The sequence below is a fragment of the Epinephelus lanceolatus genome, chromosome 17 (assembly GCF_041903045.1).
Source record: "Epinephelus lanceolatus isolate andai-2023 chromosome 17, ASM4190304v1, whole genome shotgun sequence".
NCBI classification, from domain to species: domain Eukaryota; kingdom Metazoa; phylum Chordata; class Actinopteri; order Perciformes; family Serranidae; genus Epinephelus; species Epinephelus lanceolatus.
Window position 1 is genome coordinate 6085622 of NC_135750.1, and position 1144906 is coordinate 7230527.

Here is a 1144906-nt window from a genome sequence, read left to right on the forward strand (position 1 = left end):
CTCTTGGTTCTTCCTCTTGTGTGTGTGCCCATTTATGTAAATGTGTGGATGAGTGTGTGTGACACTGGTTTCTTCTCCTCCTGCGTGTGTGACTGTGAGAAGGAGACTCTGGGGATCCAGCTAGCTCGCCGGTGTGAGGGAATTATAACTCCTGTATTTCTCAAAGACAGCACTAATAACTCTGCCAAGTGTCCCAGCTGAGGGTATTTTAAGACATTCAACTTCACATTCATTATTGACGAGACGGATCAGGTTGTCACAGATAGCTGCATCTCACTGTACCAGTCCTTTGCCTGAGTCTCTCAATGTGACACACACACACACCTGCAGCCAACAGGCAGACCTAGCACACAAGAAGGCGCTCTTGCTATGAGCAGAGGAGGAGGTACTAACATGTGAGCCTCTGTGCCGCTCGTATTGTATTCTGACATGTAACTGTTCCATTTGAACATTTGTAGACAATTATACATGAACTTAGCATAGACTTTCCTTGCCCTGTCTGTCAGTCACATGAATGCATAAGCATAGCATGTCATCCTATGGATTGGCGTCTTACGAATGACCAGCACATTATGACTCCTAACTCATCAAGTACTGTCGCTTTGTCAATGATTTCAGTGTCAGATAGCAATGTACAGAGGGCCCTTTCACGGCGGTGTGATATGCACCAGTTGGCAGCTATTTGTGATCCCTCCTGCCAAAACCAAAGTCATCAAGTATGCTGCTTTTTCAGATGATGCAGGCGTCAGACACAACACACCAAGACACTCTTCATGGTGGTATGGTATGTACTGGGCCGAGGCTATTTCTGACACTGCCGGCACTACTGTGGTATAAAGAGCGGAAAAGTCCATAAAAGGTGGGTGGGAGTGGTGATGTATGGGTCAAACAATCACTGGACTTTCACCCAGAAACCAAGTCTTTGTTTCCAGTGTGAAACCATAAGTCAGTGGAGTTACTTCAGTAACATAGTAGTTTGCTAGTATTTGTAGCATGCTACACTAGAAATGTATGTCATGTGACATGTCATTATGTTATTAAGAAATGTACTTATTTTGTAAACTGAACCCCCAACCTTTGATGCCTAAACCTGAGGAAATAAAGGTAAAAACTAAGTATTTCAGTTATTGTGTAAGATCACTTTGATTGTATACATGTCAAGAGCAAAAACTATAGATTTTCTGTGAAAATGGAAACGTATTTTGAAAAGACACAATGCATGTAACGAGCAGTGCTTGAGACGCCATCTTTGAATGTCCAAAACTGACGCAGGAGGATACCTAGCACATCATATTTTGACATTTAGGTCCACTGACAAGGTGACATAGTTGTTGAGTTGGGATGAGTGTGGGTTGAAACGGAATGTTACGTCCTTAATTAACATAAAGTTACGGAGGTACAGTGTGTCTCAAATTGCATACTTCTGTGGTTAACACTTGATATTTTGAGTGCACAGGAGCGCCAAGTGCAGTCAAAAAGTCAAGTGTGAAATGACGGACACTTCTCACCCTAAATGGTCACCATCTCTGTGATGTAGCGAGAGATGTTATAAATGTTTTTGCACTAATGGCGCGTTCCAGACAACCCGTAACCCGTGTTTTTACAACCTTGTACCTGTGAAAGTGCACTGGAATGGCTGTCAAACCCGTAACTTACCACCCGTGAACTCGTACCAGATTGATGTACTCCCAGTAACACTCTCTCTCAACAATAGCAGCCCCCATGGATGTGGTGCTGATGCAGGTGATACATGGTGAGAAATAGACAAAAAATAACCCTAATGTTAACATTAGCATTAGCATTATTGGCAGCCATTCTAACAGCTGGTTTCCAGTGCAAGAATAAATCAATACAAAATACGTTTCCAAACACACAGATAACATAAAATAAAAAATATAATAGCATCTGTGACCTTATGCGCTGTTTCTCCTCCTCCGTTTCGCTCAAATGAGGAAGGAACCGGCACCTTTGGCAATAGAAGTGATCATAAACAAACATAAACCCCGCACGGTCCGCCATGTTGCTTTGAGAGTTTGGCGTGACTTATCTGGAATGCTATGAAGTCATGAGTCGCGACTTGAAGTGGTGACTTACGGGCTCAGAAACTTGCCTGGAACGCAGCATAAGTACCAACATTGTTGTGGAACAGAAGCCGTCAGTAATGTTTGTTGGGTCTGTAATAATTCGATACTGTGAACAACGATGCGAATTCAAATATTAGCTTGCTAGCTAACGTTAGCATTTGCTAGCTAGCTAACTTGCCCCTAGCTATAGCAGCACATTTTAATCAGCATTGACATTGTGGCCTAAGTTTGGTTTTTATATATATAAAAAGCTGTTGTCACTTCTGGTAAGCGCAAAACAGCAATTCACAATATAAAACAACACCACCATGCAAGAAGTATGTAGTGTACACAGTGTACTACATTGAAGCGTACTAACGGAGGTATGGGATTTGAGACACACTGTAGGTTTAAGCATGTGAAGTTACTGTGGTTAGATAGATAGAAACATGATAAGCACGCAGCTTGAAATGACTCAAAGTTAATTCCAAGTTCACATGGTTTCAAACACTGGTCTCATCGGGGAAAGTCCTGTCGTGTAAAACCCATCCACCACCCACATATCCCTCCTAACTAGACCACTCCTGTCAGAGCAAGGGTCATGTTATAGACGCCTTCCAAAATACATGATGTGTGAATTATTGGCTCATGATTACATACAAATTTTTGGTACATTACTTTTTATAGTAGATGTTATGGTGAGTGCATGAGAGAGACGTGCACACACATAGACATGCAGATGCACACAACACAAACTCACAGCCTTGTTTTTCAAGTGAATTCAAAGTGCGTGCGCTTTTCTTTCAACATAATTATAATTGTATATGTACAGTGCTCAGGTTTTGATTACATTAACACTCAACAGATAAGGAAATGTACACAGGTAAAAGGTTAATGCTGTTATCCTTATCAAGAGCTGACATTCACAGCTGCTTGTAGAATATATTTAACTTACCCAAATCCTTGTGTTCATCTGCAGGCGGGAGGATGGGGCATGAATTGTATACAGTGCAGCATGAGCTCTCCCTTTGCAGCATTTAATTTGATGTATGTAAAGGGTTTTCAAAGTGCAATTATGTGCACCTCATACAAAGTGGGAACCTTGATTAATTTTTGCAAAAGCAGCATCGAGCTCTTGCTAAATTAGTGCATAAACCGGTGTGCTTTATGAAGACAGCACGCTGGGTGATTGTATCTCAGCTTTGCACAGTTTATCAGAAGTACAAGAGCTCAGAGTGACAGGACTGAACACAGTAGTTCTCACAGCTCCTCCTCTATGCCATCAGGTCAGGGACTCTGAGCGAATCCTGAGCGTCAAAAAGTCGCCCCTAAAGCTTTGCATCTTGTCACTGTGAAGAGATTTATCTATAGTTCTGGTGAAATCATCATGTGAGTTGACAGAATCACACCTGTAACTACTGTCAGGGAAGCACCCTCTGTCCTGGCCTGTCTGGTCTACGACACAACCTTAATAACTTTTGCCCAATTTCTAAACTTCCCACTCAGCCCAAGGAAAATTGGTAGCAGACAAGATAATTGCTTTCATAAATGGAAGTGGTTTCTGTGATAAATTCCGGTCTGGTTTTAGAGCAGGTCATAGTACAGAGGCTGCGCTTCTCCAAGTTGTTGACTTTGTTGTAGCAGCAGACAGCGGTCAGCCATCTGTTTTACGTCTTTAAGGTCTTACAGCAGCTTCTGATATAGTTGATCACTTGGTTTGAAATGAAGGTTATAAATATACTGTGGGCAGATCTGCTTTGTTTAAAAAATGTTTTTTCATCCATTTTCCCCATTAATGTTTTTCATACAGCATAATACAGAATACATATTGATGGACTGTCACTCAGTAACTGGTTATGTTAACCTTGCATTTCATTTTCCACCATCTGCGTTTTTTTTAATATATTTTCCAACATTCCTTATTTAATACAGTCTTTACTTTTTACTTTAAAGCACCTTATACAAAAATCTGTATCTGCACTGGTATCTGTACATAAATTATCATCCATAGGAAAGTATTAATTACTTCTGCACTGCTCTTATACTTTATTTAACCACCTTACATTGCAATACCTGGACTGTCAGCCACCTACATTTGCACCATTATCATAAGCACATCTACTGTCGTAACAGCTCTCGGTAGTACTCTTGGGATGAGACTATCATTTCACTGCTGTGTGTTTTTATTCTTATATTGTTTTCTCTTTATCTGTTTTTTCTATCCATGTGTGTATCTGTGTCTTTGCATGTGTTGTGTGATTGATAAGGTATCTATGTATCTATCTATCTATTTGCATGGAAGGATGGATGGATGGACAGCGAGCACAAACTTAGCTTAGTAAAGAGCAGCACTGAGGCACATTGGGGTCTGCCCATTATTCCAACAGCCCATTGTTCCGAGCATATTAAACCCATTGTTCCAAAGTCCCGTTGTTCTGAAATCACCATGATGCCCTGTGGTTAAGGTCTGGTTAGGTTTAGGCACAAAAACCACTTGGTTAGGGTCAGGAAAAGATCATGGTGTGGGTTAAAATGAAAAAGAAAGTGACAAACACATAAGCCGTGAGCCTGCTTCGCCTCAAGCCTTTCCCAGCTGACCCAGAGCCGGTCGCGGTGCACCATCAAGGTAGAAATACGCCCGACGGGAGCTGTTCAGCACTGCGGAAAGCTCCCCACACAACTCCGACCCCAGAGTTAATAACAGGAGGTTATGGTGTTTCATTCTCTCCTCTCTATGACACTTGTATCTCGACCAGTAGCCTACTTTTGTTGCATTGCTGATCCTCTATGGTACACAAATACAGTATAGCCTAGTATAAGCACATATCGGAACAACGGGACATCGGACTAATGGGCTGTCGGACCAATGACATGGACCCGGCACATTGCACACAGCCTGCAGCTGCTGTCAAACTTAAAATTATTTTCAAAGTCTGATGGCAAAAACAGCAACACTTGTTCACAGACATATCAGTGCTAGCATTACATCACATTTCATTTCTCTGATTGGTTAGAGGTCTATTTAGTTGTGTCCAGCAGCTGTTGTTATCCCTTGGAAATACAAAATTAATTGAGAGATTCCACACTCACTGACCTTTGAGATTTGGTGCGGCGATGGTAGGCTAATGGTCACTATTCGAACCTACCAATCATTTCCATCGTAGCTAGTTCACAAAGACACAAGACAAGATCACAAGAGTGTGAACCCTAATTTGAATATTCCATTTGTTATTTCTCCATTTCAGAGGGGATTGTAAGATATCCACTACCTTTTGGCTTCCTTATTGGCTATCTGACACCATATCAGCATTTCAATTAACAGAGATTCCTTCTTACAGAAAAGAATATGTATTCACTTGTGCACATAAGTATGAGAAATGTGAGCATTTTTTTGGCAATTAGATCCGATTAAGATGTCATCTATTCCAGGAGGGTGATAAAGACAGAAGATTAGGGAGTCTAGATGCTGGTAGTGGTGATGATGGTAGTGAGATAAGATAAAGAAGGAGCCAAAGATCTGTATGTAAAGAGGAAACGGCTTTGATGAGCTCGTCCTGGGCTCTAGATAAGGTGACCTGAGGTGAGTAGGGTGGAGGAGGGCGTGGCGATTCCACCTAAAATGACAGATAAACAGATTTAAAGTTTGGCGGCAGCAACATGAATGGCTGAAGGGTGGGCATGGGCGCATAAAGAAAGTCTCTCTGATTGAACTTACGCTGAGCTTCATAAGTACTTTAAGAAATATAACTGAAACACTTTTTTCCTTGATTTTTCTCCACAGCTCAGTGTGGCTACATCCTTCAAACATTATTATTAACGGGACTTGCCAAGCTATGCAATCATGTGAGTGCCTTAATCAGACTGTTAACTTAATCACAGTTTTGGTGACTGTTGCATTATCGTCCTCCTGAGTCAGAGGCTACGCTGACAGACTAAACATAATCAAAAGTCAGGAAAGAAATTTCATCACACAAAGCAGCAACACCCACTGACTCGTACACACTGAGATGAACATGACCACCTGTGTGGACTCACACACACACACACACACACACACACACAAACAGTCTCCATAGCTGGAATAAATCTGTTGTTTGATAGAATGATCACAATCACAGCTGCAGGGAGAAGGTAACAGATGAACTGAGAACTAATTAATTTCTCTGTTTTCCTCCCTCTCTATCTCCCGTCTCTCTTCAGGTAGCCCTCCTCATTCCTTTCATTACTTTCAGCTGGTCATATTCTGTCATTCTGCCACCTCACCTGCCCAAAGGCCTTTCCTGCACTACTCAACTCGAAGCTCATAACTGCCTTAATTGAAACCATCATTGCCTTAATTGCTTTAATTAATCACCTTTCCTGTGGTAAAGCCTTTGTGGGGATTTGTAATAGGTGCTGACATTGGCTGTTCGTTGAGGGCGGCAGGAGAGAGTGAACAAATATCTTTACTTTAGCGAGAAAATGAAGGGATGGAAGGGCAGGTTAAAGGACACGGAGCAACATTGAGTGTGATGGGGAATATCTATGCACACAGATCTGTTTGACTCCAATCATTTACAGAGTCCTGAAACACAGCTGGGACTCTGACGAGCAGTGTATGAATTGTTAACACATTTCTTTGCACAAATCAATCCCTGTGTTTGAAGAATTGAATGCTGTTATTTCATTGTGCAATGACAGATTTGCAGTTCCTCCAGCGTCTGAGTGTTGGTTAGCTTAACATTGACAACAGCACCAATCATGGCAATGACTTGATTTAATTTTAACAAAAGTAAAATCTGCTGGGATATAGGAGGAGGTAACAATTAATCAAGTATGCGTGCATGCCATGGTTAAATACTGGAATATAAAATGGCGACACCATCACCTGTGCTTGAACTACTCAGTATGGTGATTACATTATCAGTGATCACAAATAACGCATTTACAAGTGAACAGAAACACAGCAGACACACTCAAAACAGCTTTGATGTGTTCAAATATCAATACTTTATTATTTTTTAATGTCTTCGCACAGCAGTGATGGCTGAAGTTGAAGTGGAGTGTTGGTTAAAGTGAAAGGAGTTTAAATCTCAGCTAATGTTTAGGTACTTAATGCAGATTAAGTGTGAGCTGAAATGAAAAGTATTGACATCATTAAAGTATCAGTGAAAGTGTAAGAGGAAGGGAAAACACTGAAGTGTTGGCTGAAGTGCTGAAAGATGTGTCGGTTTAAGTGCCAGTGATGTTTAAAACACTGATTGGTATTCAACAAATTATAGTTTGAGATAGTAGGAATCTGTATTTTTACGTTTTCAAGGCAAAGTGACAACGTACAGAGCTCCATAGAGGCGCAGTGTTGGAAAAAGGCAAGAGGCAGAGCCAACACAAAGACAAACTCTTCAGTAGTTCGAATTCGACATGACTCAACAGGCTATGACAGGCACAGCATGTATGTTAGGAGGTCTTCTTGTTAGGAGCAGCTCTTTCCAGCTCCTCCTGGGGAATCCCTCCAGTATGTTCTGGGTCTACCCCCTTTCTTTCGACCAGTTGGAAGCACCAGGAACACCTCTAATGGGTGGCATCCAGGAGGCATCCTAATCAGATGTCTGAACCACTGCAACCCTTTTTGCCATGAAGGAGCAGCAGCTCTACTCCGAGCTCCGTCTGGATGTCCAAGCTCCTCACCCTATCTCCAAGGCTGAGCCCAAACACCCTACAGAGGAAACTCATCTCGGCCATTCGTATACCCAGAGCTCATGACCATAGGTGAGGGTTGAGTTGTAGATCACCTGGTAAATATGAAGCTTTTCCTTGTGGCTCAGCTCCCTCTTCACCATGACAATCCAGCACAGCCACAAGTCACTGCTGATGCTGTGCCAAACCACCGATCCATCTCACGCTCCATTCTACCTTCACTCATGAACATGGTCCCGATACTAGAACTCCCTCACCTGGGGCAGTGACTCTCTCCTTACTCAGCAGAGGGAAATCCACTGTTTTCTGGCAGAGAACCATGACCTCAGACTTGGAGACTCAGCTGCAACCACCCCAGTGCGTGTTGTAACTCATGGAGTGATGAAGCAAACAAAACCGCATCATCTGCAAAGAGAGGAGATGCAATTCTGAGGTCATCAAACTGGATCTCTTCCTTCCCCCAGCTGAGCTTATTTCAAAATTCCAGTGTCAATGTTATTTTCTTCCATTAACTGTCTTTTGCTTTGTCTCTTCTCTGTAGGTGACATACCTCATCTTATCTTACTATATAATGATGAAAACTGTGTGTGTGTGTCTGTTCCACGTTTTTCTCCTCACTGACTTGGTCAATCCATGTGAAATTTGGCACAGTGGTAGAGGGTCATGGGAGGATGCCAATGAAGCAATAATACATCAATTGGCCAAAGGGGGGTGCTATAGCAACCGACTGAAATTACAAACTTTGAATGGGCATATCTCATGCCCCGTATGTCGTAGAGACATGAAACGTTGCACAGAGATGCCTCTCCTCATGAGGAACACATTTGCCCCAAGAACCCATAACTTCCGCTTATATAGATTTTCCGCCATTTTGAATTTTTTGAAAAACACTTCAAATGGATCTCTTCCTAGGAAGTTTGAGCGATCTGCATGAAACTGGCTGAACATAATCTAGGGATCAATATCTAAAGTTCCCTCTTGGCAAAAGTTGGAAAACTTACTAAAACTGAGCTTCTATAAGGCAATGAATATTGCGGAGGGCGTGGCTCATCACATAAAGGTGTATAACATCTCAAGGGTTTCACCCATCACCACGCAACTTTGTAGGCATATGACCACACGTAATCTGAGGGGACCCCTCCATTATTGACCCCATCACACAAAATGGGGGCGCTAGAGAGCTCATTTCTTATCTAGGCCTAACCGCCATATGGATTTTTACTAAACTTGGTAGATATGTAGAACAGGACGCCTCAAGGTGACTGGAGAAATTTAACTCTAATTGGCAACTGGGTGGCGCTATAACAACAGAAAAATGCTTCAAAATGGCTAAAATGTGACCGATCGCTGTGGCTCCCCCTGTGGACCAATGTTGGTGTTTTCTAATTTTTGGTATGACTAAGTCATGGTATGGTATGCTGTACATAATCACGGAAACTGTCAGTGTGTCATTCTGTCAGTCAGTCATTCTGTCTGTCCCACGTTTTTCTACTCACTGACATGGTCAATCTATGTGAAACTGCACAAAGGCATTGAGGACTGGCATAGGTAGAAGGTGACAAAGTTACCAACAGGTATGGACTAGTCTGTTATTCCTAAACTGGCCTTGCTAAGAAGTTTGTCCATTCTTGATTAAAAGCTCTTTCACTGTCTACTTTTCTGTCTTTAAAAAAATCATGTAAAATTACTTTTCTCTGACTCACTTATTCCACCACCTGTTGTCTCTCGTCTCCTCTTTCCTGTGTGTTTATCTCATTAACTTGACTCACAATGCTCATCGGAATGCACAGATTTAATTGGATGAGTAGTGAAATGACTTATAATGCATGCAACATGTCATTTAAAGGAGATGTCAGTGTCATGGCTCAGTCAGTAGGCAGAGCACTGAGATCTGCACTGTCCTGTGTCTGACTATGCTTCTGCTGTTTGGGGTTTTCAAGAACATACAAGTTGTAACACAGTGCGTTATAGAGCGATTCAATCCTTCCTGGCTGTCCATAAATTAACTTGGGATTAGAACCTCCAAACTTAAGGCATAAATGTCAAATGCTTCAGCTTTGGAATAGACTTGTGAAGATACTGGATTAGAGACTCACTGAAAAGATATTTAATTGGGACATCTCCCACTGTCATCAGTGGACTAATGAGTTGAAATCATTGTTTTATTTGAACAACTTCTCATTAGGTTAAACTGTGATATTCAGGAGATTAGGACGGAAATGTTTCACACGTTTAAAGAAAAGTGTTTGGTTTACACATGGTAAAAACCAAAACTATGAACTTATTGTCTCATATAAAGTAGCTACAGTATAGGACCTTACATGAAGTTGAATTTAAACAAAAGGCATAGATTCCTGTGTGCAGTTACGCTCAGGAACATTACCATTAGCCTTAGACTGGAAGGTTTAATGCCACCCCAGAGGAGGACACAATTTGTTTGTTGTTGAGAGTGAGGTTAATTTCTTGTTTCACTGTGCTGTATATGTAGACATAGGAAATGTACTTTTCCGTAAAATTACCTTGATTTATGTTGATTTCTTTTGGCTGGATTTGACTGGAAAATTTTGTTTTAGAAGGTAACCGTTTTTTGTGGCTGATTATTCTCTGCAGCATCATTGTAATGGTGTCTTGTAAACCCATGACAGTTGGGCACAGGTTTGTGTGCATGATGCAAAATTAAAAAAAATCATGATTATATGATACTGCATGGACTATTACAACATACTATGTGTGTAGGTGAGTATAGCTATTCATAATGCATTATAAGCTCATCAGTCAACCTTTAGTCATCCGTAAGACACTTGACACTTATAATTCATTATAAATCACATCTATAATGTGTTATGACTGTTGATGTCATTTATCAGTAAGCATTATGTGTGTTTATGAGTGCAGTCACTGAGCATTATAAATGCATTATAATTCACTTTGACTGCCCTGATATTATGTATGAGGTCTTCACAGAAAGTGTTACTTACTAGACAGTAAGGCCTGTGGATTATCCTGAATAACCAGGATGTTGTCTCTGGAAAGTAAACTGCAGTGTTTTGTAGTCTAGTACTCTGCAGAAGTAGGTATGCAGGACTGTTATAGAAGAATACAATTAGAGCTACATTCACCTCGACATCCCAGGTAGCCTTGCAGTAGATTGCATTACTCCCTTTCACATTTGTAGCGACACCTTTGAGAACTTGGGATCGATTCTCTGTTTTTATGTCTCCTACCATTTTGTTTGCTGCTGTCCTTCCATATCTAGGAGGCTTTTAGATCTCTACGAGGCTGAAAAATCCTCACTGTAGGGTGAAGCTCAAGGTTTTAAAATAGGATATAGCTCAGCTGAGGACAGCAGGAAGACATAACAAACATGGTTAATGGTTTCAAATTACACTCCATCACATCCCGTTTATGCTGGATGTGCTGCAGCGATGTGATCTGGCAAAAGTTCAACTTGTTTAAACTTTTTCTTTGCCACCTGGCACCTCTAGATATAATCTTTATTACATATTTTCCTAAAATGGACTTTGTTTTTTATGACTCACTTGCAATCATAATGTTGATTCATTTACAGTGTGCTGTCTCGTGTAGAGCTCCTTCAAAATGAGCTTTTGGTGTGAATACAGAGGAGATTAATGGTCATTAAGGGATCAGCGAACGGGTTTCCAAATAAAGAAATGAGAACAGAAATAGCAGTGAGTGGGCTGCAAATACATAACGGAGGAAAGGCATGGCCGACCATAACTATAACTCTCAACATAATACAGGTGTGTGTGTGTGTGTGTGTGTGTGTGTGATAATGTGTGTGGTGTTCTAATTAACATGCTGGTTGTAACTAAGACAAGTTAAATATGCTAATTTGACATTAATTAAAAAGCCAGCGGGATCATCTAAACGCTGCCAGACAGAAAGACACCACAACAGGCCAGTGGCAAATATTAGCCCTGATATTAGAAAAGGCAGCTTATATGTACGGCCTCGGGCAGAAAGGTCGGCACTACAGGGCTGAAGTCGCTCCTGCAGGAGCCAAAACTAATATGGTGGGGGCGGAGTATATTTACTGTGATACAGGAGGGAGTGAGCGGTCTGCATCAACATCGTGGGATAAGTGCAGGATGAAATTTCATGTATGAAAATATGAGCGGCTATTATTATCAGTGGGCCTAACCAAGCATGTAAAAGCATTGTCTTCAAGTTAACTCACTTTCTCTTTCCTCCTCTTCTGTCCTGCAGTTGTCAGGTTGTCCATGAAATTATTTTCACTTTCAACGTTAAAAATGTGAAACAACTCAATCAACACACTGTTCTGCTTGTCATGTAGGCTGCAGTTGTAGTAGCCCTAAAAAACAAACACACTTAACACTGCTGAACTGCAGAAACAAGATGTTATTGTCTCTTCTTCTTGAAGAAAATGACTGTCAGTCATCGTGACAGTCATTATCTTGGAGATTATGACTGTCTTCTCTGATCAGCTCATTTACAAGAACACTGGGAAGATGAAACAGGAAGAGGGATCTTTTCACTATGTGTTGGTAACTTCTGAATTCTTTCCTCAAAGCCCATCTGTTGCATACACATATAGTATCAGAATTAGTTCAAACCTCTAGGTTTTCGTCAGTATCTTAATTACATTTTGGGAAAGAAAAAGTGTTGCGTAACAGTGGCAGGTTACCTTGAAACTGAATTCAGATAGACACACTGCAGCAAAATGAAGTTAGCCTTGTAATGGGGAAGCAAAGAAAACTGTAATTCATAAATATTGGACACATACTAAATCACTAGAAAGTAAGTTTTTCACTGAAATTAAAGTAGATAGCATAATGGGAATGAATGTGTCTATGATTCCAAAGCAGGAAAGCAGTTTAGCAGCTGAGGTGACTGTAAATGAAGCAGGTAAAAGCTGCAGAGTAGGTGAATTGACTCTTGAAGTAATTAACCCGGCTAACAAAAGCTTATTTAAACAAAAATGGGGATTTTCAAACAAGTTTGCTCAAGATTAAGACAAACTGGGTAAATCATGTGCAAGCCTGAGAGAATTACAGGCTTGATCCTAGGTGTGTGATAGAGCCCAGTTCAGACCAAAGATTCACAACTACAAATGCAGCTGTAGCCAGTATCTCACTATCACTATCCTCATTCATATTTTAAGAAGCTTCAAATTATATTCAGCCACAATATAAGACTGAAAAGCTGCAAATCAGAACAAAAGTACAGAAAGTTGTTGTCCCATGTCTCTGGGACGCCAGAGATCACTGTCTAGCCTCCTGGAGGTGTCGTGGGACCAACTAGACGAAACACTGATGACCTGATGATCCCAAAGACATGTTAGTTATCACTGCTCACTGGTCTGTATAGTTAAGCCTTGCCATAATAGCTTATCATAGGGCTTAGGAGGTTATTCACTGAGTGCTGATCCTTTCTCTAGAGCACAAACTTCTTGTGTTTATTTGAATTGAATTGCGAATCTTTGGTCTGAACTGGGCTTTAAAGACAGAATGGTTTGGTAAAGGATCACATTTAGTCATAGTCAAAAATAGGCAAAGGCCAAACCAGGCAGACGGTACTACTACCTGCTCCTCCAAACTGGGGGTGTGCCAATCACTATCTAATGTGGGTAATACAATGACTGTAGATCCAACGTCACTTAAAAAAAACTGATCCCTTTAATCCGCAATGAAGGTATGATCACACATGAGCAAAAGCAGGCAAGTAATTATCGCCTGCAAATGTGATAATGTGGGCATTGCTGGTTGTGGTGCTAACAGAAAGCTAGCTTGATAACAAATACTACTGAATATGATGTTATTGATACATTTTCCATTTTCTTGCATTCTATGCCTGTCTCCTGACTCACTGCCGGCCAGGCAGCATCTCTCTTGTGGGGCACATGACTGAAATCAGATAATATTAGCTGGTTTACCCCAGCAATCATCTGCAGTCACCCATACGCCTTTGCTATCTATTGAGGCTGCGACTTTGCCAGTCAAATCACTGAAGTCCATGCAATACAAAGATGCAAATTTGCTTCACCACCAGAAGCTGTTTTATTTGCCCATTCACCTACACTGAATGGCAGTGAACGGGAGTTAAATATTCACCAATGTTAATTTCACTCATGTGTGACCGTCCCCAACTGTTGAGTTTTTTCATGGACTGCCAATCACCTGAATCCAGACCCTCATTATATATAACTACAGTTAATGCTAAGGTTATCTAACCAGTGTCTCTTTGACACACATCTTCACCTTTGCTCAGCTGAGCTGATGGGGGAGTTTCCTCAGGCCTAAAGGGCAGGACAGGCCACAGCAGCAAGGTGAGATAAACGGCGTGTGTATTTCACTGTTTTCACCCGCCACGTCAAGATGGGTGCCATCCATCACTCCACCACAATGACACTTTAAATTGGTTACGTCAAATTAACCTGATGTATCATGGCACCATGCTGGGGGTTTCAAATTGGTTTTGTGACCCGCTATGAGCAATAGGTAGGCATTCATCAGGAGTGGCTTTTACTTGTCCCCTGGCAGGTTCTGGTACACTGTCTTCTTCCCCCCTGACCAGTAAGCTACAGCTACACCATGACGACTACTCATGCTAAGTCCCATAAATTAAGATACTTACCAGATGCACACAGGTTAGAGTCACAAGAATGTCATCTTGGGAAAATTTATGGCATGTTGGTTCCAGTCAAACATTTCACAACATGTGAAAGCTTCCAAATTGCTTGTCAGCCTATTGGCAACCACGTGTATTGAGATTCATAGTGTTCGCCTGCTTGTGTGGTGTTCACTACATGCCTTGTGAGTACTACAGCTATGGCCCTCCTTTCTACAATACTTCCTTACAATTTTCATCTTCACCACACCCTAAAAGCCTGCCTTCTACCTTCCTCCAAATTAAAACCATTAACCAGAAGAAAACTACACATACATAATTGTTTTTACCTCTACCCAGCTACATAGAGCCTTCATATGAACATAAATGTGTAAAAATAGGGAGATAAGCTGATTGATACACCTCCTATAGTATCACCAAAGCTTTTACACAGTATGAGGTGGTCCTTCTGATTGAACAAACCCCAAAGGTGTGGGTCACTTTTCGCCATGTCAGCATTCATGTTCCCCTCCAACACATTCTCACTCCAACTTCATCACATACTGTATTGACATTTGGTCATGGACTTTCCGCTTCAAAATATGACATGCAAGGTGCCATGAGTGCATTGGTTGTTGATGTTCTGGGACGCCGTGTCAACTTCTTACTTTTACACGAATCGTCTATTGTCAAAATGCACTTCTGTTTCCACAGGAAATGTACAGCTTTCTACAAGAAACGCATGTGTTTACTATTAGCCAACACATGCACCCGGTTGGGTTCAGGCAACAGAAGCACATGGTTGGGTTTAGGAAAAAAGAACAGGGTTTGGCTTTATAATCTTACTTGAAGCAATCATTGGCCTCCTGGGTGAAAATGGGTGGTGGTTGGACCCATCCACCACCTTTCCTGCCTGCCCTAGTTGGACTTCTGCCCCCTTAACTTTCGTTGTTGTCCTGCCGCATATTGTAGTGTCCTGTAGTGTATTATTCCGACATGAAAGAATGGCTTTTTTATCAGTGTCTGATGCCTGAAGTCACTAATCAAGTGTTGGTATTTGACGACTTCAGAGTGAGATCGGGTCGTCCCCTCGATCCTTAACTTACCATCTAGTACTATGATCAGGTCAATAGTTAGAATAAGGAAGTGAAGGGGCGCCTGTTGGCCCAGTGGGTAGAGCAGGCACGCCATGTACAAAGGCTGCGTCTTTGCTGCAGCAGCCTCAGGTTAGATTTGGTCTCTTGCTGCGTGTCGCTCCCTCTCTCTCCCTCTTTCACGCTCAATATCTGTCCTATCAATTAAAGGCAAAAAGATCCAAAAAAGAGAATAAGAAAGTGAAGATTTAATCTTCAAAATAACACAACTGTTGGGCCATTAGCTATTTAATTTGTACAAACTTCTCTTATTTTCTCTTTGATTTCTTGCCACCTACTTTTGCAACTTCAAGTCGGCTTTGTGGCAAATTACTACAGCCATTGTTTCCCCTCAAGTGTATCTGGGTGCAGGTGTTCACAGAGACACAACTGCCAAACCGAACACCAACTAAAGGGAAGTATAATCATAAAGGACTTCAGGACTTGCAGATCATATAGAGAGACTCGAATCATCAGTTGAAGACCTCTCATTCAACTAAGATTGCTTCAAGTCGAGCAGTTTTGTTTTGTAGTCAGTGTGCTGGGGACCAAAATGGCCCCTAGATACTGCTGTGGAGTGAGTGCTCTTGACTTTCGTGTTACTCTTTGATCAAGACAGCTGCAGACAGCTGTATTGTTTGCTGTCATTGTGGCTGTCAAGGCATTTATGGCGCAGTTGCTGAGTCCAAGACAAATTTCCCTTAGTGGGACAATCAAGTATATAGTACCGTACACAATGCAGCGGCACGGAGGAGGAGAACATTTTTTACCATAAGGCTCCGAAATACCTCTCTCTTCTGCTTAGAAGTGGTGATGTTACAGCTCACAGATACATAATACGACACAGTCTCTGGCTTTTGTTGGATATCTACTGTCGGCAAAAAATGTTATTTCCACATTTCCAATCTGTCGCAGTTAGCGTGTTTACTGTATTATGTGAATGCCGCTGTCACACTGAATGTCCCACTGAACCCCCCTCAAACTTTAAAATCTTATGTTTAAAAAAGGAATGAATCATCAAACATGTGTGTTGAACAGCCAAATCTGATTCCAGTGGCATTATTGTGAGTCAGACACAGGTCTACATGATACACAAATCTATCCTAAGAGACACATACACAGACACGCTGAGTTCACATAGCATCAATGCATCCTTGTCTCTTGGTGCATGTAGTCATTAAGCAGCAGGAAACAGAGGGCTGACTTTTCCCACATCCAAAACACACTGTCAGACTGAGACAACACCTGGAGACGGAGCACACATACTGTACTGCTACATGGTGTAACACAAGAAGCATGCGTGCTCAGGCTGTATGAATGCTGATCAGAAGTGACACGGCTCAATGATCCCCATCCACACCTCCACTCATGTGGAAACTGCAGCCACAAGCTGTATGACATTTTAACACATTTAAACATTTCTTGGCACTTGGTGCAGATGGTTTCTTCTGCGACAGTCCCATAAAATTCAGAAATAGCAGGACACATTGTGACAGGACTGCTCAGCTGTAAGTTGTCAGAGTGTATTAAAGAGCAGTCCAGTCATTCAGACCAATCAACACCATGTCAGCAACTCATTTTTACTCACAGTTTATTTATTTCACGGAGGGAAGTGGTGTTTCTAATGCATGAAGAATAGTTCAGAATAAATAGAGGCAACAAGGTTTAAAAATATTTGATTTCATTGAAAAATTCCAAAAAATGATGTAAAAAAATGAGAACACACAAAAGGATATAGGTCAAAAAAGAAACAACAAATAAATATATTTATATAACTACTCAGTGGGATGAGATCGGTAACATCAGTGACTATATTCAAATGCAAAAAATATTCAAATTTTTACCTTTAATTCAAACAAAGACATAATTCCTCCCAAACTGTTTGCATTCCTTTAATATGCCTGTTTACATGCAGCAGTGAATACTCTGAGTATCGTGCCCTCTCATGTGTTTCATGTCAAAATGTAGAAAATGAATTGAACTAGAGTTGCTTGTGTCACTGTGTTTCTTTGCATCATTTTTGTTTTCCCACATATGGAGGTCTTGTAGTACCTTCTTGAAAAGATCAGCATTGCGACATTTGTACTTATCCAAAAACCTGTTGGTGTTCAAGTCTTTTATAATGTGTAAAAGTAGATGTGTTTTTCAAGTGTGGGCTTTTCTTTTGGGCATGCAGCCTTGCAGATTGTCAGCTCGTTCATCTGCGTCACAAACTGCGGTATAAATTCCAATTGAGAGGTATATTCCGAATGCGCTGTACACATGTTAAAAGAATGCTCCTGAAACCCGAATAATAATGGAACATCTTAGGCCTAAATAGCGATATCCAAACTTACTGCTTACAAGACCTGTATCAAATTCAAGTCTTTGAATACCGCCATTTCATCAGTGCTTTTGGTATCAGACATCTGACGCCAAAAGCCACCTTTTGCAGTGGTATCATACACTGCCGGGTGGCATCAGTTTGCAGCCAGCCTTAACCGTCTGGTACACCACTGGTCAGCACCTGTTGAGGCAGTATGATAGGTTATTGGCATTGCCCCGCATAATGTGGCCGAACAGCACCTGTTGCAGTGGTTTGATGTCCTGCTGACTGGCATCTGGTTAAAAAGGTGCCGATAACAGTGTAATATAAGGAGCTGGAAAGTCCCGAGAGGATGGAAGAGTCCAACAAACCCCAGAACCAAACCATCATTTTTTTTAAACCTAAACACATGCTTTTGGTGACATCTCGGCATTGGTTGCCATGTGCTTTAGTTGCCCAAACCTAACCATGTGCTTTTGTTGATATTGGTAGCATTGGTAGCAGTATCCCAGAACATCAACAGCTGACACAGACACAAGAGGATACCTAGCATGAAATATGTAGGCATGAAAGGCCGCGATATGTGACGACTTGTGAGAACGTGTTACAAATTCAGAATATTGTCATATTTTTATTACTATATAATGACAAAAACTCTGTGTGTGTGTCTGTTCCACGTTTTTCTCCTCACTGACTTGGTCAATCCATGTGAAATTTGGCACAGTGGTAGAGGGTCATGGGAGGATGCCAATGAAGCAATATTACACCAATTGGCCAAAGGGGGGCGCTATAGCAACCGATTGAAATTGCAAACTTTGAATGTTCATATCTCATGCCCCGTATGTCGTAGAGACATGAAACTTTGCACAGAGATGCCTCTCCTCATGAGGAACACATTTGCCTCAAGAACCCATAACTTCCGCTTATATGGATTTTCCGCCATTTTGAATAATTTGAAAAACACTTCAAATGGATCTCTTCCTAGGAAGTTTGAGCGATCTGCATGAAACTGGGTGAACATAACCTAGGGACCAATATCTAAAGTTCCCTCTTGGCAAAAGTTGGAAAACTTACTAAAACTGAGCTTCTATAAGGCAATGAATATTGCGGAGGGCGTGGCTCATCACATAAAGGTGTATAACATCTCAAGGGTTTCACCCATCACCACGCAACTTTGTAGGCATATGACCACACATAATCTAAATTTAACTCTAATTGGCAACTGGGTGGCGCTATAACAATAGAAAAATGCTTAAAAATGGCTAAAATGTGACCGATCGCTGTGGCTCCCTCTGTGGACCAGTGTTGTTGTTTTTTTCTAATTTTTGGTATGACTAAGTCATGGTATGGTATGCTGTACATAATCACAGAAACTGTCAGCGTGTCATTCTGTCAGTCAGTCATTCTACCAGTGCGCCCCACTTTTAAGTCAATACAACATATAAACACTTTAACTATCTGCCTTTCAACGTGTTACCTCAACTACTAATGTACAGTTTTAGCCCACTAACTATCCCACTACTGGCAATGGCACTACTGTACTTTCAATAAAGCAATCATACTATCAAATTCACAAACACTCTGTCTGAATACATTGCTCTTCTTAATGGGTTCAGTTGACTATTTAATCTGCAGTTTCCTACGACCTGTATCCCAAACACACCATGTGAAACGGTACGTGGGCAACTGTGCACTCAGTGGGTATGGACTAGTTGGGAATAATCACGGAATGCAAGTGTGCACGTAACCATAGTCATGTGAGTGCCTGGTTGGGCGGAAAACAGTACAAGAAAATGCTAAAATAAAAGATACAACAAAGCCAGCAAACCAGGAGAACATTGGGGAGCTGAGAGAGGAAGAGCAAGACAGACTGAACTGGCCAGGTTTATAAGCTACTAACGATCTGCACTCTGTCAGCTAAGTTCCTGCGAAGGAGAGAGGAAACACAAGCAGGGCAGGCAGAGCAGAGACACAGGAGGATTTGTCAGATTAGAATAATTTAAAAAAGAGGGTATTGAGGTAAACAAGACTTAGATTCAGCCTTGGCTTAGGGCATGTATTGTGTAACACATTGTTTTCTATCTAAAACAGGATGAGCTGCATATGTTCTGTGCAATTACAGGCTGCACTGGTGCATGTGTTTCTGATTAACAGGATGTCACAGCCTCTTCTGTGGAGTGTGATTTTTCTCCCTTCATTCTTTCAGACTGAGCCTCAAACAGTGAATATCCAATGGATACCATGTGATGCCCCTCTGGGTAAGAGCCTGTTGACAGCAAGGTGACTCCAGCCATTCAGTCCCAGCGAGTCGATAACGACATGATAATATCTGCAAATGTTACTACTGCAAATTAATTCATGCTCACAGCTATTTTTGGGGACACACATCCAAAGTCTGCAAGTCCTGGTGACAAACAGGCCCAGTGGTGGAAAAAAAACACATAAAGCTGTCAACTTTCATCGATGTTTAAGAGCTGGGAAAACACCATAACCATCAGTGTGTCAACATTTGCGTCAGTTGTCTTGCCCACATTTCCTTTACTCTCTAAAAGTCTAAACATGCATGTCAGAAAGTTTAGTTTCACCATCGGTCAATATGACAGCCCCCAAATAAGGTAGGAAAGAAAGAGCTGTTTGCTACTAATAATGGTGTTAGACATCGTGTTCTTTCTTCCACGGTACAGTGCAATTAAGTTAACCAAGAAAGCAAGTCACGGCACATCACTCACTTATATGGATACATTAAGGTTAAATGATTGTTCATTTGTATTCTTTTTACTGCCAGACTCCTACTGTAGTCCTCCAAAAACTGATACCTTGTAAGAACCACTTTGCTGAATTCTTCCACAGTGTCCTTCATTTTCAAGATGCTTCCTTAGTCAGTGATTATTACTCTCAGCCTGCTCATTATATTAATGGTCTGAAAGTCACAAGTGAGCGAATCTCCTTCTAGAGGCAAAAACACAAGGGCCTGTTAGTTGATTTTTTTCGGGATTCCCTCAAACAGAGAGCTCTGCCCCAGGAGAAATTAACTCAAATTCAAGAGAAAAGGTATTTGTATCTCAGCTGTCATGTCTCGCTTCACTAAATAAAATAAATAAATGAATAAATTCAGAAAGGTGTTTGTAGCAAACTCCATGTCTAAGAAATAACTGCTTTTTTGTTGAGCCATTTTGGAATCTGAAAAATGTTTTACTCCTATTATATCCACAAAGCTGTGTTGGGCAGTAACTTACCTCTCAAGACAGATTCTGCAATTTACATTGTAGAATCTGTCGGCAGCCCTGGGGGGGGGGGCTTTGAGTTTGAACGATGCTGCACTTTAGCCAATCACAATGGAGGGGGCGTGACCGAGACGTGGAGGTGTCCCCAGGGTTAGCTTTGCTGCTGCAGCCACTGATGCTTTCTAGACATCGTGATTTCCCATAACTGAATAAATACCACATAGCAACACAAAACTGCTTTGCTATCTCAATCATGTTGTAACTAAGATATCCACTGGAAAAAATATTTTTTTCACGGACCGTTTATTGAGTTATTACCTTATTTTTATACAGTCAGACACCGCTAACAGCTAACGGTTAGCCCAGCTAATCTACGATTACCATGTTATTAATTACAAAACGTGCACACAGAAATAGTAACGTTTGTTCAGTCATTGTGTTTATAGACTTAACAAACATCAGATTAGTCTACACGGTGATACAGTGACGTGAAAAATGTGATATATAGCTAAACTCTGCTGGTTTTCTACCCGAAGTATTTGTAAACAACACGGCGATTCCCTGGGGGCACCGCCGGAAGTGAAGGGCGTGAGCGATCGCCGAGGCCCCTGCACTTCCATTAGTCAAAAAACTCCGGGCTGTGCCTCCAGAGGTAAAGGTTTTTTTTTGTTACCGATGGATTTCCAGATTGGGCAGTAACAAACACGTTAGAGTAATAATAGTGCATCCATCCATCCATTTTTAACAGCTTATCCAAAGCTGGGTCGCGGGGGCAGCAGGCCAAGCAAAGAATTGACCTATGGCTTAGTCCCGCCCTCAAATGTGATGAGCCAATCACAGTGCATATAGCCATTCCCATACACTCAGACATTCTCTGCCTGGACGTTCATTGAAATGCCTTACAGAACTTGCCTTACTATACTTGACTGTAGGCAAGGGACAGCACCAAGACAACTGTCTCTTGCCTACAGTCAAGTATAGTGGTGGCAGCATCATGGTTTGGGGCTGCATGAGTGCTGCCGGCTCTGGGGAGCTCGGTTCATTTAGGGAAACATGAATTCCAAGCACAGCATGATCACCCCTCTTCAGAAACTGAGCTGCAATGCAGTTTTCCAACATGATAATGACCCAAAACACACCTAGTAGATGACGATTGCCTTGCTGAGGAAGCTGAAGGTGAAGGTGATGGACTGGCCAAGTATGTATCCAGCCCAAAACTCACCTGTGCACCTGTGGGGCATCCTCAAGCTGAAGGTGGAGGAGTGCAAGGTGTCTTCACATCTATCTGCTCCGTGATGTCATCATGGAGGAGTGGGAGAGGATTCCTGAAGCAACCTGTGAGCTCTGGTGAATTCCATGCCCAAAAGCGTTAAGGCAGTGCTAGATAATAATGGTTGGCACACAAAATATTGACACTTTAGGCACAATTTGGACATGTTCACTGTGGGGTGTACTCACTTATGTTGCCAGCTGTTTAGATGTTGATGGCTGTGTTTTGAGTAATTTTCAGAGGAAGGTAAATCTATACTACTATACAAGCTGTACACTGACGGGAGGGGTGTACTCACTTATGTGAGATACTGTATATAATCCCTCCAGTGTGTTCTGGGTCTGCTCTGGTGCCTCCTACCTGTGGGACGTGCCAGGAACACCTCCAATGGGAGGCGCCCAGGAGGATCCTGATCAGGTGTTGAATCACCTCAAATGACCCTTTTTAATGCAAAGGAGCAGCGGCTCTACTCCGAGCTCCCTCCAGATGACTGAGCTCCTTACCCTCTCTCTAAGGCTGAGTCCAGACACCCTTCTGAGGAAACTCATTTCGGCTGCTTGTATCCACAATCTCGTTCTTTCGGTCACTACCCAGAGTAATAATGACCATAGGTGAACCAAACAACTCTTTACAGCATTACTTTTGTCATCACATCACTACTGACTTTAAAAACAACATCACATCAGTGGATTCATTTTCGTGCAGGCATGTCACAAAGTAGCAGGCTAATTATAAGGATGAAAATGCCAACCTTAGCATCTGGAAATATTCCCATTACTTTGATGTCGTCAGGAGGAAAGATGAGAAGAACACTGTTGCTGCAGGTAGTCGTACTAAAACTGTTTCCACTGTGAAAAACACATCCTCAAACCTCCGGTCTGAAGCATCTAAAGCACCACAATGTGAAGCTCCAGGAAATACACCTCACCAAAGTTGGGCCCTGCTGGGCCGTGAATGTCAGCTGTAGCGCTACACTGGCTAAACAACCAAAACTGGATTTTAATTGTGGACAGCTGCAGGCTCCAAAGAAGTAATGGAGCTTGTGGCTGGATATGATGTGGATACAAAGTAATATAATGAGTAGTGTTGCAAATTAATGTTGGCAGGGAGTAATAAGTAAAGTACTGTTATTACTTTTGAAAAGAGTAAAGAGTAATGAGAAGCATCTAATGCCCAACACAATCCCAAAGCAAAATAATGCAGAAAACTCAACACTCACATTGCAGTCTTCACTGCAACTGCAAGTCTAACAGTTGGAATTGTTTTATTTTTCAATCCCCAGAGCTATGGACCCACCTGCTCAGGGTCTACCTTGCTGTTGGCCCAGTGCATGGTGGGATAGGCTCCAGCCCCATGACTGTGAACAACATGGCCTATAAAGTGTGAAGAACTAACTGTTCTTGAACGTTGCAAATCTTAAAATACCCCCAAAATAAGCCTCCAGGTTAATGTGTGAGTACCCTGGACACTCACCACAGGCAAGAAGAGAAGCTGTGTTTAATTACCATTCATTTTTTTCCCCTCTCTCGACATTAAGAGTCAACTTGTAACATCAACATAAGTACTGTTGCTATGGTTACCTGCAAGTTAATATACCTTGCACTTATGTAGAACAGTGGTTTCACTGTTGACCAGGAAGGTGTCATGACATTCAATTTTAATAAGCACTTGCCACCCATTCATAAAGGATTATTGCATTTGGCCAGTGCCTACAGCTGATATAATGTCACAGTGCTACAGACGTTCTGAGCGCATTAATGGAGATCAGCTGTGTGCATGTAGAGAACACTGCTGATGAAACACTACAGATCCCTGACACTTACAGTATAAACATTACTGTGATTTAGTGAGTCAAAACATTCAAGATATTAGCCAACATGTGATGCACTGTTTTCTTTTCCAGAGCTACAATCGCACCAGGTGTATTCAATCCACTGGTGTCCAGGGTGCAGCCCTCTGCAGCCAAGGGATTCTCTTCACAGTCCAAATCAGGCATGACAGGCTTTGACAAGGTGCAGTTTATAAAAGGAAAATAAATACTAAAAGATTTCATGCCAGAAATATCAAGTTTCAAAGGATATCAGTGGTGATTCAGGAACAAAAGGTCACAGTGTAAAAGCTGTTTGTGAGGAGCATATAAGTAAACCATTGGATCCTGTGAGAACCTGGGACCAGCTGTACGTTTTCTCCTTAAGTATGACACTTAAGCCTTATTTTCTCCTGAGCTGAAGGACATACACAGTTGCACAGAATCACTGAGAAGGTTTCCTTATTTCAGAAAAAATGTTTATTTCATTGAAAGAGCGGTAACAGCGGTAAAAGCTTCCATGGAGATTGTTTGTTTGCTTGGACTCATGCTAGTGAGTCACAAGTTGTCCTGTGGTTGGACAGTGAAAAAATGATAAAAGAAAAGAAGACATGAAAACCATATTGGTCCAAGGAGGAAAAGATTATACTTCTGGAGGAACACAATCACAGAAAGCACAAACTACAAAGCAGATCCCCAAATACCAGAAAACACAAAGTGATTGTGGGAAGAAGCAATGAAAATTATTTCAGTCAAATTCGGCAGGGTTAAATTCATACTGAATGAGTCTTAAATGTTTCTGAGTCACATCACTGATATAATTTTTGGTGTTGGTGCGATACTAAACATAATTTTCACAGGAGGAAAGAATATTCTGCTGGGTACCAGACCTTGAAACAACACCTGTATGTGTGCAATGTCTGTACCCTCAATGCATCTAAATCACGCAATGAGACAGCATTGTTAAACTCTGACCTTGCAAGCTATGGAAAAATGGGAAAAGTAAAGTGAAAGGACAAATACCTTAAAAGAATAACACGATTACTTGTGGCGATTAAAGCTAGTGCCTGGAAATTCTTTCCGAAGCAAACTGCACCGTATGTCGAAGGTGTTTCAAACGTGGCACAGCGGGGATCAGGGCGGTGGTATCGCATATGCAGAGCCGTGAGCATAGAGAGTGTCGTCAGGGTCATTTGTACTGTTCGTTTTGAACTGATATCAAAATGTGTACTTGGAAAGAGTGTATTTTCACTTATGGTGTGCATTTCCATCAAGATTTGTATAAACAAATTCAGATCGCCAGTGTTATCTCTGTAAATAGCATACTAAGCGTTTCCCTGACCCTTCACCTCCTCCCGGCTGTGACGTCATCTCGTGAGAGCTTTGCTTGTTGCCGGAAGAAAACACAGGAGCCATGCTGAGCACCGCTCAGAGTGGTGCTGGTTGTCCCGGAGTACAGCTGAGAGTTTTACTGCATCGATTGAAAACAATGGTTCATGTTTGTGCTTATCTGAATTGCAAGAACAGGATGTCGCGCAACACCCCGTACAGCTTTCATAGGCTGCCTTTGTCGGACGGCGAGATGCTGAAGTTGTGGCTAGTTGTGCTACAAATGGATGCTAACACTCCTGTCCTGTTTTGAAATATACAAGATTCTCTATTGTAAATGGTAAAGAAGTTTTATTTGAACCCAATGACCAGAATAAATGTACGTTTCTGCAAACCGCAGATTAGTTACATTTGTACTTTTGTCTGTAACAAATACATTGAAACTTAAAGTTTCATCAACACCTTTCACACAAGCAGTGAGGCCATCTTCTCCAAATGTCAGCAGCATTCAGCATAACACTGTGGTTACCATGTGATTAGGTCTTGCACAGTGGTCTGCAGCTTGGCAGGTGTCTCACCTAGGTGACATGCCATCCACCATACTTACATAACATTCCCTTGGTTTGCGGAAACAATATCAGCATTTCTTCTGGTGATTTGGCTGTAATTTCATATATCTGTATGTCTGTATTTACTTTTAATGAATAATATAACAAAGAAACACCCCCATTTCAGTCTCATGACTTCAGTCTTGCTCTTCCTCATTAACAATATGTCTGCAATTCTTGTTAACCTCGCCGTCTGCTCAGATAGAAACACCTACATCAGTGTCTTCTCCACAGTGACTGCTGCTATACATATACATACATACATATATATACAGTACAGGCCAAAAGTTTGGACACACCTTCTCATTCAATGCGTTTTCTTTATTTTCATGACTATTTACATTGTAGATTCTCACTGAAGGCATCAAAACTATGAATGAACACATGTGGAGTTATGTACTTAACAATAAAAGGTGAAATAACTGAAAACGTGTTTTATATTCTAGTTTCTTCAAAATAGCCACCCTTTGCTCTGATTACTGCTTTGCACACTCTTGGCATTCTCTCCATGAGCTTCAAGAGGTAGTCACCTGAAATGGTTTTCCAACAGTCTTGAAGGAGTTCCCAGAGGTGTTTAGCACTTGTTGGCCCCTTTGCCTTCACTCTGCGGTCCAGCTCACCCCAAACCATCTCGATTGGGTTCAGGTCCGGTGACTGTGGAGGCCAGGTCATCTGCCGCAGCACTCCATCACTCTCCTTCTTGGTCAAATAGCCCTTACACAGCCTGGAGGTGTGTTTGGGGTCATTGTCCTGTTGAAAAATAAATGATCGTCCAACTAAACGCAAACCGGATGGGATGGCATGTCGCTGCAGGATGCTGTGGTAGCCATGCTGGTTCAGTGTGCCTTCAATTTTGAATAAATCCCCAACAGTGTCACCAGCAAAACACCCCCACACCATCACACCTCCTCCTCCATGCTTCACAGTGGGAACCAGGCATGTGGAATCCATCCGTTCACCTTTTCTGCGTCTCACAAAGACACGGCGGTTGGAACCAAAGATCTCAAATTTGGACTCATCAGACCAAAGCACAGATTTCCACTGGTCTAATGTCCATTCAAATGCCCAAACAAATCTCTTCTGCTTGTTGCCTCTCCTTAGCAGTGGTTTCCTAGCAGCTATTTGACCATGAAGGCCTGATTCGCGCAGTCTCCTCTTAACAGTTGTTCTAGAGATGGGTCTGCTGCTAGAACTCTGTGTGGCATTCATCTGGTCTCTGATCTGAGCTGCTGTTAACTTGCCATTTCTGAGGCTGGTGACTCGGATGAACTTATCCTCAGAAGCAGAGGTGACTCTTGGTCTTCCTTTCCTGGGTCGGTCCTCATGTGTGCCAGTTTCGTTGTAGCGCTTGATGGTTTTTGCGACTCCACTTGGGGACACATTTAAAGTTTTTGCAATTTTCCGGACTGACTGACCTTCATTTCTTAAAGTAATGATGGCCACTCGTTTTTCTTTAGTTAGCTGATTGGTTCTTGCCATAATATGAATTTTAACAGTTGTCCAATAGGGCTGTCGGCTGTGTATTAACCTGACTTCTGCACAACACAACTGATGGTCCCAACCCCATTGATAAAGCAAGAAATTCCACTAATTAACCCTGATAAGGCACACCTGTGAAGTGGAAACCATTTCAGGTGACTACCTCTTGAAGCTCATGGAGAGAATGCCAAGAGTGTGCAAAGCAGTAATCAGAGCAAAGGGTGGCTATTTTGAAGAAACTAGAATATAAAACATGTTTTCAGTTATTTCACCTTTTTTTGTTAAGTACATAACTCCACATGTGTTCATTCATAGTTTTGATGCCTTCAGTGAGAATCTACAATGTAAATAGTCATGAAAATAAAGAAAACGCATTGAATGAGAAGGTGTGTCCAAACTTTTGGCCTGTACTGTATATATATATATATATATATATATATATATATATATATATATATATATATATCTTTTACAGATAGATATTACAAGTCAAATCCATAAAGGCTCATCTATTCTTATCTCAATGATATCTGTCAAGGATGTGAGTAGTATTCCAATGGGAAGTCAATATGGAAATCCATGGGAAGGAACTGAAATGTGTCTTGACCTACAGTAAGTTATGTGCTCACTAGAGGGAAGAGAAAACAGCATAATGCAGACACTGATGAGGGATACAGAGATTTGATTGAGTATGTGGCTGCTGTGTGTTAGTGTGAGACTGTTTGCATCTTTTCACATCATGTTTGTTCACCGGTGAATCAGAAAAGATGTGTTATCTTATCTAGAAAACTGCATGTACCAGCGCTCACACACACAGTACCATACCTGTAAGAACTGGCCTGCTCATTAGGAGCATTTTGAGGTTTAGTGTCCTGCTCATGGTCATATTGACATGTGAAAAGGAGAAGGCAGGTTGTTTTTTAAGTTACGCATCAGACCAAACCACCAATCAAAAGTGTCAGTATTTGACGATCTGGGAATGAGACCCAACAAACAATCAGCTATCCTTCTCCAGAGTTGCCTACAGTACTTTTAAAGGGGACCCATTTCTGTATTTGTTTTGTCATAATGTTACAAAAGTTGGATGTTCATATGTTCATAAACACGGCCAAATTAATCCACGTGAGCAAAAACCTCGACCCTCAGACTGTTCTGAATACCAGAATTCCAACAGGTTTTTCTTGTTTTGAGACAAGCTGACGTCAGCCCGTGAAAGATTTTTTTCATATGGTCATCTGCTCCATGCATGCTACTGTAATGTTTACATTGCGTAGCATACACTGCTACATGTAGCAGCTAACGTCAGGGTAACATGTCATATTTGTGGCCAATGTTCCAGCCACTCCGCAGCTGTACACCACTACATGTCGCTCCATGCTAACATCTGGGAAAATGTAAATGCCAATGTTTTAATTTCTGTCACGGTTTTGGAACACATTACTGCTCGAACTTGTCCTGTTGTGTTTAGAAGCTTTTATGGGTGATTGTTCACGGCAAAGTGATGCTATTCTGCAGTCATTCCCTAGCCATACACTGCTACATGTAACTACATGCCAACAACAGGAACATGTAGGCTAATCTTGGTTGGTAATGATGATGTAGCTACATGTTAACATCAGGGAAACATAATATAAGTTACAATGTTGTCCATTTCTCCCAATTTTGGATCATATTCCTGTTGGTACATGTTCAGTTGTGAAGATTTGGGTTGGGCAAATTGGGTTGGGTTAATGATATTTTACTGTGCTACTATTCTCCTTTGCAGTCATTCCCCAGCTGCCGGGTACACTGCTACATGTAGCTACATGCTAACATTGGGAAAACATGTAATTTTGGTTGCCAGTGTGTTTTATTTCTCCCAATGCTGGATCATATTTCTTGTAGAACATGTCCAGTTGTTAACATTATGGTTTAGAAGCTTTCACTGATGATTCTTATTGGTAGAAAGTGTCGTTATTCTTTTTTACAGTCATTCCCCGGCTGCTACATGTAGCTAGCATCAGGGAAACATGTAGGCTCACCTTCGTTGCTGAAGTTTTTAATTCCCCTGATGTTGGTCATATTCCTGCTAGAACTTGTCTGGTTGTGTTTAGAAGCTTTAACTGGTGATTTTTCATGGTCAAAAGTGCGACTTTCTCTGTTACGGTTATTCCCCAGCTGTACGCTGCTACATGTAGCTACATGCTAATGACAGGGAATTCAAATAAACACAAGAAGTTTGTGCTCTAATAAAAAAAAAAAAAAAAGGGATCAGCACTCAGTGAATAATCCTCCTAAGCCCTACGATAAGCTATTATGGCAAGGCTTAACTATACAGACCAGTGAGCAGTGATAACTAACATGTCTTTGGGGTCATCAGGTGGGAACCTCCTTTCACCGGTGTTTCGTCTAGTTAGTCCCACGACACCTCCAGGAGGCTAGACAGTGATCTCTGGCATCCCAGAGACACTCCCCTAATGCCAGGTCTCACTGCTCCCCACACTAACCGAACAACCTCCTTTACCTTACCTATACTACCACAGAAAATGGAAATGTAATGTTAAATACAATGTTGTCCATTGCTCCTGTTTTGAATCCTACACAGTGCTACTTTTCACTGTTACAGTCATTCCCCAGATGCAGGTACACTGCTACATGTAGCTACATGCTAACATCAGAGAAACATGCAATCCTGGTCGCCAATTTTCCCCCTAATTTTGGATCATATTTCTGCTGGTACATGTCCAGTTGTTAAGATCATGGTTTAGAAGCTTTCATTGTTGATTTTTCATGGTAGCAAGGGTGGTAGCAGGTAAGTCCATAACGACTTGGGTTGGGAACCAGAGGGTCACTAGTTAAAGTACCTGTCCAGACCAAATACAGAGTGTGGACTGGTGGCTGAAGAGGTGCCAGTTGCCTCCTAGACACTGCCGAGGTATCCACGAGCAAGGCACTGACCCCACAAATGCTTGGGGAGCCTGTCCAAGGCAAGCCTCTCACTCTGACATCTCTCCATTTTAAATATGCATGAGTCTTGTGTGTGTGTATTTCTGGAGTATGTGTATGACAGCAGAGTGAAAGAAACTGAATTTCCCTTTGGAATTAATAAAGTATATCTTCTTCTAGAAAGTGTTGCTATTCTGTGTTACACTCATTCCCCAGCTGTGCACTGCTGCATGTAGCTACATGTTAACAGCAGGGAAACATGAAGGCTAGTCTTGGTTGTTGATGTTAGTTTTCCCCGTTTTTGGTCATATTCCTGCTGGAACATGTCCCGTTTTATTTAGAAGCTTTTATTGGTGATTTTTCATGGTCAAAAGTGTTTCTGTTCTCCGTTACAGTCATTCCCCAGCGGTACATCAGCTGTACATCATACATCATCATTCTCTGACATAACATTAGTTGCAGTGTTTACCATTTCTCCTGATTTGGATCATATTTCTGCTGAAACATGTTAAGTCAAGATTTTGATTGGGCTTTTCTTAATGACATCTTACCGTGCTACTATTCTCTACTACAGCCATTCCCTGGCTGCAAGTACACTGCTACATGTAGCTACATGCTAATGTCAGGAAAACATGTAACCCTGCTATATTTCTCCCAATTTTGGATCATATTTCTGCTGGAGCATGTCCAGTTATTAAAGGCGCTGTATGTAAGAATGTGGTCAAAACGGTTACTGCACTCAAATTCAAAATACTGAGACTGCTAATGCTATGTACTGGGACACTGCTAATGCTGCTTGCCGTGCTGCTGTAGCTCAGTCGTAACTGTAACTGATGCTGAGACTCTACTGACTGCATGACTGGTAGACGGCGGTGGGTGGCGCAGCACAAATTCTAAACAAACATGATTTGGGGACCGTAAAAATGTTTTTTAAATGCAAATATTCTGGTTGTATTATTGTTGTCGGTGAGATCAGTATGTTATATGAACATTATTCCTTAGTCTCTGTGACATATTAGGAGGATTTTACGACTATTTGCTTTAGATTTCTTACATATAGCTCCTTTAAGATTATACAGTCATTCCCCAGCTGTACACTGCTACATGTAGCTACATGCTAACATCAGGGAAGCCTTTTACTGTGGTTGCTGATGATGTTAATCTTCAAAATTTTGGTTAATATCTATCTGAAACATGTCTGGCTGTGAAGATTAAGTGCCGCTATTCTTTGTTACAGTGATTCCTCAGCTTCAATGAAAGACATTGAGATATGGAAGACCTTGAAACTCTGATCAATAACCAATGCTTTCTGTGAAATGCATAAAAGATGTGATCTTTAAACTATACAACCTTTTTTTCTGTTGCATTGTGGTTTAAAATCTTCTTTTTTGGTGAGCATGACCCAGTTTGCTATTGGTTAATTTTGTCTGGCAGGCTGCAGCTGGCAGGGGAGCTCTACAATTATGTGTCCACGTAACAATACCAGCACCAGTGAGTCTGCCTCACATTAGCATACCAGCCTTTAAAAAAAATAAAAATTCTAACACTAAATATCTTTAAGAAATTAAAGTCTGGTTGCAGGCTTCAGGAAGCGTGAAGCAGCTTAGAATTCCAACATGAACTCTTAGAAAAAAAACTTTTCCAGACAGAGTGTCTCATTAACGGAGGCTTAAAGAAGAAAGATAAACTTTGTCTGCTTCAAGTGTCAATCTGTGGTTTGCATGTAGAGGAGGAAGCAAGAGGGACAAAGAGACAGAAAGACAGAGACAGAATGAGGTTAACCACACAACACACCAACCCTCTATCCATCACATACACACACAAGGGAGCTAGGTGGCACAGGGGAACTAGCCTTGAGTTATCAAAATGCCAATGCAATATAATGGACAACACTGGCTATGTGTTTTTTTAATATACACACCGCCTCAGTTAGGGTGCATCTGTCCAAGGCTGGAGACACAGAGGTTGAGAGGAAGGAGAGGGCGAGGGAATTGAGTGATAATGCACTCCATGTTAGCTGACCTTTCTCTTTCTCTCTGGCTGACGAGCAGCAGCAGCAGTCTGTCAGGAGGAATCTTAGCCTGTTGGAGTCAAAAAGCTCGGCGTCATGAAGACATTACTCTGTAGAAAAGTCTTAGCAGAGAAGACGAGAGTGTGTGTTGAGGACTGTGTGCGTCAACCAATTGGGAAATTGTGATTGAACGTGCTGATTTGTCAGTTTGACGCAGTTGCCCGTGTGAGTGCACACGTTATCATCCGCCTCCAGCTCAGACCAGTCCTCCTCCATCATGTGAAGTACCGGCTTGAGCCCTTTACGGTGGCACACAGCATCTGTCATGCTTTGTATCTCGGTCACAGGAGAGAAGCCCCTAGCTGATGCTGCCCTCGAGTCTGTTTGTCAAGGTGTTCGTCAGTATTTAGATGCAGCCTCTTCAATTTTTCTGATGCCAAACAAAACTGCCAGGAAAATGCACCAAACCATTTTCTCTCCTCTCAAACTGACAGTTTTTGAAAAAAAATAATGTTTTGTGGGTTTTTTCCTTTTGTTGTGATTACAATACACAAACAGTTTTCTCACCTACTGTGCAAAATTAGTGATGTAGGAAACACTGGATGTGTAATTATTTGATTAGATTTGCAGCGGTTGTCCCCAACATCGTTTAGAATTTCACACCTGCATTGACTTTTATTTTCTATTTCCTTTGTCTGCTTTGTGTTTCACAAAATTATGGCACCACAAACTCACAGGTGTGTTTGCCTCTGTTGGTAAATGGTCTTTTTCTTCTAAAGAATCACACTTGTGTCTTTAAATCAAAGATTTCCCTCTCTCAGCCTATGAGAAGTTGCCATGGCAGCCATGTATGATTTTTTTCGATCAGAGCATAAGGTGATGACAAGTTAGATAAATCCCTCACTCCAAAAATAGTCACACACACACACACACACACACACACACACACACACGCACACAACATCCACCTACACGTACATACAGGCATGTACAGGCACAGTGTGAATGTATCGTGCTCAGTTCACTCTGCAAACAAATTGGTTGTTAGAAATCCAACTGTGGTTGAAATGATAAAGACACTGCAAGAGAGCGATTTATATTTTTCTGATGGCTCTCTGCCTAATTTGGTCGTGCCTTGTTTTCTCTTCACTAAAACTGGGACCACCTGAGTCCTCTAAGTCTTTGGGTTTGTCATCCTTTCCCACAGCAGCACCTGAACACCATATTTCCCACACATCATAACATAACTGAATATACATGTTGCAGTCCTCATCTTCATAGAAACACACAGGCTGTTCTCAGAAATTCTTCATATGTGTTCCTATGAAAAGCAACGACATATCCCGCATGTTTTGAAAAGCTGCGATAACATGACCAATGTGCTGGCGGCAGTAAACAAGGAAGTAGTCCAGAGCTCTTGTGAGAAGGCAGGTTTAAATATGTGAAATTGACCTGTATGCAAATGTATTACATTGTGCAGGGCATGGAATGTTGTTGTGTGTTGCCAGCACATCATTTCAACACAACTTGTGCCCACCACCATGTAATGTGATGCTGAAGGCCCTGACACACCAAGCCAACGGTTGGCTGTCGTTCAAAGTTGGTGGTGCATCTGTCGCCCTAGTTTTTGCGGTGTGTCCTGCACCATCGGCGTCTGCGGCTTTTCGGCCGATTGAGCATGTTGCATCTTATGCATTCCTTGGGCTTCGGGTTTCCTTTTTTGCGTTATTTCCTCTCACGCAGGTGCAGAACGTACGTGCTACTTGGCCGTCAGATGTAGTCTTTGTAGTGTGCTCAAATGCACCTGACACAGGGCGACGTGGCTTTCGTCACCGCCAGTTCTTTGATGTCGGTTTGGTGTGTCAGCACCTTAAGAGGTTGTGTCCATTTCACGCATTTCTGTTTGGCTATGTTGACACCTTTCTTGCAATTTATGAACAGTTTTGTAAATAAATCTGTACATTAAAGTGCAGCTTTTTTTTGTCCCTTCCTTTATTTGCATGGCCCTTTGAGCTGGTCATGACAGTTTTGAAAGTGGAGTATATTATTTTTATTATATTGCACTGACTGTTGGTGTCTGTAGCTCTGATTAAAAGTAGTTGAAAGATGCCTCAGAGGTTGTGGATGTTTGGTAGGGGTCTGTGCAGCTTAGCAGCGCAGTATCAAAGGAATACTGGATGATTCTACACCTCACGATTTCTATCTACCCCCCAACATTCTTTTCCAATGAAAAATGTACTGTGTCCTCTATGAGATGGCAAGTAAGTTGGTGGTCAGAGTGGTACATGGGAGAGTTGTGTCTCATGCAGGAGTTTGGGAGCTTGCTTTAGCCATAGCCATAGTTTATTTTCCATAACCATGAGCTTCCCTTAACCAAACTATAGTTGCCGTTCACAGTAACTCTAGAAGTGAGAGTTTTAAAAAGGTTGGTAATGGCTGCAAAAAAACATTTTCTGATGTTTTTTGGAAGTTGCCAAACAGCCTCTGTGTGCATTACCAAAAGGGCTAGGTAATGTTTAAAAAATTGTGATACCGGTATTGGCCCTTCAAATGATACCAATTCCAATAATGTACTTCATACTACATTCAAAAGCCATCACATGTATGGAAGCATTAGGTTGGATAAAACGCCACCAGATGCTGTAGCACAAACTCTTACTGTGTGAATATTTGGTGTACATGACCGAACGTAAACCTTTTATCCTAACGTGACTTCAGCGGGGACCATGTCATTGGTTCGACAGCCCATTGGTTCGACATCCCATTAGTCCGACTGTCCGCGGTGCTGAACGGCTCGCGGCGGGCGTATGGTGCGCCGTGACCGGCTTGAGGCGGAGCAGGCTCACGGCTTATGTTGGTCACTTTCTTTTTCATTTTAACCCACACCATGATCTTTTCCTGACCCTAACCAAGTGGTTTTTGTGCCTCAACCTAACCAGACCACAGGGCATCATGATGATTTCGGAACGGACTTCAGAACAATGAGTTTAATATGGTCGGAATAATGGGATGTCGAACCAATGGGCAGTTCCCCTCAATAAACGGTCCGTGAATAAAATATTTTTTCCAGCGGATATCTTGGTTACAACATGATTGAGCTAGCAAAGCAGTTTTGTGTTGCCATGTGTGGTATTTATTCAGTTTTGGGAAATCACGATGTCTAGAAAGCATCAGTGGCTGCAGCTGACAGGGACAGTTAGCAAAGCTAACATCAGGACGTCATCTGTTAAAAGCCTCCCGTTGTCAGATACGACATGAAACTACTCCAGTTAGCTCAAACATGTTGTAACTAAGACATCCGCTGAAAAAAAAAAAAAAAAAAAAAATCACGTTGACGAGGCGGTGTTTTGGGTGGAGCGGTCGCTATGGACGCAGAGCTTGCTGTTTCTGTAGGTACACATTTCCTGAGGACACCTGCACGTCTCCGCCCCGCCCCCTCCATTGTGATTGGCTAAAGCGCAGCATGTTCAAACTCAAAGCCCCCCCTCCCTCGCTCTGTAGTCGTCTTTCACACAGGGCTGCCGACAGATTCTACAATGTAAATTGCAGAATCTGTCTTGAGAGATTAAGTGACAGGAAACACCTTTTACTGTGTACTGGAAAGCTGTAGGTGTGTCTACTGACGCTGCTGGTTTGTCATACACAATAAATTGTCATGATGTACTAATCATTCGGCTTTCTCATGAATAAACCCTCAAATGTCCAATCCTGTGTTTTGAGTTTCTTTATTCTACATGCCTCAGGCTTATAAGAGAGCCATACTTTTAAATGTTTTGGTTGCAGTTTTGGCAAATACTGTACATCAGGCTCAACTTGATCACACCAAAGACTTTTTGGGTTGTAGCTTCTGTGGTAGTGGTCCAATCATACGTCGCAATGAATCAAAGAATGCTTGCAGTGATTGGCTACAAGCAAAACCATACATTAATTTTTCTAGAAATCTTGATACAAGAAAGATTGACTGCAGATATCATTTGCCTGGAGAAGTTTTGATCGTGCTTGGTACTGAGTTATTTCAGTATTTTCATCCTCTAGACTGGACCAGGGCCTACCATGAATTTTGTCTATGGAGAGCTAGACAGATGTAATTACATTTGTAATCTGGCAAACCAAGACACATGCACCTAAGTGTGAATCTATAGTCGAGACGTCTGCTTCTTCTCTACACTTTAGATTTTTTATTTTTTTGCTTCTAACTCCTTTAATCAGCATTCATGCTCCAGTGGGTCAGATTTCCCAGGTGAGTACCACTAACATGTAACAAGGTATGCAACACACACACACACACACACACTCTGAGACACACACACACACAGTAGGAATACATTACACACAACACATGTTCTTTAACATACACATAAATATGCAAAGATGCTTTGTACAGGCATTAATGTAGCCGCTGAACATGAACAGCGAGGACTCTTGATTCACAGCCCACAAGCCACATTTGACCCTTCATTGACAGTTGAGCCGCCTGCAGCCAGTCAACTAATTCTTCAGTTCACTCGTCTTATTAACATAGGAGTGCATTCAGCGTTATCTCTCCACTGGTGCAGAAACAGAAAATTAAAAAGGGCTACATGCAAAATGTCCAACGATTTCACCCACAGTTCAAGTCATTTAGGAATAGAATAACTCCCTGATAATAGTGCTCCTATTTTAACTGAAACTGTGCAAGTCAATCATTACAGAATGATTTTTTTAGTTTATTGTATAGAAAAATCCATTGCGTTGTGAAACCTTGAAGGAGAAGCATGATGTATACAAAGCATTCAATCAATAGCATTGTGCTTCTGTAGTGAAGCGCTCGCTCTGCTCACTGGCAGCCGCCCACCACTAGCACTGAACTGTAGCCAGAGAATATTTAGAATAAAACGTTATGTGGTTAATGTATTAAATGTGCATATTGGCCTGCTGTTAGCTTACAGATTGTCTCCTTATTAGCAGCTTCACTCAGACATGTAATAGCTGCCCATGACCTGAGCATTTCTACATTATGTTCTGTCTACAGTTTCAGCGTAGATTAAAAGAGGATTACTGCACTGATGTCTCTTTCTCTGCATCACCATACATTCAAATTAAAACTGTAACTGATACACTGATATTAGATATAGGAACATTCTTAAAACCTACTGACACATTTAACTAGTTTATCTTCTATATTTTATAAGTGTTATTGATCTTGATCATGCTAAGGTTCAAATGGAAACTTTAGACTCCCTCGTTCAACATCTTAGAATTTTTAAATCAGTCTTTGTGACTTGTCCACAAAGACTGTCCAGTGTGGAGGATTTAGGGGATAGATATTGGCAGAAATTAATTATAATATAACAAGTATGGTTTCTCTAGTGTTGTCATAAATCAGTTCAGGGAGGACCCAACGGTAGAGTAAAAGGTAGGTTAACGTTTAAACAAAAAATTATCTTTAATGCAGCCAACACAAAAATTCCAGATCCAGCAGGTAACTGAAAGTCCAAATGAAAGCAGAACCGAAACCAAACTAAAAACCAACCAGGGTTATACAATGAACTCCGGTAAATAAAATCCAAACAGAACACCAGGCAGGAAACAGAACAGGGAATGACACCAAGAACACAGGGATGCACACAGGACAAACTGACAAGGAACAAAGTGAAACACACAGGTATATAAACACAGAAAACTAATCACAAGTATGACTCACAGCTGGAGGAGGAGGACACGGGCAAAAGGAGGGAAATGGGGATTGGCTGACAACAAGGGTGTGGAGGGGAACACTAGGGTGGAGCAAACAAGCCTAATACAGAACAGGTATGAAGGGAAGACTCTGGGAACAGGGAAGGACTAACAAGACTGATGGAAGACAGGTGTGACAGAAAACAGGTGGGAAAACACAAAGACCAGACGTGACACATGAGGAGAGAATCTACAAAATAAAACAGGAAGCATATTAAACATGAATGAATAACATGACATGACACAAGTAAGACAAACAGAAACCCCAAGATCATGACAAGTATATAATCATCTGAAAATACAAATTACAAACTTCCCATCTCCAACATGCCAAACAACATCAAAGAAACATGAATTTGTAACTTTTTAACTGCTTTATTCTGTGTTTGTACTGGTTTTAACTACTGGGTCCATCTGTTTTGGAGAGAAAGAGAAAACCTCCTGAATTTATCAGAGAAAAAAGACGAGCCCACATTAGCATACGGTGGGCAACCTTGACATCTCTTACATGCCAAACAACACTGAAGAAACACTGATTGGTAACATGAAACTGCTTTTTTTTTAGTGTTTTTACCGGTACAAATCAACATGTACATTTGTTTTGGAAAGGAAGAGACCTCTGCAGACAATTTGGCTCCCAGTTAAAACCTGAACAATGAACAACAATGAGCGAATTTTAACCAGGAGAAGTTTCAGTTGGTTGCAATCTGTCGTCCTCACCACTAGATGCCGTTAAATCCCCCTAAATCTACACATTTTCTCATCTTATTTCTTATCAAATTAGTTAAGTGAAGAAGCTGAAGATGCTGTAACACCTTGACGTGACTGCAGGATTCACATATTACCTTTATTAACGAGGTCATGCTTTTGGTTGTGCTGGTTGGAAGGATAACTCATTTAAACTTCAATAAATTCGGTTGAAAGTTCTTCCTTTGGATTCTGTTGACTTTTTCTGCCATTTTGCTCCTTGCTTGCTGATACAACAGCACTTTTTTAAGATTTATTTATTCATTTTTGGACAGAAGTTAGCCATTCAGTAGCTGTGGTGTATCCTGTGTATCTATGAATGTCTCTATTTTTTCTGCCCTTGCTATAAATCAATGAAAGCAGCTTTCAGGCCTTTCAAACAAGTGTAAATATCATTAGAAAATAAATGTTCTGAAACCTTAGCTTCCTCTCTGCTTTTAAGGGACCTGTGATGCATTTATGGCACCAGCTGCTAATGCAAATAGACACTGCCAGTTTTGATGTATTGGGCACCCTCATGCTTGTGGCATCATCATGTGTCTGCTGTATTGAATAAATACAGCTACTTAATGCCACTAGTGGCGAAATACAGAAACTGCATTACAAAGGTTTGCACACACTGTAGGTGGATGTACAAACACACCCCATCCAGATGTGCCACAACCGCGGACAGATGTAGCCTCTTTGGAAGGATTTAGTGGATGTGTTGATTGTATGAGACAAACTGTAATAGATTTTTATGATGTCTATATAAGCGATTTCTTACAAAGAAATAAAGTCTGAGAGACAGAAATATAGATGAAACAAATGAAGCTGCTTGTGCGTGACTAAAGTGAAACACAGTGACAGTAAATGTTGCTCAAGCAGTTAAAGTTTGTGTGGTTTAATTTTCACCTAAACCCACAGACTGTATATCTGTGTGTATGCATGAGCATTAAATATAATGGAAAGATACCACAGAGGTATGTTCCCTGTGTTCACGCCCACACGTGCTCAAGATTGTGCAGAGGTGTGAAATTTTAACACACTGAAGACGCACACTTCTATACTGTATATGAGCAGAGAGCATATGAGTCCCTGAGAGGCTTCTTGTTGATTGAACCAATTTCCTGAAAGGATAGGCAATCAGTCCGAGTTAAGTTGCTCACAACCACTTGTGTTGTCCTAGAAACAGAACATAAAATGCCTCCAGAAAGTATTCAATGCCATGTGCTATAATAACCTACAGAGGACTCAGACTGGATCCTGACACTGCTGCTCTCACCTTGAATATCAGATTTCTTTCTTTTTTGTTGTTTGGCAAATACATTATGGTAATATGATGAGTTATGCAATATCCACTATTTAATTCTGAATGTCTTTGATAAGTCGCATGTGACTTTCTCTACTTTTGGCCGATGCAATTATCATGATTTATAACTACATAGTGTAAACACCATGCAAAGGATTTTTCATGTCAGAGCAGAAACTGCACTAAGAACTTCATTAAACTGCCACAGAAGTCAAAAAGGACGGAAATTAGGTAAAGTCGGAGCAGTTTGAGTATTTCGGCACTTTAGGATCACATCAGTTTCCATCAGTAAGCAACGAGAGGCTGCCTGACATCACACTGTTTTGTGTTCTCAGCAGGAGGAAATGGAAAATTTGTAAAAGGTAAAGAAAAGTTATTTGCATTTAGGAGAACCTACCTCAGTGTGCCGCAAGAACTAGTCGAGTGATTTAAGTTGGACAGTAGCCCGAAGCATTGAGCCAATGCAACAGATGGCTTCAACAGAAATCTGAAAGTCAACTGTCCAGACTTGAAACCTGTTACAAATCTGTGGAATAACTGCTGAGACACTCTCAGACCAATCACAGCAAGACTGAGAAAAGTAAGTGATCCGAAGTGTAGTGAGCCGACTATTCCACCAGCATATGGACATGAATATGGTGTATTTACATAAATGCATTTTTACCAAGCGGCAGCTAAGAAAGAAGTGCTAAAAACTGCAGTTCCTGGAATGGCCACTTGAGGCTGGCTCTAAAACAACTTGATCCCCACAGACTAACATGTTAAATTCCGAACTTTAAAAACATGTTTACAGCCTGGTACAAAAATGATTTTGGTCTCAAGCGCTAATTTCAACTGAACGGGGTTTGAGCTTCATTTGAAACAGACTACATTATAAATGAGCCCTTATTTATTATTATGTCTGTTTTTATACTTTTACTTTTGATCCACTCCTGTTTGCCTTGATGAAGTTGTTTAAAACTCAACACTTCATATATATGTTTCAAATTAAAAGCCCCGTATAACCTCGGTTCAGAGAATCCCTTTGTTTTCTAAAAAAGCTTTTATTGTGAAACATTTGCAGGAACTTGTTGTGGAGGATTCAGTGACTTGCATGTTTGCGTATGATACTTCAAATGTAGCTCCTGCTACGTTACTACAACAACATTTCGGCTGGCACATGAACGGACAGTGACTGAAATAATAGTAAAAGTAATAAAAAAAAAAAAGGACAAGAATAACCTGATGACATCACACACGTCATGAAAGACGACCAGGGATGATTGGTGTGGACCATTGTGTAGTGTGTCATGTCTGTCGGGCAATTTTATGACTCCACAATCGTGTAATGTGACATAGTGATTGTTGGATCGGGCAGAAAAGTCAAGTAGTGTGAACCAGGCATTTCTCTAAATCTATATCTCACTTGAAAATATATTAGTATATCACACAGTCATAACATTGCCCAGCTCTGCTATGAAGTATTAGGTTAAAAGAGACATAGGTTAAGGTTAGGGTGGAGGTAATGGGAAGGGAAACATCTTGTTACTTAAGTGAATCATGTCTTCATGTATAATGGATTATAAAGAGGGTCATTGCTACATTTGTCCTCGTATTTGTTCACTGTAGTGTTGAGTTGTAGCACGGTTCACATAGCTGTTGTGATGGTGGGTTTGTCTTGTACTCGTGGTGTCGGGGCGTATTATGGACACTACAAATGGAACATGCCTGCAGCTATACATGTCTTAAAATGCCTAACACAAGGCTTTCAAATGGGAGTCCATGGACTAATGGGTGAAGTCATGGTAGCTACGTCCATGCATTTTACAAATTCTACTTTTTTTACACAACAGTACATCCTTTCTGTTTCATTATTACACTTTGATGAAAAAATATTGTGACAGATGTTATTAAATGTGTGCTGTCGAGGCTCAGGCTACACCGGTTCTCTTTCCAACCAGAAGCACGGGGTAAGACAACTTCATCGATTAGTACACATTTTCCAGGGAGCAGAAACTAATCAGTGAAATTGCTGGTAAGGTGATTAGTTGGAATGACAAACTCTGCAGTCTGGAACCTTAGACGCTATTTCTCCATTTCTATTTTTTTTTTTTTAAATTTTGAAAGTGAATAATATTGAACCATTCCTGTAATTCCATATTCCCATAGAGTCTGCATTACTAGATCTGATGGCAGCCAGCGCATGTACCATGTGGCTCTTCATGACTGATAGGCTGATCCACATGGCCAGATCACAAAAGCAATTATGATGGCTGCAACTAAATATCAGTGAATCTCAGGTGAATCTGTTCATTTTTTCTTTAATTTTGTATCGTCTAGTCAATAAAATTTGAAAAATACCACAGTCTAGTGGCCTCTTCAAAATGCTTTTTTCTTCCTTTATTTAGAACAAAACACTGAAAAATTAATTTTACAGTGATTGCAAAAGAGAGACAAGCAGAACGTCCTCATATTTCAGAGGCTGCAACCAACAAATGTTGTATTGTATGCTGTGTTTTGAGTACAAAACACAATAAAAGGAAATATTTTTTTAATTAAACTTGTGCCCACTAATCAATTCATGAACTTATAACTGAAATAGTATTCTAAAAAAGTTAAAAAAAACCCATCATTTATGAGCAGTGTGGTGCAGAGCCTCCGACAGTAAGAGATGGCCTTGCTGAGATAATACACTGCAGTGAAGCAGAATAGACAGCCGGAATATAGGAAGGCCGTGTTTCATGCAGAGTTTGAATAGAACACCCAACAGGAAAATGTTGAATCAAGGGAATCACCTTGTTTCTGAATAGCAGGGGGAATCTTATTAAGGAGGGTTACATGAAGGTGAGGCAACTGTAGGGAGGAAAGCAGAGAGGAGAGAGGACAAAAGAACAGGTTAGGAGAGATGGATGGGGAGAGAGTCAGAGCCTAATACCCTATCGCTCTTTTAACATCTGTCTGCTTGCTCCTAAAACCAGGGAAGCAGCTGCGGCTCATCTGCTGATTAGAGCTGTAATCAATCACTCATCACATTGTGTGTGTGTGTAAGCAGTGGATGCATGTGTGCAGTTGGAGCAGTAATAGCGTTTTTCCATAGTGGAGAGGTTAGTGGCCCTGCAGTGGTATGGTGCGAGTGTTTTTCCACTGCACCGCACAGCGACGTAAAGCTGTTCACCTCAGTGACGTGACATGGCTGTCCAGCCGCCAGAGGGAAATGTTGGAATTGTAGACTTCAGCCAAGCCAACTGTTTGAGACCAGCAAACAACAAAAGTGTTTGTGTTTTGACGAGTCATCATTGTGTTTCCAACGGCTCTTTAGCCACCAAACATGGGTGGTTTTCAGCAACCTGTCACAGTTTTTCCATCAGGAATAGTGCGATAATAAGTCGCTGTTTGTTACCAGGACACTGTGTCCAGAGGGTATTTTAAGCCAAAACGTGATGTTTTCCACACCATAATCAAGTGTTTTTTGTGCCTAACCCTGGCCACAGGTTGACAACAGCATATTTAGATAAAGTTTTAATGTATTAACTACTGTTAACTTATAAAGCTCTAAATGGTCAGGCTCCGTCATATCTTAGAGAGCTCATAGTGCCTTATTATCCCACCAGAACACTGCGCTCTGAGAACGCAGGGTTACTCGTGGTCCCTAAAGTCTCCAAAAGTAGATCAGGAGCCAGAGCCTTCAGCTATCAGGCTCCTCTCCTGTGGAATCATCTTCCTGTTACGGTCCGGGAGGCAGACACCGTCTCCACATTTAAGACTAGACTTAAGACTTTCCTCTTTGATAAAGCTTATAGTTAGGGCTGGCTCAGGCTTGCCCTGTACCAGCCCCTAGTTAGGCTGACTAGTTAGGCTGACTGAATGACTATAATACACCGTTACTGTTAATTTATCATGTTGATCTGTTCTGTACGACATCTATTGCACGTCTGTCCGTCTTGGAAGAGGGATCCCTCCTCAGTTGCTCTTCCTGAGGTTTCTACCGTTTTTTTTCCCCCATTAAAGGTTTTTTTTTGGGGAGTTTTTCCTTATCCGCTGTGAGGGTCCTAAGGACAGAGGGATGTTGTATGCTGTAAAGCCCTGTGAGGCAAATTGTGATTTGTGATATTGGGCTTTATAAATAAAATTGATTGATTGATTGATAACCTGCTGATGAACACATTTCTTACTTCTAACTTATTCACAATAAAAGCATGTTTTGTCAGTTTCACCAGTGGAAAGTTTTTAATGTGGAGCAGCTGATGCAATGTTCAGTTTGCATCAGCACTAAGGACGGGTTGGGGAAGGGTTATCCCTTTCTTCTCATTCTGAAACCATGTGCAGGTAGCTCCCCTACACAGAAACATACATTTTCAGACAGCAGAATTCTTCCACTCTCTGTCTGTCTCAGTGTCACTTTTCTCACTAAAGTATGAAAATAAAAATAAATAAACACAGCACGCATGTTCACAGCTCCTCTCGTATCTGCTCTCACGGCACTGCATGCATCTCATTATGAGCACAAAGCCCGGCTATTGAACATGAGTGACAGTTTATTTGCCTTACATGGCAAAGCTCTGGCTTCAGTTGATCAAAACTGCATTTATCATCTTTTTGTTTCCCACAGAAGCACACCTTTTCTCTCATTTCGTCGGGGACTTCACGCCTGCTTGAAGTCTAATCTGACGTTTGCACTGCACTGTTTTTTCTCATCACATTCTCATCACAGTAATCTGCAGACGCTTTCCTGCCGTGGTTAGAAATGTATCAAAAAAAAAAGCAAATTACAACCAATGGTAGCATTTCAAGAGGTACTTCTTGCATTTGAATATGTGTATTTTAAGATTAAGCCTTGCAGTCACATCCCTGCTCATGACATTGCATTATCTCCTTTCAAATAAAGTGAAATGGAAATGAAGTCTGTTCTGCTCTGCCTGCATGAGCAGTTTTTATATTGACATATACTGTTAGTGGTGTATACTGACTCAAAACATGCATAGTTTAATGTGTTTCCAATGTCATGCTGGTAATACTGATGCAGGCATGGTAGGTTTATGTGTTTATTTGTTCACTTTTTTTTAAATTTACTTAGACACTGATGTTTGATTCGTGTTGTATTGGCATTAGGAAAATGTAAGGTAACATATGTCCTTGCTTATTGTGATTCTGCTTGTGCTTAGTTTTATTTCACCGAATACTGAGTGAAGTAAACCCCTCCGAAGTTTCTTTGAGTGTAAACTACAACAGGGGTTTAAAGAGAGGTCAGATGTGTGGAAAGTAAAAATGTTGCTTTAAAAATCACCTTGTGGATCTCTCCACAAACTCGCTCTTACACGGTGACACATTTCATCTCCAGTGTATTTGTGTTTTGGCACAAGAATTTACATAACACAACCCAGACACTCTTAAAATTTTATACGTAAGATTAGCAACATAACCTTGCTTTTGTGTCACCAAAACAACAACTCACCTTGGGTTACTCTTGTTTCTGAGACGTTTCTGAATACCTCAGATTGCTTTTGAAATGTTTCATAAGACAGAGATCAGAACATCTTCTCAAGCAACAGTTGACAGGTATGGAATAACAAGTTCAAGTTTTAATATTTTAGTGGCATTTTAAAATATGTGTTCTGCATTTTGGATCCTTTCAATATGAAGTGTTTGCAAACATTCAGTCGGAACATGTTGTACATGTCTAGTCTAATCACTGCCTGAAATGACATGGTCTCATATACATCAAATGGACACAAACTCTTACACATTATATGGTGGTGTTAAAATTACGTGCTCACAACACAGAAATATTGCCAAGGCAAAGTCAATGAGGAACTATTGTTGTGGTGGACTCACAAATTGAGTATAAAGAGCAAGCAAGTCCGCCTAGGTCGGGTGGGTCGAACCAAAATGCATGCTAAGCTCTGTAATTAAATCCTCATACCATTTGCCATTCACTCTTTGAATGCATCCTCAATCTTAATTTCTTGCTGTTATTGACAGGGACTGTCAATTGAGACATCAGCTGTTCTGTCAGCTGATCATAGTTAACCAATAGCTCAGCAACACACCTTCTCTGTTAGCCTATCATCTTACTGCTTCTTATAGTTCTTTTTCTGCCTTCAGTTTTTTCATGCTGCACCCTCCACCTCCCCATCACCACCTGGTCTGATTCATCGGCCTCATCAGCCATTGGTCTCATAATCATCAGCCGCTGCCACCATAACTAGTGTCTGAACTCTTGAATCTCTTTGATTGTGTTTATTGTTTTCAAGATTTTGTATGATGACAATATTTTTCAGTGTAAATGGATTTCCAAAGTTAAAAATATTCTTGATGATTGTGGTTTATCGTACTTATGGCATGACGCTGGACGGATGAACCCTACGTATTTAAAATTAATGATTGCACGTAGATTATCTGACATGGAGCTACAGAGATGGCATGAGAAATTACAAAGCAACCCTTTATGTGATAGTTATAAATTGTTTAAAACGGATTTCACTTTTGAACCTTATCTGATTATGTTAAGACCTGCCGAAAGGATTTGTTTGTCTAAGTTTCGGTGTGGAAATCATAAGTTACCTATCTGTGAGCGCAGGTATGACTATGAAAATGTCCCTCGGCAATGTACTCTTTGTTTGACTGGCAATCGAGGAGACAAATATCATTATGTACTTGTGTGTTCTTTTTTTAACAAAGAGAGAAGAGAGTTGGTTGGACAGTTCTATAGAGTAAATCCAAATATTTATAAGTTTCAAAAGTTAATGTCATCTCGAAAAGTAAAGGTTTTGTCAAATTTGTTGAAACTTTTAAAGAAAATCCTGAATTGATTTGCTTTGACTTGTACGTATGTACACTAATTCTGTTCTATTTATTTTGTTGTGCATTGGTTGCCGCCTGCTCTGATTTGTTAATGTTACTTTTGTCTGTCCCTTATATCCCAGGGAGGGGTCAAATGGAAATAAATGAAATGAGTAACAAATGAGTAACGTAGGGGGATTTAGCTTGCTGCTGCTTAGATTACAAATCTCCCTCTGGAGTCCAAGCATCAAAGACTTTATGTCAGATCTTAATCATCACATCATCTGTTTATCTGTTATTTTTACCTCATTGACTTGTCTCTCCCGATTCCAATGGACTTGAACTTCACTGCTGTTTATGCTTTGAATGAAATCAAAAGTCGAAGCTAAAGGCCAAAAGTTTCATTAGTTACGTTTAACTATCCATCACATAACCAAAACCATCTTTCTCCAAACTTCAGTTTGGTAAATTCAGAAAGTTTTTTATTTGTGTGTTCTCTAAACCCAACCAAACTGTGACTGTTCGTCAGCTTTGCATTGCCATTGTTTTATGTTGCCAGCAGTAATTTCAACACATTTCTTGCCCACCACCTCTTAGTGCATATTTTTGTGTGACTGTGTTGGAAATGACTTATTGCACTTAATATTTATTGAAAGGAGCAGTAGCACAAATACAATATGGAGAAACAGATTCATACTATCGTCTTCATTGTATATTTGACTACTGTTGCATGTCTGCCAATCTAAGAGGAGGTTTTTTTGGGGTGGAGTCTTTCCCAGTGTAAATCTAGGATGTAAGGAAGAGGGTGAACAATGTTGTGCAGATTGTAAAGTAGCCTATATACATATGCATATATCTATGCATGAATCTATGGCACCAGGGCATAACCCTGATGCTTGAGTGTAAACAAGTTCCCTTTCACAGATGTTCACAGATAGCCTAATGGCTGGTGTGATGGGTGTTGCACTGTCAGCTTAAATGCCCCATGTAACTGCTCTGGAGTCAGGCATTAAGTATGTTTCATGGGGGAGTTGTTAGTATTCAGTTGGTATGCACTGTGTAAATGCTGAGCTCCATATCACAATATAAAGCGTGGTATGCTTCTCAGCAGAAAATAAACATGATGAACACGTTGACACGTCGTGTTTTGATAGAGACTGTATGTATCACACAGTTAGTTGAGAAATGTCGACGTGCAGCCCTGCCGCCATAAGAAAATGTTGGCATTGTACATTTCTGCAAACCAGGGATGCATTACATTTGTATTTTTCATACCTATCATATCGACGTTTCTAAAGTGACACAGTATATGAGCTGATATGTCATCAAGAGGTGGAGGTGGAGGGGATGATGGACGGCGTGACAGATAAGGGAGATGCCTGCCAAGCTGCAGACCCACTGGTTAAGACCAACAAACAACAAAACTAGTTGTTTTTTTTGGTGTAGTGCCACCAAAAGAGATTTTTTTTACCATGACATTGCTGTGTTTCCACCAGGGATACTCAAGAAAGGGCAGCAGAGGAGAGACCCGCCCACGAGTACGACTGGGCTGGACAGCTACATAAAAGGTTCACAGGCTGAGATCAATTCAAAAAAGTCAATGTATTTAGAGCATCCATGCGCAAAAAGAGAGGTTCTCAAAGCTAAAAAAAATAAATAAATAAATAAAAAGTGAATAAAAACAGCAGCAAACGTTTCAGTCCTTGACGATCATCAGTGCTACTGACATGAGTGCTTCACAGAACAGACACAGATACAGACAGATCACTACCAGGTGTGATGAATCAGTCAGCTGGTGCCACTAATTAGATGAGATCAACTCTGAGGAGCAGAGGCCTGACTCCTAAATCACAATGACCTGTCATATGAGTATTGTACAAATCACAACATCCTCAAACAGCAATGTATGGCAGCATGGAAAGCGGACATTTTTTACCAACCCACTGTTTTTGTGCCTAAACCTGTTGAAACATCAAGTTTTATTGTTTCACTGTAATAAATTCATGGTTTGTAGAAACCAAGCAACAACATCCAGGGCTGAAAAATGAAGCTGACACGGAGGTGCTAGAAAAACTGCAGTTCCTTAAACAGCCAGTTGAGGCAGTCCTCAGTGACCCCCGCCTTAAAATGCCCAAATTTACAGTAGAAACATGTTTACAGCCTGGTACAAAAATGGCTTTGGTCTCAACAGCTGATTTCAACATCCATGTCAACTGAATGGGGGTTGAATTTATTCAGAACTCAACCATTTACATTAAATCAAGGATTGAAATTACACATATTTAACGACTGGCCACTTTGAGTGACAGGCTGTCTGCTGATAGTTTCCTCAGCTTCTCAGCAGATGCACTCCTCGCTCCTCCACAGTGCCGGCCCAAATATGGTCACTTCTCACCCCAAAAAACCAAGAAGACAGCCGAGCTGCAGAACTCGATGCCTCAGAACAGGAGTCCACAAACCAACGGTGATAGCTACATAAATTATTTTTAAAGTCTACAGCAGAAACATGCAGTGCCAACATTTATTCTGACAATGGGGTTGTCATTAGCTGTGCACACGACAGCAATATGGAAATCTTTTTTTCATTTGCACACGTCAGATGCGTAATGTTACCTGGATATCTACTGAAGTGTGTGCTTACAACAGAGAGCTGACATGCATGTGTGTGTGTGTGTGTGTGTGTGTGTGTGCGTGAGAGAATGTGTGTGAATGCACATGATGTGGAAGGCTGCCAGCAATTTTCTCTCCTACTTCTCACTTTCTATTCTGCTCCAAACCTGAGATTTTCATATCAATCTTCCCTCAGAAGCTCTAGGCGTCTTTAACACAAACACACTTTCATCAGTGCATGTGTGTGTGTGTGTATGTGTGTGTGTGTGTGTGTGCAATATGTGTCTGCAAGAGTACATGAAAACATGTATTTGTAGATGCGTGCGTGAGTGTATGCGTGCTGCTTTTGCAAGCACTTGCCGAAGGAGACAAACACATCTCACACTGTGCCCACATGGTAACCAGGGAACAGAATAAAAAAAGATAGAGGGAGAGACAGGAAGCTTGGGAGAGGGGATGCAAACAGATGCTCAGGGATGAAGAGAGGAAGGGAGTGAGGAAACAAGGCCACATACGCTTGTCTAGTTGGATTTCAACACATCCAGTAAATGGCTCGGAGCTCTCTTGTTCAACCCCATAATATCCTCTCTCACATATCTACAACAGAAACCACAGCCATGTGATTTGGCTTTAGCTTTTACTTAGTATGAAAAATGTGGAAAATCCTGCTGAATTATACAGATAGCTAAACTCTAGATTTCCATCAAATAAGAAATGAAAAAATAAAATAGAAAAACTTTATACTGACCTAAATGTGAAGACAGAGGCTCCATGTACAGCTGAAAGCCACACAGTGCATTTTTATTTTCCACATCACCAGCAGCAGTGTTCTTATGACCTCAGTGACGTCAACACTTTAATCATATCATGCATGTCCATCCATCCATCCATCCATTAGTTTTCAACTGCTTATTCGAAGCCAGGTTGCAGGGGCAGCAGGCCGAGCAAAGTATTCCAGACGTCCCTCTCCCCAGCAACGCTTTCCAGCTCCTCCTGTGGGACCCCAAGGCCAGACGAGATATGTAATCCCTCCAGCGTGTTCTGGTGTCTGCCCCAGGGTCTTCTACCAGTGGGACATGCCCGGAGCACCTCCAACAGGAGGCGCCAAGGAGGCACCCTGATCAAATGCCCAAACCACCTCCAAGCTTCCTCTGGATATCTGAGATCATTACCCTATCTCTAAGGCTCAGCCCAGCTTGTTGTATCCGCGACCTCATTCTTTCGGTCATTACCCAGAGCTCATGACCATAGCTGAGGGTTCGGACGGAGATGGGCCAGTAAATCGAAAGCTCTTTCTCTTCACCACAACCACCTTCAACCACCCGCATCACTGCAGACGCTGCGCCAAACCGCCGATCCATCTCACGCTCCATTCTACCTGCACTCCTGAACAAGACCCTGACATACTTGAACTCCCTCGCTTGGGACAGTCACTCGCTACCAACCCAGAGAGTGCAATTCACCTTTTTTACAGCAGAGAACCATGACCTCTGATTTGGCCAACAGAACCACATCATCTGCAAATAGCAGAGATGCAATTCTGAGGTCACTAAACCAGACCCCTTCCTCCCCCTGGCTGCGCTTTAGATCTTGTCCAAGACTATCACAAACAGAGTCAGAGACATGGGACAATCCTGGTGGAGGCCAACACCCATGTTTGACTTTGAGCCAAGTATGCGGTCACAGCTCTCACTTTGGTTACACAAGGACTGGATGGCTCGTAGCAGAGACCCCAGTACCCTGTATTCCTGCAGTACCCCCCCACAAGCTCCATGTCCACAAAGCACATGCAGTCTACATGCATGGGCAAACTCCCCTGACCCCTCCAGCAGCCCTGCGAGGTTAAAGAACTGGCCCACTGTTCCACGACCAGGACAGAATCCGCATCGCTCCTCCTGAATTTGAGGTTTGACAATCTGTTGGAACCTTCTTTCCAGCACCCTGGAATAAACTTTCCTGGGGTAGTCAAAAATACAATTTTACAAGTTCCTTTAGAAAGCAATTTTTTGGCTGTTTCCTGTCCCTTGTTTTTTTGGGCCCAAGAATTCACTGTATGTTGCATTCTAGCTCTCCTCATCATCCCGAGCGAACATTTGTTAGCAGCAAACAAGCTCTGATAAACCCACTGGTACACTACACCAAATGGTTGACACACAGGGGTACCAGCTGGTGAAGAAAGTGGAACATCTAGCAGCTAAAATAATTGATATTTTTCTCAAGAGTTTGGTGGAGACTGCATGTTGCTCTGTGTCTGTGAGGTGGGTGCATCTGCCAGCTTGTTTTAGTCTTCTGCTGCTTCCCAGTGAACAAAAAAAACAAATGTCATTCATGCTCAACATTATCTCATTAACTTTCACAGGTTCAGTGTCCACAAGTCATAATCAAGTGTACTAATTTGGCAAAATACAGTCGTTCAGCCTGAGGAATGGGTTCAGTCTCCCTGGGATGAATTAATATTACATCATTGATTTTGGGGGCGTGTGAATCCCTGTCAGCCATCTGTCCTCTGAAAGGAAACCAGTCTGTTTCTCTGAATCTGTACTGCAGCTGTGCAATTCATTCCTGAGGCTTTGCGTGTACTTCTGTGTGTGTGTGTTTGTGTGTATGTTGGTGCATACACATGAAAAGTTGTGTTCAAACATTCACGCATGATGTTTAATTTGTTGTCACAAAAGGCCTTTAATCCCTTTTATACAATAATCCTTTTGATTCTGGAGCCTAAGTGGCGCCATTTAGAGGAGAAATCGGCTTTGTCTCCCACAAACACTCTTAAATTAACCACTGGTTCATGTCCACTTCTCTTTGAAAGCTACCATTACAAACTCTCTCTCTCTCACACACACACACACACACACACACACACACACACACACACACACCAGTGTATTTCTCTCGCTGTGAGGACTGTCCATTGAGTTAATACAACGCACTAACCAAGAGCCTCAAGGACATGTCTAGACCAACTTCAGCATTGCATAAAGAAAATAATCATTTCGCATCCCCCTGCAGTCATTTCACCATCACTGTGTTGGACAACAGGGATGCTGATGCACAGGGGTGTAATGCACAGAGCTGTCCACCACAAAAAAAGGCAAAAATCTGATTCAACTTTTGCTGCAACACAGTGACATCATCCAGCAGCTCACTGTGGTGCACATCATTATATTACACTGTAACATGAACAACATGCTTCCTGTGTTTACATTACAATTGCAAAGACAGATAAATAACTGCCACTGACCTTGCTTATAATATGAGGAACTATTTTTGTATCTGAAGAACCGATAAACTTATTATTTAAAGAAATAAGCCCAGGAGGATCGGACTCCATCGTCACATCAGTATGTGAAACCACATCAGTGCAGCTCCTTGTGTTGATATACTGCCTGGTGGTCCACCAAATGCAGACACTTACAGGTGGAATGCACTGAAAAATGTGCAGCACAGAGGTGCAGGGGTTAGCCTTGTCACCGGAAGAGGGTTCCTGGTTTCGAACCGAGGGTGGAGTTTGCATGTTCTCCCCGTGTCAGCGTGGGTTTCCTCCAGGTGCTCCAGCTTCCTCCCACAGTCCAAAGACATGCAGGTTAACTGGTGACTCTAAATTGTCCGTAGGTGTGAATGTGAGTGTGAACCATAGACGTCGGAACTAGGGGTGCGGGGGGTGCGGCCGCACCCCCTCCCATCCGCAACCCCGCACCCCAGCCTCCCTACCCACTGCATTACGCTTTAAAAAAAATAAAGAATCTGAATTTAAACTCAATTTGTCTGACTTACATTTATCTCTTTCATATCATTAATGCATAAATCTATGCTTTTGATGTGATATGCAGCCTGCCTGACTACATACAGTAGTAGTAGCCTTGGCATCCAGGATGTTGTGTCCATCCTGCAAACCTTGCAGCCCCAAACCCGCTCCATGCTGTCGGAGGTGGAGAAGCTCGTTAAGCTCTGTCTGGCCCTGCCCATGTCTGTCGCGGCATCCGAGCGCTCTTTCTCAGCGTTGCGCAGGCTGAAAACCTGGCTGCGCAACACCATGACGCAGGAGAGACTAACACATTTGGCCATTATGAACGCTCACAGTGACCTTATGGATGAAAGCGATGTCTCGACCCTGCTTAAAATCTTCATCAGTAGGTCAACTGAGAGAAGGTCCACTTTTGGAAATGCATGAAAGCTCTGAGGGCCGAATTCACAAAGAATGAACTGCGGCCGCTGATAGCACCTTGAATTGCACTTCATTTGCACCCGCAGTTTGCTCCGTCTTAACGTCTTATTCACAAAGGATATTGCGATAATGATATACCAGCGCAAACACGCCCACAAAGTTTGGCAGCTGAGTGCAGTTTGCCCCTGATTTGCCCCTGATTGCAATCAGCCACATGGCAAAGTTATTTTTTTCACTTAACTGCTTGTGGCTATTAGCGCTGGTATTAATTAGACTTTGTTTGTCAAAGTACTGAATACTGTATACCCTCATGTAGTGATGTCTGCTGGTGAGTCAGTCTAACAGTGTCGGATGGGTTGAGGCTGTGGATTTGACCAAGTTTGACCACTTTATCACTATTCCCTCTCACTTGTAGCTGTTTTTTCGTTATCTTTTGAAGTGCGTGACAGAAGTGCGTTTTGAGAACGACCGCAGACTGTCACCTGTTCAACACATCAGTATCTTCGGAGGCCATTAAAGTAATAATGATTATAATAATAATGTCAAAATATTATTTACAGACTGATTTAACAGATGATCACTGCTGCCACGATCACTGGAAAGTCTGGGCGAGAGGCTTCCACAGAGGAGCGCCCAGTTTGCACCAGCTTTCTAAAGACGTTATTTACTTCACTCAAACTGCGTGTGGCTATTAGCGCTGGTGTTAGTGAATTAGACGTTGTTTATCAATGAGGCTCATTTGCATAAATATATATTATATTTTTGTGCCAAATATATGCATATTACCTCATTTAAATACGTGCAAATAACACTGGAGCACCGAGACACAATCTGCTTGGCAGCACAGTTAGTGGAGCATTTCGCCCTCTGCGCGTGCTTTGTGAATTAGACGGTATCTGTTTGCTCCATTTTTACAGGTTTAGCGGCCGCAAAAGCCACGCAATCCTTTTGTGAATTCGGCCCTGAGTCAGGAGTGCAGACTTTTCTTTTTGCATTCAAGGTTACAAATAGCCTAATGTTATGTTCCTTAAATGGCTTGATTTAGTTATCAAAGTTTAATTTTCTAAACAATAAAGATGCTGTGTTCATCCATTCTAGTTCTCTTATGTGCATGTTATTATAAAATAACTTCAAATCAAATCCTTAATCATTGATAAGTGTGCGTGCTTCCTCCGCCCCTCCCAACAAAAATCCCGCCCCCTCTCAGAAAATAGTTCCGACGTCCATGGTGTGAACGGTTGTCTGTCTCTATGTGTCAGCCCTGTGATAGTCTGGTGACCTGTCCAGGGTGAACCCTGCCTCTCACCCAGTGTCAGCTGGGATAGGCTCCAGGCCCCCACAACCCCAACAGGATAAGCGGTTACAGAAAATGAATGGATGCACTAAAAAATGGAAGTAAAAGCACCAACTCTTTAAAAGAAGAAAAACTTGACTTTTGTTGCTTTTTGCGGCTGAAAATTAGCACTGTGTGTTTTGCAGAGGTGGGGGACTCGAGTCACATGACTTGACTTGAGTTGGACTTGTGTGGCAAATTTGAGGACTTGAGACATGCTTGACTAACACTGATGAAAAACAGGACATTTTTCTAGATATTTAGAAGACACATTTTGTTTTTAAAGAATATTTGAAATAAGTACATATCTCATGATACCTGAGTAAATGTGTTTATTTACATTCCACCACTGGGTGCAGTTTATGTTATAATATCTGTATGAGTTTGTGAGTATGACTTGACTTGTGACTTGTTTGACATGACCAATGACTTGACTCGACTTATAGCAGAGACTCGACGTGATGTGCTTGATTTTCACCACAGTACCTTGGGACTTGAGACTTGAAGGTTCTTACTTGAGACTTGTACATGTGTGACTTCCACCTTCAGTGTTTTGCGTTGCATTGCTGTGATTCTAAAGCCAGACTAGAAGTCATTTTTGAGACTCAGGTAAAATTCCTTTGACATTCGAATGCCACAACTTGCATCTCGTGATGCTGTTCAGCCGCAAATATCTGTACACAGCGTATTACTGCAGAATAACAGACACAAGACAATAGACGATTCTTTCACCAACCTTATCCTAACATGGAGGCACGTGACATTCACTGAGGGAAAATAGATATGTTTACGCTAAAAACAGTTTACAGATCTTATTATTAGTGCAACTGTAGCACCTCATAATGTATAAGCAGTGAAAAGGTTTGGTGTCAGCTGATGTAAGCAACTTGCAGGAGTGCAGTGCATTTCCGGGGAAGTGTTGTCTTTTTATTATCACCATTTATAACTTAATGTTGCAGGTCAGTTCCCTGAAGAAAATGTTGGTATTGTACATTTCTGCAAACCAGGGATACAGGAAGTTTATAGGTTTATTATGCATGTATCATCATTTATTCTAAAGCACCTACAAGGCCATGGTCCTCAGCTGGAAAAGGGTGGATTGCCCCACTCCAGGTCGGGGGGAGGAGTTTAAGTATCTCGGGATCTTGTTCACAGTGAGGGTAGGATGGAGCGGGAGATTGACAGGCGGATTGGGGCAGCGTCAGCAGTGATGCAGGCGCTTAACCGGTCCGTTGTAGTGAAGAGGGAGCTTAGCCAGAAAGCGAAGCTCTCGATTTACCGGTCGATCTACGTTCCAACCCTCACCTATGGTCACGAGCTCTGGGTAGTGACCGAAAGAACGAGATTGCGAGTACAAGCGGTCGAAATGAGTTTCCTCCGCAGGGTGGCTGGGCTCAGCCTTAGAGATAGGGTGAGGAGCTCAGACATCCAGGAGGGACTCGGAGTAGAGCCACTGCTCCTCCACATCGAGAGGAGCCAGTTGAGGTGGTTCGGCGTCTGGTAAGGATGCCTTCCGGACGCCTCCCCTGGGAGGTGCTTCGGGCATGTCCAACCAGAAGGAGAACTCGGGGTCGCCCCAGGACATGCTGGAGGGATTACATCGCGCGGCTGGCCTGGGAACGCCTCGGGGTTCCCTTGGAAGAACTGATGGAAGTGGCTGGGGAGAGGACTGTCTGGGCTTCTTTGCTGAGGCTGCTGCCCGCACGACCCGGACCCAGATAAACGGAGGACGACGAGACGAGACGAGGTTCTAAAGTGACACAGGACGTGGTAACTATGATTAGTGTGACATTGAGCCAAGACACCTGCTGAGCTGCAGACCACTGCTCAAGACCCACAAGCAACAAAACCAGTTGGTTTTTGGCAAAACATCACTGTGTTTCCTGCCGAGATAGTGCCAGTAAAAGAAGGTATTTTAAGATAAACATAACCACATTTTCATGACCCGGCTCATAAGCCATGACAAAAACAGGAGAGACATGGTGTTAAACTGAGATATGCACAAGTTTATTATTTAACAAAAGATAATTGCAAAACATAGTAAAGTCCCAACCCAACTAAACAAGAACGTGGTGCCAGGGGAAGGGAGAAAACGAAGTCATTGAACAGCCAGGTCTTAAATAAGCTGCACCTGGGAGAATGGCCAGGTGCTTCCAGTTGCACTTGTTTAGCTCCGCCCACCAGCACCTGCAAGACAACAGAAAAGAGACAGGCAGGGGGAAACACGCGCAGCAGGTCCTGCTGAAGCAGGAGGGTGCACAACATGTTGACCGCATCACTGTTGAAATGGAAAGTTTCCACATACCTGCTACATGATACTGTGTAAATGTAACATATATGTGGTTTGCAGAAATGTACAATGTCAATGTGTATTTTGACGACTGGATTGAAACATTATTATAAACAATATTAATGCAACATGCCTCCCTCAGTAAAAGAAAAAAAAACAGCTCAGGCATAATTCATGAAACCAAACTCCAGATATCAATCATGTGCACAAGTAGACCCACTGGCCCTCATCAGCTGGTTTAAATCCAAAAAACTGTCCCCACATGTGGCGAAGTTTAGACACACACGCTTCTCTCGCACACATATAACCACACAGACAATCAGCAGGGACATGGTCACTGGCAGCCCTATCAACAACCGTGGCACTGCTCAGGTTAGCACAGAGGTGGCTGCTTTGGAATGCCAATAAAGAAGAAAAGAATAGGTCCAGGGTGACTCAGACTTTGGTATACCCCTATAGACACACACACACACACACACACACACACACACACACACACACACACACACGCCCAATCCAGGCTCCAGCTCACGTCTGCTGCTGACAAAATGTCCCACTCAATCATGTTCTCTTTTTCTCCCCTTCATTGTCACTCTGCTCTGCTACACCGTTGCTGCAGACACAAAACACACACTCTCTCACACACACACACACACACACGCACACACACAGCTTTCACTCTCTCGTTCCCCTCCTTTCTAATTCCCCTCGTATAAAAACGCAAACAATCCATAAATCCAAATATGACCATTTTGTTCCATACACCCATCTCATAACTCATACGTCTGCGACCGAGCCGGAAGTTTGTGAATAGAAACTGCAGGAAATGCTTTTATATGTGTGTGTGTGTGTGTGTGTGTGTGTGTGTGTGTGTGTGTGTGTGCGTGCATGTGTGCCTTTAGGGAAATCTCAGGAATCGTAATTGTTTGCCTCTTATCACCGTTGTAGGAGTTGTGCAAAGTGTCAACAGTGTTTAGAAATGGAGGTGAAATGCACATCGGCAATCAGTCGCTAAAGCACAAAAAGCTTCTTTTTTTTTTCCTTTTGATGTTATTTGACGATAAGAATCATAAGAATAGGGCTGTTGTTTTCCTCCTTTATTTAGGTGAAAAATGTCTTCCATTTAATGAAATTCTCCTCTCATTACCTCCCGCTATCTCACTTTTATCAAGTCACTCACAAATTTGTATGTGTGCTCTTTGGGCAGTTGTGGCCCACACTTGCGCTCACACACAGAATCTGATCTGGAGCGGCGGGGAGGAGGAGGGGGGGGGAGGGGTTATATGCGTATTAAATAGTCAGCATATAAAAAGACCATTTATTACTGCTGTCATTGGACTGCTCGGGAACACAGTCAGGAGCCCTCCATAGCAGACTGTTTAAAAAATAGATTATAGAAGCTGACAGGAAATTTTAGAATCTTTTCGGTTCATTCTGAGCCAGACGCCGCTGTTGCTTTTATTCGTAATGGGATTCAATTGTATAAGGGCAAAGCTTGAAAGTGTCTTGCAGATGTTCTCAGGGTTGTTTGTTGTGTGGGATGGAGGGCACCATGCTGCCTCATGCTGTGCTAAGCCTCAGATCGGAAGTTATGTGCATTTACTTTAATCGTGTAGAAAGTCGCTTCGGCTTTGATCGTGCACGCTCAAACTTTATCATTGCTTAAATACCTGGTGTGTGAGCAAGAAAGTGTTTTATGTAAAAGAGCAAACAATGAGGCATCATAACAGCATGCAGAGTTGTTTCACAGCTTGTGTCATGTTAGCATCAAGCTATCAGCGCAGCTTTTATGGGAAAGTTCATTGTTTTGACTCACTGCTCTACACTGAGTAGCCATTACTCAGTCGTTATAGGAATACCTCACCCACAAACCATCAGTTGTTTGGCAGTTACTCACTCTGTGTTACACTGAACTAGTGAAGAGAACTCTATTTTCTTTGCATGCCTCCACAACAAATCTATGTCAAAACATCAATTTACACAACTTATGCGGTGTAACACAAGTCTCCTTATCCAGTCGTATGCTTTGTACTTCCCAAACACATGCGTTTACACTCAAACCATACTGTTTAAAACACAAACACAGGCATATGCATGAATGAGTAGCATGCCTGGGCAACTCTGCTTGTGCTTGGGTGGTGACTTAGGGCAGGTGGGAGGGGTGGTGGATGGGTCAAACAACCATCGACTTTCACCCAGGAGGCCAGTGTTCGCCACTTGTAAGACTGTAAAGCCAAATCCTGTTCCTTTTTCCTAAACCAACCATGTGCTTTTGTTGCCTAAATCCAACCATGTATGTGTGTTAGCAAAACGTAACCACATGCGTTTGTTGTCGAAGGAAAAAAAACTAAAATTAGTGGTGTTGTACCAACATAGTGCTTTTATTTTGAAAGAGACTGTATGCAAACTGTACATTTCCATGAAAACAGAAGTGAATTTTGAAAAAAGATGCATGTAACAGGCAGAAGTTGACACGGCGTCCCAGAACATCAACAACCAACACACCCAGGGCACCTTGCATGTCGTATCTGGACGTCGAAAGTCCATGACCAAATGTCGATATGTGACGAGGTCTGAGTGAGAATTTGTTCATTCATGAGCGGAGCAGTGTTGCCAACACTTTTCCAAAAGCTGCCAGATGCCATCATATATTCTTTGGCATATTGGTGACATCATCGCACATTGATGGAAGCATTAAAGCTTCACTGGATGAGATTCAATGGAAGCATCCTCAACACAACATCTGAAAGGCATGAGAGCTGTAGCAGTTACACTATAGTGCACCACTTTTGTTTGTCCAAACTGGAGTAACTATAGAAACTTGATACAAGAGGAAGAAGCGGTGAGACCCCGCTCAGTTGGCAGAGGAGCTGTGGACTGCAATTACCCTGAGCAACCTGCATGGGGATTAATTGCAATATAATGTTTGTCTCTCTTTTTCCCTGCTGGTCTGAATGAGTGGCTAAATTTGTTGCTCGTCGCTTTTTAGAAGTAAAGTCACAAAAAGGGTCTGAAAAGTTGCTAAATCAAGCGAGAACACTGGAGCAGAGTTCAAACAGGCACTTGCCTAGACATGCTAGTCATATACGGAAGTGTTTAATTGACAGCACATGTGTTTGGGAGGTTGTGAGCATGTGACTGGATGGATGAGACTTGGATTATACTGTGCAAGTTGTGTGAGAGTTTGCAAATGGATGATTTGATATAGTTTTGCTGCTGTTAAACGCAGTCTATTTCAATGCATTGAGAATGTTTTGTCATTTTTGAAATGATTTGTTCATCGTTGAGACATGAAAAATAAACAGTTCTTCCCAATTTCAATGTAGCATGGGATGAGTCAAGTCATTTAAGAATGAAGTATGCCTTTCAGTAGCTTTTCTTACTTCAGCAGTTATGATATGTTAGCTATCGTCCACTACTAAAAAGCTAATGAAATATCAGAATGATCTCTAAGCACAAGATTCAGTCCATCATGTGTGGTATGGAAATACTGAAATGCTTACAAGGAAAGGTTAAGCACTTATTCACTTTCTTACGAAGCGTTAGATGAGAAGACTGATACCACTCTTTCTGTATGGTAGCAGCCATTAGCAGTCAGTTAGCTTAGCTTAGCATTGTAGAGACTGGAAACAGGGGAGACCGCCAGTCTGGCTAATTAATGTAAATTATTAAGCGTTAGAAGTGATGGACACTTGGAATTTGCAGCCCAATTGAAGAAATTACATAGTGCTTACACTGACACTTCACTTTTTTCCAACGACACTGTGGTTAAATTGTGGGTTTAGGCACAGGAATGTCTTGGTTACAGTAAGGAAAAGATATTTTGGCTTAAAATATCCGGTTTTGGTGACACCATCTGAGCAGGAAACACAGTGATGTCTCGGTAAAAAACAGATGCTTTTCATGATACTATCCCCAGGAGAAAGACAGCCACAGGTCACTAAAAAACACCCACTTTTGGTGGCTAAAAAGAAGCTGGAAATGCAGCATTGAGTCACTGAAAATCAACCAGATTTTGCCTACGTGTTACAGCATCCACCATCCCTTTCATTTCCTGACGACAAAGTCAGCTCATATACTATATCACCTTCGAGATGCTGATAGGTATGAAATGGGCTTGCAGAATCATGCAACATCAACTTTTCTGGAAATTGGGCTGGAAATTTGTACCTGTTAGAGACAAAGCTGTTTTCACTATTTTAGACCTATTTTAGTCTTATTATTGAATTATATATAGTTTTATTATCACCTGCAGAAGTTTTTGGACGGCTGACATTGTGGGCTATATCAGAGAGAACCAAGAGGCTGAATACAGGAGTGTGGTGCACAGCTTAAAGTCACAAAGACAAAGGACTTGGTGATGGATTTCAGGAGGCAGAGGACATGTCTGAACCATTTTAGATCATTCTTAGTAACTCTTGTACTTATCTTACTGCTGTTGTTACTTTAATGGGCACTGGTTTTACTTTTGCTTATCTTGTGTATTTGTATATTTTGCCAGATATTTAATACCATATTTATTCTGGGCCCAGTGAGCAACCCTGACCCGGGGAACCCACTGGTTGTTACCAATTGTGGTTACTTTACCTCTTGTCACTGTAATTTCAAGCATTCTCTAGAACAAGAATGTCCTTTGGGATAAATTAAGTTCTATCAAATTGTTTTGAATTATTATTATATTTCTACAAAAGAAAAGTTACTGTTAGATCTATCTGCCATTTTCCCAGATACAAAACCTCAGTTTAGCACAGAGAGAGAGAACAGTCTTTGAATATTGTCTCCTGAGGTTTTCTTTCCCATTTCATCTCGAGCACTAAGGTTTTTGTCGGGAGTTTACCTTGTTTTCTCAGAGATTGGCCTGAGTTGGAAACCACTGCTGTTGTGGGCCACTGAGACATTGTATGTGATCCTGAGCTGTTTCAAACTGATTTGACTAGTAATGTTTGAGGTCAAGGATCAACACTTCTCATGCTCAAAAGTAAGAATCCGGAGGGATTTTCTGTCTCTGCCCGTGGCTACTGTGGGACCATAAAAATATGATTTCTTACTGTTCTGATTTCAGGGAGTTCTCAGCCCTCCCTCAGAGGCAAGACCACAAAGACTATGGAAATACAGCCCATGGTTAATGCCAGATCTCTGCTGCTTGTGAAATGATGCATTTAATGTCATCTGGTGGATGTCAAAAAAGGGAACAAGCTCTTGAATCATAGAACTGTGTGAATAGGTTGCATTTTCTTAACCTTCCTATTGGCATGGCAACGCAACTCCCTTTGAAAACCGACAAAATCGCCCGTGAATACATCTTGCAACATACTTTGAGCAATTTCCATGCATTTTGAGGCCGAAGCTTTTATTGGAAGTGGTTATGTTTCTGTGTCAGGTTGGTTCACTTGTAGAAAAATTCACATTATGCAGTGGTGTGATAAATGTTTCAGTGTCGACACTTTGTGGGCTCAGCTGTAAATAAAACAACAGGAATAAGGGGTGTGTCTGTCTGTTATTGCTGTAACTCTAATTCTTTAATATGTCTTCTTTTGTCCTCTCAGGGAGACTGAATGCTTTGTTCCTGGACTTGAATAGCCCCATTCTTCACTTTGATTAGTTTCCAATGCTTCAATAAGTGCACTCCTAAAGCTGATTAGTTAGTTTCCAATCCACAAACACATTAAGTCTCATCTTCTTAGCCGCCTCTCGCAATTCTGTTTTGGTTGCATGGGGTCTAACATGATGTGTCAGACGCACATGCCTACTGAGATGTGCAGCACGTATCCAAACATACACTGACCGAGGGGTTACAAAAACGAGCGCCCTGGCACAAAACTGCGAGCGTGTGCACTGCAGGTGAGGCTACAGGGCAGTCTGGGGGCTTATCAGTCCAATTAACAGCATATCCGGACACCATGACAGCTATGAGGGAGTCCCCTGATCTTGATCGTGGTCTGGACTGATGGCCTGGGCAGATTATCTGGTGATGTGAAGTGTTTCTAAATGCAATCTAACCACAGTGATGGACTCGCTGAGAGATAAAAGCCACTCCGATCATATCAAGCGTTTGGTGTTTACGGCTCGATGCCCAGCTGCTTCCTGTGGTGTGTGAGGATCACACAGCGATGACCATCAACAGGCAGCGAGGGCCGAGCTAACAGTGAAGTGAAACAGAATTTAACAGGAATGTTATCTTATTTGTTCTAATTAATGATAACAGGAGGGTGTAATGAGTTGGGATCTCTTGACATACAAGTAAGAAGTAAGATGTCAGCTTCAATTTTACTTAAGATTCTGCTGCGTCCACTGGGGGTCCCCAGACAGACTGTTTTTTGTGGTGTTTCTTTTGCCCTTATGCACTGCATAACAGTTCTTACAGTATTAATGTGGATCTCATGGTAGATCAAGCAAGTTCCCTCCAGAATACAGAGCTTGGCATCTGTAACATTTCATGGGTCAGCAGATTTACCATTAAGACCAATTTCCCATCTGCACCTTAAACATTTACAGTAGCTGCTAAATATTAAAAACTATATACAATATTCAGGAGCCAGGCTACAGCTCCAAACACAGCTGCATTTTAAGGTTACTCTGATCAGCTGTTTACCTTTACAGCCCACTCCCCCAAAGATACTGTTGGCATTGTATGTTGCTGTAAACCACGGATACATTACATTTGTATGTTTCATACATATAATATTAAAATTTCTGAAGTAACTTATTTAGGGTGGTCACACGTTCCGTTTTTCCAAGTGACTACCTGGAAAATTACTCTTCTTTTTTTTTCTTTGTAAAAATGTACTCCAAATTAGGGCTAGTTCGTACCAGAGATTTCTGACAAGGTGAGTTGAAGCAGGCAACTTCTACAATGCAACTAGATGAGCTGGTGTATCATCTCTATGCAACAACTCTCTGTGCTTTGTCCTGATTTGCAGCTTTTCCGGCTTATTTTGTGGCTGAATATAATTTGTAGCTTCTTAAAATATGAATGAGGATAGTGATAGTGAGATACTGGCTACAGCTGCATTTGTAGAAGTAATGAAACGGTAAAAAACAGAAACAAAACGGGCATCAGATGGACTGTGTTCATGATAATAAATATGCCACAATATTATAAGTAACCAGCATCAATTAATCAGTCAAGAATGTGTGTGTAGCCGGGGAATAAGCACATACAGCAAACAGAAACAAAACTGACTGTGTACCACCGGAGCACCGTGAGGGTTGAAGCAGAAGGCTCGGCAGGGATGGAATACCTGCCACAGACAGCGAACATGGCCGCTGGTCTGCGTCTCATTTTGACTTGACCAGCTGACTTCATTACAGGCACATTGGCTGTAGAGACAGGTGACGAGCTGTACCTTCTAAAATCGGGCGCCAGTGATTTGACCAGCAAAGTTGCAAACTGATTGTGCCAATGCTCCTGGTCTCACTCGGAAGTCATCGAAAACCAGCACTTGGTCAGTGACCTCTAGCATTAGACACTGATGAAAAAAGTCTTTTCACACAGTGGGACCATAGGCGTCATTTAGGTACGGCGAGGTATGGCAGCTGCCATACCTTGGAATTGGGAGAGAAAAAAAAGAGAGAGGTTCTGTAGTCATCTTACTTGTAAGTGTTCTTCATATTTGTTGCAAGTGATCAGATGTGATATGTTAGATAGTCCGAGGCGCACTGGCTGATTGTTTTCATTGTATTGCACTTAAATAGGTCAATAATATGCTCATCAGTGAATACGAGTGTTACTGAATCAAATTGTTCGCCACTTCGCTACTCCGCGAGTTATGAGCTATGTGAGTTATCTATGTGTTGTAAAAGCATTTTGCTCTGCTGCTGTAGACAGCCTGTCTAAATGATGTCTTGAAGCCTGTCTGATTGTATGTGGGGGGTTTTTCTTCATGTTAAGCTTGTATTTTCGGTCTCTGGAGACACTCCAATAAATTCGCCTACACAGTATTGTACCAAATTGGCCTTTGTTTTACTGTGTTTCATACACCGGACCCCTTGGTTATCTTCTAGAAATGAGCTTGTAATTAATTTATTTTCTTTATTTTCTGTGAAGTTAAACACATAACTAATGATATTTAAACGTCCGCTCGCTGTCCACGGTGCTGAAATATGCGCCGAAATAGGTCCGATGTTTTCACTGCTCTCACCAAGTCGTGCATTACATGCAGACATGAGGTATTATGAATGTGAGAAACAGCTTCATGTCCTTTGAAACAGTTTTCAATAGCATAGTATGTATTTCTGACAGGTCAAAGACCAAAGTGAAGTTTTATATAAGTTCATATTTTTGAAACTCCATCATCAGTAGCTCTGTGACATCATGTCATATTGCCATACCTTAGCTTTTGCTGAAACGACGCCCCTGAGTGGGACATCAGTGAATGTAAAGGCAGCGGAAATCTGAGTAGGGCAAAAGGAAGGGGTGTCCAACAATCACTGACTTTCACCCCAGGGGGAGATGTTGACTTCCCCTAAGATTTTAAAGCCAAATCCTGTTTTTTTGGTTTCCCTAAAGTCAACCAGGTATGTGTTGGCAAATCGTAACCATGTGTGTTTGTTGTTGAAAGAAAAAAAAGTCAATTTGCTGTGTTGTACTAATGTAGTGCATTTATTTTGAAAGAGACTGTACGCAAACTGTACATTTCCTGTGAAAACTGAAAAGTGTATATTTTAAAAAACAGACAATGCATGTAACAGGTGGACGTTGACAGTCCCATAACATCAACACAACACACCCAGGGTACCCTGGACGTCATATCTCGATGTGGAAAGTCCATGACCTGGGGTCCGTTTCACAAAGCAGGTTCAACAAACTCTGAGTCTAATTCTGAACTCTGAGTTGATCTACTCTGAGATAGGAAACTCTGAGTTTCCAGTTCCAGAACAGCTGATTTGAATCAGTTTAATCAACTCGGAGTAGTTTCACCTGGAGTTAAGCGCGTGCACCACAACTATAAAAAGCCAACATCAATGGAGCCCCGATTCGACGAGTCACCATGGCAACGGGGACGGGGAGGGCTGCGTTTTTCACCCCACTAGAATTAGAAATCTTAATGTGCTCATACGGCGAGTTTGAACACATTTTCAAAAAGAAGTGCAACACTGCTGCAGCTGCAAAAGAGAGGGAGACGGCGTGGGAGAATGCATAAGTTTAAATATAGTCCTTTGCAATCACAGTAACATAACTGGGGAAAACTGGCAGCAGTTTAGGATGAAATATAAAAACATTGTTCAAACAGATAAGACCTCGGCATAATCTCATGGGGGTACCTCATTCTGATCATGTTTTACATTGTAAAGTAAATATTAAGTGGCTGTTTGACTGTGCAGTTGTTTTATCCCCAACATAATGCTGTTTTCACACACATGAATGTCTTCTCATCTATATCATGTTCTGTTAAATAATTAACCCTATTTAAACTAACACAGACTTCTACTCAGCCAACAGAAAGAAGGCAGATGCCCGTAAAACGAGCACACTTTTCTGACTGCCCTGCATACAGTTGCCTTACTCAAGTGCTCAGCATCTCCGACATTGTACAAAAAACTTCCATTTGCAAAGAAACGCAGCGCATTTTTATACAGTATGAGCGCAATACACAATATCTGCTGAGATGTGAGAGCATGACTGCGATTGGTAATGTTGCAAATGTAAGGACGGATTAGGTTGTGTATGTAGATGATGGACTGTGACGTGAAACGGTACAGCTCAAAAAGATAATTGTCTGGAAATGCTAGAACATCTATGCGCGGTCTGATAACCATCTCCCGATGAATATTTTTAATTCTCTGTGCAGTAATGCTGCACCTTCATCCATGGGATCGTTATCAAAAGGACATGCCATGTTAGTGAAAAAAGTCGCCACCTACTGTGCCTAATGGACTTCTAATATGCTGATTCTGATTTTTGTAATGATTTTTTAAATGACAGACGGCAGAACTAGGCTACGCCAAAACTCGCCTGCTGACTGATGAATGAGGAAATCAAATGGAGTGTGTGGCTCTGAAAGAGGGCGGAGACAGAGAGAAACTCTGACCGAGAGCTTAAGTTACCTCTCTCTCTCTCTCTCTGAAACAGGCTAGAGTTACTCCTCTTTCTCTGGTTTGAGTTACCTCCCTTTCTGAAACGGAAGACTCAGAGTTTCCCTCATTTCAGGGTTAACAGACTCTGAGTTTTCACTAAACCTGCTTTGTGAAACGGACCCCAGTCGTCATGATGTGTGATGAGCTCGGAGTGAGAATGTGTTGCAAAAATTGGGTGTTGTTAAATGTGTTAAATGTTACATGTTCATGGTTTGCAGAAGCATACAACATTATTCTTGGACTGACCTTTACTACAGTATGTTTGCTTATGTCGGTCACAAATGACATAAGCAAATAAAAAGCGAACAATACCATGTCCGGAATATGCTGAACATATGGACAGCAAACAAGTGGATTATGCTGTTCAGAAGTTCTGCTGGACAGTTTGATACCTTTTTGTCTTTTCGTTTGTTCTAGGTGGACACTGGGCTGTCAAAGCTGCCTCTGTTGCAACTGATGTGAATCCAAGCTGACTACTTTGTGCTCGCTCCTGAACAAAGACTCAAGCTTTAAAAAGCCACCTTTTAAGCCCACGAGGTGATTGTTTCACACTCATCAAACAGGCTTTTGATTTAAAGCTTCTTGAAAGGCTTTCAGCGTGTTCCCCAGCATGCACTGTATGCATGTGTGCAAAGATGAAAGCAAACACTGATGCTCTCCTGAGGTCACTGTTGGTCCCAGAAAAAGTCATCAGAGAATTAAAATAAATGTGCACAGTGCAACCTGCATGACCGTCACATAATATCTCCTTAACTTTTAAAATCCACACTTAATCACCACTCAGCTACATGATCACACAAAACAGGCATTAATATGCATTAACACACACTGCCACATGCATCTATGCATGCACACACACACACAACTTTACAAACAACTTTAAAGCTTGTGTCCTATAATCCACCAAATCTATTTTATGTTCCCCTTTATCTTTCAGCGCACTTTTGATGACCAGTCATCTGTCCATTTTATGTGATTCTGTCTTATCAATAACTCACCCTCATTACATCCCAAACGCTCTAGGCTCGCCTCTCCCCCTGTGAGATTTAAAGTCACCGGTAGGTACGTATGAAAGACTTGTAGAATGATTCAACAACATCACAGGCCCTTCAATGTTAAAGGGGGAGGGGGGGCATCTCTGAAAAAGAACAAGCCTTATTCAGATGAAAAAATGTCGCTGGGAAATAGTGGCAGGAGCGGGCAGGATCCTTGATTCTGGACACATCTCGGTTTTATAGGCGGTGTGAAGATGAGGGAGAGGGACTCTGAGCGCAGAGATAGGGTCATTACTAGCTAGTTCACCTTGAGGTTATGCGCATTCCACTATAAATCCAGAGCCTGCTCTCACCTTGGCCAGGTGCTACAAACTTCTCCTCTAAAGTGGTGCAAGGGAATCGTTCATCTAATGAAATGTTTGGGGGAGCTGAGTTCGAAGGGCTGGACAGGCTGTTCAGTGGCTTGCCTTGAGTTATTCTGTAACACAACAGCTGTATTTGTCAGTTGTATTTGTTCAGGTGTTACTTATGTATCTAGTGTCTCAGTGGTTGTTTAGAGAAGACAAACAGGATTACACAGAGGGACCAGAAAAAATAGAAAACTCTGTACAAAGGAGGGCAGTCGTCTAAATACTGCCTTTTGTTAAATTTAGGATTCTTAATTCTTGTTGACAGTGGATTAAAGAGGTGCTCGTTCCATGCTATTTTCAGTTTTAGGCGGTAGATAAAGTTTGTTTTCCAGATTGCATTTGATTGCATGCAATGAAATAGTTGCTCTCATATTAATTTAACATACCCTGTATTTCATGCACAAACATGAAGATGTGTATACACACACGTGTACACATTACTGCTGAGGGTTTTACACTATTCCACTGGTCGACCATCTACATGCCAAGAAACACATCAACTCACCAGCAAAAGCAACCTGGTGTCTTCTGAAGTTGTCAAAGACCACCGTGTGGCCTTCGATATCTGACGAAAAACAGGCATCATTTCATGGCAGTATGATACATCATCGGGCGCCGTCAGCTTAAAACAGCACCAGACACCAACATAATTTGAAGGGAAATTTCAGTTTATTTCAACCCTATCGTCCTAAATGTAAACGTGTTGTCTTACCTTACCGGTGTGCTGCCATGTTTGTTTACCATTTAGCTCTGCTTTCCAAAGCGTGGCTGAAATATATCTGGCGAGCTCTAGATAAAGCCCAGCTGGATACTACTCCAGGTGGAGGTGTCTCGTCCTCGGTCACATCCAGACCTTGAAAATAAGGCTGCAACCGGTCCCATTCCTTGCAACAGAGGCATTCCTCTTCTGTGGGCACTGGGGCACAGCATTCACAGGTACACCACCAATCTCCAGAGCTACGCAGCCTTGCAGCAGCCATTCCTCCTCTCTCGTCCTCTACCTGTTGCGCCTCTCTCTCTCTCTCTCTCTCTCCTCCTCCGTTCTTCAATTTCACGAAGCTCTTCGTCAGTGTATTCTGGCTCAAATAAATAAGGGCGGCCATCAAACTCTGCAAAATCAAATTCCTCCTCCACAAAGTCAAAGTCTGGCAAAAAGTCAGCCATTATTCTATAAATCTTTCATAAAATAAATGAATGAACTTTTCAGGCTACTGTCCGGTTCTGCCTTCCAGCTGTTGCTGCTTGTTTTCGCGAGATTTTGGCCACGCTTTGGAAAGCAGAGCTAAATGGTGAACAAACATGGCAGCACACCGGTAAGGTAAGACAACACGTTTACATGTCATTTTCTATATGTTCTCTGACATTTATCCTAACGATATGAGGCGGTCTTTGTGGAAAAAAAGCTTGTTTAGTGGACTAACTTTGCACTTGAAGGTTGCCCGTTCACTTACGTTTTAACAGGTCTGACGCTACTATGCGCCCCGGCTGTATCTAGGCTAACGGCTAACATGCTAACTATTATTTTTATGTCACTAGTCACTTGAAACAAATTTAGGACGATAGGAGACAGGTTGAAATAAACCGAAATTTCCCTTTAAGGACTGGGAAAGTCCCTATAGGGTGGGCAGGAGCGTCAATGGATGAGTCCAACAGCACCGGACTTTCACCCAGGTGGCAGGTGTTTGCTTACTGTATGAATATAGAGCCAAACAGTAATGTTTTTTTTTCTAAACCTAACCACATGCTTGTTACACAATGAAATAAATGCTAAAATGGAATTCGGCTTCAGTTTTGGGGAGCTGTCATGTCAGCCATCTTTATATACAGTTGCTGGATGTGAGTAGGTATAGCTGCGGCTTGAGCAGCTATGTGACCTGCCCATCAGCTACATGAATCACTCACCATACTTGCATGATCAGCCCCATTTGCTCCTTGGTTTGGAAACAGAAGCCCTGAAGAAAATGCTAAGTTAGCATTTAGCTAGCTATGAAGTTTTTGGTTCAAACAGAGGCGTTTAGGGTTAGGGTTAAGATGAGGGTTACATGTTGTTTCTCATGCCAAGTAGATCACATCTTCTTGTATAATGAATACATATTTTCATATTTGTCCATTACAATGTTGCAGGGTTGAAATAAACACAGGGTGATGGGGTCATCTTGTGGTGGTGGGCGCTGTTTTTAGGGGAGTGTAGTGTAGGCTTCAAATAGAATGTGGCTGCAGCTATAAATTTTGCATTAGATGTGACAAAGTGTTAGTTTAACTATACTTCATGCTTCCTTATTGTATGACATTATCAGAAATGCACTGGCTGCATTTGTAGTTCTGACCTTTTATTGTTATTCCAAGATCGCACTTTGCAATTTACATCCTTATTAAAGTCAAAATGGCACAGCTCTTGTTTGTAATATAATCATTTCACAAAGTTTTCATAACTAAATGATAAAGTTGGTCATTTGTCAGTGCAGCTTGTCACCCTGAGAATTAAATTATGGCTGGATTTAGACAACTTTAACTACTGTAAAATCAAGTTAGAGAAGAGTAGTCTTCAGAATCAACATTGACTCGAAGTGAGAAGGAGATGTGACATGAATCCTGCAGTATCTGATGTTCTCTGTACATCTATCCATCCACCCTAAGCTCCTCCACTTCCACTCCATTCTTTTTCCAGTGTAATTTATGGTTTGTTTTACAAGCAATGAATATTTCAGTTGTGTCTTCAAGGTGCATCAAGATGTTGACGTGCACTGAACTCCTGTACAGAAGTGTGTACAGATAGAAGTATACACATATGAGAAACTCTCCTATCTAGAGACAGTAGGCTGCAATGAGGAGAGCCACCAGCTCTCAGGTTTTTGGCAGCGCTCTGCAGCTTGGTGATTATCCTGCTGTCAGGTATTGATTTTTGAATAGTGGGCCAAGCACTGCTACTCTGGACTGAGAGGTCCTGTCAATACAAATCTTATCGCTACATTGACAAAGTGAAATAATTTCATCAGTTCCTCTGCAAAAAGTAGAGGAAGGGAAGAATTATGTGGTCTGGCCCCACTTTGTACAGTCATAAAGGGATTTGTATATACTCAGCACACTGTGTGTCTTACACAGGAGAAAGAGAGAGAAACAAACACAATGAGTCTGGAGACATTATCACACTTGAAATATTATTAGTAGTTTAATTAGCGAGTATTTTCACAGTCTTGTTTGTCCTATTTTTCACAGGGTATATTTTCAAAATAGATCAAAATAACAGCAAATTAGTTGTATTATTATTCACTTGGTACTTGAGGTAATAAGTGTGGGAAATAATAAGTTCTCAGAGTGAAGCATTATCAAGTCATTACTAATGTTTTTACAGTAACAGTGAAGTTTCTTCCTGTGTGGATTTATATATAGCTCCGTTCTAGCTGGAACACATCAAGGTTTTCAGCTTTATATTAAAGACAACTGTTGAGTGTTCCAAGTCCCCTGGCTTCGCATTTTAATGGGATGCTCCAACTGGCATCAATAAATATGGTCCATCGCTGCTCTGAATTTTTGGCATCCCCCTGGGTGGACTAACGATCTGTTTGGCCGGGATAAACTGCTCTAAGTGCTCTCTACATTCTGAGTCCCTATTACAGTCATTTCAGGATGGGATGGACACTGATAGGCTATAAGTTCTGGCTCTAGTTCTTCCCATACAGTCGGTGTTGGATAGGGCGGAGGTCAGGACTCTAGGGAGGAGTCATTATCATCACTGCCCACACCCTGCTGTGCTGAGCTTGGTGTTTCTTTGTAAGGAGTGATGAGGTCAATGCCTCGACGTCAAACATCAATGCTGTACAGAGTCTGTATTTACTTACTAATCCATGACTTGGCTGACTAAGCTATGATTTTCCTGCACTGTTTTATGCAGTGATATTTCCTTTAAATTGAGGAGTTGCACCATTACATTTTAAAAGAATCAGACATTTATATCATTTTCTGGAGCACACAGTGTCTCTTCCATCATTTCTTCTCAGGTACAGCATGAAGAGTATTGTCTGATGCTGACCCCACATTAGAGGACAATTGGGCAGACTCTGGGTTTGCTAAACCTCTCCTGACAATCATGGTGGTGTTCCTGATTCGAGGCTGGACTGAACAGATAATCTGTCCAAATGACCCTTCAGCGTTGTCATAAATCAACTCAGGGAGGACCGTGATGCGGAGTAACAGGCAGGTTGAAGTTTTAACAAAGAGCCAGCTTTAATGCAGCTGATAAACATCCAGGAACAAATAGATATCCAAAAGTCTAAATGAAAGAAGAACCAAAACTAAACTGACAACCAGCTAAGGAAGCACAATGAACACAAGGAAGAACTTTGAGAAGAAATCCAAAACGCAACATGAGAGACTAAGAAGAAACAACACCATGACGACAGGGATGAACACAGAACAAACTGATAAGGAACAAAGTGAGAGAGAGAGAGAGAGAGAGAGAGAGAGAGAGAGAGAGAGAGAGAGAGAGAATCTACAAAACACAGCAGGAAGCATATATAACATGAAACAAGGAACACAAACAGAAAACTCCAAAACAAAGTCCATCGGATAAAATACTATGAACAAAATCCTAGGATCATGACAAGTGTGAAGGGTGTACAGGTATATTCTTAATGAGTCTCCCTGATTTCAGATCCTTAATGTCAACTATGTTGCTGTTGTCAGTGATGGAATATTGGGCAGAAACCCACATTAGCCAATGAGAGTGAGCTGACTAGGAAGAACCACCAACTGGATGTTGTGTACATTTTTTTCTTCAAACTCTCCTCCAGCTTGGTTTGCAAAATGGATGCTGAGTCTATCCTCTCAGCCATGACTTTATCCACAGTTATTCCACAGTCTTGTTCCTTTTCTTTTGTTTTTCTGTGTAAAACATATCACATCAAGTGCAGCCTACAACTGTCCACCTCAGTGTCAAGTTTGATCATCAAATTTCCAAGATTTGAGGTCCCCAGAATGGTAAATGGTAGATGGACTGCACTTTTCTAGTCTTTGGACCACTCAACGTGCTTTTACACTCTATGTGACATTCACCTATTCACACACTGGTGGCCAAGGCTACCATACATGTCATCAATATCCTGCCAAAGGATACTTCTACATGCGGACTGGAGGAGCCAGGGATCAAACCACCATTCTCGCAATTCGTGGACGACCCACTCTACCTCTGAGCCGCAGCCGCCCCCAGTCACCACTCTGAAAACATTAAGTATAAACGCAAGTTGCTATGCTTCGTCTTACTTTCTCCTCTTCATCCCCTATGGCACATAAGGCTTCAATGAGCTCTTGTCATTGCCTTTCCAGTTCCAGTGTCATAGTTATACGCCAGATGGTTTTGGGCCTTCCAAATTTTCTTTTGCCTGGTGGTGTCCATCTTAAGGTGACTCTCGATGCAATGCTTCAGCGTAACTGAAGTCTAATCCACATGTACCTGGCATTTTTTAGTTTTGGGCCTTTTATCCAGACTATTGTTAGGTCACTGTAAGTGGATCTTTTATAAAATTCTTTCCAGGATAATGAAATTCTGATATCAGTGCCGACATATAGACAGGGAAAACAGAGCTTTTGGCTTGCAGTGTCATTCTCTCCTTTTGGGGCGTCGCAAATGAGGCAACACCTAAATAATGCTGGCTCGAATGTGCTAAGAGGACTTTTGACATGTTTACACATAAATATACAGTTACTTTTCCACTGTATTGAGGAACAGTGGCGTAGGAATGCACAACAGAAGTCACTGCTCCAGGTAACCTTCTGGTAATACCTTTTTTTGGGGGACTTCAGATTGGCCAGCATCGTCTTTTTCAATGTGAGGCTTTAGATCTAGGGTTATATCGCCACCTGTTAGTTTGGCATGCTGTTGACACTGCATCCATTGTGTTTGGAGTTTCTATTTGGAGGGATATGTTTTTTATAACAGTGCTTGTTTTTTAGAACAGAGTAGGGGAAAGCCCAGTTTTCAAAAACATCCATGTCCTTGTAGACTAAGCCTGAATCGTGTGCATTCTTACTGTCAAATGCTAAATCTGTCGTTACATCTGTGGCCTCCTATGATTTTTACATCAGTTAAGGTTTGAAAATCCTCCAGTGTGCACCAGACATAAGCTGTAAGGCCATGAGTATGATACAGCTAAGTCGGCATCACAGTGTGTAAAGGGTGTGAGCTCACTGTCTGCAACACAATATCTATCTCCGGCATAACAATGGTGTTAAGGATGGAAAGTATTGGCTTGTAAAGTGTAAGGAAGGCTGTTATCAGTGACCAAGGCCTCTGCATCTCAACAATCACCTGACGATTATCTTTCCAAGCAGCTGCTGTTGGTTGAATCATGAACGCAGCAGAGAGCTTTCAGTGCTTCTGCCACCCTACCGACACCTGTTTAAGTGTTTTTTTTTATACAGGAGCATACGTTTCTTTTCTTCTCTTGATTTCCAGCAGCGGCTCACAATCCCCTTTTCAAAAATAACTTCTATCTCTTAACATATCAAGCAATTTAGGAAAATGTCCATACTGAACGTAACAAACGATTATTTTATAGTTTTCCACCCAAAGATCTGAGCTTGCAACACAATATCCGCTTGTAGTGACTACAGAATTATGAATCATTTTTATGGTTATTTTCAGGCCCTCACAGCTCTTGGCTAAGGTCAGCAGAAACATGTGGTCTGATATAAAACAGAAACTGTCTACAGTGACTTGAGACCTAACCGAACTCATTCCAAGGGTGTCAAACATTCCAGCCTGGTCAGTGGCCCTTGGCTTCTGTTACTGACACACAAAGCACCTTACAGCATCTGTACAAGATGCACCAGTGTTTCATCTAACACCAAAGTGATCCTGTCTCCAGCACAAATGAAGTAGAAAGAGCAAGAAAGTCCAAATAAGGTGGGAGGGAGAGGTGGTGGATGGGTCACACTCACACCAGACTTTCAGCAGAACAGACCAGTGTTTGTTCCATGTGTGAAACCAAAAGTCAGCCTCGAAGTTACTGGCCTACGTCATATGACATTCAATCATAGTCTTCACACGGGACATGGCTGTCAAGTGACATTCTTTTGAAACAGTTATTTTTTATTAACCCAAACGGTCGTCGTCTTTTTAAACCTAACCAAGCCATTTTGGTAGTAAATCAGTCTCTGATTAGCTGCTTACGTTGTCAATTACAGTTCAGTCAGGAAAACTTTAGTCAAAGAAAACTTTATTTCTGTTTGCAGTATTATAGATGGGAGTATGGCTCTGTTCTGGGGCCTATCTGCCCTTCCTAGACCTGTGTAGAAAGCCTAAGGCAGAGAGAGCACATCTCTCTGCCCTTCCATGCGCCTACATGGAAAGCCTAAGGCAGGGAGAGCAGCAGCAAAGACCCCTGGGAACAGAATGGAGCAGCATCAATGACATTGATAAGTCAGACACAGCTTGAAAAGGAGGAGCTGGGGTGGAGGTGGGTTGCAAAGCGGCTTGCAGAGGAAGCAGCAACAGTAGGCAGGCCAGAGCAGTTTAAATATGACACCTTCAATGAGATTTGCCTATTGGCTGCATAGAAAGGAATCATGTGACCTATCAGCTGACTCCCTTTCATCAATCAGCTGATCCATCAGTTGACTGGGCTGTTTGAAATCAGATGATGTAGCTGGGATGTGAGCTGAGCTCTATTGTGGATCCCTGATTGGCCCTGATTGGATTTTAATTTCTGGATGCGAGGCGGGGCGGCACCAAGTCCAAACTGACACAGAGAGCAAAACAAAGAGCAACATAATGCTGCACTTCATTCACTTGAAAAAATGCCTCTTTACCCAAGTAGCAATTATGTTTGTCACCATGGCATAATGGGTAAAACAATCTAGTAATATATAAAAGTAATGTTTAGAAGACAGGATTGCATGTAAACGTCAAAAAATATCTTGTGATGTGAGCACTACAGCAGTTCTGAGATTCTGCAGCAGCTTAAATTCTGTGTTTCTGCTAATAACAGTGGCACTTCTTTTGAAACACCCCACCACTCATAACACTTCCTCTTCCCCTGTCAATCTCCACACTGTGAGCAAAGTGTGGCTGAAAGAGGGGGATGAAGTGTTGGGAGAAAATAAATATGAACAAAGAGTAAGTGAATAAATATATTCAGCAAGTTCAGGACACCAATTGTGGATGGAAGAATGCATGAGACAGATCCTCCTCTTAACTGAATATAACAAGGCCAATGATGTGCTTTGAGTACCCTTCTACAGGAATAATTCTTATTTTTTCCCATTTCCATCTGCCTGCCCGCTGAGCTGCCAGCAGCCATCATCATGACATGTTGACTGTTTATTTACCTCGGGACTTTGTTAAAAAAGGCATTTATAGACAGAAGCTTAACTCTATGGCAGAATCTGTACTGCGTTAACATACAGCCGTTGTAAAGGAGGCACGGAGAAGAGCATTTTGCACATTTATTAGTGAAGATGGCTTGAATGCATAATTTATGAATGCTAAATTTGTCAGCACACTACAACCACACTGACAGAAAAAAAAAAATACACATTGCACACACCCATGCGTTCACACATGAGCAAGCACTCTGACACCACATGGGAAATATGGAGGTAGCAAACCTTTTCAAAGACTTTAATACGTCTCAGCAAGGCAAAATGGATATTTAAATAACGCTACAGCTTTAGATTCACGCTCCTCATTAATCCAAATATGAAAATGAATATTGCTGGTTTAAATAAGTCCTTGTTCCTGCTCCTTTCATCATTTCACTCTATAGAAGATAGAAAATGTAAAAAGTAAATTAAAACACTTCAGTAATTACTTTTATCTGTAGGTATTAGAAACAGAAAAAAGAGTCTATTTCTGAATCTATATATTGGGTAAAAAAAGTAGTGAGCTTCCTAGAACTATTCAAACTATTATTTATTGTTTCATGTTATATTGATGTACACTGGTATGATCCTTCATACCTATCCTCATACAACGGTTTGTATGATATTCTACAAACTGTACATACAATAGTTCATAGTATATCAAGTCCCACGCATTACATTATGTACTTAACTAGTCCATACCCATCGGTAGCTTTGTCACCTTCTACCTATGCCAATCCTCAATGCCTATGTGCAGTTTCACATAGATTGACCACATCAGTCAGTAGAAAAACGTGGAACAGACAACACACACACAGTTTTCCTCATTATATAGTAAGATGTAAAGTTACTGTACATGGTCAGGTTCAAGTAACTCCGCTCTGGTTAGGTTAAGTCACACAGTTTTCGAACACTGGTCTCCTGGGAAAAGTCCATTATCTTGGGACCCATACACCACCCCAACTTGCCTCCCTAAGAGACCACTACCTTCCCATTATTGGTCACGTGATTGCACTCTTCCCAAATATGTGGGTTATACACAAATTATTGGCTCATGATTAAATTGGATATGTACATTTTTTTCGTTAGAAAACGTGAGAATAGCCTGACATACAGCTGCTGACACTGAACTGAGCCTCGATACTTTGTATTACCAAGAACAAAGATTCCCAGACCCAAGTGAAGTGAAAACATAGGATCTATTAGTGTCACTAATAAATCCCCCTATGAATTACGTTCATGTTGGTTTAGTCTGCAGCACATGATTTAAATCTACTGCCTACAGTCAGTGCTGTTCATCAAAGTATGTGTACACTTTCATAAGTTGTAGTGAAGTTGACCTTTGACGCCAAAATCTAAACAGTTCATCGTTGAGTCATAGTGGATGTGTACTCCTTATGTGAAGAAGTTTCCTCTGATATCACATTTACGAGGTTTTGGCAGACAGAGGACGACCCAAAAAACACACACCTCAGCTATGCTGATGAGCCATAAAAATACTGACTTTCAGACTTAGGAATCAGGTGGTTGGCTCCAGAGTTGAGGTGCCCTCACAGCAAAAGCTTGATCCCCTTATTCAAGTAGTTCACATGCCTAACCTATCCATACCATAATGTAGAGATATTGTAAAAATAATTTATTTGAATTAAGAATAAGATTCTGCAGCCTTGCTAATGCCGCTGTGAGGCTGTACTTTGACACAATGGTGCTTTGTGCTAATGCTAAAATCAGCTAGCTGATGTTTGGCAGTCATAATCTTTGTCATGTTCGTTAGTGTTTTAGTGTGCTAGCCCTTAACAAAAAGAACAGCCAAGGCCAATGGGATGTCATGAATTTCAGAATTCACGGTACATATCTGCATATCATATCGGCACCAAATTTCATTTAATCAATCCAGTTGTTATTGAGGTCAAACTGGAACATCTACACTGTGCCTAACTTGAGACCTGGATCTCTGTATAATTGAACTGTTGTGACAGTCGTTCCTGTCATCTCCTTCCTGTTATATTTTTCAAAGGGAGGCGCAGATGGACGGGGTAGGGGGATATTGTCGCCCTTTCATGTTAATTTCAATATCTTTGAGCTTGACATTGTTCAACTAAATTACCTTTAGGGGAACTTCATTGAAAGTAATTTCACTGCAGGAGGAGTGTGGTGATGGTGATCCATGTCACATATCTCCCGAATTCACAACCTCCCATCAGGAAAGTCACTGGCTGTTGAAATGAATCTGAATGACGGGAGCATCGGAGGTGGGTCAGGGTCATCTGAGGGCACAATGGCGTGCACACACACCCACATGCACATAAACAACTCATACATGAACGCAGCTGTGCAGACAGGCAGGGGGACAGCATTTGAATTGTAATTAGCACAAGGCATCTAAACAGTCCAACGGGCCTCAGAGGCATTAAAACGGAAGCGGAACGTCAGAATCCTTTGAATGTTGGACTTTGGGCTACAAAACAAAGCTTGAGACAAACAAACACTGGGCATCATTAGCAACTTCTACACATGTGTTACCCAGGATGGAAATGGAGCTGTAGCCAGCTAGCCCGCAGCTTAGACCTGTCAAAATGTGATGTGGAGTATTATCACTTTCCAAGTGAATATTTCTTGTTGTGTTTGCCCTCCCTGACTGCAAGAGCTCCACAAAACAGGCTGGAATCAAACAAGTGCAGTAGCAGACTAGATCAGAGACAAAAAATACAGTAAATAAAATGTTTGATTGCAATAAAAAATAATCAGAAAATATTCAAAAGACGGAATCTTAGTTTAAAGTCCACTGACATGTTGAAAGCTTCAAAAAGTTTCTCATCAGTGGACCTTGCAGCAAGACTTTTTTCAACTTGGTATGCCCAAGGTCCATAATGAACCTTCGCTTTTCATTAGCAAGCAGTGCTGAATGTTAGATGTAAAGATTTGGCTCCCCAAGAAATAGTTTTGCTCTTGCACTTCCCATTTTTTAGATTTTATGTACAATATTTTAAGCAGAAATGTGTTTGCAAGACAACCCAACCACATATTGCAATAAACTCGACCACCTATTGCAATCAGAACTAATCAACCCTTAATTAGTAATCATTAATTAAATCCATGTGGGAAAGCCACCTACTACTGAAGGTAAGACTCAGAGAGTTGACTTGAATTAAATTCTGAGTGAGGATTAATGGTTTCTGTCAAAGCAAAATCCTCCTGGGTGCTGGAAGTGTTTTCCTAGAGGTCACTGGTGATCAGAGAAAAAGAGGAGAGGGGGATGAGTGAGCGCAGAGCAAATGAGAGTGAGGTTACTAGATAAGTGCTGAGTTGAGTAAAATTAATCTCTGACGTTACTCCTCTGTTTGTCAAAGGAGACGGACTTTCCTCTATGTGTTGGTATCTTTTGCACAAAGGACGATGGCCGCAGGACTCACCGCGCTGTCCTCTTCTCCACACCACCTCCTCTCAATCCTTTTTTTTTCTCCTCTATTTTGTCCTCTATTCCCACCATCACTACCTTCTACCCACAGCATGTTGGCAGGCCCGTGCTCTGTGCCCAGTGCTCTGCAGGTATGTCCATTAAAGCTGTGGCGGGAAGGACCATTAGCGCCGTGCTTCATTTACTATGGCCCAGCCTCTAAATCAGCTGTCAGACACATCCAGCAGTTTATATAGAGTCACAGTTCCAGCCATTAGACAGATGCTCAGCCTGTGCAGTGCAAGTCACTTCACAATTGCCCAAACCTGTGCATCTTCCTTAAACTCTCAGTGTTCCTTCCTATTGTCTTTTCATACCTTGTTTTATCCACTTGACGATCCTCCCAGTCCCAGGTACTCAGTTGAAGGTAACTTGATTTTTTATTTTGTCGTTTGCCATTTGTCTTCCCCTGACAAATTATTTTACCATTTTTTCAATTAGATGAAATGAAGATTTTAAGAATTTATATGCAATAAAGCTCATGAGGCATTTAATGTTCGTCTCAAAATATTCTCCTGCGTCAGGAGGTCGTATCTTGCTGCCAAATATACAGTTAATGATCCTTTATTAGTTTATTTTCTTACTAAGAAATTCACATTTACTGGTTATTTATGAGATGAAAATCTGTGTTGCTCCCAGTTGCATTTTAAAGATTTCAAAGTCGCATTGATTACTTTACAGACTTTACTTACAAAGGACACGGCACCGGCCTATTTTTGGAACCTCAGACATCAAAACTATCTTTAGATCATCACACAAATAAGTGAAGACAAAAGACACAAATTAAGCTTTCGCAATCAGAGCTCTTAAACTCTGAACAGCGTGCCTGAGGAAATATATGCAGCTTTTTAAGTCTCTTATTTCAAAACAAAACAACCTCAAAACAATAATTATTTTTTAAACCCACCATTAAATGCTTCAACTTGCTTTTGCGCTCATTAGTAACAGTGACACAATATCTTATTCCATTAGAAGGGATTGTTTAACTAAAGAAAGCATGCTGCAAGTATACTCAACATAATCTATAAATAAGCAGCAACATTTTGTGTGTGAATCAGTTTAATTCAAGCTAACCTCTGCTGTATATGTGCTGCTCCTGAACTTTGTAAGGTGACAGTGCAAACACCCTTCAGCGCCACGGACAGCTATCATCTGTCAGAGCACTGCAACATGAACACAGATCACATGACACGACACGGAGCCGTCTACACCTGACCCCAGCTCGGCCTAAGAGGAGCGCTGCAGCTGCGACCACTATGGGAGCAAAGAAGAACATTTGGCGGCTCAGGCTTTTGTTGTGACTTTTATATGTGACATTTGATCTTCCTTATGTTGTGCAGGCTGCGACATGAAGGGTCACTGTAAGGAGGATGATTGCTTAGCTGTGACCGTTTCTGTGTACTGTCGAGGGCATACATGTCTCAGCAACTGCTCTGGATTGTGACATAAACATTTCAGCAAGTCAGTACTGCAGACACTGATGCACAGACAGGGTCATATAAGGATATTGAATAGGAGCCGCTGGTTCCAGGAGTCTTTTTACTCACTGTGATTTAGCATTTTTCACATCTTCAATTTTCTTTGGAGGTATGGTGGTGTAGTGGTTAGCACTGATGCCTCACAGCAAGAAAATTACTGGTTCGTACCCTGTGTGTGGGGGGGTTTGCATGTTCTCCACGTGTGGGGTTTTCTCTGGGTACTCCAGCTTCCTCCCACAATTCACATGCACATCAGGTTAATTGGTGACTCTAAGTTGGCCGTAGGTGTGAATATGCTTCCATGTGTCTGCAGTCTTGAAAATCATAGATGGTGCACTTGCAATTTACTGATTAGAGGGGATAATGTGATTATATTCATCTGGGACGACTGTAGCTCAGGATGTAGCGTTGGTCATCCACTAATCACAGGGTTGGCTCCCAATGGGCAAGACAGCACCCTGCATGGCGGCTCCGTCACCACCCCAATCAGGATAAGCGCAGCCCCAAACATAAGCGGTTATGGAAAATTAATGAATAAAAGAACATGTTCAATTTTACTCAGCAAAGAAACACAGGAATGTCCGGGTCAAAAGAAGGGTTCAGTGAGTGTGAACGACCAAATATAGGATCCTTAAGATGAACTGAATATCTTGAATCGTCAGTGTCAATTAATTAATCAGTCACTTTTAATGCTGGATCTTCCCTCAGTGGTCACTGAGTTACTTCCTGGTTAAAGCTTTCTGAAATACAGCATCATTCACAGAAACAATCTCAATGCAATAAACTTGACAATGACATTCAACAAAGGTCCTTGCATACACGAACTACGGACACTGGTTTAAAGGCAGCACCCCAACCCCCAGGCTTGGAGACGATCCAATTAACCAGGCTGTTCTCATTCACTCTTGTACTTACACCTACAAAAAGTGATGCAATATGGTTTGTATATAACCCATTGAATCCTAGGCTACAAGGCTGTGATCGCAGAACCTACATGCTGCATGCTGTCCTCTGTCAGATGACAAGAGTGAAGAAGGTAGTCAGGTAATGTAGTATATAAAGTCGATGCAGGGAGGTAGTCAATGTGGTGGATGAGTCAAACAAACACAGGACTTTGACCCAGGAGACAAGGTTTTGTGTTCTGTGTGAAACCAAAAGTCAACAAAGATTATTTTTGTCACGGGTGTGGTTAAAACCCAGATGCAGCACCACAGACAAGACGGAGAATTTCTAATAGTCTCTAATAAAACCACTTGTCAAACACAGATGTGCTTGGTGTGGCACACTGAAGCAGAGAACAGGTGAGTCAGTGGCGCCTGCTGGGTGCACACAAACAGTTCAAATGTGTGCAACAGTATCATGAGGGAGTAGGCGGAAGGCAATGTCGAGCAGGTCATCCAGAACCAGGAGTGCACAAGGGAGGAGCCAACAAACCTATTGGAGGCCAACTGTAGCCAGTGAGGGGCTTGATAATGACAATGATAGGTAGATCCTGCGACGCACACACAAAGGAGATGTGTGGACAGGTGATAAGCTGGCGGGTAGATGTGGTGGAGAGGGGGGGTCAGTGGAAATGTACTTGGTTAACCGAGAGAGGGGCATGTATGGCAGGTGAAAAGTGCCCACTGTGACAGTTTTAAATAACATAGGAATGTTCACCTTGTCACGATCCGTTAAGTATGTAACATGACACCCAACAGCCAACCTTCTTTTCCTTAACCTACACTAACTGGTAAGGGTGGTTATTTGTAAGATATCATATAAACTGCATGCATAACTCTTTGTAGGCTATCATTAAAAAATGTTGAATGAGGAAACGTTGAATGAGAAGACATCAGTGAACTCAAATGCAAGATACAACTTGTGTTGGGAAACTGGTATCGGTCTTACTTATCATACAAACTTTAACAGTGCTACAGTTTTCATATATAGTTATTGGTTTTACATATTCTCACTTCTTCCTGAGACTTTTTACCTGTGTGTCTTAGCTCTTAATACTAAAATACCCATCATCCTCAGGGGCCATTTGTATACAGAAGTGAAGATCCCAGCCAGAGGCGTGACAGCACGACTGGGAGCAGCACACTGCAGCAGTTGCTGCAGTCATGTCAGAGAGTGAAAACTGATTTAAAGTGCTGAATGTTGTAGCAGGTTTATTGAAATCTTTAGCTTTATCTTCCCATTAGGTGGGGTCATAACAGAGGTCTAACCTCAGTGATTGGATATTTCATACAAAAAATGGTCCTTCTTAGAATCTGAGACTGAACTGGCTTATGGTTTTTATATGAACAGGCGTACCTTTGAATCATTTATCAAAGAAGCAGGTATTTTCAAATGCAGTTTCTCATATAGACTTTCTTCCGGAACCCTGGATCGCATAAATAACCTTGCTACTCCATTAAATCTGTTCTTAACTCCTAATGTATAACACAGCACAGTGTATGTCTGTTTTATCTGTTTTGGTTAGTTCCAAGCTCATGTGTGTCTGTACAGCTTGGGTGTGTCTGCAGTCTTGAAAATCATAGATGGTGCACTCGCAATTTACTGATTAGAGGGGATAATCATGTGATTATATTCATCTGGGATGACTGTAGCTCAGGAGGTAGCGTTGGTCATCCACTAATCACAGGGTTGGCTCCCGATGGGCAGGACAGCACCCTGCATGGCAGCTCCGTCCCCATTAGTGTGTTAGTGTGTGTTTGAATGGGAGAGTAAGAGACTGATTGTAAAGCGCTTTGTTCATAAAAGTAGAACGGCACTATATAAGTGCAGTCCATTTACCATTTACCTTCTATAAAAAGGTCCACTTAAATGTCACTAGCCTGAGTCACATCACTATCAAATGACAGGTGACTCAGCCGCTTATGAGATATGAGACCAACATATAAAACTGCTAAACTGTTTAGCTGCAAATGTTGGAAATATAGTGGGTAAACCACGACTGCTTCAGAAATGCACTTATCTTTCTTTGTATTTATCTTCATTGTCCAAAAGTCTACTAAACTTCTACTTTGTATGACCACCTCTAAAGGTCTTTCATCCATCCATCCATCCATCCATCCATCCATCCATGGCCAGGTTGTGAGGGCAGCAGACTGAGCAAGGTACTCCAGACGTCCCTCTCTCCAGCAACGCTTTCCAGCTCCTCCTGGGGGATCCCAAGACATTCCCAGGCCAGATGAAATATATATAATCCCTCCAGTGTGTTCTGGATCAACCTCAGGAGCCTCCTACCAGTTGGACGCATCCTGAACACCTCTGACAGGAGGTGCTCAGGAGGTACCTTAATCAAAAGCTCGAACCACCTCCACTGGTCCCTTTCGACACCAAGGAGCAGGGGCTCTACACCGAACTCCCTCTGGATGTCTGAGCTCCTCACCTGCTCTCAAAGACTGAGTCCAGACACCCTGCGGAGGAATCTCCTTTGGCCTCTTGTATCCACAATCTCATGACCATGGGTGGGAGTTGGGATGTAGATGGACTGATCAATTAAGAGCTTTGCCTTCTGGCTCAGTTCCCTTTTCACCACAACAAACTAGCGCAATGCCCATATCACTGCTGATGCCGTGCCAAATCGCCTGTCCATCTCACACTCCATTTTGCCCTCACTTGGGAAGAAGAACCCGAGATACGTGAACTCTTTCACTTGCGGCAGTACCTCTCGTCCAACCTAGATGAGGCAATTCACGGTTTCAAACAGACAACCATGGCCTCAGACTTGCAGGTGCTAAAATTCATTCCAACTGCTTCACACTCAAAACAGCCTCTGTGCGGTGCAGTAAATGCAATCAGGTAGATGTCCTTGGAAAAGCTTGATGGTTTACATGTGTCTGGCTCGACTGTGAGAATTTTCTGTGTGGAAAATAAATAAGAATCTATTTGGTATTACGAGACATAATGATAGGTATTTGGTTGTCATGGTTGCTTTTCAGTATGCTGGTGTGTTTGTCAGTTTGTCATCTGGCTGAGTCATTTGACCTTGGAAAATTCAAACATATTATTGTGAGACACAAGCAGGTGAGTGGGCTACATTACAGTAGCACTGTCTGTTCCTTGATAAGCCTTTATTAAAAATTATTACCTGAATCGCTGGTGAGAGGCAAAGAAGAAGAATTGAGGCAGTGAAAGAACTGTGGAGGAGGCCGGTGCAGATGAAAATGCACCAGGGTGTGTGTGTGGCATTCAAGGTGGCAATTTTCCTGTCAGCAGCCAGTAGAATGATTTGATTTCTTGGTAACAATAAGGGATTCATGTATACAGATTGAGTCAGTGTTCTTGAGCGTCCGAAGGTTACAGCTGGAGTGTTTGGACAGATTTACTGAGAAAAGGTGGGGGTGCTGGGGGTTGTAAGAGACAGAGAGAAAGTGAATGAGTGTAAGAGTGAGAGTGTATATAGGGGAGAGCGAGGGGACTCTTAGCCTGTCTTCATTATCATTTCACTCAGCAGCCGATGCGGCTCTTCACCCAGGCAGGCTGGTGAATAGGTGAGTGACACAGAGATGCAGAGGAAGGCAGGGAAAGGAGGGGGCAGCTACTATAAGTGTATCAGAGGCTGGGTTGTCACGGCGACGGACAGTTCTGACCTCACAGCTTTTGAAAAGCATGCCAAGACAGATGTCTCTGCGATGCATCATGTTCATTACTCCAGTGATGAGACCAAATAACCCAGTTATACCACCCAGAAGGCTGCTTGGCGCAACAGTGTGAAGCCAGTAGGGCTTATTTATTTTGCCCGATTATTTTACTTCAGAAGATTATTCTGTCCGGGAATAATCACACTGCTTTGTCAAAGCCAGCAGTTGTAGTTTGTTAAATTATGCATGCCCCCATTCAGAGGTTGACCTCTGCCATTTTGCACACATGAATATTAACAGATGTTGTAGCTGTGGCTGACACATAATTGTTTGCAATTGCACATTTGGCTGCCGTGCGCATCAGCAGATTATACTTTCATGCGTACATTAGGTGTTCACTATATGGCACAAGTCAATAGCAAATTGGTATACCTCTTTTTGCCTCCAGAACAGTTTGATTTCTTCAAAGCAGTGAGTAGTCTGACTGGTGCCATGAGCCTGCCATTGGCCAGCTATTTAGGCAGGCTCCTCCCTTCTGCTATCTGCATGTTACCATTGTCAACATCTCCTTTGCTATGGGAAACAACAGCAACAACCTCTGAGCTAACAACCTACATGCTGAAAATGGCAACTTTTGAAGATTTGGCTTGTGCAATAAGGCATGCCTGCTTTGTTCTTGGTGAATTGTTTTAAAGATCAACAAGGATTAAAACAGACTCCATCTTGCAGGACTCTTATGCCCAATATTCCTTCATTTGCTGACACGGCCAGTCAGAGAGCTTTTACCCTGGCATCAGCCAACACATCCACACCCCAACCTTATCACATATCGCCGCTTGGTCCTAGAGTTTCCGTGTCTACATATGATGTGCAAGAGAGCCTGGGTGCATCTGTTGTTGATGTTCTGGGATGCCGTGTCAACTTTTGCCTGTCACATGCACTGTGTCTCTTCAAAACACACTTTCATTTTCACAGGAAATTTACAGTTTGCATACAAAAAAGTACTACGTCAGTACAACACAACCAATTGACATTTCTTTCCATCAACAACAAAAACAGGTGGTTAGGTTTAGTAAAAATCAACAGGGTTTAGCTTTACACTCATACAGGGAGTAAACACTAAGTTGGTGATTGCTGGACCCATCCGACACCCCTACCACCCACCCACCCTACTCTTACTTTTTGCCTCATTAACTTATATTGTTGTCCCAGCGCATTTACCCCAGTGCAGTCAGATGCCGTTACACACTGATGGTGCCTGACTGCATATCATGGTGACGTGAAAGGATGGCTTTTTTCGCTGGTATCTGATGTGGAAGTCACTGCCGAAGAACCAGTATTCAAGACTGGGTTGCATCACTCCACCAATGCACTGATCTGTTTCAATCCACATAAGTTTCTGTAATAATCAAATCAAATGTTCTGTAAGAGTCACATACAGCTAGCAAGATCGTCTGTTGTCTTAATGGGTCCAGTGAGCTCCTCCACAGCTAAAGTATAGTCAGGCTTCACCTCCAGGGTGGCAATTACCAAATTATGTTTGTCTTTTTCTATCAGTAAAAAATGAATCACAAAGTTGACATAAGTCTGTTACTGTTTTTTGTGGTGCTTCCTTTTGCAGAGGATTCGTCATTTCGATGACAGTGCTCGCCTTTCCGCATGCAAATGTCCCTCATGACACTATTTTGCAAGCTACATCTGTTAATATTCCTCCTGGGCTTAGTGCCACCTAAGATGACTGTGATTGGTTTTACAATATATAGACAACCACTGAAAGCGAAATGATAATGTGGGCTTGCAGGCTGTTTTATCCAGCACTAGATATAGGTCTGTCTACGTGAGACTGGCAACAAGTAAACTCAATGCTGGGGTTGTTCCTTAGGAGTCTCTACAGATTCAGATTCTTCAGGGACTTGAGGATGCTGTGAACATCTCAGAAAGAAAAAGTAAAATTTGTGGTGGAGTTTTGAAAGAAGATTACAGTTCCCTAAGTTAAAAGTGTGAGTGCTGGGCTTGTATGCCAAGTCAAGATAGCTCAAATGTGAACTGGGAGTGTGGTGTGCTGGTTGTCATGTTGGATGTTTTTTGTCCCCACAACTCCGTGTTTGTCAGTTGCCTTGACTCCCAATGACTTTTGATTGCAAGTAATTCACAATTTTTTCAATGGGAACAAGGCGTTGTACATTTTGTTATCAGTCCACTGCACGCTAACGAGTTAAACCACTTGAATAGACAGAAGCGTAAGTACTTGACTGTTTGGAGCTCAGCTCAGACAGCACTGATATGTGAATGCTTGAGCAACAATGCATCCTTATAGTTTCTAGTTATCTCACATTGTTCTACATGTGAATAGGCTTTTAGCGCCTGATCCACTGAACTACCCGGGGTCCTATTATTAGCCCATCAGAACAACATTTTATACACTACAGTCCAGGGTGATGAATGTCTGGTCAAAGTAAAGCTGGCAAACTATGAAGAATGGCCATTCAGTGATGGTAGAGTTATAGGAGTTTGAAAAGGTTTTCCTGTCTCCTCTGCTCAAGTACAGGTCTTTGTAGGTCCTCTTTTGTGGACTGCATAGGTCACCTTTATTATAAATTTGAAAATCAATGGTCTCCATTGTTAACACCTCTTATAATATTCCTTTAGCCTCCCAGAGCTGGCAACCGCTTGTGCATTCCCCCCGTTTGTAGCTGGGGATGATAATTGGCTGTGAACACCACACACATGAGTGGAATGTTTTAAACCGACCACTGCACCCCACTTATCAAATGACAACAATTTTAACAATGTTTTAGCACGTGTTATAGTTGTTCTGTTTTGTTTTCTGTATAATTACTCGCCATTCCAGTCGTACAACAATAGTTTGCAGCAAAATGCTCCGAGGTCGACAGCAGCTGCAGCGGCGAGGAGTTTGAGGGCAACCACTGCTCTCATGAACATGCACAGCAATTTGCCAGTTTATGACGGTTCAACTTTTTCAACTACAGACACCAAAGTGAGAGTAAGATACAGGACCAGCTTGCGGCAGAGAGCCAAACTGTTTTATGATGCCCCTGGGGAAGGGCACATGCTGAAACAATTGTTAGAATAACAGGATTAGATACTGTGATGTCACCCATCGGTTTGTGGACTGCCATTTTGAAGCCTTGATTTGACATTTCGGCCGTGGCTTTCTTGTTTTTTGGAAGCCAGAAGTGGACCAAAAGGTGGGAGTAGTAAGGAGTGGATCTGACCCCGAGACATTAGCGGACCCCTGCAGGCAGCCTGTTACTCCAAGTGTCCCTACCCTCTGTACAGTTGTCATGAATGTTGAAATTACAAAAACTGTTTTTGCACCAGGCTGTAAACATGTTTATTTCTGCTGTAAAGCTGTACAGTTAAACACGGGGGTCGATGAAGACTGACTTACTCTTGGAGCCAGCCTCAAGTGGCCATTCAAGGAACTGCAGTTCTTGGCACTTCAACGATGGCTTCATTTTCAGCCCCAGAGGTTGCCACTTGGCTGAAGTGCATTGGTTTTACAATAAAGTTGTTCTACTTACTACAAAAGTTTTGACCCTCAAGGCTCCTTAGTGACCCAATCAACAGAAAAAATGTGGGCAATCTGATATCAGGTTTAAAATACTCTCATTTCAGGGGCACAATCCTGCCTGGCAATGCAGTGATGTCTTGGTTAAAAAACAACTGCATTTCGTGCCACTATTCCGACAGGAAATGCAGCAATGTCTTGGGGCCACTGTGGTGTTGTGTAGTCCCATTATTACCCTGAATGTATCTGCTCATTAAACAGCTTTACTGTGCAGATACCCTTGATTAAAGTTTACTGCAAGATAAGTTTAAGCATCTAAGTGGTATCAACCCAGTCTCTCCAAAGTCATTGAATACTGGCGCTTGGTCAGTGACACCAACAAAAAGAGCTTTCCTCTCACGTCAGCATGATGCAATATTGTTTAATGCCGCCCAGCTGCGTCAGGGGGAAATGCAGCAGGACAACAACGAAAGTTAAGGGGAGTGGGTCTGAGTATGGTGGGCAGGAGGGGTGGGGAATCCACTGACTTTCACCCAGGAGGTTGATGCTCGTTTCTCATAAGATTGTAAAGCTAAACCCTGTTTATTTTTTCCTAAATGCAACCACATGCATGCGTTGCCTAAATGTAACCATGTGCATTTGATGTTGAAGGAAAAAGACATCAACTTGTGGTGTTGTACCAGTGTAGTGCTTTTAATTTGAAAGAGACTGTATGCAAACTACATTTCCTGTGAGTGTATTTTGAAAACAGACAATGCATGTAACAGGCTGAAGTTGACACGGCGTCCCAGAATGTCAACATCCAACACACCCAGGGTACCTTGGACGTCGTATCTGGACACGGAAAGTCCATGACCAAACATAAATATGTAACGAGGTCGGGGTGAGAATGTTTTGGTGGTACAGTATTAGCACTGGCAGTACTGCTGCTAACTAGCTAGCTCTGTTAACTTTCACTACATGAGCTAGCCTAGCACAAGTAATTTCACCTGCTGCAGTTCGACATGTTGCTCGTCCTCAGCAGTGGGCAGCGACCTCCTCTCTTTGCCTCTGGCCTGTAACGATACTCTGCTGGTATCACTTCTTCACAGTTGCACTCGATACTCTTTCCTCCTCACTATGTAGCGCCGTCGGCAGAATGTTGTCATTGCTAACATTAAAAACACTGCTGCATCAGCCTCAAGTACTTCTTTCTTTGTATTCATGACCTTTTCTGCTCCATCTTTTTTTGTTTTCAGCTCCTTTATCCATCTAAATTGTATTTTCATTCTACCTCTACTCTTTCTGTCTCTTTCTATTTAATTTATTTCGCGCTTAAGCACGTGAAGGGGTGAGGGGAGGTGATGACGGCTGCTTCACAGTACAGGCAGGTTTTTGACAGTTTTGGTATGATGGAACTGCTAATCAGATGGGCTGCTCAAACATCACGTGGGCCGCAGCTGGCAAGTCTTTCGTCTTGTTTTTTATCCACCTTCAACTTTGTTTTTCAACATTGCTGGTGGCGACCTTGTGGCCCACAAGGTGGGCAGGCCCATCTGGCATTTGCCAGAATTACCTGATGGCAAGTCAGTGCATGGTGGCATATGTGCCATTCTGTGCTGGGCAGGTAGTTTGCAGTGTGTTTATCAGATTTTCTTTGCCAGGAACACCAGTGATGAGGAGTAAAAGTGAATCATACAACAACAAAAAAAAGCCTCGTAAAGCTGCAGAGATGGGTTGTAACTCTCAACCCAAAACATCTGATTCATTGTTAATACTAAAATATTGATTAGTGGAGCATTAACCTTCAATAAACACACACATAAAGTCTGCTGATAGGAAGTCGAGTGGGCTGAAAGAGAGTGATATATTGCTGCAGGACATTAGGCTATACCCATCATTTCCATGTAAGCAAAGAGTCATAGCGAGGACAGGAACCACTCTAAACGCTTCCTATTTCTGCATCCACTAGAGGAAGAATCCACCGGACATGGAGGCTGACTAATTATCTTTGGGAGCCAGATACAAAGAGAAACACTGTCAGCAAGAGAAAGAGCCAATCACAGTGTGCGTCACAACAAATCTATGTGTATCTTTGTTCATTAGCATGTACAGGCGTATGTAGTGATGCAGCCAGGTGGGATAAATAAGAGGTGTGCATTCACTGCTAATTAACAAATGATACACTGGAATGGCCCGCACATGCAAACCTGCGCCTACGCTCTTCACACCACACATGGAGCTCCACATATCAGATTTACATGCCTCCATGTTTACTGGATGGCCACTGTTCTCACCCTCTGGCTGTCAGCACTTATCTCTGCGCTTCTGTTTGAAGTTTAAACAGCCTATCGGGATGTATCCTTCTTCTTCTTCTTTCTCATAAGCCAGCTTTTATCCAGCTGGCCTACTGGGGCACATTAACAGCAGTACACTACTCCTTTCCATCATGTGTAGGACACATTCCTTCCTTTGCGACTGCAAATCTCTAAGCGCTGCCATGTGTTTGTGTGTATTCATGGAAACCACTGCCCAGCAGCACTGAATAGCACAACCGGTATAGCCTCTACACTTCTCCTTAGCCTGTGGCTAATTTTGTCACCCTTCATGATGAAATTGACCCACACACACACACACACACACACACACACACACACACACACACACACACACACACACACTAACCAGCTGGAAGCCGCTGCTGTAGGAAGTCTTTCCTGCACTAGCCATCAGGCAGGCTGTTAACTGACCCCCTGCTTTCTGTGAGATCAATCACTCATCCAGACTCTCTCATTTGAAGCCAGTGGGTATAACAGATGCATGGATCTATGTGCACACGTGTGCGCATGTGTGTCGCAGTGCGTGTGTGTGTGATCACATGTAGGGCCTCCTACTGCTGAGATCTAAATTAAGCTGTTGATTAGTTCTGTAGGGGAATGTGGGAAAGAACAGGTGGAAAGACAGTCACATTCACGCCTTTACAGTTCAAAAATAACTCTTGAACTCGTTACTTCCCATGACACAGTAACATGTGCCGGGTGAATTTAACAGGCGATCATGCTGGAAGGTGCAAAGGCTTAATGTGATATCAGTCATCCATAAGCATGTGTCCCATATGTTTTTGCTTCTGAACAACGTGTCACTTCATGTTTAAAGTGGTGGGGACATAAGGACTCAGATGAAGCATCTTTCCAGCAGTCTTTAACAATGTGATGATAATGATGATGTTAATCAATCAGTCAATCAATCAATCAAACTTTATTTGTATAGCACTTTTCATACATTAAAAGTGCAGCACAAAGTGCTTCACAGAATAAAAACAAACAAAAATAATACATACATATTGAAAACCCGCCCCTCCCACCCCCACATATAAACACACACACACACACACACACACACACACACACAGTCAATATAGTCAATAACATGGCTGGGCACTGAGGAACCAGGTGAGGAAAGAACCACCTATGGGGAGCCATCCACACTGAGAGGCGCTACAGCCCACAGCCACAGGGAGCGCCGCCACAGAGACCACCCCGACCAGACAGACCGGGGTGGACTCCACACATGGTGTGGAGATTAGGAAAAATTAAAGAGTTAAAGATTAAAATAACATTAATAATAATAATAAATAAATAAATAAATAAATAAATAAATAAATTAAGATTTAGAGACTAAAATGCATAAAGATTTAAAAATAAATAATTTAAAAGCATTAGAAAGTAAAAAGAACATATAATAGAAGAATTAAAAGAGTAAAAGAAATCAGTTAAAAGCTAAATTAAAAAGGTGAGTCTTGAGCCTCCTTTTAAAAACATCAACAGTCTCTGCAGTCCTGATGCTCTCCGGCAGGCTGTTCCATAAGTGAGGGCCATAATGGCTGAATGCAGCCTCCCCGTGGGTTTTTGTTCTAACTCTTTAACAACAATTAAAAGGCTGGTGCTGGAGGACCTCAGGGTCCGCGAGGGTTGATATGATAAAAGCAGGTCAGATAAATGAGATGGCCCAAGACCGTTAAGACATTTAAAAACTAATAAAAGAACCTTAAAATCGATCCTGAAACACACGGGGAGCCAATGCAGCAATTGTAAAACTGGTGAAATGTGCTCCCGCCCTCTTAATGTGATTTTATAGGAATGGAAAGACAAATTGAGCCTCAAACACTTTATCTTCTGCCTTCTGTTAAGTTTGTATTTACTAATTTATAATGGAAAGTCTTTATTTACAGAAAGAAAAACAAAGTTCAGGCAGCAGATGACTATTCAAAATATAATACAGTGTAATGCAGTAAAGCTCTCAGGCATTCTGGATTGCTTTTCTGCTGTAGATCAACTTTTCTCATTTAATGTCATCCCTGCTGAGTCAACACACATTTAGGCATGATTTATTCTCCCCTCCTCTTTTTTGGTCAGGGACAAAACCTCTTTAAATGTGCATGTTGTCATGTTCCCAGAGAGATAATTAAAAACTCGGACAAGAAGAAACTTTCAAGAATTTAGCCTATGTTACTTTTTTTGGGGACAATGCCAGTTTGTTTTCTTCTTTATTCACATTCTTATTGTGGCGCAAAACCTTTCTTAAAGCAAGCTACTTTTTTTAAGCATTCAAACCAGTGGTGGGGAAATGTTTCCAGCATTCCCAGTGTAAAGGAAACCTGTGCATCTGAAATATGTGTTGTGGCTGTACTGAAAAATCACTTCTGGTATGCAGCAAAGAAAAAAAAACAACCTGCTGGCAGGTACAGCATTGTAAGCCTTTGGGGCAAAATTATATTTCAGTATTCCAAAATGTCAGACACTGAATCATGTGCAATAAACACTGAACAAAAATTTAAACGCAAAGCTTTTGTTTTTATTCCCATTTTTCACAGGTTTGAGTTCAAGACCTAAGACTTATTTTATGCACTCACTACAGATATTCCTGTCAAACTTTGGTCAAACAACTGTTAAAGGGCCAGTGTGTAAAATGGGTTGAAAACAGTGACATGTAGCGTTTAGATTCTAGATTGCAGCGCTCACTCGCTCGGCTGTGCTCACCCCTCCCGTTGGCAAAGTTACGGTGGCCTCCGTGGATAACAAAAGCAGATTCACCGCACACAGGGCTGAATTGCTTCTTATTTTATTAATCAGTCTACAAAACAACGCGTTTCACCCATGGCTTCATCAGGTTTGTTACACAGTCCACAGCACAGGTGATTTGAAATAGGCTGCAGCTGTACTGAATCCAATCAGCAGGGTACACAGGAGTAACGTTACTGCTATCCTATTTGTCTGTTATGCCTTTGACTAAAATTTTCGCAAGTGTTTTACAGTAATTGCTCTACCTGGAGATGATGTAACGTTACGAACTCTCCTCCTCACTCCCTACTTGTCGAGTCCGACACACAACGCTATTGTACTACATGCTGAAAAATAGTAGCATTTATTTTAGTAGTTTACCTTTCCAGCAGAAAACATGCCACTTCAGCGTCAGATTGAAGCCCTTTGTCCTTCACGAACCCCCTCCATCGCTGAAAAACATCACCGATGTTTATTCTCTGCCGCCGCTTGTCCCGTTTTCTTTGCGTCTTCTTTTCCTCGCAGATGACGGTTCGGGTTCATTCTCCCCTGTTGCGTGGTAAGTGTGGTCCATTCGCAAACTTTATAACTAAAAAAACTTTTCACTACTCTCTATCATCGAACTACTAACACTCTCTGCTGTTTCCTCCTCCTTCTTCCTTCCTTCCGCTGTCTTCTTCGTTGGTTTATTTATACACGCGAAACGCGTTCTCTGGCTGGCTGGATTGTCCGCTCGGGCTGCCGTACATACATGGCGGCGCAAGATGGCGACCTCTCTAAAGCAAGGCCCTTGCTATATATATATATATATATATATATATATATATATATATATATATATATATAATATAATATATATATATATATATATATATATATATATATATATATATATATATATATATATATATATATATATATATATATGGCTACGAAAACCAAACAAATTTTATTTTATAGCGATTATACACTTACATAAACATATTAATGGGTAGAATATTCAGATTCAGATTTGACAATAAACCATGCCAAATATTACACAATGGCCCTTTAAAATCCTCCTTATTGAGCACCTCTCCTTTCCTAAGAAAATCCATCCACCTGACAGGTGTGGCATATCAAGATGCTGATTAAACAGCATCATTACCACACGGGTGTAACATGGGATGGTTACAATTAAAGGCCAAAGATGTCCCAAGTTTCAAGGGAGCGTGCAGTTGGCATGCTGACTGCAGAAATGTCCTTGAATTGAATGTTCATTTCATTACCATAATACGCCACCAATGTCAAGTCCCTGAATTTGGCAGGACATGAAAGTAGCCTGACAATTGCACAAGTCGGTTACGATGACAAACTGGTGTCAGGTCAAGACCCTGGTGATAATCATAAGCATGCAGATGAGCTTCACTGAGATGGTGCCTGATGGTTTGTGCAGAAATCATTCGGTTTTGCAAATTAGTTATTGCATCAGCTGTCGCTAGTCTCAGACGATTTTACAGGTGAAGACACTTGATGTGGAGGTCTTGAGCTGGTGGGCTGTACTGACAAACAACAGACACAGCATTATAGATGGCTTATGGTCGTGAAATGAACATGCATTTCAACAGTTCTGGTGGACATTCCTACAGTCAGCATGCAAATGGCGTGCTCTCTCAAAACTTGTGACATCTGTGGCATTGTGTTGTTTGATCACACTGCACATCTTAGAAACCTTTTATTGTGACCATCCCAAGGCACACCTGTGTAGTAACCGTGCTGTTTAATCAGCGTTTTGATAGGCCACACCTGTCAGGTGGATGGATTATCTTGGAAAAGAAGAAGTGCTCACTTACAGAGATTTTAACAAATATATCTATTGAGTGCATGAAAAAAATCTTAGATTTTTAAGTTAAAGCTATGAAAAATTGGGGCATAAACAAAAAGGTGTTACATTTAAATTTTTGTTCAGAAAAAATAAACTCCAACCTCCAACATCTCCTATATATCAATGCACTTACAGCATTTACATCTACTTACTTAGACATGTCGGTGGTTCCTAGGTATAAGAAAGTCTTTCGTTCGTAGAGGCGTGGAGGTATCATGGTGCAAAGAGGTGGAGAGGTATTTTAAGAGGTGTAGTTATGATTGAGGCCATTAAGCTGCCAGAGTGAATGAAGGAAAATGAGCTGCTTGGTCCCTATTACCCTCCATTCCACATGTTGTCTGTGTAATGTGTGTAGTTTCTGTATGCTAGAATACTTCCTGGTCCCTGCTGTGCTCAGTGATAGTTTGGTTTAACACATTTATCTAGAAATATGCAGCATGCAAGCAAGAAAATATATAAAAACAAGTCTTAGGTCTAGGTGTAGACACAGCGAGGTCTTGTCAACATTGGGTCATAAAGCAGAACCTCAGGCTGTTATAATGGCAGTTACTGTACAGTAGTGCATATTCCCAAACACATACTGACAGCTGGTATGATCCTGACAATATCAGAAGACGCTTACATGTGCCATTCTCCAGGTTGCTGACAAACAACATATTTAGTTGAGGTGCCACTTCATTATGCCTTTCAGAATTCTGATTGTTTGCCATCTGACCCAGCCACTGGCAGTCAATCCATAAACATCATTTTAAATATGTTTTGACGCAGGACAACTGACGTCACAGGTGTGAAAAGAAGAGGCAGTAATTATGATGAATTTAACCTCACTTCAACTTTTCCTCCCTGCAGAGTTTATAGGTCTTATTGCCAAATTCTCTCCATTCACCATTCCCCCCTTAATTTATTTTTTGTCTAATATTTGCCTTTTTCGTGCAGCGGAAATGAACAATGGTTGTTTACTGTTAGAAGTCTATTTCTGTTTTGGAACTGGCATGTGTGAATTCATGTTCTCCCAGGGTCTGAACTCAGCACTGGCAGGACGCCTGCCATTGTTGTACCTTGACTTTAAAGTATTTAATTTGCACCAACTTGTTTTAACACAGCTTGTGGTGGCGCTGGATGTGGTAGCAGTAGGCCAGGATGGGTCTCATCTGGGAGATTTACATTGAGAGAGATCACATTTGCACATCTGACAGGAACACAAATTACAACGATTACAACAGACACAGGTTAAGCACACTTGAGGGCACAGACAATCCCTTAACACCCGTATCTGACCACAGCAGGACCTGTCTGTTGTCAGACTAAACACAAACACTGGATCAAAGCCATAAAAGCTACACATATTAAAAATGTCATGTTAAAACCAAAACGGAGAGCGGGAGAGAAATGGGCTCATGAAAAACATGATCACTAAACAAATGCTTTGAAAGGTGACATGATGGACGACACATTGCGCATATTAAAAATAACCTTAGACTACTGACTTTAAAGCCACCACGAGATAAGACGTTGTTTTCTGCAAGACCTTAATAGACCTAAGGTATAAAATGACGTGTAAACTTTTGTTTAGTTTGACTCCATTACAGATCTGTCTTTAGTAACCCCAACGTTAGAGGTCAAATATTTTTGGTGACAAGGTACACTTCAAGCCTGTCCCATTTCTACCCCTTAAATCTTCCACTTGGTATTGAGTGCCCTCGTTTGCGAGATAACCCTTGATGAGGGAACTGAGAAATATTAGGGTTGCTGACTTCGCAAGGTGTCCTGGGAAATTTCATCTTCCATTACGTTGAAAGTGTCTCATTCCCAGGGCTTGTATTATTTCATCGTGCAGTCACAAAACAAGAATATAAACAATTGATTGAGAGGTCAACTCCATCCCCTCTCTCAGACTTGAGAGACGAGAGAGCTGTGGAGGAAATGGAGAATCTCTCAATTGTATGTGTAAACGTTTTATCTATCACAAAGTGAAGGAGGCAGGTCAGGTCACAGCTCGAAGCCGGGGCCCACCCACTGTGCCGACGGGCCACGGTGCCGACGGTCCGTTGTGCCGATGGCCCGCACACACACGCACAGTCGCACACAATATCAGCATGATGATCAGTTCTGAAGGAGGGAGGAGCTCACTCCCTGCATGTGAATGCTCTCTCCCTCGCGCACGTTTGATAGCGAGCCCATGTGACCAATCCCTGCTTTCACTCCATCTATAACTCGCTCTACCAAACTCTCTCTCCGATTTTCTCTCTCTGCCATCTCTTTAACAAACGTTTTCTCTTTATATCCACTCATATCTAAATAAAAATACTCCTCCCTGCACTGTCCACTGTCCTGAATCAGTGGACGGGGTTTGTCAATTCTTAGTGCGAGCCTGACACAAAATGAACAATTCAATTTTAAAATAATACTGAGATTAATTAGTCTCAAAGTACGCTGTTGTTTTTGACAAGATAGCGCACACAGAGACGCCAAATTTTACACTTTTTTTTGCTTCATTTCACCATTTTCGTCCAAATTTTATGACAAAATTTCTGGACAAAATTTTGATTTTTTTTCCTGGAAATTTTATGACTTTTTTCCAGAAATGTTATCACTTTTCTACTAAAATTTTCTCTCAACATTTTTTCTATTCAGTGTCTTACACACAATTCGAACTCAAACTGGCACTCGGGTCTGTGATTTGTTTAAAAAACATTGTTAAGTGGCACAGGACATCCAAAAGGTTGCTGACCCCTGGTATATAAGATAATATAATGCTATATTATATGAATAATTATATAAATTAATATATAAGGATGTCTGAGTGACGGGTCTGCGTTTCCTGGCTCAGCCGAGGTAAGAGGAGAGAGAGAGAGAGAGAGAGAGAGAGAGAGAGAGAGAGAGAGAGAGAGAGAGAGAGAGAGAGAGAGAGAGAGAGAGAGAGAGAGAGAGAGAGAGAGAGAGAGAGAGAGAGAGAGAGAGAGAATTACGCTAGTCTACATCAGTTTAATAGTCCACTCCAAACAAAATATTTATTGACAGGAGATGATTTGGAGGAAACACTGGTCCTGGCTTCACTTTGCCTATTATGGCTACAGCCTCTTTATTTATCATGGTAACATGTCGCTGTGTAGGACTAGCGGGGAAAGGGAAAGTGTAACATTTTTCTTTGGATGGCTCCACGAGTCTCACTGATGCACATGGCAGCAGTAGCAGCCACTGCGCTCTCTGTGGTGCTGAAGGCGGGGAAGTCAGAGCACAGTAATTTCTTAATTGACGGCTTCTGATGAGTCAGCATATTTTGCCAGGGCAAGGTATATGCCAGTCCAGTCGTGCCTTGGCAGGCCTCGCAACTGACGTCACTGTGGGCCGTCGGCATATTGATGCGGCACCCTGGAAGCCAGTGTGTCATGTGCCATCCCACATTAATTAATGGGAAGCAAATTCCTTTCTGACTCTGCTAAACTTTGTTATTTAATTTATAATGTATAGCCTACATTCAGTGACGAAGTATAGATTTAGGTTGTAACCATTGTTATATTCAGGTTTGAACGAAACAGACACAGAAAAGATCTGTGGTCTCATTTATAAAACAATACATAGGTTCCATACTAAAAATGTACATACGAGCAAAAGCCAGTTTCCCATCTCCAAAACATTTATAAGCATTGGTCAAAGTTTCTTCCATCAAGTCTGTTTGTATTGATCACAGCTTTTGTATGGACAGTGGTGTACGCCTCTGTTCGGCCTCGTTTTGTGCATATGCAATGTTTATAAATGAGACCCTAGGCCTCAAGCAATCCTTTCATAATTAAAGGAACATGGTTGCACAATTAAAAACAAAACAAGTGAAACAAGATGATTGTTAGTCAAGGTATTTTGCTTACACCTGGACCAATGAGATAAAATATAACATCCAGTATGGTTTCAGTTTTAAATAACACCTCAATGTTGTAGCAGACATTTTAAATTCTGCATTTACCAAGTGGCCCCTAAAAAAATCTCAAAATGGCTAATTTAACTGGCTCTCCTCTGCTGCTGCTGCTGCTGCTGCTGCCTAATGAGAGTCTAAGTAAAACCTGATGCGGCACATTTTACTCTCAGTTTGAATCTGTTTCAAGTTTCAAACTAAAAATTATCACCACAGACTGCCTAAACTGTGGCAACACTGACAACTACAGATTCTAATTAAGTGTAGTTTAATTTCACTGATATTAATAAAAAAAAAAAAAAAGGTATGACAGTAATAATTGGACAGTCTACTTAAAAAAAGAAAATAAGTTTTTCTTGCCCTGATATGTGACTTCCTCAAGTTTTCCCACACACAAATTTGCATCCACTTTGGCTGTGTCAAAGTCACGTACAGGCTCAGTGGGAGTTGAACGTAGCAGCTCACCCACTGTGTCGTCCCTCAGAGGCACGACCAACAGAGAGACAGAAGCTCTCTGAACACTGCTTTTTCTCGGAGTCAAATATGTGGAGCAGGGCCAGGTGTATATGAGAGCCATTTTTTGTGTCACTCAAAATGTCAGACAAAACTTGATCATGGTGTCAGGCAGATAGATAAAAGGTGTAATTTAGATGTTTTTAGTAAATATAGAAATCTCGTGGTTGCGCTCTAATGGATGCCTGTCCTGCCCATTTGGCTATTTCTGGTTGGGTAAATCACATAGCAGGAACAAAATTGTGTTTTATCACTTCACCAGAAAATGACGTCTTAGATAAGATTGACAACACCAGCTGGGGAATTGCACCCCTGGAAAACTGTCGAAAATACCTTGAATATATATATTTACACAGTCAATCACTTTTTTTTTTTTGCAGTGGACAGTGCATCATTTTAACAGGTTACAATAACATGAAACAGCTCAAGGCTAATTTGAAACCCCCTGTCCCTTGTTAGGCTTTTCTACTTAATAAGGTCATAAAATATCAATACAGCGAGTGGGCCTTATTAGTTTAATTAAGCACATAATGAATATGTGGTGCTACCACGTACTCACCTCAGGTGCAACACAGCAATCCTCAGAGCAAAATGATGCAATCTGCATTTGTGTTCCACCTCTACTTGCATGCATAAAGTGTAAAGGGCCTCACTATGGGTGCTGCACTGCTTCGCTGAAACGAAAGGGCAATACATTCTCACTCCAATCTCATCACAAGTCAGCGATTGGTCATGAACTGTCCACGTCCAGATATGATGTAAAAGGTACCCTGGGTGCATTGGATGTTGACGTTCTGGGATGCAGATAAAAGTACAGTGTTTGTTGGACCCATCCACCTGCCCTACTTGGACTTTACAGCTTTAACATTCGTTCGTGTCCCGCCTCGTTTCCCCTGATGCCACCAGGCGCTGTTAGACTATAACGGCAACAAGTCGGTATCGTGCCGACATTAAAGGATGGCTTTTTTGTCAGTGTCTGAAACTGCAAGTCACTGCCCAAGTGACGGATTTCGACAACACTGGAGTAAGACCAGTTTGGAAAGGGAACTTATTTAAAAAGGAATTACAAACAAATTAGCTGGACACCATCTTGTAATCGGATCATTTCAGCCACGACACAGCAATCCGGAACTTAATGAATGTAGGCAAAGTGTAGAGGCAAAGGCCCCTTCCCTTCTTCCTACCATCCTACTTCTAGTGTCTTGTTTGTACTGCACGCATCTTCCAAACAGGCCTCCATTGTGGTATCAACTAGACAGCTGTGAAGTTCGGTGACTGCATCTTGCATGGTTGTGACATAATTGCCTTGACAAAATCAACTGACCTAGCAAAATAAATACTCAAAATGGCGTGTGTTGTAGTTTCATGGCTAGGTGCTGACCTGACCACATTTTGCCACAATGACACAGACTCACAAAGTGAAAACAGCATGTCTGTATTGTAAGAATGGTTTAACAATACAGGCAAAATAAGCCAAGTAAATCAGAAAGAAAAACCTAATCCTTCTCCATGGCTTCATGAGCACACTCTGGCCCTCGAGACATGTTTTTGGAGGGCTAATAGGTTACAAGTCTCCACTGACATCCTTTGAAGTCAAATGGTCAACTATCAGACTGTGGCTTATGTGCCAAGATCAGATCATCCCTCCAGTTTGATTTTCCAAAGAGTTTTCTTCAACGTTGTTCATCATGCTGTGAGTGGTTCCCCCCCCTTTAACACTGAGTTCATCCCTGAATTAGTGGAGGAACTTCTGAATTATTTTGCTCAATATTAGGACTCTTGATTGTTTCAGACATGCATGCACTGTCTGTTCCCCTCTCACAATGTGCAGTGCCGACTCAGTTTCAGCCAATTTCCCTCTCAGTCCTACAAACCACTGTCTCTCACATTAAATCCTCTTCACAGCTCGATATTACTCCCTCTAAACTTTGAAACAAATTGCCCACTGTCAGTTCCTGCATCATATAAATTGTTAATTGCTCCTTGGACTCTAGTACTTTCCCTTCTTCTCATTTTAAACATGCAGGTGTACAACCCACGTTCAAGAAACCTATAATCTTGACCCACTCACCCTCAGCAATTACCGACCTATTTCTAAAACAGCTTTCTTAATTAAGGTGTTAAGAACGTTATTGCCTCTAAACTGATTGCTTATAAGAGCGCTATCAGCATTTTCGATAACTATCAGTATGGTTTTAGAGCTCTACACAGGACTGAGATGGCCTTAGTTAAGGTGACAAATGACTTACTCCTCACTGCAGATAAAAGTGTAAGCTCCTTCTCGGTCCTGCTAGACTTGAGTGCAGCTGTTGATACAGCAGAGTAGTCCATCCTTCTAGTGTGTTGAAACTTGGGTTGGTCTAAAAGAAAGTCCTCAAATTTTCACATTCATATCTGTAATAAAACCTGTTTTGTTGTTGAAAAATTCCTCATCTTTTGTGTCTCATTTCACTCATGGCATTCCTCAAGGGTCAGTCTTGGGTCTGTTACTGTTCTCCATGTTCTCCAATATGCTGCCACTGGATTAGGCCATTAGTAAATAAAATGTACCGTACAATTTTTATGCTGACGACACCCAGTTATATGTCCCGTTACAATACACTGATCATAACATATCATATCCATCCATCTATTTTCTTCCCTTATCCTGGGTCGCAGGGGGCAGCAAGCCAAGCAAAGCACCCGAGACATCCCCCTCCTCAGCAGTGCTTTCCAGCTCCTCCTGGGGGTCCCCAAGGTGTTCCCAGGTCAGATGAGATATGTAAACCCTCCAGTGTGTTCTGGGTCTGCCCCAGGGCCTCCTACCAGTGGAACATGCCTGGAACACCTCTAATGGGAGGCGTCCAGGGGGCATCCTAATGCCTGAACCACCTCAACTGACCCCTTTCTATGCAAAGGAGCAGCGGCTCTACTCCGAGCTCCCTCTGGATGTCCAAGCCCGTTACCCTATCTCTAAGGCTGAGCCCAGACACCCCATGGAGTCACTTATTTTGGCCACTTGTATCCACAATCTCATTATTTCGGTCACTACCTAGAGCTCACAACCACAGGTAAAACTAAAGCAACTGTGAGAAATATGGCTATTTTTGCTTTTTGTTTTGATGACCAAGAATAGTGGGCTGTTCAGTCATTCTTTCATTTTAAATAAAAAAAAAATCAGTTTCTTCTTTTCAGGAATTGGATTTTTTTTTTACATTGCTCTCCACACAGGTATTAACCAGGTTTCCCTCTACGTATTATCATGAACTGGGCCAAAACACTCTACACACTGCCAGAGCTATCACCAGTTCAACAAAACAAGCTCACAAAACCCCAATTTCGGGCTCCCTTCAGTGGCTCTCTGTTCATTTTTGCATTGATTTTGTAACATTTTACTGTTGACATTTAAGGCTTTAAATGACCAAGCCTCTAATTATGTTAAAGATTTACTAACCTCTTGTGAGCCTGTGCACCCTCTTACATCAGCTTATAGTGGCCTTCTGCTCGTTCCAAGAGCACAGCTGGTGACTAAGGGCTATTGGGCTTTTGCAGTCTGGGCCCCTAAATTCTGTAATGGCCAACCTGCTGAGATTAGGTTTGCGGAAGCGATCACTGTTTTTTAATCTCTTCCTGAAACATTCTTTGAAAATACACTTTTATCTCTGATTTCTAGCTCATTTATTTCTAGTGTAGTGTAGTATATCATAAAGTGCTACATAAATAAAGCTTATTATATTACACAAGGGGCAGCACTGGTGTGAGCATGTTGCTTCATGTATTGCTGAGACTCTGAAATGCGATGCAGAAAGGTCAGTGTGAGTAACAGATCCATGACTCTGACGGTTTATTAATCTAAACACAGCAGTGTTATATTATACTTTAAAACAAGATTGTACAACTCTTGAAAGTTATCACAGGGGCAACAGTCCAAGTGTGAACTGGATGTTACAGATTATACAAATAGGACTGAGTTCCTTCACAAATTTAATTGGCCAACGCAGCTCCTCAACCTTTTTGCTGGACGATATATAGCATAAAAGTGTTTGTCAACGTATACGAGTAAATAGAAGGCAATTGAAAACAGAGCTATGATTAGCCAAACAATTAACACCATAATGTGGGTGTCCTTTCTTGTAACAGCATGTAACCTAATGTAGACATGATGCCACCAGTGTGAAAGTATGTGCCCCTTACATACAGAGACACAAACAGCGTAATAAGCCCTATTAAGATTCCTGCAGCCCCTTTTCCTCCAATCGATTCACAGTCATTATGCAGAGTAATGGTGTTTGGGGGAGCGTGTGTGTATGCAGCAACACATTTAAAAAATGTGTTTGTGCATGTGCAAGTACCCCCATGTGCATGTTTTATATTGCTTGTAATGGTAGAGATATTTTTAATGCCTCCTCTCCCCGGGCCGGCTGGATGTTTCAGAGTCAGCGGGATTGGAGAAGGCGGAAATATTAGCATGTGAGGAGGGAGGACTGAGCAGACCTTTGCTGTGTGCTGCCTGTGCAATCCTTATCTTCTCGTTGCAGGGTCTGTTCCGTGGAACCGAGCCCTCCCAACTATGCTAATGCTAATGCCACCAAGCCGGGTGGGGACGCTAATGCTCTCATCCCAGACAGGCCGTTCTTAATGTATATTATTACCGCCTGTGTGTTCAGGGATGGAGACTCAGCATAGACTTAATTGATGATATGGCGGTTCAGCTGGGTCTTTCCATGGGCTTGTCAACTGTTGGTGGGTCTCTGTGTAAATGAGCCACCATGGATGCACATATGCAAACATGCACAGACACACACACACACACACACAAGCTGTGCAGTACTCAACACAGTTACTGCTAAAACATCCTTTTCTCTCTCAACCCCTCACTCAGATTGATTTACTGATCAATTGAACTGATTGAGAATTTTGGAAGAAATGAATACAAATGTATAGAATATATATATTTAAGTTAGTAAACTATAAAAAAGAAAAAAATAATGATGTGGAGTGTGACAGGATTTTTTTTGTGGTTTGGAGAAGGTGGACCCAAACACAGGAGACAGCGGACAACAGAAGCTCAAAAAGATCACTCTTTATTCCAGGAAACAGCAACTGAACATCACACAACCAAATCAAGGATCCAACAGAGACTGAACTGAAAACCAGGACTTAAATACAAGCTAGACTGACGAGGGGATGAAGTGCAGGTGGAGGAAAGGGTGGATAAGCTCAGGTGAGGGGAATAATGTGATGAGGCAGGGAGCTGATTGGCTGGGAACAACTCAGGAACAGGGACGGACTAATGATGCTAACACAGTGCAGGTGTGTAGCTGGGTAAATGAGGGAAAGGTGCTATTTGGGAGAGGAGAACAGGTGAGTGAAACTAATCAGGGCGAGGCTGACATGGACCAATGTGGGAGAGGGACAGGATTTGTGTCAACAAGTGTAAACACTTATCTGTTTTATAGTTTCCTCCTAAACTCTGTATTGGGTCAATATTGCAACTCAGACACAAGCAAATACTGTATCTCTCTGGAGATGTCATTACTGTAACAGTCTTCAGGAGAACTTAAGACTCGGTACATGCAAAAAAAAATGCAATTTCAGAATTATACATATACATATATACACATACATGCACACACACACACACATATGTATATATACGTATATACGTGCACATACACACATTCAAAATCTTTCAGTGTTATAAAAATGCCAGTCTGTACAGGTGGGATTTAAAGGTGCCGTATATAAGAATGTGGCCAAAACAGTTACTGCACTCAAATTCAAAATACTGCCGCAAGTCGAGCAAGTCCGGCTTCTCTGCTGCTAACGCTGCTGCCGGGATACAGCGGAGGAGGAGCCGGCTGCTAATGCTATGTAACGGAACACTGCTAATGCTGCTTGCCGTGCTGCTAACGTTTGTTTCTCAAAAAAATCAGTCGGGTCGATGACCCACCTGCACATGGGCTACAATGTATGATCGAAAATGAATAACAGTTGAAAGTATTTGAAATGTCCATCCCCGTCTAGCTATGATGCTAGTTAGCCAACTTTGGCTAAAGCTTACCTTTCGAGGAGAAGAGTAGCCACTTCGATATTTGATTTAAAATTCTTCTCCGCTTTCAACTGTCTCCACCGTCCAAAAGCATCTCCTATACAGACCCTCGCTTTGCCTCGAGTTTTGTCTTGGTGTTTTTGGGAATCATAACGAGGTTGTTTGGGTTTAGTCGCACCGTCAGCCATTGTAGCTCAGTTGTAACTGGGCTGGCAACCCGGATGCTGAGACTCTACTGACTGCGTGACTGGTAGACGCCGGTGGGTGGCGCAACAGGCCAAAACACAAATTCAAAACATAAACATGATTTGCAGACCGTAATTTTTTTTTTTTAAATGCGAATATTCTGGCTGTACTATTGTTGTCGTGAGATCAGTATGTTATATTAACATTATTCCTTAGTCTCTGTGACATATTAGGAGGATTTTATGACTATTTGCTTTAGATTTCTTACATATAGCTCCTTTAACAACTGTTTAAACAGAGGAACTGACTCAGCTGATTTAATGTTAAGGATGAGTTTGTTCCATAACCTTGGTGCTAAAACAGTAAAAGCATGATCACCCTTTGTTTTAAGTCTGGACCTTGGTACCTTTAACAACATTCGGTTCTTTGATCTGAGGGCTCTTGGAGCAAAATAGGGGGTTAGGAGTTCTGATATGTGAGATGACATTATTTCACTAAATCCGTACTATTTAATACTTAAAGTAAAACATAGATGTGCTCTCTTCAAAGCCAGACTCCAATACTAAGGTTTTCAAGTGAAAATGCGTGGGTGTGGGAAGTACTGAGTTTTCAACTGGATATGAAATTTGGATTATATGGCACAGGTTGTGTGAGAGTTTGTAAAGGGATGTTTCTATATAGTTTTGCTGCTGTGGTTATGGCTCTCAGTCCATCGGTTAACCAATATGTTATGATGGTGGTTTTTTTTGTTTGTTTTCAAGAATTCAAGGTAACAGGGCAGAATTAATTTGATTAATTTACAAATGGTCTTCTAGTGGGTGATGAATACCTTTGGAATATTCAAATTAAATAGTGATAGTAAAGTATTAGCTTCAATTTAAAATATTAGACCTGCTCATACCCATTGTATATTCACAAACACTCATATATATATATATATATATATATATATATATGTGTGCTATATATATATGTGTGCCCCTTAAACCCAACTACATGTGTAAACACAAGCCTTACTTTAACCTTAGCTAAATTCACATTTAACCTTAACCCTGAAGTCATGTCTAAACCCTTAAACAGACCCTCAAAGAAGTTAAGACCAGCCAAATGCCCTCACTTTCCAAAAAATATGCCCTAAAACTTCTGCTGGTCTTCACTCAAATAGAGGTACACAGTGACAGAAACGTTATTTTGAAGAGGAATTATGTAGAAAAAAGGCAACAAGAAGGCCTAATCCTTCATAGTTATGTTCCCTTTAGTTTTTTAACACAACTAAAAGTCTACTGTAATGCTTTATCTTCAAGATGATCAATGCTTAAATTACTTCTTAATGCACCTCGTTAAATTAGATCTATTCATTTTCCTGCTGAATAAATCCAAAATCTCTTTTAGCATCACAAATGCCTAAAGTAACACAACAGCAAAGTGTAGTCACTCAATCTGACCCTTCAGACATCAAACTTGTCAAATGTTTGGAAGAAAGGCGGATGGTGTGAAAGCCTTGACATCACTCTTAGTCAACAGAAAGAAGTTGATTTGTTGTTGACAAGTTTGACCTACTTGAGATCCAGGAATAGTAAAAGTCAAATACAAGGAAGAGGGAACATCCAAACTCAAAGACTACCTCCCCAAAGGCTGCTTCTTAGAGTCTTATGAAGGTGTACCACACCACAAATCAACTGTTACACCTCCAACATCCAGCCATCACACGACTTCAGTCATACCTGTTGGGCCCACCTGTGCTGTATCCTCTGCCATCCGCTAATGTCATTACATACTGTTCGGGGTCACGTCTAATCACATTATATCCTGTGTGTCATGCTGTCAGAGACGTGGGATCTGGCAGACGCACTTAAACATGGGACATGTGCTGAGGCAGATTAAGGCACAGATTCAAAAAATCCCGCTGATCTCGTGGCAATTAATGATTCACAAGCTGTTTCCCAAATTTGTCATGAAGCACTTTGTTGTGGGAAAGTGTAGCTCGGAGACAGCTTTGTGTAGCTGCCATGTTTCTGCAAACCAAATCACTCTCCAGATAGTGTGGCTGCAGCTGGCTCGCTTTTGCCTTTTTGAAACACGCTGTGTTTTTACAAGTTAAACTGTGGCTTTGCAGATCTTAATGAGGTGTGCTGTGATGAGTCTTTGTGAATTCATGTTTGATTTGTAACATTAATTGCAGGGATGGAAATAAGCATTGACCACTGGTCAGTTGCGGGTGAATTTGAACAACCTACCAGCCGTGTTGGCTGGTAAACAAAGGGGGCATTTAACACACAATTCTATTGTTCCATGGAAAAGTCACTTTGGCATCCTACTAAGGGTGCAGCTGAGCTGCTTTTCAGCTGGGACGTGGCAGCCAGAACTGATCGTGGCCACTTCAGACAATGCTTGTGATTCCATCAAACGTGCCACAGAGTGTTTCAGAAGTGTCCCAAAAGCTGCACTGCATGTTTTCCAAATGAACACCCTGCAGACTCCTGATCATATATCACATCACTACAACACCATGGGCCATGAGAGGTTCATCTTAGAAGTGAAAGTGGGAATAATTATGAGGATAAGAGCAATTTTAATAACTAAAACAGAGCCACAAATCTTTGATCCGTGTTGTTCAGCCTATGCAGCTACTGTCAGGTAGCTATGTCTCATCCTGCATCCTCTCAACCAATCAGAGTAAGGCTCTTCTTCTTGAGATTCCTCTTCTGATTCTTCTTTTTTGGATCCGTCTTCCTTGGATTCTTCTTTTCCCGATTGTTCATCTTCTGATTCTCCCTCCTTGGATTCTTCTTTGGATTCTTCTCCAGATTTTTCTCCAGATTCTTCATCTTCAGATTTTTCTCTCTGTTCTTCGTCCAGTTCTTATTCTTCTGATCCCTTTTCTCCCAATTCTTCTTCTTCTTCTTTTTCTGATTCTTCTTTGGATCCTTCATCTTTGGATTCTCCTTCTTCCAATTCATCTTCTTTGGAGGTGCAAACTAACTTTAAAGGTGCATACTGCCATTTACTGTAAAGGAGTGTATATTCATTTTTCCCTGCTGTTTGGGTGTCTGTATTTTGTTGTAGCACATTTTAAAAGTGTGTGTGTGTGTGTATAAAAGGATAACCATAACTGAATAACTGAACAAGTCCAAACTGACACTCCATCCAACTGATGTACATTTCCTCTTTGGTGCTGAGGTTTTTCAAAAGTCAGAGAAATGATTATATTGACAACATTTAAGCAGCAGAGCCCAAAATATTTCCCTACTCCATTTCATCTTGTTTAATCCTCTCTGTTACCCCTTTTCAACCAACATGGAACCTGCTCTGTTCCACTGCGGCACCTAGTTATGAACTGTTCAGAGCATTTTGACCAAAAATAAATTAGTTCAGAACCTGAAAAGTTGGTTCTCAGCTTAAGACAAACAAATTGCAGGTTTTCCTTGATCTGAAGTGCGAACTGTGACGACATCAGTGTGTGTGTCATATTCTACAGATTGAAAAGAGAGGGTGGAGAAGGAAATGATGGACAGGTCAAGTGAGAAAGACTGTGCAGTGGTGTCATTGATAGTTGGTCCTTGATTGTTTTTGGGGGTAAAAACAAATAAATGTGCATTGTGCAACGCCCTCCGTTAAAGACACGTCCTTTGTTACAATGGTTCTGCTCAAAACTGGTGGGAACAGGCTGGTTCACCATCAAGGCTCCAAGAATCATGAATGAAACCACAGCTAATTTGATGGAAAAGGGGTTTGTATGGTTAACACTCATATCCTCCAACCCCACACATCTAGTTTGTAACAAAAGGTTTCTGATAACCCCTGATTACATCTGGATTATTCTGGCTCATCTGGCTCCTCCAGGTCCACAGAAGATAGAGCGTTTCACGGGCTGAACAATATCCAACATCAGGCTAAAACCAGTTCCCCTCTAAGCCATTAGGCACCAGGAAAGTAACTGAATTTGAATTAGTTCCCCAAATTAAAGCAGCTTCAGCAGGTTGCTCTAAATCCTGACCGTGTCCATTTTTTAGTCCATTTGTGAATCCATTATGTGATCACCTCTCTTTTTCTGTGGGACTTGGGGAATCGAAGCAAAGCTGCACAATATCAGACAGACTTGGATGTGTGAAGTGATATGGTCAGTGATGACAGCAGGTGAGAAGAGAGGAGTAGAGAGGGACTAATAATTTGTCTCTTCAGCCTGCATGATAGATGCTTTCATACTCTTTGTCTGTGGCTAATGACAACGGGGACTGAGAGCTGCGAGGGGAGTTCAGCTGCTCAGTGTATCAAGCCTGTCTCCTAGAAATTACGTTTTGTATATTACTAAAGTGCTTTCATAATTACGTTGTGGTGACACCGTAATTGCTGCATGGATTATGTTTGGAGACAGTGTTTCTTTGAGTTAATGAAACACTACATTCATGTGCCGTGCTTGATTTGCAGGGAGATGGTCGGGGCAGATGGTGGACATACAAAGTGATGATGTCATAATCCATAATCTTGTTTGTGGTTAGTTTCAGGCAACAACAGCACTTTGGTTAAAGTTAGGGAGAGTTTGTGACTCTGATTAAATGTTAATTAAAAAGAAAATAATTTTAAAAAAATGCTGGCGTCACTATGAAAGGATGTGGTTTTGCAAGATTGCCTATTTTGGTGGTAAACAAATAAAATATGTTGTCTGTGAACATTTTTCCGATACTTTCAATATCAACATTTTTGCAACTTGCAAGGTACTTTAATTAGCAACTTTCTATCATTATTTTAATAGAAAACAGAATTCGTTCAGCATTATCTTTCCCTCAAAAACATATTTGCCTTTTTAAATTAGTTTTTATATAAACAGAACGTCTAGGAGACAGCCAGTCAACAGCATCTATGAAGACTTTCAGAGGTTATATCCAAAGAAGTTGCCAAATAGATTTCTCTTATTTTGGTTTGCACATCTGCTGTTTTTTTTTGTTAAATTGATTTGTATTTCACCCAGCTCAGCTCGCTGCTGATTTCAACTTGTCCTGACATTTAGGAGCAGAGTTTGAATGTCTGCAGTACTAAGAGAGAGCGCTTCTCCTCCAAACCAATTATGTAAACTGCTGTAATGTGGCAGATTTGACAGCGGCCATGAGCCTGTTGTTGCTTTGCATTCACTATTACATTATATTCTGCTTATATTGAACTTGACTTGGATGTGTTCATCTGTTGGGAGCTCAATAATGAAACTGGGGAGAGAGCCATGAAACCACACAGAATCAACTCTAATATTTTGGACAGAAAGCAACGATGTTCAGGTTTCCAAACTCCCTAAAGTTGTAACACTGTAAATTGAATGTCTTTGAGTTTTGGATTGTTAGAGACAGCAAACAATTTTATGACATCACTTTAGACTCTGGGAAATTGTGTTGGGCATTTTTCACTACAAGCTAAATGATGAATTGATCAAAACGGTTCATTGGGAGTGTTTGAGAAGAGATTTAAGACACATCGCAACATCCTCGACTGTTCATGTGGCAACAGAAAATAGGATCCAAATGCAGACAATCAGGCAGAACAGGTTGAAAAACAGGACTTTAATAGAAATAGCGGTCAATAAACAGGTGATGCAGGCAGGCATGGTGAAAAGAGGCTGGTGTGTATTCACTGAGGCTTGATGAGGAGCAGGTGTGGCTATGAGGGGAGGAGTAACAGGTGTGCATTTAGGAAGGGTCAGGTGATTGGCAAGGGAAACTCGCTGAGGACAACTTGTGGACAGGTGGGGAATGACAGGTCCTGGAAAGTTCCACAAGGAATGCATGTGGGTGGGAGGAGGGAGATCTGAGGCTGAAGAGACAGGGCAGACAGAACACACAACTATATATATCAGTCATTTTTGGAATAGTCATATGGGTAATTTTTGAAAGCACTCACATGTATGAGGACTTCAGTTCTCACAACTGCACAATAACATTATCGCCTTCTAAAACTAATACAAGTACTTAAACTGGACTTTTTATGCTAATATTCCGGTCGATACTTGTATCTTGGGTTTCCACTAGAACATGTTAACTTGCTTTAATGTTCGAAAAACACTACTTTCCTCCTACTGTCTCTGCTGGAACATCCGTGTTCACCCTCACGCCTCAGATCCACTGGCGTCACCGAGAATCATTGCCGGACGCGACGCCTACCCTTAAAAGGATGCTTTGGAGGCGGAGCCCGGAAATATACAGAAATACAGATGGACGCGGCTACTGTAGCAGCAAGGAATATGCTAAACACCATAAAACACTGACTGACCACAATGATTTCAGTGGGCTACTGTTAGCTCCACTAGCCTTGTCAACTGTACAATGAAACACTTGAACACTTCATTTATGTCATACATCTACCATCTTTTTCAACAATGTAGGCCACTTTCCTCCATGCCTCAGTTTTCATTTCAGTGTTCTGATATGCCTCTAAAGAGGGGTCATACAGGATAGGAAAGCTCGCCACTGCTACAATTAGCTTATCTTCCATTGTCATGTTGTTCCAGAGAGGGAAAGTAAATGAAACGTCATGACAGACCACCACTGAGCTTGCTCCCCATTGGATAGTGTCCTCACGTCTGATGGCAAGTTGAGTCGCGGTCAACTTTTGGACGCACCGGATCTGCTCAAACGGCCGCGCCGCCTGCTCAAATTGCTTTGTGGGGACGTCAGCAACGGTTTGATGCGATCCATAGGAAATGAACAGGCATAAGCGTCACAGCAGACACAAAAAATGCCAGTGGATCCCAGGCGTCAGTAGTTCAGTCCATAGGGATTTGTGATAGGAACCGAAAGGGTCGTGGTTCAAGTCCCCACCCTGACCATATATGGAGTGTGGACTGGTGCCAGTTTTTCTCCTGGGCACTGCTGAGGTGCAGCCCCCTCACTCTGACATCTCTCCATGTGATACATGTATTGGTGCTGTTTGTGCGTGTGTGTGTGTGTGTGACAACAGATTGAAAAAAGAATTTCCCCTCAGGTGTTAGTAAAGTTTATCTTCTTCTTTTCTCACCTGTCGCTTTAAGCCACCCTCCCAAATAAGCTGAGTCTGCTGCGACTGGTCAGCGTTGCCTGGTTTTATCTCGGCGTCTGTGCACCATCTTCACAGATTGGTGTAGAATCACTAATAAAGGCCTCTAAATCCAAATCGTAACAACTGGATATTACCCAGCAACAAAGTGAAATCAGGGCGAACTTAAAAACATCAACAACTAAGATTACATGTTTCCCTGATGTTAGCATGTAGCTACATATAGCAGTGTAGGCTACAGTGCACATACTATAAATGTCACAATGCAGATGCATTGTTTTTAATAGTTTTCTTGTTTTTATATTTTTATGTATTTAGCTGTGGCTATTTTACTGTACACTGTATGATTTTATATATGTTTTTTATTCCTGTGGTTTTATTTTACAATATGTGCTGCTTGTTTTAATACATGTTTACTTCTTTCTGTATAGCATGACTTGATTGCCACTAAATACCTGGCTGAGTTATGACTGTTCTGCATAGACATATTTTTTAATCAACTGGACACAAGGGTGTAGTAGCAGGAGCTAATAGTGCACCTTCGAGGAGGGGCTCAGGTTTCCGAAGTATGGAAGCAAGGACAGAGGCAGCCACAAAAGATGGAGTGAAGAAGGAGCAGTAACAGAACAGTGGAACAGCACTGAGGGAAAACTGCCAGAATGCAGCAGAGGAGACCAACTACAAAGTAAGAGCTCCTGAGGCAGCAACCACAGGTGGCAGATACCAGCAGAAGTCAGAGCAGTACTCCTGCGCATTACGAAGTCAGGCAGAGTTAAGAGCTCTGGCCACATGTGTCAGTACCAACATTAACTAGACTTGGGGTGATGAGAAGAAGAGAAGAAGTAAGGTGGTAGCTGTGTGGGAGCAATTACTGCCGTCTTTGCCTTTTTTAAACAGGGTACTAACAGAGCCGGAGGCGAACGGAAGGACAGCAGCCCAGAGAGAGTAGGTTATGACAGCACACCACACAACAGCCTAAGGCCAGTATCTCTGGAGCCAAGTGCAGTTGGTCAGCAGAAAATTACACTTAAGAGTAATGGACATTTGAAATTATTTTAACTTCGATTTTTTTTTTCACTCTGTTAACCTTTTCTGTTTATGGACGTATTACTTTCTTTACATTATTATTATTACGTCTCCATGCTGGTGATAGCTGTGGATGGAGGCATCATGTATATCTTGACTTTCTTCAGATTTGGCACAAACATCCACCTGGACCCAACAATGAACTGATTAGATTTTGAGTGTGACAGGTCAAAGGCCAAGATCGCTGTGACCTCATCTGTCTCATTGTTGTGAACATCTCAAGAACACCTTGAAGGATTTTTTTTTTCACCAGATTTGGCACAAACATACATTTGGACTCGATGATGAGCTGATTACATGTTGATGGTCAATATTTAGGGTCACTGTGACCTTGCATCCATCTCATTCTTATAAATGTAGTATCTCACCAACACCTTGACTGAGTTTCCTTAAATTTGGTATAAACATCCATTTGGACTCAAGAAAGCACTGACCAGAATTTGGTGGTTGAAGGTCAAAGGTCAAGGTCACTGTGACCTCAAAATACACGTTTTTGGCCATAACTCAAGAATTCATACACTTATTATGACAAAATTTCACACAAATGTCTAACAGGATATACTGATGAAGTGGTGACATTTTATATTCAAAAGGTCAAAGGTCAACTTCACTGTGACATCATAATGTTCTGCACTTTTCTGGCCATTATTCAGCGTCATATCTCAGGAACAGAAAGGGAGACATTTGGTCAGATACTGAATTTGTGCAGATTGTATAGATCTTCTGTGCTGCCAGGGGGAAGGTGTGTGTGAAGCGTCCATGTTCTCACAGACATGGAAGTAAACTGTAAGTACAGCTTGACTGGTGCACAGAGGCATTCAACTGTGAGGCAGTAATTTTAGCTTTTTAGAACTGATTTTTACAACTATATGCGTATTTCCTCACACTGTAATAACATACTCTGGTTTTTGACTCCTTGATTGCTCATTGTGTTTTCCACCCAATCCAAAGAACCCCCTCTTAGCCCTGTTCCATAAACACTTGTAGTAGCGTGCACGGAGCGCACGACCATATAAAGAACTCTGTCAAGAGTTGATGTCAGCTCGTCTCCAAAGACAAAGATGAAAAAAGAAACAAAAACAGGGTACTTAGAACAGTCTGAAGTCTGAGGTTTTGGCTCACAGGGATTATTTTTACATTACATTACATAAGTTTACGTCATTACTTGAAACTTTGTCCATGTTTAATGTGAACATATGACATTATAACTTCAGAGAAAACAAGGAAAAGCATGATATTTCCCCCTTAAATTAATCTGTCATGTGAAAGTTTGAAACAGTGTAACACTTCCAGAATAATGGGCAAATAATTAAAGCAACACACACACCAGACATGAAAGTAAACAAGGGTATACATACTGATAAGGCAGGGAAAATATAAAAGCGGAATGAGTAAACTCACTCACTGCCTCACTGTAAAAAATGTGCTTTAAGAAGTGATTCAGAAGATTAAAGTGATTTTACCATCCTAAGCTCTTCAGGCAGGGAATTGCAAAAACTCTGGGCTAAGACAGCAAAAGAGAAAATTGGAATTTCAAAATACACTTCAAGAGCAACTCTGAGATTTAAGAAAATAAACATTGTTACATCAGCTAGACTGCCCCAAATAAAGGGAGGACACAGAGAAGAAGAAGAATAATCAAAATATGAGGTATTGCATCATCATCCAGTTTGAGTAAGAGTACACTCGCATACTGTATTTGGATAAATATGCATGTACAGAAAGAAGTATGTCTGCAGACACAAAGAAACAGAGAGGCAGAGAGATAGAGAATATGGGAGTGGCAGACAGACAACAAAATGCGTCAAAAAGAATTTGTTTGAGAATATTAAGCTTCTGCAGCTCTGGAGAAATAAAAAAAAAAAAGCACAGCTTCTATTTCACATAAGCTGCTGCTTTATTCCACCACACAAACATAATGAGATACACAAGCCACTGGTGACAGTAGTACTGACAAAATATATTCAAGCAAAAGTACAAATGTTCCAGCCACATAAAAAGCACCGCCGTGCACACACACGCCACTGCACAATAATAAAGCACTTCTTTCAGGAGTCACATCCAACCTGTGAAGTGTGAACAGACTCTGCTGTTTCAAAAAAATATAAAATATAAAAAATAGCAGCTCGTCACTGAAGCAGCCGGCAGGGATGCTGCAGTGTCTGAACACCTGAATGTATCAGACTGCACCTAATGACTTCATGCAGGATGGCAACGTCATGGACGATAAGTTGTTGTAGTTGTCACACATCTTTTTGTAGTTTTGTATCTCCTTGTGGTTGTTTTGTGCCTCTTTAAGGTTATTTTGTGTCTTATTGAGGTCATTGTTTGTATGTTTTGGTTGTTTTATGTTGCTTTGTAATCTTTTTGTGTCTCCTTATGGCTCTTTTGTGTCTCTTTGTAGTTATTTTGTTGTGTCTCTTTGTGGTCTTTGTGTTTTGTCCTTACATTGCACTGTAACTTTAATTCCTGTATTTTTTTTTCCTGTCTTAGTCTTGTTTTTAATTTTATTCTACACTCTGTAGCTCTTTAACAGCACAATAACAAGTTTCTTTTACACTTTGTCTTGATACTTTGAGCTTTGAAATTTTGAATGACCTTGCCTTGTCTTGCCTTTTGTGGTCATTTTGAGTGTCCTGGTCAGTATGTGCAAATTTGAGTGACATTTTGCATGTGAAGGCCAGGGGGCCCTCTGACACTTTGGGCTCCTGGGCCTGTGCCTGGCTGACCTGTTCGGTAATCCATCCAGGACAAGCAGCAGTGAAACTCTGGCACTGTTGAGGTGATATAACGAAGATTACAGTATCGTAACCCTAGTTCTAGTATTAACACAGGCAGAGCCATCTACCCAGGAGCCTTGTCACTCTCCTACACTGCTCACTAGGGACTTTAAGCAGCGGCGGATTTTGCCATGGCTACAGCTCCTGGAAATAGATCTGCGCTACGCTGATCGAGACTTAAGTCGTAGTGCCGGTGTTGCCTGCTGTAGCCCGCTGACTCACAACGAGAAAACAAAGCATCTCAAGTAAATGGTTTTCATTATATTTCTGAAATGAAACGTGTTCTACAATTGATAGTGACACACTATATATTACATGTTTCAGCGATCCTTTCCCACAGACGCAGGATACTATGTATATTTCACTGTATAAAAACCATAGTGAAATATTTTCTGCTATAGGCTATATTCTCCTCTCATACTTGCATTGCATACGGTATATGATTTCTCAGTATACCCTATACTCTGTACATTAGTCTTTATTCCATTCCTTCATACCAGCCTCTTTAGGAGCATACATAAGCCCTCCATCCCTCCCACAACACTGATCACAGATGAACTTGTCTGGAATCTCAAGCACATCTGCCAACACTGGAAGGTCGCACTTTCTCACTCTGAACTCCGCCAGACATTCATCCTCCTCCATTTCATCCAGGTGAAAACGCGCATATAGTGTTGATATGGTAAATCTAAGTTCTTAGATTTGTTCACGTCATATAATAACAAAAACCCTTCCTCTGATATTAACTTGTCATCTAATGCATAGAGCAACTCCTCTCTGGCCCTTTTGAAAGACATTTTGACCAAACTGAGATAGCTCACTTGAGCTGTGTTTTTACGCTCACCCCTGTCACGTGGTGAGCGATCAGCTGTTCCGATCTGACAGCTACTGCAGCAACCTGCTTAATGACTACTGTGGATTTGACGGCTACGGTACCAGCGCCAGGAGAGATTTATTTCCCGGGAGCCGTAGCCATGGCAAAATCCGCCACTGCTTAAAGTCCCTACTGACTAGGGTGTAGGATACAGACTGAGGTGTGTACTGCAATATATACTGTGGGGTCTGCATGTATTCAGATAGGAAAGTCCTGATTGGCTGGCTATGTTTATGCAGTGGGTGAATGCATCCTCATGACTAGAGCCCGATAGAAGGCTCCACCTATGTGAGATATGACCATAAAGTTTGATTTACAGTTGTGCAAAGGAGAAGCTACTGGTGTCAGCTCTGCAGCTACGTCAAAGCTGACAAACTCTCCTCGAAAAGAAGACAGTAAGGACAAAGAAAGACTATTTTTCTCCTTTTCAATGACACACACCTAATAAAGTCATCTCCACTGCAAACTCTCTCCTCATTGTGATCACCATTAAATATGTAAATACTCCTGTTCAGTAAGATGAGTGGATGATGATAGCCCGTTGTTGCTTTGTCGCTTTGGTGGGACCTTATCTTGTGGCAGCAGTAGCTCAGTCTGTGGGGACTTGGCTTGGGAACCAGAAGGTCACTGGTTCTAGTCCATGTACGAACCAAGTATGGAGTGCAGGCTGGCAGCTGGAGAGGTGCTAGTTTGTCCCCTGAGCACTGCTGAGTTGGACCCTCAGACTGCTCTCGGGGTGCTATATTATAGCTGAAGCTGTGATGCCATGTGTGTTGTGTGTAATAAGAGGGATATGGCAAATTCACATTTCAACTGCCCACTGTCTTGGTTGGATTGACAAATAAAGAGAGCACAAATTAAAAGTGTTTCTCACTAGTGTGATGTGAAAATGTGGTGCAGGAACATAGATATCTGCATGACAACGATGCTGAAATCACCGACAAAGTTGTGGTATTTGACGAGTTGGAAAAGAGAACAGGTTGGAATGTCTACGGGGCTAATTTTACTTACCTAATACATAATCTAATGTACTAATCCCATATTTGATGCTAGCACTAGCTCTTGTGGCTAGCCCAGTTCTATGGCCAACATATAACATGAGCAAGTGCATATCAGCTTACAGTCTTCATCATATCCCAACTGCTGTTTAATTTCAAGCCATGTGTTGTCCTTAATTGGAATGTTGAAGGAGTCGTCACTGGCTTTGTCGTACAGCGTTAGGTGTTGAGAAACCAAACTTATAAGACGTTCCACAATATGGTGGCAAGCTAAATGTGACCTGAGGATATGACATGAGTTGGAACAAAGGATTCTATTACTCTAACATATATTTCCACAGGTGTAAATCTGCTGAAATCGAGGTCCATCTGAATATTTTTCCCCTGCACGATTTTTTTTTCATCTGTGAATGCTTTATTATAGGAAATATAAGCAAGGCATGATATGGCCTACAACCATCTACCATCTTAAATCCGCGGGACTGGCATTAACACCTTGCATCACAAACAATTAAAGCTTGTGCTGTTAAATATTAAAATAATCACCATCTAAAGGAGGGGAGACAACCAGATGTCTGTTCTTCATTGCCAAAACATGTCAACAATGTCACTAAATGTTCTTCACAAAAAGAAAATCTCGAGGATATTTACCGGATAAAAAGGTCCACCAGATGTTCAGATTAAATACAAGGCATCATAACTCTGTGTTTTTTAATTGAAAGACCTGCACGTTTCTGTTGATCCTATATGTGCTTTTGGTGGCAGTAAACCTAGTTATCCTTTCCACAACAGCCATTTCCATTTCAAAAGCTTTATAACTTGCTTTTCATTAACATAAAGCAGAATTTGCTCACTCGTAATTGCTCACTCATGCAGAGAAAGAGATAAAAACACACAACAGCATCACAAAAAGACTCAACTTTCCAAGTTTCCTCCAAATACAGACAGCTTTTACTTTTCCTCTGCATGTTTGACAGGACGTTTGAGGTCATCGCTGGTGGGTTAAGAACAGGTGATATATCCATCTATCTTCACAATGCTGCGCTCTGTGGGTGTTCATTTTGGATGCTACAATAGTGGTGTCAATCTTTACTGCTGTGGCTCAGGTTGAAACGTCTGTTCAAGTGCATTGATACAAGTGTTGTGTTGTGTGTAGTAAAGCTAGTGCGGCAGAAGCTTGTGGGACAGACCTGTCCCGAAAGGTCCTGAGGGAGGTGTGTAGTTTTAGTGTGTGTCTTTGTTTTGTGTCTGTCTCTCTTTAATGATGATGGCTGCACAGGTTTTTTTTTTTTTTGTGTAGATGTGTCTCTGTGAATGTGTCGCTGAATATGCTGGCACTGCTGCTGCTGTGTGTGTGTGTGTGTGTGTGTGTGTGTGTGTGAGAGTGTGTAGCGTAGTGTGTGCCACCAGTGTGCTTGATCAGCAGTCCTGCTGCTATCCCATTAACTCTGCTGCTGCAGGGCATGCTGGTGCGACCCAAAGGACCCTCGGTAACAGCAGGGCCCAGTGAGGTCATTTCCATTCAATCGCCTCCCTCCAACTGGCCCACTGCTGCACCATTCTGTGTGTGAGTAAGTGTCGGAGAGCGAGTTCGGATGGACGTTGCTAATAAACTGTTTAACCACTGGCTCAAGATTAGAAAACAACATATTGCAGTGTTACCAAAATCTAAATAGAAACAGAATCAGCGATAAACCCCACTGACTGACTGACTGAAAATAAGGTATGCAGACATCATCATTAAGGAACATATGCTGCTTCTGCCCAAAATATGAAAGACTGAGGAGATTTTTTTTTTTCTGAGTAAAACAAGTATACATGAAGTTGTTAAGAATGAGTCCATGTCCTTCTGGGAAAAAATGCCATGTGTATTTACACCATTTGTTTGCCTTTGTGTGTAAATCCCCGTGTATGTATGTATGTATGTATGTATGCACACCTTTATAAATAATATATAATTAGCTGTTTCCATTTCTATCAATGACAGTTTGTCAGGTTAACCTTCATTAATTATTTAATGTATATTTTATTATCTTACCTGTTTAGCAACAATTAGTGTCACACATCAATGCCAATATATCAGATATATAGCTGAAGATATTAGCAAATGTATAATGTGTGTATATGCGTGAATAGTTTGTCCCTATGGGCGTGTGGGGTCACGCATTGCACATATTCATGCCTTAAAGATGATGGTTTACACTACAGAATATGACAATGCCAAGCCATCTGTAATGCCCTTGGTTTACTGCTAATAAAACAAAGGAAGAAATAATAACAATACTTATTATTGTTATTATGTTCACGTTGGAAACTGAACCATTTACCCTTGAATTTTCCGTCCATTTGTTCCAGGTTTTATTTTGCTGTCTGCACACAGTTGGACTGCTGTGTCACACACACAGGAGAAGGATTCACAAGGCGGAGTCAATAGCCCCATTTACACTGCCAGATTTTCCGCGAATGTTGGGCCGTTTTGCCAGCAAGTGGCGAGCGTTTAGACACACAGAGCCGGATTGGCGAGTTGATCCGAGGTGCCCAATTTTCCGCCTCGTAGGGTAGACATATTGGTGGAATCCTTTTAGATTAAACAGACAGAGGCGGCCTTCCGCCATGGGAGGGACTGTTGAAGACTTGTGGGAGGAGCTGTTGACGCTGCACGTGCGACCCACTGGCGGTGGATAAACAGGAAACAGCTGATAGCAGGAATTAGCGAGCAGCTAGTAGCAAGAGGGAAACGCAAACCTGACAGACACTGTAAAGATGAGCAACTGGGGAGACAAGGAATTGTGCGCCCTCCTTGTCCTCACAAACAAAGAGGCCATTAACCGTAAGATGAAGAAGAACGGGCTGACTTACGAGAGAATCACAGAAGGACTGACCAGCCGCGGCTTCCCTCCCACGTCACTGTTTACGTCACACGCTGAGCTACACGTTTTGTTACTTGCTCACGCCCCCCATTGCCCCGAAAAAGGTGCATTCTGTATAAACAAAACAAAAGTAGGTAGGCGGCATTTTGCTGCACTCCCCGGTTTTGTTTTTATACTGCCAATGCTGAAAAAAGACTGATTGGGCTTTCCTGCAAATTTGCACAGTTCCTGTTTAAAAAGGGCTCCAGACTCAAATAAAAGTTCAGGGTCTTTAACCAGGCTCAGGTCAGTACATGGTAGATCAGTAACACAGGCAAATGTGTCCAAATCAAAAGGCAAAAATGTTTGAAAACACTCGCAAGGAACATTAGGAACATACTGGAACCATCACTAAAAGGTAAAAATGATCACTGCACTTTTATTCTGTTTTATTTAAAGATATTGTGCACTGTTACATTCCATTCCAGATTTGTTCAAGTGTAAGTCTTGAGAAGGTGAACTTCAGCACATTCTGTTCTTTTTGTACAGATAAAAAGGGAAGGCTACCTGTGTTTCCATGAGAACAAGTGGCTTGTTTGCAGGTGTAAATGATGAAAGACATTTATTAAGTTAATGATATTGTGTACCTGTGTATGCATGCTGCTGATCTCCATACCTGTGATTGATCATTTTTTAGCCAATACAAAGCACAGCTGTGGCGCATTTGGAAAATGAGGTGCAATCAGCAGCAACACACCAAAGTCCTTATCCTTATGAGTCACACAGTTTTTAACACTACTCCAACAGATTCCTTTCTTTTTTTTAAATCAATCTCAAAGCACTTAGAATAATTTCAATTCACAAATTTATTCACAAAAACAGATTAAAAAAAAACTACATGTACAATTCATCAGAAATGTTGGAGATGTGAAACAGAACATCCTGACAAGCTTTCCAAAGCTTCAGAACAGGGGCTGAGACATGAAGCAAATTGTATTTTAAAATGTGCTTATGAACACGTTGTCTAGATTTAAGAAAACGAAAGTGCATAATATACAGGAACATTTATAACCTACAGAACTCCTAACGCTCCGATCACACAGAAGGCGTTTTGCAGGTTGCACGGACTCACCTCTTTATCCGAAGCTTTCTGTGTAATCAATCTACTGTTTATTTATTTTATTTATTCCACAGTAATCAGTGTGTAGTTGCTGCCATGTTGAGGCAGAGGGTACTGTCTGTAGCTCTGGTTGAGGGTGAGAGGCTGTCAGCAGATAAACAGAGATCTGTGTGGGTACATGAGACCCTAAAAAAGAGGCTGGATCATGGGGAGTACCACCAGTTGGTCCAGGAGCTTCTCCTCCATCATGGACGTTTACAGGCAGATTTAAAGATAATGTGGGACAGTTTGACAACCTGCTCCCTATCATCAAGCCGTATAGCTCAGAGTATCCAGCAAGCGCAACCACCAGTTTCTCCTTCATTGTTTAACAACTGTAATCTTGTTGTCCTGACCACTACAGAAGGCCCACCTCTCAAATCATCTGACTGGACAAAAGGGAAAAAGATGACAATTAAAAGAGATGATGTGGGGCCTTTATCAGCTTTGAATTGAAGTTTTTTCAACTCCAGGAGTTCAGAGTGCTCTGGCAAAAACGCCAGGTGCCTAGAGCACAGAAATGCTAGGCACGTCGCAACACAAAGCCACGAGCAAAAAGCATTGTTCTTATTAAAAAAAATTACAAAAAGTTGCCTCCAGCTGGTAAAATGCAGCTAAAAATGTGTATGTTTTATGTTCAAACAAATACTAACTCCGTGACGAACTTGTCTGAATTACGGATACATGATCCTGTAGGGCCTCAGCTGTCCAGTTCTTCTATTGCATTTCTTGGCCTTTGGATCTCAACTCTGTTTTGACATTTTAATAGAGTTTTCTGAGCTGGAACATCTCACAGCAGCTCTGATACCTTTCCTATACTTCTAAAGAGACACTTTTATTCTCCCTGTGTTTTGTTGACTTATTCAACATTGCTATGTGATGCAGTCAGCTTTCTGTTCCACAAGACAACCTTGTCTGATTTCATTGTCAGTCTAGGTCTGCTAGACAGTTTCTCACTCACACTACTCCTCAGTATTTAGATACCTTCTGATAGTGTAAGCCACAGTGCTCAGACGGTAATTTGAGTTTTTGGGCAACATCGCTGAGACAGTCTTTCATGCCTCAGGGTAATAATAGCGAGCCTTTTGTCTGTCATGAGCTGACATTTTCCTGTCTTGATACCTGCTGAGAATTCCACCAACTCTCACAGTTTGATTTTAAGGATTGGTGAGCAGTGTTGGGGAATGGTAGTTCAATTACAATTTGCAGTAGTTAACTATTTTAGGACATGTAGATAATGTGGTTAATTACAAATTACACCTTCATAGTATTCTCATGCACTTTATGTTGTGCCACAGTTCCACAGCTCGTTGGCCACACCTGCTATTTGACCTAAATCTCCTTGGTTTGCAAGGAATGCTACGAAATCCCCTAGAAGTTTAGCATTTTCCTGATTCCACCCCAAAAATCAGCTCCCTATCGTCTCCTTAAAACACATCCTCGGGCTGCCTAGATGAGGACTAGCCTGCCCCAGTCCCTAAACCAAACACACCTACACTTAACTGAGTGTCAGCTCGACTGCACCTCAGAGTAAGAATATAAGATCCAGACTTAGATTATAATATTTTCCCATACTGTAGCATGGATGTAGTTGAACTACTTTTTGAAAGTAGCTTTAATATGACAAATTGTGATTTTAATAATCATTTTTTGAGAATTGTTAAGATGTAGTTTTACTAGTTTTCATAGTCGTGCTTTGGTAAACTACAGTTTTTAATGTACATTCCCGATCAATGTTGGTGAGGACTTCCTGTACATCTTGCATGTGCAGCAGTGAAAAATACTTTAGTGAAATGGTGAGATCACGTGTCCCATTTATGTTAAATTCCGTACAAACAGATAGCCTGTTCTCATTCTGAAGATGTCTAATACCGCCCCTTAAAGGGCCAGTGTATAAAATGGGTTGAAAACAGTGACATCAATGGTCAAATTCTAGATTGCAGGGCTCACTTGCTCACCCCTCCCATCGGGTAAATGACGGTGGCCTCATAGGGACAAAAAGCCTTGCACACGAGTTTTTCAGGAGTAGGTCTATCTAGCGACGAGGTGAATGTGTATTTAGAAATCTAAGCCATGTTACGATATTGTAATGAATCCCTCACGAGCAGGAGACCAGAGGAGCGTTCGGGAAAAAGGCCCATTTATTTGAGCACTCCAAAAACTCCGGTAACACTCCAGGGTGTAAAAGACTCTGTCCCAAACTCTGACTCTTCTAGCGTAACAGACACACTTCATACACACATACTCGTTTACCTTACCAAGTGGGGACCCCCCTCCCCTCTCTGCTCAGTCTCCAGCCCGCACACTGACTGACAGCTTAGTCGGTAAACAGTGCTCAGCTGTTTATTTAGCCTAGCAATATCTCCGGACTATAGTAGCTGCAATGGACGACTTTGACGCGATTTTGAAGAGTTTCTTGTAGCGGACACAGACCCAGAGCCATACCTGTTTGAGCCAGAGCATACAGATGAGGAACTCCATGTGTTTGATGCTGAGCGGGCGAGAAGAGAGGCTGAATGCACAGAATGGGATTCAGTGCTACTGCTGCCATTGTTGGGGAGATATATCACCAGGAGGAAAAGCGCCGCAGAGTGCATCACAAGGAGTGAAGTTGCGTCTTCTTTTCCTCGCAGATGACGGTTCGGGTTCATTCTCTCCTGTTGCGTGGTAAGTGTGGTCCATTCGCAAACTTTATAACTAAAAAAACTTTTCACTACTCTCTATCGACGAACTACTAACACTCTCTGCTGTTTCCTCCTCCTTCTTCCTTCCTTCCGCTGTCTTCGTTGGTTTATTTATACACGCGAAACGCGTTCTCTGGCTGGCTGGATTGTCCGCTCGGTCTGCCGTACATACATGGCGGCGCAAGATGGCGACCTCTCTAAAGCAAGGCCCTTGCAATATATATATATATATATATATATATATATATATATATATATATATGAAAGCATAATTATAAGGCTACGAAAACCAAACAAATTTTATTTTATAGCGATTATACACTTATATAAACATATTAATGGGTAGAATATTCAGATTCAGATTCAGATTGACAATAAACCATGCCAAATATTACACACTGGCCCTTTAATCAGTGATTTCAGCGTAAGACACCGACGCCAAAAGCCACCTTTCCAAACAATTTGATACACCACCAGGCAGCGTCAGGTTGTAACGCAGACATATGGAACCTTTTGCTGCCAGTCAGCCAGACGGTACCTGTCATGGAAGTATGACATGCAGACCGGTGGTGCTGGTTAATAACGAGGCTGGACAACACCTATTGTGGCGGTATGATTCGCTGCTGGATGGTGACAGTTTGAAATGCTATAACAACATAATATAAGGAGCCGGAAAGCCCCTGTGGGGTGGGCGGATCCAACAAACCCAGGACTTTCAGCTGGAGGGCCAGTGTTTGCTTCCCATATGAATGCTGTACCAAACCAGTATGTGTTTTTTTTTCCAAACCACATGCTTTTGTTGCACAGCATAAATTGACATCTAGCTCTATGTTTTAAGCTAACAGTATATTTTATAACACCTGTTTATGTATATACTGTAAAAGCATTTTTCTGTATTTATTTTTCAGTTTCACAAGAAAGAGTTTCTGGCTTGTAAAGCAACTGACAAAGACAAACAGTAAACAGCCTCCACATAATGAAAAAACAAGTGAGACAAAGGTGACAGTGTCTCAAAATAAGTAGGTAGAAGTAAAACTTATATGTCCCTGCCCCTTAGTTACATTTCTTCTTTGAAGTCATGTATCATTTCAACAAATTCCCAAATTCATGTATATACAACTATCCCCAGTCTATTTACCACCCAAGTAAATAAATAAGTAATAAGCCCAGCTTATTTACAGTCCAAGTACAACCCAGTGTTACAAAATAAACATGCACTTCCCTAACACATCCTTTCCCCATCTATATATCTTCCAAACATATCTTTTTGCTAGTTTTTAAAATTGATTCATATTTGTGCTTTGTGTCAACTCATCATGCAGCCCGTTCCACAAGTCCGACCTACACACTGAAATACACACACTCTTCTCAGTTTTACCAACCCAGAAGTGAATTATTTATCGCTTTAAATTTGACAAGATATGAAAATTTCAACAGGTTGTTTCATCAGTGGACAACTACAAATTGTTTGGTATGTGCTCATAATATGGGGTGTTCAGACTGACAGTAAGTATATGGTACCACAAATTTAAAGGGCATGCAGCCGCATCACTTTCACATGTTAAAAACCTTTCAGCACCATCATGATGTCAAGATGACTTGAGTAAAAATGAACGTAAAAACAAATTTACTAATATTTTGGGGCTTATGTGAGGATTAAAAAAAATCTGGCTTACTTATCAAAATGTCAAACAACACTGAGGCAGAAATTGGTGTAACGCACTCACTTCTCTTAAATCATGTAATGCTTATACATCCATGGTTCAGAAGTTATAAGCTAAAGTCAATTCCTGCGACACCCACCCGTTTCATTCAGCTGGGTAAGCTTAATGTTTGCTTATGGCTGATGTTTGTATGCTGCAACACAACTGTGGACTTCCCACCTGAGGAGGCTTTGGCCCTCAGGGTCTAAATCGACATCCTGCAGTCTGACTGAAATGGAGATAGGCAGCACACTTGAACATTCATACAAACAAGCACACATGCCCTTCTGCAACACCTGTCGAAGCATGTGATGAGTCGGTCGCTTCACACTCAGTGGTTTTTCAAGTCTTGATATTATACCAAAGTTGGTTGTACAGTCAGGTCCATAATTATTTGGACAATGATACAGTTGTCATCATTTTGGCTCTGTACACCACCACAATGGGTTTTAAATGAAACAATGAATACCTGCTTAAAGTGCAGACTCTCAGCTTTCATTTAAGGCTTTTTTCAAAAATGTAGTATGAACCGTGTAGGAATTACAACCATTTCTTCACACAGTCCCCCGACTTTAAGGGCTCATAAGTATTTGGACAAACTAACATAATCATCAATTAAACAGTCAGTTTTAATACTTGGTTGCAAATCCTTTACAGTCAATGACTGCCTGAAGTGTTGGACACATAGGCATCATCAGATGCTGGGTTTCTTCCCTGGTGATGCTCTGCCAGCCCTTTACTGTAGCCGTCTGCACTTCCTACTTGTGTTTTGGGTGTTTTGCCCTCAGTTTTGACTTCAGCAAGAGAAATGCATGTTCAGTTGGATTCAGGTCAGATGATATGACTTGGCCATTGCAGAACATTCCTTTTCTTTGTCTTAAAAATGTCTTTGGTAGCTTTTGCAGTATGCTTCAGGTCATTGTCCAACTGCACTGTGAAGCATCGTCTAATGAGTTTTGAAGCATTTGGTTGAATCTGAGCAGATAATGTAGCCCCAAACACTTCAGCTTTCATCCTGCTGCTCATGTCAGCAGTCACATCATCAATAAATACAAGAGAACCAGTTCCACTGGCAGCCATACATGGCCATGACATAACAGTACCTCCACCATGCTTCACTGATGAGGTGGTGTGCTTTGGATCATGAGCAGTTCCTTCCCTTCTTCCTTCTCTTGTCTTCCCATCATTCTGGTAGTTGATCTTTGTTTTATCTGTCCATAGTATGCTGTTCCACAACTGTACAGGCTTTTTAGATGGTTTTTGACAAACTCTAATCTGGCCTTCCATTTTCAAGGCTAACCAATGGTTTACATCTTGTGATAAACCCTCTGTATTTATTCTAGTGAAGTCTTCTCTTGCTGACAAGAGCAGCAGGATGAAAGCTGAAGTGTTTGGGGCACCATTATCTGCTCAGATTCAACCAAATGCTTCAAAACTCATTAGACGATGCTTCACAGTGCAGTTGGACAATGACCTGAAGCATACTGCAAAAGCTACCAAAGACATTTTTAAGACAAAGAAAAGGAATGTTCTGTGATGGCCAAGTCATATCATCTGACCTGAATCCAACTGAGCATGCGTTTCTCTTGCTGAAGCCAAAACTGAGGGCAAAACACCCAAAACACAAGCAGGAAGTGCAGACGGCTACAGTAAAGGGCTGGCAGAGCATCACCAGGGAAGAAGCCCAGCATCTGATGATGCCTATGTGTCCAACACTTCAGGCAGTCATTGACTGCAAAGGATTTGCAACCAAGTATTAAAACTGACTGTTTAATTGATGATTATGTTAGTTTGTCCAAATACTTATGAGCCCTTAAAGTTGGGGGACTGTGTGAAGAAATGGTTGTAATTCCTACACGGTTCATACTACATTTTTGAAAAAAGCCTTAAATGAAAGCTGAGTCTGCACTTTAAGCAGGTATTCATTGTTTCATTAAAAACCCATTGTGGTGGTGTACAGAGCCAAAATGACGACAACTGTATCATTGTCCAAATAATTATGGACCTGACTGTATTTTGATGACATGAAAATCAAATGATGTATGTTGAAATAAACTGAGATGTGGTCTTTACTAAGAATATTTAAACAGTGAAGATTACCTAATTCAATTTCCTAATGTGTTATTAAACTAATGGCTTAACTGATAATATGATTCACTCATCACAGTACAGTAAGTAATCATTTACTGATGACAGGCGGTGCAGGTTGCCCAGCAGCGGATCGAGCTTTATATCATCTTTATCTCTTCTTACAGCTTCATCATTTATCTCTCTTATTCACAACAGTTTGGTGTAATTGGGTCAGACCTAATTGCTCTACTGTCCTTTGGCTCAGGTTGAATAGGATGTAATTAGCCCTGGGTCACTTTGAGAATGGGTCTTTATTAGTTTATGTACATCAGATTTGGGTAACGGAGGCAAAGATCCAATTCACAGCCATACAAGCCCGAGACCTTTTCATTTACAGACACCTGGTATTTTTTGACATCACTACACAATTATGTCGTCATAATGAAATTAAAAGACAGCTCTTTATTTGCCAAGCACTCTGCACCCAGATGCATATGCATCCCCCTGACATGGGGGTCAGGTGGATAATTGTGGGACAAACTACATGTGATTTGGCTGCACACAACCTTCAGGCACCGGTGGAAGCAACGCTCACTGGTCATTTTGATTCTAGAGAGCATTGCTTGTATGTTGGAGATGTGTTTGTGTGATAGGACAGGTCTTGCCAATCACTTTTAAGATTTCAAACACCAGATTGACCTTTTAGAACAAGTCCCTACACACCAAGCAGACGATTGGCCGTTGGTTAATGTTGAGTCGATAGTTTTTGTGGTGTGTCCCACACTCTCGGCACTAGTCGGGCCTTGACAGCCTTTTTTTGTCAATTCATCATGTTGCATCAGCATCAAAGATGGCGGAGACAATTAGTAGGTGAAATCACTCTGATTGGCAGTTAAGCTCAGTGTAAAAAATAAAGTGAAACAAGCTGATTATATGAAGAAAAAATAGTTTTGGTTCACTGAGCTCTTTCGCAGAAAGGGTTCATAACTTGTGTTACTGTTCGCTGGCACACGGAAAATATGTCCTTTGTTCTTTCAACACTGGGTTGTGTTGTTAATGGGCTAACTGGCTAACTAACTCAAATTCATTCGGTTTGTCCTCCAGTTTCCCTTTTCAATGACGAATAGACTACTGCCTCCTGCTGGTAGGTAGGGAGAGTTATTTCCACTCATGCATGTGCAGAGCATATCTAGTTAGTCGTTTGCTGCGTTCTTTTTCAACTTTTTGCCCAAGACACAGGACACCTGAGGTAACGCAACAGTCAGCCTTTGTTGAAACTACTTCTTTGATGTCAATTTGGTGTGTCTGTTCCTTAAGAGAAACCATGAGTTATGGTGTGTTCTTCAACTTCTGTGGTTGATTTCAGGGGTCATATTTACAAAGCTTCCTTGTACAAAGAGTTGCTCCAAGTGACAAAAGTTCTGTGGAAATTCTAAGAATTATTACATTTTCTCAGAATTTCCACTTAAAGCTTAGACTAGATCTTGGTAAAGATAAAAGTTAGTCCTTAGCAGGAGTAGAGAGGAGGACTTTTGAGAGGCTTGAGAGTTTCTCAAGCAGATGAGGAAATAACAGGAAGACAAAGACGTAGGAGAAACATTCTCCAAACACTATTTAACAGTGAGTTAATGAAATGCTACATATTACATTATGCAGGAATAATGTTTGTGGTCGATCTCATTTGAGATGCTCTCACATCTCACCCCAACACAATATTGATATCCATCCATTTTCATCCACTTATCTGGGGCCGGATCACGGGGGCAGCAGGCCAAGCAAAGCACCCCAGACATCCCTCTCCCCAGCAACGCTTTCCAGCTCCTCCTGGGGGACCCCGAGGCATTCCCATGCCAGATAAGATATGTAGTCCCTCCAGCGTGTTCTGGGTCTGCCCCGGGGCCTCCTACCAGTGGAACATGCCCAAAACAGGAGGCACTCAGGAGGCATCCTAATCAGATGCCAGAACCACCTTAACTGACCCCTTTCGACACGAAGGAGCAGCGGCAAGAAGACCTTGATGGAACAGAATATTCGGACTTCGAGCAGCTCATCCAGTATGGGGACACCTGAGCCCCCACTGGAGCCAGACCTAGGGGGGGCTTGACACTGTAAGTAACAAGGAGCTGTCGCCCTGTGGGGCCCCGTCACCCACCACCAGCAGGACAGGAATCACAGTCCGGTGCATTGTGTACTGGGTGGCAGGCAGGGACGGGGCCCTGGGCTTGCTGATCCCTGGATTTTCAGACCTTCTAATAATGATGTAACACCAGAAATGATGATGTGAAGACATTAAGATATTTGGCAACCGGATAAATGCAACAGTGCAGCAGTGATGACTTGGGTCTGTCTAACCTTTCATCAGCAGAGTGATCACACCAACAATGACAACACCTTCAGTCTCATAATACCTAGAAACGGGAAAAACCACACCTTCTCACTAGGTTAAAGTTTCTGTCCTTTCCTTGTTTAGAATTGCTCTAAACTGGTTTCAAACCAGCACACTTTGTACGCCAACAATCCACATAAATCTCATCTTTCAGATATTTTGCAGTGTGGTACCACCAGAGGACTGTTAACACCATTTATGCTCTGAGAAAGGCCTGCAGCCAAAATGCATTAGCAATGATATTTTAATCAAATGTAAATCTCTGCATTGTTTGCTTTGATGGCATGCCACCTTGAACTCATTTGTATTGTTGAGACAGAGCACCCACTCCTGCCTCTTTTTGATTTAAACATAACAAGTCTGGGGGAAAGCCAGAGGGGTATTTCAAAAGGCTCTCTCTCTCTCTCTCTCTCTCTCTCTCTCGCTGTCTCTCTAATGCTCACACTGACGTCAACAGCGCAAACCTGTTCTTTCGGGTCAGGGGCATGCTTTGAATCCGTTCTCACATAAGCTGTGATTGAAAAAATGAAATGTCTGAGGAGTGTGAGTGTAGCTTTGGGCCAGATAAAGCATGTCCCTATTTCTTTAATGGTGATATCAGTGCATTTGGAAGTCTTGAGGGTAGAGGTTATCCACAAATCCTCCCACAGCACAGGCAGATGACAGTCTACCTGTCCTTTAAAAACCTCTAATACCTGATAATATCCCATCCGCCTTTTAAAAGAGAGGCTAGCAGTGGATGTACTTTAGGATTTTTCATTGAAACACAAAGGAGGACAAGAGGAGTGCTCAGTGGAGGAGTCAAAGCAAAGGGAAAATCCACAAAATCCACATTTGAACACAATCAGGTATACATAAACAGGTATATATATAGTATATATATAAATACATATATTTAGACACATGCGTGACGTGATTTTGAATTCCAACTCTTGATGTTGTGTCTACTTCCAGACGACGAATGACCTATTCAAAACACCAAATGATGGGGATTGACTGTAAAATGATTCTCTGGTCTAAAATGTTGTTCCTCAAAGTGTTTTCACTTTTCATCTGACAGCTGGGAAAGTTAAAAAAGGTCAGGGAGAAGCAAAAACGGATCAGAGCAGTGCACAAAAGGAAACTAACCCTTTTAGGAAAGACAGGAAACAGCATCTATGACAGGGTGCCAAAAGATACTCTTACATGTTTCAAGATGCAATGAGCTTTTACAGATATATTTCCACTGAAGTCATTGTCAAAAAGATACCTTATCCATGTTAAGTTCTTCTCAAGCAGCTTTAAAATCTGGACAGTATACAACATCTTGTGTCCTGAAATCCTGCATCAAAGAAGGAGAAAAACTCCCCCAAAATTTCATACAGGTAGAAAAGAAACTGAGGAAGAGCAATAGAAGGAATACCTCTTCCACAACTGACCAACATCCAATAGATGCTGTGTTTACAGAATAGACCAACGTAATGAAATTAAATTCTGGGCAATCAGACAAAATTAAAGTGATAATGTGAATGGTTTGTATGATATCTTACAAAAATGCACATACAATTGTTCTCACAAATCAGCGCCCTACGGATGATGTTAGGTAGTTAATGTAGAGTTACATAGGTTAGGTTAGGCTAAGGAAAAGAAACAGTAATGACGTAACTTGAAATAACTAAAAGTTCAATTTGTTGAACATGCTTCCAAACACCGGTCTCCTAGAGGAACGTGTTGGTTAACCCATCCACAACTCCAACCTGCCTCGTCACAGGGACTGTTGGCCTTTATGCTACTTCCTTCTTGGTCACTTGATCGCAGCCTTCCCAATTATATGGGTATCGCGTGAATTACTGGCTTGTGGTTACATGGGTTATATTCAAATTGTGCTGCGTTACTGTCAATGCAGGGCAGTAACGTGTTACAGGAATAATATAATTTTTCCCAGTAACAAGTAGTTACTACAAATATATTTTTTTAGTGATGCATTTTATTTCTAGGCACCTTTCAAGAACTCAAGAACACCTTACAAGACACAGGTAAAAAACAAGCAGCCATGTATCCATACATCATAAAATCAATTAGTTCTGTAATATACAATAAAATGACTAGGCAGAGTTCAGAATTATGAATAAGTTTCAATATGCGTGTCACCATTAAAGCAGACTGAATATGCCAGCTTAAAAAGGTGTGTTTTCAGACGGGATTTGAAAGTGGAAAGGGAATCAATGTCGTGGGGGAAAGAGTTAAAAAAAAAAAAAAAAGTCAGTAATAATATTACAGAAAACCAAACAGATCTCATTACAGTGTTACTTCTGTTATGCCATCATTGCTGACTTGAAATCAACACCACATCAGTGGATTCATTTTCGTAATCGTCGCACTGCGCAGACACGTCATAAAGCAGCAAGCTAATTATGAAGATAGAAACGCTTACCTTAGCGGCTGGAAATACTCCTGTGACTTTGATTTTGTTGGGAGGAAAGAAGAAGAACACTGTTGCTGAAAGTAGTCAGACTTTGGACCCGTCCCATTACCCCCCCTTAGCCCTACTCCTTGGCCCTACCCCTACATTTGCATGTTCCCATGAGGGGTAGTTGTGTCCCAATTCCTTTTTGCGTGTAGGGGTAGGGGGCATAACGAGGGGTAGTGGGTATGAAACTAGCCCTTCGGAGCGAGGGATTTCAGATGCTGACTTGCCAGCGAGGGGTAGACGTTGCCATGGACACCACTGAGCAAGAGACGGGGAAAAAAGTTCATACATAGCTAACGTTACCATCATCAGGTTACTTGTTAGCTAGCTAGCTAGCTCGCACTATCTGGCGTCTGTCATCTATCCTGTTCTGCAAAATTGTCGGACTTTTCACATTACGATAACACGCCAGCCAGTAAAACTATGCTGCCTCGTAATGTTAGCTGGTTAGCTAGCTAGCAGAAGTCCCCTGTTGTCTGTCGTTCATCAAATGAAGCATGATGAATGCGGCAAACGCGATCGGTAGGATGAACTCAACTGGAGACTCCATTGTAGATGCCGGTTGGAAATGTAGATGGCTCGCAGCTTCCTGTTTAAAATAGTTATGTATGCGTGAACTTAACCGACACGGTGACGTAGTGAGTGGTGTCCCAGTTCCTAGGGAAAGATTTCTACCCCTACCCCTTGTTGCTTCATTTTGAGGGCCAAGGGGTAGTGGGCAAGGGAGGGTATTGGGATTTGGCCTTATAAACTCTTTACATTGAGAAAAACACGTCCTCAAACCTCCGATCTGAAACACCCACAACCAACAGCATAACCATGGAAAGCTCCAGGAAATACACGCCACCAAAGGTGAGCCCTCCTCGGCTGCAGAGGTCGGCTGTAGCCCTACACGTACACTGGCTAAGCAACCAAAACTGGATTTTACTTGAGAGAGGTAATGGAGGAGGTAATAGAGCTTGTGGCTGGATATGTGGTGGATGAAATGTGGCTCTCTGTCTTTCAGGCAAACAAACAAACAGAAATCATTTGCAAGCTATTTGCCTTAGCTACATTCACCAGCAATTACCCTGACATTCGCACAGAGACACATCCGAATTTTGGGGGGATATGCAATAACCAGTTTTACGGGGTTTAGCAGAAAAATAATATAATGAGTAGTGTAATGAATTACTGGTGGCAGGGAGTAATAAGTAAAGCAACATTATTTCTTTTTAAAAGAGTAATGAGTAATGAGAAATATATCACATTTTTAGAGTAACAAACCCAACACTTGTGGCATTTAACTAAAGAGACATTTAACCTTTCAATGGGATGGATATCAGGCCTGCACAGTGCTCAGTCTGTGGTGAATTACTGTATTTGTCCTAAAAGTTGTGTCCTCAGGATAAGCTATCCTGAGCCCTGACTGTTTGGGGCTCAACTGAAACCTATTGCAGCTGATGCAAAACTTGAACCCACGAGAGAGAGACTTTTACAGATGTCGCCTGTTAGCTGAGCGAGCCGGGACGTGATGACAGACAAGCACTACAGGACCAAACCCTCTGAAACAGTTCCATTAGTTATAGGGCGTCTTGACATGTCAGCTCCAAAGACCAGGGGGCCAATCTCATCCCTGAAGAATTATGTCATGCTGGATGGCAGAGCAGTCAAAGGTCACACGTCTACAGGCAGCTGGTGCCATAAACTGACATGAGACACCATGACTGACTTTAAAAGGCCAAGCCATTGTTACAGCCTCTTTCTAACATTTCTCTGTTCTGTCAAACCTTCAATGTGTAGTTCCATTTAGTGGCTGCTGCAGTGAGTGAACTGAGTGACACAGAGAATTTAATATTCAGTGTATTCACTGAATGGGATTCAAATCCAAACATGGAGGCAGGTGTGCAACGGCCTAGGCCAATCACTGTATAACTGCTTTCTCATTGCATCATTGGATATTTAGTTCTCAGCACTGACACCAGACCAGCCTGGTCGTCTTGTATGTGACAGTGGAGAAAATATGACCTGATATTACAAAATCACATCTCATTTTAGTGATGTTCTGAAACTCAGCTGGTGAAATAACATGAATAAACCATGCCGACTTTCAAAACTGCTGTGTGCACTCACCAGTCACTTTATTAGGTACACCCTGCTAGTACTGGAAACATTACTCAGAGATTTTGTCCATATTGACGTGATGACATCACACAGTTGCTGCAGATTTGTCGGCTGCACATCCATGATGAGAATCTCCCGTTCCAGCACATCCCAAAGGTGCTCTATTGGACTGAGATCTGGTGACTGTGGAGGCCATTGGAGTACAGTGAACTCATTGTCATGTTTGAGATGATATGAGCTTTGTGACATGGTGCGTTATCCTGCTGGAAGTAGCCATCAGAAGATGGGTACACTGTGGTCATAAAGGGATGGACACGCTCAGCAACAATACTCAGGTAGGCTGTGGTGTTTAAACCATGCTCAGTTGGTACTAAGAAAATCTCCCCCACACCATTACACCACCAGCAGCAGCCTGAAGCGTTGATACAAGGCAGGATGGATCCATGCTTCCATCTGAATGTGGTTTTTCCAATCTTCTATTGTCCAGTTTTGGTGAGAAAACCCGTGTGAATTGTAGCCTCAGTTTCCTGTTGTTAGCTGACAGGAGTGGCACCTGGTGTGGTCTTCTGCTGCTGTAGCCCATCTGCTTCAAGGTTGGACAAGGTGTTGTTGCTTCAGAGATGGTCTTCTGCACACCTTGGTTGGGACCAGTGCTTATTTGACTTCCTGTTGCCTTTCTATCATCTTGAACCAGTCTGGCCATTCTCCTCTGACCTCTGGCATCAACAAGGCATTTTGGCTCACTGGATGTTTTCTCTTTTTGGGACCATCCTCTGTAAACCCTAGAGATGGTTGTGCTGAAAATCCCAGTAAATACTCAGACCAGCCCGTCTGGCACCAACAACCATGTCACTTAAATCACCTTTCTTTCCCATTCTGATGTTCAGTTTGAACATCAGCAGGTCATCTGATTAGTTACATAGGTTACAGAATTAAAGATAACCGGCAGTGTAGTACTGTAAATAGGAGGAAAGAAATAAAGCCATTGGAATTATTTTGCTTGAAGCTAAAATATTGTCTTCTCTACATAACTATCAAACATGATACGATATTAGAAGTTGTTTGTTTGACTCGCAGCTCTAAGCTGCAGTTGAATGTCACACAGAGATGATTCTATGTTATTACATTCACCTGACTGTATATTTACCACTCAGCTGACAATAATGGATAACATATTGACTTGTCTGCCTGGTGACATTGTTTCATTTATTCGTAGGTGTATTTTCATCTGCATATTTTGCATTCAGGTCTCAAGTGCACATTTACAATGTCAACTGTGTCACTGCACCTGTGTATGCATGTGTGTGTTGTGCACGTATACCTGTGTGCATTTGGTTTGGCATGTTTGCATCTCAATGTGTTGGAGCATGTTTGCTAAATTGGTAACTCCAGGAAGAGGTTGTGGACTGCCAGTCAGCCGTCAGTCACAGGTAGAACACGAGGTGAATGCTGAGAGGAACAACATGCTGCAGAACAAGACAGGTGCTGGACAGATAGGGAGACAAATGGAGGGTGGGAGAGAGAACTAATGTTGGGCGGAAAATGGCCAAGACTGGTGAGAAAGATTATTAGAGTGCAAAGATAGACTAAGGAGTCTAAAACACATTTAATTGTCATATATTATATTTAAAAGCATATATGTTTAGCATTCTGTGCAATGACTCCAAAGGTAAAGAGCCAGGGAATGGAAGGTAGTCAGACAAGAGGATTGTCCAAAGAAAAGGTCACAGAGGTCTGAATTAATAAACTCTAGGGAATTAATTCAGTGGAAGTTTTACACCATTATGTGATACAATTGAATGAAAGTGAATTCAATTCCAGCGGATGCTCAGTAGGACTGACGGGTCGTGTCTGCCACATACTTCCCTTTGAAGGATACTTTGACGTTAATTGATAGATTGCAGTGACAGAGAGAAGAGGAGGTTGGTGCAGTGGGGTGAATTTGTGAAAAGAAGTGTCTCTTCACCACATTCAGACAGGTGTGAGAGAGGCTGCTTTCATTTTTACCTCTGGGCCGAGGCTTATTTACACATACAGGATCAGCATCTGGCATTTTGGGTCTTTGAGGCATACATTTGAAATAAAAACGTAGGTGTTTAAGAGGTGAAGAAAGGATGACATATGGTGAAGAAGTGTGTGTGTATGTGTGTGTGTGATAGGAGAAATGCAGGGAGCCAAAATGGAAGATTTGCATAACTTAATATACATGCAACAAGTTCCTTATAGGTTCATTATCACATTTTTATTAGAACAGAATACTAATAAGTGTTTCATATTTTGCAGTTCCATTTCTGTCTCTTTCTCAACAAAACCAACATGTTCTCATCCCAACTCAAATACAGCTGCTTTGTCAGTGAACCTGCTTGCTGAATGTATGTTCATTTATTCATTTTCTGCAGGGGGCTTGAGCCTATCCCAGCTGACAGTGGGCATCCACGTACACCCTGGACAGGTCACCAGACTATCACAGGGCTGACACATAGAGACAGACAACCATTCACACTCACATTCACACCTTTTTACACACCAATTTAGAGTCACCAGTTAACCTGCATGTCTTTGGCCTGTGGGAGGAAGCTGGAGCACCTGGAGGAAACCCACGCTGACACGGGGAGAACATGCAAACTCTGCACAAAAGGGCTCCCCCACCCCGGGTTCAAGCTATGAACCCTCTTGCTGTGAGGCGACAATGCTAACCTCTGCCATTAAATGCATGTATCTTTTTCAAACACACTTCCCTTTTCACAGGAAATGTACAGTTTCTGCTCATGACATGAATACAGTCTTTTTTTTAGAAATAAAGTTGCAATGTATGTAAAACACGTTTTTAGGTTCATTTCCTTCAGAAGGATTTATATCAGCTCTACAGAGCCTACACCGTTGTGAGCATTTCTACTTGTGTGGTGGTGTGTCTGTGTCACTCTGCAGTTACACCTTCACAACACTAAAAAGCAACAGGGTTTCTGTGAGGTGCTGTAAAGTTTAGTTGATTCAAATCACACATTAATCACACATTAATCACACATTAAACACACATTAAACATGGCTCAGTAGCAATCAAACACAAGTACACAAATCAGCTTCACTACATTCTCGGAACCCATCGAATGTATTCGGCGTCTGACTTCCAGCAGATGGTGATACAGCCTCTGGGGGCAGACCCCAGATTTTTTAGCATTCCGGTTTGATTTGGGCAGAGGAGGCGAATTTCCGTTTCCGACTTCCGTTTATATATAAGTAAATATGCTGAACCATTGCGATGGATTCAGAGTTTGCCGTGATGCCAATTATGTTACGCCTTGTTAGTTCACCGCACGGACCGTTTAACCTGGCAACAACTGCAGCCGGCTCAAACGTGATCGGTCAATATCACGCAGACTACAAACAGCCTACAACCAGAAACCAGGGCTCTTCCGCTCTTCTTCCGGAGGCAAGATCTCCGGGGTTTGCTTACAGACTCTACATTCACTGAATGTAGAGTCTGTACTGACTAGCTTCACTATAACTTGCAGCATCACAGACAAACACTTATCTGGACACATTTTCCCCACAAATACAACATGCTAATGTTTTTAGCACAAGCCTATGGCATTTTACATTGTATAAATTAGCTTAACAGCTAGCAGACTTTTCCTCTACTCATATGAAGCCAGGGACAACAGCAACATTCAACAAAGGTAACGTTACAAAATTCGACTCCATTCCAACTTACAAGGTTCACTGACAGAACAACTGTCTTATACTGAACACGATTTCCAAATGAACATAACATGCTAACGTCATTAGCATAGCCTATGGCATATTACATTGTATAAATTAGCGTAGCAACGAGCAGAGATTTCCTCTGCTCATATGAAGCCATGATTAATCACACTCAAGACTTAAAGTGCTATTTTGTGGAGGCTTTATTGGCATTTATTGTTTGCTATCAGTGAAATAAAGTAAATCAAGGTATCCTCTCCACGGAGGGAAATGGCTTTAGCTTAAAAAAATAGACCGGAGGTAGTACCGTACAGTTCTGGGGAGGTGCATGTCAGGCTACACCATAGGTATGGCCTAGCCTTTATATTGATGCAGAGCCTATGCGGTAGGTGTGGTGTTGATATGCTGCTGAGGTATAAATCCCACATTAGGTTTAGAAAAAAAACCATTATGGCTCAGCTTAAAATAAGTATGGTTCTCACTAACGTCATGTAATGTCATGTCATGTGTGTCACTAGCGTAGCATGCTACACATACTTGCATACTATGTTGTTATTGAAATAACTCTATTGATTTCTGCTTTCACACTGGAAACAGTGGACACCCAGGTGAAAGTTCTGAGTTTGTTTGACCCGATCACCTCCCAGTTGAAGTTTCTCGGTCTCTATGCTACAGTAGTTGCCAGCTGTGTTTCAAAGTGCTGCCAGCCAGTGTATTTCATACTGCTGTGAAGGGTGCCTTGGTGTATCAATGTCTAACGCCGACGTCCACCAACAAAGAGCAGGTATTTGACGAGTTGGGCTGCTGTCGGCTGCGTCAACTGCCACTGTGTGGTGTGTATCATACTGCCGTGAGAGGTGCCTCTGTGTGTTGGTGTCTGACGCCAAGATCACTGACAAAGTGGGGGTGTTTGACAAGTTGGGAGTGAGCATGGGCTGACAATATGACACAGTATTAAAAAAGAATAAAAAAAGAACCTTGGTAACGTGCTGTTTCCTTTCAGATACTGAAATGGACCATGTTCCTGTGAGAGTGTCTTTATCAAATATATGCTGCTTGTGCACACGCACTGTAGATTCCAATACATATCTGCTTGCACACACGCACACAGACACGATTCCGCCCTCATTATATTGGTAGAAACACAACTATTCTTGTTCTAGCTTGAAAAGTTCAGTTTTGTTTATGTCTCGGTGTGCTTGTTAATCTGCAATGGGAGAGTGAGTGGGTAGAAGAAGGCTCGTGCATTTGCTTCGTGTCAGTGTGTTTGTGTGTACGTACTGTACATGGTGGATGTTGTGTGTGATTTTTCTGTGGATACGTGCCTCTCCGCTGTTTTCCAGTCTCCTCGTCAAATTGATCTGCCTCAATGTTTGTAGTACTGAACGTCCTCTTTCCCCCTGAGGAGAGCAGGCAGTGTTCACTGACTGATTCTCTCTCATTCTCCCTCTCTTCTCCATCATTCTTACTCTTGCCGTCAGGTCTCCTAGGGGACAAAAACAAAGATAGATAAAATTGTGGATATGCACGAGTCAATATTGGCATCGTGACTCTTTTCTGTTCTGTTGCACCCATCATACGCACTGAATATAGACAAGGATGAACTCACATCAGCAAATGATATGGAAACCTCCTCCACTGCATCAATTCCACCTCCTTCATATTAACTTTGCACACAACTGTGCCTTAAGTCACGAAATGTGCTGGAGGAACTTTGAAAGCACGACTTGTCATTGCGTGCTGATTAAACAAATGAGATGCTGCGTAATGTGTCAGTAAATTAGCTTTAGAGGTGCTGGTAGCTATGCCAACTGTCTCTACCAGCTTCCAGTCTTTATGCTAAGCTTAGCTCATTGCCTGCTGGCTCTGGCTTCAAATTCAGCATACAGACATGAGAGTGGTATCAATCCTATCATCTAACTTCCAGCAAGAAGAGGAATAAGTCCATTTCCCAAAATGCTCAATTACTACTTTAAGCCCTGAAACAGGACACTTCAAAACCTTGCTTGCATTGATTGCTGCCATGGTTGACTTGTTGTCTCAAAAGCATCCCCCCTTCTCCCACACTGTTTGCCATCACAACAATGAATCAGGTCGTTCAGTCACACTTGGGAGTCAATGCACCAGAGACGACAGGAGTCAGGAGTTATTGAAATACAGTATTTCAGGACAGTTGCAGAGTAATTAGCCCTCACTGTTACAGGATGCTTTGGCCATCTTTAATTGGGTTACTTGCTGTTGTGGTTGTGTACACTATTTTCTCTCTCAGAGCTTCCTCCCTCCCCAACCAGTTTCCATTATAATAACACAGCAGGCCTCTGAGTCATATTTTAAGCTGTCATCTCCTGAATCTACTCCTCTGCAGTCTCCTTGGGTTTGATTCAAATGTTAGGTAAAGCTGACGAAACCTCTGAATCAAACTCAGGAGGAGCTACAGAGGAGCAGGCTCGGGAGATGACAGGGTAAAATAAAGGTGAGTCAATTGCTTACTCACCGCAGGTAGCTAAAGTTGCCTGCTTATTTTACATTTCACACAAATCGTGCTTGGACAAGTTCTGCTTAAACAAACAACTGTGGCTTTGGAGAGCATAACCTTCATTTTAAAAATAGGTATATTATGTATGGCAGCTGTTTAACCTTCACCTTTTTTTGTGTGCGTTATGAAAAGAAAATGAAAATGTTTGGACCAGATGAACAGCACTGTCGGCAACTGGTGTCCATTTATGAGTTTGAGCCCTGTAGTAATGCTATTATTAAAAAAGCAATTTACCAGCCCTCTAAAATACTTATTTTTGCTGACATTGAGTGGTTTAAGTTTTCACCCTGTTGCAGTGATTTACAGATGGACTGTGGCATCACTGCTGGGCATTGTTACAGGCGCAATAGAGCAGAAATTAGCCCTAATACCCAGAAATGAGTCAGCATGTTAGCACTCCTTGTTCCCTAATCTCAAAGTCAGTGGGTTTTTGAATGGGTTCTTTTGGAGACATGCCTGCCACACAAACGTTCATGTATTGTTCTACAACAGAAAATAGATAGGTAACGTAGACTGACCATATTTGGGACACTTTCTGTGGTATAGTCATTTTTCTTTCCTTACCACATGCAAACATATGCTTGATTGCACGCCTCATCTCTAGGGAGCGAGTCTTGCGAGTCAAAACGAGTTTGACTGGCACCTTTGAGACAAGTCATTCGAGAGAAATCATGAAACAAATTCCTAGAGACACAGTGTCCGAACTATAGTGTACACTCAGGGCCGAATTCACAAAAGGATTGCGTGGCTTTTGCGGCCGCTAAACCGGTAAAAATGGAGCAAACAGATATCGTCTAATTCACAAAGCACGCGCAGAGGGTGAAATGCTCCACTAACTGCGCTGCCAAGCAGATTGTGTCTCGGTGCTCCGGTGTTATTTGCACGTATTTAAATGAGGTAATATGCATATATTTGGTGCAAAAATGGTCTCTTTCTATGCAAATGAGCCTCATTGATAAACAACGTCTAATTCACTAACACCAGCGCTAATAGCCACACGCAGTTTGAGTGAAGTAAATAACGTCTTTAGAAAGCTGGTGCAAACTGGGCGCTCCTCTGTGGAAGCCTCTCGCCCAGACTTTCCAGTGATCATGGCAGCAGTGATCGTCTGTTAAATCAGTCTGTAAATAATGTTTTGACATTATTATTATAATCATTATTACTTTAATGGCATCCGAAGATACTGATGCGTTGAACAGGTGACAGTCTGCGGTCGTTCTCAAAACGCACTTCTGTCACGCGCTTCAAAAGCAACTTTAAATAATTTATTTTACGAAACGGGGGAAACAAACGTGAACAAAAACGGTTCCATAATTCATATTAAATTCAAAAGATAATGAAAAAACAGCTACAAGTGAGAGGGAATAGTGATAAAGTGGTCAAACTGGGTCAAATCCACAGCCTCAACCCATCCGACACTGTTAGACTGACTCTCCAGCAGACATCACTACATGAGGGTATACAGTATTCAGTACTTTGACAAACAATGTCTGCCATTGTTCTGCCACGGTGTTCTTGGCGCAAAGCCAGCATTTATACTTGTGCCATGTGGCTTATTGCAATCAGGGACAAATCAGGGGCAAACTGCACTCAGCTGCCAAACTTTGTGGGCGTGTTTGCGCTGGTATATCATTAGCGCAATATCCTTTGTGAATAGGACGTTAAGACGGAGCAAACTGCGGGTGAAGTGCAATCCAAGGTGCTATCAGCGGCCGCAGTTCATTCTTTGTGAATTCGGCCCTCAGTGTATTCTGGACATCTGCCGTTTCAACTCAAGGTGTCCCGGACAGCGTGCATTTTTTCTAATGCTCTAACAGCATTTTATTTTTCATCAGATGCCAGTGAATACAGTTAAATTGTTATTTCAAAACACTCACATCTGGTTGTTCTCTATTTTTTGACAGTGATTAGTCATGTCTGGCAAAGTAACGTTACATCTTAACTTGTAAAGTTTGTAATATAAGGTACAATAACTTAATAAAAGGTTAGACCTAAAACACTGTAAGGCTTGTCTTGTCTTTTTTTGTATTTACTGAGCTTTATGTGATTAAAATCGCCCTGAAATTAAAGTAATCAGACACATAAATTTAATATTTAAGACCCTTTCAAAATTATTTTTATCCAAAAAAGAAATCAACACCAACTTTTGGAAAATCATCTTTTTCTTATTCAAGACATTGCAAGTGAGTATAAAGGTTAGTGTTATATGTAGTCCTGTGCAGAGGAAGGTTTTATGTAGGAATATAGTTATTTAAGTTAGCTTAATCTACAGTTGCCAACAGTATAACGTAAAATGACAGTGTGGACTTTCACGTGGAATAATTTCACAAAAATAAGTGAATAGAGTAAATGAAATTAGATAAAATGTTTGTGGCAACTAAGATCTCATAAATTCAAATTTAAGACTATTTAATGACTTTTAAGGTCTAATATTTCTAAAATAGAATTTAAGACATTTGAAGCCTTTTTAAGGATCTGCATACACCCTTAGTTAGCATTTGTCCGACACAGGCTCCTCCTTCCTGTCACAAAATCCTTCACACATTGGAAACTCACCCTGATTTCTCTCAGATGAATGAAGTAGATGCTTCTTGGATGCTGAGAAAATAAAAAGGAGGGGAAAAATGACAGATATATATTTGATTTGTGACCTGGGAGTATTTAATTACATAATTTAAAAGTGTCCACAATATGATGATGCCCGAAATACAGCGAGTATACGTTAAATATCCAACGTGTACATTTTTATGCCTTTACGTGGCTAAATGAAAGGACAGAACGTCATCATGGCGAACATGGCTTTACAGCCTTGTTGCGGTAGTGACGTTGAGGTCATGTGACCATGGTGCAGTTCAGCTATAGCCTTGTGTTACCTTTTTACACACTCACACACCGAGGAAACAGCCATCAGGAGCAGTCTGGGGTTTAGTATCTTGCCCAAGGATACTTTGACATGCGAGCTGGCAGAGCTGGGGGTCATACCACTGATCTTCTGATTAGCGGACTACCCGCTCTACCTCTGAGTCTCAGCCACCCCAGGTGGTGTGTATATGTTTCCCACAGGGCTCATTTTCTGCAATAATCAGAAATCTAATAGAAAAATCGTTGTTGAGAGAACCAAGGCAAAGTTAAAACGAGCAAACCCAAAAAAAACCTCAACCCTGCAATGTTCTATGGAGACCTCAAACTCTCAATCACAGGGCTGTGAGATATTGGTTTCCAGCTGGGTGTTAGGTCCATATGATACCTTCATTCAAATTGCCTAGCAACTAACATTTGCACGTAATGTGCAGAAATAAAAACTGTCTGAGCTCAATGCAGCAATGCTGGCAGTCACACCTCTATTCTGGCTTTCCACCACAGTGCCCTCCCACTCCCTCTGCCAATCTACTGCATTAGTTTCACTGGAATGGGTCCCCGCATCCTCCACGTCTTTTGTTTTGAATATCTCATAAAAGGAAAAGCCCTTTTTTTGTGATGTCTCTGGCACTATTTGGATTTAATGATGCCACCCTTAAATCACTTATTAAAATGTAAAGTGACTAAAAACAAGTCTGTCTTATCTCGTGACAGCTTCCGAGATAGTGATGACATTTCCATGCAAGCTGCTTTTGTATTATCCACCCGCCTGAGTGAAAAGTAGTGAGACTGTTGAATTGGATTAACCATTAATGTTTGTAAGAAAATTGCTCCGACTTTGAAGTTTCTCTGAGATTGGATGTAATGTTTTCATTCTTCTCTGGCTGAAATATTGATGCAGGGTCGCTTAAGCCAGAGTAAATTATTCTTGTTGAGATATATATTTTACTGCATGTTAACAGAGACCCTGAGACTTCCACCTCGTCTGGAAGAGATTTATTCTTTCAGTCAGTGCTTTTACCTGACCCCACCTGACTGCTTTACCTGCTCACTGTACAACAGGAAGAGGGATTTCATTGTTTTTTTGCCATGTTCAGAGGTGAATAACTCATCGTAAAATTTCCTTTTTAAGTGTTTGTGCTTTAGAGGATGCTCCAGCACCTGCGCCATTTCCATCAGTGCTGACTCAGCCTTTCTGAGGGATCCGTTTTTTGTCCTTCTCCATCTCTGACTCCTGCCATCCCATCAATAACACTGTCCCCTCTGTGTCTGTCCTCACACTTGTTTGACTGTTGTTTTACACAGGGCGCACAGTGCCAGTTCCCCTCAGTTGTCCCCACTTCCCACTGAAAGACGTCACAATCACAGTCATCCTGTGTTTTAAAATCTTTAATATCTGAACCACATTCACTGCAATTTTATTTCCTTTGGAAATCAAACACGCTGTTTTCAAGACAGCATGGCTCCTTCCTGTATCACAAAGATTGACTTGTTTCACAGTTGGTCATGGCATGGCAGTTCACCAGCTGCACGTCTTTTAGAAATAGGCCAGCAGTGGAAATAACAAGTATCCTGGTGGGAACCACTGAGAGGAAGCTGCCTCGCAGTGGCGTCCATGCCAACCTTAACTAGTTTCATTATTGAATCTGGTGCAGAAGGAGGCGAGGAGCAGCACCACCGAAAGCAGTATTCAACTCAGAAACCATATTGACACTCTCTTAGCATGTACCATTGTCAGCTAGATCAATGTATTCCTTTTTGGTTCTTATGGTATCCTACGAATTTGTAGCCTGGTGAAACCATCCTGATCTCGCAAGCTCATATTCGATTTCGCTCCGCAGATCAGTCTGGCCATGCGATCATTAAAGTGAATTCTGGCATCGGTTAAAGCTTACCGGGCCAATCACAACCGTTTATTACTTTGAGGCGGGCACGTCATCAGAATAGCAGGGACAAGAAGCGGAGTGAATGTATTTCCTAAACAACCAACATGGCTACTGATTTTGAAACTGCGATGGTAAATGTGTTGAACAAACTGGAATGTACATTTTCTTTAAAAGCAGAGCAAACGGCTGCACTGAAAGCTTTTATTGAAAAAAAGGATGTGTTTGGTTTGGTAAAAGTTTAATTTACCAACTGGCTCCAATGATCGGGAAAAAGATGGGACTCAGTGAAAACCCAGTGGCTATTGTTGTTTCTCCGCTAGTTGCTCTCATGGAGGAGCAGGTCAGGGAAGAGACCAAGCTGGGAATCACAGCCATGCAACTCAGAGTCCACAGTGAGGAGGAAATCCGCAAAGACGGCAACACTCCAATTGCATGAAGGGGCACTTTGAGTGACAGCCGTTGATACCGCCCCTTGGGAATAGAGGAAATGTACACTCCGTGTCCAGACCCATTTGCGTTTTGCGAATTGGGTCTAACGAATTTGCACCTTGCAAATGATGTTACGTTCTTAACATACAGTTACGTAATAATGTAAAGTTAGGAGGTTAGGTTTATTCATGTAAAAGCCATTGAGGTAAGATTTAGGGAAAGAAACAGGGTTCCTGGTTCGAACCCAGGATAATATTACCCAAAGATTTTGCTCTTTTTTGGTCGTGAGCTGTAAACAGTTCAACCAAAGTCTGTAACAGAAAGATATGTCTTTCTTAGACTGTTTGATTTAAAGAGTTTTTACAGACATGAAGGGGAGCACGATCCATTATTTCACAACAAAAAAGCAAAAGATTTTTATTTCAATCTCATCCCATCACCCTCTGTGATCCCCTCAGCGTTTTCTTGCGGCCTCTCAGGGGGTTCTGACACAAGGTTTTCCCTGGAACAAACTTTAATTCGCAGTTGAAATTGTTTGATGCGTGCTACATGAAAGCATAAGTGTTATTCAGTGTACCAGCATCAACAAAGCTAATGCCAACACACACACAAACATATATGCTTCATTATTTGTCAAAGCAAGCAGTCCCTCATTTTTTCTCTTTGTGCCTGCAAGAAAACACACGCACACACACACACACACACACACACACACACACACACATGCACACACACACACACCGCATCTCCAGTGCTTGATGACAAGCAGTAATGAGAATTTCAAATGAAACCTGGAACAGTTAACCATGAAGATACTCTGCACCAATACAATCTTATAAAGCTTAGGTGAAGTGTGTTGTTATATTATTCTGTCTGGTTAGGTTAACATCCACTTGAGGAGGACTGGGCATGCTCTGGCTTCAGTGGAGACAGTGAAGTGGTTTTTTTTTGTCAGACAAAGAAAATCCTAAACAGAACTTCCCCTTACATACACTCAGGCTTCCTCTGGAGATGAGTGATGCATTAAACTCACCAAAGCCAAGGCAGGTGGAGTGAAAGAGGTTTAAGGGTGTCTTTACTCTGAGCTGATTAGATGGTGTTTTTTCCAGATCTGAAGCCGTTAGCCCGAAAAGTTTGTGTGAATGCCATTGTCTGCTGTCTGATGTCGCTGCAGTGCATTCCACCCGAGTCCACATCAAATGCAAAACCCATCTCAGCACATTTGGAACTGATTGCTTGCTGAATGTGTTACGCTCATGTGCGTCATTACATTAGGTATGAATTGTAAGTTGGAGGAGATGCAGTCCGGAAGCTTCTGACAGGAGACACAGCCTGAGTGTCGACTTGGAAAGAAATGTGGAAAAAAGCATGAATATGCTAGCTGAGAAATCACATGCCACAGTATATTTCACAATAGCTAATAAGGGGTGAATGACATCTAACAGGATCAGACAGGCAGACAGAATGGAGATGGACCAGTATACATACTGCAGGACTAATGAGGGAAACAGGAGCAGGTGAGTAAGTAGGTGGAGATGGCCAGGTGAGGGAAATGATGGGAAAGGGGTGACTGCAGGGCAGGAGGGAGTGGCTCAATATCTACTGACAGCAGAGTTAAGGCTCATTTTTGTTCCCTTTATGTATGAAAATAAGTCAGTTTTAAACATTGTAAATGTCACTGCCCTCATACTTCAAGGAAATGCAGAGTGCAGACAGAAGGCTTCGTCCATCTCTGTATCTCACATTGAGCATAAATGATCCCTTAATCTGAATAGTGTTCCCAGCTCACCCTTTTCCCCCTTAAGGGCTGTGGCCTTGTGGGTAAGCTGTGAGCGTGTGACATGTGTCATATGTGGTCGGGTAGCAGCTCTCTCTCGGGTGTGTCATGGTGAAGACAACATGCATCAACAAGTGATGGTAGCCAGAAAAACAGTGCGTAGATAAGCTCAAAGCTACTGCTCAACCTCAGGAGGAGGCCACGTTTATTATTCTTCTAGACTGCAATGAAGTCATTGTTGGTGAACGGCACCCAAACGCCTCGCTATGCCTCCTTCAGCAGAGTGGCCCAGACCATTAGAAGCCAGCATGTTCCCAACTATGGAAGAATGAAAATCTGGCAGCAAAAGTCCGAGTGGGGCGGCTGGGATGGGTGTTGGATGGGTCCAGCAAACACAGACTTTCCCCTGGGAGAGCGGTGTTCACGTCCAGTGAGATTATCAAGCCAAACCCTCTTTTTTCCTAAACGTAACCATGTGTTTTTGTTGCCCAAACCCAACCACATGCATGCGTTGGCTAAATGTTACCACATATTTTTGTTGAAGGAAATAAAAGTGAATGCACTGTGTTGTACCAACGTAGTGCGTTTATTTTGAAAGAGACTGTATGTACACAGTAACTTTCCTGTGAAAGCAGAAGTGTATTTTAAAAGAAGACAATGCATGTAACAGGCTGAACCTGACAAGGTGTCCCAGAAAGTCAACAACCAACACGCTCACTGTACATTCACATCAAAAGCTGCAAGAGCTGCAAAGGCGTCAGGTCTAATTCATTTTCAATGGACGTGGTGACTAGAGGCGCTTTGAGCTGCAAAAGCGATGAGCAGCGGCGTTCGGCAAATTGAGCGGCAAATGAAAGTTGAGGACTGGTTAACTTTATGCAAATTAGCTATGACGCATTTGAGCTGCAAATGACCAGCAACCAATCGGAATGTAGATGTCCATCGCTTGTGTGGAACCCAGAGAACACCCTCAGAAACTTTTAGTTCCTACCACACATTCGTTCCTACTTTAAAAGAAGCAGCAAGCTGTCAAATTGATATGTTCAGTCTGAAGTAGCGCTCCAGCACCTGCCAATGATATTCCCCGTGCTGTTCACGGCCCCGGAGGATATCGTGAACCCAGACCAGACGGCTGCGCAGGTACCACACGGCGGCACAAATTGCAAGAGTGTCTTCTTCCATGTTGAATTGATACACAAGTGTGGACAGGCGCACGTACTTATACAATTTCTTTGTGTTCTGGAACGCTTGTTATTAGTAGTTTAACTAATCTCACTGTAGGCACTCGAACCCAAACCACTGACAGTGTTTCCCCTAGGTTTACAGCTTTGGGGGGGACTAACAAATAAAAATTTTTTGCTCATATTCGGTTCAGGTTCGGCCCACTTGACATGCTGCTGTGTTGTGCTACAGCCTATTCAAGTGCTGGAATTTGTTATTTACGTGACAAGGCCTGAACGTAACACAGGCTGTGTGTGTTTAATGTTTAATGTCAGACCTATTTAGAATTTTTATCCTGTTTTCATTGTCCAGACGTGAAAGTTTCTGTACTCAAATGCACAAAGTCACATTTCTGTGCTCCAGCATGTAACCTGCTTTGTGGCTCCTTTAAATTGAGAAGCATAATCGAACATTCAGAGATCATGAGCGACTTGAGCTGCTTTCACTGCCACAGATATTTTACCAGTGGCGCTGCTATAGCGAATTCAGCTATTTTGCAGCTCTGGCAGCTTTTGGTGTGAACATACAGTTAGGGTGCCTTGCATGTCGTATCTAGACATGGAAAGTCCATGACCAGACATCGATATGTAACAAGGTCGGAGTGAGAATGTGTTGAGTCAAAGGCAATTCCAGAATTTAATACTTATTTTTACCCCATTTATATTAAAAGTGGAGGACATTATGTCATTAGGGCTGCTTCAGATTTATGTAAACAGTGTCACCACATTGTGTTTGCTCCAGACACTAAGTCTGAGCTTGTAAATTCACATTACTGACATTTGAAAAAATTTCCCCAGGGAAACCATTCCCATTCATCGCTCCCACTAAATAGATTGTAGATTAGATCACTTCAATTTAGGTGTCAAAAACAACAGTCATTGTCTTGTTATCACAAAGTATATATACAACCTCCATGAAGCACTAACACCGTCAACCAATTCCTGGGGAATGGATCCATCTGTCTGCCATCTGCCACTGATCAGTTAATTTGTCCACTCACACTGGTTGGTAATGTTAATGTAAAATGTGTTGCGGTGGAAATTAATGTCAAATAATGCCATGAAAACATGTTGTAAAACAGGGAATGAATTTGAGATGAAGACAGCATGACAGTGGGAGACGTCTGGATTGGAGTGATTTGTATCTGGAATGTCAAAAAAGGCACTTGCAGGCTCACAGTATGTAAAAAGACTGTTATCTAAGCTGATACAATAGCCACAGAAAAGTGGTGTCTGTTATCCATTAAAATCACCCGGCACTCTCACATCTGCATTTGAAGACAGCATATCTTATTTGTCTCAAGCGTTAAAGTAAGTGGAAAAGGCCAGTGACACACGGGGCTGCTGGTTTCACTTCATGCTGACAAAATTGTGCTGCGGAGAAATGCGTTGCTCTCACCTAGACCTAATCAGAGATGCTATTTCTGAACTCGGAGCCAGCCCGTCGAAAGGTTGTGGCGTGATTTTCTTGCAGCTTTTTTCCTTTTTATTATTTTTAAGTCAACGATACATCAAATGCCTTCAAATCAGGATGCTTTACATTGCTTTAGCACAGACAGCCACATGCAATCAAGTAGGCAATGTGACAGCATGCAAACAACCTCTGTCATCAACATGAAACAGAACATATGATTTCTGATGCCACCACATTGCAATGAAGCCTTAATACAAAACACACATTTGAGGGGAGCACACAGAGTGGAAACTGGACACACCACTGAACCAAGACATAGAGTGTGTGTGGATAGTTTTGCAGCTGCTAAAGGATGTTTGGATGATAGCAGTTTGAAATCAGGGATACATTTATAAGGTTTTATCATAACATGAAGCTCAGCTGAAAATACTAAAGCCATTTGTAAGACTCGCAATGCAAATCGGCACAGATGTGAGTAATCCGTTTGAATTGCTAACTCAAAATGTTATGAGGGAGCAAATCACACAGAGCTTAACTGCATATAGAATTTAATTGTCTCGGCTCTCCAAAGAGCGTTTCTGGCAAAACGAGAGCAAAGATCTCGCCAGTAGAGCTGCAGGTGCTGCACAAACAACAAGTCTACATCAGTGTAGATTATTGGAAATCACATTGTGACCATATTACATTCAAATATGAGCCAACTCTTGCTGTTATGATCCAAAGGGATAGGTAAAATAGTGGATGTAACCTATCCCTTTGGATCATAACAGCAAGAGTTGGCTCATAGTTAAATAAACTGAACAAAAATATAAACACTTTTTTTATGGGTTGAAACTAAACATCTTAGAGCAAGTGCAAGCTACACCATGCAACATGAATTCATTGAACTTGGGTATGACATCAGGTTAGGTGTATGCAGACTGTATGATGATCATGCCTACTGCATCGCAGGATACAACGTATGATAGCTTCCCATACTGAGTGAACAAGAATGCTGCACAGGTTATTACTTCTCCAACTGTGAAGCACAACACAACAATAACCTTACGTCTTGTGGGCACTATATACTGCGGTGTGTCTGCGTGTGTGTTTGCTAGCTGCTAGGTGTCTCACCTGTCTCCGTCCATGCTTCGTCCTTCTTTACGGGATCATGGTCAGAGCTGGAGGAGAGGAGGAGGAGATATAAGCACATCACTGGTAGGTGCAAGGCTATCAACAAGTGTCAAAGAAAAGGAAGAAAAGCCTGCACACTGCTCACACTGTCACAACTGTGGTTTATTAGGACAAAGTTTCGATCCTTTCTGGATCTTCGTCAGGTCAGACAGTGCTCATACGATGCACACACCCATATTTATACATATCTTTTTGCTCACCAATGAGCTGTCAAAGTGATGACAGGTGTGGCCAAACATTAAAAACACTGTGTTGTTTTGAGCATCTGCAATTAATCAGTCTGGCAAAAATACATGGAAAAAGGTATATAGAAATGCATAGAAAAATACATAGAGACATGCATAGAAATATTAATTCAAAAGAGTGTAAGAGCACATGTGGCCAACATAGAAAAAAACTTCTGAAAAGTAATACAGTATTTTTTAAATACAGAATTTTTAAATGTTCTTAAATACTTTTAAATACAGTTTGCCATCACAACCAACTTGAAGCATAAATTGCTCACCTTCATTATCATTTTTAAGATAATTTATAAGAAACTGACACCTCTTAGGATTTTTTATTTATAATATACAAAATTATTTAGTCTTGAGAAGAAAAATATTTAAAGAAAATGTTTGATATCATACTCTTGGTTTAGACCTTGAGGACTGAGAGTCTGAAGGAAAAAATATAAAAAGATTCTCTTAGGAGTAAAATGTTTTGATCTGGAGGACACATCATGCAGGCAAGGCTTCACAAGGTTTTCCTCTTTGCTGGAATCTGACACATTTGTTTAAGCTTTTGTGCCATCGTGGCAAGCTGCTATCTGTCTGTCTGTTTGGGTTTAGCTCCAGTGCGTCATGTCGTGCTGCATTTCTATTGGTTGGTTAGCAGACATAGGTGGTAACAGCAGTCACACAGTGAGATGGTCATCCTGAATTTCTGACACTGTCATGACTGCCACGAAGAAAGATATCGCCACATTTTCTTTCATGTTGGACATATTTTGACTGGGACAGCCCAAAGTCACATATACCAGGCTTTAGATTGGCCTTTGATTGCAGTCAGCCTTAGGCACACCTGTGTATAACGACGCTGTTTAATCACCACCTTAATATGCCACACCTGCCAGGTGGATTGATTATCCTGTAAAAGGAGAAGCGCTCACTCACAGGATTTAAAAACATTTTTCTGAACAAAATTTGAGAGGTAGACCTTTTGTGAGGAAAGCCTTAAATCTTTATTTCAACACATGAAAAACAGCAGCAAAAACAAAAATATTATATTTATATGTATTTTTTCAGTGTAGTTTTGGACCATTTTCTACTGTGACTTGTTTTCCTCCGACAAAAGTGCCGTGTCGAGCAAAATATAAAAAATATGGAAGGTGCAATTTCCAAACTACATTTCCTTCCTACTTAAAATAAAGTGTTGTCTGTACTGTCTTTCTTTGCAATGCATCATCCAAGTGACTTTTGCAACAATTCTTTCTCAAGTGTAACTGTTGTCAACATCGCAAAGCTGAATTGGTTATGATTACGGCCATTTTCTAGAGTCGCAAAGGTTTTATGAGATTCCGATGAACACTTAATGGGTAAGAAAAAACACTGCTATAGTGCTTTACAAGAATGCTAAACTGAAGAAGTAATATACCAGGGTGGGGTGGGACTTCTTAGAAAGACTTTATTTTTCTCCCCAAACGACATATCGTTTCTCTTTCATTAAGGAAGTAAGGTATCCAACAAAGTTTACACCAGTCGGCTGAATACATTAATGCGTCGTCTGGAAATGAGAAACTACTCACAGATTATAAATAACTAGGGGAATGTCTGTTTGTTGTGGACGTGCACTGCATACAGCAAAGAGAAAAAGAAATGATTTCTAATAATTTTTTTAAAATATGACTCAGTATCTGAACACTGAAATATAGTTGTCACCATTTGGTTAAACCTCTTCTGATTCTTAATGGACCTGAATACCACAGCAGCCCACGACATCATTTCCCTCTTTAAAACGGTAATTGTAATTAAAGATCTGTATTCTGTAATTATGAGATAAATGTCTTGTGATTATGAGATACTAAGTCATAATTATGAGATGCAGATAGAGATACGGTCTCCCGTTTTTCTTCTTTGTTGGTGAATTCAGTGTGCAGCTGGGTCTGTTGTCTAATCTGGTGCGTGGGTGAAATGGGAACTGCCCATTGGTCCGACATCCCATTGTTCCAACCATATTAAACCCATTGTTCCGAAGTCCGTTCCAAAATCATCATGATGCTCTGTGGTTAAGGTCTGGTTAGGTTTAGGCACAAAAACCACTTGGTTAGGGTCAGGAAAAGATCATGGTGTGGGTTAAAATGAAAAAGAAAGTGGCAAACACGTAAGCTGTGAGCCTGCTTCACCCGCCGGGAGCCGATCAGCACCACGGACCGTCGGACTAATGGGATGTCGGACCAATGGGCTGTCGGACCAATGACATGGACCCGGGTGAAATACTAGGGCAGTGGTGGACTTTACAGTTTACAAACATGGCTGCCACCGGTTAGATCCCTGCAACTCCAGAATAAAGGTACATAGATGTGAAAGAGCAAAGCTGCTCTCCCCTCATTACCACCACTGAGATGCCATTGAGCAAGGACCCTTCCCGCAAACTGCTGAACCAAAGTCTGTAGTTGAGAAATATGAGTTGAGCCATTTTATGTTGGGATAATTGTCATATGGCATGGATTATATTGTAAAAGATGGCGAGGCGTCCTGTAAGTCTGTGGAGAACATAAAGAAACAGGCAATAAAAAATGTTGCTTTACATTCGCACTTTCCATACATATCATATCAACATTTCTGAGGTGACACGACTTTGTCACCAGGAGGTAAAGGAGGTGGTGGATGGCGTGACACCTGCCAAGCTGCAGACCACTGCTTGAGACCAACAACCAACAAAACCAGTTGTGATTTAGTGAGTCACTGCTGTGTTTCCAGTGGCTTTTAGGCAAAGACGTGAGTGTTTTGCAGCAACCTGTCACTGTTTTTCCTGCCTGGAAAGTGCCACGGAAAGCGGCCATTGTGTCCCCCACACCAGGTATTTTAAGCCTAAACATGATCTTTCCCGAACCATAACCAAGTGGTTGTTGTACCTAAACCTAACCACACATTAACCCCAGCGTTGCTAATACAAACAGTTTCCACATACCGCTGCATAACTTTCAAACGTAATGTATGTGTGGTTTGCAGAAACGTACAGTGCCAACATTTCTCTGGTGATCTGTTTGAAAAGACACACAACATTTAAAGCCCAGTCCAGACCAAAGATTCACAATGAGATGAGCTGAAACACACAACTACTTGCAACGCACCGTTTTGCAACGTTCTAAAAACCTGCCAGTTCACACCAATGCAACTAGATGAGACGGTGTATCATCTCTATGCAACAACTCTCTGTACTTCTGTCCTGAGTTGCAGCTTTTCAGACTTATTTTGTGGCTGAATGCAATTTGTAGCTTCGAATGAATGGGGATATTGATGAAACAAAACCAGCATCAGATGGACTGTATTCATAACCAATACACTACAATAACATAAATAACAAGAGCCGATGTTTGGAGAAGGCATGAGCACATACAGTGAGCAGCAGCATCTTGTCGTGTGGATCTGCATGTGTGGTTTGCATGAGCGCAACCCATGGTACAGGGTCTCTACTGCGTTTGCTGTTGTCATTTAAAACATCTCATCATAGACAGTAAACTCAGTTTTGATCAACATATCGCTGACAACCTCTGTCTGTCTGTTGTCCAGCCTCCTCCTGTTGTTGCTGTACAAAGGCATGATCCAACCCATCCTGCTGTACTCCCCCCCCCAACTCCTTCACCATGTTAACCAACTCCAATGAAGAACCGTTACCAGCATCACACACACTGCCTCCGAAATCATTTCCCTTCCCACACCCAATCTCTCAGATATAAACACGCCGAGCACTTACAGCAGCAATTGGCACTGATCACCCCCTCAATTAACACTTCACATTACTTCCATCTGGTCGCAGATACAGGACTCTTAAACGGTGATGGAGTTTTGTTCCTCCTGCAATAGCAGCCTTGAACAATCTGCTGCGTTGACACTGGGATGTTGAATGTATACATGGAGATTGTGTGTAATGTCTTAATCTGTATGTGGCTGTGTGTATCTGTATGTTCCTGTCTTTGTGTATGTGTCTGTGTCTGTGTACTGGCTGTGAAAAACAAATATCCTTCTGGGACAATAAATCTCAATCTAAATCTAAAATGAATGTTTTCATGTTTTTCCTTCACATAGTGAAAGGCAGGATCGGCTGAAAGGATAAAAAGCGGCTGAGCTTCTCAGACGGTAAATGGGCTGAAGGTGGGGGCACTTAGTCGCACATTAATACATGAAAGAAAAACCCTGAACTCATTTTACAGCAAACAAGCAGAAAGGGAAGGCAGGCACACACGGGCTTTACTTGACATCCAGCAAAGCACAGCCAGTGTTGAGCTAAAATAACATGCGCTTGTAATGCACTGCTAATTTGAATTGGGAGAGTATCTTTTACAAAGCGGTAAGCAGGGTGCATTCTCAATTCTGTTGTGCTTCAAAAGAGATTTTCAGCATGGTTGTCCTGAACAGCACTCAGACTGAGCCTCACCTGAGCTGGAAGTAAACAAAACACAAGATCAGTGCAGGAGAGGGAAAGAAAAGAAGCGGCACAACAGAGCAGTAGCAGACTGGGAGCCATCCAGAATATAAATAAATATATAAAGCATTAGTTCAGAAATACAAAACAGTGAGATAAATGTGAGTGTGAGGCGGAGGGAAAAGGAGGCAGCAGAGCTAACAAGTGGGAAACATAATGACCTTCAAATGCCCACTTAACCAGCCTGAATGGCCACTTGGTGTGAGTGAGATGTTTCTGACAAAGGGCAAAGATTGTCAGCGCCGACACAGCTTTTAAAGTGTAAACATAGATTACTGGTTAGATTATTGGTACGCAGAGGCTTTTGTCCCCGGGCTGCAGTTACCTTGCTTATGTGCCAGCTTGCTTTTGATTTTTCTCCCGTCTGTCATCGTGGTATTTGATCTTGGCCTGGTTTAATTATGCAATGTACAGTGCGTTTTTAGATCAATAGCTCATTAGCATGCTAAACATAGAGGTTTTTAATTAGCACGGGATGAGATGGGCTCACATGTTTAAACATTGAAAAGGTTTGTTCGGAGTTACAGCACAAAGTGAGATTGATTTATGGCTCAGGACGGGACAACTGAGGAGCAGGAGCAGCAGTTTTGCTGAAGAAGCCCAGTTATTTAGACATGTTTGTGATTAAATAGATTCCAAAAGGCCCTTTACATGTGTCTTGTAAACAAAGCACAACTGTAGGAGCACAGTGGGATGAAAGAAACGATCCCTTGTTTCTATGTTGATGAATTCAAAATGATTTAATACATACGTAACCCCAACAACAACAACAATCAACGGTCTTATAGTTAGAGGTGAAGTCCCCTCTGTTCTACTGGAACACAATGCAACTGTATATTGTGAAAATAAATGTACGACCGATAGACAAATAATTTTTTGCTACCGTGAATTGTGCAATTACGTTGCACATATGAAGCTCAGCGGAAGTTCAATCAGGAAGACTTTCTCTGTGCTCATCCTCCAGCAACAGTACTTGCTCATTCTTTGGCTGCCTTGCTAATAAAGCCCCAGGGCACACTGGATAAAACACTTCAAGCAAAATAATCTGGGCCAGATTATCCAATGGGCATTCTGGGCAGGGGCCCAGGGGACCACGCCACTTGGGGGCCCATGCAAGCAGCAAACAAGTAACGACATAATAAATAAAAATTTGGTCAAATACAATAGCAGTAGAAGTAGTAGTCTCTGTTACTTTTGACACTCTTCCTCACACCATCTTGGCAAATCTTCTCTCCTAAACTGACCGTCAGCAGGTAGCCAGGCAGGCTTCAGTAGTGCTAAGTAAATGCTAAGCAGCAGGAGTGAGTGCAGGAAACGAAAGAGAAAAAGACAAAGAAGAGAGTGAGACGTCTCTATTAATAAGTGCGCCATCAATTGACACATTTTTGGTTTAACAAAATCACAATAAAAATGTTATTAACATTAACACAATGAGTAGGCTACCGTTAGCAACACACAACCTGAAGCTAGCTGTAGCAGCAGCTCACAGTCACAATGGATTTACCATAGACTGTATAAATAATGGACGTAGCTCCCATTACATCACCCATTGGATTGTGGACTGCCGTTTTGAAGCCTTAAATTCAGCTTTTTGGCTGTTGCCATCTTGTTTTTTTGGAGCCAGAAGTGACCATATTTTGATTTCCAAAAAAGAGGACACTCGGTCCAGCCAATAATATCTCTCAAAGACAGAAATTCAGATAGGCTCCTATAGGTAGGGGACACATACACACACTAGAGTGTGGCTACCCGATCTGAGCCCGACGGTACCCGACAGGTCGGCTGGATTCGGTCAGCTTTCAGTGAAAATGTAGTGTAAAAATAAATAAAATCCTATTGTCTGTCCTGTTTATTGCTTGGGGACTGTTATTTACGTGACAACACCTGAACATAACACACACACACATTGGCTGTTTGTTTCTACCTCTCCCCTCTCTGGAAGTCTCGGACCTCCAGCCGCCCGCCTCCGCCTTGATTAAACGCTGAAAATGAAATAAAAGAGTGAGACAGGTTTTTCCTATTTTATCTCATTTTGTTATATTTCTCCCTCTCCCCTCGCTGGAAGCCTCGGACCTCCCGCCGCCTGCTCCCGTCTCAAACACGGAGGTCTCCCTCTCCGCGGAGCACCCACTGCGTACGCCCGGCCTGTTAAATAGCCTGTAGCCACTGTGTGACACAAACTCAGTGCTTTAGTGATTAAATAATGTCGGTTCGGTTTCGGACATAACAAAACAGAATGACTGTCGGGTTCGGACAGAAATATGCAGCCCGTGCCACACTCTAACACACACACACACACAAAAAAAACCCCGGACATTATCATCAATTTATAAACACCCCCCGGACGCCCTGAACAGGATGTGAAAAGTGGACATGTCCGGGCAAAAGAGGACGTTTGGTCAGCCTACCATATTTGGATGAAAGGCTGGATCTTTGGAGGAGCGAAGGGTAGACCTGACTCATAGACTGCAGCAACACCTTACAGACAGCCTGTCACTCAGGCAGCCCTGCCCCTAAATGTGCATAACTTGGGCCTTAATAAAATGTAAACAGGTGAGTTACACAAAAATCCTTCCCTCCCCCGTACAGCTGTCATGAATGTTGGCTGTAAACACATTTATTTTTATTGTAAGATTGGGCATCAGTGAGGGTTTGTTCTGTTTTGGATCCAGCCTCAAGTGTCCACAAGAGGAACTGCAGTTATTGGCACTTCTGCATTAGCTTCATTTTCAGCCTGGGAGCCTTCTGCTTGGTTTTACACAAGGCTCAGGCTATAGCGAATTGTTACAGACAAACTAAAACAAAAGCTGTCTACATGTAGTCTAACTGTTTAACTCAGTTTGCCACATATCTTAAAATCTGGCGAAATTCTCGTAAACTTCTGGCTGCTGGCTGAGACAGACCAGCTCTCCTCCCTCTGCCAGTGACAGGGTTACCTTCAGGCACTGAATCACATCAGCAGCACAGGGAGGAAGACAGAGGACAAGAGGACGGACAGATATTGACTGAAAACTAAACTTCACTCTGTATTGTGATGTCATGAATATTATTTATCTGACTGACATTTGAGAGCTCTTTCTAGTGAGATATAGTGACTTTGCTTTGTAAACATAACTGTTGCCCCTCTAGAAACGTTCAGTTATATCTAAAACATTCTGTTTAATCCTGTCCTGATTCATTTTTTTTTTTAAAGAAAAGAACTGTTACTCAATAAGAGTAGATGTATTGATAAAATCCTGGTAATGCCCATCCCTAGTACTACAGCAAAGCTAAAACAAACTGTGACTTTATTGACTCTAAACAGGATCAAAAACAATTTGTCTCTTGCTGTTGACTGCTCTGCCAACCCTGTCTCACTCCGAAGTCGTCGAAATCCAGCGCTTGGTTGGTGACATCCAGCGGCAGACACCGACAAAAAAGCCATCCTTTCACGTAGCCAATACAAGACCAGTCACTGTTGTTGTTTAATGGCACCCGGCAGTGTCAGGGGGAAACATGGCGGGACAACGATGAACGTTAAAGTGGCAGAAGTCAAAGTAGGACGGGCGGGAGGGGTGGTGGATGGATCCAACGACCACCGACTTTCACCCAGGAGGCCGGTGTTCGCTTCCTGTAAGATTGTAAAGCCAAACCGTGTTTTTTTTTTTTTTTTTCCTGAATCCAATCACATGCTTTTATCGTTAAGTGTATTTTGAAAACAGACAATGCATGTAACAGGCTTAAAGTTGAGAAAACTTCCTAGAACGTCACCATCCAACACGCCCAGGGTCCCTTGCACGTTTTATCTGGACATGGGAGGTCCATGACCAACCGTCGATATGTGACGAGGTCGGAGTGAGAATGTGTTGACTGAACTTTTTTTTTTTTCCAAAATAATGTCCTGTAGTGGACACCAGACGAGGTTGAAGAGATTGACCGTAAAAGCTGCTATTGTATACCCAAACTGTATGAAAGATTAAACGCCTTCTTTTGTACAAACATCATATCACATATGAATTCCTGTAATAGTTGTTATAAGAATGTGTAGCAGTCTGACCAAATATCCGACTCCAGACTTTGCACCTTTGGAGCGACAAGCCTGGTGGCTTTATCCCACATTACCACAAACTGTGCCGATGAATGTGGCCTCTCAGTTGTGTGGCTGCCTTAAACATAATGTTCCCACTGTGTCCCCTGAAGGGCCTGAGGTGAGGACAGGTTATTTTCAGCCCCCCTTTTGCAGTGCCGCCCTGTTTCGATGTGACTGACAGCTCAGTTTGAGGGTGGAAGAAAGGCTTTATGTCGCCTCTGGATGATCTGCCAATCACAACTGGACCAACTGCTGTTGCATTGTGTGAGTGTGTGTGTGAGTGTGTGTGTGTGTGTTTGTGTTACACGTGTGCACAGACTTCTGAAGCTACATCTGCTGTGAGTCAGGACTGTAGTGGGTAGTGAAGTTTGGAAGATGGTTGGAAGGCTTGTCTGTATTGTGTTGTTTTCAGTAAGATGCCCATCAGTTGGTGAAGTACATTTGTCGTACCCACCATGACAAGGAAGGTGCACCCTTCAAGCAACCCTAACTTCCCAATAAACATTCTCTTATCTTACTATATCTTACTATATAATGACAAAAACTCTGTCTGTGTGTCTGTTCCACGTTTTTCTCCTCACTGACTTGGTCAGTCCATGTGAAATTTGGCACAGTGGTAGAGGGTCATGGGAGGATGCCAATGAAGCAATATTACACCAATTGGCCAAAGGGGGGGCGCTATAGCAACCGACTGAAATCACAAACTTTGAATGGGCATATCTCATGCCCCGTATGTCGTAGAGACAAGAAACTTTGCACAGAGATGCCTCTCCTCATGAGGAACAAATTTGCCTCAAGAACCCATAACTTCTAGTTATATAAATATTTTCCACTATTTTGAATTTTTTGAAAAACACTTCAAATGGATCTCTTCCTAGGAAGTTTGAGCGATCTGCATGAAACTGGGTGAACATAATCTAGGGACCAATATCTAAAGTTCCCTCTTGGCAAAAGGTGGAAAACTTACTAAAACTGAGCTTCTATAAGGCAATGAATATTGCGGAGGGCGTGGCTCATCACATAAAGGTGTATAACATCTCAAGGGTTTCACCCATCACCACGCAACTTTGTAGGCATATGACCACACGTAATCTGAGGGGACCCCTCCATTATTGACCCCATCAAACAAAATGGGGGTGCTAGAGAGCTCATTTCTTATCTAGGCCTAACTGCCATATCGATTTTTACTAAACTTGGTAGATATGTAGAACAGGACGCCTCAAGGTGACTGGAGAAATTTAACTCTAATTGGCAACTGGGTGGCGCTATAACAACAGAAAAATGCTTCAAAATGGCTAAAATGTGACCGATCGCTGTGGCTCCCCCTGTGGACCAATGTTGTTGTTTTCTAATTTTTGGTATGACTAAGTCATGGTATGGTATGCTGTACATAATCACGGAAACTGTCAGTGTGTCATTCTGTCAGTCAGTCATTCTGTCTGTCCCACGTTTTTCTACTCACTGACGTGGTCAATCTATGTGAAACTGCACATAGGCATTGAGGATTGGCATAGGTAGAAGGTGACAAAGTTACCAATGGGTATGGACTAGTACTTCTAATTTGCTTTGCCAGAACGGTTTGGGAGGAAACATAATTACCTCAGTCACACTGGCAATCAATCCAAAGAGTCTGATGTTCTCATACTGCATTAAAGGTGTAGGGAGGTTATCGACGGGCATGGCTGACATATGAAGCACTCAAAGGACTTTGACCTCAGAAACCTGCTTGTGCCCTTTGTCTTACATGTTGTAAAGATCAGGCTACTTGAACTTTGCAATAGGATTAGAGACATCTGTGAACTTAATCATTACTTTTCAACAGTAGGTTGAAAGTAAGCTGACCTTGAGTTTTATTTGGCCCAAGGACTACCTCCAATCCAAATACTAGAATAAATGGCTTTGTACATTCCTGCAAACCGTGGATACATTACCTTTGTAGATTATGTAGTGGATATGTTGAAACTTTACACTTGCACCATTCCGCATTCAACATGTGGTTGGTTTTAGGCACAAAAACAACTTGGTTATGGTTAGCAAACAATCATGTTTTGGCTAGAAGTATCTGGTTTTGGGGGCACAATCCCCAAAGGAATAATTTCAAATAATACTCTTCTGTCCTGCCCAGCAGAGAAAATGATGCCCATATGCCACCACCCTAGCAAGCAGGTTGTGCCACTCTGTGATGGTGCATGAGCTGTCTTCTTACTTGGAATAGTGGTCTGGACACTTCCAGTATAGCTAGAGGGAATTGTGTTTTTTAAGGTGGATGGGTCCCCCTACAGAAATAAATGGACACAAAAGGGGGCTTCCTGACTGATAATTCTTCATATATAATCATGAACTGATGAAGAAAAGTCACATACTTTCGGGCAATGCCACAGGACATGAATTAACGTACCTTCGTCAGGGCACTTCATGATGTTACATCTTTCATGTTAAGTTCCAGAGGTAAGGTTTAGGCAAGTAAAGTTATTTTGGTTAGCTACAGGGAAAAGAAACATGGTGACTACTTACCTTAGAAGGACTGTGTAAAACACTGGTCCCAGGGAAAGTCTTGTGTTTTGTGACCCATCCACCACCCCAACCTGCCTCCTTACTAGACCCCTTCCTTCTTTACTTTCACATTGGTCATGTGACCATAGCTAGTGCATGAAAACAACCTGTGCTTCAAAGGTAAATGATAAACTCTCATATTGGAGAGATAGATATGTATCACCAGTTATTCCTCATCTTATTTCCGTGTTCATGGTGTATCATTTATCTTTCTGAGGCATCTGTGTTACTGAACATGTAACCTTTTTTTTTCCATTTCCTTTGCTGGCTGATTTTAGGGTCTCTCCCAGCCTGAGATTCAATCTGTCACATGGACAGTCATGTACTGTACATGGAGAAAACACCAGCTGGCTAGAGTTTTGCATACAACCCACACAAATTACATGAAAAAAAATGTGTTGCTGGTTTGGTGCATTTTAAACACAGCACCTATTTAAGTATTTGTTTCTTCTACTTACACTTTTTGTTCTCCCATAGACGCGATTACTGTAATCTCTTGACCTCCTGTTACTGAAAGCAGGTCACAGTATCTTATTATTCCTCCATACTAACTTGGATAGTCATTCTTTTTCACCGCTCTGAGATGAAATTGCATCACCAATAACAGAGTTCTCAGTTTCTGGAATGCCATGGCAACTCAAAAATATATTAAGCAAAAAATATCTATTAACAGTTTTATAATTATTCACACTCAATGATTTTATACAACTTGTGTAGGCGTGTCGAAAATTTACAGTACAAACAAAACACAGCACTGAGAATTAAAATGAGTACAGTACAGCTGAACAGTTAAAGCAGTTTTGAATATGAAATAATAGCTGTAGTGTTTATCACCTCTAATGAGCTGAGAGCTGCAGTAATGTGCATCACAGTACACTGTATAAAGTATATAGCACAACAGCACAACAGAAAACAAGGGGCAATACGCCTGAGGGCATCGGGGTTTTAAATTCATTCATTTTTCTTTATTTGTATTATTTTTCATATTTAATGTTTATTTGTATAGGGACAAGTATAAACCATGAATCAGTGCTATAAACCACAGCATTTAGAGCTGAGTTAAAGGGTAGTTTCAGTATTTTTTAACCCCATTTCCCACGTTTTTGTGTCTAAGTGACTTACCAGAACATTTTTTTTTTTTTTTTTTAAAGTAGGTCCAGTATTGACTGAGAGCGCTGAAACCAGCAATTGCAAAACAGGCTGCAGTGTACTCCCTGTGGGCAATCGAGCACAGTCAATATGCCAACTAAAAGTGCTTCTTTTTGTCACCCATAGGCTCATATTGTTATTATAGGTATCTGACAATATTATGCACAGGATCCTTACAGAGATCCTTTTTGTTTGACTAGAAAGAGGCCCAAAATCGCTACTGTCAAACCCACCGAACTACATTTACATAAACAATATTTTTTATCATCGTAAACAAAGTCGGCAGAACTAAAATAAAATGCACAAAAGCCATCTTGGTTCATTTTTTCCACTGTTCCAACAAACACCAGCTCTGGTTTGGTTGAAATAAAACTGCAATCCACCCAGTTAGATGTGAAAAAATGCCTGCTCTGAATTACGCTAAAACTATTGTTTATTTCAACGGAGTCTGTGTGTTTGGTGATAGGAATTCAAGGGCTGTTTCTGGCTGAACAGAAAGGGTTTTACTCTTTAACAAAGGAGTCAGATCCTTTCCATAAGCTGTCAGTTGCAGTGTTGGTGCTCATTACTTCAAAAATGTAATATATTACTAATTTTTACTTATAACACCCTGCCAACAGTAATTCATTACATTACTCGTTATATTACTTTTTTGGTTAAACCCCATATAATTGGTAATTGTGTATCTCCCCAAAATTCAGATGTGTGCCTCTGATAGCTAGATAGCTTGCAAATGTTTTTTTTTCTTTTGTCGTTTTTTTTACGTGGGGATCTTCAGTTGCCTGTGACCAGTATTTTCCCAACTATCTGCCTAAACTACAGAGTCACTCATGAAGCAACATTTCATCCACATCATATCCAGCCTCAAGCTTCATCACTTCTTTGTAGCTGCAGCTGTCCACAATTAAAATCCAGCTTTGGTTGTTTAGCCAGTGTAGTGCTACAGCCGACCTTGGGTGCACCTTTGGTGGGATGTATTTCCTGGAGTCAAATAGCTGAGGTGGCTCAGACCGGAGGTTTGAGGACGTATTTTTTGCAGTGGAAAGAGTTTTAGTCTGACCACCTGCAGCAACAATGTACTTGTCATCTTTCCGCCCGACAAAGTCAAAGTAATAGGAATATTTCCAGCCGCTAAGGTAAGTGTTTTCATCTTTAAACCTAGCTTACGAAAATGAGTCTGCTGATGTGATTGTTTTAGCAAAAGTCAGTAGTGATGGGATAACAAAAGTAACAAGTTGTTTGGTTTTGGGGTAACTATAAAATTATTACTAACATTTTTATTAGTAATCAATTACACTACTTGTTACTGCTCTACACTAGTCAGTGTCAGTAGCAAAAACAAGTGCATTTTAGCGTACATAAATTGCCAGTGCTCAGTTGCTTCAGCACTGTTGCTAAATACTGGCCAATGCTGTCAAGTGTAATTTCAAAAATCCTTATTGGAAAATATCAAAGTTACCCTTAAATGTCCATTCCTCGATGGACCTTTACATAAAACACAAGAATATTCATACAAAACACAAACAATAATACACAATGAACAGGCTGGCTCACTTCCAGGGGGTTAAAAAATGCTGCTTGGACAGAATGGACTTGCATAGAAATGGACTTGTAGTGTTTGTATGACATGAACTGAGTTTTCAATCAGTCAACTCTGATATAAACCCATCTACGTCATTATCAGATGTTCAGAGCAATCGATGAAATACATCTGAACTTTATGAGTATTCACTATGAAATGCATACTGGTGCAAGTGGGCACATTAATGCAGGCTCTCTGAGAAGGATATCATTGATCTCTCTGTCTGTATTACAGATATCTCAAGTTGACAAAAGTGATTTCGTTGAGACGTGAGCAATGATGCATTGTCATACACACCACCAATATTTAATATCTCTGGGGACTGAGGAGCTTTATTTGAAGAAGAAAAAATCGGGTAAAAAGCAAAGATCTTTGTTTTGGTGAACAGATAAAAAAAATATGCTGATTAATTCTGTAAGATTTCAATCACTGCCTCAAGTTGTGGGAGTTCATTTGTCACTTTGTAGGAGACTCACGTGACCTCTAGGAGATGTTTTTAGCTCCTTAATTGATTGCTCACGTGACCAGTCACCAGCACAAACTGCAAGCCCACATAATAGCAATGAAAATGTTCCTTTAACTAACATTATACATCATAATAAATCTGTTAAACAGCATGTGAATGGTAGTATTTTTTTCTAACTTGACTGTATTATGCAGCTAATTACCATGGTTGATTAAACACTTTTCAATTTTTTTTCCAATGACTTTGACATTGCTGTATTGGAGAGACTGGCTGGAGACGTTGACTGATGGCCTCAGATTAGGTTCTGGTTCAGCTGACCTACTTTGAATGCAAATGCAACTTGAATAGCTCTAATTTTGTAAAGTAATTATGTTTAAAATTATGGATTGCAGTCATCAATTTACCCGAATGCATTGGTTTTCCTGACAAATGCTCTTTTGAACACAATACGAGATTGACTCCATAAGTGAACTATAAGTAGCTGATTGCTGATTATTGTTCTATACAGGGTTTAGAGAAACTCATATTGAGAACAAAAAAACTGCAGCATATTCCAACACATTCTCACTCCGACCTCAACTGCTTGTCCTGGTCAACTGCTTGTTCTGCCGTCCATTTCAGCCCTGTTTGGACTGATGCCTTGGCTTGATGTACAATTGGATCGGTTGAGTCTCTCAGTTCAAGTAAGAGCCTCACCTTTTCCAGCCTGTAGCCTCGGTTGAGTGACTTCAGTGGTAGCTGGAGTGTGTTCTCTCCAAACAGGCCAGCACTGGAGAGGCAGCGAGGTAGACCTAGCCATTTACTAGCTGAAATCTCTCTTCAGTGACCACATCAGGTGATGGCAAAGGGTGAATTGATAGTATCAGGTCTTGAATTTCCCTGGGAGCAGGCTTTAGTCAAAAAAAATATATCTACGCTTTTGATCAATATGAGCCCCATGTTAACATCACATCTTGCTGCCCCATTGCATCCCAGTGTGCACCACAATGCACTTAAAGCTAGCATAGCATCAGCTGACTAAGCTACATAATACAGTACCACAGCTAGAACCAAAAACATATGTTTGGCTGATGCTTCACTGCCTCATTGGAGCGCTGAAAAAAAATTGAAACCAGCTTAAAGGGATAGTGCACCCAAAAATGCCATTATCTACTCACCCATATGCCGATGGAGGCCCTGGTGAAGTTTTAGAGTCCTCACATCCCTTGCGGAGATCAGCAGGGGGAGCAGCTAGCACACCTAATGGCAGACGGCGAACCAGATTAACGTCCAAGAACACAAAATTGAATCCACAAAGTATCTCCATACTGCTCATCCGTAGTGATCCAAGTGTGCTGCAGCCGCGACATAAAAAGTTGTTTAGAAAAACGTCATATGAACTCTGTTTTTAGCCTCACTGTAGCCTGTAGCTCTGACTGCTTCTCTGTGCTCCGCGCTCACGTGTGCGCGCTCAGGGTGATCGGTGATGCACGGTCTCTGAAGAGCAGCAGTCTCATCAGTACTGATGTCCAGATTCTCAAGTGCAGGCATCGCCAATTCCCAGTCTGAGCAGCAAAGACTTTCCTCATCCGTTGGCATTGCTTTGCATTTGAAACAACTACACCACCAGGTTTCCAGTGCTCGACTCTGGTATTCTGCGGCTGGCTGAGGGTTAGGCTCATGAGCTGCGGCTGCTTCGTCCAGTAGCCTGAGTTCCGTCCGTATACTCGGGCTCAAACAAATACGGCTCAACAAAGAAATGCTGTTCCTCCTCAGTTTCAAAGTCTTCAGACATGTTGGGCTGTTCTTTGCTAAAAGACCGTAGTGCAAATTATCTTTTAGCTCTGTGGTTACGTTGTCTCCCCCTGCGGTGCACGTGTCACATGATGTCACATGTCACATGAGGAACTCAGGCTACTGGACGAAGCAGCCGCAGCTCATGAGCCTAACCCTCAGCCAGCCGCAGAATACCAGAGTCGAGCACTGGAAACCTGGTGGTGTAGTTTTTTCAAATGCAAAGCAATGCCAGCGGATGAGGAAAGTCTTTGCTGCTCAGACTGGGAATTGGCGATGCCTGCACTTGAGAATCTGGACATCAGTACTGACGAGACTGCTGCTCTTCAGAGACCGTGCATCACCGATCACCCTGAGCGTGCACACGTGAGCGCGGAGCACAGAGAAGCAGTCAGAGCTACAGGCTACAGTGAGGCTAAAAACAGAGTTCATATGACGTTTTTCTAAACAACTTTTTATGTCGCGGCTGCAGCACACTTGGATCACTACGGATGAGCAGTATGGAGATACTTTGTGGATATAATTTGTGTTCTTGGACGTTAGTCTGGGGCGCCGTCAGCCATTAGGTGTGCTAGCTGCTCCACCCGTCGATCTCCGCAAGGGATGTGAGAACTCTAAAACTTCACCAGGGCCTCCATCGGCATATGGGTGAGTAGATAATGGCTGAATTTTCATTTTTGGGTGCACTATCCCTTTAACTTTGATTTGTAGCATGTTACACCCAGCAGCACAACTAACAATAGAAAAAAGGGCATTTCATTTTTTCGGCCTTTCCTTGATCTCACAGGTGACACTTTCTATTCTCCTATGGAATTGAGTGGATCGACGTTTGATCATGGACTTTCCACATTCAGATACAACCTCCAAGGTACCCTGGGTGCACTGGCTGACGATGTTCTGGGACGCCGTGTCAACTTCAGCCTGCTACATGCATTGTCTGTTTTCAAAATACACTTTTGTTTTCACAGGAAATGTAAAGTTTGCATACAGTCTCTTTCAAAATAAACACACTACATTGGTACAACACAGAGAACTGATCTTTTCTATCCTTCAACAACTAACACATATGGTTAGGTTTAGGAAAACAGAACAAGGTTTAGCTTTTTAAGACACTATCGCCACTCTCCCGGTGAAACTTGGGGTCCGTCCCAAGTCTCTTATTTTTATAGTGCTACTGCTAGCTCCTCGCTTGAACCGGAAGTCGTTCGAGGTCCGCCATCTTCTAGGCCGTCCCAAGTCTCTTATTTGTGCAACGAGGAGCTAGCGCTAGGAGCTAGCAGCAGGCTTTAAGCAGCTACGAGCTAGGATGGTCGAGAGCTTCCTATCCGGAAGAGTTTTTCAGCTGAACGCCATGATGTATAAATACCCGCCCTCTACATCTGGCTCATTTGAACGAGATGGCGGAGAAACAGTACAAGAGTAAGTACCCGTTACATGCATTCTTTACAATGAATCGCTGACTATGTTGAATGATAGTGAGTTAACTAAATGATAGTGCTCATCACAGTGACAGTGGAATAGCAGGGCTACAGACCGTTCTGTAATTACACAAACTTCGACAAATGACTCAATAACAATGGTAATACATGCAAAAGTGTGTGACCAGAGTCATGACGGCGGGGGGTGGGGGCTACTGTTTTGGTCAGTGAATATAATGAGACTTGGGATGTACCCACAGTAACGCCAGACGATGGCTGCTTTACGGAGCAGATCCAGCGGTGCCACCGTCATCAGGACTGGACGTCGCCTCACGTCACGCTTCAGTGGAAAGGACGTCTCACGTCTCTTAAACCGACAATGCTCGCTCATCGCTCCTAGCGCTAGCTCCTCGCAAATTCGGCTAGGTAAGATAAGTAGCAGTAATTTAAGAGACTTGGGACGGACCCTTGGTGTTTGTTGGGCCTCAGTTGCAGAGGAAAACATAGAACAACACGAAAAATTTATCAAATTCAAATCTTTACTTAGGAGGTCAGGGGTCAAATGCTTGAATACAGTCAGCGAAGGCAGGAAAATCACACAAAAAGCAAAGTCCAAAAACCAAAGCAGGGTCAAACACAACGAAAAGGCTGGAATGCATGAACACACTAGGGCGACAGCGACAATCTGGCAACTGAATGGGGGAAACACTGGGCTTTAAATACACAAGGGTTGATCACTAACTACACACAGGTGAGTGGACCAAGACACAGGTGAAACACATGAGGTGATTAACAAAGGCGGGAAAACTCAGGAAGTAAAAGAAACAGTAAACACAATGAGAACACATTTCAAAGTAAAACAGGAAGTAGACACAAGTTCTCACCATTCTTTGTATAGTCCAAGCACTACAGCTGATGAGCTAACTAATTATCTAGCCTGCATAATTATGTTTGCTTTGTCCCAGGTTGATGTCTGTTTGCTAGCTACAGTAGTTCAGGAGGCCGAGTGGCATCATAAGATAAACGTCCATGCTTGTATATAAGGAGACACCCACAGTTAATGTTAATGATTGCTGTGGTTGACAAATTCAGGCTGTTACTGTCCATGTGGCTGGCTGCTGTCTAGCTGGAGTGTCTGCTCCTGCTCATGCAAATACAGCTTGGAGTGTCTTGATTAGCTGCTGCATATGCAAAGAGGTTCTCTGTCTTAGTGCACAGATAATTAGAGGCATGTCAGACTCACAAATACATGACATATAAATTATCCTTATCTGTAAATATATCAATCTCATCTTTAAATATTTTTCCTCAACAGATGGCAGAAGATATTTAATTTTCATATCTGTATGCTGTAGCAGAAAAACATGGAATTTAATTTGGATGGACTTTAAATCTTCTCACTGGCTCCCAGGTATAAAAGAGATGTTAAGGTGCTGCCACTGGCTTATAAATCACTTAGTGGCAGAGGGCCAGAATACGTTTTTGATATGCCTGAAGAATATAAACCCAGTGGCCCCTTAGATCTTCAGGAGCAGTCAGCTAGCTGTTACCTGTAGAATGAAAAACAAACAGTGATGCTGCATTGAGATGCTGCACACAGATGGAACCACCTTCCGCTTCCTCATTTCTAACTTATGCTGTCGAGATTAAAACTTTATTATGCCTGTGCCGAACTTCTTTATTACTTTGTCATTTTGCCACCTGTCACTATTTTGGTTAAATTTACTCTGTTGTTCCTTCTCCTTTGTTAGACTCTTTAAATGGCCTTTAAATTGCAATGTCACTGCCTCAGTATGGTTGTGTATATATTACTTTTGCTAATGCAGCTTCGGCATGAAAATAAAAGCAAAGATGCTTGTATCCCTGCACCATCAAAATCAACACATGTATGCAAGTTTTTTAAACACAGGAAAACCTGCTTAAAATAGGCAACGGAGTGTTACATTTGACGCCACCCACAGGCCGGAAAACAAGTTAGTAAACTGTAGCAAGCAGCATGGAGGCCAGTGAAAATGTTGCAATGGTTATTTCTTTGTCTCTCTTTCAGACTCAGTCTAGACTCATTTGAAATGATGTTTGAGCTGTGTCTGGACAGAGGTGGTTAGTATTTTGTGATGGCAAGTCATTACATGTCACTGGTATAAGGGCTGTTGTATTTGTATGCTGCTGATCGGAGGCAGAGCTGATGAATACCCACGACTGCTGCAGAGTCATTTGACCTGGGTGTGAATGCCGATTGTAACCTTTCCCCTTACGTACAAAAGCCAGATATTAGTGAGTGTTAGTGAAAAGAAAACATGAAATGACTGTCTCTTTGGTATATGTATATCCATCCATTCATTTTCATCCACTGGGTCGCTACAGCAGCAGGCTAAGCAAAGTATTCCAGATGCCCCTCTCCCCAGCAACGCTTTCCAGCTCCTCCTGGGGGACCCCAAGGTGTTCCCAGGCCAGACGAGATATGTAATCCCCCCAGTGTGTTCTGGGTCTGCCCCGGAGCCTCCTACCAGTGGGACGTGCCCGGAATACCTCCAGCGGGAGGCGCCCAGGAGGATCCTGATCAGATGCCCGAGCCACCTCAACTGACCCCTTTCGACGCGAAGGAGCAGCGGCTCTACTCCGAGCTCCCTCTGGATGTCCAAGCTCCTCACCCTATCTCTAAGGCTGAGCCCAGGCACCCCACAGAGGAAACTCATTTCCACCACTTGTATCTGCGATCTCATTCTTTCAGTCACTACCCAGAGTTCATGACCATAGGTGAGGGTTGGGACGTAGATGGACCAGTAAATTGAAAGCTTTGCTTTCTAGCTCAGTTCCCTCTTCACCACGACAGACCAGCGCAGTGCCCGCATCACTGCAGAAGCCGCACCGACCCGCCAATCTGTCTCACGCTCCATTCTACCCTCACTCGTGAACAAGACCCCAAGATACTTGAACTCCCTCACTTGAGGGAGTGGTATATATGTATACAGTAATCGATATATCCGTCCATCCATTTTCATCCACTAATCCAGGACTGGGTCTCCAGCAACAGTTTCCAGCTCCTCCTGGGGGACCCCAAGGCGTTCCCAGGCCAGATGAGATATGTAATCTCTCCAACATGTTCTGGGTCTGCCCCGAGGCTTCCTACTAGTAGGACGTGCCCAGAACACCTCCAACAGGAGGCACCCAGGAGGATCCTGATCAGATGTCCGAACCACCTCAACTGACCCCTATGGACACAGAGGGCAGCTACTCTACTATGAACTCTCTCCAGGTATCTGTGCTCCTCACCCCACGGAGGAAACTCATTTCGGCTCCTTGTATCCACGATCCCATTCTATCAGTCACTACCCAGAGCTCATGACCACAGGTGAGGGTTGGGATGTAGATGGACCAGTAAATCAGAAGCTTCCCCTTCAGGCTCAGCACGACAGTCCACCGCAGCACCTGTATCACTGTAGATGTTGCACCACACCGCCGATCCATCTCATGCTCTATTCTACCCTCACTCGTGAACAAGACCCCAACATTATTCGCATTACCAAACTCATACACGCATTCTCCCCTTGCCTCCTCGCTTGAGGTGAGGGGACAATGGGTATGAGTTTGCTGATTCAAATAAAAGGATCATGATTTATTGTTGATAGTCCAGTGAGAACATTTAACTGTAGTCACTGCAAAGTCTAGTGACTTCCATGTGATACTCACATTGTACAAATCCCAAAAAGGAACAGCTTATCCCTTTTCAGTCTCATAGATCCACACATTACATGGATTTTATGGGCAAAAATGCACCATAGTACGTTGTAAGGTAAGCAAAGTGTGCTGCAGTGCCTCTCAATATATTTATCCCCTTTACTTTGTTATCAGCCATTAGGTCATAGAACCGACAGACTTGCAGAAATCTGTATGCAAAGAAAAGCACTCCCAGAATTTGCAATGCATACACTGACTTGTCTAAGTCTGATTAGGAAAGGCTCAAATGTGCTGATTTCAATCTGCATAAGAGCTGCATAACTGTACCCAATCTGAGCTGGGCCCAAAGAGTATAGGCTAGAGAAAAGCAGGACCGAAAGGAGATGAGTCGACAAGTGGGAGGGTGGAGGGGGGGGAAAACAAAACAAGTGCAGAGGATATTATCAGATTATCATAGGAAAATACACTAGGTGTTTTGTCTGCCGCTCGTGTGGAAATTGTTCTATTATTCAGACATGAGTTGCTCCATCATAACTTTTCCATGAAGTAAGCACCTCACAGCGTGTGATACAATCTATTTCTGGACAGACTGGTCCGATTATTTAATCAATCCACTTTGAATCAGTCTGAAAGCCAATTACCTATAAGAGTCTTGAATGCTCAAATGGAGATTTAATGTGCACTGAGGCACAAGTTCGTACAGTACACCAACATGGCTCCTGTCACCTCTGAGAGCAGCTCACATGTGACCCAGAATGGCTCTAACAATAGCTGGAGAACATTCACTCACATGTTAGTGCTCTGAATAGTCGTTCCTTTGGATTTCTCTGTTGCCTTGTGTCTGCTCCAGTTCCAGCTTTATAGGTTTTTTGCCTCATGATTCACTTTTGACCTCAACAGCCTCAGTACAACAGCGGCTGGTTTCAATAGGGGTATTTTGTTGGCCAGCCAATATGCACAGTTTTTGTATGTCTGCACTTGGTTTTTATCTCTTCTTGCTTCCATATGCAAACACACATGCATTTGCAAACAGGATTTGTATCGTATTCTTTTCCCTCATTAACATTAATAACATTAATCTTAAAACTATCTTGAACATTTCACTTTGTATTTATGTTTCAACCACTCATGACCCTGCAGCCGGACAGCTCATCTTTTTGATAAAATGGTGCATGACAAATTAGGTTAGATTGAGTTAAATCAGGTGGATGTGTAGTGGCTAGTTTGCTCTGTGCAGTACATAATGTCTATGATTAACACCTTTAGCAAAACATCTACCTGATAAGTAAAGTCTGGCAGATAAACACAGGGATGAAAAAGTTGCGAGGTGAAAATGTGACTCACTTCCATCTAAAAATAAGTCATCTGGTTTCCATTTGTTGAATATTTATCTTATCACTGTCTGTTTCAACTAAAAATGTTAAAGTGGGCTATCTGTTCTAAATCCAGGTCAAGTGTTTAATCACTTCTCTTCCAAATCAAACACACATCTCATCACAGACCTTTGCACTTTCATGTTTTTCCCTTTCAGATAAAAACACTTTCTTTTTTGATTATCAGCTAAAAGTATGAAACATATAAGTTAAGGTTAAATTGACTCTCTTCACCTCTATTAATCAAGTCTTTATCCCAAATAGATTACATACTTACACACACTTTTCTTCTGGCTTTCCACCCTAAAGATAAAAGTGCAAAACAATTCAGCATTTGACTTCTTTTTTTTATTTTTTTGCTGTGAGGCTGTTTATATCTAACTTCTGTAGGTGTTATTCATAAGCTAATGGATTAAAAAAAGTTTGCTTCCCATTAAAGCTTCATTTTGACCCATACAGACAAAACAAAACAACAACAACAACAAAACGAACTCAACTCTAAATCTGAATCTGTGTAAGAAAGGGAAAGTGCAGGGATGGATAGGTCATTTAATACTAACCCTTCACAGTACAAATGTCAATAATGATAAATGTTAAATGTCGGTTATGGTACAGCTAAGCTACCTACACTTTGGTTCTGGTGATATAGTTAGCAGGAATTGTCACTTACTGTCTGTAAACACAACGTTCACACTGGGCTCCCTCCTTATATGCTTGTACATACAATTCAAGCTATGGTTATAGGAATGTTACATTTGTTGTAATGAAAAAGCTCATACTTCAGCAAGCTAACTAAGCTAATCGCCAACACCCACCTGTCCAATAGAAAACAGGCATATCAGTCCACATTCTCTCCTTCAGTAATTGCCAACCCAATCTCACTCCAAAGCCATCAAAATCCAGCGCTTGGTCAGTGACTTCAGGCGTTAGACACTGACAAAAAAAGCTGTCCTTTCACGTCATCATTGTTCAAAGGCATCGTGCAGCATCACAGTGAAACATGGCAGGACAGCAATGAAATTAAGATGGCAGAAGTCCAAGTAGGTTGGGGAGCTCATGGATGGGTCCAGCAACCACCAATCCACCCGGGAGAGCGGTGATCGCTTCCCTTGTAAAGCCAAACCCTATTCTTTTTTTTCCTGAATCCAACCACGTGCTTTTGTTGCCTAAACGCAACCAAATACATGTGTTAGCAACATGTAACCACGTGCATTTGTTGTTGAAGGAAAAAAATGCCAATTTGTGGTGTTGTACCGACATAGTGCGTTTAATTTGAAAGAGACTGTATGCAAACGGTACATTTTTCGGTGCTGTGTCAACAAATTTTGTAGCTTTCTCTTTGATGCATGCTGCTACTACCTAGTGACTATGTTTTTATAAAGTCCAGACCTCACACCCTGTTATCAGCTGGGAGATACACGACCAGGGATGTCCTGAACACAGCAAAAAAATAGGATAATACAGGTAAAGGACAGGGACTGCAGAAAACCAAACTGTCACACATTTCTAGTAGGTCATAAGTGATGATTTGGAGGAATCACTTTTGTATGAGTCTATACAGTTTCCTTTTCCTTCCTTCAGAAAATCATATACCTTAAAAAAGGACCTAGTGCCCTGATTCACTTTTGGGGGACATTTAAATCAAGGAGAAAACTTGCTCATCAGGTTCATTAGGTCAGTATTCCTCATGTCTTGCTTCGTCACTCTTCAACAAACGTTTTGCAGCAAACACACAAACCTGGAAACTCTGCATAGACCATTGTTTAGTGACAGAGAGGATGTGGGTTTAAACCGTCTTTCTCTTCCTTCTCTCTCTGTCTGTATCTCTTTCTCATTTCCTTGAATAATAGAGATTGTCTCTTTAAAACGAGAATCTGTGTTCTCATGCAACTCCAATAGAAAACAACATGGTCACAGCTAGCACGCCTGTTCTCCAGGTCAGGACATGATGTTTGGTGACAACACACGGTATCTGCACCTTGGTACACCACACATACTATCAACAATGTACTCTGTGTAGTGGCTTGAGCAGTTAATTGAAAATCACACTCCTGTGGTTAATGCAGCAGAAGCCACCATCAACTGGTGTAACAGATTCTGTAGTATTGATTAACAATGTCTCGTCTTTTTTCTCGTGTCTTCGGCTGTCGCCTTCTGTGTCAGATTGTGTTGCTCTCACTGCTGAGAGCTCAAGCCCAAATAACGTCTAGTCATTCTCACTCATTGGCCAAAACAGAAGCTATGAATATGCAAATGTTTTTCATCTGAGAAGTTTAATGACTGCACAGCATCCTCAGCCTATGTGCACCTGAGGTTTGAAGTTTACAAGCCACACTTGTTTAAGTTTCACAGTGAACTGCAATTGGCTTAAAAACTGATTGTGAATTCACATAATCAGGCAACACATCTTAAACTGAGATTGGAGGTAAACACAGGGAGAGTTTTTGCCTTGAGCAGATGAAAGCAGCCTTCTGCTGTCAAACTCATACATCATTCTGAACAGTGGAGGTCAAACTCAGAGTAACAATAAGCAAAGAACAGTTGTGAGGGAGGGGGAGACTTTAATACTACCTGAAACTTTTGTATTTGCTGACACCCAGCAGTCTAAGTTCTCACCTTCCAGGGTGTGTCAGTGCACCGTTACATACCTGCTGGCTGTGGTTACAGGTACGGCCAGGCAACTGAACTGAAAATGAAAATATGCTCTTTCACTGACCTTACTTCTGTTCCATGGATAACTGCGATAAATTAATTGCTTCATAGAGGATGCTGCCTACTAGAGCCCAGCTCACAAATGTTTTCTTGATCCCACTCCTGCTGGATTTCTGACCATTACCACCCCCTCCTGCAGTGTGTTTGTACTACTCCCCTTCGCTCCCACAGCTTGTGCGCCCGCTCCTGCCAGCACCCACGGCCTGGATGGTTGGGGGGCTTGATTTGGAGGGCAGATTACATATTTATATTACACACAGTAGTCACTTATGGTTGCAGCCTTAATGTAAATAATCATCACATTTTGGGTCATGTTTTAAGGTTATTAAAGGGATAGTGCACCCAAAAATGAAAATTCAGCCATTATCTACTCACCCATATGCCGAGGGAGGCTCAGGTGAAGTTTTAGAGTCCTCAAACTCCAAGGGGAGAGGGGGTAGCAAAACAACTCCACCTAATGGAGGCTTACAGTGCCCCAGATTCAAATGTCCAAAAACAAATAATTGAAACCACAAAATATCTCCATACTGCTCGTCCGTAGTGATCCAAGTGTCCTGAAGCCCCGACATAAAAAGTTGTTTGGAAAAACGTCATTTGAACTCTGTTTTTAGCCTCATTGTAGCAGCAGTATGGAGATATGTCATATGGCTATGACATAATCCAGCTCCTTCTCATTCCAAACTCAGTAAATACCACTACTTTGTCAGTGATTTTGGCATCAGACAGGGACGTAAAAAGGCACCTTTCACAGCTGGAAGATATGCCGCCAAAGGTACGTCAATTTATAACGCAGATGGACACTGTCAGTGTGAGATGCAGCTGGTACCAACATAATTTAAGGAGCTGGAAAGTCCCTATAGGGATGGCAGGAGGGGAGGTGGATGGGTCCAACAAACCCTGGACTTTCACCTGAGAGCCCGCTGTTTGCTTCCTGTGTGAATGTTAAACCATGAGTTTTTGTTGCACTAGGAAATAAACAAATAAAGAGGTGTCTTACCTACGTTGTACATTTATTTTGATAAAAACTATATGCATCTACCAAACAGAAACTGTACATTTCCTGCAAAAACAGAGAAAGGACCCAATGCATGCACCAAGTGTGAATTTATATGGTGTCCTGCAACATCAACAACGAACACAGGAGGATATCTAACGGCGATATTTGACGAGTTGGGATGGAATTGCATCGAGTAAGCACAAGTTAACCTAACTTGGTTGTGACTGGCCAGTGATCCTGCATGCTGTTATGGTCAGGCACACAAAGAGGGTGGGTAAAGAGACAAACTTTTAACGCATTTAGTAGTAGCATGCCTATTTTTATTATTTTTTTAACTATTTATCTTATAAGGACATCCATCCGTCCATCCATTTTCGTAACTGCTTATCCTCTGGAGGGTCACAGGGGGGCTGGAGCCTATCCCAGCTGACACTGGGTGAGAGGCAGGGTTCACCCTGGACAGGTCACCAGACTATCACAGGGCTGACACATAGAGACAGACAACCATTCACACTCACATTCACACCTACAGACAATTTAGAGTCACCAACTAACCTGCATGTGTTTGGACTGTGGGAGGAAACTGGAGCACCTGGAGAAAACCCACACTGACATGGGGAGAACATGCAAACTCCGCACAGAAGGGCTCCCTCATGGGATCGAACCCTCTTGCTGTGAGGCGACAGTGCTAACCACCAAACCACTGTGCCGCCTTCTTATAAGGACAATGCCCATTAATCATTTCTGTAAATGTGCCAGTGTTAGCCAGCAGGTTAATGTTCAACAGCAGTCTTTGGCAAGATGTTTTGAAACCAATAAAAGGATAAAATTCACAGGACAAAGACAGCATGAAGACATAAAGACACTATTAAATACTGCAATTAGAAATTGTCAAGATAGAACAGAGGCCATGCAAAGCAACAAGCAACAGCAGAGCACCAGTACAATACATTAACACAACAAGAAACAGCATGTTAGCACAAACAGACATGCAAGCAACACGAAGCTGTCATATCCACGCCTGTAGAGTCTGCTTTTCCCTTCCTCCCATGTGTGTCTCACTCTCTCATATGGGCGGGTACCTGGCGCAGGCAGCGGCTGCTGGAAGCACACCTGGAGCTCATCACCTCATCACCACTTAGCTCTAATACTCCGGCTCTCCGGTCATTCTCCGCCAGATCGTTACAGTTCACCATGCGGTAACTCACGTCAGGCCAACTTCCAGTTTGTGTAGATTAGTGTGTATTCCTCGTGCTTCCAAGTGCTTACCTTGTGTTTCTCGTGTCCCAGGAATCATCCAGCTCCTGCTCAGCCGCTGCCTCCCCGGCTCCCCTCACCGCTACCCTCCACCTGCCATCACCATTCCCCCCACGCCTCTGCTCCTCTGCCCTCCCCGGGCCCCTCCACTGCCTCGCCGCCTGGATCCCCTTCTCGCTTCCAACCTACCTTTCCCCCACCAAATAAACCTGTGTTTGTTGCTCAGCTCTGGGTCTGTGTCCTGTGTATCCCCTATACACCCCCCAGCCTGGTTGTCACAGAAGCACCAACACACAGACATTACATTCAGAGATGCAGAGCAGCAACAGAAAGTAAACACAGATAAAACACAATAGTTATTATCTATGGTCATATGCACAACACACACGCTATGTGACAGAAAGTTGATATAAAATATACATATTTCACCCATGCAGAGTTGGCTGCCTGGCAACAGGCAACGACGTACAGCAAGTTAGCAGCATGTGAGCCAAAAACAATACAACAGTGTTTCAGTGAGTGTCAGAGTGTTATTTTCATTGTTTTCAAACAAATCGCAGCACCCGCAGTTTATTTTGTGACCACACGTTTCCATAGGCAGCAGAGTCAAAACAGCTTGTTCCCACAAGGTATCCACTGGATCCCAATCCCAATGCAGTCTTCTACTGCCTTTCTCTGTAATGCACCTGGAATTACAGCAATGAAACCCGACTGACCTAAGAACACGACCACTCAGACTTTGATGAGGGGGTTAATTTCACAAATGAACTGTTCCCGTGTTTAAAGTGATGTAATCATGCATGTTCAGTCTTCAACAGACTCAAAAAATAAATAAATAAACAAAATAAATGTCTGAGAAACTGCAGTGAAGGTCGATGTGGATGAGAAAGAGCTGGTACAAAAAGAAAAAAAAAAGACTTGTTTATTGTTCAGTGCAAAGAATTAATAGCTGTCAGTGCAGAGAAACTTGTGCACATGTTCATACTAATTAATAATCCTTAGCGTGGTAAATGTGGCAGTTAATCGTGATATTGATTTTAGGGGATCTGCCCAGCGAGTTAAGGGTGCAACACTTTGCTGACACTGATTGATGTGGGCAGAGGTAAAGCAGACATGAACCAGAGAGGGCAGTGAAGTTCTGTTTTTCAGCTGCCTGTGATGTGACTTTATAAACTCGCCTTTTCTTGACATTTTCCCATTACAGTGAAATCTGAGATGTCAGTTACCGACCTCGAATTGGCCTCAATAAAAAAGTCATGTGTTGATGTGTTGCCAGGGGAATTAATGCTAAGTCACTGGTAAATGTACGTCAAGGCTGGTATAATGTGAGCGATGGGGTGTGTGCATACATAAGTAAACACCTGTATGTGCTTCTGCTGCGGACAGGTGTCAGTATCAGTCTCTGTGGACCCCGACTGTAGAATCAGAGTACACCTCACATTTTGGCCCATCTAGAGTGTCCCTTCATGTTACTGCCAACACTTTCTACAGAGGGCGCCTCATTAAAGATTTACACTGCTCACCGCTTAATGAACCAGAGGGAGACAGGAGGGAGAGGAGATGAAGGGGGAGACAGAGATGCTTGAAAAAAAGAGGAGGAAGGAAGGCCAGGGGAGGGGAGGGGAGAGGATGAGGTGTGTGAGACGTGGACAAGTGTCCTCGGTTTCAGGTGTAAAACAGCTGTCAAGGGAAAAATCTAAAAAGTAAAATATGCACATAAATATCTGGCCGTGTGTCTGTTATGACCACATCAACATGGAGTCTGTTTAGAAATGCAATTTTTTACAAATGTTTGATGTTGCTCAGGGAACCGCTCTGTTGTTGATCTTGTCTGAACGCTGCCCGCCATCTTGGTTCTTCACACACACACACGCACACAGACACACACGCAGACACGCGCACAGACACACATGCAGACACACAGTCCCACTATCTCTTCCTCTGCTGCCAAAAGCTGCCAGGAAGATCAAAGTGTGTAAATGTGTTTGATGGAATACTCCACTCTTCATTTACCACCATAGACTGGATTTGACTTGAAAGAGTTTCCATTGAAATGAACTTGATTCTGGAGTGTGTTTCGACACAGGAGTGGTATAGGATAGCAGATAGCAGTGTGAGTGTTCTGAGCTGGTGTGCCCGGGCTCCTCCTCACTTCCTTCTATTATAATTTGTGCTTTCAGTAAAAAGCGGGGCTCAGAATCAAGTTGAAAGGTAAAGATAAGCTTTACATTGTTAAAAAAAATGCCTATTCTTCTCACAAATGAAGAGGCAACACACTCTTGTTCAGGCGTCAGGACTGGGATATGATATTTGGGTTACTTTTGCTTCTGACTTTCTCTAGTTTTCCCTCCATTCTTTTCTCTTCAAGTCCCACCATTTATCTTTTTTAATCACCTTCACCAACATCCCACCATCTTCCTTTCCCTTTTTCTCTGTCATACTTCACATGCACCTCTGCTTTCCTCACTAACCAGTATCTCCTTGTGTAACCTTTTGAGAAAAACCTTTTGGTCATCCCTGAGGGTAATTAAGTAGGCAGGCTACCCATGTCAATGAACAGACCCCAACTGTGTCTTCCCTTCATTAGTAAAACCGTGACATGAGGAGGAACCATGGCAACCACCGCAGAACAGCCGCAGCGGCTGTATGACATGAGAAGAAAAAAGAGAGGAAGGATCCCTAGTGTAAGACGTCTGTGTTTGCATCTGTATGTGTTGCATGTGTGTGTGTGTGTGTGTGTGTGTTAATTAGCCCACACATTGTCTTTGGTCTTATTGATCAGTGGCTGTTAACAGAGAGTCAGGATGAGTATAAGAAAAGAGGACAAATGCAATCTCACTGACTTGTAGCTAATTTTAGTGTAATAGGCTTCAGTGCTTGTTTTTAAAGTACCATCTCAAACTCTGACAGACTGTGACTGTTCATATTGTGTCCCTACACTGAGCTGGAAAGTTTGTGTCTGATTTGAAATGCTGTGAAATTCAGAATTTTAATAAGAGGCAAAACAGTAGCCTGATAAGAGTGCCGCTCTCTATATCAGTCTGGACACGGTGCAGATTCATAGAAATTGAAATCCAGTCAGGGCCAAACAGGAATCCATACCATAGTTGACAACGGAAGCAGCCAATCAGGGACTGTGTTGTAGTTGATGACGTACAATGCAGGATGCAGCTTGCAAAACAGTAACGGTGGCTCCCGAAGCAATAAGTGTTAGCTCTAATGTTAGAAGAGTAAACACAGCAATAAGTGAAGTTACTGCAGAAATAGTCAGTGACAGCAATTAAACAAGAACAAGAGTTTGCATGTGTGGATTTTCTCAGAGGAAAAAAACGTTTTTGCCGTTCTTCTGACTGGAAACTGAAAACCTGATTTATCAGCTGGCTCCATTAGCGATGAAGAATACGTTTTTATGTGTTTTGTTTCACTGGTTGGCTGAAGGAGTACCATGACCTTGTAAACATCGTTCATCTTTCCAATTTTGTTCAATTAGCAACTTTAATCTTTGTTGCAAAAACATTTTGAAATACACTTGACTTTCAAAAGAAAAAAAAGTTTACAGCAATTCCTGGCCACCATTTGCAACCAGTGACTACAAGGAGCAAAATTTGACATTGTCAGAATCAGAATCAGAATCAGCGTTATTTGCCAAGTACGTGCGTACATACAAGGAATTTGACTCTGGTAGATTTGCTCTCAATGTACCAGAATTGACATAAGTACCCAAATTTAGGCAAGAAGTGGAATATACAGAATATACAATATACAAAAAATACACAACTATACATCAAATATAAAACTAGAAAAGCACTCGGAGAGCGCAGACCTCCGCCAAGCAGCTCGGATTTCCCACCATTTTATTATTTTATCGACTTTGCTTCAACCGGTCACCACCAAAATCTTATCATCTGTTCCTTGTCCCATTATCAACCTTTCCTGAAAATTTTATCAAAATCTGTTCAGAACTTTTTGAGTTATTTTGAAGACAAACAAACAAACAAACAAACAGACCAACGCAGGCGAAAACATAACCTCCTTGGCGGAGGTAAAAATACATACAATATACAAGGCTGCAGTGTTGTTTGACCTGCCACTCAGAGCAACAGCCTGTGGGAAGAAACTGTCTTTGTGACGGGAGGTTTTGGCGAAACCACCTTTATAGCGCCTACCGGTCTACACTGATGTTTCCTGCCTGTTCCCTGACCCTTGACCGGTACAGGTCCTCGATGAAGGTAAGATCAGTCCCAATAATCTTCTCTGCACACCTGATTGTCCGTTTCAGTCTGTTCCTGTCCAGTTTGGTGGCAGATCCAAACCAGACGGTGATGGATGTGCAGAGGACAGACTGGATTATGGCTGTGTAGAAAGTGATCAGCAGTTCCTGAGACAGGTTGAGTTTCCTGAGCTGTCGCAGGAAGTACAGCCTCTGCTGGGCCTTTTTCTGGACAGTGTTTATGTGGGAGGTCCACTTCAGGTCCCGAGATTGTGGTACCCAGAAACCTGAAGGTGTCCACAGTAGACACTGTGCTGTTGAGGATGGTGAGGCGGGGCAGTGTTGGGCGGCTTCTCCTGAAGTCCAATGTCATCTCCACAGTCTTGAGCAGGTTCAGCTCCAGGTGGTTCTGACCGCTCCAGAGGACCAGCAAATTTCAGGAGTTTCACAGAAGGGTTTTTTTCACAGTGGGATGGTTGTGGCTCATGTATGAGAAAACATGGTCTGATAAGTCTGTATGAATACTCTGGTTTTAACTAAGAGCAGAGGCGGCCTTTAGCATCAGGGGGCCTGTTTCAATACTTAATATGGGGCCCTACCACGTAAAACATAAACATAATTATGTTTGCCAGCTATGCGTCCTGTGTCCGTGACGCATTATAAGCTGAAAGAACGCAGTAAAGTCATCCATGCGTCCCAAGGACGCACATATTTTCCCATGTAAAACGATACATTGTGACCAAGTGTTAAAATCATAACCAGGGCAAGAAACCGGGACTCAGCAGTAAAGGCGAGGATTCAGGTTGGTTTGCAACAAATAAGGATATGGATACTTTATTGTCCCTTACAATCCCCTCAAATTAAATTAACAACAAAAATAATGAGTGCTCTGCGTTATTTTTGTCCAGTTGTGGTCAGAGCACTCTCTCGGTCAGAAACGGAAATAAAAGAGAAACAACTTTCTACAGATTTGTTTTCAAAATTCAGCCAAAAAATCAAAAATTCAAAATTCTCAACTTAAATTAACAACAAAAATAATGAGTGCTCTGCGTCATTTCAGCACCGTGGACAGCTCACTACCTGCATGAAAAGACAGAGACAGACGGAGGAAAAAAAGAAAGGTTTCGTTCTGCAAGGTGACAGACTATTGCAATTATCGTTTTCATGACGTCGTTCCAGTGTTTCTTCTCCAGCATTTGTATTTCTTGGTATGTTTTGTCAATGGCACTGTGCGTTCTTACGTGCGTCTCCAGCTCGCGCCAGCTGTCCATGTTGGAACGGTGTGCATTTGATTTCTCATGATCCTGGAGTGTGAGAGTGAGTCCTTCCCACATTCTGAAACCCCTGCCAGTGAGACTGTGATTTCGCTTGCCAAATAGGGTACAGCAGAAACAGAAAACTGAATCTGATGATTCTGAATACACTAACCATGATTTGTGTATTTTTTCTCCATTTTTCATCCTTATGAAATATCTGTCATTAGTAAAACGGCGGCGTGTTTGGCTCTGTGGGAAGTTAAAGTCCTCTATCTGAACAGGACCTCTCCAAACAATATCGATCCGTTGGTCACTGGTAATATGCTCTGGCCAACATGCCGGGTCTGTCTCTGTGAATGGCAGTGGGACTTTCTCCCTGGCTGCAGTGCTGGTGGTGGCATCTCCCTCACCTGTCTCAGTTGTGGGACTATCATCATGTGGTGCTTCAAACGATAATGTTTGGTCATCATTATCACCAGCTGTTTCAGTAGAAAAGTCTTTATTTTCACCTTCTCCCGTATTTGTTGTTTGGCTGGCGTTATGTGAGTGGGTTGCAGCCGCTGCTGTAGTCGGTGCAGCTGTTATAGATGCAGGACCAAAGAAAGAGGTCACTTTTGGAAGACTACTCACAGCTTTCCTTTTGATGTCTGCTAGTTTTCACTTTTCAGCACCACTCTGGTATGTGCGTTTCATTTTGTAACGTTAGGGATGTTAGCTAGCTAGTTAGGTGATGGTGGGCAGTGATTTACTATTGTGTCTTCCTTGCGGCATTTATTTTTTTGTCAGTCAGGTGGGGGCCCCCTGGTGGCCGGGGCCCGTTTCAACTGAAACGGTTGAAACATAGGTAAGGCCGCCTATGACTAAGAGAACAGTTCCTCAATCAAGTAGTAGTTGAGTTGCCTCAGCATAACAATGGATATGTTCCTGCCTCAGTTGCTGTAATTGGGATTGTAGGAAAAACACCAGCAGCCCTGGTTTCCTCAGTAACGCATATATATCCCAACACAATTTCAGGCCACATGAAAACAATGCCAATGTCTATTGTGAATGGCCGCAGTGCATTTTTAAACAGTCAGTTTTTGCAGTTTTTGAAGCATCAAGTTCTGCATTTTTGCTGTCGCCATCTTGGCTTTTTGGGGCCAGAGGTGACCATATTTGGATGACAGGGTGGAGCTGAGGAGAAGTGAGGGGTGGATCTGACTCACAGACAGTGACAGGTAGCGATGCCTCACAGACAGCCTGTCAATCAAGTGGCACTGCCCTTAAATATGCATGACTTTGGACATTTATTTATTTATTTTTTAAGGTTATTATTTGGGGTATGTTAGCCTTTATTTGATAGGACAGTGATAAAAGGCGTAGAGAGAGGGAATGACATGCAGTAAAGGACCACAGGTTGATCTCAGGGAGTGTTAAGGAAACAAGTGTGGTTTGGTTAAAATAACCACATACAGGTGGATATCAGTGACCTAAACTTAGGTACTTTGCAGAGCCATGTAAAGCCCGTAATGTCATGTAACTACATTGACCTCTGGTTTCATATGGGACATGGTCTCCTGGTTAAAAGTTCTTTTTGACCCATCCACCATCCCTTCCACCCACTGTAGATTTTCTCACTCTTTATACTTAATTTGTGTCTCTGCCACAACAAAAGATCCTCACTGGCTTTGTACTGGCAGAGTTTTGTGTTGCTAGCATGTAATTTTACAACATAATGCATTGTTCACACTAGGCTGGGCTGAACATTTACTTCTATGCTGATGAACGTGTATTTTATTTAGGGGTCATATTAAGTGTGCCATAGAAATGACAGCACTGTTGAAGTTTCCTTCCCAGCATTAAAGAAGCATTGCCATTAGCGCATCAGTCCAAAGCAATGGCAATGCTTCGGACTGATGCGCTAATGGCAATGCTTCTTTAATGCTGGGAAGCATTGCCATTAGCGCATCAGTCCAAAGCAATCCATTGTGAATCCACAGTGTGGGCTGCACTGTGTTAATACTTTCCATACGCTCTCTGTAGCTTGTTGTGGATTTAATCAGCCATACTGTAGCTCAATGACTATTTTAATGTCTGTCATTTCCCTGTAAGTGCTACATCTGTTGCAAACTCTACATGTCCTGCTTCTTTTCATTTTAGCCCCCGCATCACTCTCACACAGCAGCTTTTTATCTTTGCCTCTATGCATCCATATGCTCTTTTGATGCTTTTCTGTTTTTTTGTTTTGTTGTTGTTGTAGTCGTGCTGGTGAATAACACAGGTGTGATCAGATTAAAATAAATCTGACATACTGGATTCAAACACAATATATTCACATTCACATTCACATGTTAAATGTGTTAAAGGACTGTGAAAATCACTCCGAAATTGTTTGATGCCATCATCGTGATGACTCACCAGCTCGACCCTCAGATGACAACCGATGTGAATAGCTGTTAGTTGCCAATGATTTCATTCAGTTAAGTGAACCTTTCTAAATCAATGTACATTCACCGAGCCTAAACATGTGGTTACGACAAATTTTGTTAGAAAAAAGAAAAAGACGGCGAAAACAAGGACCCCACAGACCTCATTTACTTTTTTAATAGAATCCCTAATCAGAGATAAAAAGAATAATGGAGGCTTCAGGCGGCTTGAGTGTTTGGAGGGCTTAATGAGATAACAGAGGATCTATGCACAAACAACACCAATTTTCAGAGGAGAGGAAACGACTGAGAAGGAGGCGAAAACAAACAAATAAAATGAGGGCAAGGGAAATTCATTCTGAGGTTGATTTGTTTGCATAATCAACAATAAGCCAGGTTTCGGGACGTGTGTTGCAATGGACTGATTTAGAATTCAGATACAATTTATGACTCACATACAGATGCAGAATAGATGCCAGACTAAACATTTGAGCAGACAGTCTTTGAGTTGTACGTGGAGTAAACACTGATATTTTTGTTTTTCATTTGTTTCTTTCTTTCTTAGGAAAAATATAGCAATGTGTGCCAAAGCAATGTGTCTCATCTTAAGTAAAAACGTTTTGGTCTTCATCACCTTTATTGCATGCAAAACACTATTACAATGACCACTTCTCATCCAAAAGTGTTGCCAGACACAAAAACAAAAAAATAAGATAAATCACACTGGATATTTTTGGTAATGACTGTTATAAATATCAAAATGGTTTGTGCTTACACATTTATTGGACTTTCAAAAATGTGAAGATTTAGAGTTAAATTCCAAGAGTTATGTCTGAAAAATAAAACCATTTTAATTTAAACAAATGGCTACTAGAGACACCACGCAGTCTGTACGGTTCAGCGCAGTAGTACGCCCCTCCGTCGGTACCTAGCACACAGATCTGGTACTAACAGGTGGAGCTGTGGAGCTGATTGGTCAGTAGAGGATGGTCACTCTGCTCAGGGCTGAGTTGTGTCTGGTTTTGAGGCTCATGTAACCACTGTTCATACCATGGCAAGTCTTACATATATTAGTAAACTGCAATTATAAAATGAAAAGATGTTTTGCTGCCTCTCACAGAAGTTGGAGTCTGAGAATAAATAATGTAATTCACTGGGCCATAATGTTACTCAGTGCATGAGCTGACAACGTTAAGCCATCAACACACCTTAAATTTTAATATGACACCTTCGACCATTCCATTAGTTTTTAATTGTCTTTCTTGGATGACAGACACTTTTAGTAATGAGAGGATCTTCAAGTGTGAACAGTATATTCTCATTCTCACTTTGAGACAAAAGAAAATGCGTTGTGGAGCATCGTTCCTGTGGCCTGTGGCAACACTATACGCTTGCCTGAGAAGGACTGAATGCACAGACCTGCATTTTTTGAGAAGACTCTCACTGAAGCCTGTTCTATTTGTTCTGAAAATGTCGGCGTGCAACCTCGTTCTGTGGATAAAAATACAGTGAGTGCTGGACGGAGCAGTAAGTGACAACAACTCCACCCACATTTAGGAGGACTGTTAGCGTCTGAGAGGGTCAATGGACCTAGGGTCTAGGTACCATGTCTGCAGGGTTACTTTTGGTTCCAAAGGTACTGTACCAAAAGAATACGAAATTAACTTTATTGTGCCATTTCCACCAAACTTCTCAAAAGAATTTCAATTGCTCACAGTGCTGGATCAAGCAACCTCCAGAGCTGAAAAATGAAGCCACATGAAATGAACTCCCATAGACACCAATGTTGAAATGCCCAACTTCCTCACTGCTGTCATCGGGAAACAGGAAAATGTTTTCAGGGGGAAAGCTTTGATAAACTGTACACAGTCTTGCAAGAATCCAGTGTTAGACTGATAGGGGCTAGAAGATAAACACAGCTGTACTGAAGAACTAGAGATTTTTCTCAGTAGATGAGGGAGCCCCAAAAACCCTGAAAGAATAATGAATATTGGACTTCGATTGGACTGAGATTAGACAATGGCCGGAAACTCCAAATTAAGCCTACTGTTGCTGTGTGTCTGATAAATGTGTAAGAAGCATTTTTGCTGTGTTTTTAGCTTTTCTGCCTCTCTAAGTAGCCAAAAATAAATGAATAATGCAGCTTTGACTTCTCTTAAGATATTTCGTAGTTGGTGGATTGTTTCTCTCCAGAGCACATCTGTCTATACCTGCTAATGAGACGTGATGAGCGCTTTGCTGACATTTCTAAACATATGATCACATTAAAGAGTTTCTGAAAGCCATGCTGCAGCTTTACTAAAAATTCTGTTAACTGATGATGCTGTTTCTCTGCTACAGAGTTCTCAGAGAGTTGGAGTTGGAGAGAATTTTTGGAGATGTTTCAGAGAAGTTGTGGCCATGTTTCCCCCTTTCAGTCTACTCAACTTTCCTCAGGCAGTGAGATTGTCCTGAATAGAAGCTGTTACAAATTGGTAAAGACGCCAATTGAAGAAGAGGATTACAGATTTGTTGTTTTATTTGTTCAGTGGAACAAGCGACAGAGCACAGAATTAAACTGTTTGTCTTTGGAAAAGATCCGAGCAGTGTGATCATGTGCCTAAGAAGTTCGGTAAGCCCTTACATCCTAAAAACAACATCGTATCTGAGAGAGTGACACACTGCACAAGATTCATTTAAAATAGGCCATATTTCACTTTATCTAAGGCCACCGTAGTTTACCTGTCAGTTAAGTAAGATGTCCAAAGACGTTTGTCCTTTGGGTTTGCCTGAGTGACAGTTTGGCCTCTTCGATCGCTCGCACTACAAGACTGCTGGGGAAACTATTGAACATGTTTGATAACGATCAGGACCTTGCAGACGAGGCCGGCACCAGTGGATGGCAATTAAAGAAGGGTGTGCCGACCTCATAACAGCACAGGGGTGACAAGACAATCTCGAACCCTGTCCAGACCCTGAAAATCCACCTATGTCAACCAAATCAGCCAATACCTCAACTAGGGATCCCCTGACCTGAGCCAAAACGGTGTCATGTAGCTCCACATTAAGATCGCATACAGTATTTATTTATTTACAAATGTATGAATGCCTAGTTTCATGATCAATGTGTATTTTCACAGTTGGACTAATTGACCACTTCATCATGTATGTGTTTATTGATTTAGCATGACATCAGACCTATGCAAATAGATTTTCACAAAACTGTGACTGAACTACTAATAAGTCTGCAACTGCTGACAGCTGACTTGCCTGCTAATGAGGTTCGCCATGGGGGAGGGGGCCCTGGATACTTGAGGCCAGGTCCACAGGCACTTGTATATAGTTCCTGCGTTTCAGCCTTTTATCCACACACAAACTCCATTTCAGGTCACTGAAAATGGACGATTTGTAAAAGTCTGTTTCTGGAGATTTTCAGAAACTCTTTTCAGTGTTGACATGTAGTCAGGGAAATTAGAGTTCTTGGCTTGTAACATCAAAATGTGTGCCAACATAACTAACATTTCATGCAATGGTGGATGTGGCCGTGATAGTGCTACGTGTTACATGTTTTCAAATTTGTACATATCCTACTTATTTTGAAAGGCTGCTATCACGTGACCAATGCGCTGACGGGAATAAACAAGGAAGCACAGCCGAGGGGTTTTGTAAGGAGGCAGGCTGGGGTGGTGGATGGGTCACAAAAGCCCAGACTTTTTCCTGGGACCTTCCCCTGGAGACGCACATTCAGAGCCATATGAACTAAGCGAGATACAAGATACATCCTCGCCATGTTCCTTTTCCCAAATGTAGTCTGAGTGGGCGGAAGTTTGCTGCATAGATCAGCCTGTCATTGGGCGGAACGAGCCACCCGCTGAAGTCTCGCCCTACCACCTCCAGTTGTGTAGCAGTTTTCAACACGTCCTTTACTAACTTTTGCAGTGTTTGATCTTGCGGGGATGTAGCCATTTTTCTGCCATGGTTCGCGTCCTGTAGGCGATATTTTTGTGGGCGTGTTACACCAAAACCTGTTTCCCCCTGGCAATATTTTTGCAAGTGCACCGTTGCTGTGGCACCGTCAAGAACAACTGTGATTGGTTGAAAGAAATAAAAAAAAGCCGGGGTGTTTTTTTCTCCAATCTTAAAGTGAGAGTCGGTGCAGCCAGACCTTTCTTTTCTTGAGAAAGGTCTGGTGAGTGAGACTATCCCAAATGTAACCACAGTAAATTTACTTGCCTAGACCTAACCTTTGTAAGTTTATGTTAATTATGTAGCTGCACACTGAGGACATGATGTTATTTGTGGGACACTAATTCATTTAATTTATTTTATTTTATTTAACCCATATTTAGCCAGGTAAGTCACATTGCGATCACTGATCTCTCTTACAAGGGAGACCTGGCCAAGACAGCAGCATACAAAAAGTTACTGCCAAACAACCACACAATAAAGAAAAAAAAAAAGATATACAGCATTTAGAAATATTACAACACCTATGCACACTGGCAAAACCCAACGGACTCATTCATCCACTTACTCATGAGAGCTTTAAACTCAGACAGAGATTCAAAGATCCAATTCACATACTTTTTGAAGGTTATTCAAAGTGAGAGGAGCAATTCATAGGATATCATACGAACTGCTGTGCATGCATTTTTTTTTTGTACAATATACAAACCATTTTATCAGAATATGTTTTTTAAGTCAAGTCACCTTCTGGTTATAGGATTTTTCAGGCCTCTGATTAGCCATCCTCTTTTTCTTCTCCTTTGCATGGCTTTAGGTTTGCAGGTATATCACTGCATGTTGGGTTGGCATACTCTTGACAGCTTGTGATTTATGTTTTCATTTGGATGGGATTTTTTTTTTCTCCATAGACTTACACTGTTAAAATAGGTCTGTAGATCAGAGGATAATTTTTTCGAGCGTCACACTGCCTGCAAAGTGAATCATTTCACCATCGGGATTTGATGCATTTAGTTTTACAACATTTTAAAGAGCTGCACAATTAAATCAGTTTGCTTGGCTAGCAAAAGTCTTTATTGTGCTGCCATCAACAATGCAGACACAGAGCCAAAGATTCATCTAATTGTACTCCAGCAGTCACATTTTTTGGAATCATGCGCCACTGAGCAACTTTTGTAGGAGTGGACGGGGCCCCTCCTTCAATGCTGTATCCGGTTCCCTTCATAAATTGGTGTTAACGAGAATTTTTTTGAGAACGAAGAAGGAGAGAACCTTATTTTCAAATACATTTCTGTCTGTGTGGATGAGGCCCGAGTCAAATCTCCCAGGCAACCCTTCCTCTCATATTCCATCGCCTTTTGTTGGACTTGCAGACCATTAAAACACCTTGGGCTTGGTAACAAATTCTCCCTGGGACAATAAATCCAGGGCAAACAGCCACAAATGTGAGGTGAGTAAGGTAAAATAAGAATAGTTTTTATTTAGGTTGAATATAAAACACAAACACACCTTTTAATGACTGAATGAGATCCATACTGACCTCTAACCCCATTGTTGTTTATCTTGGAGTTAATGTGTGTAGGCTGCCCTCGGGAGCTTATCATTAGGTCTCCAGGGTGTGAGCTCAGACAAAACCACTGGGCTGCATTTGCATCGATTCAGCAGAAATTTCCATTTGACGCCAGAGTGGTAATTGAGGAAACTGCTGTCTCCAGTAGTATAAGCAGAAAGAAAGAAAAAAGGGCTGGGAAGTGAGTTTTAAGCCATTGATTTTCAAATTACAAAACTGTCATACGGCCAGTGAATATTTACAGATGCAGACATTATTTATAAGATATGCCACATTGGTTTGGTGAAGGAAAATGTGTCTTCTGTCACTCAGAGTGGATTGTTCTTTTTTAAAAGACTGACTACCTGACCACAGAAGGAAAACCAAAAGGTAACTCTTATCTTGGTGAGAGGTTTTCGAGAGTTTCTCAGCATACTAACAATAAAGAGTGGGTTTCTGAATAATAGAACAGCCGTCTTTTTATTTCCTCTGTCTCCATAAATCTTGTGTGTAATCCTTTGCACACTGTCCGAAGCCATGCAGGACCTCAACACTGAGAAATCTCTGTGTACATGAGCAGGTGTGTGTATGTGACCAATAGGTGTCCTCTCCACACCCCTGGGGCTTGACCCTGCCTGACCCCACAGACACCAGTGCCATTATAATGTAAGATGGATGACATCCAGACGGAGATAAAACATTGCATGGCTGCTTATATAGACCTTCAGCGTGGAGGCAGACATTGCACATGTGTAAACGGAGACGATCGTGAACACACACACACACACACACACACACACACACACACACACACAGACAGTTAAGGCATTTGAAGAGGCTTTTCCCAGCACACATCCTGACTTGCCTCAGTAGGAAAAGCAGAGGTGTAGGCAATGAAATTAATGAGGGCTGAATTCCTTTTTGCTGCTCTGATTTCAGGTCCCTGTTACTGTACATGCTCGAAACACTCGAACACAACGGAGCCGTCAGTGTTATTAGTAGCACCTCCTCCGACTAGTCAAAATGTCTGCTGTGACAAAGGCTGATCAAATTTGTGGTCATTTTTTACAATTGAAAATCCCTGGAGGGACCGATGAAGATAAAATCTCACTCTCATGCACACATTATTGCTCTGGACAAATGACTACAACTTTGACCTTTTAGAATAGGGCTGGTTTGCTGTTTGTTGTCCACTTGTGATTGGAGGAAATAAATTTGTTTGCCCTTTAATTAAAAAACAGGTTGCAGTGGGGGAGGCCTGATAATGGGGACAAGCAATTCTATCAAAACAAAGATCATCAGAGACCGTGCAGGCATCAGCAGCCTTTGTGTGTTTGCGTGCAGGTTAATGGAGCTGGATTCTTCTGGAAATAGGTCTGTGAATGAGTTATTGCTGCCCAGCAGAGTGGCATCGTAAATCAGACACATACAAATACGCACGCTTCTCCAAAAAAAAAAAAAAAACAGATAATAAGTCCACATCCCTGACTGCTGAACCAGCAGATGATGACAGGGCTCCCCAACACTGTTAATAGAACAGGAAGTGGACTGTAGTAACAAAAATGCTTTCTCAGTGAAGGCTGCAGCAGCGCTCACGTGTTATGGGACTGAAATGGGAAAATAAATGCCAGCTTTCTCTAGGCCACTGAAAATGATGAAAATACTCTGATTTATGTCTATGTTTGAGACTGTCAGTAGTTGGGTTTCCATCCAAATGTAGCACAAATTTTAACCAACATTTCAGAAAATTGCCAAAACAAAAATGGAAATTTATGTGCTTTTCCATCCATTACTGTTCTTGGACGATCTCTGGTGACAGCCCTGTGTGCACACATCACTGTGTTAAACAACACGTTCTCACTCTGACCTCGTCACATATCGACGTTTGATCATGGACTTTCTATGTCGAGATATGACGTCCAAGGTACCCTGAGTGTGTTGGTTGATGACGTTCTGGGACACCGTGTCAACTTCAGCCTGTTACATGCATTGTCCGTTTAAGATACACCTTTACTGATCCCACAATCCCACAACTGTCACAGGAAATGTACCATTTTCATATAGTCTGTCTCAAAATAAACGCACTACGTCGCTACAACGCAGTAAATTGATGCTTTCTTTCCTTCAACAACAAATGCATGTGGTTACATACAGCAAACACGCGTGTGGATGGTAGTGATGTGTCGGTCACAAACAAGAGCCGGCTCTTTGAAGTGAACGACAGGAGCTGGCTCCTGATTGGGAGCTACTTTGCTTTTTTGTTGTTTTTTTTCTCGTTTTTCTGTTCAAGCTGCTTGTGATTGGTCAATATGTGCAGGGTTATAGACACACACAGCACAGTGAGCACATGAACAGGAGGGAGGGAGACGAGAGAGAGAAAGAGAGCAGGCACTACAGAGAGAGGCAACACGCTGGAAAGGTAAAAAGGTGAGAAAATGAGTGACAGCAGGGAAACACAGTAAAATTTGGAATCATTTCAAATACAATGACAACACAAAGGCAGAGTGTAGAGTCTGTAAGATTAAAATCTCATATCGAGCAGGCTCCACAAACAACCTGCACAGGCACATGAGAGCTGTTCACCCGCAGTGCAATCGGAGGAAAAAAGCAAGCGAACCTGCTGTTAATGAACTGTTGCTGCAGCTGCGATGTCGACAGCATCATCCAGTGCACCACCACAACCACCTTTACATTAGTAAACACACAATTTTACATTATTGTCGGTAATAAATTAGTTTAAGCAACAAAAACATCTGAGGAGCCACGTGGGAGCCGAAAGAGCCGGCTCTCTAAAAAGAACCGGAATTCCCATCACTAGTGGTTGAGTTTAGGATAAAAGAACAGGGTTTGACTTTACAATCCTACAGGATGCCAACATGGGCCTCTCGGGCGAAAGTCAGTGGTTTTTGGACCCATCCACCACCCCTCCCATCCGCCCTACTCCCTCTGCATTTCCCCTGATGCCAGACTTTGGGGTGAGACCGGGTTGTGTTAGAAGCCATCCAGAGACAACAAAGACAGATTGCAGTTGCCTATGTGTGATGATACATCATGACAACCCATTTTCATGACAAAGTCATCATATGTGCTATATCGTCGACAGCTGGACTTGCTTACATTTCTTGAACATTTCTCATCCAAGAGACTTTTTCAGTTCTAACTGAGTGGTGCAGAGTCACAGGCTGTAAACTCTGTGTGGTTATGAACCCTTACACAGTAGTTGAGGTCACGTGAGCTCTTAGTTTCAGAGTCGTTAAGGTCTCATGTGAGTCTTTGACCCATCTGGTCATCATGTGTGTCGTTAGGGTTAGATGGGTCCAGGTGTGAATGGGTGTGAAGTCATCTAGGGAGGGATGCAAAGACTGTCTGTCCCAGTTTTGGGTGTGACAGTGAGAGGCAGAAGTTCTTCAAGAATCACAAGCAGGTCCAGTTGCTTACAATATGGCACTTACGATTACCATGACCTAGATGACTGAGCATCTTCACCGACATCATGCTAAAGTCGTCATATACCGCCACTTTGTCACTGATTTCAGCGTCAGACACAACGGCAAAAGCCACCTTTCATGGTGTTATGATACGCCACCAGTTAGTTGGACGGCACCTGTCATGGCAGTACGATATGCCACAGGACAGCGTCAGTTTGACTCACTGCCGGTAACAACATAATATAAGGAGCTGGAAAGTCCCTATAGAGCAGGTGGGAGGGACAATGGATTAGTCCAACAAATCCTGTTCTCGGGTGCCCAGTGTTCACTTCCCGTATGAATGAAGAGCCAAACCATGATGTTATTTCTTAACCTAACCATGTGCATTTGTTGATGTCCCACCGTTGGTTGTCACTTGCTTTTGTTCCCCAGACCTAACCACATGATTTTCCACACGTCTTGGCATTAGTTGTGGCGTCCCAAATCATTACCAGTAGATGCAGGAGGATACCCAGCACATGATATGTAGAGGTAAAAGTCTACCGACAAAGTGACGTTATGTGACTACTTGGGATGCGAATGTGTCATGACTGTAGGTCATCTTATATTTTTGAATCTGTTTCCATTTCACTTAGTCACATTTAACTTTGTGTTTCCATGTAGATTTTTATGTGCAAATTAGAAATGCACACTAAAACAGATGGATTGAACGTAGAGGCACCCCCAAAATTTTTTCATAAGGGCGGCCTTATGAAAAGGGCCCCAGATTTTGGGATGGTACACCAAAACCAAAAGCCATGAGTTCTATTTTGCTTTTGTCCTGTAGTAGGCTAGTGTCATTCTCAGAGTTAAGGAATCCTGTTACACTATGATTTCTTATTTTACCATTAAAATTACTAATAATCTGATGTACACTGATCAATATTGGTACAGTGAACATGTTGAGTTACACAGCAATCTTGTTTCAATGTGTTATGTCTATGTAGAAACATGTTAGGCGATTTATTGCTCTTCAAATAGGCTGGTTGTCATTTTGCTTAATGCGACTATTATACAGCTTTAATTTGAAGGTGCACACTGATTTTGAGGAACAAAACATTTACCTGCAACAAGCCTACATGTAAAGCTGAGGGATGTTCCACATGACAGCTGTGATGGTCATGCAACACACACACACACTACACTACAGTCCAACACCAGACCCACTTCATGCTGAATAATAGGATTATATTGCTTGATGGTAAACACCAGATGGTGTTGAGATGTGGAGAAGATCAGAACTGAAAGTGAGTATTTGCAACTGCAAATGAGTCAGTGGTGAAAGCTTCAAAATAAAACTATCGTTCTAAATATAAACCCCACATTGTGACAGACAGTTCAAGCTGACAGCAGGATTATCAAGCAAACAGAGACATACTTCTTAATATAATACACACACGCTCACAATGTTACAGAGACAAAAGCTTATTGGTGAACGCTCTCTGGTTGAGTCTTCAGATTGTCTCTAAGTTTCATGATCATAATATAATATCATTGGAATTTGTGTTGTTGCAGGATAGTTTTATTACTTTAAAAATAAACCAATCCAAACCTTTGAGTACAAGTTTTGAGTACAGTGTTTTTTTTAAACATATTTTTTTAATTTCTAATCTTCATAGCAAATATTAATTTACTTAATTATTGATTTTTAGCACTTATTTATGCACTTATCACTAACATACTTGTGGATAATACTTTTTGCTACATATCTAATAAGATGTGAACCTGCAATTTTATTTTGGCATATTACCTGATAATAATGTAATGTCTATATTGTCAGTATTCTGTTGGGTGACTTGAGGGTTGCCCCCCAAAAGTTGACCAAATGTTAGTTGACCAGAAAGGTCATTAGTCATTAGACAGACACAGGAAGTGTCCACGCTCAGCAGTCAGACAGGAGTCAGGTTACAAACCAATCACAGCCGACAGATATCTTTCCCTATTTCCCTGGACTCCAAAGCAGAGATGGACGCAGGTGTGTGGAAACAAAAGAGTTTATAGACGAAGGAAAATACAATACTGCAGGCAGTGAAGGCAGGGTGCTGGCTGGCTAGGAGGTTGTCCACCAGTGAAGAGAGACAGATCTCTGACAAGAGGGCTGAGCACATGGAAAATAGGCAAAAATACAAGTAAGCACAAAAACCACAAGGAATAAATCACTACACAGACAACACTGGAAGAGAGTACACTTGGCATCACCGACACAGATGGAAATATCTAAGTAGCAGAGTGAAGACCAGGTATATGTAGGCAGGGTGATGAGCTGAGTGGAAACAGGTGTGACTCGTCAGCTGCAGTGGGAAGAGCCAGCCACGTCCTCTGCCACACACAAGCCTGGCAGGAGCAGAGATGGAAAGGGAGGGGGGACGGGAGGACACACAAAAGCATTATCAGAGCTTTACATGTGTCCCACGGAGGATAGGCCGACACACGGCACCTGGAAGAAGACCAGCTGTGCACTCAGGATTTCAGGTAAATAGGCTATATGATGCTTGTTAAGGTTGCTTAGCAACCTCAGATGCAACCTGCCACTGTGATCTTGAAAGCTGGCACAAAAAAGTCGCAAGAGAAGCGCCCAGAGATCAACCTGGAGTTTTCAAGGTGGATAAAGATACAGCATGTGTACTGCCCCTAATTTCCAAGTCTGGTACCTGCGGTTATTCCACAGGCTAGTTAATAACATGTCGGGCAAGAAATCCAAAGTGTGGGATCATTTTGAGAAAGTGAAGGACGAACCCAAGGTGATATGTAAACTCATCTTCATTGGTCGACTACAAACATGACGCATCATCTGAAACATGGAAGTAGCTACATGCCCATTAGCCCACAGCGTCATTAACAGGCGGCTCGCTCAGTGTGTGACGTGCACTTGTAGATAAAATATAGGCCTATATTAATGAAGGTTCATTAGTAAGGTTTTGTATTTCTCTGTAATGTAGCACAGTGTTAACAATGTTACTGATACTATTCTTTCTCACACCTTCAATTCAAACCACCAAAATATATCACTTAACCATTAAATTGATATTGTAAAAATGTGGGCGACTAGTCGACTAATGGCCCTTAATGACGACTGTTGGTCAACAAGGAAAATCCTAGGTGATTGAAGAATCATTTAAAGTATATTTTACAGTCATGCCTCCTGTGTCTCGCCCCACCTAACGGTCATCGAGACTGTTGTGCTTTTAATTGTAATATCATTGGATTTTATGTTGTTGGTTGGCCAGCAGAAGACATCTGATGACGTCATTTTAGGCTCCAAAAATTTTTGATTCATATAATGCCCTTTTTTGGTGGAAGATTTGTTCTCTATACCTCTGCTAGACACTCCCCTTGCTTCTCTGGCAGTTCTGGTTGGTCCCAAGGTCTCATGTGCTCCCAACACACTCACCTTTACTGGTGATTCATTGGCTGAGACATATTTATGTGGATGCATAGGATTGGTCACATGCATGCATTTTTTTTAAACATTTTTATTTTTTTCTACTCTTTCAATTTCAAATGTACCTATTTAAGTGATGTGTGCAATATGTGTCTTGATGACCCTGATGAAGGCCACAAACCGAAACGCGTTGGTCAATAAAGTTGTTTTTTTATACCACAAGTGTTGCTGGAGCTCTTTTGACATTTTTTGGTGGAAGATTTAAAAGATTAAGGCGACTTTATTAGAAATTATTTGCGGATTTTTAACCACAGCTGGTTTCATACATGTTTGTATAATTAAAGTGGTGTTCAAAACTGCTTCACACTCATAAAAAGTTAACACGAGTGCAGTGCAAAGTCATACTGATCTTGTTCACCAATGCATTCCTCTGTGCAGGCACTGCTCTCACTGTAGGTAAGGACAAGTAATTAATCCATAATCCAGCACAGGCCATGATGTATTCTAATTAAGCACAGTTAAGGTTTGTCTGTTCTGCACATTTTTTTCTGCAGTCAATTACAAACTGTTCTACTTTAGAGGTAAAGCCGTTTATTTTGCAACTCCAGATATCTGAGAGAGCATTTCTACATTCACCACTTACTTATATATACACAGTGATGCATACTGTAGGCCTGTTTAGAATCATAATTTGAGTATTCTTTATCAGATATCATCCACCAGATTTCAAAGATGTAGGGAGGCTTGGATCTTCTGGTTCAGTAACAGTGGCTACAATCAGTTTCACAGCTGTGTTTTCATGTTATCATTGACTGGAGGAGAAGATAGGTTTGCATTTAATTCGTGCCCCTGTGGCTGTTTGCCAGCGCCATTATTGATGATTCCTTCCAAACACCACAGTGTCGTGATGGCTGCTTTAACAGACTCATGCTGCTATTTGAATGTCACAGGATTGAAAGAGGTGTGAAAACCAACAACATCCCTTGAGTCTCCCCACGGGACCAGTTGAAGGATTCCCCTACAGGCAGATGGCTATCTGCATGACTTTATGTGGGTGTGTGTCTGTCTCGTGATGCTATCACATCCTGGTAGACACACTTTCAAACACGTCCACAAAGATAAAGTCACAGTACAACAGGGGAAACAGTGCACGCTTTTACACCGAGCATCTTAAAGGTTGTTTTACACACTGCTGTACGCTGTTAAATTGATTTGAACCCAGGCTGGGTTTACTGAGGCTCAACCATTCAAACTGCCTGATTAACATAATAGTCAAAGTAAGCAGTGATGCGAAACTCAAAATATTATTAGGCTTTTGTCTTCTGTCTGTTTTGCCTCCACACTAGTTCCTCTTGACTTACGGGCCTATTAATTATTTCATTTCCTCTCTGCATATGTTTTAACTTCTCCTCAATTCACTTCTTTCCCTCACTGGAATGGAATTTTATTAGAAGAGCAGGGTATACAGTAAAGATACGGAGGAGTGGATATGAGATATCCACAGCAGAGTTGAAATGAAAAAAGACATTCAAAGAAAAAAGATAATGCCTGATGGTTGAAGAGTTCATACAGATACAAATTCACTTTCAAGGTGTCCAGGCAAATTACTAAACACCACACTCAATACATTAAAGAGAGGAACTGCCGCACACAGAGTCTGGCTCACAGGATGTAGAAGAAGTCTATCACCAGCCGCCCATTTCAAATGGTAATTCATTCATTCGTTTTCTGGAGCTGCTTATCCTGGTGCAGGGTCACAGGGGTGCTGGAGCCTATCCCAGCTGTCATTAGGCGAGAGGTGGGGTACATCTGGATAGGTCGCCTGACTATCACAGGCCTGACACACAGAGACAGACAACCATTTGCACTTACATTCGCAACTATGGGCAATTTAGAGTCACCAGTTAAGCTAAGGTGCATGTCTGTGGATTGTGGGAGGAAGCTGGAGCACCTGAAGAGAACATGCAACACAGATGGGGTTGCCCAGCCAGTGGAGGAGGCTAACTATTTCAAATGGCAACACACACTCCCCATCACCACATGTCGCCAGACCTGCCTTCACACTCTGTTTTAGCACTATGCAACTCCCAAGCTGGCAACCTGCATGCTAAAACATTTTTAATGTTTTATGTGATTTTTTTATTTGCAGAGATTTAGTAACTCCAATTCCAGGGCTCGTCTCCCCATGAAAATATTATTCCTGGCACTATTTTGCAAGAGCACCATCGCACCTTCCTGGGCTTAGTGACGCACAGCACTATTGTGAGTTGCACCTGTGGGTGTGACCAAAAATTAGGCTACATGGAAATAAATCACGGCTATTTTTGAACTCTAATTTTCATGTATCATTATTGTAGGCCTAAAGTGATTCTTACATTATCTATTTGTAAAAAATGAATAACCTAGATGGCCTGGAGCCTTTTCCCTTAATGTTGCAGAACAAAAAGAGCAGAGGCTTGTGTTGAGTCTCCTTAGCAAAGCTGGTTGTGGACTCCAAATTCAGAGAGGAAAAGTATTGGAGAAAAATATTAAATTTAATAGTGCATAAACAGATTTTTTTACTTTTGCTGCAAGGTATCAAATATTCATAAATGCCATCACAGCAGAGAAGCCACCTAATGGTAAAACATATTAATGATTAGATCTGTTAGTAATATTGATAAACAAATCCAGAATTAATAAGCCAGTGTTACCTCTAGTATAAGGCTCAAATATATTTTGTGGCTCTGAACAGATTTAATTATTTTCATGGACTCAAAATGGCTCCTCTGGTAGTAAAGCTTGCTGACCCCCGGTTTAAACAAATACAAACAATCCTACACATTTTTATTTATTTATTTATTTAATTTTTGCAGAATTATAATGGGTTCAGTCAGACCTCTCACCATTGCTGGAACAGCATGAGATTCATCATTTCCAGACCAAGTTGAAAACTTCTTGGTATTTATTTGAAAAATAAAATAAAATAAAATAAATGAGCAAGTGGAAGTGTGAGCAATGTGTTGTCATTTTCTTAATTGACAAGAGAGTCAATGAACAACACTAATGATGTGTGGTTAAAAGGCGTCAATCCATGTGATTCGACCCAACATGTTCCAGTGTAAATGCATTAAAATCCCATTAGATACATCAGTATGACAGATATCAATATGAGGAAGCTACGAACACATGTAATACATTAATAGACCAAAAAGAAAACAAGGACGAAAGACAGAAAGAAGGTTCTACTGTAGAAATTATTTATTACATAGAAAGAAATTGCAATGCAATATTGCAAAAATGCAACATATATCTCATATAAGGGAACTATTCATACAAGTATAGTAGAACCAAAACGCAAGATTGTAGTAGTTTAATACGAGGGTCTCAAGAACAAAATAAAGAAGGTTTTATGTGCTATATTAAAAAACCCTAAGTATAAAGCTATATTTGGAAAGAGCAGAGGATTACAGTTAAATCAAAGGCAGTTTGACACATATACATGCATTTTTTATGGCCTTGCGATTCTGACCAAGTTCCAGCGTATTGAGGTGAATACTAAACACGGCATTAAATACTCTTAAATTTTGTCTTTGGTCTGATAATCCATCCCTCCTTCCTCCTTTATTCCCAGTCCCCTCGGTGATGCCATACAGTGGGCGGGGCCGCGTGAGTGACGGCTCCTGCATTGTGCCTTTGCTCTGATCCGTCTGGGACTCGTGCTTCTCGCTGGTAACTGCCTCATCTGCCGCTGCAGAGCTCTCTCTCCCTCTCCCCCCACCCACTCTCATTATCTTTATCTGTACACACACCTCCACTCCTCTTCTCCCTTTTTTCCCCCTAGTTTTCTGTATGCATTCTGCATCTTTACTCACTCCCCTCCCTGCTAACGGAGGTGGGCAAGCTTCCCAGTGCTGGTGCATCTAGCAGGTGCAGCCTCTTTCTCTCCTCCTCCTCCCTCCCTGTCTCTCTTTCTCTCCTCCCTTGCTCTGCCACTGTGCACACTCCGCTCTGTCTGTGCCTGCGTTTTTTTCCCCCCCTTCTCATTCGTTCTCTGTCTCTCGGTGGCGGCAGCTCAGGGAGGCAGCTGTATGTGCGTCTGCATAACAATTGCCACAGGTAAAGACAGCTGCATCGTCGGATGTTGCCAACCCCACAGGGGGTTAGGGAGCCTTTGCTGCTGCGGTTGCAAGTTCTCATCCCAGCGCGGGGTGCACATTTCTAATCATCTCCAAGAAAGCATCCTGGAGGGGAAGGACGAGCAGAGGATCCCAGCAACCCGACCAACAAATCACAAGCTGATTCGAAAGAGCACGGGCTTTCAGGGACTGAGGAGAAAACACCACTCAGAGAGAGAGAAGAGAGAATCAGGGGGATATTTTTAAACATTGTAGCCTCCTGTTTGTGTTTCTGCTTGTCTCTTGCTTTCTACTCTTTCTGTTTCAATCATTTTCATCCACTCCCTGCCTTTCGTCCTTTTCCTCTCTCATTTTATCTGTCTGTGGCGGAATGTTCCCTGCAAATAGATGAGAAGAGGCTTTCTGTGCGCTTGCTGCAGTATTAACGGACAGTGTACTGAGACAGCAGGGCGCTGAGCGGACAGCTTGGGGAAATCTGATCCACAGCCGGCTGGAGAAGGAGCAGGATCACGCGTCGCAGTTGCAGATTTATCCGCCCTGTGATACCACTGCGCGACAACACCCCTCATTCTTTTCTTTTTTTTTACCCTCTCCCTCTCTCAGTCCTCATCTGAAGTGTTGCTTTTTGACTGGATCAGGAACACTAATTGGATTCTACTGCTTTTTTCAGTCTCACTGGAATTTAGAGCACACCATAAAGTGGGTTTGGATCCAAAGAGTGAAAAATAAAAATATCCTCAGTAAAGGAAAGGCTAGTTGAAAAAGCAACACGCGCAAAGATAGCGGATAATCCAAGGAGAGTGTTCGACACAGGCATAAACGACAGATCTCTCGCTCTCTTTCAGTAACGAAAGAGACAGATTTTGGGAGCTGAGGGACGCTGACTCGGCTAAAGCTTTTGGAACAGGCTGCATTGAGAAACATCTTTCATTTTTTTGGTCCTGCACAGGGTGGGGAGGTAACAAGACCCACCCTGCAAGTTTCACTCCCCTGATTAGACAATACTGTCCCGTCGTGGATCGTGCTTGGAGGGGACATATTTGCATGTTCAGTGGAAATAGCTGTGGATTTTTGCTGCAGTGACATCCGAGCACTGATGCCACAGATTCCTCACATGCACAGATGTAAAGCTGTTCCTTCCCACCCATCTCTCCCTCCCGTTCCTCTTTCTCCCTCTTAGAAGCATCTTCTTCTTCTTCTTCTCCTCCCCTGGTTTACCCTACTGTGAACGTTCTTGAAGTTCACTGTGACTTCAGTTGGACATCGGGAGTTGGGCAGGACTAAACACGGACTAATCGGACGATTATCCGTCTACGCCAGCTCTCCCATTTCTCACTGGGTGTCTCTGTGTGTGAGTGTGTGTGCTTGTGTGTTTGTGGTTGCGTGTCTGCATGTACCTCCTGCACCCCTCCCCTTCTCTCTATCCTTGGATTACATATTTGTGTACGTGTTATTGAGCGTCCGATTCCCGTGAAGTCTTTTTGTATCCATCTCTCCACCTTTCCCGTTGTCTCTTCTCGTTATCCGGCATTGTTGGGAACCTTTCTGCCATGTGCTACCGATGCTTATCACAGGGTTAACCCTCAATGAGCCATAACGGACGGCAGGGAAGGATGAGCGAGTGTTCTGGGGCAGCTGTTTCCGGGGCGGTGATCCTGGAGGAACCTGAGGGTTCGGGGGCTTCAGGGGGCCGTGGCGAGGGCCAGGCCCAGGAGCAGGGTCCCCTTCGCTGTGCAGTTTGGCCTCGCCAGCAGACATGGCTGTGTGTGGTCCCCTTACTTATCGGTTTCATTGGCCTTGGATTGAGCCTGATGCTGTTGAAATGGATTGTCGTTGGTACAGTGCGGGATTATGTGCCAACAGATCTGGTGGATGCTAATCGAATAGGCCAGGATCCTATCTTCCTCTCCAAGCCAAGCGGGATTCCCAAAAGTCCTGATACTACCACCACAACTACCCCTACAGTTGATGGCGGGAACCCTACACCTAGAACTGTAACTGTTGCGAAAGGTAGAACTCGTTCCACCGCTACCACCACGACTATAAACCCTAGAGGTGGAGGAGCCTCGGGTAGCCAGGTAACCCCTCGGAATCCTGTAAATCGTAATGGACGTGGACCTTCAGGTTTTACTACAACCACTGCAGCACCACGGACAACCTTCGTAATTGGAGCCGCAACTTCTAGCCCCTCACCGTCCAATCCAACTGTACTCCATGACTCTACGCAGATGTGGACGCTGGAGCATACTACTACTGAGACGGTCTCCACCACGCTCACCACGCGTACACACGGCCACCGCAAAACACGTGAGTCACTTGCGTCAGTGACGCTTGCTTTGTGTTCTTGCACACTCAGAATTTAAAGAGCAGTTTTGTTTTGTGGTTTGAAATATCAATGGAGACGTACAACCATCTTTTGTGTTTGAGAACTTCGTGGCTTGGCTCGGTTGGTATTCCACAGGTGTGTTGCCATTTTACTGGCTGAAGAGTGTCATTGGTTTGTCTGTTGGTTGGCTTTTTCTCATCAGCGCTGATATTTGAGTTTAGTGCTGACAATGTTGAAATTTTACATGTTTCCTCAAGACCATTTGGCTTGCAGCTAACATGTATATTTCACACTCATGGAGGCTAGAATTGCAGAAACGTAATCGATAGCATTGATGGGTACAGGAAAGGCTATGTGAACTCTTGCAGGACACAATAATCAATCTTTCTGCTGTGCTTGAGCTGTTTCATTGGCGCATCACGTGCAGCACTGTGGGATTGTCTTCAGCAACATAGAATGAGTACATACAGTGGGCTACAACTTTGGCCTGAATCTATCACCAAATGTAACTCGATGGCTGAGCCTATGCCCACTGATGAAGGTCCTTGCATTTGCAATATTATGAACTGGGTTTCTGTGGCGACATTCCAAGGAAAAATCACAAGCTGCGCACAGTAATTAGTAATCTACCCTCACACACCGAAACATAGATACACACACTATCTATGCTGTGCTAACCCTTTCATCTCGCCAGCTGCAAGGCTCATAAAATGAGCTGATATAAATAAATTCTGGTTTCAAAGCTTAGTCTGCAAACAAACACATTGCAATTACTGTTTATTGCCGTATGTGTCACCAAAGAGAAACAGAGAACTTCAAGATTGCAACTTTAATCAGAAAATGTATATATGGCAGTTGGTGTTATATGAGTAATGTTAGCATTAGATCAAATTTCAACATCAATCATGTATTTATAAAAATACAATGTGGAGTATAACGAGTGCAGTGTCATTTAGGTGATATTTCTGTGATGAGGAGGCATCAGAGAATAATAAGAACAATAACTTTGACATCAGCATGTAGACATACACTGGTATATGTGCACTAACTTGTTTTATTTACTTGCTGCAAACTCAAAGCTTCAAAGTTGGAATAATGAGGTGTTGTTTTGCTCCTGGAAACCTCTGAACCCATTTGATGCTTATAATGTTGTGACACTAACAAGCTGACTGAGGCCCAAATAAACTGATTATTTGTTGTATCTGGACTGACTTGAAAAGAAAAATGCTCTTATTCATCCGTTAATGAATGCTGACTCTTCTGCTTGTGTTTTCGCCATCTCTGTCCTTGACTCGAGTCATGCTATGCACACATGCTATTGATTGGTGCTACAGGCATTTTCTTGCAGCGATCAATTACACACACACACACACTGGGTAGGTACACACATCTTCCACCATGATAAATCTCTCTGCTCTCAAAATGGTGTCACGTTATGTGCCGGACTTTGCTCCGCTTGTGATGTCCGTGTCTGATCCAGGCCTGGGCCCACACAGACAGACAGGTTATATTTTTAACAATGTGACCTCATGCTCTTTCCTATGTCTGCAGATGCAAAAAAAGGCTCAGCAAGTCAGCAGCATTTGATGAAAACAGGTGGCGCAGGCATCTCATGTACTGTCAGTTTACTCTTGTACTTTCAGGTAATTTTATATTCACAGTGTCATGGTATTATACCACTTAATGTTAAGGTCTGGACCAATTATGATACATGCTGCATGTCATGGATTCATTTGCACTGACATAAATGGTTCTGTAGTGGCATTAAAGCTTGAGAGTTGTTGCTATACTCATCATATAGCCTGGTGTAGTGTGTAATTTACATGAAGGTTGCCATTTATTCAATTATTCATAATTACATGATGGCAGTCATGTATTAAATCATTGATAAACTAAATCAACCCACTCCACCTGCTGTGGCTCGTCTGCTTGACTGCAAAGGTGCGGCCGCTCCTTTGTGTCCGTGATAATGAAAACGTCCCCCGATTACACCAGAGACCAGGGAATGCTCCCACAGATAATTAGAAACATAGGGGAAAAATTTTGTATCATTTCATTACCAGGAGGAAAAATGGGGGCCATTCATCATCATCCTTTCTTTTATTAATTAACCATTAAAAAAAAGAATGTAATTTCTCCTGCAAATGCTCATGAAAACCATTAAGCCTCGCTGATAGATATCCAAGGGAAAATGTCACTCCTTTTCCGGCTCGCCTGAGAAAGTTCTGCCGCTACAGAACTGCCGAGTCGTTCGATAATCCCAAACACCCTTCACCCTCCCACCCCCTCTATTCTACCACCCACATGCTGGTTTGATTTGAAAAGGCCATCATTTTCACATTAACTATCCATAATGTGTGAATGTGTTATGCGGTATTACTGAATTGCCTGTGTTGGCTTGTGCTCAGAAATGGAGAAAATTCTATTAATTTAAGTATAGTAGGCCATCTGTGTGCTCTTATTGATGCTGTCCCTGTCTCTGTGGGTCACAAAATACAGATAGACATAGATTATATCTCACATTGGGCTTCTCACTGTTCTGCTCCAGTTTACAGAGTTCAGAAGTGGAGTGAGCTGTTGGCTAAGTGTTTTGGGCTATTGTAAGTTGTAAATATCCCCTAACACAGTTTATAACCTTTTGTCCCGATGACTCAACCTCTTCATTGCCATCCAAGCACTGGAAGTGCTGCAACTGCTAGTCAGCTCTTTTTTTCCTATGCAGAAAATGAATAGCACTTTTACCCCCTAGAACCCCTGGTGTAGTTTAGCCTTCGTGGTATTTGGTGACATTCTAGCTTGTCTAACTGTCAAAAAGTCAAGATCTGACAACTATAGGATGATATGATAGTTGAGACGTCTTACTGCTAGCAAATGTCACTTGGAAAACATGATTGACGTATCTAAATCGGTTGGACCTCATGAAATCTCCCCGTGCTCTGTGCTGCAGAATGAAGCCAAGATCTGGGAAAGATGATACCATTATAGGGAGCCAAGTGACCCCTGCACTGCAGGGCAGAATGTCAGGTGATGCATCAGCGATAATGTCAGTTGGATCAAGTGAACTGAAAAACGGATCCGTGCCCTTATTCGTCACCCCTCTGAACATTACAAGTAATGATCATTAATGCAGTAGTGCTACATATAAACTGGAATATAAATGAATAATGAATGAGAAATTGAGAGAGAGGATTGGAAATATTTCTGTCTCAAGGTTCATGAGCGTTCACATAATTTAAGACTTGAACTCCTTGTAAACTGCTGCACAGGAGATGATGCACCATAGAAATGACATTGTATTTATTTCAATTATAAAGGCACTAATTGTCATATGATATGTTACGAATAATAACAGAGGAACAATTTAAAGAAACTGACATGGCCGCTAGATTCTGGTTCATAATTATAGATTAACACATGATTTTTAGGTCCGTGCTTCAGAAGATGTTCGGCTGCAGTCTGGGGTCTTTGTCTCCATGCTGAGCCACTCACTGGGATTAGGTTTCAGTCAGACAGTGGCCATGAAACCTAAATCCAGATTAACAGGCCATCACCATGACGGTGGAAGCAACAGAATTACATTAGCCCACCTATCAGTCATACAAACTCTACATGGGCTTACAAGCAGCCTGACTGCTGAAGGATTGCTCTGATAGATGGTCTGTGGTGGGATGTTTTTCATGGTATGATGCCAAGGTGACATGTTTAGGGGACAATTTTCTCGTAGCTGTGTTTCAGTATCTCTCATTGGTACTTAAACAAGGTATGAGGATGTGCTTTATGCGTGCATTAATGACACAATCACACAATAAAATGGTGCAGATTGCTGATTTTTTGACAACAGCATAGCGTTAGGATGTTCTGATCTTTTCTTAAAGTCTATGGCATATCATTCTGAGTCATGCACTTTCATGCTTTAAAAAACACAAAAGAAGAAATGTATCAGGTGAAGTATAAACTCTCATACTGACAACTGCACTGACAGTCTAACACACAGTTTCCACCAAGACAAGTTTTGTATTACAGGGATAAACTTTTCTCAACTCTTCGGGGAAAAAATGACTTCTTTGCATCAGCCAAAACTCTTTACGAGGATGTTATTCTTTATGATCAGTATATGGCTAAAAATCTGCTGAAAGCCAGGATGACTGGGGGCTGAGATCAGCAAAATAGCCTGATCCAACAGTCACTGGGCATCTGGAATAAAAAGCACTGGTTCAACAATTTGCATGTCTTACAAGCCTTAGGAGGCTCCTATACTTTATCAAACAAGTCGGGATGTAATGATTCATCAGTCTGGATCGGTTTACCAGTGATCAGTGATCCAATATTATCAATGCAAAGTTAAAACATAGATACATATGATCCAGGCCCAAACTTTTGTTTGATATGCATTCTTAATTTCCTCTAGCTATTTGGGATCAGTAGGAATGGATAAATATAAAAACTTAACATTGTCAATGATAATTAAGTCCCAGTGTCTTCAAATGATTACTGTCTGCTGTCTTAGCTTGCTACTGTTGCTAAAAATGTTGCCATATCAATCTACAAACATCATTAATCATAAATAAACTAGTTCCAACCATTAAATGTGATCAGGTTTTGGACTTTGTCTAATTTTGTGTTGGGATCGGCTGCAGACTGGCTTGGCGAAGATGGCTGCCATTTTGTTTCTACTTGGATTAGTGTATTGTGGTCTACCACTAGATGGTACAAAAAAGTGTCCATGAACGAAGACAATGGGTCAGTCAGTGGGTAAGTTAAGTAAAATAAGTATAAGTATAGGGTCAAGTAAACCCAAAATGATGTCCTCATATGAGGACACAGGGTCTCCTAAAGATATGCCTTTATTTTGGAAATTCCCATGGCACATTTGTGTTATCATTTCCGTCCAAGCACACCTTCTTCCTAAACATTCAAACACGTGCTAGCTGCCCACTGACAGGCAGAAAGCTGAAAGCAGCCGAGAAATCTGATATTGTCTCGTATTGATTGCATGCCCCTCAACTGAATCAAGTCGAAACAGTCTCGTAGCAGACTTTGTGCCATCAGCAAATATTGTATTATTGTCCGAAGAATCGATATATCGTTTCGCGATGAAACTTGTGATTTACACCCCTACAAACTAGGCCTTCTCTTGGCTAGTTTGATAATACACATGACCCACTCTGTGACACTTTGAACGCCATCATTGTCTGTGTGTCTCAGCCCCTTCTATCTCATCGCATTAGCACAAGGTGATTGGCTGTACACATGTAAGCTACCCAGCCAATATTTCTATTTGGGGCCCATATGGGTTGTAAATGGGCTGGAGAATGGGCCCTGTATGGTATTGCCCACAGGTTCTATAATGGCCCCATGCTGATTGCCCACATGGCTGATTTTACCCAAGAGGGCTCCAGATAAGACCCCCATATTGCACCCATGGAAAATCCCACATAGGACCCATTTTTCAACCTGTTTACTACCGACATAATCCCGACATGCACATGTTGTCTGGGCACTGTGTGTTTGGATGGTTTCAGTGTGAAGTCAAACATGTCTACTAGCTAGGTCATGGCCATGATCACCCAACTTGACCATCTAGAAAGCATATATGTTGTGTAATCTGATACAGGCACAATTGTGCTCAAGAAGTTTTGAACCAATGGACATATATCCATAGCAAAAGCATAGATATAAATTATTATTGAAGTTATTATCAACCCCCTAATAATTGATGAGTCTCCATCAGTTGCTTCTACGTCTGTTTCATTGGAAAATTGTCTTAAAAACACATCTGTATATTCTTAGTTTTGTCATTTCAGTTCATCTACCACACACAAAAAAAAAAATCACTTTGGCTTTCATCACGGCTGGCCAACACTGAGGGCATCAGTGTACACGGTTGTGTTGCACTAATCATCTCATAGGGAGAGATTTTAGGCTTTAAACCAGATTTTAGGTTTTAAACAAGATTGTAGAGTTCACAATCTTTGCACTTGGATTAGTTCTCTGTGAGCTGCTTAGTAACAAGTTCCCTATGGGCTTTTTCTATGTATGCATGTGTGCGTGTGTGCACGCCGTCCACGCACACACTTGCACACATGTGCACACTCGTGTCCACAGCAGCATACATCTTTATGTGTGTCTATACGTGTCCAATGTGTGTGACCCAGCTGTGACCTCTTGTGTGAATGAGAGCTGAAATCAGCACCATCCTTGAAGTCTGATTGCTTCCTTGCAGCTGAAAGAGCTTTTTAGGACAAAATTACAGCTTTTGGGAGGAAGCAATATGTGGAAGAAATGATGACTGAAATATGTCATATCTAAATTGCAACACTTGATAGCATAAGTGAAAGAGGGGTCACTGAACCTGCATACATATTCATGATTATTGAATTCACATTAAGGCAGGATCTTGAAATAATGCATGACTGTTGATCAGAGTCACTTAACGCTGCGGTAGGCATTTTCATTTTTATGCCACTGGCCATAAATCCCAGAATAGACTTTGAGCATGTTGTAATGTAAGTGGACTGAGAGAATACTACTCTTCTGCACTTCTTTTTTGCTCTGTTGTCAGGTTTTAGAAAATCTAGCCCATGGTGGGAGACTTTGGCCAATCACAGGTCATTTAAGAGATAGGACGTTCCTATTGGCTGTTCTACAAATGCAGATGTGGGGAAAGTTACTATTCCAGCATTGATAAGACCTGCTAACACCGCAAAGCAACCCAGAAAAGGAGGATGGACTTATCAAAAAGAGAGTCTGGCAGTAAATGAAATAAAACACGCCAGTATCAGTGAAGCATTTCAGAGACTAAGTTAAAAAAAAACCTGGTAATAGTTTCTGCTAACCAGTGGCTCACAGCTGCAGCTTCATGTTAACAATTATGTAGCCACTGTTAACTACTGTCGTGTAGTGTGGCCACTGCCTCATTCCATGTCGCTACAGACCACTTCGTCAGGAGGAGAGCAAGCAGCAGCTCTGGAGATGGACCACCAGTCAGTAGCTGCAGCACCCCAAATCTAGGCAGCGCAAACCCCAGCTACAGGGGAGCAGACAGTACCAACTCTCCACCGGCTTAGAAAACTTTCTGTTGCTGCTGTTACACAGATAAGACAGATTGGCTGAATTTGAGCCTACAAGCTCCCAAGCTGCTGCCAGTTCTCCTCCAAAAGAAGTCCACAGCGACGAGGACCAAGGTCAAGTGACTGTGAGGCTAATTCTTGTCTAATTTGTGGTTTGATACACAGAGAAAGAGAGAGCAGGACAAGAAGGGGCTGAGTGAATGGAACACTGGGTTACTGTATGAAGCACATGTACATATGCCCACGGTCGTCTGGTGAAGGTGTTGTAGGACAGATTTTTGCCCAGCCTAGCTTTAAAAATGTCCACCTTTAAAGTTGAATTTTACCTAAAAGTTGTTGAGAAATTCTGCAGAGTGGTAAAATAATTCAGAATTCAGGGGCTCCAAAAGTCAGAGCCTTCATTTATTTTATTTTTTTTACTTTAATGTAATTTAATTTAATATAATTAATTTTGTTTTATTTTATTTTACTTAATTTTAATTCTGGGTTAATTCTGTGCTTGTATGTTGCCTTTTCTTAAATAAAGTTATGTTTAATCAAATTGTGTTAAACTTGGATCAATCCTCGCTTTTAAGACTTTCATCATAAACTAAAATTAGTTGTTGTGACTTACATTTTTTTACAGTGTATTCTTCTCTAGTTCATAAATTCTGTAGTAAACCATGATGCACAGTTATAGGGCTCTTGAATGAATTTCAAACACAACTTGGCCTGTAATGCATACCCATCCCAAGGGTCTTGTAATCAAAATGTCTGGGAACCTCGCGGTTGCTTTTCCATTCATGTAAATGATAAATTCCCACACATTCCCATTCCTCATGTTCCACTTCATTTCAGTGCCAAGATAACTTAAAACCAATCACACGAGTTGTTCCGACAACATCAAGGCATATTTGTAATTTACATTACACTTCAGTGTGTCTTCGATGCAGTTGTTGCTGCTGTGGTCCACTACCCGAATGCATCAAAAGCAGTCATGCCGTCCCGATTAGAGGTTCAATTTGGAAAAGATGCTGTGAGAATAAAGTTTAACGTCACTTTGATTCATTCTGATGAAATGTCTTGCAGGGGGAAGAGTGATGAAATATTAATGGTGCAAAAGAGAAACATGTTCAATATGTAGCGGAAAGTGTAAATAATTGAAGATGGCCCTTTGACGAATTATCCCACGCTGAGCAATTCCCGGTGCATGCATATTCCTTCAGTGAATGAAGGTGTTCAGGGTGTCTTCGTTCCCCACGCTGGGTGAGATTGTTTTCGGAGGTTGAAAAGAAAGTCGAAAGGTGTTATTTTTTGAGACTTTTTGGAAAATTGCTTCACGACTGCCAAGGTTGAAATTCTCCATCTGCCTCTCTTCTCTCATTTTCTCTGCTGTTCTCCCTCCCCGCCCCGGCACATCTATCAGCCCGGTCCAGATGATGATGAAGTACAAAGTGGTTAAATGCTGCTGCTAACTTCAGAGGGGCTTTTAATAATGAATTCAGGTTTAAGCTGCCTTGATTAGATGAGGCTTGCTCCATTTCATTGCAGCCAGTGGCGGAGAAGGTGGCGGCTGACGAGATGTAAGAGGAGTTAATTCCTTTTCTGGGATTCACCTGCCCTGCGCCGGCTCTCAGGAGGAGGCTGCCACCTGCTAGCTAACTGCTCCAGTGTCCCCGTTCTCTGAGGTGTTCGTCTGTGGCTGCTCATGGGAAATGAGGTTCTTGTTGAGACAATAAAGACTGCTTTGGCTGAACCTTCAGATGGCTTACTAAAACAGCAAGGGCACTTATATTAACAGCACAGGGTATTGTGACAGCTGGAGAAACCTGTAAATACGCCTCAGCCCAACTCATGACATCATCACTTGGTTACATGCCAAACCCTTATTATCTGCTCTGACTTAACCTTTTCAAAGATTAATTTCATAACTTACTTGGCATTTAACAGGCAGCTGTCAGGCATACATTCATCGTCTCGTGGGGTGTAAGAATATTATGAATAGACAGACACTCTCTGTGTTGTGCACATATATTTGATATGGAGGTTTTCTTTAAACTCAAGTTGAATCACCCGTTTTGAGACTGAGTGAGTGAGCAGCAACTAATCCATAAATCTCTTGTCTTTACCCAGAAAGATTTCATAACACAGGATGTAAATTAGGCCTCAAACCTAATATTTTGTTTCTAAATTTTATGATACATCAGGGAGCATATTCGAAACACGTATTGATTTTTGTGGGTTATTAAATAAGAAAGGTTTCCAAAGAGGCAATAATCTACAGCCCCCTCCTCTCACAGCCCACCTTTGGCTTTCTCTCTCTTATTAAATCTGTCAGCTGGCCTACAGCTGCAAACCATTTAACACAAGTAAGCAAATAAATACCAGACTGTTATGAGTTCAACCATAGCCAACAGCTAGTGTTGCAGCTTGTTTCAGAGGAGGAGCATGGGTCGTGACAAATAGGGGCAGGAAACTCCGACTACCCAGCTGAACTGTGGATGCATAAGAAAATGTATTAAAATGCTGAAAATGACTGCATCTTCCTGACAAGTGACTTGTGTCATGCCAATGATGGCACAGTCAGGAGGAAAGATGGAAGTCATGGTGCAATGTTAAAACACCATGACAAAAGTGTCTGACTTTGACACCAGAGACTGTTGTTCCATTTCTTTCAGTTAACAGTGGTTCATTGTGACCAAAACCACAATCCTGTCCTATCATAACCAAGTAGTTTTAGGGTGCTCTCAGCCCTAGAGTTGTCTTGCTTTGGTCTGAATCAGGGACTCATGTTGTTCCAAAGTTGTATAATTGCCTAGAGTTGGTTCGTGTTCTCACGGCAGCATTTACAAGAGGACCAGATCAAATGCCTTGTGTGAGAAAGCTGCTCTTGATTGGTCAGAATTTCCATGTGGGAAAAATCCAGGAAGTAAAGCAAACGTTGAAGAAGAGTACACTTGCAAGATAAATGTGACACTTTCTAATGTCACAATGGAGGGACAACTACGCAGGTTGATTTTAGCACTGCTCATCGTGGACTATATTGCTGTCATTGTTCATTTTAGTCAAACCATACAGTTTGAAAACGAGGCGCGGCTCCAACTAGAAAACAATGTTCTGATGCATTGGATGTGCTGAATGTGCATATTAAGGCAGTACAGGAGGAGGTGCACATTAATAATCCTCCAGGACTGTAACATGCTCATGTTTAACCCAAACAATGTGTCATGTGACTGCAGTTGCTTCACATCCAGGTCGGAACACGTTCTCACCACAAACAAACGTCACCAGAGTTCCTTTGGAACCGGACTGAGACCACCTCTTCAAGAAGGTCTCGGTCCGGTTGTTTTGGTGTGTTCACACCTGCCCAAACGAACCACACGTAGGGGTCAAACAAACTTGAGTTTGATTGAACTGAACCAACCAGGGCAGGTGTGAAAGCACCCTTAGCTACCTAAACTAACCAGACCTGCAGGTTGTAGGTCCAAGATAAGAAAACAGTCATATGGTAGACTTTGGGTCTGTAGCAAGAATGTGCACACTACTGTACATGTAGGATAGCTTGCAACTTTAAAGGCAATGCCTCAAATGTAAATAAATATTTCAAAAGTCTTTGGTCACTTTAAAAGACTCCATTAGCATGAAGTTACCATTCTCCATTGTAAATTAAATTTTGGTTCTCTCAAAATCCTTTAGAAAAGCAGATCATGTATTATACCATGCACAATGTGTCAGCTGACATATGCAGACATCATATTTAGTTCATATGGGCCAACTGACACAGTTTGACCTCTCCTAGTTTTTTGGAGCATAAAATATTCACCACTGATGCATTGGTCTGAAGAAAAGCCTCTCCCCCTGCCTTCTGCTTATTATGCTCCTGGCACCTGGCAGTAAACAATGCTATTAGTGAAGATAAAATGCTTAGACAGTGGTTATTTAACCCCAGTGTACACAGAGCTAGCAGGGAGCCCAACAATTCAGGCCTGTTCCAGTTCTGCTCCAATGTGATTTTTTTTTTCAATGGCTGAGCTGTATGATTGAATTTTTTTTTCCTTCTCTACCATCCCTCTCTCTTTTCATGTCTCTCATTGCCTGTCTCTCAAGGTCAGCCTGTCTGATTCATATTACCGGTCCTCCCCCTGCTGCTGATGTTGACTGGACCCAGGAGTGTCATTCAGAGTGGTTGTATACAAGAGAACTCTCAAAAGTTAGTTATCCTTTCCAACAATGGGAGCATTTGCATTTTTTTAGTCAATTCAACAAACGAATAAAAGTGAAGTTAACATCCCTTGTTCAGTGGCTGCAGTAACTTCCTTTGAACCCATTCAGCCAGCACAGACAGTGGTGCTGTGTTGTGGTAGAACCTAACATAAGTACATTAACTTAAATGGGCTCAATGCAAATTTCAGTAGACATACATTGTCTGCACATGGTTCTCAACATGGAGGTGGCTGAGCTGGCGGCTAGTAGCTAACGGTGCAAACTTCATGAGCATCGCTGAACAATGGCAACAGTGCTAAGAAAGGTATGGTGATAGCCAGGAGGGTTGGTGCTTCGCTTCTGTGAGGACGCAGTCATGATATCAGTGGTAACCGACTTATAAGCACAATGCCAAGCAGCGGTGATGAGCTCGCCAGTGGGATACACATGCACTAACATGTACACACATCCAGATTGGCCTACCTCAACAAGAAGCTTACATGGGAACCTTTAAATACTTTACTCAAGTACAGTATTGAAGTGTTTATGTACTTCTATTTTAACAGTTTTCAGAGGGAAATATAGGACTTTAGATAGTAGACTTTACACGCATTGTGATAAGTTCATAAAAGAAAAAATACCAATTGTATATAAAACTGTTAAAATTAGCTCCCCAACAACCGAAACACCATTAAAATGGAGTTAATGCATCAGTAATAATAACCCACAATAAATGAAAACATAACACTCTGAATTGGGCCATTCTGCGCAAGGTATGCTTTTATTTTGGTACAATTTGGTAGATTTATTCAAAAGTTATTATCCCCAAGATTTCCGGGATCTGCCCATTGGTCCAACAGCCCATTATTCCGACAGCCCATTGGTCCGACAACCCATTGTTCCGACCATATTAAACCCATTGTTCCAAAGTCCCGTTGTTCCGAAATCATCATGATGCCCTGTGGTTAAGGTCTGGTTAGGTTTAGGCACAAAAACCACTTGGTTAGGGTCAGGAAAAGATCATGGTGTGGGTTAATGTGAAAAGGAAAGTGGCAAACACATAAGCTGTGAGCCTGCTCCGCCTCAAGCTTTTCCCAGCTGATCCAGAGCCGGTCGCGGCGCACCATCAAGGTAGAAATACGCCCGCCGGGAGCCGTTCAGCACCGCAGAGAGCTACCCACACAACTCCAACCACAGAGCTAATAACAGGAGGTTATGGTGTTTCATTCTCTCCTCTCTATGACACTTGTATCTCGACCAGTAGCCTACTTTTGTTGCATTGCTGATCCTCTATGGTACACAAATACAGTATAGCCTAGTATAAGCACATATCGGAACAACGGGACATGGACCCAGATTTCCTCCCTGGTTGATTTCCCGACAGTGGTGGTTACTGGTGACAATGGCAAAAGCATTTTAATAATACAGGTGCCAGAGTTTTGTTTAAAAACTGTATTTAACACTGGAGGCAGCAAACACAACTGGCTATTACATCATAAATGCGTCAAAGGAAGAGCATCATAAAGGACTGTAGACCATCAACAATGCTGTCTGTGCCAGAGCAACCACACTAGAAATTTTATCACCGTTAACAGAAGTTTGTCTTTCTATGCTTTCAGCAATCACCAACTGTGGTTTGGTTGAAATAACCCTCTTACTCACTTAGATGTGAAAATATACTGGATCTATACACACTAAGTACTGTTCATTTAAATGAAGTCTGGTGTGTTTGGCGATAGTGATTTTGGGGCTCTCTGTAAGGATACTTTCCATGATGCTGTCAGACACTTGTAACAATATTTTTAGCCTGTCAGTGGCAAAACAAGCACGTTTGATGGACGTACATGACGGTTTGCTATTGTCCTGAGTGGTTACATAGCAGGCTGATCTGCAGCTATGGGCTACAGCCCTGTTGCTCAATAGAGAGACCAATTTCAAAAATTGTTGTTCCCATTAGTCACTGAGAAACAAAAACATCAGGTCCAGGTTCAAAACACCAAAGCTACCCTGTGATTGAAGGATTTGAATATGTTTTCCAGTGACTCAGTAGCGTAAGTGTTTTAACACTACTGTTTGTGTAAATGATCTTTTGAATTGAGGGCCTGACTAAAGAGCACCTCAAGCTAATCTAACAAATCCGTTTTCCTGGACATTAATTTTGACATCAGCACCAGCAAGAGATCCTCCCTCTCGGTTAGTAATGCCTCTTTGTATGTGGGTGTGTCAGCGTCTGGTGGCACATTTTTCACGCGCGCATTATACGAGCCACCTCAGCCATCCTCTGCCCTGTAAGACATGTAAGAGATATTGATCCCAATGTGATTGTATCCTGGTCCTTTCGCCACTCAGCAGTTTAGCAGGCGGCCCTGCGAGCGAGCGGCCCTGCACTTGGGCGTGGGTTCTGATTATCCCGAGCTCGCTGCATTTTGCCGCGGTTATTTTTAGCTTCAAAGATTGTTGCCAGCTTCTCTCTGGGAGGCTGTGTGGAGCTGGCTTTTCTGGTGGAGGCCTTTGAGCTGACAGCGCTGGAGGAAATAGAACAAAGAAGCACAGTGGAGACAGTCGAGACGGAGACTTTAGTGTCAGTGGAAGATGGTTTTATTTTGGAAACATTACAGTTTGGGAGGATTTAGAATGTTAAGCTTAGAGAAAAATTATTTCCTGTGTTGTGTTTGTTTTGGGGATGCTGCCATTGTACTGTATCTTATTATGCTAAGTAACAGCAATTGGAGGCCTCGGTAATGTTGGTCTAAAGATGTGGGAGGCTATTTTCCAGGAAATCAGAGCCGTTAAACCGCACATTGCTTATTATGTTACCACATAGGAGGTTTCCAGAGGAAATAGGAAGCTTTCCAGAAGGTCGCTTTCACCTTGATGGAAAACACACCTCAATCACACACACACACAAAAACATGTTGGTACTTTCAGCTCTGTCCTTGAGGCAGATGGTTACATCATTTCTCTTTTGGGGCCTGGCATGGAGCATGTGTTTGTCCGTGTTTGTCTAGACGGTATCTGTAGCTTCAGTAAGAACCCAGTATTTATTATTCTGTCAACATGTTTCACTATATATCTCTGTCCCGCCATGTTTCCCCCCAGTCTTTTAATAAATCTGTTAATCTTTCTACGTATAAAATGCTGGATTGTATATTTTTAAAAAAGCCCATGGTAACATCTTCAAATTGTTTTTCAAACATGACACAGATAAAAGCAGCAATTCCTCACATTTCCACAAGCTGTACCCAGAAAATATTTGGCATCCTCCTGTGAGAACGACTTCAATGTTCATCAAAATCCTTGTCGATTAGTTTCCTGTCAGTCAAATAATTGTTTTAGCAGAAATGTCCTTCATCACTCTCAACCTGTTCTCTCTTGTACTGTTTCTTTCTTTTTCTCCCTGACTTCTGGACACTCCTGACAGCTGTCTCACAGAGACTTTCTGTGACGAGCCTGGCAAACTGGTGGGTTGTCTGTCTGGATATGTGTTTCTGAAAAAGACACAGATCTACTGATGACAGGTGGACTCCCTTGCTTTCTCTCTCCAGGCGGTGTGACTCAGGATTTGGGGACAAAGGGAGATGGAAGAAAAACTTAATACAAAGTATTGTACGAGCATCATATAAGCAATGCAGGAGACGGAGGCGGAAATGTGGGGTTTGAGTAAAGTGCAAAAGGTGAGGATGAAATAAATGGAGGCAGAAATGGAGGAGAGGGGAAGTAAAAACAGAATAATAGGGAGGAAGAAATGCATTGAGGGGACAGGAGGAGAAACGGCTGGAGGAAACCTTTCCACTGGGGCGAGATGAAGGCAAAAAGGAAACCAGCCTTTCTCATCCATCTAGCAACACTGAGCTCTCCCTTCATTCTCCCTCCATCTTCTCCTCTCTGCCCACTCAGTTCATTTACATTTACATTACACCCAGCTGGAGTTGATTTGGTGGCAAGTGATGGATGGTGAGGTTCTAATGCTGTTTATAGAAATGGGCTCAGGGGGTTAGCAGTGTCAGCTGTTTGCAAGGTGGCGAGCGCGGCCTGGTACAATATGGTTTGCTTGTTAGCCACTAAACTGCTAGATGCAGAGGTGGCACATGTATTTGAGGCTTATCACAGTAACTAGCTAGTTAGCATATTCAGCATACGCCTGACAATGTAACAAGATGGCCTGCAGTTGTTTACCCACTACGATGTTTTATAAAGCTCTATTTGACCTCGGCTGGTTTTACAGTCGTGCCTTATAAATTTATGCAGGCAGGGATTATCCCCCTGAACAATAGATGAGCTTTTGGCATCCATATGATCACCAATATCATAATGTTGTTATACTAATTTAAAAAATAGGCCCTATATTATCTGATAACCATTAATTTCATTAAAGACATTAAACCATAAATTATCGTTAACAGCACGCTGCTGTAATTTGCAGAGTTGTGTGTGTGTGTGAGTGAGAGAGAGAGCCAGACATGGCTGATCCAGGCAGGATTAATATCACTGGGTGCATCTGTGACACACAAAAATGACCCAACCTACCCCGTAGAAAGCAATGCTGTCAGAACAGTGTGTAATACCAGATAGTGGTTCATGCTAGAGAGGAAGAGGGGAAAAAAACATCCCTGTGATCTCCCTCGGATCACTGCTCAGACCTCACACAATAGCCCCTGCTGCTATGATGTAACACATTATTACTGAACTCTATAGTTTCCTTTTTATTGTTGTACTAAAGCAAAAACAGTGAACTAAAAACAGTTAATTTGTTATTCTGTGTGAATTTTTTCTGGTCTCCCACTTACAGATGCAGTTTGGTTTTAGCAGGAGCAGTGTAGTAATCATGTGAGCTCTTTTAAAGGGAGGATCAACTGTTGACCAGAGCTGGTAGTGAATGCACCCTGCAGGGTCGTTGTCTTTGTCTAAATCTCTCGTTTTCCTCCCAGATTCAGCCATTATTTAGCAGTCAGCTTGGAAAGTGGTTAGATATAGCTATCCAGGTAAAACTCCTCCCAGCTTGTGTGTGTGTGGCATACGCTCTGTGCACGGGGTGTTGCTAAAGTAGGTATGCATTTCTGTATGAGTCAAGTAAATGAAGACGAAGGGCTGTGGAGGATGCGTTGTGACAGCACTGTAGAGAGAGTGCAGGAATGTGTTAATAAAAGGAAACAGTAGGAACAGAGAGGAGAGTAAACCTTAAAAAGTCCATCAATCCATCCCTTTTCTAGACCAGCCCTTACTGTCCTGGGTTATAGGGGGCTGATGCATATCCCAGCGTGGGACTCTGTGAGAGGCAGGGAACACTGTGGGTGTCTCACCAGGATATCACAGGTGAAAATGCATTCAGACTTAAGACATTTTTACACAGAGATCATGCTATAGGGCCGCTACAAAGTCCCCTCTTCATGCCGATTTTTTTACACAAAATCAAGTGACGCCGCCATCATGCCACTGCAGTGTTTCATTTAAGATTGCATGCCGACATTGCAGAATCAAAAGTGGGATGTTGGTTGTTACATTTAACACAACAGTGTCAGCCTCTAGTGTGACATAAAATACACGTGTCAGCAGCTCTTTTTAAACAATAACAAAGGCATAAGATGGAAACAACAATCATTTTCCTTCTCTGTTATTCTGTCCTCTACTCAGAGGTTAAGGATCTCTCGGACTACATTGATTTCCCAATTTGCAGGCATTCTTGGCTGCTGTTCTTTTTCTATGAGTTAGCCGCTAACTGCTAACAGCTACTTTTAAAATCTCCCACAGTGGGTTGCAGGCATAACACGTTGTCAAGACATACACCTATGCTGCTCATGATCCCGTCCTGTCAGCTGTTACACAGCTATACAGGCATCATTTTCGATTCGTTACTACCTCTGTCTCACTCAGAGGTGAGACAACTTTGTCCTTCCATTCCACACTACTACCTTTTATGTAGAACTGCAAGGCGGCATAAGGTTGTGAAATTCCAGCTTGAAGAGGAAGTGTAACATGGGCTTTAGATTTACACCTACACTCAAGTGTTTCCAGTTCAGCTAATCTGCATGTGTTTGGGCTGTGGGAGGAAAGTAGAGCACCCATAGAAAAGCCATGAGAAAGGACCTGCAAAAGACAGGTTGGGTTGATTGCAAAATCAAGGACTCCATGCTGTGAATCACCAAACAGAATGCTCACAGTGAACACACGAGCTGTTTACTGTATTTAGAGTATGTTTAGTGCCATTCTTTAATGTTAGATTCCAGTTTTTACCACAGCAGCTGCAGGACTCTATGGCAATGTCATTCAATCCACCACTTTTGCCCAGACTGTAATATTTCAACCATTATTGGATGTATTGCTGTGAAACTTGGCACAAAAATCCATAGTCCCCTGTGGATAAATCCTAATGGCTTTGGTGAACCCTGCTGTTTCATCTAAAACCACTAAGAGGTCAAAGTTTACACTTGTCCGGTGAAATAACTCAGCATCTTTCATATGGAATAAGACATTTATGGTTCCTTCAGTCGTCCCCTGGCTTCTTTCTGCCATCACCATAAGGTTGACATTTGTGGTTTTGAGTAAAATGTCTCAATAACACTTGGATGGATAACTGTTATATATAGTAATGGCATTAGTTTTCCCCCCAGGATGATCTCTAATAACTTTGGTGACCCTTTCACTTTCCATGTAGTGCTGTCATCATACCTGCAAAAATGAAGACATTCCCATTAGCAAGCCTCGGCTGTACTTTGTGTTGAGTGCTAATTAGCATCTATCTTAGCATGCTAACATGCACAGTCTTGTTTTAAGTATACATGTTTGATGATGATGACTGAATGGCAGCTACACTGAGGGTTAGACGTGTTGCAGTGTATGCTGTGCTGCTCTTCAGCGTATAAAACTGCTCTGTACACCTGCATGAATATTATTGGATGTTAGTAGTCTAGTAGCTGGTCAGCTGATGTTTGAGTCTCTGATAGCAATGCATGAATGACACAGTTAATGACTTTAGAGCACTGCCTGGAGAGATGCAGCGCTGGTTCGCTGCAAAATTGTGTAACTTTTGCATCATCATCGTCATCATCATTATTATTACTTATGTTTTTGTTCTGTTTTTACCCCGTTAGGAGCCAATTGTAGCATCTAGTTCAGACTTGCTTCATTCCTGCGGAGATGAACACGTCAGAGTCATGAGCTGTCAACACTCCATCCGCCACTTGTCAGCTATGACTGATGTCCAATGCCTGCATTTGCTCTCTCTCTCTCGTGTTCTCTCTGTTTCACAAATCGCAAACACACACTAACAGCAACACATGCAAAGCCCTTGCATGCACACACTCGTGCACACACACACACACACACACACACACACACACGTACACACCCCTTCCTCCCACACACAGACAGTCACTCTCCTGGCTCTGAGCCCTGAGAGGAACACGGAGGGAAGATGGACAGGCAGGAGCTGTCAGTGAGGATGCAGGGACACGGAGTCCGCTTCTCACTTCAAATAATGAACCACATGTGAAGCGTCAACTTAGCTGCAATTAGATCGGATGATAATTATCTCAGCACAAGTCACTCATCCTAATCAGGGTGTGAACTGCTGGGTCGGGCAAGAGAGGATGTTAAGTAAAGTAAGAAGCAAAGATTGATTGTTTGAAGCTGCTGTGGAAGTTAGTTAATGCCAACTGTCTCTATTTGGTTTTCCATAGAAAGAAACGTAGGCAACATGACATCACTTTGATGTTTTATGTGTACTGGACTTCAGAATATAACCAGTGTACCTAGGGCTAATAGTGCTGTGGACTACAACTGGAAAGATTGTTGTTTATGATGCTCAAGAGTTTATCTTCTCTCATATCGACCATCTACAAATTACGACCAGTATCACCAGGACTATAAACATGCCATTGCCTGATTTCCCAAACAACATTAAATGGAAAGAGAAACTAAATATATGATATACAGAGTTTCAAGAAATGCTTCCAAATACTATTTTAGTAGGAGTCAGACTCTACTGCCTTTTATTCTGCCAATTATATAAAGGATGGTAGAATATGCGGGGTCTTTGAATAAATAATTTCAAAAAATGGTTTGTTAACAATTAAGAAGAGGCTTGAATAGATAAATCCATTATAGTCATCACTTTTTCATCTTTTCTCAATTATCATGTTGTGTCTCCCTCAACCACCCTGTCTCCCTGCCAGTCTCTGAAACGTGTAAGAGAGGGCGCATCAACTGAACCATGAATGACCTACATGAACGACAGCTCTGTCTTGTGTCTATCTTGTTCCCATTAGCGCTCCCTTTGACATTTGGCAGCTCGCGTCACTGTAGTACTACCACATGTGTATGCTCTCCTATATATTATATATAATCAGGTTCAAAGTACGTGGGGTAAACCTACTCATATGCCTTTTAAATTCTACATCAACACCACTGCATTAATAATAGATGTCTCGCTTCTCTTCTGTGTGACACAATAGGCCTGTTAGTGGATGTCAATGCTCTGTAAGATGAGCAAGACAATGTTATGTGTGGTTATGTTTGAGGAGCGAACATACAACCCTCCCACTCGTGTGTAAGGACGTTCATTCTGTATGCAGACTCTTTGCACCATTAAAGGGATCGTACAGTTTTCAGTGAGCAACTGGCAGCACAGTTTTGACACGTGGCCTATATTGTTATAATATTTCTCTCTCTGTTGCTGTTGTGGAGGTGTTTAAATGGATGTACCAGAGATCTGAGAGGATATGTGTGTTTTGCTACATACGTGTTTATATATTTTATCTTGACAAGAAAAATAAAAATAGTACTTGAAGGGTTTCTTTTGTTATACTGAGTTATGTGAGCTATTGTTAATTAAATAATACTAATAATTAGTTAACTGATAAAAAATATGATCATGATGATGATAAGTAGGTAGGTAGGTAGGTGGTAGGCCAATGGGTGGTTAGGTAGGTAGATGGTGGGTAGGTGGGTATGTAGGCTGGTAGCAGGAAGGCGGGTATAGGTAGAAAGGTAGGTGGTGGGTGGATGGAGGGGTGTGAAGGTAGGTAGGTAGTGAGTAGGTGGATGGATGGGTAGGCAGGTGGATGGGTAGGTTGCAAGGTAGGCAGGAAGGTAGGGAGGGAGGGAGGTAGGTAGGTAGGTAGTTGGTAGGCCGATGGGTGATTATGTAGGTAAGTGGTGGGTAGAAAGGTGTATGGGTAATTAGCAAGATAGGCAGGCAGGTAGGGAGGTAGCAGGGAGGCAGATGGATGGGTAGGTAGGTAGGTAGGCCGATGGGTGATTATGTAGGTAGGTGGTGGGTAGAAAGGTGTGTGGGTAGTCAGCAAGGTAGGCAGGCAGGTGGATGGGTAGGTAGGTAGGTAGGTAGGTAGGTAGGTAGTTGGTAGGCCAATGGGTGATTAGGTAGGTAGGTGGTGGGTAGAAAGGTGGATGTGTAGGTAGGTGGGTAGGTAGGTTGGGAGTGGGAAGGCAGTAGAAAGTAAGTAGAAAGGTAGGTGGTGGCTGGATGGATGGGTATGTAGATATGTATTGTAGGTAGGTAGCTTGCTCGGTAGATCGGTAGTGGGTGGTGGGTGGGTAGGTAGGTAGGTAGGTAGGTGACAGACAGGCAGGCTGGTGCGTGGGTACGTAAGTTCTTGGATAGGTAGGTGGGTGAGGTAGCTAAGTAGTGGGTAGGAAGGTGGTTAGGTAGAGAGGTGGGATAGTACAATAATTATTACTATTTAAAAATGCTTGATGGAAATGTTGGCATGTTGAAAAACAGGAGAAGATGCAATACAGGCTGATGTAGACAGATATTTCTAATTCACCGTGACATTGTGGTCTCTTTACTGTGTCTTAGTGTCCTTTGGACAAGACCTTGAATCCAAATTGCTTCCAGTGGCTTTGGTAGCTTGCTGTCATCAGTTTGTGTGTGACTCAGTGAACGAGAGGTAAATTGCACATGCAGCCGTTTACCATTTGTCTCCCTCTGCATCACTATAGTGGCTGATCAAACCTCCACACGGTACTTATGGATCAGAGGAGACAAAATATTTCATTAAAGAGAAAAACACACACAAATAATTTCACCATCTCAGATGAGACGCATCAGTGAAATGTCATGATATATTGGAGTCACTGGAGCTGCATTTGAATAGAAACATAATTGCTGCATGTTTTGTGTTTGTTCCTGTCTTTGTATCTCATCCTGTAATCAGAATTCAAGGACACTAGTTGATGTCATGATGTTTTAAACTGTGCGTGTATGTGAAGAATTGCATCTGTTGCTTTGTGTAAATATGACTCTGAGCCAGCAAGATCACATCTTGTCACAAATAAGCTGTATTCAAAGCAAATGAAACCTCATCTGTGTTTTGGAGCGATCAGGTTTGGGCCAGTATTATGGTCTTAAAACGCCTACCCACTCACTTGAACAGACGTCACACTGCACAGAGAGACCATTAACCTCCTGAACAGAGCTTCAATGGGATTAATGCGACTTCACTACTGACCCTGTTCTCTCTCTGCCTCTTTCCATCCCTCTCTGTGGCTCCTCCTCCTTCATGCTCTTAGTGACAACAAAACCCACCATTAAGCCTCTCTCAGTTGTAAAATCAGGAGATGAACGACATGCTACAGATGTTTGTTCCATGTTACGAAAGGCTTTCCACTGCCTCATCACTGACTCTCTAGAACTCTGCTTCATCATGTGCCTTATATGTTTACTTCTATGTGTATTTTCAAGCGTGCTAATCCAAAGCAAAAAGTGCCTGCAGTTCACACCAGATGATCTGAACATTACACTTGTAGGAAATATTAATAACTTATTTAAACTGTCCAGTTTAGTGTCAAAGTGTTCTTCTTCGTTAATTACCACAGTCCTTTTCCAACCTTTGTAGATTCACATATTCTGACAACAGCACAAAACAGACCTTCATGAAATGATGGCAAAGACGGCATTTGGTTAGGTTCAGGGGAAAAAATATTCGGATAGGTTTATAAAAAGAAGTTTTTTGCTTAGATAAGTATGTTTGTTATGTAAGGGATGTAAGTATGTTGTAACTTGCTGTAAGTATGCCATTTAATCCCAACATTGTCCTTTGGTATCATTCAGGACACTAAAAGCGGTCTCCTGGGTTTAAGTCCTGTGTTTGTTTGACCCATCTCCACTACCCCATTCACCTCCCTGTGCACACTTTCTCATTCTCAATACTACAAAGAAGGAGGTATCATTAACCACCGCACATAGAGTATCCCAGGAATAAGTACTAAAAATGGAAATTAGTTAGCATTTTAACATTCCGGCTCCCCTCTTCTCAAAGTCAATGGATTTTTTAAAAATCATTTTTAGGTTAGATGCCTGAAATAAGATCTGTTAATAAGTTCTGTTCTACAACATAAAATATTTCTTGTGAATTTTGAAGACTTTACGTTTCATAAAAAAGGCGATTGCTAACAAGTGGCTACATGAGACAACAGAACTTCATCGTATCAAACAAAACTTAATAGACTCGTGGTGTTTGTTTGTAGCCTAACATTAGCTTTTTACTTGTGGCGAGTGCATTTAGGCTTCAAAAATCATGAAAATGGTGTTCATTTGTGAAGATTATCTTGCTGAAGAAAACATGTCAGTATCATAAACATTTGTTTGCCACAGATATATTATATTCTGTAATAATCTAAAATCCAATGGAAAAATCTCATGGACTTTTTAACGAGGGAACCAGGGCAACGCTAACTTCTACATTAGCTTACAGAGAAACATCAACCCTGGAGAACTCCACTGCATGACATTGTTGTACCAAGGACTTGTTGTTTCCAGCATGACAAAGGATCTTGATTGACTTTCCTTTGGCATTGTGCCCATAGGGACGGTATGTTATTTTAACAATTACCACCACATAATACGGAGTCAAAAGGTCATGATCATTTCACATGTGTTAACATACTGCTTAACAGGTGAGCTGACTATGTAAAAAGTTAAAAGGTTCTCGTGTACAGATAAAAGGTTTTCCTGTATAAACGGTGCCCTCAATACACAATGTACACATAAATTGCTCTTGATGTTTAGTAATTGCTGTCAATTCTATAATTCTCAGTAAAATGTCAAAGGTACAGTGTAATTTCTGTCCTTGTTACTCCTACAAATGGACCGTTGCCATTCCATCATAGCCATGCATGCAATTTGAAACAGAAAGCTTATTGGCATGGCTGTGAGACTCAGAATCACATAAACCTGATTGTTACTGTTCAGGGTAATGGCTTTAATTGCCTTCCATCCTGGCACAAACGGATAAATTGAATGCAGCAGTGTTGCGATTATAAGAATGTGCAGGACCATTCATGTGCCATGATGTGTTGTCTTTGTAATACCTACAACCATTAAAATTGAAATACAAAACCTAACTTGTAATGTTTTGAACCATGAGATTACGCACAGCCTTAACCAAGACGTTCTAAATGGCTTTACCTGCTGAGCTCACTGAAAGCACAAACAGCATGTAGCATGTACAGTATGTAAATTCTTTTAGAGTTAACTCAAAGATCAAATTGTATAACCAACTGCTACAAATGCAAGACAGACCAATGGGCAAACAACAAAGTCAGTGTCTGAGTTTTTAACGGTCACTTAAGCCCCATTTCTACTGAGCAGTACGATACAGTTCAATTCGGCACGCTTTTTTTTCCATTTCTACTGTGAAAAGTTGTGGATGGCACCAATGGAACCGTTCCATACCGTCCCCATGTTTGGTCTCCCCTCTGTTGGGGTACCTAGCACACAGATCTGGCACTAAAAGGTGGAGCTGTGAACACTGCAGTCTGATTGGTCAGTAGAGGATGGTCACTCTGCTCAGGGCTGAGTTGTGTCTGGTTTTGAGGCTCATGTAACCACTGTTCATACTGTGGAGTTATATTACCATGACTATAAAATGAAAGGATGTTTTGTTGCCTCTCACAGCAGCAATAACTTCATTCACTGGGCCAACTGCCGTCAACTTTTAAGGTGGAACGTTTACTTGTAATGTTACTCAATGCATGAGCATGACGACCTGAATCAATCAGCACACCTTAAATTTCACTGTGACAACCTTGACCATTACTTTAGTTTTTATACAGTGCCATACACTTTTAGTAGTGAGCCGATCTTCAAGAGTTTATATACATTATTTGACCGGGTCATGTGAATATGCATATATTCTAATCCTCACTCTGAGAAAAAAAAAAGCGTTGCAGAGCGTGGTTCCCGTGGGCTACTTTAAATACCCCATGGAGAGAGACTCTCACTGCAGCCTGTTTTATTTTGTTCTGAAAATGTTGGCATGCAGCCTCGTTCTGTGGACGATATATGAGATGCAGACTTCCATCTGGATAATGAGGGAATACAGTGAGTGCTAGATGGAGCAGTAAGTGACAACCCCGCCCACATTAAAGAGGACTGTTTGCGGTGGAAACGCTAGGCTAATCTAGGGTCTAGGTACCATATCTGAAGGGTTACTTTTGGTTCCAAAGGTACCATACCGAACGTGTTTGGTGGAAACTGGGCTTCACAGTTGGATGCTCGTCTGCTTGTAGTGTGTCTTGTGCAGAATGAACTAACAGTTCAGGCAAATCTTCTGTCTACGATGACAGCTGTATGAAAATCCATCCATCCGTCTGTCCGGCCATCAGTCATTGCTTCATTTCCAACTCGCCTCCTTCTCTCCTCTGGCATTAGAAATAAGGGCAAATGCCATCTTGCTTCTGGAACTTTCTCTCACACTCATTAGTGCCAGATACCCTTCGGCAACCAACATCCAAACACACATTAACCTTTACAGAAATGCTTTTTTTTCTCTCCCCTCATTCTCCTCCTGCTCTCTCCTCTCTTTCTCTCTCTTGCTGAGACTTAAATTTGCTGGATCACCCCCTCCCCTCCCAATCACTCCTCCACATCCTATTTGGCACCAGATAGGATCATTTGGGGTATTTTGGACAGCAGCTGTGTTGATGTATGGCTTGCATGCAAGGCCTGGTCCAGCTGTGGAAGTTACTGCTCCTCTGAGACAGAGTGGGAAAGAGAAATACATTGCATTGGAACCTTTTGGCTGTGCATTAATAAACAATGAGGCTACTGTGATTTGCAGGCAGGTGTGTGTAGTGACAGTTTTCTGTAAATAAAAGTAGGAAGAAAAATTAAAGAGACAGGTGTCAATCTGTGCGGTGCATCGCACTTCAGGAATGATACATTTACAGGTGCGCATGGAAATAGCAAAACAGGCATTCATGTAGGGCTGTTAGTTTATTGTTGTGAAAGCCTTTGGATTCACTTGCAAAAAGGAAGAAGCCCCACGGTTAAATATCAACTGTTTTTAAGCCCCAGGTGGATTATAAGAAGCACTACAATGAGTCCTGGTGAAGCCATGATCCTGTGAAAGCCAGGGAGAGAGGCTCATTGAAGTCTTAGAAATTTATAAGGGTTACAAGATGAATTAAATATATACTTAGCAGGCTGTCTTCCTGAGTCTGTCTGTTGCAGCAAAAGAGTCTCAAAGAGTGTCTTACCTGCAGGCTGTACAAGTAAAGTCTGCTAAACCCCAGTTGAAAAATTCAGTCTCAAGTTTTGCTCAAAAAACCCAAACTTGGAGAGAAGCTGTTGACTCAGTGAATTCAATCACCAATGCACAAATCAATGCACTTCTGTTAAGACGGTGGTTTCTATCGCTCCACTAGAATTATCTGTTTGAAATGCATAAAGGAAATCTGGAATTTTAAAATAAAAGTCTCCGTTGTGGCTTCCCACTTCTTTTGTCGAGGTGTGATATGCACCATCATGGGAGCCATTCTTTGCCTTTGCACTGTCTATCATCATTTCTTGTGCCAGTCATAAAGAGAGCTAAGCTCCACCCCTGGAGGAGATAAATGCTCCTTGTTTCCAAAGTCATTGTTTATACTGGTGGTGTTTCATTGAGGCTATGATTGAACAGGGCCAATTAATAGCCTGCCTCAACAAATCCCTTCAAGATATGTCGGAAGCAATTTAGCAAAGGACTCGCACTGTCTAAAATACTACAGTATGTACAACCTATTTACAAGAGTAAATTGTCAGCTTGCCTGAAGGAAGTGGGATTTAATTACAACAACAGGTTGAACGCATGCTAGCTGACTTTAAATGTGAGAGCGCAGAATGTGAGGGGTGTTTGTGGAGTACTTCGGAGGTGATTTTCCTTCAGCGTGTCTCACCAATGCACCGCTGTGTATTCCTGTCACCCTGAACATCTCAGTTTCTTCAGGTGCTGTCAATGCTGGGTGTTTGGCAAATATTTCAACCGGTATCGTACTTAGTCTTTGCATCTTGTTTTACCTCTGTCTCACTGTCTGTCTTTTACTCTCTGTTACCTCTCAAAATCTCAATTGATTCTTTTACACTCCCTTTGCCTACAGAAATCTGTCCCACCTAAGCACACTACATTTATTTCAAAGATTATGCTTCACCTTTGAAACAGCACTTAACAAAATGATGCCGGTCTGGAGCTATTGATCACACCACACAATGGTCACCAGAAACAGGAATGAATTTTGTCCTTTTTTTTTTTGTCCTCATTTATTTCAGATGTAAGTTTTGACACTACAGTTTCGCCCTCGTGCTTTGAGATATGAGATATCAGTACCAAAAAATAGAATAAAAAAAACTGCAGTTCCTCAAATGAACACTTGAGGCTGGCTCCAAAAGCAAGTCAATCCTCATAGACCCCCATGTAAAAATGTCCATTTAACTCACCCATTTAAATGTTATCAAGGCTTAAAATTGTGAATAATTAAGGGCGTTGCAGCCTTCAGTTACAGGTGGCTGTTTTCCATTGACAAGGTGCTACCACGGCGACAATGTTGGTTAGGTAACCTAACCATGGAGTGTTTTCAGTCTTTGAAAGTTGATTGTATTCTTTTAAATGGCTAAAAATGTTTTGCTGTGCATTTTGCTGCACTAAAAGACCCTCTAAAAGCTAATTTATGCTCAGTGTTAGACACAGAGACGGAGACTGGCAGAGGCTGTACTGTACTGTGTTCATTTCATCTGTATTTGTGCACATATTCTGAAAATTTAGGGATGCGGACGAAGCAGAGCAGTACCAGTGTAGTGTAGTTCAAGGGACATATAACCGTAGGAGACAACGAAGAAATTTAAATAATAGATAATAATAATGGATTAAATAAATAATACATATAACAACCTCCTGCGCTGTTTATGTTGTGTGAAACTTTGGACTCTTCCCTCTCGTGCCATCTATTGACTGTATCTAAGCCGTCATAAAGGATGCGTGGAAGTATGGGGTTTGCAACTTTCGAAACAGACGTATCTATTTTCATACGTGACGAGTCGGCTGCTCAGTTTTCCACTAAGTGCATTTTGTTTTAGTGTCTTTAAGCCTGTTTTTCATCAGCATAAACAAGCACTGACATCATCACAGTTAACCATAACAGTGAATACACCATGCTAACCAAGCTAGCAGCTAGCGTTGGGGTTAGCTGTACCCTCTTGTCCCAGTGTGGTACCTTTTGGCTTCACAAACCCAATATGGATGAGCCCAAGGAGTCCACATACTAATGGGTGACATCAAGGTGGCTGTGTCCATTGCTGTATAAAGTTCATGGGGGTCACTGAGAATTCTTTTGGCTAATATTACATTTTGGCAAATCATGTCTTCATTAAGTCATGCTGCAGTAGCTTCTTGCAGCCCTGATTGCATTGTAATCTTAAATGTACGACACCCAGTTGATGATGTTAGAGTACTGAGGAGAGCCTAAATGTGATAATGGTAGGCTAAGTAAAGTTGTATTTTCTTAATAACACTTCTAAATGGATGTTGGGACATTTGGGCTTTGAGTTTGGGACACTGAATAAAGGGGTAGGTTTTGCGCCAATCAGGCCCCAGGGCTAATGCTCTGCCCCTTTGTCTGGTTATCTGTTTTTCTTCCTTTTTAACATCTCTTATTTTACATTCTGGCATTGCTCTCTCCTCCTCTTTTGTCTGCCTCCTCCACCAACACCATCCCACATCCCATATTCATTTTTCTCTTTGCCTGTTGCTGGGGGAGATGAAGCTGTCACACCAGGCTCTAAAGACATAAAATCCACTAGACTTCCTCTCCCGCTCCCCCTCTCTCCCTTTTCTCATCTCTCCATCCGTGTCTGTTCTCGCCTCTGTCTGGCTGCTCTGACCCCCACCTGGGCGTGGCAGGCTTCTGTCTCTATCCCAGCCTTATTGGTGAGTGTTTCGGTGGAGTGGCAGCGAGAGGACCAGGGGGCCACAGAGTGATGGATGGCTGTTCCTCTGGCCCTCTCCTTTCCATTCCCCGACCGCTCTCCTCTCATTGCCTTCCCGAGGCTGGGCTTTGCTGGTAATGGCTTGAAACATGATATGAGTCTAACCCGGTGTTTGCCGAGGGAGAGGGAAGGAGTCCCCTAGCCGGCCAGAGTAAAGCCTCAATCTGACAGGCTAAAGCAGAGAGGAGCTGCTGCAGCAAGCTGATTTACAATGTGGAAGGCCGGGACAGGTGGGGGGAGACAGTGCACCAAGAATCATTCTGAGGGAGAAGAAAGGGATGATACAAGGGAGGGGAAATGAATAAAACATATACAAAATGTGTGCAGTCACTGTCTTCACCCTATTTAATTATTAAATTTAGGTTTTTATATCCAGAACTGTAAAGGAGGAAAAATTATGTACACACTAATCCTACAATTACATGATGTTCTCTGTGTTGCCTCAACAAAGCAGATTGTGCATCCACGGAAAAGCTTTTGGTGAAATCTTCCCAGTTGGTTTCATAAAAGCTTCTAGCAGCCATGTAGCCACATAATCTTAACACTAGTGACAAGTGATGATCAACCACAATATGAGGGTATGAACTGTGAAGTAATCTCTGGAACTATCATCTTTATTCACCTAGTACTGTCAAACCAAGCATTTTATTCCTATTAGAGGCAATGACTACACAGCACAAGCCATAGTTATGAGGTAAGATACAGCAATGAGCTGTGTATAGGTCTGTGGGAGTTGAAATTGACACATACTTGTTTGAAAATGAACCTCCAAACTAAAAAAAGAGACAAGCGTAAACATTTCACTGAGCTAACAGCCTGTAGAACAAGTCGACCTGCAGTCTGGAGGTATGGAGGCAAACGTCTTTTTTGCAGCGTGTTCTGGCTGGCGAGGCTACAATTAGAAGCAGCTACATGCCCTCAGGAAGCCAGACTACATGTTGCAATCTTGGATTTTCAGGGTGAAGCAAGTGAGCATCCACTGGGAACATCCACCTACACAGGTGTTTCCACTTATGTCGGCTGATTGGACCTTTTCTCAGGACTGCGTGGGCGTGTCCACACTGGGCTTGATCGACATCTTACTCAGTCTCCTTTTAGCTGCATTGCACCTGTTCGTCTGGGACAGCCTGGTGTTCTTAATTGTGCATGTAGTTTCATGACTCCATGTTATTATCTATGAAATTACTTAATGTATTCAGAGGCTGATTTTGGTGATGCAGTTAGCGGCAATTTGTTGCCAGAACAGCTGTAATTGTCCAATTTGAAAATCAGGAGAAAAACACAATAACAGTCGGTTGTGTTTGTCCAATCAGGTGTAGGAAGGCTTCGTGTGGACGTCTCTCAGTGAGGAAGACAACTGTCAAATTTCTGCATGTATTATGTAACCTACTTTGAATGCTTCTTCAAAGCAAATGCCAAACAAACTAAATGAGCCCTGCCAGTTTACAAAAACGGGAGCCAAAATTGTAGTCTGACAATTTTTGATCTGGTTATTTGGAAGGAGAGCACCGAGTGCAGCTCAAGAATCCAGACAAGAGATGAATACACGGTGAACAAGGATAGTGATTATTAATGGTTATAGGGATTGTGTCGTTTTACACAGTGAAAAGTTACATAAAGATTTTTTGACATTCCAGTTTCATTGGTGCTTTTCCTGGCGTGTCTAGTCTCATTAAACAAGTTTGACAATCAGTTGCTTGAGTCCCTTTTCAGCCCAGTCGCCAGAAGAAAATGTTTCCATTGTACATTTCTCCAAAATACAAATATGTTACATTTGCACATCACTGAGGTGAGATGCCTGCTAAACTACAGACCATCATTTGAGACCAACAAACAACAGAACCAGTTGTGTTTTAGTGAGAGAGAGTTGCAGTGTCTCTAGGGGCTTTTCAGCCACCAAACGTGGGTGTTTTTTTAGCATCCCACTGCTGTTTTTCCTATTGGTGCCACAAAAAGTGTTTTTACCATCCCTGCTGCATTTTCTGTGGGGATTGTGCCCTAAAAACTGTGTATTTTAAGCCAAAGCACGATCTTTTTGTAACCAGAACATGGGGGTTCTTGTACCTAAACTTAACCACACGTTAATCACATTTGTGCTTCATTGTATCTGCAACAGTATAACATACAAATGTAATGTATCAATGGTTTGCAGAAACATACTCCCAGCTTTCGTTCTTGTGATTTGGTTCAGGATGTTTTCAGAAACCATTTGTACATTTTCCTACAAAATTAATGCACCCAAATTTGTACATATCCCATGCAATCATAAACCAGTCATTTTTGCACAGCCCATGTGTTTTGGAAGGCTGCGATCATGTGATCAATGCACAAATGGGAGTTAACATGGAAGTTAGGAGATCTGTAAGGAGGCAGGTTGGGGTGGTAAATGGGTCACAAAACACAAGACTTTCCCCTGGGACTTTCTCAACTAGACAGATGTTTGGAACTGTGTAAACTTTATGTGAACTTTGAATCATACGTTCTTCCTCACCATGATTTTTTCCTAACCCTAACCACAGTAACTTTACTTGTCTAAACCAAACATCCGTAACAGTGTTAATTAAATAACTTTACATTAAGGACGCTACGTCATTTGTAGGATAACATATGAACCATTCTATGAGGATACATTGTTGGGTTACCATTTTGACTGATTGCAGTTTTGAATTAATTAGGAGACATCACCTTGTGTTTATTGAAATTATGATTTGTGCTATTTTCCTCTCTTATGCAGACACAGAATTCACTGAAGGAGTTCAACTAAATTTCACAATACTCAATCATTTCTGTCCTTTATCAGCATGCTGTAGGCCCAGGTGTGGCTGCACTGATGTATATAGTATATTTACATACAGCTGCATGGAGCACCAAAAGTGTGACTCACTCACTCACAACATAAAGGCGTGATCTTTCAAATATCTCTTGAAAAAAGTTAGCCGTTTTATTTTGCTGTGCCACACGTTGCTTCCTCCTTGTTATCCGTCGCCTTGCTCTGTCAGGTTGGAGGGGCTTTTAACAGCAGTTTGCTCCAGGCTGCGACCACCAGCAGAAGTAAAAGAATAAATAAATGAGTGAACAGTTTGTTAAGAAGGGCGAGAAGAGCGGGCAGACAAGTGGAGCTGAAGGGGGCTCAGCTGGAGTGTCTGTCTGAACAATAGAAAGCTGACAAAGAGAAGTAAATTGGCGACTGAACAGCCTCAAACAAACACATGAATGTCTCTCTCACATAGATAGTCATGCTGTACCCGTGTGTTTGCTTGTCTGTGTGTGCAGTCACGTGTGTGCTCCTTGATGCTGATTTTATTGTGTAATTGACTGAGTGTGTGTTGTTGTCTGACTGTCTAGCCCCACAAGGTGTTGCCATCACGTGTGAGGGTCTGTACATACAATAAACCCACCGAGTCATCTGGCAATATCCTTTATAATAGTCAACAAATAATCAAACTTGTTGCTGGAATCAAGCAATTGTGTTGCTTAAACAGACCTATAGTGATTGAGGGTGAGTGTACCTGGTTTGTACCTAGGTCAAGATTTTTTAAAAGGAGCAGCTCAGTATCCAAAAAGGTTTGATTCCTGCTGCAGCTAACGACTCAGTTGCCAAATGTGGGTGCTTTGTAGCTACCTGCTGCTGTTTTTCCAGCGGCTGTGGGTGTGTTGAAGTGACCTATTTCTGTTTTTCAATGGGGATAGTGCTACAAGAAGTTGTTGTTTGTTCACAGAGACCTTGCTGCTTGTCAACTGGGCATTGTGCCCCCAAAACTGGGTATTCTGAGCCAAAACATGATATTTTCATGACCATAACAGAGGATTTTTGGGCCTCAACCTATTCACACATTGTGATGTTGAATTGTGAAGTTTCAACATATCTGCTACATAATGACACATGTATCCGTGGTTTGTAGAAACATACAATGCCAACATTTTTTAGCCTGGTGATTGGGATGAATTCCTCTTGCAGTGTCCATCCATCCATCCATCCATCTTCAACCACTTATTCGAAAATAGGTTGCAGGGGCAGCAGGCCGAGCAAAGCATTCTTGATATCCCTCTCCCAGCATTGCTTTCCAGCTCCTCCTGGAGGACCCCAAGGTGTTCCCAGGCCAGATGAGATATGTAATCCCTCCAGCGTGTTCTTGGTCTGCCTCTGGCCTTCCTACCAGTGGGACGTGCCCGAACACCTCCAGCAGGAGGCACCCAGGAGGATCTTGATCAGATGCCCGAACCACCTCAACTGACCCCTTTCGACACAAAGGAGCAGCGGCTCTACTCCGAGCTCCCTCCAGATGTTCAAGCTCCTCACCCTATCTCTAAGCCTGAGCCCAGACACCCTTCTGAGGAAACTCATTTTGGCCGCTTGTATCTGTGACCTCATTCTTTCAGTCACTACCCAGAGCTCATGACCATACGTGAGGGTTGGGACGTAGATGGACCAGTAAATCGAAAGCTTTGCCTTCAGACTCAGCTCCCTCTTCACCATGACGGTCCAGCAAAGCACCTGCATCACTGAAGATGCTGCGCCGAACTGCAGATCCATCTCACGTTCCATTCTACCCTCACTTGTGAACAAGACCCTGAGATACTTAAACTCCCTCGCTTGGGGCAGTAACTCACTCCCAACCCAGAGAGGGCAATCCACCAGTTTCCAGCAGAGAACCATGACCTCAGATTTGGAGGTGCTGACTCTCATCCTGACCGCTTCACACACAAACCGCCCCAGTGCATGCTAGAGGTCATGGTGTGATAAAGCCGACAGAACCACATCATCTGCAAAAAGCAGATGCAATGACACAAGGAGAAATGAGGAGAAAACACATTTGTAATTTTTTTATTTTTTTTTAAACACCTTTTGTCCATTAGTCAATGAGCTGCGTGTATGTTTCATATATTTTTCTGCTCTGTGGGGGAACAAACAATCTGAATTTTCTTACAGATCATTCACACTGCCTCCATATTGATTCCTAAAGCAGTTTCTAAGGCAATGCACTCATCACTTGAATTATACATGACTTATATAACTATATCATCACATCCCATCTCTGTCTAAATCCACATACTGAAAGCTGTATCTCCAGCACCTCTCCGCCCACTAATCCATATTAGCAAACCATCAATGGCTGATCCATCTTACCTGATCACAAGCATCTGCTTCCAGCACATAGAGCTGATGAAGGAGGATGTACAGCCATGCCTGGTAATGCTCCTTACTGTAACTCTGCTAATGCCTGTGTATGGCTTTGGATGCACACGTATTAAGACGACTTAAAATGGCCACACACTTCACATGAATGTGCGCACGTGCATTTTTCGTATTCCCTTTTTTTTATCATTTCATTGCTTTGCCTTTGCAGGCATGCATGTACAGCTAAGCAGATGTACACACACAAGCACATCTCTGTGTGACACGGGGCAGAAGCTCTTGCCCAGTGTCATTTGAATCGGCACTAAGAGGCTTAACATGAGCGGCCACTTGCCTCAGCAGAGCCTGGTCCGATCAGAATGAATGGCGGCCCCCACTACAACACATCTGTTCCTCTCTGTGTCTTCCCTCCCCTCCCCCAACACATCTGCACTGTGCTCCTTCAGGGGCACACACACGGACACACACACATACATTAATGTCCCCGTGGCAAACCATATGCACGGTGAAGAAAAACTTCCAGTAGAGAAAATCTCATGGGGCAGCTATTGATTCTGTGTTCTGGAATTGTTTGGTAGTGGATGGCAGTTAAATCTGCTGGCAAAGCTCCACCCAAAGGCCTCTGCACCACATCCTGTCCACAAATAGTGCTCTTTAACATCTGGAACCAAACAAACATATTACCTAAAGCCACAATGTATAGATTATACATGTGCTTATAGCATCTTTCAGATTGCTCCGACAGTATACCTTTTCTTTATGAAAACTGGTGCAGCTTTAGACTATTCATTTCACCATTACCAAGTTGGATCTATGAGGAGTAGTAGTGTCCCACTGACAGTGTTTTGATATCAACAGCAGCTGCCAAAACCAGAAATTTTAAAACTACACAAGTTCAGACTTCGAAAGCAAATTTGAGGCAAATCAGCCTTAATACAGCTGTATTGTTGCAACTGTGGAGCAGCAGATGTCCCACTCAGCTGCCAGTATCCACTGTTGTCGCCAATCGAGTGTGTCTAGAAGGGCGGTGCAGTCCAAATTAATAATGGCCCTTTCTCACTCCAGGAAATATCCAGCAACATGGGGACTTAAGAAATGTAATGATGTCTGGTCAGATGTCTGTCTGTCAGTCTGCTTTGAGTAAACTTGGCTTTTCTTTAGACGTAAAATTACAAACATAAATGCACAAAAGGGACTTTCAGGTTTCAGTTTCTTGTTTGAATCATCATCTCAACTTTGGGCAGCATCTTCCAGAGGTGCTTTAGGGATTTTAGATTTGGGTTATGGTTACAAAGTGCCAGATCAGGTTATTGTCAGAACCTTGCTCTCCCGAGACAACACATTTTCATTTTGGTCATGGACCTTCCACGTCCAGATATAACGTGAAAGGTTCCCTGGGTGTGTTGGTTGTTGATGTTCTGGGACGCCGTGTCAAGTTCTGCCTGTTAAATACATTGTCTTCTTTCAAAATACACTTCCGTTTTCACAGGAAATTAACTGTTTACAAAATAAACACATTAGTCTATACAACGACCCAAATTGAATTGTTTTTTCCTCAAACATCTACTGCACGTGGTTGGGGTTTAGGAAAAAAATAACAGGATTTAGCTTTATAATCTTATAGGACACAAACACCACTCTCCTGGGTGAAAGTCGGTGTTTGTTGGACCCATTCACCACATCTCTTACCTGCCACACTCGGACCTTTGCTGCCTTAACTTTCATTCTTGTCCTGCTGCATTTCCCCGTGACGCCACCAAGCTTTGTTAAACTATAATTGCAACCAGCCATGTATCAAACTGCCATTAGAGGATGGCTTTCTTCATCAGTGTCTGATGTGAGTGCTGGATTTTGATGACTTTGAAGTGAGACAGCGTTGCTCTAGTCCCACTCTAGTCGCAGGGTTGCTTTCGTCCCACTACTGTGCGGTGATTGACTAGCACTCCTCATACTGACATGTTGCGGCAGTTGGGATCAGGGCAAAGACGTCATGGTTAAGGTTAGTGTTACCAACCACAGTATAGTAAGGTGGGACTAGATGGAACATGCTTGAACAAGAGAGGCGTCAACCTCCTCACGGCTGGCAGCATGAGGCTGCAGCAGAACACTACAGTGCATGAACACAGTCTATAGCTGCAGATCAGATGTAGTGATCACATGGGCCAGAGAGACACAACATGGAGTGTACAGGATAAAGACATCAGAGTAACACACTGCACAGAGCTGTGGGATGGAACAATAAACGATCCCACATGACACACTCTAATGGACAGCTCACCTGCTGTATGTTCTCTCTTATCTGCTCTCTCGTTCTGCCCTCCCACCAACCCGCTAACCTGCCGACCTCTTTTCCTGTGACACTTCACAATGCTTTAAAAAGATTGGTTTTTATTTTATTTATTTAGCACTGAAACAGTCATGTAGAGTACAGCAGCGTTCACTGTCATCTTCTTTTTAATTCATCTCTCTTTTTCCTCCTTATATTTTTCATTTCCTAACTTATCTGGTCATGGGTGGTCTTTGCCATCCTTTGCCCACGTATTGACATGCTTCTACTTTTCTGTATCTTTAGGGAGGTCGACAAGGTGTGTATAATAATCTTTGCAGATGCAGACAGTTTACTGACAGGAAGTAAAGTTGACCTGGGGTGAAAGATGAAATCAAAGGCAATATGAGTGTATTAGAGCGGAACATTTGTTTATTTGTAATGTATGTAAGAAGCCCAAAAGGCAGCAAACTGGGAAAATGCAGGTTATTGGTGTCTCAGTTATAATTTGTAAAATCACCCGACACAAAAAAAAGCTCTGCAGCAATGGAAATATGGGAGTACATGGCTGATATATTCATCATTAATTAATTAATGAAAGTGCACTTTGTGATCATAACTTCCCAGAAGACACTGATATCACCATTGTGATACCAGTAACATGCACACAGGCCGCTCAAGTTGATCACCCCGGCTGCGCTGTGGTTAAGAAAACCTGTGGGATGAGAGAGCCAGCTGTAACTTTGCTTGCTGCTTGGTATTTTTCACTGAAGTTTTACTTTGTCACTTGCAAATAGGGCAGATCTACAGGGTCTCAATGAGCCGGGACAGAATGTACAGTATTTGCAGCCTCGTTGAGAAAACAGGTGTATTTTTAGCCTCTTTTAACTACTGGCTGCTGCATGTTCATTAAGCGGTAATGCTCGCCATTTTTTCCTCATGCACTGCAGGGGAAATATGGTGTATATATAAATTGGGGCTTTTAGGCCTTTTTACAACACACAGAATCCCAAGACCCTTGTGTATGTAAGAATAGCAGTAAGAAGGCATGCTGGGAAAACAGCGGCGCTCCGCACACACTGTGTTTCAATGTAAACAGACAGGCACTATAGACCAGTAAGACAATAAAACAGCTGTAGACCGCTGTGCCATGTACTGGTGTCTTCTAAATGAAAGTCAGTGACAAGGTAAATATTTAGTTTTGGGTATTTCTTTATTTTTAACAAATTATTTAATTATAAAAATAATTACCTTATCATCAAATATTTTTGTTTTGAGTATTTCTTTATTTTTAACAAATTATTTAATTATAAAAATAATTACCTTATCATCAAATATTTTTGTTTTGGGTATTTCTTTATTTTTAACAAATTATTTAATTATAAAAATAATTACCTTATTATCAAATATTTTTTGGGGGGTATTTCTTTATTTTTAACAAATTATTTAATTATAAAAATAATTACCTTATTATCAAATATTTTTTGGGGGGTATTTCTTTATTTTTAACATATTATTTAATTATAAAAATAATTACCTTATTATCAAATATTTTTGGGGGGGTATTTCTTTATTTTAACAAATTATTTAATAACAAAAATAATTACCTTATTATCAAATATTTTTGTTTTGGGTAGTTATTTTTAACCAATTATTGAAAAAAAATTAATACAAATATAACAACAAAAATAAGAATTTAGGCCGCGAAACTGGCATACTAATAAAAAAAAAGTATGAAAATACAAATAATAATGGTAAGCATATTAAGTCTGTTTATATACATTACAACTCTTGCGTGGGAAGTGGCGTACGCTTTTTCAGGCCTTCTTTTGTGCATACGCAATGTTAATAAATGAGACCCTGGATACAGCATTGAAGACGGGACCCAGTTCATTCCAGTGAAAGCTGCTCAATGGTGCATGAAGCCAAGAAAAAGCTCTAGTGGGAAAATACCCAGCTGACTGGTGCTGCTTCCACATCATTGGGACCATAGAGGAAGCGCACTGGAGACTTCCACTGGCCGAGCCGGCTGCCTCTGGGTTAGTGCTCTGCTAATTTGAATGGGGATAAAGTTAGTTAATCTTGCAGCTCTTCTAGACCTTCCAAATGTTATCGGACTGAATTAACTAAATCCAGATGGGGAAATAAATCATTTTTTGGGGGGTTGTGTATCCACTGATTTACAGACGTCTCTTTCCTAATTTAAGTTTGTGGGGAAAAAAATCTGTTTGGGTCTAATGGCATCACGTGACGGACCCTGGATATTGCAGTACCACTGTTTGGCCACTATTAAAATTGGCTTCAAAGCCCAGCTCACTTCCTAGAGGCAATCCCTCTGCATGTGAGCACCTAGAACCCTTTACAGGTTTACATTTGCATACATGCATGTTTGTTTATACTGTGTAAATCACACAAGGAATGCAGTTGAGTTTTGTAATTTGGGTGTAATGACCCATTAACATGGACTCAGTATTTTCTCCACCTAATTTCAGTGAAGCCACAGTCCAGCAGCTGCCATTGGCTATCTTAACAATTGTCTGCTATTGAGATTGATAGTAATCTGGACGAGTGAGCAGCAGTGAAGCATGCCAGCTGTGGGTTCATCAATCAAATCAAAGAGTGTTAAGAGACATGTCTCATGAACCAAAGGCTGGTTTTGTTGATGATGCCAAAAGAGCGTTTTAAAGTTTCATCAGTCACACCAGAGCATGTCAATCATCTTATATTTACAGCCGCAGGGTGTGACTGACTGCACACTCGCTTGTTTCTCCGGTGTGTACAGTATTCTACATGGCTGAGTGTTTGCGTCTGTTTGAGGCTGTGTGCACATGATAGTGACTGTTTTGATATATTTGGACTCAGTTTGTTCTTGGGGGACAATTTATCATGTCTCCTGGCTCCCAGGGTGAGGAAACACAACACACAAATCTCCCCTCCTCCCTGTGGGACGCAGTAGTGGGCTTACTGTCCAAATATCCAGGATTTATGGGGTGTAAAACATCTCGTGGGCTCCACATCTCGTCACTTCTGCCAGATTTGGGTAGAGAAGTTAGAGGAAGTGCAATAGTAGCAATTTTCTGGATTCCTTTGTCGCTGGAAGGACTTGAACCTGAGAAACTTTTCATACACTGTGACCACATGGAGTGAAGTTAGAGGTAAAGGCCCTGAATGATATGTCGACATGATGGAAACCAAGAAACACCAATGCCTCAGCAAAAGGCAACAAGAAGACTGACAGCAAATTCAACACTCTTATGTATACAATGCAGGTTTCAAAAATGGGTGCACTCCAAATCTCGACTGGCACAGTGTCAGTTTGGTTTCTGCTCATGCCAAGATGAATTTTGTGCAGCAAGTAAACAAAATACCAAGTGTGCCAGCAGCTTCAGAGTTATATACAACTCAGACTTAAACACAAAGTCCACATATCTCATCATGGCTGAATCCAGATGATAAAAATCCTGTACTGTCACAACTAGCGCTTAACAACTGAGAAATAATGAAATGAAAACATCCCACAGGATCTCTCCTACCTGCTGCTGCTCGACAGAGTCTCCATCAAACCTATCGCCCCATATAACCCATTCAGACAGACTTTCCCACCCTTGCTGCACAGTAACAAGCAGCATGTCGACATGGTCAAATGGAGTGCTGCTGCTATTTACTGATTCAGCTTTGCACATTATTTTTAGTTTTTTTTTCAACACTCTTTTAAGCCATAGGGAGACACACTGTGTTTTTTGAGAAACATAACAGTGTGTATTTTCTCTGTGCTGTTATAACACTAAGATTTCTACCCAAAAAAGAATCAAAGTGGAGTCAGTTGTCTCGTTTGAACAGGAGCTGCAACAGAAGCAGGTCACAGTGAGGTCTAATCAGCCAAAAGTGGAAGCACCTGTGTGGGTTTACCACAGGTGTGTGCAGGGGCTTTAATCAAGCACGAGTGAATCCCAAGGAACTCCACAAAGCTGTGCAAACTGCAGATGAGACACCAATTAATCATCACAGATGATTTTTTCCCCACACATATTTATAGATTTTATAGCAAAAATCACAGACACAGTATATAATCAATTTAAATTCCCATTCACCTAATGCCTACAGTACACAAGAAGACTTTGAAAATAGTTTTCACAGACTGATATCCGACTCCCCCACACATCTGAAGACAATTTGAATTTTTAGTCATGCTGGGCCTTTCCAAAGCCGGACTGTACCCACTCCCACTCTGTGTGACTCCGTTTGTAGTCACCTTCACAGCTGAGTGAAGCTTCCTTCATCAAGGTGTAGGGGATAAACACAGCGGCAAGCTTTGGGACAAACAGAAGGAGTAGAAGGAGTATCACAACTTTTTCAAACCATGGAGAAAAATAAAGCTTAATCCAATGGACAAATATATATTTTCCCGTTTTTTGTTCTTTATATGTTTGTTAGCCTGGAAATCCAGACTCAAATCTAGAAAGATTTTGAGTCTGGCCCTCACTGATACACCCTTCAGGGCTGGCACTAACTAAGGCATATTAAATGTCGCCGCACGCAACTGGATAGCATGATGGCCAATCAGAGCAAAAAACAAGGTGATGTATTCATTGCACTAATCCCGTCAGCAAAATGGCAAAAACGTCTGGAGCGAAGCGAAGGCTTCTGGGGCAGTCTTCTGTTCCTCTCTCAAGGAAAAAGATAAGTGTAGTTGGCTTAGCGTTTCTTCCAAAGCTAAACTGAATGAACGCGGTCCTTCAGCAGCTGCCATCTTGGCTGTTTACTTTTCGACTCCTATGGCGCAGCGCTGTCGTCATCATGTTATGCCCACCCAGAGCCCGCCTCTGCCAGATAGACTGATCTGATTGGTCCGATAGGTGATTCACCGGGCTCTGCTCGTCGGGGCCAGATCCCCGTGCAGTGCAAATTAGAATTTGCTAGGGGCGGGGCATCTGGATTTCCAGGTTATGTGTTTGTAGCATTTCAACAACACATCAAGATGAGCAAAAAAAAAAAGACTTACTCAAGGCTGCTCAAGTTTTATGACCGCCTTACACCAAACACTAGAGATCTCAGGAGCGCACCTCCTGTGATAAAGCTTGTAATTTAATTCCGACATTGAAAATTTGACTGCAACAGTGAAATCGCTTAAAAAGTTATTGTGTGAAAGCCTGGCATGAGGTAATTGTGTGTTGTTGCACAAAATCCAGATATTTACTTTTTTTCCTGTCATCTCATCGCACTGTTTACTAAGTTTGTGTTTGTTCCAGTCAGCCGCATCTGTATTTATATCCACCTTCCTTTTTTTAATATGCAGCACGTACTGTACACACATTCGTGCGTACCGTAGATGTGAAGGACAGCACACACATACACGTGCACACACTCATAAACCCCCACAATGACAATAACACCTTGTTATGACTATAATTATCTTTCTTGTGCTTTCACAGAAGGGAAGGCATTCTCTGCCTCTGCAAACAGCCAAATGATACGGTTCACTCTTTCTAAAAGCCCTGCGATTGTGCTTCTCTCCACAGTCTTTTTTTCCCTTTTCTTAGTTTTCAAACAACAGGCTAACCCCATGAAACTACGAACATCACCAAAGAGCGCTGATTGATTTTAAATGATCCCTACTTTGAACAAAATGTTTGAATCCTCATTTTTAAATTCAATTTCCAGAGCTGGATAAATATTCTCTCACTTGACTATAGACTTGATAATAAGCTAGAAAAAATTACAAAGTAAGAACAGTGAAATAATTATTGCAGCATTTCAGAAAGGATGTAGGTGAGGGAACTTTATTTAACCTCCAAAGTCATCCCACTCTGGGAGTGAAGTGACAGTGCTAACCACAGGGACACGTCAGTCCCCCACTGTGGCTATCTTCGCCAAATTATCCGAAGCAGGCGTGACCACAGAACACAGCAAGTGGAGCTGCAGTCATCCTCAGTGCTGCAGGACATGTCAACACTCATCACCGCTCAGTGAGTCTGAGGCAATGAAGACTGAGAGGGACCGAAAATGAAAAACTGGATTACCTGAATACCTGTATGAGTCAGTATTTGGAGTGGACTGGCAGAGATCGAAAATCAATATGCAAGAGACACTCAGTCTATTATAGGATGGGCTGATGTAAACAGGCTGTTTCAAAAATGTCTTCTCTGCTGGATTATTGTCCATTTCACTTTCTGTCTGTCCTGCTTCTCCTCTCTCTGTTCTCATCCCAGCTCAGTACATATTGCCGCTTGGTCAGTGCCATTTAAGTCTGCGTATTAGGTATCCTATTGCATTTGTTGTTGAGGTTCTGGGACAGCATGTCAATTTTCCACCTGTTAAATTTTGTTTTATCAAAATACAGGTCTTCACAGGAAATGTACAGTTTGAGGGAGTTCAGGTATCTTGGATTCTTGTTCATGAGTGAGGGTAGAATGGAGCATGAGATGGATCGATCAAACTTAGAGATAGGGTGAGGAGCTCGGACATCTGGAGGGAGCTCGGAGTAGAGCCACTGCTGCTTTGTGTGAAAAGGGGTCAGTTGAGGTGTTTTGGCATCTGATCAGGATCTTCCTGGGCGCCTCCCGTTGGGGCACGTTCCACTGGTAGGAGGCCCCGGGGCAGACCTAGAACACGCTGGGGGGGATTACATATCTCATCTGGCCTGGGAACACCATGGAGTTCCCCAGGAGGAGCTGGAAAGCGCTGGTGGGGAGAGGGGCATCTGGGGTGCTTTGCTTGGCCTGCTGCCCCCACGACCAGGCTCTGGATAAGCGGATGAAAATGGATGGATGGATGGATGGTTATCAGGGTCCTGGGTGAAAGTCACAGGCTCCTGGGTGAAAGTCACAGATGTGTTGGACCCATCCACCTCCCCTCCCATAGGCCCTATATTGGACGTACCAGCTCCTAATATTACGCTGTTACCGGCAGCATATCACACCACCGTGACAGGTGCTGTCCGGCTGTGTTACTGACTGACACGGCCCGTCTGTATATCACACCGCCCCAACAGGTGCCGTCTGGACAACCACCGGTGTATCATAACAAAAAGGAACCGCAAAAGGTTCTGTCTGACTGCGTTACAAACTGACGCCACCCAGTGGCATTTCATACCGCCACAAAAGGTGACCTTTGGTGTCAGTGACACTGAAATCACTGACACAGCACTGGTATTAGATGAGTTCAGACTGACAACACGCTGAGCATTTCGATAATGTTTCAGTATTTGACTCAGGACATGAGGTAAATTCCAGTATTTCTGTCTCATCTATTGGCTAGACTCACCATCCATCAGTCGATCCTATCATTCTGTCATCTCGCCATCTACCTGTGTTTCTGTCTCTCTAAAGATCCTTCTATCTATTGATTCATCCATGTTTTACATCCTCTCCCACCTCCAACATGGCAGCATTAACCATGATGTGTTCAATGTTTGCGTTAAGCCTTGTGTAAGGGCAGAAAAGGCTTTTGAAACAAAAAATAACAAATTAAATCAAATCAAATCAGGGCAGAGAGAAACACACGCCCCTGCATTCCTTACAATACCAAAAGACTAGCTGCCCTCTTTCGCTTCCACTCAATACTTTGTGAGCTATTCTTTCGCTCACGGGCATCAATTCAAAAGTGTGTGAGTGCAACATGTGTGTGACTAATACATCCTCAACCTTGGCAAGGCCTCGCCATGAGCACAGCAACCCACAGAGATTTTAGAGAAAGACATAAAAAGAAATCTCCACGCTCCCAACTGTATTGGAGCTCCTTCTGAGGGTGTGAGACACCGCCGAGAGGTAAGCGGTACAGTCAATAGTCGGAGTGTTCACCCGGGGCGCTAAGCAGGCAGGAAGAAGGCTTCTGTTTACCGGTGGTGAGCAAGCACTGAAGAACAGTGAGTGAACATTTTTTTGTTTTCTGTTCCTTTTTTTGGGAGAATATTTTACTGAAACACTAGCTGCAATTCAACACCACCACAAACTTCAGCTACAAGCCCTAAGAGTGCAGTCAGCGATTCTAGTCCGATACACTTTTGCTAAATTCAGCAAACATCTTCTCATTGTGCGAGCTCTCCAGCGCAGTCGCCGGAAAAAAATGTTATCATACGCTTCTCGAAACGACGGCTACATTACAATTTTACACTTCATATGTATCATATCAACGTTTCTAAATGATGTTGCATAACCATGAGCTGACTTTGTTATCAGGTGGTGGAGGAGATGTAGGATGGCGTGAAATCTCAGCAGGACAGCTGTCAAACTGTAGACCACTGTTCAAGATCAACAAAAGGCACTGGTTGTTTTTTGGCGACCCTTTGATGTTTTTCCAGTGGTGTTTATGGCATCGAACTTAGATGTTTTTCAGACAAAGTCGCAGCGTTTCCCAGCAGTGTTTGGGCCATCAAATCTGGGTGCATTCACCGACCTGTCCCTGCTTTTCCAGCAACTTTTGTGCCACCAAACGTCGGTGTTTAAAAGCGTTTTCCTAACCATAGCCAAGTGGTTTTTGTGCCTAAATCTAACTACAGTGATGTTAATATGTAAAGTTTCTACATATCCTCTACAAAAATAATTCAACTTTATTAAAATAGGAGGTTTCATACAAAACGTGCAGCCCAAAGTGCTTCACACGGCAAAATCGGGATGACACAGACACAATTTGAAGGATTTCACAAACAACTGAACATAAAGTTTTGCAAGACGAGAAAATTACAAGATGATAAAAAAGTAATTTACTTTTGAAAATACAGAGAGCTTGTACATAATAATGTACACATATAACTTCACCATGGTTTACAGAAATGTAAAATGAAATTTCTTGATCAGGTTTGGGTGGTAGTTCTGTGTGCATGTGCACTGATAGAAAAGAAAAATCTGGTGTCATACACAGTCCTGGTTATTCAAATGGAAAACAAAGGAGGTTGCCCAGACTGAGCCTACCAACACGATGCTCCTCACCCTCTTCTTCATCCTCGTCCATGAGGAACAGAGCTACACCACAACACCAGTGAAACATAAATAACATCAGAAATATCACCTTCCTTCTGAAGGAGCACTGATGAGGTTTATTTTCTTGGGTGTTAAATTCAAATATCAACAACATTTCTCCATAATCGCAGACTCCACTTTAGATTAGACTATAGCAGCAGCAGCAGCAGCAGCAGCAGTAGAAAATAACTTAAATTGTGTTTTCAGTGTGAACACCTGTACCATCACACCTGCATCCTGTCTGCTAGTTAACGAGTAAGCCTGATGAGGCACACATGACACAGGTTGTTCACTCAGAGCTGTCTTTGTGGTGTTCACCAAACTGTTGTCTCATTTTGTTTCAAGGGCTCAAACGTTTTATCTTTCATGTGATTCTTAACATCTCTTCCTTGTGCTGTTGTTGTTAGACTCAACAATGCTGCTGTTAAGCTGAGGTGACACCTTTCACAGTGAAATACACACACTGCATCTTTTAATTACTTTGCCTTATTTCAAGCCTTAAAAATTTGTGTTTTACAGGACTTATTATTCTGCCCTCAAGATTTCCACTCCAAAAAAGACAGCATCTTGAAGTACAGAGAGCTCAGTTACAATAAAAACAATGTTCTTAGCCAAAAAAAAACTAATTTTATTGGCTTTTTTCCAAGTAGTAGAGTTTGCACACTGATTTACAGCTTAGAAGATTTTATTTTAGCAGAAATAGGCAACAGTCTGACTCAACTAGCTCTTATACTTATCATCCTTTTATGGCATTTTTGCTTTTAATGGGCAGTTTATAATAGAAAAAAAGGGGAGAGAGAGAGAGAGAGAGGAGTGTGATATGCAAAATAGGTCCCCTTCTGGTATAAAATCATAAATGTTGTGGTTACATGGTGTGTGTTTTGACCACAAGGGCACCTGGGGCCTGTATCACAAAGCAGGATTAATGTCTTAGCGAGGTAACTTCAGGGTTAACCCTGGGTTTTCGGTCTCACGAAGCCGGTTCAGTTCTCATCGGGGTAGATCACCATGGTAACTTACGCTGAACGGCTATCCTGCTCCGGAGCAGGGTAAGTTCAGGGTTGAATCTGATCCTATAAAAAGCACCACCCACTGACCAATCAGCTGTTCGGAAAAAAATGACTCCGCTGACAGAAATGCAGCCCAGTCATGACGGGAAGTTTAATTCATTTGATTTGAAAGTTTATTTTGAAGATTAAAAAAGAAAAGAAAGCAACAACAACAGACAATGAAAAGACTGTTCAAAAAGGAGTGGAAAGAAGTCGAACTTTCATTCCACCCCTTCATAAGAAAGAAACTGATCATTTGCGGACACTTAATAGCACCATTAATTAGTGCCGACATTTTGTTTTGTTGGAGGAAATGATCCCTGTTAAAGATAATGGGCCTAATTGACAGCTTTGCTGCTGGAAATGTGGAAAGTAGCCTATCATGTCTACACTTCATGGTGTTTGAGGGATTTTCCTTTTTGTTTTTTAAAGAGGGAGACTAGGTATATTTCTGCGCAGCTGTTAATTGCTAACACAGCTCAATATCAGGATGATTTTATTCAGACTATCAATTTGGTGTTGATATGATTTAATTGTGGCGTCAGCTTTAAGCTTTATTGTAGCATATATAACGTTATGACAAAGAAGACCAATTTATCAGACGTAATGATGTTAGACGATAATTTTAATACACGCAGTTCATCTGCGCAGCATTGATTTCATGGGATTCAAGGGTGTGATCAGTGTCAGATGTACAGGTACAGGTACTGTAGCTACTTGAACCAGTGATGAGTAATTTAACCTACACATCATTTTATTTGCTACCTTGTTTTGTCTTGATTTTTCCCTCTCTCCTCCTCTATTTCTTCTTTCCTCACCCGTTTTTTTCTTCTCTATTATGTGATGTCATTGATGTTTTGACAGGGGAATTTCTTTGATAAGCTTTTAGTGGCTTCTAACCTCTCCAGCACTTTTCTTTTTTTTAATCTTGTAAATGTTATACTGTCTGTTTTTAACATTATGTGCAAATAAACTAATCTAAACTAAAACTAAACATTATTCATCCTGTTATGCGTTGCCACACATGTTTCCTCCTCCTGCAGCTGCCACGGTGTTGGCCTTTTCTCTAATGTTGCTTTTCTCCTCCTCATATTTTAGCAGAATTAATCTCTGATCCTCACGAGAAATACTTTTTTTTCCTCACATATGGCGCTCTGTGAGGGCGCTCAGTGACGCTCAGTGACGCGGTGCTTCTCTCATGATTGTGATTGGTACGCTGCGTGTGCATTCACGGCTCTTGATAAAGCAAAGCTGGGTTGAGTTACAGAGTTGATATCCAGCGTCATGATACTGATTATCCTGATTGCCATTGTTAGGGTTAGTCAACCCAGGATAGGTCTGGGTAACCCAGGAAAGGTTGATCTCGCTTCATGATACAGGCCCCAGGATGCCCTCAGCCAACCACGTCTTGTTTAGGGATACATTTTTTAAAAGAATGTGACATTTTGATGGAATAAAATGACCTAAAATTTGAATTATTTTGGTAGTTTTCACTTTTCATTGGCTTCACATAGTTATTTGTGTAAATGGTTCTGCTATTATATAGAGTTTCAACCTGGTCTCTCTCTGAAGTCATCGAAATCAAGTGCTTGGACATTGACTTTCCGGCATCAGACACAGACAAAGAAAGCCGTCTTTTAACGTCGGCAAATACGCTGCCAGTCACTTTATAGTTTACCAGCGACTGGCAGCATCAGGGGGGAATGTGGCAGGACAAAAACGGAAGTTAAGGCAGCTAAAGTCCGATTAGGGTGGGCAGGAGGTGTGGTGGACGGGTCCAACAAACACCAACTTTCACCCCGGAGAGCGATGTTTGCGTCTTGTTTTATTATAAAGCCAAACCCTGTTTTGGTTGAAGGAAAAAAAAAACATCAATTCATGGCGTTTATTCTGAAAGAGACAGTATGTAAACGTTACATTTCCTGTGAAAACGGAAGTGTATTTTGACAAAAGACAATGCATGTAACAGGCAGAACTTGACACAGCATCCCAGAACATCAACAACCAACCATGACCAAACATCAGTACGTGACGAGGTCAGAGTGAGAATGTCTTGAGGATTTCAGTTAATTCCAGCTCTTCAGATTATGTAATCCGACCCCCTGCACGTGAGCCAGCAGCTGTGTGTGAGTTGAACTGAGGACAGAGTGAATGGCTGAGCATGTTTTGATAACGTATTAGTGTCTAAATACCTATTTGATGTTTACAGACTTTGCCTGGCATGATGGATTTTCCCAAAATGCCAGACCCTGTTCTCATCTCCTGGTCTCGGCAGGTGAAAGCAAACCTTCAAAGGAGTTGGAAGATTTCTCTGACTAACTGGCCTCGAGGTGGAAAACAACAGAAGAACTGAACAGTGCAGACGTACTCAGACATGCCAGCAGAAGACTTTCCATCTCAGTCTGAGACAGTTTGGAGTTATCTGTAGAATTGCATAAACAGTCAAATTATTTTAAGCATAGTTTTGTGAGCATATTTAATGTGCTGTTTTTCAATGCGCAGCACTGACTTGTGCCAGAGAATCACTGGTCTTTGTGTACTGCCATCAATTTCATAATTTCACACTTGCGACTGAGGTCTGCGTTGAAACTTTTATACACCAAAGAAGAATTGAAGTGTTTGCCTGGCTCCACATCAGTTCCTCTGTCTGACAGTCTGTAGCTCCGTCTTGGCTTTTTACTCCTAAGTAAGGCATCACTGCGTGAACACAACTGTGTCAGATTTGTACAGAAGCTCTGTGCTCATGTACAGTAGCAACCGCACAGCCAATGGCTTCCTCAGGCCTGTCACACTAAACTACACAAGGGTCCACAAGATAACATAAAATTAACAACTTTCTGTGCATTTCGATGCATCATAAAAAAATCGAATCCTCAATTTTATTATTTATACAACTGCATATGGCTACTTTTTAATCAATTCATAAAAGCAATCCAATGAATCTGAACTCCCTTTTTATTGAGAAAGTGCTCTCAAAAATCAGACTACAGCAGTCTATGATATAAAAAGCTGCACTGGGTCAATACCAAAATCTGTGTGACTCACTTCTGTACAGAAAACATCATAAAACAAGACACAAATCCTTCTGCAGAGCAATATGAGTGTGCTATACCTTCAGAAGTAGGGTTTCACATCGCAGCTCTGAGACAAGGCACAAGAATAAGGTAATCACATGTAAAGGCTGCTCATTGACTCCATTACCTGGGCTTTGGTTTTGCTGTAAAGTGCAAGCATAGTGACTTCTGTAGTGTGACTTCATAATAAGTGCTTGTACTGTGTCTCCAGATTCTTGGTGCAGGTGGTAAAACCCAGAGTGCTCAGTGATCCAATATGACTATACATACCTAGTCTCTATACACAGATGCTACATTCAGTGAATGTAGAGTCTGTAGGCAAACTCCGGAGGTCTTGCCTCTGGAAGAAGAGCGGAAGAGCCCTGGTTTCTGGTGCTAGGCTGTTTGTAGTCCACGTGATATTGACCGATCACGTTTGAGCCAGCTGCAGTTGTTGCCAGGTTAAACGGTCCGTGCGGTGAACTAACGAGGCGGAACATAATTGGCGTCACTGCAAACTCTGAATCCATCGCAATGGTTCAGCATATTTACTTATATATAAACAGAAGTCGGAAACGGAAATTCGCCTCCTCCACCCAAATCAAACCGGAATGCCAAAAAATCTGGGGTCTGCCCCCAGAGGCTGTATCGCCATCTGCCGGAAGTCAGACGCCGAATACAGTCGATGGGTTCCGAGAATGACACATGCAGACTGACGCAGTTTGGGTAATTATTTTCCCTCTCTGCAAAGTTGACAGCACCTTCTCAATTCTTGGCTGATCACTGAGCTTGCTGTATTCTTTTTGGTTGCACGTTAGCTCGGGGTGAAAAACAGCTAACATTGTGCCTCAGATTTGTTGTATTACCAAAGAAGATGTATCTGGAAGTTAACTGTGACTTTACAGCTTTATTGTCCAGCAGAGGCCAGAAAAACAACAATCAGTGTGAGTAGTTTGTGCAGACTGTTATTTAAATTACAATATAATCTGGTTATTAGAAGTTAATGGTAGGGCCAGAGTTTTTAGGCCTTATTATATTATGTATTGTCACTGCACCAGTGCAGAACCATCCACATCCATGTTGCAATGCATCTTAGAATTGATAAATAACCACACATCTATGAGGTGGTATAATCTGATACAGAAGCGATAAGGGTTGGCCTCACCTGATCACCACTACAACTACAACTAACCCTGACCCTAATGTATTCTCCTAACCCAAACTGCAATGCAATCAAAGTGTCATGTTCGAAATATGCTGGGTCTCTTTTGATTGACCTAAATTATGTTCCCATCCTGCCAACTATCTAAATTATCAATATAGTTGAACAATTATAACAGCAAAACACATTCAGGTAATCACCATATGTAAATAGCAGCATTACATTATTAGAATGTCTATAAGCAGTAACAGAGACATTTTATCTCTTGCAGGCTGCCAGTAAAAACTGAGAATCAGAGAGTAAAGACCTGAAGGTTGTCTTAGTGACAGATGAGATAAGTGACTGATACAGAGAGATGGACGGAGTGTGATAGTCTGACAAAAAAAACGAAGAAGACATTCTGTTTCAGAACAAACAGAAACTTCTGGGCGAAAGACTGAAGTTTAGAAATTGAAGTCAAAGGTTTGGGGGAGCGATGTGAGGGTGCTTTGATCGTGCCATGCAGGGGAGTTTGTAAGATCTGAGGTCACAGGGGGCTTAGCTCAGTGCTCTGTAGGGGGGGTCCAGGGTATCCTCCCTCAGGATACTTTATTGTGCACTCTTGCACATTATTTACACAGATTTTCTTTTAATCTTATTTTATTTATGTCTTAACTTATTTTTTTAAAACTTTTTAAAATTGATTGCGATGTAAAAAATGTTAGTTGTTAGTAATAAATATTGAGTAGACAGAGAACACTTTATAACTGTCGTCATTAAAAATGTAGTGGCTACAGTTGGACAAATGGTGGATTGAATTAAGTATATTTTTAATGTGTATGTATAAACAGACAGAAATATCATTAGATCAGGCTGCTCAGATTGTATATATAATCTATATATCTAGATGTTTTTTTAACTAGTAGGCCTGTTCTTATATTTGATATATACTGAGATGCAGTGCTATTTGGGACTGAAACCTCACACAGGCCGAAGACGCCACAGGTAACATGTCAGTGGAACTTTTCCAGGTTAGGTGATGAGGTAGTTTTCAAATTTTGCTAATGACTATTCACTAAAGACATTAAGACACACAGCAGCAAACACTGCACACTGAAAACTGATTGAAAAAAAAGGCCAACTCTATGAAAACAACCTCATTCACACCAAAGTAAATGACCATCAAGTTTCTTCCTCTAAAAAACTCATAGTTTCATGTTTGTAGGTGTCTACACAAAAACGAATCCATTCCACAGTATGTTCCAAAAAGACAGTGTTTTCATCACTTTCTAATTGAAAGAAAAACGGTAATGGAAGCACTTAGACGGTCTGGGAGAGCTCAGAGCAGAGCAGGTCAGTGTACAGAGAATGACTGCAGTGTGAGAACAGTGGCACGAAGTGGTAAATGTCATGTTGTCGGCAGCAGAGAGAAGTGGAGGAGGGAGGTTGGAGGAGAGGAGGCGGAGTGTCTCACTCTCTGCTCATCGCACACTGAACTCGGAGGTGAAATCTTTTAAAAGTTTCTTACCGTGTTAGTGTGTTGGAGCACTGCACGTTGTGACAGCCACATGAATTTAACTCTGCATATATTTAAATTATTATATGCAGCTTTCGAAAAGTCTTACAGGCTATTTTAGGATCTTATGAAATTAATCTTAAGAACTACTGAAATATAATGATGTGTAATTAAAATGCTCACAAACACACCATCACACATATAGGAAGACGCATCATATTTATGCCTTCACACAGTTGAACGCATACAGAGCAGATTTCCCATCCAAGAGCCAAGTGTGGCACGGGGAGGTTAATCCAAAGCTTATATAATTTCTCACATTGTTTACTCAGTGGGGTATAATTATGCAACGCTGCTGTGTGTCTGTGTGTGTGTGTGTGTGTGTGTGTGTGTGTGTGTGTGTGTGTGTGTGTGTGTGTGTGTGTGTGTGCGTGCGTGCATGCGTGCATTTGTGTGTCTATCAGTGTATGCTCTGAGTCTTTATATGAATGATATCACTCCCGAGCAGTACGGCTCATTCTGATTACAAAACACTGGGTTTTTAGGATGTAACCTGCATTTTCCAACATCCTTCAACCCAAGCACTTCAACACACATGTTTTATCCTCAGGGTGTGAGCATATAAAGATATATGTAGCATGAAACCAGGAGGAGATGGAGAGATATGGTGCGCAACCAAAATCAATAATCAGTGATTGATACTTATGTGTTTTGCATCAGCTGTGTGTGTGTGGCCTCGTGCAAACTCACCGCTCTGCTGCTAAAATGTTTTTCAGTCACATATCCACTTTAACCTTACAGCAAAAACAGTCCTTAAAAATGTGAACTTTAGAACTCTGCAAATGTCTGATGTTGCCTAAACTGTTTCGTATTCGTCTGTCAAAAACTCAGCATTAAATATGTCAGCTGTACTGCAAACCTTGGTCATCATGAGGTCCAGTGTGGAGGATTCAGGGGGATATCTTGGAATATACATGGAATATAATTTAATAATTATGTTTCCTTCAGTGTATAATCTCCTGAAAATAAGAATTGTTGTGTTTTCCTTAGCTTAGGATGAGTCTTTTTTTTTATCTATATAGGGAGCAAGCCATGTTGCATTGCCACATTTCTACAGTAGCCCAGATGGACAAACCTGAGATGACACTGGCTCTAGATAAGGCCATTCACGTCTTTGCATTGGCCACCATAGTTTGCCGCCCCTCTGCAACAAGCAGCATCAGAAAAACACAGAGTTTGAAAATGTGAGGTTGCTTTATTCAGACATTAGTGATACATCGTGTGTCGAGTTTCTTGAAGACGTTTCACCTCTCATCCAAGACGCTTCTTCAGCTGTAAGGGACTGGTGCGAAGTCGCAGGGTTTAAACTCTGTGTGGGTGGGAACCCTTACAGAGTCTTTGAGGTCATATGTGAGCTCTGAGATTCAGAGTTGTTAAGGTCACAATGTGAGTCATTGACCCACCCGGCCATCAGATGGGTCCAGGTGTGAATGGATGTTAAGTCATCTGGGGAGGGATTCCAAGACTGCATTGTAGGTGGGGAATAAGTGGTGTCGTAGGCCACCTCCTTTGTTTAACGGTGGTCGCTCCAGTTTGACGTAGACGGCTTCTCTCACACCTCTTTCAAATCATCTGTCTTCTCTGGCTAAGACGTGGACATGGACATCCAAGTCTTGACCTGAGGAGCTGGCTCTCCTGTGTTGTGACCTTATGGACTCTGAAACTCAGAGCTTACATGACCCCAACGACTCTGTAAGTGTTCACACCCACACAGAGTTTAAAGCCTGTGACTCCACACCAGTCAATAAGAACTGAAGGAGCCTCCTTGGATGAGCGGTGAAATGTCTTCAAGAAACTCAAAGTCCAGTTGCCTACGATATAGCACTTGAGATAACCATGACCTGGATGATAGAGAATCTTCACCGACATGCTTTATTCAGTGTTTTTACCGGTTTAAACACCATGTCAGTTTGTTTTGGAGAGAAAGAGATCTTTGCTGATAATTTGGCTGCTTATAAAGATCAGTTGAATGTCTTGGTATTAGGTAATCAGAAGAAAGGTGAGCACACATTAGCAGACGCTAGGCTAGCAGCTTGTCTGCAATGCGCCAGACAGCATCAGAGAAACACTGTTTTGTAACGTGAAACTTCTTTTCTTAGAATTCTTACTAGTTTTAATTGCCATCATCATTTTGGAGAGGAAGAGACCCCTATGGATAACTCACCTCCTGAACAATGAACACAGCAGTAATCATAAGCGAGAGAATATGCAGTCCTCGCCTCTAGATGCCACTAAATCGTATGAATCCTACACACTGTTCCTTTAAGACAAAGCTGCAGTCAATACACAATCAGCCCAAAACATTAGCAGCTAATGCTACTTCCAAATTGCAAGTATGCCATCTCCTCCTGGTTGAAACAATATGCAACAGTGCAGAAATCCTCCTCTGTGGAGCCAGATATTGTTGATGTATCATTGCGACTTCAGTGCTTGAAATAAAATGGAATATTTTTTTTTTTTGTAATTTGGTTGTTCAAAACCAAATCACTTACTTTTGTGATGGAGTAAAATATAAAATCCCAGTGAATCTGGAGTCTGTATTAAATCTCACTTCTATCCAATCTGATCTGAGTTGCATTATCATAATGTTACAAATGCATCTGTGGCGTTTCTGCTTCAAGTCGTGGATCATTTATCTAAATACAAGCTGAATCATCTGGGAGGGATGGAAGCACATCCCTAGTAAATTATACATTTCTAATTAAACGTAAATGTTGCTAATATCCAACACAAATCTGCAATATTTAGACTAAGACTGCTTCTCTTATTGCTTTAGAGCCTCTACAAGTGTTTTAATTGTTTCTCTTTCAGGGTTATATACTCACCTATTACTTGTAATAGTGCATGCTTAACTGCTCTTGGCATGTGGTCAATTATAATGTTTATGTCTATTACTGGTTTAGCCTCCAGAGAAGCTGATCTCACAGAAAAGCGGTGTTCTTTTATAGCTCCAGTGTGTGCTCAGGCTATCACTTTATTCCTGTTCCCAGAACTAAGAGTACTGGAACTCCAAGTGGTACTGGAACACGTCCAGCCTTACTCAGGCCAGATAAAGAGAGATGAGGAGGAAGATATAAAGTTCTAAATACTCAGAGTGAGATTGCCCAGAGCTGCTGGGTGTGTGCATAAGCTGTCCCGCAGGTGCTTAGCGAGCCGGGGGAGGCCTGGGGTAGCGTTGTCAAGAGGGTGAGCAGGCCTCGTTTCAATGGATGATTAAACAGCTCTCCCAGCTCGTCCTCTGCCCCTCTCCAGCCTTCCGCACCACCTGACAGTTCCTCAAGGTCGAGTCATTCCCCTCACACACACCTCTCCACCGCCGCCCAAGTCTCATCTGACTGAAAACCGCCTTTCCTCTCCTTTCTCACTTCCCATCTTCCTCTGATAGGAAAGCTCTTCATCGCTCTCCACCCATTCACTCATTTTTATTCTTCCTCAGTAGGGAAAGTTAGTCTTTTATTGCTCCCTGCACATTTGAGATTTTTCAGGATTTCTTTTTGCTTTTTCTCCACAGTTTTCTCAGTGAATATGTCAGCACACCCATCCCATACATATGTGCCTTGGTTTTGTTTGAGTGTTTCTCTGTACACGTTGTAGTGGGGAGAAAAGTAGGACTGATTGCCCAGGGCCCTATTGAGGAGGGCGGGGGCCTATGAAAGCCTGGAATGAAAAGTTTAGTTTTGCCAAAACTAGATTAAAATCGGCTGATTAAATCTGTTGAAAAACTGTATAAAAAAATAAAGCTCTCTGAGGTCCCTCTCTCCCCTTGAAGGCACGGAATGGTTTAGTCCACCTCTGCAAGAATTCATGTGTAAACGCAGCTAGAGCTGTGTGAGTGGCTGCTTATGCAGCTGGAGCACCAAAGTACACCGTCATGTCTTTCCCCAAGAAACAAAATCGACGTTCCAAAAAAGAAAAGAAAGAAAGGAAACTGACTTTGTACCACAGGCCTGGGGGTTTGAGGGTTCTGCGCAGTGTCTTAGCTGTTCCTAGGACTGCACTCTTCTGGACAGAGACCTCAGATGTTGTACCTGGAATCTTCTGGAGCCACTCTCTCAGTTTGGGGAGAGTCCTTACCTAGCCTTTACTCCCCACATCTTTTTAGCTCCTCCTCCAGCCCCTGGTATTTTTCAACCTTCTCGTGTTCCTTCTTCCTGATGTTGCTGTCATCTATCATCACCACCTTCTTCTGTTGTTTGTCCATCAACATGATGTCCGGTTGGTTAGCCATCACCAGTTTGTCAGTCTGGATCTGGAAGTCCCACAGGATCTTAGCTTGGTCATTCTCAACCACCTTAGGAGGCGTCTTCCATTGTGACCTTGGGACTTCCAGCCCGTACTCAGTGCAGATGCTCCTGTACACTATGCCAGCCACTTGGTTATGGCGTTCCATGTACGCTGTTCTTGCCTGCATCTTACACCCTGCTGTTATATGCTGAACTGTCTCAGAAGCATCTTTGCACAGCCTGGAATGCTGGGGCCACCACAGTGACTCATGCATAGAGCCCAAAATTGGTGCTACAGCGAGGCACACAAGCCAAGTACTTCAACGTATGACCTGCAAGTGTCAAGATCAGCAATTTGCTGGCTGGTCGTGATGCCCACTTGTAAGATCAGAAGTCCCATTTACAAACAAGAAATGTGTGATTGTAATAAGCAGATTGCTGAAAATGACTGAGCACACTGATGCTCCCCAGAGAACGAACACCTAATTTCAGATAATTCACAACCATTTCTCCTGCAGCACCTCCAGGTACATTTACTGTGTCAAAGCATCATTTAATCTATTGCTTATTGCCATGAACTTTCCCCAAGAGGAGAAACCTTTTTGATGTTAGGTAATGAACCCAACAGATTCTTCTATCCTGAACAAGTAGAATAAGTGTTACCTCCATCATTTATGACGATGAATTGGACAATGTAGCCTCAGAAGGCTGCTTTAGCATTGCTCCTTGTTACATGTCTTACGGCACCACACCACGTTCAGCTGGCTCTTTACAGGCAGACTGTAATCTCTGCTTTTCCTTTGTTGCATGTTACCAGAATACTGCTGTGTCAGTCCTCTGTAATTAATGACGGGACAGCTGTGGTGTTCTGCAACATTTAGGGAGCTGTCCAAAGTGCTTAAACTCCACGCAGCTGTCCACCTTGTGGGGTGCTGAAGGGATGATTCCAGACTGAGGCAAAACTCTTTATTGGCTGTGATCTGTCTCGCTGTGTGTTTCAGCTGATGTAAGAGCGGTGCTGTGAGGGAGCTGTCCACCCGATGGGGTGCTGAACTTTAGCTCTCCTGCAGCGGGCCGGTGTAAAGCAGCACAGAAGCAGCAAACAGGAGAGCTGTGGAAAAAGTCTTCAAGGAAATGAAACCAAATCTTATCTTAGGCATCAAATATGATATTCTACTATTCAGCAATACTTTTAATAACCTTTTTTTTAATCATAGCTGCCTGGCTTCCAAGCCTGTGTTTTGAAATGATATTATACTTGGAACATGATTTTTGCTGGTGGGGATTTGGTTGAGGGAAGTCTGGCTCATCTTGTGAATTATACACTGTTGCTTTCATCAATCCATCCTGGGGTATTTTTACACGTCTTATTCTTATTCATATAAAAGGAAGTGTTAAAACCATATGCTTAATTAGCCAGATGAGATACAGACAGGCCTAAAAGGATGAGTATTTTTAAAAAAGGGTTGAAAAAAATAAATGCAAGTGTATTTTGCAACTAACCACCTGGTGTTTTCAAGATCACCAGACCCAAATCTTCCTTTTAATTAGACTAAGTGTCATACATCAGTAATGATCCCATTTCTGAGACTAGTGATTACAAAACATTTTCTATCTGGCTCATTGCCCTTTACACATAGGACATGATATTCTTGAGTGCAGCCACATGATTATAATGACCTTTAGTCGACATTAGGCAGTGTTTGAAAGGAATATTTTGTGTTGTAACACTAGTTCAGCTTAATTTATTTGTGATTAAATGAAAATTAAGGACGTTATTACTGGCAGCATTGAGTTCTTCCTGTAATGACAGAATGCAGTGAAATGATTCCTGGACTATAAATTACTAAATATATTTATTTTATTGTATAAGGTGTGAAGATGATACCAAAAAATAAAATAGGAATAAAAATGAATAAATATTATTATTATTATTAATAATACTAATAATAAATAATATTGGATAATAATAAAATAATTAAATTAAATTAAATTAAATTAAATTAAATAGAATAGAATAAATCCAGAGAGGAATTCAGGTGTGTAATAATAATAATAATAATAATAATAATAATAATAAATGAAAAATAATAAAATAAAATAAAATAAAAATCCAGAGAGGGATTCAGGCGTATAGTAATAATAATAATAATGATAATAATAATAATAATAAATGAAAAATAATAAAATAAAATAAAATAAATCCAGAGAGGGATTCAGGTGTATAATAATAGTAATAATAATAATGATGATGATGATAACAACCTCCACTAGCCATAAAGCCTGTTGGTCTTTATTAATAACAAATCTTAAAGCTCTAGAAGGTAAAATTTCAAAGTTTAAGTTGTAAACGATGCCTGACTGTGTTACCTCACCACTAATTTTGTTTCTCTGTAACAAATTCTGATTAAAGTGAGCACCTTTCTGACCAGCGTGTACAGTCATATATCACTTTTTTACATCCCTTCAATGTTCATAATCAACATTTTAATTATAAATATTCATGACTTGTCTCCAGGGTTATGGGGATTTAACAGCATAATTTATGTCAAAATCTACAAGGAGCTAATATGGTAATCTGTGATTAATTAAAGTGGTTAGACTGTCCACTGACTCAGTCTGTGTTTAGCCGACCATCACGTAAGATTTCATGAATATTTGATCTTCTTTCTTGTGTGCATCCTCTTGCTAACCCACCAATGTTTGACGATAATGTCCAACTAATGATTTAAATAATGAAAGTTGGTGATTGTAGAGATAAAATAAAGTTATTTCATTTTAATGTAGGTGTAGAGTAACTTGCATTTTTGTAATCCCTGTTTTCTGTCAAACATTTACTGTGTGTGTGTGTGTGTGTGTACTTTATGCATTTATTTGTATTCTCCTTTTCATATATGTTTGAACATCTCTATGGGTAAAAGGATGTATGAGTGCAAGCTCCGACATTAAGTGCATGTGCGTGCATTTCATCCCCATCAAAAGCTGCAATTATTCCCCGTACTGCCGCACTGATTGAGCTCAGTCCATTCAATAATTTGACTTGATGAAAGGCCCCTTGCCTATTCAATAATACCTGCCACGTTCCTCTCAGCATAGGTGTGACCAATTAGAGAGGATTGACGCTTTTATCCCCAATCCCTACGAGACAAGCCATCGTAAATACAGCTAAGGCCTACCAATGGAGGGTGCTTATCTGTCCTCTGAGGGGAAGAGAGAGAGAGATGGGAGGGGAGGGCTTGTATCCAGGGCTAACCAGAAAATTTGGATTTGCTGCTTGGTTGCTGTACTGAGCCTGGCTTCAGCTCGGAGCAAATGACTGTTTAATTTGTTCAGTGTTGCAGGTAATTTCTCTCATTCACTCGGGGCAGCCCGGTCCCAAAGTGGCTGCAGGCAAATCGATAAGGATTAAGAATATAAGAGACCCTAAAACAAGTTAGGCTGAGATTCTGCGGTGTGCGCGTGCAGCAGCAAAGTCTGAGGATCGAAGGAGTGAAGGTGAAAGAGTGATTACAGTAAAAGGAGAAAAGATTTGGTTTTGTTTACAACATGAAGGTGCACAGTTTGGGATAGGGCACACGGAACACAGAGGACTGGTCAGGAGTGAATCATGGGAGGTTGTCCTGAGGCTAAACAATGCTGAGAGAGCGTTCAGCGAAGGCAGTGAGTGTGGGTTTTTTGTTTTTGTCGGTGTGTTTATGTGTGCACAGAAACCATTGCATACAAGAGAAAATGCAGATTCGACCAAGCGTCCGACCCCTGACAGCGCTGTGCTGTTTACCCTCACACTTAGATCTTACTCTACATACTCGGTCCAGTGAAAGCGAGGGAGGGGGAGAGGAAGAAAGAGGAGTTGTGGGAGAGAGGAAGGGTTGGTGCTGAGCCTTTGACATGCTGGTGAAATATTGATGAAGTTGCAAAGTGGTGTTTCGCTAATAGCCATCCTTTAGCATTTGCTGACAGGCCATTATAAGGCATTTTTCTCTTTTTCTCATTGGCTGTTTTCTCCTTTTCTCCATCCCTCATCCGTTTTCCTTCCACCTCTTACTTAACAACTACAGTACAGTAATTATCAGCACCAGCTGTTGTGCCCATTTCTGAGGACTGGGCAGTTTTGGGTCAGAAACAAATCAGCATTATTGTGATTCGTGGAGTGAAGGAAAGGAGAACTGTAAAGGAAATTGAAATGTAGAGATACATTTATGTGTTATAAGCCTGATTTGGCAAATACAGTTCGGATGAAACATGTTAACTGGTAACACTTTTCCCAGTCCAGGAAGTGGAAGTTCTAGTACTGCACATAAGTCATAGGGATGATCACTTCCTGTGTCCCAAACAGTGTTCGGTTTAGCTTAAGGTGAACTGTGAACACAAATGTTCTTGGCATGTTTTAGCAACTAGGTAGGAGTTAACACTCATGGGTGGGTAATTTATTGGCTAGACTCAATGTATATATCAATATGTCTCAATCTGAGGCCAACCAACTAACACATGAATCAGTGAATCAATAGGTGCTTCAGTATTTTGTCATTTTCATTCCTAAAGTTTGGACAAGGCTCTGAACAGGATGTTCTCATAGTGCTGGTTGTTTTCCTAGGAAAAGTATTGCACCCAAATTTGTACATATTCCACGTAATCATGAGCAAGTAACTGATGCGTAACCAACGTATTTTGGAAGGCTATGATCATGTGACCATGCACTAACTGGAGTAAACAATGAAGCGACACCGAGTGATCTCGTAAGGAGACGGCGGTGGTGGTGGGTCACAAAAGCACAGACTTTCCTGATGAGTTTCATGTTCAGAGCCGTGTGAACTTTGACTGAACTTTTCGTCATTTTAAGGTACGTCCTCACCATCTTTCTTTTCCTAACCCTAACCACAGTAACTTTACTTGCCTAACCCTAACCTCCAATCAACTTTGTAGGATATCAAAGAGAAGGTTCGACAAGGTTTTGCAAGAATCCAAAGCAAATGAGACAAAAATATAGTTAATAAATTTGGGGGGTGACTTCACCACGACACTTAGGGTTCAACACTTTCTTATGTCATGTCTTCAAATACCACCACTCCCAGATTGAGGCTTTCTCATGCCCCTCAGCATGTGATACCATTGACAAAGGCACCCTTTGACGTCTCTATGAGATGCATTCCTTACCATCTGTATGTGTGTGAGGGACATTCTCCTCTCTGAAGAAGTGACGGACCCGGTGTGAGGAATCAAATCTCTTTAATATATGCAGCATGGAGAGAAGACGCAAGTGTTCTCTGATGACCTTCAGAATATACAGACCTTTATACCAAACCAAAGCTCTGACCCCAGGTTGCACCCACCAGCTGAACTCCCTAATAAAAGGTTTAGCAAAACAGGAAACTTCCCCCTAAGAACTGTAAGGTTAAATACATAACACTTGGTTACAGTTGTCAAACAGTCATGGTTATGTTTAGGCAACAAGAAAAAGAGTATGTTTTGGGTTAAAACACGAGTATTTAATGGACTTCAGTTACGTAATGTTAAACACATCCTAACAAAATGGTTTGAAAACACAGACATAATAGTTTGAATGATATCCTACAAATTAGGGTCCCACAAATGACATTACATCCTTAACATACAGTTACATAATTAACAAAGTTATGGAAGTTAGGTAAGTCACTGTGTTTAGGTTTAGTAAAAGAATGATGGTGAAGACGTACCTTAGAATGACTCAAAGTTCACACAGTTCTCAACACGTGTCTCCAAAGCAAAGTCCTGGGTGAAAGACCTATCCACCACCCCAGCCTGCCTCCTTACAATGCTACTTGGGACTGCTTGTGTCCTCCCGTCTGCACATTAGTCACATGATCGCAGCCTTTCAAAATACATGGGATATATATGAATTTGGGGTGCATTACTTTTGGCAGGATACGTATGAATAGTTTATGAGAACAGTCTGTAATGCTACTTTAAACAGCATCAACTTTTGGGAGAGGAAGAGCAATCTCCTGGCTGAAAGTCTGTTTCTTTTCACCCATCAACCAATGCAGACCTTCTTGCTCTTGCTACTACGTCGGTTACTCTGGGTGTTGAATATTGGCATGTATGGGTTTATATTGGAGTTAGTTGAGTCTGGTGCATCTTGTAGAGACACCAAAGGGTGCCTTCGATGCCAGTGTCACACGCCAAGTGGTGTGATAGAGTGTCAGTATTTGACGCCTTTGGAATGAGAACAGGTTGTGTGGCCTTGGTATTTCCCAGCACTGAGTCTGGTTTGGGCTACTAAAACACAAGGTGGTGAGGGCATGATCCTTGTTTGGTAAATATGTAACAGGCAGCACTTCCTGTTTCTTGGCTTCAAGTCAGTGTTGACTTTTTAATAACTTATTATAAAAACAACAATTATTACTCTTAACTTTCCAGGGAAAGCTAAACTAAAACTAGGTAAATTCATAGACAGTAAATGGTTATCAGTTTCATACAACTCTTTTCTTAATATGTTGTTTAAAAAAAAGCAAAGCAAAACAAAAAACATCCACACATTATTACTTTTCCTACAAAACAAATGTGCAACTTCAAATTACTTATATATGAGCATGTTTTTTTAGGAGGCAGGGCTGGTGCGTGTTGTTGTGCCAAGCAGTACAATATCCCCTAATATAATGGAAATCAATGCAGCATATCATGATTTGTTCCAACACAACACAACACAGCGCTGCACACAAAATATAACCTCATAACAATTCAAAACAGAGCACCTCAAACCAGCAGCAGGCTCTGCCAGGCACAGTGTGCTACCACCAGTACAGTCAAACCAAGTTTGAACAGAAACAATTACTTTATAGCCGAATGAGTGTGATTACAAGCTGCCCTGTGAGACTCAACAAGCAATTACAAATCAGTAAATAATAATTACTATGGCAGCTCGGCCGAGAAGCTGTCTGTAGTCGAGGCAAAAGAGCTTGCAGGAAACGGATACTAGTAACATCAAAGTACACACACAAACACACGCCAGCCAAACATTTTCATTAGCAGCGTGAAGAACTGTGCTTTTATCGTCCTCTCCCTCGCTGTCTGGCTGAAACATGGACACACAAATATACAGAAATGCATGCAAACTTAATAACTGGGAGTAGTTTTGTGTACAAGTGTAGAGAGTATATAAGTTACTTAAGCCTGCCTGAACCGCAAGAGTCCAGTGGTATAAACATTGCATACAGCTGTGAAGGATGTTGCAAATCAATGCATTTGGTTCTGGGTAGCATGCTGAATGTTGTATCTGCACTTCTCAGTTAAATTCCATAACATGTATGTAACCAGTGGACTCTAGTGATGTCTGCGTTGTGTTGATATAAAGAGGCCCAGATCGTGGATATCTTTGGAGGTTGTAAAAACAAAATCCTCCATCGATTACAACCATATAACTCGAGTCCCTATGAAAACTAAGTGACACAGGAAAGGTTTAGGCTGAAAAAAGTCCCAGTGTCCTCAAACGAGACGATAATAAAGTCCCAATGTCCTCAAACGAGATGATAATAAAGTCCCAGTGTCCTGAAACGAGACGATAATAAAGTCCCAGTGTCCTGAAACGAGACAATTATGAAGTCCCAGTGTCCTGAAACGAGACGATTATAAAGTCCCAGTGTCCTGAAACGAGACGATAATAAAGTCCCAGTGTCCTGAAACGAGACGATAATAAAGTCCCAGTGTCCTGAAACGAGACGATTATGAAGTCCCAGTGTCCTGAAACGAGACGATTATAAAGTCCCAGTGTCCTCAAACGAGACGATAATAAAGTCCCAGTGTCCTCAACGAGATGATAATAAAGTTCCAGTGTCCTCAAACAGGACAACACTAACATAACCATTAAATGGTTGAAACTTCAGTTTTTGGGCCTTGTCCACTTGGATCAGCTGCAGACTGACTTGGCAGATATGGCTGCCATCTTGTTTTAACATGGATTAGTGTATTGTGCTCTTTCTACCACTACATGACACAAAAAAGTGTCCATGAACAAGGACAACAGGTCTAAATTAAGCAGAATGAAGTATAAGGTCAAGCAAACCCAAGATGTGATGTCCTCATATGAGGACACAGGGTCTCAGGAGGATAATAGTTAATATTACAAATGCACATTTTACTTTGTTGCACATAATACTGCTGTATAACTGACCCTGTCATGTTATACTATTGTGGAATATTTTTGTCCACTTTATACATAGCAAAGTACTCATTTCTTGGAGTATTTCTTCCACACTGTCAAACACTACGTTCCTGTGAATGATGATAATGATACATAAGGTGTTATATTTTATTCTGTAACTGTGTTAGTCATAGAAACAATGATATCTCCTTTCTCTGTGTGGATTACCAGGTTAAAGGTGCTCACTGTTTGGAGTCACTGATTGACTGTTGACTGTTACAGAAACAAAGACAACCTAATAGGATTTAGGTCAAAGCTGTGCACGCAATCCTAGGGACAGGCTATAGATTACATGAGCCACAATCTGTTTGCAATTGAACTGAAAAGCCATGTAAATTACACAGTGCAATCATTCATGTGAAATGTTGGAGCCTGCAACCTCCAGGGGTTAATTTAAGACTCCGCAACAGATAGTGTGAGAGCTGTTTGATCTGCTGTCACGCACTGAAGATTCTTATTTTCATGCTGTGTGTTGCTGTATTTCAAATCTTGCATGGTACAAATACCTTGTGCATTGTGTCATTTTAAGCTGCTATTATGAGGATATTAAATGCTGAATTCTTTTTGTGAACAGATTTTTGTTGTTTTGTCTCATTGCAGTCCTCATTCAGCCGAAATTAAGCGAAGTGTGCTGTTCCCCATGCTTCACTCGCTGTCACAGTTGGTTAAAGACAATCACACTGACGCAGGCTGCCATGAGAAAACAAGCCTTGTTTAATTTTTCTTTGTTCCACTTCTGTCATATACTTCTGTTCTACTGGTAACCAAAACCGCAACTGGCCACTTGGCAATTTCACTGTAGTTGCTGGTGATGTGTTTCTAAGTACCACAGTGTAGTTTGTTGTCATTGGTCGGTTTAGGATTTAGATCAGTGTGACTTTATTGTGGATCAAGAGGATCAAGACCCTGTCTTGATCCTTTGGTCATCTGAAGGATTAAAATGTGAAAAGGTCAGGAAATGATCTGGCTATCACTTTACACTTTCAGTTCTAGAAGCTTTCCTGATGAAGGTCTACCAAAGTGTCAGCTCATTAAACATACGCGACGAAGGTCTGCCAAATATTCAGTGCTTGAATATGGTGACTTTTCGAGATTAAGTAGTCAGTAAATTTAGTCAACTATGCTGGGTAGTCTTCATTGTACCTCACTGTTAAGTTTGTTTTGACATGCACATGAATATGTCTGATTCACTGCACATCGCCAGAAAAGTTAAGCATCAACAACAATATCGCTGACATCATCCATCCATGCGTACATATAAAAATACACTTTAGACATTAGTTGTGATTAAGTGATGGAGGTAAAAGGGCAGGCAGAGTCACCTACATGTCCTTTTTATATGCAACTTTTTTATTGAGGAATCACCATCAGCTGAGGTATAACTTCAACAGCAGACTCCTCCAATATGTTCATGCAACCTTGAAAGGGGAACGCAGCTCAGTTGCCATAAGAAAACGTTTGCATTGTACTTTTCTGGAAACCACAAATATGTTAAATTTGCAAGTTTCATATGAAATCAGTGTTTTCAAAGGGACGTAGTGAATGAGCTGACTTTGTCATCTAGAGGTGTTTGATCAAAAGGGATGGTGGATGGTGTGTCACCTGGGCAAGACCGCTGCCAAGTTGCAAACCACTGCTCGAAACCAACAGACAGCAAAATTGGTTGTTCTTTAGCGAGTCATCCCTGTTTTTCCAGTGGTTTTTTAGCCACCAAATGTGGGCATTTTAAAGCGACCCAGTGCTGTTTTTCGACCAGGGTTAGTGCCATTGTTTTTCACTGAGACATTGCTGTGTTTTCCTGCCATTATAGCACAAAGAGAAGCCATTGGTTTATGCTGAGACAGTGCTGCTTTTCCAGCAGGGAGTGTGTCCTCAAACCAGTTATTTAACCAAGTGTTTTTGTGCCTAAACCTAACCACACATCAACTACAGTGTTGTTGAAATGTGAAGTTCACTGTATCTGCTACATGTAACCTATCTGTGATTTGCAGAAATGTACTATGCTATCATTTTCCCCCAGCAATTGGGCAGGAGAATGAACAGAAGCCATTTGTACGAGGAGCCCAAACTGGCCCAACTAACTGGCGAACTGATTCACATCGAAGTGAAAAGACGAGCATGTAGAGCTGAGGGACACTGCTCATAAACATTCACTACAGCATCTTAATAGGTGTCAGTAAATCACCATGGGATGATACAGTATATCAAGCTTATGGATGAGGTGATGGCGTGCCACCATCACCATGATGTAACGTGTCGGAGTGCTAACATATTGTCACCGTGTTAAGCTGAAAAGCAAAAGCTTAAGCCTAAGCTACATCTGTGCTGATTGGTATGATAAGAAGCCACGGCCTTCTGACCTCAGTTCATAGTGCTGCTTTCTGAGTTTCCAACATCCATCTGAGCGAGAAGATTTAAAAAAAACAGAGAGGGAGAGTGGGTGCTATAGAGCACGTCACGTGCACTACACAAACCTCACACTGGAAAGGTCAGCATTTTGAATGGAAGTGAATAGCAGAATAAGCGAAAGGTCAGAATAAAGGGAATACAGTTGTAAACTGATGGGCTGTAAAAAAGAGTACGTCAGAAAAAAGCTGGAGAAGAGGAAGGTTGAAGGGTAAAAAAGCTAAACTGAGCTCAGATTTAAAATTCTGACACAAACCATTATTATTACATGAAGAAAGAAGGAGGAAGAGGAAGTAGGAAGTTTGGATAGGCCTGTAATGATAATTCAGCTTGAAGTGTGGTGTGTATGTGTGTGTATGTCTGTGCGTGTATCTTTATAAGTAATGACAAGGAGAGTCCTAATACTGCATCAGTATTAAGTCAGGCTGAAGGTGCGTGTGAAGGAAGGTGCACACTACCTTTAAGCAGGCAGGATTCACATCTACAATAAAGCACACACATGTGCACACACCATCCATACAGCATTTCTCCACACACCCACATTTCATGATGAATCACAAGTTATTCTATCCAAATGGTCTCACCGACAATACCATCCAGCCTCCATCTCTCTCTCCATACCTCCACTCTCACCTCCCATTGCCCTGGCATGTAGCATGAGCAGGCAGGTGCTGTGTGCATAGCGCTGCCACGTGCTGCCAAACTGATGTTATATTCCCCTCTGTGAGACCACGCTGTGTTTGCTTTTACTCATCCAGAGGAGGAGGTGGAGGAGGAAGCTGGGAGGGCAGCAGAAGAGTGTAGCAATGATGACAATGAGGAGGAGGAGGTGAGGCAACATGACCAAAAAAACCCGAGGATGTAAAGAAAGAGGAGGCAGAGGAGGAGAGAAAACGCCATGCAAGACGTGTTTATCTAGGTCATCTATATCTTCATCTCCGCTGGCCCTCTTCCTCGTGCTGCTTCTCCCTCCCCTTCCTCTCCCTCAATTCCCCATCTCCCCATATTGTTCATCCACTAGCCAGTGCTTTTTCCACGCTGCCTTTTCCAGTCTACTTCTGCTGGCTTGGATGCTAATGGCTGGCCATGAAAGTTTAAATACCCTGAATGGCTCAATAATTTAATAATTACCTCTTAGCAGATGGACAGCAAGAGTCTCCTCTGCCCAACCTCTTCTGTTCCTCTTATCAAGAGGCAAACAGATTACTAAGTTGGAAAGATGGTGGGAGTTTATTAAAAATCAAAATAAGCAAATCGAATACATGTGCAGCCTGGTCTCGCTCCCAGGGCGTCAAAACAGCTGCCTGGGCAGTGTCCCTGGTGTGCAGCTATTAGTGTCAGTATGAGATGCACTAGGCTTTCAGCAAACTCCAATGTAAACCAATCTACGTCAAGAGTACAAAAATCTGCTTAGCGAAACTAAAAGTCAGACTAGAGTCATTAGCCACATGAAACAACCATAATCTTTTCCAAACCCTAACCAAGTATTTTTATTGCCTAAAACTAACCACCAACCCCTTCGTAACCACGCGAGTTGACTCACATGACTTAATACTGACCAGCAGTGTAGTCTACATGATACACAGTTATATGCTGTACAATTCAATGCTATGTAAGAACATAGTTTTGTGACACAAGTGTCACTTCAGCTATTTGCATTGGCAAATACAGGGGCAGCAAACTGAAGCAACACAAGCAGACATTTTTCATAGAGGTGGTCAAACTGGACCACTGAAAATCTTTGGGTGGTACACCTAAACCAAAACCTATAAGTAAATTTCAGGCATGCTATTATGCTGTTGTAGAAGAGCATATAGGCTAGTTAAAAACTATGTCAGTATGAGTATCACATATGACTCATATACTCCAGCTCATTGTCATTCCCAAGGTGTAACTACTGTTGCTTTGTCAGTGATATTGGCGCCCAACACTGATGCAAAAAGGCACCTTTTGGGGTGGTATAATAAGCTGTCGGGCAGCGTCGGTGTATAATGCCACCAGACAGGGTCAGTTTGAAATACTATCAGTAACAATGTACTGGAAAGTCCCTACAGGGTGGGCAGGAGGTGGTGGATGGGTCTAACAAAACTAGGACTTTCACCTGGTAGCCTGCTGTTTGCTTCCCATGTGAATATAGAGGCAAAGCACAATGTTTTCTTTTTTTTTTCTGTAACCTAACTATGCGACTGCATGCATGTAATGAACAGAAACTGTGCATTTCCTGTGAAAACAAAAGCGTATTTTGAAAAGACACAATACGTATAATGAGCATAAATTGACACAGCATCCCAGAACGTGAACAACAGACATAGGAGGATTCCTAGTGTGTCATATGTAGACGTGAAAGTCCACTGACCAAATTGCAATATTTGACAAGTTGGGATGAAAACGCTTTGTACACTCTGGCTTCTTATTTTACAGTTAAAGGATAACTTCGGTATTTTTCAACCTGGGCCCTATTTCCCCATGTGTATGTGTGCGTATGATTCATAGGTACAACTCGTTCTAAAATTGGTTCAGTAGTGAGGGAGGCGGATGCAACTGGCAGCTGCAAGGTAGATATGGGGGCAAATGCGTCTCGTATAAGTTTGCGCATTAAAAGTGCTTTTTTTCGCCACTGACCGGTTCAGGTCACCAGTGCTATCTCTGTAAATAGCATACTAAGTGTTTCAAACATTGTTCATATAACATTCACTCCACTGTGTCTGTAGCTCTCTCTACTCGTGGAGCAGCCGTTTTCTTGAGGAAGAGGTGTTTCGGGATTGGATGTCTTCTCTTCTTCAGCTGGCAGTAGTCATCTTGGGAGAAGTGAGCACTGCAGACCCAATGGTCTGCAAGGTGCAGTGTCTGGACAGGAGTGTTAGCATCCATTTGTAGCACAACTAGCCACAACTTCAGCATCTCACCGTCCGACAAAGGCAGCCTTTGAAAGCTGTACGGGGTGTTGCGCGACATCCTGTTCTTGCAATTCAGATAAAATACACAAACACGAACCATTGTTTTCAATCGATGCAGTAAAACTCTCAACTGTACTCCGGGAAAACCAGCGCTGCTCTGAGCGGTGGTCAGCATGGCTCCTCTGCTGTGACTTCACAGCAGAGGGAGGAGGTGAAGGGTAAGGGAAATGCTTAGTATGCTATTTACAGAGATAGCACTGGCGATCTGAACCGGTCAGTGGCGAAAAAAAAGCACTTGTAATGCGCAAACTTATACGGGACATATTTGCCCCCGTTACCATTTTAGCTCGTTTCGCGGCTGCCGGCTGCATCCGCCTCCCTCAATACTGAACCAATTTTAGAAAGAGTTGTACCTATGAATCATACGCGCACACACACATGGGGAAATAGGGCCCAGGTTGAAAAATACCGAAGTTATCCTTTAATGTTACTGATTATCCGATGTGCATGGACTAACACCAGTACAGTTAACATTTTAAGTTCCCAGCCCTTAATCACTGCCAACTCATGAAATACAGTTGCTTTGTCAGTTGACGTTAGCATCAGTAGTGTGGAGGTTTGATACAAACTGGGCGGCAGCAGTTTGTAATGCTGTCAGCCACTATCGTAATATAAAGAGCAAAAAAGTCAGTATAGGGAAAGCAGGATGGGTCCAACTCTGGACTTTCACCCAGGAGCCTGTTGTCCCTTTCCCATGTTAATTTTATGCCAAACTATGATGTTTTTACTAAACCAAACCATGGACTTTTGTTGCCTAAACCTAAGGAAATCAACCTATTAACAGATTGACCTACATTGTAAGTTTACATTGACAAAGACTGTATGCATGTAACAAGCAGAAACTGTACATTTCCTGTGACAATGAATGTAAGGAGCCTAAATTTACATGCCATCTATAAATGTCTAAAACAGACGCAGGAGAGTACCTAACACATCATATTTCCATGTGTGGGCCCACTGAGACAGTGGCCCAAGAATGTGTTGGATTTCCACAACTGTATGTGTGTCTTTGTATAAAAGTGTGAGGAGATTCATTGTTGTTCAAATAGGCTAATTATCCTTTTCCTCAAAAAGACAAATAGCTTTAATTTGAAGTAGTGTATTGATTGTAAGGAACAAAACGTTTACTGGAAACAAGTCTCAAGTTTAAAAACACCACAAAGAGGCCTCTAATTATTTTTCGATTATTTGCTCAAAGGGGAGCCAGCCATTGTATCAGGGTGGCCATGGCCCCACCACCTCTCTGTGATCACGGTGTACCAACTACAGTAAACTAAATTATACCACTGTCCTTCTGCATCAAGATCCGACAACCCCCTGCATCAAGACATAACACAAAAGATGGCCTCCTGTGTCATTTTAATGTCAAAATATGACATGTAGGGATGAGATGATGTTGACACATGAACTGCCAGCATTATGTGTATTTGAGTCTACTTACAGTGTTTTGACTGTGCACCATCTGCATGAGGCAACCCAGGCCCCACTGTCCTTCGGGGAAACAATTAGGAAGTGCATGAATATATGTGTACACTTTTTTTTTTCCTCCACTCTTTCCAGCTTTTCACACATAGATTACAGTGTACGAGTGCTCTCTCTCTGCTCTCTCCTCCTTGTAATGCAATTTGCTTTTCCACAATCCCTGTGCACATTTAAGAACAATGCACTTTTAGGCAGCTATATAAAAAAATAAGTGCACATTATAACTGTAATGCAGTCCCCATAGCAGGTGTGAGCTTTAGTAAAGTCATATGCTATGGGAACACTCTGCACTATACTGCAGGAACCTGGTGTGAATCACGTCCTTGCTCTGCTTCCCTCCGTTAGCTCTATTTTTCAACACATACACTTATGTTTCACTTGGGGACCTAAATAACAAAGCAAGCAGAACTGGGCAGGCAGGGAGGAAGAAAAGCAAGAAAAGCATGGTTTTATACAACATCTGCTCCAGAGAAGAGCTTTTTTTTATATATATATTCCACTGATAAGCAGAAAGGGCTTGCATGCGTACTGCCATATCTAAGAATACACCTCAAACACCAGAAGTAGCTTCCGGCATTGACACACAGTTGTGTCATCCTCGAAGACAGCCGAGAAAATGACATTATATGCCACGGCTAATGGTTTTAAAAGTCCAGTTGTTCCACCAGCATTCAAAAGAAATTGGCGGTAATGGAGCAGTAACAATTGAGTCTGTATGTGTGATCTGCTGAAATAGGTGTTCAAATAAAGCCCAAACTGCACTGAATGTGACTTTCAGGAATGTAAGTGTTATGGATTCCAGGAGGGGGGGAGAGCTGCAAGCGAGTGACTATGCATTTCAGAGATAAGTACAAATGGGACAAGGGGATGGTGTGAGTCACGCTTCACAAATCTCTAAGCTGAGCAAGAGTAGACCCGGGTCTGCACTCCCCCTCTCTCTCTCTTCCCCTCTCCATCTTTTCCTCTATGGGGTGTGAAGGCCCGAGGGTTCCAGTCTTAATTACTGATGAGAGATGCAGAGCCTGAACACCTGGCCTTACCTCTCAGCGTGATTCACTCTGGGATCGTTTCTCACCCCATGGTATTGCATGACTAGCACTCAGCCCTCAAATAAAGTCTAGTGCATGTAATGTGGTGAACATGTGTGTGTGTGTGTGTGTGTGTGTGTGTGTGTGTGTGTGTGTGTGTGTGTGTGTGTGTGTGTGTGTGTGTGTGTGTCGTAAGCCCCATGGTTGTCAGGTGGTAAAGCTCTTCTGGGCTTCCTGATGTAAGTCCTCTGACTGCTTCAGCAACAATATTCCCACAGTCTGGCTGCAGGGCCACGTCAGCACCAGAAACACACACAGCAACAACTAGGTGGCACATGGTGGAGGTACATTAACCCCTTGCACCTGCAACAACATAATGCATACTGTACAATCAACCTTATGCCTGCCTCAGTTGGGCTATATCCTCAATTCCCTATATCGAGGCCATAACACATCCATACATGCACCTGTTTCCTCAGCCCCCCCCCCCTCCAGACATGTTTTAAAGCAGTGGCTCCAAACTGGTCCAGATTTCTCTTTAGTCATTGGTTCAATGTCCAAACAGTTTCAGTGTCATACTTGCGTTTGGCCATGCTGTCAAGCTAGTTTGCAGTCTCTGTTGAGAAGCTATCCATCAGTCACTCACTCTACAGCAGAAAACGGCACTTCAAAATATAGGCTTTGTGCTGGAAATTCACTGTACTTCAAAATAAAGTGTGTTTTTCACCAAATTTGACACATTCGTGAGTCACATGCGGTCCATTCAGAATGGACTGGCAACCCACCTTTGGACTGGGACCCACCAGTTTGAAAACACAGTATTAAAGTACGTAAAAATACTGTTATCATTAGCCTAACGTTTCTGTTTCACATGGTTTTATTGACATTGTTTTCCCACATTATAAAGAAAGAAAAAAGAAAACTGAAAAGGAGTTGGTTCTGGCCTTCGTCCCATCCACCTACGCTGCTAGCTTTAGGTTTCATTTTGCACTTTCTCCCACACTAGTGTGCTAAGCTAACTGGTGAAAGAGCAATGTGCATCAATACGGCTAACATTAGCATTAAAGGAAACATCAGAGAGATACATGATGAAGCCTCAGTCAGACCTAGACTCTGACGAGGAATCTGTTGGCCAACAAAATTGGCGACTAGCAGATGTATCAGAATGCTAAGTGTAGTTAGCATCTTTTATTAGTTAAAGAGGTGCATTAGCTTGTTAACTTGTAGGCTAAGCATTAGCAGTTGTGAAGCATACAATAATATCTGCTGCGACGTTACAGTGTGTTCACATTGGTCCTGTTTACATCCAAAAACTGCAAACTCTACCATGTTTGCTATCAAAACTTTCACTATGCTAATGCTAATTCTGCTCTCCGACAAGTTCGCTCTGCACTGGAGGTTGCAGGCCTCCAGTGCCGAAGTCTGTTCCCCTATCAATATGTGTTTTCTGTATTAGACAGCAACTCGTTTTCATATTAGTGACGCACCTAATCGAGCTAACTCGGGGTACATTTGGATCTCAGATTTTAAGGAAGTGCACAGACATCACGTCCTTCAGTAGAGGAATGTGAAAACATAGTCAAGGTCAAACATTTTAGAGGACATAAACATACATTTTTGAGTGGAGGGTGACATGAACTTTGTTATGTACATGTTTGTCTGTAATCTGAGCACCATGTGGCCACTACAGTTCATCTGTTTCCAGTGCTTGTCTTCTGCTTTATTAAGCTTTTAAAACATCTACATGTCAGTTATGAACAAACTGGTAATGAGCTCTCCAGTGGGCCATTTGACTGGGCCAATAATCAAATGTTTGCCTTGTCTCATAGGGGGATGCTGATGCACATGCATGAGATGCCTATTAAAAGAAAAGTCAAATAGCTCTCATGCATCAAAACAACAGTCAAGGTTTGGTAGCCAGGACACGCCAACGTGGGTAGCTAATTGGATAAGATTGTTGCTTTTCTTCAGCACTGATGCACATTACCTCAGTTCATTACTTCAAGGCGACAGTGGTGAATCTTGATGATGTGAAGATGTAGCGTGGTAAGAAACATTCGGTTTTGCTCTCTGTATCAGTCTAGACTCAATGCCGCTCCAAACATGTTCAGTGGGCGGCAGTACTCGTCTTGACAGACAAACCCTTCAGCCGACTAGTGTAACAAAACACCGGGGCTCATCCTCTTCACCATTGGAGCCGGTTAATAAGTCAAGCTACTGCCGAATTCAGTCGGAGGAACTTCGAAAACATCTATTCCTCTGAGAAATTCCACAAGTGCAAACCCTTGTTCTGGTTTAATCGTTGTTATTGACTCTATTTCTGCAGTAACTTCACGTATTGCCGTTTACTCTGCTAATGTTAGAGTTAGCACTTGTTGCTTCGGGAACGGCCATTGCTGTTCTGCAAGCTGCGGCCTGCATTTTACTTCCACAGCTACAACACAGTCCCTGATTGGCTGCTTACAATGTCACATTTGGTGTGGATCCCTGATTGGCCCTGATTGGATTTTAATTTCTGGCAAGTATTTGGGGCAGCACCAAGTCCAGACTGATACAGAGAGTGACATCAAATGTTGAGCTCACGTCATTGGTTGTCTTACCAGGCTAGGGTTTGGTGGTATGGACAAAATCAAACATCATGATATATTTGACCAAATATCTCAGTGTCGATATTGTCATGGGTTGACTCTTGGTGCTTTCACAAAGTATTTACGGAATGACATTTTTGCTAATCAGTAGTAATGTTAAAATACTGAAGTTCAAAAAATTACATCACGCAGCCTTTAAAACCCGGTAAAGACAACACTTACAAAATTAGAATTTTCAAAATCTAAGACGATATCTCGCCTCATGTAAGTGATGATACATCGATATATTGCCCAGCCCTAATTTCGCATGAAGCAAACAAATTGCTGGTAATGTGTGGAATGGCTGATTTCATGTCAATAAGCAGGAACATCAACAACCACCCAAAGCAAATACCCACGTCGCCACGATAAAAATCCAGTCTTTTCAATTTGATGGCTTTTGCCGAGAATAATCAAAGCTTAACTTTGAAATCTGCTCCGATTATGCTGCTGAAGATTTTGCTAATAAGTTCCCAGAAGGAGCCAGTCAAAGAGCGTTGATTTTGTCTCGGCACGTTTTCACTCCTGTGATGTCTGCTTAGCTTGCACTTTCATGTCTAACCACCCCTTCCCTTACCCCTGCATCTCGCTTTCTCCCCGTGTCTCTCCCTCTCAACACAACGCCAAACTGCAGATGCACAAGATTTTAAACGTCTGCCTCGTGTCAACCTCCTCCCCAATTAGCGCTGTTTTTTGACAACTTCAGCTCTATCCATCTCAATATGTTTAGCCCTCCACCAGCAGCCTCCACTGCTTTGTTCTTTGCTCTATTCCATTTTGCTCCTCTGCCAGATTTTTTTTCCTCCCATAGTCGCCTCATCCCTCTCATCTTTCTTCTTTCATCTTGCTCCTCCCTACCTTCTTCTCTTTCTCTTATCTGTCTTTTCCTCCGATAACCCTTTTCTCCTTTCCTCCCTGCTCTCACTTCCAATTCTCCCTCTCGGTCTCTCTATCGCCATCCATCTCATATCATACTAGCCCAGCTTATGGTGCGGTGTAGCGCCTATTGAATAGTTATCAGAGTGTGTCTGCTCAGCTGCGGGTGTGAATGCTGAACATAGAGTTATGCAGGCAGTGAGAGCTGGGGAAGAGCTGGGGGGAGTTGGAGGGGGACAGTGCTGCTGGCTCTGGGAGATGGATGGAGCGGATCAGGGGCTTGACTGACAAGGCAAATAGTAATAAATGACTCCCATGCCAGCTGACGAATGAACGCACAGGGCTAGGAATAGAACCAATCACAGCAGATAAACACTGACATGACACGCAGTTTGTGTGTTCTCCCCTAATGTGACCCACTTTCCTGCTCGTGTTACCCAAACAGTGCTGAAATACCAAAACTTGCTCTTTTATGCATTCGTCTTTTGGCGAGGTCATCGTACGTACATCCTGCATGCATCGGCGTGTATCTGTGTGAATTAGCATGTGCATGTTCCTGTTTGTGTAATGTTCACAGCAGCATGGCTGTGATGGATGGGCCCCTGTGCTGCTCCACCGGGGCCATTAGTCAGCCAGAGAGCAGGGGCTGGCCACCTGGGTATGATGCACCACGCTAGAGGTTGAAGGCCAGTACAGACACTTACCACTGTACGTGTCTGTGTGCTTATGGTGCTTAATGTGTTCCTGTGTGTACTTGTGTTGTAACCTTGTGTTTGTTCAAAGATCAGTTTTTTTTTTTTTAGATCTCTTTGCATGTGCACGTGTGCTCTTTGTAATGATGTGGCCTGACAATCCACCTCCCTCTGCGACCGTGGACATCCATCATCCATGCTTCAGTTGGGATGAAAGGTGCATCACACATGCAACAGAACATTGATTTGAGTTAAATGCATTTTGATTAAACATTTTAGTAATTTGTATTGTTGCAAAATGGAAGAAAATAGTGCAAAATGGTAAATTCAGTTTAATTCAATTCAGTTCAATAGAATTTAATTTATCCCGAAGGAAAATTATTGTGCCAGGGAGTGCTTCAAATTATAGTAACACTGAGTACCATAACCACAATTTTAACAATTCATAACCAGCACTAACCAGTGGGTTCCCTGGGTCAGGATCCCACACTGGACCCGGTTTTAGAAACAACTAGTCCATACCCATTGAGTGTACAGTTGCCCACGTACAGTTTCACATAGATCGACCACGTCAGTGAGTGGAAAAAGATGGGACAGACAGAATGACTGACTGACTGCATGACACACTGACAGTAATTATGTACAGCATACCATACCATGACTTAGTCATACCAAAAATTAGAAAACAACAACATTGGTCCACAGGGGGAGCCACAGCGATCAGTCGCATTTTAGCCATTTTGAAGCATTTTTCTGTTGTTATAGCGCCACCCAGTTGCCAATTAGAGTTAAATTTCTCCAGTCACCTTGAGGCGTCCTGTTCTACATATCTACCAAGTTTAGTAAAAATCCATATGGCGGTTAGGCCTAGAAAAGAAATGAGCTCTCTAGCGCCCCCATTTTGTTTGATGGGGTCAATAATGGAGGGGTCCCCTCAGATTATGTGTGGTCATATGCCTACAAAGTTGCGTGGTGATGGGTGAAACCCTTGAGATGTTATACACCTTTATGTGATGAGCCACGCCCTCCACAATATTCATTGCCTTATAGAAGCTCAGTTTTAGTAAGTTTTCCAACTTTTGCCAAGAGGGAACTTTAGATATTGGTCCCTAGATTATGTTCACCCAGTTCCATGCAGATCGCTCAAACTTCCTAGGAAGAGATCCATTTGAAGTGTTTTTCAAAAAATTCAAAATGGTGGAAAATCTGTATAACTGGAAGTTATGGGTTCTTGAGGCAAATTTGTTCCTCATGAGGAGAGGCATCTCTGTGCAAAGTTTCATGTCTCTACGACATACGGGGCATGAGATATGCCCATTCAAAGTTTGCAATTTCAATCGGTTGCTATAGTGCCCCCTTTGGCCAATTGATGTAATATCGCTTCATTGGCATCCTCCCATGACCCTCTACCACTGTGCCAAATTTCACATGGATTGGCCAAGTCAGTGAGGAGAAAAATGTGGAACAGATACACACACAGAATTTTCGTCATTATATAGTAAGATAGTATTAAATATCTGGCAAAATATACAAATATACAAGATACAAGTGTTTCCAAGCAGCAAAAGCAAAAAGCAGTGCCTAACAGAGGAACAAGAGGAGTAGAATACTTACAAGAGTTACTAAAAATGAACTAAAATGGTGGAAAAAAACAGACTGCGCCTGATAATCAATGTGATATTGAATATTATGTAACAATGAGAAGTAGTACTGCACATGACTGAGAACAAGATATTGCACTACATTGACAAGTGAACATGATACTGAAGAATAATATTGCACATGATGTAAAAAAATATTGTACAAGATATTGAAAAATAGCAATGTGCATCATATGAAGTGATAGTGCATCTAATGTAGGTGAATATTGTCCTTTGTTCGAACTCTCCTCTCTACAGAAGGGGGAGGAGTTATACAGGTATAAAATGGTTGCCCAAACTAGAGAGCGATGAGAAGTTGTGTCCTCTCTCCTCGACTCATTGGGCTTCCTATGCAGAGTTGCTTCCGTCAGTGTTTCTGGAAACCTGTAACATGATTCTGGGGTTTTCTCTCCATATCTAAGCTAAATGGATATCTACTACCAAGCTGGATGGTAAAATGTGATGATTCTGTCGCTATTGAACAACTACGGTTCCCATTAGGCTCTGACAGAATGCCAATGGCTAAAACGTGTGTGATTATGTTGTCAAACAACAGCAAAATAATAGGTGTTTCATCTTGATTTCAAGGTTTTACAGATTGCTGAAGGCCAAAGAGAAGACAAGCAACATAAAGTGATACTCTCAAAGGGGGTGTGCAATGTAACATGTAATAAAACAAGAATATTTCTTTCATAAACCACAGTTGTTCACAGAGAACGATAATATCTTTTTGATCTGGCTGACAAACTCTGCTTTAATAGAGAGCAAGTCATCTTTGTGCCTTCGGGCTTTGTTTAGTTTAATGTCACTTCCATAAAGTGGAGCTACACATACAGTATGTCAAGACAAATCAATTGCACATAAAAGGTTTGTTTTGTGGTGGTGAATAAGGCAGAACCACATGAAACACTAACTAACTCCAACCTGAAAAAAACAGAGTCGACTGCAGCTCACAGCACATGAGGAGCACAAAGTTTAAATGGTCACGAACGTACAGTATGTCCTGCCTCATATAATGAGCTAGCCAAGCTACTGTGGAAACACCACTGTAATCAGCAAACCGAACATCTTACCCTTTGACCCAGCCTTCCTGCGTGCACGTCTTCACTCCTCAAATCCATGTTCACTTCCTGTTAGCTGACCAGCCAGCAGCCTTTACCTCAAAAACCCCACTAGCTGCACACACAGCCTGCCGACACCACTCGCACCCACTCAACATCAGCCACCCGGAGTTTTCTGCATGGCTCTGCTCATATTCTCACACACACACACACACACACACACACACACATGCACCCTGCATACGTGGTTGAAAACACAAACATACGACCACACACAGCCAATCGCATGGACAAACACGGCTATTCTGGCGGGGAAAAACACACACTGCAAAGACATACACTGTCAGTTTGGTTTCCTGCTTGAGTAATCGCTTTTCGTTGATGGCGGATATTGCACTAACAAGCTTCTCGAATGAAAAGGCATCTCTGCTGTGTCGCTCCAGGCCTCAGCCTGGGCTCTTTCACTCTATCAAAGCACAAGACCCACAGTTGCTGACATGTGGATGGGCTGGCAAAGGCAATAAACTCAAACAAGTTTTTGCGTTTGAGATGGGAAAATGTGGGAGTCTAATTGGACCATTTAAATGTTGTATGGCTGCTTTTGCAACCTTGATAACAAAATAAATAAAGAAACATTCAGTTCAATCTAACAGAGTTTTATGGACGTTTATTTACATTTAAGTTCTTGATCTTCATTTCCAAAGCCTGGGCATTATAACAGCTGCTATCTACCTGTAATTTTATCATTACACAGCTGTAGATAAACAGTACAATTAACCTTTATGCGTGTAATTGCACTATGACATGCTAATATATTAATCTATGTGAAAATTGCCATGTCTATCTCCAGATGACACGGTAAAACATATTTATGTCACCTCTCCGGTTGTATAATCCTGAGCCATTATGATAATGTTCCATTTTAAATAAGACATATTTTATAAATAGGACACTTGAGCACTCTCATTGCAGCATTAATCTGGACCGTTAGACATCGACTATGTGAATTACTGTTTTTTTTTTTCTTTTCTCCTAACAAAGCCGCACAGGGGCCAAGTGATAATGATGTGTTTTTATACGATAATGGCAGTTCTTTCAAGTCTCTGTACATATTTCTGCAAGACTATCTTCCCCTTCCACACAAATCAATCTTCTTTCCATGTTGGCATTCATAATAAATGATGCCTCACAATCTCTTTGTTTCTGTCGTATCTCTTAACAGCTTTCATTCATTTTACCCAGGAACATGGCTGTAGACGTGCTCATTCAGACGGCCATCACTGGCTATTCAGATGCAATTACTGATTACAAGTAACCACTATAAACTCAGCATGTTAAGCAGCTGTGTTTGAAAAGTATCTTCTAAAAAACTCTTTTAGTCAAATTCACGTGTTGGAGAAGCAAGTGGGGCATTTTTAGTATTGTTTTGCTGTTCTCCTGTGAGCGTGTTAGCCACCTTACCCGCCTATAGCTTTTGATTTGCCTTGCTTTATGAGTTTGCATCCCTTCTAAGCTGCAAATCAGATTATTGCATGTCCCAAATCTTAAAGCCTTAAATATGTATGACCTGTCTTAATGAGGTAGTATAGCTCGGAGCAGTTTTCTTCTAAAACCAATATTTCTCCTTTTACACGTGCTAACAAATTGCAAAACATAAATTACCTCTGTCTCTCTCACACACACACACACACACACACACACACACACACACACACACACACACACACATACACACAGATACATGAACACAAGCAGACATATTGGACAGATTGGACAGACATGCAACTGCTGCTTTATTCAGTTAACAAACGCACACATACATACAGCCTTCAGCTCCCCAAGATGTAGGATCTCTCCCATCTCTCCCTGGACTGCAGTGGTGAGAAATGGTCATGCAACAATGAGCCAGTGAAAGACACTGACACAGAGCGAGAGCAGCAGAGAAAGAGAAGGAGAGACTGAGACAGAGAACACAGAGAGATTCAGTGCTAAGCAGCTTTAAGACAATGTGGAGGGGGAGGCTCATCTAAAGCCCAAATGGCTGCTGCTACCCCATATCGCTGCTCCACTTAAACCCACCCCCGCACACACACACACACAAACATATGCATGTAAAAACACACACTGACACCCATCCGCCTACACATACACTCCTATCGCTGCTGCACATGAGTAACCCAGATGTGCTTCCCACGTATATCTCCTCTGTGCACCCCTCCATCAGCGAGAACAAAGAGGATGAGGAAGCAGAGCCGAGCACACTGTAGGAGACAGAGGGAGAAAATGAGAAGAGGGGTGTATCTTACTGAGATAGCAGGAGAGGGAGGGAGTGGAAGGACACAGAGCACAAGCAGAGAAGACAGAGTAAAGGGTGGGGGAGTGAGACAGCAGCGGTGTCCCAACAGTGCGAAGGAGGGAGAAAGCAGAGGGGAAGAGCAGGATGACTCAGACTAATAGATGAGAAAGGGTACAGGGAGAGGAATTCAATAATACATGTTTGGGAATCCCCTTAATGCTTTGTGGGTCTGGCTCTGTGGTGTCTTTGTCTAAAAGGTGGATAAAAGCAGACAAAGTGTAACTGAGGATAAAAATGGGAAGAATTCCTGCATGCTTTGCACAATGTGGGGCAGTAACACATCGAGGACTCAGGGAAGTGTTACAGTGAGGTGATTGCTTTTTAAAATAATGAGAAGCATGGATTACATTTTTAAAAATGTGTTAAGGTTATGTTAGTACTCCCAGTAAAACTCTGTGACACTGTGGCTTTGGGAGGTGGGCTTGTCCAATAAAATTCCTTGTGTAACAGGTGGTTCTGGAAGCTACTATTAGCTATAGCTAGTTGTGTTTGTGGCAGGATGGATAAAAAGAGAAATGATCTGTTGGAATATAGGGAGAGCAGATATATATTTAAAACTGGATGATGTGACACAGCTAACATTATGACTTCCTCCAGTTTTGACTCTTTGTACTTTGCCTCCCAAATTATTCTCACCCTCAACTCATCAAATACTGACACTTGGTCTGTGGCCCGTCAAGTCAAAATATCATGTCCTAGGTACCCTCCTGCATCAGTTTTCGACGTAGGGGGAAGGCATGTCAATTCATGCACATTACATGCATTGTCTCTTTTTAAAATAAACTTCCACTGTCACAGCAAATGTAGTTTCCATTTGTTAAGTGCATACAGTCTTTTCAAAATAAACTTCCAACGTACTTTAAAAAAACCCCTTGTTTGAAGGTGTACCTCAGGTTTAGGCAACAAAAGATTTTGGTTAGAATCAGCACAAAAAATGGCTTAAAATAAGTATGTTTGTTGCTAATGTCATGTTCAACTTAGGACCCGAAATGCAAACACAACCAGGAACAAGGGAATGGTTAAATGCAGTTTATTGTAGTCTGAAGAAGTGGAGCTGAACAGTTGATGGCTGAGGTGGGCAGAGAATGGCAAAGGAGATCAGTCCAAATCCAGAGGTCTATGACAAGAACGAGGCTGGACGTGGTGGGTTATGGTTGAGGCTGGCGTGGTGAACATGAGACACAGAACAGAGTGTAAACTGAGGTCCAAAACAAAAAATCTGAAGTTGGCCTTGATGTCTGTACCACAGAGGAGACTGAACTATCCGGCAGAGTCTGGATGTCTGAGCTGGGTTTTATACCGCAGTGGCTTGATTGTAGATGAGGTTCAGGTGTGCATGTTCAGCAGCTGCAGGTACTCAGGAGGATTGGCAAGAGGAGAGAACCAGGAGGCCACGCTCAGCAAACACACAGAGACAGACTCATACCAAATATGAGACACTGGGAAGAGGAAACAGGGGAGGGAGAGGCCAAGCTGAGCTTGTGACTTTTGGTCTCACATGGGACACTAACAGCCGGCTCCCAAATGAAAGTCCAGAGTTTGTTTGACCCATCCACCTCCCTTCTAACCCACCCTATGTGGACATTCTTTCTATTTATACAACAGTGTTATCCCAAGTGTCAACAAAATGCCACCGCCCAGATTGTCTACAGTATGCTTCTGTGCATTGGTGTCAAATGGTGATGGGCCAGTGACCAAGCATCTGTATTTTTGACAAGTTGGGAATGAGACCAGGTCGTGCCTCAGTGAGAAATTCTACTGATTACAGAAGCAGCATTGAAATGAACAGATTTTTGACCCAGTGTGTTGCTGTTACAAATGCTGGTGGCTCCTTATTAGAGGAAGAATCAATATCAGTATCATACCTTTAGTCAGTGGGGAGACAGGTTCATGTTACTCTGGCATTGGTGCTTGAGGTGGGGAAGACAGCTTTGTCTAAATAGGTGGAAGTTGCTTTCAGATATCTCCAAAGTAGGTTTATTCTTTGCTTGCAACCTAGCCATCTGTGCATTTGGTTATCACATCAGTTTTGTTCAGAGGTGGGTAATGTGATCTCACAGAAGTACATGAAATGACCACAATCTCTTGGTGGCTGGTTTTGGTTGGGTTTGAGCACCAAAATAATTTGGTTAGATTTAGAAAAAGATTGCATTTTTGGTGAACATAACTGTGTGTGTTATTAATTTAAATACAACGCAAAATAAGAATGTTACATAACATAATTCAACTATGTAATGGACATACGCATGTAAAGTTAAAAGACACACACGGGACACAGACACTGGTCTCCTGGATGAAAGAGTTTGTTGGACCCATTCACCACCCCGACTTCCTCCTTACATGGGCTCTCTCGTGCAAGACATCATTGCTCAGACTTGTGTTGCTTAATGGTGATGGGCTGCCTATCATGCTGACTTGAAAGGATGGCTTTTTCCAAGCGCTGGATTTCGATGACTTTGGAGTGAGACAGGGTTGAGGAATCCTACTTGACTTTCCATTGGCACTGTTTACGTGGTGCTGGCACATAATTTTAAAACACAACGTGCCAACACCTTGTGATGAAGCCTTTAGAGGTCGTGGCCATTTCACATTATCTGTGAGATCAGGATTGAGTCGGGACGTCTACAGCCGTCACTGTAGTGATGTGTTGTATTTGACTAACACTCACATTGTGAGATGTCAGATCTTTTTTGGGAAACCTTTATTACTATATTTTCAGTAATAAGCATGCTCACTGTTTTTCAGCAACATCCTACCAGGCTCAGTTCAGCACTAATACTAATACCTACAGACTGCATTCAGAATCAATTAGAAAACTGTGAGGAATGCACTATGACAGTTCAACGTAAGAGCGTATTCTGCTTCAGAACAAGGGTGAAAAAGCCCATCTTTATTATACACGTACCCCACATAATTGCCAATTACTGTGGTGTGACATCACATAATCATATCACAGGTTTCTGGCTCTGGAGGACAGATTTGCTCTTGTTCAGATACATTACTGCATGTACTGTACCAATGTTTTAATTGCACTGTCAGGAAACACAAAGCCGTTTCATGTAGCACGGTTTGTGGAATCACACTGTTGTGATGAAACCGGGTTTTTATTCAAACACGCATTGTAATTAAGTCAGAAGAATAGAGCTATGTGATGAAATATGATTCTGACTTTATTAGATAGCATGTCAACTGCACTGCCTCTATGAAAAATAAATAGAAGCAAAGCACAGATGACAAATTAGCCATGGGCGCTGTATGCTTGGTTGCGTATTAATCAGCAGGTGTTGGGTATCTGAGCCTCTGGTTCTCTTCTGAGTTCTGCAGCTCTCTGTTCAGGGAACTCTTCAGCTGGGAAGGTACTGATGGACAGCCTGAGGCAGGCAGCCAGATGCTCCCCCTGCAGGTGATTCTTCAGCTCAGTTTTCATCTCCAATTAAGTAGATCATCCTCAACTGCATCTGACTGGAGAACTGAGGTGAATTTAAGGAGAGGATGTTGAAACGCACTCCCTGTGGTGCGCAACAGCAGCCTGCATGCACAGTTGGGCCGTCTCTGCCTTTTTCTTATGAGGTCATTTATTCAGTGGCTGAAGAGGTAGGCTACCCTGATGCTTTACCTTCTGACACCTTGATGAAAAACTACTCTGCATTTGTTCATTTGAGGCAGAAGAATAACACAAGATGCTGCCAAACCCACAACACTGACACACACACACACACACACACATTTGTGATGGCTATCATGTTAGAAAACAGCTTCCTCTTCACTCATCCAGCAAACACTGAGCAGCATTATCATTCATTTGGAGTCCTGTTTCTGCCCACTTAGTTCACTTCGTTTAACTCACTTCTGGTCTCCACTGGGAAAACATGCTGGCTCTTTAGCTACTACATGTTTAACTTCCTTGCACCAGTTTGTTTCTAATTTTGTCTGTTTGCTATTTGGTGCTGGGCAGGTAGTGTATAGTAGATTTATAGGAGCTTGTTTGCTGGAAACAGCTGCCTGCTGGTGCTGGAAACGGCACTGATGAGAGCCTAGAGACTGAACCATACAGCAAGTGTGCTGTAAAACCAAAATAACCTCAAAAGGGTAAAGCGCAGGAAGGTGATGACTTATTTTCCATTTGATTAAATTGATATTGATTGATATCAACAAAATGCACTTGAGTATTAAAAGCAAAGTGCCTGAATTCACTTTTGGAGACTTTAAAGTAATTCTATGTTCCCTGTAATACTCACCATCACAGCAAAACATATATCATATATGTAGCTCTCTCCCAGTACAAAAGCTAACTAGCTAGCTAGCCTATTTATCTGCATAGTAAATGGCATAATACCACGCTGATGTTTGCTCAAGTGTTGATTTTTTTCTGATAAATTTTCATGGTGTGCTCATGATCAAAGGTACTTCTGACATTTGGTCAGACGCGTGTATGGGCAGGATCTCGATACCATGGTGATTGCTACTGCTCAGACTCTGGCAAATTGTGGGTGTTTCTCAAAGTGAGGGAAGGATCCTTAAATGGCTGAATTCCAAGGATGCTTGGTCATCAAATCCTGCGTAAGGACTGTTCCAATGCCACGGATCCTTCAAATTCGTCTTACAGAGTATTCAAGAATTAATGTATGTATCCGTCTTTGTGCACAATTTGTTGGAAGTGAAGGTGGGGCCTCTTCAATGAAATCTGCGTGGCGGAGCTCGGCAGGATTTAGGTAGACATGTTACCCTTTGGATTTATATTTCCAGGAGGTCTTGTCATACAAGCATGAAAAAACTACTGACAGAAACCTCATAATTGCTGTGGGAATGGCCACAGTAAACACATTAGACTGTCCTGCAGGTCAAACCATCACTCACCTGTTTTGAGGTGGACATATCTTGGAGGATTACACGGCGGTATCATGTACAGGTGGCGCATCAGCTGTTTCAGAGCAGGGCAGCTCATCAAATCAGATCAGAGCAGATAAAAGTGTTAACTCGTCCGACCAAGGAAGGATCCTTGACTTTGAGAAACACCATGTGTCACCGGCACAACATGGCAGCGGCTGTATCTGGGATATTTTGGCTTCATTTTTGTGCAGCGCGAGTATAGAGATGCATTGTCCATCTTTATATACAGTCCATGTCCTCACCAAAGAGATTCACCTGGCTGCTACACAACTTCATGTATCCAATCGCTGAATACTAATTGAATAACTGGAAGATCTTCATTGAAATAAAGACTGCTATTATGGACCTTTCTTATGCATTTGCCATTGTCCCACTGTTCCTACCACACTTGACGAGAAGTTGAGCAGTTGAGAATATTTTAACTTTAATGCACTTGTAAAAACCACTAAGAAAAAAAACGCCAGGCATGCCGTACCAGAGGAAAACAATGGTTTTGCTGGTGTTGTGTTTCCAGTGACACAGATCTGTGCGACCGGGGCATAAGCATAGTCTTAAAATTGTTCGCATCACACTTGTCCTTGGCCTCTGGGTTTATAAAATCTTAAAGTGATTCACTCTCCTGTCACATTGCTGCAAACTTTGACACCATCTTTCAAAGTTATCTGCTGGTGAGTTTTGCATCTGTGGCCTTGCTTCATGCTCGGCTGACACATCTGTGAGCGCCTGGCTGTGTGGCTGCAAAACCACCACCGCAGAGTGGGTAGCTAATGCAACTCACTTCATCGTGTTCATTTCCAGTACACAGACCGTGTGTGTATGAATGTTTATGTGCGTGTGTTTAGGCGTGTGTCTGTGCTGTGTACCCGCATTAATATTGCATACGTATCCTGCTCCAAAAAAACTCCAGTGTGCGCGGAGGATTCGCTTGAGAGCACCACTCTCAAAACAGATTCACTTTTAATTCATTTAATTTAGGCCCGCACCATGTGTTGTGCAGAGACCGCCATTTGATATGCAGCCTGTGCTTGGATGGGTTTAATTACTTAGCCATCAAACAAAGTTATGCAGCATATGCATTTTCAGAAATATTGGTTTGGTACTTACATAGGATGCTTATCAATGTGGGAGAGGGTGTGTTTGTATGAGTGTGAGTCTGCCTGAGCATTTGTGAGACAATAACTGATGATCACGCTGGATTTGATTGAAACATGTCTGCAATGCAAATTCAGCATGATATCACAGATATTTGCCAACGACTGGATGAATGGCTGATAGTAAGGGACCACACCAGTGGGTTTGCAGATCTCTCTGTGTCTTTGCCTTCCATGTATGGACTCAGATAGCATTACTTTTATATCATATGGAAATAAATGGTAACCAGCAGCTGTTTTGAATGTAAAAATATCCCCACAGTTTAAAAATTATGCATGAATTTGACAATGGTCAGCCATATATATATATTTTTCCATCTAAAGATCAATCATTTCAGAGGCAACAAACACAGGAAAATACAGCATAACGAGTGAAAACATTTGGATTATGATAAATAGAGAACGCTAAACCACACCCACACCCTTGCAGAGACACACACACTGACAAACCTATTTCGATAAAAGATATGTGTAACTGCAGGCCATTACTCCCGCAGAGGCAAGAGGCAGCTCAACTGGGAGCTAATGGATAGAACCATTACGGCCGAGAAGAGCCAATGTTTCACCATTAGATAAGGAATCAATTATATGTTTATATGTTGCTCTCTGCCTCTGCCTCCCTTATACTTGGCCTCCGGCTCCCACCTCCAGCTTTTATTAGAAATACAGCAGAAAGGTGAAGTCCAACCGTCACGCTCGGATAGCTCAGAAACTTCCTCACTTCATCCCCCTTCAAATACAGAGCTCCTGTGCTTTGAGATTTAATACATCAGTAAAACTGTAATGTCACTGGAAAAAAAGAGTTACATGAAGTAGGTTAACAAATCCAACATGACATCCGCTGCTATGGTGATTCGTGAGACTTTTTTTCTTTTTTTAATATATTTAATAGAGCCTCAAAATCCAGAGTGCCAGATGGTGAATTCCCACTGAGACAGGATGCACCTATGACATGAATTGAAATGAAGAGTAAAGAGATAGAGGGAGAGAGGAAAAGAGAGGAAGAGATAACTCATCTCATCTGTGTCTCTTCTCTCCACTCCATCCCTACTATGTTGCTCCCACAGATGCCCTGCACAGGGAGGCAACAAAGCAACAACACACTGTCAACTGAGGACAAATATATATATATATATATATATACATAATTTCTTAAAAAAAGCACATGTACGACTCATCTGTATTTTCTGACTTCTGAGGAGATGTTTGCAAACAGCTAAGGAGCCTGAGCTGAGAAGAGCTAATACATACAAATGTAGCCCCTGCAGTCAGTCCTCAGACTTTTGATTTTTAAAAAGTTGAGGTTGTTGGGATGAAGGAGGACTGGTGCTTTGCCATAGTAGTTGCTACGGTAAGCACCTTGGGTCCAACGTTTAAATCCGTATCTTTGGAAACAGCATCTGTCTTAGTTGTTTTTGAGATTGCTGAATATTTAAAAGTTTAGTTTTTCAGTGCACAAGATATTCATTCATTTTCTGTAACCTCTTATCCTCTTAGGGGTAGCAGGGGGCTGGAGCCAGCTGCTGGAGGCAGGGTACACTCTGGACAGGTCACCAGACTATCACAGGGCTGACACACAGAGACAGACAACCATTCACACTCACATTCACACCTACAGACAATTTAGAGTCACCAATTAACCTGCATGTCTTTGGACTGCAACAATGCTAACCACTGCACCACCCTGCCACCAAAACACAAGATATTATAAGTAAATGTTTAACGTACGTGCTGCAAATTCTGACGTTGGTTTTTGAATTATGACCAAGCCTTAATAATAACTGCCAGCTTTGCTGATTTTTCTCACTCAAAGCTTCCTGCAGCTGTTTCACGTGTAAACTTGTAGGACATGGATGCGCAGTGCCCTTTTAGCCACTTGCAGGCTTTTAATGTGAAATATCTATGCAGGATTTTTTTTGAAATGTGGTTGCATGAGGTACTTATCTTTACTCAGTGTATTACATACAGTGGATGTCAGTCAGTTTGGAGAAACAGATTGCAGTCCGACACAGAAGCATTGTAGTGCTGCAGATGGGGTCAGCAACAAGCTGTAGTTTAGCCACCTAAAAACGTCCCACCTACAAAAATCCATATCAGTTTAAGTATGTACTATATTGAAAGTATTTTTACTGCTTTACCTTTCTGTCAGACAGCCCGTTTCAACAGGTAAGCTGTTGATGGTTTCAGCTCCCCGTCTATGCTCTCATCAAAGCCATCAAACTCCATTGACAAAAAGAGTCATTTAAGCTTGCTGAAAACAGGAACTGCTGGTCTGGTCCTGCTTTGATCAGTTAGTTAGTTTATGTTTGGTGAATCCAAACTAACCCTTTCAAACGCCAAAGTCACACGATAACACAAACAAAACAACTGTTCAAGGCAGTGGTAGACCAGCAGCTCCTGTGTTCAGCTATCTTAAATCATTGCTTTTTTCAGTGGAGTCTGGTTTTGAAGAGAGCGATAGACCGGCTTCATTTTCCTGTTGGAAATCACTGTCTGACATTAAGGTAAAGCAGTGACAATACTCTCAATATAACATACTATTAAAATTGTATTGTTTTTTAGGTCTGACTTTTTTTAAGGTGGCTAAAATATTTTTTATTGCTGACCCCTCCACAGCGGCAGATTGCTTAGCCTCCATGTCAGACTTCAGCCTGCTTCTTGAAACTGGGAGCATATATTGTCCATGGATAGGTACCCCATACAGCACTTAAAAAAATCTGCACCATCCCTTTAACACTGAACAAAAGAATGGCTCCGCACAGCTGACTGCAGTTAATAAGCAGCTGAGAACAGTATTTATGTTTTAAAGAGGACATCAGAGGAAGGATATGACTGTTGTAATGGTGGAAGTAGTGCTGCGGAAATGTACATTGACCCTGTTTTAAGACGACAAGGTAATATGGACAAACTGTTGAGTTTGCATTAATAGCAAACGGCATCATCAGCAAATAGAAAAGGAAGTGGAAAAAAAGCCTCCTGTTAGATAAATGTTCTGCTATAACCAAGCATGATTCACATGAAGCTGCAGCAGAGGTAAATTAAATATTTAAGACCGTACGGTTTGTTAATACAGTTAATATCAGTATATATGTGTACATGTTTTGTTTTTATCTCGTTGCCCTCTCAGGAACAGGAAGGAGATCATTCATGAGCTGCAACAGCACAAGGTCGGTTCAAGGTAGTGCATGGATGTGGAATTGATTTCCACAGGGTCAGGGTGCGTGTAGGGTTACCTAGTCACATGCAAACATTAACATGCACAAACACACACAAACATAAACTCTCAGTGGGGTTCATTCAGCTCGGCCTTGTGTTTTTTCCCAGGGCTGTTCCCTGCACACAATAAAAGCTGATTCTTATTAAAGTTTGCAGGTTCCTGAAAGGACACAGGCAGCAGTGTTTTCTCTGATAAATGTCTTATTTAACAATCTCCCTGGACATCCTAATTGTGGTGTTGGCTCGTGTTTCAGTGCACTGAACTGGAAAACCTTGGCATCTGTGCTGCTCCCTTTCCTCCTCTCCTCTCTCCTCCACTCCCTTTCCCCTTTTCTCCCGTTTCCAAATTCCCTCCACCCATATCCCTCACGACATTTTGTTTTTCTACTACTTAGTGTACATAGAATCATCCCATTTATGACATAGATGTGGTAAGGAACATAATATCAGTCTTCCAACTGAACCCTGAGCATTAAATAGTTCAGAGAAGCGGAGCATCTGCTGTGTGAATCAGCATGGTGTGATGCCAGGTTTTAATAAAAAAAAAAAAAGAAGCAGAATATAGCCAGTTGATTTCAAATGGAGATATACACCCACAAAATGCAGTATTCTGGGAGGAATCACCGGCAGAGTCATTTCATGACGGCAGCAGGTATATTTAACTACTTCGCATGTTTCCCGGGAAACACTGACATTTGTCTATTTTTGGTCCCACCCAGCAAAGGAGCCCAGACTTGTGCCAGCAGCCAAAAGCCATTTTTATGAGCACTAAATGGCATCCAGTGCATTCACCCTTGTGAATAAAAGAGGCGCTAGTCTTGTCTCTGTGAAACACACCATTACTCCTCCATTGTTTGCCAAAGCACTTTGTCGAGAAATAATTTACACCGAGTCTTTCCGCTTCCAGCCTGTTCAACACAAGGTCATGTCCAGCAGAAATGGCCCTGTCGTGCCACTATATACCAACCAATATGAATGATCCTCATCCATTACCAACCTATGAGATGTGTTTGTGGGAGCGATATGGGATTTATTAATCTGGAATATTAGAGTAGGACACTCATGCAATTGTTGATTAATATGCCAGTGGACAAAGAAATTAGAAGATTAGCTTTTTCATTCTGTAAATCTCTTAACTAATAACAGCAGGACATCATACAATGAACAGAGTAGATTTACTTTTATGAACATGTTATGTATAAAAAACACAGACTCTGTATATACTGTTACAACCCGGCTCTTAGGCTGCAACAACGATGGGAGACGAGACGAGGGTATGAGTAGTTAAAAGCTCATTTATTTACAAAATACCAATTAACAACCAACTAAACATGAAAGGCAGTAACCAGTCATGTCTGCGTGTATAGGTGTGTGGAAGTGTCTGAAAACAATGCAAAAGACCAGCAGCTGCGCCATGAGGGAAGTAGTGTTGTGTCGTCCGCAAATGAATCATTCAAAAGAACAAATCTGTTGAATGAACGTACTCAACTGAATCACTTCCGGAACTGATTCGTTCATTTCTCAGTTCAGTTGAGCTCAGCAGCGAGCGTGCAGGCCGGTAGTGGAAGTGCCGATTTGGTCTGTGCGAACGATGAATCACTCGCAAGTCGCGAGGCAGCCAGGGTGCAGAGAGGCACTGCCTACCGCGTGACGAATCACTCGGTGAACGGATCACTTGGTGAACGACGTAACCCTGATCCCTGAGTGATTCAAATCATTTCTTCTCAGCGATACACTTTCATAGGGACCGTTTTCTCCAAGCTAACGGCTAATGTAGCCAGGAGTCAAGCCACATGAACACAATCACACACCTCCCCATTGCTTTAACAGACTTAGTTTCCTGATAACTTAAAACCTTAGGCTGGCCAGTGATGAGACTCACCAGTGCAGGGCAGACACAGCAGCAGCTCAGCCATGTATCAGTTCAGTGAGTCGGACTACGCAGTACACAGTCAGGGCTCCTCCCGCCAAGCACTGAACAATTCGGTGAACAAATCTTTTTAGAGGGAAAAAGGAAGTCTGCTGGTCCGTGTTGAGCTTTTACATCATGAAGCACACTGGCCCAGGTGTGACTCATGAGGTAAATGATGTCTCTCTGCCTTGACTCGCATCCTGAAACAGAAGGAACAGCTAAGAAAACAGGCACACCTGGTGGAGCGGAGGGGTCGTCACAATACAGTAGTCTTGCTCAGGTTCCTTAAGAATGCAAAGTGTAAGTTAGCTATGTACTGAAATGTACTGCAGTGCAGCATACACAAAGTAATGTTCATAAAAGCACATTGTAGAATGTGTTGTGCCATCCATTTTTATTTCTAGCTTCAAGCAACAGAAGTACATTTGTGACTTGTGCTATCATTTTCAGTCACATTAACTCTAATATACATTTTGAGTTTTATGCACTGAATCTCTTTGCACTGCTGGAAAGAGGAGATTCTAAGCTTTCTAATGATGTGAATGCTGTCTTTGTTCTCCAGATACCAAGCAAAACATACGTCTCATTACAAAATGACTAAAAAAGGACTTAAACATTTGTAGTACAGTGGCAGCACAGATACATTACACGACAGAGTCCAATTTGCCTTCTAAACTGGGGAGGCATGCTTTACCTCGGGGGCTATCCCAGGGTGAAAAATACACAGGAAAGCTTGGGGACACATTTATTTAGTATCCAGCAGGGCAACAGTAACAAGCGTACCCAACAATATGGAGCAGGAAGACGAGAAAGTATTGTTTATGTTGGAAAAACTGCAGATCCCTTTGACAGACGCTGAGCGCACAGTTGGCAACGGACCCCATATGGCTTCAGTCACACAACCCTTCTCAATCTTTTAATTGGTGGAATATAAATAATAGAGGAACTGACACATTTTCTGACTTTATGATCACTTGAAAGGCAGAGAGTCACCACTTTTCTTAAAGTCTCCTGTGTACCATGCCAGTAAATTTGAATATATTCTACTACTCATAGTTTTCCGTCAATTGAATTTAACGACTGAATTACAGAGGATCTAATGATGCTAGCGACATGTCTTTATTGACAATTAGCATTATATATTGACGCATGATGCGAAGAACTTAGAACTACGTTAGCTCAAGCAGGTCGCCAGTCATGATCAGGTGGGTTTTAAGACGTTTTAATACTCTAAACATCATGATTTGTTTATTTGAAGAATATAAGAATGAAACCCACGGTCCTGAACCCTGCCTTGTTATCATGAGCCTGTTATTTATAATTCCAGGGAAACACAGAGGGAAAGAGAGTGGGTGGTGCTGAGTAGGACCAGAGTGTGGTTGACAAGTATTATATCGGTGAAGATTCTCTGTCATGCAGGTCATTGTAATCCTAAGTGCTATACTGGAGGCAACTGGACTTGCTTGAGTTTCTTGAAGACGTTTCACCTCTCATTCAAGAAGACAGCACAGGAGACCCAGCTCACATCTTGGCCAGGAAAGACAGATGGTTTTAAAGAGGCATGAAAGAAGCCGTCTACGTCAAACTGAAACGACCATCGATAAAAAGAGGAGGTGGCCTACGACACGGCTAATCATCCACTTACAATACAGTCTTGGGATCCCTCCCCAGACAGCTTAACACCCATCCACACCTTGACCCGTCTGACCCTAATGACACACTTGATGGCCAGGTGGGTTAACGACTCACATGTGACCTTAACGACTCTGTAAGGGTTCACGCCCACACAGAGTTTAAAGCCTGCGACTCTGCACCAGCCAGTTAGAAGTGAAGAAGCATCTTGGATGAGAGGTGAAACGTCTTATAAACGGCATGTTTAGGTCCTGTATGACCGAGATCAAGCTTTGTTTTGCAGTGGTTCACTAAATGGATTTAATTATATTTTAAATTATTCTAAAAATGATACAGTTAATTGAAACAGATGTGGGTGGAAATCTCCTGGAGACAGTGCTGTGGAGAGGACTTGACCTGATTCTGATCCTGAGGAGAGGCCCTCTAGTTAAAGGCTACTCTTTCCTTTTCTTCTCCAACTTATCTGCCTCCACAGACCCGCCATCATGCCACGCTTGACCAGATAGCAACAGGGCAATTATTTCCAGACAAGCACAATGTTTGGTGATAAACATAACAAGGGCCTATTTTTACCCAGTAATGTTGACTGTGTTGTTGCGGCTGATTCTGACACAAAAATAGGATGAATTTTGGCACTGTTACATTTAGTAATTTGGTATTTTTGTACACTCTGCCTTAGAAAATAAGATAAAAATCAAACCAGATCGGTGTTACACTCATGTGTCCCAAATCTACCCCTTTCTGCTCCACATTGTAACTGATGGCTGAGGTTTATACACACAGACACACACATGCAAACACGTGCCTGCACACAGTGTTGTGGCTGCAGCAGCGGGAATAAAGGTTATATTTGATAGGCATTGCCCTCAGCATGGCGCTCTCTGCAGACACTTTGCAGAGCCGCTCAAAGACACACTGTAGAGAAATTAAACTGTATACTGGGGGAAAAAATATATGTGAAATATGTGGCCCATTTGCAATGCAAATTCCAGGAGCCAGCGGTCTCCTGGGGTCCATCATACACAGCAGGCAGAACCAGAAGAACATGCAAGTGAGTGTGAGTGCTTTCATTCTGGTACACTCTCACTCTCCCTCTCTCATTAAACGGGCTCCATTTCTAAAGACGTTTATGCATCTCATGTATACTGATTCAAGCGGTATGTGGAGTCACTGAGTTGGGAGGTAAACAGACCCTGCAGGACTGTTGGCTGCGTCCTGTTCTTCAACCAGCAAAACAGTGGAAACGACCAACGAAGAAGCTCATTACGCACTATAAGATTGCTCTAAATGGGCCTTTGTAACACTCCAGTGATCACTTAGGCCTTTGTATAACTCTGTGGTTGAACTTGAGAGGTTGATAGAGTTTTACAATAGTGCATACAGTATGCATAAGGGGCCACAAAATGCACAACACAGATGGTGGGATAAGGACAGGGAGAGTTAAGTGCCTGCTATATTGAATTTGGGGTTGGATAACATGTCGGTTAAGGAAGAATTGATAACTTTGCGAAAATGTCAGTGGAGTATCAGACCAGAATAGTGCAGTGGTTGTGAATAATTTACCCTTTAATATTGACAGCCACATGTGATCTATGCACTACATTTATATATGAAATTATGCTCTGTTTTCTTTGTGTGTTTATGAGTTCCATTCAGCCGCAGACTCAGTAATGGTTCGCAATGAAAGGAGGTAATTTGGCATTGTATTTCAGAAACGGCACTATAAATAGCATGAAAGACTTTGTTTGATACTTATAATCCTTTACAATAGTTCAAAAATAACTTTAACTACAGATTAAAAGGAAAACATGAAATGGAGACATAATATGGTTCTGCTGGTCATGTCAGTTTCCATCTTGTGGATGAACCCTTTTAGCCTTTGCTGCTGAGTGACTTTGATATGCTGGTCCTTCACTCGTTGCATTCATCCTCACTGAGCAGCTGAAAATGTGAGCAGGTGTTGTGTTCATGTTCCAGTTGGTAGCAGGAAGTTTTGTTGACCATTAGAGACTTTGAGCCAGACAGTGAGCTTTGAAATCCAGACATCTCAACACCTGGTAAAGAATTTATTTAGACTTGAGTACAGACCTCAGAAACTCTGTGCAAGGTGTACTATTTTGGCTGAGGGCATACACTCTTTATTTATATGCCTTCTTTAAAGGGGTTTCATGTGAAATTCAGAGTGTGTGAGTTTTGTGGTCGCGGTTTTCATCATGATGGTGGCTAAGCCAGCGGCTAACAGCTGATGGTGCTAACTCTACAAACAGCACTAAACAACGGCAACGGTGCTGACATAGCATACAGAATTAACCGGGGGGAACTGGCAACACATTTGTCAGTGGCCTCTCACGTATACATACATACGCAAAGGTATCCTCCTGTGTATCCTGTTGACATTCTGGATGCCGCTACCAACGCCAGGATGTCAATAAAGCACATGGTTAGGTTTAGGCAACAAAATCATGTGGTTAGGTTTAGAAAAAAACATCATGGTTTAGCTCTACAATCATCCAGGAAGCAAACACCGGGCTCCTGGGTGAAAGTCCGAGGTTTGTTGGATCCACCCACCAGCACTCCCATCTATCATATAGGGACTTTAGTGCTCCTTATATCATGTCGTTACTGGCAGCGTTTCAACCTGCCCCATCCATTTGCGCATCATACCAGACGACAGGTGCTGTCTACCCAACTGGCTGTGTAGTATAACACCGCGAAAGGTGTGTCTGCTGTCGAAATCACTCACAGAGAGAGAACAGGCTGGAACTGGAGGGTTGGTGCATTAGCTTCCACGATGATGCTGCTTCAGTATCAGCGGTAATTTCCATACGAGCACAGTCCAAGTGGCAGCTGAGCCAGTGGGAAACAAAGATGCACAAACTTGCATGTGTGGCCGGACCAGCTTAACAGAACAAATGACAGAGAAGCTCGTACTGTATTACAGCACACACAGTGGGAGAGAAACTTCATTCTCCGCACAGGACGTCATAACTCCACTACATACTTACACAGCTTAATAGTGGTTTGCTGCTATATTAATGCTCTGAATGTCACATACAGAGCCTTTAATGTGTAATGGGCCTGTGTTCTGAGAATTAGCCTTGAGAAATAAGATGTAGATTTATTTCCTGAACATGAATTCCCCATGCAGCCCCTCCTCTTAGGACAAATGTAAACAGTGATGTGAGCTCATTTCAAATACAATATAGTCTGCAGCTAAGCAGTTGTGTTGAACCCAAATTACCATCAGGCTTAGACATGTTTATGAGTTCCAAGTGGACATGTTTCGCCAGAAGCCTCTTGTCAAAGCTGCTCTGTGTTGCATTGACATTGATTCGACAGTCCGCTGGAGGTGTTATTGAGCATACAAATATGGATTACAAGCCACTGATTGCTGTCACCTTAAGTGTCCTGTTTTCTGTGTGTTTTAATACAACAAAATGGATATGAAAAATAAATGACCTTCTGAAATTGCCTATTTTGTTTTCTTCACAGTCACATCTAATCTTTCAAATGTTCTATATATTATATTAATGTATCGCACGTTGTGTCTGGTTGTCTTTGCCACATGCGCAACATTCATCATGCACGCTTATATCTGATCAAGCTCTTTATTCAGTTTATTTTACTGTGATTTTAGTAAGGGCCGATCCCAGAGGTGAATGGCTGCGCAAAGATGCCATTTTCCCCGCATAAATCAATTATATTTCCATTTCCTTGGATTTCAGTGTGTGACAACTACAGAAAATTCCTTACCCATCTTGGCCACAGGCAATCACATGGATCATGTCAAGAAAAGCAAAATTTGAAACCATCTGCGCATTTGTTACAGTGCCAATTATGTTTAGCTTTATCTCCCAGGGAGGACTGGCCGAGTGTGCTTACTCCATTTGAGAAGCTCTCCAATTCATAATCATTCAATTACACACATTTGGGACTAAAGACCTTCACTGGAGAGACGGCACATATGCACAATGTCAGTATAATGTTGTGTTAGCCCTAACAGAGCACAGACAGGACCCTGTTTGTTTGCCTTTTCTTCTTACTTAGCAAAGGGGTTGGATTCACAACTCACAGGGTGCTTGTCTTTCTCTGTGATCTCGCCTGACTTTGACTACAGCATACAAATCCAGGGTTCTAAAGCAAAGCAAATAATGTGCATGTCTTCTGAGTAGCTGTTGGTAAGGCTTGAGCTGGGTTGTTATTGACTGAGGGGCTGCAGGGACAAGGGGCTGCTGCTGCTGCTGCCGTGTGTGATTCCTGGCTTCACACTTTGCAAAGCTCCATGCTGAGATGTGGCTGGTTCAAAGGAATACTCAACCAAAAACTTATGTTTAAAGCATCAAACGCTCACCGCCTGTTTGCCCTACTGACAGTATAGAAGTGGCTTATTCTGCAGGTGCAGTTTGAGAAGTTTCTATCAGTATTTTGACCTTTTCATCACAGTGAAAATGAGTCTTTAGCAGCCTGTTTGCATACCTCTGAACTGTTGTCCTGTGCTTCATAAATGTCTGGTGGTGTGGCCATTGTCTGTTGTATTCCCTAATTATGGAAACAGTTAGTTTAGTATTCACATATAAGAACATTGATGTCTTTCCAGGTGGGTTAGCTACATTTATGAAAAATACCAACAGATGACAGCTTTTAAGTTTGGATGAAAATGATGCATAGGTGCTGCACAGGTTGTTGTACGTTTTAAACATGAAGTTGTCGGTGAAGATTCTCAGTCATCCAGGTCATGGTATTAATCATAAGTGCTATATTGTAGGCAACTGAACTTGCTTGCGTTTGAAGACATTTCGCCTCTCACCCAAGAAGCTTCTTCAGTTCTACAACACACGAATATCAGTCCTTAAATCCACATATTTCTTTGATCTGAAAAACATTCAGCTACCACATCTCTACCGCAGTTTTAGTGTCAACCGAAATTACTTTGGCAACAATAATATATCACTTAAAATTGGTTGGTAAGGGAAAAACCATGGGGCAGCAGGGTGGTGCAGTGGGTAGCACTGTTGCCACACAGCAAGAGCATTCTGGGGTCGAAACCTATGGCCAGTTTGGGCCCTTCTGTGTGTATATCCATGTTTTCATCCAATAAAGCCAAAGGTAAAGACAAAGACATGCAGGTTAGGTCAACTGTTGACTCCAAATTGCCTGTAGGTGTGAATGTGAGTATGAATGGTTGCCTATCTCTACGTTTCAGCCCTGTGGTAGTCCAGGGTGTACCCCAACTTTGAACTTTGCCTGATGTCAGCTGGAATAAACTCCAGCTCCAGCACAACCCCAAATGGGATAAACAGTTACAGATATTGGACAGATGGGAAAAACCAAACGAATTAGCCCCCTTTGCAATAACAAATCTGCTAACATGAACCAGCCAAACCAATCATAGATATGGGGTAGTAGAAGGCCATTATCAGGCCTTTCTGCCACAGAGGCCTTCAATGGGACTTTCTCCCTTGTGCAAGAAAGTCTGCATTTAGGGCGGGGTGTGGTGGATGGGTCAAACACAGGACTTTCACCCACATCTATGGTCAAAGGATCACTCAAAGCACCCTTACACTACATAGCCATAGTCACCCATTCAGGAGCACATTCACACACTCGTGGCCGAGGCTACCGTACGAGGTGCCACCTGCAACTCAGTTAGACATTCAAAAACAATCACACGCCAATCACACAGCCACTGGGAGCATTTTCAGGTTCAGTGTCTTGCCCAAGAATACTTCTGGGTCAAACTGCCGATGTCCCAATACAAGGCGATCCACTCTACCAAGCAGCCACAGCCACCCACGATGCTTATAACGTCAGATAATGGCCATTTAATGGGCTGATAACCTCCCAGTAAACACAGTTAAAATTCATCATATTAACTACAGTTCAGTATCTATCTATGTGTACCATTTTCAGATTTTCTGTTTTCCTTTAAAACATCCACGCACTCACATATGCACACACCCACTCATAAACATTTTGCCTTTGAGCCCTCAAATACTTTCAAAGCACATACAGTATTTTGCCAGATACCAGCATGACTTCAGATGAATCCTTTACTTCCTGGATGAGATGAACTGTGATAGAAACAAGCTCCCGTTATGTAATCCCGAATGACTTGTACAGTAACATAATGCACTTTTCTGATTGGCAGTGGCTTCTGTTCACTGTGTTTAGGAAATCCCAGCCTCCCTTATTCATTCTTTTATTTAACAGCATGGAATGTTTGCTTTATCTCAGACGCACTGTCTCTCCCCTGCAACCCCTCGCTTCCTTTTTCCTTTATTAGACGTAGATTAGGATTTGAATGAAAAAGCAGAACAAATGGCATCTCATTTATGCACGCCTCAGACTTCTGGGGGTAGAGGCTCTTGATAGTGGCTGAAGGTAAAGGCCTAAACATCGCTAAAATGTTGGTTTTACAGCCACTCAGGCAAATATATTTGTCACCACTCATGTCCCCTTCTCTCCTGAGACAAGCCCATAGAATAATGAAATGCAATTATCACAAGGAAATTGTTTTCTTTTTTTTATTTATATATTTTTTGCTTACCAATATTGGTGTTTGCGGCTCTGCTGTGCTGACTAAAATGAACATCTCTGTGAATAAATCACAAGCGAACAATGTTGGCAATGTTTGCTCGCTCTCGTGGAAGTATCCGAGCATTTGGTGAAAAGTGCCAGGCTGTCAGCTCATTTATGCAAATGCAACAGCAAAGTCAAGCCATTTCCCAGAGGATGGGAATGTTTATTTGTGATTTCTATTTTTATTTTATGAAGGCGGAGTGATGAAATGATAAATGGTCCTGGTGCTGGCTCAGTGATTACTGTCTGATGGAGCTGGATTTGTTGACTCTTAACGGATCACAACTCGCGTCTTAACCTCTTTACTCTTTTGGGTTTGTTTCCTCAATCCGTCTTTGTACCTTTTTACTTTTCCCCCTCCTCATTCCTGCATCTCTCCATCTCCCTTTTTTCCCTCGCTCCATCTTTCCTTCATCATTCCCCTTACATAAGGCCTAGCAGGGCAGTCACTGAGACTGAGTACAGATGTAGATGCCAGATGGATAGGTGGGGGTTGCCTTGATTTTCAGCCAAAATACAAATCCTCGCTTTTTCCTGTTCTCTTTCAAACGGCCTGTCACCCAGACACACATATAAAAGAAAAACACATATCATAACTGTGAACATGTATCTCAAAATGCTTCAAATGTTGTAGCAGTAATCCACTGGAAATATAGTTTTGATGCAGGGTTTTTTTGCAGCACCGACTTATCTGCATGCGTAACCATCTGCAAGAATCTCATTGCAAAATATGTACATATTATTCTGTTACATTTGCTCAGACATAACACTAATGCCTCCACTCTATCAGGTGAGCCAGGTTGAGAGCAGCCGTATCAGTGTCAGGGTCAGCATAAGGAGTGTAATCCTGGACCTGATTTAGTGTGCAGAGCGAGAAAGCTGATTATGAGCCATAACCACCTCTGTGTGACCCCGCTTCTCAGAATAGCAGTTTGTCGCTCAATGGACATTCATAGCCGCACTGTTTAGACAACATGACTCCCAGATCATGCCCCAGTGTCACTTTAGTTTTTCCCAGCTGACATTTAAAACAAATGCTCACAACTGCTACAATTAACATAAAGTTCATTGAAGACCAGTGTTTATGAAACTATTATTTATATAAGTGTCATTACTTTACATGTAATTACCATTTTCTATTACTATTGATCAGATTTTAAGTTAAGTTCCTTGTTTTACCTAATTCCTTATCGGAAAGCAAAACAGACTTAGAGGAGTTTATCTAGTATAACAGCACACTCACGGACCATAAAACATTCTCCCAGCGTTAAATTGTCACTCAAGTGAAAACCCCACAGGTGGGATTTGGACGTCAACTCATCTGCTTTCTTGTATAGTATGTGGTTAGCTGAGGAGCAACAGTGTATAATTCTACATCCCAAAATGTCCATAATATTGCAACAAAATGAAACATATTTCATTTTTTTTCCTATCCCTCAGTGCTGTGGGTTGCATCTCTCAGAGGATCCCCAACTATGAAGACAGACAGGGAAACACTGCAAATGTTTTGCACAAGAGAATCAGGATCTTTCACAGACTATGTTCCTGAATGCTGTGCTACTAGTTTCGGGCACAGGGACAAACAAATAACATAACTGAGATTTCAACTTAGTCTTGCGCCAAAGTGGTCGCATACTGGCACTTGGGCAGTGACCTCTGGCGGGTCGCCATTACTGTGTAATGACACAGTGGCGGATGGGTCCAACATCCAACATCCACCGACCTTCACCCAGGAGGCCAGTGTTTGCTTCCCATATGATTGCAAAGCCAAACCCTGTTATTTTTTCTAAACCCAACCTTGTGCATGTGTTGGCCAAACATAACCATGTGTTTGTAGCTGAAGGAAAAATATGTCAATTTGTGGTGCTGTACAGACGTAGTGCGTTTATTTTGAAAGAGACTGTATGCAAACTGTACATTTCCTGTAAAAACAGAAGTGTATTTTAAAAACAGAAATATGTAACGGGGTGAAGTTGACACAGCGTCCCAGAACATCAACAACCAATGCACCCAGGGTACATTGCACATCATGCCTCAACGTGTAAAGTCCATGACCAAACGTCGGAGTGAGACTGTGATGGAAATTTAAGTGTACATAGGTAGCCTATAGTCTTAGAGAGCCTTTTTTCACACTTGCTTTTTTTGGTTTGTGTTTCACTCTTTGAGTTAAATTGTAATGTGTTTTGGTCACTATTCTTATTTTGCTTTTTCACGTCCACTCCATTTGGTCTGTTTTATAACTTCAAGAATTGTGTTTCTTCAGAGAGGAAGAGGGGAAAAGAAAAATGTATCCAAAATGCAATGCCATGCCCACAGCCCACTGTGTCTTCAGCACAGTGTCCAACATAACCAACAAAAGTGTGCTAACAGTGACAGACTTTTCAGCAAAATTATGGTATGGGCCAATATGGACATAAACCACACCTGGAAACTGGAGAAGGGAAATTAAATCTCACATTGAGTAGCTGAAGCTGCCGGTTAGCTCGGTATATTATCCGCAAGTATGTTATTATCTAAGCCTGCCAGCTAACATTTTGAATATTTTTACCTTCAGTTAAGTTTGTTCCAATGGTTTAAGCAACTCATTGATCATTTGAGTAGTCTACAACTAAAACAACAGTAGTCTGTTTGTCATGGATGGTGAGCATGACCAAGTAATAGTTGGCATTTTATATGTGTGTTAGTTTGTCGTAGATAAATTGAAACTTGTTATGTTTTAACAACACTGTGCTTAATGTGTGTTTAAGTTCAGGCACAAAATCCACTCGGTTATGGTTAGGAAAATGTCATGGTTTGGCTTAAAATGCTAACTTTTGGTGGCACAATACTGACAGAGAACACTGCGATGTCTCTGTACAAACTAAACACTTTACATGGCACTGTCCCCACTGGACAGATAGTGATGGGTCACTAAAAAGCACCCACATTTGGTGACAAAAAATCCACTGGAAATTCAGCAGTGACTTGTTAAAAAACGGGTTTTGTTCTTTGTTTGTCGTTACTTGTTTGTTGGTCTTGAACAGTGGTCTGCAGCTTGGCAGGTGTCTCTCCTATGGGTTTCACGTCGATAGTGAGGATGTCAGCTCATATACTGTGTTGCTTTAGAAACATTGATATGATATGTATGAATGCACAAATAAAAGTATTTGTGGTAGAGAGGTACAATGACAAAATTTTCTGCTGGTGACTGGGCCGCATTGGGCTCTCCAGCAGTCCACTGTGCATAAAATTGTCTTATTAATCAGTAACTTGTTATCACAGAAGCCTCTACAATTTAACCATGACCATTGGGCAATATTTAAAATACTTGGTGGGACTGCACGTTGAGTTAAGTGGAAATCTTAATCAGCTTCAAAAAAATGGTTAAAACATTTTGATAAGAGTAAGCACAGCAAGAGAAAACAGCGGGTACAGCATTTCAACACTGCCAAGAAACAAACTCAAAGGCTATTTTTCTTCTGCAGGGATAAAAAAAAGTATAAAAGACTTGGAGGCACCCATACAGATATCAGAGAGTATCCTCGCAGGTGCTCCGAGTAAGAACTTCTGCTTTATAGAAAGTAGCATCAGTTTCACATTGGGCCATCGCTGCTTTATTGGTCAGTACAGGGGTCAAAGGAACAGGACACTGAGGAGAAAGACGCTATGTGCCTATGATATATCGGACTAGTGACATTTTTTTACAGTGTTACAATATACCATGCCACAGTATGCCTGTTGTAATGGATTGCTGTAGTGTGCAGTTGGTGAGGTGGTAGTATTACCGAGAGAGAACCTTGCCGCTGTGCTGCTCGACTGACTGTTGCTGTCACAGAGGCTTGTCCCTGTCAGCGAGATAAATGACATTCTAGCTACCCTGCTATCTACTTGATACCTGAGAGACAGAGACACTGGTGATGCCCTTCAAACGCTACACACCATCAACCCTGTGTGTGTCTGTCTATTGTCAGGAGAGCAGTGCGTGGGTGGGTGAAGGCGTGTGTGTCTGCACATGCCATGGCATTGTAGCATGCAGATTTGCCAGCAGGGTATGTGTACCCTTGCACGTATGCATTCAGGTTATAAAGGTGACCACTCTCTTTAATCAGGTAATATTTACACTGTGTTAGGGGGAAATTATCTATGACACTTAATCATGGCATGGCAGCCATTGCTGTTCTGAATGTGCATGAGCCACAACAAGTCAGTCCTCGTTTGCCTGTACACACTACATGCACTGTCTTTGTGTTTAAAGAGGAAAGTACCATGTGGGGCTTGAATGTAAAAGATGTTATTGTAGTCTAAATAATTTAGCTAAGTCCACAACATGAATACTTTATACATATCTTTATTACTTGTTGATTAGTCATCGTACAGGTGATCGTCTGCTGGTTTTAGGGCCCCTTTCACCTCTACCTCATTTGGTCCGAACTTTCTGACTTTTCAGTTTGATCTGAACCAAAACCTCCCCTTGACCACCGTAGGGACCAAACAGCCAAACCTTGGTCCGACAAAAACAGGTGGTTTTCATCTGGATCAAACTGAGCCATGGTTTGGTTCCCTACTAGTGTGAAAACAGTTTTTGGACGGTTCAGACGTTCGAACCAATTACAGGAAGTTTTGGCAGGCTATCGTCAAGTGCTAAAAGTAGTGTAGCACCTCATTGTGTAGTGTGTGTGTGTGTGTGTGTGTGTGTGTGTGTGTGGTTTAGTGACGGAGAGAGCGACAGTGATTGCACTCCAAGTAGACTAGCATTGGCAATCGGAGCAGAGGAGAAATTAGCGGTGAAGTTGCCAAGTGGTAAATGTAAAGACTCGGTTTCAGTTTGTGTATGAACAACGCAACATGACAAAAAGAGCCAGGGTAGCACATGGAGAAAGGAGGACATGACATAGTAAAGACTCAGTTGGAAAAACTTTTCAATTATTTTCCAAGAGGAGGAAAAGGGGATATGAGAGGACGGTAGATCTACAAACCAATCAATGTCAAGTATCAGGAGACGCAGCTCACATAGGTGATGGAACTAGGACGATAGGAGGGGATCATGTAGAGCTCTTTAGTGAGCTTTACTGCACATAATTGCAATGTGAGAGCAAAACTCACTAGATCAAATGTGAACCTTGGTCCAAACCTTAGTTCGGACTTTCCATAGTTTGCTACTAGCTCACTGAATGTCCTACGTTTTGGAGTATGAAAGACAAAGACAGTGCCAACGCAAACTTAAACACTTTGGATGTTAAGAGTAAGATATTTAAAAAAAAAAGAAGAGGCAGCTTCCTTCATCTTGTCAGCGTTATGTTTCTTTTTCTTTGCCATGGATTCTTAAATTATCAAGTCGCATTAATTAATCAGTAATCATTAGTCAGAGCATACATAGAGCATACATATATCTTTCTGGGAGTCAGTCATTTCTGTTCTTCATGTCAGAATTTGTGTGAGCATATGCTTTAAGTTCAATATCATAGCATAACAGCAATATGAAAAGTTTGAGATTCCTGCTCCCGTGCCACACAGTCCATCAAATCCTTGTTAAAGCAGCAGCGAGCAGCAGCAATTACAAGACAAACATTTGCTTCAGCGTCAATCTCGATGCCAAACACCACCTATTTCCTTTGGCACTTAGCGAGCTCGTAGCTGCCAACCGCCTCACTTTGAGCCCATAATACCGATTCCTGAGCACCCAACACTCAGAGTTAATAATGCACTGGTAGCTCACTGTTGAGGCTGCCAAATCTCAGTAGTGACCACAGCTACACTACCATCTTCCTCCGCGTTTGCCTTCAGGTGGGGAGCCTGACCTTTGTGTGCGGGCAGCTGGAAAATGTCAGTGCGGCATAAACTGTTAGCGATCTCAATTTGCGATGGCATTTTCTGAAGCCAGACCCTCAGGCAGCCACTGAGGGTCGGGCCATTGTAGCTGGTTCATGTGTGTGTGTGTTTACATGTGTGTGATTGTCAATTCTGACTTAAATACCACTTGACTGATCTGATGAAGACTCTCTAGTTCGCTCATTATCTCCGTTAAGTCTGTTTTTGTTGTCATTTACCCACTGATGCTTTTTCTTCCGCTACTCTTTTATTCTTACAGCTCTCCAGTGTCCGTTTTTAAGTATCCCCACTTATCTGCTCCTCTCTCACCTTCAATTTTGTGTGGTTACTTGCTTCACCATCTATGGCTACTGTTACATAAACTCTATCTGTGTGCAGTGTATGTCTCACAGATTAAATGTCCAAACACTGGCCCAGTCCATCTTCCAAATAGACAAAATAAACAGCAGATAAAAAGATTAACAGTCCTCTCAATTAGAATATGGATGAATCCTTTGAAAGACTTAAGTATGAATCAGACAGTCGGTCTTTCAGCCACATAGCCTAAAATTTGAAGGTTTTCTGTGTACAGTACGATCAGCTAAATCCCCCCGGCTGTTTGGGCCTATTACTGAAAGAATGTCTGGCTTTGACTGCAGAATAATGAAGGCAGACTTCAGGGAGCTGGGCAGGCGACCGATACAATCTTAATGTTGTCAAATCCACCAAACAAAAGGAGGGATATCAGCGGTGAGGATGAATGTGGCCGTTACAGAAAGGGATGGCCTTGAAGATAGCAGCGCTACAAATGGCAGCCGGGACTGTTTGCTTAACTACGCTGTTGTGTTTGAAGTGAACAGGTTTCCTTCGACAGGTTGAGCTCAGGCAAGCTAGCGGTGCATGGTGAAGATTTTCCTGTGCTCAGGGCAAACTCAGAGGACTGGAAACCAGCCAGCCTAGAAGAATCACTCTCGAGGTTGTGGTCACAAGCATTCAAGCTGCTTCGATGTCTATTTTTACATTTCACTCACATCTTTGAACATGGTATGGTTCAGATGCAGTGATGTAAAAGACTTTGCCTCTACCACTACAAAACAGATGAAAAAAAGGCGAATTCCCCAGCTCTCTATCATCCAAAACTGTATTCCACTACACCAACCTTCCCCTAGGTCCTCGTTGTACTTCTTAAACTCTCTCACCTGCTAACTAAGCACTCATTTGTTCTCTCAGCCATTTTCCTCTAGGGTTCACCTTGTCCAACTTCTTGCCAGTACATGCCCTGGCATTGGCTTCCTGAATAATGCTTTAATTAGGAAGAAAGCACAGAGGGTGATCCTACTGTCGACCACAAAGTGCCGCCTCTATTTCAGGGCTTTCCCTCTGAGTTAATGTGTCAAAAATCCTGGGACAGCACAAGGCAGAGATGGAAGGAACTTCAATTAAAACTTCCACCTGAATAAGTTATGTCTTTCTAATAGACTTCGGGAAATAGTCATGAATATATAAAGACGAAATATGCATTCATCAAATCCATCTTTCTGGTCACACAGAGGAAGGGAAGAATTGATAGAGGGAATGCAATAAATAGGCGGCGATGGGGGTTGCAGAGGCTTTCAGGCTGGGTATGAGTATGGGATTGTGGCATAAAAAACACAGAGAGAGCAACATGGAATTGAATTTCAAACGTCTTTCATAGGGCTACTACAAAATTAATAACCATTCAGACATAGAAAGAAAATGTCCAAATAAGAATGATGCAAGTGAGCCTCTTTCTAACAAAGAAGAGGCAAATAAAAAGGCAAAAATTCATAAGAGGAAAGAAAATCACCAAAAAGCAATTTGAGCATCATCACCATTGACTGCGCAACATAGACTGCATGAAAGCCACGAAAAACTCAAAGAGACAGGGCTTCAGAGGCTTGCTGGCAAACCCTATCATCACCAGAGAGAAAGACAGATGGGCGACAAGACAGAGATGGGGTCAGAGATGTGACTGCAGAAGAGATTGTTGGGAGCAGGAATCAAGCAGGAATCAAGCATGCTGAAAGCTTTTAGGGATGTGACCTTTAACAAACAAGTGTTGGATGTAGCATGGCTAAATGCCACACAAAGAAACTTTATGGAAATCTATTTGCAGGGCAGATGTGGGTTGGACAGGGAGCATAGTTTGGAGAAAGTCAGAAAAGTAGCAGCTTGCTCTGGTATTGATTGAAGCGAGGTCTGTTTTTACCTCATGCGCGTGGGGACGTGGTGGATAGGTTGGCAGCAGGCGAAAGGGAAGGAGAAAGAGCATAAAATGTCTTTCAATATGCACTGTTATATTACTTTCATTTTCTGATGAAAATGTGGAGACTGAGCCCAAAAGATAATAGGGAACTAAGGAATAACCTCTCTGTGATATTCGATTTTTGGAGAAGGACTTTTTATTTAGTCTTTCCTGCTGGGCTTATGCTATTAATTTCTTTAACACAGGCCCAAACACTGCAAACTAAATGTGTGTGTGACTGAGGATAATCAACACCTCCATTTTCCATCTCACATTTTAATTTAGTTTATTGGCATGCTTATAATTAAGTACAGCTTTCCAAAGCAGGTTTTAGAGGTTAACAATGTACGTATGATCATTTTGAATTGAAGAAACAGAAGAAATGTTTAAAAAAGAACTGTTTTATGTGTTGCTCTACTGATAAAAAAATATATATAGTTTTAGTCTGAGAGCATATGAAACTCTTGAGCCCCTTTTACACTGTTCAAGGTGGAAATGCAATGCAATTGCCCACCTTGTTGTGCTTTATAAAAGGTACAAGCCTGGAATAGGGGGACAGAGTTGGGAGAGAGACAGTTAAAAAGCAGCTAGAAGCAGTTAGCAGCTAACTCAAAGAAGAACAACAGCTGAAAGTGTCTGCAAACTGGGGAGACAATGAGGTCTGGGTTGTTTGATTCTGTGTAAAAATACAAAGGCCACATAAAGGAGGGACTTTGTAGCAGCGGGAAATTTCAGTGTAACTTTAGTAAAGAAGTTATTCTTTTGTAGATGAAGGAACTTCTGTACAGGTCCATCTACGGCCCAACCTTCACCTATGGTCATGAGCTACTGGTAATGACCCAAAGAATAAGGTCGCGGATGCAAGCAGCAGAAATGAATTCACCCTGAAGAGTGGCCGGGCTCAGCCTTAGAGACAGGGTAAGGAGCTCGGAGTAGAGCTGCTGCTCTTTCGTGTGGAAAGGGATCAGTTGAGGTGGTTCGGGCATCTTATCAGGATCCTCCTAGGCGCCTCCTGTAAGAGGTGTTCCAGGCACGTCCAACTGGTGGGAGGCCCCGGGGCAGACGCAGAACACGCTGAAGGGATTATATATCTCATCTAGCCTGGGAATACCTTGGTATCACGCAGAAAAAGCTGGAAAGTGTTGCTGGGGAGAGGGACGTCTGGAAACTCTGCTCAGCCTGTTATCCCCGCGACCCAGCTTTGGATAAGCTGTGTTTATACAGGCTACATAACCTGATCACCAGCGAGAAAATGTTGGTGTTGTATGTTTTTACAAACCACAAATATGCTACATTTGCATGTTTCATACATGTCATTAGCATTGTTGAAATGTGAAGTGTCAGCACATCCATCACATCCACTAATAACATGCAGATGTAACGTATCCATGGTTTGCAGAAACAGACAATGCCAACATTTTTCCTGGCGATTGCGTGTAGCGGGGTGTGTAGTTCTGTCTCTTGTCGCTGGCACTCTCGCTCTTGTTCTGTTTGATTGGCTGATTGAGTGATTTGTCAGAGTCTGGTGCTGGCTTGTCTGGGTCTTCATGAATATTCCTGGCATGCGGCAGGCCCCTTGGAGCCTGGATGCTGTCAGGGGGTCACTGTGACAACTGATGGGATTTACTGCTGACAGATGACTTTGTGTGAGAGAAGGAGGAAGAGATGGAGAGGGAGAACGAGGGCCACCAGTGTAATTTGACATCTTCAGTATATCTCAATTTTCACCCTCGAGCTTTTTGTCCATGAGACATGGACACGTTTCTACACCCATACGCACACACAAAGTGCTGTTTGTGCGAAACACCATATATATGTGGGAATATTAGGTTCCCTCCATATTAGGATGTTGCAAATAGATCCTTTAAAGAAAAACTGAGTCAGTGCAATAACCTAAACATTTAATCATCTCATTTTAGTCGGGTTTTCATGTGATTCTCTGTGTGCACTTTATTCAGTTGGCAATTTCAGAGGGAGGGCTGCCCTCTGTGATAAATTAGTTTTTACCATCATGGAAGACAAGATGGAGTGCACCAATTAACATGGCTTTTGACAAATGAACTTCAAGATGAGTTCACTGAGGAACCAAACTGCTGGGATCTATAATATATGATGTTTATTATGATAGATGACGGTCTCAAAATCTCACAGAGAGAGGAATGCACCAATGGTTAATTGAGAAATTTAGTCACAGTTTAGGCTGTTAGAGCCCAAGGATTTAGCCTCTTCTCTTTAATGTTTAATGCAACAGTGACTAAAAGGGAAAGAACTGAGTGAGCAAGTCATGTAGTGTCTAAATGTACTAATTCTAGTCTAAACACTTGGGCACCAATTCAGTTTCTGTAAAATAGAACCAAACTTGGCCAGCAAGCCAAAAAAATATTACTTGGATGGTGGTTTATACGCTCGTCTCCGACTCAAATCATCCGTGGATGAAAACATTGTTTATTGGCAGAGAAAGCTAAACGTCTTCGACATGAGGAGAATTCTAGTTGAACAAATCAGAATTCAGCGTGGTTCACTGAATCCAAGAGCAACTGACAAAAAGGAAAGACAAAAAGGGAGAAAAATACCCATTTTTTCCCCTCTTTCAAGGATGACAAAGACAGTGCAGCAACACTCACAACAAGCTCTGCTGCTCTTTCCCTAGAGCAGTCGCTTGGCTGCTTGGACAGAGCTGAAATGGGCAGGACCAAAGAGACTGAAAAAGTACAGCCAACAACATCCTCAATGGGCTGCCTCTCTGTGACATTTCAGCTGTGGCTCGAGGCTGTGTGCTGGAGACATTTAATGTGTGTTTGCATGTGTGTGTACACAAGCATGTCTGTCTATGTGCATCATTCTGGCACTTCCAGAATTTTAAATCTGACAGTGTGATAAGACTTAAATTTATACTTTGCTATCAGGACATCGTCAGAAAGTCTTCAGGGACCGAGGCGTGAGCGAGACTGACACAACACATTTATAACATCAGATGAGGAAGCACAACATTACTGTAACACAAAGTGGACAGCTGGAGGCTAAACTTTGTCCTAAGATGACACAGGCCATCATGCAGTGTATGGAAAGTTGATGTAGCGATGGGGGAACTCAGGACGTTGTGGTTACAGCTAAGTGCTGGACACCAGCACAGAAATAATTTCTGCCAGCATCAAGATGTTATGAAAATTATTTAACACCACATTTCACTTTGAGTTCCATCCATAATGAATCAGCCCCGGCTACCTCTGTTTGGTTTGCTGGTGGAAACCAGGTTAATGGCATTAAATTAAGACATAAGATTCATGTGAAAAATTTTAAATTAGCATGGAGTTGCTCCGAGCTTATTCTGATTAATCCGAGGAGGCGTATTGTTTTAAATAACATGACTGTGCTATTAGATTACACTTAGAATTGAAATGTGTGACCTGCAGTAAAAACAACAGGACGCCAAGGGGAAAAATGAAAAGCGTGCGTCAGCGTGCATCCTCAATTATCTGACAATTTGATTAATCTCTTACTGTCATTAATAAATATATGTCTGATTTTAGCTCAGCCTCTAGCACCATCATCCCTGCTGGACCTACATAACCCCCCCCCCCCACCTATACGCATGTTTAAAAGACTTCCTTACCACAGACCACTATCAGTGACTCCCATCTCTCCTCCTCCCTCACACTTAACACCAGCTCATCTCAACTCTGTGTGCTGAGTCCTGCACGCCCTGTATACACATGACTGTACCCCGTCCTGTCCCTCTAATGCCATCATCAAGTTTGCGGATGACACCACTGTGGTCGAGTGGCATCCTTCAAATTCTTAAGAGTCCAAATCTCAGAGGAGCTGTCCCGGTCCATGAATACCAAGGCAGTGGCGAAGAAGGCCCAGCAGCGGCTGCACTTTCTGAGAATTCTCAAGGATAATAAACGAGATTAGAAGCAGCTGGTGACTTTTTATCACTCCATGATCGTACTCACGTTCTGCATCACGGCGTGGTACTCTGGGAGCTCGGCTGTGGACAGAAAGGCTCTGCAGAGGATTAGTAGCTGCCCTCCGCCCTCCTTGGAGGAGATCTGAAGGTCCATATCTGTCCCAACTGACTCCTCCCACCCAGCACATCATCTGTTTGTCCTGATGCCCTCAGCCAGGCGTTACAGGTTATTGAAATCCCTTACCTCCAGACTAGTGAACAGTTTCTTTCCCTGTGCTGTAAGAACACTAAACTAGCAATAATCATGTGCAGTATCTACATCGTGCAATATTTTTAAATTCAGACACTTAACAAGAGGGCGTGTCCCATTTAGTACAGTGTACATACAGCATAACCAGTGTATCCTCTTCTTGGCAAATAAAAGTGGCTGACTGATTCACAGAATGTCTATATTTGTGTAGGAGGGTATAAAGAACAAATCTTTTCCTTACTCCACTGCTTTTTAATGTTCCTTTACTGTAACTATATGCAACAAACTCACCGGAGGCTTAGGGCATATGCATACAAACATAAAGGCGTGCATATGTTCACACACATTAACACAGAGCTTTGATGACACTGAAACTTTTCCAGCTTAATGATCAATTCTTGAAATCTAATTAGACAACCTGTCAGTGAAACCTGAAGTCACCGTGTGTGTGTGTCCATGTGGCTGTCATTGTGTGTACATGTGTGTTTCCCTTCTCCTGAGGTGTAATTACCAGTGGTACTGCCACAGGAGCCTCCAGCTGTACGTGGGCAGCCAAAGACAGGCCAGCCAGGAGAGGAGCAGTGGCAGTAATTGGCCAGAGAGAACCTGCAGAGAAACATATGTAATCAAGAAACACAGAGCGCGAGAGTCAGAGAACATGTGGAACATGTCTTCCCTCCACACAGAGAGAAGACAGAAGCACAGACATTGATCTGGAGCAGTGTACATGCAGGAACCTCAAGTTAACAATTCAGAAGTTCACACAATGAAAGTGTCTGAGAAGGAATCAGAACGTTCAGGTGGATGCTGATTCCAGTGCTAAGCTAGTAACAGAAATTATGATTGCAGAGATATTTATAGTGCGCAGTGAAAAGAGATCATTTGGGCAGTAATGTGTTCATAGGCCTTTCTCATTCCCAACCTGTCAAATATCATCACTTTGTCAGTGATTTCCACGTGAGACATCAACGCAAAACAGCATCCTTCACAGCAGTTCGCTAAGTTGCTGGCCGGCGTTGGGTGCGTCAGTTAATAACGGCGCTGCACGGCATCAGTTTGGAACACTGCCAGTAACAACATAATAGAAGGAGCTGGCTAGGAGGCCGCTGTTTGCTTCCTGTGTGAATGTTGAGCCAAACCATACTAATCCTAACCATGTGCTTTTTTTGCACAAAAACGCTGTAAGTGTATTTTGAAAAAGACTGTCTGCATCTAACAAACAGAAACTGTACATTTATCACACCGAACCAAAAGAGACTCATATGCAGACTCAGGGACGGAATAAAGTCCAAAACAAGGTCCTTTAACTTTAACTTCAGGCTAGGTTTGGTACACAGATGTCAGTCACTCAAGCAAAGGTATCCAAAAACGACAAGCAAAGACAAAATCCAGAAATCCAAAAAGTGGGTCAATATCACAAGGCAAACAAACTAACAAAGAAACCGCTGGACCGCTGACTCAAAGTACAAGACGAACTGGCACACACAAAGGGAAACAGAGACTAAATAGGGAAGACAACGAGACACAGGTGTGACAAATTAGGACAGGTGCAGGTGGGGCGTTGGTGGCTTAGTGGATAGAGCAGGCGCCCCATATACAAGGCTGTTGACGCAGCGGCCCGGGTTCGACTCCAGCCTGTGGCCCTTTGCTGCATGTCACTCTCTCTCTCTCTCTCCCTTTCACACTTAACTGTCCTATCGATTAAAGGCAAAATGGTCCAAAAAAAATCTTAAAAAAAAACAAAAAAGGACAGGTGCAGGTAATCAAAAAGGCGGGAAAGACAGGGGAGCAGGAAGTGAAGAGACCTGACACAAGACAATACAACACGACGAGTTTCAAAATAAAACAGGAAACACAAGACAAGAAACATGAGAACCTGACAACATTTCCTGCAAAAATTTGAGTGTATTTTAAAAAGACACAATGCATGTGACAAACATAAATTGAGAATGTCAACAGCTGACACGAGAGGATATCTAGCAAGTCATATGTAGACCAAGCAGCAATATTTGACAAGTTGGGTTGAGAGCAGGGCGGCACAGTGGTGCAGTGGTTAGCCTTGTCGCCTCACAGCAACTGGGTTCTTGGCTCGAACCTGGGGTGGGGGAGCCCTTCTGTGCGAAGTCTGCATGTTCTCCCTGTGTCAGCGTGGGTTTCCTCCAGGTGCTCCAGCTTCCTCCCACAGTCCAAAGACATGCAGGTTAACTGGTGACTCTAAATTGTCCGTAGGTGTGAATGTGAGTGTGAATGGTTGTCTGTCTCTATGTGTCAGCCCTGTGATAGTCTGGTGACCTCTCGCCCAGTGTCAGCTGGGATAGGCTCCAGCCCCTGTGACCCCTGACAAATGATTACAGACAATGATTGAATGAATGTGATGAGAACATGTTGGCTTTCACCTAACCTCAACCAAGTACTTTTAGCTGCCATAAGGGCCCTGACACACCAAGCCAGGCTGTCGGTAAGCGTATGTCACTGTAGCTTTTGCACGGTTGGCACTAGTCGGCCGATTCAGCATGTTGAATTGATGGCAGAGCTGTCAGAGTCCATTAATAGAGAAGTCCCTTTCACTGGCAGTTCAGCTCAGTGTGCAAGAAGAGAAACAGAAAGAAGAAATATAAAATAATTCGGAATCACGTGGTAAATATCATTTCTCCTTTAAACTTCAGGTTGTGTTGTTGAGAGTCATTTCCTCTCACACAGACGTAGAGTGTTCGTGATAGTTGGCGGTTGCTGATAGTCTTTGTGGTGTGATTAAGAGCAACACTCACACATCACTAGCTTTTTAGTCTGGGCCTTAAACCCATCCAGAGCATAACCAGAGAGGTTACACAGTGTTTTTGTTTATTGTGTAGGTATGAGGACTTGTTGGAATAAATCCAGGTTATAATGGGTGCAAAGTGTGTGTGTTTGTGTGTGTCTGTATGTAGCAGCAAGCCTGTTTGTGTGCTTTAAAGCATGCTCAAACATTTCTTCATGTTCATGTATTTATCAGCAGGCTATAGGGCTCGATTCCCTACATCAGCACTTCTGGGCAGCCAGGGCCACCTCTAATCCATACTGTCCCTGTCAGCCAAATGCTAATGATGCTGGAGCCCAGTCCGTCATGGAGCCCCCCCCACATCTGTCATGCAACCACCCCACCATTTACATTACCAACAATTTAAATTTTTTCACAACAAGCCATCCAAACAAATCAGCGGTTTACAAGGCAAAACGTGTGAGTGATCCCTCCAAGTGAAACAGGCCCAGCTGTGCCTCCCTGCTCCACCTCCCCTGACACACACCTGCACCTCATTTTAGCTGTAACGAAACTGAGGCTGCTTGAGATGATGATGTACCATTTCCAGAAAATCACAGACTTCTAACTGGGATAACGTTAGTGGGAGGGTGACACTGGGGTAGCACAGAGTGAGAGATTTAAGAAAAAAGATCTGTAAGAATCCATCAATTTACAGCAGGTAGAGCTGTGTTTTCAAATGAGGACACAGAGCACACACACCTGCATACATATGAGAGAATAAGAACTTAATTGTACTTGTCAGTGTTGGCGGATAGACACTTATCATCTTAATATATCCACAGGAAGCTGGCAGGCAGAGGTAAATAGTGCAGTACAACACAGGCTGCTGACAGAACGCTGCACAGAGGAAATACTACCTGCTTTTTTACAGGTGGTTGACCTAATACATTTTTCAGCAGGAACTGGAATATTTTCAGAACTGGCAGTGAAGAAATGAAAAAAAAGTCAATATAATGGTATTTAAAGTAGAAGAAAGCAACAGTGCAAATATAGACAGTACAGGCAGGGCGGTTGCACTTTGGGCACCTTTACATGGCTTAAGTGATCGTGTTAATTCATGTGCACTGTGCCTTTCTATATAAAATAAACATAAACATAACCCTTTGAAATACACCTCTCTGTGCCATCAGAAAGACAAACCCATCCAGCCCATTTTCACTCCCAACTCATTACATACCATTGCTTTGTCTGTGATTTTGGCGTCCAAAATCAAAGCAACAAGGCACCTTTTGCAGCAGTTTGATACATCACCAGGCGGTGGATGGTGTCAATTTGAAACGCTGCTGGTAACAACATAATATAAGCAGCTGGAAAGTCCCTAAAAGGGAGGATTAGAAGGGAGATGGATTGGTCCAACAAGCAGCGGACTTTCACCCCAGAGCCTGCTAATTTTTTCGTGTGAATGTTGAGTCAAACCGTGATGTTTTTTTTGTTTTATCTTTGTGAACCTAACCACGTGCTTTTGTTGCACACACAAGGAAATAAACATAAATACGAGGTGTTTTAGCTATGCTTGTTTATTTAGAAAAAGACTGTATTTAACAAGCAGAAACCGTATAGTTCCTGTGAAAATGAAAGTGTATATTGAAAAAACACAATGAATGTAGCAGGTGTAAATTGACATGGCATCCCAGAAGGTCAACAGCAGACACAGGACGATACCTTGCACGTCATATGTAGACGTGAAAGTCCACTGGCAAAGCGGCATTGACGAGTTGGGATGAGAACGTGTTGACTAATCTCCCTCATGTTTCTGTTTTTTTAATTTTTTGTAAAACAGTCAGTAGTAATCTATAACAAAATATGATACCAAACTCAAGCTTTTTCTACAAAATCTATGATCAAACTATGAAAAAATATTCAGTGAAATGATTAATTCCTTATTTTTTTCGGTTTCTTTTCTGGGTAATATGTGAAGAGACGATAAGATTATATGGTAGCTAATTTAGGCGCATAACAAGTTAACAGTGTGCACTGAGGCCCCTCATGATAGCATGCACTGGGGCCCATCATTTATGTCTCTGGACGAAAACATTTTTAAATAAAAATGGAATTCCTTCCTGCGTGCTCGATGATGGACAATATCAACCCTTAATGTCACTGAATGCAAGAGTTGTGGGAAGTCAGTGAGGGATCGTGGCTCTCTTGCTGGTTGTGGGGGCTCTTGTTGAGAGATATGTCACACTCTCCTGGTAAAGCTGCACTAACAGATAAACCACATGGTTATCTAAACCCCCAGGCCAACAGTTGTGTTTGCAAAATCTGAGGTACATAGGATTTCAAAGTAGGTCTTCACATACAAGGAATATGCTTTGGTGTCCACAGAACAAGTGGAGAGATCTGACGAGTTAAATTTTGTGTAATCTAAGAAATCAAGAAATAACAGTGTGAGCAAAAGAAAGGGAACTGAAAAAAACAGTGACAGCGTGGGATAATTCAAGTATAAACTAAAGAGACAGTGCACATAAGGAAAGTGTAGCCTGGTTGAACCTTTGTTAAACCACCATTGTGCTACAGTTCTGCACAGTTGAATACCTATGGGCAAATATGACCCGCTGCTTTTAATGGAAGTCGAGAGATTAAGTGATCAGTGGGTAATTATTTTAGTATTTTAACCACAATGTGTATCAGAGCAGTCGCCCACTAACTTTCCATTTTCTCACCACATCCCTCAGCAGCCCAATTTGAATTGAAGTCCGTAGAAAGGCAGATGGAACAGAAGAAGCCTGACAAAATGCCTGTTAGTCTGACAGAGTTTTGGATGTGATCAGTCTGTTCCTGCATAATTACACTTTCTAGCAGACACCTAGTCAGAACGAAAGCCTGAGATGTTACAGCTTCTGAGCCCGTGCCCTGGAATGTAAGCAAGGTCACTTTTACACACACACTCACACACACACATATATAAACACACACTGTGTATAAAAAGACCAGATGGACGCTCTACACCAGCTCGACTGCATACGGCACTCATGTGACCCTGGCCACCTGGGCTCCGGAAGGTGACAGCGTGTCTCCGTAGTAATAAACACACACTCAAACACACACACACATGCAGGCATATCCACATGAACACTCTTGCACGTACACACACCTGGACAAACAATAGGCAGAGGCCCAACAGTAGCATGGTACCAACCTCAGTCATCCAGTAATTGGAGTTTTGCTGTTCAGGTAAATGTAGCGGTGTTATGTTTCCTTCAAACAGGCCACTTCATATGAATGATGTAATGATGAATAATGGGCCAACAAAGGCGCTGGTGCATGCAAAGCGTATACAGTGTGCACTCACATATTATCACTCGCAGTGTGAGGAAAACAGAGGCAAGGAAGTGAGCCTGTGTGTTGCTAGAGCAAACAATTTTTGATTATGCAAAACTTGATTTGATTTTAGGAAAATATTTCTTAAACTATCACGGGTTAATGAAGCAGTAAGGGCCAAATTCAAATCAATATACTGCTGTGAAATTACATGTGAAGACACATTGTGACAAAGGGAAATGATGGTGATGTCGCAGTGGTTTCAGTGGGTCCAATTTGGTAGCTGGCAAAAAGGCCCTAACAGTAGCCTCCAGGAAATAGTCTGCAGCAGATGAGCGAGCTTATTATAGGATACAGATACTAGGAAATGAGTGCAAGTGCCGAAGAATATAGCATGCATACATTCTGATCATTAATTAATAATGATATGTTCTTGAAGAAAACTCCTTAATTGTCAGAGAGCAGATTAATTATCTCCATTTTTGCTCCATTTACTAAACAAACTGTCTTCCTCCCTTTCCACAAAGACATTGCACACTTCACTGCAGATCATTTCACATCACTCATATCACGCCACATAACATCAGTGTCACACATAAAAAGAACTCCTATGTAAAATTCAAAGCTCGTCACAATGTAGATATTTCAAAGGGTGCAATCAATTGTTGATGAGGAACAGTGTACTTTGTGTGTCAGCTTATAAAACCCCTGGAGGAAAGAGCAGTGAGTTCTGCTCCTGCTGCAATATGAAAATTTACGCTGCTGTATTAATCGGAGCTCTGCTACATCTTATAAAGCATTAGTGACACTTTTATTTTTATTTTCTGTTGTATTTCAAGTTAAATCACAGAGCATGGTTGGATCACTGACTGCGGTCTCATCCGTGTGAGGTTTTACCTGTTTTGTGGTGATTTTAACTCAGATTAAAACAAAGATAAGACTTTGCTTTACTCATTAACTTCAGATTAATCTCTAGCTTTCACTCACAGTGCTATCAGGAACAAAAATCCATAAATAATCACAAATAAATAAGGTGAGCACACAAATTTCCCTCTTGGGTTTTTCTTTTAAAAAGTTTTTAGCTACCGTAACATTAATGCTAATTGCAATAAAAATCTGTTTTATAAACACACAATATGTCAAAATAAAATGCACTTGAACGACAAGACATAAGATTGTAAAATAACCTACTGTTACGTAACGTACTACTTCACTACATTTTATTTATTTTACGGCTCTAGTCGATAATGCAGATTAGGATTTTACATACATGGCATATAATTGTCTTGCAAAGATGACATTAAATAGTAGTATCAAGTCAAAACAACAAAATAATACAACAGTAAACCATTCTGATAAGGTCCGTTCCAATCTCAGAACTCACTGGCTATCAGTCTGATGACGATCCAGTATAGCCAGTGGATATCTCTTCCATACACAGGTCATTTCGGCTACTTTATAAGAACAGGTATGTATATGAATAGAAATGATTTTTACAAGGCTAACTTAAAAATTACTTGTTGTCAGACACTAGGCGATGGGTTCTGAGACTGCATTTCGGCCCATGTGTTCCACCTCTCCACACATCCTGTTTACCTACCATTCAATATACTCGGACTACAAACAGAAACCAAAACACCTCCAACAGTTTGTGTGCCTCACAAATGATGTTAGGAACATAACGAAAAGTTACATACTTTCAGTCAGGAACACTCACTGATTTTACCATTTCTTGCAATAAATGGCAACACAATTAATCTGGCGCTGAGGGCTCTGCTTTAGAGGTGCCCCTGGATTAGACAAGCAGCATGCTATGCCAAAACAGGGAGCCCAAGAGTGGGCCCAAGCAAGACGGGAACTGCCCATTGGTCCGACATCCCATTGTTCTGACCATATTAAACCCATTGTTCCGAAGTCCTGTTGTTCCGAAATCATCATGATGCCCGGTGGTTAAGGTCTGGTTAGGTTTAGGCACAAAAACCACTTGGTTAGGGTCAGGAAAAGATCATGGTGTGGGTTAAAATAAAAAAGAAAGTGACAAACACATAAGCTGTGAGCCTGCTCCGCCTCAAGCCTTTCCCAGCTGACCCAGGGGTCAGCCGTTCAGCACCGTGGACCGTCGGACTAATGGGATGTCAGACCAATGGGCTGTCGGACCAATGACATGGACCAAGCAAGACAACTGATCTTAGAGCCATGTTAGGACTCTGAATTAGAAAGGTGGAGGCTTGGGTGGTGGATGTAAAGCTTTGCCAGCAGCAGTGGGAGCAGTGTGTGGCAGCATTGGTGTAGCAGGTATCAGTGAGTTGGACCCCATATTTAAATGGACCACCTTGTGTGGAGATGAGCTGTTATTGGAGTGTGACTGATTAGAAACAACGATCCAATCAGCTGGCTGTAAGTAAAGTTACTGTGGTAAGGGTTGGCGAAAGACAAATGGTATCGACTTACCTTAAAAGGACTCAAAGTTCACTTAAACCTGCCATCAGTAGGGATGGCTCCCTACTTTAATCTTTACTCCCATCAGCATATTGGTCACGTAATTGCAGCGTTCCCAAATACTTGGATCTTTCATGAATTAGTGTGTCATGATTATGTAAGATAGGAGTGAATTTTGGTGCATTACTTTTTGTAGGAAACGTCTGAACAGTGTATGAGAACAGCCTGTATAGAGATAAGGTCCGTTTTGTATAGTATGTTTGAGAACTTCCAATTCTGATACTTGCATATATTTTACCATAAGTACTAGTACATTTTCTCCTAAAGTTTTAAATATTCAGCCGTTGTTATTTAGTACTTTTAAGTTGTGGTGTTTCTACTTCTGGAAAGTCGAGGGATCTGAATGTGTCAACATCAAGTGCAGTTGCTGAAATGCACCCAAGCACATTTTGTTTTTCGTCTGAACAGATTGCGGTACACATTTGCACCAGTCTAGTTACAGCATCACATCGTATATCTCCGGTCCAACTTATTTTGACAGTTTTGTATTCTCTTTTTTCTTGCACCAGGCAGCAAACAGCTTCAGTGTGAATGAGTCTATATGTGTCACCCACAGTCTCATTCTCCAAACTTAGAGTCAAAAAAGGCCATCTGTGCGTCTGTGTATGCATCCACAGGGATGAGAGTGAGGAGAACTATAGCAAGCAGGCCACACTGGCTGCCCTGGCTTTCAGCGAGGATAATGACAGCACAGAGAGCACAAGTCTTTCAGCGTGGTCTATTTTCCAGACACTGCAGGGAAATAAAGACAAATTGGTCCAACAATCTCCTTGTATGTCCCATCCGGCGTATACTTTCATCTCGTCTTTTTGAAGCTTCCTGAAATGCTCTCTTTTTCAGCCTCTTTTCCTCTTTCTCTCTGTAAATCTCTATATGTGGTGAGGGAAGGTGTCGCTTGATCTGCCACTGGAGTGTTGAAACACAGAATAATACTGCAGGGAAAGGCTACTGTAATAGATTTGCGAGCACTTTTATCTCAGGTATGTACAGTATGTAGTGCTGGGATCACATTCACCTTCAGAGCCAAAAGAGAGTCATTTCACCATTTTTCCACTAAAATGTCAACATGACCATTGACTTTAATCCGCACTAATTAAATCACCTCAGCCCCAAATGATTTTGTGCCTTTGTTAATGATGTGAATGAGGTTACGAAGTCATTACGTACTCCAACCTCAAAGAAACCTGGAGAACTGTGTATTCCCTTTAAGTGGCCTCTTAACGGTGTCACTGGAGCTATTTGAGGTTAAAAGTCCCTGTCAAAGGTATCTCAAAAGAAATATCACTCATTTAGTGTTCATGCTGGCTCTCTAGCTGTAGGGTAAGAATGCCATGTCCTCTTTGAACTGCCCACAATTGGAGTGAAATTAATTTAATCTTGGCGTGATGTCACTCAATACAGATTCACAGTACACTGAAGGATAATAACACTTAAGTCATACCAGGAATATAATATTGTGGCATGTAAACACTACAGAAACCTCTAGGAATGCAACCCCATTGTCAGAATAAAGGTTGGCATTGTGCATTTTTGCAAACAATAGGTACGTTACATTTTTACGCTATTATAGCAGATTTCCCTTTCCCTTCTCTTCATCCATCATCCTCCCCACCTCATGCCTACCAACATCCCTTCATCCTCTCTTCCCTTCTTCCCTCGTCTCTTCTTATTCAATCTGGTGCATACCTCTCCCATGTCTCATACTAGGTACCATCTGAGGGCCTGTAATCAGCTCAGGCGTAAAATGCCTGAGACAGAACCCCCACACTGAGTCTCCCTCTGTCTCCAGTACATCCTCTTAAGTCAACCAAAGTGAAGACATCCGTCTCCCACCTTCATTCCCAGTTACATCCATTCACCAGTCCTCAACAACTAACACCTCCTGAATTACAATTAAACATTTAAACGACATACTGTTGTGGCGTGGTCCTCGCTAGTGAACGTGTAGTTAGGCTTAGGCACAACTTTACCTAGTTATGGTTCAGAAGAGATATTTTGACTTAGAATTCCCAATTTTGGTTGCTGAAAAGCTACTGGAAATGCAGCAATGTCTTGGTAAAAACCAAATGAAGCTCTAGCAGAAGTTCAGTCATAAAGAACATTAATACTTTTCATTCTCAGGCTGTAAGTTTCTTTCTCACTCTGCCATTCACTCCTTGCACACATGCTCACCCACTATTTCTAGGTGTCATTAGCTATGTTTCCATCCAACAGTGATTTGAATCATTGGGAAATGCGCATTAAAAGAAATACGAATCCTGTGTGTTTCCATTAAATGTACGGACTTTGGTGAAAACTACAAAGTCGCGCGAGTTTTCCGCAGAACCGGAAACAAAACAAGTCTCGCATTCTTCTTCTTCTTCTATGTTTTCTGGCGGTTGGCAACTAGCTTGTAAATGCATTACCGCCTTCCCGACCCGGACTGTGGATATCACCATGGAGAGAGGTGCGCTACGTCAGACTTAATTCCAACATAACTGTTTCCATCCCCCGTTTTGTGAATCAACATTTTTTCGAATCAAGCAAAACCCGGCTAAAGTGAGCGTATTTTAATTTGTGCGAATCAGGGGATTTTAATTCAAATTTTGGCGTTTCCATCATAATTTTCTGATGGAATACTTCTAGATGCGCATCTAAACAGGCTGATGGAAACATGGCTATTGTCTGGGTTAGTCAATTGAGTCATCAGGTGATTCACAATCAACCAATAGCACAGCGACACACCTTCTCTGTCATCTCACTGCTACAAATTCTAAATATGGTTCTTTCTATGCCGTAGTTCTTTCTTGCTGCAGTTGTGCGCGCCCTCCACCGCCCCATCACCACCTACTCTTTACAGATTCATCAGCCTCATACACCTCAGCAGTCAGCAGCCTCAGAGTCATCAGCCGCCACCACCACCATCTGTGTCTAGACTCTATAGGGGAATTTATCTAAGTGGTGTCCAAGCGGCAAAGTCTTCAGTTAAATCTTAATCAGCCGAAATCATCTGTTAATCTGTACACTCATATTTCATATTAAATACTATCTTTATGTAATCCTTCTGTCTCTCCTGATTGAACTGCTTTTTGTGGCACAATCTCAGCTGGAAATGCAGCAATGTCTTGTTAAAAAACAACCAAAAAATGCTTATCATCTTGAGGGACACGCCATCAACCTTTGCCTTCAACTCAAAATCAGCTCATAGAGTGCATTACTTAGTAACAGTGATATGAAATATGTGAAACATAAAAATGTAACGTTTCTGTGGTTTGCAGAATTGACAATGCCCACATTTTCCTCTGGAAACTGGGCTGATTAATGGTCCACCTATCTGCTGTCAATAGCTGACTAATATCTGTGATGCAGCCAAAACAACTGATCAGAAAAATAGAAGAAAAAAAAATGTTTTCAAGTAGACAACATGGGAAATGTGAAAGAGGATGACTCAGTTTTGTTTTCTCTGTCAGTATGCCCATAGTAAAACTTAAAACCTACACAAATCAACAACATATACCACTGTAAGGAAACTGGTGTGACTTGAACAGCTGTCTATGGGACTACACTTGGTGCAAATCTATTCATAGATGCCTAACGTGCTTTAGAAATGCCACTGAAGACTGTCATGATTAACAGTGATGGTTTATTCCTGATAATATATTTCCTCTATCTTTACTTTTCTTCCTGCAAGCAGAATTTAGAAAATCTCTTCGGCTGAACACTGAATATCTGATGAGAGGGAGAATAACAAACTGCACACACAGCCGGGAAGTGAATGCAGAGGAGGCGAGGATAACAAATTACACAGGCAAAAAAAAAGAGAAAATATAAACAGCTCTACTTTGAACTCACTTATCGGAAACTCATGGACTCCTTTGGGTTCCACCTGCTGTTTGCTGCAAAAGTTAGGAGACTCCCTTCCACAGACTGATGGAGACAGAGGTGAAAGGCAGTAGGAGGGAGGAGGGAGGGAGCCGTTAGTAGACTGAAGACTGAAAGTCCTTACATGAAAACAAGCTCTGCCTGTTTGCTTGTCACACTGATTTGCCAAGCGTTTGTCATCCTTTTTTTTTTCTGACAGAGAAAATGACACGAGAAAGAACACAATACAAAAACAACAAAACAAAATCAAGAAGAGCTGACAAAATAATGATCCAAGGATGACAAAGTTTTGTATAACTAACTGCACTCCTGCTGGCACCCAGTGTTTCCTTCTGTATTTAATCAAGGCTTTGCATTGTTTCCATCATGGTTAATTGGGGCTTGTTGATTGGTTGGTGCTGTTGGTGCAGCACTGTGGCTGGTGGGGTTGGTTTGATGTTAGCAGACTGTCAAAACCATGGTAGCAAACCAAATGACCCCTACTGAGCTGAGAGTACAAGAACAATCGCCATTGACCACTGGTGTGTGTGTGTTTGCCTTTGTTTGTGTTGTGTGTTAGTCTGTGTGTGTGTTTGTATTATGGTGAGCTAGCTAAGAGGTATGTTTGAGATTGAAAGCAAAGCACCAATAACAGGGTTTGGTTCCAAACCAAGAACAAGTTGTTTATTAGAGTCTGTGGGGGGAAAACAAGGACATGGCCAGAATGATTGCATCCCAGACCACTTTATTCTTCTAAATGGGGGGACATTGATGCTGGAAGCATTAGTTTGTCTTCATTGCTGCTTTATACAGGAGAATCAGCAGCTCTGAGGCCGGAGACTTTCAGGTCCTGATTCACCAAGATTAAACTCAAAGATGCTTTTTCTTATTTATTGTGTCTACGGGAAAATTTTGCTGCATTTGTGGCATAAAACGCTTCCAGAAAGAAAGATTATCAAAATCTGTGTATTATTTTGCAAAGTTGGTATAATTCTGTGTCTTATTCAGAGACAAATCCATGTGCATGTTAATTCTCCAGCCTTGCTCAGGTATGATAACAATGAAATATGCATATAATTTACATATGCATGACTATGAACAGCCCAAAGGAGCTTTATCATTTGACTGGCACTATTAGGCAGCTGGATTTATTCCTTTCTGATGACATGGCACTTTTCTGTAATGAATCTAGACTCCGGTTCTCAGGTGGAGGCCAAGGAACATACACACATACACTGAACGTACACACATTTCTGTGTGTGTGTGTGTGTGTGTGTGGCTCGTGCTTTGCTGGGAGGCTATGACCACTGAATCATATTCAATTACCATTACAGTGATTGTACGTTACTGTTCCAAGCCACAGCTTTGAAGGGCAGACATTGTGTCGACATGAGATGCCTTTAAGCTTTCAGCTGAGGTAAACCGCATGAACTTACAGAACAATGTATACGGTAATAACCCGCACAGTCAAATGAGAGCTCCACCATGTTGAGTCATGAACGCAGGAGACATGCTTGGAGCATGAAAACACTTTCTCTCTACCTGAAATAATTTATATGGTGATTCCTTGTGATTTCTTGGTTCCTAATTTACAATGATTGTCTTTCATTCACTCATCTATCTGGGCTTTTAAGATTGTATTCTGTGGAGTGGGTCTTACGTTAAAGTAAAGTTCAGATGAATGTGAGACATCGTCCTTTCCTAATGACAAAGTAATGAACATTAATTATTAAGAAAGCACAGCTCACAATGTGTGTGCAAGCGCTACTTTCTTCTGAGACATATTATGACAAATCAGGACGCTGCTAATGTATCCAGGGAAAGAGAGAGTGTAGGTGTCAGAGCCAAAGTGCTACCAGGCTGTCAAGAGGATGACATTAATGTAGGCAAAAGTCAAAAAGAAGTGTAACGTGGCAGTATTGTTTGATGTGCTTTCTTTTACTATATGTAAGTAAAAAAATTATTCATAAAGCACCTTTCAAAACCTTGGTTACAAAGTGCTATAGAAAAGGAAAGAGGTTAACATTAGAGTGATCCACAGCCTGGGACCAGGACAGCACACGAACAGTCCCCTCGTGTTTTCAGTCTTGAGCTAGGAACAACTAGCAGGACCTGGTCAGAATACCTGAGGGGTCTAGCAGGGGTATACGGCATTAATAGTTCAATAATATACTCTGGAGCAAGATTATTTAAAGCCTTATAGGTGAGGAGAAGGATATGTAATTGAATCCTAACTTTGATTAGCAGCCAGTGAATTAAGTGACATCGTAAGTGGGGTAATGTGAGAGCAATAAGAGGTCTTAGTGAGTGTTGCTGCAGAGTTTTGGACTTACTGTAACTGTGTAACAGTATTTTGGCTTTGGCAGGAAGTCACAAAAGCATTGATAACTGTCTCTAACTGCTGGAGGGATAAGAGTGGAAGTATTGTTGCCATATTTCTGAGATGACAGTAGCAGGACTGAACAACTGTCTTGACGTGTTTATCTAAGGTGTAGGACCATGTTAGAGACCTGATCTGGGGCGAAAACCAGAACATCAGTTTTACTGTGAAAATTCGGAGACATCCAGTTACTGATCATGGCCAGACATTTGTACAGAGTTGATTGATGTGAGAAGTTATCGGGTTTAATGGAAAGATAAAGTTGTGTATCATCAGCAAAGTAATGACAGAACAATTAAACAGACGAATCAAGTGCCCAAAGGGGAGCATATGCATTGAAAATAAAATATGTCAAAGAACTGACTGTAGCCATCTTGCTACCCCTGTGAGTTCCACAGCACAGACACACAGATTCAGCCCTCCATTTATATGCAATACTTTTATTTACCACTGCCCAGTACATAACAACAGCAAAATCAGTCCTCAACATGTACCTAAAACTGCCCGGCTCCTCCAGCACATGTCTCCCAGTTCATTCAGTTTTAAACCAAAAACTCAGGCAGTGTCCTTCTCCTCGGTCTGGGCCACAGACCTCCAAGGGCTAGCACACTACTGCATGAAAAAAGGAGACATGTAATCAGAACAAACCAGCAGCAGCTGTGTCAATCAACCCACCTGGTACTACTCTCGTGAGCCATCCCCCCACACCTCCCCCTGCATCTGAGTACTAACCACACACACCTCCACACTGACACAGAGGCACCCCACAGGTTAAAGGAACCTTGTCATCAGCGGACACCAGGAACTTTGGGTTGAAAAAATAGGAGGAAAACCAGTTAAGTGCTACACGAGACATCTCTAACCATTCTCCAACCAGTCAATCAGAATGGCATCATCAATTGTGTCAAAGGCTGCAGAGGTGCAGGACTGTGCAGAGGTGTAGATGAGACCTTAAGGTTGCAACACATTATTATTTTCATTATTAATAAATCTGTTGATTTCCAGATGTGTTGATAGATCAAGTGGTCTGTAAAATTATGTGTAGAAGTGAAAAATCAGTCCACAGCTCAAACTATTTGATTTGCAATGGCATAAAACTGAAAAGCAGCAAGTCCTTACAACTGAGAAGCTGGAAAGCTGATAATGTTTGGCATCTTTGCTCTGTTGATGAATCAAGATTGCTGTGATAAATTATTAGATATAATTCAGAACCAAAGTCAGCCGGGCGAGGAATCATCTGACCAATCACTGATCCTGATTTTGAGATTCAAGGTCACACTTTTCTTTGTGCGGTTCTTAAAAGACAGAACTTTAATCCACAAAATGTCTTTGAAATGTCTCTTTCATTTTAAGAAAATACTCCTTCATAGAACTCCTCATGCTTTTGCACTGCTGCTCATATATTGCAGTATAAAAGTGTCTGGGACAAATTTAGTGTAGGATTAGCCTGTGATCATGAGTATCACCGCACCCACGGCTGTCACAGTGTGACTAGCCTACCCCAGCAGCCGTGGCAGATTTGCGCAGGATTTAAAGCACTGACAACTTCAACAACCCTTACAAATTACGGAACGTTGCCAGGTACTTGTCCTGACAAGGCTTTGACACGGAATGGCTGCCATGTGATTTACTTTTTGCAGTTTAGCCTCTTTTTTGTCTTCTTCATAGCTGGAGTGAAACTCAGCAGCTGGCGGTGAGACTGATACTGTAAAGTATCAACTTCCAGACAGCACAAAGCAAGCTGAGAGTTGACCTGGATCTGAATAAAATCCTGATGAAAATAGCGACACAGTTGCACAAGGCCTCTCAGATTTGATGCTGGGAAGAAAATTAGTGGAGAGAGTCTCACATTTGAACTGGATGATGATGTGTGTGTGGGCAGGATTACTACTTGACGTTTCTCTTGGCAAGTCATATTACATATTTTGGAATATTTGTGGTATTATTATTCATAGAAGTGTCACTATTAATACATCTTAAGATCATTTTAAGATGCCAAACACATCGAAAAATACAACAAATTTATTGGTGATAGCTTTGAAAAGAGAAAAACGTCTGTTATAGAAATGTCAAAAATGTTTGGGATTTCTTTAGAGAGGAAAGTTCAGGAGTTCAGGAGGTGTGTTGTTTTGATCAGATGTTCAGAAACTTATCACTTGAGTATTTTTGTGTTTTTGGAATCAGCACCAACTAACTGCTGGCCTTTGTAGCTCATTCAAAGTCAACAGAAGACGAGGCTGTTTCTCAACATCCTGTCAATCAGTTCCATTTTCACTGTATTAATAATAAAAAGAAGTAAAAGGCCATGTGAGAGTTTCTTCTTTTCAAATGTAAATGAAGATCATTTTACGGGAGTGTGTGCATTTGCAGCCTCCTGGGTTCAAAGCGCTTTACATAAAATAAGGTCTGCTGCTAACAGTACATGGACATATGCACGGACCCACAGGGGCTAGACCTCAGGACTCGAACCTGCAGCCAGCTGTCTGCCGCTGGGCCGCTGGCCGCGCTCCACCTCTGAGCTCATCGCTAACCTCATCCACGCACACATTTACACAGACAAACAAAAGTACACGAGCGTGTGAACACACACTCACGGCGTCAGCCCGCTGTCTTTGGTGCCTGTGGTGCTGTATTTGGATTTGACCATCTGTTCGAGAGTCACCTGACAGGTGTAGGTGCAGCTCTCTCTCTCTCTCTCTCTCTCTCTCTCTCTCTTCCTCTCTCTCTCTCCTCTTTGTCCTCTACTCTTTCTGAGGATGTGGAGATGTGTCACATGCATTTTAGCACACATACACACAATCTTCCTCCCTCACCCCTGAAAGCCTATTTTACTCCAGTGAAGTGAACTGAAGCAGTCACTGTTAGTATTCTAGTTTATGGTGACGCAGGATGTGTGAATATGCAATTTAACAAACCAGTGAAGGCTGCAGCTCAGCGAACCAGCTGGACTGCTAAATGATGGCTGCTAAAACATCATACATGGGCACTACGGGTGAGGCTTGCTTTTGGATTATATCATTTATCCAAAAAAAAAGGAAAAAAGAAGGAGAGAGATCAGCCAAACATTAAACCACTGGCTGATGAAGTGAATAGCACTGATCACGCCATTACAGTGCAATGTTCTGCTGGGAAACCTTCAGTCCCAGCATTCATGTGGATGCCACCTGACATGCTCCACCAACGGTAGAATGGCATTCCCCAGTGGCAGTGGTCTCCCCAGCAGGACTATGTACCATGCCACACTGCAAAAACTGTTTAGGAATGGCCTGAGAAACATGACAAAGAGATCAAGGCATCCACCTGGACTCCAAATTCCCCAGATCCTAAACTAATAGAGCATTCATGGGATGTGCTGGTACTCCACCTCACAACCCACAGGATTATAAGGTGAGGTCCACCACCAATGCCCTGGTGACATTTTTGGTGATTCCCCAAAAATGTCTATTTTCTATTTCTTGTCTATGTTGTCTTTCTGTCCCCACTAGAACAACAGACATGGACAGTTATCAAGCAATAAATTAAATTCACAAGGCAAACAAAGAGGAAAGAAAGGATGAATGATAGGAGAGATGCTAAGGTCAACAGATGGAAGGAAAAGAGAGGGATATGGGAGAGACGAGGCAGTCAGAGGGGGGAGAGGAAGAGGATTTCATCTATATTATCCCTGAAAGCCCAAATTCTGTTGATCTGCATTCATGCAAAGAAGATTAGAAATGTGTAAGATGGAAAGAAAAACAAAAGCAGGACATTGTGAGACAGTCATGCACACAAATGAATATGAAAGTGTGACTTCATCCAACTAAATTAAGAAACATTAGCCACTAACTGCATGAGCACCACAGTAATTTAAGTCCTACAAACTTTAAGTACTGTGTGTTTTGTGTTGTAGTGTGTGCTTCCTCTGTCTCACTTCTTCTTCAAGCAGAAAGAAAGCCACGGTGTTGATTGTTGTAGTTCCCCACTATTTGATTTTGACGACAACAGAAAAGTTAAAGGTGCTTTGCAGACCTTTACACTGGTGCCTGTTATTTGCAGAGATGGTAAAGAGAGCGAGGATAGAGGAGATAAGGTAGCGTGGGCTCAAGCTATACACTGCTGAGCTCTCTGCGCCTTTGGACGAGTCACCTGTGCCGTGGATTGGGAAGAGATGCACGAGGAGCTTTGCATTCATTTAGTAATCCCTGCTGCTGGCACGCTGACTATTATCACTCTATGATTCTTCAAAGACTGGTTCAAAGAGACAGACGGAGACAGAAAGAGATGTATTTGGGATGGTTTATTTTCCGTTTGCATCTTTTAAAGCCTCCTCTCTACATATGAGTTTATCTTAATGATGTCCACATGCACAGACACGGTTCAGCCAATTTTATATAAGCACTAAAACATGACAACCAAGACTTGAGTTTACATTTGATATGAATACACAGGCTGTTCTCATGAAGTGTTTAAATGTAAACCTACGTAAAAGTATAACCCGCACAACTGGGAAGGCTGCGTAAATGTGACCGGTGTTCTGAAGGGAGTAAAAAAGGAAGTAGAATATAGAGCAAAAGTCTGCATAAAGAGGCAAGTTGGAGTAGTGAATGGGTCAAACAAACACAGGACAGTCCCCCAAGAAGCTGGTGTTCATGTCCCATGTGAAACCAAGTAAACTTACCAAAACCTCCTGAGACCCTGTGTCCTCATATGGGGACACATTTTGGGTTTACTTGATCTTAAATTTCATTTTGCTGAACTTAGACCTGTTGTTCTCATTTGTGAACACTTTTTTGGCCATCTAGTGCCAGTAAGAGCACAATACACTCTAAAAAAAAACAAGATGGCAGCCATCTCTGTCAAGTCAATCTGCAGCCGATCCCGACACAAAAGTGGACAAGGTCCAAAACCTGATCACATTTTATGGTTAAAATTTCAAATTTGACCAATTTCAGCAACAGTAAGTCGCAGGATTTTATTGTTGTCACATTTGGACTTAATTACCATTGACAATCTGTAGTTTTTTATACTTATTGGGTCCTACTGATCCCAAATAGCTAGGAGAAATCAAATATGCATACCAAATAAAAGCCTGGGTCTCAGGAGGATATCCCCTGTGGGTTGAACTGTATTGCCAACTAGGAGCAAGGCCTTATCACCCTACATCAGTGGCTGACCTCACCAGTGCTCTTGCAGCTTAATGGGAGCAACTCCCTCCAGTCTGGTTTTAAAATCCCTTCCCAAAGGAGCAGGTACTGTTATAGAAGCATATTAGTGCACTTGGAGTCTTGGAATTACATGTTCAAGAATCACATGTGGGAATAAGGTTCAAGTGTCTTCATGCTTTGTTCATTTGTCCACACACCTTTGGCCATGCATGATCGTACATAAAGGTCTCAGTGTGCTCTGTTTTGTTTTTGCCATCTAGCTTGAAGCCCATTTTTTGAAGACTGAAGTAGCATATTTAATTTGAATACCTTGTGTTTTGTCATTTCTCAAAGGTGTGTGTGTTTTCTTGACTCGGGCCAGATGGTGTTGATCCATCATTTTCTGTTGATGAGGTCATGTGACAGCACACCTGTGGCTACTTAAGCAGGTCTTTGTGTGAAGTTCATCAGTCAGATGAAGAGCAGGGTGCTCACGCAGTCTTTGCTGGAGATAGTTAGGTTTCCAGAGTGGAACTTTTTACTGGTTTTTGCCGCCCAGCAGACACTACTTTCATGTTGTCAGATAATACTCAGGCTCATTTGTGTGCTGAGGCATTTTAAATGTTTTGGGCAAACAAAGAACATTTAAAGACTTCTTAGACGTCTTATCTTCATATTCATTATCACCATGCTCAAGATAAGGCTGTTTTATTTTGTTCATGGAAAGTTGAGATATGTTATTATCATGGGACGACAAAAGAAAAAGAAACTTTCAAAGCCTTACCTTACTGATAAGACTGTGTCAATAAATGTCCCGTTTAATTTCATTAGAGATATCTGTTTTTGCATTTATAAAATATTTCCTAGTAAATCTTAAACCTTTCCTTCCTCACAAAACAACAAAAGATTATAGTCTTTTGTAGTACAGTTTGCCTGAAGGAAGATTAAAGTATGCAGATGACATCATCAGTCATCAGTGACAGCAATTACTGGGTCAGAACACATTTCAATTTCTGTGTCATGCATTTAAAAATACCGCAAATGTATGTTACAGTGGAAAAACAACATAATCACCAGGCGCTGTATGTTTCTGCAAATGCTATTATGTAACAGATGCATTGGAAATTTACATTTCTTTATCTTTAAACAACATCGTGGTTGTAGTAGCACATGGTTAAGTTTTGGCACAAAAAAAAACGAGAAAGGCAGCAATGTCTCAGTAAAATATGAACGCTTTTCATGGCGCTATCCTCGATGTAAAACCAGCAACATGTCCTTAAAAACACCCATGTTTGGGGGGTAAAAAGCCTGCTGGAAACACATTGCTAATAAACAACTGATTTGTTGTTTGTTGGTTTCAAACCAAACCGGTTTCATCCTGAAGTCGTCAAAAACTGGTGCTTGGTCCGTGAATGCTAGCGTCAGACACCAACCAAACAAGCCATCCTTTCTCATTGGCATGATACACAGCTGGTCACAGTTATCCTGTAACAACACCCGGCAATGTCAGAGGGAAATGTTGGCGAGCAACAGCGCAAGTTAAGGGGACAAAAGTCAGAGTATGGTGGGCTGGAGGGGTGGTGATGGGTCCAACAACCACCGACTTTAACCCAGGAGGCCGGTGTTCATTTCCGTATGAACGTTAAGCCAAACCCTGTCCTTTGGTCCCAGACCCAACCATGTGTATGTTTGAAAGTGACTGTATGCAAACTGTACATTTCCTGTGAAAACAGAAGTGTATTTCGAAAACAGACAATGCATGTAACAGGCTGGAATTGACACAGCGTCCCAGAACGTCAACAACCAACACACCCAGGGTACCTTGGACGTCATATATCAATGTGGAACGTCCATGATCAAATGTCGATATGTGACGAGGTTGGAGGGAGAATGTGTTGCTCAAACAGTGGTCTGCAGCTTGACAGGTTTCTGTTGACTAGTTGACACACAATCCACTATCCCCTCCACTTCTCACGGATAAAGTCAGCTCATATACTACATCACGTTAGAAATGTTCGTATGATATGTATGAAACAGACAAATGTACCATGTTTGTGGTTTGCAGAAATGTACGATGCCTACCTTTTCTTCAAGCAACTAGGCTGGAAAGAAGTAGTGCCAGTGTCTGGGCACAAAAATCTAAGAAACACTTGAAGAGAGAATCTTTAAGAGCCTGAGAAAAGTGAAGAAGACGGATGTGTCTGTAAAAATAGCTCCGTAATAGTGCATGAAAAGGCACCAGTCTGAGTCACTCTGGCTGCCCCGGATACCCTGCCTTCCCCCAGCAGACACACATGTACGCACATAAACTATCAATCCTTCACAGAAAGAGCAATGCATCTTATGAAATACAGCTCTGTAAAATAAAAAAGCAGAGAAACTGGAGTAGGGTGAAAAAGATAATAGATGAATAAAGGGAGAAGGAAGCAGAGGGAGAGGAAAAAGTGCACCGATGACATAACCAGCTTAATATTTAAATGGACAGAAGTCCGTCTGGCTGTTCATGCAACGCTTTCAGATGAAAAATTTAAAAGTTTGAGCAGCATTGGAACCGATATTTTCTAAATTTCTACTCAATACCTCCTTAATTGGTTCTTGAGGTGAGTGCATCTGGTCGGTCAGAGAGAGCATGTTTAATTCAACGGGCAATAAAAGAATATGCATGCATGTGTGCACTCTTGATTTTAGATTCATAGACACGCTCTCAAGCACACTTGGCCACAAAACAGCTGCCAGCAGACACACACATACACACACAAACACAGGATCAGGCTGACTCAGCACAACATACTGTCAGTAATTTAGGGCAGAGCTGTTTGCTGCTCTCAGGTTCTCTGGAGAGCAAAGTTTTAAGGCTAAACTTAAGTCTTTTTTTATTCTTTATTAAAAGTGACAGCTGCTAAGGAGACAGTTGTGATAAACACCTTCTAAACTGACATCATGACTGAATCAGTTGTTCACTAATGTGCCATGAAGCTGCTGTGTACTGTAGCTGCTGCCCAAGCCAGATGGATATAAACAAGAGGAAAATGCTTCACTGGCAGAAAAACACAGGAAACTGGACAGTTCAAAGACATGATGTAAAAATGACAACGGAAGTGTGGAGAGTAGAAGCGATGCAGAAATGACAAGCAAAGAAGAATAAAGCACTGGAGATATAATCACATTAATATTCAAAGGGCAAAAGTCAATTAAGCTGTCTGTGTCATATTTTAGAGACAAAGGGAAGACAGGAAACTTTTTGTCTTGTATTATTAAAGCTACAGTGCACGGGTTGAACTGTCTCGTCTACGCTGAGGGCAATCACCAAGATGCCATTTTTCTGCATGATCATAACTTCCTGTCATGTCTTATCAAACCGTCTGGACGGATGGACGACCAGAGGATGATTCAGAGTGCTGTTAAGAATTTTCTGAGGTATTTGAATAATAAAAAAAGGTTCAAACATTTGTTAAAGTATATTCTTTTGCATTTTAACTTTCAGTGGGTCACTGGACACAGACAGACAGACACACACCCCCACTCAGGCACATTAAAGGCCCGCCTTCATCAGCACCCAATCAATTCTGTCTGGTGACCGCTGTTTGAGCAGAGGACCTTGATTTTAACTTGAAAGCCTAAATGAGAAAGCAGGAGAGACAGAAAGAGTCAAAGGGAGTTGAAAGGATTGCACCGGCTTTATTGAGCATTTTACCTAATCCTCTCTGTATATCTGCCTTTCTACATTATGGACTCTTCTTTATCAGACACATCAACTGGTTTCTTTTTCCTCTAGTCGTCCCTTTATCCATTTTAGGCTTTTTTTTATTGAATTATTGGCTGCTGTTGATTTTGGTTCAGTGTCACACTGAATCTTAAACACCATCAGCACAATTGTGAGGTTTCAGTTGGTTCAAGTCCACATGCATAATCCATGTTATAAAAATATTACTTTAACAGCATGTTAGTTAGTCGTCTGTGGTGCTATGCGACACATTCATTTCACATTTCTCTAATTTTAGGTATCTGAAGATCTTTCTTATAGTCGCTTCCAAGACGTTTGTGTGAAACAGATTTAATTCTTGGTTTCTTATTAGTTTCTTATTAAGACATTTTTTTGGATATAATTTGAATCCTTAAAAAGTTTAATATGTGACACACTCATGATTTATAGTATTTTCTATAAATATAAAGTATCTACAAATCTGTTTTTATTTTGTCACTTGTAGTGCAGCAACCTGACATTTATTTTCTTTTAAGTACATTTTTGAAATAAGTTGGAAACAGGTTGAAACATTCCTCGGTCTGGATCACGCAGAAAGCGATTTGAGATAAAGTGGGGCGCTTTTCTGTTCTAAGCTGAAGTTTTTTTCAAATCAAAGCCAGGCGATGTGTGCATGTGTGCCGCTAGCAAGCAAAAAGCTTCATTCTCATTAAAAAACACCTGCTAAATGCTTTCTGTGTGATTGGGGGCATAGTGCACAATCTCCCAGAATAAATGTTGCCATTGTACGTTTCTGCACCAATGAATGTGAATGAAAATATGGAAACCTTTTTAGCACTACATTTCCAGTTATAGCTTGAGCAGCCCATTGTCAGAATAAATGTTGGCTCTGTGCATTTCTACAAACCAATCAAATGTTACATTTGTAATGAATATATTGAAACTTTATGTTTCAGCAACACTGTGCTTGAAATGTGGTTAGGTTTTGGCACAAAAACAACTTGGTTACGGTTCAGAAAAGATCATGTTTTTACATAAAATACCTGGTTTTGCCGGCACCAGTGGAAACACAGCAATGGGTCACTAAAAAACACCCATGTTTGGTAGATAAAATGAGTCATTAAACAACCGATTCTGCTCTTTGTTGGTTTTAAAAAGTGGTCTGCAGCTTGTTAGGCTACTTGCCGAGGTGCCAGATCACTTTAGAAGCCTTGATATATCACAGATGTAACATATCAGCAGTTTGCAGAACATACAATGCCAACATTTTCTCCTGGCACCTGGGCTGTACTGCACTGGCAAATCACGTTTTCACATATTAAAAAAAGTAGTTCAGCATTTTGGGAAATACACTTTGTGTTTACTGTCTCGCAGAAACATGGGAAGATTAATGCCACCCTCATCACTGTTTTATGTTTCTAACAACGGAGATAACCATTTCATGACCAGAAGGTTGCCTGGCAACCTTTCAGTAACAATGAGACTCCAGGAACTTATTCGTTGAGCCAAGAAAAAGCTCGAGCAAGAATCAGGCTAGCTTTTTTCCCTCTGCTTCCAGTCTGTACGCTAAGCTATGCTACCCCCCTTTGGGTCCAGCTTCTTACTTAATGGACAGACACTGGACTGGTATTCTTTTCATCCAACCCTCTGCAAGTCAATAAACATATTTCACAGACTGTTGAATTATTCCTTAAGAAAATAATGTTTCGGGATCTTTTGTAGACGGAGATTACTATACACTAATTTTTGCACTGCAGTTACGATTCAGTGATTCCCCTCGTCTTATTCAAATAGCCAGCTATAACAAGCCTTTCACTCTGAGTGCAGCACAGGACAGGCGAGGTAATCAGTGACATAATCAGGGTGTGACTGGCTAATTAGCCACTGTGCTCAAACTACACGAGGTAAAATACAACCACATAAATGCTGCGGCTGCAGTTTCCTTTGAAAAGACTATCTTAGGGATTCTTGCACAATGGGGTGGCCTAAAAAAAGATGAGAAGCCCGCAGAGAAATTAAATGAAGAAACATGTGTCTTCTTTATTATTCTGTTCTTTTTTCTGCTAGGAGGATGCAAATAGCCTCTCACGTCGAAAACAATGCAACAATACATCTTCCACAGCGGTAGGTAGCCCAGATTTTAAGCTACATTTGTCAGAGACAGATGTAAAGTGGCAGGCCCTAAAAGGAGTACTGTATGTCAAGGTAGAAAGTGATGTTCTCCATCTCTGAAGACTGTTCCCAGACTTTTCGGGATAAGACAGGATTGGTTTTTGAGTGAGAAAGTTTGGAGCTGTCAGACCTTTTGACGGAGTAGAAGGGAAAGACAGGAGGGGCGAGGGAAAGACAAAGTGTGTGTTTGAGTCTTCAAATGTTTAAATATATATAAATACCACCTCTCTCTGTCTCTATCTCCATCTCTCTCCTTCACATTCTCTGTCTTTCCTCAGAGGAATTAGGTGACTCAGAAAGCAATTAAAACTGAATTGCTGCTGCTAGACAGAGAAGGAGGCAGAGGAGGAGAGCGGGGAGGTAGAAGAAAGGGATTTAGAAGGAGAGAGGGAGGTAGAGAGGGAGGTGAGGAATTGGAGATTGGTACAGACGAGAAGCAGAATTTCAAAACAGCCGCCTACATTATCCTGCTCATTAAAGACTCAGATGCTTTCATATTAGAGTCCTGTTTCTGGATTGTGTGTGTGTGTGTGTGTGTGTGTGTGTGTGTGTGTGTGTGTGTGCGCATGCATAATATGTGGGTGCATTCATGCTATTTGCATGAGTGTATGTGTGCATAATTCTGTGTCCTTAATGTGCATGTGCATGTACAGTATGTCTTTGTCCATGCTTGTTTGTTGATATTCAGGAAAATGTTTGCTTATGCAAATCAGATATGAATAAAATCCTTTGAATATGGGCATGTTGTAGTTACAGTGAGTTCCTCTCCTCAAAGCTGTGTGTGGGAGAGCTCGGCAGCTGCACCATAAGCCTGGTGCCATAAGCCCTTGATGGAAAATAAAGCTGAATGCCTCCCTGAGAATACCTCTACGAGACATATAGGGTTCATCATTTTCATAAGCTATTGATTTTAAATGAAGAAAAAAGAAAGCAAACAGTTAGCTCCATATCAATGAAAAAAATGCACCTCATCTTGTAAATATAACTTCATCATTTGGTCTGGTGCGTGAATATGAAAATCCTTAAATCTGTTAAGAAATCAAATAAGCACTCTTTTTAACTTGAATCAAATCAAATGTAGAATCCAGTTTATCAGTGTCTGTAGATCATTGGCAACAGTGTCAACAGGAACTGCTGCTTCCTAATGATTTATGGGTTTTCATGGCTGCAGAATCACCAGAAAATAAACACTTTGGGGCTGAATAAACTGGGCTCCGTTTAGTCCTGAGCTAACTCACTCTGTGGCAACCATATCCTGTATAAATAATGGAAAATAGTTACAGTGACTTCTTTTCTGACACAGTAGGTGTTTCTCAGTGTCAAGGAAGGATCCTCACACGGCCAGATTTGAAGGATGTTACGTCATCAACCCCCACCGAAGGACTGTTCCAATGTCAAGGATCCTTCCGAGTTTCACGAAGGACTGAGTCCTTCTTCCAGAGAAATTCGAAGGATGCATGTGTGGATCCTCTGTGGGTATAAAATCCCCACAATGCTTTGCACAGTACACGATTTGCTGGAAGTGAAGGCGGGGCCTGCTCAATGAAACCTGCGCCGGTGGAGCTCGGCAGGATTTAGATAAATATGCCATTTATTTGGATTAATGTCTCCACCTAAGTTTTTATCATCCAAGCATGAAAAAAATATTGACAGAGACCTCATAATTTACACTTTACAATGTGTCCACATAATGAGATTTTTTAAATAACGTGATTAATGCACACACACACACACACACACACCCACAGTAACTGAAACCCCCTCAGTCTGCTGAGGGTTAATGGTGATCCCGTGGGGACACTTGTTAGCCTGTTCCAATGTGTGTTCACTGAATGCGAGGTAGGACCCTTGCCTTGCCTCTGCAGGATCCTACGGGATCTCGGTCCTTGGTCCTCTCAAGGAAGGATCCTTGACTTTGAGAAACACCACTTGAGTGTGGCATTTCAGCCGTCGCCATCTTGGTTTTTTTGGAGCCAGAAAAGACTTTATTTAGGCAACATGTTCTTGTATGATATCCTACAAATTTGTGCCCCGAGAATGGCATTATTGTCACCACTCAAGTTTCTTGGGTTGTGTTTTTTATTCCATTTATTCCATTAATCTCCCCCTGTGTGTTTTCCCTCCCTTTTGATGACCTCACCTGTGTCTGATTGTCAGCCCCGCCCCGATTAGCCTCACCTGTGTCTCGTTATCCTTCCCCTCACCACAGTATAGTGTGTGTCTTGTTTTCTCTCAGTGCCAGTTTGTCTTAGGTCCCTTTCCCTGTGTTTTTTGGATTTAGCCTGTTGATTGATCTGCCTCTGCCTCCTCCCTATTGGATTTGTTTGCCTCTACTGAAAGGCCGTCTGTGTGCCAAACCTGTTGACCAGTAGAGACTGTGTTATTGTACCTGAACTGTCTCCAGAGTCGTGCGTTCGAGTCCACTCTAGTTCACTAGCTGTTACAGTTATGTCCTTAACTTACAGTTGCATAATAAATGTAAAGTTACGGAGGTTAGATTTAGACAATAAAAGTTACTGTGGTTAGGGTTAGTTACCTTAAAAAGACTCAAATTTCACATGGATCCAAGCCAGGCTCTGCAAAAACAGAATGTTCAGCTGGCAAGTCACGCTTCAAACCCATTTTTAAGATAATAAATATAAACTGGGAAATTTCTGTCTTGTAAAATAAAATAAAGCCCCCAATACAAGAAGAAATATCCAAAGCCAAAAATGACAACCAACACGTCCCCTGTGCGACTGGAGGACTTGTTCTTCACTCTCAGCCAAATTACAATTTATTTTATCTCTCTTTCTTTCTCTCCCTCCCTCCCTCTGTTCTCAATCCATCTGTCCTCCCATCTCTCCTCGACACTCATCTGCTCTTACCCCTCTTCTCACTCATTCCCAGGAACGACCTGTTCTGCACACGAATCCTCACACTCTGCTCTGAGTGTGTCTGTGCACGTGTGTCTGTGTGTGCGCAACGAGTTCACGCATGTGTGTTGTCTCCCAGGTTGTTATCTGTTTGATGTTTGATCAAAGGCCCTCTCAATTGGGATGAGCAGCCAAATAGACCAATCTGGCTGTGTGTGTGTGTCTGTGTGTGCACGTGAGAGTGTGTGTGTGTCTTGGTATGTATTTCATCAGACTGTTTTCTGCACATTTCTATGTTCATATTGTTTGCATAAAGTGTGAGCTCTGTGACATCCCTCCCATGCCGTGACAAGGTCTTGTCTGAGCACTTTCTGGAGACGTGATCCCCTATTGGTATCTGTGTATGCTTCACTGGCTGCAGCACACATACTCACACATATGCACACTAGACACACACAGACAAACAAGTACACGTACACACACACAACAAAACAGTAATGGATGCACTTAGAGTATCAGTCTCACAGATTCTAGGGACATTTATTTTTATACACAACCTGATAGACAAGCATGTGTATGTTAGAATGTGTGTGTGTGTTCCTGTGTTCCAACTCCCAGTCACGCAAACAATGTCATGTGACAGCACACTGAATGAACTCATGTTCTATGTGAATACCTGGGTTAAGGAAGTTTTGTCATCCAGTTCATTCTCATTGCCAAGTTGTGAAATACTGCGGCTATGTCAGTGATTTTGGCGTCAGATACTGACACCAAATGCTGCCTTTTGTGGTGTTATTATACACTGCTGGTTGGCCAGACAGCCGGACAGCCCCTGACGTGGCAGTATGATGCACAGACGGGCGGGTATGATACACCATGGGACAGCATCAGTTTGAAACGTTGCAGGTAATGACATAATATAAGGAGCTGGAAACTCCCTCTAGCGCAGGCGGTAGGGGTGGTGGATGGATCCAACATACCCCGGACTTTCACCCAGGAGCCCACTGTTTGATTCCTGTATGAATGTAGCCCCAAACTACACGCCTGCAAGCTAGTTCCGGCAATCGTCTCGAGCTGCACTGATTCATACACACACGTCATACGTCATTCCCATATGTCGGTCTATTTAAGCTATTAGCTATAGCATTTAAGCTTGTCTATGCTGCTGCTGCCCTGCATCTGTACAGCTGCTCGCTCTTTCAGCCATACCTACATCCCAGCATTCATCTGCAGGCTCCAGCTTGAGCCCTATTCAGACAGGATTAGTTTAACGTGGAGACGTGGGGTAAAGTAATTATTACCAGGGATTTTAGTCCCGTCCGAACGCGCCATGTCTGTAATCATTACGGATAATGTCAGTAAAAATTACAACGACTTTTACCTTCTGTAAAACGGTCCAGAGAAAAAACCTCAGGTAATATTGATCCCGTGCGAATGCAATCTTCTGTAAAAATGTATGTAAATATTTCATCAGTCCTGTTTACAACCATTTTTCCGCGTTTACAACTAGTTTTTTGCATTTTTTCGATGATGGAGGTGCTTGAAGAAGCATTTGGTGTTGTTGGAAGTCGTGATAGTGGACATTTTTCTAATGATTGCATCGCTTTTCAGCTAAACGTAACACATAAAGGAAGCAGCGTAGCATGCACATGCCGACAGGGAGGTGACGCCAGGCGCAAACTGAGTTACCACTCCCATCTCTGGTAGAATTACGGAGATTTCTTGTCCCGTGCGAATCGGACATTTATATTACAGTCATCCTGTGGTAACCTGACACTAGTCCACATCCCTATGTAAAACTAATCCCATCCGAATAGTACTTCAGGGAGAGGGGATGTTTAATCATCGCTCCCCAGTATCTCATATGAACATACCTGCAGGGACAATGAGGCAAGAGTCAAGATGCCAAACTCTGACTATATTCTGCAGTTGAAATAAACATTTAAACATGAGTTGTCCAACTGAAAGCTAACCATGTGCTTTTGTTGATGTCCCGCTGTTGGTTGTGGCGGCACACAATGTCAACAGCAGGTGCAGGAGGACACCCAACGTATAATATGTAGATGTGAAAGTCCACCTACAATCTGATTACTACCTTTGTGCTGCATCACCAGCATGTGGGCGTGTATATCTTTTGTTGTTTCATAAACATACCCTGCTCACATTTTGTCTGCATTATGAAGCTGTTATGGAGTCAACTTTACAACAGAGTGGTGCACGCTGTGACATGAATCATCGTTCCCTCTGCTGTTTCTACTGAGGTGCAGATCTGGATAGATTTGTTGTTATGCTTTCTCGGGCAGACTGATATGAATGCGGCCGAGACACTGGAATTATTACCCCGAATACTGCCAGGAAGATATGAGAGTAGTAAAAAATAATAATGTGTTATGTTGCACTGTGACTGTTGCTGCTGTTTGGGGTAGGAATAAGTGTTGCAGTGTGTGAAGTTTCATGTGAACCACCACCTTGATCTTGTAGCTGCAAGTGGCACAGTGGCTATTAACACTGTCCTTTAGGAAAACCCAGGCAGTTGGACGGACACACACACACACACACACACACACACACACACACACACACACACACACACACACACTAAGAGACTGGGATAAAATGAGGACAACTTTATTTACTTTTCTGTTGTAGACGGGTGCACTGACCCCACTGTGGTTTGGGATTTAGATGTTTGTTTGTGTATGTGTGTGTGTGTGTGTGTGTATGTGTGTGTGTGTGTGTGCAGCTGAAAGAACAGTGTGATTTGTGTATATTTATCTGCATGTGCGCACGTTTGTCTGTATGTGTGTGTGCGCACGTGTTGGGTTGCGCATGAGTGTGTGTGTATTGTCTGAGGAATAAACCTGCTTACGTCTGCACTCCCTCCCTTTTCCCACCACTGCTGATCTGTGCACATGATTAAAGGTGAAGACAGAAGCTCAGAGAGAGCGAAGAACATTAGAAAGGTTGAATCATACACAGAAGGCGTCATACAGTTCGGTAACCTTCACCGTCACCCGCGTGGACTGGCGTGCTCTTTAAATACATGTCACATCACCAGTATGACCAGCTGGAGGCTGCTTAACAGCTGAGGTTTAAGGCCAAATCGCATACTGGGAAATTCATCCAATCTTAATGACGCTGGTGCATGAAAATATACCTGAATGAGTAGTTTGTGAGTGTATGCCTACTTTTATCTGCTCACATATACATTAGTTTGTGCTAGGAAAACTGGCCATACCAGAAGATACACTCATTTTTGCCCAACTCCCAAGGACACAGATACTGTACAGGGAACAATAGCAGCTCAGCAGTCTTTTGTTTATTTTTTTGCAACTATAAATCACACAGGTAAAATTTGTCGAACAATAATAAAACAGAAATAAGTAGTTTCCTAAACAAAACTTACTTACCTACTGGGAAAAGAAAGGAGATACACTACAAGAAAAAACACAAGTGAACTTCCTGACCCCAAAAACTGAAGACACAATGGATAAAAGAAGATGGCTACCCTCCCCTGAAAATCTACAATGCTTGTGCTGGAAAGTTAACATGAACCATACACAAATTACTTAAACTATTCAGGAAAAAAATAGGTTGCAAACAAATACTGGTGGCTGGTGCATTGAGAGCTGGAAAGGAAAGTCTCAGGAAACAATCCTCGAAGGATTATAGGACTGTTATAAGGAATGAGTATGGGGGGTATGTGTAGTATTGTTATTAATAGCTTAGATTGAAGACTAGATTTGTATTAGGGTAGCTCTTAATGTTGGTCTTGAAGGGAATTGGCTTGAAAACAGGGCGGAGATATATATCCAGTATATATACTGGAAAATATTCCAGTTGTTGGCCTTATTTTGAAGAAGACAATATTCCTACTGAGCTGTTTTCATGGCCGATGAAAATGAATATTCCACTAATATCCCTGTTTACATATAGTTATGTGTACTTTTATTAATTGGCCTTTACCATAGATTGTAAAAATAATGGATGTAGCCAATGGACGACATCACCCATTGGTTTGTGGACTGCCATTTTGAAGCCTCAAGTTCAGTGTTTCGGCCGTTGCCATCTTGCTTTTTGGAGCCAGAAGTGATCATATTTGGACGAGAGGTTGGAGCTGTGAAGAAGCGAGGGGTGGATCTGACTCACAGACTGTGATAAGGCATCACAGATAGCATGCATAATTTTGGGCCGTGATAAAATGTAACATGTAAATGTATGTACAGTTCTCATAGAGAGTAGAGACCAAAACTGTTTTCTGTACCAGGCTGTGATCATGTTTATCTCTGCTGTACAGTTGGGTATTTTAACATGAGGGTCTATGGGGATTAACTCTGTTTTGGAGCCAGCCTCAAGTGGCCATTCAAGGAACTGCAGTTTTTGGCACTTCTGCATTGGCTTCATTTCTCAGGCTCAGAGGTTGCATTGCCACTTGACCCTTACATGTTGTTTATCACATCCAAATAAAGAAAAGTTGGAGCTGCTTGTCATTTTGCTTCTTTGCAACAAAATAGGAGTTCTTCAAAGTTTCCCACCTTTAGCGGACCATGCAAACACAGCCTCCCCTCTTTCATTCCTTCACCCACCTTCTTGAAAATATCAGTGTTGCAATTTCTGTGCGAATCCAAAAACCTGTTGATTTCAAAGTCTTTCGTAATGTTTAAAAAAGTAAGTGTATTTCTCCTTCTGGCCAGAAATGTGGCCTTTTCTTTTAGGCATGCATCTCTACCCCAACTTTGCACAGAGCAGACCAGAGACAGACAAGAAGCTATGTGTTGCAAAATGCAGTAAAAATCCCACTTGAGGCACACGTTCCAAATGTGCTGTATACATGTCCAAATCATGCTATTAAAACCCAAATAATACCAGCATATCCCACATCTTAATTAAGGAAAAAGGCCTGATTCAGAATATTTAAACAGACTATGCTGTGAGCATGATCTGTATCAAATTAAGAATATTGTCAAATTCTGAATAAAAGTGGGATATTGGTGTGTAGCCTTTGAGAAAGAAGTGTAGTAGAGCATTGTAAATGCATTATGTATATGTGTTAGTGTATCTGGACTGTAATTTATTTATTTGTGAGAAAGAGATCTTCTAAAAGCTAAAAGTTTGGACAGTCCTGCAGCTGTGTTTTGGGGATAGAACTCGGTTTAAATTGGGGTTAAGCTCAAGGTGAGGTATGCAGTCGTAGTGGTGAAGATCATAGACAGAGTGTGCACTTGATCCTCACAAGCTGAGTAATGCAAATGTGCGTGTGTCGCCATGTTCATGCAGCCGTGTATGTGGTGTCTGTAAGATAACGGGGCAGAGCAGGTTGTCGCCTGCTAAACGGAAACTAGGGTACGCTCCCTGCACGCCAACGAGCCAATGATATCATTCCATTTCCAGTTTTCGGTTGATTTCAAAGGATTGCAGCATCCGCTCTGCCTCGGGGCCCTTGGGGTGCAGAACAAGACATCCGAATTATGGAGCAGCAAGTGAGCTGAACTCAGGAAACAAGGCCAAGACTTAATCTTCATCACAAGCTATCTGCTAAACATTGCAACAGCTCAAGTTAATCTCTAATATCACTCAGTTTGCCTGTCCTCCTTTTACCCAGTCCATCTGAAGTCAGTCAAAATAAATGAGCCTTTCACTTGGCGACAAATTACTGACACAATTTGCATTATTTAATTGTTCTTGTCCATCATGTCCTGTCCAGTTAATTTTGTCTTTGGACTCCTTTGTGCTGACTGGTGGGTTGATCCCAGATGGTCAGCTTGCTCTGCGGCAGAATCCATCAAACGTTGAATTTCTCCCTCCACGTCTGTCCTGGCTCATACTGATGGGCAGATAAGAGCTCCTGTACTGACAGCAGCCTTTTGAAGGTGGTAAAATGATTTTTGATCCTGCGTTTGACCATTAAAAAAAACTTTGGCCAGATCTAAAACGCTGTCTTGATGTCTTTATATTTGATTCCCAATAAATGCATCAAGTTCAAGATCTGTGTGATCACCTTTAGATCTCTGGTGTGCTCAGACACCCATCTATGTTTCTGACACCCTATGGCTGTTATCACCAGTCAGTTACTGAGGCCTTCTGATGACGGCTCGTTGGCTGGACCTCAGTCTAGACTTAAAACTAAAGGAGACGTTGCCTGTAAGGTTGTTGCACCTAAACTCTGGAGCATGCTGCACTTTGCTTTCTTTGGACCTGGACTCCTAAAATGCAGCTAGAAACCCGCCCTGCAATGTAACAAGTCTTCATATCTAAATGATCCATATGAGCTGTTTCTGATTAGCTGTTGCATCTGGAGTTAAGGCATATTTCTGTATAGTTAGGCAACTAAAATGTCGTGGACAAGATAGAGAGAATCCAAGGTCATAGTCAAAGGAAGCATACCTTTTATACTGGTGGGAGGCAGAATCAGAATCAATAGGACAGGACATGACTTTTTACTGTGAAGATATTGCACTATTTCCTGCTACAGCACTGAAGGCAAACATACGTGGGTGGTTTCAAGATGCATATACGTTGTTTATCATGTTGCTTTTAAGCATCTAGCTCAGTGCACACTTCAGACTACATATAGATGCTTAACAATATGTGCTCAGAGCCCAAGAAACATGCTGAGATTTAGGAATGTGCATTATGACAGTATCAATTGAAATAGCCAAGGTTAAAGAGCAAAAAGAAAGGTGTTTAAATTAGGTAAAATGCATGTGTGTGCTTTGGTGGCTCCTATTACCAACCAACTTTGCACAATTTTATTTGACCTGCTGGCAATGAATACATTTATTTAATTGAATTGAAATTAATTGAATTACCACAAGTAGAGAGTAAACCTGTTGCCTTCAGGGGCCCTCGGGGGAGTTGCCCATTTTGCCATGTTGGTAATCCGGCCTTGTTTCAACAAATTCCATTGCTCACATTAAAGTGAATGCCCTACATGAAAACATTGCACTGAAAGCTCACCTCCTCTGCTTTTGTGACAACTGATAGCTGTCAATTAATATAAGCACTGCAGCGTTCCCTCCGCTGATGCCTCTCATTCCCGAGGGAAACATCACTGTGATTGAAATTTTGAGGGCAATTTAGATCCACGCATTCAGTGCATGAGGCTGGGTTTGCAGGTAAATTCGAGAGCGAGTGAAAGAAGAGCTTCCTGTTAGATTAGTCTAAATTGCAGTGACTAGAGATAAGAGTAAATGGATATACAGGGCAGGGGTAAAATGGTCAGCCTGCTATTTTCTTTAATTTTCATCTGTGGGTAAATCAAATGCAGGACGTCTGACGCCCACACCAGCTGGATAAGACTGAACATGCAACTGAGCAAAGCAGCACTGAGAGCCACTGTATTGCTTGCAAGCTGCATTTACACACATAGGGGTTTGGCTCAACACTGTGTTGGCAGATGATAGCTTTCTCTAGCTTATTATTCCTCCCCTAGACTCTTTGCAAAGAAGAGATTATGCAAATAGACACTTTCTAAAGTTTCTCACTGCCTGAGTCTCTCTCTTTCTGTTTCTTTGCTATATCTGTGTCTGTGTAACTGGGCCTCTCTTTCTGTCTGTGTATGTGGAGTGCATGTTTGCCATGGCAGCCCAATAGATATACGCCTACTTCAGTGTTTAAATCGGTAATGATGAAAGTTGTATTTATGGATTTGTGCAGCCTTCATCTGTACACATGCAGTCAAAGAAAATGGAAAAGTTACACAATCCTTGTTTAATCCTACCACCACCTTAATTCCTGATGTTTTCCTTGCCACTGCTGTTCTACACGGGGAGGCTGAAGTGTCGATGTGCACACATAAATCTTATCCAATTAACCAAACCACAGAAACACCAACCCTTCATTTGTGTGCATCAAGTTGAAATCCACCTCTGTATTTGATTATGACAATACTACTCTCACATTCTGGTATCCATTCACACAGCTTTCTTTCCTCTCAAACAAAAGGGTTGTATACTAAAAACAATTCCCAGGCATTTTCTCCTTCAATAAAGCTTCACAAGCTTTCTTAAATCAGTGGAGATATGCTGTCATGTCCCTGTTGTACAAGGTCTATTAAATCTCATGAGGAAGGAGAGCAGGATTGTAGCCAAGCTTTCTCACACAGAGACGTCAGCCAAAAGGGGCTCATCCCTGACAGAGTTGTTTGAAAGGTTATGCCCGAAGTTTCAAAGCTTTAAAACACTCCTCGGTGTTGCTTGCACAAAATTTCAGAAAGTTATGTGATCATGTATTTTTATTTTGTGAGGCAATAATCCCCAGAAGGTTTTATGGTTATTAGAACCCACAGAAATGCCTTCAATCGGTCATGGAGGGTGCTACTTTCTGATATGTCATTTCAGAAGGAAATGCTGATTATTCAAGCCCATTTTCAACCAACGTTTTTTCAGGAGCCATGAAACCACAGGATCTAATTTCAGAAACTAAACCAGGAACTCAAAGTTTTCTTTAAGGATTCTATGTTTGTGTTTCTTGCTGTATGACATGCATTCGTCCTGCAGCAGACTTTGTTAAACTCCATGTGTTTTAGAGACATACGTTACAGTAAGTGCACTTTAAAAAGAGGATTTTACTCTGAGCTCATGAAAGCGGTTAATTAAACAGAAGTTAACTTATGCTAACTTGACATAAACTGAATATAACTGAACAGACCAAACCAGCCCATCACACTATAGTCCTTTCTTTATGCCTCCTCTGCATTTTTACACAGAACCAAATGACAGTGGCATCATTCCACTCTAGTGTGTAATTACAGAAAGCATGCCATCGTTGCAGAATCAAAAGATGCATGACAGGCGTGACATGTAACACATCAGCCTCTCGTGGCCTCTATTGTGACATATAACATATGTTTTAGCGGCGTTATACTGTAAATAACAACAGCATAACATGGCAATAGCAATCATTTACCGACTGTGTTATATGGCAGCATCTTGTCCTCTGCTCAGAGGGTAAGGAACTTTTGGCTGCTGTTCTTCTTCTTCGAGTTAGCTGCTAACTGCTATTAGCTACTTTTTAAATCTCCTGTGGTGGGTTACACACAACACGTCATTAAAACATCACATCCGTCCTACCCTTGATTCTGTCCCGCCCGCTGTCCTGTTTGTACAAACACCGTTTTGGTGCTGTTACTGCATCCCGTGGCGAGACACTCCTCCATTCTTCAATCCCAGCTTATGTACAGAATGGCGGGCATAACGACACAATATTCCAGCCTTAAACAGGTGGTGTAAAAGGGGCTACTAACAAAACTGAAAACAGGGGAACATATATAATGACAGATCAAACCATTTTCGAAACAAAGGGGTAAAGCAAAAATAAACATTATCGACTAAACAATAAAACCAAACTGTTCAACTAGTCGATGCAAATATTGTAACGGACTGGGTGACATGATGTCATAGTAGCTGATTTTTCTGTAATGTCAGTTGAGGTGTTACTCCCAGTGAAGTTGTGTGTTTTTATACGCTGTGAAGCCAGTCTATACCAGGACCTATGACAGTGACCTGTGTGAGATACCCACCTGTGATTGGCAGAGGCTTGAGGATTGAGGGTTGTTGTTATTCCTGCTAGTTTGTGTGTGTAAGCCGAGGAGCGTGAGTTGTTGAAGTGGCCGCTTATGCAGAGAACACCTTGTAGAGCAGACAGGTTTGTTGTTTTGGTGTTGGCTATGGCCCACAATAGCCTGCTTTAAGTTAAGGAATAAAAAGCCAGCAAAACCAGTACATGCCTCATAGCTTCATTGTCAATAATATTTTAGGAATGTACCAAAACAAAAGCAAAAATGAATTAAAAAAGTCCAAAAAAATAAACTAAATCTCTAAACTAACTAAACTAAACCCCCACACAATGCTGAAGGCACTTGGTACATTCTGACGGGCCACTTCCTGGATTTAAGAGCTCTGCTTCAGGGGGCGCATCTTTAGTTTCAGCCTGCCAAGTTGTCCCTCCAGCAGTAGAAACAACCAGCAGCAACACCCTCAGCAATTTCAGGTGCAGCCATCACAGATACCATGATATGATGTTCAGCCATTTTGCGAAGCCTTACTTGTGATTTAACTGTTATTTTGAGTTATTGAATGTCCAATGATTTTCCTAATGTTGTCTTTTCTTTCTTTCTCATGCTTTCTGGTCCTGCATACATCTTATTATCAACCAAGCAGGTAAGTGATGATTTTTATCTGCTTTATGAGATATCTATTCATCCATCCATCCATCTATTGCATCTTTACATGGTCATTGCCCATGGACACACTTCCCTCCTCTGACTGAGCATAAATCTGTGCTCAGTCTTGCAGCACTGTGTTCAGCCAGTGTAATAATGCATGGATGGTGTTGCTACTCTAGCGTGGAGGGACCCAGCGATATGCCAAGGCCTGTGTGTTTTATGCTCCACACTGTCTAAATGGCCAGCAGCCGCCGCCTCAGAGGAAGGGGCCTTGCCTTGCCCTTGCTCCACTTTACCCCGAATACAATCACAACTTCTGAAGTGAGAGAGAGAGAAGGGAATTGATGGAGAGAGGCAGTGAGGGAGGATGAAGGGAAAGTGATTTTTTTTTTCCCCCTTTGGAGAGACAGACAGAGCAGCAGGCCATCACACACCGCACCGGAAATTAATCATTTTGCATATCCGCTCTGAGACAAGTATAAACATCCCAGCTCTCAAAAATGTCACCGCAGAGGTTAGAGCATGAGGAGGACCACAGCCGGAGCCGTGTGGCAAAAGGTTAGGAGTCGTCCTCAAGGAGAATATTAGTAGTCAGTAATTTGATATTTCTAACCTTGGTGACTTGAGAGCGAATGAGTGCAAAGAGTGAAGGAGAGCGTGTAGACGGAGACAGGCAGAGCCCAACAGGAAGGGCAGATGTGTGAAAATGGAGGGGGAGGAAGGAGATTGGGAACAGTAGGTAACAGAGGAGGGTGAATGAGAAGAGAGTGAAGTGAGAAATAGAGACAGAAGGAGAGAGGACAAAAATAGTTGAGCTGAGAAGGAGCAGATGCAAAAATGGAGAGAGTGAAAGAGAATTTGGTCCAAACAAGATGGCTGAGAGAATATCTGGGGCCTTAAAGGAATAGTTTGACAGTTTTTTGAATGTGAAATGAAAACTCATTAGGTACACCTTGATGTTGTTAGCTGACAGGAGTGGCACCTGGTGTGGTCTTCTGCTGCTGTAGCCCATCTGCTTCAAGGTTGGACAAGGTGTTGTTGCTTCAGAGATGGTCTTCTGCACACCTTGGTTGGAACCAGTGCTTATTTGACTTCCTGTTGCCTTTCTATCATCTTGAACCAGTCTGGCCATTCTCCTCTGACCTCTGACATCAACAAGGCATTTTGGCTCACTGGATATTTTGTGAGACAGACTGTAGGTTGCTAAGTTCAGGAACTTTTAATAAAAACCTGGGTGTTGCCTCCTGAGGTCTCATTGTCACAGCGAGTCTGCTTGGTTTCGTGCATCATGCCTATACACAGACAAACTTCTCAGCGACTGTGTCTGGCACCCTACAGTTTGGCTAGAGATGCTGCACAGATGTACTGGGCAAATGACCAACTAATTGTTGTTCGTTAATAAATAGTTCCAACACGCGAACCACTGAGGAGTAGTCTGAAATGGAAAACACACTCTCTAACTCTGGCTCTTACCCTCCACTTTCTTCTTGTCTCCGTCTCCTCCTCATCTTTTCTTTGTGTTCCTCTGGCAAGCTGCAGGGTTCAACACATGAAAGAGCCTCTGTGCATCTTTGCAGGGTTTTTTTTTTTCATCTATAATTGATTTGTGTCACATAATGAGGGAGCTATAAGGCGGAAATGAGTCAGTGGCCGAGCCAGCCGGTCCGATACGGTTTCAAAATAGCTTCGGGGGCAAATTTCTAGAAGATCTTGCCCCATAGGATCCCTCGCTGGAATCATAGAGGGAGCAGGGGAGAGAGCAAAGACATAGAAAGAGACAGAGAAATAGGCATGGCAGACTTTATGCACAGGGGTGTCAGTAGCAGCCTTGAAAGAGATCTGTCCTTTTCAGGGACAGAGGGCGTGTGTTGTCCTGTGGGAGACAGCCTTGCAGGGGTTGCGCAGCGAGGGGTTGATCTTATTTGCTGGAGAAAGTTTCAGCTGTGCAAACTGGGCCACTGAGCCGCCTGATTGACGTCACACTCGCTTTTGGGCTGTTATGACACAGTGTCAATAGTGTCACTGTAACATCTCCGCTGACTTTGTACTGAACCTCTTAAAATCCCACACATGAAAGAAAAAAGGGATCAACTCCTACACTTAGCGTATTGGACTATCAATTTGCCAAATGGAGCATACAGATGAAAACAACCAGAATCATGATAACACTATAAAAGAGTACAGTACTGTATCACCACTGTAACAACCATATTACCATACCACTGTATTTCCATTGTCCAACAAGACCATGATCCTGTGCAATAATACTATAAAATACAACATGCAAGAGAAACTAGCATCATTGAATTATTGACTGAAAGAAAGAAAGGAAATCTATAAATGATTAATTAATTTCCTGCAGGAATACCGCAGCGCTTCAGATCTGATTTTGACAGATCTTTCCGTCATTGATGAGCTTCTGTAGCATCCCCTTCCTGACCTCAGCCAAGGAAACTATAAAAGAGGGAAAGGACATGATGTCAGTGACAGCGTTCAAATTTTGCATCGGAGCGAGAGTTTGGCGTCAATTTAATTCAATTTAATATAACTTTATTTATCCTAAAAAAATTCTTGTGCCAGAGAATGCTTCAAGTACAGTAACACAAATTACAGTAACAACAATTAACGTTCACAAACCAGTAGTAAGCGGAACAAGCGGTGGCTTTCTGGTCAGAAAACAAGAGACTATTAGGTATCAGTCAAAATATTATAGAGTGGTTTTCTGTAGGCATTTTGTCAACCAAGTGAAAAGAGCAAACAAACGGCTGCCTCGACAGTCTCCTCAAATTTAAAGCTTTTAACCACAGTCGAAGAGATTCCTCATTCTTTGGAGGCGACGAAGGTCGTAGGGCGCCTCACAAACACATTCACCTTTGTTATGTAGTTGATGATTAAAACAGTCCTGCTCTGGGACCAAGACGGCGTCGTAGAAGAAACACTGTGCTTCATAAGGTTTAAGAATATACCCATTATAGAATAGTGTTTCACCTTTGACTGAAAAATCCCTCCACCAAATTTAAAAAAAACATGCATTAGTTTTCCTTGTTATTGGCCTCCAAAGAGATCATGGCTGCATATACTCAACTCAAGCCTCTATTGGGTGCAAGATAGCTAACCTACCTGCCGTCCCATTGACTCCAATGGAAGTGACACCAAAGTCTGGCTCCAATATGATGTTCGATCGCTGTCACTGACGTCATGTCCTGTCCCTCTTTTGTAGTTTCCTTGACCTCAGCCTGCCCACAAACAAGTTTTAAATTTGTGCAGCCTGGTCACAAAAGATAGCTCTGAAAGGAATACTGTTGTAGCTTAAATTCAGACACGATAAACAGGCCACTGTTGAGGCACAGCTGTGATGTTATGAATCCATATGCATATTTAAGCCATGAAGTATATCTTTGCTTCTACCAAGCATGTGTAACTATATGCAGGAGGCTTGTTATTTGTGCCATAACATTATAGCGTGAGCCTGCAGCTCTCTTTCCTGGTGAGGCTGACAAACACAGGCACACATGAAGTACAGCAGAAGCTCGGCTGATATAACAAGCACAGGTTCCATGTTTCCATGTCTCATGCATATGAACTATGATATGTTATAGGTGGATCAACACTGAAGATACAGTCTGGACTCAGCAGAGACAGAACAAATCAAATGGCATCTTCAAACTACAAAATCCCCATCTGATAATAGGCTGTGAAGCAGAGACAGGAGGCAAACAGATAGAGAACACGCATGAAAATTCAATGAGATTGCATCACAGACAGGGATTTGTCTTGCTGACATAGCAACGCTGTTGCTATTCTATAACTGCATTGTTCATTTGTTTGTTTATCCTTATGAAAGGCAAATGTGGAGAGAGCTTAGAGCCAACTTTTTGCTGCAGCTTGGAGATGGTTTCATTTGGTCTGTCTGTTTGTTACCAAAGCAAAATCTTTACCTCTTCCTGACCCTCATTCCACATCTTTTTCTTTCCATGTGTGGTGGACAAAGTATTAAGTAAAGATGTTCCAATCGTTATTGGCCGATTTTTGATCTAAAGTGTTTGATCGTAGGTGTCTATGAAGACAGGGGTGGCACAGTGATGCAGTGGTTGGCATTGTCACCTCACAGCAAGAGGGTTCCTGGTTTGAACCCTGGGGTAGGGGACCCCTTGCATGTTCTCCCCGTGTCAGCGTGGGTTTCCTCCAGGTGCTCCAGCTTCCTCCCACAGTCCAAAGACATGCAGGTTAATTGGTGACTCTAAATTGTCCGCAGTCGTGAATGTGAGTGTGAATGGTTGTCTGTCTCTATGTGTCAGCCCTGTGATAGTCTGGTGACCTGTCCAGGGTGAACCCCACCCAGATGAGATAGGCTCCAGCCTCCCCGCGACCCCCAACAGGATAGGCTGTCATGTAACAGATACATTTAAACTTTACGTTTCTTCACAGTTGAAGAATAGCGTGGTTAATGTGTGGTTAGGGTTAGGCACAAAAAACACTTGGTTATGATTCAGAAAATATCATTTTCTGGCTTATAATACCTGATTTGGTGACACAACCATGGCAGGAAATGCAGTGATTTCTTGGTAAAAAAAACTGTTGCTTTTTGTGAAACTATCCCTAGTGGAAACAAGGAGGAAGCACAGCAATGAGTGACTAAAAAACAACTGGTTTTAGGTGATGCTTGGCCAGCATCACCTAGGTGACACGTCATCCATCATCTCCTCCATGTCTTGATGACAAAGTCAGCTCATATACTACGTCACCTTAGAAACATTTATTTGATATGTATGAAATGTACAAATGTAACATATTTGTGGCTTGCAGAAATCTAAAATGCCAACATTTTCCTCTGAGGTCTTGTCGGAGCTCACATTTACTGTTACATTCATGGTTTACAGCTAACCTGATGTCCAGCTCACCTGCCTGTCCCGAGTGCAGACACACCTCCTCTCTCTTCTTGCTCGCCACACACACACACACACTGAATCCTTCTGTAGTTTATATTTAGCTTTGTTTGGTCCTGTATTGTGCCCACACAACCAACATGGCATCTTTGTTGTACAGGCTACCGGCTCTTTCTCATCTGCATTTCTCCAGGATTTGAGTTGTTTTGTCTCTCTGACTGGAAACGCAGGGTTGATGATGCTTAAAACTGCTCTGTGGACCAATGCTGACTCATCTTATGAATTAACCCACACAGAAAACTCTGACTCGTTGTGTATTTAGATCTGTGGAGTTGCATTCTTTGTTGTATGCAAAGGGTAGGCGAATGAGGGGATGAATTTATCAAAGACCACAAAAAAATGGTTGGTTACTTTTCCATTCATTGCCTGGACATACTCTATGTGTTATTTTTTATGTGTCTTTTGATCATAGTAACATGGTGGTAGTAGTATAGAATTTGTGAGAATCACATTTAAAGGTTTAATTTACTCAAATTCCAAAAGAATAAAAAATAATTTATTCCTGATTGTAAATAACTGCGCAGATGGATTTTGTTTTATGTGGGCAAGTTGTGAAATTCCCATCTCCATGTCTATCTCCACTCCAACACAGTGCAGGTGCATGTAATGTTTGTTTGTGAAATTCAAAGACTGAGGATTTGAATTTTAAAAATGCAACAGCTGCTTGTCTTTCCAGAAGCAATGCCCCAAAAATATCTCTGTGAATAGCATTAAGGCAACATTATGCAGCCTTTTCACTTTAAAATAACAGCTTGAAATTTTTTTGATAGCATAGTGACTCATAACAGTGAAAAAGGCACCTCCTTACTTCCCACTCCTGACCCAAGTGCTTGTTCTTGCACTGTGCAACTTTGGAATCTCCTGGGTGAAATGCGAAATGCTTTTTTCAGGCACTACGTCACACACCAGGAGCTCGCTATAAGAAGAAGCTAGTTCTGTACTCTACGGACATTATGGCAGAGGCGAATTACTGTCCCAATCGGCTGATACCAACCCAACACTGACAAGAAAAGAGGTGGTGTGATACCCCACGGTGCGGCTTCAGTTTATAATCCCATTGGCTGGTGTAAGTTTGAAACGCTAGCGGGAAACAGCATAACTTAAGGAGCTAGAAACTCCCTATAGGGTGGGCAGAGGGGTGGTGGATGGGTCCAACAAACACCGGACCTTCATCCAGGAGCCCAGTGTTCCTGTCCTGTATGAATGAAGAGCCAAACTATGATGCTTTTTTCATAAACGTGTTTATGCCGCCTTAACCTAACCACATGCATCTGTTGCACAAGGAAATAAAGGCAAGAACAAGATGTTTTACAGACACAGTATGCATCTGAGCAGAGACCTGGTGTGTCCCTGAACAACTGTGACAGCTGATTAATTGAGTGAGAATAAGTTGCTGATACTGCTTCTAGCATTCAGTGATTGGGCCCCAGAAATCCTGATCGGAGCACCTTTATTATTTAGTGGTGGTCCTCACGGGTCCAGTTGATTCCTATTGGAAGTGGAGACCTTTTCTTGGACCCTTTTCTCTCTTGTTCTGCTGCCACAGGTCTTGGGATTGTCTGTAAATGTATCTAAACCTAAGAGGACCCAAGTAGTCTGATATCAGCTTTGATCACATGTATTGACATTACAGGAGAAAATGTGTTTTTTGAGCTAAATAAAATGTGAACTTTGAGTGAAGGTCCTAAACTTTTGACCTGGAACCTCCTGCATGGACGTTGACTTTAATTACTTAAAGGGATAGTGCACCCAAAAATGAAAATTCAGCCATTATCTACTCACCCATATGCCGAGGGAGGCTCAGGTGAAGTTTTAGAGTCCTCACATCACTTGCAGAGATCCAAGGGGAGAGGAGGTAGCAACACAACTCCACCTAATGGAGGCTGACGGCACCCCAGATTCAAACGTACAAAAACACATAATTGAAACCACAAAATATCTCCATACTGCTCGTCCGTAGTGATCCAAGTGTCCTTAAGCCCCGACATAAAAAGTTGTTTGTGGTTGTGGTTTCAATTATGTGTTTTTGGACGTTTTAATCTGGGGCGCCGTCAGCCTCCATTAGGTGGAGTTGTGTTGCTACCTCCTCTCCCCTTGGATCTCCACAAGTGATGTGAGGACTCTAAAACTTCACCTGAGCTTCCCTCGGCATATGGGTGAGTAGATAATGGCTGAATTTTCATTTTTGGGTGCACTATCCCTTTAAGATGTTAAATAGCAAAAGCACAGTATACAAATATATATATATACATATATATATATATATATATATATATATATACTTTCAATGTCATATATATATATGACATTGAAAGTAAAAGTCCTGCATTCAAGATGTAAGTAAAAGTACAGATTATTCGCAAAATGCATTCAAGCAGCAAAAGTACTCAGAATGTCCCCTTTTAAATTCAGGACATTTCATCATGTACCACTTACTGCATTAACATGGAGGCAGCATTTTAATGATGCAAGTGCCGAATGTGTGCTTGAACCTTTTTTCCCGTCTAAGACACAAGCCCTTGTGTACCATACAATATGTTTTATTTTCTTATTGTAAACAGTTTGTGGTTTCATACTATTACACATCGATACTTGTACTTTTTATCCATACAAATCATGATACTGGATGAAGTTTTCATGAACGCTCAACAGCAGGTGATGTTCGCTTATTACAACTGACTCAGGTCAGTGACAATGACAATGTTCTCCCCCCAAATAGATAAGTCATTTGAGTCAAGAATGTGGCCCCTAGTTCAAAAGCACCCAACAACTCATCCACACGAAACACGCATGCACACCTACAACCGGACACACACACACTCACTGCCTGTCTCTGCCCTCTTCCCATGTGGTAGACTAGGTCCAACGCTTTCCCAGCCAGCATCCCTTATCGCCGCAGGCGCTGCAATCTTACCCTGCTTTATTTATGAGCCCTCTCAGCGGAGGGGTGAGAGAGGAGGAGGAGGAGGAGGAGGAGGAGAGCCAGATAGAATGAGAGAGGAATTGTGGGAACGTGTGAGTGATTACTATACTTCTGTGTGTGTATCCATTTTTGTTTTGTTTGTTTTTTTGTGCATAGTGGAGAGGTTAATGAGCTCTGGTTGGTTTCACTACACATCTCTCTCTGTCTCACTGTTCTCTCTCACACACACACACACACACACACGCATATACACTATCCTGCCTTTGCTTTGTTTATGAAAAATTTACAATCAGCCGCAGATAAAGTTGTGCATAATTCCATTTTGAATTCTGTATTTCCGATGATGCTCTGTGCCTGTGGCCGTGTCTCTAATACGTGCGGCGCTCCTGCATCTGCAGCAGCACCACAGGCACTTCATAGATGCAACGTCGCCTACACACATTACATAACAAACGGCATTAACAGCGCCATCGCCCATCTCACAGGAAACAATCTCTGGATGTTGTGACCTCGATTTTTGTGTTAGTACAGGGCTGTGCAGGAATTTAAAGATCAAGGCTCGCTTCTCTCAAGCGCGTCTCAGCGTGGAGCTCTTACATCCTGTCTTCATTTGTTTCCCTTAGTTTGCAGCAGAGGCAGACCATAATATACAGTGCATGTTTACCCAAGGGATGTGGAAACGCAGAGCTGTAGAGCTGTGGAATTGTCTTGACAGCACTTGTGGGGCGGCTTTATGTTTGTCTTCCTGTGTCACTGGGAACACAAATGCTTGCATCTTGTTTCCGCCAATCCCTTTTACATAACTGTGAACGGTGCACTTTGGGGGAAAAGATTGTTATTCTCATATTGATTCCAGGAGCTTTTAATCCATTTTTGACAGTTTGCGACATCTAAATATGAATAGTTTTTAAATGCTGTGCTGCACTCTGAAATCCTCCTGACATCCTTCTTTGTTATGTATTTTATTCATCTGATTTCACACATGCTGGCTCCAACACTTACAGAAATGCAGTATTGATCCTTTCAATCCAGCATCAGTGGGAGACAATAGTGAGAACCTACATTGGTATGCCTTTCTTGTTTGACCTACTGCTGATTCAAAATCCGTTGATTAAGCCAGGGGCTTGTGTTGCAGATAGTAAATGATTGCGTCACACAGCACTCCATCTTAAGCCCCTTTTTTTACACGTCCTGTTCAAAGATATTCAACCTCACCTGTCTGCATAAAAGGCACAAAAATGGTACGGGGGGGACAGATGTTAAGCCTTTAAATCAGGAGGAGAGGTAGTAAGAGAGCCACATTGATGTCTGTGTAAAAGGGACTGTAAGCATACTATACACATTAGATGCACACGCTGTTGTGTTACACGTTACTCCTTGTTTTGCTTCCAGAATGCCTGCATGCTATCTAAAATGATACACTAGCTGTGTCTCATTCTAGGGGCTGCATTTGAAGACCAATTGCATCACATTGGCACGACCAAGGCCGTCCCATTTTGAAGGTTCCGTCGGAGATGAGTCCGAGAAATCCAGCCTTCTTTCCCAGAATTTGGGGGATGCAACGGATGAATCCTTCGCGACTCAGCCTATCCTGAGATGCATTGCGCCGGTGATGATTATATATTAAGTTGCTATATAAACAGTTGTTAACTAGCGGTTAGCTGATGGTTAACTGTTGTTAAATTTACTATTAGCTAAAAGCACACAGCTTAAACAATCTTAATTTAATAAGTTTACCTGAGAACGGCCCTCTGTCAGCCTGAAATACGTCAAACTGTGCTGTCTCTGAATCATCATTTCCCCAAGTATTAAATATACATATATATATATATATATATATGTATACAATATCTCCAAGCTAATATGAGTTTGAGTCAATGTTAGGATTTTACCTTCAATGTCTAGCACATAAATGTCCATGAAATTACTACCTCAGGGTAAAGACAGCATGTGTTACGCAAGAGCAGTCATTGTCAAGTTTCTATAGCATCCAGTGTCTATTTCTCCACATCACTCAAGGTAAACATTTATTCCTCTGAGCCATTCTTCTATCAAATACCATATTTACTTTAAGATCTCCATCAATTCATTTGGTATTTCAAGGCAAACCCGCAGCTATAAAAAAGTCTATTGGATTGACTTTCCTGTACAGAAATATAACAAAATTGGCAGTTTAAAATGTTGAATTGTTTAAAATGTTGAATGTTGCAGTTCACTGCCGAAGTAGAAGGTAGTGTCTCCATCTTGTAATGACAAATAAGGGTGTAGAAGTCAGGGAGCACATTTGAGACCAGGGTTCATGTCCTGTATATCCATGTCTACCTTGCTGAGTAGAGGGGTTAATCATGTGAACAAGTGAAAGCACCTGTGCAGGTTGAGCATTAGGCTTTAACCAAATGTTTTGGATCCATGTACTCAGCTGTAGCTTTGGCAAAGAACACATGTTTATGACGGTGTCTTGCAACAAGAAAACCTGTTTGTTTTTGGGTTGACAAGCCTGTTCAAGAAACATGTTTTCGATCAAGCGGAATTTCTTAAGATTTATTAAGAAACCCTCTGACAAATGCTCAGATCGCAGGCACCCAGTTTGACAGTTTGACTATGCTAGTCTGACTCAGCAGATGTAGAGTTTGGATATGAGCCATCGACTGGCCGACTATTTCAGCCAGCATTCTCGTCCCCTTCCACCTTCTGCGTGCCACCATTTTCCAACTTGCAACTGCAGTGTCGCTGCATCCTGGGCTTAGTATGGCCCAAGACAATTGTGATTGGTGAAGAGGAATCCAAACAACACAAAGCTTTTTTCCTGTTCCAGATGATAATTGGTGCTTCCAGGCCTTTCTCTGGACTTTTAATAAAACGAAGCAGTCTATGCAGAAGAAAAAACAAACTCGATCTCTTATGGCCCATATACACTGTGCGATTTTGGGCTGTCCCAGACGAAAGATGGCCATTGTGGGAGAAACGTGGCAATATCTTTGGTCGTGGCTCTAAAACGGTGGTCTTACGTCGCACTGTGAGACAGGTTCAAGGACGGCTGTTGTCAACGTCTTGCGAGCAAAGATAACCTGAGATAAAATTCTGGCCATGTCATAAATTTAGGATGACTGTCTCACGGTGTGACAGCTGCTATGACCTACATCTACTAATCAACCAATAGAAATGCAGCACGAAATGACGCAACGGTCACCATGACACCGGCATGACAAACAAATGATCGCTTGCCATGAGGTAAAACGAACAGAAAGAAGTGTGTGGAACTCCCAGAAAGAGGAACGTTTGGTGGAGCTGTGGCAGCAGAAGCTTTGTTTATCTGATGTTTCCTCCAGCTGCTATCATGACCATGAGAAAAAAGACGCTGCATGGAAGGAAATTGCGGAGGGATTGCAACTTCCAGGTGTCTAAAGACATTGCAGGTGAGAAATAGGCAATGCATTTACAATATTGATATATATTTGATCAGCACTGCCTAGTTTTACTGTTTGAAAGAGAGAAGTATATCTCTTGATCTGCTTCTGTATTCTCTGTGTAGTGGTGGCGGTATGGGTGGAATGCGTAAGTACAGCCTGTAGTCCAACAACAGCCCAAGAGCCAGTGAAAGTTTCGCAGAGGAGGGACATCTAGGCACTGGTTAGATAGAGGGAAGTTTATCATTCCTCATTTACTCATGCTACCACACTGTTTTGATACAAACCTGGTTGAGAATCAGTGAAGTATCCCAGACCTCAGTCATTAACCAGACCTCAGTCATTTGGGCGGTAAGTCAGACAACACCCACTTTTGTCTCTTTGAAATTCACTGACAAAACAATTTATTTGCTGCTTAGGTAGAAGGACTTGTTGTTGGGCTCTTAAGCAGTGACTCAAAGCCTATCTTGGCAGCGTCAGCACTTTACTATGAATGATATGAATATAGACGGTGATACACACAAATCCAGTCAGAAGAATCAGACAGTTTCTTCTCTCACCTCATATTTCACCCTCTGACACCGAATCCATTGTACATGCAAACACAACAAAGGCTGCCTCAATACTTTTATCTCTGCTGACTGAGCCGACGCAAAGAAAGCCATGTGACTCAGAGAGAGGACTTGAAAAAGGCGTGTCTGTGTGTGTGTGTGTGTGTGTCTGTGCGTGTGAGGGAGAGAGCGATAGTGTGCGTCGCTGAAAGTTGCCCACACAGTGATTAATTTAGCTCTTCTCTCTTTCTCCTCATCCTAGATGTCACTCACACCGCCCCCCACACTTACACACACACACACACACAAGCATACACACAAATATTTATGTATACAAAAGTGTTGTCGCCCCCTCTCCCTGTCACCTTAATTTGATTATTAGTATTGATCAAAAACATGTGGCCAAAGACGGTAGATAATCAATACAATAAGCACATTTAAATAGTGACAGCACATGAGATGAAATGATACACAAGTAGATTGTTCATTAATTCATATTTATTAATGCACGTCCATGTAGGAGACACAAGACGACACACACACACACACACACATCCACACAGAGCGAATTCAGTGCTAACGAGGCCGCTGTGCATCACATTGCAGCAGTAACTCTTCCACGCTCCTTCCCGCGCTTCACTTTTTCTTTCTTTTCTCTAGTTTCTCTGTGTTTTCTGCTCTTTATCTTCTCAGCCTTCCCCATCCCACCTCGCACAGAAAAAAAATGTGATGACACAGTGTTGAAGTTTCACAGGCACACTGAACTGTGGAAGAGATTAACAGACACACACACACACACACACACACACACACACACACACAGAGTGTCAGTGCTGTCACACTAAAGCTTGCCCCCTCATTATCACAGTGTTTCCTGTTTGTGTGTAATCTGCGTGTGTTCCTGCCTCCCCTGCTCAACTCCTACTGTACGTCATGACATGCATAATGAAAAACTCGGCTCCCTTTTCAATGTAAATAATCATTAGCAGCTGGATGTGCTGTGCATTCCTGCTGAGAAGTAAACAAATGATAATCAGGAATCATCTCATCATAAGCATATTTCTGTAATTGTGTCGGCTCCTCCCCTCAGCTTTACAGACGCAAAGTGCTTTATGGGAATATCACTCGTCTCCTTCAAAGCTTATTGCAGAATATCTTGTGTATACATGTATTTGTGTGCAGGTTTGCGTGTGTGTGTCTGAGTTAGTAAGAATATACAAGGATACCTTTCAAGAAAACAAAGTGCACACGGCGAATCAAAACAGGTGCTCAAGACGAACAAAGAATAGGAATGCTGGTGGTCTGGGGAGTTATGAGGCCTTTAACTCAAATATAAGACACTCCCTCACCACACCTCCCTCATTATCACGCCCTTGGGACATCCCGCTCTGGGTGCATGCATAAATCTGGAACTTAATTGTTATCGTAATTTCAAAATGTCTTTTAGGAAACAAAAAAGAGCCCTAATTTTGAAATAGAATGATGCATCACATCACCTTCCTCAAAGTAAGACACTCTATTGACTTGGTAAGCCCTTGACAACCACCTTGCTTATCGCCTGCACTGCAATTTGAAAATAAAATAAAAAAAAAAACCTGCTGTTAAATAGTGAATACAGCATTTATATCTGCGCCTTGCAATATTAACAAAACACATATTTTGTTTGTTGCCTCTGGGGAGCTCTGGACTAACGTGCATTTTATGATCCTCAAGTGTATTCATAAATATTTTATAGTTTCATTTCACACTGTGAATGTGAACGTGTGTGAATGCAGCCCAGCGATGGACTGGCGACCCGTCTGGGCCGTCTCGGTGCCTCTTGCCCACGGCATGCTGGGATGAGCTCATCCCCTGTGCCCCCGAAATATGAATAAATGGATGCTGAAAATGGATGAAAAGGTTTCATTCTGGTCTGTTTTTTAAAGAAGCAGTGTGGAGGATTTTAGTGGCATCCAGCAGTGATGATTGTAAGCGTGAACTCACGGTTAGGATTCTGTTAGACACTGTTTGGCTTGTTGAAGATGGGCTGCTACCCCAGCACCTGCTAATGTGTGCTCACCTCACATTCAGGAGGTTTTTACCAGGAGCCAAATTATCTGCAGAGGTCTCTTCTTGCTTTAAAACAAACAGACCCAGTAATTTAAACTGGTAAAAGATCAGATTGTCACAGACAGATGAACTATGGTAGCTGATGTGATAAAGGAAATGACCCTATCTAGAGCCAAAATTTGGTTTGTCAATTTTGGGTCACTGTAGAAACACTGAAACTCTGTGGACGAGGACCTGCTCCCTATGTAGACATGAATGGCTTATTTTAAGGTAACGAAAACCACCAAGACATACTCACTCCAACCTCGTCACATATTGTCGTTTGGTCATGGACTTTCTACGTCGAGATAGGACGTCCAAGGTACCCTGGGTGTGTTGGCTGTTGATGTTCTGGGACACCACGTCAACATCTGCCTGTTACATGTATTGCCTGTTTTCAAAATACACAGTTTTCACTCAGTTTTCACAGGAAATGTACAGTTTGCATACAGTCTCCTTCAAAATAAAAGCATTACGTCAGTACCACACAACAACGTGGTAGGTGGTTACATTTAGCCAACTTACATGTGGTTGGGTTTAGGAAAAATGAACAGGGTTTGGCTTTGCGATCACACAAGAAGCGATAACTGGCCTCCTGGGTGAAAGTGGGTGGTGGTTGGACCCAAGCATCACCCCTCCTACCTGTCCTACTTAGACTTTTGCCTCTGTTACACCCCACCCTTTGGTGGCTCTATGGGTCAAACAAACACTGACCGAAAAAATAACCACATAAAACATCTTTAAAACACTAAAATTCATAGGATTTATTGACAAGTAAACAAGCAAACAAGACATCCAGGCTGAGAGGCAGCAGGACCAGCAGTCCCCACACCAGAGGCCTCTCTCATTTGCTGCTGGCACAGGAGCTCTTCAGCACCTCCTCCATGCCAGGTGCAATGCACCTCGTTAAGTAATGCAGCACACCTGGGCAGATTTACAATGGAGGGAAAAGGAAGCACAGCAGCAGCACAGAACACATACAGCTGTAACAGCACCTTCAACTTACGTTGTTGTCCTGTCGTGTGCCCCCCTGCTGCCGCCAGGCACCGTTAAACAATGAAGGCGAACAGCTGCGTATCATGCTGATGTGAAAGGACAGCTTTTTTGTCTGTGTCTGACGCCAGAAGTCACTGCCTTGACTTTAGATTAAGAGGCTGAAACAGGAGTATTCTTTATTTCAGGTGATTATATGCTAAAGAAAGCATGCTTATTATATTATATTCCATTTCTGCCAATATATTCCCCTAAATCCTGCAAACTGGACCTTCAAACAGTTTTTGTGAAAATCTACAAAACATGAAATGTCAGGTTTGGTAAGACTGAAATTTAGACCATAGTCATAAATATCAAATTTCCAAAGCAAATGTAGTGAATGCTGCTGTTCAGTTATGTTTTTATAAATGCAAAGTGATATCAGAGGCAGCATGAATGCAGAGAAAGTCAATAATAGTTTCTAGATAGATTCATATTGCCTCTAAGTGCTATGCATTCAGTGGGCAGTGTTTCAACTGTGCTGAAACTGAAGTTGTTTGAGTTATATTGAGTGTTTATGAAGAAGAAAAGGTCTGCAGAAAAAAACAGACAAACTGGACTGTGAGTTTAACTTCACAGTATTCTGCTCCTGCTCTGCAGCACTCAGTCAGCTGATAAGATTTAGTTGATATGCCATCCATTTTCCAGCTCCAGATATGTATCAACAAATTTTAGAATCCCAAAATACTGCAACATGATATATGGTTACAGCTGTAGTCACAACCCATCATTTTTAAAACCACCCCTGGAGTGGATTGCACTGTTCATATGATGTGAATCATTCCCTTCAAGCCACATCACGCTTGTCATACAACAGGCCGCCGCGCCGTCACTCTAACCCCTTCACAGGCTCTGCTGACTGGTGTCCTGGGGCTGATGAGGGCTTTGTGACAGAGCAAGAAAGACAAAGACAGAGAGGAAGAGCTGGAGGCTCACAGCAGAGCCCTTCAGCAGTGAGAGGTCAGCAGCAGAAATGTTCTATCGATCCGGTCCAATCTAAAAAAGGCTTGTTTTTCACGTTAGCACACTTAGCACGCACATGTGCACACAGACGAAAGCACACATACACATTTCAGAGGGTTACATGACAGAGTGACTTGACATGAGGAAATAAAGCCACGGGCAAACGGAGGCACAGGCGCACACATGATTGTGTAGGTGACATGAGGAGACTGTTTGACAGGCAGAAAACAAGATGGTGTTTTACCAGTCAGCAGAATGCCTCGCACCCTCCATAAAGCCGTTTAGAAGTCGCCACAAAGCATTTGAGCAATTCCACAATTTCTCAGTAGTTCTCCTTTTATTGCTCTGTCTATTTGTTGTAGTTTAAGAGAAAAGCCATAAGGCGCTGTTTATTTATATATTTATTTTTTCATGAACCCAGGGTCTGGGCAGGCTGATAAAAATGGATTGTGTCTCTGGAGTACTGTCTGTGTGCTCTGTCTCAGGGGCTGGAGCTCCTCTGGGGGGGGGGTAGGCTCTCAGCAGTTATAGGAATGGATCGGAGAATAGACAGAGAATTGCTTGAAAAACAGCAACTACCAATCTACAATGTACTCTTAATGAAGTTCTGTCTGCCTGCCGCTGTAATCATTGTGCAGAAAATCTTTGCCACACAAATGCATAGGTATTTCATTATTACGTTTTAAAAGATTTCAACACTTGAGCAGTTTCTAAGTCAGCGCCAAAATTAGATCATTTAAAGTCCTGTTATCTCCACCAGACAAGCCAGTGCTTTGATTAACATTAAAGTGCAATGTGTATGTACTTTGTGGTGGTTAAGAAAGCGCAAGCGAGGCTGCGCATGGCTCCAGTAAAATAAGATTTAATATTCAGGTAGAGCATATCATGAAATAAGATTGACAGCCTTTGCTGGAGGAGCTATCACGTCGGCACACCCAAAGTGTAGGACTGCCATGAAATCCACAAATCACCAGAGAAAGCAGCCATTGCAGTAAAGCAGAATTTTCCATGGAGCTTCCAGCCACGGAATTAGAGCAACAGTGGCAGGTCAGACCCCTGAAGTGTCTGCCTGGAATTTCCATTTTCACATTGTGTGATTTTTCTTCACCAAAGCACAGAGACAAAAGTCAGCTGCACTTATCCCTGATGCTATTTGCATCAGTGACAGCGAAGGGTTTCATGTGCCTAAAACAACGTGAAGCACAGAGATGGAGCCTAAAGACCTCCTGCCACTTTCACCCATTTAATCCCAAATTCTTTCCAAACATAAAACTATCTGAATCATTTGTCACTGATAAACCCTTGAAATAATCAGTCATCTTTTACATTTTTTAATGAAAAAGTGTATTTTATGGTCAGTCACAACTGTGACTGGTGGGATAAGGTATTGTGTCTACCATTTATGACCAAATTAACATAATCTCCTAGGCAGTCATCAAAATCCTTAAATATCCCACCTCAGTTATCGAAACATTTACATATACTAGTCCATACCGACTGAGTACAGCATACCATACCATGACTTAGTCATACCAAAAATTAGAAAAAACAACACCAACATTGGTCCACAGGGGGAGCCACAGCGATCGGTCGCATTTTAGCCATTTTTAAGCATTTTTCTGTTGTTATAGCGCCACCCAGTTGCCAATTAGAGTTAAATTTCTCCAGTCACCTTGAGGCGTCCTGTTCTACATATCTACCAAGTTTAGTAAAAATCCATATGGAGGTTAGGCCCAGATAAGAAACGAGCTCTCTAGCGCCCCCATTTTGTTTGATGGGGTCAATAATGGAAGGGTCCCCTCAGATTATGTGTGGTCATATGCCTACAAAGTTGCGTGGTGATGGGTGAAACCCTTGAGATGTTATACACCTTTATGTGATGAGCCACGCCCTCCGCAATATTCATTGCCTTATAGAAGCTCAGTTTTAGTAAGTTTTCCAACTTTTGCCAAGAGGGAACTTTAGATATTGATCCCTAGATTATGTTCACCCAGTTTCATGCAGATCGCTCAAACTTCCTAGGAAGAGATCCATTTGAAGTTTTTTTCAAATTATTCAAAATGGCAGAAAATCTATATAAGCGGAAGTTATGGGTTCTTGAGGCAAATGTGTTCCTCATGAGGAGAGGCATCTCTGTGCAAAGTTTCATATCTCTACGACATACGGGGCATGAGATATGCCCATTCAAAGTTTGCAATTTCAATCGGTTGCTATAGCGCCCCGCTTTGGCCAATTGATGTAATATTGCTTCGTTCGCATCCTCCCATGACCCTCTACCACTGTGCCAAATTTCACATGGATTGACCAACTCAGTGAGGAGAAAAACGTGGAACAGACACACAGACACACACAGACAGAGTTTTCGTCATTATATAGTAAGATATAGTAAGATTACCTTTGTCAGTGGCCTTTCACATTCACATATGACATGGTAGGTATCCTTCTGCATCTGCTGTTGACGTTCTAGGATGCACTATCAATACCTTGATATCAAAGCTATGTTAGGTTTAGAGGAAGGGAAAATTTGGGAAGGGAACACTCGGCTCCTAGGTGAAAGTCCAGGGTTTGTTGGACCCATCCTACCCACCCTACACAGACTTTCCTGCTCCTTATATTACATCGTTACCAGCAGCATTTCAACCTGACTGCGTCCAGCAGCGTATCATACCGTCCTGATACGTCCAGCCAATTAGCGGCATAGGCCAAAGGTTACATTACATACTGCAGCGAAAGGTGGCTTTTGGCCTCAAAGCAGTGGTATTCGACAACTTCAGAATGAGAGAGGGCTGGAGGGGAAGTTCATAATCACTCCTGTCATGATCTGTTTGCATAATTTCAGCATATGAATTCAACAGTCTGTCTCTTGCTCCCAGTCTATATCTGATCCATTGCTATCACAGTCACTGAGGCTGTAAGGTTGTACACATCGTCTGGGCCGTCACCTAGATCCCACATATCCGAAACTTCACTCAAAGTGAACCTAAAAAAAGAAGAGTAGAAGGTTTGGTAGAACAAGAACTATGTATAAGTACATGTACATTTAGATGTACTGTGTTATTCCACCAAGTGTTCACTAATTCTGTGACCACACTGAACAAAGTTGAGTAATTGCAAATGCACATACCAATACGAAACACTTTAAAGATAATGCATACCAAAAACCTCTGTCCTATCGTTATGCTAACATACTTTACTAACCTTTTGTTTGGGAGCTTTGTTGAAGCCATTCTCGTCTCATGGCGCAATGAGAAAGTAAACAGCTCTGGTCATGTGACCCTGCACATATTTCATTGAAATTTTTATTTCAACATTCGCTGGAAATACATTAAAACACGATTCGATGACATTTTTAGAGCCTTATAACTGAAAACTTTCTTTGCACTGGGATTAAATGGGTTAATAATGCTACACTGACTGTGCCATGAATTCCCTGCTTAAAAAAGCTAATCTGTATTTGAACCTGAAGTGATCACCACGTATAAAGAACCTATACCTCTTAAAGGATTAGATACCATTGTACAGACAGATTAGTAGCAGTTTTGCCCTATAGAGCGCCAATGTCTTTGTTTCCATGTATTTCAAGAATTACATAATCTGTACTGTGTGGGTTCCAGCATTTAATACAAAAGGCTGGCAGAGGACTGCGTTTTTTTTTTGGAGAATCAGACATTATATTTGACAGAATTTCTGCAACACAGAGCCAGACGATTATGTAGTCAACACATTTTAACTTAAAAGAGTGAAATTAATTAAAGTGATTAAAAATATGAAACCCCACTTTTGAGTCTTCTGTGTGTATCAAGACAGATCAAACTTTAGCTTTAATTAATTTGATGCAGAAAACTTTAAATGTCACTCTTGTCCTTCTCGCTGAAGGTCTTGGGTGCATGCAGCATATGACAAAGCCGCTGTATTTCTCAGCCCTCACACCCCGGATTTAGACGGGATCCACATAGCATCAGTGTCTGAGTGCATCACGGAGTACTTTGTCATGAAATCACCTCCTATCGAGCCTGATGGTGTGAATCCAGTTGACTCCCTGGGCTCCTCCAGGTGATTGGACTCAACCTAAAGGATCCAATTTGTCCGGTGACTCTGCCCAGGTCCTGGGTCGAGACGTGTGTGTGACTTAGAGTGTGTGTGCATGTCTGACAGACAGAAAGAGCATGAAAGTACTTCTGACAACAGTTGCAACAGGACTACACACTTACACACACACACACACACACACAGGGCAGGGTGAAGTGCCTGGCCTGCTCCCCCTGTCCGGCAGTAATGGCCGTTCTCAGTCCGGCCGAAACACTCAGTCACACTCTCAGCTGGGAAATTGATTCTCCCATCGTTCCCATTCCATTTGTATGTGAGAAAGAAAGAGAGGGAGAGAGACCTTCTGTCTGTCTGTCTCTCTGTCTTTCCATCTAGCATGGAAAATGTGTTCGATTGACTGGCAGGCATGCTGTTTAAAGACTGCAGTTGGTCAGTTTGACAGTTAAATCATCTCAGAAGAAGGCAAGTCCTGTTTGCTTTCTGTTTCCTCTCAACAGTCAACATTGATTTCTTTTAACTCTGACCACGATCGTTCCCTGTAACCTTAACCAAGTAGTTTTGTTGGCGCCCAGACCATAACATTTAGTGTTGTGGAGGGTAATAACTACAACACAGTTTCATGTGAAGTTCATTAAGTTTTTCTTAAAATACCATTTTTTAATAAGTCAAGACCTCTTTAGCAGCTTCAAGTGAAAAACAAGGGCCTATCAACACATTCTCACTCTGACCTCGTCACACATTGACGTATCGTCATGGACTTTCTATGTCAAAATACAACGTCCAAGGTACCCTGGGTGTGTTGGTTGTTGATGTTCTGGGACGCCGTGTCAACTTAAGCCTGTTACATGCATTGACTGTTTTCAAATTACACTTCGGTTTTCACAGGAAATGTACAGTTTGCATACAGTCTCTTTCAAAATCTTCGAATGTACTACGTTGGTACAACACTGTGAATTGACGTTTTTTTTTCCTTTAACAACTAAAGCACGTGGTTGGGTTTAGGGAAAAAGAATAGGGTTTGGCTTTACAATGTCAGGGGAAGCAAACACCAGCCTCCCCAGTGAAAGTTGATGCTGCCAGGTGCTGTTAAACAGTAACTGTGACCAGTTGCATATCATGCCAACATGACAGGATGCCTTTTTGTGTCAGTGTCTCACACCAGAAGTCACTGCCCAAGTGTCGCATTTCGACAACTTTGGAGTGAGACTGGGTTGAATCTATTGTGCGTTTTCCAAAGTGCATTTAGGGTGTGTCCAAGGCCATATTTGTTTTTAAAAGGTGCGATATCAGGGTGCAGAGTTAGTTGCTAGGGCAATGGGAGCTGTATTTAGTCCCTTAAGGTAAGAGCCACCATTTTATTATTATTTACAGAAGAGCTATAAGGCCAACATGTATCTATGAGGCTTCATTTGAAAGGTAACATCTTCTAGTTGAATAACAGCAACTAGGACATGCTTTACGTCAGGTTACATAGATCCATATCTCTGAAATCTTAAATTTCAGAGCCTTAGCTCTAACCTTATGGGAGCTTTGGGTTTTTTAGTTTGTAGTGTCATTGATGTCAACCGGATTAGACAGGTCATTGTGATTTAGAGGCCGTTTACACGTTGCCGGCTATTTTCATAAACGGACATTTCACCGTCTCCGTTTTCAAAAGATCTTCGTTTACACTTACCCGTGTATATATACACAAGAGCATGCCAAACCTGTAGGTGGCAGTGTAACGAGAAGCTCAAGCCTTCCATGTATCCATTGTCACCATAGCAACATAGGTCGCACTTTTTACACAGGCGCAAGTTCCGGCGCATACTGTGACGTGGGCTGCCTATAACTCCGTTTATCTGCGTTTATCTCAGTTTACATGCAAACGCGCAACCGGAGTTTTCCAAAATCTCCACTCTGGCCGGAGTTTTTAGAAAGACTCGTTTTCAGAGGAGAAATCTCCATTTGCGTGTAAACGAAGGGCACAAACGAAGGAAGATGTCTCCGTTTATCAAAATCACCGTGTACGTGTAAACGGCCTCTTAGGAGTCAGGCCTCTGCTCCTCAGAGTTGATCTCATCTAATTAGTGGTAGCAGCTGACTGATTCATCACACCTGGTAGGAATCTGTCTGTGTCTCTATCTGTTCTGTGACACACTCATATCAGTAGCACTGATGATCGTCAAGGGCTGAAACATTTGCTGCTGTTTTTAACCACATTTTATTACTTTTTGCACTTTGAGCACCCTTATTTTTGTGCATGGGTGTTCTCAGCCTGTGAACCTTTTTTGTGGCTGTCCAGCCCAGTTGTATTAGTGTGAGGGTATCTCTTCAGCCATCCTGTACTGGTGTCAACCAACATCTCCAAAACGATTGGCCTGCTCACTCAGTGTGAAAGTCCATGGTTCAGGTAGACCAAAAATACGTCCAAGGCACTCTAACTCTGTGCAGCTTTGTGCCAGGTGTAAGATAGGGCTCTTAGTTTGCTAGCCTTCACTGCTATGTAACACTAAAATTCACCTCTCTGCTAAATTGTCAAAGCAACAGGGATACACTTGTCTTCAACACGACACAGAACATCCACGTCCTCTTATCTCACAACTAAAGGGATGAGTTTCTGCCACCTTCTGTGTTTTTAATTCCCCTGTACACGTACAATATTGACTGTATGTGCTCGAGGCAGTGTAATACCACTTTGGCTAAACGTTGTTCACCACACTAGCCAATGTGGAGTACCTGGTGATGGAGAGAGTGGGTTGCCACTATAAATACAGAGCTGTCTGATTCACATAGCCTACATGGTTCCCCTCATTCATCATCTATTGTTCTTCAACTCCCACAAGAGAGGCAAGTGAAAGAGGAGAGGAGGAGTGTGTGAATAAAGGGAGAAAGGCAGGCTCAGAGAGAATGAAACAAGTGAGCATGAGTATTTTAGTGTGTGTGTGAATGTGTGTAATGCTGGCCAGAGGAATGTGTAGTAGCAGGATGGCTGTCAGTGGTGTCTGAGGTTGTAGAAAACACACATATATAATATTATGTGAACTCGGATGCTCAGGTTTACTTTGATTAATGTAGCAGTGTCTTTTTAAACACTGATTTTAAAAATGGAAATTGTTTTGATGATGTGGACGGTGTGTTTTGGAGACCATAGCACGCTGCGACAACTGTATCAGTGTTTCTGATGCACAATAAGATGAGCAATCGTGTTGTACCAAGAACAGAATGAGCCATTCCTCCCAGAATGCACCACGTATAGGTCACTTATTACATTCTGTCGTAGTGACAATTTATTTTGGTCTCGCTCTCACACATATGTTCATTTTCTTTTTTTTTTTGGAAGTGCATGTGTCTTTCTGAGCTGTGTGAGTTGTGTGAAAGAGAGGGAGTGCAGGATAAGACAATGAGACCACAGACCAGTGAGAACTAGTGAAGAACTGTCCCACCCCATGCTGAGGTGACAGACGGTAACCATGGCAACCTTGCCCCATTCACGTGTCTGCTTAACGTATTGAACGCATCTTGGTCTGTCTCGTGTAGAATTATCAACAAATCTTTGCAGCTGACGTGTCTGTTTTCATAGACTCATACTGAGCTTTGAGCGGAGCATCATCATAATACTGTATGTTACACTGCCTAACTGAAAAACAAGGATGCATTCCCAGCAGGACGTTTTTATTATCGTCCAAATGTGACAATGCACCAGCAGACAAGGCTGTGAAGGGTTTTTTTTTTCCTGTGCTCTGGAATAAGCAATAAAGCACAGTTTCTGTTGGGGGCCTGCTAACATTGGACTCCCTTCTTCAGTCTGTCTGGACATTGTTCAGGTGAAACCTTGGAAATTCTGAATTATCTGGCTTTGAACTGTTTAGTGCTCAAGTGAGCTCAAACCCCTCTTGTTAGTTTTACTCGTGCGTGGGTTGATATAATGTCTAAGGTACTCCACTGGGTCAAACCAAGAGCAAAGGCGCACCATGGTTGGTTAAACTTGAGGCTTGACAAAAAAAGGGGAAAAACCTTTACATTTACTTTTTAAGTTAAATTTGCACAGGGGTAAAGTTCCCATCTCCTACTAATGGACTTTAAAAAATAATCATCAGGGGCCCCGTGAAACATATCCTCACTCCGACCTCATCACATATCAACATTTGGTCATGGACTTTCAATAGTCAGATATGATGTGCAAGGTACCCTGGGTGCATTGGTTGTTGATGTTCTGGGACGCCATGTCAAGTTCTTCCTGTTACATGCATTGTCTGTTTCCAAAATACACTTCCGTTTTCACAGGAAATGTACAGTTTACATACAGTCTCTTTCAAAATAAAAGCGCTATGTCAGTACAACACTGCAAATAGACATTTATTTTCCTTCAACAAGAAACGCATGTGGTTACGTTTAGCCAACAAAAGCACATGGTTGGGTGTAGAAAAAAAAGAACAGGGTTTGGCCTTACAATGTGACAGAAAAGGAACACCAGCCTCCCGAGTAAAAGTCTGTGGTTGTTGGACCCATCCACCACCTCTCCCACCTCCCCTAATTGGACTTCTGCCGCCTTAACTTTCACTGTTGTCCTGCTGCGTTTCCCCCTGATGTCACTGGGCACTGTTAAACAGTAACAGCTATCGGCCATGTATCATGCTAACATGAAAGGATGGCGTTTTTCATCAGTGTCTGACTAGACTCACAAGTCTTTGCTTAACTAAAGACTGATGACTTTCTCCCTGATTTTGTGTTTAGATGGGCGGATACAATTTCAGAGTTTAAAAAAACTCCCTACGTTGCAGAACCAATAGTAAATCTGCAGGGCGGTCCTTCGGTGGCTCGCTGAACTCTTGTGCTTGTAAACATAGTCCCACTAGAAACACATGTAGCGATACAAAATGGCTCAGCCGTGCTCGCAGAAAATGCCTTTAAAGTTAGTGGATGTTTGTCGCGTTTGCGGCGACACATTCTCGCCAACTAAAAGAAACAAACATAATCTTTTACAAGGCCATGACTCATCCGTCCGGCCAGACAACAGAGGGATTCGCCTTGCTGTTTACAAATACTTCCGGGTAGAAAACCAGCAGAGCTTTTAGCTATATATGTAGCCTATATATCACATTTTTCACATCACTGTATCACCGTATGGACTAATCCGATGTTTGTAAAGTCTATAAACACAATGATTGAACAAACATTACTATTTCTGTGTGCACATTTAGCTGGGCTAACTGTTAGCTGTTAGCCGTTAGCAGTGTCTGTAATAGGTAATAACTCATTAAACGGTCCGTGAAAAAAATATCTTTTCCAGCGGATATCTTAGTTACACCATCTCGGCATCCATTTTCAAGCTCTCTGTGTGTTTGTTTCCTTGCGGATGAGAAAAGGAGGAGCGCACATTTCCAAGAAGGCGTGTCCTTTTCAAAAATGCAAGAGGCGTTGCTTTGTTGCCGGCCGTTTTCGCCGGTGTGTTAAACACACTTTAGAAAGGAGTGTCCCCAGACTATCAGAAGGCGGAGATCTCTGATTGTCTGGTGGCGAGACTAGTGTCTGACACCAGAAATCACTGACCAACCTGGACTGAAGGCTTTGGAGTGAGACTAGGTTGCCCCATGACATCAACCATTGGTTTGGATGCCTAGAGTGCAGCATTTTAGCCGTCACCCTCTTGGTTTTTTTGGAGCCAGAAGTGGCCAGTGAGGTGGATCTGACTCAAAGACTGCAGTGATGCCTCGCTGACTTCCTGTCACTCAATGTGGCCCTGCCCTTAACTATGTGTAACTTTAAGCCATGATAGTAAAATCAAACCAGTGAGTTATATGAAATTTCAGCCCACATACTGTTGTCATAAATGGGGGAAATAGCTATGGAGACCCAAACTGTTTTTTGTTTGACTTTATTTTTCAGCCCTGGAGCTTGCTGCTCGCTACTACCGCAAGGCCTTGGGCCTGATTTCCAGTAGAAGCATGTCAAGCTTGTTTGTGTAGCTCTATAAACACAACTGGCTGTGTTTGTGGAGTGAGAATCCAGTCAGGGATGTGATTCTTTGTTGTACTATTTGGTCAGGGAGCGTGCATAGTGGGAGTTGGAACTAGAGGGCTAAGCTGCTTGCTAGCACATGCCCATCCACAGCCCTTCACAAGACAACAGTAATGAAAAAAAAAAACATATCTTATCGCCAATGGTGAATTATCTTTGCTTACAGGGAGGTCAGAGTGCAGCTCCAGCTACAGAGTCCCCCCTCAGGAGCTTGTTTGAGGTTCAGTGCTGATGTCATGACCCATGTTCTGACCCTGTCTGCAGGGTTACTGCATCCATCTTAGGGGCATGAACCCTGGCATCTCTCTGCATGCTGCTGCCCATAACTACATGTCGTACATCTTCAAATTTCAATGTCTTATAGTATAGATTTAATACAGCAGGGTAGCCCAAAATATATTTTAAAGTGTACATTTTCAGACATATGCCAGTTCAGCAACATCAGTCTTCAACCAGGTTTCAGACAACTGGGTGAGTGGTGACTGGTTGGTTGATGGTGAGCTTGCCAAGTGTGTGCCAGCTCTGTCAGGGTGGACATGATTGGACCTGAGCACCCAGCAAGACATGCTTCAGGTCTCCATACGCCTGTGTAAATATGTGTGCAGTGTTCCTCATGCCTGTACTGCAGGTGAGAGCACAGAGAGCTACCTGTCCTATATTTGGCTGACTATTTGTGCTAGATGTTGTGCCATTAGCCTTTGCCCTGGATAAACTCCTGAGCACACCTCACAGTGAAACAGACAGTTCCATCATTAGGACGATTATTAATGTAACCTTTTCATTCTAGTGAGGTTTGCATCAATCATGTAACACTCAGCTGAACATCTCTGCGTGACTTGCATTAATGTCACTAAGCTATGTGCTGTTTTTTTCCACCAAACATATGGAACCCAAACAAATAAGAAAAGGAATATACCTATCTTTAAAATTTGCAATCCATCCCTAACCTAAACTTAGCCTTGCCTTTTTTGGAAACACACTTGCCATGTGCTTGGGGGTTTTGTGACGTAACAAGAGAGAAACCATCGATCCAGAAAGGATAAATCCGGTCATTAGAGCCCTAATTCTCCGAATCTGGAAGAGAGTTTTAACCTTCTTAAATATGTTATGACGCATTTATCCGTTTTCTTGTAATAAGGGGTAAATCTCGTACCTCATGGCAAGGTTTGGTGAAACATTAATGAAACATAAAGCCTTTGCACAAGCCATTTAGCCTCTGTGTCTCACTCTGTAATTGATCCATTGGTGCCTCTGTGACTGTAGTCCAGTGGCCTCTTGTTGCTTCAGTCATAGCAGATGTTCTGGACAGCGTCTCCCAGAGTTAAGTCCTCTGCCTGTGGAGTGGGCGGAATGGTATGGTCTTGCTGTACTTTTTATTGCTCCTTAATTATTTCTTACTCCCAGCTGCTCTTCTCCTTCCCCAGTTAGGGCAAGAAGTAAAATAAGGATTAGTGTTTTTTTGCCTGACAGCCTTTAACCAGTATGACTCCTCACTAAAAAACAGAAACAAAAAACAAGCACAAAAGATAAAACAACAGGTTGATGAAGAAGGAGGAAGAGAAGGAGACAAGGACAAGAAGATGGGAGGCTAAACTCTTTATGCTAACGCTTTGTTTATACTCACAACAGACACCATTGTAGTTTGCTGCCATCTGTGGAAGGTGGCGAGCTATCAGCATGCACAGAGGCGTTCATGCTTAACGCATTGTTCGTTTCAATATGCTTCGACACGCGAGGGAGCGTCAAACAAAATATACTATGGATAAGCAAAAAGTCACTGAATATTACTATAGGAATGTTACCTGAAAAGTGGGCTGCCTGGCAACACTGGTATCTGTCATGTTCTTCTACACCCTGTTCTTCTTTCCCAAGTCTTTCCAACAAATGAAAGCCATTTGCCTGCGGGTGATCATAAAAATTCCGAGATGTGCAACCAAGCACTGCGACAACTTCTAAAGCCTTTGCACTTGACGCGAAAGACGTGATTACGTCATTTTCTGGTGCATGACCCTTGGGGAGACTACTATGAGCATAAACTATGCTTAACTCTACTGAGCATCCAATGGTGGTATTTACAGTGTGATTACTATAGATTTTACTACACTGTTGTGTTTATGTGTTTGCATGTGCCCAGTAGAAGTCAAAGGCAGCTTTCAATGGCCTTCTACTGAATATAAGGCTCCATGTGCATCTCTGGTTGCATGTTTGCACATTTATTTTGCACACTTTCATGTCGCACAGTGCACCTGCCCGTGAGCTTCAGCTCTTGATTGTGCTTGATGCACTGCTGTCTTTTGTGTGGACCAGCTGCTTCTGTTGACACTGAAAACAATAATGCACCACTTCCCAGAAGTGCATTTGCTCTTGCTGTGCCAATTCATAAGCCGCATCCTGGCAGGTACAGTGTAATGCCCACTCTACCTTAAAGGTTGCCTTGTTTACACGTCAGACGAAGCTTAGGGTAGATTAAGTGGTGTTATTTAAGTGCTGCTGAGGCATGAAGCAGGTAATCTGCACTGCTTCACCTACTTTTTGACCTGAGAGATGACATGAAATCAACCATTTTATGCAGCCATAGTTAGTTGCCCCTCAGTGTGAGAGCACAACTAGACAAACTGGTGATAGTCAGTGTTTAACTTTGGTAATTGTGGTCTGAATCAGCTTTGGAAACCTGGGAGGAGGAGACAGGGTGAGCAACACTACTAATCATGGATCATGAATAATTATAGTGTAATGTATTAACTCCAGACAGCCTATTTAATTAGATATAAGTACAGAGTTCTAACAATAAATTGACTTCTAAATAAAGTGAAAAAATAAAACAAAATATTTTTTACAGACAGTTTTGTTAATTTTCTAATTCAATACTTGTTAAAACTACTTATTTGTTGCAAGTTTTGGTGTCTTAGGCTCCTACTTTAGTGATATAGTTTGGGGCTATGGGATATACATGTTTAGGATGTGCCATAAACACAACCACTGTCTTCCTCATGAAATATTTGAATTGGAGCATTTAGAGGCCTGAGGCTATATCCATGTTTACTTGCCTAAGCACAATGTGTGTATGTTGAGGGGGCGTCTAAGCACTCTAGCTTCTGGGCTCACAAGCATAAGAGGCTATCGTATGAGTACAGCTGTGTACACATATCGCCTCTCCTCAAATTGATGGGTAACACTTGTTCGGCGGAGTCAAACAGTTGTGCGCTGAGGACGCGTACATGCTCAATCAACACTAACTACACTCCCCCCTCTACATGAGTCATTATTACTGTGTTGACTCTTTACTCATACATGTTGAACAAGACAATGTGCCTTCTGTTTAATGCATAGGTTGTTAATGACTGTATTCTCACATTTCATTGCTTAGTTTTGTATTTATTTAGGGACTGAAACATGTGCAGTTAGCAGAAAAGAAGAATAAAGCAAAATGCTTTGGATAATATTGCAGTTCCAGGATCTACATATGACGTGTAATCATCCAGGATGGGAGCAGGAATAAATCAATAATTCAGGCATTTGTATAATTGGTTATGGGAAGAATGCTGAAAACAGAAACCAGATAGAGAACTATATAAGCTATATAAAGCTTTCATCCACCAGTGATAGCACTGAGAGCTAGTCGGTTATCGATTTTGCATGGTTTGTGTACTGACGTCAATGGAGGACACCCTCTCTTTGTTTAAGTAAATCATGTTCTTTGTTACTTAACACCGGCCTTTGTAATTTTTTCTCTATCTATCGGGTGTTTTTAACATTCTCTCTGTAACAAAGTTTGCGTGCCAGGACAGCCTTGATCGATCGAGGCCGTGCACTTCCTTGAAGACTGGACGATTCCATCTATGCATAACTTAGTGATGACTCAAGCTATCAAGACTGCAACCTCTGCAGCTCTCTCTTGCTCTCCATGATTGTAGCTGTCAAGATAAATGAACTGCATGTATGATAAGTTAGTCATATTGGTTGTTTTTCCAGTGCCATCCAAAAGTGACTCACATTAGGGTTTTGTGATGTGCCAGCTCCTCCAGTTATGATCTGGTTGAGTTTGAAAACACCACGCATTGTAAACCAAAGTTGTTTTTAAGTGTTTGAAAAACGTGATCAATACTGTTGCTTTTTTCTCCATGCCCAGGGCGGTCTCAATGTTAGCAATGATAAGAACAATGGATAGCCGCATTTCATGGTTGTGCATGCTGTATGTCATATGTGTGTAAGTGGAAGTGAGAGTGTGTAATAGAAAGATTGTGTAAGGAGCTGTGTAATAGGATTGTGGGCCATCTGCCTCCCTGTGCTGCCCACAGACTGTCTACTGTCCCTAAAGGCTCCCAGCAGCATTGGCAGCTAGCGAGAGATAGAGCCAACTTTGTTTCCTTGGAAAAAAAGTTTGGAGAAAGTAGGCTGGCATTCAGTTAATTTATTCAAATTTAACTGTATTTTGCTGCATAATACCTTTATATGGCTCAAGGCAGTACACATAGCCTTATCTAACCATGTCAGTCATACAGGTCAATGTGAGGGCCTGAGCATGCACCTGGAAATGATTAAGTCGGAATGAGGCCTGAAAGTAACCCACCGACCCCATTGATCTGCATACAAGTTGTATAAAGGAATTCCCAGTTGACTCCCATGGCTGGGAGCTGCATGGGAGAATCGTGATGCAGATCCTAAAGAAATCCTGGCTTTATACTGACATTCTTACTGAGAAAAGACTCCCTGCTGCCAAGCCGCGCGGCAATTAAGTCTATCTCATCTTAATCCAATGGCAAAGTCCACCTGAAAAAAAAAAGATAATTTCACTCCAGGTTTCCGAGACGAAAGTGTATCATCCTCATTAGCAAGCTCTCCCGACAGTGGCACATGCATTTACCAGACATTTCTTGAAAAAAATGTGGCAGCTCAGGTCATCTTCAGGGCTGTCTGGAGCTAAGTAATTCCTCTTTTGCACACTGGAGGGAGCGGGGTTTAGAGATACTGCCTGTCTGGTTCACATCTTATAAGATGATGAGAACCAGGAGTCCAAGTGTTACTGATGATTTGTGTAAGTGGATTTATTACCGAGGGGAGGTTTGCCTGCAGAACATAGCCCCATGGGAGCTGGTGGAGATTCAGTGTTATGTTTAAGGGCACATCAGATACTCACTGTTACAAAGGCTTCCTTACTTTTCCTTTGAATATAAAAAACATCTGAATACTTGTCTTTGACAGTTCTCAATATATAGCCAAACAAATATAGAGACACTGATATGCTCCAAAGGAGATTCTGACTTCTATTGGTGTTCCACAAGTATGTTTGCTTCTTAATTTTAACTTTTAATGCAGCTCTAATTGTCTGTCCCTGCCAGTGAGCTCTTATAAGAATATATTTACTTAAATGTGAAACTGGGATTCTACTGGATAATTAAATAACACTACAGAAAAACTTGCAAGGCAGCACACATGTAGACAATGCGGGAGTTGAAAATGTCTCATTATTAGTGAAAAATTTGTGCTAAGACTTTATGACTCTACATTATAATTGTACAGGGGAAAAAAAACTAGAATTACTGCCTCGCAGTTGTATGTCTCCGCACACGAGTCAAGTTTCTCTTACAGTTTACATCCATGTCTATGAAAACATGAATGCTTCACACACCTTCCTCTCATCAGCACAGACGATCTATACAGTCAGCACAGTTTCAAGATGGACACCCAAGATTAGTGTCACTAGTTCAGTATCTGACTGAATGTCCTCCCTTCTGTCCTGAGATATGACACTGAATAATGGCTAGGAACGTGTTTTATGCAGAACATTATGATGTCACAGTGAAGTTGACCTTTGACCTTTTGGATATAAAATATCATCACTTTATCATTATATCCTATTAGACATTTATTTGAAGTTTTGTCATGTTTTGTTTTGTATGTTTAGATCGAACTGACCTTGACTTTTGACCTTACACCACCAAATTCTAATCAGTTTATTCTTCAGTCCAAGTGGATGTTTGTGTCAAATTTGAAGAAATCCCCATAAGATGTTCTGGAGATATTGCATACACAAGGTTACAGTGACCTTGACATTTGACTGGCAAAATCTAATCAGTTCATTGTTAAGTCCAAGTGAACATTTGTGCCAAATTTAAAAAGAAAAAACCCTCAAAGTGCTCTAGAGACATTATGATATCATGTTCACAAAAATGAGACTGACAAGGTCGAAGTGACCTTGACTTTTAACCTATGACAACCAAAGTCTAATCTATTCATTGCTGAGTCCAAGTGAATGTTTGTGCCAAATTTGAAGAAATTCCCTGACGGTGTTTGTAAGATATCTTGTGTGAATGAGACAGATGCAAGGTCACACTGACCTTGATGTTTGACAACTCAAATCTAATCAGTTCATTATTGAGTCCAAGTGAACATTTGTGCCAAATTTGGAAAAAAAAAATCCCACAAGGTGTTTCTGAGATATCATGTTCACAAGAATGAGACTGACAATATCACGGTGACCTGGACCTTTTGACCTTTGACAACCAAAATCTAATCAGTTCAGCGCTAAATTCAAGTGAAAGTTTGTGCTAAAGTTGAAGAAATCCCCTGACGGTGTTTGTGAAATATTGTGTTTACAAGAATGACACTGATGCAAAGTCACACTGACCTTGACCTTTGACCACCAACATTAAAACAGCTCATTATTGAGTCCAAGTGTTTGTGCCAAATATGAAGAAAAACAAATCATCAAGGTGTTCCTGAGCTATCATGTTTTCAAGATTGAGACTGACAAGGTCACAGTGACATTGACCTTTGACCTATGACAATCAAACTCTAATCAGTTCATCTCTAAATCCAAGTGAACATTTGCGCCTAAGTTCAAGAATTTTGGACAAAAACACACACAGTTGGTGAATACGCTGCTAGCTAACTACAGCTGTTTGCACAGTCAGGATCTTCACTGTCCATGGTAAATACAAAGGGTCTGCAAAAATAGCCCAACAGTCAAAATAATACAAATACCGCAAGGCAAAAATGTGCTCCACTTCCTGTAGGACACGTCAAGAGGTCATATTTATTCAGTCAGTTTGCAACAGTGAATACTTTTGAACACAATATTGCATAATTGTTAGCCTAAGCTTGCTGTTAGCTGCTTATGAAACATAATTTTCAGCTTGGTGGTTGAAGGTTTCTTATTAGATTGCATAATGCTTATCACTTCTGAGTGTTTGTGTACACTTTGGCTTTTCATCAAAGAACCAGGTATGTTTTCATGCAGATGAATATCTTTTGCAATGATGATTCAACCACGGGAGACTTTCGCCCACCCACATCTTGAAAGTGCTCCAACTGCCATTCACCTACCATTATTTATGAATAAAAAAAAACAGACTGTTAACTCCATGACGCCTGATAAAACTTCTCCTCTCACTTACAGTCAGCATTCAGAGACCTGAGAGATGTACATCTTGACTAGCACTTTTCTCAAGACTGAAGACTTTTAATTTGACTTGGACTCACCCTCAAACAGTCTCAACCTGAACTTAAATGGGCACTGCGTAGGAATTTCTCCCATCTAGTGTTGAGATTGTATATTGCATTCAAACGGATAGCGCACTCTAGTGCCTCACTGTTTCAAACGCATATTGCAACAATGGTAGCTGCTGTGTACCAAAAAGCTATGATAACATTGATGAAACCACGTCATCCGATACTTCATGGAGTATTCATTCAGGCTTCTACACAGACACACGCAAGTGGTCGCTAACAGCTGTTAGCCGCTATTAGCTGTGATTCTCCTTCAGCAGCTCTCCCCAACTGGGAAAGGCTACCCGCAATGTTGACCCTCGTTTTTTGAAATCGCCGGTCACGTTGCCTTTTTGCCTTTTTTCAAATGCACCGGCAGCTTGCTGCTGCTTTTTGTCACTCTACCTGCAGGCGGAAACTGGAAACCGACAGGTGAAAACGCGAAAGGCGATTCCGTATTTCTCAAGTATGTCCCTGTACGTACCTGTATTTTCAAGATGGCACACGTACATGATGAGACACTGGTCGCAATGTAGGCTACATGTAAATGAGAATTTCGGAGCTTACGGACATACTTAGATACGCTGATGGAGGTAAATACACATGTGCTAGGACACACTTTTGACTGCAAAATTTGTTTGTCTCAAACAACAACTGACATTTTTACACATAGTGCCTTTAGTTATATGAGACGGTAACTGTGCCGCAAGCAAAAGTAGCTTTACTTGTATTAATGAGTACAAGGATTTGCTTTCTAAAGGATAGTTGATGAAACATGAAGAGAACCATGTTAAAAGAAGCAGAAATCATTTAGAGTTCAGTGAGTCTGTTTCAAGCTGTGATCATTGCATGTCTGCATTTGCATTCCAAGCCACAGTTGGGGGCAATGCATTTGCACATAACTGGCCTGATATACTCTATAACATTTTAGGCACTTTTTTAGCAGCAGAGGGTCATTACTTCTCAAACTAAACAGAGCTATTTGGATCCCTAAAATAGTCCTGCAGTGCTGTGAATGCACAATGAGAACCTCACAGAAAGGCGGGCGGGTGGCTACTGGACTAAAATCATCACAACACCATTTCCCTGCAGATCCACAATAGATGACAGTCACAACCAAGCCGTCTCTTATCACCAGTTCATAGAGGGTCAAAACCCTCACTCCATTACAACCAGTCTGAGCTAAGTGGAGCCCAATGGATATAATCTGTCGCATCCAATCAATTGAAGCACTCCAGAATGAAAGGAGAGCAGGGTGGGGTTAAAGAACAGAGTGAAGGAAATAGGGAGGACAGAGATCAGACCCACTGAAAGAGAAAGAGAAGGGGGGCAGTATTGGAAAATGAAAGATGGAAAGTCAACTGCCGAGACAGAGAGAACTTCAATCAAAACCCCCACTTGAATAAGTCATGTCTTTCTAATAGACTCCAGGAAATAGTCATGAATATATAAAAAGGGAATGTGCATTAATCAGATCCTCTTACCTCCTCCTCTTTGTGGGCACACTGAAAATTGTACCTTTTCAGTCACTAATCTGGCACAGTGACAGAGTCAAAGAGAAATAGAGAGAGATGAAGAGACAGGGGAGCAGAAAGGGAGAGAAGTGGGTACTCCCAAAAAATCTCTGCAGGCGGCTGGGGATGTAGCATGGAAATAAAAATATATTGTATTAATAATCCAAGCACACAATCCCTTTATATTTTTCTTTATTTCAACACATTACCCAAAGGGCATGTCATAAATCCATACAGGAAAACAACATCGAGCAGTAAATAAGATAAGTCGGAAAGGAAATGAAGCGTGATGGCTGCTCTTGAGTCATATGGCACCTGTAACCTTTTTCAGTGTAGAGGAGAGAAAAAGGCGGTGAGATGGCCAGCAGGGTGGGATAGACTGGCAGATTAAAGTGCCTTTTCATTTTGCTCCAGAAACAGCTGGGATGCTTTCTTTTCACGCTGCTGGTGGCTGGGCTGTGTGCATATGTGTGTGCGAGTGAGTGTGTGTTGCTGCTGGCTACGGGTTGTCACCTGCATTGCAGCGGGTGCTAAATTTAGAGTGGGCTCTGACAAAAGTATGACTGCTTCACTTTCATCCTGCCTCTTGACATTTACATACATATATATATATATATATATATATATATATATATATATATGTATTTATTTATTTATTTAGATAGTATTAAGGATGTTTGTGAGTAGTCAAATGTAGAACTTGGTTTGAACGTCAGTATTCATTCACCGTTTACAGCACCTGCACCATCCCTCTCACATGTGAACAGGACTATATATATCAATAGACAGATAAAAATCTAGATAGATATACTTTTTAATTGTTTTATTTTTATATTACATTTTTATTATTTTGTAAGTATTATTACTACTACTGTTGTGGGCGTGTGAGCTTTGCAACGGGGAACAGTCGATGAGGGTACACACACCGTGATGTGGCTAACTGTTAGCATCAAATGGCTAATGTTACCGGTTATTAACGGGTATAACAACAGAGTTGAGCCATTTCGGGTGTCAGTGTGAGTTTGTAGGGACTGTTAAATGGCTTGGTGTTGGATGTTAGCCACTGCTGCTGTGTTAGCTTGTGCTAACTGGGCAGAAGGAATGAGAACAGCTCTGGACTCTAGAGATGGTCCTTCAGTGCTCTGAATGTAAAGACAGCAACAGAATGTTTGGTTATTGTTCTTATGTTAACTTTAAATTTCTGGTGTGGTTGTTCAATAAAAGAATTTCAAATTGCACTTAATTCCACTGGCCAATTTACAATCCTGTGCTTATGCTGTTATGTTCTCTCAATGTATGGTAGTGTATTTATCAGCAGAGACCCCGCCTTCTGCCTAGATTTGGTTATTTTCTTATTATTTTGCTGTGTTCAGGACGTTCCTGGGCACAGTAGCGACTGGGTGCTAGACTAAGCATGTTCTCATCCCAGGGCATCAAATACTGAAGCATTCTCGAGCCCCTCTGGGTATGATATCTACGCATCTCTGTGAGATTCATCCTTTAGCATTTGTATGTGACGTACAGCTGTCTCGCGGGTGACACACATTTTATCGTGGTAAGGTTCAGAATGACTTAAGTAATACATCGTTAAAACAGCACAGACTTTTGGTTCAACACAAAACACCAACAGTAGTCTTCTCTGTGAAAGTCTTTGTTTGTTTGACCCATCCACCTCCCCTCCCTCCCATAATATGCAGACTGTCTTGCTTTCTTACACTACATAAGTTGCAAATATTGCCACAGATGGGTTTATATTGGAGTTGGTTGAAAGCCAGGTGCATAGGCGCCAAAGGGTGCCTTCGGTGTCGGTATCACAGGCCAAGGGGTGTGACGAAGCATTGTTTTTGTTGACATGGGAATGAGAAGGGGCTGATCCAAGAGGAAGCTGCAAAAATGATGGACACAGCACTAAAAAAGATGCAAATATAGCAAATGAGAGCAAATCTTGGTCAGCCTTTACTTTCCCTTTCGCTGGCGATATTCTTACCAGTCAGTGACTGACAGTTCGTGCAGTAGTATACCTTTAATGTTGAATGAAAGTCTAAAAGTCTGGGGGCAATGGAGGGTGGAAATCAGCCTGTGAAATACCAAGATAAAGAGAGAAGACATAGAGAGAAATCAGACAGCAGGAGGTTGGTGGGAAGCACCAGCTGCCGTCCCCACTTCTCTTTCATTTTTTTCATCCGCCTCTCTCCTTTCTCTCTATCTTCCTTTTGCTCCTTCCATCTCAGTCACGATCAAGACACTGGGCTTTGTGGCTCTGCTGCTAGCATGTGTGTGAGTCCGTGTGCGTGTGGGCATGTGTGGCCGTGCGTGGGATGGTAATCAGTGCACTAATGCCTGCGTTGCCTGTTGGGTTAGCGTCTGCCCTTTTGTTCCAGCTCAGCCCAGATGTAAAGCGGACAAGACTCAGGCAACAACGCTGAGCCGGATACATCCAGCCAATACACACACACAAAAAAACCTTCAGAGTTTCACACAACACTGGCCTCATTTACTATTGGCGTCTAACTGATTTATATCCACCACAGCTGCAGAAGGATGTGAATTTTTAGCCTAATCAGCTCTGTAGCGTTCTCCAGGATGTCACCAGAGGCTTGAGTCAGGCAAGCTTTAGATCGGCTACTGTGTATTTTATAGATTTATTTCTTTTATATTCCAGATGGCCGTACTGTGACACAGATAAGTGCATCCTATTGACACTAAGTAATAAATCTAATTTAGGATGAAAAAATGTTATCCATATGGTCAGAATTACCTCTAACAGTACAGCAAATGCAGTACCATACCAAATGCTCCTAATCATCATGCTCAAACTGAGGTTTAACACTGTGCTCATGTCATGTCGAGTTTACTTTAAAGTGCTGTTGGTGAGGGACAACGTGCTAGGCTGCTGGTAGTAATTACCAGTAGGACATATGGGGATTTTTGTGGACTGTATCTCCCAGTTGGCATCATGAACACAGGCAGTGAGCGTGTGAATCCAGTCAAAGGCAATAAATATCAAAATCATTAGATCCCTTCCACTCTAATAGTCAACACAACTTAAGAATTATAATTAATTTATGACTTATTCATGAGTTTATGCTGTGCATTTTGAATGCGGATCCAAATCATTTCCAAGCTGTGTCAACAAAACATCACCTTGTTTTCCCTGTTGCTTCTTATATCACACGAGCGCGGCATACCAAGTGGGCTGAAAATTAGAGAAGTTGTATGAGCGCTCGAAGTGAATCCATCACGGTTTATTAATAAAGCTGAGCAGCAGCAGCAGCACAAGACAAATCTCAGCCATCATCAGCGTCATCGGTTTATGACTTCTCAAATTGCGAAGTTTATTGAACCCTACACTCAACCTGAGAGACTCCACAACACGTTAAGTTGTGCGTATGTGCTCCCTTCAAGGTCTGATTCAGTTCTGATGTCGGGTGCCCTTTTTATTATATATTTATCATTGATTAGATGTATTATATATCCCTTTAAATAAATCTTCAAATCACAGTGTTATCAATCAATATGCTGATTGCAATTCCAAGTCCATCGATCAGTGCTAGAAAGAAACATGGAGGGGAGAAAGTGGTAATGATCTTCTAGTATGGAGACAGATAGATGTGGAAGCACAGACTTTTCACCGTACTGTGCAGACAATAGAAACAGAAGCTAAAACCATCTCAGAGGACAAACACCCTCCATATAACGTGATTCTGAGTTCACCCAAAACATCAGCGGCGGTGGTGCTGATGTCTACAGTTCACAATTCATATTAGATTGTATTAGATTTCACAGTTTCTCTATTTCTTTTTGTCTGCGTGTGTCTTTCTGCTCTGTAATTGCTAAGGGAGGAGAAGGATTATATTACATTGGCAATTGGGGGCCTCACTCTTGCCCTGAAGGGCTGCAGGCAAGGCCAAGGAGAGGGACATCGAGCGCCGGAACCAGGAGGGAAATATAATACATTTTTAAACTATTTGAATTGCACAACAGTTCCCATCCAATGTCATGTGGGTGTCCTTGAGCTTGACTCTGAACCCCTGCTTGCCACCTCAAAAAAGAGACTGTGCCTGTTGACCTCTGTGGCGAAAGAAAATTTATATGTGCATCTCAGGAGGGTCGATAAAGAGAAAAAAAAACCTAATTAAGCTGGATGTGATTTAGAGGGGAGCAGAAGGGGAGAGAAAACATATATAGGTAGGTTTGTTGACCATGAGGTTGGCATGGCTCATTAAGATTGTCGAAAATACAGGTGAATTGTTCATGAGAACACAATTCACTGGCTTCATAACAAAATCTGTGCAAGAAGCACAGACCCAGAGCTGTGTGTGTGTGTGTGTGTGTGTGGCTGGTGGAGAGAAAATGAGGGAGAGTGTTGAACGTGTCACACATTTCTATTTATCTAATTATCATTTTCTCTGTCTCCTCCATCAGAGTACTTCTCCGGTGTTTTTTTTTTCTTCTACTGGCAAAAATAATTATAAATTGCTCTCTCACAGCAACACATTCCTCATATCTTTGCTATCACAAAGACAAACTGCCAAATGATGCCGGCACAAATTCTCTCCTCAGATAGTGCTCGCTCATCGGGTGAATAGGTAGCAGAGATCGACACACTGGGGAGGGAAACAATTTCAAATCATTGGAATGCAAAATTGAAGTAAAAAATATATCTTCACTGTTGTGGTGTTTTATTACCCCTCCTCTTTTTTACATTGCTTCATCCATCAAATGCCAAGAGGAGGGCCCTTATACAACCTTCTTGACTGTGTCCTGATGCACCAATGGAAGCTTTGCATGCAAACTAAATCTTCTTCTACATTACAAGCTGAAATAAGATTTTTTTTTGAAAGGTTACAAATTTAATGTTTTTCGGTGAATTGTGTGAAATGTGTTTTAATATACAGTTTAAAGTTTACTTTAAATGCTGCTGCAAAACATTATGTTTGATTGGATATGTTTTATTTAATGATCAGATTTTTTTTAAATATAAATTGCAGATGACAGAACTGCATTGACCGTACGTGGCAGATTGCATATTTTTTTTATATATAACTGGCACACCTGTATGTAATGCTTCGTCGTATTGGTAGGGTTGGGTTTACAACAATAACCAAGTTGAGTTGCACTAGACCATCAATTTTGAAGCCCTCTGCCAGGATGGAAAAACATGCATGAACAGTCGACACAAGCCATAATAGCAGACAATAGTATCCTACTACAATATAGAAGCAAGTACTGCAAACCTTACGTAAAGCATGATCTAAACAAAGACAAAGATCCCTGTGTGCACAGTTGTGCTCAGGAACTGGAGGGTTTAAAGCCACCCCAGGAAGACAGAATTTGTTTGTTGTGTAATTTAGGTGAAGTTGAGATTGAGGTTCATTTTTTGTTTTACTATCCTGTATATGAAGACATGAGGAATGTACTTTTCAGTAAAATGATCTCTATCTATGTTGATTTGTTTTGGTTGGCTGATCATGAAAAGAGTTTTGTTTCAGAAGGGGAACCTTTTTTGGCTGTATTTCTTTGCCGGGCCTGTGACAGAAGGCAGAGGATTCTGTTTCTGGACTGAGCAGTAAAATAAGATGTACTTTGAATTGTTACTGCAATGTCATTGTAATGGTGTCTTGTAAACCCAGAAGGATTAGGCACATGTAAGTGTGCATGAACTATAGTTACTGCACACAAAATGCAGCATATACAGTAGAGCAGAGGTGTGGACTTGAGTCACATGACTTTGACTCGCATCAGACTTGTGTCACAAATCTGGTGACCTCTGACCCAACTCGACAAATTAAAAAAGGAAAAAGGTTTGACTCTACTTGGTCAGGATCCACCGATCCGATATCTGGATCAAATATCGGCCCCGATATCATCAAAATAGATGGATCGCGTATTGGAAAATGCAACCTATACCTGAGGCGATCCTTTCCCTTTAAATCTATTGTGACGCAAGCTAAGTCATATGTCATGGAGCGAAGGAGAGAATCTGCTGTGTGGAGGTATTTCACACTATTTCAACTGCTGTTGCACAATTGTTTATTTTTGTTAAAAATAGAGAGTTCATCATTGCATTAATCTGTTTCATCTTGTTTCATTTTATCTTAGGAAAGAACTGTGTAGTCATCAATGCCTGATGCCTCTAGTCTTTACTGTTCTACATGTAAAGGTAGCTTTTTAGGTTAACCATGGTATCGGATCGGTACTCAAAGCCACAGCATCGGTATCGAAACTGAAAAAGCTGGATCGGTGCATCTCTACTACTTGGACTTTAACACTAATGACTCATGACTTCACTTGGACTTGAGCCTTTTGACTTGAAAATACTTGACACCTCCCCTAAGCTCAAAGATAAAAAAAAGTATGTTATCGAGAAAGTATGCCACAAATCAATTCATTTCCCAAATCTACTAATGTCACGTTAATACTTTTATTTCATTTGGACATAAAATATAGAGCATGCAACAACATGAAATATCACTTTAAAGGAAGAACAATCTTACAGAAAATATTTTACATATATGAGACAAGAAAGATAAATACATTAGAACAGGACAGGATGAGATAGGACAGTAACATGAAAAAGAGAAATCATTCTTGTGTGATACTGGTTACTAGTGCTGTATGAAAGTCCAGTGTCAACGCCAGTCAGTCACAGTTCTTTTAACTAACATTTTCAAATTTTACTTTGTTGTTAAGATGGCGTTACACTTGGTGAAGAGCATAATATGACTTGTTTAGGCCTCGAAACTCAAAGTGAAGTACTTGGGAATTGCTTTGAACCTTTTTAGCCTTCAGACTTCAGTGCAAAGACTTGAGACTGGCAAAATAATGACTTGGTCCCACCTTTGCAGTACACAACTCCAAATTAACTTCAAGAGTATTATGTTAAAAGGTTCAAAGCAGAATGGGAAAAAGATAGGACTCCACACACACATACACACAGACTCAAACTGCAGCCTGTCCTTCATACAGAGAGAAAAGAAAGAGACCAGAGGTGCTGAGAGTGGGTGTTGCGGTTAGTCATAGAAAACACACAGTGCTAAACCAGTTATGAACAAAGACTCAGCAAAACACTGGCAGAGTCTCCAGGAAGATGAAGACCCAGATAAAAGTAGACTGGATGAAACACACAAAGGCACAGTCCAGAGCCGGCAGACAGTCCTGTAAAAAAAATAGGAGAAGGAGAGAGAGAGAGGACTCGCAAATGACTAAATCCACTTTCTCTTTATACAAATGTTGATTAGCCCTTTGCACCTGTCCACGCTGACGATGCCAATAAAGTCTGTTTAAAACAGCTGCTCCACTAGGAGTAACGAGTTACTTGCCATATTTGTATTTTCACACATAGAAATCAACAGCACAAGCCCTGTAGTATCACACTTTGTTAGCTGGCGTATGGTTCAAGTTTTGCAATATTGGATTCAAATAAACAGCACGCTTCCGTAACACCTCTGCCGCGCTCGCAGCAGTTTAAAGTCCATTTCAACCTGTCTCTACTGTAAATGGCAACAACACACAAGATGATTTCAGCTATAAAGACTTAACCATTGATCCAAAGGTGAACAAAAGGGCAGCTGCATCCTTCTCATATTGATTAACAAACATTTAAATACAAGGATCAACAGTACATATCACTGAGATCTAAGTTCCTATGTTGTCTGATGTTATAAAAGGTTTACTAACATCAATAAAGTTTGCAGTAATCGCTTAAGAAATATGCTAATTTCTCCTGTGTTTGTTAAACTCTGTAATTATAATGATATCATCAATGCATTCATTAATAACAGTGATTATGTATGCAAAGGTATCTGTATTTTATATCATTAGAATGTTGTGTTAGCCTCCCATCCCATCAAGACAAAATAATTATATTCATAAATTCCCCTTGCAGTGACTTTATCCTTATTTTGGTGGCGTCAGTATAAGTAGACATAAGCTGAAAAGAAAGGCATTACCCATACAACAAAATAGCTTACACTATAAGCATAAGCAATGATTACAGTGTAGAAAATATTTAAGAATAATAATATAGGTTTAGGAACATTTTCAAGGAAGCTTTTCAAAGTCACATCAATGAGATCCCTGCACCAACTCACTCTTCAATAAGTTCCGCCCCCAGACACAGACTGACCAATGCTCCATTGACTCTAATGCAGTCGTTCCAGATTTCCTTCATTTTCAGGCTGGTTTTGTGGATTTGGAGCTAAATGTTGTGCCTGGGGCACGTCGTGTATTAATGACACTCGTTACCTGGAGAGGTTGGAAAAAGATATAAGTTTCTTCCCTGTTCCAAAACCAAAATCAAACCCTGAAAAGTGTAGGGTTAGCTAGCTAGCTACTGAATATATAGCCTACTGAATGTATACACATGCTGCTTTTGCTTTGTAATGATTATAACAGTGAAACAAAGGCCGACCCTGCTTTACAGGAACCAGTGAAGGGAAGCAGGGAAACTTTGCTGATATTCAGCCAACTGTGTGTCATCACAGTGTGTGCAGATGAATGTTGTTTGACTTCCAGCGAAGCTCCCCACCAGTCCAGCAGTGGAGGTGCTGTGGTGGAGGTCCTTGCACTAGCGGCGGCACAGGGTTGAAGCCAAACACTGTTCATCTGCACACACTGCGATGCCACACAGCTGGTTCAATATCAGTGAAGTTTCCCTTTATATTCATTGTCTTGTGTGGCGATCAGCAGTGATGTGGTGGTTCACTTTTACACTGTGATCTGTAGCCTATAGTTCGGCTTTAGCTTCTAACTATCTTTGTCTTTTTAACCTGTTGTTGCTGCTGAGTCAGTCTGACATCCTGGATATATCCTTCAAACACAGGCTGTAGACCCCTCTGTCTGCTTCTCTCTGGAATCACTGTTTCAGTTTTCCAAAAACATGATAATATTTCTTCAGGGAGTGCAGTTATTTACAGTGTGGGCTCCATGCTTACTCTGACAGCTTGTCAGACCATCACAAAGGGGCGGGGCTTAGTGAAAGGTCAATTGGTTTGATGGTTGCCAACATGCCTATACATGGTACTGGTTTCTACCAGGGTATTTAGTTGTTTAATGTGCACTTGTGCATGAAAAAAGTCTTAGAAAGTTTCTCTGTAGTGGCAGTGCAACTGAATGAAAGAAGAGATTGTTCCTCCCAGCTGTGTCCTATTTAATTCAATCCTAGTCTGACTAGAACTGAAACTGAAACAGGCTAAATAAGTCTTAATAAGTCGGGTTCCACAGCTGAGCCGTTGGCTGTTTATCAATTCTTACCCATAAACACGTCGCATGGAACAACTGTGCCCGAGCTGCAGTGTAATATCCTTAAAATAAATGTCAACCTTGATCAAAATTGGGATAGTGGGTAGAGGAGAAATCTCATTACAGCCCAGCTGCATGCAAACAGTGGTTTAACCACGTTATTGCAATGGTGCTAAACATGTTCCAGTTCCTGCTTTAAGTTGATTTTCCCAGTAGTTTGGTTTCTTGTGTGCATGTAAGTACAGTGATGACTTCATCCATCAAACGCTAACAGCCCTGATACAAGCTCAGCTCAGTTTGGGGGACAAGTCAATAGAAAAAAGAGCCAACATCAAGAAAAATGATGTGTGGCTTCAAATGGGGATGCCCGTAATGGATCAGCAGCAGCAAAGGAGAAGAGAGACCTCAGTCAACCCCAGCATAGAGGGGTATGAAAACTTTTTATCATTAAAGTCTAATGGGTGAAGTCATTCATCTTTCTTTGTATTTCCCTACAGCCACCTAGGAAATGTAAGGTTAACTTGGTCAAACCACATCACCTGAGAATTTAAAAATGATTGATAGATAGGTGTTATAATAGAGTTTTAAAATACTAGTATCGAAGTTAAGGTGCATTTAGTATAGTCTGTCAAGATCAAACTTCTTGCAGAGGATGAAAAACAAAAAACAAAAAACACTTTAAGTAAAGAAATGGGTTGAAAGGATGAAGAATGAATTATTTATTTATATTTATTTATGCAGAACCCTCTCAATCATCACATATGACCCACAAGAAGTGTTTCTTATTTTTCGAGCTTAATATATTTAAGAGCATGCACCCCCACAGCACTAACAGTAGGTGAGATGGAGCCTGGCTTTTACATTTTATCTTGTCTCGTCTCGTCTTGTCTCGTCTCGTCTCGTCGCGTCTCATCTTATCTTATCAATCCTGCATAGTTTGACTTTAAAAGCAAAGGGAACTTATTTGTTTATATCAGCCTTGCTTTGATTCAGTAAGCAACAATGCTAAATCAACACATTCTCACTCATCACATATGGACGTTTGGTCATGGACCTTCCACGTTTAGATACCACGTGAAAGGTACCCTGGGTGCGTTGTTTGTTGATGTTCTGGGATGTCATGTCAAGTTCTGCCTGTTACATGCATTGTCTTCTGTCAAAATACACTTCTGTTTTCACAGTACAACAACGCAAAGTGACCTTTTCCTTCCTCCAACAACTATGTACGTGGTTGGGTTTAGACAACAAAAGCCGTGTATCATGCCAGTGGTAAAGGACGTCTTTTTTAGTCAGTGTCTGACGCCGCAAGTCACTGCCCAAGTGCTGGATTTCGACGAATTGAGAGTGAGATCGGGTTGATCTAAAACTTTATGCCAAAGTGCTGTCCAGTGCAGTACCTTCCAGTGCCCACTTGATAGTGGCTCCAGGAATATGGTTTGTGTTGAAGTAAAAACTTTAAATATCTTCCCTAAAATACAGAGTCAAAAATAGTTTTAAGCAATTACAAACATGCACGTCTTAACAGCTAATTACATGTCTTTGTGTGTGTTTTTGTGGCAATTTAAAGATACTGTTACTGAAATTTGCTTGTGACATGAAAAGTCAGTCTCAGTCTTTGCTCCATTCTCCTTATTCATTCTGTAAAAGATGTTGAGATTAGTCTATTTATCATGAGAGTTTACTTTAAGTATTTCTTGTGTCTGCGTTTAAAGTCTACTCTTGTAAGAGAAAGGAGTTCAACACTCAAGTATATTCAGAAGCTGTGTGTTGCATCAGTGGAGCTTCTCTCCACATCAGTGTCCACACAGTCCCTGTCCCAGGTGGCCATTGGCGAGTGTGTTTCTCAGGCTGTGGTCTGAGCCCAGCAGCGGGTCTCTGTGGCAGGCTGAAGCGAGTAGATAATTCCCTGTGGGTCGCCACTGAAGGCTCCCTCATCTCTCAGACCCAGTCACAGATTAATGGCCTGGTGGCTGAATTCAGACGCTCTGTCTTCTCCGATAATCAAAGGCAGAGCGGACTACTATTGGGAGAGAGTTTCTTTTAACACAAAGAAAAAACAAAAGCAGAAAGAGAAAGAAGAGAAAAGTGATGTTGGCAGAGGGACTAAAAGTAAACCCACTAATCAAATTTATGTGATAAATTGTGAATTTTTTGGTGGCATTCTCCTTTAAGGAGGCTGCGCAAAGCTGCATCATCTCTGAAATGGTCTTCAGCCCAAAATAATCTGAACTGGTTCATTAGGAAAATAAACTGTGGCAGTCCAGGTCTGTTTTCAGCCCATATGTGAGATTGTAACAAGGGGGCAGCTTTTTTTAGCTTGTTTATTTGCCTGAGTGTCCACTGATGTGCATGTAAGCCTCATCCTGACAGTGCGGCAAGTTTTAAGAATGGTGAGAGACTGAGGAAGAGACAGAGAAATGTTTCCTATTACTGCTTTTCTATTTTCAGCTCTACAAAGTAGTGAGCACCACTGTTGGTTCAGACTAACATCAGAGCAAAGAAGAGGCTTTCATTGTTGCTTCTATGCATACAGTAGATGTTAGGATTCTTCTTATTCAAAATTCAGTTGCAGTGATTTGTTGCAGCGTTTAACTTCATAGGAACCAAGCCTTCAATCCGGTGAGAAGTGTGAGATAAGACAAATGGGGGATCCTGCATGTCTGTGTTAATCCCTAGTGGCACTGCACTTGAGTCAGAGCCACAGTGGACCAAAGGAAGATTTTTTTTTTGTTTCTCGTAGAAGCCAGAGAAAACAATGTGAATACGACATCTGAAGCCATTTCATCTCAGCCTTCTTCACTGACGTATGAGTTTGGTTAGAAAGAGATTTCTGGGAACACTTCTGTTGTTGACTGATGCTTCCTTAGCTGTCTGGGTGATTCTTTGGGTCTGATCATCTATCAATCATTCTACCGAGCTTCTAAAGCTATAGAGCTATGGCAATCTTTACATTGTGCTATTAATTTCGAAGCTTGATGGCAGTAAATCAGTAAACCCTTACGATTACATCAAGGTCATCTACTGTTAGATCTGTATCTTTATCCACTAGTTAGACCCTTGTCTTTGTCTCGTCATTGTACTTCTTTCTTTGTCTACTGGTTGGACCTCTATCTTTGTCTATTGGTTGGATTTCTATCTTTGTGTACTGATTGGACCTCAATCTTTGTCTACTGGTTGTCGGACCTATATCTTTGTCTACTGGTTAGATCTGTGTCTTTGTCAACTGGTTGGACCTCTATCTTTGTCTATTGGTTGGATTTCTAGCTTTGTGTACTGATTGGACCTCTATCTTTGTCTACTGGATAGATCTCTATCTTGGACTACCTTTTGGACTTCAGCCATTGTCCACTTCTATCTTTGTTGACTGGTTGGACCTCTATCTTTGTCTACAAGTTGTTGGACCTGCATCTTTGTCTACTGGTTGGATCTCTATCTGTCTACTGGTTGTACCTCTATCTTTGGCTACTGGTTAGATCTGTGTCTTTGTCAACTATTTGGACCTCTATCTTTGTCTACTGATTTGATCTCTTTATCTACTGGTTAGATCTCTATCTTTGACCACCGGTTGGACCCTAATCTTAGTCTACAGGTTGATGCTCTATCTTTGTCCACTGGATGGACTGCTATCTCTGTCTAGTGATTGGATTATTATCTCTGGTTGGACCTCTGTGTTTGTCTACTGTTTGGACCTCTAACTGTGTGATGGTTGGATGTCTCCACTTGCTACATTAATGTCGACTCTCATAAAGAAACTCCCATGTGCTCCCATGTGTGTCAAGGCAAATGATGAGTTGACAGTATGATATTTTCATTTACTTTAATGACCAAAGGCTCATTTCGAAGAGAGAGAGGAGGAAGAGAGAAGTCCTACTTATGCAGCTATGTTGTGGAGTACTGGCATAACTAACAGTATGTAAATATTAACAGGCTGCCCTGGAATTTCTTAAGAGAGCCTCCATGGCAATCATCAGTATTATCAAAAACATTTGCAATAAATGTGCTTCATTACTTGCCATAAGGCTTTGCCCCAGGGAGTTTAGTATTTTCTATCCCCTGTGTTTGTTAAGAGTGGGTTTTATGTGCTGTGTCTATCCTATTTTGTTCCATCTATCTGTAACAAATAAACATGAAGTCTCTCCCTGAACAGTGTCGGCACAGTCTGTCAGTTACGAGTGGCTTCATCTGTCTGTGCTTCATTAAAACTGGACCAGTGCTGTAGCTGTTATGGTCTTTGAGATCTTTCTTTTTACATTTGACCTTTAATTATAAAGTTCCCATTAGGCCAATCAGTGTATTCTTTAAATGTCAGTACACTGTCACAATGAGCAGCTTTATCAAAATTGGAGCAGTGCTGTCCAGAGCATCAAATGCTCATCAAATGAAGAAAAAACATCTTTGTCCCTTTAATTAGACCCTCCCTTACAGGTCCATTTTTGCAAGTTGTTTTTACCAGGGACACTTGCCAAAAGATGCATCTACCTCAGAATCCGAATTAAGAATCTGTCTCAATCTGTCCACAGTCTACTTTTTCATCCCAGTCCTCTTCGGTTAAAAAAAAAACACCCCGTTTATAGATTTATGAGATACCTATTTGTACTTCAGTAGAGAGTGATTGATGGGTTGGGCACAGTAAGTGATGTTATACATCATTAATAGCATGTGAAATAGTACAGTATGTGTCTTCCTGTGCAGATGAATACATGTGTATGTAACCCTTAGACCTGCTCCCATACTGTGAGCACGTCACGCTTTGGATGGGTTTATCATATCAAGCGCTGATCTCAATCTCCCCCTCCATAGTTTTCAGGGTTCCATCAATTTCACTCCATTCTCGGTAATGAGCCAACCCATTACTTTTTATTCAACTTCTTAATTTAGATCATAAGTGGTCTTTTCCTTCAGCCTGAAATCAAAAAACACAGCAGGGAGCCGAGGCCTGGAGACAGCAAGAGACTGATGAGGGAGAGAGGCTGAGCTGACACCCTTTGAGTTTCCCCCCATGGTGACTAATTAACCTTTCAGGTTCTTCAAGTCCCCATCATCACTGCAATACCAGAGTGTGTGTGTCTGCGCATGTGTATTGGATCATACTGAGACCTACGTATGCCTCCAGGGGGGCTGGTGACATTTCCTCTGGACTTCTATCTTTCATTGCCGATTCTTTCTCTGTCCTTTCTCACCTACCCACCCTCCAGTAACCCCGCCTGCTTCCTTCGTCAAAGGCAGTCTTTATAAAACTCATTACATAACCACAGCAGATCGGTCTCTTTACTTTAGTCTCACTGTAGGCATACAGTATTAATGACTCAGTAGCCACTGTTTGTTTAAAAGGACCTGTTATGAAGACATGCTAGGGATATTTTATTTCAAGTTTTTTCTTCACCTAACAACCCAATCTCCTGTTCATACACGAACGACAGCACCCAATTAACATATGATGCCGCCCACCATTGACATTTGACATTTTTGGAGTACATGCAACAAAAAGGAAGGGTATGGAGGCTGCTGTGTTGGATGGGCATTTAATACATTTAGCCTTGATGCTGAAGACCACAGCCCTGCCTCAGACAGCACTTATAATTGGCTTTTTATTTCAGCATTTTCCATGGCAATGAACTTTTCCCAACCCTTAAACAACCCTTTATTTCTATTTCACCATCAATGTTCCATTAAGTTTGTTACATCTACAACAGCCTGCTCATATAGCATTTCACATGCCCTGCATCCACCCCCAGATCCATTACATTTCCCAATGAAGGAAGTTAATTATTGTCACTCCCAAGTCATTGTACTAAGCTTAGTTTCCGTAGCTTGGTGTACCTTGGTAGGGATGATAAGATCAGAGCCTGAAAGAAAGATACTGACTCAGTGCATATTCCTTGCTATAATCTGCTACAGGAGATGGATAAATGTAATGAAATAATGCTCAGTGAGTTGCCTGTATTGTACGTTACCCCCTGTCTTTTTACTCAATAATCTTCCAAACTTTATTTGCTTACTTCATTGCAATGAGATTTGAAAAGCTGAGACTTACGGCTCCATGCAGATCTCCTTTCCAGACTGTACTACCACCAAGAAGCAACCACGTAAAAGCAAAGACAGCTAAGGTTGTGGTTATGGTCGTGGTTGAGGATATAGTCTGCCAGCCCAAATGAGAAGCCCGGGAGACAAAACCCAGAGAAATAATGATGCAATCCAAACAAAACATTGACCATAAAACTATGTTTTATTTAAGAAGATTGATTTTTCTCAATCTAAAACACATGTTCAATCTTTATCTTGTGTGAGTGCACATTTACACGTTAACTACAAAAAGAAGTATCATATAAATCTATCTTTTTTTTTTATGTCAAACAAGTTGTTTGATTATGTCCTGTGGGGTGCAATGAAAACATTTAACCTGAATGTTCAATGATTCAAAATGAAACAAATATTGTCTTGTGGGCATAGTACTGGCATCAGTGAATAAACGCATGGTTCTTTGTTGCAAAGCTTCAAATGTTTTCTGTGAACACAGTTGGACATTTTACATTATCTGAAACAAAAAAAAATCTGAAGCAATGAAGCGAAGATATGATCAGTGGATGACGGTGTACCTGCTTAGTGTCTGTCCTCCCTCCCTGGCTTTCAATTTATCAAGTCATCCCTCCAGACATCGTCGTCTCTCTGCTGTAGTCTGTCTCTTCACACCCTCTGCGTTTCCTCCAGCCACACTGATGATTTTTATCTCACGTCCCTTGCAGAAATAAAGAGAGGGAGGGAGCGAGGGACAAAGGGAGCATTAAGAGGAGGGGAAAAAATAGTGTTTTTGTGAGAGAGAGCACTCCAGAGACAGATATACCCAGTAGAGATCTCTTCGAGTGTCTCAGATCTGGTGGTAAAAATGAATTGCTGGTGCAGCAGAGGTGCCTCACTGGATGATCAGTGCTTTCCCTTCTGAGAGTGCAGCTCTTAAAGAATAAAAATCACCTTTATCTGTCAGACAAATTCAATGAGATCACAAAGGGGTTTACACTTCGGATCATCCTTAGGCTTGTGTTGTTACAATGAGGTCACTTCTTGTGAGTAGGAGTGCACACCCAGTAGTATATCAGTTAATTGGTTATAAGTATCAAACTTGAAGTGAAATGTTCCCCTGCAGAGCCGTGTGATGTAGACCTGCAAGTTTTTACAGGCATTAACAGGCTGTTTATAGGCCATTAGGGGGAGATATTACTGCTCTTGAGGTTTACTTCCTTTACAGTAATGTCAGAAATGTAAAACTTTTAATGACCTCTTAATGGATCATAAAGTTGTCTTTTGAACTTGTTTGAAAAATGCTTTACAGGCACTACATTATTAAAGCAGATTCACTTTTTAAGTTGAAATGACAACCCTCAAAAATGTGACTTAACTGAACTGGCACCAAATACTTGGTTCAGTTTTCTCATTTGCTGAACTAATGTAAATTCTATTGAGTTACCTGAATAAGTTTCATTGACATTGGTGAAGATTCTCAGTCATCAAGGTCATGGTAAGTGCTATATTGTAGGCAACTGGACTTGCTTGAATTACTTAAAGATGTTTAATCTCTCAGCCAAGAAGCTTCTTCAGCTCTCACTGACTGGTAGGAAGTTGCAGGCTTTAAACTCTGTGTGGGTGTGAACACTTACAGAGTTGTTGAGGTCACATGTGAGTCGTTGATCTAAGCTGCCATCATATGTGTTGTAGGGTTAGATGGGTCCAGGTGTGAATGGATTTTAAGTCGTCTGTGGAGTGATCCCAAGACTGCATTGCAGGTGGGGAATAAGTGGTGCCGTAGGCCATTGATTTGAAAATATCCAGCCGCAATGCCTATACCATAATTGTCAAGTTGACTTCAAACAATAATATATGCCTTAATAGTCACAAATAGATAGATTTGCTTAGCAATTATATTTGCTCTTTCAGTAGCCAAACAGTTTCAGGGATAGCTGTTCATGCACAGTGCAGTTAACAGACTCTTTCTGACAAATAACAGTGTTAGAAATTGGATTTATGATCTGTGTCTGTTGTAAATTACAAATGCAGACTGGAGTTACAGGTTAAAGCTTGATCATTTGTGGATGATGTAGGGAAAAGACTCACTTGAAGATTCATCTGAGATACAGTACACACCAAAAGATACCTAACAAGCCTCCATCAACCAGCCTAAAAGAAGGAAGGGTCTCTTGAGAGCTTCATCCTGAATACAGTACATGATTAACTACCAATGCCTCTGAATAACTTTAATTTAACAAGTTTAGTTAATGCTCAGTAGGGCAACTGAACTCTGGGTAATACTCTTCTCCAATCCCGAGCACATATTCAGCAGCTGAAACTTCCATAAACATAGCCAGCCATTTCAGACCTGGCTACCTGAATAGGTGTGGACCCCACGTTATATAAGGTGGCACAGACTGCTGTCTGCTTTCCTTTTCCTCTACAGTGAATGGCAATTGTGCCCACTGATTTGTGACCAATTTGGATTAGTGCGGCTGTTTTGATGTTATGTCGTGACAGGGCGTTTGTTCATCTGGTTCCACCCACTGTACCAATAAAGTCAAGTAGAGGGCGGAGCCTGTGTGAGATAGAATGAAGGTCACAATTTTGTAACTGCAGTTTTATTAGCACATGCAGAGCCCTTTACCAAGGGGCCCTCTTACTCCTAAGCTGCTTGCTGAGGAAGGTGTCGGACAGCAGACAGTAGTGTGGTACTCCCTTAAAGGGAAATTTCGGTTTATTTCAACCTGTCTCCTATCGTCCTAAATTTGTTTCAAGTGACTAGTGACATAAAAATAATAGTTAGCATGTTAGCCATTAGCCTAGATACAGCCGGGGCGCATAGTAGCGTCAGACCTGTTAAAATGTAAGTGAACGGGCAACCTTCAAGTGCAAAGTTAGTCCACTAAACAAGCTTTTTTTCCACAAAGACCACCTCATATCGTTAGGATAAATGTCAGAGAACATATAGAAAACGACATGTAAACGTGTTGTCTTACCTTACCGGTGTGCTGCCATGTTTATTTACTATTTAGCTCTGCTTTCCAAAGCGTGGCTGAAATATATCTCGCCAGCTCTAGATAAAGTCCAGCTGGATACTACTCCAGGTGGAGGTGTCTCGTCCTCGGTCACATCCAGACCTTGAAAATAAGGCTGCAATCGGTCCCATTCCTTGCAACAGAGGCAATCCTCTTCTGTGGGCACTGGGGCACAGCATTCACAGGTACACCACCAGTCTCCAGAGCTACGCAGCCTTGCAGCAGCCATTCCTCCTCTCTCGTCCTCTACCTGTTGCGCCTCTCTCTCTCTCCTCCTCCGTTCTTTAATTTCAGTGTGTTCTGGCTCAAATAATATAAGGGCGACCATCAAACTCTGCAAAATCAAATTCCTCCTCCACAAAGTCGAAGTCTGGCAAAAAGTCAGCCATTATTCTATAAATCTTTCATAAAATAAATGAATGAACTTTTCAGGCTACTGTCCGGTTCTGCCTTCCAGCTGTTGCTGCTTGTTCTCGTGAGATTTCAGGCACGGTATGAGATCGCTGCTTGTTCTCGTGATATTTCGGCCATGCTTTGGAAAGCAGAGCTAAATGGTAAACAACAAACATGGCAGCACACCGGTAAGGTAAGACAACACGTTTACATGTGGTTTTCTATATGTTCTCTGACATTTATCCTAACGATATGAGGCGGTCTTTGTGGAAAAAAAGCTTGTTTAGTGGACTAACTTTGCACTTGAAGGTTGCCCATTCACTTAGCCTACGTTTTAACAGGTCTGACGCTATTATGCGCCCCGGCTGTATCTAGGCTAACGGCTAACATGCTAACTATTATTTCTATGTCACTAGTCACTTGAAACAAATTTAGGACGATAGGAGACAGGTTGAAATAAACCAAAATGTCCCTTTAAATACTGCAGGGTCTGCAAGTATTCAGGTAGGCATGTCCTGATCGGCTGGTTAAGTGTGTGCTCATGAAAGTCCAGTAGAGGGCTCTGCCTGTGCTAATAGAACTAGGGTTACATATTGTAACCTTCGCTCATTCAACTCTTCACTGTGGGCTCCAGCACATGTTTTGTTTGATTAGAAGTGGGCTTTGTGAATCTACAGAATCCAATCAACCCCAGCTCAAGTCAGAATACATTTATTGTTTCAACATGGTCCCAGGATCAACTCAGAAATTAATCTAAGATAAGATAGAACTTTACTTATCCCGAGGGAAACTGCAGCGGTTGCAATACAAAGTTGGAAAAGTGCAGATACAAAGAATGCAATATACAAAAGACTGACATAAAATAAAAGTAGGTGTGAAATATAAAAACTAGATAACAGTAAGGTGTGAAATATAAAAGCAGATAACAATACGATGCAATCCAATATATACAATGCCACAAACAGGTTCCTAGTACAGATGATAAATGTAGTGCGGTAGCTTATAAATTTGTAATATCTATGCCAAAATGCCAGATTCAACAAAAATAATAAGACATGAAATAGTTGTAAATGTGGTCATGAGAAATATTGGCTCGCCATGAAACTGACAATTCTTCGAAGTTAATGATAAGAGGAGTTGATTTCATGAAACAGATCAATAAATTTTACAGTGCTGAATTCTCAATATGTCAGGGAGTAAGAACATAACAATGCAGACCTGGCTGACTTTACTGCGTGTTGTTATTGTCTGTTCCAGCCTCCAAACCAAATATAGTCCAACACACAAACACAGACGGGCACACAAATGCACTTAGACACACACCCAAACACACAGCGACACACAATCTCATATGTGCACAGCGGGTGCTTTACAAGAGAGAGTGGGAAAGCTCTATTACTCTTCCTCCTTTCACAATTTCTCAGGGGGTCTTAAAAAGTAATGTGTTTTCAAATGCAGGGCTCTGGCTTGTCGTAGGGCCTGGCTGGCTGTGATATATGAGCTGAGAAACAAGCAAAAGGGCAGCCACAGCCATATAGAGCAGGAACTGCACATATCTAGTCTCTGGCTTTACAAGAGTGTGTTATTGGAACGTGCTGTACACACATTACAACAGAGGACGAGAGAGAAGAAAACATAACAGGCTAAATTAACACAGAAAGCACGAAAGAGAGAACAGTGCAACATCGGTGGAATAGCTACTGAAGCAGAGAGGCTTGAAATTTTTGCCGGGAGTATGTTTTTTGGGAGAGGCAGCCCACTTTAGTGCCAGAGCTTTATCTCGACCTGCAGAAATCTTCTTCAGAGAAAGACAGCAGAGGCACACAGGTTGGAAATAACCTGCTATATTCTTAAATGGACTCCTCTACTCTATTGCACTTTATTTTGTTGTAATAATCCGATGTAATCTACTTTATTCCCTTTCACTCTCCCCCAACCCTTCTCTTATATAACCGAGGCAAGTCAGCCTGGCTGCCATTTTGGCCCAGTGGTTCACCGCGGCGCTGCAGCTAATAAAAACCCCCTGTGATACAAAATATTTTCCCCATAAAATACCATCATAAAAGAGACGTCCGTAATCTCGTGTGCGATATCATTTCTGTGTAAAGCCTATGATACCAGGGCACAGGGGTCAGGGTAAGCCTTGCCACTTTATTAGGTACACCTATAGAATTTAATGAAATCCAATACAGCTCTGCCACCAGTTATTATACAGATTATGATGTTCATATTGTGCTGAAGAGAGATGTTGAGTCAACTTTATCTGTTATTGAGGTCATGGTAATGTTGTACTCGACTGCTTGACTAACATTCGTCCCCCCTTATGCTTGTGAATGGGGTGGATAAAACATTAGTAAGTCCAGTTCAACACCACTGCAAACTACAACCTTCATAATAATAATAATAATGATACCAATGTTACAGTGTCAATTAAAATCGAACATTATCATCTCATAAAGGTAGGATTTTGAGTTGTCGTATTGGACTGCATGAGATTTTAAAAGTGTACCTAATAAAATGGCCACTGTGTGTAGGGTATGGGCTGCACAACTCAGAAGTAAACAAGAAGAAAGAATATATTTTCCTATATGTGCCCACTGAACAGCTCTCATTGGGATTTGTATGGAGGTGCAGGTACAGCATCCACTTCTCAAAACACATACATCCATGAGAGTCTGGAGAAGGGAACTTCAGCAGCCATCACATTTAGTCACACCTGCCACCATTACACGCTCAAGTAAACAATATACACAAACACTCCTGGCCTCCACAGAGATAGAGCGTACAGTATGTAGGTTGTAACCTGGGTTACAAAGGCGGAAATTTAACTAATTGCTGCATGTTAAAATTCAAAACACAGATATTCATACATGTTTGCTAAATGTACTTAAGGGGGTGAACACACTGATATGTGTTTGCTAAACATACTTAAAGAGGCTCTTTGTGAAATTTAGAGCATATGAGTTGTCTGCATACAGTTCTCAACATGGAGGTGGCTGAGCCGGCTGCTAGCAGCTAATGGTGCTAACTTCATAAACAGCAACAGTGCTGACAGAGCTAACAGTGTTACCCAGGGCTATACCAGAGAGTGGGGGCAAATCTTTGTTATTGAAATCTGGCATTTGGGCAGTCATTTTTGGCATCAGACACTCATGAAAAACGCTGTCCTTTAACGTCAGCATGATATGCGGCCGGTCACCATTATAGCTTTAAAAGCGTAAGGGGGAAACGCAACAGGACAAGATCAAAAGTTAAGGCGGAGATAGTCCGAGTGAGGCAGGTGGGAGGGGTCAAACAAACACCGACTTTCACCCAGGAGAGTGGTGTTCGTGTCCTGTAAGATTATAAAGCCGAACTGTTCTTTTTTCCTAAACCTAACCACGTGTAGTTGTTGTTGAAGAAAATCAATTAGTGGTGTTGTAGCGAAGTAGTGCATTTACTTTGAAAGAGACTGTATGTGAACGGTAAATTTCCTGTGAAAACAGAAGTGTATTTCGAAAGAAGACAATGCATATAACAGGCAGAAGTTGACACGGCGCCTGAGAGCATCAGCAACCAACACACCCAGGGTACCTTGCAAGTTGTATCTGGACGTGGAAAGTCCATGACCAAACGTTGATATCTGACGAGGTTGGATTGTTAGGGGTTAAGATACATTTAGGCTACACTTGAAGACATATGAAGTACTCAAGTAGTGTAATAAAGTAAGAGTTAAATCAGGTAAACATCCAAATCTATACTTCTATAGAAGTGCACCTTAGACTACCTGCAGCATATTGCAGTCACACTAAAACAATACTTTGACATTAAACCATATACAAAGTACCAAGAACACATCAAATGTATCCCCTGATATGAGCAGAAAGTATTCTACAAATGTTCACTACACTCTCATGTCTTCCTGTTTAGTGCCATTCTCTCTGTGTCCACTAGATGCCATCTGACTTTTTCTCCTGTCCCAGACTCCCTCATCCAGTGCCTCCCTCCTGCCCTGCAATAACCCCTCTTCCTTCAGTCCTAGTCACCTGACCTTATCCACCCACCTGTTCCCACTTCCCTCATCAGCCCTGCAGATATTTAACCAGCACTTTTCCGCTTACTCCTTGCAGTTGGTCATAGCTGCAGTGTTGCTCTTGCCGTGCTTCCAAGCCTCTGTTTCCTTTTAACCTTAATCCTGTAACCTAGAATCTGAATCTGCCTGCACCTTTTTTTTTCTGTTTCGCCAGTGGGTTATCAGTCACTGGTGTTTGGACTTACTACCCTCACCAGAAAGTTGATGTACTTTCATTTTTGCAATAAAGCCCTGAACTGCTGCTGTTGGTCCACATTTGGATCCTTCCTTTGCTGCCTCGTACTCACCCCTGCAATACCTTGGGCTGTCCAGCTTAAAACTCACATTTAATGTTATCTGCAGCCAGACAGACACCTTCGTAGTGCAGTAATCGTCTCTGCATTGCCTAGTTATGCCTGTGTGTGGGGGTCTGTTAACACGTGTGTGTGTGTGACCATGAAAGCCTGCATCCGTTTGTGTGATGCAGTGTTGGCGCCATTGATTCGGCGCACGTTGTGTTGCTGTTTACCACGGGAGCAGCAGAGGCTGTCAGGGAATGACATGCTAATTCACCGACGGTACGAGGAGTAAATGGCTTTTTGGTGTTTAAGGTGGTGAAGTGTAACTATAGAGAGAGCAGAGAAAACCAATTAGAAATCCAATTACACCTATAATCAGTGAGAATCATGCTGCTTAATCTTGTCCTTGTATAGTGAGCACATGGTGGAGGCGAAAAATGGCGGGGTTATGTCAGTTATGCCATGGGTATGCCAATGGATTTCTCACATAAGTGCTCATCATCAGACGGTTCTGAATTTAGTGCCACTTCTCACATCTAATTAACACTTTGACATGCTGGAGAAACTCAACTGCACAATTAAGTACGAGACAGCCACACAAAAGCTAAACAATATAAACGGTGCACCTTTTTGCAATAAGACATTTTTTGAAGGTGCATGCATTGCCGTCAGAGGACGTTACATAATAGCACGTGGAAAATATGTTCACACACTCTAATGTGGACCCATGCAAAAGGTACCACCTATAAATCCTGAAATAACACCTCTGGAATTAGTTTTGCAGTGTTTGCATTCCTCACCGTGTAAAATGTGCGTGTGTGAGAGATAGCAGGCGGCGCCATACAGTAAAGTAAGCTCTAATTAGCGCTCCCTTTTCGTGCTCCACATGTGAGAAACCTTTTTTTCTCTCTTCTCTTCTCCAAGGCACGGGCTGAAGTGCTTTCAGTCCTGCAGTGCACTAAACATTCAGCTTTGAAGTCTAGTTTGAGAGCGGAGCCTAACAATCCAAAAACCCCGCAGCAGCTCTATCATCTGTCTCAACATCGCAGCAGCTCAGTGTTCTGATCGACCCTTTAGCACGAGCAATTTCGCTCTTCATCAAGTTTCATCAAGCAGACTAAAAGGAAACATCACAAGGAAAAAGAAATACATTAAACATTCGCTTCAATTGCTGTATTATTATTGCACTTTTCCATTAAGCCTCCAGAAGCACATGCGTCTCAGTGGGATGAATATTCTTTGTTTTCCAAGCGTATCCGGCAAAATGGAAAGATACAGTTATTTGAATTCAATTACATTGATCTGAGAGCAGCAACAAGCTCTGCGCGGCGAGATCTTGTGTTAGTTTGATGAGAGGAAACCATCGTTTGGAAAGTCTGAGGATGTACAAGTCTCGTCGGCCTGATTTTACTATCCAACTAATCTGTTGCCCCGTCCCTCCCTCCTCGCCACCCGCTCAGTGTCCAGCGAACAGCAGTAATGAAATTAAAGTTTTATGGGCCATTGCTGGGCTGAGATAAGTCGACTGAGAAAGAAGAGAAGAGGAATAGGAAGTCTATCAAGAAGGAGGGGGTTAGGAAAACAACAAAGTATGTAATTTCCAGTGCTACGTTCTTGTTTCTCCTCAGAAAACTCATCTCAATCCATCATCAGAGCAGCGGCAGGGAGCAGGGATGTAGCAAGGATTTTGAAAATGATTATGATTTCTTAAAGGGAAACTACACCCATTTTCAAAATCCATAAACGTTATTCCTATTTTCTAAAGCTGTCCCTAAACAATGAATTGGGAAAGATCTTCTAGATGACACTGAGAACACCCAGGGGAAGTATTTTGGTAGAAGGGAGAACACTCATCAGTAGCTCATTTGGATATTAAAGAGAAAACAAACACTCCATGGGGCCAAAAAAAAAACAGGCTCCAATTCATTGTCTACTGAGCAGCTCCAGACGATATGTATATATATATATATATATATATATATCCTCTATGATATCATAAGTTTGAGACTTACTCCTCTGATTTCTGGCTTTCAGAGAGAGTAGCTCATGTTCACAAATATTAACTCAAGTTTCCTCGGCCAATGAAAAAACACATTGGAATTCTTAATTTGGATGATGCTCCCCTTTAAAACCTGTTTAAAAAATAAGAGACCAGCTGCTCCCTCCCTTCTAAGTACATGCTATTTGCAGATTTTAATTAACAACTCAGCAACTGTGAATATTTTTCTTTTAACCACACCAAAATAATAATAAAAGACATTAGATAATCATGGTTTTATAGGCCACTTACACCACAAGATGTGACACAGTGGCACAGAAAATGAACATCAAAATTTAAAGCTGCATTTAATAAATCAGGAGAGGCAGCAAAACAAAGGGACAGTTCACCCTTAAATCAAAAACACATTTTTCCTCTTACCTGTAGTGCTGTTTTCAAATCTGACACCATGGTTCTCTGCCAGAAAACAGTGGATTGTCCTCTCTGGGTTGGGAGTGAGTTACTGCCTCAAGTGAGGGAGTTCAAGTATCTCGGGGTCTTGTTCCCGAGTGAGGGTAGAATGGAGCGTGAGATGGATCGGCGGTTGGGTGCAGCTTCTACAGTGATATGGGCGCTGAGCCAGACCATCATGGTGAAGAGGGAGCTGAGCCAGAAGGCAGTCCATCTACATCACAACCCTCACCTACAGTTATGAGCTCTGGGTAGTGACCGAAAGAATGAGATCATGGATGCAAGCGGCCAAAGTGAGTTTCCTCTGTGGGGTGTCTGGGCTCAGCCTTAGAAATAGGGTGAGGAGCTCGGACATCTGGAGGGAGCTCGGAGTAGAGCCACTGCTCCGTCGCGTCAAAAGGGGTCAGTTGAGGTGGTTCGGGCATCTGATCCAGATGTTTCCTGGGCGCCTCCTGTTGGAAGTGTTTTGGGCACGTCCTACTGAAAGGAGGCTCCGGGGCAGACCCAGAACACGCTGGAGGGATCACATATCTCATCTGGCCTGGGAACACCTTGGGGTCCCCCAGGAGGAGCTGGAAAGCGTTGCTGTGGAGATGGACGTCTGGGGTGCTTTGCTCGGCCTGCTGCCCCCACGACCCAGCCCAGGATAAGCGGATGAAATGAATGGACAGATGGATGGATGGATGGATGGATAGTTTGTGTGTAGTTTGGTAGAAAGAAAATGGATCCTACATGAAACTGCGCAACCAGGTCTGTCGATTTTCTTCAGTAACTCAAGATTTCTGGAAAGAGATATTTCTTATCCCATTATATTTGAGAGACAGCAGATATCTCTATGGCCAATATCTCCAACACTCAACAGCTCACATCAAAACTATATAGATTGATAAATGGCACCACAGGTAAAAGGAGAAATCTGGATTTTTGATTTTGGGGTGAACTGTCCCTTTAACTAACAGTAGCATTTATATATTCTGCTATATTTTGACTTGTCAAAAAGCTTTTGCAATATTTTTTTTTTCAGTCGCAGGTCTCTATTGTTTTCATGGCAGCACTGTTAGGAGGAAAAGTCTCGAGCACTCAATGCTGACACAAGGTCGGCTGTTTCCTGAGATCAAATAAAGTTCTTTTCATGTCACCATTTGCATTTCCATGAACTGGAATTTTGATTGTTTTTCTCCATTTAATGAATATTTTTCCAATATTTATTTTAATAATTAGCTTTGGTTTTGTCCCTTCCCACTCTTGAGAGAAACACCTGGGTCTTCAGCTGCTCAATTTTCCACATTCTTCACCAGATAATAGCGTGCTTTGTCGCTGCAGTTTTGGTGCTGTGCAGGTAGAATACAGTCAGGTTATTTAAGCTATTTACTCTGATGGGAATAGAATTAATGAATGTGGAGTTTGTTGCCAAAACAATGAGCTAAGATAAGTTAAAAAGCCCAGCAGGCTGTTGAGTTGGTATTTTCTATGGGTTTGTCACTATGAGGAGCATGTTTCACATTACACACATTCTTTGAAGATTATAAAAAGCGGCTTTAAGTTGACGCAGTCACTGATTATTTTCACCAAAACTGAAAGCAGGTTGCTAAAACGGCACCAGAGTGCACCTGAATATTGAGAACATGACCTCAGGATCTTCCACGCTAAGAACGAGCTTCTTTATCTCCCCAGTTATTCCCACTGATCCGATCCTCTACCGCTGTTTAGGATTCAGATACACTGTGACAGACATTAGGGACACAGCTTGAAGTTTGTATATCTCACCGGGCAAGAATAAACAAGACAGATTGAGTGTATGACTGACTGATTCACTGGCTGACTGGCAGAAATAGCATCTAACTGACAGACTGGCTGACTGACTGACTCACTGACTGATTGGCAGGGACAATGTCTAACTGGCTGGCTGTTGTGGCGGCGAAACTGATCCGTTTGTTGTGTTTACTTGGGGTGTGATGCGTATTCACCCGCACGAGTGTCGTGATTGGATATTCTCCATGCCAATTGCCCCCATCTGTACGCAAGGGTCTCACAAAGTCTGCCCCAAATACTGGCAAATGAGCTTGGGGCGCAGATGAGGGGAAACGATTTTAAAGAGGCAATCAGTGTGGGAGGGACAGAAGTGATGAAATGGAGTAAACAAGTCCCCTTCTTTTTCTTATATACACACTCACACACACACACACACACACACACACAGAACCAACCACCATCACTTTCAAGAGCAGTAAAGCAGCAACAGTCACAAGAAAATCCATTCTCCAACAGTTCATGAATTTATGAATTTTTCAAAGCTCATACAACAGCTCTGTTGAAAACTCACTTTTGACTGGCTGCTGAGAATGGGATTTTACTTTTTATTGTTTTCTCCAAACACTTGGCTTTAAAGAAGTGCTGGCATATTAAAATTTGTTCCGAATGAATGATTACTAGCAGGCTGGTCTTCCTTGTTCATGAGCCTTGACAACTGATAGACACTCAGGATTAAGGATAAGAGCGGTGAGTGGACACTGGGACAAAAAAATAAAATGTGCAAAATGTGTAACTGCAGACTGCTGTGGGGTTTCACTGTCTAAACTAGGGAGACCATATTTTGATTTCCAAAAAGAGGGCACTCAGCCGGCTACGACATAGCCTACTTAAATGATACACGCAGTTTACTCAAAGATGCCTTATCATTTTAATATATTTAAAATTTATATGTATGGATAGAAAATTCAGTTATATTACAAAATAATATCTCTCAAAGACAGAAATTCAGATAGGCCCCTGTAGATAGGGGACACATACACACACTAGAGTGTGGCGATCCAAGCCCAACGGTACCCGATGGGTCGGGCCGGGTTTGGTCAGAAATGTAGCTATAAATGTAAATGTAGCTCTGTTATTTACGTGACAACACCTGAACATAACACACACACACATTGGCTGTTTGTTTCTACCTCTCCCCTCTCTGGAAGTCTCGGACCTCCAGCCGCCCGCCTCCGCCTTGATTAAACGCTGAAAATAAAATAAAAGAGGGAGACAGGTTTTTCCTATTTTATCTTATTTTGTTTTATTTCTCCCTCTCCTCTCGCTAGAAGCGTCGGACCTCCCGCCTCCCGCTCCCGTCTCAAACACGGAGGTCTCCCTCTCCGCAGCTGAGCACCCACGGCGCACGCCCGGCCTGTTAAATAGCCTGTAACCACTGTGTGACACAAACTCAGTGCTTTGGTCATTAAATAATGTCGGGCTCGGTTCGGGTTCGGACAGAAATATGCTGCCCGTGCCGCACTCTAACACACACACACACACACAAACACACGGAAAACCGGACATTATCATCAGTTTATAAAAAACCCCCGGACGCCCCAGACGGGATGTGAAAAGTGGACATGTCCGGGCAAAAGAGGACGTTTGGTCAGCCTAGTCTAAACAAGAGTGCAAATGAAACAGCATGTCTGCAATCATCTTATTTCCAATGTGGTTTCAGTTTCTCTTCACCTCCAGGGTGAAAGGACGTGTGTGGTATGAGGTAACAGGTAACAGGTAACAGCTGGGTAGCTACAAGCCATGACATGTTACTGAGACAGTCATATCGCAGGTAAAAGAAAGAAAAGCTGCAGTTTGTGGTCAATTTTATGATGGTTTCCATTTTGAAATGAAATGTATATACAGTGTATTTATCCATATAGATGTGCCAGATGGTTTTTAATCTTATTTTAGAAAGTTGATGCCTGTAAGTGCATCCTCATTATTCAGTTTAGGAGGAGAAAAGTTCTTTTCTTTTTAAAATTAAACTGATCATCATACAGTCCCCATAATTCGATTTTTATTTATTAAGCCAAGTATCACAAATCACAACTTGCCTCAGGCTCCATGTCATTGGTCCAACGTCCCATTAGTCCGGCCTCCCGTTGTTCCAATATGTGCTTATACTAGGCTATACTGTATTTGTGTACCATAGAAGATCAGCAAATGCAACAAAAGTAGGCTACTGGTCGAGATACAAGTGTCATAGAGAGGAGAGAGTGAAACACCATAACCTCCTGTTATTAACTCTGCTCCCGGCGGGCGTCTTTCTGCCTTGATGGTACGCTGCGACCGGCTCTGGGTCAGCTGGGAAAGGCTTGAGGCGAAGCAGGCTCACAGCTTATGTGTTTGCCACTTTCTTTTTCATTTTAACCCACACCATGATCTTTTCCTGACCCTAACCAAGTGGTTTTTGTGCCTAAACCTAACCAGACCTTAACCACAGGGCATCATGATGATTTCAGAACAACGGGACTTCGGAACAATGGATTTAATATGGTCGGAACAATGGGTTGTCGGACCAATGGGCTGTCGGACCAATGGGCAGACCCCCTTGCCTCAGAGGCTTTACAGCACATGACATAAGGAAAAACTCCCCAAAAAACCTTTAACAGGGGATAATTTTACTATTTTTTTTTAGCAACAGGAGAGAAACAAGTAATAAGAAATTCACACGACTTCAGAACACCCTTTGAGTTTGTTCAGTCTCACCCGTAGCTGATCGCACAACTGATCAATCGGTTGATCAGTCAGAGCAATCTGACAGTGCAGCACAGTGAGAGAGGAAGACAAACAGAGCGGGGCTTTTCCTCACAGCACCAAAGTGTTTGAACTAACAAATAGTCAAATGTTCAGCAGTGGAATGTCACTTATTTAGACTTATACAGACTTCTCTGCTTTAGTTTCGGTTTTCGTCAGACTTTGGGTGGAATTATTTCTAAGTAGCTACAACCAGGCACTGCTCCGTGTTTCTCTGTTTATCCAGCCACTTAACACTGTGCTTACATGACACTCCGAAGGTGTCCAGTTATTTGGGAACCTGGGGCCCTATCATAGCCTGCAACATACGACCATTTTAGGCTTCGTAATGTTTTAACAAATATAATTTCAAATATGAAAATCCATTCCAGTGCAGGTGGTGGAGAAATGCAAGAAATTTGTTTTAAATGACTGGGGGAGTTCTGAGGGAGGACACCCATCGCACCAGGCTTTTTGTTAACTCCAATGTCAACCCATCTATAGCAAAACTTGACACTGAGAGTAACTGACGTAGTTTAAAGAGCGAGAAAGTCTGCGTAGGGCAAGAAGGAGGAGAGTGAATGGGTCAAACAAAACCAGACTTTCACTGACCTTCACCCAGGAGACCATATTTAAACCAAAATATGATCTTTTTTTCTAAACTTAACCAAGTAGTTTTATTTCCTAACTGCTACCGTTTGCGTGACAAAGCATCAGTATTTGATGACCTGGGAATGAGTACACGTTGTCTCTTCCATGTGTCTAAATTTGATAAGTCCAGGACAGAACAGAAATTGCATAATGATTTTTTCGAGTATCTTCAGTGCCTTTCAGAAATGCGAGCCAAACTCATCTTCCTCCTCCTTGCCTCAGGGCAGATTTGAGACACAGAGATTTGCAAATGCGATAAGTCTTTCTAACTGATTTCTATCAATTAGATAAAACGGCAGATGCAACATTACTTGTTTAATTAAGAACAGTTGACTAATGCCTGAGACTTCATGCTGAGTGAATGACAATAATTACCACTTCAGTGTGGGGGCTTTTATTTAGCAGCAGCTGAAAAGTAATTAACTGTGCGACAACAAAACATATGTATGTATGTGTATATATATATATATATGCTTATGTTGAAAAACTTTTTTAATGATAGCCAATGGGGTAATTTCACCAAATGAAATGTATTTTTTAGAAGCCATGAAGGCAAAAAGGAAAGTTGTTTTATCAGATTATTACAGGAGGTGGTGACTTTATTGTTTTGCATCTTTAAGTTATCGTTCCATAATGAGTCTGGAATGGCTTCATGGCCCTCTATCAAATCTTATTTTTGTCCTTCCAGAGAAAAATCTTTGGGCACCTTGATACAGACACAACATCAGATAACTTACAGAGATGTACACTCTGTCTGTCCTGATTATCTGGCTGGCCATGTGCCTCAGAGCTTTATAAATTATAGTTGCTGAGAGAGTAAGGCGCAGATTTCTATCACCAGCGCTGCTTCAACTCTCCTAAAAAGCATCCCTGGACATACTTTCATTGATCAGGGGCCTGGAGCACTGCCGAACAAGATGCCCGCTCAGAAGTGGAATGTGTTTTTTTCAAATGCGGCAGAGCTGATGAGGTCGTGCCGGGTGTATGCTGTTAATGTTGTATAGTCTGTCTTAGCCTGTATTGTGGCTGCTCTGTGTAGATGTATGATGTGTCTTACAGGTGGGAGCTCAAATGGAGAGGCCTGGCTCCACTTTTAGTCTCGAGCAAGTTAGACTTAGTTTTGCTGTATGTCTCTGTGGTCTCTAAAATAAGAACAACATTGATCTCTAATAGCAAACGCAGCTGTTGGATTGACATTCAAATATTGAATGGACTGCATAGAAGGTTAGCTGACTCACTCCAGGTCTTCATAAACCAGCTGCATTAGTATTGCACCAACACACAGCTTCCTTGTTTTTGGTTCTATTATTCCATGACTGACACCTTTTCATCCACAGATGGTTTTCCGTTTGTAAAGCCGAGGATGTAAATATATGTGTACACAATTACCGATGAGTCATCCCAATGCCATTGTGCAGTTAAATAATTGGTCGCAAGCTAGGACATCATCCCCAGTCTGACAAATAAGCACAAAACAACAACTCAAACATAAATAAAGAAATATCTTATTAAATAAATGTAATGTCTGGTTGGGTTTTAAAAGACCATTTAGTGTGTACATGATGATGTGTACAAATCACAGCGACCATTTTGCAAAACAAGTTGCTTTTTTTCCGCCATTCCATTGGTTTCCATTTTTTCTGTACTGTCTGGAAATCAATCACCAGACTTTCAAAATGTGCTCAAGTTGTGTCATCCATCAAAGAGAATACTAAATTTAGTCAAAGTCACATTATTACTGTGTGGTTAAACACTTTGGCTCTCATCTGTCAATCTCAAGTACAAATGAAGGCAGATCTGAGTGCAGAAATCATCTAATCACAGGGTTTATGCATGATTCATGACATGTTCTTATCTCACCAATCACAGTGTAGGAATGATTTGGCGTTGATAAATGTAGCCACTAAAAACAATCATCATTTTAACGTCCAAGGTCCAATTTAAACAAGTATTTCTATTTGTTAGCCTGAAAAGTGGCATCAAATAAAGCTGGAAAAATGCAGTGTGGAAAGAAGAATCTGAGCTGTGGCCAATAGCATTGCTGTGGACAATCGGCCTCCAGGTTAGGAACCTTCATTTATAGTCACCACAGGTGACAGGTGGTGGTGGACGCATCACTTGTGTCCGTGCCGGATAACGGTAAAAATGTAATCACGAAAACTACCAGTATTTCAATAAATACACTGTTGCAGGGTTTATGTGTTGCTTTTCTGATTATGTTTTAATGATAAATGATATAAACATGTCTGTTGTCCCACAGAGCCAGGCAACTGTGAGCAGTGATTAAGAGCTAACTCACAATGTAGGCCTTAACAAAATATAGATCTTTATCAATAGTTAGATACTTAGATGACAGTCAGAATGTGGTCTTATGACAATTTTCCAACTCAGCCAGACTTGTTATGTTGCATTGCAAGTCCACGCTGAGTCAAACATGCGTACAAAAGTAGAAACATTAAGTGAGATTCGATCATAGCCACCACTCGCGTCCAAATTGCTAAATGCCTTTGTGTGGAAATGACCCCACGCCCAGTTTTCTGTCGTACGTTGGTTTCGTAAATGACGGCCTTTGAGAGCTGCAACTCTGTACAAAAATGTTTGGAAACCAATAATAAGCAAACATATGAAAATAGTTTATCTACATCCATCTATCTATCTCTGCAAAGGGAGCTTCAGTTTGCGAACAAACAGAAAAAAAAAACATTCATTCATTAAAAAAAACACGTAATGCAATAACATATATTGGTGCCTCTAGAGGGCTAATACCACCCACCATATTGGCTCCATTGGATACCCAGTCATCAGGATACTAATTAGATCAAGAAATCATTACATTATTGCTCACTTAATTGGTGCACAGCAACTGCAGAGCATTTATGAATATGTTTGTATCACCAGCAAGTCTGGACCACAAGTTGTGAACGGATCTGGTCCAGTTTGGCCACTCTACCTCATGCTGACAGTCTAACACTTGCCCAGTGTTGCACAATCAGCAAGGGTGGGTGTCAATGGGTCTATGAGGAATAAGAATGAGCACTGTGGGGTTGGTAAAAGGAAATGTGATTAAGTTGAACTAATGAAAGAGTAATGGCATCAAACCAAGCCACCACTTTTATGCCACTGGCCTGATCCCTCTCTCATTTACACAGTAGAGGGCTCTGAATATAAAGGTAATTCCAGCTCTCCAGGAACCTGCATACATAATGAATGGCTGGTTAACGTGATGTATGCCACTGTAGCGAGCTGCTTTGCATGCAGCCAGTCCTACCCCGGTCTTGTGCGGGGTCATAATGAAGCGATATTTTTGACAGATTTTGCATGTGTTCAAGCAATGAAGCATCTGAACTCCTCACACACCTCAGCACTGCTTCTAGCACTGTGGCAGCCAATCCCTGCTTGGCAATTCTGCCTGGATGAGGGAGGATAGCCCCGGATTGCCTCTTGCCCTCGCCACCGCGGAGACAATCACACACTCCCTCAATAATTCATACTGAGAGGTGTTTCTTTCATTTCAATATTCCTGCCCAAATGGTATTTTAAGAGCCATCTTTGTTGAGCCCAAACGTAAAAAGGGTGTCTTCAATTATTTATCTCCAAAGGTTTTAGCTCTGCCTGACTGTTTTTTCCTTTTTTCTCCCCCCCTCTCTTTCTCTCTTCCTTCTACTCCACTGGGCCCTGGTTGGATGGTGTCTCTCTCTCCAAACACTGTATTTCTCCTGGCTACCCAACAGGTAAGTTTGTTTGATCACATCATATTTATAGACTCATGCGACGGGCTCGCCTTGCACTGTATTATTTAGTGCTGTGGACTCTGAACTACCTGGCATTACCCGACTGAGGGAAAGGTTATGGATCTCTTGTACATCCTGCTGAACAGGAGCTGTGGTCACTGATGTGGAGCAGAAAATCTTTGGTTTCACAGTGTTTATTTTCACAGCTTTGCTAAAGTGGCTTTAGGGACGCCGAGGTTGTAGCGACCTTATTTGGCTGACTCGCATCTAATCCATAAGGAGAGACGCATCCGGAGTGTTTTGGCACAGTTATAGTTGCAGACTTAAAGACCTAATCCTATACTCTTAAGCTTTAAAGTGAGCAGAAAGGAAAGCTTTGCCATATAAATCTGAAGCACAGAGTTGTTTTGCGAGGGAGCCAGTTGGGAGCTAAACTTGAGAGTGTTACCTTTAAAGATGAAGGCGATGTCAGAGTGATCTTAAGAGGAGGAAGAGTATTAATTAATGAGAAATCAAAGTGAGATGTGACACGTCTGGCTGATGTGAAGCCTTTTGGGGTGTAAAATGATGTCACATCTGAGGTATCGGGACATAGAGATGAAGCGGGTGAGAGATAAAGTTTGAATTAGTCATATTCTTTCAGTATTTTTCTATAAATCATTAGAATGCAGGACATATGCCGGATGTATTATGACTCGTATCCTAGAATGATGACAAAAATAGTGATTCAGAGATCTTCAAATCTGTGTACATGAATCACAGGCTACTGATGCATCTTATGAATTTCAATCGGCTCTTGTTTTCTCCCTTCGGGTTAAGGCAACAAAACTTGTATGATTTAGAGAGAGGGAATATGAGCTGTTGCCCTTTAAGTACAAATCAATTTGGTGTAGGGAGAGGAGAGTTGCAATTTAAAGTTCTGTAACAACCAGCACATTAATTACAACATGATAGATCAGTAAAATACAGGGTCAAGGCAGCACACAAAGCAGAACATTGTCAATCAGCAAAAAGGTAAGGGTAGTAGGAGGGAATAGAAACTGTATCATGAGATCTCAAACAGCTTACTCAAGACAACCTTAACTTTCTTTTTCCACTGCACTGAACTTATTTCAAGACCTCACAAACTTTTTCTGTCTCCACCAAAGGAACCAGGATTTAAATGTTACATCCTGCCGCCCTTAAACTATTCTTGCTCCAGGGGTTGTGCTGTCTGATGCCCCAGGAAATGAAGATAAAGTTTGCTGGATGAACCTGTTCTCACTTCCAACTGGTCAAATACCAATGACTGGTCAGTGGCCCTCAGCATCTGATACCGAGACGAACCGAGATGCACTAGGCTGCATCATTATTAGATGCTCAGGGCAACTAAATGCATCACTTGAGTGTCAAAACTAATTTCATTGTATTCCTATGCAATGACAATAAAGGATTTCTAGTTCTAGCTCTGGTACTGAAGTAGTATAAAGAGCGATAAAATCTGCATACAGCGGAGATCGGGTTAAAGGATGGGTCAAACAAACAGGATTTTCACCCAGTAGACTGTTGTTTGTGTCCTGTGTGAAACCAAAAGTCAGTGTAGAACTATGTAACGTAGTAAGTCATGTGACGTATGTCAGGTGTGACTAAACCTAACAAAGTACTTTTTGTTGCCTAAACCTAAACCTAAACCTAGACTGGATGCAAGTAACGAGATACCAAGAGCATTACAAGCCCTTTTTACACAGTAATCACGCTATAGGGCCAATATTATGTTCCTTCCTTATATCCCCTTTGCATTTTTACACAGAACCAAATGTCAGCTGCATCATGCGCTCCAGTGGATGACTTTTTGGTCTCTGGTGTGACATAAAACATATGCATTGGCAGCACTTCAAAATGGCATAATATGACAATAACAGTCATTCATCATCCCTGTTTTATGGCAGCTGATCTTAATCGAAGGATAAGGAGCTCCCAGACCCATCATTTTCCCAATTTGCAGACATTTACAGTGGCTGTTCTTCTTCTTTGAGTTAGCCGCTAAGTGCTAACAGCTGACAGCAACTTTTTAAATCTCCTGAGCTGGACCAGCAACACATTCTCACTCAAACCTCATCACATATCCATGTTTGGTCAAGGACCTTCCACATCCAGATTTGACGTCAGAAGTACCCTGGGTGCATTGGTTGTTGGTGTTCTGGGACAACAGCAATCGGCCACGTAGCATGCTGACGTTAAAAGGACGGCTTTATTAGTCAGTATGTGACGCTGCAAATCACTGCCCAAGCGCCAGATTTCGTTGACTTTGGAGTGAGACCAGGTTGCATGAAAAAATTACACCCATGCTGCCCATGAGCCCATTCTGCCAACGGTCCCGTTTATACAGACAGTGTTTCCATTCCTAGCTCAGAGGCGAGACAACTCTCTTCCCTTATTCTGGGATTTCATGTTTAGTCCAGAATAGTTAGGCAGCATAATGACATGGATTTCCTGCCTTGAAGAGGCAGTAGACAAGGGGCTAAAGTTTGACCTGTAGGAACACTGATACAGCATTGGTATTTGACAAGTTAGGAGGATGTGTTGCTGGGCTGAGTGTCATGGATTTGAAAAATACAACCTTTAAGGTTGCTACATGTACAACATACATTTACAGAATAAGCAATTACTGGTTGCAAGTCAAGACAATGTAATGGCTAGGGTTAGGAATCTCTTGTCATGTTTATTGACATCAAAATATGTAGTCAATGTAGTGCAAAAGAAATATTTTCCTAAGTGTTTCAACAAGGTTACACAATATTACGAAAGCAGCAGAATAACCAGAGAACATTCAGCACATTGCAGTTTGCAAATAGGCAACTAACCTTTTCTAGCATTCTCAGTCTTCCTTTTCACCCCTGCACACCTATTTTCCAACATCTATTCAAACATGACATTTATGCAGCACAGAACCACATGATACCTGTGTTGTTGTTTCATTGTGTGCAAAAATTGCTTCTCATATTATTCCCTTGCTGGTTAATCGCTTATTGATCTGATCTGCCTAATCCTCATGGTTCTTTTGATGCAGAGGAAACACAGAAATGAATGACTGAATGTGCAAAAGGGACTTTAAGAAGATTTATTTTATGGGGCTCCCTCTTTCCTGGGACTATTTGATTGAAAAGGACCATTTGAAACCAGGACCAGCCATGTGTGAAAGCTGAACAGGCAGCCTGGAAACTTAGAGGTAGATCAGACTTGTGTCTGGAGTGATGCTCTGTGACATTCAGAGTGCTTATTTTCCATGTACAAACCGGGATCTCAGTTGTAAATAAACCTAAAACATGTTGTCAAGCACACGCCAGAATGAGGATTTAAGACGGTCGCTGACATTTTTGCTGAAAGAGAACAGATCAAACAGTCAAAAATAGCGAGGATCAGAGCATTTGTCTGGATGAATGATGATGTCTCACACTGATCGTTGTTGGAAATCAAACAATGTCAGAAAGCACAGATGTGATAGAGCACAAAAGAAGTTTTGGGGGTACACAGATATATCAAGGGAAGATTTCTGAACATTGTAAGATTTCCGTGACAACAGCGTAATATCATATTTTAAAAAGGGATGAATAAAAATGGAGCATCAGAAGACTTTTAGAAGATACAGGGTGGCGTTATTATTTTATTGAAGGCACAGTATGAGACAACAAATGTAGGACAGTGAACACTCAGCTACGCTTTGGATTGATATGGAGTGCAACTTGACTTTATGTGGAGTCTCTCTTGGCACTTCACGAGCATGTGTCACTGGCTTAATATCAAACTACAATATCTGACAACAGTATCTCGCACTGAAAGCAAGAGATGCAAAATATGTCATGCACAAAAAGCGTATCACACTTCAACTTTGCATTCATTATTTCTATTATTATGTATTTGAATCAGTCAGTAGTAGCTTAGCTCAGTCACCAAGAGGGAAGTATCAAGATACAGCAGAAAATGTCTTGTTGAATGGTTGGGTGTACGAATAGACGATAGACCAAAGCATAACAAGGTAAGGTAAGGTAAGGTAAGGTAAGGTGAAGTAAGGTATGGTAAAACTTAAATGTCCCCGAGGGACTATTTGAGAGACACAGTTGTGATGAATAAAACAAAACAGACAGTAAAATACATAACAGACTGAGACCAGAATCACACACTGTCAGGGGTAAATCATGGACAATTTGTGGTCACTGCTGGTTAAGATAAGCGATGGCAGACGGGACAAAGGACGATCTGTAACACTTAAGTTGGGTGTGCCAGCTCCTTTTTGCATGTAGGGGTAGGGGGCATAACGAGGGGTAGTTGCTATTCACAATGTCTAGATTGGAATTGACAGAAAGCTAGCCAGCTAGCTAACGTTACTGTCGTCAGGTTGCTTGTTAGCTAGCTAGCTAGCTCACACTAACTGGCATCTGTCATCTATCCTGCAAAATTGTCAGATTTTTCACATTACGATAACACACCAGGTTGTATAACTATGCTGCCTCATAATGTTAGCTGGTTAGCTTGCTAGCTAGCAGAAGTCCCCTGTCATACGTATACTCTAATGGTACGTTAGTAGCAAGCATAATCGTAGCTAACATTACCGTTATGTTGTAGATGCCGGTTGGAAATGTAGATGGCTCGCGGCTTTCTGTTTAAAATAGTTACGTATAGGTGAACGTAACCGACGCAGTGACGTAGTGAGTGATGTCCCAATTCCTCGGGAAAGATTTCAACCCCTACCCCTCGTTGCTTAATTTCGAGGGCCAAGGGGTAGTGGGCAAGGGCTAGGGGTAGTGGACAAGGGGGGGGTATTGGGATTGGGTCTTATACTTGTGCAGCAGACCCTAAGCTGTAGCCTTACACGTAGCCTACGCACATCGCCTATGCCATTGTGAGCATTTATACTTGTGCGGTGGTGTGTCTGTGTCATTCTGCAGTTCCACCTTCAACACACAAGTCGGCAGTAGGGTTTCTGTGAAGTGCTGTAAACTTTAGTAGTTTCAAAACACACACTTTAAACACACATTAAATACGGCTTAAAAGACAATTTCAAACACAAGTACACAATTCAGCCTCACTTTAACTCACAGCATTCACAATCAAAGAACTTCCCCCCTACAAATACAACATGCTAATGTTATTAGCACGAGCCTGTGGCATTTTATACAAATGCTGGAGGTTATTAAAGATAACACCAGTGATCTTACAGCACAGCTTTACCATTTTTTCCAAAGGCTAAGATTACCAAACCAGCAGAGGTCGTTAAAAGAAAGAACGGACTCCATGAAAGCAGAGTAGAACAATTTCACGATGGTCCTATCTACATCAAAACTCCTCAGCTTCCTTAAAAAGAATAGGTGTTGGTTTGCCGTCTTACAGATGGCATCAGTGTTCACATCAAAATTCAACTTGTCATCCAAGACAGTACCCAGATACTTGTACTGCTGCACTGCTGCCACCAGCTCCCCCTTGATCAACACCTCATTGGTCTTGGACACATTAATGTGGAGGAAAGACCGGTCACACCAATTAACAAATTCATCTAGTTTTGGTTGTCTTAAATGTAAACAGGCCACAGCCATAGAGGGAGCAGGAAAGTCTTTTTTGTGTCATAATTTAAACAACTATATGGGTTTGTGGAGAATTAGGCAATGACAGACCACCTTCCTGCATGCCGTACTGTATAGTTGGAGCTATACAAGAAGTCTTGTACTGCAGGTAACAGAGATTATTGTTTATTCAAAGGCAGAGCCTGAGCAACAAATATGAATGAAAGAGTTTGCATATCCGTACCTTGTAGCCCTCAAATATATTCAGACACCAAAAACACTGGAATAAAGTGATGAAGTAATGAAGACACAAACAACAATTAGGAGAAATGTTTGCTGTGGGAGAAAACTGACTGTTGCGCTCTCATTTCAATGTTTGCTTGGCTGAACAACAGTCCACCCTAACAGAATTCTCCATGGATCTGTGTCCACATAGCGTTTTGCTTTGGTTGAAAAGCGATGGCAGGGCCCTGGGGACCACTTCATCTTTGTGCTTTTTTTTTTTCTTTTAATGATGTTCTGCATGTGGGTTTTGTATCTATGACAATATCTTGACATTCACGTTAGCTAGGCAGCTGACGTAACGCTCTGTTAGCAGAGGGTTGACTACACAGTTGACATCAAGCTTACAACAGTATGGTGATAAAAGCAAAACACTCACCAGCAGCATGCAGTGTCCACCGGCTGATCTGCTCCCACAAAGAGGAGCTTAGGGCTGTCTTAGTTGTGATGGTAGTCTAGCTGAAGGAGTGGCGGTGACATCGTCAACTCCTTTCAGTTCAGAGATTTTCAACTATCAGTCAAATGTGGGCTGTATTTGGGATTGTTGAGGCCTGAAAAAGGGATTGGCTGAATTTGCGTCAATGTTGTTGCAATCATGGCAGCACGGTGATGCAGTGGTTAGCATTGTTGCCTCACAGCAAGAGGGTCCGAGTCCTGGTCCGAACCCAGGATGGCGGGTTCGAACCCCGGGGTGGGGGAGCCCTTCTGTGTTTGCATGTTCTCCCTGTGTCAGCGTGGGTTTCCTCCAGGTGCTCCAGCTTCGTCCCACAGTCCAAAGACATGCAGGTTAACTGGTGACTCTAAATTGCCCATAGGTGTGAATGTGAGTGTGAATGGTTGTCTGTCTCTATGTGTCAGCCCTGTGATAGTCTGGTGACCTGTCCAGGATGAACCCCGCCTCTCACCCAGTATCAGCTGGAATAGGCTCCTGCACATTCACGACCCTTAACCAGGATAAGCAGTTACAGAAAATGAATAAATGAGTTGGAGTTCTTTGAAAAAGAAGCTGGGTGCAACGCTGTATGTCTTGGCGGCAGCATGTGGATGCATATGCTCTCTCCTCGTATGGAACAACAAAAAATATGCTGTTGCTGAGAGAGAAAACAATGCTATGTGGACACACACCCTAAGGCATTGACACTGTCTCAATATGTCACTGAGAAGTGGCCAGGAGCATGATACCAACAGCCGGTAACCTGACATAAATACCTGCAGTTCCAATATAAGATTACTGACAGACAGATGCTGCGCCATTGTTGATTTCATCACTCTCATGAAAAGGGAGTTGAGGATGTTTTCTCACAGTGGAAAGACAGGCAGCCAGAAACACTGCCGACTTGTTGGGCAACGCTGCTGAAGGTTGCTGAAATCATCAGGTACAGTAAACATACAGATGCGCTAACAGAATAGCTGCAAAGGTTTTAGTCTGTTGTACCCCAGAAAGGCATCATTGAGCTCCGATGAGTTGGAAATTGCACCCCGCTACGGTAATGCTCTGTTTTTGTGCTGTGTTGTTGTCAACATCTCAACTGATTCGAATGACTGCATCGGATACAAGCACGACGCAGACACATGCCAGCATGTGCACACACACACACGCACACACACATATACAGACGCTCTGAATTAACATTCAGACAATGTTTCTTGGAAAGTATTTGAAGATAGAATGGTTGCATACAAAATCCAAACTTGCTTCCACTGTCACACTGTCAGATTATATTTTTAGAGAATGAACTCAGTCCCACCTGAAGATTTTCTTTGATATTTCTTTACATTTCTTAATCCCCGAAGGACTCTTGGATCTCAAGCACTAACTTGCCTCTCAGTATTCAACCAGCACGGGAAAGATCCTTCAAATTTGTGTGCGTGACGTTCTTCGACTCCAGAGTATCTGCCATTGGCACACTGCATCTCCAAGAACGCGTGTGCACCTGCTGCAAGCTGCTGTGTGTTGCCCTGCGAGCATGTGTTGTGTGCTGCCAACTGCCCGCAGAGCCACAGCTTTGCAAGTCCACTGTGGTGGGAGGACTGAAAAGCAGCCTAATGGCATTTTCCATTCCCTCGCTGCGGGAGACATCTTTATGGATGGGGTCTGCGTCGACTTCTACTCCTCCTCGCTCACCAAGGAGTCATGAAGAGTGATGGCCATGAAGGGAGGATGGAGGAGGTGCAGGGCGGCAGGGGGGAAGAAGATGGGCAAGATGAAGCAAAAAGAAGAGGACTTAAAGAGAGAGGAGACAAAAGCAAGAGAGTGAGAGTCCAGGACAACAATAGAGATATTTAGATACAAAATGAAAAAGTCTGGGAGTGATTAAGACACAGAATTGGATAAAACTCAAAATAAACTGATCATGAAAGATGCTTCTGTCCTCCTGTTATTTAACCCCATTTAGTTCTTCCTTCATAGATATACACTCCTCCCTGTCTGTCATTTTCTTGCACCATCTTCCCGCCTCCTCCCTCTTCAGCCATCAGACCTCTCTCCTTGCTGATGATGTTCACACCATGAGAGGATTCTTTCTGTTCATTGGGAAGGTGATGAAAATCTCATTAATTAAATAGGGACTATGGTGTGGCAGCATGACGGGCAAACAGGACGCTTCCCTGCTGACTTAAAGCTATATTATATCGAGATGAATAAAAAAAAAAACACAACTTGCGCAAGTCATTTAAAACATATACATCATTTCCAGCAGCCTGGATCTTTTATAGATAGATTGTTTTAGGAACAGAGAATAGCTTCTGCATTCCAATGCATGGAAAAGTCAGGAAAGGTAAAAGGCCTCCATGGCCACAGAGGTGTTTTCAGTTATTCTGGCTAATTAGAACTCAGGTTGAGGTTGGGTGGGTTTACATGTGTAATTACATAAGGGTGTTCAACCTCATGGACTAGCAAGAATGATAAAAGTGTAAGTTGTCTCACCCTAATAGGTGCAATAACACTAAGGGGAGAGCAATGAGGTGTCAATCAAGCTCAGTCCACACAGCCCTGAGCTGACACCTAATCAGGCACAAGTGCAAACACCTGTGTTAGTGGAGCATGGCTGTGTAGTGTCCTTAGTAACAATCCCATTTGTCCAAACTTGGCATTTGAATCTCTTCGTTAAATTAACAATACAAATAATTAGGAGAACTACTTTCTGGAAGTGGCAGTACGTGCATTTACATGGAGCCATGTATTCCTTTTGCATTCGGGTTGGAAGCCCTACCCGAATAGAAATGCTCCTTGTAAACACCTCAACCCGAATGAAAACAGCCAACCCGAAAGAAAATCTAATAGGGTGCACACGGTGAACCTGAATGGAATAATTTTTCTGTCTTGTATACACCTCCTACCCGATTCCAGCCATTCCGTTATTTCTGCGCATGCTCGTTTCCTTGCCCTTCTGGCGAGATGATGTCTATAGCGCGCATAGCAACGGGCTGATATAGAGCAGTCGGACTCGTTGCGCTCACCAGTCTCCATTCGCCAGAGCACGGTCTTCTATCTCCCTTCTTCGACCTTCTACCTCCCTTCTCCTCCTCAACAGACGAAGCATTAGCAGAACAAGGTTGTTGTCGTACTGCTGCTTCAAGAATATAAGCAAAACAAGCCCGAAAAAGGCACTAAGAACGGCGTCATCAAGCATCTTGTTATCTGGAGCGAGGACTACAGTGTTTTCTTCAGGTACACGTAACATCCGCCCCGCCCCCTATCCAATCAGAAACCTTCCCTGCCCCAAACCTTGCGCGGACCCAAATAAAGGCAATTAAACTGATCTCCCGTGTAAACCCTCATTCGGAATGAATATTTCCCACATAAACTACATGGAAAAACTTTAATTCTGAATGATTTCATTCAGATTTATTTCATTCTAAATGAGAAGCCATCATGTAACCGCACCCAGTGAGAACTGTCCTCTCACCAAACTCGAAATTCTGCGTCCTTCATTGCAGAGGGATTGGACATGACATTAGAGGTCAGTGTCTTGTGATTGCAACATTACTTCATTAACGTGCACAAGAGACTCCAGTTTTTGCCCTTATTCCAAACGACAATATTCCGACTGAGCTGTTTACATGGCTAATTACAATGAATGTTCACCTGATACTCCCGTTTACATGCAGCCCTGCATACTCCCATTAACCTGCCCTAACCTTGTGACCTTAACGACTCTAAAACTAAGGGCTCACGTGACCCCTACCCTTCTGCAAGGGTTCCCACCCACACAGGGTTTATAGCCTGCAACTTTGTACCAGTCATTTAGAACTGAAGAATCTTCTTGGATGAGAGGTGAAACGTCTTCAAGAAACGCAAGCAAGTCCAGTTGCCTATGATATTTGCACTTATGATAAAATGCCCTAACATGACATTCATTACATTAAAATACAAAATACTGATACGGCTGGAGCCGTTTGTAGTTTTGTTTCTTTGCAACAAAGTTTTGTGAAAGTTTCTTTTTACCAGTGGCGGACTTGTTAGACAACTTGTTGGTAAACACAGCCTCCCTCTTTCATTCCTTCAACCACCTTCTTGAAAGGGTCAGTATTGCTACAGCCTTTTTGTGCATATCCAAGTCTTTCACAAAGGTAAAGAATAGCTGTGGGTTTTTTTGTGTGGGCTTTTCTTTTGGGGATGCACCTCTACACCAGCCTTGCAAAGTGCTGGTGAGTTGGATGTATACAACTGCTCAGAGTCGACCGCAAACAGGCAAGTAGCCGCGTGTCACCAACTGTGGTAAAAACATATATTCCAAATAGGTGTATACTTGCCTGAATAATGTTATTAAAAGCCAAATAATACCATCATAACCCTTGTGTCTTAATCGGAAAATGCAAAATTTGGAAAAAGACGTAATTTGGACAATCCAGATGGAATGATGTTTACATGATTTGTATCAAATTCAGGATGTTGTCATGTTCAGAACAATAGGGGAATATAGGTGTGCATGTAAATGTAGCCAATGATGCACTGGAAAGCTAAGCTATACTGAAGAAATACCACAGAACTCTGGCTTTGTACATCTGGATAGCATTTACCATATAGTAACAGGTGATGCAACAACCCGGTCTCACTCCAAAGTTGTTGAAATCCTGCGCTTGAGCAGTGACTTGCGACATCAGACACTAACGAAAAAGGTGTCCTTAACGTCAGCATGACACCCGGCCAGTTGCCATTTAGTTTAAGAAGTGTATCTTGAAAGAAGACTATGCATGTAACAAGAAGAACTTGACATTGTGTTCCAGAACATCAACAACCAATGTACCCAGGGTACCTTGCACACCATATCTGGATGTGTAAAGTCCATGACCAAATGTCAATATGTGACGAGGTTGAAGCGAGAACGTGTTGGATAAAACCAACACGCACTACAGTATATACTCTGCCCTATTTTTAAATTATCCTGGAGAGTCTTGCGATTCTATGTGGGTGGGATACTTACTCAATGTTTAAATTAGATGTCTTTCTGTGTGTGTAAAAGATGTACTTCCCAAAATAGCCTCGCAGCCTTATTTCTTCTTTCTCTATTTCTGATGGGAACTCTGTGTGGAGGGAGTGAAGGAAAAAGACTGAAATACAAACCTACTCAACATCAGCAAAGGTCTGCAGATTGCTGGTTTTACCGACAGTAGCTAAAACTTTAACTGCATGTCCATCATCTACTCAGACAAACGAAATGATCAGTTTGAGTTTTCAGTTTAGCAACATCACATCCTGTCATTGTCTGGCTCCTGAAATTTACAATTTTTAAATACTTCCCTTCACTGTCATGTTAAATTGTCAAATAAAGTCTGAAGTGATTAAGCTAACGACAGACGTTGACATGGCCCCTTTCAAAGACTGAATGACTGCTTGTCAACTCTCAAAGGACTCACTGACCAGTAAAAATGGAATCAATCAAACACAAAGAACTCACACGCAGGGAGCAGAGCAGTCTTTGATTAGCTGGATGTAAACAAGGAATCCTTTTATGCTTTGATTTGACAAGATACACTTGAGAACACTTGGAACATCAGACGGATTGAGAGACCTCATTTTGGGTGTGGGTGTGTGTGTGTGTGTGTGTGTGTGTGTGGGCCTCAGTATATATTTTAATTAAACCACATTGGAGGCAAATATCAAAAGGAGGGTGTGGCGTGCGACCATTTTTCCTGTCCTCATTTGGAGTAAACAAAGTTTTTTTTTAATAATAACTTTTATAATAACTAACTCACATTAAAGCTCTGACACAGTACCTCATGATGCTTTTAGTAAAGCCAAAGCCATTATTAAAATACTATGTGCTTCTTGTTTGTGTATACCATTTCATCTTTGACACACAGGAATGTAGAACATTTGTTTGGCCAACTTAGTACATGTTCTTCAACCTACAAGCACAGCAAAATGGCTTTGTGCATTTCATCGTGTGTGCAGCATTTCTGTAAACAAAAGCAGTTATGCTTTACTTATTATACAAGTGAAGAGTTTCTAAGACTTGTACCATGGCCACAGAAAGTGCTTCTTTCTGGTTGGTTGGCAGGTGTCTGTATAAATTCCTTGACTTTGACACGTCATCAGTAAACAGTTACCAACACTTTAGATCCCCTCACTTCTTCTTCATGTTATATCACCAATGAGTACGTACTGATAAAAGAGACCTAAGAAAGAGTGAAACTTGTGCTTGAACTTGTACGCTCATTTTTGCATCTCAAAATTTGTGCCCTCAGACACACTTTTCAGTGACCTAAGGGCCTGTTTAGGTATTAACATGTGTCTCAGTGATCTGAACACAAGTGGCAGCTGAGACACATTCATGCCTGTGTCTCTGATGCATCTCCACCTGATCAGCTATATTCAGATTTTGTGACTACCTACGTCACTGACACTAAACGGTCAAAGGGCCCTGGGCACAGTAAATACGTCTAAAATCTCATTCTTACTAGCTTGCTTGCTAGTGATGTTAGCAGTTGTATATCGCTATCAGCAGAATTCAAGATGTCTCCTTCCATAGGGCAAAACAATGGATGGTCACACAACCTTTTGTCCGACTCATCATAAAATGGTAAAGTTCTAAGAGCTTTAGTGCGCTGTCTGTCAACTAAACAACCACAACATCCTCCACTGATGATGTAGCCCTAATTGGGGACACATCAGGACCAAGTCCCCAGGAACAGCGCTAGGCTTTGAGGCCAATGGCCAAAGGTGGAATAACAACTTTGGGGTGCATCATGTGATAATAGGCCCCAAAGTGTGGAAGATCCAGGTAATTTCATGCCGTGGAAATCAATATTTTTAGCTTCATGCACGGCATGAGCAACTTTCATTGCTCATGCCGTGCAACTTTCATTCCATTGGACATCGGCCTCCAATGCTGCATCCAGCTCTCTTTAAACGTCCATGATCAGGACGCATTAGCATTAACATTACAAAAAAAAAAGTGTCTCAGAGCACCTCCACAAGTGGTTTGACTGATGAGATCACAATGCATCTTGGTAGCTGTCAGCGTTGCTAGGTGGGAAATGTAGGATTATCGTACCAGAGACTCAAAATTATCGTATTTTGAGGGAAATTATCATACATCCGTCATAACCAAAATAACAATCCTACTGATGCGCTATAGGCAAATATAGTCACTCTACTTTTTTGGTTTACTTTTTTTCCATTTTCCTTGCTTCTGTTTTTCCTCTTCTTCTTCTTCTTCTTCTTCTTCTTCTGTTTTCAGTCTCATTCTCGCTTGACTTCCTGATGGGTCCTAGCACCTCGTGGGGCAGGTACAGCTGACCATTCAGCCAATCGTGCTCATTGTTCAGAGACAAACGTCACCTGTATCTCATGCTAAGCAAAGTGCGATTGGCTGGAAACATGTCACATGGGAACAGATGCCTTCAGGGCTCACAAAAAAACTCTGGCATACTGATTACAACCACACATTGATGAAATGGTCAAATTATCGTACGTTTGGCCTTTTTTGGGATTATTGATCGTACATCATACAGAGGGCCAAATTATCGTACAAATACGATAATTACCGTACACCTGGCAACGCTGGTCGCTGTTCACATTTGTCTTTTACGCTGTCCACTTTTGATCGCCTCACGTAGCACATGTTTACCAAGTATAAACAGGCTCCAAATGTAGACCTACCTTTACAATAGCACGATAAGTAGGAGCCACTGGTGCTGCAACAAAGACATGATCCCTTACAAACAAATCCATTGCTGTGTCTCAAATCACATACTTCCATTAGTACACTTCCATGCAGTATACTATGTGCACTATGTACTTGGCGTAGTGCGCGAATTTCGACAGGGTAGTGTTGTCTCAAACCAAACACGGCCATTGTGCACTTAAATTAGCTAGTTAGCAAATTAGCATTAGCATTTGCATTATTGTTTGCGGTGCCAAATCACTAAATTAACCCAATAAACATACTGCTGGCTTATACCTGACAACTGTATAGTGGTGCTTAGTACAAAAAACACATGTATTTGTACAATGCAGCGATGTTCACGGTCGCACGGTCCTCAGCTGCCATTTCCAGTTTGAAAAGTGGTCCCTACCCTTCCGCTATGTAGCCAAGATGGCGACCACTGACGGCAAGAAGTGTCCATAGTTCCACACTCAACTTCTTGACCGTTTTGAGTGCACCATCCGGGTACTCATAGTGCACTGCATTTTTCCATACTTCTCAGTGTGAACGCGCATATGCACTCAAAATATTAAGTGCAAGTACAGAAGTACACGATTGAGACACAGCCTATGTGTACTATGTATTTCAGGTTGCTAATAGTAACTTTACTGAGCATATTGCACCCCGAGGTAAATGGTAGAAAACAATGTGTATCCTTTTGGGGGAACAAACGCCTGCAGCTGGTGGTTTTTATTTATTTATTTGTGTTTGCTTCTCTTAACATTAGATTCATTCTCCCTCCATAGGTTTGCAAAAACAAATCACTATTCAGACTGACATGTTAACAAGGTTGTCAAGGGACTGCCTGGTGACCACACACCAAATCCTATGTATATTAAATGAGAGAGAGTGAGACAGGGTGAGAGGGAGGACAAGGAAGCGAAAGAGATATTAGAGTTGGAAAAGGTTGGATGTGTTGAAATGGAAGAAGGGAAAGAGAAGATGGGAGGAAGAGTGGCGGGGCACAGGATGAAGGGTAAGAAAGGGGGTTTTCAAGGATGGCTAAAGAAGTGGTGTCGCCAACTGGATACACAATTTGGGCGCACATCAGATATCACACGACGCATTTCACACCATCCCTCTTTTATCTCGGCTGTATTTCTGTTTGCCGCCACCGTAGAGACAGCCGACACTGTTGCTCTGTCCGGATGAAAATCTGCGGGTGGGGATCACAGGCGGGAAATCTACCTGGAAGCTTTCTATTTCCGTTTCGCTGTCTCTCTCCCTCAGTGGGGAGGGCATCAGGGCCAAACAGAGCAGTCGGAGCAGAGATAGATGGAAACGCCATGTGCCTCACATTGCCACCCATCCCTGACAACAAGATTAATCTTCACTCCTCAACCCTGATGAAAGTCCCCCGTCGGAGCCACCTCTTTTCATCTCTCTCCCCTCTCCCTTTCTGTGGAGGATAGTTTCACCTGAAATGAAAATTAAAAGAGATTATGAATACATTTTTTTCCACTTCCTGGTGGGGATTACCAAGCTTTAAAGGGGCCACCGATTTAACACATGAAGATCAGTTTACTGCACAGCCTGTGAAAATAGAGGAAAAATGTCCTCTGTGGTTTTCATCAGCTCTCTGCAGTCTTGAGTTTTCTGGTTTTGGACTTCACAAGGACTCGATTTCACTTTATTAACTGTCTTTTCACTGTAAGATTTTAGTCATAAAACACCTACAGTGCGTTCGTTGAGCTCGGCAGCCTGAAGCCTGACCAATGGACAGTCTCTGCATTTTGAAACTTGTGAACAAAACCACTTCGACTGAACTCTGAAGGTATAAAATAAAATATTAGAAGGTAACTGCGTGGCCTATTTCCCACCTCAAATTTAATCAGAAACTCATTTAAAGAACACCGGTCATATTTTTTTCACTTTAAAAATCCACCGCATACAACAGTGACAGCTCGGAGAATATTACATTTGTTGAAAAGTGGGAAGGGTTCATGTGAGGAGAGCACTTGTGACAGCCCACTTTAAATGACGTCTGCTCTGTATTGTTATTGTTCCTATAAATCCTTATTGTTCCCTGACAGCACAAGGGAGCAAAGTGACTGTGGGCTGCCTTTGAAAGGCTACATTTACCCACTAATTGCTGCTGATATTGTTACTATAGATGGAAGAATTCAAGCCTTAATCTGACTGATCTTAAACTTTTAACTCTTAACTTTAACACATTATAACAGGGGTGTTATTCTGCACATCTCTCTGCTTGCGTCATTTGTCTTCCTTCCATCTCTGCCGTCAGCGCTTGAATAACACAGCAGTTCTGGAGCTCTTCACCATTTATGCTGCACGTGTTGTGGGAATGTACTGTTGCTGTGTGTGTCTGGGACAGGCTCCCGACTCTGAGGGTGTGGTGATGATGAGAGACCATGAAAACGCTACTCGAGAGGCAAACACACAAATTTCTCTTTGGGACTGCCGGCATCAAGGGAGTGGCAGATGAAATAGAAACACACACACACTCACATCTTTTCCCAGAGCTGGAGAGCAGCCACGGTGGAGGATGAAGAAAGAGAATAAGACTTTTAAAAAAATTTCAGGCTCAGTTGTTTGCTTACATTTGAAAAGTACCACAGCGCTCGGATGTTTTGCCCTTTGGCTGAAATCTCAATCCTTTTGCTCGCTAATCCCCCTACCTGTCTAAGTCTGAGCCCCCTTTATAGACGCATCATGTCAAACCCATCTCTGAATGTCATGCTTGACACCACGGTAAAGCCGGGGGGGTCAAAGTATCACTGGGATGTGAAATCAGAATCAAGCCTGACGTGTATTTTATGATGCAACAGATGTTATTATACAGGAAATACTCTCACACAGGAGTTAGAGTTTTATTTAAATAACTGATAAACTTTACAATCTCACACTAATATCTGCAGTGTATGTATTAATACGGTTACTGCTGCACCACTCTGCACTTCACAGTTTTCAGACGGGTTATTGAGTTCGGGCTCAACATGTTAAACTTCTCAACATGAAGGCAGAAACTCAATCAAAACATTGGGTAAACTTGAAGGGCACTCTTCTGCCAGTTCTTACACAAGCTATATCTCATTACCATACTGCATACTAATACTGTGTTATGTATATCAATTTACATATTATAAATTCCTGCAGTTGCATAAGAAATCTTTATACCTTACTGTTTTGTAGAACCCAGTTCAGACCAATGATTTGCAACAAGAGGAAAGGGTTTCAGAACGTTGCAGAGAAAAGCTGCACTGGTCTGAACCGGAAGGGTTTGTAGAACGTTGCAGACTGACGCATTGCAAGCAGCTGCCTGCTTCAACTCGTCGTGTTGGGAATCTTTGGTCTCAACTGGGCATGAGACTAAATGATGCACCAACTGATGACACTGCAGTTTTTGTATTTTCTTCTTTTGTTTTATTATTTACTTAGTTGTTATTTTCTAAGGAACTCTCAATATGAACTGCAATCAATTTTAATTGAGGGTTGTTTTGTTTTTTGGCATGTTGTTTTGTGGAATAATAGTGTCCATCAACAGCACACCAAAACCAAGCCAAACTACTCTGCATACTGGCATCTTTAAATAGTTTGGAATTATTTTGTAGTGAGAAACTGGGACAAAATAAGAATTTGACTATCAAGACATGCCATAATATCCATGTTGTCACACTGCATTGCTGTGATGACCAGCTCCTCTCCTCCATAGTCTCCCCCTGCAGTAGCCTGGAGGGCAGAGTTCAAGCTCGTTAACAGAATTGAGCTCACCTGATCTGTCTTTGACACTATATGAGCTGGTGTCGGTCAGCCAGCCTCTGCTTGCCTCTCCATACAGCAAAGCTTGAGCGCATCTACTGCTCTTTTAAACTTTGTAGAAACTTTCATACAGAGCCTTGTGTTCACTTCAGTTTGTTGTTTTTCTCTTTTGTTGGATAAGACACACAGTCTAAAAATGAATCCCATGTGTGGTCTCCCCCTTTCTTGTGTTTCTGGAGCCGGGCTGTGATAATGTGTTGGCACAGGCCAGAGCAGAGTGGTTGATAAGTGGTAGATGTTTGCCATTTTATGCTGGGACAGATGTAACCAGGATAAGCATTGTGGCTGTCCATACCAATGAGCTTTTTTTTTTTTCCATTAAAAATGAGGTTGGTGTTGAGAGTGAAGTCCTTTTGCACTGAAGTCCAAAGGCGGTCCAAAGTGTGCAGAAAAAAATGTGCAAAGAAAATCAAAATATTTAATAGAATGAAAAACTTAAAGGAACAGTGTGTATGATTTTGGGGGATTTAATGGCATCTAACAGTGAGGATGGCTGATTGCAACCAGCTGAAACTTATCCTGGTTAGAATTCCTTCAGTGTTCATTGTTTAGGAGGTTTTTACCGGAGCCAAATTATCTGCAGAGGTCTCTTCCTCTCCAGAACAAACAGACCAGATTTCTCATTTGTAACCATTGCATACTCACAAAAAAGGGCTTGAAATGTGGGTACACTTAGTATAAATTTGGATTTATAAAAGAAACTTGACAATGAAACTCTGATCCATGTGTATGCACATGTTGGAGACAGGAAATTGGCGACACAGATGGTGAGGTGGTGAATTGAAGCCAGATTGTAGAAATCAAATGTGAGCTTTATTTAAATTTTTTATCTAAATTCACCTCATGTCACATGTTTCTTATAGAGCCACCTCATAAACATCCAAATGCAGCCGTGTTATTTGTGCTTGTGCCAGTGAGCCATAACATTTTCTATAAGCAGTTTTTGATAGTATAAGATAAAAGGTATTGAATATCTCTGTCATGTGCACATCAAGCATTGTGAGATTGGTAGAGATGTTCCTCGTTCCAGTTCAAGCACTATTGCAACCCTGTTTTTATCAAATATAGACAGGGACATCCAAAACTCAGAGACAGACACAAGTATTTGACTTAGTGTTGGGCAAGTGTTCATTATTAATAATACATAATTATTATTTTAATTATTAATGTATACCAATGGTGTCTGGTAATAAATCTAGGATCAGACACATCAAAGTCGCTCCATCCAGCATTGATGTCTACAACTAATATGGGAGTGTTGGCACGTCCTCACAGCGTTCCTGCTGTTTGGAGACACTTGCAGCGGCTAATTTCGCCAGGAAAAAGGCCGGTTGAAACTTCCAGAGGGTCGACAGCTCCATCAGTGATGCAACGGTCTGGGGGAGGGCACAATCCCCCAGTGATCCGGGAAAATACTGGATAAAGATGTGCACATGGGATGATTAATGGGGTCCTATGTGATGTGAGCCACTGAGAGCGTGGTAGTTCGACTAATGGATGACTTGAGGATGCAAAAAGGGGGCAGTCCATCAAGCAAACCTCAAATCATGTTTGTATTGAGCTTTGTTAGTGTCATGCAGTGGAATAGTCTCAACCAGGCTTCGACTTCTCAGCTGTCACATTGAGGACTTTATCAGACTTGTCGTCACTACTGCTTTCTCTGTGTTTTGCCACACTGTGTTGAATTTTTATTATTTCAGTCAAGGTAGAATCAAAGTATTACAGTCATCATGCAGCTTGAGGCTGCTGGGAGTGCTGCATGATCTCAGCCTGGAAGAAGTGCTGAGCTTTTCTGCACACACAGAAACTTTGAGTCCCCTGACTACTTCACTGAATCCTATTGGACAAAATCTTCCTCTGTTACTTTCTATTTTATTGTCTTTGTGAACTAATTTAATATTGCACCCTGCTGCCCATTCCTTCTTGTTCCTTGTCCAAGAAGTAAGTAGATTTTATTCCTTCTCTCAAATGTTTTGAGTTCTTCTTCCTCTTTGTAGTGGTAAAAGGCCCAGAGATCGATCGGCTCATAAAAGGGTTCCCTCCCGCCATGTTGTTATTGATGCTCTTCTATTAGGTTGGCAAGAGATTCAGGATGCTCTTGTACCACCTTTGTTATGAGCTGTGTTTGTGTTGAAGTGTGTGCAGCAGACATACTGTATCAATAAACACCGTATTCATCTGGAAAATCCCCTTCATTTCAGAAAAGTGCTGCCTCTGCAGTGTAATACATCCACAGGAAATGTGAACCCAAACTTTTCATTAGCAAATCAAAATGAAAGTTTGTATCACCGGCGCTGTGCGGACAGATTGTTTTCCGTGTGGCAAAGATCAAACCACTGACAAGTAAAACATGACTGTACTTCTTCTCTATTATGCCTTGTTGGTTTTATGGTTCTGTCATCCTACACAGTGATGACCATTAAGCTGTGTATGCTGACCACAACTTCCACCTCAATTACTTTCTATAGTTTCCTGTCTACATAATGGATTGTGAAGAGTGCTCGCTTGCCTCTGGTTGATTTAACACATGAAAAGACCAAATCAAGAATAATAGACTGAGACTCGCTCCAGGGGCGGAGCTCCAGCCCCAAATGTTTTCTCAGAAGCCCTCAATCTATGCTATTCCCTAAAGAAATTTAATATAACTGAGTCAACGTTCTCCTGTTGGCCTAATATTCAATTCAGAATATTGAAGACCACATTTACGTGGCACTGGTGGATATCCTTGATTTGCAATTAGAGCAGCCCAGATTATTATGGCGTGGATTCAAATGTAGCAGATTTAACAGCTAAACAATCATTCTGTGAACTCTCCAGTATAGTATCACAAAATTAGTGTGATAATTAGTTTTTTAAAAATTAGTTTTGCATCAGTTGTTACAGATATTTTTTACTTGCTAAGCATTTGTGCACAGCAACAGAACAAGTGCAGCCTCAGTCAACTTTTCTCTGTCTGTCTGTCTGTCTCTGCACTCCATGTATGTAAGAGCAGGGGCGCTAGCGAGACGCCACACACCATAAACAGCAGCAAACACAGTATGAGGCTCTTATGTATATTATTTACCTAATTTATGTGCACTTGTTTTTATTTCAGCTCCCTGTGAGAGAGTATCTTGTGTTTGGCTTGTGTGTCATCTATGGGGCATGTTGTTTAACCATAGGCACTCATAACACAACTGCAAGAGCAACAAAATTCCTACGAGCAAACAGACAGAGTAATTCATTAATGTAATCCACAAAAAGATGTACACACAACAAAAATAAACACTCAGCAGAACACAGTTCATTCAGGTGTCTCAGGCAAAGGCTGCAGAGAAAGCAACAGACATTGAGAATAATCTCTTAAAGGGATAGAGAAAATACGGAAAGCTTAAGAAAAAAGCTTGGATGCAGGCTTTCTTTTTCTTAATGCTTTGCAGAGATTCAGTTGTCAAGCATATACATTAAAAATGAATGCACTTGCACTGCGCGGCTGTATCATTTAAGAAAATACACATGTTGAATCAGGACTTTGTATCGGCAGATACTCAATATTAAATTACTTAGGTCGGGACTGAGGGCAAAAACGTGATTGGGCCATCCCTCATAAATGTATTATTGGTTTTGATCTTTTATGGGACTGTATATAGCAGTGGTTCCCGACTGGTCCAGCCACAGGATCTAGATTTCTTCTTAGTCATTAGTTCAAGGTCAACATAGTTTGACCTCTTCCACTCCACGAGGATGCCGCGTCCTCAGCTGACGTTACTGAAGACATTCAGAAGCTATAACGGAGAGCTTTAGGGCTAGAGTGAAGATACTGCTATCATATGAAACTAGAAGACCTAAGGAATCTATTGGTACCAATGTCATGACACTGTGTCATGCAAGCTTGTCAGGAAGGGGGTTAAATGACACTCTAAAGTTAGGTTAAAGTTTGGAAAGGGAAAAACTGGTATGACCATTTTCATTGGAGTCCCTTGACCTCTCAAGGGCACACCCACTTTGTGCTAATCCCATGCAAACAATGATGCTTTTCCTCCTGCAAAGCTGAAATTCTTGTGGATACAATATGCATAGATGGATTTTTCTATGGTGTTGTAAAAGGTCTTAGTGTCTTACTGTGGTGTTTTGGAGGGATATTTGACCATTTTTATCAATTCTTAAGTTGTAGAAAATGCTTACATTTATGACCAAATCTGTGTAAGAAATGGTATTAACCCCAAAATTGCTGCAACAACCTATGAGACATAACTGAGCATGAAAATGACCATCATACTTCCATCATAATGCTCTAAGCCCCTATACACTTTAAATGTCCAAAGTTTAAATATGTGCCTAATCAAAACACAAAGTCTATCCCATGTTTATGACTTGAAAAACCTGACACACAGTGCTGAGCTGCATTTCAAAGTAATTTTTAGGTTCCCAGCTTTCAAACGATGTTTAGTACAACTATGGAGCGTATACTGTTGACCTACTCTCTCCCCCTTAAGATCACCAGCCAAAAAATGGGTCTATGGTAGGATGGGGTGGAGTGGGAGAGGTTAAAACATTCAGTGTCATACTTGTGTTTGGCCATGTCGTTGAGCTAGTTTGCTGTCTCTACCAAGTAGCTGTCTGTTAGTCACTCACTCTACAGCAGGAAGCACTTCAAAATAAAAGCTCTGTGCTGAAAATTCACTGTACTTAAAAATAAAATGTGTTTTTTACTAACTTGACCAATTGCGAGTCACTTGTGGTCCATTCAGAACAGACCTGCAACCCACTTTTGGACTGTGACCCACCTATTGGGAACCACTGGTATACAGAATAGTGCCAGCCTTATCCTGCCATCCATTATGCAGATAGTTCATTTGGATATTTGTGTCACCTTTATTTACATTGGGGAAAAACCAGTAAGGAAAAAGAATACCTTTTAGCAAATCTGCACAGCTGGCACTGTGAAAACCAAACAGCTCAAAGACAGAAAAGGCGAGCAATGAAACTAAACACAGCAACTGAGCACGTGTTAATCTAAAACATCAATGTATTAATCAAGAACATCACTGCTACAACATGTACAAGTAAGATTAATCATGGTCTTAATGAGCTCTGAAAGTACTCAGGGACACACGATGAAGATCTGCTGAAAATGACTCCACGCAGCATAGCTGAGAGCACACTTGCCAAGCTTAGTATTTAATGATATTGGCTGTGGGCTGGGCCTGGCCTACAAGCTTGTTTAAACACGTTGAGTCGCATTTGAATTCTAGAGTCTTTAATTTGCTGTATTGCTTCTAGTCATTCTTGTTGCTGCTATTAACTTGATTGATGGAAGAAAGTGGTTAATTATTGCTTTCACTCTCTGGCTGAGTCAGTTTTTGAGAGAGCTGTGCCCAGATTTCGAAGACTTTCTGTGCAGAAGGTGGTATTTAAGTGTGAGCTCAAAGCCGTCCTGCAAATGACCTCATCAGAGTTGAATGTGAATTTAAGTTGACATTCCCACAGCTTTGGAATTTTAGCTTCACTGCGTTTGGTCGTGGCCTCTGCTGGCAGCTGATTGGGAGAGTGGTTATACATATTGTTGTGTAAATATTGGTCTGCAGTTATTGGTTTGTCTGAAAATAATTCCTGTACTGTGAACTCGCACTAATGTAAGATACTGTTGGATAGAGATGGGTCTGATGTGCTCTCCCAAAAAAATCTGTTTAATCAGACTTAGTTGTGTTTAAGCTCAGATCTGCACTTCAAAGAAATGGAAGAAGGGACGATAATATACTCCAGCAACAGAAGAAGAAGAAGCTAGATGATTACAGTATGCCATTGAAATGCAAGATGCCCTCACACTTCACTAGCTGAGGATGGTGGCATAAAATTACAACCTTCCATGTTTTTTTCCTTCCCTTCATTTCTCTCCTGTTCAAAGAGAGAAAGTAATTGGTGTCTTAAGCACATTTTTTTTGTTAATTTTCTGACATCCTGTGCTGAAACTAGAAATGTTTACCTGTCCCAATATGCGGTGATGGACTTAACCAATATTTGGTTTAACAAGCAATACAGTGTTTACCTCAAAAGCAAAAACTGAGCATAGCATTAGCTCAGGCAGGACATGATGTCAAGCTCAGCTCACATCCCAGCTATGTCAGCTGATCTCAAGCAGCCCAGTCAACTGATGGAGCAGCTGATAGATCGCATGATTCCTTTCTATGCAACCAATTGGCGAATCTCATTCAGGGCGCCCTATTTAAGCTGCTCTGGCCTGCCTACTGTTGCTGCTTCCTCTGCTCTGACCTCCACCCCAGCTCCTCCTTTTCATGCTGTGTCCGACTTATCAATGTCATTTCTGTTTGTCTTTGCTGCTGCTCTCCCTGCCTTAAACTTTCCATGTATGCGCATGGAAGAGCAGGGAGGTTTGCTGTCTCTGTCTCAGGCTCTCCTCATTTGCACGTGGAAGGGCAGAGAGGTGTGCTTTCTCCACCTTAGGCTATCCATGCAGGCCTAGGAAAGGCAGAGAGGCCCCGGAATAGAGCCATACCGCCAATTATAAAACCGCAAATGGAAATAGAGTTTTCTTTGACTAAAGTGGTCCTGACTGAGATAGGAAAAGTATGGCAAATTTGATTATGACAAGTAGCTTTGCTCTCATCAAACAGCTGATCTGTGACATTTAAGGCAACATGCCATAAACAATAATATAGACTATAAGTACCATTAGGGAATTGACAGTTTTGAAACAGGAGCTGATGTGTAGACCGCAGCCAAAACTAGCTGCAGCAAATTTAGCTGTGCACTCAAGGAGAACTGATGGAAAAACCATGACTGCTTCCAGAATGAATGCATTTTCCAGTGATAAGGCTGCATTTTCTGGTTAACATCTAATGGTAGTTTTATGCCGATAATAGTTTAGACCTGCAGTTATGACCATGTGAACACTGGACAGTGGAACTGGAAATTTACTGACACATAATGTCAGTATTATCAAATCTGTCCTTGTCTCTGTGTCTTGTAAAGCACCTTTCATAAAAGGTTACTGTAGTTCAAAATGCTATTCAGGCTACTGAAAAAGCTACTAAGGCAGAGACAGATTGTAAAACAATGGCAGAGTAGTACACAACAAAGTTACAAACAAAAATATTAAAACAGCAAAGTAGCTATAAAACCTTTACAGTGAAAGCCGGGGTGAAAGGGGTCGGTTTTAAAACAGTTTCAGCTCCTCTCAGATCCTCTAGCAGGCTGCTGGAGCATATCCAAATCTGATATTCTCTCATTTAAACCAAACAGCACCATTACACTCATTGAAGCATCAGCATTAATATGGCATTTAGGCCCTGTGCTAATGCAATGTGTCTCGAGGACAATGCCTCACAGACAGAGGCACACAAAGAATATCCAAGCAGGCACACACACCTGCCAACTACTGCGCAAGATACTGTCTTATCTAATCTCTCAAACTTCACCAGACTGTGTGTATGTGAGTGCTGTCTCCATCAGGGGGACTGAGTCATGCTGTCCACATTCTGCTTCTCTCCGAATGTATTAACAGTGTTTCCCAAAGGAGCTCTATGATAGATTCAGATTGTATGAGCTGTCTGGACAAAGTTCTCAACATGAGGGTGGCTGAGCTGGTGGCTAGCAGATATCAGGGCGAGCTCTATAAACAGTGCTAAGCAAGGGTACGAGTGCTAACAGAGCTAACAGCATTAAGAAGGGGGAAACCAGAGGCTGGGCTCCAAGCTTCTGCAATAACACCATCCTGATATCAGCAGTAAACGCCGCATGCGCACAGTGCAAAACAGGAACAATGAGTTGGCTTGTGGAATGCACACATCAAGGAGCAACCAGAGCCAAAAACTGCAGTTCCTCAAATGGCCACTTGAGGCTGGCTCAGTGTTAAAAATTGTACATAAGTCATCTGTTAACATTTTATCAAGGCTTAAAGTTATGCACATTTAAGGGCGCAGTTGCTTGAGTGACAGGCTGTCTGCCAGGCAGTGTTTTTTGTTTTCTTTTTTTTGGGTGATGCAGGTACAAAACAAGTGGTTTACATGACAAGGACAACACTGGGAGACAAGACGTGTAAAAAAACAAAAAGAGGAACAGGCGAAAGGGAAAGAGTCCAGAGCAAATAGATTAAGCAAACTTAAATCAGGAAAAAGGGAGACAGAAAAAAAAAATGAAGAAAAAATTTAACAAGAAAAATAAATAAATATAATAATTTAAAATATATATATATATTTCTCCCACCCCCACCTCCCTCTGTCTTCTTCTATAAATTCAATTCAATAAATTAAAAGTTAAATGAAATTGCAAGGGTTTCCCCTTCTTCAGTCGCCCCCAGATCCTGGAGAGGGGGCTGACTAATGGAGGCCACCACCTGCTGCTCCTTTACCTGTGTAGAACAGCCATCAGACCCAATGGGAGGGGGTCTGTTCATGAGGTTGGATGTTTGTGTGAGTGTATGTGCATTCATCAAATCAAATGGTCCTTTTTTCTTTTCTTTTTTCCACCACCACTTTCTTTTAACCCACTTTCCCCCTCTCTCTTTCGTTTCTCAACTTTGATTCCTGACTCTCTAGGTAGGCGAGTGAGGTCGGGGTAGAGTGAAAGGGGTTGTGGTGTTATGGTGAGGCGGCACTGGGCAGGGGCGAGGGATTGCTCGCATCGCTACAGTCTTTGTGTCATCTCCACTCTCTCATCTAAATATGGTCATTTTTGGCCCCCAAAAAATGGCAACTGCCAAAATGCTGAACTCCAGGCTTCAAAATGGCGGCCCACAATTAGTGACATCACTGCACCTACGGTACCAACTTGTTCACGAAGCCATTACTCCATTATATCTTCACATAGGAAATAGTGGTTTGCTGCCACATCAATGTTGCATACAGAACCTTTAAATAAAATTTTTCATTCATGCCAGCCAACACTTTCATTTCCCCTTCTAAGAAAATCCTGTAGGAAATGTTCCATATTTTCCTCAGTGCACAGGAAAACAAAATGGCATTTAAAGCATATAAATTTGTACTTGAGCAGCACACCCACTGTATCATTCAAACATGACAAGAGGCAGAAAGACGTGAAAGAGATGAGAAGGTCACGGTGACGTTTAGAAAATGAAGTCAGAAATTATGGCTCGCCAAATGTGCAGTGAATATTTTAGCCAAGCCCGGTGGGTATAACCCCACACCTGTGCCTGCATTTTCCTTCCTGAATTTAAAATATAAAATGAAAACCCAAAAATTTAAATTAATGATGTTCAGTGATTAATAATGCAGAAAGTACAGATTTAGCTTACATGTGAATCTACAGTATTCTCAGTCATGTCACTGGATGACTTTTAAAGCTACATCTGGTCACAGTCATCAGTTTAAAGTGTGACTATATGCACTGAGTGAACTCTCGTTGCTTTTCAGTAAACAACCCGTCTGAAATGTGTCATGATGCTGGCTGACAGTAACAGCTCAGTTCATCTGTAATCCATTCAGCCCTCACAGTGGAATGTCAGCCAGTAGTTGGCTCCAGACCCCCGTCAGGTGGTGTGACTCATCCGTTTCATCATCAAATTCAATGGGTGCATGGCTGTGTGCGGGTGCTTCTCATCATGACAGGGCACGGTTTAATGGGTAGTAGATAGCCTTGGTTTTTTTTTTCTCCTTCTCTCCATCTTTCACTCCTACTCCTTCTCTGCCAGTAATTAGATCTGTGTGGAATGGCTTCACTGCCAATCAAAGTTTGGTCCTAGTTAAGTTGTATATTACTTTGTATTGTTACAATACAAGAAATACTCTTACAACTAACTGCTGCTGCTGCTGCTGCTGCTGCTGCTGCTGCTAGCTTCCTTCTCTCTGTGGCAGCCTCCGAGTTTGACCTTATAAAGCTGGTTGTAGGCAGACTGTTAGAGCACCAGTAAACCTGCTAATTCAGAAAAAAAGGTCGATTAAACTGTTATGGTTCTTATCTCAGTGTGCACAACTCTCTCCTACTAAACACATCACTGACGACTTCAGACCGCTGATGCAAATGTCAGCATCAACAACAGTCCAGTCTGGGACTAAAAATTAATCATGCCTCATTAAAAAGGGCTTTAGCTTTATTAAATATGGCACATGACATCATGTACAGTGCTGCTGGTCAAGTAACCTTTTCATCTTTTTGGTTCACAAGGACCACTGTGTTGTACATGTCCTTTTTAACATAGGCTCTCAGCAAATCGTCTCTTTAGCTTGCAGCAGTTGAGGCTGAAACATATGTGGAAGAAAAAAAATTTGCTTAGCGTACCAGAAAACTGGTGGAAGCAGAACAGTCGAACCGTTAAGAAAACATGTCGGGATTGTTCGGTGAACCTGAAAATGGGACTGGACTTGGAATTCATCCAAAACGAAACAAGGAAGTGGAAGTGAATTTTGAAAACAGCCGCAGGACCTCATCAGTCAGACCTATGACTACAGCCTGCTGGCAGGATATAAAGGGAAAGGGCTGGAAAAATTAGGGACTGTCCATGATTTATGAAAGAGGAGGGGCACACAAATTTAAATTTTAGTGCAGTTTTTTTAGGAAAGCATGTCTTCCTGTGGGTTTGAAAGGCATATTTTCTTTAAAAATCCTAAATTTACAACAATTATCACAGCCAGAAACTATGAAAACATAAATTATTGTTGGATTGTCACATTTCTGATGGTTTTTGGATATGTCATGTACAAGGAACACTTCTGTCAGTTAAAAAACATAACCAAATCTGAGTCTAAAATCAGGATATGTCATTAAAATCACTTTATTCTATGTCTCAATAGAGTCAACATGAAAAACTTCAGCCTTTAACTTTTAACTTTCAAACATTAAATGGATTTAAAAATCTAATAACTAATCAGCTTTACATTCTGTAATTTGATCTTGAAAGAACTTGAAGTTTTAGTTGCCAACAATTAATATTTTGTATGCTTTGAAAACTTCACTTCCTTCCCATAGCTTCATTTTAAATACTGAAAATAAGACATCAGGACTGAATCCATCTGCTACGTTGCTCAACATAGATATTCATTCATTAGCTCATGGGCGGAGTATTGTTTGTAAGAAATGACTGCCCCACTGCCTGTCTGTACAACTGGGCAGATGGTAAATACACTAATATTCAAATATTTATTTAAACATATTAAATATGTAACATGTATTCACAAATGTGAAAGATATATATATCTAGCTTAAACAAGGGCATAGGTGTCCTTTCCCAGACGATTTTGAGCATCAAAGACTTAAAGGGGAATACCACCTAAATTAAGAAACCCATTATGTTATATCCAAGGCCTAAGAAAGCTCAATTGATATTTGTTAACATGACAACTCTCACTCAAAGCCAGAAGCCAGAGAAGTAAGTCTCAAACTTGTGATGTCATAGGGTATAACGTCTGGAGCTGTTCCAAAGACAATGATTGGACTGAAACTGAAAATGTACCAAAGTATTCAGAACATTCCCCTGGCTGCTCTCCATTAAATCCATTAAATCTGTCCCAGTTTATTGTCTATGGAGCAGCTTCAGACTTAATATCCTTTGACATCACAAATTTGAGTTTTAGCATTTTAGTTTTTGGATTTGGGAGAGAACTGTCCATGTTTACTGATATTTTTTGTAGCCATGTTAGATTATAGGAACAACATATATGAATTCTGATAATAGACATAATTCCCCTTTAATTTCCCTGCATTCTGGTGAAATCGTATGCACCAATTTGTGGCTTTTCTGCATTAATTTATGGCTGAGATATCTTTAATTTGGTCGAAATCAAAGTCCATTGCTACTTTCATGATTTTATTGGAGGGGTGCGTGGTACAAATGCACATAGTCTGAACACTGGGGGAGACATGTCCCCTGCATCTGTGCATTGTGCTCATACTGTAAGTGTAAATGAAAAATTGATGAAATATGAATGTATGAAATAGTGTGTAGAAGTGAGCAGATACACTGAAAACAAACAGCTCACGTATTTCAATAAAACACTGAGCAAGCTGAGTTCTTAAATTCCTCCATTCTGCTAAAATAGTCTTAATTTGGTTGTTTGATATCCATTAGGCACAGACTAAATGTAAAACTCAAAACGAATTACTGCAGGACAAATTTATACATATTAACAGCAAAGTGTTAAATTAAAAAGGCATCCAGGTTTTCAGATCACATGAATTAATCCTGATGTTAAAGCATTTTGAATCAGAGGCACTGATTGCCCTTGTCAGGATATTAGATACAACACTATTAAGCCAGAAGCATTTCTGACAGTCACATTAAACAGACATGATATTAGCAGTGTCATTTTCCACAGTTACATTTGCCAGTGCTGCGATCATTGGATTTAGCATTGTTATCAGCTAATCTAAATGGGCAGGCTAACAGACCATTAGCATTTTCCCCAGCCGTTTACGACGGATGTGCAATCTGAATATTAGCATTATCTCACTCAGTGTAAATGGTCTCGAATCTCAGTTAGCATCTCTTTATGTGGCTACATTTACCAACAACTGTCATTTACCACATAAGCACACTTCCCTGTGCAGACACACACTCAACCCATCCAGTTTGCACCAGAGTGGCTGCTCTCACTTGTCTTTTATTTGTTTTTAAATCCAGCGATTATAAATACAAGATCCAGCCAATAATTTTCGATGCAACACCTACACAATGAGAGCATTTGGATTCCAGCAAACTTTGCAGACACAAATGTCAACTGCCAGGGAACAGAGACAGCTAAACTTTAAGCGCTCAGCCTGTATTAATAAACAACGGTTCCAAATGATAGACTCATGGCTAAATTTGTTCTACCCAAGAGGCTGAGACATTTTTAATGAGGATAAACATCTGTCTCCTCTGTATCCCACTGGGAGCCACATGACAAGTGTGAAAAATAAAAATAGTTTATTCTTGATTCCCACACGAAGCAACTGGTAACATAACACCATGTACAGTACCTTATATTTCTCATAAGACACACTGAGGGTATTTAGGATGTGGTGTGCGACATAAATAATGTTAGCATTTTTTTTTTTATTCATGAATGATTTAAAACACAGCCATAAGAAACCCTCACAAAACCATGAATCTTTTTGCTTGGCCTGTGTTTGTGTTGTATTTACTTGTGGACAAACCAGCACTGAGGCGACTGATGATTTATGGCTGCATTCCTAAGAGTTGACTGTAACTAAAGAGATTGACGGAGTCTCTGGAGAGCTGCATAGGGTACAGTAGTTGTTGTGGTCAAAGAGCATGCAGTAATTACAGCCAGAGAGAAAGGCAACCAAAGCCTTGGGATGTACAGTATGGCACTGTGAAATTCCTTTTACCGAGTAAGCGCTTAGCATAAAGGCCGCTTTGTCTTAGAAAATGCAGCAAACAGTCAGTGAAAGAGATCACCGCTCCTGTTTGAAATTCCATCCCGCCCAGAGGATGGGATAAGGGGAAGGGTAGAGGAATGAGAGTGGAGATGAAGGGGGAGAGAAAGCAATAGAGGGAGGGAAAGAGCGACTTTAAAATGAGCAGGTGATGGAGAAGAGAGGTCAGAGCTACCTTTACGGTCCTGGAGCTGGAGTGAGAGATGTGTTTTGACATTTCAGTGTTGAACCACCTCTATTTTTAATCAGCACATGACATGTGGGTTAGCGTGTGTGCCTGTGTGGCTAATTGATCGTCACAGGTGTGGGTTTTTGTTCATGTATAGAAGTGTGTGTGTGTGGCCACATGTGGACTTATTAGAGTCAGTTTAAATGCAGATTTGTTACAGTGTTGATCAGAATCAGAATGGACTTTACATGATACAAAGCACAATGAAACTTCAAGTGGCATCTCTGCAAGAAGCAACAATAAAACAAACTGTTCACCCTAATTGCAACCTTTTCTCTCACTCCAATTAGTATTCAGGGCTTTACTTTCTACTCCACCCCTCCCTACTATGGACTCATTTCGATCTCTTTTAGAGGGGACAAGAGATCTTTATGGCAGATCAGCAGTATATGCTGTCATACTATCATAGAAGTGGCATACATCTGAAAGAAGGGAACCGAAGATTAATTTGAGCTGCAGTTCAGCACAACCTGGTCTCACCCCATGTCGTCAAAATCCAGTGCTTGGGCAGTGACTTGCGGCATCAGACACTGACGAAAAAGCTGTCCTTTAACTTTGGCTTGATACGCTGCCGGTTGCCGTTATAGTTTTATGGCGTTTGGTGGCATCATGAGGAAAAAATACGTGGGGATGCTAACGAAAGTTAAGGCAACGAAAGTCCAAGTAAGGCGGGCAGGAGGGGTGATGGATGGGTCCAACAAACACCAACTTTCATCCCGGGAGAGCAGTGTTCGCATCCCGTATCCCAGGCTGAAGTTGACACAGTGTGCCAGAATGTCAACAACCACACACACCCAGGGTACCATAGATGTTGTATCTGGATGTAGAAAGTCCATGACCAAACACTGATATGTGACGAGGTTGGAGTGAGAATGTGTTGTTCAGCACTCTGTGTCAAGTTTTTCTAGTCATGAAAATGTAATAAAATTTGTGTTTTGGACAAGCACCTATTCAAAGTTTGAAAGTTAAGAGTGTATAAGGGGCTTAGAACATTATGATGCAAGTATATGATGTCAATGTCCTTGACAAATTATGCCTCATAAATTGTTGCACCAATTTTTGGGTTGACACCATTTTTACACAGATTAAGCACAAAATTTAAGCAGTTTTTTACCACTTGAGAATAAAAATCTTGAGAATAAAAATTGTCGATAAAAATCCCCTCAAAATACCATGTTAAGACACCAAGACTTTGAGGAACACCATAAAAGATCCATGCTCTAATATGTTTTAAAGAAACTTTGACACTTGGAGATTTCTGTAAGAATTGCATTTCTTTTGGCAATGGGATAGGGAGCACTTCTGTTCTGGACACTGCTATAGAAAAGGAAAGCCACACATCCTCTGAATGCCTGAGATCTCTAGATTTTATGTGTAAAGATTTATTAGGCTTTGATTTTTCTAGAGGTCACAATAGGTCATTTTATACAGTGCTGTCAAGTCTCACAAAATGGTCTCACTACAATGAGCTACAGCATTCAGCCTAACTTTAGGGGTTATTTTACCCCCTCTCTCACAAGCTAGCATGACATGGTTGGTACCAGAGTTGAGCAGTAACACATTACAGTAATACTATTACTTTCTCCAGTAACAAGTAGTGAAACTAGTTACCCCAAAACCAAAAGACTTGAAGTACAACATCACGTCAGCAGACTCATTTTCGCAGTCGTCACACTGCCACAAAGCAACAAGCTAATTAGGAAGACAGATACTCCAGAAACATGGACATATTCCCATTACTTTCATGTGTCTGGTAGAAAGATGACAAGAACACTGTTGCTGCAGGTAGTCGGACTAAAACTCTTTCCACTGTGGAAAAACACATCCTCAAATTTCTGGTCTGAAACAACTACTACTATGACTATGACAGCACAACAATGTGAAGCTCCAGGAACTACACCCCACCAAAGGTGAGCCCTCCTTGGCTGCGGAGGTTGGTTGTAGCGCTACACTGGCTAAACAACCAAAACTGGATTTTACTCATGGACAGCTGCAGCTACAAAGAAATAATGAAGCTTGTGGTTGGATATGTGGTGGATGAAATGTTGCTCCATGAGTGACTCTCTGTCATTCAGGCAGAACCTTGGGAAAATACCGGTCACAGGCAACTGAGGACACAGGCCTTTGCAAGCTATCTAGCAATGCAATTACCAGGTTTTTTGGGGTGTAAAGGAAAGTAATAAGTAAAGTAATACTATTACCTTTGAAAAGAGTAATGAGTAATATATTTTTAGAGTAACACGCCAGTATCTTCATTCTAGCTTTAAAACTAAAGCTAAAGCTAAACTTTAAGCGCGCTGCAGCCACTGAAAGACAGTAATGCTGGTCGAGGACAGCGGCGTCCCCGTGGAGTGGAAGAGCCAGAAGTGTCAAAGAGAAACATCTTAAAACCTGTTCACATGAAACCAAAACTATCTGCATGGCTAGATCCCACTAGAACTGACCATTTAAGCACCATGAGATAGGGTCCTCATGAGGACACTCCAAAGAGAAATACAGTTTGAAGCTAAGCTGGCATCTTCAAAATTGTTTCTATTTAACCAGCGGCTCTTTATTCCACTAAGTGACCTCCTCTTTTCTCTCCTACTTTTCACTCTCTTGTCCAGAGCCGCATTGCACATTATTTTTATTTATTTATTTAAAAAAAAAACAACAACAAAGAGATGCACCATCTGATTTCAATTGACCAATGCCTCTGTAATTCTCTCCCAATCTCTCCAGTAAAAAGGAATGCATTTAAATGTCCTTGGTGGTGAAATGTTCAGCGCCTCAACTGCACTGTAGCTCGCTGTCTCCTCAGTGCTGAATAGAAGCTTTGTTGTTTCATTTTGATGTGCCATGTTGCTTTCATTGCCTCGAATAAATGTGTCTTTTTCTTTTCTTTTTTTTTTACATTTTCTGAACTAAGCAGCTTGCAATGAAGCTGAAGAGCGCTTTGGGTGTGAATGTGAAAAGCAATGACAGAGTATCTGTGCAGAAGGTTGCAATGAAAAGAGCTTATAAAATATGGTAGGCTGGGCTGGATAAACACAAATATACAGGCTTGGGGAAAGCAGGCTCTGAAGAAATGTGAATAGGTATGAGAGTGTACGTGACAGGGGGAGCAAAAGAAAGCAGAGATGTGTTTGTGTAGGTTACAGAGGGGGCATTCAAGGCCTATAGGCCATTAGACGCTGCGGCTTCTGGGAGCTTGGTTATTGAGGAAATCTGGTGGGGAGCCATACTGGGAGTCCCAGTGGACACAATTAGACTCACATACAAACATATACAGTTAACACATACACCCCACCCCTCCTCTGCCCACAAAGGTTATCACAACACTGACATTCTTAATGATGAGGATGATACTATGACTAATTAGCTGTATGGGAGTTACTGAACTTCAGCGACTTTGCATATTTAAATACACAGTAGAATACGGGAAAGTTCCAACATGCAAATATCGCAGACATATGTGACATGTTTTACCATCTGGAACAATATCATTTGACTTTAACACTTCTGTCGCTGCTTTTTTTTTTTTTAATGATCATTTTGCATCTCAGCTATTTCTGGCCTCTGGCTACATCTCAAGTCTATTAACCCCGTCCCAACCTTTGCTGGCCGTTATGTGGATTAAAGGTTGCATGTGTCCAATATGTCAGCAAGAAAAATTACATTTCATTGTCGATTCAGAGGAAAAATCGATTCAGATTCTGATTCATGTTCTGAACAAGACTTTAACCTTTGAGGTCGCCACTGAAGGCAGGCTTTATTAAAATGACTGAAGCTCACTAGATTGAGCTGTGTCTCCACGCATACCTGCGTTTGAATATACAGCACAATGTGTGTGTATCAGAGGGCAAGACAGCGAGGAGGGTGCATGGGTTTGCCGACAAGGTGCTGCTCTCCCATGCTGTCAGATCTGCTCATACCCTTCCAGCCAAAGTGCGCTGATGTTCCATTAGGCTTTTATTTGGACAGCAGCATGGTGTGTAATAGACTCACAGCTCAGCGTGTCTCTGCTGCCTTACCGTGCCTTTCTCACTTTCTTCCCCTTTTAACTCTCATCCACATTTACTCAGTGTGTGCGTAGGTTCGTGTCTGTGTTCAGTCATGCCGCCGTCGCGTCTGTCTCACCATAACTAAAATGTTCAGAGATAACAACAGAGAGATGATGATGCAGAGGAACACAGGATATTGTACCTTTCTTGACAAGCTGCAAAGCCGTGGTGCTTTTTCACTGCAGGAATTTTTTTCCAGGAACCTCTTTATGATCTCAGGAATGTTAATCTGAATGTCGACCACGGGAGTCTAGTTGGAGTTTTCATTCCTGGGCTACAAAAAGCCTCTCAAGATGGGGTATTGTATTGTGAAGTTTTCTGTCCTGTTTTTGACAGACGAGTCAAAACAATCCTTATAAATGCAACAACTGTGATATATTTACTGGGACTGTATGAAAACGCACTGGTAATCTCTAGTACGGCTTGGCATTGAACCTCAATATTTGATGTCCAAAAAACAAGTATGAACTGGCATAAAATATCAAGCATATGTGCAAGTTTGCTTATTTATTCTTTGATCAGATGGTAGCTCAATTATTCTCACTTTGTGGGCCAATTTTAGACCATAATTTTGGTGCAGCAAAAGGTTTTGTAGAAAAAAATAATATCTTTATATCTCTAAGTTATTAAAGAATGCAAACAGTAAAGGAAATGTATCCCATTATAACACAAAGCTCCAATGGCAAGTAATAGACTTTCGGATAAGACAGTCTGTTCTCATGCCCAGGGACTTGAATACAGATGCTTCGTCACACCCCTTGACATGTGATATCTACATCAAATGCACCTTTTAACATGTCTATGAGACTAAACTGGATTGTTTTTTTGTTTTTAAGATAGTCCAGCTATATTTCAGATTGAGTTTTGGTTTAAAAGGACACACAGAAGTGGGGAAGTAATTCGGCATAACAGGGCAGCTGTTGAACCCAAATCTGTCAGAGAGTTGGAGGGAGACAGTGTGATTTTACACCAGACTAGCTTACTTGATGCCAAGCTTCATGGCGGGTTATTGCCAACATTAGTCTGGCTGTATTAAGATGTTTTAACAGTGGTTTAATTTCACACCAGTTACAAACAATGCTAAAGCTTAGGGCTAACACTATCGTGACTTGGCTGTCTGTGAAGACAGGTCGAGAAGGAGGCGTCGATGCTGCTCCGCAGGGTGCTCGATTTGTGTTTAACTCTGGTGACTGTGACAGGGGAAGTTGAAGAGGGAGGGGCAGGGGCTCGACTCAAATGCAGCTGTCAGGCATACAACACGCTTTCATTTGAGAATTGATGGCATGGGCCAAATTTAGAAACTAAAAATGATTCGAAAGTGCTCAGTGGCACCTTTAACTTTGATTTGGTTCAGTTCCTGGGACTGTTTGTTCGAAAACAAGCCACACTCTGACAGTTTAGTCAGCCCTGGAGCATGTTTCTACTACTAACCATCAGGGATCAATAACAACTTGGAATGTAGCGTGGCCAAGATATATGTGCTGTTGCATTATTGCACAGAGATAACACCCAAGTCTATTGTCAGCTGTTTGAAATGAGGCCATTGGAACAGCTAAAGGGGAAAGCAGTTTGGATATTGACCAGGCAGCCCCTTGTTTAACAGGCAGACTGACGAGCAGCAGAGACAAAAGGGAAAAGCTGATCTATCAATAGCATTAATAAATGAAACCGGGCTTCATAGCGAACAAGAAATCTTGGCCCCCCTTCTCACGCATTGATTTTTATTCCCCCTTTACTGTAGAATAGCCAGCTAAGCTTTTTAAACACTCAGGTGTAATTGTTGCATTTAGGACAGAGCGATATCGATCAGCGTTAATGAGGCAAAAGAGCCACTCCGTATTGCCCATAACGTCAGAAAGCAGGGCCACATAATGAGCGCCATTTGGCCAACGTCTCGTCTTTTTAATGGCCGTAGCCATTTCTATTTCCAAACGAAGCCCATCTCTCTCTCTGTTGCTCTTTGATCCGTTGAGCAGGTGCATTTAATCCGTGCTTATTTCTATTTGGGTCAGAATGATTAGGATTGATGACATGCAAAATAGTGTGTGTGTGTGTGTGTGTGTGTGTGTGTGTGTGTGTGTTCGTGAGAGATCGTACAGTATGCATTTGTGTCTGTGTGTATGCACCCGAGTGTGTGAGTGCCGGAGTTAGAACAAGTGGCACTGCAGAGGCAGGGAGAGAGATTGCTATCAGCGGATGTAGGGTGCCGCTCGCTTCACTGGTGTCAATAATTTTAGCCCGGATAGGTGCTTAGAATATCTTCACCTGGTGAGGTGATTGAAAGCAGATAGATCTAAGGAGTGATAGGAGGAAATAAGGTCGAAGAAGAGACAGAACAAATGAAGGAAGCAAGTAACCCACAAGTGAGAATTAATTGGAAAGAGGAGGGGGATGATGAAGGATGGGTGGAGGGCAGGAGGTGGTGGAGAAGAAGAAACTTGCTGAGGAGACAGAGAAATTAGATATAATGTTTTAGGCAGAGTTGTGTAATGCAGTTTAAAACAATATAACACACTTCATATGCAGGTGGGTGACAATTTAAAAGAAAAACAATAACAGCAACAAAGAGTTTCGAAAAGGTGTTGGGCCACAGTGAGCCTCAAGAAAGCTTCAGTGCTCCTTGTCATAGATTCTCCATCCTTTAATATAATTACACATACATATGGAGTTTTTGATGTGTAATAACGCTGTGGAGCAATGCTATGCTGATCAGATTTCGTTTGAATGTCATAATTTACCAGTGCTTGACACAATACACATTTCTGTGATGTCAAAGACCAGGGGCGTAGGTCTGGGGGGGAATGACATTGGTATACAAGGCACTCATGTATGGAGGGTCCGCAAAGATACTAAAAAACCAGCTGTGCATGTGGGGCGAAGTCCAGCATCCACAATATTATGATACACTCCTGACAGAGACAGTGTCAAAATGTGGATTTTGGGTTGTAGCAGTAAATAAAACTTTAAGCCTGCAACTGGTTAGCTCCATTACTCCATGCTTTGGTTGTTTTATTACATTTCCATCTTAAAGGTGCTGTATGTCACTCTGGAGAGAGATACTTGATTTTTGAGCACACTCCCAGGTCATCAAATATCATCGCTTTGGGTTGGTAGTCGGACCAAACCACTAACAGATTAGATCATTTGAAAAAACCTGGGGTCCAGCTGCTTCTCCCATCATATGGGTTGTAAAATACAACAACACATAGAAATTTCATCTTTCAGTGAAAAAGTATTCAGCTTTCCACCACTCCTAAAGAGCAGCAGCCCTTGCTGTCAACTTTACGCTTTTTTCACCAAGGCCATGTCTGCTACCAGCCCGTTCTCACTCCCAACTGGTCAAATCCCACTGCTCTGACAGTGATGTTGGCGTCAGAGACTGACACACTGAGGCACCTTTGCGGTGGCATGATACGCACCAGGCACGTCAGTTTTATAGGCAATGGGCAACAACTCAATTTGTAAAATACTGCCGCATTGTCAGTGGACGTCGGTATCAGACATGGATACAGAGAGGTATCCTTCATGGCATGACACGCACTGGTTGGCCACAGTTTGGAACACCACTGGCAACAACCAACATAGAAAGAGTAAGAAAGCCCATGTTGGGTGGGCAGGAGAGGTGGTGGATGGGTCAAACTAACGCTGGACTTTCACCTGAGAGCCTGCTGTTCAGTGCTCATGTGACCTTTAGGCCAAACCAGGATGTTTTTTTCTAAACCTACCCACATGCTTTTGTTGCCTAAACCCAAGGAAATCAAACTAAAAACAAAGTGTTTAATCTACATTGTAGGTTTATTTTGAAACAGACTGTTTGCATGTAACAAGCACAATCTATACATTTCATGTGAAAGCAGAAGTTTATTTTGAAAAGACAGACTTGACGCCTTGCGCATGATATTTTAACGTGTGTGTCCACTGACAAAGCGACTGTGTTTGATGAGTTGGGATGAGAATGTGTTGCTGCTATGTAGCAGGAAATATCTGTTACTAGGTAACCGTTCATTTGCTTGTTTACCGTCTGTTTATGAAAACATATTAGTTCCACCTGTGTAATTCCTACTTGATGCATATCTACAAACTGTATGGTAGTCCTGCCATTGTTAGGTGAACAGAAAAAATGTGCAGTGAACTTGCTTGACTAACCAATATTGTGTGTAACCCAACGTGTCAATAATAGATGCCCTGTCTTTTTCAGAGCTACAACAGCACTTTTAAAACATCAGACTAGTCATATCTATATCTGTTAACTAATATTTGATTAAGTTCCCACATCTAAAGCCATTATATTTGGAAGTGGTGGTATCAAGATCACTGTGGCAGACAGCAACTCCATGCTTTACTGTGTATATACTGTATAAGAACACTAAAGGTCCCTTAGCAAAACATTTAATTCGGCATTGCAAATATTTTATGAAGTAAAGTAGCATTTAATGTGTTTGTAGGGTCTTACTGTGTATTCTAAATAAAATATGCTCTGCTGAAAACACAAATGTAAACAAAACCATGTTTGCTTTAAAGACTCCTCCACATTGGACCGTTTTAAACATGACTTTAACATTTACAACTTTACATACCCAAGGCACGCACGGCCTATATGCAACCTCCAGTTCAGCAGGAAGCCAACTCATTTTGCAGTGCGTCTGCAATTTTCCACTCATGGTTGCTGAGCAGCACTCAAAGGGATGTCAGCAATAATTATCGAGAATGGGAAGAAGCTTGTGGTTTGACGGAGAAATGGAGGCAGATAAACAGATAGATACAGTAGTATTCCTTTCCTTGATAGCCATGGATTTCTCTAAGTTGTCCTGCCAAATATTTTAGTCTTGATGTGTTACTCATTTCTTCTCCTTTCACTCTGTGTTTCCTCTGATGTCAGACTAATTTATTAAGCAGCAACAGCAGTACGCCAGACAAGACGCACCCCTGGCTGCCCTCGTTCCCCATCTCTCAGACTGTGTTTGAGGGTGTGTGTTGTACCCCCCGCAGAGGACCACACTCAATAATGCATAGCTGCAGGCCTAACTAGAGCAAGCTGAGGCCCCCACTGCTCTGCAGGCACATCCTCCATTTTGTCCCAAAAACAAAAGTGCAGAGCTCGCATCACATTTTTCCTTGCACATGCTTACACCAACACGCAGCATCCATAATGTAGTGTCTCTAATTACAAAGAGGCATGACATCTATAAAACATGGGCTCTAATTACACGCAGACACAAGGAACAGTCAGGAAGCACGAGGGTCACAACTTCACAATGAGTTACTTACCGCTGCAAAGCAGAGCACATGCCTCTATCTCTTCTTCTCCACATGCAACGGGACATTATGAAACCCTGTCAGCTGGAGTTTTAGGTGACAAATTAGCTGCAGTATCACACTGAGAATGACCCACCCAAGTAGACAGTGCAGCCTCTGCAGGAGTCTTTTAAGGTAGACCAAAGCAGAGGAAAATAAAATGAATAAGCTTCACATTCAGTGCATGTTTTTAACATTTCTTTCACACTGACCTATGGGAAGTCCACCCTCCATCCATCCACTCTCCACTCTGTACCTGGGTCTCTGTGGCAGCATGTTGAACAAAGCAGTCCTGATGTTTTTCTCCTCCAGCTCCTCCTGGGGGATCCTGAGGCGCTCACAGGCCAGGTGGGATATGTGGTCCCTCCAGTTTGTTCTGGGTCTGCCTCGGGGTCTCCTCATAGTTGGACATGTCCAGAATACATAGGGGGTATCCCAAGTAGATGCCCAAACCACTTCCCTTTTACCGTGCTTGTAACAAAAACGCCTATCCAAGCTGTACCCAAAGAAAACTGAGAGCTGTTCTTGAACGATTTGGAGTACGTGCACATACATATAAGTGCTGCTGGCACTGAAGTTCTTACCCAACAGACAAAATCACTGTAAGTGCTACTGGCATTGAGTTATAGAAGTCTGAACACACTGAAGTAGAGGATTTTTACTTCTGCCTGAATATTTTCTTAAACAGATGCCTGAAGATGACTATGACTAGGACTTTTAGCAGGAAAACACAATGGGACCATATCATGAAGCCTTACCTCTTACAATGAAAGTAGATAACAATACTACAGAATATGAATGTTTTACATAATTTTCTAAGGGTTTGTCCAGGTGCTCCCCAAAAAAAGGTCGCTCAATCTTACTATATAATGACAAAAACTCTGTCTGTGTGTGTCTGTGTGTCTGTTCCACGTTTTTCTCCTCACTGACTTGGTCAATCCATGTGAAATTTGGCACAGTGGTAGAGGGTCATGGGAGGATGCGAACGAAGCAATATTACATCAATTGGCCAAAGGGGGGCGCTATAGCAACCGATTGAAATGTCAAACTTTGAATGGGCATATCTCATGCCCCGTATGTCGTAGAGACATGAAACTTTGCACAGAGATGCCTTTCCTCATGAGGAACACATTTGCCTCAAGAACCCATAACTTCCGCTTATATAGATTTTCCGCCATTTTGAATGTTTTGAAAAACACTTCAAATGGATCTCTTCCTAGGAAGTCTGACCGATCTGCATGAAACTGGGTGAACATAATCTAGGGACCAATATCTAAAGCTCCCTCTTGGCAAAAGTTGGAAAACTTACTAAAACTGAGCTTCTATAAGGCAATGAATATTGCGGAGGGCGTGGCTCATCACATAAAGGTGTATAACATCTCAAGGGTTTCACCCATCACCACGCAACTTTGTAGGCATATGACCACACATAATCTGAGGGGACCCCTCCATTATTGACCCCATCAAACAAAATGGGGGCGCTAGAGAGCTCATTTCTTATCTAGGCCTAACCGCCATATGGATTTTTACTAAACTTGGTAGATATGTAGAACAGGACGCCTCAAGGTGACTGGAGAAATTTAACTCTAACTGGCAACTGGGTGGCGCTATAACAACAGAAAAATGCTTCAAAATGGCTAAAATGCGACTGATCGCTGTGGCTCCCTCTGTGGACCAATGTTGTTGTTTTCTAATTTTTGGTATGACTAAGTCATGGTATGGTATGCTGTACATAATCATGGAAACTCATTCATTCAGTCATTCTGTCTGTCCCACGTTTTTCACTACATTGCTCTTCTTAATGGGTTCAGTTGACTATTTAATCTGCAATTTCCTACGACCTGTATCCCAAACACACACCATGTGAAACTGTACGTGGGCAACTGTGCACTCAATGGGTATGGACTAGTGTGGGATTAAGAGTGAAAAAACAAATCAACCAAAACAGAAATGTATTTAGGACCTCTGTGTATATAAGAAATAGTTTAAGAAAATTAAAATTTGTTTGACGAAAGCCTCAGTAGCTGTATGGCTTTGTTTTTGGTGGGCTTGGGGGGTGTTTTTGGCCTAAAGACGTGTCGGTCATCAGACGGTCAGAGTGCATCAGCAACTTTGGTAATGTTAGCACGCACACTCGAGTTATTGTGGACAGAACATGGAGAGATTTGAACATCAAAGATGATGCAGCAGTAGTCTGTGGATATTTATGGATGTAATTAAGTGTTTGGATTAAATATTTTACTGGATTTAGATCAGCTGAACCTTTGTGAATTTATCAGGACTGTTTTTTGCAGAATATTAGCAATTTGTGGGTTAAAATGACGCTTCATCTGTGAGTTGTAATTGTTTGTTTGTTTGTTGATGCTCTGTCAAAGGTGTTGATTAGACCTGTTGTGGTCTTTGGATCTTGAAATGGTCTGCATCTATCCAATTAAAAGAATCTAAGCTTTCTATCATAAGACACATGTGTAACCACTCAAACACAGCAGTTGTGTACACATAATAATTAAAAAGACTTGTTTTCTTCCCCATTTGGTGTCTATGCACACTTAAGAGAAAGAAATACCTTTTTTTTCATGTATAAATAGAAAGGATGCAGTTTGAGTTTCAGCAAGTAAAACATAGAAAATACATAGATACACTCAAGAGGCAGCAACAAGTATGTCTGTGTGAGGTAGAATATGGTCTGAAAATGACCACATTCGTTCTGGTGCATAAAGTAAATGCCAGCCAACCACACATGGATGCTTGTCTGCCTTTCTGGATGTACAGAACTATGCTAATTGTGTAAGATCTAAAAAAAGAAAAGATCTAAAAATTAAGGTTTGAAAAGAAATGTACCAAATATACTTTTTTCTAATTTATTCCAATTTTCTTTTTTTTTTTTTTTTTTTAAAAAAAATCCTTTTGATTTGCTTTTCTTTCTTTTTTTTCAAATTTCTTTTTTCAATTTTTCTTTTTTTTCCAAATCTGTTTTGTCTACCCTTTTGGTAAAAAAAAAGATTTTGTATGTATGATGAGATGTATTTACAAATTCCAAACCCAGATCTAAGAGCTCAGATGCAGCTCCTCATGCCTGACTGTATCATAACCTGTCATATATTTGCTGTAGGTTGTGAGTTGTCACTGGCTCGTCTTCAATCAGCGCCTGTCCTTGTCCTGTCTCCAACTATTCAAACTCTCTACTCCTCTGTACCAAGTGGCCATGAAAGCTAAATACACACATCTCATCTAAACAGCCCCTTGAGAATGACCTCAAATGCCATTTCAGGAGAGTGTTCCTCTGTACACACTGAGGCCTCTTAGCAGCAGCTCACTGAGGGCCACAGGGCAGTAAATGTCTATATAAGAGCCCTTCTGTAGAACTCCTGCTGTATGTTTCATTCTTTAAAGGGACTCCACTGACTATACATGTCAGTCAATGTAATGTTGAGCACTACAGACCACTTGTATAATGTCTTGTGGCTCCTAAGGAGCTTTTTCAAGTTTGACAAAATAACTGCAGTGATTTCATCAGGTTTATCTTGACTCAGGCTTGATGACAAAGATGTTTTAACAAAAAACACTGTTTTTTATCAGATGGAGCAACAAAGACAGAAGGCTGCTGCATTATGGGAAGTTTAAGATCCAGTGGTTTTGGAGCTTGACTTGGTACTAACTCAGTAAATCTCTTTTATTTTCTTTTACGTTTCCTGATTGTCCCCCATTATTCTGGAAGTGTAATCTGAAATTCAGCCTGTAATTGTATTTTGTTTAAAAAAAAAAAAGAAACCTTTTTTTTGAAAATCCGCCAGCCAGTCCACAGCGCCAGGGATCAGCACGCCCAGGGTCCTGCCCCTGCCTGCAGCCCGACACTCAATGCGCCGAACCCTGATTCCTCTCCCACAGGGTGACAGCTCAATGGGCTTATTATCTGGGCTGAGAATGACCGGGCCCCGTGACGCATGGCCGAGCCATTGGACACTCCCTGGCGAGCTCTCCCTCCCAGGTCTGGCACCAGGAGGGGGCCCCAGTGTCCCCATACTGGGCAAGGTGCTTCTTGAATCGCTCTTAGTCTGGCCCCTCCTCTGGGAGACCCCACCAGGAGGAGCTGGAAAGCGTTGCTGAGGAGAGGGATGTCTGGGGTGCTTTGCTTGGCCATGGATAAGCGGATGAAAATGGATGGATGGATGGATAAAAACAAGACAAATAGCTCAGGACACAAGCATATTTCAGTCAATCCACTGGTAGACTAGAAGCAAGAGAGGGAAAAATGTCTTGAAGGCTTAGTATAAAAGAGAAAATGCTTTGGCAACATGCTTTTTTTAAACAGTTTAATTATATAATAACTGCTCTCTGCATACTTAGTAGTATAGTAGAAAGCCTCCACCGTGTTCACAACAAGCATGATGTCATTAGGTTGTCGTTGACATCACTGTTTACGTGAGTGTGAGCAATAATCATTGCATCTCTGCTAGAAAGCCTAACACAAGCACAGAAAAACAACTGCCGTCATGCATGCTGAGCGCATACAAATTGCTGCCCCACATAAACTGGAGTTGTGGAGGAGTCAGACAGGAAAAGGTAAAAAAAAATGCTGCATTCATGCTGCTGAGAGCTTTTCTTCCTAAGAGATTGTCTCACATGTTACAGTAAGAACAAATTAAGCAATAAAACAGCATTTACCTGCAGAGCTGCAGGCTGCATGCATGTGTGCATGTGACTGGATAATTAATTCATAATTAAAATTCCCCAGGCAGAAAATAAAAACCTAAACAAAAAAGCTGTGATGCAGCAGCTGATCGAGGTGCTGTTGCTGGTTAGCGCTATGTGAACGGTGCTAGTTGGTCAACACAAGACCAGAGGAAATGAATATGCTTCAGCAGCCGGGGTCAAAGACTAAATTCCTCACTTTGCTGCCAGGCTGAAAAAAGCAAAATGACCGTAAGTTGCATGCTCCCTGCTGGCCAGCCCTGGCATGGAGAATGCGATTAGTGGTCTTGGTAGGCAGTGTCTGTTCTCTGACCTCTAATCTCACCTTTGCTCATCTGTATTCTGCAGCTCTCATCTGGCCTACTGTCTTTTGCAGAAAGAGGCAGTATTAGTGTGTCTCAAAAGAAGTGAATTAAACATAGTGGGGGGAAAGAGGAAAATATAGATGTTTTTTATGCTGTAGAATCAACATCAAATATCGCTGCTTGGACTTTCACGTCTTCATATGATTTGCTAGGTATCCTCCTGCATCTGTTGTTGATCTACCAAAATGCCGTATCAACTCATGCTCATTAGGAAATGTACAGTTTCTGCACATCACATGCATACGGTCTTTCTCAAAATAAAGTTAGGTACCCTGAGTGCGTTGGTTGTTGACGTTCTGGGACACCGTGTCAAGTTCTGCCAGTTACATGCATGGTCTTCTTTCAAGATACACTTCTGTTTTCACAGGAAATAAATGCACTGCGTTGGTACAACACCACCAAATGACGTTTTTTTTCCTTCGATGACAAACACACATGGGACACAAACGTCACTCTCTGGGGTGAAAATCCATGTTTGTTGGACCCTTACACCACCAATCCCACCCGCCCCACTCGCACTTTCGCCGCCTTCGTCCTTGTCAGTGCCCAAGTGCCAGATTTCGACAACTTCAGAGTGAGACTGGACTCAACATCATGGTTAGTTTTAGAAAAAAAACATCATGGTTTGACTCATTCAAGCCAGAAGCAAAGAGTGATCTCCTGGGTGACAGTCTGGAGTTTGTTGTATCCATCCACCCTTTGGGACTTTCCAGCTCCTTACATTACATTGTGACCGGCAGCATTTCAATCTGACGCCACCCAGCAGCATTATAAACCGAAGCCACCTGGCAGCGGATCATACCTCCACAAAACTTGCCTCTTGCATCAGTGTCTGAAGCCAAAATCAATGAGAAAGCAGCTGTATTTGACGAGTTGAGGATAAGCACAGGCTGGAAGAATAAAAAATCAAACCGTGCCCTGAATCAGATATGCAGATATTTTGCAATGAATCTGCACATTTCAGTGGGATTGACGTGGGTGAGGAAAAAGGTGGGCGAAGGGCTTGAAAAAAGTCTGCAAGAAGAGGCAAAAAAAAAATCAGAATATAACACTTTGTGGAGCTGAGGGAGGAATACAAAGTGGAGTTGGGGGATAGTGAGAAACGAACAACAAACAGTCAAGAGAGGGAGAAAAAGAAAAATGAGAGAGGAAGACAGCAGCTACACAAGAAGAAAAAAAATCACCTCTATAAATCAAGTCACTAGTTTGTAACAGCTTCATAACACGAGGTTTAAATCTATGACTGTGCAGCAACCTGCTTCAATTATTTTCTTACATCTGGCTCTGTTTGTCCTGCCAGGTGCCCATACAGGTACACTAAATTGTCAGTATAAATAAATTGAGTAACCTGGAGATTATTTTACAATACATGCCTCAACTGAGAGAATACATGCTGCTATAACTGACCACTGAGCCATTGCAGACGTGTGTGTGTGTGTGTGTGTGTGTGTGTGTGTGTGTGCGCGCACGCTGTGGAGCGACTGAGGGATAGAATTATCCCTTCAACCTCTGGGTTGTGGTGCTGGCCTTTCCTACCACCAGTGAAATTGTGACAGGAAGTTATTGAGCCACTGTGTGTTTCTGTTTCTATGTGTGTGTGTTTGGTGTGTGTGTGTGTGGTAGTGATAGCGGGAGATTAACGCTAACTGAGGCTGATAGACAGAAGCAGGATACTCCTTCTGTGTCATGCATACAAATTGCGCACACACGCACAGAAACACAGAGGAGGCTGGAAGTGGCAGCCGTGTTTGAAGTCAGTCCAGAGGGTGACAGTGAAGGGCGGCAGACATGACCCTGGTTATACAGCCAATAGGAGAGAACTGTAACTGTTTATCCGAGGAGGGGAGAGCTGAGATGAGACAAGGAGGGAAACAAATCGAGACAAGGAGGGAGAAGAAAGAGGAGAGGAAGCGAGAAAGGAAGAGAAGGAGGGGAGAAAACTAAAAATGAGATCAAGGAAAATAAATTGAGAAACGGGAGGATCGAAAACGAAGGTGCCAAAAGAGATGAACTTCTTCTTTCTTTATCTAGCAGAAGTGCTTCTCTTGTCACCGACTAAAACTTTTGCTTCTCCCAGAGTGTCGTGTAAATGCAACCACCTCAGTATTCCTGCAGTTTAATTTACAATGTCAGCTGCTACGCTCCTCCAGGTCGCTGTGCTCAGGTGTGTTTGTGTAATGCATTTTGGCATCCACTCAGTGCTTTAGGCCCAACATGGGTCCACTGTATGTGTGACAGCCAGCAGTTTTAGGATGAGTGTGTCCTGGTGGGGAGTTCACTGCAAAGAGACATTACTTATGCATTCGGCAGCTTTAGAGGAGTCATATGATCTCGTCCTGTTTCCTGTCAGAAATGCTCGAGAATACAAAGTAGTGTGTCCGTCTGGTGTTGTGTGTCTCAGCAGCAGCAGCTCATTTAGCTCCCTCCTTCATGTCTTTGCGTCTGTGTCTAAATTAATGGTTTTGACAAGCTATTAATTTGGCAGAAATATGCAAACACGCTCACACACATACATGCCCGCACACATAGATACACTCACACAGCCCAATCATGGATGTTCCCAAAAAAATGAACACATACTTTACTCCACCAGTTGTCCTCAGTTCACTTCAATTCTATTTCTTTTTCCAGTGCTGTGCTGACAGACACCAGAATACATATTCTACTGTTTAAACATCGAGTAATTGTGGAGAAACCAAAGGGATGCAATTTAAAGTAGATCGATTACAAAATAAATTGCGTTGCAAATCTTGTGTGGGTAAAAAATAATGAAAAGGATAAATGTGAAGGAGAGTAAAATGGAGAAAACAGCACCATGAGGGAGAGACAGTGAACCGGAGGGGAGGGGGGTCAAAAGCGCAGGCAGATGGAGATGTGGATAGAATTACAAAGATAGGAGGGAAGTGCCATACATGAAAAGGACGGACAAAGACAGTGTTGTGGGGAGAGGAGGGAGGATGACACACTCAGACTGTGAATGGAGTGAACGGCAGTGAAGAGTGCACTCGTGAGCGTTTAGACTGTAGGATTATGGCACATAAATAGACTCAAACAGGGTGTTGTCAGAGGGGGAGGGAGGAATGAGCGAGTGAGTGAGTCACAGAGGTAGTACATTAATAAGGATGTGAGCGAGTGAGGGAGGTACATGGGTGGGGCAAAAGGGGTGTAGCAAAGTAAATAAGGGGTGGGTGAAGGTGGTTGTGAGTAAGTGTGTAACACAGAGAATGAAGGAGGGGGTGAGTAAGAGTGTGAGTACAGTAGGAGGGAAGTAGTGAGGGAGTGAACAGGGAAGCGAGGGAGGAAGTGTGTGAGGGAGGATGGTAGTGACAAGAGGGAGTAAATGAGGAGATAATTAAGGCAGTGAGTGAGTGGGGGAATGGAGAGCATGTAGATGTGTTTGCAAGAGATTGTTGTCTGCATTATCCTTTTTAAATAAGATAAAATAAAATTAAATTAAATACATTAAATTAGATTAAATTAAATTAAAAACTAAAAAAAATTAAATTAAATTAAATTAAATTAAATTAAGTTCAATTAGATTGAAAATTAAATTAAAAATCAAAAGTAAAATAAAATAAAATGATGGAAAAAAAATAGATAGAACATTGATTCTTTTTGCAGCGGACAGCTAAGGCGTCTCTCTTCCACATCATGATGTCATTACACAATATGTAACCTTACCTAACGTGCCATGCAAACATAGTATTTCACTGAAATGTCTCCGGGAAGTTCCCCATAATGGCCACTGGGGGGGGCATATGCACATACAGCGAGCAGCAGCAGCTAACACCAGCACACTGTGAGGACGAACACAGGATAGAGCGCCTGACGCAGCAACTGAACACGCCGTCTGCGGTCATTTTGACTTGACCAGCAGACTTCACTGCAAGCTGATTGGCTGTAGAAACAGATGGCGTGCTTGATGTTCCAAAACCAGCTGCTGGTGATTTGACCAGCTGAGTTTCAGGTGACACCATGAGCCGGCTTGAGACCGGCCACTTCACACCTCTTTTCTCTACAGTTTTGTCTCATCACGAATCATTGGACTGAGCTGGGCTTAAGGCTTCTGGTCCCATCACATCATTACCTTATGTTACCTTATTACCTTATGTGCCATGCAAATGTGGTATTTTGCCTGAATCATGCTGGAAAATTTCCCCATAATGGCCGCAGGAGAATGTTGTTTGCATAATCCTATTTATATCACTCTAAAATAAAAACCATAATAGCTAGAACATTTATTCGTATTCCAGCAGAGAGCTTAGGGCTTCTGTCTTCTGTGTCAACGTCACCGTGCCACGTTCAGAGTGGCGCAGAATCGTGCGTTTTCATGCGGTTTTGCACCACACACAGTGTGGCGCTAGAGGAACGAGGAATGCCTTTTAGTTTTCCTTTAAAAATGAGCATATCCCAAAAACTAAATAGTATACATAGTTAATGTAACTGTTGTTTATGTTGTGATGCCCCTCTCACTGTCTCGGAGGATGTACCAGCCGGCCTCATTGAGCAGTTGACTGACATGTGAGTCGTTGTCTTGATTGAGCTCACCTGGGCCTCTCAGGCTGTAAAAGCTGCACCTTCCTAACCTCTGCAGCACACCTGACACACATCCATGCATGGCTTTCATTACTGATTTTACTGACCTACACACTCCATCGGTTATTTAAGTTAATCTTAGTTTGATAAAGTATTCTTCTTTTGATTAAAGCTTTTGTGTAGACTCCCACAAATCCAATGAGCCAGTTTGTGACAGTGTTTCTACATGTAAGAATCTTTTGTGTCATTATTTTATGTGTTCTTATTTTCTGAAATCTGATGAAAAAGCATGTCCGATTTTTGTATTATTATCTTTATTCTAAGGACACAATTTCAGTACTTTTATCATTACTTTTTCTTTGATTATGGTTTATTGACTTACGTAACCTTGTAGCTCAGTTTGGGCAGATTTTAGGGATATGAAGCATTCAAAAATACTCCTAGAAATAACATCACAATAAGCAATAATCCCAGTGTAGGCTCAGACGGACCATTTTCATTGCAGAGTTCAAATTTTTAAAGACTGTAATCATGAATCTGTCCATTACTGTCCAAACCGATGTGTCCATACACACAGACACATATGTCAATGAGAGCTATTTATCACAAAGAAATATCAAGGACAAAAATGTTACATCCTCAAATCACATTTAATCTCCTGAATCTCCTGAAATTAATCTCTAAATACATCATTTAAAAATCTCAGTAAATATATTCATACACGTTAAGTCATTATCATGAGTGAGTAGAACTAAATTAAACAACAGTTCTTTTGGATCTTTGATATGCACCTTTTGAAATGAATAAAATAGAAAAAAGAAAAACTAGAGCAGCTGAATTGCTCAGCTTTCTTCCCAAATATTGATGCCAGTTAAGAGAAAATTGAAAACAAATTTGGATCGAGTTTTCTTTCAGAGGTTTTTACTTTTTCAGAGGTTTTATTCCGAGCAAACCAAGCTGATTAAAAAAGCTGAACAATTTAACAGCGCCATGAAATATTTTATCGACCCTTCTTAATATTCATCATCCATTTCAGCAAGGATTTTGGTGATTTGTATATTGATACATGCGTGCTAGTCCAGATTCAAACTGACTGCTGGAGCCTGCAAGCAGCAGGTAGCAGCTGCAGCAGCGTTCTGGTTTGCGGATTAGGGGAGTCACTGTCATGCATCTATATCGGAGTCAAAAATAACTTTTAAAATACACGTCAGCATTAGGAGATTCAATTTGTGTTGATAACAGATCAGCAGGGAGATTTTGAAAATAATTTGATTTCATCCCAGCTAAAGGTTAGCTTTCACATGCCAGCACTGTGATGAAGGATAATTTCATTCTGACTGCTTTCACGTGTGACACAGGAGATTGAGTCAGATAGCAACGGAAGCAAAAGATGCAGTGTTGCAGTACACACACCTACACATGACACACAAATCAATCCATACACCACCTGACATGAAATTCCACACACCTCCACTGGATTGGGTAGGAGCCTCGGTGGCACCTCACCAAATTAAACTGAAACTACCTGAGCGACTCGATACCACCAGCTGTAAAAGCTTTTACTTTTTGGGTAAAACTACACTTTCAGCATGAGTTCACAGCTGCCACATCGGAGAGTCGTGGGCACGGGGTCAAGTGTTTTAAGTCCTATTTGCACAGAAGTAGTATTACCAGGGGACCTCGTGTGATTTAGAAATTATCCCCCGTGTCTGTGTTTCGTGCAGCGCTTTCACACAGGATACAGGGAAGTGTGTTCTTTACTTGAATTAACTGACATTATCTCCAAGATATGATGTGCACAGTCAATCATAACACAACACAGCACCACCAGCAGAAATGCACTGTTAACCTCTTTTTTTGTTGTTGTTTTAAATGTGGGTTACACAAACCAAACTATGTGAGATTGTGCTCCTCTCCTCTGATGGATTTGCATTCGCTCTTTCTGCAAATCAGTCTCCATGCTGTGTAGCGAGATGAGCTTCCTGCATTCAGAATGCTGTCAAAACTTTATAATTGCAAACATAGTCTCCACAATTCTCAACCAGAAAAGAGGTGCAGAGAAAACAAAAAATCTAACCAACCCCCAAATCACTGAGATGCAGCATGACCCCTGTGTTTGGTGAAATATGGTGGGTAATGTGCGGTGGAATTATTATCTGACCAATTATGGACATGGCAAATTTACACGGGATTTAGATCACACATGGCCTCTGCAAATATCACAAATTACTAGGACTCGTCAGGTAAAACTAGGTTCCTGTATGAATAGGGCTTCACACTGTGAAAAAATGTCAACCAAAAAAACACAAACAGCAACACAAAACTGTGAAATCCAATATCCACAATCAGGGACGTAGCACCAAATTCTGGGCCCCGTACATAAACAGTATCTGTACCCCCCCTCCCTTCCTCTCTTGATCCATGCCTCTCTCACACACCTTGTGATTGTTTTTTTTTTGTTTCATTTTGGAACCCCAATGTCCAGCACATTCTCAGTCCGACCTCGTCGCATATAGACATTTGGTCATGGACTCTCCATGTCGAGATATGACGTCCAAGGTACCCTGGGTGTGTTGGTTGCTGACATTCTGGGAAGCCGTGTCAACTTCAGCCTGTTACATGCATTGTCTGTTCTCAAAATACCATTACGTTTTCACAGGAAATGTACAGTTTGTATCAGACGTTGTGCTAGACTTTTTTGTCGCCAGTCATTTTGACCGACAGGGTCATAAAAATCCGGTCATAATCTATTTTTACCGGTCATTTTAATTTTCGTTTTTAAATGATAATAAAGATATTCAAAGACAATTAGTTTTCATTCTTTCGCTTTTAATAAATCCAACAAGCAAGTTATAAAGTGTGCATTAATAACGACGTGAACAAAAAGATGAACAGACATCCACACACCCGTGCCATCAGGCTTCGCCCTGGACACACCGGACGGCACTAACGCGTCCGGTGTGTCCAGGGCGTTATGTAGTTATGCCTGTAGGCTTGGTGACACAAAATTAAAATTGTAATGAAGTGATTATGGTATTGAAAAATGTGTTCGGTTATGCACTGTTGTGTTATTTTAAATTATAAACACTGTATTTTCTCCTCACGTTCCTCAGTGCGTGCTGTTGTTGCGGCTCCTGTAAAAAATAGACCAGACGCCAAACTGAAGCGCTGCCTCTACTCCGCGGGCGCTCCGCTCCCGGACAGTCAGATAGGTTAACATGGCTGACTGAAAACTGCCTCTGCTGCTGGGTGCCATGCCTCAGTTCCGCATCCGGTGTGTCCAGGGCGTTATGTCAGCAACGCTACATGAAGCAGATGTGAAACGGGTGTGTTTGTGGACCCAAATGCAGTACCAGGCTCGCAGGAACAGTTGGTAATGACTTTTATTAGCACCACAGCAAACAGGGAATGCAGCAGGCAGAATAAACACAGAATAAAGTTCGTTCTTCGGGCAAGTTGCCCTCACACAGTCTCTGAGGCTCAGATGAGGGAAAGAGATCAAGCTTACGGCAGCCAAAGGTGGCGAGGCAGACGCACCGTAGGCTGAAGTGCCGGCTGATCGTGCTGAGAAGCCGACGAGGAGTGAGCTGAGGCGAGGTCGGGAGCCGGTGGGGGGGTCGTAGCTAGAAGAGCCGTCAGCGAAGGCAGAAGCACCGTTGAGGAGCAGGCAGGAGGGTAGACGAGGCCGGGCGGAGGAGTCGAGACCAGACGAGCAGGCAGAAACCAGAGACGCTGAAGCAAAGCACGAGGTCGGGGACAGAAGGCAGGTGAGTTTACCGGGAGGCAGACGAGGGGAGCAGGTCGGGGACAGGCAGAGTTGGCACCGGGAGATCAGGCAGGAGAAGAACGCTGGAGAGTCTCGCATAATGCTAAAGAACAATCTGGCAGTGAGTGAAGGTGCTGGAGAGGCTTATATGCAGGGCTGGTTGATGAGCTGCAGCTGTGTAGGCAGGTGAGCAGAGTTGGGCTGATGAGGTGGGCGCGGCTGGCAGGTAGAGTGAAGCAGAGGGAGGGGGAGTGGAAAAACACTGCAGCAGAGTGGCAGGAGAGGACTGAGAGACAGGGATTGTGACAGAACCCCCCCCTCAAGGGACGGCTCCTGACGTCCCAAACAGTTCCAGAGGAGCCGGGTGGGTGGCGGGGGCCTGGAGGAGGGCTAAAATTCCTCAGAGGCCTCTGTCCCAGTCTCTTCATCCTCCGAGGCCGGTCCCGCATCCTCCTCCTCAGACCCAGATGCCTCAGATGCAGGAGGAGACCGAAGGTCAGTGTTGGGGCCCCCTTGTGCCGAGGTGATGTTGGAGGGCTGGTCAGGGTGTTGGCGATGGAACTCCCTGATGAGCCGTGCATCCAGGATCTGACGGGCCGGAACCCATGACCGCTCCTCCGGACCGTACCCCTCCCAGTCGACGAGGTACTGCAGGCCCCTTCCCCGGCGACGAGAGCGGAGCAAGCGGTGCACCGTGTAAGCAGGGTCCCCATCGATGATGCGAGGCGGTGGGGGTGGCCGGGAGGCGGGCTGCAGGTGGCTCTCCCGACACGGCTTTAGCTTGGAGACATGGAAGGTGGGATGAATCCGCATGGAACGGGGCAACTTGAGTCGAACAGCCACTGGGTTTATCACCCTCTCGATGGGGAAAGGACCGATGAATTTGGGGCCCAACTTCCTCGACTCCACCCTCAAAGGCAGGTCCCGGGTAGAAAGCCACACCTTCTGTCCCACCTGATAAGGGGGGGCCTGGGAGCGGTGACGGTTGGCGGCTGTCGAGTATCTGTCGGCGGCCCGTAGAAGTGCAGCCCTGGCCTGTGTCCAGGTCCGGCGGCAGCGGCGGATGAAGGCCTCCACTGAGGGACAGATGGTCTCTTTCTCTTGAGCAGAAAACAGGGGAGGCTGAAAGCCGTAAGCGCACTGGAAAGGGGAGAGTCCAGTAGCGGAGCTGATGAGGGTGTTGTGGGCGTACTCCACCCACAGCAGTTGCGAGGACCAGGAGGCAGGGTGCCTGGAGACCATGCAGCGGAGCGCCGTTTCCATTTCTTGATTCATCCTTTCTGACTGACCATTAGACTGGGGATGAAATCCAGACGTCAGGCTGGTGGAGGCCCCCAGGAGACGGCAGAATTCCCTCCAGAAGGTAGAGGTGAACTGGGGGCCTCGATCGGAGACCACATCAGACGGGAGGCCGTGAATCCGGAACACGTGTTGCAGAATCAGTTCAGCAGTCTCTTTGGCCGATGGAAGCTTGGGCAGGGGCACGAAATGAGCCATTTTACTGAAGCGGTCCACAATAGTCAAAATGGCGGTGTGGCCCCCTGACAGCGGCAGTCCAGTGACAAAGTCCAAAGAGATGTGGGACCAGGGGCGGTGAGGCACAGGCAGGGGTTGCAGGTGGCCGGCAGGGGCCTGCCGAGGGGCCTTGTTCTGGTTGCAGATTGGGCAAGCGTTAACAAAGTCTCTGGTGTCCTCATCCAAAGTAGCCCACCAGAACCGCCGTTGTAGGACCTCCTTGGTACGGAGGATCCCCGGATGGCAGGTGAGCCGGGAGTCGTGGGCCCACTGCAGAACCTCCGTCCTTAACTCCTGAGGGACGAATAGGCGGTCTTGGGGGCAGGAGCTGGGCCCGGGCTGGTCCTCCAAAGCAGCTCTAACTCGCTCCTCCACCCCCCAGGTGAGAGCGGCCATCAGACGAGAAGTGGGGAGGATGTTGTCAGGACTGGGGGAGTCCTCTTCCCTGACCATGAACTGACGGGACAGGGCGTCAGGTTTGACGTTGCGGGAGCCTGGACGGTAGGAGAGAGTGAAGTTGAATCTGGCGAAGAAGAGGGCCCACCGGGCTTGACGAGAGTTCAGCCTCTTGGCCGAGCGGATGTACTCCAGATTCTTGTGGTCAGTCCAGACGAGAAAGGGGGTCTTGGTTCCCTCCAACCAATGGCGCCACTCCTCCAGTGCCAGCTTCACCGCCAACAGTTCTCGATTCCCGATGTCGTAATTTCTTTCAGCTGGGGACAGACGCCGGGAGAAAAAGGCGCAGGGGTGAAGCTTCTGGTCCCTGGCAGCACGTTGGGAGAGGACGGCCCCCACCCCCACATCCGAAGCGTCGACTTCTACGACGAACTGTCTCTCGGGGTCAGGGATCAGGAGAATGGGGGCTGAGGTGAACCGCCCCTTCAGGTGCAGGAACGCCTCCTCGGCGGCCGAGGTCCACCTGAAAGGGACCTTGGAGGAGGTGAGGGCGGTGAGAGGTGCTGCCACCGTGCTGTAGCCCCAGATGAACCTCCTGGCGAACCCCAGGAATCGTTGCAGCTGTTTGCGGGAATCAGGGACGGGCCAGGAGGTGACAGCTGATACCTTGACAGGGTCCATCTCCATGCGGTCCCGGCCTATGATGTACCCCAGGAAGGAGACAGAGGGGGCGTGGAACTCGCACTTCTCCGCCTTGACGAACAGTGAGTTCTCCAGTAGTCGCTGCAACACTGTCTGGACGTGATGAATGTGTTCTTGCTTGGAGCGGGAGAAGATGAGAATATCGTCTAGGTAGACGAACACGAACTTATTGAGCATGTCTCGGAGCACATCATTGATGAGGGCTTGGAACACAGCAGGGGCATTGGTGAGGCCGAAAGGCATCACCAGGTACTCGTAATGTCCAGTAGGGGTGTTGAAGGCCGTCTTCCACTCGTCTCCCTCACGGATCCGGACCAGATGGTATGCGTTGCGGAGGTCCAACTTAGTGAAGATGGTGGCCCCTTGGAGCAGCTCGAAGGCTGAGGCGATGAGGGGGAGAGGGTAGCGGTTCTTCACCGTGATGTCGTTGAGCCCTCTGTAGTCGATGCAGGGCCTCAATGTCCCGTCCTTCTTGTCGACGAAGAAGAACCCCGCTCCGGCAGGTGAAGAGGAGGGTCGGATGATCCCGGCGGCCAGGGCGTCGTTTATGTAGGTCTCCATGGCTTCCCTTTCAGGTGCGGACAGGGAGTAGAGGCAGCCCTTGGGAGGGACGGAGCCGGGAAGGAGGTCGATGGCACAGTCGTAGGGCCGATGAGGGGGCAGAGAGGTGGCCCTAGCCTTGCTAAACACCTCCCAAAAGTCGTGGTAGTCAGGGGGCACCATGGAGAGGTCTGAGGTGGAACGGGAGCTGGCCGGTGGCGTGGATGCCACTGCTGGTGTGAGGCAGATCTGTTGACAGGAGGGGCTCCATCCCAGGATGGACCCCGTGGACCAGTCTATGTGGGGGTTATGACGGCGAAGCCAGGGGTAGCCAAGAATCAGGGGAAGGTTGGGAGATCTCAGAATGTGAAACTGAATAGTCTCTTGATGTGTGCCGGACAGAAGCATCGAGATGGGAGTGGTTTGATGAGTGACAGTCCCCAGGAGATGACCGTCCAGGGCGCTGGCTGGCACGGGATGAGGGAGAGGGACCCTAATGAGGTCCAACTGGCGGGCGAGCTCCTCGTCGATCAGGCTGACGTCCGCCCCCGAGTCGATGAATGTGGCGAGGGTGTGGGACCCCCCTGGCAGCAAAAGCTGGACGTGGAACAGAGGTCTTGGGTCGGGGGCAGAGTTCTGGGAACGGCTCAGCAGAATGCCCCTCTTTACTGCTGAGCCCTCCCTTTTGCTGGACACCGGGAAATAAAATGGCCGGCCTGGCCACAGTAGAGGCAGAGATTTCCCCGGCGGCGTCGCTCTCGCTCCTCTGGCGTTAGGCTGGTCCGCCCCACCTGCATGGGCTCCGCCCCTCCATGTATGGGTTCAGGAGGTGGGACAGGAGGGGCTGGGAGTCGACGTTGACGGAAAGATGGCCGGTGATCTCCTCCCTCGTGGCGTTGTTCCCTCCTCCTTGTCTGAATCCGCCTGTCCAGCCTCGTGGTCAACTCGATGAGTCCGTCCAGGGAACTGGGGAGGTCGAACGAAACCAGCTCATCCTTCACGTACGGAGCCAGCCCGTTGAGGAAAGCGTCACATTGGGCGGCAGCGTTCCAATCACTGAGACGAGCCCGGGTCCTGAAGTCAATGGCATAGTCAGCAACTGTCCGATCCCCCTGCCTCTGGCTCATGAGACCCCCTGTAGCATCAGGACCCAGGGAAACGGGACCAAAAACCTTGCGAAGCTCCTCTGAGAAGGCCTGGAAAGAGGCGCAGGCTGGTGTGCCTCTCTCCCACTCTGCCGTTCCCCACAGACGTGCCCTTCCAGTGAGGTGGTTGATGGTGAAGGCGACTCTAGCCCCCTCTGTGGCGAAGGTATGAGGTTGCAGGGCGAACAGAATGGAACAGTTTGTCAGGAAAGGGTTGCAGCCCTCAGGATCCCCTGCGTAGCGTTCTGGCGCCCCCACCCGGGGCTCGGGTGCAGTGCTAGAGGACGGCCCCGGGGTCGGAGCAGGAGGGGCTGGAGCCGCAGCAGGAACGGCGTGTTGTGTCATGGCGGCCGCCATCTGTTGCACCTGGGCGGCTAGCGAGGTTAGCGCTCGTTCCAGAGCAGACGCCGACTGACGAGCCTCCGCCGCGTTGGAGGCTAACTGAGCCTCATGCTGCTGGAGCATGCCCTCCACCCGGGCTAGGCGAGACTGAGGTGAAGCAGGGTCTGCTGGGTCCATTTCTGGCCAGATTGTACTGAAACGGGTGTGTTTGTGGACCCAAATGCAGTACCAGGCTCGCAGGAACAGTTGGTAATGACTTTTATTAGCACCACAGCAAACAGGGAATGCAGCAGGCAGAATAAACACAGAATAAAGTTCGTTCTTCGGGCAAGTTGCCCTCACACAGTCTCTGAGGCTCAGATGAGGGAAAGAGATCAAGCTTACGGCAGCCAAAGGTGGCGAGGCAGACGCACCGTAGGCTGAAGTCCCGGCTGATCGTGCTGAGAAGCCGACGAGGAGTGAGCTGAGGCGAGGTCGGGAGCCGGTGGGGGGGTCGTAGCTAGAAGAGCCGTCAGCGAAGGCAGAAGCACCGTTGAGGAGCAGGCAGGAGGGTAGACGAGGCCGGGCGGAGGAGTCGAGACCAGACGAGCAGGCAGAAACCAGAGACGCTGAAGCAAAGCACGAGGTCGGGGACAGAAGGCAGGTGAGTTTACCGGGAGGCAGACGAGGGGAGCAGGTCGGGGACAGGCAGAGTTGGCACCGGGAGATCAGGCAGGAGAAGAACGCTGGAGAGTCTCGCATAATGCTAAAGAACAATCTGGCAGTGAGTGAAGGTGCTGGAGAGGCTTATATGCAGGGCTGGTTGATGAGCTGCAGCTGTGTAGGCAGGTGAGCAGAGTTGGGCTGATGAGGTGGGCGCGGCTGGCAGGTAGAGTGAAGCAGAGGGAGGGGGAGTGGAAAAACACTGCAGCAGAGTGGCAGGAGAGGACTGAGAGACAGGGATTGTGACAAGATGACCTTTTTTCTGCAGTGTGAAAACGGCAGACACTTAAACCACTGACTGTGCACGGTGGTAATTGCAACCGGTCAAAATGACCGACGGCCTTCAGATTTTCCGGTCAATGTTATAAAAAACCGGTCAATGACCGAGAATATCCGGTTAACGCGACCCCTGGTTTGTATACAGTCTCTCTCAAAATAAAAGCATTGCATCGCACATGGTTACATTTAGCCAACACACACACGTGGTTGTATTTAGGCAACAAAAGCACGTGGCTGGGTTTAGAGAAGAAGAACAGTGTTTGGCTTTACATTCATATGGGAAGCAACACCTGCCTCCACAGTTAAAGTGTGTGTTTGTTGGACCCATTCATCGCCACTTTCACCCCCTTAACTTATGTTATTGTCCCTCCGCGTTTCCGCAGCTATTTTTGTCAGTGTCTGACACCATAAGTCACTGCCCAAGTGCCAGTATTTGACAACTTTGTACTTTGACAACCAGGTTGCTTTTTTCCTCTCTTGGGGAACAACATGACTTTTGTGTCTATCAGGGTGAGTAGGGCGTCAGAGAGCTTCCACATTTTTTTTTATACAAAGTGTTTCAAGTCTTTCAGCCAGTTTATTAAGCCAACTTTAATTTGGTTATGGCTCTAATTATTTTAATAGAATAAGAAATAAAATATTACAAACAAAACCAAAAAAAAAAAGTTTTTCATTCCAGGCTTTTTGGAGACCACCCTCCCACTGGGACCCTGGGTAATCAGTCCCACTGCCCACCCCACTATGACACCACTGTCTACGATCCGCAATAATGTTCAAACACAGCACCAAGTCCAGCTCTTTGTAAATGGAGACACAGTTTACATGATGTTTTTAAGCTGCGAACACCACAAATTTATTTGGGGAAAATGAAATGACACTTGTCAACAGGGGGTGGATGCTGCTCACTGTTGTAGCACATTGTAATTAAGGATGATAAGTTTCATTTTAGTACATATAAATCATTTTCAGCACAGTTTGGGAGGGGAGGCGAGAAGAAAAATGACACTGGATAAACTGAAATTGACAGATACAGTATGTGTGGCATTTTAACAGAGGAAAGGGGGCAGGGGAAACAGAATGGATGGATGAGTGGAGAGGAGAAAAGTTCAAAGGAATAATGGAAAGACATAGGAGATGTGAAATAAACTGGGGACACCACAGGGATATAGTGACTAATAAAAGACGACAGAATAAGGAGAGGGGAGATAGATAAGAAGAGAGAATAGCTTGATGTTCTGAACAAGTTAGGAGAAAAGAAGGGAAGAAGATAGATGAGTGTGCAGACAGTTTGATGGTTGCCGGATAAAAGAATGATGTCTATTTTAAGCAGGGACGGATAAACGAGCAAACGCACATAAGAATTAATGGAGACAAGGATAGATGAAGATAACATGGTGGACAAATAAATTGTCATTTGCACGGAGTCTGAGACACGCAGGGGACGAAGAGTTTGTAGACATGAAAAATAAACACCAAACAAAGGAGTGAAGAAATAGATGAAGACAAGTGGGTTGAAGGAGAATAACACCAGATTGATGTCATACCAAAAAAGCTCCGGTGTTGTTCTCTGATTTGATGTATTCATTGTGTTTTACAAGAAACATGTAGTCTCTCGGGGTTTCATGTAAATTCATAAAAAGTATACCGTTTGTATAATGCATGCGTGTAATCTTTGTATTGTACTTTTTGAAGGGATTATGTTGCATTGTTCTGCCCCTAAGTGGGTCGAGGCAATGCGTTGTAGTCTCCTGTATTGTACAGGTGTATAGCTGTCTGCTGTGCGTCGCAGAGATACATTGATTCATTGCTTCTCACATACTTAAAAGAGTAAATGAATAGACATTACCGAGATAATAACATGCATTCAGTGTTCTGGAGGAATTTAATTCAGAGTCAAACAAACTGTATTAAATGTTCAAGGCAAAATTAAGCAAAAAGGAAATGGAGAAACACTGCAGATACCAGAATGTCCCTTTTGATATTATCAATAGATGTGCAGAGCTGGAGGCCAGATTACTCAAACAAATGAAAGGACCCACTTACAACAGTGGCACCCGTCCACACCAGCTTCAGCAGCACAAAATACTAATGACAGTATAGACTTGCTGTTCAAAACGCCTCAAAATTTCCTCGACAAACTGACAGATCTTGCATAAAAATATACACATGCGAATGTCTCCAGGGAATTTCATGCAATTTATTTAGTAAAGAAGACAATTGAGAATTCATAATTGCAAACACACAAAAAAAAGCTGCTGTGTTTGTTTCATGCAGAGGGGTAATGCTAGAGTTGCTGCTGAGAACTCCTGGGAAGCAGTAAATATTTAATTGGGAGTTGAATTTAGATTGGGGTTGACTGAACGGTTTGCTTCACTGCAGAAGACACAGGGTGACATTGTAAGCGTGTCTGGGGGGTGGTGCATGAATTTGTTTGTTTGTTTGTTGTGGTGAATACATCTGTTAGGGCCAATCATGGCCTCTATCACTGACTAGATTTTAAATACTTCTGAAATCCACATGAAAAAGGGCATTTGTCCACAGTCGTCGACGTCCTGGGACGCTGTGTCAACTTCCGCCTGTTCCATGCATTGTTTGATTTCAAAATACACTTCCGTTTTCACAGGAAATGTCCAGTTTACATACAGTCGCTTTCAAAATAAACTCCATAAAGTGATGTTTTCTTCCTTCAACAACAAACGTACATGGTTATGTTTAGCCAACGCACACATGGTTGGGTTTTGGCAACAAAAGCATGTGGTTGGGTTTTGGAAAAAAAAAAGGGTTTGGTTTTATAATCTTACGGGAAGTGAGCACAGGCCACCTGGATGACCTCCGCCACCTTAACTCTTGTTGTTGCCCTGCAGCTTTTCCCCCCGACGCCACCAGGTGCCATTAAACAATAATGGCGACAGCTTTTTTAATCCATGTCTGATGCCGGAAGTCACTGACCAAGTGTCTTGTTCAGCGTCTTCGGGGGTTGGAAAAACTGCTGAGTTGGGTGATACCTCTGTTAGGACCCCCTGCACGTTATTTTAATCAGTGATTATATTCTATTGTAGCTAACAATCCCCAGTAGCTCACAGGCTGTCAAATCCTTACATGTGTTTGGTGACAGTAGGCATCTTAAAACATTTCTCTCTTTTGGAAAATCCCAAAGCACAGCTCGTGAAGTACGGTAATTGAAGAATAATGGCTGTCTTGTTTATGGCTTCATTTGTATTTCCTAGTAGCAGCATTATAGGAACTCAGTAAATAAACACTTTTCTCCCTGCGAGTATTGCAGCCTTCCCTTCTCTGGGTTAAAGTTAATCTAAATGCCGATATTACAAATTATACTTTTGGTTCTTTTTTGTATTTTGGGGGGTTTTGGGGTATCAAAGCTTTATACTTTCCATCCAAGCATCACAAGTATCTGCAGATGCTTTCATGCTTTCCCCTGTGGGCTCAGCTGTCATTGGATGCTGTGCTGGAAGCAGAGCATCCTCGTCGTTTTCAGGGGTTCAAATCCTGTCTCCCGCTGTGATGTGTGTTTCTCCCTGCTCAGTTCCTGTCTCGCTTTAGAGTACCGTGTACTGTCAAATATCCTTACGGGTGCTGAATGGCCTGCTCTGCTTTTGAAAAAGAACTGCTTTCATTAAGCACATTTTTATTCTGAGAAGTCAAGAAAGAGGTTTTCACGTTTAAAAAAAAGAAAGAAAGAAAAGAAGTTTCATTTTTATACCAACTGAAAAGGAAAAGAACATCTCATGCCGAACATGCTGTACTGAAACCAGACGATGAATGGCAGGAACTTGCTATTGGAAATACAAAATCCAGTTGCATGTCAAGCTGCCTATTGACTGTTGTCCATCGACAGCAGGTTCATTTGTCAATTACTTTGAGTTTCTTTAGTCTGCTGAGTTGTTAATTGCATTTTTAAGCACTACCACGGGTTGATATTTGGCAATAAAATAGATTGGTGTGAGAATATGAAAGAGCACACAAAGTCCCACCGCAGAGGTCTACCCAGCATGGAAACTGCAAACATTTACTACAACATAAGGGTCACTACTCAAACACAGAATATTAAATCGTATCCTATACAGAATACTCTTGTGTTTATTGTAGCAACATGCTTTGTGCTCTCGAGATCCCTCTCTTGCATGAGGACAACATAGATGAATAATGTATCAGTGTTTTCCCTTTATCTCTCCAGGGCTTTGGAGCTTTAAAGATCTCCTTTTTCAATATACAGAACAGAGTCAGCAGCAAACACCCAAAGCCTCTACCTTATGTGTGGCTTATGTGTCTACACCAAAATATTCATTACATACTGTATGTCACCCCGAAGGCATGTTGTTGGGGGTGTTGCTTTTTTGTGCCCAGGCATGGGATGGGTTTTTTATCAGCGAAACAGTAGGTCCTGCAGTAGCATGTCACAAGTATGCCAAGTCCCAAGCATGTCTCAAGGGACACTAAGACAGGAAGGCCATGCAAGACCATGCATTTTGAAAATTTGTTGTACATATACATTTTAAGGCTGGTAAAACTACTTTTATTACAGCTTTGATAGAAAGATATTCAAATGTAGATGGAAACAAATCAAATGAGGATCTCAAGGAGCAAGTGGGGGAGGCAGAGAGTCTGGTTTGGAGATCTCAGGATTGCATTTTTGCTCTTTGCAGATGATGAGTTTCTGATGCCATGACCAGCACGTAGTGTGCCAGTTTGCAGCTGAGTTTGGAGCATTCAAAATGAGAGTCAGCACCTCCAAGTCTGAGGCCTTGGATGGTGGATTGCATCCCTCTGGGTTGGGAGAGAGTTACTGCCCCAAGTAAAGGAGTTCAAGTATCTCGGGATCTTGTTCACAAATGATCTTAAAATGGAACAAGGCATGGCTCAGTAGTTTTGTGCAGCATTAATTTGTTGCACCGGGCCGTCATGGTGAAGAGGGAGCTGAGCTGGAAGGCAAAGCCCTCAAGTTACTGGTTCATCTATGCTTAGACCCTCACCTATGGTCATGAGCTTTGGGTAGTGACTAAAAGACTGAGTTTGCGAAGAGACAGAAATGAGGTCCCTCCACAGGCTGTCTGGGCTCAGTCTTAGAGATAGGTTAAGCAGCTCAGACATCCAGAGGGAGCTCGAAGTAGAGCCGCTGCTCCTTTGCATCAAAGGGGAAAAGTTACGGTAGTTTGGGCAGTTCTGAAGACATCTGATCAGAATGCCTCCCATTAGAGTTTTCTGTGGCCACTCAAACTAGTAGGAGGCCCCAGTGTAGATCCAGAACAAGCTGGAGGGATTTTTTCATCTGGCCTAGAAAGGCCTCAGGATCCCCCAACATGAAGTGTTAACGTTATTTTGGAGAGTGGCATTTGGAATGCCTTGCTAAGCCCGCTGCCTCCAGGACCCATTCCCAGGTGAGTGGATGAATATGGATGAATGGATGGAAGTTCAAATGCAGTGTCATTATTAATTTTTAGTATTCAGGGACCTAAAAAAGACAACTGATTTGTAATTTGTTTTAAAACTCTGGTGACTATTTGAACTTGCTGTTAAGAACTTAACTAAGACTTTCAACAAAAGACCTGCAGGAGTGCTCAAGCAACTTAACATTGCACTTCCATAAAGTCCCGACCCGCGCCTTTCGTCATAAGCTATGGGTAATGACTGAAAGAATGAGGTTGTGGATACAAGCGGTCAAAATGAGTTTCCTCTGTGGGGTGGCTGGGCTCAGCCTTAGAGCTAGGGTAAGAAGCTCTGACATCTAGAAGACGCTCGGCGTAGAGCCGCTGCTCCTTCGCATCAGAAGGGGTCAGATGAGGTGGTTCGGACATCTGATCAGGATGCCTCCTGGGCGCCTGCCATTAGAAGTGTTCCAGGCACATGCAACTAGTAGACGCAGAACATGGGTTTACCAGGGGCAGATCCAGAACATGCTGGAGGGATTACATATCTCGTCTGGTCTGGGAACACCTTGGGGTCCCCCAGGAGGAGCTGGAAAATGTTGCTGGGGAGAGGGGAGGTCTGAAATACTTTGCTCAGCCTGCTGCCCTGTGACCTGGCTTTGGATAAGCAGTTCAAAATGGATGGATGGACTTCCATAAAGTTGAGAGGAACCAGTTTTCACACTAAGATCCAAGATGTCCTGATTTTAAGCTCCCAGTATCGGTCAAACTTCAGAAACACAATCCTACATTTTCCATGATGCCACATGGTAGTCTCTGACTTTGTTTTATTTTCTGTCCTTCTGGGAAAAGGAATGTTTCTCAAATGCTACACAACCAGTTTGTAATGCAGTTGTTTCCATTAAATATATATATACAGCCTCCCTGCTAATGATACTACTATGGTATATATCCAGTCTAGTTCTCTTCATGACGTGTTAACTGATCTTGATGTTTAAAGTCAGCTTCCCTTAAAGCACAGCTGTGAAAGCCATGATTGACATACGTGTCTCTGAAAGATGTAGCGTAAGGACTGATGCTCCTCATGTTCACCTGAAGGCATACAACTACTAATGAGCTGCAGAAGCTATGCCACTTTTAAAGAATATGTAGGGATTCCTGTTTGTCATGTCATCGTCAGTATGAATTCAGAAAGGAGGACTTGACGAGACTTCATGAAACACTGCAGGAGTTTCTGAACCTTTGTTGGATGTTTTTCTTTTTCTGTTTTGTTCTAGTTTCTTTGGCTTTGTTCTAATTTTTGCTGGTATGATCTATTTTCTTTTGTTGCACTCGTCTCTTCTCTTCAGCAAAATGCTTAGAAACCTGCTTTGCTTTAGGCTCACTGGGAAGAAATGAATGCCGTTATCGGCTAAGAAGGAAATCATTCAGAGTGGAATGGTGCTGACTCCAGCAGGCTAAAAATCTTGCACCTGTCAACCCAGCCGCAACCTAGAAGGTTTTCCCTGAAACATCCATAACCACTCTCCCTTCCCATTACAATTAGGCTAATGGTGGGTCACAAATATATTTCCAATTTTATTAGACACAGATTTAAGGCTCCTAGGCATGTGGAATAGACTTTCAATGATTAACTGGTTTATCAAATGGCTGACTGGCAACTGAACAGCATACCACGGCAACTAAGTCGCGGGGCATTGATCATTGATCTTGACAAGTGACACACTTTCACACACAGCCTTCCAGAGTCAAACCGGATACTTCGAGAAAGCCTCAGACAGACACAATTAATTTTAGATCCATTTCCCCACACTGCCAAAGACCATTGACTGCCTATTCCAGCCTGCTCAGGGGCCTTTGACTTCTGAGAATAGCACAACATGATTCACTCCCACGCCTCTGTTTTCCCCCCTCGATCCTTTCTTCTGCTCTCCTGCACATGTCAGCTTCATCAGACACGTATGTGGCTTTCAGGGTCTGTCGGAGAGGCTACTTTTCTTTCATGTCGGCCATGGATGAACGCTTGCCCAATCTCTTTATAGTGTCTGCTGTTGCTCTCTTTTGCTGTTTCTCTATCGTTCTGAGTTAAATTAATTTTTGTCACAGCCGGAGGAGGGCAGATAGAGGAAATCAATCATGGCAGTTTAGGGAAAAAGCCACCACTCTATACTCTGTTGAATCAGCTGGTAACCTTTGATTATGATAAGTGAAACTGAATAAACAAAACATTAAATGAGCTCCTCTACTCTAAATACAACAGGGGCACTTGTCCAAATGTAGTAGGCTTTTGAATAGCTTTAGAGATGAATCGTGGGAATTGTTATCTGGTATGTGTGTGAGTGTGTGTGTGTGTGTGTGTGTGTTTTATGTTGTGTGCTTGTGGGGGTGCAGCTTTCATGTGACATACAGCTGTAGAGAAGTCTGAGGTACAAAAAAATAACACATTTTCACCGGTTTCTTTGTACTCTCTTTGGAGTTTGTGTGTGTGTGTGTGTACATCTATCATTGTGAGGGCCAATTTCAGGCCTGGTGAGTGAAGACATTCTTGGAAAGTCAGGACATGACTTTTGAAAAGGCTGTTTGAGGGCTTAGTCTTGGTATTCGGTTCGTCATCATTAGTTCTAAAACAACAGATTGATTGGTCAATTTACAGGACAATTGCAATAGATTTCAGGCTTTTCTCTGTCTAACCAACAGGCCAAATCCAAACTATATCACATCATAAATAAGTTTTAATGTCTATATTGTTTTTCATCTGTCACTATTTCCAACATTTTATAGACTAGGGGCTCATTAATGCTCAACCTACGAAGTTAAAGAAAGATGGGGCCATCTGTCTTTAGTCTGCGTTCATTCCATCTGTATTTGTGCATGTTTTCTGAAAGCTTACAGATATGGACAAAAAGGAGCAGTGCCACAGTAGATTGTGGAGGCAGTTTAGCATTGATGTACATGCATATGTACATGTTTTTGAGTTGTAGATCTACACATAGTTAAGGTCAGTAGGGCCGTAACGGTATATGTATTTGTGTCGAACCGTTCGGTACGCGACTTTCGGTTCGGCACGACCCTGTACCGAATGATTGGGCGCAGGATATTATGTTATTTTATTTTGTTTTATTTTAATTCTGTTTTTGCGAGCCGAACCATTTAAAATATCTAGTTCCCCGACGGGGAAATCTCCACTTTCACTTTGTGCAGCGCATTCTCGCATTTTGACAACATGGCAAGTGAGCCTGACGAACCTGAAGACTCACCCGCAAACCTTAAGTCCTCCGTTTGGGAACACTTTGGTTTCAGGGTAAAATACAAAGATGGAAATAAACAAGTTGACAAGACAAAAGCAGTGTGCCGACACTGCAGAACAGCGGTTGGGTATGTACTTGGAAACACGTCTAACATGCTAACGCATCTAAAGCGACACCACCCGAGTTTGAACGTTAACCGGCACAACTAGAAAAAGCAATCTGGTGCAAACTACGATATCGTCGTCGTTTAAAAAGAAAGAGCGTTTCCCTGACCATCACGCTAAAGAAATAACCAACGCCATTGGAGTTGAGTAAAACTGTTTAAACTGCACTTTAGATATTGAAGCATGTTTTGTTTACTGCACTTTAATAAAGTGGGAAAGCTAAGTAAGTTCCTAGTAAAACTGAATCTGAGCAGGCTTTAAAGCTGACCAGCTGCACTATACTTTTTATTTTAATTGAGTAAAACTGTTTCAGCAGAAATTTATATTTCTATTTTCATTCAAACAATGTGAAAAAGCAGGATTTTATATATATTTGTTTCATTCAAAAATTGTGTAAAAAGAGTTAACTGCTGTGGTGGTATGTTTTAATAAGGTTACCAATAAGTAAAAGATGTTTAATGGTTGTCTATTTTTTTCATTACTGTACCGAAAAAAAAACGAACCATGACTTGTGTACCGAGGTACGTACCGAACAGAGATTTTTGTGTACCGTTACACCCCTAAAGGTCAGTGTTATTACGTTTGTTTAAATGTTGTATTTTTAAAGCTGCATCATGGGTAACGAGGCCAAGACAAATTTCCCACTTTGTGGGACAATCAAGTTAATCTTGAATCTTGAATCTTTAGCATAATTCAAGCAGGATAAGACCATTGGACACGACCAAGATATTTAAATAATAACATAATGGAACAAATTTGTAATATATAATAATAAATAGGCTACTGATACATAGTGAAAATAGTGAAAATAATTTTCCATCCACATGCCAAAATGTGGGCGGCACGGTGGTGTAGTGGTTAGCACTGTCACCTCACAGCAAGAGGGTTCCTGGTTCGATCCCAGGAGGAAGCCTTTCTGTGTGGAGTTTGCATGTTCTCCCTGTGTCAGTGTGGGTTTCCTCCAGGTACTCCAGCTTCCTCCCACAGTCCAAAGACATGCAGGTTAATTGGTGACTCTAAATTGTCCGTAGGTGTGAATGTGAGTGTGAATGGTTGTTTGTCTCTATGTGTCAGTCCTGTGATAGTCTGGTGACCTGTCCAGGGTGAACCCTGCCTCTCACCCAGTGTCAGCTGGGATAGGCTTTAGCTCCCCTGTGACCCTCAAGAGGATAAGCGATTACAAAAATGGATGGATGGATGCCGGAATGTATGTAATGGCTGCACAGCCCACCACCATCTACAATGCTGCTTCCGTTTAACCCTTTGAACTCTGCAATAGAAATGATCTGCCTACATTGGTGCTATTGCTCATTGTGATGTAATTTCTTCATATCCCTTAAATCTAAACAACCTGAGCTAAAGGTTATGTTAATCAATAAATTATTATAATAATAAATGTATTGAAATTGTATCATGAAAAAAATACAAAATACAAAATTTTTCAAAATAGAAACACAAAACATATGAATCCAGAATATTTCAAAAATATTTCTTTAAACATTCAGTAATATTTTTATTTTTTTTTTATTTTTGAGAAATGCTCATTATTATGAGCAGAGTGCAAAGGTGTTGTGATAGATTTATCCTCAATTCCTCTGGTGCAGCCGCATGGTTATGCACCACTTGTAATGAAAAATCATCACAAGCGTACAACGTCCTGACATGGAAAACAGAATTTGTAGCTTTCTGCGGCAAAAGAATGAGCGCTCTTACCATTATGTTTTTAATTTATGGAACAACATTCTCCCACGGCCATTAGGGGAAAATTCCAGCTTAATTACAGCAAAAAACTAAGTTTGCACCACATGTAAAATAAGGTGAGGTAAGATAATGATGTAATGATGAGGAGGACAGAAGCCTTAGTTTCCTGCTGCAAAAAATAATTGAAGTTCTAGCTATTATAACTCTAAATTATTTTAAACAGGATCATGCAAACAACAATCTCACGTGCCTGTTAAAGCTACAATATTACAACCTCCTCTGCCTCATTTGTCGCTGTGTGAAGCTTTTGACTCTGCCCTCTAGTGACGTTTCTTGGCTGTACCTATGCCATGACAAGGAATGCATGGAAGTATGAGGGCAGTGATGTTTACAATGTTTAAAATGGACGTATCTCTTATTGTACATAAAGTGAGTATAAATGAGCCTCAGATTATTTATCCAGTTTAATCAGGGTTTAGGTTCAGGGCCAGGGAATGCCTTATATTAATGACTGTCTTCGCAAGTACAGAGGAACGAACCTGTGTGTGTGTGTGTGTGTGTGTGTGTGTGTGTGTGTTGTGGCACCACCAGTGAGAAAGATGAGAACTGTGTGATACCAGACATAGAGATAGAGCTTCTCATGTTCTGCACAAGACAGCATGGTGGAGAATATTCAATTACAGCTTATCAGATGTGTGTATGTGTGTGTGTGTGTGTGTGTGTGTGTGTGTGTGTGTTCATTTATAACAGTGTGTCTCCCTGCATGTGTGTGTATTACGTGACACTGTTTGAGTGCGCAAATGTGAATATTTGACCTAAGCCTTTGTTCCATAAGAGACACTTATTGATAATGTCTCATCATAATGTGCCTGTCTGACGCCTGCAAAAAGAGCTCATTAAAAAGCTATTATTATCAGCTTGTGATGTTGCAGCTCCGGTAGATGTCACCACCTGGAACAATGTGTGCGTGCTGCACAGCTATGGCAGGGAGAGTCCCTCTAAAGCTGTGATACTGTATCAATTGTCAGTGCCTCGCAGTAGAAATCTGAGTGAATGAATTTGAATTACTGACCTTTTTTTGCCTTCTCCTTGCATTTATTGAAAGCTTAGTGATAGTAATAATAATGCAGTTTAGTTAATACTGCACATATGCTCCCATCTCTTTAACACTAAACCTAATTGGTCCGCTTCCAAGCAAATTCTAGTGCAGTGAGATTTATTGTGCAAATCATACAAACCGTCAAGGATGAAATCTGCGATGTAATTTTGCAAGATCATTTGGTAACCATGGTAACGCACAAGTGTTGAGTGTTTGCAGGCAATTTCCACCACGCTATGAGCGTGTGAATGTGGAGGTTTTCCCTGTTACATCAGCGAGTGAAAGGGGGGGGTTGGAACAGGTGTGTTGTGCTCGTGGTGCATTTTGGCAGCTCCTTATTAAAAAGTGAGTGAATTGCAGCAACTATCCTCCACCTAAGGTTACAGTATGAGACACCATGTTTTTGTCCTGTTTCCGTCATTATCTCTGACATGAGGTCCAGTTGCACTCTCAAATAATGACGATCACAACTGTGTTTTTCTGCATGATTAGGCTGTAGGAGAGCGCGGGGTGACTTGCTGTCAGTCACTAGGACACGTTTCTGATATCCCCCACACGGGTCCATGTAGCGCTGGTGATGCAGGTTGACAGTCACCAAAATGAATGAGTGTCAAATCAATAATGAATAGGTAAAGTTAGTCCATATCACCTCATGCTTACACCTCTTGGGTCACTTACAATGACTGTGTGTGAACATTAAACTGACTAGACTTAAATAGCAACAGTGTACAGGTGAGTTTGAACTCTCTGCGGTAACTCGACACAATAGCACCACCCTTGAGAGAAGGCCAGACCTGGCAACTTCAGTCTGCATTTTTGATGATGTTACGCAATTGAAAAGTGTTATGCTTGCAGATCATGATGGACTGAGACATGCAAAATGGAAACTTTGTTTTATCATTATTTCTCTTCTTTATAAATGAACACATTAACCTGTTCAGAACCTGATTATGTTCCAAAAAATAAATAAAATAGAATTAAATTAAATTAAAAATAGAAAATCAAATTAAAATAATTTAAAAAAATAAATTGAAATGGCTGATTTTTATTCTTAATACACTCATAAAGCATTAGCCAAAAAAAGGAGGTAAATCAGGAATAAGGATACTACGTAGACTATATCTTTTTTCCCCATTCATCCCAATGGACAAGGAGTCTTAATGCAGATATCACCTAATAGTAAAACTGAAAATAAAAGAGACCTTTCTGCAACAAAAAACGACTCAAAATATCCTTAATTTCTGAAGGACCTCCAGAAAACAAATGTGTAAAATTCTGTAAACATAATCAACAGGATGCTTTATAAACCGATCAATCAATCAGAAGAGTATATCCTTATTTAAACAGTATTTCTCTCTCCATTTTTCAATGACACTCAGACCGTCCATTCCAATGGTGGATATCTAAAAAAAAAAAAAAAAAATCCTGAGTGAAAGTTATTTTTAGTTTTATTTCAAACACAGTTGAAGCACAACTTATGCCCTTTAACAATATGATGATTATTAGACTGAAACGTGCCCTGCACTCCCTCCTTTACTCAGAGTCGGCAATGCTTGTTAAAGTGGGTGTGTGTCATCTTAACAGTGTGCAATTTTAGAAAATATGAAAGTCTATTCAAGTGCAACCTTGTGTGAGAAAAGGAAACAGACATGAAAGACGTACAGAGGACATGATCTCGGTCTCCTCAGTAGTTCTAATCCTGTTCAAACCTTTCAATCAGAGTCTGAAGGATTGTTCCATAGAAAAAACAAACTAGCCCAACTGAAAATTTTTGCAAGTCTAACTTATTTTGTACTTGAAGACTTTTTGTCAGGCTTTTCATGCATTCATTGTCAAGTTAGCCTTTCACTGGGGCACCCGGTAGGTCACCTGTTAGAGCAGGTGCCCCATGTACCAAGGCTGTGTCCTTGCTGCAGCGGATTACTGATAGTTACCATGGCCCTTTGCTGCATGTCAGCCCCTCTCCTTCTCCCCATTTCCTGTCACTCTTAAGAAGTACTATAAAATATAGGGGAAAAAAGCGGGGGAAAAGTTGGCGTTTCATTTATCTGTAATCCATCCATCAGCCTGTCCCTCGCTACAAATAATAGCAATCATTGTCTTCATCTCTTATTCATTTGGGAAGATAGAAGAGGGAGATCCTGGGAGACACCGACAGACAGCGTAGGGGAGAGACAGAAAGAAACTGGACCAGATTCTCTTCAGAAATTGTTCCAAAGGCATGATTTGCGAAAAAAATAAATACATGAGGCGTTTGCTCGTGGTATAAAAAATGATACCTCTATTTCAACACTGAGAGAGAGGGAGGAAAAAAAATCCCCCAAAGTAAAGGTAATAGATTGATGCCAGTGTGTTTATTTTGCCTCTCGATGCGGAATTTCTGACAGTGATTTTCCACACCAGCAAGCAGTGGCCTCTGAAATGATCCCCTCCTCGCCGTCAGCAAATACATAATCTTCAGACAGTGAAGTTGCTTTCATGGCATGCAAATTAAACACACCTGAATGGATTTCATTATGGATATCTCCTGCAGAACCTCTCATCAAAGCTGGTCAGTGTTGTATCAAAGGAAACAGATATGTGCAGTTTAATAAAAGACATGTGACACTGGTCGAGGGCAATTTGTGCATGTGGGATTTGATTTCTTGAACTGTCTGGAAACCCTATGTGTCATTCAAAACCTTAACCCTTACCTGGTGTGACAGACACTTGTCGAAATGCCAAGCTTTGCCCCCCTGAGTGTAATCTTTTGCGCTCATGCACTTGAATTGCTCTGGTATCTGTTGTGACTCATGTCACTCAAGACAAGAAGAATCCCTTTGCATGTGCCCTTTTCAGGGGATAAAAGGTGGGAATATTACCACTAAGGTTTGGAGATTTTGCATCCAGATTGTGGCTCACAACCTTAGAACTTTAAAATCCATGAAAATATTCACTCATCCCAGTCACCAGAAGAAAATGTTGCCATTGTATGATTCTGCAAACCATGAATATGTAACATTTCATACACGTCATATCAGAATTTCTAAAGTGAGGCAGTATATGAGTTAATTTTTTCATCAGAAGGTGAAAGGAATGATGGATTGCGGGACACATAATAGTGCTTTCAGACCCAGAGTTGTCTTACTGTGGTCCGAATCAGGGACTACTTTTGTTCCAAAGTTGTATAATTACGTAGAGTTGGTTCGTGTTCTCACGGCAGCATTTATTTGTCATTGTTCATTTTAGTCAAACCATACAGTTTGAAAACGAGGCGCGGCTCCAACTAGAAAACAATGTTTTGATGCATTGGATGTGCTGAATGTGCATATTAAGGCAGTACAGGAGGAGGTGCACATTAATAATTCTCCAGGACTGTAACATGCTCATGTTTAACCCAAACAATGTGTCATGTGACTGCAGTTGCTTCACATCCAGGTCGGAACACATTCTCACCGCAAACCAACCGCACCAGAGTTCCTTTGGAACCGGACTGAGACCACCTCTTCAAGAAGGTCTCAGCCCTGCTCTTTTGGTGCACGCCTGAGTGTGATTGCTGTGTTCACACCTGCCCAAACAAACACTTAGGGGGGCAAACAAACTTGAGTTTGATTGAACCGAACCAAAAGCGCAGGTGTGAAAGCATCCTGAGTGAGACACCTGCCAAGCTACAGCTGTTTGAGATCAACAAACAGCTTCTTAGCCACCAGATGTGGGATTGTGCCATGAAAATTAAGTATTTTCGGCCAAAACTTCTTTTCCTAAACATAATCAAGTCTCTCCTTGTGCCTAAACTGAATCAAACATTAATGACATTGTTGTACTGTACAGTATGCAAAATGTTAACGTATCTGCTACATTATAACATACAAATGTAACATATCCGTGGTTTGCATAAATGTACAATGCCAAAATTTATTCTGGCAATCGGGTTGAGTCACTGGACTTCAGTAAGGGGAGAGAAAATGACTCATTGGACTTCGTCCCTCCATCTGTCCTTCTCTGCTTCATGGTCTGGCTGTCTTCTTCCTTGGACTCTCCTCATGTAGACAAATTAATTCCAGGGCTCCTCAGGGTTTTCCAGCAAAGGCTTCTTGTAGAGGATTTCACTGAATGTGTCCATCTCAGTGTGTGTGGGGAAGAAGGAGGTTGAGGTCGCTTCAGCCACCTCAGCTGATGACGGGGAAAGGAAAAGAGGCGGAATCGGCCGATAGCAGGAGAAGCTTAGTGGATGGTCTGAAATGTTCTGTGGCCAAATCAAATGCAGCATGAATCCAATCCATCCTCCATGTTCCCTTCACCAAGCAGATAAGTGTATTCTTCACACCATCTGTGGGAATGACAAATCTGTCGGACATCCATCGCCTTAGGTCGGGATGAGGAAAGTCTCTCAACCTGTTCAGTGTTGATGTGCCCCAGCACTGAAGCTGCTGCCGTGCCCATCTGGATGTTGAATTACTTCATTAACCTTTTCACAGCCAGAGCAGGTCAATTATTTAAAGGCAATCTAATCTAAAACACCCCATTGGCTGGGGGGAGAACAGAATGCCCAACCATCCAAAATAACAGACAGATGGTTCATTTCTTTGAAATTTTGCAGGAATAACTGATATATTCCACCAAAAAAGTTGTTTTTCTCACTCTAAGCCTGAAGCTAATATATTTGTGACTTAAGCAAATAGGGTTCAGTAAATGATATTTAATGCAGTGCCAGGTTCAGGAATGCAGCAGATAAAGCAGAGGCACAGAAAGGTGTTAGGTGAAGCAGAGAGTATTATTCACTTCTTACAACTTTCCAGCAGTCATGTCAAGAAATGAGTCGAGTCTTGTTTTCTTCCCATGAAGATTTAGGGCTCTAGTTTGACAGACCGGGCGAGGCGGAGGCACAGCGCACATGCGCTTCGCCAACTGGGTGTGGGCAGGCAGATTTTGCAAGTTTGGCACACCGTGTACGCTGGCGCAGCTACTCCTCTTTCCCACCTTCGTCCCTCCTACCTGCACAAGTCGGAAAGAGGGAGGAGAGAAGGCGTGGAGTGGGTTTTACATACATCACACCAATCAGATGAGCCCCTCTCCTCGCCCTTAAATGCACCGTGCGAAGGCATAATGAGAGTTTACTCAATTCGCCATGGCAGAAGAGAGCAGCAGCGTCAGACGGCCAAACTTCTCCCAGGAGGAAACTGATGTTTTGGTTCGGGAGGTCCAAGCTCGCAGTGTCCGAATATACGGAACTGCGAGCAGACCTCCACAGGCTTATGATGCAAAGGTAGCCTGGGAGGAGGTCACCACAATTGTAAATCAATGTTGCGTTTCTCTCGTGCACGCGCTCTCTCTCTTTCTCTCTCGCAGTCTCACTCTGTTTCTTTTCTTTTGACTTTTCTAAGATGACAGATGCTGAATATATACTCCCTATCTGATGCTGTGGCTGTTTGTGGTTGGCTGAGAGAGATGTGAACTCATTAGTTTGCAGCTGTGTTAATCAAATCAGGTTGGGTTTCCATTACGCGTGCCAAACGTGCCAAATGGCGCCAGTCCCCTTTCACACCCATCTGCTTGAAACTAGCTCTGCGCGGGGTTCGCCACCCTGCGCCACCCTGCGCTGCGCCAGGAAACTAGAGCCCATAATCCGAACCAACAGCTCTCAGTATAGTATGCAAGCACAGTATAGCTTGCAATATATGCATTTCCATCATGGTCTCACAGGGGATAACCAAGCAAGGCCCTACCATTGTAGGGCAACCTGGAAGGGTCTTGCACTAAACTCATGGGCTTGACACGTGTAGCGTGGTAGACAGCTCCAGGTAGTGTCAGCTCTGAGTAGTTTTGTTACTTATTACTGAATCTCTGTGGTTTGGAGTGAAGTATTGTATTTGTATTTTTATTTTTTATTTCTTTATTCTATTTATTTATAGGGATGCATAGATTTTTCACAATATTTGATAGGCCGATATATAAGAACTCATTTGGCCAATAACCAATGACCAAGACTGATATCAATATATCCATAAATTATGCAACTTTCATCCCAAAATCTTCTGACCGAAAACAAAAGAAAACAAAACAATATCTCGAGGAGGATCCTTCTTAAATAACAAACAAAAACTTCATATACATACATATACATACGTATACAAACACACATGCACGCACGTGTACGCATACACACACATACATACAAAAACTCTTGGAATTATGCCCCAGATTGTACCTAAAATAAGTCACTCACCCTTTCCCTATGGTATTGGTTTCTTCCAAAAGTTGCAGCTGCACACAGCACTCTGTTCGTTGGTATCCGTGCTGGAGGAGATGTAGATAGATGAAATGCAAGTAGCATTTAGCCAGCAGTAGCCATCCCTACATCCTGTTGTTTCACCTTCTGGCTTGCTAGCTTATGAAATAGGAAAGCATCCTATTTAATACTGATAAAAGAGAGCTGTGTATATCTCATGGTGGCCGTGCTGATAGTTTTTACCACCTCTGTTATGAGTTGTAGTTAGCAAATACTGAATTCAATTTGATATCTCCAGGTAGAGGCGCAAAGGAAAATCTTATTCTTTAAAAAAATGACAGAAAGAACCCAGCCCAGCGGGTTGATAGTGCAAGAGGCAGGTTATCTTGTCACTTAAAGCCAACTTAGAAAGAGTTAGGGATTCCTTTTAGAGTCTTGCAGACAGACATTAAGGTGGGCATGAAAATCTTAGGCTATTGGTGATAATGGATCTTTCAGGGAGGCTGAGCAGTTTGGAAAATAGGTTAGTACTGCTCAGACTGAGCTTTTATTGGCAGTGGAGCAGACACTGCTACTGTAGTGATGTCAGCACAGTCTGATCTGCACTCATGCTGATTCCTATGCAGTGTGTTCAAAAGTACAGCTATTACCATGTTGGCAGGTTCCTCTCAGCTGTCAAAATGCAGAAAATTGTCATTGTTTTCTTTTTTCTCTCTTTCTCATCGTGTCCCCCTAAATGTTGCATGACATCCTGCCTAAATTCCTCTTCTTACTGCTGATAATTGCCTCATGTTACTATTAACCGATCACTTTACAGCCATAGTGGAGCTGCATTTGAGTTGCACACTTGAGTTATGCAAATACAAAGCAGTGTCTCATAACCTGTTTGTTTAAGGGTTATGTAATTAAGTATTTCAGTTAAAGTAACAATCTAATTTGCATGTAAGTTTGTCATATAACAACAGGAAAATGCTCTGTACCCTGCACTTGGTGTGGCAGGATATCTACTCTGTGTGATCACTATATATTAATAGAACCTGTATGAAGGACTGAGTGACAAGGTCGTCTCCAAAGGCAGAGACAGAGGCACACATGGCTGTTCTGCTGGATGCAGCACCCCGCCTCTGTCACTGTGATGGATCTCCTCCACCTGGCACCTCCTTTTGCTGGCTAAGAGGAAAGGAAAGGTGTGTGTGTTTGTGTACTTGGTGCAGGAGTGTAAAGACGGAAGAAAAGGGGACAAGGATGAGCAAGTAGGATGGGGAGGTGGAGAGGGAAGGCAAGAGAGGGAGTATGGGGTGGATATTTGTCTGCACTTATGACTGAATAGACTATTTATTTACTCATAGTGTCATGTTTGCTGTGTGGTGTGAGACTGGGTGATGAAGACATAGTTTTGGCTTTTGGAGAAGTCCATGTTGGTTCTCTGACATTCATTGCATTTGCAGACATGACTGGAAAAAGGGAAGGAAAAGGGAGACATTGAGTGCAGAGCATTTGCCAGCTTGTGAAAGAGGAGACATATTGACAAACTGACAGGGAGAAAAAGAGTGAGACAGAGACAGAGAGACAGAGGCATCAGGGGACTGACAGAGAACGAGAGGCAGAGAGGTACAAAGGGAAACAAATGGGGAGCGAGGTGGAGAGAGGCAGAAATGAAGACAGTTTGATAGCTTCTCACATGACACGAAATGTCATCAAGATTTTCAACAACACTTTAATGCTTTGCCAGCTTAAACCAGCCAGACTCCATCTTGAGAGCTCCGTTTTCTTCTAAAACAAGGCGACATACTCAGCAGCTCTCCAAATTCCCAAACCTCATTTACAATTTGATAAAGCTGTAGACCCAAAGCAGACTGTACTGTACGACTTACTTCCTGTACAGCGTACTGTAAAATGACATCTGTCTGTTGTCTGACCACAGTGAGTGATTGTGAGTTACTGCTTCATTGGATTTTATAGACCGTATCAAGATAATGCATCTGGGCTCCATTCAGAAAGTCACATTCAGACATTCAGAAAATACATCCCGGAACTTGATGTGTTTAAATCTACTCTGAACTGCCCAAGATTACAGACAGACAGAGAGGCAGCTGAGTCATTCGGCGATCTTTCCAGCTGTCTGTACTGAACCTTCTTTTTGTCGGTAAACCACAGCATATATTATTTATTCTTTGTCAAACTGCCATTATGTTCACTTTATTGACTTTTCAGTCACTGCCTGGATCTTCTGTCAACAAAAGATATATGAAGCTGAAGTGCCATACAACACAAACATTAATAAACTGTGATGAAAACTTAAGATGAAAAAAACAGCTACTCCGTACAGATACAAAAAGATGGATTCAATTATACAGTAATGACACTGAGTTAATATGCTGCTGCAGAATGATGTTTTCTACAGTATTGAGAAAACAGAGGCATTAGACCATCAGAAGACAATGTTGGTATTGCAAGTTACACTTGTACTTTTCATATGTATCATATCAGCATTTCTAAAGTAACATAGCACACAGTGGTGTAGTGGTAGTTGACGCGGTGGGTCATTAGGAAGTAGGAAGTGTGTATACTCTCCCATGTATTCCCATGGCTTTTTGGTTGATAGGTAGGTTTACTGTAAATGACCAAAAAGAGACAGGTATAACCCGTACACCTGCCTTTACCCTCCCTGCCCATTCTCATTCTGAACTTGACACCTGACTTCAAAATTCACCAGTATGATACATGGCCAGTCAGCCGGACAGCACTTGTCGAGGCAGTATGATAGGCTGACGGGTAGCGTCAGTTTATAACGTGCTTGGACAGTACCTGTTGCAGCAGTTTGATGCACCGCTAGATGGCTAGTTTGAAATGTTGTCAGTAACAACATAATATAAGAAACTGGAAAGTCCCTATAGGGTGGGTAGGAGGGGCAGTGGATGCGTCCAACTGAGCCTGGACTTTCACCCAGGAGCACAGTGTTCACTTCCCTTATTGAGGTAAAACCAAATCATGTTGTTTGTTCTAAAACTACCCATGAGCTTTTGTTGCCTAAACCTAACCACGTGCTTTTGCTGATGTCCTGGCGTTGGTTGCGGCTTTCTGGAACGCCAAGCACTGATGCAGGAGGATACCGAGCACATAATATGTAGACATGCAAGGCCATTGACAAAGCAGCAATATGTCAACTTGCAATGAGAACGTGTTGACTGGTATTTTTTGAGCTGATTTCGCAATCAGCAGATAAAGGGGATGTTTGATGATGTTAAAGGGACATTGCGTAGCATTTTCAGTTTTTTATTGGCAAAAATCAATGTCTGCATTCATAAATATGTCATCATTGGTGTATTAGCCTATTAGCTTACCTCCACCAATAATCTGACTCATTCTCATAAAAGGAGAATTTTGGATTTGTTTGTACATTGGGCGGGTAAGTCGTTTGGGGGGTTGCATAACATTTCGCCATCTTGAGAATACATCCGCCAGCAAGGGACATATAGCACTACCAGGGAATAGCCCCGCCTTCAGCTTTTTCGTTGAGAGCCAGGCCAGCGCTGCGTGGCTGAGAAGCCAAAGGAGAGGAGCAAGAGGTGCTTCGCTACTACTGTACCCCGGCACTACTGCAGCATAACAAAGGTTTGTTTCGATTTACGTTGTAAACACAGCCAGCATGGTGAGGAGGTTTGTCAACTCGCGTCATGTGTCTGTGTAGGAGCCTGAATGAATACTCCATGAAGTATCAGATGACATGGTTTCATAATGTTATCATAGCTTTTTGGTACACAGCGGCTACCGCTGTAGCAATACGCGTTTGAAGCAGTGAGGCGCTAGAGTGCCCTATCCATTTGAATGCAATATATGATTTCAACATTACATGGGAGAAATTCCTACACGCTGTGGCTTTAACACTTAGGTGAGATGCATACTAAGCTGCAGACCACCACAGACCACAGATCAAGATCAACGAACAACAAAACTGGTTGTCTCCAGTCTCCAGCTGCTTTTCAGCCCCCAAATGTTTTTTAGCAACCTGTCAGTATCTTTAAACTCAGGATAGAGCCATGAAAAGTGGTTGGTTTTTTACTGAGACATTGCTCCCTTTCCTGTCAGGATGTGGCACAAAAGCAGTCGTGTTTTACAGAGACATCACCGTATTTTCACTGGTTATAGTGCCATGAAAAGAGATTGTTTTATGCTGAGACATGACTGCGTTTCCAGTGTGGATTATGCCACCAAAAGCAGGTATTTAAGCCAACACATGATATTTTCCTAAGTAGTTTTTGTACCTAAACATAACCACACTACAGTGATGTTAAAACATAAAGAAGTTTGAATATATGTGCTACATAGTAACGTACAGATGTGAAATATCTGTGGTTTGCATAAACGTACGATGCCAACATTTTCTTCTGGTGATTGCTACCTGCAAACACAACTGTTGGTTTGCAGCCTAGGTAACTTTGAACTTTTTTTGGACACTTTGGCTGCATGTGACAGTTACAGAATAATGGGTTAGCACAAGTTGAGAAGACTTTTAAAGTCAGCATGTGAGGTTAAGATGAGGTTTTTTACAACATACAACTTTTACACAACACAGTTTTTAATGAATCATATGCCGCCCAGTGATAAACATGCTTGCCTGTCAGTAGCTATTAGCACAACACTGTGAGTGTTTCTGCACCCAATTACAAATGAAGTGTTTTGTCCGGCTGATTTGATGCCGGCGCTCACAAAACAAATTCTTAGTGAGAAAAGATTTGTGTGTAAGTTATTAGTAATATTTTGATACAAGCCAAAAAGTGCTTAATACTGACTTGTTAGCTGTGCCGCACACTCACAGTATGCCCAGATCTCTACAATACTGGATCTGATTCATTTAATATTCTCTTCATTTGAAGTCAATGTTAAGAAATCCCAAAGGAAGCAAATATTTCAGCTTCATTATCTCTTCTTTAGACAAAGAAACACTTCTGGGGTTGCTAAAGATAACGATTGTTAAAATTTAAAGTGCACTTGGTTTTGTGTCTGCACTCTCTCTCTTTGTGCCTCCCTCTTAACTCTGTTCCTTCTGTCCTAATTTGCAGCCACTCAAAAATCTTGCTCTTTCTAACATAGAAGGCCACAAAGACCCAACATCACTGTCAGATGTTTGGCCTGGTTGCGCTCTTATCATGAGCTGAGAGTCATTGTGGCAACAGAAAGCAAGCAAATATGTGTCTTTTTGGTTTGTGTGCTCATGTACAAGTTTGTGCTGGTGTATCACACTGCTTCTGTTCTTAAAGAGAGAGGGTAGCACGGGAAGAAGAGTAAATATAAAGAGTAAATGAATGATAGATGGGCAGAGAGGGGGCACAAGGGTTAGATAAAGAAGGAAGATACAGGAGGGGGAAACGAGGACAAGCAAGACTTGCAGAGAACGAGAAGAGAGAAAGGCAAAAAGATGAAATAAACTTCCTAACTTTTTTCCTTTGCTGAGAGATGATGTAGCTCTGGCAGGTGGAAGCTCTGTGAGAAGGCGAAGGCAGGCTGTAGATGTTTATTTCACTGTGCTCGACTATCTTTTATTTGGCCCTCAGGCTGCAGCATTATGCTGCTATGTTTGAGACTTGATGTGGTGCGTTTTATAGAATTTGGACTCCATGGAAAACAGATTTACTCGCTGTCATGTTTGTTTTTACACCTGCCTTGCATTGTGCTGAGGCCAGCCTGGGAGGAAACTATAAAGTCATGGTTAACAGATATTATAAATATTGTTTATTTATGTCGATTGACTCCAAATCAAGGCGTTAATATCCATGCAGATGTGGCACAAAAAATGCACGCATTAACAATTGCGTAGCGCCTCCACAGCATGCCAAATAAATGGGGTAAGAGCTCTCTGTTATCAGACAGTCACAGTGTAAAAGCCGAATGTTGCAGTCTTCTGATAACTTCCTGTTCCTCTGACACTTAATAAACCTCTATAACTCATAGTGGCCTCTCAGTGACCCCAGCTTGCACTGAGCTTTACACTACTGAGCTGCTGTGTCCTGTGGGAACCTCATTGTTAGCTCATGGTATTAAGCACCTGTGCAGGGGAAAGTGCTGGTCATGTTGGTAGTTGTTGCAAAGTGACAACTGAGAACCTGTTTGAAGTGTAAATCCTTTTTAATGAAAGCTGGGCTATTTTGAGCTTAGTGTTAGTGAAAACAATGTAAGGTGTGAGTGTGTTAACTTTAGCACCAAACCAATTACCACCAGACATGTCCCTTCCTCTTTTGTGAGTCATTCCTCTCCAGTTATTATATTGCCTCAGCTAGTACTTTGGGTTTTGCTCTATGATCAGTGCTCAAGTTGCACTTGTTTCCATATTCAAAATATGGATAAATATAAAATATATATGACATCAGTATTCCCAGTTTGGTCATATATTTCTGTGAAATTTACATCAGCGGTATAAAAAGAAACTATGACTGTCAAATAAATATAAAAATGGGGAAAAGGCAATATATTTCAGTTTGAAATATATTGGCATGAGAGAATACAGTAGCACAAAATACTCATGGAAATACTTAAGTAAACTACATGCACCTTAAAAGGGCACTAAGTTAATACAAACTTTGTTTAATAATGCTCTTTAAGAAGGGGTTTCGGACGGTGGTAAATAAAGCGTGCAAATCATTTACATTTTGTTTTATATTAGTCAGTAACTGAAGTTATTAATAATAGGTGAATTATTCCTACTCTGCCTATTTGTTAACAGTAACAACTGCAACATAAGAAATATCATTAAATTTACTCCAAGATATTGTTTAATCCCAACAATGCAAGGTGCACGTTTGTCAGTTTTATTGTCGTTTGTCTGTGTTAAGCTGCATTTAAACAATGCATATGTCTCTCTGGGTTGCTGTCTCTCCAAGGACATGAACTAATCAGTTGAGCATGGCGTGGTCATTTAAAAAAAAACAAACAAACAAACAAAAAAAAAAAAAAATCAATGTAGTCTGAGTGGCAAGATGATACAGTGGTTACCAGACCGTCACCTCTTAGCTGGAGGGTTCCGGCTTCAAGAGTTATTATTACTCTGTTTTTATAGGTAATCTGTTTTGTAACGTATTGAAATATATTAGCTATTATTTACCTAATAAGATTTACTATGTCATAGCCAGAGTTGGGTACTTTGATTAGTTTTTGCAGTAACGAGTAACCTAACGCCTTAGTTTGCTGTTTGAGTAATCAAATACTTAAGTACATTTTCAAACAAGACATCAGTTACTTCCGTTACTCTTACAGTGTGTTCACACTGGGCGCGAGTAAAATATTTGCCTCACTCTACTCGCGTGAGTTTGACTGCTGGAATATTTATTTTTACTCGCGACATTCATGCGAGTCATTCGCGCGAGTAACAGTGTGTTCACACCGCTAGTAAATCAGACAAGTATGCCGGCCGGAAAGCAAGCTACATCGGTTGTGCTAACTGGGGCTAATGCTTGTGCTAACTTTGTTGACAGAAATGTACAGCCGATAGTTGGAATCAATTTTCAAAACTTACCAGGCAGACCGACCTCCTCACTCACTTTCCTCCACGCCAGTGTTGCCAACTTAGCGACTTTGTCGCTATATTTAGCGACTTTTCAGACCCCTCTAGCGACTCTTTTTCAAAAAAGCGACTAGCGACAAATCTAGCGACTTTTTCTGATGTTATTGAAGACTTCTGGAGACTCTGTTGTGAGAGCACGTATCATTCTTAGTCTTCTCAACGGGCAGCGGATGCTGCCGTGAGCTCCTCTCTCGCCCCAAAGCACTCACAGACGGCCCAGTCCTCCCTCCCAGCAGTAGCAGTCAGAGCAGGTAACGTTAACCCCTCCACGTCCAGACTGCAAGTGAATCGCACATGCGCGGAACTGCCGCTGGCTGATCTATCACTCTGATCCCGACCTGGTTTACAGTCAGGGTGGGATGTAAATGTAAAATTTTCTTTGTCTAATATAAATCACTGAAAAAAGGTTCATTTGTAGTTCTAAACATATTCAGGGTGTTTTTTTACTCAGTTTTTGTCTCTCCCACGATGTTATTCCTCTCTCCTACAGCATCCATTACAATTACATGCATATGGACAATTATGCAAATTAGGCAATGACGCCATTTAGCGAGTTCTAGCGACTTTTAGGACAGCCAATAGCTACTTTTCTTACTGAGGAGTTGGCAACAGTGCTCCACGCCAGGTCTTTCTTGGTCCGAAGCTTATGATTTGGGGATGTAACGTCATAAAGCTCAGGGTGGCCACAAACAGCTATTATTAGCTTGTCCTCCATTTTCGGAACAACGCGGGGCAGTTGTTGACTACTGAGGTCCATCCAGATGTGGCAGAGAAGTGTGTGAAGGCTACCTGCGTTCTCCATAACCCAGACACCTGCAGTGAGGGCGAGCATCCCAGTCGCCGTCGGTGAAGTGGAACCTGTATTGAATATTAGCACCAAAATAAATATCCATCTGTCTCCGGTGAGTTTTTTGCGTGTGAAAATCAACAAATATTCACTGTATCCGGCAAGTCACATGTAGCCTGAATGAATGTTGTTTACTACAACAGCAGCAGCACGTCAGTGACGTCGGTGATGACAGGAAAATCTCAACGCTGATAGGCTGCCCCGACACAGCATCAAGCGAATATTTCGCTCGAGTTCAATATTTTGAACTTGCGCGAAGAGGCGTATGACGTGTTTGCTCCATTCACGTCGCGCCATTCGCATCATTCGTGCCGCCAGCACAAATTCGCGTCTATTCGCGTCTTTACATTGACTTTGTATGTAATCTTATCGCGCGAAAAATTCGCCTCGCGGCTGGTGTGAACACACTGTTAGAATGCTGGTCCTTCAGCTCCGAAACAGCAATGGCTGTCGTTTGGTTCTAATAACGGAGATAACATTCAGTCTGAAAGAAGCCACGGAGCTTGTGGCTCGCTACGTGGTCGGAGAAATGCTGCCGTTGTTTATGGTGGAGTCTAAATAGGTGGAGCAGGACTCGCTGACAGACATATTTCAGACTCAGGACTTGCATTATGCCTGGTACACACTACACAATGGTACACACCAGTTATCCCCGGTGAAGCTGGGAGCCTCTGCAGTTGTGGTGAGTAAAAGCCCCGCCACTGTTTGTTAATGTTATTATACTTTATGTCCGACCGTGTGGATGTACCATTGTTTGCTAGCTTGATGCTAATGACAGTAATGTTAACTCAGCGGGTTGACAAAGTGCCTCTGCTGTTTCACACCATCATTTCCCCCTTTTACTCTGTGTGGTAACATCCCTAGAGGAAATATTAAAAACGCTGGGGTGTTGTTGTCATAGCTACAGTTGTCTACGGCAGCAGATCGTTGTGTGTTTCTACTGGTCAAAGTGACGGCTGTGATGGGAGAACTGGATCTTAGTGAAGGGCAAGTGGTCCATAACTTTAATTTTGGAGACAGAAAAATGTAGGCTTAGCGCCCTGTGGTCCATTGCCCAATAGCAAATGTAAAATACTCAAAAGTACTTTAAAAGTGCTTGAGTTACTTTTCTCAGGGAGTAACGTTGGAAGTACTTTTAAAGTAATTGAGCTACTTTACTCAGGTAGTAACACAGTAAAGTAACTAGTTAATTTTTTAAAAAGTAACGCAGTAACGTACTTTGATTACTTTTAAAGTAACCCTTACCCAGCACTGGTCATAGCTGGTAAATTTAGGTACTCTTCACCCAAGACAGGAGATGAAATCTGTTCAAACAAACTGAGTGCAAATGTTACATTTCAAATGTGCAGAATCCATCACTAAATTCATGGAAAACCAATTTTTTTGTCATCATGCAATAACACTAAGACATAATTGTTGTTGCACTGAACTGGTGTGTTTTGATACTTTGCACTTTAGTGATATAATTATCTTAGAATATTGCATGATTTATATATTTTTAAATAACACGTTAAAGAATTATATTCGCAGAAATGTCATAAAATTCATATTTTCATAAGTTTAAAATCACATGAGATTAAGAATTGTGTTTTGTTACCTTAAAACGATCCTCACACTGGGCATCATTCATTACATTCCAAAACAAATCAACACTGCATTACATGGGGCAAAAACCACTATTTCATTAATTTCTGGGGGCTCAAACTGTCAAGTGTGTGATCAGCCCTGGCTAAACTTCAGTCAGTGATAGTAAAACTAATTTTTATTTCCATCAGGTTCGAGCCATCCAAAACTTCCTTTCCAAAGCTCTACCCAGAGTAGATAATCATTGTGTTGTGCAAACACTGGTGTTTTCACTTATCCTGATTAGACCTCTACTCAGGTGAAAGAGGGGAATTACATGAGGCCACTGGACTCCATGCACCAGCAGCAGCAGTTAGCTGTTTTCACCAACAGAACACAAAGTTAACGACTAGCTGGTGAAGAAATTGAAACATCTTGCTGCTTTCTAAGGAGTTTTTTGAGACCAGAACAGAGCTGAAAGGAGAATTAACACTGGCTCTACAAATGAAGGCTATTGTTGCTGCTCGATGTGTAAGTAACCAAATGTTTGCTAACAACATCTTTAAGGCAGTGATAAATCAAACTTTACCTTATGGGTAACTTGTTTAAGTGGGTGGGAGAGATGGAGGAGGTAAATTAATTATCGCAAGCTCTTCCTAATGCTGTTGTTGTCCACAGTGCCTCATGTACTGTATGTGCTCTGCGCTCTGCAGTGCAAAATGTGCCACTAAAATAATTGCACAGGCAGATTACAGGAGATATTAAAGACTCTCCACACACTGAAATGAACTCAGAATCCCTCGCCTCAAAGACCACATTCACTGTCGGAAGTCTTAGAGAGGGTTAATTGTTGTCAAGCTTTCTCTGTCTCTCTCTCTCTTTGTATGATGTGATTAGAAGCCCAGAGCCATTGGTGCCACAGAGCGAGGACAATCGAGTCTGTCCCAAAAGTAATAGCTTCTTCTCGACTTAATTAAGAAACTCACTCTGCATCCCATGTAAGCGTGGTGGTGAGGGGCAGACAAACCGATCACGCTGTGTGTGTGGGTACACATGTGGCAGAGTGCCCACAGATCTGTGTCTCGCCAGTGGATTACAGATTTAAAACATCTTGTAAAAATTCAGTTTTGTCTCAGAAGTAAATATTACTTTTGTTCTCTTTGAACATCCTTGCACGTTGAGCTGCTGTGTGAAAAGCAGATGCATAGTTTAATGAATACTTTAGAGCCGTATTTGGTAATTTGACATGCCGCTGACCTTACTTTGTCTGGTCATGTCTGGAGGTAATGAGCTTGAGGAAAAAGTTGATAATCAGAAAAAAAGGGTTTCGCACAAATGTGTTTACTCTTGCGCAACACAGAGGAAGTGAAAGCCTTGTTTGTGAAGTAGAAGCACCAATGTGTGCATCCCCACAGACATGACTATCTGAAGTACAAGTTAAACACACAAAGGAGTTGTGCAGCCTGGAAAAAAGGGGGATACTCATGTGAAGGGCAGATAAGAAGTTTATATAAACAGTGGCTGAAGGAGAAGAATCCTGATGACTTTAATAGAAAATGTTTGCTGAGCAAAGCGGCCTCTTTCACCAGCAGACAGTCTCTCAACCTCAAGCTGCCCAGTGTCACCCCCGTCCTCATTGTTGGCTCCACTGTAGCTCAGCTGCAATAATAACAGGTTAAGTGGTTTACTCATAGGGAGCTCATGGCGACCATAGTTGCTGATGTAGTGGTAAACATTAAGTTAGAGTGGTTTAAGGCTTGGGATGTCCTCTTTATCATTCTGTATTGCATGTTGCGCCATATGACTATTAGCCCATGAGCTGCACATATGCACAGGCTTCATCAGAAGATCAATAATTGGATTTTCTGTAAATCCTTTGGGAGCAATAACCTATGCATATTATCAGCTTGGTTGTCCCATGAAATCAAATAAGAACTCCCAATACTGTTGGTTTTAAAATACTGCTTGATTGAGGATCCTATTAAAATGCACTGCAACTGGATTTAAGACTTTATGAATATTCTAAGTCTATATGATTTCCCAAAGATTCCAACTATATTGGCTTTTATAGTACAGTAATTCAAGGTCCTAAAAATTCTCGAGGAGTTTGATCAAAGGCATGGATTTAAAAGTGGAACAGAAACTACATTTCGCTGTGGAAGCAAAGTGAGGCCACATTTATATATTGATCTAAACACCAAAATAAATGTTGGTACCATACATTTCTGCAAACGTCTATTATGTTACATTTGTACATTATTATATAGTTTCTTTATGTTTCAGTGAGGTTTGGTTAGGTTTTGCCACAAGAACTACTTTTAAAAGTATCTGCTTTTGGGGGTGTCGGTGGCTTAGTGGATAGAGCAGATGCCCCATGTACAAGGCTGTTGCTGCAGCGGCCCAGGTTCGACTCTAGCCTGTGGCCCTTTGCTGCATGCATTCTCCCTCTCTCTCTCCCCCTTCACACCTAAGCTGTCCTATCAATTAAAGGCAAAAATGCCCCAAAAAATATCTTTAAAAAACAAACAAACAAAAAAAATAAAATAAATAACTATATATATATATATATATATATATATATGCTTTTGGTGGAGAAACCCTGGCTAGAAATGCAGCAATGTCTCGGTAAAAAACAATTACATTTAGGAACACTATCCCTGCAGGAACTGCCCCCATGTATCAATAAAAAATAATAATAATAAAGTAATTGGTGTCTTGATCAAAAACATTTTTGGTGGCACTACTCCAGCTGGAAACACAGTGATGTCTCATGGCACTATACTAGCAGGAAATGCAGCCATGACTCACTGAAATATCACCACTTCTGTTTTTTGCTGGTCTTGAACATTGGCTCTGCAGCCTAGCAGGGATCTCGGCAAGGTGTGACACCATCCTCACATCCCCTCCACCTCTAGATGACAGTCAGCTCATAAATATGCAATCACAAGTACACTTTAAAGATGCTGATATGATAGGTATGAAATGTAACATATCTGTAGTTTGCAGAAGCGTATAAATGTAGCACTTTCTTCTGGGGACTTGGCTGTATGTATAGAGCACTTTTAATATACAGATAAGGTATCAAAGGCCCTGTCTCATCAGTAACATATGAATGATGTTTAAACTATTTCAGCAGGAGCCGCGGCAAAGAGCATGATGTGTGACTACATGCTATAAAAAGTTCACTAAATGAATGTAAACATTATTGAGATTAAGCTGCCAGACACAACAGAGGTGTGAACAGTGCTAGCATATATGTATATATATATATATGTATATATATATATATATATATATATATATATATATAAATATATATATATATATATATAAATATGTGTATGTATATACACACACACACACACATATAGTCTTATTATACAGTAGGTACATGTACAGCATCTAAGGCTGGCGGATGACATGATGAAAAGATATTACTGTAATGTAACTGAGCTGGTAGAAAGTACAACAATTATATATCGCAACTAGTTTTGGGATTAAATTCTGTTGTTTTGTAGCTACGTGTCCCAAGATAATGCACCCATGAATGTTACTTGTGGACATTAGGTGGAGTTAGATTTTACAAGGTCAAGTATTACAATATTTACTGTAAGACGCTGTATATCTGTTAAGATATCTGTGAGAAAAATGAAGACTGGAATAATTGCTTTAAATTAAAGTGCTTTGTTGACAGGGGAGGAGAAGGCAGTGACCACAGGAGAACAGCAAGAACAAACAGGGATAATTGCAGTGGTATCCATTTAGTCCCCACATTATTACTGCAGGTGATTATTTCTTGAATGTTATATAGACGAGACAAATTAGCAAAAAAATACCTGACACAGCTTCTCACAGAAAGCTGCAGACCTTTTGGTGTAACTTCTGTCAACCTCTCTGCATTGATTTCTGGTGAAACCTGTGAAACTCAATGGCTATATCTGCGTTACAAGATTAAAATAGAGGAGTAAGTCTAAGGGTAGGAGATAGCTGGCACAATTGCTACGCACCAGAGAGCCAGAATGATATGCAACACAATGCTGTGTGATTTAGAAGCGCCCTCATCATTTCATTCAGAATCAAGTAATGGTGAGAGTCACTTGACCTGAATACAGTCTCGGTGATCCAGTCCTGAGTGAGACTTTTCTGTCTCCCATACTGACTAGACCCAAGATAGCAATTTGTATTTATTTAGCACACAAAACAGCAGATATGAAGTCAAAAATGAGAGACAGAAAATAGAAGGACAAGACAACGTTCAAACTCCCACAGGCCACAAAATATAAACACAGAGCAGCATGAAAAAGCTGAAGAAATACATCAACTTTTGTCAATAACTTTAGACTGTTAAAAGATAAAGCTAAAAAAGTGATTCAAAAGGATTCAGACAGATTTGACGTTGGATCAGACGTGATGTAATCCCATGAAAACAGCTGGTATTTTTGTCAGCACTGTGCTGTAGTAGAAGTAGAATGAGTATTTGTTGTTGCAGTATTAGTAGAAATGGTCGTTATAATACTAGCAGGACTGAGAATATTAGTATGAGCAGCAGCAGTGGTTGCAGCATTCACATTCACATTAGCAGCCAGTTTGTGATTATAATCTCCAGTGTCAGAATGGAGCCTGCAGGGATACAAAGCCAATCCAGTGAGAGCGCGCTGGAGCTATCACCTGGAGAGTAATGAATTTCTCTACTATGGAGCCAGATGGCCAGGGGACGGGACGAGGCCTGATACTTAGCGCTATTTATTTGGTGAACCCTGGAGGTGTCCTGCAAATACGATCTGAACGGAGAACAGGAAAGAGCGGTGGGACTTTATGGGCCAGGCTGGGCTGACTGACACACAGACAGATTAGCAGTGGTAGTGGGCCTATCTGCACCGAGCAGGTGTGCTTAAAAGGAGCCACTGGAGTGTGTTTACGTGTGTGTTCATGTCTGCGCGTGTGTGTGCGAGGAGAGAGTGAGAGAGGCGGGCGGAGAAAACGGGTTGAATCAGGTTCCCGTGATTAGCCGTTGTTGACCGCGAAGCTATCTTGACACACTGACATTTTGTCTTTGTTTGGCTGTACAGTCAGAGCACGGAGGCCTGTTCACACACATCTATCTGTGCCATGCCACACCGGGCCAAGTATCTGCAATGCAGTGGCTGCCATTGCTTAACTCTGCTGCCTCTTTGCAACACCCCTGAGTCCACACAGACAGATTGAAATGCACACACATACAGATGCCCACAGGCATATGCACACACATATAAATGTAAGAAAACATACACACACAGGCACACACACACACACAAACGCTGGATTGATTTGGACAGCTGATGCACCTTTACTCAACAGGGAGGATCATTCCCGTAAATCCCATCTCCTCGCTCTCATCTACTTTCCCTAACCCTCCCAACCCCACCGCCCTCTTTGCTTTTCTTTTCTCGCCTACCCGTACCTCGGTCTATTGACCAGCTTGGCCAAGCTGTCTGTCTCCCATTGATCTGAATATAGAGTTGGATAGGAGAGAGACACATCTCCCGGCAAGGCATAAGACAGAGACTTGTTTCTAAAAGCGGATAGGCAGGCCGCCTCTCTGCATGTCCGCTCATTCTTTCTCCCTCATGACTTTCTCTCGACAGCATATGCAGCAGCACTTTGTGGCAGAACAATTTTGATAAAACGTTTGTGGTCGAAACCTTTCACTTAAAGCAGTCAGACACTTCCCCGATTCTTAAATTCATGAGCTTTTAATCTATTTTGTGTTTGGCCCTCGCACAAAACCTATTAAATTCAATCAAAACAATCTGCAATAGAGGCATTCAAAGTGTGAAAAAAAAGACAGCACCTCACAGACTGGAGCTCTTATCTCAAAAAGAGCCTTGGTATCTATGAAGGTGATTTGGTGGATATTTATTGGACAGCTGTATAAGAGAGGTGATGAAAGAGAGGGAGAAGGAGAGAGAGGTATGCTGTTATCTATATTGGATCATGCTGTGCAATAATGATACCCTCAAACCTCCATAGCCACCCGGTGTCCGACGCTGCATCTACAACCCTGCTTGGAAAAACTGCCATGGCTTCTCTGAGGCTTTGGGAACAGTAACGAGAAACTGAAGTGGAAAAATAGGATGAATGGGAGTGTCACTGTCATAGTAACGCAGAGGTGGTGGGGAGAAGGGGGCGTCTTTATGAGGACAAATTTCAGTTTCAAACCATCATACTGAGGACATTTCTGCATTGTGAGGACATTTTGGCGAGTTCTCAGGACCTTAAAAGAACAGCTTGAAGGTTAAGACTGGGAGGTGCAGATTTTTTGAAGTGGGGTTGTATGAGGCACTTATTCATACTTATTATCATACTTATTCATAGACTGGATCTCCAGCATGGAAGCCAAGCAATGTACTGCTGTAAATGGGGTCTGCAATAAAACATTTTAGCCACCTAAAAAAGCCCCAGCTAAAACACTCAGAATCAGGCTAAGTGTACACTATATTGAGAGTATTTTTACTGCTTTACTTTTTCTGTCAGACAGCGATTTCCTGCAGGGAACTGATGCCTTTATATTGCTTTCATCAAAGCCAGACTCCATTGAGAAAAACAGTGATTTAACATCGCTTAACGGGAGCTGCTGGTCTGCTGCTGCCTTGATCAGTTATTTTATTTGTGTTATTGTGGGACTTCGATGTTTAAAGTGGTTAGTTTGATTCACCAAATTCATACCATAACACTAACTGATAAAGGCAGCGGTAGACTAAAAGGCAGTTCCCACGTTGAGTGAGTCAGAATTACTGTTTTTGTCAATGGAGTTTGGTGGCTTTGAAGAGAGTCGTTAATGGCTTCCCTGTTGGAACTGGTTGTCTGACGTAAAGGTAAAGCAGTGAAAATACTTTCAATATAGTGCACACTTAATCTGTGATGGAACTTTTTGGGGTGGGACTTTTCATAGGCGGATACAATGCTAAACAATGCTAAGCCTGTTCAAACTGGGGCTGTGCTGATCACCATCTACTGAAGGAAATAAAATGACTCTGGATAAGTGCCATTTGGAAAAGTCAGAACAGTCCCTTGAAGGTAAGAATGAGGTCTGGGTTAAGCATTTAGCCATGGTGGTCAGGGTTAGGGGCAAAGGAATGCATTATGTCAGTGAGGGTACTCTTTTTATTCAGTTCAATGCAGGAGTTATTAAGACATGATTTCTGAGGACATAAATTCTTGTGCTCCTTTACATATGATGATGCGAAGGTAGTCTCTATATACAGACTCTACATTCAGTGAATGTAGAGTCTGTAGGCAAACTCCGGAGATCTTGCCTCTGGAAGAAGAGCAGAAGAGCCCTGGTTTCTGGTTGTAGGCTGTTTGTAGTCCGCGTGATATTGATCAATCACGTTTGAGCCGGCTGCAGTTGTTGCCAGGTTAAACGCTCCGTGCGGTGAACAAACGAGGCGGAACATAATTGGCATCACTGCAAACTCTGAATCCATCGCAATGGTTCAGCATATTTACTTATATATAAACGGAAGTCGGAAACGGAAATTCACCTCCTCAAACCGGAATACCAAAAAATCGGGGGTCTGCCCCCAGAGGCTATCGCCGTCTGCCGGAAGTCAGACGCCGAATACAGCCGATGGGTTCCGAGAATGATGTGAAGGTTCACCAAGAGGGAGTAGCACACACAAACACAACTACCTCTTTCTTCCATTGAGATAGGAGCTGCTAGTTTGGTGCTGTACCCATGCATCTTAGCCATGGACCACAAATGCGGTTATGTGAGGTACAGTACTGTATGTAGCTTTTACTGACTATTACAGGATAATGGTCAATGTTGAAACAGTAGCACAAATAGAGCGGAGTCATTAAGTCCATGAAGTGAATGCAGTTTGTTCAGCAATATCTATTGTTATAATGTTTTCTGTAGCCATCATAAGCTGCTGTCAGCACCAGACCAAGTAAGGCTGTAGCAACAAAACCCGTGTTAATGTGAGCAAAGACGACTTCTTTTGCTTATGAATTCAACTTTTCATTCCTATGAGAAAGAGTTAGGTCTTCCTTCAAACATAACACAGTCTCATTTGAAGTCTAACAAGACCTTAAATCCAAAATTTATCATGTTATCTAACAGGCTAGTATTCCCAGTAAAAAGGTTTCTGTTTAACAAATTCAACAAAATAAAGGACATAGATTTGCAGTGTAAAAAACAGTTTGCCTGACAATAATACCTTTTGCATAACTCTAAGGCCTAATCACCCAGCCATAGGATGTAATGACTGCACACACTGTGCAGAGTGCACAGCATGTAATAAGCCTGTTCTCTCTACAACCTGCTTTATAGACGGAGAGCAAAATAACACTTCTAACACACAGTATATTGTACTCTAGGGAGCATTTGATGATACATTCTCTCAGCTATAGTGTTATGTGCAGGTGTGTGCTCTTCCTTCCACCCACTTACACACACACAAACGTTGATATCTTTAGATGTATGTAATAGGTGCAGAAGCTAGCGGGGTATGCATGTGTTGCACCCATAGATATTTGCGCATGTGTGTTTTGGCTCTTTGTTCTGTTGAGAAAGAATGAAGAGGTGCCCTTGCTTTCAAAAAAGGAAATTGCCAGTGACCCCGCTGTTGCAATGGTGGGCTGCAGACGGGCAGAGACATAAAAAGATACTGGAGCAAGTAAGTGGGGGGAAAAAAGAAAAGACGGGCAGAATGGGATGGAAAACAGATGGACCAGCACAGAAGGAATATGTGTTTTTTGACCTTTTATTTACCGAGGGATTGTTTGCTGAGCATGCCTGGGGTGTGTCGAACAGTCTTTTTTGATTAGGGAGGCTCCAAACTGAGTGAACTGACCCAGAAGTATCTAACTGGCAGCCATGATAAAAGCTTGTAGAATTCTTTAAATGCTAAGAAAAGGCGCTTCAGGGTTTGCTTTCCTATCTCTGTTCGCCGAGGAAACAGCATCATCCTTCATGAAAGGAAAGGAGATATAACTGTACTGGAAATTCTTTGCTTCGTCACAAAGCAACTTTGGTGTTCCCAACCAACTAAGTGCTATCCCTTCCATGGATTTGATTACCGTGCCTTTTTCCCCCTAGCTAAAACTGTATTTAGAGCTTGTCATCGCTCTACGTTCTTTTATATAACTTATTAGAAACACTGTAGACAATAGAAGTCAGACAAGTGTCAGTACAAACATGAGATTTACTTTGCTTTAAAAGGCAACAAACACTGGCCATGCTGCACAGCAACCCAATTGCAAGAATAAATGTTGGCATTGTACGTTAGTGCAAACCTCCTAAATGTAACATTTGAACTTTATCATGTAGTGGAAACATATAAGATTGGTGCTTAACCTGTGGTTATGTTTAAACCACTAGGATTAGGAGAAGATCATATTCTCAGTTGGTGTTTGTTCATACAGAGGTCTGCAGCTTGGTAGCTGTTGCACCTCGGTGTCACGCCATTCAACATCCACCTCACCTCCTGAAGTCAGTTCATGTACGTAATTGGAATTACGTCACTTTAAAAACCATTGTTATATTCTGTATGAAATATACAAATGTAATATATTTGTGATTTGCATAAAGGTACAATGCTGACAGACTGAGCTGCCCACGGCATTGTGTCATTTGATTCACTTATCAAGAATAAGACAGACAGAAAAGTACTCAAGTTGCAGTAGCTAGTGTACAATCACAGCACCAATTCAAGCAACAAATGTGATGAAATTGCTGCCTCTCTCGAGTGCTGACGCTGGTAGTCGTGCATTGTAAAGCGGTAATGAGCATCTTCAGCAGGTGTGTACAGAAAACAACCAGCGCTGGTGTTTTGACTTGTCATACACTTCTGGAGTGCAGCAGCCTCTCTTACATCATCCTTTGTGTTTACCTTCAATGATATTCAAGTCTGAAAAAACACCATCAGTGATTTTCACATGTAAAAAAACACCGTAAATGTGCAAAGTGCCATCTAGTCACTTCCTCGTAGCCATGGGAAGGTGTGTAGGATTCCAACCAGCAATAGAAATAAGCACAAGTATAATCCTGAAGCATGACTGTACAGGGTTTCCTACAGTAGCAGCACTCTCTTTTATGCAGCGTGGTGGTGGCAGCAGCAGCAGTCAAGTCAACATTGGGCTTCCAAATTCAAATTTCTTTCCCCTGCAGTGCTATTTCTATACAGCACTGTGGTCCCTAAGAGGTCAAATTGAGGTCAGGGAGACATTTCAATCCACAATTCTGGTGCATCAAATGTCAGTACAATTTTAACCTGTAGTGCAGAATGGTTGGGAAGGTGTGCTTAGGACGAATGCCTGAGTTCACGACATCTTCCCCGTTCTGAACAGACATGTTTTGAACGAGCACTGCTCAAGTGTTTTACAAATACCAACCCATCCAACAGCGGTGACGCAACATCCATGTCTACCTTATCTTTCACTGCTCTCCAACAAGGAGAAGCTATACTAGTGGTGATCCCTGTTTGTCCTTGCAGTCAATCGCTTTCTTTTTTTTTTTTACATTAATCCTTCCTCTGAATGCTTTTTTTCTGTTGAGCATCCACCCCAGAAAAGTTTCTTGTACGCTTCTTAGGATATTCCTCCATAGGCTATGGGCTATCAACCCATTGTCATTCCAAACTCGTCAAATACTACCGCTTTGTCAGTAATCTGGGCGTTAGATACCAATGCACAAAGGCACTTTTCACAGTGTTATGAAACACACTGGCTTGCAGCGGTTTGTAACGCCACTGGTAAGACGTAATAGAATGAGCTGGAAAATCCCTAACAGGTGGGCAAGAGGGAGGTGGACAGGCCAACAAACCCAGATTTTCACCCAGGGACCTGCTGTTTGCTTCGTGTGTGAATGTTGCGCCAAACTGTGATACTTTTGTTACATAAGTGAATAGACATAAATGAAAAGAAAAAGATGTTTTACCAATGTGAGTTTATTTTGAACAAGACCGTGTCCATCTAGAGTAAGTTGACATGGTGTCCTTGAACGTCAACAGACAAAGCACCGATATTGATGAGTTGGGATGAGAATGGTTGGGTCTTTCCCCATTTCCTGCCCCCTTTAGCTGTGGCTGAACATAAGAGGCATCACTTCTGGTGTGGCAGCACAGAATAGTCACCACAGACACCTGACACCACAACCTGGGTATACTTTGAAATAGGCTACAGAGAGCTTTCCTTGGTGGTGAAAAGCTTAATCAGCATTGTGTGAACCCGTTTGGTAAGGGCTTGAAGCACTTGTCCCACACTTCAGATTTTTAATGAATTATATACATCTGCCATGGAGTAAGGTAAAGAAGAGGAAGCAGGATTGTTTCAATGAGTAAAGTTTACTGAAAATCTTTAGGACTGATCTGAAATGTTTAACTTAGACCAAAAACCGAATGAAAGTTGAACAGTCATTCTCATTCACATCAGTGTAGCCAGTTGGTCAGAGCAGTGGCTATTTTTATGTATACATTGCCATTGCAACCATGGCAGCGAGCCTACTTCCATATGAACATTCTTACAAACCAACCAACTTGTGGCAAGCTGCAAAGTCACTGAGGTGAGGTTTTGCAGTAGGACCAAATGAGGAGTGGAGTCAAAACATTACATTTTGAATAAGTAGTCTGTTTCTGTTGTTGCCTTAATTTGCATGTTTGTTGAAATATGATGACGTGTAGCTGCTTTCACAGAAGTTTCTCTGCTCAGCGTGCAGCTTCTCAGCCATCAGTTGAGAGGCGTAACGTTAGACTACGGGGGTAAACAGTATGTAGATCCAGCGTGTCTTTTTACATCTAACTCAGTGAATTTGGGATTTATGTGCAGAGCTGATTGTTGGAACAGTGGACTAACTTGCCAGATGACTAACAAGACAGTTTAAGACTATTGTTTTCGTTTCTGTCGAATTTGGATGCAGCCTCAGTTAACAAGGTAGTTCAGCTGATGTTAGTTTTAGTTAAGTGAAAGAGAGAAACTTGGATTTCTATATGGATGCATTTTTCTGTTAAACAAGAAAAATAAGATTAAAAGAGACCAAAACTGTGCTCTCCAACTAGTGAGTGTGACACACTCTACAGCCCCTAACAGCAAGCCCCTTTTATTTTGTACAAGTCAAATGACCACAGCAAACAGTTCAATGCCCTTTCTAGTCATTTTATTTCTATGACTCAGACTTCCCTGTTTGTTCTCAGAAAGAGCTGAGCTTTATTGAAGATACAGTATGGAGTATATAATCTTGCTCAGTGCAAACTATGCCTGGTAATATATTTATGATCTCTGGAGGGGAAAGGATGAAAATGATTCCTTAGATAAAACATCTTTTGAAGAACAGACTATCTGAGGCTCCTTGCATGAGTTTCTGTTTGTTTCAAACACCTTTCAGATGGTTTTCTCATAAATGGCTCCAGTATGCACCATCAGATGTCTTACTCTGTGTGCTACCAATTAGGCCACAGCCCATCATTAAATAAATAAATTATCTCATCGGTTTCAAATGTGGGGAATGAACATAATCTAAATATCAGCTTCACAGTTTCAATTATCACACCACAGGCACAGACTGCAACCACTGCTACAACCAGCTCCACAATTGGATTTTTTCACACTAGGTTATTCATATATTAATTTGGCGGAAATTCACTTTAAAAGTGAAATGCAATAGCAATGGGCATCTTAAATCAGTTTGATCTTATCCATAGTACCATCGTCACTGCGTCCCATGTTTCGGTTCATTAAAGGACCGTCCAGTGCCAGCAGAGGGACACGTCATCTCTAATAATTTTATATAAATCATTTGTCTCCCTCAATTAACTCCATCAAGTGTCCATGACAGTCTCACTCCTCCTCAGATACAGTCTGGGAGACACACAGCACCCACACAGCAGACCAGTGAGTTAATCAGGGAGAACATTTTTACTCCATTCAGCCAGAGCTGATTGCTAGCTAACGTTCTTTGACCACATTTGCTGTCAGGTGAGGTCAACTGTTACAATGAAATGAAACTCATGTATAATATTAGCAATGTGAGAAATTTAAATGAACAATCATAAAACAACATGTGGAGAGGTCCCCACATGACAATTACCCTGTGCACAAAGTGAGGTCCATAAACGGATATATTCTCTTCAGGCCTCTGTGCTGGCGATAGCCGGAGGCATTATATTTTTGAGTCGTCTATCTGTCTGTCCGTCTGTCCCATTCTTGTGAACCCAATATCTCACAAACACCTTGAGGTAATTTCTTTAAATTTGAGAAGAATCTTCACTTGGACTTAATGATGAACTAGATTGATAAGGTTCATACTGTCTTCTTATTTAGAATATTTTAAGGTTTTCTTATATTCAGACAGACAAGATATAAGGAGATGTGTTTTACCTGCTTGACACGTTATATATGACACGTCAGCAGCACGTCAGATGACTCTTCTGAGGAAAACTGGAGTCTCAGTCGAAACGGTCAAGCAGGTAAAACACATCTCCTTACACCTTGTCTGTCTGAATTTAAGAAAACCTTAAAATATTAATGATGAACTGTTTTGATTTTGGTGATTTTGGTAGTCGTAGGTCAAAGGTCAAGCTCACTGTGACCTTGTCTCGTTCTCGTGAATGCGAAATCTTAAGAACACCTTTCGGGAATTTAACACAAATATTAAATTGGAATCACCAGTGAACTGATTAGGAATTGGTGGTCAAAGGTCAAGGTCACTGTGACCTTGTCTGTCTCATTCTTGTGAATGCAATATCTCAAGAACACAGTGAGGGCATTTCTTCAAATTTGGCATTTAACGTTCACATGGTCTCAACAATGATTCGATTTTGGGGGTCAAGGGTCAAGGTCAATGTGCTCTTGCATCTGTCTTGCTCTTGTGAACGTGAATTCTTGGGAAATTTCTTCAAATTTGACACAAATGTCCACTTGGACTGAAGAATAAAATGATTTGAATGTGGTGGCCGAAGGCCAAAGGTCAAGGTCAGTGTGACCTCACAAAACAGGTTTTTCGCCATACCTCAAGAATTCCTTTTATGACAAAATTTAACATGGATCAGTCAAAATGGTGACATTTTTTTTTTTTTTTAAGATATTTTTTGGGGCTTTTTAGCCTTTAATATATAAGACAGACAAGCATGAAGGGGGGAGAGAGAGAGAGGGAGTGACATGCAGCAAAGGGCCACAGGCTGGAGTCGAACCTGGGCCGCTGCGGCAAGAGCCTTGTACATGGGGCGCCTGCTCTACCACTAAGCCACTGACGCCCCAAAATGGTGACTTTTTAAATCCAAAAGGTCAAAGGTCAACTTCACTGTGACGTCACAGTGTCCTGCAAAAACGCTTTTTCTGGCCATTACTCAGCGTCATATCTCAGGAACAGAAGGGAAGACATTTGGCCGGATACTGAATAGGGGACACTTATCTTGAAACTGTGCTGATTGTATAGATCCTCCTTTTACTAGAATTCTTTTCAGATGTAAGCATGATAACACATGCATTTTTGTCATCTACCTTACTACTGTATGCAAATGTGTTACATGTTTAACATGCATGTGTTACAATACAGCTTTTTTTTCCAGACTAAGGTCCGATTTTTTGCTTGGGTGGTGTTGCCACTAGAGATGGAAAAGCACCATCAGAACTCTTAAAAATGCTGCCTGTCTGAGTCACTGTTCTGTCACCTTCGTCTGGGTTAAATGGCTTTCTTCTCTGTTTGTGAACTGCTACCCCTCTACAACACCACTTACATCTCAGACACCTGCAACCTGATACAGCTAATAAGCCTTCTTTCTGCACCAGAAAACACGATGTCGTCTTTTTGCTTTTATCCTTTCTTCTCTGGTCCCTGTGCCTCTGGACTGTATTCATGCTCTCAAGGCCAATCAATAATCAGGCAGGCCAGGTCTAGCCTGCCAGAGACCTTCGCTATCAGTTAGCATGGCTGCCTGGCTGGCTTGAAGCCTGGCTGGCTGCCTGTTGGTCTGCCACTCTAGGGGAATGTCATCCATGAAGGACGCCATTACAGGCCTGCCCGCAGGCTGTCACACTCTTACCCCCTCAAACACATCTGCTTATCAGTGCACATGTATGTAGGGAGGAAAGAGAGGAGGAGTCTGCAAAGATGAAGCAGTGACTGAGCGACAGACAGAGAGGACGTGAAATATCTGATAATCATAATACAATCCCCGGTGCATTCAGCCATGTAGGCAGTATAACGTCTGCCTTCAGCATCAATGCAACATGTTCCCCACATCAACATGTTTTACTGATGAATGCCTAATCAGTGTTTTGCTGGGAATTGTTAGCTCTGGATAAAATATGACTTGAATTCTGCTCAAGCACATTTTGCTGAACTGGCCCTTTCATGGTAATTAATTTAGAAAAGATTGCAATTCCAGCAAAGAAAAGCTTCATGTCTTCATTTGGTACAATTTGCAGATGTTCTCTGTTGGCTGGACTTCAAAATTCTTAACATTTTAACCGACCAAGTGCAGTATTTTCAACACTGAGCATATTCAAACATTCATTTATTCAAATTCTTTGTGAAAGCATGCAGAAAGGTTCGCAGTATACGGCTATTTCCTTTGGTTTGTAGCTCAGTTCAACATGGAAATAACAAAATATAACCACACCACAGAGACCATTGTCCAATATAACACAGATAAGTGATTTCCATACTAAACAATAATGGGAAATGGAGTGGAAATGGACATTGGCAAAGAAATGTGTGACAAATATCTGCTCAGAAGTCTATTTCGTTACAAATGCAAACTTAGAGTTTCAATCAAAAATCATTTTTGCTTTTCAAATGGTTTCCAAAATGGATCAGAAGTAAATGGCCACCTGAAGGAATTGTGAAGGGGCACTGCAAACAGCATAATATTCTGGAAGTGTCTTCTCCTATTTCATTTTTGAAAGGAAATATTTGACTTGCTTGGAGAAGTATTTACTGACCGGATAGCTAGGGACCGATTGTTTGCCAAATTCAGGGCTCTCCGGTAAAAAGTCAGAAGAAAGATTTATTTCTACAGCTAGCAGCTGCCAAGAACCCTACAACAGTGAGGCATCTAAAGAATGATTCTCTGTCACATAGCAATTAGTAAGCAGGTCAATATGTTTGAAAGTTGCAGATATTTGTGTTGCATTTGTACTTAAAGTACTATGAAGGTTGACTTTCATTTTCTGTTCTTTCCATTGTGCTCAATTGATGAGTGGATCTGGGGAAAACAAGTTCCAGAGCTACTGTCATCAAAGCGTTCCACTATCAAGGAAAATGCTTGCTCTGCACTATACCTGACACCCCGGCACTGCACCATTAACAACCATGAGCATGTTGAAAATAAAAGAATGCAGTCTTCTTACTGTACATACCACAGGTTTCCAGGGGCCCTATAAATGTTTCAGAGACCAGCACAACCACCATCACCTCTGATTTTTGACACCAGAGCATTGTTAAACAAATAGTTTGAGAATTACCAAGTGCAGTGCTTAATTGAATTAAATGAATGAATAAAGACCTAAGGTATGCATGTAGGGGTTAGATAGAGAAAAAGTCTGCAGGGTGCTGTAGCATAGGATATGCTGATGGGACACATTTCCAAATCCACACCAAGGGTATGCAGAGCATAAACCCTAGTCTCACCACCAGACAATCAGAGATCTCCGCCTTCTGATGGTCTGGGGACACTCTTTTCTAAAGCGTGTTTAACACACCGGCGAAAACGGCCGGCAACAAAGCAACGCCTCTTACATTTTTGAAAAGGACACGCCCTCCCGGAAATGTGCGCTTCTCGTCCGCAAGGAAACAAACACACAGAGAGCTTGAAAATGGATGCCGAGAGATTTAACTCCGTTTTATCAAACGTGTGCTCAGTCCACAAGATTGTGGAAATGAAGGACTTACAGCGACTTTGTTTAAAACTTTTAACGCAGTCGGACTATGTTTACGAGCACAAGAGTTCAGCGAGCCACCGAAGGACCGCCCTGCGGATTTACTATTGGTTCTGCAAGGTAGGGAGTTTTTTTAAACTCTGAAATTGTATCTGCCCATCTAAACACAAAATCAGGGAGAAAGACATCAGTCTTTAGTTAAGCAAAGCGTCTAAAGACTGACTTGTGAGTCTACATAAACCCCAGTAGTCAGTGTCAATTTCCTGCTTTCATCCAAAACACATTTGGCAATCCAAATAGTGGTATGAAAACATAGTTTGGTTTCCATACATGCTGCTTTGAGGCATTAGAAGACAGTGCCAAATTCATTACGTCATCGAGGGGGATCACATACCAGCCAAGGCTGACAGTCTGAGATCTGTTATGGCTCAGCTCGCAATTTTAGATAGATAGATAGATAGATAGATAGATAGATAGATAGATAGATAGATAGATAGATAGATACTGCTCATACACACAGCAATAAATACAATAAATACACATATTACACATTCCCACATGTTCCCATACAAGTACAGTAAGGGGATAGACCACAGCATCAACATATATTGCACATCTCAAACTGTTACCTTATTTAATATTCTAATAGAGGTAGGGACAAATGAATATTTAAATCTGTTAAGCTTGCAGATGGGGGCTCTGTATCGTTTGCCAGATGGTAACAGTACACAGATGGCTACTATTGCAGAACACGTTCTCATTTATCAAATACCAACACTCTGTGAGGCCCATCTGCATCTGATAGTGACGTACAGGGCACCCTTTAGCGTATCTTTGTGACGCACAGCCGAAACACATGAGAACATGTGGTTAATGTTGTGAAACGCTCGCGGTAAGGTTGAGGCAACAATACTGCTTGCTTCAGTTTAGACAAAAAGTCATGTTTTGGGTTAAAATTAGGGCTTCCCCCTGGAAGTTGAAGATTTGAATCATCAGTCAGAGACTCCTCGGTTGACTGTGCAGTCTACTTCAAATTCAGCTACAGAGTGAGCTCTCTTGACTTTAACAATACTCTTTGGTACAGTCAGCTGCGGACCAGATGCATCAGCACAAGGGAGGAGAAACTTTACACCTGAAGAAGTGGTGAATTAACAGCTCACAGCAGCTTAATATAATACACTCTTTGGCTTTTGTTTGATATCTAGTGTAAAAAAAAAAAAAATGCTGTTGCACATTTCCGATCCACTGTTAGCACAGTTAGCTTGTTAACTATATCACGAGAATGCCACCATCACACCGAACGTCCCACTGAGCCCCAAGAATTGTAAACTTAAACTTAAAAAAGAATTGTTGAATATTCATATTAAACAGCCAAATCTGATATGACTGACACAATTCTAGGTTGGGTACAGCCCGGTTTAAAATAATGTTTGTTACGTGCATAACATCACGTAAATGTGTCACATGAGTGTCGTCAGTGTGCAGCGACCTAATATAAATTACGTAACATTATGTTAAAACAACACTGACTTTTGGTTTCAAACGGGGCACAAACTGCGGTCTCCTGGATTAAAGTCAGGTCATGTGTGACCCTTCCCCTTCTCTACACGGATGACTTTACATTAGAGTTAGCTGAAAGCCTGGTGTATCTCATAAAGATGCCAGCGGGTGCTTGTTGCGTTGATACAGGGCGTGACACCGCATCTGGATTTGAGGGCCTGGGAATGAGAGTGGGCTGAGGAGACAGGGTTACACTGTCAGGTCTCCAAATTTGAATTTGTAAATGCTCACATTCAGCCTGTATATTCCCCTGCTGATCTGGATTTACAAAACGGAAGAACAATAATTAAATCATGAATACTGCATCACCTGCACCCACTGGTGATTGGATTCATCTCGCTGTTGATCTCCTTAGCATATTCAGCTCTTTGAAAGTCCTCTAAAGACTTCAGTGTTACTGTTAGAAGTTCAGAAAGGGCTTGATCTTTTTTTATCATTAAATTATAAAGTGTTACATAAATGGCTGCTGCCTTCGCTTCACTACAACCGAGTGGTGCCTTGATGCAAAGGTGAAAATCAGCAGATTCCTTATTTCTTCCTCATTTTCTTCCTGTAAGCAGAGAGAGGGAGACGAAAGGGGGAAAAGAGAGATTGAAGTGGAGGGTTGTGTTATCCAGCGCGCAATGGTTTATTGATCCTCGCTGTGCTCTCCCTCTTTCTCTCTTCACAGTAGGGCGGAGTAAATTGGACTGTTTTCTTCTGCAGTGATTGACGTCTGCCTTCTGTGAGCAATGTTTTCAGACTTGCAGTGATATTTTCAGCAGACTGAAAAGATTTTTTCAGTCGACTTCTGCCATTGCCTCTTAAAAATGACACTATTCTTTGAGCGTGCGCTGCTTCTGAGCTGACAAGTGACGAGTGTTAAGCTAAACAACCTACAGTGCATTGTGACAACTCTGTCAACAAAAAACAAAGGGAGAGGACGACAAATGGCGCTTCTGTCACTTATCGCCAGGACTAACAAAACAGCCCAGCCCAGTCCAAGCATGAAATCATGTCTGGAGGGAAATCCTTTATGTTTGAAAAAAAAATTGAGTTGCAGAGCAAGTGTTAAGAAAGACACAGCAGTGCTTTGTAATTCTGGCCTTTGTTTGAGTGTCTCTGTGTGCAGAGTGTGTGGCACTGCAAGCCAAATGTATCATGTCAGGACATACCACATGGCATTGTTATATTAGGAGTTCCCTCTCGCTCTATTATAGGTTTTCACTCTTTCTCTTTCTAGCTGGCAGCTGTTCTGAGGAACACAATGCATTCTTCAAATTGACTTTAATCTCATTATGTCCTTGTGAATTCATGTGCACTGCAAAGTAAAGCTTTAAAAAGGTTGAACTGAGTTGATGGTTGCATTGTTGCGTGAATGTATGTTATGGTGTAGTTCTGTCAAGCTGACTTTGTAATTTCCGCCTAATGTTCGTTGTATGCATAGTATGTGCTTACCTCACAGTCAAATTAAATCAAATGACATTGGTGAACTGCATAATTCCGAGCCTATAGCCGGAAAATTGTTAACGATGGATTATTTATGCATCTGATGATGGCAACTATAGCGTGATTGAGGTTAGCAAGAGAAAAAACAACCTTGTTGTTCTGTGACAGGAGGCAAACTCCAGTCAAACTGTCAGTTTCACACAGTTCTACAAAGCTGGCAACTCGAATTCTGATACCAGAATGAAGGTGGAAATGTCTGGAGCGAGCACAGGCAGCATGACGCACAGACCACACAGACTGCCCCTGTCACTCAGCAGCTCCACTGCACATGTAACACCACGCAGGGAAAAACAGGAACCATAGTCAAGAATTCAGTTCAAAGCAAATATGGATAGTAATTGTAATGTTTCATTTAATTTTGTACAAAACCTGCTCTTTCCCGTGCACCTCCATGAAGCCTCTGAAAGGTTTAGATTGTCTTCCGTTTCCAGAGCAGGTTAGGGCTTCACCATGGAGCTCAAGGTCGCCTTAATGGGGATAAACTCTCACTGTCACGAGGCAGGTGACCCTTAACCTCGCCTGTTGAAAGCAGGCACTGAAGCCAGAAAGGAAAAACTGCCAAAGTGTCATTAGCCTCAGTGGCTGTGGTTTTAAATGAAAGATTTTTTGGGTTTTTAAATTGTTGACTTGCTCAAAAGTGATGCCTGATTGTTAGAACAACCCTGCACAAGCTCCAGCTTCGTCCTCATGTCCAACCTGTCAATAGCCTCATCTAATAAAACCATGTCTCACCGCTGACTCAATTCCTCCCCTTCTCACATGGAAACTAGTCCCCCAACAGCCAATTACCGAGGGTTGTTTAAGTTCCCTGGAGACCTATCAACACCCAGCAACTCCCAATCTAACCCGCCACTCCACACACAGACACACACGCCTCACACTGCTGATTAAGAGATCTGAGGCTGTATTAACTCTCCTCTCTTCGCCCATCTATCCCTCCTAAAACACTGCTTATTATAAATCCATCATTATCTCTTGATTGAGAAATATACACTTCATTCGGATGTCTCTTCCACGCGCCATTAAAGGACAACCTAATACAGTAATCAATATGCTCGTGGTAATAACAGCATTCTGTGAATACAACTGATTTTTAATCACTGAAGCATAAAGTTCTGGCTCATCACTGCTCATCCCACTATTTTATAAAACACAGTTGAGGATGGGCTAATGAGAGCCCTTAGCAGACTCATTTTTCATTTGTAAGCACAAAAGAAACCATCAGCAGTCTGGCCTGGTATTAATAAGAACATCATCTGTGCTGCAGATCTGATTTCTCCACACGTCTGAAAGCAACGCCCCGACCAACTGCGTCTCAGGCTTTCAAAACACAGCTGATGGATGACTGCCCATGAACTCTCTGCAATCTCTCCATTTTCAATTATCTTTCTTGTTTTATAAATTATCCTCAACGAGAACAACAATGCCTCCAACGCCATTAATTGCACTGCGGTTCTACTGTTTTTCAACATCAGGTCACTTTAGTATTTCCATATTTCCTCTTAAGCTACTGGCGCTTCACTTATTAATTTCCGTGATAAGATCATCCATTAAGGTATACGCCGAGCAGATCCCCTCAGAAGTGTGTACTGTCCACAATCAGCCATGCATGTTGTGATAAATCGCTGGGAGAAGTCAAGTTCTCCAACAGCACCACTGTGACCACACAGTATTAATCACAGCAGGACAGATTATTACCCGTCCTCCATCCATCTTTTGCTGGTGACATTGCGGGTCTAAACAAACAATAGTGTGTTGGTATTATCCACAACGTGCAGTATGTTATGAGGCAGAGGCAGACGCTCGTTATGGATCCTCGGGTGGAGACTAAGTAGCCTCTGCTGGAAAACTGACTCGCTGTACTGTGTTTTTGTGCTGCAATTTGGGATGATATAATGATTTATTTGCAGAATGGTCGAGTAAAGAGAAAATAATGACGTTTGAGAAGTAATAGGCCAAGAGAAGACAGCGAGATGAATTATCACTGTCACTTAGCCTGATTGTTGGAAAACAATGCATTCATGAAAAAAAAAAAAAAAATTTACGGGTTGATTATGACTAACAAGAGTTTCTTTGTTTGTCCTGCAGCATCTCCAACTGTCCCTCCGCTGCACTCGGAGCATTTCAAACCCTGTCATGAGAAGGACCTGGCCTACTGCCTGAACGGCGGCGAATGCTTTGTCATCGAGACGCTTAGCGGGCCTCACAAGCACTGCAAGTAAGTGACTGACCTGCTGTTTTTATACTGTATTATTCAAATGCCTCCTCTTCCTCTCACCTGCTCTTTACTACATTTATGTTTTCTGTTTCTTCCTGCTCTTGATTATATATTTTTCAACAGTAACATTCAGGGTGTGGCTGAGACTAGTTTGTGATGTGGCTTTCTTGTATCATGCTGCGATGAGACTTTATTGGATTGGATGTTGTTTGAATGTGATTATTGGGTCTGAGAAACTTTTTAAAGACTTACTGCTATTGTGCAAGATTCTGCTGTGAGCTGACACAAGAGTTTTTTATCATGCCACCATGCTGGCAATAGCCATAGCCAGAGGCATTTTGTTTTGTTTTGTCCCATTCTGGTGAACAAGATATCTCAAGAATGCCTTAAGGGAATTTATTCAAATTTGGCACAAACGCCCCCTTGATCGCAGTGATGAACTGATTGGATTTTGGTGGTTGATACTCAAAGTCAATATGACCTCAGATCCATCTCATTCTTGTGAACACAATATCTCCAAAACACCTTCAGCGAATTTCTTCAAAGTTGAGACAAATGTCCACCTCGACTGAAGAATAAACTGATTAGAATTTGGTGGTCGAAGGTCAAAGATCAAAGTCCTGTGACCTCACAATAATTCTTACACTAATTATGACAAAACTTCACACAAATGCCTCATAGACATTTTATATCCAAAAGGTCAAAGGTCAACTTCACTGTGACATCATAATTGTAAGTGCTATATTGTAGGCAACTGGACTTGCTTGCGTTTCTTGAAGACGTTTCGCCTCTCGTCCAAGAAGCTTCTTCAGTTCAAAACCTGTGTGGGTGGGAACCCTTGCAGAGTTGTAGTCCTCCCCAGACGACTTCACACACATTCACCCCTGGTCCCACCTGACCCTAACGACTCACATGGTGGCCAGGTGGGTCAGTGACTCACATTGTGACTTTAACGACTCTGAAACTAAGAGCTTACATGACCCCTACGACTCTGCAAGGGTTCACACCCACACAGGGTTTAAAGCCTGCAACTTCATACCAGTCATTTAGAACTGAAGAAGCTTCTTGGATGAGATGCGAAATGTCTTCAAGAAACGCAAGCAAGTCCAGTTGCCTATGATATTAGCACTTACGATTACCATGACCTGGATGACTGAATCTTCACCGACAAGTGACATCATAACGTTTCGCATGAAAACACTTCTCTGGCCATTAGTCAGCGTCATATCTCAGGGACAGAAGAGGAGACATTTGGTCTGATACTGAATTGGTGACACTAATCTTGGGTGTCCACCTTGAGGCTGTGCTGATTGTATAGATCTTCTTTGCTGCTGTGTGTGTGTGTGTGTGGAGTATCCATGTTGTCATAAACTGTAGAAGAAACTTGACTGGGGTGCAGAGGCGTACACACTGGGGCGGTAGTTCTAGTTTATTACTTCTGAGAAAAGGGCAAGAGGAATACTATATCTTTTTCTTGTGCCTTCTGTTTTTTTGGTCATGGGCTGTTTGTTAGATCGTGCTGTATAGAACAAGTATTGAACAGATCGAGGACTAACACTCTAGTTTGGAGATTTTTTCCACCAAAAATCTGTCCTTTGAGTTTCAATCATTCATCTCACTCACTTTGGGTTTAAAGAGTGGCTCTGAAAAGTTTGTAGCTCGTTCCTTCGGGGAGTATGATGTCAATATTGTGCTACAGTGGATTTCAATGTTGACCTAGAGTTCTGGCAAAAAAGGCATTATTGAACATATAAAGTTTCAAACCCTGCACAATCCACTTCTCTGCTGTTGATCTGTATGTTCAAACGGTCATACACTTTTTCCACCTTTTGCTATTGCCATGCTTTCCGGCAGCTGTGATGGAAGTAGCATATTTAGCAATGTATTAGCCTAGTTAAATAATGTTTGTTTGGATCATACCCAACATACGGATCAACAGCTGAGAGGTGGATTAAACAGAAACATGGAAATATTTCTGTGGAGATTCTGATGCTTTCTCTTTGCCATGACTCTGCATCATTGTTAGAATCTGAAGTGCTGTAAAACCAATGTGGCTACAGCTGACGTAGGGAGCTACAAACTTATCTGAGTTGTGTTTCACGCATACAGACTTTTGATTGTTTGATGCTTAGATGATTTAAGTGTTTATTTAATTCACTCTTTGTTGTTCGTATATATCTATAAGACCTACACTTCTGAAAACTCTTCTGATATACAGAATGGAAAGATTTTCTGCTGCTCAGTGTTTGTGTGTGTGTGTGTGTGTGTGTGTGAGTGTGTGTGTGTGTGTGCCTTAGATGTCCCAGATTTGAGAGTAGAGCTCATGGGCACTTAGCCTGTTCAAATGTGGGGCCCTTTTACTAATTAAGTCCCAGAACAACTTCTTCCCAAAATCTAACCGCAGGACTTCCACCCGACCTGTTTTTCAAAGAGCCTGTTTTGCCTCCCCTGAGGTACGAGTATACATCCGTATGCATGCACCAAGCGTGTACAGTGTGTGGATGATGATGGGGGTCAGGCTTTGGCTCAACAATGCAAGTAAGGCTCTGAATCAGAAAATATATAGACAGAGCTGGACACGAGATGCAGTGATGCATGTGCACGGGAACACACATTATGTCATAATAATGTATACACATGCACACAAAGGAACCAGAATACTGGGAGAAGTCTAGTTACAGAGGACATGTGTTGATGCATTTACATGAACAGTTGGTATGAAAACGTCTTGCTTGCTGCAGGGCCAGTACTCTGATTTCTCTCTGATATACAAATTTATTTTGGAACCATACTTGTTTGAAATGCTCTAAAACAGACGCAGACTACATTAGGTACCTGCATACAAGTTGGCGCAGTGTAAGGTGCATAGTTTGCCAAGTCATACAGCTTCGGCAGCGCATAGACTCCCTTCGTCAACAGGCTCAAATGACAAATCTATGTAGTTAGAGGGTGTGTAGCTACACAGGCGCTGGAAGTATAATTTGGACTTCAGTGATACAAGATGCTGCTCCTAAGGATTGTTTTTATGTCTGTTGTTGGAACAAGTAACAGTGCAGTGAGTGGACAAGCTATATGGTCAAAGAATTAGGTTTCTGCAGCAGAAAACTACCTGCACACAGTTTCTCTGTAATTCTCTTCCCTGATGACAACAGTGGCTTTTGTTAACATAATGTTTAAGGAATCATATTACTGCTGAAAGCCAGCTGGACAACTGGTTCCTTGAGTGAATGCACTCAAAGAGCTATCCACTTCAGCCTGTCTTCTGCAGTTTTCAGTACAGTATCCACCGTGTTATCCAGTCAAAAGTCAACTGAAGTCCGCGACACACAGACGTCTGTTTTTCAGCTTTTATTTCAGAAAGCGTTGATGGTTGAAAGAGACGAGGGGAAGCGGGATAAGAGAGGCAGAAAACAGACAGAGAGCAGGAGAGAAAGACCGAGGTGTAGGCGGACGAGGAGTCGGCGATGAGAGGAGGGCTGTTGCCCTCCTCCCATGCTGGCTTCCGTTGCCATGACAACATAATCTGTCGACAAGCGTAGCTGCTAAAGAACGAGGGTTTGCCATGTACACTGGGATGGCCTTGAACACACTGTCTGTGCATCTTAATGTGTGTGTTGAAGCACAGAGGAGAGAGAAATGTGCACCGGGTTGATCTCGACTGCTTAATCGTGTGGCAATGAGCTCTCAAAAGGAAAGATACGGACCATCAAACAATATGGCACCGGCTCTTAATTTGAATAACAGCTGGTATGACCATGAAGTAAAACTATGAAGTGTATTTAGTACTTTGCTTAAAAAATAACATTTAGAGCATAGAAGGGGTAATATTTTGTAGTTTGGAACTCAGGAATTAAACTAAGGTAATGACTCTTTTTGGAATCAAACCCTTTTACATGAATATTTTATGAATGGATGTACAGTCTGAAAAAGGCCCTTAAGTGACAAAAGACCAGGAAGTAATTGCTGCATTACTAAAATTCACCATAGAAGAAAAAAAAGAGGATACATTGTGCTTCACTTGGCATGCTGTTAGACATTAATTTATCCTCATTAACAAAAGAATGACAAATTTCACCCCAGGCACAGGATCAATGCATAATCTGATTCAATTTGTGTTTACAACAAATTGAGACAAATCAGGTTGTAAAAGTGTGATCAATCCAGACATTTAATGGGGATGAATTAAGCCGGTTTGTGGCATTATTTGTCACAGAATTAATCATTTTTATTTGCGAGATGAAACTTGATCCTTTTTGCAATGATTTTCTCCAAAGAGTCATAACTCAAGTATCAAGTGCCATTCCCGACCAGTTGTAAAACAAGTGCCGATTGTCCCCCAGAGCGCTGTTTAGTGCTGTCGCTGTGCGATGGTTGTGTTTGTCAACCCACGGGACGGCTGCAGAGAGGGGAGGGGACGCGATGTGAGTCATACGGCGTGCTCGCTCACTCTGGCACACACACACACACACACACACACACACACACACACAAAGGCACTTGCATGCGCGCGTGCACACACGCCAGTGCTCACTGCTTTGGGCAACATATTCAGGCATTCAATCATTAGTGTTCAGCTAACCAGTAAATTAGTCAGTGTGCTAAGATAATATTTTCAGAACATGGCAAGAGGCCAAGGCATTCAGTTATAAAAGTATGTGATGGTGAATTTGATTAATTACTTTATCAGCTTAGTAGGATTTTCCCAAAAAGAACAAAACCTCTAATGATATTTTTAGTGTAATTTCTGGTTTAAATATTGTCTATTTAAGTGTCTTCCCTTTGTGATTATATTTATACTCTCATTTTTCTCTTAACTCTCATGTTCTGGCTTTTGTGGTGACTCTCTGAGTAACAAATCCACAGTTTCATAATTGCCTCGGTCACTCTGTTGAGCCAGAGGACCTGGAGATTTAGCTCTGCCTCTTCTCCGTGGCCGCTGTTTAATTTATTCTGTCTTTGGAGGTGCGATCGATTTGATTTCTGGCCCATTTATTATTTATTTCCACCTGCTGGTGTGACCAGGCAGAAAGGTTCTCCCTCAGTCTAGTTGGCAACAAGGGCTAGCTAAACCCATCTCATTGCCCTCTGTCGAGAGGCTATTTCAGAGCGATAGAAAGGCAATCTCACCTGGCAGGTGGAGGTAGCGGAGGTTTGAAAGAGATTCCTGCAAAGCTCACGCCAATGAGACCTGGGTCTGGGATACAGACACTCTCCGGAGGGCAGAAACAGATATACAACACACACACTCACACAAACACACCTGGCGTGTGTGTGTGTTGGAAGCTAAGATGTTGGCCCAGACTGTGTTGCAGGTCGTGGAGCTGACCTCTCACCAGCTGAGGGGCTTTTCAGAGAGAAATGATAAAATCCTCCTCCGGGTTCAGGGCTAACATTTTTTTAAACGTAAATTGTGAAGGAAGGACGGCTGCTGTCGAGCTTGATGTGAGCAATATGGGTAAAAAGCACACCCTGTCGTTGTACACACATCTTGAATTGAATGATATGCAGTATTTGACTCAAGGATATTTTAGATAGAATGATAAACAAAAAAATCAGCATTCCTCTTTATTTTGCTCAACAACTTAGCTTCATGAATGAGAGCTTCTAGCAAAGACCTTCAAACAAAAAGCACTGCTATCCTCAATGACGTCATGCATGCCCTTTGCGTGCCTCTCTCGCCCCTCGCTATTCATCTGCCTTCCTCTTTGTTTACATCATTCACCTGTTTCATCACAGCTTCCTCCCACTGGAGTGATAGGGACTTCTGCCTAGAGCATCACATTTTAGGAAATATTGTCTCCTGGCGACTCAGTTGAAAGGCAATAAAACTCAATGGCAACTTGTTCTCAAAGGAATAGGGAGAGCTCGACCAACATGAAAGAGAGACATAGATATTTAAATAGCAAGAAAAACACACATAACCTTGAGAGAGCTCATTTGCTTATTTCTGTGACAAGTAAAAGTGTGAATGGAGGTTATTTGGAAGACAGTAGAAGTAAAACAGTTCTGACAACAAACTCGCTCAAGGAAGAAAAGATCAGATTAATCAAACTGTGATGTCCCGAGAGCTAAAGCTAAGTACACAAATCTGGAGTGGCTTTAAAAATGTTAATGGTACTGTAAGTGCAAAAAAGTCTGGCTCCTGCATTTGTTTGCTCAAGGTAAAGAACAGGTAAGGAGGGGGAGATTGTGCAGCAGGCAAACCTCTTCTTCTGGAGTGTAATCCTCCTCCCTTCACTCACAATCCTCCTCATCCTCCCCTCCTGTCTCCCTGGACTCCAGCCTTTCCTTTCCTGGGCGACCTCAGGCTTTTTCTAAAGCGTTCGGCCACGGACCAGCGCCACCAGATTGACTTGGGCCACACAGGTGCACAGAGTGGCTGCTCCGCCGAATACATAACGTTGCCTTCCACACTCACACACATACACACACTGGCGAGCCAATTAACAAGAAGCATGCATGAAATTGAAAACATAGCAGCAATAACACACATCTAAGCTGCCAGTAAACAAGGAGATTAAAACGCATATGAAAAAAGAGCAGGCACCTGAAGCATCTGGGAATGAAAGCCTGTACCCCACTGCCATACTAAATAATCCTAAAATTATTATACATGTGGCGTCGACAATATTCAGCCCAGTCACCAGAAGAAAATTTGGTTCTTGTACATCTATGCAAATCATAGATATGTTCCATTTGTACGTTTCATATGTATCATGGTGGAGGCGTGTCACTTAGTCGAGAAGCCTACAAAGCTGCAGACTGCTGCACATGCACTGTTCAAGTCCAACAAACAACCAAAGCAGTTGTTCAACGAGTCATTGCTGTTTTTCTAGCAGCTTTCTAGCCACCAAATGTTGGTGTTTTTTCTTGACCCGTCGCTGTGTTTCCAGCGCAGGTTGTGCCATAAAGAGGTTGTTTTTTAGTGAGTCATTTCTGCGTCTTTTCACATCTTTTTTGCAACCAAACGCAGGTGGTTTTTAGCAACCTGTCACTGCATCTTCTTGGAGTTTTTAAGCATCTTATCATGGGTGTTTTTTAGCGATCTGTAACTGCATCTGCCAGCGGGGATAATGCCATGAAATGTGGTTGTGTTTTTTTACAGAGACACTGTTGCGTGTGTCTAGCCAGGAAAGTGCCACCAAAAGTGATCATTTTTTAACAAGACTTTCCTGCATTTCCTGCTGTGATAGTGCCACCACAACTGGATCTGTAAGCCAAAAAATGAACTATAACCAAATGGTTTTTGTTCCTAAACCTAATCACACATTGCCACAGGGTTGTTGAAAAATGAATTTTTTAACATATCCCCTACATAATAACTAAGGGGCCGTGTACATGCCGTGTTTTTTGCGCCCTCAAATTTATGTAGACACACAGCAGGCGTGCTCAAATGCCAGAGTGACACCATAGCTGGGTGACCATGTGCGCATTTTTCAAGGCGCGATGGCTGCGCCCTGAGATAATCAGAGTACAACTTTTGGAACGCAGCAGCGTGCATGTCACGTGACGAGGAACAACCAGTCACAGCCGACAGATATCTTCTCTCTTCTTCAGTAAATATCAGTCTGTGGTAAATATGGAAAAGTTCATCATGTTAGTGCAGAGCTGCCAGAGCTTTACATCTTTCCAACGGACGATAGGCCTACACACTTTTAAACAGCACCTGGACGAAGATCAGCTCTGCTCTCAGGATTTCAGGTAAATAGGCTTTGATATGGTGCTTGTTAAGGTTGCTAAGCAAACTCAGACGCAAGTTTCCACCGTGCTCTTGAAAGCTGGCTCAAAAAAGGCACAAAAGTGGTGCTCGGCGCCCGACCTCTCGTTTTCCAGGCGGTTAAAGACCAAGCGTGTGTACAACCCCTTACAAATGTAACATATCTGCGGAAGAAACATATAATGCCAACATGTGATAGGGTTGAAATAGTGTTTATTTTATTATATATGTAAATTATACAATTTCATAATAATATAATAATAATTTCATAGTTTAATTTCATTTCATTTTTACAAGCATTACAAATGAAAGTTAAAATTTAAAAAAAAGTGGAACAGGCATCAACCTGTGATTTTAGAAAATGCTGTGCATCTGGTTGAGCAAAAATAGAAAACAAAATATTTGTTACCACTTTTTTTGCGCTGTCTAACCCATGTCCAAAAAACGTAGACTTAGCCAGCTTAAGCTACATGTCCTTTAACAGGCAAGCCACCAAATCAGTGCTTACTGGGCTGTGAACATAGCACACACTCAAAACCTGTTTAAATTAAAATAAATTTAAAAAGATAAATCAAAGAAATAAACATGAGAAGTTCAGTAGTGAGAAAATGTCGCTGTCCAAGGTCCTGAAGTCTCCTCTCTGGGCATTTGGAAGGACATTTGCAGTGACCAACACAAAAACACACACGTGAGTTTCTGTCACCCCAAGAGACCCACGACATCCCAACAGGGAGCATAACAAGAGTCAAGGAATTCATGGAGGGGTCAGTGCATCCTGTGCATTATTGTTTCTGACAGCAGGGATTTACCTTGACAGGAAAAAGCCTCTGGGATGGGTGTGTTGAATGCTCACTATATAGGAATGCACATTTGTGTTTGTGTGTGTGCATGTGTGTGTGTGTGTGTGTGTGTGTGTGTGTGTGTGTGTGTGTGTGTTGTAAACAGAGCAGTGTAAAGGTGCATTGTTATTACAGGGGAGAAAAAAAGGGATCTCTGTCTGCCTACATTCAGAAAACCATCTGGTTGCGGTTAAAGTGGAAAACACCTATTTTTTCACTCCGCTCTCTTGCTTTCTTCCTGCCCCCACATCCCCCCTTCTTCCCCTGCCCTCCCTCTCTGTGTTTTCTCTCTCACTGTATCTCTGTTTCTCTGTCTATCTCTCTCAACCCTCATCGCCATCTGTGCTATAATAATGGCACACCAGTGGGAGTTCGACTGGTGTCTCTCTGACAGTAATAAACAAGGCTGATGCCGTGGCATGCTTTCGAGGTGGGAGAAAATTAAACAGATAAGAGACCGCATATTGTGGCTAGAAGGCGCCGCTTTCGACAAGTGAATCCTCCAAGACGCCAAGAGGAGCACTCAGCGTGCCTGAGAATGGAAAACAGAAGCTGGGAGGGAGCCAAGGAGGGAGGAAGACAAATATAAACCAGGAAACAGGCGATGAGAAGGCTTTTATTTTTATTTTTTTTGGTGACATGGTGACTGAGGGAAGTTGAGAGTGTGAGCGATGGTGGCCAAACATCAGTATGTCACAGTGTGCCGATTTAATTAGCACACAATGAAGGCTTAATGATCTCTTGGCAGCTCAATCAGGGTGTTATATAAAGAGAAGTCAGTGCAGTACAGAGGGATCAGCCATCATCTTTCTCTTATTTAATCATCCTTATTGTTTTATATTCTTCTTTCTTGCTATCTTGGCTGTATCTAATGCAAATGCAACAGTTGCTCGCTGCTCTTGCTTTAAAGCTTCACAAATCAGCATACATTTTTGTATTAACACTGACACAAATGACTGCTTGAACCCACTGAGAATTAATTATGCAGCTTGAAAGAGCCTTCGGCCTATTTTAGCACATTGTCTTGGTTTCACAGCACATTTGCTGTTTTGGTTCATCTCACTGCTCTTAGTTTTTTCAGCAAAACAGTTCTGATAAACCCAGTGTTCACTACCTGCCCGGCACCAACTGTCACAGAGACAAATATAGCAACCAGCTGGTGAAGTAGGCCAAAGACAGACCCAGGTATTTTCTTTCTTTTTTTTTGGTGTTGATGGAAAGCGAACCAGAGCTGAAGGGAGAGCACTGACTGACTACAGTGCTAATCTTGCTATTTTTTGGCTTGATGTTCAAATAGCCAAGTGTTTACTAACCAAACACCCAGTGTTTCCACCCATCTCTCGGATTACATACAGCTACAGCTCATTCATTCCCTTATATATCCAAATCCACACCATGAGGACTCTAATGCATGGGTTGCCACTGAAATATGATCATGAGGACCCTCTGATGCCACCAGCACTGTGCACAAATGCTGGCTTTAATGATTAAAAGTACATATACTGAGTGTATAGCCGTACGTGCAGGACTGTGTACGCACGGACTAGTTAACAGCTAACAAGTGTGTGATTTCCTGTAATTGTGAGTTTCTCAAGTCGACTTCTCAATGCCATTTCCTCAGCTCTCTAACTTCTTGACTTGCGATTGATTTGTATTGACGTCTTTGTTGGTTTTAATTAGCAAGATTTAACAAGTTTAATTGTGCAATTGCATTAGCTCGCTCAGTTTGGTAAACAGCACCGAGTATCCAATTAAGGCCCTTTGGCAAACATGGACATATACAGTTTACGTGTATGTGTGTGGAGGAATGCTCATTCTCCCTCTGACAAACATAACGTCGTAAATATGGTATGATCATTTGGGACAAGTGTGACTGAATCTGTCAAAGCCGTCGGCAGAATTAATAGTATAAGACTAGAAGCTGTTGTCTGTTGTTGGAGTCTGTGCTGTTATGTAGGTGTGACAACACACATGGTATAATTCTGAGAGAAAGTGACAGGAAATGGAGAATCGGGATGTGCACAGCGGGCGATCATCTTTGGAAGCTTAAAATAATTGTCAAATGCAAAGCTGTTATGAATAATAGTACTTCGACTAATTGCGACGCCAACTGCAGGCTTTTTTTTTTTTTTTAAGACTGTTTGATAAAGAATATCCCAAAGCAGTCAGATAAAACACAGTGTTTTAATATTTTTTAATTATTCATCTTATGACTGTTTTAGTTTTCATGATTTCACATCACAGGTTGCATTAATGCTCAGCAGTGAAATAACTTTTGCAAGAACCAATTGATTCATTCATCCGTGTACATATGAGAGTTTTCAAATCAGGCAGAGAGACCAGTTCACATAAGTCCCTTGTTATTTTGTTGTGTAAAAGCTTTTATTGTGAAGCAGCAAAATAAGAAAACAGGAAACAGTCAAATAAAGCAGATATCTAAAGTAAAAACAGGGACGAAAGAGAGAAACTAAACTTCACACCACAGAGATTCAGTTAAAAGCTACAAATGTACCTTCTGGGACACTGCTTGCCGTGGCATGGCATGTTTACAGTAACAAAGGAAACGTATATCTGTGCGGCATGTTTTGACTCTGCTGCCAAAGGTGGTGATGGAAAAACCCTAAAAGGCGAAATGCATTGCCAAGACGAAAGGTTGTGTCTACTACAGTCATTTTTTTAAATTATTTTTTAACCAACTGTGTCAATCTGCCATATAAGTAAGTGTACATGTTGTGAAGTAAAGAAATGACAGCAGTCATTTCTCATCAGCAGTGTCTGAGTCAGATAATATCGCCAAATTAGCAATGTTGCAGGTTGAGTAGTTGATGGCCAAATTAGCAACAGTAAATAGATCTATTATACTCATGAGCACTTAATAATTTCCTTGGGAACATATTAAGACCTTAACATACACTTTCCCTTTTAAAATTTGAAGTTAAATCATCTTAATCCACACAGTCAGCAGCATTATTCATTCTGTAAAAAGAAGCTATTACTGTGAGTAAAATATTTTTACCCAAAAATACATCTTTTCACGGCTGCACCATTCTGTCAAATGGAAATATTCTAGATATCTTGTGAATGCATCATGTGTAGCTGCTCAGTGTGAGTCTTGGCTGACCTGCTGCCAGTTCAGTTGAGTTTTTATAGTGCCAAGAGAAAAAGGACAAATGAAAATCTAAGTTTCTACCCAAATATATAAATATAAAGAGAGTTTACACATTGTCCAGGACTATTTTCCAGGAATCTAAAACAGTGAAATAAGATGTTGTAAATATCATTTCACTTCCTGCTAAGCTTTTGAAGTGAGTGACAGCCAGGATGTATTTCATTACATAAATCAGTGATACAAATCAGTGAGCTGCGATACGGGAGTACATTTATATTCCAACACCCACACGGTCAGCTCATCTTTAGGAGGCTTATAATACATTCGGTCATGTGTATAAGCATTTTGTAGGTGCGCTTGAAGGCATTATATACATGCACACACAGATTTAAAATGTTTGACAGCTACGCCAAACGTGTCAGTGATGCCCCGAGGAAAGGGGAGGGAGAGTCATGACCTCATGGTGAGAGACAAAAGCAAGAGGCAGGGAAAGAGAGAAGGCAAGAGACAGAGATGGGGTGATAGGGAGTGTTTGGCACATCAAAGGTTGGGGGATATTCCAGCATAGTTCTCTATAATGATGCACAAATGCACACAAACAGTACAGTAACAATACTCAGCGGTGGAGCAGAGGAGAGCAAGCTGAGGAGATAGTGAGAGGACAAGGGGGAAGAGAGGAGTGAAGAAGTAGACATACAGTAATTTGGTGGTGTTCCTAATCAAGGCATCCCTTTCAAGTCAGCAGGTTTGATGTGTTAATTGGATGCAAATGTATGCAAATGATCCCTCCTTTTCCCTCCAAAACTCTGACTGAGTTTGCATTGCCCCCTCCTGCAGGATGGAGAACTCTGAATAAATACAAAAAGAGAGCACAGAGAAGTACTATTGATTTTTTTATTTTTTTTTTAGGAGGGGAAAAAAATGAGGGAAAGTTATAAGCTGGCCGCGAAGACACTGCAATTTTACACACCTACCTTGGGGAATCTTTCCCCAGCGACGAAACTCTGGCACAGCGGTGAATTTCAGCATGCATGAGAGGAAAAATGAATGTGACAGTAAAAAGAGGAAGACGCAGAGTAAAATATATATTTACATGAAGGATTGCTGAGAAAAGAAGAAACAGGAAAAGAGGGCCGGAGATTGAAAGAGACAGAGAGGGAGAATAGAAAAGAGAGAATAACTGAAGACAAGCTGCGTCTGCAATATTAAGCAGGCCTGGAGTTCCTGTGCTACCTGGGAGCTATACCAGCCCACTGATGTATGTTTCCACTGTAGTGCACTTCACTCTGAAATGGCAGCGGTGCCCTGAGCCCAGACATGTCTGTCTCCCACTCTGACTAACAAGAAGCAGTGCTCCGTCGGTGTGTTTCCAGAGCGGGGCTTGATCACACACACCTAAGCACACGTGTAGCACATGTATCCTACAGCGAGGCACCCACACACGGATGTTTCACGAACGTAACAAGGGTTCACGCACAATCCCCACATACAGCAGCTCCCTCGTGCACCTCCTCCTCTCTTAAGTGTTCATGAATATTTCATGCTTTTCTCATTTCAAAATCTGGTCAAGGTGACTGTCACGCTGCTGACACTAACACTAATGGCCATTTTGACATCTTCAACTAGAGGCTCTGTAATTGTCCTATTAGGCTGTCTTTTTCTAATTACTGGCCTGTTGAAATGCTGTTGCTCCATGGACACTGGTGTCTTTCAGTTTACTGTAACTCCATAGTTTTTTTTTTTTTTTTTTTTTTTTACATCTTTCAATCCCATTTGTTGTAACTGCAATTTAATTTTCAATATGGAGCACTCTTGAAATGCTTGTTTGTGACTATAAGTGAAACATGAGCAACCCCCTGTGAAAGATGGCGACATATGGTTGAAAGCTCCAGGAAAAGCGACTATTCCCAAGGTCAAGAATGAACAGTTTTGCAGTTTATAAATTAAGACAGATTATCCAATCCACTTTATCCGTAGGTAAAACTAACATTAAGTGCACCTGTGATGTCGGTTATAAACCCTCATTGCCAACACATTCTCACTCCCAACTTGTCAAACACATCAGTGTGATCCGTGGCCCTACGTATCAAACTATGGTGCTCATGTCATTCCTGGACTCTCAGGGATGGAATGTAAGTTTCTGCTCATTACATGAATACAGTCTCTTTTTAAAATAAGCTTAAACCAATGCATGCTTACTTTATTTTTAGGCTTATGCAATAAAAGAACTTTTGGTTTAAAGAAAAGATCCATGTACTAACCCGGTCTCACTCCAAGGTCGATGAAAACAGGCACTTGGTCAGTGACTTCCGGCATCAGACACCGCCAAAAAAAGCTGTTCTCTCACGTTGACATGATACAGGAGGAAATGCAGCGGGACAACAACAAAAGTAATGGTGGCTGAAGTCCGAGGAGGGCGGGCGGAAGGGGTGGTGGATGGGTCCAGCAGCTACCAACTTTCACCTGGGAGGCCAGTGTTCGCTTCCCATAAAGCCAAACCATGTTCTTTTTTTACTAATCCCAACTATGTGCGTGTGTTGTCTAAATGCTATCACGTGAGTTTGCTGTTAAAGGAAAAAAATAACATCAGTGGTCATGTTCATGGTGTAGTAGCAACATAGTATGTTTATTTTGAAAGAGACTGTATGCAAACTGTACATTTCCTGTGAAAACAGAAGTGTATTTTGAAAACAGATGATGCATGTAACAGGCTGAAGTTGACACGGTGTCCCAGAACGTCAACAACCCACTTACCCAGGGTACCTTGCACGTCATGTGGACGTGAAAAGTCCACGGCCAGATGTCAAAATGTGACGAGGTCGGAGTGAGAAGTTGTTGCACATACACCTGACATGCTATGTTAGGGCTGGGGAATATGGAGAAATTGAATATCACAATATTCTCGACCACTGATATTGTGACGATATGGCAGGGTTGGCTGTTGGTGCTTTCACAATATAGCTACACGATGAAGGATATAATTACTATTATGTCCTATTAATTAAAAGCAAATAATAAAATGACATCACTTTACTGTAGTGCAGCCTTTAAAACCAGGACACCTTGATGACACATCACCCACCATCCCCTCCACCCCCCCAGTGACAAAGTCAGCTTATATACTACCTCACTTAAAAAATGTTGATATGATATGTATCAAAATACGCAAATGTATTTGTTGTTTGCAGAAACATACAATGCAAACACTCTCACCAGGTGACTGGGCTGAACATAGTTTTCCATTATGTACAGGACTCAACTACTGGTATCAAGAGACTGAGGCAGAAATCAATACACACTTGCTGTCTTTTTAACATCATTGTGATCTCAAAAACATCCCATATTAAACAGATTTCACTCTATATACGTGAATAATACATACGTTCAAAGTATTCTCATAAGATAATGTTAAAGACGCACACACTGTGGCTGATGTGTTGACTCAAGCAGTAATCTTTCCTGTAGCTTACTGACAGTGCAGGGAGCGCCTGGGATTCAATGGCACATATTCCAACACATATTAATAGCAGCGATACTTTTAGAAAAACAACCATGTAACATTTTATTATTGCTTTTATAGAATCCGTAGGAATAAATAAATATACGGTGAATCATGCTGCTTAGTCACAAGTTGCTTTGTGTTGCGTTTGAGTCATGAAAAGTGAATCAGCTGAGGGAGAACTGAGAGCTGCAGGCTTCATGTATTATTATTATTACAGGCTGAAGATGCTGAAAGAATTTGTTTCAATTGAATCGATTCATTAAAGAGACAATCCATATGATTTCTAATCAGCGCTTTCTAATCTGCACATAATATGTCTCTTATTGCGTATAATGGTTTATCAGAGCGTGCACATGAGTGTCTGTGTGTGTGCATCTGGGTGAGAGTGTAAGTGTGAGCGTGGGTGGCTGTGTTTATGTGTGTACATAAACACTGCTGGCTATAAAAAGATAATCATGTGCTGCAGAAACATAGCCAATAATGGAGCCATTATTTCTCTTTTTTTTTTTTTTTTTGTCGACTGTGAGGCTGTTTGTGTCTGGCCAAGGGTGGAGAATGTATGTAAGGGTTGCAGCCCCGCGATGCCTTGCTCCAGGCAAAGTGTATAGGAGTCCTTCCATCCTCCAGCTGTGGTCAGGCAGGGCATAGTTTGAATCTGTCAGGAGATGTCATGGTGTACTGTTGCTCTGCCTGACATCCGTTTGTCTGTTGTCAGCTTGTTACTGAGAGAAAAGAAAGGCACGTGTATGAGTGATGGAGTGAGTGAAGGAGGAAGGGTGGGAGGTAAGTGTATGTGTGTTTGCACACCTTTGCACATCTCTCAAATGTGAGTGGAAGAGACAGTATCTCCAGAGCACAACAGCCATATCTGGACGAGAGGAGAGGAGAACAGAGGGGAGGAGAGGGGCTGTGAGGAGATGATGGCAGTGATCCTGATGGATGCGGACAAGCTCCCGTGTCAAAGTCGAGCACTTGTGTTAGTGGAGCTCAGCCTGTCACACACACACACACACACACACATACACTCACACACACACACATAATGGCATGCACAAGCTAACAGACAGTGCAAACACACACAGGTGGGCACAAACATACCAGCACACACACTGTCAACATTCACTTATAGAAAAGTAGAGTTAAGAATGCACACCGGCGCCAAAGTACACATGTAGGGATGGACACACATACACACTTTGACACTGGATAAGTGTTTTTTTTTCCCCAAAAGTGTTTACAGTTCTCATTACTGTATTTACATAGACCCAGTCTCGCCAGAAAAAAACATATTGGCTATATACGTTTCTGCAAACCACAGATATGTTACATTTGTATGTTATTATGCAGCACATACCTTGAAACTTTATGTTTCTTTACATTTTAACAATGCTGTGCTTAACATGTGGTTAGGTTTAGGCACAAAAACATTTGGTTATGATTAGGAAAAGATCATATTCTGGCTTAAAATACCCTGTTTTGTGGCACAATCCAGGCAAGAAATGCAGTGATGTCTTAGAAAAAAACACCCGTGTTTCAAGGCATTATCTCGGTAAGAAATGCTGCAATGTATGCAATAGTATTGTTACATGATCAAATACAGACTTGATGCTGGACATCATCAACAAACATATTATCAATCATAACTGCTAATCTGTATATTATGAATCCCAAAACATCCGGCCACAGGGTCCAGATTTCTCCTTATCATTAATTTAGGATCCACACAGTGTAATACATTCAGCATTATACTTGCGTTTGGCCATGTCTTCGAGATAGTTTGCTGTTTCCTGTAAGTAGCTGTCCGTTTACTCCACTCCAGTCATTTACTCCACAGGTGGAAATGGCACTTCAAATAAAATCTGTGCTGGAAACTGATGGTACTTTAAAATGAAGTGCGTTTTTTACAAGCACATCAGTGGTCATGTTTTCAAGTCACTCACGGTCCATTCAGAGTGGACCTGTGACCCACTTTTGGACCAGTGGGGAACCACTGCTCTAGAGGAAGCCCCACTGCAACTGCACTGCCTGCGCTGTCTGTAACAACGCCCCTGCCTCCACCATCAGATGACAAAGTCAGCTCATAGAATACGTTATACTAGAAACGTTGACATGATACATGCAAATGTAACATATTTGTGGTTTGCAGAAATGTACAATGCCAACATTTTCTTCTGATGACTGGGCCGCCCAGACCTGAATCTAAGAGGGTGATCACACAGAAATGAGACGCTAGAGACGCGGACGCTTCAAAGACGCTTGAAACGCTGGAAGCACTTATCCAATGTGCGCTAGCTACTGGCGTCTGATGCTCAAAAAGTTGAAAATATTTTAACTTTTCAGCGTCTACGCACGTCTAAAAACGTGCATCTAAAAAGAAGCGTCTACAAAAATGCACGTCTAAAAAGACACCGGAAAAACACCCATCTAAAAAGACGCTTGAACGCCAGTCAGACACGCCGTATCATAGGAAAACAATGGTTTTACTGGCATCGCGTTTCTAGCGTTTCATCTCGGTGTGATCGCTCCCTAATGGTTCTAAAATCAAGCCTTAGCCTCCTAAAATTCCTTCAAAGAGAAAAGGACTGAAGGACTGCTATAGTGCACCCAACTCCCCAAAATGTCCCCGCTCTGAAGATATAAAAGCTCAAGAGACGCACTCACACAAAACAACTGCAAACACACATTGTTCCTTGTGATATAAATGTATATCATTTATCAATGGGTGGCGGTTACCCACAATGACGTCATTGTGCCAACTCTTGATTCCACACTATACCAACACTAATTATGTGTTATTAACTGATCTTCATTGTAGCCGTTAGAATCCAAGAAATTAAACTATGTGTTCACTCAAACAATTTTGGAGCACTGCTTCCGGTGAAAGCTGCACAAACAGAAAGTTTTTATACCAACCCAATCATCTGTAATTCTTTTGTCATCCATCATCCATAATTGCTTTTAATTTTAGCTCCCCCATTTCTGTAGTGCATTGAATTATGGGACAATAGTGTCCATCAACTCTGCTATTCAGAAATCAAGCACATTTAGTCTGCATGCTGACAACTTTGAGTTTCTTACATTTGTCTGGTTCCCAGTGTGAATGCACTGCACACAGATAAAATTAATATGTAGTGTGGAATTAGGACACAGCTGCTGAAAACACCCTGCTGGGACCATTTAACAAGTCTGTGTTCCTTTCTGTGTCTCTGTGTGTGTTGGGAGCCAAAAAGCAGAGGCAGGTCACGTTTTGCTGCTCCGTGTGTTTTCTTCACATGTACAGTGTTTCTCTTTTTGCTGCAGCGATGTCATTGGCTATCACAACAATCCAGGTTTGTAAAAAAAGTCCTCTTCTGTTGATGCCCTGAAACATTTGTTGCCTCACAAACTGTACTTTTATCGTGCACTCCACAAGATGCTTCTGAAACTTTGTTGGCTGATGATTGGAACATTTTTCAGGTAGTTTTCCTGTGATGGTTCATACTTGACCGACCGAATGACACTGAGGAAAACAGTAGAGTGAAGTGTACTGCTAGTGCACTCACAACCTGCAGTTTTAGTCCTTTAAGAGGCAGCTGAGCTGACATTTAGCTCTGGCAATTAACATTAAAACTCTCGAACTAGAGACCTCTGTCAGTCTCCCTGTCCTCAGCTGAACCATGAGAGAGAGTTAAATTGGAGAACATTTTCTTTTATCTCCTGCATTGCACTCAGAATGGATTAATGTTAACCACATTAATACTCGGGCATTAATTCTGAGCTCAGAATCCAAAACTGACTGATTTAGATTTTCTAGTCGAGGTCCCAGGCACAATGAAGATATTTCTTTTAACATCAGAAGTGGAAAAGCAAATTCATGCTCATTGATTAAATATTCCCCGTGTTAACCTTGCGGAAATTAAATGTTTCTGCATAAAGTCTTTCAACGCAAGTGTTATCGTGTAGCTAAACAAATGTCCAGCTGGTTCCCACTGAGCACACATGGGATCCACGCTGCCTACTTTATTAGCTGCGCTGACATGCCCCATCCTGATTGTGTATTACTGTATTTCTGCATTAGGGCCGTAGTGAACAATTTGTAAAGGGAGAGAGATTGCTTCATCAAACTTTCATTCTTAAATGGAGCCGCAGCACTGGCTTTGCATTGTGAAAGAGCGAGAACAAAGCCCCCCCGAAAAGTCAGCTGTGAATACAACCTAAACGCTTTGTTGTGCTTTGGGAATGAGGGAAGTGCCAAAGAAATAAGTTCTACTATTAATGCTTTGCTGAAGGGCCCAGTGGTGGGACTTGCTAATTACAAATTTTTCAAAAAACGTTACTTACTATTAAAACTTTGCAACATTTCAGTGAGCTTTATTTTTCAAGTGTTCCCTGCGGTGCGTCGTACTGAGAAATTCTATTGTTGAAACAACATGACCTTTGGCTTTGGCCCTTTTCTGAAGGCAGAATATTATATCCTTTCAGGGAAACACTTTGCAACATTTTCCACACGGAAATTGAAAAATGCTCAAACTGAATCCTTCACTGTCGTTTCAGTGTAACCCCTCAAACCTTACCTCACCTTTTTTTTTTTTTTTTTTTTTTGAATACTAAATGATTTCCTCCTCATTCGTGTGTACCCTGTCTGTCACACTCCAGGGACAGAAAAGGTCTGGCATTTTTATGTGTCACAGCATCATGCAGAGCAAAGAGAATGTCAAAGCAGGGAGGATAGGAGTGAATCTGTGTGTGCTGAACAGATTTACAGTGTCGGTGCAAGTTGGGATGTTTGCTTTTATGTCGGCGTACCGCTGAGCCGCTTGATTCAGGAGGCGGCAGCCAGCTAAAGAACGAGGTGAAGGTTTTATTAAGGTCACAAAGTAACTTTACACCTCCTCTATTAGTGTACGGCAGGCTGGCTTATGGAGATACAAAGGGCAGATCGATCAGCATTGCAGATGGAGCGGTGCGGGGCGGAAGTTGGTGGAATTAGCTTTGATATGTGTTATAAATCAGCTGATAGCGGCTGGCGAGCTCGCAAGGGTGGTTGCTTATGTCTCCCAGTGTGATAATATAAAATGTCTTTGCTAAGATAATGTCATCACACACATGCTCACGCACTTAGTTATCATATATAATGTTGTTAAGAGAAAGAAAAGGAAACACTGAGCTCATTGTTATTTTGCAACCTTAGACGCTCTTTTCACATGCCCTAAAATTTATAATTATGCAGCCATATGTATTCATACGCAGTTGATTACAGCATATTTTCAAGCTTTTTAACTCTGTACACCAGCGAGATATAATTACACAACATCAAAGCTTTGGAAGTTGTGCTGTGGCCAGCCGCTTATAGGAACAGTACATAACAACATAACCAAATGATATGCAGGGTGGAGGTTTCTTTACTGTTGGAATGTGAATGTGAATTTTAATTTTACTGCTCTTTGTTTTTAATTACTTTCTACTGCAAGACCAAAGCAAGACCTTTTTTTGGTACTTCTTTTGTAGCTAACGACCATGTATTATATGTGGCATTATTTATTGGTGGATACATATTGTACACCTCTGTGCTAATTTATTCTGTGTATGAATTTTATGAGACATGTTGCACTATTCTGTTTTGAGCATGCCTTATTAACATATGGCCAGCAACAACAAATTAGAGCCCAACAGTTGGGCCTTAGTTATCCTGTGGTAAAACAAATTAACGAGTGCCCATATAGACCTATTAGTAGAATAGTTAATAGGTTGTGCTATCTTTATTATAAGGCTTTTGTTGTTGTTTGTCCAAAAATGTCTCTTTAGCCTATAGTAAAGGTTGCTGATCCCTGGTTTAGACAGAAAAGCCACCTGGTTATGGCAGCAAAGGTCATACTTTGGCTTTTCGTGGCACCATCCCCAGTGGGAAAACAGTGAGCCTAGTTCACATGACACGATTTTCACCGCGATTTTTGATGTCACAGAGGATCTTGAGAGCCACCTTGGGTCGGAGGTGAGTCGGCAGATAGTCTGCCACGATGAGTCCTCATGTGTGAACAAGGCTACGAGCAAGTCGCCCCCTCGTCCGTGACTGGGACTGGATGTCTGGCATGCTAGAAAACTGGAGAAGGCTGACATAACTGACAAAGAGCATCAGCAAGCAATGTGAGGAGGACAAGCCGCAGGGTTGCCAGGTCTGCTTATTAGCCGCAACTTTGGGCTTGTTTTTTTGTAAAGTCACTTACAAATATCGGTAGTCATGGTTTTAAATCTTGTTTCTAAAGCGGAGTTGCTTATTTGGGCTTGCTCTCTAAACATCGCCTTTCTCTATATCCGTCACTTCTTTTGGGCTTGTTTCCATAGCCCTGGTTGCTTGTTTCTCTCCCAAGATCTGGCAACACTGACAAGCCGGCAAGCAACAACAACAAAGGCGGCATCCACAGGATCACGGGGAGCGCGTTGTGTTTGGACCCAGGCCCTGGAGGCAGATCTGATTCAACACTGGGAAGAATATCCATGCCTTTATGATGTGTCGTCTCCAAGTTAAAAAACGTAGTTTGGTGACGTCACTGCGTTATCTGGGGCTCTGTTGGGGAGGGCTCGGTGGAGAAATCTTGTGGTGTGCACACACAAGTCGTAACGCAGTTGGCGAGACTCCTGCTGACAGAAACACACGTCGCCAGGTATGAACACTCAAAAGATTACAATAGTCTCTGCAACGCATTTTGCGGGGTGAAAATCATGTAATGTGAACTAGCCTTAAGAAACACCCACATTTGACGCCTTAAAAGTTGCCCTAAAAACAGTGATGACTTTTAAAAGAACAGCTGGTTTTGATGCCTGTTGGCAGGCATCTCCCCTAGGTGTCACACCATCCACCATTCCCTTCTCCAGACAAAGTCACCTAATCTACAACAGTATGTCACTTTAGAAACATTGATATGATATGTATGAAACATACAGCATATTTGTGGTCCGCAGAAAAGTACAATGCCAACATTTATTCTGGTGACTGGGCTGCTAATTCAGACCTGAGAATCATAAATATGTATTCTTAGGGGTAAATATGTGCAGAGAAAGTAGTGGGTGAGCCTGACATTGAGGTCATGTTAGTATTTAATACAGTGGAGTGCAGCAGAGACAGTGAGTGTGGATTTGTATCTGAGTGTGTGTGTGTGTGTGTGTGTGTGTGTGTGTGTGTGTGAGAAATGAAGGGTATAAAACCTACATCAGGTCGGCCGGTCACTCCTCGAGAGCTAATTAAAGAATAAAGACCTCGGCCAAGTTCAGCGCTCAGGGGAAAGAACAGGACATTTGTTGAAGGATATTGTGTCGTGCTCTCACAGTTACTGCGGATGTGTGTGAGGATATTTCACAGTAAACAGGGTTTTTCATGTGTTTTGACGAGGGTGATAAGACAGACTATTCCTGTGAGAGAATAACCAAAAGCTGGTCCAAGCCAGTGTGTAGTTTTCTATTATACGCAGAGCAGATGTTTGTATTTTCTAACGTCATGGTATAAAGTTCAATGAGATCATGTTTTTCATTTGCAATCATCTGAAGTTCACATCAAACTAACGCATAATTTACAGGGAGAGCTATTTGCAAAAAGTCGCAGACCTATTTAGATATTTAGTCCAGTAATGATGTGTAGTTAGCCTGTAAAGGGCACTTTTGCTGTAGTACCACCATCAATTATTAGTGTGCTTAGTAACTGCTTTGCTTAGTTGAAGGAGCCGTTTGCAAAATTATGCAAAACATGCAGCAAAGCAAGTTTACACGACTTGAAGCAAAACGCCTGAAGCGAGATCAGAGGCACAACTGACTCCTCTGCCCCCTGCGAAAATATTGATGCAGGCCCATCAGAGTCTCCACTAATTGAGTCAGAAGGCTTTTTTTTTGCCTTTATTCTCCTCTCTAGAGATTGTTATATAGTCAAATATGTGAGCCCACTCTGCCTGTAAGAAATGGTGCACATACTACTAGTGGTTTGATTTTAATCAGAACTTTTAGAGTTAAGGTAAACCAGGGAATGAAAATGTCTCTCTGGAAAAATAATTACCCAGCCTTGAAACAGTGATTGCGCAGTGAATTAAGTCCTTTCCATCAATCACACTGCACTTTCCTCCGCAAGCAATCAAGCAAGACTTTGACTTACTGTGTAAATATCATCCACTCATGAAAACAGCATGAGGTTCTGGAGCTGACCACTGACTCTTGTGTCATTATCTCAAACCATGAATTTGTTTCTCAGCAAATGTTTGTTGACAAATGGATTGATTGCAGACGATCGGTGTAATGGTAGAACAGCCTGCAGTAGTTCATACAGTCACATTAAGGGGACTCAGCTACCTTCTGGGGACACACAGTGGATCCTCCTAGGGTTAATCATCTATATCAGGGTTACGGGTGAAGGTTAAAAATATCTGGCTTAGATTAGGTTCATAAGTTCACAGTTCGGGCATTGACATTATGGGGACACACAAGGTAACCATTAAAAGTGGGCGGATCAATATCAAAATATCAATACTATATTTTCATTTTGAAGATCCATGCTAGCATCAATAGGATGGATCTCAAAAACAGTGATTAGTTTCTTCTTTCTACATCATACCTATTTATATTTCCAGAGTAATACTGTCTACAAACAATGTTCCTTTGTTGTGAGCACATCTAGTGCATGTTTCATTTACTCCAGACCCAGCAGCATTTTCTTAGTTCCACTTTCACCCTATGTCGTCAGTAGGAGGACGCTGAGCTCACCTCCCAGCCCTCCTGTTTACGCCTGGGGCAAACACGGACCCTCGATTGTACTATGAATAGTTTTGTGCACGTCTGCATGACCGTTAACTGTCCGCTGACGCTCAATGCGGAAAGTATGTCTGAATATGTCTTCCTGCTTTGCACACATGCAGCACACTGTGACGTGCACCCTGATTAGTTTAATCCTACACATAATAGAAGTGATGGCTAAATGAATGAAGAATAAAACCATGAGAAAGAAAACACAGGGCAGCAACAGAAGACGAGAAGGAGAAGGAGAGAAATGCCTCAGTTTCCAGTTGAGTTCAGAGAGGCTCAAGCAAGGAATATCCAGGTATGCAGTGGTGAAATTAATATTTTACTAAAAATCTGATCTTAAGCATTTACGATTGTGTCCCTTGTTTTTTTGGTATTGGATCAAACCCAAATTCTGTGGTATTGTGTACCCCTAGTAACCGTTACATTTTAATGATCTCACCTTTAACTTTAATCCTGTTTGGTTAAACTTAGTGAAAGATTGAGGTTTGGTTTCAGTTTGGAGTTCGCATGTGACGTTTCAAAACACCCACCATGCAGGCCCAAACCCCTGTGGCAACTTGATGCATGTCATTGGTGGTTGGTTAGGTTCTCAGCACTTTTTGTGTGTATACCTACAAAAAAATATTGCACCAGAATTCATAGATAACCCCTGTAATTTGGAGGGCTGCAATCACATGACCAGTGCGCTAGGAAGAGTAAAGAAGGACGTAGTATAAAGAGTGAGTAACTGCATAAGGAGGCAGGTTGGGGTTCGTGGACGGGTCAAACAAACACAGGGCTTTCCCCCATGAGAACAGTGATCATGTTCCGAATGAAACTAAGTGAAGTTTGAGTTAAGTGTGTCATCATTATGTTTCTTTTCCTAAACATAACCTAAGTGACTTTGCATAACTTCATGCTAAGTATGTAACATAATGATGCTCAACCATATTTCTTTTCCTGTATAAAACCTACATATAAGTAACTTGGATAAAACACAAATCATTTATACATTTTCATAACATATCATACAAACTGTTGTATAAGGATATAGTGGGTCGGTATGTTTCAACACACTTAGAAATGCTACTGTCCTATTCGACTGAGTACTCCCCAGTTTAGTATCTTCCAGATGATGTAGGACTATTTTTCATGTCCAGAGGCGCATTATGTGAGTGCTACAGGTGTCAGCTGACAAGCGTACACTGACATGATGCAGCATGTGTGTGTTGTACTTAAGTCTCCAGAGAATTAATGTAAGGCAAATCAATGTCATCACAACTGACAGAAAAGAGTGCATGCATGTACTGTAGATCCACTGAACCGTGTTGGGGCTGTGCAGTGATATTCACAGCACATGGGTCGGTGAGGGGGGTCACTGCTCTGCCTCTGCAGAATAACACACCTCTCACCTGCCCCTGTGCCTGCATGCATGCTTGTGCATTAAAATGCCTGTAATAATGTGACTAACGTGCCTAATGAGGAAAAGAGTGACTCTTTGGCTCAAAACAGATGTTTAATGTTTTATATCCAGTTCAACTTTGAAAGCAATTAGCCGCAAGTGAGAGACGTTTGGAAGCATTTAGGGTCATTTACCACTACTTCCAATAATTAAAGTGAGATAAAGACTTATCTGATGCACAGCAAACTGTTGCACTGTGCCCTTTGTGAAGACACTCAGTACCTTATAATAATAATTCTAAAACACTTTAGACATCACACTTCATGTATTTTAGTTCATCTTGTTCCTCTTATTATGGAGCCATTACAGGTTACAAGGTGCGAAAACATTTTCTTGGAAACAAAATGCATCTTTACAGTTTCCCTCACTGTTTCCTGAATATTTTCATGCAGCTGTTTACTCTGGTTTACTTATCTAGGAAAATAATAAATGCCTTTATTTTCCATTCATGACACTATAGTGTTTATAGCCCCATTTCCACCAAGCAGTACAGTTCAGTTCAACGGTACACTTTTTTTCTGTTTTTATTGTGAAAAGTCGTGAATGGCACCAATAGAACCGCTCTGTACTGCCCTCATTTTTTGGTTGGGGTACCTAGCACACAGATCTGGTACTAGAAGGTGGAGCTGTGAACACTGCAGTCTGACTGGTCAGTAGAGGATGGTCACTCTGCTCAGGGATGAGTTGTGACTGGTTTTGAGGCTCATGCATATATTCTAATCCTCACTCGGAGAAAAAAAAAGCATTGTGGAGCGTCGTTCTTGTGGGCTACAGCAACACTAAACCCCTGAGCTTGCCTTAGAAGGACTAAATGCATAAAGCTGCTATCTTTAAATATCCCATGGAGAGAGACTCTCACTGCAGCCTGTTCTATTTTGTTCTGAAAATGTGGGCGTGCAGCCTCGTTCTGTGGACGAAAAACCAGGTGCAGACTTCCATCTGTGTCACTGCTGATGAGGAAATACAACGAGTGCTGGACGGAGCAGTGAGTGACAACAACCCCGCCCACATTTAAGAGTACTGTTTGCAGTGGAAACACTAAGTGCACCTAGGGTCTAGGTACCATGTCTGAAGGGTTACTTTTGGTTCCAAAGGTACTGTACCGACAGTGCTTATATATCATGTTCATCGAGACATTAATACCAAACAACCACACCAAGAAGAAAGGTGTCTTCCTCGCTACAACTAATCAACCATTTGCCAAGCTCTCTACATTTAATTTGACATGGAAAAGAAGATTAAGGGGAGCAGGTGGCATGACTGCAGTGACAGCACTGTTTGAATTCTTTCTCCACTGTCACCCATTATTCTCCATCAGAAAAGCTGAAGACATACACCAACAAGGTTAAATGCCTGGTCTCCTTTAAAAAAAAAAAAAAAAAAAAAAAAAAGATGAGCCTCTTATACTGCCAGAGACCATGAAAGACTTAAATTACTATAAGAGCATCTATATCTGTGGTATGAAATTGAAGGAAATTAAAACCTGGAGTTAAAAGCCTATATGGTGAGGCTGGGGAGGCAGAGATAGCTTTAGTGGACTGGTGGAGGGGAATCAGTGTGTGCCTTTGTGTGGCAGTTTTTGGAGCTGGCTCGCACGCCAAAAGGTGCACATGTGGACACGTTGTCAGTGCGTCCAGGGTTCACACGTTTGAGCAGGTGTTTTTGTGTTGTGCGATAGAGGTGAGAGAGACAGACCGGTTGTTCTGGAGGAATGAGAGAGGGAGAGAGTGAAAATGAGAGAGAGAGAGAGAGTCAAGGTCAGAGAGTAATTAGGCTTTTTCTGTCAGACCAGGGAAACTGTCAAGCCTTGGGGATGAAAAGTGATTATATGGGAGTATGAGAGTAATTGAATTCTGTTGCAGAGCCAAGAGAAAGGATGGGAAAGAGAGGAGAGAAGGAAAGGGGATGGACATGATATCAGCAGTAGCTTCCAGTAATTTTAATTTTTTATACAGATGATGCAAAAGACAGCAAGGCAGGTCAAAATAAAACTATATTATAGGGGATTTTTTTTGTAGGGGGGCTGCAGGGGACAAATCCCCCTCCATATTTGAAACCTATGCATTTCAATGAAAACATTAAAATAACAGAGGAGTTTTATTTTGACTAAAAATGAAACTGACATTTCCCCCATAAATTGGTGCATAAAATCGACCAGAATTCAGGAGATGAAGTGTGTAACCATAGTAAAGGTAATGAACATAGCTACTGTAACATCCAAATTTCGGCACTTGGGCAATAACTTGCGGTGTTAGACACTGACGACAAAGCCGTTCATAAACGCCGACATTATAGGCGACCAGTCAGGGGGAAACACGGCGGCAAACGAACAAAAGCTTAGACAACGAAAGGAAAGTAGGGCAAGCGGGAGGGGTGGTGGATGGGTCCAACAAATGTGGACTTTCACCCGGGAGAGTGGTGTTTGCATCCTGTAAGGTTATAAAGCCAAATGTTGCGTTAGTTGTTGAAGGAAAAATATGTCAATTCATGGTGTTGTACCAACGTGGTGCTTTTATTTTGAAAGAGACTGTATGTAAACAGTAAATTTCCTGTGAAACCAGAAGTGTATTTTTAAGGAAGGCAGTGCATGTAACAGGCAGAACTTGACACGGCGTCCCAGAACATCAACAACCAACGCATCTCTCGACATTATCTCGACGTGGAAAGTCCATGACCGAACGTAGATATGTGACGAGGTCGGAGACAGAATGTGTTGCCCATTCATTTATGGACTCACGTTATGAAGCCTTGACTTTGACATTTAAGCCGTCGCCATCTTGGTTTTATGGAGCCAGAAGTGACCATATTTGGGTGAGAGGCTGGAGTTGCAGAGGAGTGAGGGATGGATCTGACTGAGTGACAGGCTGTCTAGCAAAAGTAACCTCGGCTTCTCAAAGTGGCCTGCTCTTAATTATGCATAACTTTGAGCCTTAATAAAATGTGAACAGGTGAGTTAAATAAAGATTCAACACCTGTACTGTTGCCTTAAATTAGCTATAGAGACCAAACTATACCAGGCTGTAAACATGTTTATTTCTACTGTAAAGCTGGACACTTTAACATGGGGGTCTTTGGGGACTTAAGCAACTTTTCAAGGAACCGCGGTTTCTGGCATTTCCGTGTTGGCTTTATTTTACAGCCCTGCAGGTTGCTGCTTGTGTTTGATTCTTAAAATTTCTGAAGGAGGACCCCGAACCTCCCAGTTAATATGTGTCCCCCCCAGTGTCAAAAGGAAACTCATGCCCTTGACCTATTGGATGCTGCTTTCTACTGTGTTCAACAAAACTCCACCAAATATGTGTTGGAAATTATGCACAGCCATTTATTTCATTACTCAGTAGTCTGCAAAAGTAATCCTCTCATCTTCCTCTGCTATATGAGCTGCATACAAATAATTGGACAGATGTGTGTGCCAGAGCGTATGCAGTTTGTCTTGTGTGACAAAATGTATAATGTAAAATTGACACAGAATCACAGCGTATTAACACTAATCAGTCGTGGCAGAGATTCAATCATCTGTCAGCCATCTTGTAATCCAGTAGCTGCAGGAGCGAAATAAATAAATAGAGGATGTCTCTAGGTGAAGTGTCCTGTGAGCTCTGTGTTGTGAGTAACTGCACTCAGGAAAGTGTGTTTTAAAGCAGGAAAAACTGATATTTTTCATGTTTTTGTAACTTCCATTTCATTAGCAGCACACTGCAACCTCTGTGCAAGCAGAACGCTGTGCTGCTTTTAATAAGCTAACCTTTGTACATGTGTTGTTAGTTGAATATAATTTACAAAGGCTTCATAGATCAGTGAGAAGCCATAAATAAGGGCAACTTTGGGGTGTGAAAAATCTCTGTAGCTGTTGATTACCCCTCTAATTAGCTGTTTGACCATTATACCTTCTGACAAAGACCTCGGATACTAAAATGCTCAACATCTTTGGTCCAGATTCTCTGCAAATCCATGTTTTCCTTTTACAGATGCAGAATTAAGAGATTATGGTACAAACCCTTTATTTATGAACTATAAGGATTTATGACTGCATTAATTAAGCAAGTCTCAAGCACTTATTAATGAGGTGCCACAATTAGGACTGCATTATGACTATATACAAAGCATAAACCAGTCAAAGGGAATTTCACATCCTGACAACCCCAAATGAGCTCCTAATAATGTAACTGATCTAAAACACATTATTAATGATTTTACTACTAATAAAGCCATTAGTTATGACTTAGAAACCTTTCATAAGCATAGTCTTACTAGACAGTAGATTTGAAGAAGCAGGCTGGAGTCTGATATGGAAGCTAAGCAATGTAGTGCTATAGAGAGGACAGTCGCAACAGGTATTGGAGCCACCTAAAAAGGCCCAACTTAAAACAAACTATATTAGTAGCCCCTTTCACACTGCCAGATTTTCAGGGAATGTTGGGCCATTTTGCCGGCAAGCTGTGAGTGTTTAGACACACAGAGCCGACTTGAGTTGATCCGAGGTGCCCAATTTTCCATTCATATTGTCAGAACCTTTTTGGTTTAAAAAGAACGAGGGGCCTTCCGCCACGGGAGGGGCTGTTGATGACTTTTGGGAGGAGCTGTTGATGATGCTGCACATGCGACCCACTGGCAGTGGACTCCTGGACTAACAGGAAACAGCTGATAGCAGGAATTAGCGAGCAGCTAGTAGCAAGAGGGAAACGCAAACCTGAAAGACACTGTAAAGATGAGCAACCGGGGAGACAAGGAATTGCACGCCCTCCTTGTCCTCGCAAACAAAGAGGCCATTAACCGTCAGATGACGGGGACGGTGAGGCCTATTTACGAGAGAATCGCTGAAGGACTGACCAGCCGCGGCTTCCCTCCCACGTCACTGTTTACGTCACACGCTGAGCTACACGTTTTGTTACTTGCTCACGCCCCCCATTGCCCCGAAAAAGGCGCATTCTGTATAAACAAAAGTAGGCAGGCGGCATTTTGCTGCACTCCCCGATTTTGTTTTTATACTGCCAATGCTGAAAGAAGACTGATTGGGCTTTCCTGCAAATTTGCACAATTCCTATTTAAAAAGGGCTTATGTAAAGCCCAGTTCAGACCAACAATTGGCGATGAGATGCAACTGTTTAAAAACGTTGCAGAGAAAAGTTGCAGTGCTGTGAACTGGCAGGTCTGAGCTCGACTCAGGCCGGCTGATGGTGTCACCTGCAACTCTGCAGGTGCACATGGTTTTAGAACATAAGGCAAATGTACTGCTTATTATGACACACCTTGAAGTTTATTTTCTTGACTTTGCACTCAGAATTATTCAGTAAAGAACACCTAATCAACTGATATTACGCAGCAAAAAAAAAAGATTTAAAGGCGCTGTATGTAAGAATGTGGCCAAATCGGTTACTGCACTCAAATTCAAAATACTGCCGCGAGTCGTGTCCGCCCCCCCTCCCCTACAGATTCGAGGTTGCTGGACAGTGGCACGCTGGAGACTGATCTGTTTGCCCACGGGCGGCTGCCATGGCAGGGCCGCGTCGCCACATCCTTGATCTTCGGTTTTCCAGCGGACTGTTCAAGCAAGTCCGGCTTCTCTGCCGCTAACGCTGCTGCCGGGATACAGCTGAGGAGGAGCCGGCTGCTAATGCTATGTACCGGGACACTGCTAATGCTGCTAATGCTGCTTGCCGTGCTGCTGTAGCTCAGTCATAACTGTAACTGATGCTGAGACTCTACTGACTGCGTGACTGGTAGACGGCGGTGGGTGGTGCAGCAGGCCAAAACACAAATTCAAAACATAAACATGATTTGTGGACCGTAAATTTTTTTTTAAAATGCGATTATGGCTGTACTATTGTTGTCGGTGAGATCAGTATGTTATATGAACATTATTCCTTAGTCTCTGTGACATATTAGTATGATTTTACGACGATTTCTTACATATAGCTCCTTAAAAGTGAGCCTTTATCAGATGATAAAAGGGCCTCGTTATATAATATTTCCTCATATAAATCCAGTCTTTGTAGTGTCTTTGCCAGCTCTAAATATGAGATGTTACAATGTTGAATAAGTGCCTCATTAAATGCACCCCTGTTGCATATATCGGGTCTATGATGCCTTTTTTCTTTGTTTGTTTTCATAGAGATGCACATTATCAGGAGGCAAATGTCCCTGATGGCAGATTTATGGCGGTATTGGTAAAGGTTTTATAGGCCAGTTAATCGCAGCTCAGTCCATAGACTGTCTAAATGTGTAAATAAGACATTGATCCCCCCTCAGAGTGAGCCCCTTCAATAAATATGACTAATGAATTAGTAATGAGAGGAAATAGGCTTAGAAAGGAGGAATACAGGGAGGGGAAGTGAAGGGATGAATACTGAGCACAGCGGGAAGGAATGCAGAGCAGAGGTGGGGGGGCAGAGGATAGAGGTTTTTCATGAGTTTTTCATGAGATTGGAAGTCTTGGTTCTATTGTTTTGTAATTCTCTTTGAAACCGGTAAATATTTTTCATTTTCACGCTGCAAGATTTATTTCATTGTCACACTATAAGTAGCAATATTGCATACAGTCTATGCAAATGACTCCCTCCCCTCTGCTTCCTCTCCCCTCCTCTCCTCCTCCTCTTCCCTCACCCTTTCCTCCCGTCCGACTCGCGCTCCGTTAGGAATTGAAGCTGATTATATGAGTATAATTGAATCTCTTTGATATGCACCGCATCCATTTCTGCTGCAGTGCAGCGATCGATAGAGCTAAGGCTAATTTAATATGCACTTTATCACCTTGCTCATGAAACACTTTATCTTTGTCCGCAATTATACACTCATTCTCACACTGTCACTCTCTTCTTGTTTAGTCATATAACCTGAGCCCTGAGTGTCTGTCTGTGCATGTGCATCTTTGCATCACATGTGCATGATTGCTAGCTGTGTGTCAATGTGTACTTATTTTCCTTTCTGGTATTTATGTCTGCAAAGCTTTCTGGAATAAAAAATAGTTTATGGTATAATAGCTTGCAAAAACTGGGTAGCATTCTCTGTATGCAGCACCACTCTCCTCCCCTCCTTCCTCTCCTGCTTTCAAATTCAAATATTCTTTATTGGCACAATGGGAACAAGACATTTACTGCATCTTATCAGCGCAGTATTTCCTCTCTCTCCTCACACCCTCTGTGTCACAGTATCTTTCTCGCTCAACCTACTCGAACCCACTATATTAGTTTCATCTCCACATTACGAGCAAATCTGACAAATGTTGTCATAATTTTTTATTTGCCATTCTGTTCTCATCTTCCACTTACTGTGTGCATACTTATCTTTCGCCGTTTAAATTCTCATTACTCTGCCTGTGAAAGATATTTTTGGGCAGCGTGGTGTGCAATGAAAACAGAAACCATTTAAAGTTTGGGGAATTTCGGGTTCTTGGGCAAGGATTTGTCTCCTTTGAGGAGTAACCCTCATTTCCATTCCTGTCGTACTTTGAATTAAGTGGAATTATGTCTCCACAAAGCCTTGAAATGAATGAATTCCCTCAAAAATGGAGGGTTTGTGGGGCATGATTCCTCTTTACCACCTCTTATCTCGGTATTGCATGTCTCAGCTGAGCCGCTACCACAGGCTACTGGGCTTGAGGTGTGTGTCACCAGTCAGGAGATGTTATTTCACTTATCATAAGGGTCGTCTATTTTGCATTCTCAGCTGCAGCTCAAGTGTAGAGATCAGGGACTGAATGGATTTGTATTTTGTACATATTGCAGCTTTATTAAATATAATACAATGGAGAGTGACATGATATAGAAAAGTGGCAGTGGATGAAGGTCATAAGAAATATTCAGTACAGAAAGTACCAGGCACATTATACAACTGAGCTGTGTGATTCCCTGATAGGAGAAGTCTGGGTCTTATTTAACACAGGCTGTTTTATGTAAAGTCTCTGGCAGGCTCGTGATAGTTTCAGACACTCATTGATTAAATTACTGTTTACCAACAGTTGTTGCTGAGTATTCCCCCAGCTGCTCCGTTTACAACCTGCAACCTCATGGCTGGCACACCCGAAAACAGAAACAACAGCACAAGCCCACTCCCCTCTGACTCAACATGACAAGGCTTTGAAAGGGGCCATTTAGCCCTGCTGTCATTGTGTTGTATGACAAAGAAAGTCAACACAAAAGCATGTGAGGAAAACACAGAATTGTGGGTAGAAAAAAAAAACAGTGGCTATAGAAAAAAACGAAGGCATCTTTTAAACCAACATCATTAATGGTCTAATAGCTGCTTGGTAAAAAGACTTCAAAAGCAGAGCTTAAATAAAAAAAAATAAAACATGGTTATTCTTTGAAATCGGCATTGTCCTCCAGATTCACTCTCACAGTCATTAAATGCGGGAAAACTCCAGGGGCCCCGAGGACCGCCGTAAAAGCCAAGATAGTGCCAGACGCCCAGAGAGCAGAAATGGAGCTTGGTGCTAACCATTTTTATGAGATTGAAAGCTGTAGGCAGTGCAGCTTTTACAAAATCCCCGGCTTACATCTCAGTTGTAAGAATACAGCCATTTCAAGGTGATCTACATGGCCCTGAAATGTCAACTGCTATGCATGACCCACAGATTACCATGGATTTACAATTTCATTTAGAGCATCCAAGGTTGTTTGCAAAATAATGTCCCCAATAAATTCCTCTGAAATCAGTCTAAGCAGTTGTGCAACATGCTTATCCATCCCAACATCTGCCTGCTATCATCATATTTTATTTGACTGGCATTTGTGCGTGCATGTTCTTCATGCTAAGAGCAGTGCAATCAAGTTGTTCGCATCGCGGTGATTGCCTGTAGCAATTTATGGGAGCTTTCCTTTCACATCAAACCCCTCTATGGAATATATCCTCGCGGCATCACACCACCATCAGCAGCAGCAGCACACAGGCTGCATGAGATGCCCAATGTGACCTCATCGTGACTGTTAGCCTCTCTGATAAGCCCAATCTCCCCAGCCAGCCGATGGAGTTGACCCCAAGGTTTGAGGCCGATACAGAAAGCATTTGATAGCTCCAGAGAGGTCAATAAATCAAATCTCTGCTGGCTGACCTGATGAGGGCCCTCCTGGGAGTGTGGGGGGGGGGGGGGGGGGGGGGTCAGGGTTCATGGACAAGCCTTGGCCACAGGCAGCAAGGAGGAATATAAAGGGCATGAGAAAAGAGCTTGTGCGTGGGTGGGAGGCGTCTATGTCACACCAGTGCTGCCAAGTATTGGTACATAATTACCGTCACAATCTGTCAGTCCACGTCTGAAGGCTCGACCTGTCTCTGCAAAAATATACTGTGATGGGTCATACCTGATGAGTATTGACTTTTATCGCCAATGAGCTCAGGTCAATCACTGACAGATCAGCTTGAGCAGCCGTAGGGCAGCTGGGTTTGACAGGTTTAAGATCAAGGTCATTTTTCTTATTGCAAACCTTGGTGAGATTGGCCACTTTTCATGTGCTTTTCATGTTTGACAAGCAAGTCATTGCTGTCCAGTAAAAATCATGTGTCTCCGAATTCTTCAGGAATATTAGGTCTGTCCTACTTCTCAAGATAAATACATCATTTAAAAACCCACTGGATCACATTTGGTGTCTCAACAGGGCTGTTTTTCCTGGCTCATGACAGACCGACATTTTGAGGAAGCATATTTTTTTTCACTGGACAGATATGAAATGGTTAATGTGTAAAGAATAATAACATCTGTTTGCTGTAAACTTGTTTTATGAGCAAGGACCACAAAAAGAGATTGACCGATAGTGGATATATAATGGCCGTTATAATAAGCTGATAACGATAGCCAATTAATCGCGGATAACACAATTTCACACACCTTTGCGGCTTGCTACTCAATTCAAGAGAAACTATTCCGATCATGCTTGCTAGCAAGACAGAGGAAGCGAATAATGCAATTCTATAACCAACTGACCCGTTCGGCCATTAAACATAGTTTACACAAAGTTCTATCAGCACTGATGAATCAGCCAAACTGATGAATCAGCTGACCTCTAACCACAACATCAACAAGATGCCTGAAATGGTTTTATTGAAGAAAAACACTGATGAGCAAATCTTTGACTGCTTGTAGCTCATTAGCTGAGCCGTTTCGGGGAAGCTTTGACAGGGGATCAGCCTTAGCACCTGGGCATGGTGAACCCCCTCAGGACCCTGCGTAGAGCAGAGGAAGAGAGAACGAGAGAGAAGGAGGAGTGGGTTAGGTGCATATTTATGCAGGAACTAACATGGTTGAGGTGTGGTCCTGCTCCTGAAATTCTTCTACGTAGCTTCAATAAAAGCTGCAGCTACTGTTTTTTGGCCACTAGGGGGCAGAATAACACTACGTTGTTACTGTTAACGTGTTCACGAGCAATCAACTAGACATTGTGTTGTGTTTCAGTTCACATATACGTCCGTTTAATATTCACTCACCTCTCCGGTTTTTGTAGATACAAGCTTACTTCTCAACATCTTTGTCTGCCATTTTGGTTCAAGGCAGGGAGTGTTCAGTAGATTCATCAGAGCTCCAGGAAACAAGGTTGATGACAGATTAAGATTGATCCTTACAGTAAATGTAGAATAAAACTAAAACAGTAGCCCAAATCATGCTTAAAAGCATTGCATTGTCACTTTATTGATTGCTAATACAAAATGCTGCTGTTATGCTACTGTTCTCTGGCTAACAGCCTCAGTGTTGACTAATGTTAAGTCAAAGCCGCCTGTCAATCAGTAGCACAGTAGCAAAATAGCAAACAAGGAGGCCATGTCAGACTAAGTGATGGACAAAGTGGCTGAATATCTTACAGGAAATGCACATCAGATATATACTGTGGCATTATCTCTAAATTTGGTTCATATGCTGTCTGAGATAAACAAGTTGTTAGTACCTTTGCTGCAGGCCAACAGTTTGATCTATTTGTGTCTAAGGCAGGCTGGAAAATATGAACACTGACAAAACCATGACTCAGACATAATAATCTCATCTATATGATGGCATTTACTAGCTTTGATTTTTTCCTGCCCTGGCTTCTCCCTGCCAGCCGTGCAGTCATTTATAATTCGCCATGTGAAGTGAGCACATACTGATTTATGCAAAAGTGAATGGGGGATAGGTTGTGATTGAGTTTTTATGCAACTGTGTAAAAGCTATTAGATAGACACACACATAAAGAGAAGGAAGTGAAAGGCCATGTAATAGGACTCCTGCTGGGAAGGAGATTGGTCTAGCTCTGCTCTACTTTGCTGCCTCTCGTCCAAACCTCCCTAAGGCTTTTGCCCCAGCGTGAACACACTGCACCACCTTGCTGATTGACACGCAGTGTTTTTTTCCAAGCATAATGAATACAACAATCACAAATCAATTTTACTCGGATTGACACCGAGCCACGGATGAGGGTTGCCGATGCTGTCTCTGTTCCGGGGAGCAAACGGTTTGATGTCATCAGTGAGATAAATGTCTGCCGTGGAAATGTTTAGGGTGGAAATGCTTCATAATTGGTTACAGAGTGGAAAGAGAGTTGTGAAGATGCTCTGGGACGGGAGCTGCTGAGATGGATTTATGTAAAGAGATGCAAAGTACCAATGAATATTCATATCAGTTAATTGATGAGGACTCTGACTGCAGCTGATGTCTGCAAAATTCCATCTCAGGAATGTTTGAGCTCTGACCACGCCTGCCCTGACAGCCATTCCAGTCTTATGAAACAGTAAGTGGATGGTGTAGTGCCTCTCCAGAGTGCTGCTAGGGCATCTGATAACATCTGACTCTCCACTTTCTACAGCAAAGCAGTTTTGTCGGTGCTGGGTGACAATCATACTGTGTTTAAACACCAGACTGCATTTCAGAATTTACTTGCAATCAATTTAAATAAAAGATATTCTGCTTATTTTATGGACGATGAATAAATGTTACATCACTGGTCAGGCATCAGTCATCACCCCATATTGTATATTAGTCAAAAATATGTTAGAAGTGAATACACATCTCAGCAGTCAAGTGCTGTTGAGGAGTTTCTAAATTCTGATGTCTGAAAGGATTTCTTACTTTATAAATCAGCAAAAAAATATTTTGTATCAAAGACCAGAGGTTTTGATGATTCAGTGTGCACACCAACAACAATTCCTTTTGAGAACAGTGTTTTTCAACACAGGTCCCTGTGACTGCCATGTTTCCTATGAGTGATGTTCAAATGCAGCTATTTTACATGAAAACAAGGTTTGGAGGAAATACATTAGGCTGCCTGGAATTCATTTTTCTTCATTGTTCTGGAAATAAACTTTCATATTGTGAGAATCTGCAAACTATTGACAACCAGTATTTTTCACATCAGTTCACATAACAGTGGTTATTTCTACAAAATCTATGCATGTCATCTGAGCTGTCAACTGATATGAGATCAACACTAAACACGTTCCACAAGGCAGCCTGGTCTCACTCCCAGGGCGTCAAAATACACCATGTGGGCAGTCATTATAGAGGCACCAGGGGCACCGTTTAGCATCTGTGTGAAACGCCCTCAGGCTTTCCACCAGCTCCAATGTAAACCCATCCACATTATTATTAGATGCTCTGAGCAACAGACTTGGTTTAAAGAGCGTGAAAGTCCGCTCATGAGGAGGATGGGTCCATCAAAGTACTGGACTCTGACCCAGGAGAACAGTGTCAAGACCAGTGAGCAACAATATTAGATGTGGCGTTTTTGCCATTCAAAGCTGGGTGCTTTTTAGCACCGCAACGCTGCCTTTGCAGTCACATTAGTGGCACTTGAAGCTGGGTGCTTTTTGTGATATCCACGATCTTTTCCTAACTTTGAATCAAGTGTTGCTTTAGGCCCTGATTACACAGAAAGCATTTTGCAGGCTGCAAAATGTGAGGCGCGCCGTACTGCCCTTTTTTTTTTTTTATTAAGTGACTGCCACTAGTGCGGGGGGAGAAAACCTTGCTGCACCTTTTTATTGTTGCCGAGAAACCACCCCATCACATCCATACATTAACCTTGTCATATCATCAATCTATCCTTTATTTATTTCTTATTTCACAGTATTTAGTCGCTAGTTGCTGCCATGTTGAGGCAGAGGGTACTGTCTGTAGCTCTGGTTGAGGGTGAGAGGCTGTCAGCAGATAAACAGAGATCTGTGTGGGTACATGAGACCCTAAAAAAGAGGCTGGATCACAGGGAGCACCACCAGTTGGTCCAGGAGCTTCTCCTCCATGATGGACGTTTACAGGCATATTTTAGTCGGGCTGTATAGCTCTGGGTATCCAGCAACGGCTACGACCAGTTACTCCTCCATTGTTTGCCAACTGTAAACTTGTTGTCGTGACCACCACAGAAGGCCCGCCTCTCGAATCATCTAATTGGACAATGAGAAAAAATATAATGAAAAAAAGAGATGACGTGGGGCGTTTTTCTGCTTTTTCTGAGTCGAAGTTTTTTCAACTGGAGGAGTTCAGAGCGCTCTGGCAAGCGCAGAGATGCGAGGCACGTCGCAACGTAAAAAATGCGAGCAAAAAACCATTGTCATTAAAAACAATGACAAGAAGCCAAAAAGAGGCTGCTCCCAGTGTCATTTTAGTGATGCTTCTGCCCAGATGGCAAAATATGATAAACAAGGATGAGATCACGTTGCACATGGACATTTAATCCATTTTCCATTGGTTTGAACTTGGATAAATTTGTCTCAGTGATGCAGAGTAGTTTTTTTTATCAAAGTATCATGGAACTGCTATAAATGCATGGCCACATGTTTTCAATTGTCCCAGAACTCCTGTGTTCACAGTGCTTATAGATGTTGGTAAAGTTGCACCTCGCCTGTGTAAATCACTCACACATTTCAAAGGAATATTTTGACATTTTAAATAGAATAACACTGAGAAGATTTTTAGACAAAATAATTAACTGTGTGGCCCTCATCTAAGCTGAACAAAATGTGAGTGCAAAAAAAACCCTAATTTTTCTTTAGTGAAAAGAAAAAAACAATTCATCTTAAATGTTGGGGAACACGCTTTCATTATGTTATGGACTTGTGGACATGGGTTTTGCCTTTGCTGTCATGATAACTGGCTTTGAGTATGACTTAGTTAGAGTTTGCTCTGTCGTCACTCTGCAGATCACAGTCTTCAAAGCTCCAGCTCAGTGTTTTGATTGTGTCAAGCTGAGCACTGAGACTTTCCACTGATGGGACACAATGATATTAATGAGCTACGAGGAAACTGGTGAGAAGAGCAGGAAAAACCATGTTAACAATGCATTTGTTTAGAAAAAAAACTGCTGCTCTTATTTCTGTCATGATATGGCTCACTGTGGCAGAAATTGACTAAATAAATTCAAGGCACACGGCTTAAGAAATGTCCCTTTCCCCTGCTTTAAATATTCATTACCTCTTCAAAAAATCTTTTTTTTCTGCTTTCCTTTTGTCTGATCAGAGGTTGCTCGCTGTCTTGAATTATGCAGCCAGGTATGTCTGAAAGGAGAGAAGCATAGTTGAGGAAAAAAAAGATGGTGAGGAAGAGAAGGCAGAGACAAGGCAGATAGAGGTTAGAGACAGAAGTCAGCCAGGGAAACGTGACAAGCATGACCTCAGCGGTCACATCTTCAATCCTCTCTCTGGAACCTTGAAACATTGGAAGACTGCAGAACTACAGGAAGCACCTGGGTCTGCTGTCGCCTCTGCAGGCCAATGGACCAGTGGAGGAAGGGGTGACCAGCAATGCATGACAATTATCCTCATAGGAACCTGCTGCCACTGCCTTCTGCAGCTTATCCTGACACACAGAAAAGGACTCCAGCAATGTGTTTCCCTGTAATGTTGGTGATTTTAGAGTTTAACCTCATTCTGCTGTTATGAGTCAGCCTGGGTAATAAGAGCAGTGGCTGTGTGACTGAAATGCAGTGACATTCACAAGATAGAAAAACACAGCTTTGAGGCACAAAATGCAAATATCTTTCACAGGGGACAGATGGTTTGAGACAGGTGCAAAGGTGTGCTAGGAATGAATGTGAAGCAAATTAAAAGGCAGTGTGATGGATACGAAGTCACTGGAAAGATGAGACTAAACACCAACAGACGTCAATTTCCTTAATTAAGACAAAGTTGCAATCCACATAACTTTAAAATACCCTAACTAAACTGAAAAACTTGTGCTTATCCCAAAGCTATATGACTCTGCTTCATGACTGTACGGAGAAAAATAGCAAAAAGGCAAGTCCTGGTTTCAGTACGTGAAGCAAAGTTCACATCCTATCACTTCCAGATAGTCACTTTACCTGTCCAACAATAAGCTTACACAGGAACACCTCATGCTAGCTAGATAATTTTGTATATTGTGCAAAGCTTAAGATCCACCACTCACAAATGTTCATGTGGACTTGGGTGCTTTCAGACCTGGAGTTGTCTGTCTTGAACTAATTTTGTTCCAAAGTTGTATAATTGCCTAGAGTTGGTTCGTGTTCTCACGGCAGCATTTACAAGCGGACCAGATCAAATGCCTTGTGTGACAAAGTTGCTCTTGATTGGTCAGAATTTCCATGTGGGAAAAATCCAGGAAGTAAAGCAAACGTTGAAGAAGAGTACACTTGCAAGATAAATGTGACACTTTCTAATGTCACAATGGAGGGACAACTACGCAGGTTGATTTTAGCACTGCTCATCGTGGACTATATTGCTGTCATTGTTCATTTTAGTCAAACCATACAGTTTGAAAACGAGGTGCGGCTCCAACTAGAAAACAATGTTTTGATGCATTGGATGTGCTGAATGTGCATATTAAGGCAGTACAGGAGGAGGTGCACATTAATAATCCTCCAGGACTGTAACATGCTCATGTTTAACCCAAACAATGTGTCATGTGACTGCAGTTGCTTCACATCCAGGTCGGAGCACGTTCTCACGTTACCAGACCGAGACCAACTCTTCAAGAAGATCTTGGTCTGGTTGTTTTGGTGCACACCTGAGTGTGATTGCCCAAACAAACCGCACTCAGGGGGCAAACGAACTTGAGGTCGATTGAACTGAACCAAAGAGGGCAGATGTGAAAGCACCCTTACTATTAAAGTGGGGCGGGTAGAAAAGTAGACTGCGTCATCCCCTAATAGGAAGCTCAGCGGTTCAGTCCCTGGTTCCTCCAGCCCACATGTTAAAGTATCCTTGGGCAAGATACTGAACCCCAAATTACTCCTGATGGCTGTTCCATCGGTGTGTGAGTGCATGTGAATGGTTACTGAGTAGCAGGTAGCACCATGTATGGCAGCCTCGGCCACCATAGTGTGAATGTCTGTGTGAAATGGGTGAAAGTGACATGTAGTGTAAAAAAACGCTTTGAGTGTTCGGAGCACTAGAGAAGCACTATACAAGTGCAGTCCATTTAACATTATTGAACCCATTTATACATACATGTTAGCAGAGCTAAGTAGTATGGAGCTGTTGCTGAGGTGAACTGTTGGTGTTGAGAGACACTGAGACCACATAATTCCCCCTGTTGCTTGCCTGGATCCCTCTTTGCGGGGCGAGTACTTCCAAGTTGTTTAACAGTTCAAAAATGTGCATCTGGGGAAGATTTTGCTTCATGTTGAATTAACTTGAATTCCCTATTGTTGGCTCAGTGCTGAAGAGCTAATGAAATGAAGTAGGTGAAATCAAGGAGGAAGGACTGACCGAAGGACCCGCGGCTCCCCGTGGTATCACTGAAGGGGATACTTACGAACTAATCATTACCTATAATGATTCTGTTCTCCAGTAACTCATAATTATGGCCTTCAAAATCAGAGTTATTAAGGAACTTCTTATGAACAATTCATTAATTATTAGGTGTTTCCTTAGCAACTGGTGACTTTTTTTGTGTGCTGTATTGTAAAGTGCTACCCATAAACACATAGCACTTCATCACTATAAGTGACTTTCTATATACATACAGTACCTTGATTGCTTTATTATTGGGCTCTTGATTCTGACTACTTCACAATTTGTGTCCATCTTTTAACTGTGCTGATTGTATGAACTCTGTGCTGCTGGGTTGAAGATGTGTTTAAATCATCTGTGTTTTACAGTTGGAAGCTTCTTAGCAGCAACATTCACATCAGAAGCATTGTCTACTGTCACGGCTACCTATGAGTCTGGACAGACATGGATGTAAATTGCAACTTTGGCTGGCAGAGGCATACAACTGCTGCTGACACACAGAGAGAAGCCGTCTTTATGCTCACCCAAAGACCCCACACATGAACCTCACACATGGCCACACGCGCCCAGAGTCACACTAACACAAATCCACAAAGTCAAACACACATACGCACACTGTTAAGCCTGTGTGTTTCCCTCAGTATTAAATGGGACTTAGTACACAGAATAATGGCGTCCTGGCTTCTTAGACAAGACTAATCCACTTTCATGCCATGGCACTCTGACGTGTCAAGCCTTGTTCGTCGTCCCTGCCTCATTAATGAATGGAAGCATCAATTAATCTTCTTATTAATGATTCATGGAGTCTATATGCTAATTCTTCTCTCTGGTGGCAGAAAATCCTTGTGGCCAAAGTCAACACGTTGAGATTACATATGGTACAAGGGTATGTACTCTTAAGTGTTGCGTTTTATCATGAAGCATCTTTCACCTACTGTATAAGACCTTTACTGTGCATATGATTTGTCAACATCGTGTCATGTGGGCATCATGTTCCTGCAGATAGCTTTGTAGGCATTTTATGGTGTATATTATAGATTGACTTGTATAGTCAATGCAACTCTGAGGCAAATTGCAGAAATGTGCATTTTCCAGAGGAAATGCCAGTATGTATCAGAAAGAAATAGGTTGACCTGCAACATGACTCCCCAAACTGAGAAATTATAGTTTGCTGTGGCAACATTTACCTTTTTAAATACAGCTAAAAGTAGGACTGCAGTCGACCAAACTTTAGTCGACCAGAAAGATCATCAGTCAGCAAGATTTCATTGGTTGCTTGGTCACAAAAAAATAAAATAAAATATAAAAAACAAATCAAACAAACGCAAAACTCTATTAGGAGCTGCACCTTAAATAAAATAAACCAAAACCTATATGACTGGACCATGTGGGAATTTAATTTGAAAGGACAGACACAGGAAGTGGCCTTCAGGTAAATAAACTATACATGCTAAGATGGGACAGAACCTGCCACTATGCTCTTGAATACACAAAAGGCACAAGACTAGCACCCAGCACCGGTAAATGCGGCTAAAGACATGGCATGCATACGGCCCCTAATTTCCAGGGCTGGTACCTGCGGTTATTCCACAGGCTAGTTAATAACATGTCGGGCAGGAAATCCAAAGTGTGGGATCATTTTGAGAAGGTGAAGGACGAACCCAAGGTGATATGTAAACTCATCTTCATTGGTCGACTACAAACATGACGTATCATCTGAAACATGGAAGTAGCTACATGCCCATTAGCCCACAGCGTCATTAACAGGCGGCTCGCTCAGTGTGTGACGTGCACTTGTAGATAAAATATAGGCCTATATTAATGAAGGTTCATTAGTACGGTTTTGTATTTCTCTGTAATGTAGCACAGTATTAACAATGTTACTGATACTATTCTTTCTCACACCTTCAACTCAAACCACCAAAATATATCATTTAATCATTACAGTCATATCAGAAACATGCAGGAGACTAGTCAACTAATGGACCTTCATGATGAATAGGGGTCGACGGGGGCAGCCCTAGCTAAAAGTTTGCAAGAACAAAGAAATCATAAATGGTTGTATATATATATATATATACATATTTTTTCCAGCAAAGGCATTTTTTACTAACAGAACATAAATGTAGTTTAGAGAATATGTAAGTCCATGCATTGATTAATAATAAAAAAAAAGTTATATAATAAATACAAGACCAAGATCATCTGTTATTCCCTATAATATACTACATATTCATATACATTAAAGGAATAATAGAAATAAAGATTATCTAAAGAATAAAATCATTGGCTTTAATCTTTCTTCCGACCCTTTGGCTTTCATCTCATAGTTTCCAGCACCTCTCGCTCTCTGCTCTGTTCTCAAAGCTCCTTTTTCTTATTCACAGCCAACTATCTGTGTTTGAGACTATAATGTGTGGGGAAAAAGTGGCAATTGATTGCTCCTTAATACTTGAATAAAGCCGTCTTTCATGTTTCTTGTTTCAGCTTGTCATGGAGCCACACTTTGATATGTTGCATATGTTGAGCTGTAAGACAAGCTCTCAGTCAGCGAAAGTAATTGCAGCTCATTTGTACTCTTTGTGGAGTTCTTTGCTTTGAATGACAGAAAAGAGAAATCAAAAGGAAGAACTGGGCTGTGGCTGTGATCCTGTTCTCAACTTGTTCTCGCCTTCATCCAGTTCTTTGTCCTTTGCTGCTGATTTATTTTGAAATGCAGGTTAATTGATGCTAATTGTTGCTTTGATTCTGTTGCTCCATTTACTTGGTTGTTATCTCCAGTGCAGACCTCTTGAACTGCAAGTAGGCGGATGGTAACGGTTAGCATGAAAATCAGTATGCAAACACGAAGACTAATACTTTGATTAGAGAGTAAAACTCTGAATATTCAAACTGTCATATAAACACCCTGGGCAAGTATTCTTAGATTAAGTTTGACGTAAACAACCTGATTAACATACTTGTCAGTGTTCTCAATAAATACACTGAATCTGTGCATAAACAAGAACACAAAGAGAACCAGATGTAAAGTGTCTCATACACAGCAACATAGTTGAAAATGTACTTGAAAGGAAGGAAAAAAAGAAGATTCATCAACGCAATAAAACTAACAAAGTCCTTTCATTTCCCCTTTTTATTTTGGTAATTCTAATCAGATTCCTGCAGGCTACCTCCCATCTTTCTGCACACTAACCAGATTATCACACACATCATGTAAAATTTGGGAAATCAGGTTAGTGGGAACCATGTAAACACTTTAATCAAACAATTACCTAATCTCGTTATTCACAGTAATCACTGGTGTATACAGTGTGTACAGTATGTAAATGTGACGCCTATCTTCTAAAAAAAAAAAAGGGGGGGGGGGGGGGGGTATATCACACACATGTGCATCACACATCTAGTGACAGATTATGCGGATTCTTTTGTCTCTTTATCATAAATACATGCACACCAGAGCCAGAGCCGGCCAGGGCGAGATATCAAACATGATATAGCTGAGATGATCCTGCTGACTCCTGGTGTGTCGGATTAGTATGAGATGGGAGGTCCTGACATCGGTGACTTGAGTCAATATGTATTCATTTGCACATTCATGAGCTGCCCATTGATATGCACTGCAAACATATTAAAGCTTTTATATATAGTCTTATAGTCTTCATAAAGTCAACTGCTGTGTGTCAGTCTGTCACGGGCCATGTTCACTTTGGATATGATTCACATGAATCTGAATGTTCAGTAAAAATATCAAACATGATTCATACATCAGATCAGTGTGATGCAACTCAGTGTGAAGCAGTGTTAGTTATGATTGAACTGTACTGGAAGCCAGCAGAAACCAGTGTGGGACTGTTGGTACCACAAAATGGTGTCAGATGGTGTCATAATCATCACATGTGCTTATGACCCCCAGACATCTTCTGTGGCGCGGCAAGTCGATTTGTACAGGCACAAGCTGCACATCGCTGTCCGTGGTGCTGAATCTAGCAACACAGCTGGCTGCTGCTGTCTGAGGTGCTGAGCTGCGAGCATGAAGTCATGAGACGGACCAGGCTCATGTGTCTGAACTGTGAGGTGCTTTGTCACAACAGCACAGTCGCTCAGTATGATTTAAATTCAAATAGCGAAGACTACTTTAGCAATGTGACCTGACCAGATTACATTCAGTGAGGCTGTCCTCACCAGAAATAACTGCATTTGTCAAGTTTTCAAATGCTTAAAATCTATATTTAAACATTACATTTTCTAACAAGCCTCTTTTGTTTGTGTAAAAAAGATGTCATTGTTTCGTCAGCCAGATTTTTGTGTGTATTCACAGTGTTTTACTTTAACATCAGAGACTGTGATTCTCATGCTGTTTTCCCAACAGTCAACACTGGTTTCTTTTAAACAAAAAGTGGATCTTTTCTTATTTGAAAAATCCGCAAACACTCATAACGCCGGGGCCACACTGCCAGTAGAAGTAGTGTGACGCATACCTTGCTGAACTGCTGCAGCTCGTACATGTGCAGTGTTGACACAGAGCTGCCTGCTGCTGTACATACTGTATTTCCACAATTAAAAGCTGGTACTCCACTTATTTACGGAGCAGTGCAAGCACCTGGACTGTCAACAACACAGTCATGCAGATATTTCATAATTAAAAGTCTTTTGAATTAAGGGATTCTGTCAACAGAAATGTTGTCAGAGGGTTTTTACTTGAGTTAAAGGGAAATTTTTGTATTATTTTCATGTCTGTGAATGATTGAAGCTGTAGCAAAAGGTGATACGGCGTCAGTATGATTATCAAAACACCATCTTCACTGTCCATTTTGCTGAAATCCATGCACCTCACATGTCAAAAACAGGCAAGACTCTGATTATCTAGATGTTCATTAGCCGACCAGCAGCCAAGATATGCCTGAGCAGGGCTGCTCACACGGGCAGTGTGGCTGCTCTTAAAAAGATACAAGAGGTTCAGTGATGCACAAACACTGCTCATGCTGGCAGTAAGTCCTTCTTAGACATAAGTCATAAGAGTTGTAAATAAAAGCCACTGACAAACAAAATGTTTTGTCCAGAAGGTGAACTTTTGCTTAATTCATTTTCCAAATAAGTTATTGGGTTTAATGGGAAAAACATGTACAGCTGTTCTGCAGTTTTACATTTGCCAGATTTATGATGATTTATTTTTTCCCTGGAAAATCAGGAGACCGTGACTTGGCCAGCTTTGTAGGTCACATCACAAAAAAGAAAATGTGAAAGTAAAATATAGCATTCACGTATCACTATCAGCAGGCATACAGCTGCTTAGGTGCAGAGAAATGCATTGAATTTCAGCACAGAGCAGGAGAAGCGGGAGCCCTTTAGTTTGCCAAGTAGGATACAGCAGATGCACAAGGAATTTGACCTGGTTAATTGGGGCTGGCACATTTGAGATAGTTACATAATACAGGATTGACACAGTAACTGAGGGGAAGAAAAATAGGAGCTCATGTGTAGTACAGTAACAGATGAATCATATTATGTGACAGAAGCCCCTACGTAAACACAAGACTCAGGTATGAATGCGCCAAATCCCCAGGGGATGCAACCCTGCATGTTTTTAGGAGATTATCAAGCACACACAGACGTCCATGCATTCAAACATGCCAGTGCCTGTTCAAAACGTGCCTGTTCAAGAGAGGCCGATTCCTTTGCCTCCTTTATTGCTGCTTGCAGCTTTCTTAAGAACCGCTCATCCAAACAACTTCACACTCGACACTGTGCTTCCTCAGGTCCTCACCCGCCAAGTGTGAAGTCGATCGGATGAACGGTGGTCAGGAAAATCGAAGGACAGGCAGGCAGAGACTCCATCTGTCTCCACTCCATTTTAGTCAGATGAGTGTCTTTCTTGCCTTAAAGTTGTGGCAGTTCATGAGCAAAGTTGAATTAAAAGTGAAGAGACGAGGAGACAGTTTGCAGCTCCATGGCCTCTCTCTCCGCCATTTGCATGCAAATAACCACCTGACACTTGTACATAACCCCCTCACCCCCCGGTTGTATCGTATAATCCCCTTCTACTGAGAGGATTTACAAAAACACACATTGTGCACACACATGAACGCTAACACACAGAGAAAGGATTTTCATGATCTGCATCTCTGTAACATGATCTCTGTGCTCGTGTCACATGACGTCTCCTTGTTCACCCCATTGGCTGGGTGTGTTTGGTCTCCCGAGGCCCGAGCAGGGAAGTCCTTTAATGTTCCTCATCTGTGTGACAGGATAAGGGATGAAGCCACTGGCAAACATGCTCATCTGTGTCGATGATAGGGGTTTGATCCAATAGCATATGCATGTGTGATTTATGTTTGTGTATGTGTGATATGATAATGGGATAAAGCAGATGATGGTTAGCTTAGGTGGTATAGGCATTGCTGCATGATACGATAAGGCTGATGATGTGGCTTGTTTCTTTCAAGGCAAGTCAAGCTCTAATGTTTTGTTGATATGACCCAGCTTGTAAAGGGAAAGGATACACACAGATGTTTTTGATAAACTTAAGTTATTTATTGAAAAAGGAGTTTGGATAAAAATGTGAGGCAAACTACAAAGGATGAAATGGCTCTTGGGTGCTGTTCAACTCAAAGAAAGGACTATAACAAAAAGAGCAAATAAGAGTCAGTAATCTTAACTAAACAAAATCGAAAGCAACAATAACAACCTAGCTATCCTAAAGTACTACCAAAGTACTAAGTACTATCAAAAATAGGAGTCAGTATGTACAAGTGGGCAATGCCATGTCCAAGCTAGCTAACATCACATGCGGCGTGCCACAGGGTTCGATAGTTGGACCAAAATGATTCATTATGAACATAAATGATATTTGTATTGAAATATGTCATTTTTGCAGATGATACCAGCATTTTCTGTTCAGACGACTGTTTACAGAGGCTAATGGAGAAGGTGACAGTAGAACTAGGTAAATTGAAACTGTGGTTTATGATTTTTGGAAATCGCTGAACACATTTAACAGCTCAGGTAAGCTTAAGGATAGAGACTGTTGAGTTAGAGAGAGTATATGAAAATACCTTTTTAGGGGTAATAATAGACCACAGATTCAGTTGGAAACCACAAGTAAACCATGTAAGATCCAAGATTTCCAAAGCACCGGGGTGTTGAGTAAAGTTAGACATTTTCTTAACCACAGGTCTATGAACACTCTCTACAGCACACTGATTCTACCTTATTTAACGTACTGTGTTGAGATCTGGGGTAATGCCTGCAAAACCACTCTACAGACAGTGTGCACAGTTCAGAAAAGAGCAATACGAATTGTGAATAATGTTGGCTTCAATGATCACACTAATTCATTATTTCTTAAGTCAAAAACACTGAAATTCATGGACCTGGACCTGGACCTTGAATAGTAGCAGTTAGCGGCTAACTCAAGAAAGTAAAACAGCAGCCGAAAATGTCCGCAAATTGGGAAAACAATGAGACTCCAGAGCTCTTTACCCCTGGAGCAGAGGATGAGATCAGCCGCCATATAGTAGGGATGGTAAATGATTGTTATTGCCATGTTTTCCCATTGTTATTGTTAAGTGTTGCAGATGCGTATATTTTATGTCACACTGGAGGTCAAGGCTGTTGTGTTCGATGTCATGCCCATCACGCCTCTTTTGATTCCGCAATTGTGGTATACAGTCTATGATTACACACTGGAGCAGAATGATGCTGCCATCATTTGGTATTGTGTGAAAATCCAAAGGAGGCATAAAAAAGGGACTTTGTAGCAGCTCTTTAGTGAGATCTAGGGCTATTTGTAGATTCTGGCTTCCAGCTGCACCCTCTCGATTGCAGAGGCTGGATCAAATGTAGCTCCAATCAAAATCTCCATCCCGGGGGAGACCAAAACCTCAGCAGGAGGAGCCAGTCCAGTGCAAGGGACCACACATCCAAATGAACATACATAGAACTGAGCTGAGGCTGTAACAGCTGCCTTTTTTCCAAACACGTGCATGAAATGTCACTCCTCTCTGAGGCCATGCACGTCTGTAGGAGTGGTTTGTAAATAAGTGAAGGTGTGGCATAACATATTAAATATTATGCAAAAAAAATACAAGACACGCATGAATATCTTAAAACATAGAACAGAATTATTAAAATATTTTGTGTCTTAAGATGAAAAATGCAGTTAGTATTAGTAAAATATTTAGAGACTCTGATGTCCACAGTGTGGTGAAGAAGTGTCTTTGGCTTCATCACACAGCATAAATTAACAGCCACGCAACAAAGAGAAACAGCTAAATTAATTTAGCACAGACATCAAGAGCAGAATACCACCAAACGACCTTTAAAAGACACGCTGTTTAAAAAAGATGGGTGCAAAAATGTAGGCAGTAAAAGAGGCTTAAGGAGGTTATACACTCAGTATACAGTAATTGAATTTCACTCGAATTACTTGCTGTACACATTTGTAGTGGCTCTTTTTTCTATAGCGGCTTTCTGAGGGTAAAAGTTAGAGTGCAAAGGTGGAATGGATCCTTTACAATCTCAAAAAAACATCTTTGTGTTAAATTCATATTTCTGGCTTAGCCGTCTCTGGTCTGCTTGAGTCTGTACCCTGCAAGCTAATATGGCAATCTACCTGCGAGATCCAGAGATTTGTGCAGAGATGCAAAATTTAGCTCAGAGCACGATTGGAATACCCACAAAAAGAGCTCCACGAATGGGTGTTTCATTTGTAAGTCAAAGGCCTTAAACCCTTTCTTTGATTTTCAGCCCTGAGCCCAAGAGCTAAAGAGCACAATTTCAGCATAATACCCAGAGAGGCACTCCTCGAACATTTGTCCATATAAATAATATAGTATGTCTCCTTTCTGAGCCAGGGTGCCCAGAAGCATTTAGCTTAGGGATCAGCGCAGTTCATCAATGGAGATGGGAAGATTTAAGGAATATGGGGCTTGTGGGAAAACAAGCTGTAAGCCCTTAGAACATTTTCTGGGTGAATATAATGTAGTACCATATGCCCACTGTTTTTCACCCCTAATGTATTATTCACAGGAAATTTCTTTATGAGCAATATATCCTTCAATTTAGCCACAACCCTGAGACCATAAACACGTATTTACCCATTTCTTAATTTACTGTAGTCGTAAAGCTGGCATAGTGGATAGGTCAGTTAGTAAATCGACAGGAAATGAATCAAAACAATAATTTTGAAATAACTGATGGATCAATAGATAATGGAAATAGTTGTTACCTTCATTTGGCAACAAGCAGCAGTGTTAATTAAGTCAACAAAAATTGTGGTGTTTGGTGACATCCTTTTATTTAATGACCAAATTGTAATGTCACTGTAAATGAAAAAATATTATTGATAACAAAACTAATGGCACAATCTGTTTATTCAGTAGAGACGAGATGAAACAGTTGGCTCTGTTCAGGCAGAGAACCTCAGTTAGGTCACACCAGTCGTCTCAAAACACTGGTTGTTGTCCATTTTAAGCTACCTCGTTAGCAATTAGCTTACCATGCCCTGTTAGCATGTTAAATTTACCATAGTGGAGCTAGTTCATGGTAAACATTTAAAAGATGATGTGTGTTTTCTTACAACTCATAAACAAACACAAAAAAGACAAACATTTAACATGGTCCTGTATTAATTTTGACTCAATGTAAAGTGAATGAGCATGATGTTTGACAGATAATGCTCCGCTCGTCTGCATTAACAACCCACTTTTTTTTTTTTTTAACAACGGCTGATTTATTAATTTATAAGATGCATGAAACATGATGCAGACTTTAGCAGAAGACCTCAGTAATATTAGTAATACAAAGTAGTAGTTATAGAAGTAACTTCATTTTTATATGAGATGAGAAGTTCGGTAAGTCATTAATACATTATCAGATGCACATAGTTAAAGCTATGCCTACTTCTCATTGTGGTTTTTATTTTGTATTTTCATTCATTTATTTACTGTACAGCCAGTGAAATATCCAGCAAAATCCATTACACCATCATTTATAAACTATCTGACAAAATTATGACTAAAACATCCAAAAAATTAGACTGAAATTTAAACTGAATACTGACTGAATCTTTACCTAAACAAAACATAGACTAAAACATGACTTTAAACCAACTACAGTTTTTAGTAGGCAATCCAGGAGTTGCTATAGGGCAGGGGTGTCAAAGTAATTTTAGTTCACGGGCCACATACAGTCCGATTTGATCGCAGGTGGGCCGGACCAGTAAAACCATTGCATAATATCCTATAAATAACAAGAGGTACATACCACACTTTTTTAACACTTATCCATTTACAAAGTTTCAATGATATTTCTCAGTTTTTCTACAGTCTAATACTCATTGTCATTACATGTGCATTGTTCCATACATTTCCACTCCTGTGTAGTAATCCCGACATCACCACACCAAACTTAAGTGAAAGAAAAGAACTGTATTCTGGTCAGAGTGGAAAAGTCTCTGAATCGAGCCCGGTCTCACTCCGAAGTCGTCAAAATCTGACGCTTGGGCACTTGTGGTGTCAGAAACCAATGAAAAAGGCGTCCTTTAAAGTCGGCATGATATGCGGCCGGTTGCCGTTTAGTTTAATTGTGCCCGGTGGCATCAAGGGGAAACACGGCGAGACAGGGACGAAAGTTAAGGCAGTGAAAGTCTGGGGCGGTTGGAAGTGGAGGATGAGTCCACCTTCACCCAAGAGGCCGATTCTAAAGCCAAACCACGTGTTTTTGTTGCATATACCCAACCATGTGTGTTTGTTGATGAAGGAAAAAAAACGTCAATTTGCAGCGTTGTACTGACGTAGTGCTTTTACTTTGAAAAAGACTGCATGTATCTTGAAATAAGATGATGCATGTAACAGCATAACTTGACACACGTCCCAGGACGTCGACAATCCACGCACCCAGTGTACCTTGCACGATGTGGACGTGGAAAGTCGATGACCAAACATCAGTATGTGATGAGATCGGAGTGAGAGTGTGTTGCTGAAGCAGTGTTTTACATGAAGAAAGCTACTCCATGTTTAATTTGCTTTTGAAACCTGGCACCTCTTAGCCTTAACAAGTACATCATCCAGGAGCCCACATTGGACCCTTTGGAAGGCTGGTTCCAGCCCTGGCAAGAGTTTACATAACATATTTAAGCATCAGCAGTGGAAAAACAGCTAGAAGATGTTTTTCTCTTAATTTGCTAAATTAAAACATTTGTTCCTCCCTTGTTGGAGACACAATGGCATCCAAATTAAATGTATTTTCCTCTTTCACACACATCACTCCTTTCCCTTGTTGATGTGCCTTTTTACATTACAGACATGGTTCTGTGATCACACTTTAGGCTACATCTGAATTAAATGCCAGGGCGTTTATAGTTCCTGCTTTTTTTATGCAAAACACCTGCCCATCAGAGCTGATGTGTGACAGTTTCACAGTGCTGAGGTGGAGATCTTTGAATGTAAATAGTGTACGTGTTTGAATAATTCATGACTCCCTCTGTGTCATTACTTCACCTGAAACCTTCCAATTTTACTACATTATTTCATGCAGCATGGCATACAATACAAACATTGCCGCTCTCCATATCTGACGTTAGTGATGGCTGTGCCTGACAGTCGTAATAAGAAGAGCAAGACATAAGGAAGTTTCAGCTTGCAACAATCACCGAATAAATTATATGGTAGCATTTAAAATTATACTGCAGACAAACCACACACATCACTGGTTTCTGATTTACTGGCGCTAGTGTGTGAAATGCATTCAAGTACTCAAATAGAAGTGGTGGAAAATCTGCCTCAGGAGCCTTGAACACCTCACCTGTGCGGGATTGAATCCCAGCAGAACATTGTCTGTGTGTATCCCCGAGTCAGTTTCCTTTTTTTTTCATGTTTCTTATGAAAGGGTGCAGGCAGAAAGTGGATTTTCCTTTTGCCCTGCAAGAAGAAATATGCAGATATTACACGAAAATGCATTTTACTGTAATAGCAAAACATGCACAGGAGGCCTTGCTCGACAAATATTTGCTCTTTCATGTCCAAAGCCACTTACATGGTGAGAGGAAACCATTTTTCAATGTCAAACCTATTCATTATTAGACAAAAACATTTCTATGACAATTTGTCAGAGTAATTTTATCCAAAGTGTTTTGCATAAAATGCTTGTGCTGTAATGAAAGTTTGATATTTCCATTTAAGTCTACTAAATGCTTCATTTGCATAAAAATAGAATGTGTTGCTTTGGCAAAATGGCCGTAGATGAATTTGAACTCAAGAATCAATAATCAAATCCAGCTAACTCAGTTTCATACAAGAATAAGAGCCGGGTTCTTTACTGTTGTGGTGCAGCTCCTGCATGTCGTCTTTTCTTTACTGCTCACTAAAATCAAAGGAAACTTAGTGGACTCCCACAGAACATAGGAAGTATTTGAGTGTGTGTACTTGTGTGTAGTTGTGTGTAACACGGACAGCCTCTGATAAGGGAAAAGCCTCAAGGTGGTAAGACAAGCGACCAGCAGACACTTTTCCAATATGTCACGTCTCTCAGCACGCACACACTCTTAGTTACTCTCTCACACACACACACACACACACACACACAAACTTGCTCACATCCAGAACCTACACACACAAACACACGTTCACGTACAAAGTGAGGGTGGGTAGGTGGTTACTATGGCAACCATGTGAAGGTGGCTGGGGAGTTTTACTGCACTGTAGAGACAGGCAGAGACAGAGAGGGAAAGAATATGAAAGAAAAAAATATATAGTTCCCCAAAGACCTTGTATTTCTCAACTTAGGTTCCAAACAGCCACATAGAAACCAAGAAAGCAAAACAAAAGATAGAGCGGAGGCAAAAATGAAGCAAAAGCACCAATAAATCAGACCAATCTACATTGCTGATGTGGGAGAAAAAACACTGAATTATAAGGGAAGTGATTTATTTCAAGGCCCACTGCCTGATGGTGGAAATGGGTGAATTGAAAAGCCATTAGAGATGAAAACACCAAGGAGAGGTTGAATGGACCAATTACTGTGGGGGTTTACTGCGGGCTGCCATCGAATATAACCTTGATGGATGATTAGTTGCATCCAGTTCAATGAAAATGTACACAGTGTCTGACTTCCGGTGCTGTGTCAGGTGTGAGTGCATACTGGACAGCCAAGGACTCATGTTGCCTTTTCAGTGAGGACTTAGCAGTCATGAAGAATGGGCCACCGTAAGACCCACGCATTCATGTCAAGTCATGTTGAAGGGAGACTGTGTCAGCCCAGTCACCAAAGAAAATGTTGCACTGTACGATTATACAAACCTTGAATGTGTTCCACTGGCATGTTTCATATGTATCAACATAGCATATGAGCTTGTGTTGTCATCTGGAGGAGGAGGGGATTGTGGCTCGTGTGTCACAGAGGCTAGAACTCTACCAAGCTGCAGACCACAAACGACAAAACAGATGGTGATTTAGCAAGTCATTGTTTTGTTTCCGTCTGCTTTTTTGGCACCAAACATCACTGTTTTTCCAGCAGCTTTTTAAAAACCAAAGGTGGGTGTTTTGTAGCCACCCCCCGCCTGTCACTGTGACCCAGATTTTTAGGCACCAACACTAAATGTCTTGCAGCAACCCATCACTTTGTTTCTAGCTGCTTTTTAGGCGACAGAAGTGTATTTCTTGTAGTGACCCGTCACTGTTTTTCTAGTGACTTTTAAGGCAACAAACAAGGGTGTTTGTAGCAACCTCACGCTCTGTCCTTCCAGCAGCTTTTTGGGCACCAAACGCAGATGTTTTGTAGCCACCTGTCACTGTCACCCAGATTTTTAGGCACCAACACTGAATGTCTTGCAGCAACCCATGACTTTGTTTCCAGCTGTTTTCTATGCACCATACATGGATGTTTTCAAGCAAACCTTGCTGTTTTTCCAGCTGCTTTTTGGGCGCCAAAAGTGGATTTCTTGTAGTGACCCTTCACTGTTTTTCTAGCTGCTTTTTAGGCAACAAAGGAGGGTGTTTTGTAGCAGCCTGTCATTGTTGTTCCACCAACTTTTTAGGCAACCAAACGCAGATGTTTTGTAGCAACCTCACGCTCTGTTTGTCCAGCAGCTTTTAAGGCTCCAGATGTGCATGTTTTGTTGCGACCCATGGCTCTGGTTCCAGTGGCTTTTTAGGCACCAAACATGGATGTTTTGTAGCAACCCAACGCTGTTTTTCCAGCAACTTTTTAGGCAACAAACATGGGTGTTTAGTAGTAACCTCACACTCTGTCTTTTCAGCAGCTTTTAGGGCTCCGGATATGCATGTTTTGTAGCGACCCATGGCTCTGGTTCCAGTGGCTTTTTAGGCACCAAACATGAATGTTTTGTAGCGACTTGTCACTGTGTTTTCCAGCTGCTTTTTACTGAGACGTCACACCAGAAGCAAGTTTTTTAAGCCCAAACATGATCTTTTTGATTGGGTTTTTTGAGAGAGGCTGACCAATCAGAGCTTCAGTCATTTTATTGTATCACTAAGGTTTGGACCACTCCAAGACCATCACTACTCTCATCTACTTACTCTAAAAGGTATTTAACTTAATCAACAAAATCATTATTTCATACTGTAGACTCACATGACTAAATATAGACTGTACCTGGTAATTTAGTACGCACATGGCTTATTTTATTTTACAGAATCAAGGTTTCCTGGTGGATTTATTGTGAGAAATACTGAAAAAATGAATAGTCCTAGTTTAATGGTGTGTTTGAATGTTAGTGAGAAGCTTTGACAGCCAAGACTCGTTAGCTGGCTGCCAAACATAAACCTTTTCAATAGGAAAAATGACAATCAACGGTGTGCTTGTCATGTTTATTTCATGTTCGATCATTGTTTTCTCACTAAATTAAAAGAACTGCTCTTGACTGCAGTGCTCTGAAGCTTTGGATACTGGTCAGCAGTAATAATAACTTATGTAAGAATTGCTTCAAGCGTGAAGAGTAAAGACAAGCCTTACGTCCTCCTAATGCCTCTAATTTGCGTTCATTACAATATATTAATATATTGTTTGGGCTATTTCTGGCATACGCTAGATTAAAATAAATGTTCATGCAGTGATATTTTGACACTGAGTAAAATGTTGCAGTGTGTTTTCTAATTAAGAGGCTTCATTGCCATTAGCCACTTTTCAAAGTAGCTTTACTGCTTTTCTCTAAGTTGTAGCTTTGTTAGTTAACATGGTCTCTCTGTTTATGCCTGTGTGTTTGTGTGTACTTCTTTCTGTGAGGACTCAGTGTCTGCAGTCAAACCCCATGGCAAGCCTCGCTCTGTCATATCAATGCCAAACCTCCCAGCAGCTGGCGGCTCATCCTCACCGTCCAAATCTCACGGACACACACATAAAACGCACACTCACACACTCTCTTCCTCTCTGTCTCTGTCTCTGTTTCATGATCTCTCCTTTTTCTCTACACCCCCTTTATATCAAACCTGTCTCTCTCATTCTGTTTGCCTGGATGCTTGTGATATCTTTTGTTCCCAGTTGCTTAATTCAGTTATATGCATACATAGGCTACTGTGTGTGTAAGCGTGCACGCGTGTGTGATCATGCATGTGTGGAAGCGCAAGAGAATGGCAGAGGGCCTAAAGCCCCAGTCTGCCCATTAAGTTGATCAGGGAGTGGAAGCATGGTTATGGGGCTGTAATGTGAGCTCTGAACAGCTCTGATAAAACAGCTTCCTCCCCACAAGTCCCTGCGTCCAAGTGCTGCTCTGGCCACAGTCACTCCCTCCCTTTCTCTCCGTCTCGCTCTCATAATAATCTCCATATTCAAAAACCTGCACACCATCTCCACTGTTGTTCTGACCTTGATGCTAAGTAAGATCGCTCTTTGTGGGAATTCTTTGCTCCTCAGTTGCTCAAGTTAATAGCACAGCTTCCATCTTACTTACTGAGAAATTTATGTAAATCAAGTTGCAGTGCAAACACGCCCACCAAGGACCACCGTGCACCCAAATAGCCCTACTCGATCACCCTTTTTTATTTGTACTCTGCATGCTGCATAAGCATATTGCACAATGGGGTGGCGAGCTTTTGTTTCACGCATAAATACAATGATTCAATAACAAATTTCCCCGTATCATCCAGTCATTCAAGTTAGAGTTATATAGTTATATTATTTTAGAGTGAGTAATGTCTACATTCTTGCCTGACATTCAAAGAGGCCTGCTTTTGACAGTGGGTGATATTACCGACTCTTTGCCAACTGGAACACACTCTGCAGACATTTCACTTATTGCAACCAAGCGTTTGATATTTTAGACATTGTGACAGGAAGCAATGGATTATTAATACATGTGCAGACATACCAGCTTTTGTGATGCATGTTACTGAGGCATCATGCATAGTGTGTTAAGGCAGGCGGATGTTAATGAAGAGGAAGCACTTTAAACCTCATTAATTACCTTTTTTTGGATCAGCAAGGCTGGAGGGAACTCCACGACAAGCTGACAGACGCATAAGAGGTCTTCAACGGTCCATGCAGTTCTAAGTATCCCAAACTAAATTATACTCAATCTAAGAGGGTCAGGAAGAGTTTGTGTCACTATGTTTCACACCCGAGGGGATCCAAGCAGACTCGCTATCAGCTCTGATCATGTAGTGGGTCATAATTATAAGGAGATAAAAGTGTTTTTCTGACACAAGATGGAGAGTTACTGCTCATTAGTCGGTGTAGCATTACACTGCTGCCAGTGTTGGTGTTGTATCTCTACTGGGGTCTTTTTGGATCAACCACGGTTGCGGCTGGATCCATTATCCTTGGATATATTTGTCCTCAGGTCCCAGTTAATGAATGTTATGTTTGCAGAGGTTTTTAACAGGTTAATTTCTAATTTTGTCCAATCTTTCTGAGCTGCAAAGACCTCTAATACAAGCGTTCCTTACAGTGCCCTCCAAAAGTATTGGAACAGTGAGTCCAATTTGTTTACTTTTGTTGTAGACTGAAAACATTTGGGTTTGACATCAAAAGATGAATATGAGACAAGAGATCAACATTTCAGCTTTTATTTCCAGGTATTTACATCTGGATCTGATACACACCTTAGAAGATAGCATTATTTGTAATGGAACACAAAATTTTTAGGTGAGCAAAAGTATTGGAACATATAAACTTAAAATAGATTAAAGTGAATGAGACTTAATATTTAGTTGCAAATCCTTTGCTTTCAATAACTGCATCAAGCCTGTGACCCATTGACATCACCAAACTTTTGCATTCTTCTTTTGTGATGCTTTTCCAGGCTTTCACCGCAGCCTCTTTCAGCTGTTTGTTTTGGGGGGTTACTCCCTTCAGTCTCCTCTTCAGCAGGTAAAATGCATGCTCTATTGGGTTTAAGTCTGGAGACTGACTTGGCCAGTCTAAAACCTTCCACTTCTTGCCCCTGATGAACTCCTTTGTTGTTTTGGCAGTGTGTTTTGGGTCGTTATCTTGCTGCATGATGAAGGATCTCCCAATCAGTTTGGTTGCATCTTTCTTTAAATTAGCAGACAGAATGTTTCTGTAGACTTGTGAGTTCATTTTGCTGCTGCCATCATGTGTTACATCATCAATGAAGATGAAAGAGTCCGTCCCAGAAGAAGCCATGCAAGCCCAAGCCATGACATTCCCTCCACCGTGTTTCACAGATGAGCTTGTATGTTTGGGATCATGAGCAGATCCTTTCTTTCTCCAAACTTTCGCCTTTCCATCACTTTGGAAAAAGTTAATCTTTGTCTCATCAGTCCATAAAACTTTTTCCCAGAATTTTTGAGGCTCATCTCTGTACCTTTTGTGAAATTCCAGCCTGGCCTTCCTATTCTTCTTGCTAATGAGTGGTTTGCATCTTCTGGTGTAGCCTCTGTACTTTTGTTCATGAAGTTTTGTGCGAACAGTAGATTGTGATACCTTCACTCCTGCCCTCTAGACGTTGTTGCTGATGTCACTAACAGTTGTTTTAGGGTCTTTCTTGACAGCTCTCACAATGTTTCTGTCATCAACTGCTGATGTTTTCCTTGGTCTACCTGTTCGATGTCTGTTGCTTAGTACACCAGTGTTTTTTTTCTTCTTCAGGACATTCCAAATGGTTGTACTGGCTATGGCCAATATTTGTGCAATTGCTCTGATTGATTGTCCATCTTCTCTCACTTTCACAATTGCTTCTTTTTCACTCATAGACAGCTCTCAGTTTTCATGTTGGTTCCACCTCTAAATGCAGTCTGCACAGGCAAAACCTATCGTACCCAATCTGAAACTGAGCTCAGACATCCAGTGCTATTTATTGTTTGAATAATCAATGTAATTGGGAAACACCTGGGCAACAAAACACACCTGTCAGTCACATGTTCCAATACTTTTGCTCTCATGAAAAATAGGTGGGTTCAAACAAAAGGTGCTATCTTCTTAGTTGTGTATCAGATCCAGATGTAAATACCTGGAAATGAAAGCTGAAACGTTGATCTCTTGTCCCATATTCATCTTTTAATGTCAAACCCAAATATTTTCAGTCTACAACAAAAATAAAGGAATTGGCCTCACTGTTCCAATACTTTTGGAGGGCACTGTATATATTATTGCCTTATGAAGTTGTTATGGCTAACACGTTAACGAAAACCTAATAACACAGCTTGCAGCACTGTTAGCATTTACTTAGAGTTGTGATTTTGTCCGCCTGATTATTGTAAGTCCAGTATTTACTTTTTCTCAAAATCTGGTTCAGTCTTTGTCAATTCTTGGGAAAAATAGCTGCTACAGTAGATACCCCACTTTCTTACCCAACTAATTCCCAACTAACTGTCTCCTATTTGTTGCTAGGCAGGTAGCCAACAGCGGCTTTATCAGTGCTTGCTTAGCTGCACTTAACCACATAACACATAACTTAAAGGGATAGTGCACCCAAAAATGAAAATTCAGCCATAATCTACTCCAGAGCATGTGAGCGGAGCGGAGTGGGAGGATTTTGTGTTGAGCGAGGAGCAGCTATTTTTTTAAAAGGTGGAGCGGAGCCTTATCCTGCCAGAGGTACCGTGTAGAACGGTCCCTAACTGCGGGGAGAGGCGAGAGGGCTTACCCAGAGAATCTACCAAGCTCATGCTTTATTGGTGCCGTAGCATTGTTCCGACCTCTCATTGTTCCGACCTCTCATTAGTCCGACGTCCCGATGTTCCGATATGTGATTACACTAGGCTATACTGTATTTGTGTAACATAGAGGATCAGCAATGCAACAAAAGTAGGCTACTGGTCGAGATACAAGTGTCATAGAGAGGAGAGAGTGAAACACCATAACCTCCTGTTATTAACTCTGGGGTCCGGGTTGTGTGGGGAGCTTTCCGCGGTGCTGAACGGCTCCCGTTGGGCGTATTTCTGCCTTGATGGTGCGGCACGACTGCGGAGCTGGGAAAGGCTTGAGGCGAAGCAGGCTCACAGCTTATGTGTTTGCCACTTTCTTTTTCATTTTAACCCACACCATGATCTTTTCCTGACCCTAACCAAGTGGTTTTTGTGCCTAAACCTAACCAGACCTTAACCACAGGGCATCATGAACAATGGGTTTAATATGGTCGGAACAATGGGATGTCGGACCAATGGGCAGACCCTGTTTTATTTGTGAATAGAAGATTACATGTTAGGGTAGTACGACGCAGTTGTTTTGAGCGGAGTGGTGAGCAAGTGGAGCAGGATAAAATTTATGATGGAGCGGAGCAGAGCAAAGAATGCGCAGAACCAAGCGGAGTGGACGAGCGGTGCAAAGTGACAGGTCTGCGAGCGAGGAGAGGAAATTTTCACCCGCTCCGCTCACATGCTCTGATCTACTCACCCATATGCCGATGGAGGCTCTGGTGAAGTTTTAGAGTCCTCACATCCCTTGCGGAGATTGGCGGGGGGAGCGCCAGCACACCTAATGGCTGACAGCGCCCCAGACTAACGTCCAAGAACACAAAATACGAATCCACAAAGTATCTCCATACTGCTCATCCGTAGTGATCCAAGTGTGCTGCAGCCCCGACATAAAAAGTTGTTTCGAAAAACGTCATATGAACTCTGTTTTTAGCCTCACTGTAGCCTGTAGCTCTGACTGCTTCTCTGTGCTCCGCGCTCACGCGTGCGCGCCTGCGCGAGACCAGCGAAAGCATGAGCTTTGCTTACCCGTGTTTACATCACATGACACGTGCACCGCAGGGGGAGACAACGTAACCACAGAGCTAAAAGATAATTTGCACTACGGTCTTTTAGCAAAGAACAGCCCAACATGTCTGAAGACTTTGAAACTGAGGAGGAACAGCATTTCTTTGTTGAGCCGTATTTGTTTGAGCCCGAGTATACGGACGGAACTCAGGCTACTGGACGAAGCAGCCGCAGCTCATGAGCCTAACCCTCAGCCAGCCGCAGAATACCAGAGTCGAGCACTGGAAACCTGGTGGTGTAGTTGTTTCAAATGCAAAGCAATGCCAACGGATGAGGAAAGTCTTTGCTGCTCAGACTGGGAATTGGCGATGCCTGCACTTGAGAATCTGGACATCAGTACTGACGAGACTGCTGCTCTTCAGAGACCGTGCATCACCGATCACCCTGAGCGCGCACACGTGAGCGCGGAGCACAGAGAAGCAGTCAGAGCTACAGGCTACAGTGAGGCTAAAAACAGAGTTCATATGACGTTTTTCGAAACAACTTTTTATGTCGCGGCTGCAGCACACTTGGATCACTATGGATGAGCAGTATGGAGATACTTTGTGGATTCAATTTTCTGTTGGACGTTAGTCTGGGGCGCTGTCTGCCATTAGGTGTGCTAGCCGCTCCCCCCGCTGATCTCCGCAAAACTTCACCAGGACCTCCGTCGGCATATGGGTGATTAGATAATGGCTGAATTTTCATTTTTGGGAGCACTATCCCTTTAACACATAACCATTTATGTACTGTTAATATAAGAAATAGTGGTGTAGCTGTTCTGAAACAGAGACCAAAACCACGACACACGGTCACGCCTTCTGTCAGTGTCACTCTCTCACACGAACACACTGACAAAGGACCCGTCTGCATCTATTGCTTTTTCAAACTCCTTTAGATGAAACCGGCAGCATTCCCTTGGGTAGGCTGGTGTAAAAATGTTCATTCTATTCTTGAATGGAACATAATGTCACTGTGTCCTAACGGCGAGGATGTCATAGTATCTCATCACATAACATCAGAGCTCTCTGTTCACATGGCATCCATTAAATATGAACTTCTTTACGTCATGTAAATGAGCATAGACAGACACCAGCTGTGGGTTTGAGACAATACTGGAGAGATCTCCCTCCACCCAGCTGTCACCTTATTTTGTCTTTTTGTAGTGAAATGAGGCGTTGTATAGATAATTCCTCATTCCAACTTTATGAATCAGCTTTTTTTTGTCCATTGCAGTGCTTTCAAAGCTAGTGACAAAACTTCAGCTCAAAATGGCATCTCTTAGGACCCCTCTTTCATTGGCTTGAAATCCAAAATGTTATCATATTGGCGCAGTTTTATTTGTCCTGAGAGACTAACTCTGCCATGTCTCATCTCATCGTCCCAAAACACACGACCTTTTAACTAATAAACACAATGCGTACCACTCTTGCCCCTCACTGACCTCCAAACCCCCTATGTCCACCATCATCCCAACTACCTCCCTGTGAATCCAGAGCAGTATATGAATGTAATATTTTATTAACTCAAAGTAACGTTGCCTCGGGACATAATGCAGGTGGTAATTTCATTGTCACCACAAAGTAATTACATCAATAATTTAGTAATATACTAAATGTCATTTGTCTGAGACAGGGTTGAGCTCATATGCAATATGTAGATTGAACTCGTTGGGAATCAGGAACCAAGTCAGTGTTTTGTTCTTAATGTCTGACCTTGGAGTTTGTATTGTGTGTGCATGTGTTTGTGTAGGTGTGTCTTTGCATGAGTGTTCTTCAGTCTGCTGGAGATGAGCCCGGGATAAGATCTGCTCATTTATTATTCAATTAAAGATCGCTGAGGTCACGGCAGATCATTAGCCATGGAGGTTATTTCAAAGGAGGGCAACACACAAACACAAAGACAGACAGTGAGAGGAAGGTAAATACAAGAAGAAAAGAGAAAGAGAAGACTGAGAAAGACAGACAAAAGTATCGATTGAGTGATTGATTTGTTTCGTTATTTTGTCAGCTCTTATTTTGAAACCAAAATTTCTAATTACAGTATCATGTTGTGCCTCCCGCTGACACGTCCTGATTGGCTTTGTCATTGACGTTTACTCATTTAACTGAAGACACTGGCAAAGATCTATCGGGAATGTATCAAAGGGATTGCGGTGCAATTTCTGAATAGGGTTTAAGTGATCTATGCTCTGTGAACAGATTGGGAAGAGCTCTGTAAGACAGAAATAACCTCAGCTCAGCAATAACAACAGCTCAAGCACACAGTATGTCTTGTTGCACATCCAGCATATAATAAAATCAAAAGAATTTCCAGAGCCGCAGCCTTTGGATGGTGACAACAATAGAAACTTTAATAGACTTATGTGCCATTGATTTTCTCTGGCGATCAAATGTTTAGTATGGAGAGAGATAAATAATGGAATGGCATGTGCACACTAGCACAGGCACGGACACCTGAAGTAGCTGTAGATGTGCTGCTATGAACAGGGTGAGAGCTCCCTTTAGTTTCCATGGAAACAATTACGGAATATCCTTTTAAAGTGACTGTAAACACATGGCTGTCATTTACTGTAAGACCTTTAGGGAGATTAAACCCAAAGGGTAAGACAAGGCGCCCTGTCTAAGTGACAAGGCCGACAAATTGATTCATTTAATGATGTTTTTACGCAATATTTTCAATACAGCTGACACAAGGCTGGATCTGTTATTTCAACAAGCAAAACAGTCAGAGACCAGTTGCACAAAACACCTTAAGTGTGACAGATTAATTTCTCCTCAGCTGAGGGACTTACACAGTTGCACAGAATCCCTTAAATCGTTTCCATAGTTAAGGAGAAATCTTAACTCATTTACTGTGTTGAAAGAGATGTTAGAGCAGATTGCTTGTTTGCTCCACCTCATGCTTGGGATGCCTGTATTCATCTCACAAAGTTGACTTATAGTTTGAAAAAATGGCAAAACAAAAGGAGACAAGGAAACTATGCTGGTCAGAGGAGGAAAATATTATACTTCTGGAGGAATACAATCATAGAAAGCACAAACTACAAAGTAATTTTGATGCTCAAGTACCAGAAAACAGAACACTCTTCTTGAGGTGTGTTTTTTTTTTTTTTTAATTTTATCACCATAAACTCGGTCATGTTGCAGTTAAGATAGAGGCAGAGGTACCTTAAGTTTTTTTTTTTTTTTTTTTTACCTTCCTTTGGTTGCTAAGGTCTTTTGAGACCAAGACAAGGACAAAACCATACAAATTACATGAACATTTCAAGGAAACCTTAAGGAAAAGACTTAAGGGTGTTACATGCAACACATAATTCATACAGTTTAACAATTATGTACATTATATACATTCAAATTCAAGATATTTGAAACAACAACTTGCATTCAAGATTCCACAAGTTACATTATTTCACTTGCTGTTCATTCTTACAGTTGATTGCATTGAGCACTCTTTTAGTGTTTTCTTTATTTCAGTATTGTGGTTTGGTAAAGAGTCACGTCTCTTAATGGCTCTGTAAGTCACAGTAGGTTTGAGGAGATGTGTCCTTGGTCTAGGTGGTACTTGAAATCTTAAATTGGCCTGTCTTGTCAGATACCTGTGTTTTCTATGGATGTACACAGCTTGGTTAATAAAACACTGTGGTTCCTTATTATTTAAGAAATTCCTGAAGAAGTTAAGAAGAATGTGTTGCAGTCCTTTCTTGACAAGAAGCCATGAGAGACTGCGGTGCATCTGAGAAACATGTTGGTATTGAACAGTGAAGACCTAATTTAACTGCTCTGCTTTGAGTTTTAAGGCACATTTATACTCCCTTTATGTACCAAAATAGATAGGTCAGTTTCAAACATTGTAAATGTGATTCCCCTTATACTGCCATGTGTCTGTTATGACACAGATACAGCCAATAAGTGGCACTGATTGGCAGAGTCAAAAGTGAGGAAACAGTGGAGGAGGTGTTAACAATGTACATTTAAATGGAGGCAGTGTTGTAGTTAGCAGAGGACTGTGCAGCAGTTACATACATCCTGACATGTGGACGAAGAATTATTTTCTCTGTTTTTATTATATATTACTATGTATCATTACATATTAGTGATTCAAAGTTCTTTGTCGCCTCCTGTCGTCGTATCTTTCTTGAACTACGCTACACTGCACCCATGGTCAGTAATGCTGCTCCTTTACCTCCGTGTCTATAAGCTAAATACGGACGAATTGAACAGAGTGTAGACGGAAGGCTCCATCGGTCTCCGCTTCGGTATCTAACATTTAGCGTAAATGAGCGCTTTTTGCTGTTGACCAAATGCCTGGACAGTACCAAAGGTGTGACAGAACTAAGGCTTAGATCACTTGGCTCAGAGTATTTCCTCATTTTACTTACGATTTTATCAATGTGTTCAGTCCATGTAAGTCTCTCATCCAGCACAATGCCAAGTAGCTTTGTCTTTTTAACTTCCTCTACTGATTTTCCACCAAGTGATAAGCTTAGCTGAGGATTACTGACCAGCTTATGCAGAGATAAAAACACCGTACATTTTGTTTTAGCAATATTCAGCACCGATGTGCTCTCACTTACCCGCTCAGCCACCGATGTAAATCTAAACAAACTGTAAAAGCAAGACATGCCTATTCCTTTTGCTTTTGGTCCTGATTACATATTTGCTTTTTCTGGAGGTAGCTTTTGGATATATATGCACTGTTCATAGAGCAGGAGAAAAACAAGAAAGCAGCTCATAATTGCAGCATCATAATAGTTCTTGTTTGACCACCAAAATGAATAATGGATGTTAGGACAACAGGAAAAGCAGCCTTGAGGCAGTGTGCAAAAGGCTCTGCTATCCAATTATGCTGTAGACAGCAAGGTGCATAGGACTGTGTATATTTGGACTAATAATGTTGCATCGGGATGATGGCTGAGATAATTGTGCTGTACAAGTTGAAAGCAGGATTTTAAAAGTCAAGCCAGGTAGTGTCAGCGACTGGTGCACAGAGGTCAAAATGGGAGACTTTGAACACGACGTTTGGTTCGCTCAAAGCTATTTAGCAGCTGATTTAGGCAGTAAATGCAGAGAAAAAGCAATTTCAGACTACATAAATGTGTGAATTAGGATATTTGTTTCATAAGATTGGACAGAATTTAGTAATTCTGCCCAGGTGGTAAATAAAAAAGCTGTGTTGGCGGTGGCCTTGATGTGTGGCTGCAAAGATGGAGATGAATCAAAAACAACACTGAGGTTTCAAGCGGAGGAGTTGTGTGTAATTGTGCGTCCGTTGAGGTTAAGAGTCAAGAAAAAGAAAAACAAAAAGAGAAAGATGCTGTATTGGAGTAAAGTGGGAGGCCTGCGTGGATTGGTCGTCATCTGGGTAACTAACTGTCACGCCGCTCTCACCTTCAAGAGCAGTGCTGCAGAGAGAGATTGGTGTGAACATGTTTAATGAAGCTTTTGATTGCGGTCAACATGTCACTTATCACTGCAATGTCTCCGAACACTCCCTTGAATGCTAATCATCAGGAATGATTGTACTTTATATATGTTCTTTGTATAGGAGTCTCATTTCATGATACTGTGTGCATAGTATACAAAGGCTGATTTTCCAGTAGAAGACGAGTGTCAAGTTCTCCTTAGCCTCAGGATGAACTCTGTCAGCCATGAACTCTATTTTACTTTGCTGCACAGACACATCAGTTCAAATCCTAAACAATTCAAGTCACGTTTGTTATAATACTTAAAAATGAATGACATTTCTGCCTCCAACCTGTTTGCAATTAAAATGATTATTTCCACACAGTTACTGACTGTTAGCATCCTTTTGAGCTCGGAAGCACCTTGATGTGACACCGACGTTGATAAGCAGACCAATTACCAGTAGACTACTGTAGGTCAGAAGTTGATTTGAGCGTCAAGAATTTAGGAGAGAAAATCCTCCCTAAGTCTGTGCTGGCATCCACAACAATAATGACTGCAGTGTTCCTGCCAGAGGGATAATTAAGCCTGAAGACAATGTGAAACCACAACTAGGCCCTCTTCTCTGTCTGCCTCTCCCTTTCTCTTGGAGTTGAAACAGTGACACTGAGGGACAAGATACTCAGCCTGGGAATGGGTTATCGACATGGAGTAAACTGTGTCACATAGGTCCTGGGGCCTGGATGCAGGCTGATGAGGACCAGTCTATTGGCCCCACTAGGGAATGCCACTTAGTGCCAATCACTCAGGAAAAGCTGGACCAGCCAATATTGGTCTAGTTCCATCTCTCTCTCTCGTTTTTTTCTCTCATTCATCTGTCTTTGTCCAGCTCTCACACACATGTAGACACACCAATCCATCTAACTGCCAAGAATCAAGGATGCTCCCTCTCTCACTAGACTTGGAGCTCTAACTCTCTCCAGTGCCGTGTGTATGTGTTTTTCATAACAGCAGCAAACACACACCAAGCCTTTTCAAACACAACCTGCCTGGCTGCTGTGTGACAGAGAAGCTAATTTGCTCCGCCAGAATACTTTACCCAGCCGCCATGCAACTCTGGCACCCTTCCACCAACCAGCCTATTATATTAGAATATCTCTCCATGCATGCCACAATAACACATTTACAACCAATGAGTGCGGGGCGTTCTGCCCTAAATTAGCCGTGACTTGCTTTTCAAAGGGTCATAAATGGCTGTGAATGTTTCATAAACAGCCCACAGAAGCTGCATAACAATAGGATAGTGTTTAACTGGATATGTTGTCATGGCAGCATGTACTGTAGCACCAGAGCCACGTGCACTTCAGAGAGTTTAGCAGATTGAATTAATAAACTAATGCGCCTCCATTGTCATGGTAACTTTGAAAAAGCTACATCTCTAACATCAATTCAGTAGATCCTCCAACTGCAACACCAGGCACGCATGTGGTCATGTGTGTATATTATGCTCATGTGTGGGTGGGTGCTCCGTGTAATGTCCTTTCCCTTCACCTCGCACTCTCACTGGTCATTGCCGTCAGTGAAATAAGTAAAAATGACATGTCTTTCTAAAAGGAAAAACACTGTCACACTGAAGGAAACACTGACAGTCTGCTTCCCCAGCAGCTCGGAGAAAATTGTTGTTGAATACTGAAACTAAAGAGTATGTAGGAATGTTCATGTGTCCCAGTTGTCAGTTTACTGTGCAATATAAGTCAGACACACAGTGTTTAGAGAGTAGTTATTAGTTGCTACAGGGAACATGCCACTATGGTGGAGGAGCAATAACTGCGGTGAGTGAATGTAACGCTGAGTGTTGCCTCACTTAAAAAATAATACCACAAGTTATAGAAAAAGTGAGATTATTAAAGAAGATATCAGAGTAGAAAAGGCAAAAGTTATTCCATGTTCTTTGCATTTTTTCTTCTAATAATTTGTCTACTCTTCATATCAGTTTTAAAATTACAGTATTTTTGCTGCCTGAGGAAAAGCATGTATCTCCAAAATATCAACTTTTATTCCTTTGTTCATTTCTGGCTCTGTAGTGATGCAGTTTTCAAACAGTCCGATGAGGTTTCAATGGTTTATTCATCTTAAGAAGTAGGGATGCACCAATTTATTGGCCGGGCATCGGTATTTGCCAATATTTGCCCTGTCCTCTGCCATCAGCCTCCCCGCAAATAAGATGACGTCTGGTGGCCCATGTCTGTCTGTTTTGTTGGATCCATTTTGTGAGAGCAAATATTATGTTGGTTATTTGTAGTCAGACTTTGACAACAGTAGTTAGCATATGCAGCTGCTGATTCTGAGAAGAAGCAACTGGCTGGACCTGACTCTGGCATGCCATAAGAGGGCAACAGGTGCCATACGCACATGTGGTTCGTCTTTATGTTTGCTTCAGTGAGCAGCTATTAAGCTTTGAATCTCACAGCTTCAGTGAGATGAGAAATAGACTGAGCTGCAAAAATGCAGAGATGCTTAACGTTGTAAAGAAAACCCTTGCATCTTGCTAAGACAGTATATTGGCCAAATTGTAATTTTAAACATCGATATCGACCCAGAATTTCACATCTGGTGCATCCGCATTAAAAAGTGGAAGACCTTCTCATCTCATGAAGGGATATTTGACATTCAGCTTACTTGAAAAAGTTGAAATCATCACATTTTTGACTCAGTATCAGCAATGATATGCATCCATGTGGATTGTGGGCTAAATAATACTCTAACAAGGTCTAAAGATTTTTAACAAACATGTAGAAACAAACAACGCAAGTGCCCTTTATTTGATAAAGCAAAGTGACAAAATGGAAAGTTTTTCATGTGATGTCACCATATGCAATGGTTAAAAGGAGAGGACGAACTATAAGGTTGGGTGACATGTCTTTCACCACCTCCAAAAGGCCAAGTTGTACGTTTTGTGGAATGACTACCCTTGAATACAGGAAAGAAAGCTTGTCCTTATAGTTAGAGAGAAAACTATCAAGTGGAAGCAGCTATTGGCACAAGAGATCAATAAGCATGCTACCGAAAATAAAATATTGCACTACAGGCAGCCCCATTTTCTGTTTCCATGTGTTGAACACCAGCTGGGCCGCTCTGATCGAGAAACTTGAAGTCAGGGGAAGGAAGAATCCATCTTTTTATTCAAAAGGTGATCCAAAGTTCGGTCCATCTCCTCCTACATTGTGTGTTCAAGTGCAGCCCACCTCCATTACTGCCAACACAAAGGTGATTGGTGCAGTCCAGTGAACATGCATGCTGCCAGAAATAAGAATGTGAGAAATGTAAAGGGTGGACTTTGAAAAGGAAATCAAAGTTCTGACCTTTTACATCTTTGAGCACCTGTCATTTGCTGCAGAAAAAGGGCGTGGCTGTCAGATTTTTTGATCTTCAGAATCATGTCAGAGCAATGCACAATCTCCATTTGAAAAAAGCTTTATGCCACTTTCAAACTTTTGGAAAAGCACTTAAGAGAGGACATATTGGCTACATACACAGCTTCTACCACTGTTGTTTAATTCCTACTGGTGGAGACCCTACAGCGCTTTCTGCCCTGCCCAGCTGTATATCTGTCTGTCTTTATGTCCGCCTTTTCAGGAGTGGAAAAATATTTTTGTTGTGGACAATAAAACTTGAGCTTTAGCAAAAGGTCAGTTGTATTTGGCTTCAGACTTTGCCTTATCTGTCTGAGACAAAAAGATGCAGCGAGCAGAGGACACGTCTGGTTATGGATTCCACTCACAGCTCACAGATGCTAGTAGTCCTCTGTGGGCAGAGGCTCACATCTGGCAGGTGCTTGTTTATGAGAGCAGTTAACACTGGATAAGGGAGGCTTTATAGCAAAACACAAATGCACGCGCACATGCACACGCACATGCACGTGCACAGGCTCAGGCAATCAAAACACACACACATACCACCAGCGAGCCCACTGTTCTGAGTTGTTTGTCCCTTTTAAGAGTTTTTTTTTAGGTCTACAATCTGTCAGCACCCAAAACAGTTTCTTCGGGATCTTGCAGAGGTTTGCTGTGATCATCACAGTCCAAAAATATGCTCAGATTTAAGGATTGTTTGTTTATTTTGGAGTAAATTTCAGTCAGCAGTAAAAAATAAGTGATTATTTATGAATCAGCAAATAATCATAATATATAATTTGTTTGAGTGTGAGTAAAATTAGTTGAGAAACCTCACAGGGCCATTGGAATGACGTTATTGGGAATACTTGTTAGTAGCTACTTGCCCGTTCAGATACAGCCAGGAAGTTTTAAGTGCTTCTGTATCTTCCCATGGTTCAGTCTTGATAACTTGAGAGTCCATTGGAGGAGCTTGTTGGGATCATAGTAAAACATTTTGTACAGACATAACCAATGTGCTTGTTCCCTTCAATTCCTTAAAGTGGTTTAAATTAGATTATTTTATGTGGAAAAATAAACTGATTGGTAAAATTAGGAAGATTTCTTCCACTTGGGCCGCTTGTTTTGGTGTTTGACCAAGATCACTGATTTGCAGTAATGTTTAGGCCACTTTGCTTAAAAGCATATCCAAGATCCCTATCTATCATAGACTGTATAGAATAAAGCATGTAGCCATTGTTACGTCACCCATTGGCTTCACCTATAGAAGCCTTGAGTTTCACATTTTGGTCATCGCCATTGTGGATGTTTGGAGCCATTGGTATGTGGAGTTAGGATGGAGATTATCCTCACACTAGCTGCTAGCTTAAGGCCCGAACATACTCGGGCAGAACGTACGCAGAATGGACTCCGCGGAGGTCCACACGGACTCAAAGCGGACGTCCACAAGCCCTGTGCGTGCAAAGCTCAGATTTTACGACCGTGCGGACTCCGCTCCGCGCACCAGTGACTGCTCGGCATGTATTTTTCACATCGCGGGGATTTTTCACGGGCATTTTTACAGGAAACTACAATGCGGAAGTGCGCTTGTCTATGAAAGCCCGAATGACTACGGACATTCCTCATGGAGTCTGTTCCGCGTACGTTCCGCCCGAGTATGTTCGGGCCTTTAGTTAGCATGGTGTAAATACATCTTTTGTTAACTGTGATAATGTTCCTGCTAATTTTCACAAGCAAAAAGCAGGCTTCGAACCGTTGAACAAAATATACTTACCAGAAATATCTGACTGCTTAGCAGATCTTTTAGGCGACCAAAACTTTATGATTAACTTTCATAGACCGCAGGGATTTTGGAGTAGAGCCGCTGCTCCTTAACGTCAAAGGGGTCAGTTGAGGTGATTCTTGCATCTGATCAAGATGCTTCCTGGACACCTCCTGGTAGAGGTGTTCCGGGCACGTCCCACTGATAGGAGGCCCTTGGACAGACCCAGAACACGCTGGTGGGATTGCATATCTCATCTGCCTTGGGTTCCCTCAGGACGAGCTGGAAAGCCTAGCTTGGGAAAGGGACATCTAGGGTGCTTTACTTGGCCTGCTGCCCTGAGTGGATGGATGGTGTGGTTGCTCATTAACATGTTGGTCTATGTAAAGTGGCTACGCCCTTAGTATGCATAACTTTAAACCTTAATAACATTTATCAGGTGAGTTGTATAAAGTTTTGCCCCCTGTACCATTGTTGGGAAGGGGCAAACTAGCTATATTAACCAGAACTGTTTTTGTATCAGGCCGTAAACTTGTTTATTTCTGCTGTAAAGTTGGGCATTTTAACATGAGGGTCTATGGGGGTTGGCTCCCTCTCAGAGCGTCAAGTGTCTGTGGAAGTGCAGTTTTTGGCTCTTCCACATTGGCTTAATTTTTCAGCCCTAGATGTTACCACTTGGTATCTATACAGCTGAGTAGTGATATCTATGGTAGGACTTGGTCCAGATAAAGCTGACTTGAGCAGCTCTTGGCAAAGATAAAAGTGCTTCAGTCCACTCTTCACCAGGAAAGGTGACAACAGGTTTGCTGGGGATGCAAGAAAAAACTCTGAACATGAACAACTCACGCACGCCCACACACACACACACACACACACACACACACACACACACACATATATACACAAAGGGAGAGAGAGAGCTACTCATCCTTGACTGTGAAACTAGGTTGATGTGGGGCAGCCTATCTCCTATGGCTCACACCGTGCTGACAGGCTCATTATAGTGGAGTTAGAGTGGAGACCTTGGTGTGACAGAGCCAAAGTCATCCCGGCCAGCTCCCTCCAGCTCTGTGTCCCACTCACTGTACTGCGTGGCCAGCACAGACACCGCAGCACAACCCTGTTCATCCAAACCACGGCTGCCCCAGGGACCAGAGCTTGTTCAGAACCCGGCAACACATTTCAGAATGACTGAATGCTTGACAAAAAGCTCATTCTGTGTCCACCAACAGTTTTCCCACTGGAATGTCCACTGTGGCAGAGTTTCTGCTCCCTTTAAATGCGTTGACACTAAAATTGGGTTCAAAATGAAATAAGGACAGGATAACAGGCTACCTGACATGGGCTGTGTTTCACAAACGCGTTAGGTGGTTGTTGCCTTCGGGGAATTCATGAGTTCAATACATAAATGGGCATTATCCTCCACGTGCTATGACCTCTTGCCAAGTGACTGCCATATGTCATCAAATTTTAAATAACAGTCCAACAGACTAAGAATTTTCCTAGTCGACCAATAGTCATCATTTAGGGCCATTAGTCAACATGTTTAATTTAATCATTAAATGATATATTTTGGTGGTTTGAGTTGAAGGTGTGAGAAAGAATAGTATCAGTAACATTGTTAACACTGTGCTACATTACAGAGAAATACAAAACCGTACTAATGAACCTTCATTAATATAGGCCTATATTTTATCTACAAGTGCACGTCACACACTGAGCGAGCCACCTGTTAATGACACTGTGGGCTAATGGGCATGTAGCTACTTCCATGTTTCAGATGATACGTCATGTTTGTAGTCGACCAATGAAGATGAGTTTACATATCACCTTGGGTTCGTCCTTCACCTTCTCAAAATGATCCCACACTTTGGATTTCCTGCCCGACATGTTATTAACTAGCCTGTGGAATAACCGCAGGTACCAGCCCTGGAAATTAACCTGGTGTCTGTCCTTTCAAATTAAAGTCCTACATGGTCCAGTCATATAGGTTTTAATTTATTTTGACAAGGCGCAGCTCCTAATAGAGTTTCACATGCGTTTGTTTGTTTGTTTTGTTTTGCGACTAAGCAACCATTGAAATCTATTTGGGGGCAGCCCTCTAACAGTCATTCCTTTGCTTATATAAGTCAGTTTTGATCATAGTTTCTTTACCTTAGAATTTCTGCTCCTTGTGCTATCGGCAGCATGTTGCCTGTAGGTAAACACAGTTATTTGAAAGCAAGAAAGGGTTTCGTACAGCACGATTCAAAACCCTGACCAACTTTGAACACAAACTATGAAGACTTCCAAAGTAAGAGAACAGAGAATGATGAAAAGCTGTGTCTGGATGGAGCCAGTTTGCAGATATGCGTTATGTTTTTGTAAGTTAAACAGGATGAAAATTCAACTGTAATCCAGAAGTTTATCATTTCATGTGTCAGAGCTTTAACACTGAAAAAATATTTAATTTTAAATTAAATTACACTGAATTTTGCTGTTTTAAAATAAAGTTCCTTTTAGATTACAGTTAATGGTGAGCACACATTTATCATGCAGTTTGTGTTGGACCAGCTGAAGGGGACTGCCCTACTTTCTGAAACGTCTTCGGTCTTATTTCTTTTTTCTCAAAGCTTGAAGTATAAGGGAATACTCAATCTCACATGTCTTTCATCGTGTGTTTGTGCATGTGTTTGTGTGCACAGGAGTGGAAAGAGAATGGCACACTGAGATGTGGAGTTGCATCCGAAGGCATCTGCTTATTTCTATGAGAGTTTAAGTCATCCATCACCTAACTGTAAGACGACATCAATGCACCAAGGAAAGAAATGCATCAAGGAAAGAAATATCTAGGAAATGTGTCACATCTGCTGTATGCTATTAACATATCACATTGTTCTGTGATTGACTGGCACGGTGCTGGAGATCATGGAAGCTGACTATCACTAGAGGGATTAGCGATAAATCCTTTTCATGACTCGCGACTACATAACATCGCCTCTCCCTTTAAATCTCTCTCCCACCTGCTCTTCTCAATCTTTTTTCTTTATACCTCATCTCTCCCTCTCACTCACTTTCCTACGTACTTCTGCATCTCTCTCCCCCTCTCTCTTTTAGAGCCAGGGGCATGCTAGGCAAATAGACTGCACTCTAATTGCCAATGTAATGATGCTGCAGTCCACTCATCTCACCTGCCTAATTAATACTACAGCTGCCACCCCTGCTCTCTTCTCTCTCATGCTCTCACACACATCGACACATGCGCACACCCACATGCATACAATTACAGGAGGCGACGCAAGCTCGTGAATTCATATCACGTACGGTCTTCCTATATCTGCTCAGCCTTACCCCTCTCTTTCTCTTTCCAGCTCCCCGCGGTCTTTTCCTTCCTCTCCACTGTAAAACATGGGCCTGTCAAACTGACATGATACACCAAGCTACACTTACAGAGCGGTGAGAAAGTAGTCCAGCCTGTATGGAGAGAAATACATGTCAGTACTTTTTGTTTCATGAATACATACAACCCAACTTGGAAGAATGGATGCTTATATTTCCAAAGTTTATGGAAAAAGTTGGCATTTGAAATGCTTCCTGTGCACGTAAAGGGAAGGTTCAGACCCCTTCCACTCTCTCAGTATACATGTGTCAAGCGAGTATTGAGTATTGAAGTTATTTAAGGGTGCTAGAGTTGTCTTGCTTTGGTCTGAATCAGGGACTACTTTTGTTACAAAGTTGTATAATTGCCTAGAGTTGGTTCGTGTTCTCACGGCAGCATTTACAAGAGGACCAGATCAAATGCCTTGTGTGAGAAAGCTGCTCTTGATTGGTCAGAATTTCCATGTGGGAAAAATCCAGGAAGTAAAGCAAACGTTGAAGAAGAGTACACTTGCAAGATAAATGTGACACTTTCTAATGTCACAATGGAGGGACAACTACGCAGGTTGATTTTAGCGCTGCTCATCATGGACTATATTGCTGTCATTGTTCATTTTAGTCAAACCATACAGTTTGAAAACGAGGCGCGGCTCCAACTAGAAAACAATGTTTTGATGCATTGGATGTGCTGAATGTGCATATTAAGGCAGTACAGGAGGAGGTGCACATTAATAATCCTCCAGGACTGTAACATGCTCATGTTTAACCCAAACAATGTGTCATGTGACTGCAGTTGCTTCACATCCAGGTCGGAACACCTTCTCACCACAAGAAACCAGACTGAGACCACCTCTTCATGAAGGTCTTGGTCCGGTTGTTTTGGTGCACACCTGAGTGTGACTGCTGTGTCAGGGGGCAAACGAACTTAAGTTTGATTGAACCGAACCAAACAGGGCAGGTGTGAAAGCACCCTAATGCTGAAGATTGTTGAGCTTATTTTCCACCTTTCACTGCACTCAGCACTCAGTTACTGCTGATATCAGGATGGCATTGTTGCAGAGGCGTACACTCACCCTCCGGTAGTTAACACTGTTAGCTCTGTCAACACTGTTGCTGCTGATTACTGCTCTTAATGGAGCTGCCAGCTCAGCCTCCTCCATGTTAAGAGCCGAGTCAAGACAAATCATACGTTTTGAATTTGCATAGAGCCTCTTCAAGGAACTCTGAGATGAAAATATATATGTGGGGTCCTTGCCACTTGTTTCTTTGGTGCAAAGTTGTTGTTTCTTTTACCTTGAAAAATAAGACATCACCAAGAACACAACATACATGGGCTCAGTGAGGAAGGGGCGTAATGTAATGGCTAACTAATAAAATCGCATGGCCTCCATCAAGTTTGTGAGCATGTCACTGAACATCCAAGCCTTGAGTCTTTCAAAATAACCTCCTGCTCTTCCTTGACTCTAAGAACAGTTCTACAAAATCTCCTTAATGCATAACAATGGTTTACATATAATGACATATTGCCTTGAGGAACTGGCAGGCAACAACAGGAGACACTGGAAATACAAATATGTAAAGCTCCCACAAATATGCCAGCATAGATCAGGATAGGAGTCCTCCATTTTGTAAGTCTACCCAGACTGATGTAATATATCCTAAAGGGCCAGTGTGTAATATTTGGCATGGTTTATTGTCAATCTGAATCTGAATCTGAATATTCTACCCATTAATATGTTTATACAAGTGTATGATCGCTATAAAATAAAATTTGTTTGGTTTTCGTAGCCTTATAATTATGCTTTTATTTATATTTATATATATATATATATATATATATATATATATATATATATATATATATATATATATATATCAAGGGCCTTGCTTTAGAGAGGTCGCCATCTTGCGCCGCCATGTATGTACGGCAGACCGAGTGGACAATCCAGCCAGCCAGAGAACGCGTTTCGCGTGTATAAATGAACCAACGAAGACAGCGGAAGGAAGGAAGAAGGAGGAGGAAACAGCAGAGAGTGTTAGTAGTTCGTCGATAGAGAGTAGTGAAAAGTTTTTTTAGTTATAAAGTTTGCGAATGGACCACACTTACCACGTAACAGGGGAGAATGAACCCGAACCGTCATCTGCGAGGAAAAGAAGACGCAACTTCACTCCTTGTGATGCACTCTCTGCGGCGCTTTTCCTCCTGGTGATATATCTCCCCAACGATGGTAGCAGTAGCACCGAATCCCATTCTGTGCATTCAGCCTCTCTTCTCGCCCGCTCAGCATCAAACACATGGAGTTCCTCATCTGTATGCTCCGGCTCAAACAGGTATGGCTCTGGGTCTGTGTCCGCTACAAGAAACTCTTCAAAATCGCGTTCAAAGTCGTCCATTGCAGCTACTATAGTCCGGAGATATTGCTAGGCTAAATAAACAGCTGAGCTCTGTTTACCGGCTACGCTGTCAGTCAGTGTGCGGGCTGGAGATTGGTGGAGCAGAGAGGGGAGGGGGGTCCCCACTTGGTATTGTAAACGAGTATGTGTGTATGGAGTGTGTCTGTTACGCCAGAAGAGTCAGAGTTTGGGACGGAGTGGAGTGTTACCAGAGTTTCTGGAGTGCTCAAATAAACGGGCCTTTTTCCCGAACGCTCCTCTGGTCTCCTGCTCGTGAGGGATTCATTACAATATCGTAACATGGTTTAGATTTCTAAATAAACATTCACCTCGTCGCTAGATAGACCTACTCCTGAAAAACTCGTGCGCAAGACTTTTTGTCCCTACGAGGCCACCGTCATTTACCCGACGGGAGGGGTGAGCGAGTGAGCCCTGCAATCTAGAATTTGACCACTGATGTCACTGTTTCCAACGGTTTTCAACCCATTTTACACACTGGGCCTTTAAATTATTACCTTGTATCTAACATTTAAAGGACCTGGTTGCAGATAACCGCATGACCAGTTACAAACCAGTCAGTGCTGGTTAGGTTTTTACAAAGGCATCATGAAACATTTGTCACTTTTTTGAAGCATCTTTTCTGTTTCATATCTCTATCTCTCTCCTCTGTAAGTTTGTAAAAAAAAAAAAAAAAAACAAGTCTCTTTGTTAACTCTGGGGCGAGGTTGAACAAAACAGATTTGGTGGTAGCATTGGCAGCCTCACTTTCATTTTGTTCCTTTTCAGAAATGATGAAGCTGAAGGCAGGGTGTGTTTCTCAGGTCTTTTTGGGTCACATAAGCCGCTACATGTTGCCAGTCCCGCAGCACGACGGAAGTCTTGTGTAAACGGCTTCTTCTGTAATGTAGTAATTATTTCCTCTCGCCTCTTTCTTGTCCTCATAACAAAGCTTCTTTCCTCTTTTTCTCCCTCCCTCCCTCCCTCCTCTACAGAATGCTGTTGACAACAGCTTTTTGGGAGGTTCACTTTTGCTTTTGTTGTTGCAGCTATTTTCTTCCACTTACTGTCCTCTTTATTGTCTGCAATCTTTTGTGAAATATAATGTACTGTTGTTTAGGATTAAAATTGATGAGGATGAAAGGAGTTTCACCAGTTAGCAAAGTCGCCTGCTCCTCTTCTCATTCCAGCCATTATTCCTCGATTCATTGTCAGAGTGGTGGTTGATTGCTTCGTTTAAAATAAAAAGCTTTCACGAGGCCAACCTCATTCAAGACTTGAAGTGACCTCATGTTTTCTTCTGTTCGTCATTTCCTTGTTCTTTTTCCAATTATGACTAGTTGACATTAGTCACCACATTAACATAATTGGAAATTGGTCTGTAGTACAGATACTGTCTGATGGGGCAGAATTAGTCAAGATGAAATTCCACTTCTCATGTCATGTGCTTAAGAGTCTTGCCTGCTTCTTGATGTGAGAGCTTTTGTGTAAAGCATGGAATTCAATTATTCTCTCTTCAAAACCATTAATGTGACAGGCTGAGGTACTGTGAAACATCTTCCAATTGCTTCTTAAGATTTGTCCGAAGCACTTCTAATGTTCCATGTAAATTTACTATTAATCCAATGTGATCTCACAGAAATATGTTTAATGACCCCGACGTCTTAACACAGCATTATGTGGTGAGGCACATAATGTGTCAGATTTCACAGGACAGCACAATTGAGTTAAAGCACCGAAACTACTTGGATAGTTTTAGAAAAATATTGTGTTTTCCATTAGAATAAATGCATTTGTTACCTTCAGGACATAAGTACATTGTATGTACATCACGTAATGTGTACACGAGCCATGATAAGTAGTCTCCCAGGTTGGGGTGGATAACCACCACCCACTGAGTGATGTGCTTGAACCAGGAAATTCCTCTATGGCACATGTGGCACGTGCAGGGGTGGATTCAGGGCGAGTGCAGGGGTGGTCGTGTAGATTGTGAGGGGTACGCAGGGGACACACCCCTCTCGAAATTTAGTACATGTGCACTTGAAACCATTTAAAAACATTTCAATCAGGAGAGACTTGTTCTGAGAGAAAAGAATATTTATTTACATGTGCATAAGTATGAGAAATGTGAAAAGCCTTTGGCGATTAGACCCCCTCGTGATGTCATCTATTCCAGGAGGATGGTAAAGACGTAATAGATTAGGGAACCCCCCCGCCCTATGGAGTCTTGAAGCTGGTGGTGGTAATCTTGGTGATGAGATGAGATGAGGAGGGAGCTGAGGATCTGGTTGTGAAGAGGAGTGGGCTTGTGATGAGCTCGTCTGGATAAGGTGACTGGAGGTGAATGGGGTGGAGAAGGGCACGACAATTTTGCCTAAAATGACAACTGACAGGAGCAGAGAGGAGAACAGATTTAAAGTTTGGCAGCAGTGACATGAATGGCTGAAGGAGGTCGTGGCAAAGTTTGATAGGCTAACTGGGAGAGGGAACACCCATAGTCAGCTGATTGGTGGAAGTGGTGGGAGTGGGATAGAGAGAATTGTGAATGGATATAGATCTTACGCTGAGCCTCAGTAAGTAGCGGAGGACATATGACAACATTTTCATCATAAATGGATGCAGCAAAGGCACAAATTTGTGGATAAAAATGTGCCATCATGCAGGAAATTACATGTTTGACATGTTTCTAGTGGAGGACTCTTAATGCCCCTATTGGATATGTGTCCCCCCCTCCCTAATATTAAAACAAATCCTACACTATAGCAGCTGTGTAAAATGCAGCTCAGTGAAAATAGAGTCCATGGCACGCACACCACTTTTTGCTGAGGATCCCAGAATGCAGTGGTTTTCCTTTGCTAAACATGTGCAGCACATGACACCACCGTTACGCAACACAGCACCTGTCAGGGATTTTCTTACAATGATGATGACGCAATCGTCCCAAATCTCATTTTCATACTCACTGTAACCTGTTATGTAAGAAACGGTAAGAGTGTTGCACACTGTTGTTGTCTAAAGTGAATACCAAATGCAAAAATGCTCAGTTTTTTAAATCAGTATACTGTTATCATCACATGATCCAAGAGTATTCTGTCAAATAGCTCCATAACAGAAAGCCTGTCTATAAAAGGAGCAGTTCAACCTCTGAGGAGTGACAGGTTGTATTCTTTGAAGAAAAATGATGTACCGGACACTGCAGGGCAGCAGTGATCAAATCAAATCAAAATCAAATCAACTTTATTTATATGGCACTTTTCATACAACAGTAACACAAAGTGCCTCACAGAGGTTAAAAACAACAAAGATCCAAAACAGAAAACAAAAAGAAAAGAGAAAACCCAACCCTCCCACCCCACATAGAGATACGTAAATATACATACACACACACACACACACACACACACACACACACACAAGCTATCACTAAAGAGACATGGCCTAGCACCGAGACCCGAGGCAAGGAAAAAGCCACCTCTGGGGGCCGTCCACACCGAGAGGGCCCATGGTCCACGGCCACAGGGAGCGCCGCCATAGAGACACCCCGACCCGGGCAGACATGAGGCCCCACACCGAGGTGTAGTGTCCTACAGCCACCCAGGTCAGAGCGGTCTCCCGATGGCACCCCCATCGGGAGACCAGGAACAACTCTCAGTGTGGTAGATATAAAAAGAATCAAATAAACAAAAAGCTATTTAGCTCATAAAATTGAGTTAGTAGCTAGGTAAGAATGATCTACAACAGAGACATAAAATGCATCAAAATTAATAACAAAAGATAAAGGTTAAATGAGATAAGAACGTAAAAAGAGGAAGGGTAAGAATATAAAAAATAAATAAAAAATAGATAATAGATAGATAAATCGGTTATAAGAGGAATTTAAAATAGATAAGTAAAGAGATCAGTTAAAAGCCTGATAAAAAGATGAGTCTTGAGCCTCTTTTTAAAAACATCAACAGTCTCTGCAGCTCTAATGTTCTCTTGCAGGCTGTTCCACAATTGGGGGCCATAATAATTAAATGCTGCCTCCCTGTGTGTTTTAGTCCTAACTTGTGGTATGGTTAAAAGGCCGGTGCCGGAGGACCTCAGGGTCCGCGAGGGTTGATATGGTAAAAGCAGGTCAGATAAATAAGAAGGCCCAAGACCGTTAAGACATTTAAAAACTAATAAAAGAACCTTAAAATCGATCCTGAAGCGCACGGGGAGCCAATGCAGCAATTTTAAAACTGGTGTAATGTGCTCCCGCCCTCTGGTCCTTGTCAGCACTCGTGTAGCTGAATTCTGTAATAATTGTAGATTTGAGATACTCTTTTTGGGAAGACCAGAGAGCAGGGCATTACAATAATCTAACCTACAGGAGATAAAAGCATGCATCAGCACCTCCATGCTGGCCTGAGAGAGAAACGGGCGGACTCTGGCTATATTCTTAAGGTGGCAGAAACCTGCCTTTGTTATGTTTTTAATATGTGGTATAAAACAGAGCTCAGAGTCAAAAATCACACCCAGATTTTTTACAGATTGTGTTGGTTTAAAATCCTGTAGTTCTGGTAAAAGTTTCTCTCTCTTGCTTTCAGGACCAATAATTAAAACCTCTGTTTTGTCCTGGTTGAGCTGCAGGAAATTCACTGCCATCCATGACTTTATATCTAAAATGCAGTTAAAAAGGGCCCTGTGTCATCAGGAGACACGGCGATGTACAGTTGCGTATCATCAGCATAACTATGAAAGCTGATGCCGTGCCTCCTGATGACGTCCCCCAGAGGAAGCATGTAGAGATTAAAAAGAGTTGGAGCTAAAATTGACCCCTGGGGGAAACCACACTTTATCTCATGGGTTCCTGAGGAACATGTATCCATACTTACAAAGAAGTGTCGATCAGTAAGGTAAGAGACGAACCAGTTAAAAACAGTACCAGAGAGGCCGACCAGGTGCCTCAGTCTATTTAATAAAATGTGATGGTCTACTGTGTCGAAGGCAGCGGTTAGATCCAGTAGTACAAAGACTGTGAGTTTATGGTTATCTAAATTGCACCTGATGTCGTTTAAAATCTTTAAAAGGGCTGTCTCGGTACTGTGGTTCATCCTAAAACCAGACTGATACTTCTCTAAAGTGTTATTTGTATTTAAAAAATCATTTACTTGGTTAAAAACCAGTTTTTCTAAAATTTTGCTTAAAAATGGTAAGTTGGATACAGGTTGATAATTATTAAAAATGTTGGGGTCTAAATTGCTCTTCTTCAGAAGGGGCTTCACCACCGCCGTTTTCAAGGAGGTCGGGAAGACACCTGCCTGAAGAGAGCAATTCACCATGTACAGTAGCTGTTTCTCAAAGAATCCATAAAATGTTTTAAAAAATGGTGTGGGAATTGGGTCTAAAAGGCAGGTTGTGGGCTTTACTTTGGAGAAAACTCGACCAAGTGTCCTCGCATCAACCAGGGCAAAACTCTCCAGTGTTTCCTCAGGTAAAAGCAATGATCCAGGTGTGTCGACAGTTCAAATCTGTTGCGATAAAAGACTGGATCTGATGTCATTGATTTTACTTCCGAAGTGGTCTGCAAAGTCCTCACAGAGGGCATTGGTTGTTGTCTTAGGTGATCTGTTAAAATTACTGTTTGTTAAAATATCTGTTGTGGAGAAGAGGAATTTGGGATTGTTTTTATTGTCAGAGATTAATTTTTTGAAGTGGGAAATTCTCGCCTGTTTGACTGCGTTATTGTAGGTTTTGAGATGTTCACGTAATATTTCGTAGTGGACTGTTAGGTTTGATTTTCTCCATCTCCTCTCAGCACACTGCAGTATCTTTTCAGTTGTTTGATTTCCTGATTTCTCCAAAGGGGTGTAGGTTTTGTTCTAATTGTTTTGATTAAAAGTGGAGCCACTGAGTCCAGCGTTGACTTGAGTTTGTTGTTAAAATTGTCCACAATAAAATCACAGGGTGCTGGTAAAATCTCTGCAGGAGTGCTCTGTAAAATCTGGATAAAATTTGCAGCCACTTCAGAAGTTAGGTAGCGTTTCCTCACTGTTCTCACCGGGGCCTCCTGTTGGTTAAAACTGGTGATGTTAAAAAACACACAAAAGTGGTCGGACACAGCCAGATCCACAACAGAGGACACACCCACGGACAGGCCATAGGTTATGACCAGGTCTAGGGTGTGCCCTCTGCTGTGGGTCGGCTGCATGATATGTTGTTTAAAATCCAAACAGTTTAAGAGGTTTAAAAATTATCTGGATACTGGGTCCGAGGTGTTGTCAATGTGTAGATTAAAATCACCAGTTATTAAAATCCTGTTGTAGGTGGAGTGAATGATTGATAATAATGGGTTTCCCTGTCAGCAGTGATATGTAGACTCAAGCTATAATAATTAAATGCATAGAATTCTATTTTCATTTATTCCTTTCTCACCCAGCAGCAGTTTCAGTATGTCAGGTCAAAGACTTGGTCATGTGTTAAACTTTGCAAAAATGTTGAATTACTCATAAATTGAATTTTTCCAGCTCATATCCCTCAGTTGTCTGCAGCACAATAGAGCCATCAGGCTTCATTTCAGATAGGAGCCCACACCCAAACTCAGCCGGCCTCTTTGTTAAATACCTTTGATTCTCTTCTTCCTGCTGAGGATATACTTGACACTTTTATCAAACACGTACGCGTCTGTGAAAGCAGTCCTGCTTTGTTTGAGAGTTCACCCGGAGGACAGCACCAGAGAACACCAAAGGTCGTCACTTTAGGTGTGAATGAATGTAAATCACATTCTTCTGTCTCCTGTTGTGCCTGTCAAGTTTCCTTTTGTGATCATCTGTTATCTAATATCTCACTTGCAACAATGTACGCTGCTCTCTTGGGTATTAACCAGGGCTGCGTTCGCCATTTTGTGGTACTGTCCGAATGTATAGTGGGAATTATTATACCCTGGATAGTGGACTCAACGTATCCCACAATGCACCGTGAAAAGTAGTGCACAACCGATGGTCACTCACCAAGCAATACATCCCATCATGCACTGAGCCAAAGGAACAGACAGACACATACGAACGAGAAGAGAGAGAGCAGCTTGATCACAACCTGCTGCACATGTTGTGCTGGGTGATATGGCAAAAAATATTATCACGATAATTTTTCCCGTATTGATATAATATGATAATGCTGTGAGTTTGAAAAGTACCCCGATAATGTCTGACACCTACAGAAACCAAATGATTTTCCAGCTTCCCACAGCACTTGTCGTAAAGCTGGGGCAGAGCAATTTGTGAAAAATATTTCCTGCCTGTGAACTCGTACCTGCAGTCTAGCACTTCAATTAATTTCTTAAACCTGTCTTTCTCATGCTCATGGGCATCATGTCTTAGAAAAGTATAGAAAGTATGACATTGCATCTGTTATATCTCCGTATATCTCCATTTCGATCGCTTCTTATATATATATATACAAAAGAGGATTGCTGTTTTGGTGCAGCCCTGCTAGTGATGCCTGCAGCAGCAAAAGTGCTTGGCCACTGAATACTTGTAGGCGGACTGACTGCAGTTTTGGCTCCCATTGTCATGCTCTCAGTGTAGTTGCTGGGACATATTTTCCAGATCGTCTTTGTCTGTGTGCCATCACCTTTCAAGTAGCCAAACCACTTCCAAATTATATACGTACAGTCCCTGACAAAAGTCTTGTCGCTTATCCTAGTTGTAGGAACAACAAATAATAACCTGACTTGTAGTTGATCAATTGGGATCAGAAATAGCTTATATGAAAGGCAAAGGCCCTTAGATTATGCTTATTATACCAAAATAAAGTTGTGTATCATTCATTGAGTTTTATCATTTAATTAGGACAGAAAGGTCAGATCTTGCTTGGACAAAAGTCTTGTCGTGTCTTTAAACGATTCAACCAATCACAGATTAGAGCTCCACCTGTGACAAATACTGTAATTAACACATTCCCAGGTGTGTATAAAAAGAACCCCAGCACACCAGACCTTCATGTGAAGTGCAACCTGACCGCTGACAACATGCCAAAGATTCAACCACAGACCAAAGTGCTGATCATCAAGAGCCTGAAGACCAAGTCTGCTGCTGAGGTGGCAGACATCTTCAGTGTATCCAAACGTAAAGTGGAGAGGATAAAAAAAAAATTTGAAGAAACTGGTGACGTTCATGACAAGCCCAGGTCAGGCAGACCCTGTAACACAACTGTTAGAGAGGACCGTTTGTTGCTTCGGCAGTCCAGGGCCAGCCCTTTTTCAACTGCAGCAGAGCTACATCAGAACTGGTCACCAGAAACCCCTGTATCTACCAGTACTTTTTAACGCGTCGAATTCTCTCACGCAATGGTCTCCATGGCCGAATTACTGCTCACAAACCAGCATTAAACAGAAGACAACAAAAGAATCGTGCTGCATTTGCCAAGGCCCACAGCTTGCAGAAAGGATGGACAGTGGAAAAGTGGCAGAAGGTTGATTTTTCTGATGAATCATCCATTGAACTGCATCCCAATCGCCGCAAATACTGCAAAAGACCTGTTGGAACCCGCATGGACCCAAGATTCACCCAGAAAACAGTCAAGTTTGGTGGAGGAAAAATCATGGTTTGGGGTTACATCCAGTATGGGGGTGTGCGAGAGACCTGCAGAGTGGATGGCAACATCAACAGCCTGAAGTATCACGAGGTTCTCGCTGCCCATTACATTCCAAACCACAAGAGAGGGCAAATTCTTCAGCAGGATGGTGCTCCTTCTCATACTTCAGCCTCCACATCAAAGTTCCTGAAAGTGAAGAAGGTCAAGGTGCTCCAGGATTGGCCAGCCCAATCACCAGACATGAACATTATTGAGCATGTCTGGGGTAAGATGAAGGAGGAGGCTTGGAAGATGAAACCAAAGAATCTTGATGAACTCTGGGAGTCCTGCAAGACTGCTTTCTTTGCCATTCCAGATGACTTCATCAATAAGTTATTTGAGTCATTGCCTAGACGTATGGATGCAGTCCTCCAAGCTCATGGGAGTCATACATGATATTAATTCTTTTTCCCAAGGCACCATGACTTTATGTTCTGATGTTATTGGAGCATGTTTGTGTATTCAAAATAAAGTATCATTTCTACAGTACATTATTTTTGTATGCGACAAGACTTTTGTCCAAGCAAGATCTGACCTTTCTGTCCTAATTAAATGATAAAATTCAGTGAATGATGCACAACTTTATTTTGGTATAATAAGCATAATCTAGAGGCCTTTGCCTTTCATATAAGCCATTTCTGATTCCAATTGATCAACTACAAGTCAAGTTATTATTTGTTGTTCCTACAACTTGGATAAGCGACAAGACTTTTGTCAGGGACTGTAGTGTAACCTTTTTGGTCCATAATTTCATCCATTTTTGAGGATAACGCAAGCTCTTCTTCAGCTTCACCACCGCTTTGCTCCTCACTTTGACTCATTTTCCCCTCTTTTTGTTATGTTTATGCTTCCAATTCCTTTCCACTTTGGGACATTGACCTCAGCACCAACTTTGCAATGAAAACACTACAGATTGACTGACAGCTTCCCTGTAACTTGTGCTCCATGACACGCTGTTTGGATCTATCTAGGTCAATCCATATCGAGGAAAAATGACTATAGTTTATCACCATCATCAACATACATTTTAGCGCGATCCTGTTTCGAGATCATTTTACAGCCCAGCCCTGCGTACATGTTTAACTTATAATGACATGTTGAAGTTTGTTTCACCTGTTTCTTTGCCATGTTATAAACTGTCAGTTTAATGTGTAGTTGCTGGTCCCTGAAGAGATAAAAATAAATCAGCAACTGATCTTCTGTAGTGCTTCATCAGCTACTGTACAGGGCACGGCTAAAACGCAAGGTAATGTTAGCTAGCTGGGTCGCTACTAGCCATGATTTCTGCCCTAATGGCATAATACGTAACATTATACAACAAATTCACAAGTTATTACTATTACATGACTGACTGGTAAAACAAAATTAAACACAACAAAGGTCAAATGGACAATTACTGACATTAGTAGGACAGGTTGCAATTGTGCTGCTCCCTCTCCTCTCCACAGAGTACTTTTTAACGCGTCAGATTTTGATCACAAATATATATATGTCAGTATTTTCGATGGATGATTCACCAGCTGCAATGATATGACTTTTAATCATGCGTCAGCAATTACGTAATTAACGGCACAGAGAAAATAACCTGAGTAGCGTCCAAAAGTGTTATTTCATGTTGCAGGTGAGCTCACTATGTAGTCCTCTGCATAGAACTCCCCCCATAGTGAGGAGAGAGTAGTGAATGAGTGAATGATTTCCGACACACCCCATAACTTCTTTGAATTTGCGTTCACATTGTGGTTTTATTTTTAAGTCCCTAAAAATGGATATTTGTATAATAACAGTGTATTAAACAACAGTTTTAGATCTCAGAGAGATATTTTGCATTCTTGTATTCCCATTTTAGCTGCAGAGTATCAGTAAAGCCATCAGTTGAAATGAGCACCTGTCAAGTGTGATATCTCAGGAACTGGATGGACTTTGGGATAATAATTGTTTTCATCATGATTTCTGACGTCTATCTCTCAGGCTTTGGGGACTGTGTATGCCAAAGTCCTTAATCATTACTGTGGGGGTAATAACCCTCTGAAAATTGGTTATGCCGTGTCATATAATCCCTGTCTGTAGCTGCAGGTCGTGTTTTGATTAAAGTGAAATTCTTCCATATAACCTGGAGGTAATGGGCCTTCATATGGGCAAATCATATAGATAAAAGGAGACAAACATTTTCAGATATTTTATGATTGATTATATGCATCACAACAATCCTTCCTAAGGCTAGGTTGCAAGTTGCAAGTTGAAAAAGAAACATAAACCATGAGGATAGGTGTGTGAGAAGACAAACAAATATTGAGCCAAAGACAAATTACAGTTCCATTGTTAAGGTGGCCTATTTTCCACAACTTCGAGTGCAGTTATACTGGATTTTGGAACGTGTTTGACAATGCCTTTCAGAAGCATCTCCCAATTAAACCTTTACCCACACCTTTTTCTGACAGAAACTATTGTTTTGCGCAGGAAAAACATCACAGCGTCTGCTTTGTCTTGCCAGCATTTGCTTTGCCATTTCCTGTGTTCCACGTGGAACCACTTTTCTCCCTCTCTAAAAATAATTGGCTTGCCTTGTGTGTGATGCTGCTTACAAGCGCTCTGTGTAAGCAGTGAAGTTTTGAATTCAGCTGGTCGTGCACTCAAGTGCTTCAGGTCAGAAATAATGACAAAATGAATCCTGCAGCTTGTTTTTGCCTTTTGTGGTTCTTGTATTATTTGCAAACAGAGGGGCAGGGGGCTGCTTTGTGCCGCGCCACTATGAAAGTCTGCATCATGAAATTGTTGCTTTCGCTCATTAATTGAAATGTGACAGCTGAGGTTTAACAATGAGTGAAACATAAATATACATGAATCAAATTTTCTCTCCGGGTGCAGAAAAAAGACCCAACTAGGAAATCTATATTTGTAATTTAAGCATTGATTGATAGCAAAATCAGAAAGGTTAAATCGAGAAATTTTGAGCTTAATGTCAGCAAGACTTTGGTGTAGAGGTTTGAAGGTTACTTCACTGTGAGTTCCAAAAGCTTAAATTACAGCAAAAGCTACAAATGGAAATGATCTACATATAAATAAAAATCTTCACAGTCTCCCACTGAAGGCAAATCGAGGCAAATTCAGTTGGTGTTATTACTGTAGTTCTATATGTTCTGTGAATGTGACCGCCCACCTTTAAACACATATGCTTCGGATTTTCTGGTGGTTTTATTCCTAATCTACTATCAACTCGTCTTTGCAGCTGCATTCAGAAACATTACTGGTGTTTCCTATGATCAATGGCACATTGTTCCAGCAGGGAAATTACATTTTACATGCATACGAATTTAAATCCCAGCATCAACATTTGGGAGATGAAGTGGCTGCCAGTTTCCAGAAGGTTTATAACTTAAAATTCCTTTGTGAAGCCTTATCCTTGCCAAATGCCTTCTTAGCGGTGCCCTCTAACGGGATCAGCAGCATGCAAGTGACACTTTCACAGTGAGAGAATATTTCCAAAGGGACACAACGTAATCCGAAACAGAAGCTAAATGGTGCAGTTTAATTATCTGATTACCCTGACGGACTTTTCTGCTGCTTAATTTTATCCAAAGGTCAGAGCTTTCATGAGACTATTGTTTTTTCAACATACACTGCACGCTCTCCTGCATAAATCCTCCACTGGCATTTGGCTTTTTTGGCGTATTTTCCAAAATTAGGGCGTTATGAAGCTGCCACCTTTGTGGTACTCTGTGGCAAGTCCAGTCTTCCTATTGTTTCAGCTGCCAAATGCTGCTACAGCAGGAAAAGTGGGTGAAACTAGTTTTTAAGTCTGTAAGTATGTGGACACCTGGACATAACACCCTGGTGTGACTGATAAACATTGCATATCCAAAACTATAGGCATTAATCTGCTGCCACAACAGCCTCCACTAATCTGGGAAGGCCTTCCACCTGATTTTGGAACCTGGCTTCAGGATTTGTTCCCATTCAGCCACAAAACCACTAGCGAGGTCGGTCACTGATGTTTGGCAATAACACCTGGCTTGTAAACGGCGTCCCAATTCATCCCAGAGGTGCTGGATGGGGTTGGGGTCAGAGCTCTGCGCAGGCCAACCAAACTCATCCACACCAAACTGGGAAAACTATTTTGTTTCGTTGTGTCGGGGTAGATGTGTATATATCTGCAGTGGATCTGGCATATCCTGGGAAATATGCCTCGGTGAATGCAAAAACTGAAATCAATAATGTTTTAAATTAAGGAAATAAACATTGAATGTTCAGTGTTATTTTGATCCAGATTTTTTGGCTCAAACTGTCCAGAAGAAGGAGCCATAATCACAGCTTTTAAAACCATCCCAGCACTGATGAAGTTACTCAAGAAAGACTAAGAGAAGGAATCCCATTTTCTTCCTCGGCTGGGGAAGGAAGGGGGGCTGAAAACTTGTTGCTTGTCATGGGTAACAGCTAATTTAATCGATCTACCTCAGTGCCCCCTCTAACACTCAGATGCAATGAGGAGATATTTCCTGAACAAACCATCTAATCAAAGTGACTTAGAGGGAGGGGATTATTAAGCACAGAGATAAGTGGCCTAAGTGATAAAGTGTTAATATTCATAAGGAGAGAAAGTCAAAGACAGGGAGAAGAATGGAGAGAGGGGGCAGAATGAAGAAGAGATAAGGGTTTGGATTTAAGTGTTATCTCACCGTTAATGGTATTTCCAGCCCGTATCAAGATTGCTGCGTGAGACAGAGGGATGTATTTATAGAGTGTGACATGATAGTCTTCTACAGTATGAAAGGTACTTCGAGTGAACTGGAGAGAAGAGCTGAAGTGTGTGGGGAGGACTTCACTGAATGGGCAGATAATATAGAATCTTGTCTTTTGTTTTCTGCTTTGTGTCGTCTCTTTCTTACAGTGTCACTGCTGTGATGAGCATGGTCAGAGTGAGAGAGGTACTCCACAGAAAACCTAAAATACTCACCCTCTGTGGGCTTGAATTTTGGATCTTAATGGTGGATGGCAGCTGCAGTCATCTTGGATTCTCAGTGGTCATAATAATAGTGAGCTCATGTGCTCCTTATTTGCTGAGTTGGAGAGTTGTTCTTCTAAATTTGGTGTGTTTGAGCTTTTAAGTCATATTATGGAAACAACGAAGCTGCAAAGACAAGCTGAAACAGTTAGATGCTTAATATTACTGAATGATTTTGTCCCAGACTTGTTGCATACCTGACATGTTTGTTAGGTTTAATGCTAATAAATATATTTTCTAACAAATCAAAGTGGACAGCAATGGTTACAACCTTATAAAATACTACAAATTACATCAGCAAAAACACTGATATGCAATAAGCGAATAAATGAAAAGTTTATCAGCCAAACATTTACCTTCGTCTGCCATGTTTCTGTGTTCGTGACGTCACACTCGGCAAGTCATGTGCCAATTTTTTCTCCAAGTTTTCAAGTTGTTGTTCAGACTGTAGGGGCATTCATAGGAAATGTTTCTGATTATTCCAACATCACATAAATCCGTATTGATTCCACTTGTGACTTTTGCGACCATCATAGGAAAATGCAGCAACAGCTAACTTTGCTAGAAAAAAACAGAAGCTGTGTATTTAGCCGTATTTGGTGAAAGTACAGACTGTAGAACGTGAATAATGCTGCAGAATTGATTTGAGAAGTCAAAATTGACTTTTTGATGCAGTCTTTTTTGTGTAGGAGTCCACTGTAAACCTGGAAATGTACTCGACGCAGGGGGTTAATAGCATAAGTTTTACTTTTTAACTTCACAAGTGTTGCCTGCAGCTTCTACAATCCCCACCAGCATTGGAAATATGCAGGAGAAAACACACGCAGCCCATTCTAACCAGTTCTTACAAGTCTCCACGTTGTTTCTCCAACATGTTACATTTTTGAGCAGGGACATGTTAGCTACAGCAGCAACATGCATATACTCCACTGTTACACCGTAACCCCCTAACACACAACTACAAATTAAGTCTTGTAAATCCAAGGTGAATACAGCTTTTGTCCTCGGTAAAGGATCAAGCCACAAACCTTTTAACGACTGATGGTTGATAATTAAAACATACTTTTTGCTTTAAAGGTTAGGGGAAGATCGCCTTTGTGGTTAAGAGAAGTTAACACTGAGTGCTTGTACAAGATGAAGCACAAATCCCAGTTCATTGCTTTGCATGCACATTTATCCAACCCAACCTCATCTGTAAGATTTTTTTCAAACTTTTGAGAGATACCGGATGAACCAATGTAGCACTTTTGTTGTATTCCCATGAGGGACTGCTTGGGGAGAAATACAGTTTTACTTTCTTTTTGGCTGTCAAATTTGTAACAACAAGTTGGGTGGAAGACAATTATGTTCTGTATGTGGTGCCAAATGTCTTCCTCTGGCTTCTTCTATCCCAGTTGTCCCTTTGGTTAAATAGAGTATGGAATATGTAAAGGAGAGGCAGAGGAGCAGGAATGGGAGCTGAGGTAAAAGATCAGTGGTAAAATAGAGCAAAATATAAGATACATCAGGGAAAGTGGTGTGTTTTTGTAATAATTTTGGGATCAGCGGCCAGGCAGAGCTGTGAATTATTGAGAACTCCCTGCCTCTGTTAAAAGGGTTGAAAGATGGAGGTGAGGTTTCACAGGATTCATGGTGAGATGGAGGTAGGAAAAGGGCACACATTCAAACACCACGTCATGTATGCAACATTCAGTGCGAGGTATGTTTTATTCAAAAACGAAAGAAGCTCAGCAGTCAGTCGCTCTTGACAACTGGAGACATCCAGTAAGAAAAGAGCAGGAAATGTTTGAGATGACAGTGAACTTGGAGATACAGTGATGGCTGGATATTTACATGTTTGAGTTTCTAACTTATTTGCTCAGAATTTGATTTACCAATCCTGAAAAATACTCATCATCAGCTTTCATTCCCTAGCCTTTTCACATGGCTTAATTCAAGTTGTAATATAAACTTTAAGATTGAGGCTGGCTTAACTTTTCTCTTACGTTTCATTCCAATAGAGACCCAAGGAACATCACAGTGCATACTCAATGTGACCAACTTTTAAATTGCTGCAAAAAGAACATAGTCTTCTTCACCTAGGAAACTGAGGGCTAACTTAAAAAGTTACTTTAGTAATTAAAGCTCCATAGAGTCCATTTACAGAAATTAAACTGGAATTGGATTGGACCAAAATGACACAACAACACAGGAGCATCCTCAGCTGCAGCGTTCGAGTTATAGCCTTTGCTTAGAGGGGGTGTCTAAAATAAACAAGGCCGGGGGCAGAGATAAGTAAATAAATAAATAATAGCTTAATGGTTGTGCTTAGGGTTAGGGGTAAAGGAAGAGACAGAGAAGACCAAACTGAAACTCTGTCTCTTATGCAATGAACTTAAAAATACACATAGAATAACGGAAAATTAGTTAAACATACAAAGCACCCAAACATTTAACATCCTGGTGATCACCACATCTGGGTGATACCGTCAAATGTGCGTCACCATGTTGGATGTGTTTCTATTTACATCCCCTAAAATGGTGGAGAAACACCACGAAACTCAAGAGTTTGTTAATATTTTAGGACCCATTACAGATGTATGATTGTAAGGCTTTCATATAAGCTCAGCCCCCACTGGCTGCCACAGAACTTTAATCCTGCTCAGCTGCAAATGTGTTCCTCCTGTTTGTTAAACAGAGCGTTCAAAGAAGTAATTCAGTCTTGATGTAATTTTCTGGTTTCATATGTTTAAATTTGTATGAGATTACCTTTTGAAAGTTGTGGTTTGAGTCATCATTTATATGTAGTGGTTGTGATCTTTTCATGGTGGTGCATGGTGGTGCCAAACATCTTCCTCTGGCCTCCACCTGTGGTTGATTTCTATCCCTTTTCTACCTTTGGTTTACATAGTAGAGAAGTCGTATGTACATGGGAGGTAAAAATGTCTGTCCACTCCAGTTAACTTGTCTCAACATAGCCTAGGGGTTTAGGCGCCAACCATGAACTGCAAAGGCTTTGGTTCATGCCCATCCATTCCCTTCTCTCTCTCTCTCTCTCTCTGTCTCTCTCTCTCTCTCTCTCTCTCTCTCTCTCTCTCTCTCTCTCTCTCTCTCTCTCTCTCTCTCTCTGCTGCTGGAAATTTAATTAAGGCACAAAATATCCCCAAATATATTAATGAATAAAACTTTGTTATACCAGAAATATTCAGTCAAGAGAAAGTAGCTGGCCACAAAAATGTGTAGGGTTACTGCTGGCCTCTGAAAACTTGTTCATTATTTGCCCCCAAGCACTGTTAGCAAATCATACATTCAGACATGTTTTCATGTTGTCAAGCAGATGATATTGATTGCAAAAGAACATACAGTTGTTAATCCAGTTTGCCTCAGACTAAGGGCTCTAGTTTCGCAGACCGGGCAAGGTGGAGGCGCAGCGCACCTGCGCTTCGCCAACTGGGTGTGGCCAGGTGGATTTTGCAAGTTTGGCACACCGTGCGCTTGGCGCAGCTACTCCTCTTTCCCACCTCCATCGCTCCTACCTGCGCAAGTTGGAAAGAGGGAGGAGAGAAGGCGTGGAGTGGGTTTTACACACATCACACCAATCAAATGAGCCCCTCTCCTCGCCCTTAAATGCGCCGCGTGAAGGCGTAATGAGAGTTTACTCAATTCGCCATGGCAGAAGAGAGCAGCAGTGTCAGACGGCCAAACTTCTCCCAGGAGGAAACTGATGTTTTGGTCCGGGAGGTCCAAGCTCGCAGTGTCCGAATATACGGAACTGCGAGCAGACCTCCACGGGCTGATGATGCAAAGGTAGCCTGGGAGGAGGTCACCACAATTGTAAATCAAGGTTGCGTTTCTCTCGTGCGCGCGTGCGCTCTCTCTTTTTCTCTCGCAGTCTCACTCTGTTTCTTTTCTTTTGACTTTTCTAAGATGACAGATGCTGAATATATACTCCCTATCTGATGCTGTGGCTGTTTGTGGTTGGCTGAGAGGGATGTGAACTCATTAGTTTGCAGCTGTGTTAATCAAATCAGGTTGGGTTTCCATTACACGTGCCAAACTTGCCAAACGGTGCCAATCCCCTTTGATCTGACATCAGATGTGACGGGACAGTCGATATAGAGATACATTTATGTGCTGATTGCAGATAGTTGCATTGAATAATGGTTTTGTGGCTATTTATTGCACCGTTAATGTGCCTGATATTCTGGAAACCTGCCTGTGAGGTTTTGGTGACGTGTGCGCACTGTCCGCCGGTCAGCCAAACTTTAGCTTACACCAGCTGCGCTCTGCCTGCGCTGACAGTAGATGTGGTTTCAGCTGGCGAGCTTTTAGCGCACCTTCGGCGAAGCCTTTTGGCACGAAACTGTCACTGCGCCAAGCTGGATCTGTCGACACCTCCCCCTGCTGTGCCGCCACACCCATCTCAGCGCACCTCAGTCTGCCAAACTACCAAACTGAGCGCGCCTCGGGTTGCGCTGCTCGAAACTAGCTGTGCGCGGGGTTCGCCACCCTGCGCCACCCTGCATTGCACCAGGAAACTAGAGCCCTAAGACTGAAACTAAAAGCCGCCTTAATCTACAGAATAGTCAAAGAAAATCTTTACCATATAAGCTCCTGGTGTTTTTGCCCCAACACTTGATTTTTGCTTATAAATACCTAATTGTGGTAGCCATACTATATTTTCACCCATCTGAAGTGGACGGAGCTGTGCTGGAATAGTGTCAGGCTTTCAAAGATCCTGTTCAATTGTCAAGTACTTTGAAGAGAACTGGCTCTCTGTCATCTATGCGTGAAATACAAACATACAAGAACATATGCACATATATTATGTATACACACAATAACACATGCAATACACGCACAGTTTCACACCCTACCTGCCTCTCATGAAGTGTCAGGTTGAGGCACTGCACCCTAGATGCATTTCAATCACCCCGTCTGGGAAAAACGAGAGAAAAGCCTTCCCCTGATACCCTGCAAAGCTAGATTTTCATTTAAATTTTCTGTCCCATCCACAACGGGAGAAATAAATGGAAACATATACGGGGGAGAGATATGTAATGTCATTAAAGTAGAAAAGTAATCATCTCAGGCCTCCTTTGAAGTCCTGGCTGTCAATTGTATTTGGTTGTCTGCAGGTCTGATTAAACAAACCGCAGAGCAGCAAGTTGCTTTTACAACTGAACAGACATATTGGATTACATCAGGATTCGATACTTGAAACGATTTGACTTCATTGAGTATCCACAGTGACAATTATCTTTGCTTAAAACCTAATTACATATAAAACATTGGCAGAATATCGGTTACCTTTTTCTGTCCTGTCCTGTCATGTTTTTGTTTTTCATTATTGCATGTGAAACTTGGTGAAGAATCGTCTTAGCACTTGTGTGAACATAGCAATTATAGTGCCTTATTAAATCAAGGAACCTTCGCGTTAAATTAACTTTCTCTGGTTGGTTAATTGACTTGCTCAGTGTCCTGCTGTGAATGTTTACTCCCAGTGCTATAAAGCCCTGTGTGAACGTTTCCCTTGAGTAAAGCCATGTCTGCCTCCCTCCTTTGCCAGCAGTTTGTATCAGTATAAAAAACTTCACCTCATTTATCACACTGCATCTTGAAAATAATAAATAACTGAATATTCACATGTGGAGTGAGTGATGTGGCATCGTTTTTAAAAAATGGTCCATGCTTAATACAATTAAATACTCTTCAGGGCAAAATTAGAAAAGTGATTGATTAGTAAGATAAGTATAAACAAGCATTATACAAAAATGTTGAAGCTTTTCTAATATATTCCAAATGAAAATTAGGATGCTTGAACCATTTAATCTAAAAGTTATGCAGCTGTCTTGGTGATTTTTACCTTCTGAAATCCTTACTGAGCAGATTGTTGTAAGGTCAGGCTCCAACCATGAAAGGAACAACACTTCTCCTCGGCTATTTCCTGTTATTTGTTGGCCAGTTTACTGGATGTGTATCGGCCATTTTGCTCGAAAATGAATTTCATGCCGAGAAAATGGCCCGTGATGTGAAGATCATTGAACCAACCTGTCACAGTCTGACCAATGCACTGTGGCATATTTTCTTTTAATAGACCATTGAGCCTCACGCTGCTGTGTGGCTGCACTGTATTAAATTGGTCTAAATGGCCGCCCTGCCAAGGAGAGAGAAGCAGTTGTTTGGATCTGTAATATTTCTTTTGATGTTTGACACCGCAGATTGCCTCATTATTTTATTTGTATCACATCTTTAGTATCTGAGGAGGGGAATCAGTGGACGTGATGAATGTTTTCTGTCTTGTACCAACCTAGGAGGAGTAGTATAGTGATTCAGTTAAAGAGAAGAACATTTCAGAAATCTATCTTCATTTGTGAGTTTTCGGTCTCTCCGGATTGGATACATTCTGAGAATAACAGGGCTGTACAGTACTGCAGAGCATGCTGATAGTCTGTCAAGACATTTAACATGAGGACAGTGTCCAGTTGACGATTTCTGTCAGTCTGATTTGATGTGTCCTCTAATTTGGCGTCAGACCTTTGTAGGCATCAATATATCCTACAGATCTCTATATTACACATAAAGTAAGGAGATATAAGTGTAGAAGATTTAACAAGACATTTGACCAAACTTTCAACAGTGCTTTCAAAGTCAGAGATTACAGCATGTATTATTTGCAGCCTTTAGACAGTTCAAATCCTGCATTTGCAGGATCAATCCCTGAGGCGCTCTCAAGCAGAGAAGTTTTAACCCCAACTGGAGCTGCTGTAGTGATGCTTAGCAGCTTGAAAGTGTAATTGTGACTGTGTAAGTGTCTTGAAATGAGAGCAAGACTAAATAAAACATTTGCCTCCAAATTTGGACGCTTAGAGCCTGTTCAGACCTGGTATTAACCTGCATCTCAGTGATCTGAATACAAGTTGACAGCCAAGACACATAGCTGGTAAAACCTGTGCCTATCACAGGTTTCCAGCTGACCACTTGTGTTCAGATTATGTTACTGCGTAAAGAAGCTAAAACTGGAGTGATGTGATCATGTCTCTGGTGGCTGAATTCTCAACAGTCTGGAGTCGTTTAATAGATTTTTGATTCAGGCAAGAAAAGAGAGTGTTGCAGTGGCCCAGGCGTGAAGAGATGAAGGCGTGTAAAATTGTCTCAGTGTCTTTTAAAGTTAAAATGGATTGTATTTTTGAAACATTTCTAAGATGATTAAAAACATGATTGTATGACCTCTTTGACATGCTGCTCAAAACTTAAATTACTCTTAAACCAGACTTCAAGATTCCTTGCAACACGTTTGATATTATCCAATAGGGGAACAACCAAAGACAGAATTTGTTGAGTTACGTGCTGCGGCCAGATGACAACAATCTCTGGTTTGGTGGGTTCAGCTGAAGACATTTTTTTTTTTTATCCAGCTTTTAACATCAGTAAGGCAGTCACTGTCTGAACACATCATTCAAAGGTCCGTGGGTCTAACAGGCAGGTACATATGTGTGTCATCAGCATAAAAATGAAAAAAGACACCATGTCTTTGAATAACGTGCCCAAGGGGGAGCATGTACAAAGAGAATAAAATTGGTCCCAGAACCAACCTGAGGCACACCATACTTACACCATACTTACACCATACTCCAAAGCTGTACCAGACATCCCCACCTGCTGCCTCAATCTGTCTAAGAGGATGTTACGATCAACCGTGTCAAAGCTGCACTAAGGTCCAGGAGTACAAGGACTGAGCACATGCCAATGATCACCCATGACAAATATTAATACCAGGTCTTAACAGGCTCTAAGTCTCCAAAAACTGAGATAGTTTCAGCTGAAACATTAAGTCTGCATCACAAGAAAAAAATATCATGTTTCCCCACGTACAGTACATGCAGAACTTTTGAAGTGGTTAAATGTCATGTGATTTTTCCCTTCTGTTATGCATATGTATGTGTGTCTTTGTGTACCAGCGCGTCTTTTCACACTTCGCTTTGCAGAAATTCATCATCCTCCGGGCGGCATGTTTATATTTATCCCCCGCTCTTTGCTGCTTTGTGCATTTGTGAGAGATTCACACGTTTAAGTGCTCACAAACACACACACATGCATGCACATGCAATATCTTCCTGTTTCCTTTTAATTAATGACTATGGTGCTAATTAGAAGGCATGCAACTCCTCAATGCCCTCCGACTGTCTCTCATCCATTCTTAGATTCACGCCGAGCTTTATGAAGCAACACTCAGATGTGTTTTGATCTCTGCTGAAAACAGCATAGGCGAAAGAAGGGGAGCGTTTGTGGGATAAAATAACTGCACAGTGCTAGACATGATAAAGGAGAAAATTACAGCGGTTTTGTGTTGCTCATGGCTACACAACAAGGGTCTATGTCTATGCAACTGTGCATTGTATTGTGTTCTTGTGTTGCCTCTAAGTATTTTTTCAGCACACTCTGTTCAATTTAATCACTGCTGTATGCTCATTCTCACTTCCACAGTCTCCCCTAATGAGCGTGACACACTGACAGTGTCGCCATGTTAAGCCTCTGTTCTTTTAATTATCTTCTTCCCCACTACTTGGTGTGACAAAGGTTGTCTCCTGTCAAAGTTTAGTCAGCTTGGGTCACGATGGCATGGGGAGATGTTAAATGACCACACATTTAGCACAGAGAAAAGTCTGCCTGTTTTCTAAGCGACCTGTTTGATCTTGGATTGAAGCATCTGATTAGGAAGCTGAAGTCTGGAAGCCAAATAGCAACATTTAAATACTTTCACAGGAGTTGTGAAATGCAATTCAAACGATGTCTTTAAGACAAAGCGACTGTGTCTGTTTGGGTTTGTTTTGTTCTCCTGCTCCCACACAACACATATTTGGCATCACACGATGCAACAGTGAAAGCTGAGAACAAACTTGGAGGACAGGCAGGAAAACGGACGCCTTGACAATTGAGGAGATTGTTGAGGCCTCTTTAACAGCATGATTGATATCATTACCATCTGTCGTCAGAGTGTCATGGTGTGATGATTGCAACTATAAGGATCCCCCACACATATAATAAAGAAAATGTGCTGTCGTTTACTAAACCACATATTTGTCAAAGATAAAATATGGCCTTGGGTTACTATGACAACCAGTGATTCTTTCATTTCTTAACAGATCTCACTTGTTCTCTGGTGATATAAATGTTAACAGTTTGCATTCAGACTGCAGTTAAACCACAGTGATGGATTAACGTCGTCTGGCAATGCATGCTAATTTATATTCACCTGTAGTGCCGGTCAAGCTGCAGACAAATTATCAATACACTGTATATTTTTACTGTTGAAAACAAAAAATACTGAAAACATAAATATACTATTTGGCTTTTCACAGCAGACATTTTGACATGTCAGGTGTTACTAATGACATTAACGATGGCTTTGTTCTGTTCAAGCAGCAGTCTGACTTGTCATAGCAGGAAAAGCACAGGTGAAACTAATCTCCTTAACGATGGCTCAGTTCCATCAAGTGTCCCAGTCAGCCATGCCAGCCTGCATTTACAATACCAGTATCCTGGAACCAGTGTGCATAGATGGAATTCAGGTGTTTTAATGTTATCAGTTATGCCCGTGCTTTTCTTGCTATGATGTGCCAAATATCTGCTGTGAAAAAGGTATATAGCAGCGCTCTAAAACCCGGCAGCTAAATAAAATCTAGCTATCAATGCAAGTAGTATTTACACCTGTGCTTTTTCCTGCTTTAAAATGCCATAGTGGCTTCTGTGAAAAAGGAGTACTGAAAGCATGAGTCTTGACTGCATGCTAATTTTACACTCCATGTACTAAATACCTGTCACAGTACTGACGTAGATCTGTCCTCCACTTTGCGCTTTGCAATGTAGGACAATAATGTTCAGTATACTACAGCACACTAACAATTCAAGCATAGCAAGGAGTGTGCATACTAACATTTTGAAGAAAGATAAAATTCCAGTGTGAATACACCGCCCTCCTAAAACCCAGTTCAGACCAAAGATTTGTGAAGAGACTAGCTCAAATTTACAACTACTTGCAATGTGCCATTCTGCAATGCCCTGAAAATGTGCCAATTTACACCAATGTGACAAGAAATTTATTATTGATATATTTATTCTATATTTAACAGGAACAGTGCACAGCTACTTAGCTGCACCAGAGTTAGCTATAAGCTAATTTTCATCTGTCATCCCAGGGCAGGAAACAGAGACTCATTTTTCTGCTCAAAGACACTGTTACAAAATTTAACATATTCATGCACAACGGTTTCAGCAATAACAATAGCAAGACAACACAATAGCAAGACAACACAACATCAAGTCATCGCAACAATAACAGCAACAACAACACAACTACAACACTAGGACACCACAACAATAGAAAAACTACAACATTAAGATATAACAAGATTTCATAGTGTTAGATTAAGTGTTTGAGTTCATGTTGAATGGAGACATGACTGAGCTGGTCTTAAATTTCATCTTAAATTTAAAACGAACAAAGCTGTTGCACTGTCTTATCTCACTTGGTGCTGAGTTCCAATAGTTTGTAGCTCTAACAGAAAAGACTCAAACTCAATAGCTCTGTGTTGGTCATCCTAGATGTCCTCCCATTGTATGAACTATTTCAGTGGAGGAGCAGCCAGATCATTAAGACAGTGTATTGTCTCCATAACAATGGCTCTCTCTACTTCCGTTCTAACTTCCAGTTTTTCAGGCTTATTTTGTCCCTGAATGTCATTTGTAGCCTGTTATGATTTGCATAAAGATAGTAATAGTGAGACACTTGCTATCGTTGCGTTTCTAGTAGTAATTAAATGGCAAAAACATAAATCAATTTAAGTAAATATGTTACAAGAAATTTAAGTGCCCGTGCAGATCAGTCAGTGAATGAGTAGGCTTTGTATGTGTGATATGTGCATGTACGGAGAGTAGCAGCAGCAACCCACCATTCGACGCTGCAACACCGTGAGGACGGAGACAGACAGCCATGCCAACAGCTGCGGGAAAGACAATGAGATGGACTCAGGCTCAGCAGGGATGGAGGACTTTTGTCTGCCACAGCAAGCGAACACATCGTATACTGACGGGTTGACTTGACCAGCTCACTTCGCTACAAGCCAATAGGCTGTGGAAATAGTTGCCTCGCCTTAAGTTGTAAAATCAGCCACTCGAGTCTTGACAAGCTGAGTCGCAGGTGACACCATCAGCCAACCTGAGTCACGCTGAGAGAGCCCAGAACACCACTGCAGATTCTCACTGCAACGTTCTACGGTTTCGTCTCGTCCCAAAACTTTGATCTGAACTGGGCTTAAGCTTGTTAGAATTTATAGGCAACACAACATAGAAATGGGACACAGATCCACCCATTTTGAAGCCGAATGAAGTTTGATACACTTAAAAACTACCCATTAAATACCAGAAATATTAAATTCAATGTCAAAACACATTTTTTGTTGTTCTTATTTTTTATTTAGACTTGGCATCAATGTCACAGACTCTCCCCTCACCATATGTCTCCCCATATCTGCCCCATCTCCCTCCCAACAGTGACGACGCTATTTAAGAAACCACTGGCATGCACAGTCAAGTGCATCGTTTCCCGCCTACTGCAGCTCATTTAATAATTGAAAATCACTCACTGTAGATGAAAGACAAAAAAAGAAGGTACACTGTGCACGGAGCAAAATCTTTGATATGTCACACTGCATTCTTTGTAAGCTTGATCTCTGTGCACAGCTCCCATGTTTTGTCTGGGTGGACGTAGATGTTCTCTCAGCTGGGGGCTTCCAAAGGCAGGGACCGCTGGGATATGTATATTTGCTCTGCTGTCAGCTTGTCAGAGCAGATACAGATTAATTCCAGGAGTGTCAATGAGTCAAAGCCACAGGGGTAAACAGGGGAGGAATTGCAAAGAAAACTGAGTCTTAGTGAAACAGAATAGTTGAGAAGCGATTGAATGATAGATTGAACAGATTAAGTAGGGACAAATTTAGAGAGGTAGCATAAGCTACTTCAGTTGCTGACGTGTCTGTTTCATTTTCATGTATGAGACTTGCAGAGAGACAGAGAAAGACTGAGCGAGGTACAAATGACCAGAGGCAAAGATTGATATCCGAACCAAGTGAGGCACCCAATTAGGCTTTATACTGCATACTGGCAGTATAGTCCCCATGCTATCTCTGTGCACTATAACACACACTTCTATATGTTTCTAAGGATGTGGTTATTGAGCTGAAATTAATTAAAAACACATCTTTGCAATGCACAGCCTCTTCCTGGGACATTTTCTCAAGAGCAGCCGAGGCACATTTCAGAATTCATTAGCTGCTTAATGATCATTGCCTGACTGGCACTCCCACAAATGTGCCAATCAAATTCGGAAGTTGAGATTTCGAGAGAGGTCGAGGACCATCCAGATACCATGGAATGTGTCTTCAGTTAATTGAGCACTCTTCTCTTCCTCTTGGTGGCTTGTAGGGGTTAAGAGTACAACAACAAAAAAAAAACTTTTTACAGCAGATTCATCGTCACTGGCAAGTTCAGCAACATCTTAACACAGTTCTAACTGTACCATTTTAGGAGAAAGTTTTGGTCGTGTTCTGTGAAGATTTCCTACAACCAAGCAGGGAAGCTCATTCAGCAACGCACAGGGAAAGGTCTCACTTAATGGGGATTGGATGCTCCGTTTCTGCTGCAGCCTCAATTTGTGATTTCTGCTGAAAAGACAGATGTCTTCTTCAAGAAAATTCTTTCCTATTGCAGGTTTCAACCCTTAAAAATCACCTCTCTATTAATTTCTCCCTGTCAGCTTACCTTACTTTGCACTTTCTTGCAATTCGGCTCGCTTCCACAAGGACTGAGCCTTACCTACATTTGTCTCAAAACAGGAGGAGGCATTTTATGTGCAGCTCTTGCATTTGCATCCGTTGTAGTGGCATTTGTTTCCTGGCAAATCCACCTGACTCATTGACAGATGGTTTATTCCTCTTTTTTTTTTTTCTCCACCAGGTGTCGAGAGGGCTACCAGGGAATCCGCTGTGACCAGTTTCTGCCAAAGACAGACTCCATCCTATCTGACCCAAGTGAGTTTTCTACATTTTTCTACTTCGTGTACTGAGTGAATCAACATCTACCATTAGAACATAACATCAAATTTGAATGCATAAAAGTAAACATGAGGGAAACGGAGGGGGTCGTGTTTCTTAGATCCTTCTGATGAAGTTCAAGCGGAGTTCTTAAGAGTATTGATCCACATTAATAAAACACCAGAGAAAATCAAATGTTCACAAGCTTAGATCAACATCTCCTGTCTGTGCAAACATCCCTCAAGACGGAGTAATATATTATAATATCAGGTTGACAGTATGAGTAGAAATCTGCTGTTTCGATGTGATATATATTCACAGCTTGTTTATTTTCTTATTGCATATTTCCCTTGAATAATCTATCATGGTATTTCTTCAGAAATGCTGTTAGTCACAGCAGCAGTAGTGCAGTCATAGGTTGGTTTCCTCTCTGCACATTCGATTCTATTAGCATGACTAAACTTCCTCTGTGCATAATGCATCTACGTGCAATGTAGGGCTGTAAACTTCTGGTTGGTGGGTCATTCGTAGATATGCTCTTGTCCAACCCAATTCTCATTCGTTGGTCAATTGCTGGTGTTACTTTAGTAAGGCCATGTGTCCACCAAAGCCTCTCTTTTCCAGCTGGAAATAGCAGTTGTTGTTCTTAGGCAGTTGTATTTATCACTCTGTGATGGTTGGCCTTTGTGGTATCTGTCCTGCCTGTTGTCCACTGTGACTGGTCGTCTGGTGACAGTGATGAACGCAGCGTTTTACCCATTGTCCAACCTTAATTTTTAGTCAGAAAACAGATGAATAATCACAGAAGACATTCAGATTTTATCATATGGATGTCTTCAAAAAGACACTGCCCTTCAGGACTGCTTTACAAAGCTTCTGAAAGGGATATGATCACAGCAGATCCCTTGCTGGATGGCAAACGTTAGCTTCTTGGCAAAAACTAGTAAGTCTCTCTTGCATGCAGTGCTACAGAGATATTTAATGCAAGTAATGTTATGCTGTATATGACATAATCAACCCCAGAGTTAACTTCTTTAGTGTCCAATATGACTGATTTTTCTCATCAGTCTTGTTCAACGGCTAGTGGTGAAGGGGCTCACGCATGCAGCTCAGGTGTAAAAACGCTTTACAGATAACATAACAGTGGACATAACATGTATTTTTCATTTGAGGCATTTCACTTGCCTGAACACAGAGCTTATCTGCCCTGGACAAGTGTTAATGTCAAGACCTGTGACAGAAAAAAAATGCTTTGTTGGACACACACCAGGTAGCGGGCAGAGATACATACAGATCTTCATCTCCCACTGACCAATCGACTGGTTGAAGAGGAGGTAGAATTTCAGTCGACCACGATTTTCTGTGCCATGTGTAGATCAGTGGGTTTTAAAGCAGGCCCTCAGAAGCCACAGCACTGCTTGTTTTTGAACTGTCCACCCAGATAATTGCAGTCACAATAATTGCATTCACCTGGCATCCCAGGTGAATCCCAGTCCCTGATTAGAAAAGCGGCATGGCTGCGGGTCTAAATTTGAAAACCAATGCTATTACATGCATTGATTCACACAGTGAAGCAGGGCCACTGCAAAGTAGAAAAATAACAAGTATTCCTTAATAAATTCTGACAATGAATTTGATGAAAACATTGAATAATTAGTCAAAAAACAGAGCAGCTGCGCACATCCAATTAAATAGGTGCTGGACCAAAAAACATACATGAAGTCAAGACGGATAGTCTGCACACATGATGCTCCCAGTTCACGTGCATTTATTTAGCACATCCCAAAAAATACTACTGGGAGCATTAAGTGTGCGGACTATCCTTCTTGACTTTATGAAAACATTGAATACAATGCAAGAAAGTGCAATTTGCTTCAAAATACCACAAAATCAATAAATCTTAACAACAGCATTTTTGATGATTCCAAATAATCTTCAGTCAAGTTTTCTTTAATGGTTAAGTAACAATAATTTATTGATTTACAGCAATTCAAGCCTAGATTTTCTATCTTCTGTTATATTTTCTTACAATTTGTCCTGATGTTACTTTTCCATTCTCTCTTCTATCCCCTCCTTTCTCAAATATCCTCTCCTTCTCAGACTAATGTCACTTCTCCCATTTCTTTATCTTCCAAAGACATGGTCCTCTCAAAGTCATACAGCTGAGGGAAGAACACCAATTACCCTAACTTCTGTCCTTACTGCTCGCTATCTATGCCGTATTAATTTCCCCGTTCCTCTCAGCTCATTCCAAAAAATATGCAACCTTGTCACTGGGGCACCAACGTCGTGGAGGTACAATAGCTTATCTGTGACTTTTCCACCAACAAGGTGCACGCTGTAATAGCACCATTTACCGTTAAAGGACAGTACTGTGCCTTTGGGGATTTATACCTCATAATTGTCCAATGTCAAAAAAGCCCTCTCTGTGGTAATATTATGAAATTTAAATTTCTCATTATGAATATGTCCTACTTGATAGCAAAGGAGAATGTGCCATAAATGAGACATGTAGATTAAATGTGGCAAATGCAACAACACTGTAATCACTTGCTCTTTGTTAATATCCTTTACTTTCCAGATCATTAATTAAGTCTCCGTAATGAGGTTTTTAATTCCAAGCAAGTATTAGGGTAATTGTCCTTGTTAGAACAACATTGGTGTTCACTGAAGTGACACCCATCGCTTTGCTTGTACACCAAACCTGCTGACCTGAACACATTGGTAGTGAAGAACTATTACCATCCTCATCACTTAAACAATTTGTCAAATGTCAAACAGAAGCAGTTGTTGGTTGTGTTGCCACTGTATGTGTTGATCATCTTGAAGAAACCTTAGCCACTGAACCCACATGCATAAGGAGTGAACCGGCCCAAAGTGTTATCAATTATCTTTGGAAAGTCAATGAGCTCAGTCAAAAGTAGCAACTTTCCGATCATGTTTTTGCTCCTGATCCCAATCTGAGTCATTTAATACTGGGTAGCCGCCAATAGTTACTCATTTTTGTTATATTTGTGTTTACTTAGCCTACATTAAAATTAGCAAAGAAACTTAAATATGTCTGACAGCAGAATAAATCCACTTGAAGGAAACTAAGGAAATACAGTACTACTTGTATGACATATTGTGGGTATGCCTTATTGTATGGATGCCATAGGTTCTTGGGAAATGAGTGATTATCTAACTCTGTATGTAGCAATGTACCTGTAAATTAAGATGAATGAAGAACTGATTGATTTGGTGCTAATGAGAGCTGAAATGGAGACAGTGTTCAATTGGTGCGCTTCCAATTGATTTCAGTTATTAATAGCATAACCTAGAATGTCTGTGCACATCAGGACAGCTCATGATTTAAAAGTGAGTTTTCATAGGCAAGCATACAACTTAACATTTCTATGATTATCTAATTATAAAGTTAATGCCAAATGAATTTTTCAGCCCAGATGAAGATGTTGGTATTGCACATTTCTGCAAACTACAGACACGTTATGTTTGTATGTTTCATATGCATAACTTCTTAAAAGATGTAGTGTTTGAGCTGACTGTGTCAGCTGGAGACGGAGGAGATGGACGGGATGGTGGACCATGTAACATGTAGGCGAGACACCTGCCAAGCTGCAGACCACTGTGTGAGACCAACAAACAACACAACTGGTTGTTTTTCAGCGAGTCACTGTTGCGTTTCCACCAGGAATAGTGCCACAAAAAGTGATTGGTTTTTACTGAGACATTGTAAATTTTGTGCCACAAAAAAACAGGTATTTTAGGCTAAAACTTGATCTTCTCCAAACCATTTCCAAGTGGTTTTTGTGCCTAAACCAAACCCCACATTTACCTCTACACTGTTGAAATGTGAAGAAGCATAAAGTCTGATTGCATTGGCTACATGATAACATACAAACACAACATATCCATGGTTTGCAGAAAGGAACAATGCCATCATTTCTTGTGACAACTGGGTTGCAGAAGCAGTACAGCTGCACAACTGCATATAAACTCAACACAACCAACTAAAGTCAGTTCTTCCCAGGAAACTTTCTTGGAAATAATTAGGAATGATTACAGACCTGTGAAATTTAATATGAGTAACTCCAGGAGTGAAGACGATTGAGTTTCAACATCCAGGATCAAAGTTGCTCTCTAGCAAACAAAAGTAAGTCTGTCGCTGAATATTAACCGGCGACTCTTTCAGGTGAATTTCCATAAAAATTGTCTTGGAGTTACCAAGTCATTACTGAGGAATGTGTGACTTGGAAAAAAAAGAAAGGCTTTCCACTTTTTGGTATCCCTGCTGAACCCTCAACACACATCCCCTACTCTTTTCTGTTTGTATCAGCTTTAGCTCACACCACTTTCCCTTATTCATTTCTGATCTCATTCATCTCTTCTTTGCAACTTTCTATAACTCTCTGCCAAATCTCTATCCTCAATTCATTGTCTGATATTAAGAATTGATCGGCCTACTTTCAGGTCATTCTTCTCACTGGCTTCCATCCCTCCTCCGACTGCCTTCTTTATTTCTGACACGTCTCTGTTTTCTGTTCTCTACTACAAAACACAATGTTGTATAGCCTATGGATTTCTTTTTTCAGTAACACCACCTTTTTCTTTCTTCCTTTTTTCCCATTTTATTCAACTACTTGCTGCTTCAAAAAGTTGGTAAGTGCAAAGTTGGAAAAGAAGAGAGGCAGATTGTGGCCTCCCTCTTCTTTCCTCTCCCCCTCAGATAATCTTGTCACAGCATCACTCTCCTTGACTCCTCTGCTCGCAGCTCATCAAATCCTAATTTCCCGGGTTACCTTTGTGTCTCGTGCTCGAGCTTGCCTCAGTGTTGACATCCTCGTTCCCTCTTCCAAATTTCCCTCCAGACGGCCCCCGCTCGCCCCCATCTGTCTTTTGCTAACCTCCTCCGTGCCATCCTTTCCTCAACACGCATCTTGTCCAAGTGTCAGACTTCATCCCTTCTCCCTAGCCTACAGTTCTCTGTCCAACTCATCTCCTAAGACAAAGTGGCATGGGCCTCAGATCGACTGAGGCTTAAATAGTGCCAGCTAAAAAGGTTCACCAGCAGGGCAGACAAACGCTGCCAAGGACCTCTGGCACGCTGCGGCCTCGACGGAAGGGAAGGAAGGGCGCGAGCGAGGAGAGAGGCTGGATGAAAGTGGACACATCTTCTGAGCAGGGCTATCACACTGTCTCAGGGTCCCACAGGACAGAAAGGGAGTCATGACTGCAATGGCTAAACAAACAAAACGAGAGTGAGATACAGGGCCAGGCGGAGAGAGAGAGTTTGTCTTCTGGACAAACATGGAGTACTATACCCTTTAGGTCAAACAAATCAGAGCATTGTCTTTTTTTAAAAAAAAATAAAAAACTGGCTTTAAAAACTGCATATCAATATTGAATAAAAGGCATAGTAATCAATAATGGAATGCAAGGCATGAATAAATGCCAGACAGTTGGCCATAAAGCATTTTACAGACAGAGCAAGAGAAAACAAGGAAGGAAATACACATATAATAGGGCAGCAGCTAATGAATTAATCATTGAGACAATAGAATATCAAGAAGCTTTCAGTCATCTTGTTTTGTCTGATTTCTAATGTTACAACACGGTGAAAAGCGGCTAATTTTCACATTTCAGAAGCTCGAACCAGCGAGCGTTTTTCATCTCTGCTTGACGAGTTGAGCAATTTGGACCTTTAAAAGCAGTTGTCACAAGGTGGGCCATTTTGAAGCTCAAGCTGTGCAGCCAGATATTGTCCAAACTCACTGAATTTAATTTTAGATTCTGGTGGAGATCTCAAAGTTTCCAAGTATGCTGTACTAAATATATCAGGGGGGATGTGTGTGAAATGGTGCACAAAGCATCATTTGATGAAATGTTGCATCCATACATAACACAAAGTCTTGGGTTTGAATATTTTATTCAGTGTAAACAACATATGGCTTCCACACAGTGGAGTCGGAACAAGCTGTTTCAGAGTGTGTGTGATACTGTCAGTGTGGAATAAGATGATTAAAAAACTTAAGGTGGGACTCCAAGATTCTTACAAGCACTGGTCAGTTTTGAGATTTGGGGCTGTTTTGCTTTCATAACATGTCTTCTTTCAGACTAGTGAAAAGAAAATGTCCAAAATACACATTTCGGTGTTTAATTTAGTTCAGATTTCTACAAATGTATTCAAAATGCATATATTTGATTAATTAATACATTGTTTGCATGTCTTACAATTTCAGAAAACTTGTAATAGTTAGTTTGATGATTTATTTATTTTTGTGTGTGCTTTTATTTATGTATTTATTAATTAATTAATTTATTGTCTAAAAATATATGGAATTTTACAATACATACATTTAAAGCCGTTTTAAATTTTTATTTTTTTTTTCACATATTCTGAGCCAAAAATCTAAATTTCAGTAGCTCTTACATACTCTACACCTTTCAGTTTTGTTCTTGGTTATATTTTAAAGGTCTTTTTTACATAAGGGTTGGTTCATATATTATTCATAGCCTGATTTATACAACATCATTTTACTAAACATGACACGAACAGTATTTTCTGATTTATGGCGTGATTTAAAGAGATCCAGATTCCTCTCTGTAAAAATCTGTGACTCATACATGTCAGCAAATAAGCATTGTGAACCTGGCTATATCCAGTGTCCAGATTTTTGTTCTGGAAATGTATGCAAACCAGAGCATTAATAATAATAATATAATATAGTGCTTCATTTGCGTATCAGAAAACCTGTAATTGTAAGTAATCAACTGGGGCATTGTGGTATCTGTTAGTTACCCCGTTTCCCCCTGTTCACCTGGGTGTCTCCCTTTAAGTTACATAGGGTGGGGAAAAAGGAGGATAGTTAATTGTCAAGAGGCTCAAACTAGAGTAATGTAAACTGATTAATTGATTTACACATTGGTCATTTCAACATAACTCTGTCAATAGCGCTTTCAGCTTTGAGAAGAAAGATGCAAAGGTTTCATTGATGTTGCAGGCCTTTCTAACCAGGTTACAATAAGACAGAAATCTCAAATGAGTAGCACCCCTATCATTCTTGGTCTTGAATGTGGTATAAGACAGATCTCGCAGCTTTTAGACTTTAAGACAACGAAGGTGGAAAGTGTGCACATTAAACCCCAGTTGGGTTCAGGTACAGGAAAATAAAAACACCATAAAAACAGGAAAGAGGAAAGGTCATCCACACTCAGAACTTTTCAAGCTCCCAAAATATTTTTTATTGATGTAATGTTTCCACCTACAAGGTTTTTGTCGGACAAACGACGAAGCCTGACGGTCAAAACATTGGATCGATAAAAGTTCTTCTGGGACCTTGCAAGATTCAGCTTGTGGACAGCTTGAAGATTTAACTCCAAACTCTGGCTCGTGAAGGGTTAAAATGTGTGTGATGTAGCTAGGAGCCAAACCTAACCTGGTCTCTGAAAAACTCACAAAGATTTTCGAACCTTGTGTCTAAAACCAGAACAGAAGATCTCAGGGGCTGAACATGACTCACTGATGTGCGTTTAGTTCTCAAAATGCTGACAAGGCTCAACGGCGAGTATGTCACCAAACTCGCTTGATAGGATGTTTTGAGATCAAAGCTTTGTTTAGGTTTTCTCTGGATCTGTGAAGGGGGAACAAAGGCTTTCTGTTGTTATCCTTACATACAGTATGTCAAATCTATTCATTGGAGAAGAAACAGAGTTCAAGCTGCGTTTGTTGTCGAGACATCTTTTGTTGTTCAGTCTGGGAGGTTGCTGATTGGCACTGCCTATTTCTGAGGAACTTTCACAGGATAATGCAGTATTCATAAAGTAGACAAGACTCTAAATGTATTCTCTTTGAATGGTGTTGCCTCTCTTCTGCCCAACCTCAATACCTTTCTTTAGTACTTTCATCATCTATATAGGCCTTCCACAATCATAGCCTCGGTCACAAATTGAAAAACATATTCAACGTGTCTCAATCGAAAGGCCCAGGAGCCAACACAGTCTGGTTTTACGACGCTGCAAGGGTTGAGTCAGAATCAGCATACTTTCACCAACAATACAGGACATGCATCATATCACAGCCCATAGACACAGAGAGGGAGAGATTTAGAGATTTAAATCTAGTGACAAATTTAATTCACACTATCTTTATGAGATCTGATTTCATGCTTGGCAGGTTTGTGTGCACCGCCGATGATAACACCGCAGTAATCATGCAAGTCCAATTTCCCCGAGAATACAACCCTGTGTTTCACGTTGTGTTGCATGTTTCAGTCCGTAAGATATAAAGGAAGCATAAAATGTGCAATTGCTTTAAGCTTTATGCTTTTATCATGGGCCAACTGTTGAGGCAAGGGCAGCAAGTCACCTTGGTTGGATTCAATAATGCTCTACAGAGAAAATGACACGTTTTGTTTATTCACAACTGTGCAAATACTTCCATTTCTGCTCCAGCCTTGCAGTGAGGCTCACAATAGAATATTATTCAATTGAGTACAAGGAGGATTCGTGGTATGTATTAAAATGGTATGACTTAAGTGTCCTCGGGCAAAACAGTGAGAACCCTTGAGCTTCAAGGGTGGATACTCTGTGGCTGACCCTGTAGACACTTTGGAAATCATAAAAAACATCAGACACATGCCCATTCATGTAGTTTCTATCTTTATTATATAACAAAGTCACGATCAGTGTTGGACAGTAGTGTCACGACAAGTAGTTACTAACTTAACTACATTTCTCAGAGGCATGGTGATATTGTCACAACTTTCTGAGTAGCTTTTCAGTTGCCGTTGATTAAATCGATTAATTAACCAAGTAGCACAACATTGTCCACAAAAGTTTCAAGCTCTTCTTCCCAGGAAAAGCTCTGAAGTGCAGCGGACATTTTTCTGTGGAGGTCTGGATAAAATTCAGGATAATAAAACTGAGGATAAGTAATGTGACTGATGCCAGCACCACTCCGAGGCATGTAGACAAGGGAAGCACATCCGCATGACATCACATAATAATCCTGCAGTTTATTACTGCTTTCGCTATTAGTTTGTCTTGGCAAGACCTGCCCTACTCTGCCTCTGATTGGCCACATTGCACTTCTTGACACGTCTCTCTTGTGTCTTGCCCATAGACTGTATATATTTAGTGCAGTGGACACTGGAGAAATAGACACAAGAAAAGAGCTAGAGAGACACAAAACAGTATTTAGAGGCCGTGCACATGCCGCATCGTTAACTGCCTGGAAAACATGAGGTCGGGTGCTGGGTGCTCCTCCTGTGCCTACTTTGTGCCAACTTTCAAAGTTGGGTATAAGGTGCTGCTGAGGCAGGTTGCATCTGAAGTTGTGAAGCGACCATAACCAGCAAAGTATGTGCTGTCGAGCCCTTACAAAATGGCGCTCGGGAATGCATGCTTGTCGCAACAGCGTAGCTCTTGCATCTGAGCATGACTGCCATGCATCTACATTGAAAACAATGAATTTGAGGGTGCTAAAACCATAACATTTTGTTGCCTAAATGTAACCACATGTTTTTGTGGACATCCCAATTGTGGCATTATGGATAGTTAACAGCAGATGCAGGAGGATACCTAGCATGTATTATGTCGACTTGAAAGTCCACTGACAAAGCAACGATATGTGACGGCTTTGGAGGAGAGCATGTCAGTCTAGCACTTGTTCATGAATAAAGACATTTATCATACCTTTCAAACATATCATGCTTTTTTATAACAGCACATAGTTTCACAGTAGGCTATAGATCAGTAGGCTGTAGATAAATAAATGCTGAAATGCTTTGGCTTGCAGTGACCTTTCTGAATTTCACATTAAATTAGTTAGAAAGCTGCAGCTACAGAGCTCCGGTACCAAATGTCCTTGGTCTGTTTTCCTCAAGTAATGTCGGCACATTCCTGTAAGTGCATGTTTTCGTGTGTGTGCAAGGACGTGTGTTGTTGCTGTGCTCTACATTTTTGAATTTGCGTTTCTGCATGGTTGCGTCTCCATCCCGACATTCCCACGCAGTGTTGGGAGGTAAAAAAGCAGCGTCTCAGGGGACAACGTGTTGCATTCACACCATCTGAAAGATGACGAGGAAGAAAAGATCTAGCTGAAAAGCACTTGACGTCTCTGGCATTAACTCTGGTATCAGCCATCCCTCTTATACTGACTTATTATGGCAAGGAAAATCCAGTCTACCAGGATATGGATAAAGAACTGTCAAGTCTGCGTGCTTGACATCCTTACGAAACCAAAGCCAGAGGGGGTCTGAGATGGTTTGCCTCTTAAGATGTGAAAGATTTGAGTTTCTTTAATGCCTAACAATCACCAGAAGCAGATAGAAACCTTTGAATCCTGGATCAAGATTTTGTATTTTGCACTTTATAATATCAGAAATAATATTGCTTGCTTTGTATGAAGCTCTAGCTGCAGAGGCACAGGCTACTTTTAGTATAATTGGCGTGTGTCCAGGGTGAAGGAAGTGGCAACATTCACATCCAGACTTCCCATTAAAAACAACAAAAGAGGACTCTCTTTGGCAGCAGGTCTCTTTGAAACCTGATGAAAAGAATCCATCTTGCACATTAATAGTGTTCACCATCTCCTCTCTCACTAGACGTGGCGTATTTGTTTGTGCTTGCATGCAAGACCCTTTACTGGATTGCAATTAGTAACATAATCCATAAGCTGCCATTAGACTATGCTAATTAAACAGATTGCAAATCTAAATTTAAATAAAGGCACAGATCAAATTCACCCTGCTCTTTCATGTACGAAAACCAGACACTCAGAGCCAGAGTCATATAAGACTGAGGTCTTGTGATGTGCAAAAATTAACAAACAAATCTTTTTGAACGACTCTTTTTAATGTCCAGTACGTACCAGATCAACCTGTCATACACTTGAGTGCTCATGAATTCCCAACTTTTGCCACTCGCTGTCACTGTAAGGAAGGGTACTGCTCTCACTGCCTGCTACGGTGAGTGAATGAGATGTGTTTGAATCAGACTCCAGTTCAGACAGCCGAGCAGTTACACTCAATGAACGAGAACGAATGAACCATTCTCTCAAGGTGGAAAGCATTCTGCTTCCCCGGGAAGAACGACAAATCGAGTTAAATAATACTTCTGTAACAAATGTTGTGGTTACATGGCCCAACTACATACAAGCATGGGCTCATTATGTAGAAAAAACAATATATATCATATACATTGCTTAGCAAAATTTAGATGTTTCATTCGTCCTCAGACATTATTTAGTATCAGTACTCACCTCCTGTTGCTTGGAATACCCAAAGGAAAAAGTTATATTCCATACATAGCTTTAGAGCAGGTAGCTTGCCACTTAAACAGCCTGCCAGGTGTCATGTTGCTCGGGATACAGAACAACTGGATTCAGAGAAAGGCACAATCAAAGTGGGAGCATGCGTGTCTGGTTTTCTTTTCTGCAGGATGCACCAATACAATCCTGGGCTTTATGCAGAGGAGCTGGAAGCCACAGATATAGAGGAGGATGGTTCTATGCATTTCTGCAAACCATGGATGTCTTACTTTTTAACGTTATTAAGTAGCAGTTACATTGAAATATTCGCACGATCATGACTGGAGAAGTCATTGATGTTTCTGTAAAATACAATCGCTTTTAGCGGCACTACTTCCAGTGGAAAAACAGTGACAGGTCCCTAAAAATCACCCATGTTTGGTGGCTAAAAAGCAGTTAACAACCCAATGATTCACTAAAAAATGACCAGTTTTGTTGTTTGTTGGCCTCCTTCCCATGTAGGTGACACACCATCCACCATCCCTCCACCCTCAGATGACAAAGTCAGCTCATATACTACGTCACTGTAGAAACGTTGATATATACACATGTATCATATTTATAGTATGCGCAGACATACAATGGCAACATTTTCCTCTGAAGATTGGTCTGAAAAGGGTGGAGGTAAAGGTTCAGGAGAGAAAAGAATGGAAATGAGAGACTGAGTATGGTAGTGAAGATGAGAGAATCAGAGAAAGAGGAGACATGACAAGGTAGCTGCCTCTGAAAAATGTCTTACTCTGGTCTCTGAGGTGTCCTTGTGAGGTTCTGAGCATTTTATTTTTTGGCTGCAATGGCAGATAAAAAAAAACACCAATGACTTTACCAGGGTCTGGAGTGACCAAAGGATGGGCACAGAGCCTCAGAGGTTTGGTTTTAAATCGCAAAAATAAGGACAGGTTTCTGAGGCATGGTTTATCTCACAAAAATGTAATTTTTTTTTTTTTATTTCCTGTGCAAGTTTCACCCTTCAAGTATCACTGTCTTCCCTTGCTGAGACCTAGCAAGTACAAGATCACATTCCTACTGCTTTGGTTGCACTCCTTCGCTAGCGAGAGCCAGAGTGTACGGGTAAAATATCGCTGCTGCAGATGGTGGTGGCAGATTCTCAGGCAAGCTCTGTCGTCAGCCTGAGCTTCTGAAGATTCACACACTGTTGGATGGTGTTGCTTGCTGCATGACAAACTGACTTCTCTGCAGGCAAACAAGGGGATGTGGGACTGTTGCCAATGGAGATTTCATATTCCCAGCATGTGTTTATTCATTTCACTTTCATTGTGTTTCAAACTTTAACCCATGAAAAAAGGTGTGTTCTCTTTGGGCATGTATTCATCGCGCTGCACATAACTGCTGAGAGACTGCTAGAATCAGTGTTTTTGGAACAGTTCACCTGTTTGGCAGGCTAATTAAAGTTTCCTCTTCACAGGCCAAAAAGTGGCAGTGTCATTTATACCCAGCCTTTCCAGGTTCCAGGTGCACAGCAGGGCGTTGGCACTTTGCTACTGATACTCCTCTCCTGTCAGCCTCTACTGAAACACACATGTATAGGCAGAGGTTAATTAGCTGCAGGTGCGTCTCATTGACCAGCTGGGCCGCTCCTGGCTCGCTCGCATCTCGACCAATGCTCAGTCTCCACCTGGCTCACCACAGCAACACAGAACATTAGATTGCACAGCTTGTTTAACTGCCTTCAAGAATCAGAGACGTATCACTGAACAGTAATATCATGGTTGCTGTTCCTGTGAGCTGCAGCTGGTCAAAATAAAGAGTAGATTACACACTAATGCCGAGTTCAGACCGCACAATATCAGCCAAATTAAAGCCCGACCTGGCCATCCTATGATGTCAGCTCGGATTGTGAACGACAATGAGTGTCATGCGTGATAATTGATCGTTTTATCCCTCGTAGAGTGTCATCATAGACGACAAACGACACTGTGCCTGGGTACCTAAGTCCAGACAGAAAGACTAGCATGTTAGATTTTCCTTTTGTTTTCCACAACTACTCCATCACAGCTGTCGCATTGATCAATATGAACACAGAGCAATCTGCTGCCATGGACAACTGTAAACATGGCGACTTGAAAGAGAAATAGCGGAGCTACGTTGTAGCTGCTGCTGTGAGGTGGACTTGTGAAATGGAAGAAAAGGTTGTGAAGTTACAGCAGCAACATTCCAGCATTTTTATGTTTCCTTGAGAGACAACAGTGACAAAGGGTAAAAAGAAAGTTGCTGGCAAGAAATATCAGAGGCACTTAAGTAGGCTTTTATTGTGAAACACTTGCAGGAACTTTTTGTGACAAGCCCCCTTCTGATTACATCGGGCAGGTCCTGAAAGATGACCAGCTATGACTGATCATGGACCAACAAGTAGTTTGTCATGTCTGTCGGCCAAGTCACGGAAAAACTTTATAATTCCATAATTGACCCTTCGCTGAGTCCTGCCCCCAGTACGTAGACTGGCCAATCATAACGTAGATTGAGCCTACTCAGACCAGGGTCCAACAACAACACAGCTGTCCTCCATTGTTTCAGATTTCCTTCATTTTCAGGCTGGTTTTGTGGATTTGGAGCTAAATGTTGTGCCTGGGGAACGTCGTGTATTAATGATACTTGTTAGAGGTTGGAAAAAGATATACGTTTCTTCCCTGTTCCAAAACCACAATCAAACCCTGAAAAGTGTAGGGTTAGCTAGCTAGCTACTGAAGATATAGCCTGCTGAATGTATACACAATCAATCAATCAATCAATTTTAGAGAGAGAGAAGGAGAGAAGGTGCCCGGTGTATTATAGAGGGTCCTTTGGCAGACTAGGCCTAAGTCAGCCTAACTAGGGGCTGGTACAAGGCAAGAGCCAGCCCTAACTATAAGCTTTACCAAAGAGGAAAGTCTTAAGTCTAGTCTTAAATGTGGAGATAGTGTCTGCCTCCCGGACCGTAACAGGAAGATGATTCCACAGGAGAGGAGCCTGATAGCTGAAGGCTCTGGCTCCTGATCTACACATGCTGCTTTTGCTCTTTAATGATTGTAACAGTGAAAAAAGGTCAATCACCTAATCTGACATAGTGACTGTAGGAACTGACAAACATATCATGCAGTCTGAGCCCGGCATAACACACGGTATGCTGCTGGGTGCACATGTTGATTCCTGAGTTTATGTCTGTCATCTCTGCGACCAAATCATTAGACACAATGTGAAATTCATTGAATACAAAAATAAAAAAACCAGCCCGGAAAATACTGGATTTGTGCCTGATTCTGTAGGTTGATCAAAGTTAATTATGTGCATTGTGTTTTGTGTGTAGCATTAGCAGTGACAATAATAGCTGGTTCTCCCCTCTTAATATTTCCCTCTGCCTACAACGACAGAATCCATTCTGCATTCATCTCTTTTTTAATGGACAAAAACACATGAAGCTATGTCGTCCTTTAAAATTATATTCCTCCCTCAGCGGGTTAAGTCTGTGGCAAACGCAAAATCGACTATTGCAGCAGAGCTTAATGGATACTGATTGCTGAGGCCAATTTACCTTCCACCCGTCTATTGCTATGGACAGGGATAGTAAGCAGTCAGAAAAGAGGGAGAGAAAAGAGCGGAAACTCATATTGATTGCAGCTATTCATCCAGCACGCACCCCTGTGTGACTTGGCTTTCTGAAAATATTTACACAAGTGAATACTGAATGTTTTGGATTGAATATTAAAAACAATAACTTTGTTGGTTATTCCACGCAACATGGCATTGTTTTTCTCTTATTTATTGTCTGGTTTCCCATCAAGCATCTGATCAAGACTTTTGGCGGTGCCCACATACAGACCCTAATGGATCTGGAAGGCCCAATTTATAGTGAAGTATGGGTCTTGTCAGCTGGTGCTTAGTGAAGAATATGGCAGTGGGATGCAGATTATCCCGGGGAAGTGCAGGCTGGTGCTTGCTGCTTGCAGCCACCCTCTAGTCACAGGTCATTAATAACTGGGTAAGGGTGGCACACAGGGTGAGATGATTCTCCTGCTTCGTCTCACAGACACATTTTGCTTTTCCTCTCTTTGTCTGCGTCTGTTCTTAATGTTTGTCTTTCAGTCGGCTGCTTATAGCGTGTGTCATTTGTAGCTTTTCTTTTTCATTCATTTGTTATGAAGGAGGATTGCAGGTGGGGTGTGAGGGGGTGTGGCTTTGTGCTAGGTTAGCTCAGCAGCACCCCCACTTGGTTTCCTAACTCTATGTAATGAGAAACAGGCACATGCCAGTTTCCTGAACCACATGCATGTTTCCTTTATTTAAGTCACATTTATTATTAAAAACCTGCATTAAGTACTTATGTGTACAGAATGAAAACATATGTCACTGAAGTAATTTTATGCTCAGCAAGCATTTTTAAAGATTTAATAATTATTTGCATCTGCTTTCATTAATATTCTGTTTGTAAATTCATTATTTATTAATCCAGGTTATGAGGAGAATATTTTATGATTTGTAGAATAATTTATTTCCCAAATGTTCCAGACAAAGTGGAAATTATGTAAATATATCTCACATCAAACTATATTCTACCCAATGCACAGGGATTCTTCAGTCTCACGTGTGACTGAATGGAAATGATGTAAACAATGAAAATGTGTTTTGCTGAAAGACAGACTCTTCTCTACTCCCCGACTATATTATTCATAATACAGACTGAAAGGGGAAATAACAGATTGTAAAGAGAAAAAACTTTTTAATGAATAAAGTTGTTGAAGCTTCTCTTGTCAATCAAACAGATCCACTTTTTTATGTTGAATCTGAAAAATAATGAATTCTAAAATATGGGAATCTTGAGTTGTTTCTGTCAACTTTAGCATAAAACTACAGAAACATCTGTTTCCACTTAAAAGTACCGTCATCAAACTCTCCTGCACTCAGCCCCGGTGTGGTAATAAGTAAATATTAGCAGAGCCATTGCAAACTGTAAACAATGTAAGAGAGAGATGGAGCACTTTGTAGTCTGGTGGAGTCATATTGTACAAAACACAGTGATGGCACTTCACCAGAATGACCTGTGAGTCGCACGGAGCCAGCTGGAGATCACAACAAACAGGAAACACATGTTCAAATTTGTTTGTCATGCTGGCTTTGGATGGGAGATGAGTGAATATTCACAGGACAGAAGTTTAATGTCATTACACCTCAAAATCAATTTGGGCTGAGTCAACTTTGCAGCAGCAGTTTATTTCAAAGTGAAGAGAAGGTGCCTTGGTAAAACAGCATTAATTGCTGACAATATAAATAACAGAAGTGTGCATCAATGTGTTGACTGCTTAAAGACACTTTTAGGTTATGTACATTTACTTTTTCAGATTAAACATATGGACATAAGGTAGTGTTCTAAAAACATAACATTTATTGAGGCAATAAATGTCTGATCAAAACACAACAATACACCACATGTGTTCTAAGAAGTAAAAAGTTTAAACACATGACCCGAGCTTTGACTTTTGTTTTAGCACTTATTCATTATATAATATAAAGTGAGAATGTACAGCCTGATTAAGCGTATGTACTGTCCCGAGCACAATGTCAACATTAAGCTTACTAAAGTGCAGCACGGCAACACGGTCTCACTCTGAAGTCAGTGTATACCAGCGCTTGAACAACGTCAGACACCGTCAAAAAAAGCTATGGTATGATACGTGGCCGGTTGCCATTATTGTTTAACAGTGATACACGCCGGGACAACAACGTAAGTAGTTAAGGGGGCAAAAGTCCGACTAGGGCAGGTGCGAAGGGTGGCAGATGGGTCCAACAACCACCGACTTTTACTCGGGAGGCCAGTGTTCGCTTCCCATAAGATTGTACAGCCAAACCCTGCTCTTTTTTTCAGCCATATGATTTTGTTGCCTAAACCCAACCATGTGTTTGTGTCAGCTAAACGTAAAAACATGTGTCTGTATGCAAACTGCATTTTCTGTGAAAACAGAAAAAGTTAAGCTAGCTTCAACTATATTTCAGTGCTCCATTGATAGGGTGAAGCATCAGCCAATCATATGTTTTTGTTTCTCGCTATGATACTGTGTTATGTAGCTTAGTTGGCTGATGCTAGAGCTCTAAGTGCATTGCAATGCACATGAGGGAACAATGGGGCGATAAAAACTGATGTTAAAATGGGGCCCATATTGATCAAAAGCAGAATTATTTTTAGAACCAAATATAAACTTTAGATGATGCTCAGTTGAGGTGCTTTGTGACAAGTAGCAGACACAAACATGCCTGTGACAATGTACCTACATTAACATTTGAACAGTGACGAGGTAATAACGCAGCTGGTCACGTTGTTTCTTAAAATGTCTGCAGAATATCCTGATTTGTTTTCAGTGTCTGATAAATGCAGACTTAAGTACCAGTTTACAAAGTGTTTCACCTGGCTCAGTTTGTGTCAAATGCCTTCTTACAGCGTAGGAGGCACTTTATGTTTGATGTGTTAAAGGCACAGTCATTGCCTCAGATGAGTCAAAGTTATGTTATGTAGCATTAATATCAAAGGAGCAGGCGCATGTTCATATCTGCTTTGACACTGTATGATTTTGTTTGACATGCATGGAGGTGTAGTGTATTTGATCTTTTGCTCTTATTAAGTCATTGCTCTTGTTTTTGGTTATTTTTGTAGTGTCTTGGAAGTCCATGCAAATATTTTAGCTAACCATAGCTATGTAATGATGCAAATTATTAGCAAGCCCATACACAACTTTCCACCACAACTTCCTGTCTGAAATCAGTATCACAGTATTACAAGGAGTATTTCATTTTAGCCCATTCTCATTCCAAAGCTGTCAAATATCACCGCTTTGTCAGTGATTTCGGTGTCAGACACTGGCGCCAAAAGCGTCAGGCACTGTACTGTTCATGGCGGTAGGATACACCGCTGGGTGGCGTCAGTTTGTAACATGGCTGAACAGATCCTTTCGTGGTGTTATGATACGCCACCGGATGGCTGGCTGGCATCTGTTGTGGCTGTATGATACACGGACGCAGGGACGGAAATCCCGGGGGGGACAGGGGGGACATGACTCCCCCTTCAATAAAGCTGTACCCCCCTAGAATAATTTGAGACACAATTAATAATTTTTGAACAATGCAGTAGTATTTATTAAAAGCACAATGTAAGCGGTGCTCATTATAAAAGCGCAATAATGTGCTATTTAAATCTTAAAAGAGTGTGCTGTTTATAAACAGCACACTGTTTATAAACCAGTTCACCAGTTTAATTGCAGGAAATTTTTATCTCACTGCCGGTAAAAAAACAAAAAAACAAACAAAACGGTTTGCTCCTGCAGCCAGCCAGAGACGAAGGATCCATTCCACACACCTGAGCCAGATGAAAAAGAGGGAGAGAAGGAGAGAGATTGAGTTTCGGTCTTTGATGAATGAAGCCTTATTGTTTTGCTGCTATTAAACAATGAGAGACATGTTTTCTCCGTTTACTTAATAGCATAAATATTCACACTACTGCGCACGGGGAGACAGAGACCTGCTCTGCTCTGCTCCAGACACACTCAGCACCTTGGACAGCACGGCGCACCTGACTGTTGTGGATGTGTACATGTTAATTTGATTTCAATCATTTTGTTTTAAATCTGGACATGTGCAGGTGGACTCAGCCAGTGCTAAGAAAGGTCCTATGCCTGCCTGTTGGAGAGATAGAGAAAAGATTAAAGCGTCAAATTGCGGTAAAAGATGTTGTATAAAAGACAGGCTACAACTTTTTTTCCTTGTCCCCCCCTGGAATTATTCTCTAAAATGTTACTGTTTATTGTCCCCCCCAATTATGAAATGGGATTTTCGCCCCTGCACGGACAGGTGGCGTCAGTTCATAACGCAGCCAGACAGCACCTGTATTGGCTGAGCGGCAGGGGTGGTGGATGGGTCCAACATACCCCGGACTTGCACCTGTCCACAGTTCACTACCTGTCTGAATGTAGAGCCAAACCAGGATGTTTTTTTCAAAACCTAACCACGTTGATTTGTCGGCATTGGTTGCAGTGTCCCAGAACGTCAACAGCAGATGCAGAAGGACACCTAGCACACTATATGTAGACATGAATGTCCAATAACAAAGTGGTTGGGCTGAGAACATTTTGCTTATTTTCAAGGACAATATGGCAGATGTATACAAAAACACAACACAAAAACAGTATGAAAAGATTAAATTAATGTTTAGTGCAACAAACTCTTGTGTCACCTAGATGTGCTGCATTTTGTCAGGAGTCATAATTCAACAATCATGTGGGATAATGGAAAAATCTAGTCACATTATCACAACTCGAGTCCACTAAAAGTCCTTGAACAGATGTATTGAACCTTTTACATCATTTCAGCGACTTGTTGCAGCACAGGGAGCTACCCACAGATACATTTCAAATTGTGCAGCTGTGAACATCTGATTGTTGCTGCCTTGCGTCATTTTTGTGTGTTTAATTTTTTTCCCTCGCCGTTTCTTAGATGTGACTGCACGTTTTTGGTTTGTGATTCAGATGGATAGTGTCTGTGTGTGTGTGCATGAGTGTATAGGTGCGAAACTTTAGTGATTTAAGCAACTGTCTCATCTAATGACAGCCCTCCCAGTTCCAGCCCCAGTGAGTTAAACGATTATGACAACTTGCCATGAACGCAGGTGGAAAACGTGCTAATGGCCAGCAGACCTTTGTGATGGAGCAGTTGGATGAGAGAGGTAGTGGAGCAAAATGACTTGAAATTGCCCCGTCCAAATGGCTTTTTAATGCTCCTTTTCTAAAGCTTTACCAGTTGACAACTGAGAATAGTGTCATTGTCCGTCAATGGGAGGCAAGTGATGGGAGTTTCAGTGAGTACCATCTCCGGACAAATCTTCTCTGTACAGATAGAAGCGTCTAGATTGTCCAACAACTGAGTCTTTCTCTCCTCCTTATAAACACACACACTACCTTTTATTGCTGTTCACTGCCTTTTGAATATTTTTTCTCTAAATTTAATGATTCATCTCCAGCATGAATTATTACTAAGCACACTTCACATTGTGCAGCACAAAAGTATCTATATTACATATCTTGAATTATGTACTACGAATAATTAAGGCCAAGCCTCATTGCACCGCTCTCTTTGGGATATTAAAGAGAGAATAGAGGAACATTAAACCTCAAGATAATAATAAAAAACTATGTTTATGCATGCAGACTTTTATTGATTCTATATAAATATAAGTAAAAGAAACAGTCTGCATTCTCAATTTTATTTTTAAAGAGGCCTTGCTATTGTTTTTATTTATATTTAGAGGTTCAAGTAAAAACATGCAACAATAACCAAACTACGGTGGAGCTCCAGGGCGCTATTTAAATGCAGTAAGTTATACATACACATTTACAATCCAGCTGTCACTTGTAGTTTTATGTCCCATCTTATTTATGTTCTATTTAGATATTTTGTAATATTAACCGGTGTAGAGTGTCCGTGTTTGAGAGCTTATATTTTCATTATTAATATAAAACTATCACAGAAAGTATGTAGGTAAAGTTTTATTAATATAGCACCTTTAAAAACAAGTTATAAAAAGTGTTTAAATAAATATGAGCATTTGCCTCCATATTATTATATATATTGTAATATGGTCTGTATATTTGTAATATGCTCTCCTTATTGGCTTTCAGCAGCATTAAAAATACAAAAAAATATTTATTAAATGATTGCATGAGTACATAAAGTATATACTGATAACATAACCCTAAAAAGTTAGTGTTGTAGTCAATGACTCCTCATCTAAACTGACCTGTTCTACTTCACAGCCCTTTTCTTTTCCAAATCCAGTCAACCATCCTGCCCTTGTTTCTCTGTCTCCTTCTCTCCTTCTCTTTATAAGACTGAACTCACCGCACCGTGTATCTTTCCACCCCCTCAGCTCAGCCTGAATGTAGACGAGTGTCTGGGTACATTATGATTTGCTCCACCTAGCTATGGCTCTTCTCCAGGGCCTGTAGTCATTAAACCTCCAGGAACAAGAGAACTGATCAAGGATCACTGCTCGGGTTGCATGGCCATATTAAACTGCAGCGCACTAAGAGGAGCACAGGGCCTTTATGGCTGGTGAGATAAAAATAACTCCTGCTATCCCCACATTACCTTTCTTTTCTCCCCTTTCTTGCACCATCCTCAAACTGGATTTGTTGACCCATGAAAAGAATGATTTGACTGTCAGTATAAAAGACTCAAACTAACTACGCAACCCGGACAAAGACACTCAAGCACACAATGTAAATATGTACATTTTCTTATGTAACCATTATAAAGTAATAGCTCAGGGAGCAGAGAAGTTGAGGGAGTTGGTTCAGGCTTCAGAAGTCCAGGAATAAAAGTCCTTTTCATTTTCTGCACAGACAATGGTGAATGACTGGCAGTTGAAGCACTTGTGAGTCTTGGATGAACATGAAACTCTCAAACAAAAAATGTGCTGTTGTGTTAGAAATTACCTGACTCTTTGGCAGTGTGAAGCTAATGGTTTATTTTGGATTCTTGGGAAAACAGTAAATGAACTCTGCAAGTGTCGATCACTGTTTTGTTTCCAATCGCAAGGACTGAATTTGCTACAGTTCTGATTTATGTCTCTGACTGCCTTTTAGCAACACTGGCTCAATGGCAGTACTTTGATTCACAAACCTATAGTGTCATGAAATGACCTGGGAGATCCACGTTTCTGTGCACCCTGATAATCAGATTGCACTGCTACGGTTTCACGTCATTATGTATTTACATTATTTACATTTCTTTCTACTTTCAAGACAGACTGTGATCAACTCGTGACAGAAGTGGTTTTATATGGCATGCTACTGCAAGTGTTTACATTACGTAGCCTACAGGGCTAGATGTAGCTGCATAAGTAATTTCCCCCCAGTGTCGACACACGAATATGTCTGGTTGTGTAGTTTTGGGTGTAATACAGTAACTTGTATTGGTGATTTTTTACAGTACAAAGTAATGCTCCTCAGTCTTACAGTCATTCGACAGCTGCAAATACACTGCTACATGTAGCTGCATGCGAACATCAGGGAAACATGTAGTTTTGGTCTTAATCCTGTTGGAACATGTCCAGTTTTGAAGATTTGGGTTTGGAAGGTTTTATTGGTGATTTCCCCCGGTTGAAAGTCCCACTATTCTCCATTTCAGTCTTTCCCAGCTGCAAGTACACTGCTACATGTAGCTACATGCTAACATGGGGGAAACAAGTAATCTTGGTTGCTGATGTTGCTGATTTTTCCCCTGTTTCCAATCATATTTCTGCTGGAACATGTGTGGTTGTTTAGAAGCTTTTATCTGTGAATTTTTGATAGTAGAAAGTGCTGCTATTCTGTTAGAGTCATTCACTGATTGCAAATACACTGCTACATGTAGCTACATGCTAACATCAGAAAAACATGTAATCTTGATCACTGATGTTGTTCATGTGTCTTCAATTTCCAATAATTCATGCTGGAACATGTCTGGTTGATTAGTTTTTTGTTAAGAAGCTTTTTTTGTTCACTTGTTTCTGTTACAGTCACTGACATGCTAAAGTCAGGGAGACATGTAATTGTGGTTGCAGATATTGTCCATTTCTCCCAGTTTTGGATCATATTCCTGCTGGAACATATCCGGTTGTAAAGATTTTGTTTTACAACTTTCACTGATGATTTTGCACGATAGACAGTGCTGCTATTCTATTACAGTCATTCCCCAAATGCAAAGTACAGTGCTACATGTAGCTCCATGCTAAGGTCAGAAAAACATGAAATCTTAGTTGCCGATATTGTGAATTTCTCTTGGTTATGGATCTTTCTGGAACATGTCCGATAGTGAACATTTTGGTTCACAACTTTTACTGTTGATTTTGCACCATAGAAAGTGTTGCTATTCTGTTGCAGTCATTCTCTGACTGCAGGTACATTGCTACATGTAGCTGCATGCTAACATCAGGAAAACATGTAATCAGACTTGCAGATATTGTGGATTTCTCTCAATTTTGGATATTTCCAGAATATGTGCAGAAGATTTATGTTTACAACTTTTATTGGCCATTTTGCACAGTAGAAAGTGCAGCTATTCTGTTGCAGTCATTCTCTGACTGCAAGGACGCTGCAACATGTAGTGCAGAGACCTCGAGATGCTGAAGAACTGGAAACTCTGACCAATCAGAGCAGATTGGGCTTTTTGGGAGGGGGGTTGAAGGGTGATGTATGAAAATGTAGCATCTTAGAGAGAGGGTAAATACAGGTGTTCCATCACAGACAGTATGAGTGAAATAAAGTGGTTTTGACCATTAAAGCATATAAAAAAATGTTCTAGCAGAAAGCCAAAAATAGAACCTGAAAATGTTTCTCCTTAAAATGTCCAAGTCACAAGTAGTGAAATTGCTTATTTATCTGGCATTTGGACTTTATTCTAATGGAACACAGCTAGGGAAAGAATGGACTGAGAGAGAGGGGAAGTCTCAAACTGTATGTGACTTAAGTACATGACATGTGCCCTGCCCTGCTGAATCACGGGTTGCCCTCTGTCGGTCCCCATCAGGCTTTCTTTCAACTCTCTCCACCTCTTTCTTCTATCTCTCCGTCAGTCCTCCGTGCCCTTCAGGCGCTGCTTACTAAAACTCTCCTTATCACTTACCAGAACTACACAAACTCTCTTTTGACATGTCCTGCCTCTCTCATTCTCCTCACTCTTGCCTCCGTCTTCATTTCATTGCTTTTGGGAACAGTTTACTCTTCCCTACCTCCTCCCTTTCTTACTCATTCATCCTTGCAAAGCCTGTCGGTGAGCCACCCTCCTCTCTGTCTCTCTCCTTCCTTCCTCCTGGTTTCCAAAAGCCCCAGAGGCATCAGTGATTCACTGGCTGACCTTCCTCTGCTACATCTGAAGTCTGGCTGGCTCAATTTCTCCTTTACATTTCTGCAGTTGGCATCTAGTCAATCCTATAGACTGCTTTAAAAATGTGATTAAGTCCTTGAACTATCACAGAATTATTGGGTTTGTTGTGTTGTCATGGTATGTCATGATAAAGCTCATCAATGCTATAAAGTTAAGTTTATTTAAAGCAACATTATAAGCGCGTAAATTCAGTTTTCATTTGAATTCTCTGTGATGTAAAATTGTAAAATTTTGTGATGTGTAATAATGATGAATTACAGAGCAATTAGAGAGCTGAAATTTACATGGTGACTAATGGGCATAAAATATCATATCAAAATTAAATTAATCTCTTTGACAGATCATTTTCATTACCCTGGAAGCTGATGAAATGAGAGCTAAATTTAAAGTTCCCCTCAACATGCCTCTGATGTGGGAACACATGGAGCTGAGAGGTGTCCTCACAACTTCAAGTTTAGTTTCTGAAGTTGTATTTGGACAAACCTGGAAACCTCAGGAAGAAGTGTTCAGTCAAGGTTATTGTTTTAATAATTACCTTTAACTTGACACCACAGAGGATAAGGGCATTTGATCTTCCTACTTTACGTCGATCATTGTATGCCCTTCCCACTGAGCCAGTCGACAGATCCTCCAGCTTGAATAAAGTTTGCAAACAGAATTGTGTTCAACCATGTATGAACAGAAAATGGTAGATGCTGGATGGTGAGTCAGACTTGAGTAAAAAGATATCAAACTGTTTTTTGTTTTGACTTTCAACAGTCAAACAGAGAGTAATCCATCCTAGAAGAGGCAGGAAGATCAAATTCTTTTGTACCTACAGGAGCCTCAATAGACCCAAATGCAACGCATCCACATTGCATTATGCTTTCTGAATAAAGGACCCAAGCTGTGTTCTCTCTCCAAAGCTGGAAAAACTCTTGCTTTTATTCTATTGCTGTTTAACTGGGGCTGTTACTCCTTCCACCTACACTTTTGCCTGCAGCTGAACGCAACAAGCTCACACCTGTTTTATGGACATTTTTCAAAGCCATTCTGAGGAGAAATTATGGAAAAGCACAAGCTAAAGTAGAAGTAGACGAGGCATGTTGAGGAAAAGTGGGCCCATCAAAAAGATAAATCACATCACCTCGCAAAATAACACCAGGAACACACTGAGCATTGCAAGTTGATGATGCATAACAGTAAAAGATAAAAATATAAAAAGGGTACGAGGTGTTACAGAACGAAAAAGGTGAATAGAAAGCCCTCACAGATGTAATGTGTGTGTGTGTGAGTGCGCGTGTGTGTAGGTTTTCGCCCGAGGGCCAGAGAGGAAGATGTGTTCTCAGTGATGCGACCCTGATAATGATTGACAGCTCCCTGTAGGCGTTCCCACGTTGACTCACAAGTTGTTCTCCCTGTTCTCCCTACATGGATTATAAACAGCAGCTTTAACAGATTGGACCAGTTACTCAGAGTCTAAATAATACTAAATCCCATCTCAACATGAAAGTGTTAAATGTGTTGGATTTTTAACCACTCTTATTTGACATTGAAAATGTGTTTTGTACTGTAGATTGTAAATAACTTTTCACCCCGCTTTCATAAACAGTCATATTTATGAATACACTTCAGGCCCATTTAACTTGAAGGCTCCCGAAAACATCACTAATGTAAAATGTGTCCTTGTGCAGCGCCAAAAGGCTCAGACAATTAATTTGAAAGTGAAAATGATTTCAACCCAATAACTCAGAGCCAGTTAAAAGTAGTCTCATATGGTTAGACCTCTCTGTCTCATTTTGTGTCACTTTGCTTTAATGCTGTGCGGCGAGCGGGAAATAATGTGAGGGAGGTTACTGTCAAATGGAGGTGAAGTCTGCATTTTCTTTAGCTAAACGCAAAAAAAACACAGAGTGGTGAGTTATCGTTTGTGTGCACTTGCTGATGTCTAATGGACTGAACACCCACCTGGCTCACAGAGGATGAATGGTCATAATGCAAGGATGTGGGTAGTTGAGGTTGTAATGAAGGGATGGAGTGAAATTAAAATTTAAAAAAAAATCTCATCGGGCTTTTTACATTATTAACAGAAGCTTGTAAAAATGTGAAGTTTCCAGCTTAATTCAAATAAAGTGCAGTTGAGTTAATCCTTTTTGTCCTATTAGTTGGATTTTGTTTTCTCTGTATATTTTTGTGAATGTAAATGTGAGCACAGGGGAGTGTGAGACACATTTGCATCCATGGATGATAATTTGGGCAAGTGTGATGGTTAAAAGGGTGCGAAGAATTGTGTGGTTAACACTGGATCTGTGAAGCTGTATTGAACTGTAGTTAATCTCTCTATCTTAATACACTGATGAAGTGAGGTTTTCCACACTAAAGAAGGAGCAGAATCACTGACAGACTGAGAGGAGGGAACATGGAGGATTTGAAAACGGCAGTGGAGAGAGGGTTATAGAGAAAGCAATTAGGATACGAGCTGAATGGAAATAAGGACGTCATTCTGCACTGCAAAGCAAAAGTAACAAACAAAACCCAACTTATTTCTGTTTCTATTGGAATTTGTGTGCTTTCAAAAAAATCTCAAATTTAGTTACACTTTTTACTTCCATGTACCGAAGGTGCAGTTAAGTTTATGCCCAGTTTGGTTCTGTCAGTTAAATCAGCTTGTTATGTCTCACCAACTGTTCTGGATTCTGCACTTTGCTTTGCAAACTGGTATTTTTTATGTTGCTGCACACCATGTTATTTTATCGTGGGAATGGTGATAGATAGTTAGAGTATTCTGTTAATCTTAGTAGGACATTGTACCATTACACCAGGCAAAGATAATGTGCAAAATACAATAAAATACTTTGCATTTACAAAACTTATCAGCAATATCTTAAATAGTTAAAGTTTTTCTTACTGCACATACATACACATGTGTGATGAATATAGCTGAAGTAGGGCAAAACTTAAATGCAACCAACCTCACTCCAAAGTTGTCTGAATCCGGCGCTTGGGCAGTGACTTGTGGTGTCAGACACTAACAAAAAAGCTGTCCTTTCAGGCTGGCACGATATGCAGCCAGTCGCCGTTACACTTAAATGGTGCTCGGCAGCAACAGGGGAAATGTAGCGGGACATGAATGAAAGTTAAGGCGACAAAAGTCTGAGTAGGGAGGTTGGGAGCGTCAGTGGATGCGCCCAGCAACACAAACTTTCACCCGGGAGAGCGGTGTTTGTGTCTCGTAAGATTATAAAGCCAAACCTAACCATGTGCGTTAGTTGTTGAAGGCAAAAAAAACATTAATTTGAGGTGTTTTACCAACATAGTATATTTATTGTAAAAGGGACTGTAGATGGTAAATTTCCTGTGATAATAGAAGTGTATTTTGAAAGGAGACAATGCATGTAACAGGCAGAACTTGACATGGCATCCCAGAGCATCAAAAACCAATGTACCTAGGGTACCTTTCACATCGTATCTGGACGTACAAAGTCCATGACCAATTGATACCTGACAAGGTCAGAGTGAGAATGTGTGCAACATATAGGGTGCCATGGTGGTGCACTGGTTAGCACAGCAGCCTCACAGCACGAGGGTTCTGGGTTTAAATCAGCTGGCCAGGGACCTTCTGTGTGGAGTTTGTGTCTTCTCCCCTTTTCAGTGTGGGTTTTCATCGGGTTCTCTGTCTTCCTCCCACAATCTAAAGACATGCAGGTTTGGGTATTTGGAAATTCTAAATTGTCCATAGATGTGAACATGGATGTGAATGGTTGTCTGTCTCTATGTGTCAGCCCTGTGATAGCCTGGTGACTTGTCCAGGGTGTACCCCACCTCTCACCTAATGACAGACCTTCTGCGACCCTGTACCAGGGTCATGGTTTCAGAAAATGAATTAATATTCTATAAAATTTCAGTGCAGTTATGGATCAGATAAAAAGAGGATAAAATGTGTATGAGTCCAGAGTGAGAGTGTCTGCACCAGTCTTCAGTCTGTTAGGGGGGAAGTGACAGACTTCACCTCCTGACCCTCCTGTCCTGACTCAGAGAGGACTGGTTGTACAAGACGATGACAGCTGGCAGGAAGGACCCCCTGTAGAGATCCATGTCACAGCAGAGCTGGATCAGTCTCTTACTGAAAGTGCTCTGCTGTTTGGCCAAGAGGTCATAAAGAGGATGTGAGGTGTTTTCCATGATGCCCAACAGTTTGTGCAGCGTCCTCTTTCTCCACCACCACCTCTAATGGCTCCACGGTGGTTCCCACAACACAACTGGCCCTTCTGATGAGTTTGTGCAGTTTGTTTTGGTCGCTGGCTCTGATCCCGCTGTCCGAGAACATTGCAGCAAATAAAATTGTACTTGAAACAACAGACTGATAAACGATCTGCACCATGTTGCTGTACACACTAAAGGACCTGAGTTTCCTCAGGAAGTAGACCCTGCTCTGCTCTGTCTCTGTTCTGTAAACAGCTTCAGGGTTATATTTCTGGTCCAGTCTGTTGTCAAAGTTTAGTCCAGGATACTTGTAAAATTATTATTTTTATTGATTTGTTTATTTATTCCCAGTTCAGTTGGTTGTTTTAAGATGGAAACCAGTCAGTTAAAAACAGTGAATAAATGGGATACTGCCAGAACCTTAAACCACTGTGCACAGGTTTTTAATGTGATCTTATTTTTACTCAGATGGCTTGGTAATTTTTTAATTACGTGATCTTGCATAAAACACTCAACCCTGACACCTTAAAAGCGTAGCATGGTTAAAATATGAGTAGATAATTGTTTGTTTACATTAGTACCTTGTTAATGCACAGATACATTGTTGGAGTCTAGTATTTACTCTCAGTTTAGCTCCTCCTTATAGAAAGACATCTGTGTCTTTAGCTGCTCTGCTCCTCTTTCTTCGCCTGCTAACTTTTTCCGTCCTCTTTTTGGTGCTGGGTAGGCTGCTTACAGTTACAGCTACCTGCAGCAACTGGAAATGATGTTGATGAAAGCGCTGAGACTTAACTGTACAGTGAACGTGTCACAAACACAAACCAGGCAACTGAAGAGACTAAAAAGCTTTGAGGAACTGCAGAGTTGGTGATAATTCTCCCAATTCCACTTACGTTTAATAAGAAAAAGTTGGTTAGCAGAGCTTTAAAGCTTATTTCCCTTCTCTCTCTGCCACTTCCACCAGCCTGCAAAATGAAAATGACTCCTGAGTGTGTTAGTAGTTTTTTTTTGGTGGTGTTGTTGTTCATTCCTGTGTTTACTGTGAGTGGGTTTTTAGGTAGTAGAGTAAGCTGTAACTTGATCCTCCTCCCCAGGCCTGTTGTTTGGACGACTCTGATTTATGGATGCAGAGCAGACAGCTTCAGATGAAAGAGTTTCTGTCAGGTCAGAAGATACAGATACCTTGTTGCCATAGCAACTGCTGCGGGCAAAAACAAAAAAGACGAGGGATACAAGGGAGAGAAAACAAATGATGTAACGGGTCAGCGGCAGATGACATTCAAATCCAACAATGACTGAGACCGGCATTCAGCAAATAGATTGTTTGGGGATTTTTAAACACATATTTCTGCTCTGCACACACACACACACACACACACACACACACACACACACACACACACACACACACACACACACAACACACACACACGTTAATCTGTCAGGCTGTAGCATGCTACAGGATGCTCCTTTCAGTTCACAGACATGTGACCTGAACAAAATATAGGAAAGCAATTTGAAAAACAATGAAACCACTTGTGCACAGTATAATTTTCTTGGCTGCTGACAATGGTAAATTTCAGGAGCGTTTTGCATGTTGATGTTATTTCTGTTGAAAATGTTTGTAAAACAACAAAAGTAATGAGGGTGAATGTAAGTATATTGCAAACCTCCAGGCAGCAGTTATTGCAGTTTTTTCAGCAGGATGAGATAAACATTTCAGATATGTTGTTTTGCCTCTCACCACATAAACGCATTAGCATATTCTGACTACTAAATACAAATACTGCTCTGATAATAACAATAATGCTTGTTGTTACATTGTCATTTACTTCAGTGCACTAAAGCAAGCTATGATCCCAGTGGATGTGCACACACACCTGCAGTATCTCATAAACAACAAAATACTGTGTAACACAGAGCAAGAGTGAGCCAAAGTGAGAAACCGTGGCTCACTGTTGCATCACATGATTGTGTGACTTATTCATATTGAATTTCATCAAAGCTGAACAGTGGACAATGCAGGGCGATCATTTAGTTTCCCTCCGCTCCTTCAGATCCGCCATCTGTCAAAATATCAATTTATTTCCCACTCTCCAAAGAGTGCTGAGCACTAATTGGAAATAGCATGCAGTGCATTCTCTGTTCTGCACACATGGAGAGGGAAGCTATCAAACAGGCTGAGATGTGAGCATGATGCAATCACCCCCTCATGCCCATCTGTAGAATAATTCATTTTTTTATCTGACGGACAGATGTAGAAGAGATGATTATGTGTGTTTGTGTGTATGGCTGTGCACAAACATTATCTGTGCTAAACAGGGTGACACAAAAATTTGCATTGAGAAACATCTTTTAAGTGCAGCCCGCAAAAAGAGGAATTGACTGACTGGACTGAGAATGATGATGCAGATCAACAGATTCCATCATTGCAGTTCATTCCTCCCATGCAAATAAACAGGTGCATCTCAAGTCTCAAGTCTCTTAATGGTCATTTCCTCGCTTCTCAATCCCCGCTTAAACAGGAAGTTATTGTGGTGCGCCATTTGAAAGACCGCCTCAAAGCTCCTATTTCTGCTCTGATGAGCAAGGATCGAGGAGAGAGGAGGGATCTCTGAGGACCAATGAGCAAGGACACATGAGAGCAGCCTTCACAAAAGTCTTTTATTGGCCGTCACGACCCCATATTGTATTGATTGCACGCTGCAGCACATCGAATTGATCTGATACATCACAACATACAGGAGTGTCATACTGTAGTGAAGACAGATAGGAGAATAACTCAAGTTTGATATTTTATTTGTTTTCTGATTCACCATCTAGTTAAAAAACAGCTGTGCAAATTGTTTGAACAACAAAAGACAGAAAACTTTCTTAATTTATAGAGATTTTTCTTTTTGTGATCTGTTATATTTCTCATTAACTTTTATTATAGTGACAATTGAAGTCAGAGAGTCTGTCTGTCAGCAAGAAACACTTTAGATTTCCAATCAGTCACATGTGAAGCTGATCACTCCTGACCTTCGGGTTCAATTTTTCCTGAAACATTTTGACTAAAAAATAATTTCCAGTGTTTAGAAGACACCGTAATCATATTCTGGGTCATTGTATCATGAATTCATAATCAGAATATCAATAAATACAAGTGCAAATAATCAATAAATAATCTAAATGTATTGTGTGCCTCTGAGCAGGACTCTATAAATACAGGAAGCAGGTTGTTATTGATGTGCAGGTGCCTTAAACACTGCTGCTCTGCCAGTGATGATTGTGTGTCTTTATCATATATTATATACTTTCCTCTCTCCTCTCATGGTTTCCTTCCATCTCTCCATGTATCCTTAGTGGGAGAGACTGAGATGCATGAAAAAGACACAAGGGAGGGACATGTGGATGCAATTTAAGAGACCTAAAATGCATCCTATGTCAACTGCACAGTTACCAAACCCACCTCAGGACTCTGCCATTCCTCACTTGTCCTCTAGTCACCACTGTTGAGGCACAGCCACTAAAGGCAGTGGGTTAAGTCATTCGCTCCCATCACACTGTACTTGGTGCTACTTCCTGTCACCAGCCTTTTATAATCTTCTCATCGAAGACTCAGATATTACAAGAGACTGAAGACAAAGTCTTTTCTAGTTTACTCTTTATATGATGCATTTTGTGTTTTTGCAAACCACTGATATGTTATATTTGTACATTTCATACATATGATGTACTTCACATTGCATGTATATGAGCTGAGCTTGTCATCAAGAGGAGGAGGTGATGGTGGATGCGGTGACACTTAGGTGAGACGGCTCTTTAGCTGCAGACAGCAGCAGATGATTGTTTGAGACCAACAGAAGTGGATGTTTTTGAATAGCAGTTTGTCCTGCTCTGTTTGTAGCAACCAAACCATGTATTTTAAGCCCAAACATGATGCTTTCCCTGACCTTAACCAAGTGTTGTTTGTGCTTAAACCAAGCCACACCTTAACCTCAACACTTTGTCAGTAATTTTGGCATCAGATACTGACAAACTGAGGCACCTTTCACGGCGGTATCATATGTACCAGGCAGCAGCTATTCCCTGACACCGCCAGCAACAACCATACCACTGGTTTGTCAGTGGACGTAGGCATCAAAGCACCGAGACACTGTTAGTAGCAGAATGATCTGCACCAGGCGACGACTACTTCTGATGCCGCCGCCTACTACCATAGAATAAGGAGTGAGAAAGTCCACATAGGGCAGGAGTGGAGGTGGCTTTTACCCACGATCCTCCTATCCATTTTCGTGTGAAGCCAAAAGTCAGTGGAGTTTTTCTTAAAAACATTGTATTGTGATGTGTAGCACGCTAAAGTAGCAACATATATTACATGACGTATGTCACGTTTAATAAGAACCGTGCTCATTTCACGCCAAACCATGATGTTGTCTTCTACACCTAACCATGTGCTTTTATTGCCCAAACCGAAGGAAATAAATGTGAATGCAAAGTGTTTCAACTACGTTTTAAGTTTATTTAGAAAAAGACAACATACTGTATATGTAACAAACAGAAACTACATTTTCTGTGAAAACAGAAACGCTACCGTCATATTTTGACATTTAGGACATACATGTTTTAAGTGTGGATGAGAACACGTTGGCTAGGTATAAAACATACAAATACAACAGTGGTTTGAAATGCCAACATTTATTCTGGTGACCAATGGGCTGTAGTTTTCAAAATGTCCTGCTGATTTGTTCTGAGTGGATGACACAAGACTTGGGTTGTGTTTTAGGAAGAGAGCTTTATTTGTGGCAGATTTTATTAAATGATGAGTTGAAGACAGCATGCACACCTGCTTATTTAGTGGTACAGGGAATCAGGTCCCAAAGATAAGTTAACTCATTAAGAAATTGAGATTCACACACTTCTTCACCTTTGCATTAATCTATTTAAAAAAGGTTGACATTTCACTCTCAATTAATAGGTACCAGCACTTCATTTTCGGTGTGATGTAAATTAAAAAAGCAGCTTATTTCACATATCAGCTGGGCACTTGAATGTATGACACAAATGAAAGACAAAAGTAAGTAAGTTAAAAGTACAGTGACGAACAGAATGTCATGAGGCGAGCACAAAGCCTTGCAGCACACCACATGTAATTAATCATGTTAAAGCATGATAACCAGCAATGGAGGCTGACATTTTCCTGATTGATGGATAAGATATTAATTAGCAGTAGCATTGGTATTCCCACAGATACCAACCTCAATCTGTCAATTAAAATGACTAATCAATTGTGTTGATGAGTGTGGTTCAGTCAGACAGCATTAGTATTAATCATCCTCTGATGAAAGCAGACTGAAAGCACTAACCCTGAAACCCCTCATTTAGAGTTTTCTGTTTTTATACAAATGCTGCCATGTCTTCCTTTATTTCACTTTCACCCTTTTCGTTGCTTTGATACAATATGGTTGTATCTGAAATATTTTTTAACACAGCAGCAAGGCCCCAACCAAGGCCACAGCCTTTACAAGAGAAGAATAGACACCCAGCTGGCTGTGATAACCACATCCATGTTTCAATCAGGAATAAAAGATTGTTTCTGCATGCACTCTTTTTTATTGTGTAGGTGTATCTCATGGCCTTTCCTCATGCTACAATTGACATAACTTAATCATCTGTCAGGATTTAACTAGATTAACCAGGCTTGATAACTCAGATAAATCCAAACTAATTGAAAGAATAAATCACAAGGGCTACTATTACATTTAATGATGCATTATGTTACGCCATCACCGCTAGTTTCATATCATATATTCATGACAAAATATGATATATACAGTAGCGTTCTCAATGAGTGTGGTCTGTAAATCAGCGGGGTGTATGTCCCGGTGGAGGTCAGCTAATCTGTCTTCCACTGTGAGGCTCACTCCAGAGGTGGAAGAAGGCAGGAAGCACACACACACATAAACACACATATCCAGCCTAGCCTATCGTCACCGCCATGTGTGGGTCCACAGGGAGGGGAAGTAGGGCGACACGCTACAGACTCCCCGCCACCCACACCTGCCTCCGCTTCAGGCTGCAGACACACAATCACACACATACACACACACCGAGTAGGGAGTATCTACTTTCATATAAAATGCCACATTGGTTTGAGTTTCTTCATCTGAGTTCCTGGATGGCGTGCGGTTTATTTGCCACGAAGAATGTAAATGAGAAGGATTAGACATTTCAAGGACATTTCAATGGGCTTTACAGTCCATTCATGTCAGGTTCAATGTCCACAAACAGCGGAGACATACAGCAGTTTCAGGAGCACTGCACTGAAGACATTCTATATGCGATACACTCTCATTTTGTCAACAGATTCAGCTGTTATAAAACACTGTCTTTAATCAGCCCAGTCACCAGAGGGAAATGTTGGCAGTGTGTGATTTTGCAAATGTCTTTTACATATCATATCAATATTTTAATATGACGTAGCATATGAGGAGGTGGAGGGAAAGTGGATGGCGTGACATCTGGGTGAGACGCCTGCCAAGATCCAGATAACTGCAGACCACTATTTAAGATGAACAAACAACAAAGCCAGTTGTGTTTTAGCAACTTGTCATGTTTTTTTAGCAACCCCTTACTGTTTTCCACCCAGGACTGTGCCATGAAAAGAGCATACTTTAAGCCAAATCATAATCTTCTCCTGGTGGAAATGGGTCAGGGTTAGGGTGATGGTTTTTGTGCCTCTAACCACACATTGATTGCAGCATTGTTAAAACATAATGGTTCGATGTTTCCGCTGCACAGTAACATGAAAATATTATGTGTTTGTGGTTTGCAGAAACATACAATGCCAACATTTTTGCTGGTGAAATGGGTCGCTTTAATAGCTTATTAGGGTTAACCAAAGGCTTTATTGTGTTTGAATAAGAAACCTGAAAATAGCCAGTGTATTTTTAATAAGTACATTTATCTACAACTGTTCAATTTTAGTGCCTGTACTGAGTATTTCCATTTTATTCTACTATACTTCAAAGTAAAGAATCTCCTCCTCTTCCAGCTATGAAATTCAAATGCTGCTTACATGTAAATGCATCTGCAATAATAATAATCCCAAAATAAGATTTATAAAACTTGACCTTGTTCCATTCTGTTGGAGAGTTTCACATATATTCTCAACGCGTTCTAGTTCTTGATTGCAGCTCCTTTGACATGATGTTTACACAAAAAGATATATATTTAAATGCAGATCTGTGTTTTTGTGATTGCACCATTCCATCAAATGGAAATATTCTCGGTGTCTCGTTCCCCAAAATTCAACCTGAAATATTCGGTATCTTTGAAAACTTAGAGAGCTCCTCTTGCATCTCAAAATAAAGTTCTAGGGGCTATGCTTTTGAATACTGGGCTTTTATTTGTGTATCTTTGCATTGTACTTAAATAAAAACTCTGAATACTTCTTCCACCACTGCACAAAGTGAAGTCTTCAATCTTAGAGGAAATATTTGTGGTATGAATTCAAAATTGAACCCAGGTTATCAGAGGCTGCTGCTGATACCTGTCTCTCACCTCAACAATATTACTCAGATGTCTAGAATCCTCATTGTGTGCCTCTCTCTAGTAAACCTTTTTTGATGTGAAAACAATATCCATTTTTGTGAAAATGTATCTCCCAATTTTGGACAGTTTCCAGCCTGTTTTGGATTCAGATGTGGCGTCTCCAGTGGTATCTGTCGGCCCACCAAATCATTCAAAGGCCATCAGTTTCCACAGAGCGTATTTAACATATGACACTTGGTGGGCCCTTCCATCTAAAGTGGTTTACAGTAGCAGGAGTGCATACATCTTGTGTATGGGTGGCCCCAGTGGGAACTGAAGCTCATATCCTGACAGTGCTGGTGCTGATATATGCTCTACCCACCAAGCTACACAGAAAATGAAATCCCTAACCTTGGCAGCTTTAGTGCTGGGCTCTACTCATTGAGCTCCATGGGAAATTGAGTTTCTAACCCTGGCAGTAGCAGCGCTTATAGCTCTACCCAAAGGGCTGCAAAACTGCAAAAATTTCAAAGGACAGATCATACTGTCATTTTCCTTTGGCTCTGTAGATACCAATGGGGTCACCACGGCTAAAAATACATATGGAAAACATATGTATGTATATATATCGTAACTTAGTTGTGATCCACATTTTTTATGCATAATACCTTTTATTTAGAGCATCACATCAAATTCATATTTTTGATATATCCCATAACAATTGACCTTTAGCTGGTCCAACAAGCTGTTGGAGTAAGCCTGGAGCCCGCACTGTAACTAATTGCACTCCCTGAAGAATCATATTTTTGGAAAAATGAAAGAGTGATTCCAGAGAGAAGCAGACAGAGGGGTCTACAGTCTGTGTTTGAAGGATATATCCAGGATGTCAAACTGACTCAGCAGCAACAACAGGTTAAAAAGACAAAGATAGTTAGAAGCTAAAGCCGAACTATAGGCTACAGATCACAGTGTAAAAGTGAACCACCACATCACTGCTGATCGCCACACAAGACAATGAATATAAAGGGAAACTTTGCTGATATTCAACCAGCTGTGTAGCATCGCAGTGTGTGCAGATGAACGGTGTTTGGCCTTACCAGCACCTGGACCTCCGTCACCAGAGGTCCAGGTGCTGGTTATGTTCAGACAGCTGGTTGAATATGAGCACTGGTTCCCTTCACTGGTTCCTGTACAGCAGGGTCGGTCTTTGTTTCACTGTTATAATCATTAAAAAGCAAAAGCAACATGTGTATACATTCAGTAGGCTATATCTTCAGTAGCTAGCTAGCTAACCCTACACTTTTCAGGGTTTGATTTTGGTTTTGGAACAGGGAAGAAACGTACATCTTTTTCCAACTTCTCCAGGTAACGAGTATCATTAATACACGACGTGCCCCAGGCACAACATTTAGCTCCAAATCCACAAAACCAGCCTGAAAATGAAGAAAATCTGTAACGACTGCGTTAGAGTCAATGGAGCACAGCTGTGTTGTTGTCGGACCCTGGTCTGAGCCGACCTGATGCTGCGTTATGATTGGCCAGTCTGCATCCAGGGGCGGGACTTGGTGATGGGTCTGTTTTCAAAGTTGTTTAAGTTTTGTTTTAGTGAGTGAGGTTTAAATTTGGGGGAAAACTTAACAAAATAATATAGCCTCAAGGCCCAGTTGTGAGCCTCTTACTGGGCTTTAAATCATATGTTATGGGGGGAATGATGTTGACTAAGATTTTGGTTTCCAGGGATGGTTTTGCTGTAATCAAAAAAACCCTGCCTTGGTTTAGTCTACACTTGGGTCTTCTTTATCACACAAACTGCATGACATTTATCTTCACACAAATAAGTACAAATTTCTTGTGAGATCAGAATGTTTTGTCTTGTGATATTTCTTGGTGTTCTTTGTATACTGTTGCATTATTCATTTTGTTTAATTATTCTGAGAAATGTTATGATTTGTAACCTTTGCATTTAACCCAACAAAAGACGTCCCTTCATTCGCTGCGTCTCTCATCCAGTGTCTTGAACACTGTTATAAATACACAGCATTGTTGACTTTCTTTGACAGCTATAGTCAAACTGTCAGTGGCTGACAATTATTTGTCAAAACCTGAATTTAGATTTTCCAAAAGCTTTCATGTGGGAGTAGTTTATCTTGTTCATCTCCTCCTGTCCTACACCGAAGGCGTTTTTGAAGGGAGAAATCAAGAAGGCAGTGGAGAGAGGTCTCTGGGTCATTGGTAAAGTGAAAAATGATCCGCTTACATCCAGGCTAACATTGCCCGATAAGATTGGGGGCAGATTGGACAGAGCTTTTCGCATTAGAAAGACTGGCTCACCCACTCTAAGATGTAGGGCAGGGCCACTCAGGAGATAAAGTCACTGTCACTGTGGTAAAAGCCAGCGGTGACACCACAGACATCAGCACTTCCTCTAGATTATTTTCTTACAGTCGGTGAGAGTTATATTGCCAGTCCTGCGGAGCCCAGGGAAGCGTCTGTGAGCCAAGTCACTGTGGTGATGATTAGGCTTTAAAACCACAACTCTTCATAAGTTTTAACTTTAATTGAGCTGATTGTTTTAAGCTGCGGCTTGTTTTTGTTTTTCAGTAAAGCCAGATTAGGACACAAGTCATAAACTAGTGTAACCATATAACCACAGTAAATAAATAGTGGAAAATTAAATATAATATGAACAATATAATAAAACAAGTTTTGCATTAATCAAATTGCACTATAATGGTGAATTTTGCACATGCTAGATGTTTCTCTTCTCTCAAAGCAGCAGAAACCTCACAGCTGCACTCTACCCCTATAAATGCTTGGCTGGAAAATTGCTGCAGAAATGTAATTGTGGCTTCAGTGTCAAAATGTGAGCCGTTTATGAAACCAAAATGACCTTCAACCTCGTTTCCCTGATATGTTTTACTCTGCAGAACGCACGCGAGCTCTCACATTTATGCTGTTCAGGCATCAGGGATACACGCACCAGTGTGTTGTTTGCTCAGCTTTTTGTCTGTGTGTCTGTGTGTGCACATACTTCTTTGACGGTGGGGACCGCAAACAGCATAACACAAATCTGAGTTGCATTATGGGGGTTAATGTTGGCACCAGGTTTTGATAGCTATTGAAGCTTGCCTAGAGCACTGGTTCCCAACTTGGGGGTCCGGACCCCCACTACAGGTCACTAAAGCTTGCACAGCTTTCTTGATTTTTAAGAGATGTAAAATAAAAAAATAAAAAAGTTAAATATACAGTAGAATTTTATCTCAGTATTGCTTTGATTTCTGTCAATTAAACTACTAGATTTTTTGTTTGTTTGCATGTTTGTTTGTTTTTATTACTATTCAAATCATTAACTTTAAAAAAAATCTTACAGAAAATCTTACAGAATAAGGACAATCATGTTTTGCTTTTTTTTTTCTTCTTCACATAGGCTTACATTGCAACAGGCTCATAATAACATTACCTGGCAATCAGTGGTGTAGTGGAGGGTATACTCAGGTATACGGGGTATGCCCACTTCTTTTTCTATCCAGTTACAGTATACCCACCTATCAGCTAAAGCCATTGTAATACATAGGAGAGTGTGCCCACTTCCTCATCGGTAACCTACCTATCTACCTAGTAGTACACCCACCTCATCAATTACCACTACACCACTGCTGGCGATGCTAATAAGCGTAACCAGAGTAACTATCTCCTGCCTGCCTGCTCACGGTGAGAGAGAAGAGGTAGTGATGACACTGAATTACTCTGAGCAGCCAGCAAGTTGCTAAAAGGGTGTGAACAGTCTGAGTTCAAAGCATTTTTCTCACCTGCAGTTTCTCCATGCCTCTCTTGTGTTTTGTGTCGTCCATTTTGGCACAGTTTTTATTGCAGTTGCTGTTTAATGAAAGCACTCAGCCCAAAGGGGGAGGGGTTTAAAGATGTGATTGGCCCAGCCCAGTGTCAATTAAGAAAATATAGCAATGGGCCAGACTACCTGTAAAACTGGCAGGTCAGACAAAAAATAATAATGATAATAATAAAAATAAAAAGGGGGATAAAAGACAGTTGTGTCAGCCCACTGGGAAACTCCCCCGATGTGCCAGATGGCCAGTCCACCCCTGGCCTTGTCCTGCATTAGAAAAGTGTGCAATTAAAACAACCAAAGAGCCAATAGACCAATGGCCAAGCATCAGAGAGAAGGAGACACTGAATTTGTCCAAAAAAAACCCCTATAAAGTATGTAAGATTGAGATAACATATAAGATAACATTAAAAAAAAAAAAACTACTACTGACAGAGAATTGTACAAAAAGTTCTTAAAAAATCAGGAAAGCTCATCTATGATGTAATATTCACAGGAAATAATCACTGTTCAGTTTGATTGTGCAGTTTATCAGTTGTTCTTTACGGTTATTGATATGCATTGAATAAAATATAAAATAGCCATAAAATATGTAGTCAGGGGTCATCAGTTTACACAATGATAGAAAGGGGATCCCTTAGGAGAATATGATGGGAACCACTGGCCTAAAGGGCTTTCTGACACAAAAGATTTCTTGGTGAAGGTTAGGAAACAAATCATAGTTTAGGTTAAAATGAACAAATCTCTGCCAGAAAGCCCTCGAGGCAAACGTCTCCCATGTGCATTATGACAAGGAAGATAAAGGTGTGGAATAAAACAGGAGCACAGGTTGAGTTCCTTTTCATCTTAAACTGTCTGACAATGTCATAATGTCTGATCTGTGCAGTTTTTCTGTGACATTAAATGGTTAATGTTAAACAAAAAATGTTAGGTATTATCAGTGCAAATCCCAGCTAATGTGTTTCATCAGGACTGCGTGTGTGTGTGTGTGTGTGTGTGTGTGTGTGTGTGGTTTGATCAGATTTGACTGACAGTGACCGCACACCATGAGCAAACGACCCTACAACTGTCATCAGATTTTTCCTCAAATGTTGCCAATACTTGTTTTGCGCATGGGAGTACATGACGTCAACTTGAAATCTCTATTGAAATAATTCCATCGCTCATATTACAAAGCTGAATGTTCAGGGCCGTAAAGGTTACATTCAGGTGGGGTTAGGGAATGCAATATTATTACGCAGGGTCCTCACAAATACAGTAGAGCAAGCATCCATGTGTGTGTTTGTGTCATTCCCTGTAACACTACTAACATGTGCCTTCTGACTCCATGTGACAACAGACAAAATACTGATACAGCAGCTCACATGAAAGAACAACATGTCAGTGATGATCCGGCTATACGCTGTGACACAATGCTAACGCACACTATTGTTAATAATAACTTTATTTTCTCTCTTTCTCCCTCCCCTCCCCTCCCCTACCTCCCCCTCTCCTCCCTGCCGCCTGAAACAACAGATCACTTGGGCATCGAGTTTATGGGTAAGGAAGCTTTTCTTGTCTTGCATCTGCATGAGTCACGACCGTAAACATCGCACTGCTTCATATTAGATCAACATTATGCTGTGTGATTGCTTACATACAGCACATGCATCGTTCATGACACCCAGCAAATGGCACACGTGCCTAATCACATACAGCATCATTAAATCATTTGACATGCAAACAACAACGCTGTGATGAATACAAATGGCGTCTATATGAATGCTCACATATCCACAACCACCAGCCTCTCTCTGTGAACACACTGTACAGTATTTCTTTGAAATATTAGACGTAATCTTTATCTCTCTCAACTCTCTCGACACATATGTGATTATGTATCATTATTTTCTGCACCATCACTATCTTTATGCATCCTCTTTCCCTTCCTCTTCCTCTCTTTCTTTCTCTCACAATTGCTTATGAAGTGTCCCTTCAGAATTCCAATGTGCTGCAGTCTCCTTGGAAACAGTGAGAACAGAGAGGCGGGCGGGGTACAGTGAGGGAGTTTTTATGATGTTGGCTCTGTTACCAAATGCACTCCTCATTAGTGCGTGTGTGTGTATGTGTGCACTTGCATGGCACATGCTCAAAAAGTGTGTTTCTGAAGTCCTTACGTATGTGAGTTAGACGAGATTCTTCCGGCGATTGTGTGTCGAGTGTTTGTGTGTTTCCAATGCACATGCCTGCGAAGCTGTGCAGGTTGGATGCCAGCAGCTCCTCCTTGTCACTGCCAAGCTCCCCTCTCCTGTTCTTGGCTCTCCTCGCAGGCTCGATGTCGGGTATCACAGCTGAGGAGCGCTAGTTAACGACGTGGAAGCTTGTTGTTAACTAGAGCCCCTCACTCTCTCTGTTGGTATAATTTGGGCCCTTTCCACACAGACAGGTTGGAAAAGCAATGGATCATCGAAGAAAATGGCCTCCCCCTGGTTTGAAATCACTGCGTCTTTGTTCTCAAAGTGAAATTTCACAGAGACAAGCAGAGCCATGCTTCTTTTTCCGCGGCACGACCACTGCATTAGTAGTCGAACGAACTAAAGCTTTTTTTTCAGGGAACTTGCTGAGACTATGCAAACTTGGCAGTGACAGATGATCTTTTCCACAGAGCTATCTTGCAGGTTTTCCCATTTATATTCAGCGAGAGGTTTTATGCCTCTGCAACATTGTTCAGGCTGCCACATTTTCTTTGCCTAGCTAACATCTCTAGTCCTGCCAATGTCTTCCCCAGCATTGTGTTAAGCGGTGCACAGATAAGCACCTCCCACACTCAACCCTGGTTGTCAATGTCTGTGGCTTTGGAAGCTGTTTCTCCTGAGAAGAAAATAGTATAAGGCTTACGATCCACTGAAACAATATACGAGACAGTTAAGTAAATACATACTGCACAATATGGGTTACTTGTGAAGAAAAAATGTTTGAAGAATAAAACTTGGATTTAAACATCTTAAATCATCTTTCCTGCATCATCTTGTTTCTGTTTATAGCAACACATGCCATATCATGTTCTGGGAGGACCCTTGTCTCCTACAGATGGACATGATTTCAGTCAGAGACACTTGTGTCAAGGATCTGACCATTTATAGCAAACGATTAGTTAGATAGATTTGGCTCTGATCAGATAAGGCTTCACTAGATGAGGGAATCAAAGCTGCAACAAGGTTCCTGCTGGGAGGACAAATCCCCCTTTAATAAACACATCAGTAGTCAGTAGTAAAGTCCACCATCTACGCCTGTGTGAATACTAGTCAGCTGGTAGCCAATCAACTGATAAATGAGCCGCTGATGATGAGACATGAATGAAGTCGTTATTTCCGCAAATCAAGCACGACATCAGTGTTCTGCATGAATCAAGCAGTGCTCATTTTTTGGTTTTGATTTTAGCTTTGATGGGATAATTCTGGTTTGTGGGAGTGTTTTTTAATAGCTTTGGCTAATAGGTGATATTTCTAAGAAGTTATTTGGATGAGAATAGTGGCATGGCAACATTGTAATCCAAACTTTATGTTGTGAGCACCAATCACAGTTTATAAACCAGCTTTTTTGTTCATTTGTGATCTATCATACTTGTTGCTGTGAGCTCACAGTTGACTGACCGCTCATTTTCTTATCCAATCTGTTGCAAGGTCAATGTATTCCCAGGTCTCTAAGTATTTTAGTGAGTATTCATAACCGATGATGATTAGTAAATCTAAATAAATAAGACCCAAGTTGAAACAAGGTCCAGTTGTCCTTTAAAACATTGGCTGCATAAACCCATATCAGTTTTATTCAGTTCAGGCCTCTGCATTAGTTTGGATCCATCAGTGTATATGTCTGTTACAGCTTTTGATTTTGCTACTAAACCTAATCAGTTAATCTAGTTGTTATGCAGTTGTTGGTCCCATGTAATCTGAACAACATCATTATAAATACATATTGTATCCAGTCAGTGGCCACTTCATTAGGTACACCTGTACAGTCTGATGCAATCCAGTATAACAGCCCTAATATCACATCTGTCCTTACAAAACCTCATAATGTTTAGTTTTTGCTGCCAAGTTGCCGGACATAAATGTTGGCATTGTACGTTTATTTATTATTTATCTTTTTGTGTGGTCCGGGGATTTTTCTAATAGAAGATATTTTGATTGATAGCATTGAAACTACAGGTGTTACTAACAGTATTAATGTCAACATTTCATTTAGGTGTACCAGTAGACCATCCATGTACACCTGGGCTATTGCATGAGAACAGCAAATGGAATGCATCCATTTTTAAAATACGTGTTATTATGAGTTATTGAGCACTATTAGGTACTGCATTAATTAGTCAGGTAGTGGAATGATTGTTAAATCATTTGCTGCTCTGCTGTTGCTTCAGTCTTTAATGGGGTATTTAGTGTTGCACTAAAGTTAAGACAATCAAAAGAGACAGATCTTTAAAAGAATGGTCAAAATTGTCAGCCCAGTCACCACAAGAAAATGTTGGCAATGTTTCTGCAAACCATGTTAAGTTTGCATGTTTCATACGTATCATATCAAAGTAAAGTGACGTAATGTTTAAGCTGACTTTGTCATCTAAAAGGTGGACGGGATGCTGGATGGCATGACACCTAGGCGAGACGCCTGCTGCCACTGTTTGAGATCAGCAAAGAACCAAACTGTTTTTTTTCCTGGCAACTCATCACTGCATTTCCGGCAGCTTTTTAGGCACCAAACACAGGTGTTTTTTAGCAACCCATCACTGGGTTTCCAGTTGGGATTGTGCCACCACAACTGGGTATTTTAAGCCAAAACATGATCTTTTCCCAACCAGAACTACACGGTTTTGTTCCAGGCTAACCCCAAGTTAACCACAGTGTTGTTAAAATGTAAAGTTTCAATGTATCCACTGCATATTTACATACAAATGTAACCTTGCAGAAACATACAATGCCAACATTTACTCTGGCAGTGGGGTTGGTTTCTGTTGGGATATTGGACTTCTTTGTCCTTCCCATTTTTTTCCACTTACTGTAGTATAGACAAATTCGGCGAGCGATTTGTGTATGCCGCCATCTTGCGGCGGCGCCATTGCTGCGGTGACATATGTCAGTCATCAATTCATTATGCTGTCATGGTGAACTGACTCTCTACAATGACAGCATCATGAATAGCTGGATTGATGATGTTAGACAGTGGCCTCCGGTAACTGATGAAGGTATCTTAAATGAGTACCGATATTAATTTAGAAATTAATCATTTGTTTGAGCGATAAGCAGGAAAGATTAGAGTAATAGGGAGATAATAGACTGTATCATTAAACACTGTGTAATATAACGTTAGCATACGTTACGTGTGCTGACGTTAGCAAGCTAGCAGCATGACATTTAATCATTATGGGCAGGCTACGCGACTAAAAACAACAACAACACGTGTTTGTGTTTTGTTTTAGGTATTCAAGAATATTTTATTGATCTCCTGGCCTCTGATGACCAGAAAAACGACAATTACAGGTCTCTGACTGAGGGTCAAAATTACCTGAGCTCCGGATGGGTCGGGCAAATTTTACACCACCTTTCAGACGACCATCACATCATATTGAAGGCGATCAATCAACGCTGCTAGCTTGCTAACGTCAGCACACGTAACGTATGCTAATGTTATATTACACAGTGTTTAATGATACAGTCTATTATCTCCCTATTACTCTAATCTTTCCTGCTTATCGCTCAAACAAATGATTAATTTCTAAATTAATATCGGTACTCATTTAAGATACCTTCATCAGTTACCGGAGGCCACTGTCTAACATCATCAATCCAGCTATTCATGATGCTGTCATTGTAGAGAGTCAGTTCACCATGACAGCATAATGAATTGATGACTGACATATGTCATCACAGCAATGGCGCTGCCACAAGATGGCGGCATACACAAATCGCTCGCCGAATTCGTCTATAATGTCATCTTATACAATACAGAACCAGCACTAACTATAGCCTCAATGCTAAAACATATAATTTACTTAACACCTCTATGACATCAACAAAAACCAAACCTTGTAAGCATCACCAAAGCAGACTTTATGCCAGACTTTAACACTGTTAAATTGTAAAAAAAGACAAAAGGGATGACACCGAGTATGATAACTATAACTATAACACTGTGAGCATCCTCACTGATGAACAATAATGCTTTGTTAACAGTGGCACCAAGCACACACTGCACACTCCAGCCATGGCAACAGCTTAGGAAAATTGATCGTGTCAGTTCTTCTATCATTCATTAAATCACTCTAACCCCAGTAAAATTGTTCGTCACTGTCGTTATGGTTGTGGAGTGGGCTCTGCTATCCACTTTTAAAACAATATATTTATAGTTATTGTTATTGTTATTGGCAGCCCTTAATACTGAGTGCAGATACTAAGACGTGCTCTGAGTGCATTTATACAGTATAATCCCACAGCAGTTACTTTCCACAGACACCCATAACCCTATGCATGATTAATAGAGAGTGAACCGCCCCCCTCCCACTGAGTCAGTTTCTGAGGTTAAAATTAGAAAAGAAGTGTGTGAAGTTGAGATCTCTCCACCCAGGCCATCACCCACCCAAGGCTTAATAAAACAGAGAATATATTCAAGACTTCTTGGAACCTGCCCTCCTCCTTGTACATTTTTTATATTGCTTGGCAAAAAGGGGAGAAAATTTCACTGTATCTAGTCAGTCATGTGGGCATCAATATTTCCTTTCCATCAGAGATCACTGAGCTCTGACTGCAAGACGTTCCACCTGGTTGTAAATCAATGTTAGAGCAAAGTGTTACAGGGAGCTATTTTTGGTGTGGAATGGATTTTAAGTCGTGTTGATTTTCAATTTCAACCCAGAGGGGTTAAGTTGTGTTTGCTGGAAGGAGGCATTTTGACAAACTAGAGCGAAGATGAATGGAGCGAGGTGGACACATCTGTGTTTGTGTTTTCTTTAAGACACATATAAAGTGCATCTCAACAGCAGGGATAGTTAAGTAATAGTAGAAAAGTTTTCATTTCACTCTGCTCGACTTTGACAAGTTAGGGACTGAAACACATCCTGACTGCAAAATATTAGGCCTACTCTGCTCAATGTCAAAGAAGAGAGAGGAGATGGGTACCGGGGGGAAGAAAGACAGGCAGACGTAATGCAGAGCGAGAAGCAGCAATCACTTTGGTGTCTTTCCTTGAAATCACTTTTCAAACAGCATCACAATTTCTGTGTTTTTATTTTTCTGAGATTTTCTGTCAATGAGGATTGAATTCCTGAAGGTGCAGCTTCGCTCCTCTCAAATGTAGTGGTAGTGCTGCTGCCCAAAATATAAAATGCAGTACTTTCTGCTCACACAGGTGAAGAGTAACAAGTGTAAGTCAGTAATTACTTGTGCACCAATTTTGGTGAAATTTTAATAAACCGAAAAAAAGAGTTTAGCATTTCTAGTAGTTTTACAGTTTTTGGTTAAATATGAGTGATGAATATCATAATGTTAAGGTTGTTGACATTGATAAAAAGATTCTTGTGCCTCTATTGGGTCTTTAACAAACTGCCTAGAGTGGAGTTGCATTGCTATGCTCACTGATGGTTTTATTAGGTATGTCATAATAACAGGCTCCTTTTATTTTTTCCTTTAGTAGAGATACACACAGTTATTTAACAAGGCACGCTGTTGGAGGTTGTTTCACTTTATCAAAATCCAAAACCACATCAGTCCAACATACAGTAATATACAGAGCAATGCAAGAATGGAATTTACTTCCAAATCATATCACACAAAGAAATAATATATGTGAAGTATGATGTGTTATTTAGTGAATTATGTTCTGTAGTGTGAATGTATGTTTTGTATTGTCGCTATGTAACTGTGGAGACCCCAGAAAGAAAAGCTGCTGCAATGCACATGCTAACGGGGATTTTAATAAACAAACAAACAGCACTGTACAATTTCAACGTACCCTCATATAACAGTGTGTGTGATATCCAACGAAAATGCACACCCAATACAACAGTTCATATTATATCCTACAAATTAGCACTTCACGAATGACGTCACGTCCTTAACGTAAAGTTACGAAATTAAGGTAAAGGTGGCGGTTAAGTTGGGAACTGCCCATTGGTCTGACAGCCCATTGTTCCGACTGTATTAAACCCATTGATCCGAAGTCCGTTCCGAAATCATCATGATGCCCTGTGGTTAAGGTCTGGTTAGGTTTAGGCACAAAAAACACTTGGTTAGGGTCAGGAAAAGATCATGGTGTGGGTTAAAATGAAAAAGAAAGTGACAAACACATAAGCTGTGAGCCTGCTTCGCCTCAAGCCTTTCCCAGCTGACCCAGAGCCGGTCGCGGCGCACCATACGCCCGTCGCGAGCCGTTCAGCACCGCGGACAGTCGGACTAATGGGATGTCGAACCAATGAGCTGTCGGACCAATGACATGGACCCGGTTAAGTTTAGGCAAGTAAAGTTACTGAGGTCAGGTTTAGGAAACAAAACATGTTGAGAACGAACCTTAAAATGACTCAACACTTAATCAACCTTCACATGACCTGTTCACCACCCCAGCCTGCCTACTTGCAGGGACCGCTTGGGACCGCTTCTTAACTCCCATCAGGGCGTTAGTCACGTGATTGCAGCCTTCCATAATATGTAATGCACGAATTACTGGCTCATGATCACTTGGGTTAGGCATGAATTTAGGTGCATTACTTTACGTAGGAAAATGTACAAACAGTTCAGCCTGAGAATTTTCGTGATGAAGTGATGAAGATATAGAACACACACTGGGACTTATAACTGTGATACTGCCATGGTCAAAACTATGCTAGGGTCTTTCAAGCTCCACTTGTTAGAAAGGTCCTTACATTACAGTAAGAAGGAGGTGCTTGCACAGTCCAGTGGTCATGACAGCAAAGGCTTGATACCCCCTTTGTGTTTCAGTGACCTGAGATGACCCCTTGAGCAGGCCAAGCAGAAGCACCGTGAACAGGCTTTCATTGGAAGAGAGAATGTGTAGGAAGGAAGGAGAGAAAGACAAAAAGATATATACCAGCAAAAACAATAGCCCCAGTTGCTTAAATATATTCAGTATGTAAATGGGCCAATAGAGCCATCCGAGTAATAGAGAAAAGGACTGTGAACAGCCAAGAGAGAGCCAAGAGAGCATGCTTACTGTAGCACGGCAGACCTGCATAAATACAGGTTTTATCCACCATCAGCAGTCTGCGCACCGGCACATGAAAAGGCTAATGCTCAGGGCTGCGAGGCACTTTTGGAGAATCCCATGCCTCTCTGTCTGCGTCCTCTGATCTCTCCTCGCACTTGTTATGTCATTCCCCTCGTTCATACGTTCTCGTCAATATCAGCTGCTCTTGGGACAGAGACGGTATGCAGAGCAGAACCTGTATCAGACCCCATGTTTCGAATCCACGCTGGTTTTCCCGTAGCCCAGTCTGGGTATTTTTGGGGACGATCACGATGTGTAATTTACTTAAATATTATTGTCCATGACAGACAAATCCAGCCATCATGCCCATGAAACAATCCCTGCTGACTGAGTACAGTATAAAGACGGTGATACAGTAGACGAAGAAAGGTAAAGATTGAGAAAATCATTATCCAGTGTAAGACAAACATGGTGAGATATTGAATCCTTCAGAATAATGTGGTTCAATAAATAATACGAAATAAGACGGCAGGTATGCATAATAGAATGTAAATAACTACAAACTGAAACTCATTTGTGCTGGATGAAATGAGAGTTTGGAGGGTCTGTAACAGCTACAAATTAGTAATTACTAACTGTATTAATTGCACATGTAATCATGAGTCCTTAAGCTTGTGGAAATTAACTTTACTTTTTCATTTTCACTATGTTTTTCTGTAGCTTTCATTTTCAAGCAGCACTGAGCTGCACTCAGGTTCATGATATTTGATCTCTCTGGAGGCTGCAAATCTTCACAGAACTTGAAACCTTATTGATCTGAAATCACATTATGCTTAGCTGTGATTAAGGTTCTAACTATCAATAGAGTGTATGCCTCTGTTATGGTTTATTTGTGTAGCGGTCGGCCAAAACTGACCTTTTAACTCCTTTACCATCAGTCATCCCAATTCTGCTGCGATGTCAGCCTTGAACCAATTCCAATGTGCTGCCACTAAACATTAAATTTTACTGCCCTCAAACTAGAAGCCACGGTTTAATTCATAATTGTACAAATGCAACACGATTTAATAAACCTTAACTTAATATCTGCAACAGACCTTGACAGTGTCAATGCCTGCCAGCAGTCTGACTCGTCCATATGTCCAAAACAATAGATAAAAATCCTTGAATGACTCACAAACCTGGCACAGCTGAATAAGGCTATGAAATAACATATCCTAATAATGGCTGGATGGGGAATGAATAATTATTTTTGAGATTTCTCGATGCGTAAGACATTATTTCTTCTTTTTTGGATGGTTTAAAGAGTGTCAAACCCAATTGAACTGTTAGACTGTGAGCCAAAAAGTGAGGCTTGAGATCACAAACTGATGTCAGTGATGGTTTAGTGTGCTTCGAAGCTCTGCCACGTGCATTTTTGTGTCCTTTATTTCTGTTTATATGTCACGTACCCCACCATGCAGACTTAAGCCTTCTCACCAGGGCTCAGAGTCAACGTGCCTGAGAGACATGCTGTCAAAATGCCACCTCAGCCTGTCGCCAGACTTTAGTCACCTCTGTTTATGTATTCATGTGAGTATCTGTGTCTGTGTTGTCACTGACTATCTGAATGTGCTGTGATTTTTGTGTGCCTAATGGGGTCAGTTCACCCAAAATTACATAAAACTTTTTTTTGTCTTTGTGGTATCTGGCTATGAAGAAAGTTTAAGGGGTTTTTTGTTTTTTGTTTTTTGTTTTTTTTTTTTTGGCCTATTTGAGATATCTCCCAGGTAGCCAAAATGACCTGGCCCAGCATTGGTCCAAACTCAGGGTGGGCGACATGGCCCTTGAATAATATCATGATATTTCAGGGTATTTTTGCAATAACAATATTCTTGATGATATAACAAATTAGTAAAAAAAAAAAAAGAAATAAATGTATTACTAATTTAAGAAAATAGAATTTCAACAAAATAAGTGATATAATTTTACAGTTTGCCTCCAAATATTCAGTAAAATCTCAACAAAAATGATCTCTAATTTCTATAGTTTGTGAAGTGAGATTCAGATTCTGTATAATATATTAATAGTTCAACTAAAAAAATCTACCACAAATTACACATGTAAATAGCTCCCAAATACAAAAAATGTCCCCTGGGATCTATATATATATAAATCAACAGGTGATTTCCTTCTTTTAGTAAAACTAGTCCATACCCATTGGTAGCTTTGTCACCTTCTACCTATGCCAATCCTCAATGCCTATGTGCAGTTTCACATAGATTGACCACGTCAGTGAGAGGAAAAACGTGGGACAGACAAAATGACTGACTGACAGAATGACACACTGACAGTTTCCGTGATTATGTACAGCATACCATACCATGACTTAGTCATACCAAAAATTAGAATAAAAAAAACAACAACAACATTGGTCCACAGGGGGAGCCACAGCGATCGGTCGCATTTTAGCCATTTTGAAGCATTTTTCTGCTGTTATAGCGCCACCCAGTTGCTAATTAGAGTTAAATTTCTCCAGGCACCTTGAGGCGTCCTGTTCTACATATCTACCAAGTTTAGTAAAACTCCATATGGCGGTTAGGCCTAGAAAAGAAATTAGCTCTCCAGCGCCCCATTTTGTTTGATGGGGTCAATAATGGAGGGGTCCCCTCAGATTATGTGTGGTCATATGCATACAAAGTTGCGTGGTGATGGGTGAAACCCTTGAGATGTTATACACCTTTATGTGATGAGCCACGCCCTCCACAATATTCATTGCCTTATAGAAGCTCAGTTTTAGTAAGTTTTCCAACTTTTGCCAAGAGGGAACTTTAGATATTGGTCCCTAGATTATGTTCACCCAGTTTCATGCAGATCGCTCAAATTTCCTAGGAAGAGATCCATTTGAAGTGTTTTTCAAAAAATTCAAAATAGTGGAAAATATTTATATAACTAGAAGTTATGGGTTCTTGAGGCAAATTTGTTCCTCATGAGGAGAGGCATCTCTGTACAAAGTTTCATGTCTCTACGACATACGGGGCATGAGATATGCCCATTCAAAGTTTGCAATTTCAGTTGGTTACTATAGCGCCCCCCTTTGGCCAATTGATGTAATATTGCTTCATTCACATCCTCCCATGACCCTCTACCACTGTGCCAAATTTCACATGGATTGACCAAGTCAGTGAGGAGAAAAACGTGGAACAGACACACAGACACACAGAGTTTTCGTCATTATAAGATAGTAAGATCCAAATGATTGAGCTGTTATTTTTTTACACTTGGACCTTTATGCTCTGCCATGTCCCCTAATCATCACGCTGTAACCTGTGACAGGCTGTTACGATACCACAACTATCACACATTCACATATATGGGGTTTTTTGTTGAGCCGCGAGCGTCACGTAGGTTTACATTACCAAAGGTTTATGACAATCATTTGACAACGAAGACGCTGTGCTGCTTCCAGAGGAGCAGCTGAATGAGTTCCCTAAAAGAGTCTGACAAGTCCGGGGCTGTTCATAACATATTCAAGACCCCACAGTTTATTCCACACTACTGAAGCTGCTCATCTTTTTGGAACTGTCGCAGAGTCTGCAATAATTTAGTTTTCAGCCATGCTTGTTGTTGCCGTGCGTAACAGTATGATGTCAGTATGTCAACAAGTCGAATACCGTTAGTATCGCAATATGAATTTTTCATATGATATTAAAAATTGAACGGTATTATCATGAACAAGATGATATGGCGCACCCTTAGCCCAAACTCTGCATGACGTAGGAAATAAATTGGGTTGCATCGGTTGCCCGACTCAGCTGAGACTCAGGATGAATGACGCTCCAGAATCGGGCCAATGAAACTGGCCTGATTCCAGCTGCTGACACTGCCATCATATGGCTGTGATCTCCTCTACCAGCCCAATTCAATTACCGCCAAACAACAAACTGCAAACAAACAGCAAGCAAGAAAGAGTGAGGTCCTTAGGTGATCCTGCGCGTGGATATTGTTGCTTCGTTGTTTGAGCAAAGAAATGTCCATTTATTTCCCGTAAATTTCCATGGCAACAGAAATCCAGGACACAGATATTTTAAAATCTGGACAAATCAAACTGAAAATATCTGCAAGACGCCTCTTTGCTCGAAGTTTGGTTAAACTGACCCTTTAGAAGAGAACTGGTACGAAAGTAACACTTTTCTGATGAACATCACTTTAGAAGTTAACGGTAGAGACAGAAACTAATTTTCATTGTAAACAACAACTCACATGTGTGCTCTTTGAATACCAGATGATTTTTTGCCAAATGTGGAATAACGCTTGACTCTTAAATTGTTCTTTTCAATGAGTCAGTCAGGACAAAAGTTACACATAGGTACGTCAAAAGTAACACAAAGCAATGAATATAAATTGTTTGTATTGTTTTGATTCAGTAAAAATGTGTCACAATGTTAATTTGTTAATGCAAACATATTATTTCCTTTATTTTAGTAAAAAAAAAAAATGTTCATGTACATTTCATTCTTAATGTCAATTTTCAGTTTCATCAATTGTTTTACAACGGCAGTATTACTGTTAAAGAAAATGTGACAGTATAACAGTGATTCAAATTCAGGCAACTTTATTGATCTCAAGAAAGGCAATTCATTTATAGCATACCCAGTGTGCTCACACACCAGGTAAAGTAGTTATCTTTCAGAGGCGACAGATCAACATATATGCATCATTACAAGGAAACAACAAGCGCCATTTTATTTGCTTTATTACTAACATTAATTTCTCTTTTTTAATTCGTTGTCACAGCTGTGACAGATGTAGTGCTCTGCACCCTCAGTACATGTCACGCGGGACCAGTGGAGACAAAAGACACAGTGCACCCACACTTCCCCAGGCAAGGATGAGCTGAATGTCTCCCCATGCACAAGACATTTCTCATCCTTGTCCTGGGAGACTGTAGGTGCAGTGCTTTGATGAGAGTAGAGCCTTCTCTTTGGAGCTTTGGATGACATCTTTTGGCTCGCTCTCGAAATGCTCATTGTTAGTGTAGAGGGATGAAAGTAACAGATGTTTCTTTCGACAATGGCTCCCGACAGTTAAACCTAAATTGCTTCTACAGTATACTGAAAATCTCTGACTTGGCAGACTTCGAGGTGTGTGTGGTACTAAATAATCTTTGAAACGATCATTAATATGACACATGAAACAACACACACAACTGGTCATTAAAACAATTACCACTTAAGTGAATTTATCATCTGTGATCCAAGTCAGCTTCTTGAGTAAGTATAGAGGTTTGAGGTATCCATGAGATTTTTTGTCGCTCTGGTTAGTGTTGCGCATTACTTCTGTATCGAGACTCCCTCTAACAGAGTTTGGCATATGGATGAAAGTAGCTCTTGCTTATAAGTGATATATGGATCAGACGTAGTCAAGGATCAGCCCATGTGTTGTTTCAGCACTTTGTTAAGTACCGTTTTTATGTGTCTGGGTATTATATCAAGCAATACGAGTCATAAATAGCACACTAAAGGCAATAGAGGCTAAAGGCTTTAATCTTTATTGGATATAAGGCAAGGCTATTTCAACAGTTACTCTATCACTTATTGATTTCTCTCTTCCCAGCCGGCTCACCTGTATGGAAACATGACTGCTGTAAACGCACTCTGAATGTATATAATCGCAAGAGTACAAAGATGTGGCAGCAACACCTCTGTAATGCTGCTGCTGCTGCTACCAACTTGAGTGTAAAATATTAATCATATTGTTCTATAATGTTACTGTAAATAAACGAGCAGCAGGGCTCCGCGGGGCAGAACCGGAGGTTTGAAGTGGAAATAAATAGAAGATGTGACCTCACGGCCCCACAGATGGAACATGAACATGCTTTCCCTCTCTCGAGCCGTATGATTTATTCACATCAAGAGAGTGTGTTTGTGCATACAGTAGGTGTGTCCAAACAAGGACGTGGGAGGGAGGCTGCTTGACCTTGGCAACGTATTTATGATTGGCCTCACACCAAGCATGCTGCATGCATATATAACATGCAAGTCTGACTGTAAGTGATAAACTGAACTTCTGAACTCTTAAGTTTCTTTACCCATGTGTATGTAAGTGAATTAACACATACATGTGTGTGTGCCTACTTTTGACAGTGTCATTCAGATCAGCTTTGCAAGGCTAGATGAAGTCATCCCAAGTTATTCAATCCTTGTCTATCTTCAGTCTAAATCCACTGTCACCCTTTCTTTTGAAAAACCTGTCTCCATCACCTTCTGTAGCACCTTTTCCACTTCAGCTAACCATAAAAACACTTTTGTGAAGTACTATTTTTTTTTCTTTTTCAGGCTCAAATGAAAATTGCACTTAAAAACATGTGAATGAAAACTTTCTATCTTTACTCCGCTCCTCCAGTCCTTTCTTCCATCACCTTCCCCCCTTACATTAGAGCACCACTCTGATAGAAGTCACTCAGTAACAGAAGTCATAATTTGTAATTGGCCTTCAGATCCGCACATATAAGAGCATTCTGATCTAACAGCTATCAGCAGGCTGCATCATTTGTCGATGCTTTCCTGTTACAAATCATTGTTACAAAAGACATTTTCCGGTCTGGTATATGAAGGTTAAGGTTTAGTAGGGTTCAGGCTAGGGCTGCCCCCCGACTCAGAATATTCCTAGTAAACCAATAGTCATCAATTAGGGCCATTAGTCGACTAGTCGCCTGCATGTCTATGATATTAGTTTAATGATTAAATGATATATTTTGGTGGTTTGAGTTGAAGGTGTGAGAAAGAATAGTATCAGTAACATTGTTAACATTGTGCTACATTACAGAGAAATACAAAACCGTACTAATGAACCTTCATTAATATAGGCCTATATTTTATCTACAAGTGCACGTCACACACTGAGCGAGCCGCCTGTTAATGACGCTGTGGGCTAATGGGCATGTAGCTACTTCCATGTTTCAGATGATACGTCATGTTTGTAGTCGACCAATGAAGATGAGTTTACATATCACCTTGGGTTCGTCCTTCACCTTCTCAAAATGATCCCACACTTTGGATTTCCTGCCCGACATGTTATTAACTAGCCTGTGGAATAACCACAGGTACCAGCCCTGGGAATTAGGGGCAGTACACATGCTGTATCTTTATCCACCTTGAAAATGTGAGGTCGGATGCTGGGCACTACTCTTGTGCCTTTTTTGTGCCAGCTTTCAAGGGGCAGGTTGCTTCTCAGATTGCTAAGCAACCTTAACAAGCATCGTATAGCCTATTTACAAGCACTCCTGACTGCAGAGCTGATCTTCTTCCAGGCGCTGTTTATAAGTGTGTAGGTCTGTCGTCCATGGGACAGATGTAAAGCTCTGGGTAGCCCTGCACTAACATGATCAACTCTTCCGTATTTACCAGATGGAATATTCACAGAAGAAGGGAAAGATATCTGTCGGCTGTGATTGGTTTGTAACGTGACTCCTGTCTGACTGCTGAGCGTGGCCACTTTCTGTGTCTGTCCTTTCAAATTAAATTCCCACATGGTCCAGTCATATAGGTTTTGATTTATTTTGTCGAGGTGCTCCTGATAGAGTTTCACATGTTCTTGTGTTTGTTTGTTTTTGTTTTTTTTGTGACTAAGCAACCAATGAAATCTTGTCGACCAGTCTGATCGACTAACGTTTGGTCGACTATTCGGGGGCAGCATAAGTTTAGGCACAAATTCAACTTGGTGAAGGTTACAGAAAGATTGTGGTTTGCGTTAAGAAACCTTCTTGCTTTTGGTCAGGGATCAATTCAGGTCACAGTTATAGTTAAATGTATATTGACTGTTGGTGGGAAACACAAAGCAAACGGCAGACTGCTGTAAAGAGGCCTTGAAGGTAGAAGAGGAATGTAGTTTTGGGGTGTTTGCTGAAACAACTGCTGCTGTTATATTTCCTGGGAGGACAGTCTGCTCTGATCCACTGAATCATTATCAGCGCTGATACTGTTATCAGACAAATTGGATGTCAGCCAGACATGTCCAATCCACATTGAGCACTCTTTATTTGACTATCAGGTTGAAATTCTAACAACACAGCATTATAAAGCCTCCTAGAAACCTACAGATGAAACAATTTGCAAAAATGAATGGCTCTTCTTACAGATTCAATCACAATGTTTACTTACAATAACTTCCAGGTGGAAAGCACGACTGTCACATGTATATAAAATCAAATGGCGCCAAGCCGACACTGCCTCAGCTGGTGAGTTTTTAGTCATCTACAAAAAGGCCCACTGAAAAAATCGATATCAATTTAAGTGTACACTATATTTAGAATATTTCCACTGCTTTGCCTTGTGTTCAGACAGACCTTTCTGACGAGGAGTTGAGGCTGTTATATCAAAGCCACCTGACTCCATTGATAAAAACAGTGATTTTCCATAACAGAGCACAAGAATTGGTGGTCGACTGCAGCCTCATTGGCAAGTATTTAAGGTAAAGCGCAGCGAATATTCAAATGTAGAGTACACCTACACTAAAATAGAAGCTAAATTACATTTTGCTTTGGTGCATAAACATAACATAGGTCGACCAGAGTGTTTAACTGTATATCTTTAACCATTGTAGTGACAGCTCGCAGAAGTGATTATTGTTGTTGGCGTGACTTCATGGTGATTCGATCTACAGGTAAAGGGGGACTCTGCACATTTTACACATAAAGGTCAGTTTACTTGTCACTTCTCAACAGTTGTAGAATTTGATGAATAAATCTTAACTCAAGCTTCATTTACTTACTTTTCCCACACATCCTTATACCAAAACAACAGAGTAGGTCATGAAACGGTCACTACGTGGTTAAATGAAGAAACCAGATCATGATTTCCTGTGAAAATATGTTCCATAAAATTTAAACACTCACACTTTTACTAGCCCGCTGTGGCCACACATTCTGACAAATAAAGGCCTGTCTCAATAAGACACCTGGTCTAGTTGCAAAGCAGCTCTTTTTTTTTTTGTAGAAGTTCTTCGTATGTATAAAACCAGGGTGTTGGCTACCTCAAATGATGTGTCCATTCCTTGATTACCTTGTAAGTTATTCATATTCCTTGAGTCTGTAAGGGGTCCTCGGATCAAAAGAATTAAAAAGGTTTTTCATAAAAATTAATTCAAGTTGTGAGTTTAAACAGGATAAAGAGGTGTTGTGTCGGTATACCGGGTGCCGTAATCCTCGAGTGCCGTAACTCTCTCTCTTTGTGATTGCTGTCTGTCAGAGCTAGATTAAATGAATGATTCATTATCGATATATTATCTGAAGCCTATTCATACTGGTTTAAATAAACAGTTTGATTGTATTTCCCGATCTTTGCAACAGTTTTGTGTGAAAGGAATTAAAGGCCTGTCCCAAATATAAGCCTGTTGATTTGTTGCAATAAATACCCCAGGCTATTAATTAAAGTATGTTTGCTATGTTGACTTTTGGTTTCACACAGGACACCAACAGTTGTCCCCAAGGTGAAAGTCCTGTGTATGTTTTAGCCATCCACCAGCTCATCCAACTCCCTGTTTGGACTCTGTAGTACTTTATACTACATTACCTGACTTCCTCCTTTGCTCCCATTATGATAACTACAGCCACTAAAGGTCACCACTTACTAAATGTAGATATGGGCTGTAATAAGCTGCTTGCACCGATGACCTATATGGCTGTTTTTTGGCTGAGGGCGGGCTGTGTTTTTAACAAAGCTATTAACTCGTTGCCATGGAGATCGCTTAGTACCCATGTGACCTATGTATCGTGTTGAACTAAGAAAGCAAATGTTACCTGTGTTATCCATTGATGACGACTGAGAAGTTATGTTTAAAAGCTTTAGAAAAAGTGAGTAAATGGAGCTCAAGTTAAGATAATTCCACCAAACCACAATTTCTAAGCACAGAACTGAACTTGATGCATCATAGTTGTACTGTATATTGTGGCTTGTGTGGCTGGCGAGAGCCTCTTTAGGTCTAAGAAATTAACCCTGGTGGGTATCTCAGCATGGGCTTGGAGTCTAAAAATCCTTGGGGCATGAAGTTTGGAGGAAGTAGGAACTTTTCAGGCGGGAAAGGTCTAATGAATAGATGTTCGAGGTTGCAGTACAAGAAGTGTTTTCAGAGCTTGAGCTAAATTAAAATTTAGGATATCTTGACCTCTTCTGCTTCAGTTTTGACCTTTTTATTCTTCTGACTCATGTGAGTGCCAAAACTTTATGGAAGTGCAGTATTAAACTGCTATAGTACTCCTTTAAGGAGTGATCAGTTTCTCAGTGAGGTATACAGATGTTAATGTAATAAAGTAAGATGTAAAATACCACATACAGCAAAAAGAATGAAATGTCATCACTCCTACATAATCAATAGAGGGAGCTATGTTTCAATCCACACCTTCATCAGATGTTTATTTAATCAAAAAAGGTTAAAAGGGCAGCAGTGTCGCATCAGTATCAGCTAATACTTTGTATTTACTCAAAAAATATGTATCAGGAGAGAAAACAAGCTGCAGCACCCATATCTCATTCCTCCTCATCTTGTTCCATCCTCTCTTGTTTATATTTTCCCATCCCTTGCTCTGTCTTTCTCTCCCGCTCTGTCTGTCTGTCTGTCTCTCTGCCTTCCCTGCAACCGACCTCAGTGCGCTCCCGTAGGACAGCCCCTAGCTCCCTCTAATGATATAATTATAGCCAATGAGCCAATGTGATGACTCAGGCTGATTAGCGGCATCAAAACAACGCTGGCCCCAAACATAACTTAGACATAGATGTAGGGAGAGAAATAGGGGCATGGAGGAGAGGAAAAGATGCACTAACAACGCACTAATAGACCCTGTGACATCCGTTATTTCATGGATTATGTATGACATACTGCATGTATGCTGGGTTATGCAATATCGGTGTGGGCATTAGTAGCTTAAAGCTTATGCTGATTGATCCTGGTTTGAATTCCCAGACAGGCTTGAAAATCTTGGTGTGCTTGTGAATTAGTAACACTCTCCCACGTTGACTGCTGTCAGGATGCCCTTGAGCAAGACGCAGTGGCTGCAGTTGTGTTGCTCTGTAGCTGAAAAGGTTGTGGTTGTACTCTGCAGCTCTCAGCAGTGATTTTCCAAGCCCACGCACCGAGGAAGCAGCTGTAAAGAACTTTATCTTTTTTGTACTGAAGTGGCCATTCAAACCCATCTGCAGTAAAAATTTGTCTCAATCACCTCAATATAAAACCCCAACACCTTGTGTCATCTTCGTGCTTTTCCAAGGTCTGAGCCTCGCTAAATAAAACTTGATTGATCGCCTATTAATGTATCTGAAGGCAACTATGATTTACTTGTTCGCAGCAAACAAGACAGCTTCCATTTTTCTCCACTAATGGCGTCCGTCCACGCCATAACTCTTCTTGTCTCCATGTATTCAAGCTCCATTACATGTGGCATCCATTTCAAAAGCAGTCGGCGTCTATTGGAGCATTACTCGATGTTGTAGAGCTGACACAATGAGCTGACAGGCGGTGCAGTAACTAAGAATAGCAGGTGTTGCTGGAGAATTGGAAATAGGTGTTTGTGTATTGTTAATGTGTTTCGAGTTGTTATTTTATTTTAATTTGGTTTATTTATCGCAAAAGTAATTACACTTATACAGGAAAGAATCTGCAAGGCAGATAGAAAAAAGCTCCAGAGAGCTGTTGCACCGCTACTGGCTGTTTGATGATTTGAAATGGCTGTTTGGGTGCTGTAAACAACGGTGTTTGAAATTAAAAGTGGGTAAGTACAAATCTCAAAACCGTGTTTAATTCTGTGTTATGGTGAGATTTTTCTGTACAGTATTAATTTAGTATTAGCTCCGTCTCTGTGAATATTGACTGTGGGATCTCAGCAGATATACACACATTTATGCACACTCACACGGATTTCTCCTCCTCCTTTTCTTTCCTTTCTTCTTTGTCTCTCAGACATGTACGTGATTGACTTTATTACCAGTGTGTTGTTCAAACATTAATGTGACGTCTTCCTCTGTTTTGTGTCCCTGCAGAGAGCAAAGAAGTGTACAAGAGACAAGTGCTGTCAATCACATCCATCGCTATGGCGATCAGCCTCCTGGGAACCCTGTGCATGGCCCTCTACTGCCGCAACAAGTGAGAGGACAACCACACAAAAACACACACATAAATGTACATTAAAGAAAAAAAAATGTTGTATGTAAATTAACAGTTTCATGCGCAGCTCTTTCTGATCTTCAGGGCCCAATTTATTCAGGTTCAGAATGACCCAGATTTGGAAACCCCATGTTTTGCTATCTAGGATCAGCTTATCCATCTTACTGTTGTGCTGGATTTTCAAAGCAACATTGGATTGAGTCACCCTGATCCAGATACAAACTTTTCATGGTTACCAAATCCAGATAACATGTGCTCTAAATGGGACTACATGTCACAGTTTAGGTAAACAACAAACATCTTGCAATTACCACTTACCATCGTAAGTGCTGCCATTCAGCCAAGTCTCACGTCGGCAATGATAAGTGGCTGGTTGGTATAAGTGTGCTTGGCAGTACCAGGGGAGCACACGGCCAGACAACAACGTTTGTTAAGGGGTCGAAAAGTCTGAATAGAGTTGGTGGAAGGGTCCAACAACCACCAACTTTCCCCCAGGAGAATGGTGTTTGCTTCCCATATAAATGTACAGCCAAACCATGTTTCTTCTTTTTTAACCTAACCATGTGCTTTTGTGGTCTAAACCTAACCACGTGTGTGTGCATTAGCTAAACGTGAACACATGCATTTGTTGTTGAAGGTAAAAAGTGTCAATTTGTGGTGTTGTACCGACATTGTGCTTTTATTTTGAAAGAGACTGTATGAAAACCGTCCTGTGAAAACAGAAGTTTATCTGGAAAACACACAATGCATTTAACAAGTTGACATGACATCACAGAACGTCAACAACAAACATACCCAGGGCACCTTGCACGTCATTTGTCGATGTTGAAAGTCCATGACTAAGCTTCGATATGTGACGAGGTCGGAGTGAGCATGTGTTGGAGAAAGAGAACAAAAAAACGAAACCAAGATCTTCAAGATTGTAACTTAAAGCCTTTTAGTAAAAAAAAGGATGTTGTCTCCAAAGTAGCTGTTAATATCAAACAAAAGTATTCTGTAGATAGTCTAAAGTATACTTTCTTTACTTTCTCACCATAACTGTTTGACAGTCACGTGCAAAATAGAAATAAATGTTTTTTGTTCAGTTTGTTCCTGAAATCCACCCTTCTGATGGGATCAGGGTCATCCTGATTTTTCCGGATCAAAGGTATCCCAATCCTACAAAGAAGTTTCAAACAACACATAATGAAGGTTTGATCCAGATCAAAACCAAAACTGGATTACATGATCTAATCCTCTTTCAGAATCCCTTTTTCTTTTCAACAACCAATTTTCAAGTTTTCAATCTGATAGCCGAAATCCAATCAGATTACTTCTGAACAACCAGCCCATTTTTATCCCAACTTACCACATATCACCAATTGGTCAGTGCCGTTCATGTCTACATATCACACGCTTGGTATCCTCCTGTACTGGTTGTGGACATTCAAGGACAGCGTGTCAAGTTATGCCTGTTAAATGCATTGTGTCTTTTCTAAATACACTTCCTGTTTTCACTGGAAGTGTTCAGTTCCTGCTCATTAGATGCATACAGTCTTTTTCCAAATAAACTTGCAACGTCAATAAAACACCTTGTATTTATGTATTTCCATGTGCAACAATCTTACGTGGTTAGATTCAGAGAAAAATGACATGCTTTGGTGCTACAGTCTTACGGGAAGATAACAGTGGGCTCCCGGGTGAAAGTCCAGGGTTTGTTGAACACAGCACCCCTCCCCATCCTATTGGGACTTGCCAGCTTGGTTTATTGCATTGTAACCGGTTGCATTTCAAACTGCCGCCATCCAGCAGCGTATCATACTGCCACGACAAGTGCCATCCGGCCAACTGGATGTGCATCATAACACTGTGAAAAGTTACATCCAGCCACATTACAAACTGATGGCGCCTGGCAGCAGGTGGCTTTGGATGTTGATGTCTGACACTAAAATCACTGACAAGGCGGCACTATCTGATGATTTTAGAATGATAACTGGCTGAAAAAACTGAGCCTTGGATATAGTGAACTGAATTGAAGTTCCAGTTTCATGCAGTTTACAGTAGCTGGCCATCATTCTTACTGATAATAATGACATTGTGCTTTCCACGTTAATTGCTTAGGGAAATGTGGTTTATCACTACAACAAAATCAATCAGACAAGTACAGTAAAATGTGTTTTCCAAATGTCGCACTGCAGCTGTGTGCACACACTTGTGCAACAAGGAATTACTACCGACATCACAGGTGTTGTTTATGTGTCACAGAGATGAATGGTTTGGGTTGGGCTATGTTTGGGTGTAGGTTAGGTAAGGGGAGACACAAATTGATATGCAAACAGACTTTGACACAATAACGGCAAGGCACACACACACAAACACAAAGTTCACAGACTGTAATTGGACGTTTTCACCAAACTCGTAGATGGAATCCATTTTTCCAGCCATGCACAAATGTGACATATGGAATTTTCTCATGAATGTGTTGGCAGGTAAATTAGCTGCAGTGACATGTAATTTCATCCCAACCATCGGTTTCCTTGCTTTCATTTGAACTCAAAGTTGCTCCAGTGATTTTCAAACTTTCAAACTTTCTTTGACGATAATATTTATGGTCAAGTCTGCCATAAGTCCTGAAGTAAGCAAAGTGTTACAGTATTTGGTCATGAGCCCAGTTGGATGCGGGCAGTCAAAATGCCCAAGGAGACATTTTGTTAATTTAGTGAAGGCCAATGGAACATGTTGAGGCATCAAACATCTTGAACAAAATCCCAGACTGGGTATTTGCAACAATTTGTAAATCTCATTATGTGCACACACATATTCATAGGCTATTATAACCCAAAGGTCATTCATGTGGCTCATGCTCCCTCCCTCTCCTTTCTGTCCTTCTCTCCCTATCTGCATATTTCTGCAGTGCATGCCCTGTGTTTGCACGTTAATTGGCATATGAATGGCTTACATCAACTCCAGGCTGTAAGAACTTTGCATAGGCATCCTGTTGAGATATATTCTCAACAGGACGGGTCAAACATCCGGTATGTAACGGCAGTCTGTTATTTGGGGTGAATGGACCGTGGAACAGGCTGTGATAGATAGCACTGTAATTCCATAGGCTTCCCTCTGTAATATACTGATGTGAGTGAGTGAGCAGCCTGACAACAAGATAATCGGATAAAGGCATGATGGACAGGCACTTTCAATGAATCCGTAATTGAGTCAGGAAACGAGCTTGTTCAATGGAGAAGATGTATACAGATCAGGAGGAAGTGTTCATGCAAATCTGAGTGACCTGAACGATAAAGTCAAAGGTTTTTTCACACTGAGAAAGAAAGAGTTGGATAAAATATAGCTAAGTGGGAGACAAATGATTCTTCAACTCATGCTGTCGTCATTGCTCTTTAAAGGGCAGCGTGTCGTGCAGTGTGAATGTATTTAAAGAGTGACACATTTTCTCCTTTTTGTCTCTCCAGCGACACTCAAAATGAGGTTAAAGTGCCCGCTTTAAGCTTTAAGTGTGTTTTAGGGAGTTAATATCCATGGTTGGTGACTCATCTCTTGATTTTATACATAGCCCTGCAAATGTTAGGATACAGCAGCAAGACAATGACTTTAAACATGCAGACAAGGCAACCAACGAGTTCAAGGCCAAACAAATAAATGTTCTTGACTGTCCAAGTCTGTTAACTTTCTGAACACCAGACTGAAGGCAAAGACATAGCTAACCATCAACAGAAAAGATACAAAGAGTCTGTAGTTTACGTAAACTTACCCAGTGTCAACAAGTTAAAAGTCTGTGATAACTTCTCTAATTACAAACTGCAACCTACTTTACTCCCTGTAAGAGCTGAAATGTGGTAACCAGATTTTTTGGTTTTTCTATTGAGTGATCTTAATTCGACCTTGTCACCAGAGAGACGGTCAATATTTAAAGATTCAGCAAAACTCAGAATTATCTCCAGTGCCAACAATTTGAAAATTCTGGCTCCCGCGATAACTGCCTGTGTCAATTACTGTGATTAAAGTGAGATTGTGGTTTTGAATTAATCATTAAATTTAATAAATCATGGGCAGGCAACTACCACACTTGGTTAAGGTAAGAATATGAATGTTGTCTGATGTTCTGTGACAGAAGGTGAGCTGCAGTCTGCGTGAAACTTCACCACACAGCCATTTACTGCCCCGACCTCTACACCAGAAAGAGAGAATTATTCACTATGGAAATAACTCCTAAGGATATGCAACTGCTTAGACTTAAATCATAAGAGAGTATCCTTTTTTGAGGACAAACAGGGGGCATCCGTGTAGTTTAGGCATTAAGAGGCCAACGGAAAAAAATAACGTAAAGGTATAATAGCATGATTAGTCATATACTTAACTCTGATTAAAAAGGGGTAACAAATGCGTAAGTGGTTAACATTTTTTGAGCAACATGACCTGTAAGACTGCGAGATTTCTGCCAAATATGAAGTGGTACCAAGTATGTCTCTTAAGTTACATTATGTTTTGTTTTACACGCATATCTATTGCTACGTTTCCGCGACACTATGCCAGCTTTTTGGAAGCCCTAAAATGGAGACCTTTGAAAGTGCTGGTGACCCACTTTTAGTTTGAAAACTCCGGGGTTGAATTTGAGTCTGGATGGGCGGAAATGGAGACATTTGAAAATGATGACACAGACACCCACGTTCACTTCCTGTTCATGTGTCAAGTCGAAACATTTTAGCTAGGTCTCCAAACCTTTTGCGATTTTGTCCCTCTTGTGTGCGTATTCCTTTCCCATTATTATGGCTTACTCCAGCGATGGATAATTTCCCCAGTGCCACTCTATTATGTTACTGTATATATTTTGCAGCAACTCCCAATCTGTTTAGCACTGCTTTGACCACCTTATACTCATGTGTTACTTTCAGTTGCAATTCTAGCTCTCCATCGATCCAAGCAAAGAAATCTCTGATCTTACCTTTTGCCATCTCCATAGAATTTTCTTAGCAGCCAACCGCAGGATAGACTATCTGCTTCCTGTTTACATTGGTACGCGTATGCCAAGTGTATGTAAATGGTCATGTAATATGCATTTTCAGGCATGGTAGTATTGGCAGATTATTGGAGATTATTTCTGAAACAGTACTGAGAGGCTTGTTTAAAACACTGTTAAAATAAAAAGTATTAGTGTGGATGTGCCCTTAGACCCATTCATAATAATACACAAGTTCCCTTAATCAAAAGAAGCCTGAGTTCTAGCTACAGGTAACAAAAGGTTGGTGATGTTTGAGGTTACTGACATCTGACAACTCTGATTTCATTTTCCTGCAGCAAAATCATATGCTTCTATCATAAAGAGCTGTTTGCATTCAAATAAACAACCAGATTGTGCTAAGGCTTTAGAAGAGATATCAAGTAAATGCTTTTCCAAAAGCAGTATGTACCAAATGTCACAGTCTTCTTCTAAGGAAATATAATTAAAGTGCCGTAGAGGTGGAGAGGATAGGAGCGTTCAATGAGGCTGTTTGTAAACACTGGATTACATTGCTGTCATTCAGCAGAGAATCTCAAAGACCGGAACTTTAAAGGCTTCATCGGCACGATCTGATAATGGGCTTACCTTGGCATCAACAGAATGAAGTCGTGATAAAAGGGTTTAGTGCAGGAAATGTGAATGCACAAACATGGGTAACTAGTGTTGGACTAATTAAAAACATGTACTCTAATATTCACTGGTCAGAAAAACAAAGCAGAGGAGCTTCTTTCAGATGAATGGGAGACATCTGAATACAACCCTCAATTATCTCTTGACCTCTTGTCATGCGTCAGGTCTGCGTCTGCTAAAGATTGGGGTCAAACTAATTAGTTTTCCTGTTGATGATTTCATTCCTTCAGTGTCTTGGCAACAAATATCACAAAGCATTCTGATTCAACCAGTTTAATAAAAACACATCTGAGAAACGAGGAGCCCAGACTCAAAACATCTTAACAGAATTTATTAAATGGAGTCAAGGAACATCATATAAGCTGTATTTTTTTCTGTGTCTTTTTTATTACTGCTCAGGGAGGACAGAGTGAGAGGTATAGATAGACGGCTTCTTTGGTCAATAGCTCACTTTCTTCTTCTCCTGTCCTTGAGGGCATGAGGCTGGTAGAATGCAGTTCTCCTTGGCCTCTGACTCATTTTTAAAAGTATGTTCGTGGATGAGTCTGAAAAACTGGGGGGGGGGGGGGAACTACAGATGCTTCGCAGTGTCCTTTAGAAGAGTGATATATAATGGGTATTTAGAAAAGTAAAGTAGGATAAAAGCCTTTACATTTAGTCTCTGGTCTTAATTATATACAATTTAGAACATTAAAAACAAAGTTAAATGCTTTATTGTGTAACCTGTCCCCGATGCTTTTCTTATACTGTAACGACTGTAAACTGTACATTTGAAGTTTCTGGAAACGATTGGGATCACTGTTTTTGTTTATTTTTTATTTAACCTTTAGTTGACCAGGAAGTCCCATTGAGATTGAAAATCTATTTTACAACAGAGACCTGACCAAGGTAGCAGCCAATCAAAACACATTTATAATGCAACAAATACAACATATAATACACAAATCCACAATAAAACAACAGCTATTCAAACATAGTGGCCTCTCAAGGAAAACAAGCACATCTGTATCATCACATTCTTTATGATGCCCGTGAATTCATCAGTGGATGTAAGTGTTTCTTATTTTAGATATTTTTGAAGATTGTTCCATGTCCATGGTGCAGAGTAGGAGAATGCAGTTTTCCCTAGGTCTGTTAAAACCCAGGGTACATTGAAAAGCAACCACTTAGAGGAGCGTAGCTGGTAGCCACCGGAGCTGACACACAGAAGGGTGCAGAGGTCGGCCGGAATTTTTCCCAGTATTGCTTTACAAATAAAAAATATACCAGTGCTGTTGTCTGCAAGTGGTCATTGACATCCAAACCACCAAATCATAAAGAATGCAGTGATGAGTAAGTGACTTTGCATTTGTAAGAAAACCTAGAGATGCACGGTACACTAAATCAAGGCTACGTTAAATGGAGGAGGTTGTACAATATACAATATGTCACCGTAATCAATTACAGACAAAAAAAAGTAGCTTCCACGAGTTTTTGAAAGTAAAACAAGACTTATTTCCAAAATAAAAGCCAATCTTTGCACCTAACTAGAATAGCAATATGTAGCCTACATGAAATGAAAGCTTGTCATCCATCCATATATCTAAGTACTTGTATGAAGACACTCTTTCAATGGATTTACCATCAGAAGTGAAGATGCTGAAATCATCAAACAACTGTGGGCGAGCTTTAAGAAGACCATAAATTTTGGTGTCCTGAGCATTTAAAATCAATTCTAAACTTAGCAGAGTGGTTTATAATGACTAAAATGCAGTCTGAAGGTTTTGCACCACCTGCATTATGGAGGGAGCATGCATGTAAATGACAGTGTCATCTACATATAAATGTATTTTTGCTTGGATGTCTTTACCAAAATCATATTGGAGCCAACTGGCCAGGGACAGGTGACCTAAACGTGGTCACATCTATGGCTGCAATTAAAAACTACACATGTTAAATGTGTTATCCAAGAGAAGGCTGCAAGAGTGATATGCCATCATGACCTACTGTATATTTAACAAACAGGGTGATAGTTTAAAAATGCCTTACGTAGCTACAGGGTTAGATGGACAGCCTGATTAGGACTTACAGTCCATACTTAAATATTTCGTTCAAGTTTGTTTACCATTTTCAGAAATAATCCAACCTGGTTTTAGCTTCCCTTCTTCTGTTCTCTACTGTTCTGTGAAGGTGAGCCCAAGCTGATCTTAAAGTACATCTGTAATATTGTAGATCTGCATCATTCCTGCTTGAAACAAAGACACTGCAACTGTCCCAAGGCTTCTGTTTTGAATTAATAAGAGCAATATTATAGATTAGTTACAGGTGGGATTTGGTGGGGATGTTGACTGCAGAATATAATTATGACACTGATGAACTCAAGGCTTGTTTTACTAGAAGTAATTTGTGGAGCCTAATGTGATGCTGAAGAGGGATGGATGATGCCTCTTAAGTGAACGCAGCTGAGGAAGGTTAAAGACTTTGTCTTAGCAACTCAAAGCTAGAGTTACCTGCAACACCACATGATGATTAAGTAATTACTGACATTATAATCTTAATGATTGGGATGAAAACCTGCACAAGACTCACAGTAATTTAGCTGGCAGTGGGCAAAGCACTCCTGAAATACTTTACACTTGTGAATCATCCTTTTTTTTTTTTTCTTTCTCTTCAGGAGGCGCAGAGAGAAGCTCCAGGCCCACCTGAAGGAGAGCCGCAGTTTGAAAAACTACACTGCTAATGCCAATAATGCCCTGGATGCCAAGATGAGGGCCCCTAACACCAACCTGCAAATGCATGAGGTAACTACTGCTGTTTTTTCCTTTGTTCATCTTGACGGTCTTTCAACATGTTGATCTTTTATAGTCAGTGGATGATTTGAGGGGGGAAAAGGGGGGATGCCATTCTGCTTATTAGCAAAATGTCCAAAATACATGTTAACCTGCCATCCATCTGTCCTGGGTCCAGATCCAGATGCCATCCTATCTGGACCCGGACATACAACCGATCCTGTACAAGTGGTTATGTTAGTGTAGTATGAATCACAAACTCAACACAGTGCGGTTTTACTCTCACTGGAACAAGTTGCCTTGCAAAAAAAAGTGCTTCTGCTATTTTTACTTCCTTTCGCAATGTCATTGCAAAACCAAACTCCAAAAACATTGCAACTATCACTGCAATTTTGTTTTTTAGAATAGCTGCAGTGAAGTCAAGCATTTTAGGCAGCAGTAGTCTCAAAAAGAGCCTGTGAAATCCTGGAGCGACTGGCTGTATTAGCTGACCAGGAAACCCTCAGACCAATTGCATACGTTAGATTATCTCTCATAATACTACCTAGCAAATCAAATCTGTGCATTCCAATTAGCATCGCAACTTGAGTGAACTATACACACATACAAACAGATGAGTTGAGTTGAGGTTACAGTTGGAGACATAAGTAAGGCAGAGAAAGGTTTCACATGGCTGGTTCCAAAGAGAGAAAAGTAAAAAGCAAAACGGCTTTGAATCAAGAATGGACAACCTCTTCCATGTTCAATCTTCCCACGGGGAGTTCAAAACCAGTACGTCTCATCATATGTTCTGAGAACGTGGCAGTTATTAAAAATGGCAATGTTAAGTGCCACCACAAAGAAAAGCAGAGAGCATCATTTGAACAAACATACCTACTCAAATCTGAACTGAGCATGCATACACCTAAAATCAGTAACATCCCACTGTTCCATTTCCCTTAAGATTGGCTGTATAAACTAATGTTAAGGTGACAGCATAACTTGGATTACATTAACTTGAACCTGTTGTAGTTAAGAATCAGAAAGACTAAAAAGATTAAGACTTTTTTTATTTCAAAGACCATATTCAGTTGCTTCTAGCAGCAAAAAGACACAACACAACAAAAACCCAACAACCTCAATACATGTACTATTAGTTGCCATGAGGTTGATTTCATGAGGTTTTTTCTTAGATTGTTGCTTTACAGGAAAAAGCAAACATTCAAATTTGATATCAGGTAGCAGTGCCCCTGCAGAGATTATCACAAATCAGATGTATACAGTGTACATATTACACCAGAGTATTGGCAACTATCATTGAGTTCATTACCCTCCTGCAGTTTTTAGCTGCCTATGAATCAGTATGTATTCCCGTCTCCACCTGGCCACTTGCATTAAGCTCACAGGTCTTCGAGTGAGCAATCGTTCAGTGGTTTGGGAGCACGGCGCTGGCTAGCGATGTCATTCATCATCTTCTCAGCACTCTTTGTCATAGCATCTCTCCCAGATGTGTGTTTCGGAGGAGCTGGTATGGAAAACATTACATTAATTTGAATGTCAGTCAAATCCACGTCTTCCATCGCCTTGGGAAAGTGTATGTATGCATTAGTGCACCACTGGGCATAAATTAACTTACCGTTTTTTACATGTTTATTATATGTTACCTACGTAATCTACACAGGTCTGACATGAAGCTTTATTGGATAAATTGTACATTCTCTCCAAGGGTGTAATTTAAATGTACAATGAAGCAAAGAACGTGTACTGTGAACACTAGGGGCCCTCAATCCATCATAAACACATTAACATAGACAAGGTTGACAAATCACTGTGTGGGAGAGGCACAGAAATTTGTATCTTGTGTACAAGACCCAGTTTGCTTTGAGTAGAGATAATTACAATTCACAGTGGCAGTGAATGATACGGCCGACACTCAGTCCTTGGCCTGATATGCTGAATGGGCATCATGAGGTCCATCAGTATGAGAGCTACACTGTCCTCTAAAGAAAAACATCTGCATTGGTAATTTGGCAAAACAGCTTAAAAGTGAGTTCATGTGACATTCTTAAAGTGTGATGAAAAGTCCAAAGGAGAAGGTCAAGGTGATGCCAGGGACCACAGTTCCATATTCATCTCCTACTGTACTGAAAGGCAACACAACCCAGTCGCCAAAAAAAACATCGGCACTGTAGTTTTTCTGCAAACCATGTGGAGGGTGGTGGTTAAGTTTAGGAGCAAAAACCACCAAGTTATGGTTAGGAAAAGATCAGATTTTGGCTTAAAATACCCTGATCTGGGGGCACAATCTGGGCAGGACAAGAAACTATGTCTCAGCTTTTTGTACCTAAAAAGCTGCTTCAAACAGCAATGACTCTCTAAAACACAACTGGTTTTGGCGTTTGGTGGTCTCGAACTCTCATCTGTAATGGTCTGCAGCTTGGCATGAGTCTCACCATCCCTTTCACCTCCAGATGACAAAGTCAGCTCATGTCCTACATCACTTTAGAAATGTTGGTATGACACGTGTGAAACGTGCAAATGCAAGATATTCATGGTTTGCAGAAATGTGCAATGTCAACATTGTTTTTGTGGTGAATGGGCTGGCCAACACTTGTTCCTTAAAACCATGAAAGCAATCTCTTATTGTATCCAGGCCTTGTCTAAGTAGTTTTGGTGCTTTCACTTAAACAGACGTTAAAACAATAGTTCAATAGTTTAATAGTTCAATATTAATGCTAAGATAATTGGCAATCTCTTCACATTTATTGTACGGACATGGAAGTGGTATTGATCTTCTTATCTTACTCTTAGTAAAAAGCATATTTTCCCAAATGTCAAATTGTTCTTTTGAAAATAGAGATATCAGAAAACTACGGAGTCATTTTTGTAATGAGCAGGGCTGTTTTTGAAGGCATGGCCATAAAACCTACTATTTTGAACAGGCACAAGATAAAACAGGTAGAGTCAAACAAAAAATGCAGGATTTTTAAAAATATTTTTTCCAAACCTTTTATTTTTTCAAGACGGTATTAAAAGAAATATATGCAAAAAGTATCACCCCTTAAAATCTTCTACTATAGAGTGCTTTCGGAATGAGTCCTGAAACGCGGTAATGAGTTAACAGATTTGCATTTCTGGTTGCTTTGTGTTGACTTCAGCTACCTGAAATAAAGTCTGTGGTTAACACAAGGTAAACCTATTTTCACCATTTGTTCTACAACATAAAACATTTAAGTAAATACCACACTCGTAAATTTTGATGCTTTTACAATTCTTGAAAAGGGCAATTTCTAATACTAGCTAAATAAGACCACAGAACGCCATCAAGCCAAACACAGCTTGACAGCCACGTTGTCATGGCAACATTAAGTCATGCAACCTTGATGTGGTTTGTTTGCAGCCAAACGTTAGATTTTTACTTCGGGCGATAGCATTATTGCTTCAAAAATCATAAAAGTTGGGGCGCCATCTGCTGCAAGTTATCCCCTCTCTCTCCTCCTTGTCCGCTTCGAACTGTCCTATCATTGAAGGCAAAAAGCTCAAAAATATAATCTTAAAAAAAAATTGATGAGTTGAAAGTGATGTTCATTTATAAAAAATTGTCTTACTGAGTAAAATGTGTAAGTATAATTTTGTTTGCCACAGAACTTATTTTCTGCAATAATCCAAAATGCAGTAGAAGAAAAACATTGGCTTTATGTTGAGGAAACCTGGGCAACACTAACTTCAGGGCTGGTTTACAAAAAAATTGTCATCACTGCAGCACTTTACCCTTGTGTGTATTTAAGTGACCTATAGTGTAACATTCTGGTGTCAAGGTCTAGATAATTTTGTTTATTTTATTAATCATGTATCTTCACACAGACTAATGTCACCAGATGATTATGAAGTGCAGGCAATAAGGTGAAAATATATTGTCTCAATGATTCAATGCCTCACTTGAATCAACAGGTCAAAGAAGTAATGGTGTCTGAACGGAGCAGGACTGCACAGGCCCTGTCGACTTCGATCTTGAGTTCACAGACTTTAAAACACAAGGGCGTTCTCGCCTGAGGATCTGGAGTTTTGGTTCACAAGGGGTTCAGATAAGATATAGCTTGGAGACAGAGCTAACCACAGTTTGAAAGTAATCTGTAAAATCTGGAGTTTGTGAAGACGGTGTGTCAGGTGTGCCACCTCGTATTATCTTCAAGCTGAGTGCTCTGCCAAGGACAAACAAACTGGCTTCCCAAGATCAAGATCAAGGGAATGGCAGCAATCCAACCTTCTACATGGATTTAGATCTTACAATGTGCAACCAGTGGTAATACTGTGCATCATGTTACGGTTCAAATTCAACCTAAATGTCACAGTAACTGAGAATAATAAGAGATTTTATTTAGTGTGCACATACAAACTACAAACCAATAAAGTAATAGTTATTTTTGCACACAGGGTACATGCAAATGATCTGATGTTTATATCAACCTGAAAGCTGACACATCATAGGATCATCTTTTTATTTACTAACCAATCACAGTGATGTTCTTCCTACTCATTATTCTACTATGATTCATGATACTCAGCTATTATATGTGCCGTATTTTACCTCCATTGAAATCATTAAATGTTTAGCCCCTTTAGGACATCATGGCTGTTACTTCTCACTTTTATATCCCTCATATTTTCTGGTAATCTTTTTCCTGCTTTCCCTATTGTGGACATCAAAAGCAGAAACGTTCAAACCACTGCTCTTTAAACTCCTTTCAGCAAGAAGCTCCATTCAGACTTCAAAATGGGTCACAGCACCTTATCACTTCACTTTGTGATATCTTTTTTGTACGTTCAGAGAAATCACACAGTAGGCTGTATGCTTCTTTTAGAGGTTTCATGGATGTGAATTTGGCCAGTTAAAGCGCGTCAAGTTAAACAATCTGAACAAATAATATATAACATGTTCATTCAAGCCTTTGGTAACTCAGAACATGAAATCTACCCTACAGAGGATATCCTTTTTAATATTTGGCCCCAAATTGATTAAAGTGCACTTTGAGTCTTCACTGCATCTGTAACTCGAGGCCAGAATCTTTATACACATCATTTTTATGTTATTGCTTCAGTTCCCTTTATTTAAACATTATTCACACACATAGACTGTGGAACCGGGGGGGCCAGGGGGGCCATGGCCCGGGTAACTTTTGTACTCTGACATAGAGGGCTGCATTGGGATCGGGTCCCGCGGGTCCCCATTAAACAGTAGAAGAAGAAGAAGAAAAAGAAGAAGAAGATGTAGCCTAGCGACAGGATGTCAACACAGGAACTTGGTGCACATGCATGATCCACTCTATATTTATTCATAAATGGACGAATATGCCCTGAACCAGCTTTCATACCAATTTGCCGCTTGCTCCACCTGTCTGTCTGTCTGTCTGTCTGTCTGTCTGTCATGAGACAAACATGAAAGAAGACGTGCCGTTTATTGTGTTTCACCAGCGACTAGCTGTCATTACGCGCAACTATTACACACGTCTGCGCGCTCTTTATAACTCACTTTGTGAACCTGTGCTGCATAATAAAGATTTGCCCCCTCGTAATTTTTAACCGCCTCCTCAGTAACTTCATCCTGGCGCCAGGCTTGCCTTAACCTCAATCACTGCATGATTATATAAAGGTAGAAAAATAAATAAATACAGAGGAGGATAATAGAATATGAAACAGCCTTTATTTCATTAAAAACTAAATGAAAACAACGAAATAGGAGCACTATTCCTGACCAGTGCGTCAAAAGACATGCAGGCCAGGGAAACGAAACAAACAACCCCATGAATCTCTTTATTAATAGCCTATAAAATGACGTGTTTTCTCCTGCAGGACAGGAGAAGACACAAAATCAATGCATCTCTGTTATTGTGCGGGCATAAATTCTCAGAGTTTTGCGGTTGCGGGCGGGAGTGGACATACACATTGCGGTTGCGGGCGGTAATGGTCAGAAATTCAGCGTTCTGGTTACTTTTCAGTAACTGCGCAGCTGCGCTTGTTTTGTTGTTGGGTGTGTGTGTGTGTGTGGGTGCGCGCGGCTCTGCACATCAGTCTGATATGAGTGCTGACTTGTGATGATAATGAATATGATGTTGATTTAGATTCAAGGCAGTAAGATGAGTTTTGGTTGTGGTTGTGGACTGGATGTACTTTGTTGTTTGCTATAGTTTCATCTGTGCGTTTATGTGTAAATAGGCTTGGCCTGTTGTGTGTGAATGTTAGAGTGGGATCAGAGGGGTTTATCTGAGCGAGCATGTGTTCGTGTTCATGCGTGTACTGTAGATGTGACTGTGTGGCGTCGGAATAAAAAAAGTGCTCCGCAACATTATTTAATACATCAGTAATATTGTCTGTTTCAATGCATATGCCCCCCCACCCCCTCCACGTGACTTGAAATTATGGCCCCCCCTTGTTCAGATGCGTTCCGCGGTCCATGTTCACACATAACATATTCAGCCAACCTGCTGTAACAGCACAGTGTAAAACTCCAGTTGATTGAAAGTTTCAATTTAGTTTCATTAAGGTGACATGTCATTATCTTTTCACAACCGCACTGATTGTACAAGTGTTTGCAGCCAGTGCAGACCTGCACAGGTGTCTAGAGTTTGGCTGATTAGACGTCTCCTCAGACTGTGTTAATATGTGGCTTCATTCACCTGAGCTCACAGCAAGAAGGCTCAACCTCTACAACAGCACACTGACTGACCTTCAACTAACTTCAGCTTCACCAAGTCACACTGTATCTTTGAGAAAATACACTTTTCCAGATCTGTTTGATAAGACATTGTTGGCCAAATTACCAAATGAAAAGAGAGGCAGACAATTGATTGCCATCTGTTTTCTCATTCATTAGTTGAAACTCGCATATTATACAACGCTCATACCAGAAAGTGGCACAGCGATGATCATCTATGCATCCTTACGACAGCAGGGCAGCTTTTTGATGTAGATATTGTTTGCAAAAATCTTTGTTTAACCAGCTGGTTAGCAAAACACTAACATCCTAGCCAGCCATTCTTTGAAACAGGAATATCATGACTAAATAACACAATTGACTGCAGTCACATGGTCAGCACTGGCTTGTTAGCTTGGTCTCTCACAGGGTAATAAGCTCACACAGTCTGTTTAAGAGGCATATTTGTAATGATTGATTCCTGTCTCATACAGTAAGTGTCTCTGTGATTTACTTGGCCCTAACATGCAAATCTATTGAAGGCAGCAATTCAGTTGAATTAAATTGATTTTGTTTACAGTGCTAGTGTGAGCAGTGAGTAGGATTCAGTGGCATCTAGCAGAGATGATGACTGCAGCCTGCAACCAGCTGAAACTTCTCCCATGTGCAAAGCATGAACTTCCATTTAGAATCCATTCATCCCCTTCACGTTCATTGTTCAGGAGGTTTTTACTCAGAGCTAAATTATCCACAGAGGCCTCTTCTTCACCAAAACAAACAGACCAGATGATTATAACTGGTAAAAACACCAAGTAAAACAGGTTCACACTACAAAACAGTGCATCTCTGACGCTCTGTGGCTCGTTGCAGATGGGGAGCTGGCCCAGCACAAGCTAATGTGTGCTCACCTTTTTTTCTCGTATAACTTAGGATCCAGATGTTCAGGAGGCTTTTACCAGGAGCCAAATTATCCTCAGACGTCTCTTCCTCTCCAAAACAAACAAACCCAGTGACTTAAACCGATGAAAACACAGAATAAAGCAGTTTCATGTTACAACACTTACATCTCAGAGGGGCTGCTAGCTATGGTGGTCGACATAAAAACGCTATAACACCAATGGCCCTGTCTAGAGCCATTGTTTGGTTTGTCCAGTTTGGGCTTCTGTAGAAACCTGTCAATATAAACGGCTCATTCTAAGATAAAAAACATAGTGATTTTTATTTTTTAGGTGATTATAACCTGAAGAAAATATACTTATATATATCATATTTTTTGCAAATATACCCACCTAAATCCTACACACTGGACCTGATGATACTGCATATTTATGATAATTATAATTTTGTTAATTTGCACATTAATGATCTGTGCCATGAATAGAAACATCAAAATATAATACAATACAATAATAAACAATTGAATAAACTACAATAAAATCACATTATGCCAAAGCATAATAGAAAACTATTTTAAAATTAGTCCTTTGGCTCTTATTGTGCTAATTGCTCTATTAGCACTGGCTCATGAATTACGGATTATTGTTCACCGACTCTACAGAATGTATTGCTGAGGAAAAACAAGGCAGATCTTTAGTGTATAAATGTTGCTTTTAAATCTTGTTTTATTTATTTGATTTCTGCCAGAGCCTTTGGGGAACTTACATGCAAATGAATTGTATTTGTTTATTTTGTGCCTACGCACCCAGAGTCACACTGATTTCTGTCTGCAGGCAATCAATTCCCCAAATTTCTGAACACAGAGTAACAAACACAGGGTCAGTGGTGTTTAAGGAGCATGCACTCACACAAGTGTGTCACATGTCTTTGTCACAATTAAATCCCTATTTAATTTTTATTTTATAACTTTTAGAGGGATTTTAACATTTTTTGCTGCATTTAAGCACGTGTGCATGAACATCCCATATAATCGGGTAGGTCATGACAAAGGCAGCAGAACTATCCAGCAGTGGCCTGTTACAGAAAATGAGCTCTCCTGATTAGCACCGCAGGGCCCTTTGTTGGAAGTATTTGATTAAGCAGTGAACTGAAGAGCAGCTCTGAGTGAGCCGATCTTTCTCTATCAATCAGGTTTTACCACCCTATCATGTATTCCACAGGTGTTTTGCACAGTCTGTCATTGCCGCATAATTGAAACTGCTCTGTCTCTATCATGAACAAGACTGTCCCGAGCCTGCTCTGCTAGGCTTTGATCGGAGACGACGGTGTATGTGTGTAGCTCCATGTGTGTTGGTTTATAATGCTATAAAGCTATTATTGATGGCAGCATCTCCGCACAAATCATAAAAATCATCTCCTGCTTCCCTCCGGATAGTCTGTCAGTGTTAAAAAACCTCAGTGCCAGAGGCATACGCTGCATGCTAGTCCCTATCTCAGAGATTAAAACATCCATTACAGTACACACAAACACACACACACACACACGTATATCCTTTAATACGCGTCATTATATGCCCCCTTTGCACCACAACTGTCCAGACTCGGCATGAAGTCACTGTCAAAGCAATGATTACTTTTGCCTGTTGTATATGCATGCATTTATGGAGCGAGAGATCAGAGTTTCTTCGCCTGCAGCTATGCAAGAAAACATTACATTTATATTGATGACCTCTATAAACAGTCAGTATTGCTGTATGGCACACGCACAGTTTCCGGTTTTTCCTTGAGCAGCCCTTCTGAAGCCTAGATCTATTTTTAAACAGAAACAAAAGGGACACTGAACCGCACAGTGTCAGCTTTAATAGATTAGAGGCACTTCTCTCTCTTTGAGCTGGTACGCAGAGCGCTTTATTAGTCTATAACAGATAAATAAGTTAAACACACAACTTTCTCTCTCCATAACTGTAAAAACCAAGCATTGTTAAGTCAGTGAACTTGGAGATTCCTTCAGCAACAACCAGCAGGGCTGATTATACTGCCAGTCATTCCTTCTTAAACATGAATAAATTAACAGCACATGTGAATGTTAACAGATCCGTCTCTGTTTGAATAATCGCCACCACTTTCTTGGGTTGCTAGCACAGTGACCCACTTTAATACTTCATATTTATTGTTTAATCACAGGCTGAGAAATGAATGTTCACTTGAAGCCTCTGTATCAGTTAGCAGCTTTGATGTGCACGGCGTAAGAACACCAGAGAGTGAGCAGTGATGAAAGAAAGTCCGGCAATAAGAATGCAGACAGATCCAACATAGGCTGGTCTGTTCACTCCCTCAATTACTGTATATTTCTCACCGGCCACTTCATTAGTTACACCTTGCTAGTGCCATGTCATAGATTCAACAAAGTGCTGGAAACATTCCTCAGAGATTTTGGTCCATATTGACATGATGACATCACACAGTTGCTGCAGATTTGTCGGCTGCACATCCATGATGAGAATCTCCCGTTCCAGCACATCCCAAAGGTGCTCTATTGGATTGAGATCTGGTGACTGTGGAGACCATTGGAGTACAGTGAACTCATTGTCATGTTTGAGATGATGTGAGCTTTGTGACATGGTGCGTTATCCTGCTGGAAGTAGCCATCAGAAGATGGGTACACTGTGGTCATAAAGGGATGGACACGGTCAGCAACAATACTCAGGTAGGCTGTGGTGTTTAAACCATGCTCAGTTGGTACTAAAAAAATCTCCCCCACACCATTACACCAGCAGCAGCAGCCTGAAGCGTTGATACAAGGCAGGATGGATCCATGCTTTCATGTTGTTTATGCCAAATTCTGACCCTACCATCTGAATGTGGCAGCAGAAATCCAGACTCATCAGACCAGGCAACGTTTTTCCAACTTCGTCTGGCACCAACAACCATGCCACGTTCAAAGTCACTTAAATCACCTTTCTTCATCATTCTGATGCTCGTTTTGAACTTCAGTAGGTCGTCTTCACCATGTCTGCATGCATAAATGCATTGAGTTGCTGCCATGCGATTGGCTGATTAGCTATTTGTGTTAACAAGCAGTTGAACAGGTGTGCCTAATAAAGTGGCTGGTGAGTTTATAAATGAGAGGAAGAGGATTTTTTCCTTTTTTTTTTGCATTACAAAAGTAAAGTAGAAATGATGAGAAAAAAGTTGTTCTTTCAGAAGTAGTGCCACATTTTGAGAATAAAGTAGTTATGTTGAGAACAAACTTGAAATTTCAAGATTTAAATTGAACCTTTGAGGAAAAATCAACCTGCTAGCATTAGTGCATTATGCTATACTAGTGATGAATGTATGTTTTGTTGCTCAAACCTAAGAAAGTTGTCATGATCTTAGCTCCCTAGTATCCCCTACCACACCCTTGTTGTCTTCATTGTCAGCCAATCTCTGTGTTTCCCCGCTTTTCCCCGTGACCACCTGCTCCAGCTGTGTCTTGTTGTTGTGATTAGTTCTTTTTTGTGTATATATACCTGTGTCTTTCCCTTTGTCAGTTCCCTGTGTTCATGATGTCATTCTCTGCTCCTTTGTCCCCTGCTTTCGTTGGTCTTTCATGTTCCGTGTTGGATTGCTTCCCTGAGTTCATCCCTGTGTTCACTGTGATGTCCTGGTTTGTTTTTGGTTTAGTTTTGGTTCTTCTTTCTTTTGTACTTTGAGTTATGTCTGCCTGTATCTTCAGTTTTGTTGCCTGCTTGTTTGGAGGTGTTTTGCCAGCGACATTAAAGCTTGCTTTTTGTTCAAACCACTGGTTTTTCACCTATGTTTTAAGTTTATTTTCAAAAGAGACAGTATGAATTTAACAAGCAAAAACATACACTTCTTGTAAGACAGAAGTTTATTTTGAAAAGACACAATGCATGTCACAAGTGTAAGTTGACATGGTGTCCTGGAACATCCAAAACTGACGCAACACAGTGCCTGGAGCATCATAGTTTGACGCCACAGACCAAGCATCGGTATTTTTCATGTTGGGAATGGGAATGTGTTGTGTAATGCCAAAGTTAAACAATCTCCCCCTTGTTTTCTTGATTTTTATGTCTTACCACTTTATATCAGTCAGTCATTCCCCTTTTTTGTGGGAAATGTGATTAGCACTGTCAGAAGAATTGTGTCAGATGTAGAAATAATCAAACATTGTAGCACCTCAGTGAGCCCAACCAGAATCATTTTCGATCTGTCACAATCCCCAAAGACATTTAGCCAATCTTACATCTCTGGAGACATGGCTACATTTAAATAGCATTGTATTTCCCCCCTGAAATATCAATGTAGCCACAGTCTTTAAGAGTAAAATTCAAAGTCAACTTTGCAAGTATGACGTGGACTGACTCCAGCTCATGACAGGATGAGCACTGTTTGAACTCATGAGACACTCTGAAACCAAAGTCAGATTTTGTGAGGGCGAAAGTGCAACACTCACAGTCACTCACACAGAGTTCCTAACGGACCAGCTTCCTTATCATCTACATTTCTGCTTCAGTGGAGGTGATAGTCTATATACAGTAGGAATCCAGGCTAAGAAATAAAGTATGTCATGGTTTTATAAGAACAAATCAGCCTTCAAAAGTCTGAATGGTCACATAAGCAAAGCAGCGTGTGTGACACTAATGAGGCTGGTGTCCTGCAGAGGGTCCTAGAGAAGGACTGCGTCATTGACAACCTTGTTAGTCAGACAGAAAACTCAGAACTTTGTCTAAAGACATAAAAGTACTTTGAGCAAAGAAATAGGTCTTTTTCTTACCTCGTGTTACAAAAATCTAGCAGTTACTGTCTAGACAAAGCCGAGAAAATGCTGAGGAGAGAAAACTGTCACTGCCAAATAGATGCAAACCACAGAGAGGTTTGTGTAGTAAAAAGAAATCAAACTACCACCACTCTCCTTACATCTTAAAGTGTTTAAACTTTAAAGCCTAAAACACTTTCTTGTGTTGCCCTGCATTCTTTTGAGTTCACAGCAGATCTCTGCTGCCGTGTAACTGAGTGAGTTCGCCTTGTAAACCGTATTGTGAAGTGCAGAACAAAGAAGTGTTTTGTTTTATTGCGTATTTGTCTCTCCAGAGACAAGGACAAACATGACAAGAGTGAAAAGGGAGGACCTGGGACTTATATAGTAGCACAGCAGCGCTCATTTAGATAGCCTGTCATGATGGGAAGAGGGACGGAGAGGGGACAAAGAGAGGATCATTCTGGATGAGAAAGAGATTCAAAGGGGATGAAAGTAATAAAGAGAAAGATATATGGCAGTATTATAGAAAGAATGCATTTCTGTGCAAAATGAAGGACTTCATAAATCTGGTCAAAAATTATCATAGTGATTTATTTACTCCTCTCAGACAAGAGAAGAAAAGCCATGACTTTTGTCTCAGAGTACAGAAGAAAGTGAACTAACAAAAATTTGATATCAGGAGTCAACTGAAAGTATTTGTTGCAGGAATGAGACACTCATGTATTATGTACAAAGGATTTCTTTCCTTATGCATATAAGCTGTTTTTGTGATACTTAATTCTCCTTAGCTGCATGTATTGAAATTTTCCAGTTTCTAAAATATGTTTTTGATACTCCAGTGTACAAAGAAGCAGTGGCAGCGTAATTGAATAGATTTACTGATCGACTTTCCCACTGTGATGAATCCATGCTTTGAAAGGGCTAATTAATGATTAATTCCATGGCATTTATTTGATAATGACACTTATAGAGGGCAACACACAGAGAGATGGGTTGATATGCAAATGATGTTCAAGTATGTGTAGGCTGTTGCCACAAAGCCAATGTCAGATATTTTAAATAATTTAAGGCTGTGAAATAAATAATGTCTTCAGGTCTTGGATAAAGCGTTGTTAGCAAGACTTTTTGTTGCATAACCATCATTGTTTTGCAGTTGCAACTGTCTGGAAACCATTGCTTTGTCTTAGGCGCAATTCAAACTTTTTTAGCTTTAGCTTGATTTTCTCCCCTTAATGTTTCAGTTGAGGGGTGACCTCTAGCTCACCAGGTAGAGTGTCCACCTCATGTAAACTGAGTCCTTAGCAGTGACCCAGGTTCAAATCAAACCTGTAGCCCTTTGCTGTGTGTCATCCAAGCGACAGTCTCTGCAGCTGAAAATTGAAGCCAGTGCCAAAAACTGCAGTTCATCGAATGGCCACTTGAGGCTGGCACCAAAACTGACTGAATCCCCATAGACTCTCATATTAAAACATCCAACATTACAGCATAAATAAACATGTTTACAGTCTAGTACAAAAAACAGTTTTGGTCTATAGCTAATTTGAATATTCATGACAGCTGTACAGGTGGTGACTTTTTTTATAACTCACCCTCTTGTCCAAATATGGTCACCTTTGGTTCCAAAAACCAAGATGGCAACAGCAGAAATGCAGAACTCAGGGCTTCAAAACGATAGTCCACAAACCAACGGGTGACATCATGGTAGCTACGTCCATGATATATACAGTCTCAGGTGTTTAAACAAGCACTATTCCAGCAGGAAACACAGCAATGTCTGGCAAAAACAAAATAACTGCTGTCGATGGCTAAAACGCCATTGGAAACACGGCAACGTTTCGCTTAAAAAAGACGTTTGCTGGCTATATAGTAGCTGGAGACTTGCTAAAGAACAACTGGTTTTGTTGATTGTTGGTTTGGAACATTGCTCTGTAGGTGTCTCACCTAAATGTCAGGCAATCCATCACATGATACATATGATATGACAAATATTAAATGTATAAATGTTAATGTGTTGATGGTTTGCAGAAATGTACAATGCCAATAGTTTGTAAAAGTGTTTGGGCTGTGAGATAACTATTTGATAAATTGTAGTTTGTCAAGAGATTCCTCTGTGGCACAGCAGACTAACATAAACTTGAAAACAAATAATCGCCTTTTACCTACATCATAAATACATCCCCAGTGCAGCAGTTGCTTCTGTAGGTTTTCTATATCACTTTTTCTTGCCGAGCTGCTACATGTTCAGGCTTCACTGACGCATCTGTACCTCAGTGATGCTGTCACCAGCGCTATAGGGTTTGTGACAGAATCAGCCGTGTTAATGCTCTTGATTCTATCAAACTATCAGCAGCCTCCCTCTCCTCTCCACATGGTACAGAGCTCCTCAAATCCCTGAAAAAAAAAAAGAATAATTTTGGAAAGGTGGGAATAGAAGCAGAAATAGATGTAACTAGACTCCATTTAGTCTCCATTCAGCTCCCAGAATCAAGGCTGTAGGCACTCCCCACCCTGAGGCTCTCAGTGTGTGAGAAAGAGCTGGAGGAGTTAATAGAAGAGATCTAAGAAATCTCAATATACCCTGCTTAGAAAGAAGGAGAAGTTTTATACTGAGTGAGAACACTTTGTATCACATGATGTAAAAATAAATGTCTCTAACATCATTGGTAGTAATTTATCTGAAGGATTCCTCATAGCATTTTAACTGCATCAAAACTCTTGTTCTTGTTTGTCTCTGCAGTACTGCAAACGCTCCCCCCAGTCTCGCCAGGGAAACGTTTGTGAGTCCAGCTTTGCCCACTGCAACATCTCCACCACACCCTCCAGCAGCTCCAGAGGCACAGCGAAACACCACAGGTATGACATTTAATTGCCCATATAGCACAGGTGTAATGTTACACTGAAGATGCAGCTTCGCCCTCCATTGACTGCAGGAAACAGTAATAATGCTAATTATACCAACAATAGGCAACTTCAGTGTCCTTTCCTATAATCAGCTTGGACGCAGTGAAGAGAGAAATTGAATTATCCACATTACAGTGCAGCCAAAGCTAATTGCTGATTTACGGAAGAATGATAGTAATTATAATTAAAGCTATAAACATGTTAATAAGCATATCTGTAACAGTCATGAACACAGGAGGAGATGGGACAGAGATAAAAGAGGAAACACATGTGCGGGAATTTATGAGCCGGCGCAGACATGTAAATCCCAGTGAGCTTTTTCTCACACTGCTCAGCGGTGGGTTAGAGCATTGGCATGTTCATCAGCAGCAACACACTCCAACACACACGTGTGTGCCTACTTCTGACAGAGTTAGAATTCACATCTTTGCCAAGGGTGGATTTTCTGTTACACTACACATGAACAAACACACTGACAGAGCTGAGCCAAGAGATGGAAGCCCCTGCAGATTGGGTTTGTACGTCATTGGTATTCTGCTTTTATAGTTTTAACCTCTGTTTCAAGGTTTTATGTGTCGGAGGAAGAGACAGACGGCATGATTTTGGATTCACCATGAAACAAAACCTTTTTTAAACTTCTGTTGACGCAGAGGGAAATGAGTAAAATGCACACATAACGTTCTTTTGACTCTCCTTCACTGCTGTTCAGTCACAGACATTCACACCCGAGAGCCTCTCAGTACACTCATGGTTTTCTACCTCTAACTGCTAAGCAACTCCACTGGAGCAGCTAGGGGTTAATCAGCTTTTTTCAAGGGGATCCAGGCAGTGGCTGAGAAGAGATTTTCCCAGACAAACTAGAAATACAATCAGACAACCTTCAAACCACAAAGTCCACTTCTCTAACCTTTCGGCTAAACTCCCGCAAGACTTTTCTTTCTCCTTTCTTTCCATTTCTCACTCACGGTGAACAGCAGAGTCGTTCACAAGATAACTTGGCTGGCAGTCTGTTCCTCTTACCACAAATGATATTCTTAGTGGGCGATCAGGGTTTATTTGTTTGCAGTCGCATCGGCTTAGGCAGAGACTTGGACACTATTGTCAGGATAGCAGAGTGTGTTGGGATGCCACAGTCCAAAATAGCCGGAAAGAAACCGGCCAAGGCTAATTCTGTGTTTCGGAAATATCTTATTTAAATGCCTTTATACAAAACTCTGCCAACACTATTAAGTGCCTGACTGTAAGCAGGGCTTCCAGTTGTTATGGCTAAGAAGCCCATTTTTAGAGGCAAATCTCTCCTCCAAAGCAGCAGAGTTAAATATGAATGAGGGCCCGAAGAGGACATTTGCTACTTCAGTGAAGTAAGTCAAAATGTACTTACACATTTTCCAGCTCCAAAATCTCTTTGGAGAGATTTTATGTAAGCAAAGAGGACATACACATGACACCATGCTTTCAAATTACTGTAATAGAACTAATTCATCAAAGAGGCACAAATAACCCTTTTTCTTAAAGGATGTGTAACTAAGCAGAGGTCGTATTAATGACGCTCTGTACCTGTAGCCCTGTTATACTGTAGGATCTTTTCCAATTACGTTTTGGGAACTCAGGAACCATACACGCATTTCAACAGGAGGAACTTTTGTCCACTTTTCATCCTCCCTTTCCACCCATGTATGTCTCCTATCCAACATTCATTCCAACATCACGCAGCAGTTAATTAAAAAAGACCATACTGAAATGTGCCAAAGGGTTGTGGGATTTTGTTCCTGAGCTTAGTTCCCGGGCTGCTCAGTTCCTTTTAGTATTGGCTTGAAAACTGAATTACTATGGAAACTGACCAACATAAATCCAGTTTAATAAAGCTTTTCAACAGTGGTCCTGTTGATACAGACTTGATTTAGGAGATTATTCTTTTAACTGCTTACCACAGGTCTAAATTGGTCCAAACCAAAACAGACCAAAATTAGATAATCGGACACAATCCAAATTGCAGTTCACCCAAACAGAGAGAGAACACCAGCAGTGGCAGTAGCATGATGCATTACCAGATAATGGGACTCACTAAAAACCTGGTATTCCACCTGAGGGGTGGTGCCTTATGTTGGTGCTTCTCAAAATTAAGGATACTTCCTTGGTGGGACTGGTCCTTCCAAGTCAGGTCCTACTAAGACCTAGCATTTGGTGAACCCACATTGGAGCAGTCTAGTGAATGCCCAGGTGTGTGTCATAGAAGTGGCCCTGCCTTCAATTTTGACATATTGTGGGGTACATCATGCCCACTGAGGATACACACATGCACCCTTGAAAATCCTCTGAAGAAAGGACTCGATCCTTGGCAGAAATCAAAGGATCCTTAACATTGAAATAGTCCTTCTGCAGGATTGGATTACGTAGCCTCCTTGAAATTCAGCCATTTAATGACCCTTCCTTGACTCTGGGCAGCACTACCTGTCATGGTCCTGATGTGCATTCGCATGTGTTCTCAATGGGTTGTTTCTACATGTTTGGAGCAAAACCATAACCCAAAAAGTTGTTTAATAACCTTATCTTTGCCTTAACACCAAGATTAAAACCACAGAAGACCTCACGCCTAACTGTATCTTTAAACACAGAAGATATTTTTATTTTTTGTGTTAAGCAATCGATTAAGATACATTTAGATTTTGCTCCTTGCACTGCTGGCACGGTTTCACATTTCTTTTACCTCACTGCTGATAAATTCTCAAATTGACCATCATGACAATGTTGCTGAGCATCCTGGGTTAGCCCTACTGAATAATAAATAAAACAATAAACGGGATTGAAGGTGGCGTAACAGCTCCAACAGCAACTGCTGCCCATTTGTTTTTCTTCACACCAGACTTTCACACGGCAACTCAAGAGAGACAAACAATATAGAACAGTTTGTTACAACAATATACTGGAAATATGTACAGCTAAATAGCGCTAAAGTATGTTGACATTTAGATGAACTAAAGTGTGTCAAGCAACAAAAAACTATTCAGATGGAGGGGATCTGTATTCTTACATAAATGATCGTCTATCAGTAGATGGACCAAAGGCAGACTATTGATTTCCATGTATAGGTGTGAGACTAAACATACAAACTGTAGAAAACACGGATAGTATGTTCTGGATGTCTTCATGCTCAACATGCATCAAATAAAGTAATCTCCTAATAAACAATAACTCCTGAATCTTTTCTTCTTCTTCATGTTTCTTAGAAGTGGTTCCTTGTCTCACAGCCCCGATCAGAGATCCCGGGCAGCCCATTGGTCAGCGCCACGCAGGACCCCACCCATACCCAGGGGACGACTAAATCCAATTGGAGGATCCAAGTATTCAGGCCCTGCCTACCAACACCTCCAGGAAGTAGATTCATCTGAGAGGGAGGCCGAGGCACAAAGAGGGTGAGGGGAATGAGCTGAAGGTCTAAAAAACAATGAATTACTTTACAGTTTTTTAACTTAAAATAATTGACACAGCTTCATGATGTATGACATTTTAGTTATATTTGGTCTTTGAATGTGCGCATACATCAATATGTACTTTATCGATGTTTCAGTGTAATGCAGACAACTGAAGCTTACTCTGTTTACAGGCTCTTACTGTGCACACAGACAGAGGCTGTTTTAGGTGTAATTACAGCTTAAGGATCTGGAGTATTTTAAGGTTTTATCCTCACTTTCTTCTCGCTTTCATTCTGTCTCCGCTTTACTTCTTTGCTGTATCCTCAATGTGCTGAGTCATTTCAATGAAAGCCACTAACTGAAAAATACAAGCCTGCCATGGACAAAGCTTCGGATTTCATTTCAAGAGTGGATATTTCAAAGCCAATTCTGTGATTTTTTTTTTCCTCCCAAAAAAACGAATGCATGTCTTTTTTTTAACATCCTTTACTCCCCCCCCACCCCTTTGTTTTCCAATCTGCTGAGCAAAGATAAAAACAAGGTCACGTTATGTTGTGGTCTGCAGTACAGTGGCATGAGTTCAAAGGAATTGCTTCGCCTGGTGCTTGTGCTTTTAAGGACACGATACAGGCTGCACATCCAGATTCCTCCCTCTCTCTCCTTCTCCTCTCTGACATCTTGTCAAGCCTGCGTTAAATTCTGATTCTCAGCTTTTTAATGCAACGGCTTAGCAGGTAGACAACAATTCAATCCTAGCATTCAAATGTAACACAGTAGGGTTACACTTCTCAGGCAAAACAGCATGTGCAAAGCAGCCGGGGGAAATGCAAATGATCAGCGCGCATGATTAGCAAGAAATATATTCAGTGTGAAAGGCGCTGTGCTTTGACCCATTTTTGGTGAGTCATGAGTCAGTGCTTTACCCACCTGGACTGGCAAGCCTCACTTGAAGCGTTCAGGTCCCAGCAGTCCCTGCTTGGGATAAAGCTCCACATGACCTACATGCATACTAATAGAAAGAGGTAAAGCAGATAGACATAGCTGGACAACAAAAAAACAAACACTTCTGCATACACTGAGCACACAAATGCATGCATTAAATTCAATGAAGTGCACACAGCAGGGGACAAAGTAGTGACCATGCATGTTCTTTTTGCTGCAAGCACTTAAGTTTCCTTTTGTTTTAATCTTTTTTTAAACAGGTTATTTCATGCTTCATTTTTGCCCGAACGTCACTAAAGAGGGACACTTGAGCTGCTTAAGTGTGCATCTCCTCAACACAAGTGCTCTTCTCATTGGCCCCAGTGCTACTCAAGTGTCCTCTGGTCAGCCCAAGTGTCCTCTAGTAACCCAAAGTCCATATTTGAGTGAGCTCTGGGTCAGTGAAAGTGCTGTCTGGGCTGCACAAGTGTCCTTAGGTTGGCCCAAGTGCCCCCAAAGTGTCCCTGGGTCCTATTTAAATGATCTATAGCGCATGGTCTAAATTGCATGGCGCAAGTGGGGCATGTCCAACTCCACTTTTGCAACGGCGCATAATCTGGTGCAGAGTGAGGCACAAGGGGCAAAGGGGTTGCATTTTAGTTTCTTGATTAATCATAGGTGTGTTGTGGGCATAACTTGAACTCAACAAAGAGAGAGTGTCATCTCCTTTTAAGAGCCAGGTGTGCATGCCCCTGGTGCACTGCTATTTACATGGCAGATTCAGCAAACTAGAGAAGCAAGCAGTTTTCTGCTGAGAGTAATGCAGTGAGGGCAGTAATGTCGCTGCAGCAAATGTTGTGGGACATTTGAGCAACACAGCTAAAAACTGCAGTTAGAAACTCGACAGAGGAATGAGAACTAAACTTTTATCTTCTGAAATAATGAATGAAGTTACGCTGCTCTTCGAGAGTAAATGTGCACAGAACAGCAGCTCTGCAGCTCTGCTTTGCTATCTGCTATGTTCCCATTTTACTGAATGTAATTATTTTCCTCATTATGAGGAATTATTTGATCCACCTGCAACCCATCTGCATGTCCCTGTGTGTGTAACAAGCAGAGTGTAAGCATGTTGTGGACCCGCATATTTAGGCATATCTTACTATCTAAATAATGTGCCCTTTAAATAGCAGAATACTACTGCACATTTGCCTTTAGACCAGGTTTTTGTTGTTCAGTGGTGCAGTTGGTTTCTGCTGCCTCGAAATAGCAATGTGGCGAAAATGCTCCTGACCACACCTCAGTTTAAGATGTACATGCCCATGGGTGTAAGTACATTTGCTATTTACACATGAGCGCTGGCCCTGAGAATGACAACTGTGTTGGTCTGAAACTAGCAATGACAGTTATGCTGCGCTGTGTGCCAGGGTGCACCAAATGTAAGACAGGGCTCCCTGTGTCCATCGGTCAGCTCAAGTCTCCTTTGGTCTGCCCAGGTACCCTTGGTTTAACTCAGCTGTGTTCTAGTAAGACAAAGGGTCTTCTGGTTTGCCCAACTATCTTCCGGGTTATCCATATGTCCTCAGCAGGCAGCAGGCAGTCCTTTGAATGGCGACTTGAGGCTGGCTCCAAAACCAACACTTTCTCACTCTGACATTGTAACATATTGACATTTGGTCGTGGACTTCCTACAACCACGTGCAAGGTACCCTGAGTGCATTCGTTGTTGATGTTCTCGGACACGTGTCAACCTGTGCCTGTTACATGCATTGTCTTTTTTCAAAATACAATGCCATTTTCACATGAAATCTACACTTTGCATACAGTCTCTTTCAAAATAAACACACTACGTCCGTAAAACACAGTGAATTGGCTTTTTTTTTCTTCGACAACAAACACGTGTGGTTACATTAATCCATCACACACGTTTTACAATCTTACGGGTAGCGAAAATCGGTGATTGTTGGATTTTTATCAAGGCTTAAAGTTACGCATAATTACAGGCAGGCCACTTTGAGTGACAGGCTGTTTGCCAATAGTGTCCTCAGCTTCTCAGTCAGATCGACCCCTCCGTCCTCCAAAGTGCCAGCCTCCCTTCCAAATATGGTCACTCCTGGCTCCAAAAAGCCAAGATGGTGACAAACTGTTGAACTCAAGGCTTCAAAATGGGAGTCCACAAACCAATGGTTGATGTCACGGTAGCTACGTCCATTCTTTTTACAGTTTATGGTCCTCAGATCACGTAGTGTGTCCACTGATCAACCAAAGTGTCCCTCTGGTCAGCTGAAATGACCTTTGGTTGGTCCAAATGATCCCCTGGTCAGCCCATATGTCATATGGTCACTGTAAATGTCCCCTGCTCAGTAGAAATTTCACTTAGGTCGCTCAGATGTCTTCTGAACACTTTGTGGTCTGTGCTGCTTGAATGCTGCTCTGCTTAGACCCCTTTTTTATTTTTGCCCCTGCCCCTAGAGCATGAAATCAGACTTAGTTTGGGACAGACAGATGAACAGGTCATGCTAGAAGGCAAGAGGTCATACAGTACTCTCTCAGAAAGTCACTCACTCACCTACTCACTCATTCACTCTCTAACGTACGCTTGCACATAACAGCAGATGGACAGAGAGACGACAGACTCCCTCTCCCATAGTATGGTAGCCTGGGTTGCCATGGAGACATTTGACCATGACTGCATAGAGACTGAGGGAGCGATACAGAGACAGAGACAGAAATAGAGAGACAACCAGTTTGAATCCATTCTGACACAGACGCAAAGCGTTCAAAAATATAGTAAAAGAAGAAAGAAACGGCGGCAGTAAAAGGATGTGATAGAGGAGTGTGCAGATAGCACATGACAGCTAGAAAAGGCTTTAAAGAAAGGTTGCCCATTCTATTCCATGCCTGTTAGAGAAAGCCTAGTGTTATCTCAACAAAATGGCTGACAGGGAGACAGAATGTCCTGTGTTGTTACTACTATTTTAAGATAAAGCTGTCTCCAAAATGGCTGACGGAGGGACTGCATGCATTTTTGTATTTTTGCCCACTGTTTGCAGTATTTCTTCAGAAACATGTCGGCTTCACCCTCCCTCTCTAAGTTTGTTTTGCAAGATGTTATATACCCAGCCTTCAGTTTGACAGCAGCTGTTTGTGTCTGTGTAGGTGTTCACATCTACATGTATGTAAAAAAGCTCATGTGTTGCATCTCTGGAACATTTCTCAGTGTTACAAGGTCGCTGCATCACATTACATAAAGATTTAACTTTGACTTTAGCAGCAAACAGATGAGATATATTAAGAAACTATCCGTGGGGAATGGATTAATGAAAATGACTGTTAACACTTGTACATGTAATGAGCTCCTGTAAAAGATAAAAGCCCAGTCACTTATCTCACCTCACTTGCACACAATCTCTCTGTAATACCCCTCTAGCTGCTCCCTCGTCGCTCCAGGGTCTATATTTGAACTCTGCTTCATAGATTTTTGCAATCTGATTGTGTTTCAACACATCAAAAGAGAGATTTGTCTGTGAATGTTATCTTGGGAATTAGCACCCTCGCATCATCCTCTCTTATCGCTCGCGGGATCCTCTCTGTGGGCCCGCTAAATCTCCACTGTGGTTTTTTTTGGTGAGGTTTTCATTTCTCTGAAAAATACTGCGGCGATAAAAGGACGATGTGATTTCCTTTGAGTCTGAAAAGGCACCTTCTCCTCCCACCACTATTTTTGCAGGGCTTGATGGAGAGCGTAAGTGTGTGTGATGAGGTATTATAAGGGAGAGGGACTCCAAGTTGGATTTTGACATGGCAGAAAAGGCTAGCGTTTGCAGAGGATTATGAATTATTACACATTACATTAAGATAATGAGGCCCTGCTCCAGAATGCAGCTGGATTTAGACACTGATAGCACAGAAGGGCATGGTCAGTCTTAGAAAGAGGGTGAGAGAGATTATGTCTGGGCTCAGGGAAGTTAGGTCAAGACCCAGATACTGAACAGAGACTTTGGTGTAATGTAGCGTAATAGACTCAAATGCAGATAACACATCATCAGCCTGATTTATATGTACTGTATAGCTTTGCTAAAGTCAACACCAAACAACAAATGTTGATCATTTGATCAGAGCTTGACGTTGGTGTTTCGTTGCAGCAGTCAGACACAGGGCGGTGGAGTGTCATTTAAAAGGGTGGAGACCAACTATAGAAAGCCATCTACCCATCTGACAACTGGATATTTGTCTTCATTATGTTTTCAGGTTGTCTGTCCGTCCATACGTCCTATTCTCATGAACACAATATCTCAAGACTCCTTGTGGGATTTTCCTCAAATTTGGCACAAACATCCACTTGTACCCAAGGATGGACTGATTAGATTTAGGTGGTCAAAGGTTTAAGGTCACTGTGACGTCATGTGTCTTGTTTCTGTGAACGTGATATATCAAGTACACCTTCAGGGAATTTTTTCAAATTTGGCACAAACATCCACTTAGACACAACGATGAACTGATTAGATTTAGGTGGTCAAAGGTCAAGGTCACTGTGATCTTACATCCGTCTAATTCTTGTAAATGCAATATCTCAAGAACACATCGAGGGAATTTTCTCAAATTTGGTACAAACGCCCACGCCCACTTGGACTGAACTGATTAGATTTCGGTGGTGGAAGATCAAAGGTCAAGGTCATTGAGACCTTGCTGTGTTGATTGTATAGATCTTCTGTGCTGCCGTGGGGTACAATGTGTGTGAAACATCCGTGTTTTCACAGACATGAATATAAACTGTAAGTGCAACTTGACTGGTACACAGAGGCATACAACCACACAGCAGTAATCGTGGGGGTTCAGTTTTTGTTTATTTTGTTTTGTTTGTTTATTTTTTGCCATCCACTACAACCGTACCACTGCAACACAGACGCACTACCCACATTCAAATATATGGGGGGACTAGTTTTTGCCACAATGCCCGATTTAGTGTGAACGTAGCCTTGTACATCAAGGTGGAAAGTAAGGGTGTAATCATAATCGTTCCCTAACATTAACCATAGTTTACCAGTAAAGCAATCAGTCAGTTTATTTATCATATAAAAATCATAAAATGTGATTTCAGCGTAAAGTGCAACACACACCGTCACCATACGCCGCACGTCAAAATGTCGCACGTCAAAACACATTATATTCTATGAACAAACCCACACCAGCGCCAGCCGACATGCCGCGCCGCTCTGCTTCAGCCCACTGCTCTATTTCCAGTGCGGCTGCCGCTGCGAGAAAAGGCATAAAAGGCTTTTTATGTATGTCTCGGCCGCTGTATGCTTAGGATGCTTAAAGTTATTCACATGTTTTTCACATTTTTAATAAGCCGATTTTGATAAGAAACTCATCCGTGAAATCTAAGTTGTTGTTGCCTCAAAGTTTTTCCTCTTCTTTTTCCGTTACTAGCAGTTGGCAACCGTTGGCAATGAGTGTAGGTACAGCCACCTAGCAGGCTGGGGTGGGAAATACACTTTAGTGTCGACGGTGCCGCTGCGCGCCGCTGCCAATGTGTGTTGGGGGTGGCATATAAATGTCTATGGGGATTAGGCTTTGGAAAAGGTGGGGTCTTTATTTAGGATCCTTCTGGCCTGGGGGCAGAAGCTACTCCTGGCCTGGTGAAACTGGTACCTTATTCCCGACCTCAGCTGGGAAAAAAAGGCAGTTGTGTTGGTGGTTGGGATTTTAAATGATTCTCCTGGTCTTATTTTTGCAGCGCCTGGTGTAAACATCCTTCAGGCAGGATAGAGAAGCACCTATAGTATGTTTAGCTGAACAGACCACTCTTTGTAAGGCCTTGCTGTCCTGTTCGGTGCTTTTTCCCTCCCATTATTTGCCATAACCACAGTTTTTCACTACCTTAACAGTACCATGGTTGGCAAGCATCAATATTGCAGAATGTCTTCAAAAACGCTGGCACTACAAGTAATTCAGGATTATACAAAATCATCCAATACTGTTATTCTCTAGGGTTGATATACTCTACATACATGTAACAAGTGCAGGTTTTTAAAATATCACATGAAAGCTTCAGATAGGGAAAGTATTGCTGAGGGAGCAGTGCAGTGGGGTGCCAGAGAACACAATTACTCACAGCGGTGCATCTCTACATCTAGAATCATTCAAAGAATCCAAATCCAAAGTCCAAACCAAAGTGAAAGTGATACTAAGATAAAGAATAGTAGCTGTTTTATACTCTGAATTGTCTCAATTTCTGCAGCTGAAGAATAAAATTCACATCTAAGGAAAAACTATGGATTCCCCTTACGGTCGGGATGAGGGGAGAAATCTGTGAACACATGCAAACTGCAATTTTTACTTGTATCCTGGTTTCTTGTGTCATGTAAATTTAGCCATAAATGGTGAACGAGCAGGATATCAGAAATGAACAGTTTAATTTATGAGTTTGAACTCAAGGATGGCGAACAAACAGGCTGACACTAACAGGGTCAGACAGGCTAAATGAGCAGGATGCACAAATGGGGATAGGTTGATAACTTGATATGAGAAGAAACCAAAACAACATGTGCACATACGGAGGACATCTGCTAGACAGGTAGGGTGGTGAGGGAATAGAGGCGGAAGATGCAGGCACAGGTATGACTGAGAGTTGTGATTAAAAAACTTGAAAAATGTAGAAAGGATCAACGAATCAGTGCAGTTATACAATCTCCGAGAAAGAGTGACTCAAAAAGGATTTTCAAACAAAGCAAATGGTCTTGACCTAAAACTGGAACTACTGAAAGGAAAAAAAAAATCGCTAGAAATTACCGCACGTGATGCCTATTTACTTCAGTCGTCCTTGACCGAAGCTGAACGCCTAAACTTTAAAACAACACTTCTCATTTTCAACATACTTAGTCATTAAATCAATAATATAAAAAGTGAACTCTCTGTTACCTCTTCGCTTATATAAGGGAGTTGAGTTTTTTGGATTTTTTTGTGTGTGTGCACAGACTCAGATATAAAGAGATGAAAGAAAGATGTCAGGCCCATCTTCTTTCCTCTCAGCATCCTCGGTTAGCCTGTGAGATGGCAAAGGGTGGAGAGCTGTCCCTCTGTGTATTCTGCCAGGGTTTCAGCGTGGGAGTTTGAAAAGGCGATCTAGTCGAAATCGCACTCTAAGACACAATGACTTCTTCTCTAGGTGAAGTGAGGAAGTTTTTCTCCAGTTGAATAATCTTACCTTCTTTCTCTTCCTTTTGTCTCTGTCTGCCTTCGTTTCCTGTTTCCCCATCTTCTCTAGTTGCCAAACGCAGGCGGAGAGCCAATGTGACGACCCCAGACGAGATGCCTTCCTACATATGCAAACTCCTGTTTCCATGGAGACATCGTCGCCTTGGAGTGGCCGCATGGAGGTGCGTTCAGGCCCGTCCGAGCACAACGATCCAAACCCCACCACCCGCAGCCTGCGCAGGCCTGGACGCCGTCACAGCCACTCCCCGCCTCCTCCATTTCGCTCCTGCTCTATCCCCATCATCCCCTCCGTCCAGTGTCACCATGACAACGAGGTGTCTTGTATGCAAACCAGCGTCACACCGGTGACCACAGCGATGTCATCCACCTGTGGAGCCATGCCCTGCAAGGAAGCGAGGAGAGAGAAGGCAGCACACGCTACGTTGTCTTCTTCTTCCTGTTCATCTGCCATTGGTCAGCAGCAGGATGAGGTGGCGCTGCTGCTGGAGGAGGCGCAGGAGCAGCTCAGGGCATTGGCGTTGGCTCACAGGAAGCAGGAAGAAGGTGGGATCAGCAGCAGCGGATTGACGGCCACGCTGGTGGAGGCCAGAGAAACTGTTTGCTTCCTGAACCTTAATGGAGGAAGTGCCGGGGCGCTGAGCTGTAACGGACCCACGCAGACCCAGTTACTCAGCCCCAGCATATCACACAGAGACCTGGGCCAAACCAGCCAATGAGAGGACACGATTTAGGACATTCACTTTCGGTTTGACAGTGTTTGACAGACTCTGGTGTTCTGCATCTGTGGGACGCGAATGGAAATGCGGAATTAAAAAAAAAAAAAAAAATGTAATATCATGGAAATTCTGAAAATGTGCTGATGATATGCATACTGTATGGATACAAACATACAAACACTTCTCGAGTGGCCGCCTTTACACCGACTGACAGTATGGAAAAAGAGAAAAAAAAATATTTACATGCATTTATTTACAAAACAAGAGAAACACTTCTACTTAGACAAAAAGAAACCAAATAGTCTGTCAACTCCATGGTGTTTTTAATTGTAAAAAGAATATATAAATATATATATAAATATATATGGATATAAATATATGGAATTCAAAAAGTGACCAAGTACAAAGTTGAAGAACACAGGAATGATGTAACTATTTTCTTTTATTTTTCTCCTCCCTGTTTTGTATTAACCCTGTCACATTTTGGTTCTGGCTCAGTTCTGACGAAGGAACTTCATTAACGTCCAGCCACACGTCCGCCGGCGGTGAGTCGGATTCTGTGAGTGTGCACGGAATCCAAAGCGGCCGACGAGGAAGGAGCCTCCACACCAATTTCCCCCCTCTGGCCTTTTGAAAACTCGTCTACCCAGCCAAGAATTACAGTACAGCCCTCTGTGGTAACCAACAACACTTTGAGGATTTACGATACAAAACAAAAACTCCCTGGCCGTGTGTGTGTATGTGTGTGTGTGAGTGTGTGTGCTCAAGTGCAGCGAGGGAAGAGAGGGAGAAGAAGAAAAAACAAGGAAACAACTTCTTCTACAGTTGGTCAGATTCGGGAGGGCGGATTGTTAAAGACAGCACAGATGCTGACTCCCTTTTGGCCAGCGTTTCAAACCAATCTAGATTATTTTTGTTTTTGTTACAAATGATATTTTCACACACATATGCGCACACACTCACCTGTGCATTATTTTTTGGTTTGTTGGATGGTTGGTCGGATGAATGGACAGAAGGACAAAGGAAGGACAGAGGGCTACGAGGCACCACAGGAGCTAATCTGACATTTTTTAGTTTCCCTGTATTTTCCATTTTTGGTTATTAATGAACAATGCTGCTTTCTGGGGCTGATGGGAGGGAGAACCACGTGGTTTGGGTATTGAAACAAATAAATGTCTCTATGTTGTATCCTATGAATTGGAAGCTTTTGAATCTCTGTATGAACTGACAGCCAAATGTTTCTGGTGACAAAAAGTAAAAAATTGGTTGCAATTCTGGTAAAGATTTTTTTCAAAATAACGCTTGTTTTTGGTTGATTGCTTGGAAGACATTTTGACCCTGTCGAAACATGCATGCTGGATAACATCAGTCTGGTTTACACTGATATGCTGGTTGTGTCCTTTGGCCTTCTCGCACACAAACTGGTCTAAACTGGCTTGAGACCAGTTTTCACAACGTTAGCTGGTAGTTCCCTCTTTTCACCATGCTGCCTAGAATACAGAGGTCAGTGATAAATATTGTTTTTATTTCAAAATGCAACACTATACCAACCCAGTCGCCAGGAAAAAATGTTTGCATTGTACGTTTCTGCTAACCATGAATATATTACATTTGTACATTAATATGTAGCTGACTTGTTGAAACTTTGGATTACGCTTCAATGATGCTGTGGTTGTGTTTAGGCACAGAAAAACTTTGGTATGGTGAGGAAAAGGCCATGTTTCTGCTTAAAATGTTGTTGGGGACACACTAAAACTAAAACTTAACGCTTCTCAACAAGCTGTGGTTAACATGCGGTTATGCTCGGGCACAAAAACACCTGTCACTAGGAAGGGATCATGTTTTGGCTTAAAATACGTGTTTGGTGGCACAAAAGCTGCGAGAATAAAAAAACAGGTTGGTGAAAAACACACAAGTTGGGTGGCTTGAACACCACTAGGAAACGCCCCAATACGTCAACACATTCTCACTCCGACCTCGTCACATATCGACATTTGGTTATGAACTTTCCATGTCAAGATATGATGTGCAAGGTACCCTGGGTGTGTTGGTTGTTGACGTTCTGGAACGTTGTGTCAACTCCAAACTGTTACATGCATTGTCTGTTTTCAAAATATATTCAGTTTTCACAGGTAATGTGCAGTTTGCAAACGCACTATGTTGGTACAACAAAAACACTTAACCATCAAACGCATGTGGTTATGTTTAGACAACACACACACGTGTTTGGGTTTAGGAAACAAGAGCAAGTGGTTGGGTTTGGATTAGGATGAACAGGGTTTGGCGTTCTTATTGGAAGTGAACACTGGCATCCCGGGTGAGAGTCGGTGGTTGTTGGACCCATCCACCACCTCTCTCTACTCAACTTTCGCCCTCTTAACTTACACTGTTGTCTGGCCACGTTTGCCCCCGACGCCACTGGGCACTGTTACGGATTAACATATCATGCCAACGTGAAAGGACAGCTTTTTTTGTCAGTGTCTGACGCCCCAAGTCACTGACCAAGTGCCGGCATTTGACAACTTTTGAGTTAGACTGGGTTGAGTATGTTGGTGCCACAAACACTGGTGGAAACACTTTTGAAGGGCCAAAAACTACTGGTGGTGTTGTTTCTTGGTCTGAAGTTTGGCAGGCGTCTCACATATGTAACGTGCCATTCACCATGACCTCCACCTGTCATTGACAAATTCTGCTTATATACTACGTTGTTTTAGAGCCGTTGATGATGATGATATGTATGAAATGGCAAATTTTACGTACTCATGGTTTGCAGGAACGTACAATGCGATCATTTTCCTCTGTCAACTGGGCTGACTATATATCCATTAATGAAAATATCTTGATACCTACATGTTGAAATTTCCAAAACACAAATGTTTCCGTCCGTATTACTTTGTGTCTATTAATGTTCTGACTGGTTTGAGACAGATTTTGATTTCATTAGTAAATAGCATCTCTGACTTTTATCTCAGCATCATTTCTGTAAGAGCAGCTGTCTCTTACCCGATGTTTGATAATGTTACTTTTGATCAAAAATTCCAGAAATTAAGAAAGCTGGCCTTGCTACCAAGGCATCCTGACAGTATTATTGGTTTATGGTGTTTCTATTAAAAATGGGCACCAATGGGAGAAAAAAAAATGGATGAGGAATTTGTTTTTCAGGCAGAAAAATACAACAAGTCAATGTGGATGTTTTGGTCAAGTCCTTGCAACTCAATTGAAACATTTCAGATTCATTTGATTAAAAGATGTTTGATTTGGAAAAACAAGCCAAGTTAATTATAAAAACATGAACAATAAGCACAATCTTCTGTTCAGCCGTTCTTCTGTCCCCAGTGAAATCACTGAGAAAGTGTTCAGGGCTTGCTTTCAAAGGTTTACTCTTGGACACACTTACAAATAAGGTTGACTTCTGGATATTTTATGTTTTTGATATGAAATGAGTCTTACATCTTGAAGCGGCCATCCTTCAAGCTTTGTGAATGTGGCCACTTGTCAACAACAAACTGCTTTCCGCCATCTTCTGTAGTCAACATGGTCCTTTCTGTGATGCTCTCCCATGTGTGAGATTGACGCTCTGCACTTCACAAAGGTCTGATTCAATGATGTGACACTCTGGATAAGTTCACAGTAACTGAGAAATCATACTCTCAACCCGTTCTTATCGAATCTCTCACAATGGCTGATCCTCGGGAACCTTCACCCCTCAGCTCTGCTGTCTTGTTTTTATTTTGCCTTGCTTTGATGGCAGGGCTAAATCTTATTCAAAACACACAAGCATACAAAAATCAGCCCAGAGCGTGCTTTCTTTCTTTATTTCTCTTCCTTTTATTCTATTCTTATCTTTATTTTTTTGAAGATTTAGTTTGCCATGCTGCCATTCAACCCCCAAAAGGCACTTTTATATATGAAATTGTTGAACCTCAAAAGTTTTGGTTATTTGATACTGATGTCCATGAAATCCATTATGTCCTCACCAGAACAAACACTGGTGACTTAGGGAGGTTGGTGTGCTTCTGTGCACAGACACAGTGCAAAAAAATGTGAATTTGTTTGTTTGACCAACTGTAATCAGTGTATGAGCTTTTAACAGATAAAAGTCTGCAAGCATTGTCTGGATTTGTGTTCTTATCTGAGATGAGTTTGCAACTGGAATATTTGTCAGCTGCATGTTTTCACAACATTTGCATAATTTTATAAAAGCTCCGGAGCCTCGCAGAGTGGGAATACACACAAAAGTCATGGCCAGGTGCCAAACACGCATTTCCTTTTTAACTGACAGTCTTGTGAGAGTTATTACTGCACCTTGAGAAAACTGCAATTACTTTTGACACGCAGGTACTTCAGCACAATGTACATCCGAGCATCGGCAAGTATACGACAGAGGAGAGCGAAAACCAATTTAATGCAGGCGTCTCTGCCTTCCACTCTGAGCATCTTTAAATGGTTTTACATGTGCCAGTAATTGAACACTGCATAACTTCACATCCTGCTGCTTTAACATTATCAGAGGCAGAGAAGGAAGAGGAATAAGGGTGTGCATTTGATTAGGAAAACCTCATTGGCTTCTCTTTTTATTAGTCAGATTTAGAGAGCATATCTGCCTTTCTTCATTATAGTGTGTGGGACGGTTGTTTGTGTGCTAGTGGAAGTATGTTTGCAATTAATTTTCTGTTAATAAATTGGGAATTCATCAGTGTTTATTTTGATCATTAATACACAGTTGAATTCAGGATAAAAAGACCTCCGGGTGAAAATAGCAAGGAGCAAACACTCCCTAGTTTAACCATTTTATGTTATTTACTGAGGCATAATCAGCAGCTTAATTGCCTTCCTCTCTATTTTTCTCTGTATCTAAGTCTGTCAGTGCTGCAAGAGCAGAGATGGGTAGCAAAGCGTTACGAGGAACATGCATGAATAAAAAAAAAAGTACTTTTTTGAAAGGAAAGATTACATTTCATGTTCCTTTATTTAAACTTTACTTCAGCTCTTTACTTGAGTATGTTTTTGAAGCAGTAATCCACTTTGTTCTTCACTACATTTGCCATTTATGCCCTCTAGTCTGCTGCAAATGTGATTGAGTGTTGGGGGGCTGCGTGTGAGGAGCACCTCTACTGCAGCTGCCTGGAAGAAAAAGAAGCACCACCTGACTTTTGACCACAATGCAATGATGCTGAAACAAGAAGCATCTTCTAGTGACAATCCCTGTCCACATCTGGCCACACTTTTTATACCAAAGTATAAAAAAGACAACAGTTACATGACAAAGTGCTGCTGTGCCTCCCGGGGAAAACACTGATCTCTGCTTTTAAAAACTCGTTTCTAACCTGCGACAACACATTGGAGTGGTTTGCATACCTGTAGGTGAAAATTAAGTTAGCTAACTAATTTGGCTGTGGCTCAGAAGGTGGAGAAGGTCATCCGCTAATTGGAAGATCAGTTTGATCCCCGGCTCCACCAGTCTGCATGTCGATGTATCCTTAAGCGAGATTTCTAAACCCCAAATTACTCCTGATGGTTGTTCCATCAGTGTGTGAGTGTGTTAAAACTGAGTAACAGGTGGCACCCTGTGCGGTAGCCGCAGTCACCAGTGTTTGAATGTGTGTGTGAATGGATGAATGTGACTTGTAGTGTAAAAAGTGCTTTGAGTAGCCAGAAGACTAGAAAGGCACGATACAAGTGCAGTCCATTTACCATTTTTTTATTTTTTTTACGATAAGAAAGAGAGGGGTAGAGAGGAAGAGTGCCGGCTACAGACTGTCCTTAATTTTTTAATAAATCTATGCTCGATTTAATTCAGAAAAAAAAAATTTAATTAACAAATGCAGTGATTGTCATTATTTTGCACTGGCCTGCAAACCCTAAAAAATATTTAACAAAAAGTAACTTGTACTTTGAGAAATTTATTAACCAGTTTTTTTTTTTCTTGAGACATTTTTTTTATTGTACTTTTACTTGAATACAGCTTTTAATTGCTCTACCCTCCACTGAGCAAGAGAGCCTTGTTTATCACAAAGGGAAATTATCAGTGTTTATTGTTTATTATTTAGAAAATTCAAACTGAGATTTAAAAACTCAGGAAAAAGGACTACAAAATCTGAGTGAAATCTGGGTTTAAAATTATAACTTGTGGGAAAATGTAATATAATTTCAACTGTTTACTCTTTCAGTTTTGCTTTTTTTACAATAACTTCTTGCTATTTGGGATCAGTAGGATCCAGTAGCTTAAAAAAACTAAACATTGTCAATGACAATTAAGTCCCAATGTCCTCAAACGCAACAGTATTAAGTCCCCACGTCTTAAAACCAGTACTTCCTAATTAACAGTGTCTTAGCTTCTTACTGATGCTAAAACTGGTCAAATCTGTTGCCTTATCAAACTACAAACTTTATTATTCATAAATAAACAAGTTCCAACCATACCATGTGATCAGGTTTTGGACCTTGTCCACTTTTGTGTCGGGATCGGCTGCAGACTGACTTGGCAGAGATGGCTGCCATCTTGTTTTTACATGGATTAGTGTATTGTGCTCTTACTACCACTACATGACACAAAAAAGTGTCCATGAACAAGGACAACAGGTCTGAGTTAAGTAGAATGAAGTATAAGGTCAAGCAAACCCAAGATGTGATGTCCTCATATGCAGATGCAGGGTGGAAGAGGACACTACAACATCAGGGGGCTGGATAACATCTGTGTGAAAATCCTGCGTCTTTAAAAAAGACTTTTGAAATTCTGGTGAAGAACGGAAAGTAATGAGCCCTAATTATGTACCCAGATCTATTCATGTCAGTTTGTGTGTGTGTGTGTGTGTGTGTGTGCAGGCATGCAGTTCTATCACTATTTCAGCACCTGACTGCCTGAGCTCTCATTTCCCCCCTCGTCCCCAAACCAAACCAAAGGGCAGATTTATGGCCTATACTGCAGTTTAGCTGCTTCAGCTGTAGTCAGTCAGATGGCAAAAAGTAAGGTAGTTAAGACCTTCAGTCCAGTGTGTGTGTGTGTGTGTGTGTGTGTGTGTGTGTGTGTGTGTGTGTGTGTGCCCGTGTGTGCGCAAGAGACTGATGGCAGGGAATAGAGGTTAGACCATCAGGCCAGAGAGATAAGAGCTACACCTTGATCCTCCAAAAGCGCCGCACTGCCAGGCCAGGCAACCCCATCAGACCTCATCTGAACTGCACGCCAGTTCAGTATTGGTGAGATACTATGAACATTTGTGTGTGTCGGTGCGCATGCATATTTGTCACATGCATTGATGCATGCTTGTGTGTCAGCATATCTTTCTTTACTGTTCCCGCTTTATGCCCTCCTGTCTTCACACAAAACCCTGCAGCCTGGACGGCAACACATTGAGATAAACACACAAATAAAAAGCGATAAAGCTTTGCTTTCAGAGGTGATTTGAACTGGATCGAGTCTGAGATAGAGAATGAGAATGAGGAAAATTGAAGAGGAAAAACTGCTAGCAAGGTGGTAAGTCAGGCTATTTCCATTTGACAAAGCAGGGGTTTGGAGTGTGAAAGAAAAGCCAATCCATGTTACAGATACTGGGCTTTTGGACTGGTAATTCAAGCACCAAATTGCTTGTGTCTGTGTGTATGTTCACCTGATATTATCCTCCAGAGGCAGAGTTCGTCGTCTTTAACAACACCTCCCAGCTTCCCAGTGCAGACTTTATCTTTTGCCTTTTCATTCATGTATAAACTGAAAAGCTCTCAAATGATTGTGAGTCGTCGCAGTGGAAGTGTTGTTGCAGTACAGCAGCAAAACAACATCAAAACATAACAGGGAAATAATATAACCAGATTCCAACATCCACAAACATGCACAGAGCACTAAGATTAGCCTGTCATTCAAGACAAACTATTCTCTGTTTTCCTTTAATTTGCTGGCTAAATTTGCTGGTGTCAGGATCAGCCAGGAGCAAATCCATTTGCATCTGCAGAGCTACTAATCTTCACACGGTTTCGGGAACACAGCAGCCCATAATGAGTGGTTGCAGGGCAGACAGAACACGCTTGCATAATGTTTAAATGAGAGCACGTGTGTGGCACTGTAATTATAACATCTCAGTGTGCGGTGTGTCATGTGGGTCAGTGTGTTCAGTTTCAGCCTATCATGTGAATTACAGTGTGCAGGGGCTTTTTTTTCTCCCCATCCCTTATTTGTTTGACCCAAATGCATTTGCAAAACTTGTTACGCACAAAAACCTTGCCTTGCACAAAAAGTGGTTTTGAGAATTTGCACAAAAAAAATAAAATGCAGCCCTTGAGCAGTGCTGATTTTGTGCGTCCTACTGAGGAGGGAAAGTTTCTGAAGTTGACACTGGAGCTGCAGAATCACTTCAAGATGAGTTTTTATTGTACCACAAACCCAGATTCATATGATATTAAAAATGCTGGAACCTCACACTGAAACACAGCCTTATAGACACAAATCAAAATTACACAAGTACATTTTTCTCCATTAAACAAAGACATATGGCCTATACATTTCCAGCTGTCTTGCCTTCATCAGGCTGTTACATGAGCTGTGAGGAAAGTGCTTCATTTCATTTTTCAAACTCATTTTTCAAACCTCTTCTCAAAAAACAGTGCGCCTAAATCTCTTTCATCTCTTAGGATTTATTCACAGTCAGTGTCACTGCATCTCCTCTTCAAACTGCAACTCACAAATTCAAATTATTCTCAAACACATTTTGTTTTCTGCGAACAAATATGATTCACCACATTCTTCAAAAATGGCTTCAAATCTACTTCCCTGCTTAACTCTGCTAGTCTTAAAGTGTGTGACTCATAAATCAGGATTACCTCTTCGCTCTGATAAAGACAACTTGAGGGTAGAGGCGAAAAGTTTTGTTTCCATAAAGAGTGCTGTAAAGCTACACTGCATGTTGCCGTGGGTGAACATTATTTTGCATACATTTTCCGACAGGTAAAGTTCAATTTAAGTTGTTTCATTTTTTAAATGAACATTAAGTAGGTCTGGGGGATCCTGATGTGTTCCCCAGCCAGATGGAAAGTATAGCATTTATTTAATCATGTAATATTAAGATTAAGATCTCTTTTCCAAGAGAGACCTGAGCGCAGCAGATAAAAGAAAAAGGCAAGCACTGCCAGGCTAAACAAAAATACATATACATACAACAATCATTACTTGACCAACAAAAAAATCACAGATATTATTTAATAGATTCAACATTTCAACACTGAATAAAAATTGAAATGCAACACTCTCCAATACTTCTCCTTTTCCATTCTCCTGACAGGTGTGGCGCATCATGATCCTGACTAAACAACATCATTACTATACAGGTGTGTCTTGTGCTGGTCACAATAAATGGTCACAAATTTTTGAACTTAAACTTAAACCTGTGAAAAATGGGAGCAAAAGCAAGAGTGTTTCATTAGAATTTTTGCTCAGTGTGTTATCGGTGTTTTAGGGTTGTTCTCTGGGGCCTTTTTTAATTTAGAAGTGCCTGGAAAACTTCCAGAGGGAAGCATCCAGGAGGCGTCATGGTCAGATGCCCACACCACCTCAGCTGACTCTGTTCAATGCAAAGAAACAGTGATTCTACTCCAAGCTTGTTCTGGATGTCCACACTGCTAACCCTGTCTCTACTGCACTTATATAGTGCTTTTGCTAACACTGCACCATTCAATCTCCGGGTCTATTTTGTCCCCACAAGACCCCAAAGATACTTGACTTTTGGAAAACACTGTCATATTGTGAAACAGGCTGCAAAGATCATTGTGTATTTTAGGGCCAGTGAAGGTTAAATAATTTGTTCAAAGACATTTTTAAGCAAACAGACTCATATAATAAGATTTTTAAATGAGTGTTTACAGAAAACAAGCGCTGATATAAAATATATAGGCATTTAAAGGATCAGTATACAAGATTTAGGGAGATTTAGTGGCATCTGGCGGTGAGGATTGCAGATTTCAACCAGCTGAAACTTCTCCCAACTGTAATTTCCTCAGTGTTCATTGTTCAGGAGGTTTTTTTATTTCAATGGGAGCTAAATTATCTGCAGAGGTCTCTTCCTCTTTAAAACAAATGGACCAGGTGATTAAATCCAGTAAAAGCACTGAATAAAGCAGTTTCACATTACAAACCCATGTTTCTCTGACGCCGTTAGGCATGTTGGAGATGGGCCAGATTTCTCAACCCACCTTTCTTTTCCTTCATCCATCATCCTCCCCTCCTCATCCCTACCAACATTCCCTACTCCTCTCTTCCCTTCTCCCCCTCGCCTGGTGCATATATCTCCCATGTCTCATTCTTAGTACTGTCTGGGAGGCCTGTTATCAGCTCGGGCAAAAAATGCCTGAGACGGAACCCCCACACTGAGTCTCCCTCTCTCCGAGCTCCAGTACATCCTTCCAGACCAACCTAAGTGAAACATCCCTCCTCCACCTTCACCCCCACTTACATCCGTTCACCAGTCCTCAACAACTAACACCTTCCACCTCCACGTGAAAACACTAATGGCCCTACTTAGAGCCAGTGTTTAGTTTGTTCTTTCTGCGCTACTGTAGAAACGTGGTGCTGCAACATGGTGATCTCCCTAGACCAGGACCTGCTCCCTATGGTAACAAAAGCTAAAACAAAAATGTTATTTTCAGGTAATTATACACTAAAGAAAATATACTTTTTATATTATATTCCATTTCTGCTAATATGTCCCCCTAAATTCTACAAACTGGACCTTTAAAATATTATCTTGTGTTGCTCACTTGTTGGTTTTAAACTGATGAGAAAACTGATTTTGACTTGCGAGTTACCCCTGTCAAGGCCAAACAGGAATTCAGGCAGAATAACTTTCTTAAGGTCAGCACAATCTAAAACAAAGTGTTTATTTATTCATATTTATTAGCTGAAATAATCAGGTCTATTTACATATAAAGAGATTCAGATCATCACATTTCCAGCAGAGCTCAGTTTAGTAAGGTTGTGCTGAAGCAGGCTAATTGTGTTTTGTGAGCCGAATAAGAGAGAGTCAGATTTCTCTGCTTTCAGCTTCATCCATCTTATTATAACTGTAAAGCATTAATTTAGATGAGTTCAGCTGCCAGCGCTGCTGTTTTTATGGTCATATATCCTGTGTGTCCACAACGTAACAAAATAAATGGAGCTTAGCAAAAGTTTAATCAGGAAAACCACTCTATTATCGCTCCTATTTCTTCATTCAGTGTGCCCCCGATGCCACACCCCTTGGCTTCTGTCCATTCATTTATTCTCCTGCTTCCCTCTATTAACCTTTAAATTTAAAATCTGAGAGGCTACTCCCTTCTGGTTCACAACATCCAATCAACTGGCCCTAAACGTCCTTCTCTCTCTCAACCAAATGAGAGCAAATTACTAATCAGCCTCCCCTTTATCAGCCTAGTTAGCTGCAGCTGGAGCCTCTACCTCCTTACACAGTGCAATCACCACCTTCCCCTCCACCAGCAGCATCTCTGGACTGGATCCACAAACAGAGTGGGGATCCTCAAAATGGAGTTACTGTGAGGTTCATCCGCGTAAATACATAGAGACAGTTTGAAAAATCACGGTTAATGAGGAAAAGAGTGATGGGATGTCCCTGCCACTGTGTCTGTCCTGGCGGAGCTCAGCTGATTCAGGAGGGTAATCAGCTGATTTACCTCACCTGGATCATCACGGTATAAAAGCTGGCCCATCACCCTTCACCCTCTTCCTTCAGTTGGTTTCTTTAGGTTTTGCACCACTCAATATTTGCACAGTTTAGTGCAACCCAATAAAGTGCTGCCTTTTTGTTATACTGTCTCATTCACCAGCAGTGTGTTCTCACAAATCAGTGCTTAAACCATGCGTAAGAACATTTTATGCAGAAATCTGGGAGTTTTTCATAGTCTGTGAGCAAAGTTAAAAAAAATGGAAATACATTTGTGTTGTGTTGCATACAACTGTGCTCATTAAAGCACTATCCCAGCTGACACTGGGTGAGAGGCAGGGTTCACCCTGGACAGGTCCCCAGACTATCACAGGGCTGACACATAGAAACAGACAACCATTCACACTCACATTCACACCTACGGACAATTTAGAGACACCAGTTAACCTGCATGTCTTTGGACTGTGGGAAGAAGCTGGAGCACCTGGAGGAAACCCATGCTGACACAGGGAGAACATGCAAACTCCACACAGAAGGGCTCCCCCACCCTGGGTTTGAACCAGGAACAATCTTGCTGGCGACAGATAATTAAAATATCTAACTATAAAACCTGACTGTCTCACTCCTAGTTTACAGTGGAGTATATGAAATTGTCCATACTGAAATGTAAGAGTTTTGTTTTTCATTGTTTTTATGGACTTGGCACATAATGATCGGCTCCTCCCACCACTTTAATTGTGCACATGTAGCCAGTATTAATTGGTAGCCTATGAAAAGGCGTGCAGGGTACTGCGGTTGTTTTTAAATGTGCTGTACAAATAGAGTTTGACTTGACTTTTATCTTTGTACCAATTCCATTTCTGACTGTTGAATTCTAGTCTCTATTTGCTGTCAGTGGTATGAAACCAATAAGTTGGTGGTCCTGATCAGTTCACACAACCTGGACTACACAGTTCCCAAGTTAGGAGCAAGCATCCACATTTTTGAGGTCATTTGGCCTGACATGAACACTTTAACCTCAGATTAAAAAATGGTTAAAAAGGCTATCTTGTTACCAAGGTTACACATGTGTTTGTGTTGCAGCAGTACATTAGCTAAATGTTTTGATGGTGAGACATTTGGAGTGCTGATGATGAACTCATGATCCATCCATCCATTTTCAACCGCTTATCTGAAGCAGGGTCATTGGGGCAGCAGGCTGAGCAAAGCACCCCAGACGTCCCCCTCCCCAGCAACGCTTTCCAGCTCCTCCTGGGGGACCCTACCGTGTCCCAAGGCCAGATGAGATACGTAATCCCTCCAGTGTGTTCTGGGTCTACTCCAGGGACTTGCCCAGAACACCTCTAACAGGAGGCGCCCACTCACTACTCCACGCTCCTCACCCTATCTCTAAAGCTGAGTCCAGCCACCCTTCTGACTTATCAACTTATCAATATGATTTTTCAGTCAAGAGCTACACTACATTATTCAAGTTCATCACAAACAACCAGTAAACCAGATGATTTTTACTTTGTTGGTGTGAGGAGTAAAAGAAAAGTTTAGTTCTGAGGGTGGAAATCAGCCCACAGGGACTCCCTCACACCAACTGCAGAGGATGATGGAGTCCCTGAAACAACAGAAAGTGACCTAAAAGCAAAGTGTGATCTGAGCCATCAGAGACCGATGTCTGTGGTAACAAATCACCGCTTAGGACACTGAGTTGAATTCCATTGTCTATGGTGTAAAATGGCGCCTTGAGACTAAGAGTATTAGAGCAGCAGCAGCAGCAAGGAGGAGAAAAATGTTACAGCTTTAAAGAGGGCAGCTCCTGTGCACCGCAGTGCTCCAGAACCTGACGAGAATTTCTCAAAGTTGTGCTTATTATTAATAAAATATACTCACTGACAGGCAAAACTTGAGATAAATAAGAGAGTTTGGAGCTACTGTAGGTCTGTGATTGCTTGGGGGAAAATCTTTTTCTTTTCTTTTTTTGGGGGGGAGATGTGAGAACAACATGTTCAAAATAAGACAAACCAGAAGCCAAGTGACAATTAATGATTGATTACATACTTTGACCATCTGTTCCAGTGATCTGTTTTTTGGTGTTTAATTGGAATAACATCCAGAGGGCGAGATGGAATTTTCAGGGGAGATATAGTTTTTCCTTCATAAGCTTCAAAACAGCAAAGCATGACAGAAATTTTTCAGCTGGCAGGAGAAGTATAGAGTATATATCTCCACCCTTTTGGTTGAATAATTGTTCATTTAATAGACAAGCAGAATAAATAAATGAATGGGGACTGACAGAATCCAGATTCCTACTATAAGTAGAGCTGAAGAGCAGCAGTAATTGTTAGATAGGTCAACCCCCCCAAACACTCAAACATTTGATTGAAGCCAATTAAAGTCTGCAGTGACTGTAAACACCCACAACTCCAGCATCACTCAAGCTCCACTTTCCACTGAATTAAATACAAAGAATTCAATCAAGAATCCCATTGCCACATCTTTTTTTTGAAGGCCATTAACCATGTGGCCACTGTTTCCTTATCTTGTTTTCATGTAATCAAAAAGTAATTATTTTATAATCTGCACTTGACAAGCATTGTTTGATATTAATTACAATGTGATCATGTTGAGAAACTTTAATTATTGCGATGACATAATTAACTTGTCATCTTAAGAAATGAAAATCTAATATCCAGCTAAAAAGATAAAAAAGGAAAGTTAAGAAGAAAACTTAAACCTGTCGCCTATGACCTGACATATTGTGGCAAAAAACAGAGGAAAACTTCTTAACACGTGTCCACCTAAGGGTTTTTCCTTTCATAACAGGAGTGTTCAACACATTCTCACTCTGACCTCGTCACATATCAACATTTGGTCATGGACCTTCCATGTCCAGACACGATGTGAAAAGTACCCCGGGTGCTTTGGTTGTTGACGTCATGGGACGCCGTTTCAAGTTATGCATGCAGTTAAGATCAGCTGGTCTTTCAAACAGGGGAAGCTCACTTTAAGTTTACATCATAAAATGTGTCATATTGTAGCGAGGCAGTAACTTATAAAAGGAGCATTTAATTGAAGCCGTTTCTTAACCACACACATGCCATAGAACCAGCAAAACACACCTCTAAGATTTTCAGATGGGTTTAAACACCTGAACTGTGGTGAAAATGAGCTGCATGGCTTATGAAAATAAGGAACTCCGGAAGGCACTCTGTCAGACTTCACTCGCAAATATCCGCATGGGACTGAGCTCGAAATGCGACGATGCCGGTGTGTATTTCCAAAGCACTGTCAATCTCAAAGGGGTTCAGCCTTTTAGACAGTTCCTCCAATCATCATGCAGACACTGAGCGTCCTCTCCCGCCTACCGCTCCATTAGGTCCCAGGGAAGCTGAGCCTCCCTGGAAGTGACGCTTTTGTCGCATTTATCCGATGACCATCTCGCTTTGCTGCATGAAAAAATGCTGCTCAGCGCTATTTAATCAGAATGCTTGGAGGCTCCGCGTCCACCATGCTGACATGAGAATGTATGACAGGGAGGTCACGTCTGAAAACTGGTGATAAACAGCTGACGTTTGAACATCATAGTCATGATGTTAAACGCATCCTAGCGCACATTTAATGCAATGTAAATTCTTATTTTAATGTAAATTTATAGTGCATATTTGACCATTTCTTCTATGAAATTTTAGGGGAAGTTCAGCCTCCCTTGTTGTCTCAGAGCAATCGCCCCTGGTTAAGATGCATACGCTACCAGACTGGCTTCACACAATAAACTACAGAGAAGCTCAGAGAACACACACAAAGGGAGCATGACTTCATTCTCTGCTCAGGACACCATTACTCCACTATGTCTTTACATAGCAAACAGTGATTTGCTGCTTTATTGATGTTCTGGGTGTTGCATACTGAACCTTAAATTAGACAAATGAGATGGTGAAGTCAAACGAAAAAGTTTTCCTACAAAATGTTTTGTAAGGATTTGTAAATGAGCAGAATTATATTAACTGCTCTAACTAACCCTGCATTCTTAAAGGCTAAATTAATTAAAAGATAATACATCAGTGAACAGGAAGGACTCAACCTTGTTGGCTTCAACTAACTCTTTCATTAACATTGCTTTTTGATCATGGTTGTAATTTCCTTTTTATTTTTTCCAATTCACAACGTGCTGCTGTGCATCCTCCTATCTTTGATATTGTGAATATTGTTTTGTATCGCTCAGGTTCAGGTGATAAATAAACCTTTCCTCTTTCTGCACAATATGGGATTCTGATGTTTGTGTGCTTTGAACTTTTCCAAAATAAATCTCAAATTCAACCTCAAACACCTTGAAAAAGCATGGAAAGTGCAAAGAGGAAATTGCATTTAACCCTCACCAGCTTTGGCCAACAGTAAAAGACTTTGGATTGTACCACTCTGCTCCCAGGTGTGAGTTGAGTATTTGGCAGCGCAGCGTTGAGCATTACTGGAAAAGCAAAACGTTCTATAGATAAGAAGTGTAGAAACCCTAAAGAAGCGGAGGCTGAGTTAAGACATATTGTTTCTTTATTTAGCTGCAGCTGCAGATGCCTCACAGGCTCCAGAGGCAGAGGGCCTGTTATAGACTGGGATTAGAAATGTAGAATAATGCCACAGCCTCGAGGCCATATATGAGGTCTGTACAGCAGATCCATCCCCGCTGAATGAAATTTAATTAGTGGTGGTACTGCAGCATTGACGGCCTCTCTGCCTTAATTGTTCTGTCGATTTCTTAATGAAAGTCTATTTATAGGCTAATGGCATTTAGTGATATTCGCAGCGTGTTTGTTGAGATCATTCACATGCAGTCAAATTCCAGTTGGTTTTCAGAATAATAGGTACATGTATGAGGTGTGCTTGTGCTGGAAAGGTCGCAGCTTACTGGTGCGTTTGATTTGAAAACAACAGAAACGTGTAGAAGGGATGTTTGATGTGACTTTCCAAGATATCTGGAGGGATTTTAGAATGATAAATTAGCTTATATTAGTTCGTATCATCTTTAATTAATAGAATGTAGACATGCAAATAAGAATGAAACCATCCCTGAAGACATTTTAAAGGACAGCCTTAATAGAGCTGACACAAACGTGCCTGTGTGCTCAGGAGTGCAATCAAATCTACACCATTTCACAGAATTCTGCATTAACATCTTCTGCACGACAATAAAATACACCCATGGCTCCCCTGGAGCACCAAACAGTCTCATTTAACAAATTTAGCTTATTCACTTGGGCAGGATTGGCTGTAAAACATTAACTTTGTAATTAGGCTGATGGTGTCTTGCAAATGTGCAGTAAAGAAGAGAAAGTGGGCAGATCCAGTGCATCCAACACGTGTTGTGATGGAAATAACAGTGTTGGCATCAGTCCTAACATTCCACCTGCACAGTGAGAAACAGTGGCTTTTTTTAGTCTGTGTTGGCTCTTGGGCGTTGTGAAGTGATGTTGATATCCAATTATCCACATATATGCTGTTGTGGGAGGCAAAGGAGAAAACATGCAAAGAACAGATGGTGGAGGCATATTCATGTTGCAGGTGTGTGGTATTAACTTGACTTAGCATGTGCACATCCAGACCTACTGATGGTAAATGTGTGGGCATCATTTCCTTAAAGTGCAAACACAAGAGACAAATGACAGTAGGTGTGAGTAGGTGTGGGTGAAGATGCGCTGAAAACACACAAATCCCTTGGTATCATCTTTTTACTTGTCACTGTGGGTGTGTCAACGCTCGCAAGTAAGAGAGTAGCCAATCTTGGTACCCATCGGCTACTGTCTGACAACGATAAAGTCTCTGGGGGCAATGGCCAATATGTCAGGGGAGATCCTGGCTAAGACTTTCTCTTCTGTGCACTGCCCATTCGTTACAGTTCGATTAGCAATTTGAAACAGGTCCAGAAAACATTTCAGCTCATCTATAAACCCATATCTGCATATTAATGCTGATAAATTACAAAACAGCAATAAACTAAATTGTCGCCAGATGATAGCCAGTGGGTTCTGAAATTGCAATTTGGCCAATGCTTTCTGCCTCTTTTGCTCTCCACACAGAGTGTTTACCTGAATGAAACCAAAGCCTGCTCAAAGGCGATTAGTCAGCACTACTTGGACTACGTATGGGAAACCACAACGCTCCCTATTATCTTGTACCATTGCAGATTCTGCATACATATGTGGATATAGAGATTAGGGAGTATTTTACTCATCAACAAACATAGTGTAAATCTGCACATTGTTTTTGTTTGTATCTGTAATCCTGGAGGACAGGGCCACAGAAAAGAGGGATCCCAGAGAGTATAACAGTTAAAGACTTACCTTACTGGCCCATCACTGCATTGCATTTTCTCATTAAATACCACCATTTAGACATTTGTCGACGTCAGACACCAATGTACCAAGACACTCTTCACAGCAGTATGATATATGCCGAGCAGCAGCTATTTTTTTTTTTACAGCACGGGCATAAAGAGCAAGAAAGTGCCCATAGGGCAGGTGGGAGGGAGGGTGGTTGGGACAAACAAACACCGGACTCTTACCTGGAAGCCCACTTTTCACTCCCTGTGTGAAACCATAACTCCATGGAGTAGTGTGCTAGCTTATGTATAGCAAGCTACGGTAGTGATGTATTTCACTTGTATGTCATGTGACATGACAACACGTTATTAAGACTTCTTCTTATTTTAAGCCGAACTATGGGTTGTTGTTGTTGTTTTTTCTGAACTGAACATTTCCTGTGAAAACAGGAATGTATTTTGAAAAGACACATTGCATTTAGCAAGCATTGATTGACTCACCATATGTGAACTACCATCTGACAAAAGAGGCTACCTAGAGTGTCGTATTTTGAGGTTTAGGTCCACAGACAAAGCGGCAGTATTTGACAAGTTGGAATGAGAACACATTGGCATTTTTTGTTGTCAGTTTTTTTTTATTCACCCTATTTTGTAGAAATGTTTTTCTTTTGATCCGTCCCTCTTTTCTCATCCAACAATGCCATGTGAGCAATTTGCTTGTGTTGTGGACTGGGGTTAACTTTGCGTAGCGTCACGCTGAGCTCAGTGGGTCTTCAGTGTGAGAGTTAGTCTGAATAAGGAGAAACATGAATGCCACTGCACTGCCCAGCATCATCTGCATGTTTCAACCCACCTCAACTCAAGCTGGTTTGTGTGGAGCAAAGAAAAAAAACAAGCACATGTGGGAAAAAATGTAGACCTTCCAAACAACAGTGGCTCTGAGGCTGCATTTGCAATACCACCGGCTTTGTGCCAGCAGGATCAGTATGTTGTCACTCTACAGTAGTTGATTCTGGTTGATCATTCAAACATTTTTTTCTTATTCAGCTGGACAGTTTCTGATTTTGTATAATTTGTACTCATGGCTGTTTCACACAGTAAGAGATGGGTGATGGATGAAATGTAACACCTTAACAAGATGGTTTTAAAGCCCCCCTCCAGTGTATTTTAGCATAATTACGATATTTCATATTTTACTGAGTCATGTCCTGACGATGTTGATTAGCCACACTGTTTGCCAAATATTTCTTTATAACTTAATTTTTTGCTCAGTTAAAAATAGAAGATTGTTGCTTAAACGGAAAGACGACATGACAGTGGTCGAATCTGCAAGTCATACTGCATCCTCCAAGCTTGTGCATCTGCACTGTTATAAACATCATAGTTAGCCAGCTAGTCAACTTATCTTGTATTTTCCCATAATTATAGCCTTCATTTTATCTCACTGTAGTTGCCCACTATCTTAGTTAAGTGTGTTGTTTATTTTCATAATGGCATCTGTTGCCTATGTGCAGTGAACAGCTGCAATCAACACGGTGAATTACATGAAATCCCACCAGGAGAAATAACACGACACAGCGACTGTGTTTCCTACTTGCATGTCCAGCCACAGTGCATCATGGGAAGGACAGAAATGTTAGGTCCACTTTCTTAAATGCAGTTTTAGGACATGCTGGAAGTTTGCACCGTCCACCAGCATCGGCCTCTAACAGGTCAGGACCCGGGGAAGCACACAACTCTCAGTTAAAAAGTTGAAAAAAAATCACATTTCTGCCCGGGGCAGCGTCTGTACTTATCTGAGGTGAGAGCAGCCGATGCTGGTGGACGGTGCACCTCACAAATGTTCCATAACCCAGTGTCAGCAAAAACCTCAGCAACATATCTATCCTTCCTTCATTGGACTGTGGCCAGTGTACAGTGATGCAGCTTCCCAGTGCTGCGGCAGCCAACAGGTGCCTCGTCACTACAGCCAACAGCTACAGCAAGAGGAGGCATTAAGAATGAAAGCAAGCAAAGGCCAGACAGTTGTGGTGTGGAGTTAATTGTCTCATTTGTGCTCTGATAAACAGTAAATTCATTAAAGTATTAACATTACATCTGACTATTAGACACATCCCCATTCTCTGTTTAAGAAAGAATGTTAAGCGTTTAACAGGAAGTAAAACTGGCTGAAGGGGGGCTTTAAATGTCCAACATTACCTTCACAATACTTTAGTTGTTCTGAGTGGAGACTGTAGAAATTATGAACTGAAAGACTTTATTTTTTCAGCCACACACAATATCCACACTGAGCATGATGAAAAAGGTCTATAGCCAGAGGCTTCATGCTATTTTATTCCCCTTTTGCTTCAAAGAGTGTCAAAAGGCATTTGAAGCTGCCATGCCAGTTTTGTGCAACCATTTCTTCTTATTGTTTTGGTTAGATGCACCCAACTACCTGACACAATGAGGTGGTTGACCTCAATGTGTTTTCCTCTGTCCATGAGGTGCATGCAATATGAATGAATGGTCTGTCTGGTACTTTTCAGGGAAATGTTAATTGTGATGGCGGGATATTTCACCCCAAATGGATTTTGCTAATGCGAAACACATGCACATGAATCTAAATCATACCAGAGATAAAACATTTGATTAGAGAGCAGAGATTACCCAGTAATCATACCAGATTTGTTTGTGTTCCTATGGTTAAAGCTCTTCAGCTCACTGCTGCACAGCCACCATGGAGCAAACCAGCTGGAGTAACTCATTTATTAGTAGTTTCCCTCTCATGGGGGGGAACTAACTGCAGGCCTGATGCAGGGTTGTGGTCCATCACTTCTGGTTGTCTGAGCTAACTGCAGCCTCCTGGCTCACTTAATATAAATGCCACTAATGTGGCAGGAACACACCACAGAGGAAATAGTTGTACGAACATGGGAGCACTGATGGAAATTAGCTTCAGGCTCTGCTGCAGGAACAAACACTATCTGCATGTTTCCTGGTCGTTCAAAAACTCTCTCATTCTCTTTGATTTTATGGTGAACTTCAGGAGGTATGAGGCACAATACAGGCTACAGTCCGTCCCTGTGGTGTGGACGCATGAATTACATTTCAGTCCACAAGCTGGCCACATCCCCAATTAAAGAGAGATTCTAATGCAAAGTCATTTTAGTTAATGCAACAGGCAAATAAAATGCAAACAAACCACCTACATGATGTGAATATTTGATACAAAAAAGAGTCAACAATCACTTCAAAACTTGGGTTTGCACTTTAATTTTGGTGTCATTGGGCAAAAATCCATTAGCAAACTTTGAGCATACTGTAATTTAATTGGACTGAGAGAACACTGGACTCCTGCACCTCCACTCAGCTCTGTTTGCAGGCTTTAGAAAATTGAACTCATGGTGGGATACTTTCGCCAATCACAGGTCATTTTCAGAGAGAGCAACTGTCAATCACTGTTTGTGAATTGTGGTCAAACTGTCAAACTAGGCAGCACTGATCAAATATGAATCAAGACTCTGTTCCTGCATTGCCTATTCTCACCTCAAATGTTTTCAGAAACATATTTCAGTTTACTGTTTAGCTGTAAAATGAGAGTTTGTGACCTAGATGCCATGTTGGAAACAAGCGGCAACCCTCAAGGCTGAAAAATGAAGCTAATGTGGAAGTGCCAAAAACTGCAGTTCATCAAATAGCCACTCAAGGCTGGCTCCAAAATAGTAAGACATCCACATTAAAATGCCTGAATTTACAGCAGTAATAAACATGTTCACAGCCTGGTACAAAAACGGTTTTGGTCTCTAGCTAATTTTAACATTCACAACAGCTGCACAGGGGGTGAATTTCTTTTTTAATAATTTATTGGTTTACATTTTATTAAGGCTCAAAGTTACTCATCCAACCCATAGATTTACAATAATATCAACCTCTCGTCCAAATATGGTCACGTCTGGCTCCAAAGAACCAAGATGGCAACGGCCGAAATGCCAAACTTGAGGCTTGAAGGACATACTAGTGTAAGACAAACAAACACTCACATGCAAAGCCTCTAAATTTGCATATGACTTATACTTTTGTTCTTTTCTTCATATGTATGAGACATTTATAGTTTTTTCATGGGCGTGAGTGTGAACAAGACATTACTGTCAATAAGGCATGAATTATAGCTCTATTTAGCCTATTTCTGTCTTTTAATCTTCCCTGTGTTTAGAAATTCAGACATTTTAGTTGCTCCAAACCTCCCCCACCTCCAAAATAAGCTATTTGAAGTTGCAAGTTGCAAAGAAGCGATTCATTTTAGTCATTAAATCAAATGCACATTATCTTGCAGTGCCCAAACAAACATTAATCACTGGGCATAATCTCGACAGGTAATCTCCTCTCCCCCCTCGAACTTGCCTGTGAAAGAGATAAATAAATATATTTACAGCGCCCATTCAGGAGAGAGAAGGCATCCTTGCAAAATGATGTCATTAGTGCTGAACGATAGCTCCCACTACTGTTGTTTGCTGTTGAAAAAACAAGTCAGCTCAAGATCAAAATCAATAATAATATTCTTGGGCAAGTGAGTCTAATGGTTGGAGAATCCCATCACCTACCAGATGCCTTCAGGCAGACGGTGCTCGTGTGCTACCACGAAGAAAATCACTTAATCAACTTTCCTGAGGGTTTTCTGACATACATACATATGCAGAAGCACGGACACAGACACAAGCATACAGCAGTGGTTTTGTTTCCGTGAGTCCAAATTACCACTCTTTATTTTTATATCATTCATGATCAATGATTAGGACTGGATCCGTATCACCGTCTCTTCATAGTTTCCGAGGAGACTGCAATAATCCCTGATGATGACGGTTTAGACTTTCAAGCCTGAGCTCAATGAGAGTCGAGTCTAGACAGAAGCAGCGTCTCACCTGGATTTCTTCTTTTCTGAATCTGTCAGGATGCCGGCTGATGAGACTGCTGTGAAAGACCAAAAATTTCTGCACAGTATTTTAAAGAAGTGACAACTGCTTATTTGAGCTGCAAAGAAACCTCAGCAGCTTGGCATCATTACAAAAACATGAACTTTAGAACCCTGGAATAAATTTAACCTGATGGCTGTAAATTGCACAAAGCCTTGTCATATTCAAACTATCCACCATGAAAGTGAATTCATGTGTTATTTCATTAATAAGGATAAACACCTCATGCTGCGGCAAGAATTTTAATAGGTTCTCAAGCATGCATCGTCACTTTATGCTTGTTAACACCGAGCTGAGTCATAAATATTCAACATTCATTATGACATGAGTTGCTTTTTAGCCACTGTTCTCACCTCTTTCACTGACAACTTGGTTATATACTGCTCACAGAGTGTCTCTGATTTGGTGGATTACACTCCCCAACGGCTCATAAATATAGCCAGTGTTGCGGGAGTTAATCAGAGAAATGTATTAAATGAAATTAGGAAAATGGCATTACTAATTACTTTGTCTCCTAAAATTGTTGAAAGATCATTTATGTTATCAAATCATAGATAGTCCACGGGCGGCAGACTGTCACTGTGGCTTCCTCTAAGAAAATACTATATGTTTGACATGTAACATCCTGTCTGATTTCCTTTACTTGGCACTGTCTCTCCAGTTGATGTGGTCCAACAGCACCCTAAACTGTCATTGCAACCTTCTACATGCAGGAATCACCTGGGCAAGAGCATAGACTGTATAAAATGATGGACAAAGCCACAGTGACGTCACTAATTGGGTTGTGGACTCCCGATTTGAATCTTCAAGTTTGGCATTTCTGTTTGTCACCATCTTGGATTTTTGAAGCAAGAGGTGACCATATTTGGACCAGGGTGGAGCTAACCCCAACACTAGCGGTAAGCTTGGTTAGCGCTGTGCATTTACAGTTTTGGTAACCGTGATAGTGGTAATGCTAATGCTAATTTTTGCTTGTAAAAAACAAGCTTAAAACCGTTACAACAAAATACTTATCAGGAAAAACCAGCCTGTTCTCACTCCCAATTCAGCAGTATTATTCGCTCAGGTTGGCAACAGTTTGTAGCACCACTGATAACTACTGTAACTTAAAGAGCAACAAAGTCTATATAGGGGAGGGCGGGTGAGGTGGTGGATGGGTCAAACAAATGCTGGACTTTCACCTGAGAGCCTTGTGCTCAGTTCCTGTGTGAATTTTAAGTCAAACCATGATTTTTTTTCTAAACCTAATTATGTGCTTTTGTTGCCTAAAACTAAGACTGTATGCACGAGCAGAGACTATACATCTCCTGTGAAAACGGAAGTGTATTTTGAAATAACTCAGTGCATATAACGAGTGTGACTTTGCATGCCATCTGTAAACATTCCAAGCAGACACAGGTGGGTACCTACAGTAACATGTCATATTTGTGTGATGTGTTTGTCCACTGACAAAGCAGCAATGTTTGACAAATTGGGATGAGAGTCCAAAAAACTGAACGTCTGACACCTAAGATGGTCTTTTAGTACAACCAAATGCTTAATAAGACTTTACAGCAGCCCCAGATGCTGCCGATTGGTAAGCCGCATCCACAATTTGAGTTCGTCCAAGGACCACCGTTTTATTTTTCTTCCCTGGTTTCCTGTGATCTCTCTGCTACCACTATCAAAATGCCAGCAATTTCCAAAAAACAAAAACTGTTCTTACAAACAGCTTACACAGAAATCCACACAGAAACTTAGTGATATATACAATATATGACACATACACATGGTCACATGTCCATTCATGCCACTGCTTGTATCCAAGCCCATACCTGTAGGGTATACACCTATATGCACTCACACAGAGTAAGTCTGGATCTATACCACAGTGTAATGAGGCAAATTATTCAGGGCTGCTATGGCAGACGGGCCAAAACTCCTGCCAAAGCAAGCTTCTCTCCACTTTAAAGTCCTGTATCTACAACCAGACGGCAGTAACGTGAAGTGTGGATTGAGGGGGTGATCGGTGGCATTTGCTATTTTGAGCACTAGGCCTTTGATGGCTTTGTCGTTCATGTCTGAGAGATTGGGTGAAGAGAAGCAGATTATTTTGGAAGCTGTATGTGTGATACTGGTGTGCTTGTTTTTGTCGGAAGTGGTTTACAGCAGCTAGAGGGCAACATTACTACTCTGTAAGATCAACCTGCCAAGGGACTACGGATGAAAATTAGCCTGGGGCTATAATCCAGCATATTTCCATACAGATGTTCATTAATGTGCACTGTCCCTTCTAACTTAAACAAATAAATTAATAAATAAATAAATAAAATAAATAAATAAACAGACTTTGAGTTTGTGTATGACTGGGAGCCTCTGCTGTTGCAGGGACTCATTCATGGATCAACATGATGTGTTGATCCAAACTGACTTTATTGTCTATAATGAGTCCAAGATATTTGAAGCTGTTGACCTTTTCTACTGTCTTGCCATGGGCTTAGGTGGGGTTCAGCCGTGTGTGCTGTGTTTGATGTGCTAATGACCAGTTCTTTTGTTCTGACCATGTTCAGATGGAGGTAGCTGTCAGTGCACAATTATGTGAAGTGAGAATGAAGTGTTGGCTGTAACACAGTTGTTGTCATTGAGAACAAGTATGGCAGTGTCATCATAGCGCTGGAGTATGTGATGATGGGTGAAGGGCTGGTACAGTAATTTGTATAGGAAGTGTAAAGGATGCTTGAGTTTGGCTATCACATCTACACCTAACCTTGTTTATATCACAAATTATAAAGTCCTTCCCCTCTGCAGAGAAGTGTATAACATGAGTAGTCCTTGCTTCATTCAGGAAATATCAGTTAGGAAAAGAGACTTTCTTTTCTAATGTAGCCCTGCAATTTGGGCCGATAGAACAGATTTATTCTGATGTGAAAATGTGTGAAGCTTTAAGTGAAACACTCTACAGTCAGTGTCCTTAAAAGCTGATCTATGATAAACCTCCAACGTTTCGGAGTGGCTATACCCGAAATGTTGGCTCCAGTACAATTTTTGCGTTATTGGAAAATTGATAATGTCTGTGTCACTACATTGTGCTGAGGGACATTGATTCAGCTAATTGCCTAGATTAACAACACCTGGCGTAGTGGTCACATGGGATGATCAGGGTGTTTACATGTCACCTGGGAAAATTGTGTCATTTCACACTGATGATGGCTTCACATCGAAACATCTGCTTTTGTAATGCTTGTGATGGTAATGTCAGTCCAGACTAAATACTATATCAGCATCTATTGGATGGACTGGAGTTTGGTACGGACATTCATGTTCCCCAGAGGATGAATCCTACTGACTTTGATGATCCCTGACATTCCCTCTGGAGCCTCCATAAAGGCCTCGACACACTAGGGAAATTATTTTCATGCAATAAATTCACACACCAGTATATTTTTTCAAACTGTTGTTTGTCATAAGTACTTTCACACAGAACCTTAATATTACATGGTGAAAAAAGGAACTTTTTTCTAAAAAACAGGTGTTGTCACGATGAATAAAGGCATTAACCAATAATGTTGCATCTTTACTTTTGTGGATTACAAAAGAACAACACAGAGGCTCAGTAGTCTGACCAAAGACAAAAAACTTTGTTACTCTTTTCAACCTTGGAAAAGGCAGCACATACCAGATCCACTCTTTAAATGATTACCTTTCACAATAAACGCCATAGAAATATATGTACTGCAGAACTGTTAGCTAAACAGCTTAGGCTATACAACAACTTACCTCAGACAGACTGACAGACGCTGCTGTGGAGGGATCCTGGTGATTATCGCCAATTTGCATGCCTGCCAGCAAATGCGTTTGCATCAAAACCTTTTACTGAACAAGTGTTACAACCGTCCGACCCGTCGTGTATTTGTCATGCATTTGGTGGGTAAAGGCCTTTTGGTTGGCATTTTGGTTTTGAGTGAAATGTCAACGACTATTGAAGGGATTACTATATGTAATATATATGTAATATGTATACTTCCACCATTAGGTAAAAATACCATCACCCTCAGCTGCATGTTATTTTTAGTGCTCGGTAACAAATAGTATACAAGCAGGCTTAACCAAAAATAATATGGTCAACTTTATACCTGCTAAATATTAGCATGTTAGCAGTGATATTGTGAGTATGTTGTATGGATATATGAAGAGACCTGGATACAGCATTGAAGGAGAGACCCATTCTTTCCTAAAGGATGCTCAGTGGCACATGAAGCCAAAAAAGTTCACTAGAGACTTCCGCTGGCCGAGCCGGCTACTTCCAGTTTAGCACTTGGCTAACTTAAATGGGTGTAAAATTATTTTATCTTGCAGCTCTTCTAGACTTGTGAAATGCTATTGGACCAAACGGAGGCTGACACTCAAAAATATTTATCCACTGATTTACAAATGTCTCGTTCCCAATATAAGTCTATGAGAAAATATCTTTTTGGGCCCAGTGACACCACGTGACAGACTGGCACACTTCCTGGGGGCCTGGTATGTTGCCATGCTAGTATCAGCATCAAGCTCAAAGCAATGCCCTGCCTAAGGACAGCCTCACCAAGGTGCTCGTGTGGCTGTTCAATCTGCTGCCACCAAACTGTGTAAATTGCAAACTCTTTGTCCTCAAGGTCACTCCCCACTCACTAGGTTTGTGTGTTTTTGGAGATTTATCACATTAAAATGTCCTGTGATTCAATTAAAGCAAAACCTGCAGATAATTTATCATGTCACAGACACCTAAAGAAAATTCAGAGCATTGCAAACCCAAAACATACAGTATGTTACAGCACAAATATGACTGTATGACTGTTGAGCAATTAGAGGACAACCGAATAAGACAGACGTAAAGCTAGACGGATGCTTGAGTCACTTTAAACAGCAGTCTGTCTTTGTCTCTATCAGCAGGAGCTTGTCAGGACTGATGGATCATTACGATTACCAAATCTATTCCTCAGGAGTTTTAACTAAGTTTCTAAGCTTAACTGAATTTGTTTACATTTGGGACAAACTTTACAAGAAACCAATGCATCAAAAGTGACTAGCGTTAAGATGCTTCCGGCCCTTAAGAAACAACATTCTGATTTATTGTGATTTGTTTGTTTTTTGAGAAGTTGAGTGATTCAGGAAGACTTTATTTTCTTTCCTGTGTAGCCTTATAAATTGGGTGTCCACTCCACTTTATGCCTTTTATTTTTATTTGAACAACAAACTCAAGGTTCCTCCTGCACAGAGCTTATAATTCCTCCGTTAGTGAAGGACTGAGTTATTGCTGCAGCTTCGACATCCTCTCCATTGTGCTTCCTCTTTAACGGCTCCACACGAAGCCTCTGCTCACCCCAAGTGCTCAGACAGTGACATTGGCAGGAGCCTCCAGGGATCTAAGTGGATTAGCATCATGACCTCTTGTGTGTCTTTGATTCCTCCTTTCCTCCGCTCGCCTTTCCTTCCTCCTCACAGCTCATCGATCTCTTTCCTTGTGTTCTCCCTTTCCCTCCCATCGCCTGTTCTCCACTCCTCTCCACATCCTCCATTTCTCTCCCCTGTGTGCATCCTATTCTCCCGCGTCCTCTGTTCACCTCTCTTGCAAATTCCCCTCTCCTCTTCTTCTCCCTCTCGTATTGCACAGGGCTCAGGGACTAGGGGTGCTTCTCGGCAGCTTATAAAATCACATGAAAAATCATTTCTCATAAAAAGGAAGACCACAGTTTTCGCGTTGCTGAAGCCGCCACGGGGAGGATTTCAAAATGAAGAAACAGCAGGCTAATAAGAGTCAGAAGACATTTTGTTATGGGCCAGGATGTTCAAAAGAAATCTGGGAAATCCTAAATCATTGCAAGTAAACTTGAGGTTGATGGGGCATGGGGGGAAAAAATCAATGTTATTACAGGGGTGGTTGAAGAGATGTAGTTTGCACCGAGAGGCAAAACATGCTGCTCTGATAAAAAACCCCACTGTTTAGCTGAGCCATGTACTGTAGTTACACTCTGTTTAAAGGAGAGTGAGAAACTCTGCTGCAGGCCAAGTTCTTAAAGTTTTGAAGAAAGAAACACCTTCCGCTATTGAATCAAGAGTCAATATCACTTCTAGAGCTATCCCCCCATCATCATTTGATTCTCTCACTTTCTTTACTTCAAGTTTCCCTTTTCTTAATTTGTTTTTTTCCTCTCTCATGCAACATGTAACAAAGAGCACAGTTCTCTCAGCAGCTTTGCGACCCTGAGGAAGTATGTCACAATCTATTTCCATAAAAATTTTCTGGAAGGAGTTTGAGGCCGGAGATAATTACTTTGTTACCACGTATTTGCAAAGACAGCTGACTGGGTCTTGAACATCATTGATCACATACTTGCCTATGTACTATGTGTGTTACTGGAGAATTACCCTAACCCAACACTTGAGGAAAAAGCGACGCTGGCATCATTGCAGATATTATGTATGGCCCCTAAATCAAGCACATCATGACAACGACAGGTAATTTCTCTCGTTCTGTCAACACTGCCCCTACTGTTGATATGAAAATTGCATCTTGTGAACACACTGCATTAATTTCTGAGGCTGTGCACAACCAACTCGGGCCCTACGCCAAGTGGGGTACCTCCCATATGACCTTGCAAAAGTTGTGTAACAGGTGAAATAAGGTGTAAAATATATATTTATACATCCACGGGTAAAATGTACCTAAATGCAGGGGGCAGCAGGTGAAAAAATCAGAAATAAAAATGATTGTGCTGTATATTTAACATCTAAATCAGCTAATATAATCAAGCCTAAGAAGCTACTGAGATCTTTTTTACTCTCAAAGCCTGCAACACAAGCTTGCCATCATGTCATCACAACCTGGTCTCATTCCAAAGTCATCGAATACCGGTGGATCGACTGGAGTGACTTCTGACGTCAGACACCAGTGAAAAAACTCGTCATTTTACGTCAGCATAATACACAGTCAGGCGCCATCAGTGTGTCGCGGCGCTCGGCGGCATCAGAGGGAAATGCAGCAAGACAGCAATGTAAGTTAGGGGGTAAAAAGTCAGAGTACGGTGGGTTGGCGGGATTGATGCGAGTGGATTGGTCCAACAATCACGTCAGCCGAGGTCAGAGTGAGAATGTGTTGGCCATCAGGTACAGCAAGTGAAAGACACTTTCCCTGGCTGGATTTTTCAATTCAAGAATGGAGAACACCCTTAAACCAGGGACTGTGGAGTATATTCTTCTTCTGCACAAAATCCTCAGTGTAGTTAGTGGCAACATAGTTGGTGAATGATTCTGTCAAATAGGCTACAGTTAATTAGGATATGAATTGATGTTACATGTCGCAATCGCACAGTAAAAATAGGACATATAAAACACTATGATTGATAAAGTGAGTGACTGCGTAGCCTGTGTTTAATCACAGGTTGGAGATTTTACTAGGATATATTTGCAGGTAACAGGTTGGTTGTGGTACTAATCCTTGCAAGTGCAGTTTTGCAAAACTGGACTTTCGCAGGCCTCCAAATGGACACAGGATGCAGAAAAGAAAGTATTCCTCTGGATTAAGCTTGACAGAACAATAAAACAAAGAACTCTGCACTCTGTATGGAAAGGTCAAAGAAAATCATGATGATGCAGAGCAACTACTGCTCCTCCCAGCTTGGTCTTGGCAAGGTGCTGGGAACATCAATAAGTCCAGACTGGTAGAGAAGATTTCCACACACTTACATCTATGCAGTGCATCACTTCATTATTGAGCTTTGGGTCTATTAGACTTTTGTCAGAGCAGACATTGTTTATGCTCGGATGAAGGTCGAAGTGAAACACTGATTAGATGTAAGTGTGTGGAAATCTTTTCTACTAAAGAAAATCATGAAAAATCTGCTGTGATCAATATGGTGGCATAAACAGTTTTTAGTCAAATTTGATCAGTCCCCTTTGAAACAAATTTTCTGAGGAAATGTAAATAAGACTGCAAAAAATTTTACCTTGTGATAAACTGGCCTTCAACATATTCAACATATTCAACATCTTCAACATCGGCGGGAAAATAACGAAAGTTAAGGTGTCGAAAGTCCCAGTGGAGCAGGCGGGAAAGGTGATTGATGGGTCCAACAAACACCGGCTTTCACCTGTGGGAGCAGTGTCACGTAAGATATAAAGCCAAACCCTGTTCTTTTTTCTAAAACCCAACCATGTGCGTTAGGAAAAAAACATCAGTTCGCAGTGTTGTACCGAGGTAGTGCATTCTTTTCAAAGAGACTGTATGTAAACGCCACATATCCTGTGAAAACAGAAGTGTATTTTGAAAACAGACAATGCATGTAACAGGCTGAAGTTAGATCTAGATGTGGAAAGTCCATGACCAAATGTCGATATGTGACATGGTCTGAGTGAGAATGTGTTGTGATGTCATGTCAAGCTCCAGAAAGCAAATGGTTAATGTCAGGTGTTAGATTAGAAATTGTTTACTTGTGGAAACTTTGAAAGACATCATTTTGAGAAGCTTGACTGGAGCTTTACACATCCTGGGGAAAATGCTGCCTGAGCAGACGAGATCCTGCTGTCTCATTGTAAGTGCAAAAAGTTTGTTTGTGGAGATTGAGGTTCGATTTTTTTTTTTTTTTAACCGAAATAGGTTATCATTTTGTACATGACCTCATGAGGGAAATAAGGGCAAAAGGAAACAAATTTAATTATGGCGTTCACACCCACAGAGCCCACAGGCAGTATTATTAGATTATTATTGTTATCAGTACCCTGAACACAGTTCATTTTTATATGAAGGGAGGGAGATCAGTGGACTGAGACATGTTTCTTTACTCACTCCACTGTTTTCCAAACAGTCTTTCTGCTTTCAACATGAAGACAAATGACAGTGACCGCACATGTGCTGGCAGGATCTCTTGGATCAGCTCACAGGATGTGTAGTAAGCATAGCGTGACGGCTCTGTGCTGTGAAGACTTTGTTTTTCCGTCTCTCTTTGCATATTTTGTTTCCTGCCGCATCATTAAGAAGTCCAAACAGAGGCAGGAGACTGTGGAAGAGGCAAAGATGTCAGTGACAGCTTTGCGGCGCCAACAGCTCCTGTGGCGTAAACGTGCCGGAGAGCCGCTCCGTCAACATGCTGGACAGGCGACAGGAGACGTCTACTTTAAAGAAGATGACTCTCACTGCCCAGGAGGCCTCGTTAGATGGTGTAGTGAGGACTTGTGGGATCCTCTGAGTCAGCAGTGTGACATCATGTTGACATCACAGTCTGTCAGCTTTAAACTGTGCTTCATGAGATCACACAAACACTTGAACCCCCAGCAGGATTAATGAGATAACTCACATAACCCCTGTACCCCTGAAAATATGCACATATTTAATAATGGATGCCTAAAAATTTACAAAAGAGCACATGCAGTAGGTGTAGTATTTATTTGCAGGGTGATGATGTATGTTTCACAATCTGCATTTACAGTTTCTCCTTTTATTTGTGGCAGTATGTAATCACAATGTTTTGCTGTTGTTATTGGATTTCTTCACAACACCCAGGAAGTAGAATAACCGAAGCTTTGGTTTATAGTTGTTGCTGAATAAACTGATTCATCAGACAGTCAGACACACAGTATAAAGCTGCCTGAGGTAAGATTTTTGTACAAAGCATAAATGTGTCCATCTTTAGTAGCTGAAACTATTAGGCATGATTGCAACAGTATGTTGTTTCTCCTAAAAGAAAAGCTATACTATCAATTTGCCCAATACGACATAATAATATAAGCTTTAAATACAAATGACAAATGAGACACAGAACCTAACAAAACATAAGCAGACAGACTCTCCTGTGAACGAGTCCTCTAACTAGGAAAGCTGGACTCACCAATAATGGCTAATGGTGAAATGATACATAAATTCTTATATTCACCCTCCTCAAAAGACTGGATGCTTTTAGCAGGTACTGACTTGTTTTGGACCAGATCCTGTGGGCTTTGAAGCATTAATGAACCGATAGATAAAAGACAGAACCAGACAGTAACTCAGATGTTTGAAGATGACAGCCTCTGTGAGTGTTTTCAAACACATTAGTTATCTTGCAACCGGTTGCAGTAAATCCAGCCAGTGAGAGCTGAAAGAAACCTGGACTGGGGAAAACTCAAAGCAGAAAGTGGAGTACAATTTAATGCTTTGTGGAGTTTACAAAGGAGTTTACATTACATAAAACTGTTCCAAAAACTATATATACATAACTACTGCACAGTAACTGAAATTCTGTGAGACATTGGGTTTACCTAGTCATCTAAAGAACAAACTCATCCTGAGTCCTTCATGTAGTTAGGTTTATACAACAAAAGCAGTTTGAAGTTAGGAAAAGGCTGTGGTTTTAAATGAAAAATAATGTTGATAATGAGGGCTTGTAAAGTAAACACATGCTGCAGGTCACTGGAGACTTTTTCTGTATTAAACCAAGACCACAATCGTTTCCTAGCTCTAAAGGGTAACTTTAATAAGAAATATTTCCTCATGTTTTTGTGTGTGATTAATGTGATTAATGGGAACAACTTTTTTTTAATCTGGTCCAGTATTTAGAGAAACCGCTGCAGCCGGCAGTGGTGAAACCAGCTGTGGGCAATTGAGCAACGTCATTGTGCATCCACTAGAAGTGCTTGTTGTTGCCACTGACAGGATCGAATTGTTATTTAAAGTGTCTGACAGCCTTTGAAAGGGATTTCTATAGAGGTCAGTGTTTTTGTAAGAGAGTAAAATGCTTTTTAATTAACCAGAAGCAGGCCTGAAATCACCATCGCCAAACACACCAGATCGCATTTAAATAAACAGTAATTTAAGTGTGTGTAAAAAATTAGTAGAAAATGTGTTTTTTGTTGTAAATCAGTTGCATTTAAACAGAAAATCTTGAAGACAGTGATGCCATACCACACACAACTTTGGCAAATCACTTGTTGTTCCTTACTGCTAAACTACACAAATAAACCCCAGTAGAGGACAATTTGCACGTGTTCCATGAAGCATTACATCACAGGATTAAGGAGTCGTTTGTCATGCACCCATTTTATGCAGCTGTGAGGCGGCAGGTGGACCACAGTGTTCTCTTCCAGCTTTCGTGTTGCTGCCATGATGCTTTCTGCACACACTAATGATGTTACCAGCGGACTTTCACCATCCATTCACCTGCATCTAAGGCACCTTGCTGTTACAGAAATAATAGTATCTAGGCAGCAACAGGATATATTTTTAAATCAACTCTAATCATGTCTTTAAATCTGTTGTCTGCAATGTACACTACAACTGCAGGTTGAGATGAAAGTGCTGTACTGCACGTGCATTACAAAAAGATCAGAGAACAAAAGAGATCGTTTTTTCTTTTTCCGCAAAGGTACGGCAGTTAGCTCCAGAAGACAGCACATTCAACATTACGGTTCAGAATACCTTACACAAAGGCCTTAGAAATGATTGAGCATCAAGCAATCAATATTTTAAAGCAATAAACATTTTCACTTTTCAAAATGCACCTCTATAGAAGTTCAGCCACCGTTAATCTTCAACTCAAGCTGCCTTGGGGATCGACTGTCAGAACAGCGTTCAGGCTCTTTTCCACAGCTTTGATTGCAAACAGGTGAAATTGCATTTTGAGAAATATCATAGTAACCAAAACACACATCCGCAGGCAAACGAGGAGAGGAGACTTTAACAGTGTTACAGGTTATTATTACCTTGAAAACAGAGCTTTGAATAGAGCCACATCCTGAGGAAGAAACACTCACTCTTGTTGCCCAGAAACCATGTTATGAAACTAATCTTTATAATGACTGAATTAACCCTGTGGAGAGCCTTGGAGGAACAAATTTTATCTTTGCACCCCCAATAACCACCTTACATCTGCCATTTCCTGTACATTGTGTCATCTTCAAGTAGTCATCAAGTACAGTGAACGTGGTAGACTACATTTGGCCACTTCATTATGCAGTATTTTACTGTACTTGAATGCTACCTTGTTCAAGGTTTGCAGTATGTAAATATAGACAAAAAAATCACCATTTAGACGCAACATCAGCAGAATGATTGTAGCTAAAGTTCAGCAGCAGGACCAGACCTTTAACAATTCTCTTACAGTCATACGCTTGTAACTCCTTCCTACCCTGCATGCCTGTTTGCTCTGTATTTTTTCGTGCTGCCTAACTTCAGTAACTTCCTGCTGTTCATATTAGTGGCACAGGGTTGCCAGTTGCTCATTTGGTCTCTCTTCCCTCACCTCAGTAACTTCCTGCCATTTTCATTAGCGACACTTATTCTGCTACTATGACCTCACGTAACTAACCTCACGCTGTTGCCAGGCCAGCCTCTCAAATTACCTATCCCCCCGACCCAAATATCCTCTGACCAACCACTTAAGAAGGCACAGTTGCTCCTCTTACCTCCTGCTACCTTCCTAGTCGGTCTCAGATGGCCAGATTCCCTGTCTACCCAATCAATTTGGGGGGTTTGTAGGGCATAAAATGGTTGTCTAGAGATCTCCCAGTTTAGCGTTAGCATGGGGATATGGTGGCTAACTTCGTAGGCTTAAAATAATATATTTTTGTGATACTATGGCTTTTCACTAATCTAAGAGTTGGCCTATCATGCACACCCATCTGATATATCTTTGTAAAACCAGCTCTGACTGTATCTGTTTCTTCAAGAAGGCTTTAAGGGGTCTGCAGAGCTTGGACAACACATTCTAACTCTGATCTTGTCACATAGACGTTTGGTTATGGACTTTCCACGTCCAGATACGACGTGAAAGGTACCCTGGGTGCGTTGGATGTTGACGATCTGGGACGCCGTGTCAAGTTCTGCCCATTAGATTCATTGTCTTCTTTCTAAATACACTTCAGTTTTCACAGGAAATTTATTGTTTACATACAGTCTCTTTCAAAATACACGCACTAGATTGGTACAACACCATGTATTGATGTTTTTTTCCTTCAACAACTAACGCACATGGTTGGGTTTTGGCAACAGAAGCACATGGCTGAGTTTAGTGAAAAAGAACAGGGTGTGACTTTATAATCATACAGGATGCAAACACTAGTCTACTGGGTGAAAGTTGGTGTTTGTTGGACCCATCCACCACCCCTCCTGCCCACCCTACGCAGACTTTTGCCGCCTTAACTTTCGTTCTTGTCCCAGCGCGTTTCACCCTGATGCCGCCGGGTGCCATTAAACCATAACAGCAACCAGCCTCGTATCATACCGACGTTAAAGGATGCCTTTTTTCGTCGATGTCTGATGCCGGAAGTCACTGGATTTCAACAACTTCGGAGTGAAACCAGGTTGGCCTGGAAGCTTGGGTAGATCCTTCCCAAAGCCTTCCCTACACTGCAGCGGTCATTCTGCTCCACCATTCCCACCCACTACTACTCATACTTTTACTATCTGGTTAGTTTGGAAAACCTTATGTTTAACAGACCATTTAAGGCCATTATCATATCAGCTGATATTGTGTTATAGTGGTGCATATTCCCAAACACTTTTGAGATAATTACATTTCTTTTCCTTCTATATCTTTCTGTTTTCTTTTCAAACAGAAAAAAACAAACAACTTGTCAAAACTGAGATGAAAAGGTGCTTTTCTTTCAAGTGACTGAGTGAGCAGGTGCTGTGGCTGTTTTTAGTATAAGAGCACATGAACAAAAACAGAGCACCTTCCCTGTGACATTTCATTTGCTCTGCCGAGTCAAACCAGCAGTTCGGATGTCTGAGGAGGAAGAGGTTAAAAATAGCCAGAGATTCAGTGAACGAGGCAGAGAAATGAGAGTTTTTGTCTTCCCCAAAAGGCCCGAAAGCTCATAAGTCAGTCTAGTGTGTCAGGAGGTTCCCTGCTTTTACTGCCAGCACAACTGTCGATGTTGACAAATGGTTTTGATTTCTCAGCCCCCTAAAATCTATTACTGAGACTGAAAGAACCCTCAGTTCTAGTCTCTAACAGTGAGTATACACCATCACTACAGCTGCACAGACTCCAACATACTGGAGGGATAATCAGCATCTCCATCATCTTTGTTTCGACAGTTTTCTATTTCTGAACTTATATTAGCACTGTTGCAAGCTGCTTTACAAACACAACACTGATACATACAGACAACCATGTAGAAAATCTAAAAACTATTTTAAAAATGTGGTTTCCTAGTAAAGAAATAGTCAATTAAAATTTAATCTGTAAACATGTGGTTGTCCAAATTGAGTTTGAAGGGATTAGGTAGACTTCTCCCTGCACCCCAAAATACTCAAACCATAGCCCAGTCGCCAGAAGAAAATGTTGACATTGTACGATTCTGCAAACCATTTATATGTTACATTTGCATGTTTTATCAACTTGGTCTCACTCCAAAGTCGCCAAATACCCACTCTTGGTCAGTGACATCCAGCGTCAGACACAGACCAAAAGAGCCGTCTTTTCATGCAGTCATGATACGCAGACAGTAGCCATTATTGTGTAATGGCACTTGGCAGCATCAGAGGGAAATGCAGCCAGACAACTACGTAAGTTAAGAGGACAAAAGTAAGGGCAGGGTGGGTGGATGGGTGCAACAACCACCAACGTTCACCCGGGAGGCCACTTCCCATATGACTGGAAATGGAAGCGCTTTCTACCCTCCCCTTTGTTTCTTGTGTTCCTTGTTTGTCTCTCTCTGCATCTGTGTGTCTGGGCATGGCTGTCATCAGTCCTGCTGCCAATCTGCCTGCTCACCTTAAAGCCGTCCACTAATCAACCACAGCAGTACAAGTACCCTGGCTCTGCAGTCCGGTTCCTGTCTCTTTCTTCAGTCTACCTTGTGGTACTAACTACAGCCTATTTTCTTGCTTATTGCTTTTTTCCTCTTGGACTTTTTGCCTAAACCTTGTTACTCTGTGCCTCAGATCTGGTCACCCATTTGCAACAACCAACCTGTTTTCAGCCCTGCTCAGCCTGCCTGCCCTGGATCAACCCAGGACACCCCTTCTTGCTGTACTGAAAATAAATCCACTTAAAACTGAACAGCTGTTTGAATCACACTTGTGGGCCCAGTTTTCTCTATACTATACTACAATATAGCCAAACCCTGTTCTTCTTTCCTAAACCCTACCGCGTGCTTTTGTTCCCTAAACCAAACCATGGCTAAATGTAACACATATGTTTGTTGTTGAAGGAAAACAATGACATAGTGCATTTATTTCTAAAGATTCTGTATGCAAACTGTACATTTCCTGTGAAAACTGAAGTCTATTTCGAAAATAGACAATACATGTTAGAGGCTGAAGATGGGATGGCGTCCCAGAACGTTGCGTTTTACATAGCCACCCTTTTGAGCTGATATGTCATCAGATTGTCGAGGGGGAAATGGTTGGCGTGACAGCTAGGCAAGACACTGGCCAAGCTGTAGACCACTGTTCGAGACAAACAAACAACAAAACTAGTTGTGATTTAGCAACACATTGCTGTGTTTACAGCAGATTTTTAGGCACCAGACGTAGGTGTTTTCTACAAAGACTTCTCTGCTTTTCCTGTGCTACTAATACCAGGTATTTTAAGCCAAAACCTGATCTTTTTCTAATCATAACCAAGTGTTTTTTGTGCCTAAACCTAACCAAACATTAACTATAGCAATGTTGAAATTGAAAGAAACTTAAAGTTTTGAAATATCTGCTGTAAAATAAAGTGCAAATCATGGTTCACAGAAATATACAACGGCAACATTTTTTCTAGCATTTGTGTTGCAGAGCATCAACAATCTGCACAGAAATGTGTCTTTTCAGTATATATGTTGCACCTTATTATCAAGTCTCTATGCTGCATATGGGACAATGTCCAGGGTTGCGCTTGTCTTCTGTTGGTTCCTACATGTGCCTTAATGGGCCTGCTTTTGCTGTATGCTTGCCTTTACATATATGATTGATACCACTTTGTGATTGTCTGTGTGCTTCTATATGGTCCCCTGCATGTTTTACTGTACATGCAGTACACTAATGTTGTTTGCTGCTGTAAGTGGACCACCTAATAGCTCTGATGACATGATGTTTTATAATCAACACAGGAGAAAAGTATGTGTTTTGAAGCAGACATGTACTGCTGCTGCTCATTGGTGGAGCATCATGCTGCTGCCAGTGTTGGAGCTCTCTCTTTGTTTGGTGTGTTGAGATTGATCACATCTTGGATCAGGTCTAATTGTCTGTTTTTGTTTGTTTTTTTTAATCCACAGTTTGGGTAGGCTTTCCATAAGAGAAGACCCTCACGGCTTATTTTGTTCTGCAGATATACCTAAACAACATACTGTTTTTACGGCAGCATATAAACCTTGATCAGAAAGTTTTTGTGCATTATGGTGGAAAGAACAAAGCTGTACACAAGATGAGTCATACAGTGTTTTGACTAAAAGATAGTTTAATCAAAGCCATCTGAATTTTCACTCTGAAATTTCTGTGCATTAAAAACAAAGAAGGAACTGAGGTGCAGAACTTTTTGTGCCTTGAACATAATTGGGAGGTTTGGTATGTTGGTGAAAGCGGGTAATAAAAGAAAGGAGAAGATTGAAAAAAGCAACTCCTACTGTGATTAACAAAGCCTCAAAGCACTTTTCTGTGTGTGAATTTATTTCCCCAGTGTTCCCATCAGTGTGAAATAACTGGAGCCACGATTCATTATACCAGGCAATGTTTCCAGTCGTAAAGGATTCACACTTCACGGTTTTTGTTGGATCACGGAAATTGACCTCTGGATCAATGCCATCATGGATCCTTTTCTTCTTTTTTATGAAGCAGAACTCTGTTAGCCTCCTTCTTTGCTGAATCCTTTTCTGCTTTTATTTTGTTTCTCTATCTGTCCTGTGAGTGTAGCTCCTTTCTTACCCATGCACTTCAGTTGTCTGTTGTTTAAAGCAAAGCAACGGTATTTGTAGAGTTTAGTACAGATAGAAGGACATAGATTGAGCAAAACCTCAGACTCAATAGTAAAAAGGGAGAAGTGATGATAATAAAAATGGCCTGCAAAGTGGAAAAATACTGCAGATCTGAAAAATGGCATGAAATTTAATGAAAAGCTATTGAAAAAATAAAAAATATGGCACTTATTCAGGCAGACTTTGCTTTTAAGGGTGCTTTCACACCTGCCCTGTTTGGTTTGGTTCAATTGAACTCAAGTTCATTTGCCCCCTAAGTGTGGTTTGTTTGGGCAGGTGTGAACATAGCAATCGCACTTGGGTGTGCACCAAAATAACCGGACCAAGATCTTCCTGAAGAGGTGGTCTCGGTCTGGTTATAAAGAAACTCTGGTGACGTTTGTTTGTGGTGAGAAGGTGTTCCGACCTGGATGTGAAGCAACTGCAGTCACATGACACATTGTTTGGGTTAAACATGAGCATGTTACAGTCCTGGAGGATTATTAATGTGCACCTCCTCCTGTACTGCCTTAATATGCACATCCAATGCATCAAAACATTGTTTTCTAGTTGAAGCCGCGCCTCGTTTTCAAACTGTATGGTTTGACTAAAATGAACAATGACAGCAATATAGTCCACGATGAGCAGCGCTAAAATCAACCTGCGTAGTTGTCCCTCCATTGTGACATTAGAAAGTGTCACATTTATCTTAAAAGCGTACCCTTCAATGTTTTGTTTACTTTCTGGATTTTTCCCACATGGAAATTCTGACCAGTCAAGAGCAACTTTTTTGCACAAGGCATTTGATCTGGTCCGCTTGTAAAATGCTGCCGTTAGAACACCAACTAACTCTAGGAAATTATACACCTTTGTAACAAAATTAGTCCCTGATTCAGACCAAAGCAAGACAACTCTAGGTCTGAAAGCATCCTAAGGTTAATCCCAAATCTACCAGGGCGCAATAAACTGAAACACAAACTGCAAAGTCTCTTACAGATCCTATATGGTGTCACTTTGAGCCTCCCTCCCTTATTCAACCGGGCAGCACTGTTCAGGAAATGTATAATGGAAAAAAGTTTTCGGTTGCCATTTGAAAAGGGCATTTTTATGTCGAAGACAAAAAAAAAAAAAAAAATACGGTGCTACTGGAAGTATGGAGTAGGAAGGGACCTTATGCACTAGTGCTACCTAGGGCTTTTAAATCTTTTGTCCTTACCATTTCCACCTTAAATGGCACACATGGATAATCAATATCTGAGTCGTGTCTAGACTCTAAAGTCCTTCTATAACTTCTGTTTCACCTTTGAACTCTAAAAATGCCAAAAAGGTAGACAGGCTTGCAATTATAATGTCTGTTCCAAGAAGAGAAGATTGTTTGAAAGAAGAATTAATCACTTACTTACAATTCATCCAGCTGTACATCAAACATCACCTCCACACGTGTGAATCCACACTGACCAACTACACACACACACACACACACACACACACACACACACACACACACACACACGTGACCTTTTCTTCACTAACAGGTTGAATGGAATAGACTAACAAATCAAAGGCAGTCTTTCGAAATTTGACATATTGACAGCTTCCCAGCAGGTTGAACTCTCCACTCAATAAACTGTCTCAGGCCAGAACAGGAATCCATTTGGCTCAGGCCTCACCAACCTTTCAATTCATCAGCCAAAGGCGAGAACATAAACAGAGGCAGGAGGAAAGATGTCAAGGAGGCATGAAAATACAACTTGCATTGAACCTGAAAAAAGAGGGGGAAAAAGAATTTGGGTACAGAGAATTTGACTTGAGTTTACTACTAGAAAATATCATTCAGGTATATTCAGATTTTCTTTCTGATATCTCTGCAGATGTTTTAAATTAAACTGTATTTACAGTACTTGTGAAATCATGTTCTAAAACTGCTTTAATGTTTGAATTCAAATAAGCACCCAGGGTCTCTCTGTACATTTAAATGAGCTAAAATGGACAAATTGCGAAAATCGAGGGTTTTAAGCTTAAAATAAATCATTTATGTGAAATGTATTTTCTTTTTGTCCAAAAAAAACTCTCACCAAGGGGAAAAATATTCCATAGTGACATAATTCAATCCCTTAACTATGCTTAAATAAACAAAAAACCTTTTCCACATATGACCAGCCCTTAAAATAGCCACTATCTCTGCTGGGTGTGTGCATCCCGTATGGAGTTCAGCAGAGTGTCCAGGTTCGTGGGGGGGTTACGGAGCACAAAGGTGACAGAGAGGAGGACACCTGCCAGAGGAACATATGGGCCAACCAGGTTGTGATGAGATGGGATGTGACAGACAGTGAGATCCCCGGAGATCCACCTGATCTAGGGTCAAGCTATAAGCTGTGGAGGCATCTGTGGGCAGGAGGAAAGTCCTCAGAGTCAGCTGATGCTGCGGACATATTGTGACATATTCAGGTTATGACTTAAAGCAAGCCTCACACCCAGCTTTGCCAAGAACAGAGCAATGATACCTGATAAATGTAATCCATTCAGAGCAAAGATGAGATAGATGTTGGTCGTGTGTGGCATTTTTTTTAAAAGAAACAAGAGGAAGAACTCTTAATGATTATACCTTTCATTGTGAAAGTCATATTAAACCTTCAGCAGAACAAAATACAAGGTCAAATAAAACCAGTAAAAGCTGCCATTCAAGCACACATGTACAATGGGCAGCCTCAACAAGACATAGAAACTAATTTCCTCCAAAGTCTGAAGCCAACAGATGAAAAAGAAAAGAAGAGGAGCACAAAGCATCCATTACATGAAGGATGATGATATCAGCCTTTCTGTATGTCATGGTCTGTGTCTGGCCTTGGATTGCTATCAGTGTGAGGACATTCTGCCTTATGAGGACAAGTACACCATTTGAAGGTTATGCTCATTTTCAGTTTCATGCATGTAGTTTGAGTTTCTACTAGAACATGTTTACATGCTTTAATGTTCAAAAACCACTTCTCGTACTGTCTGTGTGAATGTACCTGTATTCACCCTTTGTCTGGAAATCTTAATTTTAGTGCTTGTCTCTTGGAGTCTTCCTCCTGAAAAAGCCTAGACTGTGTTCTCGGCTGCCGACTCAGCACTTCTGCACTGTTATTGTAGCTTGAAGAATGACTGGAGCAAAGAATAGCAGCACTTTCTACTGTGAAAATTCACCAATTAGAGCTTCTAAACACAATCAGAAATGTTTGAGCAGGAATATGATCCAAAGTCTGGGAGAAATTTACAAAATTAAAAAAATCAAGAATATATGTTTCCCTGATGTTAGCATGTAGCGACATGTAGCAGTGTATATAATTCTAGTCCATACCCATTGAGTGCACAGTTGCCCACATACACGTTTGGAAAAAGTTGCTTTGTCACCTTTTACCTATGCCAATCCTCAATGCCTATGTGCAGTTTCACATAGATTGACCACTTCAGTGCGTGAAAAAACGTGGGACAGACAGAATGACTGACTGACAGAATGACACACTGACAGTTTCCGTGATTATGTACAGCATACATCGGTCGCATTTTAGCCATTTTGAAGCATTTTTCTGTTGTTATAGCGCCACCCAGTTGCCAATTAGAGTTAACTTTCTCCAGTCACCTTGAGGCGTCCTGTTCTACATATCTACCAAGTTTAGTAAAAATCCATGTGGCGGTTAGGCCTAGAAAAGAAATGAGCTCTCTAGCGCCCCCGTTTTGTTTGATGGGGTCAATAATGGAGGGGTCCCCTCAGATTATGTGTGGTCATATGCCTACAAAGTTGCGTGGTGATGGGTGAAACCCTTGAGATGTTATACACCTTTATGTGATGAGCCACGCCCTCCGCAATATTCATTGCCTTATAGAAGCTCAGTTTTAGTAAGTTTTCCAACTTTTGCCAAGAGGGAACTTTAGATATTGGTCCCTAGATTATGTTCACCCAGTTTCATGCAGATTGCTCAAACTTCCAAGGAAGAGATCCATTTGAAGTGTTTTTCAAAAAAAATCTATATAACCTATATAAGTTATGGGTTCTTGAGGCAAATTTGTTCCTCATAAGGAGAGGCATCTCTACGACATACGGGGCATGAGATATGCCCATTCAAAGATTGCGATTTCAATCGGTTGCTATAGCGCCCCACTTTGGCCAATTGATGTAATATTGCTTCATTGGCATCCTCCCATGACCCTCTACCACTGTGCCAAATTTCACATGGATTGACCAAGTCAGTGAGGAGAAAAATGTGGAACAGACACACAGACACACACACAGACAGAGTTTTCGTCATTATATAGTAAGATAAACGCTTGAAGTAGTGTGCCTGGTAGTGATGTGTGGGTCAAGATTTCTTAAAATCACCCCAGGCTGTTATGAGAGCCAATCTACTCCGCCCAACTTACAAACGTATGCATTAATCAATCACCTCAACCTGACCCGCACCCCAGAGCTGAAAGTTTCTGGTAAAAACCATCACTAATAATAACCCACTCGCTGTTGGCTATGTTGTGTACCATATAAGTATCACAATATGTTAATAGCTGATAGGTACACTGGTTTGTTTACATGACATAACAGAAGTGCATGTTTAAAGGATTCAGTGTGGACAGAGATTCTTGCTTAGCCTTAGGACATTAGGAGATTATGACCGTAAAAATGTCGAACTTCAACAGATTTTCCTGACTGAAATCGAAATAACGGAAAGCTTGAGTGCCGCAGAGCTGATGATAAAGCTGCTTTATGTGTGTGCGTGAGAGAGACAGAGAAAGACGGAGAGGGTGGAAGGTGGATTATTACACAATGTAAGTTATTAATAACTTACTCTGAACACTGTTTCATCACTTAATGACCGGCCCACTTGAAACTAGCAATATTTTCTAACAAGCTTCCCTGAATCCCCCGACCCTGGTTGTGGGTCAACCTGCACATCACGAGTGCCTGGAGCAGATGACCATGTAAAGACACCCGTCATGAGCTGACGTCATTGTGTCTCAAGATGAGAAAAAAATGTTGGACAGAGTATTCAGACAGTCTAAAGCCTGAGGGTTCTGCTAACAGGGATTACTTTTACATTTGTTTACCTAATTTCTTGTAACAAGGCTGTGAAACTATTTCTTTTAAAATTGCGATTAATTGCTGCATTTCAGTGGTTAATCACAATTAATCACATTTTTATCACATATTTAAACTTTATTATTATTATTTTGCATTTCAAAACAGTTTGAAGTCCACGTTACCGAGGTAAAGCAGTTCCTACCTGAGTGCCTTGATTGGAACTCAAATTAATGCAAGGTTCGATGCTTTTTAAAATAAAGTGGGCTGCCAGTCAGAGTCATGTCTATCAAATGATTAGGAAATAGAAAGAAAATAGCTCTGTCAAACCATAGGCCACAAAACAATAAAGCACACAGCATTAAAATTTTCACCAAAAATCAACACTGCACAAACAAGTAGGCCTACATGGATGGGGCTGCTCTAACTTTTAATTATAAACGACTGCTTGAGTTACTCAACAATTAAATCAGAAAAGCAAACACCCCAGCATCTCAGCCTTGCCTCTTAATTGTCTCTGTTCTCATCAAGCAGGATGATCCTCTGGAGAGCAAAACAAATCTTGGACTTTAAAATGTAAACACTGTAATCATTCTTTTCTCATAAACGGGAGGAAATGTTTTTCTATCAAAGATGTCATAAAAATTTTGTCTGGACTTGGTTGGCATATTCAGCTTTTCTGCCTAATGCTCACAGATCGACTGCTTCTGAATAGTCACTTCATTTTAAGAACCTGTAGTTAGTATGCTAACTCCACAGCTCATCTGTATGTCTCCGAGCAGCCCACACAGCAGTTCAAAACCTGTACTGCACTGGGGTTAAGAGACGACTCACCCTGCTGGCTGGAAGAGTTGAACTTTACCCCCCTTCTCCTCTGGCAGATGAATCATATAGCACTGAAAGACTTATTGTGAACTTCAACTGCACTGCATTTCCACAGCATAATCTAACCCTGCTGTACCCTCCCAACGTGGAGGAGTAAGTGCATGTTCATATGGCATTACAAGAGCAGGGATCTTAGGAGACTGGCAGATCTCTGCTCACGGTCTGTTTGATATGCAATGAAGAGACCCCATACAGTATATCTCAGATCATTAGTCGTCACTTTTGTCTATTTCTTATTCATTCAGGCTCCTCAGTGTCTGTGGAAGTGAAGCATGAAGACCGTGGGAAGAATATTTTTTTTGTACAAGGCCGACTGTTTGTGTGGGCATGTGGGTGTGTGTGCTCCAAGAACTGAAAGAGATTAGAGTCATCGTGACTTTCAGTATCTCAGCCCTGAATTGCTGCGTGATGCCTGTTTGTCGCTGGTTATATAAGACTGCTGATTAAACAATTGTAGGGGCTCTGTTTTTTGTTCTCTGCCTTTTTGTTTTCATTGAATTTTAAATTTAATTTTCCAGATTTATCCCTGGGGATCAATAAAATATTTCTGATATAAGAAAGTGAAGGTCAAAGCTTGTAATTGATGTGTTTATCCTGTATACCTACAAACGCACCATTAAAATATTCAAAATGAACGGCTTTTCAATTTTAAGCCATTCAGATTCAGATGTTTGTTACATATAGAAAATTATTACATATCATGGTTTCATAGTGATCCTGTCGGACCTTAAAGCACACACAGCTATTGACATTTGCGGAAAGTGACTCCTTGCCGATGTCAATTGATTTCTTTGACCACTATTTACAAAGACACCACTAATAGATAATAATATACAGTACACCTGACCTGTATGTGTGTTTTATTTGATTAAATAGACTAATACAACCAGTATGGAACTGGTTTAAAGGTCCAGTGTGTAGGATTTAGTGCCATCTAGTGGTAAGGTTGCCGATTGCAACCAACTAAACTTCTTTAAAAGTTTAAGTTAAGCGAACTCTGTGGAAAAGGACCCTCTTTGTGGCAGGACCCCTGCAAAGCGGGATTTATACTTCTGCCTCGTATCAATGTCGTACCCAGGTGGGTAGGCACTACATCGACGTAGAGCCTACGCCGTAGCCTGACATGCACCTCCCCAGAAATGTAACTACACATCGCAGAGACACAGACCTCCTGTCTGTTTCTGTAAACTGAAACCATTTCCCTCAGTGGAAACGAAGGTTTTATTTACTTTATTTCACAGATAAGAAACAATAAATTGTGAAGACAATAAAGCCTCCACAAAAATAACATTTTAAGTCTTATATAAGTAGGGGGAAATCACTGCTTGTTGCTACTCTAATTTATACAACGTAAAATGCTTGTGCTAATGACGTTAGCATGTTATATTTGTTTGGAAAAAGCATTTAGTATAAAACAGCTGTTTTGTCGGTGAACCTTGTGAGTTGTAATGGAGTCTAATTTTGTAATGTTACCTTTGTTAAATGTTGCTGTTGTCCCTGGCTTCATATGAGCAGAGCAAAAGTCTACTAGCTGCTAGGCTAATTTATACAATGTAAATTATCATAGGCTTGTGCTAATAACATCAGCATGTTGTATTTATGGGAAAATGTGTCCAGCAAAAGACAAGTGCTTCGTGAGCTGCAGGTTATAGTGAAGCTGATTTGTGTGCTTGTGTTTGAAATCGTCGCTATTAAGCCGTGTTTAATGTGTGTTTTGAGTCAACTAATCAGTCAGATTCAGCATGCTGAATTTGCCAAAAAAAAGTCGATGCACTGACGAGGGTCAACATTGCAGCATGCAGCTCAGCAACTAGGGTGACAGACGCTCGTCGAAGGCCCACCATTAATCGATGGCCGACCCTCAGCTTGATGTGTCAGTGCCTTTAACTCAAAGGTCCGATTATTAGCTTTGCCTTAGCTTTTACTAGCATCTCACACTCTTCATCGGCTTGTGGAGCTGACTCATGTGTCATCAAGTGTGGAACTGGGTGTCGATTGTGAATGGGCTCCTTTATCTTTCTCCAACTGCCGCTCCTGGTCGATGACCCTGGACTGTTTCCCAGTCGATGCTGTGACTGGTTTTGGTCTGATGTACAGACAGGTGTTGTTGTCTGTGTCGTTTCATCCATGTACCAACCCAAATCTGAAAAAGCTAGAAAGTGGACCTTTGAGTTGAGATTATTTTGTCTCACATACTCCGCTGCTCATGTCAGCGGAGTGTTTTGAAGATGTAACAGCTACATCAGTAAGATGCAACTCACAAACTGATTTTATCCTGCACTGGCATGAATGGAAATAAATGGCTGTATAGAATCAGTTTGCAGTAATGGAACATATACGTTCTTTATAATTAAAGGGCTAAAAGAACCTGAAGAGTCCTTTAAAGTTTTATTAGGGATTACAGTTAGATCATGGTCGGTATTAGTCTGAGACATTGAGTAGTGAGGGTGAAGATCAGGGTTAGCAGCCGAGGGAATTAATGTAATCAATTAGGATCCCAGCAAGTATAATAAGACAGGCATGTGTGTGCGTGCAGGTGTGAATATGAATCAGTGGTTATTGATCCTGGTCGTCAGGATTCAAAGCCCTGCTGGTTTTCCTTCCACTGATCTAATCATCGATTATTTTTCACCTGGGATGTCAGGTGAAGCTGAGGACCAGAAGAGAAAAGTGCTGGTGTGAGAGCATGAGACGCCACTGAAGCAGAAGCGGTCTGTCAGCAGATGTGTACATTGTCTGTGTGTTGTTTAATTCAGCATCTACAATAGTCCTTTAATTGTGCCCGTGTCACAGCTTTTTGGTTGCCCATGTTCACTCAAATGACTGGAGGAACCAAAGACTCATGTTAGCTGCAGTTCCAATTTTCCTTTGTACAAAAAATTGCAAGACAATTTTAATAGAAAGCTACATATATTTTTAAGTGCAAATCACACACAACAACAACAACAACAACAGTCAAAAGCCAGTTTACTGGGCTGTGCTGTTAAAGAAGGCTTCAGAAGTGGCTGTAAACTTCAACGTTGATATAAAATACAAAACAGAATCTACAATCCTCTGCTCAGTGAAATGTTTATGGGTAAAATGTCATCTCCACCTAAATCTCATGCTCTGGCTGAAACCAAACTGTCTGCTTCTGTTTGCTTTAGTACAAGGACAAGAAATTCCATTTTAGCATTTTCATGTTTCAGATTTTTAGTAAATTATGCACTTAATCAGATTGAACCATGATGAATGGCAAATTTGGCAAAGATAATCATGCTCTAGTGTACTTTCATTGTACAGTTTTCACTTGGGATTTGCCTCTGCAGTATTAGCTGACAGATTATTGGTCTATACAGAGGTTTCCAATGTTTGTCAGTCATGCCGCCCTCTGAAAAGCTAAGAAAATGACATGCCAGTGACATGATGGTGTGATGAATTAAATTTTTAGGGGGCAAAAATAAAAAAGTAAAAGTACAGAGAGAATGAGAAATGAAGGCCTGTGTCTATAAATAAATGCTTGCATCTAATGTGGTTTGTTTCAAATAAAGCTGGTACTGCAGTTGTGGTAAGTAAAGGCCCAGCCACTATTTGTGAATTTGTTTGACTACCCAGTCCTTCAACATTATACATTCTTTGCTAGCTGGATGTACTCACCAGGTTGCTGAAGTGCTATTTAATGCCAGCAATTCTTTTTTTGCTTGGTCATGGAAGTCCCTAAAGGGGGCCTCCCTAGTGTCGTGGTTAGAGCACTCGTCTTCCATGGGGAAGGTCCAGGGTCCTGCTGGGGTCGACGTCAGCAAATGGGATCAGATTAATCTGAGCCAAGTCCCCAACGAGGGAGCCGGGAGGTTCCAGACGTAAAAAGCGTATTCATGTGATAGTCCCTAAAGGAAATACCAAAAAGGTTGGGGTGTTGTTGTCATACAGTTGTCTATGACAGCAGATCACTCTGTGTTCCTATTGGTCAAAATGGCAGCTGTGATGGAAAGAATTGTGGAGGACCAAAAGATTTAACATGCTGGACTTTTTGTCGAGGTGTCAGTTGACATCTATTTTGACACACTACATGGGATTAAAACAATGTATTATCGCACACGACATGGCAGACATCATAACAGGGCCGCAACAGGCTATATATTGAGGCTGATATTGTGAAGTCTGAGCATGGCACTACATCTTAACTTTCAACACAGTCTCTTCACTTGCCTGCATGCAGACAGTGACGAACTCTGAGGGCTTTCAAAACACCAAACCATGACCGTGGATGAATCATACATTCATACAATTATTATCATCATGACGACATTTACGACATTTGTTTCTCTCCACATTTTTCTGTCCTCCTCACTGTAATGCCTCAACACCCCTCCAGTGGGATCCTACAGTTTTGAAACTGTAATAGACGTTCTTGCTCATGACTGTAGAGCTTGAGTTTCTGAATTAACATTTCATGAAGGGACCAAATCCATTAGGGAAATACTATAGGACGCTATAAGACACTGCTCTATAAATATGGCATAAACAAGATCATGAGGGCCTCATAGGAGAGGTCATCAGCAGTCAGAAGTATCTCTCACTAATGCTCCTTGATTGTCATTGACCTACTTACACTGTAATGAGAGCCGACAGTCTCTCCCGAGTCGGATGGGTGGTGTCTTTCCACAGAGGATTCCAGATCTGACAATGATCTGAAGACTTCAGCTTGAGTGACCTAATTCGTGGAGGAGTTTGTCATCAAGTTCAACTCCTCCGTTGGTCATTTCCTCACATTTTAATGGAGATGTTGTGGAGTGATGCTAGGGCCTAAAATGTTCTCATTGAAATCTGAAATATTTAGTTTTATTTCTGTCAGAAGGTTTTCAAAAGACTTCAAACAAAAGGAAACCTTGCAGGAAAAAAAAAATGCAACTTGCTCACAGAGCTGCTGGTTTCTAGGTGAGACAGTGCCTGTGTGTCAGAGCTGCAGGGTAATGGGAGCTTTGCATTAAAGCAGCTCTACTATGTGCATGGCAGACACTCACTCATCTTTCCCTTCTATCACCCTTCTGTCATTTGGCTCTTCAGTGAGGAAATAGTAGCCTAAATAAATACCAGCTAACGGGTAATTTTCTGCTCATCATCGCCCTGCAAATGAGACACTGCCTGACTAATCTACAATAGAATTCAGCCTCACGCACACTACAGTGCAAAGGGCTGTATGCTGTGCATCAGATACCCAGAATATATCATTACTAAAAATATATTGTTTCATACTCTGAACAAATAATGTCAATAACAACAACCTGACATTCACAGCAATCTAAGATGATTTCAAGCAGATGGGGTTATTTTCTTAACTAAAAGGAATAGTTCAACATTTTGGTAAAAATACTTGTTCCCTTTCTGTTACAGCATTTAACATTTTGTTGGAGTTCGAAAGAAACGAACAAGATACAATATCTGTGTGGGCGGATTATGAGACACTAGACCGCTGGCCACAGATATGCAAAAGCCCCCACAGCCTCTCCTAAGACACACAGACTTTGTGGTGTTTTTGCCTCTTTATGTTGTTGTTGTTCAGGCTCTTAATGCTCTCTAATGTTTCGTATGTTTTCCTATGAAAACATCCAAATTCATATATAAACTGTATATATATGAAAGGCTTCAATCACATGACCAATGCACTGATGGCAGTAAACAAGGAAGCAGTCCTGAGTGCTTGTTAAGAAGGCAGGTTGGGGTGGTTAAAGGGTCACAGATAAATCAAATTTCACCCAGGACTTTTCCCTGAGGTCCTGTGTTTGGATCCATGTGAACTTTGAGTGAACTTTGAGTCATTTTAAGGTATGTTCCCACCATATTTCTTTTCTTAAATCCCACCACAATAACTTTTATTGCCTTAAGCCTAGTTCACATTACACGATTTTCACCCTGATTTTGCGTCGCGGAGACTATCGTAATCTTTTGAGTGTTCACACCTGGAGACGTGTGTTTCTGTCAGCGGGAGTCTTGGCAACTGCGTTACGACCTGTGTGTGCACACCACAAGATTTCTCCACGGGGTCAGGAGGTTATGGTGTTTCATTTTCTCCTCTCTATGACACTTCTATCTCAACCAGTAGCCTACTTTTGTTGCGTTCCTGATCCTCTATGGTACACAAATACAGTATAGCCTAGTATAATCACATATCGGAACAACGGGACATCGGACTAATGAGAGGTCGGAACAATGACAGGTCGAAACAATGCTACGGCACCTTCTCCACCGAGCCCTCGCCGACAGAGCCCCAGATAACGTGGTGACGTAACCAAACTACATTTTTTAACTTAGAGACGACACATCGTAAAGGCATGGATATTCTTCCCAGTGTTGAATCAGATCTGCCTCCAGGGCCTGGGTCCAAACACAACGCGCTCCCCGTGATCCTGTGGATGCCGCCATTGTTGTTGTTGCTTGCTGGCTGGGCTTGTCCTCCTCACATTTCTTCCATCACTCCTGCGTGCTGACGTGGGACGTATCCCGCCTCTCATTGGCTGATGCTCTTTGTCAGTCGTGTCAGACTTCTCCAGTTTTCTAGCATGCCAGATATCCAGTCCCAGTCTCAGACGAGGGGGCAACTTGCTCATAGGCTTGTTCACACATGAGGACTCGTCGTGGCAGACTATCTGCCGACTCACCTCCAACCAAAGGTGGCTCTCAAGATATTCTGCGAGGTCAAAATGGCAGTGAAAATCATGTAATGTGAACTAGGCTTTAGCCTAACCCCCATACCTTTATGTTAATTACATAACTGTGAACTGGGGATGTAACGTCATTTATGGGGTGCAAATTTAAACTGTTCTATTGGAAGATGTTGTGCTGTTTTGCATCTTTTTGTGGTTTTGTGTCTCTTTGAGGTTATTTTGTATATTTTTTTTTGGTCATTTCATGTCACTTTGTGGTCATTTTGTGTTTCTGTGCAGTTCCTTTGCACCTCTTTGTGGTATTTTTGAGTCTCTTCCTGGTTGGTATTACAAACTGTATATTAAAATGGACAATGCATCTCCACTTACCCCAACTGTACAGAAGTGAAGCTAAAATATCCCGCATACAGCTGCTGCCATCTTCCTCTGGTGACGTCATTCGGAGCCAGATTCTATGCAGTAGTGATTGAGTAGTATCAAGTTTCCTACCCATGCACCCGTCCTACCAATCAAAAGCAGCGCCACTGAATGTGAGCCGAGCAATTAGCCCACACAGTTGTCAGTCATGTTGTGAAAACCCCTGTTGTATAGCATTAAATAACTAATCAAAACCAAACTTAGCAGAAAAATAAACACTTGAACAAACAGCAGGGTGATAAAAACTACTGTAAATGACAGAAACCATCTTTGTGAAAAATGTATTGGTGTGTATTTTAGTTTAGTTTAGCTCACATCGCATCCACTAACATGGAGAGGGTGAGCTTTAAGCTTTATACTCCAGCCAGCCACCGCAGTCCACTTGATTAGTTGGTTTCAATAGTGTCTGCACTGGGCGGCAGTAGCTCAGTTGGGGTCAGCAGTAGGCCTAGTTCAATCTGTGAGGACTTGGCTTGAGAACCAGAGGGTCGCCAACTAAGTCCCTGTATGGACCAAGTGGGGTGTGGGCAGACTGGTGAGATGTAAGTTTGCCCCCTGGGCACTGCAGAGGTCCCTCTAGGTAAGGCGCCAAACCCTCAAATTGCTCCAGTGGCCAGTATTATGGCTGACCCTGTGCTATCCCTCTGCTGTAATTGCATGTCTGTGCTGTGTGTAATAAGAGGGAACTGCCAACTGCATTGTGTGGACTGAGATAGAAACTAAAAATTAAATTAGACATATTTTTTAACTTTGGACAGAGCCAGGATAGCTGTTTCTTCCTGCTTCCAGACATATTGATGTTACTGTTTATTTAATATTTGTTGATGTCCATCTTTTAATCCTGAAAGAACAGGATTATGCGCATTTCCTTCAACAGATGCATATACAGTCACAGATAGTGTTTTTACACCCCTAGTTCTCACTGGGGAAACAGATAGAGATGCTTTCAGGCTATGTTGCCTCTGCCTTATTACCCAGAAGGCATGGCTCCTGTGGGACCAATGAAAAATAAATCCCAAAAGCCCTTAATGTGTTGTTTCAGCATATTATCCAGCTCTGTAATGAGTTATGTTTGAAGAAAATACCATGAACTTAATGCTTTTTTTTTTTTTTTTTACAATCTAGCTACTTTAACTATTGTTTTAAATTAGTACTGCTTCATTTTTTGTTTGAAAAGTTTGAGGTGCATTAGAGAAGGCTGAATGGACAGTAAAGGCTGTCAGAAATTAAATTACTGTATATGTCTGATTATTGTGCTGCTGAAATAGTTATCCAGAACTTTGTTTGCATCATTATTATTACTAACCAGTCACATTGCTCTGGTGCAAAATCACATTACAAGTTGGAAGCCAATCCAGTCACAAGAATAAATGTATGTTTCTGCAAACCACATATATGTAACATTTGTACATTATTGTGTAGTGGGTATGTGGAAACTTTGAGTGTCTTTATGTTTCAACAATACTGTGGTTCATGTATGGTTATGGTTGGGCACAGAAAACCATTTAGTTATGGTACCTGGTTTTGGTGCCGCAATGTGTCACTAAAAAACAACTGGTTTTGTTGTTTGTTGGTCTCAAACACTGGCCTACATCCTGGTGGCAGTCGCTGCTTTCTTGGTTAATGTGTTGCTATGGTCCCGGCTTGAGGAGCCATCAATGCCGACCCCTTCTCATGGCACTATCTCAGCTGGAAATGCACGAATGGCTCTGTAAAACACTACCACTTTTGTGGCACCATGGTGGAAAAACAGGAATGGGGTCACTTAAAAAGTTATCTGGGGGAAAACGCCTCATCTTGTGGAAAATGGGCGTAGCCAATTCCATTGTCTTTCAAACATAGCTTGTTTGGAACAGCCAATCGCAAAGAGGGGGCGGGAGCTGTGAGTATCCACATGAACTGGGTGCTACATGTTAATAGAACCGAAGGGAAACACTTTTCACGGGAGCTGTGGAATAAATAAAAAGCCTTATCATGACCGAAAAAATGTTTAATAAACGACTGACTCCATAATGAATGTTATTTGTGGTATATTTGACTCCATACACAACCCTACCACACCGTCGAGTCATTCATTCCTCAGTCCATGTGAGTTTCCAGAAGCCCGCTCGCAAGAAAGAAGAGCCACATAGCCTACGATGCAGCTGCCTCATCATGACTAATGTGAGTTTCCAGAAGCTAGCTGATCCCTGATCGCCATCTCCGGCCAGCAGATCAGTTAACTTTGGCCAAGTTTGGTATATAATACTCTTGCCATAGCCTGTTGGCAGACACACAAGCACATCCTGCCCCTTCACTAAACTTGCTAAACATAGCTTCTGTAGCGGTTTGAAGGCATTAACGCCATGCATACGTGCCACATTTTCCACTTGTAAATCCAAACTCGCGTCACAGTAGTAGCCATTTCACTTTGTCTGGTTTCTACAAGGACTGTACACACCGGAAGAGGGGTGTGGTTAGCAGCACTACTCAGTGGCTGAGCAGCTTACCACTTCCCGTCCACAGATATGATAGCTCTGACCCAGAAGCTCGTTTTTCTCATGAACTTCTGGAAACTCAGATTACTTCAAAAGTGGCTAAAAAGCTGCTAAAAACACCCAGTTTTATTGTTTGTTGGTCTCAAACAGTGGTCTGCAGCCCTGCAGGTGTTTTGCTGAGGTGTCATGCCATCAACCTCCAAATGAAAAAGTCAGCTCATATATTACATCACTTCCGAAACATTAATATGTCATGTATAAAACTTAAAAATGTAATGTATCTGTGGTGTACAAGCTTAGTGGTGGTGACACTGAAGTTGTGACCATGCCTAACATTAGCGTTTTACTTCTGGTGATTGCATTTATGCTTCAGAAATTGGGAAGATTATCTTGCTGAACAAAACAAGTAAGTGTCATAAATTTTTGTTTACCACAGAGCTTGTTTTCTAAAATCCAATTGACAAATCCGAGGTAACCAGAGTGATGCTAATTTCCAGGTAGATCTACAAATAACTCCCTGCAGCACTCTACTCCCTGTGCAAATACAATCAGCTGATTCATCCCACCTGTGAGCTCCAGGTGCAGCCTGGTGAAATATGGTGGTCCAATCACTAACAGGAACACACTATAAAAGAAGACTGAGGAGAGTACACTAGAGTAGCACTTGCTTTGTGTTACCCCTCTTTTTGTTACTGTGTCCTTTTCCCCTGTTTATATTATATTCCTTTCTGTAGGCCCTCCCTCTGTTCTCTCCTCATTTCACTTGCTGTTTCAAGTTTTTGTGTCGTTCCTCCATATAAATCTCACACGCACACACACAGAGCAACACGTTCTCACTCCCAGCTCGCAGTGCTGCAGAGATCCCAGTGGGAGGACAAAAACTTTCAGATGTTCTAAAACATAATACCATGCAACACAGGCTGATGTCTTCCATTAGGACATTGTGGCTCCAAGGATGTTTCTTGACAGTATGAGATGTCAGCTACGTGTTGCGATGCTGCATGCTCTGCGGCCGGGAACTCAGCATAATCCTCCTCAAATCGCAGGATTTCACCAGGCGCGACTGTCGGAGCTCTGCCACAGTGATTTCCAATGCAGCAAAATTATCAGTGTTCACTGAAGTATAAAAAAAAGGGAAAAAACATAACAGTGCCAGTGTTTATAAGTTCACCCCATCAGAGTTAATTTAGCCGCCTCAGAAGCATATCAGCTATTTGAGGGAACAAACAAGCGTCTAATCAGCACTTGTCAACACCAAATAATCAGTCGCTGTAGAATCAAAACTTATTATCACTGGAGAATTGGCTGTGTAGTTTTTGACATGATGACCGCAGCAGCAGCACTTCGGTATCTCTAAACAGACTTTCTTCAAAAGAGTAATTACACACTGGTGCAATTTTTCCGCTGAAAGCAAATGTATTTAATCGTTCTGCTACAGCAGCAAACATCAAGGGTGTCCTGACATCACAAAACATATTCACAAACTGTTGTAATGGAGATTGGTTAGTCTGTAATGACCCTTTCTTTATCTCAAATTACCATGTTTTTTTTTCACTCTTTAGATTCCCAGGCGTTCACAGAATTGTGCCTCAGGCGTTAGAGGAGGGCGAGTGCACATTTCCAGGGATTTTTCTACAGATAATGTACAGTAGAACTGAAAATTGGAGGCCCTAAAGATACTCTTAATTTAGATATTTCAAATGTGTGTCGATCGTTTGTGTAGCAGTCAAAGATTGGGAAACAACAACTCCTTTTCAATATTAATTTAGTCAGTTTAGTTTTAATACTTATTGATTGATTTCTTTGTCTTTTGCTCATTCATCTCAGCGTCCTCAGGTTAGTCTACTGAGGGGGTGGCAGAGTAAACTGAAAAGTCTTTATTCTTTCTCTGCTAATCATTTTTCATTTGTTTTGACACATATGATTATTCTTTTGTGGCACTCATTCTTGAATAAAGCCTCTGATCTCTGTTAGATGCCTCCTCCAGGCGTCTTATCACCTCTTTCAAAGCATAAAGCCGCTTTTGAAAGAACATCGACCAGAAGTGATGTCTGATTGCCTCCACCAGACACAGTCGAGACGAGGTTCAGGTGTAAAACAGCAAAACCGGGGAGGGTCACATCTGCTCCTGTCATAATAGATGGGAGTGACATACTTACAGTTTATCCAATAACACCCACACTTAGCTGAGCTAGATGTATCATTCTGGATGTATTTCATGCAGCAGAAAGGCTGAAAATTGTTCTGCATCACTTAATGTCTAAGTGTTGTTGTACCTTTAAAAAAAAAGACTTATGGGGCATCGGTGGTTTAGTGGATAGAGCAGGTGCCCCATGTACAAGGTTCGACTCCAGCCTGTGGCCCTTTGCTGCATGTCATTCCCCCTCTGTCTGTCTCCCCCCTTCATACTTATCTGTCATATCAATTAAAAGGCAAAAACACCTAAAATAAAAAAAAAACTTATTTATGTTAGTGAGTAATCACTTCATTCTCACCAAACGTGAGTCTTGATTATTTTAGATGAGGTTCCCAGCAGGAGACGTACTTCAAAATGTTTCAGAGGACTCAGAAATAGACTCATCACCAGATAAAAGTGTCTGCCCTGAATTTGTGCTTCAATGGGTTGAACAACCCGAGGAGGAGGTTTGTGTGTGGTGTGGGTGCACTCAAATGGCATACTGGGTTTTAAATATAAAATCTGCACATTTAATGACATGATTTATGAAAATATATGTGTAAGTTATGACAATATCCTGTTTTGAGCAACATGATTAACACCTTATTTGAGATTTGATGTTGGAGCTCTCTGATTGTTGATGCTTCAACTTTAATACTGACATCAGTCGCAGATCTTAAAGGACCAGTGTGTAGAATTTAGGGGTATATTTTGGCAGAAATGGAATATAATAAGTATGTTTTATTTAGAGTATCATCACCGCATGTTGCACCACCATGTTTGGCTCTGGCTCTAGAGGGGGACATTTTCATGTAGCCACGGTAGTTAGCAGCCCCTCCGCGACAAGAGTGTCCGAAAAACACTTATTATTTTAAGGTGAAACAGCTGCTGATAATTCGGCTCCAGGTGAAAACCACACGAACATCTGAACCTTAAGTTATCAGAGAAAAAAGGTGAGCACAGGTGCTAGGCTAGCAGCCCATTTCCAACATGTCAAACAGCATTGGAAAAACATTGATTTGTAAGTGAATGTGCTCTGTTCAGTGTTTTTACCTGTCTGTTTGGGAGAGGAGAAAACCTCTGCAGATAATTTGTCCTATGTTGAAAACCTCCTGAACATCCAGATCGAAAACAAGGTGAGCATGCATTTGCAGATGCTTGGCAAGTTGGCCCTTTGTGTCATGCCAAACAGGGTAGAAGAAACGCTGACTTGTAATGTGAAACTTTATTCAGTGTTTTCACTGGATTCAATCACCTGACCAATTTGTTCTGGAAAGGAGACCTCTGCGGATAATTCAGCTCCCAGTCAAAACCTCCTAAATGTCTAAATCTTACATTAGGCTACCAGAGAAAAGCGCACATTTGCAGGTGCTGGGCAAGTGGGCCGTTTGCAACATGCCAAACAGCCCTGTCAAGCGCTGATATGAAACATGAAACTGCTATATTCAGTGTTTTTACTGGTTTTAATCGCCTGTCCATTTCTTTTGGAGAGGAAGAGACACCCGTGGATAATTTGCTCCCTCTTGAACAATGAACACCGAAGGAATTATAACCTGGAGAAGTTTCACCTGGTTGCAATCTACATACCACTAAATTCCCCTCGACCTTAAAAACCTTGACAACATTAAAGTCATGAGCTTCCATTATCTTTTCCGATTTGTTTTAAATCTGCAATAACTTTTGTATTTTTGTCCACTTGGGAGGCAGCAGAAAAATAAGATGCATATTAACACATTTCAAAGTGATTTTATTGGAGCTTTTTCCTCTGAAAACAGCTGTCCCAGGACCATCATCATTCTCACACATTACCCACTAATATAAAGTTTTTATGTACTGGAGTGTTAGTCATTACAGTCACTGCAGTTCTCCCCTTTGTCCACTAGCTGGTGGTATTTTCCTCCAACTTCAGTCATGTTCAAACAACGTCTGTTCCAAAACCCTCCTCCCTGCTGTGTGTTTTACACTGAAGTGTATCCCCTGCTGATGTTGTAATTTTGTTTCTCCACATTTCAGGGCTCAAAAGATGCTCAGCGCTATCTGATGTCAGCACGGTGTCCTTTCCATTACAAAGCAAGAGAATAAGGAGCTGGTCCTGTAAGGACAGGTCTCTGGAGTGGACACGCAGCCTTCCTGTTGAGCTGACAGATCATTTCGGTTCAGTGTCCCCCCTGTGTAGGAGATACTGACTTTGATGTTACGTTTATGTCCCTGCAAGAGAGTAGCAAAATAAAAAACTGGCGGTGTGTGCACATTTGTTGGGGAAGAGCAGGGACAAAGTGGCACAAAGGCAAGATTTGAACTTTGTTGTTTTGCATTTTATGGCCTTGAATTTCTTCCCTGACATATATGCATGACATTTCATCTGACATTTAATCACTAACCCTTAGCCTCAACCCAACATGAGCCACATTTAAACATGAGCCAGCAACCTTAATACCTTTAAATGGCAACTGACCTAAAGTGACTCTTTAATATTTATATTTTCCTCCTTGTGAGGACATCAGTCCCCATAAAGGTTATTTAGGAACACACACCAGTCGCTGCTTCTTGTATGCAGTCTGGCTGCACAATGTCTATTTATTTTATTTACCATAATCTGACTAACAAAGAGACAGAATGGAGGAAGCAGGAAGAGCATGCGGAGACACCAGATGCAGCAGGGAGAGGTATTAAAATGCTGTAAGCAGGATTCTCTCATGATCAGCCTCTCTAAAGAGGAGTAATATCATGTACTGCTTTACTGACATCTAGTGGTGACCAGTATGAAGTGTTGCCTTACTGGCTGGTAGAGCATTAAACCAGTTAACATGCTGTATCTCCACATGTCTAAAGTGATGCTGGCTAGTAATGGGCACAAACAACAGCGCTTCACTGGTAATATAAAATGAAGAGAGGATATAAACAGTGTGGTATTATGGCTGATACACCTGGCTGCACAATAAAGTTTTCAAGTGTCTGGCAGCAGAACTAAAAGCCCAGCTAATTCCAGTTAACACCCCGTCTCTCTTCTATTCAAAAACAAATATTTTACACACACAGGTTACTTTCAGTGGAGGAGAGAAACAGCCGGCTTCCTCCAGCCCGCTGAGTGCAGCTTAGATCTGGAATTTGCTCACTGACGTATGTCAGGGACTCACTTATCCACCAGAGGTTGAAGCAGGTAATCTGAGACCGGATCTGCTGTTATGGTCTAACTCCTTGTGGTGTGTCTCTTTATCACTGAGCCAACAGTGGCTGGTAAGGACACATTTGATGTGGTGTATGAGCACAAGATGCCTAAATGTCATCTTGCAATGGAAGCTGTGATGCAGCTGGAGTATAAATGCCCAATTGAAATGGTTTGTAGTCTTTGTGGACAGATGGACAGAGTGAGAGAAGTGGGGTTCAAAGGTCAAGGCACCAGAAGAAAATGTTAGTATTGTACATTTTTGCAACAGGTTCAGGCTGGAGAAAGTGAAGGAAACTTAAAAATAGTACCTTACAGCCTAAAACAATAATGTTCAGATTCAAGTCTGAACAGACAGCTTAGCCTGCACCTTTAAGGTCCCCAAACATACTTTGCTTTGTCACTGCTTCAAAAGTAATTACTTATTGTTGTTATTTTTTTATGGTGTGTGTAGTGACTAGCCCTATACTTTAGCCACTACTGGGTGCTAATTGGCTGAATTGTTTGGACGTGCACTCAGAAACAACTCCCAATCTTTACCAATGCTACTTCCCATAAATACAGCCATATAAATCTCAGTCAGAGCACAATCAAAAACTGTTTGCTTCCCAACATCAGCAACACCCGGGGTCCGTCCCAAGTCTCTTAAATTACTGCTAGTTATCTTACCTAGCTGACTTTGCTAGCTGATTAGCCCCTCCCACCTAGGAAAAAATGCGAGGAGCTAGCGCTAGGAGCGATGAGCGAGCATTGTCGGTTTGATGAGATGTCCTTTCCACTGAAGCGTCACGTGAAGTGACGTCCATTCCTGATGACAGCGGCACCGCTGGATCTGCTCCGTAAAGCAGCCAGCATCTGGCGTTACTGTGGGTACATCCCAAGTCTCATTATATTCGCTGACCAAAACAGTAGCCCCCACCCCCCGCCGTCATGACTCTGGTCACACACTTTTGCATGTAGCAGCTGCACATCACCGACAGTCCGATGAACAACACAACGGGTTGTGACTGAAATAAACCTAATAGCAACATAACAATCTTGCATGAAATATCATTACTCTTTGAAGTAGGTACGTGAATTACAGCGATTCATTGCAAAGAATGCATGTAACGGGTACTTACTCTTGTACTGTTTCTCCGTCATCTCGTTCAAATGAGCCAGATGTAGAGGGCGGGTATTTATACGTCATGGCGTTCAGCTGAAAAACTCTTCAGGGTAGGAAGCTCTAGACCATCCTAGCTCGTAGCTGCTTAAAGCTTGCTGCGGATCTCAAATGACTTCCAGTTCAAGCGAGAAGCTAGCAGTAGCACTATAAAAATAAGAGACTTGGGACGGACCCCTGGGCTTGCTGGCATGAACTTAAATACCACGGCCTTCCTCAGCCAGTGACATAAGCCACCTAGTGGCGTGGCGAGATAATACATTTAACACCAATCAAACATATGGCGGCAACAGTATGTATTTGAGTTTTATAACATGGAAAACAACAGAGATAAACTCAGCTAAAGTTTTTGATAGAGCGATAAGAAACACTTGATACTGTAGCTTTTTAGGTTGAGAAGCAGGTTTATAAAATTCATAATAATTTAAAAATAAGACGTGATGAGGATGAAAACGGTCAGTATCATCAAATAATATATTGGTCTAAGTCACATATCCATTGCATATCTTCCTGAAAACACCAATTAAGACCTGCCATATATAACCTTGGTTTACTCTTTCCAAACAAACTGCTGTGAGCTCACAGCTGATTCTGCACACCTGCTGCAGCTGAAGATACTGAACCTACTGTGTTGCATTAATATTTCATGATTAGTCACCACTTTTTGATAGAGTTGCCAGGTTGTGAAGAATCCCCCTCCAGTATCACATTGTTCTTTTGGGTCTTTAATTAATTAGAAAGACCCTCCAATGGACTGTTTGACCTCTTACCCTCTGGAAAAGGGCTGCAGGGCGTCTGGGCCATAATCCATTTACAGAAAACTCATTAACATTTACAAATGCAAAACTGCAGCCCAGTTGGTAGAAAAAAATGATGGTATTGTATGTTTTTGCAAACCACGAATATGTTTCTTTTGTATGTTTGATATGTATTGTGTAAACATTTCTGAAGTGAGGTGCTATATGAGCTGATTTTGTCGTCGGAAGGTGGAGTAGATGGTTGACGGCATGACACCTAGGTGCGACGCCTGCCAAGCTACAGACGAATGTTTGAGACCAACAAACAACAAAACTGGATGATTTTTAGCAAGTTATGGTTATGAGAGTTCTTCTTTGAAAACAGGCAAATTTCCAAGTTGGCAGTCACTCATAAGGGCCCATTCTCCACCCAACACATTGTTGGAGGCCCACTCTCTCTATGGGCCCCCCCACCTCACAGGCCCCAGTGAAAGTGCACTGCCAGCACTGTCTACGCCCATGAGGCCCAAACAAAAACCATCATGTCCCTCTCTGAAGCCACCAAAAGCAGCAGCCACTGTTTTTGGCTGAATAGGAGGCTCCACGTGAGTCCCCAGATGAACCACCTGAAAGGATGGAAGCTCAAGACAGTGACTGTTAATCCCTCTGATGGTGTGGTCAACTTGCTAATGAAACACTGAAGGAGAGTTCCCACTTGTCAACCTTGGAATATCAATTCAGCCAGGACTGACTAACCAACTAAAACCCCAGAACAAATGAGCACATTTTCCTCACAACTGTTCTTTGCCAATTATACTTTTTGCTGGGGGTTTTTCTCATAGACAGAGAGTTGTGTTTTTCACTCTACAGCGTCCCCAGAACACTTCAGCTATTGATATTGATCAGAAATATTATCAGTGCGTCCAGCAGACACACTGTGATTGAAAATCTTACTTATTGCCTCTTTAAAATCTCATAATAACAGTCCTACTTCATATTTTGGAAATGAAATCAATGCTTCTGCAATAGAAAAGATGGTGCAACCCAAATTGAGGCACAAACGCAACAGACACTTCCAATTATAAAACTGTGAAAAGCAGTTTTGCTTTGGCGAACTGTACTTCAAAAGATCAGGTGGAGGTCAGCCAAAAAAGAAACATTCCCTTGTCTGTTAGCTGAGAACAAACTTCAGAACAAATTTTAACTTTATTCATAATCTCTGTTGGATTACAGTATCTCCTGTTGCACCACCTGACGCCATTCAGAACTGTGTACTGGAAAATGAAACCTGCAGCCATGACAACAACAAAAAAAAAACACATTTCAAATTGAACAATAGTTTCAACATTACATTTATCACTTTGACACCGTGTATCGGGCTTTTATCACAAATGTATGTCTTAATAATCTCTGACAGTTTAAGAAGGTTTGCAAACTCTGTTCTCTAAATTTATACATAGTTTAGGTGGGTTTACTCTGTTCCTTGCAGCCTGGGATTTAGCACAAACGTATCAATGAAAAAGAAAAATGCAGAAAATGCTAAGAAGCTTAAATCTTAATATTTGACAAGATTCTTATGATTTTGGGAGGATTAGTGTGCATGGCTGTGTCCTCACATGCTGCCAGGAGAACTGATCAAAAGAGAACAACAGCAGGCTGTGAGAGGATTATCAGAAAAGTCGGTGCAATTACTGAGTGTGATATGTAGTCACTGAATGAGAGTCATGATAAGTTCATGCCTTCGTGGGGTACCATCTTCTGATAAGCCATTTATACGGGGTTTATAGGCATCAATTAATTTGAGAAAGACTTACTAATTGCTAAATGATGGCAATTTGTTAACAAAAGGTCTTGAGTTTAAATTCTAGTTATTTTTTGTTGCAAAAGTTTGCCAGTCAACATGTTGATAAATCATTGATTGCAGGTGTAAATGCTAATGAGTTGTCTTTAAATAGATTTGCCCTGCAGCCCTTTTCCAGAGGGTAAGAGGTCAAACAGGCCATCGATGGGGTCTTCCTAATCAGTTAAAGACCTAAAAGGACACAGTGAGTGATACTGGAGGGGGATTCTTCACAACCTGGCAACTCTATCAAAAAGTGATAACCAATCATGAAATATTAATGCAGCACAGTAGGTTCAGTATCTTCAGCTGCAGCAGGTGTGCAGAATCAGCTGTGGGCTCACAGCAGCTTGTTTGGGAAGGTTATATATGGCAGGTTTTAATTGGTGTTTCCAGGAAGATATGCAATGGATATGTGACTTAGACCAATATGATTCTGACCTTTAAATATCAAATAGGCCAGTGAGAGTTGCTCACAGCTGATATGATAAAGTTTTCATCCTAATCACAAATAAAGTCCTTTTTTATTATGATTATTTACACATTTCTATATCAGCTTCTCAACCTGAAAAGCTACAGTATTGGGGGTTTATAATTACATTAGATATAAAGGTCAAGTGAGGCCTGGCCCTTGACTTTTGGGAGTCCTAAGCATGATTTGGTGTGAACACATACACTGCAGAATATTTGCGTCTGTGCAGAGTCTGTTTCACTGAACACCACAGAGATAGACTCTCTCGTAAAAACACAGGGGGTCTCTGGTTTCCATTAAGATGACCATGTCCTAACCTTTTGCTGGAGCATAAATTGAAAATGACATACAACTGTTTAATTTCTGTTGGGCAACACACATCAAAGTGTGGCATGCATGCCCAACCATAAATCAGCCTTTAGCCTGCTTTAACTGTCCATTTTGTCTCTGACCTTATTGTTTTGTCACTATTTGTGGGCAAAAATGTTGTCAGATTTTATTTAAGAAGTTCATTTTTATTTTGCTATTGTCTTGGTAATTAAAAAATATATATTTTCTAGACCAGGGGGCCTTAGGCAACTTCGTATATTGCTTAATGTGTAAAACAGACTCTGCTCTGTCAGAATGTCTCTAAGGACAAGAAGTCTGACAAAGTCTGAGTATTACTGCTCTATTATTTTAGCCCACAGGGTGCCATTTTTTTTAACGTGTTACAGATTCACAGCTATTACTGTGTGCAGTTGTACAGCTCTTGGAACTTTTTTAAAAACTTTTTCTAAATATTCATGAAGGATTTCATCTGCAGATTCCTCCTTCAGTCTGATCTTCCTGTGGAGTAGTGTTGCACGAGGACATGGAAACATGGACAGAATGTGTGAATTGTTGGATCAAATCCCAGCTGGGACGACAGGAGCGTAAAAAAAATCAAAATTAAATTAAATACAAAAAGTAGGGTTTCATGCAAACAACCCTAACAGGTGGTCTGGTCAAAAACATACTTTGAAAAGACAGAAAAACAACTTAAACACAACACAAATACACAAAAACTACAAAACATAATGAAACTATTCAGTTAATTGTATGTCAAAATGTATCAATGCAAAATCATATTTCTATGTTTTAATACAGTCAGGATGTCTGGAGAGAAATATAATTTTCAGATCCATCTGAGTTTTAATGTGTCCTATATGTGCTGTCACTTTATCGCTTTCCTTCACCCTAATTAGAATGCAATACTCATGAAGCCCCTGGGAAACCTATTTTACTTAAGACAAAATATTGTCATGCACCGCTCCAGTGCATGCTGGAGGGCACAGTGTGATGAAGCCAATGGTAAGCTTCATCACACTGTGACCTCCAGCATGCAATGAGGCGGTTTGCAGCTGAGTGTGAAGCGGTCGGGATGAGAGTCAGCACCTCCAGCCATGGTTCTCTGCTGGAAACCGGTGGATTGCTACCTCTGAGTTGGGATTGAGTTACTGCCCCAAGCAAAGGAGCTCAAGTATCTCGGAGTCTTGTTCACAAGTGAGGGTAGAATGGAGCGTGAGATGGCTTAGTGGTTTGGCGCTGGACCATCATGGTGAAGAGAGCGCTGAGCGGGAAGGCAAAGCTTTGGATTTACTGGTCCATCTATGTCCCAACCCACACCTATGGTCATGAGCTTTGGTAGTGACCGAAAGAATGAAGACGTGGATACAGGTGGTCGGAATGACCTTTGAAGGGTGTCTGGGCTCAGCCTTTGAGATGGCGCAAGTAGCTCAGACATCCGGAGGGAGCTCGGAGTAGAGCCGCTGCTCCTTCATGTTGAAAGGGGTCAATTGAGGTGGTTCGAGCATCTGATCAGGATGCCTCCTGGGCGCAGTTAGAAGTGTTACTGGCACATCCCACTGGTAGGAGGTCCCTGGGCAGACCCAGAACACACTGGATGGATTACGTATCTCATCTGGCTTGGGAATGCCTTGGGATACCTCAGAAGGAGCTGGAAAGCATTGCTGGGGAGAGGGACGTCTGGGGTGTTTTGCTCAGCCTGCTGCTCCTGTGACCTGGCTTACAATAAGCGGTTGAAGATGGATGGATGGATGGATGGATGGATGGATAAAATATCAGTTGTGTCAAATAGTTATCTATTCAGTTAGATTACTATCAGTCAGAAAAACAGACCTTTATCATGTATTGAATGTGAACAGTGCTGGCATTGATCTCTGTATGTTGCTTCACTTGTGTTTCAGGTCTGAGGGAATTCCTCACCGCAGGATCAATAAAGTAATTATAATGCTCTTGCAGCAATTACAACTGGCAGTTATCGTGGTCACTGTGATTATCAAAGCATGTGTGTGATGGGGTTTCCCCTGGCAGATAGCTGGGATTAGAGGATTATCATCTCTGTCCCTCTCGCTCCGTGGATTAGTTTTATCTACAAGGTAATCAGGGTTTTACTGTCATCTGACAGGACTACAACTCCCACACTCACACACACAGTGTTTCGCAATACCACACAGCCTCCTACAGTCCACTTTGGTGTTGACTCAAAGACTCACTGAGAGATAAAGCAGAAAAATCATGATCTCCAAAGGAACATTTTTATACAAAATGAAACAATGAACCTCCACCTGAATGAGATTTTCTGCTCTGACCTGCTTTGCATTAACAAGCGCTCTGGGCGTTTGGATTTCATTCAGGTGATAGAGAAAGATGTGAAAATCCAGGTGCACATACATATGTAACACAATTTGTAGATGGATAATGATACAGAACACCTCAGGCAAATGTGTAAGTTATATTTGACTGCAGTGAAATAAGTAAAGTCGTAAAAGTGGTCTTTCATTTCTTTGATTTCTTTAATCATTTGAGCTTGTAAAGAAATAATGATAATGAAAGGAGGGCTGTAGCTGCAGTTGAGGACACCAAGGTCATATCTTCGGCAACATTTATTCATGTATCTGCATTAAATATATTAAAATTCAATATGGAAATTTGGAGGGCTGCAGAAGTTTACCTAAAATTACACACTTAAAACGCACAATATTCTAGGGCGGTGGTTCTCAAACTTTTTCATGTCAAGGACCACTAAACTGATACTTAAAAGGTCATGGACCCCCATTTGATAAGATTTCACTTCAGGGAGCTCCATCTCAAAAGATTTTGGGTGTCAGATATGATTCAAATCTATAGTTATCAGCGACAGTTGAGAAGATAACCTTGGAGGAACTTGTTAAGTTAATGGATAAAATGTGAGATTTCGGTGAAGCAATGTTGCGTGACAGTGACACCTGACCTCAGATGAAGCCTGGGGTTTATTGCTTTTCCCAGGGTGCAGCTATTGTACATCAACCTTAATAAACCACACACACAAACACATATGTCGCTCATAAATAAAGCAATATTTGTGTCATGTATCAGCTCTATTAATATTTCTCCAGGGAGACTGTCATTTATTGTTGGCTCTATTTGTCGTTATCTCTCTCCATAAATGTGTCTGTAAATAGGAATTAATAGGTGCATGCTCAACAGACTAAACTGCAAATCAAAGGCAACCTACACCTAACTTTTATAGCTCTATAATGGAATCAAACACATCTGATAATTCCCAGGACACATACTAAATCACATTTGTGATTTTCTCTTTCAATATAAAAATGTCAGTAATACAATATCTATTTTCTTAAGAAATGCCCACCTTAACCACCAGGCGTCACTAGATCCTGGTGAATCTGTCCTTCACTCACATCTCTCCTGGCAACACTCTTCACATTTCAGAATTAAGAATACTACAACCTACCAAAGAAAAATATATATAATAAAATGCAAATACCATATTCTACTCTGACTTTAATACTTCGCTACATCACCTTGTTCCTTCAAGAAGTTTGCTTTTCAGACATTTAACCAGCCATGAATCAGTCTGTTTCATTAAAGGTTGCAGCTTTTTCCACTTAAACACTCAAGGGGGCCACAAAGGTCGTGATCCAAGTGTGCCAGAAGAAAAGGTTGGATAAAGAAGAATCAAAGTGTGGACAAAGTTTTGTCTTTCCCCTAACTGTTTCACATCCCTGGAGACCTCAAGCTCCCTTTTGCTCGTCGAATTTATCTGTGAATTTATATGTACATCTTAATTTTATGTGTTATGTTCTGTTCCAAATGTGTCCTCAATGATTAACATTTTGACAGTGTTTCTGTTTATTTATTGTATTTGACATGAAAAAACTGTAAAGTCTTAATTAAAAATCATCATACTGTAGAAATGCAGGGTATTTGTCAGAAAAGCATTTTATTTTCTTTGATTTTGCTTTATTCCATTTGATACAGTTAAGGCAAGTTTTCCTTTGTCCATGTACAAAATATATAAATGTTTATTCTAACAAAGGCAAAGTGATGAAGTAGTGTTGTAACCACACCAGGAATTAGCCGGCACTTACACAGATCGATTATTGCTGCATATAAAGCAGTAATCACACACACACATCACATCAGTGTCCCCTGAAATATGAGTTATTTTGGTTTTATGTTAGTCAACATTTGGTTAAACTGCTGAACTCTGTGTTCATGTAACAATTAAAATGAAATAGTTTTTCCAGACTGTGTGATGCTTGCATCAAATCTTTCGAATGGTGGAAACACTGACACTCTTTCATCTCCTCTCACACACACGCAGGTCCCTTTCACCACCTCTGAACTACTTTATCAGAGACAAATTTTCCGTGAGGCTCTGTGGCTCCGGGTGGCAGCAGTGCCAGGTAGACTGGCGTGATAGCACCCTCATCTGGTGACTTGGGGGCTTTGGGACCGGCCATGTCAGTGCGCACCCAACCTGGACAGCAGGCGTTCAGCAAGATCTGTCAAAAACAATAATAAATGCAACAAAAAAGTATGTTAGCAGTGAAGCTTTCACTGGAAACAAAACCACAAAACTGGCAAACTGATGTTTTTGTGAATAAAATCATTTTCTAATTTGTTTCCGGTAACACTGCCCACCCTACCTGTGTTTATGATTTAAATTAATTTTAGGCCTTTTAACAACAAGGCAATTAAAATGCTGTACAGAACACGTAAAGGCATTAAGACAAGATATGAAAGAAACACGTGATAAAGAGAAGCTAAGAGATGGTTAAAGTTGTTATATTTCCATGATTACCCCGTCATTTGGCCTCTCCTTGGACAGACGACGAGCCAGGATCATGGACAGGGTCTAAACACACACACACAGACATGATATATGTTGAGAAGCACTGCTCAAATCTTTGGTCCCTGAATTCCTTTCTTATCCATTATAAGATCTGCAAACTTGAGCTACAGCTTCACAGATGCCACAGAAAGACTGCTGGGTCTTACCGTCACTCCAATCTTAGATGTGCCATACGCTGTAGTAGGCCAACCGGTCTTCTTGTGCTCACCCTTCTTGGCCTGTTCGATGAATTGCTGCATCAGTCCCACCAGCTCCTCCTCTGTGATGTCCTCGCTGCGGAAACGCTGCTTGAGAGCCGAGGAGCACTGGTTCAAAGCACCTGAGCCTGCGACGCTGGAGACATTCACCACCCGACCTTACAGACACACACACACACACACACACACACACACACACACACACAGAGGATTTTTAAAGCTTTTAACCTCTTACCAAACCTCTATGTGTGTCTCACGTTGCAGTGGAGTAAACAGTACAATATTTCACTCTGAAGTGTAGGAGAGTAGAGGTACAGAGTAGCATGAAATTAAATACTCAAGTAAAGTAAAAGTTCCTTATATTTGTAAGTATGCAAAGTTACATTCCAGCACTGGTCAGCAGAGGGATGCACAGTAACTGACTTTGCATTAACTGGGCAGCTGTGGCTCAGAAGTAGAGCGGACCGTCCAAAAATCAGAAGATCGGGGGTTCGATCCCTGCCTCCTCCAGTCTGCATGTCAAGGTATCCTTGGGCAAAACACTGAACCCCAAATTGCTCCGGATGGCTGTTCCATCGCTGTGTGAGTGTGTATGAATGGATACTGAGTAGCAGGTGGCACCATGTAAGATAGCCTCAGCCACCAGTGTGTGACTGTGTGTGTGTGTGTGTGTGTGTGTGTGTGTGTGTGTGTGTGTGAATGAGACCTGTAGAGTAAAAGCACTTTGAGTGATTGGACAACTAGAAGAGTGCAATAAGTGCAGTCCGCTTACCATTAATTGGGATTGAAAGACCAACCCTGAAATTCTATAATCCAATCATTTAAATTACTCTTAAATATAATCCAAATTTGATGATATGATAATCATGCATTTTTCAAATGATCCTCAAATATAAAACTTAGTTTTTCCTTGTCACACTAATTCGTCACCTTTAACAAAAGTCACAAAAGACTAAATGTGAGTTTGCTCTGCGGTGAGTTTGAGTTGGAATAGAAACCATGATTAGATCAACGATTTTTTTTAAAAAACTGTACACTGAGCTGTGTATTAAGACAGCAGGGGCGCACAGCAGACTTGGTCCAGATCTGTGTTCTTACCTCCAGCTTTGATGAGCGGCAGGAAGTGGGACAACATGTCTCTGGTGGCGAAGAAGTTTGTCTTGAGGGTCACCTCTGCCTGGACTCCAAACGGAGTCGTGTCTGCCACTGAGGGGAGAGAGAGAGAGAGAGAGATAATGTCACTGTCACCTCTTTATTAATAATCACCTTCAATTCATAGTTGCAGCTCCATATGACAGCAAAAGGCAACCCTACTACTAATAACTACTAATCTATCACTACGAGTAATAGTCACAGTTGTATTATTGACATATTTTAACATTACCGTGTGCATGGCTCTAGTGCAGTATAATATTATATAAATATATAATTGTGACTCTACCTTTGAATGCAATCCCAGCGTTATTGATGAGGACGTCCACTCCTCCGTACTTCTCTTTAAAGTACGCAGCAGCTGTGGTGATGCTGTTCATATCGTTGATGTCCAGCTGGTGAAACATGGGCTTCAGTCCCTCCTCCCCCAGAGACTTCACTGCTTCCTGACCACGACCGCTGCAAAAAGAGCAAAAAGTTTGAATATTATTATTATTATTTTGTGTAATGTCATTTTGTGTCTGTTTTCTGTTCACGTGAATGTTTGCCTGACTAAAACCTTGCAGGTCAAAATGTTGCACGATTTAACTTTGGGAGCTTAGAAATTTCAGTGTACAGACCACCTCTGCTTTCCCATAAGATACTAAATCCTCACAACACTAGTGTCACTGTTGTCCCTTTCATCTGTCATCTGCAGCAGCTCTTATAGCAAAAAAAGGGCTTTTTGCAAAGTGAGATCAGCGCCATACATCAGCCCAATCCAGGTGTGACCAGGTGATCTACCTACACATCTCTGGCAGTGAGGTAAACGTCTCCTTGATACTGCTTGCAGAGCGCTCGGACGATGGCCAGGCCGATGCCCTTGTTACTGCCCGTCACCACGGCAACCTTTGCAGACATGGTCTGTCTGGAGAGAGACATCAGTGTATTAATTAACTCACATATTATATTAGTAATTTACAGTTGAAAAACAAACTCAAGCAGCACAAGCTTCATATTAAACACACACACAACTGAGAGAGCAGGACCTTTCTGTCTCTCTCTCTCTCTCACACACACACTCTCACACACACACGCATACTCTAACTCTGTGTCTATTATGTTGTCAACCATGTTGGCTGAGCTTTAGATCAGATTTGCTGAGTCATGGTGTCAATTTCAGAGACAGAGAGCACTGTGACAATTCTTTAAATTTTCTACAATCTATTACAATTTAACTTTAGAAACCAATCACTGGTGAGCTGTTATTAATCATAAAAACACACACTTTTTAATCTGGTGAAACATTAAAAGTGGGAAGTTAATGGGTGATCATGTAAAAAGCTTTAAACTGTAACATGAGATGGTCTAACACCAACATTATGTCCACAGTTTAATCTTGAAAATTACTATAATCTAAAATAATAATTCATTAAAAATATAAAACTTTTAAGGATAAAAGTGCATAGTCATGCCATCAGCACGCGCGCAACTATGACCTTTTGCCCTGATACAAACTTCCAACGATAAATGCAAACTGGTTTTACAGTCAAACGTGTCTAATGTAACTGGGGTGTGAACCTAACCTAACATATATAATTGGCCATTTAAGACAGGAAGTAGCTTGTTTCATAACATATTCATTTTAAAGAGAGGACGTTTCATCATCGTGAGCATATTTCAGTTAGGCATGTAAATGAATGCAACCACATTTTTATGTTAGCAAGCTGCACGCTACGTAACAAGGAGATAAAATGGAGGTTTCTTACTTGGAGCTGGTCTTGTAGTGTCGAATAAACCTGCGGTGGTAGAGCTGCAGAGAGGAGTCAGGTGCTGTGCAGAAGTGGGACAAAAAAACAGGGAGGAAAGCTGGAGGTTTACTGCGCAGTGTCAGTGCGCATACCCGGAAAAACATGGAAACCACGTGGGTTTGGGCACCAGCCACAGAACCACAGAGCATGGATACCAAGAGGCGAAGCTCAAGAGAACGTCCCATAGCAACAGACTCGCCCATGGTTTCGTCCTACCGCCGCCATTTTGGACTGTCAGCACACCCGCTTGCATACAGAAACACACAGACAAACTGAAGTATATCGCCATTAATTATGCTTACAATACTACTCACCTCGTGATAGCTTGGTCACAGCTGCTTTTCAACGTTTTTGTAAAGTAAAATATAGACTTTTTTAAAAAAAAACGAAGAAAAACGGCCTAGATGGCATCTCTACATATTACATCCACTTATGAGAAGATTAACTTAATTACTCCTTCAAAATCACCCCATAAGCCAATCTACCAAAAAATAAAAATAAAAAAAATCAATATTTTACCTAGAAACACATTAATGGCAACGTCACATAGTCAGGAATAAAGATTTATTTACAGTTTGTACAGTAAGGGGACAGTAATAAAAATATATAAGCTATTTTAATATGATATATTTTAATGCTAAAGCTGTAATCAGTTCTGATATAAATGGTCCAAATATATATATATATATATATATATATATATATATATATATATATATATATATATATATATATATATATATACACAGTACAGGCCAAAAGTTTGGACACACCTTCTCATTCAATGCTTTTCTTTATTTTCATGACTATTTACATTGTAGATTCTCACTGAAGGCATCAAAACTTTGAATGAACACATGTGGAGTTATGTACTTAACAAAAAAAGGTGAAATAACTGAAAACATGTTTTATATTCTAGTTTCTTCAAAATAGCCACCCTTTGCTCTGATTACTGCTTTGCACACTCTTGGCATTCTCTCCATGAGCTTCAAGAGGTAGTCACCTGAAATGGTTTTCCAACAGTCTTGAAGGAGTTCCCAGAGGTGTTTAGCACTTGTTGGCCCCTTTGCCTTCACTCTGCGGTCCAGCTCACCCCAAACCATCTGGATTGGGTTCAGGTCCGGTGACTGTGGAGGCCAGGTCATCTGCCGCAGCACTCCATCACTCTCCTTCTTGGTCAAATAGCCCTTACACAGCCTGGAGGTGTGTTTGGGGTCATTGTCCTGTTGAAAAATAAATGATCGTCCAACTAAACGCAAACCGGATGGGATGGCATGTCGCTGCAGGATGCTGTGGTAGCCATGCTGGTTCAGTGTGCCTTCAATTTTGAATAAATCCCCAACAGTGTCACCAGCAAAACACCCCCACACCATCACACCTCCTCCTCCATGCTTCACAGTGGGAACCAGGCATGTGGAATCCATCCGTTCACCTTTTCTGCGTCTCACAAAGACACGGCGGTTGGAACCAAAGATCTCAAATTTGGACTCATCAGACCAAAGCACAGATTTCCACTGGTCTAATGTCCATTCCTTGTGTTTCTTGGCCCAAACAAATCTCTTCTGCTTGTTGCCTCTCCTTAGCAGTGGTTTCCTAGCAGCTATTTGACCATGAAGGCCTGATTCGTGCAGTCTCCTCTTAACAGTTGTTCTAGAGATGGGTCTGCTGCTAGAACTCTGTGTGGCATTCATCTGGTCTCTGATCTGAGCTGCTGTTAACTTGCGATTTCTGAGGCTGGTGACTCGGATGAACTTATCCTCAGAAGCAGAGGTGACTCTTGGTCTTCCTTTCCTGGGTCGGTCCTCATGTGTGCCAGTTTCGTTGTAGCGCTTGATGGTTTTTGCGACTCCACTTGGGGACACATTTAAAGTTTTTGCAATTTGCCGGACTGACTGACCTTCATTTCTTAAAGTAATGATGGCCACTCGTTTTTCTTTAGTTGGCTGATTGGTTCTTGCCATAATATGAATTTTAACAGTTGTCCAATAGGGCTGTCGGCTGTGTATTAACCTGACTTCTGCACAACACAACTGATGGTCCCAACCCCATTGATAAAGCAAGAAATTCCACTAATTAACCCTGATAAGGCACACCTGTGAAGTGGAAACCATTTCAGGTGACTACCTCTTGAAGCTCATGGAGAGAATGCCAAGAGTGTGCAAAGCAGTAATCAGAGCAAAGGGTGGCTATTTTGAAGAAACTAGAATATAAAACATGTTTTCAGTTATTTCACCTTTTTTTGTTAAGTACATAACTCCACGTGTGTTCATTCATAGTTTTGATGCCTTCAGTGAGAATCTACAATGTAAATAGTCATGAAAATAAAGAAAACGCATTGAATGAGAAGGTGTGTCCAAACTTTTGGCCTGTACTGTATATATATATATATATATATATATATATATATATATATATGTATATATATGTATATGTATGTGTGTGTGTGTGTGTGTGTGTGTGTGTGTGTGTGTTACCTTCCCTCCAAAACTGGCATATTAAATTGATATTAAAACACTTCAAAACTTACACCTCAGGAGTTCTTACCTGTCGGGATCCTTCGGGAAACGGTGGAAGGCCAGGTGCGGGGTGTTCCACTGATAGTTGTTGCAGTTAATTGCGCTTGACATCTTGCATGTTGTCTGGGCGCAACAGTCCAAGCTCAACAGTCCAAAATGGCGGCAGCGCCCCTAGTGGCTGTTGGCAGAAATTCAACGGAGCTTCGCCTCTTGGTATCCATGCTCTTTGACAGAACCGAAGGAGCTGTCAGGTTTTGTCTTTCCCCTGATTGTTTCATATTTGTTCAAGAGACCTCAAGCTCCCTTTAGCTATTCCAATTTATCTGTAATTGTTTTTATAATTTAAGAATATTTTTAGATTGTGGTAAAGATGTGTTGTCAGTGTTTGTATTTTGTCCTGTTCCAAATATGTCCTTAATAATTAATCAACATTTTGACAGTGTTTTAATTTTGAAGTTTATTTATTGTATTTGACATGAAAGCACTGTAACGTTATAATTAAAAATAATCACACTGTAGAAAAGCATGGTATTTGTCAGAAAAGCATTTTATTTTCTTTGATTTCACATTTAATCAATTTCATTCAGTTAAGGCAAGTTTTCCTTTGTGCATGTACAAAATATAAAAATGTTTATTCTAACAAAGGCAAAGTGATGAATTGGAATGTTATCAAAACACCAGGAATTAGCTGGCACTTACACAGATTGATTATTGCTGCATGTAAACCCAATAAACACACTTACACACATCACATACATCAGTGTCCCCTGAAATACAAGTTATTTTGGTTCTATGTCCGTCAACATTTGGTTAAACTGCTGAACTCTGTGTTCCTTTAACACCTGAAATGAAAGAGTTTTTCCAGACGGTGTGATGCTTGCGTCAAATCTTTCAAATAGTGGACTACGTTTCTTTTTGGATAACAAATCAATTTTGTATGGAAGTTTTTGGCAATTTAGGGCAGAAGTGGAAATGCTGACACTCTTTCATCTACTCTCATACACACACACACACGCATGCACGCGCGCGCACACACACACACACGCAGGTCCCTTTCACCCTTTCACCACTCCTGAACTACTTTATCAGAGACAAATTTTCCGTGAGGCTCTGTGGCTCCGGGTGGCAACAGTGCCAGGTAGACTGGCGTGATAGCACCCTCATCTGGTGACTTGGGGGCTTTGGGACCAGCCATGTCGGTGCGCACCCAACCTGGACAGCAGGCGTTCAGCAAGATCTGTCAAAAATAATAATGAATGCAACAAAAATGTATGTTAGCAGTGAAGCTTTCACTGGAAACAACCACAAAACTGGCAAACTGACGTTTTTGTGAATAAAATCATTTTCTAATTTGTTTCCGGTAACACTGCCCACCCTACCTGTGTTTATGATTTAAATTAATTTTAGGCCTTTTAACAACAAGGCAATTAAAATGCTGTACAGAACACGTAAAGGCATTAAGACAAGATATGAAAGAAACACGTGATAAAGAGAAGCTAAGAGATGGTTAAAGTTGTTATATTTCCATGATTACCCCGTCATTTGGCCTCTCCTTGGACAGACGACGAGCCAGGATCATGGACAGGGTCTAAACACACAAAGACAGACATAATTACTGCTTCTATGAAAGGAAGTGAGGCATTAGAGAAGCACTGCTCAAATCTTTGGTCCCTGAATTCCTTTCTTATCCATTATAAGATCTGCAAACTTGAGCTATAGCTCCACAGATGCCACAGAAAGACTGCTGGGTCTTACCGTCACTCCAGTCTTAGATGTGCCATACACTGTATCAGGCCAGCCACCCTTCTTGTGCTCGCCCTTCTTGGTCTGGTCAACAAACTGCTGCATCAGTCCCACCAGCTCCTCCTCTGTGATGTCCTCGCTGCGGAAACGCTGCTGGAGAGCCGGGGAGCACTGGTTCAAAGTACGGGAGCCGACGAAGCTGGAGACGTTCACCACCCGACCTTACAGACACACACACAGAGGATTTTTAAAGCTTTTAACTGCTTACCAAACGTCAGGGGCGCACAGCAGACTTGGTCCAGATCTGTGTTCTTACCTCCTGCTTTGATGAGCGGCAGGAAGTGAGTCAACATGTCTCTGGTGGCAAAGAAGTTTGTCTTGAGGGTCACCTCTGCCTGGACATCAAACGGAGCCGTGTCTGCCACTGAGGAGAGCAAAAGAGAGAGAGAGATAATGTCACTGTCACCTCCTTCTTGATAGTCACCCTCAATTCACAGTCACAGCTCAAAGCAACAGCAATAAAGTCACGTCATGGGATGTCTTGTCTCAGTGAGCGTCTATCCTTTTATCAGTGTTATTATTTACTTAACAAAACATAAAATAAATTATATATAAATATATATAATAAAATGTAAAAAAGAGATGAATGATTATAATAAATAAAAATACTCTTAAAGCTGAGCAAAACTTTGCTCTACTGTAAACTTTTGCACATTCCCTGGTTAATAATTTTGCACATCCTGCATAAACAGCTGGTATTCTGGAACAGCTTTATTGCACATATTTGCTGTGTTATAGTCCTTTTTTAAAGTATCTTTGTCATATTTTTATTGCAAATTTTCTATTCTATATTTATGTTATTGAGTGTTACAGTACTTTGCCGTGTTTTTCTTTTTATTCCTCTTAATAGGTTTATTGTATGTTTAATATATGAACCAATAAATCCTATTCTGATTCTGATTCTGACAATGAATGGGATTGTCATTTCAGCCATAATTGTGCAACCCTACTACTAATAACTCCTAATCTAAAATGATACAAGTAATTATGGGTAAATTATATTATGGTGTGATTTGAATAAGACTGAAGATCAATGCTGCTGGTGCTAATAGTATCCAGTATGTCAGAGTAATAGTCACAGTTGTAATACTGATATATTTTAACATGATTGTGTGCATGGCTCTAGTGCAGTATAATATTATATAAATATATAATTGTAACTCTACCTTGGAATGCAATCCCAGCGTTATTGATGAGGACGTCCACTCCTCCGTACTTCTCTTTAAAGTACGCAGCAGCCGTGGTGATGCTGTTCACATCGTTGATGTCCAGCTGGTGAAACATGGGCTTCAGTCCCTCCTCGCCCAGAGACTTCACTGCTTCCTGACCACGACCACTGCAAAAAGAGCAAAAGTTTGACTATATTTTCACTTTATGGTTACTCTTGTAAGACGAAGACATGTTGGCGTCACTTTGAACCAGTGTGCTTTAAGTGTTTTGATAGTGTTGATAAAAACAGCTTTGGTTTTTCAGTTCAGTTCAAAAGGTTGCAGACATATAAATTTGGGAGCTTAGAAATTTCAGTGTACAGACCACCTCTGCTTTCCCATAAAATAATAATTCCTCACAACACTAGTGTAATTGTTGTCCCTTTCATCAGTCAGGTTTCTCTGCTGCTAATATAAAAAATTTAAAAAGGGCTTTTTGCAAAGTGAGATCAGCCCCATACATCAGCCCAGTCCAGGCGTGACCAGGTGATCTACCTACACATCTCTGGCGGTGAGGTAAACATCTCCTTGATACTGCTTGCAGAGCGCTCGGACGATGGCCAGGCCGATGCCCTTGTTACTGCCCGTCACTACAGCAACTTTGGTAGACATGGTCTGTCTGAGGAGAGATATCAATGTATTAACTCACATATTAAATTAATGATTTACAGTAGAAAAACAAACTCAAGCAGCATGAGGTTTTTTATAAAACACAAACACACACAGCTTTCTGTGCTGAGAGGGCAGGGTCTTTCACACACACAAAACTCTGTGTCCATTATGTTATCCCCCATGGGAGGAGATTGAGATCAGATTTGCTGAGTCATGGTGACAATTTCAGAGACATAGAGCACTGTGACAATTGCTCTTCAAACTGTCTATTATCTATTAAAATTTGAAATAAGTCACTAATGATTGGTGAGCTACTGTTGAATACAAAAACAGACACTTTTTAATCTGATAGAACACTAAAAGTGGGAAGTCAATGGGTGATAATGAAAAAAGCTTTAAACTGTAAAATTAGGTGGTTTAACACCAACAATATATCCACAGTTTAATCTTTAAAATACTATTTAATCTAAGCTAATAATAAAAGGAGTAAAAGTAAAAAGTGCAGAGTCATGCCACAGCACGAGTGTAACTATGACCTTTAGCCCTGATACAAACTAACGATAAATGCAAACTGGTTTTGCAGTCATGTATGTCTCATGTAGCTGGGGTGTGAACCTAACATATATAATTATACCTTTAAAAACATGAAGTAATATCACGAGTTAAATAGCTTAATATATAACGCATTCAGCTCTTTTTGTGTTACATAACCCTGCCTGGCTATCGTGAGCATATTTCAGTTAGGTTTACAAACGAATACACAAACACTGAAATACACATTTTTATGTTAGCAGGCTGCACGCTGTGTAACAAGGAGGTGTAATGGAGGTTTCTTACTCTGAGCTGGTCTTGTAGTGTTGAATGAACCTGCGGTGGTGGAGTTGCAGAGAGGAGTGGAGCTGCAGAGAGGAATGGTGTGCTCTGCCAAGAAACGGGACAATAAAAAGGGAGGAAAATTGTAGGTTTACTGCGCAGCGTCAGTGCGCATACCCGGAAAAACATGGAAACCACATGAGTGTAGAAACTAGCGCTACACAAGGAGCTGCTGGGCAGGATTGAGAAAACAGATGAGAATTATATCTAGGTATTGTATTTGGTGTTTAACTCTGTGTATATATGTGTGTAATGTATGTAGCTAAAGTTTAACTTTGTTGATAAATGCACAGAGAGACAGGGTTTGGTTATTACACTACTACTAAAGCATGATGGTGATGTTTGACTAGTGTCTTTTTAATGCAACACCGTAACAGTGGTTTGGCGTGTTCATTACAAATTGTCTATATATGCGGTAGTTATTTAGTTGCTTTGAATTTTAAGATCCAGCTATATGTATGTATATTTATGTTTTGGTTAGCAGAAGTACACTGAAAGGAGGATACACTCAGTTACCAGGTTACTAACAACTAAGGGACTGTTCTTTACCTGTCAGAGGAGAGGGGTGACTGGGATGTGACTTCGTTTTTTTTGTTGTTGTTGTTTAAAGCTACAAATATTTTTCCTTGAGCCTCTCTGAGTAACTTGGGAAAATACAAGACCCACCTCCACCATAAATTAGTTGTTAGATCTTAAAAATTTACCGTCTGATGTTTGAAAGACAGGTTGCAGCAATGTACCAGTTTTATATATAATATAAAATTGACAGTTATCATACTGTGTACATCTGCATATCTCCGATATTGACCAAAAAAAGCAACTGGACGTTGACTCTCCTCTTTATTTTAGTTATTCTCTAAGCGGAGACTTTTTACACATAGTTCCATTAACAAAATTGTTTCAGATTTCAGTTTTAGTTAAAAAATGTTTGCTCAACCAACAATTACCCTTCTGTTTTCATTCATGTAAAGGTATTATGCTGTGACACGGTGAAACCACAATATTTTTAGAGAATGTTAAAGCATTCTCTGATTTTCTGAGACTGTACCGTGGAAATCTCAAACCGTTGTAACCCTATTTGAAAGTTAAAAGTTGAAGATGAAATCCTGGAGTTGAGACAAGCCTTGGTTTTTCACTCTTGTTGTGCATGCTGGTTAGTTCAAAATTTTAAATGAGACATGTAGAATAAAATTATGTTGATGAAATATCACAATTTTAAGTTTAGATTTGATTATGGGTTTTTTTTCTGATGGAAGTGTTCATCCCACATAATGTTTTCAAGGACTGTCAGAAATTTGAAAATCATACGATAATTTCACTTTTTACAGTTTTTGGTTGTGATGAGTAGTGTAATTTGGGCAATTTTTAAAGAAAACATGCCTCCCAAACTCACCCAAGCATGTTTTCTTGAAAAATTGGTGGTAAAATAAATAAAAATTTAAAGTTGTATGCCCCTCCCCTAAGCCAAAAAACAAAACAAAACGTAAGCCCCTCCTAGACTTTAAAAAATATTTGACATGCCTCCACCTTTTTGCACCACCCCGTCTCCTCTGATTAATAGTGAACAGTCCCTAATGCAGCAACCCTGCCCTCCAACCCTGCTGGATATGATATACAGTAAAAATAGCTGGTAGTATGATGCAGCATCATTTACCTGCTCCACAAAATACAGGCTCAGAAATAGCCAATAAAGCTGATTCAACCCCTCTGTAAAACACTCCTTCATAAAGGTAGACCTATAGGATTTATTACAGCATTGTTGTATTACACGGCATTAGTTTTACGTACCAAATAAACTGCCAGCTGAGTGTAAATGAAGAAAGCATGTATTTATTTGTAAACAAATGAGTGTAAGTAGGGTACAAGATAGTGATCAGGTGATAAACATGTGAGGGCATTCATTTTCACTCCACAACCTCTGAAAGTCTCCAGATATTGCAGTGATGTTGTGAACACTTTGTGAATGTTTTACCAGCTGGAGGTCACATGTGTTTGTGTGTTTTATCCAGGTGGGACCATGAGGCTTCACAGCCATCGGTCTGGACGAGCTGCGAGGAAGAGGAGGCAGAAACAAGATAGTGCCGCCCAGTCAGGTACAAACCAAATTTACTGCTTTTTTTGTTGCTGTTTTTTTCATGTTTCACTGATTAGAGATTTTTCAACACAGACAGGTCTCTCTTCTGGTCTCTCCCATCACCAGTCTGTTTTTCTCTGTTTCCTCAGTCTCTCTGTGTCACCAGCCGCAGTATGTCAGGCTGATGAAGTTTCTTCACCGACGGGGATTTACCTCCACGCTGCTGCAGCCAGCCCTCTTCAATGGTATGACTCTGGTGTCCTACTGTATTCCAAAGTAGAGAACACTATGCCTGTGTATAATAATCGGATATATGGATTGAAGTACAGGTTTTAACGTTTGTGTGTGTTTGTTGCTTCTCATAATCCAGACACGGGCAGAGGGCTGCAAGCTCTCAAGACCATAAAGGTAAGTCTGTTCACAGACATCAGTGCATCTGACTGAATAAACTACCACACAGTGATAACTTACAGTTTGTATAGCTAGTGATTACTTCAGTGTCTGTCATAAGACAGAATGTATTAATACATTTCTCCTTTTAATAATAAGGTTGGCGTCATTCTATATTTTTCTTGCTGTCAAAAAAATCCCATGACACACCTTTTTCTAAGGCGTGCATGTCCACGTATATGCATCTATAACTATTTGCATGATAACTGCATAGTTTTAGGCACAATAATGTATTAAAAACTGAACATACTAAAAATCCAGTGATTAAAAATAATCAAGTCAACTAAGTACATAAAAATGTTGGTGCTCTTCTGTCTGATTGTTTTTTCATTCATTCTGTTTTATCTACATTTTTGAGTGTTACAATATTTCTGTTTGTCTGTGTCTGTTTTTCTGTCAGCCTGGACAGCTGGTCATTTCTCTACCAGAGTCCTGTCTCCTCACAACCTCAACTGTTCTGGACAGCTACTTGGGGCAGTATATCAAGTGGTAGAGACACACACACACATTCATATACAAGCAAAATAATTTAAATATTGGAATAGAAATAGAAAGAGTAAGGTAAAATAGTAAGTTAAAGGGTAAGGAACATGTAGATTTAATAATATTTGGTGCAAAGCAGATAAGAGGGGCCACTGGGATTGACCCAAATGGTCATTAACTTTGTCTCCCCAGCTGGAAGCCCCGCCTCTCTCCCCTGCTGGCGCTCTGTGTCTTCCTGGTGTGTGAGCGGCACCAAGGTGAGGCCTCTGATTGGTTCCCCTACATCAATGTGCTGCCCGCCACTTATACCTGCCCTGCCTATTTCACTGATGGAGTCATGGCCGTTCTGCCAACCAGTGTGCGGAGACGGGCTTTAGAGCAGAGGGAGGCGGTGCGAGAAATCCACTCCGTTAATCAAGACTTTTTCAGGTGAGTTCAGCACACAGCACACTGGAGCCAGTTATTCTGGTTATGTGTAAGGGTGTGCACAGATTGAAATTAGCAGGGCAGAGTTTACTTGCACATTGCGTAACATTTTTTACAGAATACAAGACTGTGTTGCTCACTGAACATTTACAATTAGATGATACTCCTATGTTATTTTGCAACATTTCTTCCTTTTGGTCAATATTTAAGTATAAACCTGGTGCTTTTAATATACATCAAAATCATACACACAAAAAGAAAGAAGAGACCCCATCAGTCTTCTTTATGTCAGCAATGCCAATATCGAACCAAGCTGTAATTGATTTATTCTTGATCCAGATCCCTGCAGCCACTCCTGAATCAGCCCGTGGAGGAGGTGTTGACATATGAAGCGTTGAGGTACATATGCACACAATCCAGTTCAACATTTTCTCAGTGGAACTTTATTTATTTTGGTGTATATTTGTAACCTATTTAATTATAAATCACTGAGTGAACAATTCACCACTATAGTTTATGGCAATGAAAATGTTTCCAGACTAAAAGTTGTTGGACTATTGGTCTGTCAGGTGATTAAGTCGTTCCTCTCCTCCTCCAGGTGGGCTTGGTGTAGCGTCAACACGCGCTCTGTCTTCATGTCCCACCCATCTAACAACTTCCTGTTTGGACAGGATGTTTATGCTTTAGCTCCCTTCCTGGACCTGCTCAATCACCGCCCTGACGTGCAGGTACATGTTAAATGTGGTCACACCTACACACTTAACTAAATGTTAAAGCATTCACTGCAGGATGGGTGACCTACTCTGCCTCCCAAGTAGAGAAACAGTTGCAAAGATGAAGAGGTAATATTTAGTATTCACAGTCTTATCAAAAATATGTTTCCCCAGGTCAAAGCAAGTTTCAATGACGTGACGAGATGTTACGAAATCAGGAGCGTTTCCGGGACACTCCGCTACCAGCAGGCCTTCATTAACTACGGCTCCCATGATAGCCAGCGCCTGATGCTAGAGTACGGATTTGTCGCCCCCTGCAACCCCAACAGTGTGGTCTATGTGGATACAGGTGAACCACAGAAGGAAATAGAAAAATACTGGAGTTGTTTCCGTTTGTTGTTTTCTTGGTACAGTTCAGGTCATATGAAATGTTAATGACACTGTAACCAGAAGTTTGTACTTGTCTGTTTCACTGTGGTCCCTCAGATCTCCTCTGTGATGTTTTAAGAGGTGACAGGAGTTTGGATCAGAAGATCAAGTTTCTCAGAGAGAGCAATTTCCTTCAGTAAGTCTGTCTTCTGAATTGTTGATGTTCCTTTGGTGTATTATATAACTTTTCTGTAAACCATGGTAAAAAAGTACTACTAGGTGCTATTATTATCATTATAGTGTTTTAAAGGAACAGTCCATTTTTCAAAGTAGATGTCTGTCTTGCCCAGGGTAGGAGCAGTATCTCTGTGTCAGATTTAAAGAGATAGTTCACCCCCAAATCAATGCAGTGATACAGTTGGTGCAGGGGTTGACTAGGGTTTTTCCTAGTTCAGTAGGAAAAAAAAACGTTCTTACATGAAACTGCTCACAACAAGGTCTGTGGATTAACTCGAGTAACCCGGTCATGGTTTTTTGAAAGATAGATTACTGTTGAGTTTTTCAAGTGTATTTTTTTTGGCAGATTAATTAACATGCTTAGCGATATCTCTGAATTGCACACAGAGAGTAATGAAAATTCAAATAAGTCTTAAATTTGATGCACAAAATCACTGCAACTTTTTCTTTTGAACTCACTCTCTCGTTTTCTCTCAGTAACCTGACTGTGTCCAGTGAAGGTCCCAGCTGGAGGCTGATGACGGCTCTCAGATTGTTGTCACTGCCACAAACACTTTAGTAAGTGCACACACACGGACACACATACATATTCATGTGTATATCCGTATAAAACTACTTTTGTGTCCTTTTGAATTGGTCAGTTTGTCGGTGTATATGGACAAAAGTGTTTTCTTGGATGTGTGTGTTTTTCATAGTCACCACTGGAAGGCAGTGTTGCTCGGGCAGACGGTGTCTGAAGAAACAGAGGCATGGAGCATCCAGACAGCTCAGACTCTCTGTCAGCGACTACTACAAGACACACACACAGCTCTGGATAAGGTGTGTGTATCAACACACACACTCCACCCAGTGTCAAACTACTGACCTGCAACACATGACCTGATTATTTTTATGTGCGGTGTGTGTTTAGATCTCTCACCTCCTCCAGCAGTGTGACCAGTCAGTCAGGGAGCAGCTAGATGTGGTCAAGTCACTGCGACAGGAGGAGAGGTGCATCCTGGGAAGCTGTCTTGAGGCACTGGGAAGCATGTCGGGACAGCCAGATGAAATGTTGTCATGCCAACCTGATGATGACGCAGTGAGCTGACATCCGATTGGTACCCTGGCCTGCCAGTTGCTACAAGAAGCAAGGTTACTGGCTGAGCTGGTGATGGTGGACAATCTCCATGTCCCTGCTCTGCTTGTCGGCGAGTACAGCTGACAAAAGCTGCAGGATTGCCTAATGTCCTGTAACCAGAGGGTCAAAAGTCTGATTCCAGGTATGCTGAAAGAGCCTGCACTGTTAAAACGGCCCAGAGAAGGACAGAGAGGATCTCATCACCACCATTTGTTAAGCCAAGGAAAGTTTAAATATACAGTGCACTAATATGACTGTAAAACTATCCTTGTAACCTTTTGGACTCTTGTGAGACAGAAAATGGTGACAATGTTTTTATTGTAATTTTAGGAAATAAGTTATATTCTAATTAGTAGTAACAGTACAGCTCCATTCAGGAGTTTTGTTTGAGATTCAAGTAATTACAAAGTCCAGAGCACAAAACTGCAACATTTTTTGCGACAGCAACTTAAATTGATTGTTTATAATGTGATATATACAGTGGTGGAAAAAAGTTTTTGGACACCCCATGCATTTGTGAAATATTGCATTAAGAATCACTCTTAGGTCTTCAAGTGCAATTTCTTTTAGTACAGTCACAGCCAAAATACTAAATAAATCCTAAAAAAGCCATTAAAAACTTAAAATTGATTGGTTCCATAAAAATACATAAGAAATTTTGAGTATTGGGTCATTTTGGTACCAGTGATGAAGGTCGTTCTTTTTATTAAAAGACACAATTTTTGTTGCCAAGCTTCATGTCTACATAAAGCCAGCACATTTGAAAGTTCTTCAGACACAAAAATGGCTAAAACAAGGAACCTAGCACAGGAAACATGCCTGAAGATAAAGATTCTCAGCCAGGAAGGGTACAGCTGCCGCCAGATAGCCAGGAAGTGCAGATGCAGTCCTTCAGCAGTTGGATACACTCTGCAGAAATACAGATGAACCAACAGCTTGGAAGACAAACCAAGATCTGGGCATCCAAGGGTTTCTTCAGCAAGACATGACCGCATCCTGATCCGCATGTGCAGGCGAAACCGCCGAATGACATCACAGGAGCTTCAGCAGCAGTGGTCAAACCAAACTGGTGTCCAGTGTTCCACCCGCACTGTACGTGGCCGACTTTTAGATCATGGCTTAAGGTCCTACAAGGCTATCAAGAAGCCCCTGATCAATGAGAGACAGAGGTTAGCCTGGCGTCGTTGGGCCCAGGCACACAAGAACTGGACAGCCAGGAATTGGAAGAAGATTTTGTGGTCAGATGAGTCCAGTTTCCAGCTTTATCTTCCTCCTACTAATGTGAGGGTATGCAGAAGGCCAGGCAAAGCATTATCTCCAGCATGTACAGTACCTACTGTCAAGCATGGTGGAGGCAGTATCATGGTTTGGGGATGCATGAGTGCTGCTGGTGTTGGTCATCTCACTGTCTGTGATAGCACATTGAACTCTACCAAGTATTGTACCATTCTCGAAACCCACATGCTCCCTTCTGCGCGTGTGCCATTCCGTCGAGGTAAAAACTGGATGTTTCAACAAGATAATGCCCCTTGCCACACATCCAAGGCCAGTAGAACTTGGCTGCAGGAGCACAGTATCCAGGTCTTAGAGTGGCCAGCTCAATCCCCGGACATGAGCCCCATTGAAAATCTGTGGTGGATTATCAAAAGGTATGTTTCAAAGCATAAACCAAAGAATTTAGAAGAATTAAAAGCAGTAATTCAAGAAGAATGGGACAAGATTACCCCTCAACAGTGTGAAAGGCTCATGGGGAACATGCCAGCCAGGATTAGAGCTCTACTACGTGCCAATGGCAGGACTACTAAATATTAATTTGATGATGTCATGGTTTATTTATTTTTTGTTCAGTTTTGAACACATTCTCTGTTATTTGTTGACTTTGATACCGACAATGTTGAGAACTGACATATTGAAACTGTCAAGAATTTAGTTTTGTTAGTTTTTCTTGTAAACAATAAACAAAACAATATCATTTGTATTTGTTTGTATCTGTCTAATGCAGCCACACCTTTTGAAACACAAAAAAGATTTTTCCACAAATATTTCATGATAATATTTGAGATTGTGTAAAATTTTAAGGGTGTCCGAAAACTTTTTTCCACCACTGTATTATGATCTTATAAGCAAAACATAAAACTTTGCTGTATTTACCTCAAAAGCAAGAATTGCAGCCATCTTTGTTGTGTATTTATTGAGTCAAATGAAGCCTTTTGTGGATTCTCAAAGAAATATGACGCAACAATGACCAGACAGGCTTTAATGTTGGTTGTAGTCCCGTGGAATAAAAGCCACATACAAATCTTACATATTCAGAAGTCGATCAAAGGTTTCTGTGTTTGGAGGAAACACAGTGGCTCGTTGGTTCAAACTGTTTCCTCAGAACCAGAAGGAAACTGATTCTTCCTGCAGCTTTAAGTCAAGCAGGTCAAATTAACTGGAGACTCTGACCACAGGTGTTAATGTGAGTGTCTGTTTCTCAGTGTTAGCTCAGACATGATGCCTCCCTACATGATGCATGCTTCAATTTTCCCCAGTTTCAGCCCCCTGGAAACAATTTGCACGTAAAAACAACCACTTGTTATAATAAACAGTTAAAATGCACAAAGAAGTGATTTCTGTGAATCTCAGATGAATGTGGTCAGAGTTGAACAACAGCCTTTTTCTTCTGATGACGCTGGACAGTCTCCATGGCAACCGTGGCTTCATAGAGGGGGACCGCCTCCTCAGGCTGAGGTCTGGAGAGACAGATTGAAAATTAAATTTGATTTAAGTTATACAGCAGTCTGTACATCTTTAAAACAGCAGGCCGTAACTCCTTATTTTGTGCATGTATTTGTGGTCTTAAATCTATAAACTCAGTTATGAAACATGTCTGGTCTTGCAGAAAGATTTTGAGAATTGGGGGCATTTAAATAAAACCAGGGAGTGCTTCTTTAATTTGATAACTTGCAGAGAAAAGACAAAACAGATGTGACACACAAAATGCAGTTTCTTATGCCTTCTATATTTAGAGCAGCACTAGGGCTCTTTGCCATCTGACGGCCCGAAATCATGTGACATGCCCATGTTTGCCAGCGTGCATTTAAAATACACAAAAGACATGACAAAAATACCTTGTTTGTGATTCAGCCTGACATTTATACATAGGTGCATTTCTGCCCAGAAATACTGAATTTAAAAGTTGTATGTCATGTTTGATATCGCGCTTGATCCAATTTAATTTCCACATATTCACCCAAAGTTCTAAACAGCTCATTCTGTAGTCATTGTATTTCTCAGCATTATGATTTTGTCTGACCCAGCTTTAACCCTACCAGGGGTTTGTTGTGTGATAAGTTACCTGAGTACTCCAGCTGACATCTTTTCCACAATGTCCTTCAGAATATCTGGCACAAGGCTGTTAAGGAGGGCATGGATGTACCTGATCATGTGCATATGTTTTAGATTACACACTGTGTGCAAAGGATACGGAGGTATCTTCCTTGCTGAGCTGATGAAGCCGTCCACACTTCATCGTTGAGGAAAGAAATGGAGGCTGACTTTAGGTGCAAATATCTGCAATCTGGAGGATCCAACTGTGAAAATACAAAAACACAGAACAGTGATAAATAAGACTTAATCTGTACTTTTGAATTGAGCTGTACAGAATTATGATAATAATAAATATTTGTTTTGTAAAATAGTTCTTTTTTCAGTTTATTAGGCACAGATTTAAGCTGTATTGTGTTTTGTCTTTGTAACTGGAGATTCTAAAATAACAGATATGAAGTAATGATGCAGCTCTGACTCACCTGCAGGTCTTTGTGGGATGTGACCCAGTGCCCCCCAACTCCCAGCACACTGATGATGTCATGCTTGTGTGGGAGGAGCTTCGTCTCCTCTGACCCTTCCTCCTGCAGACGCACTACAAACACACAAAGCGAAATGTTATGTTGCTGTTGAATTGAAGGTTGTGTTGTTGATCTGCTGGACCATTTATAAGCCTGAGGGCACGCTGACAGTTCATCAGTGTGAATAAGACAGAGAAACTGACACAGAAAAATGTGTTTACCTCCAGAGTCTATGACTATATCCAATCCCAGTCCTCCCGTCTCCTCCAAAACCACTGCCAGCAGGTCTGATGAGTCGCTATAAACTGGAATAACCTTGGCTTTACACACAAAGACACAACAACATGGTTTCATAAGTCAGTTTGACATGTAATACATTTACATTTTTTAAAAGCTGCTGACTGAACACCAGTCTCAAGGCCAGTTAGCAATTCTGCTCCTGTCTGCACAAAACATCTCATTGGAAGCTCATTCAAGTTGCAGTAGTTGCAATTCCGGTGTGATCCACATGATGGCAGCAGGTTTTAAATTGAGATTTATTTTAATTTCAATGAGAAATTAACAAAGTCTTATCTTGGGGCAACATGACTTAATTAAAAGGCTTCAGGCAGACTTAAGATACACAAACCAAAAACCTACAGCTCATTGAGTTGAGCAGACGGGTATGTACTGCAAGAATGAGAAGGCAAGCATTAAGCCAGAAAGACAGAAAGAAAAGATCTCACCTACTAAAGGATCCTGAACACCTGATGAAAATATGAAGGTGAGGAGAGAAGAACAGAGGAAGATGAGAAAAAGAAGCAAAGGTTTTAAATAGGGTGAAAGAGGAGCAAAAAGGCATGAAATTATCCAAAAGGAGAAGTGGTCTATACTTTGATTTTGTAGAGAATACATTTAAAATCATTTTACAGACACTGCATGAAGATTGGGTTTAAAATTTTACATTACTGTTAAGAACACAGAAAGAAAGTGTGAACTATGGACATCACATATTGGCCTGTGCGTACCTACGCTGGGCCGAAGCTGCTCCAGGAATGTGTGTTGTTGCGGCGAGTGTGATGTGGTTAAAACCTTCACTCCGTGGTAACAAGCCAACTGGATGCACATAAGGCCAAAAGACTGAGAAGGGAGAGGAGATGTGAACATTACTGCATGTAGACAGAGATTCACTGGAATTCAACACATCTTTTCTTCATTAGAGAGTTTAAATGCAGAGTATGATGGAAAACATGGGGAGAAAAACTACTACTGCATTTTACATACACTGGCTCCGTCCATGACCAGGAGTGTGTGCCCTGCTGCCATGCGAGCGTGTGTGTGCAGAGCAGTGTAAGCACAGAGGCCATCACGCAGTGCTCCTGCCACACACACCGAGCTGAGCTTCTCTGGCTTCTGAACTGGAGAACATAAACAGAAACACACATGTATTGGATCAGTTGGATCAGTTTAAGGATTTCATCATGCCTTAATGATGTCAGAATCTCTAGCTTTGAAGAAAGCTGATTGATATGTGTATAAAATCAGAGTAAGTAATCAGTTTTAAGTGCTGAACTCCAGCATATTCATGCCCTCTCTCTCTCTCTTCTTGTACAGGGCTTCAAAATGAAGTCAGACAAACTACAGGTGGAAGCAGGTCTGGTGGTCTTTGCACTAAAGGTGCTTCTACACAGTTCTGCTTCTTTCAATCTACCAGTACCATTTCTAAGTACATGCAGTGCAGATCAAAGGCTGACAGAAACAGCCACATCAGAAAACCACAGTGCCTGTTTTACAGCAGCGTGAGAACAGTTTGACCTTTTAGATGAAGGGGGGTGTGACCTGGAATGCCTTTTATGTGAGCTGACTGGTCACAAGATGAAAATAGAAAAGGTGCTGACTTTAATCAGAAAAAAGTCAGTCAGTGCTGGTTGACTGTGTTGTGAGAATTTGTATTTTATGCTGGTTGCACAAGCACAGTGTGTGTACATGTGTGTGTGTGTACATGTGTGTGTGTGTGTGTGTGTGTGTGTGTACAATATGCTACCTAATAAGTGTTCATCTATGTCAATGACATCACAGAGGCCAGAGCAGGGAGAGTCCAGGGGCAAAATACCTAGAGAGGGAAGTTTGATGAGTGACAGAAGGATACAATAATAATATAAAATAATAAAATACAATCCGCTTAAAGCAAGGACAAGAAGCTTTCATTTTGTCTTGATTGTGGCAGCCTCTGTTGATAAAAGCAGTAGTTTCCATGAGCACCACTTCCTCGTGTCGTAAAGATCTTGTTCTGGCAGAGCATGCACATCCCACAGTACATTTTATGAATAAAACAGACATATTAAACACGTCTATGAGGAAGAGAGCCACTTTAGGATCAGTTTGAATCCTTTTAAATCCAGCAATTCTCTCCATCTGTTGAATGAGCGACCGAGGTTAACTTATAGCTTCTTCCATATAGCTTCTTTTTTTTTGCTCTTGAAAATCCTTCCCTAGTTACAGCCATAATCACGAAATATTACGTCAAAAACAATATTATCTTGAGAAAAATGCAGTCCTGCTTCCTTGTAAGTGGCTAACATAATACTCACTGCCAAACTTTGCTTCGGAAAATTAAAACATAAACTCTTCCGGTCTGCATACTATAAATCATTTGCTTATGTAGGTTATACAGAGGCATCAGTATTCAATTAAGACTTTTTCAAACCAATTAAAAACTCATTGTAGCTGCTTTAAGATATATTGTGCATGTTATGAGTAAAGGCAATACGGACATCAATAATACCGCGATTACACAAATGTTACAATATTAAACATTAAAAAAGTTGAACTGATATTTTATTGAGTCAAGAGGGCTTTTTGGTTTACTAGAATAAAATCTAACAATGTTACAGATTTTAGTAAAATCATCCTTTACTTAGACGGGAGCTGGAAATCACAATATCTGGAATTAAAAATGTTTCACACAGTACAATAATATGAAGAGGAAATACATGATAACATCAGCTCTAGTCATTGTTGTTGAGTAGTTATCAGACATTAGAAATATATCTGACAACAAAAAACAACCCTATTTCCTGTCATGCTCTCCATTGTCCGCACAGTTATCACCATGCTCTATCTTTCACCCACAACCACTGTCAGAGTCAGAAGGCAGCTCGTAGATCAGATAAATAACATAACCCTACCTACAACCTCGTCCTCTGGCTGGAAGAAAGAGACCTTATCGCCCACTGCAGGAAAAAACAGAAATGAATTTAAGTGGTGCTGACAAAAGGTCTATGGAGGCACTCAGTGCTAATCACATGTATTCATTTTCAACAATCATGTAGCTGTTTGTGTGTTTGCAACCTTGCAGGACGACCCCGGCCACCTCTCTGCCAACAGGAATTAATTCTCTCTGGATCCCCACGTCATCGAGCAGCTGGAGGGAACACAGGATGGATGAGCAGAGAGAGGAGGAATAATCAGTTATCACTATGAAACAATACCACAGTTCCAAACAGCCTGTGAGCTGTACGCCATAGGTAAGGGTGTAACATGTAAGTTACAACAGATCAGTGTCGGCTGGAAGCTGGACGTATGGACCCATGCTGCATGTGGACTACACAAGATGAAGATTTTGATTTGAATTGATTTGAACCATTACAATATTTAATCATGCACTTAAAGTTGCATCTGGATCATCTTCATTTTTGGTTTATTTTAAAAGAAGAAGAAGAAAAGATACTTTATTGATACCTGAAGGAGTTTTTTTTCTCTCTCTGTTGTCATACACACGGGACCAAAATACACACATATGGGCAAACAGGACCTACACATGCATTTAATGGAGAGATGTCAGAGCGAGGCTGATTTGGACAGGCACCCCACGCAGCTGGGGGTACAGAGCTGTGCTAAAGGGTGCCTCAGTGATGCCCAGGAGGTGACCTGGCACCTTTCCACCTACCAGTCCACACTGCATGCTTGGACCGTACAGGGAGTTGAGCCGACAACCCTCCAGTTCCCAAGCCAAGTCCCTATAGATTGAGCTACTGCCCCAAAATATGAATCAGTCTTCTATTAAACTATTTATTGCTGGTTTGATGGCTCTCTTTGTGACTGCTGAATGCTTTATTGTAAATAAGGCTTTGTATGAAATTTCATGATTGCAAGAAGTATATAAAGTGATCAATTCATAGGTGAATTAAGTTTCCATTTGGTCTTGAATTGAAGCTCTCAGTTCTGCTATCTGATCAGTTTCTAACCAGGCAGCAGTCACATCTTTGATTTAAGTACCTTGAGGTCGAGCGGGCTGAGTCCACAGGCCTTCACCTGAACTCTGACCAGATGGTTGCCTAAAACCTCTGGAAGACTCTGGAGGGAAACAAATAGACACAAATGCAAACAGACACAGAGAAACAGTGCTTTAAACCATTGTACATTATAATCACGTGAGGTGCACACACCAAGGTCTCTATAGTTTAGATGCAGAGAAAGACAGATTGTAAGGCAGACATAATGGATGCATTTGATGGCTGTCAGTATGCTGGACAAATGTCATCTCAGCAGCACAGTGATGTCTGCAGGTGGAGCAACAGTTTCACACATGCAAAGTAGTTTCCTTTGCTTCTCCTGATCTGAGGCTTTAGTGTATAATGCCGTTGAATATGACTCCTAATTTCAGACTTCAGACAGCATCATCAGCATCCACCTACACAGTCAAACCCCTAAAAATGAAACACAAACTCACCGTTTCCTGAATAACGAACTTGGGCTCAGCATCACTCACTCCAGCTCGGCAGTATAAACCTTTCATACTGTTACACCTTTAATTTATGCAGCTGCAGGGTCGCAAAATATTAAAACCTGCTCGACAATAATCTATTCATATAGCAGTTGTTTATTTCCTTCTGTAGAATATGTTGTAGCTTTCCAGTTTAGACAAAACTGACAAGCTCCAGTCAGCTGACCTCTTCTTCTTCTTCGTTGTTTACAATGTTTGCTTGAGGAATTAAAACTCCTCACAACAGCGCCCTCTACTGGACGTTATATTCTACCAAATCTTAAAAGTACTCTCAAAGTGACAGTACAAAAATCACTTGCCTTGGAAAAACTAAAGGTAGATTCGAATAAAAATGTAACCACCATTTATCAACATTTCTTTCAGTCACACTTAGAAATCAGCTCAGCTTTGTATGCAGCTATAATATTTGGAATAATGTGCAATCTATCATGTCACTCACAGTTTCTATATCATGTACACCATGGCCCACTGTGATCCTTCACATGGATCACGCAAAAGGTCTGCAAAAGCCTTAATGTCTGCATATAGGCCTATTTTGTTTTAATCTTTATCTTTTTCCTGTATTTTTTTAAATTATATTATCAGTAGGCTAAAATCTTGAAGTACTTGTATATCCTATTTGAACGCTTTCCATTTGTTTATCTATTTATAACAAGAACAGGCCATTTTAGGCTTATATGTTCCAAACTCTGGATGCATGACATTCTTCTAGGCTTACCTTTTAAAATTTACATGATAGCTATGTTGGCCAAATTGCATACAGGAGTTTCTACTCTTAATCCTGATCCTATTTGGTTTCAGTTAAGATAAAGGTTATTTCTTAAATATAAATATATAACGGGGGATTTTACCTGTTCTTTCCCTTGTTCAATTGTGATATTTTATTTCATTTTATTTTATTTTATTTTATTTTTATTTATTTATTTTTTATTCATGTTTTTATTTACTTTTGTGTTTTAGAAGCAAGCAGCATCAGGCTGAACCTTGGATGGCTTTACTGTATTTTTCCTAGCTTCAAGATTTTACCATTCTGATAGACGTGCATGTTTTTTTTGTTTTTTTTATTTCTAAGTGAGTAAAGCACACCCAGTGGTGCAAATTTACGACTCTGTTTACATTTATCTTATTTTATTTCATTTTTTTTAATTTCATTCTATTTTTTTATTTTTATTTTTTTTTAAATTATTTGTATGAATATATTCACAGAAAAAAATGTGATATTTTTCTAATCAACAGCAGCCGGCAGGAGCGCAACTAATCCCTTTACTTCACCGCGTCCCTGAGGCTAGGGGCAAGCCAACGGCTCGCAAAGTCTCGCGAGGTTAGGTCGACATCCTTATGTTAACTATCACGTATCGCGATATGTCAGAAGCGTTACCCCATTTTCCAGCTGTACCTCAGTCGGTCGGGATTTCGGAACCACGGGAGAATCACCGGAAAGGGTTTTGGTGATAAAACAGCACATTTTGGAAGGAGATACCGCATTATATGGTTACATAAACACGCAACGAGCTACTTTATCCGGTATTTCACGATGGAAACTGAACTATGAGGTAAGGGCAGAGTGTAGTATGTGTGGTGTGGAAGAATGTCCCTGAGCGGGCTGACGTTAGCTTCTCACTGGTTAGCTTACTTGCTAGCTGCAGTGATACTGTATAGACGTTAGCGCGGCTAGTTGGTCTTTTTTACCCGGTGTAGCTTGCTAATGTCAACCTTCAGCTGTGATATTAACCTGTTTAGAAGGTGTCTGATATTGGGTTGTAAAACAAGACCAGAGCAACAAAAATAAGAAGACGATGCCATCCAGCTGCTACTAACAGTTAGCTAGTTTGCTAACGTTAAATCACTGCATCTACACTGCCAGCCTGTGACCTAACGTTAACATTAACGGGTGTTACTTGAGGTTAACCTTAGCTTTGCTAGTAGCCGGGTCAGTTGAGAGAAAAATGATGAATCAACAAGGTTGCCGACAGTGCTGGGGCAGGCAGTGACTTTCATGGGTGGAGGTTTTCTCTGTTAGCCTAGCATTTGCTAACGTTAAACCTGATGTTGGTCACAGCTGGCCATCTGGCTAACTGTCCAGTCATAACAGCCCTCTGTGTATTTTGTTACTGTATCTGCTAAGCATGCTTTGGGTCGTTGGGCGAAGCACGTTAACATAGACGAGTCCGCGGAAATAATGCAGGAAGTGAAGATAAACTAACAAACCTCTTACAATAAACGCTGTTTCCAGAAAAGTAAACACAGTCATCCTTCATTAATTGATATGTAACATCAGCGTTTTATTGACCTTGATTGGCTTACCAAGCTGGATCAGCTAGAACTAGTTTCTATGGTAACGCGGATGCTGACAGATCCTCCTAAAGGTGGGAGACTTGCAGATGAAAGCACCATGTCCAAAATTTTGACTACCATGTGGATTAAAATACTCAATGATGCTTTGATCCAGCATGATTATTGATTCCTATCTATGTCTTATGTACTTTGAAAACTTGGTTGTAAAGGGCAAAGACACATTTGCCTGCAGTGTCCGTTTGTTGTTTGTCATGAGCACCTCCTGTGGATAACACACCCACCCCTGCTAACAATAGCAGGTGTTCTGCAGGAGACTGGCAAAATGCAGCGTTGCTGACCCGCCCTTCATTCTGCAAAGGGTTTGCCTAGATTAGAGCTGAAACAATTCACTGATTAATCAATTAGTCAGTGGAGGGGAAATTAATTTGCGTCAATTTCATAAGGGATTAATGGCTTCAGTTGTTTAATCAAGCAAAAGTTGCAACCATTCTGTGACTGAACAATCTTAAATGTCAACATTAAATGCTTTTGTTTTCTATAATTTTGAAAAGAATTTCTTGGTATCTACAGGCATTTTTTTACATTTATATCAGTTTGATTTTTCCAACAGACCAATACCAGTCAGAAGTTTGCAGGGTAGTCTAAAGTTTCATCAAAAGTTGTGGTTATAAATTATCATTATCAGATAATTACCAGTGACAATAATTTGCACCATTTCTGTAATACTGACTAAAGGAGATAGAATAGGTCATAACGTTTATGTGTGGGGTGCATTACCATGATTTTGGATATAGGTAGGAGCTGGGCAGTGTGTGCGATCTGTGATTTGTACGTGGTCTTCTCTATGTGCCTTGCAGCCTCGTCAACTTTTATTGCTTCACAGATTCTACTTAATTTATATGAAGAGTTGTATAGGTGGAAGAACTTATGAAGTTTGCAATGTAAGTGTGTGACAAATCTCATACATCATCTTATGTTCATATAGCTCAGTTAGAGGTACACATCTGGCACTGTTTGTATATTTCATGCTTACAGGAAAACACACCAATTTCATTAATTAAGCTTTTAATTTCTCTTATGAGTGATGTTTTATGTCTCAGAGTTCCTGGTTTGCTGAGAAATCCACATTTCTAACATTATCACCCACAGTCGTATTTAGAAAGTTCAAAAGTTTACCTGTGAGCACTAAACTTTTCAGCAGAGTTCAGCTGTGTTCAGGATGGTGCCTTTGTGTTCTAGCTTCAAACAACGTATAAATCACAGCCACATAATACAATTCATTATCCCAGGACTGTATTCAGCATAGTGTTTCTTTCATTTAAGTCCAACAGCTTCAAAGGACAGAATTCATAATAATTTCCATCAGCAATGAAAAAGCGGTGAAACATTTTAAATGAGGATAAATTAGCCAGATGGGTCAGGCAGCCACCTATTTTTAAATCGATATTACGCTCTAATATCCCTCTAATATAAAAGCCAGTCATGCCATCTGGCAAGGAATACCATTTGGTAACCTAATGTAAGGGGCACATGGCCTTAACGCTCCTGCACAGACATACTCACAGGTGTTTTCACATTTTGCTTTAGTAGAGCAACTCACAGCTAATCTGATGTTAACAGTGTATTTGTAAAGGCGGTGCAGTATTCTTCCATCATTTAATTTTACATTGTGCTGACTGTTAAAGGACGTTTCCTTTTCCCAAGAATCAGGGGTCAGCAGCACTTAATATAATCTTTTGGGATAATGAAGTGACCTGCCCTGACTGTTCAGTTTAAGAGTCTTTTGTTTTTATACCATGATTACATCATTTTACTACAAAGTTAAACAAGAAGTGACATGGTGAATTTATGTTGTATTGACATTTTCCTTGTAGTATAAGCAAGAACACTAAAGCATCGCAGTGTTGTACTTCAGTTAAACCTGTTACCATCCAAGGCATTTTGGTCCTGCTGTCAGTTTTTACATTTTGATAGTGTTAATGTTAGCCAGCTGGGAAGGCTGGAGAGAGCCATGAGGGAAGGATGGAGTGATACAAGAGGGAGGAGCTGGGTGAGTGTCCTGTCACCTCTCATGCCTCACCACTTGACAACAGAGTGATAAGAATGTGTTTCGAGAGAGACATAGGGCTTATCGTCAGTGTCCGGGGGTGTGCTGAGACTCAGTGTTTCTTTAGTGTGTAGATGAGAAAGAGGGGGACTGTGGGGTGTGTGTGGTTGTGTGTTGTGTGTCAATGCTGATATAAAGAGGCTGCGGTTAGCCAAACCATTATTAACCATCTACCGAAGATGAAGTCAGCAAATTCTTGAAGGTAGGGCTTAATTTAATTATCAGTCAGACCTCTGATGTTTTTTCCATTTAATCCATTGATAGTTGAGTCAAAAAAAAGGGTAAGAATAATGGAGAACGTCACTCAGAATTGTCGGCAATCACAAGGGAAATTTTCTTTACATTTTTAAAAGTCTAATTTGCAGTGATATTAAATGGTGGAACCAACAAGAAAATCTTCTCATTTTACTGTAAATCAGTAAGTCATTCATTTTCTATTAAACAACAAATTGATTATTATTTCTGCTCTACTTTGGACTAAAACGATGGGGAATCATGTGACTGAAGACTGAGGATTTTAGTCAGCACAGTGAACTAAATCAACAGTTGTGATGTGTCCCGCATTTCTGGGCCCATTTTGATGTTTGCTATTGCCTTTTTCTTATTCCTGTAGACAGCAGGCCTAACGCAATTAACATGATGTCATGTTGATATGTACAGTAAGGCCACAGTGGGTGTGGCAGAAATGCTTTTCTCTGTCAAGGCAGTGGATGAAGAGATTTTGAATTAAGGCCATAAGAGTTGTAATTGTCATTAATATTGCTGTTTGGGCCAAGTGCCTCTGTAACAGTATGTTGCTTGTTGCTTGAGGATTGTCTGTTTGGCATCAACAAGTTGTTTTGCCTTCAACTCCAGCTGAAAATGTGCAAATTGAGTTTTGTATATTGATGCTAAATCTTTCAAGAGCGACTCACACTGCATCTAAGAATCATTCTTGCCATTGTCTTACTATGAACGTCCCATGTTGTAGTATTTTTTCCTAGTATTTTCAAACTACTCTGACTTAGAGGAACTTGTTCACAGATGCACAGAGAGAATCACTAGAAGCAGACAAGACCACTTGGCTAAAATAGGAATCACATATAGAGTAAGTAATGAAAGAATGTAAGAATAATGTGTATTTTCTTAATGTATGTAGCATTGCAGTATCTGTTGTACAGAGCATCACTTGGTATGCAGTTGTCCCGAATTCATTCATGAAAGAAGGGAAAGGGGGAATGCTAGTGGGGGTCAGCAGAAAAATAAGGGGGAGGGACAAAGAGAGAAGAGAGTCTGAAACCTAATCTGTATCATGTTCTGAAGCAGCCTTTAATGTGAGTGTGTGCGAGGGGAGGCTTAAATGGGCATCTGCCGCAAGCCTTGATAACAGACCAACACTCCAGTTACATCCCAATGCTCTAATTATACAGACTAATCCTACAAATACAGTACATGTACACAAGGAGAACAGAGCATAAAGCCCTCCAACATGCACTGATGACAAAGGAAACAGATGCGCGATGGCTGCAACTAAAACATTCAAATCTAAAAGCAGTTGACTTTTATTAATTAAGGTTTTAAATGAGTTTGCTGCTGGATTTATAATTTCTGCCAACTTTCAGTCTGATCAAAGACAGATATTTGCATAATTAAAACAGAATACTTGGAAAAGATCAGCAAATTAAACGAATTGCCATGTGGTGGACACGATCCAGTGAATTCTGTTTGCAGCATGATTTCATATCTTTTTTTGCTCAGATTTTCCTGGCTACTTCTACAGTTTTACTCGTGTCCCAAAGGGTGTGATCATTCTTGCCACGAGTTAGCTTTGAGGTATTGTGGTAACTGGTGTTCGTAAACAGAAGTCACTTTGATTTACAAGCTTTGCTGGTCAGAGTTTTGGCATCCTGATATCTCACTAGATTTTGGTAGCATAATACATAAGCATCATTCTTGTTTCAATGCCTCTAACTTTACCAAAGGATAACAGTGTTTTATGCGGCTATTTAAAAAAGAAATAGCTGAGCCTTGTAATGCCATAAACTCTTAAGTTTCAGGGTAATTTTTCAGTTGTCAGTTCAGATCATATTCTCACTTAATTGACATGCTTTTTTGGTGCCTCTGGAGTTTCACTATCTCTTGTGTGAAATGAAAAGAATTGATTTAGATACTTCAGAATTTGACAAAATAAAACAAAAAGGAAAGTTTAACCAGCAGTTTGATTGTTCCCGTCTCCAGTAAAAGCAGAAGAAAAATCTACTGTAGTTGCTCAACTGCTTCAGTATTTTCTCAGTGGCAGCCGTGAAAGTGTGTGTGTCTGTGTGTGTGTTTGTGTAGGGTGGGCTTTGTTCGCCTGACCTAGTTAAGCTGGTTACTTTGTCCTCCCACTCTGATGATAATGGGACACACACACACACACACACACACACACACACACACACACACACACACACACACACACACCACTACACCCTTCAGTAGGCCAAGCCAAGAAATAGTCCCAGTGAAAATGTCCACAGCAATGTCTGAGTGACTGTCGCTGCAAAGAGACGTTGCAGTTGAGTTTTGTGATCGCTGTGAACTAAATTCCACCCACCTCCATTATAATATGGGGGTGGCAAAAGTCTCTGAAGTGGATTTCTTAGAACCTCATTAAACTGACCCTTTAACTGGGTTTCTCTGTATCTCCTGGTAGGAAAACCAGAGTTTTTTATTTACATCACACCAGGGGGAAGAAGTCAGCAACCCACACATCCACTCACACACTCTCGCTAAGTCCTTGCCTGTTGCAATGTGTGTCAGATTATTATTATGGGTTGTCTGCTGGCCACAGGGATACAGGGGAGGGAGGCAGGTCTGGATCTGATTAACATACCTCGACTAGGGCAGAGGTATGTTATATACAGACACATATATGGTGTGTTATTGTGCGGGTGTAAGGCACTGTTTTATATATAAACAGATTAAAATGTTTTCCAAAGATAAACCTTGAAAAATATGTTTTGAGCCTTAAAGTCTTACTCTAATCACAAGAGTAGATTATTTTAAAAGTACGTTAAAATCTGTCCCTCAGGACTTCCTTTTTTTATTATAGCAGCTACATTGCTGAGTTTGCAGTAACATTTCCTCAGGTGGGGGGTTGTTCTGTCTATATAGATGATTGTCCCAGTAAACACCACCCTCCATCACAAATTTCTTGTTTTATCATGTCTTTTAGTTATCAGTTTCCAGTTCGTATTGCCTGAAAGAAACACTGACTTTAAAAATAATCCAGTGGGGCTTTTTTACGGACCAGCTGTAGAAAACTGGTGTTCACTGTGGTCAGCTCCCAAGTGAGAGTGTGTGTAAATGAGTGAGTGTGAAGCAGAGTGGTTTTGAAAACAAGCAAGTATGCTCAGGCAGCCTGCCCTGCATAAATAAAGGTTCGCTGCCCTGTTGACTTGCACCAGCACGGCAGACACAGTCCAGTCCCCTGTGGATTGGGACTAGCCTGAATACCAGATGACAACAGCAGACTGATGCAGAGCTCTTTTAGCATTTTTTCGTGGAGACTAATCTAAAACATGCTATTTTCCTTATTGAGAAATACTGTTTTTATTTGCTTTGTGATCCGTCATTGCATCAGCACAGTGCTTTAATGCACAGGAAATATAATGGCTCACTGAGCAACTGGAAATCACTACTTCAGCATCAAAGGACAGCAGAGTGGGAAATTAACTCCAGACTCGCGCTGGAAAATCGTTTCCTCTCATTGAGTTTGTCTACTGTATCAGCACCTCTGGCAGGTGACCAGACATTATTTGGTCTTTTTAAGATGCTGTTAAGCATCTAGTTGGATTGCTGCTGACACTGGTGACTGAAGCTACTCCCTTCACCATGAAAGCTTCTCTTCGGTTCACCAGTGAAATGTTTTTAATGTGACGTGGTTGTATTACTAAATTATTTGTTATATTGCTGCATTATTGAGCAGTTAAATATTCAATGACAAAGATCAGATAAACACTTCATCTCTGTTTCTTCATGTGTTGTTTCAGGTGTTGTGTAGTGCAGAAGACTGAGTGAACCATGGCACAGTTCCCCACCACATTCACAGGTCAGTATGTGTGTGTGTGTGTGTGTGTATAACTGGCATGAAATGTGGAAAGTCGATGTTTATATTTTCCTCTCAGAGTTGACGGCTAAGAGTCAAGTGTAAGATGGCAGCACATTGCTCCATTAATCCACCACAGTATTCCATCAGTGCATTAGAAGACGAGACACACCTTCTCACGAATCCACTTTCCATTTCCATAACCAGTCCTAGAATCCCCCCAAGATCATTTATCAATCTAATTGTAAAGCACAATGAGTTACTTCAGGGAGAGGCAGAATAAAGTCACGTGACAACAGGACGTAGCTGCAACATTGCAATATAAAAAGTATAGTGCCACTAAACCAGTAGTCTTAAAAAAAGGCATACACAGGGACATATTAGCAGATAAGACAGCTATCAAAATAACCTCAGAGTGAAATCTGTGGTCAGTTCTGTCAGTGAGAGACTGGAGGCAGACAGACAGACAGAACAAAGGCCAACTGACTCCAAATGCTTAAAAACCACACATTGTGAGATTTGTCAGACAATAGGCAGATTTGTAACTGTTAGATAGAGCATATTGCACACTTGACTCTGTGCTGAATGAGGACTAGCCACTCAAACCATTGTTAAGCAGTGGTACTCAAAGGGAGACATTCATCTAGAAACAACTGAGGCTGAATGATGGCATAACTGCATATGTGTCATATCAAAAATATAGATACTTCCAATGTGAAGTATTGGACAGGTGTAGACAGAATTTACGTTGATGGGATTTTTCTGCATTTTGTTATTTAAAACGTTGTGGCAGAAAAATCCAGGCTACATATGGAAAGAATAAGCATCCTTCTCAACAACTGCTAACAAAGGGAGTTAAAGGAAATACTGGGCTATTAGAAAAGCAGAGAGGCGACAAGACCAGCTAATTATTGAGAAAGACCACTGAATCATCCCTGTCAGCTAGTGATGAGTCTGTTAGATTAACGTTACTGACTCATGGACGAACTTGCCATGTATTCAGTTTTCTAAGGAAAGACAGTGGCCTCTGACTCTCAGTCCCTCATCCATTCATCCGTTTTTCTTTCCTCATCAGTGTCTGAGTTGACAGTCTTTCTTAAGTGTCACTTAACGGGAATCCTCTTACAGGAACTGAAACTCACGACTAACACATTCTTCTCATGCTTCTCTTTTCTCCCTCTTTCTCTGTGTGTGTGTGTGTGTGTTTGTTGCTTTTGTGGGTTAGGTCCAGATGTGTTTCTGATCTCAGTGGATGAGAGAGCCAAACATGATCAGCAGTTTCTCAGCCTCTCTCCGACTGCCGGGGGTTACATCACAGGTAACAGTCTCCCTCCCTCTGTCTCTGTATCTCGCCCACACTCCACACACACTTTTACAGGGTAAGGGTGAGGCGAGATGAGGACATGAACAAAGGCAGTGTCATTTCAGGTCCTCAGTGCTTGGATGTGTGCTGTAGAAAGCAGAAACTGGATGAAGAAAACTACATTTGAATGAGAAAAAAACATTTGAAAGTAGAACCAAAAGTTATATTTTATGTTACATAGTGATCTCAAATTATAATGTGCCTCATGGGTTAAATTGTTTTCTATCAATCATTTAACAAATCCATTATTGGTATACGATGCAGGATTGTCGGATGCTGTTTGTAAAAATCCTCATCAGTGAAAGTGAAAATAAAAGCTGACCAATTATTCTTTTGTTAATGATTGTTCAATCTACCAACTATTTTCTCGAATATTTGTTTGGTGTATAGAATCTAACCCCAATTTTCCAGAGTACGTTGTTGTTACATATCTTCCAATTGCTTGTTTTGTATAACCGACAGTCTCGAACCTAAACAAACCTAGGAATTGTTTGTTGTTGTGTCGCCTCAGAGAAAGTGCAATATTTTATACATTTTGTATTTCTGTCAGTGTCCAAAGAGCTAAAAATGAGATCCAGTATTTATCTGTTTTGAAATGGGCTTTGGCTTTCTCCATGTGGTCAAAAGTGGCCTTTCTTTTTGGATTTGTCCTGTGATCTCACATCCTGCTTCTCTTTGTCTGTCAAGGCGACCAAGCCAGGAACTTCTTCCTTCAATCAGGGCTGCCCCCTCCCATCCTGGCCCAAATCTGGTGAGTCACATAGCCAGGAATTTTTTTAATAACTCACAGACTATCAATCATTGTATTAATTTGAAACTCACGCGATAATGACATTATGTTTAGTATTAAAGTCTGTTCACACAATTTGCAACTACAGTTTTTTGTGTAGCAATACATCAGTCTTTTAACTTTTATCTCTGTGTACCTTTTAAGGGCTCTGGCTGATATGAACAGCGATGGTCGTATGGACATTCACGAGTTCTCCATCGCCATGAAACTCATCAAATTGAAACTCCAGGGTCACCCTCTACCCCCCGCGCTCCCTCCCAGTATGAAACAACCCCCACTGACTTTACCCCCACAGGGTGGCTTTGGTAAGACAGACAGAATCACACAATGGACTGTGTATGTGATATAACTGTTAAATATTTATGGCAGCTGGCTCTGTGTCAACCTGCTTTATTTTGTTTCATAAAATCACACTTCTAAAAACATCTGCCTCACTAGCAAGTTTATGCGGTGATTGATTGTAAGACTAAATAATAACGGTGATAATTTTAATCTAATTTTTATTCTGCACTGGGTTAATAGAGAACAAACACTGCACACAGTCTAATGTAATTACAGAGATGTAGTCTTTTGCTATCAGTTCATGTCACAGCTGCAAGGTTTTTTGATGTCATGTTCCCTAAAAAAGGGGTGGTGGTAAAACACTGCAGATGTATTTGATCAGGATTATGTCACTTTTTTGTTTTCCAAAGGTCATTCAGGAAATGCTTGCTCACTCTCATTCAGTCTGCTGCACCTCTGAGACTGATCAATACCGTTATAATGCAAACACAGTAAAGAGTCATAATGTTCCTCTCCTTCAGCTTACACTGTGGCTCTCACGCCCCATTTACTAGTATGAATAAAATCTCTAATTCGTCACTAGAAACTCATCTCTTATGCGTCTTTTGAAAAATACTCTGCACATCTGTTTTTCTCCAGGCATGCCCCCCATGCCCCCCATCGCAGCTCCTCTGCCAGGTGTGCCTCCGCTCCCCCTGCCACCTCTCCCTGTCGGAGTGTCTCCTCCACTCGTCTCTTCCGCCCCTCCTGCTCTACCCCCGCCCATCGCCAACGGAGCTCCCCCCACAGGCATAATGCAGCCCATCTCAGGCTTCTCCCACCCAGGTAAGGCACTGTAACAACACGGCAAGGCGGTGTGTCGAAATGTTTGCTTTGCTTCTGTAGCAACTGTAGTTGTGGACAAAGGTCTCAGCCCTAAGCTTCTGTTTACACATCAATTACACATTTATATTTACAGTAGTAAGTAGCAGGTCACTGTTTTGTAGTGAAGTTAGAACCAGGTATAGCAGCTTTGCATTTGTTGCTGACTGACTGAATTTAATATCACACCATAAAGGAATGAAATAAGATGACATGAAATTAAACGCTGCTGTGTATATGCTGTTTGATATTAGGTTAAAATGCTCAGCGTCTGACCACAGCCTCAAACTAAAATGTACTCTTCTCTGTCTCTACCAGCTCCCTCTGTCAACAAGTCCTCTTCATTTAATCGGTCCAGTGCAAAGTTGCAGAAGGGGTCGTCCTTGGACGCTGCTAGGTAGGTCACATAATCAGAAATGTTTCCACCATTTTGCCTGGTAATAATCTGTTACGGTGAGAATATTTCAGCTGAATTATTGTCACATCTTTAGTGTAGTTTCTGCCAATATCTTTACAAGCTGTTAGTTACTTATTTTGCTTTTGTCCTTTTTGCATCAAGTTGATATAAACGTAGGCATACACACTTAAACCACTCAAGGTGCTTGGCAGTATATTTGATAGTGGATCTTACATTTTATGTGCTTATTTTTGCTTTCGGTCTGCTGGTAAAGTCACTTAACTTACCTTCTGTTCTTTGTATTCTTTTACTTATCCAAGTGCTCAGCCCCCCCCTGATTGGGCCGTTCCTCAGTCCTCCAGGCTGAAGTACAGACAGCTTTTTAACTCCCATGACAAGATGATGAGTGGACACCTCACAGGTACTCACACGCAGACTGACATGTTATGATTTATGATGATATTTCTGTCATGTTTGCCACAGCATTAAATGTATTTGGGGACTTTTCTTTCTCTCAGGTCCCCAGGCTCGCACTATCCTGATGCAGTCCAGTCTTCCTCAGGGCCAGCTGGCCACAATATGGTCAGTAAATTGAAATTCAACAGTTTAATCAAAATCAAAATATTTAGAGGACATTGGTCCTTGAAATGCTTAATTTGTTTCATCATTTTTTCCTACAGGAGTTTATCAGATATTGACCAGGATGGAAAGCTGACCGCCGAGGAGTTTATCTTAGCCATGCACCTCATAGATATGGCTATGTCAGGGTTACCGCTACCCCCTGTGTTACCACCAGATTACCTCCCGCCCACATTCAGGTAAGTACTGTGATTTAAATACCACATTAACTGACAGCAGTATATTATGCTGTAGTTTAAAGCAGATGTTTGCGATAAAGTTTCAGGTCAGATTGAAGTGAAATGCATTTATCAGTTTTTACAAAATGTGTTTTATCCATCGTTGTGAATTGTGAACATTAACAGAAGTAATAAAATGTGTCTCCCAGATGTGTCTACTGACAATACTGACCATGTGTATTGATAATTTGTATTGTTTTGACGATGTGTGTGTCTTAAAGGCGTGTGCGAAGTGACAGTGTTCAGTCGGACCAGAAGAGTGTCCAGGAGGAGGCAGAGGAGGAGGCGGAGTGCAGCCAGGACAAGAAACTACCAGGTGATTGGTCCTGCACATTACATCATAGTAGACCCTATTGTGTTTTTGATAAACAAGGGTGCTTCACCATCTGCACGCAGCATTTAGGTTCTTTAAAACACTTGTCAGTAATTTTGTAAGTGTTTCTGTGATCTGTCAGCTGCCTACGTACCACAAAACTCTTCTGCCTCTTTTGATCAGTCCCTCCAGGATTACACTGGCTGTTTTAGGATTTTTTGCAGCCTGAAATGCTTGATTTCACAGTAGCTTTTTAAAAATAGTGCAGTGTATGTTGCAGTGTTTTTAGGTGTTCTTTTGTAGTGATATTGTGGCAGCAAGTGAAAATTGCCAAAAATAATTGATTCATGAAAAATCAAAGGCAACTTGTTCCAGTGAGAATAAAATTGCACTATTCTGAGTTTGTGATTCATACTACATCAACATAGCTAGTAACCATGCCTGTTTAATCTAACTCACCTTAATTCTTTCAGCACATGCAATAGATCTGGATACAGCCTCTGTCATGGTGATTTATCTTGTCTGTTTTCCATGCGTTTGTGCCAGTCTCTGGGTGTGTTTTATGGAAGAAAAGAATTTGTCAATGTCAGTTGCGTTTCACCACAACATTGCACATGGTGCAGAACTGTTTACCCTCGCTTTCGTACACAACATCACAGAATTGCCTTGCTTGGTCTTTTGCAGTGATTTGGGTTGGTACATGTGAGACTTTGTCACACATGTCTGCATCTTCTCAACCAGATACAAGGTGGAATGATTAGTAAAACTCATGGGAAACTGCAAAGTTGTAGTGATAAAATTGCATTTGTGTAGTTAACAAAATTGCAAGGTTTTGCAGAATTTACAAGGATTGATTGAAGTTGTGTTAATTGTTGCCAGGGTTGGAAATAAACTTTTTTGTCCACCTGCCACTGTGGCTGGTGGATTCAGAAATCTCCCAGCCACTCAGTAGCTTACCATAGATTTTTTTGGCTGGTGAGTGAATCAAATCTAGCAGCCAAATGCTGGCATATTTTACCAGCAGTTGGCTGGACTTCCAACCCTGATTGTTGCAATTGTGACATTGCAACATCCTGGAGGGGCTGTGTGATTTAGTGCCACACAAACAGTGGTCCACTTTGCTTTTTAATTTCAATCTATGTTGTAGCCACTCTTCATTAACATTCATGTGAAAGATTGACAGTTTGAAATAAAACAGAATAGTGTAAATGTGCACTTCTAAGTGCTTAGGCGAGGCCAGAAACATGGCATCATATATCCCATCTGTAAAAATATGAAATCATAGCTACTGCATGTTGTTTATATTTACTCCCTTTGTATCACCATAGTGACGTTTGAGGATAAGAAAAGGGAGAACTTTGAGCGAGGAAACCTGGAGTTGGAGAAGAGACGTCAGGCTCTGCAGGAGCAGCAGAGGAAAGAGCAGGAGAGGCTGGCTGCCCTGGAAAGAGAGGAACAGGAGAGAAAGGTATACTCTTATCAATTTCTCATGTGCACACTGTGAGCCCTTATAATTTGAATTGGTCATGGCTAATGGCTTGTGTATAAGGCTCTAAAATATTTGCATTTATAATAGCCTCAGTGTTTTCATTGTGGCAGCCACAAAACCCCATGTCTTTGAAATAAATCAGTGAATTATTTACTTTTATGACAAGTGTTGAAACTAGGAGGAAATGAAAATGCATTGGGGTGACCTGTAACAAATAATAGAGCTGTTTGCTCTGCCGGCTCACTTTTGTGCATTTGTTTTTCAGGAGCGTGAGCGTCTGGAGCAGGAGAGGAGACGACAACACGAACTAGAAAAACAACTGGAGAGACAGAGAGAGCTGGAGAGGCAGAGGGAAGAGGAAAGGCGCAAAGAGATAGAGAGGAGAGAGGTATGAAGAAGACAGGAAGGGGGGAGGAGGCAAAAATGATTACCAGGTATCTACATTTTAATTGAAGAGTTAGGGTTGAGTCGACATTTAACTGCTGCAGGCTTGTAATTACATCTGCTCCAGACAACTTAGAGGCCTTTCACTGCCATCTTTAAATCTCAGCTTCTACAGTAAAGAACCTCATTCACACTCCTACACCAGATGGCTTGTTGTGTATAATGAAGTGTTATATATGAATATAATTTGATGCGACATAATATCCAATCTTGTGTAGTCTTGTTCTGTGAGCTGTAATATTTAGTTGGGAAAATAAACTTTTTGCTTTGTGTGTCTTTGTCTGTCCAGGCTGCTAAGCGAGAATTAGAGCGTCAGCGTCAGCTGGAGTGGGAGCGTCAACGTCGCCAGGAGCTTCTGACTCAAAGAAACAGAGAGCAGGAGAGTATAGTGCTGCTCAAAGCCAGGAAGAAGACCCTGGAGTTTGAACTGGAGGCTTTGGTAATCAAACAAATGCACCCACACCTAGTCACATAATCAAACATACAGTACACACAGAGTAGACAAGAGAGAATACTGCTTGTCAATCAAAGGAAGTCACATTTTGGACAGCTGACAACGTGCTGTACTGCATGGCAATTATTAACACTCAAAGTCTCTCTGTACAGTCTGTACAATATAGACAGGACCACAGTGATCTAACTGAGCTGACAGACAGTACTAGTTGCAGAGAGTTACTCTTTGGACTGCCACATCAGTCAGAGTCTGTTTGTGTGACAATGGCAGGCTTAAACTTTTCTTTAAAGACAAGCCAAAAGCAACTACTAAAACCAACAGGAAGAACAGAACAGTTATCAAAAGTTCTTTCTGTAACCTAATTTATTTGATTTATATTATAGCACATAGAAAAACACTAACAAAACAATATAAATAATAACAGAATACTCAAGGGAGGCCAAAGGTCTGAAAGGGTTATCACAGGTCTCCCCAGCTGTGATGAAGACATTCAAATAAAATAAACTTTAAGTCCCCTTTCAGACACGTTTTTAGATATGTAATACTTATACTGAGACAAATATTTGTTTAACATGGTTTTCCCACATAATAGCAAGGAAAAAACTGGAAGCAAATCTATTCTTTCTCCATCACTTTCTCTTTTGGCGTCTCTAGCGCTGCTAGTGTAAGGTTGAACAGTGAAAGAGTAGTGTGTATCAAGATGGCTGCCATTAGAGGAAAGATTGGAGATTATTCATTTGTTTGAGCCTCAGTCAGAGCCAGACTCAGGTGAGGGCGACCAGTAGATTCATCCAAATGGTTAGTGTAGTTAGCCTTTTGATGTTTATTAGCTTGTTAGCTTGTAGGCTAACTGGCAGTGGCTCACATTGTTAGTTTTTTGTGAAACGTACAATAATATCTGCTACAATGGGTTTGGGTAGATAGTGAAAGGAAGCTCAAGGGTCCAGTTTACATCCATCTATTCCTCTGTCAAAATGTGTTTCCCATAAAAGACAGTAATTAGCTCTCCTACTTTGACTGTAACAAATATATCAAACAGATAAGAAGTAACTAAATGCCAGTTCAAGGTTTATCTAAAAGTTGTTTTTTAGATGTTTTTTAACACGATGACTGACTGGGGGAGCTGATTAACATTGTTCCACATTATATGATCTTTACATATATTTTATGAAAAATTGAATGAGGTGGGTTTTAACAAGGGGAAAGTGAAGGTGACTGGACTGTATGATCTGTTAAAAGTAAAGATCTGGGTTCAACTGACAATATTGCCAGAAACATGTAGGCAAGCTTTTAATCTTGTGGATGGCCTTTTTAAAACAAATTTGCATTCTGCTGATGTTCAATACAGATAAAATTTTCAGTTTACGAAACAATGACGCAGATGGTTGCCTGAAGCCAGAAAACGTAGCAACTTTAACACCTTTTCTGAGGAAGAAAGAGTGCTTTGCATATCAGCAGAAATTTAATAGTGCATTCCTTTCTATCTCTATTTTCCCATCCTGTAGAATGATAAGAAGACGCAGTTGGAGGGCAAACTGAAGGATGTTCGGTTTCGTCTGTCAGCTCAGCGGAGAGAAGTGGAGCAGACCAACCAGACAAGAGAAACACGCATTGCTGAAATCACCCTGCTACAACAGCAGCTGCAGGTACTCTAAATGAATGTTAACCATCAGCACAACAAAAGAAAAACAAACACAAAATGCTTCCATTCATTAAGTCACAGGAGCCATTGATAAAACAAATTTTTAGAAACTGTAGAATTTGTTCATGTAGTACAATTCTGATCTGGGTTTTTTAATAAACCTGTATGGAGTGAAAACTGTTGTAAATAACTTATGTGATAACTATTTTTCTGTTGTTTTTTCTTGCTGTGACTTCATATTTGTGTGCAGGACTCGCAGCAGTGGTTGGGGAGGCTAATTCCTGATAAACAAAGTCTCAATGACCAGCTGAAACAGGTTCAACAGAACAGTCTACATCGTGAGTACATTAACTAAACACTCATTTAAATGTGTATATGTTATATTTGCATATTCTCGCCATGATGTTAGAGAGTGTTCTTGATTGGATGTATGGATACAGTTGAGTTACATCATGTTTTAGGTTGTGCAAGTTTGACCCTTGTTTCCACAACAACAATGCTGAGTTTCATGTAAAGTGGGAAAGTTTCTTGATGTACCTTCTCTCTGACAAGTTGTTGGAACAATTTAAAAGTGGTAATGTTTCTCTTAGCCCTTTATAAGTTCAGAATTTTGAGATACACCTGTGACGTATACTGGACACTCGTGGCATTCTGATTACCACAATGTACTTGAGCTTATAAATAAATGTGAGTTTGTCTGTGACTAATTAACCAAACCTCTCTGTGTGTATTTAGGTGACAGCCTGTCGTCCCTGCAGAAGGCTGTGGAGCAAAAGGAGACCAGCAGACAGCAGCTCAGAGAACAGCTAGATGCTGTGGAGAGAGAGACGAGGGCCAAACTTCTGGAAATAGACGCTTTCAACACCCAGCTGAAGGTACACAGCTTCTTAATTAACACATTAAAACAGCACACACAGGAATGGTATTGGTATATAAAGGTAAATACTTTGTCAACTCCCGGTAACTAAATTATTGCCCTCATTAAAATGTCAACACACTTAACAGAGAACAGCTTCATGCTGTTGACTGATGTTAGTTACTAGGGACAAATACAAGCTGTCGTGACACAGCACTCTAAGTGTTTAAATAAATAAAAAAGGGGCAGGAAAAACTTGAATTTAATAGTATATATAATAATAATATATATTTAGAACAAGATTAAGGTTAGGTTTAAGAGTAAAAAATGTGCCTACTCTTTCTTTTTCGCTCTCTTATTTGTACTGATTGTTTTTATCTGAAGGAAAGCTCAAAGTGAAACGTGGTCTGACCAAGCATTCTTTGCAAGTGCGCTCCTGGTATTTTCATTAAAGTGTGTTTCATCCAAGTCTTGTGAAAATAGATCCCAATGCCGATTTCCACTGCATGGTACGACACAGCTCTACTCAACTAGACTCCCTTTTTTTTTTCGTTTTCCATTGGCAAAAGTTGATGTGCGTACCTTTTCTTTTTTTGTGTGTGTGTCACCCCAGTCACGGTGCCAAACAAGCTGAGCCGACTAGAAGGTGGAGTTAAAACACTGCAGACCACTGATTGGTCAGAGAGAATAGTCACTCGTCATAATGGACATCCTGCTCAAACCCACCATTTTTAAGTAGCCACCATAATAGTGACTGCAAGTTTTTCATTTATTTGACCCAGATTTTAAAAAGTGGCAACCGCTAACACTACGCTGTATACTGAATACACTATAAACCCTACACTGTACAACAGACAGAGTGCAGACATCCCTCTGTTTGCTGGTGAAAGGATCCAGCAAGTGTTGCATTAAAGGTAATGTCGCAGCAGTTTCATGCGGCGTCACTTAGGCAGTCTGCCGAGACTTGAAAACAAAATAAAGAGTTTGGAGCGGGTTGCACCAACTGGTCTTTACTGAGCCTGATTTTAACTGCCAAGTATGTCTGTGTTCAGACCAGTCTTCAGAATTGACTTCACCAAACTTCAGCCTAGTCTTAACTACACCCAGTCTTAGCGATGCATGCTCATATGAATGTCTATGCCTCTGTGGCTGTTGGCTAGCAGGGCATGTGTTGCTAGGATACATTGTTAACAATTTCTCGCTGTCTTGCTAATGTGCAGTTCATCATTTATCATTTCCAGCAACATAATGATGGAGTATCAGAGAAAGATAAAATAAAATTTCAAGGATGTTAATATGCAGTGATGAATAAAGCTCCACAGGACAGGCATGTCTGTGTTTGACTCACAGCAGCTGGTGGGTGGAGCTCCACAGATCATATGAAAGGAGAGGAAAAAGTACACAAACTTGGCCGTAGCTTATAACTCATGGACTGACAGTGTGTTGTTACCAGTGGTAATAAAGAGTAAGGACCACACCAGCATCTGAACAGACCAAAGTGGCATTTTCAGGTAAGTTTAAATGCTGCTTAATGTGCTGCAGCTGACCAACTAATCACCTAGATATATAGCTTGATAACTGACATTTGCAGCACACTTTTCTATTAGGTCCGACTTAGGATGGCAAGTTACGGCTGACTTGGCCTAAGACTGCCCTGTTGGTGCAACTGGCTCCCGATACCAAAAATGAGTCGAGTCGTGCAGTGGAAATGAGGCATAAGTGAAGGACACATGGAAGTGTCATGTTTTTATTCTCTCTGGAATCTGTTGTAGGGCCTTGACTTAAATTTTCAAATGAACACAACGTACAAAAAATCCAGTGTACCACAATATCCAACACACTGTGCCTCAGTTTGATGCACACATGCTGAGTTTTTAGTTTGTTCTTAGGCATGAAAATGAAGTTGTGGCATGTGCTAATCATTTTCATAATACTTATTTGCTGTTATGTCTGATGCATTCCTGTATCCTTTATTAAAATAAATCTATTCAATTTAACAGCCAATTAATAAATTAACTAGCTTGCTAACCCAGTAATTGTTCTGCTAAATGAAATATTGGATTGGTGTTATGACTGTAGCTTTAAACCATGTCCTGTCCCGTCCCTCATAACCCCATTCTCATGCGAGTTTAAAATAATCACAATGTTTATGTTTACTGAAGTGTTTTCATGTTTATATCTGACTGCAGTATCTGTGTTTGTATGGTGTTTTATTGTGTGTATTAATGTGGATTGCCGTGTTTTTGGAGAGAGCTAGCTGTGCACAGGAACACTGAGCGGTTTCCCAGACAGCTGCTTCTTGTAGCTTTCACCAAAAATCTACTACTGAGAGAGGGAGATGGAGGGATTTTATTCCTTTAAGGGTTGGGGCACTGCAGTCTGTTTATGTTTCCTAGACCACCTTTTGTCCCTGTTCTTTCCCCAGAATACTGAGTCTGGTCAGAGAGAGGAGAATTAGTCCTGTGGTCTGTTCCAGCAAGGAGGAGAGTGCGAAGGAAGAGGGGGAAGGGAGGAAAGCAGAGACAACACAGACCACAATAAATAGATTTTCTATTAGCTAATCTAATGAAGTTGGTTCTCAGTCTTATTCAGTTTAGTCAACATAACACAGTGATTAGAGAACGTGGTGAAAAGCCTTTTGAGCAACAAACAAAACCAGCAGTGTTGGATACCAGTTTTCTCCAGATGCAGCCATGTCTCAGTGGTGTGATTCTTTGAAAAACAGAGCCTACGACCACTGAGATGTGAACAATGTTTGACTATACTGCCGTCCACCTTCCTTTCTACACCACTTCCTCTCCCCAAAATCTTTTCTCGTCACACTGCTGTGCCTCCTCTGTCCTCTATACCCGCTGGCGCTCTTCATCTCCAATACTTGCTGTCCTCCTCATCTGTGTCTCCCTCCTGCTTCTTCATCCTGTATTTCTTGACCTTTTGCCTTCATTTTCATCTTATCATATTCTTTGTTCAATCCACATAATAAACCCTTCCTTGTATATTTTCTACTCCTTTATTTATCTCCTACACTGGCCTTTTGCTCCCTTGCCCATGCCAGTCTCTGTGTGAGTTCTATGCCAACCACTGTGCCAGGATAGAAGCCCTGCGACGCCAGCTTCAGGAGGAACAGAGAGGGAGACAGGTAGAGCACACTGCCGCTGCTGGACTGGGGTGGTACTGCAGCGGGGATATACTCTAATACAAAATGATACCAAATCATATGATGAACACACTGCCTCTTATGGCAGACCTGAGGCATAGGCTAATTTGGCAGACTATTTGAGAAACAAGTAAAAGGTAGTACAGCCTCACTAACTTGCAAGCTTCAGGAATTCTAGTTACTGTAGAAGGCTTTGCCATTTTTAACACCTGCAAACCAGACCTTTAAAATGCCTGGTTTGTGCAGACATTTCCTGTTTGTGCACTGTGATGCCCCCGCCAGGCAGCTGGATGTATTTCAGCCAGTTGAAGCTTGACTGTAAATCATTGAGCTACGAATGGTTTGACTACTGAAAAGCACTCACATACTCATGTACTGATTCTGGTGTGCTGTTTTTTTTCTAACCTCACAAGTCAGAGTCTTAAACATCTCTGACAAGGATGCACTCAATAAAATCCACAAATCCAGAGCAAATCAATGCGCTGTTGGCAAAACTCAGCATTTGTGACTCAGTGAAAACAGAACGGAAGGAAATATTAATGGTAAAGCGGAAAATACTTTTTTGATTTTTTTAATGGCAGAGATATTTATCTTCCAGATTAGTTTTTTTTACAGATTTAAAGTTATTATATTTTTCTTTTATTTATGTAGTACAGGCAAATACTATACATAATACACACAGCATTATGATGACATGACAATACAACCTCAATAAAATATATGATAGAAAAACTGGACAAAAAAGTTAATACAAATAAAAAAGACAAAATAAATTTAAGGAAAGATATACTGATATATTAATTTATTAGTGTGGCGTAAATTCAGTCATGGCAGCCTCATTACTAACCAAAAAATTTAGTAAACATCTAAAAACACTAACTCAATAATTGTTTACTACCCAGTTCAGATGGGTCAGTGAAAGAATCTGCTCAGGCATATTGCACAGGACACTAAATATGATGACAGCTGTGCTGTTTCCAACTTCAGCCTGTTTTCGTAACACCAGCTACACTTAACAGTTGCAACAGCATATTGCTCATCACAGTGACTCACAAGAGCCTCTCCTTGCATGAGTCAAAGCCTCATTGTGCTCTGTCTTTTTTGTGTAATCTCTACTGGGAGTTAATCACCAGACTAACATCAGGGATTAAAATGTGTATTCAGGTAATTGGAAAGCAGTTTGAAAGGAATTGAGATACTGAAAGCGTTTACCAAATGTCCACGTAGGAGCTATGGTCTTCGATATTTTTAGAGATGTTGAATTGACATGGAAAAAAATGAAATTGCAGCTGAATGCACAAGACCAACATTTTACAAGTAGACTTACCCAGCATAACCTAACTGCTGTTATGTCTGTGCTGTGTCTGATATTAGTTGATAATTTTAACAGTCATATATGTCATTTTCCAGAGTGTATACATGTAAATATGTGAGATGGCATTAACAAAGGCTAATACCACAAGGACATAAAGTGTCCAGTGTTGCTATCTCAGATACATTTCTCAGAACCTGCTCATAAACAAAACAAGTTCACTTCCAACAATCAGTACCTTGACCGGACAGAGTGTGTAAACATTAACTGTCTGTGAGTGTGTGTCTGTGTCTTCAGAATGGTTGACGCTCTGTGTGAGTATGTATATATGTATATGTGTGTTTCAGTGCCAGCAGCAGGGACAGCTACAGGAGTGTGTGTCAGCCATCAGGGTGTGTCTGGCTCGGCTAGACTACGTTATAAAGGTCCACACAACAACCCAGCTTCCCTTCCCTTTCCCACCCTGCCCCTCTTTCTTTGTCTCTCCCAACTTTTTCTCTTTTCTTTTTTTTTCTCCCCATGTCTCTTCATCCTTTTTTAATCTCTTTCTTGAATCACCTTCTTATTCTCTTTTACCCCCTGCTCCCTATCCCTCTCTCATCCCCTCGTCCAAGCTGGTGTTAGCTCACTACTTTGCTCCCATAGTTAACTCTCTATGCAGTTGTGATGCTAAGCTAGCAGTCGTGCTAGGTTAGCAGGTGTACTAGATTGGGTGACTTAATGCTGTTGCTATGCTAGGCTACTTTACTAGATTACTACACTCAATGTACTGCTACAGCCTCTGTGCTACCAGATGATGTTTCAGCCAGACAAGTAGAAGCTAGTAAACATTTATCAGCGAATACGCTAGAATCTAAGTATGGTAGGCCTGTTTGGACTTGTGTGAATGTGTGTGGGTGCGTGCAGTCTGTGTGTAGGCATGTTCTGTTGTCTCTTGTCCCCCACTTCCTGTTTCAGATTGAGTTGGTGTCCCCTCTCTCTCTCTTTTCTGCAGAGTTGTAGTTTTACTCCTCCGTCAGTCTCTTCTTTCTGGTTGCTTGTTTCTGAAGGTTTCCTCACGTTGGTTGTTTGGCTGAAACATGACAGCTGCCTTGTGTTGTTATAGTAACAGAGTGTGTTCTAATGGCACAGCTGGTTGTCATGACTACACAGAGCTGCCCCACCGCATCCCCTGACTCCCCTCCACTCCTCCCCCTTTTTTTTGTTTATACTTAACACCACCCAAAAACATTCTGTGCCTTGTGCAAGCTCCGCCCCACCGCCATGACCGAAGCCCTGTGTTTTTGGCCGGGTCAGAGCCAACCCTCCAGTAGTGACAAAGCCCCTTCCCAGTGACATCCCCTGGTCTCCCACTTGACATTAAGAAATCTTTCCATAAGTTTTATATATGATTCGATCTCCACAAATTCCCCAAAGCCATATTGGGTTTACTTTGGTCTGTTAAACATGCTATAATGAATTTACAATTACATCTGTTACCCAGAAGACACGATTGGTACATGCATACAACAAATCGTTGTTGCCAAGTAGTTGCTGCGGTCATTGGGATGTTTGTCTTCTGTCCACACCAGCTTGAACAGCTCAAGAGTCATATTGGGGAAATCCTGTTTAGACAGAAAAACACATGCTGCACTGACCACACAAGAGAAAGACAGGAAAGAGGAGCAGCGAATGATTGCAGTGAGACAGTAAATGGGAATAAAGATTATTTTTTCCTTGATTCCTTGTCACTCATTGCCCGGACGCTGCAGTCTAACAGGTGATAAACAGTGTGTCTTCTCAAATGTTTTACCTCACAATCACAAAATGCAGAAGCACTGATATACACCACCCCACTCAAATGATTCTCCTGGGCTGTGTTACTCATAAAGATGTAAGCAGAAAAAAAGGGAGCTGCTTGTTGAACTAGAAGTCCATTCATACCACAGCTAGCAATTTGGTTGACCAACTGCAGGCAGTGGTATATAGGGTGGCAGTGAGGTGGGATGTTGCATTCAAAGCATTACAGTGACAAACCTGTCGATGAGACAATTTGGTCTTTTTGGCTAACTCAAATCCTTCCTGTGTGACCCAAATTCAGTAAGGAAAGGTGAGTCTAGTACTTTATCTCCTTAACATAAAAAAAACTTGATATGCCACTTCCTAGCTGCTTTGCTGTTTAAGGGTAAGTTTCGTATTTGTCAACCTGGACCCTATTTTTCCACACTTTTTGTGTCTAAGTGACTAATCAGAACAATAAATTCTGAAACTGGTCCAGCATTGAGTGAGACTGTTGCAGCTGGCAGTGACAAAACAGGCCGCAGTGTAATCCCTTGGGGCATGTGTCTGCCGTCAGTTTACTTCCACTAAAAGTGATCCTGTTTTTGCCACTGACAGGCAGGCTCAGATTATTATTCCAAGTGTCTGACAAATTATGGAAAGGATTCTTACACAAGTTGACCTTTTTGTCAAAGAGTGTGATCTTTTTTTTTTTAGCAAGAAATAGACCCAATATCACCATTGGCAGACACACCAGACTCCATTTAAGTGAACAGTAATTTTAGCATGTATTTTCACATCAAACTGGATGAATTAAGGGTTTACTTAAACTGAACTATAGTTGGTGATTGTTAGGACAATGGAAAGATGACCTAAGACAGGTTTTTTGAGTTTTATTTTATTTTAGTAGACTTCAAATAAAGTGTGTTTTACGATAATAAGATTACTGTTTATTTAGATGTAGTTTGGTGGGTTTTACTGTTGTGTTTTCAGCGCTGTTTCTGGTTTAATAAAAGGATCTTTCTCTTTAAGATAAAGGCCTATCTCTGTAGGGTTCCTTAATCCTTTCCATAATGTTTTGAGACATTAAAAATAACAATCAGAGGCTGTCAGTGGCAAAATCAGGCACTTTTAATGGACGCATTTTGATGGTGCAAACATGCCCCGAGTAGTTACATTGCAGCCTGTGACACTGCTGCCATCTGCAGCACAGTTTCAAAAATTGTTGTTCCCATTAGTCACTTAGATACAAAAGTATGAGAAGAAAGGATCCAGGTTAATAAATACCAAACCTAACGTTTAAATCATGACCATTTTCAATCATAGCAAAATCGCAATTTTGCCTTAAAAAAATCTTTACAGTCTGAAGAGAGCAAAACACTCTCTTTCTTTAGACTGTCAAATGGGATAAAGAAAAACATCTTTCAAAACAAAAAACAACAGCAACCCTGTAACAAGGAAAAAGAAATAGATATCAATATCAAAACCCTCTTCCAGGATGGACAGGCATGCATTACATGTCAAAAGTTTCCTGTCTCAGTCTGTTGTTGATCTCTTGCACTGGTCAGTGCACTCCTGGAGAGATTGTAAGGATGTTAAGCAGCAGCTACGAGTCCTAGTTCAAGTTTAAAAACAACAAGCTGCTCGTCAAAAGAGTTCAGGTTCAGTTAATTGCCATGGTTACCAGCAGGGATGTTTCCTCACCTCAGTGACACAGTTGAAGGGGCGGAGCTTGCCTTGATCACCTGACTAATAAATACTGCTGCTGCTGCTGCCGTTGTTGTTCTTGTTTGTTGTCGATGGTAACCCGTAGCAACCAGCCCTCTGATCCCACTTCCTCCTCATCGCTGTTCCTTCCTGTATCCAATGATGCCTTGCAGGAACTGAGGGAGATCCACAGTCGGCAGCAGAGGCAGAAACAGAGGGAGCTGGAAGGAGACATACAGACACTGACACACACACACCCTCACATACACACCCCGATTGAGAGGAAGTCTGCTGAACTGCAGGACAGCAGGTAAGAAAGAAGAGTTATGTCCATGTTATTACATTAGTTAATGACTCATTTTTTGTATTATATGATAAAGTGTTGTTGGTACTTTACAATGTAAAAATAAAGTTTGGTTAATCATTCAATCCATATGCCTCTCTCCCTCTCATCAGGTTGTCATCAGAGGAGGGCGTGGCCTGGAGGGATGAAGCAGTGAGCTCTGCCCCCAACGCTCCCAGCCCCCCCTCCATCTCTGCACCCCATGCCTGGCTAAACAGAGTGACTCAGGAAGAGGAGGACAGGAAGAGGAGAGGGCTGGAGGATGAGGAGGAAGAGGGCAAGAAGGGAGCAGGAATAGCAGAAGAAAAGGAGGATGAGGGGAGAGGCAAGAAGGACATGCAGGAGAAACTGAACAAGCTGTTCAGCCAGCCGACCGACCCCTGGGCCTCAACGGGTGGGTTATAGCTGTAAGAATGTATGCATGCGTAAAAGAGAACACAAGTGACAACATGAGATCCCAAAAGCAGTGATGTGTATTGTGGTAGGTCGGTTTGGTGTTATTAGCGGCCAGTTTTACGTGGAGCTAAATTATTGAACCAAGTAGCATCTTCACTTCGTCCTGGAGTTTCTAGCAGAGTTCAAGCTGGAATTTAGGGTCTGTGGGACACAATAAATGGCAAGGGATGGATTTCAGTGTTCTTACTGTCACACCAACTTATTCAACATAAAGCACAGGCCTTCTCCTTTTTTTCTTCTTTTCTGTCAGATTGATATGTAGAAAAAGACTCACCTGGTTAAGTGACACTGTAGGGTAATATAGCATTTAGCCAAGTTTTGGTGAAACAAAGGACATTTCAGCATCTAATATCCTGTTGGAAAGTGATGCGGGCACAGAGGTTGTCCAGCTGATGTTTAATTCCTCCATTCTCCAGTGTAGAGGATGCAGAGATGGTCTTGCTGGTCGGTGTGGTCAATATTTGGCTCTGACATGTAGGGAAGTATAAGTATACAGTATATCGTTATCGTAATATAAGACTATTATTACAGATATTGTCTTAGATTTTGGATATCATAATATTGTAAGTGTTGTCTGTTCCTGGATTTAAAGGCTGCAGTACAGTGAAGTGAGGTACGTTTCTGAACTTAATAGACTGTTTAAGCTGTTCATAGTTTGCCACATTGTATCTACATTACGGACGATTATTTAAAAAAAATCTCATTGTGTAAATATTTTGTAAAAGCACTGAGAGTCAAGCCTCTCAATGTCGTCGCAATATCAATATTGAGGTATTTGTTTAAAGATAAAAGTATTCTTATGTTTGATTTTCTCCACAATCACGGATACAGGTGGCTGAAATGAGTTTCCTCCAAAGAAGTGTGGCTGGGCTCTGCCTTAGAGACAGGGTAAGGAGCTCAGACATCGGGATAGAGCTCGGAGTAGAGCCACTGTTCCTTCACTCCGAAAGGGGTCTGTTGAGGTGATTCGGGCATCCGATCAGGATGCATCCTGGGCGCCTCCTATTAGAGGTGTTCCAGGCATGTCCAACTGGTAGGAGGCCTGGGGATCCCAGAACACAGGAGGCGGATGGATGGATGGTTTTCTCCATATTGCCCAGCCCCGCCACTGAGAATATGTTGTGTTGGAGTTTGACCAACAGCTGACATGTGATGGTGGATTCTCTCTTTTGATTTACAGTAGAGAAGGCTCCAGTCCCCAGTCTGTTTGACCAGAAAGCACCAGTCAGCAGCTTCGACCAGCAGCAGCAGCAGCCAGTGAAGGTGGTCTACTACAGGGCTCTATATCCATTTGATGCTCGCAGCCATGATGAGATCAGTATCGCCCCCGGAGACGTAATCATGGTATGCATATGCACACAAACGAAGCACGCATGCACTTTCATCCTTCAGCCATTCACCGTGCTGCAAAAACGCGGGAACACAGAAGGACGGTGGTGCAGACTGAGGTCACGTGAGAGTCTTAAGTTTCCACTGTGGCAGTTTAACAAAAGGAAATTTGTGTACAGCAAGTTTACCTAAAATAAGTTGGAATACGAAACACATCAACCCGAGAATTTACACACATACACTAATATATGTGTATACGTGTTGTACGAGCAGATATATTACTTTGTGTGTGAGTGTGTGTTTCTCTTCGACTGTCCCCTCTCTGAAGTTTGTTTTTGTGATCTGTGAGGTGTGTGTGTGTGTGTGTGTGTGTGTGTGTGTGAGAGAGACTGTGTGGTGTGTGCGTATTAACTGTTTGTTCTCTCCTCTGCTGTGCGAACTGAAGGTGAAGGGGGAATGGGTAAGTTCTTGCCCCCGCCCAGTGTTGTGCCTCCACCAATCACAAGCCAGCTTTCATTTGAGCTCTTGCTGTCATTGGTTCATCTCATGTCGTTCCATTGATCATTCATTTGCCAGTGGATGAATGTTGTTGGCTTATTTTAATTTGTATTTTTTAACCAAATCATTCTAATCAGGTCCGTAAATGTTGTTATGCTTGATTTGTTTTCATGGTTAATGTGAAAAGTTCTGAATGTGCTTAACCGAGTGTAAAGCTACGCAGCGTTGCACTTTACAGTTAGACCTCTCTGAGTAAATAAAAGCTACTTAAAATGTAGTCTTTATAACTGTCACTGTCTCCATAATTAAACTTCACATGAAGAAGATGAGCAGGGTTTACATACAAATCACACTGGATGTAAACCCGCCAAGTTTTACTACAAATAATGTAATTGAAAGCAACATCATGGACTTCAAATGTAAATAAAGTAAAAATACTTTATGATTTGTAATGAAGGGGACAACCACAGGTTTTATCATGAGGTTATTTAGAATTATTGAGTGAGACAGATAATTAAGGGAGGTCCTTAACTTGGTTGTTATGATAGAAACAAAAACCAGAACACGAAGTAAACCGTGAACAAAAGTTTCCAAGTTTATGTGTCACTTGTCTCACTTGATTGTTCACTAATTTGGTCATTATACTTCCTGGAAATCAACAGTTGATGCTGCCGCTGCTGTTGTTGTGGCCATTGCTGTCTTTTACACCATCGCTCTGTTGTTATGAATCTGAACACACACACACACACACACACACACACACACACACATCCCTACTGATTAGTGTGCCCGGGTCTGGATGAAATTGCATACTGACATACTATTCATATTAAGTATGGTGCTAAATTGAGTATGCAGAGCTGACCGCAGTGCTTGTGAATTTTTATGTATGCGTGAAATGCCCAGATGTGTTCTGGATTGGCAAAAATTTATGAGTGTCATACTCAACCGCCTCACAATGCACTGTGGTTCTTTTGATTGTCTGATGGCGGACATGAGGCTTACAGTTTAAATGATAAAGCGCTGGATAAAATAATTAGGATTGGTGGCAAGTGGTCTTAATTTACAGTTAGGAGAAAAGTGCAGGAGCTTAAAAAACACCAAAATCGCCTTACTGTAATGCTGAAAAATATTGAATTAAATGGAAGAGGTCAAGTTGATTTACATTTGTCATGTACATTTTAATTAAACAGTAGCTTGGACAGGTAACGTCGTGAACGACACAGTCCTGTGATGCTGAGAAGACATAGTGCTTGAGTATATGGTAGTGTAAATAGTCTACTGGTAATAGCATATGTAATCAATAATTTAGTGTGTAGTATGCAGTATGTTGGTATGCGATTTCGAACACAGCCCCTGTGTGTGCTTGCACATTTCAGCGTTATCTTAATCCCGCCCCTCTGCTCTCACAGGTGGATGAGTCCCAAACAGGTGAACCCGGCTGGCTGGGAGGAGAGCTCAGGGGTCGCACTGGTTGGTTTCCAGCCAATTATGCAGAACGGATACCCGACAGCGAAGCACCGATCAGCCTGCGCGCAACGGCCTCAGCCACACCCACCTCAGCCCAGCAGCCAATGACCACGCCTCCCCCAGCACCTGGACACACCTCTTCCTCCACGTCCTCCACCAATAGTAACTGGGCTGACTTCAGCACTAAGTGAGTCCTGCTGATGTCAATTTTATCAAAACCAGACGCAGTTTTGCTTCACTGGTGCGTCTAAGGATAGAAAATTAGAGTCTCCCACTACATATTTAATGATTTGAAAAATCTGTTGATTGATTTATTAGCAGCTCTTTTTCAGTGTCACCATTTAGAGTCTCAGTGTGTCCATTTTAAACACAATCTTCGCCCACATGCCTGTAGTGCTCCTCTAATATTTGGGTTGTCTGTGGGCGTATATTTCTAGTTGGCCCTCCAACACAGCCAGTCAGTCAGACAGCGAAGGATGGGACGCATGGCCAACCTCTTCAACCAGTCAAAATCCTTCACTCAGTGTTCCCTCAGCACAGCTCCGACAACGCTCTGCCTTCACACCTGCGACCATGACGACGGGGTCCTCTCCTTCTCCCGTGCTAGGACAGGTACGAACATAATGAAACTCTGTGAGATGTTGAGTCCTGGACCTTAACTGGATAAATGTCTCTCAAACAACTGGGCCCACCAGAGTAGGTTTACTTGCTGACGACGTACTTTAAGATTATTGAGTTGCTACTGCGTTTGTACATGAACCTTTGAACTGACTGAATGCTGTTCTCTGTTTGTCAGGGGGAGAAGGTCGAGGGTCTGCAGGCTCAGGCCTTGTATCCATGGAGAGCGAAGAAGGACAACCACCTCAACTTTAACAAAAATGAGGTAGATGAGGAATTTCCCATATGAATACTGTACATTGCACTCTCAGGCTGCAGCTTCCTTGTGGGTGGGATCATTAATTTTTAAACATAATAGAACTAATAGTACTGTTGTTGTTATCAATACAGATAATAACAGTGTTGGAGCAGCAGGACATGTGGTGGTTAGGTGAACTGCAGACCGGACAGAGAGGCTGGTTCCCCAAAAGTTACGTCAAGCTCATCTCTGCCACCATGACGCCCCCACCTGGTGCCACAGCACGCAGCAAAAACACTAGGTGGGTCAAAATGTTGCATCAAGTCAAAAAGACTCAATGAATTCTGCTGAGACTGAGAGATTATTTACAAAACTAAAAAACACAGGATCATGTTTCTTCTCCTTCAGCCTTGACATGCTGGTTGGCTTTTGAAGTCAGGACTTCTAATGCTGGTCCGACACTAGAGGATGATTGGAAGGATTTTAGATCTGATTCGTCCCCCTGACAATCGTGGGGGTATTCCTAATTAGAGGCAGATTATCTGCCCAAATGATCGTGTAGTGTAAGGGTTTACACATATAATCTCAATGTTACTGTTTGCGACTTGTTTGAAGAGAGAAACTCACACATTCAACTGTCTCAGATGCAGGTGCGTTGGAAAACATCACCTGAGTCTTTAGAGAGAAAATCCTGTACACTGCTCTTGCTCAGCTTCACAATTTATTAGTTACACTAACGTTTTGGTCCTGCTGGACTTACTGGACTTGAACACTCGAGTCAAGTCATGTTTGATCGCCTGTTTATGACCTACTTTTTTAAATTAGATATCATTAAGTAAAAACACTGAGTGTCTGGTGTATGCATGGTCTCATGATTAAAATATTCAAAATCAGTTAAATACATCGTTATGTTTGTGGTCTTTTATGTAAGAGCATTGCAAAGAAAGATTTTTTCCTTGTCTCTTCTAGTGAATCTGGAGTATCAGAAAGTCCACCCAATGGAAAACGTCCCTCCCCTTCCCCAACAAAACCCTCTGAGTCTGGAGAAGGTAACATACGCAAGCCTGTAAATATACATTATTTGAAAAGTAAGGTGGATAATTGTCATTGACTCCTCGTGTCTACATGCATGTACACAGAGTACGTGGCCATGTACACCTACGAGAGCAGTGAACAGGGTGACCTGAGTTTCCAGCAAGGAGATATCGTCATGGTGACCAGGAAAGAAGGGGACTGGTGGACGGGCATGGTCGGAGGCAAGACTGGAGTCTTCCCTTCCAATTATGTCAAACCACGAGACTCAGCCTCAGAGGTGAGATTTTGCTCAGAAATATGAGGACAAACCAGAACTGCCAGTGTGTCTTTGATGTTTTTACACAACAAGGGAAATATTTGTAATGGTTGTTATTTAAACTCTGTCTCCAGTCTTTGGGACCAGCGGGGAAGACGGGCAGTCTGGGAAAGAAACCAGGTGAGCTTTTAGTTGCCCTTTTTGCAGATGTTACCAACTTGATTCTGTCAAATATACATTTTTAGATGAAGTTAGTAGTTGAAATGTGATGTCAACACTCACATTACAAAGTTAAAGCAATCAGACACTGAACCTGGCTGACTGAATAACATCATCTTCTTCTGTCTCTCTCTGCATCAGAGATCGCTCAGGTGATCGCCCCCTACAGTGCCACAGGAGCAGAGCAGCTGACGTTAGCTCCAGGACAGCTCATCCTCATTAGAAAAAAGAATCCCGGGGGCTGGTGGGAGGGTGAGCTCCAGGTACTCAAGCTTAAACTCTAACATATGCAAAGAAATGTTCACCATGTTGACCTTACATTAAATCCAGTAACCTTGTGCCTATTGCCAGATCCAGCTTAATTACACTACACATTTTGGGGGTAGTCAGTTCTCCTTTAAATGACTAACTAAGTGAATTTTATATCTGGATTTTGTTAATACCTAATAATTAAATTGTGGTTGACCTTGGATTATATGGCATATGTTTTCCTTTATATTGTAAGTCATATTTACTTCCAGGAATCCAAATTCTGTTTGCATTTTATGACTGATAATATGCTGTGTTCCGATTGGTTCAGGCCCGGGGGAAAAAGCGCCAGATAGGTTGGTTTCCAGCCAACTATGTGAAGCTGCTCAGTCCCAGCACCAGCAAGACAACGCCCACAGAGCCCACCCCTCCCAAACTGGCTCCTGCCAGCACAGGTACACTCACAAATGGATACACTCACAATACATTTAAAGTCCTGTTTTCCATAATATGCTGGGAAACTAAATGAGGGATTAATAAGTGAGAAAACTTAAATACAACGTAGCTGAACTTGGCAGTGTTAATAACACCTCAAACTTCTTTTAAAATACAGATGCACTCCATCTGTAGCAGCATCTGGTTCCACCACAGAGATGAGATCGACAGCTTTATTAGCTAAAAAGACATTGTCTCTGTAACTGTCACATGTGACCTTGAAGCTGAAATGGTTACATACATAATCTGCGTCCTATCTGTCTCTGTTCCTTAAGCTGTGTGTCAGGTGATCGGCATGTACGACTATGTGGCCCAGAACGACGACGAGCTGGCCTTCCTGAAGGGTCAGGTGATCACGGTGCTCAACAAGGACGACTGTGATTGGTGGAAGGGAGAGCTCAATGGGAGAGAGGGTCTGTTTCCCAGCAACTACGTCAAACTCACCACGGATACAGACCCGAGCACGCAGTGTGAGTACACGCAAACATACGCATCATCGTACACAACATACACAGTGTACTAAAACAACATATTAACATTATCTCAGTGGGAATACAAAATACTGTAACACTCACACACAGTCACACTTACTCACACTCTCTCTCACTCTCACACACACACACACACACACACACACACACACACACACACACACACACACACCCCAGAGCCAGGTGTGGAGATGCTGTCCCTCTCTCAGTGTTTGACCCCGGATTGGTTTGGTTTGACCTCTTGACCTTTCACCTTGACACTCCTTTGGGCCTCTTTGATAACCTCCCAGTCATGCAACACCTCTGGGTGGTGTTTGTGTGTGTTTGTGTGGTGTGTATGTGCATGCATGTGTGTGTATATTTGCGCGCATCAGTGTAAAAGTGTTTCCCCTCTCCCTGCATGTGTCCCTTCAGCATGATCCACCATAGACTTAGAGTTTCCAGAGCTGAGCAAAGACACGCTGGCGGTCAACCTTGACTGAACTCGGCGTTTTGACTAATTGAAGTTGTGGGTATTTTTAGCACTACTGAGCCAGAATGAGCCTTTGTACAATATTAAAAATGATGAATCAATAGAGTAGGTGTTAAGAAGAAGGTTTCAGATGTGCAAATACTGTTACTATCGTCGTTAAGTTACTTTCATTCGAATCATGTCACGATAACAGGATGTTATCATGTCATTGTTTTAATAAATTAACTATTAAAAGCTTTTTATAATGGAAAAATGACCAAAGAAAGTTTGAGCAGTTCTTGTTTAAAATTGTATGAAGAGTTTGGTGTAAGACTTGTGTCACGCCCCAGTCCAGGCATGTGAGAGTGCAACTTAAGGATTAAATCAGAAAGCAAAAGTAAATAAAAATAGCCAGCAATTTATTGCTAAACACAATAAATATTTATGTTACCTACAAAGTATGAAGCTTTGTGTTCAGGGTGAACCAAAGTCCAAAATATTAAACATAAATATGTCTCTTACAAACAAACAAGGGAAACAAAAAGACAGTACTAAGCCTGAGTCCCTGAACTAAATATAAACAGGAGAAAATGGTGTTTAATGAAAATATATACAAGACATTAGCACTAAAGCTGTGGCTAAAGATGTGTTAACACACACAGAATTTCTAATGTTAAGCAACTGTACAGGAACAACTAGCATTTAAAAACACATCTCTAAAGGAAAAATATTGTGATATTCATTTAAGTCACATCACCCAGTCCCAACAAACCATCTCAGGTTGGATGACTAAAACTAACCTACAAATTAAAAATTAGTAAATAGAAACATCATGTAAATAGTGGAGAGCATTTGATGCTAAGAGTTTGATTTCCTTTGCTGCCATGGGCCACATCAGTGACCAATAATCACTCAGTCATAAAATATTTAATATTATTAATCTGGTTTGATGTTAAAGCAATCACTGGAGCAGACCAGTATACCTACGTGAAGCGTGAAGCTGTCAGCCCAGCTAAGTGATGTAGGTTTTATTTTAACTTTGCTAGAACTTGTCATGAAAAACATAACAATTCAGCTAGTTTGCATAAAATCAAACCAGTTTAAGCCAGTACACCGGACCAGCATAACCGCAACTCGTGGCATAATTTTTAACGTGACACTCGCTGAATCCTTAAATCGGCAGCCAAACAGAGAAACATCTGCACAACAATTGTATGCTGTAGCTTTGACTGACTGCCATTTTTAACATCTGGGTCGAGTGCTAGCTCGATGCTAGCTCAGCTATTTAAAAGTGGCAGGTCTCTGCAGGATGTCGCGCAAGTGATTTGGGTTTTTTGGGCTCAGCTCATCTGGAACCTCAACCAAGTTGGTGCCAAAAGAAATACCAGGTTCCAGGCAGTATCTACAACATCCAATAATGGAAAGCCAAAAAAGAGCTAGTTAACCTCAGTAGAGTTGTGCTGTATGACGCAGTGAAAATGCTGCATCAAAGATGGCGACGTAAACAGTCTGGTCACTATGAATTCTTCGCAGCTCTGTCACGCTGCTTGCTGCTGTGTTGCTTGCTCTAGATCCTCTACTTCTATGCTAGGTTAGAGCACACCTCCACACTCTCTGTCTTGCTGCACGCTCCACCCACCTAGCACCTGATTGGTTGTTGTTGTTGTTGTTGTTGTTGTTGTTGTTGTTTTGTTTTGTTGTTTTTGTTGATGTTGTTGTTGTCGTCCTCTCTCTAGGATCATATCATTACCCAGAACCCCCCTCTCCTCAAAGCCCTCAAAGAGACCCACTAGGCCACGCCCACTAGGCCACTCAACCAATGGGACAGCAGCAAGAGGTCACATGACCCGGAAATGGCGACTCTCCACCAATAGAAGCCAGAGAGAGAGAGACAGACAAACAGACAGACTGTAACGTTAAAACGCCCAGTGGTGGCGAGAACTCTGTCTATGCATGGCTCTGACTGGACTTGGCCAAACTCTGTTTATCTAAGGCTCTGGCTCCAAACAGCAGTGTTCAGCAGGAGGGAGATCAATAGTCACTCTCCTCTCCAACTTTCTTCTTCTCTTCTTCTCCATCTTTTCTTCTTCTTCTTCTCTTTCACTTGGGAGGTCTTTAGCTGAGAAGGAGAGGAGATGAGACTATTGAGCTCTTTTCTCCCAGATTGGACTGATGAACATGTTTTTGACTGGGTCACAGTGACTGTACACATACACACACACACACACACATGCACACACACGCATATCCACACACACATTAACATATATCCATGCATACAGCCCTGTCATAGCGTGGTACAGTGGATAGTGGGTCATTTTGTGGCTTTATGGGAGATTCTGTCATTAGAATCTGTAGCTCAGCTCATCCCGCTCCTTCCTGATTTTTCTTTTTTTTTATTTAACTTGGCTCCCATTGGTTCAGCAGCTTCATTCACCTGTCAGTCAAAAGCACTGGCTCCACCCCAACACCCCTCACTAACCCCTCCCTTCCCACAGCTTCACAGAAAGACCCACTATCTGCTGGAGGACAAGTCTCAATGTCAAAGTCTCCTCTCTTCACCTCTCCTCTCCTCAATGCCAAAGACTCCTCCTTCTTCTCTCCTTCTTCTTTTTTCCCACCTCTTAAAAAAAGGAGATGAAGGAATGAGAGAGGAGAGGAAACGAGGCAGTTTTTGAGACACGTCCCACAGTAGCTGAGTGCTAAGTTTCAACCCAGGATGCAGCTCCCTTCTGTGGCTTATCCAGTTAGCCTTTCCTTTCTGCTCTCTTTCTCTGCTAGGGAAGGAGGCATAGAAGGGAGCGAGCAGCTGGAATGGGACTCAGCCCGTAGAGCTCAGGCCTATAAATGGAAAGCCATGCTTGTAACTGCTTAGCATACTAGCTAACCAAATTACACTCACACACCAAATGCAACATGGTACAGAGAGTTTGGGGTATGCACATGACCTGAAACAGTATGAAAAGATTGCGCACACACACACACACACACAGTGATAATGTTTTTATCCGTTGTAGTTTAACATTCTGAAAATGTATTAACTTTAACTGATCCATTTTATGTTCTGTTGTTGTTTTTGTTTACATGTTTATTGTTTTGTCTGTTGCTATGATGATGATGAGATGCTGTCACACTGTTGAGGGTTAGACCAGGATGATGGACACAGACAGATTTGGTACTAAATATGTAGGAGTGGAACGATTTGTCAGAAAAGATAACTCGATCATGTCCGTCGTCAGATCTTTGTATCATTCCAGTTAAAGGAATATATTTACATTTTGGGAAACGCTCATATACTTTCTTTATGCGTGCTGAATGAGAAAATCAAGACTGTTCATATTTACATAATCGTGTAATCTTCCCATTATTTTCCAGATTAATCATTTTGTCAGTAAAATGTGAAATAACAGTGAAACAGGCAGCGTTTCCAAATGGTGTGTTTTATCCGACCAACAGTCCATATATCCAAAATTCAGTTTATTATAACATATGACAAAGAAAAGCATCAAATTCTCATGTTTAAGATTTTAAAAAACAGCAAATGTTAAAAAATTACTGAAACAATTATTCGATTATCAAAATAGTTTCTGTCATTCGACTAATCGATTCATCAACTAATTGTTGCAGCTCTGCTCTCATATCTGTCTGTTAAATATAAGGCTAGAGCCAGCTCGCAATTAGCTTAGCTTAGCATACAAGCAGAAGCACTTAGAAATGGCCAGCTTGCCTCAAAATGTGCTTAAAACACCTCTAACTTTTTTTTTTGCATTTCTGTTTGTGCCTGGATGAAACCAACAAAATCCAATGTGTTCACTTGTGTATTTTTTGTAAGACGTCATATTTAACGCGCAGACATGAGAGTGCTATTGATCTTCTCATCTCTCACTCAGTGAGAAAGCGATTAGGCATATTTCCCAAAATGGCAAACTGTTCCTTTAGATAGCTCAGCTGTTTTTAGTTGTGGCTCAGTTTCACAAACTCATTTGAGCTTTACCTCTTTGAATTTCCCACACTGTGATGCACCTTTTAAAGTCTTTTAGCTCACTGTCACCAAACTTCATGCACAACAAAAAGCTGTTTTTAAGTTTGCTTCCCCCCTGCACTGCAAAACCTACTGTATCACACCATGCACAATCATTTCACCCCTACGAAGTGTTTGGTAAGGGACAGTGAAACCTGTGAAATCTTAAACTCGCACTAGAAACATCTACACTGAGGCACAGGAGTTTTTTCCACAGCTAGCTCCATCACTTTCACTACATAGCTCTGCTTCTGTAGCCACAGCTTCCTGTGCCACCGATCAAACATTCAGCACTGTTTGTTCCCACTAAATGTCATTAGCTTTACAGCGCTGCTCTGAATCCTGATATATATCATATTTTATCTGCATCATATCACTGATTTAACAAGAATGTGTTGAGGGACAGTGACAGAAAAACTGACAGACAGCATAGCCTCACTTTAAAGTACTGTACATCACCTGTTACCATGGTAATGTACATCCCCGGTGTGTCTTTTGCATCTCCCCCAGCACTATATCCGCCCCTGTGTTTGTTCCCATAGCAACAGACTAGTGTTATAGTGGTTGCCATATCAGATTTGTATTGTTTTGTTTTTGTTTATCCAGATGACAGTATTGTGATTTTTAATGTTTACCCTCAGAAACACAAACGACAAATGAAATGATTATTGAACTACGCAACTTTTTATACAACAAGCAATAGAGTTGTTATTATTATTATATTATTAACCTGCTTGGATCCCATTGGCTCCTCGGTGTGTCAGTATTGGAGGTGAAGGTCTCTGATTGGATGATGAGTTAAAGACCATCGGTTAAATAGAACTGAGGCCCAATTTTCGGTTTGTTTTGGGTCCTCAGGAGACAGAAATATGAGCAGGTTTTTAACAGATCCTGTTTTTTTGTCAATTTGGTAACCGATGGTCGAGACTTCTCACAGTCAGAGAAAGTATTTTAGGTTAGAACAAAGACCCACCTCGACCAGAGCTTTGCTCCACACCCGCTGGGTCGATATTATCATAACAATGCCTGTTACTTTGTGCTAACACCCATCTGCAGTCAGTTTTTGTCCCTATTAGCATTAAGTTCAAATCAAGTTTGGGACTCGCAGAGCTGCAGGTGGAAGCGACACATACTCTGCATTTATAGAGTGAATTTATGGTGCAGCCTAAGCTACAAACTGGGATTTTAACATTTATGTCTTTTACCATTTTTAACCGAACGCACACTTTGCTCAACTCTGCTCTGGAGCACTGCTCTGGTCCGGTTGGGTTTGTTTAAAAAATGAATCAATAAAAGCTCTGTATGATCTATAGTTAATCTATTGAATGGTAATGGTTGATGCTTCATATGGATTATAAATAGAAACTCTGATGAATGGACAAATGGATTAACAGCCAAATGTAATTAGACTGCACTCAAGTGTCAGTGAGTGAGTGAGTGAGTGAATGAGTGAGTCAGTGAGTGAGTGAGTGAGTGAGTGAAAATAAAGCATGACTGAGCAGTGTTATGGACACGAATGGTCAGGCGGATACACAAAGGAAAGTAAAGGATACTTGAATGAATGAATGAATGACATGTACAGAATGTTAGCATAGCATTGAGAGTAAAAATGTCCTGAGGTTTTATTGGTGGAGATTTTGATGAAGCGGTTAATCTGACTGGTCCTGATGATTAAATGCTCTGAGACAGACTGGAGTCAACTGGCCTCGTTACTCTGTCACACACACACACACACACACACACACACAGTTACTCAGACCTGTAATGTACATGATATCTGTATTAAACCAAAGAAAGCATCCTTTTAAACACAATAAATACAATACAATTCAATTAAATTTTTATATATTGAGTTCGTTATTTTTGAGTCATTTTACCTGAAGCTGCATTAATCAATAACTCTGGAGTATCTCTGCAGTTATTTGTGGCTGAAATATATCAAATATAAATAGGCAGTTTTATGAGGTGACATATATTATGGCTGTACAAAAGCAAAATGCCCCCAAAAATGAATCTGCCCTTTTTCTGAATTCATGACACAATAATCCTGTTTATTCAGGGATACAATAATTAATGAGATAACCACATTAATTCAGAAAAATTGCAAATAGTATTTTCTTAACTGAATGCATTACCCTTCTGTGCTGCTGTGTGTCTGTCAGCTTGTTAAGAAGTAAACGGATAAAAGCATCATTAAAGCTGAAGTGTGGAACTTGTGGTTCTCCCAGTCTGGCAGTGAGAGTAATTACAACACTATCGATCTGCCCCGCCCTCAGGAGGGCTCTCCTGAAGTCTTTTTGACTTCATCCTTTCTCAGAATGCCAAGTTTCAGTGCACCTGCACAGGAAAGTCGCCAAAGTGACCACAATCAGCGTACTGTGAAATACAGAGAGCTTCCCTGGTGCAATACGCTCTATCAGTGGTGTGAACTTGTTTGGCAAGTGCATGGACTGTATATGCAAAAGTCAAAATAGTCAAAATATAAATATTGCAAAAGCTAAATATTGCAAGTTAGTCATTAATGTAACTGCAGCAGAGCCTGATCACATCTTAGTTTGTTTGTGATGAGAAATTAACTGATTCCACAGCAGCTCTTGAGTTTATAGCAAATTTTAAAAAGCCAGGAGCAATCTTTATTTCTCCTTTTTTGCACTCAGCTTCAAACAATTTCAGGTAACAGAAGTCATAAACCATCATAAATATCTTCCTAATTAGTAAGCTGTTTGTGAGTGACATGTTTACCATTCATAACAGAAGCCCAAATGCCAAGCTTCCCTGTTTAGGTAAACATTAAAACAATCAGTCTTCTGAAAGATAAAGAATTTCTGTCACATAAATTTTTAATAGACATTGTCTTTAATTTCTACACACACACACACACACACACACACACACACACACACACACACACTTTAGACATGTGAATCACAGAAATAAACACACAGTTTCCCAGAGCACAACACAGACTCACATGACAGACTTTTGACTTGATCTCAGGTATGTATTTTGTTGGTAATGTTGTTGCTATCATGTGTTTTTTCTTTTTTGTTTTTGCCCCTTCCATGTGTCAGGATGTTTGATTGACAGCTGTGTGTGTGCTGTTTGTATTTCAGGGTGCGCTGACCTCCACCTGCTGGACATGCTGAGTCCCATGGAGAGGAAGAGGCAGGGATACATCCACGAGCTGATCGTCACCGAGGAGAACTACGTCAACGATCTGCAGCTCGTCACAGAGGTAAACACAGAGATACATGTCCATACAGTGTTCATAAATATTATATACTGTATATAGCACAGAATATTTACCAGTTGGGTAGTCTGGAAAGAAATTTACCTCTGAATATTTGCATCCCAGATTGTTCTGTCAGCCTTTCCTCTGCCACACATCACTGATATTTTTCTCTAGTAACTCTTCTGCATGTGTGTTTAGATCTTCCACAAACCTCTGTTGGAGTGCGAGCTGCTGACGGAGAAAGAGGTGGCCATGATCTTTGTCAACTGGAAGGAGCTCATCATGTGCAACATCAAGCTGCTCAAGTAAAGAGAAACAACACCTATCACTGTTACACGCTCATGCACACAGTGCGCTTTGTTTCATGTGGCAGACATTTGCATCTGACACGCTTTGCAAAGCACAAGTCAGCCGTCATCGGCTTTGAAGTTATTGTGATTCTAAAAATAATATTTGCCTTGCAAAGTTCAGCTGCTTGGAACGATGCTGGAAAATAAACCTGTGTGCTGTTTTTGTTCCCTGACAGCCCAACCTGACACAGAATGGCGTATTGTTTTTAAGATTTGCATAAAAGTCAATGAGGGTTGGTTCCAAAATGTAAAGTAATATTTATAACTCTTGTATAAACAAGTTAAATACTTTTATTATACTTCTGTTTAAACCAAACTTTTTCTCGAGGTGTGTTTATCACAGCCATACAGTTGAATACATCAGACCAAACCTCTCATCATGCCCCCTTCTCTTCTCCCCCTGCAGGGCTCTAAGGGTGAGGAAGAAGATGTCAGGCGATCGGATGCCGGTGAAGATGATTGGTGACATCCTGACCAACCAGCTGCCTCACATGCAGCCATACATCAGGTACTATCTGCTTTGAAACCCCACCTTTAATCGATCAGGAAGTCAGTTCTACCTTTAAACAGCTCGAGTTTGGAGAGGATAACTTATATTCTGAGGTTTAATGTTCTAAGGTCTGAGGCCCATTTACCCAACTGGGTGAACGTTGATGTGTCGGATATGCTACGAAGTGATGACGATGGGAATCCATGAGAGATCTGGTTAACAGTTGGAGGGCGACACGCAATCACTGCACTTTACTTTACCAAATATGGCACATATGTCTAGTTATGTCTCCGTGCCGGCAACAGCGACGGCCAGAGGCATTATGTTTCCGGGTTGTCCATCCAACCGAAATGAGAAATCTCGAGAACACCTTGAAATTTGGCACAAACGTCCACTTGGACTCATGGATGAACTGATTAGAATTTGGTGGTCAAAGTTCACTGTGATCTTGTGTCCATCTCATTCTCAAGAACGCGATATCTCAAGAAGGCCTTGAGGGAGTGTCCACTTGGACTCAAGAGTGTACAGATTACAATTTGCTGGTCCAAGGTCAAAGGTCAATGTCACTGTGACCTCACAAAACATGTTTGTGGCAATAACTCAAGATTTCATGTCAATTATCAACACTAATGTCCAATAGAAAACAGCAATGAAGTGATGACATTTTATATCTCAAAGGTCAAAGGTCAACTTCATTATGACATTATAATATTCTGCAAGAACACTTTCTTTTTACTCAGCGTCATATCTCAGGAACAGAAGGGGAGACATTTGGTCAGATACTGAACTGGTGACACTAATCTTGATGCCCACCAAACTGTGCTGATTGTGTAGATCTTCTATGCTGATGATGTGTGTGAAGCAGCCATGTTTCCATAGACATGGATTTAAACTTTATGTACAACTTAATGGGTTCACATCACGTTCAGTTTTTTAATCTGAGGATAAATACATGAATAGCATTGAGCTATTTTTCCGGTGAACGTCTCTGTGCTGCTTTAAAGTACCTCTTAAATGGGACAACCTCTAGCTCACCTGGTAGGGTGTGTGCCCCATATAGGGTGAATCCTTTTAAGCGGCTCTGGGTTCAGTTCTGACCCGCAGCCCTATGTGTGTCATCGCCCCTCTCTCTCCCATATGTCCTGACAATCTACAGCTATCAATAAAGGTGTAAAAAAAATCTGAAGTACCTCTTGAACTGATGTGACTATCTGAACTTTCTAGAATAATGTTGCTCCTGCCAATTTTTTTTCTGTCTTGTTTTTGCCTCTCTTATTTATACTTTTGATGTAAGTCTGTGTAAGTTATGTCTTGACTTACAACTATGATGTTTAAAGAGAATAAACATGCAGTGTAATAAACCGCCTGAGTTTTAATGTACATGTTATTGTTTTTTTATTCTTTTATCAACTTTTGTGTTCAGATTCTGTTCGTGTCAGCTGAACGGAGCCACGCTGATTCAGCAGAAAACTGACGACAACCCTGAGATCAAAGACTTCCTGAAGGTACAAAATACACACACACACACGCACACACACACACTGTACTTTCTGACTGAGATACAGAGGTTAATGTTTATTTTATTAGAAGACTTATTTCACAGCAGCTCCATTAGGGACTGAGGTTAATCTCCATAAGCACCAAATTATAAACTAATATTATTATAATGATCTATTAATTAAACATTCAGCATTAGTTTTTGATGATCCAGCATATTATTGAATAATTTTTCTAATACTCTCTCTCTCTCTCTCTCTCTCTCTCTCTCTCAGAGGTTAGCCATGGATCCCAGGTGTAAGGGGATGCCTCTGTCCAGCTTCCTGCTCAAACCCATGCAGAGAGTCACACGCTACCCACTCATTATCAAGAACGTATGTATGGCACACACAAACACTTCTGACATGCTCACATTCAAAGAGATGACGTGTTAAGATCATTTGAAATCATGGTGCCAAATGTACTTTGAGTTTCCTCTTTCTCATCTTCATGTCTGTTGTTATTGATTATAGATCTTAGAAAATACTCCAGAGTCACATCCAGACCACAGTCATCTGAAAGCTGCTCTGGAGAAAGCAGAGGAGCTGTGCTCACAGGTGAACACACACACACACACACACACACACAAACATAGAATCTTTCAGATAAGATAAGGTAGAACTTTATTTATTCCAAGGTAAATTGTAGAGCATCAGTTGCCGTAAAAAGTAGGAAGGAGTGCAAAGATGAATACAGAGCATTATTAAGGTGCAAATCCAAAATGAAACAAAAGTGTCCCCACGATGATGAACACAGTGAAAAACCTCCACAATGTACATTCAACTGAGCTACAAACAAACAGTGAATAAGAGTAATTTATGAAAAGAGTGGGGAAAAATGAGAGAAACTGTCACTGTCTGGCTGATGCTTGTACAGCTATAGAACTGATTGTTGCAAAAAATTGGTCATTCCCTACTTAAAATTAAGTTTAAGGCAGTTACAGCCATACAACTTCTACCTGTGCCCTCTTCCTTTATCTTTCTATGTTAACTAATACGTAGGAAAATCCCAAAATATTTTAAAATTAAGAGTATAAGTGTATATTTGGTTAGTAATTTACATTAAATACTAGAAAACAAAGCTTTGGATTTATGCATGTCTGAGGTTATAAAGGTAAAAGTCTGTTTTTACAGTATGTAAATGCCTTATCTTCTATAATAATTGTATTTTTTAATGTGCAAACAAATGCGTAGGTAAAATGAACACCCACACAGCCAACTAGAAAATAACTGAATGTGTCTGTGTATGATTTTCTGTTTTAGGTGAACGAGGGCGTCAGAGAGAAGGAGAACTCAGATCGTCTGGAGTGGATTCAGGCTCACGTCCAGTGTGAAGGATTGTCTGAGGTAACTGCAGCACATACACGCACGACCAAGAAGCTTTCCAGACATTGTTTGCGTTGTGTACTACTCACCAGCTACACATTTACAACACAGATATTAAACTACATGTCTATGGTTGTCCATACACTTCAATGATAAACAAAGACCTGCAGAGTGATTAAGGGATCACCTGACCAACTTCAACACAGTAACACATGCAATTATTACGTTACTTATTATTATTAGTATTATTATTTATGTTTAGCCTTAATCTGTACAGCAGTGGTTGGGTGTATTCACATGCTCTTGTGCCTGCTCTTAACACCTAGTTTAATAGAACAATAACAACAAAATAATCAATAGAACGTGTCACTCTTGACTCTGGTATCATCATGTTTGACATTTTATGGACCAAATGATTCATATAAAATAAATAAATAAATAACCAACTTGTCCCTCTTTGTCCTTCAGCAATTGGTGTTTAACTCCGTCACCAACTGTCTGGGTCCCAGGAAGTTCCTCCACAGCGGGAAGTTGTTTAAAGCCAAGAGCAGCAAGGAACTCTATGGCTTCTTGTTCAATGACTTCCTGCTGCTGACACAGGTGATTTCATGCTGCTTCATACACACACCTCACCATATTTCAGAGGGAATATTGTACTTTTTATTCCACTACATTTATGTTACAGCTTACTTTCTACATAAAGAATTTTAAAAGATTTTAGAAGTCTGATTTTTCTCTGTCATCATGTGAATGGGACCGTACCAAAAGTTTGAAGTACAGAAGTACTTCACTGTATGTAATATATAGTAGAAACTATAAAACGATTTTTAGATTGTTGCATGGAATATTTCTTCCACCCCTGGTGACTGTTTGTTTTGTAAGCACAGTCTAATCATCACTGAAACCTTTTACCTCTCTCTAAATCCATCTTTCTCTTTGCCCCCTCTCACAGGTGACCAAACCTCTGGGCTCGTCAGGCTCGGACAAAGTCTTCTCCTCGAAAACACACCTGCAGTACCGTATGTACAAGACGGTAAGACGACAAGCACGCTCATACACAGATGTATGTTCACGTGCTCTGCTTCTGTTTGATCAGGCTCATCAACAGGTCCTTAACTCCTGAAGTAAATATGTTGATTTTTTGGTCTGTTGTGGTAAATTGCTAAAACTTTGGATACCTGCAGATATTTGTACTGTGTTTAAAGTCAAGTATAATTTATTTAGAGTACACCAACCTCCCTTAAATGTATCTGTACTCCCTACATGACTCACACTTACTCACGATAACTGAGCTTTTCTTGTCTCTTTCAGCCAATCTTTCTAAATGAAGTCTTAGTGAAGCTGCCAACAGACCCATCAGGAGATGAACCTCTGTTCCACATCTCTCACATAGACAGAGTTTACACACTCAGAGCCGAGAGTATCAATGAAAGGTAATATGTACGCATGAACAGACACATGCAGTACATGATAGATGCAATTGTTTTTTTTTTTTACAACCTGTCTTATTTTGTTGTTTTTGCTGTCATTCCTGACATTTGTGATGATATTTTACACACTGCTGCTGAGGTCTTGAATTTATCTGCTTTATTTAAAATGTCTGCAGTCACTTTAAAAAGCATGTATCTTTGTTTGTGTGTGTTTATGCAGGACGGCGTGGGTTCAGAAAATCAAGGCAGCTTCAGAGCTCTTCATCGAAACGGAGAAGAAGAAGAGAGAGAAGGCGTATTTAGGTATCTCTCCTTATTATTTTACTCCATCCTGAATGTTTTGTTTGCATAAAACATTTAAATAGTCAAACTGAAATGAATTTCTCTTTGTCTCAGTGCGTTCTCAGAGGGCTACAGGTATCGGTAGACTGATGGTCAACATTGTGGAAGGCATTGAGCTAAAACCCTGTCGCTCCCATGGTACGTTCACACTCCTTTTACTGAAGTTTGAAAGAGAGAAAAGGCTCGTGTTTCTCCTGCTAAACCAAAAAATGCTTATTAGTGCTGTGAGCATCTCTGTTTGTAAAACCCTTTACTGGGGCCTGGGGCCAGTGATGCTCATTATTATTATAATGTTGGATGTAAAATGCTACATTTACCATAAATATACAGTCAATATACCCAAATGTCACCCATAATATAACATACAGTAGATTCTGTTGAGGATCAACAGTTAAAAGTCATTTAACTTGTCTGTTTGTGGTTGACTGGTAAAAGAAACAGATGTTATATATGTACATACACTATATATAAATATCTTCTTGTCTTTATTTGCAGGAAAAAGTAACCCATACTGTGAGGTAACCATGGGTTCACAGTGCCATATCACAAAAACATTACAGGTATGACTGTCGTTACAACATTTACCATCCATTTATCATTTCTGTTTTTATTTTGTGTTGTTATTGTTTGTATATAGTGCTCATAATATTCTCTCATGTCCCATATTTCATTCCTTTTTCTCACACATTTGTGCAGCACTGTTGGATACATTTGTCACTTACTTTTAGACACAATCCTCATTTTAATAAATGTATAAAGTGCTATATTTTTCTTATATATTATATATATATATTATTATATTCTTATATATTCTTCTTTAAGCCTATTTCATCTTTATTATTAGCTATTTTATTTTGATTTTTATCCATTTATCTTTATATTTATGTTTTTTATCCATATTATTTTCATTTTCTCTTTTTTTATCTTTTTATCTTTTTTGTCTATTTCATCTTTATCTGTTATCTAGTCTTTATTTAATCTTTTTATTTTTATATTTTATCTCATTTTATTCCTATTGCAACTTTATAATTTGAAAATATCTTAAGTATTTGTATCAGATCATTCATTTTGCTGCTGTTCTCTCTCTCTCGGTGTAGGACACATTAAATCCGAAGTGGAACTCCAATTGTCAGTTTTTTATAAAGGACCTGGAACAGGACGTCCTCTGTGTCACTGTGTTTGAACGAGACCAGTTCTCACCTGACGGTCTGTCATAATCACACACTGCCTTTTAAAAGATGTTCTCCAGGAGAGATAAATGGCTTTATTTTACAATTCCATCACACATTTTGTCTTCGACTTTCTCCCCCTCCAGACTTCCTGGGCAGGACAGAGATCCGGTTGGCTGAAATAAAGAAGGACCAGGGCTCTAAAGGACCAATCACGAAGCGGTTGCTACTCCATGAGGTTCCCACGGGAGAGATCGTTGTCAGGCTGGACCTCCAGCTGTTTGAGGAACCGTAAAATACCTGGACAGGATCATACTGGACTGGACTTGACCAGACAGGAACCAAAAGATATGATGTGGACCTCACAGCTGGGCTGGATTAGACTGGACTGGAAGACTGGATTCTCTTAGTTTGGTCTGGTTCAGTTTCTTCCACGTTGTGTATGTTTAAGGAGATTGGTACATTTAGCTGAGGGAAAGTATCAGTGTACACACTTTACTTTTTAAATTAAAAGGAAAAACACTGAATATTTAGTTAATTAGAAACAGCAAGGCCCCGAATCCCAGACCTCTAGGGACCCCAGATTCACATTTGCTTTTTGGTAATTTGATTAATCTTTTCATCTATTATACAATATACACTGGGTCCTGCTTTATTTCACCAACTTGGAGCACTGTTCTGTGTCACAATTGAGTTGTAACTCTTAATTGCTTTAGTGTATATTGTGCATTTCATCAATTTACCACGAATTTACTGATAAACAGATAATCTTGGCTGGTTGGTCTCTGTGGGACCCCCAACAGGTTGATCCAGCCTTGAGAGTGTGTCACAATAATTTGTGAAAAGAACAAAACATTGCAGCTAGCCTCGCTGCTGCATTTGATTATTTAATTAGACTGGTTTTGTGGAAATCTTAATCATCTTATTTGCAAAGTATCACAGGCATTTAAAACAATGATGCAGTCTGAATGCAGACAGTATGGGGCGATGGGACAAATTGTCCTTTTTAAGTACAATACTATTAAAAAATCCTTGCAGCTTTAGTGGTTTTGCACCACATTTGTTTGAGTCGAGACAGTAAGTAAAGAGCTTATTATCTCAATTTCAGACTACATATCAGCTTTCTGAAATCAGTATTGTACCTAGAACTGGAGGTCTGGAGTTTCTTCACATCTTAAATGTCTTAAGTACATCTGTCCATCCTAAATTTAGTCAAACTGGTCTTAAAAATGTAGCTGTTTTCTAGTTAGAAATTGTACCAGTTAAGCACTGTACTGTGACAGAAGAACAAGCTGTTCTCATAATGGACTCCACGGAAAATCCAAGTGTCTGTTTTTATTCCAGTCCAGTCCAATCTCCGTCTGTCCTCCTTCAGTCTGGTCCAGTCCAGTATTTAGTCCAATCTGGTTCACTTTGATTTTAATCCAGTCCAGTCCTCTTGGAGATCGGCCGGGTCTTTACAGTTTTCTCTTCCACCGCTTCATCAGACAGTCTGACAGACACTCCAGTGACAATCCCAGCCCTCCTTCTGAGTCCCAACAAACCCCTGTGTGTGTTTGTGTGTGTGAGTGTGTGTCCATGGGTGAGTGTGTGAGCAACAGACAGCTGGTGTGAATGACTGTGTGAGTGTCAAGGTGGACAGGCTAATTAAAGGTACGGCTCATTGTACATTTTTATTTTGTTATTTTTTATGTCAAGTCTTACATCTCTGTCAGAGTGTTTTGATCATCTCCTGAGGCTCTCAGCTGCGAGGGGACTGCATGTAAAGGGACCTTGCTATTTTGAATTCTAGTCTGTTTTGACCTTCACTGAACACTTGCCACGTTATCACAGAAAAAGCTAAATATGTACAGGTTTAATGAGAAATGCTAATGATGCTAATAAGCTGAAATTTATAGAAAGATTTTACCCCATTATATGACAAGTGTCCAGTGTAAATTATATCAAGATGTCCCTTTCACATGTATCAGTTATGATGATGCTGATGATGATATGGCTGAATTAGAGGCACACGGGTGCGACAGCTAATTTAAGTTGAGGTACTGTAAAGAAGAATGTCTTAATTTCCTTGTTTCTGTGATGCACACGGGGGTCGTAGTTTTAGGTGATTCTTGTCAAACCTCTGTTGTTATGTTGCTGCTGTGTGGAGCTGTCACAGTGGCCGTCACTATGCAGGGGAGGAAAAACCCTGAAAGAGTCGCGGGGCCCAGAGCTGGATAGGGGCCCCAAGAACATGCTAGGTACTACAGACACGTATTTTATAGGTACAGCCTTTTAGACCATTTCCACACTCTAACCCTGAGGAAGCTCAGTGTAAAACAAAATAATTTTACTGTGCGTCGGCACTCCCAGCACTTTTAAAACACAAACACTGTTGCGGATATTAGAGCAGAGCAGGATACGACTGACCAATGTTGCACAGTGGCCATTTTGAATAGTCAAAGAAGGAAACTAGATAAAACTTAACATATAAAATTGTTCATGAATATACTGTATGTTTCTTTTATTTAATGGCTCAGTAGTCTAAGCACTGTACTTGTAAGCAAACATTACGCAAATAAAGGGAAGTAGTGCATTTGTTGAGGACTATTTTCAGCAGCAGACTGATTCACATTTGGTGCTCTAGTGAGTATTTGGGGCAGGCGGTGTATGACTGTTTACACTTGGTTTTAAAATGTGTCTTGGGCAGTCAGATCACAAGTGCACAGTGCGGGATGCAACTGTAAACCGCAGACTGTAAAATTTTGGACGTAGCTACCATTATGTCACCCATTGGTTTATGGACTCCCGATTTGAAGCTTCGAGTTCGGCATTACGTATGTCACCAATTTGTTTTTTTTTTGGAGCCAGAAGTGACCACATTTAGGCAAGAAGCTGGGGCAGTGGTGGAGCGAGGGATGGTGCCCTGAGCAGCTGCTCAGTTTGCTTATGCGCCAGGCCGGCTCTGTCGGCAGGATTGAAATCTGCACACAAGTGGAGATGCTTGTAAAAGACACAGATGTGAACAGCGATGTGTGACGGCTGTCCAGGTGTGTTCAGATAATAGACACACATTTTAAAACCGAGTGTAAACAGGGTCTATGCTGAATTGAGTCAAAATAAACCACAGTGTGTGTTCATGGTAATGAAGGAGTATGTCACAGAGTGGTCATCGAGTTTCTGGACAACAGTGGATAGAAATAAGATATATACACAGACATATTAGTAGAATCAAGGAAAAATAGCACATCATCGGCCTCATCCTTTAAAGCTTTTTTATTTTTGCTTTAGTACATTCAACTTAAGATAACCAATTATGAGAATAGAAGCTATAATGGCTGCTTAAATGCAGCAAGGACATTGGCTAGCTAGAGAGCTATTTAAAAAAAACTTCTGGTGCCTTTACATGGGGCTGTGTCAGCTTGTTCATGAGAAGGTGCCAAATAAAAGGCTGCACAAGTTGTGATAAAGGCTGACATGTCTTTAAAAAAATAGTATAGTGGAATTGTCACCTGTCATGTTCTTGTTCTTTTACAAAAGGGCAGCAAAGATGAGGCATCAAGAAATTTAACCTCTTAATTTTGAAGCATATCATTCACTTGATTTCCTTTGATGAAAACACAAACTCAGGAGTTACTTTGAAGGCAGCGTTAATCTTCCCCACCATGAGTATTCAAAATGGCCGCTGCATTAGATAACATTGCCAGTGCATTCGTTAAGCAGAGCTGTAGTTCGTTAGTTAGCTAGCTACTTGGCCAGTTAGTGAACTTAGTTAGTCATTTCAATTGTATGCCAAGGTTACTGAATTACCACTGAGACAACCAATAGTTACCTTAGTGACCAGCCACTGTCCAATCAGAAGTCAGCGAGGCTCAGCCAGTGGCAGCAGCTCGACTGTGGAGGAAGAATGTTTGTGTTTCCCCAGACTGATGATGATGATGATGATGATGATTAAGAATGATGATGAATTTGTCTTACATCCCCGTCAACCCCCTCCCCTTCCTCCTCTCCACACTGTACTGAAACTAATCCAGTTTGAACCCGTTCTTACTGTCGGCCTTCCAGGTTGTGTATAATACTACTGCTATCTGAGAGTTAATATATGAGTGCTACGGGGGGCGATAGAGACAGCCTGCTGTTAATTATCACTGTAGAAGATGATGTACGTTGTTGTCTTTCAATGTTCAGAATAAACTTCAGTTGGACCAAGACTGCAGCGTTCGATATTGTCCTTCATATGAAACATATTTAAGAAGGAGACTTCTCTTATTCTCAGATTGAATGTCATGAAATCTTGTCCACATGCCAAACAAGTTGCAAACCACTGAGCCACATATGAAAAAGCATTCAAGCTTTCTAAAGCTTTTTATTGTTTTGCTTCACGTGATAACACATTTATGAGTGATTGGGTTTGCATATATTTTTGCACAACTTAAAATCGAGCAACAGGCATCCAAATAAAAAAAAAAAAGATCAACATATCAAAAATATTTTTAAGAAAAACAATTAACAGAAGTGTTTTTTTTTACATGTTCTGCAAGACTTCGAGCAAGATGAAAGTAGAACTGAATGATTCAAAAGAGATCTTTACCTTGGCTATGACATGTTTGTTAATATGAAGATCGGCTGACCTGACTGTCTGACAGATTAAAGGGTGGGAATGATTATGATAAAGAAAGATTTAAAGCAAACATTTTCTCATTGCGGGACATGCTCAGCCCCTCATCATTTCACTTCAGCCTGATGACACTGACATTTAAGTTATTCAGCAGTTCAGCTCTGCTTGTTTTGCTTTGTTGTGACTTTGTATGTTATAACATTGCAAAAGCAACAAATGACCCATTCAACATTTGTATGTAGGGCCCATCAGGGTGGTAAATGGGCTGAAAAATTGGCCCCCAATGGGACTATTCACAGGTTCCACATAACCCCATGCCAAATGTCCACATGGGTGAGTCATGCTCGTGCTGCGTGGGCACCAACAGGATATGGGTCCAAAATAGGCATCTTATCTAGGGCCCACTTGGATAACCCACCCATGTGGGCAATTGGCATGGGGCCAATATGGAACCCATGGACAATCCCACTGGGGGCCCACATGGGACACACACACACAAATGTTGGCTTGGAGGCAGGGAGTCTTTCTCCTCTTGTTTCATTTTTCAGCTGGGGTCAAATCTGACTGCCATGGCAAGTGAAGCCTGTGGGCCACATGGCTTAAAAAGGAGACTCACAAAGTCTGCATTAAGCTACAGCAGCTTGGGTTTGCACTGTGAACTGAGAAAGTGCCATGCAATAAGTATTAGGCCTGTAACATAGCCTACTCCTGTTCCAAACCTCTCAGTTCAGTTTGGGAACAGTCCTTCCTATCAGCATGGATTCAAATGTGAGGAAGTGTAACTGCTTTGGCTCTGTGGTGCTGGCACATGCAGTGAAAGGGGGGCGTTGTCTTTATTGTAGCAAATGTGCATCAAGTCAGACAGATTTAGGCATTAAAAAAACCGGAATGAGGCCAATGTGTCCTTCAAAATAAAAGCGTCTTCACTGGCGTCACATATTGACAACGTACTGATCTACAGTTGTGGAAAGTAAGTGCGTGCTTTTGCTCCAGTATTAAACTTTAATACCATTTTGAGGTACTTCTAATTTATTTGAGCATTTCCGTTCTATGTTGCAGTTAGATGTTCAAAGTGTCTTTATTAGTTGGCCCACCCAGTGGGTAATTTGTTGTGCACGGAAAATTCAGCATTCCAAAACAGGACGTTGCAACATTTCAGATTTAAAGGACACTAAAACAAAATACATTAAAACAAGTATCATCTACTTTCAAAATAGTATCAAAGTATAAGAACTCCTACAAGTAGCTATCATAGAAGGTCTTAGCTCAGTATTTCAGAAAGAAATACTTTTCACTTCAATACATTTATTTTAGTTACTTTCCAAATTAAGATTTCATATAATAAACAGTAAGTAAAATATTTACTTAACTAAACTACCAAAACTATATAAAGTACTTAAAATTGGCTCTTAAAATAGTCTACTAATATTAATACCTATCTATTAAACAGAATTTCCCATTTTAGAATAATGTGTATCATACAACTCTAATTGGATTATAAGATTATCATTGATGCATTAATGTTTACATCACTTTAATGTTGTATCTTGTAAAAGTAGGGTTAATTTCAATGTATTTATATAGGCTACTGCTGCTAGGTTCATACATTTCTCCATTGAGGATAATAAGGGCATATCTTAATAATAATGTAATAAAATTAGTTTAATTGTTGATTAAATTTTGTAAAATTAATATAAATCGCAAAGTAACTGTCTGAAGTAATCAATTCAAATGTAGGATAAAAGTACAATAACCTACTTCCTCTCGTAGAAAAGTAGGCTATTTATCATGTTTAAGAAATACGATGGGGTAGTAATGGAAAAGAATTAAGAAAATACAGTTTTACAGTTTATAGCTTCTTGTTTTCACATTACTAGCCCACTTTAAATTATTCAATAGATGTTACCAATCACTGATATTTATATGATTTATGTTATAGACAAAAAAAAAAGTCCTGTACGAATGATAATCACAATATTTTCTGTCAATCTAAAGGGAAATTACACATCAGTTAAACAGAGAAATATAACAAGATGACCATAATGGAGAGGTTGAAGTATCAATATAACATAAAATGAATATATGAATTAAGAGAACTGGGCCAATAAAATAAAATTAATTGAGGAAATGAGCAAGGGGCAAAAACATGTTGTCGTTGAGGCTTTTATTTTGATAATCGGGACCGGAAATGTGGTCGTCTTCTTCTGTGGTTGTTGATACCAGTCTGTGGAGGCTTTACATAGAGAGCTTTATGTAACCGCGCTGCTATAAAAACACAGGACGGCTTTACTAAACAAAAACATGCCAACTAGATAGCAAACAAACAAACAAACAAACGGTCAGACGTCATTCAGCTAATCGGTTCAGGTCGACGGAAGAAGATCTTTACCAGCGCGTGCAGATTAGCTAGCTAAATGAGTGCAGTGCGACTCAATATTTGACGTTTTGTGCATTTTTATCAGCTGTTGAAATATAAATTAGTGTGTTTAAAGCGATAAAAACAGAGTAACATTGTCATGGTGGAGGACGGAGAGCTTCAGGACATTTAGTACTCTCCCACAGAGCGACCTGACATTCCTCCTCAACGTGTGCCAGAGACATACAAACTTATTTTACGCAGATATTTTTTATTAAAACAGTCATGGCTGCTGCATTGTTCAGAAGAGGAACAGGATTATGTGTTAGAGTAAGTATATCTCTTGTTTTTAATGTTTGCAGGTAACAGGACTTTCATTCAACTGTGACATTTAATGACTTACTCATGACTTTTCAATACCTTTATATACAAACATGAATAAATTACGTCATATGGTGGGTTTTATAAATGCATTTAAGGTTACTTATTGCATGCTACTCAAACTCTGTTTCCTCAGCTGCAAAATGCACAGTGTAAATCTGCATTTCTCTCGAAGTCAACACTGAAGAGAACAACATGACAGCATGTAGAGAAGTTAATTTTAGAATGTCATGTACATAGTAAAAGTATGCAGCTGGGAATATTTATATATAAAACCATCATTGACTGAACCATCAAGGGATTTTAGTGGACAAACTTAAGATAATGACTATGTAGGAGTCTGTAGTAAAAGCTTTCAGTGTGTTGAATTCCTTAGAATCTAAGTAGCTATTCAAACAAGAAAAAAGTTTGCCATCTGGTGTGAGCATTACCTTGTGCACTTGTGCATCTCCTAACTTGTGTGTGTGCGTGCGTGTCCAGTACATTCACAGGGAGTTGTGCAGAGTGGTATGGAGGCCGCAAACTGCATTGTTCAGCTCCAAACCGTCAGACAGAAAACAACCACGCAGGACACATATCAGTAAGAGAAACACATCTGTCTGATTTTCTGTCAGATTTTTATTTGTAATTCCTCCATCATCTCCTTATTCTATTCATATATTATTCTCTCTGCACCAGTGGAAGAGTAAAAACTGTAAACAGTGGTGAGTAGAAGACTTGCTGCCATGTTGGATTTGCTCTGTACAAAAAAAGTGATCCATTGTCCCACTCATGGCTTTCTCCTTTTAAATGTTATCATCCCTCACACTGGCTGCCAATCAGGGCTTTTAATGTGTCACACACTTAGAATTCCTACGGGAGAACGGCGACAAATAGGTTTCCTGAGAAGGTTTTTTAAGTTAAATTACATTTTTTACCTAGAGTTTGCCTCTTTATCAGGAAATGGGTGCACACAATAAACTGATACAGTCAATCAAAAATGTATTCATATCATTTTGTACAGGCCCACTTGGATATTGCAATAATAATGTGTGGTTATCACAAGATCCCACGGCACATTTGAATTGGCATCACGGCACACCAGTGTACCACAGCTCACCTTTTGAGAATCACTAGCCTAGACAAGAATGTCAGCAAATTAAAAACTAGAAAACTTGATCCACTAGATATGAATATTTCCATAAAGCACATCCAAATATTGCTTTATTGCTAAATCAGACTATCCAAGTATTCTGGACAGGCCTGATATTTTTCTCAGTCTGTATTTTGTCTTACTGACAGAGAAAGCCAAGCCCCAGCCAGCGGTGGATGTTGCTGCACTCCTGGAGCAACTCTTCTCCCAGAGCAGGCCAGGCACAATGCCTCCTGCTGGTAAAGGTCAGCACATTCAGGATGTTGCGTAAAGCTGGGTGTTAGAATAAGGTCTCAGGCATAGAAGGCAACCAACTTAGATTTCCACATTTTTTCTCTGCCGTCACACAGCAGGTGGCAATAATTTGCAGCTGCAAAAAGAGCTGGGTTTGGATTTTGACAGGATCTCTTTAACTCCCCTGCAACAGTTTTGAAATGAAGATTAATTCTGGGAATTTGTGAGCCCCTTCTTTATCCCATCATATTCAGTGGCACTTTTTCATGTCATGTAAATTTCATGGAACGATTTGGACAGCAACATATGAGAAAGCATGACGGACAGCTGAGTTAGCAGACTGTTAATTAATTGAATACCTGAAACGCTGATTAGTTCTGCTTGTGTCTGTGCTGAGTGGTTTTACTTACCCCTCTTCCCTCATATCCATGTCCTTTTATATCCTCTTCTTTCTTTTTCCTCTCCCCTTCCTCCCACAGCTCGTCCTGCCAAAGCTTCCTCCATGCCCACCAAACCTCCTGTCGCCTCCTCAGTGAAAGCCTCCGCCTCAAAAGTTCCTCCTTTGTCAAAGACAGAACCAGCAGTCTCTGTCTTTCCTGCTGCTTCTAGCCTTAAACAAGTTGATGCTGATAGTCTTTCCAATGTGACTCTTCATACAACCTCAGGTTCCTCCCCAACCAGCACAACGCCTGCACCATCAGAAGCAGCTGCAATAGAAAGCAAAACCTCTGCTGAAACAATACAAACCAACATAGAAACTGCTGCAGTACAGAAGAACACAGAGCCAACTGCCATAGTAGAGCCCCTAATAGAAACTACAATAGAACCACCAATAGAGCCTGCCCTATCTGCTCTGGCAACACTAGAAGTTGCTGCTGTTGCCGAACTTCCAGTGGAGCCAACCGTAGATATTCCAGTTGAAGACTTACAAACCAAAGGCACAGACTCAGGAGTGGTCGATGTCTCCCACATTTCCAAAGAAGAACCCTTAATAGAAACTACAGTAGAGTCACCAGTAGAAGCCAGCCATGTTCCCGTGGAAACACTTGAAACTAGTGATGCTGTTGTTGAGAGTCCAGTAGAGCCTACTATAGATGTTGCAGTAGAATTAGCAGCTCAAAAAGTAGAAACCGAAAGCACAGACTTGGGCGTGGTTGACATTCCACTCATTGCAACAGGAGAAACCTTAGTAGAAACTACAGTTGAACCATCAGTTGAACCATCAGTAGAGGCCAGCACCTCTCCTTTCGAAACACTAGAGAGTAGTGCTGCTGTTGCTGAAGGTTCAGTAGAAACTACAATTGAGGCGGAAGCAGCAGCTCAGGCTGTACAAACCAACAGCACAGACTCAGGAGTGGTTAACATCTCATGTAGTGCCAAAGAAGAAGCTTCAGTAGAAACAACAATAGAACCAGCAGCTGTTTCTGAAGCTACAGTAGAGCCTACAATAGAAACTGAAGCAGCTGACAGCCCTTCAGATAGTGCCTTAATCCAAAATGCACAAGAATCTGCACCTTTGCCTTTGAAAAATGAACCTACAATAGAATCCACAGTAGAATCAGTAAATGACACTGTGGAGGAGGGAGCGGACAGGTCTGAAGAAATGAATTTAGAGTCTGTGACACTCCATGTAGACAAGGTTCTGGTAGCATCTTTACAAACCGAAGAGCTCCTCCAAACAAAATCTCTCCTTGATGAAAAAGCAGAAAAACAGCTGCAGGAGTTGTCTGTCCAGACGGAGACCGAGCACAAAGCTGCAGCTGAAACTGAAAGTTCAAGCGAAGATGAGAGTGAGAGTGTAACTGATGTTCTTTCAAAATGGGACTCTCTGTCGGAAGACCTTCAAGAGTTAGAAGGACAAAGTGGTACATTAGAGAAAGAGCTGCTCTGCCATGTTCCTGCAGTGCTTTCCAAAACTCCTGGCCCGAGTTCAGCCTCTGATCCACCTGTAGGAGCAGCATCTTTGCAGATGGAGGAGACGGCAGCTGAAGCAGAAGAAATGACGCTGGAATCGCTAACTTTAGAACAAGTCACGGCTGAAGTCGGAGGTCTTGAAACCGAAGTCCTGCTGGAAATGAGGGATGCGCTTGAGAAAGATGCTGATGCACGAGCTAAAGAGGAGAAGATGGAAGATACAGCCACAGTAGAAGATGTTGCTCTTCTTGAGGATGCAACAGAGGCTGAAATTTTAACTAGATTGGAGTCTATCTCTGAAGCCACAGATGCTTTAGAAGCTGAGACATCTGTTATGCTGGAGGCCATGTTCGGGTCTGAGCAAGGACCAAGCCAGCCACCTGTCACTTTACTTGCTGACCAGAAACTGGAGCAACAGGATGAAGTGACTGGTCTGAAAGCAGAAAAGCAGTTGGACAAGCAGGAAGGAAGCGTCTTGGAAGCAATGAGTCTGGAGTCTGTGACTTTGGCTGAAGTTGAGGCGTCCTTGGGAACTCTGGAGAATGAGTCTCTGAGTGAAACTGCAGATTATCTGGAGAAAGAAGCTGAAATTGTTGCTGGAGAGAAGAGGGTGGAGGAAGAGGACATGGTGGGGTCTGAAGAGACAACTGAGACTGCGAAGACTGAGTCTCCATCTCTGCCTGAAGGTGACGTTCTGTCTGAAGATCTGCAGATAGACACGCTGATGGAGGACCTGCTCTTTTCCGTCCCTGGGCCTGTGACAGGGGTAACAGAGGGCCAGATCGGACAGGAGGTTGTAAGAGAAAGTATGTTGGATGGTAAGTTTGACTCGTGAAGATGAAGAGACATTAGGAGAGGCAAAGACAAGGGGGAGGTGGTAATAAATACAGCCCTAACTTCAAAGTAGGGTTGCAACGATATGAGATTTTATCACAGTATCACAGTGAACGTTAATACAGAATTATTATTATCATTATCATTGAATGAAAGAGGGGGGTCTTGTTGAGTCTTGTTGAGTAAATGCTTCATTATAATTGAAATAAGTTGAATATTAGGCCAATCATCTCCAAGCTCTCCTAAAGAAAGCTGACCACCATATTTCACAAAATGTTGAAATATTCCTTTAGACTCTGTGAGGAAGACTTTAGAAACAGATGTGTCATGTATTTTAAAAACCTGTCAATGAGATCTTAACTTAGACAGAAGTTGGTTAAGTGTTCGATGCTCTAGAAAGTGGAATCAGCTCTTCTCCATGTGTCCTGTTTTTGGGGTTGTTGTTACCACAGCAACGGTTGCCGACGGGTCTGTTGACGTTGATACATCGGCTGCAGTGCCCGATGATTTTTCAGCTTCTCCTGCTCTGGAGGAGGTGCTGGAGGGGCAAGAGGAGGTGATGGTAGAGGAGGGAGCACAGACTGAAGCCTTGGGGAATGAAGATGGTACAGGAACATATGCGGGTAAAAACACTTGCAGACACGTGCAGATACACACACAGTCATAGGTCTTATCGGACAATTGAACAAATGGAAAAGAAAAAGTGACTGCTGGTTTGTCTGTTTCATTAACTAATATTTTTTTAGGTGCAGTCCCACAATTCTGATGTTGGAAAAGGTTTCAGATGGTGTTAGGCTATTTGACGAGCTTGTGCTTGAAGCATATTGCATACATCATTATCTGGTGATAGCCTTCTGTTTTAACTGAATTGATTTCATGTGTTTTTCAGAGTTAGATCCAGTACAGAGACTCTTCCTGGAGAAGATCAAAGAATACACCAACATGCGCAGGTAGAGAGACCAAAGAGGTTTCCTATTATATTCACAGGAAATAACTGGAGAAGTTTGAAGGTACCATGAAGCTGAACTTCTCTAGTAGGTAAAGCTGCAGCTGGAGCAGCTACATGACCCACCCACCATAACCTACACGTCAGTCAACGATCAGCCGTCTTAGCTCCTCGGCCCGGAGGCTGAAACCCTAGAGAAAATGCTAAATTAGCGTTTAGCTAACTATAAAATATTAGGTTGAAAGAGAGGTGGTTAAGGGTAGAGTGAGGGTAATGAGGAGAGTTAATCTCATTGCATATAAGAGGAATAACATCTTCATGTATACTGAATAATAAAGTGGATTATTGCTACGTTTGGCCCTATTTGTTCATTACAATATCGCGTTGTAGCAGGGTTCAGATAGCTGTCGCGTTGGTGGGCTTGTCTTGTACTAGTCATGGGCTTGGTTTGTAGGGATGTGTCATGTATACTTGTTTTTTTTTTTGTTTTTTTTTTCAAGGAACAGTTCAACATTTTGGGACTTAGATATGAGAGTGGTATCGATCTTCTCATCTAACTCTCTTAAAAAAAAGAGAATTTCCCAAAATGTTGAATGCTGAAGGTTTTGGAGGCTGTTAGTAATGAAGAAAGATATTTAGAATTGCTTTCAACATTGTACCTCGCCTCTTGCCCAATGTCAGCTGGGATAGGCTCCAGCTCCCCCACATCCCTGAATAGGATAAGCGGTTACAGATAATGACTGAAGAATGAACTTTTATTGTAAGAGGATATTTTTTTTTGTCATGTCTTTCAGATTCTGTTTTATTGTGCTTAATTCAAAGGTAATTTTTTCTGTCACTGAATATTCTCATGTAATTATTTTATGCTACAGTTTTAGCCAGGTCTGTCTTGTAAAAAAGAGAATGGATCTCAGGGGACTTGTTTAATAACGATTCAATAACACCAGATACAACAAACTAATCAATATCATTAGATATCAAGTTATTGAACTTTAAATTGTTTCAGTGAAGCTGAAAACCACAGAAGCTGATTGATTGTCAGGTTTAAACTAACAGTCACTTAAAAAAATCAATACAGTCAATAATTGATTGGTATTGATCCTGTTGGACAGCAACACAGAGTCCTCAGTATTTGGGCCTCAGTGTCTCTCATTTTCAATATACTCTCCTCTTCCTCTCTAAGGTTGAATGGAGGACTGCTGGAGGCGGAGCCAGATTACGAAAAATACCTGTCAGAGGAGACCGCAAAGCTCCAGAGACTTTATGGCGGAGGAGACCTGAGCAGCTTCCCTCAGTTCACCTTCAACGGTGAGAGAGAGAGATGCAGTGAAGAGAGAGGTTCGGTGTATAGAGCCCCTTTTATTTGCTTTAGAGACAATCCAGATAATCCTCTGAAATGTACTTAAAGCTTTGAACTGAACCAATCAGCAAGTGTTTATGAGGTGATGATTAATTTAATAGACAAGTATAAAACAGTTGTAATGCAGATTTGTTTTTTGTTTTTAGATACAGTATCTATGCTGACAAGATGAACTTCTTAGCAGCCATAACAAGTAGTGCCCAAGTGATAATAAACTAGCACAGATTTATTATTATTGAACAATAAATAACAAGAAATTGTTGTACAGAAATACTATAGATATGCTTTAGAAAATCATAAATGGTGTTGACAGAGAGAGCACTGCCAGCTCTTCGATAACAAAATGTAGGGGATCCTCACCAAAAGTGTTCAAAAAAGATTATCAGAGGATATATTCTTACCTGATTTTGTAAACTCTCACTGTTGATATGTATTGGCCCCAAAAATCCAGAATCGATCTGGCTCTCACGATGAGCCATTTCTAGATCACCATGGCAACATAACCAATCTGCTTGATTAACTCGCTTTTAGATTAGTGCAGAATATAGGCTAGTTTTTCAGTAGAGATGCACGACAAAAAAAACATAAAGAAATCACAATCACATGTAGCTTCATGCATTTTGTATGGATAATACGTTTTGTTTGATAATCCAGTTCCTTATGGGGATTATGAATTGTATTTTTACCTCTGGAACATGATGTTTCAGCTCTGTAGCACTACAGCTGATTAATAGACATTTTCACTGCACAGACTCATTAAAATATGTACAGCGACAAAAGGAAAATAAATATGTTCCCAAATATGCATTAAATTACTTCTGCTGTTTTCCCTTTAGACCCCGATATGGACCAGGACTCTAAATGATCCATGACGCCTACCTCCTACTCTTTGTGCTCTTTCTCTGACTCCTCACTGTCTTCCTCCTCCATTACCTCCTCATTTCAATTTTACTACATGGGAGAACAGAAAGAAGGAGAGAAGAAGAAGCATAGAAAGTCTGTTTGGGTGATCTGCCATTGAGATAAGGGAAAAATATATTCCTTACCGTTTGTACTGTGCAATAATGATAGCAATGAATTATATATTAATATTCTATTTTATTAAAGCAGCATTTTCAAAACACTAAGTCTTTGGTTCTCTGGTGTTCAGGATGTGAGTGTGTGTGGTTGTGTGAAATGCAATTAGAGCGTCACATAGGGCAGTGAAGGCGTGGATGAACAGAAGGTGGAGCTGTCAGTTCAACACCTCCCTACTTGGCTCCATTTATCTCTGTCTGCCTCTCTCTGTTTCTGTGCCTCACTCTCCCTCGTTCTAGCTCCTACCTGCATTTGGCTATATTCGTCCGTACATGCGCTCTGTGTCTCTCAGCATCACTGCTGACTGTGTAGTGTGGTGACAGAGGCAGTCTTTGCCAAGTCAAATCCCCCCTCAGTCACGACTCTGTGATAGAGATAGTGTGAGTCACAACCACAGCCGCACATACACACCAAAAAAAATGTGAGCGCAGCACCAAACTACATGCTAAAAGATGCCCTTTTTATATTTTCTTCTGTCCTTTATTTAGCAGGGAAAAGACACATCTGACCAGTGGTATAATGTAAAATGTTTTCTAAAATAATTAGGCTATGTAAAATTGATTGATAGAATAGGATAGAACAAAAGAAAGACAGCTGTCATTCAAATTCATTCTTCTTTCTTTATTTTTTTTTCAATTGAACATTTAATTGAATTTAACATGCTACATGTCATGCAGGGTGTGAAATCTCTACAAATACAGAGCAAAATGATAGTCAACCTTGATGAAGACAAAGAAAAATAAATAAAATAGACTAGGGGGACATTTGTATATAAATAAATAGGAATTATAAAGAATAGTTTAATAAATTAAAATACCAGGCATACAAAATTTGACAAACTGGAGCAAAGAAATTGAGATCCAAAGCAAGGACCATAATTCAAAACAAGTTTTGTGCGATAGTGTGAAAATCAACACAATAGATGTCTTGAAGTCCTGCTATAGTGACGAGAAAAACTGCTTGAAGTCATTTATAAAGCAGCTACAGGAGGGCTTACTATTCCTCTGCTTGGGACAATAAATAGGGTCAGATGGGGTAAGATGCCCCCACCCCCTTAATTACTCTCCTAACCAATATATGGCACTAAGTCAACTCTGAAGACTTGTGGTTAATGGCTATGCTACAGTAAACAGTGACATTTCATCTGAGCTGCTGCATTCTTTATCTTTTATTCACTGACAAATACTGATATATTAAGTTGTACATAAAATGCTGTGATACATATCTCTAGTCCATTTATGTTTTGTTCCACTAGTACAAGTGACAAAGTACCCTCTTAAAGTCTGCTAGATGGTGTGAATGTAATACTACATACTGTCCCCACTAGGACCATAACTGAGACGAACCAGCTGATATACACCACAGCAACAGTGATCCTAGAGATGCTGGGCTACAAGATGAACACGATGAGCCACAAAGAGCGTTAATATACAGTACAGGCCAAAAGTTTGGACACACCTTCTCATTCAATGTGTTTTCTTTATTTTCATGACTATTTACATTGTAGATTCTCACTGAATGCATCAAAACTATGAATGAACACACGTGGAGTTATGTACTTAACAAAAAAAGGTGAAATAACTGAAAACATGTTTTATATTCTAGTTTCTTCAAAATAGCCACCCTTTGCTCTGATTACTGCTTTGCACACTCTTGGCATTCTCTCCATGAGCTTCAAGAGGTAGTCACCTGAAATGGTTTCCACTTCACAGGTGTGCCTTATCAGGGTTAATTAGTGGAATTTCTTGCTTTATCAATGGGGTTGGGACCATCAGTTGTGTTGTGCAGAAGTCAGGTTAATACACAGCCGACAGCCCTATTGGACAACTGTTAAAATTCATATTATGGCAAGAACCAATCAGCCAACTAAAGAAAAACGAGTGGCCATCATTACTTTAAGAAATGAAGGTCAGTCAGTCCGGAAAATTGCAAAAACTTTAAATGTGTCCCCAAGTGGAGTCGCAAAAACCATCAAGCGCTACAACGAAACTGGCACACATGAGGACCGACCCAGGAAAGGAAGACCAAGAGTCACCTCTGCTTCTGAGGATAAGTTCATCCGAGTCACCAGCCTCAGAAATGGCAAGTTAACAGCAGCTCAGATCAGAGACCAGATGAATGCCACACAGAGTTCTAGCAGCAGACCCATCTCTAGAACAACTGTTAAGAGGAGACTGCGCCAATCAGGCCTTCATGGTCAAATAGCTGCTAGGAAACCACTGCTAAGGAGAGGCAACAAGCAGAAGAGATTTGTTTGGGCCAAGAAACACAAGGAATGGACATTAGACCAGTGGAAATCTGTGCTTTGGTCTGATGAGTCCAAATTTGAGATCTCTGGTTCCAACCACCGTGTCTTTGTGAGACGCAGAAAAGGTGAACGGATGGATTCCACATGCCTGGTTCCCACTGTGAAGCATGGAGGAGGAGGTGTGATGGTGTGGGGGTGTTTTGCTGGTGACACTGTTGGGGATTTATTCAAAATTGAAGGCACACTGAACCAGCATGGCTACCACAGCATCCTGCAGCGACATGCCATCCCATCCGGTTTGCGTTTAGTGGGACGATCATTTATTTTTCAACAGGACAATGACCCCAAACACACCTCCAGGCTGTGTAAGGGCTATTTGACCAAGAAGGAGAGTGATGGAGTGCTGCGGCAGATGACCTGGCCTCCACAGTCACCGGACCTGAACCCAATCCAGATGGTTTGGGGTGAGCTGGACCGCAGAGTGAAGGCAAAGGGGCCAACAAGTGCTAAACACCTCTGGGAACTCCTTCAAGACTGCTGGAAAACCATTTCAGGTGACTACCTCTTGAAGCTCATGGAGAGAATACCAAGAGTGTGCAAAGCAGTAATCAGAGCAAAGGGTGGCTATTTTGAAGAAACTAGAATATAAAACATGTTTTCAGTTATTTCACCTTTTTTTGTTAAGTACATAACTCCACGTGTGTTCATTCATAGTTTTGATGCCTTCAGTGAGAATCTACAATGTAAATAGTCATGAAAATAAAGAAAACGCATTGAATGAGAAGGTGTGTCCAAACTTTTGGCCTGTACTGTACATTGTTTAGTTTTTGTCTGTTTTTTTGTTTTTGTGATGATATAGTAATGCTGTTTGTTTGTGTATTGGTTGTGTATTATGTAATCACCACCTTCTTACACCAAACTTCATTTCTAAATGCAAAAAGTAAAAAGGAATGAAAGAAAGAATAAATAACATTGCAAATGAGAAATAAAAGAGAGAGGAAAAGGGGAAAGATCTCCACTAAGGGTGGTGGTTGGATTTTAAAAATAAAAGTCATATCATTTTTTTTTTTTAATTGTATTTTTTAATTTATTTAAAGTAAAAGACTTTGTTCTGCAGGGGTCATCTTCCTCCACCTTACCCTGTGGTATTTACCCATAAGTAAGATTATATTTATTATGTCAGAGACAGATGAATCCAAATTATCCATATGATGTGAGAGATATCAAATGCTGGAGTGCCATTAATCTTCAGCGATAACCATTTTTTCTATCAGTCCAGATTCATTCAATTCCAGCTGTGTTGATCAGGATGCGCTTGGTGGCCCTGTGGTGACGTCACCCACTTTAGGCGGTCACTCAGATTGCCTGCACAGAATACCGGCGTGCATGCGCGCGCGTTTGTGTGTATGTGTGTGTTTTGTCCTTCAGTGTAAAGCACAGCCGCACGCGACCCTCTCTGTTGACTGGTCAGCTCGTCACACACTTTTTTGGATGCTCATTTAGCTTCACAGTAAAGACAGCATTAACGGTCGCTGCTAAACTGATATTTTTATTGTTTGTCCGCGCGTCTGTGTGTGGGACCGCACGCCTCCCCCCCCTCTCTCTCTCTCTCTCTCTCTCTCTCTCTCTCTCTCTCTCTCTCTCTCTCTCTCTCTCTCTCTCCCTTCATCACACACTCACTGCACATCACCCGCTACAACCAACCACCACACGCGCTCACACACACCGCCATCCTGCGTGTGCCACACAGCTGTTAGCTAGCTAGCTAACATTGCTTCTTTCAAACGGGCGGCGTTGTGTTTTACAGTTTAGTTTGTTTCCCGTACTGTTATGTGTAGACGTGACTGTCGTTGAGGTAACGGATTATCTGCATCCCTCCTCGGCTGACCGGGAGCCGCCATGGAGTGCCGTGTTCTGTCCATACAGAGCCATGTAGTCCGGGGATATGTGGGCAACAAGAGCGCCTCTTTCCCATTACAGGTAAATACAATTCACATGCATCCATTATCGGACAGCGGGCGACGGTACACCCGTTATCGGACACGACCCTGTCTGTCAACGCTTGCCCACAAAATTGCACTGCGACTTTCAATCAGCAGTAAACCGACAGATGTAGATACCGTTTTTGTAATGATACACGTTAATTACATCATTCAAAGTTCGTACAGAAATCGGTCAACCGCCTAATCCGTCGCTGGTTGATAATGTGTGCTTAGTTGTATTTCCCTCTTCATTTTATAGTGTAAAAGGCCATAAACGATGGTAGTGCTAAATGTGCTGTGAAAAGCCCAAAATAACAGTATTGTCATTAAGATGTCAAGCAATAAACGTGACGACAAGTGTCGTGCAAATTACCCGAGACAATTTGTTCCCCTCATTTATCCAGCCCTTAAATCGTCTCACTGAAGGATGTGAAAATTGGAAAATATAATGGCAGCATATGTTTTCTTGGTTATTTGGTAAATGAATAAAGGACGCTTTATCTGACGGGAAAATGTGGCACGACCTGTCATTGGGAGGGTGTTCGATAATGGAGCAAGGTGTTTTTATGTTGGGTTTTATCGCCCATTAAGAGAAACCGTACGTGTTGCATGTATTAATGACACATGTCTGACTGTAGAGCACCCTCGATGCTGTTAAACCCAGAGGTGGCAGAGTTGGGTCTGATAATGGACCTCCTGGTGTTAATCAAATGACCCCTACTTGCATGAGTGGTGATAACTGTTATATGAGCAAGCAAGCTTTTGAGTCTCAATTTTCACTCAGCCTGTGGCAGTACACACCAACAAGCCAGTAGCGTTGCAAAATAGCTAGCTAATGATAATCTTAACAGATAGATGGAAATGTGTCCCCAGAACTCGGGTCTGTTAACCAGTCACCACAGTGTTGGTGCCTGAGGTTGCTATCATTTGCTCACAGACAGGCAGTCAGACAGTTGCAATGGCCATGATGTGTATGGGAACACCTAGATGGACACAAATCCAGCCTCCTGCGGTGATAACCTGCAAGTTCCATACTACAGGATGGACAAATAATCAATACAGCCATTTGCTGCTTTAAGTTTTCTGATAGCACAGGGTTCTTCTTTTACCACAGGCGTTAAAAGATATTCTAGTTTCTTAAAGTGGAGCATTTTGCCACATTTGACTGTGTTTCATTACGATAATTGCAATTCACACGTGCATTTTGCTGTTTGTGTGTGTGTGTTACAAAGGCCTTAAGACCACACACTTAAGAGATAACCTCTCAGTTGTAAAGTTCAGTGACACTGAAACTAGTGTATTGATTAGGGGAGTGCTTGTGAAAATAAGGTTGCCTCCTCAGGGGGATGTTTTTCTCTCTGTTTACACAGATAAATTGTGGCCAGTGGCTGTGTTTCAATTTGAATTTGCAGAATCACTAAATCACCTGTATTTGTGAGCAGTAGAACCAGACGATAAACAGAATTTATACATTTACCTAAATAATGAATCTTGTTCAGACCTAAATTTACTCCTATTGCAGTTCTAAATAAATGTCTGCAAATGGCTACAACAATCAGTGACATCATACCGAAAGGAAATACAGGCCTTGAGGAATATAAAATAATAATTATTACAGATATCATGAATCTGAATATTTAATATAGATTTCATACCATCCCGTTTTAGAGTGTATTGTGTATTGGGACACCTCAAACATAGCTCTAAATCACTGCTTATCTTATACATTCTTAAGCAGCAAGTGACTATAGCAAGCACTGATTCTTTACATCTTGTTAATGGTTAATCTCAATAATCGTTAAACTGGCTGACAGCTGAAGTCGTCCACCACAGTAGCCAACAGAAGTTAAGTAAACTGGTTATCATTTTCAGCTTTCAGTTTGTTTTCTTTGGTAATTTACGGTATTATATCAACTACTTTTTATCACATCAGGGTGCCTCTTTAACCATTATCATTTATGTGACTCTCACCCTTAATCAGAGGGTCATCTGAAGAAAAGGGTGGGTAACAGGCATCAGTTAATTAACCTGAATAATACGGTGGACTGTAAAGCACTCGCATCGAGAACCATTGAATACAGATTTTGAGTGGCTCAACATGTGTCTCATTCTTTAGCTTAATAATAGGTGCTAGTGACAACATTAACAGTAGTGATAAAGCTGTCACCTAAAGGCAGCGTTTACTGAGTGCTTTACAAGAAGGCATAACTACTGGAATAAGGAGCCAAAAAAGAGCTAATGCATTCAAAGCAAGTCAATTATTTGGTATATGTGAAAGGACACAAAGGTTATTAACACCTCCCAGCTATGAAAGTGATAGTCATTTCCCTAATGTTGACAGTAGGATGATAACAGTGATTGCTTTGGGTCTATAATTGCTATGATGATGATGAGGCCGATGCTGGTGGTTGTTATAGTTTCATATATTCCACCAGCAGTGGCGTGGCAGTCAGTAGTGATGGTGAGGCTATCAAGGCCTAATGTAGTTCATGTCCCACCATCCTGAAAGACAGTCACTTGTTGTGAGAAGTGCCGAGTCTATTTTTAGCCTGCTGCGCCCCAGGATGTATTTTGTGGTTATCCTAATGGCTGCTGGGCTTTCATGCATGTCACCGGGTTCAGTGCAGCCACTAATGTTTTGCTACTACGGCTGATTAAGGCCTATTTGCACCAGGCTAATGTTAAAATAGAGTTTACCAGTGCAGCTTACTAAAGCCTTAACTACACACTGATGTCAGCCAAGCCTGTCAAGTGTACTGCTTATTCAAAGTAGGTCATAGTTAAGTTCACTGTCAACATTACTGAGTAGGACTAATTGATGCATTTGGCTTTTTAAAGACACTAGCACCCAGTGTTTCTCCCCCAATATGTGTTGATAACCAATTTGCATTTTTGTGAGTATAAGATAACACTTAATTGATGTACAGGGGGAAATTAGTAGTTCAATTTTGCAGCTGTGTCAAGTATCAACTACCAGTCACCAAATATTGATACTAAAACCAGTATGTGCTGGTACAAATATTTTTCAGAATATCTTTAAATATTTGCAATATTTATAGGGTGACATTTACCCTGTTTGATCATGCAGACAGTGTCAATACAGTCTTAAAGAGGAAATTCACCTGCAAGTCATGCATCTATGTTACCTACATTTAAGACCATAAATAGTCTTGAAAAAACATTGTACTATTTAGCTTAACTATCGTGAGTCTTGTTGTGATTGCTTTATGTGCTGTTCCTCGGGTGAGAAATAAAACCAGTCATGCATAATGTCTTTAAGCTGCTTTGAAATTGTTACAAAGATAAAATTGGCCTCTTTTTAAACTTATTTTGCATTAAATGGTCTTATAAATTCTCAAATCTGGGACGAAAAACCCATCAGGCACCATGTTTTAGCTTAAATTAGATGTTAAAGGGAGTAATAATGATGATGTAAATGTGCAGGTGGAGTTAGGTCAGGTCAGAGAGGTACACTTTTGGTTGGTAAGTATAACCTTACAGTGTTTTAACTGTATTTGGCTGGTGATTATTGCATTCAGTTTATGAATGAACCAGCACTAATGCTTGTGGACATAAGACAGTATTTCTAAATGTAAACTAACAAACAGAAAGTCCACAGGTCAGTGACGGAGCTGCTCTCATTACTCAGAGTCACAACCATGAGTCAGTTGGTGTTGAGATTAGGCATAAGATGATGATGATGATGATGATGATGTCGTCAGCAAGCGTGTAGGGCATCCCTCTCTCTGTGCTTACAGGACAGAGAATCTTAGGCCTGTCAGCAGGCAGGAGACGGCGGTGTGAGGAAGCAGGGCCTTGATTGGCTGCCACAGGATTCCTCCTAGTGACGTCACTGAAGATGGAGACAGGCTGCCTTAGAGCTTGACTGGATAGAGTCAGCTCTAACGTAGAAATAAAATTCAGGACAAGTGCTGTCTTCTGGCACCAAATTGGGCATTTTTAGATATATGTATTGAGTTAAATTGAATTAATATTATTTTGAAATAGTTTAATAGTCAGTGTGATTTCCTCCTAAATGTAATTACAACTGGACCCTGGTAAAGAAACGAAGACATTTTATAAAGGTGCGGAAGAGAACAACTGAGCAGGCTGTTGATGTAGAAGTCTTCTTGGTGAGAGACTATAAAAGCTTATTAGCATCATGATAGGTTGTTTATTCTCAAAGGGACAGCTTCAGTGTCCGTGAAAGCAGCATGGATGCAGTGTTTTGCTCAAGGACACTTCAGCCGGTTAGATACCTGCTGACATGGGGCTTTGCTGTTGTTCATGTCAGTACCTTGCTCTCCTTAGAGTTAATCTTTATGTGTAAATGTAAGGAATAGCTGTTATGATCCACACATGGTGGAAAAAATAGCACGTGCCTTGCAACCTATTTACTGTAACTGGCAGCTCATTCAGTTTTAGATAATGATGTTAATACCCGAAACGTCCTTTAGAGGAGACTGAGGCCCTGTGAGGAAATTCTTCATTGTTGGTAGCGAGACCATCCTGTACTCAATGCTCTTCCCACTTAATGTAATTAAAGTTGTTCTTGTGGCTAGAACTGGAATAATTAATTCACTTAATAAACAGATAACTGCCTTAATAATTAATTAATCATTCAAGTTGTTTAGCAAAAATGCTGTCTTTGCTGGTCACATCTTGTTAGATGAAGAATTCAACAAGCTTTTTTTTTTTGCTAGTTTGCATGTGTTACTGCAAAATAGGATCAGATGTAGTAGAACATCTTGGTATTTTTGGCTCACTGCATTCGACATACTATGTATTTGGACACACTAAATGTTTTTCTGGTATAGCCTACTTTATAGTAGTGTGGGTATAAGAACGCACAGGTGATGAATTGTATAAACTTTGGTGACCCCCTGACTTTTCCTCTTGTGCCATTGTTTTGTCAGTTTGTCCAATACTTCAATTTATGATCACCAAGAAGACAAATGACGTTCCCATCAGCCTCAGCTGCACTTTGGTGTGTAATGCTGTTTAGCAAATGTTAGCATGCTAACACGCTATGCTGGAATTTCTGACATTAGCATTTAGCTTGAAGCTTCACTGTTCTTAAGAAAAGCCTCAGCTGCTAGCATGGCTGTCGCCTCTTAGTCTCATTTTTGTTTGTTAGTACAACAAAATGAGTAATTCTGATTTATCATTTTGAGCTGCCGTAGCATGTGACAGGCATTTGATCTAATTTTATATTGTCACTTTACATTCTAAACTTATTGTAGGTTGCAGTACAAATACACCTGAACTTAGTGTGAAACATGTAATGTCCTATATATGAGCTTACATTTGTTTTCCAATGTGCAAATTAACAGTGAAGGTACAGGAGCTAACCCAAAGCTGAGGGACCCTGCCTGCTAAGTCACGATGCAGTAAATATAGTGTTTGTGTTGACTCAGATGTGATCAGCCTGCACTGTGACACGTTAATTAACGGAACTCTTCGTCAGTTGCGAGAGGGCTTCTCCCCTGGGGTTTTATCGAAAGTGTTTTCTCAAAAAAGGCAAAATGTTTATAATTTGGATAATATCTTCTTCTCACCTTCTGACGATGCTTTCCAGTCAGCAGCGTTGTAAACAGTCTTTCTGTGTCACTGACTTGAGGCTTATGAATAGAGCAAGAAAGGATGTGACCTAAATAACATATTCTTAGCCCCTTTTACATCAGTATGCCATAAATACACAGTTTTACATCAACAGTCATGTCGCGTCCTGTTAAAGCAAAGGAACATGTTGTAATTGACAGGTTGCTCCTATGTTAAAGGGTCCTGTATCTAACAGTCAAACATTTTTATTCAAGGCTCTGGAACAGCGAATAAAAACAAATTCTTAAGGCTATAGGCTAGCATCAACACCTCAAAATTAATTTTAAATTCAACTGCAAGTCAGTGTTGAGGTAGTTGAAGACTTTGTGGATAATGAGACTATTTTTTTTAAGTGGTATTTACGTTTATTTAAAGTTGTGTTGTTATGAGCTGCAAGTTCATTAGGTAGACAAGTGAGTACAATCAGATACAACAATACCGCAATAATTTCTACCTTCACAAGAATATAATGTTCAGTTGAATCTGATTCAGAGATGGTAATTTGATTTTGTGGTAATTTTTGTGCTGTTGAGTTGTATCTTGCTGAACATATTTCTAATGTTTCCTCATGAATGTCAATTTATAATAGTGCTGTGCAATAGAAAAATATGCCATAGCCGATAACGCTCAGTGTTGCAGTAACGATATTACTTGTGATAACTAAACATACATAAAAGTGTACTTGCCTGCTAAAATACAATAATCTGGTTGACAAATTAAAAAAAAAGAAAGGAAATTATTTCTAACATTCTTTTATTGGCATGGCACCAATAAAAAAATAAGATAGTTACATTTTATTTTTATTTTTTTATTTATTTAACCTTTATTTAACCAGGAAGATCCCATTGAGAAAGGTCTAGTGTGTAAGATTTAGAGGGATTTAGTGGCATCTAGCGGTGAGGATTGCAGATTGCAATCAGCTGAAACTTCTCCTGGTTAGAATTCCTTCAGTGTTCATTGTTCAGAAGTTTTTTAGCAGGAGCCGAATTAGCCTCAGAGGTCTCTTCCACTCCAAAACAGTCGGACCCGGTGATTAATTACCAGCCTAGCACCTGCTAATGTGTGCTCATCTTCTTTGTCTGATAACTTGAACTTGACACTCAAAAGGTTTTTACTGGGAGCTGAATTATTTGCAGAGGTATCTTCCTCGTCATTAAACAAATAGACCTGGTTATTGAAAACAGTAAAAAACACTGAATAGAGCAAATTTACATGAGAAAAATCTGTATTGTTCCTGTGCCCTCATGCGGGGGGAACTATGGTGGTGACACAAAAACGCGAATGGCCCCGTCTGGAGCCAGTGTCAATGAGGACCTGTTTACTTTATAGACATAGATGGCTCAATGTGAGGTAACAAAAACACTACGATTCTTATTTTCAGGTGATTTCGAACTAAAGAAAACATACTGATTATACTATATTCCATTTCTGCCAATATATCCTCCTAAATACTACACTGAACCTGTGAAGTGCAATTTTCTACTGATACTGTCTTTCATCACAAACTCAAGAAACCCTTAGTGGAATATTACAGTCTTTCATGATGTTTTTATCGCACAATCTGACATTGCAACGACAATAAGAAAACAACAAAAAACCCAAAAGATATATTGTACAGCCTATAACATGTTATAATAAAATACAGCCATTAAATTTACCTTAATGGGGCCCTGAACTGCATCGTCCCATATTCGACCTTCAACTCTGACCTTCAGAATCAACACCTTGATAAAAATGAAAACAAAAATGTAACGTATATGAAGGTAGGATTTACTGCAGGCTAGTAGTTGTAGCTCAGTGTAGCCAATAAAATCAAGGGGGGAACTTGTACATAGCACATGAAACAAATACTTTTCCTTTCCCATCTTCTCAACTGAAGTTTTCTTGAGCACAGAGCCACAGGGTTGCTGGGCTTCTTGCAAATATGTGATTTTCCCTTTGGATGTCAATGGAAAATCACAAAGGTTAGAATAAGAAATGTTTCACCATTCACACCTCTGTATGTCCACCAGGAGTGTACCCTCACAGTTCTGTCTTTTTAAATATGGTATTTTCATCAGTAATGCAGTCATATTCTGCATTACTGACACCACTGAGAGCTTTGCACGTTTCCTAAATGTCTCTCACTGACGACACAAATACACTTTTCAGAAAACATATGCTGCACTTGAGAAAGTTTTCATCAGGCAGACAGCAGTAGCTGGAGCGTTGACAAGCTCACGGTCAAAGGGGGTGACTCACTGCCTCTCCCCTCTGAAAGCAGATTCTTGTATCTCAAAGTTGCAGTCAGTTGAAAAGAACAAAGAACTCATTCACTCAGCCGCTTCCTGCTTCAGCCCAATTAAATAGTCATTCAGATAACAATTGATGGCGCATGTGGATGGGTCATGTGTCTTTCTCGCTCTCTGGTAATTAAAAAAAATCTGTTAAGAAAGACAGAGAGAGGAAACGACACCAAGAGTTGGTTGATGTAGCTGTTGCTGTAGTGTTTGTCAGCTCATTGTTCTGCAGCTTCACTGTTTTGGTTCACTCTCACCACTCTCAAAGTGTTGCTGTGACTAGCTGGTGAACATAGTGGAGCTTGTAGCAGCTAAAGGGACAGATATTTCCCTCAGGAGTTGGTGGAGCCCAAAAACAGAGCTGAAAGAGAGTTAATATCAAACTGAGATTCATCAGGCATGCAGAAACATGACTCCAGATTAATGCAGGTGATGCATGTGTTCAAAGGCAAGTGTGTGCTATTTAATTTAAAAGGGGGTGTGTCAGTGTTGTGTTTGTGCCGCCCATAAGTAGCCAAAACATCAGTTATCGTAGGTTTAATGACCAAACATATGAGACATTGATGTAAATTTTGCTCAGCAAGAACTACAGTATCAGATACCCTTTGCATACTGGTATACTGCCTAAAAGACAGTTGAGCTATAAAATTTATAGCAAGTGTAGCTGTTACTCCTAATCTCTCCTGACACCTAATCTGTTTCCTCTCTCTGTCGTATGTTTCCAGGTTTTAGGATTTGAGGTGGACTCCATCAACTCTGTCCAGTTCTCCAACCATACAGGTAAAACTCATGAAATAGCATATTTTTTGTGGGGTTGTGGAGTGTGTGCTATGTTTTGGTTAGTGTGTGGGTGTGTATGACTCAGTCAGAGCCCCTGGTGTTGTGATGAGGTTTTAGCGAGTGTTAGAGAGACGGTTGTCGCTGTGTTGAGAGCAGAGGAGCCAACAACTGAGTGAGTCAAGTTTTTGGGGGAGGTCAGTGACTTCACTGGCTGACACCAGAGCAGCTCTCAAACAGCTGCAGGGGGCAAACTCCATTCATATTTTAAACTGGCTTTCTCTCTTGGTCTTGGGACGTCTGGTGAGTTCATTTTGTTGAAGCAGATGTCGAAGATCAGTAAACTCATCATGAGTCTGTGAAAACAGTTGCATAAAGTCTTCTGTGGCTCTGGAGGCACTTACTAAAGTCTTGGGCTTAGGTTGGAGGCAACAAATTTATAACACAGAGGAAAGGATGTGGGCACTTCCATTACCAGACAGGGAGAATCTAATAATAGATGAAAGGCTGAGTTGCTTGTTTCTGCTTCACTAATTTAGATCTTTTGTCTGTTTCTCACAAGTTGTTTAACTTTATGAAAGTCCAATTTTAAATCCCTAAAGTACCCCTTTAACTCAGAAATGAGTAGAACAAATGTGCATCATCCTCTGTTGTTCTGCTTTCTAGCACTGCTTGACAGCATGTTCCTTTAACACCACTTTCTGCCTCAGTAAATGTGTGTTTACTTCACAAATATGTCTCACAGAAGGATCTTCTGCTTGTGTTTATTGTTGATTATTGTGAAAATGTGGTGTCAACAAGACCTACACCATTAAAATGTGTTGCTTTTTACAGAGATGTGTTAATCGCCCAATAAGTTTGTTGGAGTTCGAGTAATTTTTTAAGGGAAAAAAAAAGTAAAAAAAAAATTGCAGATTCCAGCCTCTTCAATATTAATATTTTTCTTTACTCCTCTATGACAGTATACTGAATACATTTGGGTTGTAGACAAAACAAGATCAGGATGTCATCTTGGGCTTTGGGAAACACTGATCAACATTTTTCACCATTTTCTGACATTTTATAGACCAAACAACTAACTGATTAATGAAGAAAATAATTCACTAATTAATTGACAACCAATAAAATCATTAGTTGCAATTCTAGTTATCATATTGCCACAGAAAAGCCTGGGCAAATGTTGTGTAGATATTAAGAATATTTAAATGATTTATTTACTGTACACAGCACACAAAATCCATGATTACAAAATGCTTTGGGGAAAAAAAGGCAAGGATACAAGGTTTAAACCTTTAAAAAGGCATACTTGTAACAGTAATAGCCAGATTTTAAATACTTGGACTGATGATGCATCCTGTTACTGATTGGCTCAGACGATGTGTCCGCAGCATCCCTTGGTGTCACATTTACTCGCAATATTTTGATCTAATTTCCAGTCTCATGAATGAGTAATCTGTGCTGTGACTTTCCCCTGTCTTGCACTGATGGATGTTCTCGGCTCATGTTATTCATTCAAACTGAACTTGAAGAATGAATCAGCTGTGAAAACAAACGCATCTGCCCAGCTGTTGCTTGTTGCTTCACAGTGGATAGTAATATACACAGAATCAGTACATTATGACAAAATTATCTGTTTATTTGATGCCATCACAACTGCACTACCCTGTTTTATTTTTTATTTTTGGCTGGATTTAGAGATACCATACCCAGTTGCCTGCTACCGGCATTAAGACAAATACTGACAAAAGTGAAATGCACCTTTTCCTTTTCTTAAATATTTTATTAAACCTCAAAGACAGTTCGTTGTTTATGTTTGTGAATACCAAATTTGACAGTTTACTATGTAGAAAAACAGTAGAATAATTGTAACTGGGTCTGGCACATAAGTTTAACCCATGTGAGGCATCCCAACCTCTTGTAAACACAGTATTTAATTAGTAATGCCACTGGCTGCTCTGTTTTTGTATATTTTTTCCACAGTATTGTGTAGTACAGAGTGGATGACCTTCAACCCCCCTCATGTCACGGTTGTCTAGTTTTTCATCATATAGTTTGAGAATACAAGCAATCATAACTCTATATAATTACTCCTTACTCGGTTGCGTTCAGTTTCAAGCTGGAAAAGGTCAGCAAGCTGTTTAACATCTTACTGATAATAGAGTTTAGTTTCTACACTCGTGAGCAGGCTTTGGAACCAGCCAGGTAAGACAATGGTTTTGTTATTTTATTGTAGTTGAGATGGATCATGTTGGGTTTAAAGTAATCTGTTGTGACGTCGCAGACAAAGGGTTAGCTATAATTGTAGGTGTACTGTAGGATAAGTGTTGTTGTGTGGGCGAGCGTAGGACTCGTCTGAAGAGGCATCAGACGCAGAGACGGATGAAATGCTGTGATTTACATTCGAGCTGTTTGGAAGTGTTGAAATGTGGAATCAGACAAAAATTTATGATGACCAGGTTTCTCTACAGACATCATTGATCAGTCGAAAAGCCCATCAGTAACAGAGAGTAGTTTATTCAGGATCATCCCAGGACTTCTTTGGAAACTAAAAAAATCGAACATATAAATAGTAAAACAGGTTAGGCTATAAGTGAGGTCTTTAAGGTCCTTGGTAAATGGGACATGTTTCGACAAACTGTCTCAATTGTATGTTTTATGCTTTGAGCACCACAAGTGAAGTACTACTTATCTCATTTGGAAGGCAGCAGAGCCTCAGAAATCTATGTGGGCTTTCTATTTTGTTACTTACTGGGGTTTTTTGTTTGGTGATTAAGTTGCCGTTTGCTGAAGGTTGCAACAGAATTCTCTGTGAGGACAAGATCTGCTTTATTTGTAGGTGATTTATGTCCCAACGTTTATGAAGGTTTGGCTTTGTATGTTGTCAGATAAGGGCGGTTGAGAAAGTGGAGGATTTGTTTTGTAAGAGGCTCATTGGCTTTTCCCAAGATTTTCTGAAGAATATTAATTTTCGATGGTTTTGAAGTCAGTGGTTCTCCAAAATAAAGTTTAGGGACAGTTTGGCATTTGTTTTTTTTCCCTACCGCATCTTGAAACTTAATATAAAAAACAGCCCTGCTTTGGTTGGTCCTTCAAAAGCCTTAAAATGTCTTAAATTCACTTTTATGAATATGAGGCCTTAGAAGTCAGTAGCCTTAAGTTTGAACCTTAAGTTTTATTTTGTGAGATCTTAATTGCTGCAAACATTATCTAATCTTCATCCATCTTTTAAATTCTTTTTGTCAAAATTAGTCTTTTGCGTGATAGTCCACATTTCTGATTCGACAAATCTTTAAACCTCCTACAGGACCTAATACTCTACTGTTGATAAAATGTTGATTCACAGAAATCATATTCCTGCATATAATACACCTCTGCATAGGACATATCTTCGACTTACCTTACTGCAGTGCTTGAATAAGAAAACGATGATTTGTCCAAAAATCTTTTTACAATAGCCTGGAACAGGCAAACCAAACACTGGCACTAGATTTCTAGGGACATTGTGTTTTTTCGTTTTCACATCGGCCACCATAACTACAAGCCCCTCTGCAATGGGAAAAAAATTATTTCTTTAAATGAAACTGCTTTACAGTTTATAAAATCACCTGGTCCATTTGTTTTGGAGAGGAGGAGACCTCTGCGGATAATTCAGCCCCCAGTAAAAAACTTCCTGAACAATGGAAACTCAAGGATTACTAATTGGGGGAAGTTTCATCTGGTTGCAATCTGCAATCCTCACCGCTAAATGCCACAAAATCCCCCTAAATCCTACACACTGTCCCTTTAAGTGTCTGATACCCGCAGACACCCTTTTAAGGGCATGCTGTTTTTGTCACTGGAGAGATGATGAAATACAATCCAGGAGTTTAAAGACTTTTTTTTTGTTTAAAGGTTACAAAACATTGTACAGAATTATATGATATTAAGCAGAACTTAACAAGTCAAGAACACTTTATCTTGCTGTCATCATGATCTCTAAGTTAACTGTAAAACCACAGCTGTCACAAACTAAACCACCAGGAATGTGTGGCCAGATGGCATTGGATTGTGTTGCAGCAAAAGATGAGCACTGACATGAATTAGGGGGCTTTGTACTCTCTCACAGCTCACTTGTCTGACTAAACACAGCCTAAACGGGACTTCTGTAAGCTCTACGCTCAATCTAAGACCAATTAGACTAAGAATGACGTTTGTCATCATAGGTTTCATGGTTACTTTTGTTATGGCCCCATGTAGAGCAGACGGTGATACAGCTGAGGACGATGTCAAGATTCCTCAGTTAGAAACAATCCTGTCCTCTGCAGTGTAAATCGTGTTTCTTTCAGTGACCTTAACATAAAAATGCCCGAGACTGTGGTGCTTGTTTAATCAGATCTTGTGTATTGGAATCCAGCATTTGCAATTTCTTTGAGGAGAGTATGTAATTTGGTGTGACATATTGAAGACGACATGTTCATCTCAGAGGAAGAGAGAGGAGGCTGGTGAGAGGGACACAGAAGGTTAATAGAGAGAAAGAGAGACAGGACATTTCTGAATGAGAGATTCAGACAGCGGGTGATGGAGAGAAAGATGGAGGGAGTAGGAGAGAGAGCGACAGGACGCAGCAGTAAACAGCAGCAGGCGTTGTGAATTGCGACAGCAGCGAATGATGACGACAGAAGCAGCTCTTATCTGTAGGCCTGCCTTCATTCTCTCTCTCTCATATACACACACACACACACACACACACACACAGCACTTTGACTGCTCATCTCTCTTTCTTAGCCCCTTTGGCTTTCTCCCGGCTTGTTGCTTAGCAACCAGAACCCCCCACCACCACCACGTGACCTGGCTGTGACTCACCTGGAGCTGCGACATCATCAGCCTGCAGCAAACATGTCATACGCAGGCAGACGTGCACTAACGCAAGCTCACATTAGCATTCTCGTCACATTCGTGTGCAACTATAACGGTACATGCAGCACTTAGCACACATGCAGATATGCAAATACACACACACACACACACACTTAATACACTCCTCAACACACAATGTAGGTACTTTGGTTATTCGAGGGGTCTGTGGCCCCGTCCTCCGCCAGCCTCCCAGGCTGACCAGATAGTGTGACTGCAGGCTGCACTAATACCTAATGCACACTAATGTGTGTGTGTACTTCTTGAGAATCACATGCCTTATTTCCTTTTGTCTGTGCCATAGTGCATGGCAAAAGTCACATGGACTAATAAGATGTTTTTGAGTCATGCTGGTAGAAAAGAGTCATAACTCCAGTTTCTGTAACTTTATCCGAAACAAAGGACCATTTTGGTGTTTGGATTGAATGTTTTTGCACTAATTTACTTTTGTACCACTGAGAAACATCTGTGGAAAAGCCAAATATACAAATCAATCTAGATCCTTTTTAATTAAGTAAAAAAAAAAAAAAAAGTAGCAATACAACAAAATAAAAATACTATTTTTCACGGAGTTGTGTTTAAGTTATGTTTAAATTGAGTGTTACTCATCAAAACACATTATGCTTGAGCTTTATCAAATATGTTAAATGCATTTTCCTCCCCATAAAGAAGTTTTTAAATAGTAATTTAAATCCTGCATTGTTTACATCCACGTTTACAAGCTTGTAGTCTTGTCTTTCTTGGCGTATCGCGGCATGTTACCACCACCTGTAGATCACTGGATTAGTGTGAAACTATTGGCAGGAATGTGCATCGCATCGCAAGACAAACAAAACAGGGCCCCATTCATAGAAAAACAGCTCCATAGTGCTACTAGAGGTCAAAAACTATCACCTCATATATAAGCTGTTGTCTTGTAGGTAAATATTAATCTTCCCTCAGAGGACAACCAACATGTTCAGACATTTCTGTTATTTAATGCACCAACTGAAATGACAGTGTCCTACTCTGCCAAGACAAACAGAATATAACCGGATAGTATAAGATTGAATGTTTTATCATGATGCTGGAGCACAAGGGTTATGATGTGTGCGTCAGCATCCATAGGGGTTGTTAATGTGCACATACACAGTGTGTGTGTCTGTCTGTGTTCATGTGCCACTAGAAAGGTGTAGAGTCAGCAGTTTGGCAAACACAGTAACTCCTCTCCTCTCTGCAGGTTATTCTCATTGGAAAGGCCAGGTGTTGACAGCTGACGAGCTCCACGTTCTTTACGAGGGAATCAAACTGAACAACGTACATCAGTATGACTATGTTTTAACAGGTGAATGCCCTACTTTTATTTTTCACTTATATACTGCTGTAATTGGAGTACTAAACTTAGTTTTGCTGTTAGATTTGCATCTTGAATTGTGAAGAAAACTTTTTCTTGCATGCCTTCATGTTAAATGGAGAATCCAAAAAACATTCTTCATGATTTGAAGTAAACAGGGTTCACACGTAACAGCAGCAAAACTGTATAAAAACATCTGTTTACAAACTCTCACTACATATGCAGTATAATCCAAGTCTCATTCATCCAGTCTTATGCTCAGTGCTTCCCAAACACATACATTTTCGCCAAAACTTTACAGTATGAAACACTTCGGCCCTATGAGTAGCAAAGGTCTAATTTCATTAAATAACATGCATTAATGTTCCCTCATGACTCCTTAGACATCTCTACATCTTGCTTAACTGACAATTTAATGTTATGTAATCCTCACAAAGTACAAAAGTTTTAAAAATAATGACCACTGTAATGTCATATTCAGGGTATACCAGAGACACATCCTTCCTGGAGATGGTAGTGGACATTGTTCAGGAGCTAAAGAGGGCCAACCCCAACCTGGTGTATGGTAAGTAACCACATGGTTTCATTTATTTTATTCTAGAAATCTGTTTTCCAATAAAGGCACAGCCAAAATAGCACTTACAAGTCACACATAATATAAGTAGGACATGAATTATTATTTGTCTGAAGACAGAGTTTAGTTTGAGAGCTGTAAGTTACGGCCTTTAATGTGCTGTACTGTTGCACAAGAAATAAATGCATCATCTGTTGTTTATTCCTCCCACCTTGAGCTAACTTCAGGGTAATGCTACCTAAAGGTTAATTGATGCAGTTTGGCTAATGTGCAGCTTTTGTTGCATCAGTGGAGCTATGACACATCTGCTTGTACAGTGGGGATCTACTTGCAGAGTCTAAAAGCTTTCTAACAATATTGTACAGTAGTGTCGAGCATTAGCAGCAATTTGTTGAGCGTAATGTTCAGCAAATGTGTTTTTTCCTCAGGTCACTGCTATAAATGTTGTGTACTTATGCTTCTCAGTACTTTTAAGGGTTGCATGACTTGCCAGTAACAAAGGTTTCAATACTTAAAGTGATGTTTTTGACCAACAACCCAGATTCAGTTTTTAAGCTCCATTTAATCATCTGGCTCATTCGCTGCTAGATGCTCCATCATGTTCACCAATTACTAACTGTGCCTGTTTGGTGTTTGGCAGGTAGCATGTGGTGGCTTTTTTTAGAGTTTTTGGATGAAAAGAGCTGCCTGCTGCAGCTGGGTTGATGAAAGTAGATTTTGCTATGAGCTAAAAGAGGCTGAAAATCTATAGATCTGCCTAGCTGGGTTATAAATCTCTGTGGGTTTGTTCCTTAGAGTGACCTCTTTCACAAAACTTAAAATCATTCGATCCATTGTTGTCATAAAAATAAGAATTAGTGGAGCTTTAATATAAAACGACTCTCATTCAGCAACTTAGGCCCATGATGAAACACAAGATTATGTGGGACAATGAAACAAAATCCCCTAACAGGATCAAATTAACAGTTAATATTATAAACTTTAAAGTGATAATCCAGCAAATTTACTCATTAGTTTTACACATGAGAAGTCTTTATGTAGCTTAACGTTAATCTCAGAGAAGATCCACTTCACACTGTGGACAACTCTCAGGATGCCTCTCTCTTTCTCTATCTAGCCAGGAGGATTTTCATCTCATGTTGCACAAATCAGTTTCACTCAAATCAAGCAGCTTGGCCTGCAGACACTGTTTTAGTGGATATGGTGAAGACCTACTGCCACTGGTCAAAATAATAAGCAACCAGAGGGTGACATGCATAATGTCTTTGTATTGACGTAGTAGCATTACTTTTTGTTGTGGAGAGAAAATGCTGTGTTAAATTACACTTTTTCATGTTCTTACATTGTTATACGCTGTTGTTTGTGATGTTACATACATTGCAAGACGCAGTTACCTTTTTGTTGGTCCTGCTTGCCCTGATCTGGTTTTACATTCATAATGGAGAGAGCGACAGGATAGCACTGATAGGAGAAGGGAACAGGAGTTTTCTAGTCAAGGAAGAGTAAGAAGCTCACACTCTGAACATGTCTGTGGGCACAACAGAGTGGAAATTACAGAGGAATCCGTTGTCAGTGAAATGAGATCAGACATTAACTGTTTGCAAAACAAGTATCATACAGTACCTGTCAAGTACTATGGCACCGGATGCATAACCCTTAGAGGGAATACCTTGTTTGAGTCTATCCATACTTTTTTAGAAAAATCCTGCGTAATATAACTTTAGTTTTTGATCAAGTGTTTCCTGACTTAAGCCATATTTTTTGCATTTAAAAGAAAGGATGCCACACAGTTGTGATAAGACACTAATGAACACATACATTTGAGAAGATCGTTACTGTGGAAAGGTTGTTGTAGAAAAGTATAGGAAAACTATAATTCCTGAATCTAAGGTGTTGTGTTGGCACTGATGCTGAAATATTTTTAGATATATCTGGCTGCAGCTAGGGAGACAGCTTTTGCTGTAAAAAGTAGCATCTCTTCCATTTTTTCTGTATGATGCTGGAGTTTGTCTAGATAGAGACGTTTTTTGCCTTTGATTCTGAAGGACTGGACCTTGTGTTTCTGCTATCTTTATTTAAAACTGCTCTAATCAATAGTTGTATATTAAGAAGAGAGCAATTGACTGTAGGGTGCAGGAGGTGTCACTTGTAGTAAACCCACAGAGAATTATCACTGACTCACCTGCAACTTGTATGATTTGGTTTACTCTCAACACTCTCAGTCTTGTTTTTGCAAAAAAAGCTCTGGTAAACTCACTACCCACCTACCCATCAACACAAAGAAGGCAAAGTTAACGGCTAGCTAGTGCACAAGCAAAAAAATATGGAGGGTGAACTTTAAACTTTGATTTTGTTAAGGATATGACTCAAAATATGTGCTTATGTTGCTCCAGGTCTTTTCAATTGTAAATTAGCAAGTGTTTGCCAATCAATGCCTAAACGTCTTTGTTGCCACCCTCAAGATAGATTCTCCATTTTTATCTACACCACAGCTCAGGGTGTAATAACACATAACTCATCAGTGTGTTGGTCATTTACTATACAGGACCTTTGAGACGTCTTTTTTAAAGAGAATGTAGACTTTAAAAATGAATTATGTTTTTTCTGTCAGCCTCTCTGCATGCTGGCTTGGATGTGTTTACATCTCCAAATCCAGTTTCATGCCTCCTATCACTGCAGTATTTATGTAATGTGGTGATGGAGCCTTGTAGATCTGTGTTGGTTGTCTGGCTCTGAATGTGTTTTTGCCATTTTTCCAGTATGTGACCCCGTCCTTGGTGATCATGGATCTATGGTGAGATTAGTGGCAATTTTATGCTCTCTGTCTTGTATGTGCATGTGTTTGTTTGTGTGTGTTAAAGTCTGTTGTTGTTAGAGAGATGTTTAACAAGGGTTCTTGTGCCTTTAATGTGCGTGGGAGGGTTTTAGTGCTCATATTTGTGTTTGTTTTTATCTCTATATATATGGTGTGTGCGTGTGTGTGTTTCATTGTGTTAGTGTTTTGGGGGAGGGTGTTACAAGGCTCATTTCTCAGTGACAGATGGATTATTGTGATCTGACAGAACTACATATACACAGTGACTCACTCTGCGTCTGTGTGTGTGTGTGTGTGTGTGTGTGTTACATTGTGCAGATGTGCATTTTCTGGGATTAAGATCATACTCTGTCACTTCATGCTCATAATTTAAAACCTTGAAAACAAAGATCAGAGAATAAACTTAGTCTTTTCGTAAATGTGTGTTCCTTTAGAGCACTATTTGTGTATTTTCATTGTGTTATGTGACTCTAACCTGTGTGTCTCGCTTCGCAGTACGTTCCTCAGAATCTTTACCCAGTCTATAAGAACAAGGTGGTTCCTGTTGCTGACATTATTACACCCAACCAGTTTGAGGCTGAGTGAGTACAAGTGTCTTTTTTTTAGTGTTTGCAGATTTGTGTGGATATAAATCCAGTGACTCTAGCTTGATATGTCTGTAATGGTCTTCCATTTCAAGATAAACTTACTTACTTAGTTTAAATCACCTACACCTCTGTGAGTAACTGTGAGTAGCAGAGCATTAGCAACACCATCTTTATGTAATGCCACTCATGCATGTTATCTAATACCTTCATTTTGTGGTTCCAGACATTTGGGAAAGAATTAACCGAAAATACAGCTAACTATAGCTCCCTTCTTTTCTGTTTTCCCCTTTTAAACGACGTAGCTTGAAAGGTAGATTGTTTTCACTACTGTGGGAATATATCTCACATAGCCATGTTTAAGATATTTGTTCAAAGTTAAGATACTATTTTATCTATGGCTTCAAATTTACAGGATTCCCAAGGTTATGGAAAGTCTGGATTAGGCATAGAATTTCTAAATCTTGTTTTCCAGGCCTGGAAAAGTCATGGTATTAGTACAATCCTTGAAGGTTTTGGAAAAATCATTGAATTGTGGAAGTAATTCAGTAATCTACAGTAATCTCCAATGGATTACCATCCATTTAACATAGTGTGACAACACAGTTGTTGGCACGGGCTCACCAATATTGGATGATAGAAGATTGGAAAAACATTGCCTGGTCTGCTGAGTCTCGGTTTCTGCTGCAACATTCAGATGGTAGGGTCAGAATTTGGCCTGAACAACATGAAAGCATGGATCCATCCTGCCTTGTATCAACAGTTCAGGCTGCTGCTGGTGGTGTAATGGTGTGGGGGAGATTTTTTTAGTACCAACTGAGTATAAGTTAAACACCACAGCCTACCTGAGTATTGTTGCTGACCGTGTCCATCCCTTTATGACCACAGTGTACCCATCTTCTGATGGCTACTTCCAGCAGGGTTACACACTATTTCACAAAGTACAAATCATCTCAAACTGGTGACTGGCCAATAGAGCACGTTTGGGATGTGGTGGAACGGGAGATTAATATCATGGATGTGCAGCTGAGAAATCTGCAGCAACTGTGTGATGCTATCATGTCGATATAGCCCAGAAATTCAGAGGAATGTTTCCAGCACCTTGTTGAATCTATGCCACGAAGAATTAAAGCAGTTCTACGACAAAATGGTATCCAACCCACATCAAGCACGGCGTACCTAATAAAGTGGCCAGGTATCTTTAGGATCTTAACGAAAATTTTAAATAAAGGTGGATTTCAGTGTCTCTAGTATGAATTATTTAGATACCAGTATCCATTGTTAAGTTTTAGATCACACTATAGTGATGGAGAAACAGTCAGATATAAGAAGCTTTCCATATTTTTCTTTGCTTGCACTGACTAAATGGCTGCATTTAATGAAGAACAGTAACATTATGTCAGAGTATAAGAGATAACTGTGTCTTGTCTCAGTTATTTCTTCAGCTTCACAGTCAAGGTACTCCATCTAGTGGTGTTTTTATATGCCTGCAGAATAAGATTGAAGGTTTTTCGGTATACTAGAGGCTCACCTGACTGTGGATTTTGCCCTTTGTAGCACTTTTGTGTTCTGATAACCAGTATGAGTGGAATTAGGTGTCTTGTTTCAAGGCTTTAATAAAGAGACATCTTTTGGCCTTTGAGTGTCTATGTTTTTTTGTTAATAACTTCATTTTCAGTGTTTCTGTTAGAGTGCTGCAACATTGTGTTTGCTTGTGTTTCAGATTATTGACAGGGAAAAACATCAGCACAGAGAAAGATGCCGTAGAGGTAACAGATCCTTCACTATATAATCCTTCTTTTCTTTCTGTACATTACTTTGTTAAAAGAATAACCCATTATCATGTTTACATTGTTTGACTTTTCTTATCTCACGGTTTGTATCTCACTCATTGACTGTAGGTTATGGACCTTCTCCATGCTATGGGCCCAGATACAGTGGTCATCACCTCCTCTGATTTGCCCCCCAGACTGGGAGACCGCTTCCTCGTGTCGTTGGGCAGCCAGCGCCATGGTATGTGACATTTGTGAATTACTGTGCATATGAGTTGTTTGAATATATATATTTTTGAGACTTGCCAACTAAAAATAACCCTCCAACATTTTGTGTTGTTTGCTATGTCGTTCAGTTCGTCCCGATGGCAGCAGGACGACGCAGAGAGTTCGAATAGAAGTTCCCAAAGTGGATGCTGTCTTTGTAGGAACTGGGGATTTGTTTGCTGCTATGCTGCTAGCGTGGACACACCACTATCCTAATGACCTAAAGGTACAAAAATGCCAGGGTTCGAATTATACTGTGGTAATGCAACAGCAGATAAAATTGCAGATGACAGGGCTTATGATTTTGATTTAATTTGATGTATATGTTTGTCTTGATCCATATATGTATGTCTTATATCATTCTCTAGAGCATTAAAAATGCTAATGGTTTCTGACCTAAAGAGAAGGACATGCATACTTTACAAGTAAAAAAAACATAATCATTATTTTCACTCTCTCTCTTTCTCAGACGGCCTGTGAGAAGACGTTTTCAGTGATGCACCATGTCATCCAGAGGACCATTTCGTATGCTCACGGTAAGAGAGGCAGGGCTTTTTATCAACCCCTAAGTCTTTGACTTGGCTCAAATCTATCAAATCTATGCTGTTTTTTCATCAACCAAGATTAACAAGGAGAGCTAGAATCAAATTTCTGTTGCATTTTTATTATGCATTTGATGCCAAATGTTTACATCAGCAAAATAGATTTGTAGGAGGTTAATGAAAAATAAAGAATGGACAGATAAAATCACAAATATACAGGAACATTGTGGGTTTTTGCGATGGCTTTGATAATAAGGATATTGGTTCAATGCTTAAAACCAATATGCTCCCATATGATCAAATGTTACAATCCACACAGACTCTGTGACACACGCATGTAATGTGTTTTATTTAACACTTCTTGTGAACGTTTTAAGTATATCTACCACAAATGATCAAGGACTCCTGTTTCTCTGAGTGCTTCCAGTCTAACCGTCACACTTTTATTTCCTCTGCCTGCCATGGTGGCGGAGGCATCAATAAATCAGTAAATTAAGAAGGACTTTTCATCCTGTACACTCCTCCATGGAGCCTCCTTGAAATCTATTTTTGTCCAGTACATTTCTGATATCATTCAGCCTAATTGCATTTACGTTTATGTAACACTGACGTTTCCCCGTCACACACTATCTCTGGGTCTCTGCCGTAATCAATGTGATATTTAAAAATAGCAGGTTTGTGCAACGAGTCCTTGTCTGGACCAATCAAGGGACTGCAGTGTTTCTTGTTCTACCTTTTAGTATCAAATCAGTTTGTACCTCAACAGAGGGGTGATGAAAAACAGGATGGAACAGAGCGGTTTTATTGGTATCATCCACAACTTTTGACAACGTAAATGCAAATGTAAACATTCTAATGTGTAATGAACTAAACTGCATGGTGGAAACTAGGTTTATCAGAACAGTTTTTTACATGTCAACCTGCACCACCTATAAAAAGGAAAGCAAAGGACTTATTGGGAAAAAAGAAAAACTACGGCTGTAGCTATCATTCCAGGTGGCACAAATGTCAAAATCAAAGCAGCCTGTAGAAGGTTATCTGCAGGTTTTAACTGCTGCTGCAGGTTCTTTTATGAACTATGAGTTGTATCGGTTTGGCCTGCAGCTCTCAGGATGATAACTGGCTCAGCCTGGTTTGGGGTGCTTTGCATCAGTTGCACAGTGTGTCCAAACTGTTTTTTACATTAAAACATTTCATAACGTAGCCTTACAATTAATGTTAATCCATATTTGTGTTTCCATATGCCCACCCCCTACCTACCTACCCCTTTCTCTCTCAGAGTTAGCAGGTCCTGGTCGGAGGCCCAGTCCGCCCCAGCTGGAGCTGAGGATGGTTCAAAGTAAAGCTGACATAGAAGACCCTGCTATAGTTACGGAGGCCACAGTCATATCCTAACATTACCGACCCATAAGACTCATACTAACCTTGTCCTCCTCACCCATGAATCTCTCAAATCCAGTATCTCGCTAAATCTCTCATCACTGTAAACCTTGACTGTCATTTCCAAACTTCAACACCTCATTATCCAGACTCCTTAAAACCCTTAGTATTGTAACCCCTGTAGTCCTTTGACCCTGAACTCTTTACCCCTTTAAGTCCCCAGTGTCCTAAACCCTTAACCTGTAACTCCCACACCCTTTTACCCAAACCCTGTTTTGGAACTAGAGCCATAGATAGACAGAAAGTTTGGTCAGGTTGGACTGTGGCAGCCTGTGGCTGTTTCTTCTCTAACGGGGTATGTGAGTGGACTGCACGGCTGCTTTTTAGAAAGCTGTAGGATTAAAGTGTTTATAAGCACAACTCATAACATGCCATATAAAGGACATACTCGTAATACTAACAGCCAAAATATGAGGGTAATAAGGTTTATTGGAAAACCATGCAAAACCCAATCAAGGTTCAGTCTACAGCGCGATAGAGTTTTGCTGTTAAAGTCAGATTTGGATAAAGGTGATGTCATATTTTTTATAGCAAAGGTAGGTTTTTTTGTCATTCGAGTAATACTAATTAGTCAAGCTCTTGTCAGTTCTTTGTGGTGTTCTCTAACTCTTTAGTGGGGAGTGTTGAAAAGCAGTTTTTTGCTTCCCTCTGGTTGGAAGTTTCTCTGGTTTTAAGTCTGCTTTACTTCTGTGTGGTGTGGTCAGAAGTGCTCTGTTGCACTGTTGTAACCACGCCCAGCAGTGATGTCACTGCGTACTGACGCACCCTTGAGTACACTACACATCAGAGAAATTAAAACACTTATGTCTGATTCAGATTACACAATATCAATTCAGTTATAGCGTGATCTGGCTGTTGTAGGATGTCTGCTCGGATCGGGAACAACAATGAGCGTCAGCTGAATTGATCCCAGCTGCTGAACGTTCTCCAAAACACTGCCTCTAAATTATTAAATACAACCTTGCCTACTTTATTGCTCTATTACTGCCACACCACTTAACTTTTATTTTGACAGAGTTGCACTCTAGCTGTGGTCCTCCACACCAGTTGCCAAGTAGCAGGATTGCAGCACTAACATTGGTGTTACTGTAAGACTATAATGATCAAACTCTATTTATCTATGGCTCTGCCCACCACTAGTTTGACCCCTACCCCGTCTTACAGCAGTGATGTAATGGTGACCAAGTCTAACCCCATGAGACCCCTTGAAAATATAACAAAGAAAAAAAAAACGCACAATGTATAGTTGATGTATAGATGTTGTACTATAACTGTATTGGACCATCTGTATGATATCTTCTATCTGATCTGTCTATTGGACCATTGTGTTGATGCTACTGTACTATAGACCACACGCACTACAATATCACCCAAACCAGAGACATTTGGGCTGGTTCTGGCACTCCTGGGGGCTCCAGCGGCTCCAGTCATTGTCACTTGTTAGTAATAGGTAACTGTCTAATAGTCATAGTATATAGTTGAACCTCCTTCATCTCAACATAAAGAAAAATTGACAACTGGAGCTGTCTGAGCCGTCCCTGGCCGGTTTTACTTGTGCTAGACCAATCAAAAAATTTGGCTACCTCAGTGCCAGAACCAACCCACATCATTGCCGGGCGGTTCCCGGCCCAGCTCTGGCCCAGAACCCTATATCTGAGAGTTGTGCCACTGAATTTACTGGAGGCCTCGATAAGTTGTAAAAGGAGACCCTCCTCATTGAAGCAGGAGACTCCGCCCTCCTCCACGTCCAATAGCAGCTCTGTTAGTTTTAGAAAACATCTTTTTGGTTCACTTCACTCTCCACTGTGATTCAGCAGAAGATTTTAATATGATGCCAAGAGTTTAATGTTTATATTTTAAATATAAGATTGGAGATGTGCAGCAGTCTGGGTAAACTAATGTTTGAGATGACTGTTGCCCTGTTAGCAAAGCTATAACTAACAATTGTTTTTATTATTGCCTTATCTGAGGAGAGAATTCCTGTACATTCACTGTCCTATTACTTGCAATTACCTTTATTTAAATATGCAACACTTAAGCGCTCAGACTTTCATCATGTAAAATGAAGAAACAAAGTACATTCCCAAACACATATGCTCTGTGTTCCTTTACTTTACCTGATACAGAAGCATTGTGTTTTTAAATAGAGTTTATTGCAAGTAATAGGACAGTGTGTGGGAATTCTCTTCTCTTACCTATGGACATTTTACTCTTACACATCTGTCTACAAGTTATTGAAGGTGTGAATGAGCATCCATGTTCTACTTTTTGTCTATAAAATTACATAAATTTGTCACTATTTAGCAGAGGGCAAGGTGATTTCTCCAGCCAATTATCCAACACCAAAAATCTTTTGGTTTTGGGCAAAAGCAAATATCATTTGGCAAAAGATACTCAGTTTACATTGCTGTAAAACAGCAAATCTTAACATTTGAGAAGCTGAAACCAACACATATTTGACATTTTTGCATGACAGTGTTTCAATCGATTATCAAAAGTGTTTACGAGTGAAGCTGTTGCATGTTTGACATGACTGTTACCACACTGTTAAAGCACTGGATATATGAGCTCTAACTTATTAAGTTTGCGATCTAGCCTGTCCTACCCCAGAAAATCTTTTTACTATAACTAAAATTTTGATTTCAGAAAATCACATTTTACACACAACACACTCTGTTTGCTGGCTCACTCGGTAGCTAACTTTGCTACCTTGAAGCAATAATTTTGACTCCTCCAAGCTTGTTGGCAGATTTGATTTTATAGTCAGTCTAAAGTCATGTGAGGAAATGAAGCTACTTGTAGTTCAGTTAATGCTAAATTCTAAATGGCTACCATGGCATTGCATTTTTTATCAAGCATCAAAATGTTCTGTTGTCCACAGTGGAGTGAATAGATAGTAATGAGGTGAGAAGAACATGACATGCGACAGTGGTCATGAGCTGGTTTCAAACCAGTGATGTCGCAAGAACTCGGCACGTGCCTTAGCCCGATGAGCTACCAGGGCGCCACAGGAGATGAGATTTTAATGAGATTTTAACTTTTTTTAAGCTTTTTTCCCCCTCTTTGTTTCCTGCTTTGAATGTTCAGTAATATTTAAAAAACAGGAAACAGCTAAAATTTTAACTTTTCTTGGCAAAAACATACAACATACACTTTTGGAAAGTATAAATCAAATAACCAGAGGCTGAAAAAATAAATAAATAAATCCAGATGTCATCAGTGTCCCACCTGAGCTGGATGTAAGGTTCTGGGCAGGCCAGTGTAATTCTGTACTGCTGTTGTTTCTCTATGGACTGTACTGTGATACTGCCTTAGGAACCTAACATCATAACACCACAATACTGCTCACTGAGGGAGAGGTGGAGAGGGGGAGGAGGAAGGAAACATGAGATGTCTTAAATGTAGGTACTTTTGACTGCAAATTTCTGTTCTACAGTGCACCTGAAATCAGGAAGAATTGAGATTGCATATGCTAAAGTTTTCTGTTTAAAGCTATATATAAAAACATTTTTAAGGCTGCAAGTAATATTTTCAATTAACTAACGAATCATTTGGTTTATAAAATGACTGAAAAGTTACTTCAAATTGCCTTTTTTTTTTCAACTAACAATTCAAAATCAAAAGATATTGAATTTGCAATAATATAAAACAGAGAAAGAATATTACTGTTTAAATTATTCAATCAGTAATATTAATTTTATGTGGAACAGCTTATTCTTCATTTGAGCACCCAAATTTTCCGCATCTTGACTTTATAGACTCAAAGGTGATCTGAAAACACTTCTCGAACTAATTGTTTTTGGGGGGGGTGCAGTCTCATTTTTAAAAAATTGCAATAGTTCATATTGATTTTTGTACTCGTGCAGTTATATTGTGCCACTGTAGCGCTGATTGTCATATCAATAACAGACTGCTGCGTCTGTGCGCTTGGCCAACCAGCTTTAAGCTCTGCTATAATCCACATGTGCACTATCCAATCCTCTGCTTCCTGCAAACAAACCAGTCAGCTGTACTACTGGGTCAAAATGTGTCTACCTGTTGTGTCTGTGTGTGTTGTGTGTGAGAGAGTGTCTGCACATGTGTGTGTATATAAATGTCTTTTATGGTCACAGGGTTTTGTGTGTATGTGTGTGAACTACAAGAGGAAAATCCCCGAAAAGTAAAGATAGGGGATGAGGGAGGAGGAGGGTTAAAAAAAAAAAAAAATAGGAACAGTGTACATGAGGAGGGGAGGTGAGGTATATTCAAGAGGACAATCATTCTGTGATGTTACGCAGTGTTGCACAACTCCCTTTTCTCCTATCTGCAAAAAAACAGGTTTTTGTTCGGGACCTGTTTAAAGGGGGATTGAATCTTTAACTTTTCCTTGATGCCTCACGTCCCCTCTTTCTCTTCCTCCACCTCCACCCATTCACATGCACATACATCAGTCCTCCGCCCCACCCGCCTCCATACAGTGCCAGTTGTCGTGTCTGTATCGCTAGTTTTTAAACCTTAATGTTTGTGTGTTAGATGGTTATACTGTACCCCGACTTCCCCCTATCTCTCTGCTAGATTGTCCCCACTGTCCCAGCTTTCAATGCTGGTCTCAACCCGCCTCTATCTCCACCTGCTTGCCGTGTCCTGTGTGATACAACTGAACTTCCCTGCACTCTTGTTAAAGAAAATAAGTTGCTGTTACCTACCCTGCTTTCAGTAACTCTTCCTCCATTCTAACTGCTGCTGTTTAACTACGCTGCATCCAAATTCCTCCGCTAAACATTTGGATTGAGTTGCACCAGCTCTTCGTACATCTTTCACTAACTTTAGTGCTTAAAGTCCCTCCAAAGTTCTTAGTAACTACTGGAAAGCTTCGAACTTGTGTTTTACTAAATCAAGTTGAACCATTAGAGCTTCAGAAATGTCTCAATTCAAACCTTACTAATGTGTAAATTGGGTGCTGAGAAATATCCCAATCAAAAGCAATCAACTATGAAAACAGGGAATCACTGTGCAGCGCAAGCTGTGACAAAAATGACATTTGCAAGAGGCCAAATTACATATTAAACTTAAACGATCCTTTGTAAATAAGAGAAGAAGTTTGCTTATTCATGTATGAATACATGGAGAACTTTTTTGTCCAATTAAATCACACCTACAAGTCCTGACAAAGCAGATTCAAGTTGTTTTTTTTTTATGTTAAACACATAAATTATACTTTTTTTCTAATGTTATTGGCGTAACATTTTGTGGCATGAGGAATATTGTGTTTCTGGTGAAATTAAATTTAATGTTTCATCAGTTAACATAAGAAATGAACATCATTTTGAAGTGTCAGGTCACTCAATCTTGTATGTCACTCCAAATTGGCAGGCTAATGTTAGTGCTGTCATTTAGCTAGTTCAGTTAGCTAACAGTACACAGTGTGACAGCTACGCCTGGCAGTTACCTGTTACAAAAAAGTTACATTCCTGTTACAAATCTTTAAACATGCCACTTAATCTAATAACTAAATTCCTTCCTAAAATCTACTTCGGCACAGAACTACATGCTTCTTACCTGCGATGCTTGAATAAGGAAATCATAATTTGTCTTAAAATCAGCCTAAAGTTGGTTAAAAATTATCCTGAAAAGGTTGTAAAAAGCATAAGATTGAAGTGTCTGATACCTGTTGACACCTTGTAGTGAAGCCTTTATGATATGTTTGAACAGCTGGTGCAACCGGCTGCTGGTTACTAATGAACTAGAGAACATGGTTGCCTTTGGGCCCGATAACACAGGTTGGCACACTGCACTCTCTCTTAATGCTACTCATAATATTGATTGCTTGAAGTTTGTTTCAGTAACTGTTAATGTGAAGTGATGAAACATTTACTTGACCACCGCAATAGTCAGAATACAGCCTTTTGTTACCTGGAACTTATATGTTCTTCAGCCCAGCATGTTAAAAAAAAGGAGCTTAAAGCTGGGATGTTGATGCTCCATTGGATTGGCAGTACAAGCAACCTTTTCATGTTACCTTGATTACGTTTTAAGACTTGTGTGATTTGACGAAAATGAGTGATTTCTTCTACAAAAAAACCTTCCCAAACCACAAAGGAAACTGAAAACAGCAGTCAAATTTTATAAAATGTCTCACTTTTTTAAGGTTACCTGGAGATTGGATGGTCAAACAACAATCAAGCAGGACTTCAAATGTTTCACTCACACTGGAGACTTGACAACAGTGAGAGCTGTCCTGTGTGATCGGGCCCTTTACTTCTGTTTGTCTGTAATTTAGATGGATACAAGTGACCCCACCCTCCCATGTGCTTAATGCTCACTACACTTCCCCCCCACTCATATCTCCCCACCTCTGTGCACCTGTTGTGATAGACCCCTCCCTCCTCTCATCCCCGTCTGTCTGGTTACAAAATGTCTGCCACTAAAAAACAGCAACGGCCCAACTGTCGGTCTTCGACCGTGGTCCTCTCCTCTCCTCCTGACTGACAGTTTCGTCTCCGCCATCTTGTTTTTTCTGTTCTTGGTGGCCAAAACAAAAACGAGGAAATGTAATAATCATTGTTTGGTAACTGTTTTTAGTGCTATGTTTTTGGAGCGTTACGAGTATTTTCTAACATGTTACAATAAAAGATTGTAGTGTACAAATTCACATTTATAAAATATATATATATAAATATATATAGATATATATGAGAAATGTATGTTCTAATGCAATAAAGAGAGATTAAGAATTATGAAAAATGGATTGATCTGATTATTATTTTTATTTTACCTTATGTTACTTATGTGTGTCAAGTCTTCGCGCCTTGCTGTTAAAGGGTCTGGTGTGTAGGAGTTAGTGGCATCTAGCTGTGAGGTTGTAGATTGCAGCCAACTAAAACTTTATTCAAATCCACATCTTTTAGTTAGTAAATTACATGTATTGTCACTTTATTAAATTATCGATCCAGGTTCCAATCTGTGGTGTTCATTACAGCAGGAGTTATTTTCCTTTTACCAGAAAAAAATCTGTTACCTCTGTCCCCTAGGCCACAAAAAATCTGTGACAAATCAGTTTCATACTTCATAATACTGAATTACCTGAATTATAAGGCTATAACTTGGTGAAGCTTACTCAATTACCGTACCTAAGTACTAATTCAAGGTTCTTGAGTATTTCCATTTTATGCAACTTTATGCTTCTACTCCACTACATCTTGGGCAAATATTGCACTTTTTACTCCACTAATATTTATTTGACAGCTTCAGTTTAAAGATTCAGATTTATACAAAATATAAATCCACATGTAGATGAGGCTCGATATGGTTATGACAGGTATGCAGCAGTGAAGGGGCATCACTCCACCACACAGCAGCTGAGGTCGCTGCAGGGCATCTCCATGTCCTGGACGACGGACCACGCGTTAGTCTTTTCATCATAGCGCTCCACCTTAGAGATGGTGCCATAATCATTCAGCCCTCCAGCCACATACAGCTGGTCCTCCAACACAGCGATGCCACAGCTGCTGCAAGGGTTAATCATGTGATTCACCATACTCCACTGGTTTGACTGTGGGTCATATGCGATGACTCTGCTCGTATGTGAATTTTCTCTTAGGCCACCAACCTGGGAGAGGAATGGTGAAACATTTAAATCTTTTATACCACAATGGAAAAATACTCCAGTACAGGTAAAAGCTCAACCCCGACACCAAGAATTTTTTTGTCTAGCCACCAAAAAAGTCTGTTTATGTCAATTTATGGTATAAATTCAATTTTACAGCCTTCTATGAAATACCAAAATATAATTCTATTATTGTTTTGGCCTACAAAGGCCCAGTTAACAACTCCCCACTACTCCTTTTCCACCAACATGGAACTGGTTCTGTCTCTCTTCCTGCACCTAAGCTGAATCATTCAGAGCATTTTGACCAAAAAACAAAAATGCTCAGAACCTGAAAGTTGGTTCTCAGCTGGAACCAAAAAAAAACAGTTTTTTCTTGACGTGAAGCACAAACTGTGATGATAACAGTGGGTGTGTGAAGCCATGAAAATAAAGCCATGAATGAGATCAGAAAAGGTCTAAATTGATGACTTAAAGGAGGAAGAAAAGTAGATAAATAGAGATTTATAATGAAATGATACACCAACGACCAAACTGAAGATACAGTGAATGGTGCATGAGGTCCAAAGACCATGGGTGTCTTCATATTGAACATAATAAAAGGTCAGCAAGAACCAAAATGAAAATAAAAGGTCAAAAGACCAAACAGAAATTAAGATCACTGAAGACCAACTTATATAGAATGCTGAAAAGAAAATAAGGCCCAGCAACCAAGCAGAAATTTAAGTCAGCAATGATGAACAGAAATTGATGGTCTGGTGACAGAACAGAAAATATAATGAATGGAGAGGTCTTAGCAAAGCAGTGGGAGTGGGATAGAGAGAGAATTGTGAATGGATATAGCATCGAGAACCACGATTTTTCTACCATTGTTTACCACCACTATGCATTTCCAACGACCTCTGTTGACGACACTTCCGAAATTACAATGGTTCTGCTCAAAAGTGGTGGAAACGCAGACTGGTTCACTACACAGCACCAACGTTCCAGGAATCATGAACAGAACTAGTTCAGGAACCATTGCTCATTTGGTGGAAAAGCAGTACATGTGTAACTTGTGTGTAGTTGTAGAATGTAAATAGGCACTCAGGTCATTACAACCCCCCAAAGTCCCAGAACGCCCCCCCCAAAACCAGATAAAATTAAACATCCATGTTTGGATTTCAGTCCATTCCTATCTCGTTTGTTTCGGGGTATCTAAGTGTGCTGACATCAATGTGTTGTGCTCTGCTTACTACATAGATTTGGTCTTTGTAGGCGACGGCCAGAGTCGCGTCATACCCATTTCCCATGGGGTGATCAGTGTCCACTGGTTGGCGTGAGGGTCATAGCACTCAGCAGTTGACAGAGGTTCGGCCCAGTTGAAGCCACCGCAAATGTACACCTAGAAAAAATTTGATATGATGATGTCAGTTATTGATAGTCATGCTGCCACATGTACACATCTGCATCACTGCAACAAGGCAGGGAGTTAAACCACCGGAGGTCTGCACAAAAACATTCCCAGCTGCTGTTGGATTGCTCTTTAAGGTCCTCAGTTCCACCTACCTTGCCGTGCAGTGTCGTGGCGCTGGCATTGCTCCTGTATTCATGCATTGGTGCAATCAGAGTCCACTGGCTGGTGTCAGGCTGGTATCGCTCTGCAGTTTTGAGTCTTCCACTTTTGTTACAGCCTCCCATGGCATATATGCAGCCATCCAGTGCAACCACGCTGACATAGCAGCGGACTAAGCGCATTGGCGGCAGTAGCTCAGTCCATAGGGACTTGGGTTGGGAACTGGAGGGTCGCCTGTTCAAGTCCCCGTCCGGACCAAAATATGGAGCGTGGACTGGTAGCTGGAGAGGTGCCAGTTCACCTCCTGGGCACTGCCGAGGTGCCCCTGAGCAAGGCACCGAACCCCCCAACCGCTCGGAGCGCCTGTCATGGGCAGCCCACTCTGACATCTCTCCACTTAGTGCATGTATAGGTCCAGTTTGTGCATGTGTGTGTTTGGACCTGTGTGTAATTGACAACAGAGTGAAAAATTGAATTTCCCCTCTGGGATTAATAAAGTATATAAAAATTAAATTAAAAATGAAAAGTTTTGCCAGGTTTGGGTGACGAGGTCAAGCTTTCGTACACTTCTTAAATATTTAAACCCATCATAGCCTCCGACACAGTAGACAAATCCATTGAGGAAGACGCATCCGTGGAGCATTCGAGGAACCTCTCTGCTGTTGTTCACTGTCACCCAGCTGTCAGCTCGAACATTATATGCAGTACAGGCCAAAAGTTTGGACACACCTTCTCATTCAATGCGTTTTATTTTCATGACTATTTACATTGTAGATTCTCACTGAAGGCATCAAAACTATGAATGAACACATGTGGAGTTATGTACTTAACAAAAAAAGGTGAAATAACTGAAAACATGTTTTATATTCTAGTTTCTTCAAAATAGCCACCCTTTGCTCTGATTACTGCTTTGCATACTCTTGGCATTCTCTCCATGAGCTTCAAGAGGTAGTCACCTGAAATGGTTTCCACTTCACAGGTGTGCCTTATCAGGGTTAATTAGTGGAATTTCTTGCTTTATCAATGGGGTTGGGACCATCAGTTGTGTTGTGCAGAAGTCAGGTTAATACACAGCCGACAGCCCTATTGGACAACTGTTAAAATTCATATTATGGCAAGAACCAATCAGCCAACTAAAGAAAAACGAGTGGCCATCATTACTTTAAGAAATGAAGGTCAGTCAGTCCGGAAAATTGCAAAAACTTTAAATGTGTCCCCAAGTGGAGTCGCAAAAACCATCAAGCGCTACAACGAAACTGGCACACATGAGGACCGACCCAGGAAAGGAAGACCAAGAGTCACCTCTGCTTCTGAGGATAAGTTCATCCGAGTCACCAGCCTCAGAAATGGCAAGTTAACAGCAGCTCAGATCAGAGACCAGATGAATGCCACACAGAGTTCTAGCAGGAGACCCATCTCTAGAACAACTGTTAAGAGGAGACTGCGCCAATCAGGCCTTCATGGTCAAATAGCTGCTAGGAAACCACTGCTAAGGAGAGGCAACAAGCAGAAGAGATTTGTTTGGGCCAAGAAACACAAGGAATGGACATTAGACCAGTGGAAATCTGTGCTTTGGTCTGATGAGTCCAAATTTGAGATCTTTGGTTCCAACCGCCGTGTCTTTGTGAGACGCAGAAAAGGTGAACGGATGGATTCCACATGCCTGGTTCCCACTGTGAAGCATGGAGGAGGAGGTGTGATGGTGTGGGGGTGTTTTGCTGGTGACACTGTTGGGGATTTATTCATAATTGAAGGCACACTGAACCAGCATGGCTACCACAGCATCCTGCAGCGACATGCCATCCCATCCAGTTTGCGTTTAGTTGGACGATCATTTATTTTTCAACAGGACAATGACCCCAAACACACCTCCAGGCTGTGTAAGGGCTATTTGACCAAGAAGGAGAGTGATGGAGTGTTGCGGCAGATGACCTGGCCTCCACAGTCACCGGACCTGAACCCAATCCAGATGGTTTGGGGTGAGCTGGACCGCAGAGTGAAGGCAAAGGGGCCAAGAAGTGCTAAACACCTCTGGGAACTCCTTCAAGACTGTTGGAAAACCATTTCAGGTGACTACCTCTTGAAGCTCATGGAGAGAATGCCAAGAGTATGCAAAGCAGTAATCAGAGCAAAGGGTGGCTATTTTGAAGAAACTAGAATATAAAACATGTTTTCAGTTATTTCACCTTTTTTTGTTAAGTACATAACTCCACGTGTGTTCATTCATAGTTTTGATGCCTTCAGTGAGAATCTACAATGTAAATAGTCATGAAAATAAAGAAAACACATTGAATGAGAAGGTGTGTCCAAACTTTTGGCCTGTACTGTAAATGAATCCTGTTGGTTGGAGCATCATTCATCCAACCACCAACAGCCAACAGCACAGCAGAGGGCAGGCGTGTGCGGGTCAGAGGTCTCCTTGTTTTGGACTTAAGCAGGGTGTTTAGGGTGTGGATCACCATGGTCCTGCATAATGGACTCTTCATCACCAGAGCATTCACCATCACAGTATTAACCAAGTACTTACTGGACATTAACAGCAGGTGCACCTGGACAGAGACAAGGAGATATCAGCCCCTGAAAGGATAATTTAGTGTAGACACTCCACTGGCTATTAATGTTTTTAAAAGTAGTTAATACCTTGTTCTCTTATACAAATATAGGCAACCAGTTGGAGGCAAAAAACACAACCTTGTATACCATGGCCATCACCAAAGGAAAAAGATATGTTTAAATCATCATCTGTTTTCCAAAGCTTACTTGATGTCTGTTTTTGCTTGAGACAACTGAAACAAGGGTTTATAGGCAAAAATTACAAGGCCTATAAAAATAATTCCCCTTTGGAAGTTTTCCTGTTTTATCGTTTTACAATGTTGAAGCAAAAAGAATTTAATGTTGTTTGTTTTTTGAAACTAAATAAAATTTTCTCCCCAGTTTGTAAAACAGTTGACCAATCAGAGCTTTGAATGGGGGACATAATCTTCCTGTGCTATGGTTGCAAAAATAGCAACATCTGTGCAAGACAGTGATAGAACTAGAATTACCACCTCAAATGCCATCGCGGACTCATATGTAGCAGTGACAGCTGACAATGTTTTAAATATGGATGTTGCTGCTAGGAAGCTACATAATAAAATATGGACACATCTTCAACCCAGCAGCGCAGAAGATCGATACAATCAGCAGAGTTTAAGATTAGTGTCACCAATTTAGTATCTGACCAAATGTTTTCTCTTCTGTTCCTGAGTTACGATGTTGAATAATGACTAGAAAAGTGTTTTGCTGAGCATTATGATGTCACAGTGAAGATGACCTGTATAGAGACATAAACTAAATGCAACCTCACTTGAATGCACCAGGACTAGCCTGGTGTGGCTACACATTTTGATGAATCAACACCTGCCTCAAACACCTGGTTTATTTGCCAAGCAGTTTAATTTTTAATAGTTAATAGTTTAATAGTTCTTCAGATGTATAAAATCAGGTTGTTGGCTACCTCAAATTATGTGTCCATTCCTCAATTACCCTTTAAGGTATTCATACTAGCACATTACCTGTTTTTAAATCATTGCCTAAAAGTATTTTTAAAGGAAAGCTTTTTCTTTTAATGCCTGATTTGTACTTTTGTGATTTGTAATTTTTGTGTTTTATTTCCTTCTGTTTTGTTTTTGCCTCTGTACATACTATTCTTCTTAGCTCTTACCATTTTTAAAAATATTGTATTGTTGTTGTCTTAATTTCATGCTTTGCAGATGAAGATTTAAAAAAAATACACTACATTGTCAAACAGTATAAAAATGAATAACATTAGCTCTATTGCAGCTAGTCTCGTGTGACCAGCCTCCTTTACTTTGTAATGGGAGTCTGGGGACATTTGTCTTTTGTTTTGTAATAGAAATGGCCGGGGATATCCAGACCATGTGATGATGTTGCCATAGGTAAATCCTTAAATTCTCCAATCTTGTGGATGTTGCAGCTCTGCAATATAGCTGAATCAGATGAAATCATATCCATTTTAATCTCTTCTTGCGATGCACTGAACACTTCCTTTTCTGCTGTACTACGACAACAATTCGGGGAACAGCAATTCCGGTGTAGGCGGGTGTAAGGCAAAGCTAATCAGCTGTTGGTCGAAGAAGTACGGAAGTACACAGATTTGGATCCAATCCCATCACTGCCACTGAGAGCCAGCGCTAGTTCTACTACAACTTTCCTTTGGGAATGTCCACAGACGACAGAGTCAGCCAGCGTGCCGATGTCATTGGCGTCTGTGTAAGAGACTATATTGCAGCTTGCTACAACATTAAAAAAATTGGGCGTGTGATTGCATCAATAAAAATAATCTACATAATATATAGTATGTATGAATCTAACAACTAATGAGCCCATTTGGCTTGATAATGAATACTTTTACTTTTAGTTTAGTTAGTTATAGTTTATTTGGAATAAGCATATGATTTGTTATAGATGCTACTGACCACTCTCTTTATGGGCCCCTCCATCTCATGGGCCCCAGTGCAACCCACTTCTTGCACTGTCTATGTTTACGCCCCTGATCTTAATACATGTTCTACTTCTGTAAAACACTGGCAGGGAACATTTTACTGCACAATGTCTACTTTTGGGTACTTTTCATACTTTAAGGTACATTTTGCTGATACCATTCAGGCTGCATACTTTAACTTCAGCAAGGTTTTAAATATTTACAAGTATTTACAATGTGTTATTCGTACTTTTACTTAAGTAAAGGACACGAATACTTCCTCAACACGTCATGTTAAACATTTCCATTCTTCTCATTCATCTTGTGGAATGTCCCTTGCAGCCTTCCGTAGAGAAACCTGCTCTTTTGTTGACATTTTTTCTCCATCAGCTGACTGCTCATAAGTTAGCTGGTCAGTTTATGAACATCTTAGCACAAACTAACCGTCAGCATGATATTATTCTGCCGACACTGCCAGTCAGCTCTCAGTAGTTACCAGCAGTTCACTAATTTTTAGACACGTAGCAGCTCACGATGGTGGTTATTTTCTAACCCGCTGTCAGTCGAGGGAGGGAGAGCGAACGTTAGCTTAACTAGCTTGAGCTACATCGAGAAGCTAACAGGCTAAGCTAGCCGATGTGAGGTGCAGCCATGGAGGGGATTCTGTACAAATGGACAAATTACATGACAGGTGAGTCGTCTGTCTTTATGTCTCGCAGCTGTTTAAGCTAACTGTCCTTCTGACCAGACGCAGACACAGTGGCTGAGTCATGAATGGCGATGTTTGTGTTAGCTGTCAGTGCTAATAGCCATTTTAACATCTTCTCCAAACATATTTAACCGTTACCATCGCAGCTAACAAGCTAATGTGACTGTGTAAGGATATATGACATATGCTAGCTGCACCACTGCTGTCACCTAATGATAACTAATTACTCAAGCTATTGATATTCAACATGCAGTGGTAAGAAGTTACTAAACAACGTTTACTAAAGCACTGCACTTAAATATTTTTATGAGGTATTTGCAGACTTGCCATAATTTACATTTTTTGCCACTTAATACTTTTACCCCATTACATTTTAAAAGGAAAAATGTTATTAAGAAAAAAGATTTTATTTTTATATTTTTATGTGATAACATTGTAAAATGTATATTCAGTATTATCAGCTGTATATTCTCACGAACACCCCCTGAATGCACATAATGCCATAACATTATGTTCATTCTTATTGTTGTTTTTGTTCTACTGATGCATATATTGTAGTGAACTTATGTTTCTGAATGTAACATACTAGTTTGTACAGTGTAATGTAGCACAATGAACACATATGTATATTTTACACACTTACAGACTCAGCACAGTGAACATATTTTATTCTTAATATTTTAAGTAAGCACTAGTGTATATTAAATAAGTACTAGTGTCTTTACGCATTTCTGTTTCTATTTTATTTTATTTTATTTTTTTCCGTTATATTTATGTACATCTGTTTCATACAATTATTCTTACTTATTTTAATTCTCTATTCTTTACATTGGAGTGACTGAAATGCATCACAGCCTCAGGAATCAATGAAGAATTGCGGATTCAGATAGATAAAGTTAGCACTTTTACTTTTAATACTTTAAATATATTTTGCTGTTACTACTTACATACTAAATGAATGATTTGAATACTGAGATTTTTGACGGTAAAACCACAAGTTTTCAGATTTTTGGATTTAGGAAACTGTGATGAGCATTTTCACAACGTTCTGTCATTTTACAGACTATTTAACTAATTAGTTAATTAAGAAAATAATGTGTAGATTAATCAGCAATGAAAATAATCTTCCGTTGCAACTATAGCATTTACAGATTCAGCATTTCTGTAGTATCTGCAATAGCTTCTGGTGTATCAATTTTAATCTGTCCCTTGTCAGTCTCCCAGTTTGATAGAAGTGCTGCACTGTACTAATAGGGATGCATGATGTTGGATTTTTTGCAGATATCTGATATATGTAACAACTTATTTGACAGATAACCAATACCGACATTGATATATTCACTTTTTTCCCCACCTAATTTTACTGATCATCAAGTATAGTATTAACATCATATTATGCATGCATACTCTTATCATGATGCCCACCAGCAGATGAGACATGAAATACAATACTTTCCATGGTATGTAATATTAATTGATTGTGCAAATTAAGCATGTTGGTCGATTCTGATTCTATTCATTTTAAAGCCAATATTGGCAGAAACAGATGACATGCCCATAATATTGTGCATCCCTATGTACTACATCAGTGGAATACCTCTTAAAGGAATACTTCACCCCTCAAATGACTATTTGTGTATCAATTCATGTTGAAAATGTATACTTTTATTGTTATTTTGTCCAATAAAACATTTGTTAACTGAGTCTGTTTTCTGTCCTCAGGCTGGCAGCCACGCTGGTTTGTCCTAGAGAATGGAGTCATCTCTTATTATGACAGCGAGGACGATGTTGGTAAAGGAAGCAAAGGATCTATCAAGATGTCCGTGTGTGACATTAAAGGTCAGACTGCTGTTTGAAATGTTTTCCTGGCAGATGATTTTATTTGCTGACCCTGTATGCTTCACCTGTCCTCACTCATGGTATGAAACAAATCTAAATACATCCTTAAAACACTGTTAATGTTTTATATTTCAGTTCATCCGACAGATCCAACGCGTCTGGAGCTGATAATTCCTGGTGAGCAGCATTTTTACGTTCGAGCTGTGAACGCTGCAGAGAGACAGAGGTGGCTGGTGGCTTTAGGCTCGTCCAAAGCTGGAACACTAGACAGTCACAAACACAAAGGTACACAGAGTTTTATGTAAATCTGTTTGTCAGCCTCATCTGTATTTGTTCCCTTTCTTTAGGAAAATGACATCTAAACAAATTATAAAAAAACCCACCTGTTTGTAAGACAGTTTAGCTTGTGACTTCTCTTTGAATTTGTCTTTGTGATAGTTGTTATACTGATTGTACTGAGTGTTTTAAATAACAAGTGCCATCATCTGAAGTACCACATACGTTCACAAATACAGTGTGTGTCATGTTGTAAAGCTAAACTTGTATGAAGAAGGAGCAATTTTAGCATGAGCGGCTAATTATAACAATTGGTAAATGGTAAAATTGATCAAATACGGCATACTCTGCATTGTGTGTTTAAGTGGTACTTACTACAAATTCTTACATAAAAGCTGATGTGGAGACCTGTAGTTAATAAAGGCCCGGTAAAAAGCAAACAAACAAAAAACACTGAGGTGCGTGGAAATTACCTGCAGCCTGGTAATTTTAGCATAATGTACCAATAAAGGGAACTGTAGGACTTCTATTATGAAAAATACTGGGTGATACACACACATTGTTTAAGCTACAATTCATCAATCTCACCTGTATTCAAAAATATTGTTTAGGAGCTTGTGCTAGTTATTACATTTTATTAATGGAGAAGTAAAAATGACACTCTATCTTACGAAATGGCACACGGTGTTAAGTCTAGTAAAAGATTTATGTGTGTGTGTGTGTGTGTATGTGTGTGTGTGTGTGTGTGTGTGTGTGTGTGTCGTTTGCCAGGTCCAGATTGTCTGAAGACAAAGATGTCTGAACTTCGTCTGTACTGCGATCTCCTCGTCCAGCAGGTCCAAACGATCCAATCACAGCACACTGCTGACACAGAGGAAACGCCCACCTCTGAGGTAACACGTCGTCTGTTGACCCCAAACTAATTTTGTTTCTTTTGACAGTCACATTTTTCTTTATTTTCAATATGTTAGACTCACAACTTCTAAGTGATCTTCTTTTGATTTATTTTTTAAATTATTATAACTTAAATCGATGCAGACAAGTTTTTTGTCGCTATAACTTATCATTATGAGTCAAAGGTTGATTGCATAGTGTAATGTCTGTTCCCACTTTAGGAATCATATCTTAATAAGTTTTATAGAACCAGTAAATGTTCATCAGTGAGAAGTTTGCACCATCAAATACACCAAAAACAAACCTTAGTGCAGACAGAAGGATTACTATTGTAAGATGACACTTTTGTTTTTATTTGTCTCCAAGAGTAACATCAGTACTTTAAGTTCATCTCGACTTTTAAGAGGACTTAAACATTTGTAGTGTGATGCAGTAACGACTACAGATAATTGTGATTCCCTCACTCTTTCTCCAGGCCTCTCTCCTCAGTGCAACCTGTGCAACTTTCATCAGGACTTTGGAAGAGTGTATGACCCTCGCCAACCAGAGTTTGACCCCTGACCTCCGACCTCCTGAAAGGGTAATTACACTTTCTATAGCTATTTCAAGTACAGTAAGTCTACACTAGTGTGTTTTGGGGATGTATAAAAAACTGACATCTTCCCAGTGTGGTAAATTTTGACCATAGAAGAGCCTGCAGTCAAAATGTTTATTGTGGAAAATGCACTGAATATTTGTTTTTAATTATTAACATTTGAAACACATTTTTACTCAATGATTATAAATGAATTTAAATAATTAAAGAAAAGCAGCACTCACTTTTAAAAAGTTGGAATGATGAAATGTTTTTACAGGAAGAAAAGACAAGCAATCACAATAGTTTACAATTAATTTTCTCTCAATCAACTAATTAATTAATCGACTAAATACTTTTAAAAAAATGTATAAGCCTCTGTCTGTTTTGTATTCAAAATTCTTAATATGTAAAGTAACTAAAATTATCGAATAAATGCAGTGGAGTTAAAAGATCAATGTTTTCCTGTGAAATGTAGTGGAGTAAAGGGGCATGAAGATGCAAGTGGCGAGTACCACAAACTTGTACTTACATAAGCACTGCACTTAACATGTACTTGGTTACATTCCATCACTGCACAGTATATTTTATTAATATTTTCAAGTCTGTTTAACCTCTTCTTTTCTACATCTAAATTTTAGATGTAGGACTTCTCATTTAGGAGTGTTGTCGCATGTAGCGAAGTACATTTACTCAAGTACTGTACTTAAGTATAGTTTTGAGGTACTTGTACTCGAGTATTTCCATTTTACACTGCTCTATATTTGTACTCCGCTACAGTTTGGAAGGTAGTATTATATTTTATACTTTACTTAATTTATTTTACAGTATTAGTTACTTGTTGCTGTACAGATTCAGATTATCAATACAAAATACAAACTAATAAATTATGAAATATAGTTACAGATTAAGCTATCCAGCAGTATATAAAGCTGTTGAAATTTGCCCCACTTTTACCAGCTGCAACATTGAAGTGCATCAAGTAGGGTTGGGTACCGAAACTTGGTACTTTTTGTACTTGGTACCGATTCACGTCGGTACTACCGAGTACCGATTCACTTAAAATGAATCGGTGCCAAATTTCGGTACCTGAGGTGGAGGCGGAGCGAGAGCGCATGACTCGCACCTCAGACTCAGCAACAATGGTGTCAAAAAAAAATGTGCGGACAAAAGTTAACATGCAGCACTGTTCCTAAATGTTCTCAATAAAATGTTGAAACTGAGAAGTTTAGACTTTAAAAAGTACCGAAATAAGGTACTGTTTGGTACCGGTACCGAATGCCAGATAACGTTACCGGTACCGTATCAGTTCAATTATGAACGGTACCCAACCCTAGCATCAAGTGTTGTTACTTTCACAAAAAAAGGGTCTTACCAATAGTGGATGTATAAGGCCAAATAAGATAATAATATTTGTTTTTATCTTTTTTTTTTTTTTAAGATATTTGCTTATGTAACATAAAGAAACATCATTGATAAGAATACCTTTAATCTTGTTATTAGAGAATTTTAACCAAGATACTAAATCCTTTAGATGCTTTCAATTGAATAAAAAATTTGTACTGTTTGTACAAATGTGTGAAAAATATTTTGCACAGACCTGAAAACTACTCAAACTGTTCAGTCACAGCAAACACACAGCTTTAATTTGGTTCTAGCTGTGTTTCTGTTGTATTGTTTTTTCTTTATGCATTTGTTTTTCATCATCATTATGATCAATCACCTGACACCTGCAGGCTGAAATGGAGGTCTCTGTAAAGATAAACTCCCAATAATGCCAAAAAGAAATCACAATTAAAGAGAGATGTATTGTAAAACGATTGGAGGAGACAAACTAGTTAATTGCCTGTAAAATTAGATTACACTGTATTTTCCTTTGTTAGTTGCACCCAGTTATTTGTAGTTTGATTAGTTTGTAGCTGAAGCCCACATTATCAGTTTTTTCCCTTTTTTAAAATTACTTGCAGAAAGTGTCTTTTGAAATGTACGCATTCAGTAAGCTGCAGGACTGTGCACATCCTACACTGATAAATACTGTTGTACTAACAGAAATGTCTTCTTTCTGTCCGTCTGCTCAGATGAAGAGGTCAATCAGTCACCCAGGTACTTACAGCTTTGACAGGTGAGTTTAAACACACATCCATATTTTATTAACTTATAATAATAGCAATAATAATAATAACTACTTTATATGTATTTTTTTGAAATTTTCTTTTTATTTAGTTATTTCAGAGTCCAGTCAGAGAGCTTCATCATACTCAAAGGGCTTATAGCCCTATCTTTCCAGGCCTTCTGTAGGACACCGTTACAGCAGAAAGTAAAATAAAAATATGTATCAGTGTGTAATACAAAAGCTCAAATGGGCCAATAAAGTAAATGTTAATATAGATATGAACATAGTGAAAACTAAAACAAAAAAAGAAACTGAACTCTTCATATGAACCAGAATGTAGGGGTGTGTCTTCATGATATTCTCATCACTTTACAGACAAGGATAACAGTTTCAGCCTAAAAAGTCTTGCAAAGCAGTACAGGATTGACAACAATGTCATGGAGCAAAGAAAACTTATACAAAAAAAACAACAACAATATTAATACCATGAACAGTAAAAGACAATAAAACCCAGACTGAAAAGAAATGCATTTAAATTTTAGTGAAGTTTACTTCCTGTTAAACCCAGTTTATTTGAACTTTAATACAGTACTTGTAATATAATAAGTGAAGTACAATACAAATATAGTATATTTTTAAACAGAATATATCAACATATATGGCAAGGTATACATAATGGATAGTTATGGTATACAGCAGTCCAATTGCCAAGTCAGTAAAAATGTAGGGTCACATTCTGTTTGAGATAATTAATGCGGCTTTAAAGTACAGTTTTGGTATCATGTTGTCTCACTGATGACCTTTCCCCTCTGATAGAAGACATGTATACAAACACTGGTGTATTATACTTCTTGTTTCTTGACCTTTTGCAGTTACATGTTGTAGTAACATTTTGAGACATCATATAATAGTGTAGGGAGGAAAATTAATAATGAACAAGTCTGGATAGAAACATTTTTATTGACATTTACAATTTACAAACAAAATTGTGGTAGCTGATGTTGCTTGGGCTGATTCTTCATCAGCTGTACAAGAAGGCAAGCTCGTTGAGGTCAGGTGAATGAAGAAAAAATGTTGTGTGAAGGCAGTGATGACCCAAATCTCTTCTTTTTTTAACCCGTGAGAAGATTGAACAAAACTTTTTTTTTAGAGGATCGTTTAGCGGGCACAGTCTGGATAGAGTCATTACAACTCCTTCCATTCATCACTGATAACTTTAATCTCTTGGAGAAAGGATAAATTGTAGCTTATCTCTTCAGAGGGACCAAACATCTTCTCCTTCACCTGACCTTGCAAAATAAAATGTTTTTCTCGAACTCTGGACAGAAAGACAAAACCTGTGTACATTTACGTGGATATTGATGTATTACTAATTAATAATCATCAAATAAAGACCATGCAGGATGTCTGATTTCTCCAAAACAGATGTTTATAGATAATATTTGCAAATGTGTCCAATGTCCTTTAAGAAAGAGGAAAATGTCAGGGAAAATGAGGTCTATTATTGGTGACATGTTTCTCTCTGTCTTTCATCACACAGAGAGAAACCAAAGCCAAAGTAAACCACCTATGGCAGACATTTTATATTAAGCAGCCAAAACACTGATTATTAAGAATATTGACCAAGATGATTAAGTTTCCTTTTTGAGTTTTAATCATTCTTTTCTGTTTTCCCCTCAGGTCAGGGGTACTTAAGGAGTACTTGAGTGGAGGTCAACGGTCAACTCAGCGCAGAAACCGGACATGCTCAGACAGCTCTGTTTATGATACTGAACGTAAGACACGCACTGCCTTTTTTAGTATTGTCAGTGGTGGAAAAGAACTCAGAGTAGAAGCAGTGATACCCCAGTGTTTAGGCTAAATACTCAGAATATATGAAGGAGTCCTAAAGCTAAATTTAATACCTTTGAAGACCTTTTTCATACATCGCTCTTTTTGAGTTCTAACTGGTTACATCAGTGAGGTTGCGGCCAAAAAGTCAAAGTGTAGTAGGGAAAAGTCATAGTATATTATGTCATAAAAATTTAATCAAAAAAGTTCTAGTTCTAGTCATGAAGAAAAATCACAATATAGTATGTCATGAAAAGTCACAGTATACTCTGCCATGAAAAAATCAAGGAAAATTCCTAGTACAATATGTCATTTTAAAAAATGAAAGTCATACAGTAGTATAGTATAGTGTGTCATGAAAAAAGTAGTACAGTATGTCATTATGACAGGCCATAGTCTAGTTTACCAAGAAAAAAACCTAAAAAAAAATTCATTGTGTAGTATTTCTTAAAATTTGAAAAAAGAGATCATAGTTTTGCTAAAATTATGTCATGAAAATTTTGTTAATTTTGTTTACCCCCAAATCATAAAACATCATAGTATAATATGCCACAAAATTTATTAAAAACTTTACAGTATTGTATATATAGTATAGTAAACTTTTTAAGACACTAAGTAATAGTATATTTTGCCTAAAAAAAAGTCAGTATAGTTTGCCATAAAAAAGCCATTAAATAATTCATAGAAGAGTATGTCAACAAAGGTCTAAGTGTGTCATCAAAATAATTTAAAAAAATCATAGTATAGTATATCATTAAAAAAAAAGGCCATAGTAAAGTATAATATAAAAAACGTCATAGTATAGTATGCCACGAGTATTTCATTAAAAATTCATACCATGTCATAAAATTTTTTAGAAAATAAGTCATAGTATGCCTGAAAGTTATAGTATGGTGTGTCATAAAAAGTCATTAAAAGGTCATGGTATGGCATGCCATCAAAAATGTAACAAAACGTCATAATATAGTATGTCATCAAAAATCTAACGAAGTCATAATACAGTATGCCATGAAAAATGTAATAAAAATGTCATAGTAAAGTATGTCATCAGAAATGTCACAAAAATGTCAAGATGTATATTATGACATTAGAGATGTCACAAAAACAATGTGCTATAGTATGTCATCAAAAATGTCAAAATGTATATTATGACCTTAGACATGTCACAGAAACATTGTGCTATAGTATGTCGTCAAAAATGTCACCAACACATTATAAAAGTATGCCATTAAAAATGTCACAAAAACATCATAGTGTAGTATGTTGTCCACAATCACCCAAAAACATCATTGTATAGCATTCACCACAATCACGAAAAAACATCATAGTATAGTATGTTTTCCAAAATCATGAAAAAACGTCATAGTATAGTATGTCGTCAAAAATCAGGAAAATATATCATAGTATAGCATGTCATCAAAAATCCTGAAAAAATGTCATAGTACAGTATGTTGTCAAAAATCATGAAAAAAGGTCACAGTATAGTATGTTGTCAAAAATCACGAAAAAACGTCATAGTATATATAGCATGTCATCAAAAATCATGAAAAAACACTATACTATAGTATGTCGTCAAAAATCACCAAAAATGTCATAGTATAGCATGCCATCAAAAATCCTGAAAAAAACACCATACTATAGTGTGTCGTGAAAAATCATGAAAAAACATCATAGCATAGTATGTCGTCAAAAATCAGGAAAATATATCATAGTATAGTATGTCATCAAAAATCATGAAAAAAAACGTCATAGTAAAGTATGCCGTCTAAAATCACCAAAAAAGTCATAGTATAGTATGTTGCCAAAAATCACGAAAAAACGTCATAGTATAGTATGTCGTCAAAAACCATGAAAAAAGGTCATAGCCTAGTATGTCATGGAAAATCATAAAAAAAAAAACACCATACTATAGTATGTCGTCAAAAATCACCAAAAAACATCATAGTATAGTATGTCGTCAGAAATCAGTAAAATATATCATCGTATAGTATGTCATCAAAAATCATGAAAATATATCATAGCATAGTATGCAGTCAAAAATCATGGAAAAACGTCGTAGTATAGTATCTCCTCAAAAATCACCATAAAACATTATAATATAGTATGCCGTCTAAAATCACTAAAAAGGTCATGGTTTAGTATGTTTTCGAAAATCACGAGAAAATGTCATAGTATAGTATGCCATCAAAAATCATGAAAAAAACGTCACACTATAGTATGCCGTCTGAAATCAACAAAAACTTCATAGTATAGTATGTTGTCAAAAATCACAAATAAACATCATAGTATAGCATGTCATCACAAATCCTGAAAAAAAAAGTCATAGTATAGCATGTCATCAAAAATCATTTAAAAAAAAGTCATAGTATAGTGTGTCGTCAAAAATCATGAATAAACGCTATAGTACAGTATGTCGGCAAAAATCACAAAAATATGTCTTAGTATAGTATGTTGTCAAAAATCATGCGAAAAAACGTCATAGTATAGTATGCCATCAAAAATCACCAAAAAACGTCATAGTATAGTGTGTCGTCAAAAATCATGAATAAACGCTATAGTATAGTATGTCGGCAAAAATCACGAAAAAAAACGTCATAGTATAGTATGCCATCTAAAATCACCAAAAAAGTCATGGTATCGAATGTTGTCAAAAATCGCAAAAAACATCATAGTATAGCATGTCATCAAAAACCATGAAAAAATGCCATACTATAGTATGTTGTGAAAAATAATGAAAAAACGTTATAGTATAGTGTGTTGTGAAAAAATCATGAAAAAAACGTCATAGTATAGTATGTTGTCAAAAATCAGGAAAATATATCATATAGTATGTTATCAAAAATCCTGAAAAATGTCATAGTATAGCATGTCATCAGAAACCATAAAAAAGGTCATAGTATAGTATGCCATCAAAAATCATGAAAAAACGTCATAGTATAGAATGTTGTAAAAAAAATCATGAATAAACGCTATAGTATAGTATGTCGGCAAATATCACGAAAAAACGTCACAGTATAGTATGCCGTCAAAAATCACCAAAAAACGCCATACTATGTTATGTCGTGAAAAATCATGAAAAACGTCATAATATAGTGTGTCGTGAAAAATCATGAAAAAACGTCATAGTATAGTATGTTGTCAAAAATCAGGAAAATATATAGTGTGTCATCAAAAATCAGGAAAAAATGTCATAGTATAGAATGTCGTAAAAAATCATGAATAAACGCTATAGTATAGTATGTTGGCAAAAATCATGAAAAAACTTCATAGTATAGTATGCCGTCAAAAATCACCAAAAAACGTCATAGTATAGTGTGTCGTCAAAAGTCATGAATAAGTGCTATAGTATAGTATGTCAGCAAAAATCATGAATTAACGCCATAGTATAGTATGCCATCAAAAATCATGAAAAAACGTCATAGTATAGAATGTCCTAAAAAATCATGAAAAAAACGTCATAGTATAGAATGTCGTCAGAAATCATGAAAAAACTTCATAGTATAGTATGCCGTTGAAAATCACCAAAAAAAGTCATAGTATAGTGTGTCGTCAAAAATCACAAAAAAACTTCATAGTATAAGTATGCCGTCAAAAATCACCAAAAAAAGTCATAGTATAGTATGTCATCAAAAATCACGAAAAAACTTCATAGTATAAGTATGCCGTCAAAAATCACCGAAAAAAGTCATAGTATAGTGTGTCGTCAAAAATCATGAATAAACGCTATAGTATAGTATGTCGGCAAAAATCACGAAAATACGTCACAGTATAGCATGTCATCAAAAATTATAAAAAAAAATCATAGTATAGCATGTCATCAAAAATCCTGAAAAAATGTCATAGTATAGTATGTTGTTCAAAAATCATGAAAAACGTCATAGTATAGTATGTTGTCAAAAATGATGAAAAAAAGTCATAGTATAGCATGTCATCAAAAATCATGAATAAACGCCATAGTAAAATATGTTGTTCAAAAATCATGAAAAACGTCATAGTATAGTATGTTGTCAAAAATGATGAAAAAAAGTCATAGTATAGCATGTCATCAAAAATCATGAATAAACGCCATAGTATAGAATGTCGTAAAAAATCATGAATAAACGCCATAGTATAGTATGTCGGCAAAAATCACGAAAAAACGTCATAGTATAGAATGTCGTCAAAAATCATGAATAAATGCTGTAGTATAATATGTCGGCAAAAATCATAAAAAAAAAATCATAGTATAGCATGTCATCAAAAATCCTGAAAAAAGGTCATAGTATAGTATGTCATCAAAAACCATGAAAAAAGGTCATAGTATAGTATGCCATCAGAAACCATGAAAAAAGGTCATAGTATAGTATGCCATCAAAAATCATGAAAAAACGTCATAGTATAGAATGTCGTAAAAAATCATGAATAAACGCCATAGTATAGTATGTCGGCAAAAATCACGAAAAAACGTCATAGTATAGAATGTCGTCAAAAATCATGAATAAATGCTGTAGTATAATATGTCGGCAAAAATCATAAAAAAAAAATCATAGTATAGCATGTCATCAAAAATCCTGAAAAAAGGTCATAGTAACTTCATAGTGTAAGTATGCTGTCAAAAATCACCAAAAAAAGTCATAGTATAGTGTGTCGTCAAAAATCAAGAAAAAACTTCATAGTATAGTATGTCGGCAAAAATCACCAAAAAACGTCATAGTATAGTGTGTCGTCAAAAATCATGAATAAACGCTATAGTATAGTATGTTGGCAAAAATCACGAAAATACATCATAATATAGCATGTCATCAAAAATCATAAAAAAACTTCATAGTATAGCATGTTATCAAAAATCCTGAAAAAATGTCATAGTATCGTATGTCATCAAAAATCATAAAAAAAGTCATAGTATAGCATGTTGCCAAAATCAAGACAACACAACAACACAAGTCAGTGTAGTATGTCGTCAAAAATGTGATGCTAAAAAATAATTCATAAAAAAGTTCATAAATTACCATATTTATATAGCACTAGCATGAGGAGTTCTTGACATAGCAGAGGATGAGCTTTGATTGAATCTTGTGCAATATTAAACAGACAGCAGGTGCAATTCCAAAAGTATTTATTCATAAAGAAAGCAATGCAATCAAAACACATAAATTCCAACCAGCTAAGCATATACAAGCATGGTTGAGAGAGAGAGAAACAACTACAAGAAAACTACAAGATTGCCAATTCAAAGATGGCTTGATACCCTGGAAGGTTGGTACTGTGTAGTCAGTTAGGACAAAGACAAAGAAAAAGAAGCTTGGAGTTCCCTATTAGGGTGTAAGTATGTTGAAAGAAAATTTGTGTGAGTATATGTGTACGTGATATGTGTTGCAAAAGGGTCTGGGTTAGTGCAGAGGAATTTCAATCCCATGCAAGATTCTGTCGATGTAAAACATTGACAAAATAACATCACTTAGCTTTGGTGAAGCCAACTAACCAATAATGTAACTGCAAACAATTAAAACAATTATTCAATGAATAGCATTAAATCACAATCAAGTCAGTCTTCCTTAGGTTGTACAACTGTAATAATGCTATGTCCAGTCATTACACTACCAATCCTTGAATGGAGGGAAGAGTTGCTTTGTTGTGTGCTGTTTTTGTTAGCAGGCAGAGGAAGGGTGGAAAGAGCTGTGGTTCCAGGTGCAGTCTTTGCTGTGTCCTTGTTCCAAAGGTGCAGAGCCGAGGAGATCAGTCGCTCGGTATCCTTGCAGAGTTAGAAGTCTGGTGCTAACTTGACTTGGATCTCCTTGTCGCTGGAAAGTTAGTTGCAAACCTTGTGTTTGGCACACTAACTTCTCTGGTCTTCAGGTTCTTGGTCTGCTGTGAGCAGGCCACATTAAGAGCAAGGCTGCAGCTCCTGCTGTGAGCATGCAGAAGTGGGAGAATGGGGAAGGCCGTAGCAGGTCCTCCTGCCTATGTGCTACCTCGGTCAAGGTCCAGGAGAAAGAGCTCTCTTCAGAGGCTCACGAGAACAGAGCGGGATGGAGAGTAGAAGGATCTCCCTAAGATGGGTTGGTGACATCACAGAGTCACATGTCACTGTGACAGTGGTGTCCAATCAAGTTTGAAGACTGATCTCTCACTTAGGTGTGACAGTGAGGCATCCTGTAGAGAAATGACTGACTGACTTTAAAGAATAAACAAAGAACAAGCAGTCTCAGCCACCATCCCAGATGGCAAGACCCAGAGAAAAAACCTGTACATGTCCAATTTGGATCTTAACAAATGATAAATCACCTGTGGTCCAGTGAATCCCAACAATGTTGTAGTATGTCATCAAAAAGCCACAAAAACGCAATAGTATGTCGTCAAAAACGTTGTGGTGTAGTATGTTATCAAAAATGTGATGAAAACATAATAGTATAGTATGTTGTCAGAAATGTGATGAAAATGTCATAGTATAGTATGTTGTCAAAAATGTGATGAAAACGTCATAGTAAAGCACGTCGTCAAAAATGTGATGAAAACGTCATAGTAAAGCACGTCGTCATAAATGTGATGGAAACGTCATAGTATAGTATGTTGTCAGAAATGTGATAAAAATGCCATAGTATAGTATGTCGTCAAAATTGTGATAAAAAGGGCATAGTTTAGTATGCCCTCACAAAAAATGGCATAGAAACTTCATAGTATAGTATGTCGTCATAAATGTGATGAAAATATCATAGTAAAGCATGTCGTCATAAATGTGATGAAAACGTCATAGTAAAGCATGTCGTCAGAAATGTGTTAAAAACGTCATAGTAAAGCATGTCGTCAAAAATGTGATAAAAACATCATAGTAAAGCACGTCGTCATAAATGTGATGGAAACGTCATAGTATAGTATGTCGTCAAAATTGTGATAAAAAGGGCATAGTTTAGTATGCCCTCACAAAAAATGGCATAGAAACTTCATAGTATAGTATGTCGTCATAAATGTGATGAAAATATCATAGTAAAGCATGTCGTCAAATATGTGACAAAAATGTCATAGTATAGTATGTCGTCAAAAATGTGATGAAAACGTCATGTCAGAAATTTGATGAAAACGTCATAGTTTAGTATGTCGTTAAAACTGTGATGAAAACGTCATGGTATAGGATGTTGTCAAAAATGTGATGAAAACATCATGGTAGAGGATGTCTTCAAAAATGTGATGAAAACGTCATAGTATAGCATGTCCTCAAAAATATGATGAAAAAGTCATAATATAGTATGTTGTCAAAAATGTGAGGATAATGTCATAGTATAGCATGTCTTCAAAAATGTGATAAAAAAATGTCATAGTATAGCATGTCATCAAAAATGTGATGAAAATGTCATGTCATAGTATGTCATTAAAGTTATAGTACAGTGTGTCATAAAAATGTCAAGGCGTCATAAGAATGAATTTAAATGCAGGACTTCTACTCGTGATTTAGTATTTATCTTTGTGGAAAAGCTCCCAATATATCTTCCACCATTGACTTTAGCTCCCTGGACTTTGAATTCTTCTGCTAAATATAAGCAAATCGTAAATAACCCATGGAAGTTGATGTGTGTTCATTCTTTGCATATGCGTGTTCCAGGTGTGCTGCCCAGTGTCAACGGCGACTCGTCCTCCATTCCTGAAGAGAGAGGAGGCAGCATGAGCCCAAAGACCACACCCACTGACACAGACACTGACCTATCCATCTGAAGACCTGACGTCCATCAGAACCCTGCTGGACTCTGCAAGAGGTCAAGAACATGCTGATCAATATCAGAGACAGTGACTGCATCCAGTCGAGATATTGACGTCATCTCTATTAAACAGAGGATGAACTGACAGACGTTTGATCTCCTCAAAGATTGTCCTTTATGTACTTTTTTCTCTGAAGTCAGCTGATTGCCAAACACATGCACTTTGGAATCATAATACTTTTTTTTCCTGAAGGCTGTCTTAAAGTGTTTCCTTTGCACAGAACACACTGGAGAGACAGAAAACACAGCAGGAAAGACCTGAACCTGAGACTTAGTGAGTATAGTATGTGACCTGCTGCGGTAGCCACATTCATACAATATGGATACTTTCTGGGAGATGACTGAAGCCTTGGAGTCTGGAAGGAGTGTGACCCGAGGATCAAATCCTGGAAAAATCTGTGAACAAAGTGAGTGAAAGTTGAGTTTAACCTGGGTTTCCTTTGTGGCATCCAGACTCTGATTGTAGTCGGCAGCTCCCTGGTACAGTATGAATAACTGGACTGATTGTTCACTGCTTTAAATGGACCAGAGAATGTGCAGGAAGTGTTCAATTTTGGAGGTCGTGGCGTCTTCTGAAGTTTGTTTTTGTGGCATTTTGATAAGTCATTGAAATCAAGTCTGTATTTTCTGCCTTTTCCACATACTCAAGAGCTTGCCTCACTTTATCTTTCCTTGGGAACTTCTTCCAGGCCTTTAGGTAAAAGGAAGAACTCTGTCCCTCTTCCTGTCGGCTTCTTGTGTTTGAGGTTGTTAGCAGCGAGGTGTGAGTGTAGCTGAGGAAGAAACCAGTCTGATAAACGGTGTTTCTCGAAGGTTCCTGAAGCCAGTTATCCTTTACAGTATACTCACAGCGAGCTTCAGATGCCAAAGTTTGCACAAATGTAATGATCTACATTAAATGTGCCATCATTGTTTTCTCCAAGCAAAGCTTCTTCTCCATAGTTACCTAGTCATGATCAGCCAGTTTGAAAACTCCAGTAAGATCTGCAGCTCTTTGCTTGAGGAGGGTTTTTTTGTTTTTTTGTTTTCCTCTGCACTCCAAAGACAAGTCAGATCTGGTGAATGGAGTCTCTAAATTGCAGAACAGTGTGAATGTGTGCAAGTTACTGCCTTTTTATGTTTGCATTTCTTGTGTGTTTTCTTGCCTTTGTTTTTAGTGATGAATTCCAGCCAAATGTGACCCTGAAGAGACAGAAAGTACGGTGGCCCTGAGAGCTCAATATACTGCAACTTAAGAAAACACAACAGGCAAATTAAGATACACATTAACAAATCTGTTTTGTTGTGCTGCACATGTATGAGGCATGCTCTCCTTTATTTGATGGTGTTTTAGCTATATGCTTTCTTCAGTCGCAGTGTAATGAGCTTTCAGGGCCGCCGTAAATAAGTGCTTTAATTAAGTGCATAAAAGAATGAACTTGGATCGTGATTGAAGTTCAACTGTGAATTCAGATGATGCCTTTTGCACACATGGTAGTATGTCTTTCTCTGTAGCTGCACTTTACCCAGCCAAAGCTGCGTCTGTTAGCATTAGTAGAATGCAAAACCTTTTTACATTTAATTTTCTGGTGTAAAACAAATTAATCATTTCACTGAATAGCAAATCTAAGCAGTAATAACTCGGCGGTGTCTGCAAACCAAGCACCAATTTGTGGATCTAGTTTTCTGTCTTGATAAATCACCTCTTAAGTCTGCACCTTGTGGTCTTGTGACCTGCTTTGCTGTTTAAACACATGCAGAAGACATCATCCGAACACAAAGTAAACAATCGTGACGTAAACAGTCAACAAAAGACAAAACTACACTGACCTTGTTTCTGTTTCGTAGGGACAGAGATTTCTTGTGGTGTAATTTCGATGAAGAATCTTCACCTTAAAAACATTTAAGGAGAAAGTTCAGTCCTTCACAAATGTCAGCTTTGGCCAAAAACATGTTTGTTGCTGTTGTGCATTTAAAATTAACTTTTAAGACACTTTAATGTGAATTAAAAATGTCTTCTTTTTTTTTTGGCCTGGTGAATTACGTCCAAACAGACTAACTGCAGCTGTCAAATCCCAAATGATAAATCTCTCCACCAATCAGTTACCTTCACATTCAGTTATAAGAGAACATAAAATAAACAACACCAAACACATAGAGTAACCTTTCAGTGTGTAGGTGTGGTTGTTTAGCACTTTAGATTTAAAAACTGTGTCCTTTTTTTAATGTTAGCACTCTGAAAAAAGTGATAAAGGTACTGTGGTGGATAACAGTAACGATGATTGTGAAATATTTTTCTTTCTGGTGGGCCATATTTTTGAAGGGATGTTTTGGAGTTGCAGCAGCCTTATATGTGACATTAATAGTATTTAAAACGTACAAGACTTCTTGTATTACTCTCACCAAAATGTGTGTTCAGTATTTGTTATGAACACACTCAGACTGTGTTTTCTTGAATTTCACATCCCTTTCTTTGAATACTGTGAAGAATATGTTTCTCCAGAGGTTGTAAAAACAAAAAAGCCACTGCAGGTTTAATTTCCCGCGCATGCTGGCTACATGTCCAGCTTCTGATGTGAGATAACTTGTGATTTTACAATTATTTATAACAGCATGGTAGTTCTATAATTTATCTTGAAATGATCATTTATATTCCTCTTGCCTATCAGATTATTTTATTTATGGTTCAAATGATGGATTTTGCAGGAGATTGTAAAGCAGTTAAAAATAATTTGTGAACAAATATTATATAAGAATGACACATATTTAAAGAGGGAGAGGAGATCAACATACATTATATGGCTATTTCAAATGACCATTTGCTGTAAAATTTATCCCCACATAAATTAATGTTTTTATAATTCATTTTTTTTCAGCAACTTTTAAATAATGAATACAAGAATGCTCATGATTGTGAATGTTTTCTAGCCAGTGTTTTGGAAGTTTTAACACCCTTCATTTTGATTTTATTGTTCCCTTTAAAAGGACTAGTTCAACATTTTGGGAAATTTGCTTCTCTGCTCTCTTGCTGAGAATTAGGAGATGGTTACCATTCTCATATTTGTTCTGTAATTAATGTGAGATATACCATGTTTATAGGTGAGTTTTGATTGTGTTCGTTGTTGGATTTTGTTATTTGGGTGCAGCCAGGCTTGCGGTTTCCCGTGTTTCCACTCTTTATGCTAAGATAAGCTAACTAGCTCCTGGCTCTGTCTTCATATCTGCGGAACAGACAGAGTGGTAATAATCTGCTCATTTAAGAGAGTGGACGATCTTTTGTTTTTTGTTGTTTTTTTTTTTTTGCCAAAATGTGGGACTATTCCTTTAAGTCACTGAGTTAAACTGCTGAATTAAAACTGAATCATATTTTCTTTTCATTATTCTTTTTCATAATTTTTGTTTCATTGGCAGCCTGTTCAGTTTTTGGACAAACCAGCAGAGAGATTTTCATGCCTTAAGTGTCTCTGCACGAAGTAACGTGTGTGGTTGTATCAGACTTTTCATTGTCTTAATAAATAAAAAATATTTTAAACTGAATTTTTTTTGTGTGTGTATTTGTGTGGAGGAGGTTTATATGCACACATGTCCAACCTGCCAATAAGCATGAATACATAATGTAGCTGCAAGCAGCAATCCTGGGTTCAAGCCCTTTTTTCAGCAAATGGAAGGGAGCAGTGAGCGTGATTCAGGCTTCATAAAGCCTAGCAACATCCCTTTAGCTGATTTAATTTTGTCGAATGGAGAGAGAGAGCAATCACACACTTGTTTCATCATTTTCATTGAAATGTATTTATCATAATTAATCTAATAAACCAATCAAACCCTTTTTAATTTAATTTAATACATTTATTTTGTGCTATTTCTCTGCATCTATTAGCATTTGTGGAGTGAATAATAATAATAAAAAAAGATTAATCAGCAATTAGGTTAATTGGTGACTCTAAATTGTCCGTAGGTGTGAATGTGAGTGTGAATGGTTGTCTGTCTCTATGTGTCAGCCCTGTGATAGTCTGGTGACCTGTCCTGGGTGTACCTCGCATCTCACTCAATGTCAGCTGGGATAGGCTCCAGCCCCCTGCGACCCCTGACAGGGTAAGAGGTTACAAAAAATTAATAAATGAATTTTATTTTCTATTTTTAAAATCTACTTTGTTTTATTGGAATATGTTATCTTAGGAAGACATGAGAAATACCTTAATTTTGTTTTTGCTACTTAAACAAAGTCAGTTTGAGAAAAATGATTTATTAACTATTGTCTTGTTAATATTATATTATACTATATTATATTATATTATATTATATTATATTATATTATATTATATCGCATTAACACAGTAAATTTGTAAAATATTGTATTGTTTTGTTTTTTATTATTTTATACACACTTATAGGTTTAAATATAATACCTATAATCCACTAATTAAATATATTGAATCTAATGAAGCACTAACAATATATTTTGCTTTGAGATGTGATGAGGGTGTCAGAGTTTTACCTGTCAGCTGCTGGTGTCTGGGGTAATGGCGCCCTCTGGTGGACTTCAGTAGGAACTACACGCAGAGCTGCAGACAGATACACACATTAAAACATGTTTACAACTAATTTCCTCTTAATTAAATGTATTTATCTAATATACAAATTCAGCCCTTTTCCACTAAATCAAATGTTTTCGTTTTAAAATACTAAATCCCTTTATTGTAGTTGTTTTATTATTATCATGTTTTTTATTCTTTAAGATATATTAATTTTAAATATTAAATTTGTTTGTATTTAATTTTTATTTTTTGCCGGATATGTTGACTTATATTGAATTTAGAAAGAGAAGTATAATTCGACATTATCATACATATTTACACATGTATGTACTTCAATAAAATAAAAATAAATAAATTAATGTTTATTAGTTATTGTCCACACTATAATTTTATTCATTTTGCTGATAATCAGTCAATATCAAAATATTGAATATTATGTATGAATAAAATTAAAATATTCCCCTCTGAGATGTGGTGAAGGTCATACACGTTTTAGTTATCAATGAAATAAAAGTTTTTAAAAACCTTTAAAAGTTCACTGAGTGAGTTTTACCTGTCAGCTGCTGGTGTCTGGTGTAATGGCGCCGTCTGGTGGACTTCATAGGAACTACAAGCAGAGCTGCAGACACAGATACACACATTAAAACATGTTTACAGTTTATTTTTCTCTACATGTATTTATCTAATATACCAATCCAACCCTTTTTCATTTATTTCATTTATTCTTAAATACTAAGTCCCTTTATTGTAGACTTTTTTTTTTAATTATTATGTTATTTTATTATTTTAAACATATCCATTTTAAATATTAAAAACTTTCTACTGTATTTATTTATATTTCATTCTTCTTTTTGCCAGGTATGTTTACTGATGATGAATAAAGAAAAAATATATAATCTGTCATTATTTTTACATAGATACACATGTATGTACTTTATATATAATTGAAAGTTTATTAATTATTCTCCACACTTTCATTTTATTTATTTAGCTGATAATCAATGTAAAAATTGTGAGTCTAATGTAGTGGTAAATGGTAATATTTTCCCCTCTGAGATGTGGTGAAGGACAAAATGTTATATGAAATTTTAATTTTTTTAATAATAAAAAAAAGTTTTTAAAAACCTTTAAAAGTTCACTGAGTGAGTTTTACCTGTCAGCTGCTGGTGTCTGGTGTAATGGCGCCGTCTGGTGGACACAGCAGGAACTACAAGCAGAGTTACAGACACAGATGCACACATTAAAACATGTTTACAGTTTATTTCCCCGTCTAAATTAATTTTTTTTATTTAAGATATCCCTTTATTGAAGTTTAAAAATAAAATAATTTCATTTTTTAAAATATATTGATTTTAAATACTAAAATCTTATTTACTTGTATTTTATTTTTTATTTTTGTCAGATATTTCATTATTAATTATTAATGTATTATTTAATCATTAATTAATATTATTTGTGTTGGCAGATTGATGATGCTTGTGTTGATCTGTAAATATGTAACACCTTTCTCAAATACAAAAAGAGCTAAAATAAAATAAAAATATTTTGCAAATATAAAACAGATCTGCAGGTACACAAACAAATTTCACAAAAAAAAATATCAGTGAATACATTTAATCAATTCACAAATAAATGAAAAGCGTTTACAAATATCTTCCCAACAATTACAACTTTCAAACAGATATTTGTGAATCCGGTTTTTTATTTGTGAATCTCAATTCTGTACTTAAAGATTTGTTTTGTCTTTGTATCTTTTTTTAATTTTTTTTTTTTTTTTTTGTATTTGCAGATCTATATAATTATAATTTTTTTAAAAGGTTTTTTATATTAACAGATTACACATAAACACAGATTGTCAATCTGTTCACACAAATAATATTGAGACAAAACTATTTTCATGCAATCTAAACATTTAAATTAAAACATTTTTTCCTTGTCTTTAATTGTTTTCTTGCTACATTTCCATTTATTAATCTGTCATTTGTTTTAGTTGAGATAAGTCACAGACCCAGAGGCCTTCAGTTGGGTAAATCTTTGCTGAATTTAAACCAAACATCAGTGTCGTACTCTGCTAATGTTTAACTCCATGTGTAGTATTGAAAGCAACTCTACCACAATATTGTTGTCCCCCGTCCACGCATGATGCAGGTGAAGTGGTGCAGACCCCCCTCACTACTGGTCCGTTTTCCTTTTAATTGGGCTCACTTTATTCTGAGTTCCAGCACTTTAACCGTGTCATGTTGTGTCATCACTGCCCTCACGGAAATGTGTAACTTTCTTCTCAGTCTTACTGATCAACTGAAGGAAACCAGACTCGTTTACCATCCTGCCTCCATGATGTTTCATTTTTCATGAAACCATCAAGACCATTCATGTTTTCCCATCAGCCACTGTAGTTAGCAGCCCTTCCACGATAAGAGCACCAGAAAAACCCCAACTTTTTAAAGTTAAACTGCTTTATTCAGTGTTTTTAGTGGTTTCATTCACTGGGTCTGTTAAAAGGAAGAGACCTCTGTGGATGGTTCGGCTCAAGGTAAAAATCTCCTGAAAGTCTGGATCTTAAGTTATTAGATTTAATAGATTAACACAGCCTAAAACCTGCTAAAGCAGCATTGGAGAAACACTGACTTGTAATGTGAACCTGCTTTATTCTGTGTTTTTACCAGGTTAAATCACCATTTGTTTTGGGGAGGAGGAGAGCTCTGCGGAAAGTCTGGCTCTCTGTAAAAAACAGCTGAACAATGAACATTAAAGGAATTCTAACCAGGAGAGGTTTCAGCTGGTTGTAATCTGTAATCGTCACCGCTAGATGCCTCCAAATCATTCATGCACAGCGTTATATGCGGAGACGTCCATACTCTGCTTTCATTTTGTCATATTTGTGCACATCTTTTTAAAGCTTACGGATACAAACAAAACGGAGCAGTATCACCTGAAATCATGAAGGCAGTGTAGCATAGTTCAAGAGAGATTTGACTGGAGGAGATGATGAGGAAATTTGAATAATGGCGGAATGGAACAAATCACTAATATATGATAATATATAGTAAAACTAGGTTAAATGATATATATCTATATATATATCTATATATATCTATCTATATATCTATATATATCTATATCTATATATATATATATATATATATATATATATATATATATATATATTTGCTCACAGTCTCCTTGAATTAATTATTTGGTTCCAGTAAACATATTTTGTTGCCTCAGTTGTGTCATTTGTGTAAATAATACATAATGCCCTCAGATTGATTTGCATGCCCTCTCTGCCTGACATGAGATGACATGATATTGTGCTTCTTTTATCCAGCTGCTGTTGTGATTGTTTAACACATAGGCCTACGTATGTGCCTAATGTGTAATCTATTCAACAGCTTCTTACATTTCACAACTTTACGATGTCCAAAGGTGGAGCAACGACTCACCAAAAACCACCACATGCTGGACAGACAGCTCTGCAGGAGTTTCTAATAGAGCAGTGGTGCAGATTTAAAAGTGCGTTGGTCCTGCACTGTTCTCAATTGAGGTGAGTAATTTACTTTTTAAAATGTATTAATCAATGGTCCAAATAGTTGATTTAGTTTGTGTTTTACTTCTGTTCGCTAAAAGTGAATCTAAATCTGTTCTTTTAGAAGCTGTAGGCACAGTGAAGATGAAGTTTGAGGATATCCTGGAGGAAATCAACGGTTTTGGGCCTTTCCAAATCCTCATCATCATCCTGCTGTGCATCCCTCGAATAGTTCTGCCCTGTCACTTCCTACTGAATAACTTCATCGCTGCATTTCCTCCTCACCACTGTGACATCAGCACCCTGGGTGATGGAGGTCTCTTAAAAAATTTAACTCACGAGCAGAGACTGACCGTCAGCATTCCTGTACGAGAGGATGGGGTCCCAAAATCCTGCGAGATGTTTGCAGAGCCTCAGTTTCAGCTCTTAGCCAACGGCTCCATCAGCGCTGACCTGCCAACTGTTCAGTGTCAGAGTGGATGGGTTTATGACAACTCCACCTTCACCTCCACTCTGGCAACAGAGGTACAATCACTGACTTGTAATCTGTATAAAATAAGATAGATTTTAGTGAGCAATGAGCTTTTACACAGCAGACATTTTGACTTTTTCCCCAAAAAATACCATTAATGATGGATTTATTCCATGAAAGGGAAAAAGACGCAGGGAAAGAAAGATGCAAGAGAGAAGGAAAGGAAGAAATATGCAGCCAAAATGTGTTTATGTAACAATTTTCTGCAAAATATTCAGTATCAGTGTATTTAGTTTTAATGCATTTTGATTGCCAGTAGCATGTGACGATTGCACATAAACAATTATTTGTTCTGCAGAAAGGTAGGCCTTCTTTTCACTGAGTACATGTCCTATATGAGATCAATCTCTTTTTCCAACACCACCCCTTGAATCTGTCTCTGTATCTGCTCCCTTGAGACATTACAACACAGTCTGGAGTGACAAATGCCACTGTGTTTGCATTTCCCCCCAAAAGGCTTAAGTTTTGTGATTAAATAAAGTTGATGCTGACTTGAAGCAACATTTTCTGCGAACCACAGCAGATGTGTTATTATAATATTCAAATTAATTCTTACTTACACTATTCTTGCATTTTTATTTACATATTAAATATATATTTATATATTGAAACATAACGCACATATTTTTTTAAATGTTTTTTTATACTTCTTATTTTCTATTTTCTTATACACTCACAGGCCACTTTATTAGGTACACCTGCTCCTTGACCCAAATAGCTAATCAGCCAATCACATGGTGGCAACTCAATGCATTGAGGCATGTAGACATAGTCAAGACAACCTGCCGAAGTTCAAACTGAGCATCAGAAAGGTGATTTAAGTGACTTTGAACGTGGCATGGTTGTTAAGTATTTCAGAAACTGCTGATGTACTGGGAATTTCATGCACAACCATCTCTAGGGTTTACAGAGGATGGTCCAAAAAAGAGCAAATATCCAGTGAGCGACAGTTCTCTGGGTGAAAATGCCTTGTTGATGCCAGAGGTCAGAGGAGAATGGCCAGACTGGTTCAAGATGATAGAAAGGCAACAGGAAGTCAAATAAGCACTGGTTCCAACCAAGGTGTGCAGAAGACCATCTCTGAAGCAACAACACGTCCAACCTTGAAGCAGATGGGCTACAGCAGCAGAAGACCACACACTCCTGTCAGCTAACAACAGGAAACTGAGGCTACAATTTACACGGGTTTTCTCACCAAAACTGGACAATAGAAGATTGGAAAAACGTTGCCTGGTCTGACGAGTCTGGATTTCTGCTGCAACATTCAGATGGTAGGGTCAGAATTTGGTGTAAACAATATGAAAGCATGGATCCGTCCTGCCTTGTATCAACGGTTCAGGCTGGTGGTGTAATGGTGTGGGGGAGATTTTCTTGGCACACTTTGGGTACAGCCTACCTGAGTACTGTTGCTGACCGTTCACTGTACTCCAATGCCCTCCACAGTAAGTAAGTAAGTAAGTAAGTAAAGTTTATTTGTAGAGCACCTTTCACAGACAGCCAAGTCACAACGTGTTTTCCAATAAAAATAAAGAACAAAGCAAGCAGATAGTTACAAAACAATAACATATAAAAACATATAAAAACAAAAACATAAAATACTTGAAGCAAGCAACAAAACAATCACATCATAGAGACAGATAGATCACAGGCAGTTATAACAAGCAATAATGTGTCATTAAAAACACATAGTAATGTAGAATAAGTTAACTAAAAGCACAATCACGAGATCTCAGTCCAATAGAGCACCTTTGGGATGTGGTGGAACGGGAGATTCTCATCATGGATGTGCAGCCGACAAATCTGCAGCAACTGTGTGATGTCATCATGTCAATATGGACCAAAGTCTCTGAGGAATGTTTCCAGCACCTTGTTGAATCTATGACACCAAGAATTTAGGCAATTCTGAAGGCAAAAGGGGTCCAATCAGATACTAGCAAGGTGTACCTAATAAAGTGGCCAGTGAGTGTAATTCTCTGTTTGTACAGATAAGAGCAACTGGAACATATCCCACTTTCCTCTCAAGGGTTTATAAAGTGTTTCTGATTCTGATTTTTATTGCGTTTCAGGGCCACCTTCTATAGGAGAAAACAGAGACCTCAGGAGATAATCTAATTACTTTTTTTCTGTTTCCCAGTGGGACCTTGTCTGTGATAGAAAAAGTCTGACCAAAACAACAGGCACAATCTTCTTTGTTGGAGTGATGATGGGGGGCATTGCTTTTGGATTCCTCAGTGATAAGTATGTGTATATAAAGTGTATCTCCAACATTTTTAATAGTTCAAATGGCAATGAAAAACAAAACAAAAGAGTGGATACAATACACCTTGTCAGTTTTCTATTAATCATCAAGATCTTGTGTCAATTTCTTTTTTATTCAGTGAATGCAATGCGCTTCCGTACAGACGTCTCTTTCACAATGTAAGTCTATGGGAAAAGGTCTTTTTAGGTCAGTGGTATCATGTGACAGACCCTGAAGTTGTAATTCCACTGTTTGGCCACTGTGTCACATTGGCTTCAAATTCCAGCACTGTTCATGGGGGCTAGCTGTAGAAATGAACGGCCCATTTTAAGGTATCAAAAACAAAATGATTCTTAGTTTCAGGTAATTATACACAAATGAAAATATAGTTATGAGTATTATATTCCATTTCTGCCAATATGTCCCCTAAATTCTGCACACTGCACCACTGAGGGAAAAGTGTGTGAGAAATCGTCATGTTCATTTTACCAATTTAAATATCTCCATTCTTGTTTCCAGGTATGGGAGGAGAAACTCTCTGCTGGCCTCGTACATCATGTCCGCCGTGTTTGGCTTCTCCAGCGCATTTGCAAACTCCTATGTTTTGTTTGCAGTGCTGAGATTTCTCACCGGGGTTGGACTGACAGGAATCAGCATCATCTCAATAGCTCTCAGTAAGCTCACAAGTTCACCATAACAACTTGAAAAGTGATGACTGATCATGTGTTTTGTTCACAGTTTGATTCCCCCCAGAATGTCCAAGAAGGGTATTAACATTTTTAAAGAAGTGAGTTTAAAGAACAAGTATGTCTACATTATAACTGAATTATTTTCAGTGATTTAACTTATGGTTTTGCTCACCGTGCAGGCATTGAGTGGGTTGACACAGGTCACAGGTCATTTATTGGTGTGATTGGCAGCCTGGCTTGGTCTGCTGGGAACATGCTGCTGGCTGGGTTTGCCTTCCTGGTGAATGATTGGCGGACACTGATGATGACTGTCACAGCTCCACTGGGCGTTGCAGTTCTGACCTGGTGGTGAGTGAAACACATATGTATGTCATAGTTTTCCACAAAATGAACAATGAAAAGCTACATTTTTATGTCAAGCTTGCTGAGTTAAAGTACTTCCAATGAAAGTGCACTGCTCCAAAAAAATTAAGGGAACACTTAAATCACACATCAGATCTTGATGAATGAATTTTTCAAGTTAAAAATCTTTACTAATGTACATTGTATAGTTTGTTGAGAATGCTCCTGATGAGCCGACGGATGGTGTCCAAGGGCATCTCTTCTCAGACCTGGATCAGGGCGTCAGTGAGCTCCTGGACAGTCTGTGGCGGTACTTGGCGACATTGGTTGCATTGATACATGTCTCATAGGTGCTTAATTGGATTATGGTTAGAGGAACGAGAAGTCCCTTCAATGGCATCAGTGCCTTTGTCAGCCAGGAACTGCCTACACACTTTGGCTACGTGAGGCAGGGCATTGTCCTGCACCTGGAGGAACCCAGGGCCTCCTGTTCCTCCTCACACAAAGGAGCAGATACTGGTCCTGCTTCTAGGTTGATGCCCTTCTATGGCCCTATCCAGCTCTCCTCGTGTAATGGCTGGTCTCCTAGTCTCTCCTCCATGCTCCTGACTGTGCTGGGAGACAGAGCAAACCTTCTTGTGACTGCAGTATGGATGTGCCGTCCTGGAGGAGCTGGACTACCTGTGCAGCCTGACTGGGCTGCAGATACCGCCTCATGCTACCAGTAGTGACAAAGACACTAGCAGAAGACCAAACTAGAGAAGAATCAGTCAGGAAGGATAAGGAGAGAGCAGCTGTCTGTGGACACCACATGTAAAACCATTCCCTTTTTGGCGGCTGTCTTGCTTTTGCCTCTCCATTGCACCTGTTGTCATTTTTATTTGCACCAAAGCAGCTGAAACTGATTCACAATCACTTGTGCTTCCTAAATGGTCAGATTGATCCCTGAAGTTTAACTGACTTGGTGTTATACTATGATGATTAAGTGTTCCCTTAATTTTTTGAGCAGTGTATTTGAATCTGAACACATAAGCTAAATGTGTCCACTCTTTGTTAATTATTTTGAATATAATTGCAGGTGGATTCCTGAGTCTGCCCGCTGGCTTTTAGTCAACAATAAAGTGGAAAGGGCTCACTTTTACCTTGACAAATGCGCCAAGATCAACAAAAGACAAAAACTGTCATCCAAGTTTAAACAAGAGGTAAGTTAGAGCTTGATGTTGAAAGGCTTCGTTTAAAGCTAATATGTGTATATTTTTTATGTGACCTAACAAATTATTCTGATGTCACGTTTCTGTTTGTAAAAAGAAAAAGGAAAAACTGGTGAAACATGTGTATAGCTTTGCTCATTTATCCCAGTGTCCACCCCTCATGTGTTAGGGGTGGGGGTCTAGGGGTCGCCCTAGTTCCCTTGTCAAAAAGCCTGTGGGATTTTCCATTTCCACTTATTCAACAGGATAATCTTCACAAATGAAGATTGAAGCCTAATTGCAATTGCTGAATAAAAAGCTAACGTTAGGCTATAAAGGAACTACACCACGGTCACATGACTTAACGTCGCCCCCACAGAGAGGCTGTAAAGTCGTCTTCAGCATGATGATGTTCTGTCTCATTTAGCCTCTTGTTAGCAACTGTCTTTTGTAGGACACGTAAAGGCTTCAAATCATCAGTGGGGTACTTGCTGATGTATTTTATGTTGTAGAACAAAATGGGGAAATCTTTTCAGCTCATGTTAACCACAGAACACATTTCAGACATCCAACCAAAAACCCATTCAAAAAACCCATTGACTTCGCGATGAGGGAAGCAGGAGTGGCAAAATGCTAACTCTTTTGGATATGAGGACTCCTTCCTGGCACACTCTACTCAGTGGGCCCCATTTTGTGAAAGCAAACTCAGAAGCAAGAAACTTTTTTTGGCAAATGTGCCAGGCTTCCAACTACACTGGAATGAATGGGCGCCATCTTGTCATCTGGTAGTTTAGTTACCTAGTTACAGGGTCCAGATTTCTGCTTAGCCATTTGCTCAAGGTCCGCACAGTTTAATATATTCAGTGTCATACTTGCCTTTGGCCATGTTGTTGAGCTGGTTTGCTGTCGTTGTCAAGTAGTTGTCTGTTTGTCACTCAATCTGCAGCAGGAAACAGCACTTCAAAATGAAGATTGTTTTTACAAACTTGACACGTTTGCAAGTCACTTGTGTACCATTCAGAATAGACCCACAACCCACTTTTGGACTGTGACCCACCAGTTGGGAACCACTGATCTAGCTGTTGTAATTATACATAGTGCGCTATGATACAGTGCTGGTTATGGTTGCTAGAAACTTCAGACCCAACGCCCCTTTGCATCCTTGAAAGCTGGCACAGAATAGGCACAACAGTGGCACCCAGCATCTGATCTCACATTTTCCAGGTGTTAAAAGATGCAGCATGCATGCGTCCAAGCCATTCTCAATTCTCTCCTTTAGGAGTTAAACACATTTTAAAGTTCAGTTGAAGCTGATATGGGGCTTCAGTTGTCTGTGTTAGGGTCACATTTTCTCTTGTCTATCTAAAAGTTTTACATGCTAATATGAACACTGGCAGAGTTATTGGTCACTGTAATTATTCTGTCTATAGCAACAACAACAAAAACTAATTTTGTACCAAAAAGTCTGTCATTTTGGAAGATACTTGATTTGTCTGTCTATGGCGTTACTTATCTGCCTCTGTACAGACACTGTCTGAAATCCTGGAAAAGCAGGACACAAACTACACGTACCTTCACCTAATCAAGACCCCAAAGATGAGACGGTTAACTCTGCTGACTGGGACTGTGTGGTGGGTATGGCCTTAAGAAATACCTACACAATCATAAAAATAAATTCAAACCTTATCGGTTACTCAACTTAAATGTTAAGATTTTAATTTGCAAGTCTGTTTGTTTGAATCTCCTTCAATAGAAAATATACTGTAGATACAGATGCATGGAGGGGGGCAGCTAAAGCTACAGAGACATGAATAAGCGAAGATCTGTTTTTTATTACACTCCGCAGGTACGGAGTTTCCTCAGCGTATTATGGAATCAGCTTGAACATCAGTGGATTTGGTTTAAACATGCACCTCACACACTTCATCTATGCTGCCATTGAAGTCCCCGCCAAGCTGATGATCTATTGCTTTCTCAACATCATTGGACGAAGGAAGTGCCAAGCCGGCACGCTGTTACTGACTGGCATCTGCATCGCCATAAACATCTTTTTACCACAAGGTTGTTATTTTCTTTTACATTTTACATAAATTACATGAAAACACACACACACATGGGTTGAATTCTGTGTGATACTATGAACTGGTTTGAGCTGAAACTTCAGCATCTGTCTTATTTTTGTGTCAAGCCAATTGACATGTTTTACTGCATGTTCTCTACTTGGTCTTTGTAGGTCTGTGGCACATGCGTGCTGTTGTTGCCATTCTTGGAAAAGGCCTATCAGAAGCTTCCTTCACTGCTGTCTTCCTATACACAACAGAACTTTACCCCACAGTTGTCAGGTCAGATACAGTTACATAAAGCTGTGACACTGACAAGGTCTCCTTATGCTCATCATTTATATCAGATATGATAGCATCTTACCCCTGTTCTACGGGACTTGAAGTTAGTGGGTAAAATATTATCACAACATCATATCAATGGAAAAAACTAAAATCACCGCCCCATGGTTGTATGCCTCCACACACCAGTCAAGAAGGAGACAAATGCGACCTTTGACCATCAAAATCTGATCAGTTCAATCATAGTAAATGCTTGTGACAAGTTTGGAAAAAAAAAATCCCTCAGGGTGTTCTTGAGTTATCCCCTTCACATGAATGAGACAGACTAGATCACAGTGATCTTGACCTATCACCAACAAAAGCGAATTGGTTCATTGAGTTCAAAGTAACATTTGTGACAAGTTTGAAGAAATACTTGTTGTGAGATATTGTGTTCATGAGAATGGGGTAGACAGATGGACAACCCAAAAACATAATACCTCCAGCTACAGCTATCGCCAGCGTGGAGGCATAATTAACAAAAAAGTATAAACACATGTTGTATAAAGGTGTGATTTTGCTTTTAATTAACACTTAAATCTTTATTTTATTTTTCCATTTATATTTCAATTCAATTGGTAGGAAACACTCTTTTGTTGTGTTGTGTGCATCACTTCACCGGTAAGGTCATCAGTTGTTGCCAATTATCAGTGTCATTTGTTAAGTTATTTTTTGTGCAATGCTTTCTTTAATGCTTCAGTGCTTAAACTGCAGTATTTAATTAACGTCAGATCTACTTACACATATTGCTTGAAGGAAAGTTCACATTTTTTCCAGTTCTATCTTAAAACAACACACATGTGCCAGTAATGTGTGTTGAAAGAGTTATTGCTTACTTGAGTGATTATTCCTGTTCATACTGGCCGTGCAAGAGATCCCATAGTGATTGCAATCTAAGGGCCCATATGCCTGCTTCCTTTTTTGTGTCCCCCATAGCCATTGTTGTCAATGTAGAGGCATGGAAGGCGCACTCAAAACGGACACCGTCACGCAAGAGTTCCCAAGCACCTGTTTTTCATGGCGATACCGCTGCACCCTGAGATAAACAAAGCTCAACTGCTGGAATGCAGCAATGCCCACTGCATGTCATGTGATGAGGGACAGCTCATCACAGCCGGTAGATATCTAGCTTTCCTCTGTACAGTAAATATCAGCTACAGTAAGTATGGAGGAGAAGTTGATCCCTTTAGTGCTTTACACCTGTCCAACGGACAATACTTTAGGCTGAATACACACTTTCATAAACACATGGAAAAAAAGATCAGCTTTGAATTTATATTTTAATTTAATTGGAAGAAAACATTCTTTTGTTGTGTTGTGTACATCACTTCGCCACTTGTCCACTCTTCACAACTTTGGTACAAATCAGAAAATCCAACTCACTGGAACACATAATTTTATTCTCATTAATAATGTGGGAGAAATCGGGTCATTGTATTTGTTTTGTTTTGTGTGTGTGATTAATTTTTTTTCTCTGCCCCAGGGTGATGTTTTACCCGAGAAACAGGCAAAGTCAAATCTTAAATTTATGAGAATTCATGAATTATATCAGTTTTAAAAGTGATTGGGATACAGTTTGGAGAATTGTTTAACTTACATATGGTAACAGCCAAATTGACTGCCTTAGACTGACTTTGGTGCATGTTTTTACAAAAACAAAACTCAGATATGAGAATGTTTGAAAAAAGGATATTGATGAGTTCAGTAGAGGGCCACTGAAAGTTCTGAACGTTTCCTATCTGCAGTGGGGTCACAGTGAGGTTTACATAATGATTATGGAGGACTAATTGATTAAATGAGTGCTTATGATTTACCTTCTGTCTCACCAGACAAAATAGTTTGGGCTACACCACCTTCATGAGTCGTCTGGGAGCATCATTGGCTCCGCTCATCCTGCTGCTGGAGGACGTGTGGACTCCTCTTCCTCAGGTCATCATCTGCTCTTTGGCCATCATTTCTGGCCTGACGGTTTTGCTTCTACCAGAGACACTAAATGTGAGGCTGCCCGAGACAATAGACGACATTGAAAAGCCAAGGTTAGTAAATTAACACATGAAAGCTCCAATGTGTAAAATTCAAAAAATGGATTTGGTACCATCTAGTGGTATCATTGAGTATGTCACTGAGACGCAGCAATGAATGCTGACTGATAATATGTCTCATCCAGACTTCTTCTCACAACGCATTGGTATGAAACAATAAATAAAAACACTGCCATCCCACAGTCAAGTTAACATTTTCAAACTGAATTTATGAGATCAAGTAAAACACCTCTATTTTTCATTTTGAGAGTTATTTCAACATACAAACATTTTACAGGATTATCACTAAATAACTGGCTGACACAGTAACCAGAAGACTGTAGAATCAAACACAGTCAGTGCTTTAGAAGTATGCCACACCAAACAGGCATATTTTGGGTTTAGACCTCCTCTTTATAGGCTTGAGTACTGCCCCTTACATGCATTCCCCTGCGACCAAATCCATGTCCATAGTTGGACACTGCCCGTGTCTCTGTCGGTTTAAGGAATGTGATTGGCCTGAAGCCACATGACCATATAACCTACCCATCTACAGTATGTGTGGGTATCCCATTGGCTGATATGTATGTGTCTGTATATGATAGGTTGTCTTTTTTGCCTCATATCCTTTTTATTTAAATGGTCTTGTCATGTGTTTTATAATGACCCTGATGGAGGTCACAAGCAGAAATGCATAAGACGGACGGACAGAAGCCTTGCAAAAGGTTTGTCCCTATCAAACACAGCCTGAAACAAAAAGCTCCTACACTTGGGAATCTTCTAATGATAAATGTTTGGTTTATACGAGTCAGAGATGTGTCATTTTTAAAGGCTGTAGTTTGATGTATATTGTGTTGTACTGTATTATATTGTAAAGTGTTCCTCAGCTCAGACAGAAGTGTTATCTGTAGAAACATTCAAATCACTACTGTGTTATTTTTGTTTTATTTCAGAGCAAGTGAGGTCTCCTCTCACTCTGTGGAGACTGCAGGTGTTTTTCTGGAATCAATGAGCACAACAGACATTTAGTAGTGAAGAGATGAGTAAAACAGGGACTTTGTAACTTGATCATGCATTGTACATAACTACCCTGACCTTACTGCCTTTTGCACATGTAAACAGTGGAGTCGAGCACACTGTCATCATTCATCATGTAGAGTACATCTTATCTTCTCTGCTATTTGTAAGAAAACTCAGGTCAAAATCTTTCTGTGTGTCAGTGTGTTGTTAACATCAATGTTTGGGTTAGCGAAGATAATGTATTTATAAGGTGCAAACAGAATAAATAACATTTGTCACTGATTCATCACAATTGGGTTTATTTCATCTTAAATACTGTCTATAGTCTAATGGATTAGTGTTATCTTTTGTATTACACTTTTCTGTTAAAAAAAAATCCTTTAAGTACGGACTTTTGTCTGCCATTAGTTTTGTATGATGGGAGTTTACAGATTTCATAGCAGTACCTCACTGAGTCACATTAAAACTGCTTTCAGTCAGTCTGACAAAATCAATGCCAGCCACTATGTCAGTCCCTCTGGATATTTATAAGGTTGCAGGAACTGATACAAATTCGACCAATCTCTGCCATATTTCAAGTTAGAAGTAACAGCGAAAATGACATAACATTTCTTTAGGGTTGCAGTTTAACAAAAAAGCATCAAGACAAATCATAAAAAAATTAACTCTATGGGTACGTGATAAAGGTGCAGTGCATGTAAGGGCGTTTTCACATATAGTCCTTTTTAAACAAACTGAACTCAGTCCTCCCCATATGCACCAAAAAGTGGACCAACAGAAAAAAACAAATTTCTTTTTGTGTTCACATCGTCAGTTTTTTTGAGACAGGACTCAGCTCTCTTTCTGGTCAACTTCAGCTCTGCTGGGGCCTCATTCCTCTTTCTATTCTTACCATAGCCTATATATAATATAGGCATAGCTTTGATTTTACTTTGATGTGGCACTGCAGTGCGGTTACGAAGCCCCTCGCTTCAGATGAACTTAAAATTGGTGTTTCTGTGCTGTAGACTGATGTATTCTACATTCCACATTTGGAGACATGCAGTATCTTCCATGGACCAAAGTACTCCTCGTCCTGCCTCTGTTTTTTCAAGTGTTCCAGTGCAGTAGCATGTGATCTAGAGCCCTAAATACAATGGCAATGGGCAAAGTGAACCTGGAGCACTTTGTGTTCACAAGGCACAGGTTAAGTGAACCTCACCGTGGACTTGAAGAGAACCGAACTCAAAACACCTCGCAAGGTGGTCTGAGTATGGTTCACTTCAGAGGGCTCTGAGCTCTCCTGTCGTGTTCACATATGTCACTGTTCTGAGTCTGTTTAAAGTGGTATTAAAGAACCAAGTGTGAAAAAACCCTAATTTGAGAGGATTCAATTTAAGAGTATTTCCACCTAAACATAATCAAAATCATAATCCTTTGTTTGTGCAGAGCTCCAAAAGTCCTGATTTAAAAAAAAAAAATGACACAAGGGAATAACTTTTGTATACAAGATTTTACTTAAAGGATAACTTTGGTATTTTTCACCCTGGGCTCTATTTCCCCATGTGTATGTGTGCGTATGATTCATGGGTACCACTCGTTCTAAAATTGGTTCAGTATTGAGCCGCGAAACAAGCTAAAACGGTAATGGGGGCAAATGCGTCTCGTATAAAAGTGCTTTTTTTCGCCACTGACCGGTTCAGGTCGCCAGTGCTATCTCTGTAGATAGCATATTGTAGTGGCCCTGGGGCAGTGGTGAGTGTGAATGAGTGGAGTCAGTTGTCAGTCAGTGTTGGAGCAGAGAGGGGGAGGGCTGCCCCGCTGGGTACTGTAAGTGAGTATGTGTGTATGAAGTGTGTGTGTTACGCTAGAAGAGTCAGAGGACGGAGTCTTTTACGTGCTACCCCCTGGAGTGTTACCGGAGTTTTTGGAGTGCTCAAATAAACGGGCCTTTTTCCCGAACGCAAGAACAGGATGTCGCACAACACCCCGTACAGCTTTCATAGGCTGCCTTTGTCGGACGGCGAGATGCTGAAGTTGTGGTTAGTTGTGCTACAAATGGATGCTAACACTCCTCTCCAGACACTGTGCCTTGCAGACTATCAGGTCTGCAGTGCTCACTTCTCCCAAGATGGCTACTGCCAGCCGAAGAAGAGAAGACATCCAATCCCGAAACACCTCTTCCTCAAGAAAACGGCTGTCCCACGCGTAGAGAGAGCTACAGACACAGTGGAGCAAAGCTTGTGACATCACACAGCCCAGAGGTAAGGGAAAGGCTAGTATGCTATTTACAGAGATAGCACTGGTGATCTGAACCGGTCAGTGGCGAAAAAACACACACTTCATACACACATACTCACTTACAGTACCCAGCGGGGCAGCCCTCCCCCTCTCTGCTCCAACACTGACTGACAGCTGACTCCACTCATAGCACTCATAGCACTGGCGATCTGAACCGGTCAGTGGCGAAAAAAGCACTTTTAATGTGCAAACTTATACGGGACGCATTTGCCCCGGTTACCGTTTTAGCTCGTTTCGCGGATCCCGGTTGCATCTGCCTCCCTCAATACTGAAGCAATTTTAGAACGAGTTGTACCCATGAATCATATGCACACATACACATAGGGAAATAGAGCCCAGGTTGAAAAATACCGAAGTTGTCCTTTAAAAAAACCAACCTCTGTTCTGATTTAGTCAAACACAAATCAAGACTCAGTCTAAAAATTGTCCTCCTTAGAATCACCTTTCAGACACACCTTACAAGCTTCTCCAACCATTTGGTATAAGGAGTTAGCTAGCAGCACTACATGTCACTGTACTAATTACAGTGGCAGACAGCAGGCGAATGCACTACAACTACTGAAAACATTTCCATTAGGAGAAACATGCTGCAGCTTTAGAAACAATGGCAATTAAAAAAAACACATTGAAAACAAAAACTCTCTCCTCTGGTATCTCTCCATCTCAGATCAAAAATCAAGCTGTTTTGGATTTTAAAGTGGGAGGAAAAGTGGAAAAGGTGACATAAAAAGGTATATATGTTTTTGTTTTTTACATTTTGGTCTTTTACGATATGATAAAAGAGAAACAGATTTTAGTAGCTAGTTTTAGCATGATGCTAATAGTGTGACTAAATCAAGTGGTTCCACTTCATGCTCCCCACAGAGGCCTGGTGAACTTCTGTTATGCTGACAGGATATGATGTGTTTTTATGTTGCATTTGTTTTCAGTTGTTTGTGTGTGTGACTTTGCATTATGTCTGTATCTGCAGCATGTTTGGTGTTAATGTATTTGTATTGGCTTTCTGCAGCATGTTTTTGTTGTTATTGTTTTGATTTTGTGTGTGTTTTTAAATTGGCACCATTTCTGAAGCTACAGTGTGATTCTCCACATGGAAATGTTTTGGGCTGTTTTAGTGCATTTGCCCTTGTCGACCACCGTATGTCATGAACCCGATTCAACGCAAAGAAAGGTTAGAGAAGCACATTTATCGTCTTGGCTAGCAAACTGCACAGACTACCAGTTATACTGACAAGAAGGCACACTCATAGGGTGTTCCTAAGATCCTAAACATTTTCAATGTTAACTTTTGTCTGTTAAAAAAAATAGTTGCTAAGTTGCTGCAAATTCAAGTATTTTGGTTTGGAAAGACCACAAATGTGATTGTGAGATCCTGACGGGATTGTTTTGTTTTCTTTAAATTACAGAACCATAGTATTAGTTAAGGCAGAGCACTGGTTCGTTCATGCTTCACAATGACTGGCTCATTCAGCAGCTGCTTGGCTACCAGCTGAGTGACAAGTGACAGCTAGTCATATTCATGAAGGTGTAACCTGACACTTCTCAGCTATTGCTGGTGTACTCATGCCAGTGCTGTTTACTGCCAAAGCTCTCTCCACCACCCCAACCAACTATCTTCTTATGTGTTAATGTGGCAGGAGGGAGAGTTTTGTTTTGTAATCAGCTACTGCACAATACCACCTGGGGGAATTTCAACCTTGGTGAATTATGGGTAAATTAACAAGGTCACACAGATTTGAAAACACTTAATCAGAGATGTGCTCCCAAAAATACATACAAATTTATTTCATAATATTTCCTTTTCGGAAAATGACAGCCTCTTTAGAATATGGTCAACTATGAATAAAATTCAACCACACACTCACGCGCACACACAGTTGGCCAAACAAAGAAAAACTAGGAAAATCCAACAATACAAACATATGAAAATTGCACAACGATGAAACAAGGAATAAATAAATCACGCTAATAAACAAACCAACAAACTGAAAAGAAACCCAATATTACCACAAAAACCAATCTCAACAAGAGAAAGAAAAAGAAAAAGAAACACACACTGCTCATATTCTCACAGGGAAACCCGTAACATTCCCTGTGTCCTAAGTGGACAGCTTCACCACTCTCTGTTGCAGCGAGTGCAGACAGGGCTGTGGAGCTGAACTCAAAGAGAAACTATTAAAGTCAAACCAGTCATGTGCGTCTGTGGAGCATAACTCAAAGAGAGAAACCCAGCAAAATGCAGCAGCTAGAACACATGAAGATGTGAGGACATGGAGTGGTTAAAGATGCAGAAACAAAAACCACATAGAGAAAAAACAGCAGAGGCACCGAGATAGCAGAGGCTGGGACAAGAACAGGCCACCACCGTGATGCACAGTTTGGCATACAAGAGCCTGAGAGCAGAGGCACAGTTTCCCAAGATAACAGGAGGGTGAGAGCCACCAGGTCATGTCTCGCTCACTGAGCAGAAGCAGCGTTGCGTTAAGAAAGAGATTGAAGCAGACAGTATCATCCACCATCACTACCCATCTGCCACCGGAGAAGAGCCAGCTGGGCTACAGTCACTGGGAACCCAAACGAAAACAGACATGGCGTCTGAACCAGCCACGCCAAACTGTGGACCACGCCACTGATGCAAAAATGCACATCTAATTAGCAGGCACATGCCTAGCACTCAGTGGTGCCTCCAATAATTAAGGCTCCAGGGAGTCATTGCATGCAGCCCAGGGATGATACAATAGGCAGAGAAAAAAAGAAGGAAACCCATTCTGCTACACTAAACTTTTGACTTTTTGATTCAATGTTCATGTGTTCTTTAATTGGGGTATTAGTTTATCCAGCAGAATTCTTGCTGCTGCTCAGGTTCTTCCACATCTCCATCAAAGAACAGATCATTTTCTGTTAAATCTAACTTGGTTGTAAATGGTCAATTTCTTGATGCAAATGTCTCTGGCTGAACATTGGTTTTAGCATCTGCTACAAAAACTGGAGCATGAATCATCCAAAATTTGACTTTTGGATGTAATAGGACAGCTTTTTTTAAACTGTATATCCTCCTCAGAGTCTCGTCTCCACAGTCTCAGCCACAGTATCCACAGTGGGTCTCATGTTCTCTTTCCTACCTCGGTTTTGACAGCAGGGCAGCGCCTGCAGCACCTCTTTGGGCCCTTTGGTCATGAGTATGTAGAGGAAGGGGTCCACCAGAGGGCTAAGGTAGAGCAGTAGGTGAGACACCAACCCCAGGTATGTCACCACCTCCTTAAAGGACAGAGCCTCCAGGAGGACACTGAGGATGAAGGGGACGTAGAGGAGGGTATAGTTGGCCCAGATTGCACCGATTCCCCACACGGACCTCCTCCTCTCTGGGGTTATAGGGTTAGATCGTGAGCAAATCAGAGCCCTCCAGGAGTCCACAGCAAAAAAGAGGAGGAAGGGAAAAGGAGCAAGCAGAGACACAGCGAACCAAAGATTGTACTTCAGCACTGCGAGGGCCAGGATAGCGAACGGAGCAGCCCATGCCATCAAGGTGACCGCTGGAGAATGTCTGATGCTGCTGCAGAAGCCAAGACACTGCGGGTAGGCCACCATGAGATGGCGTTCCTGAGCTATGACCAGCATAAGTGTGATGTTGGTGACGACACCAAAATAGAAGATAAAGTCGGTGGCGTTGGAGGACAAGACGGTCCCAGTCTCCATGTCCTGGTCCACACGGGGACGACCAAAGAAACTGATAATGTCAGAGATCAGGAGGAACATGACATGCATGGGGATTTTGTTCTCACCTGGACAGAGAGCAGAGGAACAGAAATTGGCTGATAACATCTGTCTTTTTACATGAACCTGACAACTTTATTTAAATGACAGTGTATTTACAAGAATTATTTGTAGCAAGTATATCAAATGATAAAATGATTCCAACGAAACATTGAAAAAAAAAAACTGTGAAATGAGATGGTACTGAGCTAGCCTAGCGCTGCCGAGCCAAGCCCCCTGACATCCCCTTATACCAATAGTTTGTAGGAAGTAGTAGCATACTTTGTGCATGAAGTTATTGGACCTAGAGCAGAGTAAGTACCTTTGGAGAGGTTCTTGAGGGTGTAAATAGCCAGTCCAATGGCGGGCAGCCCAATGCTGAACGTCAACCAGCTGATCACTTGGGCTACCTGGACAGCGGTGGGCGTGGTGGTGTTGCCAGTGAGGTTGCCGGTCACATTGATGAGGACGGGGACAGTTGTTGTCACTATGTTGCTGACAGCCATAAGAGGCCACACAGTGGCTATTTATATGTTCAGATCAAGTCAGATTAGCATTGAGGTCTTCAGAGAATGTCGCTCAGCTGATGTTGAAATGAAGACCAGTCAAAACAAAAAAACAAAATCATTCTTTTGTTAGAAAAAGAATGAACACTGAGCAGTTGTTAGTGTCTTGATCATGAAAGTATTTCAGTGTATTTTGCTTTGAAGGCAGACAGCCAAGGCCAGATAACTAAGAGTACTTAGCTATCTCTCACCCATGACTGCTGATGTGTAAAGTCAGTCCACACTTGGCAAAAAGCCTCAGACCATTTAATCTGGCACCTCTGGACTGTCTGCAATGTTTTTTTTTTTCCAGATTTGGCTTTATATATTCTTTTAAATAACTGATTTGGGGCGTCGGTGGCTTAGTGGTAGAGCAGGCGCCCCATATACAAGGCTGTTGCAGCAGTGGCCCGGGTTCGAATCCAGCCTGTGGCCCTTTGCTGCATGTCATCCCCCCTCTCTCTTCCCCTTTCATGCTTACCTGTCCTGTCCATTAAAGGCAAAATGGCCAAAAACATAACTGAATTCAACAAAACCGCTTGCTGACCCAAAGCACTCTGAACAATGAAGTTTAATTGTGTACATGTTCAGGTACAAATAACTAAAGGCATTATCCCAGATGGCTGTGAATCTCAAGAACTAAATTTTGTTGTCATTAAGCTGAATCACAGTGTTTGCTTACAATCATTTTCAGGTAGAAAAACCCTGCATCACGCACATTAAATGAAACAGTGCTGAGCAAAAGCTGCCTGAATTAGTTTTTAGCCACCTATAAAAGGGCCAACTGAAGTATGTTTTGCTGCAGCCCCTGTCCACAGCAGTACATTGCTTAGCTTCTGTGCAGGTAGAATTGGTTAATAAAGATATTAGTAAAGCAACACAGCACATAAAATAACCAAGGCAGAAATGTCAGATAGGTTGGACCACTGTGTTAAACTATATAGCTTTAAACATCACATTTATTGATGAAAATCCCAACAGAAATAAGCAACAATACCATTTCACATATCTCTGCAATTGAAATCATTTTCCAGTTGTGTACCTGGAAGTGATTGTTGTTAGCTGGTTTTAGCTGGTTTTGGCCATAGACAGTCCTCAAAATATGGCTGAATACACTACTTCTGGATGAGTTTTGAGGAGGTAACAGAGAAGTGCTGTATTCAATCACACCTTTGGCAAGATGGTGGATCATACCAAGCAGGGAAGTTGTTTTCTGCAGGTGTTGTTTGAGATTCAATACATTTTACACTGTGAAAACATACGGTTTTGCAGGCAGTATGACTTTAAAGCTGCCCCAATCAGATTTTGGTCACTAGGGGGCGGAGAAACATCAAAACATGCTAATAAACAAACAGCCCTGACATATTATCACGTCATAAAGTTATTATGGTGAACATGTTAGCAAAAAGCTGCTTATTTATACATTTGAAATTAGGTTCGTATCAACCTCACTGACATAAGTATTCACCCTCCTTTTTGATCTGCGTTAGTCACCACCCGCTGTTAAGAAAAATATTTATTGGCTAAATGTTCCACTTTTTTCACCAACTAATCTCTACCTGTGTCCATCTGCTGTTTGGTGCTGAGCAGGTAGTGTACAGTCAGTGTAGGGGAGCTTGTTTGATGAAAACAGCTGCTGCTGGAAAAAGGATTCATGAGAGCACTGAGACTGAACCATACAGTAAGGTTGCCACAACAGCAAAACTATGAGCTAAAAGAGGTTAAAAATAACAGGTGAGAATTCTCAACAGGTGATTTCAGCAGTACAGTGAATTGATATTCATATCGCAAACACTGATTATTGCAGGTTTGATATTCCTCTAAAGATGACAGAAAGTTGTAAATATCAATATCTGTTGAAGCCAATATCTCAATTTTCGTTTCTTTCATAATTTCCATATTTGAAAATTAAAAATTTTGTTTACTTTACTGGAGTGAGTACACCACTTTAGCCTTTTTTATAAATTTCCAAAGCACCTTAATCAGTCTGAACCAGATTCTTACCTGCAATAAATGCTGAGTCAACTTGTGTCCCCAAAAAAGCCCTCGGCTGTCATTCCAATTTGTTTTTAAAGATGGATGGATGCTGAAAAATAAAGTAACTGAAGATTAGTGCGAAATCCTGTTCAAATATCTTAATTCCCATTTAGAGAGTGAGTGACAACTTGTTCACCTGAACAGCAATGGACATGTTTATGTCCTGGTTTGTGTGTGTTTGCATCAGGTCTTTTAGTTGGAAACCATTTATTGCTGCAGCACGGAGCCTCCTTATCACAGAGTTCAGCTGGCTGCTTTGAATGAAGCCTAGATGTGTTGAATATTCTCTGTTGGTTTACATGGATCACTCTGTGTGTTCATGATGATTCAGCGGGTGAAAATTTGCATGAAATTAGATGTCAATGTACTGCAACAGCCTTTATTCAGCAACTTTATTCCTGTATGTCTGCTCAACAGAAAAAAGGGGCATTTCGCTAGTTTCTCTGTTTAGAAAAAGTAACCCTGATGATGTCACAGAGATGCCACCTGGGTTATCTTGCTTGGGCTTCTTGAAAGTGATTTTTTTAACAGATGGCTGGTTTACAAGGTGAGATATGAGTTGAACTTTTCCATTTTTGACCTTTGCTGTCTTTCTTCAAAAACTCAGTGTTTTAAGATGCATCATACCTTTTCCTCAGGACAACTCATAATGTGGCTCAGTAGTGTGTATGGCCTCCACGTGCCTGTATACATTCCCTACAACATCTGGGCATGCTCCTGATAAGACGACGGATGGTGTCCTGGGGGATCTCCTCCCAGACATGGATCAGGGCATCAGTCAGTTCCTGGACAGTCTGTGGTGCGATGTGGTGGCGGTGGATGCTACGATACATGGTGTCCCAAAGGTGCTTGATTGGATTCAGATCTGGGGAACGGGCGGGCCAGTCAATAGCATCAATTCCTTCATCATCCAGGAACACTCCAGCCACATGAGGCCGGGCATTGTCATGCATCAGAAGGAACCCAGGGCCCACTGCACCAGCATATGGTCTGACAATGGGTCTGAGGATCTTATCCCGGTACCTAACAGCAGTCAGGGTACCTCTGGCTAGCATGTGGAGGTCTGTGTGGCCCTCCAAGGATATGCCTCCCCAGGCCATCACAGACCCACCAACAAACTGGTCATCCTGGAGGATGTTGCAGGGAACAGAACATTCTCCATGGCGTCTCCAGACTGTCAATCGGGCCACACAGTGCCGGGGTGTGAGCACAGGCCCCACTTGTGAACACTGGGCCCTTATGCCACCTTCATGGAGTCTGTTTCTAACAGTTTGGGCAGAAACTTGCACACGCGTGGCCTGCTGGAGGTCATTTTGGAGGGCTCTGGCAGTGCTCCTCCTGTTCCTCCTTGCACAAAGAAGCAGATAGCGGTCCTACTGCTGGGTTGCTGCCCTTCTACAGCCCCCTCCACCTCTCCTGGTGTACTGGCCTGTCTCCTGGTATCTCCTCCATGCTCTTCACACTGTGCTGGCAGACACAGCAAACCTTCTGGCCACTGTGTGTATGGATGTGCCATTCTGGAGTAGCTGCACTACCTGAGCAACTTCTGTGGGCTGCAGGTGTTAGATACTATAATTGGCAAATGGCAAAGTACGATTTTATATGACAGGCGTGGCTAGTTAATCGCCCAAAGTCTTATTTGATTGGATGAACTTTTGTAAAAAGTTCAGGATGACTCATTAATTATTTGAAACTGTTATACAGGAATAGAAGAAAGGGATTTTCTGATACTGATTTTGTGACAAATATTTGGCATATAGAAAAGAGATAAATGAACAATTAACACAGGGAAAAAGGATTAAGATTGGGATCATGTTTTTTTTCCCTGGGTCTTTAAATCAGCTTTCCAAATGTTAGATGAGGAAGGAAATGCATTTGATGCATTTGTTAATCCTCTAGGATACACACAACTTTTGTGAGTTTACAAGGAAAATCCACAGAGCACCTTTAAGTTTCATTTAAACCAGACCCGTAGTGACACACTGTATCATGTGAGACGGACACTACAGGAAGAAAAGGTTGAGAAACATTTCAAAATGTCTGTGCCACAGGGATGCTGGTTTGTAATCTGAAGTACTTTGTTATCTGAAGAATGTGATACTGAGGCGTCCCACTGGTTGAGTACTGAAGGTGTTGGCTCCAGTATTTGGCAAGTAAATCACTGAACAAGGTTTCCCGTGGCGGCACAGTAACTGAATAATACAGACGACGCCATGGTCTGCCCCACAGGCTGCATTAATCACCCGAGGACAATAAATAAACAGCTGTTTGTCCTTCTGACAGTATTGTTCAGACACATGGGCATTTCATTGTCACTGGAATGCAAGGAGCATCCTCATAAGCAAGGAAAACATACAGTACATACCAGACTATATACAGTATAGAGTATCTGCAAATATACAACCAGCAATAAATCGTTATGAATTGCATACAGTAGTATTGCAATGGTGCAGAGTCCAATGGGTGCTGGAATAACTATCGGCTATACATGAGGTAGGTGGATATGACAGTAGTGATTGATAGTAGCAATATTAATATGTTAAAGGACAGTGAGCATTTAGACTATGAAATATGTAATTTACTGGTAAAATGAACGTTTGGTGTAACAGGGACTCTCTGGACTGGTGTCAAGTGTTCATTATGGTGATAGGCTGTAGGAAAAAACTGTTTACCTGTCTGGTTGTTTTGGTGTACAGAAGTTGGAACATGTTGTGTCCAGGGTGTGAAGGGTCTGCAGTGATGTTACCATGTCGCAACCTCCTGGGCTGAAAAATGAAGCCAAAGTGGAAGTGCCAAAACCTGCAGTTTCTTAAATGGCCACTTGAGTCTATGCCAGAAGTGAGTCATTCCCCATAGACCCCAATGTTAAACGTGCAATATGTAATTTTCTGCCACTAGGGGTCTCAAACCAAAACAATAACAGAAGATGGAGTTGGATGACGTCAAACTGCTAGTTACTTAGCTTTACAGTTAGCGATGGCTTCTCCCTCTCTGCTGCTCTCTCTTGCTCAGTGCGTCTTATGTTTAGCTATTCCTCTGCCTCTTTTATAAATGCAGTTCATTTACTGGCATCAGCTCAGCATTATAGAAACCTATCGTTAGATGTTGTGGTTAGCCAGCCTCCGCTCCACACCGCTCCTCAGCGGAGGCCGCTGGCCGGAGTGCTGGTGCCCTGGCGGGCAGCAGTGCTTGCAATACACTGGTGGAAATGATTAATATTTCGATAACATCAGCCAGATGTTTGCTTACCACACCAATATTTATCCTTGATTTAGCTCTCTTCTTATCCCAGATTCTTCTGGGATCGCTTGGTTGACCCGTATGTTTCTGTTTTACCGGCTTGATTACCGGGACAGCTTCGGTGTCAGAAGGTGCAGCAACCCTCAATGCATAATCATGATCCATGACGAGTTAGCTTAGCCTAGCAACAGTAACATTCATTCTCTGATGTCTTATCCGGTCTGCTTCTTCTTCTCCTCCTCCATTTAATGGCTATGGTAACTGGAGTTACGTCACCATTGACATGCGACCTAATGACACGGTCCGTAACTTTTATTAATATTTCATATTTGTCTGGGTTTGAAAAATTGTTGGAAACATTTCTGATAATCAAAGTACACAACTAAACAAAATATATAATATTGGTTTAGTCGTTTTTAGACATTTTTATGTGGAAAAACTACATATTATACCTTTAAAATGCCCAATTTTACAGCAGAATTAACATTTTTACAGCCAGGTACCACAAACTATTTAGGCCTCTAGAGCTAATTTCAACACTCATGACAAATGTACACAGGGTGAATTTTCATTTAACTTACCTGTTTACATGTTATTAGAGGGATACCTCACCGATTTTAAACTGGCTGAGTATTAAAACAATGTGGGTAGTATGTGTGTGGTAAACCCCCCCTCCATCTAACCAGTGCCTAGATATAGCTCCTTTCCCCCCAGTGAAACTCTGATGACACTGGCTCTCTGGGCTGTTGCTCAAACTATGGGCTGTACTTCTGCATGTTTGTATTGCCTGCCACCCATGCCGCCACCATGGACACAAAGAATATAGAAGCAGATCAAGAGAAAGACCCGCCCCTCTCTCTCTTAAACTTGGACCAAAATCCGATCAAATGGTGAAACTAGGCAATGCTGAAAATTATGTTACTACATTGCCTATTTCTTGCCTACAGTATTTTTAGAAACATATTTTAGTGCTGTGTTTACCTGTAATAGTGAGGGGTTATGAGCAGAAAGTGGGTACTACAATGTTTCCTGCACTGGTTCTTTTTCCTCAGTTTTCTCTGGTTCTGTAGCACCAATCTCAGAAGTATTTGCATCTTCCTACTGCATAGACATCCTAGTTTTATTAAAAGGCACTTCTTTCCGATGGTGAAGTACTTCTTTAAGGCTTGAAGTAGTGCAAATCTAAGGACGGAGCCACTTGAATGACAGGCAGTCTGTAAGAAGTTGCTACAGTCTTTGAGTTAAATCCACCCCTTGCTTTAGCCTCTCATCCAAATATGGTCACTTCTGGCTCCAAAAAAACAGGATGGCGATGGCCAAAATACCAAACTCAATGCTTCAAAACAGCAGTCCCCAAACCAATGGGCGACATCACTAAGAAATGCTAAAGAACTAAGAAATACTGCCAGACTTAAACCGATCCTCTCATTCAGTGACCAGCAGATTGTCACAAAAGCTCTAATCTCATCGGATTACTGCAATGCTCTGTATGTGGGAATAAGACAATCAGCCTTATCTCAGTTACAGATGGTTCAGAATGCTGCTATGCTTCTAACTGGTACCCGGAAAACAGACCACATCATGGCTGTATTGATGTCCCTACTTTGGTTACCAGTCAGGTAAAGGACAGAATTTAAGGTCCCCAGATCGCTCAGATTCTCACTTGCTCCTGGCTGTCCTACGATCGAGACCAAGGGGAAAGGGCAATCATGCATTACGTCCATTATTTAATATAGTCTATACACGTGACCTGTCTGGTTCCTGACTCTAGAGGTGTATAAGTTCTGAATGGCAGGCTGGCACGAATGGTTTCCCCTGCGGTCCTGACTGTCCATTGTCATCTGTTCCTGTCCTATATGGTGGCTGATTCAAACCATACAGTGATGGATGTGCAAAGAACAGTATTATGAAGTAGAACTGGATCAGCAGCTCCTGCAGCAGGTTGAACTTCCTGAGCTGACACAGCGTTGTTGAGTACAGTGATGGGAGGCAGTGGGGGGCTGTTCCACTGTCCACTGTCATCACCACAGTTTTTAGAGCAATCAGCTCCCGGTTGTTCTGACAACACTGAGACTAAATTAGCACGGAATATTAAAAGTTATTATTTAATGCTACGTGCTTCATTTTCTCATTAATGGTCAGGCTTAATGTTTGCTGGGAGTCTGCTTGTAAGAAATGAAATCTGACCTCTAGGTGTTTTTTAGGAGTTTGTGTCAGGGCCTCATGGAAGAAGGGTGTGCCATCTTTATGCAGACTCTTCACCGCTCCAGATGTGGCTGATGACCGTTGTGTCATCTGCAAATTTCAGGAGTTTAACAGACGGGTCGTCTGAGACACAGACGCTGGTATTTAGAGAGAAGAGCAGTGGGAAGAGCACACATCCCTAGAGGGTGCCACTGCTTATGGTCAAGGTGCAGGATGTGATTTTCCTGTTACTCCAGCTTTGTGTTGTTGGTTCATCTTCTCACAGTCTTTACCCAGGGTTCAGCAAATTGCAGTTTCTGCCTGTGATTTGGGAGAAGATGAATGAGTGAGTGCTCAGAGAGTCCCAAAGCTTCACAGAGAACAGAATGATAAGTGTCCTTTAATGCTGTAGAGCAATGGTAAATAGTAAATGGACTGAACTTGGTGCCACCTGCTACTCAGTAACCATTCACACACACTAACACACCAATGGAACAGCCATTGGGAGCAATTTGGGGTTCACTATCTTGCCCAAGAGACTTTGGCATGCAGACTGGAGGAGTCTGGGAATGGAAACCGCCAATCTTCCAATTAGTGCGACCTGCTCGACCTCTGAGCCATAGCCGCACACTGTGTTTTTATCCCTTGTGGGATACTTTTGTTGTGTGTATTTTGGAAGTTTGTACCCTAGGTTTGCTCTGTTAAGCCCATTTCCAATTGGACACACACACAAAAAATACTAACACCCATTAACATCTGTTTTTTTTATCTTAAGTAGGAAAGGTTACAATGACCATTGATTTACAGAACGCATGAATCGGCTCCAAATAGCAGTGATGGACACATGACAAGCTAATATTCGTCTCTTTTCTGGTACAAAGCTATGACGTGTGTTGCCTCTGTCAGTAAGTTATGCAAGCCTTTGTCATGTCATTCACATACTCCACCCATGTCCATCTAAGCAGTGTTAAAACGTAGTTCCAAATTAGTCGCCAACAAATTTTAAAGAGAGACCGAATGAGATACAAAAAAGAAGTAACCACTGTAACATTTTCACTGGTCTCCACGCTGCTTTCTCGTGGTTACTAACCCTGTTCTTCAGCGTGTTCTTGACATGGAACGTGACACAGCAGAAAAGAAAAAAAAAACTAAAAAGAGAGGCGTGTACTGACGATGGAAAGGGTGACTATCACCTATTTTTAGCAGTTTTTCCAGGATGAAAAAAACCCACATATATGCCCAAATTTTGGTGGGAAAAGAGTACTTAAGTGTGACGTGAGGTGCAGAAAGGGAACCCAGGAGCGGAAACGGAGCCGGTTATAACAATGATTTATTTAACAAAGGGGCGGGTGAATCCACAAAAAATCAAAATTGCAAGAGTCCTTCAAAAAACACAAAAGACGTCCAGAGAGTGCTGGACGGTGAGGGCACAGGAGGCACTGGAAAAGACGGAGGAGAGACACAGTTACAAAAACTCATCAAAATGCACAAGAGAAAGTTCACAATGTTACCAAACGGGAGCCAAGCTGATACCACGGAGGTTCTCTGTATACTCTGGCGTCAAGGAGTGTCTCAGCAGGCTTAAAGTAGGCGGCTTGATTGGCAAAGCAGAAACAGGTGAGTCCAATCACTCCTCGACGCAGCAGGGGGGAAGGATGCCTCCGGAGGAACAAAAGTAAAGTTACCCAAACAACACACACACAACCGGAACATACTATCAAAATAAAAGCAGCAAATACAAACCACAACACTTAAGTCCCCCAAAACAATGAGCAGGGATGTTATCAGCATGGCTAGATACCACGAAAGGTAAGTGAACCGGAAAGGTGAATGGACTATTTAAATAAATTAATGACAAATCTTAGAATTATGACTATAAATACCAAATCCTGACTTTATTTTTCATTTCTATCGTTAATTTATAATGATAATAAAAATGGCAAAAATGTATATCTTCTTTCTCTCCAAGTATTTAGTTGGTCATGGTATTGGTATTGGTAAAGGATATCTTAAATTAACACAATAAAGGATAGTAGTGTCATGTACAGTGACTTCACTTTTTCAACAAATAGTGTTAGTTAATAAGGTTGTAACATCCACAGATACAGTTTTTCGGGTAGACACAATCTGGGACTGTGACCGAAGTGCTCACTTTAAAACCATCATTTTAGGCCAAATATATAAACCCTTTTAGGGCCAAAGTCACAATGACGTCAAATATTAGCTGGAGGCGAAACTAGGCTTTCCACCACAGGGCTGTAGGCTACATAGGAGTCTTAAAATGTTGTCTTGTTGTGTTATTAGGTGCCAGAAAAGAAGGAGTCATGGCTCAAAACTTAATTTTTTTCACATACCAGCTGCCACTGCCCATCAACAAAAACAAAGACAACTATGATTAAGTGCGATAAGGAGAAAGAACTGGACGGAGGCGATCATCAAAAATGCATGCGCAGCGCACACTTCATATCAGGTTATGGAAAAAGTATTTATTGTTGTAGAATAAAGTTATGTGTATTAAGTGTTCATCATGTCCACCTAATCAGAGGAATATTGGATTTTCCTGTAACGCTAACTTTTTAGTGCATTAGCTAACGTTAGCTTTGATAGCAACACAAACTGGAGGGAACCGTTCCAAGTGTCGTCCTTCTTTGTAAGATTGGCATGGTAATCAACCACAAAGCTGGCCACCCCACCTTCAGCAATCCACTGACATTATCCATCCACTGAGTGAGAGCATACGGATCGGCCAGTCAGTGTTTACTTTTTCAAGTAACACTCACGGTGCCGGAGAGTGAGTGACCTGACATGGTGCGTTTGTAAATTCAGGCCTGACACTCTACACTAAAATGAGAGGCCTGTTGGTCGAAGAAAAGTAGTGTTATATTTCTCTATGAATTAATGAACAGTTAAGTTAATCAAACATTCACTCCGCTCTGCCCTCTGCTGCTCCATCTCCTCAGACAGAGTGCCTTGAGTGTGCTCTGCCACTCAAAGAGTGCGGTGCTCTGGATAACCAAACCGGATATTCCAACAGAGCTCCAAATTTACGAATGGTCCAACTTGTGCCAGTGTGCGCTCTGACACTCAAATGAGTATTTCCATACGCACCACTCGCACCACCTTCCAACATTTGTCTAAAACAAGTCAACAGAACTTGCTAGCCAGTGCTAGTTAATGTCTGTGGAGAATTGTTTTGCCTCCAGCTAAGCCCCGCTCACCAAAAAACATTGTACTGTTTACTAACAGTAAAAGGGTCTATATACCATAAAACGTCAATTAGAATCCCCGGCTATTTTCCTAAATCACTGAAATCAACAGGCCTACATTTGGCTTTTATGTCCTTTTACACAAAACTGTTGCTCAGCAAAGAATGGGAATTACAATCAAATTGTTCTATTTAAAAATTAGGCTTCAGATAATATGTCAATTATGAACCATTCATTTGCTCTAGCTCCTACAGACAGTACATCAGAGAGAGAGAGAGAGAGAGAGAGAGAGAGAGAGAGAGAGTTACAGCACTCGAGGATTACGGCATCCGGCATACCGACACAGCACCACGTTATCCTGTTAAAACAATACTCACAACTTGGATTCATTTTTATGGAAAATCCTATTGATTCTTTTGATATGAGGACCCTTACGGACTAAAGGGATATGAACAACTTAGAGGGTAATCGAGGAACAGACACATAAAACAAAAAAATGTGCTGCTTGGCAACCAGACCAGGTGTCTAATTGAGACAGGCGTTTATTTGTCAAAATAGCCACACCAAAAGGGACTGGGTGTTTGATTAGTACTAGGCTTTTAATTGAAGTTTTACGGTACTTATTTTGACTTCAAACTATGTATTTTTGCAATGGTGGGAAAACTCCATGAAATAACATTTACACCACTGAGTGACAGAAAATATATTATGATACATGAGGGACGTTGAATGCATTCATTTTAAGTTTCATTGGACCAAGGTGTCTGCCAAGTCAATATAATGTAAAATTATTTCTTTTAATTAGAAAGAGAGAAATATTTTAAGAAAGGATGACTTCATAAAAAAAATTCCACTGCAAGTTTTCCAGGTTTTCTGTAGCTGTGAACATTGCAAGTATAGAACTTGATTTTCTGATAAATGAGGTTTAATAAAAGCCCAACATAAGTCTAATGTGCCAGTGTAATTCTGGTGTAGTTACTATGAATAATAAATATAAATCAACCAAAACTATAAATTTGCTCTGATAGGACTCTACTAAATCTGCTATGGTAGTTAAATTGTGAGAACACCAGGGGCTACTCTGGAATGGCTGAGGGGGAACTTTAAAGGGAACTTTAATATAAGTTGAACCCCCCTCGGCTCTTTTCAATCTGTCTTTAAGGACAATGTGTTCAGATCTTGCTACAGCTGACCCGTGACCAGCAGGGTGCTCAGAGGTAATGTGTGTGCGGAGCTATTGTTTCCGTGAAAAGGCCCAGGGATGTTGCTTTTCATCATGGGAAAAACAGCATGATGGTTGTGGTGGTGTGGTCTGAATAACCTGCTACAAAATGAACCCTGCCGAGTCTGTGTTTATACTTATCTCATGTTCAGATTTCTAATGTTAGCTGATATTATTGTTTTAATAAAGGGTCTATTCCATTTTATTTAAAACCCACAAGTATCAATGGCACAAATTCTCATGATGATGTGTAGCTTGCTTTTTGTTCCTATAGTCTGCTGTAATGTTGACACAGTATATTTACCTGCAGTCGAAGTGGCAGCCCTCACCCTGACCTTCCCCCAGCTCAGCCAGTGAGAGGTCAAATCAGTTCGTCCACACTGAGACAGAAATAGAAGCCCTCGTACACTGCGATGCAAACCAATACATTGGTCTGTGTACTGAAAAAGAAGGATAACAATTTTAAGTTTGGCAACAATGCAGGCTGGGTATGAAAGCGTTTTCTGAGAGGTAGGAGATATGTATCAACGCATAAAATAGCACGGGACTAACCATTCATGGCTTTACTAGAAAATGCTGGAAGCTGTTAAATAGCAAACGTGATGTTAACCGATAAAAGTGGAAATTATTTATTAAAGAGCCACATAATTTGGAGACAAAAGTACCCATTGTTGTTGTTCTCCCTTTTTCTTTCCACTCCATTCATGTATTTCCCTTTTTTTCACTCATGGCCCTGTATTTTACTGAAGCTCAGTCTCCTCTTTTTTAATTTTGTTTACATAGCCTATTTACTTGTATCATATCTATTTCTTTTTTTTCTTATTCCAACCCTCTTTCTTTGTGTGTAGCTTTATGTTTATCCATTGTTCTTCCTATATAAAAGTTTTGTTTTTTCCTAATAGAAATATATGTCCTCCCCTGTTAAAGTTAAAATGATTGCTTTGACAAAAATAATACAAAAAATATAAATCTTTACTGATTTCTCCAGCGCTTTCAACTGCACCTCATTAGCAAAAGGATTTTGCTGTCCTAATGTGACATAGGCTATTTGGAACTTGGTCACTTGATAGCAGGTGGCTGTGTAGCCTATATGGAGGGACACAGTACCCCCTGTCTCCGCTCAAACATGATCTTGCCAAGTGGGCAAACTCCATCTGCTGATTAAGACCATTAGCCTACATGCTGTTGAAAGCTCCATAAAAAGGTAGTAAATCTGTCTTTGGTGAAGACAGTTTTAAGACTGTTGTTTTATTGTACATAATTATTAATTTCTTGCAGTAAATCATCCACTGACGAAAAATGAGCGGTGTTTTGCGGATGCAGTGCAGATGAGAGGTCACTTTCAGCACTAACCTTGGTGACGTTTCCTGTGAGTGCTTCACAATAAAAGCCAACCCGTGGTTCTACAATCTAATGATTTTAATGTGAAGGATCAGCAGTAGAAAATGTTGGGTGATATAAATGAGATGTAGGCTAATAATGAAATAAAACAAAACAAAACAAAATAAAACAGGAAGGCTGTATTACATGTTGTGTGTGCTTCCTGTGATTCCCTCAGGCATGTGAAAGCTATTTGAGTCCTGCACATGAAGGACGGACAAACTCAATGTGAATACACAAGATAAATGGCTGTTGCGGAATAAAAATCAATCGTATTAACTATCAAAACTGATTGCAGGAAAATCTCGACGTGCATATTCCTTAATATGTTTCCCTTTGACAAATTAAATGAACATATAATACGCTGGTGAAAGGATGTGTGTTTCACCTTGACGGTTGACTGCTGCTGCGGATGCAGTTCCAGACGCCTCCACTGAGCTTCAGAGCGATTCCTCCATGACTCTGCTCATGTAGCAGCAGGGAGGGATGTGTTGTATCATCCAGGCAGCCCGGCAGACGCTTCGGTCCTTCAGTCGGAATCCTGCTGCCTCATCATGGCTCTCAACATCCCCGGCGTGGCCGTGATGCTGCTCTTCTACCTGCTGGTCCTCGGGATCGGCATCTGGGCTTCTTTCAAGTCCAAAAAGGAAGCCAAAAAGGGCCAGGGGAATAAGACGGAGATGGCTCTGCTGGGCAACCGGGGCATCAACCTGGTTGTCGGCATCTTCACCATGACAGGCGAGTAGCTGCGGTAACGGAATAACGGGGACAACGGGGGAGTCATTTTGTCCTTTATTTGTCTTCTAAAAATATATTTTTGCTTCATTTTATTTCATCAGTGTCCCTTTGTGCGCATGCCATCTTTTTTTTATCCTCGACTCGATTTCTCACGTTGCCTTAAAATCCTGTATTTGCCAAAAATAGAAGAAAACAAAATGTACACTCGCATCTAGCGCAGTTTCACAATTTATTTTATAACGACTGAATAATGAATCCTAGCGGGCCGGATTACAGTTTTAAGCCTACGAGGAATTATAAAATGCATGTTTTTAATGTTCTAATAATAACTGATGGTGCAACAATAGAAATGGTTTCAAATCAGGAAAGCACCGTTGTTTAAATAAATCTGTTAATGTGGTTTGAAATAAGATTAATGTAAAATAAAGGAGGAAATGGGTCAGGGATTTCTTTTCTTTTCTTTTTTTTAAATTCTGCTTTACCCTTTCGCATGCACACTTCTCACATATTGTATAATAGTGACTCTCAGCCCAAATTCCTTGTTCCAGCTCACACGGTGACACAACTTTCAGGACATCTTTGTTTTAAAGTAATTGGTCATTAAATTTACACTAAATTCCAACTCAAATTTGATCTCTTATTAAAGTTACAGCAGACAGGCTGGTTCCTGTGCTCAGGTTACAGGCACGTGGACACTTGGCAGGAGTACCAGCCAACCGTCTTGCCACTGTCCTCTGCCCGTAATGGATGTGAATCTGTTTGTGTGTAAACAGCTACATGGGTTGGAGGTGGATTCATCGTGGGCACAGCAGAGGCAGTGTACAACCCCTCCATGGGACTGATCTGGGCCGTGATGCCTATCGCAGCAACCATGTGTTTCATCATTGGTAAGGTTTCGGTTTCCTTTTAAAGTCCTGTAAGACTAACAGGTAGAGATGGGGAGTTCAGGGTCAACGGCTTCATTTTGTACAGCCACAGTAGTGGCCCCATAAGGCTGCAATGCTCATTACATACCACACTAGATGGATAAAAACTGGACTTTGTTATTCTTGGATCGTTATCAGTAGCAGGGCAAAAATGTAAAGCCTGTCCTGAGGGTAGACTGACCCCGTTACAAAAACAACAGCATCTCCTGTTGGTTCATATAATTAAAACAACCTATTTTTATATTTTACTGACAAGTGATGTCTTGTGATCATGTGAATAATGTCTCCTCTCTGCTGCAAAGGCAGGGACGGGGCTCCAGTCAGGACCACTTCAGCTGATTTCAAATTGGGGTCAAGTCAGAGTCCAAAAATATCCTGCAACAAACAGTGGTCACTGAATATTCCTCACACTGTTATCTTCAATGACCCAGTACAGTCCTTTCAATAGAACAACCTAAAATGTGAGGAAACTTTAGCAGAAATGTGGCATTATTTGTTAAAATAAAACATACAATCATATGGCACAATGGTACAATGTTAAAGTATGACATATTTTCACATATCTGTGCATACAACTTGTACACCTAAAATGAGGATGCTTGTTTGTTAAATGGTAACAACATTATATGGAACATAAGCATCACCTGCCGCTGTAAATTTGAATACATTTTGTCTCTATGGGGAACTGACAGAAGCAGAGCAGCCTCTTGAGTTTGCTACAATAGCAACCAGCAACTCTGGGCACGAAAGGCTAAAAAAAGATTATAAAAACGTGACTCAATCAAAGCCAAAGACGGTTTTATGTAAGACTGGAGATAGAGACCTACAAAAGTCTAAGTTTAAAAAAAAAAAAAAAGACCAAGGCAAGTCCATGATAATTAAACAAATATCTTGTTACCAGACCTTTTAAACCTCAACTAAGTAGCTTTAGTTGATTACATTTAACCAGACTTTAAATATATAAGTGGCAGATTTGCAGATCACATAACACTCGTATGAAATGTTTTTGTAATGGTCAAATTAATTGTTTTAGAAGGCAAGGAAAAACAGCCACGTTGGGTTTATTCTCAGCTTGTCAGGCTCAGCCCTGCCTGTCAGGCCTTTGCTTTAACTCAAATACAGCTGAGGCTGATTGAATTTTGGTCATTAGTTTCAGAGACATTCAGAGACATGCACATTTTTACATTTTGGTTCATGAAAACATAGTTTCCTTAATCTGTTTTTATTATTGGACTATTTAGGCATCAGTATCTTTTTATTTATGCTGGGAAGTCTGTAGTACATTATCACTACTTAATGTTTACTGTGTATGGGTTCCTTTCCTCTGGTAACTGCTGAAAGGCCTCCTGGGAAATGTAGGAAATCACTTACTAAAGCAGACGAGGCAGGTTAGGAAAAACTGAAAACAATAAATTATAGCACTTCATCATAAATTAACTTCTGAAATGCACCACAGAGTAGTGAAGTCCGGTGCGCAGTAACAATACAAGAGGATGGATTTTTTCCCTAGGATATGACAACATTCAGGTTTTGTCATATCTTTTGATCAAAGGCAACACAACAGGCTAACACAACTTCCCTTACGTCTGGAGATTAGCAGAGAAAAACAACATTCCTCTTCCACATGAAAGTCACATGAGAAAAGAAAAATTTATCCTCTTAATCCCTGATGAATGTACGCTGAAGTCAGTGTGGTCATACATTTACTGTGATTGCATATTGAAAATGTTTGTCTATTAGCCTATATGTGCAGTGTTTTATTGTGGAGGTGTTTTTTTTAGTAGTTTGTACTTAAGGGAGTAAAACACTCACATTAAGGGGTAAAGAGCAGAGGCTCCATTTGACATAGAAAATCACATACATTCAGAGTGAAATTTCCCATCAAACTCGGTTCATGAGACGAGATTAATCTGCATCTAAACAGTTTCCTGTTAAAAAGGTAAGACTACTAAAGTGGAAATTTAAGGAGAATATTAGGAATATTTAAACACGAAATATAAGTTTTATACTAGCAGCAATTATAGTTAGAAATCTGGTCAATGATACAAATTAATGCTGTTATCTAATTCAAAAGCTGAATGTTGACCACATTATACATTTGCATGACAAATGACTGTCAGCCAATAAATCTAAATCTCCCTGTTTCTCTGTTTGATCTTTAAGGTGGCCTGTTCTTTGCCGAGCCGATGAGAAACAATAAGTATGTGACCATGATGGATCCTTTCCAGATCAAATATGGAAAAGTACCGACGGCCGCTCTGTCTCTGGCCTCACTCGTATCAGAGATTATGTGGGTAACAGGAACACTCATAGGATTAGGTAAGAATGTGTGGGTGTGATACATTTGATACTCATATGTTGACCCTGGCAGCGGAGCAGCTGTTGATCGCAGCTCTTTGCTGAGGTGTTGAGTGAAACACAAGCCTTTGTCTAATTGTACAGTTGCTCTGAAATAACTCGATCAAAGGAACAAGATCTTAAATCAAGACAGTAATCACAGGTGTATTGTAATAATCAAACATTGAGACAAAGAAAACGCTACTGACTCCTAGATTTGATCTCTTATCACTTTTCAGTTTTATGCAACCAATCAAGTAACATTGAAGTGATTCTTGTCAAAAACAAATGTTTATGTTGTGTAATATCTTCTGATAAACTGTTATTAAATATTTAAAATCATCTAATGTCACATCATTACATTAACATTAATACCTACATTAACATAAATAACAACATGAAATAAAAACTTTCATCTTGACTAGGATTCTGCCAACAGTTAAACACTCTAAACAAGCTCCTGTAACAAGTGGTACATTTACCTTATCAGGTGAATTGATAAAGAAACTATGCCAGACTTGAGGGTGGGACTCTGTGTAATTTATTAATGCAACTGATAAAAAAAGAACATGTTATGTGCAAACCTTCCCTTGGCAAACTATTTATGTAAGGATTAGATATAGCCAAATCCTGTCGCACCCATCCCGTTAAACCCAGTGGAGTTAAAGATTCCTTGGTTGCTGCATTTGTGTCCAACAGTCTGAATAAGAAAGGAGGTTACAAGTGTTTATTCTTGGGTTAAGCTCTTCTGGCTAAATAATCTTCTAAAAAATATCTGAATTATAAAGTTATATTTGACTTTATATTGTCTTAATGTTCAGTATTTTAGGTGACTATTAAAGGTGAGTTAAACAGCTTTGGTGTTTTTAAAGTTACATCACTGTAATGGTCAACATAAGGGTTTTACATGCTCACAAGTATTTGAAATACCTAACCGAGTGTATATAGACAGCGTGGGTAAAACACTAATGTGCGTGTATTTAACAGGTGTAACTATGAGTGTGATCCTGAATTTGTCCTACACTGTGAGCATCTGGATTTCTGCGGCTGTGGCCATTACCTACACCCTGATGGGAGGTCTCTACTCTGTGGCCTACACAGACATCATACAGCTCATCCTTATCTTCATCAGCTTGGTGAGTTATTGCTTCTCCTGGATCGTAATATATTCCCTGGCATTCCTAGAGGTCATGGATAACAAGAGGAGTAAAGGAAAAGTTTAGCATTTCAAGGACAGATACTTATTGGCTCCCTTTTTGAGGATTAAATGAGAATATTGATACCGCTCTCATGTCTGTGTGTTAACCCCAGAACAGCCGGCAGGTGTTTAGCTTAGTATAAGGACTGGAAGCAAAAGGAAATAGCTACTTAGTAATTAATATGTTGCGTCCATAGACTGTATGAAACTAATAGACATAGCCACGGTGACATAACAACATAACCCATTGGTTTGTGGACTCCCTTAAGTTTGGCCCTTTGGCTGTCACCATCTTTAATTTTTGGAACCAGAAGTGACCATTTTGGGACAAAAGGGTGGAGTGTGGAGGAGCGAGGGGTGGATCTGCTTCACAGACTGTGGTATTGCCTCGCAGAGAGCCTGTCTGTCAAACTGGCCACTCCCTTTATTATGGCTAACTTCAGGCCTTGATAACACTTAAAAGAGTGAGTTGAATAAAAACTCACCCCCAAGTACAGTTGTCATAAACAGGGAAATTAGCTATATAAACATGTTTATACCTGCTTGGTTGTTGGGCATTTTAACATGGGGACAGTGAGAACTGGCTTGCTTTTTGAGTTGACCTCTAGTGGCCATTTGAGGTAGTGCAGTCTTTGGCACTTCCTGTTTGCTTTATTATTTCAGCCCCGGAGGTTATTGCTTAGTTGTGTCTTGTTTCATAAATGTCCAGTGTGTAGTATTTAGGGTAATTTATTGGCAGAAATAGAATATTATATAATAAGTAGGTTTTCTTTTGTGTATAATCACCTGAAAATAATGAATGATGAATGGTAGATGGTTGTGTGTTCATTACCTTAGAATAAGCCTTTTATGTCTACATAGGGAGCAGGTCTTTGTTTGTGACAGTCATTACGTTCACCACCTTATTTCTACAGTAGCCAAGAATGGAATAAACAAACACTGGCTCCAGAGAGGGCCAATCAGTATTCGCATTTTTTTAATTTAATTTTTTTAAATTTAATTTTATATACTTGCGAGGAGCAGCATCAGAAAACCACTGATTTGTAATGTGAAATTGCTTATTTCAGTGTTTTTACCAGTTTAAATCACCTGATCTGTTTGTTTTGGAGAGGAAGAGACCTCTGGGGATAATCTGACTTACAGGAAAAACCTCCTAAACATCTGAATCAGAAATAAGGTGAGCACATAAGTGAGCAGTGAAACTGGTGAGCACAGTAGCAGGTGCTAGGCTAGACGTGCCAAATAGCAAAGGAAAACAGCTGATTTGTAATTTGAAACTGCTTTCATCAGTGTTTGTAATGGCTTAAATCACCTGGTCAGTTTGTTTTGGAGAGGAGGAGACCTCTACGGATAATTTGGCTTCTGGTAAAAACCTCCTGAACAATGAACACTAAAGGAATTCTTACAGGGAGAAGATTCAGCTGGTTGCAATCTTCAGTCCTCGAAGCCAGATACCACTAAATCCCCCCAAATCTTACATACTTGACCTTTAAAACAGAAAAGTAAAAACATCAATCTGCGGCTACACGTAGAGTGACATACTATGTTGAACTTTCTTTACGAACAACAGAATTTACCCGCTCAGTACATGTGTCGCTGCTGGTTGCCTGGCATCCTCATGGGGCAGCTGTTGCTCCTACATAGTTTCAACTTTTTGTTAAACCACAATCTGTCTTTTCTATATTTCTATTTGTATACAGATTAAACAAGACACGTGTTAATTTGTGAGGTTTTGAGGTGTTGGTAGGTGAATTTATGAACTTTGGAAAGAGCCACATTCAGTGTTTCCATCTGCTTACACTCTTCATGCTAAGCTAGGCTAATTCCCCCATACTAAAAGCTAGAGTATGTCACTTTTAAAAATACAAATAACACAGTTCTTTATTTAACAAATGAAAAGTGGAATTAACACACACAATAAAAAAACACCCTTCCTTACTTCTATACACTTGGGCTCTGCAGCAGCTTTACTTGTCCTGGTATGACCAGTAGTTTCTGATGGCTAATGTTTGCCTTTGGGTAAATATTTTTCTATTAGCTGAATTACTGACTCAGTTCACTGACTTTGTGACTCATCTGCACTTATTTAAGCATTTAGCAATATTCATAATTTTCACTTGTTGTGGCCACTGTCAAGCAAATGTTGCTTAGTCTCACTTAAATGCACAGATATCAGAGTGGTACTGACCTCCTCATCTAACTCTAAGATTTACATAAGCAGCTTTAGCACATTTGATGCTATTAAATTTGAATGAAGGTTTCATTCATTATAAACAATCTTATTTTGGACTAAAACTCTTAATTGTTCAGCCATTGTGTGACCTGATGATGGAATCTTTATGTGTCTGGGAAAAGTCTTAGATGGCGCAACCATGGCTCAGTGGTTAGGACTCTCCAGTCCAAACACATGCCAGTCAGGTGAACTGGAAACTAAGGTGTGAATGTGTCTGTCAGTCTGTATGCGTGAATGCTGAAAAAGACTGACAAACTGTACAGGTACCCCACCTCTGCATAATGTATGCTTGGATAGCTTCCAATCTGTGCCCTTAAACAGTTTTTTTTAGTTTATCTTCATTGAACAAACCTGCCAGCTAACATTCTTCCTTTGTCGATGGGCAGAAGGGCTGGTTGTAAGCGTACTTAAGTTTGCTGAGGGTCTTTGTTTTTTTGTAGTGGCTGTGCGTCCCCTTCGCTCTGATGGGCCCTGCTGTGTTGGACATCACTGAGACGGCCTACAACTACACCTTCCAGTCTCCATGGGTTGGTTCTCTGGAGGCAGACAGAGCCTGGAGATGGATTGATAACTTTCTACTTCTGGTAAGACTGGAGATTTTCTCATGGAAGATTCAATAGATGTCAAAGGTGAAGTTTGTTTAAGACTGCGGATAAGGATGTCCTTTCCTTCATTGTTTGATTGAATCATGGGCAGCATATCAAGTTTCAGATTGGATTGGTGAGGATCCAAGTGTACTTTTTGCAGATTATATCTTTCAGTAGACCACGATCTTTCTTGTGCAATCAAGTGGAGTGCACTGCAGGTGTTATACAAACATTCTCCTTAAGTTTCATGTTTTACATAGAAGCTGTAGAAATGCAAATTCCTGCATTTGAAGTAGTTGGTTCTTTCACAGCTATCCTCAGTTTTCTTTAACTAATCTAACTTGCATCTTAGGTCAGCTGTTAATCATTAAACTCTGTACAGAGATCTAGCTAAATATGTTAATAAGCTTGAGTATAGGAAACTAAAGGACTTTATCTTCCAGCAGTCCTGAGAGCTCTTCAAGTGGTGAAGTTCTGACCGAGCTGCTCCAGCGCCAGTTTGTGCCTCTTGTGTTTTATTATATTTAGGTCAAAGAGCTAATCATTTGTTTTGCCGAAATATTTTTCTAAAACCTAAGTCTTATTTTCCACAGTTTTGAGAGGATTTCCAGAATCCTCAAACACTCTTCTGTTCATTCGGATCAAAAAATACTTTGCCTGCTGTTTCCCAGTTGTGACTAGTTTTTCTAATCAAAACAGAGATGGTAGTCAGAGGGGACATATCCTTTCTCCTGTTTTATTTGTGTAATATAAGAAAAATATAAAACTAATTTAAGAAAAATACTAAAACTAAATCAAATTATTACCTCTCCTCCTTCATTTTCCTCCCTCTTCTTGTGTTTGTCCTATGTCTCTCCCAAGGGTTTGGGGAACTTGGGTCTTCAGAACTTCCACCAGAGGACACTGTCAGCTGCCTCCTCGGCAACAGCCAAGATCACCTGCTTCGCTGCTGCTTTCATTGTTCCCACATTAGGCATCCCTCCCATTCTCCTTGGTGCAGTGGCTGCATCAACAGGTAGAGAGAATAAAACAAAACTTTTTAAACTTTTCTTAGACTGTTTTAATGTGACACTTCACACTGGCTAAAAAAAATCCAACACTTGGGATGTATAACACGTATAACACAAATATGTAGTGTTACCTCCCTTTGATCAACTTGGCTTAGTTATTTTTTACAATTAGTCTGCAGAGCTGTCAAAGTATGAAAAGTATTAAAAATAACTGATTTAAAGTGAAACACATTAAACCTTGTGCAGTGCATGAGGGAACATCTTAGAATCACTATACTGAATAAAATCTTTAGCCTAAACATAATTTTAACACAATTAGATTTAGAAAAATAGAGAAAGTATTCAGCGTCTCAGATGCACTTGTCAATGTCACTGAGGCTTATGATGGTATTATACAGGCAGGTCAGTCTAGGACCTGAACTCTTTTAGACACACTGTTGTAACACGTGCAGAATGTGGCTTGGCATTGTTGTGCCAGAATAAAAACCTCTATGTACCTTTCCACATTCATGGTGACTTCTCAGATGTGCAAGTTACACATGATGCCATGGGCACTAATACACCCCCATACCATCACAGATGCTGGCTTTTGAACTTTGCGCTGTAACAATCTGGATGGTCCTTTTCTTCTTAGCCCGGAGGACACAGCATCCATAATTTCCAAAAACAATGTAAAATATGGACCACAGCACACTTTTCCACTTTGGATCAGTCCATCTCAGATGAGCTCTGGCCCAGAGAAGTCAGCAGTATTTCTGGATGTTGTTGATATATTGCTTTCACTTTGCATGGTATTGCATGGTAGAGCTTTAACCTGTATTTGTAGATGCAGTGATGAACTGTGTTTACTGCGTTTTTCCAAAGTGTTCAGATCACAGTCTATTGAAAGATACAATCTGTTGTATCCTCAACAGTTCAGCCTGAAACTTAATATGCTATCTGTTGAATCTTTCATGAGAAAATCTCCAGTCTTACCAGAAGTAGAACATTATTAATCCATCTCCACTCTCTGTCTGCCTCCAGAGGCCTGATGTAGTATTCTTTATACAATGAAATCAGACTTGTACCTTATGTGCGGATTTCTCTAGATTCTCTGATGATATTATGGATTGTAGATGGCAAAATCCCTAATTTCCTTGCAGTTGTGCATTGAGAAAGGTTGCTTTTGCGGTTTGCCCTTGCAGTTTTTCACAAAGTGACCATCCGTGCTTGTGAACAACTGAGCCTTTCAAGAGCACCTCTTTCATACCTCTAAATGATACTATCATTTTTTACCAATTAACCTTGTTAACCTGTAGCATGGTTCAGATGTTTTTGAGCATTCAACAGCTTTCCCAGTCTTTTGTTGACCTGTCCCAACTTTTTTTAAACATGTTGCAGGCATCATATTCAGAGTAAGTGTATGTTTTACAAAAAACAAAGTTTATCAGTTTGACATACAAATATCTTGTCTTTGTACTGTATCTAATTGAATATAGGTGAAAAAGATATGCAAATAATTGCATTGTTTTTATTTAGGTTTTACTCAGCATGCCAACCTTTTCGAAATTGGGGTTGTGCTTTTTCATCACTATCTTCTCACTTACCTGTTTGTCAAACTGTCTTCATTTTCCTTAGACTGGAACATGACCTCTTATGGTTCTCCGTCTCCATTTGCACGTAATGAGACCGGACTCGTCCTGCCTATCGTACTGCAGCACCTTACCCCAACCTACATCTCCATTATCGGTATTGGGGCAGTGGCCGCTGCTGTGATGTCATCCACTGATTCTGCTTTGCTGTCTGCAGCCTCCATCTTCACCGCCAACATCTATAGGAACATTCTGAGGCCACTGGTGAGGAAGATGAGGAAAGTGAGGGGAGGTGATGGGCTCCTCCACAATAAGAGACAAAAAGTGTTACTCATCCATTTACACATCCCTAAACACGTTAGAGGCATTCATTTGATGGAATGTAGATTTTTAAAAGTATTGATTTAACAATGTGTCCCTGACCTACCTACCTCTTTTTTCACAAAAATGGGCCATCAGAAAAAAAAGAAAAGCACAGATCCTGACTGTTGTTTGTTTTCTTTCCTCCAGGCGTCAGAGCGGGAGATCCAGTGGGTGATTCGGATCTCAGTGGTGGTGGTGGGTCTGGCCGGTACCTCTCTCACCTTCCTGGACAATAGTGTCCTGATGATCTGGATGCTTCGATCTGACCTCACCTACACCCTCATGCTGCCGCAGCTTGTCTGTGTCCTCTTCTTTAGTATCTCCAACAGTTATGGGGCTGTGCTGGGCTGCGTGACAGGCATGCTGTTGCGGGTGTTATGTGGGGAGCCTCTGCTTGGGATACCACCTGTTATCAAATTCCCAGGATGCACTCTGGTAAAAGGCGTTTATGTCCAGCGCTCTCCAATCAGGACCATCTGCATGCTCTCTTCTGTGGCGGCCATCTTGTTGTTCTCCTACCTGGTGTCTCTGCTCTTCAACAGAGGCCTGCTTCCTGAGAAATGGGATGTTTTTAATGTAAAGACTCAGTACACTATACAAACACAAGATGGCGACAAATCTGACACTAAGAATGAGAATTTAAAAGAACCACATGAGAACAATGAAGTGTGTGAACCTATGTTAGAATCAACATGTTAAGTCAAACCCTCATTTAAAATACATTTTTATACATTTTACATCAGTATGGACTGGTTTAAGAACAAATGTATGTAATGTGTAATGACATAATTTTAACAGTACAATATATTTTGAATTTTTATATACTTTTATATACAGCATAAATTTAAAAAAAAAAAAAAAACATCACACCTATGCTCTTTGTTATGATAAGAGCATTTCATTGATGGATTTTAAGACAATAGACCCCTGGGCACAAAATATAAAACACCCCCCCACACACACCCTGACCAGGAATGCAATCGTTATAGTTGTTTCACGTCTTTTTGAGCAACATTTTGCACATTAACTATTAGTACTGTTGTTGACTGAACTTTAGTTTCTTGTTCATGGAGCTGAAGGAGGACTGTTTAAGCCCTTCTCAAAGCTCCCATGTATTATACACAATGCTATAGGTGCACACAATTCTATAAAAAACCATTAAAGGAAACCTGTGATGAAGGTCATATCTTCTTAAAGCAGAGCTGTGCAGAGTCAAATATATTACAGACTTTGATGTGGGCTTACTGTACCGTTGGTATGCATGATGCAGCTCTATTGTGTTGGAAAAAAACGATAAAAAATACAACAAAATATCAGATCAGACTTGGTATTAGCAGGTACTCAGTAGTGAAAGACTCAGATTGAGATCAGGAGCAAAAAAAACATGAACCAGACATCCCTGTATTTGACTGAGCTCTTTGAATTTCCAAAGACAAATATTAATAAAAGTCACTTAATATAGAGGCTCACTGAACCCTTTGGGCCCCTGGGATTGTGCCTGTTCGGCTCATGAGATAACCCACCCATGCTTTAAAAGGTAATTTTATATTTGATCGTACAGTATTTGTCTTTTGGTATAGTTTCTGAATTTATAGCAGGGTTTAGCATTTAAAAACAATGTCTGTCAACAGTAAAGTATTGTTGATGTTGAAACCAAGGCATGACCAGTGGTTAGTACTGCTGACATGCAGCACCACTGCTGAGTGAGTGTGTAGAATATCCAGCAGAGCTGCCTTATTAACCTGGTGAGGCCAATGGATTTAATTATGCTGTACTCAGGGCTGAGCAAAACAGATTATATGGAGGCAAAGGGGCTTCAGTGACCTGAAATTATTTAATATAATCATTTAATTTAAAACACCCCTGGATTTGTCCTGCCCATTCTATTCTTCACACATGTACACTACTTTATTATTTTCCTGAAATATTATTAGAGGTTTCTTGTCAGGCTGTGGTAAATGGAGTCTTGCACTTGAAATATCCACAATGTGACATGTCTTTTTACATCAGTTTTCATGTTTTAAACACTATATAGCAGAAAGATCACTTTAAAAAAATCTCATTATAAATTCACAGTGTAAAGCATCATAAAGCAAATGTCTTAAATATTAAAGGGAAGTTCTGGTTTTAATTAACAGGTAGAAAAGAAGGAGTGTGTTGATTTAAAATCAACGCACATTGTGTCAAACACTGACATGTAAAGGCTTTTGCTCCTCTCTCTGGTCAAAGTAATTCTTGCTCTGCCTCTCCCTAATCTCTACAGTGGAGATACTGAGTAAAATATATGGATACAAATATGAAAATAAGACCTACAGTTAACAAATAGTGGAAATTCCCTTTCAACATATTCAGTGTGCTGACACTTTACACAAAAAAGTACCCAGTCTTCACTATTGACTGCTAGCATAAGTATGCACTTAACAGTTTAATATTGAAGTCTTAAGTAATTAAATAACTGATGCATATGTGTTTGAAAATATCCAAATCTGTATGGATATATAGCCAATCATGGATATAATAAGTTTCGGAATCAAAGCCTTCACTTGTTGAACTCCACATGACTTAATCTGGGTCCACGTGTGTCCATATGTGTCCTACGATACATGTGGATGACACACAAAAATAACCACCCTCTGCTTGATAATTCAATATGGGGCTGTGTGGCATGCCGGGGCTTTGAAAGATGCCCGGACTGTCTGCCCTTCCTCCTCCCTGATGTCCGTGTCAATCTAAGTCAAGTTACAGTATATCAGTGTGGTATTATATATGAGATATGACATCTCGCTCTTGACTTGTGTGCCAGAAGCTCTAGTGGAACAATCGTCCCACAGGACAGACTAACACAGACTGAGATAAAGGTCCTCTATAATAAGACCACACAGGCAAGTGTTGCTGTCAAATGGACTTTGATCTTGCTGCTTCCTGTGTCCTTTGATGGTTAAGTTGGTGATGAGGATGGGAATGAGAAAGCTGAGTATGCAGTACCAGCATGGTGAATGTAGAGAGCAGATTACTATTGCGTTAATCAATTTGCTTATACAGTATTTGTGTTGTCTGGAATTGAGTTGAGGGCTTTAGTGTTTCACGATGGTTTAAATGTTTCACGAGATTTTATACCTCAGCAAGAAGCTCTGTACATGTTTTGGCACAACTATAATCAAAAAGAAACAGAAATGTGTCAGCATCAGATGGATGTAAAGAATTATGAGTACTTTCCTATTAAAACTTTGAGTTGATGTAGAAAAAAAAGGCAATAGTTTAGGTGTTACGTCCATGAAAATGTCTGTATTTCAAAAAGCGAAGAAAAGGCGATATTACAAATACTAAATGCACAAATTCTGACTACAACGGGGTCTGGATTAGCTGCACCGAATGTTTTGTGAATGTGTGATAATATACAAGATTTTCTTTTCAAACAGATGAACAATCTGTAAAAGCTTCTCTCATTCTGGAGGTCTGCTCTTGTGTTTGTTCTCTGAAGGTGAGCTGAATAAAGATAAGTGTGCAGAATTTCATTTTGAGCAATAAAAAATGGTTGTAAAAAGGGATGAACTATCAAAATAAGTTTTGAAGAGAGATACTAATTTGCTTTTGCTTTCAGTAAAAGCACATGGACATCACTAAAGCCGAGTTATTGTTTTTGTTCTGGACCAGACTGAACTAACACCGTAATGTAATTTGCTTGATGTCTTCTGCCATATTTCACTTTTTTTGTGTAGAATTCTTGAAACAAGTCACAACTCACAGATAACACGTGGTGGGTGGTGATGAAGTGAAACAACCAGGATAGATGTAGCATCACCTGCTGTTCATACAACAGTGCATCAAACCTGGTCAAGAGCAACAGACATTTAGCTAACACATTTATCCAGGCTAACTTACCTTAATAATAATAATATCGTCAACATTACAACAGAGCCATAATAATGAATTTAAAAAGTTAAATCCACAGTACAGAATAACAGTATGATGTACATGACTCACTTAGTAGTTTTACAAAACACTGCAAATTTAGTGGCACAGCCATGTTAAGAAATTCAGATTTCCTACCTGTAGGGTTTCACGGTCTTGCTTGTGGGAACTTCACTTTGAGTTTGCAAAATTTTGCTGCTCCATCCTCTAAAATGGGACTGTGCATGTTCAGTGAACTAACTAGTAGTTTCACCTTTATGCTTCTGCTTGAAACAAGATATTCAACCTCAGAGGACCCCCCCCTTCTTAGTTTTCTTACTTTAAGTCTGATCAGCAGACCATTAAAGAGTTGCACATTGTTTCTCACAATATAATGCAAACTGTGTATCTGATGACTTTACAAAGCTATGAAAAGTTACCAATGACCGAAATTAGCAATTTTCTGTTGATTTACAAATTACAGACATAATAATTGACAAGTTGAGGAAATCTGAACATGGGGACACCTGTTCAGAGGAAAAATGTAGACACAACAATTACTTGCTATTTCAGTGACAGTTATGAAACATCCCAGACTGCATGTACACATTATTACATCAGTGCATCATTTATTTTCCACATTCAAACTTTTAAAATACAATCACAGTTTGAGATGAATTTAAAGGTATACTATGCAGGAACTGTTGGTTACCATTTTTAAACACTGCTGCCAGCAAAAGGAAAAAGCCAACTGCAGATTTTGGAACGAGCTTTGTCTACCTGACATTTCGTCTCGCTATATACATTTTTTGGCACTGTGTCCATTGTTTTCCGAGCTTCCCTTTGGATGCTTGCTGCCGACAGTCTGGCACATGCTCACTACCTTTATATAAAGTTCTGATGTCACTTCTGCTGCATAAGAACATCCTGAACACAGCAAATTAAGATGAAACTACAGGCAAGGGCAAAGTCCCTGCAGATAAATACACCGCTGTACATTTTTAGTGGATGAAAAGTGATGATTTAGAGGGATTACTTTTGTATGAGTCTATACATTGTTTTTTTTAAAGGAGAATCCTGCATGGTATATCTTTAAAGGCTGATTCAACACTAGGACACAGAAAACACCTGCTGCTCTGTCCTGAGCTAAAACTTTCAAGTGTGTTACACATTAGGCCACACTCCGAACAACATCATAGCAGGTGTTTGACTTCGACAGATGACAGAAAACTGAGCATTCTGGTGGTCAACAGATTGATTTAAGGTGGGGATGTATATGTTGCTTGTCGTCCCCTTCTGTGTGTTAAAGTACTTACTTACACTATTTAGTGGTTGATTGGTGTACACAACAAACTTATCCTTTATTCTGAGAGACAAAGGAATTACTGTAATCACAACATGTCATGCATCACAGGGTTTAGAGGGAGTAAGAGTTTAACTGGTACATTTGCTAAGTCAATGTTGGGGTGGAACAACATTTAGAAAACATGAAACATTTTTTGTTGTTTCAGGATCAGAACACACTCTACAAACAGCTTATTCTTCAGTCAAAAAGTCCATATGTGGCAGTCTGGAATATGAGATCTAATGAAGTAGTTGTCAGACAAAAGGAAAAAAAAAACACCCATGAAAAAAATGAAATTTAAATTCCTTCCATCATTTGTGCAGCTTTTCTGTTGAAAAGCTGGATGTAAAGTCTTTGTAGGACCCTAATACTGTCCTCATCTCCTCACCTTTACATAAAAAAGGGGAGGAATTCTGGTGCTGGAGGTCATGAGGGGCCTGAAGGTGTTTCTGCTCCAGTTTTTTTTGTGGGGTCTAGAATGGTCCCTTCATACACAACCTTGTTCTTGATGCCGTCCTGGATCATCCTCTGCTGCACACGAAGCTTAGCGTTGTTCATCCTGCAGTAAAACCTGAACAGGAGACAGTGTTTAGGTTACAAGCAGGAGTAACTAAAGAGGAAACTTCAGTAAGAAGTGAGATCATGCTGGGACAAGAATTCTGAAAATATTGGCAGCTGGGTGTTTGTAAAGATTGCATGTTTTTCTTTGATGGTAGATATGTCAAAGATGTTTTTAAAATGATAAAGTAAAAGACAAGACAAGGATGAAGTTTCAGTCAGAATAAAAACCTACCAGGACCCCAGTGTGGTGAGCATGAAGCCTGCAAATCCCACGTCAAAAGACCTCCTCACACGACCTGCAGAACACAGGAAAGACCACTGCTGTGAGTTTAATGGGTAAACTAATACTCAAAGTTCAAACTAACTTTTCCCTCACCATGTGAAACAACTTCTTTTTTTTTTTTTTTTAAGATTTTTTGGGCATTTTTGCCTATAATGAACAGGACAGCCAAGTGTGAAAGGGGAGAGAGAGAGAGAGCAGGAATGACATGCAGCCAAGGGCCACAGGCTGGACTCGAACCTGGACTGCTGCTGCAACAGCCTTTTACATGGGGCACCTGCTCTATCCACTAAGCCACCGACGTCCCGTCATTGTCAGAAAAAGAGATAGTGGAAATTTTTATGTGGTTTTTGGTCCAAAATAATTCTGATGCATATATCTGTACTTTTCTCTAAAGGGATTAAGCAGCTGATTTGTTGAAGACATCAGAGCTAAAAGGTTTGGATATACAAAGAGTTTGTGCAAAGGTTTTCTTTTATGCTAATTTATACAATAATCCTGCTAGGTTAACTAAAGTAAATAATATCTAAATAAACACAAAACACATAACGTACCTTGTTTCTTCAGGCTTAAAGTGAGTCACTGAAATATTTTATCATCTTTTCATAGGATGTGCAGTTCAAGTCGTGCATTTAGGTTGTAGGGAGTTTGAAAGGCAAATTTCAATATCAACTTCCCCTTAGTTAATAACACAAGGTACAGTCCCTCCCACATTATTGATATGACATACTCCAGTGGCATTACACCTGTACACTCATGGAGATGTTACAGTGATCAACTATCTAATTAATTCTCAAAATCCTGTTTTGGCTGGATGGATTGTTGATCGATTTGAATTAATAATCATGGAAAAGTTCAGTGGAAAGTTAAACAATTACTAAATTCAGATTCAGATTAATCCAAATTTGTTTGGTCCAATGCTCCAGACATAAAGGCACTATGAGCACACACATACACACAAAGCTTCAGACTTAAATAACACTCACTAGTGGCCAGAAAATGTAGCAGGCCAGCAGCTAGTGAGCCTCCAGCTCCATGCAGGACGGCATCTCTGGCGCATGGAGTGTTCTGGACATCCAGAATCCCCAGCAGCCTGAAACCCTAAGGGATAGACAGAAAGACAGGAAGGCCAAAGAGACAGAAGAAGATTTTGTCACATGTCAACAATGTGTAACTGGTCCAGGGGCCAACTGTGACCTGCAAACCAATTTTAAATGGCCCTCAGCTTGTCTTTTAAAACACTATATGGTTACCAAAATATTGGTTGACCAAGCAAGGTCACTTTTTTCTGTCTTCATGTGACTTGCATCATGATAGTTAAGGACTGAAAACATTTGTCGCTGTTTTTATTCACTCTTTATCATTTTTTTGCATTCAGAGCACCTTTTTTCTGCACAGATGTCTTACATAAATAGGCTATTTTTGCATTGATCTCAGCCTGTGGACTTTTTAAATTGGTGTGCCGGTATCTCCTCAACCGTCCATTCTTGTCTGCCTAATGTACCGATGCACCGAAGACATCTTTTTTGTTACCCCAGGTAGGCGCAATTTCACAGCACCCATAAGACTATACAAGCAAACGAAAAATTAATTAATACCAGATATTTCCTGCTAGAAAGCAGACATGGCCACAGCAAAGCCAAAGGCGAGGGCCACCACTTTCAGGAGAGGTGGAGAGTTGAATACTTTTTCCACTTAAAGATAAAAAAGTTGCATTTGTATCATTAGTCATGAATTCATACTTAAGTAATGGTAATTTAATGTGCAAGTGTTACAAAGAGTCGTATCATATGCATCCTGTTATTTTATATATGTTTTCAAATGACCTCTTTTTTATTTAATGTTTTCATAAGTATAGTGCATTTTGTCTATCCTGAAGGCCCCATGTAACACTGTGTGTGTTAGAATGTATACAGAGTGTATGTTGCCCAGAGAGCAGCCAAAGCAATGTTTTTTTTTACTGAATGGAGTGTCAATGTACATAACAATAAGAAATCCTCGATTTACTAAATTGTGACACTTAATGTAGCCGATGATTATGACTTAAAATGTTTATCCACTCAGTATAACCCGTAACCTGTATACAGTCTATGGGTCCAACTACATCATGCAAAGCTCCTTTCAACAAAGCGTAGACGTTTGCATCTGGATGCAAGTAGCGAATATGTTAATCTATGGAGGGAAATCAATGTTTCCTTGAAAGTCACTGCTATGTGGTGACTATTCTGCAAGCCGAATTTCTCTGCTCGAGTGCTTTTGAAGGTTTGTCAATACAAACGTAACGTCAGGTTAGTTGAGTATCCAGGTCCCTAGGTAACCTTTAAATTATGAAATATCCGAATGGAATTTGGTTTGTCAAAACCCCCCCACTTCTGCTGCCTAGCTAGCTAACTAGCTAGCACTATTACTAGCTAGCTCTTCGTTGGCCTAATGTAATAGCTCGGCTTGGCTAACACACTTGATATAACGTCATGTTGACTCAAGATAACCTAAAGTTAAACTCGATTTAAGTTAACATCAACGTTAATTGTGCGCTTGTTATCTCCCAATGTTGATACACAATTCAGACACAAATTTGTGAAATACCGATATATAAGTCTATTCTCTGTGTTAGCATGTATGTAGCTTTGGATTTCAGATTAGCTGAAAGTCTCACTAAGGCAAAAACAACACTACATTTCCATGAGTAACTCTGAAAACTTAATGAATTAGGTTTGAATCAGTTTTTAACCGCTGCTGTTGACCTTCTAAACACTTGAAGCTAGTTGCCTCTTCCATTTAAAATGCTTCCTTTAAACACAGTTACATGAAGCACTTACCTTGTTCTTGCTCTCCTGCTCTTCTTCTGCCATTGTACCACGTTTATTTTTCTCCTATTGCAAAGTTTACACTGAATTTACCTCGAAAACTGTCGTGTAACAATCGTTTTCGTAACCATATTGGCTGTGGCGCATGCGCTGTACCTACCAAATGAGTCCGTCGGTTATTAATCGCCGACTCGAAAAGAGCAAACGGCTGATGTATAGTTCCGGTGTACATGCTAAATTCCATAAACATACTTTAAGGGTATTACAGCATTGTTTAAAAATATCATCTTAAAAAAACAGCAACAACGACAAAAAATGATTAAAAGATAAAGAATTATGTGTGTGTATAATGTCTATACCCCTCCCCCATCTTTTCCCTATTTGGGTTTTAGTGTTTATTTCTTGTTCTTTTTGCAGATAATTCTGTGTTATTTATTTTTACATTGTTTGTTTCAGGAATTTCTTGTTTGTGTTGAATTTAAAGGTTACTGCTGATTTAGACTATTTAGAGATGCAATTACACATTGTTGACATGTTGCACCAAAAAAATAAAATAAAAATAATAATAATAATAATTGCATAGGCTATATATATATTTATATATGTCTTCCAAATGAGCAACTAACAATCTTGCCATATAAGTGTTTACCCATTAATATTCTATATTTAAAGAAATGTAAACACCTGGCATGAAAATAAACAGTATAATTTGACAATTTAGTTCATATTTTGAATACAAGGGGTAATTAGGCTAAAGTATGTGTTGCTTTTCTCCTGCAACCCAAATTTCCTCACTTGGATCCACTAAGTTTTATAATGTAATTCAGACAATAAGGAAAAGAAGCAGTTAATGAAACTGATATCCCATGGTAGAATTTTGAACGTCAGCTCATTTGTCCCAAACAGGAAAGAGGAATCATACAGTGTTTACTTAACCCATTAAAAATATGAAATGAACCAGGTCAGAGGGAAGTCAGCATGTCACAGTGCTCCCACACCGATTAAAAAGGATTATTTCACCGGCAGCAGCAGATTACTACCTGACAGTCCTCATCCTGCACTATGGTCAAAATGGAATTCCTGACTTTACATAAATATTTCAACAACAGGCTCTTCTGACAAACAATAATAGCCTTTAGCAGTCTATGGGATATACAGTAGCCTATATTCAAACAGGAGATTTAATACTTAAATACAATATTGTTGTTTGTTCCATTGTCCAGTGATGAGAAACATAGAGCATAACAACATAAAGGAGCTGTTTTATTTTTTTAAACTGTTGATTGCCTGCACAATTTGGCACAAATTCTGGAGCTGCCAGCATCAGGTAGATACTGACCATAATCAAATTTCAGTTAATGCATGAAAACATAAAGTCCAACTTCACATATAAGGAGTTGAACACTGGGTTAAAACTGGGAATCTAAACCATTAGACCATGTGGGAGATAATACTCCATTTAATGTGTGTCAGCATCAGATTCATTATTTTTATGGACAGTGCAAGCATTTATAGCCTATTGAATTATAGATGTAATAATGCTGACATTCTGCTTCCCCCCCTTTCTATGTAGGCTAAATCTTAAAACAATACTTAGCATAAGCAGTTCAGTGTCTTGTCCTTTGGCCCAAAAAACACAATGAATATGTCTCTTTAGACAAAGAGGGATGAAGTGCCACACTGCTGGACACAGGATGTTCTACACACATAGTGAGGTCTGTGAAAGGCGCCCTCGGGTGGCCATGTTCAAGGACAGCAGCTCACTACAGCAGCTTCAGAGGGTATGGCAGGGCAGGTCATAATTCCCCTGTTACAAAAAAACTAGAAACAAAAAAATGGAAGAAAACTTTACATACATAGATGATTTTTCATACAAATAAAGGCATTAGACATGATTCATATGGATGAGAAATAAACATAGTCAAAGATCTGGATACAAAAGGTAGAAACTACAACACAATATTATTTATCAGCATTATATGTTCTGTAAAAATGAATATTTAATAGTAGCCTACTAACTATTTAAACCATGACCTTTTATTGCATTACAATGATTTTATTCATTAAACCCTTGTTGGTTGTGATTCCAGTTTTAAACTTTAGAGTTCAGCATCAGGTCATAAACCCTCCTTCACAAATTACTACTGTCACAGTGGCCTTGAGCAAGGCACTGAACCTGCTCCTTCTAATGCAAGTCTAAATAATCCCAGCAGCTTTTATGAGTCTTGTAAACAGGATGTAATGATACGGACAGAGACTAATCCTGTGGTTAAATAAAGATTAAAACTGCATTATGTACCCCCTGTTTTAACAAAAACATGTAACCATGGTTGAAATCCAATATGAGTGAGTATATCCTGGATCTCTGACTCCTCTGTGCTGTATAAAGGACAGGACACCCAGCCCTGAGCACACTGCCTGCAGACACTAGAGAGTGAGTCAGGCTGCTTTACACCAACAACCACAAAGCGATGTATTCGATTTATCTGAAAGCTTTTTTTATCCATTTGAATTTTTAATGAGGCTTAAGTGATTTGAATGATTTAAGTAAATAACATTAACTGTAAAATACAGTGTTATGGAAAGTATTGAACAGCTGAAGTTGGGAAATATCAATAATAGAACAGCAGGTGTCATTGTACAGTAGATATACTAATGACTTTATTATCAATGCTTAATATATTATAGCTTGATGCTTTATGGATTGGTTCCTAGGTTATGTGTTTTTACTCTTTACAAGCACCCATGAAGTCTAAGTCTAAGTCTGTTACTGTCATTAATTAACTAACTCGCTGTGTCTTCTGCAGGATGATGGCTGTACAGGTCGGCAGAGTGATGTTTCCTTTGATGTTGAGTTTGTTTCTGGGAGCCTCATCTTCCATTTGGTCTCTGGCTCCTGCAGGTAAATAAAATAGTCACAAGACACTTAATTATATTGATCTGAGTTTTTGTTTTCAGAGAACGGGAACCTTTTTGCAATCCCAAGCCTTTTATTGTTTTAAATTAGATTAAATCATTATTATCATTATTATCATTATTTTTGTTTTTTTTATTTATTTATTTTACTGGAAAGGCAGGTTTTCATATCTTTGACTTTTATTACCATCTTTTGGTGACCAGCGGAACTCTTTACACAGACGGCACTATACACATAAACTATAATGGCACATTTTCCTGGACAAACGCAAAGCCAAGTAAAATAAATAAACCTACAACAGCTTACGTAAAATGGTACATCTCAATCCTCATTTTATTATTTGATTTAATTTAATTTATTATTTATTATCATTATTTATCGTGTCAGTTTGATTTTAGGTGCTTCATGCTTGGTGCTTATTTCCATCCCTCTGGCACTGTCTCCATCTCGTACTGTGCAGCACTATATAATATGTGAGGAACACTGGCTTTGAAAGTCAAATTCACTTGTACACTTTGGTGATTTAAAGCAGACGTAGCAAAGTGGAGAGGTTTGACTTTCTGTTCCTTGAAGCCTTAAGATCCACCTTAATGTTTGTGGTTAAGCATCGAATAGAGGCATGTAGCAAGTAGTAAGTGAAGTGAATATGAATGTTCAAGCAGAAATTTCGGCTTTGATAAAAGTCTAAAGAAAAGCAAGCAAATACATGAAACAACTTAAAAAATTAAGGTAAATATGGAATATGGTTATACATTTTCCCTAAATGTGGAATACATAGCTGTGCTTGAATTGTTAGTACATCAGTGCAGAATATGTATGAATGGCTTTTCACATCAAAGTGGAAGTGGCTTTTCATAACCAAGAAAGAAGAAGCGTGTTTCAACAGAAAAATGGGCAAATGAACATTACTCAGACTGGAAATTTCTGTAGAACAAACAATTCTGTCTCAGCTGTTGCGTTTGCAGGGACGCTCTGTTTCTTGTCAACTCTTCTGAGAAAACACAAAAAGTTACAGTGTGTGACAGATTTGTAACAAACTGCAATGTCTTCCATCACCAGCGGCCTTCCAGCTGCCCCCCTGCCAGCTCATCAACCAGACAGTGTCTCTAGAGAAGGAAGGCTGTCCAAAGTGTCACCCAGTGGAAACAACCATCTGCAGCGGTCACTGCATCACCAAGGTAGTACAGGAAAGAATCTTATAGTTGTAAAAAAAACAAACAAAAAAAAAAACAACTCTCTGTGTCTCTCAGTTTAGTCGCTTTATTATTCCAGATGGTCAAAGATAGCCATCAGGGGCGTCACAGTACAGGGGATTTTTGTCCCTGATGTTCAGGTTACTATGGCAAGCATTCATGGAGACAGATAAAAGAGTTACAAGAGAAAGACATCATTTGCCTATCTACATCAAAAGTATCTAACTTCCTGAGGAAGTGCAAAAGTTGCTGTCCCTTCTTATAGACCGCATCAGACATAGCAACAAACATCTGACACATAGACATATTCATTGTATATAGAGTGAAATGATAATGACTGATGCACACAACATTTAAGATAGTATTGAGTGGTAAAATGTGTGACTAAATGGGCAAGTGTGAGGAATAAAAAGAACAACAACAAAAAAAAAATCAAATAAGCCAACTGCTAACTGGACTGAAAGTTAATAAAACCTAACTGTAACTGTCCCTCAGTTAATTTCATTTCAGTTAATCAATTAAGCCTAGACTTTGCTGCAAAGGCAATTACTTACTTACTTACTTAAAACAAAGAATCAGTTATAATATTAAGGCAAAGGAAAAATAAAATATATAGTGTCTATGTAGCAGATAATTCTTTGTCTTGGTGAGAAAAGATGTATGCTACAGTGTGCCTCAATGGATTTAAGAAATCATCTACATCTGCATTTTGTGTTAAACATTTTGTTTTGGCATTTATATTCACATTTAATTTGTATTTTCACGGGTTATTTAACATAAATTGTTAGCCCAGATGTGAACGTTTTGTCCAATAAGCGGTTGACTCTGTCACTGTTTACATCAGCTGTGCAGTCACAGACTCCTGCTCCCCACTCCACATATGATGCGTAGGTTAACAGCACTGTGGCAGTCTTCTTTTGAGATTAACTTGTTATTTTTGTTCCCCTCCAGGACCCTGTCATCAAGATACCATTCAGCAATGTGTACCAACATGTGTGCACGTACCGGGACTTTTACTACAAGACATTTGAGCTTCCTGACTGTCCTCCCGGCGTGGACCCGACTGTCACCTACCCTGTGGCTTTGAGCTGCCACTGCGGGCGCTGTGCCATGGACACATCTGACTGCACCTTCGAGAGCCTGCAGCCCAACTTCTGCATGAATGACATACCTTTCTACTACTAGTCTCAAGCAATAGCAGCATTCAACACATTAATAAACTGGATTTACATTCAGCATCAACTGTTGTAAATAAAGATTGTTACATTTACCAGTGCAAAAGAGTTATGTATCTATTTCTTGTGCAGTTACACTAGGAAATTACCCACATCTGACCTTTCTTCGAACTTACTGGTTAACACCCAGGAACCACTACGCCCCATCCTGTGTGTGCTACATGATGCAATACATGTAAGATCTAATCTGTATTCCAGTACAGTAGTTGAAATGTGTTTGCTTGTCATATTTGCCTCAAAAAGGAAAGACAAGAAAAGATAATGTCTGTTTAATTATAACAAGAATATTAAGCATTAACATTAATAAATATTTTATGTGCAGCGTCTCACACTTACACATTATCTATACATCTTATCTTCTTGACCTCATGCGCATGAAATACAAAAACCGGCTCAGCTAATGTGACAAGGAGGGAGTTCCCACCAGACATAAATAGCTAATATAGCTACATTATGTAAAACCAGTCAGCTTTAACTGGGAGTGGAAAAACATCATCAAGCAAAGCAATGTGCTGTGGAGGTGCATATTAGACACAGTGGGAGTTATGTGACAACCCATGAAATTAATGTGAAGTTGACTAATTGATACCCAAATATCTAAACCCACAATCTTATGTGACATTAATGGCAACTACGGAACCTGTGCATCGCTGTTTTTTCTTGAGAATTTGTCACATACTCACACCCACACCCTAATCCAACTGATTTTACTTCATTATAACATGCTGATAAATTCGTACCTATTTCTGCTGCTCTGCTTGTAGTTAGCATTACAGGGACAAACTTCAGAAGGCTTAGTTCCCATGCCAAGTTTTTGTTAACGTTTACAGAGGAGCAATAAAAAGCTCCCTGAATGTAAACATTACAAACTTGCATGTGATGTTCATGGCCCAGGACAGTATTCCATCTCAACCCTGCGTCCTCATATGAGGACATTACATTTTGGGTTTACTTGACCTTATTCTTCATTCTACGTAACATAGACCTGTTGTCCTCATTAGTGGACACGTTTATGAGCCATCTAAGAGCACAATACAGTAATCATTGTAAAAACAAACAGCTGCCATCTCTGCAAAGTCAGTCTGCGGCCGATCCCAACACAACAGTAGACAAGGACCAAAACCTGATTACATTTTGTAGTTGGAACTTGTTTATTCATTCATTCATTCACCTTCTAACCGCTTCATCCTCTTGAGGGTCGCGGGGGGGCTGGAGCCTATCCCAGCTGGCATCGGGCGAGAGGCAGGGTACACCCTGGACAGGTCGCCAGACTATCGCAGGGCTGACACATAGAGACAAACAACCATTCACGCTCACATTCACACCTACGGACAATTTAGAGTTATCAATTAACCTAGTCCCCAATCTGCATGTCTTTGGACTGTGGGAGGAAGCCAGAGTGTCCGGAGAGAACCCATGCTGACACGGGGAGAACATGCAAACTCCGCACAGAAGGGCTCCCACGCCCGGGATCGAACCGGCAACCCTCTTGCTGTGAGGTGACAGTGCTAACCACCACACCACCGTGCCGCGGAACTTATTTATTTATAATTAATAATGTTTGTAGTTTAATATGGCAAACATTTGACCAATTTTAGTAACAGCAACAAGCTAAGACACATTAGGAAACAGGAAGTAGGCCTACTAGTTTGCATTACATTGGGACTTTATTATTGTCTCATTTGAGGACTTGGGACTTCATTGTTGTGTCATTTGAGGACATTGGGACTTGATTATCATTGACAATGTTTAGGTTTTTTATACTTAGCGGGTCCTACTCATCCAAAATAGCTAAGAAAAATTACGAATGCATACCAAACAAAAGTTCGGGTCTCAGGAGAATAGGGAGCCATGGGCGGATTATGAGTAAATGAACCCCACCACAGATTTTGTAGTTGTTATTCACCTTTTGTGGTTTTGTGTCTCAGTATGCTCATTTGTGCTTACTTGTGGTTGTTTTGTCGTTTCCTAGTTGTTTGGGTCTCTTTGGGGTCATTTTGTGTCTTTTTTAGTTTTATTGTGTATTTTTTGTGGTTGTTTAGCCCATTTTTTGTAGTTATTTTCTGTGTCTTTGCAGTTCCTCTGCATCTCCGTGTGGTCTTTTTGAGTCTCTTCCTGGTTGGTATGTGTTAATTTCACGTTCAATATTTTGCTAGTGAAGGTCAGGGGCCCCCCTTACGTTGTAGGCCACTGGGCCTGTGCCTGGTTTGCCCGTTCAGTAATCCATCCCTGTAGGCAGGCACTCCCATTCTGTCTGGAGACAAACATTATAGCTATTCTAAAATACCTGCTCTGAATTACATCCTGCCTCACACTAAAACACAAAAACTATTTATATTAGCTAAATAAAGATAAAAAAAGCAAAACAAACACATACATAAGCTATAATTGGTGGTAAGGAAAAAAAAAAGTTTGAGTAGAGTTTAGCTCCTCAAAATCTGGCGTCACCTTCTACAAAAGTGTTTGCCAGATGAATACATGTAAACATCAGGGAAAACTTCAAGAATATTATTTGAAAATTATTATTTAGTAATTAAAAAAAACGTAGTCAAAGAAGGCAGACATTTCCGATTTTATCAAGAAAAAATATTTTTTTTATTAAAACTCCAGAAAACATAAAATTACATATAACATTACATAATTGATTCATATTGCCAAGCACATACTAAAAATACCTGCTCTCAATCACATCCTTATAACTAGTATGCCTACCACTAAAACACCAAAAATAAAACTTATGGTAAGTTAAGATAAACAAATAGTATGTAGTTTAGTATAACATCTGTACAAAAAAGCAAAAAAAAAAAAAAAAAAAAAAAAAAAGCAAACAGTTTTCGATAGACATATACAAATTATCACTGAGAAAAAATGAAGGACTAAATTATATATTAATATACATGAGAGACACCAAAAAAAAAGTCTTAAAGAGTTAAATTATTAAGATGTTTTCTCAGTGTTATATGTTACATACAAACAGACCTCTGGTTCTTATCTCTGGTCTTGTGCCCACATCTCTCAAACCTGCTGCTACTACTCCCAACTGATCCCAACAACCTGAACAATTTCCAAACAATTTCAAATTTACTGTTTCTCTCTAAAATACTTGAAAGATAAGTTGCAGCTCAGGTCCACATTCAACTTAGTCACAACAATCTGTTTGAACAATTTCCGTCCGGTTTTCACTCGTTTCGCAGTACTCAGATAGCCTGGGTAAAAATCACTAATGATCTCCTAATGGCAGCTGACTCTGGGCTTTTAACTATTTTCATTCTTCTTGATCTAAGAGCAGCCTTCGATGCCATTTCAGATAACATCCTTCTAGAGAGACCAGCTACCACACTGACACTGCTCTCTACTGGTTTAAATCATATCTCTCTGGATGCACTCACTTTGTTCAAATTAGAAATTTCAGATCCAACTCTTTTCCAGTTACTAATGGTGTTCCAGAGGGCTCTGTAATTGGTCCCCTTTTATTTATTATCTACCTTCTACCTCTTGGCCATCTGTTCAGAAGATTCTGCATTCAGTCCCACTGCTATACTGATGACACCCAGCTTTATCTCTCCACCAAGCCTACTTCCACTCTTCCACTCTTCCACTCAATTCCCTTTCTGACTGCTTATTGGATATTAAATCCTGGCTTTCATCCAAATTCCTCAAAGTCAACAGTGATAAAACTGAGGTTCTCCTTGTAAGTACTAAACCGCATACTTGGTCTGCATACTTTCATCTACGAAATATTAATTGCCTTTGCCCATCACTTACACCTCAGAGTACTGCTACCCTACCCATTCTGTGGTTACATACCGTATTGATTACTGCAATTCTATCCTCTTTGGTCTCCCTCTTAAGTGTCTCCATAATCTCCAGTTGGTCAGCTGCCCGTACCATTACTCGAACCCCCTCCATAGTCAATTGTGATTACAATTATAGTTAGAACTATTATTTAAAAGTCAAAATATAGGTTTAGGAATAAGACACTGTGGTAGCTTTACCGGCTCAGTAAATCAAACACAATAGCTGGTTTGCCTTTGTGATTAAAAGGTTATAAGGACAGATATCAACTTACAGCTAACAAACACATAAAAACATGTTTTATTTACATTTGTTGAAGCCATCACAGAACCAGAGCACGTTCACCAAATCATTTCCCATTGGGCAGTAAAGTGCATTTATGTATTCTGTACCCTTGGGATGGAATATGGATGTTTTTAAATTAAGAGCATTAATCTCATTAAATGCTTTTAAATCCAAAATGCAAGATCATAGATTCTTTAAGTTGTCAATGTTTTTAATTTAACTAGTTACATACTAAGTTTTTTCAACTTCTTTTCTGAATTGCATTCCTTTTGCTTTATTTTGTACTTCCTTTTCATAAATAGAATAAAAAAGACAAGCCTTTCTTGTTTCTGCAGTTTGTAAATCATATCAGCTGAAGACAGAATCTGTGTCTATCTAACTGCCTACACGTCTCCCTCTATTGTCTCTCTTTCTCTCTCTCCCTCTCCCCCTATAGCTGACTGTGGACATGTGTTCATTTCTACTGCTGGACTGCTGATATCACTGCTGTCCATTCTGCAACAACACACAGAGGCCAAAAGCTTGTCAATGGTCCCTTTCCTCATGAAAACATACAGAAATAGGTCTGCAACAGGATTCAACCTAAGAAACACAGGAAACAGGCTTCTGAGGGTATCGTTAGATCTGGCTTCATATACCAATAACAAAATGATGCTGGGCAGGAAGAACAGCATGTAAATGAGCAGCACCAGGACCAACATTCCTACAATTCGTCGTTTTTCATCAGAAGGGACAGAGATGGAAGCTGACAGGGCTTTAAGGGTCCCACCCAGGAAGAATATGAGCAGTGGGAGGGGAAGGAAGCAAAAGATGGTGACGATGATTTCTTGAACCTTCTCATCTTTGCAGAAAAATAAAGGGAGGAGAAAGGCAAAAGGAAGGACCCAGACCATGACACAAACCACCACAGAGATCTTGATGGTTCGTCTGAAGCGGTACCACAGTGGACATGCGATAACCAAATACCTGTAATACAAGACAGACACAGCTTCAGAATTATACAATGGTCAAAGACAAGCTCTACACATACTGTATAGACAGACTGATACCTTTCCAGAGCGATGCACACCATGAAGCCACCACTGGCCCCCACACAAAAGTAGTAAATATATGTGAAGACATCAACGATCTTGCGGTCTTTAGGTTGTGCCACCTCAGCGATCAAGCAGCAGAGTTGAATGAGGTCAGAAATGAGAAGGTTGCTGACGTAGATTGGAGCAACATGATCATTTCGCACCTGCAGGAAATCAAAAATAAACCAACAGCTGTAAACATGTTCTGAACTCCACCTCTTCCTAAATAAGTCATCTTGTTCTGCCCAGAAATTGCAGTCAGATCCGTTCATACATTTTTCTTTAACCCCTGTTTTGTGCAGTCAGATATGTTGCTTTACAATAAGGGCAGTATAAGCACTGAGTAGTATGAAAATAGACACGATGGACATAAAACAGACAAGGCAATTCAGTATAAAAAGACATGTAAAACAGTTTAAAACATGGATTGACTGATTCATAAAATCATAGATTTGCAAAACTATAAATCATAAAATCAAGTAAGACTTTAAAAGAGTCATAAATAGACAGTAAAAGTGAAAAACGAAAGAGTTTCAGACCTGTATTCGGAACGTCAGGGCCAGTTAAAGGCTAAAGGGAATGGATATGTTTTCAGGCGAGCTAGCTTCCCTGATATCTAGAGGTAGTGTGTTCCATAGCTTTGGGGCATAATTGGCAAAGGCTGCATCCCCAATCTTCTTCCAGCTGTTTGCAACCTCCAATAAACCAGCAGCAGATGATTGCAGTGTTCTTGGAGGCAAAAAATTAACAAGTGATCTAGCAATGTAGCTTGCTCTCAGCCCATGTAGGGCTTCGTATACAAGGAAGAGGACCTTAAAATCAATTCTAAATGTAACAGGGAGTCAATGTAGAGTAGCTCAGACTGGCCTGACGTGCTCTCTGCTCTTGGTTCTGGTTAATAGCCGAGCTGCAGAATTTTAATGAGCTGAAGTCTCTCAGTGGTGATTTTTGGCAGGCCAGGGGCCTCCCTAGTGTAGAGGTTACACTACTTTATCCCAGCCCTCTGACACCTGGCCCCCAACCCAGATCATAATCCTTTACAGAGAGACACATGACACAAACAGTAAATAGGTAAATCTCAGTCATGATGTTTATACCTGAGAAAAAAGAGCGTAGATGGCCATGAGGGTCAAAGGAAGGCCGATACAAATGATAATGCATGTCACCACTTTTATGATAAATCCAGTTTCTCCACGATAAAAGTAAGTGACAAATGGGGCAAAGACATAATAAAAGTCTATGTCTGGGGAGTAGGTATGAATGCTGGAGTAATCCTCCATTCTTCAGAGTAAAACCTGTAGTTAAAGAGATGAGGTTACAGAAGGGCAGCATGTTGTTTAATATGCTAACATTGTTAAAGATATCACTAAAACTGTTAGGTGCAACTTCACACACATACACACAGAATACATATATTACAACCACAATCAAATTGGATCAAATGTTACATCATCTGCTCATAATATCTAATCAAGGAATGAAATTCCAGACAGTGCAACAAGTTCCTGTGATGTACGTGTTGCTGTGAGGTCTTTACTGCGGCCACAGAACTTTGTTCACTTGTTTCAGTAATCTAAAGCAATGTTTAATATTAATGTACAATGGTGTAGGATGTTTTGCCTGTCCTCTAACCTCAGTGTCCCACTACTTGTTGAATGTCCCTCTTTGGATGAGGAGGATTACATGACAGATTTCTAAATTTGATAAACCATTTGCAATACTTTGCAAGAATGCAAGAAATGTTGTGCAGCTCAGGAATATCTTGCCAATCCTTCTGTGACAGGAGACCCGTGAAGGTAAATAAAATTTGGTAACATCAAGTAACATCTAAGGAGCACTTTTTCCAAGTATTGATTTTATGTTGGGAGGAAATTCTGATAAATCATCTGTCCACTAAACTGGAACTTAAAATGTGTACTTCTACTTCAGAAAGAAACATCATACTATTTGCCTGACGGGGACATGTTACTGGTTACACTGCACTGAGAATATAACAATTAGAATATCATGCATTATTATCTATTAAACTATCCAGCACTTTATCAGAAACAAAAGCTCCACCATGAACAAAATATACATTTAACATTTCACTTTTACACTAATGCACGGGCAGTGCTGCACAATGGATAAATGTATAAATAGATAAATGCAAAGTTTTCTCATGTGTCGGGTGACTGCTCATGATCTTATCAACATCCTCCCTTCAATCTCAAAGAAACCATCGGAAAACAGAACATAACCCACAACTGATACCAGCCTCCATCTAACATTCTCTCAGAATTTTTTTTTACGTAATTGGTCTGTCTTCTAACTTTGATTAGAGTTGAAACCAGCTTTTCTGTTGCTGCGGCACTGCCTCTTTTGTTTTGAGGTTGCTCTCTTCTGTGGTTGGCTCTGATGCCAGCCTGCAACACATGCATTCCCCCACAAAGTTAAAAAAATGTAGATAAACTTGACTGAGGTAGTCATTATTCATGTATGAAACGGTTAGCTGAATATAACCTGTCATATCGTTTCACAACACAGAAAAGATATTTCAGCTGTCATAATTTACTGGAAAACTGGAAATATCATTCTAAATAGCTTTTATGAGATTAATGATGGTTTAGAACATACCTATTAACTGTGCGTGCGCTGTCTCATTTCCCTTGTTTACTCCTCATTACCCAGTTTTACTTAATTGAAAAAAGTGCAGTATCTTTTTCTTGCATGTTTCTATTGTATTTTACTTTTCAACTATTTTCTTAAAAATGCTCTTTTGTCTCTCTCACAATTTATGGAAAAAGAGCGAAACACCCAATTTAATAAAACATAGTTGGTTTAAAGATTCTGTACAGCTACAGCCCAAAGCTGTCTGCTTGTTAAAGGTTTCATAATCATTTCCTGCCTGTTTATAGTGCCTCTATCTTTTTCAATAATCTGTGTAATGTTATGTCACAAAATTTACCTTCGAAAGCTGAAAGACCCCACCTGAAAGCGTTTCCTACACCAGTATCTGATGCGACCTCAGCATCCAGTCTAAAATAAATATGGGAGGTTGTACCAGGCAGTATAGTTTGGTGATAATCTACCCTGAGGGGGTGTAGATGATCATTATCTTCTGAGGAAGAGAGAAAACATTGCAAAATAGCAAAAATATGCAGTAGCGCAAGAGGAAAGTGAGATTGATAAAATACCACAATGTAAGCAGTAATTAGCCCATGCATGTTAGGTGCGTATGCTCAAGATTTTGCTGTTTTGACGGGTAAATAGCAGCTAAGCCATACTGAGACACATAGATGTCTATTACAATAAGACTAAATTAAATTAATACATCTTTAAAGACATCTATTTTATATAGCAACCATTGTTTCAACAGCATTTCAAGCAAGTCAAGTGTATGACTACAAATGCTGCATCTGTTAGAAACATGTGTATGCCTGTTACATTTACCTCAAAAGAATAAAAAGAAATGAGTGTCTCTTCAGTTATAGCCAAATTAAAGAACATAAATATTGAACTTACAATTTTATATGTAGCATCTGATAATTACACATGATCCATATGTCTTATCTTATTGGCCTTATGCACATGAAATATACTTGACACAAACTGGCTTAATGAATGTGATGGAAGGGAGCCCACACCAGATATAAATGACAAGCTAATTTGTTTAAAACCAAAGTTATCTTGAAATGGGAGTGGAACAGCATCAGCAAATGAAGCAATGCATAGATGCACAAGATGTGTGCTTTGGAGTTGACTAATCAATCTAGACATAAGCCCACAATCTTCCGTCACGTCAATGACCAATACTGTCTCTGTGTGTGTTACTGGTTCTTCTTGAGAACTTTGTCGACATATGCGCACCAACACACTTACCCATTTCATTTTACCATGTCAATGAATTAGGACCTACTTCTGCTGTTCTGTTTTTTCATTAGCATTACTGTGATGTAAGAATTTATCAATATTGCTAAGCACATTGCAGCTGATGCATAATCCTGCTCTGAATCACTTCCTAAATGCCTCCCACCAAAACAGCAAAACTATTTGTATTAAATAAAGAGCAAAACAAGCAAAACAAACACAGTTTGAGATAGACATACATTAACTGCAACCAGTGGTGTTGTTAGGCCTGGGCATCATAAGCTTCAGCCCTTAATGTTTTATGAATAGATTCAAAAAGAAAAAAAAAAAGCATAGGCCTAAAAATAAAATTAGAATTACTGCCCTGTGCTTGTATGCCTCTGCATCCCAATGAAGTTTCTCTTAACCCCCCCAAAAACACCTTAAACAGGGGGAAAAAATGGTAGAAACCTTAAGAAGAGCAACTAAGGAGGGATCCCTCTTCCAGGACAGACAAACGTGCAATAGATGTTGTACAGAACAGATCAACACAATAAATTTACAGTAATCCATATGACACAATGAAAAATGATACATAAAGAGAGATAAAGAGAGATGCAGGACAGACAGTAATGACCATAGCTACAACAACATTAATTCAGGTAATAATATTAAAATAATATTTACAGTAATTGTGGTAAAATATGTTGTAAGTATATATTAATATATGATAGTATATGTATGTGACAATAATAATCATATGTGTATAATAACAGTAGAAGTATGACTAATGATAACAGCAGCAGTAGGAGTCATCGGGCAGGACCACAGCAGCAGCACAACCACGACACAATTCAGGTGTAGCTGCGATACGAGTTAACCGGCGAGACAGTGGAGCACAAAGACTCCAGAGAAGAAGATGAGTTAGTGACATGCAGTAAAGCGCAGTTAGCGATATGCAGCAATAGGACGTGAATGTTAGCAAATGAAGAATGAGTATTTATAATTGTGTATAATCTGCATAACAATGGAAATTTACAGAGCGATTTCTAATGTTACCTAAGGGAACCATGTATAAAGTGAATAGAATTGGGTCGAGCACAGAACCTTGTGGTACTCCAAAACAAACTTTGGTATGTAAAGATGATTCATCGTGTACGTGAACGAACTAAAATTGATTGGATAAATAGGATTTAAACCATCTTAGTGCAGAACCTTTAAGGCCAAATAAATGTCCCAGTCTCTGTAGCTGCATGTGATGGTCAATTGTGTCAAATGCGGCACTAAGATCTAATAAAACAAGTACAGAGACGAGTCCTTTGTCTGAAGCAATCAGAAGATCATTTGTAATTTTTTACTAGTTCTGTCTCTGTGGTATGATGCACTCTAAATCCTGACTGATATTACTGATTTTATTCATTTTGTGGGTGATGTTGGCCAAAAGTTCATCTCTTCGGTACAAGATATGATCTCCTACATACAAGACATTATCCTGACTTAGGACATATTATCTTCTACATAAGAGATAATGTCTCCAAACATTTTGTTCACTATCTCCTAACCTTATGCACAACCACTTCAGCACTGAGATATTATCTCCAATGTAGGAGATGTTGCTTTTAAAGTCACATGATGTTAACTTGTGTTTGAGGAGAGACTCCTTCAGTGTGAACAGGAAGTGCACAAAGTTCTGTTAGAAAACAAGCAGAGCTCCATCTAAGAATCTGTTTCCATTCTTACTGTCTGCTGACTGTTTGTAATGACTTCATTCAACATGTTGCATCAGTCGTATGAGGGTGAACACGTGCACATCAACACCACCACTGTAAATAGTGGGAGAAAAGGAAGCAGCCACTTCCATCAGCTGAGAGCTGGCTGTAAAGATCCTGCCGACACATTGGAATGATCCAGAGGAAACAAACGGCCTCTGGACTTTAGTTTAGAGTCACAACAGTCATTGCTTCACAAATCTATCAGTGTATAAAACAGCTCATCAATGTGTACAAGAAGCACAGAAGGTCAGTTATCATTCATGAAGGTTCCTGCTGTCACATGAAAAACTGGAGACGCCTTCGTGTGAGTGTCTTTATTAGAGGCTGAGCACAGTGAAGTTTAGAGGACAACAACAGAGGACAACACAAGTCCACATGATGTCAGCTGTTGACAGCATGAGGACTCTTTGTGTCTTCCCTCTGTCTCTCTGCATCCTGTGGACCTTCAGCACCCGAGAGTTTGCCTGGACCCAGATCTGTCCCTGTCCTCTGTCTGTCCTGCTGACTGCAATTCTCAGTGAGACTCATGCAGACATTTGTCTCACAGACACAGAGACAAGAAAAACTGGAGGAAAACTTTGGAGGGAGAATGAAGAGAAATTAAAATTTTACACAAAAATCATAAATGAAAACAAAGAATAAAAAAACAGTCGAGCAGAAAACGAGTCATCTGTGGAGTCCAGAGTGTTTTCTTTAGTGCCACCCTCAGGACAAACTCACATCCTACACACATTCTGTGAACTACCATCAGCTGTGTGTGATCCTGTACAGACTGAACTATCTGTTTAGCAGTGAGAAAGTTTCTCTGACAGGAGGAGACTCTCCCTCTGACAGAGAACACAGAGACACTGAGGAACCAGGCCTGAGCCAAAACCCAGGATAAAGAGGTTCAGTGAATGTGGTGTTGAAGGTGTGGAGGTGGATCAGTGTGTCAGAGGAGACTCTGAAGAAGGACAGAGTGCCAGCAGGACAGTCCACATACACGGCTACTCTACCAGAGGAGGAGGAGGAGGAGGAGGAGGAGATGGATGTTTCTCTGTTATTGTGCCAGACAGAGTAACGATAACCATTAAAGCAGCTCAGACTCCAGGACTGATCATTCCATCCAAACACACAGTCAGCTCTGTTTCCTCTCCTCCCGATTCCTCTGTAACTCACTGATATATAAACCCCTCCTCTCCACTCGACCTCCCAGTAACAGCGACCAGTCAGACCAGTTCTACACAGCAGCTGAGACCAGTAGTCAAATCTGTCTGGATGATCAGGATATGACTGATCCTCCTTAACACGTGTCACCTTCCTGTTGTTGTCAGACAGTTTGAGGTGTCTGTTCACTGTGTTTGTGTCGATTGTGAGTTCACAGGAATCTGATGGAGAGAAGAAGACACAATACAGCTGCAGTTATTCATCTATCATCACTCTGATGATGACATCAGAGATTTGAATGAGTGATGTCACAGTTTGAAGATCAAATTAAAAACACACTTACACTTCCTCAGACCTGGTCTCAACCATCGGACTCCACCAGACTCCACCCTGAAAGGAGGAGGGGGGTCAGAGCAGCACTTCCTCTTTCACCATGGAAACATGGACATTATATCACTCTCATACACACAGCTTTGTTATTGTCTACACATGGACTGACATGTTCATCGCTTATTATTAATCAGCTGATATTGTTTTAGTTCAGTGTACCTGAGCAGGTGGTGTTTCAACAGTTTACTGTGGGTTCATCACGACCACACAACACTTCACCATTACAGTCAGCTGATCCACTGTCAATATACAAGTATTGATTATTGGAGCTTTGAAACCACCTGTTTTACTCCTGATGAGTGACCTCCTTTGTTTGTGTCATAATAACTGTTGTCTGTCAGAAGTAAAGGAGACAGAACCTCTGATGGAGGAGGTCGGGGTGGATGGTTGGATGTACAAAGTGTCTGACTGACACTGCTGTTCACATCCTGTCTCCTAGCACTTCACTATTACATGGTAATGGTTTTATCTGTTTCTTTGTCTTTGGACAATAATTTGTAGGCTTAAGGGCAACACACACTGGTGTCAGATGATGAGCATCAACACATCCTGCAGTATTATTTGATATGAGCCCACAAACCAGAGGGCTGCACCACGAAGCCAGTTCAACACAACCAGTCTCTCTTTGTCTGAGCTGACTCAACAAACCCTAAAGTCTCAGTCAGAGATAACAGACACCATGAAGGTGGTTGTCAACTGTCTGTTAACTCAGGCTTTCTTCTTCAGGCTCTGCACGTTTACATAAAACAAGTCAAATGATGCCTTCAGTGCATCAATTGACCTTTAAAATTGATCCATCACGTGCCGCCTTCTTCCACCTTTGAAGAATCTTGAAAAGTAAAAAACAACACTGTGGCTTCAGTTACAGCCAGAGGGGAGTGCCTGCATTAATATTACTAACTGTGTGAACTTATATGTGAATATATTTATTTGACCTCTGTGTTTATTTCTAACGTGACAGCTGCTCTCTCTACAGGTCTGAATCTTTAAACTTGATGCAGCAGATTTAAACAAGAACTGCATTTACTGTCCCTTAATATAAACCCTAACCCTATTTTATAGGTCTCTGCAAAATTGCATACCCACAATGAAATGAATATATCTCTGCAACCACAAGGTCTGTTTGAATACTTTTGGTGTCATGGTAAAGGGAACACTTGTGAGATTTGTTAAGATGTGTAAATATCAGTATAAGTATATATCAGTATATATATATGTGAAGAGTAAATGAAGATGGCACACAGCACAAATGAAATATTTTGAGGTTCGCCGAAAAAAAAAAAAAAAGACTTTTTCAGGATGAGTATCCCTTTGGAATGATGCAGCAGCAGCTCTAAACCTCTATCACATCATAGTACAATATGTGAACATTAACTCTGCAAAGGTTGATTCTGATAAAGTGAAGTAGAACAATATTAGAGAGGTTTTAGTCCAGAAAATTCAGACGAGCTCTCCAAAATTGTACCATGCTTGCATGTGATTTTTGTCATGTACTATCCTATATCTTTCATTTTTTGTTTCTGTAAATCCCTACTGATGTTTAGGGTATACACATAGAACTGTCTGTTTCGTTTTTTTCCTCTATTTCCCACTCCAAACTCGTTTGATTCGTTAGGGCCAATAGAATGACGCTATACCCACCAAAACGAGATTGACAGCACTGTAAGCCAATCAGAGTCAGCAGAACGCGCTGTGGGAGATGTCGGCTGCTGTGAGTGGTCACTGTTTTGGTTCCCCCGGAACCTTTTTTTCCGCCCGGATTCATTTGAATGATGGACAACTTCCGGTAGTACGAGAACGGAGCGTGAATCAACAGCAGAATGCGCATTTTACGGCGAAATTAACAAGTTAAGAGCCATATTACAAATATATTTTGGTGAAGAGATTTCTGTTGTTGTTGTTCTTTGGGCTGTAGCTCTGTGATGGTTAAAGGGAGAGTGATTTGGAAAGAGTGGAGTGTCAGCTTTCATTTGAGATGAACGGCGTGTGTTTTGAATAACGTGTAGTTGAGTTAGAGCCCGAAATATACCAAGTGGGTCGGGATATCGGTGCTGTTTTGAGTTACTGGAGTTAGTATTTGTTGTTGTTTATTTAGTTGATGTTAAAACTGTGTTTGGGGCATGTAAAAAGGGTTTTTACAGCCGTGTAGCTGAGGTTCTGCTTTTAAATTTGATGGGCAACATCACTATATTCTTCTGATCAGTGTATTGATACACACCAGGCCTTTATTAGCAGCTCTAGAGACTTTAGGGTTCAAATTAATGAAGTAGACACATACATCACTAAAGTATGGGGGCAAATTAAAATGAAATGAATTTTACTGATTGAATATTATCTGTGATAAATACCAATAGACTAATTAATTTTCTAATCAGTGTTCTATCAGCTGTCATATACCAGCAGTGTAAAACAGACTTCAGCAAATCAGGACCAAACATAAAACCTAATCCACAGTGGTAACGTTATGGTGCTTTGACAGGATTCTTTCATATTTCATATGACAGTAAACATCATCCTGATTAATAATATAGTGACCTGTTTGCTACCTGTGATTTTAAAGAAGCTTTTCTTAGAGCCAGCGTGGACAGATGGACCAGAGGACACAAATATATTCAGGAGTTCAGTGAGAGCAACAACAACCTTACAGATAAAATAAAACAATGTTCCTCAGATTTTCAGTATCACTGATGGACTCTAGGTTCCTGTGTTAAAATAAAGTGACGTGATAGAGACAGTAAACACTACTGTAATCACACAGCTTCGTTCAGGGACATGTATGTAACGTTACGGCTCAACAAGTTGGATAAAGTGCATTGATAATGTTTTCCCTCAGCTAATGATCTGCATCGCTCATATATTCACACTGATTATAGAGTGATGCTTCTCAAAGGAGCAGTGAAAGGTGCTTTTTAGCTGATTTGAAGCCGAAGCTCGGAGCATTAACTTGACCCAAGCAGGTTAGGATTGTAGCATAGGTTACCATGGCGATCTAGCCAGGTTAAAAGAGCCACCTTTGTAGTACAGAAAACCCAACTCAACATGTCTGGCTAAGCCACTGATCTTGCTTCGTGGTACAGCCCTCTGCAGCATGATGATGTTGACGAATGCCACCATGAACCTACAACATGTCAGGATACACCATTGTCCTATTATCCAATGTTGAAACAAGACAACGCTCCAGAAACATTTCATCACCTTCCCTCCCTGTTTTGGCACATCCTGGCTACTGTTCACTGACTACTTGTGTCTGTATTGATGGTCTGATGGGACACAAACAGTTTGATGAGTCATCACTGGTTGTTTGAGGTCAGCTTGGTGTGTCAGGGTCATATGAGCCAGGCTGACAGTGTGACAAAGTTTCCAGCTCTACCTCCTCTATCAGACTGAGTGTCTGTGGCTGCAGCAGGCCTCTTCATACCTGAGAGTGTCCAGTTTCCAGTGTGGATCCTTCACTCCAGCCGACAGCAGCTTCACCCCTGAGTCTCCTGGATGATTGTAGCTCAGGTCCAGCTCTCTCAGATGGGAGGGGTTGGAGCTCAGAGCTGAGGCCAGAGAAACACAGCCTTCCTCTGTGATCAGACAGCCTGACAGACTACAAACACACAAAACAACACACACGTCACAAAATCTGAGGGTGAGTACCACAGTACTGCCATACTGTCGCCTACTGTGGGGTTACATCAACATTATTACTGACTTTTTTCTAGTCACAACCAAACACCCACTAATGTCCACCAACTATCTGACAACATCACTGATTCCTCTCTGATATTTCAAGTTCCAACAACAGAGAAAAAAACAACATAAAACATGTTGATGGAAAGAGACTGAAACACAAAACACAACTGGTTTGAAATCATATCAGCAGAGACAATCCTGTGATGGTTATGAGTTTATCAACTAATGTAAATCAGGATCTAAGTGGCCATCAGTTGAACATGTTGATGAATCCTGACCTGAGAGTTTCCAGTGTACAGTGTGAACTCTTCAGTCCATCAGACAGAAGGTTCACTCCTGAATCCTTCAGGTCGTTGTTACTCAGGTCCAGGTGTCTCAGACTGCAGGACTGAGAGCTGAGAACTGAGGACAGAGCTTCACAGCTTCTCTCTGAGAGGTTACAGACACTCAGTCTGAAGAGACAACATAATAAAGAAAAAGATAGTAAGTTGAAAAGCCAACAGAGCATTTAAGTTATGATATATGAATCCAGCTGTCTCTGTACTTACAGAGCTTTGTTGGAGGCTTTGACCACTTGCAGCAGCCTCAGAAGAGCCTCCTCTGAAGCAGAGTATTTCTTCAGGTCAAACACGTCCAGATCTTCTTCTGATGACAGTAAGATGAAGACCAGAGCTGACCACTGAGCAGGAGACAGTTTATCTGTGGAGAGACGTCCTGAACTCAGGGACTGTTGGATTTCCTCCACTAGAGAACGATCATTCAGTTCATTCAGACAGTGGAACAGATTGATGCTTCTCTCTGCAGACAGATCCTCGTTGATCTTCTTCTTGATGTACTGGACTGTTTCCTGATTGGTCTGTGAGCTACTTCCTGTCTGTGTCAGCAGACCTCGTAGGTGTTTCTGATTGGTCTGCAGTGAAAGACCCAGGAGGAACCGGAGGAACAAGTCCAGGTGTCCATTTGGACTCTGTAAGGCCTTTTCCACAGCACTCTGGTGGAGATACTTCAGATTCTGTTTGTCTCTTAAGACTTTAGACCACTGGGATGTTGTTTGTTCTTCTGCCATCAGATTGACTCCAGAGTTGATGAAGGTCAGATGGACATGAAGAGCAGCCAGAAACTCCTGAACACTCAGATGGATGAAGCAGAACACCTTGTCCTGGTACAGTCCTCTCTCCTCTTTAAAGATCTGTGTGAACACTCCTGAGTACACTGAGGCTGCTCTGATATCGATGCCACACTCTGTCAGGTCTGATTCATAGAAGATCAGGTTGCCTTTCTGCAGCTGATCAAAAGCCAGTTTTCCCAGAGACTCAATCATCACCCTGCTCTCTGGACTCCAGTGTGGATCTGTCTCAGCTCCTCCATCATACTTGATGTTCTTCACTTTGGTCTGAACCACCAGGAAGTGGATGTACATCTCAGTCAGGGTCTTGGGCAGCTCTCCTCCCTCTCTGGTCTTCATCACATCCTTCAGAACTGTAGCAGTGATCCAGCAGAAGACTGGGATGTGGCACATGATGTGGAGGCTTTGTGATGTCTTGATGTGGGAGATGATTCTGCTGGCCTGCTCCTCATCTCTGAATCTCTTCCTGAAGTACTCCTCCTTCTGTGGGTCAGTGAACCCTCTGACCTCTGTCAACATGTCAACACACCCAGGAGGGATCTGATTGGCTGCTGCAGGTCGTGTGGTTATCCAGAGGCGAGCAGAGGGAAGCAGTTTCCCCCTGATGAGGTTTGTCAGCAGCACATCCACTGAGGTGGACTCTGTAACATCAGTCAGGATCTCATTGTTGTGGAAGTCCAGAGGAAGTCGACACTCATCCAGACCGTCAAAGATGAACACAACCTGGAACTCTTCAAACCTGCAGATTCCTGCTTCCTTGGTTTCAGTAAAGAAGTGATGAACAAGTTCCACCAAGCTGTACTTTTTCTCTTTCAGCACATTCAGCTCTCTGAAAGTGAATGGAAATGTGAACTGTATGTCCTGGTTGGCTTTGTCTTCAGCCCAGTCCAGAGTGAACTTCTGTGTTAAGACTGTTTTCCCAATGCCGGCCACTCCCTTTGTCATCACTGTTCTGATTGGTTCATCTCTTCCAGGTGATGCTTTAAAGATGTCTTCTTGTCTGATTGTTGTTTCTGGTCTGTGTGGTTTCCTGGATGCTGTTTCAATCTGTCTGACCTCATGTTCATCATTGACCTCTGCAGTCCCTCCCTCTGTGATGTAGAGCTCTGTGTAGATCTGATTCAGAAGGGTTGGGTTTCCTGCTTTAGCAATCCCCTCAAACACACACTGGAACTTCTTCTGCAGGTTAGATTTGAGTTTACGCCTATAAACTGGAACAAGACTTCCTGAATGAACACAACAAAGAACATCAATAAGACAAAGAAAATATTTCAACAGGTCATTTTCTCAAAGAATGACTGTATGAATATATTTTGGTCCGTGTAATTGTAATTTCATTTTCTTTGTGTATTCTTTGTGTTTTCAAATACTTCAGAATGTCTAGACCTCTTAACCTCACACCTAGATACAAAATCCTGCAGGATACGCCAGGTGTGAAACACACCCTAGGGGGTCAGAGCCAATAGCTGCGGCAGACGAAAGAGTTTGAAAACAATGGGTAGCGGCACTGCTCCCTGCTGCAGACAGAAGGGTGTGAAACACACCGTAAGAGGCCTTCCTCAAGTATAAATGTTTAGGCTTTCCTATGTTCGGGGTCTTTCGTCATTCTGACCGCTCGTGCGATGACTGACCTTTTCTTTGCAAAGAAAATAAAAACCTTGTCGGCCGGCAGAAGTCTCTATTTCATTATTCACCAGCAGCAGAGAATTTCCACAACAGTCCGTCTCTTGAGACATTAGTAAATGTCCCGTTTATCCATCATGTTAAATCTTTATAGAAATCCTCTTACTGCTCTGCAGACAGTCAGCCAGCTCCTCCTGCTTCATTCTCCTCAGGAAGTTCAGTGTGATCTTCACAAATGCCTCTCTGCTGCTCCTCCTCTGCTCTTCATCCTCCTCATCATCCAACACCCCCTCATCCTCCCTCTGACTCTCTGAGAATTCTGGGTAATCTGAACTCAGAACCTTCTGGATCTTCTTCAGCTCGTTCTTCACAAAAGTGACGATGTTCTCCTCCAGCAGCTGGAACAGAATATTATATGAATGACACAATCAAACATCAGATCCATGTTGGACACACTGACAATCCACTGGTGTAAAAAGTGCAGCATGGAGATGATTGTGAACAGAATAGATGTTAAAGTAGTTGTTGTACATGTACAGACCATAAATATGGAGTCCAGGTGTGTTTGATGCTGCTGGGCAGACTGACCACTGGGAACCTCTGAGCTCTCCTGGTCCACTCTGTGGAGGAATCATCAACAATGAGCGCACATGATGTTTGCGCCAGGAGACTGTAGAACTTATATTGTTGGGATTCAGAGGACCACGGATGTTTGTCATTTCGTAAAATCTACACTGGACATTTAAAGGCTTTTTCCTCTGCAAGCTCTTTGTCTTCAAACAAAGAGAGCTATGTGACACCCATCTCCAGGAGGTCTCACCTCACACCTCAGTGAGACACAAGTCTCACAACTTTATTGGACAGTACTGTTACAGTGACATGCCCCTCTGTGATGTCACCAAACTCTAAGCTAAGTTCTGTTCCTTTCAGACTAATCTCTGTCTTGCCCTGGAGCTACAACAGCTCACAGCAGCTCTCTTGAGCTGCTGAACAGCTCACATCTCTTTCCGGCTGGGCCTGGACCAGCCCAGATGCTCAGACCCTTGCTCCTTGCCCTGAACCATCAAAGGTGGGGCAATTGCACAGACTCTCTTTTTCCTGTGCCATGACTTGTCCACACTCAAGGCTGAGGCAAACCTGAACCAGAAAGTTAGAGATGCAAGCACAAGTTTTGCAACTAGCTTTCCAGTAACAAGGAACTAAGTGAGTTAGCACCCAGCGTCTAACTCTGCAAGGACCCCGAGCGACTGGCTTCCTCGGATCAGAACCTTTGGAACAAGGACACAGCAAAGACTGCAGCTGGAACCAGCCTTCCTCTGCCGGCTAACAAAGCAGTACACCACCAAGTGACTCTTTCTCCCATCCACTCAAGGATCGGTAAAGTAACAACTGGGCATAGCTTCATCACAGGCTAAGCAAGATTGTTTAACTTGTTCTATGTGATTTAATGCTGTCATTGAGTTATTGTTGTGGTTGTTTGCAGTTAGGTCATTGATTAGTTGGCTTCGCCAAAGCTAAGTGTTTAGTTTGCTAATACTGTTCACAAACAGATTCTTGCACACAACTAAACAATCTCTGCACTAATCCAGACTGTTTGCAACACAAATCACATTCACATTAGAGGCTGACATTTTCCCACGGGTCACGTGATTCCCGTGGGACTCCCACGGGATGGGAATCAGTTTCACTATTCGTCACGTGATTGGGACGGGATGGGAAAAAAAGTCAACGGGAGCGGGCGGGACTGGGAAGCATATTTATATATGCGATAAGTCGTGAACTGCAAGGTAATTTAAAAGGGATTAATTGCCATATTCATGTATGTTCGTTTTCCTCGTGTCTCTCCACCAAATAGACTGGACGACAAGAGCGTTCACTGCCGTGCATCGTCTGACAGCCAGGTGAACTGGTTTATTAGCGTAATGAACGGAGGGAAAGCTCTCGTCATCGAGTGTCTTTGTCTCTGTGGGGGAGGCGGGGCTATGGGCCACACACACACACACACACACACACACACACACACACACACACACACACACACACAGTGCGATCCTCGTGAGTAGGAGACAAGCGGAGAAAAAAACAGAGTTGAGCGTAAGAGAAAGACAGGGAAGTTGTTCCTAAACCAAATGCCACGGCCCCTGTGTGGGAGTGTTTTGGATTTAAACCAAATGACAGAGGGGAGCCCAGTAATTTGGACGAGCCGGTGTGCCAGGTTTGTTCTAAAACCATCTCAACAAAAAGAGCGAATATAACCAACTTAACTGCAAACCTGAGAGTGAGAGACTAACAGTCTATTTTCTTGTATTTATTTATTTATTTATTTATTTTGATATTTGTACGTGTTATTTCGGATATTTAAATTAAATATTCTTGTTAAATAAATGTTTATGTCTCTTTAAAAGGGTGTACTTGCATCATTATGCCTTTATTATCATTATATACGTTTAAAAAATGGTCTTAAAAGCACAATATTATTGCTTATCGCAATAATTTCCGACGCAATTAATCGCCCAGCAAGATTTGTTATGGTGACAGGCCTAATCATAATAACAATAGTCAAGGTTTTATAAAGTAGTTGAAAGTAGCTCCACCTCCAGCAGCTACAACAGTAACATGCTGCTCTAACACTAATGCTTCAGTATTAATAATCAAATGATGTCATATATAATAATATCAGTCAGAGGTACAAAACACTACTTTTACTGCAATACTTTAACTACATTTTTCTCTCTCAGAACTGGTTCTTATGACGTGTTGTCTGACCACATCATGTGTTTATCATTCTGAACAGCTTCAGGGTGGAGAGAATGTAAAAATGATTAGGCAATAAACATCAAAACACCACATTAGATGTCATATTTGGGTTTATATTCAACTAAGGTAGGCATCGTGTGATCCATGTATTGTATTTTTTTTTTTTTATTTTATTTTTTTTGTTACCGAAACAACACGGGAGCGGGATGTTGTTTTGATCACCACACCCGCCTCTCTCTCTCTCTCTCTCTCTCTCTCTCTCTCTCACACACACACACACACACACACACACACATATACACACCAAGGTTGTATATAGTTGGTTAGAATTTGTGTGTTTTGGTTTGCTTTACTAGTTTGTGAATAAATATAATTCTTTGGAATCATACCTGCTGTCTGTTTAATGTTGCACAAGAGTGAATGACTAGTCAACGTCTGCTGCGTCAAGAACTCCGAAATCCTTCAGGCTTTACTGTTAATTTTGGTTGTTGTCATTAATTTGATTATTAATCAAAACTCCAAATTAATAGTTTAGCGTATTTTATGAGACTGATATCTTTAACTGGCTACCATTTTCCCTTTACGGGAATGGTGCCCCACAAGGTGATTTAATGATAATTAAGTCACATCATTCAACATAAGTATTAATTATTATTAATAATTTCCGATAGCCAATTGACCCCAACATATTTGGTGCTGCCGTGTGACGCCCTAATACGTTGATCCCAACATATTTGGTGCCCCTTGGTGAGACCTAATATGTTGATTCCAACATATTTGGTGCCTCCGCGTGAAGCCCGAATTTAAATCCCTACAATATGATTTACAAAAACACACACAGACCAGTTAGTTAAAGACGTGTTCTGTCATGATTGATCAGAATGAAAACCAGATGTAAACAACACTGTAAATGATGGACACCTGATTCTGTGTCTCATGACTGAGGATCAGAACAGTTAGTTCATCTGTTTCAATCAACAGTTTGATTTACTTACAGCAGGTCAGAAGAAGGGAGTCCATCTTTGAAGTCAATCCAATGATCTTTTGACCGATCACTCTTCATGGACACACAGCTGGGTACAGGGGACTTTTCTCTCTGCTGCTGGAAACTGATAGAAACACTGAAATTAACTGAACATACAAGATTTCTGTCTCTGATTTCACTGGTTTTATTTGGCACTGGAAGTTATTTTATTACAGTTAAAGCATGTTTTTAATAGCAAAGAAGAGAGGCATTTATATGGTGATTGTTGGTTGCTTCGTCACCTAACTAAGCAAAATCAGTATTTTAAACAAGATGTTTAAGTTCAGGTCTGACAAAGATAATGTTTCTCAGTTAGGTTCATTTGACATCTAATGTCAGCTTACTGTGCAGCAGAGACTTTTTGTCCTTTAACATCGATGCCATGTTCATGTGACTGGTCGGTCTCAGGAGACACACAGCTGGGGTCAGGTTCAGGTTCAGGTTCAGGTGAGTCTGGTCTCTGATGGATCCTAGCACACAGAGAGGAAGACCAGCAGGGAGGGAAATTCAGTTTTTAGTCTTCAGCCTCAGCAGCTGCTGGAGAAACTATCAGCTATCAACAGGAAAAGGATCAACACAGCAACGTTTAACTAGAGCTGAATTTACTGAAGAAAATGTGTGTGAGTGCTGACAGCTGAAGATTATGGTTTAACAAGATGTAGTTATGTGTCACATAAGGGGAACTCAACACTTTATATGTTCTTGTACAGCTGGGATTTAAATTGATGACATTTAATCAACGAGGTGCACGCTGCACCAAGGAAGTTAATGTCTGACATACACATACATGTATACATGTCTTTATGCTGCAGCAAATGATTATATTATTGTCAATGAAATAATGCCCCAAAAACGTCTTCCAACTGTCCAAAACAAAAAGATATTCAGTTAAAGAGTTGATGAACATGTTGAAGGTGAAATAGGATCAAATGTGATGTCAAGTGTTGAGTGTGATACCTTTTCATGTTGGTGATAACCTGCAGCCTCCTGATGAAGACAGACAGACAGACAGACAGACAGGTTCATCAATTAGACTTAAAGTATTTGTTGTCAGATAAACTCTATCAAAGACAGAAGGTGAACACATGAACCAACAGAGACACATTAGAGACTGGAATCAATCAAAGGTCCACTTACTCAGTTTCTTCTCATGGACTTCATAACTCTGCAGCTCTCTGCTGTCTGGACCAGGTCTGTGGACACAAAGAGTTTTCTGTTGATCTGAGTGGGACCATGTGCTCCATCAGGACTCAGACTGGAGCCAGACTGGGTCTTTTAAGCCCTCTTTAGACAGTAAATATGTGACACTGCTGCCGTCATGTATTTGTTAAAGTGATATTTGCTCATTGAGACAGAGGAGACTGTTATGTTGATGTTTCTTACAGCTTCATTCAGACATGACAGCACATTTATGGACAGACTCCATGAGAGAGAGAACAACAGTGACTTAAATGATCTGAAGGAAGAAGAAGGTTTTCTCAGCCTCTGTTAAAGTTCATAATGTGTCCTCTTCTACACCAGAGAAACACACTTCATGTTGCTTTTTCTTTGCTTTTCTTTGGGGATGACGTCCCTTTTCACTTCTGTTTGACTGACTCTGAAAAGCTCTTCAACATTTCAAATGTTCCAATGTGCTCATCACATCATCCAAAATCAATCATTCACATCTACACCAGCTCCCAGAGACTTTCTACCTTCATCTGTAGAGAAAACGTACAGATGTTTGTGTTCACATGTGAAACTCTGAAGACAACAAACTGTGTGTTCCAGTCCCCATACTACCATACGGTTTAGTACGCCAGAAAAAAATTTAGTGTGTCCCAATACACAGTATGTCAAAAATACCAGGATGTTCTACTACATCTGGTCGTATTGTACAGTTTACAATCCAGCAGGCTTTCTGTTTATTCTGACCCACGATCCACTGCACAGCGGACGATACATCACATCGACTGAGCCGCAGACAGATGACAGCTTTACAGCTATAAGGGAAGTGTCCTTTAAAATGATACACAGATATTACCCAGCTGATCATTATCTTGTCAAGTTGATAAAGGACGTCAGTGTAAACTGATCATTCTGTGCAGAACTCCCACAAACACTCTCTGAAGATGCTCTGTAGCAAGTTTGGTGTCAATTGAGCAAAAATTGTGGGAGGAGATACATTTAAGAAGTTTTAGAGTTTGAGTTTAGAGTTGACACCAAACTTGCTATAGAGCATCTTCAGACTGTCCTACAAAAACTACGTTTCTCCGATTGTTGATTTATCAAAAATTGAGCCTACAGTGCATCCAAATGTTTGACTGTAAACCGTGCTATAAACATATACATGCAAATTCTTGCTAAATAAATCTTCAATGTTCATGAAAAAAATCACAAAATTCTAGAGTCATGGTAGATGATGTGTGGAAAATTTCAGAATTTTATCTCAAAAACAGCATTTTGAATTTTGCTCTAATGTGAACAATTGGAGTCAATGTAAAAATGGCAATTTTAAACATCAGTTTTTCACTTATGGAGCAAATCAATCATTGTTATAAACAAACTTTTCAGATATTATATATTTTCAGATTTTTGTTTCGATAACTGATTTTTTTTTTACAGTGGTTTGAAATCTGCTTTTCCATGCAAGTACGGCTGTTAAACCTGCACGTCTGGCTTAGTCAGTTTGTGAAGCTACACATGACTTGTCACTGACTAATTAGCTCAGTGAGATAGAAACTGATTCTTAGTCTCAGAAGTTGGGAGTTCAAGCCTCAGCTGATGCAAAAGGCAGATTGTGTTGCTAAATTCCTAAATGTCTTCCAATTCTTCTGCTTGTTGCTCAGAATTGCCTAAAAATGCCCGGACCCGACCCATCGCTGCGCAGCAGTTGTAATTGTCTTTGTTTTTGTTGACGTGTTTAATTGTGATTGATTTATGTCACTTATATGTGTTTTGTAAGCGACTGTTTAATAAAGAACTTCACAGCTCATTGACAGAAGTCGCACTGACGGATGACAGCACATTCAAATGACTGATGACCAGTCGAATAGTAATAACAGGAATATTAATTGTTAAAATGAACAAAAGAATCATAAAGATAACCAACAACAAAAGGACAGAACTATGAAAAGAACAATGGCAGAGAAATGTAAATGTCATTTTTACTGTAGTGAATATAATATGTTAGAATCTACAGTGTTTGCAGTTATAACTTTAAACATGGCAAAGGAACAACAGCAGAGCTCTCCGGGTTGACCTCCATCTCTAGTGAGCAGCGTAAACGGCGTTTTGCTTTGTCTCCATGGGAACGAGTATAAAAGCAGAGACAGTAGTCTGTCCTGATTGTCCTGATCGGAACGCACCCAAAGTTTCTCCTGAACAAAAAGGATCCGAAGTGTCCGTGCGTCATGACGCAGAGAACGCACAAAAATAGAATCTTTCGGATGCCAGCACGCGCCCAAGTGCGCCACAGGTGCGTAAAAAGAAGCGAATGAAGCTGAAGTGCGTTTTGCGCGCTCCCGACCCCTTCTCACTATTGAGAAGACATGAACCTCTAACTTTTCTTATAGAGTTTAAATTCTTGGTTACAAACTGTGAGAAGACAAAGTGAAGAGTGATTAAGTCCGGACTGAAGAGACTCTGTTCCTCTTCAGAAGGTCTAGAGGGACGTGTCTGTCCGGTCCTCACTGATCCTCCTCTCATGGTGGAAACTGAACTCCACTTTAACAAGTTTCTACAGGAACTGAACTAACAAAGAGTCATTCAAGAGTCACACAGTGAAAAGTGTCAAAGCTTACAAACCTTTAGATGGAGAGAAGAAACTTCGACACGACGACGAGCACACAAAGTGAAACTAAAGTTCCAACAGGTAGGAAGGGGCGGTGACGGACAGGTGCTCTCACATCAGTCTCATTCTTCACCTCCACCTAGTGCCGCCTCCACACTGCAGGTGGCGCTCTCGGCCCAAATATACAGCAGCTCCAATATTAATGGACAGCAGCAGAATCTTAATATAGTCAGTGAGACATATTCATACACAGCTGCCCAAACTTTGTTGCCGAATTGCAAAACGGAATTTTGTGAGTTTGGTTGTGGAGTTTTTTAACCACTAGTGGTTGTGGTGAGAAACTACGGAAGCCCTGAGAGGCAAGCCGAGAATTTTTATTTATTCATTTTGTGGGTGATGTTGACCAAAAGTTCATCTCCTCAGTACAAGATATGATCTCCTACATACAAGACATTATCCTGACTTAGGACATATTATCTTCTACGTACGACATAATGTCGCCTAACATTCTGTTCACTATCTCCTAACCTTATGCACACCCACTTCAGCACTGAGATATTATCTCCTATGTAGGAGATGTTGCTTTTAAAGTCACATTAGTTTAGAGTCACAACAGTCGCTGCTTCACAAATCTATCAGTGTATAAAACAGCTCATCAGTGTGTAGAAGAAGCACAGAAGGTCAGTTATCATTCATGAAGGTTCCTGCTGTCACATGAAAAACTGGAGACGCCTTCCTGTGAGTGTCTTTATTAGAGGCTGAGCATAGTGAAGTTTACAGGTGTAGGGGAAATACCTTTTTGAGAATGTTTGCACTTGTAATAAAGTTTGGGGCACCACCCTCCTAATGAGGGAAGCGACTAATCAAATTAATAACTCAGTAAACCAATTATTAATTCGTCACCACGCTTATCAATAATGAATCAATCTCAATATCTGGGTAATGAATTCTCCATACAGTGATCTTAATTCCTGCTCAAAAGAAATATTCACAGACAACGACTTGGCGATAAATGAAGATTTATTTAATCTAAATATACTGAACTGAATAAACAACTGAATAAATGAATGAAGATAATATGAAATAACACAAAATCAACAGTATGTATAAATGGATTAAAACAAGGAGTAACACTTGTGTGGGTTATTTAATGTGGAGGAATGCGCAAAATATTTATCTAAGGAGTCCTAGATTAAGATTAAGATAATTAAATCTCCTATTTGACATCAGCTCTGCCCAGCTGGCGCATTGAATACATACTTCGTTCCCCAAGTTAATACAGCATTTGCCCGCCAGACGTTTCACAAGTTGTACCAGAAACACGGTGAGACTGTACAACAATTTTCCACACGTCTGCAAACAGCCAAAGACTGTGATTTTCGAGTAGAGACAGATAACCAGATAAGAGATGCAATTCTGAGTAAGTGTACGTCAGAGTATGTGCGCAGAAAACTACTAGAGGAAGGGCGTGAGCTAACACTAGCCCGCACATTGGAAGTGGCCTCACAGTGTGAAAGAATTGAGGAACAGATGACAACCATGTCTCTGAATGAAGAAAGGAGAGAGACAGAGACTGTTCATAGGGTCACACAAAAAGGAGGAAAATACAAAAAAACAAGAGGAAAGACAATGGATAAAGATGAGGAAAAAACTGAAAGAAAATGTTACAGATGTGGTTACACTGATCACATGGGAAAGGATCCCAAATGCCCTGCACGTGGACAGACATGTCACAAGTGTAATGGAAAAGACCACTTCTCAAAAATGTGCCGCACAAAAGGATCAAGGAAACAAAAATGTGAACAGTGTTGAAGTACAACAAAAAGAGTTTTCATTTATTTTAAAAGATGATGAAATGTCAGAGAGACTTACCTTTTGTGTGGGGAGAATAGACTTGAAAATGTTAGTAGACTCAGGTGCTACAAGCAATGTGATGGGAGAAAATGTGTGGAACAGATTGAAGGCAGAAAAGATAAAGTGTCATTCATATGTGCCAAAAGAACAGAGAAACCTGTACCCATACTCATCCAGTCAATCACTGCCAGTTAAAGAGGCATTCAAGTGTGAAATCACAATTGGTAACAAAACTGAACAGGCAGAATTCATTGTGATTAAAGGTAATGGTGAACCACTCCTTGGGAAAAGAAGGCCATGAAGTTAGGAGTGCTGAAAATAGGTGAAAATGTCTCAGCTGTTACAGACATTAAAGACACTCTCCAGCAGCAATACCCAAATGTATTCAGAGGAGTGGCAAAGTTGAACACCAAGCAGATTAGCCTGTACATAGACCCAAAAGTGAAACCTGTAGCCCAGCCACTCAGACGTATACCATACAATCTCAGGGAGGCTGGAGAGAAAAAGATACAAGAACTGATTGACATGGACATTATAGAACGTGTCGAGGGCCCCACCCCGTGGGTGAACCCAGTAGTGGTGCTCCCAAAGCCTGACAAGGATATCAGAATGTGTCTAGATATGAGAAGAGCTAATGAGGCAATCGTGAGGGAACGGTACCCTATTCCGACTGTGGATGAAATACTCCAAGGCATGAATGGCTCAGCTATATTCAGTAAGCTGGACCTGAAATGGGCTATCATCAGTTCGAACTGACACCAGAGTTGCGGGAAATAACGACATTTGCAGTGCACAACGGAGTATACAGATACAAGAGACTGATATTTGGGGTATCATCAGCCAGCGAGCAATACCAGCACGAGATAGCTGCTGCACTGACTGGCATTGAAGGTGTAGAGAACATCTCAGATGATGTGATTGTGCACGCACCAGACCAGGAAACACATGACAAGCGCCTGCACGCTGTCATGAGGAGACTCGCAGAATGTGGACTAACACTGAATCCACACAAGTGCCAGTTCGGCATGAACAAACTAATATTCATGGGGATACTTTTGTCACAGAAAGTCATTGGACCCACAGAAGAGAGAGTGAGAGCTGTGATGGAGGCCAGAGAACCAGAGAACGCCACAGAGGTGAGAAGTTTCCTGGGACTTGTCGGTTACAGCAGCAGATTCATATCACAGTTTGCAACACTGTCAGAACCACTGCGACGCCTGACCCAAAAGGAGACACCATTCAACTTTGGACTGGAACAGAAACAAGCATTTCAAGCTTTAAAGGATGAGCTAGCCAGAACTGGTACCCTAGCCTACTTTGATAAAGAAGCACCAACAAAGGTGATAGCAGATGCAAGTCCTGTGGGCTGCTAGTGCAGGACCAGCAAGGAGAGATGGTACCTGTGTGCTACGTGAGCCGCAGCCTGACGGAGTGTGAGAGGAGATACTCTCAGACAGAGCGTGAAGCATTAGCTCTGGTATGGGCTTGTGAGAGACCACATCCGTACGTGTATGGCAGGAAGTTTGATCTTGTCACTGACCACAAGCCATTGGAAGTCATATATAGTCAGCGATCTAAACCATGTGCGCGCATAAAACACTGGGTCCTCAGATTACAGCCATATGACTTCAGAGTGGTGCACGTACCAGGAAAACAGAACATAGCAGACCCACTGTCACGGCTGCTTGGGGACACAGCTAAGAAGGAGATACACAAACATGAGTCAGAAAAGTATGTGAGATTTGTTGCAGTGAGTGCTACACCTAAAGCACTTACAACCAGAGAGGTGGAGGAAGCCTCTGTTACTGACCCAGAACTAGTGGAGGATGCAAGGCAATCACAAATGGACACTTTGAGAAATGTAAACCGTATGCACCAATTGCGAATGAACTATGTGTAGTGGGATACCTAGTTCTCCATGGAAATCGCATAGTGCTGCCACAAAGCCTACAAGCCAGAGCGCTTATGCTGGCTCATGAAGGACACTTAGGTATTGTGGGAACCAAACAGCATCTCAGAACCAACCTTTGGTGGCCTGGCATGGATAAAACAGCTGAGAGATATTGCAAGGCATGTCATGGATGTCAAATTGTAGCCAGACCTGACCCACCTGAGCCACTGAGAACCACATCACTACCAGACGGTCCTTGGCAGGATGTGGCAATAGATCTGCTAGGACCACTACCAACCAATCATTCCATACTTGTGGTAGTAGATTACTACAGTCGTTATTATGAGTATGATGTTCTGACCTCTACAACGGCAGAGAAAGTCATTGACAGTCTGGAGTCAATTTTCAGCAGACATGGATTACCTGTCACCTGCAAATTGGATAACGGACCACAGTTCAAATCTGAATTATTCAGGGAATACTGTGAAACTAATGGAATTAAACATGTGAGGACAACACCAAAATGGGCTCAAGCAAATGGAGAAGTTCAGCGCCAAAATTCATCTCTGATGAAGAGGATTAAAATTGCTCAAGCAGAAGGATTGGATTGGAAATGTGAACTGAGAAAATATGTGACTGTGTACCGTGGCATAGAACATAACACTACAGGAAAAAGCCCTGCTGAACTCCTCTTTAACCGAAAAATAAGGGGAAAGTTACCAGACATCGGTGAATCACGCACATCAGCGCTGGAGGTACGTGATAGAGATGCAGAGCAGAAAGGAAAGGCAAAATAATATGCTGATGAAAGAAGGGGGGCTCAGTACTCAAAAGTGGACATTGGAGACACAGTACTTATACAGCAGGACAGAGTGGACAAGTTTTCCACACCATTCAACAGAACACCACACAAAATTGTCAGTAAAACAGGAAATCAATCAAGATGTGGTCGAATCTCCAACAGGAGCATGCTATCGGAGAAACACTACACATGTGAAAAGATATGAGACCACCAGGCATAAGAAAACACAGAGTACACCGGAAGAGACACCAGGAGAGGAGGATAGTGTTCTTGATGCGGACACACAAGCACAGACTAATATCACTCAAACCCCACCCCAGGACACTCAAATGTCAGACATGACAAGAGCCAGACCTCAAAGGGTTAAGAGGGCACCTGAAAGATTTGGCAATTTTTTGTATTGAAGTGAACATTATACAGAGTGTGAATGTATTGTGAAAAGTTTTGCTGAAAAGTTACTGTTGGAAAAAAGAAATCTAGTTATTGAATGGTTATTAATCTAATGAAAGAGTTGAGAGGTAAAGCTAATCAATGTATTCAAAAAGATACTTATGTTTGGTACAATGCAGAGTTTGTTTAAGAGGATAGGTTTATTTCAAAGAAAAGGAGGGATGTCATGTATTGGGTTACGTAGGTCACATGGTTAGAAAAACAGGAAGTTTGGAATCACGGCAGCCCAGAGGTGTGCAATGCGGACTTGTGATGTTACTGTCAGTTTGGACAATAAAGCAAGTAAAAGAAGAAGCTTCATGTCATGATTAGATTCGGAATGCACTGTCTAATTGAGTATTAAGATGGGCACACAACAGGTACCTCCATGTCGTTTTCCTTACGCTACAAAAAGCCTTTGGGTTTGGCACAAGAACCACTGTGGCAAGTGGCTGGCAGTCGCTGGGTTTGATGAATCTTTGGGTGAAGAGGCAGGTCGAAAAAGGCACTTGTCGACTTTGTTATAATTACTCGCTTATAATAACGGTGAAAAGTTTAAAATAACTTTGAGGTGAGAGTATAAAAGCGTAACTAAAACGTAAATACTAAAGAGGCTAAGATACAAAAAAGAAGAAACAAAAAAATTAAGAAGAAGAGCATGAAACAGAGAGAGACAAGAGTGAGGAAACAGAGAGACAAGAGACACACACTAGAGAGAACAGAGAGCAGAGCGAGCGCACCAGATCACACGTTTTAACCGGCCAAAGTGGGCAGATCTGATAAGGCAGTCTTCTTAGTTGTAAAACAGGCTGATTACTTTATTTCAAAAGAAACTTAATGCTTCTTATTATACCAGGTCATATATATACATATATATATATATATATATATATATACTGTGATGTGTTACGCATGATGGGCACATACTCTTCTCATTATGGTCAAAATCGGTTCTTAACATCCAGTTAAAATGAATACATGAAAGCAACCTATAGTGGCAACATATAATGAAAAACAAAATGAGGAAGCACATATTAATGCTATGCTATTAAAACAAGTTGATTAATGAACCCCAATTATATTTCTACACTTCAAACACATAATATGGATAAAATGTATAATTTCACGTCCAACAGACATTTCAATTTTGGTCACAAAGAACATTTGGTAAGAGAGGGGAGGGCGTGCTTTCCTGGGATGGCAGGAAGGGACAGGATGTGGTGGAAAAAAGAAGGATTGTCTTAGACAACTAGTGGGTCAGTCATCACCGCGTTTTGCCCCAACGCTGGATACTTTAAGATGGCATCTGAAACTTGAGGGATCCCAAGTGACTTTTTACCTCCTTTTGGCCTAAGGATGGCTGAAAAAAGTTGTTGTCCAGTCGGGTGATACAGGGGTGAGTCCTAAACATTTGACCCCCGATGGTCTGGTGGGTCTTGTTCATTGGTAATACTGGTTCAAGGGAGGCTGTTCCTCTACACAAGACAACAACAGAGGACAACACAAGTCCACATGATGTCAGCTGTTGACAGCATGAAGGACTCTTTGTGTCTTCCCTCTGTCTCTCTGCATCCTGTGGACCTTCAGCACCCGAGAGTTTGCCTGGACCCAGATCTGTCCCTGTCCTCTGTCTGTCCTGCTGACTGCATTTCTCAGTGAGACTCATGCAGACATTTGTCTCACAGACACAGAGACAAGAAAAACTGGAGGAAAACTTTGGAAGGAGAATGAAGAGAAATTAAAACTTTACACAAAAATCACAAAGAAGAAAAAAACAAAGTTGAGCAGAAAACGAGTCATCTGTGGAGTCCAGAGTGTTTTCTTTAGCGCCACCCTCAGGACAAACTCACATCCTACACACATTCTGTGAACTACCATCAGCTGTGTGTGATCCTGTACAGACTGAACTATCTGTTCAGCAGTGAGAAAGTTTCTCTAACAGGAGGAGACTCTTCCTCCTACAGAGAACACAGAGACACTGAGGAACCAGACCAGAGCCAAAACCCAGGATAAAGAGGTTCAGTGAATGTGGTGTTGAAGGTGTGGAGGTGGATCAGTGTGTCAGAGGAGACTCTGAAGAAGGACAGAGTGCCAGCAGGACAGTCCACATACACTGCTACTCTACCAGAGACAGAGGAGGAGGAGGAGGAGATGTGTGTTTTTCTGTTATTGTGCCAGACAGAGTAATCACCATTAAAGCAGCTCAGACTCCAGGACTGATCATTCCTTCCAAACACACAGTCAGCTCTGTTTCCTCTCCTGCTGATTCCTCTGTAACTCACTGATATATAAACCCCTCCTCTACACTCGACCTCCCAGTAACAGCGACCAGTCAGACCAGTTTTACACAGCAGCTGAGGCCAGCCGTCAAATCTGTCTGGATGATCAGGATATGACTGATCCTCCTTAACACGTGTCACCTTCCTGTTGTTGTCAGACAGTTTGAGGTGTCTGTTCACTGTGTTTGTGTCGATTGTGAGTTCACAGGAATCTGATGGAGAGAAGAAGACACAATACAGCTGCAGTTATTCATCTGTCATCACTCTGATGATGACATCAGAGATTTGAATGAGTGATGTCACAGTTTGAAGATCAAATTAAAAACATACTTACACTTCCTCAGACCTGGTCTCAACCATCGGACTCCACCAGGCTCCACCCTGAAAGGAGGAGGGGGGTCAGAGCAGGTGGTGTTTCAACAGTTTACTGTGGGTTCATCACGACCACACAACACTTCACCATTACAGTCAGCTGATCCATAGTCAATATAAGTATTGATTATTGGAGCTTTGAAACCACCTGTTTTACTCCTGATGAGTGACCTCCTTTGTTTGTGTCATAATGACTGTTGTCTGTCAGAAGTAAAGGAGGTCAGGGTGGATGGTTGGATGTACAAAGTGTCTGACTGACACTGCTGTTCACATCCTGTCTCCTAGCAACAGTCAGCACTGGTTTTTATTGTCTGTAATCTGGAGCTGAAAATATTACAGTAGTAGTAGTACAGTAGTTTCTGTGGTGAGTCCCACAACCAGTCGACTCTTATCAGCCAGGGAACTCTCTGTCAGCGCAAAACAAACATTCTGATGATTTATCAAGACTGTTTACACTGATTCACTATTACATGGTAATGGTCTTATCTGTTTCTTTGTCTTTGGACAATAATTTGTAGGCTTAAGGGCAACACACACTGGTGTCAGATGATGAGCATCAGCACATCCTGCAGTATTATTTGATATGAGCCCACAAACCAGAGGGCTGCACCACGAAGCCAGTTCAACAGAACCAGTCTCTCTTTGTCTGAGCTGACTCAACAAACCCTAAAGTCTCAGTCAGAGATAACAGACACCATAAAGGTGGTTGTCAACTGTTTGTTAACTCAGGCTTTCTTCTTCAGGCTTTGCACGTTTACATAAAACAAGTCAAATGATGCGTTCAGTGCATCAACTGACCTTTAAAATTGATCGATCACGTGCCGCCTACTTCCACCTTTGAGGAATCTTGAAAAATAAAAAGCAACACTGTGGCTTCAGTTACAGCCAGAGAGGAGTGTTTGAATTAATATTAATATAGCCCCTCTCCTCGCCCTTAAATGCGATACGCGAAGGCGTAATGAGAGTTTACTCAATTCGCCATGGCAGAAGAGAGCAGCAGCGTCAGACAGCCAAACTCCTCCCAGGAGGAAACTTATGTTTTGGTCCGGGAGGTCTGCTCGCAGTGTCCGAATATACGGAACTGCGAGCAGACCTCCACGGGCTGATGATGCAATGGTAGCCTGGTAGGAGGTCACCACAATTGTAAGATAATGTTGCGTTTCTCTTGTGCACACGCGCTCTCTCTCTTTCTCTCTGGCAGTCTCACTCTGTTTCTTTTCTTTTGACTTTTCTAAGATGACAGATGCTGAATATATACTCCCTATCTGATGCTGTGGCATCAGATAGGGAGTATATATGTGTTAATCAAGTATATATGTGTTAATCAATCATCATTATGCGTGCCAAACGGTGCCAATCTCCTTTGATCTGACATCAGATGTGACGGGACAGTCGATATAGAGATACATTTATGTGCTGATTGCAGATAGTTGCATTGAATAGTGGTTTTGTGGCTATTTATTGCATTGTTAATGTGCCTGATATTCTGGAAACCTGCCTGTGAGGTTTTGGTGACGTGTGAGCACTGTCCGCCGGTCAGCCAAACTTCGGCTTACACCGGCTGTGCTGCGCTCCGCCTGCACTGACAGTAAACCTGGTTTCAGATGGCAAGCTTTTAGCGCACCTTCGGCGAAGCCTTTTGGCACAAAACTGTCACTGCGCCAAGCTGGATCTGTCGACACCTCCCCCTGCTGCGCCGCCACACCCATCTCAGAGCACCTCGGTCTGCAAATCTACCAAACTGAGCGCGCCTCAGGTTGCGCTGCTCGAAACTAGCTCTGCGCGGGGTTCGCCACCTTGCGCCACCCTGCGCTGCGCCGGGAAACTAGAGCCCATAATGTTTTCCCTCAGCTAACAATCTGCATCGCTCATATATTCACATCGATTATAGAGTGATGCTTCTCAAAGGAGCAGTGAAAGGTGCTTTTTAGCTGATTTGAAGCCGAAACTCGGAGCATAAACTTGTCCCAAGCAGGTTAGGTTTGTAGCACAGTTGACCATGGCAATCTAGCCAGGTCAAAAGAGCCACCTTTGTAGTACGGAAAACCCAACTCAACATGTCTGGCTAAGTCACTGATCTTGCTTCATGGTACAGCCCTCTGCAGGTTGATGAACATGCTGATGAATCCTGACCTGAGAGTTTCCAGTGTACAGTGTGAACTCTTCAGTCCATCAGACAGAAGGTTCACTCCTGAATCCTTCAGGTCGTTGTTACTCAGGTCCAGCTCTCTCAGATGGGAGGGGTTGGAGCTCAGAGCTGAGGCCAGAGAAACACAGCCTTCCTCTGTGATCAGACAGCCTGACAGACTGCAAACACACAAGACAACACACATGTCACATAATCTGAGGGTGGGTACCACAGTACTGCCATACTGTCGCCTACTGTAGGATTACATCAACATTATTACTGACTTTTTTCTAGTCACAACCAAACACCCACTAATGTCCACCAACTATCTGACAACATCACTGATTCCTCTCTGATATTTCAAGTTCCAACAACAGGGAAAAAAACAATATAAAACATGTTGATGGAAAGAGACTGAAACACAAAACACAACTGGTTTGAAATTAGATCAGCAGAGACAATCCTGTGATGGTCATGAGTTTATCGACTAATGTAAATCAGGATCTAAGTGGCCATCAGTTGAACATGTTGATGAATCCTGACCTGAGAGTTTCCAGTGTACAGTGTGAACTCTTCAGTCCATCAGACAGAAGGTTCACTCCTGAATCCTTTAGGTCGTTGTTACTCAGGTCCAGGTGTCTCAGACTGGAGGACTGGGAGCTGAGAACTGAGGACAGAGCTTCACAGCTTCTCTCTGAGAGGTTACAACCACTCAGTCTGAAGAGACAATATAATAAAGAAAAAGATAGTAAGTTGAAAAGCCAACAGAGCATTTAAGTTAGGATATATGAATCCAGCTGTCTCTGTACTTACAGAGCTTTGTTGGAGGCTTTGACCACTGGCAGCAGCCTCAGAAGAGCCTCCTCTGAAGCAGAGTATTTCTTCAGGTCAAACACGTCCAGATCTTCTTCTGATGACAGTAAGATGAAGACCAGAGCTGACCACTGAGCAGGAGAAAGATTATCTGTGGAGAGACGTCCTGAACTCAGGGACTGTTGGATCTCCTCCACTAGAGAACGATCATTCAGTTCATTCAGACAGTGGAACAGATTGATGCTTCTCTCTGCAGACAGATCCTCGTTGATCTTCTTCTTGATGTAATGGACTGTTTCCTGATTGGTCTGTGAGCTACTTCCTGTCTGTGTCAGCAGACCTCGTAGGTGTTTCTGATTGGTCTGCAGTGAAAGACCCAGGAGGAACCGGAGGAACAAGTCCAGGTGTCCATTTGGACTCTGTAAGGCCTTGTCCACAGCACTCTGGTGGAGATACTTCAGATTCTGTTTGTCTCTGAGAACATTATACCACCGGGGTGTTGTTTGTTGTTCTGCCATCAGATTGACTCCAGACTTGATGAAGGTCAGATGGACATGAAGAGCAGCCAGAAACTCCTGAACACTCAGATGGACGAAGCAGAACACCTTGTCCTGGTACAGTCCTCTCTCCTCTTTAAAGATCTGTGTGAACACTCCTGAGTACACTGAGGCTGCTCTGATATCGATGCCACACTCTGTCAGGTCTGATTCATAGAAGATCAGGTTGCCTTTCTGCAGCTGATCAAAAGCCAGTTTTCCCAGAGACTCAATCATCTTCCTGCTCTCTGGACTCCAGTGTGGATCTGTCTCAGCTCCTCCATCATACTTGATGTTCTTCACTTTGGTCTGAACCACCAGGAAGTGGATGTACATCTCAGTCAGGGTCTTGGGCAGCTCTCCTCCCTCTCTGGTCTTCATCACATCCTCCAGAACTGTAGCAGTGATCCAGCAGAAGACTGGGATGTGGCACATGATGTGGAGGCTTCGTGATGTCTTGATGTGAGAGATGATTCTGTTGGCCTGCTCCTCATCTCTGAATCTCTTCCTGAAGTACTCCTCCTTCTGTGGGTCAGTGAACCCTCTGACCTCTGTCACCACGTCAACACACCCAGGAGGGATCTGATTGGCTGCTGCAGGTCGTGTGGTTATCCAGAGGCGAGCAGAGGGAAGCAGTTTGCCCCTGATGAGGTTTGTCAGCAGCACATCCACTGAGGTGGACTCTGTAACATCAGTCAGGATCTCATTGTTGTGGAAGTCCAGAGGAAGTCGACACTCATCCAGACCGTCAAAGATGAACACAACCTGGAACTCTTCAAACCTGCAGATTCCTGCTTCCTTGGTTTCAGTAAAGAAGTGATGAACAAGTTCCACCAAGCTGTACTTTTTCTCTTTCAGCACATTCAGCTCTCTGAAAGTGAATGGAAATGTCAACTGTATGTCCTGGTTGGCTTTGTCTTCAGCCCAGTCCAGAGTGAACTTCTGTGTTAAGACTGTTTTCCCAATGCCAGCCACTCCCTTTGTCATCACTGTTCTGATTGGTTCATCTCTTCCAGGTGAGGCTTTAAAGATGTCTTCTTGCCTGATTGTTGTTTCTGGTCTGTGTGGTTTCCTGGGTGCTGTTTCAATCTGTCTGACCTCATGTTCATCATTGACCTCTGCAGTCCCTCCCTCTGTGATGTAGAGCTCTGTGTAGATCTGATTCAGAAGGGTTGGGTTTCCTGCTTTAGCAATCCCCTCAAACACACACTGGAACTTCTTCTGCAGGTTAGATTTGAGTTTACACCTATAAACTGGAACAAGACTTCCTGAATGAACACAACAAAGAACATCAGTAAGACAAAGAAACTATTTCAACATGTCATTTCCTCAAAGAATGAGTGTATGAATATATTTTGGTCTGTCTCTTGAGACGTTAGTAAATGTCCCGTTTACGGGGGCGTCGTTTCAGCAAAAGCTAAGGTATGGCAATATGACATGATGTCACAGAGCTACTGATGATGGAGTTTCAAAAATATGAACTTTTATAAAACTTCACTTTGGTCTTTGACCTGTCAGAAGTACATACTATGCTATTGAAAACTGTTTCAAAGGACATGAAAATGTTTCTCACATTCATAATACCTCATGTCTGCATGTAATGCACGACTTGGTGAGAGCAGTGAAAACATCGGACCTATTTCGGCGCATATTTCAGCACCGTGGACAGCGAGCGGACGTTTAATTATCATTAGTCATGTGTTTAACTTCACAGAAAATAAAGAAAATAAATTAATTACAAGCTCATTTCTAGAAGATAACCAAGGGGTCCGCTGTATGAAACACAATAAAACAAAGGCCAATTTGGTACAACACTGTATAGGCGAATTTATTGGAGTGTCTCCAGAGACCGAAAATACAAGCTTAACATGCCGACATGAAGAAAAAAAACCCCACATACAATCAGACAGGCTTCAAGACATCATTTAGACAGGCTGTCCCCAGCAGCAGAGCAAAATGCTTTTACAACACATAGATACCTACTTTTCAGTAGCCCGGGCGTTTATTTCACAAAATCGATGCACCAGGCCGTTATTTGTTTACAGTTCCTGTCCAGTATGTTTTTGGTGCAAAAATACTGTATAATGTAGGCGTCAGTTCGTGTACAAAAATCTCTTAACATTTAGAGTGGGTCATTTTTTTCGTGTACACGTGTACACGGGTTTCACCGCTGGGTGGTGCTATTGCATTATACCAGTAAAGCCCCAGTTATCCGAATATCAACCGAACGGGCCATTTAACCAACAGTTACAGGCCGCCACACCGAAATATCGCCATCCCGAATTCTGGTCCCTGAGTCCTGACAGTAAGCTATGGCGAGCCTGTAGAGGCTGTATTCCGCATGTCAGCGATTTTCATCGGGGACACACGTGAGTAATTCAGGCTGACATTACCTGTTTTTCAGCGAACTCTTCTGGTAATTTTATTAAAAGGCATGGCATATAGGTCCACAGTAACTTATTATTATTATTATTATTATTATTATTATTATTATTATTCTTGGGTCTTATAAGAGTGGGCTACAATGAGTACCGGGCCATCAAATCACAGCATCCGCGGTGAGAGGACACGGAATTGTGTGCGCTTTTACGCACGCGGGTCTAGGTAATCACGGATATTTGATGTGGGAAAGATGTAGCCAGATGTATTACCTGTTTTAGATACGTGGCTGTCTGTCTGTCCGTCCGTCCTTCTGTCCGTAGTACGAGTCATGTGCACCACTTCACCACCGACCCAAAACGACGCAAAATGGGGTCAAACCCCCGGCGGGCGGCTATTTGCCACCAGGCAACTATTTGGAAATATACGGTAACTCACATAACTCATAACTCGCGGAGGAGCGAAGCGGCGAACAATTTGATTCAATAACACTCGTATTCACTAACACTCGTACTGATGAGCATGTTATTGACCTATTTAAGTGCAATACAATGAAAACAACCAGCCAGTGCGCCTCGAGTAAGATGACTACAGAACCTCTCTCTTTTTTTTCTCCCGATTCCAAGGTATGGCAGCTGCCATACCTCGCCACACCTAAATGACGCCTCTGCCCGTTTATCCATCATGTTAAATCTTTATAGAAATCCTCTTACTGCTCTGCAGACAGTCAGCCAGCTCCTCCTGCTTCATTCTCCTCAGGAAGTTCAGTGTGATCTTCACAAATGCCTCTCTGCTGCTGCTCCTCCTCTGCTCTTCCTCCTCACCATCCAACACCTCCTCATCCTCCCTCTGACTCTCTGAGCATTCTGGGTAATCTGAACTCAGAACCTTCTGGATCTTCTTCAGCTCGTTCTTCACAAAAGTGACGATGTTCTCCTCCAGCAGCTGGAACAGAATATTATATGAATGACACAATCAAACATCAGATCCATGTTGGACACACTGACAATCCACTGGTGTAAAAAGTGCAGCATGGAGATGATTGTGAACAGAATAGATGTTTAAGTAGTTGTTGTACATGTACAGACCATAAATATGGAGTCCAGGTGTGTTTGATGCTGCTGGGCAGACTGACCACTGGGAACCTCTGAGCTCTCCAGGTCCACTCTGTGGAGGAATCATCAACAATGAGCTCACATGATGTTTGCACCAGGAGACTGTAGAACTTATATGATTTACAAAAACACACACAGACCAGTTAGTTAAAGACGTGTTCTGTCATGATTGATTAGAATGAAAACCAGATATAAACAACACTGTAAATCATGGACACCTGATTCTGTGTCTCATGACTGAGGATCAGAACAGTTAGTTCATCTGTTTCAATCAAAAGTTTTATTTACTTACAGCAGGTCAGAAGAAGGGAGTCCATCTTTGAAGTCAAACCAATAATCTTTTGACCGATCACTCTTCATGGACACACAGCTGGGTACAGGGGACTTTTCTCTCTGCTGCTGGAAACTGATAGAAACACTGAAATTAACCGAACATACAACATTTCTGTCTCTGATTTCACTGGTTTTATTTGGCAGTGAAAGTTATTTATAACAGTTAAAGACTTAGACTTAGACTTTTATTTGTCCCAGAGCGAAATTCATTTCCATTAATTGTACATTTACAGAGATAGACGAATATCACAGGCACAGACATCACAAAACATCCCATGTTCATTCACAGAGGTGGACACTTTGAGTTAACAGGATATTTTGCTCAGCACAGCTATGGCTGCTGGGATCAGGCTCGTGCGAGTCGAGCTCGTGCTTTTGAAACACGTCTTGTTAATAATGCTTATTTAACCAACATTACAATGGGATACAATAACTAAACAACTAGAGTCACAGCTGATGCGATACTTGTTTGTATTTGGTGTGTGATTGTTTAAGCAGTGTGTTGTTAGTCTGATGTGTTCAGACTTTACACTGTTAACCTGCCACATCACTTCAAACTGAGGTTTGGTTTAGGCCACAGCACACCTGAGGAGACCTCCTCAACTAGTCCCCAGTGCTCTGCAGAGTTAGGGTTAGGTCCAGAAAGAGAACTTAAATATCAGCAGTAGAAGACCAGTTATACTGGGAAGCTGACTATGGGGTGCCGTTTGTAAAGTGGCTCACGCTGAAAATAACATAAACATTTTGCCACATTTAGCTTCAAACAATGTTTAAAAAAGTATTGTGATTTTTTTAATGTCACCTCTTACCACATTTACAGCAATATTTGTTAACTTAGAAATATATTAAATAGTTAAATCTAAATTTTAAATGTGGCACCTAAATGTTAAATCTAAATATTAAATCTAAATCTAAATGCTAAATGCTAAATGCTAAATCTAAATGTTAAATGTTAAATCTAAATGTTCTGGGTGAAACTAAATATTTAGCTAATATGCAAATTCACACTGCCGGTCACTGGAAGTACCAAAATAAAAGCTCGAGATGGTCAGACTGTGTTTATAGAATCAAATAACTAATTAAAACCAACTTATCGGGAGAAATGAACACTTTAACATACATTAGCGTGATAATAACTACCTAAAATAACAAGAAACATGTTTGGAGAAATTTTATTTGACGTGTACTTTGAGTTGTTAGTGTCCCTTCGGAGGGAATCGCCTTGTTGTTAACAAATACTTGTCACATTTTTCACGTCACTGTATCACCGTTTAGACTAATCTGATGTTTATAAAGTCTATAAACACAGTGATTGAACAAACATTACTATTTCTGTGTGCAGGTTTTGTAAATAATAACCTGGTCATCGTAGATTAGCGGGGCTGTCAGCCCCGTTAGCGGTGTCTGTAATGACTCAAAAAAAAAAAAAAATTTCCAGTGGATGTTGTTGGACTAAGAGTCTCATCCTACTCTCCAATGTGCTATGTGTGAGCTCAGTTCTGCGTGTTCTTTAATGAAGCAATAGGAGAAGATATTCGGTCTCAGTTAATGTAGTTTATTAAGCAGTAAAGGAATAAAATTACAGAGCTCTGGGTCTCAACTTCACGTCCCTGACGAACAACAAAGGTGTGTCAGTTCACGAAGTCTGACCTCCTGTCCTTTCCCTGACCCAGTATATTTGAGCGTAACAGAGTGTCATTGTGCACGCAAGGCGTTGTCCTCTTCTCACTGGCAGTTCCACTTCCTCCTTCACCACACCACGCCCCTGCCTCGTGTTAATCTGACTCCTTCCCGCTGGCAGTGGGGGCGTGGTTCCTGTTTTGAAAGACAAGAGAACAACACAACTCCCTACACGTGCTGTACCTTACTATCTGTATATCACTTTCTATTCTTTTTACCATATATGAAACTAATTATCTAAGCATTGCGGTATGTGCTCCTCAGACTTCATGTCTCTTCCTCTCCTGTACTTCTCCACTTCTGCAAAGCAAACACATTCAGATCAGCTGAAATCATCTCAGTATTCTCATTGTTCACACATCTAAAACTTATATAGTGAAACACAACTTATAGTAAAACACATAAAATCATTCTATTCCCAACAATGTTTTAGTTACAACATGATTGAGCTACCAAGCAGTTTTGTGTTGCAATGTGTGGTATTTATTCAGTTTTGGGAAATCACAATGTCTATAAAGCATCAGTGGCTGCAGCAGCAGCAAAGCTAACATCAGGACGTGATCTGTTAAAAGCCTCCCGTTGTCGGATATGACATGAAACTACTCCAGTTAGCTCAATCATGTAACTAAAACATCCGCTGGAAAAAAAAAAATTTTCACGGACCGTTTAGAGATAATGAGTCATTACAGACCATGGACCACGGAACGCATCTGAACAAGGGGAGGGGGGGCCATAATTTCAAGTCACGTGGAGGGGGTGGGGGGGGTATATGCATTGAAACAGACAATATTACTGATGTATTAAATAACGTTGCGGAGCACTTTTTTTATTCTGACGCCACACAGTCACATCTACAGTACACGCATGAACACGAACACATGCTTGCTCAAATAAACCCCTCTGATCCCACTCTAACATTCACACACAACAGGCCAAGCCTATTTACACATAAACGCACAGATGAAACTATAGCAAACAACAAAGTACATCCAGTCCACAACCACAACCAAAACTCATCTTGCTGCCTTGAATCTAAATCAACATCATATTCATTATCATCACAAGTCAGCACTCATATCAGACTGATGTGCAGAGCCGCACACACACACACACACACACACACACACCCAACAACAAAACAAGCGCAGCTGTGCAGTTACTGAAAAGTAACCAGAACGCTGAATTTCTGACCATTACCGCCCGCAACCGCAATGTGTATGTCCACTCCTGCCCGCTCCCGCAAAACTCTGAGAATTTATGCCCGCACAATAATAGAGATGCATTGATTTTGTGTCTTCTCCCATCCTGCAGGAGAAAACACATAATTTTATAGGCTACTAATAAAGAGATTCATGGGGTTGTTTGTTTCGTTTCCCTGGCCTGCATGTCTTTTGATGCACTGGTCAGGAATAACGCTCCTATTTCGTTGTTTTCATTTAGTTTTTAATGAAATAAAGGCTGTTTCATATTCTATTCTCCTCCTCTGTATTTATTTATTTTTCTACCTTTATATAATCATGCAGTGATTGAGGTTAAGGCAAGCCTGGCGCCAGGATGAAGTTACTGAGGAGGCGGTTAAAAATTACAAGGGAGCAAATCTTTATTATGCAACATATAGTTTCACACAGTGAGTTATAAAGAGCGCGCAGACGTGTGTAATAGTCGCGCGTAATGACAGCTAGTCGCCGGTGAAACACAATAAACTGCACGTCTTCTTTCATGTTTGTCTCATGACAGATGGCGCTGACAGACAGACAGACAGACAGACAGGTGGAGCAAGCGGCAAATTGGTATGAAAGCTGGTTCAGGGCATATTCATCCATTTATGAATAAATATGGAGTGGAAACGCTCATGCATGTGCACCAAGTTCCTATGTTGACATCCTGTCACCTGTTCTTCTTCTTCTTCTTCTTCTTCTTCTTCGACTGTTTAATGGGGACCGGCGGGACCCGGCGGGACCCAATCCCAATGCAGCCCTCTATGTCAGAGTACAAAAGTTACCCGGGCCATGGCCCCCCTGGCCCCCCCGGTTCCGCGGTCTATGTTACAGACACCGCTAACGGGGCTAACAGCTAACGGTTAGCTAGTTAATTTCAAAACGTGCACACAGAAATAGTAATGTTTGTTCAGTCATTGTGTTTATAGACTTTACAAACACCAGATTAGTCTAAATGGTGATATAGTAACATGAAAAGTGTGAGATATTCATATAAGTTATATGTAGCTAAACTCCGCTGGTTTTCTACCCGGAAGTATTTGTTAACAACAATTGTGATTCCCTCCGAAGGGACACTAACAACTCAAAGTACACACCAAATAAAATTTCTCCAGACATGTTTTTTGTTATTTTAGGTAGTTATTATCACGCTAATGTATGTTCAAGTGTTCATTTCCCCCGATAAGTTAGTTTTAATTCGTTATTTGATTCTATAAACACAGTCTGACCATCTCGAGCTTTTATTTTGGTACTTCCGGTGACCGGCAGTGTGAATTTGCATATTAGCTAAATATTTAGTTTCACCCAGAACATTTAGATTTAACATTTAACATTTAGATTTAGATTTAGCATTTAGATTTAGATTTAGCATTTAGATTTAACATTTAGATTTAGATTTAGCATTTAGATTGAACATTTAACATTTAGGTGCCACGTTTAATATTTAGATTTAACTATTTGAGATATTTCTAAGTTAACAAATATTGCTGTAAATGTGGTAAAAGGTGATGTTAAAAAATTCACAATACTTTTTTAAACATTGTTTGAAGCAAAATGTGGCAAAATGTTGATGTTATTTTCTGCGTGAGCCACTTTACAAACGGCAACCCATAGCTGACAGCTTCATTTGACATTTAATGTCAGCTTACTGTGCAGCAGAGACTTTTTGTCCTTTAACATTGATGCCATGTTCATGTGACTGGTCGGTCTCAGGAGACACACAGCTGGAGTCAGGTTCAGGTCCAGGTGAGTCTGGTCTCTGATGGATCCTAGCACACAGAGAGGAAGACCAGCAGGGAGGGAAATTCAGTTTTTAGTCTTCAGCCTCAGCAGCTGCTGGAGAAACTATCAGCTATCAACAGGAAAAGGATCAACACAGCAACGTTTAAGTAGAACTGAATTTACTGAAGAAAATGTGTGTGAGTGCTGACAGCTGAAGATTATGGTTTAACAAGATGTAGTTATGTGTCACATAAGGGGAACTCAACACTTTATATGTTCTTGTACAGCTGGAATTTGAATTTATGATGTTGCTGGGATTCACAGGACCACAGATGATTTGTCATTTGTTAAAATCTAAACTGGACATGTGAAGGCTTCTCCTCTCCACAAGCTCTTTGTTCTTCAAACAAAGACAGCTATTTGACACTCATCTCTACAGGAGGTCATCTCACACCTCAGTGAGACACAAGTCTCAAAACTTGATTGGACAGGACTTTTACAGTCATGTGACTCTGTGATGTCACAGGCATCTGTAGAAGGTCTACTCCCTTCAGACAATTTTTCTCTTACCCAGGAGCTGCCAAGCCGCCCACACTTCTTCCGGCTGGGCCTGGACCTGCCCAGATGCCCGACCCCCAAATCACTAAAGGGAGGACAATTGATCACAGGCTCTCTAACCTGAACCAGAAAGTTAGAGGTGCAAGCACAAGGTTTGCAACTAGCTTTCTAGCAACAAGGAGAACCAAGTGAGTTCGCACCCAGCGTCTAACTCTGCAAAGACCCTGAGTGATCAGCTTCCTCAGAGTTCCACCTTTGGAACAAAGGACACACCAAAGACTGCATCTGGAGCCACAGCTCTTTCCAGCCTTCTTCTGCTGGCTGACAGAGCAGCACACCACCAAGTTACTCTTTCTTCCATCCATTCAAGGATCGGTAACGTAACAACTGGGCATAGGTTACCACAGCTTTACAGGCTAAGCAAGATTGTTTAACTTGTTGCATGTGATTTAATGCTGTTTATTGAGTATTTGTTGTGATTGTCTGCAGTCAGGTCATTGGTTAGTTGGCTTCGCCAAAGCTAAGTGTTTAGTTTGCGAATACTGTTTAAAAACAGCTTCTTGCACTCAACTAAACAATCTCTGCACTAATCCAGACCGTTTGCAACACAAATCACAATCACATAGACTCATTAACAAATATGCTTTCAACAGAGCTACACCCAAACAGGCATCTCAAAGTTCCCGCTTCTTTTCCTTTGTCTTTGTTCTGACCACACGGTCAGACAAACACCTCCCCCGACCTGAAGCCAGCTTTGATTGGCCATCTTGTAGTTCTCTGTTGTCAGCCATTTTGTTTTGTAGGCCAAACGGTTCTTTGATCACCACACCCGCCTTTGTCTCTCTCTCTCTCTCTCTCTCTCTCTCTCGCATACACACACACAGACACAGACACAGACACACACACACACACACACACACACACACACACATACAGTACAGGCCAAAAGTTTGGACACACCTTCTCATTCAATGCGTTTTCTTTATTTTCATGACTATTTACATTGTAGATTCTCACTGAAGGCATCAAAACTATGAATGAACACATGTGGAGTTATGTACTTAACAAAAAAAGGTGAAATAACTGAAAACATGTTTTATATTCTAGTTTCTTCAAAATAGCCACCCTTTGCTCTGATTACTGCTTTGCACACTCTTGGCATTCTCTCCATGAGCTTCAAGAGGTAGTCACCTGAAATGGTTTTCCAACAGTCTTGAAGGAGTTCCCAGAGGTGTTTAGCACTTGTTGGCCCCTTTGCCTTCACTCTGCGGTCCAGCTCACCCCAAACCATCTGGATTGGGTTCAGGTCCGGTGACTGTGGAGGCCAGGTCATCTGCCGCAGCACTCCATCACTCTCCTTCTTGGTCAAATAGCCCTTACACAGCCTGGAGGTGTGTTTGGGGTCATTGTCCTGTTGAAAAATAAATGATCGTCCAACTAAACGCAAACCGGATGGGATGGCATGTCGCTGCAGGATGCTGTGGTAGCCATGCTGGTTCAGTGTGCCTTCAATTTTGAATAAATCCCCAACAGTGTCACCAGCAAAACACCCCCACACCATCACACCTCCTCCTCCATGCTTCACAGTGGGAACCAGGCATGTGGAATCCATCCGTTCACCTTTTCTGCGTCTCACAAAGACACGGCGGTTGGAACCAAAGATCTCAAATTTGGACTCATCAGACCAAAGCACAGATTTCCACTGGTCTAATGTCCATTCCTTGTGTTTCTTGGCCCAAACAAATCTCTTCTGCTTGTTGCCTCTCCTTAGCAGTGGTTTCCTAGCAGCTATTTGACCATGAAGGCCTGATTAGCGCAGTCTCCTCTTAACAGTTGTTCTAGAGATGGGTCTGCTGCTAGAACTCTGTGTGGCATTCATCTGGTCTCTGATCTGAGCTGCTGACTCGGATGAACTTATCCTCAGAAGGAGAGGTGACTCTTGGTCTTCCTTTCCTGGGTCGGTCCTCATGTGTGCCAGTTTCGTTGTAGCGCTTGATGGTTTTTGCGACTCCACTTGGGGACACATTTAAAGTTTTTGCAATTTTCCGGACTGACTGACCTTCATTTCTTAAAGTAATGATGGCCACTCGTTTTTCTTTAGTTAGCTGATTGGTTCTTGCCATAATATGAATTTTAACAGTTGTCCAATAGGGCTGTCGGCTGTGTATTAACCTGACTTCTGCACAACACAACTGATGGTCCCGACCCCATTGATAAAGCAAGAAATTCCACTAATTAACCCTGATAAGGCACACCTGTGAAGTGGAAACCATTTCAGGTGACTACCTCTTGAAGCTCATCGAGAGAATGCCAAGAGTGTGCAAAGCAGTAATCAGAGCAAAGGGTGGCTATTTTGAAGAAACTAGAATATAAAACATGCTTTCAGTTATTTCACCTTTTTTTGTTAAGTACATAACTTCACATGTGTTCATTCATAGTTTTGATGCCTTCAGTGAGAATCTACAATGTAAATAGTCATGAAAATAAAGAAAACGCATTGAATGAGAAGGTGTGTCCAAACTTTTGGCCTGTACTGTATACACACCAAGGTTGTATATAGTTAGTTAGAATTTGTGTGTTTTGGTTTTGCCTTGCTTACTTTGTGAATAAATATAATTCTTTGGAATCATACCTGCTGTCTGTTTAATGTTGCACAAGAGTGAATGAATAGTCAACCTCTGCTGTGTCAAGAACTCCGAAATCCTTCAGGATTTACTGTTAATTTTGGTTATTGTCATTAATTTAATTATTAATCAAAACTCCAAATTAATAGTTTAGCGTATTTTATGAGACTGATATCTTTAACTGGCTATAATTTTTCTCTTTATGGGAATGGTGCCCCACGAGGTGATTTAATTCTAATTAAGTCACATCATTCAACATAATTATTAATTATTGTTAATAATTCTTAATTATTTCCTATAGCCAATTTATAACATAATTGGAGCCTCCGTGTGACGCCCTGAAAGTCAGGTCCATAATTATTTGGACAATGATACAGTTGTCATCATTTTGGCTCTGTACACCACCACAATGGGTTTTAAATGAAACAATGAATACCTGCTTAAAGTGCAGACTCTCAGCTTTCATTTAAGGCTTTTTTTCAAAAATGTAGTATGAACCGTGTAGGAATTATAACCATTTCTTCACACAGTCCCCCAACTTTAAGGGCTCATAAGTATTTGGACAAACTAACATAATCATCAATTAAACAATCAGTTTTAATACTTGGTTGCAAATCCTTTGCAGTCAATGACTGCCTGAAGTGTTGAACACATAGACATCACCAGATGCTGGGTTTCTTCCCTGGTGATGCTCTGCCAGCCCTTTACTGCAGCCGTCTGCACTTCCTGCTTGTGTTTTGGGTGTTTTGCCCTCAGTTTTGGCTTCAGCAAGAGAAACGCATGCTCAGTTGGATTCAGGTCAGATGATATGACTTGGCCATTGCAGAACATTCCACTTCTTTGCCTTAAAAATGTCTTTGGTTGCTTTTGCAATATGCTTCAGGTCAATGTCCATCTGCACTGTGAAGCATCGTCCAATGAGTTTTGAAGCATTTAGTTGAATCTGAGCAGATAATGTAGCCCCAAACACTTCAGCTTTCATCCTGCTGCTCTTGTAAGCAAGACAAGACTTCACTAGAATAAATACAGAGGGTTTATCACAAGATGCAAACCATTGGTTAGCCTTGAAAATGGAAGGCCAGATTAGAGTTTGTCAAAAACCATCTAAAAAGCCTGTACAGTTGTGGAACAGCATACTATGGACAGATAAAACAAAGATCAACTAACAGAATGATGGGAAGACAAGAGAAGGAAGAAGGGAAGGAACTGCTCATGATCCAAAGCACACCACCTCATCAGTGAAGCATGGTGGAGGTACTGTTATGTCATGGCCATGTATGGCTGCCAGTCGAACTGGTTCTCTTGTATTTATTGATGATGTGACTGCTGACAAGAGCAGCAGGATGAAAGCTGAAGTGTTTGGGGCTACATTATCTGCTCAGATTCAACCAAATGTTTCAAAACTCATTAGACGATGCTTCACAGTGCAGTTGGACAATGACCTGAAGCATACTGCAAAAGCAACCAAAGACATTTTTAAGGCAAAGAAGTGGAATGTTCTGCAATGGCCAAGTCATATCATCTGACCTGAATCCAACTGAGCATGCGTTTCTCTTGCTGAAGCCAAAACTGAGGGCAAAACACCCAAAACACAAGCAGGAAGTGCAGACGGCTACAGTAAAGGGCTGGCAGAGCATCACCAGGGAAGAAACCCAGCATCTGATGATGCCTATGTGTCCAACACTTCAGGCAGTCATTGACTGCAAAGGATTTGCAACCAAGTATTAAAACTGACTGTTTAATTGATGATTATGTTAATTTGTCCAAATACTTATGAGCCCTTAAAGTCGGGGGACTGTGTGAAGAAATGGTTGTCATTCCTACACGGTTCATACTACATTTTTGAAAAAAAGCCTTAAATGAAAGCTGAGAGTCTGCACTTTAAGCAGGTATTCATTGTTTCATTTAAAACCCATTGTGGTGGTGTACAGAGCCAAAATGATGACAACTGTATTATTGTCCAAATAATTATGGACCTGACTGTACATGTATACATGTCTTTATGCTTCAAAAATGATTATATTATTGTCAATGAATCATCTGTTTATATTCTCAAATAACAGTTTAATGTGCAAATGCCCCAAAAAACGTCTTCAAACTGTCCAAAACAAAAAGATATTCAGTTAAAGAGTTGATGAACATGTTGAAGGTGAAACAGGATCAAATGTGATGTCAAGTGTTGAGTGTGATACCTTTTCATGTTGGTGATAACCTGCAGCCTCCTGATGAAGACAGACAGACAGACAGACAGACAGACGGGTTCATCATTAGACTTAAAATATTGGCTGTCAGATAAACTCTATCAAAGACAGGAGGCGAACACATCAATCAATCAATTCAATCAATCAATTTTATTTATAAAGCCCAATATCACAAATCACAATTTGCCTCACAGGGCTTTACAGCATACAACATCTCTCTGTCCTTAGGACCCTCGCTGTGGATAATGAATAACTCCCCAAAAAAACCCTTTAACGGGGGAAAAAACGGTAGAAACCTCAGGAAGAGCAACTGAGGAGGGACCCCTCTTCCAGGACGGACAGACGTGCAATAGATGTCGTACAGAACAGATCAACATGATAAATTAACAGTAATCCGTATGACACAATGAAACAGAAAGAGAGACAGAGAGAGACAGACAGAGAGAGATGCAGGTAATGACAGTAGCTTACAACAACATTAATGAAAGTAATAATATTATAGTTATCTTTTTTTCTTTTTTTAAGATTATTTTTTGGGCTTTTTTGACTTTAATGAACAGGACAGAGTGAAATGGGGTGAGAGAGAGAGTAGGGGTTGACATGCAGCAAAGGGTTGCATGCCAGAGTCGAACCTGCGACTGCTGCAGCGAGGCATCACCTCTGTACATGGGGCATCGGCACTATCCACTACGACTACCACCGCTGCGATACGAGTTAACCTGAGAGACAGTGGAGCACAAAGGCTCCGGAGAAGAAGCCGAGTTAGTGACATGCGGTACAGCCGAGTTAGCAAGATGCAGTAATAGAATACGAGAGAGAGAGAGAGAAGGAGAGAAGGTGCCCGGTGTATTATAGGGGGTCCCCCGGCAGACTAGGCCTGAGTCAGCCTAACTAGGGGCTGGTACAAGGCAAGCCTGAGCCAGCCCTAACTATAAGCTTTATCAAAGAGGAAAGTCTTAAGTCTAGTCTTAAATGTGGAGACGGTGTCTGCCTCCCAGACCGAAACAGGAAGATGATTCCACAGGAGAGGAACCTGATAGCTGAAGGCTCTGGCTCCTGATCTATTTTTGGAGACTTTAGGGACCACGAGTAACTCTGCATTCTCAGAGTGCAGTGTTCTGGTGGGATAATATGGCACTATGAGCTCTCTAAGATATGACGGAGCTTAACAGTAGGATTTTAAATTCAATTCTGGATTTTACAGGGAGCCAGTGCAGAGAAGCTAAAACAGGAGAAATATGATCTCGTTTCTTAGTTCCTGTTAGTACACGTGCTGCTGCATTCTGAATTAGCTGGAGAGTTTTTAAGGACTTACTAGAGCTACCTGATAATAGAGAGTTACAGTAATCCAGCCTAGAGGTAACAAAAGCATGGACCAATTTTTCTGCATCTTTTCGGGTCAGGATAGGCCTAATTTTCGCAATATTACGCAGATGAAAAAATACAGTCCATGAGGTTTGTTTTAAATGAGAATTAAAAGACAAATCTTGATCAAATATTACTCCGAGGTTTCTTACGGTAGCGCTAGAGGCCAGAGCAGTGCCATCTAGAGAAACTACGTCATCAGATAAAGAGTCTCTGAGTTGTTTGGGGCCAGAACAATAACTTCAGTTTTGTCTGAATTTAACATCAGGAAATTGGTGCTCATCCAGGTTTTTATGTCTTTAAGGCAGTTATGAAGTTTAGTTAATTGATTACTTTCTTCTGGCTTCATCGATAAATACAACTGTGTATCATCCGCATAACAATGGAAATTTACATTGTGATTTCTAATGATGTTACCTAAAGGAAGCATATATAGATTAAATGGGATTGGTCCGAGCACAGAACCTTGCGGAACTCCAAAACAAACTTTAGTACGTAAGGATGATTCATCATGAACGTGAACAAACTGAAAACGATCAGATAAATAGGATTTAAACCAGCTTAGTGCAGAACCTTTTAGGCCAATTAAGTGTTCCAGTCTCTGTAGCAGAATTTGATGGTCAATAGTGTCAAACGCTGCACTAAGATCTAATAAAACAAGTACAGAGACGAGTCCTTTGTCTGAAGCAATCAGAAGATCATTTGTAATTTTAACTAGTGCTGTCTCAGTGCTATGATGCACTCTAAATCCTGACTGTAATTCCTCAAATAAATTGTTATCATGGAGAAAATCCACACAGCTGATCTGCGACTACTTTCTCAAGGATCTTTGAAAGAAAGGAAAGATTAGATATTGGTCTATAGTTGGCTAACACCTCTGGATCCAGGGTGGGCTTTTTTAGGAGAAGTTTAATTACAGCTACCTTAAAAGACTGTGGTACATAGCCTGTTAATAGAGATATATTGATCATGTCTAATAAGTGAGTGTTAACTAAAGGTAAGACTTCCTTAAGTAGCCTAGTTGGGATGGGGTCTAAGAGACACGTTGATGATTTAGATGAAGAAATCACTGCGGTCAATTCTTGGAGAGAAATTTGGGAGAAGCAATCTAAATATATATTAGGTCTTACAGCTGTGTTTGAGGGCAGATAGGTACTATCTGAGGACAGCAGGTAATGAATTTTGCCACTAATAGTTAGAATTTTGTCATTAAAAAAGCTCACAAAATCATTACTGCTAAGGGCTAAAGGAATACAAGGCTCAATAGAGCTGTGACTCTCAGTCAGCCTGGCTACAGTGCTGAAAAGAAACATGGGGTTGTTCTTATTGTCTTCTATTAAAGCTGAGTAATAGTTTGCTCTGTCATTGCGGAGGCCCCTCTTATACGTTTTGAGACTGTCTGCCCAGATTAAATGAGATTCTTCCAGTTTGGTTAATCGCCAATTCCTTTCAAATTTTCGTGATATTTGTTTTAACTTACAGGTTTGAGAGTTATACCAAGGAGCGAACTTTCTTTGCTTTGTTAACTTCTTTTTAAGCGGTGCTATGGAGTCGAGTGTTGTTCGCAGCGAGCCTATGGCACTATCGACAAGATGATCAATTCGGGAGAGTTTAAAGTCGGTACGGGAAACCTCTGTTACTGAAGAACATGGTATTAAATTTAACGACGGAGGAATCATTTCCTTAAATTTTGCGACAGCACTATCTGATAAGCATCTAGTATAGTAACTGTTGCTGAGTGGCGTGTAATCGAGTAAAAAGAACTCAAAAGTAATCAAATAATGATCCGATAGCGAGGGATTCTGTGGAAAGACTGTTAGGTTATCAATTTCAATTCCATGCGTCAGAACTAGATCGAGGGTATGGTTAAAACAGTGAGTGGGTTCGGGGATGTTGTATGCTGTAAAGCCCTGTGAGGCAAATTGTCATTTGTGATATTGGGCTTTATAAATAAAATTGATTGATTGATTGATTGATTGATGTACACCCTGACTGAAGCCAATGGAGTCTAATAATGAGATAAACGCGGTAGCCAGGGAGTCATTATCAACGTCAACATGAATGTTAAAATCGCCTACAATAATAACTTTATCTGATTTAAGAACTAAACTGGAAAAAAAACTCTGAGAATTCAGATACAAATTCAGAATACGGGCCAGGAGCACGGTACACTATAACAAATAAAAGTGGCTGCGAGGTTTTCCAGGTCAGATGTAAAAGACTAAGAACAAGGCTTTCAAATGAATTATAATCTAGTTTAGGTTTAGGGCTGATTAACAGACTAGAGTTAAAAATGGCTGCAACACATGAACCAACAGAGACACATTAGAGACTGGAATCAATCAAAGGTCCACTTACTCAGTTTCTTCTCATGGACTTCATCACTCTGCAGCTCTCTGCTGTCTGGACCAGGTCTGTGGACACAAAGAGTTTTCTGTTGATCTGAGTGGGACCATGTGCTCCATCAGGACTCACACTGGAGGCAGACTGGGTCTTTTAAGCCCTCTTCAGACAGTAAATATGTGACACTGCTGCCGTCATGGATTTGTTAAAGTGATATTTGCTCATTGAGACAGAGGAGACTGTTATGTTGATGTTTCTTACAGCTTCATTCAGACATGACAGCACACTCCATGAGAGAGAGAACAACAGTGACTTAAATGATCTGAAGGAAGAAGAAGGTTTTCTCAGCCTCTGTTAGAGTTCATAATGTGTCCTCTTCTACACCAGAGAAACACACTTCATGTTGCTTTGTCTTTGCCTTTCTTTGGGGATGACGTCACTTTTCACTTCTGTTTGACTGACTCTGAAAAGCTCTTCAACATTTCAAATGTTCCAATGTGCTCGTCACATCATCCAAAATTAATCATTCACATCTACACCAGCTCCCAGAGACTTTCTACCTTCATCTGTAGAGGAAACACTGAGAGCATCAGTCCAATCATTGATCAGCACGTCATCACTCATTCATCCTTTATCATTTCTTCTGGACTCAACCTCCTGATGATCACTGGTGGACTCTGAGTCACGTGATGTCCACCACTAACGTCTCCTCTCAGTCAGGCTGTTGGTGGATTTGTCGCCCTCTGGTGGCACAAAGGGAAACTGCACCATGTCACTTTGAGCTGACACACTCGGTTCACCCAAAATAGTAACAGCCATCATTATTTCTGGGCTAATTGAATATGGTTGATGTGCTTTGAACACCTTCTTTATGCAGACGGTCACTTACAAACATAAAACTAGTTTCTCTCTAAATGTCATTGACCAGTAAAAACTTTCATGTGTTGATGGATCATCACCAGGATCACGTTTCTGTCTCAACATGAAGATTAAAGAGGAAAATTAATTATTTTAAAACTGAACTCAACTTTAAAATAAAGTCAGAAACACCAACATGATAAAAACTAGATCACATATTTCTACTGTCGGTGGATTTGTGGCTCTGCGCTGGATTTCACTGCAGATGTTACTGAGAGGATGATTGTGGTGACTGATTGAATCGAGCACTATCACACACAGGAAACATGGAGACTGTTGGATGTTCAACGGGTCCAGAAAAGTGAGATGAAGTTAAAAAGAGTGGTCATGTGATCAGTGCAGGATGTTTGTGTTCACATGTGAAACTCTGCAGACAACAAACTGTGTTCCAGTCCCCATACTACCATACTGTTTAGTACGCCAGAAAAAGATTTAGTGTGTCCCAATATACAGTAGGCTATGTCAAAAATACCAGGATGTTCTACTACATCTGGTCATATTATACAGTTTACAATCCAGCACGCTTTTCTGTTTATTCTGACCCACAATCCTCTGCACAGCGGACGAAACGTCACATTGACTGAGCCACAGACAGATGACAGCTTTACAGCTATAACAAAGAGCATGGATATCAAGAGGCGAAGCTCAACAGAACGCCCCATAGCAACAGACTCGCCCATGGTTTCATCCTACCGCCGCCATTTTGGACTGTCAGCAGACCCACTTGCATACAGAAACACACAGACAAACTTAAGTATATCGCTATTAATTATGCTTACAATGCTACTCACCTCGTGATAGCTTGGTCACAGCTGCTTTCACGTTTTTGTAAAGCAAAATATAGACTTTAAAAAAACAAAACGAAGAAAAACGGCCTAGATGGCATCTCTACATATTACATCCACTTATGAGAAGATTAACTTAATTACTCCTTCAAAATCACCCCATAAGCCAATCTACCAAAAAAAGAAAAAAAAAATTCAATATTTTAACTAGAAACACATTAATGGCGACGTCACATAGTCAGGAATAAAGATTTATTTAGGCTACAGTTTCTACAGTAAGGGGACAGTAATAATAATAATAATAATAATAATAATAATAATATATATGGGGTGCCGTTTGTAAAGTGGCTCACGCTGAAAATAACATCAACATTTTGCCACATTTTGCTTCAAACAATGTTTAAAAAAGTGTTGTGAATTTTTTAACGTCACCTTTTACCACATTTACAGCAATATTTGTTAACTTAGAAATAGGCCTATATTAAATAGTTAAATCTAAATATTAAATGTGGCACCTAAATGTTAAATGTTAAATCTAAATATTAAAAAATGGACACTTGAACATACATTAGCGTGATAATAACTACCTAAAATAACAAGAAACGTGTTTGGAGAAATTTTATTTTATGTGTACTTTGAGTTGTTAGTGTCCCTTCGGAGGGAATCACCTTGTTGTTTACAAATACTTTCGGGTAGAAAACCAGCGGAATTTGGCTACATACAGTACAGGCCAAAAGTTTGGACACACCTTCTCATTCAATGCGTTTTCTTTATTTTCATGACTATTTACATTGTAGATTCTCACTGAAGGCATCAAAACTATGAATGAACACATGTGGAGTTATGTACTTAACAAAAAAAGGTGAAATAACTGAAAACATGTTTTATATATTCTAGTTTCTTCAAAATAGCCACCCTTTGCTCTGATTACTGCTTTGCACACTCTTGGCATTCTCTCGATGAGCTTCAAGAGGTAGTCACCTGAAATGGTTTTCCAACAGTCTTGAAGGAGTTCCCAGAGGTGTTTAGCACTTATTGGCCCCTTTGCTTTCACTCTGCGGTCCAGCTCACCCCAAACCATCTCGATTGGGTTCAGGTCCGGTGACTGTGGAGGCCAGGTCATCTGCCGCAGCACTCCATCACTCTCCTTCTTGGCCAAATAGCCCTTACACAGCCTGGAGGTGTGTTTGGGGTCATTGTCCTGTTGAAAAATAAATGATCGTCCAACTAAACGCAAACCGGATGGGATGGCATGTCGCTGCAGGATGCTGTGGTAGCCATGCTGGTTCAGTGTGCCTTCAATTTTGAATAAATCCCCAACAGTGTCACCAGCAAAACACCCCCACACCATCACACCTCCTCCTCCATGCTTCACAGTGGGAACCAGGCATGTGGAATCCATCCGTTCACCTTTTCTGCGTCTCACAAAGACACGGCGGTTGGAACCAAAGATCTCAAATTTGGACTCATCAGACCAAAGCACAGATTTCCACTGGTCTAATGTCCATTCCTTGTGTTTCTTGGCCCAAACAAATCTCTTCTGCTTGTTGCCTCTCCTTAGCAGTGGTTTCCTAGCAGCTATTTGACCATGAAGGCCTGATTGGCGCAGTCTCCTCTTAACAGTTGTTCTAGAGATGGGTCTGCTGCTAGAACTCTGTGTGGCATTCATCTGGTCTCTGATCTGAGCTGCTGTTAACTTGCCATTTCTGAGGCTGGTGACTCGGATGAAAATCCTCAGAAGCAGAGGTGACTCTTGGTCTTCCTTTCCTGGGTTGGTCCTCATGTGTGCCAGTTTCGTTGTAGCGCTTGATGGTTTTTGCGACTCCACTTGGGGACACATTTAAAGTTTTTGCAATTTTCCGGACTGACTGACCTTCATTTCTTAAAGTAATGATGGCCACTCGTTTTTCTTTAGTTAGCTGATTGGTTCTTGACATAATATGAATTTTAACAGTTGTCCAATAGGGCTGTCGGCTGTGTATTAACCTGACTTCTGCACAACACAACTGATGGTCCCAACCCCATTGATAAAGCAAGAAATTCCACTAATTAACCCTGATAAGGCACACCTGTAAAGTGGAAACCATTTCAAGTGACTACCTCTTGAAGCTCATCGAGAGAATGCCAAGAGTGTGCAAAGCAGTAATCAGAGCAAAGGGTGGCTATTTTGAAGAAACTAGAATATAAAACATGTTTTCAGTTATTTCACCTTTTTTTGTTAAGTACATAACTCCACATGTGTTCATTCATAGTTTTGATGCCTTCAGTGAGAATCTACAATGTAAATAGTCATGAAAATAAAGAAAACGCATTGAATGAGAAGGTGTGTCCAAACTTTTGGCCTGTACTGTATATAGCAAGGGCCTTGCTTTAGAGAGGTCGCCATCTTGCGCCGCCATGTATGTAAGGCAGCCCGAGCGGACAACCCAGCCAGCCAGAGAACACGTTTCGCGTGTATAAATAAACCAACGAAGACAGTGGAAGGAAGGAAGAAGGAGGAGGAAACAGCAGAGAGTGTTGGTAGTTCGTCAATAGAGAGTAGTGAAAAGTTTTTTTAGTTATAAAGTTTGCGAATGGACCACACTTACCACGCAACAGGAGAGAATGAACCTGAACCGTCATCTGCGAGGAAAAGAAGATGCAACTTCACTCCTTGTGATACACTCTCTGCGGCGCTTTTCCTCCTGATGATGTATCTCCCCAACGATGGCAGCAGTAGCACCTCAGGAGTTCTTACCTGTCGGGATCCTTCGGGAAACGGTGGAAGGCCAGGTGCTTGGTGTTCCACTGATAGTTGTTGCAGTTAATTGCACTACACTGTTTTCTTTTACTTTTTTCTCCTTTCTCCTTGACATCTTGCATGTTGTCTGGGTGCAACAGTCCAAGCTCAACAGTCCAAAATGGCGGCAGCGCCCCTAGTGGCTGTTGGCAAAAATTCAACGGAGCTTCGCCTCTTGGTATCAATGCTCTTTGCCGAAGTGCGTTTTGCGCGCTCCCGACCCCGACGCACTGAATATGAAGTATGTGACTGCGATCTGCGCGCGCCCTTATCTGTTGATCCAAACACTAACACGCGCGTGCACGTAACCAGGGAAACTGGAAACTGAACTAATAAAGAGTCATTCAAGAGTCACACAGTGAAAAGCGTCAAAGCTTACAAACCTTTAGATGGAGAGAAGAAGCTGCGACACGACGACGAGCACACAAAGTGAAACTTAAGTGCCAACAGGTAGGAAGGGGCGGTGACGGTCAGGTGCTCTCACATCAGTCTCATTCTTCACCTCCACCTAGTGCCGCCTCCACACTGCAGGTGGCGCCCTCGGCCCAAATATACAGCAGCTCCAATATGAATGGACAGCAGCAGAATCTTCATATAGTCAATGAGACATATTCATACACAGCTGCCCAAATGTCTCTTACAGCCCATCTGTCAGTTAGTTCAGATAGATTAAAGCCACATGTCAGGTGTTAGTATACTGACTGCTGCTGACTGATGTCACTACGCACTGAGCTGCTCTGCTCTGCACCAGATTGGTGTGATTATTTAGATCACACTGGGAGTGCATATATGTAAGTGTGTGTTTGTTTTGGAACATGCTGAGAACTACTTCATGGTTGCAGCTTTGCACAGAAATAATCTCTCCTTCACAAACTTTGTTGCTGAATAGCGAAACGCAAATTTTATAAGTTTGGTTGTGGAGTTTTTAACCACTAGTGGTTGGGGTGAGAAACTACTATTTATTTATTCTGTGGATGGTGTTGGCCAAAAGTTCATCTCCTCAGAACAAGATATGATCTCCTACATACAAGACATTATCCTGACTTAGGACATATTATCTTCTACATACGAGATAATGTCTCCTAACATTCTGTTCACTATCTCCTAACCTTATGCACACCCACTTCAGCACTGAGATATTATCTCCTATGTAGGAGATGTTGCTTTTAAAGTCACATGATGTTGAACTTGTGTTTGAGGAGAGACTCCTTCAGTGTGAACAGGAAGTGCACAAAGTTCTGTTAGAAAACAAGCAGAGCTCCATCTAAGAATCTGTTTCCATTCTTACTGTCTGCTGACTGTTTGTAATGACTTCATTCAACATGTTGCATCAGTCATATGAGGGTGAACACGTGCACATCAACACCACCACTGTAAATAGTGGGAGAAAAAGAAGCAGCCACTTCCATCAGCTGAGAGCTGGCTGTAAAGATCCTGCCGACACATTGGAATGATCCAGAGGAAACAAACGGCCTCTGGACTTTAGTTTAGAGTCACAACAGTCACTGCTTCACGAATCTATCAGTGTATAAAACAGCTCATCAGTGTGTAGAAGAAGCACAGAAGGTCAGTTATCATTCATGAAGGTTCCTGCTGTCACATGAAAAACTGGAGACGCCTTCCTGTGAGTGTCTTTATTAGAGGCTGAGCACAGTGAAGTTTACAGGTGTAGGGGAAATACCTTTTTGAGAATGTTTGCACCCGTTATAAAGTTTGGGGCACCACCCTACTAATGAGGGAAGTGACTAATCAAATTAATAACTCAGTAAACCAATTATTAATTCGTCACCACGCTTATCAATAATGAATCAATCTCGATATCTGGTTTATGAATTCTCCATACAGTTATCTTAATTCCTGCTCAAAACAAATATCCACAGACAAAGACTTGGCGATAAATGAAAATTTATTTAATCTAAATGGGTAACAACTGAATAAATGAATGAGGATAATATGAAATAACACAAAATCAACAGTATGTATAAATGGATTAAAACAAGAAGTAACACTCATGTGGGTTATTTAATTTGGCAAGAGTGAGAGAGTATGTTAAGATAAACCGGAACGAATGCGCAAAATATTATCTAAGGAGTCCTAGATTAAGATTAAGATAATTAAATCTCCTATTCGACATCAGCTCTTACCACTGCCCAGCGGGTCACTTGTGAGGGGAGTTCGTTGCCTCCCTTCTTAGCAGCGAATCATGCAGACGTGTCTCCTGGGGCCCCAAACTTTCACTTTGCAACTCCCAGACTTCCAAGCAGAATGGCACCAGCTGGCACACCGTAGTGGGGGGGAGCGGTTGAGCCTGTGAAGTCTTGTGGGTACCTCCACGTCGTTTTCCTTAAGCTACAAAAAGCCTTTGGGTTTGGCACAAGAACCACTGTGGCAAGTGGCTGGCAGTCGCTGGGTTTGATGAATCTTTGGGTGAAGAGGCAGGTCGAAAAAGGCACTTGTCTACTTTGTTATAATTACACGCCTACAATAATGGTGAAAACAATATCGTTGGCCGTTTGATATTGTTATCAAAGTTATTATTAACGCGCATAAAAATGTTGAAAAAAAACTGGAGATAATAGAAAACTGGAAATGCAAAACTTAAAAGTTTAAAATAACTTTGAGCTGAGAGTATAAAAGCGTAACTAAAACGTAAATACTAAAGAGGCTAAGATACAAAAAAGAAGAAACAAAAAAATTAAGAAGAAGAGCACGAAAGAGAGAGAGACAAGAGTGAGGAAACAGAGAGTCAAGAGACACACACTAGAGAGAACAGAGAGCAGAGCGAGCGCACCAGATCACACGTTTTAACCGGCCAAAGTGGGCAGATCTGATAAGGCAGTCTTCTTAGTTGTAAAACAGGCTGATTACTTTACTTCAAAAGAAACTTAATGCTTCTTATTATACCAGATTATATCTAAATATATCTTTGACATATACTTTGACATGTTATGCGCGATAGGCACATACTCTTCTCATTTTGGTCAAAATCGGTTCTTAACATCCAATTAAAATGAATACAATTGAAAGCAACCTATAGTGGCAACATATAATGAAAGACAAAATGAGGAAGCACATATTCATGCAAACAAGTTGATTAATGAACCCCAATTATATTTCTACACTTCAAACACATAATATGGATAAAATGTATAATTTCACGTCCAACAGACATTTCAGTTTTGGCCACAATAAACATTTGGTAAGAGAGGGGAGGGCGTGCTTTCCTGGGGTGGCAGGAAGGGACAGGATGTGGTGGAAAAAAGAAGCATTGTCTTAGAGAACTAGTGGGTCGTTCATCACCGCGTTTTGCCCCAAGGCTGGATATTTTAAGATGGCATCTGAAACTTGAGGGATCCCAAGTGACTTTTTACCTCCTTTTGGCCTAAGGATGGCTGAAAGAAGTTTTTGTCCAGTCGGGTGATACAGAGGTGAGTCCTAAACATTTGTCCCCCGGTGGTCTGGTGGGTCTTGTTCATTGATAATATTGGTTCAAGGGAAGTCCAGAGAGGCTGTTCCTCTACACAGGACAAGAACAGAGGACAACACAAGTCCACATGATGTCAGCTGTTGACAGCATGAAGGACTCTTTGTGTCTTCCCTCTGTCTCTCTGCATCCTGTGGACCTTCAGCACCCGAGAGTTTGCCTGGACCCAGATCTGTCCCTGTCCTCTGTCTGTCCTGCTGACTGCAATTCTCAGTGAGACTCGTGCAGACATTTGTCTCACAGACACAGAGACAAGAAAAACTGGAGGAAAACTTTGGAGGGAGAATGAAGAGAAATTAAAATTTTACACAAAAGTAAAAAATAAAAAAAGAAGAAAAAAACTGTCGAGCAGAAAACGAGTCATCTGTGGAGTCCAGAGTGTTTTCTTTAGTGCCACCCTCAGGACAAACTCACATCCTACACACATTCTGTGAACTACCATCAGCTGTGTGTGATCCTGTACAGACTGAACTATCTGTTCAGCAGTGAGAAAGTTTCTTTAACAGGAGGAGACTCTCCCTCTTACAGAGAACACAGAGACACTGAGGAACCAGGTGACCAGAGCCAAAACCCAGGATAAAGAGGTTCAGTGAATGTGGTGTTGAAGGTGTGGAGGTGGATCAGTGAGTCAGAGGAGACTCTGAAGAAGGACAGAGTGCCAGCAGGACAGTCCACATACACTGCTACTCTACCAGAGACAGAGGAGGAGGAGGAGGAGGAGGAGGAGGAGGAGATGTGTGTTTTTCTGTTATTGTGCCAGACAGAGTAATCACCATTAAAGCAGCTCAGACTCCAGGACTGATCATTCCTTCCAAACACACAGTCAGCTCTGTTTCCTCTCCTGCTGATTCCTCTGTAACTCACGGATATATAAACCCCTCCTCTACACTCGACCTCCCAGTAACAGCGACCAGTCAGACCAGTTTTACACAGCAGCTGAGGCCAGCCGTCAAATCTGTCTGGATGATCAGGATATGACTGATCCTCCTTAACACGTGTCACCTTCCTGTTGTTGTCAGACAGTTTGAGGTGTCTGTTCACTGTGTTTGTGTCGATTGTGAGTTCACAGGAATCTGATGGAGAGAAGAAGACACAATACAGCTGCAGTTATTCATCTGTCATCACTCTGATGATGACATCAGAGATTTGAATGAGTGATGTCACAGTTTGAAGATCAAATTAAAAACACACTTACACTTCCTCAGACCTGGTCTCAACCATCGGACTCCACCAGGCTTCACCCTGAAAGGAGGAGGGGGGTCAGAGCAGCACTTCCTCTTTCACCATGGAAACATGGACATTACATCACTCTCATACACACAGCTTTGTTATTGTCTACACATGGACCGACATGTTCATCACTTATTATTAATCAGCTGATATTGTTTTAGTTCAGCGTACCTGAGCAGGTGGTGTTTCAACAGTTTACTGTGGGTTCATCACGACCACACAACACTTCACCATTACAGTCAGCTGATCCATTGTCAATATACAAGTATTGATTATTGGAGCTTTGAAACCACCTGTTTTACTCCTGATGAGTGACCTCCTTTGTTTGTGTCATAATGACTGTTGTCTGTCAGAAGTAAAGGAGGTCAGGGTGGATGGTTGGATGTATAAAGTGTCTGACTGACACTGCTGTTCACATCCTGTCTCCTAGCAACAGTCAGCACTGGTTTTTATTGTCTGTAATCTGGAGCTGAAAATATTACAGTAGTAGTAGTACAGTAGTTTCTGTGGTGAGTCCCACAACCAGTCGACTCTTATCAGCCAGGGAACTCTCTGTCAGCGCAAAACAAACTTGTCAAACCTTTAAAACAGCAAAACATTCTGATGATTTATCAAGACTGTTTACACTGATTCACTATTACATGGTAATGGTTTTATCTGTTTCTTTGTCTTTGGACAATAATTTGTAGACTTAAGGGCAACACACACTGGTGTCAGATGATGAGCATCAACACATCCTGCAGTATTATTTGATATGAGCCCACAAACCAGAGGGCTGCACCACGAAGCCAGTTCAACACAACCAGTCACTCTTTGTCTGAGCTGACACAACAAACCCTAAAGTCTCAGTCAGAGATAACAGACACCATGAAGGTGGTTGTCAACTGTCTGTTAACTCAGGCTTTCTTCTTCAGGCTCTGCACGTTTACATAAAACAAGTCAAATGATGCGTTCAGTGCATCAATTGACCTTTAAAACTGATCGATCACGTGCCGCCTACTTCCACCTTTGAAGAATCTTGAAAAGTAAAAAGCAACACTGTGGCTTCAGTTACAGCCAGAGGGGAGTGTTTGCATTAATATTACTAACTGTGTGAACTCATATGTGAATATATTTATTTTACCTCTCTGTTTATTTCTAACGTGACAGCTGCTCTTTCTACAGCTCTGAAACTTTAAACTTGATGCAGCAGATTTAAACAAGAACTGCATTTACTGTCCCTTAATGAAGGAGACACATACATCACTGAAGTTTGGGGGCAAATTAAAATGAAACGAATTTTACTGATTGAATATTATCTGTGATAAATACCAATGGACTAATTAATTTTCTAATCAGTTGTCATATACCAGCAGTGTAAAACAGACTTCAGCAAATCAGGACCAAACATAAAACCTAATCCACAGTGGTAACGTTATGGTGCTTTGACAGGATTCTATCATATTTCATATGATAGTAAACATCATCCTGATTAATAATATAGTGACCTGTTTGCTACCTGTGATTTTAAAGAAGCTTTTCTTAGAGCCAGCGTGGACAGATAGACCAGATTTTTTCATCGCTAGAGATTTAGATTTCATGTTTTTCACCGAGACCTGGCAAAGGGATGAAGATTATGTGTCCATGAAGGAGCTATGCCCGCCTGATTGCGCATTCATATGTGCCCCAAGGACCACTGGCCGCGGTGGTGGCCTTGCTTTGTTGTACAAAGACAGTTTCTCCTCGAGGAGAGTGAATTGTAGAACTTGTACCTCATTTGAACTGCTTATTTCTAAAGTTGGCTGCTCTAACCCGTTTTATTGTATTTTAATTTATCGCCCTCCTGGTATTAATGGTGCCTTTCTGGCTGAATTCAGTGACTTTTTGGCTTCCATCACTAAATTTCAAAGAATCTTAATGCTTGGGGATTTTAATGTGCCTGTAAATGACACCACAAACTCCTTTGCTAATAATTTTATAAATCTCACCGAATCTTTTCATTTTGTGCAACATGTCAATGCCCCGACACACATTAAGGGAAACACGCTGGACGACTTGGTTTGGACATTGATTGTATCGTCTCTGAGGAGCTGCCCGTCACTGATCACAACTGCATCCTGTTTAATTTGTCTATTATTTCTGATTGTTCAACCAGCAAGCGTACAAAACTCACCCGTATGTTAAATAACCTCTCTGCTCAGAAATTCTCATTCACTTTTAACAGTGTGGCGCAGCCTGTTAGTATTAATGTTGACGTTGACTCCCAAGTTTTAACTTTTAACTCACACTGCTCTGCTATTCTTGATAAGATTGCTCCTTTAAAGCCTCGAACTATCCCCACAGCTAATCCCACTCCCTGGCTGAACGACGACATCCGCTGCCTTCGTCGTAAATGTCGGAGAGCTGAGCGCTTGTGGAAATCAAGCAAGCTTCATGTACATCGTCTTTATTTTAAAGAACTGTTAGCTGAATTCAATTCTGTTGTTAGGGTAGCCAGAGCCCCTTATTTTAAAAATCTCATCATCTCCAACAAGAGAAATCCCAGGGTCATTTTTGACACTATAAGTAGCATTACTGGTGCGCAACCGCCTGCTCTACCTGTGTCCTCTGATGAGGACTGTAGCAATTTTTTAATGTATTTTGTGAATAAGGTTGCCAGTGTCAAGGCCAGTATAACACCCTCCTCCTCCTCCTCCCTTCCTGATCCTCCCAAACAACAGTCAATTATTGACAATTTCTCACCTGTCTCCTTACAAGACTTAGCAGATCTTGTGTGCACTATGAAGATCTCTTCTAGTCCGCTGGATATCCTGCCCACAACTTTGCTGAAAAATGTTTTCAGCACTCTTGGTCCATCTCTGCTCTCCATAATCAATAGCTCACTGGTTTCTGGTCGTGTCCCGTCCCATTTCAAGCAAGCGGTTGTTCAGCCGCTTCTCAAAAAGCCCAATCTGGACCCCGCTGTTCTTAGTAACTACCGGCCTATTTCCAAGCTGCCCTTTGTATCTAAGATTCTAGAAAAAGCAGTTGCAAACCAGTTAGTGACAGCGTTGAACAGTTACAATATCTTAGATAAATTTCAGTCCGGTTATCGTCAGTTACATTCCACAGAAACTGCTCTTCTCAGGGTCTTCAATGACATCATGATGGCCTCTGATGCCGGTAAATCCACTATCCTGGTTCTGCTTGATCTCAGTGCAGCCTTTGACACTGTTGATCACCACATCCTTTTAGACAGGCTGAGGGACAGGGTAGGAATCTCAGGGACTGCCCTTCATTGGTTTAAATCCTAACTGTCTGATCGATCCTTTTTTGTGGCTGTTGGCCCTCATAAATCAGAGTTTGCCCCCCTTTCTTGCGGGGTGCCCCAAGGTTCAGTGCTTGGGCCTATCCTCTTTACGCTATACATGCTCCCTCTCAGAGATGTCATCAGCAATTTTGAAGGTATCTCATACCATATGTATGCAGATGACCTCCAGTTATATTTTTCTTTTAACCCTGATAGGACCGATGGAATTGACTCACTGTATGATTGTATGAATGTAATTAAGGACTGGATGGCTACTAACTCCCTTCAGTTGAACGCAGCTAAAACTGAGATTTTAATTATTGCACCTGATGCCTCAGCATCTAAAGTGGCCAGCTGCTTAGGGTCCCTCAGTGCAAATGTGCGCCCCAAGTCACATTTGATCAGGCCATGCTCTTCGATGACCACATCAAAACTGTCACTCGCTCCTGCTTTTTCCACCTCAAAAACATTTCCAAACTCAGATCCATTTTAACTGATTCCGAGCTAGAAATGATCATCCATGCTTTTATTTCCTCACGTCTGGATTACTGTAATTCTCTTTTCACCTGTCTCAATAAAACTTCATTAGACCGCCTCCAGCTGGTCCAGAACACTGCCGCCAGGCTTCTGTCCAGATCTCATAAGTTCACTCACATCACTCCAGTCCTGGCATCCTTGGACTGGCTCCCTGTTAATTTCAGGATCCAGCACAAGATTCTAACCATCACTTACAGAGCCCTCCATGGTCAAGCACCTGCATACTGGACGGATCTGGTGTCCTTTCACTGTCCTGTCAGGTCACTGTGGTCCGCTGAAGGCCACCTACTTACTGTCCCTCACACAAGATTAAAGACGAAAGGTGATAGAGCCTTTAAGGCTGTTGCACCGAAATGGTGGAATGCACTACCTCATGAGCTGAGAGCGGCCTCTTCCGTGGACATTTTTAAAAAGCAGTTAAAAACACATCTGTTTAGGCATGCGTTCCATTAATTGTCCATTGTATCATCTCTGTATTTCGCTGCACTTTACTTTTTATTTGTTTTTGTGTATTTTGCATTGTTTCTGTTATTGTATTTTTTGTATTTTATCTTGTGAAGCAATTTGTGAGTCCTCTCTGTGAGAAGTGCTATATAAATAAATTTACTTACTTACTTTACTTACCAGAGGACACAAATATATTCAGTAGTTCAGTGAGAGCAACAGTGCATTTTAATTGGAATATCAACTTCATCCAGATGGTAACAAGTGAGGACCCACTAAATTTGGTGATCTACAGTTTAATCCCTTCTGAGCACATTTTAAAATTGTTACAGTTAATTATGATTAACTCATAAATAAGGAGTCAATCCAAATAACATGATATGAAAGCATAATGGTCTTTTCTTTATCAGCCACAGTTCATATCGGTACCACAGTACTGCCATACTGTCGCCTACTGTGGGGTTACATCAACATTATTACTGACTTTTTTCTAGTCACAACCAAACACCCACTAATGTCCACCAACTATCTGACAACATCACTGATTCCTCTCTGATATTTCAAGTTCCAACAACAGAGAAAAAAACAACATAAAACATGTAGATGGAAAGAGACTGAAACACAAAACACAACTGGTTTGAAATCATATCAGCAGAGACAATCCTGTGATGGTTATGAGTTTATCAACTAATGTAAATCAGGATCTAAGTGGCCATCAGTTGAACATTTTGATGAATCCTGACCTGAGAGTTTCCAGTGTACAGTGTGAACTCTTCAATCCATCAGACAGAAGGTTCACTCCTGAATCCTTCAGGTTGTTGTTACTCAGGTCCAGGTGTCTCAGACTGGAGGACTGGGAGCTGAGAACTGAGGACAGAGCTTCACAGCTTCTCTCTGACAGGTCACAGACACTCAGCCTACAGAGACAACAATCATCAGGAAGAAAAATATTTGTGTTAAAATGCAATCCTCTTTGATTAATGAGTCTGGACTGAAGTCAAATCTAAAGGACCAAAGATCTCAGTTAGTACTTCAGCTAACAGGACACTAACAGACCTGCATTATAACACTGAGTCAAGAAGAACACTTTAAATTTGTTCAGTAAAACTGAAATATCAACTTCATCCAGATGGTAACAAGTGAGGACCCACTAAATTTGGTGATCGACAGTATAATCTCTTCTGAGCACAGATTTAAATCCTTACAGTTAATTATGATTAACTCATAAATAAGGAGTCAATCCAAATAACATGAAAGCATAATGGTCTTTTCTATATCAGCCAGAGTTCATATCTGTATGTAGTTCAGTAGGTGGGATTGAACCAGAAAAGAGTTTCTGAACTGTGAAGTTTCAAATCCTGATTGAACATTTGTCAGAATCAGAAATGCTGACATGAGAGAGAATGTTTAAACTGTATGGAGTTTAGAGAAATAACTGAAATCATTTCAGAAGGTCTGCAGCTTGATCTGACCTGAGAGTTTCCAGTGTACAGTGTGAACTCTTCAGTCCATCAGACAGAAGGTTCACTCCTGAATCCTTCAGGCTGTTGTTACTCAGGTCCAGGTGTCTCAGATGGGAGGGGTTGGAGCTCAGAGCTGAGGCCAGAGAAACACAGCCTTCCTCTGTGATCAGACAGCCTGACACACTGCAAACACACAAGACAACACACATGTCACATAATCTGAGGGTGAGTACCACAGTACTGCCATACTGTCGCCTACTGTGGGGTTACATCAACATTATTACTGACTTTTTTCTAGTCACAACCAAACACCCATTAATGTCCACCAACTATCTGACAACATCACTGATTCCTCTCTGATATTTCAAGTTCCAACAACAGAGAAAAAAACAACATAAAACATGTTGATGGAAAGAGACTGAAACACAAAACACAACTGGTTTGAAATCCTGTGATGGTTATGAGTTTATCAACTAATGTAAATCAGGATCTAAGTGGCCATCAGTTGAACATGTTGATGAATCCTGACCTGAGAGTTTCCAGTGTACAGTGTGAATTCTTCAGTCCATCAGACAGAAGGTTCACTCCTGAATCCTTCAGGTCGTTGTCACTCAGGTCCAGATGTCTCAGACTGGAGGACTGGGAGCTGAGAACTGAGGACAGAGCTTCACAACTTCTCTGTGAGAGGTTACAACCACTCAGTCTGAAGAGACAATATAATAAAGAAAAAGATAGTAAGTTGAAAAGCCAACAGAGCATTTAAGTTAGGATATATGAATCCAGCTGTCTCTGTACTTACAGAGCTTTGTTGGAGGCTTTGACCACTGGCAGCAGCCTCAGAAGAGCCTCCTCTGAAGCAGAGTATTTCTTCAGGTCAAACACGTCCAGATCTTCTTCTGATGACAGTAAGATGAAGACCAGAGCTGACCAGTGAGCAGGAGACAGTTTATCTGTGGAGAGACGTCCTGAACTCAGGGACTGTTGGATTTCCTCCACTAGAGAACGATCATTCAGTTCATTCAGACAGTGGAACAGATTGATGCTTCTCTCAGCAGACAGATCCTCGTTGATCATCTTCTTGATGTACTGGACTGTTTCCTGATTGGTCTGTGAGCTACTTCCTGTCTGTGTCAGCAGACCTCGTAGGTGTTTCTGATTGGTCTGCAGTGAAAGACCCAGGAGGTACCGGAGGAACAAGTCCAGGTGTCCATTTGGACTCTGCAAGGCCTTGTCCACAGCACTCTGGTGGAGATAGTTCAGATTCTGTTTGTCTCTGAAGACTTTAGACCACAGGGATGTTGTTTGTTGTTCTGCCATCAGATTGACTCCAGACTTGATGAAGGTCAGATGGACATGAAGAGCAGCCAGAAACTCCTGAACACTCAGATGGACGAAGCAGAACACCTTGTCCTGGTACAGTCCTCTCTCCTCTTTAAAGATCTGTGTGAACACTCCTGAGTACAGTGAGGCTGCTCTGATATCAATGCCACACTCTGTCAGGTCTGATTCATAGAAGATCAGGTTGCCTTTCTGCAGCTGATCAAAAGCCAGTTTTCCCAGAGACTCAATCATCTTCCTGCTCTTTCTATTCCAGTGTGGATCTGTCTCAGCTCCTCCATCATACTTGATGTTCTTCACTTTGGTCTGAACCACCAGGAAGTGGATGTACATCTCAGTCAGGGTCTTGGGCAGCTCTCCTTCCTCTCTGGTCTTCATCACATCCTCCAGAACTGTAGCAGTGATCCAGCAGAAGACTGGGATGTGGCACATGATGTGGAGGCTTCGTGATGTCTTGATGTGAGAGATGATTCTGCTGGCCTGCTCCTCATCTCTGAATCTCTTCCTGAAGTACTCCTCCTTCTGTGGGTCAGTGAACCCTCTGACCTCCGTCACCATGTCAACACACTCAGGAGGGATCTGATTGGCTGCTGCAGGTCGTGTGGTTATCCAGAGGCGAGCAGAGGGAAGCAGTTTCCCCCTGATGAGGTTTGTCAGCAGCACATCCACTGAGGTGGACTCTGTAACATCAGTCAGGATCTCGTTGTTGTGGAAGTCCAGAGGAAGTCGACACTCATCCAGACCGTCAAAGATGAACACAACCTGGAACTCTTCAAACCTGCAGATTCCTGCTTCCTTGGTTTCAGTAAAGAAGTGATGAACAAGTTCCACCAAGCTGTACTTTTTCTCTTTCAGCACATTCAGCTCTCTGAAAGTGAATGGAAATGTCAACTGTATGTCCTGGTTGGCTTTGTCTTCAGCCCAGTCCAGAGTGAACTTCTGCGTTAAGACTGTTTTCCCAATGCCAGCCACTCCCTTTGTAATCACTGTTTTGATTGGTTCATCTCTTCCAGGTGAGGCTTTAAAGATGTCTTCTTGTCTGATTGTTGTTTCTGGTCTGTCTGGTTTCCTGGATGCTGTTTCAATCTGTCTGACCTCATGTTCATCATTGACCTCTGCAGTCCCTCCCTCTGTGATGTAGAGCTCTGTGTAGATCTGATTCAGAAGGGTTGGGTTTCCTGCTTTAGCGATCCCCTCAAACACACACTGGAACTTCTTCTGCAGGTTAGATTTGAGTTTACGCTGACAGGCTGCAGAATAACTTCCTGAATGAACACAACAAAGAAGATCAGTAAGACAAAGAAAATATTTCAACATATAATTTACTCAAAGAATGAGTATATGAATATATTTTGGTCCGTCTCTTGAGACATTAGTAAACATCCCGTTTATCCATCATGTTAAATCTTTATAGAAATCCTCTTACTGCTCTGCAGACAGTCAGCCAGCTCCTCCTGCTTCATTTTCCTCAGGAAGTTCAGTGTGATCTTCACAAATGCCTCTCTGCTGATCCTCCTCTGCTCTTCATCCTCACCATCCAACACCTCCTCATCCTCCCTCTGACTCTCTGAGCATTCTGGGTAATCTGAACTCAGAACCTTCTGGATCTTCTTCAGCTCGTTCTTCACAAAAGTGACGATGTTCTCCTCCAGCAGCTGGAACAGAATATTATATGAATGACACAATCAAACATCAGATCCATGTTGGACACACTGACAATCCACTGGTGTAAAAAGTGCAGCATGGAGATGATTGTGAACAGAATAGATGTTAAAGTAGTTGTTGTACATGTACAGACCATAAATATGGAGTCCAGGTGTGTTTGATGCTGCTGGGCAGACTGACCACTGGGAACCTCTGAGCTCTCCTGGTCCACTCTGTGGAGGAATCATCAACAATGAGCTCACATTATGTTTGCACCAGGAGACTGTAGAATTTGTAACACGCATGCACGCACGCATGCACGCATGCACACACGCACACACACCAGTTAGTTAAAGATGTGCTCTGTCATGATTGATCAGAATGAAAATCAGATGTAAACAACACTGTAAATGATGGACACCTGATTCTGTGTCTCATGACTGAGGATCAGAACAGTTAGTTCATCTGTTTCAATCAACAGTTTTATTTACTTACAGCAGGTCAGAAGAAGGGAGTCCATCTTTGAAGTCAAACACAAAGTCTTTTGACTGATCACTCTTCATGGACACACAGCTGGGTACAGGGGACTTTTCTCTCTGCTGTTGGAAACTGATAGAAACACTGAAATTAACTGAACATACAAGATTTGTCTCCGATTTCACTGGTTTTATTTGGCAGCGAAAGTTATTTTATTACAGTTAAATTATGTTTTTAACAGCAAAGAAGACTCTGCATTTTTATGGTGCTTGTTGGTTGCTTCTTCACTCACCTAAGCAACATCAGCATTTTAAACAAGACGTCACAATGAGATGCAGTAACTTAAACCACTAGAGTCACATTATAGCAGTTTGACTTGGAGCCCAGGTACCAGTCAGAGTTCAGGTCTGACAAAGATAATGTTTCTTAGTTAGGTACCAATCACCTCCAGAAAGGACCCATGTCTTTCAGTATATGAGCCTTGGAATAAGAATCAACCAAACAAGGCACCAGCCGACAACATGAAACAAAACACAGTTCACCACAGTGTATTACACATTCAGTGCCCAATAAAATATCGCATCCATTTCAAACTTCTGGTTTTCAAATCTGTCCACAGCTTGGCCCCTCCTTATCTCTCCAGCCGTCTTCTTCCACACACTTCTTCCCGCTCACTCCGTTCCTCAGATACACATCTTCTCGCCATTCCCCCCTCCAGACTCCGCACTATGGGTGACAGGGCATTCAGTGTTGCTAGCCCCCATCTCTGGAATGCTCTGTCCCTTGTCCTGCACCAGTGCACTTCCCTGGTTTCTTTTAAATGTCAACTGAAAATGCACTTTTTTAAATTAGCCTTCCCTGTTTTGTAATTGTATTGTTAACTCAGTGTTTTATACTTTCATTTTGTGTTATGTTGTTATCTTGATTGAACACTTTTTTTGGACTGTTTGATGTTTTTATATGATGTTTTATTGTCTTTGATCGTAAAGTGTCCTTGGGTGTCAAGAAAGGCACTTTCAAATAAAATGTATTATTAGGGGTCCTGGGAAGCAGCGGTGCTGGGAACCCTATTGTAATTGTAAAGATTCTTTTTTTTCCTCTATTTTTATTCTTCCGTAGATAAAAGTGGTGCTGCAGGGTAAACCGTGCATGGGAGGGTGGTACAATTTGGAGCATTGGTCCAGACCTCTGCACGTACCTCAGACACCAAAAATTACACATATCCGCCTGCAGGGGGCGCTATACTCAAGAAATCGCGTTTTGGCCTAGAACTCCCACACCGTATGTCGCACATTCAAAAACCTCATATCCCTGGATTCCCTGAATGGAGCTGCATCACGTGGGCTAGGCCCCGCCCATTTCCGCCTGTGCTTTTTCCCCGGCAAAATCGCAAAAACTGCGAAACCTACTTTTTTAAACTCCTCCTAGGGATTTTGTCCAATCTGCATGAAACTTGGTACGTACACTCCCGACATGGACCTCATCTAAAGTTGAGAAAAGAATTTTGCTCGGTCAAAAAATTTGCGAATTATTCATGAACTAATTTTTGTAGCTAGCTATAAAAACTCAAACTGTTCTGTATCTTGGTCAAATTAAATGCTATCAACACTAAATTTGAGATCTGTAGTTGTCATGTCATTGTGAGGGCGTGAACCAAATTTGGTGAACGTTGGCCACTAGGGGGCGCTACAAATATGGGAAGTTTATATCTCCTAAAAGGCTACACCGATTTTTACCAAATTTGGTGGGCACGATGGAGGGCCATTCCTGAGGCCATATACAGAAGGTGATCATGATTGGTCAAAGTGGGCATGGCTTATTACAAGCTAAATAACAACCATTTATTTCAGCTGAACTATTGTACTGAGGGCTGTGAAATTTATAGAGTACATGTAGAACAGGACACACACCTCCCAAACCAAAAATTGTGCAGATATTCCACTAGGTGGCGCTATGCTCGATGCAAATGCATTTCTGCCTTTAACTTCCACATTTTAAATCACATATTCATAACCTTTATATCCAAGTATTCCCTGAATAGAGCTGGATATTCTGACATAGGCTACATCCACTTCCGCTGCAGATTTCCTTCATTAAGTTGCTACATGTCCAAAACCACTTTTTCGAACTCCTCCTACAGATCTTGTTCAATCTGCGTGAAACTTTGCACAAACCATCTCCAGATGTCTCTGATCCAAAGTTGTGAAAAGAATTTAGGTACTCCAAAATATGCCCTAGTTATAATCAAACAAATTTTTTTTCCTAGCTAAAAAAAACATATTGTTGCATATTTTTGTCAAAGTAACCTCTATTAACATCAAACCTGAGTCAGTTATTCCAGAGGTCATCCAGAGGCTCTGTGCCAAATTTGGCGCAAATCAACCAATAGGGGGTGCTATAAAACTAGAAAGATTAAGTCTCTTAAAAGTTGATCGGATTTGTACCAAATTTGGTGAGCATGATGTGGGGTCAGTCCTGAGGCCAGCCGCAAAGTGGTAATGATTAGTCAAAGTTGGCGTGGCTTATTTCTAGGGTTGGGACTCGTTAGGATTTTAACAATTCCGATTCCTTACCGATTCCTTCTTAACGGTCGGATTCCTTACCGATTCCTCTTACCAATTCCTACATTATATTCATTATACTTGCTATACTTAAACAAGTATATAATAAACACAAATGCAATCATACAAATACAAAAACTTTATTCTAACTGTTGCACAGTACAATTAGATGAAAATACACATTTGTGTGTGGTGTGTATTTCAGATTTAGAGCTTGTATCATCTCCCTGAGAATATATAACAACAAAAAGTGATTCTCTGATTTCTACAGTAACACTATTATCTCAAATTAACCACAGCAATGTAATAAAAAATACTTATATGCATTCATGCTCGGGCACTGTTATTTACATGACAACACCTGAACAGAACACACACACACACATTGGCTGTTTGTTTCTACCGCTCCCCGCTGGAAGCCTAGGACCTCCCGCCGCCTGCTCCCGTCTGAAACACGGAGGTCTCCCTCTCCGTGGAGCACCCATGGCGCACGCCCGGCCTGTTAAATAGCCTGTAACCATAACAACTGTGTGACACAAACTCAGTGCTTTAGTACTTAAATAATGTCGGGTTCGGTCGGGTTCGGACAGAAATATGCGGCCCGTGCCGCACTCTACTGGAAATGCATGTGACATGCATGCTGGATCCGGATCCCAACCGTACTTATTACAACAAACACATTCAGCCTTTCACACTTCCCATTACAGCGAATACTGCAGCTCAGACATTGGCCTGCGTCCTGACGCTCGCCCCGAGCCTGTTGTCCTTTGGGGCCGACTTTTGTGGGCTCCGTGGGGCATGGGGGCCAAGTTGCGTGAGGAGGCTTGGACCCCATTCATAACTGCGTGCAGTTCTAGTTATTATTATTATTATCATTAATTTAGAACATGGCACTCTTAAATACTTGATTCTGATTGGTCAGTCAACAAAATTCTGCAGTGTTTATTTCTTGAGGTATCACCTAGGGACGCCATAGCAACGGTGGCCTAGGAGCATCAAAATCAGTTAACGTTACTCCACACAGGCCAAATAGGATCGGAGTGGAAATGGAAACGTACCTAATGAATGTATACACATGCTGCTTTTGCTTTTTAATGATTATAACAGAGAAAAAAGGCCGAACCTGCTGTACAGGAACCGGTGAAATGAAGCAGGGAAACTTTGCTCATATTCAAACAGCTGTGTGTCTGTGCTGGGAGCGGCATGGGGGTGAAGCTAAACACTGTTCATCTGCACAGACTGTGTTACCTTGATTTCGTTGCTGTCAGGCTGACATCCTGAATATATCCTTCAAATGCATATTGTAGAAATGTGAGAGTATTTCTCCAGGGAGTGCAGCTTAAGTTTAAGTTTAAGTTTATTTATTTTATAAATCTCCCTGAGGGGAAATTCAATGTTTTCACTCTTGCTTGTCAATTACACACAGGTCCGAAAGACACACACATGCACAAACAGGACCTATACATGCACAAAGTGGAGAGATGTCAGAGTGAGGGGGCTGCCCTTTGGTCAGGCGCCCCGAGTGGTTGGGGGGGGTTCGGTACCTTGCTCAAGGGCACCTCGGCAGTGCCCAGGAGGTGAACTGACACCTCTCCAGCTACCAGTTCACGCTCCATATTTTGATCCGGACGGGGACTCGAACAGGCGACCCTCCGGTTCCCACCCCAAGTCCCTATGGACCGTTAGCGACAGTGGGAGCGGCGCCATGCCAGTCTGGCTCCGAAACCGAAAGTTAGTCGGACTTAGCAACAGTAACTAAGGGGGGGAGGCCTTAGCGAAGGGTGAATTCAATATTAATTATCATTAGGCTGCCGTTGCCATGGATACATAGTACAAACACATTTCTTTTTGCGAATTTTGAATCAATAGGCTAAAACGTGCTTTAATCATTATTTAGTGTCACATCGCTGAATTTTTTAGTAGTAAGCCATGTTCTAAGCGGGATAATGTATAGTGAGTCTGTGACTGTTGAAAAATAACTCCAGACAGCGGAATGGAACCCCAACACACAGCATAAACCTACAGGTCAACCATCAACAAAATAAGTCTTTATCTCCATTCAAATCTCAGCAAGAGTCCACGTCTCAACAAAAAATCTCTTCAGGATTCAAAATAAAAAAAAACTCAGTTTTAGGCTTCAAACAAAAGTTGGCCAATAAAAACAAAACTGAGTGACGCTTCTTACGACTCAAGCTTAGTGATTCGACTCTGAGGAGGAAGTAGCTCTGATTGTGTTTGCACCATAGACTGTTTACACTTAATGATTTACATTCAAACACACACACACACACACACACACACACACACACACACACAGACCAGTTAGTTAAAGACGTGTTCTGTTATGATTGATCAGAATGAAAACCAGATGTAAACAACATTGTAAATGATGGACACCTGATTCTGTGTCTCATGACTGAGGATCAGAACAGTTAGTTCATCTGTTTCAATCAACAGTTTTATTTACTTACAGCAGGTCAGAAGAAGGGAGTCCATCTGTGAAGCCAATCCCAAGGTCTTTTGACCGATCACTCTTTATGGACACACAGCTGGGTACAGGGGACTTTTCTCTCTGCTGCTGGAAACTGATAGAAACACTGAAATTAACTGAACATACAAGATTTCTGTCTCTGATTTCACTGGTTTTATTTGGCACTGGAAGTTATTTTATTACAGTTAAAGCATGTGTTTGAAACACGTCTTGTTTATAATGCTTATTTAACCAACATTACAATGGGATACAATAACTAAACAACTAGAGTCACGTCTGATGTGATACTTGTTTGTATTTGGTGTGTGATTGTTTAAGCAGTGTGTTATTAATCTGATGTGTTCAGACTTTACACTGTTGACCTGCCACATCACTTCAAACTGAGGTTTGGTTTAGGCCACAGCACACCTGAGGAGACCTCCTCAACTAGTCCCCAGAGAAGTTAATGTCTGACATACACATACATGTATACATGTCTTTATGCTGCAGCAAATGATTATATTATTGTCAATGAATCATCTGTTTATATTCTCAAATAACAGTTTAATGTACAAATGCCCCAAAAAACGCCTTCAAACTGTCCAAAACAAAAAGATTTTCAGTTAAAGAGTTGATGAACATGTTGAAGGTGAAATAGGATCAAATGTGATGTCAAGTGTTGAGTGTGATACCTTTTCATGTTGGTGATAACCTGCAGCCTCCTGATGAAGACAGACAGACAGACAGACAGACAGGTTCATCATTAGACTTAAAGTATATGTTGTCAGATAAACTCTATCAAAGACAGGAGGTGAAGACATGAACCAACAGTGACACATTAAAGACTGGAATCAATCAACGGTCCACTTACTTCTTCTCATGGACTTCATCACTCTGCAGCTCTCTGCTGTCTGGACCAGGTCTGTGGACACAAAGAGTTTTCTGTTGATCTGAGTGGGACCATGTGCTCCATCAGGACTCACACTGGAGGCAGACTGGGTCTTTTAAGCCCTCTTCAGACAGTAAATATGTGACACTGCTGCCGTCATATATTTGTTAAAGTGATATTTGCTCATTGAGACAGAGGAGACTGTTATGTTGATGTTTCTTACAGCTTCATTCAGACATGACAGCACACTCCATGAGAGAGAGAATAACAGTGAAATGATGTGAAGGAAGAAGAAGGTTTTCTCAGCCTCTGTTAAGAGTTCATAATGTGTCCTCTTCTACACCAGAGAAACACACTTCATGTTGCTTTGTCTTTGCCTTTCTTTGGGGATGACGTCACTTTTCACTTCTGTTTGACTGACTCTGAAAAGCTCTTCAACATTTCAAATGTTCCAATGTGCTCGTCACATCATCCAAAATTAATCATTCACATCTACACCAGCTCCCAGAGACTTTCTACCTTCATCTGTAGAGGAAACGTACGGATGTTTGTGTTCACATGTGAAACTCTGCAGACAACAAACTGTGTGTTCCAGTCCCCATACTACCATACTGTTTAGTACGCCAGAAAAAGATTTAGTGTGTCCCAATACACAGTATGTCATGAATACCAGGATGTTCTACTACATCTGGTCGTATTGTACAGTTTACAATCCAGCACGCTTTTCTGTTTATTCTGACCCACAATCCTCTGCACAGCGGACGATACGTCACATTGACTGAGCCGCAGACAGATGACAGCTTTACAGCTATAAGGGAAGTGTCCTTTAAAATGATACACAGATATTACCCAGCTGATCATTATCTTGTCAAGTTGAAAAAGGACGTCAGTGTAAACTGATCATTCTGTGCAGAACTCCTACAAACACTTCTTCACCTGTTTTGGCACTGTGTCCATACTAAAAAGCTGTGGAAGGACGTGAGTAGATTTGTTATTGATAATATTGACTCTGATGTCACTTTATGCCTGGAGAATGGCAGTAAAATCAAAGAAGATTATATCATTAGTTGAATCAATATTTTGGCTAAATATCATATCCACAAAGATAAAAATCAAAGTCTGTCCAGCTCACTCAGTGTAAAAGTCCATGGTACAGGCAGGCAGTCCAAAAATGCATCCGAGGCTCTCTGACTGTAGTTAAAAATCCTTTATTAATAATACATGGATAAACCAACACATTTCCACTAGAGTCTTCATCAGGGTGTAAAATGCATTGGAAACAGGTGTGCAGTTTGCACACTCAGCTCATGCAGCTCATGCAGGGGTCATGTGACACAGGTCACATGATATAGCCTACTGGTGTAGCCCTACTAGACAAAAACAACATTGAAAGAAAGTGCAAATGAAAATGAAGTAAATCTACTGTATACTATGAGTAATTTACATATCTAGTAACAAGAAAAGAGGTTCAATGCCAAATAAAAAGAAACAACAGTGAGATGAAGTAAGAATTGTTCTATATTGTGACAAACCTGCACATTAAGTGACAGAAAATGAAAAATATGCATTTTTGGACTGCCTGCCTGTACCATGGACTTTTACACTGAGTGAGCTGGACAGACTGTTTTTTATCTTATGTGACTATTTGCCCCGTCCTTCAAGAGCACCTCATGTTTTATAACTAACTACATAGAGCCTTAACCTAGTGCAGCACTCCCTATTTTTTCCTCATTATCAACCCACAAGTCTAAGTACAACAACTGGAAACGCTCATTTGTTAGATTTGAAAATGAAACCAAACAACACATCAAAAACATCTCCTCAGAAAATTAGAAGGCTATTCAGAGATGAATTTGTGCACACTCTTTAATGTGTGTGTATGAATGAATACTGTCTTCTGGCTCTGTAGATGTAAACTGTCCCCTGTTATTGTCTTTGTTTTTGTTGACGTGTTTCATTGTGATTGATTTATGTCATTTAAATGTGTTTTGTATTCAACTGTTTAATAAAGAACTTCACAGCTCTTTGACAGAAGTCGCACTGACGGATGACAGCACATTCAAATGACTGATGACCAGTCGAATAGTAATAACAGGAATATTAATTGTTAAAATGAACAAAAGAATCATAAAGATAACCAACAACAAAAGGACAGAACTATGAAAATAACAATGGCAGAGAAATGTAAATGTCATTTTACTGTAGTGAATATAATATGTAAGAATCTACAGTGTTTGCAGTCATAACTTTAAACATGGCAAAGTAACAACAGCAGAGCTCTCCGGGTTGACCTCCATCTCTAGTGAGCAGCGTGAACGGCGTTTTGCTTTGTCTCCATGGGAACGAGTATAAAAGCAGAGACAGTAGTCTGTCCTGATTGTCCTGATCGGAACGCACCCAAAGTTTCCCCTGAACAAAAGGGATCCAAACTGCGTCATGACGCGGAGAGCTCTGCGTGTAAAGGGGATGAAAACACTGAATGTGATTGGCCATGATCGTCTCAGCCTCAATAATAATCTTTCGGATGCCAGCACGCGCCCAAGTGCGCCACAGGTGCGGAAAAGGAAGCGAATGAAGCTGAAGTGCGTTTTGCGCGCTCCCGACCCCTTCTCACTATTGAGAAGACATGAACCTCTAACTTTTCTTATAGAGTTTAAATTCTTGGTTACAAACTGTGAGAGGAGAAAGTGAAGAGTGATTAAGTCCGGACTGAAGAGTCTCTGTTCCTCTTCAGAAGGTCTAGAGGGACGTGTCTGTAAGTGCTGAAGTGCGTTTTGCGCGCTCCCGACCCCGACGCACTGAATATGAAGTATGTGACTGCGACTTGCGTGCGCCCTTATCTGTTGATCCAAACACTAACACGCGCGTGCACGTAACCAGGGAAACTGGAAACTGAACTCCACTTTACCAAGTTTCTACACGAACTGAACTAACAAAGAGTCATTCAAGAGCCACACAGTGAAAAGTGTCAAAGCTTACAAACCTTTAGATGAAGAGAAGAAACTGCGACACGACGACGAGCACACAAAGTGAAACTAAAGTTCCAACAGGTAGGAAGGGGCGGTGACGGTCAGGTGCTCTCAGATCAGTCTCATTCTTCACCTCCACCTAGTGCCGCCTCCACACTGCAGGCGGCGCCCTCGGCCCAAATATACAGCAGCTCCAATATGAATGGACAGCAGCAGAATCTTCATATAGTCAATGAGACATATTCATACACAGCTGCCCAAACTTTGTTGCCGAATTGCAAAACGGAATTTTGTGAGTTTGGTTGTGGAGTTTTTAACCACTAGTGGTTGTGGTGAGAAACTACGGAAGCCCTGAGAGACAAGCTGAGAATTTTTATTTATTCATTTTGTGGGTGATGTAGACCAAAAGTTCATCTCCTCAGTACAAGATATGATATCCTACATACAAGACATTATCCTGACTTAGGACATATTATCTTCTACATACGACATAATGTCTCCTAACATTCTGTTCACTATCTCCTAACCTTATGCACACCCACTTCAGCACTGAGATATTACCTCTTATGTAGGAGATGTTGCTTTTAAAGTCACATTAGTTTAGAGTCACAACAGTCGCTGCTTCACAAATCTATCAGTGTATTAAACAGCTCATCAGTGTGTAGAAGAAGCACAGAAGGTCAGTTATCATTCATGAAGGTTCCTGCTGTCACATGAAAAACTGGAGACGCCTTCCTGTGAGCGTCTTTATTAGAGGCTGAGCACAGTGAAGTTTAGAGGACAACAACAGAGGACAACACAAGTCCACATGATGTCTTCCCTCTGTCTCTCTGCATCCTGTGGACCTTCAGCACCCGAGTGTTTGCCTGGACCCAGATCTGTCCCTGTCCTCTGTCTGTCCTGCTGACTGCATTTCTCAGTGAGACTGAAGACAAATTAAAATTTTGCACAAAAATCATAAATAAAAACAAAGAAAAAAAACAGTCGAGCAGAAAACGAGTCATCTGTGGAGTGAGAGAGTGTTTTCTTTAGTGCCACCGTCAGGACAAACTCACATCCTACACACATTCTGTGAACTACCATCAGCTGTGTGTGATCCTGTACAGACTGAACTATCTGTTTAGCAGTGAGAAAGTTTCTCTAACAGGAGGAGACTCTCCCTCCTACAGAGAACACAGAGACACTGAGGAACCAGACCAGAGCCTAAACCAAGGATAAAGAGGTTCAGTGAATGTGCTGTTGAAGGTGTGGAGGTGGATCAGTGTGTCAGAGGAGACTCTGAAGAAGGACAGAGTGCCAGCAGGACAGTCCACATACACTGCTACTCTACCAGAGGAGGAGGAGGAGATGATGGATGTTCTGTTATTGTGCCACACAGTGTAACCACCATAAAAGCAGTTCAGACTCCAGGACTGATCATTCCATCCAAACACACAGTCATTACTGTTTCCTCTCCTGCTGATTCCTCTGTAACTCACTGATATATGAACCCCTCCTCTCCACTCGACCTCCCAGTAACAGCAACCAGTCAGACCATTTCTACACAGCAGCTGAGACCAGTAGTCAAATCTGTCTGGATGATCAGGATATGACTGATCCTCCTTAACACGTGTCACCTTCCTGTTGTTGTTGTTGTTGTTGTTGACAGTTTGATCTTTCTGTTCACTGTGTTTGTGTCGATTGTGAGTTCACAGGAATCTGATGGAGAGAAGAAGACACAATACAGCTGCAGTTATTCATCTATCATCACTCTGATGATGACATCAGAGATTTGAATGAGTGATGTCACAGTTTGAAGATCACATTAAAAACACACTTACACTTCCTCAGACCTGGTCTCAACCATCGCACTCCACCAGGCTCCACCCTGAAAGGAGGAGGGGGGTCAGAGCAGCACTTCCTCTTTCACCATGGAAACATGGACATTACATCACTCTCATACACACAGCTTTGTTATTGTCTACACATGGACTGACATGTTCATCACTCATTATTAATCAGCTGATATTGTTTTAGTTCAGTGTACCTGAGCAGGTGGTGTTTCAACAGTTTACTGTGGGTTCATCACGACCACACAACACTTCACCATTACAGTCAGCTGATCCATTATCAATATACAAGTATTGATTATTGGAGCTTTGAAACCACCTGTTTTACTCCTGATGAGTGACCTCCTTTGTTTGTGTCATAATGACTGTTGTCTGTCAGAAGTAAAGGAGACAGAACCTCTGATAGAGGAGGTCAGGGTGGATGGTTGGATGTACAAAGTGTCTGACTGACACTGCTGTTCACATTCTGTCTCCTAGCAACAGTCAGCACTGGTTTTTATTGTGTGTAATCTGGAGCTGAAAATATTACAGTAGTAGTAGTACAGTAGTTTCTGTGGTGAGTCCCACAACCAGTCGACTCTTATCAGCCAGGGAACTCTCTGTCTGTGCAAAACAAACTTGTTAAACCTTTAAAACAGCAAAACATTCTGATGATTTATCAAGACTGTTTACACTGATTCACTATTACATGGTAATAGTGAATCAGTGTAAACAGTGAACCATGAAGCCATGATTTATCAAGACTGTTTACACTGATTCACTATTACATGGTAATAGTGAATCAGTGTAAACAGTCTTGATAAATCATGGCATCATGGTGCAGCCCTCTGGTTTGTGGGCTCCACCATGAAGCCAGTTCAACAGAACCAGTCTCTCTTTGTCTGAGCTGACTCAACAAACCCTAAAGTCTCAGTCAGAGATAACAGACACCATGAAGGTGGTTGTCAACTGTCTGTTAACTCAGGATTTCTTCTTCAGGCTCTGCACGTTTACATAAAACAAGTCAAATGATGCAGTCAGCGCATCAGTTGACCTTTAAAACTGATCGATCACGTGCCGCCTACTTCCACCTTTGAAGAATCTTAAAAATTAAAAAGCAACACTGTGGCTTCAATTACAGCCAGAGAGGAGTGTTTGCATTAATATTACCATTACTATTTAGAAAAGATGTGGCAGAAGGATTGGATAGAATAGATAAATCAGAACTTCCAGGAAAGTTGAAGTTGTGGTGTTTGCAATTTGGGCTATATCCTAGGTTAATGTGGCCATTGTCAATTTATGAAATTCCAATATCCGTTGAGGAGAGAATTGAAAGGTCAGTTAGCTCCTATATTAGGAAGTGGTTGGGTGCTCCTAAGTGCCTAAGTAGTGTTGCATTGTATGGAAAAGGGACACTTCAACTGCCAGTATCTAGTTTAACAGAGGAATTTAAATGTACAAAGGTCAGGACAGCGCTCTTGTTATCTGGGAGTAAGGATGTGGTAGTTAGGAGTGTGGTTCCAAATCCAACCAAGGGGAGGAAGTGGAACCCAAGATCGGCAGTTCAGGAGGCAGAGGCAGCTCTTAGATATGCAGAGATTGTAGGTAATGTTCAGTTTGGCCGGGGAGGCCTGGGGCTCTGCTCAGGCAAACCAGTATGGAATAAAGCAGGTCTCAAAGATAAAAGAAAGCTGGTCGTGGAACAGATACGTAGACAGGAGGAGATATTAAGGGGTGCAAAGGTAGTGGCCCAGGCTAAACAGGGACAGTAGTTGAATTGGGAAAGTGTAGAGAAGAGGAAGCTTAGTTGGAGGGACCTGTGGAGTATGGAGGAGAATCGTATTAGATTCCTGGTAGGGGCTACATATGATGTGTTACCACCCCCCGAGAACCTAAAACTGTGGGTAAATGAGGACCCATCATGCCCATTGTGTTCAGGTACCGCAACCTTAAAGCATATTTTGTCAGGCTGTAAAGTTAGACACTTTCAACATATTGTACCACAGTAGCCAGAACTATAACTATAATATTATTACTTTCACTGTTGTTGTAAGCTACTGTCATTACCGTCTGTCCTGCATCTCTCTCTCTCTCTCTCTCTCTCTCTCTGTCTCTTCCTCCCTCTCTCTCTCTGTCTTATTGTGTCATACGGATTACTATTAATTTATAATGCTGATCTGGTCTGTACGACATCTATTGCATGTCTGTCCGTCCTGGAAGAGGGATCCCTCCTCAGTTGCTCTCCCTGAGGTTTCTACCGTTTTTTCCCCCCGTTAAAGGGGTTTATTTGGGGAGTTTTTCCTTATCCGCTGCGAGGGTCATAAGGACAGAGGGATGTCGTATGCTGTAAAGCCCTGTGAGGCAAATTGTGATTTGTGATATTGGGCTTTATAAATAAAACTGATTGATTGATTGATTGATTGATTGATTGATTGATAGATATACAGTACATGGCGACATAACAAGGTGTTGAAATGTTTAGCTGCAGGCATCGAAGGGAAACGAAGACAGGTGAATTCAGAAGGTGTTAAGGATAGGAGTTTAGTAATTCAGTTTGTCCGTGAGGGAGAGAAGCACAGAAGAGATAAGTTAGTAAGGAGGCAAGGGTGTGGCCGCCTAGAAGGTGCTTGTGATTGGGAAATGCAAGTAGATTTAGGGGGGAAGCTTGTTGTTCCCCAGGAAATAGTTTGTACCAAGCAGAGGCCTGACTTAGTGTTGTGGTCAGTGAGTCAACGGATAGTTTATTTCACTGAGCTGACAGTTCCTTGGGAAGACTCAGTGGAAGAAGCCTATGAAAGAAAAAAGCTTAGATATGCAGACTTAGGAGCAGAAGCTGAGCAGTGAGGATGGAAAACTAGGATTTATCCAGTGGAAGTGGGGTGTAGGGGATTCATAGCAAGATCAGCTGTCTTGCTCCTGGGGGAACTCGGAGTGCGGGGACAGAGTTTGAGGAAGACAGTGAAGGAAATGTCAGATGAAGCACTTAGATGTAGCCAATGGATCTGGAAGCAAAGAAATAATGTCAGTTGGGGGCCAGCAGGGGGAACTTCTAAGCAGGGTACATAACTCCTTGAGATCAGGTGGAGAGATCCACTTCCTCTCAGGAGGAAATCCAGGAAGAGGAAGTATTTAAGTGTGGGAGTGGCCTATTTGAATCCCTTTTGTTTGAGACCATGCTGCAAGGTGAGTGTGTTTGCTGATCCTATAAGTTTATTTATCTCCTTTAACTTTAGCTTATATTGTAGTTACGCTATGTAGTGTGTGAAATAGAGTATGGTGAATGTGCTAGGAAAAGTAGTATCAGCACTGCTTCTACCTGGAGCTCGCATGTATGGAGCCTGGGTTTGTTGAAGGTGGCAGTGCTGTTTGGGCTGAGAAAGCCATGTGTAAGTAAGGTAAAGGAGGTTATTGGGTTGGTGTGGGGAGCAGTGAGACCTGGCATTAGGGGAGTGTCTCTTGGACGCCAGAGATCACTGTCTAGCCTCCTGGAGGTGTCGTGGGACCAACCAGACAAAACATTGGTGAAAGGAGGTTCCCACCCGATGACCCCAAAGACATGTTAGTTGTCATTGCTCACTGGTCTGTATAGTTAAGCCTTGCCATAATAGCTTATCATAGGGCTTAGGAGGTTATTCACTGAGTGCTGATCCTTTCTCTAGAGCACAAACTTCTTGTGTTTATTTGAATGAACTGTGTGAACTCATATGTGAATATATTTATTTTACCTCTCTGTTTATTTCTAACGTGACAGCTGCTCTTTCTACAGCTCTGAAACTTTAAACTTGATGCAGCAGATTTAAACAAGAAGTGCGTTTACTGTCCCTTAATGAAGGAGACACATACATCACTAAAGTTTGGGGGCCATAGACATCATTTAGGTATGGCGAGGTGTGGCAGCTGCCATACCTTGGAATCCGGAGAAAAAAAAGAGAGAGGTTCTGTAGTCATCTTACTCAAGGCGCACTGGCTGGTTGTTTTCATTGTATTGCACTTAAATAGGTCAATAATATGCTCATCAGTGAATACGAGTGTTATTGAATCAAACTGTTCGCCACTTCGCTCCTCCGCGAGTTATGAGTTATGTGAGTTAAAGTATATTTCCAAATAGTCGCCCGGTGGCAAATAGCCGCCGGGCACCTAATAGCCGCCGGGGGTTTGACCCCATTTTGCGTATTAAACGTCGGTCCAATTAAAGGCCCGGGCAATTATTTCCTCATTCATTGCCTCATGGCTGTCCCTCCTTGAGGGACTGTTTGCGCTTTTACGCAGGGGTCGGTGGTGAAGTGGTGCACATGACTCGTGCTACGGACAGACGGACGGACGGACAGACAACCACGTATCTAAAACAGGTAATACATCTCGCTTCATCTTTCCCACATCAAATATGTGATGTGCTCCCTCTCTCTCTCTCTCTCTCTCTCGTATTACTGCATCTTGCTAACTCGGCCATTCTGGATGTCACTAATTCGGCTCCTTCTCCGGAGCCTTTGTGCTCCACTGTCTCTCAGGTTAACTCATATCGCAGCGGTGCCTGGATAGCGTGACGTGTGTGGAAGTGCTGCTGCCGTGGTCCTGCCAGATGCCTCCTGCTGCTGCTGTCATCATTAGTCATTAGTCATACTTCTACTGTTATTATACACATATGACTATTGTCACATATGTATACTGTCAGATATTAATATATACTTTCAACATATTGTACCACAATAGCCGTAATTATAATGATAATATTATTACTTTCATTAATGTTGTTGTAAGCTACTGTCATTACCGTCTGTCCTGCATCTCTCTCTGTCTTTCTCTCTGTCTCATTGTGTCATACGGATTACTGTTAATTTATAATGTTGATCTGTTCTGTACGACATCTATTGCACGTCTGTCCGTCCTGGAAGAGGGATCCCTCCTCAGTTGCTCTTCCTGAGGTTTCTACCGTTTTTTTCCCCCGTTAAAGGTTTTTTTGGGGGGAGTTTTTCCTTATCCACTGTGAGGGTCCTAAGGACAGAGGGATGTCGTATGCTGTAAAGCCCTGTGAGGCAAATTGTGATTTATGATATTGGGCTTTATAAATAAAATTGATTGATTGACTGATTGAAATATCCATGATCGCCTTGACCCGCGTGCGTAAAAGCGCACACAATTCCGTGTCCTCTCACCGCGGATGCTGTGATTTGATGGCCCGGTACTCATTGTAGCCCACTCTTATAAGACCCAATAATAATAATAATAATAATAATAAGTTACTGTGGACCTATATGCCATGCCTTTTAATAAAATTACCAGAAGAGTTCGCTGAAAAACAGGTAATGTCAGCCTGAATTACTCACATGCGTCCCCAGTGAAAATCGGGGACATGCATGGGGAATACAGCTTCTACAGGCTCGCCATAGCTTACTGTCAGGACTCAGGGACCAGAATTCGGGATGGCGGACCGTCGGGATGGAGATATTTCCGGTGTGGCGGCCTGTAACTGTTGGTTAAATGGCCTGTTCGGTTGGTATTCGGATAACTGGGGCTTTACTGGTATAATGCAATAGCACCACCCAGCGGTGAAACCCGTGTACACGAAAAAAATGACCCACTCTAAATGTTCAGAGATTTTTGTACACGAACTCACCCCTACATTATACAGTATTTTTGCACTAAAAAACAAACTGGACAGGAACTGTAACCAAATAACGGCCTGGTGCAGGTCGGTGCAAAAAAAAAAAAAAAAAGCCTTGAGCAAATAGCCGCCTGGTTCTTTTAAATGCCTGGGGTCAAAATCGATTTTGTGAAATAAATGCCCGGGCTACTATTTGGAAAAATACGGTATCTGTGTGTTGTAAAAGCATTTTGCTCTGCTGCTGTAGACAGCCTGTCTAAATGATGTCTTGAAGCCTGTCTGATTGTATGTGGGGGGTTTTTCTTCATGTTAAGCTTGTATTTTCGGTCTCTGGAGACACTCCAATAAATTCGCCTACACAGTATTGTACCAAATTGGCCTTTGTTTTACTGTGTTTCATACACCGGACCCCTTGGTTATCTTCTAGAAATGAGCTTGTAATTAATTTATTTTCTTTATTTTCTGTGAAGTTAAACACATGACTAATGATATTTAAACGTCCACTCGCTGTCCACGGTGCTGAAATATGCACCGAAATAGGTCCGATGTTTTCACTGCTCTCACCAAGTCGTGCATTACATGCAGACATGAGGTATTATGAATGTGAGAAACAGCTCCATGTCCTTTGAAACAGTTTTCAATAGCATAGTATGTATTTCTGACAGGTCAAAGACCAAAGTGAAGGTTTATATAAGTTCATATTTTTGAAACTCCATCATCAGTAGCTCTGTGACGTCATGCCATATTGCCATACCTTAGCTTTTGCTGAAACAACGCCCCTGATGGGGGCAAATTAAATTGAAATGAATTTTACTGATTGAATATTATCTGTGATAAATACCAATGGACTAATTCATTTTCTAATCAGTGTTCTATCAGCTGTCATATACCAGCAGTGTAAAACAGACTTCAGCAAATCAGGACCAAACATAAAACCTAATCCACAATGGTAACGTTATGGTGCTTTGACAGGATTCTATCATATTTCATATGACAGTAAACATCATCCTGATTAATAATATAGTGACCTGTTTGCTACCTGTGATTTTAAAGAAGCTTTTCTTAGAGCCAGCGTGGACAGATGGACCAGAGGACACAAATATATTCAGTAGTTCAGTGAGAGCAACAACAACCTTACAGATAAAATAAAACAATGGTCCTCAGATTTTCAGCATCACTGATGGACTCTAGGTTCCTGTGTTAAAATAAAGTGACGTGATAGATACAGTAAACACTACTGTAATCACACAGCTTTGTTCGGGGACATGTATGTAACGTTACAGCTCAACAAGTTGGATAAAGTGCATTTATAATGTTTTCCCTCAGCTGACAATCTGCATCGCTCATATATTCACATTGATTATAGAGTGACGCTTCTCAAAGGAGCAGTGAAAGGTACTTTTTAGCTGATTTGAAGCAGAGACTCGGAGCATAAACTCGTCCCAAGCAGGTTAGGTTTGTAGCATAGTTGACCATGGCAATCTAGCCAGGTTAAAAGAGCCACCTTTGTAGTATGAAAAACCCAACTCAACATGTCTGGCTAAGCCACTGATCTTGCTTCATGGTACAGCCCTCTGCAGGTTGATGAACATGCTGATGAATCCTGACCTGAGAGTTTCCAGTGTACGGTGTGAACTCTTCAGTCCATCAGACAGAAGGTTCACTCCTGAATCCTTCAGGTTGTTGTTACTCAGGTCCAGGTGTCTCAGATGGGAGGGGTTGGAGCTCAGAGCTGAGGCCAGAGAAACACAGCCTTCCTCTGTGATCAGACAGCCTGACACACTGCAAACACACAAGACACATGTCACATAATCTGAGGGTGGGTACCACAGTACTGCCATACTGTCGCCTACTGTGGGGTTACATCAACATTATTACTGACTCTTTTCTAGTCACAACCAAACACCCACTAATGTCCACCAACTATTTGACAACATCACTGATTCCTCTCTGATATTTCAAGTTCCAACAACAGAGAAAAAAACAACATAAACATGTTGATGGAAAGAGACTGAAACACAAAACACAACTGGTTTGAAATCATATCAGCAGAGACAATCCTGTGATGGTTATGAGTTTATCAACTAATGTAAATCAGGATCTAAGTGGCCATCGGTTGAACATGTTGATGAATCCTGACCTGAGAGTTTCCAGTGTACAGTGTGAACTCTTCAGTCCATCAGACAGAAGGTTCACTCCTGAATCCTTCAGGTCGTTGTTACTCAGGTCCAGGTGTCTCAGATGGGAGGACTGGGAGCTGAGAACTGAGGACAGAGCTTCACAGCTTCTCTCTGAGAGATCACAGACACTCAGTCTGAAGAGACAACAATGAACAGGAAAAAAATATTTGTGTTGAAATGCAATTGTCTTTGATTAATGAGTCTGGACTGAAGTCAAATCTAAAGGACCAAAGATCTCAGTTAGTACTTCAGGTAACAGGACACTAACAGACCTGAAGAGACGGTATCATAAAGAAAAAGATAGTAAGTTGAAAAGACAACAGAGTATTTAACTTATGATATACAGTATGAATCCAGCTGTCTCTGTACTTACAGAGCTTTGTTGGAGGCTTTGACCACTGGCAGCAGCCTCAGAAGAGCCTCCTCTGAAGCAGAGTATTTCTTCAAGTCAAACACGTCCAGATCTTCTTCTGATGACAGTAAGATGAAGACCAGAGCTGACCAGTGAGCAGGAGACAGTTTATCTGTGGAGAGACGTCCTGAACTCAGGGACTGTTGGATCTCCTCCACTAGAAAACGATCATTCAGTTCATTCAGACAGTGGAACAGACTGATGCTTCTCTCTGCAGACAGATCCTCGTTGATCTTCTTCTTGATGTAATGGACTGTTTCCTGATTGGTCTGTGAGCTACTTCCTGTCTGTGTCAGCAGACCTCGTAGGTGTTTCTGATTGGTCTGCAGTTAAAGACCCAGGAGGTACCGGAGGAACAAGTCCAGGTGTCCATTTGGACTCTGCAAGGCCTTGTCAACAGCACTCTGGTGGAGATGTGTTAGTTCAGATTTGTCTTGTCTTGTTTCAGACTTCTGGGATGTTGTTTGTTGCTCTGCCATCAGATTGACTCCAGACTTGATGAAGGTCAGATGGACATGAAGAGCAGCAAGAAACTCCTGAACACTCAGATGGACGAAGCAGAACACCTTGTCCTGGTACAGTCCTCTCTCCTCTTTAAAGATCTGTGTGAACACTCCTGAGTACACTGAGGCTGCTCTGATATAGATGCCACACTCTGTCAGGTCTGATTCATAGAAGATCAGGTTGCCTTTCTGCAGCTGATCAAAAGCCAGTTTTCCCAGAGACTCAATCACCTTCCTGCTCTCTGGACTCCAGTGTGGATCTGTCTCAGCTCCTCCATCATACTTGATGTTCTTCACTTTGGTCGGAACCACCAGGAAGTGGATGTACATCTCAGTCAGGGTCTTGGGCAGCTCTCCTCCCTCTCTGGTCTTCATCACATCCTCCAGAACTGTAGCAGTGATCCAGCAGAAGACTGGGATGTGGCACATGATGTGGAGGCTTCATGATGTCTTGATGTGAGAGATGGTTCTGCTGGCCTGCTCCTCAGCTCTGAATCTCTTCCTGAAGTACTCCTCCTTCTGTGGGTCAGTGAACCCTCTGACCTCCGTCACCATGTCAACACACTCAGGAGGGATCTGATTGGCTGCTGCAGGTCGTGTGGTTATCCAGAGGCGAGCAGAGGGAAGCAGTTTCCCCCTGATGAGGTTTGTCAGCAGCACATCCACTGAGGTGGACTCTGTAACATCAGTCAGGATCTCATTGTTGTGGAAGTCCAGAGGAAGTCGACACTCATCCAGACCGTCAAAGATGAACACAACCTGGAACTCTTCAAACCTGCAGATTCCTGCTTCCTTGGTTTCAGTAAAGAAGTGATGAACAAGTTCCACCAAGCTGTACTTTTTCTCTTTCAGCACATTCAGCTCTCTGAAAGTGAATGGAAATGTCAACTGTATGTCCTGGTTGGCTTTGTCTTCAGCCCAGTCCAGAGTGAACTTCTGTGTTAAGACTGTTTTCCCAATGCCAGCCACTCCCTTTGTCATCACTGTTCTGATTGGTTCATCTCTTCCAGGTGAGGCTTTAAAGATGTCTTCTTGTCTGATTGTTGTTTCTGGTCTGTCTGGTTTCCTGGATGCTGTTTCAATCTGTCTGACCTCATGTTCATCATTGACCTCTGCAGTCCCTCCCTCTGTGATGTAGAGCTCTGTGTAGATCTGATTCAGAAGGGTTGGGTTTCCTGCTTTAGCGATCCCCTCAAACACACACTGGAACTTCTTCTGCAGGTTAGATTTCAGTTTACGCTGACAGACTGCAGCAAGATGTTCTGAATAAACACAACAAAGAACATCAATAAGACAAAGAAAATATTTCAACAGGTCATTTCCTCAAAGAATGAGTATATGAATATATTTTGGTCCGTCTCTTGAGACATTAGTAAACGTCCCGTTTATCCATCATGTTAAATCTTTATAGAAATCCTCTTACTGCTCTGCAGACAGTCAGCCAGCTCCTCCTGCTTCATTCTCCTCAGGAAGTTCAGTGTGATCTTCACAAATGCCTCTCTGCTGCTGCTCCTCCTCTGCTCTTCATCCTCATCATCATCCAACACCCCCTCATCCTCCCTCTGACTCTCTGAGCATTCTGGGTAATCTGAACTCAGAACCTTCTGGATCACACACAGACCAGTTAGTTAAAGACGTGTTCTGTCATGATTGATCAGAATGAAAACCAGATGTAAACAACACTGTAAATGATGGACACCTGATTCTGTGTCTCATGACTGAGGATCAGAACAGTTTTATTTACTTACAGCAGGTCAGAAGAAGGGAGTCCATCTTTGAAGTCAAACCAATCATCTTTTGACCGATCACTGTTCATGGACACACAACTGGGTACAGGGGACTTTTCTCTTTGCTGCTGGAAACTGATAGAAACACTGAAATTTACTGAACATACAAGATTTCTGTCTCTGATTTCACTGGTTTTATTTGGCACTGGAAGTTATTTTATTACAGTTAAAGCATGTGTTTGAAACACGTCTTGTTTATAATGCTTATTTAACCAACATTACAATGGGATACAATAACTAAACAACTAGAGTCACAGCTGATGTGATACTTGTTTGTATTTGGTGTGTGATTGTTTAAGCAGTGTGTTGTTAGTCTGATGTGTTCAGACTTTACACTGTTGACCTGCCACATCACTTCAAACTGAGGTTTGGTTTAGGCCACAACACACCTGAGGAGACCTCCTCAACTAGTCCCCAGAGAGTTGGGGTTAGATTCAGAAGGAGAACTTAAATATCAGCAGTAGAAGACCAGTTATATTGGGAAGCTGTCAGCTTCATTTGACATTTAATGTCAGCTTACTGTGCAGCAGAGACTTTTTGTCCTTTAACATCAATGCCATGTTCATGTGACTGGTCGGTCTCAGGAGACACACAGCTGGGGTCAGGTTCAGGTTCAGGTTCAGGTTCAGGGAAATTCAGTTTTTAGTCTTCAGCCTCAGCAGCTGCTGGAGAAACTATCAGCTATCAACAGGAAAAGGATCAACACAGCAACGTTTAACTAGAACTGAATTTACTGAAGAAAATGTGTGTGAGTGCTGACAGCTGAAGATTATGGTTTAACAAGATGTAGTTATGTGTCAATGAATCTGCACATTATATTACCTAATAACAGTTAAATGTACAAATGTCCAAAAACAGAGAAATATTATGCAACACAGTTTGTCAGACCCCAAGATGAAGTCTTCAAACTGTCCAAAATCCTAAAAGATAGTCAGTTTAAATTTAATGCAAAATAGACAAAATATATATATATATATATATATATATATATATATATATATATATATATATATATTCTGGGGCTTCATCTTTAATCAGAGGATTTTTCTGGAGGTTAGGATATACAAGGCGACACTTTAACAGGCAACTCTATGAAACTACTGACTCTTCATCAAACTGAGGTCTGTCACCAGACCTCTGCAGCTAAGCTACGAACATCTACCATGAGTCCCCAAACCTTTACAACATGTTTCCAGAGCTCTGAAGCTTCCTCACAAACCTCTGACACTAGTCCCAAAACCCCTGCAGGTAGTCCCTAAAACTCTGGAGCTGCTCCCCAGACCTCTGCAGCAGTCCCATTCTGTGGACTCTAGTAGAATCCTACAGGATGACAGCAGACTGACAGCAACACTGAGAGCAGCTGTCAGTCTGCTGTCATCCTGTAGGATTCTACAGGATGACAGCAGACTGACAGCTGCTCTCAGTGAGGATGACAGCAGACTGACAGCAACACTGAGAGCAGCTGTAAACCTCACTGACCACCAGGGGGAGCTCACAATCCAAACCTCCACCCTGTGGATCTGCACACTGGGCCCTCCCACACTTCACTCACTCTGTCATGTGTTTAAATTCTCACTGTTAACACTGTGACACTGCTGAGTCCACAGGGTTAACATGAGGACTACAGTCGTTGCCATGGATACAGCATGATATATGACAAACAGTTGAACCTGTGATTAATCTCAGAGTTTGTCTCCAACAGTTTCTGTATCAACAGTTTCTGCAACATGTGTTCAGTCTGCTGCTTCAGACAGTTTAACAGAGACACATCATGTAACGTTCACTATATATACAACACAAATTCATACATACAAAGAATAAACCCTGAACACAGCTCATATTATTCTGACATGAAACCATCGGCTGATTGTCCTCACACTCAGATGCTCTCATTTGTTTCTGTTGGGTTCAGTTTGAAAACTTTTGTCTCTGTGACTGCAGATAACACACAAATCTAGATGATCAGAGTTCAAAGCTCAGATCATGTAAAATAACTACAGTGGTCCTTCCTTCATAGACTGGTTATTTCATCATGATAAAACATTGTTATTGAGTTGATTCAGTTCTTAATTAACAGAGTAGAAATTATCCTCAGATCTATGAGAGCAGTTTGACCAACAGAGGCCTCAATAAACATGAAATATGAGCCTTCATAAAATAATTCAAGTGTCAGAGTCCAAACTGAAGTCCAGTATCACCTGTATGGGCTTTATACTATGTCTGGATATTTAAATAAACTTCTGTTCACACACTGTGGCTCTAACGGCACATTTACAGGTTTATAAGTCAGTGTTGAGGTGAGAGAGCAGAGAAACAGGAAACACAGAGTTGATGAACATGTTGAAGCTGAAACAGGATCAAATGTGATGTGTTGAGTGTGATACCTTTTCATGTTGGTGATAACCTGCAGCCTCCTGATGAAGACAGACAGACAGACAGACAGACAGACGGGTTCATCATTAGACTTTAAAGTGTCTGTTGTCAGATAAACTTTGTGCTATGGAGTCTTGATCAAAGACAGGAGGTGAACACATGAACCAACAGAGACACATTAGAGACTGGAATCAATCAAAGGTCCACTTACTCAGTTTCTTCTCATGGACTTCATCACTCTGCAGCTCTCTGCTGTCTGGACCAGGTCTGTGGACACAAAGAGTTTTCTGTTGTCCTCCGTCAGGATACAGTCCTCTGTGTCTGCGGGCTGCTGTCACACTCAAACACTTTTATGAACCAACCTGCAGCGCTCAGTTCAGAGATCAGCTGCTGCGTTTTTATATGACTTTATATGATACACGTTAAAGTTTAACCCACAGCAGCAACTCCGACACACAAATAAAGCTCCTCATCATTGACAACAGCAACACTCAATCACTGATATTATTTTACAAAAGAAGACATGAATTCACCTCCAGGGCTTGAAATGAGGCCAGCAAAAAGGTTTCATACTGTTGATTTGTTCCAAATAAAAACCATCAGCTGTTCTGGTCCATTTAAAACCCATGGACCAGACTGGGATCAGCTCCTGCTCAGCTCCTCTTTAATACAGAAAAGCCTGAAGAGAAAACTACAATAAAAAAGTGGATAAACGGTTGGTTGTCAGTCAGTTCCCATTAAACAACAGTAAAATAGAAATTCTTCTTCTTCTTTTTTTTAAAAGATATTTTTAAGGGCATTTTTAGCCTTTATTTGATAGGACAGTCAAGCGTGAAAGGGGGAGAGAGAGAGGGAGTGACATGCAGCAAAGGGCCACAGCCTGGAGTTGAATCCTGGCCGCTGCGGCAACAACCTTATACATGAGGCCTGCTCTACCACTAAGCCACCGACGCCCCAGAAACTATTATTCTACAATAAAACGCCATCAAATCCAGACACTGGCTGCACAGACACTGTAACTTTACATTTTAACTCTAATATGTCTTTTCATAGAAAACATCCAACTTACCACAAGTCTTTGTGTTGCTAAATAATTCAATAATTACAACAGTCCAATTTTATGATAGACTATACATAGCTTATGATGAATGCATTAAGTCTGATTGACTACTAAACATCACCATCAGTCACACAACATGTATTCATAATCAAATATTTCCATCAATCAGCACAACTTGTGGTCAAATGAATACATTCTTTCAATTAATCTTTACACAATGGACAACACAATATAAAATACAGCTATCAATATGAACTAGTTCAGCTGTAATGTGTGCTTTATGCCTGTGTCATTTGTTGATACTTTAGTTACAGTATGTGCCAAAAAAGCAAGAAAGCAAATCACAACATGAGTTGAATTCTTTTCTCAGATTTTAGTAGAGAAAACAAACCCTGCTGCAGTCTGCTCTTTTTACAATTTTTGAGACGCCCTGTTAAAATGCTGTCATAATGTTATTCTTGTGTACAGGCCTTTCTGTGCCCATCAATTGATGTTGACATGTACCACAAGAACCAATACAGAATGGCATCCAGAGTACAAATACTACAAATACTTAGAAACACCTTTTTTATTGTACTGGATTAAATTTTTCCATGTCATTCTTTTATGCTGGACCGCAGCAGCCACATATTAGCTTTAGGCCTAGTTTTCATTCCATCCTTGAATCCAGCACTTTCCGAAATGCTGAATACTCAGGCTCCTGTGCCATGGCCTCTTCCTCCACTTTTGGCCTGGTGTGACTGTCTCAAAACATCCATTTTACAAACTCTCACACAACTCCTGTAATATAATCCAAGTCTCATTCATCTGGCCATATGCTCAGTATTTCCCAAACACATGCATTTTCATTAAAACATTACCATTTAAAACATTTCTGCGTAAATAGTCCAGTATGCACCTGGGCAAGCAACACTGGAGGCATGCGGGGAAAACTGTCTTCACAAACTCAAGGTAACCTGGGGTGAGTAATTAATAAACACATTGTCATTTTGTGGTGAAAGTAATCCTTTAAGGCAAAAGAGAGAGACAAGAAACAAATTAGTCAAATGTAACTGCAGTAAACTGTACACACTCAGTTCAAGCTGCTGCACAATCTGCATATCAATTCATTCAATCATTTTTAAGACTGTTTGCAATCTGTTTTCTGAACACAAATCATTACATATAGATGAAACAAAGCTGTGTAAGAAACTGTACCTTTTACAGCTCCAAGACTACAGTGACCTGGATGAGTACTCTGCACAGTTTTCTGTTTGTCCACTGCAGCCAACCAGTGTACAGTAAATATGATCCCATTTCCTGTTGCTGCTTTCGAAATGTATAAACTGATATTAGTACTCCTTCTCCGGAGTAGGTCCAAAAGCCGGGCTGCCCTCACTCAAGTGGGTGGCCTCTCGCCGACCGCAGCCAACACCTGATGACCCCTCAAACAAGCCGTGTGTGTTGTGAGACTCTCCTCATCTCTGTCTGCTGGAGACCAGACAGACAGGTGTCTTTAAAAATCTCTGTTCAGCTCCCAGTACTTTTATAGCTTCTAACTGTGGTTTGGGGTTTAGTTTCTCTCCTGCGTCCTGTTTTTACTTTACATATCTGTTTTATTTTACTGTTTCATGTTCACTATCAGCCGTATTTGAAGTTGTGTGAAGTTGGTGCTCAAAAACCCAACATTTCCTTATTTTGCTGCTTCACAATAAAAGTTTTTACACAACAAAATAATGTGGGCTTTTATTTTTAAGACTCTAAAGGAGTTAAAATATGAATTATGAATACTGAATTAGCAGAACTTTATTAGAGGCTTTTCTTCAATTAAACAGATCCTTATTCAAGTTGAATGCTGAAAGAGACTAAAGCAGGTTACTTAGATTAGCCAACAACGATAACAAAATAGAAAATACTGCAAAACAGCATCAAAAGATAGAGTCGTCTACTGCACTGTAATTATGCATCACATAAAAACTCAATACTGCATCCTACACACATTCTGTGAACTACCATCAGCTGTGTGTGATCCTGTACAGACTGAGCTATCTGTTCAGCAGTGAGAAAGTTTCTCTAACAGGAGGAGACTCTCCCTCCTACAGAGAACACAGAGACACTGAGGAATCACGTGACCAGAGCAAAAACCCAGGATAAAGAGGTTCAGTGAATGTGGTGTTGAAGGTGTGGAGGTGGATCAGTGTGTCACAGGAGACTCTGAAGAAGGACAGAGTGCCAGCAGGACAGTCCACATACACTGCTACTCTACCAGAGGAGGAGGAGGAGGAGGAGGAGGAGGAGGAGGAGGAGGAGGAGGAGGAGGAGGGGGGGGAAGAGGAGGAGGAGGATGATGTTTCTCTGTTATTGTGCCTGACAGAGTGACAATGACTATCAGAGCAGATCAGACTCCAGGACTGATCATTCCTTCCAAACACACAGTCCTCTCTGTCTCCTCTCCTGCTGATTCCTCTGTAACTCACTGATACAGAAACCCCTCCTCTCCACTTGACCTCCCAGTAACAACGACCAGTCAGACCAGTTCTACACAGCAGCTGAGGCAAGATGTCAAATCTGTCTGGATGATCAGGATATGACTGATCCTCCTCCATAACATGTGTCACCTTCCTGTTGTTGTCAGACAGTTTGATCTTTCTGTTCACTGTGTTTGTGTCGATTGTGAGTTCACAGGAATCTGATGGAGAGAAGAAGACAAAATACAGCTGCAGTTATTCATCTATCATCACTCTGATGATGACATCAGAGATTTGAATGAGTGATGTCACAGTTTGAAGATCAAATTAAAAACACACTTACACTTCCTCAGACCTGGTCTCAACCATCGGACTCCACCAGGCTCCACCCTGAAAGGAGGAGGGGGGTCAGAGCAGCACTTCCTCTTTCACCATGGAAACATGGACATTATATCACTCTCACACACACACAGGGCTCCAGACTGCAACCAAATGGTCACATGTTGCAACCATTTTGGAGTCAGGTGGGTGTGACCCTAAAGTCTCAGTCAGAGATAACAGATACCATGAAGGTGGTTGTAAACTGTCTGTTAACTCAGGCTTTCTTCCTTTGAAGAATCTTGAAAAGTAAAAAGCAACACTGTGGCTTCAGTTACAGCCAGAGAGGAGTGTTTGCATTAATATAACTGTGTGAACTCATATGTGAATATATTTATTTTACCTCTGTTTATTTCTAACATGACAGCTGCTCTTTCTACAGCTCTGAAACTTTAAACTTGATGCAGCAGATTTAAACAAGAACTGCATTTACTGTCCCTTAATGAAGGAGACACATACATCACTAAAGTTTGGGAGCAAATTAAAATGAAATGAATTTTACTGATTGAATATTATCTGTGATAAATACCAATGGACTAATTAATTTTCTAATCAGTGTTCTATCAGCTGTCATATACCAGCAGTGTAAAACAGACTTCAGCATATCAGGACCAAACATAAAACCTAATCCACAGTGGTAACGTTATGGTGCTTTGACAGGATTCTATCATATTTCATATGACAGTAAACATCATCCTGATTAATAATATAGTGACCTGTTTGCTACCTGTGATTTTAAAGAAGCTTTTCTTAGAGCCAGCGTGGACAGATGGACCAGAGGACACAAATATATTCAGTAGTTCAGTGAGAGCAACAACAACCTTACAGATAAAATAAAACAATGGTCCTCAGATTTTCAGCATCACTGATGGACTCTAGGTTCCTGTGTTAAAATAAAGTGACGTGATAGATACAGTAAACACTACTGTAATCACACAGCTTTGTTCGGGGACATGTATGTAACGTTACGGCTCAACAAGTTGGATAAAGTGCATTTATAATGTTTTCCCTCAGCTGACAATCTGCATCGCTCATATATTCACATTGATTATAGAGTGACGCTTCTCAAAGGAGCAGTGAAAGGTACTTTTTAGCTGATTTGAAGCAGAGACTCGGAGCATAAACTCGTCCCAAGCAGGTTAGGTTTGTAGCATAGTTGACCATGGCAATCTAGCCAGGTTAAAAGAGCCACCTTTGTAGTATGAAAAACCCAACTCAACATGTCTGGCTAAGCCACTGATCTTGCTTCATGGTACAGCCCTCTGCAGCATGATGATGTTGACGAATGCCAACCCACCATGAACCTACAACATGTCAGGATACACCACTGTCCTATTATCCAATGTTGAAACAAGACAACGCTCCAGAAACATTTCATCACCTTCCCTCCCTGTTTTGGCACATCCTGGCTACTGTTCCCTGACTACTTGTGTCTGTATTGATGGTCTGATGGGAGACAAAGAGTTTGATGAGTCAGTGTTTATCAGCTCTGGTTGTTTGAGGTCAGCTTGGTGTGTCAGGGTCATATGAGCCAGGCTGACAGTGTGACAGAGACAAAGTTTCCAGCTCTACCTCCTCTATCAGACTGAGTGTCTGTGGCTGCAGCAGGCCTCTTCATACCTGAGAGTGTCCAGTCTCCAGTGTGGATCCTTCACCCCAGCTGACAGCAGCTTCACCCCTGAGTCTCCTGGATGATTGTAGCTCAGGTCCAGCTCTCTCAGATGGGAGGGGTTGGAGCTCAGAGCTGAGGCCAGAGAAACACAGCCTTCCTCTGTGATCAGACAGCCTGACACACTGCAAACACACAAGACAACACACATGTCAAATAATCTGAGGGTGAGTACCACAGTACTGCCATACTGTCGCCTACTGTGGGGTTACATCAACATTATTACTGACTTTTTTCTAGTCACAACCAAACACCCACTAATGTCCACCAACTATCTGACAACATCACTGATTCCTCTCTGATATTTCAAGTTCCAACAACAGAGAAAAAAAACAACATAAAACATGTTGATGGAAAGAGACTGAAACACAAAACACAACTGCTTTGAAATCATATCAGCAGAGACAATCCTGTGATGGTTATGAGTTTATCAACTAATGTAAATCAGGATCTAAGTGGCCATCAGTTGAACATGTTGATGAATCTTGACCTGAGAGTTTCCAGTGTACAGTGTGAACTCTTCAGTCCATCAGACAGAAGGTTCACTCCTGAATCCTTCAGGTTGTTGTTACTCAGGTCCAGGTGTCTCAGATGGGAGGACTGGGAGCTGAGAACTGAGGACAGAGCTTCACAGCTTCTCTCTGAGAGGTCACAAACACTCAGCCTACAGAGACAACAATGAACAGGAAAAAAAATATTTGTGTTAAAATGCAATCCTCTTTGATTAATGAGTCTGGACTGAAGTCAAATCTAAAGGACCAAAGATCTCAGTTAGTACTTCAGGTAACAGGACACTAACAGACCTGCATTATAACACTGAGTCAAGAACACTTTAAATTTGTTCAGTAAAACTGAAATATCAACTTCATCCAGATGGTAACAAGTGAGGACCCACTAAATTTGGTGATCTACAGTTTAATCTCTTCTGAGCACAGATTAAAATCCTTACAGTTAATTATGATTAAATCATAAATAAGGAGTCAATCCAAATAAATGTAGTTAATCTGTTAACTTAACGGGAGCAGAACCACGTCTCAACCACACCTCTAATCACCTGCTAAGCCTACTTATACCGGGTCAACCCATCGTACCCTGTTTGTCTCAAGATTTCTCAAGCTCAGACAGACCACGCGTCTCACCAAACGCTTCATAGAGAAAACTTCCATTCAAACGTAAAGATTGTCTAACGTTACCTACCATGGATCCAGTACTGCAGATCTACCCGACCGATTCAGATGGCGAAACGTTTGACGATCTGTTTGATACCGGTCCACCAGACTCACAGCCGCAACCAGACTGCAGCCAAACATGCCGGCGCAGTCGCTTGCGTTCAGTGGTCAGCGTACCTCAGTCCTGGCGTCTCCATTCAAGCTCCGCCAACGAGATCTCTCCGACTCCAACTCAGACCGCGGGGGTCTGCAGATCTCAGGCCTCCTCTCCTCCTTCAGCGAGGACCAGACACCGCGGGCACGGGCATAGGCGCCAGCTCCAACCCTCTCCTCATCGGCAGCTGACCCCATCGCCTAGGCTTCCAGCTCCTGGCTCTTCACCACAGCGCACCCGCGGTGCGCCCTCATCTGCGAGCTGGCAGTCTCCGCGTCCTCAAACTGAGCCCAATATCAGGGACTGGACCGTCACTCGCCTCCAACGTTTCCTGCGGAGCGAGGGCATCCCATTTCACCCCAACGCCAACAAAACCACACTTTTTCGACTGTATTCAGCCTCTATCAACGCAGCAACAGACTCCATACCTCCCGCTCTTCAGGCTTCCTCACCCGTGCCACCAACTGTTGGTGTTGTCAGGCGTGACATCACAGGGCCGTCGCTGCCTCAGCCACAGCCTGCATCATCAGCCCCCTCTGGTGGGGGCCAGGTTGTATGTCCCCCTGTGCCTGCTCCCACTGTTCCTGAATTTTCTCAGATGATTTCAGCTTTCTTTTCATCCCTGTCTTCGCAGGCTTCCCAAAATCCCTGTGCACATACATCCTTTCATCCCATCATCCCTTCCTCTACCCTTCCTTCAGCCGTTCCCAGCAACATGGCTTCTGCTCCTCTTTTTTCTGCAATTGCCAACGCAGCAGCAGGAGAGCTTCAGTCAGCAACTCAAGGGGTCCCACCACAGGCTAACCAACTCGGTGATCTCCAGCCTCCTCCTTCACTTCCAACTGGTCTATCCTTTCCTTTTCTCACCCTGCCACAGCATGCACTGTCACTGCTCCAGTACCTCGCTCACATCCATCTTCCTCACGCAACACCACAGTCTTTAACCGCCTGTCACCTGCCGCACCCCCACCTCCCATCATTCCTAGGCCCACTAACATACGTCCTTCGGTCAATGTCCCCATGCCAAAGGGGGTCGACAGACGGGGAAGGCCGATCCTCTACCAGGGCGGCAGGATGGTGTGCAACAATTTCAACCACCTGGGCTGCGCTCTTTCCAACTGCCATGTCTGCTCCTTCTGCGGCGGTGTGCATGCCAGGAGCACCTGCCCCCACAATCCAACCACAGCTGCAGACCAACTTGTACAGCACCTCAGCACCCCCATTCAGATAAATGTCCTTGCCACCGCTCTACAAAACCATCCTAATATTCAGCTTGTTCATTTTCTCATAGATGGCTTCACACATGGTTTTCATCCCGGTATGGCAGTTCTCCCTGACATTTCCCATGTCTGTCACAACCTCCAGTCTGCTCTTGCAGAACCTCACACCATCGACACCCTGTTGGCTAAAGAGGTCAAAGAAGGATTCATGATAGGCCCGTTCGATATTCCTCCTTTTCCACTGTTCCGCATCAGCCCAATAGGTGTTGCCACTCGCAAATACTCTGGAAAAAAGAGGCTAATCATGGACCTGTCTTCCCCACATGGCTCACACATTCCAAGCATCAACAGTGTCATTCCCAGTCCGGATTTCTCCATGCAATATGCAACCATCGACCATGCCATCACCCTCATTCGGCTAGCAGAACATGGAGCTTGGCTTTCTAAAGCAGACATCACCAGTGCATTCAAAGTTTTGCCCATTCATCCTGACTTCTGGCGTTTTTTAGGCGTTTGGCAGAAAGGGGCATATTATTTTTCCGTGCGCCTTACCTTTGGCTGCAAAAGCAGTCCTAAGATCTTCGATTCTCTTTCAGAAGCCCTATGCTGGATCCTTACTAACAACCACAGGCTCCCTTACATTCTCCATCTGCTCGACGATTTTCTTGTTGTAACTCCACCATCCTCACCTCCTCGCCACGGGCTCAATACGCTCACTATCGCTTTCTCTGAACTCGGCGTCCCTCTTTCTGAGGAGAAAACATCAGAACCTGGCACTTCCATTGAGTTCCTAGGCATCACCCTGGACTCAATTTCCTTCCAAGCATCTCTGCCCTTGGAGAAAATACAGCGCATCTCTCTGCTCCTGTCAAACTACCTCCTAGCAGACAGATGCACCAAACGCAAGCTGTTAGCCCTCCTTGGCCATCTCAATTATGCCATCCGCATAATCCCTCAAGCTAAATCTTTCTTGTCCATCCTTTTGTCTAAGGCTGCTGCCATTCTCTCTCTCCACGATAGGGTCATTCTAGACGATGCCTGCAAAATGGAAATGCGTATGTGGCTACATTTCCTATCTTCTTGGAATGGCATTTCCTTCTTCTACGATGACTTCATCACCCAGCCTGAGGACATTCAACTTTTCACAGACGTGGCTCCCTCCACAGGTTTTGGTGGCTACTATGGAGGGAGATGGTTCGCCTCCGCTTGGCCCCCAGAGTTCGAATCCCTTGACTCAGAGTCCCGCTCTCCTTCCTCTGCACTTCAAGAGCTGTATCCCATCATAACAGCTGCCATTCTTTGGGGGCACAAATGGTCTAGGAAGTCCATACTTATCCACTCCGATAACACTGCAGTCGTAGAGATCCTGAACAAATGTCGATCTCATTCTTTAGCTATCATGCAGTTCCTGGTAGACTCACCTTATTCTCAGCTCAACACCAGTTCATCCTCCGGGCAGCCCACACTCCCGGTCATCACAACAACATTGCTGACTCATTGTCTCGCTTCCCGTTCCAGAAATTCAGACACTTGGCTCCAGAATCAGATCTTCACCCAACACCTATCCCACCGTTTTCAGCCACAATATTCAACTAGCTCCACAGCTGTCAAACCTCTCTCATGCTTCACAAGAAGCCATCCTTAACAGTCTCACCCCAAGCACACTCTCAGCCTACCTAACTGGCTTTAATTGCTTCAAGGCATATCACTCCACCTACCAGCTGCCTTTTCCCTCTCTGGACGTCATGTCCATCTGCAATTTCATCACCCATGCTCATCCCATCCAAAGAAACACGGTCCTCCACCATCCAGACCTACTTAGCAGGAATCAACTTCTTCATCAAACTAGTCACTGGCTTCCATTGTCCTTCAACCTCCCATTCTCACATTACTATGTTAATAAAAGGCCTGCATAAACAGGAACCGGCTCTCCCAGCCAGGCGCTTGCCACTCACTTCAGACCTTCTCAGCCTCTGCATTCGCTACATATCTCCTATGGCGACCTAACCCAAGAATCCATGTTTCTGCTGGCCTTTTTCAGATTTCCAAGGTGCTCTGAATTTGCCCCGACTTCATCCGTCTATAATCCTTCTCATCACCCCAGTCTATCTGACATAACCATCCACACTGCTGACTTACTCATATTCACGCTGCGAAGGAGCAAAACAGATCAGTTGGGAGTTTCCTTCCCTATCTACTTATTCCGCCTCGAATCCTACCTCAGCCCATACAAGACACTGACCAAATACATCAGCTCCAGGTATGCTGTCAAGGCATCACCTCAACACCCACTCTTTCTCACTGAAACAGGAAAAATGGCCAATCGATTCTGGTTCCAGAAATACTAAAACCAAGTCCTACGCATTTCAGGCGTATCTCCAGAACTCTATTCTAGCCACTCCTTCCGCATCGGCGCAGCACCCACAGCAGCCAGACTAGGCATCTCGGACCAAACCATTCAGGTTCTAGGCCGCTGGTCATCCCAAGCATATCGCTCCTACATCCGCAACAATCTTAACAATCTCCGTCAAGCTCACATTCAAATCAGTTCAATTTAAATCTGACTCTTTTGGGGGCCAGTGATCAGCTCGGGTGGATATACATGCCTGAGACGGAACCCCCACACTGAGTCTCCCTCCGCCCGGTCTTCAATACATCCTCTCAGACCAGCCTAACAGATGACATCTTCCCTCTACCTCACCCACATCCATTCATCTATTCTCAACATTCAATAACTCCTGCATTCCATTAAACCTTTAAACGACATATTGTTGTGGCGTGGTTCTTGCTAGTGAAATGTAGTTAACCTTGGTTTGGGAGCAGAACCACGCCTCAACCACACCTCTAATCACCTGCCAAGCCTACTTATAGCGGGTCAACCCATCCTACCCTGTTTGTCTCAAGATTTCTCGACCCACCCTCCCTTTCCCTTCCCTTCATCCTTACATCTTCTGACCTCATCCTTACCCTCATCCCTTCATCTTTCCACCTCATCCCTTCCCTCATCCCTTCACCCCCTCATCCCATCATCCTCCTACCTCATCCCTACCCTCATCCCCTCATCCCATCATCCTCCTACCTCAACCCTACCCTCATCCCATCATCCTCCTACCTCATCCCTACCCTCATCCCTTCATCCCTTCACTCCTTCCTTCCTATTCAGTCCGGTGCATACCTCTCCCATGTCTCATTCTAGGCACCGTCTGGGGGCCAGTGATCAGCTCGGGTGGATATACATGCCTGAAATGGAACCTGCACACTGAGTCTCCCTCCGCCCGGTCTTCAATACATCCTCCCAGACCAGCCTAACAGATGACATCTTCCATCTACCTCACCCACATCCATTCATCTATTCTCAACATTCAATAACTCCTGCATTTCATTAAACCTTTAAACGACATATTGTTATGGCGTGGTTCTTGCTAGTGAACATGATATGAAAGCATAATGGTCTTTTCTATATCAGCCAGAGTTCATATCTGTATGTAGTTCAGTAGGTGGGATTGAACCAGAAAAGAGTTTCTGAACTGTGAAGTTTCAAATCCTGATTGATAATTTGTCAGATTCAGAAATGCTGACATGAGAGAGAATGCTTAAACTGTATGGAGTTTAGAGAAATATCTGAAATCATTTCAGATGGTCTGCAGCTTGATCTGACCTGAGAGTTCCCAGTGTACAGTGTGAACTCTTCAGTCCATCAGACAGAAGGTTCACTCCTGAATCCTTCAGGTCGTTGTTACTCAGGTCCAGGTGTCTCAGATGGGAGGACTGGGAGCTGAGAACTGAGGACAGAGCTTCACAGCTTCTCTCTGAGAGATCACAGACACTCAGTCTGAAGAGACAACAATGAACAGGAAAAAAATATTTGTGTTAAAATGCAATTGTCTTTGATTAATGAGTCTGGACTGAAGTCAAATCTAAAGGACCAAAGATCTCAGTTAGTACTTCAGCTAACAGGACACTAACAGACCTGCATTATAACACCGAGTCAAGAAGAACACTTTAAATTTGTTCAGTAAAACTGAAATATCAACTTCATCCAGATGGTAACAAGTGAGGACCCACCAAATTTGGTGATCTACAGTATAATCTCTTCTGAGCACAGATTTAAATCCTTACAGTTAATTATGATTAACTCATAAATAAGGAGTCAATCCAAATAACATGATATGAAAGCATAATGGTCTTTTCTATATCAGCCCGAGTTCATATCTGTATGTAGTTCAGTAGGTGGGATGGAACCAGAAAAGAGTTTCTGAACTGTCAAGTTTCAAATCCTGATTGAACATCTGTCACATTCAGAAATGCTGACATGAGAGAGAATGTTTAAACTGTATGGAGTTTAGAGAAATATCTGAAATCATTTCAGATGGTCTGCAGCTTGATCAGACCTGAGAGTTCCCAGTGTACAGTGTGAACTCTTCAGTCCATCAGACAGAGGGTTCACTCCTGAATCCTTCAGGTCGTTGTTACTCAGGTCCAGCTCTCTCAGATGGGAGGGGTTGGAGCTCAGAGCTGAGGCCAGAGAAACACAGCCTTCCTCTGTGATCAGACAGCCTGACAGACTGCAAACACACAAAACAACACACATGTCACATAATCTGAGGGTGGGTACCACAGTACTGCCATACTGTCGCCTACTGTGGGGTTACATCAACATTATTACTGACTCTTTTCCAGTCACAACCAAACACCCACTAATGTCCACCAACTATCTGACAACATCACTGATTCCTCTCTGATATTTCAAGTTCCAACAACAGAGAAAAAAACAACATAAAACATGTTGATGGAAAGAGACTGAAACACAAAACACAACTGGTTTGAAATCATATCAGCAGAGACAATCCTGTGATGGTTATGAGTTTATCAACTAATGTAAATCAGGATCTAAGTGGCCATCAGTTGAACATGTTGATGAATCCTGACCTGAGAGTTTCCAGTGTACAGTGTGAACTCTTCAGTCCATCAGACAGAAGGTTCACTCCTGAATCCTTCAGGTCGTTGTCACTCAGGTCCAGGTGTCTCAGACTGGAGGACTGGGAGCTGAGAACTGAGGACAGAGCTTCACAGCTTCTCTCTGACAGGTTACAACCACTCAGTCTGAGAAGATGATATAATAAAGAAAAAGATAGTAAGTTGAAAAGACAACAGAGTATTTAAGTTATGATATATGAATCCAGCTGTCTCTGTACTTACAGAGCTTTGTTGGAGGCTTTGACCACTGGCAGCAGCCTCAGAAGAGCCTCCTCTGAACCAGAGTATTTCTTCAGGTCAAACACGTCCAGATCTTCTTCTGATGACAGTAAGATGAAGACCAGAGCTGACCACTGAGCAGGAGACAGTTTATCTGTGGAGAGACGTCCTGAACTCAGGGACTGTTGGATCTCCTCCACTAGAGAACGATCATTCAGTTCATTCAGACAGTGGAACAGATTGATGCTTCTCTCTGCAGACAGATCCTCGTTGATCTTCTTCTTGATGTACTGGACTGTTTCCTGATTGGTCTGTGAGCTACTTCCTGTCTGTGTCAGCAGACCTCTTAGGTGTTTCTGATTGGTCTGCAGTGAAAGACCCAGGAGGAAGCGGAGGAACAAGTCCAGGTGTCCATTTGGACTCTGCAAGGCCTTGTCCACAGCACTCTGGTGGAGATAGTTCAGATTCTGTTTGTCTCTGAAGGCTTTAGACCACAGGGATGTTGTTTGTTGCTCTGCCATCAGATTGACTCCAGAGTTGATGAAGGTCAGATGGACATGAAGAGCAGCCAGAAACTCCTGAACACTCAGATGGACGAAGCAGAACACCTTGTCCTGGCACAGTCCTCTCTCCTCTTTAAAGATCTGTGTAAACACTCCTGAGTACACTGAGGCTGCTCTGATATAGATGCCACACTCTGTCAGGTCTGATTCATAGAAGATCAGGTTGCCTTTCTGCAGCTGATCAAAAGCCAGTTTTCCCAGAGACTCAATCATCTTCCTGCTCTTTCTATTCCAGTGTGGATCTGTCTCAGCTCCTCCATCATACTTGATGTTCTTCACTTTGGTCTGAACCACCAGGAAGTGGATGTACATCTCAGTCAGGGTCTTGGGCAGCTCTCCTCCCTCTCTGGTCTTCATCACATCCTCCAGAACTGTAGCAGTGATCCAGCAGAAGACTGGGATGTGGCACATGATGTGGAGGCTTCGTGATGTCTTGATGTGAGAGATGATTCTGCTGGCCTGCTCCTCATCTCTGAATCTCTTCCTGAAGTACTCCTCCTTCTGTGGGTCAGTGAACCCTCTGACCTCTGTCACCATGTCAACACAGTCAGGAGGGATCTGATTGGCTGCTGCAGGTCGTGTGGTTATCCAGAGGCGAGCAGAGGGAAGCAGTTTCCCCCTGATGAGGTTTGTCAGCAGCACATCCACTGAGGTGGACTCTGTAACATCAGTCAGGATCTCGTTGTTGTGGAAGTCCAGAGGAAGTCGACACTCATCCAGACCGTCAAAGATGAACACAACCTGGAACTCTTCAAACCTGCAGATTCCTGCTTCCTTGGTTTCAGTAAAGAAGTGATGAACAAGTTCCACCAAGCTGTACTTTTTCTCTTTCAGCACATTCAGCTCTCTGAAAGTGAATGGAAATGTCAACTGTATGTCCTGGTTGGCTTTGTCTTCAGCCCAGTCCAGAGTGAACTTCTGTGTTAAGACTGTTTTCCCAATGCCAGCCACTCCCTTTGTCATCACTGTTCTGATTGGTTCATCTCTTCCAGGTGAGGCTTTAAAGATGTCTTCTTGTCTGATTGTTGTTTCTGGTCTGTCTGGTTTCCTGGATGCTGTTTCAATCTGTCTGACCTCATGTTCATCATTGACCTCTGCAGTCCCTCCCTCTGTGATGTAGAGCTCTGTGTAGATCTGATTCAGAAGGGTTGGGTTTCCTGCTTTAGCGATCCCCTCAAACACACACTGGAACTTCTTCTGCAGGTTAGATTTCAGTTTACGCTGACAGACTGCAGAACCACTTCCTGAATGAACACAACAAAGAACATCAATAAGACAAAGAAAATATTTCAACATGTCATTTCCTCAAAGAATAAGTAAATGAATATATTTTGGTCCGTCTCTTGAGACATTAGTAAACGTCCCGTTTATCCATCATGTTAAATCTTTATAGAAATCCTCGTACTGCTCTGCAGACAGTCAGCCAGCTCCTCCTGCTTCATTCTCCTCAGGAAGTTCAGTGTGATCTTCAGAAATGCTTCTCTGCTTCTCCTACTCTGCTCTTCCTCCCTGCCCAACACCTCCTCGTCCTCCCTCTGACTCTCTGAGCATTCTGGGTAATCTGAACTCAGAACCTTCTGGATCTTCTTCAGCTCGTTCTTCACAAAAGTGACGATGTTCTCCTCCAGCAGCTGGAACAGAATATTATATGAATGACACAATCAAACATCAGATCCATGTTGGACACACTGACAATCCACTGGTGTAAAAAGTGCAGCATGGAGATGATTGTGAACAGAATAGATGTTAAAGTAGTTGTTGTACATGTACAGACCATAAATATGGAGTCCAGGTGTGTTTGATGCTGCTGGGCAGACTGACCACTGGGAACCTCTGAGCTCTCCTGGTCCACTCTGTGGAGGAATCATCAACAATGAGCTCACATGATGTTTGCACCAGGAGACTGTAGAACTTATATGATTTACAAAAACACACACACACCCCAGTTATTTAAAGATGTGTTCTGTCATGATTAATCAGAATGAAAACCAGATGTGAACAACACTGTAAATGATGGACACCCGATTCTGTGTCTCATGACTGAGGATCAAAACAGTTCATCTGTTTCAATCAACAGTTTTATTTACTTACAGCAGGTCAGAAGAAGGGAGTCCATCTTTGAAGTCAATCCAATCATCTTTTGACCGATCACTCTTCATGGACACACAGCTGGGTACAGGGGACTTTTCTCTCTGCTGCTGGAAACTGATAGAAACACTGAAATTAACTGAACATACAAGATTTCTGTCTCTGATTTCACTGGTTTTATTTGGCACTAGAAGTTATTTTATTACAATTAAAGCATGTTTTTAACAGCAAAGAAGACTCTGCATTTTTATGGTGCTTGTTGGTTGCTTCTTCACCCAACTACTCAACATCAGCATTTTAAACAAGAAGTCACAATGAGAAGTAATAACTTAAACCATTAGAGTCATATTACAGCAGTTTGACTTGGAGCCCAGGTACCAGTCAGAGTTCAGGTCTGACAAAGATAATGTTTCTTAGTTAGGTACCAATCACCTCCAGAAAGGACCCATGTCTTTCAGTATATGAGCCTTGGAATAAGAATCAACCAAACAAGGCACCAGCTGACAACAAAAAATAAAACACACACAAGAATTTGAAGTTCACCACAGTGTATTACACATTCAGTGTCCAATATGAAACCTACAGGTCAACCACCAACAAAATAAGTCTTTATCTCCATTCGTATCTCAGCAAGAGTCCACGTCTCAACAAAAAAATCTCCTCAGGATTCAAAATGAAAAAAAAACAACAACCAAGAACTCAGTTTTAGGCTTCACACAAAAGTTGGCAGATGAAAACAAAACCAAGTGACGCTTCTTATGACTCAAGCTTAGTGATTCTCTATAAACACCAGAATGACCTCCTGTAGTCCAGCCAGTGTGCTGCAGTCAGCTGCAGGGGATGGACGTCCTTGGAGACGGGCAGTTTGATGGTGGATTTACAGAGTTAATCTGGTTCTGTAGAACGAGTGAACTATGAACGACCTTTTCTCTCATTGCCAGGGATTGACAAGCTAACTGACTGTCTGTCTGAGGATGGACTGGACATCTTCTGCTGGTGAGTGAATATGCACCATTTTTGTTTGAAAACCCAGCATAGGTATTTTTGAGTTGAGTAGTGGATGTGTGTGACGCAGGGCACCGACCACCACAATCTGATGTGCTATTAGGAATTTGGGAATTTTATACCCATGCCAGGTTAAGACTTAATATTCTTGACCTTCCACCCACTTGAAACTGTGGCCTGTATTTGGGTTGAATCACAGCACACCTGGGAGTAAGGTCAGATTCTGTCAGTGATAAACCTTTGTGTTGGTCATTTGTAGGCGGAGCCTGAACTATGTTCCCTGATTGTGATTGCAATTAGCAATCTGAGCCTTTAGCTTTAATCAGAGGGTGTTTCTGGAGGCGTCTGCAAAACAAAAGACTAGTTATGAACAAATGGCGACCTTCCAACAGGAAACTCTTTTAAACTACTGACTCTTCATCAAACTGCACTCTGTCACCAGACCTCTGCAGGTAGTCCCCAGAATTCTGTGGCCAGTGCACAGACCTCTGTAGCTAGGCCCCAAACATCTGACACTGGTCCACATACCTTTACAACTTGTTCACAGAGCTCTGAAGCTTGAACACAGACCTCTGACAGTAGTCCCAAAACCCCCACAGCAAGTCCCCAGACCTCTGCACCTGATCCAGAGCTGCTCCCCATACCACCACAGGTAGTCCCCAAAACTGTTGAACTAGTCCCCAGACTACTTCATCTATTCTCAAGACCTTTGCAGCTGGTCCTCAGTCTTGTGTCAGTCCCAACAAATCTGAAACTATCTGAAAATATGACCTCTCCTGGTCGACTCTGAGGAGGAAGTAGCTCTGATTATGTTTGCACCATAGACTGTTTACACTTAATGATTTACACACACACACACACACACACACACACACACACCAGTTAGTTAAAGACGTGTTCTGTCATGATTGATCAGAATGAAAACCAGATGTAAACAACACTGTAAATGATGGACACCCGATTCTGTGTCTCATGACTGAGGATCAGAACAGTTAGTTCATCTGTTTCAATCAACAGTTTTATTTACTTACAGCAGGTCAGAAGAAGGGAGTCCATCTTTGAAGTCAATCCAATCATCTTTTGACCGATCACTCTTCATGGACACACAGCTGGGTACAGGGGACTTTTCTCTCTGCTGCTGGAAACTGATAGAAACACTGAAATTTACTGACCATACAAGATTTCTGTCTCTGATTTCACTGGTTTTATTTGGCACTGGAAGTTATTTTATTACAGTTAAAGCATGTGCTTGAAACACGTCTTGTTTATAATGCTTATTTAACCAACATTACAATGGGATACAATAACTAAACAACTAGAGTCACAGCTGATGTGATACTTGTTTGTATTTGGTGTGTGATTGTTTAAGCAGTGTGTTGTTAGTCTGATGGGTTCAGACTTTACACTGTTGACCTGCCACATCACTTCAAACTGAGGTTTGGTTTAGGCCACAACACACCTGAGGAGACCTCCTCAACTAGTCCCCAGAGAGTTGGGGTTAGATTCAGAAGGAGAACTTAAATATCAGCAGTAGAAGACCAGTTATACTGGGAAGCTGTCAGCTTCATTTGACATTTAATGTCAGCTTACTGTGCAGCAGAGACTTTTTGTCCTTTAACATCGATGTCATGTTCATGTGACTGGTCGGTCTCAGGAGACACACAGCTGGGGTCAGGTTCAGGCTCAGGTTCAGGTTCAGGTGAGACTGGTCTCTGATGGATCCTAGCACACAGAGAGGAAGACCAGCAGGGAGGGAAATTCAGTTTTTAGTCTTCAGCCTCAGCAGCTGCTGGAGAAACTATCAGCTATCAACAGGAAAAGGATCAACACAGCAACGTTTAACTAGAACTGAATTTACTGAAGAAAATGTGTGTGAGTACTGACAGCTGAAGATTATGGTTTAACAAGATGTACTTATGTGTCACATAAGGGGAACTCAACACTTTATATGTTCTTGTACAGCTGGGATTTAAACCGATGACATTTAATCAACGAGGTGCACGCTGCACCAAGGAAGTTAATGTCTGACATACACATACATGTATACATGTCTTTATGCTGCAGCAAATGATTATATTATCGTCAATGAATCATCTGTTTATATTCTCAAATAACAGTTTAATGTTCAAATGCCCCAAAAAAAACGTCTTCAAACTGTCCAAGACAAAAAGATATTCAGTTAAAGAGTTGATGAACATGCTGAAGGTGAAACAGGATCAAATGTGATGTCAAGTGTTGAGTGTGATACCTTTTCATGTTGGTGATAACCTGCAGCCTCCTGATGAAGACAGACAGACAGACAGACAGACAGACAGGTTCATCATTAGACTTAAAGTATTTGTTGTCAGATAAACTCGATCAAAGACAGGAGGTGAAGACATGAACCAACAGAGACACATTAGAGACTGGAATCAATCAAAGGTCCACTTACTCAGTTTCTTCTCATGGACTTCATCACTCTGCAGCTCTCTGCTGTCTGGACCAGGTCTGTGGACACAAAGAGTTTTCTGTTGATCTGAGTGGGACCATGTGCTCCATCAGGACTCACACTGGAGGCAGACTGGGTCTTTTAAGCCCTCTTCAGACAGTAAATATGTGACACTGCTGCCGTCATGTATTTGTTAAAGTGATATTTGCTCATTGAGACAGAGGAGACTGTTATGTTGATGTTTCTTACAGCTTCATTCAGACATGACAGCACATTCATGGACAGACTCCATGAGAGAGAGAACAACAGTGACTTAAATGATCTGAAGGAAGAAGAAGGTTTTCTCAGCCTCTGTTAGAGTTCATAATGTGTCCTCTTCTACACCAGAGAAACACACTTCATGTTGCTTTGTCTTTGCCTTTCTTTGGGGATGACGTCACTTTTCACTTCTGTTTGACTGACTCTGAAAAGCTCTTCAACATTTCAAATGTTCCAATGTGCTCGTCACATCATCCAAAATCAAATCAATCAAACCAGCTCCCAGAGACGTTCTACCTTCATTTGTAGAGGAAACACTGAGAGCATCAATACAATCATTGATCAGCACATCATCACCATAGACTGTATAAAAAGGGTTAGGGTAAAAGTACAATTCATCAATATCATACATATTTAAACATGTATGTACTTCAATATTTAAAGGAATGTTTATTAGTAATTGTCCACAGTATTATTTTATTTATTTTGCTGATAATCAATAAATATAAGAATACTGAATGTAATGTATAAGTAAAAGTATAATATTCTCCTCTGAGATGTGGTGAAGGACAAAATGATTTAATTATTAATAAAATAAAACGTTTTAAAAACCTTTAAAAGTTCACTGAGTGAGTTTTACCTGTCAGCTGCTGGTGTCTGGTGTAATGGCCCCCTCTGGTGGACTTCAGTGGGAACTACAAGCAGAGCTGCAGACACAGATACACACATTAAAACATGTTTACAGTTTTGTATTCTAAATTAAATGTATTTATCTAATATACCAGTCTTTACAATTTAATCTAATGTAGTCGTTTTTAAATACTTAAACCCTTTATTGAAAATATATTTTCATTATTGTGTCATGTTATTCTTAAAAATATATCCATTTTAAATATTATAATATTTTGCCAGATATATTTACTGATGTTGAATTAAGAAAATATATATACTTGATCTGTCATTAGTATACATTTATACACTGTATATATTTTAATACAATTACATGTAATTATTCTCCACACTTTTATTTCATTCATGTTTTTCTAATGTCCTCCAACTAAAAGATACTCAATTAATTGTAGCAGTTAAACTAACCCCTCTAAAATGTGGTGAAGGACAAGATGTCTTAATAATTAATAAAATAAAACGTTTTAAAAACCTTTAAAAGTTCACTGAGTGAGTTTTACCTGTCAGCTGCTGGTGTCTGGTGTAATGGCGCCCTCTGGTGGACACCGCAGGAACTACAAGCAGAGCTGCAGACAAACACACACACACACTAAAAAGGTTTACAGTTATATTCATTTTAAATATTAAAATTGTTTTACTGTATTTATTTGTATTTTTTTTCTTTTGCGAGATATGTTGACTTATATTGAATTGAGAAAAAAAATACAATTTGTCATTATCATACATATTTAAACATGTATGTACTTCAATATTTAAATTAATGTTTATTAGTAATTGTCCACACTATTATTTTATTTATTTAGCTGATTTAGCTGATCAATGAATATAAGAATACTGAATCTAATGTATAAGTAAAAGTATAATATTCTCCTCTGAGATGTGGTGAAGGACAAAAATGTTTTAACAATAAACCAAATAAAAAGTTTTTAAAAACCTTTAAAAGTTCACTGAGTGAGTTTTACCTGTCAGCTGCTGGTGTCTGGTGTAATGGCGCCCTCTGGTGGACACAGCAGGAACTACAAGCAGAGCTACAGACACAGATACACACATTAAATACTTTACATCATTTCTTCTGGAGTCAACCTCCTGATTATCACTGATGGACTCTGAGTCACGTGATGTCCACCACTAATGTCTCCTCTCAGTCAGGCTGTTGGTGGATTTGTCGCCCTCTGGTGGCACAAAGGGAAAATGCACCATGTCACTTTGAGCTGACACACTCAGTTCACCCAAAATAATAACAGCCATCATTATTTCTTGGCTGATTGAATATGGCTGATGTGCTTTGAACACCTTCTTTATGCAGACGGTCACTTACAAACATAAAACCAGTTTCTCTCTAAATGTCATCAACCAGTAAAAACTTTCATGTGTTGATGGATCATCACCAGGATCACGTTTCTGTCTCAACATGAAGATTAAAGAGGAAAATTAATTATTTTAAAACTTTAAAATAAAGTCAGAAACACCAACATGATAAAAACTAGATCACATATTAAATTCTACTGTCGGTGGATTTGTGGCTCTGCGCTGGATTTCACTGCAGATGTTACTGAGAGGATGATTGTGGTGACTGATTGAATCGAGCACTATCACACACAGGAAACATGGAGACTGTCGGATGTTCAACGGGTCCAGAAAAGTGAGTTTAAGTTAAAAAGAGTGGCCATGTGATCAGTGCAGGATGTTTGTGTTCACGTGTGAAACTCTGCAGACAACAAACTGTGTGTTCCAGTCCCCATACTACCATACTGTTTAGTACGCCAGAAAAAGATTTAGTGTGTCCCAATACACAGTATGTCATAAATACCAGGATGTTCTGTTACATCTGGTCATATTGTACAGTTTACAATCCAGCACGCTTTTCTGTTTATTCTGACCCACAATCCTCTGCACAGCGGACGATACGTCACATCGACTGAGCCGCAGACAGATGACAGCTTTACAGCTATAAGGGAAGTGTCCTTTAAAATGATACACAGATATTACCCAGCTGATCATTATCTTGTCAAGTTGAAAAAGGACGTCAGTGTAAACTGATCATTCTGTGCAGAACTCCCACAAACACTTCTTCACCTGTTTTGGCACTGTGTCCATACTAAAACGCTGTGGAAGGACGTGATTAGATTTGTTATTGATAATATTGACTCTGATGTCACTTTATGCCTGGAGAATGGCAGTAAAATCAAAGAAGATTATATCATTTGCTGAATCAATATTTTGGCTAAATATCATATCCACAAAGATAAAAATCAACGACTGTCCAGCTCACTCAGTGTAAAAGTCCATGGTAACGATAGGAACGAGTATCAAAGCAGAGACAGTAGTCTGTCCTGATTGGAACGCACCCAAGGTTTCCTATAAACAAAAATGATCCAAAGTGTCCGTGCGTCATGACGCGAGGAGCTCTGCGTGTAAAGGGGATGAAAACACTCAATGTGATTGGCCATGATCGTCTCAGCCTCAATGATAGGCTCGTTCGAGATGAACTGCGCCTCGCCTGAAAAGTAGACGAGAGCAGGCGGCCGCAGCGGGGGGAGGTGACAAAAAGCTGCGGTGAAGTCGGACAGTTTCCCGACAGTTTCCAGCAGCCTTCAGTCCGTGCAGGAAGTCACAGACACACTTACATCCTGTCTGGAATGATGTCAATTCATTAAAAAAGTGATCAGACCCATATATCAGTCTGTGTTTTCACCATCAGTCACACAACATGTTTTCTGTTCACAGAATAAACCTTCAGATCAGACAAATACAATCTTAATCTCTAAAATACAACAAAAATGAGTAGTTTATCTAAAACGTCATCTTGTCGACATCTGAACCAATGAGCTGTTAGATCAGGTGAGAGCCAGGCGGTGCAGTCGGTGGAGAGCAACTGCAGCGCCTGGCTCTAAAAACTGCGACCGCCTCGCTCTCGCGGTTTTATCGCCGTCCACTTTTGTAATACGTCAGAGCAAGTCGGGATGAAGTCGGACACAAACCTAACCGGCATGCACTGTGCGCCGATCGCCGGTGATCGAATCTGCGCAGGACTGGCTCATCTCGAACGAACCTAATATAATCTTTCGGATGCCAGCACGCGCCCAAGTGCGCCACAGGTGCGTAAAAGGAAGCAAATGAAGCTGAAGTGCGTTTTGCGCGCTCACGACCCCGACGCACTGAATATGAAGTATGTGACTGCGATCTGCGCGCGCCCTTATCTGTTGATCCAAACACTAACACGCGCGTGCATGTAACCAGGGCACCCCCTTCACTGGGTAAAGGGGGTGCCCTTCACTGGGTAAAGGGCACCCCCTTTACCCAGTGAGAAGACGTCCCCATGCGCGTGCGTGGACCTCTAACTTTTCTTATAGTTTAAATACTTGGTGACAAACTGTGAGGACAAAGTGAAGCGTGATTAAGTCCGGACTGAAGAGACTCTGTTCCTCTTCAGAAGGTCTAGAGGGACGTGTCTGTCCGGTCCTCACTGATCCTCCTCTCATGGTGGAAACTGAACTCCACTTTAACAAGTTTCTACACGAACTGAACTAACAAAGAGTCATTCAAGAGTCACACAGTGAAAAGTGTCAAAGCTTACAAACCTTCAGATGGAGAGAAGAAGCTGCGACACGACGACGAGCACACAAAGTGAAACTAAAGTGCCAACAGGTAGGAAGGGGCGGTGACGGACAGCTGCTCTCAGATCAGTCTCATTCTTTATGGCGGGTGGATAGTGCCACGGTTTACCTACCGCAGGAGACTCTCGTGTGACATCAACGTCTGAACTGGCTGACTTACTCCGTCGCCAATGCAAGTCGTCGTTGATAAGTACGCCCCCCCCCCCCCCCCCCCCCCCCCCCCCCCCCACACACACACACACACACACACACACACACACACACACACACACACACACACGCACACGCACAATGTCAACTTTCTAATTCACATCAGTTCTGGTCTCCATAAATCTGTTCTGTTTGCATGGGCGTTCAAACATGATTTTTTTACATAACAATCTTCCACAGCTGCAATAACGGCAATATTTTTGTTTTTACTTTCACATTAAATGTTATGGAGGACTTTGCACCTACCTCCAAAATGTTTGCTTTTGATTCTGTCACGATCAAGACAGTGTCAAATTTCATTTATGTTTTTAACATTTCTAATGTACTGCGGTCTCTAAACACTTGATGGCACTGTTGCATTGTTTGTGTATCAATTTCAGCAATAAAGTTAAGGAGGAAAAATTGAGTTTCGTTTATTGAACTTTGTGGACAGTTTGTGTGTAAGTTAATGTCTTAATATAATAACATAGCAATAGGCCACAAGGGTGCAGATTGCTTACTTAAGTGCAATCAATAGGCTACTCACAGAATTTTCAATTTTCCAGCTGTTTGATTTGCCACAAAGAACTTAACACGTGAAATGCAAAATAACAAAAGAAAAAACACCTCTCATATTTACCATTGAATAGTTTAACAGTAGGCCTAATGTACCTAAATGAGATATTTTTGAATAATTGAACACAAGAAAGCTGATGCACCTGCTCAAAGGCTTATACATAGCCTATGTAAACTTTACAGTAGGCTAACCTCAGCACACGTAGAGGGCAAGAGTAGTTATTTGAAACCATCTACCAACATATTAACATAATTAATCTAAGATTGTTTTTATTGCCTCAGCATTTCATGTAGCCTATAACATTTATTAAATAGGTCTACATTATTTTGTCTATTGCATGTTTCCACCTGATTCTTTTATATGATATACTTATTAATGGTACACAAATAAAATAAAATAAAATAAAATATACCGGACTGAAAAAAAAAAAAAAAGAAACACAGCAGGACTCGAACCCGTGCCACTCCAGTAAAAATTGCAATGGGTATTTGTTGCGGAACTCCTACCAAGTGAGCTACTGAAGTAACTCGTAATTTTGCAGTTTGGAAAAAGTACCATACAGTAGTAAGCTGCACAAAGCACCGTCAGTGCATAGACAAGTCTTTATGTGCTTAATGGTCCCGTGAAAAACAATGAAAAACGATTCATAACCGGACCCAGACAGGACGTGAAAAGTGGACATGTCCGGCCAAAAGAGAACTCTTGGTCACCCTAAGTTAAAACTGGATTTTAAAATGCACTAACCTACCTGTGTTCTTCATGGTATAATGAAAATAAAGTATTAGGTGGTTATCAGGTGTTGATTAAATAGGAAATGAAAACACACAAAATAACAAAATTTAATTCTGTTGCCTTTTATTCAACAATTGTCCTCCACCTTTGGTCGACACAGCCAGGTGTCTGGTTTGTGAGCAGGAATATAACTCCTTACTAATTTATCCTTGATGGTGGGGGCCCTTCTAAAACTGATACCCGGCGGTTCAGGGAATACCTCTTGTAAAGAAGGGACACTCTCAATGATATCCCAGTTTTTCTTTATAATGTGTTTGATCTGGACAGCTTCTTTGCTGTAGCAAGTGACAAAATAGGGTTTCTGAACTTGTTCCTGTTTAGGTTTAGGGCTGAGCAAATCCCTCCTCTCCAGTGATAAAGCTCTATTATGAGCCTGAGTAAGAAGCTCAGATTTATACCCTCTCTGTCTAAAATGCTGCTGCATGTCCATGGACTGATTTAAAAAATCCTGATCAGAATCACATATACGTCCTAATCTTTGCATTTGTCCATAAGGGATATTCTTAATGAGCAACAGGGGGTGAAAACTGTCTGCATGCAATACAGTGTTGCGGTCAGTTTTCTTTCTAAAAATGGAGGTGTGCAAGTACCCTTGGTCATCTTAAATAAAATACTTATATATATATATTAAGTATTAAGTATTTTTGCATTGTGGTATTGATACTTTTGATCTAAGTAGCCTACTTCCTCCAACACTCAACACTGTAACTACAATAATCATTGAACAATGGCACCATCTAGTGGATAATATCTGCAATAGAAGTTCCCACGGAAACATTGTTAAATTTGGACATGGACTTTTAAATTTTGCAATTTTGAAAGCAGGGCACAGCTTAGACACACTGTCGAAGACTGGCCGTCGAAACCAGTTTGTGTGAGTAGCCTGTACCAGTGAGGCATTAAAGATATCAGAAGGAGTGTTGCTGGCTTCTTGTTCTTTTCACACAGCTTAGGCCTAGTCTATTCAGCGCAATTTCAATGCTGCAACTGCTCAAAAGAAAAACAAAAAGTGAATCCAAAGGATGAGCATAGTACAGGCTATGCACTGTACTCTGTAGTTGCCAATATACACGAAAATAAAGACATGTTAACATATAAAACATGTACGCTATTGAAAGACTTGAATTCACTCAATTAAGTTGGGGAAAGTCACACTGACGACAGCGTACAAGGGGATCGACGTAGGCTACTTTTTTTTCTTCCAACTTTATTGAAAGTTGGAACAACAACAAACAATTCAGTCATTCCAGCTCACGTTTCTGTACAATAGAGTTACATACACATGACAGCATAACAAGAGTTAAACAAAAGAGAGAACAATCGAATTGACAATAAAAAATAAATAAATTTCTTGGTGACAGACCTCGTAATCCCATGAGAATGTAATTATAATTGTTGTGACAGATTATTGGTTGAAAATTTCTGAGTGTATAGGCCTTAATTGTAATTAACTTCAGACAAGGGGACGTACTTTGGTGATGATGTGCTTTGGTGACGAGGTGCTTTGGTGATGACGTGTGTTTCAGACGTTTATTTTTGTTAGTAATTCTAACATACACCGTCGTCACGTCGCCGTCGATACACGTTCTTTCAATGCACTCGCCGTGAAGTCGCCGTCGGTCTCTCATCTGCTGTCCCATTCACTCTCATTCAAAAATCCACACGGTCAGGCGGTGCTCCTTCTCCTTCTCCTGATAATCCTTGCAGTGGCACTATCCACCCGCCATACATTCTTCACCTCCACCTAGTGCCGCCTCCACACTGCAGGTGGCGCCCTCGGCCCAAATATACAGCAGCTCCAATATGAATGGACAGCAGCAGAATCTTCATATAGTCAATGAGACATATTCATACACAGCTGCCCAAATGTCTCTTACAGCCCATCTGTCAGTTAGTTCAGATAGATTAAAGCCACATGTCAGGTGTTAGTATACTGACTGCTGCTGACTGATGTCACTACGCACTGAGCTGCTCTGCTCTGCACCAGATTGGTGTGATTATTTAGATCACACTGTGAGTGCATATATGTAAGTGTGTGTTTGTTTTGGAACATGCTGAGAACTACTTCATGGTTGCAGCTTTGCACAGAAATAATCTCTCCTTCACAAACTTTGTTGCTGAATTGCGAAACGCAAATTTTGTAAGTTTGGTTGTGGAGTTTTTAACCACTAGTGGTTGTGGTGAGAAACTACGGAAGCCCTGAGAGGCAAGCTGAGATTTTTTATATTTATTTTGTGGGTGATGTTGGCCAAAAGTTCATCTCCTCAGAACAAGATATGATCTCCTACATACAAGACATTATCCTGACTTAGGACATATTATCTTCTACATACGACATAATGTCTCCTAACATTCTGTTCACTATCTCCTAACCTTATGCACACCCACTTCAGCACTGAGATATTATCTCCTATGTAGGAGATGTTGCTTTTAAAGTCACATGATGTTGAACTTGTGTTTGAGGAGAGACTCCTTCAGTGTGAACAGGAAGTGCACAAAGTTCTGTTAGAAAACAAGCAGAGCTCCATCTAAGAATCTGTTTCCATTCTTACTGTCTGCTGACTGTTTGTAATGACTTCATTCAACATGTTGCATCAGTCGTATGAGGGTGAACACGTGCACATCAACACCACTACTGTAAATAGTGGGAGAAAAGGAAGCAGCCACTTCCATCAGCTGAGAGCTGCCTGTAAAGATCCTGCTGACACATTGGAATGATCCAGAGGAAACAAACGGCCTCTGGACTTTAGTTTAGAGTCACAACAGTCGCTGCTTCACAAATCTATCAGTGTATAAAACAGCTCATCAGTGAGTAGAAGAAGCACAGAAGGTCAGTTTTCATTCATGAAGGTTCCTGCTGTCACATGAAAAACTGGAGACGCCTTCCTGTGAGTGTCT

General features: G+C 41.3%; 17 protein-coding genes, 2 long non-coding RNA genes and 1 pseudogene across 39 annotated transcripts; 9 read left to right on the forward strand and 11 right to left on the reverse strand.

Moving 5' to 3' along the window:
• Positions 1–206864: 206864 nt before the first annotated feature.
• nrg3a (neuregulin 3a) lies at positions 206865–743073 on the forward strand. The gene is made up of 9 exons (XM_033642364.2): positions 206865–209255; positions 539621–539750; positions 644834–644907; positions 686175–686198; positions 705860–705962; positions 714263–714389; positions 729447–729562; positions 732838–733023; positions 741212–743073. Exons 1-9 carry the CDS (start codon positions 208535–208537, stop codon positions 741876–741878), a joined length of 2148 nt encoding a protein of 715 aa, XP_033498255.2. The 5' UTR covers positions 206865–208534; the 3' UTR covers positions 741879–743073.
• Positions 743074–810916: 67843 nt separating this feature from the next.
• On the reverse strand, positions 810917–815143 carry LOC144458277 (carbonyl reductase [NADPH] 1-like). 2 transcript variants are annotated; one of them, XM_078160984.1, is made up of 7 exons: positions 814948–815143; positions 813987–814106; positions 813489–813658; positions 813146–813253; positions 811997–812205; positions 811800–811853; positions 810917–811500 (listed from the first exon to the last, which is right to left on the reverse strand). In XM_078160984.1, exons 1-7 carry the CDS (start codon positions 815136–815138, stop codon positions 811327–811329), a joined length of 1026 nt encoding a protein of 341 aa, XP_078017110.1. In that variant the 5' UTR covers positions 815139–815143; the 3' UTR covers positions 810917–811326. The 2 variants fall into 2 exon arrangements, with proteins under 2 accessions (XP_078017110.1, XP_078017111.1); XM_078160985.1 differs by having other exon boundaries at positions 813987–814102; positions 814948–815077.
• A 2891-nt stretch (positions 815144–818034) lies between these two features.
• Positions 818035–822101, reverse strand: LOC117271559 (carbonyl reductase [NADPH] 1). Of its 2 annotated transcripts, none has more exons than XM_033649819.2 (7): positions 821966–822101; positions 821016–821135; positions 820475–820644; positions 819565–819672; positions 819261–819469; positions 819040–819093; positions 818035–818742 (listed from the first exon to the last, which is right to left on the reverse strand). In XM_033649819.2, exons 2-7 carry the CDS (start codon positions 821126–821128, stop codon positions 818569–818571), a joined length of 828 nt encoding a protein of 275 aa, XP_033505710.2. In that variant the 5' UTR covers positions 821129–821135; positions 821966–822101; the 3' UTR covers positions 818035–818568. The 2 variants fall into 2 exon arrangements, with proteins under 2 accessions (XP_033505710.2, XP_078017112.1); XM_078160986.1 differs by having other exon boundaries at positions 821016–821131; positions 821966–822056.
• A 2-nt stretch (positions 822102–822103) lies between these two features.
• On the forward strand, positions 822104–827985 carry setd4 (SET domain containing 4). The gene is made up of 13 exons (XM_033649807.2): positions 822104–822212; positions 824011–824094; positions 824225–824320; positions 824446–824483; positions 824926–825014; positions 825201–825437; positions 825774–825833; positions 826033–826162; positions 826322–826496; positions 826634–826712; positions 827231–827311; positions 827449–827572; positions 827664–827985. The coding sequence occupies exons 2-13, from the start codon at positions 824019–824021 to the stop codon at positions 827838–827840; spliced, it is 1362 nt and encodes a 453-aa protein (XP_033505698.2). The 5' UTR covers positions 822104–822212; positions 824011–824018; the 3' UTR covers positions 827841–827985.
• Positions 827986–830044: 2059 nt separating this feature from the next.
• cryzl1 (crystallin, zeta (quinone reductase)-like 1) lies at positions 830045–836647 on the reverse strand. 2 transcript variants are annotated; one of them, XM_033635801.2, is made up of 13 exons: positions 836412–836647; positions 835958–836035; positions 835031–835103; positions 834868–834912; positions 833724–833792; positions 832964–833097; positions 832708–832819; positions 832426–832446; positions 831922–832020; positions 831662–831774; positions 831340–831445; positions 831211–831256; positions 830045–830605 (listed from the first exon to the last, which is right to left on the reverse strand). In XM_033635801.2, exons 1-13 carry the CDS (start codon positions 836475–836477, stop codon positions 830509–830511), a joined length of 1059 nt encoding a protein of 352 aa, XP_033491692.2. In that variant the 5' UTR covers positions 836478–836647; the 3' UTR covers positions 830045–830508. The 2 variants fall into 2 exon arrangements, with proteins under 2 accessions (XP_033491692.2, XP_033491709.2); XM_033635818.2 differs by lacking the exon at positions 832426–832446.
• A 1200-nt stretch (positions 836648–837847) lies between these two features.
• itsn1 (intersectin 1 (SH3 domain protein)) lies at positions 837848–885096 on the forward strand. Of its 4 annotated transcripts, none has more exons than XM_033651438.2 (46): positions 837848–838018; positions 844881–844939; positions 846162–846254; positions 846987–847050; positions 847234–847394; positions 848011–848196; positions 848551–848629; positions 848950–849050; positions 849148–849211; positions 849310–849447; positions 849708–849802; positions 851128–851267; positions 851554–851676; positions 852022–852171; positions 853692–853832; positions 854079–854166; positions 854564–854703; positions 862792–862928; positions 863075–863355; positions 864598–864761; positions 865192–865206; positions 866657–866901; positions 867152–867326; positions 867511–867597; positions 867723–867871; positions 868540–868619; positions 868710–868882; positions 868996–869041; positions 869222–869343; positions 869661–869784; positions 870100–870294; positions 877901–878022; positions 878218–878324; positions 878776–878877; positions 880283–880364; positions 880632–880730; positions 880869–880952; positions 881658–881741; positions 882189–882320; positions 882673–882753; positions 883032–883153; positions 883371–883453; positions 883547–883630; positions 883988–884052; positions 884590–884698; positions 884808–885096. In XM_033651438.2, exons 2-46 carry the CDS (start codon positions 844912–844914, stop codon positions 884954–884956), a joined length of 5289 nt encoding a protein of 1762 aa, XP_033507329.1. In that variant the 5' UTR covers positions 837848–838018; positions 844881–844911; the 3' UTR covers positions 884957–885096. The 4 variants fall into 4 exon arrangements, with proteins under 4 accessions (XP_033507329.1, XP_033507337.1, XP_033507345.1 ...); XM_078160950.1 differs by lacking the exon at positions 837848–838018 and adding an exon at positions 840964–841069; XM_033651446.2 differs by lacking the exon at positions 865192–865206.
• Positions 885097–891476: 6380 nt separating this feature from the next.
• LOC117271541 (uncharacterized) lies at positions 891477–899536 on the forward strand. 2 transcript variants are annotated; one of them, XM_033649786.2, is made up of 8 exons: positions 891477–891944; positions 892476–892575; positions 893277–893372; positions 893841–896093; positions 896562–896732; positions 896999–897059; positions 898239–898363; positions 899252–899536. In XM_033649786.2, the coding sequence occupies exons 1-8, from the start codon at positions 891900–891902 to the stop codon at positions 899278–899280; spliced, it is 2880 nt and encodes a 959-aa protein (XP_033505677.2). In that variant the 5' UTR covers positions 891477–891899; the 3' UTR covers positions 899281–899536. The 2 variants fall into 2 exon arrangements, with proteins under 2 accessions (XP_033505677.2, XP_033505686.2); XM_033649795.2 differs by lacking the exon at positions 893277–893372.
• A 3611-nt stretch (positions 899537–903147) lies between these two features.
• Positions 903148–927832, forward strand: pdxkb (pyridoxal (pyridoxine, vitamin B6) kinase b). The gene is made up of 11 exons (XM_033647190.2): positions 903148–903720; positions 912328–912382; positions 918492–918596; positions 919087–919170; positions 921939–921973; positions 922490–922575; positions 924302–924347; positions 924480–924591; positions 924707–924843; positions 925087–925153; positions 926439–927832. Exons 1-11 carry the CDS (start codon positions 903640–903642, stop codon positions 926552–926554), a joined length of 924 nt encoding a protein of 307 aa, XP_033503081.1. The 5' UTR covers positions 903148–903639; the 3' UTR covers positions 926555–927832.
• Positions 927833–933917: 6085 nt separating this feature from the next.
• On the reverse strand, positions 933918–938798 carry LOC117263141 (uncharacterized). Its single transcript, XM_078160905.1, has 7 exons — positions 938784–938798; positions 938065–938288; positions 936259–936419; positions 935733–935923; positions 935420–935568; positions 935062–935152; positions 933918–934187 (listed from the first exon to the last, which is right to left on the reverse strand). The coding sequence occupies exons 1-7, from the start codon at positions 938796–938798 to the stop codon at positions 933918–933920; spliced, it is 1101 nt and encodes a 366-aa protein (XP_078017031.1).
• Positions 938799–940581: 1783 nt separating this feature from the next.
• plekha3 (pleckstrin homology domain containing, family A (phosphoinositide binding specific) member 3) lies at positions 940582–959703 on the forward strand. The gene is made up of 8 exons (XM_033634629.2): positions 940582–940913; positions 942654–942770; positions 942906–943055; positions 943818–943939; positions 944416–944520; positions 946593–946636; positions 948308–948402; positions 956034–959703. The coding sequence occupies exons 1-8, from the start codon at positions 940874–940876 to the stop codon at positions 956141–956143; spliced, it is 783 nt and encodes a 260-aa protein (XP_033490520.1). The 5' UTR covers positions 940582–940873; the 3' UTR covers positions 956144–959703.
• A 2151-nt stretch (positions 959704–961854) lies between these two features.
• On the reverse strand, positions 961855–967989 carry LOC144458390 (uncharacterized). Its single transcript, XR_013487882.1, has 3 exons — positions 967860–967989; positions 964581–964773; positions 961855–961908 (listed from the first exon to the last, which is right to left on the reverse strand). It is a non-coding gene; the product is annotated as an uncharacterized LOC144458390 (long non-coding RNA).
• LOC117264373 (solute carrier family 22 member 7-like) lies at positions 964132–974921 on the forward strand. Of its 4 annotated transcripts, none has more exons than XR_013487881.1 (11): positions 964132–964245; positions 964352–964752; positions 966894–967177; positions 967518–967672; positions 967867–968035; positions 969108–969231; positions 970747–970850; positions 971066–971280; positions 971453–971561; positions 972537–972717; positions 973430–973566. XR_013487881.1 is itself a non-coding variant. In XM_078160829.1 (11 exons), the coding sequence occupies exons 2-11, from the start codon at positions 964372–964374 to the stop codon at positions 974648–974650; spliced, it is 1824 nt and encodes a 607-aa protein (XP_078016955.1). In that variant the 5' UTR covers positions 964132–964245; positions 964352–964371; the 3' UTR covers positions 974651–974921. The 4 variants fall into 4 exon arrangements, 3 of the variants coding, with proteins under 3 accessions (XP_078016955.1, XP_033494170.1, XP_078016956.1); XM_078160829.1 differs by lacking the exon at positions 972537–972717 and adding an exon at positions 974575–974921 and having other exon boundaries at positions 973430–973636; XM_033638279.2 differs by lacking the exon at positions 972537–972717 and adding an exon at positions 974575–974921 and having other exon boundaries at positions 966894–966997; positions 973430–973636.
• A 5057-nt stretch (positions 974922–979978) lies between these two features.
• On the reverse strand, positions 979979–981231 carry LOC144467516 (uncharacterized). Its single transcript, XM_078176339.1, has 2 exons — positions 980997–981231; positions 979979–980703 (listed from the first exon to the last, which is right to left on the reverse strand). The coding sequence occupies exons 1-2, from the start codon at positions 981178–981180 to the stop codon at positions 979979–979981; spliced, it is 909 nt and encodes a 302-aa protein (XP_078032465.1). The 5' UTR covers positions 981181–981231.
• A 13693-nt stretch (positions 981232–994924) lies between these two features.
• Positions 994925–1006609, forward strand: LOC117246969 (high-affinity choline transporter 1-like). Its single transcript, XM_033611032.2, has 8 exons — positions 994925–995226; positions 996000–996113; positions 998316–998471; positions 999477–999625; positions 1002361–1002504; positions 1003369–1003522; positions 1005135–1005352; positions 1005599–1006609. Exons 1-8 carry the CDS (start codon positions 995043–995045, stop codon positions 1006148–1006150), a joined length of 1671 nt encoding a protein of 556 aa, XP_033466923.1. The 5' UTR covers positions 994925–995042; the 3' UTR covers positions 1006151–1006609.
• A 3338-nt stretch (positions 1006610–1009947) lies between these two features.
• Positions 1009948–1014505, reverse strand: cox20 (cytochrome c oxidase assembly factor COX20). Its single transcript, XM_033636800.2, has 4 exons — positions 1014348–1014505; positions 1012515–1012629; positions 1011481–1011544; positions 1009948–1011258 (listed from the first exon to the last, which is right to left on the reverse strand). Exons 1-4 carry the CDS (start codon positions 1014378–1014380, stop codon positions 1011114–1011116), a joined length of 357 nt encoding a protein of 118 aa, XP_033492691.2. The 5' UTR covers positions 1014381–1014505; the 3' UTR covers positions 1009948–1011113.
• Positions 1014506–1017142: 2637 nt separating this feature from the next.
• Positions 1017143–1019728, forward strand: lhb (luteinizing hormone subunit beta). The gene is made up of 3 exons (XM_033638682.2): positions 1017143–1017237; positions 1018312–1018430; positions 1019397–1019728. Exons 1-3 carry the CDS (start codon positions 1017144–1017146, stop codon positions 1019628–1019630), a joined length of 447 nt encoding a protein of 148 aa, XP_033494573.1. The 5' UTR covers position 1017143; the 3' UTR covers positions 1019631–1019728.
• A 2565-nt stretch (positions 1019729–1022293) lies between these two features.
• LOC117263131 (G-protein coupled receptor 68-like) lies at positions 1022294–1025270 on the reverse strand. Its single transcript, XM_033636300.2, has 2 exons — positions 1024810–1025270; positions 1022294–1024726 (listed from the first exon to the last, which is right to left on the reverse strand). Exons 1-2 carry the CDS (start codon positions 1025103–1025105, stop codon positions 1024144–1024146), a joined length of 879 nt encoding a protein of 292 aa, XP_033492191.2. The 5' UTR covers positions 1025106–1025270; the 3' UTR covers positions 1022294–1024143.
• Positions 1025271–1030735: 5465 nt separating this feature from the next.
• Positions 1030736–1098064, reverse strand: LOC117268645 (NLR family CARD domain-containing protein 3-like). 10 transcript variants are annotated; one of them, XM_078160590.1, is made up of 14 exons: positions 1097990–1098064; positions 1092976–1093089; positions 1092635–1092713; positions 1092263–1092491; positions 1090298–1092101; positions 1090028–1090201; positions 1089508–1089681; positions 1088779–1088952; positions 1056248–1056421; positions 1055710–1055883; positions 1035926–1036099; positions 1035388–1035561; positions 1031923–1031969; positions 1030736–1031800 (listed from the first exon to the last, which is right to left on the reverse strand). In XM_078160590.1, the coding sequence occupies exons 2-14, from the start codon at positions 1093041–1093043 to the stop codon at positions 1031211–1031213; spliced, it is 4035 nt and encodes a 1344-aa protein (XP_078016716.1). In that variant the 5' UTR covers positions 1093044–1093089; positions 1097990–1098064; the 3' UTR covers positions 1030736–1031210. The 10 variants fall into 10 exon arrangements, with proteins under 10 accessions (XP_078016716.1, XP_078016718.1, XP_078016717.1 ...); XM_078160592.1 differs by lacking the exon at positions 1089508–1089681; XM_078160591.1 differs by lacking the exon at positions 1088779–1088952.
• Positions 1060836–1079798, reverse strand: LOC144458412 (uncharacterized). Its single transcript, XR_013487906.1, has 6 exons — positions 1079456–1079798; positions 1074606–1074661; positions 1071515–1071625; positions 1070874–1070903; positions 1065427–1065546; positions 1060836–1060953 (listed from the first exon to the last, which is right to left on the reverse strand). It is a non-coding gene; the product is annotated as an uncharacterized LOC144458412 (long non-coding RNA).
• Positions 1098065–1102210: 4146 nt separating the features above from the next.
• LOC144458413 (NLR family CARD domain-containing protein 3-like) lies at positions 1102211–1114490 on the reverse strand (annotated as a pseudogene). The gene is made up of 7 exons (XR_013487907.1): positions 1114473–1114490; positions 1113775–1113955; positions 1111810–1113613; positions 1111397–1111570; positions 1110865–1111038; positions 1103667–1103713; positions 1102211–1103544 (listed from the first exon to the last, which is right to left on the reverse strand). The product of XR_013487907.1 is annotated as an NLR family CARD domain-containing protein 3-like (transcript).
• Positions 1114491–1144906: the final 30416 nt, after the last annotated feature.

Excerpts from the sequence above, each read along its gene's own strand:
- cryzl1 (XM_033635801.2), bottom strand. The coding sequence starts at position 836,477 with ATGAAAGGTTTATACTGCCGAGCTGGAGTGAGTGATGCTGAGCCCAAG. Across the intron at positions 831,775-831,921 it reads TATAGTCATAGACTCTGGAG|TGCGTCTGCAGGAGGAAGGG; the intron begins GTAAACACATTT and ends GTGTGTTTGTAG. Across the intron at positions 831,446-831,661 it reads CATCCCACAAAGACCTGCAG|TTGGATCCTCCAGATTGCAG; the intron begins GTGAGTCAGAGC and ends GTATTTTCACAG.
- pdxkb (XM_033647190.2), top strand. The coding sequence starts at position 903,640 with ATGGAGTGCCGTGTTCTGTCCATACAGAGCCATGTAGTCCGGGGATAT. Across the intron at positions 918,597-919,086 it reads GTATGACTATGTTTTAACAG|GGTATACCAGAGACACATCC; the intron begins GTGAATGCCCTA and ends TGTCATATTCAG. Across the intron at positions 919,171-921,938 it reads CAACCCCAACCTGGTGTATG|TATGTGACCCCGTCCTTGGT; the intron begins GTAAGTAACCAC and ends CCATTTTTCCAG.
- LOC144467516 (XM_078176339.1), bottom strand. The coding sequence starts at position 981,180 with ATGGCTGTCAGCAACATAGTGACAACAACTGTCCCCGTCCTCATCAAT. Across the intron at positions 980,704-980,996 it reads CCTCAAGAACCTCTCCAAAG|GTGAGAACAAAATCCCCATG; the intron begins GTACTTACTCTG and ends CTCTCTGTCCAG.
- plekha3 (XM_033634629.2), top strand. The coding sequence starts at position 940,874 with ATGGAGGGGATTCTGTACAAATGGACAAATTACATGACAG. Across the intron at positions 940,914-942,653 it reads ATGGACAAATTACATGACAG|GCTGGCAGCCACGCTGGTTT; the intron begins GTGAGTCGTCTG and ends TTCTGTCCTCAG. Across the intron at positions 948,403-956,033 it reads CTCTGTTTATGATACTGAAC|GTGTGCTGCCCAGTGTCAAC; the intron begins GTAAGACACGCA and ends TGCGTGTTCCAG.
- LOC117263141 (XM_078160905.1), bottom strand. Across the intron at positions 936,420-938,064 it reads ACCAACAGGATTCATTTACA|CTGGGTGACAGTGAACAACA; the intron begins GTACAGGCCAAA and ends TCGAGCTGACAG. Across the intron at positions 934,188-935,061 it reads GTTGGAAATGCATAGTGGTG|GTTGGTGGCCTAAGAGAAAA; the intron begins GTAAACAATGGT and ends TTCCTCTCCCAG.
- LOC117268645 (XM_078160590.1), bottom strand. The coding sequence starts at position 1,093,043 with ATGAAGAGTGATCAGTCAAAAGACTTTGTGTTTGACTTCAAAGATGGA. Across the intron at positions 1,092,102-1,092,262 it reads GGCTGACTGTCTGCAGAGCA|GAAGTTATTCTGCAGCCTGT; the intron begins GTAAGAGGATTT and ends GTGTTCATTCAG. Across the intron at positions 1,036,100-1,055,709 it reads TGTACACTGGAAACTCTCAG|ACTGAGTGTCTGTAACCTCT; the intron begins GTCAGGATTCAT and ends TTGTCTCTTCAG.
- LOC117271541 (XM_033649786.2), top strand. The coding sequence starts at position 891,900 with ATGGCTGCTGCATTGTTCAGAAGAGGAACAGGATTATGTGTTAGA. Across the intron at positions 891,945-892,475 it reads GAACAGGATTATGTGTTAGA|TACATTCACAGGGAGTTGTG; the intron begins GTAAGTATATCT and ends GTGCGTGTCCAG. Across the intron at positions 892,576-893,276 it reads ACCACGCAGGACACATATCA|AGAAAGCCAAGCCCCAGCCA; the intron begins GTAAGAGAAACA and ends TCTTACTGACAG.
- nrg3a (XM_033642364.2), top strand. The coding sequence starts at position 208,535 with ATGAGCCATAACGGACGGCAGGGAAGGATGAGCGAGTGTTCTGGGGCA. Across the intron at positions 644,908-686,174 it reads CTCCATCCTATCTGACCCAA|ATCACTTGGGCATCGAGTTT; the intron begins GTGAGTTTTCTA and ends CTGAAACAACAG. Across the intron at positions 705,963-714,262 it reads GCCCTCTACTGCCGCAACAA|GAGGCGCAGAGAGAAGCTCC; the intron begins GTGAGAGGACAA and ends CTTTCTCTTCAG.
- setd4 (XM_033649807.2), top strand. The coding sequence starts at position 824,019 with ATGAGGCTTCACAGCCATCGGTCTGGACGAGCTGCGAGGAAGAGGAGG. Across the intron at positions 824,095-824,224 it reads AGATAGTGCCGCCCAGTCAG|TCTCTCTGTGTCACCAGCCG; the intron begins GTACAAACCAAA and ends CTGTTTCCTCAG. Across the intron at positions 825,438-825,773 it reads GTTAATCAAGACTTTTTCAG|ATCCCTGCAGCCACTCCTGA; the intron begins GTGAGTTCAGCA and ends TTCTTGATCCAG.
- lhb (XM_033638682.2), top strand. The coding sequence starts at position 1,017,144 with ATGATGGCTGTACAGGTCGGCAGAGTGATGTTTCCTTTGATGTTGAGT. Across the intron at positions 1,017,238-1,018,311 it reads TTGGTCTCTGGCTCCTGCAG|CGGCCTTCCAGCTGCCCCCC; the intron begins GTAAATAAAATA and ends TTCCATCACCAG. Across the intron at positions 1,018,431-1,019,396 it reads GCGGTCACTGCATCACCAAG|GACCCTGTCATCAAGATACC; the intron begins GTAGTACAGGAA and ends GTTCCCCTCCAG.
- cox20 (XM_033636800.2), bottom strand. The coding sequence starts at position 1,014,380 with ATGGCAGAAGAAGAGCAGGAGAGCAAGAACAAG. Across the intron at positions 1,012,630-1,014,347 it reads AGCAGGAGAGCAAGAACAAG|GGTTTCAGGCTGCTGGGGAT; the intron begins GTAAGTGCTTCA and ends TCTATCCCTTAG. Across the intron at positions 1,011,545-1,012,514 it reads GCTACATTTTCTGGCCACTA|GTCGTGTGAGGAGGTCTTTT; the intron begins GTGAGTGTTATT and ends TGTGTTCTGCAG.
- LOC117246969 (XM_033611032.2), top strand. The coding sequence starts at position 995,043 with ATGGCTCTCAACATCCCCGGCGTGGCCGTGATGCTGCTCTTCTACCTG. Across the intron at positions 996,114-998,315 it reads AACCATGTGTTTCATCATTG|GTGGCCTGTTCTTTGCCGAG; the intron begins GTAAGGTTTCGG and ends TTGATCTTTAAG. Across the intron at positions 1,002,505-1,003,368 it reads TTGATAACTTTCTACTTCTG|GGTTTGGGGAACTTGGGTCT; the intron begins GTAAGACTGGAG and ends GTCTCTCCCAAG.
- LOC117263131 (XM_033636300.2), bottom strand. The coding sequence starts at position 1,025,105 with ATGAACGGATCTGACTGCAATTTCTGGGCAGAACAAGATGACTTATTT. Across the intron at positions 1,024,727-1,024,809 it reads GTGTGCATCGCTCTGGAAAG|GTATTTGGTTATCGCATGTC; the intron begins GTATCAGTCTGT and ends CTTGTATTACAG.
- LOC117264373 (XM_078160829.1), top strand. The coding sequence starts at position 964,372 with ATGAAGTTTGAGGATATCCTGGAGGAAATCAACGGTTTTGGGCCTTTC. Across the intron at positions 964,753-966,893 it reads CCTCCACTCTGGCAACAGAG|TGGGACCTTGTCTGTGATAG; the intron begins GTACAATCACTG and ends TCTGTTTCCCAG. Across the intron at positions 969,232-970,746 it reads CATCCAAGTTTAAACAAGAG|ACACTGTCTGAAATCCTGGA; the intron begins GTAAGTTAGAGC and ends GCCTCTGTACAG.
- itsn1 (XM_033651438.2), top strand. The coding sequence starts at position 844,912 with ATGGCACAGTTCCCCACCACATTCACAG. Across the intron at positions 869,785-870,099 it reads ACTGGCTCCTGCCAGCACAG|CTGTGTGTCAGGTGATCGGC; the intron begins GTACACTCACAA and ends CTGTTCCTTAAG. Across the intron at positions 880,731-880,868 it reads ACCCACTCATTATCAAGAAC|ATCTTAGAAAATACTCCAGA; the intron begins GTATGTATGGCA and ends TATTGATTATAG.
- LOC144458277 (XM_078160984.1), bottom strand. The coding sequence starts at position 815,138 with ATGCTCTGTGGTTCTGTGGCTGGTGCCCAAACCCACGTGGTTTCCATG. Across the intron at positions 811,854-811,996 it reads CATCTAAGATTGGAGTGACG|ACCCTGTCCATGATCCTGGC; the intron begins GTAAGACCCAGC and ends GTGTGTGTTTAG. Across the intron at positions 811,501-811,799 it reads AGGAGAGGCCAAATGACGGG|ATCTTGCTGAACGCCTGCTG; the intron begins GTAATCATGGAA and ends TGTTTTTGACAG.
- LOC117271559 (XM_033649819.2), bottom strand. The coding sequence starts at position 821,128 with ATGTCTACCAAAGTTGCTGTAGTGACGGGCAGTAACAAGGGCATCGGC. Across the intron at positions 819,673-820,474 it reads CGCTGGGATTGCATTCCAAG|TGGCAGACACGGCTCCGTTT; the intron begins GTAGAGTTACAA and ends TGCTCTCCTCAG. Across the intron at positions 818,743-819,039 it reads AGGAGAGGCCAAATGACGGG|ATCTTGCTGAACGCCTGCTG; the intron begins GTAATCATGGAA and ends TATTTTTGACAG.